Source organism: Podospora pseudoanserina, chromosome 3 (genome assembly GCF_035222485.1).
Source record: "Podospora pseudoanserina strain CBS 124.78 chromosome 3, whole genome shotgun sequence".
NCBI classification, from domain to species: domain Eukaryota; kingdom Fungi; phylum Ascomycota; class Sordariomycetes; order Sordariales; family Podosporaceae; genus Podospora; species Podospora pseudoanserina.
This window is the reverse complement of record NC_085922.1, coordinates 2,902,693-3,937,563: the sequence shown is the minus strand read 5'-3', so window position 1 is coordinate 3,937,563 and position 1,034,871 is coordinate 2,902,693. Positions and strand designations below refer to the sequence as shown.

The following is a 1,034,871-nucleotide window of genomic DNA, read 5'->3' as shown; positions in this document are numbered from 1 at the left end:
TGGGCCAGCCGGAGTGTAATGGAGGAACTGCGAAAAGTGGTCTGTGGGGTCAAACTGTTGTTGGTGACCTAAGGAGGGAGGTGTGCAGTGTCTATATGCCCGGCAGGGGATGCTGCATAAGTTCCCTTGCATCATCTCCAATAAGAGACAGCCACAAGAAAATCTGGCCCAGTCACGGGAAGGTCTTTCACTGCGTGTGGCTGACCAAATGGCAGTGTTGTCTGGCGGCATCGTGACATTGGCGAACATGAGATGAACATATTGTTCTTGGGGGCTTGGGTAGGTAGGTACACTACTTGAAGTGTGTGAGCTGTCGTTTTGTAGTGTTAGTCGGCTATCGGCGATCGGGACTTGGTGAAGGTAAGCTCTCTTGGCTGGTGGCGGTTGAGGACCCTTCCACCCTTCCAACCGGACAGGGGTATTAAAGTTAGCGAGGGTGGGCGGTGTGGTTGGTGTCAAGAAACGGGCGACTCTGTGTGGGGGTTGCACCCCCGCGCGGGTTTATCTCACCTCAGATGTCACGAGTCTAGAGACCAAGGGTGATGGACGGGCGAAAGACTGTCTCCTCTCACGTCGAAACTGGCAGTAAATTTTCCAAGCCGACTTCTGGGCTGTGTTGCGTGATTTCGAGTTTCTTGACAACCAGAGTTGCCCACCGCTCACGGGCTCGGGTTTTGATAGTGGAGCGTCACCCAATAGTGCCCGTTGAAATGGAGGCGGGTTTTTCTAGCGGCTTGGTCCCTGAAGCCACCAGCATGGTACCGAACAGAGGACGGGAAGTCCTCGAGACTCGCCGAAGGGTAAAGGACTGGCGAGCCAAGGCTGGGTGAAGCCAGCGCACCCTCACCGACTTGGACCCTGAAAATGACCATTTCCATTCCGTAAAGGCTGTGACGGGCACCGGACGGGCACTTGCGTCACTTGACCGAAAAAGTCAAAAACATGCGCTGGCCTGTAGGGAGCTGAGCCGACACCGCCTACCTAGGGAGACAGAACGGTGAGTCTACTTTGTACTTTGTTAGATGTTGTCAAAGGAGATCTCCTTAGTTCTTTGTGGACCCTGATGATCAGTCCCTTTGAGTGCGCCAGGGCTTGTGAACGTTATTGCTCTCCAGTTCCCAGGTTGATGAGCCAACAGCAGTCAAAAAAGATGCGATTACCGGTGGATGATGTCAGGCTTCAAGCTCGCAAGGCAGGACGACATGGATAGAGACTGCAGCTCGCACCCCGCTGTTTGCTTGATCTCAGGTGCTGGATTTGGGGTGCATCTGTACAGTGACGGTGTGCGAACGATAAGCATACGGTGCGGATGGCCAAGTGTGTGGCAGCTGTGGCTTGAAATACGCCCGGCCAATGGATCACGCGGGTCCGGCTGAGTTCCGCAGTGGCTTCTTCGCACAGTGCAGCGACATGGGCAATGCCCCACCATTCATCCCACTCTGGGGTCTCCCGCCCACTTTCTGCCAGCTGCGGTAAGCGCTGGTGTTGGCTGCGTGGCTGCTGCTATCGTGGCCCACGCACCACGGACATCGCTCCAGCAATGTTGCAATACCCGCCTCAGCTCTTGTGACCGCCTCCTCCGAATCCTCGCATCCCTCTGCCGACTCGCCCCCGCTCACGGCATACAAATCAAGTTGGAAGCCGTCTGGGTGTGCCGCGCCGCTGGCCTGTTCTTGTGCCAGAGCTTCATGATTCACGACGGGACCTGAAGTCATCCAACATTCCCCAAACGTGGTTGGTGGGTGCGCCCTCCTGCCCTCCTGCCCTCCTGTTTCCCTTGACCGTCAAGACTAACTCGATAGCCCAGTAGAGTACTGAACGCATGGTGTAACTCCACCCGGTGGTTCCAATCAGAACCTGTAATGGCCAACACCAAAGATCGGCCGGGGCCAAAGTTCGCACCCAAGTTGATAGAGACCACCTTTGAACGCTATCGAAAGTCCATACCGCCCAACGAGCTGACCCCGAGTCCATCCCCGAGGTCGCCATCACCACCTCCGCGGGAGCGACGCAAGTTTGCGCCGCAACTGGTAGAGTCCTCGGTCCGAAGATCTAGGCGAGTCGGAGACGAAGGCCCAGCCACCCGTCCGACAGACAGGACAGATATCACACCCTACACAAATCACATTTACGCCCCCAAGCCCCGAAGGAAACGAAGCCATGGATCCATCCCAGCAAGCCCCGAGAGACAGAGGGCTCATGCCCGGCGCGAATCGTGTGATGATGAGATTGCCGGCCCCTTGTTTGATCTCGTGGCCCGCGATGCTCAAAGGAAGCTCCAGGACATTGCCATGAGCGCGTTCCCCAACAGCGGCCAGCGCATAGGCGGTGCCGAACATTTCTATGTCAGGGAGGGGTCAGAAGACGACGGGCCCCGCGGGAGGCCTTTGACGAGGGGCCCATGGAATCCCATGCACTCGAGACGCAACTCGTCCGAGGAGGACATTAGCTGGGCCTTCAAGGAGATGCAAGAGCATGCGCAAATGGTGAATGCCCACAAGCAGCGTGAAATGAGTCGGATAGACACGTTGGACCTGGACAAGATGAGCATTGATGTCCCTAGCGATGCCATAGATTTGACGAGCAGACAAAGGTCGTCCATAGCCAACTCTCCCCTGTGGAGGCCACGGCCGTCATCAGGCTCGCTGGTGGCCATTGGAGAGACTCATATGCCCTTGCTCCGTGCTGAGTCGCCTCTGCCGCCCACTGGAGAGAGTCGCATGCCCAACATGGAGCCAGACTCTCCCCCGGTCCGACCCATCGGCGAGAGCTTCATGCCGTACATACCCTCGGCGCCTGCTGGCAAGGCTGGCGACATGCCTTATGTCCCGGCCTCGCATATACCTCCGGAAACATCTTTTGGGCACCATGCACCTTTCAACCCCTACGGCCAAGAAAGAGACATGTCCCTGGAGAGGGCGAGGGCCGCCCATCGGTTGCGACTGAAAAAATCACCTCCCATGCTCGGCCAGGATCTAACGTTTAGAAAGTGCCCGTCCCCGAAGCAGACCAAGCTGGAGCCGGATCATTTGTGGGATCTGGAGACGGGAACGACGCTGGAGGACCAGCACCGTGACCCGACAGAACAGCATGGCCTCTGGCGCGGTTACTGCTACACGAGCAACCAAAACGAAAAGATTGCTCATGTGGACAGGCCGCTGATGATCACGACGCCCATGCCCGACGCAAGCAACACAGATCCATTTGACCGAGCTTTTGGAACTGCTCCGGTCGAACTAAGCGAGGAGCCGACGCCGGTTGGTTCGAGGGCCGAAAGTCTGCATATCCCAGGAGGAGGCTCTATTCAGCTCCAAAAGAAACCACATTCGGCGAATGGGAGTCTGGTCATTCCCGAGCACCGAACCAAGAACAACGCACCCAAGGGCCTTCACATGCTCCACAACCTGCATAACCTGGACGAGAAACTGAAGCAAGAGAAGGCTGTGGCTGACCTCGAGGAGAAGATTGCCGCCGAGTTTGATGACAAGTTTGTAACGCAGGTGTACAATTATTTGTCTCTTGGATACCCGGCCACGGCTAGGCTCTACGATGAGGAGCTGAGCAAGATCAGCCGGATTCCCGTGGAGGAACTGGAAAGGGACGACGACGCCATCATGGAGGATCTATGGGGCGCAGAAGCCCACAGCAATTCTCAATCCTCTGGCTCGCAGTCCCAGAACAGTGAGGACTCTGGCCCGAGAAGGGCGGACGGGAAGAGGATCAAGGCCACCGGACATATCATGCTCGATAGCGAAGAGCAGGACAATGTCAAGGAGGAGGACAGGTGTCCAAGATGGAAGGCGCTGAAGCTCTACATCTATGAGTGGGCCCGGCAACATCCGGACCTGAACGCCATCAGCCCCTTGGCCTGGGGTGTGCGCGAGCGGAGGGGAAGCTGGGGGATTTGACTTTTCTTCTTTGCTTTCCCTGGGGCGTTTAATAGCGGGCTGTTTTTTCCTACATCTAACCCAGCACTCACATTTCGAGTTTACAATCCTTTACTCTCTTTCTCATAGCCTAGGCATTTTGGAATATTCACTAGCGACACTTTTGTTTTGAGCTTGCTGTTATCTCTTTGCCGGGGGGAAATGGGTCGGTGGCGGCTACGATCTGTCCTTTCAACATCTTTGGGCCTTTTGTGGTGGTAGAGGTTCGGCACAAACTGCCATGTGGATTAAACAGAAACAGCAATGGCGGCTTGTTGCCACTGGGCATGGTATACACAAGAATTCTACGGGGATAGACGTACTGTAGCAACAAAAAAAGGTGCGTGTATGTATCCAAACGGACGTGGAGGTGGCGGAGAAAAGAACAAGGAGACTGATCGGACATGGTCGGATAAGTTTGACAGTTCTGGTAAACATGGTCATATATTGAGTCTAATTCTTCACTGGCTTGTCTTCAGCCCTATGAGAATGAGGCGGTTGTCGATTGTTTCGCCCGCACTGTCCCGTCACCGCCAAGAAGCGCCCCAAAGTAGCAGCCCCACCTAACTGACGCGCACTGTGTTCTCCGTTTCTTTGATGACGGAGACAGGGAGCCAGATTGGCGGGTTCCCGACCGAACGCGACGCTGTCCCGAATCCCGACCCCAACCACGACCGCTCGTACCCCAATTCTCGACCGACCACAACCGAGTTGACTGCGGGAAGTTATATGTAAACCCATGGAGCCTTCTCCCCTAACACACCAGCCCCGGCCCGAGGTTTTCCAGCCCAAAATCGTCCGGCTCTATGAAGCCCTATTCAAGGTTCGTCCGCAGCGGTGGGTGCCTGGTGAGGAACAACAGCTGACACTTGTCCCGGTTCACAGGTTAGCCCCGAGTGACCGAATTATCAGACGCAGAGGTTGACAGACTGTGTACTAAAAGGACGATGAAGATGCACCGGCCGAAAAGCCCGAAGGCTTCTGGAAGGAGTTCTTTCTCCTGCGGCCCGACCGCGCCAGCTTGAAGCGCATGCTCGACGAGACCCCAGTCGGCGATTTACTCCATCTGTCGACCCAGACAAGGCAACTATTCATCAAGGCGGTACAGGCGTTGCGACGACCATATGGAGTCGGGGATCTGCATGCACTCGACACCTTGTCCACGTTCATGACTTGCGTGCTTGCAAAACGGTACACAAACCCGAGCTCGGATATCATTGAGGTTTTGGCCGGGCTGGATCAGATCGATACCGTGTTTGGGGATTTTGTCGCAGCGCTGGAGGGCCTCATACGCAATGGAAGGGGCCCAGGGGTAGAGTGTTGCCCACATGGGGTTGGTCATGCGCAGGACAAAAGGCAGCCGGCGGATGGACAGGAACCACAGCAGCAGCAGCAGCAGCAGCCAAAGGGGAAATCCAACTGCACTTATACAGCCGATTTGCAGCAACGGGCGGTGGAACTGGCGCTCGCCGTGTCCTCGGGGGCGTATCAAACGAGCTTGCTCACGTACTTTATTCAGAGGGATCTGTTCCCAGCGATAATAGGCGTATGTTACTAAACCCCTGATGTGAAAGGGCCGTGATGCTGACCGAGACAGTGTATTCAATCACAATCTTCACTGGAAACTTCTGGCGACGAGACGAGGATCACGAGGCCGTTCATGCTGCTTGGACTGCTGGCCAACTACAACAAGTTTGAGTTTCAGAACCCTTATCAAATGCGCTTGAACGATTTTGTCAACGAGCGGGTCATCAAGGATATCGTCAAGGGCGTGGGCAAGACGTGCCAGAAGCTCCGGGATCAGTATATCGATGTCCAAGAAGACCTACCAGAAGGATGGACGCTGGCCAACACGCTCAACAAGATTGGGCTAGGGGCTATTGCGCCAGGGGGAAAGCCTCCGCCCAAACCGGTCTACGACGCAGACACTGCCAAAAGAATGTTTGCCGAGCTGTGAGTGCACGTCTGTTTCTGGTTGTGGGAAAATATTGCTAATGATCTTGTAGGCCGGGAGAGGAAGCTGCCGTCTTGCTTGCCACATATGATTTTTCTCACGCCAACAAGCTGTTCAGTCTGGAGCTGGTGACCGGTGCCCCAAGGTCGGAAAAGGGGGAAGATTCCCCGTTTGCAAACTTCATTTCTCTCACGTCTTACCTCCTCCAGCACGCCCACCTCTCCCAGAGAACAACCTTGTATTGTCACCTCAACCTGATGGTGTTCCGGTTACTAATTGAGGACCCTGTCCTATGCAAAAGGATGTGTTCAGACGAAAGCAAAGTGCCGGTGAGGCTTTGCCGGCAACGATCCACTTATTTGCCGCTGGTGCGGTCCGAGAGAGTGATTGCCACAGCTGTCATGGACACCATGATTGACGCCATCAACCACAATCTGCGACGCAGACTGGACGTCGGCCTCTACACGCTGTGTGTCGGCATTCTGCTGCGAATCATTAGCTACATGTCCCGGTCGCGAACACGGCTGCAGTACCACTGGGCTGACCTGTTTCGGTCTCTACTCAGCCTGATCCGATTCCTGACAACATATGCCTCTGATCTCAAGGGGCTGAGTCACATCAACACGCTGTTGGATCATGTAGTCAATTTGCTCGCCTTGGGACTGTCGGCCGGTGAGACATTCTTACCCACACCGGCAGCGTACGACGATCTGTTTTACAAGGTTGTCGAAACGGGGGAGGTGCTGGTGAAGTTTAGAGATACCTACGGGCTGGCCAACAGGGCGAGCAACTCCATCGATACGCTTGTCAGCGTCAGTGTCCACTACAAGGAGATGCTGGGAACTGATGGATCCAAAGCGGCCAAGGGCAAGAGAACCGGGGGGCAGTTGACCAGTCTGCAAGTGGCCGAGGTGATCAAGCAGGGCTACGAGACGCTCAGCATCCAGGCAAAGGAGGGGTTGGATAGCTGGGAAAAGTACAGAGAGGCGGATGAGCGGACGCTGCTGAAGAAGATGGGAAGGCAGGCGGTAGGAGACGTGGGGGCGCTGATTTCAAGGTTACCATGGCGTAACCGAGTTTGAAGAATGGGTCAATTGGATGGCGTTACGGTTGTGGGAGCTGAGTATACCATACTGTCTACTGTTTTGATCTGGTCAAGTCTTGCTTTGAGAATATTCAATTCACTTGTTGTTGTCGACAGGGCCCGTGCGTCTTGAATGCATTCCAAATGCACGATCGTTGATTGGCTGGGCAGAATCAGTGTCGGCTGGGCTCTTGGCGTCATGTCATCACTCCGGCTGATTGATCAGAAGTTGTCGGTTGCTGCTTCGCATTTGCCGCTTCACCGAAGTTGACAAATGCCCATCTCTGCGACGCAATTCCCATGCTGCCATAACCTCACCCTCGCCAAACCTGCGAATACCCTCGAGATATCTTTTTCCCAACTTCAGAATGAACGCGTCTAGTTTACTAGCCAGCAGAGCGGCGTGTCTAGCTTGCCGCCGCAGCTTCTTTCGAAGCAGCAACCAACAACGTCAGTTCTCGTCGACGCCGGCCCAGCTCGCCGCTGCTTTTCAGTCCTACTCGTTACCTTCTCACCCACCCCCGGCGCCGCGCAATGCCACGGCTCCTGATACCTCCATCACACACAATGTTCAGTCCCCCGCGTTGCCGAGAGTACACGAGACCCGGCCGCCGAAAGAGCCGCAGGCGCCTCTAGACCCAGCCTCGTCGCTCCCCGAGAGAGAAGCCCAGCAGTCCAAGTCAAATACACAGCTATCAGCGCCATCGCCAAGGCCGCGGTCCAAGTTGCGCGCTCCCCGAAAGGCGGCAATGAAGCTCACTCCTGCCGCCGTAGACCACCTACGCGCGCTTCTCGACCAGCCGGACCCGAAGCTCATCAAGGTCGGTGTGCGCAACAGGGGGTGCTCTGGATTGGCGTATCATCTCGAGTTCGTGGAGAAGCCTGGGGCTTTTGACGAGACGGTTGAGCAAGACGGAGTCAAGGTGTTGATTGACAGCAAAGCACTCTTCAGCATTATCGGGAGCGAGATGGACTGGATAGAGGACAAGCTTAGCCAACGTTTTGTTTTCCGGAACCCCAACATCAGTGAGTCTTTTTTGCCTGCGCTTTTAGTCGACCTGAGCGCACATGCTAACAGCAAGCAGAGGAGCAGTGTGGATGTGGCGAGTCGTTCATGGTATAATGCTGGTGGTCAAGAGACATGGAAGGTTACCTGGGGTGGATCTCCGATTTGCTTTTACATACACCATTAGACCCCGGGAGTCATGGCAGACATGTACAAAACCGTTGCATCAGATTGGGCGTTTGGCTAGGCGTTTGTTGTTTCCTGGGACTCTGTTTAAAATTCGAACTGGAACATGAACAGTCTTTTCAAGACTATTGGCATTTGGAATACAGCATACTGACAAGGCACGCCCTGAGCCGTTTCTTTTGTGCATACTTCTTGTAGAGCATCATATGTATTAATTTCTTTGTCTACCATCGTTCATCAATTGCGCGGATGTTTCTTTTGAAAAAGATATCATCATCGGCCGCGGCATAAAACGGGCAATCTGCCCCACACCGCCGAACCAAAGCGGCGGAACTTCCAGAAACACGTTTTGCAGGGGCCTCTCTGGACCGTCCCGCACTGAGCCCCCAGATCGCGTCTCCCAGATTCATTAAACCTTCTTGCCCCAAGACGCGCCGCCATCGCCATTCTGTACGCCCTCTTTTGGTGGTTTGCCTCACCCTCGATCGCAGTACAGCGCAAGACTCAACTTGTCACAGTCGTATAGTGATCATTTTCGCCACTCTTTTCTACCAAAGTAGTCACTGCATTCTGCCTCTCGAGAACGACAGGATGGTCGTTTGCCCCATTTGCCAGCGGGGCGTCAAGACGCTCGAAATCAATAGCCACATCGACTCTGGCTGCCAGACCTTCCTTCTCGACGACCAAGCCACCGACCAGCCATCTTCTCCACCAAGCCACACTCAATCCCAGCCGCCATCAACCCAGCAAAAGAAGCGAACCGCCGCCGATTTTTTTGCAACCCCAGCTGCGAAACGGCAGGCCATCACCAATGGATCAGCCGCCTCGACACCACGGCCCGTCAACGGTTTTGGGATAAAAACCAACAATGGCAACAAGGGCGGACAAAAGAGGACCTGGGATGAAGCTAATAGCTCACCAACTGCGGACAACAGACCAGTAGGGGCCGAGACGAGCACACTCTCGACAAACGGCACGGCTGAGCGAGATCCCGGTGCTGCCCCTCTCTCGAAGCGATCCAAGACCCATCGAGCCGCCCCCTTGGCCGAGCGAATGCGGCCCGACTCCCTCGACGATGTGTTTGGGCAAGACTTGGTTGGGCCCAACGGGGTGCTGAGGTCTCTGATCGAAACAGACCGAGTGCCATCCATGATATTATGGGGAGGTTCGGGGACAGGCAAGACGACGATAGCACGGTGCATCGCCCGGCGAGTGGGCAGCAGGTTTATTGAGCTCAATGCCACCAGCACCGGCGTCTCCGAGGTCAAAAAGTTCTTTGCCGAAGCAGCCAACGAGCTTAACTTGACGGGGAGAAAGACCATCATATTTTGCGACGAGATTCACAGGTTTAGCAAGTCTCAGCAGGATGTGTTTTTGAAGCCTGTGGAAGCGGGGACAATCACATTGATCGGGGCCACAACAGAAAACCCCAGTTTCAAGGTTCAGGCGGCGTTGTTGAGTCGGTGCAGGACATTTACACTGGCATCGCTTACGAGGGAGGATCTGCAGAGGATATTGGTCAGGGCAATACAGGCCGAGATTGTGGAGGAGGGGATAGAGCTCAGCCCCCTGATTGATGAGGAGCTGTTGGCGTACCTGTCGGCCTTTGCGGATGGAGATGCCAGGACCGCGCTGAATTTGTTGGAACTGGCCCTGTCTCTGACGACGAGACCACAAGGGGGAGGGGAGGCTCCATTGACGAAAGAGGACATCAAGGCTGCGCTGACCAAGACGTTGGTGTACGATCGGGCGGGTGATCAGCACTACGATACCATTTCTGCTTTTCACAAGGCTGTCCGAGGGTCAGATTCCGATGCGGCATTGTATTATCTGGCGAGGATGCTGCAGTCGGGAGAGGATCCGTTGTTTATTGCGCGAAGAATGGTGGTGATTGCATCGGAAGATGTCGGCCTGGCAGACAACTCACTCCTGCCATTGGCCACGGCGACTTACACGGCCACACAACAGATTGGTATGCCCGAGGCCAGGATTCCTCTGGCACACTGCACCGTGGCGCTGTGCTTGGCCCCCAAGAGCACGCGAGCGTATAGGGCACTGAACAATGCATTTTCGGCTCTCAAGGAGCCCGGTGTGGCCAGTCTTCCGGTTCCGCTGCACTTGAGAAACGCACCCACCAGGCTGATGAAGGATTTGGGGTACGGTGCCGAGTACAAGTATCCTCCCAATTACAAAGATGGAAAGGTGAGGCAAGAGTATCTGCCTGAGGAATTGAGGGGGAGGAGGTTTCTGGAGGATAGAGATTTGGGGACAGAGGTGGATCCGGATGTCGAGATGGAGGGGTGAATATTGGATATCGTGGGAGAGTAATACCGCAGCCTTCCGTGTCTGGATAAACATTGATGCTTGTTTACTTGGGAAGCAACTGTTCTGCGTCCTTGTTTATTAGATTCCAGATTTGGCCTGGTGGTGAGGCGCATTTCGGTCAGCCCGGTTTGATCATCGAACTGTATTGGTTTCCATGAGCGGGCTGTCTATTAGGCTAGGCCCGTGAAACTTTGGCCATGTCACCCACAAAGCCTGCTGAGACAGAAAGCTTCGAAATGTATCTGATGTTCAAACTCACCTCCAACGCGCCCACTTGCAGCCTGGGTTGCAAAACTGTTCCGAGTCCTGACCATGTATGCCACGCCAACTGTCAGCTGACCCTAGATGTTGATCTTCTAGCAGTCACACCACAACAATGGGCAGTCCTCAAGGAGAAAGGACAAGGCCGTCTAGATGCAACAAGGGGGTGGTATCACATCTGGGATGTCCTCTTTTCCAGGACACCAGCGGCCGCCCTGTATTCATTACGACAAAGCATCCGAATTAGCTGAACGTGTGTCGGAGTAACGCACGCTCTTTTCTCAGCAAAGGTTTATTCAGCAGAAAATCAATGAGGCTCTTCAGGTGTCAAGCCCGTGTGATCCAAACCATACCTATTTCACCGCCATTTTCAACTGTTTTCAAGATGTGCTGGATGACTTTGAACAAAGGTTGAAACAAGGCTCAACTTTCCAGCAGCAACCAAGCCACCGCAATCAACGCCCCGCCTGTTCCCGCACGGCTGCATTTCCGTCAATCCCTTCGGCAGCTTATGCCTCTTATGTGGCTGATTCCTTCCTGTTGTCACCAGGATTCCAACTCAAACCTGTACTTTCAACTGCAAACATGCAGGCTGCCAGCCTGTCATTGGCTACAGGGACGTCGATGTTCTGGTTGGATAGCATTTGTTTCCCTGGCATCTCAGCTGGCGGTGAAATGGACGCGAAACAGGGCATGCAGGTGGATCGGAGTCGACGTTGGGCTGGGCAGTATACTGGCATAACGGTGGAAGCTGGGATGCTGGAGAGGTACAAAATCAGCTACGAGATGAGAAGAAGAAAAATCAAGGATTTCGTTCCTCGCATGGAAAAAGAATGTGAATCTCAGCGTGCAATAATTGTTGAGGGACCAGGTTTCCAGGACAAGACCAGTAGAAGAGACACGGGAAAGTATAGTCAAGAAGTCTCAACGAATCGCAGTCAGACGTTAAAGCATGAAAATACCTTTGTAAAATCCCGCTTGCCCAAAGCGCGTGGTAGCCCTGACACCTTGCTGAAGTCCCGAATCGATGATAATACTTTGACATTCAGAACCGGGCAGGTAATCCTAAAGATTTGCAACGAAAGACCCACCCATGGCTGAATGAGAATCAGTCCAGAGAGGTGGGACTGGACCCTGTCTGGTGTGCTAGATCCGAATGCCTCGCTCTTACCCTACTTACGACAAAATATCATCAGACCGCAGTCACACCTGGCACTCAATGTTGAGCGTATGGTAGGCATGCCACAGGTCTGCCCCCAGCTTCCATATCTCTGGTTGTTGTTCGGAAACCCATTTCCACTTGAACAACCCGCAAGACCTGACATTCCCTTTTCCAAAACTCCGCAGCATTTCCCAGAGACAAACATCAACAACAACAACCCAGAACATTGGATCCAGCTACCAGAATCAATGAATTGGAGTGGAGAAAAGGCGCCGGTCTTGTCTTCCCTACCGAATTTACCCACCCGTCTGCTTCAGCAACCCCTACCGACTTATTTAAGGTTTTTCGGCTGAAAAATGGTCTCCTCAAGTAAGTTCCCCCTGAACAGGGTGATATTATGCTGGCTAAAATGCAATCTCGCAGATACGTTCACCGGACTGATGCCTTCACCGCCCTGATCTTCATCGCTGGCACATGTCTCGACCGTCGCACACCGGACCCAAAGGCAGGCTGGGCCCTTGGACATGCCCGCGCGCCCGATTACCCAAAATTGTCTCTGCTCGCATGGAAAGGAAGGGGCCTTTTGGCGACGATGGCTCCCAGACCAGCAACCGGGCGGAGCTTCGCGCTGCGTTTTGAATTCGGACCCAACGAAGAAGGTTTCCGCACACTTGTCATCGCTGTCAATTCCAAGTATGTGGTTGAGGGCTCTACCACATGAGCCGAAACTTGGATCGAAAAGCAATGGAAAACGAGCAAGGGGGAGGACGTTGCGAACAGGGATTTATGGGAGGCATTGTTGGTTGAGATTGAAGAAAGCCAAGGAGAGGAACATGGCTGTTCAATTTTGGAAGGTCTCGAAAGAGTGGAATGTGGATGCTCATGATGCTGCAATGAAGGCTACCGAACAACCGGCGGCTGATAGTTTTCAGGACCAGATTTAGATCTCTACGTCTCCAGGGAATTAGAATTCAGCGTAGCCTTGAGGTGGATGGTACCTGCCCTCATGTCAACATTCCAATCAGCGGCTTATAAAAGTCACAAGGACGCAGCGCACTCAATATGCATCATTGCAGGTGGTTTTATACCACATTTAGATAGCATATTGCCCATAAAAGAATTGTCCATTAGCCAAGCTACGAATCGTATATTCCCTCCATCTTCAACCAGTGACTGGGACAGCATGCCATCTTCTGAATGATCCATGCCCGGGAACAGAAAACAAAGCTCTTGATAGAGACAGACATGGGCAAGCATGGAGAAGAGCCAAAAACCCCACGGACGCAGTCACGTACGCCGCCACCTTCTCCTGCCTCCACGGTGAGGTCTTGCCGATAGTGACAATCACGGCTGTGAAAGGACCGTAGCAGTACGAGTTACACAAGTCGTCGGCCTGGTCATGCTTTTGCAATTTCCACCCACCTACTGCCATGCTCCAGCTCCCTTGACTTTGACAGGCACCTTTAACAACCTCATGCCGGAGTCGTTTTGACTTGGCAATCTTCCAGCTCTCACATTCACCTGTAGACTCTCATGCAGCAGTCTTGGGGCAGCCAGATGCTCGTCTCTTTCCTTTCTCATCTTGACAAATTCCTCTTCAGTTACGCCATCTCTCAGGTGCTTGTTCTTCTGGCGGTGCTCGCCAACGGTGACAAATGGCACAGGCTCTCTCAAACCATCGGGTGGATAGTCATGCCCGGTCCAGATCTTGACATTATCAGGCAGAGACAAGATCTTACGGGCTGACTGATACAAGGCGTGGGCCGATCCGCCGGGAAAATCACACCTTGCCGTGCCAATGTCAGTGTGGAAGATGGAGTCTCCGCAAAAAATATTGTCTGGGCATCCAAGTTAGCAGGGTTCTTTACGTCGAAAGGGAAAAGGAGACAGACCTCCGATCTTGTATCCCAAATGATCTGGGGTGTGGCCGGGAAGATGCAGGGCTTTTGCCTTTAACGTTCCAATAGAAAACTCTTCATCGTCCTCGAACAGTTTGTCGAAAACACCTTCATACTCTTTGGCGTCGATCCCATATCTCTGCCCAAACAAGGTCTGTACCTGTCCAATCCGCTTGCCGATGCCCACGGGGGGTTTCAGGTCCTGCTGCTTGACCAGCTGCCGTTGGAGGTAAAAGGAAGCAGTCAAGTGATCGGCATGGGCGTGGGTCTCTAGAATGCGCACGATCCTGTATCCCTTTTCACGGACCAAAGACAGGAGGCCGTCAGCCGTGGTGGTGGTAATGGTGGTGCTGCACTTGTCGTAGTCCAAAACAGGGTCGATAATGACTGCGTCCTTGGTCACTGGATCGACGACTAGATATTGAAAAGTGCCAGTTCTCTGTTCAAAGACTGGATGAATGGTAGGTTCTGACGGAGCAGGGGGAGTAGCTGAAGAGTAGGTCTTGCGTAGTAGACATTGAGACAGTCGAGGTGGATTTTGAGATTGTCGACAACAGGGTCTCCCTGCCGCCGCTCGGTGGAAAGACCGACGTTGAGAGTGGTAGAAAAGTTGGGTGCGTGGAAGTCGAAGCGAAGAAATGACCAGGGGGGTGAGGAGCAGGCGGCTGGTCGCCTGGCATCTGATGGCGTTTTCAACGCATTGCTGTACCTGAAGGGTGTTCATGGTGGTCTCGGTGAGCGTGGGTGAGGGCAAGGACAACACACTGATCAGTGGGGATGGGAGTCGGTCTGTTTAAGCTTTGTGTATGACAAGTGTTGCAGGGATGTTGCAGACGCCGGCCTACTGGGCATTACCGGGAGGCAAGAAACATGGGGGTTAAGCTGGGAATCCTGGCCCGTGATATCGCCGTCAGTCCATCGTGGCACCACCTCCGGGTGACTTACAGCGGCCCGGCAACTGGTGGTCTGTGCTGCCGGCGTCGCTGTCTATCGGCCATCGTCAACGGCGACATCAAGAAATCATCGTCGTCGACGCCAGCTTGTTGATATGATGAAGAAAAGAGAAGCCACTTCACTCACTGATTGATCTCGCCATATTCAGCTTTTTCTCCTTAGAAACCGTTTTTCAGCACCACGATGCCCATCATCCGCCGAGTTCCGACGCCGCCGACTGCCACCGACAGCCGTAGAGACGGCGATTATTGCAACGCTGTGACTAACCGGGTGGCTCGGCCCGGGAGAAAAATTTCATCGGATGTGTGGAATGTCTGTTTTCGCCGACCGAGTACCATGGGAGGAAGAGAAACTTGCTCACCCGGTGGCCGAGTCATCACAAGTGCAGTCAACTCGATCGGCGACAAGAAAAGTTTCACAGCTCCGGGACTCGGCGACTTGCTCCACATTTGGCCGTCTCCGCTGGGTAATTCGCTCACGCTCGAGCACACCATTTCAGCTCTTTGTCCTCCATCTCATTCAGCACGCACCTCTCCTGTTCCTGGATCTGAGATCTCAGACCTCCGTTTGACAGACATCCCGTCATCACCATCCCAACATGTCCAGCAGTCAACTATTAGTCACCACAGCAGCCTGTGCTGCCCGCCGCTCAGTCATCACGCAACTGGCCCCGGCTGCCGTGCGCACTTTTGCGAGTGTCGCCAATGTCACCCCCACCACCAGAAATCACAAGGTCGTCGTTGTCGGCGGTGGTTCAGCTGGTCTGACCATCAGCCACCAGCTCCTGCGCAAGGGGAAATTCTCCCAAGACGACATTGCGATTGTCGACCCGGCAGAATGGCATCACTACCAGCCCGGATGGACCCTGGTGGGCGGCGGTCTCAAGAATAAGGAGCAGCTCAGGAAACCACTCAAGAGTTTGATCGATCCCAAGCTGCGATTCTACAATACAGAGTTGTCATCCTTCTCGCCAGATTCCAACACTGTCACTCTCGACAACGGTGACAAGCTCACCTATGAGCATCTCGTCGTGGTGCCCGGAATCAAGGTCGACTTCAACAGCATCAAGGGGCTTCATGATGCCCTCTCCAACCCAGATTCGGGCGTCTCCTCCATCTACGGCTACGACACGTGCGACAAGGCGGATCGCACCATCAAGGCTCTCAAGGGCGGCCAGGCCATTTTCACCCAGCCGATGGGTATTGTCAAGTGCGCCGGCGCTCCTCAAAAGATCATGTGGCTTGCCCTTGATCACTGGAAGAAATCCGGTCTTTACGACCCAGCAAACCCCTCGTCATCGCCCATCCACATCACATTCGCGACCGGTCTTCCCGTCATGTTTGGCGTTCCCAAGTACTCTGCCGTGCTGGAAAAGCTGCGGAAAGAGAGAGGAGTAGAGGGACTGTTTGCGCATGATCTGGTCGAAATCAACGGCAACGATGCCGTGTTTAGCCATGGCGAGAACCAGAAGCTCACCCGCAAGTTTGACCTGATGCACGTCACTCCCAAGATGGGCGCTCACGCCTTTGTCAAATCCAGTCCTCTTGCCAACGAGGCTGGGTTTGTCGATGTCGACGAAGAGACGCTCCGGCACAAAAAGTGGAAGAATGTGTGGAGTGCCGGAGATGCTTCCAGTTTGCCCACGTCCAAGACGGCCGCAGCCATCACGGCGCAAGCGCCGGTTCTGGTCAAGAATGTGCTGAGGTCAATGAGGGGCAAGGAGGCGGACGAGGAGTATGACGGCTACACATCGTGCCCGCTGTTGACAGAGTACGGCAAGGTGCTGCTGGCCGAGTTCAAGTACGGCGGCGTACCCAAGGAGACGTTTGGAAAGGCGCTGAGGATTGACCAGGCGGTGCCGAGACGGGCATTTTATCACTTGAAGAAGGACTTTTTTCCTTGGGTATACTACAAATATATGGTTAAAGGCACCTGGGGCGGTCCCAAGGGCTGGCTCAGAGATTAATTAATTGACAAATTATGCTTCCCATTGCTTGGCGCGCCCACTTATAAACCACCTTCTGGATCGGGCCTTGATTATGTCATCTGAATGGGACGTTGAACAACATACCTGCCGTCCTCGGATGCTAGACCCGGCTTTCCCTTCCGGGCAGGAGATTGTCGATCCGAACCTTAAAACCAAGAGATGCTGTCGCTTTCGTTTCTTGCTCTCGGCAGGCGCTCCCAGTTTCCCCTCCTCCCACGTCAACACCATGCAGCGCGTCGCAGCTCTCGTCGGCGCTGCCGCCGCCCTGTTGGGCGCCGTCTCAGCCATCGACCCACCTCGCCCCCCCCACCAGCCCGTCGGAGGCGGCTCCAAGCTGCTCACGTACAATGTCACCACGGGCAGCCCCGGCGCTCTCTCTGTGTCCACCACCGGAATCACCTGGGCCCAGACCGACAACGACGGCGACTTCATCACCCTCGCCTCCGACGGATCGCTTGTCTTTGAAAACGTCGCCAGCGGCAACAAGACCACATTCCTCGCCTCCAGCAAGATCCCCGCCGACTATTGGGACTACTCCATCTCCCACGACCAGACCAAGGTCTTGTGGGCTGTCGACTATACTAAGCAGTATCGTCACTCGTACTTTGCCAACTACCTGGTCCAGGATGTGACCACCGGGCAGACCCAGCAGCTCGTGCCTGGTTCCAAGGGTGATATCCAGTATGCTACCTGGAACCCTGCGTCGTCCTCCCAGATTGCCTTTGTCCAGGGCAACAACCTCTTCCTCTGGGACAATGGCACCATCAGCCAGATCACCACCAACGGCGGCCCTGATCTTTTCAACGCTGTTCCCGACTGGGTCTACGAGGAGGAAATCTTTGGCACCGACCATGCGCTCTGGTATTCTCCCGACGGCGAGTATATTGCTTACCTGAGCTTCAACGAGACCGGAGTCGACACCTTCACGATCCCTTACTTTATGGACAACCAAAAGGTCGCCCCGGCCTATCCCCGTGAGCTGGAGCTGAGGTATCCCAAGGTCGGCACCACCAACCCCACCGTGGCCTTCCACCTCTTGAGCGTCAAGGACAAGAAGACGACCGAGATTCCTGTTACTGCGTGGGCAGCTGATGATTTGATTATTGGCGAGGTTGCTTGGTTGACCGAGGAGCACGACAAGGTCATCTACCGCGCTTTCAACCGTGTTCAGGACCACGAAAAGCTCGTGGTTGTTGACACCACCACCAAGACCTCCACCCTCACCCGCCAGCGTGATGGATCCGACGGCTGGCTCGACAACAACGCGGCCATCAGCTTCATCGGCTCCATCACGGAGCAAAAGGGCAAAGGAAAAGGCAAGGCAAAGGGCAAGGGCAAGGGCAAGGGCAAAGACGACGAAAAGGAGTACTACCTTGACTTGTCGGACGAGTCGGGGTGGAACCACATCTACCTCTTCTCGGTGGACGGCAAGGACAAGATTGCTCTTACATCGGGCAGCTGGGAGGTTACCGGTATCAACAAGATCGACACCTCCAGAGGACTGATTTACTACACGTCCACAGAGCGCCACAGCACAGAGCGTCACATTTACTCGGTTTCCTACATCACCAAGAAGAAGACTCCATTGGTCGACGACAAGGTTTCTGCCGTCTGGTCCGCTTCATTTTCCACCGGCGGTGGCTATTACATCCTGAGATATGCCGGCCCCAACGTCCCCTACCAAGAACTTTACAAGATCGACTCCAAGACCCCCCTCCGCGTCATCAACAACAATGACCGTCTCCTCAACAACCTCAAGGAGTACAAGCTTCCCAACATTACGTATCACGAACTTGACCACCCTTCCGGCTTCAAGCTCAACGCCATGCTCCGTCTCCCCGCCAACTTTTCTCCCGACAAGAAGTACCCCGTCTTGTTGACTCCCTATGGCGGCCCCGGTGCTCAGCAGGTCAACAAGGGAATGCAATCTTTTGGCTGGAACGCCTATATTGCTTCCGATCCCGAGCTCGAGTACATCACTTTTACTGTTGACAACCGTGGCACCGGTCTCAAGGGCCGCGCTTTCCGTTCCGCGGTTGCCTCCAACCTGGGTGATCTTGAGGCCCAGGACCAGATCTGGGCCGCCAAGTGGCTGGCCAAAAATCCGTGGGTTGATGCCTCCAAGATTGGTATCTGGGGCTGGTCGTATGGTGGGTATCTCACGGCTAAGGTGGTCGAAATTGGCGATCCCATCATCTCTCTGGGTATCGCCACCGCTCCCGTCTCGGACTGGCGCTTCTACGACACCATGTACACCGAGAGATATATGAAGACACCCGCGCTCAACGCTGCTGGATACAACAAGTCGGCGGTGCACAACACGGACGGCTTCAAGAAGATTGCCGGTGGCTTCCTGATTCAGCACGGAACCGGCGATGACAATGTTCACTTTCAGAACGCTGCCGCCCTCGCTGATCTGCTGATGGGAGACCGCGTCAGCCCAGAGAAGCTCGAGGTGACCTGGTTTACCGACTCTGACCACAGCATCCGCTACAACTCGCAAGGCACGTTTGTGTACAAGCAACTGAGCAAGAAGTTGTTTGAGGAGAAGAAGAGAACCGGCACCGGCGGCAGCCACCAGTGGAGCAAGAAGGGTATGGGCAAGAAATGGGTTGCCTGAATGTATGATATCATTAGGTGATAGATGTAATAGCATAATAATACTTGTCAAAATCCTTTTACGTAGGCAGCAGCGAACAAGAGCCATACATGCGTTTTTAGTTCGTATTTAGACGTGAAACAGTTGCATGGAGGATTCGCTACGACACTACAAGCATGCCGAGCAATACTAGAACAGGCATCGGAGGAGGACAGCCGTTTTTCACTCTTCTCCGTCGGTGTTTTTGACATTTGACGTGACATTGGCGGGCAAGAACCATGTCCGACAGCATCTGACTGCGTTCTGAACATCGTGTATGCCTGAATCCCTCGCTCGAAAAGATAGGCCGATTTACCCGGCGCCCCGTTCAGCGTAAAGCTCGTGTTTCTCCATGCGGGAAATGAGCCAGCCAAGCCATTGGAATGCATCTTTCTTTTTTTAGATTGTCTCTTTGAAATCATGATATAAAGACCACCTTGGGAGCGTCCATCATCGGCCGTGTCAACTGAACCAGCCACGCAACTTCAAACATCTTCACCATGCAACTCATCACTTTCCTCTCCTTGGCCGCCACAGCCACGGCGGCTGCCAGCTCGCATCTCACCAAGAGATGCTCGCCAATGTACGACCCCGAACTGGCACTCGGATACCTCCCTCCTGCTCCCTGCTGGCAGACCTTTGACCCCGCCTGCCAGCCCCAGCTCAAGAATCCAATGACACTCATCGCCAATTACAAAATGGCCGTTATCCACGAGCTGAGCAGCAGTTGCGTTGGCGAGATTGAGGAGGAGCTGGCTCGCGAAGCTGCTGGACGCAAAAACAACAACTGGACCAGGACGCAGGGCAATCTCCACCTCATTGGAGATGGAACGCTCGTCATCTCCAACATGAGCGATGCTGCTGTGGCGAGATATGCCGGGCTGCGATATCCTGGTGTAGGCCCTGGCGGCCCCAGCGGCATCAGCACCATAGCTGTGCCAACAGCGACGACAATCTAGACCATGAGAACCCGGGGGTTAGGGATGTGCGGGAGTAGGCATAAAGGGTACTATTAGGAATTAAGCTCTAGATTACGTCTATCTCTTATCTCTACGATTTACTTCTTTGTCATCTTTCTCACCCTGAAGATGTAATAAACTCCAATGGCAACCGCAATGTTGAACGCGATATACGCCCACATGATTCCAAAATTCCTCCACCTGTCCTCCCAAAAGATGTCGACCCCGGCGAGATATTGGTCCGCAACGCCAAACCCGCAATACCTGCACCCTTCAGTGTCGAAGGGGTTTTGAAGCGAGCCTGAACCCTGTCCGGCCAGGGGAGAGAGATACTGCGCGCAGTTCATTCCCTGGGGCGGGTCAAAGATCAAGGTCTCCGACACGGAGCACTCGACTGGCCTCTCGTGCAGCACAGTCGACACGATTCCGCTGATCCAGTATGTGAACGGGCTGACGTAGTACATAAACACCCAAAACCCGGGCAATGCGATTCTCGTCTGGAGCACACCGCTAAAGATGGTGCTCATCATGGTCAGGAGGATGACAATGCCAGCTGCGGCGTGGGCATCCGGCATGGCGACTATGGTCATGTGCGCAAAGGCGCTGGCGTATATGAACAGCTGGATGATGAAGAGCAGGATGAGGCCCTGGCGGGAAGATGCCTGGCCTGTGCCGACAACGGGATAGTAAAAGCACACATATGTGAGGATGCCCGTGAGGATCTGATAGGGAATCTCGACGACGATATTGGCGATGAGGAACGCCTTCCAGGAATACGCCTTGGAAGGGCGCTCACGAACTTCGTAGAGAGATCGTTGGGTGATGAAGAGGGGTTGGATCTTTGAGCAGTCAGTAAGCTGGCGGACACTTCAAACAGTTGATAGGTGAACGAACCTGCTGCACAAGTGTGGTAAAGATGGTGGTGACCATGAACACTGCAAAAACAATATTTCTCATACCACCCTGGGTCCCGTCGGCTTGGTAAAAGGTGAAACCAATAAAGAGGCCGGACATGATTCCCAGTGCGAACTTGGCCAGGACATATCCCGGCATTCTCCAGTACTGCTGAAAGATGCGCCGTGTCACCTCCCAGACCTGCGCATGGAACGGCATGGCAAACTCCGAGTTTGTCTCTCCCGCAGCAGGAGCGGCGACGGTGTCTTTTTGTGAAGAAGAATGGATCCTGTCAATCTCGGCGAGAACATCCCTGAACTCGTCGCTGTCCTTCCAGACCGAATGCCAGTCCTGGCCCTTATTGTTGACGCCTTCGGCCACAATCTCGAGCATGTACTCGGCAGGATTCTCATCGTCGCCGCAGTGCCTGGCTCCATGGTGCTCAAAGTATTCCAACAGGGACTTGGAGTTATGTCCAATGTTTCCAAAGTAGACTGTCTTTCCCCCCTTGGCCAGGAACAGGAGCCGGTCAAATTGTTGAAACAAGATGGCATTGGGCTGATGAATAGTGCACAACACAGCCTGGCCAGCATCGGCGAGCTTACGCAGAAAGACGCAAATGGCCCAGGCGCTCTGCGAGTCAAGGCCGCTGGTGGGCTCATCCAAGAATAGCAACAGTTTGGGTTTAGCCACCAGCTCAACGCCAATCGTGAGAAGTTTTCGTTGTTCGACGTTGAGGCCCTCGCCTGGAATGCCAACAACAGCGTTGGCATATTCCTCCATGCCGAGCATCTTGATGACTTCTTCGACAAACGCAAATTTTTCTGCTTTGGAAACCGTCTTGGGGCGGCGAAGCATGGCGCTGAAACGGAGACTTTCTCTCACAGTCGCCGTATCCAGATGGAGATCTGATCAGGATTAGAAAAAGTTGGCAAGGGCGGGAAACAGAAAACATACCTTGTTGTTGCACATAACCGGTTTGACGCTGAAAGTCGGCCCCGAATGGCCTGCCGTTGACAAGCATGTCCCCGGTGACAACGCCGATGCTGGTGCGCTGGGCGAGAACGTCCAATAATGTCGTCTTGCCGGCGCCAGAAGCGCCCATGAGAGCCGTAAGCGTACCTGGTTTCACCCATCCAGAGACATGGTCCAACAGCCGACGCTTGCCCTCCTTGACATCAATATCGTACACCACATCTTTCCAAGTGAAGATGTCCTTCTGAGGCTCAATGGCACTATTCTCGGGGTCTTGAGCTCCCCTTTCCGCCGCAGCACCGCCCTCTCCCCCGCGCTCTTCGTCTCTACCCTTTTGCAAGTGAGAAGGGACATGGGCACGCTGAAAGACCAAGGCTTCGGCTGTGCTGGTCACGGATGAGTTGAGCTCCACGGCGGCAAAATACACGCCCATGAAAAAGATCAAGAAGCCGATGAGGATGCCAAAGTTTCTCCAGACGTGATCGTACGTGTACTGGTAGGCCACAGAGATGTATGCATCTCCGTTGACGGTTGGCCTTCCAGCGACCGCTCCAGCACTGGCACAGATCCAACTCGAGCCTTGCGGAGGAGAGTATGGCGGGATAATGTCCGAGCAAGTGAATTCCCTCCCGTGGAACTCGTTGGCGACCAGGATCTCGAAAGCGTAGTAGATGGGGTTGATCCACCGAATCCAGCCAAACCAGGGGTGCATCTGCGGCACAGGAATAATGTAGCCAGTGTACATGACCAGTGCCAAGGCCAACACACCAGCCAACGCCATGGCCTGAGAGACGGTTCTGGTGATGGCCGCCAGAGTCCGGAAAATGGCGCTCATGACAAAAGTCGAAATGTACGAGATCAAAAAGTAGAGAAAGAATTGAGAGGGTGTCCGGCCAAGGCCGGCTAGAAAGTAGGCAATGAGATTGAACACGACAGCCGCAGCAAACTTGATGGGCAAGTCGGCCACAATGCCAGCTGCTGCTTCGGTGGCGGGATGGTAAAACGCGTAGGAGTGATGTTTTTCGACAATGGGTCGCTGATCGTAAAGACTATCGATTTCCGAGATGGCGGTGAGGGCGTTCAACAGGATGGCCATGAACAAGACAGATCCCTTGCCTTCAAAACCGACAGTGGCATCGGGGTTGCCGTAAAAAATGGAACCGATAATGAGGGCCAGGATCAGATTAGCACCGACATTGACCAGAGTGGCCGAGATATCGTTCCAAACCCTCTGGTAGGCGCGAACAGTGTTGTGCTTGATCTGCATGGGGATGCTGATGATGTATGGGGAACCTTGGCGGACGTGTTTGGCCTGCTTGTGATTCTTGGTCTCTCGCAGATGGCTCAGACTTTGGATCTGACGCTCTCCCTGAAACTCTTGGTCATACGCGGCCATTTCTTCTTGGAGGGCCTTGAACTCGGGCGAAGCAAGCCAGTACTGCTCAAAGTCCTCGGGCGTCCGTGGCACCTTTTGTTCCATGCCAGGTCGAGGGATGCGTTCTTCGGGGTTAGTAACTGATGTCAAAAAGTCACCAGTGGTTTGACGAGGAGGGCAGAACCAGCCCTGACGCTCAAAGAAAGCTTTTGCCGCATTGGCAGGGCCAAAGTAGATTTGACGGCCGGCATAAAGGACTGTTGTCTTGTCGAATTCGTCGTAAATGGCTTGACTGGCTTGGTACATGGCCACGGCATTTGCCGAGCCAGCAATGTTGGAATAGAGTCGAAGGGCCTGGACAAATTTGAGGGCTGAAGTCGAGTCAAGACCTCGTGTGCTGTTGTCCCAAGCCGAGATGGGAGAGCCGGCCACCATCATCTCGGCAATACTGACCCTCTTTCGTTCGCCACCGGAGACACCTCGTACGTAGTCATTTCCCACCTTGGTGTGATAGGTGTGACTGAGGCCAAAAACAGCCATGACGACGCGGGCGATGTACTGGCAGTATTCAGATCTCGACATGCCCTCGGCCCGGTTGGAGGGGGTGCGCATTGCAGCGGCGTGTTCAAGGGTTTGACCGACTGTGAGATGGGGAAAGTGCTTGTCGACCTCTTGGTTATACACAACCTCGCCCTTGAACTCCTTCTTCATCTGAGCCTGAGAGGCGCCATTATAATGAATGACGGACCGCTTGCCGACGTCCAAGCCGTACAGCTCTCCGCAGAGGCTCTTGAGAAAGGTGCTGCATCCTGATCCAGGACGGCCCAGAACAGCTAGAAGCTCGCCACTCTTGAGCAAGCCGTTGAAACCATGCAGAATTTGCTTCCGCTCCTTTTTGTGACTGCCGAATAGTTCTCCGAGTCGAAAGGGGGCGAGAAGAACTGAATCGACCGTCTCTTGAAGCTGCAGAGCTGAACCCGACCCAAAGACATCCAGGTCCCGAAAAACAACACCCAGGTTGGTTGCCTTGTGGCCTTGCTTGTTGAGTTGTCCGACAAAATGGCGTACCCATCGCGTCACATCGAAATGGTCTGATTCGGGATCCAGTGTAGGGTCGTCCTTTGCAGTGGGTTGACGCACATGAGATTGATGTCGAGAGAGAACAGATGCGATTCTTTGGAGTTCCGAGGCATCAGCATCAACCATGAAGGAACGACGCCTGTCCTGGTAAGGATGCTGGTCAGCCAGTGTGTCGCCTGTCCCGATCGTGCTCGCGGCACCGCTCGGTGGTCCTCCCGCCATGGTGTCGTTTCTTGGGCCTTTGGCTTGACCGGCTTTGCTCGATGATGCTCCTGACGACTGTTCTTTACATTTTGTTTATTACTCTTTTGGCCGTGTGTATTCCGTCTGACGGTGGAGACGTCATCTCGGCATCCTTCCGTTTCCATGTCACGCCATTGGTATTGCGATGCCGAATGTTGGCGGAGTCAACCCGGGGATCCACAAGCAGAGCCTCAGCGATGCGTTATCGACTGGAATATGTGGGGCTTGACTTCGGGATCAAACCGATGCTGTTATCTCGAGAGACTGTCGGTCCCTCTCTGCCCCGTCTTTCGGAGAAGCGAGCTGCCGGCTGCCTTCCTGGCAACATTTTTGATGTTTATCTGTCATTCAGGGTCAGCGGATGGATGCAACGCTTCGATGACGAACCCCTTTCACATGTCAGCATGGTCTGTCTCGTCTCCAGGCATGCAATATTTGCCCGTGTTAGTTTGCTAGGCAAATCTTGACTTTTTTTTCGTTTATTCCTATCTCGATCAAGGTATGCCATGCCGGAAGGCTAAAGACACGGCTGACTAAACCTTTGTTATTTTTTATTTTATTTTTTTATACTTGGCACTGTCCACAGCAGCGATAAGTGCACTTCTTTATCCCTACACATCCCAAAAATTCAGAAGACTTTTGCTTTTGGCGAGCAAGCATAGAGTCACCAGAGTCTTGCTTTAACCGTAACCTGCATGCCACTATTGGCAGCTTCCCCCTGACGGTTGAGTCTTGTGTAAAACCTTTGCATAAATCATCTGCTCCCAAAATCGCAAATCTGGTAGCTCTCAACGACCCATCTCTCTCCTGACGAAATACTTTCTTCTATGCCACCTACAAAATTGCAGGACCCGCCGATTTATTTGGTTTATTCCTCATGCAAAACCTCTCTTCCAGGCCCTCCATTCTCATCTCAATTACCTGTACGCCCCAAATCAAAGAATGTGCTGACCTTGTCACAGCAATCATGTTGAATTGAGAACCGGTTATGCTTAACCTCAAAGAAAACCCCCTCTCAATCAATCTGCCTTTCCTCAAAGCCGAACGTCTGCCATTGTAGTGGATCTAGCATTTTGAGCTTCCTTTTTCAGAAACTAAATCGGGCTTTAGGTTTCCAGCTGCTCAGTTCTGTTTCTCCGTCATGGTTGGTGATACCCCGCGCCACTGACGACGTGGCAACCACCACCACAGTTGTAGGATTTCAGGGAATAAGGTTGACGATCTCGCCCGGTCTAGGCAAGATCGCGGGGAATAAGCTGAGTATGCGGGGGAACGTGATGCGGGGGAGCGGGACGTGCAAACCGAGGTGGCCCGGGATTTGCATCATCATCTAAGGAATGCCAGGAAATAAGCCTATGTTGGCATGTGGGATTAAAAGAAGGGTGGTTTGCCTCCTTGGTGTACTCATTCAATTGCCTACATGTCACCTCTCCCACCTGTCAAAATGAGTGTTCCCGGAGCTGCTCTGTCCGAAAAACACGATGGCGGTTCACAGTCTGAGGAAGCAGAACGCAGCGAGATCGAGAGGACGGGAGAGTCGTTTGCTCATTTGAACGAGAAGGCAATTCTCCGCAAGGTAGGTACCGAACATACCTAAGGTATGCCCGACCATTGGAAGACCCTGCATGCTGACTATCGACAGATGGACATTCGCTTGATTCCGATGCTTGCCCTGCTGTACCTACTCTCTTTTCTGGATCGTCAGTATCTCTTGTTTCCCCAAGTGTCCAATTCTGATCTGTTTTAGGTGGTAACATTGGCAATGCCAAAATTGAAGGCCTTCAGGAAGATCTTGGCTTGACGGATGACCAATACAACTGGTGTCTCACAGCCTTTTTTTTCACCTATGCCGCATTCGAGGTTCCCAGCAACCTGATGCTCAAAAAGATCAGGCCTTCTATCTGGTTGCCAGCCATCATGGTTGCGTGGGGCGTGGTGATGACCTTGATGGGCATCGTGCACAACTTTACCGGACTCTTGACAGCTCGCATCTTTCTGGGCGTTACCGAGGCTGGTCTGTTTCCTGGCGTTGCTTACTACCTCACAAACTGGTACAAGCGTGAGGAGATGCAGTTGAGACAAGCCATGTTCTTCAGTGCAGCTTCCATCGCCGGCGCATTCAGTGGACTTTTGGCATTTGCCATTGGGAAGATGGATGGTGTTGGGGGGCTGCATGGCTGGCAGTGGATTTTTATTCTTGAGGGTAAGTCAACCCCTGCTTTTTTGGAGTGCGAGCTAACAACCCAGGCATCGCAACCGTCCTGGTCGCCGTCTTGGCTTTTTTCACTCTGCACGACTTTCCCGAGACAGCGAATTTTTTGACCGAGGAAGAACGAGCATTTGTCGTGTTCCGTCTCAAGTATCAAGGGCAGAGCAAGAGGAACGATCACGCTATGGTGGCCCAGGCCGATGATTTCAAGTGGAAATATGTCAGACAGGCATTTTTGGATTGGCAGATTTGGGTCAACATCTTTGTTTACTGGGGGGTATGTTGCCCCTGAACCCCTGGATTTCTCCGGTGCTAACACTTCCAAGATTGTCTGCCCGCTCTATGGCATCAGCTTATTCTTGCCAACCATCATTCGCACGTTGGGGTATGAGAGCAGCACCGCGCAGCTCATGACGGTTCCCATCTACATCACTGCCGCCATTCTCGCCGTCATTGTGGCTTACTTTTCCGATCGGGTGGGGCGAAGAAGCCCGTTCATCATTGTTCCATTACTTATTATGGTTGTTGGGTTTTCCATGTGAGTTTCCATCTGCTTTGGGAGACAACAAGGTAACTGACCAGATTAGGTGCATCGCGTCTGGAAACCCGCGTGTGGTGTATGGCGGAGTGTTTATCGCAGCTTGTGCCATCTACCCAGCTTTTCCAGGCGTCATTGCTTGGCTCTCCAACAACTTGGCAGGGTCGTTGAAGCGTTCAGTCGGGATGGCGGTCCAAATAGGTGTCGGAAACCTGGGAGGTGTAAGTAAACAAGTTGATTACGGGAACAGGACTAACACGATACCAAGGCAATGGCATCCAACTTTTATCGGGCAAAGGATGCTCCCAGATATCGACTCGGTCATGGTTTGGAACTTGGGTTCATTGGCGCCGGTATCGTCGCTTCGCTCATCCTGCTAGTTGGGTATAGCACCGCCAACAAGAAGAGGGCAAGGAAGATGGAGGATGGGGATTTGGGTCGTTATACGCAACAGAAACTGTCTGAGAAGGGCGACAAGGCCATTACATTCCGATATGTGTATTAGAGGTTACATGTTCAACAGCGAGACCAAAGCGGACAGAAATATGACACCCATTCCCACACCAATGACGCCCGTTCCGCTCTCTTGGTCACCACCTTGAATCTCCATCCCCAGCCTGTCCATCTTTGTTGTCCACCCCGGTTCCAGCAGCAACATTCGCAGGCACAACCCCTGAAAAAGAAATCCCTTCCCTGTCCCAATCCCATTGGGAGCCACACAGTGTAGGGCGACGGCCTAGTGAAGTCGCTGCCCGCGAAAGTGAGACCAGAAAAGCAGGAGAATTAATGAACAACTTGATATTACAGAGGTTTTTTTAGTTAAGTTCAGAAAGTAAACAGTAAACGAAAACAGCCCTAAAGCAAACCAGGTGTGGAGTCTGGTGAAAGGTGGGCCTTTGTAGGCGCCCCGCACCCCCCCACAGACAGCACACTGCCGTCAAAACTAAAGCTATCACGAATATCCTCCCAAGCCTACTATATGCCCAGATTCCTTCCGTGTGCCTTGACTCCTTTTCCCCATGCCTTAGTAGCCTTTTTCCTATACCAAAACAAGTCATTTCGCATATCTTAAACCCGAAAAATCTCGCATTCCTAATAGCTATATAAACTTCGCGTACTTCTCCCTCTATAATGCCTTTATTGGTTTGGGGTGCGGCTTCAGGCCTGAAGGGTATAAGTGAGCAAGTGAGGCTCTCGGAGGATTCGGGGGTTCAGGGGTCATGTATATAAGCGGTCTGCTTCTGACATTCCATTTTAGACAGGGCATCGACTTTTATCTCTTCAAGATTCTGTGCCTTGCACGCGTGCAGGTAATTCTGGCCCTCTGATCAGGCCGATCTGGTGCTTATTATGGCCTGCAAGCCAATAGTGTCTTTTCTTTGTCCTACGTGAGGTGCGGCCTGCGAGCGAGCCACTGTCACGCAGGTGTGTTCATTCAGAGACCTATTGAGGGTATATTTGTGGTGTTGTGGTTGTTTTTGTTTGTTTTCTCACCATTTCAATATACCTACTTAAGTACCTTATGTATCTGTCCCTATACGCTCATGCACTGGTGCGTGCATCCCCGGCTGCCCGGGCCTTTTTTCTCGTTGTAGGCTCGAGCAACCAGCTTGTCTCAGCTCCCGATATGTCCTCAGGCTGACAGCTTCGGTATCAACCTTTTCTCTCCGGCATTCCCAAATCCTGTCACACTGCCACTAAAACTGTATTTCAAGGTTCAGCCTCTCCAACGTAGTTCCCGTAAGGTAATTTGCCAAGAAATACACCAAAGGCGTAGAGATTGCAATATGAGAGTAAAAAGTTAACGAAGAATGGTATCCTAAACTGTATCGTAGAATACAGATTATAGGCCTCAAGGAACAGTCGATAGGCCTTAAAATATAATCACGAGGCCTCGAAAGACAGTTATTAGGCCTTAAAAGATAATCACGAGGCCTCAAAAGATAGTCATTAAGCCTTAAAGAATAATCAACAGGCTCCAAAGGATAGCTATCAGGCCTTAAAATACAATTAATAGACTTTTAAAAAGACGTTATGCCATTAAAAATACTCTATAGGTGAATTAGAATAATTGAGAAGCTGGTTGATCATTATGAATACGATAGTTTTGCGGGAGAGTCTACTTTATATTAAAAGAGTTAAGAGGCTCTCCTTTTAATATCTTGCGCAGCTCGAGGGTCTCTGGTTTACGCTGGTCCCGGAACATCTTTCCAAACATCCATTCAACGGGCGCAGGTACGTACCTGTCATCGTCTGATCAACCGTTGAGCGAATTGATCCTCGTTGGCAATCTAGGATTTGGGTACCCACTCACTCCATAGTCCCGTCTTCAGCTCGCTAGAACTGATGGGTGGATAGGGCCAGTAGTGTTTGATGGGTGACAGCGCCTTGACGGGGGCGTTTTCAAGCCAATCCCTGGGATGTGACCGAATGCTCAGGTAATAACATAACCGGAAGTCTGTGAAATCAATGAAAGCCACGATCCAGTCCTTCCGGATCATAATCTTGCCTGGATTGAGGTCCTTCAGGAAGCCCATCTGGCATGTCCGCCAGAAGTATCGCTCAGCCTCAATCACATGCTCGAGGACCAAGGTGCGCTCGTTGTCCCGCACCTGTTTCTTTTGCAGAAGCATGTTCTCTCTCGTCGTACCATCCATCAGCTCGAGCAGAATCATGCGCACCCATCGTGGATGACCCGGAATGTGAGTCTCAACGCAGAACGTCGAGGCATCAAAATATTGGGGTGCACACCTACGATGCCCCTCCTCCACCATATTCTCCATGAAAATGAAAGAACTGACTTCAAGAGCATAGTCCAAATCGGCGCGGGTTATGCAGTCCATGCCTTCATCTTCTTCATCTTCTTGAGTTGGGTCTGGGTAATCAACCGCGTCGTAGATCTTAGCAATGTATTGCACTGATGGATGTTTTTGTAGATGACACTCTACAACAGTCGAGCCGCCGTCTTCCTTCTGTTCAATGTATCTCTCGATGACGAGCATCTCCTCGTCACGATCGATATCTTCCAGTGTTTCCCAAGGACTAGGGTCCAATGGAGGGTTATCCACTGCAAATTGAAGTCGGTGATGTCAATGTTCGACATTGACTTCAGGGCTCGCCTCCCAGTGGTTGGGCCCGAACGGTTCCGGAGGAATGTGAGTTCGAATACTGAGCTTGGTTTCGCTTGCATAGCGCTCCCTAGCTGGGGTGATCTGCGAAGGGGCTATCGAGACAGGGCAAATATAGGATATCATGGCGTCGGTGATGGTAGAGTATGTTGTGAAGAAGGAAGGAGATTCATAAAAAGAAATAGGGCTGGCACACGGCTCAAATCGCCAGCCACCGCAGTAGCTCCTCATTTCGCAAGTTGAACGAGGCGTTCGGGAACCAAACACAGTTTCGATCACGCACCTGTAGCTGGCAGCTCCAAGCGCTTCAAGGTTGCGTCTAGGCACTTAGCGCGGGCAACTGCAAGCGCCTCAACAAAGGCAGTGCGCTGGTGCCTTATCTGGCAAATGCAAATACCGTGGACGGTTGTGAGATGCGAGATCCACCTCCACTTCTTGAGAATCCCTCTACCCATGCGGCCGGGCCTACCAAAGTCTTCCCAAGCTGTCAGGATGGTAGCAGGTCCAAAGCCGGGCAAGAAGGCTTGCCATATGGCTGACTCGGTAGCGCATTTTGAGCAGCGGGTGATCCTGTTCTTGCCCCTAAAATGATCGAGCTCGTTGGGGACATTGTGATTCGAAAAGAAGTCCGTGTGTACTTATTAGCAGGGAAATGGGAGGGGCAGATACGGGTAAGAGAACTGGAGGATTTTAGGAGACAGATTGCCAAACTTGATGTGTACATGGAAAAGAACTAGGCTTTGTCTTGCCATTTCTTGATATATCACCAGAACAAGAATGCTACCATGTACTTCCTGGTCGAGGGAAATGCGTTGCCCCTTTTGGATTTTGGTGGGGTGTGTACCTAGACTGCCTGTGCCACCCTATCCCCCTCCCCTGTCAGCAGAGGCTACGATCGCATCTCAGAATGTCCAAATTGAACAGTTTAATTGGAATCAGTCCCAAATAAAACTGACGGTCTGATCATATAAAACACCTACCTACTCAGCATGAGACTCATGCCCGTCTTACATACCTAGGTACCTTATATTATACCTACCTTATCAAGACTCATGGTCTCATACCTTCCTAGTTCCTTGGCATCAGCTGCCGCTCTCGCGGGCTTAGTTACTGCAGTTAAATCATTATGGGAGCTGTCTCGTATGATCAAGAAGAAACACGAGTAGCGTATGCTGAAGGATCATGCCAATGAAATTAACACCAGACTTCGCAGGGCTTTGCGAAATAGCAAAATTTCTTATTAAAGCTATAACTTCTGGAAGAAAAAAGTCCTGGTTGCGGTCTGGGAGCAGGACCGTATATTAAGGTGCTCGAAATATGGAGTCCAGATCCGTGGGCTGACCATAAATATAAAATCGAGGTGCCGCCCTACTTAATATAAAGTCTTATTTATACTGGGATTAAGTTGGATCGGCTAAAGCTTTTTAGTAAACGCAAAGTAGTCTTAGTTCTGTTAAATAAATATTTCGTTTTTATTTGTGGACGACAGACATAACTGCATGTAAACTAACTTGGTGTAAATGGAAAAGTTCCAACCTTGTCTCTTGAATTCTCTTAATTGCTCATGCCCCTTGCCCAGCCCTGGTTCCCAGCCCTCGCTCTGGCGTTGTAGGCTCTTCCCTCCTCGTCCAAGCCGTGGAGATCATGAAGATACTCTTTGAACTGTCTTGTCATTTCGCAGACCTGCTCAAAGTCCCTCGAGTCGAGAGTTGGGCCTTCATGCTCCTTCTTATCAGTCTTCTGCAGGAATCGGAATTCCGCCAGTGCCACTGCGGTTTGGAAAGCTGTCGGTTCACGGTTGTGTTTGTCAGTATCAATGATTTTGCCGGAGGAACTTCATCAGCTGGACGTACCATTCCGGATCTCACGGCCATTCCATTCCAGCTTTTTAACCACTTCATCTTCCAAGACGTATCGTTTCGCGCGCCCAGTGATGATGAAATCCTGACGCTCGTCGGCCAGTTTGTCGAAGAACTGTGTCCAGATCTGGCGACGGTTATCCTCACTGAGTGGGTCGTATTTGATGACGATGTGGATTCTGGAAATGAAGGCATCGTCAAAGTAGCCGATGCGATTTGTAGTGAGAAAGAGAATCCCACGATAATACTCGATGCATCGGAGGAAGACTGCTACTTGTCAGATCCCTAAGCTTCTTCATGCAAGGAAAGAAGACGTACCGGAAACCAAGCTGTTTCGTTTGAGGTCGCTCGCCATGCGCCGCTCAAGATACACATCAGCTTCGTCAATCAGCATCACAGCACCCCACTTCTCAGCGAGCCGGAACCACTTGGATAGTTCCTCCTCCATTCTGATCTCGTCTGTCCCGATATCTCCACATGTCAAAGACAGCAGAGGACGGTTGGTGTACTCGGCGATGCATTCCGCGGTCTACCACTCTGTCATGTCAGCAAGAACTTCTATCTCGTAAATGTGACAAACACAAACTGACATAGGTTTTCCCAACGCCAGGCCCACCGTGTAGGAGAAAAATTTGACCCTCGCCCTTGTTCTCGATGTAATCAGCCCTCCATGACTTTGCCAACATGGAGTCCGGTCCAGTGAACTTTTGAACAAGCGCCTTGATCATTTCCTTGCGCGGAGCAGGCATAACTAATTTATCGATGGCGTCGGCATGAACTGTAGGTTCAAGACAATGGGCGACGTCGAGTCCCTCTAAGTCCCGGGATGAGCAATTGATCCAAACTCGAGTTAAATGTGGGTAACACTTACGCCATGATCGGGTCTTCAGGATGAATCCGTACAGAAGGGATTCACATAGAAGATATCGATGGTTAACTCCATAAGGGGAATCAGCCAGGGTAAGGTCCCTGTCCAATGATGGGTCTAAAAGGTCGTAGCATGCCCAAGGGAAGTTTAGCGGTGGATGTGCCCGTCGGCCATGGCTAGAGAACAAGTATGAGCATCGCATCCAAGCTCATGACATTGATGAGGGTCAAGACGTACCACTCTCCACATGCGCAGAGCGCCAAATCCTCTCCAGTGTCATTTGTATTGCAGATCTTGGGGGCGTAACGTGGAAATTGGAAATAGTACGATCCGGGGTCGACATAGGCTCTCCCATCAAACTGTCATCGCGTCAGGATCGCATACCTGTGAGAAATGAAGCTCTGAAAAACATACCTGTCCATAGTCTCGCGGTGCATCAAGATTGTCTCGCCTGGACGTTCCTTTGAGATAGTTCACCATGGCGACATACCAGGGCTTATCGTCATCTTCGTCATCCGGGGTTTTGCTGACATCGTTGTCCTTCCTTTTCTCAACAAATTCCCCTTTGTAGTGAACTTGTTGGCCTCGTAACAGATCATACCATCTCTTCCCACTCTCCTCCAGCATTGATTTCATCTTCCCACCGTCTTCGTCGTCGACGAATCTACATGGGAACACCTTGAGTGTAGTGATAGGGCGTTCCCCGTCGAAGTGAGGAATTATCATCTCAGTTGAACTCCGCCCCACGAAACGGCCGTCATATCTCAGAGACCACAACAGGATTTCATAGGACTTGAATGTGTGCTTGAAGTCTGAAAGGATGCCGTTGTCAGTGGCTACCTCTTGCACAACAAATGCAGATAGCTTTCCCCGAGACTCAACGTAAACTGTGTCACCAGGCTTGAACAAGAGCCAGAGCATCTGGAAGGTGCACGCGTTTCTGGAGTACCGTTCCTGTTCGAGCCGGATTTTGTCTTTGTAGACAGAGGTTCGGAGAAATCCAAGTAGGAGTCCTAGATGATCGAATGTTTCTTTGTCGCAAGGCTTGGGTCGAGCTGCTGTAGGGGGTGTCTTGTCGTCCGAAATCTCATTGTCCGGGTGATAGGTCTTTTGGTAGTCTTCCAGCGCACTGAGGTGATGAGCAACCACAGCATACGGCTCCTTCAACTCCAGCACCTTTCCGCCGAAGGATATACCTGGGTAATAGCTAACGACGGCACCGAGGGCATTAATCAATGCTTGAGAGTTGATGCTGACGCGGGTGGAGAGAACATTGACTGAAATGTTCGGATTGTTGAGAATGCCAGTTCGCAAAATCTCCCTGACTTCGTACTCGTAGCGATGCTTTTGCGGTAGGTGTGATGTCTTCAGAAGAGTGACAATGTTGAACACTGATGGTTTCTTCTCCAATATTCCTTTACGTGCGGTTTGAAGGTCGAAAGAGCCGCTCCATGCCTGCGCAGCAATGCGATTTTCACCCGAGTCGAGGTATTCAAGGGAGTGGGATATTTTGGGGTTGCGACCGCCGCTAGTGCCATCGTCTTCATCTTCGTCCTCCAAACCCGCTGCCTGTTTCAACGGCTTCTCTGACAAATCCTGGTTGCAAAGGGGACACTCCCAGTACCCAAATTCCAACAACCCCACATGAGATCGACCATTCTTTGGACAATAAATAGCCGCTGAGTCCTCCCACTCCATCTTCTTCTTGCGGTCTGTCCCAGTGTCAGCGGCTTTATCCGCTTCGGCAGCTGGAGCACTTGATTGCATGCCCTCGAGCTGTGGCGTCACCGAGATGTCCTCATGCTCCGATGACGCCCCTGACAACTTGTCGTGCATGGGAGCATTTGACATGGTTATAGACCCCGTAATAACTGTGATCTCTTCATGAATGTGTGAGCTGTAGCTTGTTGCCATTTGGGAGTGATGGCTGCTCAATGTTGAGCATAGCCGGGATATAGAGAGTGGAGGATATGGGAAGGGTGGACTCGAAACCTCGAAGAACTGGCATTTTAAGGGCAAACTCTCACTCATCCCAGAGCCTTGTGAGCAGAGCCTCTTACCCCGCTCTTGTAAAGCCATGTGCCTTCGTGCTGCAGATTCCTGTCCACTTCTGTGGCAGATAACGCTCGGGAAGTTGTGATGCAGGGGTGGACGTAGCCAGAGAGGGGTAGCTGTTGGGGGCCAACAATGGAGTGATGGTGAATTTTGCTGTCGCCAACATGTTACATCTCTGGTGACTGGTATCTTCTGGCACCAATTATCGAACTACACAGCCACACTTGTCTACCTTACTCTTGTTGCCTGATATGCATGTTCAGTTCCACAAGAGCAAACGATCCGGCACCTTATCTCCAGTCTCTCCCCAATCTACCTTGCACGCGCAGAAGACAGCCCCGGACACCAAACGTCGCAATGAATAGTTCCTTTACGACGACTCCGGAAACTACGACAATCATTCGAAGTTACAGCTTAAAGGTTGGAAAGGAGAACCCTAGCAATGTTCTGTCTCAGGCTCTCGGTAGCGCGACCAAGCATGACGAAGAAGGTGACCTGAGGGCGCGCGTAACAGCTGAGGAGTGGCACCGATGGCTCTATGGACCTTCTCCAACTTCGGACGCTTCGATCTTCAGCCCGCTGGAGCGAGAGCGAGAGGAGCTCATACGGGTCTGGCAAGAGTTTCAGCGAATATTTGTCAATCCAGGCGCAGACAACATTTCGGCACTTGACTCCCACAGAATTCCAACCATCGCAACACTGCAGGCCGCTGTCGAGGATGCCCACACGAACTGGGAGGTGAAGCACCAGTCGGGATTTGGCAGAGCTAAAACTCGATTTCGGGAGTTTATTGAGACGATGAATGACCACTCTTACCTGTTCAAGTTTGTTCCCGCACAAGACAAGTACCTCAGTCTCCTGACGGGGGTGGTAGCCACCGTCGTCAAGGTATGCAGCCAACCTAGAAATCTTTCAACTTTGTCATGATTTGAGCCACTGACACAGCCCTGCTCCAATAAAAGGCGTCACTGAATTATCAAAAGATTGCCGAGGGCTTCTCGCTTGCACTGGTGGAAATGAGCGCAAACCTGAGATACGTCGAGAAGAAAACCCATATTGCAAATACCGCAGAAATGCAGCGGCTCGTGGTCGAACTTTACGTCAAGATCTTCAAGTTTCTCTGCCACGCAATGTCCTTCTTCCACAAGCGTCGCAAGAGGTTTTTTGCGTCTTTTGATAAGACCTTCTACGATAGAAGCGTCCAGGCCATGGTGGATGACATCCAGAAGACTATCAAACGCATCAAAGACGAAGCACAGCACACGTCAGAACTTCGGATCGAAGAGATAAACTCGAAGGTTGACTGGCTGGTCAGGTTGCAAGAGTTGGGTACTCATAGCCACGGAAATAGCCAGCAAGAAATTGATGACAAGAATGCAACGGCGGCAATTGGCTTTAAAAGGCTAGGTGAAACTGCAGTTCGCCACTTGGGGCTCGTTGAGGAGCAGGTGAGGCTATGTAAGTGTCTTTTTATCTTTTCTGTTGGAAAAAGTGCACCATGATTTGCCATGCCATCGTGTCGGGCAATGCCCACGTGGTGCGGCAAATCTGGGCTCGTACAGTGGCCAGTCAGGTGTTCTTTGCCATCGGGCGCTGAAAAGGATACTTGTTGGACACCAGGCCGATAGGTAATCTTTGGTGCGATCATCTACAACATCACGCTGACGACCTTCCTTCATCATAGCTATAATTTCTCAACAGCAGAGCAACACAACATCCTCGACTTTATCTTTGCAAGACATCTCACAGCGAACAACGACGAACACGGAGTTGTCGATCGAAAGTGTGGAAGTAGAAGAAGCAACAGGATCAACAGGGTCTTCAACAGGTTCTTCAAAAGGTAGCGAATCTTCATGATCTCCAGACATATAGTGCCAAGTACTGATTGTGGACTGCTTAGTAACCGTCATTGAACCATTAACCCGCTACGAAATGCACCAATATTCCCATAACCTCGACCCGTACATCGAAGACGGTGCGGACGACATTATCCACCGCGCTCTCATCCATGGAAGAGACCCTGTTATTCCTCAAGAGGTGTTCGTAGAGTTCAGCAAATGGGTGGGCGGAGCTAGACCTCCCATCATGTGGATCGAAGGACCGGCAGTTTCCTCATCCGGTTCCGTCCTCTCTCAAGCTGCTATTGAAGCTGTTAACACCATCGCCAACGCCGGTACTCCATGCATATCAGTGTTCTGCAAGTCTCGATACAACTTCGCAACACGGGGTCTTGGACACACAGATGCAGCAGTCATCTCACTATACTACTCCGTTATCCGCCAACTTGCTCGAATCGTGCCACCTGAATTTGAAGGAAGCCCTGGACTGCAAAAACACTGTTTCGAGCGTCTGGATGGGTCGCTTGAAAGCTTGGGGACTGCCCTCGCGATAATCAAGGCTCTTCTCAAGCATGCACCGCCGTCCATTGCCTGGGTTATTGATGGGCTACAGTTTGCTGGGGGGAGTCAGGATGGTTATGCACATATTCAGGACTTCATCCAAGTCTTGCGAGATCAAGAGCAGGAACGAACATCGAGGGTATGCTTCACAACTGATGGGCGAAGCCAAGTGCTGGACCGTGGCATAACGGTGCGGGAGAGGGTGGATGCATCCAGGCTGGTTCAAGCTAGAGGAGGAAGAGCATTCCCGGGTGCAGTTTACATATGAAGGTACCTAGATATACCCCTTGCCTTTTCTGGTACGATATTACATATAGTCAGCTTTCGTTCGCTTCTTTTGGTCTAATTTTATCCCAGCATTAATCATATACCATCCCAGCATCAGGCAGACTTTACCCCAGCTTGAGGTAGACATTATCCCAGCTTTACCCCAGCTTGAGATAGATATTATTCCAGTTTATCCCAGCTTGAAACAGACATTACCCCAGCTTTACCCCAGCTTACATGTAAGTTAAATATTATCCCAACTTTACCCCAGCTTAAAATAGACATTATCCCAGCTCTAGATAAACCTCACCCCAGCTTTATATCACCCAGCTTCATATCACATCATCCCATCTTCATCCTACACTATCCCGCTTAAAGTTACATATCAACCCAACTTCAGAGGACCTTCATCCCAGGCGCTTAAGGATAACTATAATGCCAACTTCACAGTATCAGTACAACATCGGTATCTTCTTATTTCGAAGAGAATCTCATCTGAGTTCACGAGCCATTATATCTCAGGCTCAAAGGGCCATTATCCAGACTCAGTCAGCCACTTTCGACCGGCTCAAGTCCCTTACCTACATACAGGAGGCGAGTCCGTATCAATGACGGATAGACAAATGCGGAAACTCGTAGCATAGCTATACGAGTCTGCCGGTTGATGGAGTTGCAATAATACAGGGGGTACTGAAAGCTGACATCAGTCAGCATCCGCGCATAACCAGAGCTAAGTGATGATGACTAGAACCAGGAAAAGTGGACGTGCCCCTGAACATCAAGTGCTTTGTGCGAAGATAAAAACTAATTATTGTCCGATACGGCATCGTGAACACACTCAATGCAACAGATCGGAATCCACTTGTCAGCATGTAGATCCAGATCATTATGCGTTTGCGACATGTAGGTACCTAGGTTCAAGTTGACTTTTACGAGCTTCCTTCGTTGGTAGCGCTGACAGCTGATGCGTGTTCCACGGGGTAGAGTTACACTCACAGGGGGGGCTAGTAGAAGCCAAAGGCAGAGTCGCGATGGCACGACTTGCTGGAGGTATCATCATTAATGGAATAGTGATCAGAGGCTTCAAACTTCCCAAGAAGGCATCATTGCCTCAAGCGGCTTGAGGTGCTGAGCATTCCGAAAGTCGGGCAAATACCTATAAAATACATCGACTCGCCAGCTTTTGTCCGTCTTTCTAACTCTCTCCATCAACACTCTCATCAATCTTGTCTCCTCAGCCTTTCACAATCAACTCACCCTTGCCAACATGGTCAGCGCCAAGTACCTCCTCCTCGCAGCTGCCAGCTGCCTCACCGTGGCCGCCAACGGCAGCGTCTGGTGGCACACTTGCGGGTAAGTGCCATCCTTTGGCTCTCGAGAGTCACAGTACTGACAATTGCTCAGCAACTGCAAGTGCCCCCACAGTGGTTCTCACGAAGACTTCCGCGGCGTCAGCCCTTGCATCAAGCTCGGCAGCTCCTTCCGTTCGGTCGGGCTGACCCGCGACGGCAACAAGTCAACCACTTGCAGCATTTATTCCGACGACAACTGCAGAGACGAGAAGCAGAGCGTGGGCGCCAGTGGCTCGTACTCTTGCACGGCCTTCAACCAGAACTCGGGCAGCATGAGGTGCTACTTCAATGTTTGAGTGAATTGTGGCTATTCCAACATGGAGCTATGTGGATAAAGTACCTGTCCAGGAAGAGGGGCTGGATTTTGAGACGAAGAGTTATGGAAGGATAGATACCTAGTTAGTGCCAGGTGTGGGGCAGGCAGGTTGGTTGCTGTCAGGGCCTTGCCCTGCCCACAGGTTAGATATTTTGTTCTTCAGGGTCGCAAACACAAGTTTTCGACAAGATCATTACCTTGTGTTCAGCAAAACCCCGAATCAAGGGTGAGGGGCAGAGAGAGACAAGATTCATGGGACGGTCGAGGGATCAAGAAACGCAGAGGCAAATTTATTCCACCTATGAGAACGAAAAAAAAAAACACCCTTCAGAGACGCTAAGAGTTGACGTCCTCGGAGATATAGGCATAGTTCCACCTACTCTACTATTTCGTCCCAGTTTCATGAAGCTCTTTGAAGGGTTCATGTCCAACAACCTCGATTGGAAAGGGGTCGGTCTCTATGATATATCTTGGGTATGGCACGCTTGTTGCTTGCTCAGGTGCTTGCCTACTCTTTAAGCACTCGTAACCTGACCCAGAGTGCCGGTTTGCACCAGAGAGTATGCATCTCTGAGTCGCGATGCCAGTCCAGAGACGTATTCACCAATTCCAGATCATACTTCCAGAGCACTTTGGCCAGCGCTGTTCGCATCTCCATGTGCCCAAGGCTAAAAGATGTTTGTTAGCATTGTCAGCATAATAGGTACCTAAGGTATGTGAGGTTGTTGCGTACTTTCTTCCCATGCAAGCACGAGTGCCTAGTGAGAATGGCTGGATGGAAGATAAGTCGTCAGTCAATTCATTTTGTCTTCGGTTTTCAATCACCAAGGTAGGTAGCTAGCTCACTTGAGACGCTTCTCGTATATCTCCTTGGTGCTCGTCAAGCCACCTGTCAGGTTTAAAAGCCTGAGGATCCTTGAAATTTGCCGAGCTCAAGCTTGCCGCAACTGGATGGGTGTAAACAACGACCTGATATTATTATGCTTAGTGCTTTTCCCCTCAACGACAGGATATACACTGACCCCAGCTGACAGAAAATGTCCGTCGACCGTGTCGCCTCCATCCGGCACCACACGGGGCAGACCAAGCGGTACTGGGGGGTACATTCTGAGCCCCTCGAGAATAACAGCGTCCAGATATGGCAAGCCAATCGTTGACCTGAAACATATCTCACTATATGTCTTGAAACTGCCTCGGATCTCCTTTTGAAGCTTGAGCATGACCTGGGGAGTTCGCAGCAAATAGTACATGATGGCTGACAAGGCAGTGCCCGTGGTCTCGCTTCCAGCCAGGGCAAAGTCAGAAGCGTGCGCTGCTAGCTGTAGGTCCGACACCTGGGCAGAATCCCGCTTCTGTAGGATGTGCGTCATGAAGTCTTTGCGCGAAAGCTCATCGCGGTGGATTCGTCTGTCTTGAACATCAGTCCTCACAGGCGCCGCAGCTTTGTGTTTTCTTTCACGGAGCATGACTCACCTGTTGATCATATCAATGGCAAAATTCTCATTTTTCTTTGTGTCCTCGGTGAGTTCCCAGATTTTCTTCTGCAGCAGCCCCTGAGCAAGCCAGGCGAGTGTCGGGAAGCGCTTCAAGGTGTCGGCCAGGGCTCCTTGATTCAGAGCTCCGAGATGGGTGGCGATCCAGGGATGTTCAACACCTAGTTACATGCCGTGTCATGAGCAGAAACAGCAACATTTGATCAACCGAAAAAAGAAAAAAAAAAGACAAAAAAAGCCTGACATACCAGTCTCAACACCTTTGAAGTTCTCCCCAAACGCCAGTTCGCCAATAATGTCGAACGTCATAATCTCGAAACTCTTCCCCATCTCAAACCCCTCTTTGCGCGACCCCTTTTTGAGCAAGCTTTCGACCCAAATATCCATGGTTCGCGCAATAATATCTTCTTGCTCCGCGAGCGACCGATCAGAAAACGCATGCGACAGATAGCGGCGCATCTGCACGTGGGCGTCGACATTGCGTTCGCTGACAATGGAACCGACGCCCCGGCTGGCAAAACTTCCCCCGTCGTAGAAGGCACTTTTGACGAAAGTCTTGTGGCCCGGTCTGGAACCGTATATGTCTTTCCATGATTGGGCCGTGTTAAAGGACAGGTCATTTGGGGCTGTTCGCACCACCGGGCCTAGGGATTTTGGGGTTAGATGGTGGGTGTAGACGAGGATTGATCTCACTGTACCGTAACGATTATGAAGTTCAAGAATTTTGTATGGTTGGCGTCCTCCTAGAAACCACAAGCAATGGGGAATCTGCTGGCTGTATCAGTTTATTTCCCAGGGACATTGAAGAAGGTTACTGGGTGACACACGTCACTAATGGCGCAGTACAAGGGACCAGGGAACTTGGAAAGGGGATGGAAGTAGACATTGTAGATTGCCCTGGTGACGATGAGTGTTAGGACCTGTGTTTGTATTGTCAGAACTTTAAGCACCTCCCGGTATGGGAAGCAAGGAATACTAACACCAAGGATGAAGATGGTGGCCAGACCCGATAAAAGCTGGGATGGCAGGCGCTCCACCAACGTGCCCGCGCCGATGAGAGTGATGGACTCCATTCTGAGGGTTGAGTAAGGTGCCTATGCCGTGCTCTACCAGCAGGTAAGCGGAGGGTGTTGTGATGCAAAGATTTGGAGCGCACAAAGCGGTCTGTGACTGTATACAAATCAGGCATGAGTTGGGTGATATCGCAGAACTTGGGGAGATAGCTATCTGCTAGGTACCTTAATATGGGCTCCCAAATCTTGGGGTCATACTTTCAGTCCACAGCATTGGCGTGGTGAAGTTGCACTATTTTTGTGCAACACCAAAATAGTAGCTGCATCGCATTACATCAAAAGATCTCGCAAATATTGGCAACCTGACCATGTTTGGCATTCTACTCGGACTTGTTTTGGATTATAACTGGACAGCTCGGTACAACCACAAGAGGGCGCGATGATATCGTTCCCAGGAATTGCTCTGTGCAACCTATGTATTGATCTTGATTGCGTGGTTCCAGCTATCTGATCTTACATGCCTGACATTTATTGATTCGGACTCAAGATGATGCAAGCCCAGCTTATTCACTTGGAAGTTGGTGCAACAACAAGTCAAACGGTAAGGTAGTTTGCCGAAATACCAGGTAGTCATATCTTTTCCTTTGGCTGCAGAATGTTTAGTAATGAATTATGCTCCCATTTATAGGTAGGTAGGTAGTAATAAAACAGACGTCTGACCTGAAGTTCACGGGAAGCTACCTTATTGTCTCTCAAACTTTCAACCATTACCCCTGCTCTCCTGCTTACCTACCTACCTATCTTCGACGTCCAACAAGCATCATGAAAACCACCGGAATCCTCACCATCACAGCCTAGGCGCAACTGCCAGTCCCGGCTTCAAATGAACAGGAGCATGTGAACAAACTTGAAATCAATTCCTTTGTCGACAGTGGCATCCCAACCTCCAACTTCAAGGCCCTAGTCACCCCTTAGTGGACGTAGTAGCCAGAGAGGTAGACGACTACTTCCTCAAGCACTGGCCGTTTCCCGACGCGCGAAGCCGAAAAAGATTTGTCGGCGCCGGTTTCTCGCGCGTGACGTGCCTCTATTTCCCCATGGCGCTGGACGACCGGATCCATTTTGCCTGTCGGTTGTTGACAGTTTTGTTTCTCGTTGATGGCAGGTTCTCCTTTTCCAGGCCATTGGGCATTACCTAGCTAAAGATTACCTTGGATTAACTCAGATCTGCTCGAGCACATGTCCCTCGCCGAAAGGGAGGCCTACAACGCTCGTCTCATGCCTCTGATGCGCGGAGGGGACATACCGCGTGACCGCTCCATCCCGGTTGAGTACATCACATACGACTTGTGGGAAGGCATGCGGGCGCACGACCGTTGGATGGCGAACGACATCCTCGAGCCCGTCTTTGTCTTTATGCGTGCGCAGACAGACAAGGCACGCACCAAGCCGATGGGCCTGAAGGAGTACCTCGAATACCGGGAACGCGATATCGGGAAAGGGTATGTTTGCTTTCCAAGCATGAGCTAACATTTTTACTGATATTGACATCGCATTGGCATCATCAGACTCCTCGCGGCACTGATGCGCTTCAAAATGGGCTTGTCTATCCCTTACCGGACCTCGACCTCGCCCGCCCCGTTGACATGAACTGCTCGAAGCAGCTTTCAATCATCAACGACATCTGGAGCTTCGAAAAGAAACTTCTCACCTCACAGACGGCACATGAAGAGAACATGGATCTAACCCGATGCTGACAACTTGACAACTTGATATTGATGTTGAGATCCAGCTTTCCAAGCCGCAAGTGGGGCATGATTGCAGCTGAGGACGCCGCGACTGTCGCAACAGGGGCTCGGAAGTTTTTCAGAAGTTTTACGCCAGTATTGCATGTGCGCATCGATCCGCAGTCACCCACCGACTCTTGAATGATCATAATTTTAGGATAAATCGGGTTTGAAGCTTGAACACTTTCCCTCGACGCGATGTCAATTGCAGAGAAAGCTTTCCATGCTTCAACACTGCCCCAGAAACTACATCGCTCATTCGAGTGACAGCACAAACATGCTGCAGCCAACATGTCGGGCAGAAAGTTTTACAACCACTTCAGCATGAATTTTCACCATCCCTCTGCTCAAGCATATCAGAACCCTAAGGTTTTGTCGTACCCTTTTTCACCAGGCTCTACCTTATATAGGGCCCCTTCCTCTCTCATTGCCCATCCCCAGTATTTCATCCCTTGGTCACGCTTGTCCTAAGCCTCTCTTACTGGCACCCGGAACTGGTCTTCACTAGCATCAACTCCCTATTACTTTGACCCCCAAACCTCGCAATCTTTCCTTCCAATTGTTCGTGACCGGGCAACACTTGGTCACTGCTAAACATCAACGCGTTTCAATATCATCTGGGTCAGTCATCACAATGCCTACAGCTCAGCCTCAGCCATTGGATATCCAACAGTCAAGCTATACAACAAATCCAGCCTCGGGATCAGACATCCACCACGGTGCAGCAGTCGACTTTCAGGTCATCTTAAACATCGTCGTCACTGCGGTGGGCATTCTCACTCTGGGTGTCGCTATTATTCAGCTCAGTATGACATACAAGCACCGGGAAGGTTCAATGAGAGCCAATTTGTTTTGAATTTTCAACAATGAATTTTCTTGCCTTCCGTACGTAGCTTACACTTTCATGCATTTCATTCCGCCTTGACGCGGACCCCCTTGTTATAGCATTGTAATATACCGACTGACAGACGCTAACATTTCTTACCAGTATGGGACAGTCTGCCTTACATGCCTAGGTATACTTGACACACAAGTTTGCAAGGTGCAAGGAATGGATGTTGAAGCATACCTTAGACAAAGGTCTACATTCGGGCCTAACTCAAGGCCGTGGTGACTATCGATTTGCCTCAGGCCTCTATTCTTTCATATTGCCTTGGAATGCAGCTTAGATAGAAATCTGTTTCATCAGAAAGAGCGACACGTTATCTTGGTACAATGCTACATCCCTCGTTCCTGGCTATGGTATCACTAAATACTAAACCCAGGATGTTATTTCGTCAAGCCAAGTTCATCCTCTAGAACTCACCCCCACAACCCCTACCCAAATAAGATTATCCTGCGAATCCCCCACTGTTGCTTGGCATTTGAGGTCAGAATAGCTAGGCCAAAAGAAGAGATTTGCAGCATAGGAGGCATGATAAATAATTTTTTTTTAAATAAAATAAACCAAAAAAAACCGCCAGAATGCAACCCAAGAGAAGGGAACAGTGGCCTTACCCATTGTCAAAACGACAAAGTTTAAAATATGTGACGAGGGATACTTCCTGGATACATAAAACTTCTTTTCCAGGTAGAACTTTTGTCCTGGCATCCTTACCACCCAACCAGATCGTCCTCCGCCGCCGAAAAGGCGCAGTGACCCGTGACGAGCAGCTTGGCGGTGTTTGCATGTTAAATGATCCGATGCAGCCGTCTTAAGCCACATAAAACTTTTCGGGGGATACTGCCAGGTCCAAAGAAAGAGATGCTCTTCACTTCCGATCGCTGACTGGAACTGCCACTCAAAAGCTCACGTCGATCAACAGCCAACTTTTGACCGTTTGAGTACCCGTTCCAACAGTTTATGGAGTCCTGAGATCTGGAAAAAGTTTTAACTGCCTGGGCAACGATTAGTTTGGGATAACGATGGAGGCAGACATGCTTCAGATAAACACCATGGCAAAGCCGTGCCAGAAGCCAAGAAAACTCGAAAAGCCAGGCTCTCGCCTTCCTCGGGCCTGCAAAGTTCCCGATGCAGAATGGACAAAGTTCAGGCGAATAATTGAGGATCTCTACGCAAGGACTGACCTTAAAACGGTGATGGCAACTATGACATCTGAACACGGTTTTGATGCAAGGTGTGTATTCCTTGCGGGATCCCATGCTTGCAACCATTAACGTATGGAGAGCAAGAAGAGTTACCTAACTTGAGTCTAGCAAACAACAGTACAAGATTCAGTTTGCGAAATGGGCTTTCAACAAGAACCGAAGAAGACCAGGGCCTCAACAAGGGCATATGCCACCATCATTACCATCACCGTCAATAGCTTGCTTACCAGCCCTACGTGAACCCTCACCATCATCGCAAACATCACCACCCTTGAATACGCCCTCATTGCCACTTGGACCGCCTGAAGCACAACAGTCACCATCTGCACCGCTGCAACAGAAAATACCTACAGCAACATGGGCAGCGCCGATTGGCCACGTACAACCCATCCAGCCTCTAGAAGCTTCATTTCAAGTCAACGCGCCAGTACTCATGCGATCCAAAGCTCCACAGAATGGCACAGTCACACATAGTCCAGTCACCAAAAATGACGCCATAACTGCCACAAATTATGAGCTCTTATCACCATGGAGCTTCGATCAAGGAATCCACGATCTTGAACTTGATGCCACCGCATTTATGAGTCGCAATACCGGGTCGTCGAGCGCAACGACTCCTGATTATGACCCTGTCCACTACCCTATCCGAACCGGCTCCCTTCCTACCATCATGCTAATGGTGGACGACAACCCACAATGTGTGCGCGCGGTCACGAGAAGTGGGAAAAGTTGCGTTTATCTCGCTGCGGAATTTGGCCATCTCAACATTCTTGAATTTATGATTTGGTACAAGGTGGACCTTCACCTCGCCATTCCACGGGTCAGATGGTATCCCATCCATATAGCAGCGTTCAAAGGTCATACCGAGGTAGTAGACCTGTTATTGAAAAGGGCAGCAGAACCCGATGCCTGCACTGTTGATGGACGGACCCCCCTGTGGTTGGCTGCGCATCAGGGACATTACGAAATCGTCAAGCTGCTTCTAGATGCCAAAACGCCCATCGATATTGAAGCCAAATGTCAGGACAGGCGACCACTGCACCAAGCTGCACAGAACGGACACTCTCAGATCGTCCAGGCTCTTTTGGAACGTGGAGCACAGCTCGAACCTTCTGGATCCAAGGGCTTTACACCGCTTTGTCTAGCCTCCGCAAATGGTCATCAAGAAGTAGTCCGGTCGCTCTTGGAGCAAGGTGCCAAGCTGGACACCAAACGCGATGATGGAAAAACACAACTGTTTACAGCTTCAGATAGGGGCCATTTTGGTGTAGTAAAGCTACTTCTACAACACGGGGCCAGTCCCCAAACGAACTGTGGGCCCCACGGGGCAACATCCCTTCACATTGCCTCGCAAAGAGGACATCACGAGGTGGTGAAAATACTTCTCGAACATGGCGCTGGAGTTGACGCTAAGGGCAGTGATGATATTACACCGTTGATGGTAGCTTCCCAAAACGGCCATCAGGGTGTAGTGAGATTGCTGCTGCAACACGGCGCCAGTATTCTGGCTAAACGTAAAAGCAGCGAGGCGACATCTCTTCACTTCGCTTCCCAGAACGGACACCACGAGGTATTCCAGTTGCTTCAACAGTCTGCATCATCGGCAAACGAGAGCCTGGTTGGCTTGAATTGAAAGGTTCAATGACGGGAACATGCACAACGAAGTATCTCTTTACACATAACCACTTGAAATGGTGACTTATGGACGCGGCTAGCAGTTTGAACTGGGGGGTTTTAATCTAAGGATGGTTTAAGTGACTGCAATCTCCCTATTGTTAGGGTGATGTCACTGTTATTAGCGGCTTAGACATTATCTATTTTGCAGGGTTTTTGTAGGGATACTTGGTGTGTGGTACCTATTTTTGTCTTCGACTCTCATGCATATGTTGTGAGCTCAGTCTATAGATCGGTATGTTCCAACCTTTATTAACCGACAACAGCACCACGATCGTATCACAAAACTACGGACCGGGAACTACTTCCATAATTGCCATGATTAATGTAATCTTCATTCTAATAAATCTTTTGCTTGCTTGTAGCGTCAAGAACTCCTCCGCCCATACGGCTCAAAAGGGAACAAAACAGCCACCACACCCATTACCGCCAAGAGACCGACACAGATATAAATGGGCACAACCGTCGAAGTATCCGCGACGGTGGCAATGACAGCCGACAGTATGCCCATGATCCGGTTGCATGCCACCGCAATCCCGTTACCCGTGGCCCTGTGTGCACTGGGAAGCACTTCTGGCGTGTATGCATACAGCGTCCCATAGTAAACATTGAGACTGAAAGCAATGGCGCAGGAGATTCCGACATCCTGGGCCGCCGTTCGTACCTGCGTGTACCCAACAAAAAAGCCCGCTGTCATGAGCCCTCCAATGAGCATGGTATATCGCCGACCGAGAAAGGAAAGGTTGCACAGCCAGCCGGCGAGCAAGGGACCAAAGATGGAGCTAAAGTTGGTGAGAGCATAGTTGCGCCAAATCTCAAACTGGGACAGATCCAGCTTGGCTCCGCGAGCCTCGAGATAGCTTGGGAGAAAGACGTAAAACAGGGGGTATGCAAGACCCACCATTGCCCAGGACAGCCATATCATCACTGTCGAGACAGCAACCGTGTGTGTGGCAAACAAGCCTCTGAGATGAACCATGGTTTCCCCGATTGAGAAGCGGTTCTTGCTGTGAGTGCCAGTGACCAGACCACAGGCCCCTAGCTGGTTCAATGTCAGACTGCAGGGCCGGTTGTACTTCCCTGCAAGATACTGCAATGTCTCGACGACCTTGGCATCTTCCCCAGCGCCCAGGAGGTACTTTGGTGTCTCCTTCAGGCGAATAATTGTCAATCGGAGAATCGATAGCACCAATACTAGGGCGCCGCTTGTGAACATGACATATCTCCAGCCCATGTTGTTGGCCATGGTGCATGTATCGACCGAGGCGCAATTCCATCTCGTCGGGACTGATAGCAAAGATTAGCATCATTGCCTTCGATCATTGCAGGAATATGTACCCAGAAAGCCCCAAGCAATGAGACCTGTGATGGCCTGGCCCAGTCCCCACCACGCCGCCATCATTGTCAACACCCATTGTTTACTGCCAGGGAGATACTCCAGAAACACAGTGGTGTCTAAAACCAAGTTCCCTCCGCCACCAAACCCAATCAGTGACACAAAGAATCCCAGCGAAGCCCAACTTGGCATTCCTCCCGCAATGATGGCTGAGAGCGAGCAGATCAGGAGAGATAGGTTGAATGCGTATCGCCGTCCAACGATATCTGCGCCAAATCCCCAGAACAGTGCCCCTATCAACATGCCAGAGTACACCGCGACCGTCAGGCCTTCTTGGTAACCTCGGTTTCCGAATTCTCGGTAGGCCGGGCCGGCAATGACAGACTGGAGGAGGAGGACCAAGGAATCGACTGCGTATCTGGCCCGTTATTGTCAGCTACACTCTGCCCATGACTCCTCAGTAAGGGCAAAAGATGACGTACCCAAACCCGTTGAGGAAAAACAGCTTCGTATGGTATGGCGTCCAACCAATATCATCGATAGCCTATCCACCTGATCAGCGTCCTTCCGACATGCTCTGCCACTCGAACCCACATCATTGATCAAATGCATCTTGGAGTTCAGGGCCGGATCCAGATCCTGCAGCGCAAGGATATCCTCCCCTGAAACCTTGGAGCTCGACCTGCGCCATCTTGACCGCCTCATCAGCGGGCTTTTGCTGTTACCCATGGTGTCTCTGCTCTGTTCTTGACGGCTCTCGACACCCTTGCTGAACCAGCTCGAGGTGGGTGTGGGGGTCGACGTCATTGTTTGTATATTCAGCAATGGTGGTCTTTAAAATGCTGTATTGTTTTATTCGTGCTCATCAAGGCTACAGCCTACTCTTTGGCAGTGGCAGGGATGGTGGTGTCGACGGGGGAAAAGACCGCACAGCGGAGTCGCGGGAGATCAGGGCCGAGACAAAACGAAGGTGGTGAGAAGTAGGAGCATTGTAGGAGCTTCAGGTTGAGTCGCGGTAGGACAGGCAAAAAGAATTGATGCCACCATTTTCCCGCATTGGTGGGGCTGCTTGCATGCATGCCTGGGAGGGAGGGTGCAACAACCAGGGCATCGCTTCCGGTAGCTTGGGCTTGCAATTGCAACAGAGGGATCGGCACTCAACAGCCCCATTGTCTGAAATGTGGCTAATCAATTGACAGCATGAAGCACGTTTCTCTCCCGTCACCCATGAGATGCAAGACACAACCATTCAGCTTGTCTTTCCAAATGTATCACAAGTATCAAGTGCAACACAATGCCGTAATGTGGACCGCATGGCCTCAATTCTCACTAGAGTCTACCCATCCCTAGTCTTATACCAACAATCCCTCCTCATAGCAAATAATGACCGACGAGCAACACCATAACCAAATAATCTACCATACAACTCCTTTAAACCCATCACCCCAGATGCTTGACCGGCAGCTGCAAATCAGGCACTACAACCTCCCCCTTCTCCACCTTCTTGTCCTCATATGCAGGCCACACCCCCATCTTCCTCTCCATGTCCACCACATACAACACCGTAAACCCATTCTCCACCCCAAACGCCGAACTCCACCCCGCCGACACTCCATACGGCCCACAAACCAATCCCTCGACATTGTTCTGGTTCGCAGGCACCTTGCGTTCGGGATCAGAGGGGATCTTGACTATGCACGGCACAGGGGCGTAGACAGAGTTGGTGCTGATGGTAAACGTCCAGACGCATTCCAAGTTGTCAGATTCGCACACGCGGCGGGCGCCTTGGATGGTCCAGACCTCTTCAATGGGCGGGGCAGCATTGGGGACGGCCACAACAGGAACAGGAGCTGCTTCGGGAGCAGCGGCTGGTTGGGCATCTGTGGTGGAATCGACCGGGAGGGCTGCTGCTGGAGGGTCCACGGGAAAGGAGAGGCAAAGGGGTGCCAAAAGCGCGAGGAGGACTGTGGTTTTGGTGTACATTCTCCCTGAGTGGATAGCTACTGCGATCGAAGTAAATATCGTGGTCGGTCAGAGATAAATAGACAACGTTGTTGTGGGAATGAATGCCAAAGACAAAAAAAGACACAATGAAATGATGCTTGATGTGGAATTCTTCTGTTGGGAAAACTTGTTGACTGATACTGTGTGTGAATGAAGAAGAGAAGAGAAGAGGGAGAAGAGCTGGCAGCGGAACCGTAACCGAGTTTTATCGTGCGCAGAGGCTGGCGGACACTTTCCATGACAAGCTTGTTGGCCGGGAACAATAGAACGAAATTTGCGAATCACGGAAGGCATGTCTCGGGCCCGAGATACGGTGTGCAGTTGCCCGTCAGACAAAGTGTCAGGCGAAGCTGGGGACAGCCCTTCCCATGACTGCCTTGGCCGGCAAGAGACAGTGTGGCAGAGCATCTCCGTCACACACCCATTGAACCTTCTCGATGACAGGAAGATATATATAATCAGGAAGGTGCGTGGTGGTCGCAAAACAAGGTGCCTCGGGCCTCAGCTGACTGTTGAAGCTATTTAGTACAGTGCTCTCAACCAGAATGAGGATCAACAGATGGTTCTTCAAGGAAATCATTCGAGTTGAAGAGGCCCTAAGGGTTCTCTCCTCACGCACCATGGACAGGAGTAAATCATTCAGATGTATTGGTATCATTGCCAACAAGCTATATCCCAACAAACCCATGGGTATCTCTAGTGCACAATAGCCAAGGGAACCAGTCACCCTTTCAATAGCCATAACCTTACCATACATAAAGGTGACACCAGAAGTACCCAAGTACAACGCCCGCTCCACCAAATCAACAAGAAAACACCTCATCAAGACATCGACTCACGCAGCCTCCCTGCTGGCGTCTGTTGTAGCCCTAATATCCGCAATAGTCTCATCGCTAAACTTCAAGTCTTCTTCGGCGGTCACGGTGTCTTTCACCTTGAGCCAGATAACAGGCGCGGCGAACAGCAGCGCGGCAGCAAGCAGACCCCACTAAAGGCGACGTGTCAGCAAGCCATAACTACACAAGATAAAGTGATAGCCGAGGAACTCACGGTGACCCCAAAGATGGTATTGAACGGTGTCTTCAGCCCGTCCAACCGCCAAAAGACGGCCGCACCGGCAGACTGAATTCCCTTGTAGAAACCAGCGAGATTGGCAGCTTTGCGACCAGAGTTGCTGAGAGCACCCATATACCTGTTGCCAGAATGTCAACATCATGTCCGACAGTCCATTGGGCCCATCAACGTACCAGTAAATGCAAGTCTGCCACGCGGCATCGTAAAATCCATAAAACATGAACAAAAACATGGGTCCGATGTACTTCTCTCCACCATCTTGCCAGTCAATTCTTCTATGCTCCAAGCTTTCATCCTCCAGAATTTCTCGAGGGACTTGCTGTTTCTGCCAGGCCCAGCCACCGCCCCAAATGACAAATGTCAAGCTGAATAGCACAACCAAGCTCGCCTTGGCGCGCACCGACCGACGGAACCTGGTGATATCAAGAGCGTAGCCAAAAATGGAGGCTCCAATGATCTGACTGGTCCAGTACAGCAAACCGTTGAGCGTCCGGGCACGCGTGTTGAATTGGAGGTTCATGTCGTTGAGCTGATAGGTGTAGAAGATGTTGGAGGCGAAAAACATGGGGAACAGCAGGATGACCCAGGGTGCAAGGGTGATAGTCTCGACCAATCCCTTGATCTCTGTCTTCCAGCTGGGGTTCTTCATCAAGATGACCTTGCTGCCGTCGTGGCGAATGACGCTCCTGGCATTGCAGAGCAAAAGGGCGAGAGCAGCGCCGATGAGCATGAGCACAATGAAGCCGATGTAGGTCCCGTCGTTGACCGCGGTGGCGCCTATCGCATCGATATTTTGGCCGAGCGGCACCAGCGACCCGATGACGGCTCCGAGATTGAAGATGATCCAGAACCAGGATATGTACCGCCCCTTCTTGTCTTCGGATGGATAGCTCATCATGATGGTTCCCTGGGCGGTCCACAGCAGACCGGCGCAGATGCCGAGGAACGCTCCCGCAAAGACGACGAATCCGCGGTTCTGGTTGTGATTGTAGCTTAAAAAGCTGGCAGAGTAGATGCAGTATCCGAGGGCCCCAAAAGCCAGTGTTGGTTTCACTCCAAAGATGTTGGTGACGGTGCCCGAGAAGAAGGCGACCACGGCAAAGGTAGAATAGAGGGCCGTGTTGGCGTCGTTTTGCGCGCCTGGATCAACCTGCCCGGCGGCACCGAGACCGGTGAGAGCGTTGAACATGCCGGGGCACAGGAAGCAAACCATGGCTACCATCAGGAGCTGGACGATGGGCGACGCGAACCACACTTCCGACTTGCCCAGACGGAAACCTTTGTACATCCATCCCGAAGGTCGGTGGATGGTGCCGGTAGGTGTGCTTGATCGGACGGCAGGCGCCTCGACGGTCTGCCGGATTTCTTGCTTTTCCTCCGCCATTTGTTGTCAATATTTCGAGGAAACCAAACTTTGTTCTGTTCTGAAATGTCGATAGAAGTAATCGTTCACAATCTTGGGTCGGTCGGTCGTTCCGGTTGTGAGAGAGGCGACACGTGAAGATGAATCTTCAGGAAGAGGAGGTCGCGAAAAAGAAAAAAAGTCGGAAAAGATCGACAATTGTTGTCGATCCAAGGGAGGGAGGGAGATGGTAGGTGATAGGTAGGGTGTTACACGGCAGAAGATTAACCAAGACGGCGGGGGCCGGGAGGACACAGGGAATTAAAGTATTTTTGAATACTCCCGTGGGAGAGGCCCATGACAGGTAGATTGAGATTGGGACCAAGAGTTCTGGCTGGTACTTGGAATTTTCGTTGGCAAGGTCAGGTGTAGCTGTGTCAATGGATACGACGCTGCAAGAGCGCTTGTTTGTGTGCGAGCAATTACTACTACTGTTTTGCTCCTGTTTTTGCGGTGTGGTTGCAGAAGGATGCTCTGGACTGTCTGGTAGGTAGATCCCCAAGTCCTGGAAGCAACTGCCTGATGGACAGCTGAGATGCTCTGCAACGACCAGCTTCCATCCTTGCTACGTATGACTGGGCTGTGGTGTTGAGCTGAAAGGTCTGTGATGTGTAGGCTAGGTAGTACCGACGCGCCATGAGCAGACCGTGGCGTCAAGGTGCTTCATTCCAGGATGTCATGATTGTCTATCTCTCCCCCATTGAATAGATATCAGTCCCTCTTGAGAGCATCACATGGTGGTAGATGATGCTCGTGTGCTTGCAGATGGGAGCGACAGGGCAGGATCACAGACCGGACCGAATGGACATGGCAAGGCTTGTGGACGCTGAGCAAAAGACGTTGAACAATTGGATGATTGATCGATGGTAGGACGTTCTGTTTAGGAAGGAGCCGAGAAGTGGCGGGGAAGCGCCGCAAGAGCACAGATGCCCAGGCGTCCCTCCCCGCTCTTTTTGAAGCCAAGATTGCGGGAGCCAAATCCCCGCCGCATAAAACCGTTCAAATTGTGGGCGGTGTGGGGTAGGCCGTCCTCGAGTCTGACCAATCAGACGCGTTGCTTCACGCGTCATGTAACGTTCCCTCGACTGACACGCCCAAGTGCCGTCCACCGACTCCCACCAAACGAGCTATCTTAACTCCCGACTTCCGACCGCTCTAGCCTCCCAGTGCCTCCATCATGATCGTTATCGCTCCCGGCCCCTATCCCTATCTCGGATCTACCTACCTCACTGCGCCCGCAACCCGACAACGAGCCATTCCTACCCCGCGATACATCGACCCTCCGTCCACTGAACTTCGGATTCGAACAGTAGCCAACCAGACGAGCATACAAACGCCCTGTAGATGGATCCAACCACCAGGTGTGATACGGAATACATGGATGCGATGTTACACCTCGTAAACAAGCTGGAATGTTGGGCGGTGGGTGGCAGGGCTGCGATTGGTATCACTGTTTTGACGAGAGACCGCGGTGATACTGTCGACTCGGGCGTAACCCTCACCCAACAGCGATAATTGTCCTGGGCAAATGGACCAAGATGTGCAACAAGTCCATACCACCAACAGCCTATATAAGGTATCTCGACCAGATCGCAAACTGGAACAAGGTCCTTCAGCGCACCGCGATAGTAAGCGTCATAATATGCTTTCCTCGATTGATGGCTGCACGTAGCAAGGACAGCCCCAAGGCCCGGGAAATAATATCCATGTGTAATCTTTGCAGCCATAAAGCATAGCAGTCACACGGCGGTGTCGCCTTGTACAACCCGGCCCCTCGGCACTCCGAACAACCCAAAGCTCCGGCGCAGCCGGCAAGACGTCATGGCCGGTTGACGGGCCCGCCAAGTAGACCAAACCACCGGTGACCGGCGACTACCCTCGTGGCGAGAGTTAGTCTGGAAGCCCGGTGTCCCGACTCCGGCAGCTTCCAGAATTAGCGCATCCATGGCTCCCGTCGTGGGGGTCAGCGGTGTCAGGCACAGCCGGGTTACCGTTCGTAAAATGGTCTTCAACCCCAGATTTTCAGATTTGCTTGCCCATGGGGAAGTTGCCCTGTTCATCATCAAAATGATCCATCTTGATGCCTTTTCTGTCCACCTTTGCACCGTCTCTACCATGCATAACGCCTATCGCTGGGGATACATCGACAGGTGCGCCCACGGGGGCCGGTGGGCCGCACCATAGGGTGGAGCTCTTCTCTCGACGATGGCGTGGCTCGATGCCGGTTTGAGCTTGGCGCAACACACTGCCGGGAGCGGCCTCCTTTCTTTCCGCTGAGGGCGACGCAAATAGCCGTGGGCGCGAGGACTCGACAGTCAATCAGAGGTCGGAGAAGTATTCAGGCGGTTGTCTCGGATATCATCGTGGATATTCCCTCTGGAATAATACATTGGGGGTTGCTTGTTCGCTGAGTCAAGCCGGGGCATAGCCGAGCTTAATACCCTGGCTGCGGCTCAACGGAGCTCTGGGATCCCAAGGACTGACGGAAGCGCCCGCAGAGACCGGTGCTGGGCTGCTGTGTCTGGGCGCTGAATGCCTGCCGCGCCCGTTTGCTGCTTCCTGATTGGTCATCCCCCTCCGTTCCCCCGATGACATCACAGAGGAGCAGATCTAGAGGAAAAGATGGGGGGCTGTTTGCAAAAGTGGCAGTCTTGAGCAAACAGATGAGGAACAGAACAATTCGATTATTTGAGAGAAATGAGCCGGCTCCACTGCTTCCAACAATCAGAACACGGAATCAATGGCAGTTTTGGAAGGATGGGAGAGAGGTGGCAAGTGAGAGAGGTGAATGGGATGAGATGCGGGGCTCTCGAGTTTTGAAGGCTTCCGCGCCCGCCGGCGGCCCGCCCAGACAGCGCGGCATGGAGACCCTGAACCGGGATGAACCTGTTGGGCAACTGATGATGTAGAGTAATTAAAGTGGGCAGACTGCCGCTCCTCCTGTCTGCGCGAGTTTGTGTCGAGGGAACTAATTCTGCTCTGCATCTCTGGTGATTTTCCTGCGGCTTTTCTCTGTTCTCTTTTCTTCCTTCGGTCGTCTTTCTGTGTCCGACTGCCACCTCCTTCACCACAACCCGCCTCATCACCATCACGTCAGAACTGCCCTGACCGGCCAGCCATTGCGGACAGCTTCGTCGCTCTGAGCAGCCCCACTCTCTTTTCCCGGTCGTTTTCAGTCTTTTTCTCTCTCTCTCACAGCCCAACTGCTCAAAATGGCGTCCAGAGTAGCTTCGGCTGCGCTCAAGGCGCGTGTCCATCGCCCGTCGATGCTCAACAAGCTGTGCCAGCCCGAAGACCTCTTGCACCACTTCCCCAATGGCTCCTACATTGGCTGGTCTGGCTTTACCGGTGTCGGCTACCCCAAGTATGTCTCTGTCAAACTTCTTTTGCCGGGCACTAGCCGTACATACTGACCCTCTTGCGCAGGAAGATTCCCGTTTTCCTCGCCGACCATGTCGAGAAGAACAATCTCCAGGGACAGCTCAAGTACAGCCTCTTCGTCGGCGCCTCGTCCGGTGCCGAGACCGAGAACCGCTGGGCTGCCCTCGACATGATCGAGAGACGGTCTCCTCACCAGGTCGGCAAGGATATCGCCAAGGGCATAAACGAGGGCCGCATCAACTTCTTCGACAAGCATCTGTCCATGTTCCCCGTCGACCTTGTATATGGCTACTACACCAAGGACAAGCCAAATGGCAAGCTCGATGTGGCGGTTGTTGAGGCTTCTGAGATCAAGGAGGATGGCAGCATCGTCCCCGGTGCTTCCGTCGGTGCCACTCCCGAGCTTATCCAGATGGCTGACAAGGTAAGTCATCTGTAAAGGTCTGGCGTGGTTAGCAACGAACTGACATCTTGTGTTTCAGATCATTATTGAGGTCAACACCTCGCTCCCGAGCTTCGATGGCCTGCACGACATCACCATGACCGATCTTCCTCCCCGCCGCAAGCCCTACCTGATCACCCAGGTCGAGGACCGCATTGGTACCAACTCGATCCCCATCGACCCCGAGAAGGTTGTTGGTATCGTCGAGTCCGACTACCAGGATCAGACCTCCCCCAACACCCCTGCCGATGAGGGCTCGCAGCAGATTGCCGGCCACTTAATTGAGTTCTTTGAGCACGAGGTGAAGCACGGCCGTCTTCCCAAGAACCTCCTTCCTCTCCAGTCCGGTATCGGCAACATAGCCAATGCCGTCATTGGTGGCCTGGACAACTCCAACTTCCGCAACCTCAAGGTGTGGACCGAGGTCATCCAGGATACCTTCCTTGATCTTTTCGACTCTGGCCGCCTCGACTTCGCCACCGCTACCTCCGTCCGCTTCTCCCCCGACGGCTTCAAGCGCTTCTACAAGAACTGGGAGTCCTACAAGGACAAGCTCCTCCTTCGCTCTCAGCAGGTGTCCAACTCCCCCGAGATCATCCGTCGCCTTGGTGTCATCGGCATGAACACCCCCGTCGAGGTTGACATTTACGCTCACGCCAACTCGACCTGCGTCATGGGTTCCCGCATGCTCAACGGTCTCGGTGGCTCGGCTGATTTCTTGAGAAACGCCAAGTACTCCATCATGCATACTCCCTCGACTCGTCCCTCCAAGACGGACCCCCACGGTGTCTCGTGCATTGTCCCCATGTGCACTCACATTGATCAGACTGAGCACGACTTGGACATTGTGGTTACCGAAGCTGGTCTTGCCGACGTTCGCGGTCTGGCTCCCCGCGAGAGAGCCCGCGTGATCATTGACAAGTGCGCCCACGATGTGTACAAGCCTATCCTCAAGGCTTACTTCGAGAAGGCCGAGTTTGAGTGCCTGCGTAAGGGTATGGGCCACGAGCCTCACCTGCTCTTCAACAGCTTCGACATGCACAAGGCTCTGTTGGAGGAGGGCAGCATGCGCAAGGTCAAGCCTTGGTAAATGGCTGGATAGGCTTTGAGAGGTGCAGCGAGGAAAGGATAATTGTTTGTGACGACGGGGCTCTGAATACGGGCTGTGTGGGGGGTTAATGAGGGGGGCAAATGGGGGAAATCCATTGCATCACTGGGTGGTGTTGTTTAAGGTTGCATGTGGTTGTTTTCGTGTTGGAGAAAGTTGGATATCTTCTGCATCACATATCTTTTTACGAGGTCGGTCAGCGGAGCGGTCTGGTTGGGCTAGTGTGTTGGGTTTTGGCGTTGAAACTTTATGATGTACATACTGTGGGAAAATTTACCAGAGATTTACCATCTGTGTGGCTTTTCGTATCTGTGCCGGACGTGCTGCCCGGCGCCGGAGTTGACAATGGTGGATAACGTGAGGTCCGGCCCCTTTGATATCAAGGAAAAGCGGCTAGGTAGTGTTGAGCGCCGCCACGACTTGAACTGCTGGGAGCTAATAGTCAGCAGTTGGCCAGACTTTGTCTCCACACGAACTGAGCCCCATGCCCTCAGCCAGTCCCTCTCGCCCATCCCCGCATCGTGTCCCATGATGGATCTCTATCTGGTAGGTTTACAATCCGGACTCCGGAGGCATACCAATACTGATAGGGCCGCGACCTGATGATAACACTGGCCTCGTGCTACAATAGCAAGCGGACTGAAGAACAACATTTCCCCCTTGCGGTGGGAAATGTCTTTTCTCTTTCTGCCCACGACTTTCCGTCAATCGTTTGACGGGACTTCACAAAGTCAGACCTTGCGATGAACACCGACGACCCCCAACACCCCCAACCTTGGGCACAGAGGAGACGCGGGGCCGGCAGGACATTGTGTTGTCTCTGCCTCGCCGCTCTCTGTTTGGGCTGGGTTGGTTTCTTTGCGATCACAGGGCAACTTGTTACCTTCTGGGGACACACGCACCACGAGAGCAAGTCCTCGGCAGCCGTACCGACCCCTGAGCCAGTGCATCAAGTAAACCTCCAGGCTGTTCTCGGCAGACGCGACGCCGTCCTCCCGGGGCCGCCATATTCTCAGAGGGTACCTAACCCCCGACGCGAAAGAATCAACGAGCAAGTCTACAAGGATGGCAAACTCGTGCCTTTTGAGAGGAGGAAGAAGAAGAAGAACAAAATCGTGATATTGCCGATTCCTTTTGGACCTCATGTTATACCTTTCCCTTCCCCGTTCAAACCAGCAACCAGGACGTACGACCACGATTTGGTGAGCGGTTTTATACAAGTGGACTTGCCCATGGCATTTATTAAGCCCAGCAGTCCATCCGTTACACCCCCGTCCTCGACTGCCTCGAGCGCACCGGGCGCCGAAGAGGCCGCCAAGTTGAGCAGGGTGAAATCCTCGCAGAGATATCAACAAGCTGTCTGGAACTGGGCCGTTGCTCGGTGGGCTAAGGAGGAAAAACGCGAGACCGCTCCCATGGTGGAAAACAAAAACCTTGACGACCAGTTCACGAAGGACTTGGAAATCTGGAACCAGTACAGAAACTGGTTTTATGAGGAAGCCAACGACCGCAACTTCATATACAAGCGAGACTTCATGCACGCCGTGATCCAGCGCTATCAATTCTGGGTGCCCGGGACCTACCTGCCAGAGCTATGCCATCCCATCATGGAAACAAAGTACACCGAGTGGGATAATAAGAAGGAGTTCCCTTGCATTGTGGCCATTGCCCGCCAACACAAGCACAACATGGTCGAAAAGACGCCTACGAAATGGACTTGGAAGAGCAGCAAGGTTGACGCGCCGATCCCTTTCATCCTGCCCGTTAATCGAGTTGGCGGCTATGATTACCTCTCGTGCGAGTTCCGCATCAACACAGGCGGCAACATCGAGATCCGCTGCCCAGGTTTGTTCAGCACCGACGGGAAGAGGTTCGACCCACCGGCACCCCAGCAACCGGCGGCGTCATCTGTCCCGAGCGTGACTTATAAAAGTTCAGCTCCCGTTGCCCCCTCCGCGGTCTCCCCTCGATACCGCTACTATTGCCCTGGTTCGGGACCTATTGGTGATACAGTCAGCGTCAAGACCATCGACAATGATTCCTTACCAACTCCCAGCAAAACGTCCACCACCCGTCTGCCACCGCTGCACTTGCCAAACCACGGCGTGGGCCCATATGTCCCCAACATCTCTCCGTCATCACCCTCCACCGCGGCTAGATTCCCCCCCTGTCGCGGCCCCGTGGCGCAGCCCACTCCGACTCCCAATTCTGCCTCGTAAGGTAAGGTACCGGCCATGGGAGATGATCATCAAGACCCAGATGTGCGCCGTCTTTTCGCCGTCTCTGTCGGCCAAGTTCATCGACGAAGAGAAAGATGATTGTTGTTAAGTCAAAGATGATTGTTGAAGACTGTCTGAACGGTATCTTGAGTTTGGTGTAGGAGTTCGGTCTGTGAGGAGTATGGAGTTGCGGTGTTGGGTTGTGTTATCTGACTTTCGGAAGAGAGGTTCAAGGAAAAGGAGACAGAAAATGGAAAAAGGAAGCGACAGGAAAAGTCGGCATGGTGGTGCTCTGAATGGAGTTTAAGCGCTGCTTGTACCGATGCCCATTTTGTTTGTAATTGCGGACTCGCTGCTGCTGCCTCCGGTTTAGCGGCACCGCCCATTCGGGCAAGGTACGCTCGCCGCGCACCAAACTGACCGCGCGTCACGTGACTCTTCTCTATATAAGACGGCGACCTCCTCGGCCCCTGTGAACATGTATCTTTGACTTCTGCTTCCCTCCATCCTCGGCCCCTTTGCATCCACCGTTTTGACTCTTCGGTGGCCATCAGTTCGCTCAGCTCCAGCCCCCTTCCCCCTCCTGCCGCGTCATCGTCCTGCACTAAGATGAAGCTCTACGGGAATCGATCGATCAAGGCGACACCTGCTCTCGTCCCGAGAGCCAGGTCTTAGACGGCATAAGAACATTACCACTCATGGTCATCATATCCTCAGTTTCTTTTTCCTACTCTGCGGCTCGTATGGCTTTCCTTTCTGCCCTCTTCTCATGGAGTCTAACAGCGACTTACAGCCCAGAGGCCTTTCTCCCCGCCGGACTGCCTCACAGCGCTACGATGCTTCCCACGCAGCAGAGCATCTCACGGCAATGCCTGTCTCCGTGAGGCCTCCAACAGCACCCAGCCAATGGCAGAAATGCCGTAGTCGCTTATCAATCCCCTCTTAGCCCTTGAAAGCATGATAGTGGATGGTGCTATCTCAGGCCCGCCTCCTGTAACTGGCGCGGGTGCCTATGGAGGCTTCCGACACAGTCTTGCCCCCCGATTGGTCCCCAGATCTGGACGAAGAGTGAGGTCACAACTCGCTTGGCGGGGTCCGAGTCAACATTTCTCTGCTCAGGGGTTGCCGAGACTTCCTGCCGCTTGGGGGAACGATCCCTCGGCCCGGCGCCGCTCGCGATGGCTCAGCGGCTTCGAAATCGAGAGCAAGCTAGCGAACTGAGAAGGATGGTTGGGGGACGAGGGGACGGGGATGCGGACGGGCGCATTTTAGCGGGTTGTTGTTGTTGCACACATGTCAACCCCGTTTGTATCACTGCTGCGGGTTCATGAGGCGTTTATGACGGCATCTGGTGCTCTCCCGTCCTCTGAATGGCTCAACAAGTTCGTGGCTGTGGGCGGCCAACATGCGCAGGCGCGGTGTTGAGCTCCATCACGGTCCGACGGAAGAGCTAGTGCTGCCGGGAACTTTCTATCCGATGCTGTGACCGACTGGAAATGGCGTGTCGTGCGTGAACAGCCCAGCAGGCATGAAGACCTGCCTCATTTGGTATCTCCCCGAGGACTCTGCGTTGCCAATGAGTGGCGCGAATCCCTGACGATGTGCGGCAAGCTGAGTCGAGGGCGGCATCATGTGTTCAGCATAGCTGCCTTGGTGTGGCCCGGCAGTGAGCTGGTTGGGACGAAGGAGAAGCAGTTACGTGTCTGCCTCCATCCGATTCATCACCATCTTGGAGAACACAAGGAGGCAGCCGGGAGACGCCTGGAGACATCGAGCTGGGCGCCCGCAAGCGGTTACGACTCATGTTGCCGCATGCTTCAACAGCGACCATATAAGCCGGACAATGCCCGCCCATCTTCACCTGGCTGTACTGCGAACACCAAATTCCTTATCTCTTTTCCTTTCCACACTCTGCAACGCAATCTTGCGCAACACATGCCAGCACCCCCGATAATCTGGGTAGGTCTTCGACGTTGTGGTGCTCCGTTTAGGTGGAAGGTTTTGACAACCGATGCCTAGATCTCACCGGCATCTAATATGGCGCAACTGAACCAGAGGCTGCCACTTGCGTGGTCACTGTGCCAACAGTATCCTCAGCTCAAGCGGAAGCCGCCCCGGCTTGGCTGAGGGAGACTCAAGTTTCTCACCTCGCTGAGGCCGAATCGAGCCAGAACTCTTGCAAGATGAGTCACGTACTCACTGGAGATGCGTCCGCCTCCCAAGATATCAATTTCGCAACCCCTCCTACTAGCCCTGAAAGCCAGCCATACCCGGTTGCGGCGGACGGGCGAGAGCTTCGACCCGTGCCAGTCAGTGAACGGAACAACATGACGGTCGATACCGTCTCTGACTATGACGCTTGTCGTGACGCCCAATGGCATCCGGATTCCCCCTCGATATGCACACACTCTCCGCGGACTATCAGCCCCGTCGAGGTGACCCAAGCGTCACTCGAGTCAAGCGAAACATCCGCCGACACTTTGCACGACGATGCTATTTCTGAAGCCCACATCCCATCTCCCGCAAGGCCGTCGGCCGAACCGTATCAAGCACAAGGCTTGGGTGATGCTAGCTGCGCGTCCAGAGATGCCGAGTCCGAGGTCGCGAAGGCTGGATTCGAATCACCATCTGAAGCCCTAGTGTCGTCCCCGTCCCCGTCTCCTCGTCTTCCCGTCGTATATCCTTGCAAATACATAAAGCGATGCAGTCCAAGGACGGTTACGCAGATAGTGAGTTTTCAGAGAGTGAGGACGGCCTTGATGGGTCAGAACCTCACTACCAAGATGAGAACTCTCCTTCACTCGCGGACAGTGTGGATTCTGGCTCGGAAGACGATGATGCCGATGGTGTACACCAAGGTCGCAAGCGCCGCAAAGTCTCAGTCCATAGTACCGCCGCTAGTTCTCGGGGCTCTCGGAGCTCTCGCCAAAGACGATCGACAACACATGCCGCACAGTTGCCGAGCGGGACCCGAACGTCTGGACGCGCCATTGATAGCCCAACACCGCCACAAGCAACACCAGCTCCGTCCGAGGCTAACATGATTCTTGCTTGGTTCGAGGAATGGCCTCTCGGAGAGGTTTTTCTCTAACGCATCACTGAGGGCGGCAAGGCGACATTTCAATTACAGTTTGACTGGAACTCCGATTTATGTCAGCCGCATGCTGGCAGATCTGTGTCGAACCCAAAGAAGCGCAGAAGGCCGTCTAAAACTTTGCCTTCAGTTGCAAAATTGCCCGGCGCAAGATGGACGCCAGAAGAGGATGAAACTGTGCGCAGGATGAAACAAGATGGCGATTATTGGGCCGCTATCCAGCACGCCCTTCCGCACCGTTCTCAGGGCACGATCCAAGTCCGGTACTCGACCAAACTCAGGGGTTAAGCCGGTCAAGTATAGCAGCTCAACTCAACAGTTTTCGGGAAGAGAGTTAGATAATTCAATGTTAAGATATGAATAGTAGCCTTGTTTTATCGTTCAGCTTGAACATTTGCCAATGCTCGCGTAGGAACGCTTCCTTAGGGATAGCATTTCGCAGCGGGTTATCCACTGCTTAATTAACCCCGGGTGGATGGCACTTGCTTGTCCGTTGGTGCCGCTTAACGAGTAGCTTGCTAATCGTGCAGCACGTGAGGGGTCGATTGTGGTCAACAGCGAGCCGGAGCGGGACCGAAAGCCGGGAGTGCCGGGCGCCTTGGAACTCGCACCGAGGCAGAAACCCGTATAGCGGTCATGTGGGTCTGGCCACGAACTCTCTGAGCTTTTTGCCATGGTTGAGCAACCAGAACTATCTAATAAGAGCCAAGTAAGGCCTTTCTGCTGTCGCATTAGTCTTGATGTAAAATAGAGAATTAACTAAATGGAATGTCTATCGACGTAATAGTGGATAAAAGCACTCTAAGCATGTCATACAAGGACTCGAAGGTCACAATCGCCATCGGGAATTGTGGGTACATTCGATGGCCGAGCCGGCCTCCACTTGCGACCGAAAGAGGAGCCCCGGACAGCCAGAAAACAAGGGCCATCCAACATGCAAGATGTATCTATCTGCAGCCACCAGCCTCTATCTCAAAAGAAAGCATTAAGCAAACAGAAACTCCATCTACAGAATGGCCAGTGTTTTTCGATGTGAAGGGGCCGTGGATCACATGATTCCTGGTACTAGACAGTTCTCGTTAGGTCTGGAAGGCAAGAACGCCGCAGTCCACTCTACTATAAATTTTGCTCGGCCCCTACGACCCTCCGAGAACAAAGTTAAAAGGAAATTAAAGAGAAAGAAATGATGCTGGCTTTTTCCAATAGCACATCTGAAGCTCGATAAATACAGGGCTAGCCAGCCAAGGTAGGAAATAGTTGCTGGCCGGGATTCCTGCTTCCAAATCAAACAGAACCAATTTCGTAGGTCACTACTGAGAACTGAAAAAGGGCTGCTTGTGACCAAAAAGATAATTATGCCTGCCTCCGCTCTAAGAGAACTTCATCACTAGTACAGGACCTGAACGACACCCTATAGCGACCGTTGATCCGACAACAGCGGATATCTCCACTCGATAGTCCGGAGGTAGCCAAAGCATCTCCTTTCCATCTTTAACAATCCATACACCGTCGGTGTTTATACCCCAGCCAGAATGGCGAACACCCCGTAAGGTTATTGCAGTGGACTGATCATCAATGGCAGACTGTAGAGCCGGGTGATCCAGGTTTAGAAGTCCAATGTCCGTAGAGAGGAGAGAGTTTGTCGTTGGATCGAATGAAAGACGAAATAATATTCTCCCAAAGTCGAGTGTATGCACGCACTCGCCCGTGGCCGCATCCCAGATCTTGACCGTCTTGTCGTCCGAGCCCGACGCGAGACGCTGGCCATCCGCCGAGAACACCACCGACCTCACCCAATCGCCATGGCCCTCGAGCGTCTGCACGCACTCGCCCGTGGCCGCATCCCAGATCTTGACCGTCTTGTCGTCCGAGCCCGACGCGAGACGCTGACCATCCGCCGAGAACACCACCGACCTCACCCAATCGCCATGGCCCTCGAGCGTCTGCACGCACTCGCCCGTGGCCGCATCCCAGATCTTGACCGTATTGTCGTCCGAGCCCGACGCGAGACGCTGGCCATCCGCCGAGAACACCACCGACTTCACCGAACCGCCATGGCCCTCGAGCGTCTGCACGCACGCGCCCGTGGCCGCATCCCAGATCTTGACCGTATTGTCGCCCGAGCCCGACGCGAGACGCTGGCCATCCGCCGAGAACACCACCGACCTCACCGAACCGCCATGGCCCTCGAGCGTCTGCACGCACGCGCCCGTGGCCGCATCCCAGATCTTGACCGTCTTGTCGCCCGAGCCCGACGCGAGACGCTGGCCATCCGCCGAGAACACCACCGAGCTCACCGAACCGCCATGGCCCTCGAGCGTCTGCACGCAGGCGTTCCAATCCGCTTCAATTCTTGGTTTCAGTATCATCCAATTTGGCTCTTCCTTCTTGAAGAGTTCTCTAATGAGGCTGCGTTCGGGGCTGAACACGAGTGCCGACGCATAGGTCTGCAATGGAGCAATCTCGATCGGCCGTTTGTGAGAAAGGATAAACCGGCGCGCGTCTCGAAGTAGTTCTGCCAGTTTTTGTGATCGCGTGTTTCTCTATAAACATGTTAGGTCGTCTCTGGTGTACGCCCACATTAACTCACCACCAAAGCCTCGAGTTTGTACACCGCCCGGACTCCCTCCGACATGCTGCGTAAGAGGCTGAGAGATTCTAGCCAATACAGGTATTTATTTTGGATGAATTCATGAATAACGCTGCTATCCTGAAGATCCTCATGGCTGCTTGTGGGATTGGAGTCGACGAGATGATCGACCCAATAGATGCATGAATATCGGATCAAAGACAATGGGTCGGGATTGGGCAGCGAGACCTGATCGATGAAGAATCCCGGGGTGCTTAGGCCGTAAATATCGCGTCGCAGGGCCTCTGACAGAGCCGCTAGCGACCTTGAGAAAAGGGTATGGTGCTGGTGCGCGGTGCCAGAAGGCAAGATGTGGCGGGATGCCTTGCTGAGTAGGTAATCCTTCGCCGACTGATGCACAAAGTAAACAACGCTCTCCCGAAGGGTCAAGAAAGAGCCACAGGAGCCAATAATGTCTTTCAGGTCGTCCGGGTCAATATCCTCAAGTGACTCAGCAAGAACCTTCAGTTCATCCAAGGTGACAGGTCGATACACTACCGAGGCAATAGCCAGAACCTCCTTGCAAAGGTCAGCATCCTCCGAATCACGAATATGCTCTATCATTCGGCCATATAGAGAATCCAACCCAGGGGGGAAAGACTGCAACCTAGAGAGCGTATGCCGCTTTCGGGCCTTGGGGTCTGCGAGCTCTTTACAAACCAAGGCCACCCAGAGAAAGGTGCCGTCAGCATTGGAGGTTAAGTGGTTCTTAACGGCGTCCCTTGTTTTCTTATCGTAGTTCTTAAGACCTGCCAGCTCCTCCACCTTGCACTCAATATATGTGTCGACAGCCTTAGAGATGGAGTCTTGGTTTAGCTCGAGCTGAAGCCTGACCTTCTGTTCTGTACGGCCGAGTTTCTCCTCAATGTCCTGCCAGTTGCGACTAGACACGATCCACTTGACCCGGGATGAAGATATCGTCAACGATTGAATGATGAAGTTAAGAAGCTTGGGCCGATCGGTAGTGCACTCGTCAAGGGCGTCAATGATCAAGACTGCGTCTTTCAAGGTTGGGTCCTTCAGCATGTCCGTGAATATCTCAACCAGAGACACCCAGACATTGATGCCCTGGAAGAGTTTCTCGCCCGCAACATCGTGCTTTGACCGGACGTGCGAAATAAGCGATGGTTGCTGGAGGATGAGGAGGTAGATGAGGCCACGTAGCACAGACGCCGCATTGCTCAGTTGAGCCTCAGTGGCCTGACAGAAGAAATAGGACAAGAGACTGTTGGGTCCCTTCTTTAGCTCGTCGATGATGCCGCATAGGAGCATGGTCTTGCCTTTACCAGGGTCACCCTTGATCCAGAGCAGCCGGCTCTGCGGATCGTCGCGAAATCGCTGGAAGTCGGCGTGGTCAAGAATCCAGCGGTACGAGTCCCTAAGCAGGCCGCCCTTCGTGTCTTCGATGCGCGTCTTGTCGTCGCGAGGGTCAGTCTCGCGCAGGTCTCTCAGGCATTGCTTGTCCCCGTCGTCCTGGTGCCTCTTCTCCTGTTGCTTCTCTAGAGCACCTGCGACGTCGATGAGTTTCCGAAGCTGTATCTTGCTGTCCTCGCTGTTGTATTGATCCATGTCTCTTTCCACGGCAGCCTCGGCTTCCTTGATCTCGTTGAGCTGGCCAGCCCAGTCATCGATTTTCCACAGATCCCTTCCGATGACGGCTGCCCAGTTGCGGTGGTAGAGGCAGACACTCTTGATCTGATACGCGAGGAGTTTCTCGTAGAGCTGCACGACATGCTTCTCTAGTTGGGCTCGCAGTCCCGCAGAAGATTGCTCGGCCTTGTTCTCGTCGAGAAGCAGGGACACCAAGTTCCAGTACCACTCTATTCTCAACAGGACGTAGACGATGCCTTTGCGGTTGTCGCGTGCCTCGGTTACGGGGTTCGAAAGGATCTATCGACTGTCAGCATGGGATCGTCCACCGTTCTCTCTTCAGTTGGAAAAGCTGATCACACACACCTCTAGTCCGAGGCAGACACCGACCCAGGCGACGGCGGCTTCGGGAGCGGCATGCACCGCCTTGTCTACTACTCTCCTGACTTCTTGCATTGCTTGCAAGCCTTCGTCGATGCCTCGCTTGATGGACGCTTGCTTCTGCGTCCGATCCAGTCCAGCCTGAACCAGCTGTTGCATTTGGCCGCTTCGTGTCCCCGGGGTCTCTCCTATCTCGTTGTCTGTTGATTCGGGAGTAACAGAGCTTGGGTCGTTTCCATGCAGTTCAGTTGATAAGATCTTCTCGTACGCCCCGACCAGTTTGGGCTCGCTCGCTTTGACCCCATCGTAGGCCTCATTCCAAAGTCGCTCTTGTAGGCTCGGCAGCGATGAGGTATTGGTATCCGTCGAGGTAGGTGGAGAAGACGTTGGCTGAGATATCGGTCGAGTAGCTAATTGGGATGCAGGCCGAGATGATGTTGGCAAAACTGTTTGTGGCGAAGGAGTCGAGGATTCCCGGGGGGCGGCCTGCAACCACTTTCTGCCCTTGGATTTCACTTTCCCAAACAAACTAGGCGCCATCTTCACCGAGAGGCCACCTTGTCCTTGTTGGGCGATATGATGGTATCAGCGAGATGACTTCTCCGATCGATGAGTCGGGACGGCGATTGATTGCCATCACTGGCGAGGTGGGACAGCGCAACATCTTTGGGGGATTTGCGTGCGGTGAGGCCTCAGCAGCTGAAAAAGACCCCTGTAGCTAGGCGCAGCTTGTGAGGCCAATAGGGCTGGGTGAGTGATGGTGTATGCAACCTCACAGGGCCAAGTATGCTAGGCTATTTACAGTTCCAAGCTCTTGTGCTCACGTCTCCTAGAGGAAGTCCCGCAGTTGCGAGTCGTAAATGCAGGCTCACGAGTTATCTTGGCGTTGATGCCCACAATTGGCCGCCTCTCCACACCTTTGATGTGGGGAGTTAAAGATGCTACTTGAAGAAAAGCGAACCTAGGCAGGACGTTGCCCCGACGGTGGGGTATTAGAGGCACAGCGTCGCCATGGCAAACGACGATATTTTGACGGTTAGGGAAGCAAGTTCGAAGGTGGTTTAGCTTGTGGGTCAACAGCCCGAGACGAGAGAGAGGGGGGGGGGACCAGCGCAGGTATATAGTACCTGCCCCGCGACCTTTTGTCGCTGGACTCCCCGCACGGCTTGTGCCTGCTAAAACGGCGACACTTTCCGCCCGATTTGGCGGCCCCAGCAGTGCTTTCTCTGTTTATGGAGTAATAAACGTCAATAACACCTGTTGTCTTCCTCACTGCCATGTCCAACCCTAACCCATATGAAAGTGGAGTTCCAGTGACCAGGCGCGTGGAGAGGTGGAATCATCCGACTTCAGGCAAAGTAGAAAGTGGCCGCAGAACCAGGAACAGATGGTGGTGAGATCCGGAAATCTGTGGGCCTTTAATATATCCAGCATGCGACAGACGGAACCTCGACATCCAGAGTGACGGGGGAGGTGGAAGGTCGACGAGACAAGCTCTCCAAGCCCATCCAAGCCCTCCAAGCTTTGCCTGGCGATCTCTTGGCCAGCCCAGCCAGCGTGTTATGGTCCGCTGTGATTGGTGCAAATCAATATTGGCATCGGGAGCAAAGCCGGGCGCCATGCACCACTCCCCACTGTTGGGACCTCCGAGGCCCTCCCCCACTGCGAGACTACGACCGAACAGGAAACCTCCAGCACCACCCTCCGAGAGTGCAACTCTGACCTTGATGCCGCCTCCGTCCTGCACCGCCGAGCGGGCCGTTGATCCAGCACCTCATGCACACAAGAGCCTCTCATATAAAATGCCAACGACCACGCTGTCGTCACTCTTGACCAGAGGATCTTTCTCGGCACCTCTGGTCATCATCTCTGCCGTCAACCCTTCCCTGCTGCCACCATGAAGTTCCACGTTCTCTCCGGTCTCGTCGCCCAGGTGCTGTCTGTCTCGGCAGGCACCATCCTGTGGGATGGCCGCTTCAACGACATGACCTCGTCTGCCGATCTGAACAAGTGGTCCTGGGGCAACCAGGTTGGCCCATACCAGTACTACATCCACGGGTCTTCTCCTGTGTCGGCCTATGTCAACCTCTCGCCCGACTACAAGAACCCAGCCGACACTGGTTCCAGGCAGGGAGCCAAGATCACGCTCGACAACACGGCCTACTGGAACGGCCAGAACATGCGCCGCACCGAGCTGATCCCCCAGACCACCGCTGCCATCAACCAAGGCAAGGTCTACTACCACTTCTCCTTAATGAGAAAGGACATCAACGCCCCGGCCACCACTAGGGAGCACCAGATCGCCTTCTTCGAAAGCCACTTCACCGAGCTCAAGTCCGGTTGGCTCTCGGGCGCCCCTGGCATCTCGGACACTCTGCTTAGGTGGTGCGTTGGCGGCCAGACCCAGTGGAGTGTCGAGTGGGCTGCTGATGTCTGGCACAACGTTGCCTACGAGATCGACTTTGCTGCCGGCACCGTCGGTTTCTGGCACTCTACCGGCAGCGACCCCCTAACCAGAAAGGTGGCCCCTGTCAAGACCAGCACCAGCTCCAACGGCGCCGACTGGCATGTTGGTGTCTTGGAGCTCCCGAGAAGCGGCTACCCTGATTCCAACGAGGACTTTTACTGGTCCGGCGTGTATATTGAGAGCGGCAGTTTGACCACCTCGGTCGCCGGTCCTGGCCAACCCATCCCCGGTGACGGTGGCTCCTCCAGCAGCAGCAGCAGCAGCAGCAGTGTCCCCAGCAGCACAAGCACCAGAGTCAGCAGCACCTCCACCCCGGCCCCCGTTTCCTCTACCACGCTCGTTACCTCCACCACCCGCGTCTCCTCCACCAGCACCAGCTCTGCCGCACCCGTTCAGACCACCCCCAGCGGTTGCACCGCCGGCCAGTACGCCCAGTGCGACGGCATTGGCTTCAGTGGTTGCAAGACTTGCGCTGCCCCCTACACTTGCAAGTACGGAAACGACTGGTACTCCCAGTGCTTGTAAGCATGCGGGATCGAGATGGCTGTGATGATGGGACTCTGTATATAGATTAGTTACTTCGTGTCAATACTTGAGCCTGGATGGCAAGCATCTTGGACGCCAATACATACATATTTACATACGCTCAAGGGTTGTGGCTGGGCATGTTACTGACATGTGACTCAAGTTGGTGTGTGAAGTATCCAGAAAAGGAGCGCTGGTTGTTCCCAGCCCCTACTTACATGCTGATAGACAGTGCTCGACAATTTTGCCAACTTTATAGTTTGGCTCAGGAGCGTGCTTCTGCTGAATTAAATACCTGGTAGCCTCTCCCAAATGCAATGAAGGGAAGAAATTCAAGAAACACTGGTTGGCTGGGATGCCAGGACCATTTGTTTTCCAGGTTACTTCTGAGCTGTGGTTGATGTCGAGATTGAAGAATTATCTTATATCAAAGTGAGTGCACTGGATCTTAGGTCGTGTGAAAATCTTCACGGGCACAACATAGCTTCAACTTCCGCTGTCATATAGGTACATAAACTAGTTTGGTACCTAGTTTGATTGTATAACCGTAATCTTGACGCGGCCCATGTTCGAAAAGTTGGGAGATGGTGTCAATAACCCGCCACGAAGCTGATTTCTTTGGATTCAAGTGGAAGCAGTATCAGTCCTGCAATAGGTGAGTGTCTGATAAAACCATCTTTCAATACATCTCGACCATTCCTGAAGGTGTGGTTCGGGCTGCTTTCCTGTATCGACTATCGAGTTACCTAGTGCCAGTTACCTTATTTTGTCCCAACCTGAATGCCCGGGAGTTTCCCACGCCCGTCATCCAAGACAACTAAACCACCAAATCTCGTCAATCTTGTGAAATCCCATGACGTCGGAAACCAGATTCTCACCATCACACTCCGAAAATGTCTCGGATCATGTAAGATATGCCCCCCTTCCGATGCAATCCTGCCAAAGGCCACCAAAACCGCCCCATCGATCAAATATCATCAGCCGCCTGGCATCAATTTGTGCTGACGAATATGCCTGTCGGTTTAGGTATTTCTTCTTTCTTTCCCACGGTTTCACAAATCACAGAAAAATGTGCATTTTGGCAGCTGAATCGGGGGACCTAGTGTACCCCTCCTTTTCCCTAGTTCACCCCCCAAATTAAACACGGCCTGGGTCTGGGCCTGGGTGATGGAAAGTTCCCTCTTCCCATTCCCGCGTTGAGAGGGATATGTCTGTGCGCGCATATATATACATGGTCTCGGACACGGCTGGGTTCCAAAAGGACCCAGACCCCAGATTGTAGTATCGGAATCTGGGCTACCGATACATCCACTGATTTTCCCGATTCAACACACCCCGTTGGTCTGACTTGAACAACTTGTCAACCACCAGGCAACCCTGAAGTAAAAGTGGTCGTCTCCCTAACCAGCCACACCTCTTTCGTAGAGGATGGCAGCCACGGGAACCGGGTACTCAGCCGGCCCGTTTTCTCTGGCCGTGGGAGGGTGGGTGTGGCGTGTTGGTTGGTTAACCACATTATGGACAGCCATGTCACTCTCTCCCCGCCACACGCAGCAAAATACCAAAAGGGAAATTCCCATTCCGCAGGCACCTGGTCTGTGACAGGAGCTAAAGCCTGACGCCAGGTAAAGGGCAGTTGGCAGATGCTTTGTGGCTTTGGCTCTGCCTGGTGTTGTTCTATAGCAACAGCTTGCCTCTTTCGCAGTGCAATCCCATTGCTTCATCCCACACCAAAACACACTGATCACCAGTATGATCTCCCCCCGAAGCACAATACCACACACCTGTATATCTATTCCTAGATCGTCATAAGCAGCCCGGTCATGTGACAAACCCCCGTCACAAAACCTTCAATGACTTGGTGTTCGGACTGGACCCGGAACACGGGCAGAAGGATGAGACATCTTTCGTCTGATGCTCATCCCGCCCATGACGTGCGTGTTTGGTTTCAACAAGTTAACAATCAACCAGTGCTCATCCTGGACATGTCGAGAAAATAGAATGATCAACGACTGAAACATAAGAATTGTTCGAGAAGATGAGACTCAGATTCTGGGAGAGGATGAGCCGGGTTGACGCCGACACGGCCCCACCCTCGCCCGTCCAGGGGGCTCCGGCACCTGCCGTGAACCCGGCCCACCGCCGGAGCCGCGAGAGCCGATAGCAGACCCTCTTCTGGGAAACCCAATGACATCCCCACATCGGCCCACGCGGCATTCAGATCTTAAAATCTTCGTCCACGCGTTCTCATCTCGCGCGATCCGGTCAAGGCTGGGCAACGTCATGCGGGGCACCGGTTGAGGTGACATCGCGCCGGACGCCCATCCTCAAAACCAGGAACCTACACCGACGAGTGAGGAGCAAGAGCCGAATTCAAGGCGAGGAGCCGTCTGTCAATCATCTCGGTTACACGTGTAAAGACACCTCCAGCTCGACCAAAAGGGTGGGTAGTACGAAAGATATCTCGAATAGGTAAGACTGGCCATGCCAAGGACGGTCGTTAAGAGGACGAGAGGCGATGACTGTCGATGTATAAGGGGGCGTCTTTCTGCGTGTGGCTTGTTAGGTAGACTTCTACAGCCAAACCCAGCACCCTACCTTTGGAGTTTGACCATCTTGTCAAGATGAAGCTGTCCACATCAAGACTCGCGGCGTTCTCGTCAGCGTTGCTGCTAGAGGGTGCCCTCGCGGCCACGTCGGGCAACTTTGACGTCCTGACCATCAATGTGGCCGGCCTCCCGGCCATCCTCAACGACAATGGTGTTCCCGGCGACAAGGCAGCCAACGCGGCGGCCATGGGTGCAAAGTTCTCCGAGTATGGGATCGACGTCGTGCAGCTGCAAGAGGTAAGTCCTTGACTCCTTGTTTCAAGATCATCACCCGAATCGGAGCATTAACACGTTGGTGACAGGACTTCAACTACCACGCTCACATCTACCGGACCAACACGCATCCGCACAGGACTGCCACATCGGGCGGTGTTCCGTTTGGTTCGGGTCTCAACACCGTGTCCTACCTTCCCTGGGTTGACTTTCGGCGTATCAAGTGGAACAAATGCTCCGATGCGAGCCAGTCCGATTGTCTGACGCCGAAAGGCTTCACCTTCATGCGTGTGGCCATCTCATCCGACAGCTCCACTGCGGCCTATGTTGATTTCTACAATCTCCACGCCGACGCCGGTGTCGAGCCTGGTGATCTTACTGCCCGAAACGACAACGTGAAGCAGGTGGTTGACTACATCGCCACGTGGAGCAAGGGCAATGCTGTCGTTGTGGCTGGTGACTTCAACAGCCGCTACACTCGGACAGGCGACACGGGCATCCGGGATTTGCTCGCCAGCGAGAATCCTTCCGGCCCCCGACTCAAGGATGCCTGGGTTGAGCTCCTCTACAATAACGTCATTCCCCAGTCCCCCAGCTCATGCGGCAACCCCGCTGCCAATGACCTGTGTGAAATCGTGGACAAGGTCTTTTACCGGGCTAGCCCGCTCCTCAACCTCCAGGCCACCGACGTCCGCTATGATACTTTGCGGTTCCTTCAGGCCGACGGCAACATCCTGACAGATCACAACCCAGTCCTTGTCAACTACACCTGGTCCTCTGGAGCGTCCCTTCGTCAGAGCAGCTTGTTCGGCGGTCCCCACGGCACCTGGTTCAGCGATGTCCCTGTCCTTGCCGGGACCAACAAGCCAAAGACGGCAACCATCACCTTCCGAGGAGGATCCCGTCTTGATAGCGTCGGACTGACACTGACAGACGGCACCATATTCGCCCACGGCGGCACCGGCGGGAGTGTTGTTTCTCTCGCCCTGGGAGCGACCGAATACTGGACCCAGGCCGAGCTCTGCAGTGGCCAACGTAACGGACAAACTCGCAACTTTTATATCCGAGCTGTGACTTCTTCGGGGCGCAGTCTCACAGCGGGCTCGGCGACCAGTTCCTGCCAAACATTCACGGCTCCAAGCGGGTGGGAGATTGTCGGGTTTGTTGGGCAGGAAGGAAGTGAAGTGGATCAGTTGGCGTTTGTGTATGCGCCACGATGAGAATGGAATCTGATGCGTGTTGCTGGTGTCACATGTGGTTGATGATCGGTGTAGTGTAGCGATTTCCGCCGATAGTTCATGCCGAGAGACGGAGTTCTCGAGCGTTGTGACGCTTGGGAACCACGCCGGTTCCAAAAAGTATCAGATCATAATCACACCCGTCGTCTATCTTACCATCTTGCTTGAAATGCGCGTATGTAATGCCTGAAACCGAGGTACTCTGCGATGCTACCAGCATCTCACTCACGCCTCTCTGCCAAATGAGCCGGACAGGTAGTGATCAGCACAATATCGCGGGCTCCAGTAATGGCGGTTTTGGGTGTTGATCGTCCAAGCTCGTCTCGGCCGCCATGCCGAGGAGAGCAGTGATCACCGCCGAGCTCACGAGAGCGAGTCGGCCAGACCGCTGGCAGCCGGTGGAGCCTTGATGGGCAGCCACAAGCACTCAACAGAAAGGAAAAGACAGGCATGACAGGACCCTGGGGTTTTTGCCAGGCCTGCCAGGAAATTGACAACCAAGGCTGTCCTTGTCAACCTGGTTGCCGATGCCCCACGAGAAACGCCTTTCTCCACCTGTGTCGAAACAAGCAGACAAGCAACCTTGTCGATGGAGGCGGCCAATTATCAGGTGGGACTGGCCAATGAGAGTACTAAACCCCCGATGTGAATGCCGAGACGGGGACGGAATTGAAGTAAAATGCAGTGTTAGTTATTGTCGATACAGGGTGTGAGATGCCGCAAGATGGGTATCGTGGTGGCCTGATTATCGAGGACTGCATGGTTTCCGATTTGTTACTGATCTTTCACAATGTTGATGGGTGGTCTTCGGCACTAGAAAACCGCCGCCATTGAACGCCAAGAGGCAGCCGGTGGGCGGGCGGTGAACGGCGGGCGGTAGGCGCCGTTGGGCTTCCAAGGTCGTCTGTCTGTCTGTGTGCTTGATGCCCGATGTTGAGGTTTGACGACATTGAGTTGATTATCGCCTGTGGCGATTGATAGACAGATGGATTGATTGATCTTAATTGCTGCTGCTGGTGGGGTGGTGGTGGTGGGTTGCGCAAATGCAGGTCCCAGGTACCATTTCACACCGAGTTACCCCGCCTTCCCGCACCCAGTTGCTGACGTCGATACCATTGACCAATCATGTTGGGTGTTGGCCGAGGTGATGGCGGCAGACGCGGCCTGGTAAGTTTGGATAGAGCTTCGACATTGCCCGGAAAAGAGCCGATGTGCCGCGATGCCGTCCCTCCATGTTCGTATTGATGTGTCCCTGTGTTGAGGCTGAAGTGGCGAGCTCTTCACACCCCAAGTTGGCTTGTCGCGCAGCTGCTGAACCTTCCCCGCCGCTGGCCGGCATCGACATGCTGCAGTAGGTCTGCATATGTAGGCACCTTGGAAAAGCCCTCGAAAAGGAAAATCAGTTCCATAAATTCTCTGCTTTCGGAGCTTGCACAACGTGGGATTGGACCTAATATGGAAGGTTGAAAAGTGAAACATGCAGCTAACACTGGGTGTCCAGCTTGACAGCTCGTGGGATGTGTCCACTCGCTTGGGCTGCTCGCTTGATCTGTTGATCTCTGTGGTTTTTGCCTGGCAAAAGTCTCCGCAGCAACGCGACGACTCACGGGCTTCATTCATATGTTATACATTGGCTAAATGCTGGAGTTGCTGTCGAGCACAAGACATCTGCTGCCGCCGCTCACATGGTTAGGGGGTCAGGGTAGGTGGACGTGGCCTGGCCCTGGTGCTGATCTGGGGAATCCCCGTTTTCCTGCATCTTGATTTGCTGATCCCGGGACGTGTTCGTTTGGTGGAGAGTTGACGTGATTTGGGGGGTCTCATCAACAAGCCTGAGAGCCTGGGATTTTTGACACCGGATCATCAGTCGGATCCGCCAGGGTGTACAGATATCAGTGAGTTGGAGCGAGAAAAGAATCTCTTGTTCGCCAGGACGCGACATGGCATGCCTTGCCACGCTAAGAGCGAACTTGTGCAGGTGTCAAGGGTTCACCCCCACGTACCTTCCAGGTTGTCCATGATTGCTGACTGCACACGGGCAATTCCGCGTCTTTTTACAAAGTAGTGAAAAGTGGCTGCGTTGAAAAGGAGAACTCTTTCCCTTGGGCTGCGGCCAAGTCACCGGCGTGTGAACTGGCGCCGGCCCTATACACTATGGCCCGCCCGGTCCGGCTTCCGCGTCTGAGGCCGTCGCGGTCGTTTTTACGGCGCCAGAGCACCGGGTCGGCATTGTCAGGTGGGTCCGTCCACCCGGACGGATGGCCGCAGCAACCTTTGTGCAGCAGACGAGCAGAAGCTGCTGATACCAGGCGAGGCTTGGCGTCTTCAGCTTCCAGGTTGCAATGTTCAGACGAAAAAGGTCGATATCCGAGACAAGGCCTTGCGTGAAACGTCGAGGCGCATTTGGGGAAGGCTGTGAAACTTCAAAGGTTCGAGTACCCAGAGAGCCATAGGCCAAAGTGTCAGATCATGGCGCAGGCTTTGGTGTTCGAACGGCACTCCTTTTGAGCATTCAGATCTCTCAAGAGAATGTCAGGTTTACCAATTCAAATCAATGGGGAATCTCAATTCCCTCAGCTATCTTCAGTGCCGCTGCAGTTGTGGTGTGGGGAAGAAGCACAGGGCATCTTTGGACGCGTGCTCTGCAGGTCTTCAGCGAACGGCAGAACCAGCCGAGACTTGATGGGACGCTGAGAGATAAGAGGATCCCAGCAGGAAGACTGGCGATATTAAACGGTGACGCCGTCTCCATTAATTGCTTGTTTGCAGTAGCATTGATGTTGGCGCGTGGAAATAACCTGATGGCACGAAAGAAAAACAAAATGCAACTGAGAACAATCCGAGGGGAGACTGGCAACAACACGACCCTGGACGTTGCCCTCGGCGACACAAACGCCAAGAAAAGAAAGCTTGGGGCGTGTGCTTAACAAGCAACTGCCTCCCGTTCGGTGGGGAACACGGGGCATCCTGCAGCGTGGGGTAACCTGGAAAGCAAGTGAGGTGCCTGGACAGTGCTTTGTACAGGACGACGACAACAACCGGAGATGAGGGCACACAGTATCTGGCGAAGTCAGGTAAAGTAGCCAAGCTATCACTGCCCACTGTGATCAGAGGTAAAAAAGCAGATTCTCGCGCAGTAGCTCCATGTGAAGGCGATCAACCACTCTCCCCGGTCGGAGAGGAATGTGATATCAATGCATAGCGTGAGGCACACTGCAGCAATCGGCTTTTGGCCGGTATCGCAAGAACGCAACCAAAACCTGACAAATGCAGTAAACGATCGAGGTGTTGATGGTAGCGGGATGTCCAGCAACTGATCGCCACCAGTAGAATACTGAAAAGTGCACTTTTTGACCGCGAGTGCAACCACGGCAACGTCGAGACCCTATCAGAATTCATCATGACCCGCGGAAGGCACAGTTGGAGCCGTCCCGCCCACACCGGACACCCGACCACCTACCTCTCTCACTCTCCTCAAGAGACAGAGAGAGACTTATTATACAAAGTCAATAAACTCGGAGTCCGAATGAGAAGAAGTTCAAGACATGCGGAGAGAGCTGTCCAATCGGCCTCGAACGTGAGGCGAAACACGTGAATTACAGATAACGATCAAAAGCTGTGATGTGATGGTATAATAAAAACACGCCCCGGGTTGGTCGCTCCAATTTTGGGATGGGAGTGAACCGGGGGAGAAATCCATGGTCCCGAGCTCTTTCTCTGAACGCTCGTTGGCTGCCGTTAGCGTGTACCGGGGGGCTACCCGCAAGACCCGCAGCGTTCCCCAACGGGCAATATCGCGACGAAAAATATTGCAGATGAACCCTGCCAGGGTGCCAGTCTGGAAAGAGGGAGTGGAGTCATGAACCATCGCTGCAGCCAGGGGACCACGACAGGGGAACCACAGACAGAGAGAGAGGGAGAGGAAGTAGCAGCAGCAGCGACATCTCCTTCCATCGTCTGCCTCCTTCCATTCTCTCGAGTCTCGAGCTTTCTGGGTTTCATCTTTTTCTTTTTTTCATAACTCGAAAAACATCAAGCAACAATCGACACGCGCGGCTGGTCGCAACTTGGACATAGCACCACCTACCCCCGGATTCTTGTAAATTACCCACACGTACCAACTACCAATCAATACAGATACCCGACTTTGGATCATCACCACGGTCGACCAGGACTTGGACAGCTGGACTCACACGACTGACCTGCATTGATGTCCGATACGACAACAAGGTGCATGTTATAACCGATCCGAGCAGCCACTCGAGTTCCCGACGACAGCGACAGCAACAGCAATAGCGACAAAGTCGCCCTGCTGCTGCTGCTGCTGCTGCTGCTGCTGCATTCTTGCTTCTTCCATCCATCCCACAGCGACGATCCCGCAACACAAGACCGCATCACTGGACTGGCTGGCCACAACAGACAGAAAAAGGTATGAAATCAAATCCTGCCCGGTTTGCACATTGCCGTCTGCTTCGATCACCATTCCAAAACTTCGTCACCTGGGCCTCCCCCTGGTATGCAGCTTCTCATTCCTGCCACCAAGGAAACCTCGCTCCCTACATTCTTCACCTCTTCAACACTGTCACCAAAAACAAGCTGGTCCACGAGGACGTGCCGACCGTCGCCCACTTCTTGTACTGACACTCTTTTCTCCTCTAGCGATCCGGACTTGCGCCTGAAAACACTGGTCCCCATCTGGTCGCAACTGCGAGGCCTATGTGTTCTTACCACCATCACCGACAGCAATGGCAATGCTGAACAGCCAACCCGCGCGATCAAGCCTACAAGTGGCCCCCTTGGCGATACAGAAAACCCGCAGCAATGGATCTAGTGTGGCCGACTCATCAGACCCATATTCGCAATCACAGATAACGCCGCCAGCGACCCCGAATGGATCCCAGGAGGACCTCTACACGCAGGCGCAGGAGCACGTTCAGATGGAAATCGAAATGGCCAACGAGCCGCCCGTCTTTCATAATTTTCTGAGGGCCTTCTATCCCTTCCAGCCAGAAAACATTGTGAACGACTCCACCGTCACCCTCCCGCTGAACGAGGGCGATGTTGTCCTGGTCCACTCGATTCACACCAACGGCTGGGCCGACGGCACTCTGCTGGTCAATGGCGCGAGAGGGTGGCTTCCTACCAATTACTGCGAGGCGTACGATCCTGACGAGATGAGGAGCTTGTTGAAGGCGCTGCTCAACTTTTGGGACATGATGCGGGCAACGTGTGGGAATGACAGCGAAATGTTTGGAAACCAGGAATTCATGAAGGGAATCATTGCCGGTGTTCGCTATTTATTGGTACGTTTCTATCAGGCGCCGTGATCGGGCTGTTGTTGGGTGGTGTCATCTAATAATTTCACAGGAGCGTACACACTGTCTGACAAGAGAATCACCCCTCGTGCAACAATACGATGGGCTACGGCGAAACCGGAAGTCACTATTGTCAGAATTATCATGCCTGGTCAAGACAGCTAGGCGGCTGCATGATGCCCAGCGCATGGGCAACGTGGAGGAGGTCAACGAAGTGGTGGACGAAATGATTCTGCGTGCCTTCAAGATTGTCACCAAGGGAGTGAGGTTTTTGGACGTCTTGGAAGAGGAGAGGAGACCGCTAGTGCCCACAATCGCAGCCATAACGGCAGCTGAGGACAACCAGGTTCCACCAACGCCACCAGCAGAGTCATCCAACTTTGATGCCGGTTATGGCCCGGCAGCGGATGCAGGTTCCCGCGCCGAGGACGACGGGGAGACTGCCGAGAGGGCACAGTACGCGGCCAGCGACGTGGCACGAAGTCTGACCCCAGCCGAAAACCGTTTGTCTTCAGTTTGCACACACATTACAAATGCCCGCCGTCTGTCTCAGGTCGGCCCACTCCAGATTCATCGCCCGTCTTCCACCCTCTCTCATCGTCTCAGCATCGCAGGTCCCTCACCCCTGGCGCACTCGCAGAATCTAGTGTCGGAAAAGCTCAACGCCTGCCACGATATTTTCCTCTCGCACTTGGGCTCATTCATCGGGCGGCTACATCTCCAGTCGCAGTCGAGGCCCAGTCTTGCTCGTGCCGTCAAGCAGTCGGCAACATCGGGAGGGCAGCTTTTGGTGGTGGTGGATGTTGTCTGCACACACAACGCGGCAGTCATCGATGTGTTGGAGCAGTCTCGTGCGGCCATGTACGACCGTATCCAGGAGCTGGTGCACACGGCGCGCGATATACTCGCCAATGCCACATTGGACATGGAAGAAGACGTGATCGTCCCTCAGGATAATGGCCGGCTATTGGGCGCCGCAACGGGTTGCGTCAAAGCCACTGGCGAATGTGTGGCCAAGACAAAATGGGTGATCGAAAGAATCGGCGACTTCGAGTTCGAGTTTGACAATGGGAGTCTGGGCGTCAACTTTGACCTTTCGGCATTGACGCTGGTTCGGGAGGAGAAGGACTCCAAGTACTGCCCATCCGAGTCGGCAAGTATCGCTGGATCAACCGTGTCCGAAACACCAACGGCGTCGACAGCAATTTCCGTCACATCTTCGGCTCCCGTTCCGTCTGTCGTGCTCTCGATCGACAAGCCACTTCCCGATGTTCCCCAGGTCACCTCGCCAATTACCGAGCAGCCAGTTTCGCATCCCTTGCCTTCAAACTCGCGACCACAATCACTCCCGATGCGTGACCGTGCCTCCAGTGTCGTCCAGACCGCGTCCTACAACCGTGCCGACCTCCCACCACTACCAAGAATATCAACCGCCTCTCTCCCAATGGATACCTATAGTCCCCTCGAGCCATCCAGCACGAATGGAAGTGATTTCCGCTCCTTCCGCTCGGAAAGCATGACCGCCTCGAGCTCGGGCTCGGGTAGCACATATCTCAGCCGGCATTCAGAGTCCAGCATTCTGTCGCAGACCTCGACGCGTGCCACCACACCCGACAGCACACAAGCTCCGAGGAACCAGCCGTCATTCTCCGATTTGAGCACGACCGAGACCACGAGCCAGGCCGAGGAGGTGGATGATGTCGAGTCCAGACTGATTGAGAAGACGTTTGCCCACGAGCTGGTGTTCAACAAGGAGGGCCAGGTCACGGGTGGCTCGCTCCCCGCCCTGGTCGAGAGACTTACCACCCACGAGTCGACACCCGATGCCATGTTTGTCTCGACCTTTTATCTCACCTTTCGGCTCTTTTGCACTCCGACAGCGCTTACACAGGCTCTCGTTGAGCGTTTCGACTATGTCGGTGAAAGTAGCACCATTGCCGCCCCGGTGCGCTTGCGCACGTACAATGTCTTCAAGGGCTGGCTCGAATCACACTGGAGGGAGGAGACAGACCGTGAAGCCCTTGACTTGATCAAGGAATTCGCCCAAGTCAAACTAGCGGCCATTCTTCCCTCGGCCGCCAAGCGCCTCCTCGATCTTGCCGAGAAGGTGTCTGTCGCCGATGGTGCGCTGGTCCCTAGGTTCGTGTCATCCATGGGCAAATCAGGCGCCACGGGCACCCACTACATCCCCGCCGAGACACCGGTTCCTGCGCCTGCCATGACCAGAAGCCAGACCAATGCCCTGACTGCTTGGAAGGCCGGGGGCAGCTGCCCATCCATCTTGGACTTTGACCCTCTGGAGATTGCACGCCAGCTTACCATCAAGCAGATGTCTCTCTTCTGCTCGATCCTGCCGGAGGAGCTCTTGGGATCCAAATGGACCAAGCTTGCTGGAGTTGGTGCCCCCAACGTCAAGGCCATGTCGGCTTTTACCACAGGTCTCTCCAACCTGGTTGCCGACACCATCCTGCAGTACGACGAGGTCAAGAAACGGGCGTTGGTCATCAAGCACTGGATCAAGATTGCCAGCCAATGCTCCTCGCTGCATAACTACGACGCCCTGATGGCCATCACCTGCGCACTCACCGACACCAGCATCAAACGCCTCAAGATGACATGGGACACTGTGAGCGTCAAGCGCAAGGAGATGCTCAAGTCGCTGCAATCTACAGTGGACTTCAACCAGAACTACAAAGCCCTTCGCGCCCGGCTTCACGATCGTGTCCCTCCATGCTTGCCATTTCTGGGCATGTTCTTGACTGATCTCACCTTTGTCGATGTTGGCAATCCTGCTACCAAGACCAGCGATACTGGGCTGGTGGTCATCAACTTTGACAAGCACACCCGCACGGCCAAGAGCATCGGCGAGCTGCAGCGCTTCCAGATCCCCTACCGCCTGACTGAGGTGGCCGACCTGCAAGAATGGCTGTCCAGCCAGATCGACCGAGTCCGCGAAAAGGACAAGGCGGGTGCCAACACGCAGGCTTCCCACTATCGCAAGAGTCTTCTTCTCGAGCCGCGCGAAGTCCAACAACTCCGAACCCCCGTCGAACCACCCACTCCGGCTGTCACAGGCAGCGGCATGTTTGCTTGGATGCGTAGCAATAGTGGTACTACCACCGCCACCCAAAGCTTATCGGCGCCTCTTTAAACTACAATCTCTACCAAAACCATCATATTTCCCTACATCACACATCATTGACGACGGATGGCGGCCTGTTTCACGTTTTACTCTTGTTTTATGATACCCCTATTTGCATACTGGTCTGCTGCACTATTTTTTTACGACATGATGAAGACAGGATTGCCATCCGCTACCTTGACCAACATCATGCCTCAAATGTTTTATTTCTACCTACCTTACTCAGAGCACATCTCCTGCGAAGGAAACCTGTACGGCAACCGTCATATGCTTTTCTCTCTGGAACTCACCTCGCTGGATACAACAATCTTGGCAAAGGGACAAAGTGGAGGGTCGCTTGTTTAGGCCGGACAGGGATATCGGAAGGGAAAAGCCTTGTACATAGTTGTTTGTTGTCTTTTTTTCTCAAGCTCTTCTTTCTTCATGTATACCCCTTTTATGCGCATCGGTTTCTGGGACACCGGGCTGTGGGGCTTGCTTTTAGTGGTCATCGGCCGTGAGATGGAAAAACAGGACATGGATGGCATTGGGCCGGGGAGAAGGGGAAGACATCATCTGGATTTCGACCTGGTTGGATGGATGAATGATAGCACGACGAGCAGAGGACCCAGAAAGTACTCAATACCAGCTTCAATGGAAGTGTTCTGCCCAAAACCCGGGCCCCTTTCACATGGCGCAGGCAGTTGTATTACTTGTCAGCCACATGTTCGGCTTGATGTGACTGTCACAAGGGTTATGGGCCGGTCAGGAACCACGTGTCCCTTATATTTCCTGACCTTGGCCAGGCAGATGATATCTCTCCTATTTAAAGCTAATAATCTATACCTCGACTTCAACCTCATTAAGATTCCTAACTTCAGTCCAAAACCACATGATGACGTGCTTGTGAGAACGACTTGAATACACTATGAATTTCCGGAAGTGTGTCAACACGTAATGTAAGATTCATGTCACACTGGGTTTATCTACGACACCCACCATGAGAATGAAGCCTGTAGCAAACTTCACCACCGAACAGGTCGTTGTTGGACGAGTACGCCGATCATATCTCATTTCACAACCCTCTGCTGTATAACTTTCTCGGTCGGCCCCTGACCTTTTGTGACAAGGGCTGTAATATCAGGGCTTGGAACTCATGGTTCAATTCAGGCTAATAATCTTCAATGGCCTCGAAGAGCGTGATACTGAAAGGTAAAGAAGGAAAATACAGTCTTGGTGATCCCGAACGCGTTATGTTATCCTCCCTCGCGTGGCCCGTGCCCTTGTTGGCCTCAGGCCCTCGCCAAGTCCTCCAGTATCCTACTGGGCCAGTGGGCTTCCTCTGATAACCGCCATGCCTTCTGATTGTCTGCCTCACTTTCAACGAGAGGCTCACAACTTGCAGTTACCCCTCCTTGCGGTGATATTGACAGTGTTGTTGGTCGTGGTTGCGGGTGGTTGGCTTTTGCCGTGTGACACCTTTTGATATTTTGTTCTAGCTGCATTGTCCATCAGTCAAGGTAGCACCGCTATCACACGTCAAATAACCAACCGGCTACACTACGGCCCAATTACGATCTACCTGCGCGTCGAGAGCCAGTAGTTAGAAGCGAGGCAGGCAATCAAGTGCCTCGCGGCTATCAAAGGAATGGTATTAGCCATAGAGTATGCGTCCTCAGGGCCTGTTTGATGCCTCAACTAATGTTCCGAGCCCTTGTCACAGACACTGCCAACCTGTGCAGCAGTTTCTGGGCTACTAAGCTTTGGTGGGCTTGCGTTTGGTGGTTGATGGCTGTCAAAATAAAAAGTTACCGAGGATAAGGTAGGTCTGGATGGCCGGCTGATAGGCAAGCAAGCCGAAAAGACTTTGTTTCCACAGTCTGGTCAAGCTGATTGGCCTCTTGAAATGCTGGAATTGTCTTGAAATATGACTAGCATGAATAGCGATCCAAACGGACGCAGTTTAGTTTGCAGTACAGACGACCCAGGGAATTCACTACTTTAGGGCCGGAATGCACATTTCCCCTCCCATTTCAAACTCAAGCAACTTCCTACTTTGATCAGAATTTCTCTGTCAGACACGGAGAGATCATGGACGACTCCGACCCCGACCAGATCGACTACAATGATCCCGCTTGCTTTTCACGGCTTTTGGGACCTGGTCTTTCCGTTCCAACCTACCAATCCCCAGCTGCTGTCCGCAAGCAAGCCAGGGAGCGATCGCAAACCATCCATGATACATCCGCAGCTCTTCGTGACGTTGTGATACGGCATGAGGACACTATCCAGAAGCGATGGATGAAGAAGTCCAGGCAGCAGAGGCTGAAGATCTTGCTTGAGTGTTGGCCTGGCATGGCCGCCATCCACCGCCCGGACTTTGATGCCTTTCGGAAAGAGAACGGCCAGCTGCGCAGCGGTGGGACCAGATACCGGGACCATTACCTGTGGCCTTACATCAACCAGGAGGACTTGTGCAAGCCCAAGAATATCCTGCTCCTTCTCAATGCGCGGGCTCGCCATCATGCCTCCGCATTTGCCGCTGCCGACATCACCGCCATCCGTTTGGGCATGACCTCAACCGCCATCGTTCCGATCTATCTCAACGAGTATGTCATGATGTTGAATGGCGCCACTGACGTCGACAACTATGGCAAAGTCATCCACTGGGATGATCATGAGGACGCGTTCGACTGGATGCATACTCAAAAACAGTTTCTACCTGGTGAAGGCCTGCTCGTGCTGGAGATCCAAGAGCGCATCCTGAAGTTTCTGTTGGCTTTCTGCAAAGCCGTTCTTCGTGATATACCAGTGGAGGCCTTGAAAAGCGATACGTACCAGATCCAACCTGAACCCCATCTCAAGACGGAAATCGAGACCAACGGATTCGACTCGCTTGCCGTCATGGCCGCCGAAGCACCCTATCGACTCCCAGCCCGGATCGACTTTGCGCGGATTGACTTGCTGCTCGAGGCCAAGGTATCCGCCGCCAAGGACCACATATGGGCGTTGAGAGAAGACCCCGACTATTTTGCCAACCGGGTAAACGACATCAAAGACCACAGACAGGAGATGCTGAAGGACACCAAGGGCAACATCCATCCGGCTCTTCGCCCAGGTCGGCAGAACATCTTAGGGGCACGCGTCGTTGGCAATCTGATCGTTGAAGCCTATTCTGAGCTTGAAATATTCGCTGAACTGCACCGTCAAGGTAAAGAGCTACGCCTCCTACATGAGAAGTACGCCAGCCAGCTGTCACCCTCTGAAGACCTGCCAAAAGAGCTCCTCGGCCACATTCTTACGTTTCGCTATTTTCTCACCCAGGCGGCCAAAGGTCCACTGTCTCAGCTGCTTCATAATGTCTCTGCCTCCCCCCCGCTGCGCAGGCTATTTGTTCGCCAACCGCCCCCCGACGCCACCACTTCCAAAATAGCCATCATGTCCGTCAACGAGTCCAAGCGAACCGCGGTCGAAGGCCGTCTGCTGTGGCTCCTCAACACCCTATGGGAAAATGGAAGGAGATTGTTTCTTGCTGGAATGCCCTTGATTCTGGATGAACTACAGCGTTTTCTGGAAGCCGAACCCGAAGCTGCGAATCTTGTTTCATCTCGTATTGCCGAAATGATCAGTAATGCTTCCATTATCAGCCAGTGTCTCAGCCAGCTCGATCAATTCCAGCCTTGGGCGCGAAGCTTTGAGAACGCAGAGGAGGACCAGCTGGGTGAGATTCAACAGAAATTTACGGTCTGGGCCAAACCGCTTGGGAACATCATCCACGGTCTTCAAGAGCAATACTTGCTTCCTGTAGCCGACTTGGCCAGCACCTCCCAAAAGCGTTTCTTCTATCCTGTTGAGAAACGCCGAACAAAAGACACAGTTGAGGCTCTGCGGCAAGCAGAGGGAAACCTAGACCGCTTCTGGCAGGTGGCTGACAAGATTGTGGACTCAAGGTGCAAGCATTTGGAGGGCACAGCCGCCAGAGCTCTCTTCTCTGGAAACCGTGTGTTGCAACGAACCCCCGAGTGGGTTCCGCAGACCAGTACAGAAACACCTGCGGACAAGAAGGTTGGGCCCGTCGAGACCGTTGACAGTGTGGAGGAACTGAGCAAACCCCTTTCGACGCTGTACTTTGGATCTAACTCGGGCCAGAGGATATCACAAGAGCCCAAGTCAAAGACCAAGACCAAAACCAAGGGGTTGCCGTCGTCCGACCAGACAGCTCCCTTGACGACTCCTTTGCCTATCGAAGCCTCCGAGCCGGCGCCCACCATCGCGGTTGACCCCCGCTCCCTCAAGGTTTTCCGTACATTGTTCTTCAACCCCGGTGTGACTTCCTCCCCAGGCGAAATCCCTTGGCAAGACTTTGTGCACGCCATGACCTCGACTGGGCTGTTCGCAGCTGAAAAGCTCTATGGCTCGGCCTGGCAGTTCCAGAGGCTGGACAGCAAATCGCAGACGAGAATCCAGTTTCACCAGCCGCATCCTAGTGGGAAGATTCCGTTCACGAATGCCAGGAGAATGGGGAGGAGACTGACCAGGGCATTCGGGTGGGTTGGTGAAATGTTTGTGGCGAAGGGGGAGTGACTGCGAGAAGATCTGGTTGTCCAAAGTACCTAGTCTAGGTAATTATAGCAGGACGAAATGTATGGCTACTGTGTTTCAGGATCAATGGATTTGAGATCGTGAGCACTATCCTCTCAGGACTCAATTAGGTAAAGGTAGGCGTATGCAACATAAATATCTGTTGGTTTGTTGGTGGTGACACGGCCGTTTGATTGGTTGTCCTGTTCTTGCTGCATCGACTTGTTGGGTTTGGGTGTTGGACTTTTTGGACCTAATCTGCCGAGCTAGGAACTGCGCCACGGTTTTCTCACAACCTCGAGGCCACCACCCGTTCTCCATCTCTCTTTGTCCTGACTTTCTGGTGCGTCTTCATTCTAGGAGATGGCTTCACTCTCAAGTAGGCCCCAGTGTGGCATCAGTCTGTGGGATCACCGCCTGTGGACCCACAACAAAAGCGTCCTCGACATACCGCCGGACAACTCTGACAGGCTAAAAGACACCCATCTCGAGGACAGTGAGGATGACGATGTGGAAGACGACGGCGGCGATTCTGGACTGAATCAAGACATCAAGAGCCACCCGGACGACGCGTGGCTTAAACACATGGACGCGCCTCACTCTTGCCATCTTTGCAGCAACGTCGTTATTCTGGAAGATCGACTGCCCGTCCATGCTTTCAGTCAAGGTAGTCGGTGTATTCTCCGTCTTTCCATGTCAGACAAACGGATGTGGAAAGCGGGGGAGAAGTGTCCGTTGTTTCGCTATCTCTGTTCGGTGTTTCAAGAAAGACGGCACCTTCGCCCACATAGATACTCGACTTATGCTGCTGTGGCGAGCGATGTGGAGGTTGGAAAGAGTGCAAGCGCGGGGACGAGCCCAAGGAAGGATCTGTTTATTGGCGTTCGAGATGGGAAAATCAAGTTCTTGTACCGCTGGCCCAGGTTTCGATGTGATGACGAGGATTCACCCGCTGGCGATGCCCTTCTACCGTTGCCGGGTACGTGTTATTTCACTTTTGTGATTCAAGATCTTGTTAAGCTTATATTCTGCCTTAGAAGCTCTCATTTATACTCGTGTGATGTCCGACTGGGCCTATTCCAAAGCCAAGGCGTGGATTGACGACTGCACCTTGCACCACGTCAGCTGTCGACTAGAGCCATCCGGTTTTGTTCCTACAAGGCTGTTGGATGTCACGGCGATCATCGATAACAAGATTCGCCTTGTCGAGTCGAAATCAGTGCCGAATATCGGGAATCATGCTAGATGGGCGGCTCTGAGCTACGTCTGGGGTGGTTTACAACCCGTGCGTACCCTCAAGGCGAATATCGAGGACCATCACAAAGGCATCCCGCTAGCCAAACTTCCACCCACCATCCAGCACGCCATTGCAGTCTGCCAAAACATTGCAATCCCCCATCTCTGGATTGACTGTCTCTGCATCATCCAAGACGACAACGACGACCTGGCAGTCGAGCTCCAGTCCATGGCCCAAATCTACCAGTACTCCACAGTGACCATAAACGCCGCCTCCGCCGACTCGGTTCACAAAGGATTCCTCCAAGACCGCCCCATCTACTTTTACGAGGACACCGTCCACCCAGTGCAGATCAGTTTCCGGCCGTCCAAGAGCAGCCCCAACCCCAACACCACCGCCCTCCTCCTCAAAGCCAACAACAGCTACGGCCTCGAAGACCTGGACCCCATCCGCACCCGCGGCTGGACCTACCAAGAACGTAAACTCCCCGTCCGCTCCCTCCACTACTCCACCGCCGGCCTCGAATGGTCCTGTCGCCACGTCGTCGCCACCACCGTGACCGGCGCCAACAAACGCGACGATCCCTTATCGCGTGACCTCCCCGTTGTCCCCGGCCAAGCGCTCGCCCCATGGTCGAGGATTGTATCAGATTACACCAACCGCAAGCTGTCCTTTCCCGGCGACAAGATCACCGCCGTGTCCGCCATCGCGGCGATTTACGAGCAGGAGCAGAAAAAGACGTATGTGGCTGGGTTGTGGAAGGAGGACATGCCCGCCTGTCTTGTCTGGTCTGTCATGGCGAGCGGGATGAGGCCCCGGTACGGGGTGTACACTGGGCCTAGCTGGTCCTGGGCGTCGACGGACTCGCATGTGTCGTTCAAGACGGAGGAAGAAGATGAAGAAGGGGTTGTCTTCTATGGGACGGTTCTCAAGGCTGAGGCTGAGCCGGTGATGCCTAAGGCAAGGTTTGCGGCGGTGAAGAGTGCTTCGTTGGTGATTAGGGGGAGGGTTCATCGGGTTAGTTTGAGGGTTGATTTTGAGACCGTGGAGTCAGACATTGAGGGTGTTGTTTCGAAAGAAAAGAAGGCGAATGTGACGGTCACGGCTGCGGGGGCATATGCAGATAAGATTGGGGTTAACCTTGATGCTTGGGAGGATGGGTGGGCGGGGGATTCCGGGTCTGCTGTTGTGGACGTGTTGTTGATGCCGTTGTTCGAACGGACATTGCATGATCCGGACATTGGGATGTCGAACTGGGGAGGTTTGGTGGTTGTCGAAACTGAGAAAGGAGCTTATCGCAGGATTGGGTACTTTGAAGAGTACTTTTACAAGAGGACCGTCGGAAGAGTGACGTTTGCCGATTTTATTGTCGGGGCTGAGTTGAGGGATGTCTTGTTGGTGTAAAGTGGTGGACCAAGAGAGGACCAGATCTGTGTCTTGTGGCTGAGGGTAGCTTCCTAGGAAATAAGACGCCTATCTGATGTTCCTTAAAGTCAAAATTTGAGTAGAGGGCGTAGGATGATGCTTGGTTTCATAAAGTTGTAAGATACCTAGTACAAAGAACTACCCAAGAAGACCTCTTTTGTTGAAACCCAGGGCTTTCTCCACTTGCCTTGACCGTGGATTTCCGCCATACGAAGTAAAAGCCTTGGCCCAGAATGATTTATGAAAGTTTTGCATTGAACTGAAGTTGAACCTGAAGATCCGAAAAGCCTGTACCCCACAACAACATTCGTAATTTCTGGCAAGAATGCCGATATTGACATTCCTATTACAGAGCCAGCAAGGATTCTTCCGAAAGGTCCAATTCAAGAATTTGTTGAGGAGGGTGGAGCAAAACACCGTATCACGCTTGGCTGTTAGAATGAAAAGAAAGTTCGAATCAAGACCACATCTTGATGACTTACTGCAGATCACAATCAAACTGACTCCCAATCCCGAGCAGGTCCGGCTCTGGATTCAGATTGTTTTTGGTCAACCTCTTGGTATCCATAGTGTCGCTCAGAACGTTGTGAGTTGAAGCTGTGTAGCTTGTTGAGCGTGACTGGGACGCCGAAGATCCATTTCGAGCAACGACACTCGAAGTTCGGGTTAGGTTTGTGCTGCAGCAGCAAGGGTGATTAGACTCGACAGTATATTAAAGAGAAAAACGAAAGGCAGTGTAAAGGGAGAAATCCGTCAGGGATTACGGAGTCGAAAGTGGGAACCAGGAGATGATAGGGCATACTTGCTAGGTTCGTCGAAGGCCATTGTCCGTATGAAAATAAACTTGACAAAAGTAGTACCAAGGTAACGACAAGAAAAATGGTTCACAGCTAATGATTAAAAAGCTATCAGTTAAAGTTGAAGAAAGAAGACTTATGGGAAGGATCAAGGTGTTTATAGTCCGCAGTGGATGGAGGCAGGAGGAAAGCTAGGTACCTTACTCTGCTACATTACCGAAGACTGTACGGTTTCACAGATACATGTGTGCCAGACATTCACCGACCCTTACGAACATGACAGCTGTTTCTAGCATGAATCAACACCAGAACCAGTTGACGGTGTTCAGGACACCCGGAAAGCCGTCTGGAGTCTTGGAACAGAAGAGCGCTAAGGTACTTCGTCATCTGCCTGCGAGGTAGAATCGACGCATGACAGTCACGACAGTGTCCAGTGTCGCCTGCCACATCCGCAGCCCAGACCTTACTGATGACAGAAAGGCCTCAGACTTTTGTACAGTCTGATTCGCTTCTGACATTTTGTTGACTGTTGACCTAACCTCCGCTGAAAAATCGCCGGCATCTTGACACCGATCGTTGAACGACGATCTATTAGGTCTGATGTAGCTTCCTTCCCATTGGGCCGTGACCTTTTGTTCCCCATCTCTGATAGGCCATTGACGTTTTGTGTCATATCTCTGATTGGTTGGTGGACAGGTTGAGGTACACTGCAGCGGTTCCCCGACCGCCGTTTGCTACATGAAAACGGAAGAGGGGATTCAGGGAGCGGTGAGGCTTCCACGTGTGCATCGCCGGCACCTCACTTCATGCACGAGGTGTGGGAAGTGCGAAATCTGGCAGTCTTGGGCGCTGACGGTGAGACAGAGGCCCAACAGGGGGGTCGGCGGTGCAGGTTGGGCACATTAGCACGGACCACCATCGATCAAATCAATCTCCAAGCATACAAGCCCAGCCCACAACACTCCCTCAATGACAGGCCCTTCTTTTCCTACTCTGGTGTACCCAACATCTCATTTTACTCATTCACTATCCGAGCAGCTTTCGATCAAAAACTCTCAATGGACATCAGCAATCTGACCCCTTCGTCCCAGGAGGCCAAGTTCCTTCATATTCCGTATGAGGAGCGTTGGAAGGCGTTGAAACCCATCATTATCCCCCTCTACCTGGAAGCCCGCGGTTCCAACGGCAAAGGCTTGACAATAAGCCAAATTGCCGATTTCATGAAGTGCCATTATCAGTTCCACGGCGCGTTAGTATTTTCGTTCATTTAGATTGTTTACACTGCTAACATATGTACTATAGCCAAAGCCAATATCGGCGCTGGTTCAGGGAGTAGGATGTTCGTAAACGAACCCTTACCAGCGAGAAGAAAGAGATTGTTGCAGCCATTGGCAAGCGACCCAGTCATGAGTTCAGCACATCACACGTCAAGTTGGCCAACGGCAGGGCTCTGGACAAGAAGCAGATGAAGAGATACCTCAGTGATCAGATTCGACACCAGTCGATTGATCCCATTTTGCCAGGAGTGTAAGTCATACCTAATAGTTGATGGTTAAATGGCAATTGACGATATTCCGGACACCTACCTCATACAGGCTGTCATCATGGAGCCTCCCATATGCGGCATACGCGAAGGTCTTTGGCATAACGCCCGACCAACCTTCCCCATTCGGCCCGGTAGGCGCAACGCCAGACTACATGGACATCCAGCCTTGCGATGCCACCACACCGGGAGGACACGCATTTGGTCCGTCACCAACAACTCAGCTAGTGCATAAAAAGGTTGCGTGGGACCGTTCCAGTCTGCTCTTTCAGGGGCGCCATAAAGAACTGTTGGAAAGCTGTGGTAGGGATGATCGCGTGTAAGAGGAGCCATTTCCTACAACTGAGATATCTGCTTTTTTGTGGCACCTGTTCTGACCGAGTCTAGCACGCTCGTGAACTACCTCCACGACTTTCATGTTCACGCATTCGTCACGGCAAAGTATTGGGGCATGGGACCACGTCAATGGACTCCCGGAATGATATCCGCGTTCACGCTTGACCCGTTCACGCTTGACCCGTTCACGCTTGACTCGTTCGCGCTTGACTCGTTCACGCTTGACTCGTTCACGCTTGACTCGTTCACGCTCGACAGTCCGATGGACAGCACCGCCGCTACATCGGCATCCAGCCATCATGACGAGGCTGAGATACCCGAAGCTCCTCCGCTGCTTTGTCAGTGGCCAATCATGGGGAATGAGCTAAGCAATCGAGGGGTTTCGGATGTTGACGAAGACAACGACGATGACTTCTTTGATGTCAATACTCCAGAATCATGGAAACTGTGGAAAAGGAGCTCGGAGTCGTCCATGGTCGCCACGATCAAGGAAAGCCTAATTCAGAGCACCTTCTCACGGACATCTCCAGCCCAGGTGCCGATCTCGACCGAGTTCATCTCACGATCAGTGGCACAGAATCCCCACGCTATTCAACTAGAGGCCTTCAAAATGGCCATCATGTCGAGCAACCAGAGCCTTTTGGTCGAGCTCTGCCAGCAAAATGACGGACATTTGCCAGCAAGGATCAACGAGATCAACCCTCTTCACCTTGCCGCAACCTTTCTCCATGGTGGTAAGTGCTGCGAATTGATGTTGGAGCTATTGACTCGGCTCCAGCCTCGTGACATCTCTGCTGGGACCCGAGACAACTTTCAGCATACAGTACTGGACACTCTCCTGATCACCATTATCCGATCACACACCACTGTTTAGCCCGATGAGGTTAGTTTAGCCTTTAACCCGCCCAATCGATTCCCATGAGAGGAAAGGACGTTTGCGGCAGATGGGATTGCGAATGCCAGTTCTTCGTTCTCTCTTCAGGCGGGGATATGCCCGTGTGCCAGACGACTGGAAGCATCCATTCTGCCATACATCTGTGACAGCGTTATGTCACAGCATCATTACTGTGACCACTGCGCCTGGGTTTACCGACATCAACACTCTCAGCGGTCTGTTCGTCCGGCGGTGTGCTTGTTGTGGTTTGGAGCTCAAACTCAGCCCGCTTCAGGCAGTTGTTGTGGTGGCCTTCTACCTCGCGCATCGCGGAATGCGTGGAGAAACCCTTTTCGGCCCACTGACAATGGTCTCCTGTCTGCTTTCTTCAGAAGCAGACTCATCGCTAGAAACGGTTGTGTCCATCCGCGACATTTTGGGGACCGCCAAGCCTGGGCGATGATACCATGAGTTACGTGATGCCTATGGACTGATGGTACAGGTTCCTCAGTCTTTGGTGGCGAAGTGGTCACCCGAATGTAGGACTGGGTGGCTATGCATCAGGCGTGTTCTTCAGATAAGGGATAGGAATACCAGCAGGCTCTCAACACAACGGATATCGCCACCTGACAGTGACGAAGAGCCACGCTCGGCTTCGGGGCATCACTCTGGCCCCGGATTGGGAGATAATATGATGCAGTCCGGACTGCGTAGTACCGTTATTGTGTCGCCCCCGGAACTGATCTGGGGAGCCATTCAGCTGGAGCTACTAACATACCGCCGAGCAAACGAAGGAGACCCTTGGCTATCTCGAAAATTCCTGATGGGAGCTCTCAAGTCTTGGTTGGATACTGGATCGTCAAACCTTTTTGTGAGGATTTTGGAGCACGGCTATGGCATCTCAAAACTGGAAGATCAACACATATTTTGTTCTTGTACCTTGGGCAGAGGGTTTATGAAGGCTACAGCAGCGATCTTGATGAGAAAGATTGGAGAGAACCGCCGATAAGTGAATGACCGCTTCTTTGGCTAAATCAATTACGAACCGTGCCGTTCCATCACAGTCATTATTCATTATTTGCGCTGATGCTCTGTGACAGAGAATGTAAATAGACAATTCTCTCCATTTGATTAAGATATACGGAGTCCCGAAGCTGCTAGCAACTAGATACCTACACCTCGGTCTCAATCCCCTGCTCCTTATCACTATGATGCACGAGCCCCTGAACTTTGCTCTTCCCATCCTTGACCTTGTCCGCCATCCAACCCACCGACCTAGCGGCCTTCCACTGCATGACACCTCTGTGCTTGCGGTGAAGCTGCTTGTGATGCCTCTTGTAGTCCTGCAGCTGAGAAATCGGCCCCCGTTTCCCATCATCATCGCTGCCGTCCTTTCCATCCACCAACGATGACGCTCGCTTCTTGATCTTTGTTTTTGCCCTCTTGACAGGCTTGATGGGGTTTCCATTCCCCGACTGTCCGTCTTCTTCTGAAGAGTACTCAGTCGTACTATCCTGGCCCGCCTTGCGAAGCATCTTTCGCTTCTCAGCTTCCTCATTTGGATCTCCCTTTCGTGGTGCACCCTGACCGCCGTCTTCCCCAAAGTCCGAATCTGAGCTGGAAGATGACTCTGAGTCTGAGGAGGAATCAGACCCTGACTCTGAGTCATCATAATACTCAATCATCTTCTCGTCATTCACCGTGTCCAAGACTTCCAGTACGCTCCTGATACATGATGATTTGTTGTTCGACTTTCCTCCAATATGCTTGTGATAACCGCTCAGTCCTCTCCACAACCTGACCGTCAGCTCCACTTCACCGAAAGCCTCTTCGCCGTCCTCCAGTCCTTCATAATCGGCACACCCCCTTGCCCGCTTCAGCTGCTTTTTACCGCCCTTCCAGATTTTGAGCCTGACAGTCGTCTCCTCCTCATCGGGGATGTCTCCCAGCCACAAGACAGCCAAGGCAACGGCATCCTCTCCCATAACCTTGCTCGTATCCTTGAACTCAAGCACTAACGAAGTTGCATATCGGTTCGAAACGCCGACAAAGACATTCTCCTTGCTCTGTCTCTTGGGTCTCCACGCGTCAATTTCTGAAGAGAAGTGCATCTTTTCCTTTCCAATCTTGGTCTTGATCTTTATTTTGTTCCACTTCTTCATGAGCTCCTGATCCAAACCACCCGCAGGCTTGATGGGTGCTTTGACCTCCAGAGTCCCATACTCCCATCCGGTCCCAATTTCCTTGACCATGTTCAGCTTCACGCTCCTCCAGACCATGCTGACCCTGACACGGCCATAGCCGATCCCACCCGCAAGAGGCCATGTTCCCATGACTTGGCTCCTGTCGGCAAACACCTTTCGCAATGGCAGGTACACCACTCCCAAAAGAGGATCGCTCTCCCCTTCTCGGCTATCTCTGACAGAGATCATAACCTCGGCAGTCTTCCAGTCCCTGATAAACCGCTCCGTTCCGGCGTTGAAGAAGGGATGCGCATTTTTAGGCTTCGTTCGGGTCTTATACACCTGGACATGGTTGAGGATGATGGTGCAGTAGCCGTCGGGTGCATCCCCGTCCCCAGCCTCCCCTTCTTCCTCAATCTGGTTTCCGCCCGAATTTGAATCGGCCGAACGGTCGCGGTTGAGCTTGGCCACCTCCAGCCCCGTGATGTTGTGAATCTGGATACTTAAGATTCCGCTCGGATATCCTTGTGGGGGAGGAGCAGAGATGATCATTATATCCTCCATCTCTTTCAGATCCTGTACCTCTTGCTGGGCTAGTTCGTCCGTTTCTTCTTCCGAGCCGGCGTCAAGCGCCTCTCTTAGCTTGTACTTTGTCTGCTCCTTGGTTTTCTTCTTCAGATCCTCAACAGTCCGAATCGATGGGTCGACGGTTTGTCGGTCAAGTTGGCATTGTTGGATATGTGCCTTGGAAAAGTACCCCACCGACCACTTCAACTGCCCCGGCAGCTTCTCGTCAGGATCGTCCGCGTGCAGGTCATCCTCCCTCTCACACATCTTATTTCTCGTGTCTTGGCCGTGCATCAACTCCTTCAGAGTCACTTCCACCTTTCCCAAATCGTCATCGGCGGTATGCTTGTCCGAGTCCCAGAGCTGAATCCTGAGTGTTTCCTCCGCGTTGATCTCATCTGGCGACACCAGCACAAATATCCACTCGTTCCAGTTTGGCGATTGGTCGCTCTTGATGATTCGTGTCGAACCAACCGGCTTCCCAAACTTTCCCCAAGAAACCGAGACATACGAATCGCTGGAGCCGGGCTTGATAAAACCCAAGCCACTATCACCCTCCTTGAACCCCCTGGCCCGATCGATATGCACCGCCACGACGCCCCTGGAGACGGTGTCCTTCTTGAAGTCGTCCCCGACAAGCATGTCTTTGAGGTTCAGCGTCAGTGACTTGGGAGCAACGTATTCCGCCAATGCTGCATCCATAGCCGACTGCACGAATCCCGAGATAAAGGGCACGTTCATGAGGTTGAGATTGTGCTTCGACAGCGGTACACAAGAGATGTCCGCCCTGGGTTGCCCCAAGAAGGTGAGAGTGCAGAGCTCAAAGAATGGCGGATCAGGGGTAAGCTGCAGCCTGAACCTCATCACACCCACCAACCCCTTCAGTTCCACCCAAACAGGCACAGCCAGCCCACCAGGCAGGTAGAATTTGAGGTACAGGTGGGCGTTTTTCGCCTTGGACTTGATCGTCTTCCCCGACTTCTGCGCCCGGTATGCAAGTGCCAGTTCCAAGTTGACAAAATCACCTTCCTCGGCCTCCATTTCTTCTTCTCCATCCCCATCGTCATGGCTCACTGACTCGGCTGCTTTGGCCGTGGGCAGCCATTTGACACCCAAGATGCGCACACCTTCGCTGCCTTGACCGATGTCATCCACACTCACCATCCTGATGACTTTGGGGAGGGAGGCTTGCATGACATCTTCCAGTGTATCGATCAGGGAGGCAAATAGGTCGGGGTTGATGAGTGGCCAAATGGAACCGAGCAGCGAGTTCAGCCAGGCAACAGACTCGGGTAGATTGTCGGATGATCTGTTGTTTAGCGACATCTCTTGTTCTCGATCCGCGTCCCAAACTTGATCTTCTAGAATTTGGTCGACTTTCTTCGAGATCCAGAATGAGAGACCTTGCGCGAGTCCGATGGTAGCAAGAGCTGTGACTGCAATGACGGCGGTTGCTGTGATAAAAGTGGACTGTGTCCAGTTCTGTCGTTGTTCAAGGACCGCTCCCCATCCTAGGCCTAACACTACCAACCCGAGAATCACCCCAATGGCGATGCCGTAGACACTCAGCGCCTTCCTGTATACCCTACCCAACTCCTTCTTCGTGTGCTTCAAGTCTGGCGGTGGGAACAGTCCCTGCATCAGCTCCTCATCTCCACCCTCATCATCACTTGATAACCCCGACACCCCTGAGTCCGACCCCACGGCTTTCAAATCCCCGTCCGTCATGTCGTGAATCACCACCGGTAAATGCGTCACTGGGTCGGTAACCTTTCTTCCCTTTCTTCGCTTCTTCCCCTTGTGTGCCTTCTTCATCGCTTTGCGCTTTTCTTTCGGTGAGATGGTCGCAGCCGCGGTTTCTGTTGCGGACTTTTCCTTTGGATCAGTTTCCAGCTCGTCATCCCCGTCAGTGGCTGTCTCTTGGGCGGAAGTTTCATCGGCATCTGATTGCTGTTTGAGTGCCTCTCTTTCGTCTTGTGGGATGGTGTGTCGATTGACTGACTGGTAGGGCGTTTGCTTGTCACTGTTTTGATCCTCGTCTTTGGCGATGGTTTTGATGGATTGATAGGCTCGCTTGCCTTTGGACTTTAAATCAGTATTGCCGTTTGCTGAGTCGATGCCACCGGCGGCTGGATGGGTCGTGTTGTCGTCTGGGTCATCTGGATTGTTGTCACCTGTGGGAATGGCCTCGATTTCGTTGGCAGCGGCCTGCTCCTGGCGCTGCTTGATCTCAGCACGGTGTTCACGGTATCCCCTAATGGTCGGGACTGGGTGTTTGGATGTGTATGGACCGCCATGGGCGCGGCGAGGGCCGCGTTCTTCAAACTCGTCCATTTGTAGGTAGTTGTCAACGGTAGAGTGATACTAGCGTTGAGTAGGTAGTTCAACTGAGAAGGAAAATAAATGAGAACAATAAATGAGTTGGAATAGGTAGATTCCAAGGTGTTGGTGGCACGGGTGTCGTCACTGGGCTGGGTACCAAGGCAAGCACTCAAAGCAGGTATGAAACATGCCATTGAGTGAGCCGAGTTCCGAGATTGACTGGCTAATTGATGCACAGGCAGTCGACAGCTGCAGCGGAGTGCAAGTGGAAGAAAATGCTGAAGTGCTGCAAACATGAACTGCATTGGTGACGTCACTGCCAAGCTTGAATCAGGAATAACAGAACTAGCCAGGTAGCTAACCCCCCCCCACCAGCTCTTGCATACTCTATGCCAGGTCCAATGTAATGCACAAGCTATCATCCCCATGCACGAGTTTCTTGTCATCTTCAAGTCTTTCTCGGTCAACATAAAACCACTCCTCCAATTCTTGCGGAACCGGCGCAGGAGACAGATTCTCATCAGCCGGCAAACCGACATCCTTGGGATCCAACTTTCCAGGTGTGCCTGACAGAGTTGTGTTGTGTCTGAAAAAGTTGTCAATGCTGTGCATCCACGGTGAAACAGAGAAACTCACAGTGAGATATCCCCCTTCTCAACCTTCCCATGCACCAATCTTCTCCACGCCTCACTGCACTCCTTCACAACCTTGAGAGCGTACGCCTTGTCCATGAACTTGCCCTCCAACGCATATTCATTCGGAGGGTACCCGTTAGGAACCATGTAGATCCTGAACCAATCTCTTGTCGCATCCAACAATCCCGGCAGATGCTTCTCTACGTCGCTAATGTCGTGCAATTTGTCGGCCAACGGGTCAGTCACATCGATAACAATCAGCTTCCAGTCTGTCTCGCCTTCATCCAGCAGGCCTAGGACACCAAGAATCTTCACTTGTTTGACGTCTCCAGTTTTCGCTATCGCACGGCCGATCTCACAGGCGTCGATGGGATCATTATCACCCTTGGCATCAGTGTCGGGGTCTGTGTAGTGCGGGTCTTCCCATGTCTACCTTGAGTTGTCAGCCCTGCACTCGCAGAGGACCATGAGTGGCACACCTGAGGAAGAGCACCATAGTTCCATATGTACCCTTTGTAAGGAAAGCAACTTCTCGTGAATCGTGGGTTTCCATCCAAGGTGTCTTGTGTGATGGGGTTCATGTTCTTGCCTCTTGATATCTGGATTGAATTTGCGTCAGCATCGTGGTTGGGGATGTCTTGGTCATTGTGATCAAAGAGTTACCTCAAACTTGGCATTCGTCCATCTTGGCACTTCAACCACCATATTGAACACGTTCCGGGCTTCATCGTGATGCAGTGGGATGTCATGGAATGGAGAAACAGCGATTTTGTCGGCATTGCGCTCAAAATAGACCTGGTAGTCCTTGGTGAAGGGGTGGCCGACTCGGCGGAGCGAGTATTGTGGTTTGGACGAGTCCATAATGGCTGATACGGTCAACAGTCCAGCAACTGAGGGGAAAGTCTACCAGTATGATGTGGTTCAACAAGCAGAGATTGGACGAAATGGATGACGTCACTCTGTGCTTTTTCCAGGTACCTATAGGTGTAAGGCAACACAGCACACATTCCAAAAGACTTCAAGCGAACGGAGATGCGGTTCTTGTTTTCATTGGTAGAATATTGGGGTCATAACTGTCAAAATAGTGGCTCTGTTGACATGCAACAAATCCTGGCCAAAGCAATATTGTTAGAGATTCAGGGGTTCAGGGGCTCAACGAGTAGCTGGCCCCACAAGCCCGCATTGTCAACCCCTTGAGAGTCGTGTGTATCGCTCACTGTTCAACCTCCCTCCAATACCGCCACCAGGCCCTCTCCCACCGTCCCTTTAACCCTTCCAGCCAATCACTGAATTTGATCTCCTCCTCACCATACTCCAACACACCATCCTTACGCACACCCTTCCACCCCTTCACAGGTGACTCAACCAGCATATGGCCCCAAGGACAGACCTCGACATAGTCATTCACTGGCCTCTTTCCAATTACTCCCGCCTTGCCGTTCACACCAGTTGCCGAGGGCGAGATAACATCACCATTCTCGAGAATCCCCGCGGTGTCGTAGTGGCTCTCCCTCACCCGGTAGCATTCCTCACACAAATCCACATTGGTGCAGTAAACACACGTGTAAACCTTCCCCTGTGAAAAGTCGGTCAGGATCTTGCTGCACATGGCGCACTCCAAGCCCGCAGACTTGTTGAATGCGTATTTCCCCTCTGGCTTTTGCACCGGAACAGTAGCCTTCGCCGGCGAGACCGTCCGCTTCGGCGAGTCCATCCTCCTGGACGAGTTTGTTCCCTTTGGTGACGTTATCCTCTTTGATGACAGCGCCCTATCGACTTTCGTAACTTGCTGCTGCGACGGCCGCTCAGTACTGACTCCACCGGCAGAAGGCAGCAAGTAAAACTGGCAGCTCAACGCAATCTGCGCGTCCTCCTTCAACAGGCTCTCTCCGATTCTGCCTGGTGGCGGTAGCACCAACACCGAAAGCACCTTTGCCAGCAGCCTCAAACTAGGGGCGTCATTGACCTCAGTTCCATCAGTTAGAGCCTGGCAGCACGCCTCAAAGCTGTCGTTGAGATCGTTGTAGAACTGCTCCGCCGGCCCAACCTTGCGGCGCATGACTGCCAATACAATGGTGCTCGTCTTGGAAAGCTTGGGCTTGAACTCCAGACCTAGCCTGTCTTTGAGCATTTGGACTACCGTGCTCTCCATGTCCGTCAGGACACCTAACTTGTAGGACAAGCTGCGGGATATGCGGAACTCCTCGAGGTAGATGTCTGCCAGATGTCTTGCCGCCCTTTCTGAGGCAAAGAACGAGATCTTGCTGGGCGGGTTCTGGACAAGCTTGAGCAGCTGGTTCTGGGCCTTGCGCGGCTCGTTCATGACGAAGCGGTCAAACAGGGAGAGCCAGATTCGGATGTCAGATTCCTCTGTTGACGTGTCTTCGGCTAGGGTATCTGAAGAGGCAGCTTCGACGTAGAGCTTCCGGACAAAAGACTTTTCGTCGGTGGCCATGGCGGCGCGGTGGATATGGCGGTGTGTTACATCTGTGCAGCGGATGGTGAGAGGGTTGGACCATTCTGAGAGAGCCTTGAGAAGCTGGATAATCTCAGCGTAGAGCTTCTTATCACCGAAGGCCACGACGAGTTCTTCAAACACGCGCGTGCAAGACTCGGTGGTTTGGAAAGTGGCTGCCATCTGCATGGAGGCGAGCGCATCTCGGTGGTGAGCGTCCAGGGTGCTTTCTACGCGTGCCTTCATTTGATAGGCTGCGTTGAGCATGTTCTTAAAAGGTTGGTCTTTTGGATCAACAGGCGGGATATCACTGAGACAGAGGTTCCAAGCGGCCAGAACAGCTTCCGGTGTCACCCCCGGGCCACTGCTTTCGTGTTCAGGATACACCCACTCATCGAACCTGGCACGAGCGATGCGATAGCGGAGGTCGAAGATGTCGCGAGAATCTTTGGCCAGTTTGAGGCCTTTCTCTGCCGCCCTCTGTGCGCCCATGTTGCGGAGATCGTAGTGAAGGGCCTTGGAGATTTGTTTGTATTCTTGTGGACCAAGTGGTTGCGGATAACGGCCGATAGTCGCCACTGCCTCAAAGTCTTCATCCGGCCATATGTTGACCCCCGAGTCAATCTCTCCTCTTTTCAGCTTTAGTTGCGGCCCTTGGATCAGGCTTCGGAGAGCCGGTGCCGTGAGCGAACAGAGAGCCACATGCGCAAAGCGGAACCCCGCAAAAGCTTTACTGGAAGTAACAGTCTTGTCGCTGTCCAACCAGTTCCGCACATGCCCCATAGCAACTGTGATGAAGATTGAGTCGCTGTTCCTCAAAGTGGAACTGACCCAGTGTGACTCCTTCTCAGACAACTGATGTTGGGCTGGTAGTTTAGACACTTGTGAGCCAATCGCCAAGAGGGCAGCGAGGACCTCGTTAACTTCATCCCTCGTGAAGCCAAAGATGCTGCAAAAGTCCTCAACATCTTCTGAGTCTTGCTGAAACTCGAATTGGCCTTCGATTGTTCTCAATGCACCATCGCCGCAGCCGAGAAGAGCGTATAGGTCCTCAGCCACTGCTTTGACTTCCTCAGGTGATCTCAAGGGCTGTGCTTCGACCAGGTGATAAAAGGCGTATTTCGTTGCCACGGAGACAAGGGATGGGTTTTGTGACGCCTTTGGAGTGGTGAGTATGGTTGTGGTTAGTTTGAACATCATGATGCGCGCCTGGTGCTCTGTGGGCTGCAAGTCACTGCTCGTTGCGGGATCATGACGTCTAATAAAATAGTCTCGCAGTGAGTGCTGTTGGAAGCTTACCAACACTTCCGGTACGGTGGTTTCTTTTCTGTTGGAAAAACGGGGGATACCTTCATTATTGTCATCGTCGACGTCAGGACTTTCAGGGTACAGGGTGTTATCCTCGGGTTCTGAGAAGGAGAGAATTCTGAACATCAGACGTGTTAGCTTTGGCAGTGTAAAAAGTCTGGGTTAAAACTCACTTTGCTAATCTTCCCAAGATCTCAGTCTTGATGTCCAAATGAAGCTTCCTGTCGCCGAGCACAGCAACGAGTACCAAGTCGACAAGTTTCTGCGCAGCATCAAGGCTCACACGATCGTACGAATACGCAAGCCAAGTAAAAAGATAGCCCAATGCCTTCTTCTCGTTGATGTTTGTGTAGTATTGCTCACATTCCTGAAATAGTTGATGGTAGATAGCATCGGTATTCTTGGGAAGCGCAACTGGCCTGAGCGAGCTTTCTATCAAAGACGCAATCTTCATGGTGTTGAGTTGCCGAAGCATGTAGTTGACGTAGAAGAATGAGTCAGCAGACATTTCCATCGCCGAGCAGAGCTTGCGTTTGAGGGAGGATCGAAGTCCCACAAGCCCTGGGTACAGCTCGACACGGGACTGTGTCAGCAGTTTGAAGTCACCAGACAAGACCGCTTGATCTAGCGTGATTGTGTGGTCGACTCTGGGAAGGCGTCTCTTCAAATCCCGGGTACCGGAAATCACAAAGATGATACGCAATCCTGCGGCTTGTTTGATGTAGCGGGAAAGACGACTAAGCTGATCGTTCTCCAGTTGGTCGATTCCGTCCAAGACGAGGTAAAGCCGCCTGCCTTTTGTAGCAGTTTTGGCGAATGTTGAGCCGTACAACTTGTCCCAGGCATCCTTCTTCCACTCTCCCTTCTCGTCGTCGTCAACCAAGCTCTGAATGTGCTGGCGATAGCTGTTGTCCGTTGAGGCGATCTGGGCTGAACAGAAGTAAAGCACATTATCCACTCTTTCCAGTTTTTCAAAGTTCTCATCGAAGATGAATGACGCCACAGATGTGAACGGGTCGTTCTCGAACTCCAGGGCGAGACGGGAGTAGATAGCAAAAGAGAAGAAGCTTTTCCCCATGCCGGACTCTCCACCAATGTACCACACGCCGCCGTCCATGGTCTTCAATTTCTCAAAGTCATCATTGAACCAAGCAAACGTATTCTTGACGAACTCTCTCTCCATTTTCACCCATCTCTGCTGGATTAGCTCTTCGGCGCCTGTAAATAATGATTTTGTGATGATGGCGAGGGAGTTGTATCTCCTAGCATCGGAGCTGCCAGTCGACTTGGCGTTCTTTCCCACAAGAATGTTGAAGATTCTATCATTGTGCTGGCGGATCTCTTCTCGGAAACCGCGTTGCTCCTCGTCTCGCCTCTGTCCGCGCTGCGACTCGTAGCGCTGGTTGCTCAAGACTACAGATAGACCGCTGTTTACCCTTCTGAAACCACTGTCCATCCGGGAGAAGCCCCGCTGCAGCATCCTCTCGGTCTTGTCCTCAAAGTCAAGCACCGAAGCCAAAGTCTGGGCGACGATGGCGGAACCCATGTCGTCAATGGCTGTGACGACTCGGTCATAGGCTTCTTTGAGCTCATTGTCTTGTCCTCGGAACAGAGCCTTCGCCCATTCTTTGACTCGGTACTGGTCCTTCTTGAGGCGCATGTGGGCTCGGGTGCAGAACTCCAGCATGTGGGTGAAAGTCTTGAGGATCAAGTTGCGGAACCGCTGCTCCTCCGGCACTCTCTTAAGGAGGCCTAGTCTCTCGGCAAAGGACCTCATTATCACGAAAAGATTTTGTATTAGGTCAAGATCGGCTGACACCTCGGTGAAGGAGGTCATGATGTGTGTAAATGCGACGGCAACTATCGCTGCTGGCGTGTCTTCGGCAAGCCTTTCAAGGACCGGACCGACGCCAGCCATGGCCGAGGCAAATTTCCCCAGGCCATGCCGAATCTTGTCGATCTTCCCGCCATCATTGCGAAGCGACTGGAATTGCTCATGTTCGGCTGTAAGTTTGTCGATCAACTCGTCGACTTGCTGTTGCTCGGGTTTGATGGGCTTTTCGTCGTCGTCGTGATCTTGGTGCTTGGTACCCTTTGTAGAAACCAGTGATGATGTCTTCTTTGGTCGAAGGCTGTTCCAAAAGGAAACAAAGATGGTGGTTTTCTCCTTGTTGGCCGTGCTCTCCAAGTCGACTTTGGTTTTTTCGCGGTGTGCAGCGACTGCTTCGTTCCAGAGCTTGACTATTTCGGGGTCCGCAAACATATTGGCCATGACTGCGAACTGATTTGAATCGAGGGAGTCGAGGAGGCGAAATGATGTGGTCATCTAAGGTTCCATTTATGAATGAACGTAACGAGCTGGATGGAGCCTGAGCCATGCCAATTTCTTCAGCAGTGATGAGCCTCATCTGGTGCCAACACTGCCCCACGCAAGTGTGAGGCGGCGGTTAAAGCGGATATCCTACACGATTGGTTCATTGGCTATGACCTCGCTGTGGATGGCTGACTGCATATACTGGGGCCTTGGCAGAACATTCACTGACTTGGGAAACTCCATTCCCATGCATGACGTGGATCGTCGTGGATTGAGGCGACGTAATTCGAAGCCACCATTGATGCGAATTGCGGAACCTATCCGATCAATACGTCGCACGACTGACTACTGAGCCTGAACTGCTGATAGATCTAAATGAATGCGATCGTTCAGAAGTATCTTGAGTTGAAGTGGCCACTTTCCCACTATTGAAGGCATCCATCCTTTCCTCAGTCAAAGGTTTCTGGCTTTTCCTCAACTTCTCCACGGTCATATGAAGCCATAAGCTCAGCCTCTCTCTGCCGGCGTAAGCGTAATCGTCTTTTTGCCGCCAGTTGATCGGCACGGGTAGGGAAATTCAGAAAGTCTTGCGAAGCTCTGTTCCTACTATCCGGCCCATCAATGGGAAGGTCTTTGCGCTCCCAAATGTTGCGATAGATGCCTGTCAAGCCTAGCGGTTCCTCCGGATCGACTCGATGAGTATTTTCATCTGTTGGAAGGATGGGTAGCGGACACTCTTCCGGATTGTCCGCGGTCAGGAAGTCGAGAAGGGCACGCTTCTGGCCCTCGAGGAGACGGCAAATTCGGTAAGTCACGAGACCCCTGTTTGGATGGAGATATATCGCGTGTTCGTCGGCCTCTGGTGTGTCATCAGAGGAGCGTCGGTCAAACAGCACAACACCCCCCCAAATTCTTGCCTCAGCCCAGTAACCAACCATATCGGCTACACCGTCGGGATACTGGTCATGGTCGACATACCAAGGATGTCTAAAAAGTGTTGGGAAAGGGCCTTTTGGGTAGAAACGCCAGTATAGGTCATCGTCTTTTGGAGGCGCCCACTCAGTGATGGCATCGTGTTTGTGAAGACTTGTGTCGAGCTTGAAGAACATTACGCCTGCTTGGTGTAGTAGGATGGCAACAAGCTCTACCAGGCGAGTCTTAAATGCTCGAGAGCCGGGAAGCGAAGTTTGATAGGAGTGTAGAAGTCCTGCGTCGATTTCTAAGGTTTCGAGCTGGAATGAGTCGCGAAACTGGCGTACCGTGTCCAGCACGCCAGGACAAAGTTGGCGATGTTTTTCGCGCAAGGGATGGCCATCTGGAAGCTCACCATCTGAGCAGTCATCGCCGACCTCAGCCGTCGGAAGTCCATCGAGGATCTGTGCGAATGTAGTCTCAGCGATATCAGTTACGAGAACACGTGAAATGGCTCGGATTAGGAGATGGCGGTGGTGATCGTTGAGGGCATGAACTGGAAGCTTCGCTGGGTCCATTTGGGGCCAGAAATCGTGTCAGAGAAGGTCGCTTCTACTATGGGAGCGAAGGCCGGATTATAGAGAGCAATCCCATGTTGGATGAGAAGTTCTGGAATCGGCCAGCTGTGCCAGCTGTGCCAGCAAACGTCCTGCATCATGCACAGTGTCCACAAAATGAACAGCATTAAAAAGCACCAGGCGCCAATATTAAACACAACCACTTCTGGACTAGGCATCTTGGGTATTCGATCAAGAATATCATGATACCTTCTAAAATCTACCATTATGTACGCCACATAAATACCTCCTAGGATGATTCCTCCCCGCTTACCGGGCCATAAAGATCCTCCTCAAAAAAGTCTTTTGCCATGTCCAGATTGTCCCCCCGTTTCTGTCAGTCGTATTTTCTGGGATCGGCCACAATTTCGCCGTCACCGCCGTACCATGCCGCACAGCGCTTCAAAACCGGTGGAATCTCGACCGGCGAATCGAGAGGTGTGTTTTCCAACCAAGAGGAGATGACTTCTAATAGCTCTCGAGCATCCTCCACTCCCAACAGTTAAGTGTGTCGGGGTTTATGTCGAGGCAGGGATGGTACATCGTCCATGCTCGGCTGAAGTCCACCAGCTTCCCATCCATGTAGTTGCGAACGTACAGGTCCCTGACGAGAATTCCAATTCTGTGAAGCGCTTCCACGTCGCTCCACAAGTGTGATACTTGCGACTGGGTGAAGTGCTTGACCCCTGGGGGAACAAAATCTTTGACGATGGCGTAGATCGGATGACTCCTGTGTTGCTCAGACTGACACCAAATTTTTTTTGCCGTTCCAAGTAACTGTCAGGCTCATCCAGCTGTTCGCCATCCACTCCCATGGCCTCCGTGACCTCAATTTCCTGTTCGCGTGTCAGTAGGAGATGTCCGTGGCTCTTCACTGCAAGATCCTCCCGGCCTTCTTGCTTCGACCTGCCGTACGCCTGGCATTCGCAGCTGAATGGCGTTAAGTAATCCACATAAAACTCGGGCTTTGCAAGGCTAGCAGCATATTTGCCACTGGTTTCGGACAGTGTCTCCCACGTACGGAACAGGAACTGCAGACAGTCAGTGTGAGGCTCATCAGGACGTTGAATGATCAATTTGCGCGCACCATCTTGAGGGCATATGGGCTATGACCGTCGATGCTGACCTTCCAGACTTTGTAGTCCCGGTCGTTCCCTGCACCAACGAACTCGATGAATTCTATGTTGGCTTGGCCCATAGGTGTGAAAGGTTGCAGCTTTGGACCCGGCACACGGGCAAGAGGCACTGCGGGTGCTGTTGGAGGCAGCGCCAAGTGAAATGGAGACGACATTTTTGGCTGCTATGTTGTGCTGGTGCAAGACTAGGTAGATGTAAAAGAAATCTGTACTGTACAAAGCAGAAGTATGAGAGCTGGACTGTCATCTAAACGATTGCTGTAAAGACCACCAGGGCAGAGGCACGTGAATCCCCACTCGCCCCCAAGGGCAACCGCACTGTGCCGCATCATGCTGGATGGCTGCAAATGCCCCGCTCTTTTGAGACACAGATGGGTGAGGTGTGCTGAGCACCTACCTATCGATCTATCCCTTAGACTACATGGGGGAAGGGCAACTGACAGCGAACCTCGCGATCTGGGCCTTGGGATGCATGGATAGGTATGAATGATACTCATCGGTGTGTGGTGGGGCCGGCACACTCGCCTTTGGACTGCATGGCCAAGCTTACATGGTGGCAAAGCACGCAGGATGGGAATAGGAACGTCATTTCCCAGCGGTTGATTCCGGCCAGGGACTTTTTGAAGCGGCTGTCCAAAGCTTTCTGGGAATGTTTGAGACCTACTCAAGGAGAACGATGGCCGCAGTTGCACGAAAGATTTCACGGCAGCGATGCCCGCAGTCCCCACAACCCTCAGGGTATTCAAGCAGTCTCACGTTGGAAAATCAGGACCATTTCCACTCAATGCAAGACTCGAAAGGGGTTTATTATGTGTCGTTTGACGGTGGAAACAACTTCGAGGCAGTTAGTCAGAATGCCCAAAGACAATGGGGGGTGAAGAGGAAGTCTGCCACCTCTGTTCTCACAATGAAATAAGGCCCTGGGTAGGGAATCAAAGACAGAAACAGCAGATTTGAATCTGGCGTATAAAGTAGGGTAAGTTGGGTGGTATGGATCTCTACATACCTTATGTACTATTTCCAGCTCAAAAATGTGTTTATTCTTCAGTCGTTATGCCGTTTCCCAGTGACTTGTCTGGCCGTGTTGATGTAAGGTACACAACCCCTATTAACCTTTGGGCTTCTCGATCCCGAAAGATTGTTTAAACTCAAAAGTCCACCGCACTCCTGAGGAGAAAACAAGCTCTTCTAACCTGAAACGGAACCGAAATCGTGTCCGTATTCTACAGTCTTCCGGGCCCATATATCGTGTCAAGTACAAATGTCAAGACTTGAAAGCCCTATTAAGGTCTGACATTGTAGATCTCATGCAGCCATTGCCAAGCTCCGATGTGCTACTGTCGCACCCGCCGCGGACCGTGTGATACCGAATAACTGGTATCTCCTAGGAGTGTCACCAGTTTCGAGAGGTAGGGCTGACATGCACGTTCCGCATGTGTCTATCAAGGTGCTGCGGAATGGCAAGCCACGTGGAGGTAGGTAGCCCACTTCGAGTGATGTAAAACTTGAACCATGAAAAAATTCCACCATTACATCAGCTATGGCAATCAAAGCCTGAATACTTGTGGGCAAAAGTTGCGAAATTTACCCAATAAGCAAGCCCAGCATGTGTTTCCGCCAAGTTAATATGTTAGAGACCTACAGCACTTGTCTAAGCTAAAGAAAGTCATGCCATATATCCATCGGGGCAACTTTCCTGGCTTACAGAAGAAAGCAACATCGGACGGGGTGAGCCAAGCCCAGAACTCCACATGAAATATACCTCAAGCCTCACATATACCCCCATGCATAGCCTCATAGCTGTCCCCACCACCCAAAATGGCAACAGAGTCCAATGATAGTGTCACCAATACCTGTCTTGCTCGACCTCGGCCCGATCCGACGCTCGATCTCTTGAATGCATTGTGCGTTGTTAATATGGACATCAGCCCGCCGAGCAGCTTCGAGAGTCCCAGAGAAGCAGGATGAACTGACGGCGCGTGGGCCCAGCCAAACTATTGATTCTTGTCGATCAGGGCTACCGTCATATTCTGGAAGGTCTCAGCGGACGGTGTGATGCATACCAGCCCCAACTTGGCATGTGTGATGGCTGCTGTCATCTGAAGTGGCCGGTTCAGCTCGCTGATATCAGCCAACAGCCCGGATCACCACGTACGTCTAATGCAGGAACATGCAGATGGCGCACCACCATGAGCTCATTTTGCTTGCAGAATCGGATACCAAAACGCCATCTTGTGTGGCGCAAAGGAGGCTCTTTACGCCTAACCAGACCTCGTCTTTTGTTATCTTTGACCTGCGATATGGGCCAACGTGCCAGGAGAGAAGCAATCCAGAAAAAAGCCACTTAGGACGATGGCTTGTGGAGAGACGGGACGGATAAAAATACATGTGATCAATGATAATAGGTTGCGATGTTATTGCCACGAATGAGGTGACTGGCCCGCCCAGACTTGGCTCCGAAATGCATTACTCCAGGACAAGCAGGTCCAGGGGTGTTGATTGCGGCCTTCCATAACAGCGGGCGGGGTGAAGGCGTTCCGTGCCGAGGAAATAGAACAAGTGGGCTGGGTGGGAGGCAACATTCGGGATCGGGAGAAAATCACCAGTCGATATGTAATGTTGATATCCGAGACTTATTGGGCCATCTGATAGGCCAATGCCGAAGCCAACGAGATCAACCCCACAATCCCCAGCTTCAAGCCAAGCCAAAGCCAAGGCGCGCCGTTGGGACCTGCCATTCACGACTTAGTGGTGGTGCACGACATTATGTGGGACGATTGCTGAACAAGGCAGTTGGTCGGCCCAGTGTGACTCCAGCTGCCGCAACGGGACACCAGCCGAGAGAGACCCAGCTTCCAGAACTAAGAGATCGGCACCACATCGCCAACCACTATCACAGCTCACCATCCAAGCCAACCAAGCACACAATCAACCCGGTGCTACCTCGACCGAACTACGACTCGACGAGCAACCCGTCCGAACTCAAAATGGCCAGCTACCCCCCGCCCTCTGTCCAGTCTCTCCCCCTTCTTCATCCCATCGCCAACCCTTCCCTCTTCGACAAGTCCCCATCCGTTGGTTCAAGATGAAGACTGCCACCGTCTCCCTTTTCGCGCTCGCCCTCTCCGCCTCCGTCAGCGCTGGCGACGGCAAGGGCAAGGGCAAGGACAAGACCCCCAAGAAGCCTCTGGTCAGCTCGGCCAAGCTCCAGTCCTACGTCAACAAGCGTGACCTTCTCAACGACGCCAACAAGCTCCAGTCGTTTGCCAAGGCTCACGGTGGTAACCGCGCTTTCGGTAGCGGCGGTCACAACGCCACTGTTGACTATATCTACAACACCCTCAAGCGCCTCAACTACTACGATGTCGTGAAGCAGCCCTTCACCGAGATCTTCTCCGAGGGTACCGCCACCCTCACTGTTGGCGGTGCCGATATCCCCGCCGCCATCATGACCTACACCCCCGGCGGTGAGGTTACCGCCAACCTCGTTGCCGTTCCCAACCTTGGCTGCACTCCCACCGACTACCCCGCCGAGGTTGCCGGCAAGATCGCCTTTGTGTCCCGTGGCACTTGCTCCTTCGCTGAGAAGTCGCTGAGCGCCAAGGCTGCCGGTGCCGCCGGCATCGTCATCTACAACAACGTTGCTGGCTCTCTTGCTGGCACCCTCGGCTCCCCCTTCCAGGACTACGCCCCTGTTGTGGGTATCAGCCAGGAGGACGCCGCCCCCATCCTCGAGGCTCTCTCTGCTGGCCCCGTCGAGGCTTCCCTCGACGTCGATGCCACCGTTGAGCAGCGTGTCAACTACAACGTCATCGCCGAGACCAAGGGCGGTGATCACGACAACGTCCTCGTCGTTGGTGGTCACTCCGATTCCGTCTCTGCCGGCCCCGGCATCAACGACGATGGTTCCGGTACCATTGGTATCCTGAACGTTGCCAAGTACCTCAGCAACTTCAGCGTCAAGAACGCCGTCCGCTTCGCCTTCTTCGGCGCTGAGGAGTTCGGTCTCCTCGGCTCCTACTTCTACGTCAAGTCGATCAACAGCTCCGAGACCGAGTTGGCCAAGATCCGTGCCTACCTCAACTTCGACATGATCGCCTCCCCCAACTACATCCTCGGCATCTACGATGGTGATGGATCCGCCTACAACCTCACCGGTCCCCCCGGATCCGACGTCATCGAGAAGGACTTTGAGGACTTCTACAAGTCCAAGCGCTCCCCCTCGGTCCCCACCGAGTTCTCGGGCCGCTCCGACTACGCCGGCTTCATCCAGAACGGCATCCCCTCCGGCGGTCTCTTCACCGGTGCTGAGGTCCCCAAGACCGAGGCCGAGCAGAAGCTCTTCGGCGGTGAGGCTGGTGTCGCGTACGACATCAACTACCACAAGGTCGGCGACACTGTTGACAACCTCAACTGGAAGGCCTTCCTCATCAACACCCAGGCCATTGCCCATTCGGTCGCCAAGTATGCCACCAGCTGGAAGGGCTTCCCCGCCGTCAACCTGAACGAGAGACGGTGGGCTGGCGACCGCGCCAAGGCCATGAAGCGCTCCCTCGGCGTCCATGGCCACGGTGTGCACACCCACTCCGGGCCTTGCGGCGGTGGTGATGAGATCTGAGCTTTTGAGCTTGGGTAGGGGATGAAGTCATGTACATGATACGATTATGAAGATAATGTATATATACCTATTTTGAATAAGATTTTATGAAGCAATACTTTTGTGCCACTTCCTCTCATCGGGCCGTGTGACGTTTTCAAGGTGTGCTGGAGTGCTGAATGATGCAGGTTGGTTTGCGTCCAGCTCACATGATGCAGGCAATTTAGGGATGGGATATTAACCACACTCCCTCTCCCCCGGATGGATAAATTGTGCCTGGCCACCCTCCAATCCAGCTGCAAGTGCCATTTGTGAAGAGTGCAAGATCGGAAATTGAACAAAATGCACGCAAGTGGCAAGACACCCGCTCCAACTGAATGTCAGAGCTGAAATGTGGTAGCGAGAGAAGGTAATACAGAGCCGGTATAAAGGTTGCCGGAGCCGGGGAAACTCGGATCCGGGTGGTGGTACTCAGTCTGCCCACAGTTGCGCCATCCACAAACTCGGACGTGTTTTCGTTCACTGATACCGATCGATGAGATCAAATCATTACGGGTGATGACACAGAATGGAAGCCGAGTCCATAGAGCATTGAAATTACTTTATAGGTATTCAGAGCGGCTACCGGCTGCGATTTATCCTAATGCTGACATCTAATTACCATGGAAGACCTATCGACCACCTACTGACCAGCCTAGCAAACCTCTACCGGTACCCAAACAAGAGAAAGCCAATCCTAAAACTGCGCCGTATCCAACCCCCCTTGTGTACAAAAGAAATGACCGACGCAACACCGGCCGTCTAAAACAACTCGCATTCCGGCTCCTTGACAGGACACTTGAAGGCCTCCCTAAAGGCGCGAGAGTTGGCCGCGCCGCCCATGAGCCTGTGCACGTCGGGGGCATGCTCCTTACCTTTCAGCAACATGTCTACCCTTTCCTGTGGGCTTCTGGAATCGCACCAAACGTTTCCGAACATGATAAAGAAGAGTTGCTCGTGGGTGAAATCGCCCAGACCAGGGAGTCCCTGGTCCCACACATCGGGCATGGACTTGCGCTCCTTGACCCAGGCGTCATAGGCCACCGCGAGGCCGCCGGCATCCGAGATGTTCTCGCCCACGGTCACGTTTCCGTTGCCGGGGTACTTCTTGCCGTCGGGGCCGACCAGCTCATACATGCTGTACTGGTCCACGAAGCACCTTTCCCGTTTGGCGTATTCCGCGAGCGACTTCTCATCCCACCAGTTCGTCTCCAGGGCGTTCTCGTCCTTTTTCCGCCCGCCGCTGTCGAGGCTGTGGGTGATCTCGTGACCAATGATGGATCCCAAGGCTCCATACAACGCCCACTCAGGGAGGTCAACGTGAAAAAGGGGGGCCAGTGATATACCGGCAGGGATGAAGAAGCTGTTGGTGAGACCGTTGTAAGCGGCATTGGTCACGTGCGTGTAGGACGCCGACCACCTAGACTGCGACGTCGGCTCCGACAGGAAACGTGAGTCAGTGACTACCTGGTACCGCATGCCCTCGATTGCGTTGTCGAAAAAGGAATCCGTGATGTTCAAACCGCTGTAGTAAGCGGCCAGGTCATCGGGGGATCTCGAGTCTGGGCTGTGCTCTGGGTAACCAATATTGATCTTCATGTTGTCCAACTTCTTGATGGTCCGCTTCCTTGTCTCCTCGCCCATCCAAGATAGCTTGTCCACGTGCACCTTCATCTCCTCACGAATATTCACAGCCAGCTTTGTCGCGGTAGATCGCGTTGAATCCGAGTAGGCAGCCTTGACAAAGTAGTGACCCAGAAGCCACCTGAGGGCAGAATCGACATGATCGACGCATGTGGGGTACTCATTGGACGCTGCCTCTCCACCGAGCTCCAGATCTTTGAGTTCATGGGACTCGACCTTGGAGCCCAGTTCCATGATGATCTTCCAGAGAAGCCATGATTGCACAACAACTTTGCGCTGCTGCTTGACGACTTTCTCAATCCGGGGCCACATGTAAGGAATGCTGACAACGACCGTCTCAGGGGTGTGCCCCTCCGGAACCAGTGCTTGAACAAAAGCGTCAAGACCGAGCATTGGTGCCAAAGACGCCAGTTGCGACATGGACAAGACCGTCTGGAAAGAGTCAGAAACAACAACGGTAAGCATGCTTGCGAGTCACTTGCCTGTTTAAGTTCCACCTGGGGATCCTGTGTAGGGTCGGCTCTTGAATGTAGTCCTGCGACAGCGCTGGAATTGGCCGCTGCCGTGGGACTCACGGACCCCAACATAGCGATCTCAAAGGCTACAATGTCCTTGGCAAGTCTTGCCGCTGTCTTATCATCGAGATCGACTGGGAACACAGTACGGAAAGCTCCAGAAATTTTCTTTTCGAGTTTGGCCGTTTCCTTTGGATCAGCGTACTCGTGGCCCTGGCTTTTGAATGAGAGGTCGGGATAGTAGAGCGTAAAGCGTTGCGTTTTCTACATCAATCAAGTTAGATAAGTACTGGTGTGCAAATGATCAAGGCATCATACCGGGTCGGTGGGATCTGGGAAGCAGTTGCCGAGGAAGTCATCCTTGTTATCAGGCGATGCATTCCAGGTGCGGATGTTGAGTTTGGCCAAAGCAGTGGCAACCGCCAGGAGGCCTGCCTTGTCGTCTTCTTCATCAAACAGGTCGTCGGCAAAGTCCATCTCAATCGGCCAGTACTCGTTGAATTTGACGAGGGTGTCCAGCAGTGGTTTGACACCAGCCTTTTTGATGGCGTCCGAGTCCATGCATGCAGTGTATGTTCGGTGGACCATGTCAAAGTTGTGTTCGTCGACATTGTCACGGCGGCTTAGCACGTAGGGCTGCACCTTTGTCGCTTGGTCGTAAGGTTTCGACAGGATTTCTCGCAAGAGTCTGTTCTTATGCGCGTTCTGGAGAGACACGCCGTTGAATTCCTTGTCCGAGTCGTGCAACTGGTTGAACCCGTGGCAGACCACTGCTTGATGTCAGTCGTACACACGTCGGTATTCAGGTTGGCTTATACTCACTCTTATCAAAGTCGGTGCAGGGATCCATGTCTTTCCAGTTGGGTGCCAGGTTTTCAAGAATGTGCGAAGCGGCCTGGATGCATGCCGGTGTTGTGCACACCTCGGCGCTCTGAAACTGACCCATGGTGGGCAAAGAGGGAAGACAGCAAGGAAAAAAAAGAAAAAAGGAGGAAAATGATGAGAGTGACAAGTCAAGAGTTCTCAAGGCAGTCGTGTATGGTGAGGCGGTGGAGATACAGATCCAAAGCAATCCCCAGCTGGAAGCGCCATGATGTCCGGTATATATGTATCTGTGTATGCCAGCACAAACACACACACTCCTATCCTTGCCTGTCTGATGAATCCTCCCCAGCGGGAACTTGAGTTGAGGCCAGCATCGGGCTCCCGTGGCTCAGCCTCTTGGAGATCGACGGGTGAGGTTCATGAAGGGGTCTGACAAGCTCAGCCCAGTCCCACATGCTTAAACACAGGTCCGCCAATAGGTGCCCGACGGCGAGAAGCCAAGTCTCGAGACGAGGTTGCTTGTCAGCACTACCATGCAGGCAGTTGCTGATGTAGCGCTAGGAAATCCGCAGGCAACTGTTTTGGCAGGGGGCGGGCTTTGGGGACCTTGGCATCCCATCAGCAAAATTATCAAAAGGCTACGAATAATAATTCACTGTTTGATGATCCATGTGTTTTGGACTGAAGGAAAACGGCGATGCCTGCTCACCGATCTCCACCAAGTTCGACCGCGGACTTTACCGCCAGGACCAATCCCCAAAAAAAGACTGCTTCGCCATGATGGGCGGATAGCCGATTGTCGATAGCCGCGATGTGGGCGTCTTGAGCAGCGAGCGCGTTTGTGTCGCCTGTTTCGAGCTCAAGTTTGGAGCTACCTTGATGTGAGGTGAGCGGTCAAAGTTCACTCTTTCCATTGCATCATCCCAAGTCTGATGCAGCGACCCAAGGAAAGACCGCGGCATCGATCCTTCCTTCCCGCTCCGTGCCACAGCGAAAGCCCTGCTGTTACTCCTCCGTACCCATTATCTGCTATCTGTAAGAGTGTTTACATTCAACGAAGCCCACGCAATAGCTCTCAACTCAGCATGGTTTCTCTTATCAACAGCCACATTCCGTAATCCATGCCCAGAGCTGTTGACTGCTGGATTTACACAGAGGCTGTTTTGTGCAAAATCCTACAGATGCACACCCGTCAGCGTGGGTGGTTTGATCACGCTCGAAACTCTCGTCAGTGAGATCAAAACTCCGAACCCGGGCATATGGCGAAACGCCAACCATGTCCAGCAACTGATTCACTACACCCGCTTCGGAATAAACCCGCTCCGATAGAAGGACACCAATGGAAAGCTCCGAGGCCGCCACCTCCAGCCTCTCAGATCCTAAATCAGGCATCGAAGTAATGAGTATCATCTTTCAGGGTCCTCGGCGGATGCAACCGCGCCATGATATCAGTATAACGCTGGATATCCAGTCAAAGGGCAAACCTGCCAAGGCTTCTTGTCCATCTAGCTGCGAGTAGCAAATGTATTCAACTTTTGACCCAAATCGTTCTTACATGGCAGCACATGTCGTTGAGCTCCAACAGCCTCAGCTCACCTCTACCCTCCGGCAATAATCCCTCCCCCGCTGCACCTGCCAGTCGCAAAGCCACACCTCCATCGCCATACCAATAAACCCGGCGATGCATATGCCCCCACTGTCGCTGACCGACGTGGCACCCAGACTGAACTCTCTGTCCTCTACAGGGACGTTGTCCATAATCTCGGCAAACGTATTCACATACACCGCCCCTCCCAACAGCCCCTCCCAAAAGATGACGACAAACACCAGGTAGACAGACGGGATAAAGTTGAGCAATGCATGCAGCGTAAGCAACACCAGATTTCCGACTTGAAGGAGCGACGGGAAGTAGAGGTGGTGTATCCTGAACCACGGCGTCGAAGAGCGGGAGATGAACACGCCTAGCTGATACAAGAAGCCGTAAAAGGGGTAGAAAGAGCGGTACTCGTTAAAGGGAGATTGCTCAAGCGGGAAAAGGAGGGTGGGTGCGACGCCTTGGTTGATGGTGTACTCTGCTACGTAGACGAGCAGCAGTGGAAGCATGTAAGGCCAGAAGAGTGACTTGGCGCGGCGGAGATTGACCCAGAATGAGGCGGATTTGTCGCCGGGGTGGTTGTTGTGGTAGGCTGTGACGGATGACGGGCCGGGTTCAGAGAGAAGGGCTGCTGATGCAGCAGAGGCATCGATTTCGCGTTCACTTTCTGGCGAGTCATCTCTGTCGAGACCGGGGAGTGGTTCATATCCTGTTGTTCCAGTCTGCTGCTTTATCCTCTCTCTAGGAAGGATGACAAAAAAAGACAACAGCATGACCCCGGGCATCAGCGCGCTGACTAGCAAGCTGTTTTTGACAGACATACCCAGCCAGTCAGTCATCAGGACGTACAACCCTGCCCCGACCAAACCCGCCGCTCCCGTCCCGCTTCCCCACGCCGCAAGGCTGTTAACGCCGTAATAGTGCGTCAACCCCAGGAAACTGAGTTCTCCTCCGCCGGAGCTGATACTGGCTATTATCACGCCGACCATTTTGACCCCGACAGACTGTGTGTTCGGAGTGAGTGCCACCAGTAGCATGCCCCCCGATGATAACGCCACAAACACCAATATGCGGATCGAGTACGGCACGAGGTGGATGAAATACGGCGCGACGAGTTTTGTCAGAAAGGAGGGCATCACATCTGCCAGCAGGACGAGAGCTTTGGGGATGGACGGGCCGACGAGGTCTTGGGCTGCGGTCAGCAGGAGAACGTAGAGGATGTTGTTGACTAGGCCTGCATGCAGTTACACCGAGAAATGGTCAGACAAGAACACCGCAACAGCAGGGACTTGTGGTCACAAACCAAACAACCAAAATGCCACCAAAACCGAGGTATTGGGATCGCGCATGAATGCAGACAGCCGGGCACGGTAAAAGCGCCATGAGGAGGACGGGGTGCCGGGAAACGGCAGGGGGAGCAGCCCCGAGGAGGAGGGCGAGCGGGAATTCATGGCGACGAGGAGCGCATGGCACTTCAGGTAACTATAACATTTCGTAGTGATACAAGGTCGCGATATTCAAAAGCCACCGGTTGTGCCTGTGTCGCTGTGTCGCGTCGTGGGTTTGTGATGGTGTAAAAGTGGTGGATCGATGCATGGGGAAGATGACGTTGTGTCGTGCGGAAATGCCTGCCGAGATCCTAAAACATTCGCTCCCAGCTTAGAACCCTAACCCTTTCTGGCCAAGTTTCACTTTCCTCCCTATCGTCACGGCGACTTGTATGGGATGGGTTACTTTTTGTTGCCAATCTAGCAGACTACTTGTCCTTCTTGAACAAATCTTTCCAAAACTCCTTGAACCCATACCTCGGTTCATTACGCTCCCACACCCGGCTCTGTTCGCCCATTCCAAAGGTCCCCCTAAGCCCCCCTCTCTGTAGTGGCTTTCCGCTACCAAGAAAGTTATAATCGACCATTGACTTTGCCGGCGCTGTTGCCCTCGCCTTGATTTCCTCCGCCACCTGCGGCGCCACATCCGCGAAACAGCTGCTGAGTTCTCTTTCCAGCGAGAAATACGGCTTCTTGGCGAGCTCCGGCGCCATCAAGTTGTATGACCTGGTAATAGTGTTTAGGTTGGTGATGGCGAGCTCCATGTATGACCTCTCGGCTGCTTCCCAAGCCGGATCTCGAAATGGCCGGCCGACGGGCATGTTTTCCTCCGTCGATTCTTTTACTCCCTCAGTCACCGGTGTGGCATTCGAAGCAGCCTGCTGCCTCATCTTCACCATCACCGGATCATCCGTCGAGTTCGTCGACACACTCATCTCTTCCACCTTTCTCTTTCTCCTTGGGTTGTGCACCTCTTCTGCTCTTGCGTACTCCCTCGCCCGTCTCAACTTCTCCTCCAAACTGCCTCCCTTGGCAGATATCATGCGCGCCATGTGCCTTTTCCAATTAGTCCGTATTGTCAACCTGAAATTTGCAGCCGTCTTTAGCAACTCTTGTTGCTTTTCTATCCACGGCGGCACAAGGTCTTGTCGTTTGATCATCTTGTTCATTATGTATTCTGTCGTATCGATAAACGGATTATCCGCCCTCGCGTCTCTTTCGACTCCCTTGCCTCTCGGGATATGTTTGAACTGCCCTCTGGCAATGGCGTTTTCGATGCGCTCATTAGCCAAAGCCGCAAGCCCGGTGATGGTGTTGGGCATGGCTCGTGCCCCGGGAGTAAAGCGCTCCCTGAATTCCCGTTTCATAGCTTCTCTTTCTTCATCGCTCAACCCAACATCCTTTTGTTTGTCCCCTGAGAGAGAGGTGTACAAGGAAGCCTTGTCCCTCGCCTCGGCTGCTCTTTGCCCAGCGCTGACATTTGATCTTGTTTTAAATCGCATGTCAACTGGCTCGGGGACAATTTTGTTTTTACCTCGAAGCCCGGGGGCCAATGGCTTGTGGGCGTCGTTGAGCATTCGTAACACAGCATCTTCGGTCGATTCGGTGCCTGTCCAGGGCTGCGCTGCGGCGATGGATCTCGTACCTAGGCCGGCGGAATCGGGTATTTTCGAGTGGGCAAGAACCGAGGCGGCGGCTGAGTATTCTCCTTGGAATTTGGCATCGGCCAGTTTGTTCAGCAGTTTGGCTTTGAGTTCTTCGGAGAAACCGGCATCTTCGAGCACAGCGCGACGGCCGGCTCGCCCTCCCTCCAAAAGAGCCTCTTCGGTTGCCTCTTGAAGGCGACGTGTCAGGGGGCCGAGTTCTTTTTCTTCATTGGATTTCGGAGAGGTATCTGAGATAGGATTCGAGGGGTCGCTGGCAGCGGGTTTGGCAGATAGGGCGGGGCAGGATCGTGAGAGATTGCGGTGGGTAGAATAGACGGAAATTCTCGGAAGAGGAGCTCGTCGCATGGCGCGCAAACAGAGACCGCAAATGAAGGCTTCAGGGGGCACTAACTTGATGAGGAGGAGAAGGGAGCTGGAGAGACACGGTGGGGGGCAGATGGAAAGTTGCGATCATGGCGATGATGCGCTGACTGGAAAGATAAGCACAGTAATCTTACACAGTGCGTAACTAATTATCACTGAGAGCATATGGGTACCTTGATGGCCAACGCGACGCGACTGCTGATTTCCTGCGGCATCACCATTCACCAACAGCTTCATCACGACCTTCTCAAAGTTGAGGTTGTTAACTGTCTCCATTATTTCTATCTTTCTCATTTTTAGGGAGTCAAGCACTCTTCATCTCACAGCCGTAAGATCCCGACGCGATGACATACCATATGCAGAATATCGCCGTCTCGTTGCCAGTCGCAACAAGTTTTAGCTCCGCTCCGCCTTGTTTCTCTCCTATTTTCATCGACCTCACCCTCTCCTTGGCTCTTATGAACTCCCGCGATGCTCTTTACATGCAGTCAAAAGTGGACCCCTCCGGTGCCGAAACCGGCCCCGACACAACCGGGCTAACGCTTTCCGGCCCCACCAGCCGACCGAGGTTTTTTTGCCCCGTTCGGTCGTATCTCCGACGCTGCCATCGCCGCGGATGACGAGGACGGGAGCTGTGTGAACCTGCTGTGTTTTCTCTCTTTTTCCTTTGAGCATCTCATATTTTGTTTTCCTAGCGTTTTTCTTATTCTTCTCGTCAAACATGGCCGCCCTCAAGTCCCTGGGCCACCGCGCTTTTCGCGAGTCTGGCCTGCAGTCAGTTTACACCACCGGCCTCGATGCTTACCTCATCATCCTCTCCCGAAGCTGCCGCATGTTCGCCTACGGTGCCAGCAGCTTGATCCTCGCTCTGTTCTTTGCCGAGCTTCAGTTTTCCGACTACCAGATTGGACTGTTTATGAGTTTGACGCTGCTGGGGGATGTCATCTTGTCACTGTGCTTGACGCTCGTGGCTGACCATGTTGGGAGGAGGAGGACATTGTTCTTGGGGTCGATACTGATGATCTGTTCGGGGACTACGTTTGCTCTCTGCGAGAACTATTTCGTTCTTCTCGCCGCCGCCGTTGTTGGTGTAATCAGTGCCACGGGAGGTGATTTTGGACCGTTCAGGGCAATTGAAGAGTCGACCGTTTCCGAACTCACCAACCCCGACACAAGAGCCGACGTGCTGGTTTGGTATGTCACCACCGCCAGCCTGGGATCAGCAGTGGGGACTACGACATCGGGACGCATTATTGACTGGCTCAGTGCAAGAGAGGGATGGACGCTTCTAGATGCCTACCACGGGTGCTTCTGGCTGTACGCTATTATGGGACTGACAAATATGGCCTGCAGTGCCATGCTGTCAGAAAGATGCGAGCTCAAAAAGAAGGCTCCAGAGGGTGGCAGTGGGGAAACAGCGCCACTGCTTCAGGAGACAACGGATGACGGTGTTGCCAAGCCCAAGGAGAAGGCAAGCTGGGTCTCCCAGATATCTAGGGAAACACTGGCCATTGTGGGCGTCTTGTGGTTCTTGCTGATGGTGGACTCGCTCGCCGACGGCATGGTCAGCATGTCCCTGACGACCTATTACATGGACAAGAAGTTTCACCTGCCCAAGTCGACGCTCGGCGATATGCTGTCGACCTCTTACATTCTGTCGTCTGTCACCAACATTTTTGCCGGCCCGCTGGCGCGGTATATCGGCCTCGTCAACACGATGGTTTTTACACATATCCCGTCCTCCACCGCTGTCTTGCTGTTCCCGCTGCCAAAGACCGTTTCCCTGACCTTTGCTCTCCTGCTCCTCAGAGTCGGCCTGAACAACATGGATCAGGCACCTCGGGCAGCGCTCATCGCGGCCGTGGTGAAACCAGAAGAAAGAACTGCCGTCATGGGCATAACGGGCATGCTACGGACCCTGGCTTCCACCACAGGTCCAAGCATCACGGGCGTCCTCGCCGGCAACAACCGATTCTGGGTCGCCTATGTTGTCGCTGGTGCGTTGCGTTTGGCGTATGATCTTGGCTTGTTTGCCCTGTTTATCAATATCAAGCTTCACAAACATGAGCCAGCCGGTGAGCCCACAGGCGAGGAGAGGAGAGAAGCTGACGAAGAGGAACCCTTGGTGCGGAATTCGGCCCAATGAGCGCATCAAGAGCATAGATTGGTGCGTAGGGTGGGGTGGATAGAAAAAGCAGTCATGATTAGTCTTAAAAGGAGCTTCGTATTTTTTTATCAAGTTCGTTCGAAAGGTTCATGTCACCCAAGCCTCTTAACATGTTGCACCGACTGTGCCGGCATGTCTCCATGTAATATGTAGGGTCTTCTTTTACCTCATGCCATTGTAGTTGATTCGCTCCCCTTGCCAGCCGACTCTCACCTCAATATAACCCCGCGGCATATTCGTGCATCCCTGACCGCCTCAGTTGGGATGCACCTTGGGATCTATGGTGTGACTTGTGTTACACGGGGCGGGCAGCCTTCTCAGTGGCCCACCACCACAGTGATCCATGCTGCCTATGCCCCTTCAGGGCTTTCGATGCTGACATTGCTGAGTATGTATACAAATATTCTTTCGGTACTTTCGGCAGGTATTGTCCGACCTGCCGAGCCAGGAATTTGACATGGGATTTTGGGAGGATAAAACCAAGCCGGTCATGTTCTTCTTCCTCTTCGACCTCGACTGCAAGCAATCAAGTCATGGCTCGAGTTGCATTATTGTTGGGGCTGAATGTCCTAGGCCACTGTTTAGCATCTCCTCATTCCTACTCGTTGCTTCATAACCGGGACGATGCTCACGATGTTTACGACTACGTGGTGGTCGGCGGGGGGACAGCCGGTCTGACTGTTGCGGATCGACTGAGCGAGAGTGGAAAGTGTAAGTCTTGGGTCAGAGATGGAGGGGGTCCGCCATTGACCTGAATACAGACACTGTCCTGGCCATCGAATATGGGATCATTGGTGCGTCTTCCTAGAGACCCTGCATTGCACTGGCTGACGAGTGAGCCTGGCAGAACCCGATGGACGCCGAAACCGAACAAACATGTACAACATCACCTCTGTTCCTCAGGTGAACTTGAACAACCGCACCTTTCCGGTCGATGTCGGGTGCATTGTGGGTGGTAGCTCAGCTGTCAATGCTCAGGGGTTTCAGCGAGGGACCAAGCGTGACTACAACAACTGGTCTGTACCTCTTGTTGAACACAATTCGCACTCATTAGGCCTGGTCTAACGATACCAGGGCTGAGCTTTCCGGCGTCAACGACAGTAGCTGGAATTGGGATGATCTTCAGCCTTACTTCAGAAAGGTATACTCACAAATCACCGAGCCGTAGATTATAGTCTCTAACAGTCTAGGCCATCCAACTTGGTAGCGGGCCTCATCCAGACATAGCCAGGGTCTACAACATGACATACAACGCAGGGAGTTATGGAACCAACACGAGCAAGCACAGCATCTTTGCCACATTTTCTAGGGGCCATACGCCTGCTATCAGTGGGTAACCTCTCTTGTCCAAATGCTGGATGAAGATCACGAGTTGACAGGTCCCAGTTCCAATCTATCAAGCCCTGCGTGGATATCCTGGTGTGGAAATCCCAATTGACCATTCGGTTGGCACCCTCGGACTAGCCTGGACACCAAGATCAATGGAACCGATCTCTTTCAACCGGTCATATTCTCGAAGTGGACACTATGACGGCCTTAACAGGGACAATTACCACCTGCTCACCGCTACCAGGGTCGAAAAGGTTGTGTTCAAGGGCAAGACAGCAGAAGGTGTGGAGATCTCGCCTCGCTGGCCTGAAGCACACGAGGGCAAAGGCAAGGGGAAGGGCAAAATTAATGGGAAAGGGAGTGGTAAGAGGGTTATCAGAGCTCGGAAAGAGATCGTCCTCTCCGCTGGAGCCATCCACACCCCTCAGATCCTCCAGTTGAGTGGCATCGGCCCTGCTTCTCTTCTCAAGCAAACCAAGATTCCCGTCATAGTCGACCTTCCCGGCGTTGGCGCTAATTTGCAAGACCACGCTTACCAGCCGGCAGTTCAGTTCAACTGTATGTCTCCGTCTTTCATCCCCTCCGATGAAGCTAACAATCCCAGGGACAACCCCCCCACCCTACCCAGAAGTAAACACCACCCTCCCCCCCATCGAAGCCTTCCTCTTCGGCCCCGGCCTCAACCTCATGCTCGGCCTCCCAGGCATCTCCCCTACCCGGTACCAATCCCTTGCCGCTTCCTACCTCTCCCAGTCCCCCTCCGAGTTCCTCCCGAAACACATCCACCCCACCATCATCGCCGGCTACGCCCAGCAACAACGTCTCTACGCCGCAGGCATGCTAGACAAAAACTTTGCCTTCTCCGCCACCGGCGTCGGCGCCCTACCCGTTGCTGCTCCTCAGCTCATGCACGGCCTATCTCGCGGCACCGTCACTCTCAACCTCTCCTCTCCGCTGTCAGAACCGATAGTTGACTACCGTTTTGCTTCCAACCCGCTTGATCTTGACATTGTGGCTGAAAACATAAAGTTCTATCGAAGGTTTTACACCGGTCCCGATAGTACACTGAGGCAGTACGTTGATTTGACTTTGGGGGAAAGTCAGCCTGGTAAGGGGTACCAGTCTGATGAGGGGCTGAAGGGGTGGTTGAGAGAGAACTTGGTGCCGAGTGTGTATCACCCAAGTGGGACAGCCGCGAAAATGGCGAGGGAGTGGGGGGGGGTGGTGAATGAAGGGTTGGAGGTATATGGAGTGAAAGGGTTGAGTGTGGTGGATACGAGTATTTTTCCTACTATTCCAGGGGCGGCGACGAGTATGACTGTTTATGCTGTTGCTGAGAAGGTATGTGTCTTTTTGCTGCTGTCGCGACGGTGTGCTGACGAATTGGTAGGCTGCCGATCTGATCAAGGCGAGGGCTGTAGTTGTTGTAGGCTTGTGAAGATAAGGCAGTTGAGAGGCTTGAAAAGGCATTTGAGAGTTTTGAGAGCAATGGGCGAGATGTGTCAACAAATCGCCACCTTGAAGAAGTAGCACCACGACTTGATCAAGTCCACGACGAATTGCTGTGTGTAGAGGCAAAAGCCCCCTTGTCGGAATGCTCATGTTTAGTCCCTTGCCTAGCAACATCTCCGTGATAGGAGCACGCTCAAAGTACAGAGCCTGAAGTAGGCCACCCGCTAACATGTCACCCTATTTAACAGAGTCAAGATCGAGGGTAGATAGCGCTTTAACTACTGTTCGTACCATAGGAAAACGGCAGTATTTCGCAGCCAGGAGAAGCAGCAGTCTCATGGTTTGCGAGCTATGATCGGCCAAGGGAAAAAGTAGTGACACGAGCGCCGTTTCTCCAGACAGTAGAGCTAGAAATAAATTCTTATATCCAGTGTCATCATTGTATCGGATGTCGGCCCCTGTTTCCAATAATAGAGATACCAAAGACACTTGGCCAGCTGCGGCGGCGTAGTTGATCGACCAGTCTCTGTTCAGGTTGATCTCATCTGTCGTTTCTATCATGTGTTTAACGGGGTCGTAGTGTTCTTCGCGGATTGCCCAGGAGAGCGGATGGATTTTTGGACTGACTGGGCCATATTTCAGCCAAGCCATTAGATGTTCGTTTTTCTCATCCCGCTGTAACAGTGCCCTCACCACCCCACGATCGCCTCTCTCTAAAGCAGCGAAAAAGGCGCTTTTATAACCAATTCCATCATCGACTACCTTAAGATCGCTATTGGACTGAAGTGCCGTAGTTATCAAGGTTAGATATCCCCAGCCTGCGAGAAAGTATAGAATATTGCTCGTAAGACAATCTGTTGCCGCCCTCCATTGCTTGAAAACGGGAGAAAATAAGCACTTCTCTGAGAAATCCCGCAGAAACAAGGCTTGGGGAACTCCACCGGCAGCTACATTTTCAGCATGATGGAGGGCGTGGGTCATTGCATAGTCCATTAAGCCCATTGGTCCTTCTCAGGCGTCTTCGTGGTGTTTCCAAACAGTTTGGTGATATGCTCGACATAACTATGGCAGCAGCTTTGTAGTTCGAGATGACTTTTCTGCCGCAGCGCTGTTGTAGTCAAACCTGGAAACAATTCCGCAAGACCATCCTTCAAGAAATACTCGCGGACGGATTCGTGTATAAATTGAACCCTGAATTTGTTTCCATCGCCGGTCGTTTTGTTCGACTCGGCGAGTCTTTTAGACGAACTAAGGAGGAAGCGCTTCATGTCTTCAACAGTGACGAGTTTCGGGTCCCATTCAGACAGCTCCCTGGGACTCAACCCACAAATAGCCGTGTAGTAATACCCAGGCAGCGTCAGCTGTCGTCGGCTAAACCCAATCCCTTGAACACGTAGTCGGAGGCACCTCGCCCCGTCCTCTCCGTTGTCTTCGTTGCCTTGGTGAACAATTTCCCGGAACAGCTCACTCAACTTGGGAGGCAGCACCCGCAGTGGCTTTCCAGCTCAAACATGCGGCCCCCGTTATACTTCGCTTGAAGGGGTTAACCGCCAAGATCACCCACATGAAAACACCGGAGGCCTTCCTTTGCACTTCCCGCTTGATCCTTGTTGCCCCCTCGCTGAGGCCAATCCTGAGCTTGTTTTCTATGTAGGCAGATATATCCTGCTCATGTCCGTGCTGGAGCTCGAGAACAAGCTCCCGCCGGTGTGCGATTTCAATTTGCGGATAGTGGCGACTTGAGAAACAGATGCGCAACTGCTTCTGACTTGAAATTGCCGCAGTTCCAAGCTCGTCAAAGTGTTCCACCATTTCCTGAACTTCTTCGGAAACACATTCGTCCAGTGCATCAACGAAAATCGTCAATTCCTGTTCAACGGCAAGCCTGTCGATGGCAACGCGAAGCAAATCCTTGAGGCAGTCAATCCCCCATGTGGGAGATGGATTGTTTGAGAATATTTGCTCGTATGTCTGCGCCAGTTGCAACCTGACATGTGGCTTGAGGGCGGAATCATGAAATATTGGTCGTAGTTGTGGCAACGAGTCGGATCCCAGGAGCTGGTGAAGCAGCGAACGATACATCCCTTTCGGAGAGCGTTCCATCGGACCTCCTCTGGCGTTGAAGAAAAATGCCATGGCAGTTTCATCGCTGCTGGCGCGTAGAACTTGCTCACTGTAAGCGAACTTCATAATGGTGAACTTTCCTGCACTGAGATTGCCCTTGATCCATAAGAAGCCGTGGTCCTGTTGTTTTCTAGACTGATTGAGCCAGCCTTGATAGTCCGGATGATCTAATAACCAACGGCACGTTTCTGAGTGGTTGGCTCCGATGGCTATAAAACGGGAGTCGAGTTCTTTGAATGTGAATGATTTCCAAATAGTCTCTTCTCTTGCTAAAGAATGGTCAGAAACATCTCATATAAGAGCGGCCTGTAGAGTTGATTGGGTAAACACCATTAGAGAGGAACCTACCGACGATGTCGAGTTCAAGCATCTCGGAAATTGAGAGAAGCTCGCTTGCATATCTGCTTTTCCAGGAACACCACCAGCGATGCCGACGATATAGCTGAGTTGCACCATACGGAATGTTCGACGCATGTTGTTCACCACAATTGCTGCGTTGTTCGTTCCATAGTGACCGGACGATAGGCGTGCAATGACGATGTGATGACGATCAATGGTCCCCAGAATGTACGAGTTAGAATCAATCGCCTTGAGCGACATCTGCGTCGAAACAACCGTGGACTTCATCGAGCATGGCCTCCGCCGCTGCCATTTTAACTGGAAGCGCACAAATCCAGCCCACCGTATATTTGTCGGCCTCAGGATCCCGCATGTTGCACCGAAAAGCGTCAGCTTCTGTTGGCGAGGGTCGGTCACCAAGCGATTCATTCATGCTGACATTCACGCTAGCTGTGGTGCGTACTTGCAAGACATCCTCGAAACGAGACCGCACGGAGCACGCTTATCAGGGTTGGGCAGCGAAGGGGTCTGGGTGTTGACCCAATCATAGAAGGCACACAGTTCCCGCTATGCCTGAAACTCCCTGGCCCACGGGACTATGAATTCTTGATCTTTTGATGTAACCAATGGTAGTGGGATGTGAGTTTTATTCCGTATTAAGGTACCTAGCAAACACTTGATCCTTACCTATCAAGTGCCATCCTCCAGACCCTGTTTAACAAGCCTCTCAACCCGCCTGACATTCTTCTCCGTCGTCGTCTGCCCAGCCATCAGGTACAACACATTGCCCAAAACACGACTATGCACACTGCCATCATCCTCAGAGGCCTTCAGCAAAGCAGCCTGAAGCCCCTTTGCAGCAGTGCTCTTGTAGCCTACACCTACGACACTGCCCGCCGAGCCCATGTGAATCGCCAGGACCGTTCCGAGCGCCCACACACCTTCAACCCCTTTCTGCCATGAAAGCCATTCAATCAACTCATGACTCCACACCGACCAGACCCTGGAATCAGCAATCGCAGCAACCTGCTCAGAGCTGGCATGCTGGGTTTGATCGTCGCCTTTCTGCTGACTCGAAATAGCCCAACACCACTCCCCACTCTTTTCCATCTTCATCATTGTCTTCAGACTTTCCAAAGCTACCTGGCAGCCAACAGCGTGAGCCGTGTAGCTGTGTCCGTGCAAGAGGGCATCGCTCTTATCGTCACTCAAAAACGACCGGAAGACGCTCTCAGATGCCAAGGTGACACTGAGCGGCAGCAGACCACCAGTCAGCAGCTTTGCGTGGACGGAAATGTCAGGATCGACGCCGAGAAACGAGGCAGCACTGAAGCGGCCAAGACGATAAATTCCTGTAAAGACCTCGTCAAACACAACCGGAAGGCCGCTCCAATCCAGCTCGTCGTTTGATTGATGCTTTCTACCGGATAGCTCTGGTGATTGTCGGACGACCTTAACCAGCGTCCGCTGAAAAAGGGGATCCCTGTGGCAGACAGCTGTTAGTATCACAACTCACTTGATTCATCGTGGAACTTACACCAAATGCATCCCACCCGCCCCCAACACAACCGGCTCCAGAATCAAGGCCCCAAACTTCTTCCCCTCTTCACCCACCAGCTTCTCCAAAACCCCTCTGATCTCCTTCTCATACCCCCTTCCCTCCCCCCTTTTCTCCCGTCCCTCCACATCAAAAACATCACCCAACGTCTTAAACTCCCCTCCCCCCTCCACAGCCCAAACCCCCTTCTCACACCTCACCCCCGGACTCCCCAACCAAGCTCCCTTTCCCTCATACCACTCCACCTTCTCATTAAACACCCCCGGCTCGCTACAGTCCATCGCCCCGATGGTATCCCCATGGTAACTCCCCTTGAGCCCAATCACTCCAACCTTTTCCTCCCCTGCCCACCCATACCTCCCCCTTGCAGCCCCCAAAGCCATTTTCACCCCCACTTCCACCCCCGTACTCCCATTGTCAGAGTAGAAAACCCTCTTCAACCGCTTATTTCCCATCCCGGTAATCAGCGTCTCTGCCAGCGCGAGAGCAGGCTCATGGACAGCCTCAGCAAACATCACGTGCCCATACCGACCAGCCGCATAAGCAGCAGCAAGAGATAGGGCTGGGTTCCCGTGGCCAAGGCCCTGGGTCCACCACGAGGCTGAGCCGTCAAACATTGGCCGGAGCAGTGACTTGCTGGGTGAGCCCGACTGGAAAGTGTCAAAGTGGGAGTCCTTGGCCGAGTCGATGACGGTGATTTTATCTGGGGTGAGCTGCTGGTGCTGGGTGAAGGGGTACCAGATTGTTTTGGAGGCAGTCTCAGGCATGGACTGTAGGCGGGCAATGCGGGCTTGATGCAACGACGAAAGATGCGAGGGGATGGCGGAGAGAGAGGGGAGACCCAGAGCTGTAGTATAGTAGGCTTGCATGTTGCTAATGTCGTTAGAGGGCGAAAGACGTGGAGGAGGGAGGGGGACTGTCTGGACGGGGATAGAGTGTTTTTCTTGGAAATAAGGGGTAAGATAGCTGTGGTTTTGGTAGGTCTTGTCCTCGAACAAGAGGACCAACTCCACATCGTAGCCACGAATTTTGAGGGATTCAAAGGCCGAAATGGTCGAGGAGATGCCGCCGAGCTTGGCATCGCCGATGAGGATGGCAGGGAGGCGAAGTGGCCGGTAGAGGTCGGCTTGTGTGGTGCCGGAAGGGCCAGGGGAGTGCACGCCGCCGGCGGTTTCGACAAACAGCCATCCGGGGTTGGTGGAAGCGAGGCGGGAAGCAAATTCGTGGATCTTGCAGAGCACCTCTTCGTCTGAAGGTGTATTCTGTTGGGAGACCTGGGCTGCGAGATGAGGGCTCACGGGAAGATCAAACTGGTACAGCGTCTGTGAGTCCAGTCCCGGTATAAACTTTGAAATGTGGCTAAGAGATATCAGACATTTATACAGGGGAGCCACAGGGTGTCTAGACATCTATGTTTTGAATCAGTAAGGCCCTCAGAGTTGGAATGTCGAGATGGTTCTTACACCGACCGTCTGCTTCCTCTGCCGGCCCGGTAGAAACGGGCTTGAGGAATGCTGTTTTTTCATCCGGCTTGTAGCCGCTGGTCAACTTGCAGAGAATGGTGCTGAAGACAGTCTTGCCGACTTCTGTGTTGGCGCCCCATACTTGGTACACACGCAACGAGCGGTGCAGCAGAGCGCCCAACTGTGGCGACATGGTTATTTCGACTGCGATGCTGTGAAGTTCAATGTTTGCATGCTGGAGATGAAGTTGCAGTCGAAACAAGCAAGCGAGCAACCGGCAAGACCCCCACGGAGAGCGCGTTGAATCGGCATAGCCTTTTACCGAGATCGGACGGCATTTTTTCGGTTGCAATTGTCATAACATAATTATACTTTTGTGCAAGATGGATCTCGAAACGGCGAAACAACCATCCAACTTCAACACCGTAAGAAATCCAGTCGCCATGCCACAAGTCAACCAACTCAATGCCTCCCTCACTAAACACCTGGATCGCCGCAAGGCCCGCGACATGTTCCGCAGCCTGACCCTCGTCCCTCCCGGCACAGCAGACTTCTCCTCAAACGCATACCTCTCCCTGTCTGCTCAGCCATCAGTCAAACAAACGTTTTTGTCACGACTTCAAGACGCCGCACACGCCAACACCCCATCTCTCCTCGGCTCAGGAGGCTCCCGTCTCCTCGATGGAAACTCACCCAAGGCAGAAGCGCTCGAGAAAACCCTCGCCGCCTTTCACAGTGCCCCTGCTTCCCTACTCTTCAACTCAGCCATGGACGCCAACGTGGGACTCTTCAGCTGTGTCCCGCAGCCAGACGATGTTGTCCTGTACGACGAGCTGGTTCACGCTAGTATTCACGACGGGATGCGTCTCAGCCGAGCTGCCGAAAAGTTATCGTTTGCGCACAACACAGTCTGGAGCACCGAGGAGACTGTGGAGCACGGAAAAGGGAAGCCCGAGTCGCTGGAAACGGTCTTGGTGGGCCTTCTCAGCAGACCAGGTGGGCATCTCTTTAAGTCCGGGGAGAGAAACGTTTTTATTTCCGTCGAGGGTGTCTACAGCATGGATGGGGATGTTTGTCCCCTGAAAGACATTACAAACTGTGTGGAACGTTGGCTGCCAAAAGGAAACGGACTTGTTATCGTCGATGAGGCTCACTCGTTAGGGGTTTTTGGGGAAAGAGGCCAAGGTCTAGTGTCCGAACTGGGCCTCGAGGATCGAGTGTGGGCGAGGGTGATGGGGTTTGGCAAAGCGATGGGCTGTTCGGGCGGGCTCATCTTGTGTTCTGACATCACCCGATCATACTTGATCAACTATGCTCGCACGCTCATCTACACGACTGCCATGGCGCTTCCGTCTCTGATCAGTATCGAGGTCGCTTATGAATTCATGATGAGTGGCGGAGCTGAGCCACTGGTTCATCGCCTCAGAAACCTCGTCAAGAACGCCCACTGCTTATTGATGGAGATGTACGAGAGATTGAAACCTCCATCACATTTACTTCGCGTCAGCTTGGTTGAGCCAAAATCCTCCATTATCCCGGTATTTACCGATCATCCACGCAGCCTAGCAGGTCACTGTCAACAGAACGGATTCATGGTGCGCCCTATTGTCTCTCCAACGGTGCCCAAGGGAACAGAGAGGATACGTCTATGCCTTCACGCTGCCAACACTGTAGATGAGGCTGTCGGGATAGTGTCAGCAATAGAATCATGGGTAGTTTCTCAGATGAATGTTTCAAAGTCGAGACTCTAGCTAGCTGGCGCCGCCGACTTTGCAAAGCTCTTCATCGGCTGCAAGCCCCAACGTTCAAACAATACAGCATCATCATCCCATCCGTTGCACTCTGTCGTGAGCATCTTTTCTCCCGTAAAGACAGCATTGGCTCCAGCCATGAAGCACATGGCTTGTTGCTCCTCCGTCATTGTCTTGCGGCCCGCGGCGATACGAATAATGGTAGCCGGCATGATGATTCTCGCCGCGGCAATGGTGCGCAGCATGCTGGTGAAGTCAATCGGCTTTCTGTCACCCAGTGGCGTGCCCTTGATGGGGACCAGCGCATTCACTGGGAAACTCTCCGGGTGGCTCGGCAGCGTGGCAGCGGTATGCAGCAATCCAATCCTGTCCTTGTCGGTCTCGCCCAGACCCAGAATACCCCCCGAGCAGACGTTGATCCCAGCATCGCGAACATGGCCCAGGGTAGCGAGACGCTCGTCGTAGGTACGGGTCGAGATGATGCTAGGGTAGAACTCGCGGCTCGTGTCGAGGTTGTGGTTGTAGGCTGTGAGACCAGCCTCGCGGAGCTCCTTGGCCTGTTCGGCATCGATCATGCCCAGCGTCACGCACACCTCCATTCCCATGGCCCGCACTCCCGACACCATCTCTTTCACATTGCGCAGACTGTTGTTGCGGCCACGCATGTCGCGCCAGGCGGCTCCCATGCAGAAGCGTGTGCTGCCATTGGCCTTGGCTATACGGGCGGCTTCAAGGACTGTCTCGACGGTTTCGACACGCTTGGCTTGCAGGCCGGTGCCTTTTTGGTAGCGAGTCGACTGGGCGCAGTAGGAACAATCCTCGCTGCAGCCTCCTGTCTTGATGTTCATGAGGGTGCAGAGCTGGACTTCGGACGGGTTATGGAATCGACGGTGGACTTGGGCCTGCATTCATTTGATGCCGGGAATTAGTGACAGCTTTGAGCACACGGATCGAGCCATGTATCTCACCGCTTGGAATGCAAGTTCCATCAGGGGCTGGTGGTAGATGGCCGCCGTCTCCTCCTTTGACCAGGTATATCTCGGCGCGGCGGCGGCAACGGCATCCCGCAGAACCTGTCTCGCCCACTGTTGATGCTCGACATTATCCTGGATAGATGCTACATCCTGATCGTTTGCGTTTGCTGTTGCGTCTGCGGTAGTTGTGGATTGTTGTCGGCGGTGACCGAGTGTCGTCAGCCAGCGACTCGAAGCTCCGACTATCGGAGTTTGCCCCCCCAACCCAGTTGGAAATGGGGGGCGGCGAAGGAGGGCTCTGGCAGACGACCGGGCCAGCATTGATGCTCTCAGAGTTGACGTTTGCTGGGATACCTAGTGAAAGCAATATGCTTCAGGCATCTGATCGCCTCAGTGTATCGTGCAAGGTGAAGGCCCGCCAACCTGTGATGACATATTCTCAACCGTTGATTCGCGATAAGGGCTACTCGACAATCTGTGTAGTAAAAACGCCTCATGCAACGGCGGATTGGCGATGTCGTACAGTTGAGCGGGGTCGACCCTCGTGTCGTCGGCATTATCTTTCCTTCAAAATTGGTAACAATGCCGCGACAACCCGGATACCTATGACTAACAACCGAGTTCTTACGTTTCAGGGCCGCGGTTGAGAAAAAGAAGCAAGCGAGATTGAGAACCCACAAACTCTGCTTGCCGTTGTTGAGCATTCTCGGTATCTTCCGTGGGTGGCGTGAGGGGAGTGGGGGGCGACCACCGGCCAAAACTCAAAGAAGGTCCGCTCCGGGCCGGCTGCCAGAATTGTCCTTATACTGTATCGTTGTCACTGTAGTATTGTACTGTAAGATATCCGGTTTGCCAAGTTCCTTCAGGCATCCACAAACTGTCGTCGCCCATCGTATGCCAAGGTTCTTGAAAATGAATATCTGACTGGACTCCTGGAGCGTAAGGCGGGACTATATCTCTCACGCATGTAAGAGGTCAAGACTTGGCGAGTCCTGATCAGGAGTGTTAGTCAGAGGGTGGCCATCGTCCACTCCCTCTACCACTACAGTACCACAAGATTGCAGAATGCAGACATGCGTGGTTAACAACTTCTCGGGATGATTCACTGGTCCAATCCAGTTCCCCTGGCCTCAGCTGCCAGTCCCAGTTTATAGGAAATACCGGTCATTATAATCCAGGCCATCGCTCACCACACTTATAACAAGTCCACGAAAATAACAAAATTAATGACCACCATTGTGGTGATGTACCGTAGTGCTAGGCGGCTCCGGCTGGGGTGCTGTTTGTGTATAATCCCAAAGGCCGAGACCCATACCTGCGTGGAAAACTTAGCCGGACGGGGAATCTAAAGACTGCACTCTCCTTCGGGAGGCGGAGCATCGACTCGAAGCATACGTCTTACCTAGAAAGGTATGGAAGCGAGCCGCCCCTACTTATCTCGTGACAACGTGCCGTAGTGTCACAGTTAAGCCAGCGGGCAGGTGGAAAAATATACAGGGCACAGGACGTGCCCAGCCAATCGTTAAAGGAACCAATGGGAGGTGGAGCGCCTGGGAGCGCTAGGAGCGTGGTGATCTTAGTGATCCTAAGGTGTGATCCAGGATCACTCTTAGCACCGTGATTCCATGGTGAGCCTACGCTGGGAGAAGTGATCCAGGATCACGCTTGGCATGGTGGTTCAGGTGATTCACTGGGATATATATACGGAGGAACTGGCCGGTGTAGATAGACAGTTCCGCAGTATGCAATACAAGTCACAATCGTTGGTATTATACTATTGTGATTGAGACAAGCCATTTGTTGTACACTGTTTAGCTGTACCGAACCAAAATTGTTCAGAAGTGCCTTCAACCCGTATCCCTTTCAGAGGTTCTGGATAGGGGTTCGTCACAATAAGCGAGGTAAGTAGACATTAAGCAGTCCCTGAGCGAGGTGAGTAGACTGGAGCCGAAGATGAGCTAATCCTGAGCTCTACCTAATTCAGGACAGATAAACCGGCGAGAAGCCACGTGATGAATTGTGTCCAGATTCCGGTGTTACAACAGCTTGTGTGATTCAAAAAACTACTTTTCATCTTGCTTGATATTCTTGGTTGAGATCAACCAAGCCCAAGCATTGTATCCTATGTAGCTTCCCCTCCAACGTTCCAATTACACCTGAATCCAAAACAATCAAAAACTACAAAATACCAAAACAAGAATAGCAAAACACCCAACACCATCGCAATGCTCTAATCAACCCCCATCAAAAGAAACCTCCCCCTTCAAGCCGCCACAGCCGTCTGCACAGTAACACCCTTCTTCCTCTCCCCAATCCTCTCCATCCTCATCTCCTCCCCCACCTTCCTATGCGCCTGCGCCAGCACCCTATAAATGTTCGCCAGCTCATAATCCCCATTCCACTCAAATCCCTCCGAGCTCCGTCCCGCGACATCGCTCAGCCTGGCGTGGCTGCTCTCGGTCAAGTCACAATCAATCACCCAGTGCCCCGACCCTTTGACAGGAAACCGATAAACGATGTGCTTCCACTCTGAGCGCCTAATCTCCATCTGTCTGGCTCTGTCATAGGCACTGTCGGGGGTGGCGCGCATCTGGGAGGCGCGCTCCATGGGAGAGTCAGGGTTTAATGCCCAGTTTGGGTCGATGGGTGGGGCCAAGAGGTTGCTGTCTTGGGTTGGGTTGAGTTGGAGGGCGAGGCCGAGGTTGGCTTTGGTTAGGGAGAGGTTGTAAGGCCTCGAGGGGGCGGGACGGGAGGCGGAGAGGGGTGGGATGGGAGGGGGGAGTTGAGTCGTGGTGGTTGGTTGGGCTTCCTTCTTGTCATCGGGGGCGTCGTATACAGAGGATGCTTTGGTGGACTGCTGGGGGGAGGCAGAACGGGAGGTGTTGCGGGCGGTGGTGGGGTTGTCGTTTGTCGTGGAGGCCATGTTGGGGGATGACTTTCCTGGGTGGTGGTTGTCGTCACTCGGGTTGGGTGACAAAATACCGCCGATGGCGGGAGTGGAGTTGGCACCGGTGCTGTTGAGGTTGTCGTTGATGTTTCGGCTCGACATGGGGGGACTGTGGTAAACCATGGAGAGAGATGGTCCTTGGTTCTGTTCCGGGGACATCATGGGCGATCCAAACATTGTTGTTGGCGGTGTTTTGACCATGGCGTCCATCTTATCACCGGCACGTTCTGACAGAGGTGGATTTTGGTAAGCCATGGCGATGAGTTGATTAATTTGCTCCTCAGTGGGTAGTTGGGGCGTTCTTTTGAGAGTGGCTGGAGGGCGCGGAGGCGAGCGAGGGCGGACGTTTCTGTACCGAGACGACGGCAACTTGGGAGAAGGTCTTTTCAAGGGAACCATGAACAAGTCCTGGTCACTGGCGCTATCGACAGGCTCGATCAGTGGGGCAGATTCACTGGTGATGGAGTTGTTGTTGGGCTTGAACTCGACGTCCATGATACTGTTGAATGCGAGTCGAGGATGTTTGTGGGTTAATAACGAAGAGAATAACAGGGTAAAATACTTGATGATGTTGTAGTATTTTTCCTGATCTGCTTTGTTTCGAGATGTGCGTCGATCAGTCTGGGGAAGGAGGCCCGTTTGTTTATATGGGAATGTTGACAGTGGTTGAAGTCGATGCCAGAAGGGTGACTCCATCATGGTCCCCATGATCCAAGACGGGCATGGCTGAATAGGCGTGAATGATCGTGGCCATCTTTCGGCAGTCTGGGGTTGTGAGGTCTGAAACGGGACAGCAGAGGCTTCTGGCTGGGACCCCTGTTAGTGCAAGCCATGCAGGGCACGCAAATCTGCTAATACTCGTTTGTGCACTGGCAGTGAAAACCGGCTGGGTGACCTTGAAGTGGGCAGCAGGTGATGGACCGGTCGTCTGTCAGAGTGCTTTTGTCCTCCGACGAGAAAGACCACAACACGACCTTGACGTCAGTGAACAAAAGTCCATTTGCATTTGTCGGGCCCAGGCCGGTACTTGGTTTGAAACAAGTACCCCCGTTTGAAACCCGCCGCATCTGAAATCATCCCAACAACCAGCGGGGTTCTGGCGGCCCGGTTGCTGCACCGGTGAGGCGCAGTTGTCATCTTCAGGGGCCAACAACAACCCCGCGTGAAAAGAGACCAACCGGAATGCAAGCGCCAACCACGGCATGGAAAATAAGCATGCTGTGCCTCTATTTGCGATGCTTAAGAACAAGTGTGGACAGACATTGCATTGGACATCTCGAAATTGGTTACGATTCCCTGTCTAGATAGCTCCCTACCTCTGGTAGAGTATCTAGATCCTAGTCTCAATGCCACCTCATGTGATTGATATTATCGTCCCCGTACGAGACCCTTCCATCACCTCATGTCCCGCCGGGTGCAACCTTCAATCTCTCCAATGCCGCGGTAGCCTATTTGGCAGGCGAGTCATCACGCATGCAACTCACGGTATCCGCGACATCCCAGCATGTGATTGCCTTGATGCGGTCGTGGAAGTATGTGTCGGTAATGTTGGTGGCAAATGTGGCCTGGAAACGGTTGTCATCACAGTTGAGCCCACTAAGACAAGATGATTAGCTGACAAGAATAGGAAACTGGTGCTGATCAGCAAAGATGATTCGTATTACGTACGTGAACCAGGAGCAGCAGGTGCTGTTATCATCGTTTCTGAACGAATCGATGGCATCCTTCCACTCATCGGCAAAGTTGACTTTGGGCACATGTGTTAGCATTTCAAAGCTACAGGCACAAAGGCGTATCACTCACCACAGGAGCCGAGAGGCAGAGTCTTGTCAGCGGGACCAAAGCTGGAACATTCGCCCTGGAACAGGGGGTCCTTGCAGAAGGTGACGCTGCCATAGCCCTCGTTGTCCTGAGCCTTCACCTCCAGCTCAGGCAGGCCAGGCTCGGCATCACGCTCCGCCACAGGACGAGGGTTGTAGTAGAAGTCTTCGGCGTTGGCTTCGCATCGATACGACTTGATTGCATCATTCCACTTGCCGGCACCCAGCGCGTCGGCCGTCTGGGTGCTCAAGGGCTCCGACTTCTCGGGACAGTCGAACTCACTGCAACAATTCAGAAACCATGGTTGTCCCCAAGAAGTTACCGCGACTACCTACGTCCACCATCTACAGCACCAGTCCACCTCATTGTGGTTGGTGTAGGAGCTGATGGTGTTTTGCCAGTCACTGGGAAGGTTGTCTATTGCAGAAACTCATCGTCAGTGAAGACTCCGAGGAATGGAATTGTGGAGGAGAAGGAGATACGTACAACACTGCATATCCTTGCGGTCTTTGTCAAAGAACTGCTTGTCGCCCTGGAAATTCTCATCCTTGTAGTAGGTGATGCTAGCGCCAGGAGCACGCTGTCTCTTCTCGAGAGCGGGGATAGCTGAAGCAAGGGCAGAGCCAGCGCCGAGGGCGGCAGCGAGGAAGGAGACGATCTTGGAAGAGATCATGGATTGCGACTGTTGTTTGGTGTGATTTGCTTGTTGTGGTTCTGGGTGATGCGTGTTGATGGGAAAACAACCCTTCTCAGTTCAAGAAGACAAGAGGACTTAAGTGCTCACACTTGAAGAGCCTCTGCCGCCTCATGAAAGTTCTGAGCATCAGCATCCCGGCCCGCAGCGGAGCAACATGAAATTGCACCTGATGTCAGAGCTGCTTAGATTGGCCGAGGATTTCAGGAAGTCGTGCCAGAGCCACCGGTCCGGAACACTGTGGAACGAGTCTTATCATTCTCAGTTGGGACGACTCAATAATATGGGGAGATTACTTCACCGGTCTGCCCAGTTACCGACACCTTCTCAGGCATTTCTTTGTCGTGCTCCCCAACTGTTAGAATGGGTGGATCATGCCGGTCATCAGGATGTTTGAGACCACCTGGCAGTGGCTTCTCCTGCTCCTGCCCCGCAGATGATGACGAAGGCGGGGAGCCCAAAACGGGACGAGAACACGGCTGGGAAGGAAGGATGGGAGTTACGGCCGAGCGCATCATCATGGCTGGATGCTGTGACCAACCCACTCCCATGCAGAAGGAGAAATCCCGATTGACTTTGAAGACCATTTTAAACGAGTAGATATCAAACATCACAACCACATTAATGGAGCCGTTATACCCTGCACTGCTGGCAGTTTCTTGTCTCAAGGGTTAGGGTCCTCATATCTGTGCCAAGCCAATTCAGGGGTTCAGGGGGCCATAATGAGGGACAACGAATCCATCCACCAGATCATACAGATATAGTGGAAAGCACAGGCACAAACAGCACAGCGGCGCGGAATAAAAGCATTTTGGGGTTTGACTTTTGGATTTAGCTAAAGAGCTGGCTGGACTGGAAGGCAGAAACCACCTGAAGTTAGGTATTACGAGACTAGGATAGCTCTGTGAAGTGAGAGTGCTTTCCTTGTGCTTTGCCTGTCCTGCTCTTCTTTGTACCTAACTCACGCGTCCAAGTCTCGCTACCAATCCCCTTCCACTGCCTCGTGCCAACCCTCTATTATTTTCTCGCGCTTGAAGCAAGTACCCATAGACCGGAGAACACGACGAAGGGTGGGCTTCACGGTAGCGTGGTCTTAGTACTTGATCCAACTACCAAGGAAACGGACTTTGTTGACCATCTTCCACCCATTGAAACTCCCATGGGATTGCATCTTCACGGTTCCTGAAGGCCAAAATAGTGACTATATCAAAACTAAACAGGATTATGGATCACAAATGGTCCTTACCGATCTGGATCCTTGAGAAGATCATGCTGCTGTCTAAGGCGCTGAACCCACTCACGCACTGAGATGTAAGGTTCCAGATCGACGGAGAGGCCTTCCAGACGATACTTCCTAGCTGCAAACATAGCGCTGTCCCTTCTGCGACCCAGATGGGTAAGCCATATATTGTGGCCACGATCAATTCCCTTAGCCGAGGGGAAGAAGCAGATAGACGTAAGGATCCTTAACGCAATAACTTGTTTGTAGAAGGTAAGTACCTCGACAGCATGCGCGGGATTATTAAAAGGTGAGATCTTAAGGTAGTCGTAAATATTAACCTGCCCCTTGTGCTATTAAGTCAACCCGTAGATGACATCCTTCTGCCTTTGGTGCTTATGACACCATGGAGACTCGGGCGCTGTCGGTTGCTCGCAGCGAAGAGCGTCTTTGGGAAGCACCTGTGAAGAATTAGAGTATTGGTCCAGGTACCGTGAGGAGGCGGGAAAGCTTACCTTGCATTATCGCTTGGGAACGAGTCTTCGGAGGCCATTTTGGTGTCCCAGCTGGTTTGTACGTGGTGCTGAGTTCACGGGAATTGTTTTGTGAAGGACTCTTTGTTAGAGTTAGTGATACAAGTGACCTAGCATGTAATACTGAGAGACTGCAGCTGAATGAAAAGAAGGTGGGAGAGAAAAGAGAGAGAACGCCGACAGTTGCTTCACGAAAAAGGTTATTTTATATCTATATTATTAGGCTCTAGCCATGCCAAACCAACCCAAGGGAATTTTAGGTTGGGAGCACCTGTGATATATCTGTGGGGCAAATAAGCCTGAAAGCGTTGTATATGTGTTGAACTATAATGAGTATGCTCTTCCTGGCTTGCAGTGAATTCTTGGTGAATATCGGTTGATACTCAGTCAATATCGTACGTCCAACCACCATCATAAGCAGTCACCCGAACTCCGTCTGGCATAAAAACCCAAGTTGATAAGCGTGAGTTGATAGCTCTGATGATGTATGGAATCGATCCCTACCTAGCTCAGTTCAGAGGTGTGATGCTGTTCTTCCCGGTCGAGGGAAATGTTTTGCCGCTTTCGGACTCGCTTATGGGGTGTCGCAATAACAAGTGTCACCCCACCCCATCTGAAAATAATTACCACTGCGGCATTTGAAGTTATTAAACTATCTAGTGAAAGGCCCACTGCTAAGGAATAAATATTTTGGTAGTGGGACCTTATTTACTTAGTTAATGTTAAAATGCAGCATTTATTCATGGAATTTTACAGCACTTGTTTATGGAATTCTGCGCCCACATTGTTCCCAACAGCTCGCCCACAATGCTCTCAACGGCTCCCAGGACTCCTCACCGGATCTCCGGACAATGAGAGATACGAGAAGCCTCATGAGCGATACGAGCATCTTATCGGTAACGAGATCATAGTTCCAAGCCACTGGGGCCACCGAGCGGTAGGGAGCAATAAGGATGATAAGGAAGTTCAGGTGCTCATAAAGAGCCCTCTTCCAATTGCAATGGTTTTCCTGCTTCTTTCTTTCCTCAAGAAATAATAAGTCAAGTCAGTCAATAAGATTGATCATTTACAGTATCTTATATATGAGACTACAACATCTCAGTTCACTACTCTCTGTATTTGCAGGTAATACCTGTTGCACTTTCTTCCTTCGACAACTACGTCGTCGTACTTAGCAGCACAGTCCGAGACTCGCCAAGTTCTTGGGTAATTGCTTCACCCTCCTGAGACCCCTGTAGTTACAGTGCTCTCAGCGACCCCATTAAAATAGATTACGATAGCGACGATGGTATTGTTTTTAATTCCCCCCGCTTACACCCTAGTAGTGGGTAGCCCGTTGACTACAATAAAGCTAGTATGATAGTACGGCAGAAAAATAGAAAGCTAGAGTGGGAGCATTCCGCAAGTACCTAGGAGTGGTAGCTAGTGGGGGAGATGGCACGTAAAATTAGCCGATTGCGAAAGGCAGAAGAAGTTTGGAAGAAGGAACGACTTATATAAACGAGGCCTTCCGTGCCTAAAATAGTAGCTAGAAGGGCTCAGCTTGGTAAACCTGTTTAGATAGAATAATCGGTGGATCACGGATCGCACTCCGAACGGTCGAGCGTAACATAGAGCGGGGTGCTAGTAAATCGAGTCGGGTGGGATGTCTTTAGGACTTGCACTGCAGAGCTTGAGGATAGAGCCGATTTTAATCCTTATAAGTTCGCTATTATTAAAGTTCTAATAGAGGAGCTGCTGGTAACCAGCGAAGCCAGGTTGAAGAGCCCTTTACAGCTCGATAATACGGTAATAACGAGGGGAGACTTAGTTTAATAACCCTCCAAAAACTATAGAGGTAAATATATATCGTCCCCGCAAATACGAGAAAAGAGTACAGGGCAAGAACCCCTCCCAGAACGAATTCGGATCCGCTCTAGGTATATTATCGAGGAGCTTTATACTATTATTGGAGGTTGTAATAGGTTTTACTACCGGATGTCGAGTACTACGACGGTACAACTAAGTATCTAATCAAATTTAAGGACTCCGCCCGGACCATGGTTCGTCTCTTTCGAATACTGTTCCATTACAAAGATGATATTGTGGAAAGACTGGGTCAGCCACAAAACAAACTCCACTCAAACACCCAGCTGTACTCGAAGCTGAAGGACCGTACCCGTACATGTACCGAGCACCTTAAATGCCTGAAGGAGCTCATCGACACATAAATACGGCCCAGGATCGATCTTTTAAACAGCAACCGGTGTCAATTAGTATCGTTTGCCTATCTTTGGTATCTCTTCAAGCCAGGTGATGAGATCATCTAAAGAAACCGGCCTCAAGCCTTCCGAATCTACGCGGTATCCAGCACTGACCATGGAGCCACGCCTACGTGGCAAGAGTACAAAAGCCGAATGTTGCATCAGGCGTGAATAAGGATATTAAGCCGCAGTTGGCCATCAGTTGCAGATATCTCGACTTTGATGGGAAGAGAGTTGGTCCAGTGACTCGGTGCTTCAAGATATCACAGTTTAGTGGTGAAAAGCCCATCACGTCGCTTGATGTCTATCCGTTGCGATTTGCTGAGACTAGAGCAGATCGTGAGCAGGGCCATACACCATTTCGAAATCGTCTAATTAACAGGGGAAAGCTATTCCTCGATATGGCGGCGGTAAGGCATATGCACTACAGCGGCTTAACAATCGGTAATAAGGATGAGGTGGACAGCCAGGTTGTCGTTGATTTTGAGGAAGCCTTTGCAACAGATAATGGTACATCGTGGAGGGTGGAATTGGAATCCATTCTCGGTATCGAATTTTGTCCAACGTCACAAACACGCTGTGTGTCAGCCTGTTGCTTGGGCAACAATATCCACAAGGATTTTCGTGTGGAGAAGATACAGCACGAGGAATACATGACAAGTTGCATGCCTCAAGATACTACACTGGAGCTCCCGATCTCTGTGTATCCGCGATTGCTCCAAGATATCCACGTCCACGTTTCTGTGACAGACAAGGATTACATCATCATGTCCATGAGAGCTTGTGGGTTTGTTTTGAGAAGCAGAAAGTGGGGTGAGTATTACCCGCAGTTCTTGCAAACCTTACCTTCTGTGCTCGGGACTGGGGATCCTAACATAATATACACACCTTTCAGCGCAGCTCGACCTCACATACCTCGCCCCTCCGCACTTCCCCACTGCCTCCTCTCCTAGTGCCTCTGGATATAAACCACCTTCTGGACCTGCCAGCCATATTTCACCACCACGACCAGCGTTTGAGCAGCTGGTACTTCCAGACGGCTATAAAGACATGGTCCTCTCACTTATAGCACAACATTATCGTGATAAGCAGATGCAAAATGATGAAAGGGACCAGGTCGACATCATCAGAGGGAAGGGTAAGTGTCGTTCTGTTACCTATCTAGGTACCTATCTTGTAGCACAGCACAAAATCGGCTAACCTGACACAACCACTTACTAGGCAAGGGCTTAATCTTGTTTCTCCACGGTGCCCCCGGGGTGGGCAAGACAACGACCGCAGGTTCGTATTGTCTGCTGGTGTCTGATGCTATCAAAACGGCTCGCTAACGTAATGAATAGAAGGAGTTGCGGAGATGTTTCAGAAGCCTCTGTTCCAGATTACCTGTGGCACGTCATCTTCGTCAACGAGAACAAACATACATCTGACTCCGAGGATTAGGTAACCTAGGTGTTACGGCCAGGGAAGTGGAAAAGTCTTTGGAAACCCATTTTGCACTGGCCAGTAAATGGGGCTGCATCCTTCTGCTAGACGAGGCCGATATATTCCTCGCTGCGAGAACGCCACAAGACTTCGTAAGAAACGGCATGGTATCAGGTTAGTAACCGTCGGTCCACATGCCTTGTCTTAAACGAACACGTACTAACATGAACAGTCCTTCTGCGCGTCTTGGAGTACTACTCCGGCATCTTATTCTTGACCACCAACCGCATTAGTAACTTCGACGAAGCCTTCGGATCCAGAATCCATATCAGTCTACACTACCCGCAGCTGGACCTTTCGTCAACGCTCAAGATATTTGAGTTCAACCTGGATCTGATCCGGGATCGGTTCAAAAGAAGAAACCGAGAACTCAGCATCGACACAAGGGCCATATTGGAGTATGCAGCTGGGAACTGGACCAACAACGAACACATGCGCTGGAATGGCAGGCAAATTCGAAACGCCTGCAATACCGCACTCGCGCTGGCTGAATTCTCAGCCCAAGGAGGCGATCATACAAAGGTGGTGGATGCCAACGCCAAAATATCACTGAAACTGGAGCATTTGGAGGTTGTATCCAAGGCTTACCTCGGCTTCATCACTTACCTAGATGTCACACGGCAAAAGCCAACCACCCACAACCACCACCAACAACACTGTCGATACCACCGCAAGGAGGGGTAACTGCACGTTGTGAACCAGTCGTCAAAGTGAGGCAGACAATCAGAAGGCATGGCGGTTATCAAAGGAAGGCCACTGGCCCTGTATGATATTGGAGGACTTGGCAGCGGCCTGAGGCCAACAAGGGCACGGGCCAGGCAAGGGAGGATAAAATACGCGTTCAGGATCACCAAGACTGTATTTTCCTTCTTTATCTTTCAGTATCACGCTCTTCGAGGCCATTGAAGATTATTAGCCTGAATTGAACCATGAGTTCCAAGCCCTGATATTGCAGCCCTTGTCACATTAGAGGACGTTTTTGACAAGGATGCCGACAGACGGGCGAAGCAGATGATGATTCGGGCACGGGAGCACAAGAAGTCGATGGAAAAGGGAGACCGGCAGCGTCAACTATCCTTTTCAGGTGGACTGGCGCAGGTCCCAATGATGCTTACTCATACGGCTGGCCTATGGACCCCTATGGCACAACCCCCACAGAGCCCCCTTTCCACACATCCAAGCGAGTCACCAGGCTACCCGACAACTTCAAATCAGATCACTCAGCTTCCGAGCTACCCCAGCCACCTATCTGGCCAACACACATCGCAGCCTCCGCCTGGGAAGGCATAGGTTGGCAGCAAGCAACCGCTTATCCCCATGGATCGATGCCAATCAGCCAGCCCGGCCAAGTAGTTCCTGGACCTCAGCAGCCTGTTGTGCCAGTGGTAGAGCCACAACAATCACAGCCCTAAGCATAGTTGCGGTGCTCCCTTTCGGTCAGTGAAGTCTTGCCTGTTAGACCAAACCATTGTCCAAGACATATACAATGCAACAAAGCAGGAGGGTGGAAGACATATACAAGGTACTCCAGCACTTGAAAGCGTCAATGAAGGAGCTGTCTGTACATGCCTCTATTTTACTGGCCGCGAATCACACGGCCGCACGCGAAATGGTGATGTTCTGCAAGATTTGTCAAAGAGCGTTAGTTTCCGGACCCTGCACTTTTTCTCAACGCACCCTGTGGGGCCCCTAGGATGTATCATGGACTGAAACCTCGTAATTTGTATGGTATTTTTCGACTTTTGCTTCCAACTATTACCGTCGCTACAGTTCAACGGTACACCTTACTACCGTCAAACCAACTTACTGCCGTCAAGCTAACTTACGGCTATCAAACTAACTTAAAGTAATAGTAAGTAATGCTTTTTAGGGCAGCTTGAAATAATATCGTAATAAATTGTAATAGTTAAAGTAAAGGTAATTAAAGTAAAAGTCGTTAAAGTGAGGGTAGTTAAAGTAAGGGTAGTTAAAGTAAGAGTAGTTAAAGTAAGGGTAGTTAAAGTAAGGGTAGTTAAAGTAAGGGTAGTTAAAGTAAGGGTAGTTAAAGTAAGGGTAGTTAAAGTAAGGGTAGTTAAAGTAAGGGTAGTTAAAGTAAAGGTAGTTAAAGTAAAGGTAGTTAAAGTAAGGGTAAGTAATAGGTATAACGGCAAATAGCTATATTACAGTATAATTCAATAAAGCAATTCGATATTTTTAAGCGGGAGTTAGGGTTATATATAGTGGATTTAGCCCTACAAGGTACATTGAAAAAAAGTGCAGGGTCCGGAAACTAACGCTCTTGTCAAATAGCTATTTACCATTAGTCGAGATTGAATAGATCCTGCAATGAGAGTGTCATTTTGCTATGCTGGTCTAAAGACAGGTGTGTCTCACCAGTTGCCGGGTTCGAAGCATTTCCAAATCTTTCTATGACGTGGTTTCGGGACTCAGCTAACTCAAGTTCGGTAGGCCTATGAAACTATCAGCCCCCATTCCCAACTTGAGCTGTAATAGTCCACTGCATGATGTTAAACGCCAGCTTAAATGGGGCCTCGGGGCAAGGGAAAACATTTGATCATCCGCTACTCGATATCTCAATGCCGAAGCACTAAGCGTTGTTGCTGCACCTTACAAGCCCACTCTTGTAGTCGGTAAGCCCGGTAGCCGCGAATGTTTCAGCATCTCGGCGAACATCCGTCGAGAAAACACCAAAGATTGAACCGATTGGAGCGCTTCGTGAGCAATTCTTACACGCGCTTCTATGCACCCCACATTACCAACGTAACATTGGCGTTGCAACGACTACCTTGCCCTGGCCTGACGTTGGCAAGCTCCGGCTTGGCACTACCTTGACCTTGATATCTTTGCCTAATCCATCACGGCAAACGAGCCGCAATGCTCCGTTCGGAGATTCAGTTCAAGCGAAAAGGCCATGGTATGACAGAGGGAAAGGGGAGGGAAGAGATAAAAGGAGGAGACAGTCGCCCTCCGGACCATCAGCATGTCTGGTTCTGACGAGTTCTCTTCTCTGGCAAACCAACCCCGTTCGCATCAGTCAACATGATCACCATCGGCACCCTCGCTCTCGCCCTCCTCACCGCCACCCAGGCGGTTGAGGCCCAGTCCTCCGGCTGCGGCAAGGCGCCCCCGTCTTCGGGCACCAAGTCCATGACCGTCAATGGCAGGCAGAGACAGTACATCCTCCAGCTGCCCAACAACTACGACCGCAACAAGCAGCACCGTGTCGTCATTGGATACCACTGGCGTGATGGCTCCATGAACGATGTTGCCAGCGGTGGCTTCTACGGTCTTCGTCAGTTGGCCGGTGACAGCACCATCTTTGTTGCCCCCAACGGCTTGAACGCCGGTTGGGCCAACAACGGTGGCGAGGATATCACCTTCACCGACCAGATTGTTACTATGCTCAAGAACGACCTCTGCGTTAACGAGGGCGAGTTCTTTGCTACCGGCTGGAGTTACGGCGGTGCCATGAGTCATAGCGCTGCCTGCTCTCGTCCTGGTACGTATCCTCGCCTCCATGACGAAGCCATAACCCAAAATTCGTCTTGCTAACTTGATACCTCACCAGACGTCTTCAAGGCCGTAGCCGTCATTGCCGGCGCCCAACTCTCGGGCTGCAGCGGCGGCAACTCCCCCGTCGCCTACCTCGGTATGCACGGCGCCGCCGACAACGTCCTCCCCATCTCCATGGGCCGTCAGCTCCGCGACAAGTGGCTCCAGACCAACGGCTGCACCTCCAAGAACGCCCCCGAGCCCTCGTCCGGCCAGCAGAACCACATCAAGACCGAGTACTCGTGCACTCGCGCCGCCGTCACCTGGATTGCCAACGGCGGCGGCCACGTCCCCGACCCGAGCGGCAGCAACGGCGTCAAGTTCGCCCCCGGCGAGACCTGGTCCTTCTTCAACGCTGCCGTCGGTGGTGGTGGTGGCAACCCCAACCCCCAGCCCCAGCCTACTACCGCCCCTACTAATCCCCAGCCTACCCAGCCTACTAACCCTGGCAACCCTGGTGGAAACTGTGCGCCGAGATGGGCGCAGTGTGGTGGTCAGGGATGGAACGGCCCTACTTGCTGCGAGAGCGGGAGCACTTGCCGTGCTTCTAACCAGTGGTACTCTCAGTGCCTTTGAGTTTCGGGGGTAGTGCGGTGGAGCATGTCTTGATGGGTCTAGTAATCATAGTTTCATTCAATAACAATGGAAAATACCAGACGCCTCAAGATCACCCATTCAACTTTGCCCGAGTGTGTAGTACTTGTTGTTTAAATATCGAAGAGAGTAAGGTAGTCCTGGGCGGATATGCAGGATTTCGGGTGGAAGTATGGGCAAAATTATTATGTCGAGTTCTAAGAATAGGGGTTATCAATTATGAAGCGAAATTCTCGTCAGAAATAAACATTAAAAGTTGACCGTCTCAATGACTGGATCTGCCATAGCCTTGATAAGGTGAGAAAGGTTTAAACAGCCCTGATACCACCATCCGCATGACCCTGATCCGTATCCTGTCGCCGCGGAGAAGCAGGCGATTGCTGACCTGGACTCATCGTCGGCCCGATGACCACAGTCCCAGAACCTACCACAGGTCCAAGAACTGCATTTAGGTTTCCCAAGACCGGCCCCCGCGTGGCAGCTGTTGTCCCGCTGTTCATCGAATGCCCATCACTGACACTTGAGGAAGGAGGGCCGGGATAAACTGGCAAAGGTGTGTCATCCTGCTCCACCTGCTCTCTCGCGCGAGTTCCCCCATTAGCGCTAGCCCTACCACCACCACTGCCCCCTCCATTGCCGCCTCCATTATCTCCTCCAGCATTTCCATCTCAATTTTTTCCTCCACACTAACCGGCTTTTTAGGCCCCAGCCAGCGCTCAGGATACTTGTGTCGAAATCCCCACAGAAGCCACAGCTTAATCTTCAACCAAAACGACATCTCCTTCCACTGCTTCCTCAGAACCTCCTGTTCCTCGGCGTTCCTCCCGACTTCGTATTTGGTGACAAAGATCATGAGCAACGTCGCAATAAACCACCAGCATACCGTGCCGCACCGAAGAGCCCACCGGCCCAACATCAACCTCCTGAACCAGAAAATATTTTCAATAAAGCCGAGAACAAAGAGGGCTCCAACGATGGTAATCATGACGGCGGGCCCTTCTTCGATTTTGCTGCAGCGTCCGAAAGCCTGATGTGGACAATTTTTGATCCGCGGATCCTCTTCGCCTGGCAGGTAACATTGTTTAAGGTAGTACTCGATGCCCCATGCATGCGAATCTCTCAGTGCCTCGATGGGCGCTGGCGCAATGTCGGTTGGTTGTACGTGTAACGTCGCAGATGTGTAGTAGGAGGTTTCGGTGAGTGACACATAGTTGTCGACGGACAAAGCCCAAGTAGTTCTTGTGGATGTAACAATAGTAGGTTCTTCGGCGCTGGCCTTCGGGCCCAGAATAGTGGTGAGCTCTCTTGGAAGTCGTCCAAACTCCTCGAGGTTGATCGCTGTCGTGTATTCCAAGGGGGTTGGACAGGTGGTCGGGGCGGTGTATGTCAGGTTGACAAGCCATTTTGTCGTTCCCTCCGCCGTGTGGGTGTAATAGTAGTCGAAGGAGCCCGCCTCCAGCTCGGAGGGGGGGAGCGCGCCAGCAGGATAATAAACCTCGAGTACCTCCAAATCCCACCCGTTGTAAGTCTCAGTCGAGGTTTTTATCGGTGTTGCGTCGGGTGGCTGGGTTGTATGTGTGGCCAACCAAGGATATCCAAGTCGCGTTGTGGTGCATGGTTGATTCGTTGCACCAGACTCGTCGCACCCAGAAGGCAAGGCAACTGGGTTTAGGACATATATTTGTGTGGCAGTCCAGAACCTCGCCGCTGCTATTGGGTACAGGCTGGCCGTTACCACCAACCGAGCTAAAAGGCCTATCCGTGCCATGGTGAAATGTTGCTGGTCGAAGCACTGACACCAAAAGTGAAGGGTCACGATCAAGGGTGGCCTTCTGGCGCATTTAAGACGAACGCCTCAGGCGTCCTCAGTCAAGCAAACCCAACCAACTCTGTCAGCTCAGCCCTCTTATTATTGGACCTCGGCAAGGCGAATATCAAGGGTTGGTTCTCGGCACAAAGCTTGGTGGCTCCACGGGAGAAGCGAAATGAGGGAGCCAACTTGACACTAACAGAGCGTCAGCTATTTTACATGGAGACGCGATAGTATTGACCGTAACCAAAACAGAAAGCATGCGCTGCCAAACTAGCCCCGTCAAAGTAGGTTAGCATGAAGGCTTTCTTTTCGCTCTCAATCCAATGAACAAACTGCATATGCCCTGCACGGTTCTTGTGTTTCCCATAGCGCGGGAACATGCTGGCATGCTGCGCCACAGATAAAGTTGACTTCAAACCTAACCCTGATTATGCCAATTACCCCTGAACCCCTTAATGGAAGACGCAGGACATAGCAATGAGCTTGAACACAAACAATGGTAGTGCTCATCTACAATCTCTCACACTATGTACCATCTCACCGGATTTGCCGCTGACGAACGACACTTTCTATCCGATCAAAGGCCTACTCTTGTTCTCGATGAAGTCGGCACGCCATGATGTAGACAGGCTTGCTTCGGGATTCGTAAACTTCTGGACGAGAGCCTTGATCATTTGCTTTCGTGGTGCTGGCATGACCAAGGTATCGATGGCATTGGGGTTTATATTGGGCTCAAAGCAATAAGCCACGTCAAGGGCTTCTGTTGCAATTCATTATTCATCAGCAAGTGCTCTGGGGAGGCATTAACACCGTTGAAGACATACCCCAGGTTCTGGAATTCAGCACAATGCCGTACAAAAGCGAGTCTCACAGCAGGTATCTGTGGTTGGGATCGTGGTCTCCAGATCCCAAACTGAGATCCTGAACACGAGTGGGGTCTAGCAAATCGTACGACGCATAAGTGAAATTTGGCGGAGGATGAGCTCGTCTTCCGTAACTGGTTAAGAGCATGTTAGACGAGAGGCTTCTCACAGGTCAGATGGGTGGGCGTGGGTAACAAGGTAGTCTTACCATTCTTCACAGCCACACATTGCCAGATTGTGTCCGATGTCGTTCGTATCGCAAATCTCGGGTGCCGCCGTAGGCCATTGAGCGTAGTAAGCTGAGGAATCTACATATACCCTGCCGTTGAGCTAGGTGATGGTGGCAGTTCAATGAGCAATGCACTGAAACAGCTGGAATAAATCCTGGTATATACTCACTGGCCCTGGGTTGGTGGCTTCGCGTAAAGGCCCTCGACGCAACCCTTCGATCAAGGCGCTCTCCCATGGTTGCGGCTCGTCGCTATTCGAGTCCGTTGTTTTGGTCTGGAGTCTAGCTTCCAGCGAGCGTTGGTCAAACAGCTCGCCATGGTAACTCATCTGCTTGCCAAGCAAAAGGTTGTACCACTTTCTACCGTTCTCTTCCAACTGTCTTTTGGTCTTGCCGCCATCAGTTTTGTCACGATACTTACAAGGAAACACTTTCAAGGAAGTAACTGCACGTTCCCCCCCAAACGGGGGAAGAACAACCTCAGTCGAAGTTCTGCCGACGAACCACCCGTCGTATCTCAAAGACCACAGCTTGATTTTGTAGGGTTCAAGGCGTTGCTTCACGTCGGAAAGTATGGCAGGGTCTGATACCACCGACTGTACCACACAGGCCGCGAGGTTACCTCGGAACTCGAGGTAGACAGTAGCGCCAGGCTTGAACAAAAGCCAGAGCATCTGGAAGGTGCAGAGATCTTTGAGATGCAGGATGCGTTCAGCATCTATCTTGTCCTTGTAAACATTGGTGTGGAGATAGTCGAGGAGTAGTCTGAGATGTTCTGTGGTCTTGGGGTCCAACGCGCTATCCTGTGGACCTTGACGCAAGCTCTCAAGCTCCCTCAAATAATGCCCAATGACCGCATACAGCTCATCAAGCTCCAATGAGTTCCCTTCTAGATCAATCTGGGGGTAGTAGCGGACAACCGTGCGAATAGCGTTGACGAGAGCTTGCGATTCGATTATGATCTTTGTCACATGCACATCCACAGTGATGGACGCGTCACTCAGGATACGGGATACCCTGTCGAGTCTCGATTCATCTGAGAGGTACCTGAAGGCCTCTGGTGAGTGAGAAGTCTTCAGCACGGTCACCACGCCAAATACCGAGGCTTTGAACTTCAGGACAGCGTGGCGGGCGACATCGAGGTCAAAGGTGGTGGGATGGGGCTGTGTGCCGATATCTCCTCCTTCTCTGTCGAGGTATTGCACCGAGTATGCCACCATCGGTTGCTTGTTCCCATCCGTTTTCTCCTCTGGAGGCGGAATGTGGTCGAAACCTTTGCGTCGATAGATATCCATGCAATCGATGTAACGACAATCTGGGTTGTACTTTTTGTTTTCCGGAGGCTCCTGGTCGTCGATGGGCTTTCTGTTGTTGTCCTCGTCGCCTTCTCGTTTTTTATTCTCCCAAAGATTTATGCGACATACGGGGCACCGTTCTATCCCGAAGTCCATCAAACTCGCATAGTTTCGCCCGTTAGCTGCACAGCACATCGGGACCGAGGAGCTCCATTTTTGCTCTTGCTCCCTCGACGCCTCTCGAGCCTTTTCCTCGGGTTGGTCGTTGGGGGTCTTGTCGTCTTTTACACCGTCCGCTAGAAGCTTATCCCTTTCCTTATTTAAAGAGAGTTCGGGAGTAGCTTATAGCATTGTTGTTTTATCCGTAGATAGCCTAAAATCCCTACGCGAGGTCTATTGTTTAATTAATGAAGTAGTAGTATACTACAAATAAGCTATCGGAATAATTATCTTAGTACGTTAGGTATATATAAAAGTCTATCAAATTAACCAAGGACCAAGGGCGGAAATATACACACACGTTAGTAAGAACTCTCCGACAGATTTATAGTGGTAAAAGAGCATGCTGTGACGAACCCCTGTTCTTTCACGACAAAAGCCAAGACAGGATCAGTCCCTACAAGGAAACTAACCAGAGACCTCTTGTGTTAGGTTTACTGTAAATAATGGCTTGGTCTAAAAAGCTATAGTACCTACTAATTGAAAGCTTGAGCAACAAAGACTAGGACCGAAATACTGTACGGAAAACATATAAATATAAGGGAAGGTAGCTAGCTGTCACTGCTAAATCTTCATCATCACCAATGAATTCGTGATCAGCAATGGGCTTTCTCCATGTCTTAGTTGCTCGACAGGCAACGAGGTGTCTGGGTCCGTCGTGCTCTCTTAACTTAAATGTGTCTGGTAACTCTCATGCACGCCCAACCAAATCACGAAGCTACCGGAAAGCCAAGTGAAGGTTTGCCTAGTGCAATACTCGCGGGATTCTGAGGCCACATCGTAGAGTTTACTGGATATAGATGAGGTGGAAATTCACTAGTTGCAACCATAATGATGTTTGGACCCTGAGCTTGATGCGACAGAGTAAAATTTCAATTGGTCAATGTGACGGGACATGGACGGACGACTTGTGAGGCACATCAAGATTTTCAGGATGTTTATTGGTAACTCGAGAAAATCTTCACCCAATAGTTTGAAACAAAAACGTTAAAAAATGCTGTCAAACCTTGAACAACTTGGGATCCTCCAAAAACACCCTGTCAGGGAAAGAAAAAAAAAAGGGGCCAAAGCCCCTAAGCCAGAGCTCAATCGTAGCAAAACAGCAAAGTGAGGTTGTAATGTATAATATGCCAGAAAGAGTAAACGCAAAGAATGCATTCAACATGTTATCCAAGGTGTGTGTTCAGCACTCCAAAAGTCATCGGGCCTCTACCAGGGAGTTTCATCTAGCACAAAATCGACTGATTCTTCGGCCCATTCAAGTTGTCTAGCAGCCTCCTCCTCATCACGGCTAGTATCAAGACAATATTCCCTATTTGTCTTTTCAATCCACTCATTCCACTCCTCTTCTGTCCGCACGTATGGTTTCGGCTTTTGTGGTTTCTTCTGGCGGGGATCATGCTCGTGGGTCCTTTCCACAATCTTGGCGAGAACACCCTTCAAATCGCAGCCATATTCCATTCCTTCTCTTGGCAAGTCCCTAGAAAACCACAGTCGTTAGATTGGTTTGACATTGGACGGGCACGAGAACTTGGGTGCAGTCATCCACTTACCGCTCAGGCTGGTCAAAGAGATGATGCTCTTCAGCCAAATCAGCAACCCATCTTTCCACCGACTTGTAGGCAGAAAGGTCGAAGCCCTCTTTCTCCCTCCGCTCCCGCACGAAATCAACCAGTGCGTCCCGACGCCACTGCAGAGAGCGAATGTATTGAAAGTGGCCATCTTCGGGTTCACACCACATAGGATAAGGGTTGGGGTAAAATATCATCGTGACCAGGTAGCGGCGGGCGATGACGGAGTTGTGGAAGTTGAGAGTCTCCAAGGCTTCTCCGCTTCCACCCGGGAAGTGCTCGCTCTCCAACTCTTCAAAGGGCAGTCTCTGATAGCACCCTTCGACCCTCTCCTTGCCTTGGTTGATCTGTCGCTGGAGTGCTTGTCTGAGTTCTTCGTGGTGCTGACAGTGGAAGTTGCAGGTAACTGCCTCTATATTACACGCTCCGCCATCCCGGTGAATTGCCTGTAGGTAGGCCTGTTAGATTCCGATAATGATACCACAATCAATGCATGGCGTTACATGGAGTCCTACCTGGCACCTGCGTACCCATTCCTCTTCATTATCCTCCAGCTCGTGTCCAAGGCATTCCTTCTCTTCGCCCTCTGGTATTTGAGCAACCGCTTCTGGCTGTGCCTCCTGTACCAGGTGCTCCGAGAAGACATTGCAGGGCCTAGGAAGTCTTTGGAGGATATTCAACGACGATGTCTGTACCCGATGCGAGAACTTGTCCAAGATAGTCATTTTGTAGACGACCGACTAGCGTTAGTGAGCGGTGACTGGTCAGAACGCTGACTTCAGATATATCGTCTGCACGCGAGGGAGTGGCTACTGGCTGTCGCTGACGAATGGTAGGATGATGATGATGGTTGACAGACAAGGGAGAAACGAATCAGGAAATAAAAATGAACGGTGAAGGTAATAATTTAACAAACGGTTAAGGTAGAGTTCAGCGCAGTATTAGGTTTCACACATCCATCTGTGTCAAACCCAAAACCACCATTTAACCCACATGGCTAACCCTTAACACCACCCGAAGTATCAAAGTCATTTCCATGATGATAGGCTTCTGTACAGTAGGGTCACGAGCCTCAGGCTCCCTGTGTCCACTTTGCAGACGCGAAAAAAGTCTAACAAAAAAGGCTGAAGTTGAGCTTCGGACCCCGCATATCCTCAAAGTTAGAATTACGCTTCTCCAAAGAGAACCTCATGATGGTCGAAAATAATACCAGGTCGATCTTTGAATCTCTAGGGCAATCAGGAGGTTGCGTTAAGATCAACACAAGTCTGTAAATTGCTTCTATATGCAAACCACCCCCTCAGTCCCCAATTACAATGACCAATCAGAATCACCTTCCTGATCACAATCACCACTCCACTCTTCGTGATCCCAATCACCTTCGTACTCTTTGTGGGCCCAATCAGCCTCGTACTTTGCGTGAAGCATACGAGGCAGAAACGGTCTAATGTATCGTCCCTCCATTCCTACCAACTCTTGTAGCGATATCCGCAGGTTGTCCAGTCTTGGCAGGACATTCCAATACCAGAAGCTCCCGCATTCACACATGGCGGTCCCGCGAAGCCTTTGCCATAGCGACCATTTCGGTGTCTCAAACTGGTAGGTACGTATTGATAGTCTCGGATCAACCTGCTCGTCACGCACGATGATTCGGGCGACGATATCTGACATGTCTTTTCCTGGCTCGCAAGGCGTTGTGGAAGGGTCGGGAGGAGGTCTAGGACAGGACAGAAAGGTCAGCACCTGTAACTAGGTCACCTCTCTGGATCTGTGAAAAGACCGAATGCTTCGATAGAATAAAGCATCCGCCACTCAAACGACCTGAGGCCCTCCAAATCGGATTTGGCCGGTCAGAGTTTTTTAATAATAGCGTTACAGTTTTAGTCGGTTGGTAGGATGGGGTGCAGGAAATATAAGCTTATTCTTAGATGTAGATGATGGTGGACTGGTGAGCAAAGGAATGGAAGAAGATTGACAGCACGCTTTGTACTCGTCGAAGACATGATCAGACTTTGGGACAATTTTCTGGCTTCCACGCCATCAATGTGTGATAGACTCAAAAGCTACGCGTGACGAGAAACGGGTTTTCTGGAAAAGAAAGTCTTAATCTGTGTGATAAACCTGCCTGGCACGTGGAAAGGTGGCGCTGGTTTAGGCCCTGCCAAGCTCACCAGCCCCGGGCATAGGCTCTTGGGGCTCTCCTCTCAGCGGTTTGCATTTCACTAGTCGGACCTAACTGGGTCTGTAGGCCACGCATACCTCATGGGTGGTTTGATGCTAGATGAACGCGGGGTTCTCGCTGACCTGTGGTACATCGAACTCCAAGCGTCTTCAGAGCTTCGCTGCATCCCCATCGCTGCGTCGGCCCGCAAACCCAGTGCCCGTGTAGAGCACTGCTGTGTTCTCGCCGGCAATGCTCTGTGTCTGTGGGGAGGTGGTGCCAAGATCGAAGAAACGGACACTCTGAACAACCTGTACATGATGAACCGAGGCGAGCGACTCTCATCCCTGTGTGTGTACTCATTCATGTCAGCGCTACTAACCAAGGGAAACAGAAACATGCCACTGGTGCGTAGCTCCCGTCTCCAGCGCGTTTGTGATGTTTCCCCGCCGCCTGGGCGCTATGGACATAGCTTAACCCTCGTTGGGTCGTTCCTGGTCATCTTTGGCGGGCACTCCATGGTTGTCATCGGGAAGCACATAGTTGTACTTGGGGGAGAGCCAAGTTCGAGTAAGCATGCTAACCGGGAAGAGCTCGCCCTGGGCTACGTGCTCGACACAACGAAATTTCAAACACCGCAAACATCTTTGAGACTGTCTCACCCAAGCTCCTTGAAGAAACAACTGTGGTAAGTACCACGCCGGATATGGCGTTGCAAAACCACCCAGAATGGAGCCAAATCTTCGTGGGGTGACTGCAAAGCTGGTTAGGTGGTACATGATGGTATGTAGAACCATGCTTCTCGAATAAAGTTGAACCCGTTTAACGAGGTCTTTACAGGCTTCAAAAGATAGTTTCTAGGCCTTGAAAGATAGTAAATAGGTCCGGAAGGATGGTTAATAGACCTTAAGAGATAGTTCAAAGCCCTCAAGAGATAGTTAAAGGCCCTTGAAGTGATAGTTCATAGGTTTTATAGGATAGTTAGTAGGCCTAGAGGGATGGTCAGAAGGCCCCTTAATATTCAAAAGGTGTAAGCTAACAGTAATCATACATTTTACTCCTGCAGTTCAGTTATCGCCCACAGCGGGCTACGTGCTTAAGGTAGGTGTACACAGCCTAAAAGACAACATTAGTGATTCAAGCAAGGGAAATGAGGAGAATGCAAAGACTAGAGGTAGAGTTTTGACAAATACTATTTCATATTCCAAAAAATCCTTTACAAGATATATACCAGCCCATCACAACCATGCAGAAATAATGTACAAAAAAAGAACAATATACACAAACTGACTGACTATACCGCCAACAGCTAGAAATCCCTGTAACCAAACATGGCCAAAGAAAAAGAAAAGAAAAAAACGCCTATGCAATGTTCAACTCCTCCCCAGGCCTGTTCACCAACTGCTCCAACGAAGCACAAACGTCATCCAACAACTTCACCGCCTCCTCCTTCCACGACTCAAAAGTGATAACCTCAATGGTCAAGGTATCCCCATCATGGAAAGCCTGAATCTTCCACTCCCTCAACGGCTCCTCGTACGCATACAGCGTCTCAAACTTAGCCTTGCGGTCCAAGAATGACAAGGTCTCGACGTGGGCCACATCCTGGTGAACGACCGTATCGAACCAGGTCACCTCCTCAGGATCCCAGTCTGTGCAATTCCGGACAATCTCCTCCAGACCCATGCAGTCGTGCGAAGAAGTCATCATGTGCTGGGTCTGGAGGGCCTCGAGCAGGTCGTAGCCGGTGCGGATGGGGACGTCGCCGTCGAACTTGACGCGGGTGGGGACGTACTGCCAGCAGGGGCCGGCGATGGCGTTGGCGTCGGGGATGCCGGGTATGTCGACGCTGCGGCCGGAGGCGACTTCGCCGAATACCACGTCCTTGACCTTGAGCAGACGGGCAAAGGTCAAAGCCCAGGCTGCGGAGGGAAGGGTAGCTACGGTCACGTCGCGGCTGCGGGCGGCGATGTTGACGGGCTTGTGGATGGCAAAGTGGCGGCGGTCGGTGATGGGGGTGTCGGGTCTCAAGAGAGAAACACCCTCGGAACCGGCAAGGAGGTCGCGCCAGTAGGGGATGGCAGCGGGAATGCCCTCTTGGATGGTGTGATCGACAAAGGTGGAGAAGGGGTACGATGGAGAGACCGACTTGGGGTCCTGGTACAGCTGCTGGAGCTGATTGAGGAAGATGGGAAGGCAAATCTCATCGTACTGGGCGTGGGACAGACGGAAGACAAGGGTGCTCTTGGTGCCGTTGGTGACAAAGAACCACTTGACGAAGGAAGAACCATAAGGCATCTTGGTTTGGGCATCCAGTCTGCTGACCTTGCCGGCAAACTCCTCGACATCGTCACCGTCAATCTCATATTCGACAATGTCGACGATGAAGGGGTTCTCGATCACCACGCTGTAGCAGACATCATCAAGGCGGACATAGACGGTGCGAAGGACTTCGTTGATGGCGACAAGCTCTTGGCAGGCACGGAAGAGCTGCTTCTTGTTGACCATACCCTCAAAGTGCATGAGCTCATAGCGGATGGAGAAGCGAGGAAGCTCAACGGTACCCCTGACGGCAATCTCCTGGAGAGGTCTGGTGGGGAGCACATCAAGGATCTTCCATGACTTGTCGGCCAGCGATCTCTGCATACGACGCATGAAGGAGGTCAAGAGGAGAGAGAAGGGCTGGTAGTCGGCCTTGGAGGGACTGGATGGGCTCGCGGGAGAGCTGCTGCCCTGGCCCCTTTGAACGTTAGTGATGACAGTGGGCGATGGCTGCATGACATTGGCCATGTCATACAGAGTCCGGTTGGCAAAGACCTGTGCGACGCTGAGCTGCATTCCCTGCTGACGGGCCTCGGAGACGAGCTTCATGGCGGCAATCGAGTCACCACCACGGTTGAAGAAGCTGTCACCAAGGAAGATCTTGTCCTCATCGACCTTGAGAAGACGACTCCAGATGCCCCGGAGCAGCTTTTGCTTGGCAGAGGAAGCAGAGATGGCAGGGCCAGACGAAGCAGCCTTCTTCTTGGGGACAGTGAAATCGGGCTTGATCTGGGCCGACTTGGGGAGCACGCGAAGAACAGGAGTGTCGACACTGAACTCGAAGCTGGCAAGTCGTCCGGTTCTGTAGATCTGGCCGCCATTGACAGTGGTGCTCTTCAGCCACAGCGGCGGTGGTGTCTGCACAGCGACTGCAGGGGCGCTGAGGGTCTTGGTGGTCTCCACTAACAGCTCACCCACAGCGCCACGCGGGGAGAGGCGCGTGTGGTCAGCTGCATCGGCAATCCAGGCACCGGCAATGTCAGCCCGATCCAACCCAAGCGCATCCAAGTCAGCACCCTCCAACTTGAACTTCTTGCTCATATCCTCAACTTCCTTGCTGTCAGCATCCGTCAGACACTGCAAGTCACCGACCTTGATCTCCTTCGCATTGCCCTCGCAGAGCTGGTGCACCACTGTCCGGAGCTGCTCCAACACTCGCTCCATCGTGTCCTTGCTGACCGTCTTGGAGTCGAAACTGGCCATCACGAAGAAGCCATCGGAAGAAAGGGAGCACACCAACATGAGGGCATACGTGTTGAACTTGAGCGCTTCCTGGGCCGCCTCGCCATCGCCCGCCGGCACCAACCCGTTGGCCGGTGTCTTGTCGTCAGCCTCGACCTCGCCAGCTGCGGGATGCAGCACGAAACCAGTACGCAGCTCGCAAGCCTGAAGGGCGTCGTCGCTCAACTTGCGGATGTGCTGAAGACCGGCATGTTCGTATGGGATCTGACCGACAATCTGCTCGGCAATGGTCTGAAGATAGTGCTCGACGGACGACTCGCGGTTGATGGTGACCCGCACAGGAACGGTGGTGATCATGGGACCCTCGATCTCTTCGACGCCTACGATGGGGGCATTGCGACCAGTCAGTGTCTCGCCGAAAACAATGTCGTTATTTCCGCTGCAGTACTGGGAGGCCACCAGGGCCCACGCTGCGCGAACCACGCTGGCAAGAGTGATGGTGGCACCGGGCACCGATGGGAGCTTCCGGCCATCAAGCTTGATATCGACTTCGAGGAGGGAGTCGGCCTGGGTCTGGTAGCCCTCAAAGGGAAGACGGGGGAACTGAACACCCGTCGCACCGTCGAGCTGCTCACGCCAGTAAGTGTCGCATCCTGCACGATCAAGCCTGTTGTTGAGGTAGTCGATGAAGTGCTTGAACTGGGCCGCTGGCTTTCTCGGAGCAACACCCTGGTAGGCCTGGTTGACACGGTCAACTACCAGGGGCATCGACCATCCGTCGTAGAGAGCATGGTGCATGGTCAGTACAAAGTGATAGACGTCGCCCTCGCGGATCATGGCGTAGCGAACAAGCTTCTTGCCGAGACCCATCTCCTCGTCCCGGTCGTCCTCGAGATACCTGGCCAACGATGACGCAGTGCGCCACTGGATAGGCTCCCTGATCAAGACTTGCATGAGACCGTAGTCGGACACCTGAACGATACGAGTGCGGAGGATGGCGGAGTCGGCGGCGATGGCCTCGAAGGCATTCTGCAACTTCTTGGCGTCTTTGGCATTGTTCATCTTGAGCACACGCTGGGCTACATAGGCCTCCTTGACCTTGGCAGAGAGCGCCATCAAGGCCTCTTGGAGCGGTGTGCAGGGATAGACATCCTCGATATCGGCCTTGTCAACCTCGCAAAGCTGGCTGACCTCGGTCTTTGCCGCCTCAGCAGACCAGGCCTTGTCGATCAGGGAGAAGGGTGGGACGTCAGCAGCAGCACCACCGCTTCCAGCCTCTGCCTTCTTAGCAACCACAGCCATATCCCGGAGGACAGGGTACCGGAAGACATCGGCAACCGACAGAACAATGCCTTCAGCGCGAGCAGCGGGAACGAGTCTCATGGCCCTGAGAGAGTCTCCGCCGAGAGCAAAGAAGCTATCGCTAACAGTGATGTCGGTATGGTCCCCAAGCAACGACTTCCACACAGCAGCCAGCATCCGCTCCATCTCGGTCGAAGGGGCACCACCTACGCTGCTCTTGTTCTTGCGGGCGCTGCCAGTGATCTGCTCGCGCGTCATGGCGCCTCCAAGCGCACGAAGCTTCTTGCGATCGATCTTGGCAGAAGGCAGCACTGGCATGTCGCGGAGAGGGATGAATGCCGCGGGGACCATGTATCGGGGAAGGTCGACACCAAGCGCTTCCTCGATACCGGTCAGGGCCTTGGTCAGTTCATCAGAGAAGGTGGCCTCCGCTTCGTCACATTCCTCGGTTGTGCCGCTCTTGCTGCGAGGCTCGGCCAAAAAGGCCACCAAAGTAGGCTCGGCACCCGCAGGCTTGATGACCTCAGCAGCGATCTTGACACGGCTTGGGAGGTGGTGCCGGAGATGGTGCTCAATCTCGACCAACTCAACACGCTGTCCACGGAGCTTGACTTGAGCATCCTTGCGGCCGATGAAGACAAAGTCACCAGACCCATCAGCATCGTACCGAACAAGATCACCAGTCTTGTAGAGCCGGCCGGTTCTGCCAGGGATCTCTTTGTGTCCGGCAACCAACCATATAGGGTCCTCAATAAACACCTCAGCCGTCTTCTCGGCCTCACCCAAGTAACCAAGACCAACGACGGGGCCTTCCACCAGCAGCTCGCCAACTGATCCGACAGGAACCAGACGGTCGTGGTCCTCGGGGTCGACAATCCAGCCTACACCGCCGACACCACGGCCAATGTTTCCGGTCGTAAACACCTTGCGCTCGTCCTTGTTCTTGGCAAAGGTGTTGTTGACAGTGCAGCCGACAGTGCATTCGGAGGGGCCATACGCGATAATGACGCTGGTCTTGCCCTTGCTCCACGCAGCCGCATCAGAAGCCGAGATGGCTTCACCGCCCAATCCCAAGACGTCAAGCTCAGCAATCACGGCGGGATCGAGCACACGCGCAACACTGGGTGTCATATGCGCCATGTTGGCGCCACTGGCCCTGATGGCACCGCCAAGGTCATTCATGCGGTCGGCATCAGAGGGGATGCAGATGGTACCACCGACTGACAGAGTGCAGAGCATGCAATCGATGCTGACATCGAAGGCATAACTGGCAAACTCGAAGCACTTGGTAGAAGACTTGTACCCCACCGCCTCAGCACGGGGAATGGCACCGCTGGTGAAGTTGGCGTGAGAAACAACGACACCCTTGGGCTTGCCTGTGCTGCCAGAGGTGAACTGGATGTAGAGAGGAGAGGTGACAGTCGGGATAGTGGGCAATGGGGGGAGCTCGCCCTCGATGGTGGAGAAAGACTGGAACAGCTCCTCGTTCACCGTTACCACCTGGCTGCCATCTTCAGGAACAAGACGCTTCGCCAGCTCAGTCTGAGCGGCGGAGGCAACGACCAGCTTGCCGCCGGTTTGCTCCACCATGGCGCGCAGTCTGCCCTCTGGCTGAGATGTTGGGTCCGTCAAGGCAAATGCGCCACCAGCCTTCATGATGGCCAACAAAGCGACGATGGTCCACCGGCACTTTTCGAAGCATAGCGGTACATTAACACCAACTGTGATGCCCTGAGAAACGAGGTGATGCGCCAGGCGGGTAGACATGAGCTCGAGCTCGGCGTAGGTCCATTGGCCATCCCAAGAGGAAAGCGCAATCTTGTCCGGGCGAGCGGCGGCCTGCTCAGAGATGATGTCTTGCATCGTCCGGTCGATCAGAGGGGGCATTTCGGCGTTCCAGGCCCATATTTGGTCGAGGTCACGGCCGAGGGGCTCGAGGAGGACCGAGATGGGGGCTTCGGGCTGAGTGGTGATGATATTGACAAGTTGAATTAGGGTTTCGAGTCTGTCTCCGGCCTGCCGGGAGTCGAGGGAGTCGGGCTTTTCGGTGGTAGGGTAAACGCCCTCGAGGGTGAGGGCAGAAGCATGTTTGGATACACGGAGTTGGAAGTCGAATTGCTGGGGATTGTCAGTCAGTCGTGTTTCAGGGGCGGGGGGGCAAACGGTGGAGTACATACAGATGGTCCAGCCGTCTCTTTTTGGGGAAAGGAGGTCTCTTTCTCGTCATTGAAGAAGAGGTAGAGGAGCCCTGGGCGGGCGATGTTCTCGGTTGAAGTCTTGACGGCCTGGAGGAATGTTGATACAGACTCTGATCGTGACCTGGTCAATTCGAGACCGAGGGCTTTGAGGGAAAAGCGGGTGGAGATCTCTGATGGTGAGCTTTGCGACTTGTGGCCCCAGGAAAACTGTTCTACTCTGTCGTCGTCGCCTCGTTGTCTTTGGAGGAGAGCACCCCAGGCGAGAAGAAGGGCGTCGAGGGCAGACTCTGATTCGGGTACTGGTAGCGTCCTGGTAACAGAGTCTACAGGAATGGTCTGGGTGTCGAGCTGCATGGCATCGCGGCGGAGGCCACCCAGAATGCCGGGTGCGTGCTGGGCGAGATGCATATTGTCTGGTATGCTTTCCCGAGCTGGCTACGGGAAGGGATACGACTGTCGGGTAATTCCCGCTTTCTATCTCGTGTCGAGAGGTTCTTCGCCGTGTCGTGGTAGCGTGTGGTGACGTTACAGGACAGGATCAACGCATGGGGGTGGGCAGCGGGATATCCCCTTCTGCTACTCTTTGTTCGAGGGAGAATGCTGACAAGAGAGGTACAATAATCGGGGTGACACTCTTCTTGCAGTTCTTGATACAGAGGAGAGGAAAAAGGAAAGAAAGCAGGAGAGGGAAAGACCAGGTACGACCGGCAACTTTTCACTTTGGTGAACCTGCATCTGCTAGACTAGCGAATCCAACCCATCCATGTTTGGATATGTATGGGTGCTGGATGCTAGCCGGAATGATACCCCATTCCCGGGTCTTCACTACTAGACCTTACGACAAGAAAAAAAAAACCCCGCTCTTGAAGGGTCTGGGGCTAGGTTCAGGTTTGTTGGACATTGGCTCGTGATTCTCGAGCCCTTGAATACGGCAAGATAACACGCCGGTGGTCGGGACTAGCAACTACTTTCCTGGATGCAAGACGGGAACGAAGGGGCGATATCGACTCGACCGATGCACCGAGATGGCTTCCTCGCCGGCCTCTAGCTCCCTTCTGTCTCCGCAAGCGAGACTTGGCCATGTGTGTGACCAGGTTCATGGCCTTTTGCTCTCTGCGAACAAGTGGGTACGGATCTGTGAAGATGGCGTGGCCGGGCATGTGGCTAGAGGGATATCCCATCCCATCCCATTGTTGCCTTGTTGCAGGCAAAGATGTGCGATGCCGTACGAGAGGGATACAGGTATGTATGTACGTACGTACGGTATTAACCTATAACAAACAAAAACAGGCAAAAAGGGGTTCGAGGTGATGGTGTGTGTATATGTAGTATGTGATGTCACGCTGCGGAAGACAGTCGGCCGAGCGTTTCTCATGAAGGGGATTCCCTCATTCGGATGTGGCCCCGAACCATTAACCAATGCAGTGGGTGGGGGAAGGTGTGGCTTGCTATTGCTCATTGGATGGGTGAGTAGAGTAGTGGTGGTGGTGGCAGAAGTCCTGTGCTCCCAGAACATGTGGTAGGTGGTGGTGGTAGGTGGTGGTGATCAAGAAAGGGTGTGAAGGGAGGTGGGGTGAGGGGAAAAAAACATCAGAAAAAAAGCCGTTGCTGAAACCCCCGATTCAATATCTTGACAGGGGTTCGGGAGAGCGTGTGGAGTGGATTTGGTCAACAGGGGGTCCCTGGACGAGGGACGGATCAGATAACTTTACTGGGCATCGTGTCATTGGGTGGGGTTGTGGCTCCATCGAGGGACGTCAATGCCGAGGGTTGAAGTTTTGAGCGAGATTTTTGAGATGGCGGGTTTGTTGGAGTTGGTTTTGAGGAGGGGGAGTGCTGATCTTGAGATTCCTGCAGGACTGCGATACTGGAAGAGGTTCAAGGCGCGGTGAGTGTTTGGGCAACTTGGAGTCGTGGTTGTGTAAGTGAAAGGGGCTGGCTTTTCCTCTGAGCCAAGGAGGCGTCCTTATTGCCGCCCGCTATGAGCTGCACTTTGGGGGGTTGCTCCGGTTTCGGCTTCGGGCCAACACGACGCGGGTTTTGTCACAGCGGTGATATTAACACCGAGCATTGAGTCGTCAAGAATGACAAGCCAGCGTTTTTGAGGCCGATGACTTGGGAGCATAGAGAACAAGACAAATCTTGAAGTCATGAGCTCCCCAACGCGAGTCCCTAGAAATTGAGATTGTGCAACCACGGCCGGTAGCCACTGACGAAAACAGACATCGTGCTTGGCTTGCTTCTCAGACAAGATATTCAGAGAGGGTCTCGCTACTATTTAACTCTTCTTCCCGGGGCGGTGTCACGGGTCAACCCAAGCCACGGAGAAAAGAGACGATCCTTCTGATCGGGATCTGCCTGAAGGATTTGCCATTTTTCTTGAGATGACCACCATCATCATCATCACGCGGGCCCTGATTCCGGAGTTTTATGATGCTTTAGGAAGGAGGGATTCTCTCACGGCAGTCACGGCTACGTTAGCACCCCTACAGCTGCTTGGTTGTTGTTGTTGTGTTGTTGCGAGATCCAGTTCCACTGTCACTTCGTGGGTGAGTAGGTGAGGTCTCAACAAACCGGAAGGGATTCCACCTATGGAGTATCCCCGCAAGCGTACCATCAGGAGGCACCTACCTAGCGTAGCGATCATCACATCTTCATCATCCCGCGCGCGGCGGCGGAGGAGGTAGGTAGGCATTCATATCGGCTATGTTGACGCGGCTTCTCTGTTGGCGATGCAGCATCTTACCTCCGAGATGCGGTAGTTTTGCGGCATTACCCGTCACTAGGGGACCTGGAAAGGTGAAGTGATCGGCACTGTACATTTCTCTTTTCAGGGCGGCAATATGCTGTTGTGGGTTATAGTAGATGAATTTGCAAACGCCGCTTACGTTTTGTGAGGTGCGAAAAGGGATCTGCGGTTCGGTGAGGGTGAGGTTGCATCAAGGTAACGTGCACACAGGATATGCGGCGGTTGCGGTCTTTTGATGGTGAGGAATGGGGTAGGTAGAGAGAGGTGAGACGAGTAAGACGAGTGAGGGCCTCGATGGTCCGGGGAGGGGGTTGATATATCTTGTGCTTCTTGTCTGCTTTTGTCGCGGTGTGTTGAGTTGAGGGTGTTGTTGTTCTGTCTTGGTGTTTGTTAGTCTTATACTTCACCTCGTGTTTATACCTCTTATACAATCCTCCACATATTACGGTAAGAGAGACAAATCGCCCAAAATGCCTTACCTCGTCCTCCCTGCCCTCATCCCCGATATCCGGCCCTGCTACGACGCCTACTTTGCCGCCTTCACCACCGACCCCTCCGGCTCTATATTGCTCGACATCCTCTTCCCCTCGGGCGTCACGTCCGACGAGTTCCGCGAGGCGCACACCAACGGCACCCTGCAGTGGTGGCACACCTCCGAGACGCAGTACACCTACAAGTGTGTCGACTCGGAGACGGGTGAGATCATCGGCATGGCTCTCTGCGACGTGTTTGTCAAGCCTAGAACAGAAGAGGAGCGCAAGATGCCAGAGATTGGGTGGCTTCACGGGGAGCAGAGGACACGGGCGGAGAGGGTGCTGGACGGGCTTTGGGGTGCGAGGGAGAGGATTATGGGGGGAAGGCCGTATGTTTGTGAGTGTTTTTTTTTCCTTTTTCTATCTGATGGTATTTACTCGATTTTTGGACAAAAATACCATGTGAACACAGCAGCAGCTCGCTTGATATTTCCATTGCTGGAATTATCTTGCGAGAGAGACTCTTGTGCTTCCTGCAGAGACCACGTGCTGTACTGTTTCCTGGGAGGGCACGTTGAGCGTTGCAGCGCATCCAAGTGGCGCTTTTTAGTCTGGGGTGGTCTTTCGGGGACCTCATTTTGCTGCCTGTGGCTTTCCCATCACGTTAAGCATCTCGCTAATATCATCACCGCAACAGACATCCACGCTTTTGCCGTTGACCCCAGGCACCAAGGCAAGGGAGCTGGCTCTGCTCTTGTCCAGGCCATTGTTGACCTCGGAAACACTATCGGATTGCCCATCTACCTCGAAGCGACGCCCACATCGGAAAACGTGTACTTCAGAAAGGGCTTCAGGAGAGTCCCCGCGGAGATAGCCCAGGTGGTTCACGAGGCGGCCGTGTTAGGGACCAAAGAAGACGTGGAGGTACCGCTCATGGTGAAGCTGCCGCAGGGTGTGTATGGAGTCAAGGTTGATGGGAGAAAGTTGGGGGAGGTGTGGGCGGAGTGGCAGGAGGAGAGGAAGCAACAGCAGCAGCGCCAACAACAGGTTCAACAACAACAACAACAACAACAACAACAACCAGACGTTGAGGTTAGACCATAATAGACACGCACTTCTAGATCTGTGCTAGAAGAAGCTTGTCACCAGTAGATGGCCGATGAAGGCTCCAAAATTGACAGCTTTGACAGTTGATGGCGCCAACACGGAGAAGCATACGAGTACGAAGGTGGTTGCATTGAGAGGGCATTCCAGGCCCACCCCCCCTCTCTGAGAAACGTTTCACGCACAGCAGACACCACCACACTTGTGTCTCCTCTGCCGTGTCTCGATCCGAATTCGAGGTTCAGATGAGACAATGCCGTGGCTCGCTGTCAGGCACAAGCGCAATCCACAATGTGCCAGTTCACCGTGGGCAACTCCAGACGACCCTTTCACCCGTGAAGCTACCGCTCGGTGACCGTGTCCGACGGCCTTTCTCGGACATGACGACAGTGTGGCCGAGTCGATGATCCGTGGAGAAAGGGTGATGGAGCCACAGACAAAGAATTTTTATCAGATGATCGTGATAATGCACAGGTGGAAACCACAGGGTGGGCTGTTGTCGGTCCATCCATGTACATAACGTAATGCCCCACTGGAATCCCAAAGCGGCGATATCCCCGGGCCAAGACTTCGGGAAGTTTTGTGCTTCGGGAGGGATGTTCAAAGATGTTTGACGAGGTCGTTGCCCCCAGCTTGGGTGGTGTTACGGAACATCATTACACACGAGTTACGCCATTGTACCTCTGTGGACATTGAAGATGGTGGGGATCAACGGTAATACAGCAGACAGAAAACCAAAAGACCAATGTTGCGAGAAAAAGCAGCAGCAGGAGTTCGGATGGTGGGCAAGAAAGAATGTTTACAGGGGGGGTGTTCGGTGGCTGGGATGGCGAGCGTTAAAATGGCTCGTTTGCATGGAGCCGAACAGTGGAGATTCTTCGGATCAGATAACTTTAAACTGGGTCAGCTCCCCTTGCCCCTGGTCACACAAGAAAGTCGGATGAAGACCTCGAAGACCGGCGGTGATCTGGTGCAATTCCGTTCAAATCTCCCACAAATAAGTAATCTTTTCACAAGATACATACCGTGATGCCTACTTCATCTGATCAAGGGACAGCAAAGCAGGAACCATGCAGGACGACCGCATACCAAGGTAATTAAAAAAAGGACGCAACTCGAGGGTCACGTCGAAGACCATCATGTGGGGGCCGCCCAGCGCAACAAATTTTTTATCAGATCCGTCCGTTCACCTAATCAGATCCGCCCTCGCCAAGGCCGGAATCGGGGTCAATGGGTGGTGGGTAGAACCGGGGGCTTCCGCTGTCGTTTTGCTGGGGGAAGGTCACCTCACTGTTTCGGCCGCTGAAGTGACTGGGGTGAGTGGGGGAAACATACAGTGAATTGGTCACCAGAATAAGGTAACAAGGAGACCAAAAAAAAATTGCCTGAAATGTGTTTCCCCCAGGGAAAAGATCAACGCCCCGGGAGACGGGGGTATTCATCCCGCCATAACTTCTTTTTGGCCTGTGTTGTGTTTCCCTTCCCATGTCCCCTTTCAGATTGTGATCTCTTCCCACGCACAATCTCTTCTCTCTCTTGTCCAGAAAAAGTGGCCTGATTTCGCCAAGAGAACCTGCCCCCCCGCCGTGGAAGCAACACGGTAAAAAAGCAGGTACAATGGCGGTCGAGGCTTCCGGAGAGAAGCGTCCGCACAGCGCCGCAGCGAGTGATGCGGCCGCTGATAAGGAGAAGGCACTTGCCCCTACCACCACTGGAAGTGCTTCTGATGCGCCGGCAGCTGCCGAACAAGCCGTAAGTCTTTTCTGTGTCTGCCCCTAAATCCCCCTTTTCGGCCCCTGAATAGCTTCACTCATTGTTTACATTTGACTCGATCCCTAACATCTCTCCAGCCCCAAGGTGGCCTCCTCGTCTGGCTCAAGATCTTTGCTTCCGCGTCGCCAACATGGATCGACGTCTGTCTTCTCATCACCGGCGTCATCTCCGCCGCCGGTGCCGGTATCCCCTTCCCCCTGATGGGCATCATCTTTGGCGAGCTCGTCGACAACATGAACGATGCCACCTGTGCGGCCGGCGACTCTGACCTCACCTCCACTTCCACCTCCATCAACGGCGTCAACGACCCTTTCGCCTATGAGGCTTCCATCAACGACAAGGTCCTCAAGCTGGTGTATATTGCCATTGCTGCCTTGGTTTGCATCTACGTTTACGTCCTGTCCTGGTCTCTCTTCTCCCAGCGTCTCGCTCAGAGACTCAGAGGGCAGTATGTCCAGGCTTTGCTGAGACAGCCCCCCGGCTTCTTCGACGCGCGATCTGCCGCCAGCGGTGAGGTCTCGACCAGACTTCAGGGCGACATGACTGCTGTCCAGGCCGGTACTTCCGAAAAGGTGGGCGTTTTGATCGCCTCGACCAGTTTCTTCTTCGCCTGCTACGTCGTCGCGTTCATCAAGCAGGCAAAGCTGGCCGGTATTTTGGTCTCGCTCATCCCGGCGTTCTTGCTCATGGCGATGGGCGGTGGCTTTTTTGTCACCAAGTTCATGGTCATCAGTGCTTCTTCCCAGACTGCCGCCAGCAACATTGCCGGTGAGGCGCTTCAGCACGTCGGTGTCGTGCAGTCGTTCGGTATGGCTGGCAGACTGGAAAAGAAGTTTGCCGAGCATGTCTCCGTGGCTAGAGGTGCTGGTGTCAAAAAGGGCATTGCTGCTGCCATGCAGGCTGGTATGCTGTACTTTATTGCGTACAGCGCCAATGCTCTGGCCTTCTGGCAGGGTAGTCGCATGGTTGTTGATACCATCAGGGGCGAGGGAACCGAAACTGTTGGTCAGATTTATACTGTGGTGTTCTTGTTGGTTGATGGTATGTTTTTCTGTCTCTCTCTCGCTCTCTCCCCCCCCCTTCCCCTTCCCCTTTTTTTACTGACTGTCAACAACTAACACTCCCTGAAAGCCTGTGTCTGTCTCGGCAACATCGCTCCCATCCTCCCCATCCTCGGCAGCGCCTCCACTGCCTTTTCTCGTCTGATGGCTGACATCAACGCCCCCTCCACCATCGACGGCACTTCCTCCGAAGGCGCCTTTTTGCCAGTTGAGACCACCACCGGCCACATACAGCTCGAAAACGTCTCCTTTGCCTACCCCTCCCGCGCCGAGCAGCCAGTCCTCCGCAACGTCAACCTTGTCCTCCCGGCAGGCAAGCACACCGCCCTCGTCGGTCTTTCGGGAAGCGGTAAATCCACCATCGCCGCCCTCGTCGCCCGTCTGCAGGATCCCGATTCTGGTGTCATTACCCTGGACGGCACAGACATCAAGACACTGAACGTGTCCCACCTCCGCAGTTTTGTCTCTCTCGTCCAGCAAGAACCTTCTCTTCTCGACCGCTCCATCCTTGAGAACATCGCTCTCGGTCTGGTCAACTCCCCCAAGCCAGAACACCAAGCTCTCAAGGCGGTGGTAGAAGGTGGCGAGCTCGCCGAGCTGGCCAAGAAGGGCAAGGATGCCGTTGACGACAGTAGCGTTGCCAACCCTGCGGTGCAGGAAGTCATCCGTCTTGTCAAGGAGGCTGCCGTCCAGGCTGACGCGCACAACTTCATCTCCAATTTGGAAAAGGGCTACGGTACTTTTGCTGGGCCCAAGGGGTCTTTGGTGTCTGGTGGCCAAAGACAGCGAGTGGCGCTCGCGCGTGCCTTGATTAGAGATCCCAAGATTTTGCTGCTGGACGAGGCCACTGCTGCGCTGGATTCGACTTCTGAGAAAAAGATCCAGCTCGCTGTTGAGCGGGCTGCTGAGGGGAGGACGGTAATTTCCATTGCTCATAGGTTGAGTACCATTCGCAATGCGGACAAGATTGTTGTTCTGGAGGCGGGTGAGGTTGTGGAGGAGGGGGTGTACGACGAGCTGATGGCGAGAGAAGATGGCAAGTTCTTTGCCATGGCCAAGCTGCAGAGCTTGGGTAACCAGGAGGCTGCTGCTTCGGCTGTTGCTGAGATCAGCGAGAAGAAGGATGTTGTTGTCGTTGACGAGGAAGAGGAGGAGGCAGCCAAGGTTCTTGCTGCTTCCATCTCCAGCAGGGATGAGTCTGCTGCTGAAAAGGCGGCCAATGACAAGGAGGAGAAGGAGAAGGAGGCCGGCTGGGGATCCGTGTTTGCTGGTCTGGCCCGTCTTGTCAAGCCTTCCTTCCCCTGGTTGCTTCTGGCTGTCTTCGCGGCTGTCATTGTCGGTGGTACTTTCTCCGGATCTGGTCTCATCTTTGGTTTCACCGTTGGTGCTCTCAACCCGTGCGAGAACTCGCCCGAGGACATCCTCGACCTCGGAAAGTTCTTTGGTGGTTTGCTCTTCATGCTGGCCTGCATTGAGCTCCTGGCCAACTTCTTTGCGTGGTCCTGCTTTGGTCTCATCGCCGAGAGAATGCTGTATGCCATCCGCGTGCTCAGTTTCAGAAGCCTAATGGAGCAGGGTGTCGAATGGCACCAATCCGGCGGCCGCAACCCTACTTCCCTGCTTGACATCATCACCAAAGACAGTGCCGCCATCGGTGGTTTCTCGGGTAGCACCATCGGCACCGTCTTTGCCATCATCGTCAACTTCTTCGTCGCCATCATCCTATCGCACATCATCCAGTGGAAGATTGCCATCGTCTGTCTCTCCGTCGTCCCGATCCTCCTCGGGGCGGGCTTCATGCAGCTCCGCCAGCTCGCCCGCTACGAAGAGCGCCACGCGGCCTCCTACGCCAAGGCAACCGGTGTGGCCGTCGAAGCCGTCCAATCCATCAAGACCGTCGCCGCCTTGTCCCTCGAAAAGGAGGTCATGGGCTCGTACGCCCGCCTCCTGAAGAACACCCGCGACGAAATGGTCCGCGCGGCAGCCTTCACCAACATCTGGCTCGCCATCAGCAACAGCATGTCCTTTTTGATCTACGCCTTCGCCTACTGGTGGGGTTCGCAAAAGATCATGTCGGGCGAGGCCAACCAAACCCAATTCTTCATCATCGTCGTCTCCATGCTCGTCAGCGCCCAGCTCTGGGGCCAAATGTTCACCCTCGCCCCCGAGTTCTCCCGCGCCCGCACCGCCTTCTCCCGCATCATGAACGTTTTGGCACTGGGAACAAACAACGAGATCGACTCCAAGCGTGGCCCGCACGGCAAGCCCGGCCCCTCTTCCGACCCGGAGTCTGCCCTCTCCCCGGCAGCCAAGGCCGCTACTGGCGGTGAACCAGGCATGAAAATCACCTTCACCAACGTCACCTTCTCCTACCCCTCCCGCCCAGACCACCGGACCCTCAAGAACGTCTCCTTCACCATCACCCCCGGTCAATTCGTCGGCCTCGTCGGCCCATCCGGAGCAGGAAAATCAACAATCATGTCCCTCGTCCAGAACCTCTACTCCCCCTCGTCGGGCTCAATCCTGCTCGACAACGTAGACATCACCTCTTCCGTCGCCTCCATCAAGGACTCCATCGCCATTGTCCCGCAGGACCCGGCCTTGTTCGACGGCACCATCCGGTTCAACGTCTCCCTCGGCTCCAAACCCGACCACGTCCCCACCCAGGAGGAGATCGAGGAGGCGTGCAAGCTAGCCAACATCCACGACGTGATCATGGCCATGCCGGAGGGGTACGACACCCAGTGCGGCGCCTCCGCCGGTCGCTTGTCCGGTGGGCAGAGGCAGAGACTTGCCATCGCGAGAGCGTTGGTTCGCAAGCCGAGGTTGTTGCTGCTTGACGAGAGCACTTCGGCTTTGGATGCTGCCTCTGAAGCGGCGCTGCAGGAGGGGTTGGACAAAGTCGCGCGGGGGACGACCGTGCTGGCTATTACGCACAGGCTGCACACCGTGAAGAAGGCGGATGTGATTTTTGTGGTGGAGGGGGGCGAGGTGGTGGATAAGGGGACGCATGAGGAGTTGATGGGACGGAGGGAGGGGTATAGGGTTAATGCTATGCAGCAGATGTTGCAGTAGTTTTGAGGGAGGTAGATATACCCAGAGGAAAAGGAACAAAAAGAAGGGGCTTGGGGGGGGGAGGGGCGGTAAGAAAAGGTGCAGGAACGAAAGAACTCGGATACAGTACATAGCATGCATGCATTGTTTTAGTTTATTGGTCATTTTTTAATATTATATATATACATCTTCTTTTCGTCATGTCTTTGTTCCCGCGTGATGTTTCCACTTTGTCAATCGGGGGTTGGGGTTAATCAGAATTGGACAAGTGTTCGTGATGAATGGAAATCGCTTCCTCTACTTTTTAATTTTTTTTGGCGGGTTCATATACAAACATTATGATCTAGCAAAACACCCATGTCAAGCCCCCTCCCCTGGCTTTGGCCCCGGAAAGCGAAAATACCCAAAGCTCGTCGCTCCCGGCCCGGGACTGACAATGTCAGGACTGAACAAAATCTCCGGACTGTTCACCTCTGACGTCGTCGACGCCCACCCAGAGCTGGTAGGCGTGGTGATGGCACTGTTATTGTACCCCTGGAACCACGGCGGCGGCGGTGTCTCGTTGGTGTGAGGTGCCGTTGGAGGCCCATTGGTCGCCGGTGAGGGCGTGTCCACCGCCAGCGACGGCCCGCCGTGGTGGTATCTACTGCTGCTGTGTGCTGTTCGCGGCACAGATCTCGGCTCCGACTCCTCCGTCTTGATCTCTTTGTGTCCTTGCTCTCTCACCTCTTGGGAGAACTTCCTGCCCACCATGTAACTGAGATCTGACTTGTCGCCAGCAGCGGCAAACATCTTGAGCCGTTCTGCAAACAGTACCCTGCTCTGTTCGCCGACGCTGAGAACCCTGACAAAAGCGTCCAGAAGGTTATCATCTGTCTTGACACCGTGCCTCCCAAGCTCGAGGTTATCCACAGCCCCGACGACATTGAGCCACCAGATGCCAATCTCGTAAATCTTTTCCATGGTCGAAATCCTACCATAGCAGCGCCCTGGCGGTAGCGAGTTTAGAAACGACAACGTCTCGTGGGCGATGATGAGCGGATAAGTGAACCGCATGCTTTCGTGGACGTTGCCGAACGACAGCAGGTGGGCGCGGAACGACAGTTGCCAAGTAACCAGCTTCAGCCACTGACGAGTAATCGTGAGATGCACCCTTTGCATTTCTGTCGCCTCCTCCCCTGACTCTGTCACCTGTGACAGACGGCGTTGGAGCTCCAGCAGCTTTGCGGCTTTCATGTTGTGAGCGGCCGGCGAATCTTCGTTTTGGGGGGAGGTGTCGTTCCACGCAGCGACAAAGTCCTCACCAACCGGCTTGTATACCTCCGCCAGCTGTAGCAAGCCAGCATGGACACCCGGATCTTCATACCGGTATCCAAAAGTTGGCAGTTCTGGTTTCCGTCTGAAGCTCGTGATGGGCTTGTTTCTCAGGATGGCAAATTCCCTGTTCCTGTCAGCAGACGTCCTCGTCCCGTAGTGGTCACGAAACTTACCTCTCGGAAATCAGAACTGCCCAGAACAGCCTCCTCCTCGCCAGGTCATCTTCTCCTTCCGAACCTGCATATCCATCTTCCCGATCCAGACCAAACTCGGCCGCCAGAGCACCTGTTTCTCGCAGATACACCCAGGCTTTTCGGCTGTTTCCCATTTCAATGTAAAGTCTGGACAGCAGAAACGACGTCAAAATATCGTTCAGCTGGAGGTGAGCAACATAGTCGTATGCCTGGCGTGTGGCCGAGCATTCTTCCAGAAACGACTTTGCTGCGCTGATCCAGTCGGTATTACTCCCTGATGGGGGCCGGGAGGGTGGTGGAAGAGATGCAACATGAAGGGACGTGAGAGCCGATAAGGCGAGCAGTAGCGTCCTCTGAGATGGCGGAACCGAGGGTTGACAGCAGTAGCTCTGCAGTGTGGGTAGGTGAACTACAGGGAGGAGAGGGTACAGGTGAGCCGTGTAAACCTCAACACACAGCGGAATGAGATGATGGTATCTCTGCCGTCCAGAGCGGCCATGCTGGGCGTCAGCAGACGGATTCGGAAAAGGCGTGTCGGGAGGCGTGGACTGAGGGGTGGCGAGACTGCTCGGGGTGGTCTCAAAGCTGTTTCTCGTTCCGGAGTTAGTTTACGAAATGCCCATCGTGCTGAATATAACATACTCGGCGCTGCTCTCCCTCGACGCTATCCCCAGTACTTCCTCCTCTTTTGACCGTATCCTGTCAAGGACTCGACCATGACCTGGCTTGGGACCTCTTTTCCGTGGGACCTGGTCCCTTTTGCACACCAAGGCGGCATTGAGGCACTGCTGGCAAGGGAATTGGTAATCGCATTTTATCCGTCTCGTCCTGCAATGGTCGCAAACCTTTCTGTTGGCCGTCAAGCTTGATGCTATCCTCCTACCCCCTCGACTGGACTCAGTCAAGCTAGGTTGTCGTTTTGTTGGTGCCGGTGTCTGTCGTGCCTGCGATGACGGAGTCGGGTGCGGTAGCCCGGGCCCCTGGTCTTCCTCGTCCTCCGTTTTGATATGATCCATATGTGTGTCCATTCTTCCCACCTAACCCCCTGTGATTCCGTTTCAACTGCCGTTTCCGTTGACCAGGGCCAGGGCTCGATATAAGCGTTCGTCTGATGTAATATCGCGTAATATGCCAACGTGTCTATCCGTTCATCCCAACTTTTTATTTCTTTTCTTTTTTTCCCACTCAATCTCAAATATAAGACAGTGAGCCAACCGGATGGCTTCCCACTCTTGACAGCAACTGTTAAGTATCCTCTTGCCGGGCCGGTGATGATGCTTCCTTGTCGTCACGATGTCTCGGGAGTCCGGATTCTCGAAAAACAATTAGAGAAAAGGGTCCGTGTGCTTGGAGGAGACCCCTTGCTCGAAAAGATAGGCGGCAGGAGCGCGGGATGGGAAGAGGGAAGGGTATGACGGATGCCAAGACACCCCCTTTCGCTCGCTTCCAACCCAACGGCGATGATCACCGCAAACCCAACGGATGCTTGTCCCAGTCCGGAGTCTGACAACTCAGTCGCGCAGAATCGGCTTGAAGGTGCTGTTGGTGGTCATCAAGCAAAAAGAGAGAGCGAAGAGGGAAAAGAAAGAAGGGACAAAGTGATTGTGAAAAGCCAGTCGTCATTATACATGCGTCCAGCGCGCGCTGTGAAAAAAAGAAGAAGAAAAGACTTCACATCGCCACCTGCAGGAGCAAGAATTAGTCCTGCAAAGGTGGGGACATGGCTACATATTACCCCTGGCCAGTGGCAAATGCCCCATAAAACACTTGTTTTCTTCCCGGCAGTCTTCTGAATGGGTGGTTGGTTGATGAGGCTCTTGCAATGATAGGTTATGTAATGTAGGAGGGAGGCGCCGGAGCAGATTCCGGGCAGTTTGAACAAACCGAGGCAAGCCCCATAATGCGGACTCCCCCGGCGGCAGCTGTTCCAGAAAGAAAAGTAGTTTGATGACTGTTAATATATGCAACTAGTGCCAATATACATAACGGGTACCTTACAGCTCATCCTTGAACTCCTCTTTGGACCCTTCCTCGTCGTCATCGAGACGCGGTTTTTTGCCTTCCGTCTTTTCCTGTTGCCCGGCGGTCTTCTTGGCCTTTGGTTTTTGCTTCTTGGTCGCCGTCTTCTGCCTCTCGCCCTTGGTCTTTTGGTCTTCGGCACCACCAGGAGGCAAAGTGTGCTTCTTCTCCAGGTCGATTGCGTCGGCGCCGTTGTCGAGCATTTGATAGACCACATACTGTCGCTCCTGGCCAGGCGCGTCCACTACTTCTACTCTCCACCCCTCACCGCCGGATACCGCCTCCAACTGGGCCTCCATCTCGTCCAAGAACGCATCCTTGATGCCCAGCTCCTCTAGCTTTTCCGGACTGAGCCTTTCAATAGGGGCCCCTTCCTTCTCTTTGGCGAGCAAAACATGGGTCACGGTCGCCGCCTTGGGCGTAGCGAGGGCGGATATGTGTCGGGGAGGCATGAGCTTAAACGCCGGGGTTCCATCGGCATTCACTTTTCCTCCCAGGATCTTTTGTCCCCCCACCACCACGCCCCCGATGGTCATGCCCGAAAAGGGATTGCTGTCGGCTCCACCATTAGGGCGGCCAACCTTGAGCCTGGCTCTCTCGCCAGCGCCCTCGAGCACACCGCCGGCCTCGACCTGCTTCTGATATCTCCATGCCGACTCCTCCTCTTCGCTGCTGACGATTTGCTTGCAGGTAACGGGATGTCTTTTGGTGACCTTTGGTGGGAGAAAAGCCACATCATCGCAGAGTCGTGGTGTCTGCACCACCATGAGGTAGGTGCAAATCGTAACCTCTTTGATCCAGCTGATCCTGTCCCCTGCCACGCCGGGATGGCAGTGATACTGCACCTCAATGGTGCGTGGTTTGTTGGTGAGATCGCAAACGGTACCACCCTCGAACTTCTGGACGAGGTATCGTTGGTCGCCCTTAACCTGTAGCTCCGAGTTGGGAGGGGCCAAGCCCTTTTCTTGCCCGTCCTTTGGTTGCTCAGAAGCGGGTAGCGCCCTTCCCAGCACATACTCCTGGCTGCTGTCATCCCGGACAGGCGGGCCCCCTTCGGTGCCTCGTGGCAGAGCATGGAACTGAACAACGTCTTTGCCGTAGCAGAAAGAATAGCTCCACCAACCACTCATAAAGTAGAGACAATGTCCTTCAAGACCACTCATGAGCTCCCATCCCTTGGCCGAGGCACGGGACATTTCCCGAGCTTCTTCGGCCTTGGCGAGCTCGGTGGCGGTTTGGTTGAGTGTTGGAGGGGGAGCGAGGACGGGTACGGTGCAGAGATATTTCCACGGGGCAGAGTTGATCAGCTCGTACGTCTCGGAGACCGGGTTGGAATCATCGTCGGTGTCTTCGGGGTCTTGTTGTTGGCCATTGCTGGCATCTGTCTCTGTGGACGGGCTGGCGAGCTCGGTCTGGGATGATGGGGTTGGAGAGGGAGCTGGGGAGGACGATGATTGTGTGTCGAGGAGAGCGAGAGCGTCGGCTTCGGAAATGAATTGATCGGAAAAGACAATCTCGAACTTAAAAAAAAAAACAGTCGAATTGTGAGCTGGTGTTGCTACTTGACAGCTAACAATGACCAATGACATACCTGTGGATGGGCCAGCAGATCCTCGTGAATGCTAAAGCTGGGCTGTCGAGCTCTGCAGAGCTGCAGCGAAGCCAGGAGAACCAGATTGAGCCGGCGCATTGTGTGTGATGTTGTCGCAATGACAGTGGCAGCCCCAGCCCTGGGCTCACATTCAGAAAGAATTTCTTTTGTTGGTGTTGTTGTTGTTGTTGCTGTTGTTGCTGTTTGTTGCTGGTGTTGTTGCTGCTATTGAAGGGCTCCTCGTTGATGCCACTTTGCTCCCGTTGATGACAGCTGTTGGCATCGCGCTGCCACAGCACTGTTGCGCCCGATAAGGAGCCTTATCGGAGCACTGAACCAGGGGTGCCAAGATTATGTCATCGGCGGGATGTTTTTGTCCGCCATCTTGTGCTTCTTCACCAACGTTCATCCCATGGCCCCTCTCAAATTCTGGAAGTTTGGTGACAAATTCTGTCTCCTCATAACCTGTGACTCTTACGATTACCGCTTTGCGAATTGAAGGTATTCTCACCGCCAGAGGGCCGGCTGTTGCGGTGGAATTGACAAAGTCTCGCTGACCGAGCTCAAGCATTTGCCTTGTGTAAGTCCCAGCATCGAAATGCCAGCTTTGGATTTTGAAATCAAGCGCGCTTCCCGGTCTTCCCCTCATGAGTCAAACTGTATTTTTGACAACTGGTTCATGCCGTCCAGGTGACAGCGCAGCCGAATTGATCAAGTGTCTGAACGGACCGGGCATCCCCAGCAGTGCTTTTGTCGGCAGCAATCTCGGCAGTCGACATCATTCGAGAACCACTCGCCCCCTCATCTGGTCCAGAATGCTCTATCGATACGCGCTGAGGGAGGGTCGGAAATGGCAGGCAACCATCGTGAAGTGGCACGACATGATTGGGTCCTCTGTTGTCACCCTGGAGAAGCTCTGAACCGGAACGCCAAGACGGGGCCTGATGGGGCCCAGTTTCGGACTTTGAGGGCCGGCGCCGTTCGGCCGTGGGTGGGTCACTCCGCATCTTGCGGTATCTTCTTAGTTTTTAATATCGCGCGCCGAGAGAACACCCGTGACCGGTGAGGGCTTCAATATGCCAGCAAGCGCCAGGTGGCTTATTTGGGACATTACCGAGGCAAGACATATCGCAGACGATACAAAGCGGTCAACGAGGAGGTATGCCGCTAGCCGTCTACTTCCCTCCCGCCCGGGCTGTCATGGATGTCATTCAAAGGTTGTCCCGCCATAGCACGACGCTGTTTCACCTGCCGGCAGCACTGCTGCTCTCCACTCGGCAGAGCCTCTTTTCTCCGCCGTGCTTGGTGCTTCCCCAGGTTATCTGGAAGCACTGAGCATTGTTGAGTCATCTGACAGTCCCCAGCAGGGACCCGGGCGTGTTTGTGTTTTAGAGCCTTGCGGGGCGGAGTCCGGAATGCGGCGACCGGCATCTTTTGTTAATTATCCCGCGCTTCGGAGGGGAAACAGGACAATTGTGGTCTTTAGGCTTCTCTGCAGATTTCTGGCGGAGTCGACGATGACTCGCAGCAAGCAAGCAAGAAGCAAGAAGCAAGAAGCAAGAAGCAAAGCCGGGCAGCTTCGTGGCATCTCGTATCGCGAGTCCCTGATTCCGGAGGGGTTGCTGCAGGTACATGTCTGTAGGGTGGGCTTCGGTGACGACGTCGATGCTAGGTATGATGTCGGGCAGGAAAGGTGAAGGAGTGCCACAGTGCTTCGCCGCCGCGGTGAGGCTCGGCTATCTTGGAAGCTAGAAACGTGTCAATCGCTCAGGCATTGGAATGCCACGATGCCAGCTCATCCACCTCAGAGGTCATGCACACCCACAAGCCACAACTGCCCGGGGGGGGGGAAGGGGGGCATTGGAGCCCAACACCACCACACCAATTGACCCGAGGGGAGGAGATATTGAGACAGCCACATCTGGTCTTCTCAGTTGTGGCTTGGGTTACGTGAATAGTACGTGATGAGGATGTGCCCGAAAAGGCCCGCCCTGGCCGGACGTTTTCATCCAGTAGAGACATCCCAGCAGTGCTTGCCTCACTTTTTGGGCCAATCAGGACGATCATGACACCCACCGGATGCTTGGTGCAGCAGCGAGGGATGGGCGGGATTCGCTGACAGCAGAGCGTGCCACAGGCGACACATGCATCTCGACTCTTTGAGAGTGGTCGACCGAGCCCGATTCTGTTCTAGTGGCAGAAGAAGAGAAATCTTCTCTTCTCTCCTTGTCTCCTTCATCGATCAGATATAATATGATGTGTGAAATGTAGGTGACCGAACTGAGAAGTTGCAACGGTGCCCAAGGATCGACTCATGGATCTCGTGTGGACCCACGACGGCATCTGCAATTTGGGAGAGAGGGGGGGGGGCCATGCAGTAGACAACAGGTATCGGAGAATATTCAACGTCGTTGAAGCTGTGGGGGTTGAGAAGCTGGAAAGCCCTTCTGTGCAGCAGTAGCACGACAGCGACAGTGGAGGTTGACGATATTGGAGAATGGAACCTGGAACTGCCCTGAGAGCCAGTGGAGCCGTGGCTCGACGGGTGTGCTTCAGCGGTTCCCTGGCGCGCTAGCCAGCACACGACCGCTAACTGTGACTGGACCGTTGGGTGCAACTTGCCGCGACAGGAACCCTTACGGCCACCACCGGGCAGCCAACACATCACCTCTCCCTCCCCTTCCCCCCCCTCCTTGATGATTCATCTTTTTCTCTTCACTATCTCTCTCTCGTCTGTTGCCGTCTCTTCCCCCCCTCGGGTTATTTGCCCTACTGGATACAGGCTGCTGAGCCGCCCCCGCGAAAACGATGGGATGCACCCGCGGGACAGAGCCCAGCCAGAATATGGCTTCGATAACGATTGGGAGATGGGGAATATGACTGTTCCCCTCCGCAACCGGGCGCACACCTCCCACCACTAGTCTACGCAAGAGAACCTGTCGTGGAAGTTGCCGGGGGATGGAAGCAGCCTTCTTCCTTCCAGTCTTCTTTGAGAATTCCATCCGTCCATCTATCCATTCATCCATCCATCCATCTCACCTGCAGAGATGAGCTGGAATTATTATCATCATGAATAAGCAATCGACGGGACTTGCAATTCCAGGAGTTTATCGTCATGAGGTGAGGTGGCAGATCCATCCCGTCACATCCTGGGCCCGTTTGCTTGGGGTGAGATTGCTTTTTTGGGGGGGGGGGTGACAATGCCCAGAAACAGAACGAGCAGCCCGCTAATCGGGGAGAAGATCTCCCTTTCCCAGCACTCATTTGGTGTGACCAAGCATACCGTTGATCCCTGGTCCAACAAGTCGTCACCATTCTGGGTCTCTATCGAGGTACCTGGTATCAAGTATCGTGGTAGGCCACACCACTTGCATGTCCATGTCTACCTGATCATATTGTATACTCCCATCCTCCCCCCTCCTCCACCTCATGCCCTCCAAGAAACTCCGTTTCGAAATCGACACTAAGCTAGCTGACCCCAGACCCCCTCGGCACCTGGTAGGTCTCGTCGTTGCGTGCCATATCCAACGAAGCCTCGTGAGCATCTGCTCGATAAATATCATTTGCTCGCTCCTCGTTGCGCCAATCTTTTCCCTTCTTCAATCATTATTATTATACATTGACATTGACTTACAACAACTTACATTTGTATCTGCAACTTCCCATTCCATCTTTTGACTCATCCCGAGTCTTTCACTTCCAACACACTCACACACATACACACACACACAACCAGCCAACCATACCATACCATACCATACCATACCATACATACATATCTACATACATACATCCGCTTGTCGCCGGCCGACTTTATTCTCTTCCCACTCGGTCCGCCCTACCTCTCCTCGCCTCACCTACTCTTGACCCGCTGAAAGGCGACCAGAATGAGCCAGGTCCAAAGGTTAGAAGCATTGCTTCGACAAAAAGAGCACGAGAAGCAAGAGATCATGAGCCAGCTCAGCAGAGCCCGGACGTCCCGGTCCTCGGCCACAGCTGCCGCCCTCGACTTTGAGTCTGTCCCCGGCAACTACCAGATCGCTCCGTCACGACCAGTTCTCGCCGACAATGGACGATCAAGAAGCAACACGATACCCCGCAGTGTGACGGCTGCACCCGGCATTGCTGCTGCTGACAGTGTTTCCCTTCAGCTGGATCACGTCCAGTCACAGGTAAGTAACGAAACTCCGAGACCCAACCCACTCTTTTGCTCATGCTCACCAATGGTGCCAGGACCAGAGCCGTCCCATGAAGCGTTCCAAGACCACACACAATGCTGGTCCATCCTCTGGCACGGGCATGGCGAGGTCCAGCTCAAATATGTCCATACAACCAGGTGTCCCCAGCGGCAGTCTGTCGGGTCCCAGTTCGGCCATGCTTGAGCAGTATCTTGGTCAAGGTCAGATGCAGCAGCCCGTCAACGCCTTCTTCCAGTCACATTCCCAGCTCCAACCAATACCAACGGGCAGAGAGATGGATGTTGCCGATTTTCTCTCGATGCGGGATACAGGAGGAGACCTTTCCGGCATCTCGCCCATCGCCATCCCTTCCTCCAGAATGTTGTCGCCCCAAGAGGCATCACATTATCCCGACTCGGGCATCCCATCGGCTTGTGGTTCTTTGACCTCGGGCCCATCTGTCGGAACCACGGCCATGTCAAGATGCAACAGCAACTTCAACGACAACAACGCAGCCATCCTGTCCCAACTTGAGATGGTCCGCATTCGGTCACAGCATTCCACGAATGGACAAGCTCGACAAGACAGCTTTGGCCCGAGTCAGCCGCCATATCATCAACCTTCGTTGCTTGGAAAGAGGTCGGCCACAGACCTTCACATGGGAACCGGCCCCAGCGCCCACTTTGTCGGTGCCTATCCTTCTTCTGCGCCCACCGACTCGATGCTTCACCAACATCAGATGAAGAAGTCGCCCTCCTCCCAGTCGAGCTCTCACTCCATCTCGTCGGCGGCCATCCAGGAACTCAATGCGGGGTACATGAACGATGACCTCGGCATGGAGCGTTCGGTCTCCAGAGACAGCACCAAGTCAAATAATTCCCTCAAGGTCCGCGCCAAAGAATCTCTTGCTCGCCAGAACGTCAACGCCAAGTCTCGCCAACTTCAGCCAAAACCAGATGTCGTCAAGAAGGAACAACCCACATCGGCCACCAACAAGAAGGACCCCAAGGCCGTCATCACCAAGACCAAGTATGAGCGCCCCAAGCACCCCAAGGTCCGCTGCCACCAGTGCAACGAGAACCCCGAAGGGTTCCGGGGTGAGCACGAGCTGCGCCGTCACACCGAAGCCAAACACAAGAGCATGGTCAAGAAGTGGATTTGCCAGGACCCTGGCCTGCTCGGCATCCCGCACGCAGAGACGGCCGCCAAGCCTCTGTCGGATTGCAAGCAATGTTCGGCCTTTAAGCAGTATGGCGCTTATTACAATGCTGCTGCTCACTTGAGACGCACTCACTTCAAGGTCAAGGCACGGAAGGGTGCTGGTTCCAAGAATGGTGCCAAGGGCGCCAGCTCGGCCGCCAAGGCGGAGGAAGAGAAGCGCGGCGGCAAAGGCGGCGGCGACTGGCCCCCCATGTCGGAGCTCAAGCTGTGGATGATGGAGGTGACAGTGCCGATGGACCAGGAGGGTGCCCTCGGTCCTGACGGGAGCGACTCGGTGGGCCAGGTCGAACAAGAGGACATTGACAATGAACTCGGCGCGCAGGCTTATGGCGTGCCACCCAACCTTCTCGGCATGGACGCCTACAGCAACATGGCCGTCTACGCCGGACTTGGTGGGGGGTTCGGTCAGGATCTTTCGTCACAGGGTCTCCAAGGCGAGCTTGGATCGCAGCTCTCCGATCTGTATCCGCTCGACACCTCGGTCTTTGCCGCCTCTTTTCATGGCCTGCCAATCTCTTCGGCCGGTTTTGGGGACTGCGGTCCATCACAGGGACATCAGCTCCAGCAGGGCATGCCGTCCTCCTCTTCGATGATGAGCATCGACACCTCCAACTACACTTCTCCAGTCTCGTCGACGGCCACTCTCACCCAGGCCGGCATGTTTGTCAACGACATGCTCCCGCCCGCCATGATGCACACCCGTGATGACTTGCACGACATGCCATTTGACCTTGCCTTTCCGGTTGGGGGGCACTAGATCAGTGTCGGCTATCTTGTTCCTTTTGCGTTGTTTTCTTCGACCGCCTTAGCGTACCGCGATAGATGGGTTTTGCTATCTCGTTTTATCACCACCTTACACTACACAACAACAATAACAACAACCCCTTCCCCACCCAAAAAAAAAAAAAAAAGAACAAACCTAACACCAAAAAAAGTCCTTTTCTTCACGGAAGAGCAGGGTGTACAACCTTGCTTTTCCATCCTTTTCCCAGCCGGGGCGGTTTACTGCTCGGCATATTTCGGTCTATTTCTCTCTCACTTTCACAATTCAAGAAGCCATCGCTCTAGGCTTTTACCCCCCCTCCCTCCCGATATGGGTTCACTCATTTCATCAGTCAACTGATCGATCGACGGGGATACGTTTCTCTGGTTGGAGTAGCCTTGTGTTCTTTTTCTTTCTTTTTGCCGGATCCCCAATCAATGACCTTCTTTTTTTTGCATCAACGGGATGGAAGATACCCAGAGCAACAACAAGAAGCAGATTGGATCCTGCGAGGTGAAGAAAGACCGGGGATCAACACTTGCGCTATATACAACGTTTACACTTGTCAACCACGCGGTTTTGCCTACGGAAGAAGAAACCATGGCTGAGAAGGCCATCCAACACACACACCAGATTGTCAACCCATTTTTTATTTTTCGCTTCGATTTTGTACATGTTTACACATATTATTGTTTCTTTATATCATTGGTCGCGCACGCATTGAGCATTTCCGGGGGGAAGGGGCAATATTTCGACACAAGAAGAAGCCTGAACCAGTCAGGGCCCCTTTTTTTTTCAACTGTTCAAGCCAACATGTGGCCTCGTCAAATGACGCCTATGAAGTCTTTGTCTGTCGGTTTTACAAAGATATCAGATTGGAAATTGTTTCTTGTCTTTTTTTTAATGTTTTTGTTGCTTCAAGGGAATTGGATAATGGGCGTTTGGTTTGGTTTGGTTTGGTTTGGTTTGGTTTGGTTTGGGTTTATCACTGGACAAGAAAGGGTTGGTATTTGGGGTGACACAGACACAACACAGACTCAAACAGAAGGGGACATGACAGAAAAAAAAGGATGGGCTGGACCGATTCAAATGGACATGGAACAAAAGAGACGGGTTAGTTGTAGCATGTCGAACAGTACAAAGAGACGAATTATATGTAATGTATTTAATGGTGGTGGTGGAGCTGAGGGAGGAGAGAGGGGGATATAATGTATATATCTGGATGTTTGGATGAGGGGAGGCGGTGGAAATGGAAATTGTGGATGCAAAAAGACTAATGAAGCAGTGTGAACTTTTGATATCTGGTGACTGCTTCATGAGAGAACCTATACGGAGCCCCCTATTTAACTTACCAACACAATTCCCCCTCCACCCCCCTCCTTCCCTCCCTTGATATAGAATTTAACTATATTGCGAAGCATGATTATTTAAGGGGTAAAAGGTATTCAATAAGCTCTAAAATATACTTAAAAGACGTTAAAAGATAGTTAAAGAAAGTTAAAAGAAAATTTAATTAAGACGTCTTAAAAGATAACGTATATTATAAGCGAGTGACCCATATAAGCGAGTGACCCACCTCCCACTACACCCTGACAAACCATCCTCAATTGCACCACATCAACACAAGGAATTAACTATAATTACATCAGAAACAGCTAAATCAGATACTTCTGCAGCCTCCTGGCAAGTGCGCGCATTATGGCCAGGCTTACCGCATACACCATAGCACCGAACCTTCGTACGAGCCCCCCCTACATTACTACTATCCGGCTGCGTTTCTTACATTCCCTCCCTATCCACGGCCTTCTAATCCAGTAGATCCTGTACCTCTTGTATAGTAAGTAACCCTCTAAGCCTCACACGTGTTTTTTTAGCTCTCCGGCGTTTACTTAATACCTCATTGGCCTTACGGAGCGAAGAGACCTTTGTACGAAGGAGAGCTACCTAGTGCATTATAGCCGTTATACCTTTAGTAAGCTAGTCTACCGCAGCTAGTATTAAAATTAGGGAGCTATTTTAATAGTTAGTAATGCGAGTCTTAATAAGCGTTAATTGTAAATTGGCTTCTCGAGGGTTATATAGTATCTGGGAGACCTAAGGTTATATAGTGCCGGGCCGTGAGTTTAGAGGTATTAGCGTATAAAGCTTTATATTTAGCTTAAAAAGTACTTTCTTTAGATCGTATAGTATAAAGCTAGCACCCGTAAAGCTACCCTATATATTTTTCTTTATTATAGAGGCGAAAAAGGCCTCGCGGAAGGTATAGAAGAACTCGAGCTTATTTATATAATTAATATATATACGCATTAAGTCCTCGATTTAGCAACCGTACGCTTATTTTAGCGGCCTAAAGTAGCTAATATTGAGTAGCTAGAGGAGATAGGAGGAGTATAAAGGTATATAGAGTATAATAATATTATTTTACTAGCAATGGCGCTCGAATTCGGTTAAGTAATAGCTTTCGTGGCTATTAAGGATTAATAACTAGTATTTACCCTTTATACGGAACGTTATATAATAGTCGAAATACTTAATCTAATCTAGGCTTACCGGATTAATAATCTAGCTATTATTAGTAATTACGATACGCTAGGTAAACGGTAGATTATACTTAGTATATTAATTAGCGAGGTAGTATTACGCGGCTAAAATAATAAAGGAAGGAATAGCCCGGCCGAGGGTATTAACTCCCTAGATTACCGTTACCTATTCGCGGTTACTAGGCTAAACTAGTTTTACCTTATTAAAGCCGTCCGAAGTTATAATTACTATACCTGCGAAAATAATACCTATTATAAACCTAGTCTCGTCGAAGTTATAAATATCGTTATTTATAATACCGTACTTAGCCTTAATATTCCGTACGAGCGTAAACTACTCGGTAATAACCTTTAGATCCTCGCACTTAGCCCTCTAGTAATCGTATTTATACGTAAAACGCGTACGGAGCTATAGTTAGCGTTTAACGAAATTATATACTTAAAGCTTATTAATAGGGTACGCGTCGCGTACGCGTAGTAGTTAGTTAGCTATATCTTTTACATTACGTAATCTTAGTGGAAAAGCTCGCGCATATAGCTTAATAACGTATTAAATAATAGTATCCTCTTTAGATTAAGTAAGCTTTTTCGATTTGGGCGTAATATCGCGTCGTGCAGGCCGGCCAGCGCGCCGACGCCCTAGAGTCTTACGATCGACTCCATAGATCTTAGCTGCGGCTCGTTCGCTTAGATTCTTATCGTTTTAAAGCGCTTGGAGGGCTAAGATTATGTGGGCTTCATTTGAATTAAAAGGCATCTTAGATGGTTGAGGAAATTGTTATTGAGTGCGAAGGTGTCATGTCACGAAGGAAGTGGGTCACTCGCTTATATGGGTCACTCGCTTATAATATACGTTAAACGCTTATTATTTTTGTTTTAAAGCCTTTTGCTATTTTATAGGAGAGGTAAGTAAATGGGGAGGGAGGGAGGCACTGATGAAATAAATAAGGGGTTCCGTAAAGGTTCTCTCTTCATAAATGGAAAAGGGAGGAACTATGTCCGTGGTAAAGAGAAGCCAGGTTCCTAGGACAGTCAATTACTGCATTGACACATTAACTTATTTCACACTTCTGCCAAAAGTTACATTGCTGCCAGAGCGTAAATGATACATTCAGCAGCCGCTAGAACTGTCCGTCGACTGCCTTATGTAGGCGACCATTGCAACCTGCTCTTTTCTTCCCATCGCCAACCCGTGTGCGTTATCATTTCCTATACCTTCCAAGTCCTGTTTCCCTTGTGTGCTGTCCATTGATTTTCTCCCCGAAGTACCCCTTGCCAATCCAGTCCCTAGTGTTATTACATAGCAAAAAAACAAACACCAGAAAAAAATAAGAAATACGCTGTCCCAATAACCCAACCCATCCATTATCCCCCTCCCCTCCAAAACTCCATACTCCACCAACACAAGAACAGAAGGAAGAATAAGAGAGGATCAAAAAAAGGTTAAACCCACTCCCACCCCCCCCTCACCCGCCCCCTATCCTGCCCCTGCCCGGTAACCCCCCCAAAAACCCCATCCCCCAAATCCAAATCCCTAACCTCACAACCAGTACACCGATCCACAACCTCCACCACCTTCTTATCCCCCTCCTTTCCCTCCTCCCAAACTCGTATCATCCGTCCACAGAGCACGTTCCCATTCGAGTTTTTGGTCCCCGAGGCATCCAACCCAGCATCGAACAGAGCATGCGAAACAGCAACAACAGAGTCGTTATCGGAGCTGTACCACCCGCATGCTCCGGCGGCAGAGGAGGGGTCGTAAAAGGTCAGGGAGCCGGTTTGTACCCCCTTTCCGGCCGAGGTCCAGGGGAGGGGGATGGATTCGGACTGACGGTGTCGGAGACCTAAGCCGAGGCCTAGACCAAGGGCGAGGGCCAGGATGAAAAGGATGGCGAGGAGGAGCAGGAGGAAGGCACGGCGGGTGAGATGACCAAAGCAGCGCTTTTCTGGGGGGAGGTACCTGCTTAGGAGGCCGGGGTGTTGTTTACCCGGGGGAAGGGGGACGCCGTTGGCCGAGTGGGAGGTGGATGGGGGGAGGGAGGTTTCTTTTGAGTCGATGTTGACGACGGCTGGTGCTGATGCTGCTGGTGGCGGGAGGGTTGAGGGAGTGGTGGTGGTAAAGGTCGACTTGATCTTTGCGAGGAGGGGGTTCTCGGGCTTTTTTCGAGGGGGGTAGTTGGTGGGGATCTCCCATTCGGGGTCGTAGCGGATTCGTTCCATCTCGAGGGTGCTGGCTCGGGCGGGGGCTACTGGTTGGTCGGCCATGTTTTGCGGCCTCTGTAGAAGAAAGAGCAAAAACAGTAGTCGAAAAAAAGAAAAAGAAAGTGGTATCGAATCGAAAAAGATGATGGCCGATCAAGTGGAAGCAGAAGCGATACGAGAATGCTCAACGCACAGAGGCAAGAAGGTGGGGCATTGTGTTGTGGTCCGCAGCGGTTGTGCGCAACTTCGGGTGCGACGAGGACACAGATAATAACAAGAGCAGAAGCTTGCTTTTGAGTAACTCGAAAGACAGGGAGAAAGAGGCAAAAATGACGACCTCTTTTCTCCCGTCTTCCCTCTTCCCTTTGGGTCAATTTCTTGGAACGGCACTTACACACCACACACCCACCCTGACACACGAGACCGGGACTGGCCTGTGACGTTGTCTTTTAGCCTGTGCCAAGCTTCGTGGGGTGTGTGCCGCTATTCCCGTTTGGGCGTGTTTCATGTTTGGAGAGTCAAGAAGTTCGTCTGGTCTTTTGAGACTGACAGCTCATCCGGGTCTCGAGAGATACACACTCAAGAGGACAGGAGAGGCTGTCTCTCCCCTTCTCTGTTGAGTCTACTGACCCTGACAGCTTCCTCAGCTACCCTCACCCTGTCCCACTGCAGCCTGCCGAACCACGCATCGCTGTCCTCGGTCGTGACACGGTGAGCCGGACCAGTAAAAACAAGATCAACGGCCTCCAGCGGCATGTCCTCCCGTCTCGGGGTAAAACAGCCAGATAACAATGCCCTTGACCGCGTTGAACCCGGCCCGTGTCAGATGAAAACGTCCAGCCCACCGTTAGCGATTCCAACCGGTGTCACCTCTACCACGATCCAATTCCCCATAAAGTCGGCCGCCGCCGCCCACGCCGAACCCTTGGCTCTGATGCTCAACGGTAGAATTTCCGGAGGGCACACCCACACGCACGCCATCCATCCCCAGGTAAAAGCACCGTTCAAATAGAAACAGACAAGCCACTTGTCATGATCATTCCTAGATGTGAACCCGCTGCTGTTGCTAATGCCCCCTCCCCGACCAAAACCACTCCCTTTCAAACGCCATGTTCATCAACAGTTTCCTCCTCCCAACTTTGTCGATAGCATACCCAAGTGACAAAAGAAGCCAAGACATACCACGCCTGCGTAAACCCCCTAGCAGCAAGGCCTTTTTCTCGCTCATCCCTAACCCGGTCTTGTACAGCGTCGGCGCATAGCAAGTCACAATGTTAATCCCCCTCATCTGCTGCATAAGCTGCATCCCCACCGCGATATAAAACCTCTTTTTCGTCTTTAGTCCGGGACTCGTATCTTGGGATGAACCACTCTGTTGAGCTCCGTATCTGATGCCCTGGAGCTTGGCAGAGAGCTCCAAAGCTCAAGGTGTGTTGTGTCAGTACCACCCATGAATGATAGGGAGATACCTACCTACCTAGCTACCCAATAAAATACACTTCCAGATGAACACATCCTTCAACTGGAAATGGTCAACCGTACCATACCACCATAGCACTCAACAGAAGCCGTCGTTGATAACAAAGTCCCCCCACCAACCCACTAAACGCACTGACCCCTCGGCCGTTGACAGACACTACCAAGTGGACCGCCAAGGATTCCATGAATTTGTTCCGTCGCATCAACCCATCTTCACCAAAACTGATCTTCCTTCTTCTCCGTCTTCTTCTTGTTCTTCAATTCGCCTGTCGCTCGCTTCTTTTGCTCTCAAATGTGTTGAATTGTATACATACACAAGTTCCAACGTCAAACACTGTCTCTCTCCTACAGTGGCGCCACCCACGATACACGATACCCCCCCTCCCTCCACCAGTCCGCGATCCGAGCTGGGATCGCGTTACGCTGTCGCGATTCAATGTTTTAGACCCCCGCCTGCTTTGCCAGGTCTTGTTGTGTCTTGAAGAAGTAGAAAATGCTGTCACACCTGCGATTCCACCGACGAGCCCCGTCCAACCCCTCCGAGCCCACCCCCGACCAGATTGCGACATGGGAAGCCGCTGCGGGCCACCACCATGACGCTGACAACAACACCCTACAGCCGCTTGCGCGAGTCTCCTCGGCCGACCCCGACCTCGGTCGCACACCTGTCGACAACAGCACCCAGTCGCCTCCCGCTCGCTCAGCCTTCGATGGAAACAGCACCGGATTCTTGGGCGGAGTAGCCCTGCATCAGCTTAGGAGGACCATGCAGGAGTCGACGGCACCCGATAATGCTCAGTCGTCTTTGGCTACCTCGCTGCCGGAAAAACGATTCTCGAGAACAAAGGCCCCGCCGCCGCCCATCAACACCGGTCTTGCTGCCCGGCCAGCTCTGACAGCCGTCAAACCGTCCAAGTCTTCCAAATCGTCATCCTTCTTTGCTCCGACAGATCTTCAGCTGGGATCAGGAGGATCCTCTGCTCGGCCGTCCGGGGCCCGCGGGTCTAGTGACACCGCTCTTACACAGCCGCCGGGAGCGCCTTCGGAGCCTGCTCCCAAGGGGAGGAAGAGTCTACCATTTTTGCGAAATTCCATGTCATCATTATTGCTGAGGAGAAAAACAAGCAACCAGCCACCAGAGTCACAACCGGTGGTAAAGACACCAACACCAGACGTGAGCATCAGGGGCACAAGAATCCACGATTTTAGCGCCCCACGCCCGAAAAGAGTAACCCCTAGTACCGAAGGTGCTTTAAGTGCTTCGACCACAGCTTCGCAGGTAGAAACGCCTGCGATTGCGGACACGCCGGGTGCGCGGACAGATCCTGGTGATGTCGGTCACCGCCTTCAAGAAGAGGTCATCCCGGAAAGCACGCGCAGTGCTGATGGGGGCTGGACGCTCCCTCCAGCTTCTGAAGAAGCAGTGCCACCCGTACCTCCCAAAGATGAGCCTGCCATGTCCACCCGGACTTCGTCGTCGGCCACCTCGGCGGCCACTACCATCGGTGCTGGTGCTCCATTGGACTCGAAAGCATCGGTCAGGACCACCGCCTCACGCTCGTTTTCCATCTCCAAGCTCTCCATGAAGAGCTCGGTGCGGTCTGCCATTCCAAAACACATGAAGAGCACCTCGTCGAGGTTCAGTTTTGACATGATTGGAGCTGCCAAACAGGAAAAGCTTTTGGAAGAGCGCCATCGTATGCGTGAACAGGAGAAGAAGCCCGCTGACGATATAGGACTGGGCCAGCGCGACTCGCGATTCGATGACTTTGACGAGGATTTTGACTATGACGCTATGATGGACGATGACGGGTTCGAAGAGGACATACCGTGTGTGAGTATGGATTACGACATTGAAGAAGAAGAAGAAGAGGACCCCGAAGCCGCTGGCGATCCGGACAATGACCAGGAGAACTTTGCTGGATTTGTCTTTCAGCGCTCGAACCCAGCCTCGGCGGTGGCCAGCCCTCATAGTCCGGCAGGGATGCTGCTGCCGACTCCACGAGATGCCAATGGGACAGTTATTGGCTACGCCATGACCAAGGACACGACACCAGGTCTGCTGACGCCCGCCTTTCCGGACCCTTCGACCTTGCCAAAGTTGGAGGAGGCCATGGACGGGTTGAGCATTCAGCCAGGGGATGAGCCTGGAGGTGCAACGTTGGAACAGCCTACTCATCGGCCCACCAGCCTGTCGGTTGTTGAGTCCGCCCCTGAGGCTGCCCCGGAACCTGCGCTCGAATCTGTGCCGGAGTCTCAACCCGAACCTGTGCCCGAAGCCGAACTCGCTCCGAACCCAGCACCGGAGAGGAGGAGGCTTGACGATGACATTTACTTTGACGACGGGCTGGCTGATGAGCTGGACTTTACCGGTGATGGATTTGTCATTGACGAATCCATCTTTGACAATAACGATACAGACAAATACGGGCGCCCAATACCTGGTGCCTTTGCGCAAGCCCAGGAAGCCATGCGTGCTGCGCAGCTTCGGGCTTCCAACCGCACCTCTGACACGACATCGGATCCGTCCGGGGCTTCAGGGGCTGCGGCGTCCACTGGCCACACCTCCATCAGCGCCGCGACTCAGCAGCCGGTCGTTGAGTCCGAACACAAGGTAGCTACGGAACCATTACCCGCATTCCAACTGGCTCCTCAGCCACCAGAAATGTCGCCTTTCCCGGGCCAAGACCTAGCATACCAAGCTGCCCTCGCCGAAGCCGCTCAGAAGGCTGCGGCCTCGGGGAAATTCCGTCGCAACTCGTCACCAACACCCGAAGCTGAGCTCACCGTCACATCTCCAACTGACTCGGCCGAGTCAGCCGAGAACCTCGACGCAATCCTGGACGACTACGAAAAAGAGGTCAGCTTTGATGACTACGAGAAGGACTATGACGACTATGGCGGCGGCTACCAAGACGACTACGACTTTGACGACGATGCCATCATTGCCGAAGCCAATGCCGAGGCGCTCGCCAACGACTCGGACGGGTGGTATGGCCAAGAGTTTGGCTTTTACTCTGCCCCCATGCCGCAAGGGGGCTACGGGCATCATAACAACAGCAGCAGCGGCAACAACTCCAACGGCCAGCAGGCCGACCTCAGTGCCGAGAATTTGTTTTCTTATGCCAACGGCGGGTATTTTGGCCCGGCTGGGGGGTTAGGCCGCAGCAAGAGCGGGCGCATCGTCTGCCGAGAACCAAACTTGACGCCCATCACGGAGCGGTCAGAGTACTCGAACCGTAACTCGATCATGTCCCTGACGCTCCCCCCCGCGATAGGGAGCGACACGGGAAGAAACTCGCTCACGATCAACAGTCCGGGTCTGGCGCAGCTGGCGCTGCTGGGGGACGACGAGAATTCGCTGAGTGTGGCTGCTTACATGAAGGCGAGAAACCGGGCGTTTGGTGCCGGCGGCGGGGGCTCACAAGTCAGCTCGAGGGAGGGGAGTCCAAAGTCGGAGAGGGGACCGTCGGAGTCACCGTTCGGTGGGCACCTGCACGCCGGATCGATAGGTCACGGTAGGAAGGGGAGTGCCTTTTCGGTTTGGAGTAGTTCTGATGTTGGGGAGGGGGAGGGAGGGGACGGCGAGTCCGGCGTTACAGATGGCTGCTTTTACTGCGGGTGGTTTTGGGAACAATAACCAGGGGGCTAATGGGGTCAATGGGGCGGTGGTGTCGCCTTTGCCGCAACGGCCGCCGGGGATTGGAGGTATGGATGTCAATCAGATGGGTATGATGGGGATGCCGGTGGGGATGGGCATGGGCATGGGCATGGGCATGGGCATGGGCATGTTTGCCCCGCCGCCGGGGGTGCAGTTGCCGGTCTTGGTGCCTAGTCCGGGTATTGCCCCCGGGAGCGGGAGCGCGTTTGCTTGCTCGCCCGTGCTGGAGGACGGGGAAGAGGAGGAGGAGGAGGAGGAGCAGGAGGAGAGGACGGTTATCGGGAGGGGGTTGGCGCCTGCTTTGCCGGTTGTTGAGGGGGTTAATGTTCATGGTGCTGCGGGGGAGAAGGGGCCAGGGGAAAGGAGCACAGGGACAGAGGGCTTTGTTGTTAGTGAAGGGGAAAGGCAACGGCCGGTCATGGGGCATCGACACAAGGGGTCGGCGGATAGCATTTCTTACACGATGGCTGACGGTGATGAGGGAAAACGATGGGTCGTGGAAAGGAGAAGGACAGGGGAGACGGGCGAGGTTGAGATCCTCGGGAGGGAAGTGCTGGACGGGGGAAGGATATAGGAGTCAGGTGATGAATGATGTGCACTGTACACGGTTGGGTAGGTCTGGAGTTGGCCGTTCGGTATCATTTAGCCGTCATGGGAGGCGCATACTTGTTAATGGTGGCATTAAAAGGATCAAAGGGGGCATATATATGCATATATTTATATATATATATATATATATATTTGGTCATGGTGATAGAGGACTTGCGGCAACGTGCATTATTTCTGACTTTGTCCCTCTGTTTCTATCGTTCTTTGCCGTCGGCAGCCCTAGAGATCAATCCTCACCACCTGCCCTCCCACCTGATCATTCTCCCCCTCCAGTCCCCCGGTGGTAGCAAACAAGACCTTCCTCCCCGACCAGCCCTTCGCGAATTTCACCGCCGTAACACCCTTCAGCGTCACATCCTCGGTCCCATTGACGATAGTCTCCTGCGTCCACTGCTGTCCCCATGCGGCCTGAGTAACCTTGACGACCCTCCCCCTCTGCCAGGCAATGTAGGCGCTCTTGCCGGTGTGGTCAAAATCGAGATCGTCAAACGCGTTGACCCACCCGGGGTCCTGAATCTGGGCCAGCACTTGGATTTGGCTGCCCGAGGGGATGTACCCCTGGTTGGAGAGTTTGATCCTCCCGAAATACCCCTGGCCGGAAACGGTAAAGTAGAGGTATCCGTCGAACAGGGGCCGGGCGGCGAGGCCGTTGATGCCGAGGGGGAAGACTGTGCCGCCGAGGAGCTGGGGGGATTGGAGGATTGTGGTGACGGTGTTGGTTGTTGTGTCGATTCGGAGGATGGAGCCGGTGAGGGAGTCGGCCGAGAGGATGATGCTTTTGTTGGAAGGGAGGGCGAGGAGGCCGTTGGGGAGGGGGTAGTTGAGGGGATGGAGTTCAGGAGGGTGGGGGTGGTGGAGTTGGGGGAGAGGGAGAAGATGTGGAGGGCGGTTGTGGTGGGGTCCAAACCGAGGCCGGCCATGACGCCGCCTGTGACTGCGTAGGTGGTGGGGGAGAGGGAGGTTAGGCCTGTGTAGGAGGTGCAGTTTGGGAAGGGGTGAGGGCGGTTGGGGTTGTGGGGGAGTTGGGAGAGAAAAGGAGGAGGGAGGGGGAGAAGGAGGAGAGTAAGAGGCGGGAGTCCGGAAGGGGGAGGAGGTTTTCGAGGAAGATAGGGTTTGTGGGGGGGTAGGCGAAGAGCTCGGTGATGGAGGGGGCTGACGGGGACGGGTGAGCCAGTGATAGGGGGATGGCCCCGAGGAGGGCGAGGTGGTGAAGGTGCATCTTGTCTGTTGATGTTGATGTTGATGTTGGTGTTTGTGTGTGGTGAGAAAAGGGGATGTTGAGTTGGTTTTTATAAGACGACTTTGCCTGCCGAGCCCAGAAACCTGGTCGACGAAGTGACATCCCATACGTGCGCTTATTGAGGTGGTACCATTGACCCAAGGCAGCGGACGAAGTTGGCACCCTGGTCAGAATCTGCGGCTGGTGTTGGCTGTCATCACACCCCTGTGCCGACAACACACATCGCTATACCAATGTTGTACACGCCCTAAACCTAAACCGCAATAACCTCTAGGCTCCAGCTTAACATCCACCTTCACGGCATCGTTACCCGCCTGCGCTTTGATTTCCTCCAACTACACAATATCCACCCCAACCAGCAACCCATCATGCAGTTACTGCCCGTTCAGTCATATCCCCTTGAGTCTGTCCCTGATAATCATATCCCCAACATTGAGCAACCCTCATCTCCATAGCTTTGTCCTTGGGCCGCCGTCTCCCTCAAGCGCAACTCGCATTACCCAAAAGGCCAATACAAGTTATAAAAAAAAAATCAAATCCTGTGATGTAATCTGGGACTGGAGGTAGCCGTGAAGACTGAATGCGAACTCAGATCATGATGCGTCTAACTAACTATTGATTTCAACGATATCGACCCTCATTCGTTTCCATCTTTTGATATCTGGTGAAATTCAAGTTGATGTCCACAAGATATAGGGACTACCCTACACATAGCTTACCTAATGTTGTCCACCGAGTCTTTATAGAGCTTGGGCCGTCTAATCTACAAACCTTGATCCTCTTTACAAAGACCTTACCTTAATCAACAAGTCATGTTGAAAATGTTGAAACAATCTTGTCGAGTTGGGCCCCACTTCCCGAGACTCGGCCTTTTGGCGTCGGAGGCAAATCCTTGACTCGATTTTGCTGGCGCCGTCACGATTCACCTCTGACTGGATACCCACGATAGATCGTTATCCACCGACTTTATCTAAACTCCACCATGTTCTCGCCTTATCGACGATTTCGTCATCCCGCCCTGTCGGAATTTTCGGAATCTAGAAACGTGGTCCTGGAACAACAACCTGGGATTTTTTTCTTCTGTTTGGCGCTAGCTTACTGTTTTGCCACGCTTGGTAAGATAGCTCGAGATGGCTTTTCTGCAAAGAAAAGACGTGCTTTCTTGGGCGAAAAGAATTACCGGAAAAAGATTAGGTAGCAACAGGGAGGCCCCGGTGCCGGAACAACTACCTGTATCGTGAAGATGCACTATTCAGTCCGTGACAGCCCAGTACAACAAGCTGCATTACTAATTTTGATACTCGGCAAGGTGGAGATTTCGAAACAGAAAAATGGATTCGAGCGCAATCTATGGAGTCGCTCATGGTTCTGGGCATTGGTAATGGATGCCGCGGAGGAGAAGGGAAGGGGGGTGGAGGGGTGGTATATATCTCGTCGTTTCCTCACTCACTCTGAGTTTTGTGTCTGGTCCTGTTCTTTCATCATCACCTCTACCTCTACCTCATCTTTGATACCCTTACTTGCCAGTCTTTTCCCAGACTTGAACTCAGCCGCCCTTTCGAAATAATCAAAAAATGACCGACTACAAGTTTGAAGGATGGCTTGGCCTCGATGCCAGCTCGGCCGAGGGCAAGATGCAATGGGGCGAGTTTGAGCCCAAGCCTTGGGAGGAGACCGACATCGATATCAAGATCTCTCACTGCGGTATCTGCGGCAGCGACCTTCACACTCTCCGCTCCGGATGGGTATGTTGTCCTCACCAACTCTTTCCGAGACTCCCGAGCCAGCACAGAATACTAACGTGAAACACCAGGGCCCAACTCTCTACCCATGCTGCGTTGGTCACGAAATCGTCGGCAAGGTCGTCAGAGTCGGTTCTCAAGTCAAGCACCTCGCTCTCGGCGACCGCGTGGGTGTCGGTGCCCAGTCCGACTCTTGCTGCAGCCGCACAGGCAAGCCTTGCGAGGCCTGCGAGTCTGGCCAGGAGAACTACTGCCCCAACAAGCACGTCGGTACCTACAACGGCGTCTACCTCAACGGCGGCAAGTCCTACGGCGGTTACGCCACCTACAACCGCGTTCCCGCCCGCTTCGCCGTCAAGATTCCCGAGGGCATCTCCAGCGCCGAGGCCGCTCCGATGTTGTGCGGTGGTGTGACCACCTACGCTCCCCTCAAGCACCACGGCGCCGGTCCTGGCAAGACAGTCGGCATCGTCGGTCTCGGTGGCCTCGGTCACTTTGGTGTCATGTGGGCCAAGGCTCTCGGTGCGGACAAGGTCGTTGTCATCTCTAGAACAAACGCCAAGAAAGAGGACGCCCTCAAGATGGGCGCTGACGAGTTCATCGCTACCGCCGAAGACCCCAGATGGGGCAAGACCCACGCCAACACCATCGATTTGATCGTCTGCACTGTCAGCCAGACCGACATGCCGGTACAGGACTACTTCAACCTGCTCAAGTTTGACGGTGTCTTTGTGCAGGTCGGTCTGCCCGATGACGGCTTCCCAACCTTCCAGCAGAAGCCCTTGATCTTCAAGCGCATCAAGATCACTGGCAGTTTGATCGGCAGCCCGGATGACATCAGGGAGATGTTCGACTTGGCCCTCGCCAAGGGTGTCAAGCCGTGGATTTCTACCATCCCCATGAAGGACGCCAACCAGGCTATTGTCGATTTCGAGAAGGGAGCGCCGAGATACAGATTCGTCTTGGAAAACGAGCCCGAGGCCAAGGCTTCCCTTTGAGTGGTAGAAAATGGGTACAGACACAGAGATAGACATAGACGGGGAGTGCGAGGTAGAGCGATCAGCATGAATTTAATGATACCATAACCATCATCAATCTAAATCCTTCTTTTCAGTCCTTCTTGCACCCACCTGCCTCAGTGAAGGCATTCCTGTTTGCGTTCTACCACGTCCACTTCATCTGCTCACCCTGCTTCTCCTGCTCCTTCATATCCTTCAACTGCCTCAACCTCTCCTGCTCCTCCTTTTCATAAACAAGATCAGTCTTTCTCTTCCACGTGCGGGATCTCGTCTGCTCGAAATCCTTCTCCTCAGCTCCGCCAAGGTTGTCACCGTCGTGGTCGGGCAAATCATCACACGACCGCAAGCTTCCAGAGCCCCGGTAGCCTGCTGGCCAGCAAGGGTGAAGCTCAGTGGGCTCGCCGCCAAAGTCGGCCAGCTCGTGACCCTTGGACTTTTCAGACCCAAAGCCGGGCAGCTCGGGGGCCTGGGACTCGTCAAACCCGAAGTCAGGAAGCTCCAGGCCCTCGGAGTGGAAAGAGAGGGCCCCGTCAGTGCCAAAGTCAGGCTCCTTAGGGTCCGTTGACTTGCCAGACCCAAAGTCAGGGAGCTCGGGACCCGTTTCTGAAAGGTCAAGGGAGTTGACGTCGATCGGTCCCAACGGCTTGCGGTCAGCCCGGGCCAGCATCTTCCTGTCTCTGTCTTGCTCCAAAACCTCCCTCGGCACCACCGGCCGTCCCGTCTCCTTGGCCACGGCACCAACGACAGCCCTCCTCGGCAAGGTCACCCACCCCTTCCCTTCCTCATCCACCCAGAGATCCTCCCAATCGCGAAGCTGGCCCTCCTGACTACGACGAACCGACGCCTTCCCCGTAGGCTGAGCAGCCGCCCACTGCAAGTTCGCCGCCCCGTTCATGGTCTGGGCGACCGGGACGCCAGCGCACTGGGAGCAGATCTCGCTCGCGATGGAGAGGACATCGGGGGCTTTTGCCGCGCAGGCGGCGATGACGCAGGGGGCGGCGGCTTGCTGGATGGCGGCCCAGTTGTTGCACTGGCAGGTGAGGTCGGAGGCGGTGGGGCAGCCGTTGGAGGACGCGGCCGTGTCGATGCAGCTGATCTGGTTTTCGTGTTAGTGTCAAACCGAGGGTATAATAGAGGGAAAACATACGGCGCACTTGGGCATCTCAGCTGTTGCAGGGCACTCGGCGGCCAGCGAGCGCATGGAGGGGGAGGAGGAGTCGGCGAACTCCATCCTGTGAACCTGGGCCGAGGCCCGAGCCAGGAAGACGACAAGCGGGACGGTTGGGTGGAGATGCATTGTGGTGGTGGTGGTGGTGGTGGTGGTGGTGGTGGTGATGGTGATGTAGCAGTCTTGAACTGTCTTTGATGATGGTGATAGTAGATGATGGCGTGCTCAGGGGTCAACTTATACTGGTGGGTGATGTTTAAGCAGATACGTGGATGGGATGACAGTGACACTGCGACATCCGTGTTTGCTACCAACTGGCGTCAAGAATTTCCATGATTGCCATGCTGGTTGCACCCGTAGATGCATCGAGCCCGATCAGTAAAGGGAGTGTGTGCTGACCCTTACCCCTGAGCCCCTATTCCGGCTCGCACACGCCAGCGTTGCATTGTGATGATGTGGTTGCCGTGGGAGGTGAGACCGAAGGCAAACGTGATGACGATTTCCCAAACATCGGATCAGCCATTACACAGAACTGAAGTGGAAGGCAACTTCATCTGATCTCATCGATTAACTTGTCATCTCACAACCTCTGAAGCAGTGAATAGGCCTTCATGGTGTTCACATGTCAGCTACCTCGCTAGTAAATCGGTGTTAGAGTGGTTGGCCCAGCAACATCAACAGCTACCCCTCATTCCCCTCCATTTCCCCAAAAGCTGTGGTTGAACCCTAAACGCCGAAACAAGTCCAGACTCTCAGCTGCAGCCTCGCTGATTGATGACCATAAGGGAGAGCAAAAAGAGAAAAGATGACAGCTGGATTGCATTCAGCCGCCAGAAAGAGTCACATTGAGGCCGGGGTAGCTCGGCCGAGGTCGGGGGTGGACGGAATCCAGCTCCGTGGCGGCACCGTTCGTGGGATGCTGCTCGGGTTTCCAGCACAACAATTGGTCAAAAACTTTTCTGCCCCACCTCCAACAGGTGATGTGACGGGGAACCACCCACCCACAAGCCACTTGAACCCCCCCCATTTCGAAGGCGCATCGAACCACAGCTCACTACCCAAGAAACTCGGTAGACTCTAGAACTGCCAGACCGGCGAGGTAAAATCCACACCTTCCCAACCGTCATTTCTGTGTTGTTTCTCTCTCCTTCACCTCGACACTGACACCTCCTCAGAGAGACAGACGAGACGCAAGATGCTTTCCTCCCTCAGAGTGGTTTCGCGCCGGGCCGCCCTTGCTGGCCGCGCCCAATTCACCCTCCGCGCTGCTTCTACGTGGGCCAATGTCCCTCAAGGTCCCCCAGTATGTTTTTGGTTGATCTGTCCAACCGTGTCAACGGCGTCAACGGCGTGGTTGCCTTTGCGCAACTGTCAGTAGCTAACGTTCTTCTGCAACAGGATGTATGTTTCCTGTCACCCTACCACCAGTCTTCCCGACGGTTCCTCGCGCGCGCATGAGGTAGTGTCCAGTGCCGTATGACGTTTTGCTAACCACCGGGACCCGTCGATGACTTTTCACAGGCCATTCTTGGTGTGTTTGTTCCTCCCGGTTGCCTTTGCGCAAGGCGTCACAGACCCAAGACCGAAAACTGACGTATGTTGCTCGTCTCCAGGTATCACGGAAGCTTTCAAGGCCGACACTTTCGACAAGAAGATCAACCTCGGTTCGTTCCGTTCCCGTTCCCAAAAGCGAATATCCCGCGCGCGAGACTAACAACCCCCCCTCAAGGTGTCGGCGCCTACCGCGATGACGCTGGAAAGCCCTATGTCCTGCCCTCTGTCCGTCAGGCTGAGGAGAAGGTGATTGCCTCGCGCCTCAACAAGGAGTACGCTGGCATCACCGGTGTCCCCGAGTTCACCAAGGCCGCTGCCGTTCTCGCCTATGGCAAGGACTCCCCGGCCCTCGACCGTGTTGCCATCACCCAGTCCATCTCCGGTACTGGCGCCCTCCGCATTGGCGGCGCTTTCCTCGCCAGGTTCTTCCCCGGCGCAAAGACCATCTACATTCCCCAGCCCTCGTGGGCCAACCACGCCGCCGTCTTCAAGGATTCCGGCCTCGCCGTGGAGAAGTACGCCTACTACAACAAGGAGACCATCGGCCTCGACTTCGAGGGCATGATCGCCGACATCAACAAGGCCCCCAACGGCTCCATCTTCCTCTTCCACGCCTGCGCCCACAACCCCACCGGTGTCGACCCTACCCCCGAGCAGTGGAAGGAGATCGAGGCGGCCGTCAAGGCCAAGGGTCACTACTCCTTCTTCGACATGGCCTACCAGGGCTTTGCCTCGGGTGACATCCACAAGGATGCCTTTGCCGTCCGCCACTTTGTCGCCCAGGGTCACAACGTTGCTCTCTCCCAGTCGTTCGCCAAGAACATGGGTCTCTACGGCGAGCGCATCGGTGCCTTCTCCATCGTCTGCGAGAGCGCCGAGGAGAAGAAGCGCGTCGACTCCCAGATCAAGATCCTCGTCCGCCCCATGTACTCCAACCCCCCCATCCACGGTGCCCGCATCGCCGCCGAGATCCTCAACACCCCCGCCCTCTACGACCAGTGGCTTGTCGAGGTCAAGGAGATGGCCGATCGCATCATCACCATGCGTGCCCTCCTCAAGGAGAACCTCGAGAAGCTCGGCAGCAAGCACGACTGGAGCCACATCACCAGCCAGATTGGCATGTTTGCCTACACTGGCCTGTCGCCCGAGCAGATGGATGCGCTGGCCAAGGAGCACAGCGTCTACGCCACCCGCGACGGGAGAATCTCGGTTGCTGGCATCACCACCGGCAACGTGGGGAGACTGGCCGAGGCCATCTTCAAGGTTACCGGTTGAACACCTGTAAAAATAATGTAAAGAAGTAAAACATGAAAAATTTCCGGAGTACATTTTGGGTGATTGGGGGTTTGTTTTTTTGCGCGCGCGTGTGTGTGAAGGGAAGAAAAAAGATGCCTTGTCGTATAGACAAAGATTTATCGTATCTATAGACGATGGATGGGATTGGGCTTGTACACAAAAAGAAGCTTGGTTTGATCTGATTTGATTCTCCCTCTCAAGCAGTATCCAACCTCTCCAAATCCTTTCTGACCTCGTCCAACTGCCTCCCCATGTCAGCATACACCCTCGCCATTTCCCTCATTTTCCTCGTCTTTTCTCTTTCCGTGCTTGCGTCTTGGTGGTGATACTCCCCCAGCTCCCCCTCCAGCCCCTTGATTCTCTCTCCTAACCGCGACTTGGCATCCCTCAGATGTCGAGAGTAATTCCCCAACGCCGTGGCCACTTCTGGACTGTAAACCTCTTTTTTGAGCGCCCGACTGAGAGCTTTGATCTCGAGCTCCTGCTTCTGCGCGACGAGGGCCCTTTCGGAGGCCGAGTATTCTAGCCACCGAGATACGGGCCCGTGTTTGGCCTCGAGGGACCTGATCAGCTTGGAGAGGATGAGGATTTGCTGATCGAGGAGGTTGCTGACCGAGACGGCGAGGGAGAGGCGGGAGCGGAGGAGGGAGTATTTCTTGTGGTGGAGGGTTTCGAGCTGGGTGAGGGTGAAGGCTGGGAGGGAAGGGATGGAGCGGTGGAGGAAGGAGGGGTTGGTGTTTGGTTGGGAGAGGCGGGCGAGGGTTAAGGCGCTGGTGTGGAGGGTTTGAGACAAGAACGAGGAGAGGAGGGGGACGTGGGAGGGGAGGAGGGAGAATGGGGAGAGGATAGCAAGAGGGGGAGCTGGGGGAGGGATGGGGGAGTTGGGGACAAAGGGGGGGTAGGAGGAGGAGGAGGTCGAGGAGGGACTGAGGGAGGGAGGGGGGGCTTGGTTGGGCTAGGGGAGGGGTGGCGGGAGGGACCAGATGGTTTCAGGGGTTGGGATTCGGAGGCAGGAGCAGGTTGAGCGGTGGCGGAGGAGGGGTGGTTTTTCTTGGGCTGGAGGGGGTGGTTGTTCTGTTGTTGGGTGGGCGGTGGAGATGGCGTTGATGAGGAGGTGATGTTTGGCTGTTTTGAGCCGGTGGGTGTCGAGTTCCTGGTTCGGGGGTCAGTATCTATGTGAACATGGACGACAAAAAGAGGTGTAAGCGGCACCTTTCTCACCGCAGCTCGCTTTTTGGCCTTGGGGTCTTTTCGTGTGGAGGCATCGGGATTGAGGATGACTGTTGTGAGGGTGGTGTAAAGAGCTGCAAATTCGGGATTTTGCTGCAGAACCAGATCGTCAATAGGGGGTATCATTTTGGCTGTTTTTTTATTTTGAAAAAATGAGTTGAAAGAAGGTGTAAGTCGTCGATGAGTGAGAGTCGCGATGAGTGAGAGACAAGGGTCCCTGGGAGTGAGTGCTGAGAGTGGGTGGTCCAAGCTCCTGGACACCCAACCATGGGCAACCGGCGCCGGCTGCCACAACCCATGCATTTCGGCTGCTCGAATTTTTGGAGCTCAACCTCGTCGTCGCCGTCGCCGTCGTCGCTGCTATCGTCAGTCGCCTGTGAGTTGGGCGCCCACTCCGTCAATTGCGCCTCGTGTACCAACCCGACCCCAGCCAATGCTACCGCGATAGTTTTTCCCTTCTTCACACCACCAAATTGCCCTCCGTGGGCAGCACACCACATCACAATGTCAGCCCTCCTCCCAGCGAGAACCTGCCTCCGCGCGGCGACAACCACCACTACCACCACCGGCACATTCACCCTCCCCATCCGCTCCTTCTCCACCACCCCCTCCCAACTCTACAACCAAAACAGACCTTCTGGCGGCCCCATCCCCTCGCCCACCGGCCAAGCCCCCCATCCCCCCCCCTACCCTCTCGGACCCCGCCTCTACTACAAGCAGTCCAACACCGGCCTCTACGGCCACGCCACCATCCGCTACGGCAACAACGTCTCCGAGAAGAACGAGATCAAGACCCGTCGAACATGGCGCCCCAACGTCCACCGCAAGCGCCTCTTTTCCCTCTCCCTCCGCACCTGGGTCCAGACGAGGCTGACCACCCGGGTCCTCCGGACCATTGACAAAGTCGGCGGGTTGGATGAGTACCTCTTGGGGATCAAGTCCAACAGGATCAAGGAGCTGGGTCCGTGGGGCTGGAGGTTACGCTGGAGAATCATGCAGACCAGGGCTGTCAAGCAGAGGTTCGCCGCCGAGAGGAAACAGTTGGGGTTGGTGGACGGGGTGTTGGAGAAGCAGGTGAGGGAGGAGAACAAGAGGTACAAAATGGAGCAGAAGCAGATTCAGTTTTATACCAAGAAGAAGCTGGGTATGACGGGGTCGGAAGCATCGACTGGGCAGCATGTGCTTCCGGATGGGAGGGTGGTGGATGAGGCGGGCAGGGAGGCGTATATCAAGGAGACGGATGCCATATTGTCGGAGACAGGTAGTGAGCAGATTCTCGAACTGGGCGAGGTCGAGGTGGCCAAGGATGAGGGCTTCATGAAGGAGAAGCCTGCACCGAAGAAGGCCCCTAAGAAGGCGAAGGTGTAGAGGATGAGCAGATGCGAAGCAATGTAAATTTATGTGTATACATCTTACGTGTATTTCTGAACATGTCCGTCTCGATTTGGTCCATCTTGCTCAAGCTTTTCTTCAACATGCTCCAGCTGCCTTACGACTTTACCCCTAGGAATATCGACATGATTTCTCTCTTGGCTGGAAGAGTAGGCCAAACAGAATGGCGAAGCTATTGTGAGCATAAATACAAGAAAGCATTACCTGGAAACTGTCACTCGCTCTGCTCCCATCAGCTAATCAAATCAATACTCTGCTACCGAGTTCCCTTGCAGATTGTTTTTGACTCTCTACACTCATGTTGCGCATGGCATTGATATGTCCTGGCTTCGGCCACCGAGATAAACTAGTAGCTCCAGAATGAGATAATATCCCCGACGAAACCGAATTACCCCAGGCGTTATTGTTGCGTGGTCTCAGAAAACAAAGAGATGGCAAGAAAGCTATTTTGAGAATTAAAGCTAGGGATCTTGGACAATTGATTGGCTGACAGCTCCCGCCCCGGTAAAGTGGATCGCTGGTAGCCGCCGTTCCTGAGCAACGTCAGCCAATCAATTGGCAAGCTCGTCCGTCTGGTCTTGCGTCTTGGCACAACTCCGAGAGTGACGGCTCATGAAGGGATCTCTGCGAGGTCAACTTGATGAGTCACCTGAATGGTGTAAGTAAGTTGAGATGTTGAATGGAGAATCATCGGAAGAATCAGCTTTCAAGGTATTGAAGTACGATATACTGGAAGGCAGAATAACGGGCAGCAAGTGAGGCGGGTGGCTGGCCTCAGGGCAACAGGCAGGTGTGGCTTGGCATTCGATGTGCGGTTTGAACCACAACTGAGCAACTACAACAAATTCACCTCCAGTTTCGCATCGCCATCTCCTTCAAGTTCCATCATCATCCTAGCCATGAGCGACGACTGGGCTGGCACGCAGAGCAGACACATGGATATGCACAACACAACAAACACCAGCAGTCAATCATGCGGACACTCAACTCTCAAAATCCTCCGGTTCCGTGACGGGTAGTGCCCTGGTGACAGCCGATGCCAGATCTCGCAGAGTTCCTCCCACGATGTGACAAGACCGTTGAATACAAGATCGGGTTCAGCTACCTTTATCCTGTTCAATCAACAGAGACTGACCGTCATGTGAGGTCGCCTCGCAGTTTGACGACGTGGTTTCGGCAGCCGCCCCGGAGGACCCCGGACGGAGAAACGACTGGCTCACACGCCCCCGGCGCTTAAGGCGAGCGCTTCAAGATGGCGTCGCAATTCACCTTGTATGGCTTTGTCGACACCGACAAAGAGCAGCCCTGTCTCTATCGTCTGGGGCCCTGGGTCATGTGCGGGCCGTGTATTCACCATTCATTCGCTTTCTCTTATTGTCAACATCTGCCCCTCGTCATTGTTTCGCGACACAGTCCCATTGTCTCTTTTCCTCCATTGTCCATCACCACTGTTGTTTCGCGTGGCAGTTCACCCTCAATCATGCTCACCTGGCTTGCTTGAGTCTGTCATTTTTCTTCTGTCATTTTCTTTTTCCATTTCCTTGACTTCTTATTTGCTGCTCAGTTTCCTATTTCGGTTTCCATACTCATCAACGATATCATCGAGGTACATACATACATACGGCAACGAGACACACGATACACAACAATCCATTATTCTTGGCTGGATCAAGATACCTTCACTAGTTTCCTTGCAACAAAATGACCTACGACGAGAAGGGCAGGGCCGGAGGGCCAACCACGGTGCCACCTGTTCCCGCCAGCCTCAACGCCAACTCCTGGGAGGTGATCGACCTCGATAGAAGTCAGCAAAATCAGGCAGCTCCCAAGCTTCAACCACACGCCCACACCGATCCCACCGTCACTCCTTACCTCGGCCTCCGCGCCAGGCTCTCTCAGCTCTGGTTCAACCGCTGGACCGTTCTCCTCATCCTCGTCCTCGTCCGCGTCCTCCTCCTCACCGGCAGCCTCAACGACAATATCGGCGATGCCAAAGTCAAAGCCCTCTCAGCATGCACCAAGGTCGAAGATGTCGGGAGTGCCATGGCGTCTATGCCTCATTACTTGTCTGTGGGTGTCAACTCGATGGCGGCGGAGGGAATTGAGAAGGCTGTTTCTGCCATGGTTCAGATCCTGATGTTGATCCTCACTGGGGTCGAGAACCTGGTTTACTTTGTCATCAACATGTACGTTGGCACATGGGCCTGTCTCATTGCAGCTCTTATCCACGGTGCCCTCGAGGTTGGCGCTAAGGGCATCGAGGCGGCAACAAAGTTCATGAACGATGCCATTGGCACCCTCACTGGTCAGATTTCAGAGACTATTGAGGATGTACAGAAAGCTCTCGAGAACGTCGGTGATGCAGTCGGCAATTTCGCAGGCAACTTGATCGGCCCCATTTCGATTCCTAAGATTGACATCAGCCGCCCCCTTGCCGACCTCAAGGACATCAACATCAACTCGACGGATATGGTTGATAGCATCGTCAAGCTCGACAAGAAGGTGCCTACCTTCGACCAGGTAGAGAATTTCACCAAGAACGCCATTGGCATCCCGTTCCAGTTCGTCAGAGAGCAGCTCAACTCCAGCTTTGGCAACTACCAATTCGACAAGACCGTCTTCCCCGTTGCGCAGAAGCAGGCTCTCTCATTCTGCTCGTCCAACTCGTTCCTCAACGACTTTTTCCAATCGCTCTTCGAGATCATCGCCAAAGCCAAAATTGCCTTCTTGGTAGCCATCCCTATTCTGGCCGTTCTGGCCATCATCCTCGTGGGCTGGATTGAGATTCGCCGCTGGAGAAAGGAGAAGGAGAGGGCCAGAGTATTTACCGAGCATGGCTACGACCCGATGGATGTGGTCTATATTGCTGGCCGGCCGATGACTGCTGGTGCGGGAATCTGGCTTGGGAAGCGGTTCAGGATGACTGGCAGGAACCACCTTCTGGCGCGGTGGACGGTGGCCTATGCCACTTCGCTGCCGGCGCTGTTCGTTCTTGCCTTGGCCATGGCTGGGTTCTTTAGCTGCTTCTGCCAGTACTTGATGCTGAGGGCTGTCCAGAATAAGGCTCCGGAGCTCGCTACTCAAGTCGGCAACTTTGCCGAAGATGTTGTTGGCACATTACAGGCTGTCTCGACGGACTGGTCGGATGGTGCGAACGGAGTGATCCTGGGTCTGCAGAACGACATCAACAACGACGTCCTCGGTTACGTCACCAACGCCACGAAGGCCGTCAACAACACTCTCAACACCTTTGAAGACGAGATCAGCAAGGCGGTCGAGGCTGTCTTCAAAGACACCGTTCTGTTCAACGTGGCCAGGGACATCGTTGGCTGTGTCATTTTGCGAAAGATTGACACGGTTGAGAAGGGGCTGACGTGGGTGCATGACCACGCCAAGGTGACGCTGCCGCTCTTCCGCAATGATATGTTCAGTGCCGGAGCCAACGACAGCGTCAATGGCGACGGTGAGCTGACCAGCTTCCTGGCTACGCCTGCTAGTGTCACGACGGATGAGATTACGGACGCGGTGGCCAAGGTGGTGAGCAAGCTGCAGAGCGGCATCGTTCAAGAGGCGCTCATCTCGCTGGCACTTCTTCTGGTTTATGTCATCATTGTTCTTGGGGGTGTGGTCTACGCGCTGGTCAGGATGACGCAGAACGACAAGACACGCGGTCTGGGCGGTGACAGATGGGGCGTGAAGTTTGGGAGCAGACCTAACAGTTTTGCTCCCGGCGACACAGCCGCCAACAGACGACACCAACGAGATGTCCAGGCAGACGAGCAGGAAGAGACGAGTGCGTATCATGACTACCGACAAGAGGTGGTTTATGCCGGGAGCGTCAAGAGGGGGAAGGTCGAGTCGGAGAAGTGGAATACGCATGCGAGAAAGAGCAGTTACCCTACCGTTGAGGATTCCGGGTACTCTGGCCGATAGGGACGGCGGGAGAAGAAGGATATCAATGGGGGCAGTTATGAGGAGAGCTCGTCCTCTGGAGCTGGGCTGGGACAACCACCGCCGATGTACTCGGTCATTTAATATTTTTTTCTTTTTTTTTCTTTCCGTTTCACTCTTGGTTTCTTTTGTTGCTTGCATGGTTGGTAAGGCGTTTGGATAGCGAGACGTTCCAATATATATACCTCGGTAGATTGGCAGACAGACCCAGATCATCAAAAAAGACATCCGGCATGCATTTACTTGTTGTTGTTGCGATTTATGTGAGATCCCCTGATTGCTGGGACTCCAACGGGCAAGATATAAGATACTTGGTATATATATGAAGCCCAGTTTGAGTTGGATCTGTGCAATCGAAATGCCTTTTTCTTTGTGAGATCCCAAAGTGGACTTGAATAAACCCATTGTGTTGTCTTTTTGATGACGGGCTTGTCCGCAAGTATCCACGATCTCCGGCACCTCGGGTCGTGATGACCGGCGCCGTGGCCTCTTCAGGCATCGCGGGACATGGCCTCCGCAATCGGGGAAGGCCCAGGTCGTGGCGAGCCGGCAGAAAAATTCCATGTTCGGTGACGGGGGCGAGACTGCAGCACGCACTGCGGTCGAGAGGGGCACTGGAGGAGGGGGCGGTGACTCAACCCCCAGAAGGGCTCCGCTAATTTTCTGCCACTTTACAGGGGGGGTGCCGCTGATATGAGGTTATGACTCGCCTCCCCCTTCAACCACAACTCCAAACAAAGACAGAAGCAGAACCCGGGGAGAAACTTGTTGACATATTTCTGCTGTTGAATCCCGACCTTCCTTCTCCTTCCCACCCAATTGGTCTCTCGATTGCCAGCACGCGCATTCATTCAATATGGAAGGCCTCAAGCAGACGTTTGCTCGCTGCAGGGCGCAGAACAGGGTCAGTAACTTTCCCACCACTCAACAACCCCGCCATTTTTATTTTTTATTTTTTTTATTTTGGATATCCCAACGGCCTGAATCCCGGAATCCGGGGAACAGGGAAGAACGGGGAACGGCTGTTCAAGAACAAACAAGAGAGAGCCAATTGCTGACCTGTTCTATTCACAACCACAGTCTGCCCTTGTCACCTATGTCACGGCCGGTTTCCCCAACCCCGCAGCCACTCCCGATGTCCTTCTGGCTATGGAGAAGGGCGGCGCCGGTATGCAAATATTCTTCCTTTTTGTGCTGCCACTGAAAGACACAAAACCGTTAACTTGTCGCCAACAGATGTTATTGAGCTCGGCGTTCCGTTCTCTGACCCAATTGCCGATGGCCCTACAATCCAGACTGCCAACACTGTAAGCTTACCTTGCCCAGCGTATTTCTCGACGAGCGGCGAACAAGCCACTGACGAGAAAACACACAGATCGCTCTCCAGCATGGCGTGACCACCGAGGGCGTCCTCGACATGGTCCGCGTGGCCCGCAAGCGTGGCCTCAAGGCTCCCATTCTCCTCATGGGCTACTACAACCCCCTCCTCAGTTACGGCGAGGAGCGTCTCCTCAAGGACTGCAAGGAAGCCGGTGTCAATGGCTTCATCATTGTCGATCTGCCCCCCGAGGAGGCCGTCTCCTTCCGCAGACTCTGCACCCGCGGCGGTCTCTCCTACGTCCCCCTCATTGCTCCCGCCACCTCGGATGCCCGCATGCGTATCCTCTGCCAGCTCGCCGACTCCTTCATCTACGTCGTCTCTCGCCAGGGCGTCACCGGTGCTAGTGGCACCCTGAACGCTCACTTGCCGGAGCTCCTCGCCCGTGTGAAGAAGTACAGTGGCGACAAGCCCGCGGCCGTTGGTTTCGGTGTCAGCACTCGCGATCACTTCCAGTCCGTGTCTCAGCTTGCAGATGGTGTTGTCGTCGGCAGTCAGATTGTTACTACCATTATGAACGCCGCCGAGAACGAGATCAACAAGGCTGTCCAGGAGTACTGCGGTTACCTTTGCGGTCGCACCACCTCCCCCGAGGAGGAGGCCACCCGCGAGGTTGGCATTCTCGAGGCCATCAACGGTGCTCAGGAGACTGGAGATGTGTCCGTGGATGCTGTCATCAAGGAGACGGATGACCTTGTTGCCCAGCTCGACATGATCAACTCTGATCTCCCCAAGCGTTTCGGCGAGTTTGGTGGCCAGTACGTCCCCGAGTCCCTGATGGACTGCCTTTCCGAGCTTGAGGACGGCTTCAACAAGATCAAAGATGACCCGGCTTTCTGGGAGGAGTACCGCTCTCACTACCCCTGGATGGGCCGCCCCGGTCACCTCCATCTTGCTGAGCGCCTGACGGAACACGCTGGTGGTGCGAACATCTGGCTTAAGAGAGAGGATCTCAACCACACCGGTTCCCACAAGATCAACAATGCCCTCGGTCAGCTTCTTCTCGCCAGGAGATTGGGCAAGACCAAGATTATTGCCGAGACCGGTGCCGGCCAGCACGGTGTAGCCACAGCTACCGTCTGTGCTAAGTTCGGCATGGAGTGCACCGTCTTCATGGGTGCTGAGGATGTTCGCCGCCAGGCTCTTAATGTGTTCCGCATGAAGCTTCTCGGCGCCAAGGTCGTTGCCGTCGAGGCTGGCAGTCGCACCCTCCGCGACGCCGTCAACGAGGCTCTCCGCTCTTGGGTCGTCAACCTCGAGGACACCCATTACATCATTGGATCTGCCATCGGTCCCCACCCCTTCCCCACCATTGTCCGCACCTTCCAGTCCGTCATTGGCAGAGAGACCAAGCAGCAGATGCTCGAGAAGCGTGGCAAGCTCCCCGATGCCGTCGTTGCTTGCGTCGGTGGCGGCTCCAACGCCGTCGGCATGTTCTACCCCTTCGCCGAGGACAGGAGCGTTAAGATGTTGGGCGTGGAGGCTGGTGGTGACGGTGTCGATACCCTTCGCCACAGTGCTACTCTCACTGCTGGCTCCAAGGGTGTTCTCCACGGCGTCCGGACCTACATCCTCCAGAACGAGCACGGCCAGATCGACGAGACCCACTCCGTCTCCGCCGGTCTCGACTACCCCGGCGTCGGCCCCGAGTTGTCTAACTGGAAGGATACCGAGCGTGCCAAGTTCATTGCTTGCACTGATGCCCAGGCCTTTATTGGTTTCCGTCTGATGAGTCAGCTGGAGGGTATCATTCCCGCCCTTGAGTCTTCCCACGGTATCTGGGGCGCCATTGAGCTCGCCAAGACCATGAAGAAGGGCGAGGACGTTGTCATTTGCCTGAGCGGCCGTGGCGACAAGGACGTGCAGAGCGTTGCTGATGAGCTGCCCAAGATTGGACCTGTCATTGGCTGGGACTTGCGCTTCTAAGCTTGCTTTTTTTGCTTGCTCCTTCACTTGGTGGGGGTGAATGCAGTTTTTTTTGGACTTGGATTTTAAAAAAACAATATCAAGCAGAGGGACATATCTGTTACATAAATGGAGCGGAGTTGATCTCGAATGCCGGGTGTACCAGGCCACCGTTTGGGTCGGTCGTGGAGGAAATATATTGGCATTTTGGCCGTTACTTGTTCTTGGTCTCCAGTGATGTTTTCTCCCCGTGCTCGGCTCTCTCTTGTGCGTTCAACCTCGCACGTTTCTGCCTTGTTGAACACTTCCGAGCCACCGTGCTGAGCACGAGAGTAAAAGATGCCCACCCTGTAGTGCCTCCCTTGTGAGTCAGCTGGATAGAGCAACAGACCCCAGACATCTCTCTTGTGTTTTTGGTCCTGACAAAACGAGCAAGTCCCCCCCCCACCCCCCTCCCGACTGAAAGTCCGGGTCGTCGAGAAATGTCTCGCTGTGTTCTGTTGGAAAGAGAATTTTGGTCGTTGCTTCTGCACCTGGTTTGATGCTGCCAGCAGGCAACTCGGACAACGAGCAGCAGCTCGACAGCAGAAGCAGCTTGATCTTTGACAATTCCTCCTCTGTCGTCACCGCTGGGTTAGATCCACAAGCAGCATCATCATCCCAGTCATGCGACACCATGATGAGGTATCCCCTTTCGGCGTTTGCGCACCGCCACTCCGCGCTCTCGGTGGTGAACTCCCATTTGGGTTTGTCAGGGAGGGAGGACGTCTGACATGGGAATGACCTTCCCGGAAACGACCGAGCGAGCTGACCTCCGGGGTCAGCCTCCCAAAGGGTTCACACCCCCTCCGCTTGCACGTTTGATTTGACTAGGCTGAACTCCGGCCGCAGGTGGGTTCGGACACGACATTTCCTCCCGTCGGGTAGGCCGTGCACGAAGCGGAAGATGTCGTCCCTGCGGCCTGTGCCGGGACCAGCTGGGGCAGCGGAGGGGGTTGCCTTTTTGGAGGGATTGCAGCAGCGATGGGAGGGTGTTGGGACGGGGGTGGTGACCACGGCGGCCGGCGACCCAGAGGAGGCTGGCGTGGAGGTCGGACCGCCAGTGTCCCGCGAGGTAGGCGTCGTCGGGGGGCAGGATGTCGTTGAATCTGGAGGCCGGACCGGACAAACCGGGGAGGAGGTCCTCTTCTATTGTCCATTTCGAGTGCACGAATTTCACGACGACGGATAGCCAGAGGTCGTAGCGGTTGTTGGTCTTGTCGCCGTGAAGGAGGGGGAGGGGGAGGAGGGAAAGGGGGGTGGTGTTGGGTGATGTGTTGCGGTCGTCGTGGTTGTTGTTGGCTTTTACTTCAGATTGGTGGCCGTTTTCGGAGAGGACAAGAGAGTTGGTTTGGACGTGAAGCATCGACTTGCCGAAGAATAATTTGCTGGTGGACATGGCCCCTTCCTGAAATACCCACCCCCTTTCGCTCCAGCTCGTGACGGATAGATCCTGCTCTAGCGGTGGGGAGGATGCCTTTGCTGCCAGCGTCCCATCGCTGTTGCTGGGCACTGATCGGAGTGTAAACACCCCGTTAACTATGCCCTTGGCAGGGGATGTGTACCTATATTCAGGGTAAACAGCTCGCTTGGACAGGAACCCCTCCAGACAGAATGACGAACACGCGGTGCAGATGGTAAGGTAAGAATGTTCATAGATCCGCGCCATTTGTTGTGACTCAAACTCCCAGTCTGTCTTGCTGTCCTGGATGATACATAAAGCGTCGATCCAGAGGTAAGGGATGCCAAGGGAGCGGCAGACCTTTACTGCGTCAAGCATGACAGGGGAGAGGTCGGAAAGGGGAATGCCGGTCATACGGGAGGGGAGGGAGGAGGTTGTGAGGGTTGTTTGCTGGATCGCGTCTGAAGAGGGACCCCAACAGTAGCTTAGGGCTGCGTATTGGATGGGATGGGGGATGTGGGTGGTGGTGGTGAGTTTGATGGCCGAGCTGGGGGATGTGGGGAGGGAGAGGAGGCGGGTTGGTTTGAATTTCGTGGTTGCTGGTCGTGCTGCGTTGAGGATGGATTGGGTGAAGCTGATATTGGGGGCTGACCATGGCTCCTGCTGTGGTGGGGAGAAGATTTGTAACTCGTCTGCGACTTGCTCTTGAACAGAAGAGGCAGTTAGACGAAGAGATAAATCTGGTAGATGTGATGCTTGACTTACTATTCCTATATTCCACCATAAACTGCCACACAGGCGTCGAATACCATGGGGAGGTAGTTGACAGAAACACCGAGCCATATTCAAGAGCATGTGTCAGCTCTGGTCGAACGTCGTTCCCGGTTGCCTTTCGGGGCACATAACGGAACTCAATCCAGACCCCAACTTTCGTGTTTTCCGATCTAGGACGAAGTGGATTCGAATCCACCCCCTTTTTCTCTATCCTGTCCTTCAGATAACGACACAAATCACAGCCACCCCCCGAGCTGACGCTTCAAGGCGGGAAAGTCAGGCCAGTTGTCAATGGCACAGAGGTAACTGTTAGCAATCCATTGCGACCCCTGCCACGAACTCCAAGAATACTTTCCTAGATTCTTGTCAGAGAACAGTCAACTTAGGAGTCAAGGCACTCACTCTCACATACCAACAATTCCATTCCCAACCCGCCTCAAAGCCCAAGCGCAAAACAGACACACATTGAAAACTTCTGACCGAGACGTCGTCCGCTGAGAAAACACGGCGCGCTTCAGCTCCCAAATGGTTGTCATAAGACTACCAAGACTCGCGCCTGAGCCGGTTACAAAGAGAATGAATTCATTGTCGTACGCGTTGAAACATGTGGAAGCTAACGCCTCGAACTTGTCGATTGTTCGGGTAGCCGTGGGGATGTCAACTGCGGCACCGGACTGAATCTGCTGCAGAAGATCAAGCCCATATTGGTGAACACTAATCAAGGCTGTGATCCAGTATGGCGACTTGCCTATCTCTTCGGCGAGTGAGTCCATCGCGAGGTGAATTGGTGCCCAACTGTCCCAACTGTCCCGCTTCAGGAATCTGCAAGATGAATGAACGCCGGGGCAAAAGTAAAGTGAAAAAGAAGGAAAAGCGCTGAAGCTTCTAGCCAAGAAGCTAGAGTCCAAAAACTACAACTACCATCTGGAAGATGGTAGTGCAAAGAATTGAGGTCGTGCCCGGGTTCGAACCGGGGTTACTGGAAGGCAGTGACCGAAGGCTCAAGTCAAAATCCAGAGTGATAACCACTACACTACACAACCTTGGGACATGTGCCCTGGTTCGACATTGGGTTCAAGAAGTTGGTTGAAGTCGAATTCTGAGTGGGAAAAAATAATGTTGGGACTCGGATACCGGGAGTCGAACCCGGGGCTGTTGAGAGAACAGACACTTCTGAGAAGTGAGAGTCAACGATGTTACCGCTACACCATACCCGATGAGGATGGTTCCGATTGGATGATGGATGTTGGTTCCACCCCAGGCTTTATGAGGGACCTTTACCACCCCTGACCCCTGACTTTGTATCCTCATATCTCAAATAAGCCGGGAATGGTGAACGTCTTGCAGTCTGACATCTTTGGGAGTCTTGAAGATGATTCGGAACCACCAACCCGGGTTGTCTTCCCGCACACATCGGAAGGCCACTGACGCTCCAGCCACCAACGTCTCCCGACTCCGACGGCTCAGCATCATTGCCGAAGTATTTAACACGTTTGGTTATTCCATACCGACTGCCTGGGACCTCTCTTCTTTTTCATCAGTCATGTTGAACTACTCGACAAAACCTCAGCATGACCACCCTTCCCATAACCCCCTCCCTCATCCCCCCCCTCGCGGGAAGAACAGCCCTCATAACAGGCGGCTCCTCCGAAATAACCCTCTCCACTGCTCTCTTGCTGGCCGAAAAAGGCTGCTCAAAAGTCATCATCCTCGACCCAGAACACAACGACTCTTTACTCACACCAGATCCAGGCATACCTTCTTGCCTGGCTTTTCTGAGAGTTGACGTCAGGAATTGGAAGGAGCTAAAAGCTGCGGTAAAAGGATGCGGAGAAGTTGACTACGCGTTTTATGTACCAGGGCCAGAGAGGATTCTCTTCGAGGTTGGGGGTGAAGGTGATGATGATCGGGAAGGCGAAAACGGGGTGGGGATGGACTGGGCGAGGGAGGTGAGGACTGTGGGGGACTTTGTGAAAGTTTGTTGGGCGGTTATGGCGCGGTCGGGTGTTGGGAGGCTGGGGGATGAGAAGGGGAAAGGGGGGAGTGTGGTCATTTGTGTACCGGGTGGTGCTGGGGGTTACATGTCTTGTCATGTGCTGCCTCCTGTGGGGATGCCTGGAGAGGGCGTGATGGATGGGTGTGCGGGTTCTGCTGTGAGTTTTCCTTCCCGAGGAAATGAAATAACGCTGAAGAGAAGAGGTGAAGATCCTAGGAATGATACGCTCGCTGAGGACGGTTGCTATTCAAGACGGGGTAACTATCAATGGGGTTGCTGTTGGCCCTACGTTTCCGTTTACTTCAGATGCGATGCCACCAACGACACCGTTGCCTCCTTTGACACCGGGTGTTCAGCTGGAGAAGCTTCCCGTCAAAACTGCCGATGAGATTGCTCTTGCACTTGTCTTTTCGGCCACAGCGACACAAAAAAGGAAGGTGGAAGTGTACGGAAAGGAGAAGGATTCTGATCTGTTTAGTGGAAAGAAGGAGGACAGGAAGTGGAATGGGAGAGTCGTCTTCACAACAGGGACATCCCCCATGGCGTACACAGAGGTCGAGGAGGGGCTGGCTGATCTGAGAGGGTGGTGGCTGGGAAAGGAGAATGTGAGGATGGTAAGGATGCAGCAGGCGATTGGAGACTTTAGGCCTTTCGAAGTGGATCACAAACGGGAGCCTTGAACCTGTCCGCAAAACCTGAATACCAAGGTAACTAAGACCTCCTCGGTGAAAGGCACAGGCTACTTTGGGTACACTTCTGAAGCGAGCCCAGTCGGCCGTCTCATTGTTTGACACTGAAATAGACGAAACAAAAACACCGACGGGCTATTGTCATTTTTCATTCGCTTATGCAGGAATATCCTTGATTCACACCTTACCACATACTGGATAGTTCCAAGCAAAGTGTGGTAGGCTGCTACGCCGCAGCTGGAAACTCGTAATTGGACCATCAACCAGAAACGGGAGGGAATTGCTCACTACTCCCCGAGTGGCCAGCCATACCACGCCTCACAAGCAGGTCGCAGCTGAAAACTCCGAAGGAAACTTGAGGAGTGGTCGTTACATGTCTGGCTGCAGTGACGGTCTTGTGCCCTGTTGATGGCCGCGAGGGAGAATTTCGCCGCCGCCTTGGACAAAGTCTGAATAGTGGCACAGTGATGGACTAAGGCATGTGAGAGACCCAGGAATAGTACCTTATCTGGGGGATAGATACCTATATAAGGGCTGCCTCTACTCGATATTGCTGTGATAAATTTCTACGTCATCAAAACAACTTCATCAATCGCCATAACAACCAACCAAAAAGTCTTTAATTGCTTACCACTCATCTTCGATCCCCAAACTTCCACCCCCAGCTTCCACCATGCCTGAGACAATCATCAAGTCCGCCAACGCCAAGAAGGATGCCATCAATAAGTTGACGGACAATGGAGTCAACACTCTTCGCACAACCAGCCTGATTGTGAGCCCGCTTTCACCTTGCTAGTCTTGGATTCTTGACACTAACAGTGCAAATGTCCAGGAGTCAAAGTTCGACGCTCAAGCTCGTCGTCGTGACGCAATGGCCGGGCAGCCAGAGAACAAGAAGCCTCGGATACGGTATGCCGGTGTCTATGTCGACATCGTTGACAAGAATGGAAGAATGGTTGCCAAGGGGACCATTCGTGTGGACTGGGATGAAAACAAGGGACCTCACATCAATGTCTCCAAAGGCAACGACAAGTTCGCCTTCATCGCCCCTTCTATCCCCAAGACAGATACGGAACTGCAGATCAACCAACAGAAGGATGCGTTGACGGATGATGTGGAGAAGAACATGAAGAAGGACAAGAACGGCAATCTGATTTCTGAGGCTGCGGCCCTTAAGAAGGCCACTGACAGGTTCTTGCACAAGGACTTTTGGGATGTGAAGAGCGTCTCGCAGACTGGCAAGCGTCTTTGATTTTCTTCGCTTCCTTTAACACTCCGACCTCGACCCCCGTCTTTTTTGCATTTAGTACTAGTACACACGGTAGACCATGATTTTTATAGGCGTTAAATGGCACTTTTACATCTTTACAAGTTTTGAATCGGGCAGTGGACATGTCATAATGTAAGGAAAAGAAAAGGGAAAGGAAAAAGAAAAACGAAAAACGAAAAACGAAAATGAGAGCCAGAGACACGCAAGATAAGCTCGACAGTGGCCTTGCCCGCTGTGAAAGACAAAAAAGCAAAGCTTGGTTTCAAACGTCATATCTTCTCCTCTCTACCACAACACCACCGCCCCGTTTATAATCTACAGACTACACCCCCCGGTTGCCCTCGCCCGCCCCCTTTCCTCCTCTCAAGTCAAGCCGCCGCAGGCAACTTCCCATTCTTCCTCCCCGTCCAAGCAGCAATCGCATCCATCAACGGCGGACTCAAACTATCATACGTCTCCAGCCCTAACTCCCTAAACCTCGCCCTCACCTCCCCAATCTTGGCCGGATCAAACCCCTGCTCAATAACACTGCTCACAAAAGCCGCAAACTGCGGCTCCTGCCACCCCTCCTCCTCGCTCAATTCGGCATGCACAAAGTCCAGTCCGTAGAACGGATGCTCCTTCTCAATCCTCCCGTACAGATGAGTCCCGCATTCCTTGCAGGCGTACCGCTGAATGACGGCCGACTCGTCCACAATGGTTAGCTTGTCCCCGTTGGCGGTGACGGAGAGCTCGTCGCGGGGCACGACGCCGACGATGGAGAAGAGCGCGCCGGCGGGCTTCCAGCATTTGGAGCATCCGCAGGCGTGGTTGTGAGCGACGTTGGTGGTGAGGGTGATCTCGACGGGGGAGGAGGGGCAGAGGCATTTGAGGGTGCCGCCGGGGAACGAGTCCGAGCCGGGGGTGATGCCGTTGTCGAGGAGGGGGTGTAGGGAGACCATTCTATCTGGTGATGTTGATGTTGATAATTGTTGTTCACAGGTTAAGCTGGTGCTGAGAGAGGATGATGTCCCAACGTGAAAACAAACGGGCAACAACCCCGTCTTTATAGTTACCATGCACGCTGCCAGGACATCAAAAAGAAACGGCCATAGTTCAACTACCGAAACACCGAACATACCCTTCAGATCCAGGACCGAATTATCCGGCAGGGTGCAAAAGCTCACCACGCAACCTCCTTATCCCCCCTGATGCATGGCTTGAGGTTGTGTTGCCTCCCGTCCCTGGCCGCTTATCTCTCTGCCCCTTTTACCCCAACAACTCGGTCCCCTCAAACCCCTTTTTTGCCTTGTCCCGCCGCCCATGCGTAACCTTCCATTATCCTGCCGTGTACGGTATTCTAATTGCAACACCCTCCTCCTCCCCGGCAAAACTCTCGCGCTGCGGTGACCAAAGATCACGCAATTCGCTAGAGCCTCGCAGATACCGAGACGTCACCGAGATCTCCTTATCTTGGCTCACCTCCCCCGGCGCCGTCTTGACAACGGTCAACCCCAAACGCAATAAGAAACTGTAATGTAAATAAAATAAAAATGTGCTCAATTGGTATGTGGTAGACCCTTCTTTTGACACCCAACGCCATAGACAAGACACGAGACAATGCAGCAACACCAATCCGCCCCCTTTCTTTCATCCATTACCTCCGCTCCTGCTTAGGTTGGCTGCCGTACGGCCTTCTCCCTTGTGGCTTCTTATCTCTGCTCATGCTGGCTGACAGAGTAATGTCAACCCTTGGTGGCGTAGCAAAACCGAAGCTCTGTTCAATATTTTGTCAGCTTATGACCCAAAGGGCGCGAAAATGTCACGACAAGAACTTACCTTGGCCACCTTGACGAGATCCAACTTGTGGATGTCAAATACACTGCGCAGACTGTGCGAGGCATAAGCATGGAGATACGACCGGTAACCGTCCTTGGCGCTCTGGTTGAGGTAGTAGTTGCTGCCAATGAGCTTCTCCAGCTGAGACTGCACGTTGAGGATCTTATTCTTGGGGAAATCGTACTCGACGACGGGGACCTTGGCAGCCTTGAGATGGGCCAAAAAACCAAGCTCGCAGGGCTGCAAGAAGAGGAGCGACCGACCCTTGGTGTTGTTGCCACGGGCTGTACGGCCGACACGGTGAATGTAGTCGCGAGGATCATCAGGAGGGTCGAACTGGACGATCCAGTCAACAGCGGGAATATCGAGACCACGAGCAGCAACGTCCGTGCAGATCAGGGTACCCTGTGTGGCGTTGCAGAACTCAAAGAAGGTGTTGGTGCGCTTCTGCTGCTTCTGCTTGCCGTGGAGATCAAGGACTGGCAGGTCAATGTACTGCAAAAGTTCGCTGTAGTACTTAACCGAGTTGCAAGACGAGAAGAAAACGATAACCTTCTTCTTGGACATCTTCTTGAGGAAAGAGAACAAGAGGAGGAAACGCTTGTCGGCATCGACAATGACGTAGCCTTGGTCGACGCCCTCCACTGTGCTGTACTGCTTCTCCTCGTCAACGTTGATGTAGAGGGGTCCGGGCCGGAGAGATATCCTGGCAAGATCCTCGACCTTGGTTGTTTGTGTGGCGGAGAAGAGCATGGTCTGGCGCTCATCCTTGGGGAGAATCTTGACAATCTGGCGCATTTCATCCTCGAAACCAATCTCGAGAATACGGTCGGCCTCGTCAATAATCAGGGACTTGAGGTTCTTGAAGACGAAGGGGGTGTTCTGGAGATGATCAAGCAGTCTACCGGGGGTAGCAATGAGCAGATTGACACCCTTTCCGAGCTTGTCGGCCTCAGCCCTGCGGTTTGCGCCACCAATGCACACACCATCTGGAGATTTGGTTAGTCTCATCCCACAAGAAAAAATCTCGGTCTTTGTTAGTGGACGTACAGGTCTGAGAGTGGTGCTTCATCAACTCGCGCGCGACACCAAAGATCTGCAGGGCCAGCTCGCGAGTTGGGGTCACCACAATGACACCAGTTCCGTTTCTTGGCTTGAAGCGCAACGAGTGCAGCATCTCAATGGCGGGAATCAAGAAAGCAAGAGTCTTTCCGGAACCTGTCTTGGCCGCTCCCAGAACATCCTTGCCGGCGAGAAGTGGCGGGATGCCCCGTCTCTGAATCTCGGTCATCTTTGTGAAACCCATCTCCTCGATCGCCTTCATCGTCCTTTCGGAGAGGTTGAGCTGGGCGAAGTCGGTCGCGTTGGTGTCGAGCCCGGGGGCAATCAGGGGTGCATCGGCCTTGGGGGGTGCCAGGTCGGTGCTGCCATTCTGGTCATCGTCCTCGTCCTCGGAGTCGTCTTTGGTGGAAGCAGCCTCAACTTCCTCGTCGGCAACAGACTCGGGCGCAACGGGGGCATCCTCGATCTCAGCATCTTCGCTTTCCTCTGGGGTCGGGTCTCTCTTGGCTTTCTTGACCTTCTTGGTGACCGAAGTCTTCTCGGACTTGAGCTTGCGCTTCTTGCTGGTGGGATCGGAGGCCATGGTTGCGGTGTTTGCGGGTTGACGATTGGTGATGCAGGTAATCGCAATCAACAGCTGGTCGCTCACAGGGTTCCGTTCAATTGTTGCTGGCCGATTTTTTTCTGCCTTTGAGCTTATCTCGTCAACTGATAGCGGGCTGGCCCAGGCCCAATCCCTGCACATTGACCTGGGCTGTGGCACGTGCCACTCAGCACAAGCCCCGCCTCAGCTGCGTCTCCCGCTCACATGGGATGGCTCGGTCAATTATTTCACCGGTAGCCGGCGGGGTCGGGGTGCCGCGCTGGACCGTGCGCTCAGGCTTTCCTGGGATGCCATACAGTAAACAAAATAACTGGTACTGCAAGTCAGTAAACCTACAATGATTCAAGTTACACCTTTTTATATACAAAATAGGCATCTTGACTCTCTTTAAATGTCTCTCAACCATCACTTAAGGTCTATGAAGAACTTTCAAGGCCTATCAGCCATCTTTCGAGGAAAAGTTCAGTGTTTTTTGCAGTGCCAGTTATTTTGTCCACAAGTGATGCCCTTATGTCAGCACGTCACTGCAACCTTAATCTGGGTGCCGTGTGTGGGGTTGAGTCTTCCAATGACTTCGATCCGGCAAATGATCGACTTCTTCGGCTACGGAAAATGCCCGAACACAACGTCAAAGGAGCAGAGAAGCAGAGACACTGACAGAAACTGACTGACAGAAACTGGGGACGCCCGCCGACCGGGAACGGGGGAACTCCCCCAATATCGCTTGCGTCGCTTGGCCAGGCTACTACCGATGCCTCTCAGAACAAGTAATGATTGTCTCGTTACCAGCTTCCTCAACCTCTTCTCCTGCAGCGCGAGGTTGCTTTTCTTATATTACCCAGCGAGGCACAGAGAGGCACTGGTGCCCTGAAGGGGTCCTTTGGGTGCTGGGATTTGGATCCAAGCTCTCGTCTTGGAGTGCCAGTCAATTTCATGCCGTCTTTCTCACCTCGCCAAGTGGCCAGCCTAACTCACCTCGTCAACGCAGGGCAGCATTTACCTCGGGGACTATCGGTCTTTGTATCTCAAGTGTGGTCTTGTCTATGACCTCGTTCCGGGTTTCGCTCTTCGGATCCAGACTCGGCCGTCTGGGGTTCACGACGTCTGCTTTGTCTTTACAACTTGCTCGCTCTTTGCGTATCATTTTCAATTTATCCACTGTTAAAAATAAACAGCAGATATCTTGGGGTTACATACACATTGCCAGTAGTCTGGCTGCTATGGTCTGACTGGAACACTGGGTCTCTACTACGCTACCTATCCACATACATCCATACCAGCCAACCTTAGCCCCCCAACCTATACTTACACATGCGTCCAATGCGGGCAAAAGTCGGCAACCTCTGGGTTTGGCACCATGGACCGACGGCATGGAGCACGAAGAATTCAGCCCAACCAGACGCCACAGACGGAGAAAGCTACCGGAGAAGCCGCAAGAAACACGGGGGTAGACGTCACCAAGCCTGCCGTGGCTGTCAGGGGCTGATGACTGATGGCTCTGCAAGCTGAAAATTCCTGCTTTGCCAACCCACTCAACCCCCCTTCTCGGCCAACCTTTACAGACTAGCTTGCGGACCGAAGGGGTAGGTGGGAATACGATCACTTCGACCTGGGGAGTTCTCTGGGGGCGTCCAAAACAAAAGGTCTCCATGCTGGCTGGCAGAACCTGTCCCTCATTCGTGCGTCTGAGCGGCGTTGTACAGTCGTACGGGGGGGCTCAGACAGTCAGACAGACACGGCCCAACCCGAGCCATGTAGCATCGTCGGCGTCACGAGTGACACTTTTGGGAGATGGTTGGCAGCACGGCAAGTAGCTGCATGTCATGGTCTTTGTGGGGAAAGGATGCGCAGAAAGTGAGCATGGTCTGTTTCTGGATACCAATTCATATCCCAGGGTTCCTACCTTCCTCGAACTTATCAGGGGGCAATATCGGCGTCATTATGTTCTGCAGAAGGCGGTCGACGGCAATATCGGCGTCGTAGTCTGCCCAATCTGTTGGGTGATGGGACCAGGAAAGGCAGGTGTTGTTCCTTGAGGTTGGCTTCAAGTCTGGAAACTGGTAACTATAAAGAGTCCCAGGTTTTCCGTTCCTCTGGGACTTGATCGACAGCGGCTCTCTCAGATCCAAACTTTCAACGGAAGCATCCTCCAACCTCTTCTTTGATTTCAGTATCACATCACCTCTCTTGTGTCACTTCATCTCATACAACATGAAGGTCTCTTTCCTCACCACTCTCTTCCTGGGCGTCGCCCTCGCTCTCGAGACTCCTGTTCTCGAAAGACGGGCACGTGCCGGTACCCTTCGCAAATTCAACGGCGCCGCTCCCCCTCCTCGTGCTGCCAAAGTCCCCTCCAGCGCTCCCGCCGGCTACAAGACAAGCGTAGCCACAGCCAATGTTAAGCTGTCAATCGACTCACTCACTCCTGCCACCCTCCGCCGCAGGGAGGACCAGGTGGAGACCCGTCAAGTTTCTGCCAGTGATTTCTTTGAATGCTACAATGCCGTATGCTCCCTCACTCCCCCTCCCCGTGCAACACACTCTGTACTGACATCCCCCTCAGAACCCCGCCCCCCGACCCCAAGACTGCGACGTAATCGTCGACCAAGTCTCCAGCTCCAACGACCTGCTCATCGTCTCGGCCAGCTCGTGTCTTGTCTTCTCTTTTGGCACCTGCCAGGCCTTCTTCTGCAGCTTGTGCACCACCCTGACGACAGACACCAACTTTATCGCCGATCAGCTCGATATTGTTGATGCGCTGTGTGTCGAGGGCGGGCAGACGGGATCGATTGTGGGCGAGGATGCCCCTCAGTGGGATGCCGGGTTTACTTATGCTGGGGCTGGGTTGCCTTTTTATGATGTTTGCTGAGTTGGCGGTGGACTTGGGATCGTGTAAGATTGCGATTTAGGGGTCCCGTGCTGCCTTCGGGTGAGACGTTTGAATCTTGGTTTAAAGGTTTTGTGCTATTTAGATCTCTGCATGGTGGTGTTGGCCAGTCATTTCCGGTATATGAGGTGCCTCTGTAGCTTTGGTAGCACGTTAGACAATGAGGAAGAAATTTGTGTTGAGCATGTAGGCTGAAATAGTTGTGTCATGCTCCGGGTGTCTCCAATAGAATTTCCGAACACTATCTACCTGTTCTACCCTACCCGTCAGACTAGGTATGATTTCATATATTCTTGTTCGATGAAGCGCCAATACCTCACCCTCTAACCCAAATACACCTTTGAAAATCAAACAAACCCAGAAAGTTTGTCATGACAAGACTCCAAGAGGAATCAAAACGGACATTTCAAACTTCTAACAGGACTCGGACTATGCATTGAGCTCGGAAAATGAAAAGCCTTATCTATATACCTGCGCGGGTGACAGCTGAGAGATCATGTGGTGTTCGCCTTGATCCCATGGCCTATTCAGATGGGGTTAAGCTTCAATCCGATCCTCCTGCTGGAGTCAGTAGCAAGATAAGGCGGCCAGGGACAAATGGTGAACTTGAGAGCCCATGTCGGGAAGCAAGAGAAGTGGTCAGTCTTTTCTAGATCAGACATTGATTCTAATCAGTGACGGGAGAAACACCCAGGTCCAAATAGTTGTATCAACGGACTACCTAGATACCTAAGGTAAGTAGCTTATAGATGATTCCCAGGAAATACTTGAAATCACGGAGTTATGACGACTGCCTATTCAGACGATGTTCCTGTGCCCTATTTAGCGCCACTGAACCAGCATCTGAAAAGTTCCATTCCTTCCACTGGGCATTCCTTTTATCACCGAGACCGCCTCGGCGACTGTGTTACCCTGATCGATGCAAATGAGGGGATTTCACCCTCAACTGTGGCTTGCACAGACGTCGACATCCGCATATCCCCACCTTGGTGTGTGACTGCCATGGGATTTGATAGGACAGATGGTTCAATATGTGGCTTCCTCCACCGGCCGGCAGGTGATGAGTCCATCCTGATTTTGTGTGTATCGTATCAAAAAGCGCATATGCAATACTCCATGTTTGGATGGATGGGGAAAGCGCGGGCTGGTGGCCGGAAGTGTCTAGACTAGATCCTTCGAGGTAGGTCGAGTGGTGGTCTATATGCCTTCAGAATCCCCTGATTCCCACCTTTCTTTCGTCCACCACACTCCAGCATCACAATGGAAGCTGCGTTACTCAAATTCACCTTGCCAACCATGGCTGGCGCCGTCCTCCTTTCTTTGGTTGGTTACTTCCTCCTTCGCGCCATCTACAACCTCTTCTTCCACCCTCTCAAAGACATCCCCGGTCCCAAATCATGGTCCGCCACTCGCCTGCCCTACATCTGGGCTCTCCTTCGCGGGACCTTCGTCCATGATATCCAGAAGCTCCACCGCAAATACGGCCCGATCTTGAGAATCGCACCCAATGAGTTGACATTTACGCACCCATCTGCCTGGAATGACATACTGCAATCCCATCGCGGAAGGCCGCCGTTTCCCAAAGATCCGACTTGGTGGACTACGCAGCGTGTCCACACCGAGGGCTTGCTCACAGCTCTCAACCACGAGACGCACGCCCGCATGAGAAAGGCCTTGACCCCGGGCTTCACCACCCGCGCTCTGCGGTCTCAGGAACCAATCATCCAACGCTACGTCAACTTGCTTGTCGAGCGTCTTTCCGAAATGATCGACTCCCCATCCTCAGGCGAAAAAGATAACAAAGGTGTGGCCAAGGCGGAGGTAGATATCAGCCCCTGGTTCAACTTTGTGACCTTTGACATCTTTGGCGATCTTGCTTTTGGTGAGAGCTTCCACTGCCTGGAGAACAGCAAATATCACCCCTGGGTGGCCATTCTCTTCCACACGCCCGCAATGGCAACCAAGGTTGCTGCGGCGAGGTTCTACCCCTGGCTGGAGTCTGCTTTGTTCAAGCTCATACCTCCATCGCTCAGGAAGATGCAACAGGATCACTGGGGGCAGGTGGTGGAGAGGGTGGCCAAGAGGATGAATTATGAGGTGGAGAGGGAGGATATTATGAGCCCCATTCTGCGAGGAAACACCAAGAACGAGATGTCGCTAGATGATATCAACGGGTCGTTTATGGCGCTTGTGATTGCTGGCAGCGAGACTACTGCGACGGCGTTGACGGGTATGATGAATTATCTGGTCCAGAACCCGCAGTATTTGAGGAAAGTAACGGACGAAGTCAGAGGGCTCGGCGACGATGGGAGGGAGATCACGCTGGACTCGCTACGGGAGCTGAAGTGGCTGAATGCAGTGCTGACCGAGGCGTTGAGGTTGTGCATGCCTATACCTTGGATCTTGCCGAGACGGGTGCCAGATGCGGGTGGGGTGGTTGCGGGAGTGACACTGCCGGGTCAGACGTTGGTGTCGATCCAGGCGTATGCTATGCAACGGGATCCCAATTACTGGCGCAGTGCTGATGAGTTCTTGCCCGAGAGATGGTTACCTGATGCCTCCAAGCCAGAGTCGGAATTCTATACAGACAAGAGAGAGGCATTCCAACCGTTCAGCATGGGACCGAGAATCTGTCTCGGGATTCACCTGGCTTGGGCCGAGATGCGGTTGATCACAACCAAGCTGCTGAGGGCGTTTGATTTTGAAGCGGTCGACGGGAAAAGGCTCGAGTGGGAGAGCCTAAAGACTTTCATGTTGGTTGAGAGGAAGCCCGTGGTTGTGAGGATGCGACATGCCTCTCATTGATGATGATAGCTCTGTTACCTTGATGGACGGTTAATGGAGGGGCAGCGATAAGTGTTATCGATTAGGTAGCCTATCTTTGATTATCTCACCTAGGCCAATGAATGCAACCTGCAAGGGACAACAATTGTCACTCTGTCTCCAACCAATTCAGGGGAAAGGATCAGATGACCGGTCGAACTCGTGATGGCATCACTGCCAACGCACTGTTTTCATTCTTTTCTTTTTTCTTTTTTTTTTACAGTGTATTAATGCTGGGAAACAACCAGCAACCCCACAGCTGAGCTTCAGCCAAACAAACCCCCACACCAACACGGCGGTGTATGGAGGGGTGCGGCGCCGAGCCTGATGATCAGCTATTTTTTTCTCCATTGCCAATGTCGATGGTCACGAGACGAAGGCCTACTTTTTTTCTCTTCAGCCGAGCAAAAAGAGAAGTTTTCACCTTATTTCTGGATTGGGCTGACATAATAACCGGCTTTCCCGAGTTGGCCTTCCCAGAGTACATGCCCCACCGCCCGTTGGTTGTGTCCACGCCATTATTCACAGCGAAGTTTTCGAACCCATCACGAGACTGTCGAACAGAGAGAAAGCCAATTCTTCTGTCCACGTTCTTACGGAAGGGGGATGCATGCTACTGGCTGGTCAGCTGGCGGCGTTTTGGCGCAGCTTGGCATTTGGCGGGGTGAAACTTTAGACATCTTCAAATGCCTTGAGTCCCGGAAACGCGGCGGAGACAACGGTAACTGCGAGCGGATCTTCGTCGACATCCCTGGAGCCATTCCGACTTCAGCCGGCGGAAACGGGACACAAGGGTGCACAGCAGATGTCGAACTTTGAAGAGAGAGAGAGAGCATTGATTGAAACATGCCTACCTATCCGTAAAGTAGAGATAACCGTCCAGTGAGAGCTTCCAGGTTCCAGGTGCTCTCGCTCGGACAACCGGCTTGCTACGGATATCTACCAGGAGGATACCTTGAGGTATCACGTCACTTAATGGCCACTGGCCACCTTCAGCTAGGGTCCAGCCATAGAGCGGTCTGTAATTGAAAAAACGAAACATCCTCAGCCCACCTGCTGCTGCCCGGACACCTGCTGTAGTCGCTGTGGACCAGCATCCATCTGCCAGGTCGGGCCCATCCGGCGGGGTCCCGTGCTTGGCCTTTCCCTCCCTAAAAGGGCCTGGAACTGTTGGCCGGAAGCGCGCCCCCTGCCCACGCCCCTGCGCTTCCCCAAAGCCCCAAGCCTTGTGCCCTGGGAATTCCGATGTGACAGCATCCTTTTCTTTGGCCCAATTCTGCAACAAATTGAATCGTGCTCCCCTCCATCTGCTGCCCGAGCTCTCATTTTCTCTCTCTCTCGTAGCCTTTTAGCCATCCATCCGCTCGAACCCCGACACAACCTGCCCACCTCCCACCAGCCCACTGAGGTGTTATTTTGGCCCTTGACCGGCAGCCGTTGAACACATCCCGCCCCGTCGCATTCTTTATCGGCCCAGGGTGACGTCGAGATCGGAGAGCCCTCGGCTTCGCTATCTACCAATCTACCACACACACACACACACACACACACACAAAACGCACGCACGCGGAAGAGTCACAATCAGTCCATCCGTCAGGTACCTTTTCTACGGCAGACGGCCTTCGATTTCCAGGCTTCCGTGCTTTTAGCCAAGACGCCCGACGACCTAGCCTCACGCGACCACCCACCCCTTCTATAAGAACGCAGCTGGGACACATCAATTTAGGCCAATACATGTCTCCGCGATTACCGGTGCCATTTTCCATTCCATCACACAAATACTGCACAAGCAGCAGCAAAAATGGCTCCAAGGACTAACGGCGTCGGGATTCGGCCCGAGGAAACCCGCATCTGCGTGGTGATGGTTGGGCTTCCAGCTCGCGGGAAAAGTTATATTGCCCAAAAAGGTGCGTTGTTTTCTTGATTCCTCTGCAAAAGACCAGAAACTGACAGCCTCGTAGCTCAGCGATACCTCAAGTGGCTCTCGATCCCCGCGGCGACCTTCAATGTGGGCAACTACCGGCGCAACGACGCCCCCCATCCCTCAGCTGACTTCTTCGACACCAACAATGCCGAGGGCGAGCGCAAGCGACGGGCTGCGGCCGAGGCTGCCGTGGCAGACATGATGAAGTGGTTCAAGAGCGGTGGAGTGGTTGGTATTCTCGATGCAACAAACAGCACCAAGGAGCGCCGGAAATGGGTGCTCGACCGAATCAACCAAGAAGGTGTCGACGTCATTTTTGTCGAGTCCAAATGTGACGAAGAGGAGCTCATCATGGCCAACATTCGGGATGTCAAGACTACTAGTCCGGACTACCAGGGCCAGGACCCAGAGCAAGCCGCGCTCGATTTCCGAAACCGCATCCGCAACTACGAAAAGGTGTACAAGACCATCAACGCCGACGGGGACGAGGATCATCTGACCTACCTCAAGATCATGAACGTGGGACGACAGGTCATCATCAACCGCATCCAGGATTACCTTCAAAGTCGTATAGTGTATTATCTTATGAACCTTCACATCCGGCCCAGATCAGTCTGGCTCTCTCGGGTAAGTCTTGATCTGACTCGAACGGTTGCAAGGCCCGAAAACTAACTCTATTGGCAGCACGGCGAGTCCATGCTCAACCTGGAGGGCCGCATCGGTGGTGATGCCGATTTGTCTCACCGCGGTGAAGAATATGCGCTCAAGCTCCCCGAGCTGGTTCTCGAATCTGTAGGTGTAAGTCGGACCCGAAACCGCGTGCGCCAAGGCGGGGACTCGCACCTGTTTTTCCGCCGCAGCGACGCAGTTTTATGTGCCGTTCCCCAAGAATATGACCTGACTCAACTAACACACACATGCAGAGCGACCGGCCTTTGACGGTCTGGACGTCGACCCTGAAACGCACCATTGCGACGGCCCGTCACTTGCCAAAACACTACAACCAATTACAATGGAAGGCGCTCGACGAGCTGGACGCTGGTGTCTGCGACGGCATGACGTACCAGGAGATCGCCGACATGTACCCTGAAGATTTCCAGGCTCGCGACGAAGACAAGTACAACTACCGCTACCGCGGCGGTGAGAGCTACCGGGATGTGGTGATCCGCCTCGAGCCCATCATCATGGAACTGGAGCGCAGCGAGGACATTCTCATCATTTCTCACCAAGCCGTCATTCGTTGCATCTATGCCTACTTTATGCAAAAGACACAAGAAGAAAGCCCCTGGGTACCAGTACCGCTTCACACGCTCATGAAGCTGACGCCGCGGGCCTACGGCACCGAGGTACAAATCTACAAGGCTGAAGTCAAGGCCGTCAGCACGTGGCGTGGCAAGGGCAGCACCGCTAAGCACGAGGATCCCAAGCCGGAGGGTGGCGTATGATTGTCTTGTTTTAGAGATGCATTCTTCTTGGGTCATGTTCCCGCATATTTCTTGACTACATAATTTTTCTTTTTTTTTTCTGGTGTTCATAGCGGAGGTATCATCAAACTTCTTTTTGGGCAGGTTTCCCCTAGGGTCGGAAAGAGAAAACCACAACATGGTTTCAAACGCACATAGCGATCACTTTACCCAGAGTCATAGGAGGGCGGTTTAAAATGGACTGGCGGAACTGCTAGGACAAGGGCTTTTCATTCTCACTCACTATAGAGAGAGGTAAAAGGGGGTTGTGAGGCTTGGTTTGGTTGGTTGGTTGGTTGGGGCAAAGGTGTAAATGAAACGTTCTTCTACACAGCGAAATGATATGTAATCATGTGCATTTGAGCACACTCACCCTCCTTGTCTGTTTTGGCTCTTCTCAGACTGTAGCGTTTGACGGATGGACGGACGTTACTTGTATTACTAGATATTTTGGGAATTTGGAGGTCATGATCTGGAGCAAATAAGTTGGCCAGGAGGATTGAATGGTGGTTTGATTTTCTTTTGTCCTTGATGATTCTGGTTGACCTGCTGTAGAGAATTCAACTGCTGCGAGGATCAAACCTTCTTGCTCTCTTTACTTTTCTCGCCCCGGCACCGCCAACCTTTCCCCGTCTCCGCCTGCCACCTGAGCACCTCTGCCCTACAGCCATCATACTCCCACTTCCGCCTCTCCATCTCCTCGGCATGCTCCTTTTCAATATCACTTATGATATCCTCAACAGTTGGATGGATATCCTCCCTAACCTTTTTCGTCTCGTCAGCCACCACCCACCCCTTTTAGCTAAGCATCGAAAGAAACAACCCACCTTCCCATCCAGCACCGCGTCCCTCAATATCTCCCTCCAACCTCCCCGCCTTATGCTCCCGATCAGCGGGCAGATTCCGTTCGTCAAACTCGATCAGGTTCCACCTCAGCTGCGCGACCAAAAAATCGACATCGTTGAGGATGGGGTCTTCCCTCGTGAAGAACGTCAAGAGCTCGGTGGAGGAGTGCCGGGGCCAGTACCGGTAGGGATCGGGCCCCACGTCGGGGCAGAAGTCGAGGGTTATGTAGAGGAAGTGGATGGTTACTGGGAAGCTGTAGAAGAGTTTGAAGCCTCAGTTTCGGAAGATGATGGCTTTGGGTGGGGTGGGGGTGGTCGTTGTTGGGGGTTGACATTGCTTGAGGTTGGATTGGTGGTTGATGGTCTGGGGGTAGGTAGGTATGGAAGAAAGGGGTGGGGGGGGTAAAGAATTGGGAAAAGGTACTTGTAGGTAGATACACTTGCAGAGAAGGTGGATCAGTGGTGGATGAATGTAAACAATTCTGACTGTTGGGAGGTCATGGGACTGGCGGGTTTGATCTGGAGAGATGGTAGCAGCTGCGACGACGGCTGGTGACGACGGCTTCGGGGTCAAATAAAGTTGCTTTGGTGGACATGTCTTGTTCTTTTCAAGAAAGAATCTGCATGGTAAAATCAAGGTCAACACATATGGCACTTTGACATTCATTACGTTCGACCTGCCAGCCCAAAACCCTCAGCAAGATGTTGTACATTTGTCCATCACCATGTCCCCTAAATCTCCCCAACTGCCTGCTCTGTCTGCAAAATGCAGCACTCAAATCTCAACCGATCAGTACTTATCTCTCGGGACAAACCTCATTTTGGCCTGTCCAATATCAAAAATGGAGAGGGCGTTCTGCATAAACACATCACCCAGGATATATGGCCCGGCACCACCACTGGCGATTCCCGTCATGCACAGGCCAGAGATGGGGTCAACCATGTTCCGATAAATCATATCCTGCGGATTGATCCAGTACTTGATGCCGTTAAGAATGACGGCGACCAGGGGCGAAACTGCGTTGCAGTCGGTGAAATAAGCACCGTACATCCACATGTAGACGGCCGGAGGGGAGTAGGCGGAATTGATGGCTTCGGCAAGATCTGTAATGGCATATTAGATTCATACGATACCGCAATGACGGCCGAGCAAACGCTTACTGGGAGGGAGATAGCACAATGTGGTCCCACTGTCAACAATGTACGGGATCTTCTTGGTGCTGGTGGTGTGGTCATAGTACCAGCCGTCAGGAATGATTGTGTAGAAGGAATACGAATAGGATGCTGCCGGAACTCCGATAAGGTTTGTCTGCAAACCCCAGTAGTCAGATCTTGCTCACTCATTGCATGCCAAAGCCGACGACTCACAATGATCATGTCCATAGACACCTCCCTGGTGAAATCCAGCCCAGTGGCAGGCGCGATACCCCCCAGAGCCAGAATCCCCGACGAAGAGTTGCGGTCGATCGTGAGACTGAAAATGGGATCAATCTTTCCCTGTTCTACCAACGAAGTAAAGAACGGCGAGTATTGAATGGCACTCCCCATCTCGTGATCGTCGCCATCACCGAGGTAGGCATTGGTCAAGGAAGGAAACGCCATACCCAGCAGCCCACTGGTAACATTGTTGCCGAGCCAGTATGTGCTATTCGCCAAACAAACCTGCTGCCTGTTAACAGTGAGGTTACCGACACTGATATCCGAGAATCCCATGGGCCCCGACACAGTCTCGCCGTCACCGTATTGGATGTACATGTGGGAGACAGGCTCAGTCCGACCATACTGGAACTTTTCGACAGCAGAGGGTCCGAAGCTGCAAGCATCCTGGGGAATAAACCCGCCGGCATAGTCGATGCATTGAAAGCTTTTGGCCACGGCCCATGTGTCGGAGCTGCCAGTGTCGAGGAGGAGCTTGACCTTGATACCATCCCAAAAGGATTCGGTGGCGTATTGTGTTCCATAAGCATTTGTTGTCGTAACATTGCTGTAGCCAACACCTCCGACACTGCGTTGATGGGTGCCCAAGAGGGCGGCCACAGATCGTTTGTTGGTGAGGGAACCGCTCCGGATTGGCTCAAGCTTCTGGATGTATGGCTTTGATGAAGAGGTGGTGCTCTTGACAGAAATCAGAGCATTGGAGCCTTTGGGCAGCGTGTATGTGATGCCTGGGGGAGCATTGCTGTTGAGCTGCCGGTAAAGATGACTGGTTACCCGGCCTTCTACGGCAGAGATGTAGCAGGCAAGAGCCCACCACCAAGCAGAGATCATCATGGTGTTTCGACTGTGCTTAAAAGGACGAAGCTAATGAGAGGACGGACTTTTGCTGAAAAGAATGAATGAATAGGAGAAAAGAACGAAGAGACTGAGGGAACATCGGAAAGAAGTAGGAAAACAGGCTACCCTCTTGTCCTGTGTCCCCAACGGAAATTGTCTTGTACTCCTGGTTGTGAAGGCAAGGTACCGGGCCCGAATTGGCTTCCAGAATCAAGGCCCCGAGGATTGCACAAGGTTGCCTGGAGGACTCGGGACATGGAGTCGACATGGGCATCAGGCGGCACCGAATGGGAACATGAGAGGTTGAAAGTCCAGGTGAAAAGCAGAACGGCAGGAAGTAGAGGCGGATAGGAACGGCAAGAGGGCGATCTTGAAACGTTGCATTGGCCTTCTAGTGCCACTACGAAGGCAAGAATGGGTGCCCATGAAATGGAAATGGCATATCTGGTAGCTGGCACGTTGATATAACTCAGGATTGTGAGTGAAGTTACATTGATTTCCATGTCAAGGATAAAAAGGGCGTCCTCAGTCTTTACTCAAGGGCCCCCAGAGAGTTGGAGAGGTCGTGATTGAGCAGTAGATTTCAGTTCAGTGTTACAAAATGCGCAAGGTCCCGTTGTCAAGAACGGTCCAAGGTGGTTTGTGTTGCTCAAACCGTAAGCTGTGCACTGTTTCTCCCTTGGCTTCCTGTCACAGAGACTGTACACACAGATCTCCTGTTCTATAGCAGTGAGTCTGTTCTGCGGCTGTCTTTTGAATCAACGCCAATGAGTCTGAGGTGGTCAACTCCAACTGCCTGCCTGTCTGGGTTCTTTCTCGACAGTTCATGCTGGTGAATGTGTCAATGGAGCCCAAACAGCCATTGTACGTTTAGTTTGAATGACTCTGTCCACATACAAAGTCTTGACTATGGCTAGTCCATCTTATCACGATATCTACACAATTTTATGCTCCTGTAGGCCATCGTCCCCCTCCACGCTGTTGAACCTTACACCTCAGGCATTCACTTGGTCTTATCGATATTATTGTTATCGGCCTGATTGCCTTATCGACTCTATCGGTTGGTCCGATCACGTCCGTGCTTAGGTGAATGGCAAGCCACAAGTCAGTATACCCACAAAACAACCAGGCTTGAAAGATGTGGCGCCTCTGAAAACTCTTGCTACAAGTGGCTGGCCCAGAGACTTTCCTGCAGCCACAAACCACCAATCGCAATCATTGTGACGCCAACCCTTTGTTCTCTGCCTCTCCCTCTGGCTTCCACCATCTCAACAGTCTTCGGCATCTCGACCTTGAATCCCACGCAGCCGAGGCTCAACCGGCTGCTGCTGCATCCTTCCGTCGTGCGGCATCTCTTGGAGAGACTGCGACTCGCCTCAGCGTTGCTTTTCCTTCTCCCGTCTCTGTCGCCATCGCTTGCGACACTAGACCAACCTCGCTTTCGCCGCTGCGCTTGCGTTGTCTTTGCCCGCATCGATACCAATTCATCTCTCAGTATCATCATTGCAAAGTGCTATACCCAATCAATCCCTCGGTCTCTCCGTATTTTCGACCCTCAAGTCGTCGCGATAATTCGTCAAGATGGCTAATCCCACCGCTGACCTCAGCTCCATCCTTCAGCTGCTCCAGGGTAAGATCATCTCCTGAGCGCGCGCTTCATTTGTGGTGGTGGTGGTGGTGGTGGTGGTGGTGGTGGTGGTGGTGGTGGCAGTTGAGATCTAATGTCAATTACTCGCAGATTCCCAGAGACCTGCCAATGCGACTCCTCCTGTCGCCCAGCCTGGCCAGCCTGGCCCTCCTCCCTCTCTGCCCCAGGCGCCTTATGGTGCTCCTCCGGCGCATAACCCATATCCCCCTCAAGTTGCTCCGCCTGTTTACCAGCCCCCACCTCCTGCGGCCTACTCTTACCCTCAGCCTACTTCGAGCGGCAACATCGATTTGAGCTCAATCAGACCCGACTCTACAGGGGCTCTATCGTTCCAGGAGGCCATCGAGCGAGCTAAAGCTTCTGCTACCCAGGCTGGCCTGACCCCTTATGACCGACACAATGCTGGGTATCCCGGTGATCGAGGTTCCGACTCTCGCGGATACCAACAGAGATCCCGGTCCAGAAGTCCCCGAGGCCGTGAAGGCTTTCGTGACAGCAACCCTTACCGAGACGAGCGCCGGGACTACGGCGCCCCGAGTCGCGACTATGGGCGCGATCGCTCCTTTTCCCCCCGCCGTCAGGGTTTCTCCCCCCGTGGTCACCATGGTGGTGGCGGTCGCGACAGAGATCGGTCTCCCCTTCGAGGCAGCGGAGACAATGTCGAAACGATGCAAGTGGAGAAGAGCTTGGTAGGGCTCATTATTGGCCGCCAGGGCGAGAACCTTCGACGTGTCGAGAGTGAGAGCCGTTGCCGCGTCCAGTTCATCAACGCCGAGAACGAGGCCGAGCCGTATCGCGTATGCAGAATCACTGGCGCCCGCGCCCAACGCGAAGAGGCCAAAGCCATGATCAATCGCATCATTGCGGACAGCGGCATGCGCAGCGGACCCCCTGGTGGCGGCGGTGGTGGCCATCTTGGCGGAGACAGAGGTGGCCGTGATGCTCCCCGTCCCGATCGCAACGCTCCCCCCATCCCGAAAGAAGGTGAAGATACGCTTGTGATTATGGTCCCTGATAGAACCGTGGGCCTTATTATCGGTCGTGGCGGTGAGACGATTCGTGATCTTCAGGAACGCAGTGGCTGCCACATCAACATCGTCTCGGAGAACAAGAGTGTGAACGGACTTCGTCCCGTCAACCTCATCGGCACTCCAGCTGCCACCAAGAGTGCCAAGGAGCTCATCTTAGAAATTGTGGACAGTGACAGCCGCAATACGGCCACTGGCGGTAACGCGCGCGCTCCTCGGAACGACGGTGGCTATGGCGGCGGTGGCCAAGACAAAATCAATGATTCCATCTATGTGCCCTCGGATGCCGTTGGTATGATCATTGGCAAAGGCGGCGAGACCATCCGGGAGATGCAGAACACCACGGGCTGCAAGATCAATGTATCCCAGTCCTCTGGAAGTGGCGAGACGGAACGCGAGATTGGGCTAGTCGGCAGCCGCGATAGCATCGAGCGTGCCAAGGTTGCCATCCGTGAGAAGGTTGAAGCTGCTGTAAGTAACAGAATCTTCCTCGTGGTCTTTGAACCTGTCTTGCTAACACAGACCACAGCAGAACAAGTCCGGTGGAGGTGGTCGTGGTGGTCATCGTGACGGTGGTGGCGCCCGTGGTCATCACCGTGACTATGACAACCCGAACTATGGCCACGCATCTAACCAACAGAACGCTCCCCAGTCCATGCCCGCTAGCAGTGCAACTCCTGCTGCCGGCGCGGGAGGCGAAGCTGATCCCTATGCTGCTTGTAAGTGTTCTTGTCCCCATACAACCAGCGCTGTACCTTGACTGACATGGCTTCCCAGATGGCGGTTATGATGCTTATGTCGCGCTCTGGTGGCAGTCCCAATATGGTGCTCAACTCGGTGGCCAGACCGGGGCTTCCCAGCCTCCTGGCGCCGGCTCCTCCTGATTGCGCCATGATCTGAGATTCTTTGATGCGATTGTTGATGAAAAGGCCCGCTCATCCGACTGACACGTCATGACATTTTCGCTGCTGCATTGCTGCCGTCTTGACCCTGCACCATGAACTCTCTTTCTTTGCGGCACTCACATATTCATGATACCAAGGCATGAAACAAGCTCATGCATTCAGCCCCCTACCGGACTGTTGTTTTCTGATGACTGTACGAGTACGAACATTTCATTCCAGCGCGCTTTTTTCGCAGGCTTCCGGCCGCCTGCCACGGACATTTCTTATTCGATACCTTTGGCCGCGTACCACGGTGGGCCAGGACTCACTTCGGAGTCTCCCTCCGCGGTTTGGACATGATGTTGACGGCCGTGCTGTTTCTCTCGCCCTGCATTGCGCCTTGTTGCCCGGATGCCATCTGATGCATTGTCATTGATGATGACTGAGACAACTTGACCATCACAGGATAGTCCTGCTTCACCTGGCCTTTCGGCGCACGTCTGTTGCTGTTCGCTTGTCGATGCAATGATGCTATGCGACAGCAGGTGGCCGAGGGCTGCTTTGACAGCACAGGTGTCAGGTCTGTATGGAGCCTCACACAGCCAGACATTGATATCTTCTTTGGCCACACACAACCCAGGAGGCTCGGTATGGTATTGGATCCGTTCCCGCCACATTGAATCCATGGATATGGGTGAGCTCCAGCCAAGCACGCCCCTTTCTGCATCCGCAAACAGCGGATATATTTTATTCTGGGCGGTTTTCCCCGAAGCGCCTTTTCTTATCTCGTCTCTTTTTCTTTTCAGCAGCTTGCATCTCCTGGCCACATTCATGCGGTTTTCGTCTTGATGCTTGTTTGCAGCGGTTATGCGTCATTTCTACCGGTTCACAGGAGCTTCTCTTGTTCTTCGCTCGACATGCATATCGTGACTGCATAGCGATACTACCTACGGGATATGCGTTTGACCGATCTGAACTATCTAATGGGTCTGGGTGTATATTAGCAGGCCTCGGGGAAGCCTTTCGGTGAGGCGACAAATAAAAACGGTGAATGGGTAGGGCAAGTGAGGATAACGGGAGGGAGGAATTGATACCTGATTAGCTAGTGTATATTGAACTTTGCGAAGCGGTTTGTAGCCATGACTGTGACATGCTGTGTATGTATCAGACCCATCTTGGCGGCAGAGCTCTTGGCGGCTGGCTCACCGAGATGTCGTCGTGAGGCTGAGGATATCTCAAAAGGGAAATGCCTCGGCTCCGTGATATGTGATCCAACGGTTCGGGGCTGTTTCCTTCATACTGTTTTCTCAGCAAGTTTTCCAATTTGTAAGCCGTTGGTCTATGAGATGCATATGGCGGATGAGATAGTAGCTAGCCACAGGTAAAATTAACACAGCCACCTGTTGTTCGTCTCGTCTTGTGAGAGAGCATATAATAAGTCCGAAGATGGAATCTTTTGACGCCGGCCCCACCAGTTTGCTGGTGGGGCGCCTTTCAAAGTGAGTGCGGGATGACGCCTTGGCAATGTGTTGAGAGACAGGGGTGCCGCGGCCAGGACTTTTGTCTACGCCGCAACCACTTTTGGCTTTTGTTTTTATATCAGGCGCCTCACCCTCTCACGTCGGATTTTTATTTTCCAGTATTTCCCAAGTCTAGGTAGTCTTCAACACACCCCATCGCGACAATGGCCTCCAACACCCCCACCCCTCTCACCAAAGCCAACAACCCCCTCGACTTCATGACCAAAGTCTCACCCTCAGCCTACGTTTACACCCCTCCCACATCTACCAACAGCACCTCCCAGAACAACGACCCAAAACTCCTTCTCCTAGCCACCTGGATGGGCGCCCGTGACGTCCATATAGCCAAATACCTCCTCCCCTATCAGTCCCTCTACCCCTCCTCCTCCATCGTCCTGCTACGTTCCGAACCACGCCACTTCTTCTCCAAAACCTCGGCGCCGAACGACGTAGCTCCCGTGGTGCCCTTTGTAAAATCCCTTTTTGTCGGGTCACCAACCCCAGATGACAAGACCAAGCCAGAAGTGCTGATCCACCTCTGGTCCAACGGCGGCAGTCTAATGCTGCACCACCTCCGCCAGGCCCTAACCCCCGAGGCCCTGCCCAGATATGTCATCATCTACGACTCTTGTCCCGGCCAGTACAGGTACTTGTCTGCGTTCAAAGCCTTCTCTGCTGGGTCAAAGGGGGTGGTGTACTGGTTAGTCGCGCCGATGCTCCACCTCTTCTGTGCGTGGGGGTGGTTCTGGCACGTTTTTATTGGGAAGAACAAGACGGGACCGTTGGCGTATTTGAACAGGGGGCACAATGACTGGGAAAAGCTGGGGGGGAAGGAGGTGAGGGGGGTATATCTACAGCGAGGGGGATGAGCTGGTGCATTGGAGGGATGTGGAGAGCCATGCCGAGGAGGCAAGGAGGAACGGGTTCGCGGTCGTGAGGTTGGAGAAGTTTAGGGGAACGGGGCATGTGGCGCATGGGAGGGAGGGAATCAGGAGAGGTATTGGGGGTTGTTAGGGGGTTGTGGGAGGGGAGGTTGGAGTAGATGGAGGAGAGATGGCGTCTGGTAGACTAGATGGGAGGGGGGGGGGTTGTGTTGTTGTTGTTGTTGTTGTTGTTGTTGTTGTTGAATGGGTAGAATTAGAGGGTTCAAAGAGGCAAGGCTTAATCAGCACTAGCCGAGGCTTTTGTTCAGGAATCAGTCTCCAATATGTGGTACATATCATGACGGAGAAGATATGGGTCTGGAGAGGTGTGTTTAGATGGTTGTATTTTTGGTATGCTCTCAAGTTCTCAGATAAATGTGCTCCAGCAATGCTCGCTCAAATACACTTTGCTGTCCTGTGCCTCCACGCTCAAATCCGTGCCCAGGGTATCGTGTTAACCTTTCCTCATCCGTCCGTACTCCATGCGCCATGCTTCGATTCTCGTGGCCACCGTTTGGACATCCACAAAACTCCGCATCGTATCCGAAGCCAAAACCAGGTAGCTTTTTCCGCCTGCACATTTCCTGTTGACAGTCCTCGTCGTTCCTATGCGCTTGTTTCGACTCGTTTCCTGCAGGGTTATCGCAAGACTGGCACGGTGTTTGGTAGTTTGTGCCCGTAATCTCGGCCTATATCTTGGTGGTGATATCGCAGCGTGGTACGAGTATGTCTGTAAATCGTGGTAGCGTGGAATATCTCCCTCCGGCTGCCGGGTTCCCCGCAAAGCTTGTTTCCGCGGCTCGATCGTTTCTCGTATTTATTTTCCCACCCTTTTCTTTGTCGCCCTCTCAAGTCTTGCGCTGCTTCTTCTTCCTCCTCGACTCATCCCCCCCGCTCCCCCTCCTCTCTGACGATCGCCTCATCCCTGACGCCTGCCCACCAGCAACACTCTTGTCAGCACTGTATGCTTTTTTGTGATGATAGTCATGATCCGCAGCAGCAGCAGCAGCACCAACAGCCACCACGTTCCAGTCGTGGTACTCCCCGCTCCCCTTCTTGACGTGATGATGATGATGATGCGTGATGTGACTGGGATGGCCATCACCATTACCGGTGGGATTGCTGGTGGTGGTGGGGGGGGGGATGGCGCCAAAGTCGCCGGTGTAGTAACCCACAAACCCGAGTGTCTCTTCGTCCTCCATGCCGGGCCCGTAGCCCTCGTCCGCGCCCAGCAGCGCCTCGCAGGCGGCGCATTCTTGCTCGTGTTGTTTCTCGTCCCTCTCGACGCCGGTCGGGCAGCCGCCAAAGAGGCCGCTGTTTTTCGCGTCGAGGCAGGGGAGCTCGCGGGAGAGGAGGGTCCATTCGAAGGGGCCGCCGTTGCAGTGGGAGCACATGCCGGCGAAGACTACTTTGCGGCACATGTTGGTGCGTGATGTATTACAAATTATTTTAGTTTTGGGCCTAGATTGGGTTTATTAGGGGGTCTTGGTTCGTCTGTCGTTGAAGATGTCGTTTTCCCCGCCGTCTCGTTTGCCGTGCCCGAGAAAAAAGCAAAACAAAAGTAGGTGGTGCCAGCCGTGAATTGGAAGCCAGGAAGAAGGTCAAAGATATTACTTCTTGGAGTTCTATTAAGAAAAAAAAAAGAGTTAAAATGATGTCAACAAGGGTTGAGATGTTTTGAGTGTAGTGGGGAGGAGTAGTCTCGTCGGCAATGAGCGAGAAAGAGAGCGCCCGCCCTCTGGCCAAACAAACAAGGGCAGGGCCCCTTTCTTTTCAAGCCATCGCGAGAGAGGTCCACTTGCGGGTGTTGAGCGGCCAGTGGCATCAAGGTTCGGCGACGGGGGTATCACGACGGGCTAATCTAGCCGGGATGGGGAAAGGAAAACGCCGGGGGAGCTAGCCGTGTGGAAACTCACCTTTTCGTGTTTGCGGGCCGCACTCTTGAACCACTCGGCGCCGGCGTGGTGTCCGGGCGGGCGGGAAGGAGGAGACGGGCAGTGTTTGCGAGATAGCGTGACGATCTTGGTGTTAAAATCTCACCGTGGAAATTGAGGCGGGGAAAAAGACAAGATGATATTGCAGATAAGACGAGGGGATCTTCTTGTTCAACCGAGCTCAACGTTCTTCTAGAGATGCATATGCAGGTGCAGGTGACCTGTTTCGATGCGGATGCTACCTCAGCAACACAGTATATTGCCACACAAGAAGACGAGGGAAGAACAAGAGAGTGAGGACTCATCTATCGAAAAGTGGATGGATGGACTTGCTGCATACCGTCGTCGGCGGCATGTAACAGCCATGATTAAGGTTATAAGTAAGTTGGATATCCGTAACGCCCGTTTGAGCCGTTTTGATGATGGCAGATAATTATAACTCGACACCGGAGATGTTTCTCCACCTGTGCTCGGAGGTAGGTCCGAGGGAGTGTTGTAGGCGGCACGAGATTTGGATCGTCTTCTGTGATCTTGTGTTAGCTTCTTGAACTACCTCAGGAAGGTTCATGTTTGGCCATGACTGACCATGATGAGCTCGCTCGCCAGGCAATTGCAGGCAATTCATGTGAAGCACAATTCTGCGCGCCCAGTTTCTGCCAATGCTTCCAAGTGGGGTAGTCTAGGCCCTCATACAGAGTGGAGCCTCCTGTGGTGGACACACCGTGCACACACCCACGCGGGGCTGGCAATTCCTGATCCCCCCACCTTGACTTCAGTCTCACAGTCACACAGTCCACCTACAGCAAGTATCAACAACATATACAACATTTAATCATACACACTCTACATTTGTCTCTATCGTTGCTCGTCCTACGCCTGCCCCCTTCTCCGTTACTTCCTCCCTTATTACTCCCAATACCATCAACCCCACCTCCTCTCTCTGCTTTCCCCTCAACAAATCGAAGACCCTTCTTTGGCGTACTCATCATCTCCTGAAGGAAGGTGCTTCACGGACATTGCCACTTCCATGGACTGCCTCATTTCTCTGCTCAACAGGCTCACTTGACCTTGAACGGCCACTACCGTGAAAGCTGCGGTTATATTCTGCTTTCCGGATCCTCCATGTCTACACTTGTCTGATTCTCAGTCGGCTGTGTGGACCATGTGGTGTCGGCCGAAGAAGTGAAGATGCCACGAATGGGCGAAGAGCTGATCTCCAATGACGAGGAGTTGATCTCCAGTGAAGAGGAGTTGCTCTCTGGCAAAGGAGTGATATCCGGTGAAGATGAAGAGCCATGCTGCTCCAGCTCATAGACAGCCATCTCTCGCCGGTACACCTCCTCTTCTCGCAAACCAACCTGTCTGATGCGGTGATATACCCCCGTGTCCCGCTCGTTTGCTGCCTTTTCGCGTCGTACCACCTCGGCCTCACGAGCCTCTAGACGGAGTTCCCAGGCATGAAACAGCGCGTCAAGGTTATTTTCGCGGCCACGTATGGCAACCTCACGGAGATCGAGCGCTCTCTGTTGTTGACGGAATGCTTCCCGCTGTTGCTTCAGCTTCTTTTGTTCGCGCCAAAGCTCCTGTTCTTGATCCCAGACCGCGTATTCCCGCTGTCCGACAGCCTCTTCCCGGCGAACTACATCACGTTCCCGACCACTGAGTGCAAGGGTGTGGACAAGACGCGCGCTCTCAACACTGCGGTGAACTGCATCGTCGACGATTTCCTGAGCCACTCTGGGAGGAGAACTTCGGAGCTGAGAGTGAGCACTGCCGCCATCAATACGGGTACGTGCTTCGGCTGCTTGCCTGAATGCCTGCTCAGCCTTCTAAGCTGAGCTTCCGGCGACTGCTGCTCCACTGGTGATAAACGGGTCGTCGTCTATCACCGGCGCCGGGGCTGGTGCGGGTGCGGGTGCGGGTGGTGGTGAGGGTGGCGGCGTGGGCTCCGGGACTGGTGGTGTGACTGGTGCCAACACAACAGGGGACGAAGGGACGTTCATCGCCAGAGGAGTTGGCGACGACACCAAGACAGGAGGAGTTGTTGTCCGCTGTGGTATGGATATCACAGGCCGGTGCGACGAAAACAGCAACGACTCTCCTGTCTTGGCGAAGTCCTCTGGAAGAGTCACGTCCCCAAGCCGAAGCAGGGGCTTCCGAGCGGGCGAAAGCACGGGCGAACGCGGAGACGGAGCCGCGAGCACGCGCGGGGACACAGCAACAGCAGGGCGAGCGGGCGAGACCACAGGCACCGGAGCTCGGACGGGCGAGGGCGGCAGGGCGGGAACAGGGCCGGCAGACAACGACGACGACGATGGGACAGGCAAGACAGAAGTTGCCGGTCCTGCGGACTCTGCAGGAACCGACTTGGCTCTCCAGGTTTCCAGAGACTTGACATCGGCACGCCGGGTCTTGGGTTTGACCTCGGACTGGGCCTTTGCCAGCTCCTTCACCTTCCGAACCTCTTCTGCCTTGCGAAGGGTCTCGTCCTCCTTGGCTTGACGCAGCGACTCTTCCGTCGCTCGCGCCAACTGCTCTGCCTCCCTCTCGATCCGGAGACGTTCCTCCTCTTCCCTCTGTCTCTTTTCTTCGTCCCAGCGTTTCTTGTCCTCGGCAAGTCGCTTGGCCATTTTGGCTTCGGCTTTCGCCTTGGCCGCCTCGCGTTGCCGGGCTTTCTCTTCCTCCCTCCGTTGTTTCTCCTCGGCCTCTCTCTCCTTTCTCTCCCTCTTTTTCAACCTTCGGCGGTCCCATCCGGTAAGGTTTCTTTTAGGGGGCCCTGCCGCCCCCTCCCCATCTTCCTTCGATTCTGACTCTGGAAGCGAGACTTCTTGAGCTTGGGCAAGCTCAGACGGTGTGGCCACCACCTGCTCACCATCTTGCTGCTCAGGCTCGGACAGCGCCAGGATTGTTACGGCCTCTGACAAATTTTCCTCTTCCGCTTGCAAGTGCGACGATGTCGATGCAAGCTGGGACGATGATGGTTCCCCCTCCTCAGGCTTTTGCGTCTCAGCTGGCTGTGGCTCAACTTGAAGAGCCTGCTTCTCCAGTTGCTTTCGTGCCTGACGTCTCTCTTTCTTGGCTAAGTTCTTTCTTTGCCTCTTCCTCTCTTGCTGCTGGGCTGCGTCTAATTCAGCCTCGATCGTTTTGGCCTTTTGTCTTGCCCGCTCGAGTTCTTTGTCTTCCAGTCTTGAACGCCCCGGCTCCAGCTCGGCCATTTGTATCCTGAGAAGCTCATCGTTGGCTTCTCTCCGCTCAGGCTTCAGCTGTTCGCCATGTTGGATGACTTGTTCTCCAACAGCCCGGAGGATCTCGGCATTGGTGGCATCTGGGAGGCGGGAGGACAACGGAGGCGGCGGCATCAACTGTGCCTGGCGGGACGTGGAGGGCTGGGGCGGTTGGGGAAGAGGTCTTGCCTCGAGGCCAGCCTTCTTCTTCTTGACAATATCGGCTAATTCCAATTCCTGTCGGTGGCAGAGACTCTTAAAGTGTTCTACCTTCTGCTCGGCGGACAGCCTTGCAATCCCGGGCGGCAGCAGGCTGAGCTCCAGCATGCCGAGCTCGGCTAGCCTAGCCGGCACCTGCTCGGGGGACGAGCCGCCTGCCGACGGGACGCTGGCCAGCGTTTCGTAGACCGGCGAGCCCTCCACAAGCGCCAAGTTGCACGCCTGGGCTTGCAGCTCGTCGCGGTGAGCCTCAAGAGTCTCCCGTTTCATGCTTTTCATGACTGCTTTGCCCTTGAGCAGGCTCTTTGCCGCCTTCATGCATGTGATCATGTTTGACACCCGAGGGGGGAGGAAGTCCTGGTGGGCGTCTGAGATCGGCATGCCGAATGTTATATCAAGGACCAGCTCGTCCTCGTAGGCGTCCTCGTCGTCCTCGCCATATTCTTCTTTGGAGCAGGATGGCTCGTCTTCCACGGTGGTGGGGCGTGGCTCTTTTTGGGAGGAAGGGGCTGTCCGCTGGGTCTCGTTAAGGTCTGGCATCTCATCAGAGGACGAGGCTTCATCTTCAGTCCTGCTGGGGCTTGACTCCTCCTCTTCAACCTCAGCTGGCATCGGCGATGGTTCAGCAGAGACATTCGCCAACAGCAACTCCAACCGTTTAGCTGGGTCCTGGTGACTCTTCCCCGAACGCAGCAGCCGATAGGTGTCCATCGTCCTGGCGTCACTGCCCGGCATAGGACGCTTCGGACTGTCGATGTGGTCAAACCACTTGTCAACCCTCCACTGAACCCTCACTAGCTCGTCAAACAGCACCGTTCTCCCCGAGGTCAAAAAGTACCGGATAAGATCATTCCGAAGCTTGGTGAGTCGAGGCTCATACACAGGGTGCCTCCACCCCCGCACATCGTTTGTTGTGCCCAACTCCTTGAGCCTGCTGAATTGATAGAGGTTGAGTGCAATCATGATGCCGGCTGGGTGTAGACCAGGGTGATTACTCCTCACACCCGCCGCATGGGGGATGAACACCTGGGTGTATGGATGCCTGCCCATGGGGAGCGACTCCTCCATGATTGTTGGAGATGGCGAGGTCGCAATCTCAGCGAGATGCTCGAGGAACTGCGCCGTGCCAGGCTGAACCTGATGAGGCAGGGGCCGAACTTGATGACACCTGATAATGACTGCAGCAAGGACCTTGAAGGCGACGTGCAAGGGGTGAGCCGAGCAGATGAACCTTTCCAATGACTGGATGTTCATTTGCGGACTGCGCTCCATCGCCTGGATGACTTTGCTGGCTTCGCTGTCCGCGACTGGGTCGCCGGTTTCAAGCTTGTGGTCAAAGAACGACCTGATATCAGGGGGCGGGGAAGCGCAAGGGCGGACCAAGAAGACAAGTAACCAGTTGATGATAGTTCCCAGGTCCTGGAGGCGGTTGGAGGCAGCGAGTTTCTCGATAGGGTCGGAGGATCTGCATTGCTGGGCGAGGGCCTTGTATTCATCTGTCGCAGGAGGTCAGGGGTTTGGTCTGAGAGGAAGGGAGGCGTGATCCAACTTACGTTCAATGGCACCAGGGCCGATGTTGCTGATTTGCTGGATGGTCTTGGTCGGACCGAAGACGAAGAAAGGGAACTCCGGGAGGTCGAAAGGGAGGAACGGCACGTCACGCTTGGCCTGAAGGGTGCTGATCCAGGCCTTGACGCCGGGACAGGTGAGCTCCCATTCCGACTTTTGGAGAGGAGGAACGTGTTAGTTGCGGGCTCTTGGTGAAGGGGTTTGGTGGGTGGGGGAGGAAAGGTTTGAGAGACGAGAGAGCAGTTATACTTACAGAATCGAAGCAGTCAAACTTCAGCCAGGACTCCTTGGGGCCACCAACAACAAGGCGGAAACAAGTGGGATGACCTGTGTCACCACGGATGCTCATGATGGGCCCTTCAGATACATGTGACTCCATCTTGATAACGGATCGCGAGAAGAAAATCAGACGATGGTGAGATGAAGTTTGTGAGAAGTTCTGGGTCATGCTGGTCAGAGAAGTGGTGAGATGAAAATCGGCTGAAGAAGAGAGAATTCGTCTGAAGAGAAGAGCCGAATGTCAGGTCTTTTTCTGCAGGCCAAAAAGTGAGCTCCGGTGGGGCTCTCCTATTGTTTTTGTTTAGGTCGCTTGCAATAAAACTCTACCGATAAGGTCTTGGGGGAGTTGCTCCGGTGGGAGACACCGGGGACGTCAGATAGAGGACTCGATAAGAAGGAAATGGCAGGAAGTTCGCTACAAGTGTCGTCTGATAGTCTCCTTTGGTCAGGCGTACAGTAAAGATTGCCGAGAAGGTCAGGCACCTTGATGGCGTCTTTCCCACCCCCTTGAGTATGCGAAGTCACTTCAGGAGGTGACTTTGAGGAAATAAACACATAAGGCCAGGCGTCCTGGTGGTTAACGGATTTGACGGTTAGCTCTTTTCTATACCTGCCACATACTCTGGTGTTTATGATATGTTTACCTCTTGACAGACATGTGTCTATGTAATGAACGTGCTTTGGCTGTATTCATTCACGTTGGCCAGTCACCGAGGCTGGGTAACAACCGGGAAGTTGATGATGCTGCCACAGTAAAAGCAACACCTATGGTTGTTAATGATAGGAAGAAACATGTCTCGAGTAAAGAAGCACGCATATCGAATATAAACACGATTTTTCAACCCAGCAGGATTTATATAAACCAGCTTCGATCCACTGACAAGATGCTGTTGTGTGCAGAACTAGTCTTCGATATGAAATGAGACTCTTAATCCCCTTTCGGTTCAGATCATGTGTACTGCCAGTCATCTCCTATTCACAACGACATAATCATTCAAAGGGACCTGATGGGGATGTATGGTAGAGTCAGGCAGGAAAGACTGTGATTAGATAGAGTGAAAGTCAAGGCCAAGTCATTATGCCAGCCACTTCAAAGAGACATAGAACCTTATTGTGGCTCAAAGCATAACCTAGGGTATTTGTCATAAATCATTAACATCAGAACAGATGAATAAACAATGACCTTTCTTGCTATTATCCGCCCAAAGCTATAATTGCATGCGGTCTTTTGGTGAAGAGGGCTCTAGACGAAACTGAAAGGATGTGAGGAGTGATACTCTATCAAAACATGACTTAGTATAAGGCTCGGACCGCAGCTATGGCTAAAAGACCGTTACAAAGTCTAACATACCGTGGCAATGAATTCATAGTCACCGCCCACTTTTTTGCCCACCTTTTTGCCCAGCTCTTGCATCTGCCGGTTAGGTTTGGATTCATATCAACATCAATTTGTGTCCATCATGTAAGTGCATCCATCTACGGACATACTCCTAAATCCGGGCTGATTAGACTTTTCAACCCTCATTCAAAAATCCCCCATCAGGGGGGTTCATAATGCAGTCAGACCAACAGTCATCATGGCGATACCAGAGTACCCAACAAAAAGCAGGATGTCAGAACAACAACACCATTTGCATGCACCATATAGTCAAATCGGATGTTATCCCACCTCAGTCACCACATACCATTCAGGGGCACTCCCCGACTCATGTGAAAACATATTGCCCCCATACTCCGATTAGCATTGCATCTTAGAATCTTGATTGCCATCTGTCTCAAAAGCTCGTGCAACACACAAAGCGTCTTGGTCGTAACACAACATCCAGCGAGAACACACGTCCCGAATCCCGAACCCTTGACCCCCGAGTCCGAGACGGTCAACCACGATTTTTATACCCATTTTGACCCCCCTATCACCGAGTACATATGCACTACCGCTCCCCCAACCAACAAAAACCAACCAACCCGCCCACTCGGGTAATTTATCCACAATATAAGCAGGCAAGTTGGTAGTGTTGGAGCTGGCTCAATCCACCTACCCAATCTTCTCCACGTTCTGGAACCCGTCATCCAGCCAGCCAGCCAGCCAGCAGTCCCGGCACATTGGCAATGCTACCACCTCACCTCCCCTCAGCTCAGCTCACCTCACCTCCCCTAGATCCCCCTCTCTGTGAATGATCAAGTGGAAGAAAGTGGAGGCATCAAGGGCAAGAAGTTGGAGAATCGGTTGATCCTGGTAAAGGTACCCACGACGACGGTACGGTAGATGACATCTCGCCCACGATGACGAAGGTATCGACCAACCTGTCAGACACAAACCCATCGGGCCACCTCATGTACCGTCACCCGTTGCCGAAGCCGTATGTGCACGGTTGCCCAGTCCAAAGCTTGGAAAGGGTTGGGCGGCCAAGATCACCCCTCCTCCCGTGTGTGTATGTGTGTGTGTGTGTGTGTGTGTGTGTTCCTGTGTGCGTGTGGGTGTGCCACGCCCGCCACGCCATCCCCCTGTTCACGGTAGGAGTACATACCTTACCATACCCTTACCTTTCTCTACTAGCGCACATGCTATTCGTCAGTAACTCTGCTCATCACTGGCGCGGAAGTAAAGTATCGGTCGTCGGGGGAAGAAAGAATGCAATGTCACCTTGCCATTTTGGACCACTTCAAGAACGAGATCCAGATGGACATCTAGATGGACAAACTCCAAAAAAAATCCCCCAATTTCACCAATACCTATCTTTTTACACCTCATCTTCATCAACTGCTCAATTACACCCGTTGCATTGGGAATATCCGTGGTAAAAGCTCTTCGCTGTCATCCGCAATGGTGTACAATCGCGTGGTTTGATAGTGCAGAACAAGGATGTTACTGCAACCATCGCGGGAGGAACGGAATGGGGAAGCGGTAAGTTGAAGTGTGTTGTGTGAGGTGAGGGGAAAGTGGAAAAGTGTCAGCCAATATGGCAAAAGTATTCGCTTCCCCCAACAGGCTGATTGTAACCCTATCAAGTGACCACTCCTTTTGCTTTCCCCCCTCCCCTCTCCCCCAATCCCGAATCCCCCTGGGTGTACCAAAGGTCCCCTTCCTTGGGGTGATTGGTTTATCTCACACCCAACACACAATCATCTTTAAGTGAAAGTATTGACGGCAGAATAAAAGTTGCATATGTCGTTGGAGATAGTGTGTAACCAGTTCCCCAAAAGGCCCGAAAGAAAGAAAAAAAAAAAAAAAGTCGCCGATTGTGTTCTGTTGTTGCCATGTCCCATTTTTCTCCAAGAAAATTGTTCGACTCCAAAAAAAAAACCCCCCGAACCTGACTGACTTGACAATGACACATGGCATTTCTTATCCATATCAGGTGAAGCCGCGAATCCTTCCAATTACCAGGCAGGAATTGGTAAAGAAACAAAACCGTTTCCCGTTTCGTTTAGTGTAGCGTCGTTCAACAGGGCTTAACACTAGGGGATTTGTTACAGTCACAGGGACCGGAACAGGGAACCGCTTTCTTCCTCGCTGATGGGGATGTGGTTGGTGGTCCCGCAATGGATGGCAGCTCGCCAATCCCAATCCATCATGCCCCAACCCCGCGTGAATACTTCGTAGCAAGCTGCTGATCGCCACCTTGAAAGAGTCCAAATATCAATTGCCGTTGAGGAAGACCGAGGGACAAGGCGTTGTTTGTGGTCTGTCTTGTTATTTTCGAGCTGCTCGTCGACGCCGGCGTGCTTGGCCTGCGTCCCAGATCCAAGATGCTCGTCAGAATGATCTGGACCAAGAAGCGGGTGGCTGCTCGACCGAACTTGTTCAACGGTGAACCGTTTCCGCAAACCACAAGCATTGCAAGCAAGCATCTCCATGCCCCATCCAGTCGGGGGCTCGTCCGCTTTGCCTCCCCCGCGTTCTTGCTCCGATTGACTAAGGTCTCGGCATATCTTGGCGCCCCGTGGCACCCCCCCAGCTTGGCCCTGATGCCCACTGATGCCCTGATGCTTCCGGTCCACCCTCCCCAGATTCACTGTAAAAAAGGCGGTCCCAAATCTATCTGCCGAAACCAAGAAAAATGCAGATGGTCTTGTCGTTGCTGCCAATCTGCACCAAGTCGGCAGCGGTACGGTTTTAGCCTTCCCCCCCCCTTCCCCCTCTAGCCCATCAACTAGGATCGTGTGAAGTTTCTCTTCCCCAGTCTGCGCTAGCTAAGCAGACAACTCCATCGTCCCTCTGGGGTACCCTTGTAAGCTGTCGTTAACAGCTTCACTACCAAGACCGTACCCGAACCGGTTATACTCAGCCGATGCCAGCATCATGGATGTACATAGCAAAGCTTTAGTGAGGGTAGTAGTCGAGTACAACATCTACTACGTGCTTGCTGTTGGCGTCCCTGGTCTGGATCACACACCAATCCACCCCCAGACACACGGCGCTGCGACGTTCCCAACCAGCTGGCCCACGGCCTGAGGCAAACGGATACCCTTATAAGTACCCTCCACCTGCAGCCTGCCCCCCCTCGTCGGTAGCGTGAAAGGTTTGTCTGTTGTTGTGTTCTCCCCGTTCATCAACTACCTCGACCACCAACCCGCCAACCAGCCAACCCGCACTGTTTACTCCGGTCCTTGGTAACGTTCTTCCTGGTGTCAAACGTGCCCCGTTGCAGTCGGTAAAAACAAAAAAAAACCCCCTCACCATGGCCGACGTGGAAAAGGAAGTCGGTGAGTTGCCCGGTTTGTTTCATCAAGTCGCTCTTAGAATCGCGCTGAGAGCCGCTCACCAAGAGAGCTCAGCGACCCAAATGATGAGAAAACTAACACGTCCTCGCAGCCCAGCAGTCGTTGCAGGAGCGCACGGCAACCTCCAAGGATGGCACCTCTTCCGAGGAGCTCGAGTTCGACTACACTGAGGAGGAGGAGGCCATCGTCCGCCGCAAGATCGACTGGCACACGGTGCCTCTGGTGACGCTCCTCTACATGCTGTGCTTCCTCGACCGCATCAACATCGGCAATGCGCGTATCCAAGGATTGGCCAGGGACCTCGACATGGTGGAAGGCGTCAAGTTCAACTGGGCCCTCTCCATCTTCTACATCATCTACCTGCTCGTCGAGGTGCCCAGCAACATCCTCCTCAAGGCCATCGGAGCGCGTTTCTACCTCCCACTTCTCGTCTGCGGCTTCGGCCTCGTCTCGTTGTGCACCGCATTCGTCAAGGATTTCGCTGGCCTCATGGTCGCCCGTGCGTTCCTGGGTATCTTTGAGGGTGGTGCCATGCCTGGTATGGCCTTCTTCCTGAGCTGCTTCTACAAGCGCAACGAGCTCCTGTTCCGCATCGGTATTTACGTCTCGGCTGCTTCCATCGCCGGTGCTTTTGGTGGTCTCCTGGCCGCCGCCTTGTCCCAGATCCCCTCGTGGGGAGCCGCGGGCGCCGAGATCCACACGTGGCGCAACATCTTCTTCTTTGAGGGTCTCATCACCGTCATCATTGGTCTTTTGGCGCCCATTTGGATGCCTACTGATCCGTCGACCGCCTACTTCCTCAACGAACGCGAGCGAAAGATCGCCGCTGAGCGTTTGTTGCGTGAGCACAGGTCTGATCCCGCCAGGAAGGTCACCTGGGCCGATGTCAAGGCTGCTGTTTTCTGCATCCACAACTACACCTGCGCCCTGGCCTTCTTCCTCATCAACATCACCGTCCAGGGTCTCTCGGTGTTCCTGCCCACCATCCTCAACGACCTCGGCTGGACCAACACCCAAGCGCAGCTTTACTCTGTGCCTCCCTACGTGTGCGCCTGCGTGGTTGCCATCGCCGTGGCGTGGCTCAGCGACAAGTCCGGGCAGCGTGGTGTCTGGCTGGGTTCGTTTGCCTGCCTCGCCGTGGTTGGCTTCGCCATCCTGCGATGGGTTGAGAACACCAACGTTCGCTACATGGCCGTGTTTTTTGTCACCATCGGTGCTTTCCCGGGCGGCCCTGGTTTCCTTAGTTGGGCGATGAACAGTGAGTCGGATACCCGTTGGTGTCTGCATAAGCCGTCAGCTAACTTTGGTGGATAGATTCTGCGGGGCCTTCGGTTCGGGCTGTTACCAGCGCCTATGTTGTCACGCTTGGAACCATTGGTGGTATCGTCGCAACGTGAGTCATCCTATGTGGTTTCGTCGCTGTCAAATACTAACACGCCGCGCAGTTGGACCTACATCTTCTACGACGGTCCCAAGTATCACACTGGCCACACCATCAACCTCGTTGGCCAAATCGTCACGGCATGCTGCGCCCTGTTTGGTGTCTTGTACTGTGCGCGGGAGAACAGGGTTCGGGCCGCTGGAAAGCGCGATCACCGTCTGGAGGGTCTGACCGAGGAGGAGGCCGAGGAGCTGGGCAGCAGACACCCTCGTTTCCGCTACTGGACTTGATCGGCGTGAAAAGGGCGTGTGGTGGTGGGGGGGATTCGATGCGTGTATCTACGGAGATCAGAGAGTTGCGATCCGGGCCTACATAGAGTCGAGGGATTGAGGTTGCTGCTAATACCCATCCCAACGTGCGGTTGCACGCACATACGTCTTTGGATGACAATATGCTGACTTTTGGTGAACTATTTGTCTTGTCCCTTTTCCCAGTAGCCAAGCACCGTGCCGCAATCTGTTGGGTCTAGAAGGTAGCACAAACGGCCGTGTGGCGCGCACGGGAAGCTCTGCTGGAAAGGGGCGCTACACGATGCACCCAAGCCCTTGGAGAAGCTTATCACGGAGCCTCAAGGCTGGGCATCAGCCGTGGTTGGGGAACAAAGGTGGAAAGGGATGTTGAAATGGGACTGCAACTTGATGACACTCTCTAACCGCACCATTCAGCATTCTGGTTTTCGAAGCACGGATGCTATTCTCGATGGCGGGGGAATTCGTTCCAATGGAAGCATATGCCGATATTACGTGGTGGATAGCGGGCGAGGGGGGGGGAGGACAAGCCGGCATCCGGCCGTAGGCTTGCTTGTTCGGCGGGTGGTGTGCGTGATGTGCGTGGTGTGGTACTCGATGCGGTGCTCGCCAGAGGTAGGGAATTGACTTCGGCAGTTTTTCTCGAATGCCCCAAAGCAGGGAATGGATGTCGAGCGACAATCGACAGAGCCAGGGAAGCGGAGTAAGGCGATGACCAAGCTTTTGGCTAGCTCTGCAGAATGGGGGGCGGTTTGGTGGAGCAATTCCACGGAATGGAATCCTGGAAATCTGGGGTAATGGCGCTGACAAGGGATGGCGATTGGTCAAGTGGGGGAGAGGGGAGAGGGAGGAGGTGTGAGGAGAAGAAGCGATCAGCATCACTGGCATCATCACACACGAGGTGACGGTGACGGAGACAACCAGTAACGGCGAGCTGAAGAGCGGAAGATGGTGCAGATATGCAGATATGCGGTGGCATCCGGGAAAAAAGTTATCTGTGCGTGATTGTCTCATGCATAAGATCGTGCCTTCCAATCTTGAGCATGTCTGGTACAAATACACAAGGCAAGAACCCTCACCCAGTCACCGGATATAACCTGGGATTCATGAACTCGGGGTTTCTGCACCTCCTTTGATCCTATGTCTGTCACTGTTGCCGTCATCCCAACTGTTGGAACTACCTAGAAAATGGACACCAAATCATCACCCCTTAACCATCATCATGTCGACCATGCAGAATCCCCAAGCAAAACCCCCAGCGACCCCGAGAAACCACCGCCGCCCAACGACGACATCCAACACTTCCGTTCTCAATCCCCAGAATGGCACGCCTCCTTCGAACGAACCCTCGTCCGCAAAATCGACCTCCGCCTCCTCCCCTGCCTAATCCTCATGTACCTCCTCAACTTCCTCGACCGCGCCAACCTCGCCCAAGCCCGCCAGGGAACCTTGGAGGCAGACCTCGGCATGTCAGGCACCGACTTCAACTTCGCCACGTCCATCTTCTTCGTCTCCTACCTCGTCTTCCAGCTGCCGTCGAACCTCCTCATAACAAGAGTCAGGCCGAGCATTTACCTGACGGGGGCTATGTGCCTCTGGGGGGCCGTCTCTGCCTGCAGCGGTGCGACCAAGAGCTTTGCGCAGTTGGTGGTGGTGAGAATTTTGCTGGGTTTTGTCGAGGCGCCGTTTTTCCCGGGGGCCGTGTTCTTGATGAGCAGTTGGTATACAAGGGCTGAATTGACGAGGAGGATGTCGTACTTTTACTCAGGGAATGCGTTGGCGAACATGTTTGGGGGGCTGATAGGAGCAGCTGTTTTGGGAAAGATGGAGGGTGCTCAGGGGATTGCTGGGTGGAGGTGGTTGTTTGTTATCGTAAGTGTTCGCCGGACTGTGTCTCCAGCATGGCTGACAGCTGAGTAGGAGGGTGTTATTACCATCGCGGTTGCTCTGATAGCCATGTGGGTGTTGCCCGACTACCCAAGCACGACGCGCTGGTTGAGTCCACAAGAACGAGAGTACGCTTCATGGAGACTTCTGGCCGACATCAACGAGTCCGACGACCAAAGGGCCAGGACGGTCTGGCAAGGCACCAAGCTCGCCTTACTAGACTACCGGCTCTATCTGTTTGTCCTGCTGCAGCATCTCAGCTTGCTGTCGCAGACATTCCAGTATTTCTTCCCCAGCATTGTTGGAACACTAGGCTACGGAAAGATCGAAACGCTTTGGCTGACGGCCCCTGTCTGGTTCGCCACATTTTTGATTTCGGTATGCGTTACCTGGACGTCGGCTCGGACAAAGGATCGATCCCTCCACATTTTTGGTCTGATGCTGGTGTCAGCGGTGGGCAACGCGATTGCTACTGGTACGACAGTCACCGGGGCAAGGTTCTTTGCCATGTTTCTGATGCCCATGGGGGCCGTTTCTGCTTGTGAGCACTGCCTGATCTCCCAAAAGGCTGAAGAAATTAACCGAACTGTAAACAGATCAAATCATCCTGTCATGGATTGCCAACTCGTTCCCCCGTCCCATGGTCAAGCGCGGCGCAGCGGTGGCCATCGCCAACATGGTGGGCAATACGGCTAGTATCTACGGCTCGTACATGTACCCTCAAACGGCGGCACCGCAATACACCCCCGGAGGGAGCGCGAACTCGGCTATTTGTTTGCTTGTTGGTCTGTTGGCGATTGTGTTACGGTATCTCCACAAGTGGGAGAACACAAAGCTTGAAAAGGCTGAAAGACAGAGGGCAGAGAATGCCGAAACGGGTGTTGTGTCGGATTCCTCTGTGGGGGATGTCAGGGCTGATGGGTTCAGGTATGTTTACTAAGGCCCGCGGGTGTTGCTGGTTGGGTGGGGAGTTATTGGTGGGAATATTGGATATCATGTGGTATCTTAGCTAGGCGGGCGGCCCCTGTTAGAATATGGGGAAAATAGATAAGACAATTGGAACAAGAATGAAGTTTGATCCGAGGAAGAGTTGTTGTGGCCGAGGGATTCTTGAAAGTCACTGCCGATTAAGCGGGACGTGCCGTATTTTCTAGGCACGTAGACACGGTCCGCCACGTATTGGGGCGGATGCTAAGAAGTATGCCAGGTCGAACCTTTTGAATACATTCAACTCATCTCTGGCAGTTCTCTCTTGGGGTCCAGGATCAGACTGCTACTTAACCACACGCGGATCGGACGAGTATTACCCCCGGTAGTTGGGTGGGCCAAGCTGGTATTCAGCCTAGCCAGCCGCAAAGACCTAATATCGGGAAGCTGGCGGGAGGAATTTAGGTGCCTTCTTTGCCGCTCGGCTGCTACCGCACTTTTCTTTCTTCCTTCGACTCAACATGTCGGTGTTTCATGGTGTGGGAAGAGGCAGAGACATGACCGTGGGGTATGGAAGACATCACACCGGCCAACTGGCGGCGCGATATCTATGCTTCTTTGCGGGGCGACAAATAAGCATAGGGCGAGGATCGCAGAGGTGTGATATTTGTATTGATGAGCAAGCTGCATGGCGGGGGCGGTGGGGGTTTGTAAGGCAAATGATAAGATATGCCAAGGGGAGATGGAGGTTGCCTAGGTGGGTTGTTGAATGTTTGGTGAGTGTGTTCGAGAATCAGGCACTGACTATTCGCGATCAAGGAACGGGGTTGACTCACAACAAGCAACAAGTATGATGCCGACCTCGGGTAGATGTTCTCGACCTGCAGCATATGACATCATTCCACCCCGCGATTGTACGTGTATCCTATTTTCGATTTCACTGCCGATAATTAAACCGGAGAATAAAAAAAAAGTTCATGGGGCCCCCATGTTGCAACATGATAGCGCTTCCGACGTTTGTGGTCAAGAAATAGCTTCCTCCCATGAGATCTCAGAGGTCGGGTCTTGGCAGTTGGCGGCGCTTGTAAGTGGTGGATTTCTGGCATCTGATTGGCCAACTGCCCGTATCCGTTGACCAATCCGGAAGGAAGGACCAGGAGGTTCAATTCTTTGCAGCCACGAATCGATGACATCCCGCTGCAATTCGTCAGACTCGAGTCAACTAAGCGGATTTTATCGTTCTTGTGATTTTTGGGGGTGTCATGTCATCTCCTGTTAAGTATCGAGGCATTAATCACATCTGATCGTCATTTTGTTTTTCAGTACCTACCAACATCTCAAAACCAAGCCAGGCCCCGATTTAGGTGCTTCTGAGAAATCCTTCTTTTCTCCTTTTGGCAAAAGTCTTTCAGATGCAGTAATGTCGACTCTACGATGCACGCGGGACACACTCTGGCCATTGCCATGTGGGCCATGACGGCGCTGTCTCTTGGACTCGTCGGCCTACGTCTGTACACCCGCATACGAATCGTTCGCTTTGTCGGCATCGAGGACCACATGTACGCATGGACCGGAATATTCATGCTGGTGTTTGCTACGTGTATTCAAGTCGCTGTTCATTTTGGGTTGGGACGCAGCTTCTGGACTCTTTCTCCGGACGAGTCATCGAGGGCCATCTTCTGGACCTATGTTGCCAACAGCTTCGCCATCTCGGGAAACGCACTCGCCAAGCTCTGCATGGGATTTTTCTTATTACGCGTTGTGCAGCTGAAGTGGCAGAAACTTGCGCTCTGGTTTCTGATTGTTGTTACTGTCGGCACATCGGTAACACTGGTGGTGATGCTGTGGAACCAGACGACGCCAAGGAAGGCAAGTTGGGATGTGCTGAGGACGCCTGGAGAGTGGAATATCCAGATTCAACCCATGAGTGTTGGGTTGGGAGGTATGTTGGACCGTCTCTGTATGGATATGACGACATACTAACTCCGAGGCAGGTTGGTCAAGCGCCTGTGATTTCTTCTTCGCCATCTTCCCTTGGCTCTTCATCATGTCCTTGAAGATGCCGCGTCGGGAAAAGTTCCTTTTGGCCAGTGGCATGAGCCTGGGTGTGATGTAAGCAGAGATACAATCAAGTTGGCCGACATGAGCTAACGACTCGCAGTGCTGGTGCTTGTGGTGTTGTCAGAACCGTGGTGCTATCCCGGTTAAAAATCGATGACTTTACCTGTAAGTGGGCGGCCTTTTTCCTGGTTGTTCAACCTGATCGGGAGCTGACATTTGGCCAGTAAACTTTGCCCCTTATTTCATCTGGGCCGGCGCAGAGATCACTGTCGCCTTGGTGTGCCTGGGCATCCCAACCCTGCGACCCCTATACCTGAAGCAACGAGGCATCAGCACGATCGGTTACGGCAACCACCATCACACTGAGCAGAGCGACCCCGAACTACCGCGCTTCACCATGGTCGATCAAAAGAAGAGGCCCGACCCATCTCCGGATCCATCCCACAACGGCTTTGAAACCCCCGACCCCCGAAACCTACACCTCTCTCATATCACATTGGAGTCGCTGGCATCGCCCCAACGGCAGGAATTCGCCCAGCAGCAACAAACCACACCCAGCCTGACACCACATAACACAGTAGAAACCCAAGGCCACCTCCGAGACTCTTCCTCAACAGGCTCATCCCATACAATGGTAGACTCCACACTGGCCAGCCCTGAACTTGAACAACACCCCCTTTCTTACCCACACATCTATTCGAGAACGGCGGCAGCCATAGCACGACCACCAAACGCACATATCAAGGAGCAACACAAAAGAGACCACAGCGGCGACACTGGCGATAGCATCACTGTCGATGACATTCTGGGTTTCTACGACATCGAGGAGAAAAGCCAGAGCAAAACCAAACTTCCAAATTACGACCAGACACAGCCACAACCACTTGGATCGCCACTCCACCAATCAGCGAGTATCAAGCGGAAAGAGCACCGGATTACACAAGTAGATTTCCTTTTAAAGAATACAAGAATGGGAGGCGGCAACGCCGAGGAGAGGCGTATCATTCGGCCGCAACAGAATATGAATAGACCTTGGGATGGGGAGGGTTGGCCATTGAGGAACTGAGCATGATGATATGATGGCTGTTAGACTTTGGACTTTTTTTTACTTCTCTTTGCGATACCCCTTTTTGCAGATTAGTTTTTCTCATATGAGCTGGAATCTATTGGAATGGTGGAAATGAAGAACTGTCTTTCTAATACTCTCTGTTGCTGCTCAGTTTACTCGTGGCTCAGCAGCTCCTCAATAATACTTTCAATCTGCCCCAGGGAATCCGCCTTGACGTTCTCCTCTTCAATCTCCTTCACTCTCTGTCTATACTTTTCATCCCCCAACACCGTGTCAATACCCTCCTTGACTTGCTCCACCGACGGGTTGGACACCCCCAAATTAACCGCCACCCCCGCCCTCGCCGCCCGCTGGCAAACGTCCCCCTTGTCGGCGATCAACCCCGCCAGCACCATCGGCACCCCGTTCATGATTCCGTGCATGAACCCGCCGTAACCAGCGTTGGAGACAAAGACATCTGTATGGGGAAGGATGGCCTCATAAGGGAAGTAATCTACCATTCTGACATTCCTGGGTGTTTCCTCTTCTGGTAGGGGATTCGGCTCCCCCTTTTCTCCCAGGGTAGCAACCACCAAGACATCCTCCCTGTCAGCCATTGCCTGAATGACCGGGATCATCAGCTCGTGGTAGGCGCGGTGGATGGTACCCTGGGTAACGAAGACGACCTTTTTCTTTGCCGGGTCGGAGTCGGAAAGGGCGCTGTTGAGCGTGAGTTCCTCCCACCAAGGGGGGTATACGAGGTTCTTGTCCAGCGCCCTGACGGGCAGCCCACCGACAAGACGGAATTTTTTGGGGTCCTTGGTCACGTTTGGGTATTCGAGCGAGGCGGTGGTGGCCATGACGGTGACGTCCCCGCCGGTCATGGCCACATCAAGCGGCAGGTCGGTGAACCTTTTGGTGGACCCCAGCTCTTGGAGTTTTTGATCGTAGTGCTCAATCAGTGGCTTCCACATTGTCTTGCCTCCTGCGTGCATGGTCTTCCAGACTGCCTTGTTTTCAGGGGTGGGGTCGTACTTCAGACCAAGACCAAAGGGAGGAAAATCGGGGTCGGAGCTGGTGTAGATGCTCGTGTGCCAGTTTATGGTCTTGGGGAGGGAGGTGTAACCCTTGGGTAAGGGGCAGCCGTATTGATACGGCAGCAAACCCTGAGACAACGCCTCGTGGACGAACAGAATCTTCCGTGGCTCAGGATGAGCGACGCGGATGTCCTCGAGTGTCTTCCTCAGAACGTGATACGACGGGACGATGGACTCCCCAAACACGGCTTTCATTCCTTCGAAAAAGGCCTCGCCTTCGGTGGAGCCTTCTTGGACTTTGGGGACGTCGTACTCGAAGGGGTTTTTGATGTATTTTGCGCCGGTACTCTCGATGAGGGTTTGGAAGCGGGGCCCGGTGATGAAGTAGATGTCTTTGTAGCCACGGTTAAAGTGGAGGTGCTTTGCTATCTGGGCCGCGCCGGCGGTATGGCCTGAGGCGTTTAGGGTCATGAAGAGAAGGACGGGCTTCTCAGGGGAGGTGAGAGGGGGGTGGCCGCTGGGGCTGGTGAGATCTCGGGCGTCTCCCATTTTGGTGGTTTGATCAAGCAAGATGTAGCGTGTTTGAGTTGAGAGCAGGGAGTGAATGGCGAGGTGGGAAGAAGTGGATTGAACCCGGAGGCGACAGCAAAGAGGATTTATATCCATTGGGTTATCTCTACATATCCCCAGATATACATCCTGAGCAGGCAGGGGATCAACTTCCAACAACAGTGATCGGAAAAAGGCTACCAATGAGAGCCGCCAGGAAAGACCCTCCGGGTTGCTCGACGTTGCAATCTTGCAACCAACACGATCCGTTGCGCTGACAAACGCTTCAAATTGTGTTGTAACGTGGACCGAGCTCGCTCTGGGATCAGCGGTATATCCCACAGCATTGCAACGACAAAGGAGGTGACCACGCTGGGCACATACAGCCCTGTTGGATGCGCACACGGGCATGGCATGATTGCCGAGCCGGAACAGGAACCATAGCAGTGATGAGACCCAAGTTGACATGTCAGAAAGATGGCGAATGAGCCTCTGCAAGCTCCTCAAGGCCTGCCTCGCCTTCTACATTGGATGCCCATCGAGCCTCGTAATGTTTGTTTACTACATTTGCGGCACCTCTTTCCTCACCAGGACATGATAGTCCACCGCCCGCGGCGGAGTTCATAGGTATACTTAGCTCCGATATAGCCTGTGGCACAGCATCTTCTATCATCTTCGCATCATGAGCTGCCAGGGAACATGTGTCAGTGTGAGCTCCGGGATCTGACTGGCTGGCTTAACCCCGAGCCTCGCAAACTGGCAACCTCAATGTACGGCGCGGGATGACAGGATTCCGAAGTCCGAATGGGAACAAGAGTCTTCATGTGTACCACGCCCGCGCGGTTGCGTAAAATGGGAAGAATGGCGAAAGACGGTGGGACTGCATGGAATCTACAGAGTTACTTTGAGATGCACAGGGTTTTACCGAGTTGCCAACCCGTGGCATCCGAGGGTGGGCTGGCAGCCGAGAATCGTAAGCGTGGAATCTGTTGTATAACCAGGAGCCAGAGTTGTCATGATATCGTGAGCATGTGAAATGATGCTTATTGATAGCTGCGGGATGTCACAAAACCACAAGATCTCGAGCGGTCGTTAAACGTGTGGGACGGTGTTCAACGGTGCGGCGTTAAGCCTCAGGAAGGTGGGGGGGCATTTAGTTGGGTAAGTGGAGCTATGTTGCTTGTTAAGCCACACCCCACCCAAGCCACTGAGGAAACTCGCGCCAAGCAGTCAATTAAGGAAAGACGCGTCGACCGCGTTCTCCCGCGCCGCAGCATTGAACATCACCAACTCTAGCAATTGAACCATCGCAGTCCAGACCAACTCTCTCAACTCGCCACATTTCACTACGACGACCTGTACAGAAAGTCTTGCCCGAAAAGACTCTCAAAATGTCCGACTTCGAAGATGAGATGGACATTGATGTCCCCGTCTCCAAAGACGTCACCTTTTCCTCCAGCAATGCAGCCAAGGGCAAGCGCAGTGCCGCCAATCTCCCAGTTGAAGCCGAAGACAGCCTTCCATGGTACGTGAATTGTCTCTTCTTCTACTCTATTCGGTCCGTTTCAGAGCTCTGACAAGATCAAAACAGGGTCGAAAAGTATCGCCCAGTCTCCCTCGACGACGTCTCCGGCCACCAAGACATCCTCGCTACCATCAACAAGTTCGTCGACTTGAACCGCCTTCCACATCTCCTTCTCTATGGTCCACCCGGCACCGGAAAAACATCCACCATCCTCGCCCTGGCCCGACGAATCTACGGTGCCGAGAACATGCGCCAGATGGTCCTCGAACTCAACGCCTCCGACGACAGAGGTATCGATGTGGTCCGCGAGCAGATCAAGACCTTTGCCTCAACAAAACAGATCTTTAGTCTTGGAGCATCGACCTCCAAGACAGGACTTGCTGGTTTCAAGCTGATCATTCTTGACGAGGCCGACGCCATGACGAGCACAGCCCAGATGGCGCTGAGACGAATCATGGAGAAGTACACTGTCAACACCAGGTTCTGCATTATTGCCAACTACTCCCACAAGCTTAGCCCGGCGCTACTGTCTCGGTGTACAAGATTTCGGTTCAGTCCCTTGAAGGAGCGGGACATCAGGGTGCTGGTAGACAAGGTTATCGACGAGGAGCACATCAAGATCAAGCCTGAAGCGGCCGACGCGCTAGTGAAGCTCAGCAAAGGTGATATGAGACGAGCGCTGAACGTGTTGCAGGCTTGCCATGCGTCAAGTATGTTCCCTTTTCTCTCCGCCCTTCAGTCTTTCCTTGTTACTAATAGATGCTGCTAAGGTACACCCCTCCAACCAAAAGACGCCCCCAAAATCCCTGAGGACCAAATCGTCCGCGAAACCATCACGGTCGACACAATCTACATGTGCGTCGCCGCGCCACCACCGGATATCATCAAGAAGATCATGAACACGCTGCTCAGCACGAGCGATGTGACGGCCTGCTTGGCGGCCGTCAACAGCGTCAAGGTCACACAAGGGTTGGCGTTGGCGGATATCATAACTGCGTTGTCGGAGGAGCTGGTCAAGTTGGAGGTAAAGCCAGAAGTTATGATCACCTGGCTTGACCTACTTGCCCAGGTGGAGCATCGGGTAGCAGGCGGCGCCTCGGAGGTCATACAGACTGGTGCTGTCGTTGGGGCAGTAAGGAATGGAGTAGAGTTGATGGGTTGATGACACCAGCGCGGACGCTGTAGGATTAATATATGCATTGGCAGGCGGTAAGGGCAATCGCCCGAAGGAGTAGTCACCACCATAACTGTTGCTTTTTGGTGTCATATCATTTGTTTCATTTGCATCCCCTCACACTTATGGCATAGTGATGAGAAGCTCAGGCGTACCGAAAATGGAAGGCCGAGGGCGTTGAGCAACCCCAAAAACACTGCCTGAGCAAGACCAACAGCCTGTTTATCACAAGGTAGCTAGCCTAGCTTTACACGAAAGAAGTGTTGGTTCAAGGGTGTTTTGACTATTTTTCGATGCAGCCCTATGCATCTCCCTGAAGAAGTTACGGCCATCTCATCAGAAGGGCCCTCCTATACTTGTGACGAAGCTGGTGGCCAGACCTCGCACACCAGCATGACTGGTGATGAGCTTCTTAAAGCCGCTTCCGGTGGCACTGCCTCGACGATACATAAAACCATAACGGGGATCTTATATTTTTGGAATTTGAAACTTAAAAATATAAAGTTTCGATCGTTAAACCGGCCTTTTCAATCTATAATATATCGCTAGGTATTCTATTTACCTAATTATATGCTCTATACCAGAGAAATAATAATTAAGTCGAAATAAAAACATTTCTAGTTTCGGATAAAAATAAGTTGAGAAACTTTATAGTTTAGCTAAAGTTAGGATAGAACGCTTTAGAGCTCGGCTAAAGCTGGGATAGGAAGTCTTACGGTTCAGATAGAGGCCTATAGAAGCTCGGATCTATAATGAGAAACCCAGTTTTAAACTAAAGGTAGGTACCCTACCTAAATAGCAACTCTCGTGTTCCTCTTCCTCAACAAGCACCAATATAACATAATTGTCTGTGCAGCAGCAGACACCGTTATTACACACACTGTCCCGAACAGAGATACCGAACACCAGTCCTTCTCCACCCATTGCCTCGTCAATGCCGGGGTCATTCAAGGCCTTGAACACGACAATGTACGCTGGGTCCAATCCTTCGAGTTCTCTTACAGTGTACGTTGGTATCTTATCCCAAAATTCAATGTTAGGTAGGTATCATACATGTCGATCCGTTTCTATCTACCATCTCGCCGGTATGCCACCTTCATCTTTTTCTTCATTCAGTCTTTCCATCATTCATCATGCCAATAACTTGAACCCACACGGCCTTGAATCCGAGCCTTGAAACAGTAACACTCCCCCACCAATAAACATATTCTTCCGTCCATCGATATCAGATAAACCATACCAAAAAAAACTATGTTTGACTTCAAAGCGAAGATACGCCTGCTCAGGATGCGCACAACGCAGTGCCTTTTCCCCTTTGTTATTCACTCGTCAACACCCGCCCTCCTCGCAACTGTCACCAGCTTCAACGGTTCCTCAGGCTCCCAACTCTTGCTAGGTTAAGCCATTTCCGCTTCCCACCACCTACGACAGGCGCTCCCCCACTGGCAATCGGCGCTCCTCCACCCCGTTCTACGGCTGTCCCCCCGCTGTCGTGCACATGTCCCACCGTCGCGCCTTCATTGCCCTGTAATTCTAGTTCAACCCCTCCCCCATCATCGTCAAATTCAACCTTTCTTTCTAGAGTCTTACTCCTCAAGATAGGCGGTGGCGTGGCACTGGAATTAGCCCGATCGTCATCAACGAGCGAGCCGCGTCGTCCCCAAGAAGGTATTCCAATCAGTGGCCGTTCGTCTTTTGAGGTCGTGTCTGCAGCCGGTGCGGCGAATGGTGTCGCAACGGGTGGGTCGGCCGAGCCGGTGGAGCGACGGAAGAAGTGATTCAGTCCGCGCGATCTAGGCCGACCAGGGGTGGCAGCAGCGGGGGCCTGGCTTGCGGTTGGAGGGTAATGGTGTTGCTTTGATACGGACTGTGGTGGTGTGCCCTGTGTGTCCGGATGACTCTGCGAAACCTTTCGGGGTGGAGGCGGCGGTTGATGAGCCTGTTTCGGTGGCACTGTCATTGCTCGACCTTGAGCCATATCTGCGAGCTGGCGAGACGGGGGCCTGATATCTATACTGTTGCTTCTTGCTCTACTTCCCTTTCCAACACTCATCTTTATCTTTGACGATGGGGATGGTCGCGCAGGGGAGGCTGATGCGGCTCCCGAGAGGTCGGCCCCCGTCTTGGCCTGTAGACTTGACCTGCGATTCGGCGGCGGAGGCGCAGAGTTGAGCGAGTCCAGCGTCGGTGTCAATACCCCCGAACTAAAGACAGGTTTGGTCAATGACTTGCTAATTGCATCGAGAGTGTCAGCCATTGGCGGGTGCGGCAAACCGTTCCCGCCAGCCCCCATATATCCTGCACCTTGCAGCGAACCAAACATGACGTTGGTCGCCCAGCCCTTGGTAGAAGATGGGAAGGAGAACAGATCTGGTGAAGCGCGATCTGCCCTGTAGTTTGGATGGGCCTGCGAAACAGAACTCATGGGATCAAGCGGGGCCTTTCTTGGTGGCTTCATGCCCTCTTGGAGCCAAGTGTCAACACTCGACGTGGTCGATTCAGCGTCACCTGCACCCTTGTATTGACGCAAAGCATCTCTCGTTGATTGGGGTCGTTGGAGCTGGTCCATATCTTCATTTTTGCCGGCTTTTTTGCGGCTGTCAAATGCCGTCGTTGATGCTGGCTGCGTATGCGTCGTCTGTGTGCGAGGTTCCAGACTGGTGCCGTGCTCGTCAGGCACTGAATGGTGCGAGGCCGTTGTTTCCGACAGAGCCAGATAACTCTGCTCATTTGTCAGGTTTGGCTCGTGGGATAGGGTGTCATTGGAGTTTTTGTACAGCCGCAGTGTTGTGGTGGAGATGGTATCAGGCGTTGGAGGAAGCCCGCGTTCGCTTGTCAAACTTCCGTGCGTAAGAACCTTTTTCAGAGCCTCCCTCTTTTCCTGTTTCGTTTTACGCTTAGCCATGGAGGATGGTGGGCGAGAAAAGGGGGAGAAGTCGTTGGCTGTGGTTTGTGCTCTGGCGGCATCCTGGAGGGCTCGACGTTTGACTTCCACCTTCTCCAACTGACGAAGAGGCGAACTTCCGGCCCCGATCACGTCGGTAATGGTGTGGAAATGCGTATATTCATTCGAGATGGCGCGGGCTATGCTGGGACGGTTCTTGGGGGTGGCACTTCTGACTCTGGTTGGTGATTCCAGAGCAAGCATGCGCTGCATGCAAGACGTGTCCATGAGTGAGGGACTCTCTTCCTTAGGCGATGGTGCGTCTGGAGACTTGGTCCGACCATATACGCTCACAAAAGAACTTTCACTCAAAATGCTCAACGTTGGACTGTCAAGTCTGACACTCCCACGGGTTGTCTCAGGGGTGGCTTCGGGCATGGTTGGGAGACTGGGCACGTTGCCGCGGGCCCCCAGATATACATTTCGAAGGTTTTCGGTGCTCTCACTGTGCTCAGAGACAAAACTGGGCATTCGATTGAGGGTCTTAACCTCGTCGGACCCAGATGGCAGAAGGACCTTGTGTTTTGATGTTGCCTCCGCGCCTGGCAATCCTTGGACCTCAACTCGCCGGACCATCTCTCGCTCCCTGAGCAACTGCTCAACCCGGGCTTCCAAAACCACAATCATGCTGACAGCTTCTTCAACTGCCTTGTCCCTTTTCTCCAGCTCGTGAACAAGCCTGTCATTCATCTTGTCCGTCTCGGCTTTTTGGAGCTCCAACCTTTCCAAGCTCTCCTCCAACACCGTCTGCCTTTCCCGCCGATGGTAAAGTTCAAGCTTCAGGTCAAAGTTCTGCTTGTGGAGATTCGAAAGAGTCTGTTCCATCTCCTTGACTCCCAGGCCCTTCTTCCTAGCCGATTCTGAGCTTTGGCTCGAGATTGGACGACTATCTGCGGGGGACGGGCTGCGGATCGCTCGGTTGTCGACGGTAGAACGAAAGAGATCATTGCTTGTCCTACTTGACGCGCGCTCGCTCTCAACCCTCCGCTCGCGCTCCAATCTCTCTTGCAACAAGGCAGACATTGGAGTTACGGCAAGACTCGCGCCGTCGGAAAGCTCTCGCGACAAGTGCGATTTTGCTCGTTCGCCGCAACGGCTATGGTGGTATCGGTGAGAGTGTGTGGAAGTTGTTTGCACTGTTGAAGAGGAACTGGAGCTGGTTCGGGAGCCTGTCTTGGGACGAGGAGAAGGAGGGGCCCGAGCTGGATCATCCAAGTGGCCTTGTGTGCCATGGCCATTCATGTTGGGCAGACACAAACGAAGCTGTTTTGGATACCAGGGCTGGGGTGGGTCGATTGCCGATGTCAGCTAGGTGCGAGCGGCGACAAACGGCCGAAGCCCTCGCGTTTCGTACCTCACAAAGGTGACCAGTCAGTTCGATATAAAGGAAGGGGTAAGTAGTTCCCAGGATGATGCCGGTATGTGTTCTGTTTCCAACGTCACAACCAGAACCAGGCCTTATCGAATCCCCTGACCTCTTTGCAAAGGGGTGGCAATCGCAGCCGTTGGACCCCCAAGAAGCCTTCAAGTCATGAGGAAAAGTGAGATTGGTGCGACTGTGTCTCGGAACTTTGAGGAATGAGCAAGTCGCGATGGCTAGGAAACAATGGCGGTGACACGAAGGACGCAAGACGGGGAACGAGGAACGAGCGGCCAATCGATGAGGTATTCGAGATCAGCGAGAGACAGGACCAGCCGTGATGCAACAATGAGTCAGAGGAAAAAGGAGAAGAGATTGTCCGAGGGCAACGGGGATTTGCAGAGAAGTAGCAAAAAACAACAACAAAAAATAAAAGGATTTGTTGCAAGAAGAAGCAATGGCGGGCAGGAAGGAATGAAAGTCAAAGTCAATTGCTGTTCCATTGGCGTGGGGCAGAGCCAATGAATTCCAGGGACTTTAAGGATTATGCTTGTTCTGGCTTAGCGTTGGATGTGGCGTGCAGGCACCAGTGGGTCGCTGCAGGGTGTCACCTTGAACCGCAGCTTTGACGTTGAGCCCATTCCACCCCCCACTGCTCACCTCATATCTCCAATTGCGCTGTTCACCACACACACGGAGTACCGGCTCCTGAGGATCGGATTCGACACCAATGGCCCTTCTTCTGATCCCACCTCTCCCATCATCTCAATTCCATCATAGGGCTGAGCAGGACAGTCTTCGGGCTGTGACCCCTCCTTCGCAAACTTTCTCGGCAGGGACCGTTTCAAATACCGGCCAATCAGAACAACCATCACTCGGTTCCAGTGTGCTGGAAGCTGGTTCCGAATACAACCCCACTCAGGCTGCTGGAGGCGGTCAGAGCGCGGCACATCATCATCATCGACAAATGAACATTGTTTCGTTCTGGGATGTCGAGCAGTGTGTGTTGCCATTGAGTTCCCTCGAATGCATATGCAGCAACGTCTTTCACCAATAGCCAGCATCAAATAAATTCTTCCGTTTGAGACCTCTTGTCTACGCCGCTTTCGTTGGTGGTTGATATCCCCTTATAACCTGCATGGTGCAGTTTTTTGCCCCCGCCTTCGCTGCTTGGCTGTCGTTGCTGATTGAAGATCTTGGTCTGACTTGAACTCAGGGGTAAAAGGGACTGCTCAACGCCCGAAAACCGACCATTAATGTACAACAACATCATCCATTGGACATCCTCTCTCCACCGAGTCCATTCTCGTCTTCTCAGTGATGATATTCCTCGTCAACTCCATCAATCTATCCGCCAGCTCATCATCTTGCGACATTTGGCTGCCCTCTTCAGGGATGCAAGGCGGGCAGATATACTGGCCTGAATCCTTGATCTTGGTTGCGCAGAACACTGTAGGCACGGCTCCCTCAAACTGATCCTTCTTAATCGGTTCTATGCCGTACTTCATCACGTACCCACCCAAGGGATACGGCTCGAGAATATCGTCCCTACTCTGCTTGGTGCTCACGAAGCCTGGGTGTGTAGCGTTCATGAGCACATTTGGGTGCCCATTTTGCGTTACCTTGCGGTTGAAGTATCGCGAGTAGAGTATCCCCGCCAGCTTGCTCCTTCCGTACTGCGCATTGGGTCCGACGTCCTGGTTGATCTCGTCCAGCGAAGCGAACTTGGTGTCCTTGGGAGCACCGGTATGCAGATTGGAGCTCTGGTTGCTGATTCTCACAATGTTTCCTTCCTCGGCTGTCTTTTGCATCAAGGGTAGCAGATGGGATGTGAGGACGACGTGGCCCATGTGGTTGACTGCCATGTGCCTGTCCACTCCATATGAGGTGAGCTCGGCTGACATGATGCCTCGACCCGAGTTGTTGACGAGGATGTCGAGCCGGTTATTGTCGCGCTTGATCATCTCGGCTACTTCTTTGACCCGCCGCCAGTCGCTCTATGTTGTTTTTTCTCAGTGAGTGTCAACACGGGAGCAAAGGGACAACTTACAAGGTCACACTTCATCCAGACCATCCGGGCAGCCTTGTCTTGTCCCAGTTCATCGGAGATGACGGCTTTGGCGCCCTCAAAGACCTCCTTGTTGACGGAAATTATGTAGAGCTTACTGATGTTGTGCTTGAGGAGGGTATATGCCACGCCGAACCCAATCCCTTGGCTGCCTCCCGTCACAACACCCACCTTTCCGGTCAGATCAGGGCAATCATCGAGCTTGAATTGTCGGGAGCCGAGCTTCGTGAATGCTCCGCCGAAGTTTTCGGCGAGCGTATCCTGTACGTTTAGCTTGGTCAGTCTCCCTTCTTCAGTGTAGGTAGGCATGCGAAGACCTACCCCCAATTTCTGCATCGTGTACGACACCACGCCTTTGGACACAGCCGTGGATTTGATGGCTCGGGCTTGCGGTTGGTGACACACAAACACAACAGCAGGGCCAGTAAATGGGTTGATTTTTGCGGTGCAACGGGGAGCAGGCAAAAGGGTCGCGTTGGCACGTCGAGCCACCAATCGTTGTGCCATTTCCTCTCAATTACGTCAAATCCTCCGAGAACGCGTCAGAATCCCCTTGGAGAAAGCAAAGAGGGAATCAGCTCTTATGTGATCAATGTCTTCGCCCTCGCGAGGCCGTCAAAGCTGAATGCATGACGTATCTTGATCCGAAGAGCTTCCCCGCCCCGGTTGGGATCGTGTCAGGAACTGCATATCGTTAGCTCAGGGGCAACTTCTGAGCTTTGGTGGATTGCGACTCAATCACCGAACGTTTGTTCATTCTTCGTTTCCCACAGTTATCAGGAACAATTAATACCTGTGGGGAGTATTGTGCACACTCATCTAATGCCTGTTGGAGCCATGTATATAGTTATGCATGAGATGAGCCTGATTCCCGTCAGGGCTTCTTCAACGTCAGAACTTGCAAGGCTCCTGTGCAATAAATAGCCCAGAAAACGGTAATTTCCTAGGTAAGATAACCGGCAGGATCGTAAAAACAGAAAGCTAAGGTAGGAATCATGCAGGCCGAGATTGACTATCATAAATGCTATGGTGAAGAAATCGCAAATTGGCCCAAGCAAAGAGCTGCTATAGCCGGGGTGAGACAGGAAAAGCTGTGATAGATCTTGGAAAAAAATCAAGATCGATTGATTCGGGAATTAATGTGTGAAGTGAGGGGCAGATAAGAATTTACAACTGGCGGGGGATGGAGGGGCTGCCTGACAGCAGACGGCGACTGCGAGCCTCGCCATGCCATCCATCAAGATCCGTTGACTTCAGCTCCCAATTCGCATTCTGTTTCTGGTAACACTCTCGTCACCGTGTTTCCATGTTTGAATTGTTATCCGGTTTTGGAGTCTCTCCGGAGCCTCGTCGACAACACCCTCTTCCCCTGAGTGCAACCACACCATCGCCTCTCCTTTTGTGACACGGCTGGGAGCATTAGTGAGATTATTGGCCAATTGCTAGTTTGGACGAACTGCAGAAGCTACGCCGCCGCCATCACCCAATATGCCCAGCTGTGTCGCGAAGCTGCCCGCACGATTGGCCGCTACACTCAGTCCGAGATGTTGGGACATGCAAGGTTCCAATTACGAACGTGAACTTCTTGCGCCATCCCCTGATTCACCATCACTTCACCGATCGTCAAGCGGCTTATCCAGAGCCTCGTCCATATAACCTGTCGGAGCCAGCGGGCAAATATGTCGGCCTGCGTACAGCGGACCTCCTTATATAGAGCCGTCGCTCCCATGGAGAGAGATCTACTCAGCCCTATGCCCTATGACTCGAAACAACTAGCAGACCACGATGGCATCTCGACATCTACACCAGCATTACCAGCGTCGGGCCTCCAAGGCAAGGAGCCAGAATCCCGGTGTCCTAAAGCCGGGGCATCACTCAGTCACACGCGCTTTTGACTCCGAATCCGCACCCCCGACATGCTTTTCTTCCGAGGACCACCCTCCTGAGGCTATCAGAGATCACACCAAGCACTATTTTGGATGCATCAACATCGCAGACCGTGCCAGTTACTTTCTTGACCCCGACAACAGCCCTATCTGGCAGCATGAGTTCCTCCTTGAGAAGGAGTATCTGAAATCGCTCCCCGAAAATGAAAAGCGTTCAGACGATGAGATTACACGAGCCGCGAAAAAGCGTAGAGATAAGACGATCGAGAGCACCGCTGTCGCAATTGAAGCTCAGTACAGAAGAACCGACATCCTTCGACAGGCTGTCAAGGGAACAGTACCAAGCTCGCCCCCTGTAGCAGGCTCAAGCGGGCCCTGCTTGCAGAAATCAACGAACATCACAAGAACCGATCACTTTGTGACTTGTGTTGAAGAAAGTGGGAAGAATTGGAGGAGATCAACGTCATATCTGGCCGGCTTGGAGAAGGTTCAAGCATGGAAGCGCAATAGACCAATCGCCGAGAATCCACCCAGTACAGCAGCACGGCTCCCTAATGTTGACCCCGAATCAAGACCAGAGCCCGGACGGGAAGAGGTCGGAAAGATAGTGGAACGCATTCGCAAAAGCACACCGGCAACCGATTCCAAATCGGCAGAGTACGATCTCGAGCGAGATGTAAACGCATACCTCATTCAGTACACACGCAAGAAAGCCGAGGACTGGACATCTACAGCACTAAACGCAGTACCCACCACGGATCCTCGCTCAAGGACACTAACGTCGTCACCAACACGGGAGACCTTTCACAACGGCACAACTAGCCCAGCACCGACTTTTTCACCAACACAGAGCTCGCATGTTCAGTATCTCGAACCTTACGAGGAGGAACTTCAAGATCCAAGATTCAAGGGTAGATTTCCGGACCAGCGTCTAGCTATGAACATTGTTCTTGGTGCAGACGGAGATTCGGAGTCATCTCCCGCACCGGGGCCTAGTATTCTTGCTAGGGATGTTATCAAGGTCGACGACCCCACAAGAATACGATATTTCCATCTGCCGTCCAACAACATGCACGTGAGTTGTCCTGATTAACCGCTGCTAAAGTGCGTTGTTCTGAGATGCTAACCCGGTACATAGTGGGTCGAGGTACAGTCTGCTTTCCCTTTTATTGATGAATGAACATTGACTTATCCCAATCCTAGAAAGCGATAGCTAGATACTATGGTGAAAGCCATCTCAACATTGACCTCAGCAACGCATCAAGGGATCGATCTGTCAAGACACACACTCAGATGCTTCTGAGGCCTCAATTTTGGCGTGGTCAGCAACATGGAGCTCGAAGTGGTGTTGTGCATGCGAGACATATGAGACCTCTCTGTGAGAGAATATCGTCTGGTATGTGATGACATTCATCCGAAACCCAAGAAAAGTCACCCTGACATTGCTGCAGAGGTTACCGAAATTGAAGATAATCCAAAGAATATAGTCCTCTTCGTCCGTCAACCAAACTTTCCACACCTTTGCTCGAGTATCACTGACCCTATGTCTCGATACAGATGCCCTATCTACACTGGGATACCGACAGAATGAGAAACAAGATGGCGAAGATGATTGATATCGAGTCGGAGCAGCAGCGCAAAAGAAACGAAAACATTGCCTACGAGAAACGCAAGACACGCATAGAACAGAGGAAGGACTTGGAGCCGGGTGCGAAGCGCATATTACACACAGATAACAGGGATCAAAACGATGAAAAGACGACTCAGAGCGGCGACCAGAAGCGCTCGACGGCCCCGTCACAAGGTGTGAACGATCTGGCTGATTTGATGGACAGACTTGTTTCTGTCGGTAGAAGCAAACAGCGGATTGAAATAGATGACAATGGCAGGCTCAAGATCAACAATCCTCTCGGACAGTACCTGATTGACGCGGCAAGACTCTACGAAGCCATATCTACTTATCGAGACCAACGAATGCTGGAGAAGTATCTGTACCATGATCCACCTCTTCACCCCCGCCGAACGCTTGATCAGTCCTACTACTGGACCTTGAAGACCACCAAGGTCCGAGACAGGGACCAGGTTGTCTATCGGGGAACAAATATGAATCTGGATTTTTGTCACCGACTCGAGCCACAGCCAACTACAACAGAGTCCGGTCCATGGAGCCGGCTCAAGGCAGTATTCCATCAAAGCCCGGATAACGACAATGTCGACGTCACACTGAAGTGGACTGACCACTGGGACAAGACGGATAAACATGGCTGTGAGCACTGCCGGAGTGACATTCGCAAAATCTCTCAGCTCGTGATGGTCGATCAGCTCTGGATGTGGGTTTTAGACGAGAAGACAATTATCACCTCATTTCCCAAGCGCTACGGGTTCAACAAGCAGGATCTTTCGGGGGTGCACAAGTCTATCCGTCAAAGGCTGAAGTTTGCCCGCAAGAATCAGGTCAGGTCGGTGTATGACTTGGCTCTGATCATCCTAGACGAATGTTGCAACACCTTCTTTGATCGAACCAAAACTGAGGTTTGTTTTCCTTCAGCAATCTTTGAGTGATTTCAGCTAATCCTGTCGCAGGACAGCCAACCACAGGTGATGGACATCTTTTCAGAAGCTATTGGTAATTTGGTAAGTTCGTCCTCTTGAGACTCTTGGCGGGCTCCTTTTACTTAGACTTGTTGCAAGACGAATCAACACACGATATCCTTCCAACATGTCTGGCATTGGACACAAAAGGCATCCAAAATCTACCGCTCGAGATCCAAGTACATCGACTCCTCTGACCTGCACGTGCCCCTCTTGGACATTCATCCAGAAGGGAAGCTGCAAAGAGAGGTCAAGGACATCATTGATGAGCTCGACATCATGATTCATGTTCACAAGAAGCAGAGAGAGGTGATCAAACGGTTTTGCAAGCATGTAGAGCACATTCTCGATCCCGACGGCCGGTGGAAGGAAGGCGCTGTCCAACATGACCGAGGGATGTCAAGAAGGGCACAGAGTACCACCGAGAACATGGAAAAGTATATCAAAATGGAGGAGAAGCGCGACCAGCTTCTGTGGTTTCGAATGCAGTCTCAAGAACTTCTTGCCGAAGTGGACGATCGACTTGATGAGCTTGAGGGGTTGAAGAAGGGGGCTGAGAGTACGGCCCAAAGTGTGAGTTTGACCAGCTACTATCCCGCCATACAAGTCACTAATTCCGAGGTCAGGTCACCGATCTTCTGTCTCTCAAGCAACAACAGGCAAGTGTCGTTCAGGCATGGGAATCGGTCAAGCAAGCCGAAGAGGCAGTTCGCCAGGGGCGGGCTATCATGATGTTTACTGTCATCACTATTATCTTTGTAAGTAACTGCAACTCGTGACACTTGAGCTATGGCGACTAAGGAAACGCTTTGGCTAACTGCGGCAATAGCTCCCCTTGTCATTTATTGCCTCGATATTTGGCATGAACAATTACGAATTTGGCGGCAGCGATAATCCATGGAGTGTATGGGAGCAACTAAAGTTCATTTGTAAGATCCCCTCAAAGTCCTCTACGGATTATTCTGTAGTTTCCCGGCCTAACCTACGGCAGTGCCCATTTCCTTTGGCGTCATTTTCCTTTCCGTAGTCATTGCCTTTTCCAACCTCCTTCGCGCCTTCATATGGTCTCTGTTCAAACTGTTCACCACCTCGGTGCTTATATACTCCGGTCTCTATCGATTCTGGCTCACCTTTAGTGATGAGTGGTGCTCGACTTCGATGATGCAGAAAACGGAGAAAATGGTGCAGGACATGAAGGAAGAGGTGAGGAGGGCGAAGAAGCTGCGTCGGAACCAACGAAGTCAAAAGAAGAAGCAGAAAGAGGACGGGAAGGGAAAGAAAGGCAGAGACGGAAAGGACTCCCAAGATGAGGACAAAGATCAGGGGAAAGCTACCAGGCATGCCAATGGGAATGGAATACAGACTGTTCACTTCTTCACAGAAATGGGACAGGAGCAGCGACGCAATACCACGGGTCGACGGTCCTGGGATAAACGGCGACGGGATAAGTCCCCGCATCTTCGAGTGAGCACATGGCCTCGCGACACGTCACCCAATGCTTGTGGATCGACTAGCGCCCATCCAAGAGTGTCACATCATGAAGAGAGAGATAACAGATCTGCGCAAGACATGAACGGAAGCCAGCTGAACGGGGACGATGGAAGTGGAAGCCCTGCAGGGCTTACAGTTCGGGGGTCTGATAATAATGTTTAGGGCGTCTTTGCAACCTTTCAGGGAGGAAACTTTGTCAGCGTGTCGGGGTGTCACTATGGCTGGTCTCACAATGTTAAAAGAACAAAATCTTGGATTGCTACCTTTGGAAAACGTTCTTCGCATAGCTGCACTGATATCTACTACAAATTCCAGACAGCCAGCTCAACTCGGTGAACCCCCAAGCTCGGCTCCATAACATCATGCAATGTAAATCAACACGGTTTTTTTTTCTTTTTTTTTTTTTCTGGGGTTTCTCTTCCAACGCTGTCGACATCCCGCCATTCTAGACCCTACAGCTAGGACCAATATCACAGTGGGCAATGGCTCCAGTGCCACGCCGCGGCTGGGTCATCAACGTCGTGTGTTGCCGGAACTCTACTCCAAAGCCGCGACAGCTGGGGTTTTAGGTTTGTTTCCGTCGTTGTATTTGAAATCCGGGAAGCTCCCGTAATCGGAGTCGGACTCGGAGGCGTCCTCGTCACGAGCTGTGATAGTGTTTGACAGGACATCGGTGCTGGAGGCAGAAATGGTGATCTTCGCCTTTGTAGGGCTAGGATGGGGACTGGGGGTCTTGAGAGGGGGGTTGTTCTCGCTCATGTTGATGGGTTGGGAGGGTTGAGTACTGTGTTGAACCTTGTGAGGATTAGTGGTTGAGGTTGTTGTTGTTGATGATGGATGGTGAAGAAGTCGAGTCCGCAAGGGGGATGAATAGAGCCTTGCTTTAAGCATGAGTGTATGAGAACCTTGATGCAGATGGTTGAAAACCTCTATGAAAATGATGTAGTACATGAGGACCTTTGTGAAGCGATGGAGTTTGAGATATGACCAGCGTGATGAGAATTCGAAACGGGCGTGTTTGAGCGTGGTTACAAGGTAGGCACAATCTATTGGGATGAGGAGTGATTGATGATAGAAAGGTCAGATGGGGAGACGTTCTGATCTCTCTGTTTCATCGCTTCTTCCCATATCTTCACCATTATCACGGGTCCAACACCATAGCTTCACGACACCAACCGGCCCTTTTGAATTTCTGCAATACAACTTAACTACAAGCTTAGTTACAATTTTCTCCGTGCCGCCATATGCGTGGGTGATGAATCCGGCGACTTGAGTTATAGCCAAACGAAAGCCGTAAAGCTCTTTGCAAATTTCGCCTGCTGCCTTGGTATCTTCCTCCGCTCGGCTGGCGATCGCCTCGTCAAGGGCAAGCTGACTCATTAAAAGCGTAGGGCTCTCCTCCCTACCGAGCGGCTGAACAACCCAAGTCTATTTTGCTGGTGTGAAATGTGTCGACGTATTTCTGACGGCCATGAGGATAGAGCCTGAGTCTGTTGAAGGGAGGTAGGAACCAATAAGCTTCGGATCGTCCACGTTGTCCAAAACTAGTAACCACGGCACCTCTGACAACGAAGCTTTGGTCAAGGTTTCCGAGGAGGTAATGGCAGGAAACTTGAAGTAAAGTAAAGGACAATCTGGCTTAATAAGATGACGCAATAACTTCTTCCTACCGTATGTTTTAATTATAAATCCAAACTTCAATGAGACTCTATCCAAGCGATAGAACTCCTATCCTAGCTTTGGCTAGGCTATAAAGCCTCCTATTTTAGCTTTATCCGAGCTATAAGAGTTCCTATCTCAGCTTATCTATTATTTCTCTTGTGTAGAGTACGTAATTAGATAGGTAGATAAAAATACCTAACGATGTACTCAATCCACGACCCTGATCAAGCAGTGGCTGTTGCCATTGAGTGGTGTAAGTGGTGTTCCTATTTGTGCCACAAATTGCCAGCGTCATACAGAGTACAGCGTGAACACCGGAACCTCACACGTTTCCCAAAGCAACATTCCCAATGAAGTGCGACCCTCCGGCACACCTGTACCCTGTATCTTGCTTAATCCACGGGTACCCAACAGGGCAAACGCCCATGGCCTTCAACTTTTCCTTGATTGCCTCCTCCTTCCTTCTTCTAGCTTCCTCCGCCAACAACCTGGCCACAATCCTCTCCCTCGCCTCCTCAGTCGCTTTCTCCTTGGCCTCCAACAGCTGCCTGTATTCGTCCTCACGCTCCTCCTCCGCCCGATGATCCCGCTGAAGCTGTTCCCAAACCGCATCACTGACACCTGCGTCTCGCTTGATCCAAGAGTCTTTGTTGTTTGGGTCCGTTGTGCTGACCTCGGGAACAGTGGGTGGCTCTTCTTCTTTGTCCTCAACAACCGGTTCTGCTGCAACCTTTGTCTGCTGAATCTCCGTGGCAGTGGTGGTACGCGTAGCCGGTCGATGGGGAAGTCCCTGCGGCGGCGGGGCTTGCGATCGACGGAGTATCTCCTGGATGTCGATCTTTGGCGCATCAAAGTTGCTTCGAGAAGCCCGCTCATTCAGCATGGTTCGCAGCTCGGTAGTCACGACGACCTCGGTCAGCACCAGACGGCCACTGGCAAGCCCGGTCTTGTCTGTCAACATCTTGTTGAAAATGGCCCTGGACACACTCTGAACATCGCGCGCGCTGGCCCAGTTGTCTTGGGCGGCGAGGTGGGTAAAGTAGGCGATGACCTCCCGCCTGAAGGTAGCCGTTGCTGCAACAAGGCATGTGAGATCAAAATCCTTGCCTCTGCTCTTGAGCCCCATCCTTTGCTTTCCGAGCAATTCGCAGAGAAGTTTCAGACACTCATCGGCGGTCAGCGATCGGAAATCAATCACAGCTGGGAAGCGCGAGGTGAGGCCCGAGTTGACGGACATCAAGCGGTTGATGTCCTTTTCGTAGCCCGCCAGAATGATGATCAGCTTCTTGACGTAGCGGTCCTTGGTGACGGAATCCACCAATTCGTCCATGGCTTCCTTGGCAAAATGTCCCTCGGCTAGACGATACGCCTCATCCACAAACAGCACCTTCCCAAGAGCCTTGTCCAAGAGTTGTTGCACCTTGGGTCCCGTCTGGCCGACATATTGTCCGATGAGGTCAGTAGCAGAGCACTCCACCACTTCCGCAGTTGAAAGGAATCCCATGTCGTAAAATACCTTGCCCATCTTCTTCGCGGTCGTCGTTTTGCCAGTGCCAGGTGGACCTCGGAAGAGAAAGTTGAATGGGATGTTCTCCTTGGGGTCCATATCAAGCGACTTGAGCGTGCGGACTGTTTCCTGGTATCCCTCGAGAAGCTTCACAGTCTCCTCACACCCAACCGTGCCCTCAAATAATTGCTTTACGCTGGCAGTCGACTTGTCTGCACGGTCGAAATTCTCATCAAAGTCCACGGCCTCGAAGAGACTATCCGATTTCGCTTGGCCTTTGCTGAGACGTCTTTGGTGGCGAGCCTTGGCTGCATCGAGCAGGATGTCGATTTCGCCAGCATTTCCAAAGTTGGGTCTATTGCGAGCCCTCTTGATCATCTCCATGGCAACAGCAACGGCTTGGGGAGTGGCTTGGTATGCCGCCTTCTTGAGCTTGAGGTCAAAGATTTTACGAACGTCCTCGTCCGAGAAGTCTTCAAAGTTGAACCCAGAAGCAATGGGAAACCGCCGGCTCAGTCCAGGGTTAACGTTCTGGAACATTGTCTCCATCTGATCCTTGTAGCCCAGAAGCAGGACGCAGCGGTCGTCGCCGGGGACGCTCTGCACCTCAGCCACAATGGTATCGATGACAGCGGTTTTGTAGGGGTCCGAGACTGAGCCTTGGCTGCCTCCTCCTCCGTAAAGACCATAGGCTTCGTCAATGACCAAGACCTTTCCAACAGTTGCCGCCAAAATTCCCTTGGTCTGCTGTTCTGATTGACCCAGAGCACCGCCAACAAAGTCTGACGGGTTCTTTACCACAACTGTTGACAGTTAGCTTCTCGCCCAGAACAGTTGAAGTGGTTACTCAAAGATTCCAAGCCCGTAGAGACCAAAAGACAAAATACATACCTTCGCCTTTGGAGAGCAAACCGAGTTTCACCAAAATAGCCCCGTACAACTTCGCCACAGTCGTCTTGCCCGTGCCAGGATTTCCCATAAAAACCTTGTTGAGAGAGTATTCGATAGGTGGCTTCTCCTCCAGTTCTCGCACATAGTTCTGTTGAATACTGTCGACAAGCGAGCGAACAGCATCCTTGACAGACTGAAGACCAATCAACCCTTGAAGCTCTTTCCAGGCGGCGCAATTGGTCAAAGCCTCCGCAGGCTCCGGACCAATAAGGTCTTCTTTAGTGAAGAAAAGGTCGTTTGGTTTGACACCTTTTTTCCTCTCACGTCGTAAACGATTGGCTTGGCGCCTCGAGATGATATCCAGCACGTTTTCAACAGCGCGCGCATTGCCGAATCCTTCCTTACCCCGTCCTCGCCCGATACGCCGGCTCACAATCCGACAGTAGAGCCCACGTAGGCCATCGGCGCAGTCCATCGCACCGTTGTACTTGTGGTTGATCTTGAGCTCGAGTATTCTCAAAAGTTCATCATCGGTGTAATCGGCAAAAGTCATATCGACTGGGAATCGGCTTGGCAGTCCAGGGTTGTGTGCAAAGAAGCTCTCCATCTGCTTGCTGTAACCAGCCAGGACAAAGACAATCTTGCCTCTCTGGTTCTCGACTTCAGCCAGAAGGTAGTCGAGAACAGCGGCGCCACCAGGATTGTTGCCGGACGTGAGTTGGTATGCCTCGTCAATGAAAAGAACACCGCCGCCGGCGTTGAGGATTCCATCAATCAGCTTGGTACAACCAGAAACACCAATGTTCGCCAGGCCTGCACCGGTCTTCTCCTCGAAACAGTTGCCCGGAATGACGCAAAGCTCCGTGAGAAACTCTGCGTACAGACGGGCCACAGTGGTTTTTCCTAGAGAGAGAGAGAGAGAGATTAGACCTGAAGAGTAAGATGGCGTGGGTGACTTACCAGTTCCGGGGTTCCCCAGCATGGAGCAGCTGAATCTCTCCTTGGCCAGTGATACATCTTGCCGCAAGGCCGTATCAACCTTTGACTTGATGTTCAAAAATTCTTGCTTGACATCCTCCAGCCCGATCATGGCTATCAGCTCATCAAGTGCCTTGCTGTAAGTCCCTGGCTCCGACTGCTTCAGAAATTCCCATTCTGCCTTTGACTCACTTGTCGACTCCTCGGAAGACTTGGCTGACGTTTTCTTGGTGCTCTTGGAAGTGGTTGTATCCTTTGATTGGGCTTGCGCCTCTGCACGTTGCTTATTCTGTTGACGGAGCTTGATTTCGGCCTTTTTCAACGCTTCAAGGTCTGCCTTTTGCTGTTCAATGGTCTCGCTCCGGTTCCTTTCCTCGGCGTGGTATTTGTTGACGCGCCTCTGATGTTCAATTTCGTCTTGGATCTCTTTCAAGGTGCGTGCGTACTCCTCCTCGCGTGCTCTGCGTTCTTCCTCCAGCTTCAAATCTCTCTTGGCCTTGCGTTCCATCTCTTTATCCTCCTTGATGCTGCTACTGTGTTAGTTGAAGTTTCCAACGCGTAACGTGATCACCAATGGACGCGTGGAGGATGAAAACATACCAGTTGACACATCCCTCATTCTGCCTCCCACATCGCACTTTCACCTTGTGCTGTCTGGAGCAAACTCGGCTGATGAGTTGATTGCACTCCGTCCTGGAGTGGTCGTCAACGCGGTGGCAGCGAGATCGACATTTGTGAACGCCACATTTGAGGAGTGTATCACTGTGTAGAATCCGGTTAGACCTGCACCTTGTGAACAGAATAATAGAGCTGCAAGATAGACTAGAAGCCAAGGGGCCACAACATGGTGATGATGATAATACAAAAGAAAAAAGAAAGAAAGAAAAGAGAAAGACCAAAAACGAGACCAAGAAGAGGGCGGGGGAAGGAGAAAAGAGAAAACACAAAAGGAAAAGAAAAAAGAAAGTAAAACGAAAAGAAAGAAAGAAAAGGAAGAGAAAAGAAAACAAACAATGTTACACCGAGTGCCAAACCCAATGCTGGAAAGATGATATGCTGAACAGTGGTCCTGCCACTGTTTATTTTTTTTTAAAAAAAAAGAACGTTCGGGGCCACAACATACCAAAGCTCAGTGCACCCCCCGTCGGGGCAATACTTGTCAAAATCAACAGGCTCCTTCAACAATGCCAGAGTCGATGGGTGCTTTTCGCACTGGACTGGAAGTCCGTCGTAAAGATTGCCGTTCTTGTTCAGAAGCTCAAAGAAAGGAGCCCAGGCCGCTCTACCCTTTTTGCTCTGCTTGAAGGTGTCCATGTTTCCGATAAGAACAAGGCAGTTGCGGGCTCGTGTGATCAGAACGTTGAGTCTCTCCGGGGCAGACATGAAACCGACATCACCAGCGCTGTTGCTACGCGTGAGGGAAGCAATCACGATATCATTTTCCTCTCCTTGGTAGTTGTCTGTGGTCGTCAAGTGTTAGTCTCTTTTGCAATATTTCTGTGGGTGTATGTCAAGATGCTCTCACCAATGGTCGATATCCGGACAGGCTTCTTGTCAACCTTGGCGGCGGCCTCTGAGATCAACCCGGCTCTGATCAACTCAGCTTTATCCATCTCGCTAATTTCAAGATCATGCTTGTTCTTGGAGAAGACGTCTCGCAAAACACGCAGCTGACCCAGATAGGGAGTCAAGACGACGATCTGGTTGGAGCTGTAGCCCTGCTGTCCGAAATACTTGACACAACGTAAGACCATCTCGGCTTCAAACTGGTTCTTTTTGCTTTCTTTCGCACCCGGGTCGCGGCGGTCCTTGACCGCTCTGTCGATGTCTTCCGGCTTCGTGTGGCTCAGAAACACAACTCTATTCTGCAACCCACGAATGCGTTCGCGGCCGCTTGTCTTGGGGCCGTCGAGAAGCTCAGGGTATGTGAGCTCGCGGGCGAAGCAGGAAATCTCTGGAATCATGCGGTGCTGTTTCTGAAGAGTGGCGTGCTTGGCTCCCTGAAGGATCAGCCTCTCAAAAAGGGATCGATTCAGGTCGAATCCGTCACCTCTCTCGACTGATAATGCATAGTTGTTGATCTTGGGCCGCAGCTGCTTGTGATCACCGATGAGAACAAGCTGCTTGACGGTGGGTGAGAGTGCCGTCAGAATGTGGCTCTCAAGGATCTCTCCGGCCTCTTCCACCAGAATGACGTCTGGTTCAGCAGCACGGATCAAACGAATATGTTTCGCAGCGCCGGTAGTGGTGCAACCGATGATGCTTTTTTGACGCACGATCTGATTATCAGACTGACTGAACTGGATCTCCAAGTCTCTCTGAAGATCTCCATACTGGCGTGCTACCTCCTGCAACGTGTGTAGTCGTTCTTCAGCCATGGCCTTGGTCCATCTCTCAATATGGCTCAGTCGAATCGGGTGAGGCATCTTCCAGATTCCACGGGAAATGGTAGGGATGTTATTCTTGAAGATGCCAGGGCCTTGGCCGGCCATCCATAGCTTGAATAGATAGTCTTCCTCGATTTCCTTGCCTTTTTGGCCGGTCCGCCGCCACCCATCTTCGCCCTCGGGAACCTGAAGAGCCTGCAAGAAGTGGGCATCTGGATCCGAAAACTCTAGGTATTCTGAAATCTCCTGCCAACGAAATGGTGAGTGTAAATAACTCTGTAGCATTTTCTGAAGTTCTGTGGCCAGCTTGGTTGCTTTTTGCCTGAGATCGTCGACAATAGCCCAACCATCCCGGCTGCGTCTATAACTGCCCTGTTGCGCAGAAAGAAGAAGGGCGCTGGTCCTATCTGTGCACTTCGCCTTGGAGCCGATACGGACCATGGCGGTGTCAGGAATTCCAACATCGAGAAGATCCTCCATGAACTGGTCCAGGGCATGATTTGTGTAGCTGAGAACGAGAATCCTCAAGCCCGCCTTGTGCAAACAACGGGCAATCTGAGCGCCGATGAAGGATTTTCCTGTACCTGGAGGGCCTTGCACGAGACTCACAGGCTTGGTCAAAGAGGTCAAGAGGGCCACCAGCTGGGACTTGTCAATCGAGATGGTGCCGGTTGGGGTTTCAAGGTCCACAGTGCCCTCGCCGGCGAGATGTCTACTGTCCTCGACAAGCTGGGCCACCAAAGGCCGTAGCTTGGGGGGGATGCTGAAGCCAGATGTTGCTATGAGCGCGGGGTTTACCAGCAGGTCCATGAGAGGCATGTCGGCGGATCGTTGGAGGCCCAGTAGAACGGGTTCGTAGGCAAAGACTGGGGTGCCGACCAAGATGAACTGCACAAACTCGCGTCTGGGCAGGGTGAGAGCGAGGATGGCATTGCGAAGACCATTTTCGTCGGTAAACTGCAGTGAAACGAGGGGGGGTGACTTGGCGAGGTTGTCGACGTCGCGGTCGACAAAAGCAAAGCCAAAGATCTCCTTGTCGCGACAGAGAACACCAAATGCTTGGTGGCGGAGGAGATTTGTTTCGTCCTTGAGGTACTTCTTCCGCTCCTCTGGCTTCATCTTTTCGAGAAAGTGCAACCCTTCAAAGCACCTGACCAAAAGAGCACACGGCTTGGCTTTTCCCTTCGACTGCAAGTTGCCCACGTCAATTCCCACGGGATCCAGTCGGCCGAGCATGAACGACCTCCGATTGTTGCCGCCCTTTTTGCTGCCCATGGCCACCTGCAGGTCTTCCCTCAGCTCGGCCAGCATGTCCTCTCGCAGCAGGCGAAACTGGTTGTCGAGATGCACACTCGGTCGCTTCTCCAGGTCAGTCTCGCGCACATCAACCGCCGTCTGGTAGAACGGGAGCTGAGTCGACAGGAACTCGTCAGTCGTGGGATAGATGCTTATTCTTCGAAAGTCGGCCAGGTCATTGTCGTGTCGCCCTCCGGGTCCCGCATTCCCGACAACACCTTCCTCAGGCGAGCCCCGAATGCGCAACACCTTTTGAATCAGGTAGCCATACTCGCGCGTCACATGGCCCTCTGACTTGAGGAGTCCCTTGGATTCAGAGATGGCCCTCACATCATCAATCACATTCACGTTGGTGGTGGGTGGGAGAAGCGCAAGCTCAAGAGCCAGCCAAGCGAAGCCGCAGAGACTGGCATCAGGGATCTCGTGGTTTTTGAAGAACTTGACCAGAGCATTCCATACGGTCGGAGGCTGCGCAATGGCCAAAAGGACGTGCCGCAACAGCTGCCCGTCGGCTAGAACTTTGATGCCAGGATGGGACAGGTACTGCAGGAATGGAAGCGTACTGGCAATCATGAAGCGCAACGACAAATCGGCTCGGACCGAGTCCCTGACAGAGTCAACACCGGCAGTGCTCCCAACGATAGTTTCGACGCAAGCACTGGGGTTCTCTTGACCTCGAACGGCCTCGAGGAATAGCTGGGCACTCTGGGGAGTCCTGATAGGTCGAGTCCCAGCAACGGTCTCTCGAAAGAGCGTGCGCAGGCGATTGGCTCTTACTGAGTTGTCGGTTGACGCCATGGTTGATTCAACAAAGGTGGGATGAAGAGGATGGATAGAGTTGTGTGCAGAACTTTGGGAGAAAAGATCACAATCATGTTCAAGGGGTTACCTTAAGATATCAAAAGCCCCGTCGTCCTCCTTCCTTCTCAAACCCGGAGGCATACCCTTCTGTTTGCACACGGATAGCATGCCTGTTTTCATAGGTCCATGATGCCACTTGCTGTATTCCGCTTTGTGCGACCTGGTCAACGGCCCCGCAAAGCCTCACTTTGGCCAACGAGGACGGCCGACATTTGGACACGACGAATCACATTGCTTGTTGTGCTGCGTCTCGGGCTGTGTTGGCGGCGGGCCTCACTGCATCGAAGGCAAAAGATGCCTAATGAGCCTATCTTTTGCGCAAGACTGGAACACTGAAAGCCAGACTTTTGAATTACCTGACATTCCTGGTGTCCTTGTTTGGAGATTTGGTCATCAGGATTTACACTGCGGGATGCAGCCGCTCCCTCCCGTGTGGCGTTTTTAATACAGCTGCCCGAGGTGTGTACTTCCCCCACGTTACAGCCCAGCTCTTTTCCTCTCATCATGCCGAACCTAGCACCCTAGCCACAAAATAGTTGACACTGAAAAGTAAGCTAAGCCATGTTATACTATAAACTATACCTCGAAAGTAAATTCATAGCCCTTTGAATGATCTTCTAAAGCCTATTAACTATCCTCAAAGGCCTATAAACTATGTTTTAAGGCCTATTGACTATCTGTAGAGACCTATGGACCACCCTTCAAGGTATGTTAACCTGCTTTAGTGTCTCAATTACTTCGTGGCAAGGGCCGCTGTGAAAAATAAAGGGGTGTGAGTCGACACGGGTATGCACTGCACCCCAGGTGCAAACGCAACGGCATCGAGTCGCCGGTCAACCAGCGTGAGCCATCATTTATACTCTGTCCTCAGCATCTTTCCTGCATTGAAATTGAACTAATACGTCGTTCATTCTGATCCCTCTGCTGCATCGCTTCTTCCCATATCTTCACCATTGCCCAACACTATACCATGACTTCGACTTGGTACAAATCTCGCAGCCGCTACTTCAACCGGAAGTATGATGACGCTTCGAAGGCCCAGGCATCTCCTCCTCCGCCATTGGGGAACCTGGTTCAAACCATCGAGATATCTGATCTCGATATGAATCTCAACAGCAAGATCGCCTCACCTTCAATCCGCGACTGCAGGCTCATCACATCATACAACTGGCTTGAGGGGAAGGAAGCCGCACCAACGATCCTTGTGCCTGGTAAACCTGCCTTTATCCGTGCATCAGAGATGTTGCTGACAGAATGCTTGTTCTTGACGATAGCCAAGCCACCTTTGTGGGCTCCAGTTGCATCTCCGTCGCGTCTCAACGAAGACAATGGGACTTACTTCCGAGACAAGAACGCCGCCCGGTTTCCCAAGCACCCACTGGAGCCGTGTGTTATCGCTGCCATGGAGGCAGACAACAACATCTCTCCCGAGGTTGATATCGTGGCTTGTGGAAGCACCTTGGGCAACCTCCTTCGCTTTGTTCGCCGGCAAGACAAGCCGTTCCGAATCCTCGTTGAAAAAATCCACAATACCGTCTTCTTCACGAGACGTGAGAACACACCCACCGAGATCATTCCCGGAGTCCGTGGATACGGTCACAGCTTTCCCGAGGCCAACACCATCTGGGAGCCTGATGTCAAGGGGTCGGTCTCGCACCAACGCATCGTTCGATATACCTTCGGTGGTCATCGCATCCTAGTTCGCTTCGAAGCAGATGGATACATCAAGCCCCATGCTCAAGGCCCCTCCTCGGTCAATAGCACCTCGTCCACAACCGCCATGGATCAGACATCTCTTGCGAATTTACTCTCTGAAGCTGACATGGGACTTGCATCCCAGACCACTGCCACATTAGCCGAGACCACCATCAATGTCAAATTCGGCGGTGAGCTTATCCCGCAAGCTCAAGTCTTTGATCTCAAGACCCGTAGCATCTACACCAAGGACAAGAAGGATCATCTGGCCGAGGAACTGCCCCGTCTATGGGTCTCCCAAATCCCCACGTTCATTCTCGCCTTTCACACGCAGGGGCTGTTTAAAAAGGCGGATATTCAGATCAAGGACGTCAGGGAGGATGTCCAACGTTGGGAGTTGGATCACCAAGCTGAGCTTGCACAGCTCAAGGGTCTCATTGATATGATCATCGAGGTTGTCTCCGACATGCCTGGCCAGAAGATGGAGCTGAGGTATGCGGGAATTGGCGGGCTAGAAGTACGTGAGCAGCTTGCGGATGTGAACGATGCGCTTTCTGATGCAGTCAAGGCTCGGTGGGGGTTGCGGGGTGGGGCCTTGACAGATGAGAGTGATGATGGGGTTGGCGAGACTGAAACTCAGGGATCTGATCATGACTCTTTTGACCCCGAGACTGATGTCAACGAGGAGGACAGCGATGAAGATCATCGATACTACCACGACAACCTGTACGGCTACGACTATGAGAAGGAGTTGCCCGATTACACAGCTTGTTCGGCAGACGAGTGCGGGTACTGTGGGAAGTGTCCTTACTAGGTTTCGGTGAGAAGACGCTCAGTTGTTGCAGTTGGTGTAGGGTCAGCGCCCGTTCGATCCTCTTGGCTGGAAATGGACGGGCAGACTGGGGCACATCAAACACGGGGGCCACCGACCACACCGAAACTACTGTTGCAGGGTCCATATTGCTGCCCGAGACTACGTGCAGGAGGAGATTACCGTCCGGGTCGGCTACTGGGACTATTCTCGCAGCTATACGGCTTTCCGGTGTTTTGATGTTCTCGATCTTTTTCCTGCTCACCTCAGTCATCTCGCTTTCATCCCTTCACACTTGCTTTTACACGTTTGCCCAAGTCGGTTTGCATTTTGTTCCCTGCGGTGTCTTCTCGCCCATGCGGGGTTGTGATGAGATACCTTGAATGGTGCTCAACAATGGCTGTGTGGAATACTGTCTTCTACTAGACGGGTTAACTCCCGAGGCACCGATTGGAAATACAAGGTGACGCACATGTGCCTGGGAGTGACTGTGAACAAATCGTCCTGGCACATTGTTGGCCATATTTTAGCAGAATCTCGATATCATATACTTGTAGCAATTATTGCCGAACCCTTCCGTAGGGCGCGTCGTGTGGGGTTTCTACAATACGACTTGAAAAACACCCCGAACACACCACATATGCCCGTGAATGGACTATGATCCTGCACTGGGCCTGGCCCTTGATAACTCGCATGCTGCCTGAGAACCTCCACTCAGGGATCCACACCGCGTACGGCGATTCGACTTACCCATATGACAAACCTGTGGAAGAGATTCCGTTTTAGAACGGCAATACAGGGGAGTTGATGGCGAAGATCCCGGCTCCTGACTGTAGGCGGATGTCGAGGACGAGAATGAGGAAGTTGTGTTCACGAGGGTTGGATATACGATGGGGTGTTGAGATTAGGGACTTGGAGGCGGCGGGGGAGGATAGGCCAGTGGGGCTATGTGTTGGGCGTGATGGGGAGAGCTGAAGAGGTGGATGTGGTGATTTGGTGCCTAAGGTGGGGCGAGCAGCTTTGTGAGGAGGTGGTTGTTAGATGGAAGGAGTGATGTCTCCCGACACGAAGAATTCTACCGTTGCGATTGCAAATGGGTTGGTGAGATATGGGGACGTAAAGTTGGCTGAAAATTTGAGGGAATAGTCGAAGGTGTGTTTTGTGGCTACGATGCCAGGGAAGACGTTTGTTAGTGCTGGTTCGTTCTTTCCATGTCTGTCCCAGTTGAGGAGAGGGACATAGTTGGTTGATGCCCCTCCCCAGGCACAGTGATATCTTGCCTTCCTTTTAGTGTAGGAGCCTGCTGGCTCCTGGCTCTACATATCGGAGGAGTTCGAAAATGAGACACACCGGCAAACAAAGGCTGGTTCGAGCGTCAAATCATGATACCACTTGTGTAGTCGAATGGACCATCCGAAATGTGAAATGCATCACCAGGTCTAGCCATATACCTCCGTTTGCTGGTGGAGGGGTTGTTGGCGCTACACAGCGCACGCGAGAAGTTCGATCTGTGTGACATGGGTACCGACCTCGGCAAGCGCTTGCTCATTGGCATGGAAATTGATGAGTTGGTCTATAACACATTGCCATGATGGCCAAGCTAATGATATCAAGATGCAGATTGGTATAGTCAAATAAACCACCTGCCTAGGTACCCGTCTGGTGTTATTTTACTTCAAGTGGAAGAGCTGCAGATAGTAGCCGCCGGGCCGGCTGCGCTGGTGTATATCTCCGATAGCTTGCATAAAGTCCAATCACGTTCGGTTTCAGGCCCCTTTGACCCCTGGATTAGACTTCGATACTACATCATTTGATAGCTATACTGTCTGTCGGTAAGACGGCTAAATAACCAACCGCATCGACCTTAATGTTTTGAACTTCCTTTGTCTCGTTCCTCGTTCGTGACATCTTCCTGTGGTCTGCCAGCTAGGTACTCCTCACTGCGTCAATGGCTTTGCCACTGGACAACGTCGGTCCTGTCACGACGGTTTTCACCGGGCCATCAACATGTCTCTCCACAACTTCCTTCATCGGAAGTGGCATTGCGGGGTTTTACGTCGCGGCCTTTTGGGAAGAGGCCACTGAGTGCTATCCACCGGGCACTCAGTCACTGGATCTGCATACGGTCTACTACTATTCGCCCGGCATATGTCCCAGCGGATGGGCACCTGTGGCTTCTCTGGAAAGCGATTTTCCAACAACAGCATCTGACTACTCGCAGAAGGCGTTAGCTCCAAAAGGAACGACGGCTTGGCTGTGCTGCCCCTCGTGCGTGTAGATCTGGTCCTTTCTTCTGAATATCCATCTCACATCTCGTGCAAACAGAGGTTTCACTCCTGATAGGCCATGGGCGTCAACAAATTGGGCCAACACAAGGGACTGCGCTTCAACCATACCACGGCACTCGACCATGACGAACGTCTGGGTGACCACTGAGCCAGTTGGGGCCTTGTCCGACATCATAGCGAGCACGAGGCTGATGGTCTTGGCCAAGGGAATACCGATAATGTGGCAGGAGAGTGACAGCGAAGTCGTCAACTGGTGGAAGACCGCCAACCCGCTTCTCGCCGCACTGACAACCACATCCTCCACATCCCCAACCGGTCAAACGATATTTCGACCGGTGACTGAACCAGGTGGTCCAGTATCGACAATTTCGGGGAGTACAACACCATCGAGCACCTCCGAGCCACAGCCCGCGATCCAATCCTCCGACCTGTCGACCGGGGCCAAAATCGGAATTGGTGTCTCGATAGGAGTAGCCATGATTGCAGTTGGGATAGCGGTCTATTTCTTCATCCGGTTCATGCGTGCATCAAAGTCGCCACCACCTCCACATGATGTTCCAAAAGACCAGGAGAAACACATGGGGAGATTAGAAATGGAAACCAGGGCAAATGCACATGAGTTTGAGGCTCCCAGGCAGGTATTTGAACTTCCCACCGCGACAAGATATTGAGGCGGCCGACAAGATGTGTTGTGCTAGTGGCCTAGGCAAGCCACTGGCCGCGAAAATAAGGGCCAAAAGGCCAGAAATTGGTTGACAATGGGTATTACAATATTGGTTGTTGGTTGTTCAGTTCAAAAGTAAACAAATAGGAAATTCCACCTTAAGAGCAACCGAATTTGGGTCTGGTGAAAAGGCGGGCCCTTTGTCAGGTGCTCCACAAAATGTCATAAAAGGAAACAGTAAAAGAAAGCAAAAACATACAACACTAGGGATTCCCCAGCAGTCACTCACCTGATCACTGATCCGGCCGCCATACACCATGGCTGGGAGATGCAAGACTCCAAAGACTAACCTCTCTCAAACTTAAGGCAATAACAGAAGCTGTGAGGCTGTCACTTGAACCTAGAGTGCTGGCCGTGGACCCACTCATTGTTCAAGTACTTGGTTGGCCTAGCTAGTGCAGGGCGGGCTGGCAGCTGGTGAGGCCGGTTGCCCAGCTACTGAGATGGGCCACCTCGTTAAGTCATCAATGTGCTCTTCTATGATCGCTTACCCAGGTCGGCTACCATGCTCAGTTCGATTTTGGACTGCCTTCCGGTTCTCAAGACACAAACCATACAATCACTACGCACCGGACTCTTCCTTGTCGGTATTGCCTCAGCATTGATCACCGCCCTTCTCAGTCTTGGGGGTATATCTACTCTTCTGACCGCTTCCGTGTAGGATAACGAATAACAGCAACATCACCAGTTATCCCATGCAGACGTCACATTCGCCCGAGCTGGGTGACCAAAGGTCGCACATGCAGCCATGCCTGTCTCGAACCAATGTCAAGAGTCCTGGATATTTGCCAACTGGTTTGTCTTTCACCCATTGGTCATTTGGCCTGCACCGACATGTGCAATTTCAATAAAACAGCGGCGGAGATTTAGATAACAATTGTTAAACCCTTCCACAAAACAGAACCATGTTCTCCCTGCTAGGTTTCCCTGGGACTGTTTGTTCCTGCAGAACCAGACGATAGAGATATTCTCTTGGTCCTGGCTTTTCTAACCGACCCGTCTTCAGCCGACTGATCAGAACAACAAATTCGCTAAGGTAGCCATTTACCACATATTTTATCGAAAGTTTCCCTTGCCAACGGACACGCGCTGTACATCATGGCTGACCCGGGAAATCCGGACGTCGTACAAACACAATGGTCGATTGACAACACACCTTTCAAGACAGCCGGCTTCTTTTGAAGCCTGTTTCGTGCGTCGCAGCAAGAGGACTTGCAAAGCTCGGCGGTCCTCGCTCTCGAAGCACTCGGGTCGAGTATCATTGTTCACCCTGACAGGATCAGTGACGGAATGCAAGCTTTGTCGAGCAGAGGCCAAAATGAGAGACTAGGTAGCTTTTTGGTCAACATTGGAGTCAGCTCATGGGGAATCTCTCAGTTTATCCGAAAGCACGCACCCCGCTATGTCACTTCCTTCCTTTCGGCAACAAGCCTCAAGGCGTTCCTGACCGACGCAGAGATCGGTGATGTATTCTACGACAAGCTTGTCCACCAGGGCCTCACCAAAATCCCGGAGCTACGATGTTCTCGAAGTCAACTCACAAATGCCATTGGGGCTACCGCCGATTACAGCGATCAACTTATTCCTGTCGATATCGTCGATTCAGTGGTAATCATACTGCGGAACTCGGGTTTGCATGTTCAAGATATGAGAAGGGCTTTTGGAACACCAAACTCAAAGGAGCTGGCGCGTATCCTCTCTCTGGTCTTCGGGTCAATTCAGGATGAGGAGGTTGAGTTTGTCACGTTGGAAGGGTCATCGAATTGCACCATCAATGCCTCAGCCTTTCTTTGGCTCAATGGAGATGATGTGCAACTTACCGTGGGCGATCGGACTATCATAGCAGTGGCACAACCAAATATACTCATCAATATCCCGACAGGCGGTGAGAGAGGGAATGCTTGGGTGGTACAGGAGTGGAGGGAAGGGAAAGCGCTCTCGAATTTGATTGTAACGGGTGTCGCAAGTTCGGATAAGCCCATCGCAGCGAGCACTAACCCCGCAAAAGCCGCAAAACAAGCCATCAGCGCCCAGTATGGCCTCAGCGATGAGAAGATGGCGTACGTAGGCCAGCTCGCCACAGCTCTTGTGTTGGTAGCGGTGGAGAGAGGTATAATCTATGTCAACTGGGGGTTCCCGGGTTCAGCTCCAATGGAATGCAAACTTGGCGATCTCTGTCAGGATTGTTACCTTTCCAATGTAATGGAATGCATGGAGTGTTAGGGACGGACGGGCGACGAAACATGCGGCGCCGAACAGCTTGCAGACTACATCAAAACATGGACCGAAACCGGATTTCCGGGACTTGAGAAAGAGAAGATTGAATCCGGCCACCCCCTTATACAAACCTACTTCGAGAAGCTGAGTTGGATCCTGAACTTCATCGAGCAACGCAGGGCTGTGGACGCAGGAGAGGAAAAGCACAAACACGCCGGGCCTAGCACGATCGAGGCAGCCATCTATATCGCATCCCAGTCTTTCTACGGGTCGATCTGCTCTAAGTTCCCAAAAGTGAGGTTCTTTCGCACAGGTACCTGGACATCTATCCGTCAGGCTGGTATGGATCTACTGTACTGGGTAGTGTGGCACGAGGGACTCCGAGATTGCACTGATCTACCAGTGCCTATCGCGGATCTGCGCCGACTTCCTGAGAGCGTAACACTTGGCTCACTCCACTGTTCCTGTATGGCTTCTCTAGTACCTGGCGTGGAGGTTTTCGGCTATAATTCTACGAGATCTGCGAACTTTACGGCTGGCATAGAGACCAACGACCTTGCCGTCGCCAGTAACGGGTATGTCGCTTGGCTGCCCCAGCTGCGATGCATTTCTACCAACCCACGCACGGCGATGGCTGTCGAAATCAGCTCGGGGTACCGGCAAAGACTTGGTGAGGATCAGGATTCCCCGTAGGGTAATCTTATTAAAATCTAGGAGGGAGAGGAGGATTAATTTGATATTGGTGTGAAACACAATGCTTCCGACCCAAAAGCCTCTGCTCTCTTCCGATTGAACCCAGTCGACGAACATGGATCCTATTCCGGGATGCCTTCCCTGAGTGACACTAAACAGTTGGAAGCCAAATACTTCCTGTCCTACAAAGGTAGAGTCCTCCAAATAATAACACAACTCCACCAAGCAAACACCGATCGCTCTACTTCGGTTAACTGGATTCATTCAGCAGATGCGGTCGCTGGGGCGACACATCTACACAATCAAACGATCCCGGCCTTTGCGGAGAAGCAGCTAACTTTGCGATGGCACGAGCAGAACGTGTGGAACTCCATCGGCGTGGTAGCTACCAATGAGGCGGGCCGGGAACCGCTCAATGGCGAGCTAAATAGGAGATATGCGAACATCTATCAAGGGACACATCGAGGTTACGGAAACATCATTGAAATGGATGGCTGCGAGAAGTCACGCCGTCATCGAGAGTCGTACGAGTGGATAGAAATACCCAAGAGAAAAGCCCCTCGCTGTCGGTGTTGTCTCATGAATAAGGAGGTGTTGAGGAAGCTTCCGCAGCCTCATCAATCTCGTTCCAAGCACCCAATGGCGAACAAACTCCAGCTCAGACACAGGGTTTCGATGATAAGAGGGCTGTCCGGTGCGCCGTGTTCACAAGATAGAAAATCGTATGCATCTGAGTGGCTTTGAGCAAGATAGAGGTCGGTGGAGATATCAGCTGCTCTTGGCAGGACGTGGCGGCCATCAGGGTCCTTACCCGAGCACTCCTGCCAAGTGACCAGCTCCCGACTTCCGACCTCCATCTCCTGAGTGCCGACCTCCATCTCCTGAGTCCCGACCGGAGTCCACGACGCTGACTGCAAATCATCAACTTCATTCGATGCTTCCGTGTGAAGTTGTGCAACCCGCCAAGAAGGCACCACATTGCAGCTGCTATCCAGAAATCCAGAACACGAAAACGCCATGGTTCCATGCAAGCTCCCATCGGTTGTTCTGCATTCATTGGTACTGCTCACATCACAACCGTTGGCCACAGGGGTCTAACGAGCCATCTACTCGCTCAAACGTGCTCAGTGTGGGCCCACCCCATCTCCCCCCATCTCGGTCAAGCCAGGGTGAGTCCATGATGTTCACCAGTTATCATCATATTTGCTGCAGCATACACCTATCACAACATGCTCATTCTCCATCCACAACAGATAGTGCTTCAGGAGTTGATGGTTTCTTTGACCCAACAAAGAACACTTCACGTCTTACGAAAGCGCCACCCTGTTGTGTTTAAAACAAGGTATTAATGTGGTGCTTGTCCGCCGCTGATTGCCCGCCCCAACAGCCTCTTTCTTTCCTGGTACACTTTCTCGAGAGGCGTTCTTCCCTCTCAACCTTATTTGGACCTGCCCTGGGGACCCCACCCTCGAAAGAATTACCACAAAACCGTATCCAGCTCAACTTTTGACCACCAATCCATCTGCTGATCAATTTTGACTCAGTTTTGTTACAGCTTCAATCTTGCTACGGCCTCACTTCAGACACAAACAACAGTTAATATTCCGCATCCACACACCCAAAATGGACCACTCCAACCACGACATGACACCCACCTCAACCATCACCAGTGTGATCGCCACGACAACCTCGACCGCTGCTGCTGCGGCAGCCGGCGGCGGCCATGGCCACGGCGGCGGCACCGGTTGCAAAATTAGCATGCTCTGGAACTGGAACACGATCGACTCCTGCTTCATCTCCTCGTCGTGGAAAATCACCTCAAACCAAATGTTTGGTGGGTCATGTGTCGGCGTTTTGTTGCTCGCCATCACGATGGAAGCCTTGAGGAGGTTGACGAAGGAGTATGACCGGTACCTGGTCAAGAAACATCGTGAGGCATTGGCTGGGCAGCACAATGTCGACGTTACACAGGGGTACAGGCCGAAGATCTGGGAGCAAGCGGTCAGGGCAGCCTTGCACATGGTACAGTTTGCGGTGGGATACTTTATCATGCTGTGAGTTTGATACCACCTTTCTCTTGGTTGGGTATTTTGGGTGGTGAGCTAACAAGAACTCGGGACCACAGGTTGGCGATGTACTACAATGGGTACATCATTATATGCATTTTTCTTGGGGCATATCTCGGGTCCTTCATGTTTCACTGGGAGCCACTCGGTGCGCGTGATGCGTGAGTCCTGCTTCTTTTTTGTTGTTGTTCGCCTACCTCGCACCATGTGCAGTCTCGCTAACAACTCACAGCGTGGGACAAACAACTGCCACGAAGGACCCCACACTTTGTTGCCATTGACCAAGCATGGCGAGGTGTTGACTGGTTTATTTTTGATACATTGGACATGGATACGAAGTAGTTATACGATCAGGCAGGATGGTCACAGCGAAGAGTTGAAGTTTTACGACGACGGGATCATGAAGGGGTGTTGGGTACAGCGTGGAGTTGTTTCAATACCAAAATAATGTCTCACCAATCAACACTTTACTGCCTTGTGCAGAACTGAAAATCGATCGCTTCTCATTTCGTGAAGGGGAAGAATATCTGCTCGCTGCCAACCGCATGGTACCTCGTATGACAAGGCATCGCCCCGTGGCTTGGCAACCGATCGGGTGCTTCCCCTGAGGTGTTGATTGGACCAAGGGGTGGATATCGTGTGTTGATTGTTATGATATCATGCTGAGTCATCCTGATCTGGTTAGACCGAAATTGGATACCCACCCGAGACAGGAAGTCGATAAATAAATCCGAGGGGAATGTGGGGGAAACATGAACAACAACAACTTGAGCAATCAACACCCCTAAGCAACACATGAGCTTTCCCGTCGACAACACAGCAGGAAACAACAACGCAAACACCATGGCATCAGATCCTCGCCTGATCTACTACGACATCGCCTTTGCCGTCCCCCGCGAAAAAAACACCGCGGCCCCCAACCCCTGGAAGGCCCGCTACGCCCTCAACTTCAAAGGCGTCCCCTACAAGACAGAATGGGTGCAGATGCTCGACATCACCAAAGTCCGCAAGGGGCTCGGGGCGTCGGCCTGCCGGAAATTCGCCGACGGGGCTGATTACTACACTCTGCCGGTGCTAAAAGACAGCACAACCGGCGCGATTGTCGGCGACTCATTCGACATTGCGCTCTACCTTCAGGAGACGTTCCCCGACTCTGGGTCCGGGGATTTGTTTCCCGAGCAGCCCGACCTGAATTATGTCTGTCCTGGCGCGGAGGAGGTCTTGATTCCGCTGAGCAAGAGGGAGGATGTTCAGCACAAGGACTATTCCAAGTTTAACACGAATGTTGATTGGGCGTTCACCCTGCACACGGCGTTGATGGCGTCGGGGATGAAGTGGGATAAGGAGTTTGAACAAGGAATCAAAGACGAATTCGTGAGACGGCTTGGGGCGAAATCGTGGGAGGATATGGGGGTTTATGGGGAGAAGAGGGTGCATATGTTGGAGTCGCTGAAACAGACATTAACGGGCCTGGCGGGGTTGTATAAACGGAATGAAAACGGGCCCTTTCTACTTGGGGACAGGGCTTCGCATGCCGATTTTATTGTGGGAGGGTGGCTGAGGTTCATGGAGAGGACGTTGCCTGCGGACGAGTGGAAGCAGGCCGAGGGGTGGCATGATGGGGTTTTTGGCAAGTTGCATGCGGCATTGCAGGAGAGGTTTGGGGATGTCAAATAGACGGTTGCATATGGGGAGTCAAAAAAGCATCACAACTTGCATCAGCATAAGTATCGATAACGGTGTTTCTCAAGAGGTTTCCATCTTTCAAATTGCCCCACTTCGGATATGACAACAATAACTCTATAAGCTCATCGCCAAATATCCGTACAAGTCTCAAAGGCAATAACCATGACTCAAACAATTCATATCAACCGGGGAGATTGGAGGTGCCGCTTAGTTGTAGTAGATACCCCACTCAACCGTGGCATGCCAGGGCTCTGCAAGTCGAAAGACCATGTTGTTAGCTCAAGATACCATACTCTGACAGGCAAGGGAATAGCAGAAAAAAAACGTGCCGCATTGCATATAACCCTTGGTGCCGACAAGCTCCTGGCTCTTGTCATCCTTCTTGGCAAACTGCTCAATCGACTTCTTGATAGCGATGCGAAAGTCCTCACTGCCAACATACGAAGGATAGTCGGTCTGGCTGACGATCTGGGCGCCGATGACACAGGTACCCGACGACGCAAAAGCACGCTGCTCCCACATGTGATCCAGGATCCTGTTTGGAAAGAAAGTACGTGTTTGTCAGCTTGCGAGACACAACTTGTGACGTGGAGCTGGCTGGGAGCAAACACACGGACGGCATACCAAGGGTCGGTTTTCCCGTCCAGACCGTTGTAGACGTCCCAGCAGTCCTTCACTAGGGGAGAGCCGTAGCTGAACTGGTCAATGACGGTGGTGTCTCCGCAGGCGTAGACTGTGTCGAGAGGGCCGCCGCCCTCGGTGGTGGGGCGAGGTTTGATGAGGCCGGTGGAATCGCCCAAGGCGTCGGTGACAGTGCCGCTGTAGGTATCCGTGGCACTGGACAGTGTGGTGCCTGTGGTGGAGAGCCCGATGCTGACGGAGGTTATGAGGGTGGTGTCGACCGCCGAGGTGGAGGTATCTGTGTCATGAGCATAGCCAGCGGTAACAAAGAGGCTACCGAAAGCCAGGACGTTGCTGGGGAATTGCATGATGGCAGATTGGGAACTGATTGTTTCGTTCTGAAAGCATGGAAGACAGCAAGTTCTGGAATGGAGACGAAAAGACAATGTCTTATGGACACTGGGAGGTAGTAGTCACCTTCCCTGTTGTGGTTACGCTGATTGCATTGTGACTTGTCTCGCGACACCTATCCGCGGCCACCAGATGCACCTGCTCCCAAATGCCTTGATGATGTTTGTTGCTCGGCTGAGTTACCTAACTCGCGCCTTCCCAGACGCAACATGTCCACCGCGAACATGTGTTCGCGGTGGAACCTTCCGAAGCTCAACTCTTCTGCTCAAAAGGTAAGTGCGATGTAGGCAAGGAAGATGATTATGATTGTGAAGAGGGCTGCCCTTTTTCTGAAGGAGTCACGCTGTCGACAACATCAACCGGCACTGCGCAACGCAAGTCACTACTTACCTTGAGGGTGGCACGTGCCGAACGTTAAACCGACCACCACGCTTCATCTCGCGCCCAGATACCTATATAGTCACACCCGGCAAAATTTTTGGCTCAGTCCATATTGGTCTCACAAGGTGAGCAAAAGGTGAGCGCAGTGAGCATTACCCTGAGCTGAAGTGGGTCCAAGGACCGTTCGGCTATACCTGCCGCAACCAAAACTAATCATGACTTCCGTTTTCTCCTTGCGCGTGCCAATAGCCCGTTATCAAACCCACTAGAACCACCATTTGTATTAAAATTGCAACTTTAGACATAAACGAACTTGTCCATTTTTTTTAACAGAAGAAGCTACTTATGAATTGCATATTCATAAACATTTAGTCAAATAGCTTTGAATACTACAACTCAAAGATCACGTAAAGACAGCGCGAATGTATATAGCAGACTACCTGTCCGTTGCCCGAGTTTCCATTTTGCCGTCCCTTTAATGGAGGAACATATACTAAGAAACATAAACAATAGGGGCACCTGGTGGATTAATTCAACAGGCGTATACTAACCTCAAGGGATAAGGGGCGTTAAACTTTAATAGCTATAGATCTATAGCACTATATAAACGGAGCAGCTATAGGCGCACCGCCCTCGGCCTACTTCCTTTAGGACCCCTGGCAAGTATATCGAGCTGAAAATATAAGTAGGGGGAAAGGAGAAAGGGCTAAGAGACCTACTTAGCAGGCAGAACTTATATTCGTATTACTAAGGATTCTCTTCCTATCGGTATTACCGATAACCCTATAATATCCGACTCTTCGTGGAAGAAAATAAAGCTATTAGTGAAATGGTAAGAAAACACACAAACCAACCACAACACCACAAATATACCCTCAACAGGGTCTCTAAATAAACACATCTGCGTAACAGTGGCTCGCTCGCAGGCCACACTCTATATAGGACAAAGAAAAGACACTATGGGCTCGCAGGCCACATAATAAGTACCGGATTGGCCTGATCAGAGGGCCAGAATTACCTACACGCGTATAAGGCACAAAATATAAAGAAATATAAGTCGATGTCCTATCTAAAATAGAATGTCCGAAGCAGACCGCTTATATATATAACCCCTGAACCCCCGAATCCTCCGAGAGCCCCACTTCCTTACTTAAACCCTCAGGCCTGTGGCCGCACTATCACGGTTCTGGAAGACAGTGGGGCCACGAGGGACTAATCAAGACTGGACCGCGCCGTCGAGCGGGGCTCACGGTCCAGAAGGGCAACGGACCAATAAAATGGGGACCGGGGACCGCGGTGGGGCTCACGGTCCACGGTCCGGCATCGGCCAATTAGGAGCGGACCGAGGACCGTCTATAAAATAACGGTCTACGGTCCACGGGTCTATATAAATAGAGAAACTGGCCGGCGTAGATAAACAGTTCCGTAGTATATAATATAAGTTATAATCGTTAGTACTTAAATTATTATAATAGAGATAAGCTATTATTATATACTATTTAGCTATACCGAACCGGGATTATTTAAAAGTACCTTTAACTAGTATCCCTTTTAGAGGTTCTAGATAGGGGTTCGTTATACGTTATATACTTACTTTAACTCTATTATAGATAAGTTAAAGGTGTTTTTTTACTACTATAACTAGACCTAAAAACGTTTAGATAAGAAGCGTCCCGCCTAACCTAAGCGCCAAAGGACCTTCTAATAAATCTATATTCTTTACCGTAAAATAGGTTTTTAAGCGTCTTAAAGAACTCGAGGACGAGGCTTAATAGACCTAAAAATAAGTTTTCGCTATTTCGATTACGTTTAAGACGGCTATTAAGTTCCCGGTACCGGAGCGCTATAAAGGAGAAAAGGTTAAGCTTAAAGGGTTCTTAATTTAGCTTAAAACCTATTTTTATTAATACCTAGACTAGTTTATTAGCGAAAAAGTAAAAGTAATTTTCGCGGCTATTAAGTTTAAGGATAGGGCTTTTATATAGTTCGAGCCTATCTTTAATAACTATTATAAATAAAAGCCGGAGGATTAAAAGAAGATTACTATAAAGTATTTCGAAAGCTACCGTACCTTTAAAGCTAAGCTTAAAAAGGTATTTAGGGAGTATAATAAGGTAAAATGTATGTAGGAAAGGCTTTTAAGCTTACGTTAAACGCGTTTAACGGCTAATTACGCGGCTTAGTTTAAGATCGATAGCCTATATAATACTATTAACGATAAAGGGTTAATATAGCTTTTTTACTATAGCCTTAAGGAAAAGGTAAAGGATAAATTATATAAAAAGTTAAGGCTTAATACTATCGATAAGTATATCGCTATAGCTATACGGATCGACGATTAGTAGTTCGAGTATCGTACAGAGAAAAGGAACTACGGTAAGGGTATCTACAGTAATAATTATAAAGGATACTTTAATAATAATTATCCTAATAATAAGTATAAATAGAAATATTTTAGTAATAGCTACTCCGGTACTATATACTTAGGACCGATAAACGTTAACGCTATATAGTAATAAAAGCCGTAAGGTCGGAGCTAAGGTAGAAATAACCTTAAATATTTTAATTACGGTAAGGCAAGATACTTTAAAAAGGACTATAGGGTACTTAGATAGCTCGGATAGAAAAAGAAGATTATATTAATTACTATATCGAAGGGACCGAGGGTTATAAAGGTAGTAGCTATCGGGTATTAATAAGGCGGAACGGTAAGCTCTAAGGAAGACTCTAACTAGTATACCGAATAAAAAAATATAAAGTTCTAAAAAATAAAAAAGCCCTAGAAAGGCTAAAGGTAAAGTATAAGGAAAGAGATTTTTAAATATAGGTATTATAGGATTAATTAATATAAATTACTACGGAAGTTACTACGGAGGTCGCTAAAGACAAGGGTTTTACGTAAGGACCTATTAGGTAAACGATACTAGAAAAGTAATATAGTAAGTACGGAATTACTATTTTATAAAATATATTATAGCTTATAAAGCTTTTATATAAAAGTTAGAAAAAGTACTAGAAAAGCAAAAAAGTCGCTAGTATTAGAATCGCGAAGTTATTAAAAGATATACTAATATTTATATAATATATACCTTATAAGGGAAATACGGTATAACTTTATTTTAGGTATCTAGAATATTAGAAAGTACTTTAGTTTTAATATATTATATATAAATATATAAAGTATTATTAAAGTAAATCGTTATACGGTATCACGGTTCTAGAAGACAGTGGGGCCACGAGGGACCAATCAAGACTAGACCGCGCCGTCGAGCGGGGCTTACGGTCCAAAAGGGCAACGGACTAATAAGATGGGGACCGGGGACCGCGGTAGGGCTCATGGTCCACGGTCCGGCGTCGGCCAATTAGGAGCGGACCGAGGACCGTCTATAAATTAACGGTCCACGGTCCACGGGTCTATATATACGGAGGAACTGGCCGGTGTAAATAGATAGTTCCGCAGTATATAATATAAGTTATAATCGTTAGTATTTAAACTATTATAATAGAGATAAGCTATTATTATATACTATTATTACGGTTCTGGAAGATAGTGGGGCCACGAGGGACTAATTAAGACTAGACCGCGCCGTCGAGCGGGGCTTACGATCCAGAAGGGCAACGGACTAATAAGATAGGGACCGGGGACCGCGGTGGGGCTTACGGTCCACGGTCCGGCATCGGCCAATTAGAAGCGGACCGAGGACCGTCTATAAGTTAACGGTCCACGGTCTACGGGTCTATATATACGGAGGAACTGGCCGGCGTAAATAGATAATTCCGTAGTATATAATATAAGTTATAATTATTAGTATTTAGATTATTATAATAGAAATAAGCTATTATTATATATTATTTAGCTATACTGGACTAAGATTATTTAAAAGTGCCTTTAATTAGTGTCCCTTTTAGAGGTTTTAGATAGAGGTTCGTTATACGTTATATACTTACTTTAACTCTATTACGGATAAGTTAAAAGCGTCTTTTTACTACTATAGCCAAACCTAAAAATATTTAAATAGGAGGCGTCCCGCTTAACTTAAGCACCGAAGGACCTTCTAGATATATACCCTTTACCGTAGAATAGGTTATTAAGCGCCTTAAAGAACTCGAGGATAAGGTTTAGTAAACCCGGAAATAAATTTTCGTTATCTCGATTACGTTTAAGTCGACTATTAAGTTCCCGGTGCCGGAACGCTATAAAGAAAAAAAGGCCGAGCTTAAAAGGTTCTTAATTTAATTTAAAACCTATTTTCGTTAATATTTAAATTAGTTTATTAACGAAAAGTCGAAGGTAATCTTTACGGTTACTAGGCTTAAGGATAAGGCTTTTACGTAGTTCGAGCCTATCCTCGACGATTATTATAAGTAAAAGCGGGAGTATTAAAAGAAGATTACTATAAAGTATTTCGAAAGCTACTATACTTTTAAAGTTAAGCTTAAAAAGGTATTTAGGGAATATAATAAAGTAAGGCGCGCGTAGGGGAGGCTTTTAAGCCTACGTTAAATATATTTAGCGGCTAACTACGCGGCTTAATTTAAAATCGATAGCTTACGTAATACTATTAACGATAAGGGATTAATATAGCTTTTTTACTATAGCTTTAAGAAAAAGGTAAAGGATAAGTTATATAAGGAGTTAAGGCCCGATATTATTGATAAGTATATCGCTATAGCTATATAAATCGATAATCGGTAGTTCGAATATTATATAGAAAAAAGGAACTATAATAAAGGTACCTACGGTAATAACTATAAGGAATACTTTAGTAATAACCGTTTTAACGATAAATATAAGCGGAGATATCTTAGTATTAACTACTCCGGTATTATATACTCGGGACCGATAGACGTCGACGCTATATAATAATAAAGGCTATAAGGCCGGAACTAGGGTAGAGATAATCTTAAGTATTTTAATTACGGTAAAGTAAGATACTTTAAAAAGGATTATAAAGTACTTAAACGGTTCGAATAGAAAAAGGAAATTACATTAATTACTATATCGAAGGGACCGAGGGTTATAAAGGTAATAACTATTAGGTACTAATAAAGTAAAGCGGTAAGCTCCGAGAAAGACTTTAATTAATACGCCGGATAAAAAAATATGGAGTTTTAAAAGGTAAAAGAAGCCCTAAAAAAGCTAAAGGCGGAGTATAAAAAAGAAGATCTTTAAATATAAGTATTATAGGATTAATTAGTATAGATCGCTATAGAAGTTACTACGGAGGTCGCTAAAAACGAGGGTCTTACGTAAGGACTTACTAAATAAATAATATTAAAGAGGCAGTATAGTAAATATAGAATTACTATTTTACAGAATATATTATAGCCTATAAAGTTTTTATATAAAAGCTAAAAAGAATACTAAAAAGGTAGGAAGGTCACTAATATTAAAATCGCGAAGTTACTAAAGGATATATTAATACCTATATAGTATATACCTTGTAAGGAAAATACGGTATAGCTTTATCTTAGGTATCCGGAGTATTAAAAAGTACTTTAGTTTTAATATATTATATATAGATATATAAAGTATTATTAAAGTAAGTCGCTATACGGCTACTAGCCGGTATATAAAGTAAGTAAAGAAAGTAAACTATAGTTAATTAAAAGGATTATAGTCTAATAAAAAAAGGCCTAATAGGAGGACCTAAACGATTATATTTTATAAAAGGTTTAAGACCCGGTTAAATTAAAGAATAGCCTTTAAGTTATATAGATCGCACTAAGGTATATAAAGTACTACGTCGAATATATAAAGGGATCTCTAAATAATAGTATTAGTAAACGGTAGTACGGAAATAAATTTAATTTCGCTATAGTTCGTATATTAAACCCGTATATTATAAAAGAAAAAAAAGGAATAGATAATTATATAAGGTCTATTTCCCACGTAAAAAGTCTATAAGAAGATACTATCTTTAAATATTATAGTCGAAGGAAAAATAATATTAATTATATTCGATATTATAGATATAGGACCCTCGAAGGATATAATCCTAGGGTAATTATAGTATAAAGATTATAACCTAAATATCGATTAAAAGGATAGTAGCTACTTACAACTAAAAAAGCTTTAAAAGTATCTAATTAATAATAGAAAATCAGGAGCACGTACGGAGTAAAGTGCAGGACGAGCACCTTTTACAATACTACCGTAAGGAGTATAGAAAGTAATAGTATATTTTATTAATATAGGCGGTAAGATCGAAGAAATAAGGTTAATAACGTTAGTAAAGATATCGGAGGTTAATAAATACGTTTACTATAATAACGTAAAGAAGGGTAAGAAAAAGGCGGTACCGGTAAAATATCGAGGATACTTAACCTTTACGGCTAAATATCTAAAGGGGCTTTTAAAGTAAAGACCGTAGAACTACGAAATTAAGTTAAAAGAAGGAGCTAAGCTACGGCTATTTAAGGTTTATTATACTAACGATAAATAAAGTAAGGAGCTACGGAAATATTTAGACGAAAACTTAAAAAAAAAATATATTAGGAAATTGTTGAAGTAGGTGCTATTGAGGCCTGTAAATATAGGCTCAAATAGCTATCGGCGCAGTACACTGAGAGCGAAGAAGACTCTGACTGCAGCATTCGACAGTTGCCGTGGCACTGAAGGAAGGAGGATTACAGGGCGGCGCCCTGTAATATATAGAAGAGAATCACTGTAACATAGGCTTGTGAGGCACTGATGAGTGTGGTGAACCAGTATATTGATTGAACCTTATAGACTAAAAAAAATACCACAGTGGATAGGGTGTGAGGCAGAGGTCTTATAGGCCATCGGCCTATTACTTGCTCCCGAGGGTGATTCCGTTCCCGGGCCTGAACGCGCGTTTCCTGGGCCCGAACGCCCGCTAAATGCGCTATCCAAATATAAGGTTACAGGCCACGTTGCCGCTACCGTTTGGCCACTGCAGGCCACGTTGCTGCTACCGTTTGACCACTGCAGGCCACGTTGCCGCTACCGTTTGACTACTGCAGGGCACCGGCCTTAGCGCTCGGCCTTCCGGGACCTCGGATTGCTTCCGGAGGCCGAGCCTCCGCTCCGGCAACCGCAGTCCCTAAACACTGCTGATTCAAGCCATCGTATTGCCTCTGAGGCCCTGTAATATACAGGGCTCAGATACACTGTAAAATCCACAAACAAAAGCTGTATTTTAACAATATATAATAATAATTCGATAGCTATATAATCGTAGACTCGTATCGTAAAAATAAAGATCGAAATATATTATCCGGATATAGTAAACTATAAAAACGAAACTAAAAAATATATTCTAGCTACTCTACTTGGCGACAGTAGCCAAAAATAATAGCGTATATAGATACTCTGTACTAAATAGTAGTTACCGAGCCTAAGTATAGTCTTTCATTAATATTAAAGCGTTTAAGTATCGACCTTAGCTTTTCTAAATAAAAGCAAGGTTATTTATACTCGTTAACGTATCTAGGTAATCGGCCCCAAGCTTAGTCTTACGAGTCTCTATAGCCCATAGGGATATACCGTTATAACTATTTTAAATAAATAGGGAATTAGAACTCCCGTTTATAACGTACAGTAGTATACGGCAAAGTGCTACCTTAATAAATTTTAATTAATTCGGGACCCCGTATTCCTACGTGTGTTACCTAGCTACCAATCCAATAACGCCCGGTATAAAGGGTCGAGGAACTAAAGTAAGGGAGCCCGCCGAGACTCATAATACCGCGGTTAGCCGTCCTATATCTCTCCCGAGCAACAGCAGCATCTCGGAACAGATTACCTATCCTCCTCTGCCCCTGCATACCCCTCATCGCGATCGGTCAAAGCCCGCTAGAGTTCTTAGATCCGTTACCCTTATAACTATGCGGTAAGATAAATCCCAACACCAGACAATCGCGGCGCGCTATCTGCTCCAGCTTCTAATCGTTTTATTCCTGCAGGCCGCAAACATCCTAGTCCATCTGTCGCGCCCACCCCTCCGCCCTTTCTCTCCTCCGGCCGAGCCTCGGCGGTCCCGAACCATACGCCTCCTGGAACGTGACGATGCCGGCGGGATCCGCCTAACGAAGGACCTGCCCAGCAACAGAGTCCCGCCATACGCGGTGCTTTCACACACGTGGGGGCCCGAGGAGGAGGAAGTCGGCTACAAAGATCTAGAGGACGGCAGAGCCGCAAGCAAACCCGGCTACGACAAGATCCGGTTCTGCGCAGATCAAGCCGGGTGTGACGGGCTGAAATTCTTCTGGGTGGACACGTGTTGTATCGACAAGTCCAACAGCTCCGAGCTTCAGGAGGCGATTAACTCCATGTTCAGGTGGTATCGCAACGCGGCCAAATGCTACGTCTATCTCGCGGACGTCTCAACATGCAAGCGAGACGCCGACGGCGTCCCTAGTTGGACATGGGCTTTTCAGAAATGCAGGTGGTTTGCTCGAGGATGGACCGTCCAAGAGCTCATCGCCCCGACATCAGTGGAATTCTCTTCAAGGGAGAAGGCACGTATTGGGGACAGGAACTCCCTAGAGCAAATGATCCGGAGCGTGACGGGAATTCCCCTCGAGGCCCTCCGAGGTAATCCATGGCTTCCTCTACCTTCTTAAAGAGAGTCCCAACGGTCCGATTTCCAGGAGGAAATCCGTGTGTGAAAAATCCCCTCAGTCGCCCCTTTAACAGATCCTCTCGGGGCAGCGCCTTTCCTCTCTTCGTTCCCACCACGACGAGACCAAGACCGTACAAGCGGCGAGCACAGCAGTTGTCAAAATGGCAATCCAAATCTCTCGGTGGATTCGCAACTCAAACCCCTTGCCACTACTAGTTGCTGCCTCGCTGGTGTTGTCAAACCACACCAAGGTGGTACTGAAGAACGACTACGATTAGCCAGGTTAGCATCGCGGCATTACCGACTTCCTATAACCAAAAAACAATGTAGAGAACATACCATAACCAGGTTTGCAGGCAAGTACAACATGGCAATGACCGTCGCTATTCGCATCGTCCGGGAATCTTGACGAGTTTTATCAGCGAGCGAGACCATGAGCTTAGTTTCGACCGATTGGGCGTAGGAAATTCGCGTCAGCTCCATACTACTGTGGTGCATAAGCTCTTGTCCGTGAAGCCTCAGGATGTCGTCATACTTGAAGAAGATTATGGTTACCACCGATATACTACATCCGAACGGACAAGTCTTACCATCAGCCTAATATTATCCGCAAGACTCAACAGTTTCCGTGTGGTTTCCTGATGGTTCTTGAGCTCCCCAGACAGGCTTCGAAGCTCCCGTTGAAAGCCACTTTGGGTGGACACAGAGAGGTTGCAGGCCTGGGCAAAGTCCTCTGCGTGCACCTTTATAGCAGACACGGTACTTAGTGTGTTCTTCAGGATCGAGCGGGTGTGGTGCAGCTTCTGTTGTAGCTGGTGAACCTGCTGCTTGGACAAGAAACTAAGCCCAAACTCGCCATACGGCTTGCAGATCGCTATATTGCTGTCCTGTCCGTCGCGACACGTTAGCTTGAAAGGGCTCTACAATGCCCGAATACACTGACGACTTTGAATCAGGGCAACAGCAGACGTACGAAAGTTCGTAGTTTTTCGGCAATGTAGTTAAGATACCCCCTCCAAGATGGGGTGGAAGCAGCGAGGTACCGGATATGTAGGCTCATAGGATGTGACATGTCGGTCGGTTTACCGCTTTTCAGGCCCGATTGGAACAGCAGTGGAGGCTGTATGACGACCCAGCTCGACCGTCCGGTCCGGAAGGAGTACTTCTGATGAATGGCGGACTGGCGGCAAGACCACGGATCTTCGAGGTCACGTCCGTGACGTTCGAAATGACGGATGTTGTAGCAGAGGGCTTGGATCGCCTTTCAGCCTCTCTGCGAGGAAACAAAGATGGAGCTACATACCAAACACCGGATTGTCTTCCGTGGTCCTGCTGCGTCTGTTCCGCAACGCTCTGCCGGGGCTCGAAGGCGAGAAATGGCTGTAGCACGCCATGAAGTCTTCGTCCGAGGACAAAAACTTTCTTCCTAACCCCGAAACAAACCTCAGAAACTGTGGCGTGATCTGCTGTGAGACGTATATCCGTCGAAACATCTCAAGCGTGACATCTATCCGGCTCCACGAGTTCAAGCGATGTAAAATCCTACAGAGCAACGCATCAGCCATCAAACGTATACGTGTGCAGAACAGTCCCCTACAATATCCTGGAGGAGCCCAGCGGTAGCGTCTTCTGCAGGTTTTTATTGCCACGCTCAGCGGAAGCCCAATACCAAGGTGGAAGGGGGTCGCATACGGCCAAGGCTGCGTTCAGCTCGTCCGTCGTAGACGCCGCCCGCCCTTGCACGTTCGCCTCGCCGCCAGACGTGCGGGATTCACGCGTCGCAGGCGGCGGCGCACGGATTATTTCGACTATCTCCAGTCTACAATTGCCATCCTGCGTGATGAATATGTCAGACAGTTTAGCTTCCAGCTCCGTCCAAATATGCTCAAGGCCATGTTCACGGAGCATGTCGCGGAAGAAGTCAAGAGGACTTGAGCTCAAGCCCTCGTGGCAAGAAACACTCCTCTTGGCCATAGTGAAGCTGCAGCGAATGCCGCCGTCTTGAGAACAAATTTTAGACTGTAGATTATACCGTCTCACTCGCCTGGAGAAGAGGGGAGCCCTGGCTAGTTTTGTACTCTCGCCGCTTTCCTGCACATCGACCATGCGTGGCGGCAGTGCAAAGTGCCCGGTTCCACCCTGAGGCTCCCATTCGGCAAATCAACCTATAAATGAGCGCCACGCGTGGGAAGTGCAAAGTGCCCGGTTTCGCCTCCAGGCTTCCATCCACTGCGGTAGATCGGCCTATAACTGAGCGCGTCTGCAACTTTGCATCTGTTTTGCAAACTGCTTCCAAACCCCACAAACCTTGTGGACTGCTTGATCAACTATTCATTCCCATTATTTTCGCTCTAACCTACAACTAACATGAGCGAATTGACCCATCTGGAGGCAAGATATGTGGTCCAATCCAGGCTGGAAGACCTCCTTCAAAGACTATTCGGAGATGGATCAAACTACAGTGTGCAGGTGCCGTACTTGTGACAAACCCGATCTGTGCTCGATTGGTGCTGACATTTCTTAGAGCCAAGGAGACAAGATAGAAGTCTCGGCACCTAGAAAATTGACAGACGTAGGTCAATGCACCAGACTGGCCGGCATATATGGTCCAGTACACGTGCTGAACGCTGTTTGCGCAGACTGAAATCGAGTCTATCATGCTGATTCAATGACGATGGGACCAGTGTAGCTCTCCGGAGCACCCGACTGTATCTAGGCGTAGCAGCAAGGGCAATATATCATCCTTCAAGATACTCTATTCTAATGATACCTTTGGAGTCAGGCGGTGTAAGCCGAGACGACTACCTTTCCTCGCTTTTCTAGTAGTGTGAGGCATATCGCCTTTTAAACAAGCTACCATGTGTGTTGACAGCCGTGATGGTTCGCCCGACGAGCCTGCATTTCTGATGGGGTCGGCGGAGCCACACGCAACCACGGAAACAATATCTATTTGGCCGGCTGTGCTGGGCGTGGCACGAAGCAAGTCTCGTACCATAGACCGGCTGGGCAAGAGCAGGCGTGAACGTCGGCAGGGCACGATCACCTTCCAACTAGTCCGCAGGCACATTTCTTACACGTGGCATTCTTGCTTGGCAAGTGCAAAGGGCGGCTTTCTTGAAATGCGTATGCGGCTACATTATCGATGACGCCAATGTTGGATGCCTTGCCCAATGCTGTATAACCTACCAGGTAGCGAGTAGTTAAATAGAGCACCCGCGCAACCGAGCAACGACTTGCTCTCCAAACTGGAGGAGAAGATCCTTCCCTCTGGATTCGTTAAACTCCGATCCGCCAAAATCACACTGAATGCAGCGCCTGACCGCCTCGCAGTACTCCCTTCCCATGTGTTGCCGGAGCCGAGGGATGTAATTGGTGAGGAGTTTCTGGCGCCTCTCCTCGTAAGAACCCGTCAACTTCTTTGTTATCTCGGTGAACGGCGTCCAGAAGCCGATCTCCATCAATATTATCCCGAGACTGTAGTAGTCGAACTCGGGCCGGTATCCAAAACGCTCCTTGAGGTATGTAGGGTGTTGGTAGTACCTAGAGTCGGAATCTTCGACTCCCGACGTGAGGGCAATCGGTTCGTTTGGGCGGCTGTGGCTAAACCCAACCAGGAACGGCTCTCGGATGGAATGACTCTCCGCGCGGTCCGCCTGTGCGAAAAACACCACGTTGAATGCGGTAAGGCCTTTGTGGAACCACCCAACCGTATGTAGCTCGAGCAGTGATGTGGCAAGCAACGAGGCCAGCTCGAATCTATCGTCGAGGTCCGGCCGTGCGTCTCTGATCCTTTGGTGCAGGGTTATGGGTTTTGGAGAGGATTCTGGCCCGACCAATCCAGGAAGCTCAAAGACGAGCCCGAACGCCGCCCTTACGGAGTCGTGGAAGAAACCAGTGCACTGGAGCGTTCGAAAAGCCCGCGGCTTCTCCTGCGACAGCAGCTCGGCGATCCTGGCAGCGCGTCCGTACAAGTTATCCATCGTAAGTTTGTCTGCGCCGTGCTGCCGGTACTCTCGCCATTCCACCCAAACCGGACGAAATCTCTGACCGTCCTTGAGCTGACCGAGATGGTGGCTGTCAACTCGACCGCTCAACTCCACCGACCCTGGTTCGAGCATCATTTTGCGGGACGCAGAGCCGACATCTCTTGCGAGGAGATCATGTATGTACTTGATGTTTGCTCGCATGCGAATCTCGTGACTGAGAGTGGCGCTTGTCCCTCGATCCTTGCACTGCTCGGAAGGCTTTTCGTCCCCCCTCATTACGGAGATGTTGAAGTATGTCCTGGAGCTTTCCGTTTGGGCCTGGTCGAGAAAGCAGCGCAGTTCCTCGTTAAGCTTGAACAGTTGGGAAAGATCTAGCTGCTGTGCTCTTTCCCCCCGAGAGAGCCTCGACTTGAGATATTCGCAGAGCCTACCGAGGCATCCCAAGATGGCATCGAACTGTGACATCGTGTCGTGATTAGGCGGTCGCGCTGATTCACCCTCGAGAGCCCGGATTCCCATGGCATGTCTCCAAGCATCGAAGGCTGTATGTTCGATAAACATGTCTAGAGAATCTTCACCTTTCCTGACTTGGCGAAACAGGTCATTGACCGTGCTAGCCACACCATGCAAGGCAACAAAGCGCAGTCGCCAGGTGATCTCCTTGGCCTTCGGTCGTTTGGACTGGTCCAGGCAGAGCATGTCTCGCACAAGGGGGACCAGCAAAGCACGGCTTGTCGAGGACGATTCCGACCGTTTCGACAACCAGTCGTCCACAGCGCCACTCGGTCGACCAAGCCGGTGAAATTGGTGCAGCGAGATGATCCCAGATTTGTGTTCCCTTGCCTGGCGGAATTGTTGGACTCCGTCGCGCCCGAGTTCCATATACGTCGCAACCTCCGCAACGATACAGCCGAGGGACCAAATATCGCTGGACCTGTGTATAGGGTCGTCCGGCGCCACGTAATCGTCCATCCCAGACTTAAAAGGCGTTGCAGAGTTCTGCGACGTCGGCTTGAAAGTCGTCAGACCAAAGTCTGCCAGGATCAAGCTAGATCCAGAGACGAGGATGTTGCGCGGGCGTAGGTCGTGGTGGCATCCAATGAGATCCAGGTCGATTTTGCGCTCGGCGAAGTCGTGGACGTGCTCCACGGCGGACGTCAGCGCTGCGAGTGCGACCACCAAAGCTTCGTCGGTCGAGAACACTGTCAAATGCCGTTCGGTCTCCAGAAGTTGGGCGAGGTTCCCAGCATCGGCCAGCGGAAAGAGGAGATTGTGCCTGCCATTATAGGTGTAAGAGCCCAGCAGCTCTGCAATGTTGGGGTGCTTCAAGTGGTTGAGAATGGCGAGGTTTTCCAGCTCCCGCTTGTGACCACGAGCCGAGCCTTTCCCGAGTTTGAACTCCTTTATGGCAAACTGGCCAAGCGTCAGCGACAGGGATCTATACATTGAACAGTGCAGTTCACCTTTGGGGGGAAGATGTCACCCAGTTCCTGGTGATGAGGCGCGAGCCTAACCTCGCACACCTTACCAAAAGCTCCTTCCCCAACCTCCCTAATCTCCACAAAAGGCATAACAGTATTCTTATCGAATTGTCTGGTCAAGGCCCCGCGAGAGAACGTAGGTACCACAAGCTCCCACTGCTTCTCGTGGAAGTCGCTTGCTTCCTCCGCCGAAAGGTGGATGTCTTGGACGAGAGCGTCTTGCCTGAACGGAAGCTTGGCATCTTCAAGCTGACCTGCCTCGACAAATTTGAGTAACAATTCGGTTTGGCCGAGCAAAATGAGAATGCCGAAAATCTTGCGTCCCCGCAGAATGATCTTTTGAGCGATCTCCTCCCGATAGTATAGAGGCTGCCAGCTTGCCAATCCCGAGCGAACTGCATCCTCCGTCATCACGCTGTAGAACGACAATTCGGGGACGAACGAACGACACCACGCATTTTTGCAACGCAACCCTTTAACTTTAGATTTCAGCTGTTCCATTTCTCCTGTCTCAATGTTAGAAGTGGCCTGAATGATCTCGTTGTGAAATGTTCGGCGGTTCTGAAGAGAGGGTCCGCTACACTGCCAATAAGCAGGAGCACGTAAGGTAGGCAGGATTCGTCCGAAGAAAGTGCATGTTCCCCACTGCCGCGCCTCGCAGGCGATTGGCGTTTAGATTTCGTGCGCAGGACTAGACCCGCCATGAGGCGCAGCTACCGCGGTAGGCACGTAGCCTTAATAGTAGACTCAGTGGCTCGGGCCTTCTCTTCGCTTTTTCAAGGCCAGGCCAAGGCCACCTGCATGCAAAAGGGGGCCCGTTTGGATGCTTTTCTCAGCTGGTGGTGTGGTACTCAGTAGAATGGTGGGCTCTATTTGGCCGGCTGGTGTGGAAGTGGGCCTGCAGTGCCAAGGCATACAACAACAGGTCTGAGGCAGACAATGAGGCTCTAATCGGCCGAGTATTCTGAATTGAGCCAAAAAAGCAGCCAATCAGGCCCTGAGACTAGCTGCAAGCGGCAAGTGCCGGGTTTGAAGTGGTCTAAAAGCATAGCTAATATTTTAATCCGGTTTAAAAGTTGACCGATCACGCTCTAAAAGGTGCAGTCAAGTATATGTACCGTAAGCCCTCCTCATTAAACTGCGCGCGGAGTGTACCGTAACACACAAGGTACGTCTTCGTTGTTTTTTGCGGTTTTGAGAGTATTCGACGTGCCATGCTCAAACAGTGGTGTGTTGGATGCCTGATATCCTTGGCAAAGACGTCTGGGGCATTTCGTGTGCAACGCAGCAGACTCAGTCGTGCTACCCGAAGTAAGGGAGTGTTAGGCACCAATCGGGCCTTGTCTCGGCATAGCCTCAACAGAGCCTCAATTCGAGGGTATTGCACGCTTTTTTCCCTTCCGTGGCTGCAGAGGACCCGGAAGGCTCCATGGGCGGCTCACTGTCTTGCATTCCAGCGCACCAAAGAGTATACGCTCCAAACTTCCACAGAAGCACCGACTTTTCTATGATATAGGCTGGACGCAAGACCGCATCTCTGTTTATGTTTTTTTCCTAAGAAATTCGCCCACTGGTCGAGGACGGCTCATCATGTCGTTTACCGCCGACTCTACGTTTGACAGGCCCCGCCTCTTCTCTACTAGCACCTCTCCAGTGCAAAAAGCGGCACCGGTGCCATGCAACTTCATAACGTTCCTCGCTGCAGCACAGAAGCTGGGAGTGCCTTTCTTGCCGATAACGTGGCAACCGAAAAGGCCATCGCTGGGCAAAGGAGGCACAAGTCAGATCAGCCAAGCCTTGATGAATCTGCAGACGACCCTCGCCTTCAAGCGTGTGTCAGACAGAGACAAGCTCAAAACGCCCAAGGAGGAAATTTTGCGACGTTGTATCAACGAGATGACGGTGCTTTGGCACCCAGCCGTCCGAAGCCATCCCAACGTCTTGGAATTGCAGGGGATATGCTGGGATGTGTCCCCCAAGACGCAGGACCGCTCGGAAGCAACACCCTCTCGGTCTTCGAGCGATGAGACAGTGTGGCCGGTTTTTGTCTTTGAAAAGTCGCATTTCGAGGATCTGTATCACTTCGCAAGATTGCCCGTGGGGCGGGAGCTTGGCATCACAGACCGCCTGAAGATCTGTCTACAGGTTGGCGCGGCCATAGCACACATGCAATCCAATAGTAAGTAGGTACCCGTGAAAAACCCGCAGGACAGGGCTAAACCTTGCCTCTGTTAGATATCGTTCACGGGGACATTAAGCCACAAAATATACTCGTATTCCGAGCTGAAGATGGTTCATTCACCGGCAAGGTTGCCGACTTTGGTTTCTCCACTCGATATGCCCGGGACGATGCCCGTATCGTGCTCCCTTGGTCTTGGCCATGGCATGCGCCAGAATTTGACGAGTATCACGAGTTTACGCCTGCACAGGCTTTGAAGACGGATGTCTTCTCCTTCGGCCTACTTTGCCTGTGGCTCCTGTTCGAAGAGTCTCTCTCGGGAATCCGACCGCTTCCCGAGGCAGCACAGTTAAAAAGTCCCCTCCCTACCTGCAAAGGCGAAGAACAAGCGTTAGACCTTCTCGACAACTTTAAAAAGAAAGATTCTTTAGTATGGTTCGCAAACCAGTTGGTGATAGCAGAGGCAGGGTTCGACGACGAGACGAAAGCCATGCTGCAAAACTACTTTCGCGGATGTCTAGTCAGCGATCCGACAGTACGAGATGTCGACATGCAGCACTCACTCAAACACATGAACATATACTCGTAAGAGTCCTTGCGTACTTGCCGTGGCCGTTGACTTTGCTGACCATTATGCCAGAGCACAACCGGTGGTTCAGGTGCCGGTAGAGATACCATCCCTAAGTGGTGATAGCTTCAAAGTAAGAACTATAACTGATATGTATTCATACTTGTCTGACTTTCGTAGCTTTTTGACTCGATTCCATCCTTCTATGCCGCAGATTACCGCATTCGATCTTATATCCGTCGAGAACTAGAAGAAGTGGTAACGGGCCATCCAACAAACGCCCTCCGCATCCAGCTGTCATTCTGCTACTACCTTGGATTCGGATGCCATGACAATGATGAACTGCACACGTCTTTCGCATATGACGCTGAAGAGGCCCGCGCCCAGTTGGAAATGGCGCTGGAATCCAAACAGGAAAGAGACATGGGCAGGTTATATAGCAGCCTGGCTGAGAGCGGCCATGACAAGCTGATTGCTCTTCATGAATACTACGGTGAGAGTGAGGTCCTCCATATCGCAGAACGAACAACAAGGAAGGATATTGAGTGTATAACGCGTGTTCAAGGAGCCGAGAACTGGATAGTATTCCATCTTAAGCATATACTCTCTTCAATTTTGTCTTATCAAGGCCGCTGGAAAGAGGCCAAGAAGCTTGAGATCAAAGTGTTGGAGGTCACAGAGAGGACACTTGGCCAAGAGCACCCTGGTACACTTACAAGCATGGCAAACCTGGCAGCTACCTATTCTGATCTTGGCCAGTGGGAGGAGGCCAAGAAGCTCAATATGAAAGTGTTGGAGGTTAGCGAGAGGACACTTGGCCAAGAGCACCCTGATACCCTTACAAGCATGGCTAATCTGGCTAGAACGTATGCCGATACTGGCCAGTGGGACGAGGCCAAGAAGCTTGAGATTAAAGTGTTGGAGGTCAGAGAGAGGACACTTGGCCAAGAGCATCCTAGTACACTTACAAGCATGGCGAATCTGGCTAGAACGTATGCCGATACTGGCCAGTGGGACGAGGCCAAGAAGCTTGAGATTAAAGTGTTGGAGGTCAGAGAGAGGACACTTGGCCAAGAGCATCCTAGTACACTTACAAGCATGGCGAACCTGGCTAGAACGTATGCTGGTCTTGGCCGGCGGGAGGAGGCCAAGAAGCTTGAGATCAAAGTGCTGGAGGTCAGAGAGAGGACACTTAGCCAAGAGCATCCTAGTACGCTTACAAGTATGGCGAACCTGGCAGCTACCTATTCTGATCTTGGCCAGTGGGAGGAGGCTAAGAAGCTTGAGATCAAAGTGTTAGAGGTTAGAGAGAGGAGACTTGGCCAAGAGCATCCTAGTACGCTTACAAGCATGGCGAACCTGGCAGCTATCTATTCTGATCTTGGCCAGTGGGAGGAGGCTAAGAAGCTTGAGATCAAAGTGATGGAGGTTAGAGAGAGGACACTTGGCCAAGAGCATCCTAGTACGCTTACAAGCATGGCGAACCTAGCAGCTACCTATTCTGATCTTGGCCAGTGGGAGGAGGCCAAGAAGCTCAATATGAAAGTGTTGGAGGTCAGCGAGAGGACACTTGGCCAAGAGCACCCTAGTACACTTATAAGCATAGCGAACCTGGCAGCTACCTATTTTGGTCTTGGCCAGTGGGAGGAGGCTAAGAAGCTTGAGATTAAAGTGTTAGAGGTTAGAGAGAGGACACTTGGCCAAGAGCATCCTAGTACGCTTACAAGCATGGCGAACCTGGCAGCTATTTATTCTAATCTTGGCCAGTGGGAGGAGGCTAAGAAGCTTGAGATCAAAGTGATGGAGGACAAAGAGAAAACATTTGGCCAAGAGCATCCTAGTACGCTTACAAGCATGGCGAACCTGGCAGCTACCTATTCTGGTCTTGGCCAGTGGGAGGAGGCTAAGAAGCTTGAGATTAAAGTGTTGGAGGTTAGAGAGAGGACACTTGGCCAAGAGCACCCTGATACCCTTACAAGCATGGCGAATCTGGCGAGAACGTATGCTGGTTTTGGCCAGTGGGAGGAGGCTAAAAAGCTTGAGATTAAAGTGTTGGAGGTTAGCGAGAGGACACTTGGCCAAGAGCACCCTGATACCCTTACAAGCATGGCTAATCTGGCTACAACTTATGCCAATACTGGCCAGTGGGACGAGGCCAAGAAGCTTGAGATTAAAGTGTTAGAGGTTAGAGAGAGGACACTTGGCCAAGAGCATCCTAGTACGCTTACAAGCATGGGGAATCTGGCAGCTACCTATGCTGATCTTGGCCGGCGGGAGGAGGCCAAGAAGCTTGAGGTCAAAGTTCTGGAGGTTAGAGAAAGGACACTTGGCCAAGAACACCCTGGTACACTTATAAGCATGGCGAACCTGGCAGCTACCTATTCTGGTCTTGGCCAGTGGGAGGAGGCTAAGAAGCTTGAGATTAAAGTGTTGGAGGTCAGAGAGAAGACACTTGGCCAAGAGCATCCTAGTACGCTTACAAGCATGGCGAACCTGGCAGCTACGTATTTTGGTCTTGGCCAGTGGGAGGAAGCAAAAGCTTTGTTAGCTTTAAGCGTAACCCTCTCTACTAAGTGTCTCGGTCTTAATCACCCAGCTACAAGAAACAGGACCAAACGGTTAAATACGTGGGCCAAGACTGAGGATAGCTAGCACCTGATAACCTTGTGTATGAATTCGAAATCGTTAACACTAAACCTACTGTTTAACTTGGTGCCAGTTCGTCTTGCCTTCTTGACTACTCTGACGGCACGTAGCTTGAGTGAAGAAGGTATCAAGCCGCGTGTCGTCGAATAATTAGACCACAATAATCTATCCGTTATTTCTTTTTTCTTAACTATTAGCCTCTTTAATGGCTAACGTAAGGCCGAACAACCTAGAGCGGAAGAAGTTAAGGGAAAGATGCAGGGACCTCCTTACGCAATATTGGTTTGGGGTGCGGCCACAGGCCTGAGGGTTCGAGTAAGGAAGTGGGGCTCTCGGAGCATTCGGGGGTTCAGGGGTCATGTATATAAGCGGTCTGCCTCGGACATTCTATTTTAGACAGGACATCGACTTGTATTTCTTCATATTTTGTGCCTTGCACGCGTGCAGGCAATTCTGGCCCTCTGATCAGGCCAATCCGGTGCTTATTATGTGGCCTGCGAGCCCATAGTGTCTTTTCTTTGTCCTACATGGAGTGTGGCCTGCGAGCGAGCCACTGTCACGCAGGTGTGTTCATTCAGAGACCCTGTTGAGGGTATATTTGTGGTGTTGTGGTTGGTTTGTGTGTTTTCTCACCATTTCAATAATAAAATATATAAAGAAAGGTTTTACGGTAGTAATATAGATATAGGGAGATAGGAGAGAAGAGTCGTACAGTAGATAGTAGGACGGATAAAATAGCCTCTTTATATAGCTAAAACTAAAAGAAAAAAAGTCGCGTAGTAGGCAGGTAAAAAGTAACGGACTTTTTTATATTAATATAGGTACGACTTAGAATCACCTAAAACGGAGAGTAATATACTAGCGAGTTTATTTTTTAAGAAGAAAAGTTGCGTAGTAGGTAGATTGGGAGTAACGGAGTTTATTATATTAAAATAGTTACTATAACCTAGAGTCTCTTAAAATGGAGAGTAAATACGCTGGCGAGCCTATTTCTTGGTCCCCGTTTTGGCGGAAGATTCGTCCCGGTAGGAGAGGGAGGCTCTATATTTGGACTATAAGAGCGTCGCGTAAAGTTGTCGATTTTGGAAAATAAGGAGAGTAGGGTGAGCGGTGGTGAGCTTAAGGTGAGCCGAGGGTGAAGCGAGCCTGATTTTGGGCTAACCGTTTTTGGACGAGGCAAAAAAGTTTTTAGAGACCGACTACCTAGGTAAGGAAACTAAGTGTCGACACACGACCTCATCTTATTTCTCTCTTTTTCGTCTTCATCATTTTTCTCTTTGTAAAACAAGTTGCCATCTGCGCAGACATCACCATCAGAGAAAATCCGTGCCCCATCGCACAAAACAGAGTTCAGATCAGTGGCATGTTGGCGTTCCGTTCCTGCGGTGGCGAAAGCTTCACTGTTGGAGGTGACGGTGTGGAGGCGACCATGATGTTTAAGTTTTTTGCCAGCGCCCAACATAGCTTTTTGAACACTGGAAAGCCACAAAAGTTTGGAAAAGAATTTCTGGATTAAAAATTCGCCCTCGGAAACTTCTCTCCCTTCTTCCTTTCCACCCTTCATCCACACCCTCTTCTGCTACCAGCATTAGCAAGTCTGTCCCTGCATGATGCCTGATCAATTCAAAGCGGTCCAACAGAGGCTGGCCGGACTGGTCCAGATGGTGGCCCCCGATCTCCAGGAACTACGTCAAGAGGTTGAGGAGCTCACCAAAGCCCTCGCTGCCGAGGAGGAGGCTAGTGACATCAACAGAAAAATGTACATTACTCAGAGGATAGCACTGAATTGGAAGCTCCAACAGCAGACCGCCGAAATTACCAATTTGCATGAGCGGCAGTTGAAGCTCTCCCAGGAGCTAGCCGCCTGCCAGCAAAATATTGCCTGCTCTTCCATCACACACGCCGAGCAGATTGCCGCCATTGAGAAGGACTACGACGAGCAAATCTCGACCATCAACTCCCTTCACCAGCGGGAGATCTCCGACTTGCAGTTGCGCCATCAGCTGTCGCGCCATCGGGATGCCGTGAACGGGATGCATAATGCCGACCTGCTTCAGACGCAACTCGCCTGGGAGAGACTCAAGGTCGGTGACTTGCGGAGGGACTGCGCCAAGTTGGAGGAGGAGCGTGACCAGTCCAGGAAGGATTGCGAGTCGTGGAAGACGAAGTATCACGAGTCCATGAAGTCTAATGAACAGCTCCAGAAGAAATTCCGCTGGGAGACCGCGACGGTGGATTCTCTCTGCAAGAACTGCATCATGTTGCAGGAGCAAGGCGACGAGTGGAAAAAGAAGCACAACCAGATGAAGGAGGAACACGGCGAGTTGCAAGACAAGCACCGGAACTTGGAAGAGTCTGACCTCGCACTGAAGAGCCGCTACCATGCCCAATCCGCTGAGCTGAACGTGGCCCTCGAGCGCAATCACAGTCTTGAGGAGGAGGTCCAGCAGATGAAGGAGCAGTTGAAAGAGGAAGACCGGCGCGCCACTGAGGCAGAATCGCGAAAGTTATTCTTCCTTGCGAAACTGCAAAGCTTGCAAGACGACCACGCCGAACAAAAGGAAATGTATTTGAAGAGGCGTCAGGCGTACAAGGAGCTGCTGGTATTACACGTGAGATTGCACGGTGACCATCATAAGCAAAGTAAGGTTGTCGAGGCCGTGCGCTACGACATCAAGGGCCTGGAGAATATACAAAAGAGGCTTATTGAGGAACTGGAAGATATGAAGGACGACTGCAGAAAACGCCGACAGGAGTGCGAGGATATGATGTTCAGTCATAATGTCTTGGCCGCCAGGAACAATGAGCTGTTGGTTCAATGCGTTGAGCTTCAGACCAAGTGTGAGAAGCTTGATGATGAGGTTACTGGGGCCCAGGGGTTTGAAATTATTGGCTCCCCCGTGGAGTCATATGATGATGAGGAGAGCGATGAGGAGAGCGATGAGGAGAGCGATGAGGAGAGCGATGAGGAGAGCGATGAAAAGAGCGATGAGGAGAACGATGACGAGAGCGAGGAGAGCGAGGAGGAGGAGGGTGACGAGGAGAGTGGCGAGGAGGATAAGGAAGAGGACGGCGATTTTGACGAGGCAGACGATCAACTGTCTGACCTTGATGACCTTGTTGAGGTAGAGGATCAGGTGTCAGATGATGGTTGTGAGTTCCCTGACGAGGACAAATAAGTGAAGGCTTGGCAGGAGATATTGCGATGGTGGTCATTTGTTTCAGATTCTTAGTCACCTGGTAAATATCTTGGTACATTATTATCATTGTTTATCTTGCCGGGTGTCAGCCGCCACTGGCCTTTTTGCCAGCCCTATAAATAACAAAAAGAACCATCCAGGTGCCAAAGCGATCTAGAGCAAGTTCAGCCCAGTACCACCAATCAATGTCCCTGGTAGCCCTACGGTGAGGGTGTAGAAGTAGAGAGACTTCGGCCATATTCCAACCTCTCACGATCACCAAAATCACAGAGGCAAGAAGGAGCAGGCTGGGAATCTGCGGTGGACATAATTAACACCAGGGCCCACAGCTGTAATAAGACATACGAACTGATACTTACTTCTATGAGAATGACTGGCCCGGTCTTCCTTCCTTTCGATGGGTTTGAGCAAGATGCGTACATTGCCATTCCCAGGATAGTGAGCCCCCCGACAAAAAGGACGAGTAGTGTTGCAGAGATTACAACAGAAGCTATCTTGCTGCCGTTGAACACATCATCCAGTCGTGGCATTCCCAAGCGTCCGACAACCGTCAAGTCAGGATTAATTTCTCTCTCCGCCATGATGCAATATGTCAAGCCCAGCACCGTTGCCACCCCTGCCAGCGTCCACATGGCTGCCCTTCCGGCCCGGATAATAAGTGCCCTCTCGTTTGATGGCCAGCTGTAGCGTTGACCAAATTCCACAAGCAAAACACTACAAAGAGCTGCGCCCACGTGTCGGAATAGACGAGCGACGGGTTCGAGTCGTTTTGCTGATAGGAGCATTAAAAGGTAGCGGTCTTCAAAGGAGAGATAGACTTCAGGAATGTTGTAGTAAGCGTAAACGGAGAAGGAGGCTATGCGGAGAATGTAGCCACTATTATGACTGATTGTGAGTTGACTGAATATTGTCAGCAGTGAAGGGAAATATCTACATGATTAAAGCGGACATGGTAGCGGCGTAATAATGCCATATTGGGCGTATTTTGGAGATTCGCAAGGCGCTGTAGCCAAACGTGCACAGGAAAAAGAGTGTAAAGATGCCCTCGACGATGGCGCTAGCAGCGTAGACGAAAGGGGGGTCGACACTGTAGTAGGCTGTTTTGGATCGCTTTGCCATGGTTAGAAGGATGCCGCAAGACTTGGAGTATAAGCTTGGAGAAGAGTCAGTTAGGGGAGGTTCTCAAGAGTGTATGCCAAAGACCTCCATCACTCAATCGAACTGTCGATGAGAGATGTTATATGTTGCCATCCCGTCTTGGCGAGGCCTCTCTTTTTAACAGCTGCGCCATACTGTTTTGACGTCGGCAGGCAGATTACCAGGACTCGGTTCCAGATGTTGGGAGACTTGGCAGGGCACATTATGTGACTGACGGGCGATGGTTTGGCCGGTCTGACAGGTTGACATTGAACATCGTGGCTTGTCAGGGTTAATGCCCAAGTGGTTAAGTTTAGAAAGATCCCTAGGATTAGCTGTGGCTCAATCATTGACTTTTTGGTTGGCCAATGGAAGCCCTCAATTGTCCGTTACTGGTTTCAGCAACTTGTGGACAGAAACCAGCACGGCTCCCTTAACACAAACCCCAGCTTCTCTCTATTTGCTGCTTTCTTTACGTCCCGCTTTCTCGCGTCCTCCGTCCTCACAATGATGGATTTTTTTTTGCCCAGCTTCTAGCACGGTCAGAAGACTCGCCAACTCAGCATCCGAAGGCCGCAGTGAAATGACCGTGGATTCCGACCAAGACTCAGGCTCTCACACCAACCGGGAGATGCTCCCTGTCCCGGGCCCTGTCACGCCTCGGCCCGGCGACAAGCTCTGTCATGTCTGCGAAAAACTCCAACTGAGTCCTCGACTGTTTGTCGTCTTTCCGGGAGATGAGGGTTAGGGTTAACCCGAGACTTGTCATTGCAAGCAGACGTATACAACGCCTTTGTTGGTGTGGCACGCCAGATCAAGCGGCAGTTGAATACTGGCATCTACCACAGGCTGCCAACCATCTATTTCTACTGGTTTCTGCTATGGTGTCCTCTACCACTTCACACTCGCCGCCTCTCAGAAACGATCAGCCAACCCGTGGGGCCCAGCTGGTCCTGGTTCTCATGGGTTGGCTCTTGGTCATATATATGGGAATGGTATTGCCGGGAAATTGAACGCATTGGTAGAGGGATACGAAATCGATGTTGGGTTTTTGGTATCAGAGCCTGGGACATGATACGACAGAATGCAAACGCCTTGCGCGGCTCAATGACGACATGAATGGAGCTGTTGAGCCACCCTTGAAGGCTGAACGCAGAAAGTACTATGATAGGAGCTTGGAACCATCAAGTTGCAACCAGGTTGGATGGACGAACATGCGCTTCAGGCAGAAAGAGAGTTCATGCTACTCTGATCTGACTGAACACGATCTTGGATGGGGGTACAAGGTGATGATGCTTGATAGGAGAGATGGGGACGGTGGCAGACACCCAACACGGTCGATTTCGAGCATGTATGCGGAGCGTGTCGCCGTTGGATCCATTGACGTGTGCCAGTTGCTGGCTCGACTGGTCTGGAAGGAGATCATTCTTGGCTAGCATTTTGTGGGCCATCTGCACGCAAACCATTCCTCTGCACGCTTGGTCACAGAGTGCCTGGCTGTTGACTGGTCCAACCATCGTCAAAATCTTGGCAAGGCCTCCAATTTGGGTTATCAGCCCCAGAGTCACAACCGTTTCCATGACCACTGCCCGCCTTTGAGTTTCCTAAAAATGCTCAGCTGAACCAAGCCAAGTGAGCCCGCGGCCGAGTACCCTGGCCAGGTCGGCGGTTAGCTTCTTCGGGGCGGTCAGTCGACCTGTGCCAACCCATACAAATATCCATCATGGTTCCCCCAAAACAGTATCCAGAAGCCTACCACCTGACCAACTCCAAACATGGCTGCTGTCCAGCTAGATCTCGCAGCAGTGCAGCAGCTCGCCGCTGAGCAGCGCGCCCTTCTTGACACTATTGACGAGCTTCGAAAACTTGGCCTAGGAAAATTTGTCCAACTTCCTCAACTCATCGTTGTTGGCGATCAATCATCCGGAAAAAGCTCCGTCCTGGAGGCCATCTCTCGTGTCCGCTTTCCTATCAAAGACGGACTCTGCACGCGCTTTGCAACTGAGTTGGTGCTTCGCCAAGCCTCCCAGACGAAAGTCAACGTCCAAATCCAGAATGATGCTGGCAATGTGGACGATCATGTCTTTGACAGAACCGGCCTCAGCAACGACGAACTTCCTGCTATCATCGAGGAAGCCAAAGATTTCATGGGTGTCGGCTCGGGATCAAGTACATTCTCAGAACAAGTCCTCCGGGTGGAAATTTCCGGCCCTGCTGTTCCACAGTTGACGCTTGTCGACCTCCCCGGTTTCTATCATAATGAGACAGAGAACCAAGAGGCCGGCGGTGTTGCTGTGGTCGATCGGCTCGCAGAAAAGTATATGCGCCAGAAGAACAGCATCATCCTCGCCGTTGTCTCAGCCCAAAGTGAGCTGGCTGCCCAAAAGGTCTTGAATGAAGCGAAAAAACACGATCCTACCCGAGGGCGAACCCTGGGAATCATCACCAAGCCCGATAAGGTTGACCAGGGCTCCCACAACGAAGGCCAATACTTGCGTCTGGCGGTGAACAAGGAAGGCTCTCACAAACTGGCACTCGGCTGGCATGTGCTACGCAACCGAACTCATATGGAGACCACGTCAACAGATGGCGAGCGTGATGAGGCCGAGAAGAACTTCTTTCGAAACGGAGTGTGGGCAACAATCAAGGCTCAGGACAGGGGCATCGAGGCTCTCAGGGACAAGCTCAGCCAGGTTCTCTTGGCACACATTCAGCGCAAACTTCCAGAGCTCATCGAGGACATTGAACACTTGATCAAGCAACGTCAAAATCGACTCAAGGAACTGGGCGAGCAACGTTCAACACCACAGGCCATGAGAACGTACCTCACCAAGATCAGTTCCCGTTTCCGTGAGCTTGCTGGTGAAGCAGTTAGGGGCAACTACCTTGACGATTTCTTTGGCGGTTTGTATCCTGATCCAGACTCAACCGAATATACCGATGCTCGAATCAAGAAGTTGCGCGCTTTGGTGAGGGACCTCAACAGAGTCTTTGCACACGTTTTGTTGGTCAAAGGCAATCGACGCAAGATTCTTTGGGACGGCGATAACCAGGACAGGGACTCTGATGACGGTGAATCTGACAACGAAGAAAATGAATGTTCTGAGCCAGAGCTTGCAGTCCATCTTCACCAGCTTCTTGAACATTATCCTTTTGAAGACCCAGCAACCGTTTCGCTCGCAGATCTCAAGGGCGAGTTGGAAGCCATGGCCTCTGAAAACCAGGGCACCGAGTTTCCGGGCTCACCCAATGATCGATTGACGCTCCGTCTCTTCCGGAATCAATCACAGCCTTGGGAGAACATCGCCGAACGTCATATCAAACTGATCACGGAAATTTGTCAGGGCTTTACCGAGAAGCTCATAGATCATATCGTCGGAAGAGACCCCAAGACGGCACAGGCACTCCTGAGAGAGTACGTTGCCCCATTCTTTCAAGAAAAGGCGTCTTTGCTAGGTGTCAAGCTTCAGGAACTGCTGTATCACTACAAGAATGGGTACGATCCTATGCCCTTGCTCAAGAACACACGAAGCCGGAGGGGGGGCGAGCGGCGAGTTCAACAAACCACCCGTCAACTTGAGAAGGTGTATCCAAATCTGGAAGGGTTGACCCATGAACATGTGTCGAGAGCTGTGTTGGAAGCAGCCTCAGAGGCAACCCCGTCTAGTGATTTTGGAACAGACAAAATCATTGAGAGCATGGCCAATTATTATGACGTGAGTTTTCTCGGGAGATGTTTGGTCTTGGAATGGCTTGTGCTGATATCTGTCTTACAGAGATCACTTGACATCTTCATTGACAATGTTGTGGTCCTCGGACTGGAAAACTGTCTTCTGCGCCACCTCCCAACCATCCTCGATCCTGACATGGTTCCTAACATGACAGATGAAGATGTCGAAAAGGTTGCCGCTGAATCACGTCCGGTAAAGCAGGAGAGAGAAGAGCTGCAAGTCCAACTTACCAAGCTCCAGAGTGGACATGCTGCATGCAGAGCGTTCCAGCCAAGAGACTTGCCTTCGTTCTCTGCGTCGAGCAGAAACGGGATGGCAATTGGCGGGACCGGCCTTGTTTTGAGGCGGGGACCTAGCCAGAGCCCAGCTCCGGTACCAAGCATCGAAACCGACAGAACAGCAACTCCTGGGAGCCGACAGTCAACCGCTACACTCGGCCGCACAACTTCCTCTTCTTCGACAAGCACTGGTACACCACGTGTTTCGGGATCTTCCGCTCCTGTTTCTGCTTCAGCCCCAGCTCCCCGCTCAATCTTCGCGGACATGAAGAACCCACCCGCCCCCAGGTCTGGTGGGTTATTCACCACCACACCATCCACGTCCGGGGTATTTAGCACTAAACCAGCCACGCCCGGCACTGGTGGTCTATTCGGAACGAGTGATCCTGCACCAACGGCTTCTTCACTTTTTAGCCCCAAGGGCTCTTCAGTGTTTGGTAATCCATCAACTCCGAACTCAGCGTCTTTGTTCTCTGCTCCCCCCGGCACAAATGCCTTTACATCAGTCGCCAAGGCTCCCGCTCCTTCGTCATTCTCCAATGCCCCTACTGTTGCGTTTCCTTCCGGAGGAATATTTGGCAGCAGTAATAACCAAAGTGGTGGTGCTATGTATAGTACGAAGCCGGGGCAGGCATCAGCTTCGGGTTTTTTCGGCTCTTTTTCCGCCAAAACTGGAGGGGCTCAAGGCAGTTAGTTCCCTTCTTCCTTTGTCGTAAAGAGTTTTCTGTAGCTATCTGAATTTGAGTATTGCGTCCCCTTTGATCTTTGTGGTTTGGTGCTGTCTAGAATGAAGGCTGACTGACTGTGATGGGTTACCAGTGCCTTTACCCCATCGCAAAGCACCTCCAACCAATTACAGATATGTAGCTACAAAGTTTGATATCCCTGGACTGCCTGGCAAATATGACATATACCATCACATAGCGGCCTTGCCCAGTTGCGAGGGTTGGTCTCCAGAGGAGATACGCCTTCACCAGGTAACAGCGGCGGGCACAACGGGATTTTAGGGGCCTTGAACGATGATAGAAATCGCTTTCGCTATCATTTGACGTACTTTTGACTATCGTTGTTACTATCTTTCAAGGTCACCATACTTGGAACCCTAAAGCCTGGCGAAGAACCACTTGGTCGCGATCAAACTCAGACGTGTACGACCAGATAGTGCCCATCGGCTGGCTGTTGTTGTAGTAGAGGCCATCATCGTCGCCCGAGCCCTTCTGAGTGATACCACCGTATTTGAGCCTGACCAGGTTTCTTGTCACAAGTGTTGCCCACTGTCGCAGAAAATGGAGAAGCATCTGCAAGGAGCCCCGATTGGTGAGCCCACTCAATGGCATACCAGAACTTGATTGCCATCTTCTTATGTCCAGCATCGCTGAGAAGTTCGTGGTTAATTGTGGATTTGTAGACTAGAAAACCTTGAACTTACTTGGGATGGATGCCATCTGACCTCAACTCATTCAACGGGATATCGATATCGATGTAACCGATCGGCTTTCCCACGCTCTGGAGGCGCCTGACCAGTGTCCTAACAAAAGAAAATGTAGTTAGATTAGGGCATTCCTAGGATTCGATAACCCAAATCCTGTGGGCAGACATCTTGTCGTGGGAACATACTTGTATTGCTCGTTGATTTGTAAACGATTGCTCTCTGCCTCCTTATCGCTTCGTCGAAGCACAGAAGAAACAAAAACATATGTTTTGGACATGCCATCGGTGGTCCAGAGGTTGCTAAGTAGAGCTTCCAATCGGCTACTAGCCCCGTCCACCTAGAAGATTGTTAGCTACTACGCAACAGTAGTCAGGTGACACTGAGGAGGGATATACCAGTCCTTGATTTGCGTCGTTGGTGCCGACGTTTATCTAACAAACATACATACAAAGGACATCAACTACAGCTTACCAAAACGACATTTGGCTTGTATCCGTATGAGTTGCGCGCTGCTATTCGGACTTGGTCGATAGTGTTACCGCCAGTGGCTTCGAGGTCTTATCGAGTTAACGTTGAGATGGAAATCTGAAGCTTTCTAGGGAGAACTTCCTCTGTCCGTCATATCTCCACTCTGTTTGCTTCCAACCATATTGACAAGCCACTAAGATAACATCTGTTAGCACATGTAGCAAGCGATCATGAAATAGTTCTCACAAAGGAGACCACCAAAGTATACGTACGCCTTTGTGTCTCAACTGATCCCTCAGAGGCTTTTGAAAGCTACACCGCGCATATGTCAGCCTTCCTTTCCAGGATATCATTCTCTGTTCATCACCTACCAGTTACCAGTGCTCGATCCAACACCACTGACAATAGATGCACCCAAAAGCAAGATTCTCAAGGCAGGCTTCACATCTTGACGAGCCGTAAGGCCTACAAGAATGGGAGCGAAAGTGGTCTCGTTGAACTCTGATCCATAGGAAGAGTACTGCCTGGAAGGCACACCCGCTACTCCGCCCAAGAATGCAAGAGCCGGCACAATCAGACTAAACACAGTCTTGACGTGCATAATTGCAAGTTATGTACAGAGCAACCGTAAACGTAACATGTATGATATTTGATATGAAGGTTTTGAAAAGAGGTTTTAGAATAGGAAGATGGGAGGTTGAAGAGGGAGAGATAGGTAGAAGTACACAATGAATGAAACACACCGCAATCAATGAAATGAGTTACGAGACATACTGGACTACTATCCCACTATGCGTTTCCGAAAAGAAAACGCAGCGGCAATTCATAGTAGAATTCAAAAACATAAGCAGTGACCGAGATTCACTACTATTTTGAGGGGGCTCAATCTCACCACTTTACCTGTTCCTTCGGGGCATTGTTCAGAGCATCCTTCCTCGCATTCTTCGAGGCTTCTTTCCTCACGTTATTTTCCCCGCATTCTTCCTGGCACTTTTTTCGCATTCTTCCTTGCTAAAAAGATCTAGGTATAAGGCTTGATTGACTAGCTAAGAGTACGTGACACAGATGGGATGATGGCTGAATACATGCTGAGTGACCTCCTGACACTCCTGAATACCGCTGAAACCCAAGTACCAATACATTGCTGCCATGAGGCCCTGATCCTATTATTCAGCATTTCTCACATTTTTCGCATTCTTCCTCGCATCCGCCGGAGCATCGGTCGGGACTAAGTAATAAAACCTCGCAACCATGTACAATAAGTATAGTACCGCATCAGCGAGGTTCCATTGGATTGGCAACGAAGCTAGCGGACCGCTGGATATAATCACCAACGCGGTCTTCATCCACTTAGAATTCTTCGGTTCAACGGCCCACGGATTAGCAAATGATTTCAGCCCTCTAGTATAATCGCTGCCTTCTCGTGCTCTCCACGCGCCTTCACAGATGTATTATATAGAGGGATAAGTAGTGGATGTCAGATGCTGCGCCAGTTATCAGATCCTTTGAAGCGGTTCAATCTCAGCCCACCTGACCTTTATACCTCAGAGATAAACCACATGATCGTCGAACCGAGCTGTACATCCGATTGTGTGTGATTTGACCTTCCCACTAAGCACCAATTGTCTGCAGCTCAGTTGTCTATAGGCTATTCAGCCACAAGGTACGAAGGTCGGGAGGGTGAGATTGATCTTCCCCCAGTCTTGCATCCCACGAAATAAATATAGGAAGCTAAGCCTATAGGCACAGTAAGATGAACATCTCCCTCCCTTTCCGCCATGACTAGTTTAACTGGAATCACACTTCAAAGTCTTTTCAAATACCAACTTTAGTATCTTCCCTTATACAAGCTTCTTCCCATATTTTCATCAGTCACAGCACTGATTTGGATTCTCTCAAGTTTCAACTCTTTGAACCATTTCTTCATTCTCGGGAATACACTGCAAACCATGCACTTCCACTCAGCGACTGTGGCAGCCGCCTTCTTCAGCGCAGTAGCTGCTATTCCTTGTTCAGAAATCGGATGGTCAACTGGCAACATGGACGAAAGCCCACTCCTGGATCCATTTGATCCGCAAGAACGTTGGGAGGTTGTGAAAGCCAACGAATGTTGGGTTCGCTTTCAAACTTTCAGGCCAGGGCAGAATCCAAAGGACGTCAGGGTCACCAAAAGGGGGTTCACTGCAACTCCAGACCAAGTCGCTCACACAATCAACAACTGCTTTGGTAGCCCTGACAATATGAGGATTTGGCTCCCGTTGGCGACGAAAAGCTTTCAAAATGTACGTATGGTTTCTATTCTCCACTTTTACATCTCAACTTTAGAAATTGAAATGCGGGCTTCTTTTGAAGAACCTAAGGTATCCTGGTGATCTCCAAGATCCCACAACTTTCGTTGTACTATAGCATTTCCAATCTAGTGTTACAGGCCAATATCCTGCCGCCGAAGATTAGCGAAGACCACGAAGCCGTCGAAGGGCAATTATCTATAGTAAAGGGTCGCACTGTACTGTCCATCAGTAATTATCTTTACCTCGACGACGCTGCTTTGCTTAAAGATAATCGTTTCAAGTCCTCCCTAGCGGCGCTAAAAAACTCGAAGTCGTGCGTCCGAGCCCTTCTGGGCGAAAGCAATATCAACCTACAGAGAGCAGATGCAATGGGGATTACCGAGCTCAAGGGCACAATATCATCAGATGACTGGGCCTACACCAGAGCCGCCGAAGCGCAGTTGGTCTTGCTAAGCATCTTTAATGAACAATGCAGAGCCTATTTCGCAAGGGATGAACCAAACTTGAAAAATGCTTGGATCACGGCGGAAAAGGCAGACAGCAACGAATGTGTCGTTATCGATTTTCGGGAATTCAAGAATTTCATACTCCGCGCTAGGCCGGCGGCATCCGGTTAATGGATATAACGCTGCGGAGTTCTGTTTTTCTAGGCGATTGTATTTATATAAATGGACGTTTAGATTTAAATATGAAGTTGGGAGTCAACCATCTTGAAAGGCTTACAAAGTAGTTTTCTTTCAAGGTCTCCATTCAAACCAGCATGGCACCAATCTCTATTTTTCATGTCCACAACGTGCACATTAAAGCAGTGGCACAATCACTGTGACTAACACCTGTGAGTTACCCTTCCCACAACGGCTCTCTCCCGGCCACAGCCCTTCCAGGTCAAACTCGAGGATAAATGGGTCCAATCCTAAAGGCTCGACTTTGGCCATTGGGCCGCCGCCGACAATCACCTTCACCGGACCGAAGAGCGGGCGGTTGTTGGCAGACACGTAGAGGCCTGTTAATTTGGGTCAGCTTTTTGTAGCTTCAACGGACGAATCCATTTCTCACCTAGATTCCCCAGCGCCTTCAACTCAAGATCTGCCTGGATTTCTGATGTTTCTGGCAGAACTTTATAAGTTGTTGCCATCACAGCAGCAGCCCCCGCCATCTTTCCTAACAGTCCCAAGACAGCCACATCAGTCTGCTGAAACCGGCGGACTGGGTATCTGGTAATGATGTGACAGTCGTGCGGCCCGAAGTGAAGCTCCATGATGGCCAGACTCCCATCAGCGTGTCTGAGAAGTTTTCCAGAGCTGTGCACCCGGAATAAGTAGCCCGCTTTATCTCCCGCTAGAGATGGCTCACAGTAACTCAGCGAGACTAGCTTTGTTCGCGGCACATTATCAAGATTAAACACTGCCGTGATAACGACTCGGTAATGCTCCGCTCTGACCTGGAGGAACTGAGTCTCTGAGTGCCCGGTGTACATCCCCACCGTTCTCCCCAGCTTCTCTGTTCGAAGCACGAGGAGTCTACCGTCTGGGGCTTTTGCAGTCATTTGCTCGATCAGGTCGAGGTCGTGCTCACCCGGCGTGTCAGTGATATAAATTGGACCACCGGAAACACATCGTGCTGTGGCGTGGAAGCGGGAGTATTGATGGCGTGTTTGGAACATGTCCCAGTCTGGGAGGATGTCAAAATGCTGCATGAGAAGGGCGTTGTGGGCGTTGCAGAAAATGTGCCAGGAGTGGGAGCTGGTTTTGGAGTCAGCATACCTATTTGAGCGCCATCAGATGGAGGGACCTGCCTTGGGTCATCCGGGAAGAAGTCGTCAGATGTCCTCATCATCGGCTTGGGAAGGTCTTCTCGCAGGAACGAGTAGTACATCGTTTGTGGTATCTGCGCCATACAAGCGATGGCCCTACCACCAAAGTATTTGAGGGATGCCAGCCTCCATGCGTCCTGGTACGCTGTGATCAAGGCGAGCCTGTCGTCGGCATGGTCTGCGTAGTCCAGGAAACTTTGCGTGTCGACTTTGACTGCGTCCACACCTGCGTCAGACAGAAACCTGCTTGTTCATCAGCTGTGACGCTGTGTTGCCTCATAGATAGTTTCTGACCTGTAAAAATCATCAAACAGCCGCTCAGTATCGCTCCTATCGACTGTCGTCATGTCCCCACCGCCCAGAAAGATTCCTTCACGCCTTTTGAACGTTCTCATTGCGTAGACCTTGGCTATTTTTCCACTAGGTGCCATGCCTCCCCAATGACCAAAAATACCATGCCAAACGGCAATGAACTGAATATAGGGAAACACTGATCTGATAGCTGTGATGAGACTCTTCAAGCCACCAGGAAAATGCTCCTTGTTTGCCTCAAAGTCAGACCACTGCCTGTAAAAGTCGGATTTTCCAGGCTCAAGCTGAACAGACTGCCAGTTGTCATCAATGATAAGAGTTGTGAGCTTGACTCCCTTCTTGTCCAAGCTGGTGAGCGCATCGAGAATCTTGCTTGGCGAGAGATATTGTCCTAGCCCGTTCCAGGTGCAGTAAGCAAAGCCGTCATACCATGCTTGAAGCCTTGTTGTTTCGCCAACGCTGGCTGAGCCTGCATTTCGTAGGCCCGTAGCGAAAGGGCCGCTCCTATGGCCCCGAACAAATTCCCTGACTGGCCTCATAGCAGCAGCAATGGCTTCCTCGCATGTCTTGTCAACAGCAACTAACACACGGGCGTGAGCTGGCTCAGGTCCATCGTTCCTTGACGAAATCAGAATCTGTCCATTCTCGTTTGAAACAAGCGTGGTCAACAGATTGTCGATCCCGCTGATGGCTATGATGACGACGTGCAGCCCATCCCGCCTCAGAAACGAAAGCATTACAGCTCCCTCGTTGAGTAAAAAAACCTCTCGGCCATGCCGCGGCCCAAACCAAGCATCGTTGTGGCGAACAATACCAAGCCACCGAATGCAATCGATTGCTTTGCCTAGAGAGTAAAATGCACGACCGCAGGTTTGGCCCTGAGCAGCTGGTGTACTGGCTTTTAATTCCCACACGGTTTGCGTTGCCGCGCTGGTGACGGCTTGCCTTGGGGTTACCACGATATCTCTACTGATATCGTCCAGGTAGCTTGACAAATTGGTACTTGGGGAGTGAGTAGCAGGAAGCACGACCTCGCCATCTTCACTCCCATCAATGTCCTTGATCCAGAGCCATGGCGCATCTTTACTGACCCGAAGCTTGACCGTGAATTTGAAGAGGCCTATCCACGCGGATGCCTCAGTAAGGGTTAGGATTGCGCCTGTGAAATACTTGCGGTCGTGGAGATTATCAAGTCGAGGGAAGGCCGTGGACTAAGGAGCTGTCAACACATTTTGGTTCTCGCAAGTGTCCAGTTGACGAGTGATGCGCACTTCAGTGAGGCCTAATTCAGACCATTCGCCGGTCGTCGTGCAATTGTGCCAGATCCTAACGTCGCTAACAGTGGGAGGGACTCCAACAACGAATTGAACCTAGTTTGAGACGATATTAGTCATCGAACCGAGCCTTGTGGCTGTGCTTTGAGACAGACGAGCGAGAGGTTAGGCTCGAGGATGTGGATGGCGCCCAGTGGGGGATGGCAAGTGATGGTCAGTGCCATCTGAACAACACAGACTACTTCGTGTACAGGCGTCAAGGTTTTCTCAGTGGGGTCATTAGGCTGCTGTGTGTGATGACTGGCTGATGGTGCAAAAAGTGATTGAAGCTGAAGGTTTGCTATCTATATAAATGCTATCGGGTTCGAAAGAGCGGGGGAGCAAACACACTTAAGTGGGGTTGGCCACCCACCGAGCCTCCAACGCCTTTGCACCATATAAGCACTGTGATACTTCCACGCACATCAAAGTTGACTTTGGGAAACACTGATAAGCTATCCTGATAGCTTTTCTTCTCAATGCTAAACTCGACAATGGCGCTCGTTCAATTTTTCGAAGCAGGTATAAAGCCTTGCACAATTCTTGCGAGCAAAAATACCACAGCTTCACGCTCTTCCTCTTTGCCATCTTCCTCTTCAGATACCTCAAACTACTCGGTGCCCTGATGCCCAAGACTCATCGCCATGCAACTTGCGCATACCCTCCTCCTCAGCTTTGCACTGTCATCGCCTGTCTCGACAATGTTCACCTGTGGCAACGAGAATGCCACTCTCTTTCCCCCACCACCCATCGACAGAAGCCAACTCGAAATGAGAAGACGGCAAATATATCTTCTTCCTCCTCCCATCGAACTCATAGTTCATGTTGTTGCCCGCTCAAAAAGGCGTCAAGATGGTTATCTTTCAGTAAGTACAATGCACGACTTAATACAAGCTATGAAGGTATGCTGACCAAGTCTCAACCAAACAGGACGAGGACATCCATCGGCAGGTTCAAGTGATCAAAGACTCATTCGCACCCGCTGGTATCACCTTCAACCATACCAAAAATCATTGGTTTGTGACAAAAGCCTGGTCGTTTGAGACACCCGGGTCACAAGATTGGGTGGACATGCAGTCGTTGTTGCATGAAGGCGATCAGAGGACACTCAACCTCTACTTCGTCCCATGGAAGAATGCTACTAAAGGCGGATTTTGCACGTTGCCGTGGTCAATGGGTGGGCCGCTCGATGGCTGTGTCATCAAGAGCAACACGGTGCCTGGAGGTGGACACAGTTATTGGAGCCAAGGGAAGGCAGCCGTTCACGAGATAGGCCACTGGCTCGGACTCGCGCACACGTTTGAAGTCCGCGATCCTGAGAACCCGTGCGACCCAACAGATCCGGACGATGGCGTTATTGACACCCCCAAGTTCGATTATCATCATTACACCCAGGAGATGAAGGGCACCTGCCACCTGGACCTGAATACGTGTCCCCACTTGGAAGGCAAGGACCCTGTTCACAACTACATGTCGTATGTCTCTGATGAGTGCGCGACCGAGTTTACAAGGGGTCAAGTCGTGCGAATGTACGAGATGTGGGCAAAGTATCGGGCGATACTTCCGGAAAAATGAATGGGAGAGGACTGTAGAGGGCTCATGAATAGGCATACTGTGGCCTCGAGGGGGCGGAAATTCCTTTACCTGTCATCTCGTGACCTGTCTACCAAGGTACATGACGAGCTTGAGGAACCTGTGACTTGGGTAGATAGCAATACTTTATATACACCAATCTACGACCATAACGTGATCTCTTCATTCTTTACACCTCCCCCAAACTCCTCACATACTCCCCCACAATCCCTTCCGCCCCCGGCCCCTCATCAACCACCAACCCCAACCTCTCCGCCGTGCTCAAGTCAAAATCCGTCGGCCAGCTCCTCAAAATCCTTTCCAACCCCTCATCCCGCACCTCCTTCACCAACCCCAACTTATCCTCCCCGCCAAACTTCCCCAACGCATCCATCATCTCCTGAACAGAAACACTCACCCCTGGAAACTGAATCACCCTCCTATGCACAGGCAAACACCCACTCCCCAACCCCAAAACCCTAACCAGATTCTCCGCTATCGTCCTCGGCGAAGCCAAAAAGCTCTTGAAACCCCTGTCCTCAATCGGGACCACACACTCCACCCCCCTCATCGGCTCCCTTATAATCCCCGACAGGAAGCTCGACGCCGCAGCCGTCGGCCTCCCCGGCCTGACACTAATGGTGGGAAACCGAGCAATAAACACGTCCAAAAACCCCTTTCTGTGCAGCGAGGTGAGGTACGACTCCGTCATGAGCTTGTGGCAGCCGTAGGTGCTTTCCGGCGTGGGCAGCACGTCGTCGGTGATTTTTCCCTGGGGTAGGGGCTGTCCGAATACCGCTTGGGAGGAGGCGTATATGACGCGGCAGCCGGGGTTGGTGAGGCGGAGCTGGTCGGTGATGAGGCGGATCGAGTCGACGTTTACTTTGAGGGAGAGGTCGTAGTCTTCTTCCGATCCGGCGGACATGATGCCGTGGAACAGGAAGATTGCGTGGAGGGGCTGGGCGGCGGTGAGGAGGGTGGTGATGAAGGCAGGGGAGGTGATGTCGCCCTGGAGGAGGGTTGCGTTGGAGGGGTGGGTGACGTTGGGGGGGAGGATGGGGGGGTTGAGGTCGGTGAGGACGAGGCGGTATTCTGGGGAGTTGAGGAGGCGGGAGGCCAGGAGCGGGCCGACGAGGCCGGAGGCGCCGGTGATGATGATGTTCTTTGCTTCAGACATGTTCCGAACAGGGCGTGAGTATTCAGTGTTGTGGAGTTTGTTGATTGAGTGAGAGGCGGAATGTCGTGTCATCGCTGTGATGAGACCACGGGAGATTAACCCTTGTTGGTGGCGTTGATGCATGTTGATGCGGGGTGGTCAGTGAGGACAACATCTGAGAGGTCAAGCTTCGAACAGGTGGAGTCAATGACAACAACAAAAAGAGCTGTTCCCTGATTTATTTGGTTTACCTCAGGGGCTAGTGTCTGCGGCATTATGTCCGTCGCCACATCCTAGTACTGTACATGTAGTCACAAGGACAATCGAGATTTACCCAAGCCTTTTAAGCAGAATACTTGCTCACCATTCTCAAGAGCGCCTCTTGAACCTCACGAGGACTGGTGGCATTCAAGAAGTGTCCTCCACCTGGTACAAGCGTCAAGGTAGCCTCGGGGGAGCTGGTGAACAACTTGATGTGCTCAGCCGGCAATTTTACTCCAAAAACTGGATCTTGCTCTCCCTGTTCTTGTGTCAGATATCATCCCGTCTCGAAAAAGCAATCACAATAGAGCAAACTCACCTGCAACCAGTAAACAGGGCACCTGATGTGTCGCAATCTCAACAAGAGACCGTCACGCTCCAGCAAATTGGTCAGGGCCATCCTGACCTTCTTTCTGCCCTCATCTCCAACATAGACCTGCTTCAGCGTCTCATCCCAGAAAGCCAACAGCTCTGGCTTTGGGGCAGCACCGAATCCCAGGCCAGTGACCATGCCCCTCCATTGCTCGTCAACAACAAAGTCAGGGGTTGACTCGGAAACCGACCACTTTTCCAAGAAAGGAGTGAGAACAGCAGCTGGGTCCCAGCTCCCTTGAGTACGCGAGTAGGCAGACTCCGAGTCCATTGATGTGCCGAGAGGAAGTAGGCCAAGAATCTTGCTCATGTTAGTAACACTCTCTGGTGGAGAAATTGAGACATCAACTTACCCGCTCAGGAGCAAGCAAAGCCATGCGTACAACCATCCTGCAGACTGTTGTTAGCCCCCTTCTCTTCTCAGCATAAAACAACAAACATACCATCCACCCTGGCTGGTTCCCAAAGCAAAAGCCTTCTCAACTCCTAACGCGTCCATAACCTGAAGCGCCATCTCCGCGGTGTCCCAGTAGGTGAAGTTTTCCCTCTTGAGAGCAAAAGTCGAGCCATGACCCAGAGGCTCAATAGCCAAAAGGTTCACGGCCGAAGTCAGCTCTTCATTGGAGAACTGGTCATCAAACAGCGAAACAGTCGTGCACATCGAGTTGATGAGGACGATCGTGGGCTTGGTCTTGTCGATGGAGCCTGACGGAGACGAAAGCCGATACCCGACTTTGATACCGCCCATATGGGGTACCGTCACGGTGGTTGTTGCAGCCATTGTGGGTAAAACAAAATAAATAAAAAGGGTATCAGATTCTTGAATCTCTGACCAAAAAATACCGGGAAGAGATAGCACGAAGGATCAAAAAGCAATTCCGAGACAGCGGAAAGGAGGGGGTGATCGATCCCAAACTCGACGCCGACGGACATCGTATTGACCGCCAAGGAGTAATAGCGAGAAATACTGTCTGCGTTAGTTGATGCAACGTGGGCGAACAATCAACAAAAGTTCGAGGTGGTGATTGGTCAGATCACCTCAAAGGTCCCCAGGATTATGAATCGCGATGTAGATCCTGTGCAGGATTCGGACTAGTTTGGTGGTAATTGGATGGAGTTCGGAATTGGCAGAATAGACATAGAGATGGGGGGGGCCTTGTCAGTTTCTGTATCCACCTTGACCATGACATGATGTTATTCCCGTACCACAGCCATCATCATCACCACCAGACCACCATCATGCCCTTTGACCGCCTCCCAAGCTTCCAGTATGTACAAGTGTGTCTCATGACTGTAGATCAACCACTTAGCGTACCTCTCTCACTTCAATCTCAGCCGAGCCGGTGCTGCCATAACCTTCAGTCGCCATGATCATGTAGTTCCAGCTGCCGAGCTTCAGCCCGGAAGCAGTCCAGGCGTCGAAGTGGTTCTGCACAGAGATGGTGCCGCCGACGCGCTTGACCTGGCGGACAGACCAGTACTGGTCAAAGGTAGCAGTACCCTGGATGGAAGGCTGGTTCACACGGCGGGTGCGATAGACGTCGTAGGTGCCGCCATCGGACTGGAGAGTGCGGAACTTGGTCGTGCCGGCCGAGGGGTTGTAGGTGCCGTAGGCCTCCACAATATAGTACTCGACGAGGGGGTTGACAGTCCAGCCGTAGAGGGCGAGGTCTACGTTTATGTCAGTGAGTGCATGAGAGAGAACGAAAGAGTCGGAGAGGAGGAGACACATACAGCTGTTGACGTTGTAGTTGTTCCAGGTGCCGTTGTAGGCGACGGTGCGAGAGGGACCTGGGTTCCAGCCCTTACCACCAACCCAGTTGCCAACGTTCCTCCAGCTGACCTTGTAGGAGCCGCGGGGGCCGTTGTTGTAGTCGACAGACCCCTGACCGTCGGTCCAGTAAGAGTAAAAGTAGCCGTCGTGGGTGCCCTGACCAGGCTGGATGCCACGAAGGGCAAGCTCAAGAGGGCTGGCAACAACGGTTGCCGCCGCGGCGAGGGCCGTGAAGATGGAGGTGAAAGAGACCATTTTTTCTGTGAGAACCAAGTGTCTTGACTGGGGTGGTGATGATCAGCAATTCAAGGGGATTATCACTAACCTTTTATACCTGACACAGTCATGCTTCCTCGCCCCCTTTTCTCATATAAAGTCGATATGAACACCGATTTCAATCAGCCATACAGCCACGACACGCCTCGGTCAGTGATGTCTTACACCACCATGTACACGCAAGTATACGCCACCCCCGGATTGCCAGCCCCAGAACGGGCAATCTACCGGAGAAAAGAGTGGTTAAGTACCGGCATTGCTTGGCGTCACTCTGGAAGAATAGGACCCCACGTTACCATGCAGCGACGAGCAACGGTATCGAGATTGTGGGGTAAATTTGCCCGATATTAAGCCTTGGGTTGCAATCCTGCCCATCAGCGGGTATTCTCACTCTCGCCATCTCAGCCCAATGTTTGAAACAGAATGACTTCCCCAACACCCCGGGCGGCGGATATTGCTCTCTGATGGATTTGCAATCTTGAACATACAAGTACTGAGCCGGCAAAATGAGGACGATGGGCAAGAGTGACGCGGCTTGAGAGAGATTCAGAGAGAAATCCGGGATCGTGTCCCGGTTTGGGGCCCGTAGGCCGTGTTTGACCTGTGATGATTTAGCCGGAATGCTGAGATTTTGATCTTCTTCAACGAGATTCGTTGCTTGTGATCATGAGATGTTTTTTTGAATCTCGAGATGAAAACGGCGCCTAAGCGCATGAATCAAACTGCTCTGGAGGTTGGATGAGATGAGGAAGTGTAAGCGCGTGAATCGGATGTGGTTGTTTGGGTCGGGTTTGTCATAGAATGCCTGGGGACAATGTCTATAAGTCAGGGCATGATCTCTGACGTATGGGTAGGTTGAAAATCCTACCTTCTAGAAAGAACAGGGGGAACGTTCTTTACACGCCATGATAGGGGACCTGTCAATGGTCTTGGTAGGAGAAGGAGAGCCTCATCGGACCTAAGACTTACCATCATACCGTTCTTCTATCACATTAGCCCTTCTTAGCATGAGCATATCTACAACCTGAAGAGATGCCCAGAAATCGCCCAGGCTCTTGGCGTTCGGTCGGATGATCCGAAGACACCGTCAGGGACGGCATTTTGCTGATCAACAGGAATCGCTACCGCGGCTAATAGTACTAAACTGCTGGTTCGCCGCTCAACTTCTGACGCACAAGACGGCCAGTGGCAGGTGAATCCCAGATTCCAAGAACTCCAAGACTCTTGGAGCGGGCTGTGACAGTTAGGACAGATATGTGAAGAGCAGGCTCAAAATGGTGTCTTTTTGGTGGCAGAGCTCTGGTTTTGTCTTTTCGTTTATTCTCCATCGTTTTATGACATGATTTTGCGGTCAACTTTGAAACCACCACGAATTATTCTGAAATATTCTAACTTGATCTAATTGCCTTACTCACCCCACCGCCTTCAAGATGGCGCTGTCAATCCTGACAACCTCACTCTTACTCCTCTCGGGGACAGCATCAGCAAATATTCAATCCCAGCCACCAAAACAGCACGTCTTGCCCCCCTTGAGATCACATGTAAACGACTGTCTTCCAGGCCCCGTCAAACACGACCTCTTGCCATCTTGTGAAACCGCCTTTGTGTCCAACGAGACTCTCAAAAGTGGTCAGGAAAAACCCTGGACACACACCCCATTCTGCTTGGACACCAAAGCAGGAACACCATACTGCGTCTTCACCGCATCCAAGTTCCAGGGACCAAAACGAGGAATCAGCATCATTGCCCCCTTGTCAAACAACGCCTCTTCCTCGTTGGCCCAGATCGAGAAGCTCATCCTCGCGTCTCCCAAGGCCAAAGATGACTTCATTACTGTAGGCGAAGACCTGGAAGACCCACCGTATGCACTCAGGACGATTGATGGCAAGGGTTTCGGGCTGATTGCCACGAGGAAGATTCCAAGGGGGTCGATCTTCATGACTGACTACGCCACTTTGATGGCAGACAAGGACTTTGCTGCGAATTTGAGAATGGAGCAGGGGAGGTTGCTGCTCAGCGAGGCTGTTGTGCGGTTGCCTTACCCTGATAGGGTGCTCAAGTTGGCGAGGAGCAGCACTAGACCAGGGGATGTGCCGGCTGCGGAGGATGTCATGAAGACGAATAGTTTCAGTGTGGAAGCAGGTGGGCATGGTTATGTCGCGCTGTTTCCGGATGTTTCGGTGAGGGTTTTCTGGTTTGTTTTTTTCCTCGGGCAGTCTCTTGCAATTCATCTGTTCCGGATTCACGAGAAGAAGCCTGTTGCTGACAAGAACCTTCTTACCAGAGAATGAATCATGCGTGTAAACCAAAGTAGGTCTTTCTCCGCTTCACTTGTCACGATTCGCTAACATGAATCAAGTGCCATCACTCGATTCAATGCCGCCGCGCTCTCCAAGACCATCACTGCTTTCCGGGATATTCTTCCGGGAGAAGAGATTACAATCAGCTGTGAGTTATACACTTCTCTCTGTTACTCGCTTCGTCAAAACTGTAGCTTACCTCAACCAAGACACCGCCTTCAACCTCCAATCCAAAATCCGTCTCCCCCGCCTCAAGAAACTCTGGGGCTTCGACTGCTCGTGCAACCTATGTGCCGGCCCCCCAGAGCTTCTAGCTGCCTCAGACGCCCGCCGCCAGAAAGTTGACGACCTTGGTCCTGAAATCGTGGAGTTGGTTGAGGAAGGGAAGTTTGACGAGGCAGTCAAGCTCAACAAGGAAATGATCCAAGCTTTGACTGAGGAGGAGATTTTGCCTCACATGGGTGATTACTATGAGATTATGGGACGTTTGTATCAAGCATGGGGCAAGAAGAAGGAGGCAGTCGAGTGGTTCGAGAAGGCATTGGATGAAGTTGAGGGTTTCAAGGCGGATGGGGCTGACGATTTGAAGAGGATTATTAAGGCTCTCAAGGCGGAGAAGAAGCAGGCTTGAACAGATCAGGAGGAGACGGAAGGGTGCTATTTTGTGGGGTGACTTGCCCCTTTCCGCCCCTATTGTGGAGTCGGCGGTTCAGGGTTATGTATTTGAATGGAGTTTATTTAGGGTATAAGCAGCAAATCAAAAAATCATTATAGTAAAGGTTTCTTCGTGATAGAATCGGCTCTCTATGCCTGTGGTGTGGCTTATTATCTTATCTGGGTTGTTCATGGGTACCCTCGACGAAGTATGAGTCAAAATGTGGAACAGTAACTACCTAAAAACAGAAAACCGTAGGACTAAATAACGCAGCAGTCAATCACGTACAAATCTGGCGCCTTCCAGCATCAACTCCCCCCCCCAAAATGCTTACGCAGCGTGTCCCCATCGGTGCCTCGCCTCATCCCTCATGGCGACACCCAGACAAATGAAAACACCAAACAAAATCACGACACACAGCCCAACAATCACCCTTCACGCGTCAGGCCCAAAAAACACCCTCGGCCAAATATTCATCCCCGTCTTGACTCCTCCCTTCACCGGCAAGCCAGCATGCGCAGTCCTTGCATCCCCCGTCCCATTCGCCAACAAATTCACCCAAAATATCGCATTCCCCGGAACAGGCCTAAAAGCCAACCCCCCGTCCTCATGCTCCCTCCACACCTCGTCTCCCTCTCCAGCCTGAGGCGTAATCGGCCTCACCTTCGGAAACCAGGTCTCACCCGACCCCTCCGTCACATTACTCTGCAGCACCACAAAAAAGGTCGCAACACGGTTGTACAGCCGCCGTCTACCCGTCTCTCTGTCCTCGTCGGTGATCCTTGGACGGGAGAACCAATCAGTGTGGAGGTCGAACTTTTGAGAGTCCGTGTAGCGGACTACTTGGGCTGGTCCCATTTCGTCGCGGCCCGGGGAGAGGAGGGTGCCGAGGAAGGAGGAGGAGCGGGAGAGGATGCAGTTTACCAGGTGGGAGTCGCTTGGTAAGGGGGCGCTCCAGGAGGTTCGGGCTTGGGAGCCGGCCGAGTCGGCGCCGCGGGAGACGATGGGGGATGGTTCGAGGAGTGGGGTAGAAAGGTCGATTAAAGACTGGGATTCAGATTGGGAGACAAAGTTGGGGATGTAGATTAGGAGGGGATCGAGGGATATGAGGTGCGTGGTGTAGGTGTGTTTTGGGCATGTTTTGTCTGTTGTTTGGGGTGACTGGAGGAGTGACTGAAGGGGTGTTGGTAGGAATGATAGGTTGAAATTGGTGAGATGATGGTGGATGACATCTTTGGAGATGAGGTGACTAAGAAGGACAGGACCGAGGTATGCGCTCAAGGCGACAGTCACTGAGAATGTGATGAGATCCAGCGCTCTGGCCATGGTCACTCAAACGTTGACCGATCGCTTTACCTGTTTGTCAGCCACAGGCTCCTGCTGCAATCACGATTTTACATACAGCATTGACAATGAGCTGGATGACAGGTGTCGCCTGTTTGAGTCGTGTCCATCGGTTAAAATGGCTGGCTTGGCGAGCCGAGTGATTACACGAAGGGTGATGAGACAGTGTGCCCTAATTATCCGCCCGCTTTGTGGGCCAAAAGAATGAAGACTGCTGCTCGAGGACGTAGGCAGGGTAGTAAGTAAATTTTATCACGGAACGGTTAGTTGAAATCTTCATTATTTTGTACATAAACTTGCTGGCGTTCACCTGAGGGAGTCCTGGGAGTCATATGTCCTATACAGTCAATAGTCTCTTGTGTTTGCTTTCCGTTCTGACTTCCAGGTCTTGTTTTGAAAGACGGTTCGTTTGTGCTTCATCATGGCATAGATATATCTAGGCACCTACCTTGTGATGGCTGATTCCTGAGGCTGCCTATCGTCAAGCTTCAAATCTGATCCATTTCTCCTGAGCTGAAAACTGCTGTAGCTGGAGATGGAGTCGACTGCTATCCTCATCTCGACGGCCTTCCAAATGAGTTGATTTTCCAAATTTGTAATCCTCTCACAGCATGGCCCGAAGCGCCAATGAATAGTACTCCTCTCCCTTGGCTCTGTAAGGACTGGACGAAGGCGGTGTATGCCAACAGATGGGGGCAGTTAAACCTGCCGTTTTTATCATGCAAGGACTTATTGGGCTTGGCCAGAACATCTAAAAGGTACCGAGACATCTGCTTGTCCGATTACCGTATGTATGGGAATCTCACTTTTCAAGGCCCATGGGTGTGCTCAAATAGGATGTCCTTGGCAGTAGCCTTCTTCAGACTATCAAGAACTGGCTTCCGGGGTTAAGTCTTGCTTGGTCAACGAAGTACACTTTGGCGATTGCGGGGTTGCGATTGATCTAAACAAGCCATACGTCACGAATACCTTCAGGGCCACCCCCTTCGCAGAACCACTTCGCAGAACCACTTCGGACGGCAGAAGAAATTGATCACACGCTTCGGTTTCTTGTGACCAGATTTACCCAGCTCGACACCTTGATTATACAACACAATCGCAGACCCCTGTATCACCCGTCTCAGGCAACCCTACGTGGCTCTTAACCAAACATTACCTCTCTTCGATGTCTTTTCGCCCTTGGTAAACCTGGGCCAGCCAACAAAGGAATGCCGAAAGATTCAGACTTTGTTGTGGAGGGTTATAATTATGGTCACCTTGGACAAGGCTTGACAAATGGAGACATGGTAATGAGATTCAGGACAAGCATTGGACATAAATTTCCTCATCTCGGGTCTCTCATGCTTTAAGGCGTCGATGATATGTTGGAAGCCGATTTCAGATCGATAGGGTATCGCTGTCGGCGACTCCAGACCCTGGCACGGTCAAAAGGACTTTCAGAACTGTTTACCACGAGTCTCCCGCAAAATAGACGGCTTTTTCGCAGTCTTCTTTCACTGATGCATATTTTGCATACTCTGTCTATCACCTTACCGATCTCTACTTTCTATGAAAGCAATACCCCGGGCAATGTTCATGTTACACAATGTACTTCCGCAATTCGTAGGGCTGAGAAAGCTCGAGTTGATGATCGACAACCACAGCAATGGGCCACAACAGGGCATCGCTCTGAATTAGATGATGCCGGTCAATTTCGAAAGCCTGAGAATCTTCTACATTCCCCTATGGAAGGCAGAGTTCAACCAAATGGGAAACCAGCGAATCATAAACCCCATTCAATCGAGATGGTTTCCGCGACTCCAGGAGCTCTTGGTGAAGCGTAGCTGTTGGAGAAACAGAGGCGTAGGGCGGCCTGTGGAGTTGACAAAGGATGACACTAGAGCTATAGCCGCTAGACTATTGGATTTTGAGGTCAAATTTACTTCAGTCAACTCTGCCCGATGGAACACCCTAAGGGAAAAGACGTGGTGGGCCTATACCCCGTGATACCTCCACAGTTACAAGTAGCCGTCAATAGAGAGATGTTCTTCTTTTTTTCACTGCGATGATATGTATGAATACCTACAAGTTGTGAATGAAAACGGTCTCGAGATCCTAACTTTCACCTCAACGTCCTGTGCCTCTTACTACGGGTCTCTAGCCGTACTGAAAATGGCAGGTCATGATCAAAGGTCATAACATACAACGGCTGACGGACATAGGTAGATTCGGTGTTGAGCTGCTAAATATGGCAACAAATATTGCCGACTTTCATTTGACTTCCACAATGAATGTTGACTGGTGCCTGGTTGGCAAGATCAGGCTCTGAGGCGGAGGCACGGTCTGCACGGTGCCGTAGGTAAGACGGCGGTGAGGCGGATGGCAGTGACGGTTAGAATTCTCCGTCCTACATCGGTCCCGGATTGACAGCAATTTGGCCGAATTGTTGTAGAGTGGTATGATGGGAGAGTAGGCACCACACACGCGCAGTGCTCGATGAGAACCATCTGGGATTTGAGTTTCCCGATCTGGCTCAAATTCACGGGTTGGGGGCCAAAATCCCGAACTACCAAACACAAGGCCAGGACGCAATGGCACCGAGAATAGACTGGGCACGAGATCTTGGATTCCTCGGGAATTCTTCACGTGTATATGTGGCGTAGCCGTTGCCAAAATCGACCATGACGGTTAGCTACCTGTCAGCATCAACGGGACTTGTCCCAGGCCACTTCTTTCGGGGCCTTCGGGTTGGGTAAATGTAGTCTTCCGGGCACACTTTTTATATGTTCCTATCAAGTTGAGGCGCTTAGGTAGCCATTTGAAAGTTGCCATTGCGGTGAGGACTAGGGCTCGAACTGAACGATAGACAGATAAGGCCAAGATCAGGTTTAGATCGTAGCGAACCTCACATCCATAGACATTAAGAGCCTCAAAGCGATAAATACATAAACTTGGGATCTTTCGAGCATGAATTGGCTATGCAGACATCACAACACCTGTCACTGCGCTTCCATACCTACCCATGAGTTCTCGAGTACACCAACGACCTTAAAATGATTTGTTGGTTTTGCGCCCAGGATCCTACTCGATATTCCAGTGGGGACGTTTTTTGCCCGTATTTCCAGGATGTTTCAACAGTTCCGAGTTCAGCTCTCTTCAACATTCCTCTGCAGACTCCCACAACTTCAGGGTGTTATTGTGCTTCAGTTTCTCAGTTACCTTTTCTCACTTCCTTCTATCTTCAAGATGATATTTCTCAATATAATGGGCGAGGGCTTGTTTCGGAGGATAATTTTACTTCTCAGCCTGTCTCTGACGAAGCATATCAGTATTCCGTGTGTCCGCAAACTGGACCTGACACCTCAGCTGGCACTCAGACCACCACGTAAGTGGATGACATGTGATGAACATGATGTCTATTTATTTTTCTAATCACCTACGTGGTACTCAGAAAGCAAAGTCGTTCTTTGAACCCCAAATTCCAGTGTCCAGTTTGCGCCATCAACTGCGGTGAAACCCGTGCTCGAAATCGCCACATCTGGGCTGAACACAGCGAATACGCAAAAGAAAATGATATTCCGTCTGAACAGGAGGCTTGTCCATTCCCTGGCTGTCGGTATAGAGGAAGGAAGGACAATGTGCCCCGCCATTACAAGACACAGCACAGCCAATAGCTTAACCAAGGCTGGCTTCGATCAACCTGGGCGCTGGAACCTTGGGGAAGTGATATGGACAGAATCCGAATTTGTAAATTGAGAAGACTAGTACCACTAAATTCATAATAGATATGTTTGCCAGGTTCGTACTTTCAACTCACTCCGCATTTGTTGCACATAAATTCAGCCAGCATCGGAAGCGAATCGGCACACACCTCTCTACCGATCCCGCACAGGTGGAATGAAGCCTCAGGACCCCCGTACAACGTGGATACGCCGCAGATCGAACCATGAATCCGCCACAAGCCAGCGTTAAGGCCGCAGCTCCAAATGCACTGATCTTTTTGGCCTCGCCGAATTCTACCGGCGGGTATAACCGCTAGGAATGAGGCACAGGCGGCGCAACGTCAGGCAGCTCTATTTTGTCCGTTGAACATTTTTCCAGAAGGTTAGTAAATGTAAATACGGCGGCTATGACAAAGAAGTCGAAGTGGGAGCGCGCAATTCGGGGAAGAGTAGACCGTGAAGAGACTGTTGGAGTCCAAAGTCAAGTGGAGACAGAACCAAGACTCAAGGTCCAGTGGTCGCATACTCAGGGGTTCAGGGGCTGTGTTAACCCAGCAACAACCCAACATCATGATCTGAAGTTTGAGACGATTTTCAGTACAAAGATGGGTTATGGCTTACTAGTCATGATTAATAGTGCGACATTTCTCATCTGGAAACCTGGAAGCTCACATATGGCACAGAGAGACTTGCGGCAGTCTCCTCTGCGCCTCTAATTGCCTGTCACATCTGCGTACCATGATCCTGGTGCATCAATGGCTGAGGTTCTTGGTTACACGACATCCATCCCGATGTCCCCTCCCCACCCACGTTCCAATACCTGTATGAGAGTGCAATTTCGGGCATCTTGAGGGAAGGTTGAAGCAGAGTGGGTCGTTGGTAGAATCTCCGGAGATCTTACACATGCTTTCGAAGACGGTACAGTCCCACGGGAAGGTGTTGAACTGTTGCCAAAGTCTAAACAAGAATCGAAAGGTTAGGTAGGTCTCAGTGCCTTCAATGTGACGTCACACAAGCACCTGTGTTACATGCACGGTAAGGCCTCTGGGGAAGCGGGTATTGAAGCACACCACCAATCAGCCGGTGGGAAATGACCATACATCAAGGGCAAACATATACGCAGTGCCTTTGGTAGGTACCTAGCATGCAAGTGAGAATTCAATGTCACGTTGCCAGAGAAAGAGGCCGGGCGCTTAATTAGACGAAACGGAGCCGGAGCAGCGTCGTGGTTAGGATATCTACCTTGCGTACACCTTCCTCCGTCATGGAAGTGTTCTAGAGCTCAAACTGCGCCACGGCCCGCATGTGTTATGCTTAAATGTTCAGGATGGTGTATGCACGAACAGAGGACAGGGACAAGTCCCAACCACTTGGCAAACACGGAAACGCCGGTTGATTGGGCACCGATTCTCAATCAATGCAGGTTTACTAAATTCAGGCGTGTGGCAATTCAGTTTCTTATCTAGGTACCTAGGTAGTGACAGTTGACGAGATTACAGCCCTACTATTGCCCCCCGCCTCTTTGGGAGGCGATTTTGGTTGCGCAAACTCAAAAGAGCGGAGATATCGAGTCAGATCTGGCGGTAAAGACCATACTCACCGGTTGCTGACCTAGTCCAGCTGAGCTCAATGAGGAATCTTTCTAGAAGGATTATGGAAATGACCGAGTATGCCTCGAGTCACCCATAAGAAATCATCTACTTAGGTGAAGACGAAGTATTCAAGGTTGCAACTCGCCTCACCGGATTACCAAAGCAGAAAGAGCAGATAGGTAGGTAGATCAGAAACATATATAGCTTACATACTACTCGGCAGCTTCACTAAAGGATAACTTCTTTACAAGTCGTTCGTGAACCATCTCTTCCATACTGCTTGAGTTTTTGAGTGTGTGAATCGCACTCACATCATGTCCCAAGAAGATGACAACCAAACGGGGGCCTTTCGGTGGGCGTGGTGCATTGTATGTGGTCAATCTTTCACGCCTCCGCCAAGGGATATCACAGCAGCAACTACCGCGGAGGTTTGTCAAAGGCAGTCGACTTCTAGCCTCTATTACACCACCTGCAGCATTGTCTGTGTCCAGCTACTGCGCTCATATAGTTTCCACCTTGGCCTATCAGCCCTGACGCTCGAAGAAAACAACTTTCCAGCTACTACGACTGAACTCAATGACAATTTACATGATGTCTCCAGTCATCAGTCCCCAGATCCGCCGTTGGTTCTCGACAATACAGACTCAAGAGAGTCGTCATTCTCACCACCACAGCCGTTACCGCTTCCCTTCACATTGGATTCGTTTGCATATGGTACAGAACTGTTTCCGCCGCTCTTCAACATTGCTCCCCCAGAACAGGATCAGCCAGGCCATCAAGTCACTGGCGGACTCGATCAGTGGTCACCTGGCCCATTTCACAGGGAAAAGAAGGAGTCAAGCTCAGTGTGAGTACATGTCTTCTGAAGATATCAAGTGTCATTGCTAACGAAAAGGCCTCCATCCAACTAGCACGAAAAAGCCCAACTCCATTTTCCAATGCCTTTTTCCAGGCTGCAATCTCAACCTTCGGGAGAGCCGAGCGCTCAACCGACACATTTGGTCTGAACACAGGGAGTGGGCACAAGCAAACAATGTCGAACGGCGTGAAGAGATCAGGTGCCCTCATCCAGGATGTCCGCGTCGAGGAAGAAAGGACAACATCATGCGCCACTTCAGGACCAAGCACAAGGAAACTGATGCTTCTTAGGGCGCTCATTAGTTCGGATCTCAAGAGGTGGATCACACCCGACCTTCGCCGTTGTACTTTTACCATGAAGGACGAATCGATGCACATAATAGGGAAGAAACATCTAGATCGGTAGATTTTGACTTTGGGCAATACAAAAGCGCTATCTAAAACCCGTGAACTGTTTGAACCATACCCAAGCAACACCGAAAAATAGGTAGACGAGAATATACTACATCTCGGAGCATTGGCAAAGTGCCAACGCGTCCCGGGACAATCACATAACTCCTCAAAGACAGCCAAAACACCTCCTCATAACCCAATCATCTTACATCTTGTGAATATAAAAGACCACAGAAAGAGAACCCACGTGCCAAGTTGACTCAGCTTTATTCCGATACACCCATCTCAAACCCGAAAATCCGGGGCAGACTCCAGCCCCCCACCACCACCATTCACCGAGGAAAGTTCCGCTGTCGAATTGTCGAAGTAATACAACCACTCAGCCCAACTGCCGCCCACAACGGCACAGCGACGCTCGAGAACCCACCAATCTTACATAGGGCTGAGGCACCGTTGAAGGAATTCTTCCTGCAAGCGCTCAGTAAGCATGGATGGGAAAAAGTCCGAACTCGCCACCAGCCTTCTTTCTGTACGTGCCCAAAGTACCTGCCATCTATCTCACCTTGCGTCCTCACCGTGTTGGTGCGCGTCCCATGACTTGGCATGCGCCATCTCTCAACGGTGACATGTGAAAGAGCTTTTTCCATTTTTGAGTTCCAGGGTTGTCCACGAAGCAGCGGCACCGAAGGCCGTGGTTTACCGCGAAAAGTCCGAGGGTACAGAAAGAGTGAACATTGACAAACACAAGTTACACAACACTTACACATGCAGATAGACGCCTCTGTTCATGGTGGCTCAGGCGCTTATTCCACTGTACCACATCGGTGACAGGAAGCTTGACATTGACCGGTGATATTCCCGATCACCTTCAGGAGGTGAAAAGTTCCATGTAACTCCTTCTGCCCTTGAGGCATCCGACATCAGATTCGGCGTTCGGGGACGGAGATATATCTGGATGTGTAGAGAAGTTGAGAACTTCAAGGCCGACACACAATAATTCAACATGCACGATGTTTAACCCGTCAATTACGCCACCAAAACACTTTAGATAGAGAGAGATGAGGACAAAAAGACAAAAAGATACTTTTATTCAACAAGGCTAATTAATCAATGGACTTTTTACTGGAGGAATGAGGAGGCAAAAACATCTGGATACACTGGGAATTGAACCCAGGACCTTTCACAAGATTCGCACTTGGACCAAGATGCGAAGCGAAAATCATACCACTAGACCATGTACCCTGGTAATTGGTGACGTTCAGCTGCCAATATAGGGTCTAAGTCGGGCTCTACCCTGCCATTTCTTGCTGCGAAACCACTGCGACTGTTCACCATCTCTCAACATCAATCATCACCATCATCACCATCATCCTCTTCATCCACAGCAACGACCACCAAGATCGTCTCATTGCAAGCCTCCCAACCAAGTCTTGGAAAACATTCTGGTCTTTGAGCCTCAACAAAAATGCCCCGCACCCCCGAAGCCCAAGCATTCTTCTACGCGGTCTACGCCGCCGTCCAAGAAATCCCCGAAGGCAAAGTCACCACCTACGGACACATCGCGAAACTGATAGGCACCCGTACGTACAGCCATTGGGATATGTTCTTCTGTTGCGTTTCATCTAACATACTGCAGCCCAGCGACCCAGACAAGTAGGCACAGCCCTCAAGCACCTCCCCGCCGACACCTCCCTCCGGTACCATCACGACAATGTCCCCTGGCAGAGGGTAATCAACGGGAAAGGGATCATATCTCCGAGGTGGGCAGGTCACTAAACCCAAAGCATATAGAGTGTGGAACTGACGAGTAAAAGATCACAGCCAGATGGGGCTCGCAACCAAGCCGCAAGTTTGCAGGCTGAAGGCGTGGTCGTCGCAACAGGGGCACTTGGTGAACTAATGGTAGACTTTGCAGAGTATGGCTGGTTCCCACGATTGTTGCCCTCTGACGAGGCAGCGGGCGTGGTTCCAGAAGACAGTGATGGCGACGGAGAGTCCAGTGAAGAATAGATTATGATTATTATATGTTCTATGAAACAAATGTCGACCAAAATATGGACCTCGAATTCCATAGCACAAGTGCCAACGAAATCCGTGGTGAGTAATCGGACGTAGATGTTAATCTTCCTGAACAAAAAATGAACCCGAAAGGACCATGGGGAGATAGGCCAATTTGGGGTGAACGTCAGGGTTGGGAAAAGGTGTGAAGAGAGGGGGAGAAGTCACGGTACAAATGGGAACAGATAGGTAGCTGTTACGATGTCAATTTATTGTCGACCATCTCAGTCGAAGGCAGTATTTGAGGGCAACATGATCTATCTTTTTGAACAGTTAGCAACTGCATGTCTCAAATAAATTGAAATAAAAGAAGAGGATGGGTCATTTCTCAGATAGCGGTTGGACAAAGTTTTTCCACATGTATACTTTCGGTACAGGTCTGTGAACTTGTTTCTCTCATCATAAAAATGGGGTGTGTTGTGCTGAAGGAGAGAAGCAGACATACCTTTTTGTAAGACGACAAGGGTGGCCGTGTCAGGATATCCCCGACTCACGATCCACCCTCTGTTTTTTGGAGGCAGGGCCAAAGAATGAATCCATGGTCCTCTGCCTCTTGTCGAACTGTGCACTGCCAATTCCACCCTTGGTCTTTTTCAAGCCCTCAAGATGGCGTAGCACGTTCACCCCCACCACAGTCATGGTAAGCTGTGGCTGCTTTGTCTTCCTTTCACCGGAATCCTCAGCATTCGAGCCCTCTGTGTCAGCAGCGACAGCCTTGACCACAGCCTCAAGATAGCCAGTATTGCTCCACGCTGCCGACGTTTCCGACCCGCGAGGCCCGGTACCATACCTTGCCTGCAGAACCCGGAAGAGCGAGTTGAGAATCAAGCCATGGGCAACAACGACCACGACTGTTTCAGACCCTCGGCTTGCCAACAACGGGACCAGATGGCCTTGGACAAAGCGAGCAGCTCTCAGCCTCATCTCCTCGTGCGTTTCAGCGTCGTCATGAGCCGTACCGAACTTCTTGCCCTCTGCGGACCGAAAGTCGCGCTCGCGCAAGTCGACGAGTGGAACAGGCTCCAGCTTCTCGATTGTCTCGGGCACATCGCCGTTGTTGGTGTCGCATCTTTGTCTCTGAGAGAGCTGAGCATCAGCGACCTTCACGGCCGTGAAGACGGCCCTCTGCAGATCCGACGAGAAGACATGGGTGACTCGATGATGCTTCGCAATGTGCTCCCCCAGACGTCGTGCCTGCAAGACGCCATGGGCAGTAAGCGGTGAATCGCGAACTCCTGCGCTGTGAATAGGTTAGCATGTGGTCCGGTGCTCAAGACAAGGACAGGAAGAAAAGAGGTACGACATACTAAAGACCAGCAACATTGTCGACCGTCTCCCCGTGTCGCACCAGAAAAAGTCGCATCTCCCAGCTCGCCGCCGGGGCAGTGGGGAGGGAAGCGCTGTGGGAAGATCAGTGGGAAAGCGAGGAAGAAATGCGCGAGGCCAAAGAAAGAATTTTGTAGGTCGTTGGTCTAGCGCGGAAAATTTCAGTGGGGGCCGCGATTAATCCGTGTCTGCCCTCTGTGCTTACCGTGCCAAACCCCACCATTTCAAAGCGGGCGCACTGTGAAGCCAGTTGCCGGGCCTACCCCGCATGTCGACAACGCACCTTGAATAAACAGTACCCCTGAATTAAGTATGCTGGCATGTCACATCACTTTGCAAAGAACAAAAGGTTATAGGGAGGACTAGGGACTGATCCCATGGTATATTTTCAGCTCGTCAAGACCAACCTAAGACACCAGGTACCAGGCGTTTTCCTCCCCGCTCGTTATGTCGATGTTTTGGAACTACTCCGCTCCATAGGTTGTTCCAGTTTCTTGCCCACAGCTCGCTATTTTTTCTTTTACTTAATTTTTTAGCGTTTTCCTTTTTGCGCATTTTTTCACCGCATTTTTTTTGGGTTTTCTTTTAGTTAGCTTCTTTTGTTGTTCTAATCCTTTTTTTCCATGATTTGTTCTTTTTATGTTCAAAACTTCCCAGTAAAGTCAACCCCCAACCAACATCGTGCAATGAGCTGAGGGGGTCATAGCTTTAATCATTCAAATCAAGTCAGCCGTAATACCTCCAAGTCAAGCCTGGACAGCTCCTCCGCCATACTTGTCCAGAAAGCTTTAGGGTCAGAAATCTCCGCAGCAAACTCGAACATGTCTGCCTCAGGCTGGCGCTCGGGGAATCTCGCTCGGCCTGGCCTACGCCCCTCCCATTTGAAGGTTTGGGCGTCAAACATGGTGCCCTCGGTCCAGCTAACACAAAGCTCGCGTGGTGGTGCACAGCTTCTAGCTTTCTGCTGGGCTGGTGACGAACCGGGACTTGGATATTGCAGCTCATCCAGGCTGCGTGCGCGCGCAAGCAATTCCTCCTCGGGCCTCTGTAGCAAAACCGACATTGGAAAAATTATTTTGTCGGGCTCACAGCAGCATCCTGGAGTGTATTTGCAGCGCGATAGGACCTGCAGCGAATCGTAACGATGACGGACAAACTGCACAATGACCCTGTTTAAAAAAGGAAGGTCAGTACCTTACATAGTCTGGACTTCAGGCATCCCGTTATCAGTCTTTGACTGCAGACACCCGCGCAACCAACACTCACAGATCATCGCCAGTGACAGGTTTGCCGCAGCCCGGATATGGGCATCTCTTAGCTTCCAGACCAAATGGGCAACTAAACTGTGATTCCATGAGCAAGCACGCGTAGCATACTGGAGGGTCGTGTTCGCAGACTACAGTTATAGTAACTGGGCAAAATGGGGATGCAGGTTTCCGTATCTTGCAACAGAGGCAAGTCCGCTGGCCAGTGACTGCAATCAACGCTCTTCGGTGCGGGCCCTCGATCTCATGCCGCCTGGTTCGTACAATTAGTTAATGCTCGAACAGGCATTCTCCAATTGATAAGATACCTGACCCAGTAGACTGAAGCGCATGGAGAACCCTCATAAGCATCGAGTTAGAACTTACGGATCAGTGCAATTTTCCATCTTGGAAGGTCGTTCCTTGGAGGAACCCGTCACCGGAAACGGAAACGTTCTTCAGGAAAGCGAATTGGTAGAGGTGTGCGGTGGCCCCAGTCAGGTAGCTAGGTAGGTAGGTGATTGGCAAGATGACAAAATGCCTACCTAGCTCTTCCACCGAGGCCCCAACCTTGGGGAGAATTGATGATAAACTTGCTTGTCGCCCCAGAAGCCCAATGTCGGTTGTAGGTATGAGGCCTATGAGATGCAAGACGTGTTGGTATAGAAAGAAAGGGAAAAACAGAAACAGAAAGTCAACTCAGCATGCCACCATCACGCGATAAGCGTCCAGGCTCAACTCACACAGTGTAGCCATATGTGTTAGCGGCTCAACAGAATGCAACACGAGAGTGAATGATCAACGGCCCCGTTGTGAAACGTTATTGTTAAACCAGTTTGGGGTATACCACCGTCATCATCTGCTGCTCCCGTTCATCCATGCGCTTCAAGACAGCTCTCCAGACACTTGTGCAAGCTCCCCACCTCAGCCCCCATCGCGCCATGTGGTGTCGGTAAGCAGGTCGTGTAAACCTCGACCCGCGGGATGTCACTCAGCCATATTTACCTTGAGGGTGGCACATGGAGCCAGTAGGAAGCAGCCTGCTCCGTCGTATGTGGGAAATCGGTCGTCTATAGGAGTACTGAGTCACCCGTAGGAACACCTTGTCGTCCGTGGGAACGAAACCCAGCTCAATATTGTTGGCGGTTCGGGACCAAATGGATAGCAGTGGGCCCAATACCCCAGGTTTTGGCATTCACGAATCTACCCCTACCCAGATTAATCAACAAACACGCTGTAGGCCGATCGCTTTCTCCAGATGGCCGTGCCACAGGTATGGTGCTATAGTCGACTCAGTCAAGTATGGTAGACGGCGCCTGGCATTCGAAGGGTATGTTCCACCATCCACCTCTGATGTGCAAAAAATGACACTTTCACTCGTGACGGTCCTCACAGGATGACATGAGTTTGCAGTTATGGTCTCTCGATCAGGGTAGGTATAACTTAGCTGAGACGCTTGTGCAATTCTGGCTGTCTCTTCTTGTCTCCTGTTTGCTTGCTTGCCAGTGCCTGGCCAACTCTGATGGCTGGGATACGCCGCACAGTATGGGATCAAATGCATCAGACAATGTTGACCTTTGGTCAAATCTACCGTGGTTGAAGAACATAACATTCCAGGTTATCACATTCCCACAATCTGTGTCAAATACTCACGCCAAAGACGGATTTCCCCCAATCCCCTTGATCCTTCCAACAGGACGGGAACCAAGTCTCAGAGTTGGCTTGATCTTCACAACCCTCGACCCCAAGACACACACCGGTGTGCAACAAGATTTCTAGGCCTGGCACTACGCCTTCCCTATCTTCCGAGTAGAACCTGGCTTCTGATGTGGCACTGAGGCGTACGGAAGGCAACACTCGTATCGAGACATGGGTGACAAGGTTGCAAAGAAAAAGCTTATTTGCACCCACTCAGCCCTGATGGCTGAACAAGATTTCCGATGGGCGAAACCCAAGACAAGGCTTGTTGTCCCAGTGCCTAGCACTCTTCTCAATCTTCAAATTTATTTCCAAATTTCGAGCTTTTGTCACTTCCCTCTTCATCTTCAAACTGGTAGTTTCATCACATTTATTGCCTGAAAAGCATTGCAAGTTCGAAGGATGGCCCCCACTACTATCAATCCGACGACCATTGTCGCCGTCGACATGGGCACAACGTTTACCAGCATTGCCTGGGCCAGTAGTTCCAAACCGGATGAAGTTACGATCCTCCGAGAGTGGCCTACAGCCGACCTTTCAAACAAGCCCGGTGAGAAGCACCCTGAAGGGAAAGTCGATGGTATCAGGTATTACCAGAGAGTCCCAACCAAATTGTCCAAGACGGGCAAATGGGGCTTCGATGTTTCTGATGATACCCCCGCAGACCAGGTGATGGAGTGGTTCAAGCTGTGAGTCCCCTTCGACGACCTTGAGGATAGCGACCTAACCCAAGGCACAACGCAGCGGTCTTTATCCTTGGGCAAGGAGGCTTACGCCTCGACAGCTTGAATTCATCAATGCCGGTCCAAGTCCAGAGTCGTTGGTCACCAAGTTTCTGACATCGCTCCTGGGGTATGCCAAGACAAAGATGAACTTCAAGTCTTTGCCCACTGACTTCGAGTACGTGGCCACTGTCCCAGCCAACTGGACCAATGACTCCAAGGAGAAGACCAGGACAGCTTTCCATACGGCCTTGAGGGCGGCGGGTATGCCGAGCGGGACCATCCATCTCCTCTCGGAGCCCGAGGCTGCTGCTATCTATGCCATCAATGAGAAGGCTGAGCGCACTGCTGATACAGACACCAAGCTCGAGGTTGGCGATACGTACGTTTATTGCTCAGTGTGCAATAGGCCAAGATGAACACGTGTGCTGATAAAGACTGGCAGATTCGTGATTATTGATGCGGGAGGCGGCACTGTGGACCTGGTCATTTACACCATCACCAACCTCAAACCCCTGAAGGTCAAGGAGGTTGGTCTCCGCGATGGCGATCTTGCCGGCTCCGCCCAGCTCAACATGAGATTCAGAGAGTACCTCCATAATAGATTCTGGTGTGTTCCAGGGTACGCACTACTTTCGCGTAACATGCGTGAGAGACATATATCCCCCGCAATGGCCAAGTTTGAGTTTGAGGCAAGTGTTACTTTTTTTTCCCCTTTCCCACTCGCCTTAGACTAATCCTCAAGTTCTACTACAGACCAAGCGCTGTTTCACCAAGTCCTCAGGGACCCACGAGTTCCCCCTCAACCTCATCCTCAACAACGAACAAGCCGGCGTTTACAATGACAAGATAAAGGTCAGCTCGGACCACCTCGAAGACATCTTCAGGCCTACCGTCGGCATCATTGTCAAAAAGGTGAATGAGCAACAGGACGCGTGCCCGACGAAGCCTATCAAAGCCTTCATCCTAGTAGGAGGCTTCGCCGGTTCTCCTTACCTCCGCGGCGAGATCAAGCAAGCGTACATATGGAGGAAGGACAGCCAGATGCGGGCCGAAGTCCCCCTCATCACACCCCCGGAGCCCGACCTAGCTGTCACCCGCGGCGCCATCATGAAGGGCCTCTCGCTCGTCGGCGACGGTTCCCTGACCAAAGTCCATGTCGTCAGTCGTAAGGACGCGCCACCACATGGGCGAGAGTAGGATCCAGCCGTTTGACACCAAGAGGCATACCAGTCTGGCGACCAAGACATTTCATGACGGGTATACCGGCATTCAGAGTGTCGTCGCCATGGTTCGGTTTTTCCAGCGGGGCGACGACATGGAGGAGAGCAAGCCGTTCTCGTTTCCGTTCTATTATCGGCAGCGGGTGGAAAACGGGTGGTTTACACAGTTGAAAGCTGCGATCATGGTGGATAGAAAAAAGGGGCGGGAGGCCATGTTGGAGAAGGATAAGACGCTGGGTACGCTGTGCACGCTCATTGCTGATGTGTCAAAGGTGCCCGAGGCGGAGAGGGTGCAGAAGAAGGGGGGGGGGACGGGAAGATGTACTATATCATGGAGGGTGACATCAAGGTTACTCGTGAGTATTGTCCTGGTCTTTTTTTTTTTTGCCGTGGTAATTGCGGGTTTTGCTAACAGCAGTACCCTACAGCTCGCTCCGCCGATATGGCGTATGTCTTCTATCTTTAAGGCAAGCGCTACGACAACATTGAGGTCAAGTGCGAATACGCCTGAAGTTGAGGTTGGCGTTTGATGAGGTGGCTTCTTGCAGGTGGTGAGTTGAAGAGACTGGGATGATGGGAAATAGGAAATGAAGGGGAGGCAGGGCGTTTTGGTGCTTTTTATTGCTTTTGCCTGTTGGATAGGGACTGAAGAGGGGTTCAGCGCTTCGAAACAGCGCTTTAACGAATAGGGTTCAGAAAAGTACAGTTACTTGGTAGCCATCGTCAATCGAAGCTGTGTCCTCCCTCAGCAGCGCTAGCTGTCTCAACGTTGACAAGAGTGTGTTTGAGTGCTTCCACAAAGATATCGCCCCTCGCGTGCCCCTCATCAACCATGCCGGTGAACACAGATAGTGACCACAAGAGGTAGAGTGTGCTCTGTTGTGTATAAAATCCCAGGGCGATGCTCTTACACTATAATACGGTGGTGGATATCAAATTGGTCCCCGCCCATTTATTGATACATGAATCCAAACAAAGCTTCATTTTGAGCAAAAGTCTCGGGCCCAACGTCCACCGTACGTTTTCTGCCTGGGTCTTGCTTTTCCCAATGCCCCTTGTCTTTTCTCATATCCTGTGAGCGCAATGCTACCAAGAGATCTCCCCATCTAGGCTCTCCCCGTTCGCCTTCTCTTGGATCTCCCGTCATTATTCTCCGTCTCTGTCGCCGTCTGCTCGTCCTGTTCCTCTGCACCAGACACGTCATCCTTGGAACCGCCATCGCCATGTTGCATCGCAACGCTAGCCTGCCTTGTGCTCGTCCCAGTAAACACACCCTCCGCCCCCGCAGCATGACCACCACCGGGGGGCGCACTACGCTTCTCCGCCGAGCGCAACTCACTAACATGCTGCTCGACCTCGATAAACATGGCGCGGGCATCGTTGACAATCCCAAACTCGTCCACCTTGTACCCCACGACATTATCCTGGTGCGCGCCAGCTTCCAGTCCCTCAGAATCATCCTCCTGGGGTAGGAAAGCCGGGCCTGGTCCGTGCCACGGGTCGGGATTGTACATGATGCAGTTGGCAAAAATGTGAGAGAGCTCGCGGTCGAGCTGGCCAGAGTTGATGATGCTCTTTGGTGGGACAAGCTCTTCTGTCCGAGGGAGCCAGCAGCTACCGCCTGGGTCACCCCCCGGCAATGCAGCGGCTGCTTGCGCGGCGGCCTTGTTCCCGTGGGCGATGGCACTGCGGATGGTTTTCAGGTCCTGGGGCTGTTTGATCACCTTATGATAGCCCGGTGCGTCCTTCTCTCGGATGGGGGCAGCAAACATGTTGGCTGAGCGGTGGCCGACAATCGACTCCATGGCAGAGCCGCTGACCTTGTGGAAGGAGCGGGTCCAGAGAACGACATTGGGCATATTAGGCGGCATCGAATCATCACGCGATGCATCTGTCAGCTGTCGTCCCCTTGGAGATTGCACCGAGGCTGGCGTAGACTCGTCTCGTTTCCGCTTAGTTGAGCGTGCCGGATTCGGTCTGTTGGAGATACTCTCATCTGCTGCGGTGTCGCCAGTCTCGGTGGTTGGGCGTGGTGTCATGGCCTCATCCTTGATCTTGGGTGCATCCGGCTCATTTATGGGTAGAACCACCTCTTCGGTAGCCTTGACAGATGTATTCCTTAACCCGAACGCCACTGGAGAGGGAGAGGTTGCATCCCTGGTTGACTGAGGCACCCTTGATCTACCGGGCATACCTGAGGAACTCGGGGTCTGTTTAGCTTGCGATTGCTCTGGTGCTTTCTTTGGTGACTCGTGGGGGGCGGCTGATGGCAAGGGCGCCGGTTCCAGAACGGGACTGATTGGTTCAGTCTGTGGACTAGGCTTCTCATCCCACCCAAACTGAAATTCAAGTCCACCCTTCGGCGTCGAAGGAGTGGATTCCGTCTTCCACTTTGTCATCCTAGCCGAGATGACGAAGGGCTGCTGTTGCATAACAGCCGGCGTCTGGGGGGCAGACGGCGCAGGCCCGAATCTAGCGGGTGGAACAGGCGTCGTTGTCGCAGGCGCACGTGGATGGATACGTTCCACTGGAGCAGGCCGGGGAGGGTGATATGGGGAACTGTATCCTCCATTTTGGGGGCCAGCTGGTGAGGATACAGTAGGAGGATGAGTAGCTTGGGGATATGGCGAAGGCGCTTGCAAGTGAGGCAGCGATTGTGGTCGTTGTTGAGAAGGAGCCGCCAGTCCTTGATTAGGTCGTGGCAGATGAATCCCTGATGCAGAGGCGGGCGAAGCAACGGCCGGGCTCCGTACTGAAGGAGGATGTGTGACAGCGCCATGTTGAGGGGCTTTAGGACCATGCTGCTGAGGTTGAGTTGGGTGAGGGGACGACGGAACGGGATAGTTGTGGTATGGCCCAGGATGGAAAGGGGACTGCACCGTGTTGTTCGGCCCTGGGCTCGAAACCGGCGGTGGCTGCCTGTTTGCTGCGTCTATAGCGGGCCGAACAGGTGTTGGTTGAAGAGGCACAAATTGACCCGTCGTATGAGTATGAGGGGGGTGCAAAACCTGCTGTGGCAACGGCCTGTTTGCTTGCCCTTGCAAAGGAGACGAGATCGGTGGTGGCCGTTGGGAAGCCACCATATGTGGAGGGGGAGAAAACACATTAGGACCGTGTTGTAATGGCGAGTTCATCGGGGGCCGAGCGCCAGAAGAGGGTTGATATGGCGGCTCCCATTTCAACTGTGACTGCGACGGCGGCATATGCGGGCTCGTTGGCAGAGGGCCCGGAGACTGATGTGCTCTCGCAACGCCATCTGGCCTCTGCAGGCCGTCTGCGGCAGGAGTTGGAGCAGGCGACTGGGACAATGGTTGGAAAGAGGGCACCCCTTGTGGTGCTTGGAGAACTTGCGGCGATCCACCGAGCGACTTTGGCGGCTCTGAAGGTCGGGCAGAAGGGCCCCTTGAGACGTCGGGATGGCCAAGCTGTGGTGAACGAGTGGTGGGCGGGTGATTCAAGGTGGGAGGACGAGGGGCCGGACCTGCTTTATCGAGAGAAGCATGCTGGGAATGTGGAGAGCCAAGTCCGTTTCTGACATCCTGACGGGGTGCAAGATGTGGGAGCAGAGGCTGCAGTGGCCGCAATGGTGGTTGTGGTTGCTGCGATTGCTGTGACTGCTGGACGTGTGGCAATGGGTTTGGTTGCTGCAATGGCTGGACTGGCTGTGGCGGTTGTCCTTGAACCATATGTTGAGCTGACTGTCCTTGATGCAGCTGCTGTGGGGGCTGTCCCTGTCCCGGTAGCCGTTGCCCTTGTTGGAGACCTTGCTGTGCTTGCTGTGGCAGCTGCCCTTGCTGCACATGTGTTTGCTGTGGTACATGTCCATGCTGTGGTGGCTGTGCTTGATGCAATGTCTGTGGTGATTGCAGTGGTAGCTGCAGCTGTTGCAGCTGGGGTAACTGCGGTGGTTGAGGGGGTTGCGGCGGTTGCGATAGCTGAGACACTTGAGGCACATGGGGCTGTGGCGTCAGCTGCTGTGGCCGCTGTAAAGGCTGTTGCATAGACTGCTGCAAATTCTGTTGTTGGTGCTGTTGCTGGGGATGTTGTTGAAGGTGTTGCCGGGGCTGGGATTGCGCCTGGTGTGGTAGCTGAGACTGCGGTAACTGAGACTGCGGTAGCTGTGGTGATGGTTTGGGCGAGGCCTTTGGAGACGGATGGATGCCATTGACGACCGCCGGGCCTGGCTTCGGTTTGATATCACCAACTCCATTCACTTGTACCCCTTTATCCTCGATGACCTCTTCCTTTTGCTGTTTGGCCTCCTCGCTAGCTTGTGATTCGGCCAGTTGGAGCTGCTCTAGCTCTGCCTCTGTCTTTCTGTATGCTTCCTCCAGATGATCGATCTCTTGAACAGCGCTCTCGATGTAGGAGTCGAACACCTTGTCGTAGGCTTGCTGCACCTTATCGATGTGCTGGTGAACATCCTTCCAGCTCGGTAGCGGAAGAGTATCAAGCCTTCTCTTCTTGGAGGCAGGAGAGAGAGGGCCATCTGGCCCAGGCATGCTGCCGACATGATCGGCCCGGATCTCTTGACCAACAAGATACAGAAAGACCTTCTGCAGAGCCTCGGGGCTCAACCTTTGGGCATCGAAGGTCGGCTGCCTCTTGAGCCCGCTGTTGTCCCGCAGAACATTGGAGATCTGTGGAAAGGCAGCGGGGTCGATGCCAAACTTGTTGACACCTCGGAAGAGGAACACGAGCTCGAGCGATGTGAAGGACGATACTGGGAATGTCGTCGGGTTCGCCGGAGTATTCATGCCCCAGACTCCACCCGGTGGGGGGCCCAAGGAGTTGTCACGCCTCTGGGGGAGAAGATGTACAGGCGCCACGATCTGTGGTTACGGACAAGGTCAGCGATGCAATGCTCTGATCTGCTCTGTAGAAGCTTCCATCGCGCGTCACCATACGCGTGGGTGCGCCAAGACCATCTAGACTCACCGGCAGCCTGAGCTCAAGGCTCCTGGTATCGAAAATAGCGATTATGTGGGTTAAATGGCCAAATTGATTGGGGAAGCGTGCAGCCGTCGAGGTTCTTGTCTGCGGGTCTTGGCTGGTGGTGTTATCGTGGTTGTGTCGCTGAAGATGATTTTTCCGGTTGCGACAGGACAATCACGTGAGTTGGCGGTTGGTGTCGTGGATCGTCTTGATTCTTGATGCGGTCGAGCGCTGTGATGCCGTGTATTGGTGGTGCAATCAAAAGACTTGAGGCGCGCTGAGGGGAATCCAATTCAGAACTCGCCGCGCCAGACGGGAAGTCCAAGGCCGGGCTCAGGCTGTCACGTGGGTGAATAAGTGCACTGATAAAACTCAAAAGCCGGTATGTAACCCTAACCTTGAAGATACACCCATCCCAAGTTTGTGGCTGAAGAAGAGTTTTAGGCGTCAGATGTGTAGTGGAAAGTTTTTAAACAGGTTCCGTACTTCTGTACCATAGCTGCATTTTTGGCTCATCTATCCTGAAGTCAGCGCTATTCACTCGACATTGAATTATGTACTTGAGATAGCCTTGATCCTTGCTCTCCTGATAAGATAAGATCAGAACGTCATTGCAACACTTCCTGGTTCCCACCCACAGTTGGACTTTTTCCCCATCAATTTGCCCGGAGCTACTGTCCTTTTCGGGCTGTCAAACAAGGAAATGGTAGACCAACTTCAGCCATGAGCCCATGCAGTCAGGAAAGATGTTCAAGTTTAGACACACCAGGCGGTAGAGCCCATCAAACAATGTCAAATTGACTACATTGCCCACTGCCAGTGACCAAGTTCTTTACCCCCACGAACATAAAGCACCTCAAGGCTACAAAGACACACTTCAAGGCGAAGTACATTTCCGACTACGGACTGGAACACTGGGCCTCCTGCCCTCCACAAGAGTTTCTAAGCAATTTTTGAAGCGGTTGTGGTCATGATCGCATCAAGTCGAATGCTGGTCTGTGCTTTCAAGCTATCAGAGATACTTCCACCCCTGAAATCTTGGCATGAGGGTGCTGAGATGTACGTGATAGAAGGGTTCATAGTGTAGTCCACGCAAATAAACCTCGTGAGATTCTGTGTAGAAGGAGCTACAAGTTCATACTGAGTCACTGAATTCTCATATTTCTGAATCAACCTAGCTGGTCATTTGGAATGGAATGATGACTGTGGACAGGTCATGCGCCGAACCAGTTGTTAGAGACCTCGCAGTAATTGTTAGTGCCCTCGCCTTGGTATCAAACAAATCGTATCTCGTTCCCATAATTGCCTAATGCAGCGCCCAGCAGCTCAACCTCGGCCGACCCGTGACGTTCTCTCCTTGTGGCCAAAAAGGATGATCCTGTGAATACAAAGTATATATGCTGAATCAGATGTTGAAGAAATGAAAAATTCATGCGCCCATGAGCACAAATCGCTGTCTCAAAGTTATGCTAATCTCACAGTGGGGCTTCGTGGAGATGATCCAAATCTCAGCGATCCCACAAACATTTGCCGCCCACTCGTCGAGAGACACATTACAGACGCCTCTTGGCGCAGCGTTGTTTTATTAAGGAAGAGAAAAACCGCTCGGAATGAGCGCATCGCGGAGACACTCGCCGGATATGAATTGCCGTGCCAGTTTCCATCAAGATCAAGGCAGCCTGTCGGTTCCTCAGTGAGGTGTTGAGTCAGGAGGGACAGCAACACCTCGTCATCTGGACGGATCTAGATAGCAACGAAGGTCAATGACGGGGAGACGACACCCATCACGTTTCCGATATCACCTCTTCTTTATTCCGACATGCTTTGGATCTCCAGACACTCATTGCACTAAACCCCTGGCTATCGGCGCGACCATCCCAAATTAGGCTCTTGGGCTGGTGACACACTTGGGTCGCAGTGCACAGCACAAGGCCACTAAACCCCCCTGCCGCTTGCCAGCCAGCTGGGACCCTTTAATTATGAACGGGACTTGCCTTGAAACTGGCAACCTCGCTCGACTCGACATTCGACTCAACTCGATCCCGACCCAGCACCTCATCGTTCTTCGACCTCGGCCATCTTGTCTCCCCGTTCCCAACGGCTTTTCTCCAACCGTCGCACCGTTTTATCCCTCACAACTGTCGCCAAAATGTCTCCCACTGACGAAGAGCTCGACCGCGACTGGAAGCCCAATGGCCGCCGCCCGCAATCGTGCGTTTCTCCCTAATGCCCGCCGATCGAAGGGTCCAAAACTGACAGCTGTTGCCAAATTATGCAGGACTATTGCCAAAGTGTTTTCGGAAGAGCTCATGAATATTTTCCGCATCGACAACAGTGTTGCAGACCTCGACGAGCAAGTTGATAAACGGTCAGTCGCAGGCAGCTCTCCCTGAACCCCACCAGGAGCTTGGGCGTTGCGCGCGCAATGCAGCAAGCACCTCAACCCCTCACGATACCGAAGTTCTGGACACTGACAGACGGCACCCACCTTTAGGAAGAAGGAGATTGACAGTCAGACTTCGGAGCTCGAGGCCCTCGAGCGGCGCATTCGTGAGATGGAAGAGCGGTTGAAGGGAGGCAAGCCACAGACGGGTGCTGGCGACAGCTCGAGGACAGCAGCCTCGGCGGCCGAGAAAGACCAACACAAGTATGGCGGCGGCAGCCGCCCAGGAACAGCGCGGCAAGGCCAGCAGGCCGTTCCGGGAGCTCTCCCGCCCACACCTGTGGAAAGCGAAGGTGAATATCGCCATCTCGTCCTCCGTCCTCATCACCACCATCCCCGATCGACTGGAGACGCGGCAGCACCAGGCTATGCGCACGCACAATCGCAAACGCACCTGCACGGGTACCCCTCTGCGGCACCTGCGCGAGGTTCCATGCCTCATCCTCATGTCCCTGCGCCAGTCGGAGGGGATGCCGACTCGATCAAATCCTTGACCGCGTCGTCCATGTCCTCGAGTACAACATTTGCTGACTATGTTATTGTTCCCGGCCTTTCAGACGGTGACCGTGAAAGACGACAGGATTCCTAGATTGTCTCTCCCCCTTGCGTTTCTTGTTTTCCACCTCATGCGAGCATCACGGCCATCATCATTTTTTTACGCGACGACCATATCATACACACCATACAGCCACACATATATCATCGATGATGACATTTTTCCACCACGCATAATACCCTCTTACTGGCCGCGACGCCATACCACGCCACGTACGCTGCCCAGCCACATTTCTAATAATACCCCTATTTTCACCAGTTTCTCGCCGGCATTTTGACTTGCTTCATCCTCGACCTTAGCACACGAGCAGCTGCAGCCCTGACGCTTTACTCCACGCGCCCATGTGGAGAAAGCGTATGCACGCCAAGCTCGCCTTGTTTCCTCGTTTCCCCGCCGTCCAAACCTCCATCTGCCCGCCGACTTCTCTTGACTGCACTTTTGTTTATTCTCCCTTGGTAGCTCTTCTCCTCTTGTTCTTTTTTGGGGCATTCTCTTCGCAATAACATTCTTTTGTTTTGTGTTTGGATGAACTTGGGTTTTTACACAACCTCTGGGTATCGATTTGACTGCAGAATAATGACATGAGGGACGAAACTATAAGGGGCGATGAAGACGGTGTGCAAGTGAATATGGATCAGATAAGTATACATGGTGATATATCTGGTTCGGGAGGGTGGGCAGACGATGGGAGGGACGGGGGAAAAGAGGAGAGAGTGTTGAGGTCAGGATAGGGGAAGAGAGAGGACATATTGTACATAGACGCATATCTCGAATTGCAGCAGCAAGCATGTCGGCATCATGGAAAGTTGTCTTTGCACTACTTACTGGAAACTAAACTACCACAACGAATAACTGAAAAAATCATGCATTTTTCCGGTGTTGTGCACAACTCTCAGGATGTTCAGCTATATCCACATGGGTGACACCCGAGTCTCTCCTTTTTGGGCTGAGTGCAGGTCATTTGTGAGTCTTGCTATGTGTGTGTGTGGTCTGTGTTTCCAGTGCCAGATGGGCAATGGACTGCGAGTATCCAGTCATCTGGGTTTTAGGTGGTCGGGATTCTCCGTTCTTTTCTTTTTGTGCTTCGTGTGATGGGTTCTGCAAGTATCCAGGAGTTTGGATTGAGGAAGTTAAGGTATCCCGGGCGAGGTTTGTAGTGTACAGATAGGCTTGCGGTGGAAACGAGCGGTGGGCACGACAGCGGATGGACACGTCTTGCTGCTGAGGTCTTTTCTGTGAGATGGGGAGAGGTAGGTAATGTAATGTACATGCGGGTAAGCGGTCGGTGGGGGGGATGGGGGCGTGTTGGCAACGTGTAGTGAAGGTGAGTCGTGGAAATAATGTGGATGGCTGGTTTTTGTGGAAGGGTCCTGAATGGGGATGGAGGTGAGGTTTGACACAGAGGGGGGACGACCTGAGGGTGACACGGGGAGAATTGGTTATAAATTTTTGGTTTCGAAGGACGAAGGGGGACTGAGACAGAGGGAAATAAAGGGGTTGATGGGGAATGGGATGACCTTGGATGGGCAGAGAGACCTCGGAGGAGAAGATTGCTCGAGTGTTTACAAGGCGGCTCAAGGTCGGAGGGGGATCCAAAGGCGCGAGGGAGAGGGTGTGATTGGTAAGGGGGAGCGTTTGCGAGAAAGAGAGAATGGTTACAGGAACACAATAAGCAACATGACGACGCTGACCGACCCCACATGAGGCAGTGGAGGTTCTTTTTTGATCCCATTATGTTGCTCCAAAATAAGCATTGTTGAGCGGTGGATGGTCCCCTCACCTTCAGTGGTGCCTTCCTCCTGTGACACATGGCCAGGGATCTCAGTTATTTCCACGCTCCGCTTGCTTGCATCTTTCGACCGTTTCCACGCATCCCAGATTCTTTATTTCCTTACCTTAGGTAGGTACGCCCTGTCGGTAGCCGCCGGGGAAGAGCAACCTCACTCAACCCGTGACACCTGTCTACCAACGTCAACCTGGCACGGCTCATGACCGACAGCACCACATCGCACCACTCTTTTTTTATTTATTCACCTGCCTTTCAATAAAACAAGACTCGTTCGCTCCCTCACGACTTTTTCTTTTTCTTTTACCAGTCACTCTCTCTTTTTCTTCATTTATTTTTCACTCGATCCCCATTCCCGCTCCCTTTTGGGCATCGATACGATGGCCACCTTATTGTTTATGCTCTTGATGAGCATTTTTTCGACTTTCATTCATGCCATTCCTACCTCGACCGGCCAGAAGGTGACGAAAAGGTCGGTTACTGTCGACCTGCCCCGAAATCCTGGGTATGCTCCCAATGGTCGTCTGCAGTATTCTCGCGCTCTCAAGAAATGGGGTGTGCCTATGGATGACGAGCTGGATGATGCGACGAACAGTTTCAGAGGAGGAGAAAGTAAGTTGAAACAAACTCCCCCCTTCATGAAGAAGGTATCTTGACTAACCTGTGTCGATTAGCGGGCGATGTCAACGCGGAGAGCATTATGGGTGATCGCGAATACCTCAGCCGAGTCGGATTCGGAACACCCTTCCAGTACCTCAACGTCGACCTCGACACCGGCAGCGCCGACGTCTGGGTCTACTCCTCCGAGACCAAGACCAAGACGCGCCGCGAAGACATCTTTGAGTTGGAAAAGTCGTCCACCGCCGAGCTCCTGAACGGAAGCGAGTGGAGGATCACCTACGGCGACAGTAGTTACGCCTGGGGCCACGTCTATCACGACAGCATCGACATTGGGGGAATCCCTCTTCACAACGCGGTGGTTCAATCCGCTGTGGACGTCTCCCAATCGCTCTCCTCGGACAAGGACATTGACGGCATTTTTGGTTTGGCGTATGACCTCCACAGCCAGGTCAGACCCAAGCAGCCTACCGTTCTTTCAACCCTCAAAAGTCACCTCGACAAACCGGTCTTCACAGCTGACTTGCGGTACCAATCAGACGAAGGAGCCTACACGTTTGGTTACATCGACCACCACCGACACATTGGGGAGATCAATTACACGCCCCTCCTGCCCAATTCGACCTTTTGGGAGTTTAACTTTACGGGTCTGCATGTTGTCGGACATAACTATTGGTACATCTCCCAGTGGCGGGTGATTGCCGACACGGGCACGACGCTCATGTTGTTGTCTCCGGATATTGTGAACATGTACTACGACGCGGTGCCCGACGCGACTTCGGACAGGTCTTTTGGGGGGCTGTGGCACTATCCTTGCAATACCACGCTGCCGGATTTCGAGATTGGGTTTGCGAATGGGTGGGTGGCGAGGGTTCCTGGGAGGTATATGAATTATACCACGTATGATGATTTGCCGGGGCGGTGTATGGGGGGTTTGCAGCCTTTCATGAGTGAGGAGTTTGGGATTTTGGGGGATATCTTTTTGAAGGCAGTGTATGCTGTGTTTGATATCGGGGGTGGGAAGGTAGGGTTTGCGGATAAGGATTTGGGGTTGTAAGGGGGAGAGGTAATAATGGGAGGGGGGGGAGTGTAGGGGATTTGGGAATGGACATGGGTGGTATTTGGGACTGAGATGGAGGATTTGTCTTTTTATATCCTTGGGAGGTAGAACGGGGGGCGGAGTTGGCGGCTCAATTTGGTCCCTGCTAATTATATGCCATGTTTTGTCTGAGATGTTTTGTTCATGCCTTTGTGAAGGGGTCCCTTGTGCACTTGAGAAGATATATTGGCAGTTCTACAAAGACGCTGAGTTGCGAAAGCTCACCTGTTAGCTACTCTACAGAATTACTATACCAATGAGCGTGATACTGGCCTCCAAGTATCTGGCTAGTTGGTCTGTTTTTGACGCAGAACTCAACTCTCTCTCCTTAATATTCATTTTCTTGGCCCTGCTGAGCTATCTGTTGTGCTGCTGTTGCTACTGGTGGCCGAGGAAGTTGTGCTATCCGTCTCGGAGCTCGAGCTGATCGAGGTGGACAACGGTGTAGTCTTCGCCTCTCGCTCCAGAAGGACAGCGTTCTCGCGCTTAAGGGTAGGTGTTCGGGGCATGTGGGGGTGAGGCTTCCATTGTGTGTGTCTGTGACTTTGAAATGAAACGTGGGGGTTTGTATTTGAGTTGTCCCCCCTCTGCAAAACGCCTTCATGTTGAGCCTAGACTGTTGTGTTCTGTTTGTTCCCGAGCCAGCAAACATTTTATGGTTTTGGGCATCAGTTTGACAGCACATAGCACCGAAGTCACCCGCAGAAGTATCATGTGGCGTTTGCAAGGACGAATGATGATTTGACCAAGCTGAACTGGCAATGACGCACTTGAGAGTTTGAACAAAGCACTGAATGTCCCTACGGACGAAACTGTTGATTTGGGCATTTCCCTCATCAATTGCCATATCATACACTATTGTACAAAACATTGACTACCTCGTGATCCTAACTGCTGCTCCAACAACACCAGAGGTAGCTAACATGAATAAAGCCAGTCAAAACACGCTGACATGCCTGCAGTCATCCCCTATTCATAAAATCGTCAAAATGCTCACACACCAACTAACGATGCTAATGGGGCTGTTCGCCATATTGACCGATCGACATACTAATATCGACACCGATCTCCTTTTTGAAAAGCTCGGACAAGGTGGTGCCGTCCCTCAGGTACACCCAGTCTCCGGCCGCGGTGTCCTGCTTCTCATGTTGACCTTCACCAAGGACGACGTAATCGTAACGCTTGGGGCCCGACATGGGAGACGAGAGCCAGATTTGCTTGTTGGGGGGCTGCTTGTTGATCACATAGGTGCCGGTGTCTTGGCCAAAGTCTACGGTCATGACACCAGCCTGGAGATTGCGTGTTAGTGCTGTGTTGGATGTAACATGTGGGAGAGATCGGAAGCAACGCACAGAGTACTCAACATCCATCTCACTTCTCCTCTCGGCTAGGTCCTCGAGGTGATGCAAGAGCCTGTCCATATACTCATCGGCCAGTACATGGTACTCTGAGTCTGTGATTTCAGCTGGGGTCCGGATGGGCTTCGGGGTCTCCTCCTTTGGAGTGACATCCTGATTGTCCGGGGTGATGCCCTGGTGGTGGGTGGCCGAGCTCTTGGAAATGAAGCGGGCGGAGAGGGCAGAGGCCCGTGGCAATGCTGGGACGAAAGTGGGAGCTGCTGAAAGGCTGGGAAGAGTGGCGCGCGAGGCACGAGTCGTCTGGATGCCACGGCTGGCCACCACACGGGCAAGCTTGGCGAGACCTGAGCGAACCATTGCAGGTGATTGTATGGTGAGTGTTTGCTGTGTGGAAGAGATGAGATACACAAACCGCCAAAGAGCGAGTTGCTGATACTGCTTATACCAAAGAATAAGCACAGTCACCAATGCAAACAACGAAGATGGTGAGCTTGAAGTTAATGAAGTGAAGATGGGAGCCAGGATCAATTCGAGCTTGGTTCCATGACATTGACAGGTCGGGAGCTCTGAGGCAGCTACCCCACATTTTCCTTTAACCTGCTCACGGCAGGCAGGACCAGGCCAATAGTACGATAACCGAGAGCCAGGCGCACGGTCCGCTGGGCTATCAAGGTCCCTGGCTAGCTGGCACGCTTCACGTCATCCCCCACCAGCCAACGCAGGAACATTGCAAAACGCATCAGTCGCAAGAAACCACGTACCGCACCACAATCACACAAGCCATGATCAACGCATTCCTAGTCTTCAACGGCCAAGGCCAGCCTCGCCTAACAAAGTTCTACACCCAACTGGTAATTATGTTTTCTCCTCTATTTCTTCCAGCCCAACCGGCCTTGCCAACCCCACTAACCTCTGCATCTTTTGTTGCTTTAGGAAACCTCCATCCAGCAACGGCTCATCTCCGAGATCTTCACCTTGGTTTCCAACCGCGCCCCCGGATCCTGCAACTTCCTGCCTTTACCACCCTTACTGGCCGCCTCAGGCACCTCCTCGTCCTCCTCCTCGGCCACAGAACAGAATGATGTCCCCTCCCTCGTAACCTACCGTCACTACGCTACACTCTACTTCATTGTCATTTCAACATCTACCGAGTCCCCGCTGGCACTAATCGATCTTATTCAAGTCTATGTTGAGGCGCTGGATAGATTATTTGAGAACGTCTGTGAGCTGGACCTGATCTTCAACTTTGAGACGTTACATGCTACACTGGGCGAGATGATCGTGGGCGGCGTGGTAATAGAGACGAATATGGAGCGCATTGTTGCGGGTGTAAGGGCACAAGGAGCAGTGGCCAAGAGGCCGGTCAATGAGGGATCAAGGGGTGGCGGAGGAGCAGGACTGGGAGCTATGGCTGCTGCTGGATTCCAGGGAATGGGTGGGAACTTTGTCTGGCATGGCAGGTGATATTCTCCATGACACCCAAAAGACAGACGAGAACCAAGCATCAATATGTTGGTATACAAACGGCCGCCATTTATTGCAGGGTATTCCGACGCCAGAACTCCGGATGATGAGAACACTATAATACAGGTAGGAGGGTGTTGGAACCAAGAGTCTAAGGTCTCTTGGGCTTGGGCTGCTGGGCAGGTTCCAGCGTTCTTGTATCTTCGGTAAAGGAGCCGAAGAATCCCCAAAATGACTCCCGAATCTTTTGAGAGGCTGTTAGAAGGATGGAGCAGGAGGGAAAGGTGGGATAGATGGCTTACTCCGCCATAAGGATTCGGCATTTCCTTCCAATCCATAAAGAGGGCCGTATATACAAGCACAACTACAGAGAGGCCAATTAATACAATATCACTTGGCAGCAGGGGCATATAAGGAGAGCTACCCACATGTGATTGTAAAGTATTGCGCCAACCGCACGCCCTTATCCCACCCTGGTCGGAGGGTTGCCATCTTAAGCCTCCTTTTGTACTTCTTCTCAAACCTGAGCTGCTGCTGCGGTGACATGGTCATCATGTCAGGTGGCCAGACTTTCTTGAGCTTCGTTTTGGGTACTTCGGTTGCGGCTTTGGCTGCGGATTCGAGTATTTGCGGTTTGGGCGCCTGTGCAAGGCGTCTGATGAGTGTGGGGAACATGGTGGGCTGCGCGATATGTCTGAGCTGTGAAAACGGGGGAGCTATCGAAGACAAGACTTGGATGGAACTGACTCCAAGACTGACGATGACCGTTATAAAATGCCAAGAGAAAGAATTGCCCTGGCGGCAAAGCTGGGTTGAACTGTGGCTAAAATCCCGGTAGAAGCCACAGCTAACCCCTGCCCGCCACAGCTGTGGTGGGTTATTCCCCACTCTGATTTTTGAATTAACCCCGCGTTGCGCTCTTGCCCCTCCATTCCATGGTGCCGTACCGTCGCCAGCCGGACAGCGGAGTCATCCGCCAAAATTTCCCCTGCCTACGAGAGCGTGTGTGAGGTTCCCGTGTCCCTGACTCAAAACAAGTCCAAGGTGTGTAGTCCCCTGCCTGTTGCCGCTGTTGCGAAATCGGGCCCCCGGTTTATTTCTGCCCCCAAGAAACCGTTCCCTTTCCTACCACCGCTTACACATATCCAATTCTAGCAAGCCGGTGCGAACGAACGATTCGGAGTTTTGCGACAACAACCACAGTATGGCAGACACCACCCTGCCCAAGGCCATGGAGACCTTGGCTGTCTCCTCCAAGACCAAGGAGCTCAGGGGTACCGAGAAGAGAGATACCCTTATTGAGATTGAAAAGGTGCGCCTTCCACCTGAAGACAAATACACCTATCAGGAGGCTATGGGAGCTGGGCTAACTCACGGCCAATGCGCCTTGGTCTACAGAGATACCAGCAAAAGTGGGAAGAGGACCATGTGTTCGAGGTCGATGCGCCATCTATCGACGAGTTTCCCCTGGAGTCCATCACCGCCGATGAGCTGCGCGAGAAGTATGTTCAGCTTTCTGGAATAAAGAGGCAGATATCAGATTGGAAGGAGAGGGGGGTTTTCAGACCTGGAAAGGAGTTTGGGCATGGTTTGGGAAATGGACACTGATACAGCTCGACAGGTTCCCCAAGTTCTTTGGTACAATCGCATACCGTATGTTTGTTCCCAGCTGGCATATACATGGACTGTTCACTGACTGATCGTGTAGCTTATATGAACGGCCGTCTCCACGCTGGCCATGCTTTCAGCTTCAGCAAGAGTACGAAACCTCTAATATCCAACTCAGCGCATTGCGTACTAACCTTGCATAGTCGAGTTCCACGCCGGTTACGCCAGGATGCAGGGCAAGCGTACCCTGTTCCCCCTCGGTTACCACTGCACCGGTCTTCCCATCAAGGCCTCCGCCGACAAACTCGTGAAGGAAGTCCAAATGTTCGGTCGTGATTTCGAGAACTACAAGGAGGAGGACGAGGTTGAGGAGGCTCCTGTCGCTGCCAAGGGGCCAAAGGACGACTTGTCCAAATTCAATGCCAAGAAGGGCAAGGCCGCGGCGAAGACCGTCAAGGCCAAGTATCAGTTCCAGATCCTCAACTCTGTCGGCATCCCGCTGGAGGAGATTCACCACTTCGCCGACCCTCAGTACTGGCTCCAGTTCTTCCCACCAGAGTGCAAGAAGGATCTCACCAACTTTGGTGCCCGTATCGACTGGAGACGTCAGTTCGTAACGACCGATGCCAACCCCTACTACGATGCCTTCGTCAGGTGGCAAATGGTCCGCTTGAAGGAGCTCGAGAAGATCAAGTTCGGCAAGCGTTACACAATCTACTCCATCAAGGACGGCCAGCCCTGCATGGACCACGACCGAAGTGAAGGTGAGGGTGTCCTCCCTCAGGAGTACACTGCTCTCAAGCTCAAGGTCGTTGAGTGGGCTCCCAAGGCCGCCGAGGCTGTCAAAGGCAAGATTCCCGAGGACGCCAAGGTGTACCTTGTGCCTGCTACCCTCAGAGCCGAGACCATGTATGGTCAAACCTGCTGCTTTGTCGGCCCCAGCATCACCTACGGTTTGTATAAGGCTTCTGATAAGGAGTACTTTGTCATCACCGAGCGTGCTGCCAGAAACATGGCGTACCAGGGCATCTTCGAGAAGGAGGGCGTTCCTGAAAAGGCCGCCGATGTCTTGGGCTCTGACCTTATCGGAACCGTCGTAAATGCTCCTCTGTCTTTCCACAAGGAGGTTCGCGTTTTGCCCATGGAGTCTGTCCTTGCTACCAAGGGTACCGGTGTGGTCACATCCGTGCCGTCCGACTCCCCAGATGATTATGCTATGGTTACTGAGCTTGCCAAGAAGGCCGACTTCTACGGCATCAAGAAGGAATGGGCTGAGCTGGAGATTATCCCCATCATTCAGACCCCTACCTCCGATCTTCTGGCTCCCTACCTCGTTAAGAAGCTCAAGATTGCCTCTCCCAAGGATGCCAAGCAGCTTCTGGAGGCCAAGGAGCTTGCGTACAAGGAGGGTTTCTACCAGGGTGTCATGAAGGTCGGCGAGTTTGCCGGCGAGAAGGTTGAGGCTGCCAAGCCCAAGGTCAGAGAGCAGCTGATCAAGGCTGGTGAGGCTTTTGCCTACTCCGAGCCCGAGAACAAGGTCGTGTCCAGATCCGGTGATGAGTGCACTGTTGCTCTCATGGACCAGTGGTACATTGACTATGGCGAGGACTCATGGCGCACTATTGCCTATGACTATGTCGAGAACAAGGATGGCAAGGGTCTCGAGACCTACTCTCCTGACACTCAGCATGCCTTCAAGGGAGTGCTTAACTGGCTGAAGCAGTGGGCTTGCGCGAGAACCTATGGCCTGGGCTCCAAGCTTCCTTGGGATCCCACCTTCCTTGTGGAGAGTTTGAGTGATTCTACGATCTACATGGCCTACTACACTCTTGTGCCATGGCTTCACACCGACTTGTTCGGCCGCGAGCAGGGCAAGGGCAAGATTGCCCCTGAGCAGATGATTGATGAGGTCTGGGACTATGTCTTTGCCAGGACACAGTTGACTGATGAGCTCGTTACCAAGTCCGGTATCCCCAAGGAGACCCTTCAGGGGATGCGCAGAGATTTCGAGTACTTCTACCCTCTTGACCTCCGTGTCAGCGGTAAGGACTTGATTCCCAACCATCTCACCTTCTGGCTCTACAACCACATCGCCCTCTTCCCCCGCGAGTTCTGGCCCAAGTCCGTCCGTGCCAACGGCCATCTCCAGCTCAACGGTGCCAAGATGGCCAAGTCCACTGGCAACTTCATGACTTTGGATGACGTCGTCAAGAAGTACGGTGCCGATGCCGCCCGTGTGGCTCTTGCCGATGCTGGCGATACCATTGCCGACTCCAACTTCGTCGAGGATGTTGCCGACAACACCATTCTCCGATTCTACACCAACAAGGAGTGGATCGAGGAGACTGTCAAGGACGAGAGTCTGAGAACTGGTGAGCTCAACGACTTCCAGGACGTCTTGTTCGACAACGAGATGAACGCCCTGGTTGCTGAGGCCAAGAAGCACTACGAGGAGACCTCGTACAAGCTTGCCCTCAAGGCCGGCCATTACGACTTCCTCAACGCCCGTGACACCTACCGTGAGGCCTGTACCGCTGCCGGTATTCCTCTTCACAAGGACCTCGTGTTCAAGTACATCAGACTCCAGGCTCTTCTGCTCACCCCCATTGCCCCTCACTGGGCCGACTTCGTCTGGCAAGAGATTCTCGGCGAGAAGACTTCCATTCAGTTCGCCAGGTGGCCTGACGTGCCTGCTTCGGACGCTGGCCTCACGGCGGCCCGCGAGTACGTCCGCCAGACGTCCTCCAACATCAACTCTGCTGAGGCTTCTCAGCTCAAGAAGATGGCCAAGGGCAGACAAAGTGACTTTGACCCCAAGAAGCCCAAGAAGCTCACAATTTTCTTGACTGAGGACTTCCCCACGTGGCAGGCCAAGTACATTGAGCTGCTGAAGGAGGTCTGGGATCCGGCTACCAACAGCCAAAAGATTGACGACAAGGAGCTTAACGGCCGCATCGGCAAGATGGGCGAGATGAAGAAGGCCATGCCTTTTGTGCAGGCCCTGAAGAAGCGTCTGAGAGATGGCGAGCCTGCCAGCGCTGTGCTGGAGCGCAAGCTGGCGTTTGATGAGAAGAAGACTCTTTTGGTGAGTAACCCCTCGTTCTGCCTAGGAAGAAAGATAAGGTAACTAACAATTCATTTCTAGGCCATGGTCCCAGGTCTCAAGCGCGCTGCCGGTCTCGAGTCAGTCCAGATCGTTGCCGTGCAGGAGGGAAGCAAGCAGGGCAAGGACCTGACTGCCAATGGTGCGGAGGTGGAGGTCACTGCTCCTGTTGCCGAAGCTGCCCTGCCCGGCCAGCCAAGCTTCTTCTTTACCAACGTATAGGTGTAGGCGGGAGTAAGAAAAAATGGTAAAATGGGAAATGAAAAAGGAGTCATATTCCAGCGCTATGACGGGGTTCAGCGTCTCAAGTTTCTTTGGTCGCGACATTGCCTAGGATAGGTTATAAAAGAGACTCGCTTTGACAATTTTCTTATCCAGATTTTGGAAGAAGGGTGTGCGTCTGATGACGAGTTCTGGATTTGAATGTGGTAAGGGGTCAAAGATACCGCTTGACATCACAGCTATATCACAGGCTGTTCTCCTTGCGAGCTGCGGAAGCTTGGAGTTATTAGTGCCGGAGCTGACCCCCGCGAGGCAAGTCTTGGGAGAGGCAAGTCTTGGGAATTCCTCGTGCTGCATGCGCTCTATCGACTTGGATGCGAGGGAAGGGAAACGGAGTCTTTCCGACTGTCAAATATCAGGGATTTTATCTCCAAAACTGTCAAACTTGACAAGGATATGTCCAACTCATAACGGAAGCATGATGTTTTCTCTCTCTACTCACAATCTGCAGTCTTCGGATGATATCTCCCATTCCATCGCTATGAATCATCACCTACCCTTTCTTTCCCCTCTCTTCAAATACCTTTCGTCCCCTAGTCCCCTCACTGATCTATTCTCTTCTTCCTTGACATCTTCACTCACTCTGTGTCTGTAATAAATATCCCCAATCTTTTTTTACTCAAAAATATCCTCTTGATACCCCTTGATACCCAAACCAAACCCAAACCCAACCCAACCTAACCCAACACCCTCCCCGACTCAACAAAATGCGCTTCACCTCCTCCGGACTCATCGCTCTCGGCGCCGCAGCCCTCGTGTCGGGTCAAACAACCACGACGAGCACCGAAACCGGCTCCGTCTCCACCATCACCTCGGCGACGACCGTTTTCCCGTCTTCCACGACGACCACCGCCACGCCGGCTGTTACCAGTCTGTTGCCCTTTTCCCCTTTCCTCCTTTGCCCTTTTCTTCTCGGGTTTCATTGCCCACTGTTGTTGTCACCATCTTCCCCACAAGATATGAGCTCACTGTTGAGAGACCCAAGCTGACGGTAGAAAAACAATAGCAACCGCCTCTGTCGTCCCTACCAACGCGGCGGGTAGCAACGTTGCTGGGCTGGAGGGGCCTCTGGCGGGGCTGGTCGTGTTTGCTGTTATGGCTGTGGGGTTGGTGTGAATTCGAGGCAATGGTGGAGGTGGTGGTTGTGATGGTAGTGAGATGGGGAAGGGATCGTCGTGGTGATGATAGCGGCAGTGGTAGTGATGGAAGGGGTTGTAATGTATTGTACATAAGGACATGTGAAGGAATCAGATGTTGAAGAAGAATTTGTGCCACAACCAATTCTAATTCCCAACACTTTTTCGTCATCACTGAGTTCTCGAATTTTGCTGGGCCAAGTTTGTTGCCACCGACCATATAACGAAAGCCTCGAAATTGTTCTGCTCGCCTCGCGGGTTTCGATCGGTGAAGTCTCCTCCGTTCGTTCGCTCGATCGGCCCCTGTCACCTATCCACCAGCCCAAATCTCTCAGCTTTGCTATCCTTCTGTTTTCCCAGCCCTCTAAGCAGAAACAGCCACTGCCTTCCCCCCCTCAACCCCCTGCCCTCCTCCCCCGGGCAAATCCTCCACCTCAAAAATAACCCTAATCATCAAGCTGCAACTCGGACAGACAGCAATGTCCGCCCCGTCCTGCAAGTCGCAAAGCGCAATCTCAAACTTGTCGCCGCAAGGACACGGGTAGTGGTACGTCTGCAGCGCCTCGTCAAACGTCATGTCCTCGATCTCGACCTCGTCGTAGATGGAGAGCTGCTCGTCGTCGTCGGCCATTTTGTCTCCCTCGCTTTCGTCGCAGTGAAAAGGTTGTGGTTGTTCTTGGGTCCTTTGGTTGCGGCAAACAAACAAAAAAAGTTTTGGAGGGGCAAAAAGATGATGACTTTGTAAATACTAACCCCTGCCGCTTGGAATCGGTCTTGGCGCGGGGTAGACATTTTGTGGCATCTCATTGGATCCACCTCCCATAACAGCCAGCCCCACACAAATCACTTACATACAACCAACATTCACCATGGTAACCGCAAGAAACGGGGCAGCAACTCAAGGGAAGAATAAGACCAAACACGGATAAATCAGGATATACACTTAACTACGCTACAGAAGGTAAAGTATACACTACAGAAAGAAATCCCCCAACAGTACCTCGACAGGCACAGATAGTACAAGATATAGAGAGAAGTGAAGAGACAATAAATTAAGCATTAAGGAAAAACGTGTGTTTAGAGAGAGTGATGTTGTCCAGCTAATGCAGCGCAAAAATGGCCAGCAGGACAGAGAGTAGTGGTGGTGATGGAACGACATCTTGTTCCAACAAGAGAAAATGGGTAGAAAAAGACAAAGGAAAAGGTATCACTCATCATCAAAGACAGACAACCAACTGACAGCCAACCAACCAAACAACCAACGAATCCTCCCTCTGCATCCGCCACTCCCCCCTCACTCCTTTCCTGATCAAGATCGCAACAAGATCCAAGAGAAAATCTCTCATCGGAACTACCCCAACTGCGAAATGTGCCTAAGACTGACTGGCAAGATAATTCGCAGCCTAAAAGAAAAAAAAGAAAACCTTTGGTCAGCCTCACGTCCTCACCCTCCTGCTCTGAGAAGGAAATCCATTCTTGGTCTTGCTGCTTACCCTCTCCAAATTGTAATCATACTTCTCCAGCGCCGCTAGCGCATCCGTCCGGGAGTACCCCATACTCGTGAGGTTCTTCAGGAGCGGATCATCGTGCTCCCCCTCCTCCGTCAGCGCCCTCCCAGCAGCCGGCCTTGCCGGAGCCTCCTTGGCGTTTTCGTTGCCACTGGCCAGCGTCACTGACGATGCAGTGGGGGTCTCATCTAGACCGGCAAAAATGGCATCCCAGTCGTGGGCATCACCCTTGGCTTTGCCAGGGCCCGAAGCAGACACGGGACCAGCGGTGCTGTTGGCGGCCGAAGTGGTCGATAGTGAGGCGAAGTCGAAGCTGCTCTCACCACCAAAGGCTCCGCTGGTGGCGGCCGAGTCGCTCTTGGGCTGGCTTGGCGGCGGGCTGCTGTCAAAGACGGGGTTGAAGTCGTCGAGACCGGACCGGGAGATGTTGGCAAAGTCATCATCGGCGGAACCCTCCTTGGCATCCTCGAGACCCTCGAAATCGTCATCAAGATCGTCAAACGCACCCTTGGACGCAGGAGCAGTCGCAGTGCTCGGGCGGTTGTTCGTTGCAGCGACAGCAGGCTGGGCTGCGAGAGCTGAGCCAAAGATGTCGTCTACATTCGAGCTGGAGAGCTTGGTCAGGTTAGTGGACGAGGCCGTAGTGGCGGCGGCAGGTTTCTCGCTGCAAATAATGTCAGTCTCTGTGTAATAATGAAGGGTGGGCTGGAGCGAAAACGAGACTAAACGACGTTGGTCGTACCTCGCAGCTTGCTGCTCAGGAGCTGGGCTTTGGGAGGATCCCGCGGCCGCAGCAGCGTCTGGTGCAGACTTGGTGGTGATAGTTGGGGAGGCAGATCGAGACTCGATGCTCTTCTCGACCGGCTTGGTGGCCGGCGAAACAGGCGCAAAGTCATCGTCGAACCCGCCGCGCTCACTCTCACTGTCCGATTCGTCGTCACGCTCGAGTTCCGAGATGGGAGGGAACTCGTTGTTGAAGGTTGAGAATGCCTTAGTCGCATCCGCGCCCGACGAGGCGGGGGCGGCAGCCTTGGCCTGCTTGAAGCTGGCAAAGGCCGACTCAAAGTCCTCCTTGGCCTTTTGTTGGTCCACGGCGAAGGGGTCCACGTTACCACTGGTGGCGGGACGCTGAATCGTCTCTTCGGGAACAGAACCAAAGACGTTGGAAGGCTTATCCGAAGCGGCCGAGGGGGCTCTTGGCCGGTCGGAGCCCGAGCCAGAGGCAAAGCTCTGTCCCGTCTTGAGAGCCTCAATAGGTGAAGCAGCCCTGATGGGTTGGGACTCCTGGTGAGTCTCGGGGCGGCTCAAGGCCGGCGAAGCCTGGCGGGAGGTGCTCAGGGAGTCGGTGGGTTCGGGAAATGGCAGAAAGGTAGAGTTGATCTGCCTAGGTTCCGGGACTGTAGGTGAGTCGGTCGCGACGGTGGCTTGGCGGCTAACATTAGGGCTGCTCGAGCCAGGTGTCGCAAACGATCCGCTGCCAGTGGAGGTTCCGGTGAATTGTGCTGGAATAGCACTGGCGGGCTGAGGGGGAGGGGTGCTCGTATCACGGACGTTCAGACTGGGCCCAAAGACATCATCGAAGCTCTGGTTGCTAAAGGACCGAATGGGGGGTGAGGCAAAAGCTCCGGTGATATCGGTGCTTCCTGTCCTCCGGAAGAAAGGGTTATTAGCGCTCGTGGTGGAAAGGGCCGGGCTTCCGACTTGAGCCAAACCAGGCGAACTGCTGTTGGCCTGGCGGGCAAGCTCCTCGTTACTCTTGGTGAGCTCCTCCACCTCCGTCTTCAGCTTGTCCCGTTCACCCTCGTTGGTGGCGAGCTGCTTCTTGTTGATAGCGACAAGCCCCTTTTGCTGTCTGGCCTCGGACTTGAGCTTCTCGACCTGAGGCTTCAGCTGCGCAATCTCGGCATTCACTGCCCGGATCCGCTCCTTAAGGCTTGCGTTTTCCTGTTGATCCGCCTGCAGGGCCGCCACAACGGTTCGGTGCTGGTTCTGGATGTCTTGATAGCTAGCATCAATCATGGCAAACTCGGTCTGGAGCTTCTTGGTCTCATTCTTGGAGGCTGTAAGCTGCGTCTCGAGCGACCGGACATCCTGCGCTTCCTTCTCGTACATGGCGCGCAGCTGAGCCAGACGCTGCTCAAAGTTCTTCTTCTGGATGCTGGACTGGCTGAGCTCATTCTGGGTAGCCGCACGTTGACCCTGCACATCCTGCACTTGCTTGGTCAAAGAACCAATCTGGTTGGACAGGTTGGCAAGCTCAGTAGTCTCGCTCGACAAGTTCTTGCTAACCTCGGGCTCGGCATCACCAAGCAGGTCGTCTTCAAAGGAGGGAGCAGGAGGTTTCATCGGGAGACTAGTCACGGAACCTGCAGCGGACGCATTGGAGCCACCGGTAGGTTGTGTGGTAAGGCCGCGGCCAAAGGAAGAGGACGGAACAAAAGGCTTGAATGTCGAGGTGTTGGGAGACGGTCTGGCTGGTGACGTAGGGGCAACAGGGCTCATGCTAGTAGCGAAGGGATCACCACCAGCCGATCCGCCTGTAGCCAAAGCCACCTGAGCTGGCGCTGGCGGCTGAGGGTCATCCAGCCCAAACAAGTCTTCGAGCGCAGATGGCTTTGGCTGAGGTCGTGGGGGTGCGTCAAAAGCTGAAGCGCCGGTAGCTGTTGGGGGTCTAACAACCTGCGCCCGCATGCTCGGTGGGATGAGGTTGGCGGGGAGGGTGGTCGGCAAAGTGTGGGCGCCTGGCTTGGTGCGTTGCTGTCGGATAAGATACATGGCGACGGCGAACTCGTCCCTGGTCAAGCGGCCCGCAGAGTTGATATCGGCCAGATCCCAAATCTGGGCCAGAGCATCCTCGGAAAGATTGGACTGACTGAAAAACCCGACAGCTTCTTCACCAGTAATGAATCCCTTCTTTGACTTGTCGAGCTCCTCGTATAGTTGATCAAACCGAGCCTTGTCCTGTGGAGTAACCAGCCAGTCTCCAGTCGTTTGCGCAACAATCGGGGGGCGGCCAAGGGGACTTCCGGTGCGCATCTGCTGCAAGGGCGCTGAGCCGGTGAGCTGTCGTGGGACGGCCGAGATGGGTGGTGTAGCCGTTGTGGGGGACTGTTGTCTGGGGATGCTTGCGCCAAGCGGTGCACGGCGAGTGGCCGCCTCGTAAAGGGCCGCAGGCAGGATGTTGGGCAAGCCGCGCAATGCGCCAGTCTTCATGGAAGAAAGCAAGTGCATGGCGATAACGAATTCGGTCAAGACGAGGGCGCCGCGCTGTTCGGTGTCGGCAAGCATCCAGATACGACCCAGGACCTCGTTGGGAAGACCAGATTTCTCAAAGATTTGCTTGGCCTGGTCTCCAGGAAGCATACCGCCAGCCTGAAGAGGCTGTCTCTCGAACAAGCCAGCATACTGGGCAACCTTCTCCGGAGTCAGCGGTGGGATGCGAATGGGACCTGGGGCGCCCGTGGCCTGGGCCTGAAGCGCGGGCGGCGGTGGAATAGGGGCAGGGGTCGGTGTGAAGCCATCGAATCGTGGAATAGGACCTTGCTGAAGAGCCAGCTCAGGAGTTGGTTCCCGGCCGGCCTGCGCATGCCCAATGAGCCTCAAGACGATGCCAAACCCAGCCGGGGTGAGGAAGCCTCTGTTTTCTTTATCCGCAATCTGCCAAATCTGTAGAAATATCAACAAACAAGAGTGTTAGCGTTTTTGGTGAGGTCACAATATCGGCTGGTGGGGATGCAGCCCCTGAAACACGAACCTCGCCCAAGATTCTCGAATCTAGCCTTGTCTTCTCAAAGAATTTGACAGCAACTTCTCCGGTGACAACTCCAACATTTTCTGTATCAGCTGCTCGGAACAGCTGGCCGTAGACTCGTTTCTCTTCCGGTGTGAGATTGAGGTTCGGTGCCCCTAAAGCCATCATTTCCGGTTAGCCCGTGCCCCCGTTGCCCAAAAAGTCGCCGGTCTGTCTGCCACTGCTTTTTAAAACACGTACCGGCATCGGCGGCGGCGGCAGAAGATGATTCGGCCATGGTGAGAACCAGATGTGCCGTGTGTTGCGAAAAGAGACCAAATGTTTTTTTGCTCAGTCGTCCTTCTTCGGTGGTGGTGGTGGTGGTGGCTGATGTCTGTTTCTCGTGCCTGGTCGGGTCGCTCGCTGGCAATCGCGGTTTCGTGCGAGGGAAAAGGAAATGCGTGTATTAAAAGAGGGAAATGGACGAAAGAGACGCTCAGTAAGAATCAGAAAACAAAAGAACAAGAATCATGCGGGCATAGCAGTGGACTATGGCATATGCGCATTCGTAGTTTGCGAGGTCGAGTCTGGTTGAGTGGTCGAGTGGGGGAAAATCAACCGTCCAGTCTGGTCTGGTCTGGCAACGTTCGTGAGGCTGGGATTGCGACTCCCCCAAGCTCCCTTGGGCAGCAGAGAGGAACCTGGAAGCCAAACAGCTGGCGGGAAAGTCCGCAGAGTGGGGATGCCTCGATCTGTCACAGCGCCTTGGCAGCAACCCAACCCTTGATTGGGTCCCAAGGGTCCAACCAAGTCGTCCTGCCAGAGCTGCAGTAAACCCCCAAGCTCAACAGCCAACGGCAACTGCAGCAACGGTGCAGATGGCAGCTTGTTGCAGACAGTTGCAGACATAACCCCGTCTCCTCGCTAGTACAGGTCTCAGAAAGCAGACATGCGCGATAATTGAGCATCACTTGGAAAGTACCATTAAGGTGTGACAACAAATACTGTACTCCGGGGGATCTCTCCTATGTACACAGTCTGTCCCACTCCCCAAACAAAACAAAACAAAACAAGACAACATTATAATATCCCTCCAGGTATTCTGCTGTTCTCCATTAAAATTCACTATTCACTTGCCGTCTAACAAAATAAAATTCACTGGGTCCGCGCTTGCCAAGGAAGTATACCCATGAAAACGCAGAGAGCCTCTTTTCGCCAACGGGATATCGCAGGCCTAAAGGGGATGACTAAAAGGACTCGGTGCAACAACAACAACCCTTCGTCCAAGGCGATTCGCCCACAATCAACATACCAAACTTTGCCACCACGGAGTATCCACACACGTAGCTTCCGTGCTTCCGCACTTAGTACTCGGCCTCGACATCCTCACCCTCCATCGAATCGGCAGCAACCTCCTCGTAATCGCGCTCAAGAGCAGCAAGATCCTCACGAGCCTCCGAGAACTCACCCTCCTCCATACCCTCACCAACATACCAGTGGACGAAGGCGCGCTTCGAGTACATGAGATCGAACTTGTGAGAGAGAGCGGACCAGGCCTCGGCAATGGCGGTGGTGTTGGAAAGCATGCAGCTAGAGACATAGTTAGCAAGTTGTAACAAAATAGAATACGTAACAGCCAGGGTATACATACACAGCACGGTTAACCTTGGCCAGATCGCCGTTGGGCACCTGGTGGGGGGGCTGGTAGCAGATACCAAGCTTGAAACCGGTAGGGCACCAATCGACGAACTGGATGGTGCGCTTGGTCTTGAGGGTGGCAACGGCAGCGTGGGCGTCGTTGGGGACGACGTCACCGCGGTACAACAAGCAGGTAGCCATGTACTTGCCATTGCGGGGGTCACACTTGACCATCTGGTTGTTGGGCTCGAAGCAAGACATGGTCATCTCCTGGACGCTGTTGGCCTCGTGGGCAGCCTTGGCGGCCGAGATGACGGGGGCATAAGCAACCAGAGGGAAGTGGATGCGGGGGTAGGGGACCAAGTTGGTCTGGAACTCGTTGAGATCGACGTTCAGGGAGCCATCGAAACGGAGCGAGGCAGTAATGGAAGAAACGACTGGAAGATATGTCAGCAGGTTTCAAAAAGAATACGTCTGGTGCTCTGGAAAAACATACCCTGAGCAATGAGACGGTTCAGGTTCTCATAGTTGGGGCGCTCGAGGCCAAGGTTGCGACGGCAGATATCGTAGATGGCCTCGTTGTCGACCATGAAGGAGCAGTCGGCGTGCTCAAGGGTAGTGTGGGTGGTGAGAATAGAGTTGTAAGGCTCAACAACAGAGGTAGCGGTCTGGGGGGCGGGATAGACGCAGAACTCGAGCTTTGACTTCTTGCCATAGTCAACCGAGAGGCGCTCCATCAACAGAGCACCGAAACCGGAGCCGGTACCACCACCGAAGGAGTGGAAAACGAGGAAACCCTGAAGACCACTGCAGTTATCGGCCACGCGGCGGACCTTGTCGAGCACCTGATCAATAAGCTCCTTGCCGACAGTGTAGTGACCGCGGGCATAGTTGTTGGAAGCGTCCTCCTTTCCGGTAATCATGTGCTCGGGGTGGAAGAGGCCACGGTAGGCACCAGTGCGGACCTCATCGACGACGTTGGGCTCGAGATCGCAGTAGATTGTCCGGGGAACATATTTGCCATTTCCTGCTTGGGCATACATCCGTCAGCTGGGCCAAAAGATATGAGGGTACACATCATCAAAGGTCCCAAGTACGCACCAGTCTCAGAGAAGAAAGTGCTGAAGCCATGGTCGGGGTCAGCAGCCTTGCGCTCCTCAGTGAGGTATCCATCGGGCTAATGATGTGAACGGGTCAGTATCACAATATTCCGACCGCTAAAAATCGGGGACGAGAGCATACCTGGATGCCGTGCTCAAGGCAGTACAGCTAAACATGTAAGGTCAGTAAAGTCCCTATTCCATCAAGCATATCGAATGTAGTGTTCATCGGTGCCGAGCAGAGCAGATCGAAAGCCATGATGTCGCCTGGTGTGTTGTCACGAGGCGAGGCAGCTCTGATGACGATGCGGGCAACCGGGGAGGAGGACGAGTCGAGAGAGGGGTGATGCTGTACATACCTCCCAGCAGGAGTTGGCGATCTGGCAACCGGCCTGGCCGACTATAGACAGAGAAAGTCAGTATCAACACAAAAGTCGTCCAAAAGGGTGGTGTTAAGTCGGTGGTATGTGCCGATATCGAGGTGCCCCCAACCGATGCGGTGAGGCCAAAGACGCGCGCCACGCCGAGAAAAAAAAAGGAGCTTCAGGTCGGGGCAAAAAAAACATACCGTTCAAGCTGATAATCTCACGCATCTTGACTTGGTAGCAGAAGTACTCTTTGCTGCAAAAAAAGAGAGAGGTGCAATATGAATATAGCCTGTCAGCAAAACCAAAGACAGCAGCTGGGTCACAAGACAACAATAACAACAGGCGGGTTTGGCTGGAGAAGTGGAAATTTGAAGGTTGGTCGTTCTTCGGAAGCCTGAAGGTCGAACTTGGGTGACAGTGGTGGGGAAATTTGATTGTTGACAGAAGCGTTCCCCGAAGCAGGCAAGCGCGCTTCCTCTCCTTGCCCGTGCTTTATCAGCCAGTCACTGCCGTGCACTGAGCACACCGCAGAAAGCACCCCCCAAAACACCGCTGGTTGTGATCACTCCTTGGCCCGAGCGTCGTGTCTGTCCAATCCCAGCCCGGTCTGCTGCCCGGCTGGCTGGGTCCGGGATGCCGGCAGTCTCGCCGTCTGAGCCCCGACTTGCTTCACTCCCTACAGATACCCAACCAGTTTATGTCTGTACCTTACAGACACCCGACCTACATACATATATGTCCTATACAGCATACATCACAGCAAGCCTCACCCCAAGGGACATGGAAGAGATGGCTGGACAGTGAAAGAGCGGGCCTCCTGACGGTGACATGGTCCAGATTGATAGGCCAATCTCAATTTGGGAGGGATCCATATCTTTGCCAGCAACATCTGATGGCCAAGAGACCCACTGGAACATGGAATCACCAGTCAGTGCCAGTGCAACACTCATCCATTCGTTGCCGCACTGAACTGTCACAGCCTGTTGTCATAAAGTAATAATGCTTGCTGATTAATAAAGAAACAGAGAGTTTGTAATAGGATAAACACAATAATCCCATGCCATGAATTCCAACATGACAACGACATACAAACACCCTCATATCCAACAACTCAAGGTATCATTTCCAGCATATCCAAAGTCACCCTCCCAAAAAGGACCTCTGCAGATTCCTAGCATGCTCCGAGCTCATAGCATCCAGCTTGACCGCCACCAAACAACACTCTACCGCCGCCTTCCCATTCTTGACCCCTTGAATCCTCAGCCGCCACTGCCCAGTCCGCACAATCCATTCCTCCAGTCCGCCATTCATATCCACCCTCCTCCTCTTCCTCGAAAACGGCTGTGGGGCTGGAACAGAGAGCAGTAACGCCGAGGGCGAGTTCTGTTCACCACCGCCACTCACACCACCCAGTCCCCCAGCCGATGACGGCACCGAGCTATTCCCCGCCTCTTCCAAGCTCCAGGCTCTTCCGTCCAGCGTGACGCTTGCCTCGGGATCCATCACAACCCTTACCAAATCCTCGCTAAGCGGTGTATTCCCTGGCGTAGCTGGTTGGCTGCTCGCACCCCCTTGTGCCATTAGCAACCCGAGGGGCTGTGTTGTGGGCGGTAAGTTGAGCTTGGTAGAGATGACCTCGAAAAGTTTCGCCACGCGAGTCTTAACTTCCCCAAAGAACTCGGCTCGGGTCGATCCATTCGGTCCAAACTGTAGCCTGGTGCTCTCATCGCCAATCTCGAGCACTAGCTCGTAAGATTTCTCGTCGACGAACGGGCGGGCGTAGTTGACCCATCCGGCGGCTGGATCGAGTGCGGTGGGCTCGGAAGCTACCGTGATACCGCTTTTGAGTATGTCCCTGAGCCGAAGAACAATTTCGTGTCGTCTACGTGACAGGTTGTAGGATATCTGATGCGGGATCAGACGCTGCTCGAGTCCTTTGAAGTTGAAATACCGGCAATCTCGGAGTAGCTCTGCGCGATGGCCTTCATCGCGAATATTGACCGGATATCCTCGGAGAAGGTTGAGTAGCTCGGCAAAAATATCCCCGTTACGTGTTGGGATCGCAGGGGGCACAATCGATGGTGGCCGAAGAAGCCCCTCTCTGTCCAAGCCAGGAAATAGCTCGTCTGGTGAGGAAAAGAAGACAGCAAAGCCCAGCGAGAAAAAGTTGGGTGAGTTCCCTGGGTCATTGAATAGCTCTCGTGGTATTTCAAACTGGCGCTCTCCAATAGTAGTAAAGATGCTCTCCTCGTACAACTGGGACATCAACTTGGGGACTAGCAAGACACAGCGTTAGCCCAACATGTCTTCGGCCTTGCAGCAAGTAGCAACAGCAGCGTTGTCTCACGTCTGTAAAACTGTGCATCGGCAAACAATCGCACAAAGTGCGTTGCATCTCGCGGTTTCACATGATAACCCTGAAGGTGTAGAGCAATGTCTTTAAAAGTGTCTGGGTCACGATCGATGGACAAGGTCCGGATGGCGTTGGAAATGTCTTCTCCATTTTCTTCGGCCTGTTTTAGCTGACACAGAAAGTATTGGGAAAAGTACGACGGCGCTGTTCATGTCAGTCAATTTGTGCTCACTCCCTCCACCCGCTCAGATGATATACATACCATCGGATGATAGCGATGCGCCGGATAGTTTGAAGAGCTCAGACCCTATCTGTATGGGGAAGACGCGCTCGTGAGGGAGGATTTTGGGAATGTGGCTGATAAGCTGGGTGGTGGAAAGTGGTTGAGAGGAGGATGGCTGCGAGATGCCCATATGGCCATTTGTTGCTGGTGCTGCGTGAGCGTTCAGCTGGTCGCCGGCCGGTCTGGCCATGGAGCCGAGTGAGATCCGGTTCCTAGCTCTCAGTGGTTTCGGGATAAACAGACGATGGTAACACGGCGGAGTTCATCGATTGGCGGCGCATTCATTCATCCATCCATTCATTCATTCATTCATTGCATTCGAAAGAAAAGAAAAAGAGACACAGTAAAGGCGCCTTCTCAGCACCATGATAAAATAACAGGCTGGTTACATCAGTTTGTCAGAGGAGGCTCAGCAGTTGGAAATATTGAAGCCTTAAATGTCAGCAGGATTATGACAGGGGTGTGCTTCGAAAGCGTTCCCGTTTCTCTTTTTTCTCGCTCGGGAGGCTTCGCTTCTGTTGCCGGATGCGTGGCTCGCGGCGCAGGGTGGCTCGTGCCCTTCGTCTCTTCCGCACTCGCGACGTTTCACAAAAAGGAGCTCGGGCCGCATCACCATGGAGCTTCCTTTTCCGCAAGACAGATGGGAGGCACAGCTGCTGTGTCGCTTGTGGAAAAGTCTGACGTGCATCGGCTGCCGCGAGATTGGAGACCTCTGTTCTGTGATAGCAATTAGTATTACAGCCAATGAGATGGCGAGTGGCATCAAGTTTCTAATTCCACCGATGCTCATATAATTCGTTCGATGAAGGCTTCATTCAGCCTGGTGGGTTAAACGGCAATGCCATGCTGCTTCACCTCAACATGCGTGACTTTCGAGTCGTTACTTCGCCTTAGGACGTCAAGTTTGTGAATATGAAGAGGGCACGCAGAAATCAGTGTCTTTCTCAGAGACCACAACTACTCCAACCGCTCAACATAAGCAAGTCTATGGTCTAAACAATTTAACAAGACAAATAGACCCGTTACAATGTTGTCACCGAGTTAGCAGTGGAGTCACATTTACCTCTCCTCGCGAGTCTTGAACTGGGTAGGTATCTAACTAACACAAGTCCCAACCCTGAAGTACCTAATCCGTTTTCAAAACACATGCCCATCAACCGTTGTTTCCAGTTGAGCATCATTCTCATACCTCCACTCTTTGTTAGTCCTCGACCAGGTAACCTCAGATGAATCCATTGAACTGTACCCAGTTCGGGCCGAGGGGTCCACCGCCCCTTCCCGACTCACCTCCGCTCCTTCTGCCAAAAAGAAGTTGACCACGCCTGCCATGTTAGCACCAAAGCTAACCAAAAAGAAGCGAATCAGTATCAGCTGCGCGATCCGAGATTCGAACTCGGGTCCCTCGCTTGTCCAAGAGCGAGATGGGAAGCGAATATTCTAACCACTGAACTAATCGCGCTGTCCTTGCGTTGTAGTTGTTGAGGTTGGGTGTGGAGATATGCGTGTATAAGGGCCGCAGGTAGTCTTTATCAAACGGAGTAATGGTTGCATGGTTGCACAGCATATTGAGTTTGATAGCTCTAGGTACATAGATATCACAATCTGACAGCTATCAAGATCAGGGCCAAGGTCACTTGAATCCGTTTGTTCCAAAAGAACCTACACGTGAAGCCATCTCATCAAACCCACCTGACCACGGAGAACCGCAGAGTGAGGCTTGGTTTGCGACTCAACATAAAACGGCATTTCGTCATGACTGGCCATCTCAGCAGATAAAAATAGCATTGGCTCTTCTATCACAATTCCATTGTCAAACTTTCAAGTTTCCATGCCACGGCATCATCCCGATGGAAAGAGGCATATGGATCAAATGCTATCAGTCCGTTTGCTCCGGAAAGACACCGGCAATTGGCTGTCTATCCGGAGACAGTACCGAACATTGATTGGTGGCGGGCCCGGACTTGATTTATGGCTTGCATTCAACATGGGGGGGGGTGATGACCTGCTCGCCTCACTGGCTCATCGCATGTCATGATCAAAGTGTTTTTTCTGTGAGAATCCTGATGAAGATTCGGAGTCTGGCCACAAGCTTCACTTTGAAATGGAAGGCTGAGCTTCATGTGGGAAGGTGCTGGACAATCAACGCACTGAGGCCCATCGTGCCATTATTGGCCACGAGAGGGGATGGGTGGCACAAGATGTTGGTGTGAGAGAATCAGCCAGATTTGACAAGCAATGATGCAGATGATGAAACTGTCGAGCAAGTTGAAAAGAAGGTGGTTGTCCGCCATAATGCCTCCTTCCCAACATTCGAACAGGCAAAATTTCAGTCCCACATGGTGTCATACTCTCCAACGTGTCTTCCCCCTTAATCAACCACCTGATTAAACCCCACAATATTAGCTGACTCTGACCAGCATGTCCACCGGGAGACTGGCAACTGTCTCCTCCTCCAACACCACCGCTTCAACAACTCAGCCTTCTTTGGACGACATTGAGAATTTGTTTACTACGTTGGCATCCCATCCGGTCGTCAAGCAAATTGCCTCCATTGGCGCCGAGAACAAAAAACTCCGGAAGGAATACAGCGATCTCGAACGTGACAACACCCATACACTCAGGCAGATTGCGAGACTCCATGCAAGTCTAGACGCGGCTAGGAAGCAAGGTGATGATGCTTCCAAAAAGCTCCAGGATGCCTTGAAGCAGAAGCAAACTCTTGAGTGCCAATACCTCGAGGCCAAGAAGAAGCTCGCCGACAATGAGACGCAGCTGGGCGACGAAAGGGGGAAGATGCAGCGGCAGATTGACTCCGTGAAGCAGGAGCTGAGTGAGGAGACAGCCAAGCTTGAGAGATTATCAACGTTTTCAGCCAGGCTGGTTCCCATTACGGAAAATAGCAAGCACATGTATGTCCTCCTCACTCTTGTTCAAGTTGACTATGATATGATTGCTAACTTTGAAGGGTGAAGTTGCAGTATCATGGACTCCATCCGCACCTCTGCCGTCAAACTGGCCGAGACATACTTTTGTGATGACCTGCCCCTGAATGGTGTCAACTGGACCACGATCAAGAGCCACCCTGCTCTGAGCCGCACTGATCGGATCCTCCCTCTCCCCGTCTCCAACTCCGCAACCGCCAAACACATGCGAATAGCCACTTTCCTCGCCATTCTTGGATATGAGTTGCGCAATGCCATCTTCCAGCCCATCTATCTCCTACACAAATCCTCCGAGCTAAATAGATTCCTCGACCATCTGGCCGAAGAAAACGAAGAGGTCGAGGCTCACCTGCGCTCAGTACTCTTCCGGACACTTGCCGAGTACAGGAACATCACTGATTCCATCAGCACCGAATGCACCGATTCCGTGGTTAGATCCGTCGCAAGTTGCTTCGAAAGCCTTGTGCTGGAGGCCAAACGCCAGCCATTTGTTTCCGAGTTGAGGACATACTGTGCCAAGGCTTGCAAGGAGTGGGAGTACATCCAGAGGCTTGAACGACGAGTGGAATTTGAGACGGACCCAGAGGACGACGATTTGAACAACAAGAAGCTTTGGCTGCCGCTCAGCGCCAAGTCTTCATGCTCGCTCGAGACATCTCCTTCAAAAGCACACGCCAATTGCAGCACCAAGACTGCTTTGAAGGGGATCCATAAGGGAGCAGCATCGAGCGGGACGTCTTCTCCTCCTCTTCGTTCACCGGTCGAAGCCACATATTTTCTGGATGTTTTTGTGGTCTGGCCAGCTGTAACGACCGAGCAGGTGAGCGACACGGCGATATTATCTTTGGGGTACTTTGTTAGTGCCAGAGAGATCACCGCCGCGATGATGGAGCAGAGGGAGCTGTCTGCTACCAAGGACCAGCATAGGGCTGCCAGAGGTGGCAGGAGGAAGTCGAGGGCCATGTCGGTTGCTGGTCATTCCTTTGGGGAGAATGGAAATGCCACGGGTCGGTCTGTGTCTTTTTTATCCGCACAAGTTGGAAATGGGCCAAAGGGAAGCTGAGGAGTAGACCGAGAGTATCGCAATGATGGACTGATGTTTGGCCTAAACGATGATTGGATTGGGGTGATGATGGTGATGACAATGACAGTTTGATGATTTTTGACATGATCGGATTCTAATTACATGGCAGTTCATGACAAGTAGAAATAAGTAGTGATACATCACCAACCGTCGAGTACAGCATTCGAAGCAATTTGTGATGAGAACAATGTAAAATGTCAATTAAACAACCAGTGAAGCCTGTCAAGCCGGCACCACCACCACCCCGATATCGTCGACAGTAACCAACCAGCAACCCCTGAACGCAAAACGCTTGGCCAGACTTTCCCACCCAACCCCATGCGTTCCTTGAAAATGGTTTCAAGAGCCAAACAGAAAAAAAGGAAAAACACAAAATGGTTAGGGGTATTATAGAAGTTTGTGCCAGCCGTCCGTCCGTCCAGTAAAAAAGAGACACCAGAGCGCCAAGTAAGAAAAGTTTCCCCAGTTTTTGTCCAGTTTCAGAGTTGTAATGATGATTTTGCAGTTTCCATCCATTGGCATCCAGACCCGGAGAAGACAAAAAAGGAGACAACCTCGCAACTCCTGAAGAAATGCAAAAATGTCCTGTGTTACCCCCCCCCCTTTCCTTTTTCCATGTGATGATGATGCTGCTGAAAACCTGAACCGAAAAAAACCGCAAACTGGGTGTTGTGTGTATGTGTGTGTGTGTGTGTGTGCTGAGAGGGGTGTATACAAATCCGAAGCCGACAAAAAAAAAGCCAAACAGTAAGGGATATCATGTCATATCCTGACTCCTCCTCCTCCTCTCCCTTGCCACTTTCCAATCATTTATCGTCGTACTTCAAATCCTTACCCTTCTCCCCCCCACAACCGCCCCCCTACTGGGCTCCCTATTCCCGTTCATCACAGTTGGCGCGCTCTGCACGCTAACATCCCTCCTCTCCTGCTCCCTCCCCCTTGGCCCGCTGCCACTCTTCATCGTCTCAGTCGACACCTTCCTCGACAGGGTTCCCTGAGATCCAGCAGCACCACCAGGACGCCCGGCACTCCTAGCCCGGACTCTCCGATCTCTTATCTGCTCTAGAGCCTCCTCCCTCGTCATGGTCGGCGTCAGCGCCGGGTTCGTCACGTCAAAGCTTGGCTTGTCCCACTCGTTTTCACTCCCGGCTGAGGTATTCCCTCGGTTGGGAGTTTGGTATTGCTGTTCTTTTTGCATCTTCATGATCTTGGAAGCGAGGTTCGGGTCCTTGGTCTCGTCTTTGAGTGGCACCTTTGTCGTGGTTGTCACAACAGTAAGCGCGGCTTTGGCGGCGGCTTCCCGGAACCGATGAAACGAATTCGAGGTGTGAGGACGCGGAGCAGGGGCTGGTAGCTCGTTGCTGAGGGTCTTGACAGATGGCAAAGGGTCGGTCGAAGGCGCGGCAGAACGGGGGGACGGTTCCTGATGGACGGGAACAACAGGCTCTGGCACAGGATGCGGAACCGATCTATGAACCTCGACATCCGATTCCGGTTCCTCTTGCTGAAGAACCTGCTTTACTGTTGCGGCTGGGGCGGGTGCTGGAACGGTGGGAATGCTTAACGTCAACGCTGGGCTCTCCTCTCTATGGGGGGCGTCGAGCAACGACAGTAGCGATGTCCTGTCCTTATCAAGCATCGCGAAATCTGGCGGGTCAACGCTCGGCGTGCGAGAATAACGTACAGGTTGCTCAACCGGTGTAAAGAACCTGTCATTCCGAGAGCCCAGCTCCTCCCTGAGCATGTCGGTCTTGGAACGCTTTGGTGAGGCGAGATCTGGAGACGGCTCGGCGTTGCCTCCAATGATGACAGCGTCGGCAGCATCTGCGATTCTCAAGAGACTGGGTCGTTTGCGTCGGGGGCTGGATCGACGACTAGTGCTTGTGCTCCCTCGGCTTGAACTGCTTCGACGAAAGGCTTTGGCCGCGGCGCAGACTCTCAACCGGCACTCGGTCTCGAGGAACTGCACTTGCTGCACTGCCCTGTCGGCGCGCTGCTTCTCCCACTCCCATTTCCGGGTGATCTCCTCAAAGTCGGGTACATCGGACGATGATGAGCTGATGGAGGATGTCCGTGGTCGCTTGCGTGGCGTAATTCTCTCGTCGTCGGATGCGGGGCGTTTGCCCTCCTCGGCCACTAGCCGGAGCTGCTTCTCTTGTTCGACCATCGTTTTGAGCGAGTCACGTTCCTGCTCAAGTGTCTTGATCTTTTCGAGAGCCTGCTCAAGTTGGTTCTGAAGAGCTACAAGCTGGTATTTGGCGGTAAAAGCGTCCTGTGCCCGTTCAGAGCATAGCTGCTTTTCGCGATGAAGCTCCTCTTCGGTCGACCTGTGGGCGTTCCGAGAATTCTTGAGCTCTTCCTGAAGCTTGACAAAGGCACTCTGGGTCTTGAAGGTCTCCTTTCGGGCGCGACGGATCTCCTTCTCCCAGAGTTCTTTGGTGTGTTCGTGTGTCTCCTTTGCGCGTCCATAGCTCTCCTGTTTTGTTTATTCCCGCATTAGTCTTTGTCTGCTTGGCGCCCGGATTAGCTATCGGAAAAGGACCGTAAACATACCATTACTGTCTCCAGTCTCTCGCCCACTTTTCGTTCCCGTTCTCTCCCTTCCTCTACCGACCTCCTGAGCATTCTACACTCGTCACGGTAGCGGCGCATTTCGCTCTCGGCCTCCTCCCGGCCAAGCATGGCGCGCTTGAGGGCGGCATCGGCGGTCTTGCGCTCGAGTTGTTTTGATTGCACGGCGAGCGAGTTGAACTGGTTGATCTTTTCGTGAACCGAGCTGTCGCGCGCATTGTCCGTGGAAGCTCCGAGGGTCAGGCCGCGACCTCTAGTCTGGGTGGGCGAGAAGAGAGCGGGATCGCGCTCGCGTTGTTGGTTATGCGACATGGGCTGGAGGGGTGTTGTGGTGGTGGTGCCGCCACCGGCAGGACTCGACGGCATAGACATGGTCGAGTGTTGAAGGTATATGTTATTGTGGTGTCATGCAAAGCGATTCTGTAAAGGACTGATGTTGGGTTTGCGCAGTTGGTAGGTGGTTTGCCGAATGACGACAGGGTGTTGTCTTGTCTTTTTGTCTTGCGGAGGGGGTGGTGGCTTCTCCCCGTGCGTCGAAGTCTATTTACACCCTCACTCTCGTTTGTTATCAGGGTTCGGATCAAGATAAAAGCTCGTGTCGTGCCCAGAATACCATGGGTAGGATACGGTTGTGGTTGTGTGTAAAAGTGTGCTAGACCTGCACTATGAAAAATGTGCGACAAAAAAGGGTGAATGCAATGGCAGGCGGTGGTCAGTCATAAAAGTCGTGATCGCAATCTTGGGATTGATAATCTGGAAATTGTCCCACTGAGGGAGAGACAGGCCAGAGCGTTATTAATTTTACAGGGTTGCTGTATTTACCACTGACCTGCCCAATGCTTTCTTCAGGCCATTTTGACCAACCACAGCCCGGCATATTGTACTGTGGGGAGTTGCTATGGGCGACGCGTGAGCTAGCTTCGCGGTCCAAAGCGGGGCTCTCAGTCATCTGCAGCCTCGCTCCAATCCGAGATTGCGGAACGGCTCACCGAAGCAGAAGCACAGGGGGGTTTAATGGTCACTCATTGATTGCAGCAATCGCGGACCGTCAGTTCCCATCCCTCCGTCGCATCCCACTTCTCAGCCTCGCATGGCCGGTTAAAAACAACGTTGGAGATCTGGCCATACCGGACTTCTCTTCCTACATACCACCTCTTGCTGTACGGAGTACAATATCCGTTTGTCCACCGTTAAACACCCCAATTGAATCTACTTGTCCCCAAGCTCTCCTGAATCCCTCTTGTAAACCCCCCCCGATGGCCTCCCCCGAACCCGCAGTCCGGCGGCGCAAGCCCGAGGCCAAAGACTCCTCTGCCTCAGAAACCGAACAACAGCTCCCCCTCAAACGAGTTCAGACGCTCTCCTCCTCAGAATCAGAATCCACCAGCAAGAAAACATCCCAACCCGTAAAGAAGCCAAAGTCCAAGAAGAAAAAGTCCAAAGATGATGTCGACGAGTACGACACCGCCAATATCGCTCTCGACGCCCTCCGTGTCATCTCTTTCCTCTTCCTCGCCTCCTGCGGGTTGAGCTACCTCGTCTCCAACGGCGAGACCTTCTTCTGGGGCATGTCCAACCCCCCAAAGTACCTAACCAAAGCCTACTACAAGGAGCTCTTCGTGCGTTTCCCCCGCCCCCTTTCGACCCGTCCCCTTTCAGTTACTAACACCCCCCCGCAGCAAGGACCGATCTACCTCACCCCAGCTGAGCTCTCCCTCTACGACGGCACCAACCCCGACCTCCCCATCTACCTAGCAATCAACTGGACAATCTATGACGTCTCCTCCAACCGCCGCACCTACGGCCCCGGCGGCTCCTACCATTACTTTGCCGGCTGCGACGCCGCCCGCGCCTACGTCACGGGTTGCTTTGCCGAAGACCGCTCCCCCGACATGAGGGGGGTGGAAGAGATGTACCTCCCCCTGGACGACCCAGCCGTAGACAAGCACTTCTCCCGCGCGGAGCTCAAGGAGATGAAAAAGAAGGAGAGGGAGGAGGCGTTGAAAAAGGTGCACGACGGGCTGAAGCACTGGGTTGATTTTTTCGCAAAGAGCGACAAGTACAGAAAGGTCGGCTATGTCAAGATGCCCAAGGGGTGGCCGGGGACGGAGCCGAGGAGGCCGTTGTGTGAGGCGGCGGCGAAGGGGAGGAAGGTGAGGAAAATTCCGGGGCAGAAGGATGAATAAGGTTATTAGCTATATAGGTATAGTCAAGAAGCGAGTTTTGTTTTTCCGGGCTTTTTTGGGGAAGGGAACATTATGGATGTATCATATACGTGGACTTTTCTGTTTAGTCAAATTGTCATACAAAACTTCAAGCCATATTACGTTGCATTTTTCATGATCACCATACTTGGCATATATTCTTGAACGAAAAGGTTACCATAAACAACACCACATATAAATTTTTGATACAGCTAAAAAATGCAATAGAAAAACACATTGGTTTCCTTTTGCAATAAGCCCCAAGTCAAAAAAAACAATAAAAAAAGAACACCGGGGCGATATCATGCAACCACAACAAAGAATTATGTACACCAAGATATCTCCCCCTAGAATTGAACAACATAAAACGACTCCATTCACCAGGCTCTTTCTCTCTTTGGTATCATCATCCCCACTCACCCAGCCTCAAAACCCGAGGGCTAGATAGGTAGCCTCCTGTTTATCCCGTTGAAACAAGTCCCAAAAAAAATTAAATTCCTCCTCCTGCCTTTTGAAATTGAAAAAAACATCACTCTAATACCCAGGTGGTAAAAAGGACATTAAAGAAGCATGGCGACAGCACCGGCGGCAAAGAGCACAAAGGCTCCTGGCGCGGCGAGCATGCCAGCACCGGCCGTGACGCTTGGGGAGGCGCTCTCGGAGGTCTCGGTGCCGGGGGCGGTCTCGCCATCGGGGGTGGTGCCGGTGGGGGGTGTGGTGGGGGAGTCGGTGCTGCCGGTCTGGCCGCCCGAGGCGCTGCCGCCGGGGAGAATGGTCTGAGCCTGGGCGGCAAGGGCCTTGTAGTTGGCGAGGGTGCGGTTGGGGTTGGTTGCTCTGTTTTGATGTGTTAGTTTGTCATATCTTCAGTTTGAAGAGGTAGAGGGGAAAAAACGTACGGCTCGTTAATGACCATGGACATGCCGTTCTCGCAGTGACGGCCCTGAGCGCAGTAGAGCCAGAGGGGGTTGGTGTTGTTGATCTGGATGGTGTAGGTGGGGATCATGCCCATCGAGGCAGAGGCGGCCACGGGCTGGAAGCCGGAGTGGAAGCCGGTAGCGTTGCTGTGCATGGCGATGGGTTGGCATGGCTTGTCGAAGGTGGACTGAGTGACGGTGTGGTTGCCAGCGAGGAACTGGAACTGGACAAACTCGCCTGGGGCGGCCTTGATGTTGTCCGGGGAAAAGGTGAGGCTGCCGTTCTGCGCAACGGTGACAACCCAGGTTCTTTGAGCGGAGGCCAAGCTCGCGAGAGCGGCAAGGGCAAGTGTCTTGAACTGCATTTTGAGGTATATGTGTGTGTGGGTTTGTGTTGTTTGGTGATAAAATAAAAAGGGGAGGTTTGAAGCGAGTGTCCGGCTCGTCGAAAAAGAGAGTGTTTGTTAAGTTGTTTTCTGATAATAAAGCGACTGGCGCTGTGTGAATATTACAGGTCTAGCCTGGTAGTTGGTAAAGGGTCAAAAGAATGGTTGACGGCGAAGAAGAGAAGAGAGAGGAAAAAGATTAAGAAAACAGGACGACACCTGAACTGAAGACTATGGACAGATGAAGAGGAAAAAAGAGAAGGTCAGGCCAGGAGGTCTGGGACGTGCCGTGATTTAAAGCATGAATATGGTCCCGGCGGGAAAGTGAAGGATCGTCTGAAGGTGCACTCGCACGCATCCACCTGCAGCGCATCTCGAGACATCCGAATGGTAGGGGGGACAGGGGGTGCTTGCAAGGGCCGGGGGGTCCAAGGTGAGGTCTTTGAAACGTCTCGACGTTTTGACCGTAACCTCTCGGCGCTAGGCTAGGAAAGCTGCGATGCCACCAAGAAAAACCAAAGGAAATTGGTTTATATCAAGGATCAATGCTGAACGAGGTCCTTCTCGTGTTTGCAGCTGGCAATTGATGTTGTTGCGAACGCATCATGGGTTCGTCTGTGTGGTGGCAAGCTATCCTGAGATGGTGTTTTGGGGGACATGGATGAGAATCTCACTGGTTCCAGACTGCTGGGAACAAGCCATCTCTCTCCCGCCTCGATGCGGCGTTTCACTAACAACTACCCCTCGCTTGGCTGCACCAATACCTATGGCACTTTGTTAGCACCTTGTCAATGTAGTATATATTCATAGCAGCCGCCCGGATGTCTGTGTCTTCCGTGTGGCTTTGAAGGTCTTGGGCTTGCTTCTCTTGCGTGGCCAAGTCCTGACAGCAAAAGGATAAACGCCGTGGTCAAAGGAAGCGCTGCAAATGCCGGCTGACGATGAAGCCTCTGATCCAGTGCCATCGCCGGCCACAGCCCCGGGGAGCAAGCCACAGCGGTTGCTGCCCTCGTGGCCCTGGGGCGGCTGTGGCCAGCATGGAGAAGAAGTCGAGGTTGACGTCGAATTGAGTGGATTCGGACACAGATGGAGCCGAAATAAGGTTTGCTGTTGTCCAGTTGGCGCCGCTGGAAGAGCGGGTGACCGTGGAGGCTCTCCAGAAAAAACAGGGGTTGGCAGGGGGGCCGCCCACCAGACCTATGCACGGGCTTCTTCTGCCACAGAGTGCGGGTTCTGTGACGCATGTCAAACAGCTCTCGGTTTCAGCCTTCTCCCCCAAGCGCCTCGGCTCACACAGCGACATCTTCTGGTCGGCGCTTGCTGCTGGGGTTTTTTTATTTTCTGTCATCCATATCTTAGCTTTTCCCCTACGGAGTGCAGGTCCCGTAACAAGCATTCACCCTGTCGAAACATCCACGGCAAATCCAAGGAGGACTATTATTCGTAGCGTCGCTTTTGTTTCTCATTGATAGCTTTCCAAGATTCAACAGCCCGATCTACCAAAACATGCATACGCACCGACTTTTGGAGAAGCTGATGGGGGTGGTGGCGGATTCGCAGCATCTTCCTAACTCATCGTCCGAACTGACGCTTCGATTCATGGTCTCTTGTCGTTTTATGTCATGTGCCAGCATCGGAGTCATGTCTAAAGACTTGTTTGTATTAGAAGGCCTTCCTAGAGGAGGACTCCCTTCATCAATCCCCTCAAAGTAGACTTAGTCCGACTCCATCTGCCTTTTCCTAGACATTTTGTATTCTATTCCATCCCACGCCCCCAACCCCAGAAAAGCAGGAACAACAAAGCACAGGGCCAATAAACATCACCCTCCTGCATCGGTACTGGCCCGGCTTAAACAACGAACCTGTTCCGTTGCGTCTCCTGGCCGGCATCTGAAAGATGATCGGCCGGATGTTGCGTGCTGGTAAACCCCCTCTCTTCCTTACCATAACACTATCCGCTACCCATCCGCCATAAACCAACTCAACGGCGGCCATCCACTTTGCCTTTGCCCTGAAGATGCCGTATAAATAGCCTCACAACCAAAGCCCCACTGTCCATTCAGCCTTGTCGTCGGTGACCACCGTCCTGGCTCTTGCCCATATGCTGACTGTCCCAAACTCCTCCATAACCTCAAAGATCCAAAACCAACTGCGCCGCCACCTTCTCCAAATCTTCCACCTCCAAAAAAACCCCCTTCCTCTCCGCAGCCGCTCGCGCGATCGCCTCCCTCACAAAAACATCCATATACCCCGACAGAGCATTGTTAGCGTCCTTGGTGATCTTGGTTTCCTTGTGCTCAAACAGCTCGTGAACGATCTTTGAGAGTAGCTCAGGCGGGATCGACTCCCTCTCGTCGTCTTCGTCGTCTTCGTCGTCTTCGTCTTCTTCCTCCTCCTCCACTTCTGGCTGGGTTCGTCGTCTGCCAGAGTCGTTCTCCTCGTCGGAGAGTGTGGCTTTTCTCTTCTTGTTGGCACCAGTAGTGGTATTGGCTGTTGCGCGTTTACTCGAGTTGGCTGCCGTTTTTGCAGCAGCGCTGGACTTGTTAACGCTCCCGGCTGGTCGACCGCGGCCGCCCGCACCGGTAGACTGTTTTGGTGGCATGCTGATATACCTAGCAAGTCGAATAGTTGTTCTGCTAAGACTTGAGATGAAAGGTGATTTCGACGTTAGGTAGGAATATGGGGCGGTTGGGGTTTGTTTAATTAATTGAACAAGGTTGAAGTTGAAAGATTGGAATTGGGAAGCGTGACGCGACTGGCCAATTACGTAACGTGACCGTTTGTCAGGCGAAGCATCACCATTCTGGTCTTCCATCCATATCACTGGCAACCTTGGTGTTGATATATGGAAGGAGGTATATCTTTTACAAAATGACATCTCACAAAGTAGGCAAGGATGAGAAAAATCACTCTAAACCGCAAATTCAGTACTGTCAAGGATCTATGATTCGCATGCAACCAAAGGAAATAGCCAGGAGTGGCAAAGCAATCCCATCGTGACGAGGAATACACCAGGAATGGCTGAAAGAGTATAAATTACAGCGAGTAACCCTCGGCCCATCCGCGTCCCATAACGCCAGACATGCCCAATTTTAACCCGCAAGTGTTTTTCCACCGTCCCAGCACGTCCATGCGGCCACGAACGGATCCACCCTGTCTACCCATCTCTTCTTCACCAAAACCGCCACCATCCTTCCCCTGTCATTGTTGTGTTTGTACAATGGCTAAGTGCATTTAGCCGGAACCACCCTTGAAGGCCTTGCCGAACATGAGGACCTGGAGCTGGTCATAGATGGACAGGACACCAGCACCGGCGACACCACGAAGGATGTTGGCACCGGCACCCTTGAAGAGAGACTTGACACCCTCCTTGCGGACGATCTGCTGGAAGGCATCGAAAGAGGACTTGTACTTGACAGCCTCACCGGAGGTCATCATCATGCGACGACGGACGGTATCAAGGGGATAAGAGGCGATACCGGCACCGGTGGTGACGCACCAACCAAGGGCGAAAGAGGCAAGGAAGTTGTTCTGGAGGTCACCGACAAGGAGGACGGGCTTGATGGAGTCGTACATGCCGAAGTAGAGACCACGGTAGACGACAATACCGGCAACGGAAGGACCGAAGCCACGGTAGAGACCGCGGATGCCGTCAGCGGCGAGAGTCTTTCTGTAGACGTCGATGAGACCGTTGAACTGACGGGCACCGCCACCCTTGGCAGACTTGGAGTCGTTGGCCAGACGGGTACGGGCGTAGTCAAGGGAGTAGACGAAGAGGAGGGAAGTGGCACCAGCGGCCTAGAGATATCAATGTCAGCACAGGCCTCGGGCGAACAGCAGATCCAGAGCAAAACTTACACCACCGGAGGCAAGGTTACCAGCCATCCACTTGGCGTAGCCATCCTTGTCCTTCTTGTAGCCGAACATCTTCTTGAACTTGTCACGGAAAGCGAAGTTCAAGGCCTGGGTGGGGAAGTAACGGATGACGTTGGCAGTGTTGCCACGCCAGAGGGACATGACACCCTCGTCGGCGGTGACACGCTTGAAGCAGTCGGTGATACCAGCATAGCGGCGGTCGAGGCGGCCGGCCTTGATCATCTCATCCTGGAGGGTTGTTAGTGATCCCTCAGAAATGTGTGGTTGCGGGACCTGCTGCTCTCCAGGGAGGGCTGTAGCTGCTGGCACGTGACAGCGGAGATCAGATAGATCCACCGTAGCATATGCAGCAATTCTAGCCGCCCCGCCCACAAGAGAGCAGTCCGGGAGGGCAGATGTGTGCCCGGTAACAACGTACCTGGTTCTGAACGAGAAGCTTGATGCGCTCGATGGGAGCAGCAGCGGTCTTCGAGACGGCGGCGGAGACACCACCCACTGTTGTATGTTGTCAGCATGCTGTTATGAATTGCGAGGCCCAACCAACTGCGGCGCAGCGAGGGATATCCGACACCCAGCATTCTCAAAAGAGAAAGCGAATGTGAATGTGTTCGTCCGGTCGTTGATTTCGGGTTCTACGTACTCAAGAAGTCCACCACGAAGGGCTATTGCAAAACATGTTAGTTAAACTGCGCACAATTCTGATATCGTCCGTTTGGAGGGGTAACCGCTACAGCCGGTGCCCAACAGCACTCGGGAGGATGCCATCATGAAGGCCATCATCCAAGAGACCATTGTTCCGAGTCGTCGGGGTCAATTGGTGATGGCATTCATGACGACAGGGCTCCGAGGGGTTTCGTGGGCGCCGGCGTGGACGGATCCGAGGGAATTAACGGAGATGACGGCGGCAGAGAGGTTAAACTTACGGGCATGCCCAAAACGTGAGGCTTAACGTCAGACATTTTGAAGATTTCTGATCAAGTCGGCCTCGATTAGAAAAGAATGAGTGGAGAGATCTCTGCGGTGAGAGATTGGAAACGGGAAGAGATGGGGAGGTCGCGAGAATTAAATTCTGCGGACGAGAGGGTTTGGGGGGGGAGAGGGAAAAAAATTCGACAAGTGGGCCTTGGAAGAGACCAGCTTTTGAGCTTTGCGAGTCTTCCCGGCGCCCCTTGTCAGTGTGGGCACGGGCCATCGCCAGCCATCCACTGCCTTTCTGCTCCATTTCCAGCCTTATCACTGGCCGGCACAGTAGCGCTAACAGCAACGCAGCTGCCGGTTAAGCCCGAGGCTCCAGTCTTTTTCTTTCTCTGGTAGTGAGCGGCCGAAGGGGAGCCATTTTTCTGTGGCAGGATTTTGCCTGGAATTGCATCAACGACCGCCCGGGGTGCGTTGTGTGTGGGCTTCCTTCCAACTTCTCACATGCAGCAGCTGTCACCGCAAGTCCAGCCCGCCGCCTTCAAAGTGTAAACTTTCATAGACCGATTCTCAACCGAAGTTTCAAGCCCCCTTCTCCCCCTTGAAAAGTGCAAAGTGCTTTATCGCCGGGCCGGGTTTCGATCATGGTAAAAAATTCACAAGGATCGCTGCCCACTCTTCTAGCCCCGTTCGGCTGTAAAGGTTCCACGAGGCTAATAAAAAGTTTCCGATCAACGCCGCCGACAGCAACCAATTGGCCGGATCCAATTGCTATGTCTGTTCGAATTGGAGTTGGGAAAGGACCCTGAAGAACTGACAAGTTGACAGGTTATAAGCAAGGTGAACCCTCGATTTTGATATCCAGATGGCATCATCCTCCCATGTCTTGACCTCCCGGCCTGTCGGCATCCCACACTTTCCCCAGGCTTCCCGGCCTTGGCAGCGTCAAGATACCAGTGGCAAAGGTCAAACGGCACTTGCCGGACAGGGCAACGATCCTCAGCTTTTCTTTTGAGATACGGAGACATGGAAAGGCATCACGATTCTGAGATGCGGAAAATCCCTGAGGTTGTGGTGGATTTTGGTTGTTGTTTGTGCCTTCCAACGTCTGTTTGAGTGGACGAATAGAGAATGTTGTGGTTTTTTGCCAACTCATCTCAGGGCCGAGACCTCCAACCTCCGGAATGATCCGGTGTCTTGGAACCAGCAGCTGCATGAATATTACCCAACTGCCTTATTGATATACTGGCGATAATTACGGCATGACGGGCTTGCTTGGAGACCTACATGTTGGACTGAGATAAGATTTCCAACAAACAGCTTGCTCGAACAACCCTCGAACAATCGAAGAAGATCAGGACAAAGAGAGGCTCGGCGCGGCAAAGAGTCAGCAGCAATATATCATATGGACTGGAGAAGGCATCGACACACTCCACCGACACACTTTGCATATCTTTTCCTCGTCGTCGACACCCCAATGGCCAGTCTATTGCACTTAACGCGTGGTCGCGTAGTCTTCAAGTGATGTCATCAACTCGGGGGCTTCTCGGCCAGCACGAGCACAAGCACACGAAGAGGCACTGGCACAGTTGGATTGGGAATCAGTCTCGATTTCTGTCTTGAGCTGCGTGGTTCCTGCGCCCTCCGCGGCATACATCACATTCCGCTTCCAATCCCAAAGAAAGTTCTCGTCACGTCATCAGTTTTTGGGCATGCTGACTTTATTGTGTGGTATCACATCTCCATGCTCCGGGCTGCCGGGCGGAGCGGCGTTTTCTGTTCGTATCTTGATGCAATTCCGATCTAAGGAATCCTGGAGCGCTTCCGATCCCTATGCTACACCGTGCTGAAAAAAAGAACCCCTTTCCCAGTGATGTAGCCGTAAATAACCCGATGAAACCGTAAACCCCAAGCGAACCGCCGTTAACAAAAGTCGTTATTTGTCCTGCCCGTCAGGTCCGTTGAAATGAAGTCTTTGGTGGGAATATTTACTCGGCGGCGGTAACGGCGCGAGCTAGAGCGTGTCAGCACAATTCCGCTACTGTCGCGAACCATCAACCAAACATACTGTAGATCTTCATCTTGCTGTGGCTGACGACCTGCTTGATCTGGCCCTTCTCCTCCAAGTCGGCAAGGCACCTCCGGGCGAGGGAGCCGTTGATCTTGAGTCTGTCGACGAGGGTGGCGACAGTCACGAGGCGGTAGGACTGGACATCCTTATAGAGCTTGTCGGAAGTGGTCTTGTCGAGGATGACGGCGTGCTGGGCCTTGTCCTTGACTGTTGTTTTTGCCAAAGGTTAGCCATCTGCGTCTGCGTCTGCGTCTGCGTCTGCGACCGTGCCTATCGCCATCGCCCCAACCCCAATTGCAGAGGCATCAGGGCATCAAATTTTCGACATGAATGAAGCTTACCCTTTCCCTTGGACCACTTCTTCTTCTGCTTCTTCGCACCAGTTGCCGCGGGAGCCATTTTGGATGTCTGTTCTGGTGGTTTGGTGAACGGGTCAGAGGTCGAGGTCCAGCGGTCGCAATGTCAAAGGCGGGGAGTTTTTTCTGACAGAGGTTCGCTGCTCTCTGGCAAAGCTTAGGTCAACCGAGCCCTAAGGTGAATGCGGCCCCGTGAGTGGCTGGTGGGCCGCCCTGACCACCTCAAGCGGGGCCACCAAAAAATTCACGACTCCCGAACTCAGAAGACTTGCTGTGCAGCCCGCCCCAACGCCAACTTCGATCAATCCATCCACCACGACAGCCAACCACCAGCAATCATGTCTGACGCCGGCGTTGAAGTTCAGGCCTACGAGGTCCTCCCCAAGGAGGTTGCCGCTGAGGTTGGCAGCATCAAGCTCTTCAGTACGTTATTTTGCCCCATGCAGCAGACCCCCATTTCGACTGCGGGACGACTTCAACAAGCGACAAAACTCGAAGATGGGGAACTCAGACACTGACTGGTGTCAATTACAGACCGCTGGAGCTACGATGATGTCGAGATCCGGGATATCTCCTTGACGTAAGAGCCCTCTACCTTTGTCGCAAGATCAGAACCCGAGCAGGAAGCCCGATTGCGAAGTTGCGCGCGCCGATCGAACCACCGAAAGATATTCGAGATTCGTAACGCAGGCTTCACATGGTGGCTCTTGCTCTCTCTCTGGCTGGGGAATTGGAGGCTAACGGGACTTTGTGTGCTTCAGCGACTACATCCAGATCCGGGCTCCCGTCTACCTCCCTCACTCTGCCGGTCGCTATGCTGCCAAGCGTTTCCGTAAGGCCAACTGCCCCATCATTGAGCGTCTCACCAACTCCCTCATGATGCACGGCCGCAACAACGGCAAGAAGATGATGGCAGTCCGCATCGTCGCTCATGCCTTCGAGATCGTGAGCATCACCGAGCACCCAAGGAAGTTGGAGGATCTGAGAGAACTGACACCATCACGCACAGATCCACCTGATGACCGACCAGAACCCCATCCAGATTGCCGTTGACGCCATTGTCAACTGCGGTCCCCGCGAAGACAGCACCCGTATCGGCTCGGCTGGTACCGTCCGCAGACAGGCCGTCGATGTCTCTCCCCTCCGCCGCGTCAACCAGGCCATCTCTCTTCTCACCACTGGTGCCCGCGAGGCCTCTTTCCGCAACGTCAAGTCGATTGCTGAGTGCCTTGCTGAGGAGCTCATCAACGCCGCCAAGGGTTCCAGCAACTCTTATGCCATCAAGAAGAAGGATGAGTTGGAGCGTGTCGCCAAGAGCAACCGGTAAATGGTGTCTCTGGTGGAAGGCATGTGGTGCGGCGTGGAACGGATTTTACGACTTGTTTTGCAGGGATGCATTTGCCCATTACGGTCTGGGATGGCTGCACGGCACTCTTGTTAAACAGGCACAAATAGGGGTCTCTCATAAAAAGGGAGCAAATCGTCAATTTCCGAAAGGCGTCATCGGTGTCAAAAATACCATGCCATATGTGCACATGTCTTTTCTTGTGTGTGTGTGGCCTCCTCTACATCTCTTTGTATTTTTCTGTCTTTTTTTACCATAGAGATGGGGGGCTATAATCTGTGTCTCAGTGATTGGAGACCGTTTCCCCATAAATCTACGAAGTAAAAAGCAAAGAACCTTCAGTGCCCCGGTGCTCCAACGCTTGCTATCATACACATTGCAAAGATGACCTCGAGCTCAGACAGATGAACAGAGAGGTGCTTGATAAATGACCCATTTGCCAGGGGATTATCATAAGCCAGCCGAGCCAGCAGATGCTTTTCCTTGCCCTCTTGCTCCCAAAAAAACGCCATAGCCATGAAGAGTTTCTCTGTTTTGAAATAAAAGCATGCCTGGCCAGCAGAATACAGGGAAAAGGCATCAAGCCTGGACGAGAGACACTTGTACTCGCCATTCCAAAAGAGCAATAAAAACCACACCAGGCCTCCATCTCCTCAGATCAGGCAACAGTATGACCCCCCTTGCCAACCGGAACCCTCAACCACATGCCCACATGCGGGATCCCCTCCTCCCACCACTTTCCCATCTTCTCGTCCACCTTGAACCCATACCTCTCCCAGACCTTGACCGCCTCCTCCTGCGCATGAATGCAAAACAGGCCCCGCCACTTAGGCAGCTGGCCCGTCACGTCCATGCCCAGTCTGTCAAAGCCCAACACGGAAGGGCTAGGGTTGAAGATGGTGTAATTCGTCTGCATCCAGGTAATTGCGGCGCGCACAAGCTGGCCCGCGATTCCCTTGTTACGGTACTCCTTGAGGACAGCCAGACGACCGAGCTTCACGTACGGCTCCTGACCGTTGTGGAAGGTGGTGGGGAAGTCGCGTATGTAGAGGGAGTTGCGACGGTTGCCTCCTTGGATCTCCTGGGGCTGGAGGGCCTGGACCGTCTCGCTGCTTCTAGGGCGGACGGGGTCGCCGACGTTGGTGAGGAGGCCGTTTAAGTAGATGCCGCCGTTGCGGGGGTGGGCTGAGTGGGGGAAGGGGACTAGGCGGAGGGTGCCGATGGGGAGGGAGGTGGTCCTGGTGACGCGGGGGCGGACGAGCCTGCCGGTTCGGGGGTCTAGGATGGCTGGGAGGATGGTGGTGAGGACAGAGGCGTAGATTACCCAGTGGCTTTTAGAGCAGGGTGTTAGTTATGAATTCAAAAAGGGTAAACGGGGGGAGACGGTACCAGCTACGGTGGTCGTCACTGTCGAATTCGTTCTCCAAGGCAACGCCCTGTTCTTCGACGTAGACCTTCTCTCTGACGCTCATGGCATCGAGGAAAGCCTTGGGGATGTTGCCTGGCTGGTCATCGTGGGTCTTGTGCCGGTTGTAGTTCCAGAGCTGGCCTTGAGGCTTGATGAAAGAGATAAAGGGAGTGGGAGGGGCCGGATCTCTTGGAGGGCGGTCGGTTTGAGGCTCCCGGGGAGTGAATGAGCTGAAAGAGCTCGTGTCCATGGTCACTCTTGTCATGATGTCTGAGCTGGTTGTTCAAAGTAAAGGTGGCGAGTGAGTTGTAGGAACTGGCTTTGAAAAGGGAAGAGACGAAGGGCACACAGTTGTTGAATGAGTGACAGCTGAAATTGGCCGTTCTGTTGAGGGAGTGTGGTGACTAACAACCTCACACGGCCAACAGTACAATGACTGGGACGATGTCAAGATGAAGTCTGCCCAGCTACCCCTCTCGTGTGTCGCTTGGAGGGTTTAGACCTGAAAAGATGATAAGGGTGAGAAAATTTAAAGGAAGATGGAGAGCTTATCTGACTCACTATTACAGGGAAAGTCGAGAGGGGTGAGTTGGTGTTGGCATGGTTCTTTCCTTCTGGACTCCGTGCTCCGTACCTTCCCAAAGCCGCATTTTCGGCGTGCACGGATCACAATTTCGGAAAGCGCGGACCAATTTTCGGCACAGTGTGAATAGTGAGCGGGTGACTTCCGGCTGCGAGCACCGGATTGGCCGGAATAGTGGAGTCACGTTCCGGGAGGGTGATGGAAGCACGTTCCCTCTGATGATGGTTGCTGGCAGAATCACGGCATTGTTTGCAGATGTCCTCATTGGAAACTCAAGATTACCCAATGCCACAACCGAGGCCGATGTCGCAATGCTCACAGTTCAGATGGCCACAAATATCTGATCACTCCCGGGAAGGGGCCGATCAAAAGACTTTGAAGATTTGTTTGTTTGCCTTCTGGCGGTATCAATGCTCTAATGTTGATCATACATGGAGTGAAAGTACTTATTGTACCATGCAAAAGACTTATAATCTGGCTCTCCAGCATCCGCCTTGTTGCCCTCTTCCTCCCTCTGGATGTTGTCATGCTCGTTGGAGCCTGGCAGTTCCGCAAGGGTCGTGTAGTCAGGGAACGCCCCGGGAATGGATGGACTAGCTGTCTTTGAGGGCACATCGTCTGATCTCACTGCCGTTGTTGCTGGCAGTTCAACAGCAGCTGTCGTTGGCGATGTCACCTCCAGCTTCAACCTCCCAAACCCCGACATCAACCCCGACAATTTCCTCTCCTTCTCCGCCTTCTCCCTTATGTTCTCATGCATCTGCCTCGCCCACTGAGCCGACAACTTTGCCTCCCACCTCTCCTCCCCTTTCCCAAGCCCATCCATCCCGGCCTTCTCTTGCCCATCCATCTCCGCCTTTCCTTCCATCTGCCCCTGCTCTCTCTGCAGAGCAAGCACAGCCTCATCAACCCCTCTCCCCAATGGATGCCGTCTAATCAACTCGACATCCCCCCCCTCAAACACCCTCCCCGTAACCGGATTCTTAAACTCCCCCTTTCCCCTCACAATCTCCCCAACCAACTCCTCCACATCCCAAGCAAACCCATCACTCGTAGCCAAAAACCTTTCTCTCGGTATCTCTCCCACCCCCACCCCAGATTTGAACGTTGTCGAATTAACATACCCAGCCTCAGCAGAAACAGAAAACTCGTGATCAAGATGCATAGCGACATCGGCCCAGAATTGTTCGTATGTCTCCCCTTCTGGCATTGCAGATCGGAGCAAGTCCATTCGATCCCTGGCCTCTTGCTCGGCGTCGGGGGAGTCACCTTTGGCAGAGGGGCGCAGGTCGTCGATTGCTGTGCCGATTGCAGCAAAGTAGTCGTTTTTGGAGAGGCAGGCTTGGATTTCTCGGGAGAGGGCTCTGATGGGGCGGGGGGGTTTGGGGGTTTCCTCATGTTGGGAAGGGACTGGTGGGGTGAGGGCGGAGGAGAGCTTCCCGTGAAGTAGGGCTTGGAGGAATGCGGTTATGTCTAGGTTGCTTGAGCTTTCTGAGAGGCGGACGACGGGAAGGGTTTGCTGGAGGGCGAGGATTTCTCCTAGCAAAAGACTTGCTTGGGTGGTGAGGTCTGCGTGGAGGGTTGAAAATTGCTGCGAGAGAGAGGTGAATTGTTCTGGGGTTACTGTTTGCGGTCGGGGGTTCTGGGGAGGGAGGAAGCGCTGGGGAAGACCGCCGGGGGACCAGGATGAGTGGGATTGGAGAGAGGTGTGACGGGAGAGGTCGGTGTTGGCTGATGAGGGTGTTGGTTGGGGTAGTGTTTGGTTGGAGCGACGCGCGCTGCGCTGCGTGAAGAGGGAGGCCATTTTGTGTTAATATGTTGCTTCGATAAATGATGTGGACAGGTGAAGAAGACAAACATGAAGATGAAAAATCATGAAGAGAGGGGGGGCAGCCTCATGTACACCTATGCAGCAGCTCGTTAGTGCGCGCCACATTGGATCAGGCTGTCAGTCTGCCTACCTGGGGTGTAAGTGTCTGCCAAGGGGAGCTGAACTGCTAACTCGGCTGTCCCGACTGAGCGGTTACAGAGGCGCTTCTCAATAGAGTCTATGTCACAGGTATCATGTGTGCTTGTGTCTAGTGTGTGGTTCGAAGAAAGTCTTCTATTTCAGTATAGCTGATGATTGCAACCCTACCTGATACTACTCCTTGACCAACCTCCCAGCCCTCAAAGCACCAAAACTCTGCCTCAGCGCATCCCCAATAACCCTCATCCTCGGTGGCACAAACCCCTCTGGACACAACAACACATACCTCACCACCACCCCTTTCACACCCCCAAAGTCCTCACACGCAACAAACACCCTCCTGTCCATCAGAAGGCTACTTTTCCACGTAGTCTTTGTCTTCCGGCAAGTCCTCAAATCCATCGGCGGCTCATCTTCTCCTCTCTCCTCCGCCTCCCCGTCACCGCCCACAACCAACCCCTTGCACAAAATCTCCCACATGCTCCTAGTCCCCAATCCCGACCCAATAAACTTGATATTCCCAGAGCCCCCCGCACCGCCAATAAAGTCGCCAGTTCTCAGTATAAACTGCACAACCCCCTGCATAGCCGGTAATTTCGACCCACCCGGCGCAGAAATCAGACTACCACTGCCCCCAAACTGCCCGCTCATCCAAGAGAGTAAAGTCTCTCTATCTGCTGAGAGGCCATCATCTGACCCTGGGTTTTCCCGACTTAAAATCCGGGATAACGTCTCCCATGGCGAGGAGCTAACTCCCGCCAGGACAGGAAAAGAGTCAATGACCGCTCTGAGCCCATTTCTCAGTTCTGGAACAGAGACATTGGCTGAATAGACACATGCTAGTAAAAAGTCCAACGCCGGGGGGTCGGACAAGAGGTGGTGTGCTCTGACTTCTAATGGAGCAAACAAGAAGATCTCGTCACAGAACTGAGATCCGCAAGTTGCAGGAATTGGACCGGGGCGGGCGAGTTGTTCGAGGCATACCAGGCAGTGGGATAGGGGAGAGGTGAGGATGGATGAGATGAAGGTGTAGGTTCTGTCCAGTTGGAGTTGCTCTTGGATGGTGCCGCTGATGTGGTTATCTTGAGACAGCGAGGAGAGGAAGGCGGAGAGTCTGCGGCTTAGGAGGTAGGCGAATAGGGATGGTTTGGCGAAGCAGATGGTGCCGTCTGGCATGTTGAGGCCGCTTACGTGCCACAAGCCGTGAGGACGGGTGTTGCTGTCGTCGGTGGTGCTGGGGTGGTAGTGGATGCAAAAAGCTGGTTGCTGGTCTAGAAGGGATATCCTCACGAGGAGCAAGCGTGGGGAGGGATCGATGCCGATGGCTTGTCTCTTCTGGGCGGAGATCTTTTTGAGAGGGAAGCAAAGCTCCCATTGCATTTCACCGACTGGTTCGATGAAGCTGGTGAGGTGTGTAGGAATCATGGCCGCAGCTGGAGTGAAGGGTTCAACAGGAGGGGCATCTTCTACGCCGAGCTCCTCCATGAGCATAGTTGTTCGGGCCGCATCCGAACTTTGAAGTAGAACTTGCATATCGAGAAGGTTATTGGCCGCGAGAACCAGGTTTGCGTAGTCGGCCATGAGGCATTCTCCGGCAACCTGCAGACCTTGGTCGTCAACATCATCCCTTAACCCCAACAAAGCCGTGAGAGCCCAAAGGGCATTGCGACTCATGTCATCGGTGTTGATGTCTGGCGAGCGTCTCCAGCAGTAACTCAGCACCTGCGTGGCCTGACGATTCCACTTCCCAGCATCCAGCTGTTTTTCCCGAGCGCAGATACTCTCAAGGGCCACCTTCCCTTGAGGAGCAGCCCGACGTAAGCCAGCCAAAGCCAAACAGATGAGACTCAGCGTGTCTGGTTTCGGCTGAAAAAGCGACATCAGCACCGAGTCCTGCGGCAACACTTTGTTTTCGTCTTGCAGAATGTCCAATAACACAGTTGTATCTGGTATCTCTTGCAGCCACAGCCATTTTAAATCTCCCTTGCCCTCCTGGTGTAGATATGCCAATATACCAACTGCTCTTCCATAATGGTGCTGGAGCACGTCCCACCATTGATACCTTTCCGGCGTAAACCCAAGATCCGACAACGACATCCTCGAGATGCCACTGCTACCACCAACTCTTTGTTGAGAGAACAGAGCCCTGAGATCATGCACCCACTGGACGAAGTTCTGCAAAGGAAGCTCCGCGGCTGACCACGCCAGCAAGTCTCGCCTCTGTTGGAGTAACCGGAAGAACAACAGCTGATGCCAGCATTCATGAGTGTAACAGCGCAGCTGTTGACGCTGGGCCAAGAGGCGCGCAAATTCGACACACGAGGAATGACTTTCTGACCGGACCAGTGGCAGCATATCCTTGATGAGGACGATATCCTCGTTCAAGATTCGCTCGATACAGGCGTCATATACTTTGGGATCATGATGGCGTAGTGGCTCTATCTCGGTGGCAAGCTTTGCTCTTTCGGGCTCAACACCTCTTGCGTAAAATCGGATGGTCTGGCGGACGATTGCTAGCAACGCTTCGGCTGGAGGGGAGTCGCCATGGGTTTCTCCTCCAATCACCACCCTCAGGTATGCCCTGATGTCTTCGTTCATGATGTGAGATGTCCCGAGGGCCTCGAAGATCTCATCCAAGGTCTCTTTGGGTGGGAGTTGCTGTAGGCTTTGCCATAGATTCAGGGGCAGAGATCCGTGAAGCCAGTTGGCGTTCACTATAGCCACCCCAAAGTCGTGTATCCTCATGGCAAGATTCTCTGCAACGTCCGTCTCTAGTATAGAGTTGTATTCTTCCCTGGCCAACTGCATGACTCGAGCCACGTCTAAGCTGACATATCCAGAGAGCAACCGCTGAAGGTTTGGATAGACTTCCAAGATGGGAAGTGTCCTCGTCAGAGCTGTCATTCGAATGTCAAAGCCGGCTTCGTAGGTTTGTAGCCACATGAGGATCGAGTGGATGGACTCGTCATCGTCGGTCTCCAGCACTGCTTCGGTGAGGGAAAGAAGATCATTGTCCAGAGGCCTCGAGCTGTTGATACAGAGGTGTATGACGAGATTGATGGCGTGTGGGCCAGGAATACGCTGTGCGTTGTCCAGATTGGCTAGGAGGCGGTGGAGTAATAGAACGTCTCGGTTGACGACCGGTACGACGTTGAAACATCCAGGAACCGAGTCTTTCAGGCACGGATACCCTGAGCCGGTAATGTCTGGTCCTTCGAGATCAAACACATAGCACAGCTTTTGTCTCTGGGTTTCTGAAAAGGTCCCTTCTTCCCAGTTCCTTAGCCGTTCCTGGTCTGGTCTCCAGTTGGCCCAAAATATCCTGTCTGGCACTAAAGCGGACGCTACTATCTTTGCTGTGGAGGTCTCGGGCTGATTAGATACTGATCGAATCCAGGAAACTGCGGTACAGAGACTCATGTATTTCCGTTCTTGTTGCAGCATGTCCAAGTGGGTCCTGAAAGCTGTGGAAAAGTCTGTCGCGTTCAAAAAGTCGATGATGTAGGAAGGTGGAAGGATGTATGCATCAGGGCCTTCCTCCAGGGTCTGGAAAAGCTGTTTGATGGCTGGGAGAAAGTCGGTGCCCGCCAGCAGGCTCAAGAGGATTTCCGCAACTTGGCTGTCTGTTCTGTTGATGAGCAACGGGTTTGCGCGTGCACCAAGCGTCAAGCAGCTCAAGAATTTCGGGCTGGTTGCTTCTAGCTGGCATTTCTCTCTCATTGCTACCAGCAGTGTCGTGCCAACGGAGTGGGAAAGGGCGTGGAGACAGGCGACCAAACCAACTCTTTCCGAACCGTTTTCCCGCGCAGCATGTTCCAAGACCAACTCTCGAAGTAATGAATCGCATTGTGATGAACCTTGAACAAGCCCTTGCCGGTTAATAAAGGCATCTGTGGCATCCCTGAGAGCATCAAAGGGAAAATAATCGGAAGAGCCCAGCTGGAGCCTGGCACCAGTGTCGATGATTTGTCGATGCCATATTTCACGTGGTGAGCGTAGAAAATGAGCCATCGTGAGATGATTTTGCCTGTAAACCAGTCGTCGAGTCCTAGCTCATCTTGTAATAGGCTACCAGCCCCATGAGGTGATAATTTGAGGAGAGTGGATGACTCAATGGTATGAAAAGCGTTATCTTGTCGAGTAGAGGGCGTTGATGTCTGATTCCACAAGGATTGCCATCACCTGGTGGAGTTTTCTTGTGCCATGAGTCCATCTACTTGGTGTGGTCAGTGTGTCTCATGTCAATGGACAGCCACAAGGCTCCTCGAAAGATGGCATCGGGATGCTCACAAGCCGCAGCCCGGGTACCTGGTTGAGCCATGTTCTCTGGCAGACCCCATCCACAGGGGAGTCTGCCTTGGGTCAAGGTGCCATCGGCCTCCTCAACAATGTGGTGTTTGATCGGTTACTCTGGCTGAGCGAACCATTCAGCTTGGCCCGCGCTATTGCAGGCGCGTCTGTAAGAGGAAATGCGGCTTCATCCTTCTTGGCGGGATGACAAGACGGACGGCCAATGGGAGGCTCGTTCAGGTCCGACAACTTGCTTAGGTCTCGACTGCACTTGAGCTGCTGTGCCGTGATAAGAGAGGGAAGACTTGGATTCAAAGTCCCCATGCTGGGGGCCTGTAGCACGCGCACTGTGCGGCCATGAGGTGCAAGCTTGTTCTGGACTGGTGTTATCGATGGCCGGAGCCTCGTCTCGAGAACCGCCCAGAGCGACGTGAAATATGCGGCTAGACGCCACAAAGTGAGGGGTCGGCTACTTGGAGCTGACCAGAAGAATGAGAGCAATCTGGGAAACAGCGGACAATCTGGTGCCTCATTGCTGCGGCTGGAGGAGATATATTGGACGAGGTCGAGACTTGGGAAGTTGAAGTGATTCCACGCTCCCGTCGCACAGAGTGGACCACGGTGGGGCTGATTCCCTGTGGTCTAACCCTATGTGCTAACAGGTTCCCGGCAGAATCAACAGCAAATCTGTTAGTTTGTTAAGCAACGCCTAATATCATTGCTCTCATAAAGACTGCGGTTTCACAGACATCCTGTTCTTGTCTTTTTTCTTCATGGATTGGCGATGCGTTTGGACTTGGTTTGGATCTTGCTGTTGGGGTTATGAATTTAACATGAAGGGTTCTTAAGGCCACACCATTAACCCTGAGTCTTTCGTGTGAAATATGAGACCACGTAAAGAAGGTCAAGATTAAATGATGAAAGATGTTGGACTTTGAGACAATAGTCCAGGCACCTGTCTAACTAGGCGACGTGAATTAAGGCAGCAATCTGCGTTGAGGATCTAGTCGCCAACCAACCACCCATGAACCCGACGACCCGACTTGCAACTCGTACTTGACTTGAACGGGATCCCAACCTTCTACTGGGCGTGTGGATATATCTGTCCAGGCGAGATCACCTTCGTAGTTGTGGTATCCTTCCTCCCATCACCTGTCTTGTAGCACATCGGAGATACGCTGAGGAACACGGGCTTCTGCATCCCATGCTCGGCATCATTGTCATAGCAAAGCACAAAATCTTGACCTAGCAGAACCAAGGTGTTCCTTTGAGGAAACATAAGACCAAGCTCTGACCGTTGCATCCCGAATTGGAGAGCAAGTTCGCTGGCCTTGAACACCATCTTCTCAACCGTCTGTTCGATGGCTTGCGGGATTCCACCAACGCATATGCGGCGAAGTTCTGTTAGTATATTTTCGCGGACATTGTTGCGGTTCTGGAAGAATGGCGAGCTCAGGTAGTCAGACAAAGGCGAGTGAGCTTTGTCCTTCTTCGGTAGCAAGGCCGCCATGACGGCCTGGAAGGTGGACGATCTCCATTTGTTGGTCTCCTTGTCATTCCGGAGGAAATTGACGTAGTCTTCTTCAATCGTTGCCATGTCATACTCCCCAATGGGCAAGCGAACTATATTAACGAGCGACTTTGTTAGCATTGGAAAAATTGCGTAGTCGTGATCTAGACACATACCCTCAGACTTCTCCGTCCCAAGTAATTTGCGGTAGGCAATCCAGACTTCAAGAAGCCTCTGCTTCCCCTGCTGGGGACCCAAGGCACCGAGCCCGAAAGGAGCAGAAAAGAAGCCATACATCATGTGCTCCCAGAAGATGCCCTGCAACAGGAACCTCAGCTGATCCCTCCCTTCCCTCTCCAAAAACGCGCCAGGGTCTAGTTGGTTGACCTGGAAAAAGTCAACCGCAGGCAAGTTATGCGTTATTTTGCTGATGTCAAGATTGAGCTGGTCAAAGTCGACTTGAAGGTGATCATCGGTTGCCGGCCGATAGTCGTCCGAGTTGTCGACCAGGCTGCTCTCCAGCAAGCGGACCTTGTTCTCGAGATCCTTGACAGCTTGTTGTTTGTTGAGTTCCCACTGTATACCGACTTGGTTGATGAGGTCTTGACATTGAGCGTGGAATGCTTGCATCTTCTGTTCGTGATCGATCTTTTGCTGGCTCAAAGCCACCTCATGCTCCTCCGTCAGCCTCCGGAGTTTTTGGTCGTGGGCATCCTTGTACGATTGGTACTGTGTCTGCATTATGTTCTTCTCCTGTCGCAGTGTGTCGATCTCGGCTTGAAGCGTTGTTCGGACCTTCTCCGTCGCAGCAAGTTGATCGGCCTTATGACTGTCGAGTTTCCTTTTCAAGGCCTCTATTTCCGTATTAAGCTTGCCGATCTCCGCATTAAACCTGTGATGATGCCGCTTCCTCTCCTCCTGGAGCTGGAGCTGGTGTCTGTCTTTCTCTTCCTGAAGTCTTCGTTCGTGCTCCGGGTTTAGTTGCTTGAGACGGTTGTCCAAGGCCTGAAATTCCTCCCACCATTTGTTGCGTTCTGCAATGAGCTCGTCTTGGTCCTTCAAATTCTGCACCAAGCGTTCATTCTCCAACTTGATTTTCTCCACCCGTGCCGTTTGCTCTTTGTTGTAGTCCTCCCAATCTGCCACTGAGGCGAGTTGTTCGTTACAGTAGTCAATGATCATGTCAAAAGCGGTCTTTTGTTGCTCCAGGCCTTTCCACTTCTTAGCAGCCAAGTATTTCTTGATCCCTCCTTCCAACTTGATCTGTTCCCTCTCAAGCGCGTCCCTCTCGTGTTCCACTCGCTGTTTCTCGTCCTCGACCAGCTTCTTCTCATTTTCCAGTCGCCCCTTCTCGTTTTTCAGGGAACCGATGTTCTGGTGGAGAGTACCTGTGCTCTTCCTTTCGCTCTCCAAACGTTCTCTTTCGCTTTCCAAACTCTCCGTCAAGCTTGCTACCTTCTGGGTCAAGTTGGTTTTCTCAACCTTCCAGACCTCGAACTGAGCCTCCAAGTCGCGGATTCTCTCATCCTTGGTAAGTTGATCAGCAGGCTCTCCTAGGATTTGGGATTGTTGGCGTGCTCGGAAGCTCTGAGGGTCTGGGTTTTGGATAGGCAAGCTCAGTTCTCCTTGAGCCTGGGTGCTTGGAAGGGCCATCTCAAAGCTGTGATGGGCGATGCTTTTAGGTGGGACGGCTGGGGGTGGTCCTGCAGAATCTTGTAGTGTTGGTCTGTTGCCATTTTGGTTCAAGGGACCTTGGAGACCTGAATAAGACTGAGGGTTTGGTTTGAAGTATCCCGTTGGACTGGAGGACCTCGAGAGCCCCGAGGACATTGAAGGAGTGACGAGAGTTGCAGCGGGCGTACCGAAAGACGTCTGACTGACAGGCAGTCCGTTATTAGGGGAGCTAGAGGAAGGGGGAGGGCTGGAAGAAGACAGGGGATATCGTGAAAATTGTGAGTGGTAGGTGTTGTGTGGAAGTGAATAGGTGCGGGGACCGATCGTGGTTGATGGTGGCGGGAATTGTGTTACATGTTCGGGGTGGGAATCGCTGAACGGCACTTGAAGAGTGGCATTCACCGGTGAATAGGCGTCCTGAGTCGCATCCATTCGAGGACCTGTGGTAAAATTTACAGGAGGAAGAACCGGGGCGTCAGAAGGTGATGGCTGAACTGACGCGGACCGCACAGGTTGCTGAGCGCGAGCATGAGGATCACCAGAATGTGTGTTTGGTGCTGGCTGGTGTGGAAGAGCATGCTGGGGTTGGGACATCATCCGTTGGTAGTACTCTGGACATGCTTGGGAGAGCCGTTCCTTGATCACATCGGGCAGTTTCAGAAATGTTGCTGCATCGAGCTCTGATAATATTCCGACCTCCTTGTTGTTGAGATAGCCCGTAAGCTCAGGTGCTTTTGTCAACACGACAGCCAGTCTGCGCGGATGGTGGTTGGCTAAATACCGAACCCCATCTTCAGGAATTTCACATATCCTGCTTTTCGAAACTCTCTTGAGATTGTCTGAGCGGAGATGAATAAGCTGGTCGACGTCCATCGTGTTCAGCACCTCAACAGGTAACTCGTTCAGTGTCTTTTGTGATAGTTTGTTGACGACATCTGGATTGTTCTTTTGCTTGGGCTTCTCTGGTGGCCTGTCTTTCCTTCCAAAGTTGGAGACCTTTTTCTTGGTTTTGTCAAAGATGTTTCGAGCAGTAGACGATCCGCGAGGAGGAACAGCAGGCTGTAAATCCGGATATGCCGGCGTCGCGAAGTTGTTGGGTATGTTCGCCATGCTGACGACAAGGAGGTGAAATACCTAGAGAGTCAAGTTCAAAAGAAAGGAACTGAACCGTGAAGGGTGGTGATGGCATCGTACGAAGTAGCAAGACAGAGATGAGCACCAAGAAGGTGCATCACCTCCTCCGTAGCCTGATCACCCATCGGGTTATCTCGTCTCTGTGCTGCCGACCCCCCGCCAGAGCTGAAAAATGGTGCCTTTCCATTAACACCTCAGGCTTGTGTCCATGCAGTTTGTTTTGTCATTGCACACAGTGCACAAAACGGAGTGGTAACTGATTACTGCCCCTCCCCCCTCCCCTCATAGCTCCCCAGCCCAAGCTCAAGGAAGGCGCAGCATATTGCGCTAGTAGGCGCCACATGCAGCGGGGTGGTGCGCGGCGCAACCAACTCACACTTCCTCTCACCAGTCCCATCAATCCAGCCTCACCATGCGAGCGCTTCGAGTGTATCCGTCACCGACATGGATCATCCAATTGTTCAGGCCGGGGGCCCAAGGCCCAAGGCAAACCCCCTTGGAGGGGCATCATCTCTGTGTTCTGTCTGACCGGACAGCAACTTCCATATCTTCTCACCTCTTTACTTTACAGATACATGCATCTTGCTTCAAGTCTTTCTTTCTGATGCTCTGAATCACCTCGCTTCAGCCCATTGGCATTATTGGCATCATGGCTTCCTCGACACCACCCCCTCCTACCGCTAAACCGCCGCCACCTCCCCCCTTACAATCAGGCTCAACATCTGAAGCATTTGGGCAATTCACGTTCACGGGGTTACCTCCTGGACTGTTCTCAAACAAGCACACAGCTCCGCAACGAACGTCCTCTCCCGCTGCCCAGAGCACGAACGATGCCCCGGCGTCGACGGCATCCCCGTCTTCATACAAGCTCTCGGCATCAGCATATGGCTCTCAAATAAATCCCCGTCCCCCAGCTTCAGCTCCGCCATCCCAATGGCAACCCCCGGGCCCAGCAAGCTTCAGTAGCCCTATGCCGCCTCTGACAGCCCCATCATTTGGAGGTCAGGTCAATGTGAAAACCCAGGGTGGCCAGGGACAGCGATCAGTCCAACTGCAATTTGAAGGCCAACGAACGCCCGATGTCATGCCAAAACCTCCTCCACCAGCACAGCCGGCCGCTGTACCAACAGGAGAAACACGTCTGCAGATTGCTCTTGACTATGGCACCACCTACACCGGTATGTCCAGTCCCTTGATTGCCCATTAGGTAGATGTCACGCTGATGTTGCGGGCAAAACCAGGTGTTGCTTATTTGCCCGTATCTGCCAACAACTTGAAACATCGCGGGTTGGAGGAATTCACAGAAGACATCAAAGTAATCACAGCTTGGCCACCAAAGGAAGAGCAGGAAAAAGTCCCATCCCAACTGTCCTACTCCGTCACGCCTAAAGGCTGTGCACAGTATGGCTACGACATTGACGATAACTCCTTGGTGTTGAAGAAGACAAAGATTCAGCTCGAGGCAATGGGCACTCGCCTCGACGAGCTGCGGACCCTGAGCGAGTTGCTCAAGGAACTTCGCGATCTGGACCTCAGCGAGGAGGAAGTGATCGAGAACGGCATTCCCGAGCATCTTGCCAAAGAACCCGAGGAGATTGTCAAGGACTACTTAAATGAGGTTGCAGAGAAGACAGAAAAGATCATCACCACTGAGCTTGGCAGGCATGTGCTGTCAAATGTTGCCATAGACTTGGCTGTCACTCATCCAGCAGTAAGTGCTTATTTTCCCATGCCTTGTACTGTATGTGGCTAACTCATCAAGTAGATTTGGTCAGACCGAGCCCTCAACTCTACGTACCGTGCCGTTCGGGCAGCCTTTAATCATGACCTCTTCCCCAAGCTGGAGAACATTTCATTTGTCTCTGAGCCGGTTGCCTGTGCTCACTTTACGCTTCGTGAGGCATGGAAGAACAACCGGGTGCGGTTCAGAAAGGTACGAGCCCGCAGTTTATGGCTACCTTAGCCAGTGTTGAACTTGACTGATAAGGCAAAACAGAATGATTGTTTCATTGTGGTCGATGCTGGCGGTGGGACCGTTGTGAGTCTTTCCCTAGCATTCATGACAAAGACCAGGTCTAATCAGACCTGCTGTGATAGGATCTTGCTTGTTACAAAGTTGTGGACATTGACTACGAGAAGAAGGAGATGAAGCTGGACCAAGTCGGAAATCCTTTGGGTAAGCTTGCTGATTATTGTTGCCTGACTGGGCTCGCTAACTTTTTCCCAGGCGCTACTTGTGGGTCGACTTGCGTCGACGATGACTTCGAGGCTTTCGCAGCGTACCAGTTAGGGGACAAGGCCTGGCAGCAGCTCACCACGGAAGGTGTCAAGCATGCTGCTGGAGGGCATACTATCATGAGGCCTACACTTCGTGGCATACAAGAGAAGTTCCAGGTCATCAAGCACAGTTACGATGGAAAGGAGAGCGGATTAACAGCTCCTATCTATTTGCCGAAGAGCTTCCGCATCTCTGAGGAAATGAAAGGTGTCTCGAACGGAGCGCTGAGTATAACACCGTAAGTTATTGTGACCAATGTGCTGATGGCGTATTCTTACATGCCATCTACCAGGGCCGACCTGAAAAAGATGTTTGACCGATCGGTCAACAAGACTGTCTATCTTATTCAGCAAGCTGTAACTCAAATCAAGCTGGGAGAAGAGCTTCCGGTCAAGGTAAGCAATCCGCCCTCCCACGCCTGATGGCTGTGAACACACGCTAAACCTTCACAGACCGTCTTCCTTTCTGGCGGGTTTGCGCAGAATAAATACTTGATCCAAAGGGTCAAGGAGTTTTGCACCAAGCAAAAGATTGAGCTTGAAGAAGGAAACGGCTCATGGGCTGCCGTCGCCAGAGGCGCCATCATCAAGTCTCTGGGTGTCTACACTGAGAAGCCCAAGCATGTTATAAGCTGCCCACGATATTACGGCATAAAGGTGCGCAGGCCATTCGCTTCGTACGAGAACCACGCCCGCAGCGACATCGATGTCGATACCCAGGGCATCAAATGGGCAACGGACCAAATCCGTTGGTTTATCCAGAAAGGCGACGCGATTCTCCCCAACAAACCCACAGTGGCAAGATACGAATTACACTTCTCGATGAACGCAAGCGAATTCCCTGGCACACAGTTGCAGAACAAACGAGGTGGGCGCGGAGTACCACAGCAGCCGGCGGCCGTCTTTCGGGATGTTGTATTTTTGTCCTCGTCAAGAGACAAGGCACCGACAGCGATGAGCATGGTCAAAGAGGGTACGCACAGGTCATGGCAAATGTTGATGATGATTAACCCTTTGCTAATATCCAACCTAGAGTCTGAACAGATGTATACATTGAAGGTCAATTTGACCGATGTTCCACAGGCACATATTGTTCCCGTGGAGACGGGAAACAAGCAACAAGGGAGGCAGTTGCAGTTCCATGTCGTGGTTGAGATTCAGGTGTTTGACGAGGTGACTGTAAGCATTAAGAGTGGGGAGACTACATTGGCGTCGAGGAAGATAGCCTTGGAATAGGGGTAGCCCCGGATCACTGGAAATGTTGATTTCTGTTTCGCAGACCCAAGAGAAAACCCATCCATAGTGCTCTTACTTGTTGCAACAGCTTTGAGTCGGGGGTCGTGAGAATAGGTATCCAGCGGAAGAGAGCCATACCCGAAAAGTGAGAAGGGGGCAGCTGGGTTAGGCAGTGAATGTCAGCCAGCTCCAGAAAAAGACGACACCGATATCGATCCCTTTCCGTGGAGGTCTCGAACTGCGAACCATCCCCATTTCTAAGCCATCTTGAGTCTACCTTGGGGGCTAGAATTACGAGTCTGCCAATACAAAGGCTCCCTTCAGAGCCTTGTGCCAATGCCCAATCCGACTGTCGTTTGGCGCGCCCAAAGCTACCCTAGCTGCAGGCGACCTAATGCAAGCCTCAGCTCTACGTGCAGGGGTTCTAGAGCGGCTGTTCTTGCACACGGCTTACACGTTCAACTTGTACACAGTGCGGGCTGTCGAGATACATAAATACCTGTCAAGGGGGACCGGATGGGCTGCTTGGCCGCCAAAAGTCCCCTGGTGTGCCTCGGCGGCCATCAAGTCCTCGTCTTTCCCTCACCTTGCACTTGCCCCCAGTATTCTCTTTACTCTTTGGCTCCTCGGACTGGAACTTGAACTCAGAGTCAGAAATACAATCTTGCATAACCTCCTCCCTGCTGCCCCTTTGGACAGACCTCAGTCATTGACTTTGCTGTATTGTACTATTCTTTTCTGTACAATCTGTAAAGATCATCAACCATGGCCAGCCGTGTCAAAGGATGGCTTGATCGCCGAAAGAGCATGAGCTCTCTCAAAGCATCCTCCCAAGCAGCCCCGAACAATGATAACCCTTATGGGGCGGACTACAACAAATCGACTCCGAGAAACGCAGGCATGAATTCGCAGAGGTATTCTTCCATGTCTGTCTCATCTCGATACTCAGGGGCTCTTCCCGGGCGCAATAACCTTGGCCCCATCGAGGAAGACAACAACGGCGGGTTCCTGCCATATCGCCCTCCCCCTCAAAATCCCGCTCCTCCAGCAGCATCGCAATACGACCTGGGATACGGCCGCCCGGCACCGACACCGGTGCAATACTCTGCTCCTCCGGTCCCCGTTCAGTACCAGCCTGCCCCATCTTCGTATGCTCCCCCAACGCAAAGCTTCAATCAGCATCTCGGGCCAAACCAATACCAGAACCACCCGATCCCCCCGAACCCCCGACACCAAACAGTCAACACAACAGCCTGACCAACGTCTACACCAGCGGCAGCAGCAACCCCAGCTCCTACGGCGGAGGCGTGAGCACCCCCGACACCAGATACAGCAGCGACAGCCTCGGCGCCTCCAACCGCGGCTACAACAACTTCCCCCCACAGCCTCCGCAACAGCAACAGGACTCCAAACCACCACCGCCCCGCCCTTTTACCCTCAGGAAACCCCAACCCCAGCCCCAACCCGTCAACAACCCGCTCCCTAAGCCGAGCGACTTCTCCAAGCAGGCCAAAGCCTCTCCCGTCGAGGTCCAGCGGTGCATAAAGCTCCTCCGCGCCTTGTTCAAGCTCCGGATGAAGATCTGGTCCGCGCAGGAGTCCCACTGGTCAACGCACCCAAAGACGATTGAGAACATGGCACAGGCGGACGACTTGCTGAGGGATATCCAGAACATGGTCGGGGACTGGCAGAACAGCATCGCAAAGGGGCAGATGTACTGGGACGAGGAGGAGAGGGCGGAGCTGAGCGTGATTATGCAGAGCCTGAGCATGTTGAGGCCGTACGGGATGGGGGGCGGGCATGGGTTTAGGCAGCAATAGGGGGAGTGGTTGAGGTTGGGAGAGTGAAGATGATACCCATGTTTTTTTTTTCTCCCTTCCTTCTTGACCATCTGGAGAAAATGTTAGCATACACGATAGTGTTGGTGCAAAGAAGGAGGATTCATACTTGCCTTGCATACCTAGTCGGCAAACATGACGGGAATCCTATTCCTACTGGGGTGTTACTATTCTATACCAAATTCCACATAAAATACACAAACCCATCCCACCAAAACACCTGCTTGACCAGAAAAAAACAAAACAAAAAACTCCCCTACTCCCTACTCAAATCCTTCCTCTTCTTCCTCGGCCAATCCGGACAAACATCAATCACCTCCCTCGGAAACCACAGCTCCAAAAACAAAAACAGCAAATAATCCACAATCACACACAAGCAAAACAGCTTCCCCGCCCAGATCCCGCACCCGTAATACCGCTTCAGCCGATCAATCAACGCAAAACTCTGCACCCCCGACCGCCCCCTCGTCGCGCTCCAGCTATTATTCGCATTATCCCCCTCATAATACCCATAAAACTCCCCCTCCGAAATCGCACCGCAGATACCGTTATACACCCTCTCCGTCCTCACCGCGACATTCTCCCAGCTGTACATCTCCCTCACCTGCTCGTGAAACAACTCTGTGCGGACTTTGTTCGCCCTCATCGAGGCGATCGCCCTCCCCGTGGCAGCCACCAGGTCGTCCTCCTCCGGCTTGGCAAACACCGTCATGTGACTCGGCAAGACCTCCGGGATCCCACCGACCTGCGTGCAGACTACATACAAACCGCAACTTGCCGCTTCCACAATCACCGTCCCAAACGCCTCCGTCAGTGACGGATGGAGATAGATGTGTCCTCGTACCATCACGTCCCTCACCTCTTCATGACGAATCGGACCGAGCATCTCCACCCTGTCCTGGAGGACATTCTGCTCAATCATTTGCTCTAGATCAATAGATTTGGGCCCGGAGCCGGCGATGATGAAGCGGGTGTTGGGGTGGTTTTCGAGGATGCGGGGGATGGCGGCGGTGAGGAGGTCGGTGCCCTTGTTGTAAAAGAGGCGGGAGATGACCACGATGGTGATGATGTCGTGGGGACCTAAAGGGCGGGCCGGGGGTGGGTAGGAGGGGTTTTCAGAGGGGAGAGGGGTTTGAAGTTTTCGGCTACAACGGCGTTGGGGATGACCGAGACCATGAGGGGGTCGAGGGAGGCGCGAAGGACGGTGTTTTCTTTGCTGTTTGGGGGAGGGGGGGGGGGTAAGTCGTGAGGGTGGGAAAAGGGGTGAAAAGGGGGTTTACCAGGTGTGGCTCACGCAAATGACATGATCTACATCACTCAGGGTGAATTTTAGCAACTTGTTGGTGAGGATACTGGCTGCATCCGCAAAGCCAAACAGTGAATGATCGGTAAACACAGTCCGAAGACCCATGGTTCTAGCGTGGAGGATGGCTTCATGGCAAAAGTTGCTTAGACTGGCGTGACCGTGGACAATGTCGATGCGCTCGCGGAGCACGATGTTGCGGAAGATGGGGAAGAAGGAGAAGACGGTCGGGAAGGTGGCAGAGCGGAAGATGACGAGGAAGGGAACGTGGTAGACCTTGAGGCCGTTGGTGAGGTAGCGGACTCCGGTGCGGCCTTCGTAGGCGTGGGTGATGATGATGACTTTGTGGCCCCTGTCCATGAGCTTGGTTGAGAGCTGGTAGATGTGGCTCTCTACGCCGCCTGGTTGCGGGTAGAAGAAGTCGCTGACCATGGCGATGTTGTATGTGGGCGCCATTTTGAATGGGGGAAGTGTGAGATCCCTCTCATTTTTTGTGAGTTGAGGATAGTGTTATGGAGCTGTCATGAAGACAAGAGTGAGTGTCGTGAGTGAGGGTGAGATGGCTTCATCCAATGCCCCTTCAGGGGACACCAGTGATTGGATGGCGCACGCGTTGGCCTGCGGCGGTGTTTGGGAGGGCTGCCAAGAACGGGTAGATCCACCCTCGAACGGCTCGATAAGCGATAAGCAGGGATGGCAAGAGCGGTCAATGCTGGCAATTGGACGAGCCCCAGAAAAAAGTTGGGACCCCACTGCCAATTGCGCAGAGCTCGACTGAGAGCTTGGATGTCGACTTTCTTTGCGCCCGTCTCCGATTTGCAGCCAAACAAGAGTCTGATTCTCCAGCTCTTTTCTGACATCGCGAACCATTTTAATGACATTTGGGATTCTAAATACTCCAACATGTACAACAGATACATTCCCCCACCAAAACCAAAGGCGTCGCGCCCATCTGACATACCTGTGCGACCACCGCCCGTCTACCGAGATCCAGAGCCAGAGCCACTGCCGCAATGGTCGGAATATGCAGAGCCTGCCCCTGTGCCAGTACAGACTTCGTCATGGCTTCAGCCATACGCCAAGCGCATCGATGCTACAGCACAGCCAACCAAGATTGTATTCGGCGATGACGAGCCCCCAGCTCCCAGCGTGCCAGGCTCGGGCCCAGTAGACGACACACCCAAAGTGGCTACCGAAGAGGAGGAAAAGACACCCAAGAAGTCAAAGAGCAAAAAGAACAAAAATTCCAAGGGCGACGAGGGGGGGGTAGAGGAAAAGCCCAAGAAGCGGAGGAGGGTAGAGGAGGAAGATCAAGAAGACAAAGAGGAGGACACTCCAACTGTCGCCGAGGAAGCGGAGTCAACCGAGAATATCGCCAACGAAGAACAACAAGACAAGCGGAAACCAAAACGAGAAAAGAAGAAGAAGAAGCCAAAAGCCGAGGAACCAGAAGAAGACGATGATGCGGTTCGGAGCAGGCATAAATCCGTGTTTGAAAAGGTCGCAAAAGCTCTCCAGGCGCAGGCTCCTGAAGATGACAAGGACAAGATGGATGTCGATGGTGCCGAGCCAGAGCAAGAGGAGGAGCCAGTCGTGGAGCACGGCCTCGAGCCGATCCCTCAGCCAGCACCAGTCGCTTTTGACGAGTCGAAATTGACGTACGAAACATTGCCGCAATGGATTGCCTCGCCAATTCGAGTTACAGAAAGTACGACGAAATCGTTTGAGGAGTTGAAGATTGCTGCCGAGCCAGCCAAGGTTCTTCAGTCCAAGGGGTTCAAGGAGGCTTTCGCGGTGCAGACTGCCGTGTTGCCGTTATTGTTGCCAAATCCCGACAGACAAGGAGATGTGGTGGTGGCTGCTCCTACTGGTTCTGGAAAGACGTTGTCATATGTTTTGCCGATGATTCAGGACATTAGCTATGGCCGGATCACGAATCTCAGAGCGTTGATTGTGCTGCCGACTAGAGATCTTGTTCAGCAGGTACAGCAAACGTGTGAGGCATGCGCTGCTGCTTTTGCTTCAAATGGCGGGAAACGAGTCAAGATTGGGACAGCTGTGGGTAACAAGGTGTTCAAGGAGGAGCAATCGGCGATTGTGGAAAAGAAGGCGAGATATGGCGCGGCGGAAGATGCCCACTCGATGGAGGCGTTGTCAAGTTGGACTGCTAGCGAAACTATCAACCCTGAGGACTATGCCTCCAAGGTTGATGTGCTTATCTGCACGCCTGGTCGTCTGGTGGAGCATATCAAGCAGACACCGGGATTTACACTGGACTACGTTCGTTGGTTAGTGGTCGATGAAGCCGACAAGCTGCTGGCGCAGGACTTTCAGCAGTGGCTGAATCTGGTATTGGACAAGCTGAGCGTGGAACGAAGACCATCACGGCGGGTGTTCCCAAAGTCCAACAAGAAAGGTGTGCGAAAGGTCATACTGAGTGCCACCATGACGCACGATATCAGCATGTTGAATCTGCTGAAGCTTTCAAGGCCAAAACTGGTTGTGCTGGAAGGCACCAAGGCTGGCGATCAGTCGTTGCCGCCTCTGCTTAAGGAGTATGCCATCAAGGTCCGCGAGCCAAGTCTTAAGCCGCTGTACTTGGTTGACTTGCTTCAGAGCGAGCTTTTGGCCGCTGTGCCCCTGGTTGAGAAAGTTGCGGAGGAAGAGACAGCATCTGCATCTGAGAGCAGTGACTCTGATTCTGATTCTGATTCTGATTCTGATTCCGACTCTGGCTCTGACTCTGGTTCCGACTCTGGTTCCAGCTCTTCCGACTCTGATTCATCCTCGGAGTCTGAAGCTGATGAGCCAAAACCAAAAGCCAAGGCACCGGCTACCAAGGGCAAATTCGCCAGCTCTGCCCTCATCTTCACCAAATCCAACGAAGCCGCTCTCCGGCTTTCTCGCCTCTTGGCCATTTTGATACCTGGATTGGCGCATCTCATTGGCACCCTCACCTCAACCACTAAAACCATCCGTCGCACGCACACCTTACGAGCCTTCACGCAGGCCAAGCTCCGCATTCTTGTCGCCTCCGACATCGCCTCGCGTGGTCTCGATCTACCAAACCTGGAGCACGTCATCAACTACGACCTCCCCATCAGCGAAACAGCCTACGTCCACCGCGTGGGTAGGACGGCCCGTGCTGGCAGGGCAGGTGCGGCTTGGACATTGTTGGAGCATTCCGAGGCTAGACGGTTCTGGAGGGATTTTGCTGGTGAAGGAGAGGGGGCTTCTACGAATATCTTGCGCACCACGCCGGTTGAGAGGGTCCGTCTGGACAAAAAGGAGGAGAAGGGGGTTGGGGAGAAGGAGGAGGGTGCCAAGGTGGAGGATTTCAGTGAGGAGAGGGTGCAGGCTTATGAGAGGGCTTTGGCGCAGTTGCAGCAGGAGGCTACGTTTTCGAGGGGGAAGAAGGGGAAGAAGGAGGGGAGGTGACATTAGTGAAGTATATCGTGATGGGCTGTCAACGGCAGCAATAGGTGAAGGAAGATCTAATGCCAGCCTTGCATAACTTGTACAAACCTAATTCTGCACTGTCCAAAGCCTTGGAGGGTAGTTGCAATGGCTGTACATAGATGATAAGTCTAGATTCTAGAGCATTCCAATCATGGAAAGACGACCGAAACGTAACATTGTGGTATCTGTACGTAATGAGACGTCCCGGGATATCTGCCGCATTCGCCGGCTCAACGGCCCCACTTCACGGCGCCGGTCCGGCAAACCCTCCGGTCAAGCGCTGAAAAGGGACATGGGGTCAAGGAGTAGTATGAGTGAAGGAAGATGCTCCGGTCTCAGATATGCTAGTCTTATGCTGCGCGCAGCCTTCTGCTAATCTCGAACAATGAACTTCAGGCTTTGCTCTTTGATGCCAAGACACACTCTTGGCAATTAGCTAATCAGATACCGATCTGGTCTTGTGAGCGGAGATGATCTGATTGGCCAAAGCTCGCCCAAGCTCGGGCGTCGCATCAGTGGACAGGGGTCTGTGGGCGCTGTCAAGAAGATGTGAACAGCGTAGCCACTTTGGATTTTGGAACAGATTGATAGAACAAGAAACACCAGATCCCAGAGACGAAGAAGGAAGGTCATCAGACTCTTCCTCAGTTGAGGCCACATCTATAACTTTTGCTCCATTTTCTTTGCGATATCTCCTGTCGCCTGCCGCTTGCCTGCCTTTGACTCTTGCGTAGCGGTGCATTCATTCTGCCTATTCATCCACAGCAAGCTCCAAATTGGCGGGGAACTCGAACAAGTACCTTTTGGGTGACAGCTGGCTGGAGCTCTACTTTCCCACCTAACACCAGCACCACCAACACCAACACCAACATAACAACACCGACTCGATTGTTGTTTCGGCGACACACACACGCACACACTCGCCCACCATGGCGCGGCCAACATTATCGCCGTTGTCAATATTATTATCTGCCATCTTCCTCTTCTCCTCCCATGTCTTTGCCGTTTCCGCTGTCCTGGGCGTCGATCTGGGCACAGAATACATCAAGGCCGCCCTGGTAAAGCCGGGTATCCCCCTCGAGATTGTCCTGACAAAAGACTCGAGAAGAAAAGAGATCTCGGCCGTCACCTTCAAGCCCTCTCAAAATGGCCCCAAGAAGGGCACCTACCCCGAGCGCGCCTATGGCTCTGATGCCATGGCCCTTGCCCCGCGATTCCCTGGCGATTCGTTCCCAAACCTCAAGCCCCTCCTCGGTCTCCCCGTCGATGCCGCCGAGGTGAAGGAATATGCGAAGCGCCACCCAGCTCTTCAATTGGTTGCACACAAGGTCAAGGGAACCGCCGCCTTCAAGAGCGCCGGCGCATTTACACAGGAAGAGGAGGCATGGCTGGTGGAGGAACTGCTGGCGATGGAGCTCCAGGCTATCCGCGCCAACGCTGAGGAACTCGCTGGAAAGGGAAGCTCTGTCCGCTCTGTCGTCTTCAGCATTCCTCCCTTCTATACCATCGAGGAGAAGCGCGCCATCGAGTTGGCCGCTGACCTCGCTGGTCTCAAGGTCCTGTCGCTCATCACCGAGGGTCTGGCTGTGGGTCTCAACTATGCCACCAGCAGACAGTTCCCCAATGTCAACGAGGGAGGAAAGCCCGAGCACCACATGGTATTCGATATGGGTGCTGGCTCCACCACAGCTACTGTGCTCAAGTTCCAGAGCAGGACGGTCAAGGACATTGGCAAGTTTAACAAGACTGTTCAGGAAGTCCAGGTTCTTGGCAGTGGTTGGGACCGCACCCTTGGTGGTGATGCGCTCAACTACTTGATTGTTGATGACATGATCTCCAAGTTTGTCGAGTCTCCCAAGGCTCAGAAGGCTTCCGTGACGGCTGAGGGCGTCATTGCCCACGGCCGCGCCATCGCCAAGCTGACCACGTCTGCCGAAAAGGTCAGGCACGTTCTCAGTGCCAACCAGGTTACCGGTACCAGCTTCGAGGGTCTCTACGATGATATCGACTTCAAGTACAAGCTTACCCGCGCCGATTTCGAGGAGATGGCTTCGTCTCAGATTGAAAGAGTCAGCATCGCCGTTCAGAACGCGCTTACTGCTGCCGGACTTGAGGTCAAGGATCTTGACTCTGTCATTCTTCACGGCGGTGCTACCCGCACTCCTTTTGTTCAGAAGCAGCTCGAGAAGGCCCTTGGCGGTTCGGACAAGCTCCGCACCAACGTCAACTCTGATGAGGCTGCTGTTTTCGGTGCTGGCTTCAGGGCTGCCGAGATCAGCCCCAGCTTCCGTGTCAAGGAGATTCGCATCTCCGAGGCTGCTGTGTACCCTGCCGGCATGAGGTGGAACACTGACGAGGGCAAGCCCAAGCACCAGCGCCTTTGGACTGCCAGCTCGTACTTTGGCGCCCCTGCCAAGGAGCTCACCTTTACTAACAAGGAGGACTTTTCCGTCAACTTTTACCAGGCTCTTGAGTCTGCCGAGGCTGACACCAAGGTCTTGGCCACTCAGAACTTGACTGCCACTGTCGCCGAGCTTGTTGAAAAGCACAAGTGCGACAAGGCCGACGTCAAGGTCAAGGTCGGCGTCCGTCTCACCAACGAGGACGGTGAGGTGGACGTGACCAAGGTCACTGTCGAGTGCGAGACCGAGACCGCCGAGAAGGCCGGTATCGTCGATGGCGTCAAGAACCTGTTTGGTTTCGGAAAGAAGGAGCAGAAGCCGCTGGAAGGTGATTCCGAGAGCGAGTCTGCGGACGCGTCGTCGTCCCCGACCGATTCATCCTCGAGCACCACTGCCTCGTCTTCTGCCGCCTCTTCTGCCTCTGCCTCTGCCTCTGCCTCTGCTTCTGCCGACGGAAAGCCTGCCGAACCGAAAAGGGAACTAATTGTTATCCCAGTCAAATTTACTCTTGAGAAGTCTGGCATTCCCCAGCTCTCTAAGGCGGATCTTACTGCCATCAAGGACCGTCTCAAGGCTTTCCAGGCGTCTGATCGCGCTCGGAGACAGCGCGAGGAGGCGCTGAACCAGCTCGAGTCGTACACCTACAAGGTCCGGGACATTGTTGAGAATGAGGACTTTGTCCGCGTCTCGACCGCCGAGGAGCGGGCCAAGATTGAGAAGCAAAACAGCGAGGATAGTGACTGGCTGTATGGCGATGGTGCCGATGCCACCGAGAAGGTGCTCAAGCAGCGCCTGACCAACCTCCAGAAGCTTGTCACGCCTGTTCAGCAGAGGATCGAAGAGTTGGCCAAGAGACCTGAGCTTATCAAGGATCTCAAGGACGCCCTCAACAGCACCCAGCACTTTGTTGCCGACATCAAGAAGCAGATTGCCGACCACGAGGCGTTCCTTTCTGCCCAGGCTTCGGCCTCCGCCTCCTCATCCACCACCAGCACCGAGAGCTCGACCGTCACCGAAGCCCCTGCCTCGTCTGCCGACGACTTTGACGGCCTTGAGGATGAACCCAGCAGCTCTACCAAGACTGCCACGAGCATGGAGGACCTCAACAAGGACCGCGGTCCTGTTCCCCCTGTCTATGAACTGGCGGACCTGAAGGAAAGCGAGGAGCTTTATATCACCATCTCTGCCTGGCTCGAGGAGAAGCTCATCGCCCAGGAGAAGCTCGGCGAGACGGACGACCCCGTCCTGTTGGTCAAGGACCTCGTCGACCGCAGAGAGAAGCTCGACAAGGCGGGCATGGATCTCGCCATGAAGGGCGTCCGCAACTTCGAGAAGCGTGAGAAGGCCAAGAAGGCCAAGACGAAGAGCAAGACCAAGACGGCCAAGGCCAAGTCGACGTCGACGCAGAAGAACGGGAAGCCGGCGGCGCCGACTCTCAAGCTGCAGCCCGGTAAGGACGGGAAGATGCCGAGCCAGGAGGAGCTGAACGAGATGCTCAAGGAGTTCTTGGACAAGCAGCAGTTGGAGAATGAGAATCAGCAGGAGGCCAAGGAACCAGTCTTTGAGGATCCAGTGGAAAAGAAGGAGGAGGGGGGACATGATGAACTATAGAGGAGGGCGTCAAAAATATATGCATCATTCAGTTGTTTTGGGGGTTTACATGGATGGATGGAGTTTTGGCTGGGAGGTGCGAATTGCAAAGAAGTCATGTATAAATGTTGAATGTGTACAGATGGACAAATCGAGCTAGATCTTTACATGCTTTTTGATGTTTTGATGTTGAGGATTGGTGAATTAGACCCTCTCCGCCCCGGCCCAGGGGTCATGATGGGAGACTTCGACCCTTGGTCCACCACGGCTGTTATTGTCGTCTGGTTGTGTTTGTGTCTGGGCTGAGCTTGAGGTCCCTCCATAGCCATTGCCATTTTCGTGACCACCCTGCTCCTCCTCCTCCTCCACTCCCCTGTCAATATAACTCCCTTCCTCACTGTGACCCCTCCCCCCCGTCAAAAGCGGCCGTCTCCCCTGCCCTTCATCGTCCTGTCCAGTAAAAATCTCCACCACCCTCCCCAACCACACCTTTTTCCCTTGCCCCCCCCTCCGCTGTGTTTTAAACACCACCAGTGAAAGAAGCTGAACAACCCCCGCTACCACAACAACACCCAGCTCCACCCCGGTCGTTTTGTTCAGGGCGTCTTCCCACGGTCCAGCGCAGGGTGTGTGCCGGTTGAACTGCTTCTCGCAGCTGGAAACATCTCCGTTGTTGCCGCTCGAGGGAAAAGGCCAGGCCATGTCCTTGGTTGATTTGAAGCCGCAACAGGAGAGCGAGTCTTGAATCGTGCGGATGGGGGTGGCGGAGTGGGATGTCCAGAGGGATCGCCAGGTTGTTTGGAGGGCGCAGGGGAGATAGGAGGATGTGAGGGTGGCGCCGAACAGGGTGGACAAGATGATGGTGAGGAGGAGTTGGAGAGCGTTGGATAAAAGGGGGAGGAGGGGTTTGCGGGGGTGGGAGGAGGAGAAGAAGGTTAGGGAGGTGGTGAGGAGGGAGAGGAGGGGGAGGAGGATGGTGAGGATTGTGAGGGTGGGGGAGAGCGGGAGGGAGAGGGTGGTGCTTGTGTGGTGTTGGTAGCTGGGATAAAGGTTAGTGATGGCGAGGGGAGAGGGGAAACGGGGGGACAGACATGGCGAGGCCGGTGAGGGTGATGATTAGCTGGGAAAAGGGTTAGCATTGGGGTGATTAAAGGTTAGGTGGTGGCATACCAGGACGTAGAGGGTGAGGAGGAGGGCCATGGCTGCGTTGAGGGGCGCCGAAGCAGCACGTCTGGTGCAGTTTAACTCGCGATCAAAACGGTTAATATGAAGCCGAAGTGACAAGTTCAGGGACAAGAAAGGAAGAGGAACATTTGTTTTGCTTGTCGTCCAGAATTATAATCTGAAGTTTGTCGGACAGCTGCACCACGACGTCAACAGCCGGATTTTACCCCGCCCGAGGCCTACCGCAGCAAGAAGCCTCCAATCCCAACGTTTTGAGCCTCGTAAAGAGGCATACCATCGCCCGCAATATGATCTGGCTGCCTTTTACTGGGCGGATCATGTGCTGTCCGGTCCAGATTGGCTGTCTACCTACTCATATTCACACGCCCAACGAATGAGCACCGTAGAGAAATGTGACCACAAGGGCACCCCTATACAAAGAGCAGCAGCGCCAACTCAAATACCCGCGGCCAGTCAACAGCCGCAGCTGTGTTGGTGATTTTCGCTTCCAGACTGCCGGGTCAGCCAATGCTGCCTCCGCCCCCATGGTTCGCAACTGATCAAGAATGCGAGTCCTAGATTCTTCCGACCGCTCGCTCCAGTCCTGAGAGGATGCGTCCTGGTACTCATTCCATCAAAATATACACCCTCTCGCCGTGCTCAAAACTGCAGTAGACCTTGGGGACTGAAATCGATATGTTTTCGGCCACAAAGCGCATCGCGTTGGCCTCAGCCAGCGTCGTGAACGCCCCCGCCTTGATGCACCGCTTTGATGACACGCAAACAATGCCCCAGGGCGATTTTCGCAGACGGCGCATCCATCCGATAGAATTCAGTCGAAATAAAAAGAGCGTGATAAATCGATTGTAAGCCGTGTCGTTGATTGGTTTCGACTCCATGGCAACCTCTGGTGTGACGCGCGCTGATGTTTAAGTGAGAAGATGAGTTCCAAGGCCGAGCGTGTCGCGACCAACACACCGAGATGGACAGGCGGTGCCAGACATCATGTGTTTCTTTTTCGTCACTAACTCTCTTTGACAAAAAAAGGAGGCCGAGGAATAGTGAAGAGATGGATGAAGCGATTCGAGATAAACAAAATATATTTGACGTCTTCTTTGGATGTCAACCGATGAACGATCTTGGAGCTGGTGGCAACGGAACAGGTGATGGAACTGATGGAGCTTTGGGGTTAGGGTTCCTACTTGTTGTCTCGCTCACCAACACTTCAGGACCCACCATCAAAAGGGGTCACGAGATATGGTATGCTGATGCAGATTAAACTTTTACATGTTTACGCCTGCTCGATACGCCACCATTATTCTATCCCGAGCTCATATTTCCACGCACTTATCTTCGTCTCTCGCATAGCCCATATTGAGTCCTCACGCTTCTTCTGTCTCGCCTCAATCCCCTTGGCAAGATGAGCCAGTACCTTGGAGGCAAATTCATCAGATTTCCCTTCCTTCTTTTCTATATTTTTGTATATTTTACCAGCAAAACCAAAGATCTCGATCAACGATCCAGCCCTCGCGGGGCTCTTGGTTGGTGGGGATGGGTCAGGAAGGTTGACACTGGCCGGTTGTGAATAGTAAACGCCGGCAGCATGTGGATGGTAGAAGCCGTGGAGCTCTGGGTTGTAGAAGCTTGTACGATCCGGTTGAGAGCCGCTTGCCGATTCAGGTCCAGAACTTTCGGCGCCACTGCCCCCGGAACTCAGTGATGTTGGCACACTAGGGCTGAGCGAAACCCTGTGTTCGTTGAAGGGTCGTGTCGGTGATGTCGAAGCGGCGCCGTTTACCTCGCCGCTCCCCGTGAATAGCTTCTCCAAAGTGCGCCCTACTCTTGCGGGCAAATCCTCCATGTTGGCGAGGTATCTTTCAATGGCGTCTTTGGTGGAGTCTTTGACACAGTGCCTGTAGTCGCTTTGGTTGCTGTCCAAATATTGACGAAGATCGCTTCTCATGGACTGAATCTCACAATCCCTGGTATCTACATATCGAGTCGTTAGATAACGCTGTATGTCTTTGGCAGATGAATCCCAAAGTATTTACCTTGAAGGTTCTGGAGCAGCGCAACGGGCGTCAGGATAGCAACGCTTTTTTTATCTCCTGTCCATATGGCCAACTTCAGATGCTTTCTGAAATGATGCTCCCAGCCAAACCAAAGGAATATGTTGGCAAGCTCAGCGCTGCACACGCAGCTGTCGCCATGGTAGACCTCGCACTCCCGAGTAAGACCCCAAGGCCGATCGTCTCTCGAAATCGGGTCAAACTTGCAAGCTATGACATCGCGACGTCCATCTGGTCCACGCTCGCGGCTGAAGATCTGTAAGGGCAGGGTGGCGGGGTCGGGAGGGCATTCGCACACCCAAGCGCACTTGCAAAAGGAAATAAGATGCTCGAACGTGCTGGGAATATTCCCTGTTGAAGCAAGATCACTGAGAAAGCCCTGGAAGTCGCTGAGACTAACACCTGGTGTCAGGGATGTTGGATGGGGAGGTTCGCCCTGTCTCTGGAAGCTTATCTCTTCTGGTTTCCGCTCGCTGTCGACTTCGAGATAAACTATGCGCCGCTTGAGGAAAGCGCTGCGTTTCTTGACGCGCGTGACCTCATCGGGAGACCAAGAGATGAGGCGCTCGGTATGGTTGTCGTCATGTCGGAAGAGGAGTCTGCTGCATACGGGAGCGGCCATTTCTATCTATGACACTGTCAAAACGATCGCGAGAAAATGGCCAGAGCGACATGATGTGTTATCTGTTGGTCATTACAGGATTCCAGGGGTCGAATCGATGCTTTTTGTTCACCCACACTACCTAGGTAGGTACCTATGTGCCTCACAGCTTGGAAGGGTCAGAGGGAACCCAAGTCCAGAGGACCCCCCCTCCCTCCGATACCATGCATATTTGGTTTTGGTGGGGGTTCCTTTCTCGGTGTGGGCAGCGGCACCAGCCCCCGCCTTCTTTCATCCCGTTCTGATCCGGAGCTCTTCAAGGAGGGAAATGCGGACAAGCAGCGGTCGCCTTAAACTCGGTTGCAAGGAGACACCCACCCACCTCGTGGAAACGGAAATTGGTCAAAGCTGGACCGGTTTGGTTGCCGGCTGTGCTAATATTGTCGTGAAGCCTCCGTCTCCTGGCCAATCAATTCCTTATCGCAACTATCACACCTCAAGCCACCGCTTTGCCGCCCGCAGCATTGTATTTTGACGCCTTCACACCCCGGGTCCCGATCCGGGTTGGGAAGACTTTTGCACAAGGCTCAAGCTGGCTGTGCTCTCGTCTGCCGCGTCACTGCGTTTCTGAGAAGGATGACATCTTTGCTCTGGCCGGTTTGTTTGACTCGGACTGTCATCATGTCCAAATCCCATTAAATTGCGGCCCTCTTCTTACCCTCGTTTTCTGTTGTTCACATGCGCTGACATTCTAGACGGGCGGCGACCTGATTCACATGGAAAGGATGGCAGCTCCAATCTTGACGCGTGCCGATGTCACGCTTGATGTAAGTTGCTGTGCCAGAGCAGAAACCGCCATGAGACTGGAAGCTGATTAGGATATCGAACCGACTCGAACAGAAAGCTGATATCGCTTGGCTGATGATATGCTCAGCTCTTGTTTTTCTTATGGTTATATCGATCTCTATGGTTTACTCTGGGCTTGGAAGCCGGTTGTTCGCCATCACCTTGTTCAAACAGCCCCTGCTCACTGGTGCTATGATATCTTTCCAGGTACGGCAATTCCAATTTGTTCCCCACCTCACAGGTCGTCTGACCTCGACACATTCAGTGGTACTTATGGGGTTACGCCTTGACATTTACTCCTGGAAACACTTGGTTCGGCAGCCTGTCAACGGCAAATGGTCTACAGATGTCGCCCAGCGATGTCTACTCAACCAACCAAGGGTCATCAGTCACGACCAGTGAAGGGCCATCCGTCCAGCATCTTCCAGAGCTAGCCTTTGCCCTCTTTCAGGGCATGTTTGCAGCTTTTACGTAGGCCCTCGCCATCGCCCGTTCAAGACCTGATACTTGCTAACCCTAAACCAGTGCTGCTCTCATCTGCGCAGGCACAATGCAAAAGATGCACTCAGCAAGGTACCTACTTTTCGTCAGTGTATGGTCAGCTGTAATCTACAGTCCAATTGCTCGGTGGTCTTGGTACAGCGAGGGCTGGTCTCACCAACTGGGCAGTATGGACTTTGCTGGCGGCACCCCGGTGCACATAGCGAGCGGCGCCGCTGTTGCCGCCATGTCTATTTTTTACTTCTTTGAGTCCAACGGGTGGCAAAGGGCCTACTTGCACCTATCAAGTGTTACGAAAAAACGTATCAATGAAAACCTCCCATGGGCAGCGGCCATGTGGGTCAAAAGCTGGTTGTTCAACACCTCACCATGGCTCCCAGAGTACAAACAGACCGACATCATTCCAGGAAGGGATTACGAAGTATACGACGTCAACCAAGCAATCTTTGGGACTGGGTTACTTTGGTTTGGCTGGTATGTAGTTGCCCCCCAGGGCTCTTCTTTGCGGAGTCCAAAGCTTCCCCTCGTCAGACCCCATCTGACACATTCAACAGGTTCGGTTTCAATGGGGGTTCAGCACTTGGGGCAAACAGCCGGGCCGTATCTGCATGCTTGGCCACACACGTGGCAGCTTGCGCTGGCGGTACTACCACTGTGTTCCTTCACTGGGTTCTAAAACAGATATACATGAGGAGCGCCGATTATGAGCCGCGCGAGTTTAGGAGGCTCACTGCCGTGCACTTCTGCGATGGGGCTATCGCTGGGCTTGTAGCCATCACGCCAGGAAGCGGTTATGTCAGTGGCGAATCTCAAGGCTTTGACAATCTTGTATTAAGCTAACAATGCCAGGTTCCTGTTTCTACGTCGGCCATATTCGGCATTGTCTCAAGTTTTGTCGTGTACATGTTGAAACCCCTCACTTCTGATTATCTCCCAGATGACGAGCTCAAAGTGTTTCTCATACACACCGTTAGTGGTTTCATCGGAATGTTTCTGACTGGGTGTTTGGCGAGGTAGGAGAAGAATCAGTCACCTACACCGGATAAAGACTTGTATCTGACAGCTATGCAGTCAAGAAGTTGTTGAATCGGACGGCTTCTCCGTATTGACGACAGCATCGGTGTCTGAACGTCTCGGGTAAGCTTCATGGCCAGCGTAGAGACGACACAGCTACTGACAGTTACTAGAAATCAAATGAAGGATGCCTTCGCCGGGCTTGGCTACAGCTTCTCCGGCACCATTATAATTCTAATGATCGGCAGATCTATCATGTTCGCAGTGAAATGGATGCGATCAGATGAGACAAAGGACCGGGCTGCTAAAGCTTGGAGCAAGGCTAACATCTTCAAGTTTGGAACGGATGGAAGTCCGGCAATCCAAGACCGTCTGCGGGCACGGGAGCGTCATACATGGGAAGATGATGCGATGGAAGGTGGCATTCCCTTCAGTACACTTGACAACGATCGTGGCCCATCACCAAGGCAGTGGAACCGAATGGAGTGAGCCGAAAGTTGGAGTTTGGGCAGAGTGCAGAAATTGGTTCGGCGAATGATGATTCTAAGCAGATAAAGGCGCTTAATGTATGATTAGAAATGGAGGTTGTTGTTTGAATCAAAAGTCTTGAATGGCTCACGAGAGGCGACCACGATCTGAGCATCATTTTGAGACGGACTTTGGATCCCTCGTGTAATCAGTCACTGTATATCGCTGACTCATGTTCTTTTCGGGAAATTGGAAATTCCGCCAGAGCGGCCGCCACTCCAACCCCCTGAATCGAACATGAATGCGGCGTGATGACTCCCGTGGAAACAAGCCACAAAACCGTATCAAGCCAAAGTTGGCGCAAGGCGTCGATGTCCGGCTGCGTCGACCGCGAACCACAGTGGCGGCTCAGCTATCAATAGTACCTAAGGTAAGTACATCAACACAGTTCCCACGAATCAAGATGCACTTCGACACGCCGGTTATGTTTCTCTCTTATCGTCTTCACGGTCGTAGGTATGCACCCCTCTTCGGGATGATCTTGGCTACCAGGTTAGTTCCAGAGGGGGGTACCTTATGATCTACCGTAGTATAAATTGAGGCCTTGTCATATCTTAGTACTGTTATACCAGTGTGCTTCGCTTGTCTTGAATCCAAGAAGACCATTCACAAACCCAATTTATTCTCATACATTTCAGCTTACCTACAATTACCACCTATCAGCAAGGTACTCAAAATGCAATGTTTTCTGTGCGAAAAGCCCTCCAGCCCCCATCATGGGAAGCCCATGGGTCGGCGGTGCGTCAAATGCAACGACTCCTATTGTATTTCTTGCACTATTGACGATTGCCGAAACATTCCCTGTTCTGAGCATCACTCATGTTGGAACGAGCACATCGAGCAATTCACAAATGAGAAGCTCAAAGCTCTTCATCAACCAGCCAACCCGACAGCAGAAATGTTCATCAAAGCCATCACCTGTTCCAACCTTGATGATGCTCAAATCAAAGCACTCCACGGCCACGACAAGCTTGCGCGCTGGTTTAGCGTCAAGAAGGGAAAAGAAGAAGATGACAAGCCGGAACTCTGGCTGTACGACCGGTTTCGACGTCTTTGCGACCCTCATCAAACTGGAAACAGGATCACGGGGAACCATTATCCGAGCATCGTGTCGTTCATTGGAAATACATATGCTGGGAAGTCCACGGTCGTTAGGGCAATGCTTCTACTCGGACTAGCCGAGCAGAGAGCAGGAAACTCCTCGGACGCTTTGGGTCGAGAGAACGCGTTGTACAACCTGCTACAAAGTGTCTTGGACCGCCCTGAGAAGCACGAGTTGCCAGTCTCACAGGGCGGCGACGATCCCGCTACCTTTGGAGTCCACCTTTATCGCAACAACATCGCCACTCAATCAGAGCCGTCGCCAGATCCTCAATACCCCCTACTCTTAGCTGACTGTGAAGGGTTCACAGCCGATTTTGCTCTCACCAACGCTGAGAAGGCCGTCCCGGACACAGAAGATCCTGACGAGCAGGTGGAAACGAGAACCATCAAGGCCGACGACTACGGCAGAGGCAAAGCAGGGATTGACCTGTTTTACGCCCGGTTTCTCTACGCTGTCAGTGACGTTGTTGTGTTTGTCACGCAGAATCCTAAAACCAAAGGACACGACTTTCCTCGGATCCTCGAGTGGGCTGCCGGAGCAATGCTCAAGACTTTCAACCAACCGTCTGGCAAGACATTGATCGTTGTTCGCAACAAGTACACCCCAGACAAAAAGGACAGCACGCCGGAGATGCTGAAACAAGAGTTTCTGGAGTCGCAGAGCCCAGGCCTGTGGAAGAGGACCGGAGTGATTGCCACTTTTGTCGAGCGCTTCAACGCGTCCACGAGCTTGGGGTTGATGATCAGGAGTAATAACGATCTGTATCGTCAGCTCTTCCGCAGCATTCACCTTTGCTACATCCCTGACAACAACCATGTCGACAACCATGGCAAGCCAGAGAAGCTTCTTGAGCATTTCGGAAACCTCAAGCGTGTTCTTGATCGTGCGGTTGTCGAGGAGCGGGATATCAGAGCGGAGAGCTTGACCCGCTACAACGTCGCTGGGCTTTCTCTCTTTCTGTCCAACACATTTCGACATTTTTCCGAGTCGAGCACACCTCTCGACTTTTACAAGGCCACCTGTCGCGACAATCACACACCCACCAATCTCAGGGAACATATTGCCAACTTTTTGCGGCTGGCGTATGACCGTGAAAACAGGGTGAACAACAACCAGCTTGCTGGTATGGACAGCATGATTGAAAATGTCATCGCTTTGTCTCTCTTGATCCTCGCTCGGAGACGGGACTCTGCCACTTTTACCCCCGAGATCAAATTCGATCATGACTTGAGGAAGTATTGGGATGGCGGGCTGGCCTTGTACCAGCTCTTGCATGAGCAGTGCTCTTACACCTTTCTGAACTCACAAGGCGCTCTGACTCCATATAGCTGTCAAGTCCGGGGGCACGGTGGCAAGCGAGGCAAACACCAACAGCACGTCCCTCCCCCGTCCGGTCCCGGCCACAGACACAACCTCCAGCCGGTACCGGGCGACTTTGTCCCCGGTCACGACTGGAACAGAGACGTCTGGCGCCAGCGCATACGAGCTCGGTTCTGCGAGTTATACCGCAAAGTGTACCGCTCCCCCCTTCCTCCCCACCAAGACAGCTACGAACCCCAACCCGCCGGACAGTTCCAGCAACAACAACAACAACAACAACAACTCCAGCTCCGAGACCGCGAGTTCAACCATCACGGCAACCAACAAGTCGACACCTCCATCCTCAAACTCCGCCGCGAACTCACCCCCCTGAACAAACCCCTCTTCACCCAACTCCTCTCCACCAAAACCTGCCTCTCCTGCCTCCTCTCCTCCCCCGACCACGCCTCATCGTGCGGCCACGCCTTTTGCCCCCGCTGCATCCAAGAGCTCTCCACCCCCTCCCGCTGGAAAGCCGCCGCCTTCGAATTAGACTCTTGCATCCTCTGCGACGGCCAGGACGGGCACCAAACCATCCAGCTCAGACCCCGCTGCTCCGGCGTCCGCATCCTCACCCTCGACGGCGGCGGCGTCCGCGGCATCGTCGAGCTCGCCCTCGTCCAGGCGCTCGAGCAGGAAATCGGCCTGACAAACGTCCGACTGGCCGAGATGTTTGACCTCATCGTGGGGACCAGCACAGGAGGGATCGTTGCTCTCGCGCTGACCTTTCCGGGGAAGCTCCCTTCCGACCCTGCCGCCGTCACTTCTTCCCCGTTGGCGAGGCGGGGTAGCGGGATCGATACCAGGATGCAGGACATGATCGCCTTTTTCAGCAAGATCTCCACCGCGACGTTTGAGAACTCGCGGCTTGGGTGGCGGGCGCTGACGAGGGGGGCGATGGTTTTCAGGAGGGTGGAGAGTGTGTATAGCGATCGGCCCTTGCGGTCGGGGTTGGAGCAGTATTTTGGGGACAAGACGAGCCTTTTTGCGCCAACGTTCAACAGCGAGAGGGTGCTGGCTTCTGGTGCGCTTGGGTCGGGGGTGAGGGTTGCGGTGACGAGCACGAGGGATGATGGGGATACGGAGGTTGTGATTGGGAATTATAACAGGCCTTTGACTACCTATGCCACTGACAGTGTTGGTGGTGGTAGCAGCAGATCTGGTTTTGAAAGGGAGGATGATTTGGAGAAGGATTTCAAAATCTGGGAGGCGGCTATGGCCACCGCGGCGGCGCCGTTTTATTTGCCAGTGTTCAAAAGAGAATGGGGGGTGGGGGGGCAGGAGTACATTGACGGGGCGGTTTACGCCAACTGTCCGGCACGAGTGGCGATGGATGAAAAGACAAAGATTTGGTCTCGGGAGAGTGGGGAGGGGAACGGGGTGGTGCTTGATGCGCTGGTGTCGCTCGGGACGGGGAAACAAGGCCCAAAATCGGACAAGATGCCTTTTGCGAGCAACTTCAGGGGGTTTACTGCCTTGCAGAAAATGATAAAACGGCAGCTGGACACGGAGAGATTATGGGAGGGGGTGGTGGAGGGGGCGGAGCGGTCGCAAAGGGGGAGGTTGATGAGGCTGAACCCCGAACTGAAGCCAAAGTATGTGCAGCTGTATCAGTGTGAGGAGGTGCCGAGGTTGTTGAAGGAAACAGGGGAGTGGGCGGGGGTTGGTGGCCAGGGGAGGGACAAGATCAAGAATGTGGCGAGGGTGTTGATGGCGGGCATGTTCTTTTTCGATGTACCAGACTCTTATTCTCCAAGGTCTACTTTGTCTCATCAGCAGGCGTCAGGCGGACCGGATGGGAGGTTGCTTCGGGGAGCGGTGCGGTGTCGGCTGAGGCATCAGGCGCCAGCTGTGGGCGAGCTGCTGAGGAAGGTGACGAGGTTTTATCACACAGAGCTGACGACTGAGGAAGCAGCCGAGGAGGAAAAGAGCTTGGCATCGGCGGATAGACAATGGAGGACTCTGACTGACATCACCAGCGGGTCCGTCAATCCGAGGGATATGGTCAGAGTGAGGGAGCGCAATCCAGACGGAACGGGGATAGAACAGTTCAGGCTTGACTTTGAGTTGCGTGTCAGAGACAAGGCAGCTTTGCAGGCCATTGTGGTTGAATTCCAGGCCGACGACGAGAGTGACGCAAGGAGCATCAACGAGCAGGAAAATGAACGTGGCAGAGGGAAACGATTTGCGATTAGCGGGTTTCCTGTCACGCTCGCGGACCTGAATGCAAGGGGACAAAGGATATGGCTACAGTGATGTACCACGGTGGATATTTATGTCAGATAAACATTCCCAAGATTACCCCTGAGAAAGTAAACAAAGTTCCAGAGATCAGAGAGCCCCGAGAATGCATGGCAAAACAACTGCCCTCCTCAAATGTGCAAGACGAAGGCTTATCCCCAGAAAGCTTCGATTTCCGTGGCCTTGGGATGCATGACGGTGCATGTGCCGCGGTTGATCTCCTCCCCCTTCCCAGTAGACATCCACATCTGCTGTCCGCACCAGAGAATATTCTTGCGTCCCGCAGCGTCCAAAGTTAGTTCTCCAGTCACAGAGTTGACGCACCCCTTGACGAATGCGACCGAACCCCCTGCGTTGATCGAGTTCTGGATGGCATCCTTTGTGTTGACTTGTGGCCAAAGACCCCCATTCGAATTTGTTGCTACATAGAGAGCATACGTGTAGGAGTAGGGCGGAACTCCCTTGGCCAGAAGCACGCGTCCTTGGTCGTCGAGCTTGAAAAAGTATTTGTATTGTACCGACGTTGACGTGGATGTGGAAGGGGGTTGCCAAATCATCCCGCCCGTCACGGCGTTGAGCATGTTAGCATACATAGCGAGGGGCTGTCCACCGTAGTCAGTAGCCAACCCTCTAAATGCCTTTACCTGGGAAGGCGGTAAGCATGTTGCAGCGGGGAGCACTGTGGTTGTGGTCTGCGTGACTGTAACGGTGGTGTGGGCAGAAACTGTCTGAGTGACTTGGGTTGTGGCCGTTTCAAGGACTGTCTCGACATCGGTGGCGGCAGTGGTTTCGGTCAAAGAGACGTAGACGGTGTCGGTGACAGACAGTGTGGTTGGCACAGAGACGGTGATGGGGTCCGCTGTGTATGACACTGTCTCCGTAGCCGCGGATGGAGCTTCAGCCGTGACGGTTGTGGGTTCTACACCGGCACAGCTGCAAGCCTTCACGTAGGCCTCCCAAGATGGGCACTGTTCCGAGGCGTACTCTGGGATGGTGGATGGCTCAGAACCCGACAATGAAGAAGTAGGCTCTGGCTCGGGGACCAGGAGGGTGTCGCCTCGTGCCTTGACTGGATAGGCAGCACCGGTGTTCGTTGCCGTGACGGTCTGTTGGGCTGTCTCGGTAACAACCACAGTCTCAGTGTTGGTGATGAGCTGAGTGTAAGTGGCATCTGTGACGGTGGTCTGAAGGGTGAAAAGTTCAGTTTCAGTCTCGGCGGTCGTGGTGACAGTCTCGGTGAAGAAGGCCGTGTGGACAAAGGTGTTGTGCTCAGTGGGCAACTGAGTGACGGTCTCGGTAACGGTGCTCTGGGCTGGCGTGACGGTCACAGCCAGGTTGGTAGAGCAATCTTGGAGTCCATCAAGACCCGAAGAGACGACGGCTGCAGCGCAGACGGACAGGTTAGCGTCTACTTCTCCAATATCTGCTGGCTAGCTCACCCTTGAGACACTTGTTGCTGCGACAGCATGCCGCTGCTGCGACTTGGAGCCAGGTGAGACCTGACAGCAAGATGGGGCCCTGCTTCATGGCGAATGAGTGACTGAAGTGAGTGTAGGCTGGAAAACGAGTGTGAGGTGACCACAAAGCAAAGTGTGAGGAAGGGAGGTCAAGTCAAGGTTATACGAAGTAATAGTGGGTAATATCTGCTTGTCACCTTGTCCACCTCGGCGTGGAGCCTGAAGTTTGGCCTAGAACGCGATGACATGGTTGCCAGCGGCACCGAATGGTCTGGATCCTGCAGCAACGGGGCTCTCACGATGATCCATGATTGGTGTGTTGGCGTCAAAACCTGGAGAGATGCAGGGGGCAAGGATCGCCAGATTCGCCGCTAGCGATCTGAATCCCTGCAGCATAGGATAGTTTCCGAGATTTCACATCTCTTTTGGGAAGTTTGGCACGTCGCCCCACCAGCTGAAGGTTCTCGATGGCGTCCTTAGGGTTTCTGCATGCGTTGTCAATATTGTTCTTCGTTAATTTCCGTCCCTTGTTGACCTCCAGCAGCCAGGTGATGCTGGCTTGCGGCTCCGGGAGTATTGATTCAGTCGATGTCAGTGATATCAGTCAATAGCCACAATGAGATCTTATCTAATCAATCAGACACACCACATGGTCGTACTTTCCCTCAAGAATTGATACAACACAGGGAAGGTGGGGGACTCAAAGCTTTCAGAGCATTAACCAATAAAAATTATTTGTATTGTCTACCTCTAACTTCCAAGCACCAAACACCATCGAACATAAACCGAAAAACCAACCAGAAATCGGATCGAACAACCGTCAGTCCCAAAAAGAAGTATACACAACAACTTCACACTCCGATTACAACATGGCAGCAATGACACCACCGACTACAGCCGCCGCGCCCCAGTTCAACACGCTGGACAGCTTGGCGGATCCAGCCGTCACGGGCTCAGAGGGCTGAGCCTGAGGAGGAACAAAGGTGGGGACCGGGTTGGTACCATTGTGGCCACCATGGGCTGGCTGGGTAGGGGCAGGGGCGAGGCCAGTGCCAGGAACATGGGGAAGGCCAGTGCCGGGAAGATGGGGAGCACCGGAGCCCGGAACGTGGGGAGCACCGGAGCCAGGAACGTGAGGAGCGCCAGAACCGGGGACGTGGGGAGCACCAGTGCCCGGAACGTGAGGAACATCAGTGCCCGGAACGTTGGGGACACCAGCGCCTGGGGCCTGGGGCACACCAGTGGCGACGATGTGAGGCACAGTAGCCAAAGTTGTAGGCTGACCGGGGGCGAGTCCGGTAGGGAATGGAGAGGCGGTGCAGCTGCATCCAGGAACGGTGACGGGAGTGGGCAGCGGCTTGACCGGGGTGAGGGTGACGACGACAGGCGCCTCGGATGGGTTGGCAGCAGGGAAGGTGTAGGTGGCCGAGGTCTGAGGGCAGACGGAGGTGGTAGCTGTGATGACCTGGGTAACAACGGTGACGGAGCCGACAGGACACTTGGGAACTGAAGGAGGGCATGAGGTGATGGTCGAGGTCGAAGTCTCGGTGTACGTGATGGTCAGGAGGGGAGCAGCAGTGGTGGTGATGGGGAATGAACTGGTCTCCACGACCGAGGTCTCGGCGGCAGAGGTCTGGGTCGCAGTGATGGAGGGCTCAGCAACTGAGGTCTCGGTAACGGATTCGGTAGCGGTCTCGGTGGCAGACTCAGTAACAGTCTCGGTGGCCGACTCGGTAGCAGTCTCGGTGGCCGATTCGGTGGCAGTCTCAGTAGCCGACTCATACTCTGTCTCGCACTCGCTCTCTTCGGCCTCGGTAGCAGTCTCGGTGGCAGACTCGGTGGCAGATTCAGTGATGGTGGCGGACTCTGTGATGGTGGTAGACTCCTCAGTGGTGGCAGTAGCCTCCTCAGTGGTGGCAGTAGCCTCCTCAGTCATGGTAGTAGCCTCCTCAGTCGTGGTAGTAGCCTCCTCAGTCGTGGCAGTAGCCTCCTCAGTCGTGGTGGCAGACTCTTCGGTAGTGGTGGAGGTCACCTCCTCTGTGGTCGTAGCGGACTCGGTGGTAGTGGTCGAGGTCACTGGAGCTGGGCAGGCGCCGGTAACCGATGGGACAGCATCGACACCCGTACCAATAGCCACAAGAGCCTCAGCACCGCAATCTGCGGACTGAGCGAGATGGATGTTGCGGTTGTCTTGGTCGAACACGACGTAGGCAGCCCTGAGGAAGTTGGTACCAAGGACAGGGAAGCTGTCCTCATAAACTCCCAAAAGACAGGTGTCTGTGTCGGGCACACGAGACACAAAGTCGCCGAAAGGAACGCTGATGACCTTGCCATCGAAGTTGAAGTTGACAGATCCACCCTCACCCTCAGCAGGGCAATCAACAACCAAAGTCCCGTCAGCGTTAGCCGTGGCCGAAGGGAACGCCGCAACAAACTGGCTGTAGATGGACGTGGGAAGGGCAGTGAGACTCGCGCCGCTGTCGATCACGAATGGCTGACCCGCTGCACCCTCCGGCTTAGCCCAGGCATCCACAACTGAACCGTCGGCCTGTCTGACCGAGAGACCATCGAGGCGGATCCAGTATCTAGTATACCCATCAGGAGATTGCGCGGCAGGGACAATGGGGAGTTTAACCAGGTCCCCAATGAACTTGTTGGTGTCGATGCCACCGAAAATCACCGAACCGCTCTGGCTTGTAAATCCCTTCAGGTCCAGAGTCCAGGCCCGGCTGTTGATGTGTCCCTGTGTCTTGAGACTGTCGAGAACTAGGGGATACCCATTGGTCCAGCCTTGAAGGGATGGGCCGAGACCAAGAATGGCGTTCGTCGGTCCGGAACTGTCGTAGGCAACCCCAAAGATCTGTTGGGTGATCCTAGAGGCTACAGAGATACGTCAGTCAACTCGGTTTAACACAACGTCCATGATGCACAAACTTACATCCGATACCGATGTAATCGGACACATATTGCCAGTTGACATAGCCACCATTGCGCAGAGACATCGAACCTTGCACCCCAAGATCGATGAGGGAGCTCGACATGGTGAACCTCGGCTGGCTCTGGCAGAAGGATGGGCTCGATGACGTGGCACATCTAGGGTTCGCGAAGAGTTCGGGTTGCGTGGTATCGATTTGTACAGGGACATTTTGGCCAGGCGTCCCGAACTTGACGTTGATGGTGTAGAATGTACCGGCCCGCTTTGCCGAGGATTCAGTGACCAGTTGTCTCTTCGAGTGTCTGCTGAAAAGCGAACCACCCTCTTGAGCAGTCAGAGAGTGACGGACTAGCCCAGATGGCTGAACCGAGGCATTGTCGGTTGCAAGAGCCGCAGCCGGAAGGAGGGCGAGGAGCGACAAGAGTCTGGAGGAAGGCATGGTGAAGTGGTATCAATGAATGACTGGGGCAGGCTGGGAAAGAGTGGAACGGACAGAAAGTGTCCTGGGTTCAAAGAATGAATGACAGTTGCCTGGCCTGAGAGAGAAGAGAGCAGCTTGCATTGGGGCTGGCCATGGTGTTTATAGTCCTCAGACCGGTTTGCTGTTGTCTCTCAAACAGGGATTGCTTGGCTAAGCATCTATCGCGGTCTGGACTCTGTAAGTCAATAAACAGGGGGTCATCCAGGGGTTCAGCTCGTCAGCGGACATTACAGCTGTGCACGCTAACCAAAACCGGGGCTGCTGCCAATAGTGGATGGGGCACACAACAACAATTTCCCGGGGGCGGCTGCATTGAACCGCGTGGTTGGGACAACAAGTCACTGTTGTTCGGAGTTTTCAGTCCGTCTGGCTGTTGCCGCCCTCCGGCTCCGGAAAGTCCCACTATTCCCGGATGTCAAACGGAGGACGGATCGGCGTCGCAGTGCAAAAAGCTTATGGTGACATGGGTGAGCCTCACCGAACGCGAGGAATACGGACAGTGCAACGGAACGTGGCGAAGCCGACCATGGCCACGACCCACATGACACCCTCAAACAAGCACTGCCGAGACTGCCCTAAACTTTATAACAACATCACGCCTACTTTCCGTCTATATTAATTTTAACACCGGCATCTTTCTTCATCAGCGTTATATTTTATTATGATCCGTCCAAACGAAGCAAAAGCCTCGCCAGACCTCTCCATCCACCTCCATGCGCCCACCCCGAACAGAACCGTCTTCTTCCCCGGCGAAAAAATCACGGGTCAGATCCGAAGACAAGAGCACATTGTCCGCCCAGAAGTATGGCTCATCCTCTTCCTCCACGGCCGGTCCGTCGCACGCATCGAGAAGACCACCGGTTCGGGCGAAAGCCAAACAACGCACCACTACAACACAGAATACACCCTCTTCCCTCGCCAGCAAGTAACATGCATCAACGGAAGCCCGGTGCATATTCCCCCAAACAGCCCTGAAGGGCAAGCGTGGAATTTCCAGGTGCAGATCCCTCCCCATTGCCTCAACCCGAAGTTGGCAAACGCGACAAAGGAGGACGGCTGGTGGGCGCGCAACAAGCAGGATCCAGAAATGGCGTTTGTCCCACTTCAGACTCCGCAAATTCCCCTGCCCTGCTCGGTGATGTCGCACCAAGGGCGTGGATCGAGCAAGCAGGCGACGTGGGTGGAGTATTGGCTCGAGGCGTTTTTATATGACAAGGCGCCGTTTCACAATAGTAATGTTAAGCATGTGGCCAAGTCTAGGTTGCCGGTGGCGGTGTACTCGATGCCGTTGGCGGGTGTGCAGACGGTGAAGATGCTCAGGTTTTGGTCGGCGAATCAAGTGATACGATCGCAGCGGTTGCTGGCTGGACGGGAGGGGGATAAGCTGAGTGTTAAGGAGAAGATGCTCAAGATGGTGAGGAGTTCGAGAGTGCCGAGGTTGGGGTTCAGGGTTTTGGTTGATTTACCCGCGGGGATACAGTTGGGGGAGCTGCTTGGGGGGTTGAAGGTCGGGGTGTGGAAGTTGCATGAGCTTACTGCTGGGTTGGGGGATAACAGTGAGGAGGAGGATGAGAGACACCCCGAGGAGAAAAACAAGGGGAAGGTGACGAAGACGGAAGAAGCGGAAGGAGAGAGACTTCCGGGTTATGAGCAAGGTGAGAGCTCTACTATCCGAGCAGCACGGCCTTCCCATGAGCAACCGCACGCCGCCTCAGAAAACGACATCAAAATCCGTCTCGTCAGCCTCAAAATCAAGATCAAGGCCACCACGTCTGTTTCGGCGAAGGGGAGCGTGCTCGATAAGCATGACATGACGAAGGAAACCGACATTGCCAGACTTGAACTTAGTACGCCCTCTCTGGGCTTGCCGGGTGGTGATGGAAACGGGATTGAAATCCCTTTTATCAGCGAAGAGACCCGGTACGAGCAACAACTGCCTCAAACTGAAGACGCACCGCCACCGGCGTATTCCGACAGTGGGAAAATGATGGATTTGGGCGCTTCGCTGGGGATAAGGTTCAGTATGAAGTGGCTTGAGATTTGCGGGAAGAGGTATTCAATTGAGCAGTATCGAGGCGGGACATGGAGTTGGGGGGGCCAGGGGGATCTGGTTCCGGATTTCACGACGTTTAATATCCAGAGGGGGTATACGCTTGTGGTCAAGTTGGGACTGGAGGTGGTGAAGGAGCGGGTGGAGGTTAGGTTTGCGAGGAAGGTTGAGGTTTTGGGCGCGACGGGGTACTCGTCTTGAATTACGGGGCTCTTCAAAGGGCCAGCGTTGTGGTCTTTGCGTTACGGATATGACGGGCTTTTTTGCTTTGTGTTTTGAAATCATTGATTGTCTTAATGGGTATCTGGACAGGTGATTTTTATATTTGGGTTTTCTTTTGGGGGGCGGAGATGGGATCACATGCGTAGGACTGGTTTGGATATCCGGCTTCGGGGCGTTTTGCTGAGGGTATTTCATAACATAGATATTCTGCGTTTATCATCCATCATTCATCAAGGAGATATTACATCTACAATCTATCTACTACCTCAATTCTATCTGCACACGATTACACTCCATAATGTAGCAAGCACCAGGCTTCTCACCCGTTCCCACAGTATCAATTCTGAATAAATTACCTATACCCCTGCCCGTCCATCTCCGCCGGTCGGTTGTTGTACCTCTGATTCGTACCGTCGTCCATCTCCTGCGCATTCACCGTCCTCTCCCACGCAGAAGGCAGCTCCTTTGGCGCAGTCCCGTAGACGTAGCCGGTACCGTTGTTGCCGTTTACCTCGGTGACAGCAGTGCTCCAGTTGCTCTGCGGTGTGTGATGCTCATAACTGCCGCCCTGCCCTTGCTTGTACTTTTTGAGCTTGTAAGCCATAAACACCACCGCGATGAGCAGTATCGTACCGGCCACAGCTCCAACAGCAATACCGGCTTTGGCGCCGGTGGTGAGACCTTCTGATGCTGGCGGGACTGGTGAAGGCGAGGTGTTGGATTCGGGTGGGACGGAAAAGTCGGGCGTTGAAGATGGGGATGGGGAGGCAGTTTCCCGGTTTGATGTAGAGTCTGTCTTTGTGTCCGAGACTGTCTCGATTGCTGTTGTCGATGTCGAAACCCGCGTTGACGAAGACCTGCTTGTCGTTGATGTGGCAAGGGCCTCCAAAACGACGAACTTCTTCGAAGACTTTGACCACTCCGCCCAGACTTTTGGCCGCGAGGGAAAGACGTCAAACTGGCCGTTCCCACTGTCGCAACAGCCGGCGTCTCCTGGGCAGCAGAAGACAGTGTCGGTATTGGTGACGTTGGAGCAGGAGACGATGTCGCCCGGGGTTCCGTTTCCGCATGGTTTCGGGCAGTCGGCGGAAGGAAAGGATGAATCGGTGCATGAGCCCCTGACGAGTTCCTGTCTTGGGCCACGGCAGTATTTGTTTGTCATGCATGTGTACCCTTTATCGCCATTGCAGCAGACTGACGCGCCATTCGCGTCTTGGTTGCACGGGAAGTCGCCGGGGGCTTCGTCGCCGTTGGGGTAGAAGCATTTGCTGACAGCTTGCTGCGAGAGCACGCGGTGGTTTGTGAGTATCGCGAGGAAGAATAGGAGGAATGTGAAGGATGCCATCCTTACAGGACGGTCTCTGCCGTGTGATGTTGAACAAGAACAGGACCGAGGAAGAAAACTGGAAAAGAGTCGTACCTTGTAAGGCTCAGGCGAAGCGGCGCAGTCGAGAAGAATGCGATCTTCGCACCCCTGTGTGTAACCGCTTAATCCACTTCATGCTGGTAGGCGGTGCAAGCTGATGGCGGCAGTGATGTTCACGGTATCATTGGCTCGTTTCGCTTGCCGTGGCGGCTGTTGGTTCTACACCTCTGCCACGGTTATTGTTGTTAGCGTGACAGGGGTCTTTTGGTGCAAATAGCCCTGGCCGCACTAACAACAATCTCGTTGGTAGAGGTTGTAGGTAGCAATGGCGAGACTTATAACCCAGTTTGGATACTGAATAAGGGGCGATCTATGGGGCTGGGACTCAACATCTGCGACCCCCAAATTGAGACCGCAAACGTGTGGACAGGGATGCATAGCTGGCACGGCCAAATATTAGGCCACCGAGTGGCCAAAACACCACCAAAAAACCGGCAGGAACCGGGCAGGATCAACCCCGACGACGGCCAGGTTGGCGATGCTTGGCGGTGCAACCAAAGGTCAAGAATGGTGAGGTGGTGTGCCAAGCTTAACCTCGCAGCCCCCACTTTTATCCGCATCTGCAGGTCCCGGCAGCCGGGTGATTTCCTCCGCCCCGAAGAAGTGGTGTCGTCATACACCTTGCACATCGAACCCTCATGACCACCACCAATGTTAAGAGAACCTGTAACAACTCTCTCATGCCTGCCAATGAGACAATTTGTGTTCCCAAGCCGTGTAGGAAACTTCCTGATCTTCCCATCTTGCCCAGGCAGCCATAGCATCCTTTCCGGTCCTCAAGTCGCACTTATAGTCTGCTCATTACCCCAATTGCAACCGGCAAAGATGGCACTCTCAACCCTTTCTCTTTCCACCCGAACGACGGCTAGGGCCATTCAAAGAAATTTCATAGCTAAACAACCAACAGCTTCGCGCCTGTCATTTCCCGTATGTGGTGACGTCACCAGACCATTAACAGCACCCTTCGCAACCGCCTATATGCACACAGCTGTTTCATCTCGAACAAATACCTCCCCATCCTCCTCCCGCAACACCTCACCAAGACTCCAATTCTTCCCTCGCTACTCTCAAGTCAACAAGTTTCCCCTCGCCGCAACCATGGCCACTATTGCCAGTTCAAACCCTCAGCACACGATGCAGACCTCGGGGGCCGCCGACTCGGTTTGGGTCCACAAGGTCCCCTACGATCAATACCCCAAGTTTCACACCCTCGACCGCAATCTCGAGACAGATGTAGCCGTCATCGGTGCCGGCATCTCTGGCATCACGACCGCCTACGAGCTCGTCCGCCGCGGCAAGAATGTTGTCATGCTTGAGGCACGTGATGTGCTTTCTGGTGAGACAGGTCGCACATCCGGCCATCTGACCAACGACTTGGACGATGGTTTCGTTGAGATTGCAAAGAAGCACGGGGAGGGTGGTGCCAAGATTGCCGCCGAGAGTCATGCCTGGGCGAGGGACAGGATTGGGCAGATCGCCCAAGAGCTTGGGATTGAGTGTGAATACCGTCGTTTGCCTGCTTACGACATTAGCCAGTTTCCTGTTGGGCATGAGAAGCATGACCAGGAGATCGATGAGCTGAAACAGGAGACCGAAATGCAGAAGAAGATCGGCATGCACACCAGGTTTGATGTGAGTTGATTATAATGTCTTCAAGTGGAAACATGATTCGAATATTTGCTAACCAATCTGGCCCGAAAAACAGCCCAATCTGAAGGTCAAAGGTTGGAGTGGCAACATCGACCAGCGAGGTGGTATGGTGGTTGACAATCAGGCGACCTTTCATCCAACCCAGTATCTCGTTGGTGTGCTCAACTGGCTGAAGCAGCAGCCCAATTTCCAGTGCTACACCCGCACTCGGGTCATGTCGGTCGCGGAAAAGGGTGTCGAAGTTCTTGGCCTCGGCCACAAGAGGGTCGAGATTCAGACGGAGAATGGGCACACGGTGAAGGCCGAGAATGCCGTGGAGGCGACGTGCGTGCCGCTGCAGAAGCTGTCGGTCATTACCGAGTTGGAGTTCTACCGGAGTTACTGCATTGCCATCCGCGTACCCAAAGGCAGCATCGAGGACTGCCTACTGTATGACAATGCCGAGGAGTACAAGTACGTACGCTTGACAGCTTGCGACGACAAGGATGACTACTTGGTTGTTGGCGGCTGCGATCACAAAGTTGGCCAGGAGGAGACAACACCGCGGTATGCTGAGCTGGAGCAGTGGACTCGTGAGCGGTTTCCTCAGGCTGGTAAGATTGATTACCAGTGGAGCGGGCAGATCTTTGAGCCAGTCGACTTCTTGGGATTCATCGGCAAGAATCAGGGCTGTGATAAGATTTACATCGTGACGGGAGACTCTGGCGATGGACTGACACACGGGACGCTTGCTGGGAAGCTCATTGCGGACGAGATCGAGGGCAACACAGTCACCAACGATTGGGCCACGCTGTATGCGCCGAACCGGCTCGCGAGTATCCTCAAGAGCTTGCCGAGCTTGATCTCGCACGACTTGCAGATCAATGCCCAGTACAAGCGCTTTCTGCAGAGCGACATCACCGATATTGAGGATCTCGCGCCTGGCTGCGGCGGTGTGTTGAATCCGGTAAGTTTAGTCAGACTTTGTAAAGTGTAAGTCCGGTGACTAACAGAGCATTAGAAAACCAAGAAGCCCATGGCTGTCTACAAGGACGAGAACGGTCAGGTGCATACGTACAGTGCTCTCTGCCCTCACCTCAAGGGTGTAGTTTGCTGGAACTCTGCTGAGAAGAGCTTTGACTGCCCGGTGCATGGCAGTCGCTTCTCCAAGGAGGGCATCTGTGTGACTGGACCTGCGAAGGCGAACCTGTCGCCGATGGACAAGGGTGGGGAGGTTGACCAGGGCATTGCTGTCGGGGCGGAATAAACCATTGAGCCAGGCTCGACATGACGTGACATCAAAATTTGGCGTTCAGGCGTCTGGCCGATTTGTAATATACCTAACTAGGATAAGAGGAAGGGGAAGGAGTAATCAAGATTATCAGATTTTGCAAGGTCCCCGTTCTGTGGGCCTACTGCAAATCTAAATACCTGCCAGATGTAGCTTGATCCAGCTACCTTACCTATTTAATTAGTTACTACTTTCATTCTGCCCTTTAACCATCTACCTTTCCACCAACTCATCCCTTCGTGATCAGTCCGGCATATTCCCACGATCAACAGCAATTATGAAATGGTGCCCGCGAGAAGAACAGCACAGCACGTTCCTCAACGACTACGGCGATGGAGCACATCCAGAGGTTTCGAGGGGCTCTCATGCCGAACCACCAGGGATCAACCGATCCAGCACAATCACAATGCCAGCTTTTTCTGTCTAGACGCCAAGAAACTCGGTCTCCTCTTGATCATGGATGGTACACGTCTCGGGTTTGCATTGGTATCCAAGCAGAACGACATGACACTGGAGGGCATCTTTCGCCCAATGGATGTCTTTTGGATCGCCTAATGGGTGAAGCTATAGTGTTCAAGGATCCTGCCTTTGGGGAAATTTTTTCTTACGAAATGAAGCAACGTGGAATGCTTGTTGCCAACAACAGGATCTTGGAGGCCCAATTCGAAGTCCTCTTCAGAGATCGGCCTTTCGGCGATCGACTCTTTCTACAACTCGCGAAAGTCGCTAATGGTAACGCGCATGAGATGGCAGAACATTTCAGCAATATGCTTTACGATTGGGAGCTATGGAAGTAGTTGGAGACCAACCAAGTGTGTGTTGAGTTTGAGCAACCGCTCGTTGAGCACCTCAAAAGAGCTTTGATTTTCTGATTGACAGTAACGGACGGTTTGTGCGTCTTGTCACTTCTTGGGCTACTAGGCGCTCGGATATCCGGAGGCTTTTATCGGCAGTGGACAAATGGACAGACGAAAATCACCCTGCGCCTGATTCGGATTCGGATTGAGCGTTGAGCTTCTTTGGCATAAGAGGTCTTCACGGATTCTAGAGAAGAGAGTTTTCAACTCGATTACATCTCAATACAACATCGGTGATTTCTCACTCAAAACTGACTTTCAAAAGTCTTTTCGAGAGGCAAAGTGACCATGTTCGTTCTTACGTAGATCCTGTGAAGCTGAACCTTGAGCTCGCCACTTTACATGTACCTCACGCTGGCGGAAGCAATCTTCATCGATCAAAGAACTACCGTTAAGGGGCCTCCATAACCACGAGACATTGATTCTTCCTCATAACTCGTGCCAGACTGTCAACTAGATATTCCTTGAGCTGGTCCGATGCTCATCCAGAAACGTCACCAGTGTAACATCTGCCTTTGGATGCCCAATCAACTTTCCCGTCACCGGCTGGGGACCCTTCTCTTTCCTCGGAACCACAATTCGGGACAGGCAATAATGAGACTACTGAAGAAGCCGGAAGCCAAGTCTTAAAAGTTGGTCGAATGGGTTACGGACCTCCTGCGAGATGGCAAAAAGCTTTGTCAAGGCTGAGGCGGGACGCTCGATCCTTTTTCAGGAGGAGCGATGCAGCCAGATGGTACATGTGCGACTTTCTGATCGGGACAGGCAGTATTTCAAGGCGAGGGGCTGATTACTTCAGGCGGACTTTGGACGCGCTGACCAGACCGCCCATCGGTGGCCCTGATATTGAGGCGGAGTACCTGAAAACTCTTTGCACTGTGTATTCTGCAGCCTCGAAACATACAACCAGGCTGTTGGCCCTATCCTATAACACAGCCACCTCCATATGCCATCACTGGAAGGCACGGCGCGGTTGGTAGTGGCCCGTGCGCTGTCCACTATCACAACAAACCAAAATGCTATTCCAGGTTCGTTTCAATCAGAGTGCTTTGGGTCTGCTGTATATCCCAGCCATTTTCCCCCAGTTTTCTGGTGCCTTGCGAGGGAATATTCGGTTTACATTCAGAATTTCTCTACCTTAGTCTTCCCGCGACGACTCCCTCAAGCCACATCGCAATTCCCAGCGAGCGGGTCTCCACTTTCCCTCATGTCAGGTCTCGATGCGCTGCTCAACCGGCCACGTCCCAGCGCCTGGCAGCGATTTGTTCAACAGCCATGCATTTTCCTCGCGCACAAGCTCTACACGTGGAGACAAATTATTCCCATACAACCGATACACCCCGTCTCAGTTGTTTGTATTTCCGACACCCACAACAGTCAACCCGCGCTGCCGGACGGTGACATCCTCATCCACGCCGGCGACCTTACGCAGTCGGGATCCTTACAGGAACTGCAGACTGCAGTTACATGGCTGCGCGCCCAGTCACACCCTGTCAAGATCGTCGTTGCAGGAAACCATGACTTACTCCTCGACGAATCCTATACAGGCCATCGCGGCGATAACTTCAATGCAGGAAAGGCGGCTGGCAAGATGATCAACTGGGGCGATATCATCTATCTCGAGAACAGTGAGGCGACCGTTACCTGCGCCAACGGTCGCCAACTACGCGTTTACGGCAGTCCTCGCTCCCCTCGCCATGGGAACTGGGCCTTCCAGTATCCCCGCAGCAAAGACGTCTGGACGGGAGCGACACCAAAAGGTGTCGATATACTGATTACCCATGGGCCTCCGCGTGCACATCTCGATCTGCAAAGACTAGGTTGTGACTACCTGCTGCGGGAACTATGGCGAGTTCGCCCCAAGTTGCATGTGTTTGGACATGTTCATGAGGGTGCGGGTACGGAGTGGCTGCAGTTTGATGGGTTGCAGAGAGCATATGAAGATACTGTAATTACCGGCGGTGGGTTCTGGAATCTTTTATGGACGCTGAAGGCGTTTTTACTCACACTTTTCGGCACTGCTGCCGAGGCGAAACACCTGCTTGTTAATGCAGCGATGGTAGGCGGCCTACGGGATGACGAGCGAAGGCGACCGGTCAAGGTGATGATATAGCATTGTATGTACATATAGACGGGCGAAGAAACGACACGGGGGGTATCTATGTACTACTTTTATACAAAAAGTACGTGAGGCTCCTCCGCAATGATATTCATGTCCAAAAATCGCTTGCTCCTGCTCTCCTCCCCCGGCTGCTTACCGGACTTATCTGGTATAATCAAAGTCTGCCGCAACGCCGGCACCTTTGCCACCCAGGCCGGTTCCGTTTCCAGGACAATCTCCCGGGCTTTCAACGCATTCTCCGCTGCGGCGCCAGTGATAATAGCGGGACTGCCGCGCGGCAGTCCGCGCTCAATTAGACGGTTGAATGCCGTTACTAGATATGATGGCAAGACAGCGAGGATGGCGTACCGCTCCGGGTCTGGGTCGATAGGGTCCGGGATGTCGGAAACAGCCCACGATGGTTGGTTATAGAAGTACTCGATTTCAGATCGCAGGCCGGTGATGTACCCGGTGACCAGATACTCGTACATGCGGTACAGGGATGCTGTGGGGGTCTTGCCTTTGCTGTGTGCTGGTTGTCCCTTGCGTTCATCTCGGTGATCCAAGAGCCATGCCACTGTTGGGGCAGTGGTGTCGGCGGTTGCGTTGTTCGGCTCCCGGCGGAAGACCTTGGAAATGGCACGCGCAAGGTTAGACATTTTGGATGAAATTGTTGGAGATCTGATGCGAGGGGAATTTGTAGTCAATGAGGAAGGACAGTGAGCGGAACGTGAAGAGACAACGGAGTAAGGATTTTAGATGTTGGCAGGTTGAAGATGTTGCTAGGTTGAAGCTGTTGGTGGGTTGAAGCTGTTGGTAGGTTGAAGTTGTTGGCAGGTTGAAGCTGTTGGCAGGCGTTGAAGAGGAAGTTTAGCCGCCCGCAATGCGGCACAGTGCAGCTGTCACTGTATAGGTTTGACAGCCCCGTTCGGCCGGGCATCAAGCGAACCCTGCCTTGTTCCATCTGCTAGCAGATGGGCAGGCCGTTCCGCCCAGAATGATATTTTAGGATCACATTCGTCTGGTTCCTTACCCCTTATTATCGAGAATGAGCCTTGCCGCGACCCTCGAGCCTGATTATAAAACCAACCGATACTGGCGCTAGGCTCGCGTTGGCCCGAGACTACGACGTCGCGCTGTATGAAGACCAGCGTCCACATGATGTCGAAAGATGAGGCTATATCGAGGGTTAAGAGTCCTAAATATGGACGGAGACTGGGATGTTGATGAGGATAAAAGGTCTACAACTTGACTAGTTCGGATGTCAAACCAGAAACCTGAACAGCAGCCTTCTTGACATTTGTTATTTCACGATCTACCTCTCTCATCCAGTCCCAACCTTCATACCTCCCTTATCGCTTGCAGCCGCCGTGTAAAGCCTCGTCCGTCCATCATGGGTCAACAGTATTCTCGCCTGCGACAACGGCGCAATGCCGACCGACTCCGTGATCTGGCACCACGGAGAACCTCCGGACGTGAGGATGCCCTCCCCAATCTGGACTATCAAACGCTTTGGAATGCCCTCAACAACGTTGCTGCTTACATCAACCGTCGCAATGGCAACGTGACGGTAATCGCAGTCGGCGGCGCTGTCAACACCATCCACTTGCGAAGCCGCAATGCAACACACGACGTTGACTTTTTCAACAACCAGTTGACGGTCAATGATTACGAGCTTCTGATCAATGGTGCCAAGGATGCGGTTAGGCGTGACCGGCGGCTCACCGAGGAGTGGTTCAACAACCGCACCATTTTCTTCATCCCCCAGGAACGGCGCGATGAACTGACGGAGGAGGCCCTCCTCATCCACGAAGTCATCTTCCGCGCGGCGGGCCTGACCGTGCTGGCGGCACCATGGCAGTACTCCTTCTCCTGCAAGGTGGACCGTCTATCCGGGGGCGGACTCAATAGTGCGCAGAGCTATGATCTCGACGATGCCGTGCAGTATATACATCGTTATCTGCTGCAGCGCGGTGGAAGACAGGTGAACAAGTCGACAGTGCGGGGGTGGTTTGTGCATTATCAACTGCAGTGGACGCACGCCAATGAAACTGTGATTGCGCGTGTGAATGCGGCCTATCGGGCCAGGTTCCATGTGAATTACGATGTCATTGTGTGAAATGATTTCAGTTGGCATTGGGGATGTGCAGCAGGCTGCATACTCTTGATTTCTCTCAAATAGATGGGGGAGGGGGGGCATATAGGCGTCCTGGAGTATATTCCTCGGATATCTAACCTAGTTTTATCCTAGCATATGGTCTGTAATACACTCTTTTTTTGTGTCTGGTATCATCCGTGACCTTATGTAAATTCTGGGAAGAATTATCATACAAGGTTAAATGACATTGTGGTTTCAGTTTGGGGTGCCAGGAAGCCATCTGTAAGCCACTATGATCTTGGTATTCGTTTTCTACTCCCTCAACTAGAGTTGAAGCAATTTACAGCTTTCCGTGCGGCACAGGGCTGAGAGGGCGTGCGAGTTGTGCGCTAGGTGTGCAACGAGGGTTTAGCACCGGTGTAGATCATGTTGGCTTCAACTGGTGTGAATTGTCCAGATCAACGTAGGCTAATACCTAACAACATAATCGACGCTGCACATAATCAGACTCCCATATCCCGCAGCCAGCCATGATTGCTAAATGTGGTGCCGATGCCGGCAACGCCGACCATATTGCCCAGGGCAAGGTTATGAAGATGGCTGAGCAGTCGAAAACCTGTGGCAGAGAAGTCTAGAGCCAGCATCTGCCAGGGGCGGCCTCCATCATACGGTAGGTTGAACACCGGCTGAATCGAGTTAGGGACTTACTTGAGACATTTGATTTTTATCAAGTTGGCCTCCTGTCCCATGCCACCTCGTCTCGGCAAGATGGTTCATGGTTTGCATGTTTGTTGAGTCTGAATTTGAATAAATTCCATCTTAGGTAGCTGCTTCCAGATCAGTTGATATTCTAACTACTCGAAACAGCTGCTGACTTGCGCTCTCCATATCCAAGGTCTCGGCTGTACGCCGTTCTGCTCTTTGGCCTCAGTTTCTTGCGAACAGGATGAGGGTTGACTGTAGACCTGTGAGGCAGCCTATTCTCCAAGGCCAGGGCGATCACTTCATTTGGATCAGTTGAAGTCTTTCCACATGTTGTCTTACGAGCGCCTATTATGTCTTGAAGTAAATGATAGCTGAGAACGGCTATGTGGAGTTGAGACCATAGAACAGTATATAAATTAAAATTTGGGAATGAGTTGGGAAGGCAATCGCATTTGGCGAGGGAAGATGCCATACTTATAGAAATTACAAGAGCATGAGTATGGCGTATCAGTGGGACGCTGAAGACCCCGGGAATGCCCCTCAGTTGAAAGGGATTTTCAAGGAGCATAAAGTCAATTCGTCTTTTATAATAGGCAGAATTCCCAACATGACCCATGTTCGGCATAACTGCACAAGGAAATTGACATGGTACAACATGCCGCCATACTAGATGAGGCTCAAAGTGTATCCCTCAGCCGCTAAATAACACAAAGGTCTCTGTAGAGGTTGTTTCCCAAACAGTTACCTTGAACGCATGTCCATCTTCAGTTGTGGCCCACAATTCATGGTACGGCAAAATACATGAAGTTCCCTGGCTACTCGCGCTTCCCATACTTCTCTGTGAGGTGATCAAGCAGTTGCTCACCCGTCTTGAACTCCCAAGCATCAATCCCCTGATTGTTGTTGACAATCACCTCGACACCATCAGCGATATCCCAAAATGCATCACCATCGAGAAAAAAGAGGATAAGTTATAGTAAATCTTTTCCTTTTCGGTCCTGAAGGCATCAGGCTGGTCTGCCCAGGCGCGGGTGATTGCACGCTTCCAGAGCATGAAGTCGAAGTACCGGATGTACTTATTTGGCTCGGAGCCGTCAAAGCGAGTGGGCTCTTTGATGCCCTCCTTGTCCTGAGTGGTTATGCCTTGTTGCTGGTGCTTGCCAACACTGACCTCGAGGTCGACAACCTGCTTCTTCAAGTTGTTGACTTCATTCTTGAGATTGGTATTCTCGTTCTTCAGCTCGCGGATCTGCTTGTTGCCGTGTCCGGCCAACTGGTTCCAAATGGCAAGCAAGCTACCCAGACCGCTAGGGCGAGCAATATGAGGGTGATGAATGTTGACCCCCAAGTAGTGAAGCACGTCAAACCTGGATAGTATCTTGGGCTGGCTCTCGATGGTTGAATGAATGTCTCGGTAGAACGGCAGCGCTTTCAAGAGTTCACTACGAATATTGATAACGTTCTGGGTAGTCGGTCTCTAAAAAGATTTCTGTCTCGTCCGAACATAGTTAGCCCAAAATCAGGCTCGCTTCACCCTCGGCTTACCCTTAGCTTACCTTAAGCTTACTACCGCTTACTTTACGCTTGCCCTACACTCTCCACTCTCTAAAAACGATAACTTTACATAACGCCTTATATCTATGTTTAGAGCCTCCCTCTCCGATAGAGACGAATCCTCTACCAAAACGGAGACTAAGAAATAGGCTCGCCAGCATATTTATTCTCCGTAAAAAAAAAACTCTATATTATGGTAGCCATTTTGTCACAGTTAACCCAACGGCAGGTCGCACAGTATGTTGGGCGCAGGACGTCCCCAGCCAATCATTTGGAAAGTCAGGAGACAGCCAATTGGGGGCTGGCCAGAAGTGCTATGGCGCCAAGACCCACGAGCACTCTGCAGGATGCAAGATACTCGGGGTAATCGAAGGCATAGCACGACGAGCACTCTACGGGATGCGATGTGCTAGGAGTGATCGGGGCCATAGCAGAATGAGCACTTCGGGGCCCCAAGGTCTATATATACGGAGGAACTGGCTGGTGTAGACAGACAGTTCCGCAGTATGCAATACAAGTCACAATCGTTAGTACTCAGACTGTTGTGATTGAGGCAAGCCATTGTTGTGCACTGTTTAGCTGCACCGAACCAGTTGTCAGAAGTTACCTTCAACCCGTATCCCTTTCAGAGGTTCTGTACAGGGGTTCGTCACAGTCCCCTTGTAGGGCAGGAAGTACTTCTACTTGGTCAGTCTGTTAATAGCTGTGAGGATGCTATTATATTTAACGTCGGTGACCGGGTCTCTGGAGACTAGTAATTTCGTGGTTAAGTGTCTGGTTACTAAGCTGTATAAATAATTGTTTTGCTAATGGTTATGGTTCTAGAAAACCGTAAAGCTTATGTTTCTTTACTTTTATTCTTTTGCTAAGGTTATATCCCCGTAGCGTTCCCTCCATACTTTCCTTAATCTTGGCCTCTTTAAAATTTATTTAATCTTTCCTATTGTTTTATTTATTCTTATATGTCCCCCCGAGTTTTAGCTCGTGGACCTCCTGAATCAATGTCTTCCGTTGTCCCGGCTCGATGTAAGCCCAGTTGTGACATCCCGGGCCAGAGTCGGTAATTGTCGTCGTTTTAGATCGTCGAAGATTCCAGCTTAGCCTATCGCTCCTAATCGTCGCTGCTGATATTACTTTGATAATTTTTGGCTGTTGATTCTTCTCAGTATACCGCGCAATACCTAGCCCACTACTGAAGCGGGTGCCTTAATATTCCTTCTATTATTTCTTACCGTAAGGATGGTGATTTTTCCGGTCATTTTTCCGGTGATTTCTTCGTAGTGATCCATCCTTCTGCTCAGCGCATCCGCTCTTGTGTTATCGGAGCCTTTCTTATAGTGGATCTGGAAATTAAATTTTGATAAGAATTCGGACCATCTAGTTTGTTTTGCATTGAGGACCTTAGGTGGTGGTGAAGTATTTCAGGTTTTTGTGGTCCGTGTAGACCTAGAACTCGTGGTTGGTAGCGCTGAGGTATGGTCTCCACTCCTCTAAGGCCTCGCTAATGGCAAATAGCTCTTTCTATTATGTATCGTGTAGTTCTTGCGTAGTCCCTCCAATTTCTTCGAAAAGAAGGCTACTGGGTGTAACTTCCCATCTTTGCCTCCAATGGCGGAGTCTGAGGCATCCGTCTCGACCTCGAACGGTCGTCATGGATCTAGAAGTAAGAACGTTAGGAAGAGTACGCTAATAAAGAACGCTAGACAGCTAAACAATTCCGTGTTAGGAATAAGGTATGTTACGATTATAGTAGATGAAAACAGATGGACCTCCGGCGAAACTCGATTGGCTGAACGCTAGATATACACGTGTATTATCACTAAGCCGATCGGCTCCTATGCCTATCGACTGTATACTCAACTAGGGATTTATAACGTCTTCCGAATTATATATTAAAAAGGGCAGTGGAACACTCTTTAGCATCACAAAAACAGGACGATACCCAGCCTCCAACCCTGATCGGAATCAACGGCGATGGAGAAGAGAAAGTAGAGTAGCAAGTGGAGGAGATCTTGAAGGTAAAGAAAGTAAGGGGAAGGACAGAGCTCCTGATAAAATGGTCTAGCTATGCTAAGCCTATATAGGAACCCCTAAGTAACTTCGAGGAAACGGAGGCGCTAGATATATTCGAGGAGAAATACGGAAAGGGCTCCCCTCCCTAATCGGACATCCTAGGAGAGGAGGGGGGTAATGTGACGGGATAAGTCCTGGCATATGTAGACCTCGACAACCCTCGGCAACACTCTTGATGAAGCTATTCCGAACTTACATAGCTACATACACAAACCACTACACTAGAACCTTCTATCGCCGCGTACTGGCCAACGCGTAGCTATATTAGAGGCTCATATCCTCAAAACTTCTCTTTCTTTTTTCATTTTCTTCTCCAAGTGTAGTGTACTCGTAGAGTGGCCTAGCTAGTTACAATACACTACCTTGAGACCGTTGATTGGCGCCGACAAAATCCCTCCAGCTCCCCTAAATTCGGCCAGCGATTACTGTGGAGTCGTAGCTCTGACGTGATGAGCTATACGCCCAAATATTCGGCGTATACGAGAGCTTTTCTTCTTGTCCGGCCCATATAAATTCAAGGCGCGTAAAGATCTTTCGGCAGAGGGATGAGCTTGGCCTAGTACCTTGCGCTGCAACTGGAAACAGTCCTGAATTATAGCTAACGCTTTAGGACGTCGCTGTCGGCTATTCCAGGTAAGGGCGCGGTCGTGCATGGCCTGGAGAGTGTTAGGATGCTTGTCGCCGAGAACGTCGCGCCGCAGTACCAGCACTTCCACTAATATCTTCTCCACCTCCTTATACCTCCCTTGAGCATGATATGTGGTGGCCAGCGACGCCATACTCCAGATCGTGTCAGGGATGTTTGTCTCCGAGAACGTTATGCCGTAGTGCCAGCACTTCCACTTTAATCTTCTCCGCTTCCTCATACCTCCCCTGAGTATAGTATGTGGTGGCTAGCTCCGCCATGCTCCTGATCGTGTCAGGATGCTTGTCACCGAGAACGTCGCGCTGCAGTGCCAGCACTTCCATGTAATTCTTCTCCGCCTCCTCATACCTCCCCTGATTATGGTATGTGGCGGCCAGACTCGCCATACTCCAGATCGTGTCAGGATGCTTGTCGCCGAGAAGTTCCCTCCGATACTCATAGGCTCTTAGGTCCACAGGCTCCCGCTCTCTCCACCTCCCACGGTCATACAGATAGTCCGACACTCGAGTCAACAGCGCCGCTGCCTCTACCCCACCCCTACACAACCCGGCCCATCCGGCCGCAAGCTGCGCATGTCTAAGATATCTCTCGCACTCTCCCCATAATTCTCGTCGCCTCTCCGGAAATAGAGATGTGGCAGCATGAAGAGCTACCTCCGAAAAATGCCATTGGTCCGTCCGCCGATCCTCTTGGCTTAAGCTATACTGTGTAGCCTCCTGCACGAGTTTGTGCATCTCGTAGGCCCCGTACCGTTCGTCGGACGTGCGCGGACGTAGGAACGAAAAGTGTTGTAGAAGAACTATTGCTGCTAGGACTTTGTTATCATCGTCCTGGTGCTCGTCTTGGTGCTCGTACTGGTCCTTGATGCATACGGACTTCGCGCTTGCGGTTTTTTCATATCTGGTCGGTCTTGCTGTTATCTCGGCTGCCTTCGCCACCAACTCCAACGGGATGTTTTGGTTATCTACAAATGCAAGCGAGTGGAGGATATTGTAGGCCATCTGGTTCTCCTGTCGGATGTGCTCGATTGAGATACCCCACGTCTGCATGACGCTGTTCGACACATCCGCTCTGCGGTGTCGGTCGAACTCCGTCTTGCTGAACAGTTGCCATCTCTTTATACGTCTCTTTAGCTTTGATAAATACTCGCCGATTGGGATGGCCGTCCTTCCCATATATGCTGCCGCCTGTGATACCGCGAGCGGGAGCAAGTCGAGCTCGGCAAGTAGCGCCATGGCGTTGTGGGACTCCTCCTCGGCAATCTCTCTACACATGACCGTTTCGAGCAATATCTTCGCCTCTCCCTCCGTCATGCTAGCGACATTGATCGCTCGTCGGCCGCCCACAAGGCTGCCGCGGATCCGCTTATCACGACTTGTCCACAGCACCGTCCCTGCGGGGCCCCGGGGCACGAAATCATACAGACTTTGCTTCTCTTCTGTGTCCTGACCTTGGTCTCTGCCTGATTGTGTCCGGCCCACCCCAAACACAGCGAGGTTGTCGGCGTTATCGAGAATAAGCAGCCAGCACGGGCTCGCCTCGATCCGCTCACGCACGGCCATTAACAACTCCGGACCATTCAGACCATCCGCCAGGCCCAGCCTCTTCGCAATTACCTTGTAGTCCTGCGTAAATGTCGTCTCGTTGTCGGCGTGGACCCAGAACACAGAGCAGGCGGGGTCACGGCTCCGGCGGTAGGCATACTCGAGCGCAATCTGCGTTTTGCTTTTCCGGTCAGCGGATGCAGTGTAATTTAGTGGCAGACTTACCCGGAGCCGCCGAGACCCCAGAGCGCCGCGCTCTGGTAGTCGGGCGAGGGGGGTAGAAGCTGGTCGAGCTCGGCGAAGATGTAGCGGTCCACTACGTCCTCATTGCGCGGGAACGGGATAATCCGCTGCGCAGCGTGCTGTTTCGCCTGTGTTTCATCTGTCTTACTGTCAGTTGCCGTCTATCGTTAGCGTAGAACAGATAGACGTTGGCTTACGATGGATGTGGAAAGATCCGTTAACGTGACCCTGGAACAGCAAGCCGCCGTGGGAAGCTTCCGCATTCCCAAAACACTGCTCCACATGTTGCCCCGCCCGCGCCATTGCGTTAGTTGACGGAATTCTCTCGGACGTGATGTGAAATAATTTTATAACTGAGACGCGCTGGCCGCTGGATGAAGATCACTGCAGAGACGAAGTAATGCTTTTGGAAACGAACATAATGCTAGTAAGAACGATAACTGCACGAACCTGGCGCGTAAGCTGGCTGGAGAGATCACGTGGGAAGAGGCATTACGGGCGCTACGGGCGACTGAGGGCGGAGTGCGGCTGAGCCATGGAAACCGCCCATCACATAATGTGACGAACCCTCGATCAGGACCTCTGAGGGATACTAGATCAAAGGCGACTCCTGAATACCGGTTCGGTGTAGCCAAATGGCGCACAACAATGATCAACAATTGTCTCTTACAAACGCTAGGCCGGAGAGCTTACAGCTTGTCAAATACAATATGGGGCCCAAAAAAGGTGTCAATTCTGGTGTTCTACGAGGGAGAGTTTCCCAGGTGGCTAGTTGAGGCCAAACCTGGTGGCTCAGGTCCCACTGCCAAGATATTAACCCCTTAACAGCGGGTCCCTTTGACTAATTTGACACAGCTTACACCACTGACCCTGTTTGTTTGTCTACATCTCCTTGGGCTTTATTATTGTTAGTGCGGCAGGGGTCATTATATAGCAACTTCCACCAAAATCCCTGTCACGCTAACAATAAGTACCGTGGAGAAGGTGTACCTCTGGGGGTATTTTCAACAGGGTTTTGATCATGAGGAATCTTACCGAGATGTTAAAACTGCAACTTTCCAGGGCATTAGCGTGCACGTCACCATATATAACCGCTGGAATCTGGATTGATCCAAGCTGCCAACTTGGATCACTTGTAGCGAAAGGATTCCTTATCAAGGATCTTGAGACCACTGAATGTTTTTTTAACTGAACTGAACTACCAAGCCCTGATTCCAGCCTTGATTCCAGCCTTTGTCACACCCAATGTCAACGAACTCCTCTCCAACATTCTGTCACACGGCAACTAACCAATCATCCACGGCCACATCAACATCAGATCACCATCAGGCCTCCATGAGGGGTAACTGCAGGCTCTAAGCCACTCGTTAGGAAGTAAGGCATCAATACCTGTTCGATAGACAACAGTCAAAGAACTGGAGTCCACTGAAGATTATTAGTCTGAATTGAACCAATATTCTAAACCCTGATATTACAGCCCTTGTCACACATTCTTCTTCACGGATTATGGATCCCCTCAGCGTTACTGCCAGTGCAGTAACCCTTGCCACTGCCGCGTTACAGAGCGCTAAGGCTCTTCACGACCTGATTGATGGACTCGCGGATGCGCCACATTCTGTTTCGCAGAGCAAGAACCTTCTTTCTCAGACCCAAACAACATTAGGAACTCTAGCGCGAACACTCGAAACGAATTGTGCGCCTGACACAGTCGATTCCGTTCTCAAGGAGATAGAGCTTAACAAGGTGTTGGAGTCGACAAAATCTATTTGTCAAGGATTCACAGCTGCCATTACAAGAGTTACCAGCCATTCAACGGATTCGCATTTCAGCAAACGCGACAGACTCGCCGTATACTTTAAAGACACAAAGATAAATAAACTAAACAAAGATTTGGCAGACTGTCAAAGAACCATCACGATGGTTCTATCTTCAATCACGCTGTACAGGTCCCACTCATTTAACCGAGAAACTCCACTAACACAGAATAGGATTGTTTCGAGCCGCACCTCTGGGAATATCGATCAGCTTCGGACTCAATTCGCTACACAGGAGCAGGCTCTAGCCAATTTGAGTGCACAACTATCGATAAGAGAACCAGAGCCACAAGCAGATGACGACGGCATAGCTGCTGAGGGAGACTCGAGCGCGCGGTTAACGGACAGCCTTAGAGATGTCTGCCAGAAGACTCTGTCGGTGACCCGCGCATGGCGTACTGGGCAGAAGTTTGGTGATATGAAGACAGACGACCATTCGATTGCTATGCAAGGGATAGTCGGCGTGGCACAGCCAGGCGTGGACCAGTCGTTTGGCAGCTTAACGACCACGAAGAGTAGCCGTGCATTTCAAGGGCAAATGGATGCAGGCTCTTTTAGCAACCTCTTCAGCAAATGATGTTGGTTTTCCTACGTAACTGGAAACTGCAGTTAGCCACGGTCTTAAGAAGTTTTCTTCTTACTATCATCTCCTTGCATTTAGCCCCATCTCAATACACATGACCTAATCAATAATAGGTCTGCCCATGCCGCCTGTGGCTTATTTGCTCGCTTCACTTTCCAACAACTGGCCCAGGACTTGGAGTTTACTGTGCTGTTGGTCGTAGCCAAGGCCTGTTGGTGGCTACGTGTGACATCAACCCAGTATCGCTCTCAGAGGTTCTGATCATCGGTTCGTCACACTCCTTGACACTCTCATGTTGCAGCGGATGATGCTTCCAAAGAAGAAGAGAATCCACGAGGGAAATAGCCTTAAGAATCCGGAAGTGTAGTTTCATCCACAATCACCTACAGACTTATTGTGTATCGCCATTAGAAGCTATTTATGGCTTCAATAAAGGCAGCGGTTCCCTATGCCTTGTTGCCCAGGTTAAAACGTAGAACCTGTTTCTAGCTCCAGCAAAGGCAGAACATCGCTGCCTACACAGGCAAAATGAAAAAAGACGTTTCCGGCTTTAGCAGAAGGCTGGGATTTCATGTCATCATCCTTGTCACGGATAGCACAGGTTGACAGGTCAATCGTAGTGGTATTCAGCTAAGCTACAGTCTACGCTCTATTGCGCCTGGTACAGACAGGCTCTATTGTCAAGACGTAGCTTAAAGAGCTACCAACAGATCTCACGGCAGCGAGATGCAGAGTCTTTTTGGTCGCATTTGCAGTATATAAACTCACGGATTGATGGAGAAATACAAGTTCTAGTACAAGCTTACAAGTGCGACTGAGACAAGCCTATTGTTGTGCACCTTTTGGCTGCACCGATCTATCATTTAGAAGTTACCTTCAACTGTGTCTCTTTCAGAGGTTCTGGATAGGGGATAGTCACACCGAGCCGTCCTCGGACCCACTTCGGCTCAGGGCGATGCTCACTGCGCTCACTCTTTGCTCAGCTTCTGAGACTAATACGAACTGAGCCAAAAAATGTTGTCGGGTGACTATACAGGTATGTAGCGGGTAACGGAACAAAATCCTTCATTGACGATCTTGTTCCTGGAAACCGGACCATTGATGTATGTCCGTCCCTTATTTTCTCAGCATTTTTGGCCACTGCCTAACCTATGGTAATAGCACCTGAACGACGAATTCCGCCATGTCTGCAACAGAATACAAATATGGTCCTTTTTCGAAAGCGTTCCGATGAGCTTTGGCCTTGTTGTGGAAAAGGAATCTGCTGTTCTCGGTTGGTTGCACATCCGACCACTTTCAAGCTGATTGTTGTCTAACTCTGACGCTAAAGGGCTTCCTGGAGAGCATGTTCGATACATGGAGGCCGACCACCGCCATCTCTGCAAATTTGACAGCCCCACTAGTCCAAATTACTTGGTCTTATGTAATTCTTTCCTTTCCACCATCAAGCAACTGGAATTAAAGAGTAGGTGGTCACTTTCAGAAATGATGATGGTTTAGACGTTGACTAAACACGTTTCAACAGCCTGGGACTAACCGACAAATCTGCATCGGTCACAGATGAAACAGATCTCCTCACTTCTTCGGATTGAGAAACGGCCAGAGTCAATCTTGCCCTCAACGAGAAGCAGCACCGTGGTTCGTGCCAGTGATTGACCAGCAACGATGTTTTCCAAGCATGGGTCTCCTCTCGTCAAGGAATCCTCAACCCTGATGGCACACGGCTACTGATTGCCTACGAGAATAGAGCCAGGCTGATTTCTGTCATCCTCAGGCTCGGCTGGAAGATGATGGGGCGACTGGTGACGAAGTGCGCACCGACAAGTATGGGGATGCTACTGACGACGACATGGACGATCACGAGGTAGTCCAAACCGTCGAACTAGGCGCTTTTTGGGGAACTGACCCATCCGACACCGACCGCTTGCTCGCCATACACGGAAACGGAACGACACACCTTTTTGACTGGTCTTCTATTAGCCAGCTAGGCGAACCCGTCAGCCTCGAAATCCCAGAAGCACTTTGCCCATTTCTCGGTCTCTCAGACTCGTGGGTCTCACATCCGAAATCTCGATACTATGTTCTCAAAACATGCGGGCAATGACAAGGAGCATCTAATGGCTTTGCTGTGCTAGACACGGCAAAATTTGCAGGCGGTGTTCAGCAGGAGGTAACGGCGCTCCAACATCGGGCATTTGAGAATGTCGAGGTACTCAGGTTTGTCGGGATCCTTCGGTCGACTTTGTTTTTTCTTGACACGAAGCAGTGGGTGTGTTCGATGAGTGTGAAGAATCTGGGGGAAACGACACATTATTCGAGGCACTTTTTTATTCCGCCGACGTGGCACACGGGGGATAACATACCTGTGATTGGGATTGTGTCGAAGGGTTTGATGACTATTGCGGTGGGGTCACAGTTGGTGTGGGTGAATGGGTGTATGGAGTTTGATGAGAAGGTGCTGCTGGTTGCTGTGTGAGGCGAGGCCTGGGTGATGATAGCAAAGAGGCCTTAAAAGATGCTTGAGAAACCCTTCAGACATCATCATCTATTCACTGCAGTTTCTCTGTTTCCCCGGCGTTGCAGGCTCCTATTATGCCTCCCTGAACGATTGAAGCAAGATTGGTCAAGTCGTAGGATAAGCAGTTCCAAGCCTGGGTTAGGGTTACCACCCCAAATCACCCCCTTGGCACCACTTGGACCCATCTCACCATCTTGGCCCCAAGGCCCCCAATGATACGCTGTTGATGACCCCTGCAAACGGAGCCGAAGCCCCTGTCTAGCTCCACCCATCGTCATCCCCAATCCCCATTCCAACTTTCTCGCGTTTTGAACCTTTTGAACTCTACAACATCCCTCTCCCAAGATGACCCCGCGACAGCACCACCACAACCGTCGCCTCCGCCCAAAACGATGAAATTTCTCCTCCATCCTTCCCTCCAAGCCATACCGCGCCGCCTGCCCCGCTCCCGTCGCGTGAACCTCGTGTTCAGACTCTCGGCGCTGATACTCCTGCTCTCCGTCCTCGAGGCCTTCTACCACAGCCAGGTGTCGCTGTCGATCCCCCGACCGGCCGAACATCATAATCTTGACGAGCCGTTCTCGATTGGATGTCAGGATGTTTCCAAGCTGGTGACGCGGCCGCGGGAGAGCGCGGTGCTGGTTATGCTGGCGAGGAACAGCGAGCTCAAGGAGGCGAGGAAGACGGTGGAGAATGTGGAGGAGAGGTTTAACAAGTGGTTCAACTACCCGGTGCTGTTTCTGAACAATGAGCCCTGGAGCGAGGAGTTTGTCAGGGGGATGAAGGAGGTTGTGAGTGGAGAGGTGAGGTTTGAGGTCATACCCGAGGGGATATGGGGACCGACTGCGGGGTTGACGGAGGAGGTGGTGGGGGAGTATTTGAGGAAGCAGAAGGAAGAGGGGGTGTATAAGGGGGAGATTGAGGGGTATCATCATATGTGTCGGTTTTATTCTGGGTGTGTTTTCACTCTCTCTTCTCACGAGATGGCTCGAAACTAACGTCATGTGTCAACAGTGAATTCTACAACCTCGACGCCCTGAAAGAATACAAATACTACTGGCGCCTCGAGCCAGGCGTCAGCTACGGCTGCTCCCTCACCTACGACCCCTTCGTCATGATGGCCGACCGCGGCAAAAAATACGGCTACACTGTCGCCCTCTGGGAGGAACCCAACACGTGCCCCTCGTTATTCCGAACCGTCGACGAGTTCCGAACGCAAAACAACATCCCCATGCACCCCAACTGGAAAGCCATGATTGACGAGGAGACGAACTGGCTGCTGAAACCGGCGCCCATCCGCTGGCTGCTTGGGAAGGTCCTCCGTCGAGAACACTACGACATCAAGGGCGAGAAGTGGAATTTGTGTCACTATTGGTCCAACTTTGAAATTGCAGACTTGGATTTCTTCAGAGGGGAACAATACCAGAAACTGTTTAGACATTTGGATAAAACGGGGGGTTTTTACCGGGAGAGGTGGGGAGATGCGCCGATTCACTCGCTGGCGGTGCACTTGCTGCTTGGGGCGGAGGAGATGCATCATTTTAGTGATGTTGGGTATTATCATGAGCCTTTTTGGCAGTGTCCTCAGAATGCCAAGGGGAAGCAGCTTTTGGATAATGAGATGATTGGCAAGGCACCGAAGGGGATGGGTGAGGAGCAGGAAGGGGGCCATGGGTGTAGGTGTGAGTGCGGGTTGGGGAAGAAGGGAGACTGGAGGAGGAGGAATAATAGGGGGATTTGTCTGGAGAAGTTGCAGAGGCCGGCGGCGTATGTGAGGCCTAGTTGGTGGGATTTGAGGAGGAGGAGGTGGCCGTATTCGGTTGGGTTTGATGAGGAGGGGAGATATGTGATGTAGGGCTGATCTGGTGCCGTTTCTTCAGCTCTTGGATAGAGGTTGTATAAGAGAAAAAGGCTGGATCAAGGGCGTTCTTTGATATCTAGAATGATACCTCCCGAAATTCACTCCTTGTCATCATCTCCAGGGCTCCTTATAAAGAACATCATACTCCAGCATCAAAATCCCCGTCTCTTTCCTCTCACATCCCCTCAACTCCAACCTCCACCCATCCTCTCTTCCCTTTCCCTCAAACATCTTCACCCCCTCCCCCAGCAACACCGGCATAACCGCCACCTCCACCGTGTCAACCAGTCCCAACCTCAGCATCTCCCCCGCCAACTTGCCCCCACCCATGAGCCAGATATCACCATCCTTTCCCCCCTCCCTCCCCTTGAGCGCCCTGACAAAAGACTCCACCTCCCCTAGCTTCACAACCTCAACCTGTGTCTCCAGATCTCGATCCAGGGTGTCGCCAACAACAACCACGCTCCCTGTTTTGTAGTAAGCCCGCAACGGGTTCTCTGCGGGGTCCATGGCAAGATATGCCTCGTGTGTTGTCCGGCCCATGACAAAGCAGCCGAACTGGGCGTACAGGCTATCGAAATCAATCGTCTTGTCGTCGACGATCCAGCTGTAGGAGCCGGTGGGGGTGGCTATGAAGCCGTCGAGCGAGGCGGCGAGGTTGTACCGGACTTTGCGGGGCATGGTGGGTAGGTGGAGGGATGTTGTTTGGTTCAACGTGTGAAGGGTGATGATGTGACGGAATTGAAGATGGGGGGCGGGAGGGATGGAAGAGATGTCGATTTAAGGTTGATGGAACTTGACATATTTTGGTATCAACATAAGAGCCGGCTCTGAATGGTGGCCTGCTACTCACTACTTAGGCAGACGCTGCACGACGTATGGTTGGATGCAGGGTAGGTAATATCGGAGGAGCATTACCCCGGCTGCCAAGTCATAAAGGGCTTTGGAAAAGACATGCACTATGAACCCATGTGTAATGAAATAGAGTTTACTTTTTGAAATAAGGCTTCAATTGTATTGTACACACCATGCACAGGCCACCGTGACTTGCTCTCTCGTACACAAAAACAGCATTTGTATAAATCAAATTTTTACACAGAACGCCAACACAAAACCGGGTATATCCATCACTGTCGTGTATAAGCTAAAACATCTAATCATACCACCGCATACTTCGAGTACAGCTCCTTCAAGTCGTTAAAGTTTGTAACGAACCGCTGCCGAGCTAAATCATGTCAGATACTTCAAGTTGCAAGTTGTAACAGACACAGAAGCACACATACCTTGGACACTGCCAAACTCAATAGTCACAAGCTTCAATTTCTTGACCTGCTTCATACCACCCTTGCTCAAATCATTGTACTGTTGAAACCTGCCAGCACTGGCCAGATTCCACGTTGAGGCCCCTTCTGTCCCACCCCCGTTGTTCTTCTTCTTATTGTTGACACTTTTCGTGTCTTCGGGAGCGGCTGTCTCCTTGGCATAGATTTTGTCTCGTCCTCCCGCAGGCTGAAGCACGACTTGGCAGCACTGTGATGGAGCTGCTTGTTGGCGTGCTTGAGGATGTTCAGACCGTCCCTGGCGGCATTTGCAGAGGTCCGGGTTGATTCGAATATTTGAATTGACTGCTCATATCAGCTGAAGCTAGAAAGTAAAACCGGAAGGAAACATACTGTCAATGGCCAGCAGACTACTTGGCTCTGCTGATGTTCTTCCTCTGATGAAGAGCACCAAGCGAGGTGGCTCAGGAGCCTGAATGATGCATCCCATGGTTCCTCGAGGTCCCACTTGAATCATAGCAGCAGACTGGGTGGTGCTTGCGACGGAGACCGCTGAAGATTGAGATGTTACGGAAAATGCGACTGATGGGCGCCGCGGAAGCGGGCGGTTGGTGTTTGCATTGGACCTCTGGACCGGCGAAACGGGGGAGGTTAACGTGGTTTGAAAATCGTCACTCTGAGTTGAATAGCGTTGAGGAACGGGCGATGACTGAGTTGCCCCACCGACTTGAGCCAGGAGCATGGGATGTTGCCAGGGGGAGTTGGAATTGCAGCTGTTTCCTGAGAATCTGTTGTTGCTGTTAGGGAAAGGCGTTTGCCGGAATGAAGACATGATCGGGGGCGGTGTCTCAACACTCTGGCTGGAACTGGTTGGACTAGTTGCGGGGGTTAGGGCAGGCTCTTGTGACAGGGTCAGCCTCGAGAAAGAATCCAATGGAGGCAAAACTGGTGGCGGTGTGCTCGGGTTGAAACCCATGCCAGGTAGATTTCTCAAGGTGCTGGTGGAGGAGGTCAGAATTTCTTTTGGCAAGGCTCGGCCAGTCGGTCTAACAGTCGAAGACCATAGCTGCACCCGTCCTGTGCTTCGTCGTTGTGTTCCTCGCAGGACCCCTTCTGCTTGCTGCAGAATTATCTTGGCTCCAAAAAGATCATCAACCACTCTGTAACCGGTAAAGAATTGCTGCAAGTCGAAGAGGGCGCCCTTGGTGTGAAACGCCAACCTAAAGCCAGCTTGTCCACCCAGGTGGCTGGGATTTATGATTATGGAATAAAAGTCGTTGCCTTGAACCAGCGAATCATCCGATGGTATCACCATGAGACTTGTGCGGTCGACCTGGTAGACTGTGTCTCTGTTGGCTACACATGTGATCATTGTCAGTTGCTGGTTATTCTTTGCGTCGTGTTGCCATATCTCCAGATATTGCTCGGCAGTATTGTGATCTTGCAAACGACTGGTACAAGTTAGTAACACGCAGTACAGGTTCTTAGGTCTCAACATACCAGGTGAAGATCTTCTCGCCCCTCCTGGGATCGTTCTCGTCATACTGTGGTGGCCTCCAACCACAATGCTCATCCCAGCTATGCTGTTCCCTGTGTAAAGCCTCTTGCACCTGAGCCCAGGTTGGAACCTGACTTCCATTCTGAGCCAGTGCATCATGAGCATCGAATATCCTCTAATATATGGTTAGACTGGGGAGTGTTCAAGATCATGAATGACAGGCGCCTACCTCTCCTAGCTTGTGCAGATATCTCTGCACCGTCATGCCAAGACGCGGAAAGTGTGCCTCCAAGTCATCAATAGTCGCCCTGGAGGAGACTTCCATGCATTCATTGCCCGACCTAGTGGCCTGAAGTGTCCAGTAAGCTCGGATCATGTTGGCAATCTGCGATACCAGGATCTGCTCGGCAGGTTGCTCGACTCTTCTCCTGGCGTGCCAGCATGTGGCCCTATCGAGATAGAAGATGGTTTCATCTATGCCTTGTGCGAGGGGCATGCTGCTTAGACTTCCGTGTTTCGAGATGGCAATGGCCACCAACAAATCCTCCAAGGGCTGTGGAATTTCAAGAACCCGCTCCGGCTCGGCTGGCCGGGGCTGGCCGAGCATTACCGATAGTCTCGCCTCAAGTAAGTCAAAACGTTGTAGGAGTAGCTCGCCAACCCCTACAATCAGCCTCCGAGTGCCATCACTGGTCTCACTGGGGTTCAGTCAGCACTGCTCAAAGTAGCAACATAAAAACAAGGAGGCATACATTTCTAGAGCCTTGAAGGCTACTGAAAGTTTTATGTTCAAGAAAGCAATACGCTCCCTCAGCATCATGACCTCGTCCTTGACGAGGAGAAACCATCGCCAGTTGTAGATCGGGCCTCGGTTGCGGCCATATGTAGAATGACGTTCGAAGAGTCGTAAGCACTCCTCAAGGACGCCGGTGAAATTGCCGAGCACATGGTGGAAGTTGTTGGCAGCAGCGGTAGTCGGTCTATTGTTGAGGAGTGAACCACGATCGGCTTGGTCAATGGCGCCAGCGAGGTTGAGAAGACTGATTCTCAGGTCCTTGATGTCCTGTCCGAACTCGAGGTATTGTTCGTGAGCGTCATGGATGTCACTCCATCCAATCTCAATAACCCTGTAGGCGAGAGCAAGAGCACCGTGAATCTGCGATATCTCAAAGGGCAGCGACATCGCTCCGCATGGATCGAGGCACGGAATGCAGACAGATCAAAGACAGGTCCATAGGTGTGGGGAGCATAGACAAGATGGGCAGGTGGGAGGGGCTCAGTTAAACGGCCCTAGCCCTTCAGTGGAGCGGGAAAGCAGAGAGGAAAGGACGAGGAGACGAAAGAGGGAAGAGACGCACCCCGCATTCTTTCCTTCCCGGCATTGCTCACCTGGAGCCTTGTTAACGTAAACATGGCATTTTCCGTCGTCCGCCCTGGAAATCTAAAGAATCCGCTTAACATCAATCGAATATCGCAGGAGGCGCACGCATCGGCCCAGGCACAGACAGCAACTTGCAGCGTCGCAAGGCAGATTCCCTCGGAGGCTTTCAAAATTAATTCGGTCACCGGGTTCCAGATGCGCCTACCGATGCGGGTGGCTGAAAGCACTGGACGGTGCAGCTCTGCTGGCTTCAGCTGAAGGTCTAGAACCAGGAAATCCCGCTTCACTTCTCATCATGGCATCGCTCGTCTGCACTGAGTCCAATCGGCTCCCGGTGTTAGTCAATAATTCTAAAACACAGTGGCTCATTTGCTATCACATCATGCAGGAGGCAGCCCATGCCTGTGCTCTCTCGGTGTCTATGGCGGGCATGGCGAGTTTTGCTCTGGTGACCAGACAAGGCTCTGAGAGACCACTGGAAGTGAACAAGACTGAGCTCCCCCGCATCCAAGAAGAAGAGCTGAGACGATGTCCTGTCTCCCATAAGCTCTGGGTACCCCAGATTCCCAAGATCCGTTCACCCTGATTCTCGACAACATATCACGACTCAAGTCTACCATGGTGGTGGCTTTACCTTTGATATAGCAGTATTACACCATGTATCAACAAACAGCCACGGCCGAGCCGGATCCGAGCATAGGATTTGGCTTCAATCAGGCTCAACCTCCACCAGAGGCCCCAGACTGGTCCCCAGGATTGGATCCCCAAGATCAACAAGCTCTTTATGAAGCAAGAGAAGACCATGACGCCATTGTCGAAGAGATCCCATCAGAGAAAGACAGTCTGGGTCGCTTCTCGGTACTCTGCCTGATATTCAACCGCATGATCGGATCTGGAATCTTCAACGCTTCGTCGCAGATTTTCTACAATACCCAGAGTGTTGCCGTTACCCTACTGCTGTGGCTTTTCGGTGTTGCTGTCGCCTTATCGGGTATCATTCTCTATATCGAGTTGGGCTTGACAGTCCCAAGGTGGCAGAGACCGGATGGTACAAAGATTTCAACCCCAAGAAGTGGAGGTGAACTGCCCTATGTAAGTCTTGCGCTTCACGAGATTATTTTGAACAAATAGCTGACAAAGTTTAGTTGAACTACTTCCTCAAGCTTCCTCGGTTTCTGGCCACATGTCTGTTCGGAGTATCCTTCCTTGTCTTTGGCAACACGGCGACCAACTCGATTGCTTTTGCTGCTGCCGTCCTTCAAGCATCAGACACCAGCCAAACAGCCGGCCGAATGGTGGCCATTGCTTTGGCTGTCAATACCTTCTCTTGTCTACTCCACAGCATGTCTCGAAAATGGGGTATCCGTCTCAACAATGTTTTAGGCTCTCTTAAAGTGACTATGCTTGTCATCATGGTCATCTTCGGACTTCGTTGGCTAAATCTGGATGTGGCAAGAGACAACTTTGATTCGAGCACATCCTTGAAGAGAGCCGATAACACTCAATGGGGAGTTTACAAGTATGCAGAGGCAATGATCTACGCAATCTTCCCTTTTGGCGGATTTCATCAGGCCAACTACGTATGTTTAACTTGTTGAATCTGCTATCAAAACCCAGGTAATAACTTACAAATGATAGGTTCTGGCTGAGATCAAGGCACCGCACAAGAACTTTGCCCGAACATCGGGTTACGGAGTGCTGTTTATTTGCTGCCTCTTTATGACCATCACCATTCTCTACGTAGGATATCCTCTCCTTTTTTTGGCGTCAGCTCTGTTCTCTTAAGCTAACAATCACTTACAAAGGCCGCCAACATCCCCAAAGCAGACCTCTTCACAGCTGACCTCGACATTGCCTTCAATTTCTTCAAGCGCACCGTCGGGTCTGGCGTAGCTGAAAGCAAAATCAAGGCCGCCTGCGGCTCGCTACGCGCCCTATCTGCTATCGGGAACGTCATTGTTTTCACTTTTACCGCCGCCCGTGTCAAGCAAGAAGTTGCCAAGGAAGGTGTTCTCCCTGGCAGCATTTATCTTGCTTCTTCCTATGAGTTCACCTTTCGCCATGGGTTCAGACGCATCCCAGACCATCAAGCCGGTGGGTTCTTGCATACGGAAAAGTCACCCGCTGCAGCTTTGGCGTTGCACTGGACTGTTACTTCTGTTCTAATCCTTGCCGCCATGTTGTCGACTGACAGTGTGGTGTTCTCGCATCTACCGGGTTATTCGCTTCTGTTGATGGCGTATGCTTACGGCCTGGATGTGATTTGGTTTTCGTGTATTGGGGTGGGGATGCTGTATCTTCGTTTGTGGCCTGGATCAAACTGGCGATACAAGTCTCCCATTCCGCATGTTTTGGGGGTCATTGCGGCGGTCATCTTTACTGCTACCAACATTGTGCCGCTTGTCACGATTTGGGTCTATGATCCTGCGCAGAGATATATTGCTCACTCGAGTGACAGGGTGGATTGGTTTGCGCCGCAGATGACTGCCATGGCAGTATTAGTAGCGGCGGCACTCTACTGGGTTGGCTTTAGGGTTTGGCTGTGGCAAAAGAGGGTGAGAGAGGGAGTTGTGTGGGAGGTGGTGAGGACGCCTATCTTTTGGGCTGGATCACAAGGGCAAGGTCAAGCTCAGCAGCAAGGGGGTGCTCAGGGGCAGCCGCAGCTGGTGCAGATTTATGAGATCATTCGGTTCAAGTGGAGGGTTTGGACTGGGGATGAGGAAGAGGGTCGGGGGTCCGGGAAGCCGGAGGGACCGCAGCAGGGAGGGTTCTGGGAGGGGGAGGTGCCAGTGGATAATAGTTATGGGAATGGGGGTGGGGGGTATGCTACTGGGAACAACTATGGGAGTGGGAGTGGGAACCTGCTGAACCAGAACCAACAACAGGGGTATCAGGGTCACGGGCAGGGGTATTAAGGGCATTTCAGAGGCTTTTGTTTTGGTTATATTTTCTGTTTCAAGCAAATTTTGAGCTGCATATGAATCGGTGCCTCTCCTTACTCTTGTTATGCAGACCCGCCTGCTGTCAGTGTCGGTGTCCCCTCTTTATAAGAGAGAACAGTCAACACATTCAGGCCTGTGGCTCACTATTACGACGAGGACGCAAGTTATTGAACAATTGATATATCACCCCATTTCTCGCCTCTATCAGCGAAGTAGTTTCTCTTCGCCCCTGGGCGCTTCGCGGTTGCGACGACATGAGGAACGACGTTGGGTCTGAACAAGGTCCTTTCAGGCAGCTGTCGTGACTGATGGTTGTGCTCGACTCGCTTGGCCTCGCTTTTCTTTTTCGTCCCAGTCTGTTCCCGCTGGTGTAATCTTGATATTGTGAAGATGAAAGGAAAATCCAAAGTGATTTCATATATCCTCGCTGCCGCCAGTTTGTGCCATTTGGCCGGTTGGTGATGTGGCGGTATTCTAGGAGCAAGCTTCATCAAACAAGAGGCGTGGTGGCGGAGTGGTCTAACGCGCAAGACTAGAAATCTTGTTCCTTCGGGAGCGTCTGTTCGAATCAGGCCCACGTCGAGATGAATATTCCACACTTTTGGTGTGTCGTGGGGTGTGGGTTTTTTTTGTGGTAGGGGGTCCCCTCTTTTTTTCGGTGTTGACGCTTTTGGACTTGACTCGCGGGCATAACATTTTGTCCTTTTGGGAATCACAGTTCAATGAAGAGCTGGAAACATCAAGAGGAAAGTTAAAAAAAAAACACTGTTTGCCTTAATAGAAAAAATAGTGCGAGGGAAGCGTTTATGACCCTGAAAGCCCCTTTTCTTATTTATACCCCGAATCGCCGTCGACACACTTTATTTGTTTTGCCACCTACGCCGGCAAATAAACAAAACAAAACTTCTCAACAACAATATCCCTCCCACAGCAGGGGTGTGATGTAAAAATCACCAAAAGCTAAGTGTGGTTTACTCTCCCGCCGGGAATTGAACCCGGGTCTCGAGCGTTGACAACTGAGAGATGACAAGCTCACATACTGACCACTATACTACGGAAGATTTATGAGTGTGGGCACCCATCGTAGCTTGTCTCCTGGGGGTGGAATTGGTGCTCATGATGGTCGCTACCTGTTACCTACACCATCCGCACATAACACCGGGAATGGTGCGGGAAGTGGTGATTGAGTGGGTTGTGTGAGCTGTGTGAAGTTGTGTCACCACCCCACCTCCGCAGGGCAGTGTTTCGTTGATCAGAAAGTCCGTCCCGTGATTGCTGTGGTTATGGCCAGCGAAATGGAGATAAGCAAGCTCCTCCTCTGCGCTTTTGCGCAAACATCATCTTCCTCGCTCACTAGCTGTATAATCACCTCCCAACTGACAGCAGAGCCTCATCTCCCCTCTATCTCATCACGCTCACTGTCACGATGGAGCTTGGCCTCTTCTTGGTGGCAAAATGAGGGGGAGACTGTCCCCCGCATTTGCCATCAAAGTCAGCACCGCATGCAAGCTGAAACAAGGTGTTCCATCTGCAGAGGTGTCGTATAGAGGGATCTGAGGAAGGATCTCTGCATCTGCCGTAACGTACCCATCCCCCCACTTTCAGTTCCGGGACTTTGGAGACTTTTCCTTACAGCATTCTGCGTCACGGCATTTGTATGATGCTCGCAACTTGAACCAATTAAACAGCCCTGACTGACCGAATTTTAATGTTGTTGTCTCACACTGGCTTTGTGATATCCTAATTTGCCGTGTCCAGGTTCTTTCGTGGTGGTTGTCGTTGTTGTTGCTGTTGTTGTTGTTGTGGTGGTGGTGGTAGACATGAACGATGGGGTGACGTGGTGCCATCTCCTTCGCCCCCTCCGCGAACTCCAATCCCCCAAGCCAATTTAATTTGGCCGTTCATGCCTTTTATGCAATAAACATCTTTCCTGTCGCTCCTCAGCCAGCCGGATGACCGGGAGGACCGGATAGGATGATGCAATAGATGCCTTGATATACATATCTCGTCAGAGCTAAGCTAGCTGGCCGCGGGGGATGCGGCCGGGAAGCCTGCTGAATGTGATAAGATACGGACGTGTAAAAAGATTATGCGGGGGAGGGGTAATTCATGAGGGTGACGGGAGTCGGGGGCTGAAATGGAGGGGTAGGTGATGGAGCGATTGGGTTGTTTGGTTGGTTCATGAGGATGATGGTCAAGAAAAGCCTTGCATGATGTTCAACTATCGTACTGATACCACTTTCCTGATCAACAGAGTAAAAGAAAACAAAAGGAAAAATCTCGGCATGATACCCAATAATGAGTGTCCCCACGGTCCATTGCAAATGACATGACGAAGAATAGGAGACACGAATGATCGAGGCAATGAGATGGACAAGCATGTGAAACACGCCAAACAGACCGACAATGACCTACAAATACCGCGGGTACATCGGAGCAGCGCCAACAGCAGCACCCATAACAGCCCCAGCAACCTGATGAAGGCCAGAGCTGGAAGTGATCTCCCTGTCTGAGACAGGATTCGTAAAGTAGGCCGAGTCAGCGCTGAAGATATCATTCCCACAGCCCAGGCCCATGTGGCTCGCATCAGCCAAGAAATTGTCCAGAGAAAGAGGCCCGCTCATCATGTCAGCCCAGAACTCTCCGCTGTGTGGGTTGTCCCTCCACTCATCCATCACTTCATTGTAACTCGCAGGCTTCACATCGACCTCTGGGCTGGATGCCCGGGCGGAAACCGACGGCGGAGGAGACGACGGCGCTGCACCTCCGGGCGGGAACAGATGCTGCTGCTCCTCCCTAAAGATCCAGGTGCGCAGGACCTGGCTTTCCACCACCTTGGCGACCTCAATCGACTTTTGGTTCATCTTCTCTGCAAAGTCCTCAAAGTACTTGTCGATGTACTGCTGCAACAGAGGCTTGATCAGTCTGGGTACCTCCTGCCGGGCAAACGTCTTGAACTCCTCCCAGTTTCTGGACGACCCTCCATTATCGTTATCCGGGCCTGTCCCATCCGAGTCATCATAGTAGGGAGATGGAATCTTCTCGCCAGGGAAGAGAATCCGATACATCTCCCGCCACTTATCCTCCTCAGAAAGCCCAGCCTTGGCCCTAGCATGCAAGAGCTTGTCCTTTTCCTCCGTGATGACATCAGGTATATTGTGCTTCTCGAGCTTGCACGGCTCCTCAGACCGCTGGTGATCCTTGAGAGCGGCCTCATCCTCAAACTGCTCAAAGCACCTCGCGCAAGAGTTCTTAGCCGAGTGGCGACGATATAGATGCTCCTTCACCCGGTGGACGTCCTTCCACCCGGGGCCACAGCAGGTCTTGACATGCTTGTACTTTGCCGCGTTGTGCTTAAAGAACGGACAGGCGAACCGGCGTCCCGCTGCCGGGTCTTGCTTCAGCTTCTTCTTGTTTCGCGTGTCGATAGCGTCGTCGGTGGTGGTGGTGGCGGCGCCGGCAGCGACGCGGTCGTCAACAGCAGCAGTGTCCTGGTCGTCTCTCGCCCGCTTCGCCACACGGCGCCTTGGTGCTGTTGGAACGGGGTTTTCAAGGCATTCGTCCAATTTCTTGAGGATGAGAGCCATAGATCTGTCTAGAATCTCTTTCTTTTTCTTTGCGAGGAATAACTCCGAAGGTGTCGGGTGACTTGAGCCGCGGGATGCCATGAAGTTGACAGGGTCGAATCTGTTCTACGCTGAGGACCCTGGATCTCGTGACATGAGATTCAGGCCATACGTAACGGTGGTGAATCTCTGTTCGGCTGGGTTTCTGTGTCTGAAGCTTTGTTCTGAGTGCGGGTGTTGATACTGGCGGGGGGTCACACAACCCGATGAGGTCGTGACGATGGCTTATAAGTGAGGGGAAGTAGGCCGAAGAAAGGATTGTGTTGAGCCGAGTAGCAGCTGGACCACAAAATGAACTGATGCGTGTCAATAATGCTTCAAATGTGATGTCGAACCCAAATAACGTCAGGTGGGCCTGAGGAAGAAGCAAGTCTCCATTGTAAAACCCATGACTCTGAGACGGCTTTATATACATGAGCTGCGATCCGTTTGCGCAAATGCGGAGAAGAAGCAGAACTCGGGGCTTGCTATTACACACCTTTCCTCCGGCTCCCGAGAAGATCAGAGCACGCTTTCTCCAATGGCGTGCTCCCACTCGGGGCGCATGCATCGGCAGAGTTGAACCACCCCAAGGCCGTTCAAGCATTGGACAGGACATCCGATGACACGCAGTACAGGCCCAACAGGGAAAACCACGCGCGTGCCTAGTGGTATGCCTATCCATCTGCATTCCCCAGCGGTGGCTATGCGTGCGCAAGTACTTCCAAGTGCTCAAATGCGACAGATCTCCTGTCACTTGAGGATCTTCTGGGACTGTAGATAAGGCTGAGAGCGGGGAAGGGACCAACACTATTCCGAATCGGCCGGCTCGGCAGCGTGGTGTTAATGCAAGAGATACCTCGCATCGAATTGATCCGGCGATGACGCACAGCGCCCAAAGTCAGGGACTTGGAGAGCCGACAAAAGATTCGGAGAAACCAAGTGAAAGGATAGGACCGGTCCCTTGATCAGACGCGCTCAATTGCGAACAGCAACCCGCGTCCTGAACCGAACATGTGATGGCCAAACCGCCAACTCAGAGACATCACAGCCTCGTCAGGCAGAGCATGTCGTGGTAAAGATGAGTCGTGTGCCATTCAGGGCGCTTGTTTAAGGGTCGAACACTTGTTCTCCATGTGCTCAAACGCGTGATACTGGATAGAGCACGTCAATATGCGACCAAGCTTCCAAAAAGGATCACCAAGAACGCCAGGTAACCTCATGAGAATGGGAATAACGAGATGGAGTCCAACAGATAAAAGGCGACGGTTTCCTCAAGAAACACAGACTTCCAAACCGTCAAACCAACCAACACACGCCTGAGCAGCCACCAAGCAGCCGAGAAGAAATAATTTGCCTTCCAAAACAAAACTCAAAATGTCGCAAAGAATGGGATCAGGCCTTCAGCTGTCCGGTGATGAGTAAGTTGACTTGATTCTGACTTCCAAGGAATGCCGATACTGATATTGCCGAAGAAGAACAACGACCAGCGAACCCTCCTACTCGCTGCAAAAATATCTCCACAGCAACGGAGAAATCCAGGATCGGCTGCTGAAAGGGCTGAACATGGCCGACATCTTGAGCCGGGCCCGAGCAGTGAAGGATGAAGTTGACACCTTGATGGATGAGATCTCGCCATCGTCGGAAAGCTCGAGCTAAGCCTAGCTGGTGGTTGATAGGTGTATTTGGGACTGTATTATAGGAGTTAAGAGCTGCTAGCGAGTCAATATTACCAAACATTACTGAACTGGGTTCTGAACGGGGCCTTGTTGCGGTGCTGGCGGGGGTGGTGGTTGCGCTGGCTCGTTTGCTGACTGCTGTCCTGGTTGAGGTGCAGGCTGTGGTGCTGGAGGTGGTGGAGGAGGAGGAGGAGGTAGAGGCTCAAAATTGGAAATCGGCCCAAACGCCTGGCAACCTTGTCAGTCAACAGCCTGGGAAAGATCTGATCAACTTACCGCAGAATCAAGATCAATCCAATCGGTCGTCTTCCATTTGTCCCACAGACGGTATACCAATGGGGGAGGCGGTGGTTCAGCAACTTCAGCAGGTGGATGATTCGGGAGAGCATGACGGGCCAAATCAGCTTCCCAGTGGGCACGTAATGCATCTTCCAAGAGTTGCTCATTGGGAGATTGGACATCCGCATCATCACTGCCCCCCTGGCCTTGCCCTGCAACCTGAGCCTGGGCCTGACTCTGTTCCGCCGGCGTTCGTCCAGCCCCAGTCACTTGGCGAGCCGCCTCATCTCGAAGCTCTTCCAAGATGATGGCCCATCTACGCGAGGGCGAATAGCGATTTGTTTGTTTCAAGAGCGCGCCAATGGCCTTTTCTGCGGTCTCGGTGAGTAAGGAGTCCATCTTGCCGTATCCCCTAAAGTGAGTGCCTCCGTACATGGCTTGCCGAGTTCGGATGTGCGGGAGAAGGAAAATAACGGCGGCTGCGCAGAAGCAGACGTGGTGCGCGAAGAAAATGGACTGGAAGTGGCTCTTGTCCCTCTTCTCCTGATCTCTAGCCAATGCGAGGCACATATTCAAAGCTATACGAGCGGCGTCAAGCAGTTTGCGCACAGCAGAATCGGCAGCCTGTTTCTTTTCGGCATCGGCCGAGTATGGTGCTGTCATGAACGGACGATAGACGAGAATGGCGGCGTGGCAATGAGCCAGGGTCAAGAGAGTGGACTGTCGACGGAAAATGGTGTGCAACATGGAAGGCTTGAGATGGCACATCATGAAGGGTAGCTGCTCTTTCCACTGTTCCAATTCGTTCCCTAGTCGTGTAGCGCTCTCCAACCTCCAGTCATTGGGTATCTCGCGAAACGTGTACACGTCTCGCATAATCTTATCGATGATCTGGTTCAACTTGGCCTGCTCAGTGCCAGCCTCCAAGTAGCAGTCGCCCAGGTGTGGCCGGAAAGGGCCTTCGGGACCCATATCTTCGTCGTTGACAGGATCCGGGAACTCCTGGTCAACTGCTTCATTGGAAAAATGGCAGGGCCTTCCAGACATCAACGAAATCTCCTTGTCAATGATGTAGGCGGTCCAAAACGTGCGCCTCTCGCACTGGATCTTTGCGTAATCTGGGTTGACTGTCATATCCCGACCCAGGCCTCGATTTCGGCCTCGTCTGCGATGGAGGCCGAGCTGAGTCAGCATGTGGACGGCATTGCCAAAGATATACCAAGCTTGGCTCAGTCGACATGTGCAAAGGAGATACAGGACTTGGAGGAGACGAGCTTGGATGGATTCCAGCTTTGGTGGGCCCGGCTCAGAGTCTGTGAGACGAATGGTTGCCAGGAACAGTTGGTCTCCCATGTTGAGCGTCCAGAGACGATCCCACATCTTTTGTTTAACGGCTTCTCGCCATGGTCGGTCGTAAAACATTGTGCCAATAGACATGCACATGAGCGCAATGGTGGCTTTTGCCGGGCCAAGATCCTTCTCCAGGGGTGAGTTTGCAGTCCAGTTCTTCCATACCCTTTCCAACCAGGACTTGACGGTGGGCCGGTGTAGAAAGTGAAAGGTCTCGGTCCAGCCGTTCTGAAAAGCGTTGAGCATCTCGAACCATTTGGCCGGACTCTCAGGAAAAGCCAGCGGCAACGTAGTGTCGAAAGGCTGGTCACTAGGCGGCATGACGAGGTCGCCAGGGACACCATATTCTTGTCCGTAGCTAGTGGGTATTTTCTGGTAGCGGGCCATCCTCTCCCAGGCTTTGTGAAGAAAAGCCAGGGGTGGTGTCTCGGGATCCGCATATCGATTTGTGAGCATGTAGTTCTCGTGATCCTGAAGTGGAATGCGCCTGACTGCAAATGTACCTCCATATTCAGTAGAGTCGTTCTCCGGCAGCTCTGTTTCATCAGCCTCTGCTTCTGAGGCCTCACCCTCGCCTTCGCCTTCCTCACCGCCCTCGCCCGGTGGCATCGAGTCTCGCTGTTTTGCACGTAGCTTGAAGGTGCATGCAACACGGCTGTTGAAGCAGTTCTCGCATGGTAGCTTGCCCGAGCAAGACACCTTTTGAGTTCGACAGAGATCACAGGCACGTAGAGCCCAACTTCTGTCACGGACTTCCCTCCCAAACTCGTCAACTGGCTGGGCGAGGTTACGGGCTTGGCCATCGGCGGGAGGAGGGGGCGGTGTCTTTGCAATGCCCCTGATATAGGGTCTGTCATAGGTACACACCCTGTCGCGCTTGGTGCAGTTGTTGCATGGCTTGAAGCCACTGCATTTCATACGCTTGCCATGGCATTGATCACAGGAGCGGGAGATGCGCTGCTTCTTTTCCTTGGGAGAGTCTGTCGTCCCATTGGCATCTCCTTCGGCAGCATTGGACTTTCGCTTGCCCTTCTTCGGACCAGGCTCGGCAATGCGTGTTTCTGGCAGGGCATTGCGGTGGACAGGGGGCGCAAAGGGCACCTCGAGCGAGGCATAGGTGGGTGGAGCAAACTGCTGTTGGGTATGTTGGTGCTGATCGGCCATTGTCGTCGTCGCAGTTGGCGGCGAGACTCTCGCAGCTGTCGGAGCGCGTCGACGCGTCGTTATGATCGGGTTGACGGATAGACGGCGCTAGCCCCCACCACTCAAAATGCCACGAATTTCTCCTGTCAAAGAGTGGGGTCTGGGTTATGTGTACCATAGCTGACTAAGCTTCAAGCCTACCCGAACCGGCTAAGCTACCCGGTGGGTAAGGGTTTCTTTCGGCACTGGGATGATGGATCAGAGCTGTTGCTTGGATGTGCTCTCATCGCTATATAGTATTGTCCTCAAGTTTGGCATTTTCCTTAACTCTAGCAACCGTCAATTGTTGATTCTGGACTTCGTGGACTTCAATCAATATATCCCCGCCGTAGGCCCACGCCCGATGACAGCCGTGCGCTCCTTCCCGGTTCGGCAGTTCCTGGGTTGCTCGGCCCACCATCAGCTGCCGATTGGCCACCGTGAGCTTCCATCTGGCGTCTTAAAAAGTTATCCAGACACAAGATAGTCGTGTTATCAACACCTTCAAAGACATCAATGTCTGGTCACGAGCGCTTCCTCCTCTCGATCTCCTATTTTCACGCTTCTAGATAATTTCAGCCAATGTGATGGCTGTTGTATGTCAAAACGGTTTCCATCTGCCTTCCACAAGGGCTTCGATGGAATTTCTCCAATTCTAGGCGAGCGGGCCCCGTGGACCGTGGGGGGTTCTTTGTTACGTCACCCGCGCAGTGATTCTCGACCTCTTTGCGCCTCGTATTTCCAACCTCCCGGCGTCCCCCGCAAACGGTGACGGTTTTGGTTTCATGCAGCGGTCACATGGAGAGCTCTAGGCGGGGTACATGGTGCATTCTACCGATATTCCATCAGTTCCGTGACTTGACCTCAATTCGAAAATATAACAGAACAGCCACAAGCCGTTGTAATATTTTGACTCTCCCACCTTGTGTCCATTATACAGTTCACATATCGTCAACCACTCTACCACCATGTCGCCCGCTACCATTCGCCTCGGCACAGCTTCTCCCAGCACACAAGCTAGCACTCCCGAAACCATTGCTCAGCTGGAACAGATCGCCCGTCGTGCCGCATCGAAAAAGATTGACATTCTCCTGCTCCCGGAAGCTTACATCGGAGGATACCCTCGCGGAACGCACTTTGGCTGTGTCATTGGCTCGCGCACAGCCGAGGGCAGAGAAGAATATCTCCGATACTTCCAAAACGCCGTTGACTTGGGTGATACCGTTGGTGATGGAGCCGGTGCTGGGGAAGCATGGATCAAACGTGCCTTGCCGGGAGATGCTGTCCCCGGGTCGAACGAGAACAGCAAGGAGCCTGCTGCGAACAAACGGGGTGATGGCACCAGGGAACAACTCGAGAGAATTGCTCGTGAAACCGGAGTATTCATTGTCACTGGCCTGATAGAAAAGACCGGAGGGTCCATGTATTGCTCGGTTGTATATGTTTGCCCAAAGCAAGGAATCATCGGCAAGCGCAGAAAGGTCATGCCTGTTAGTTACCCCTTTTTGATCCCCTTTTCCTTTCCAATACTAACGCCCCAGACAGACCGGCACCGAACGCCTGGTCTGGGCTCAAGGCTCCCCAGCCACCCTCCGCGCAGTAAGCACCACCATCCGCGGCGTCCGCATCAACCTCGGCGCAGCCATCTGCTGGGAGAACTACATGCCTTTGGTTCGACAATCCCTCTACAGCCAAAACATCAACCTCTACCTCGCCCCCACCGCTGACGGGAGAGACACCTGGCTATCCCTGATGAGGACAGTAGCCATCGAAGGCCGCTGTTTCGTCATCTCCTCCAACATGGCCGTCCCCCCTCCTTCTATCCCTCAACAAATTCCCAACAACCACCCAGATTCCTCCTCAGCCATCCTAACCGAAGAACCCGATCATGAAAACCCCCACGACGACCACACCCCCATCTTCTCCGACCACCACCCCTCCCCCTTCGCACCCAAACATCACAGCAACCGCCGGGCCTCATGCCTAACAGAAGAAGGCTTTGAAATCGCCCTCCCTCGTTCAAAATCCCCCGGCACCCCCACCACTACCACAACCACACGCCGCGCCACCCCCCCCCCACCCGCACAACCACCTCAACAGTAAACACCCTCTCCCCTCCTCCAAGCGCAGAACTTCAGTCTTCGACAAAGACGGCAACGAGATTGTGCTCTGCTGCAAAAAGCCTTCCCACGTTACCAACTCCCAAACCCAGCCTATGGTCCCTCCCGCTCCCAAACTGACAAACTCCAGCAGCGCGGAATGGGTCTCCAGGGGTGGATCAAGCATAATCTCCCCCTTTGGAGAGGTCCTCTCCGGTCCCCAATGGGAGGATAACACCGGCCTCATCTGCACCGACGTCGACTTTGAGGATTGCATCAGGGGACGCCTGGACCTGGACACGGCGGGGAGTTACTCGAGGAATGATTCGTTCGAGTTTGGGGTCAGGGGCTTGGATTTGAGTCCTTTGCCCTATTGAACTAACTAACCAACTTTTTGGCACCATATATAACAAACAGCCCCTGGGCTAAATTCATGAAATCAATAGGTTTTTGTGTAACTGTATTTTTTTGACAGCGCTGGGGTATCATGGGTTTTCATCTTTGTATAAACTCGAGAAATGAAGAAACAAACAAACAAGTCAACCCCGTCGAGTAGAAAGAAAATGCTTGCGCAATCCTTGCTATTTGTCTGTTTTGATAAAAAGTCATGAAAGAAACAAAAACAGGAATGGATATCGATACTGAAACTGAAATTGAGAGAGAACACAAACCGAGAGACGACAAAGAAAAACCCAAGGAAAACACCATTACCGCCCACTTTCCTATCCTGCTATTCGTTGCCATGAAACGAGACAAAATGCAACGCGTGAAACAAAAAACTCCAGACTACCTCCCTTGCCCCCAAAGAAACACAAGCCGCTGTCCCATCCCCCTTTCATGTCATGACCCCTTTACTCCTTGGTAGTCCCAGCCCCAGCACTCCCACTCCCCCCCTCCTCAACATACCCCTGCACCTCCCTCGCACTCGTCAACGGACTCGGTGCCGCGGCCACAGCACTATCCCCCCTCCCAAACCCAATACTCCCATTGATACTCTCCGCCCTCCCATGTCCCAACAGCCCGCTCCTCACACTGGCAGTATCCCTATCAGCACCAACCACACTTCCAAGGCCCTGCTTCGCATAAAAGCTATTCCTCTCACTGCTCACCCCGAAATTCCCCGTCGTGGCACTGTAGATGCTCGCCCGCTCACCTCCGACCCCACCGGTCCCCGTCCTGTGGAGCCCCGGGGTGGTGGGGATGCCGGGATTTTCCAAGTTGGCGCTTAGCACGCTCAATGGCAGGGATTCCCTGCTTCCTCCCCACAGAGACGAAGGAGCCAGCGCCCGCACCGAGGCGTCTGTGTCGAATGAACGGCGGCGGCCGCGCTTGGAGGAGGAGGCAAGTGTGAGGATGGAAGCGTTGTCGGTGAGGAGGTTGTTAGCTGTGGCGGTGTGATAGGTTGTCGGGTGGCCCGTGGTGGAATTGGCGCTGGCGGTTGCGAGGTGGGCGGGGATAGCGGAGGCGGGGGAGGCGGTCGGAAAGGGCTGGTTGAAGTGAATGATGTGCGAGTTGGATTGGTTGCCGTTGCTGGCTGGGGTTGTGTTTTGGGGGCCACCGCCGGCCGTGTTTGGCGCCGCGGTTTGGATTGTTGTGAGGGTTGTGGTTAAAGACCTGACGGAAGGCGCCGGGGATGAGAAGGTGCTATCGCCGCCTCGCCGGCCGTTCACAGTGTAGGTTGTGTTGGTGATTGATGGTACTCCGCGCGACGTCGCCGTCATTGATCGTGATGTGTCGTGCTCGGTCGATACGGTTGGTGCCATGGAGCGAGCTCCCACTGTGGGTGGTGGTTGCCCCTCGTCGGATATTCTGACTGAAGCATTTTGATCGCCCGACACAATGCTGAATGATCTTCTGCTAGGATCCGTGGATTCTGTGTACTGGCTCTCTCTATTCGTGGTAGCAGGCGGAAGGCGACCGGACTCGGGGTATGGGTTGTTGTTCTTGGATGGGCGCAGTTTTGCGCTGTCTTTTGTGTGTCGGTGACCCTCACCATTGGAGGAAGATTTCAGGTTGGCCAGTTTCTTCATCAACGTGGAGAACGGCCGTCGTCGACCTGATCGACCTGAGCGACCCAACATCATGTCAGCTTTTGCTTATCGCTAGAACGAGCGAAATAAGAGAAGGTCTGAATCACCATGAGAAGTAGTCGCAGTCTCCGTCATCGCAGTATCTGGGACGCTAGAAGCGGGGGAAAGGTTTCGGCCTTGCGCAAAGAGAGGACCAGGAAGGTTGGATGCACGTAGGTGGTCGTTATCGGGGATAGCAGGTCAAGATTCTGGTCGCGGTTGCCGGAGGGGTGTTGGAATCTGGTACACGTCGGGTAGTAAAGAAAGCAGATGATATGTTGGTCGAGTGCGGTCGTTGTGGATGGGAAAAGATAAAGCGAGGTGTCGAGCAGGTTTACTTTTTGTTGCTGTCAATGGGGCGGTTCATGAATTGTTTGCAAAGCCGTGCGGAGAGGTCGCACAGACCGTGGCGTTGTCGGATCACCCAAGACGATAACTGAGTGGTTTCGCAGGTGGCGCGTAAGTGAGACGGGTGAAATGGATGGCTTGGAAGGTTGCGGGAAGAGGGCGATGATGTCGGTATTGAACAATGGCAGAAGCCAAGAAGGGTCGTTGTTCTCCAGCAGAAGCTCAAGCGGAAACATCCCAAGCTTTCGGTTGTCGTTCCGCACGCTCCACGCTCCACAGGGGGTTCAGTGACGAAGCCGGGCCCCAGGGTGCCGACACAAGATGGTGTGGGGCCCATCCACAACGCTCTTGGCACAACACAGTGATCACGTGGGAGTCCATCCACACCCTCACTTTCCCATTTTACGACTCCCTTTTTGGACAGTCTTCTGCTGTTGTGTTGCATCTGATCAAGGTTGGATGCAGGACAACTCACTGGCTGGGTAGCGAGATGTCGGGTTCACAACCGCCATGTCGATACAGCAACTGCCCGGGGACGTTGTTGCTCAAATCAAATCATCCACTATCATTACCTCGCTGAACACTGCCGTCTGTGGTCTGCTTCGAAATTCTTTGGATGCCAGATCTACGAAGATCAACATCTCAGTTGACTATGGGCGTGGAAGCTGCTCTGTCGAAGACAACGGTGTTGGCATTCCTCCATCCAATTTTCGGGAGGGTGGGGGGCTAGGCCAACTGCACTGTACGTCATCCGCCGCTCAAGCAATGTTTTGTTGTTCGGCCCAACTAACATCGTTGCTCTAGATACTTCAAAATACCCGCCGTCCGCAGACTGTCACGGCAAACATGGCGAGTTCCTGGCATCTCTAGGCGCTCTCTCTTTGTTGACCGTCACGTCACATCACCGTGATTACCGGTCACACAACTCGCTTACCATACACAAGTCCAACGTGGTGACACGGAATGTTCCAGCCCTGCCTGAACAGCGCATATTGGACTTTTCCAGCGGGACTCGTGTTGTCGTCCGTGATCTTTTCGGCTACCTGCCTGTCCGCGTCAAGCAGAGAGCTACAGAAGTGGAGCGATTGGGCACAAGTAGGTATTTCGATCAGCTGATCCACGAAGCCGTTGCTCTTCTGCTTGCTTGGCCAGGAGAGGTGGCTGTAAATCTCCAGGATTCGATTGCTCGAAGAACAGTGTCTCTCCAGACATCTCCACTTGCTGATATCGAGAAACACCATTTACTGTCAGCTCGGGATGTTCTTTTGCGAACACCCAAGCTTCTTCTTGCAGCGTCCTTGTTGGACCAAGAGAATCCGAAGTCGTGGGTCTCGATTGGTGCCACTGCTCCAGGCATTACCGTGAGAGGCTGCGTGTCACTGGAACCAGCAGCTACGAAGAGAGTGCAGTTCATCGCTCTCGGCATCCAGCCATCCCTCAACGAAGGTCACTCAAACTTCCTCTACGATGAAGTCAACAATGTGTTTGCCAACTCCAGCTTCGGTACCATCGAAGAAGCTGGCGTTGATGACGACGGTTGTCCACAGAAGATGGCTGGCTTCACCCGCAAAGAGCTGAAGCCAAGAAAAGGCGTGGACCGATGGCCCATGTTTTTTCTCCAGATCATATTAGAGCACGGGTTGGGTTCTGTGGATGCGAATGACTTTCTAGATGAAAGGCGGCCGAATCTCTCCATCATTGTTGACCTGCTTCAAGTGATGGCATATGAGTTCTTGAAGAAGCACATGTTTCGACCAAGGTCTGTTCACGCCATTAAGCAGCTCAAAACTGGAACGGTCTCTGGTTCTGATTTTGCTTTCGAGACGAACCGAAAATCAGCTTCGCAGCTGCCGGTAGCCAGGTCTGCTTCGAGACTAAGTGTTCGCACAAAGGCTTCAAGGAAGTCGACCACACGGGACACCGAGACACGCTCTGCATCACCATTTTCATCATGGCCCAAAACCAAGCATGCCGTCCAGCCACAAATTGAACTCAAGAGAGCAGTGTCATTGCCTATGGGTCGCACCTCGAGTGGCACGTCTATAGCCGGCTGTTCCAATGCCATCTCGGATGGTTCAGAGACAGTTGAAAAGCCGCATGATCCAGTCGCAGATACATCTGCTGAGCCAATGATCTGGATTGACCCTGTTACCAAAATCAAGTCGATAATTGATCCACGGACTGGTTTTGCGATGAGGCCCAAACAGGGTTCCAATAAAAGGCCGAGCCTTGATCGGAGAAGAAGCTCAACAGCGCTCAGGGACTGGAAACCTAGCACAAACACCCGGGGCCGGTCCTTTTTCTTGCCAACGGAACGGCCCATCCCTAGGCTACCCCAGGAATCAGACACGCTTGGCTGCGAAGGAGGTGAACATGGCTGCCATGGGCTTGGGGTAATTACCCTCGAGAACAGCAATAACAGTGTTTCGACTGCTCTGGAAGGGAGAATATCCAAAGACACGCTACGAAAAGCCGAAGTGGTGAATCAAGTGGATGAAAAGTTTGTGTTGGTGAAAGTCTTCAACCAGGCTGGAACAGTCCACAGAAGAGATCTCGTCGATTCTCCGCTGCTGGTGATCATAGACCAACATGCCGCTGACGAGCGTTACCGGGTTGAAGCTCTGCTGAAAGAGTACTTCGTGCCGGACCCAGATGACGGCAGGAGTTTGGTGGCGGCCAGAACGCATTTGGACAAGAAGTTGTTCTTTGACTTGTCTAGGCAAGAAGGAGAGCTGCTTGTGAGGTTCAAAAGGCATTTTGCTTATTGGGGTGTTATCTACGACGTGACAACCCACGACCAGGCATCGAGGGTCACGGTGGAGGTTCAGGCCTTGCCGCCCAGTATAGTGGAACGGTGCCGTCTTGAACCCAGGCTTCTTGTTGAACTGCTCCGGAATGAGATCTGGAAGCTGCATGAAAACCCCAGCAAACAGGCTGGCATCGTGCCACGGCTCCCGATCGGTGACGAGGCCAATCATCAGTGGTTCTCCAGGTTCCACAACTGTCCAGAGGGAATCATTGAGTTGATCCACTCCAGGGCTTGCCGAAGTAAGTTCGCCTTGGTAGGCTACTAGTGACAAAGGCTGAAGCTAACCGGTACTTTCAGGCAGTATCATGTTCAATGACGTCCTGACCAAGGAGCAATGCTTTCAGCTAGTGCAGAAACTGGCTGCATGCGCCTTCCCGTTCCAATGTGCCCACGGCAGGCCGTCGATGGTGCCTCTGGTGCATCTCGGGCCGAGCAGCAGTGTCGGGTCTTTCGGCATGGCCAGGGAAAAGAATGGGAAGAAACGGCTGTTGTGTGATATCCGGAAGTGGAAGGACAGTGTGGGAAGGGCGAATCAGACCTGAGAGCGTAACTGTGTAGTAGCATAATAGTAAGGGTGTGGTGATTCTTTTGGCAAAATGGGATAAGACGGAATGAGTCACACTTGGAGCAACCCACCTTCGTAGAGGCCGTTTCGGACCTTGATACTCAACAACAACAGCTCAACAAGCTGCGTGGCGCAGCGGAAGCGCGCCGGGCTCATAACCCGGAGGTCACTCGATCGAAACGAGTCGCAGCTAACTCTTTTGCATTTTTTTTTTCACAATTCAACTCTTTTGCGGGCCTCCATCGAGGATCTTTTCATTTTTGGTAGCTTTCTGGGGTTGGCTTGTTACTGAGCTGCCTTACTGGGTTAGGGTTACTTTGAGATAATGGTTATCTAATCAACTGCCAAGGCCATGTGTGGGGAGCTTGGAGCTCCAACCCCAACAAGGTCCCCAAACAGGCGTCACAAGCTCTCCAGGCCGCACATCAACAACTGGAGCGCATTCGTAGACATATTCTCTACTTTGCGCCCTTACTTTTTTTCTCTTCACCGCTCCAAGTTGACCTTATACAGCAGCGAAAAAGCTGAAAGATGCCACCATGGCGCTAACGGTTTGTCGTTCCCTTTCCCATGCACTCTTACATCTGTCCCAGCGACGACTAACACGATGTCTGTCTGTCAATTAGTGGCGCTCCTTTGACTTTTTCGAGTCGACCCCCATCACCCCCTCGGACCCGACCTCCCGCTCCTTCTTCGACAACCCTTCCCACTTCTCCCAGTCCGTCGCCTCTGTCTGCTCCGGGTCGGAATCCTTGTTCCTAGGCGGCTTCGACGGCACGGTGCGGATCATCGGGCCCAACTTCAAGATCTTGAGGGAGTTCACCGCCTACGACAATGGCTCCTCGGTCACCCACATGCGGCAGGTGGAGGGGACCAGTTTGCTGGTTACTATTGGGGAGGGAGGCGCGGGGGAGGATCTGGAGCCGGGGCAGCCGGTGGTGAGGGTGTGGAGTTTGGATAAGGTTAATAAAAAGGATGGGAACCCCGGGTTGCTGAGTAGTGTTGTCGTGAATAACGGGAAGAGGCCTTTTCCCATTTCGGCGTTTACGGCGACGGATGATCTGACGCAGTTGGCGGTTGGGTTTGCGAATGGGGCGGTGGTGGTGGTGAGGGGGGATTTGATTCATGATTTGGGGACGAAGCAGAGGGTGATTTATGAGAGTGATGAGCCGATTACGGGGGTGGAGATGCATGTTGATGGTGGGGTGGGGTTGACGACGCTGTTTGTGGCTACGACGGCGAGGGTGTTGAAAGTGGTGATCAGTGGGAAGGGGCATGGGCAACCCCCTAAAACGGTGGAGGATGAGGGGTGTGGGGTGGGTTGTATGGTTGTTGATAGGAGGTCGGGGGAGATTGTGGTGGCGAGGGAGGATGCCGTGTATTATTACACGCTGGAGGGGAGGGGGCCGCCGACGGCGTATGAGGGGGCGAAGAAGCTGGTTGCCGTGTATGGGGACTATATTGCGGTGGTGTCGCCGCCGACGCCGGCGGGGGAGGCGGATACGACGAGGAGGAGGTTTTGGGGGGGTGCGGCGGATAGTATTTATACTTTTACGTTGATACATCCGGAGCTGAGGATTATTGCGCACAGTGAGACGGTGTTGGCGGATGTGAAGCATATTTTTGCGTTGTGGGCGGATTTGTATATGCTGACGCTGGATGGAAAGGTTTGTTGCTCTTGGGAAGTAAGAGAGGATGATGGCTAATGTGACGATAAACAGATCTTCCGGTATCATGAAAAGACGCTGCAGCAACGGTTGGACATGCTCTATCAGCGCAATCTCTATACCCTTGCCGTGGACCTAGCTCAAAAGTGCGGGATGGACGCTCAGCAACAGAATATCATTTACCGGAAATATGGGGATTACCTTTACCAAAAGGGCAATTACGACGAGGCCATGACGCAGTACATCAAGGCCATAGACAGCACAGAGCCATCACAGGTCATCAGAAAGTTCCTCGACACGCAGAGGATACACAACTTGATCGAGTATCTGGAGGAGTTGCATGAGCATCACAAGGCGACATCAGATCACACAACTCTGTTGCTGAACTGTTACGCCAAGCTGAAGGATATTGACAAGCTGGAAAAGTTCATCAAGTCTGAAGGGGATCTCAAGTTTGACCTTGATACAGCTATCTCGATGTGCCGGCAGGGTGGCTACTACGAGCAAGCAGCATATCTTGCCAAGAAGCACGGGGAGCATGATCTCGTGGTGGATATCCTCATCGAGGATTCTCATGCCTACAATGAGGCGCTGGATTTCATCTGGCATCTGGATCCAGAGACAGCACACCCCTGTCTGATGAAGTATGCCCGTGTTCTGATCGAACACTGCCCATCGGATGCTACGCAGCTCTTCATCGACTATCACACCGGCAAGTATAAGCCACGAGTGGATGCCCCCATCACAGCCGAGGCCGCCCCTGTAACGACAAACGGAGGGTTTGCAGCGGGAGCGGCCAATGCCGTTTCCAACCTCAGCAGTTTGCTACCACTGCCGTACATGAACACGGCGGTGCTAGCAAGCAATAACAATGCCAATGCAAAGCCAACAGTGGGCGACATGTCCCTCAAGCAAGAGGCCATCGCCATCAAGTACACCCCTCCCAAACCACGAACGGCCTTTTCATCCTTTATCGACCACCCAGACGAGTTCATCGTCTTTCTCGAAGCCTGCCTCCAAGATGACGCCCTGTCAAAAGAAGACAAAACGGACATTTACACCACCCTGTTTGAGATGTACCTCCACAAATCCAACGAAAAGAAATCCGACGCCCACCGCGAGAAGTGGGAGGCCAAGGCCAAGTCCCTGATCGAAGCCGACAAATCCCTACCAGCAACGCAAGAGAAACCCCAGATTGAAAACTCCAACGTCCTTTTGCTCTCTCACCTTTCCAACTTTAGGGATGGAACCACGCTGGTGAAGGAGCAGTCGGGTTTGCTGTTTGACATTTTTCGCTCTTATACATCAGCAAAGGACACCAAGGGGGCGATCAAGGCGCTGGCTAAATACGGGCCGGAAGAACCGCAACTCTACCCCGCGGCGTTGTCGTATCTGACGTCTGACGCGAAGATTCTTGACGAAGCAGGGCCGGATGAGCTGGCGGCTGTGCTGGATAGGATTGATAAGGGGGGTTTGATGGCCCCGCTGCAGGTGGTGCAGACACTGTCGAAGAACAGTGTCGCGAGCATGGGGATGATCAAGCCCTACCTGGCCAAGAGGATAGAGGCTGAGCGGTTGGACATTCAAGAAAATAAACGTGTGGTCAGCCAGTTCAGGACGGAGACGATGGCGAGGAGGCAGGAGATTGCTGATCTGGGGGGGAAGCCGGCCGTGTTTCAGGCTACGAGGTGTGGGCAGTGCGGTGGGGGGTTGGAGCTGCCGGTGGTGCACTTTTTGTGCAAGCATAGTTTTCACAGGAGGTGTTTGCGGGTTACCGGGGGAGGGGAGGGGGATGATAATGTGGGGGAGTGTCCGATCTGCGTGGTGGATAATGCGACGATCAGGGCGTTGAAGAAGAGCCAGGAAGAGAATAGTGAGAGGCATGAGTTGTTTAAGGCTGATTTGGAGGGGAGTGAGGATCGGTTCAAGACGGTGGCGGAATGGTTTGGAAGGGGGGTGATGGGGGCTGGGGGGGAGTAGATGGGGAGGGTATGATAATGATCATGTTGGTTTTTTGGGATCGGATGTTTTTTTTTCTGATGTTATTGCTTATCTACCACATACCATCCATACTCGGGCTTGCCAAACACAAACGCAGCATGGTCCAAGACCAAAGGCTTGCCCCCATCCCTGCAATGCTTCAGCTCCTTGAGCTTCGTCTTTAAACTCTTGTTGATCCCCCTTATCGGTCCCGTCGCCAACATGTCGTCCCCCAACAACCACTTGCATATGCTCCCCACGCTCTCGTTGCGGAGGGTCAGCGACTTGCCGTTCTCGATGCGGAAGTTGATGTAGTGTTTCCACTCGCGGAGGTCGCAGTACTTGGGGACTTCGTGGATTTTTTGCTTCAACAAAAAGTTGAGCGAGGCGGTGTGGTCCTCGGAGCGGAAGAGGGGGGAGTCGGTTTGGAGGTCGAGGATTTCTGAGTGGCGGGCTGTGAGAGTGAGGAAGAACTAGAAGGGGGGTTAGGTTACCGTTGGTAGAGGGAACAAAAAAGGGTTGGGCTTACGTTTGATGGAGGGTGGGGACGTGGTCGGGGGTCTTCGGGGGTTGGGTGGGAGGCGAGGCGGAATTTAGGGGTGGATTCCCAGAGCCATTTTGGGGACTGATGGTGATGTTAGTATTTGACGTAGGGTATGGTAGGGGGGAGAACGGACCAGTAGCTCTTGAACCCCTTTCCAAATATTGTCATGGTTCAGCGCCTCTTGCTGTTCCACCCCTTTCACCTCAGCCGACTGGCTATCCGGATACATGGTCATGAACTGGTCGATAACGGCCTTGTAGAAGTCGGCATTATCCTCCACTCCCACGTTGCAGACTGGGCTCCGGACACTTTCCACGCCCTGGGCGGCGATATATGGTGCTGCTGGGCTGCGCAACAACCCCGAGATATCGCTCAAGTCAGAGTTGAGAAGTAATGTACCATGGTGCAACGCGCGCTTGCCCGTCAACTTGTACGCCGAACCCGAGATTTTGTATGTCGACGGCGCAGGCTCGGGTCCTTCGGCATCTTGCGCTTCCTGAACAATATCATGTCTTTCGTTGACCTTGACACCCTTTATTCCCATATTCTTCAGCGCTTCCACCACCATGAGCGCGTGCTTATCCCTATCGAAGACATCCTTGGGGCAGATGACGGACCAGTTCGCGTTGCCGTGATCATGGACGACGGTTCCCCCTCCTGAGCGCCGGCGGACGAGGTGGTGCTTGAGCTGGCCGAATTTTATTCTTGTCTGTGCTAGTTGTGGAAGGTTGACTTCAGTCCAGGGGTTTTGGTTGCGGCCAATTACCACGCATGGGTCGTTTGTGTAGAGGAAGAGGATGGTCGAGTCGGGGTCGGACTTTTCGAGGAGGTGGTGCTCGATGGAGAGGTTGAGGTATGGGTTGGCTGAGCTGGAGGTGTAGATTTGGAACTTTTGGGAGATTGCTTTGGTGGTTATTGGCCGAGCGCACCTCGTTGATAATATGGAGCGTATGCGCCAGGCATTTCGGAGGGCAGGTGTGGCCATTGGATGGGCCTGGGGGATGTTGGAAGGGGGGTGTCTGCGAAGATAAGGTACATAAATAAAAAGAACCTCAACGGCCTGTACCCAAAAAAGGCAGCCGGGGCCCTGGAACCAGGAACGGTCAGGGATTCGCTAGCGCCTCTTCCCCCCCCCCGGCACGGGACCGTTGATCCCTGCGACAGAGCCAAGAAGCACCCAAGTCAAATCGATGCGGGGAGCCGATGACGGAGACAGCATGGAGGGGCTCTGGCGGGTATGAGCTTTTCCATATGGCGTGTGCTGTGTGCGCTGCTCCCCAAAAATTTAGCCAGCATCGTGCCACTGACTCACCGACACACGTTTGACCAGACGGAACAAAGAAGAAAGGCCGAGTTTTTGTTAATTTGGGTAGATTTGGTACTAGACAGTCGAGTACTCATCCCCATTTTTGTACCACCACTAAGACCGCAACATAATGGACGGAAACACATTTGGAAAGGGCTTCACAGTCACCACGTATGTGTCTTCACTGCCATGCGCCAGAGCACATCACCACTAACACACGGCTTGCACACAGCTGGGGCGAGTCCCACGGAAAGTCGGTCGGATGCACAATTGGAAATGTTCCTGCTCAGCTGAGAATCACCGAGGCCGATGTTCAGCCACAATTGACCCGCCGCCGTCCTGGCCAGAGCGCCATCACAACCCCCCGCGACGAGAAGGACAGAGTTGAGATCCAGTCTGGTGTTCAAAATGGCCTCTCCCTCGGCCTCCCCATGATGATGGTGGTCAAGAACGAGGATCAGCGCCCCAAGGGTAGGCACTGCCGAGTTCAGCATGTTGTTTGGCGTGACATTGACACTGGTGTGCAGACTACGGAAACAAGACCATGGACATGTACCCAAGGCCCAGCCATGCCGACTTCACCACCCAGGCGAAATACGGAATCAAGTCGGAAAGTGGAGGTGGCAGAAGCAGTGCCCGCGAGACCATCGCCCGTGTCGCTGCCGGCGCTGTTGCCGAGAAGTACATGATGGACGCCTTCGGCATCGAGATCGTTGCGTTCACCAGCTCCATCGGCGGCATCGACCTCTTTCCCCCTACCCCTGAGCACCCAACCCCCGTCACCGACCCCAAGTTCCACGAGTTCCTCGACAACATCTCTCGCGAGACCGTCGACAAGTTCCTCCCCGTCCGCTGCCCCGATCAGGCCATCTCCGACAAGATGGTCCAGTTGATCACCGAATTCAAGGACCGCAACGACAGCATCGGCGGCACCGTCACCTGCGTCGTCCGCAACGTCCCCGTCGGTCTCGGCGAGCCTGCCTTCGACAAGCTCGAGGCCATGCTCGCCCACGCTATGCTCAGCATTCCCGCCACCAAGAGCTTCGAGATCGGATCCGGCCTCACAGCCTGCACCACCCCGGGCTCCATCCACAACGACCCCTTCGTCTCTACCAAGGGCAGAGAGGTCCCACCATCAGTCGCCAAGAGCGGCGCCTACCTCAAGGGATTCACCCGTCCCAAGCTCACCACCAAGACCAACTTCTCTGGTGGCATCCAGGGTGGCATCACCAACGGTGCTCCTATTTACTTCAAGGTCGGCTTCAAGCCCCCTGCCACCATTGGCCAGGACCAGCTCACTGCAACCTACGACGGCGAGTCAGAGGGTGTTTTGGCCGCCAAGGGGAGACACGACCCCTGCGTCGTGCCCCGTGCTATTCCCATTGTTGAGGCCATGGCTGCTATCACTGTGATGGATGCGCTCGTCAGACATTTCGGTCCCAAGACTCTGAGCCAGTACCTCCCTTACTACAGGGAACCAAATGAGAAGGGCGAGGCGCAGGTTGCGGCACCGGATGATCAGCTTTAAGGGTTGATTGGGAGATCAAGGAGAAATAGAGGTGGTTGAAGAGAGGAGGATATGGGGCGATGAAATCAAGATTTTTAAGAATTCGAAATGTACATGCAAGCGTTGTCATGATTAGAGCAAGATTGGGGTGGGCAAAAAGGCGAGGCAGACAAAAGAGACAGTAGGCAGCGCGGGCGCGGAAAAGCAAATGGTTGTTTTTTTCGTTGGTTGTGGTCTAAAAAAGAATTGGTTATGATGATATCATGCAGTATTGTTATTTCTGATCCGTGTCTGTTCAAGCCATACGTGCTCAGAAGCATCTAGCTCTAAGAACAGACGTAGTCCCACACCCAGACGTTGTATCAAGCCAGGGTGGGATTTGACCATCCATCAAGGTTGACTCCCATCCCCTCGTCACCACAAAGCGCTGAGCAAGGGGAAAAGAGAGATAGCATCCTCATCCCCAGTCCGAAGACCAGACCAGGGATGAGAATACGGCAGTGAAGCACCACCATATTGATCGATAGGCCACGAGCTCTTGCTGGAAGAAGTGTGATACCAGCATGGCTTGGTCAAAGCTTCAAGTATATCACCCTGCTGGGTGATGGGAGAGGAGAAAGAGATTTATGGGTGAGGGTGGGTGAGAAGTGGTGACGTAGGGGTTTGGAGGGTTGGGGATGGGGAGGTTGTGGAGGAGGAGGGATGGTTATCTGGGGAAGGGGGTTGGGTTGGGAATGGAAGAAGTGGCGGAGATGACTGAGGTGCCCGTCGAGTTGGGGCATTACGACCGCCCAGGTGAGGTAAGAGCGCTCTTGAAATCTGACAACTGGTAACCGAAGACAGGGGGCAGACTCGAGGAAGGAACGGGGTGGGTTCACTGGTTGGGGGACCTCTTACTTAATTCCGGCGAGTTACCTGGTTTGCCATCTGGCGCTCTTTTCGGGAACGTTGATTGTCACTTCAGTCAGATGAGCTGAGATGGGTATGGGGTATAAACTACTCGCCAACAGAGTTGGAAAGGCCATGGCTTCTCTTACCAAATTTGTAACGACGCTGGCGATATTAAGTCTGGTTTGGGATGTGGAGGGGGAGGGGGGGTAAGCAAGTCAAACTTTCACATCATTCCCCTCGAACTTGTGATTGCTTGAGTTACGTGGTCTCCAAGGATAGCCGACAGGCGTTGAAAGGTAATACGTAGGCTTTTTGAGTTATCAGGGTATCCCGAGGGAAGAATTGTGGAAGCGGTGACTTGAGATGTAGGTATTATCCTTGAGAATGAATAAAGGCCACGCCTGATCAAAGTATAAAGACCTCAAGCAACACATTGAGCCAACCTGGATGCGATATCCGTGCCGAACTTTGCAGGGTTGTCGAGTGAACTCTTCTCACCCAGGGCGATACAGTCGCGGATGACGTCTGCAAAGATCTTGCCCACCATCCTGCACGAAAATTGTCAGCTCACTGCTCATTATCTTGGGGTAGATGGCTTGACACTCACCTATCCAACGTAGGTTTAAGGGAAAGCGCTCGGATGACCTTGTAAGACGCTTCTCTGCTCCCGGGATCGTGCTCAATTTGTTTGTCTATCGTTGTCCAGAGCGCCAATTCAAGCAAGACACAGCCCAGACTATAGAGATCATAGAGGCGTCGATAGGCTATCTGAGGGTCGTTGCGTCTTGCTGGATGCTCGTAGTAGTCGAGTTTCAAGTTGATACCAGAAGCTGCGCCGTTGCTATAACCAGCGATGAAAGGACTCGAAAGGTCAAAAACTCTGTGGGCGGCTTGGGTCGAGGATTCGTCGCCAATACTGCCCAGAGGGAAGAACAAAATGTTGTTGGGTCGGATGTTCCTATGTAAACGATTAGCCGTGTCAGGCTTGAAGTGTGATGGGGCAACATACTTGTGCGCCCAGTCTACGGCGTGCATCATGTGGACAGCATCAACAAGCTTCTTGGCAATGTCGAACCTCACGCCTAGGTCCAGACCATCCCGGGTTTTGATGAGCTGTCTCAAGTTGATGGGCATCCGTCGTTCCGAGATGGCTCCTGGTGGCAATGGTTGAGGAAGATTAGTTCGGATATTGATGGGCGGTTTTAGGACAAAACCAAGCCGGTTGGTGCGTTGTAGGTCGTCTAATATTCCATAGGAGTCAAGCATAGACATCTCGTCTGGCTTGGGAACATTCAATAGAAGTGCCAGTTTCTCAATCTCCCGTCTTTTGCCTGAAACCTGTGCGTTCTGCACCCATTCTATGAGCGCAACTCGGTGATCACCTTTCTTTGGATAATCGTAAAGAAGCGCCATTGTGGACGTGCCGCGACTGTCTACTCTGTAGTTGTCTGTCATGTGAAACGAACTGGCTCCAAACACATGGGGTCTTCCAGGAGCCCCTTGGATGGCATGGGCTCGCAAGTTGATCATCTTTGCCAACGAACGATAGTTACCAGCACTCACTGAGTCTCGTGAGGTCTCAGACTCCCGCGTGTAGGCGGCGAGAAGTTTATCTAGTTGATCTCCCGTCAGCTGATTGAGGTTGTCGTATATGCCCTTGTTTAGACGGGCCAGTTCCAAGGGCTGGCCATAACCCCATAAGACCTCATTGAACTCTCGGAATCTTGCAATCAGTTCATCGACGCCCTTTCCACCGCTTACCAGTGAGAACTGGATTCTTCTCATCACCAATAAGTTGGTGTTGCATTTGGCCTCGAAGCGGTTGATGTTTTGCGGGTCGAGGTCAGCATTGGTTTCAAAGTGAAAATCGTCAAGGTGTTGAATTCGGTGGTCCGTGGGTATCAGCTTCTTGATCTCGAAGCCATATCGGTCAAGGCCTTTGATGTCAAAGAACAGGCGAGAGTTGAGAGCCAGCTGACGCAGCACAGCTTTGGCGCTCACTGGGTTGTCCTGGGCGTAGTGTTTAAACTTTCGTTCTCGAGTTTCGGAGGGCCCCCATATTTCACACCATGACCGGAAATTCTGTAGATATTTGTTAGTAGATACCTTATCTACTGACCATGTTAGGACGGCAGGTATCATACGTTTTGATGATTCTGAATCCGTATCCGTTGCTCGCTCAGTTTCTGCTCTAGCTGTACAACATCTTTGATCAAAACGAATCCGGCTATTGTTTGTTAGAGCTCTCGGACTATTACACCGATATATCCAGGTAAAGAATTCATACCGTTGCAAAGAGGAATCAACTGAAAGACGCCTGCAACAATGTTCGCGACCTCAGCCATTGTTGCTGGGAAAATTCAGGATGAGATGACGAGGAGGGAAGAGTATCGGCAGCATTGTGCTTGGGTTAGAGCAGATGATATAGAGGCTATCAAGCGGGGTATATGCACAAGATGTGCGTCTTCGCCAGTTCTTGCTGTTGGCTGTACACTGTGATGCCTGATGAAGAGGCACAGCAGGTTGACACTAATCCATAACCCTAACCCGATCTTGAGGTGGTTGTTGCGCAGTCATCCCGGCCACTGATGCAGGAAGGAAAGCTAGGATCCACTTAAGTTTAATGACAGCAACGGGCCATCTTGGATGCTTCGACTTCAACCGGCTTGGGTTGTAAGAAAAGATATTCAAGATAAGACTGAAAATGTTCTTTTCCTACCCTCGACTCAAATGATACTGAACATCGAGTCAAGTTGCACTTGTGAAAGCTTCCAGCAAGTCCAGACCACCTCCACCGGGGTGCGGATAAGCACAGACCCACTGATGCGTAGTGTGGGGAATTGGCTGATGGAGCAAATCCGAAAGGGTCTGAGCGTTTAGCATCAGTTCTCCCACGTAGCGTGCCATCTTCCAGATCAGTATTCCAGGTTTTGTGTGTGTGTGTGTGTGTGTGTGTGTTGGACGGTGAGGGAGATACGATACGGCCTTGATAGATCAGACTGCTGACCATCACGGGGTGAGGAGCAGGCATCAGAACAACAGTTGTTGACTCTGATGAGGGACAGCTCCACACAAACAAGCATCAGCTCAGGGGTAAGTCGCTCGACGGGCCGCAGCCGCAGAGGTACACGCAGATCAGCCAATTTGGGAAGAAGACGTCCATCGATCGAGTTGTCATATTGTGAGACATGGAGTTTACCGCTGCAGGAAGAAAACTTGGGAAAAAAAGAAACTAGATCACAAAAAATCTTCTTCAGCACAGCACAGCACATCTGCTGGCGCCAAACAGCCCAGGTCAATAGGTAAACTGCTACTACACTACTACAAACAGAGAGCGTGCCAACCTTTTCAACAAAACGCGCTCTCGGAGAGAGTCCAGTGTCGGAACCTTAATTGCTAAACCCCCAAAGATTTGATCAACAAGTGTGGTCGGCAGAGACATTCTCAGTCCATCAATTTGTCCAGTGCCAAATCGAGACCCCTGCAAAAGTGGCTTCCCCTCTCCCGCTGTTCAACTCCAACGCACATCGATTTGCTTCAGGGGTGAGCTCTTCCTACCGACCTTAATTCCCTTCGCTCGCTCCTTCTCGCCAATTTCGCCATTCCCACACTCGTTTCCCCCCCCAGGCTTCCAAACGTTCCGTGGTGTGCAGAGCCCGGAAGTCCGCCCAACTGGAAGCTTGCTAAAATCAATAATCCCTAAAAGAAATAGAGGTGACATCGCAGCAAACCCGACCCAGACAGCCCCTTCCCTGCGCCGCTGCCGTGCCCGCTCTCCCCAGCAGCGTCGACGTCAAAGCTTTTTCCGACATCTTTTGAGAAATACAGACAGACAGACAGACAGACGACCCTCTCACGAGCACGACGACGATTCGACCACGTGCACCGGCCCGTCAATATCGTCCCGACCGACCGACCGACGCAAAATCATCATTTTGGGACGGTCCCAGGCGACCCCATCGCTCTCTTGACGGGAAAGGCGCACGCGCAATCGCCTTTTAATTCTCTCCAGGGACCATCCCCGAATCATATTTCCCCAACTGCGCTGCGCTCGTCACTTTCAACTCGCGACTTGAGAGACCATAGATGCCTTCCGGCTGGACACAATGCCCTGGCAACCGCTGCCTCGCATCGCCTTCGCCGTAGCGACCTACCCCTTCGCTGCCTCGAGTCCCGCCGACTTACCCCTCGAATTGGGCGACGAGCTGTACATCATTGAAGAGACACCCGACGGTGATTGGTTTCGCGGGTACCTGGTGTCACCACCGAGTCTGCTTGCCGGTTTAACAAGCGTAAAGGGCCACACCCTCGAGGCCCGCGTATTCAGCGGCATCTTTCCGCGGAGTTGTGTCGAAGTACGCGAAGTGCTCGGCGAGAGCGACGAAACAGACGACAATGAGGCCGACAGCGAGGATGGCGTCGCGACAGACCCCCTATACATAGGCAGCGATTCTGCCAAGGGTGGATTGGTTCCCAATGGCGAGAAAAAGAGGAGGAAAGACAGGAATAGGGGCCTGCAGAAGAATGGGTTGCTTTCGGTGCCAGTGCGACGGGATCCAAATGCGCCTCGTCAGCCAGCCCCAGTACCAATGCTCAAGATTGGTGACGAGACGCCCACCTCAGCCTCGGAACCGCTCATCGACGAGATCGCGTCGTGCCTGCGAGAATGGCACTCGACCAACCTCCACGAGCTACTCCTGACCCGTCAATACGCCAAACTCGACAATCTTTCACAGCTTATAGTTACGCTGAACTTCTCGAGACAACAGTTTTTGCACGATGTACTTACGACGTGGGAATACGAAAATCTGCGCGAGAAGACGGTTTGGGACTTGGTTCGGGTCAACAAGCTATGCGGTGGGGAGGTTATCGTGCGCGATCCGCACGCCCGAGGGAGGGTATTGACTGGAGACGATTCGGTGGTAGAAATAACGAGGTTGCAGTCCATCATGAGCCTGTTGGACGAGACACCCACGCCCCAGATCGAACTGACGGCGCTCCACCACCTAATGGTAGACATCAAGGGGCTGGCAGGCGCATCCACCGAGGCGACCACTCTGGTTTTGTATCTGGCGACCAAGACGGGAGGCGGCAAGCTCACCACCATATCCGAAAGCTACATCGTCGAAATGCCTGGCGGTGGGCAGATGGGCCAACTGACGAGAAACAACCAAATGCGGACGCTTTTTGCTGATCTTACTGCCGCTGAGATTGGAGATGTTTCGTCGATAGATTCCGAATTGTTCCTCATTGTCAAGATTCGCGCGCCGCAACAGGTGGTTGCTGCTAAGCCTAGCTCTAGGTCTGGTTCGATGTCGCAGAGCTTGCCACAATTCTCCAAGGATCCAACAAAACCACCATTGTCTTCCGGGAACAAGTCAATGCGCCGGAGCTTGATGTGGGCGGGTAAGAGCACAAGGTCCGCATTCTCCAGAGGCAACAATAAGCTTGATTCGCTATCTGAGCAGCCGGAGGAAATAGCATCACCCACCACAGCAGGGGCCGAGAGCAGAGATGGCCATCCGCCGAGCACAGCCAATTCCAAGAACGGGCGGTCTTCCGTAGACGGATACGTTACCCAGACTGCTGACAGGACAGTGGGTGTTGGCTTGCTCAGGCTGAACTCTACCATGAAGCAGGAGGATGAGGTGGAACATATCGTGACCCTGTGGGCCCCGTCTGCCCGGTTTGCGACAGAGCGTGGAGACGGAGAGGAATGGGACCCGGTAATACGTGAGGTCCTGGATAGCAAGCCCGGCTCTTATGAGAAGTCGAGGAGAGCCGAGCGGCTCCAGGTACATTTGCGTGCCTTCAATAACCCGGATGCGGATGTGCTCATCAAAGCCACCCCCACCGTGTTGGCGGGCATCTGCAAAACAAACAAGATGGGATTCTCAGGGGCGCCAACAAAACCGAGGTCTGACATCTATTTAACAATCGACGAGGCGGCCCTGACCCGCCAAACGCTATTGTCTCGATATGGCGGCAGCCCGGCATCCCTTCCGAGTAGTATTCACGGGAACAATCTGCAGCTCACACTCGAAGTGAGGAGGCACTCAGGCGAGCGCATCGACAATTGCATATTCCCGTCTTCCAATACCGAGTGCATCAGCACTTGGAAGACGGTTGCTGCCGAGCGTGGGGAGCCATGGAAACAAACCATCAAGCTGGTGATCGCGCCAGCGGATGTGCACCAAGCCCATGTTGTCATGCAGCTTGCGGATGCACCCAACAGCGCCTTTGCAGTCGCATACATGCCCCTATGGGATCAGCAAGCCTTCATCCACGATGGTTCTCACTCTTTGGTTCTCTACCGGTTGGACGAAAACACCGTCTCTGCACAGCAAAATGCGCAGGGCAAGGGCGGGTATCTCAGCCTGCCGTTTGCTTTCAGGGGCAGGGAGGAGCACCAGGCAGAAGTGACCGGCCCAATCGCCATGGTTCGCGTGGAGACATATCTTTGCAGCACAAGGTTTTCCCAGGACAAGATCATGTTGAGACTACTGGGGTGGAAGGACTCTGCGCAGGAAGCAATTCCTGATCTTCTGAAGCAGTTCATCTTTGTGGCCGAGATTGAGGTTGTCAAGTTGCTCAACGATGTTCTGGATGCCTTGTTTGGAATTCTCGTCGCCTACTCTGGTAACGATGACTATGAGGACCTCGTCTTCACCGCGCTGGTTAGGGTGCTCGACATTGTACACGATCGACGATTCAACCTGTCTCCGTTGGTCGACCAGTATGCTGAGAGCAAGTTCAACTATCCGTTTGCGACGCCTTGCCTGGTCAGATCGTTTACTCGACTTTTGTCCAAGCCAACTGAACCAGAAACGGCAAGGAAACTGCGCGCTACCTTCAAGGTGGCACGGCATATTCTCAAGTTCATCACGCATGCCCGCGGCCAGCAAAAGGTCAAGGAGGCCGGCATTGGGATCACCAGTACAAACCCCGGGTTCACGCGCCACCTTCGAAGCATCTTCAAGGCCCTCGATGCCATGATGCGGAGTACAGCACCGGTATTGGTGGGAAGCCAGACGCTTGCTGTTCAGCATTTTCACACTTGGCTCCCAGAGCTGGCTGGACTGTTGACCACGGAAGAGATTCTCCATATTGCTATTGACTTTATGGATTCTTGCTCCATGGTCAAGGGCAAACTTGTCCTGTACAAGCTGGTTCTCATCATCAACTATGCCAAGCTGGACATCTTTTCTCACCCAGAACAGCGGTCTGCCCTGAGCGCCAATACCGTCAGGTGGATTGCACCGCACTGGGGGTACACCGATGAGGTTACCGAGCAATGGAAGGATCAGGTTCGGCTATGCTGTTCCGTCCTCGCCAGCCAGGTTGAACACCTTGGCCCTGAAATTCCCGACTACATCCCCAAGATCATCCAGTCCTACCTCGCCCTCAACGCTATTTCGAAGAAGCCAAAAGATCGTCTATCTCTGTTGTTCCCCACCTCATACCCCTTCCCCAGCAAAGCGATCACCGGAGAGGTGGTGTTTGACGAGGCGCTTATCGAGCTATCTGCCGTCTTGTCGGCGCTTTCTACTTCGCCAAGTGGAATGCAACTTGAGCTGGCAGAAGACGACCTCAATATCGTGGTGGAGAACTCGCTGCGGGTGCACATGAGTATCCTCCAGGGCGAGACGTTTCCTTCCAACTGGCTCAGCGTGCACATCTTTCACCACAAGTCAACTATGCGGACATTGCAGTACCTCGCCAGCATCCTGCTCGAGTCCTTCTTACCACATCCTGATGAGGCCGAGAACTTCAGCACCGAGCTGTGGAAGCTCTTCTTCACCACGCTTCTCAAACTGGTCGGCAGCCCATCTCTTGCGCTCGAGACATTTCCCGAGCAAAAGCGCCGGGCCGTATGGAAGATTGCCGGTGATGTCCGGGAACACGGTGCCGAGCTCCTCCGCAGGACATGGGAGGCCATTGGCTGGGAGACGAGCCTTGAGGAGCGTGCTCGCTACGGTCTTTCCAAGATGGGCGGTTATCAAGTCCAGTACGTGCCGACATTGGTTGGGCCCATTGTTGAGCTTTGCTTGAGTGTCCACGAGGGGCTGCGACGCATGGCTGTCGAGGTGCTTCAGACGATGATTGTCAGCGAGTGGACTCTGAGCGAGGACCTCAGCGTCATACAAACGGAGATGATAGACTGTCTGGATGTGTATTTCAAGGAGAAGCCGCTGACGGAGAGCATCTTGCAGAAGCTGTTTGTTGGAGAATTACTAGAGCGGTTTGAGCCATTGAGCAGGCTGAAAGACGAGCCACTCTACCAGGCCATCAGAGAACTTATGGGCACGGTGGACGACTTCTTGGATCTTCTGGTTGCTGTCCACAGTGGTGATGGATCGGGCGAGGCATCACACCTCATCCACCGTTTGAGATTGATGGAATTCCTCAGGGATATGCAGAAGGAGGAGATATTCATCCGCTACGTGCACCAACTGGCGAACCTGCAGGCCGAGGCGAGGAATCACGCTGAAGCCGGCCTGGCGCTGAGGCTACATGCCGATTTGTACGACTGGGACCCCCTTCGAACAACACCACCGCTGCCGGACCCCGAGTTCCCTGCGCAGACTCACTTTGAAAGAAAAGAGCGGATCTACTTTGACATGATCAAGCACTTTGAGGACGGCGAAGCATGGAGTAGCGCGTTGGCGGCATACAAAGAGCTCCAGCAACAGTATGAGACCAACATCTTTGACTTTGCCAAGCTTGCCCGCACCGAAAGGGCCATCGCCAACATTTACGAGACCATCGCCAAGAGCGACAGGCTGGTGCCCAAGTACTTCAAGGTCATCTACAAGGGCTTGGGCTTCCCGGCTAATGTCCGCGACAAGGAGTTTGTCTTTGAAGCCACCCCTGCCGAACGGACTGCCGGGTTTACCGACAGAATGCAAGAGATGTACCCATCTGCTCAGATTGTGCTTAGTGACCAGATCGACGATGTGGAGGGTCAGTTCTTGGTGGTCTCCGCACTGAGTCCTCACCGCGACCTGGGGCATCATGTCTTCCAGCGCGCCAGGGTTCCGCAGATCATCAGGGACTATCTTGTCTCTGCTCACCCTCAAGAGTTTTCTGTTAGTAGCAGGAGGAACACCACCGGGCCTGTGGAGGAACACTGCGCCGAAAAGATTATCTACACGACTGCGGAGCCATTCCCGACGATTCTGAGGAGGAGTGAGATTGTTGCCGTGCGTGAGGTCAGGTTATCAGCCAGAGAGACTGCTCTGGAGAGAATCGTGCGAAAGACGGCCGAGATGTCTATTCTAGAGCGCAAGATATCAGAAGGCGAAGGGGGCGACGAGGCTGTGCAACTGCTGTTTGATGCTGTGGGCATCAGCGTCAACCCAAATTCCGAGAGCAGCGTGGTTTGCTACCGGGACTTGATTCCCGGCATGACCAGGCACGGGGCACAATCACCTGCAAAGGACAGCGAGCTGGATGAGGAGGAGTATGAGCCGCCTGAGCTGAACCCTCAGGAGAATGCCATCAAGATGGCGTTGGTTGATCATGCTATCTTGCTCAAGAGGTGCTTGGCCACTCTCTCAAAGACTGGTGTTGAGGTTCTCACGCGACATGTTGAGGATCTTCAAAAGTGTAAGTTCTTCCCTTCCTTCGACTGACTGTTGGGAGATACATGCTGACGGTATTTGTTGCTGCAGACTTTGAGACGACATATGCCACAGAGATCGCACTGTTCACGCCAGCTGCCCCGCCTGTTCGTGAGGCAAGCACTACGCCCTCACCAACATGGCCGCGCTCCCCTCCGTCGACTGTCGGCGGTATCCCTCACCTTTCCAAGCCCTCGATCAGCGGCATGTCTGCTATCACCGGAGTAGAAGAGGCTGCCGTCATCAGACCGGTATCGATCCGCCAAGGCCGCGGCGCCCGCCTAAGCTTCCTCGGTGGCCGCAAGAAGGAGCTTTCCAAGGATGGCTCCCCACCATTACCCACTATCAACGGTGACGTGCAAGAGGACTCGCCCAAAGACAGCGCCGCCAACACCAAGGAAAACCGCCGCAGCTTCATCTCGGGCTTTCGCACCCAAACTGTAGCCTCGAACGACGCCCGGCCTAGTCTTACGGTCCAGACCAACGGCATGGACGGGGCCGGCTTCTCCATCTCACCAGGTGGTATCACGGGGGGCAGCCATCTCACAACCGCGACGACGACAACCAATAATGACTGGGTGACGGACTCGGCCGGGGTCAGCTTCATGGGTGGCCTGAGTGGTACCGCTACGGCGGTTGAATCCCCGCATGGCAACGGCGAAAAGACGCCTAGGGAGAGCACTAATAGCAGCAGTACTATGGGGGGGAGCGTGAGGAAGCGGCTGAGCTTGCTGAGGCTGGGGAAGAAGAGTAGTAAGGATAATGCCAAGCAGCAGGCGGGAGTGGTGGGGCTCGGGGGCGTTGATGAGGAGTAGGCTGCCTGTCGGGTTCTGGCTTTGGGGGACATTGCTGTGAAGGAGGATCATCTGATGATGCAGAGGAGAGGGTGGGTATGAGCAAGCATTGTAGGAAAGATAAAAGGGGTGGTGGTGTGCTTGATTCTTCGTTTGACAAGGACCTTTTTTTTTTTTTTTTTTTTTTTTTCGTTTCTTTTGTGGATTTTCTTTTTCAAGGTCAATTCTTTCTTTTCAGTACAGACACTACCACGCTTTCTTCTTATTGTGTGGTTTGTGGAGGAGGGGTTTTGTTTGGATTATTGCGAGATTGGGGGAGGCATATACCAGTGCTTTTTTTTTTTGTTGTTCTTGTTTGTTTTTTAATTCTACAGATTTATTATTGCTGTTGTATTGGGAACTTTTTTTGTAAATAGGAGGAAGGGAAGGAGGGAGGGGAAGGGAAAGGGAAAGAATGGTGTTCTGGATAGCATTCTTGGTGTTGTGCGTGGCAACAACTGTTGACAAGATGAGTAGAAATCTTGTTTATTTCCTGTTCCTGTTACTTTTCGTTCGTTTCCAATTTTTCTTTTTTTCTGCATGTGTTGTATTTTTGTTGCATTACTTGTTGTGTATACCGCAAAAAGAAAGCGAGTGAGATTGGAGATGAAGGGAAGGGAGGAAGCACCATGTATTTTGTGTATATTTATGTTGTCCTGTATGTTTTACATGTGTACGCAGTGGTGGTGGTGGTGGTGGTGGTGGTGTGTAGGTTTGACTGGCGATGAGTTGTTGAGAGAAGAGGACCGATTCACGTTGAGTTTACAGACATTGATCAAAAGACATGTGTCGCACAGACACTCTATTTATCCTATCTATATAAACCAGGGGAAAAACTGGTCTCTTTGGTGAGGGGAGCTAAAATGTCAAGCCGGACGAGAACCGGCTAAAGTCTGAAGTGCCGGCTGGGGTTGGATGCAACCTGGTCTGGACTATGGTCGGTTGAGATAAGCTTTTTCGCGGGTTGTGGGGGAAGGCTGGGAGAGGAAGTGCATTTTTGGCGGGTGATATAGAAAGGTGAAGCGAATGGGACGGTTGGCGGAGGGGGTTCCGTGGTGGGGATGGATTCTGTTTCTAGTTGGTAAAAGAAAAAGGCAAGGTGGAGTGATGGTTGAGCATCTGGAGATCAGGGGGAAGGGTCTTTGGGTAGGTAGGTAGTGACCACAAGATCGAAGGTGTATCCTCCTCCTCTTGGAGTGGCCGTCAACAGGTAAACAGTGATGAAGCTGGGGCAAAACCATTCTCTGAATAACACAGTGCTGGGTTTTGGGCCAACGCTGAACAGCTTACGCGTCCAGCGTCGTCCCTCCCACCGTTCTCGACTAGCTCCACCTCACGATCGACCACTCGCCCCCATCTTAAAGCGAGCTCGTCCCGTCCCGATTTCCCGGGCCAGGCCACGGAGCCTAGACTTCCACCCAGGAAGGAAACGAGGTAACCTCGTGGGTGTACCAGGGTTTCAGACTAATGCAGGCACTATAACAACACAGGCAAACTGCCGGGCTAGATCCACGGTTTCCAAGGGGGATATTTCCACCAGTTGTTGATGGGAAATGCGGCCACCGTTGGTTTAGCTGAGATGGATCTGAAATCATGATAACAAATGGAATGTTGCCTTGGTGATATGACAAGCCATCAATAACCATCTTTTGCTCACCGCTTGCCTCATCACACATCACCCACTGGATGTTATCTCTCCCCAACCCCACCTGCCTCCATCATGTCCCCTCGTGCCTTCCCTTTGTAGATCCTGTGGCACCACTACCACCGAAGAAGCCATGACCTCCCGCTCCCGGTACCGTCTCCTCTTTGCCGTCTCTTGCGTTCTGTTCACCTACTCCTTCCTCAACCACCACAAGTTTCCCCTAAACTTTGACATCCTCTGGCCGGATCAACAATCATCACGACGATCAGCCCCGCCAATAGAAGAACGCCAACAAGTCCCGCTCGCGTCACTTGAATCCTCGTTTTTTACCTGGTCAGATCCCGACGCACCACCAATCCCGAAGCCACCGTACAAACCTGAGCTTGAAGAGTCACCACCCATACCGGATCCGTTCCCTTTGTTGTCTGAATACCCGGCTCCGCCGAAGAAGTTCCTGTTGCAGCATGTCCCCAAACCGCCGACAGGGCAATCGAAAGAGGAGGCGCCGCTCTTGATAGGGTTCACCCGGAACTGGCCTCTGTTGTTGCAATGCGTCACGAGCTACATCGCTGCAGGGTGGCCACCGAGCAGCATTTATGTTGTGGAAAACACCGGGACCATGTTTAGCAATAGGCAGGGGCGGTTGACGTTGCAGAATCCGTTTTACTTGAATCATACCCAGCTGGGGATGTTGGGGGTGAATGTCATCATTGTCAGTTTCCTGTCTTTTCTTTTGATTGCGTAGAATGGGAGGTATACTAAACAGCACCAAAAAAAAAAAAAAGACACCCACCCTGTTGACCTTTGCCCAACTCCAAAACTTTTACCTCTGGTATGCCCCCCCTTTCCTCTCTCTCCTCACGGAGACTAACCACCCCCAAAGGACGGCTCTCAACCGCAACTGGGACTACTTCTTCTGGTCCCATCAAGACCTCCTCGTCTTTTCACCACCCGGTGACCCTTCATCCACTCTCTACTCAAACGTTTTGTCGGTCATGCAGTACCTCAAAACCCCCGCCGCTCCCAGGTGGGCTCATCACTTCTTCGCCTACGACCATTTGACCCTCGTCAACACTGCCTCCGTCTTGTCCACCGGGGGCTGGGACACCCAAATCCCCTTTTACTCCACCGACTGCGACATGTACACCCGCCTGATGTGGGCTGGCTTCTGGCAAGGGGAGTCGCCCGATGTAGGGCGCATCTTTGACGTCAAGACAGTGGTAGATGACTTTGCTGCGCTACTGTCACTACCGGGTTACCAAGCGAGTTTCAACGGGACGGTGTATGAGGATCCGATTGAGCTGGGGGAGGTGATGCAGGATGTAAAGTACAACCATAGCAACGACAACTCGGGGAGGAATACCTGGCAGCTGAGGCAGAGGGGGGGGCAAGACGAGCCGTTCTATCGGGACGCGGTTGGGTTTGAGGTGGGGACGCAGATGACGATTGAGTTGGGGAGGAAGGTGTTTGCGGAGAAGTGGGGGCATAGGGGGTGTGATATTGCGTTGATGGAGGGGATCGAGAGTGGGGATGCGTGGAGGTTGGAGAGGGATTGGGAGGAGGGGGACGGGGAGGAGGATAGTTGGTAGTCTTTTTCTTAGTTTAAGGGAATAAGTTTTCCTGAAATACAACTGCACAACACTAGGTGATGATTAGAGGAAGAAACGCTTTACTGTGCGGAGTATGGGATAGTAAAGAGAAAAAAAAAAAAAAAAAAAAAAAAAAAAAAAGGAAACGCTGGACACGCCGCCCTGGAAAATCAAAAACGCTGCTGTGTGGACGGGCCAGAAGTCAAACCTGGGTCTTCGCTTAAACTCGGGAGTGTAGTAACCGCTATACCACCGAGCCACGGAAATTGAATCGGAATTGGAAAGTATATACCCTCTCCTAGCTGGGTCCATGTGGCTTGTTGGAGTGCTAAGGGTGACGGTTGTAGGTTGGGACTTGCCGGCTGGTAAGAACGCTGTTTGTTTGGAAGAGGTAATAGTCTCGAGAGTTGTGCTGCTGTTTTGCTGTTTTTGGATCTGTAAGATGGTCTACTGCTACCCTCGGCACTTAGCTCATCGTGCCTGTAGCTACTGCCTGGCCTGTGAAGACCACACTCCTAACTCCTCCCCCTACTTAATCTTCATCCTGAATGCTCCTCAACACAGTGTGAAATTCGGAGCTGTTTTTTGATGCCATGCCCAGCCCAGACTGAACACCGACACTGACATAAACCGGGCATGAAACAACAACTCAACAGAATGAATACGAAAGTCGTGAGAATGTCACCTTGATCACCCTATCATAAGTACAAAGAGTAGTTACAATTCAGCTCAAAGCCTATCAAGTCAATTCTTTTTACTGCTATGCTTACTTGCTATGCTGACATCAAACGACACAAACACCAAATGCCCCCCCCCCCGTTTCCCCATCCCTTCCCCAAAGAAAGACAAAAAAACAAAAGCCTCCTCCTCCTTTTTTCATCGCTGAACCCACAAATTTAATTCATCCAACAATTTCCCATACGTACAAGACCACATCAGATCATATCCGACAGAAACATATAAGTACCTTACGTTTCGTAATCCATCATGAAAGAACCTCCCCCCACCACCACCATCAGACAAAAGAAATTACCAGTCCCATGTAGACAAACTTCCCCTTAAAAAATAGACATCATCCCCCTCTTGTAAAAGGACTCACCAAAACCTCCTCCTCGTAGCCGTAGCCTTCTTTGTCTCGGTGGTCGTCGTCTTGCTCTCTTCCTCCCCCTCCACAGGCAGCGAAACAGTAATCTTCACCGTCTCAGTCTCATAAACAGTCTGCTCCACCGTCTGCGGTATGGCAGTCACAACCCTCGACACAGTCTGCGTCTTGGTCACCACGCTGACCCGCACAATCTCCGTCACCGTCTCGAACACGCGCACAGTCTTGTGCTGCGTGACAAAAGGGCCGGGGATAAAGTCGATAACGGTCGAGTGCCTCTTCCCAATGACGACCTGCTCCAGACCGCCGTACTCTTCACTGCCACCAGGTTTCTTCCCAACGACGACTTGCTCAAGACCAGACTCTTGCGGGGGTGCGTCGGCCTTCTTCCCGCCGGCGGCAACGACCTGCTCAAGACCATATTCCTCCGCTTCCGGCTTCGGTGCCTCAGCCCCGAAGACTTCCACCCCCCTCTCACCATCGGCAACAGCGCCGGTTGGACTTTCATCGTCTGATTTAGGTGCGGTCCCGTAAACCTCAACCCCGGACTCGGGCTTCTCGGCGGCGGGCTCGGCGGCGGGCTCGGCGGGCAGCGGAACGGCGACATCATCCTGTGCTGACTGAGCCACAGCATTGACCGCCGCCGATGCGAGAACAAGCTCCGCACTAGATTCAGTAACCGCGGCAACCGGAGCCTCAGAGACGTTATTCTCCGCCTCCGCCTCCGCCTCCTCCTCCTCCTCCGCAACTTCAATCGACGGAACCTCACGCTCAACCTCAACAGCAGGCGTCTCCTCAACAACCACACTCTGAGCCTGAACAGGCGGATCAGAAGCAACACCATAAACAACACCCCCCAAGCCCATCGAACCATCCTCGGTACTAGCCAAACCCGCAGTCGCCTCGGGCACGCTCGCCTCAATCTTCGCCTCCGGCACCTTCTCAACACCATAATTCTCCGGCCTCGGCTCAGACTTGTACGTGGCAGGCGCCAAGTCCTGCTGTCGATTCCCCAGCCCAATCACAACCACAAGCAACACCAACACGACAATAGCCACATTCTTCGGGTCGTTGAAAAAGTCCCTAGCCACCAGCGCGCCCGCCTTGACATATGTCCACCCATCCTTCACCGTCTCATTCCCGTTATCCAACGCCACCCTAAACGCCTCGGTGAGTAAATCGATAAATCCCGCGTTTTGGAGCTCCCGCTGACGTTTCTGCGCTCGCTCAGCCTGTCGGCGCTCGTACTCGGCTCGGCGTTCGCGAATGACTTCAGAGGGTGAGAGGGGCGTGGGAGGCGCAATGTACGAGTCGGGGTGTCGGTCGCGGAGGGTCGATGACTGATCGAGGCTAGACGTTGGCGTGATGGCTATGAGAGCTTGGGATACCGGAACAGACCCGTAACCTTCACCGACCGAGGGCGCTGGTCTTGCAAAAGGTGCACGCTCGGCAGCCGGTTCTGGGGTTGGGATCGGTTCAGGCGGGGGCATGTCGCCATAGATTTCGCGCATCCGCTCTTCGTCGCGACGTCGACGCTCTTCAGATGTGTCAAGGCCGTCTTGTGCCGCGCGGGGACGCGATGATGACGGGGGCTGCAGGAACTCTGGTGAGGTCACCCGATCGAAGGGTTCCATTGGTGGCTCAGGTGTCGATGGCTGGACTTCGACATGCAGACCAGAAGAGGGCCGCGAGCCATGCAGACCAGACGTCGGGCGAGATCGTTGGGCATCGGCTTGCGCCTCTGGAGTGAGCCCTGACTTGGCCGCAGCCTCGGCATCCAGCAACAGGTCTCTCTGTCGTTGCTCCTCCTGCTCAAGCTGGAAGACGGCCACCTTTTCGAGCTCATGCTGCATTGCTGGGGTGAGAATCAGTTCGACCTCGCAGTCCACCCGCTCCATTTCCCTCCAGCAGGCTTCCCAGGCGCCGGATTTCATGAGTCCGTTGCTAGCGTACACCTTTACCCGGTAAATCTTGCTGGAGCCCAGCTTCTCATAGCGGATCTCGGTCTTGCATTCCTTACACCAATGCCGGTTATCCTCAGTTGACTTTGGGTATTCCAACTCGCCTTCCTCATCGTCTTCGGCCGTCACGTTGGCTGGACCGAGATAGTGCCCGCATTCCAAGATCCTGGCTCTTCTCTTGAATGGTAGCTCGAGAGCTTCGAGGAGACGCTCTTCAAGCACCTCGAAATCGTTCTGCGGATGTGGGAGAAGAATACCGCGCTCGAGAACAGTGTCGCCCAGTCGGTCCTGCAGATCACGCCACGAATCGCGCAAGGCCTTGATTTCGTCCGAGGCCACATAGGGAAGCCCCCCTTCGTCGATGGTCCTACCGCTGACGAGATCGAGCCCATTAAGCGTCTCGCCCCAGACCCAGCGAAGAGGCAGGAGGGTAACGTGGAGAAGAACGAGGGGAGCCTCTGTTCGGACCTTGAAACGGCTCGGTGTTGTTCGCCCCTTGGGAGAGTATTGTACCTGGACGGTGGGACTGCCGACCCGGGATACTGTGGGAAACATGACGGGCGTTCCGCTGTGTCGCTTGTTCGGCCTGGCGGAGCTTCCGTCGAACAATGAAGGTGTGGGAGAGCCCGTCTGCAATGCGCGGACTTCGGAGGGGGTGCGAATCGACGAGCGGGCCGACCGAGTCGACACGCCGGACACGATCCTATCGGAGTTCCTGCTTTCGGACGTCCTACTCGAGGCGCACGACTGTCGACGAGATTGGCTGTCCTTTCCTTGGGGTGTCTTGGAATCAGAATCGTGCCCTCCATCTACCGACCCGACGGAACTGTGGCTGCGGGACCCATGCTCGCTAAATACGTCGTCGCCGTGGTGGGAGCTGTTATCGGCGGTGTCCTCGCTGGCGGTGCGAGAGTGGAGGTGCTGGCGGAGCAGCGAGCTTGTGGATTCTCGTCGGTTGGGGCTATCCCGACCGCTATATGTGCTCGTCGCGTCCGACTCTTCCCCCTCGATGTCTTCGGCTGTGGTGGCGCGAGGTTTTGTCTCGGGAGCTACGGTCTCTCGCTTTTCCGGGTCCTGCTCCAGCTTCGATGCGACGACGGTCAGCAAACGCCTTCCACGGATACAATGGACGGCGGGGAAATCTACCTCTGTGGACAGCGGCACCTGTGCCGCTCGTGTGTCGTCATCGGCCATGTCTCGGTCGCTGGGGTCTACAAAGATTGCAAAATCCAGAGGTGGTGGCTCTTTGAGCTTCCGGGGCATACTTTGTGTGTGTTTATAGATACCAGCCACCACTTGGACGCTCGGGCAACGAACCGAAAAGCCGGTGCAGCAGCATTGGTCGAATCAAGTTCCACCGGGTGGAGAGGCTAGACTCGGCGATGCGCTGGCAGTCGGCAAGGGGAGGATGACGGGAGGATCCGACTGGTGTGGCCGGGTCTGGTGGTGGTCGGGCACAAAGTGACAGGCGGCGGCAGCAGGGGGCGGGGGCGGGAAAGGCGGTGACGGGTGCTGTGACAGGAGGAGGAGAGCTTTCTCTGCCAGTACACCCAAGTCTTGCATTGGGTGGGCGAGGTAAACAAACAGTTGCCAGGTCGACACAGCCCCGCATTTATCTCAGGTCTTGGCCCAGACCACCCAACGGCGAGTGTGCAAGTGAATATCATATTGGTGTTCCACCGCATTCGAACCGCTGGATACACAGCTGCTTGATGTGGCGCCTCATTGCTCCGGGCTGGGATGAATTGACTTTGCATCGACATTCCATGCCTGGACGTTCAGCAGTAGGGAGCATTGACAGGTGCAGGGTTCCGAGTTGGATGAACTTGACAGCTGCGGAACCTGACGTCATGTCTTGGCGTGTCTTCTCTGCTCCTCGTAAGAATAAGCATTTTCGAAGGAAATCTTAGATGGGAGATGAGGTGCTGTCTTGGTGAAAGGCATTGAAGTGGTAGAGATGGTACGATACAGGCACTCAGCATAATACCTTGCTACGTGTTCTCCCTTCGTCCATGGTTGAAGAGGGGGCAATCCACCAACCCTACAAAAAGCCATTTATAATCCGAGTACCGCTGTCCGATAACAAGCAGATAAACCCCTCAACATGGCCCTGTCAATTCCTGCCTTATTCCATCCCAATGTTGGATGCTGCGCCTTGACCAGGCGTCCAGACCGAAGGCTCACCGCCCCGATGTCACCCTCCGTCCCACTCCCAAGGGCTCGGGCTCCGAGTATCCCACACATGGGGGGGGGAGGGGGCTGCCCGAACTGGCCATGACGTCCAAGTAAGCTTCCAAGTTTCCAACAGATGGGATTCCGCCTGCCCCTGCCGAGCCTGGTTTACCGTCGAACCCAATCTAGGCCCAGATCTCTATCTGAGTCGAGCATCTGGCAACCTGCTTAAAACCACATCCTACCCCTCGAGTCCCCTAGCCTTAATCTTTCTTTTATTTATTCATTTTCTACCCTTTACATCAAACAACAACATCAATCAACATGGGTGGCAACCCCGAACGCACCCCCTCCCCCTCCAGGCGGGAGCCTACACCAGAGAACATGACCATGATGCAAGGCTTCGAATGGTACATCCCCGCCGACCAACAACACTGGGCCCGCCTCACGAAAGCCCTCCCCCAGCTGAAAGAATTCGGCATCGACAACATCTGGATCCCCCCCGGATGCAAAGCCTCCTCCAAAAACGGCAACGGCTACGACATCTACGACCTCTACGACCTGGGCGAGTTTGACCAAAAGGGCACCATCTCCACGAAATGGGGCACCAAAAGGGAGCTCGTCAGTCTTTGCAATAAAGCGAAGGAGCTCGGCGTGGGGATCTACTGGGATGCGGTCCTCAACCACAAGATGGGCGCTGATCACAAGGAGCGGTGTCCTGTTGTCGAGGTTGACGAGAATGATAGGACGAGGGTGGTCAGTGGCAAGTATGAGATTGATGCCTGGGTTGGGTTTGAGTTTCCGGGACGAAAGGAGCAGTACAGCAGGATGAAGTGGCATTGGTATCATTTTACCGGGGTGGATTTTAACGCCGAGAATGGGAAGAAGGCGATATACAAGATTGCGGGTGAGCAAGGGGAGGGATGGGCGAGTGAGTGGGATGGGGATGTCGATGATGAGAAGGGGAATTATGATTTCCTCATGGGCTCCGACATCAACCATGAGCACCCTGAGGTGAGGGAGGACATCATGCGGTGGGGGAGCTGGCTTGCGAATGAGATTCCGATCAAGGGGATTCGGTTTGATGCTGTCAAGCACTTTAGCGAGGATTTTTTGCGCGAGTTTATTAAGAATATGGACGAGGAATTTGGGCCGGGGTGGTTCTTTGTGGGGGAGTTTTGGAAGGATTCGTTGCAGGACATGGTGAGATGCTTTTGCTATTCAGAGCTCATGGTACTACTGGCTAACATGGCTTTAGAACGACTACCTGGCAAGGATGAAGTACAAGTTCTCCTTGTTTGACGCGCCATTGGTTCATAACTTTAGCGACATCAGCAGGGCCAATGGGGCTGACCTCAGAAAGGTGTTTGACGACACCTTGGTCCAGGCGCAGCCTGTCTCGGCGGTTGTAAGTCACTTCCTTGGCACTTGCTGAAGCCGACACTAACCAGTTAGACATTGGTGATGAACCACGACACCCAACCCTACCAGGCCCTCGAAGCTCCCATTGAGGGCTGGTTCAAGCCTCTGGCCTATGCTCTCATCCTCCTGCGCGACCAAGGCTACCCTTGCGTGTGGTACGGTGACTTGTACGGCATCCAAGGCGAGCACACCTTCCCTCCCTCCTGCGGTGGTGATCTCCCGAGGATCATGCTAGCCCGCAAGCTGTATTCGTACGGCCAGCAAGCCGACTACTTTGACTACCCTACCTGCATCGGCTGGGTGCGGTATGGTACCTGGGACAGGCCGTTTGGCTGTGCCGTGGTCATGAGCAACGCTGGGCCGGGAAGCAAGAGAATGCATGTTGGTGAGATGCACGCGGGGGAGGTATGGACTGATGTTATGGGGTGGAATGATGCCAAGATCAAGATTGGGGATGATGGGTTTGGTGAGTTTGTGTGTGGGCAGACGAGCGTGAGTATTTGGGTGAATGAGAAGGCGAAGGATCGGGCGAGGTTTGAGAAGGAGTTGTAAGTTTTATTTTCTGGTATGCTTTGAGGGTACAATTACGGTTTGGCTAACAGTGGACAGTGATGCCGACATCTACAGGATACCCTATGACGAGTCGGGCTCTACCTCTTCGTAGGCCTGTGATCACAAGTGTACCCATGACGGGGTCGTAAGCGAGGGCTACAGTTGAATAGAATAGACAACTATCAAGACGGTGTCCCACCAACTCGGTTGTTGATTGTTTGGAATGCTTCGTCAGTGCGTTGAAACCAACTTCCCTTTTGGGTTGTCGAGGGCTATATGTGAAGCGGTCCAATTACGTGTCCTGCAAAGTGTCAACAAGAAGCCAACTTACATGTGTTGTGAATGGGGGTGTGTCGTGGTTATATTGCATACCGGTACTTTACCCGGATTGAGCCCTTTGCACCGCAATGCTAACCGACGTATCGGCAGGCAACTCGGCACCTTCCTGGTCTTGTAACGGACGAGTTGTAAGAAGTCAGGTAACACCAGATGTGGAGGAGGAAGATTGGGACCCCCTGTTGATATCGGAGGCATGATTGCCGATTTGTTGTTCCCCTCTCTCCAAACTATGCAAGAGATAATATCACGACGTATTACGCGTCTTTCTTGGTCTGCAACAGTCCAACGAATCTCGGCTGGGAGAATGGCGATCTAAATCTTGGATTCAGGTGAGGGGGGTTGGGGGGGGTTTGTTGGGTATAATAGGGTCCAACTGCCACCAAGGTCTATGAGTTCGTGTTGGTTTGATAGGCACATCCCAACATTGAGCTGCGTACCCTACCTCACGCGCAAAGATGTTAGGCCAACTCCTGGTTGCTGCCCTGGCGGCAGGCAATGCCCTTGCCGCGCCGACAGCAGTTGAGAAACGCCAGACCTCCAACAAATGCACCAACCCCCGGATCCGAAAAGCATGGCACAAGCTCACCGACACAGAGAAGCAAACCTACCTCGACGCCGAGCTCTGCCTCATGAACCACCCCGCCACTCTCGGCCTGCGCGGCGCAAAGACCAAGTACGACGAGTTGACCTCTGTGCACATTCTCGAGTCTGAAATCTCCCATTTTGTTGTATGTTCCCTTCTTCGCCCCCCCCACCCAACCCCCCCTTTTCACCCCTTTTTGTCCCATCTGACCCCTCCCTAGGGCGCCTTCCTCCCCTTCCACCGCCTCTACATCCACGCCCACGACGTCACCCTCCGCTCGCTATGCAACTACACCGGCCCCCACCCCTACTGGGACGAAACCCACGACTACACCTCCTTCACAACCTCGGACATGTTCTCCACCACCTCCCCCTCCTTCGGCGGCAACGGCGTCGGCGCCACCCAGTGCATCGAGACGGGGCCCTTTGCGGACTACCGCTCCGTTTTGGGTCCTGGGTTCAGGATCTCGCCTGATAATCCAAAGTGCATCACCCGTAACATCAACAACTTTGCCGCCAGCGGTGCCTCACCGGAGATTGTAGCCGGGTGTTTGGGACAGGAGGACTGGTTGTCTTTCTGGGCTTGCGCCGAGGGTAGACCTCACGGGGCGGGACACGGCGGGGTGGGGGCCGAGATGGGCAATCCGATCAGTAGCCCTAGCGATCCGACCTTTTGGATGCATCATGCTTGGTTGGATCGGCTGTGGGCGCAGTGGCAGGATTTGAGGCCGGAGGTTAGGCTGGGGGAGATGGGGGGGAATAATAGGATGAGGAATGGGTTTGGGGCCGGGCCGCCTAATGGTGGGTTCCCTGGGGGAGGTGAGGGTGGTGGTGGTGGTGGGTTTCCTGGGTTCCCGCCTGGGAATGGGACTTTCCCTGGGTTTCCCGGGGGTGGTGGTGGGTTTGGAGGGGGCCCAGGGTTTGGGAACCCGGAGGATCTGACCAGGCCGGAGGATGTACCGTGAGTGTTTTCTGATCTGTTTGTGGTTGAGGGGAGACAAAGCTGACTGAGATTGTGTGAAAATAGGGAGGCGATTGTGGAGGGTGATAATGGGGGGAATGTGACGACGCTGGGACACGTGCTGCATATGCATGGGCTTATTCCGGATGCTACGATTGCTGATGTGATGGATACCAGGGGGGAGCTGTTGTGCTTTGAGTATGATTGATAAAGCTGGCTGCAGTTTCCATAGCACTCCTCGAGACATCCCGTTCAATATGGTGAGAGTCTACAACATTACGCTCTGCCAACAGGATAAGAGTATTTGATTTATTTATGTACACAAGATACAGATTGAAGATCTAACAGGCGTCCGTCATAATGGGATGGATTGGAATCCTGGCCTCGACCTCGGCAGGCTCGTGTTTGCAATCCGAGGAAAAGATTCATCAGTAGACCGATGCCTTCGATTTGTCCGCCCCTGACCATATGGAACGAGCTCCCTACCCTTGGCCCCCGGGTCTCCCTTCGGCCTATTCTCGACAACCTCCAACTGTAAGGATCGACCTATTTTTGTCCTCCCAAAGAAATCTAGTGCTTTACTAGGTAGACTGGCGGTAACGGTGAATTGCCTTCTGTCGATCACCACCTGAGTTTGATTTGATGCTTCAAGTACTTGAGGGTGGTCCAAACCCAAGTCTTCCCAGTGCAGCATATCCCCTGGGGCTCGACGACGAAATATGTATGCTGTAGCAGCGGTATGCTTCGCAGTCTCCAGAATGTAGATCCGTACCTGGTCCTCCCCCTCCCGCCGATACAGCACAGTGAAGCGGGTGCGCTTTCCTCCAACATCACCCTCAAGAAGAAAGGCACCGACAAGATATGTTGGAAGATGGAACTGAATCATGTCCTGATCGTCCCAATAACCAGACGGGATGGTGTGTTTCATGCTCCACTCAGGAATCGAGACCTCAGTGCAGCGTTTGCGAAATGCCAATAGTGTATCATTATCGAGTGGTCGTGTATCGGTCACGAAATGGCAGGTGGCTATATCCGTTTTCAAAAGAGACTTGTTTTCTGTCCCGCTGATCATCTTGAGCGGCCGTGATTTTCGAAGGAAGAGAGATTCTCCGATCTTTCTCAGCTGGATCCCCAAATACGCCCCAGAGCCACGAGACAGGAATCCAACCATGAAAACGTATTCTCTCTTGAGACTTTCGTTTGCGCCCGCTGGTTGATCGTTCTTCAGGGGCATTCGATGAAAAAATATGTCTTGCAGTTGTATGCCTCTGTTGGTGAGGACGAACTGGGGATTGTGGGATGTCGATGGTCTCCAGACACAGACATGCTCGCACAGCGCGAATGCTTGTGGCGATGCGGCGAGCACACCACAGTGTCCCTCTTGGACCTCCTCCCGCGTCGGCTGCCACGCGAAGATTGTGATGTCGTTACTGCGCTTGATGAGCTCCTCCTGCAGCCGACGAAAAGCCATTTTCCCTTCACCATATATGAGCGGCATGTTTACCTCGAGGATTCCAAAAAGGCAATACGCCTCGTCTTCTACACGTGTCGTTGTTCGTGACGAAGCCCAGGATAGTCTTTGGGCTACCGAATACTCGGAACTTCGATGATTCCCCAACAGGAGGTCCTCCGGAATTTTTGTAGCTGCCGAGAGTACGTCGCTGTCTCGAGGCTTCTGGCCACAAAGTTTCCATTTGCTATCATAAAATTCAACTCTTTTTGGTGCAATCAACTCTTGAAGGGTCCATCCCCGGGTGATCCATCTGGAGAACCGGACACCAGTCCCAAAGTCGACTCCCGACTCCATGTCGGCGAGATGTACGACGCAGACCACTGCCCTTTGGTACCACTGGAACATGGAGTTGATGCTCTCGGTCAGCTCGGCACTGCTGGTCTTGTCAATGCAACAAGTGTCGATCCAGACATAGTCTATGGCCTTGGAGCGGGCCAGTCGACATGTCTGTGTGATTTTGGCGTAGCCAGACTTGCCCAGGTGCAGGTGGGGTTGTTGCATGTCTCGAAAGGTGACTTCATCTTCTCCCCAGGTGTGTGATAGAATCAAATAGGGAGGAAGGGGCTTCTCGAAGAACTCTTCAAAGCGCAAAGTGTTGGCGTTTATTAACCGCATGATGAGGAAGTCTGGGAAATGCAATGGTAGCAGTCGTCAAAACAAAGGAAAAATCCGGGTGCTCGAGTCCCCTAAGGTCAGGTCGATTTCTTTTAATCCAACAGGTGGTCAACCCCGCATGAATGTGGCTGCGGCTGTGTGCCTGGTTGTCATCGAAGGCGCATCAATAGGCACACCGTCGGCGGTAATGGAAGTTGCGGTTGGGCATGGCGAGCCTCTGTCAATGCCGTGCTTTGCAAGAATGCTCTCAATGCTCATGTCGTGGGCGTGCGACGAGGCAATGGTTTTCTGAAAAAAAAAAAAAAAAAAAGCCTCTTCTTGTCTTCCTGCACATGTCAGCAAGATGTTTGAGATGGAACGCGGGAAAGTTCACCGATCGCGACTTGACGGGATAGAAATGGTGCATCTCCACGCAGCAGGAAGGGAGCCTGGAGCGTAACACCTGAGGTGATGCAGGTGTCGAATCTGCAGCTCTGCTAGTTGTTGCGGCACGGTTCCCCATCTAGGTGCCGTGCTTGTCTGTCTCGGTCTAGGTATTGGCACGCGGAGTTTCCGCCATCCTGCTCAAACCATCTTGATGGGTTGAATACTGCCTACCTACGTCATTTTCAGGTTCATTCTGTGCTGTTTTGTTTCGACACTATCTTTCTTGTGCTGAGGGGTCATTCATTGGTGTGTACTTTAGGTAGCACCAGTAGCTTGTTCATCAGATGCAGTAATGAGTTTCCTACAGCTATCTCTCATAAGCGGGAGCCATTGGGCATCAATTCCGTCGGTCCACTATTCTTATTCGACATCAACATAGAATATAGGGCTCCTTAGACTTATGATGGTTGGTTTGTCAACATCTGCCGTGTCTCATGACCGAGATATTTCGCTTGACAACGACACCGAAGCACCTGAACTGCCATGCACGATATGTGAGGGGCAACACCCTCCCAACCCACGCCTATGCGGCAACTGTCAGTCTTGGAATGATCTCCTCCACCTTCGAATTTGCGACGAGCCCAGCTACCTGAAGTTGGACGCTTATCGTTTCATGAACCGCGGGTCTCAGGGGCCTAGAGGTGTTCACCCACACACATTCGACGACATAGCATACCAGGACCTCAATGCCTTCAAAGGTCGTCAAGGCTGTATGATATGTCAGCTCGTCAGCGACTCAGTTCAACATTTCGGCCAGCAGCATATTTCTAATGGCTCAAAATCTGCCCTCAAGTTTGGTCTGTGGAGGCCATTCCTGATGAGGCATGTTGCCTCAACAGCCTACACAGATTCGTCAACTCTCACAGCAGCACCATCGCCGAACCCCTCGCTTACAGGCCAAATCTGTATTCTACCCGGCGTCATCCTTACTCAAAGCAACGGGACCTCTTCATTCACACCCCTCGTCCTCAAGCTGGTGCTTTATTACCGCCACGACAGCTACGATCTCCAGCATGTCGAAAAATGGATGCCAAATCCCATCTCACTCCCCAACTTGACCGCATGGTTAGACGACTGCCGACACAACCACGGAGACGAATGTAACGACCTCCTCATGCCAATGGTGGCACCGCCGGGTCTCCGATTGATAGACACCCAACTCAACAGGATCGTGGACTGGACAGCACCCAACGCAGACTATGTCGCGCTTAGCTACTGCTGGGCGGCAGCCACTCCAGAAACAACCTCTCCAACCCCAGCAGATGACCTCCAACTTCAGCTCGACAACATTGACCAACTTTCTCGTGATCACGGTCTCGATATCAGCCGTCTTCCCCCAGTCCTGGCAGATGCAATCCAACTCTGCCGCGACCTCGGCAAACGCTACCTCTGGGTCGACAGACTCTGCATCATCCAGGACGACGCAAAAAGCAAACACTCCCAAATCACCGCCATGGATCGCGTCTACCACATGGCAGATTTCACCATTGTTGCCTTGAGTTCCAAACCCGGACTCCCGGGTGTTTCCTCCCGCCCCAAAGACACTTCCCCCGAAGCCCTTTACGGCCTATGGGACGGCCCGTTTGAAAGCTCCATCGGGCTTGCCTATGGCCCTGCAGCAGACAGAGCTATCAGAGGCTCAAGATGGGATGCAAGGGGGTGGACATTTCAGGAACGAAAGCTGTCCAGAAGGTTGGTGTTTGTTGATGATCAGCGCGCGTATTTTAGCTGTTACCAAGGTGCAAGATGGGAGCATGACACCCGGGTGGGGGCCGACACAGTCCATGACTCTTCCACCTCGGGGCTGCAAGTTGAACCAAGTTTTGTTGCCTACGCCTGCTGCGCGATTCCTTACTCCATGAGGGAACTGTCCTTCAGAAGTGATATCCTCAACGCGTTTGCCGGGGTGGGAAATGTGCTCTCGTCACGAATGGAAACGGAGATGTTGTTTGGGATTCCGGAGCGGTATCTCCTCCAGGGGCTGCTATGGCGGTCAGATGATTTTGCCGTCGGGAGGGATGAAACGTTGGGGATCCCGAGTTGGAGCTGGGCGAGCTGGGACGGGATAGTGGATTACGGGCCTGGGTTTAGGGCTACGTTTGGGTTGAGGGGGGAGGGGGGTGGGAGTGCTGGCACGCCGAATCTGTATGGACCCGGGCTGAGGTATTTTAGGGGGTATTACCCCTCTGACGTGGGGAATTTGGTGACGTTTTGGTATTCTGATAAGAGGCAGGTGAGGAGGGTGGTAGAAGACAAGACTTGGTTCGGGTTAGACTACATGACTGAGGAAGAGTTTTGGGATTATTTGGATGAGGAGTGGGTGAGGGGGGATAGGCTGGCGGAGAGGGGGGAGTGGGAGACGAGGGCGCATTCGTGGAGGGGGTGTTGCCATAATCCTTGGAAGGCGAGACAGTACGAGGGGATAAGTGATGAAGCGAGGGGGAAAGGGGAAAGGATCCCGGGGTCGCTGGTGTTTACCACGACTTGCGCGTCGCTGTGGCTTCACCCGGCGAAACAGACATTGTTCAACACGCCTGCTACGGCTGTCTGCTTTGACATGATGACCTCCGCCCCGAAGCCAGATACGAACATCGACAAGCTTCCCTTCGTTGGGAGGACAATGCTCATGGAGAAGCAGTGGGCTGAGCAGATATTTGATGATCCAAGCAGGACGTACCGCGTCGTGGTTATCGGGGCTGGGGTGGCGTGGGATGTTCGGAGTTATGGTCAACCTGGGTGGAAGGAGTTCGCGCCAGGAGCTCCATGGGGTCTCTGTGTTTTGATAACGGAAGAGATAGATGGGGTACTCTACCGTCTAGCCAGCGGTGTAGTCGACCTCATCGCTTGGACAGATTTGAGACCATCATGGGAGTCAGTGGTGCTTGGATAAGGAGGACAGTTAGATAACCCTAACCCTTGATATGCCCCCTTTTGTGGATTTTCCATCATCGGACCAACTTCGTCAATATGACTTCTATAGCACCCAACAGGATATCCTATCCCGAGATCGGCAGATAAAGCCAAACACGAAGTCGATCCCCAATGATCTGTGGGATTCCAAAACCTTGATGCGGGCGCCTGTGGCCGTCGATCGAGCCATGATCTGCCGAAGCACCACTCACAAACGACGCTGTGAGCACAGCCACACAGCCACAAGTAATGCCCAAATGGGCAAGTGTGGCAAAGTTCCGACTGACAGCACACTGACGCCACAGCTATCCCGCACGCATGCTGAGCCACATGTCAAAGAGAAGGTTGTGGCGCACACACAACTGATGTCACTCTCTTTGAACCTGTTTTCGAGACCAGAGACCGACGGGCGGATGGCAGTGACGGGAGAGGCATGGTTATGCGCCGGGAGTCCCGATGAATTTTCTGTTGGGATGGGAAAACAAGTCATGCAGGGAAAGACTCTGAAATAGGCAACATGACATCGATACCCGTTCTTTGCAAGGCATGATGCTTCATGACCTGCGAGGGTTTGATAGGGGCTTTTCGCTCTAGTGTAGGCACTCACTGACACTGCTGAAGGTTTGACTTTGTGCAAACGGACTCAAGATCACGGTGCCTTGCCAGGGGACCGGAATAGAACATGCGCTACCCTGCGGAGACGCTAGCTTCGGGCTTATTGATGCTGCTGGCGGTCTGGGCTATTTGCTGTTCGGTGGTTCGTGTTTGAAGCATCCAATTTCATGTCTTGCAAAAGGTGACGAGACCGACAAAGGCGAGGTTTGGCATGCAGTTCGAATACACGTATTATGTCGGCGGTGGTGTGACAGTAGTCTCCTTACCATCGCAGACTTCCACAGCCTCAATCGTCAATCTCGGCTACTACCATTCTGGGGATGATGGGGGTTGAATTGGATGTTGTGCCGCTGGTGATAATAATGCGGGAGTTCCCGTTGAATTGGGAGGCCGCCGGCAGCCTCGTGTCTCTTGTGGCTTTCATCAGGAGATGGTATGGGACGAGGAATGCTCAAGCCTCATCAAAGGTCCCCGTCTGATTTGGTTGCATGTCGTCGGCAGTGAAAAGTGTGGAGTGTGGGTTTATGATGGAAGAGATCTGGGGCTGTTGCTATTTTTGTTCGCACAGTCATCAAGCGCGCCAAGAGCTGTGGCTAGTGAAGGTGCCGATCTGCAGAAAAGAAGGGAGAGAAAGGTTCCACAAGGCTGGGGGGGTCGGTAGATCGGCGGCTTGGAAGCCCCGACAACAGAAAACAGAGCAGTCGGTTGAAACGACGTTTTACGCTCCCCGTGTCCGGTGCGGGAATGGGGGGTTGATCTTGTTCACCGAAGACGGGATTTCGTTCCGTTGCAAGCGCCCGGTCGCTCGGTGGGCGCCACGTCCGTTTACCGTTCCGGTCTTGCTCCCGGAGTTGAGACAGGGGCACTGTAGCTGCTTTGTCCTGCTGTTCCGGTGATGCATTCTGCAACTCTGGCTATTTTTGTGGTGGCCAAACACCCAAAGTCTTCATTCAATGTCTGCTGAGGGATGGGATGGAAAAGCCTATCTGCGAGGCGGTGTTTGGCTCGTCTAGCTACTGATAGTCCATCAGCTATCAGCTGGCTTCGCAAGTAAAGAGTCTTCTACATAGTGTAGGGAGAGAATGGAGCCCAACGGGGCGATGGGGCCGGCGGTTGTTGCATGAAACTCCACATTGGACGTTTTGTTTTACAAACGGGGCCATCGAGGTTCTTGTGCCATTTCAACAGCTCGGAATTATCAGGGGTTGCGAGCGCGGAGAGTATCACGTCTAATAAGTCCCAGCCAGTGGAGGATCCTCTGCTAGTTTGGGTGGGATGCACATGTTAGTCATGCTGTCAAAGTTTCAGAATGCTCCCCCCAACACGAATATCAGTACCAAGAGCGAATGGGTAGCAAAGAAGCTAGGAGGCTGTGCAGATGCTTGTTGACCAACAGGATTGCACAATTTCTGAGTTGATATCTGCACTGCCCGGATGGCGACCCGCTGTTTTCTGGTGTTTTGACCCCATTGTGTCCGACATGTCCGTCCATCCGCCGAGAACTGCCTCCCGTCCGCACAATTGAGCAATGAACCGGGAATGAGAATGAGAATGAAGATAGAGACAGAGTCAAGAGGCTCAAACAGCTTCCCCGCACCGAGGTAGTCGTCACAAAGGTGCTGTCAACGTCAACTTGTGCAGCGAGTCGTCAAGGCATCAATTTTGGGGCCTTTTGCACACCGTCAGCAAGCTGTCCTTCTTCCCAAAGGAGCAGTCGGCTTCGTCACCCTCAGACCGCAGCCGCAGGGGAGAAGACTAGAAGGAATTTGGCCGAGGTACTCAAAGAGCACAGCAGAAAACGGTGGGAAACAAGGTACCGGCTGTTAGCAGGGCTGCTCCTCCAATTGGGCGAGGGGTGCTCTGGGCATTGGATTACGCGTCCCCCCCCTCACAGAGCGACACAATCCCTGTCAGCCTGCATTGGTTCGTCCAACCAGACCCACTCCCTGCAACGGGATGCCAAGCGCCCCGGCCACTGCCCAAACCGCTGGCCTTCCCAGGCACCCAGAGACTGAAAATCCCCCCAACTCCCACAACCCGCACCCCTTCCCTCCAACACCTGCTCCGGCTGCCCCTTTGAAAACTACAACAAACCACCTGCCTGCTACAAATCCACGAAACCACGCAATTCTCGACGACAACAAACACGTCGACGCCGAGAACACCTACCTCCCTGACCTACTGATCAGTCACTCCTGACCTGATCACTGCAGTCCTATTTCCCCTGGGGGGCAAGCTATGTCAGGGCCTATGTCAACGAGCCCGGCTGCGACGCAGCCTGGGTTGATTGATACCCTCGATTCTTTTGTCGACTTTTCCGACTACGACACCAACAACCTCTACCAGTCTCCCTCTCTTTCACCTGCCGGCTCGAACAAGGGCGTGTTTGCGCGACCGATCAAGGCCGAGACAACAACGGCAAACACCCTGCTCCAGACCAACCAGACGCTAAGCGGGCCCAGCCACCAGTACGACCTCTACAAACAACAAACCGGTATTGTTCCCGGAGCCATCGCAACAACCTTTTCGCTCAACCAGCCCAACACCCATCTTCAAGGATACAACACCGGATTCGGGAGTTTTGATTATCTCAACATGGGCACCAACGATGAGTTGTTCGATTTTAACACGGCGCCGTCGCAGGGGTCGATGACGTCGCCCGAGTTGGACACCATGGACTTCGACTCGCCCTCATCGGATCCGACCTTCTTCTACGAGTCCACCATCAACCCGAGCAACATCGGTCCACAGGAGCCATCCGGGCTGTCCTCGCCGCCGCCTCAGGTGTTCCAGCCCGGTCGCGTTTGGCCCGGCATGCACCAACAGGCAGCCTTGGCCAAGCAGCAGCAGCAGCAGCAACAACAACAGCAACAGCAACAGCAAAGACAGCGTGCGCAGGTTCAACAGCAACAAAACAAGTCCGCACAGAAGGCCAAGTCACCGCAGGCCAGCGACCCTATTGTCGAGCAGAAGATTACTCAGCTTCTTAACTCTATGCGCGCCAAGACCTCAGAGGAGCCCTCCCAGAACAATACCGTCCTCAACATCCCCCGCCCAAAGAAGGACGAGGACGACATGGATGAGGATGAGAGGCTGCTCGCAAGTGAAGAGGGCAAGAAGCTTAGCAGCAAGGAAAGACGACAGCTCAGAAATAAGGTGTCCGCCCGTGCTTTCAGATCCAGGAGAAAGGGTAAGTGCATCAACGTGTTGTTCATCATGAGCATATCACTAACACCCTCACAGAATACATCACCCAGCTTGAAAGTGAAATCGCCAACAAGGTCACCGAGAATGGCGATCTTCGTGCCCAGAACCGCGCCCTGATTGATGAGAACAAGCGTCTCACCGACCTCACACGGATGCTTCTTGGCTCTCCCTCCTTCTCTGATTTCCTCAACCAGTTGAGCGCAAATCCTCAGATGCTTCCCCAGTCTCAGCCTCAGCAGACCTCCCAACCAGAGCAGCAGCGCCAGTTGCCCAAGGACATCAACCCATATGCCGCTCAACAACAGCTCCACAACCAGCAAATCGGTCTTGCCATGGTTCCTGACCAGGTTGACTTCTCCTCGCTGGTAAACATGGAGCCCAGCGATGGCTTCTCATACCAGCCCCAGGTCTTTGCTGTCCTCGAGACCCCCGAGCCCATCTTTGATGCCAACCTTCTCTCTGGCAAGACCAGCAACTTTGTTGGTCAACAGTTCGATTCGGACGATGATGACAAAGACATGCCCGTCATCGAGCAGGCACCGACCCTCGCCGAGGCCAAGAAGCAAGAGCCCGCTCCCATCAATGAGGAGTTTGAGAATAACCCCGATTTCGTCCTCTACCACGACTCTCCTGCTCCTACCAAGTCAATGACAAGCCCAGTTGAACTTGACGTCGAGTCTCTCTCCCAGTCCGTGTCTGAACTGGACACCTTCAGTGGCATTGAACCCGAGAAGGCACTCAGCCGGTACGAACTGGTGAACACTACCGAGGATGAAGCGGTTGCGGACAGGGCTGTCACAAGGATACAACGGCTTACCTCCAAGTTGGATTGTATCGCATCCAGGTTGGAGATGTTGGGTGTCGGCTTGTAGAAGCGCTTGATTGCTGCCTGAGCTCTTGGGATTACTTTTTTTTGTGCATATCCTTTCTGGATCTTCCGTATATTCTTTTATTCGTTTTGAGGTTGATGAGAGCTCATCAAGGGCGTTTGGAGCGAGCGGGCGGTTACCCTTGGGTTTTCCTTTTGGCACAAGGTCTTGGGCTTTATTGCAAGGACGTCATCCTTACACAGGCCAAAACGGCGACATGCGATGTATTTCTTTTTTTTCGCTTGGAAGAATGACTGGGTGTATGACGATTGATGATGGGGAGGTTCCTTGAGAGACTATTTGGGAGCTCTACATGTGAGGAAAGAAAGCAAAGAGCTGGATGAGCGTACTACGGATGAAAACATTCGGTAGAGGTTTTTTTTTTTTTTTTTGGCGAGATAGCGAGGGATAAGGACCAATGTAACTGAATGCACTATACACTAGGTATATGTGCCTCAACTCCGTTAATTTGCATATCATCTAATTCTTGTTCCGTCTTGTTCTCATGTGACTTGAAGGTACTGTTTATGGAAAGCTTGCACTCACTGGATTTAAGGATGGGGGGTTCCTGAATCATTGGATGAACGCCTGCAGAGTGGCCCCGCACCAGCTTGGGGAAGCCCCACTGAAAAGTAGCCGATAAGCCTTATCGCAGTCCTGGTCTGCCAGCAACAAAGTAAAAAAATCTAGACTGACAGTCAACAACCACCGTCCAATACACCCAATCCAACCGCCCATCAATCGCCAGCACCGCCGCTGTCGCCTTGGGAAAAGATGCCAAAAAGAAAGGTTGCCGCGCTCGAAAAGGTCGAGGCTGACCTGGTCAGTTTGCAATACAAGATCCGCAGAGATCCCAGGTGTGCCGCATTTCCAACCCTCTTTCGCCAATTGATCGCTAACTAGAAGCTTTCGCAATCGACAGGTCTTATGCGCAGGAATTTTACGACCAATGGCTCGCCTACGACGCCCAGCGCCAGATTTTCGTCTCCTCTCCCGCCACGGCTTCTAATGAGGACGTCAAGAAGTTCCACGACTTGGTCGATCTTGTCGCGCACGTCGCGAACCTCTACCCCGAGATTACCGCCCCATTTCCGGATCATCTGAAGGAGTTGCTCAACCAGCACCATGCCGTTCTCGACAAGGAGCTCAGGGAGAAGATTGTGGGCAGCTTGGTGCTGCTGAAGAGGAAGGATGTGATCGACTCGACGAGCCTGCTGACGACGCTATTTCCTATTTTGATCAACACACCAAGCAAGACGCTCCGATCTCTGCTGTACACCAAGATTATCAGCGATTTGAGGGAGGCAAACAACAAGACCACGAATCACAAGTTGAACCGGACGATTCAGACGGTGCTGCACAATTTGGTCACGTCTGACAGGACTTCGACCAAGGGAATGTGGGCTTGCCGTATCACGAGGGAATTGTGGAGAAGACAGGTCTGGAACGATGCGCGACCGGTCGATGTCATGAAGGAGGCCTGCTTGAGCGACAATGAGAAGGTTGTGGTGGGTGGTGTGAGATTCTTTCTGGGCGGTGACAAGGAGAGAGAGGAGGCGTTGGAAGATGATGCCAGTGATGATGATGTTGATCTTAAGAAGGTCAAGCATCAGGGGACGATCAACAAGAAGACCAAGAAGAGGTCGAAGCAGTATGAGAAGGCGATCGAAAAGATCAAAAAGTACGTGTTGACGAAACAAGAGACCCGAAGCAAGGTAGTGGCTAACACAACAACATTAGGCAAGAAAAGAAGAAGCATGCACCACATCCCCTTAACTTCTCGGCGCTCCATCTTATCCACGACCCTCAGGGCTTCGCCGAGAAGCTCTTCCAGAAGCACCTCCAGAACACCAAGAACAAGTTCTCTCTCGAGAACAAGCTTCTTGTCCTCCAGCTTGTGACCCGTTTGGTCGGTCTGCACAAGCTGACCATCATCTCGCTCTACTCCTGGTTCGTCAAGTACCTGTCACCCAAACAGGCCAACGTCACCTCTTTCCTGGCTTCCCTGGCCCAGGCAACACACAACCTCGTCCCACCCGATGCCATTGAGCCATTGATTGTGAAGATCGCCAACGAGTTTGTCTCGGAAGCTTCAGCAGTTGAGGTGTGCGCGGCAGGTATCAATTCCATCAGGGAGGTGGCCATGCGCCAACCGCTGTGCATGAACGAGACCCTCCTCCAGGATCTGGTCATGTACCAAAAGAGCAAGGATAAGGGTGTTGTTATGGCTGCCAAGGGTTTGCAGTCACTCTACAGAGAGGTCTACCCCGAGTTGCTGCAAAAGAAGTTCCGCGGCAAGCAAGCCACCATGGACTTGAGATCAGGCGAGATCAAGCTGCGCAGGTTCGGCGAGGAAGAAGAGGGCGGTATCGAGGGTCTGGAGTTGTTGGCCCGGTACAAGGAGGAGCAAAAGAAGAAGAAGGCCGCCGAAGAGGCAGAAGAGGATGAGAACGGCGAGAAGAAGGCGAAGAAGGACGACGATGAGGAGGATGACGGGTTCAACTCTGACGAGTGGGAGATTGGTTCTACGGACAGCGAATCCTCGGGCGGGTGGATCGACGTCAGCAGTGACGAGGAAGATGACGGGCCTGCCAAGAAGAAGGCGAGGAAGAGCAAGGGCGGTGATGATGACGATGACGATGAGGCGCCCGACCTTGTGGAAAAGGAAGACCCGGCGGCTGAGGCGGAAAGGATAACGAAGCTTGCCACGACGACCATTTTGACGCCGGCTGATTTGGCCAAGCTCCAGGAACTTCGTCGGGAGGCCAAGCTTGACAAGATGCTGGGCACGACGCAGTCCAAGCGCAAGAAGGAGCTTATCGAGAAGCACATTGAGGACGGGGTTACAGCTGAGGATATCGAGCTTCCGGCCATGTTGGGCAAGAAGTCGACCAAGGAGGAGAGGGTGGCTCTTGCGAGAGATGGCAAGCCAGGCAGGGAGGAACACAAATCTACTCAGGCCATCAGGAAGAGCAAGAAGGAGGCCGAGGGCAAGAGCACGACCAACAAGGAGAAGGCGAGGAAGAAGAATTTCTTGATGACGATTGGCAAGGCGAGGGCCAAGAACAAGAGGAGTTTGGTCGAGACGAAGAAGGCGTTGACGAATCACATTGCCAAGAGCAAGCAGGGCGGGAGAAGAAGGAACGGTGTTTAATCATTTTGGATGTGTCTACCTAGCTGTGTTTACGAAGAGTGTGTGTGGGTTGGAAAATAAACATCAAGCATGTTATTGCACCTTTTGTATCACAAATTCTTCTCGCTCGCATCATGACCAGTCCGAGCCCCCTCCCATTCCTCCTCCACTCTGCTTCATCTGATTCACAAAAAAATTGGACACACCTCCACAGCCCCCGCTGGGAACCATGTCGTACTCCCTGCACGTCTCGCACCTCCCGCAATGCCACGCCTTGAGCCTGTTGCACTCGCCGCACTCTGGACAGTGCCAAATCTCAAGCATGCTTTCCCAGCTCTTGAGACAAAAAGGAATAAAACTCACCTGAGACCCGAGGTGGACATCATCTCTGGGCAATGCTTTCATTCTGCGGCACCCACCAACAGCAATTCGCTTCGCGACCTCTTGCTTTCAGGGTTTGTCCTCTGGTAGTTTCTTGACTTGTTCAAAGTCGCGGAGCCATTGGGTCAGGCTTTTCCCGTCTTCGTCCAAGATTTCCCCGTGCATCTCAAACCTATCGATGAATGGGCGGAGTTTTTGGAGGAGGGTCCGGAAGAGGGAGGAGGGTGTCATGGAGGTGACGGCGGGGGAGGTGCGGTTGCGGAGGAGGTAGGTGGCGAAGCAGGCGTTGGAGTGGATTTTATTGCTGTTGTTGTCGTCGACATCGCTGAATACCCCGGGCGATGATGGTATCGAGGGGCTTTCCGGGGGAAAAGGGGGTTATTGCAGGTTGGGGGTTGCTGTTGGGGTGGGGAGGGGTGGCAGTTGCACTGTGGGTTGCAGGGGTGGCCGAGTTTGGCGCAGAGGCAGGTGGTGGTTGGGCTGCAGTGGGTGGAGAGGAGGCATTGGCGGGTGAGGTTTGCGGTGTCGATGGGGGTGGTGAGTGGGATCTGGGGATGGGGAGGTTAGTCTTGGGATGGTGGGTGGGTGGAAAGAGGGGAGAGGGGGGTTAACTACCTCGGTAATGACATATTGCTGTTGGGAGGATGACCTGTGGTTGGGAGGTGGCTCTGGGCCGAAGACGGGAGGTGGGGAGAGTGAGGTAGCTGAGTACGTAGCTGGGAAGCGGGAAAGATAATTGCTGTTTCCTGTGGGGTGGCAATGTAAGGTCGAAGATGGTGTGTTTGAGTCGTCGAGGGCAAACCAGGACTTTGTAGACGACGGTACACGCTACTCTGGCATTCCCCACTTCACCTCCGTCATGGACACGAAAGGGCTGCGTCTATGATGAACTTGGGAAAAAGTTAGGTAGCTGAATCGCAGGGGAAAGGCTGTGGACTCTACTTACCTGGGGGGAAGGGGGGGAGGATCACAGGCCAAAGAATATGGTGGCTCGTCGTGTGGTCATTTGGTCCCATGACGCAGCAACTAGACTAAAATACTTGCGTGAGCACTGAGTGCGCGCTGAAAATGGCCGGCGTCGTCGCCAACTGTGTTGGTGTTGAGGTTGTGCGAGGAGAAACATGCCTAGTTTACAGACAACCATGACTGTACCTATCGTCGACTTCGTTGGTGTTCTATCATGATCGCACTGAAATATTGATATTTATTAATATTTGTTGATATGTTTTCACATTCTTCAATCACTCCTGTAACTTACGCAGTCCCAACACGGCTTGCCCCACTCATTCTTAACCTCATGAACCATTCAAAGCCCTTCTCGCATCCTTCTTCCAGTCTTCTCAGAACCCTGTCAAGGACTTCTACCCCCCCAAGCGCCCGAGGCCAGATCCTATCAACAACCCCCCATCGTGTCCTCAAACAACCTACTAGTCCCCCTCTGCGACGTCACAGTCAGCACATCATGAAAAGAATGAAGCTACAATTGATATTCTGAATAGGCTACTGACTACTGGCCTAAGACCTAGCTAACATACAGGGTGGTGGCGGACTGGTCTACTCTTCATGACTTTTTCGGGATTCGGAAACAGGGGTCATGGGGCCTCCCTCATTAGAATAAAGAGGCCATGGGAATCGTCAATGTCCTAAAACTTCCTATGTACATGCCGTAGGTCTAAATATGTTGAAGCGGCTAAGTTTAGAGGTCTATATACAGTTACTTTCCTCTTTGGTGATATCTTGATACAGGCCCCAACTTGCACTGGAGCCTTTTGGATCGAGTCTGGATCGAGTCTGGACCGACTCTACATCCGGCCTCTGAAACCCTCTACCCGTCTCATCCTTATAACCAAAGCCATACTGTAGTTACACCCTCCACTCCCTCCCTACCCCAGGCCTTCCAACAACACCCCAATCCCTCCTCCCAGTCAACAGAACCCTGCAAGCCTCCGCCCTGGCATACAGGCTTATGTCCCCCTTGCCAGTACCCTTCCCTCTATCTCCCCTCCCAGCCGCCTTGCAAACTTCATCCACCACCTCCAACACCCCCCTCCCATCCACATCTCGGGCGTGAACATTGGCTCCATGTTCCAACAGTGTTGTTAGTGCTACCTTCCTGCCCAGCCTAGCCGCCACCAACAAGGCTGTCTCGCCCCTTCTGTTCCTAGCCTCGATCTTGCACCCCTTCGCTCGAATGATAGTTTCAAGAATGGCGAGTAATGTCTTTGATTTGTCGTCCTGGTCGTCTGGAATATGTGTGATGAAAGCCATAAGAGGTGTGTTGCCTGACTTGTCATAGGCGTTGACATCGACGTGTGAATGGTGGAGAAGGCCAGTGAGATGGCGAAGTCGAGTCGTGAGGGTAGATTCGTTCGAGACGGTCGAAGCAGAAGCGGTGGAGGAAGGCGAAGGTGATGGAAAAGAAGTGATTGACTCTTTGGAAGAGTCTAGTTTTCGTTTGAGACTGGGTCGCTGGTGGATGGAAGGGGCGCCGACAGAAGAAGAGACATGGCGGTTCATGGACTGCTGGTTGAGAATAGCCTCTGCAAGACAGTGTAATCCGTTACGGCCTTCAGCGTCCTCCACCTGTGGGTTGTTGTAGGATGACTGGATGACTTCGACAAGACGAGCATGATAGGCTAAGAACGAGTCGTTGTCGCTAGGAGAGGCAGAATGACCGCGTGAAGGACCAGCGGAACTGGAAAGGTATTCAACTTGAGGTGAAAGGTTATTTCCTCTTCTTGGGGGAATATATGGGCCTTGGTCGCCCGTGATGCCGCTGCCAAGAGGATTGAAGCCGAAGGCATCACGGCGGGCTGCCCGAAGAGAGTTGAACGGAGAGAAGAGGTTGGCAAGGGCTTCCGGGTCCCGAACGAGGGAATGGGCGCGGTGAAAGAAGGTGCGCCCATACACATCGGTCTCGTGAACAAGGTCTGGAACTAAGTCTCTGATGTGTGAAAGAAGTTGTTTCAGTAGTGTCGACGGGTCTGTAAGGTTGAGGAACCACTCCAGGTTGAGCGTATGGAGAAATGTTTGGCCAGCAGTGTTCGCAATCTTCAGGGTTTCGACATCGCAGTTGAGCACCATTCTGAAGAGGGTGTCTTGGTACCCTTCTAGCGTGGCGAAGAGGTGTAGAGGCGTGTTCCCGAAACTGTCAAGGAGGCTGAGACTACCTGGAGAAGGATGATTAAGAACATGGCGTGCACGCACACTCAATTCACCCGTCGGCATCAACCAAGAGTTCTGGTCCAGCGAAGTATCACCGGCGATGGAGCACCAACAGTCACCGACTCCATGTTGCTGCCCTGGAAAGTCGGCACAGTTCCGTCTGTGCGCGCTCAAAAAGTCTCCTGGTACTGCGAAGGCCGGCTCGGGGAAGGCTTCGAATGGCTCGTTACTGATCCCCAACTCAGAAAGTTCGTCTTGCCCAGACGTGTCACTGAGAGCCGCAGAAGGTCGGCGGCCAGTAGATAATTCGTCTTGTGAACTTCCAGCAATAGTAAAGTCTCTAATCAACGATGTGATTTGGTGGGCGAAGTGCGTGGAACAGTCTGATAGCCTCCTCTTGAGGTCTTGGACCATGGCTGAACCTCTGTCACTAGAGCCCGCAAAGTCGGTGACGTCTGTCGTCCGAGCGCTCAGGGGTATCGACCATCGAATGGGACTAAGGAGTGCGTCGGGCGAACCAGCAAAGTCAAAGGAAGGGCCTTCCTCTACCCTACGGCTTGAGCCGGATACTGACGAAATTTCAGTCCTTGCCAGATTGTGTTCCTTCTGCAAATGAAAAATATTGTTAGCAGAATTCCCAGCTTTTGGTCCACGGTACCACCACTAACCTCGCCATACAAGGCGTCTATGGTTGCTCCATGAAGGCTTGATTCGTAGGCTGGAACTGCCGTCTTCTTTCTTCGGCGAGTGACAGAGGCAGCAAGATTACTGATGCGTTGGTTCATTTCAATCCTTGACTCGGGCCGAAGATATCGGGGGTCGTTGTCCAGCATTTTGTGAATCGTCTTTTGAGCTGAATTCTTCCTGCAAAAACTGTCAGCGCCGTGTAGAGCCCTGCAAACTCCCGATCCCCGCACCTCGGTTTGAAGACGTCATCTTCAAGCACCCGGATAATCCTCTCGATGGAAAGTGTCGTATAGAGGTATAGCCTAGCCAGCTTTCGTGATCGTGAAACTGTCCATTGCGGTGGTCGTCCGATCCGAGAGCCTTCTCTGGACGGCGCAGTCGTAACAGAGCCTGGTGACGGTGAGGAGGCCATACTGTCGAACACGCAAGGCTTGGGAAAGCTGCTTGAGCATGGTCGACGGCGGTTGATGGGGAACGGAACCTGATATTCATTGATCTCGACGTGCTCGAACGTATCTAGTCCATAGAGACCATACATGACGAGGCCGGGCTGTCCTTGGCCTGATCCAAGATGAGCCATCATGTCTGCAGGCATAATCGTCGATATCGAGATAGGTAAAGGTGATATTCCGGCCTGGGCCATTGTTAAATGCGGACAATTCCGAGTGTTTATTTGATCAAGGGCAGTAAAAGGAGCAGTAGAGTCCCCTGGTCTGTTCGTGGGGTCAATGTGGGGAGTTGGTCGCAGACGGAGTTGAACATGGTCCGTAAAAGGGTGGTGATGGGCAGCTGGGGGGGAGGAAGACAGATGTGGTTCAGCCAGGGGGAGCCAGATGGGCCCAAAGGGGCCTGATGCAGAGGTACCTGTTCCTGTGGGATGAGATTGGTGCGAGGCACGGGTATCCCGCTAAGTATAAAAAGTCGGATGCAACGTCGAAGGCTTCTGTGTAGCTTCCACGCAGCTTCCATGCATGTTCCAGAAGTACGTCCCCTGTATAGTGACGGCGCGGACCAACGCGGCGACGTCTGTGCCGCCTTGGGGCTCCTTTGCGAAGCCAATGGATTGGACAGGGGTTGGCAACCACCAGATCGCATCAAGCCGCTGGCCTTCATGCCTCTCTGACAGGCGGTAAGAGAATATGAGTGTGTGAAACCTTGGGAAACATTAAACATGCATTTCAGCGCTCTCTCACAACACCCTCACCACGTGTTGTGTTATTTGGGTTGCACCGAGTGGTGATATTTTGGTCTGTCGCTACCTAAGGCGAACCATGATGTCGGATGATACCGTAGCGGGCGTATACCAGGCCGAATACGTGCTGGAGCCGTTGATAGATGCTGGCCTGGCTGTACATAGTTTGCGAGAGGTTGCAAATGGGAATGACACGGGGGGGATGCCGGGGATGACGAGAGCAGATCTCGGCTGCAGGAGGAAACTCCTTCTAGAAGGCTTCCATGCATGCGCCGCCATATTGCTTGACAAGGGTCTGTTGCGGCCCACAGCTTGTTTCCAGAGGTTTTCATTATGCCGCCAAGTATATGGCCGGCCTTGTTTGCACCTCTTTTCTGCGGCTGGAACCTATCGCTAGCTATCAGGGCGCCCAAGCGACGGAATGACCGAATTGGCAGACAGATGCTCAGCGGAAACAGCGCTTAACTAACCGGCGTGTCCGCACCACTCAAATAGGTTTCCATTTGCCTTCAAAACTGCCACGAAGTCGTCTTCAAGTTTGTGTCGTTTCTACCACTGGTTGTCATCAATTTGTCGATTCATGCTGAGTCGGCGCTTGACATCCGCAAACGTTTAGAGGAGCATATGTTGCGCAGCAGGTCTGTGCTGTGGTGATGGCCAACCAAGAAACGGACGGACGAAGTTACGCGACTAGAGCGACAGGGCAGCGGAAGACGGGGTAGAAAAATAATGATGGGATTGATTTCTTGCGCCGAGAGGTCTGTGATATTCCACTTCCAGATTGTATCGCCCAATCGGTCGATCATGTGGATGATGGAACCCGACTGAAGATTGGGAAACTGCCGGTGAATTTAGACTCTAACCCCACAAACTGGATGGAAGCCACGGGTGGTGACCTCCATGGTTCCTTCCCCCGAGATGTGCCAGACCAGCACTGGAGCCTGGTGACTTACATAAGAAGAATTAGGCACCAACGAAACGAGATAAGCTCTCGATGACTGCCGGGCAGCTGATCAAAGCAGGAAAGAATCAAAGCCTCAGCTTTAGCTTCGGCTTTCTTACTGTCACTCACTTTGCAAACGTCCTGCTTCAACTCATCTCTGACAGTACCCTGGCGCAAGCCTATCTACACTCAATAACCCCGTATGCATCACTGCGGCATCGTTTGACGCCTTCGGAACCTTGTTTCTGAAGGTAACATCACCATCCATTCATTCACTAAAGGGAAGTCGAACTTGAACCACAACTTCCTCAACCGGTACCTACAGATGCCCCCCTCACTTGTTGTTACATTGGGCTTATTTGGGGCGGCTAGACCCGTGTTTCGGTAGCCCCCAATAAAAAGAATTGACATCTAGGCACTTTACCGCTTCATAATCCATTCATGAGGAGTCGACATGAAGCTGTACCACATTCATCCGCACGACTCCAAACGAACGCACTCACCCGAAACTCAAGATTCAAGAAGAAAGCCTTTTTATATATACTGAGCAACCCACTCGTTTATGAACACTCGGAACATCACCGGCAGCCATTCACCCAAACCCCCCTGGCTATCCGTGACCCCCACTCCCTAGCGGGTAAGAAACCGGGCGGCCGCCTCAACGCACTGTGCCGCTGGAGGCTCCGTTGCCACCACCAGATCTTACCCGCCCCGCACTCCTGCCTCGAGTCGGAGATTATGTCAACACACTAGGCGATCAAGCCGAAGAATCTCAACAGGGTCTGCTCGTCGACAGAGGGAGCATGTCCAACACCATTGCCAAAGAAGCCCTGGAGCTTGGTACCGTCGCCATAGATGTGCTGAGTGAATTGCGATGAGGGAACACCTTGGACCTGGCGGGTGAGCGATACGCCAAGGACGTTTGACCACTGCTTCAACGCCTCAGTGGCGCATTGCGGGCGAACAAGAGTATCGGCGTTTCCGTGGGTAATCATCATACGGGGACGACGGCCGTTGTATCCTGGGTACGAGTTGCGGACAAAGGCGCCCCACTGCTCGGGAGTCTTTTGGAGACCCTGGGCACAGGTCTGGTTGGGGCTGAAGGGGGTAGCTCCACCGGCACCTGTAGAGAAAAGAGTCGACTTGTCAGCACAGCCTTTGAGGACAGCAAACAACATCCGAGCCACAACAGGCAAAAAGCAGAGACAAAACAGTTGCACATACCAGCGAAGCAGGCGTGGGCGGTGCCAGAGTAGGCAGCACCAGCCTCGAACACCTCGGGGTAGGAACCAGCCATCACGTTGGTCATCATGCCACCGCTGGAGAAGCCCATGACATAGACCTTCTCCCGGTTGCCGTTGTACCGGTCAAGAGTGTAGTTGACCATGGAGATGATGCCACCCGCATCGCCGCCTCCATTGTGGGTAAGACTGGCAGGGTTGTGGACATCCCAGCAGTTGCTCTGGTTCGGGGTGCTAGGGTAGATGAGGATGAAGCCGTTTTGGTCGGCGAACGAAGGCAGTCTGGTGCCACTGAACCACTGCTGGCCAGTACCTCCGCAAGGATGAAGCTGTGGAACAACACCTATCGTTAGCAAACAAGCAGCGAAACAGGAGGCGTGTTCCAAGTACTTACCGCCACAATGATGGCAGGGTTGGTGGCCACGCGATCCGGGACGTAGATGTACATCTGGATTCTGGTGGGATTGTTGCCAAAGTTTTGGACCTGTTGCAGAGAAGCACCAAAGGCGGTCTGCGCCATGGCGGCGAAACCAAAAAGGGACTTGAACATCATGATGGGCAAGTGGGAAGAGGAGGACTCTGGTGGGTGTTTGAGTGATGGCTGCTGTCACAAACATCAAACCAGGGCGCAACACTTCAAGATATATATACCCATCATTCTTCATCGTCGTCGACCTGTCGTCAATCATGCCGCCCAGCCCACGACCTTCGATATGACTTTCTTGTCTCGCTTCTACCCCCAAAATGTCACGGTTACACTACGCTAGGCACTGGGATCGAAATCGGCAGGTTAAAACAACGTCCAAGCCGCAGACACGGCGGAACATACAAGCGAGATTGCCCAATTGGGGTGTCCAGAGCCGGCGATCAAGCGGGTAAATCATCAACGTGACACCAAGACCCTCCGCACGCACTTGAGCCGTCAACCTGGTCCAAGATGGCACCCGCATATAAGAGGCTCTCTAAGACACCCCAACTGCCAAAGTTGGGGAAGCGATATCACCATCCAAGATTCGGCATCTGATATCGGCATCTACCCCCGCATAGAGCGTCTCTCTCTCACCTTTCCCTCCCCCTTTGCCACGCTGAGCTTGTTTCTATCCCCCGCGTCTACTCCCTGTACAAATTACCAATGCGGCCTCGGAGTTGTCGGACCTTCCCCACAAACCTGTCTGCCACGTCTAGTTTCAATGCATACGTCACAAGCCTTTGGAAGTCTTGTTCAGCCAGAGATGAAGCCCATTTTACCAGTTTTCGGGTTTTGACTACGGCAAGTTCTGTCACTACAGTCAATACTCCACTCTGGCCTCTACTTCTTTCGGGTCCTTGATGGCCGATGAACAAACGGCAAGCGCGCCAACAGCAGCATCTCATTCCCAAGAGCGTGGATAATTCCTCTAGCCATGGCCAAAACGCAGATAAAGAGCCTCGCCCCTCGAGATGCCGGAGTTACTGCCGATGTTGTTCAAAGTTGCATGATGAGTTGGGCACCCTCCGAAGAGCCTGAAGTCACGAATTGGATACCAGACTCGGCCGTGATCACCAGTTCACGACCCTCTCCGCTTCTTGACAACGACAAAAACGATAGCAGCCCAGAGGTTGGCATCGGGGTTGAGGGCACGTTCCGGTATGGGTGGCAAGATGCATTGTACGGAGTCACTAGGAAACGTTAGTATTCCCAGAGACTCACGCATGGGCTTGTCGAACAATCCCCGGAACAACACTGAAGAAAAGGTGTTGTCTCTTCACCGTTGCACCCTGATCCTGGAACAGAGTTTAGCTAGCCCATCCATGTTCGTGGAACCAGGAGAAGATCGAAGCTAAATCGACAACGGTTTCTGTTTTTACAGAAGCTAGCCAGAAGCTCCACGCTTGGAAAGCACTAACCCTCCAAGTCAAGAACGGCACCTTTACCCGCTTTTTGGAAGTTCAACGTCTTGAACTACTGTAGTCTTGAGCAGTTTCAGATTATCTGCTGTTTCTTCCCAGGTTGGGGGCTGGTCTCTGCAGAAACTCGGCCTTCCAGTCGGAAAAGCGTTCTCAGATGGCTTGCATCAATGCAAACGCTACTAGATGCTAGCTGCATTGAAGTTTTGGACCTGCTTCTTCAAATCTTCTCTTTCACCCCAGCTGATCAAAATTCGGTTTAACTCTGTCTGATCTAGAAGCTGGCTGCGTCGGAGGCCGGGGAGGTATGTCATTGTTCGTCTCGTCCCTACTCCCAGCCATGACTCTTTGACAATATCGTCGTCATCACTTGTGCCGCGCTTCCGCAAGCGTGATTCCAAGAGACTGGTATACGGATCGTTCATGTTATATACACTGCATCAAACGTCTCCCTTCAACTTCTTCTCAGCATCCTTCACTTAATACACACTAATACCCCTTCCCCTATTCCCACACTCGTTTTATAAGCAGCTTTCATAGCCCATTCCCCAGCACCAACAAGACAAGAACCAACAAAACAACAAAAGCCAAAATGCGCACCTCTACCCTCCTCGCCACTGTCTCCGCTCTGGCCCTTACCGCCACCGCAGCGCCCGCCTTGACCTCCCCATCCAACCAAATGAACCCCCTCCTCAAGGAACGTCAACAATGCGGGACCATCTACCCCAACCTCCGCAACTCCCCCACCGCCCCCCCTCCCTACCAAGTCTTCATCTCCTCCGCCGACGCCTCCGGTATTGAGATCGGCTTTTCCATTCCCTCCTCAGTCGTCTCCGCCGGCACCGGACCCTGCGAGCTGGTCCTCGATCTGTCTTCTTCCCAAGCTGCTGTCTACGGATCAGCACAGGTCAATGTTTACGCTCTTGACGGCCCAGATGCGAATGCTTTGGTCGGCACGACTCAGTTCTACCAGGGGAGCAAGGCTAGCATCAGCAGCTGGGCTTGCAGAGAGCAGATGTGCTTCAGACTGGAGGTTGCGGAGGAGTCGGAGGGGAAGCAGGTCAGCTTTGAGGAGGTGGCTGTCCAGGGAGCGGGTTTCTGGATGAAGTATGGCTGCTAGGTTGTGACAGAAGGAGGAGGAGGAGGAGCATTTTGTCACTTTAGCGATGCGGCTTCAGCATTGATACCCCTTTTTTCACAACACATTCTTCACTCACCGCACAACCAGCACTAATATCACTTAATACATTGCACCTAATACCATCACCACCAGTTCATTCCCCCAGCGTTTTGGACGAGATTTTGTTGTACGATAGGAGGATATAATCTTTGTAATGGAGGGGTCAAGCTGCGAGCAGGTTAGTCCCTAGAAGGACATTCTTTTGGTGGCGGTTCTTTTCACCTTTGAATAGACTCTACATTCATTCGCCATATTTATGTTCCTCTGAGGGTGTAGGGATCTTGATGGCCACTAAATGACTTTCCAAGATTGTGGATAGGCCTATTCCTTATTGAAGACAGCAAGGAAAGTGTAAGTTGACGTCTAACTATACCTTTGCTGACTTGCATTACGAGCCATTGTCCCATCCATTAATACCCTGGTCAACATTCGTCCCAGTACAACCATATATTTCTTGAAAATTAAGCTTCAAGTTCAAAATCTACCTAACTTGTGCTGGGTACCAAGGATTAAAATAGAGAGATATAGCGCAGCGACCGGGTTGATAAGCTAGTCTACCTTAGGTGTTAATTGTTGCTGCCTACGCGCCCATGCAATTCATCGAGCGCACCCCCACCCGGGCATGGAAGCTTTAAATACCGGGCCACGCCTCATTCGCGAGGGTTCTAATTGCGGCTAACTGCGGCGTTTCTCGTTGAAAGGGTTTCAATGCCAGGGATTGGATTGCGAGGGCTTTAATTGCAAACGTGTGAGCGCTGATGTGGTGATGATGTGTAAGGCCCAGGGAACAGCCCTAGCCTCCATGGGGGTTGATGTCTACGGTCACTATGAAAAGGGGTGATTTCCTGCTAGAAGTTAGGTACTTGTTCATGTTTCTTCTAATCCTAGGTCGAAGTTACATTACTACGACACAAATGATTCCAGGACATGATCCCAGAACGGCGGAAACCTACCACAAGCACAATGCAGAGTATAAACCCCGACTTGAACACTCGCTACCAAGTCCAGGGCTTCCCACATAACCGACAATATCCCGGACTCCCCCCGAAATATACCTGGGACGGACAGAAGCAAAGCTATTGCCCACGAAACTTGCAGATCAAATCAGCATCGGGCAAGTTCGAGCTGAAGAACAAATATGGTTACGTATTCTCTCATCGCGGACTATACGAACGTGCCTCAGAGATCATCGATAACTCTTTCGCTGCAATCGCCAATGAAACAAGCCAGGGTCTCTTTCTACACGAGGTGGACGCGGTTGTTTTGGATAGGCTGGACCGCGCATTCATAGCCCATGAATTGTACCCGAAGCGCATCGCGAACCTGGATGAGATTTGGGACGCCTATTCTTTTCACCAAATAGTTACAACGGGTCTCGTAACAAGGGGTGTCGAGGCGGGACCGGTATCACGAAAGCAGGCACATGATGATGGCCACCTGAGGTCGAGCCCTAGCCCGGACGCTAGGATACTAACATGCCACAGACGCTGAGGAAATGCCATCGCATACAGCCTTCGCCAGCACATACCTGAACGCCGAAGCAGATATACCAGGTCTCTTGGAGATGTTCTGGAACGAAACGCGCAACCCCGTGGGACGCACTCTGCAAATCGACTTCAGAAACAAGGACTTTGCCAAGGCAATCCCTTACTACCCCTTTCACATCTCCAAGACGCAATTCCCCACATCGGAAAACTCACGAGCTTTGCAGCACACGCTGGCCTGGAAAATGTTTGAATCCACGATGCTGAAGGGTTACAACTGCAACTTCAAATCTTTCGATGCCCTTCGCGTGAAGATTGAGAGGGAGTCGAACGAGACGTTTGGGCGAAACTGCTTCAAACTGCAGCATCTTCACTTGTTTCCCCCGTTGATGGTGGTCTTTTACGCGGACCCGATCGTCGACCTGGCAAAGAACACGCGGCCGGCAAATCCTCTATGGGGCAGACGGAGCTACGAGCACGTTTACAGTGTGTGTCTGAAGCAGATCGAATCCATTGTCGGTATTGACACGGGAGTTCCTGGGATGCCTTACAGTTTTATTCTGGAAATCTGTCACAGTGGCCTCGGCCTGAATTATGACAGGGCCAAGAATACCGCCAGAAACCCGCTCGATGATGAGTTGCTGGTTGACGAGAAAGTCATCTTTGAAAGTCTCGTCGATCGGGTCATGATCGATGTCAGTTTGAAACCACAGGAGGAAACACCCAGACCTGCTATTTTCGTCTTGCACGCGCTTGCCTGATGTAATAACCACGGAGGGGGCATACAAGGCGTATTTTCAGGACGCGGAATTGAGGCGCTTCGAAGATGGGGAAGCAGGACTTTCAGCCAAACTACGGGCCCTCCCCGGGGGCCTGTATCCGCGGAGTCATCTGGCGATCCGATGGTAGAGATCCCCGCTCGGACCTGGATGGACAAGGAAGGGGAGATGGACCGATCACGGTTGATGGACATGTCTTACGAGCAGTGGATCACGACTTGTGCGAGCCCCGAGGTTCGAGCTGGCCTCTTGGCACTCAACCAGCATGGGTTTCTGGCAAACAGATTTGTCCCCAGAGAACCCGCTGGAGAGTAAACAGGATGCAATTGACAAGGTCACAAACTGGAAAAGGGACTTGCAATTCTCCATGGAAAGCCCGAACGAAGAGCCTGTGACTGCAACCAACAGCTGGAGCGCATACAAGGCAGCATCACGGGGCGAAGTGGGTCGACTTCGCGTACTGATTGCACGGCGCGCCTCCCTCAACGACTCCACGGGGAGATATGGCACTCCTTTGGCGGTAGCATCAGCGAGACGCCACGGTGCGATTGTCCAGTTACTGCTGGATGCAGGGGCTGACATCACGTTTGAACAAAAATGGGGTTCCTCCTTTGAAATCTCAAGCTTGTATGGTTCTCCTCTAGAACTTGCGTCCTACTACGGCCACAGCCATATCGTGGAGATTCTTCTCAAAAGGCTGGAGGCGGAAATGGATTTAACCCACCAACCAACAAAAAACCAATACATCCGGGCCGCACTCCATCAAGCATCTGAGCAGGGACATGAAGAAGTTGTGCGTCAGTTGCTCGACGCAGGAGCAGACATGGAATCTCTCGGAAATCGTTATCAGGCGACCGCGCTGCAGATAGCCTCTTCCCGCGGTCACGTCAGCATAGTTAAAGCACTCCTCAACAACAACGCCAACGTCAACACCCACGGAACACGATATTGCACCGCACTACGCGCAGCATGCAGACACGGACACGTTGATGTAGCCCAGCTCCTCCTCCACCACGGCGCCATTGTCGATTTCCCGCCAGAAACGTGGTTTAGCCAAGAAATCCGCACGCTCCTCCAAACAAGCGGCAACAGATCAGCACCTGGACCGTGTACAGGCCCAACGACAGAACCAAGCTTAACACCAGAACAACACATTCCCGGAGAACTCCGCTTTGGCAACCTAAGCTGGCTGGCGAAGCACGTATTCGAAATAACTCCGCTGGTTGACACCATGAAGAGCAACGGATGGCCGAGACGAAACCCTCGGTGGCATCTGTCGAATTTATCCCATTCCCCCTGACCACTACAAGGTAGTGGCTCGGGGGGAGGAGAAGAGGAGACGACGGCGCGAAGAGGAAGTCTTGAAGCGAATCAAGAATTGGACGGCAGGTTTGACGAACGTAGAAGCGCCGACAAAGTATCACCTCAAGCAAAAGCGACAGCGCGTTGAGAGGAAAATTGAGAGCTGTTGTGGGTGTTTGCTCTGCGTCTTCGACAAGCAGGCTCACGAGTCGTTTGAGGGGATGGTACAGGCGTATAATACAGAGCTTGCTGATCCGGTTGCTTTTACGCTGAAGCAGATGAGGGATCGATGTCTGAGCGAGGAGAGAGTAAGGCTTGAGGCGGAGGTTAAGTAGAGGGACTTGGGAGGGGTGGGTTAGAGGACTAGGGGGGGATGTACTTAGCTAATAGTTTTGTAACCTAGATTCACCGTGAAAATACCTAGAGATGTGTCCTTGTATGTTCTGCCTTATGTGCTGTAGTCCATCGTGATGATGGCAACCCTCAAGCGGTGCTATCGCTGCCTCGATCGTCGGTTATTAAACGAGTTATCAAGTTTCTGCAATTGTCTTTCAGGTGTATTACATTTGCTGCGCAGTATCTAGCGGCGTCCCCTTGTCCTGTTGTGTGGACATGATGGGTTGAATCCAGTGATACAGTAGCCACCCGCTGTAGAATCGACTGGGGCTGGGTAAGTTGATCGACGGGTTCGAGAAAACCTCCAGGGCTGTATTTCACGGCAGAGATGATTTAGTGAATCGGCTTTCCTGACCTCAAAGTCAGATTAACAAGCGCAACCATACTAACAACTGCTCCGACTGCCCCCATTATATTGCACGGAAAATGATGAGCATCGGAGTAGGAGATCGATGGACCGTATGTAGCTTGTACCATGAAGATGAGAGGGAGGACCACCGCTATAGGTGCGCACGAGAAGAGTTGGAAGATTATCCACATTTAAGTCTTGCCCCACAGTAAACTGCCCATCTTGTTCATTTTCGTCACCAGGATGTTCTCCGCTTAAGAAGCATAAAGGGTTTATTTCCAGAAGACTAAACTGAGAATATACCACATAAAACCCTTGGTTCGTGGAACATGAAGGAAGGGGTAGCGGTATAAATATTATTTGGCGTCAAAAGTAAAGTAGATAGGTAGGTACCCACTCAACGATATAGAACATGCAACCTGTGCTGAGAATTCCATCTTATTTTACACACCACCCAAAGAAATCCAGTAAATACCCAGAACAATTGTAACCGCACATCTTTCGGCTCCCTTTCCCTTTCAGTTCCACTCGCCAGTGCTTGAAGTTGGCTTGACTAACAGTCCCCACGAACCACATTCGTGCACTGGGCTTAAATAGGTACACCGTATGAGCCACACGGTGCGGGTAGGCTTGCCCACCGTTACACCCGCGGCACGCTGACCAAGAACCGGGATGACGGAGCCGAACCACATTGCTGGGAACACCACAAGGCCGGCTGCCATCCACGATTGGCACGCGAGGATAGGTTGTTTGCGTCTCCGGAAATGCGACATCTGGGAAGGCGGTGGTTTCGAGCGGGCCAATACTGGGTTCAGCGGGTCCGCAAAAGTGGTGAAGAACATCGAAGAGAGTTGGGAAGGTGCCACTGGATGAGAATTGCATCTCGGTGATAACCCGCGATGGAAAAACATCGGGAGGAAAGAGGACTGTCATGATGTCGGTGAATGGGGTGGGCGGGCCCCCGCAGCCACCAGCAATCAATATGGCATCCATCGGTTGGTTGATGCGTTATTAAGCCTTAACGGGCCCGGCTTATTGGCATAGTGATATGCAGATGGAACCTGTTATTGGTCGAGAGAGACGCCAACCCCAAAGGGAAAGAAAGATCAATTGCCGGCGGCAAATGAAGCATTAAAAGTCTGTATAGCTTCATTTGCCTTTTGGAGGTGGATTCGGGTGCGGGTCTTTAGGTCTGCATTGGAACCAACCAATCTGCCGTACGCAATTGGATCGGCGAGGTCGCTTTGCTGGAGGAAGGTGTTGAGGCAATCCGAGATGAAGGTCATAGCTTGTGGGGAAGGGGCTTGGTCCGTGCGTGGAGGTCTTGAAATGTGTGAGTGGTCGCGGAAAGATCGGACGGATATCAAGTGATTGGCATCTGAATGACAAGGAAAGAACACAAACAAAGACATGGTAGTATTTATGGACCCGAGAGAAAAGCAGCCCACTGGGGTATGATGGGGAAAGAAGGACAATGGGAAAAATTGCAACCTACATTTGCCCTTCCACGGGTGGAGGGTTGTTGTCAGGTAGAAGATGCTGCATCGTGGGGCGGAGAGCGATTGATGGTTGGGGCTGGAAAGATCCGGGTCAACCGACGAAGTGAGCTGGAGAAGTTAGAAGGGAGAGCACAATCTACTTGGATAAGAATGGAAGAAGGTTGCTAAAACAGCTCGGGAATCTTGAACGACTTCCAAAAAACCTGTAAGTGCTCAACTTGAACAGAATGGAAGGATATGGCTACCGTGATATAGGAGATCGAGGGAATGCTTCTTATTTGAAAGACTGGTCGAGCGGATCTAAACGTGCGCGCGCCCGCGCAGCAAGACCCTTGCCATCCATGGCAAGTTGTATGGTTGTGAGAAAGTGAGATGCTTACACTTACGCAGCAGATAACCCTAACCCTCAACTGCCCCTAAAAAGCGGCGAGAGGTGAGGTTGTTGGGTGCCTTGTGGTTTGCAACGTGGTTCGCAAATGGTCCGCCATGATCAAGCAGAGCCGCAATACTTGGCGGACAGAGGTAAGGGGACTCCTCTCTTCACTGGTGGGTTTTTTTGACTCTGACCAACTATGGACACCACCTTCGACCGCGCGCTTCTAATCAACACCCTTTTTTGCCATACATCAACACACGGCTGCAGCCTCTGAACATCAAACCTGCCAATTTAAAGATTTTGAGCGCAATGCATTCCTAGAAATTCTCTTGAAACCTCTCCATCGACGTCGCCTCCGATTTCGACATTCTGCAGATGTCTGAATCAACATGACAATCCCAGCGGCCTTTGGCGTCAGTTCCAACCATCTTCCCATCCTCGACTTCTCGAGGACGACAATGCTTTCACCCTGCCAATGCGACTCCGTACATCCTGCCGATAGGTTCAGCTTCACAGAACCTCGTGGAAACGATTGAGCTCATGAAAGGACTGCATCACGGCCACAACAGCACGGGAACGAGCGATGACTGAATGGGACAATACTGGGCTGACGCCAGGCTCGCCGGCGCGATGGGCTCGCGAATACGCTTTTCCACGTCCCAGAAATGCCGTTTCGGTCCTTTCAGTCGAGCTTCTCAGACATCTCCTCATCATCGCCACTGCAAGCCGCCTCTCGACTGGCTTCCAAATATGCAATGCCCGCGCGCATGTGGAGACATGAAGTCCACGCTCACTCTCCTGTTACGCGACATACCATCGGTCCAGCGTTGTACATACCAGACAAAACTGCGATGGGTTAAAGTACTGTGGAAATAGACCCTCGACCCCGCGAAACTGGACGAACTCCCCAGCATTACCTGATTGGCTGCAAGGCAAAAGCTGTATCCTTTCTACAGCGCAATCTGACATCACGCTTGAGTTTGACAAGCGTTTTCCTCGGCCTCGGCTGGTTTCAATTTCGAGCACTGCCAACTCTCGGCCCTGCGCGTTCCCCGATATCGACCGCATGAACTCGATTCATGGGCGACTTCCTGTCCCTCTCATGCGACCTCACCCTCGCTTAGACTACGACGCTATCAGACTATCCGCAGTCGCCCATGCCGATCATCAGCAAAAACCGCTGTTCCCCTCCTACTTGACAATATCAATCCAACTCTCGTATGTTCTGTTGGAGGCAGCACAATGAAAGTGGGCATGCTTGTCTGCCTGGTCATGTCCTCAGAACAGTGTTCATATTTGTTGCACGATCTCCCAGACCCTCACTGTTTCCAAGTCGACGACGCGCAACGGGGAAATGGAGCCCTTTTTTTGGCGCCCCTTGCGACTTGGCCCGCAAAGCAGGCGAAGATGAATTTCTTTGTTTTATTACCGGGGCGAATTATCCTTCTTTGTGGCCTTCCACTTGGCTTGCATAGACAATGCCTATTGTGCTTCCGATCAAACATTGAATTTGGCCGCCGGAGTATCATGGCAATGTCTCGTATAAAAGACCAGCGCATACCCCTCTCATACGGTTTCTTTTCGAATCATCATTTTTTTCAGTACGCCTCAACACCGAAATCAGTACACAGCTACAACATACTATCGAACTTTTCCACCATGGCTTCTGCTCAGGACGTCTTAATCTCCCTCCCAGTGGATATTCTCATCGACATTATTTCCTGCCTCGATCCCGTTTCTCTCATCGCCCTTTCTCAAACCTCCAAGGGCCTTCGCGACTTTATCAACCCTATTGAACATGACTTTCAACAGCGCCTACTCGCTCTCGAACTTCTTCCCAAGAATGGTGGCCCGGAGCTGGACGACTACCCAGGCTACCCATTTCGGCACCCGAAATTTTATCTTTTACACGAGACCATACCACAGATGACAAACCGTGGCCGGGACTGGTGGGCTAGCAGCTGGTACGCTTGTTTCGGTTGCATGAAACTTCTCTCGAATGCCATGTTTGATGACAGTGAGTTGTTCAACACAGCCACAAGGAAACCTTGGATGAGAAGTTCCGAAGTGCAAAAGATGGCCCTCACAGATTGGAAACTTGCAACTACAACAGAGAGCAGGCTCTCATCGATTCAGAGGCGAGCGGAGCAAGACAGAGAACCCACCGAGCAGTACCGGCAGCAGTATCAGACGTCCTTCCACTGGATCAAAGCAGTGAACAGGGAACTGAATGATGACGAAGATGTAGAGGAAGTTCGCAGGAAGCACGAAAACTGCATTGAAGAGACAAACCCTCACATCGTCGGCAAGGCTCGTCACGAACGGAGGTGCGTGGAGTGTAAGTTCCAGCGCAACCTCTACCGTGACCGCCCTGCCCATCAGCTTTTTGTGGTAACACCGATGCCCCAATCATTTTCTCCCGAAAGGACGTGGGTTAGGGGTTGGACTTCAACAGGCTGTTCCCCGGTCTCTTGCCAAAAGTATTGGTACCACCCAACTTGAAGCGGATACCGGCTCATTTGTGCTCCATGCAAGAGTGGCACTTCGTTGATGAGCCGCTGCATCCTGATATCCTGAAGACGGATTCTGAAGACGCGGAACCTGAAGACGCGGAATCTGAAGACGCGGAATCTGCAGCTGAACCTCAACAGCTTCCACTGCGGGTCAGATGTTCAAGCTGTGAAAAATGGCAACCAACTGTCGCATTTGGAATGACTGTGTTGTGGCCACTTCGCCATTTCAGCCAGCTCAGGCTGGACCACCAAGGGTCACCTTTGTGTCATTACTGTCACGTCAAGGCCCACGGCAAAACTGCAACGGCAGCAAGATTGTACCAACCAGCCGAGAAGATTATCGACACGGAAATTTACCCGCAACTTGACCACCTTGCAGAAGGGTGGGAGCAAAACTTGGGCCTGATACGCAAAGTAATGGCGAAAACAGACCTAGAGGAGACATGGAACGAGCTGGTCACGCTCCATGATGATTCAGATAGCGATGAGCTCAGGCGGGTTCTAGACTAGAATGCTCTGGGACCCTCTCCCACTATCAATCTCAAAGACAGAATCGAGTTCAAACACATTCACACCCTGTCATTGCGCAAGCGCTTGGCTCGGGATAGCCTGGTCCCATTTTGGGACAGGATCAACGGATTGCGTACGGTTGAAACTATTTTCGGGCTGCATTTCTTTCTGGAACAATGGGATGGGTATGATATATGCCAACAGTCTGTCATTCACATGAGAACCGCGTTGGACAAGCTCATCGAGGCCAGGGCTGCCGGTAATCATGACCTCATTCTCACTATGCTGACGGCGCCAGATGAGTACGGTCGGAATATCTTGGAGTAGAGGAAAGGAACTTGCTGATCGTAGGTTTCAAGGTAAGTGCTTGGATTTCAGTTATGCATACGGTAAGTTTGATATCGGCCCAGGTAGGTGACTTTGTTGTCTAGAGTCTAACGTAATATATAAATAATACTTTGCTCACAACTTTGCGTGTTTGTGCTCCTTAGAATGATGATCTCACAGTCGAATGGAACCGACTAACTAACTCCTGTGCAAACTCAAATTTCGACATGCGTAAAGACTGAAGGTAGGTACCGTGCACATGCATCTAACCTATCCGTGCTTTGTGGTGGGAGAAAGCGGGATATAATTGGCTCCACAAAAAGATATTCTATCTACCCACCCATCTGCTATAAATCAACAGAAACCAAGTCCACACCCCTCTAACCAATTACACCCCCGCCATGTCATCATATGCGTTGTGCCTGTTTGCATTTGTTGTCGTGTGCCATTGATGAACCGCCTCTTTCTCCTCGTGCTATCCCTAAAATCACAATCCAAAAAGTTTAAACTGGAGAAAGGAGATCCCTGACAAGAAACTGAAACCATTCGTATCCACTTTTGACGTCAGCTCGCTCGCCCGTGAAGCTTGCACCAAGCGCAGACACCATATAGTGCCTTTTTTGTGTTTTTTTTTTTTTTTCGGAAGCCAAGTGCTGCAGGAAAAATTAAAATAAGAAGAGTAGGAGGGAATCAAACAGGATGTGATGTTTTTTTTTTTTTTTCAAATTTCTTTTTTTTTTTTAAATTTTTTTTCCAAATTTTTTTCCGTTTATAAGTGATGAGAGTAGAAATGAGAGAAATTATATAGATGTAGCTGTTGGATGGGAGAATGGGGGTGGTGTTGTTTGTCGATGGCTATGTCGAGGAGCTGGTGGGAAAAGATGGCTTTCACACATCTCCAGCGACAATTTTCGCTTTTGCTGGAAGATGAAAAGAAGTACCAGGCAGGCAGGGCAGGGGCCGCCCGGCGGCGGGGTGCGGAATAGAAGTTGTTGGCACACCACCCCCAAAACAGGTAGCCACCCCTCCCCTGTTGCATCGAGTTGATTGGCTGGATCATGGGAGTTGAAGCTGCGAAACCGGACACACTTTGCACGCCCAGCCCAATCTCCCTTCAGCGCTCTTCATCACCGCCTGCAAAAGCAATCTCGAACTGCGCGATGGCAGCGTGTGCGCGTGCTTCGTAGAAAGGGACGCACGAGTCTTCATCGAAATGGACTTCATGTTCCGGCACTCTACTATGAATAGTGCCATCGTCGAACATGTCTTGCTCAATGAAGCCCTCGAGTTGGTGCAATGATGTGGTGGTGCTTGTTGCGGTGATGCTGAAAGTAGTCGTGCTGCTGAGGCTGTTGGAGCTTTGGAGTTGGGAGCGACCAAGGGTTGCGCTGGATAGAGTTGGACTGCTCACCTCGATGCTGATAAATAAGAAAATTTATTAGATCACACAACTTGACATTGGGAGCTCGAACGGAAACAAAACATACCGAAGTTTCGAGGAGGAAGATGTTGAAGGGGTAGACATCTTTTGGGAATGGTTCCACTGAGATAGAGCAGAGTCAGGAAGGTGAGTTTGCAGTCGTGTAGGTGAATGAAAGCGACAAAGGGGGGTGCTCTGGGACAACTATCCAGTCGTCGGCACAAAATAAATAGAGACGGTTCTACGAGGATCCTTAACGGTGTAGGAGGATGTGAAGATATGGTCAGGAACTGACAGAAGGTGGAGTCCCATTTACCACTGTCACGGGAAGCCAGCAAAAAAATCTTGGCACACGCTGCCCACATTGTCGATACATGCAAGACGGCGGCCCAGCTAAGCAAGCTACGCACTCGCAGATCCGGCTGGCCATGAAACAATCGGGTCCTCGGCGCTTACTTACCCATTACGAAATGATATACCACTGGTACCTATAAGATTCCGTCCTGATCGTTTAGTTACAGCGCCATTCTATCTGCAAGCAGAGTGGGGGACAAAGCTCCGGGGGCAGGCTTAAGTCCATAACGATGGTTGGTAGCACAACAGCAATTGCGGAATAGTGACGAGCGTGGCCTATGCATGCAATGTTACCGACAAGCATAGTATCAAGTCGCACCTGCTCTACTAGTTGCACCGATCAAGGAGAAATTATATAACTAATTGCCGATTGTCTTCGGGGTACGAGACGGTACACTATATGTATGGGGGATATTTATCCATCTACCAATTCCTGCATGAGACAGCCTTGTTCTGTTCGATATTAGGTATTGCTTTCTCACCAATAGACTATCTGTAAGTGCGGGTCGCACCGAGGTATCGCTAGACTTGCTTATACCAAAAGGACGAACTAGGTACAATGGATGTCTTGAACAGCAGGAGTTAAGACTACTAGATTACAGTGACGGGAGCATGAGTTTTTTTTTAAAAAAAAATAAGAGTATTGTACAAACATTATTCAAGTTGAGAAACTGGTCCATCCAGCCTGCTAGCTACCCACATAAAACGCCGATCAACCGTTGCAACGGACCGAGAAGAAACAAAGATCCAAATTTTTTTTCGTCGTAGCTTCAGCCAATCATCAATTTCATCACATATTTCGCGCCGCCAACAGCCTCCGAGCTCCGCATGACTGACCATGAATTCCGCGCCGGAAATGTGGGTCTGCTCCGGTGTGTTACCCGAGCTTTGCTCCGCCAACAGCCTCCGAGTTCCACATGACTGACCATGAATTCCGCGCCGGAAATGTGGGTCTGCTCCGGTGTGTCACCCGAGCGCTCCGCGCCGCCTGAGAATGATCAGTACCGTGCCGCAAAAAGAGAAAAATCCCTCTCTCTACCGATTCTCGGTAAATTCAGTGTCAAAAGCATCCGCGGCCTTGGAAGCATAGGCAGTCGACTCTTTCTTGGGGGATGTGATAGCCGAAGAAAGGGACGACGCCGACGACGGGGTTGATGTTGGATGGTAGCCAGAGTGACAACGGCAGTACATGTTTGCTCCGTCTCTGGGAGACTCGGCAAGGTAGTACTCCAACATGGCGTTGTTGCGCTTCTTCTTGGGTGACACTTTCTTGATTGCGGAAGGGGTGACGGTTGATGGTGCCTGGGTTGAGAGAGGCTGGGGGTATTGAGAGCTACAAGCAGAAAATAACTGTTAAAATCATGTTGGAAGAGTGGGATACGAGGCAAGTAAAATGACGACCAACATTGACTTTTTGGTGTTGTGTGTTACTGAGGTGCTAAGATTGGGGTTGGAGGTAGAGGGCATGGTGAATATGGAGCTGCTGTCTGTGATGGGATACAATGTGACACGAGCAAGTAAAACTTGACTCTGGAAAAAGCTTCGAATCGTGAGATGAAAGGAACTTTGGGATGAAAAAAGGGAATGATGTTTTCTCACCTAGAAAAGAGCTGGAGGTGATCGATATATAGCTAGCAAGACACCGTTGTACGTTTACTTGCGCAGGTGGGCTCACTGCCGCACGGATGCATAAGGTGTGCATGTTGGACCGCCTCCCACCCCTCCCCCCGGCACGCGCGTGCAGCGATGGATCACGGCTACGCTACTTCGGATGGTTGTGATTGATCCAGCAGTTTGGCTCAACTTGCGCTGGAACCCCCATCTGGTAGGTAGACAGTGACCAAAGATTCATCGTGCGTGGGCTTGGAAATGGCTACATAGTGCTCAAGATACCTCATTGAACCACCATCAATTGAAATTCACTGGGGAGATGACCACAGGTGTTTTTGTTGGTTTTCGGCAAGAGGGAATGGTTATCAAAATTTTCCATATAATAAGTTTCGTAAAGTCTTGAGCTACCAGGTAGCACACTACACGGTTAGACACGAGACGAGTGTGGCGGGAGCGAAATCAAGACACCTCCTCTTCTGGGCTTCGCAGCAAGCTGCCCCGCACGCGCGACCAAAATCACCACAGCCGGCAGAGTGGCGGGGGGGTGTATGACCGCATCCTTATCTATCCACTCACTACCCCGTTCATTGTTTATGTTTACCTTCTACATTTATCTCAACTCCCTATTAATAGCGATCGACTCAACTTTGACTGGATAACAGAGACTACGGGACTCTAAGTTGCAAACATCTACAGCTTGCTTCCAAGGCTTAAGTTATGAGCCCGTATTATGGTACGAAAGCTTCCTGTTAATTCATGGTGCATGACCAGCAGGGCTGATAAGGCCGGAGAGCGGCCACAATGGAAGGCGGGCATGCACCAAGGCAACTTTCGGACCAGCTACAGGGCCCCACCCTCTCACTGCATGCGCTTGATGGGTGCTCATCCAATCAAATCCATGAGCCTGGAAAGTATTCCTGATCGGAGAGGATATCTGATCTCGAGTGTTCGAGATGATCTGCAATAACGGCTGCACTTCGACAAAATAGTATGCACATGCATGTGTCCCGCCTCGCACCTCGAAATCACTCGGCAGCTCCTTGCGGCTTTGTTATGTGTAGACCTATTTGAGCAGCGTAGGTATCTAGAGCGTCCGGGATGTAATTACCAAATTGTAGCCCGACGTCACGGTAGGGTACCTGACTGTGTTGCTTACTCTGCAGGATGTACCCATGATCAAATACCTGCCCGTCTATTTACCTCGATCCTATGCGTATCGTACCACAAATAATGCAGATGGAATCCGGCATAGCAAGCCCGCTTGCTGTATCCAGCTGGCGATGACCGGGCTGCATCGAATGCCGCTGCGGTGGGATGTAGAAAGGGATGTAGGAAGAGGAGAAGCGATGACCTGCGATGTCAAGAATGTATCCCAGGAGTAGTAAAAGTCTCAACTTGACAGGCAGACAGGGCCCAGGCTAGTAAACAAGCGGTCATGCCATGCAAGTCGCATCCTCCGCAGTCTGTACGCTATCAATCTTGGACTGCAGATATCCCATGTGGGCTTGCCTAAATCAGCGTTCATCCGATTCAAACTTGTTCCCTTAAAAAGCTGCAAGTGCACCCCTTTTCGGTCAACTGCCAGCGCAGATTGTCGGTGGGCAGGCTAATCCCAAAGGAAAAAACCGAGCGGGAACATGCATAGGCCTCCCAAAGCGGCATGGTGCAGATTTGGGTGACACGTACCGGCAGTCTGGTATGCATGAACGTTGGCGGGTGTCCAAGAGCAACCTGACAGATGTTGGACAAGTGGCAGTTAGGTGACTGAAAGCTTACAGAAGTAATTACGCAGTACCGCGATGAGCGCTATTGTGTCGTGTAATTATCCTGTTTCGCGTGGTATTGGTGTGTATTCTGAGAGCCTTCATAGCGGAGAAGTAATGGGAGACAATAATATCGCAGCACGAGTAATAAGTCATCGGTAAACGTCGCGGTGATGTGTGCAAATACTGCTGCTTACAGTGCAGATTTCCATTCTATTGACTTTGCTGGTCCAGGGTAGCTCTCGACACAGGATTTTGAGGGAGGCCGAAGAGCACGGATAACCTCAGGTATTTACCAAATATTATAGCGATTCGAACCTTGTCCTCAATAAACCAACTCTGAAATTGTAAACTGAAAGCTAAAATGTACGGATGAAAGCTTATTCTTAACACGGTGTCGCTAGTGGTCTTCCCAAGAGCGGTGTGCCAATTCTCTCTCTGCAAGAGCAAGAACGACAACGGCCGCTATGCAAAACACCGAAAGAAGTGCAAACTTGGCCCCCACGTGTTCTTCCAGCCATTCATACCCCGCAAATGATAACCGTCAAAGTTTCATCTACCCTCGCTACCCCAGTCGATCCCGGCCATTCGTCCCCACTCTATAAAACTAGGAAAGAACAGATTGTGTAAGTCATAATATCGCTGGCTCTGGATTGGACCCAGACATCTAGGTACCTGTCAAACAACTTGTGTTGACCATCATCTAAGCGGATGCACCAAGGAGAAAAATAGAGCGGCAAAGCTCAATTAGATAAGAAGCAACACCATGATCATAATGCAAAATCGAATAAAAAAAAAGAAAAAGAAAAGAAAAAATGAGTCCTCTTTCCCGCTCATGGCAGTTGTTCGGTGTGAAGTTGGCGCAAACTACATGATGCTGTCTCGAGATTGACGGGAATTAGACGGGTTTATCGATGGTGTTGGGTTCGGGGTCGAACCGCTGGTCAAAGTTGTCAATCAGCTGCTGGGCTTTGACGGTGTAACAACCGATGCGGCTATAGGGATTGGGGTGCTGGTGGGGTGCGTCTTGGAAACGGCTATGCAGCGAGCTGTCCGCATCGAAGCTTGAAGAGGTGAAGGCAGATGCAAGAATGTCGGAATTGCGTGCTGCAGTTGGCTCAGTTTGGATCTCCTCGGGCTTTGGACTTGTGGTTGGCATTGGCGGGCTATTGTTGTGCGAACTAGCTGTAGACTCGTGCTTGTCGTTGTTACCAAAGATGTCGGTGTTGTGAGTGGCAGAGGTTGTCCGCGGTGTCAAGATGGGATTGCTGGACTGGCTACGGGAGAAAAGGTTAGCAAGCCTGGCTGCTTTAAGATTCAAAAAGATTCATGCTGTGCGGTGAAAAGATTGCGGTTGGGTAAGGCGTCGTGGATAGGTGAATCTCACCTTGAGAAGTCCGATGAAGTGTTTGCTTCCATCTTGAAGAGCGATAAGGATATCGTTAGGTGTAGATCTATTAGATGGCTGATTGAAAGCGTTGCAAATCACACGGCTACTGCCAAAATAGAAGCGAGAACATCATATATTTATAGGGAAGTTTCAGTGGACGATAGGAGGGGAGTGTGGTGACTGAAGAGGTGTAAAGCCGGGCAGCTTAGCTGGGTAAGTTTCCAAGTTGACCAATTGGCCCTGCAGCCGGCAGCTACCCGACCGCCAAGACTAGCTCCTTCTCGATACCTTCCCTGCTACTTTACTGGCCCCCTGCTTCCCCTGCTCCAGGTATCTAAGCCTTTTAGAAGTGATCTAGTGGGGTCGCACCCAGTGTGTGGAATATTCTCTCCCCACTGTGGTGAGTGTTTAGGTTGCAATGGCCTCGGCTGAACCTGACCCCCGCCGGGACTATCACAGCAGCGAAACACACGCCCAACCAGCACTGGCTTGGCAACCCCTCCACCAGCAGCACAAGGCGTGATGCAACCCGACGCATTTTTGGTCCACGAAACTTGTCTCTTCGGGATTATGTGGACGGGTGTCGTCGATCAGAATCCGAATATTGTAGCAGCCATCCACCCCTCCTTCACCCCCTGATGACCTCCCTGACCCTTGTCGAACGTGGCTCCGAGGCTCCTGTGTGCCCCCGAGCCCCTGTCAACCCTGCCCCGGTCCCCCTCCATGTTCACCGCAGTGGAACCCTATGTTCGCTGAAGAGGCCCCAGTCTATTCAGACCCCCCCCTTCCTCACCAACTCCCTCAACCTCCTCACCGCCCTCAAGAGAATCCTCTCCATCACCACCGACCTCCAAACAGGACCTTACTCCCGCACCGGCACGGTGTCCTACGCTCCCTACCAATTCCAACGCCTAACCACAACCTCAGCCGAAACCCTCCCCAACGCCGGCTCCGGTCCCCCCACACATCATCTGAGTTTTGCAGATGATCGTGATCCATTGCCAGAGAAAGGGCAAAACTGCACCTGCTAAACAATCACACCCCATCAAAAAAGCTGGTCTGGTACCCAACGCTGTATCGTTGTGCGCCAGCTACCTGTCTCTCTATGCGTTAGTTGTCAGGCTTTCGAGAACAGCATGTCTTTACCCTCTCCCCGGCACACACTAATACATGTGCAGCGTGATTCCAACCTGCCAATTGCTATTCCTGTGGTTGATAGGGTTCGATCCGAAGTGAAAGGGAGTAGGAGAAACAACAACAAGCGGTCGCACTCAAGGTGATGAGCAACAGCGCAGTCTAAGGAGCGCAGGCAACCAGACACGGGAGTGAGGCAAAGAGGCCCGGGGGAGGGGCGTGGCTCTTCAACAAAAGGCTGCGCTGTAGACACACCACCCCGCAGCACCAGCTTTATCTACCCCATTAGCTGCACTGCTGCAATGGCAGCATTACCCGCAGGGTTATCAGTATGCAACCGCCCTCAGCAGCAGCAAGGTGTACGATAACCGCGCGCAAGGGGCTAGGGGGTGTGCTTGTTCTAGAAAATAGAAAGCTGTGCCTCGCACGGCGCCGGCCAAGATCTAGCGAAGAGCGACTAGGAAAAAAGGAAGGGGCAACGGCAACTCTAAGCAGTGGAGCAAAGCCGCACCCACAACGGCGTCTGATAGGTATACCTCGGGTGGGCTAAGAAGATGGGGTCCTGCATCTGGGATTTGGCAAATTTTTCCGTTTCTGGATATCTCCTCTTTATCAAATGTCGGGGTTCGATCAGGAGTCTTGTCAACGCATCAAATCAGGCATCGGGTCAACTCACCGACCGGAACAATACCGGCTGCCGCGACTACGGAGAGTCTGACGAAACACTGGCGATAGGACAGTATGTTGAGGGGCCGCTCTTATTGGCGGCTGGGTCCTCTTTATTGCACCAAGGCGTGTGTTCGGTCAGATGCTGTCATGAGCAGGCAAGATGGGAGTGGTAAACCGGGTGCGGCGTTGCGGAGTATTGATCTGCTTCCGTTGAAGTGCATGCAAACCCTCGCCTCGAGCTCTCCGACCTTCGTGGAGTTTTGCCCGCTGGTTATCCGGGCCCCGTCAGATCGTACGCGGCACGGGCAAAGGGTGAGAGCAGCGATGCTGAGATTCACCGCACAGACGCCTGGAACTGTTTCCAGGTTGTCGCCGATAATCCTCGCAAGCCTCGTCCCCGCCGGTTCGTGGTCTACCAGCTCTCACTAGAGGCGCAGAATGGCGGGCAGTTGTGCGTCACTGTTGACCGTCGTTCAGCTGGTCTGGGCTTCTCTATCCATGCTCCAGGTCCCGGGTGACAAATTCATCCGAAAAACCTGAAAGGCTGGGTGCTGTCTTCCAAAAGTCCTTTTGCAGCAGTCAGGCTCGGACGTGGGGGCGTGGGCAATGCCCCAAGAAAAACCATCCGCTCTTTGGGCTGCAGAATGGCGGATGAGCAAAGAGTTTCCATTCCCAGGTTGACCTGAGATGGATGTTAGAAGGCGGGGTCCAGGGCCCGACGGTCAAGGGTTGACGTGCGCTGTTCAGCTCGGAGGGGCCTCCGGCATCTCCGCTTGAAAGAGCGCGGTCGCCTGCGTTGGAGACCATTGACTACCATGCAGCGAAAAAGTTTCACCGAAAGAAGAGAGAGAATACTAAGCCAATTTTAGATGAGTTGTTATTGAGGATTGAACCCTGCAGACCTGGGGACAAAGAACAAGATGGAAAACACCAACAATACGATTGTAGAATTTGCGCTGGTAGAAGCCCACATTCGACAGCGGGAACCCTACCAAAAGTTTATTTTTGGCGGCTTCACAGAGAAAGCACAAGTCTTTGTTGACCATCGGCATAGCAGAGCCTCAAGGCAGCAATAATCTCACTTGACACACTATCGAATGCGAAAATAAAAATAAAACTAAGGTTATTCAATAGTTATCCTGGCAGAACCAAATCTCCCCACCATGATCAGCGATCAAGTGCTGCACTGTCTTCGTCAGTGTAGCTATTAATAGTGGGTCTACCTCCAGGATCTCCAGCCCCCGTTGCGCCAACCAGACAGGCCAATAGAAAGAACAGAAAAATAAAAGAATAAAAAAGCACAAGCAAGAGATACACTCGAAAAAAAAGGCCGCCATCAAGGTAGCCTGGGCTCCAAGTCCTGTAAAATGGCGCGCATTCTTGCCCTTCCCCGTGCACGGCTTCTCGCAACCAGTCTCTCGGTCGGCATGGGACTCCCAAACGGCACAGCATGGCCGCCCAACGCTGCTCGCCTCCATCGCCTCCAGATCAAGATCCACGAGATCTCACGCCGAAATGATGGTTCCTCACGGCGAGGATTGAGGAACCTGTGCATGATGTAGTCTGGCTCGTATGATGCTTCGCCGGTTCTCGTGATTGTCGACAGCCGCCGCTCCAGGGTCTGGAATTGCACCATGATGTTGTTGCGTCACTGCCTGTGTGATTGGACAGTGTCAATTTAAGAAACGGGTGGGGTGAGACCAGGTCCCTGGGTGGAGATCTCCCGCTCGTGAGCAGCCAGACGGAGATAAAGATTGTGATGTGTAATTAGCAACTTGAACTTACTTATGAGAACAGATCCAGATTTTGCGTCTATTCGACAAAGAAAATGACGAGAATGCAGAAAACCTTTGCACTGGGACTCCAAGTTCTTCCAAGATCTTTTTGTTGAAGATGGCCTGTTGAAGAGGACTTGGAAAGCCAAAGGACCTGGGAATCCAACGTGCTGTGAAGAAACAGCGGACTAGTGTTGAAGGACGTAGAACGAGCAACTAATGCCAGTACGGATTGATGAATCTCTGAATAGATGATGAAGTCCCTGATCAACAAACTTCAAGCGAAAAGTTTGGGAACAACCTGGCTATTTATCAGACACTTGGGTGAGAGCCTTCTCCTCCATGACCAACGCGGCCCTTTCCCCAGCACCCAAGATGCCAACCCACCTAATGCTCAAGGTTCAATCCGGGGATTGGCGAGTCTGAAGGATGGCTTGGCCTGCATTTTCCGTGGATGCTTTCGACCAATCACGCAGCAAAGACGCCTGGTTCGAGGTTCCTGCAGTCATTGGTCTCGAAGTCGATCGGTACCTTGTGCCAAAACCCGCACGACAAGGGGAGGAAGGCCAGCTCTCGTCCAATTGACCTCACTGTCAAAATCTTAGCTCACGAAACGGCCGGCCCACACACACACACAGCCGAAAGAAAAGCCATCTTTCCTCCAATTTGGCACTCTCTTCAACGATTTGTGCGGCCATGTATCCCAGGTAGTGTGCCTTGCCGTTGCGGTGCATTTGGGTAATCACCACCACCGTTCTCGACTGATTCTGAGACAGAACAAAACTCACCAAGCTGTGTGGAGGGATTCTGAGGTCAACAACTGCAGCACCCGTGACTTGGATGATCAGCGAGAAATGCATGAATGGCACCATTGGTTCATGTACCTCGAGCGAATGAGGGTGGGAGCGCACAAGATTGGGTCAACGTTGGGCAGGCGTGTCCCAAGCAAAGAAGTGGCAGACGCGTCCCGCTGCCCATTCGCCCACCAATCATCTGCACACCACATCGGCTGTCCAATTCAGCCAAACGTCGAGCTTCTTTCTTTTTGCAGAACCATGCGACAGCTTTTCTTTTCCGCTCACATCCGCATCCCGTCATCCGGCCCACAGGAAACAAACGGTACCTGTGCCCGTAGACTCGGAGTCGTTTCAAGATGAGAACCAATCTTGCACCCAGCTTCCAGGCTACTACCCAACCCAGCGAATGGCATCTCGGCCGCGATACGAATTTTGTTTCAAGCTACAGCCCAGTGATGTCATGCTGTAGTGTGTTGTGTGTTCAGGCTGACAAAGGGTTGCCTCGGTGGTCCAGACCCGGTCCCGGATTCAATGCCAAGAAAACCTGGGCAGTGAGTTGGGTGGTGAAACCAGATGACAGACGATGTAAGAAAAAATGCCCCTGGATGGCATATGCAGGCATTCGGACAAGCTGCATGGTCTCGTGTTGATTCTGATGCAGAACGGCATGCGAGACATTGATTACGAGGATTGTAACTGACAACTGGTTGCCATAGATGACACGGGAGTCAAGACCCAAAGCGGGAGTCAAGACCGCGCAAGGCTGGCCTTCCAACGGTCCTCGCCGCCCCGCATCAGCCAACCCCGAGATCTCGGCTTCCAAAATCCCCGGCAGTGATTGTTCGGTGGGCAGCACCAGGGACCCTGGACCCTGTCCCGTCACTCATCGCAGATCATCTACCGTCAAAGACGACGTCGACACCGCTCGGGACAATTCCATCCCGTCAACAGATGCTATCATCAATGAGCTTGCGCGGCCCCTACCTGCTTGCTACCTTTGTCTAAAGCAATATCAGGTCATAACATTGCTTTCCAACCATGAGGTGGCAGCCAAGCCAAGGGTTATCGCACGACATTCTTTCGACCCCTCGGAAACAGTAGGATGCCGAGGAGTCGACCACTGGAGCGCGCAATCGATGTCGCCACCCGCTACCTCCAGCCTTACAGAGGATACTGACGGTGTAACCGGTGAGGTTTACTTTTGTTGGCAACCGACATGGCGCAAACTGGCAGGCGCCCGCTCTCGAGGTACCTGCTGCTGCCAATGCAGTACCGTCTCGATTTGGCTTGGCGAGACCTGTCAGGCAACCAGGCTTGCAGAAAAAAGGTTTGCAGAAAAAAGGCTTGCGCGAGCTCACGAGGGCAAAACACGATGTTTCAAGTCCCCAGAATGGGAACTGGCCTTTTGTGACACTGCAGCACAGACACCACCACTGAGGTGTGATCGGTTTTATGCTCCCGAGGTCCGCTTGCCCAGCGTCTTTTTGAACTGCCCAGCCCCTGAAGTTACCCGCGCAAGCCGAATTGTCAGCTCTCATTGGAGGCAGGCGATATGCAAAAGGCCTTGCGGAAACGTCGTCATGCATGAAACAATGTTGTGTTTCTGTCCTCATTTTCCCCGTTTAGAAATAGTTGAACCGGATGCCATCGCTACAGCCATTCGTCTCACTGGATTCATCATGGCTTTCCAATCAGATGCCATGTCAAGTGCTTGCAACACCTCGGCTTCTTGATGCAGGTAGTAGCCCATTGCACTAGCGTTAGTTCTGGTCACCGTTTCTCGGCCCCATCTTGTGTCTTCTACATCGGCTCCGATCGTTCGACTGTGCCCTACGAAACCCGGCATGTGTCGGTACCAAGTGACGCGTGGTACGTCTGACAAACATGGGTTCGACGAGGTCATGTTTAGACATGTTTTGTAATCCCTTGTCTCTCGCTGGACATGCAGCCATCTTTTTTCCGGAAGACGTACCATTCGACAGGGCATTCTTGTCACCGGGCGTGTAATACACTACATGGATGGTTTAGAAATGCCGAAGCTGCAGGAAACCGGACCGAGTCGAACCCAAGGTTGCCCAGGCTTCATTCAGAGAACCCAGTCCTGGTTTTTCCAAGTAATGGCTTATTCACCCCGAGCTCCCGGCCGGCTTTTCTTGCCCTAGTCTGCCTTGGCTTTACAACCCTGTCAGCTGTCACCCAGGATCTGACGCGCACGCACACAAGAATCTGCTACAACCCGCTCACCCGGCAGCCCTATCGGACCATTGTCTTGTTTTGTCCCCAAACTCCGAAATAGTTTAAACTGTGTTAGCACTGAGATCCCGAATCTTAGGTTACCCCGGGCTTCGGGATTAGAAAACGGATGGCCAAGACATTGTACAGCCATCATTAGTCCACACTTTATCATAGTCTCAGACCTAGGAAAACAGCTCCGACATATCTGTCATTGCTGACGTGTTTCAGCAGTTTTCTCCTTGATCGCTGCGAGGCTACATACCTTCAATGCCTCTGCCGAGAATGGGCCGACAATGTAGTTAGGAGGTTGTCTGGTCCAATGACGCTTGTGCTCCCGGACAAATTCGCTGAGAGGAGTTCCGCCCAGGACCAACAACGATCTAGATACGCCGAGCCTGGTGTAGCCTGGCGGCGCTGTCTCGACACCATGCCAAGCCAAGTGAGCACCAACCCTCGAGCCTTTCCTCTCTCTGCACACCGTAAACAGAGGCTTTTGCTCAGTTGAGCATCATGTCATATGTAGCAACAACTCAAATGGGGGAGTTGGGTAGGTATGCAGATAGGTAAGGTGAGGTTGGTGGGGTGATTTTCGAGCCATAAAACTGGCAAACGCCGCATGAGGGCATTTTGGAGGTGGGTGAGAAAACAAGCGGCCTCCCGTCCCCGCACCCTCCGCACTGGCAATTGCGCACAGTGTTCAATCTACAAAATAAGGTTGGCCGCATTTTAGAGTTGGCTGCCGGCGCTAGGATTAATGGGTTCTCGTCTAGTTGCCTTATCTAACATCTTTATTCCTCAGCATCATGACTAGGTACCTAACAACGATCTAGGCAACTATAACGTTGGAACGGGGACAGCTCAGGTACCATGCATGACAGTGGGCACCGTCGTCCCACAACTGATCCAGAGAATTTCTGCGTGACCATGAGAAATCAATATCTCAGCTCATGATGCTTCTCTTCGGTTCACTCCTCATTCATGCAACTCACCCCACCTTCTCCTCTCAGTCCACCCTCGCTCTACGCCTCTTCCATTCAGGTTCCGGCTCTTAATTGCTTACATGATCAACTTCTCACTCGGCCGCTTTAACCCCCAGCAAAATCTCATCTCAACCCCCACTGTTCACATAACCTCCAACCTCCAACCCCCACCTCGACCCCCAAGTTCTCAACCTCTCCCACCTTAACCCCCCACATCAAGTCCCACAAACTAACCAACCCCCTACAGCAACCCTCCACCGAACCTCTCATTTTGAAGTAGCCAAAATTGGCCCCAAGTCGATGCTTTAAAGACTCTGCACAGCAAAGAATACCGGGTGCTGCCTTTGAAGGAACCTTACAGACATCTTCCGTCCCATACTTGTAGCTGGGCGCAAGACAAAGGTAAAAACAGCTTTCTCGTTGATTGTTTGTGCTGCAAGCACATCATTCTTGGGTATAGCATTGGCAGATATCCCCACTTAGGTAAGATTCACATCTAACAAAACTTGAGTCTTATTGACAACCCAGTTTTTATTGTGGGTTTGGTGAATACGCAAGGCGGCGGCGGAATCAGTGTCAATACCGAGAAAAATATGGTCGATTCCTTGAAGGAAATCGCCATGTTCTTTCTTCGACGGGTATCCCCTCTTTCTCATCTGTTCAGCCACCTTCCTTTCACTTTATCGTCATCTTGTTCTTTTCCAATAGTCTGAATAAATCCCGTCTGTTACCCAAGAATAACACTCAATTTCTCCCCACAATTCCTCTCCCAAACCTCCCTCGCCACCCTCCCAGCAGCCTTCCGATATGCGATACCACCCCTCCGCTCAATCCACAAAACATTATAAAACCGGTAATCCTCCCCCTTACGCCCCCACGGCGGTGCTGCTCGCGAGTGAGCTGTCTCTACCGCCGCCGCACGCCTAGGCCTAAACGTCAACGGCGCCGTCTCGGAACCTGTACCATCCTCATCATCCGAAGGCGGGTCTCGCACAAAACTGTGCTCCATGCGTGGGTAATCGGCCGACTTCAACAGGTCGACGCGTTCTTCATACGACGAAAATGTCTCATCCCACCCCATGGATCCCAACGATATGGCCATCAGCTCTATCTCCTGGCCGGGTCTGATCTCGGTGTCGTCGTCCATGATTCGTAACAGCCCGGCAGGCTGGCCGTCGGCATCAGCAAGGGAGACGACTCGACATAATTCTTCTCCTTTCGGTCCGCCGTGGAACTTGTCGAGGGACGTGAATGGCACGTGGAGCAAAGATATACGGGACTCCTCGCGCTTCACTTGGTCTGACGACTTTCGGCTGAGAATTGACTGGATCTTGAAACATCCCGTCGTTGCTTCACAGTGGAGGTACGGCCAGTTTTGGGGGTGGGCCGTGGGCTTCCTTCCTGGGTTCACCATCGGGATGGGATGACAGAACAGCTTGCTAGGATCTGAAATGTGGGTGAACGTGTAGAATAGCTTAGGGTCGAGCTTGGGCGAGCGCGTGTCACAGTATGTCCACGTGCTATTCCTGGGAGGAGGGTACCTGATGTCGTGGCGTGACCAACCCGGAGGGGTATCCCAGTCGCCCCAGTCCAGGAAGCGTCTGCAATAGTCTTCCAGAATCCTTGACTCGGGCAGTTTCCTTTCGAGGCGCAGGTCCTCCGACAAAACTGACCACGTCACAACTGGTTTAGTCCGCATTTGTGGACGTAGCCACTCCAGAGAGCGCACATGCAAGCTCTCCGGATCGACAACAGCGTGCCAGCCGCACCATGACCAAGATGGGAGGTTGGTTTTGGGCATGTCCGCATCCTCGGATCTCCCTTGCGTCCATACTCTTCGTTTGCCCCTGCTGAATGGCTGCCACAGTAGCGCGGCATCCAGAAACAGAACAGGTAGACCACCGACGAACCCACCAGGAAAGGTGTGTGAGAGTTCGTTGATGATTCCCATAAAGGCTGACAGGACATCCTGCGCATATGTCAGGTCACGGCCGCTGTAGAGGCAGACAAGCTCTCTGTAAAGTCTAAAGTCGGCGAAGGCGGTCGATGGCACCGTAACCGCCATCTCATGGTTATCAATCTGTTTCTGAGAGTATGCGTCATATCCCTCGCCTGCTTCCTTCCGAGGGCCAGAGCTCTCATAGCTCCATAAAGAGTTCCGACAGTCCCAAAATACATCCCCGTTCACGAAGATGATGGAGCGTCGCGAAAGAACCTGTTCCTGGAATGTCCACCCTCGCGTAGCCCATTTGGACTTTAGGAGCTTTTCGTAGAGATAGCTGTGGAAGAGGGAAACCCCCATGGGTGAACGGTGCCGCCGGTCGAGATTGACATACAAGCCTGGCGAAGCAGCAGCGATGATGGTGAAGTAAGCTCCGGAGTAGATGTTGTCCATGTTCTCGATCTCGCTTCGTTTCATCCTCCCATCTTGCACGATACACAGACGATCAACCCACAGGTATCTTTCCCCTAGCTGCTTGACAAGATCGATGGCGTCGCTGATAACTTCGGGGAGGAAGCCCTGCTTCATGCCATCAAGGAAGCCGCTCTTTTGGAACTGACGTAGGTTGCCGGTCCACAGCTCGAGGGTGAGCTTCTCACTCTCAATCGTCGACCAGACGTAGCTGAGAGCCACGTAGCGGGAGGCTGTGCTGCCAGGCACGATACAACCATTCCGTAGGTCAAGAACCCATGACGGGATTTCGTGAGGTTTGCGATGCTGATTCGGCGTCGGTGGGCAATCGGTGTGCAGGCGGTCGCAATTGTGGATCCAGTGACGGATGTTGCGAAAGTCTGACGATGGTAAAGACATGGCTGTCTAGGGTAGTGCAATGGTGGAGACTTCAATCATGGAAGATCTTAGCTTTTAAAGTAAAATGGGCAGGAAAGAGGTACCCGAAGAAACACTTTGGTAGATGCCTAACCCCGCAGCTTACTCTTGAGACATCTATGGTCAGGGTCAGTTTCGTATCCACCCAAGGGCCTAAAATCTTACGTATATCTTGCTGATATTATCATCTGCCTTCTCACCTGAAATCTTATCTACAGTCTTATTTGAATAGCCCTGACTTTGATAATCCAAGTCAGCAAAGTTAATTACCCCATTACAAAGAAAATAAGCCCCACATATACCCGAGTCATGTTTCACCCACGACAACCCTGCACTTATCCCCTCACCCATACCATTCCTGCATTATTCCATCCCTGCACATTCTATCCCATCTTCCCATGCACAAATTATCAGCTCATAGTCCTAGTAATAACCGGCACACCGTCCCTTCCTGCTGCCTCTCCTTCCTCGTCACTACCTCCCAACTCAGTGATATCATCACAAACCCCGAAAACAGTCTTGTGCTCAAATTCCAAGAACCCACTCAGCACCACAACCTCATCCCTGTACACCATCGCAACCGACGACCCTTTGCTCACAACCTTTGCCATTGGGCCCTGTCCATCTGCCGTTTGCCAGACAGACGGGATGAAGAAGTGTCTTGTGTATGATTTGGAAGATGGCAAGTTCTTGAGAGAGATCGAGCAGACCCAGCCGCGACCTGAGATGAAGTACAGAGTGGATTTATGCAAGCCGAGTATTGATTTGATCGGGGAGAGGAGTTTGCGGGTGACGAGGGACACCTCAACACTGGGGGCTGGGCTGACGGGAGATATCTTGGAGAGGTCAAGGGTCAGAAAGCCTATCTCTGGGACCGAGGAGAGTTTCGAAGAGGTGGTTGGCATGTCAATTGTTTGGTAGATTGTGGAAAGACCTGGTCGTGAGAGCCAATCGTCGGAGAGGATAAAGTCATGGCTGTGAGATAGTTCGGGGGGGGGGTGGATAATTATGCCATTTGGCGGACTCTGCCGTTCAAGCGTCTTCCAGAGGAATACGTGGAGCATGTCGTGGTCAAACAGCAGCAGTCGGTCAGAGTCGGTGGGATGGGCGAGCCATCGGGCAGGGCCCATGGAGTTTGTTGTTTGAATAACGGTGGGCTCTTGTTTTGGCTCGCCTTCAACGGTGGAAATGGTGTGCATCTCCTCTCCTGACTGGGTCGATACCAGGAATGACGTCCCATCGGGACTGATGAGAGCCTGCAAGACATGATCCGACGCTCGAAAGTCAAGGATATGCTCGAACTGCGAGCTTTGCTGCCCAAGTTCTTGTTTGAGCTTCTCCACTGGACTTGTTGACTTTGAAGAAGATGATAACCTCGGAAGAGTAATCCTTGTTGCAATGCATCTTCGCGAAGCATCAACACTGAACAAAACTTTCGACTGCGCATGCCACTCGAGATGCCGGATTTCAACCATGCGTGCGTGGAATTGAAACTCCGCGCATACCTTTCCAGTGGTAATATCGTGCAGTGTAATAGCGCCCTCTTCACGGCCACAAAAGACAAAATTTGAATCTCCAGCCTGAGCCATCACAGTTATCTCGTTGCTCCCCTCAAACGTTCGCGTGCAGACTAAGTTGGAAGAGGTCGAGGTGAAGTAGTCGTCGGTGACATCACTCGAGCCGTCATCCGTTAGGTTCTTCTTGATGAGAACTGAGGGCTCCCAAACGTTGCAGGTATTTCCCCTCAAGTCAAAGAACCTAAGGCTATTGGAAGCGAAGACAATACCCATGATTCTTTCGTCCATCGATTCGATTCGACACAACTGCCTCAACCCGTCGAATGCGAAGAGAGTGATAACACACTCGCTATCTCCAGCAGCCAAGGTTTGCCCGTCGGGAGAAGCCGCCAGTGTGTGGGCATTGAGATGGTGCGTGCTTTTTTGCTGAAGCGTCCATGGATCAAAGGTGACTAGATCTCCGTCCTGGTATGCAACTGCCATCAAGCTCTGCTCAACATTCGGATTGAATGCAACATCCAACACCTGGGACGGTAGGCCTTGACCATCTTCATACCCCTCCTTCTCAAATGCTTCCATCCCGTCTTCGTTGTCGTAATAAGACACTTGAAGGTGTGAGCTGCGGTAGGCGACAGCAGCGATTCCCAGCGATGGGCATATCTTGACCAACATGGGATTAGTCTTCTTCTGGTTGTTAGGTTTGTACCTTTCTCCACCTTCGCCATCAGACTCCGAATCCGAGGAGGAAGAGCTAGAGCCGTCTTCGTTGGTTAGTGCTAGGCAGTCTAGACGAGCGCCGCCCTTGGACCTGTATACATAGACCTCTCCACTTCTCAGTGGCACATAAATCTTGGAGTCGTCTGGGCTGAACTCAATACTGAGTGGTTGCTCGGGCATGTTGACACTCCAGAGCAGAGTCTGTCTCGGACCCCAAACCTTTACCGTCTTGAGGCCAGCAGTAACCAGGATACCCGTCAAGTGGCCGTTTGCCAGTTTGCGGACAGGCTCACCATGTCTGAAAGTGTTGAGAAGCTCGAAAGTACTTTGACGATACACCTTGACCACTCCGTCTCCAAGGCCGACGGCAAAGAATTGATCACCGCAAGCAATGGACATGACTCTAGTGGCAAACGAAAGAGAGCTCAGCCGCTCGTCCCAGTCGGTATTGAAATTGCATATGACCTTCTGCCTGAACTGCGTTCTAGCAAATTTCCAGTGAATGATGCTGGAAGTTGGACAAAGCAATGGGACGAGAGAATAGATGCATGAAGGAGTGTTGACGAGATTCGGGCCGTAGATGGCTGACAGCCTCAGTAGATCTTCGACAAATCGTGAAACAAGTTGGTAATCAGAGTCGATGGGCGAGCAGGTGGCTACCTGCTTCTTGAGGTACGCCTTCAGGTTCTGTATCGTTCGCATGATGAGTGCCAAACGGCCCGTTTTCGCAATGCGCTCAATCCACGTCAAGATGTTGGACGAGAAAAAGGATCCGAGAAGTGGCAGCAACTCCAGTGTCTCGTCCGAAGGCGAGCAATGTGCGAGGTGGTAACTGAAGTTGGCACATGCATACTCGTCGAAGGCCGTGTCGTTGGCGCCAGCGCTGTTGTTTTTGAACGAAGGCACACGGCGAGTCCGAGGTGGGTTGAAATTGCGCCCGTTGAGGTGGGTAAGGCAAAGTTCTGCTATACGAGCGTGAGACCCGGCACGAGGTATGTAGTAGTCCGATTGCTCGCCAGTAAGAAACTCCTTGACTGTCTGATGCATGACTTGGACGTAGTTGTTGTCGACAGTAATCATGTTGCCACATATCTGGGCAAATCTGTCCGACGTCCTAAGCGTCTGGTTAATATCCAGCCTGACTGCTTCTCTCAGTTCATCGGTTGTCAGGGGCTTGCGAGCACAAACCACCCAGGTGAGAATGCACTGTGCCAGCTCCGCATTTGGAGACTCAATAATGTTCTTCAGAATGTCGTTGTACATTCCACTCATCTCCTTTGGGACTTGGTCCAGGGTATTTCTCATCGCTTCGATGCTGTGAGCGTCATCTAGACGCGTCATAATAAGGGAAGCCCATAGAAATATCCCATTTGACTTTTCGATGATCTCCGCTACCAGGTCGCTCTCATCTTGATCTTGTTCATGGAAGTCTTCGATGATGGTGGGCGAAAGCCTCGCCCTTACGAAGGCCTCGATATCTCTCAATGACGCTGCTTGGCCAGTGTGTATCTCGCTTCTCAGCACTCGCTCCTGATTCAGCAACCTTTCCACATGACCGTTGGGCCGGCTGGTAATGAGGATTCTCAGTGGGACTGTCGGCTCGATTCTCGCAAGCATCGCGACCAAGGTCGCCAGCAGTCGTGATTGACACTCGTCCAAAGCATCAATCACCCAGTACTGTGGTTGAGAAAATGCCATTTTGAAGATCCGCCCAAGGAAAATGTTGTTCCACACCATAACATGATCGCTGTGACAATCAACCACTTCTCCCTCCTCTATCATGGACAGGAATGTGTGTCGGACCTGGAAGTTGGACTCGGCCATCTGAAGAGCCAGTGATAGGAGGAGCTGGGTCAGACTGGGCTTTTCGTTGTTCTTGAAGAAGAAGTAGGCACAGTCGAGGTTGAAGGATTCGAGGTATTTGATAACATGTGTAGAAGCCACAGATTTTCCAGATCCCGGTGGGCCATTGAGCCACAAGAATCGAGGAGTGACTTTGGTGGGACCGGCTGTGATGGCTTTGACGGTAGGATTGGCGTCCATGAGGTCGCACTCCAGCCATTCAAGGAATGATGGGTGGGAGGTTAACCATTCGCAGGATCCTTGGTGCAGTCTGTCGTAGACCCGCATAAAGTCGCCATCTGGACGTTCTGCAATGTCAAATGTGCTGGCTATTTGTTTGATCTGAGTCCTGTGGTTGTCAAACTTGTCGGAGATATCTGCTTTTGTCAGCTGCTATCATAATTCAAACTACAAGAGTATGTACTTACACTCCTTTTCAATCTCTTCGATTGTTGTGTTGAAGCAACGAAGGAGAATGTTGTAATTCGGGTCCTCGGTCGAGTCAAACTTGACCAGACGACGATGGTCGGCTTGTAGATACTGAGTGTGCTCCCCGGGTAGCCCTAGCAGGTGTTAGTTGCCAGGTCATTTGTTTGGCAGCAGAGCAACATACCCATCACAGCAGACTCTTTTTCTACCACCACAACATTGGTTGGCCCTGCAGCGGTAGGAATACCTTCGAAGAATGACCACAGTCCAACATCGCTACACACATGTCTAAATTCGTCATTGATAGCCTGGGTTGTCAGCATCGGCATGCCGAGAATACTAGCGGACTTCAAGCTCACCTGTAATGTCCCTGATCCTGGGATGAGCTCCTTGACAAAGGCCTTGGATCCAGAGCCGAGCGACATTGCAATAAATGTTGAGACAAAGGAACTGGAATCAGCGCCTCTGTGGGGAGTTCCCAAGAAATAAAGACTGTGAATCCTACCGGCAATTTCGGCGTAAATCGGGTCTCTTCTAGCTAGGAGATATGCCTTCTTAACAACAAGACCACCCATACTATGAGCAACCAGGACGATAGGCGTCTGTGTCTATGTCAGCTCCAGGTTTCGATGTCAAAAGTCTAGGTAGAAGCGACTTACATTTCCATTCTTCTTAAGATGTGGCGCGTTGTACAAATCTGCCAATAAAGCTTGTCCGAAATCGTGGATGGTCAGGGAGCTTTGCTGTGATTTTGACCAGTCCGAGTCATATCCGAAACTGTGGATGCGAACGTGCTTGAAGCCCGCCTCTGATGGCAACCACTCTTTGGGCCAGAATGTTGTCGGGTCTGATGAGGCGCTCCATGATCTCTTTGAGCCACCGTTCAGTCCGTGGACCTGTAGTATATATTAGTAAGGGCTGTAGATAAGAGTTAGGAGCTGCTCACAAATACGAAATCAACCCGCGGCTCCGATGGGTCATGCAGTAATGTCAGCCCCAGTGCCCCTTTCGAATTCTCTGGAGACGGTGTGTTGGACCGCGCTCCTGGAGATGATGCTCTTCTCAAGCTTTGCAATCTGCCCCGAAATCTACTTGGCGACGGTAATCGGTCCTTGTCTCCCGGTCCGGGGAGATTGGGCACACCCAGGCGATCTCTGTCTTCGGTACTCCATGTTGAGGATGCTTGCCAGGTTTGAGCCTGGTATATGTCAGTCAACGCTGTGTACCCATGAGAACACCAGTCACTTACATGAGACGCGAACATTGTTGTAGTTTTGTCTTTCCTGTTGTCTGTTGAGCTGCAGAAGGGTAACCTGTGATATTAATGAGCAAGGTAGTATTGAGTGGTGTATGTCATGAGTGATCAGCCGCTTTCACTAAGATCACCACAGTATCACGAATATCATGTGCAAGATCAGAATTGGCATTGAAACAAAGTTTTGATAGAGGAGAAAAAAGGACGACAGGTGGGAACCATCACGTCAAGAGTCTAGACCCAGCCTCCACATCGCCCATCGGGACACCCAAAGCCCCGAGACAACCGATCCATTGTCAGCAGCTTCATTGGTATAGACGGCCGAGAGAAGGCGAGCTTGGTGTTTCCCGCGTTCGAGGCCACTCGGTGAGCACAGTCTGAGGTGGTCCCTTTCTGGTCAATTGGGCTAGCGAGTCCATCTATCAGCGAGTAAAAGCAAGAATGTGGGGGACAAGGCAAGGGGCATTGCTGGATATGTGCTTCACGATGGACTGTTTGAAACGGTCTTTGGGTCTCAGACTGGGTTTGGCGTGCAGTTGTGCCCATCGGGTATTGAAGGGCCTGCGCCGCTTGCTGGTGGCAGTGATCCTTTGGGGTTTGGCCTGTAAACTTGGCCTGCAGGTAGAACAGTGTGGGGGACCTCCAGGAGGATAACCCGGAAGACGCATGGACAAGAGATTTCCAGATCATGGCTGATTTTTTATTTTTATTTTCGAGGAATCATCGCGCACAAAATGGCAGACAAGAAGCGGAGTTAGCCATCAATCTACTCGAAAGAAAAGGAAGGCGCAAACTCGCCCCCAAAGAATGACCATTGGCAGGTGCCCCGCAGTCCCGTCACCATTGCTTTCTTGTCTTCCAAATTCCCGAAATAACTTCTTTACAAATACTGAATTCTTCGCCAACTCTTGCGCCTATCTTTGTTTTTCTCGCACAGTATTCAATGTTGGTGATCTGCTTAGCCAACATGTGAAACGCCGGCAGGTGACCATTGGACCAAGTTGGGGGGCCGAAACAACGACCAGCAATTGGCCGTCATCCAAACATACCTGCACCACATCCCCCGACGGCCCAACCCGCAAACCCTTGCTAACCTCATCCGAGCACATCTTGAGCAATTATTGTGGGCCATGATAGCATCCACGGCTCCCAAATGGTCGCCTTGTTCGGTCAAGCATCAACATGGGTTGGTGCTCTTCCCCCTCACCGGGAATGAGGCGCGTGTCCAGTTTCCGAGCGAGCTATGACTAAAAGACAGATGACCCCTCACAGTCTAGACCACGGTTTGTCTGCTTTCATTCTGTCTCTTGTTTACTGTTGATATCCCTTGGTTGTAGATCGGATCATCACAAGTTGAATCTTGAACGCAATGGCTACTGATGTGAGAAACGTGGAGGAGAAGCTGGATGAGAACCTTCTTGCCGGTATGTTGTCCCTTATTCAAATTACACCACTCACTATGAGTACTAACATCACCAGCCCTCCCTGAGGGTGGCAAGGTGGTCTCTGTGACCCCGTCTGGGATGAGTGACTATTGCAACACCTTTCGGATCGAGGTCTCCATGCCGGATGGAAGCAGTCAGGTGTTTTTTGAGAAGGTTGCTAACCCAGAAACAAGTACTGTGTATCAATGACTGACTGACAATCGTACAGGAAGCTTCTGGCAAAGAGGGCCTAGAACTGATGGAATCCGCCTGGACCTCCGAAAACACCACCTACGAGTTTATTCCAGAGCACGTGCCCCGCCCGGTCAAAAAGGGCTCCTACAAATTTCGTCCAGACAGGCACTTCTTCCTGGCTGAATTCATCGAGATGATCGAGGACGATATTCCCCGTCCCGAGTCCTACATGACAGCCATTGCGGCTTTGCACTCCCGCAGCATGGGCAAGTCCCCCAACGGCAAGTTTGGGTTTCCCGTCAACACCAGATTTGGCAACCTGGAGCAGGACAACAGCTGGACGGGCACTTGGGAGGAGTACTGGACACGACAAATGAAGGACTTTCTCCAGCGTGAAGATGCCTCCCATGATGGGGAGCACCATGCTGAGCTAGAGAGACTACGGCCTTTGTTCTTCGAAAAGGTTCTTCCTCGGTTTCTGCGACCCTTGGAGAGCGATGGACGTTCAGTAACGCCTTGTCTTATTCACGCTGACCTCTGGCCTGGCAACGTCAAGTATCAGACTGATGGCGAGACGGTCTGTGTCTACGATGCCTGCGCCATGTGGGGGCATAACGAAGTTGATTTGGGTGTTTTTCGCAACCCACGGTACCCACTCGGCAAACCGTATCTGAAGGAGTACTGGAAGCACGTACCTATTTCGGAACCCGAGGAGGATGTTGACAGCAGGAATACCCTCTACATGCTGAGGAACCAGATTTTGCTGTCAACCTTGTATCCGCACGATCACAAGCTCCGCGAGATGTGAGTAAAGAAATCCATCGCAGTCTATCCATGATGTGCTAACGATTTCTCAGCGTCGTGAGCAATATGAAGCTGCTGGTAGACAAAGTCGAGGCCGAGGAAGCTGCTAAGAGTGGTCCTCAGACTTCTACTTACCAATCTCGTCTCTGAGCTGATGTAGCGTGTCAATGGGCAGTAGAGAGAGGTCGTGTGGAAGCTAATAGTGCTAACTAGGAGTAAGGGTGCATATCTTTGATCAAGGCAACTCCACATTTTGTCTAGGGTGGAGTATTTTGAACATTTACTTCAGGTTCAACAATACATAATGAATGTAATGTTCCGTTGCCCAGAAATGCCATCTCTCCTCAAATCCCCGCATCAGAACAAGTTTGGTCACAAGGAACATGCCACCAACTGAGCCCTCGGGCCGGGTATCGGCAGCAGGGACCGTATCCGTGACATTACTGCACCTCGTGCATACCGGAACCCTTTTGTGTATGCAAGTCCCCGGCTCCCCGGCGCAGCGTTGGGTGTTGTGATTCGCAAGTCACCCGGAACAACTGCGCCGCCCCGGATGACGGCCACCGCGTGAGGCCGCACACCGGACCAACTGCACTTTTTGTCTGGTAATAATAGGAGGAGGTGCCAACAAAAGCAGGCCTGTTTCTTTCTTGGGCAGCAGAAGTGCATATCTTGGTTTGTTGTTGCACCTGGGTGGTTGACACTTCTGGTTTCAACATTGTCGACGTTCAACAACACAGGAAGATGGCATCACTAGGCACCTCAGTCCTCAAACCACCTCTCACCTCCTCCACCCCCGCCTCCAGCCGTCCCGGCACCAGCAGCGCAAACTCCTCCGCCCCAGAACTCACCACCACCATCACGATCCTCCCCTCCAAGCCCGACTTTCCCCCGTTTGATCCCAAACCACCCATGCAAAATGACTTCAACCCCAATCTTGAACCCCCACCCCCGTATTCCATCTTTTCTCCCCGTCAAAAACTCGTAGTTACCCTCCTCGTCTCTTTCGCTGCCATGTTCTCCACGCTCTCCTCGTTCATTTACTACCCCGCTCTTGTCCCTTTGTCGGAATCGTTTGGGGTTTCGCTGGGGTTGATCCAACTGACAATTACCTCCTATCTCATCATGGCCGGCATAGCGCCGGCATTCATGGGCGACATGGCTGACCAGAGTGGACGAAGGCCGGTGTATATGCTCATGTTCAGTCTCATGATATCAGCCAACGTCGGGATCTCGGTTGTGGAAAGGTGGGAGGGGTTGTTGGTTTTGAGGATGGTGCAGAGTGCGGGAGGGAGTGGGCTTTACGGGGGCGGGTACGGGGTTATTGCTGATGTTGCGGTCGCGGAGGAGAGGGGGGGGTTGGTGGGGGTTTTGCTGTTGATGACCGATGTTGCTACCAGTCTCGGGCCGGTGGTTGGGGGTGGGTTGACCCAGGGGTTGGGGTGGAGGTGGATTTTCTGGTTTTTGGTTATCCTAACTGGATCGTGGTTCATTGTGATTTTGATATTCTTGCCGGAGACGCAGAGGGGGCTGGTGGGTGATGGATCGAGGAGGGTGGAAGGGTGGGTTTATCAGAGCTTTTGGAGTGTGTTTTACTTCAAGAAGAGGAAGGGGAAGAAAGGCACGGAAGCGGTGGTTGTTGGGGAGAAGATGGAGAGGGAGGGGGAAGAGGAGAGGAAGTTTAGGTTTCCGAATCCGCTGGCTTGTTTGCCGGTGCTGGCGGATAGGGGGTCGTTGGTGGTGATTTTGATTACGGCGATCAACTATGCTGTCAAGGCGGCGCTGCAGACGAGTTTGGATGCTCAGGCCACGGAAATTTATGGATTGAGTTATCTGCAGGCCGGACTGGTGTATTTACCTAGTGGGGTTGGTGGTGGGTTTGGGAGCTTTTTTGCTGGTGAGTTACTTCTTTACTTGGTCAGGGGAGGGGCGCGGGCTAACGTGATAACAGGAAGATTTGTCGACTGGAATTACAAGAGGACGGTCAAAAGAGGTGGAGATGAAGATTTCGACAAGAACTCTCCCGGCTTTCCTCTCGAAAAGACCAGATTAGAGGGCGTCTACACACTTCATGCCATCACTGTTTTGGGGATCATAGGATATGGTCTAGCGTTGAAGTTCAGGGCAGTAAGTTGTCTGTTCGTTTGTTGTCTGCATTCTTCTGAGAACTGACAATTTCCTTATAGCACCTTGCCGTGACGCTTCTTATGCAACTCTTGACCGGCACCTCAACCGCCGCAACCTTTGTGGTACGTTTCCCAGAGTTTTCCCTCCTACCTGGTACTGATCGTAATGTTGTACAGCTGTGTGGGACCCTCCTGACAGATCTCAACATGAACAGATCTGCCACCGCCCAGGCAGCCAGTAATCTGGTCAGATGTCTCTTTGCGGGCGGTGCTGTCGCCGTCTTGCAGCCGATGGTTGAACATGTTGGGCCGGCGGCATGCTTTGGCATCTACGCTGGCATTGTGTTTCTGTGTTTCCCGCTCGCTTGGATCGTGCAGAGGTTTGGGGTCGCGTGGAGGGTGGCTAATTCTAACAAGCAGGAGTAAGTAAAGGAAACGGTTCCAAAATTACCTAGATAATGCTTAGTTCGAGAGACGTTTTGGACAGCGCCATGATGAGAAAGGGGGTGTTGGAATGCCAAGCCCCGCTGAGTCATTCATAAAGGCTAATATGGGGAGACGGTGTCAAGCAAAAAGCCTGAACAGGTTTTGTAGTGTAGCGGTTATCACTCCGGATTCTGATTCCGGCAACCCCGGTTCGAGTCCGGGCAAGACCTCATTTTTTTGCAATTTTATACTACATCAAATCATGATTTCTTTTTTGCGTCTAGTTATCTAATGCGCTGCTATGTTTCGTTTTTTTTCTTTCACGTCAATCGTAGGATCCCTTCCAACGATTGTCACCATCCCAACTGCTCGATATCAAATCTATCTGTCGCCCCATCGACCTTTTCACCTTTTCGAAACATGATGTCAAGAGATGGGATGAGCCTTCAGCGAAGGAGGAGGGCAAACTGGGGAGTATTCAAATGGAAGTAGAGGGGTGGGTACGCCTGGTGAAGTGTTGGTGAAGTCGGCGGACGCGGCAATGGGATTGAGGAGGTTGATGGAGAAGGGTAAAGGGAGGGAGAAAGTAGCGGAGAGAGATACCAGCTTAGTGTTCGTTTGCATCGGGTATGGTCACAGTAGACGAGTGGCAATGAGTTGATGGCGCCGCGGACGGTACTCGCTTTTATTGTGCTTGAAGCTGGAGCAAGATTAGTGAGATGCATTGAGTTTGTTCTCTAAAATCAATGCCAAAGGCTATTTTTTTGACAGCCTTATCTCCACGGCGATGCTAGTCCCTCAGCATGGACAGGCACGCCCATTCAATTTTGACTCGAAAAATTCAGCCATCCTCTCAAGCCACCGGCATCCATTAGCGCAGCTGTCAGCCCAAGAGTCTTCACTCATCTTGCGCAAGCAAATGTCAGTTTGGGTGTAGTCAACAAAAGTTATCATTAAACGCTATGCTGCTCCATGTTATCATGAAACAAAAGAAGACATTAAACTCATCATCCCATTATCATCCTTTTTTCCTCCCATATCCATTAACCCGTAATCATGTTAGCCATGCCGCTTTTTGAAACCAAGAGGTTAAATGCGTTGTTTATAGACCGAAGCCAGCGGCGAGGGCGGCACCCAGAACAACCAGCCCGAACTGAGAGGAGCGCCCGCCAGTAGCAGCGTTGGTTGATGAGGGGCTAGCAGCCCGGGTGGTAGTGGATTCAACGAGGGTCTCAGTGGTGGTGGCGAGGTCGCTTGTTGTCGTTGAGAAGGTGGAAGTTGGTTTGACAGAGATGGTAGAGTTGGTGAAGCCAGTGGCGGTTGTGGTGGTGTTGGCGTAGTTGGTCTTGGGCGGCAGGATGGTGGTGTTGGCGTTGATATGGGTAGAGGTGGCGAGTGTGCTGGAGTGAGCGTACTCATGTGTAGATGGGACAGCTGTAGTGTATGTGTATACAGACTCGGTGTCATGAGAGCTGTGGTCCTCTTTGGCGGCGGCCAGGCTCAGAAGAGCAGAGAGAATGATGAACTTGATCTGCATTTTGAGTTGTTGGAGTGTGTGAAGGTGCGGTATGTGAGATGACTGTATGCGTGATTGATAGTTGTTATGTGTCCTATAGCAAGTGTCAAGTCGTGATCTCGGTATATCTTGGTAGCGTTAATGTTCAGATGAATCGTAAAGGTAGAGTGATGAGTGACAGGAACTCAAGACGGGCGACTTGCTTTGTCTTTAAGCCAAGCTGACGGACACTGGCCAGTCGGCTGGGAGATGGGATGGCCGGCTCTTGGGCCAGGCCAGAGACAAGACGAGAATGACCCCTGCCATCGCGCAAGCTGTGAATATTGAGATGGCCGACTCGCATGTGCGGATTCCCGCGCAAGTTACGAGAAAAGGAGGCCCAAAACACAGACAGACGCGTGGAGGGCGGATGTCGGTGGGCGATCCAGACGCCTCCCCGGAACTAGCAACACGACGTAGCGGGCTCATTGGACAGACTGGGCCAGATGGCGTGGCAGGGACGGCTGGGCTGGCCGATGCATGCTGTGTTCATTGCGGCTTCAGTGATTGAGGCTGCAGGTATTGAAACCATTTTCGCAGTGGTGGAGGCCGGCAACTTGCTGATGAACCCCTAGTTTGTGTGACCGAACGACCTCGATTCCGAAAATACGGGGGACTCTACAGACGCGATGGCTGGGCGGGCATCCTCTGGAGTAGGAAGATGATCTGTTTAGCTTCCAAAATGACAAAAGCAAAGAGCAAACGGTGATCCAACAGCTCGGCCAAATCATGGGGGATCTGAGCTGAGACCACGCAATGAATTCCTCTCAGTCAGGCTGTGTCGGCTGTGTCGCTGTCTCGGTGGCCACGCCGAGGTGGAGTAGGAGACCTCAGTAGACCAACAGGCTTAGATACGAAGAGGCAAAATTCCAACTTGAAAGTAAAAAATAATTTTGCAAGAGCAAAGAGTTTCGAGGGGGGGATACGGGCTCAATCCAGAAACAAAAGGAAAGATAACCCGAGGTGATGGTGATAATTCCAGAGGTGGAGCTGAGAACGGCTGTCTCAGAACCACACGATCTTGGACCCCTGTCATGTGAGAGAGATCCAAGGTTCCGACATTTCTCTTCAAAAGGACAACTTGAGCCATCGAGAGCTCGAAGCGATAGGGAACTCAAACGCCTCCAAAACTTGGGCTCAAAAAGTCCTTGAATGTGTCACCACTCATGGTCATCTCAGGAAAGCTGAAAGCACGGGCCACATCGCGAGCATGGGCCACACACGGGAGCCTGGGGTCAATGAAAGCTTCTTTGGACAACCGCCACCGACTGACAACAGCCCGACACCTCCAACCTAATTCAACAAAGATAAGGTAAAAGAGAAGATGTTGATATGGTGTCGATATCTCCATGATCCCCCTTCCCCCTCTCAATAGAAAACAAATGAGGACGTTCCACAAGCTGAGAGGCAACACAATTATGTAACCCACCGGGCTGGGCAGCCGACCCTTGCCGTTCCCGGGTTTAGCGAATCAGGAATAGCGCAGCTCGCCTTGGGGCTGGAGCCTCGGTGGAGAAGGTCGTGATTGCAGCCAAACACCTCCGCCCGCACTGCACTCGCCTGCCGCCCAGGGGACTTTGAGAGAAGAAGGCCATCTTTTGGCAAAAAGACATCAGAAACTCGGACATTTGCATCTGTCGCCGCTTCCCGATGACATACCCAACACTTTCTTGACATTTTTGATAAACCGATCCTCAGCCCAACCCCGCGCGCCCGCTTCATTCCCCCCCCAACCACCCAACAAACCAAAACCATCAACTTTGAACGAAACCGATTCCAAATCCCGCGCACGTCCGAACAATAGAAGCCTGGGTTGGGCACCGAACGAGGGGAAAACACACGAGGCGCAAGGCCGAGGAGGAACAAATCTCAATACAATGACTTCGATACGAAGCTCGCAGCGACGCTCGCCCGGCGCAGAGTTGGGCCCTCCGCCAAACCTCCAGCAACGATCTATCTCTCCCGCCGTCGGCGTCGGCACCAACCGCCCCGTTGCGCCCCGGGCATCTACATCATCGAGGCCTATGCAGCCTGTCAGTGGGAGCTTGAATAGGAGCGATGGCACTCGGCGGACCAATGTGAGTCTTGAGTCTTGTTCACTTTTGCTTCCATCCCATGTCCCGCCTGTCCGCGTTTCAGCCAATGTCGACACACCACAGCCGGCTTCATGCACCACCACCTTGACGTCTCTCGTTTCAGCAAGAACCCTCCATCTTCTTTTGTTTTGAATGAGTGCTGCCTCTTTCAGTGTGCAAAAATTTTCCAGACTGTATCGTGTGTGCCCAAGTTCCCTGTGCCTTGCTAACCATGCCTCTCAAAAAGTCGTCAGCAAGTACTTCCGTGCCCCTCTCCCAAATCGAAAAGAGCGTAACACACCTGCTGGTTGCCACGAAGCAGCTATTGGAAACTCTGACGCAATGGTCCCGAGGAAACGCTACCGACACGCAGGTGTCCGATGTCTATGTCCGCTTGGGATACGAGTTCAACATGGCCTGCCGGGCCTTTACAGCCATTAATGTCGATACATCTGACCTCGGAAATGTGCCCGAGCTGCTAAGGAATATTTTAGAGTCTACTTTGAGCCAGGAAGCGAGTGTGGAGAGTCTGGATAGATACTTGCCACAGATCCGCGACATCATCATCAACTTGCTGCATGGGCTGAAGAGAAAGCAAACAAGATTGCGTCAAAGGCAACAGAGAGAGAGGGAAAACGGACAACCGAGCGATCAGGGAGGCTCGGGGGATGGCCCAACTGCACCCAACCCTCCTGGACGGACGACCAGCACGAGCACCATGGGAAGCGTCAACTCGGGACTAACGACACTACTGAACGAGGGACTGGAGGATGGCGGATATCGGCCACAGAGCCAACGAGATGATGGAAGGAATAATATCAACAACTCCCCTACCAGACGATATTTGTCGCAACGAGAGCAGTCTCGCGGTTCGGCCAACTCGGGGGAGTCCAGCCTTTCCAGCAACACGATGCAGAACATTCCGGTCATGCCCCCTTATCCCGGCGATGAGACGATGCCTTCAGGACCCTCGGCCGGCGATATGAGTAGCTTGGACAACTTCCCACCGCCTCCTCCGCCACCAAAGCAATCTCAGCAAAGTGCCCTGGCGGCCTTGCAGAGGGGCGGTGATCTCGAGAGACGCGCCTCACGCAGATACTCGGCCTACCAGATCTCCAAGCTGGTGGGCGCTCAGGGGGTTCCTATGCTCCCACCGCAGACCACGCCGATTCCGAATCGCGGCCGAGGAGAGATGAGGGAGTCGATGCGGGCGATTTCTACGAGGGATAATGCTCGGCATCAGCGAAACAAGTCTTCGCGTGCGGCACCTATGGATGCATCGTCGCCGATGCGGGTTCCGAGCAGAGTGTTGGAGGAGTCCGAGAGCGGTCCGGTGGAACTCCCGGCATCAAGGCCAGAAACCGCCGAGCCTGAATCTCCAGAGGAAAGGTTCAGGCCGAGCGCTACTTTGACGAGCCCGCCAGCTGATGTGATGCCAGCAGCCGGCCTGGATGAGGAAGAGGAGGAGAAGCCCCCCAAAGCACCCCCAAAGTCTGCCGCGGTTGCTCGTGCTCCTACCCCTGACAAGCCGTCGAGTTCGTTTGGGATGGACAACACGCCTCCCGCTACAAAAGAACTAACATTGTTTCTGCAGTACAAGTCCAAGGTCAAGAAATTTGTTCTCCCAGAAGGATATGAGGAGCTCTCGATTGGCCGTTTGCAGCTGGCATTTATTGAGAAGTTTTCGTGGAACACTCAGCAAAACGGAGCAGACCTGCCGGACATCTATATTCAGGATCCCATTTCGGGCGTGCGTCACGAGCTGGAGGACTTGTCGGACATTAAGGACAGGACGGTGCTCGTGCTCAACATTGAGACCCTTGACGAAGTGAAGAAGCATATCGACGAGGGTATTGGTAGCCTGAAGAAAATTGTCGAAGAGGTCAAGCAGAATGTGGATGATCATGGGGCTGCTCTGCTGAGGGTTGCGGAGCGCCAGAACGAGACCGCCAGGGACGTTGCGCGGTTGGCTGCTGCTCCTCCCCCTGCCATCATGTCGCCGGCTATGGATTCACCCAAGTCGGTCGCAAGTGCTGCTGGGGTGGCCGCTCGCAAGCTCAGCACATCCCAGATCACCGAGATCCAGAGCTTGCGCCGAGACCTGGCTGTTTTGCGACAGACGTACTCGAACTTTCAATCCGATATCCAAAGTTCCATGTCTGCTCTTCGCAGCAAGGCCAACAGCGTCAAGGCAACGGCCGCCAAGATTGCGGTTCCGGACATTGAAGGCGACAGCGGACGGGCATATGTCATTAACGGCCGGAAGCAGCTTAACACGGACAGCGACAGGCTTGTCAACAAGGTGGACGACTTGCAAGACTTGGTGGAGGATCTACGCAAGGACGTTGTCCACCGCGGCGTGCGCCCTCTCCCTAGACAGCTCGAGTCTGTCACCAAGGACATCACCCAGCTCACCAAGGAGCTGAACAAGATGGAGGAGTACATGAAGCAGGAGAAGCCAGTGTGGACCAAGATTTGGGAGAAGGAACTGGAGGATGTCTGCCAGGGCCGGGACGAGCTGCGGGTGATGGAGGACTTGATTGTGGATTTGAGGGACGATTTGGAAAAGGCCTCCGAGACGTTTGCGCTGGTGGAGCAGGCTACCAAGGAACAGATGAAGGATGCGGGGTCGAATGGCGGCGCGGTGGAGGGGAGACCGGTGCTGAGGCAATTCAGCAAGGGGCTGAACTCGATCAACAGCAATGCCTTTGTTGATCCTAGGGATGCGAAGGAGGGTGTGTTGGGGGAGGTGAGGGCGCTGCAGCCGAATCATGAGAACCGGCTGGAGGCGATTGAGCGGGCCGAGAAGCTGAGGCAGAAGGAGCTGGAGACGAGGATGCAGAACCCGCTTAAGAAGGAGCTGACGAACTTTGTCGAGGAGGGGAGGCTGAAGAAGAGTGGGGGGGTGGAGGAGGTGGAGAGGGCGAGGAAAGCAAAGGAGGAGAGGATTAGGAGGGAGGTGTGGGAGAGGCAGAATGGGATCATTCCGGAGGATCCGGTTGGGGAGGAGGCTGCGGAGGGGGAGGTCAATGGGACGGGGGCGGGTGAGGAAGGCAGTAGGGATAAGGAGAATGGGGAGGTGAGGGATGAGCAGTTGTAAAGAAAGTTTCTCTTTTTGAGGGCATGATTTTGATGGTTTCGTCACGGTATGTCTGAGAGGATGGCTGGCTGGAAAGGGAATGGATTGGTGGGGAATATACCCTGTTTTTGTTTGTTTTGTTATTGCCATGTTTTAGTGAGCTGGGGTTTTTGTTGTTGTCTTGCTTCAAGTTTGGTTAGAAATTGTGGAGTTGCTAGCACTTGACAGAGTTTTGAAGTGAAAGGGGGGCATTTGTTTCCGTGTAGCGCGATACCAGCCAGTTGCATTTATTGCTAGAACAGATGTGCTACTCTACTGTGTGTAAGTCATTTTACCGGTGAAGGGTTCTGTGTAACATGCTGTCAGATTATTTTGAGAAGCATACTAGTCGTGATGGTGCGGTCGTGGTTACATTTATTTCCGGGTGGTGAGGGGGGTCGGGATTGATCTACCGAGGCGGTCCCCGCATCTCTTGGGGTTATAAGCCGTGTCATTTATCAGTCACGGTCAACATCATCAACATCAACACCAACACCAACATCAACAAAGATGACACCCGAATTTGAGTCCACCGTTCAAAAGGCCATTGAGAATGACGTCCTCCCCGGTGCGGTGATGCTCGTCAGGTCAAAAGATGGTATTTCCCCCCCCCTTCCCTTTTCACACCGTCTCATACTGACACCCCCCCAGGCAAACTCAACTACACCCACTCCCTCGGCCCCTTGTCCCTCTCCCCTTCTTCCAGTCCAGCAAACACCCCCCTCCAACCAGACAGCATCCTCGCCATGGCCTCCACAACCAAACTCCTCACCTCCATCGCGGTCCTGCAGCAGGTCCAATCAGGGAAAGTAGCCCTCGCGACTGACATCTCCCCCCACCTCCCGGAACTGGCCGCCCAACCTGTTTTGAGCGGGTTCACCCCCGACGGACAACCAATTCTGTCTCCACGAACAGAACCGATACTGTTAAAACACCTCCTGACCCACTCGTCAGGCTGCTCCTACACCTGGAACAACCCCGACGTGGTGACCTACCTCACCACCATCACCAACAAGACCGTCCCCGTCCCCTTGACCCCGGTCGGGGGAAGTACAGTACCCGAGCGGTGCTCTTACCCGTTGTCGTTCCAACCCGGAAAGGGATGGGTCTACGGCTCGGGACTGGACTGGGCGGGCTTGTTGGTGGAAAGGCTCGCTGGTGTCAAGCTAGAGGATTACTTGCAGGATAATATCCTGTCAGTGTTGGGGATCAAAAGGGGGGAGATCACCTTTTATCCTGCTCGGTACGACGCCCTCGACGGACGCCGAGCGGGTATGACGACCCGGGGGAAGGGGAAACTTTCCCATCACAAGCTGGCGGATAGTCCGGCAGAGAATGAGGCTATGGGGGGGGAGGGGGGGTTTGGGAGCATGAAGGCCTATGTCACCATCCTCGCTGACTTTCTGGAGCCAAATAAGAGCAGGTTGCTGAGGCCGGAGTGGCAGGCGGTCTTGTTTGGGGGGTGTTTGACACCCGAGAGCAAAAAGGTCTTGAATGAGAGTCTAAAGGGGGAGGGGAGGGATTGGATGGTGGGGTGGGTCAACCCTGTGGAGGGGGGAGCAGAGTACGATTGGAGTCCTGCTGGGTTGGTTACTGCTGAGCCTGGGACGACGGGTAATGGAGGGAGGAAAAGGGGGTTTGTTCAGTGGGGTGGGGCTTTTAATCTTGCTTGGGTGAGTAGGGCCAAACTTTGAGGGAAAGGGGGAAAGAAATATGCTGACATGATGGGGATACAGCTCATCGACCGGGAGGCGGGCGTGTGCGGTGTTTTCGCCACGCAGATTGTCCAGCCGGGGGATTTGCAAGTTAGGCCGTTGATCAAGGAGTTTGAAGAGGTGATTTACTCCAAGCTGTAATGGAGAACACTTCAGGGATAAGAGGACTGGGACATAGTGCGGTAATGGCTTCCCTGGCCTATAACTCTGGACAAACCATAGCAAGACACCAACAAAGTGCAAGCGCAACCAAACCATGAAACAAAATTGAACATGAACATTACCCCAACTCGGAGGGAAAAACACAACAAAAGATGGCAATGTCACAGAAACCTCAAAAATTACAAAGCCATACCATGAACATTCCTTATAGACTACATCTAACAAAAAACACCATTTCATCCTAAACCCCCTATAATGAACCCCCCCGAAACCTCCCTCCCCATCCCCACCAATTGAAAACGCAGAAACCGCTCCATTGAATCATGCCCTCCACCCCCCCCTCCCCCCAAATTCCATAAGCCTGCCTTATAAATGTAACAAAAAGCCATACGATAAAAACCATATAAACCCAACCCGCTGACTATTCCTGGCTTTTACCCCCCAGTCCTTCTTCCATCGGACTGTCCCTTTTCTCGGTTCCCAGTCAACAATGCGCTTGTTTTCTTTTATCTCTGATCCCAAATCATCGCTCATCTTTTCACCCGAATAAAACCCAACTAATGCTTGGAGAAGGGCCGCAGCGCCTTCGAGACTCGCCTCCCTCCCTGTAATGTAACCATCAAACCGTAAAGGAACGCTTCGAGGCGCAAGGACAAGTCATTCTGATCACGCCCCTCAATAACCCTCCCTTCGAGGAGGAGGCCGATCATACCCCTCCTGCGGTCTCAGTATCCTCTGCTGCGCCTGAAGCTGGGCCTGCGCCTGTGTCGTCCCCTGACCTTGAACCGGGCCGCGGGGCGGTCCCTGAGCCTGCACCTGAGCATGATGCTGAGCTTGAGCCTGGGCCTGCGCTTGCTCCCTCGCAATGTCCCTAGGATCCCTGCCCATCTCTCTCGGATCACGTCCCAGTTCCCTAGGATCTCTTCCCATCTCCCTAGGGTCTCTGGCCATCTCCCTTGGGTCCCTGCCCATCTCCCTGGGATCTCTGCCAAATTGTGCCTCTCGCATGTGAGTGTCCCTCATATCCGGCTGACCATATGCCTGCGGCGGCGGGGGGCCACGAGGATCAAACGAGTTCACAGGGGTGTAACTCCTAGCGCCGGGATCTCTAGTCTGGCCGGGGCCGGGAGTGGCGTACCGAGGGAATGGCTGGGTTGGTGGACCAGGCTCTCGTCTTGCATCTTGTTGGGGTTGGGCGTACCTACCGCTTCCAATTGAGCCCTGGTGTTGATGGTGGACAATGCCGGCCGTTGGGCTCTGCGTTTCGTGGGGATATACAGGAGGACCACGACTCTCCCTCAGGTTGAACGGCTGGGGTTGTTGCTGATGAGAGCCTGTTGGTGCCCAAGCATGCTGCTGCTGCGACGGTACCGAGCTAGTGACAGGTGGCTTGGCCTGTACACCATGCTGAACTCCCCAAGCCGTGTGCGTGGGAACAGGCTGGCTCGGCTTTTGCGGGGTCCCTTGTTGAGATGGCGGCCAGTTGCTGGGTGGCTGGTGTTGCTGGGGAGGCTGCTGAGGAATCTGATGGCCATGGGCATGCTGCTGCTGTTGGAGCATCTGCTGGCGCTGTCGCTCCCGCTCCTGCTGCTCCTGCTGAATCATCTGTTGCTGTTGGCTAGTTGATACTTGCGGGGGCTGCGACCAAGATTCGCGTCCGGTTTGGGGCTGTGGTTCTCTCCTTACCGCCATGCCAGGATGAGGAGCATATTGAGATGTAGGAGAGGGAGCGTGCGCTTGGCTGACGGGATATCCCTGATAGCCCTGTGGTGGATACGCCATCTGAGCCTGCTGCGGGTGCTGTTGCGGCTGTGGCGGCTGCGGTGGCTGTTGCTGAGCATGCTGATGTTGAGGCATCTGCTGTGAAAGCTGGGGATGCTGAGCAGGAGTCTGACCATAGTGATGAGCCGTGTGTGGCTGAGGAGAATTAGTTGCACTTGGCTGATGCTGAGCATAGTGGCGCGGATAATATTCCGCTCGTGATGGCTCCAGAGCAGGGTCCATGGAGGGAACAATGTTGGCACTCGGCGCCCGTGAATGTCCAGACCGCGGCGACTGTGCAGGGTAGCTCGGCTTCAGCGGGGGGATAGCCGAGGGAGGAGGACCTTGGTGCGAGGGCGGTGGGTTGCGAGCATATGGGTAACCAGCCTCCTCTCTTCTTGGCGGCGCCGGAGCTGATGTTGGGGGAGGCGGCTGGCGAGCAGCCATCGGCTGAGGTGGTGGCGTTGAGCTCGGCTTCACGCCCATGGACGACACGTCGGCGATACGCTTTGGGGCGGGTGGAGGGTCATCGTTGAGCAGGAAGTTGAGGTTGCTGGTCTTGCGTGGCTCTGGTGGTCGCGGGGCGGCTGGCGCAGGCTGTGGTGGAGGAACCGGAGGAGCAGAAGCTGGAATGGGCGCAAAGTGCTCCTGCATCGACACCGCCGCCGGTCTCTGGGCTGTTGACAGCGGCCTCTCCATGCCCGGCCCCACAGAAGGTGCTTGCTGGGTAGGCACTGGGTCGTTGAGAAGTCCTCGCATGGGCTGGCCCTGAATGCTGGGTCCATACATGGGGGCAGCTGGTGTGACACGATGTGGTGGTTCTGGCTGCCTTGCCAGCGGGATTGGTTCGCTCCGAGGTGGAGCAGTGCGTGGCGGCTGGTATGCCGGGTAAGCCTCTGGGGTGTGAGGAGGTTGATCAGGATCCTGCTTCATGCGCAACGGTGGCGCCCGCTCTGCTTGCCGTGGTGGCTCACGCTGACCAAGACCCATGGGTTGACGTTCTCTCTCAGCAGCATGGCGGCCGTCGCGACTGTCCTTGGGCTGCCCCAGCAGTGAGAAGGTGCTGGACGATGGCCAGCCTGCCGGTGGAGGCACAGCGTCTGACACGGGCACAATCGGGGCAGCAGACACAGGAGCCTTCTGGGAAATCGGCACGGGCTGCGGAGTTTGCCGGGGCATCTGAGACGGCTGCTGTTGCTGTGGTTGGGGCTGCTGCGGGTGCGGGTGCGGGTGCGGATGCTGAGACAACACTGGCGGCGGCGTCGGCTCGGGTTCCCTCTCCTGCTGCTGCTGCTGCTGCTGCTGCTGCTGCTGAAAGGGAAAAGGCGGGGCCGGTGGTCGGAGAGGGTGAAGATGCGGTGACATGGCCTGTGTGACAACTGGTCCGGTGGGTGGGGCTTGCTGTTGCACGGCGGCCGATGAAGTGAGCGGTGCTGACATGACAGGCTGGGTAGTTTGAGCCATCGGATGTGACACGGGAGCGGCCTGTGCGATCGGTACTTGAAAGCGCGTAAAGTGGTTGTTCGCCGGCATCGGCTCAATCTTGGTAGGCGTGTGCTCCTCGGGTTCGGCAGCAGCCAGGGGCCGGTGTCCCGTCGGCACATCATATCTCTTCCGGGGTCCTTGGGTCGGTGTCGGCGGAGCAGGACGCTTCTCCCCGCGACGAAGCTTGGCGTCGGCTTCGGTAGCAATGTGCTCCCAGTCCACATTGGTCTCCCTCCTGCCACCCTCCTTGGTCTGACGCATATAAAAGTTTTTGACCTGCAAGTCCGAGTAGTTAGTCGTCATGTCCAGGGACGGGGACGGGTATGGGGACGGGAACGGGGTGGGATGGGAAAGAGAAAAGGTTGTTGGGGTTGGGCGTACCATGGTGGCTGTCTTGGTTTGCATATGGGCAGCAATGGCGTTCCAGTCGGTGCCAAAAGCCCGCAGCAGACCGGGGAAGTCGTTCGACTCTGAAACGCTCCAGTAGCTCGACGCCTGCTGTGGGGTACGAGTGCGATCGGGCCCGGCTGGCTGAGGGATGTCGAATGTGGGGACTGACGTCTGGGACAGCGGCGGCTCTGGCCGGAGGGACGGCGCTGCCATGACCTCGGACATGGTCGACTGCATCGGGCCCATTGCCCTCTCGGGGCTTGACAGCGGCGGCTGCTGAACGGGGGCCAGGGGCGGTTGCATGCCCCCGGAAGGCGCCTCAAAGTGTCCCGGGGGCCGGGCAGCAATGTCGACAGGGGTCTGGGGGGAAGCCCACTCGGGGCCCTGAGCCTTGGAGTTGGCCCGTGATCGACCGCCCTTGTTGCTCGGCACAGGTAGCGGAAGCGGCACCGGGGTTTGTGTTGACGGTGCAGGTTTTATGCCCTTGGCATCTTGACCAGCCTTGTCTTTGATCTGCTTTCTGCCCCGGGCTCTCTTGCCCTCTGCCTTCTCGGCCCCGCTGTCGTTCTTGGCACCCTCAATTGCAGTACCGCCTCTCCTCCGGGCCGGGGTGGCAGCCGGGGTTGCGCCGTCCGAGTCGGCATTCGGTGTGGCCTCGTTGCCGCCAAAGTTGGGAGCGGCAGCACGACGGGGAGGGCGGCGACGCTCACCGTTCTCGCCAGTTTCCTGAGTGGCGTCTTCGGTTTCGTGTTCACCATTGCCCAACTCCGATACCAAAGCACTGGACCGCTGCTTAGCACGTCCACCCTTCTTGCGCTTCTTTGGCTGTTTCTTGAGCTTCTCCTTGAGCCCCAGCTCCCGTTTCATGGCATAGTAATACTGGATACAAGTGCCGGTGTCGCGGTTGGGCAGCTCCTTTGCAATCTTGCCCCACTGCTTGGGGAACTCCAGGTAGGCCTTCTCAAACTTTTCAGCCTCCTCCTCGGTGAAGTTGACATGCCAGGGAACGACGTCCCAAGTGGCCACCAGTTTCTCCAAGGGAAGCTTGCCGGCAGTATCATAAAATGAGGCCTGCTCCTTTTCTGCCGTGGTCCACAGCATGTCAGGGATCACCGCCTCCTTGTCCGTGCGGTACTTTTCTTTCTGGCTTCGGTCTTCCCGCTCCTGCCTCTCAGCAAACTCCCGCTGCGACTGCTCCAGGGCTTTCTTCAGATCATATTCCGTAGCAAAACGCGCTCGCGTCCCTCTGCCTTCTGGTTTGTTTTCCGATTGTGGCCCCTTGGTCTCCTTGACCGAAACTTCATTCGTAAAGTGTGCTCTGCTCTTGATGGCAACCGGGTCATCCGACTGGGTAAACTTCAAGTAAGACTCGTAATCTTGAGCATATTGCCGCCGGGACACGCCTTGCGCCGTCTCGGCGGTGGCAGTCTCTCGTTGGATGCTGGCAAGCACAAAGTTTCCAAAGTTGGGGGAGCTCTCCTCAGTTCGGAATGCTCGTCTGCTCTGCTCCCAGGGTTTGACGTTGTAGATGGGCAGGTCTTCGGTTGGCGGTGTGGCGGAAAACTCGCGAGCATGCTCGACAGTATCGTAGATGCTCCCGTCGTCCTCTGTCCTGTCCTCGCTGTCGTCATCTATGTGCGAGGGGGTGTGGGCAGCTTGCATGAACGGGGCACGAATGCCATTTCTGCCGGGCTCCCCATTCACAGACGCTGGAGGATGCGGAGGCTCCACCGTCTCGTGCACTTCAGAAACATCCTCCATATTGACGTCCTCGTCATGTAGGTTAGCGTCCTGCACAGCTGGCACTGACGGAAGGGCTGAGCCCTCAACATCCATGTCCTCCACCTTGGGTTGTGGCTCAGGAAGCTGCTGCTCAGCCACTTCGTCCGCCTTTTCGATCGTAGGGCTCGCCGGCGCCTCGGGCATGGCGTCTGGCATCTCCTCATCTTGCACTTGAGGCTGCGGCAAGGCTGCCTCGGGCTCAACTGGATCAACCTGTTGCGGTTTTGTGGGGGGAAACGTGAAACCATCAGGAATGGGCTTCACCTTGTTCTGGACGGTAACTGGGCTGACAACCACCCTGACCATGGCATTATTTTCCACAGTTGTATACCGCGCAACGATTTGAATGGTCGAACCGTCCACCATCTCGTGCAGCTTCTTGAGCTCGGCCTCGGCCTTGGATACCTGTTGCGAAAAATAATCATTAAGATCTTCGTCATCCTCGTCCGATTCCTCAGTCTCTTCCGCCGACGCGGGCAGGTGCTTCTCCTGTAGCCTGACTCCCGATGAAGGGACGTCAAAGTCGAGAGGGTGTGACTCTGGCGGTGGGACTGTCGACTGTTTCGCCTCTTCTATTTTGTCCTCGGAGGGCTCAACAGCTTCCAACGTCACCGGGCTGGGAGTTGGTTCCTGGACACGGTCCGGTTGCCGTTCTGTTTGAGCTCGCTCAACGACAGGCTCGGCTGCGCCCACTTTCAAGTCACCATCATCCAGACTCAGCCTCATGTCACGGTCCAATGACGCCCTGGCCGAGTGAGATCCTCTCTGGTAGGCAATGGCAATGTCGTTGACACCGGTGCCACGGAAACCCCCATATCGCTCTGTGTGTGAATCTGACTTGGCATCCGGACTACGGGGCCGCTTGTTGTATTCGCTGTGGAAGTCCGTATGGGAGGATTCTGGGCGGAAGCCACCAAAAGGTCTTGGGTGCTGCGAGACCACGCTCATGGACCTTGCGGATTTGGGGGATTCCTGCGTCTTCTTGGCATTGAACGCACCAGTATTGATCCACTGTTTGCTAGACCTTTGGGGCTGCTTGGCATCTCGGTGGGCCCGGGGTCCAGATGGAATGGTGGGACTAGCTTCCCCGTGGATTTTCGAGGGGCCGGTAGGAGGGGCTCTATCATTGCTCACGCCTTGACCTGCAGAGGGTGGCCGCTCCTCCACCGCTAACGCTCTAGGTCCGGTTGGAGGTGGTTTCCCTGTCATTGACTGAATGTCCGTCGTGGCGGGTGGGCGGCTCGGGACTGTGCCAAAGGCGGGGGCTGAAGGCGCAAGGGGAGGAGGCGAAACGTCCTTTGCTGAAGGCGGGTCGTTGGATACGCGGTCGATCGGTTTCGGTCGAATAAGATCGTGCTCCCTGTCTCTTCCCATCGGGCGATCATCTCGAATGTCCCTAGTGAACTCCTGGTACCTAGGCTCTCGGTGATCTCGAACATCTGGTTCCCGTCCATATCGACCGTCCTGGGAATGGCTGCGGGGGAAGCGATGGTCAGGACGGTCATCGCCGTGGAATCCCCTGCCTCTTCCACCACGATCCCAATCACCGCCCCCACGTCCTCCTCCTCTGCCCCCACCCCTTCCACGATATGAACCTCGGAAGGGTCCTCCAAAAGGCGGGTCCGAGTTTGATGACCCAGCAGATAACGGACCATCTCTGGACCCTCGTCTGGCCCTCTCTGCGTCCACATTCAAACCCACGTCAAAGTCACGTCTTAAGGGAGATCGACCCCTTGGGGGGGGTGTTCTTCGGCCGCGGAAGCTGTGTTCTCGGTCCCGCGGAGCCCATTCTCGATCCCTCGGGTAGTCTCGCTCGCGGCTGCGTTCATCTCGAAAGTGAGGCCGATCGCGGGGGTCGTCGCGTCCAACATCTGGCCTATCGTCTCTTCCCCACGCGGGCCGTCCGCGCCCACCACCACCTCTGCCTCTGCCGCGATAGTCTCCAGCAAACCCGCCACGTGGGCCATTCGGAGCGTCTAGCAGCGCCTTGGGCCCGCGTGGAGGCTCGTTACGAAATCCTTCCCGGTTTGGGAAACCGGATGGATTTCCCCGCGCGTCAATAGGACGCCTGCGGTCATTGTCTGGGTACTGTTGGGGTGGACCACGGTCACGCTCGCCACCATATGGAGATCTGTCTCGGGGCGAACGGGAACGGCGGTCAGGGTGATACTGACCCGTGTACCTCGTCCTGTCACGGCAAAAGTTAGTTGGATGAGCTGGATCCTGTGTAGGACGTGTATCACGCGGCCGGTTGTCATAGTAATGCGTCCTTTCAAACTTGAATTCGCGATGATGGTCGTGCCAGTGCGGTGGAGGAAGAGAATGCCGGTTGTAACTGTGGAGGGGTAACGACGGCGGTGGCTCAAAAGAACGGCCGTCGCCGTGACAATACCGGTCCATCTTGATTGTAGAAATCCTCCGACAGTGTTGATGTGATGGCGATGACAGGTGGTGCAGACAGTGACAAGAGGGTAAAAAATATTCGATAAACGTACATCTTAACTCGGAGGGAACGCCCCTCTTGTTACTTTTCCACCTTATCGGACAGGCGCATGTCAGGGCAGAGGTTGTGATGCTGCGAGGTGGTTGAGTGCCGACGGGCGTCCGCTGTTGTGGTCGAAGGCCCAAAGCTTGAGCTTCGCGGGAAAGAGCCTCAACTGGGCGGCTGGCTTCTAACGCTGCCGTCTGGCGGTGTCTATAGGAGGAGGCGCTTCTATACTCGAGCCCGACCGTTGCTTGTCGAAGATGATGATGCTGATGAGGCGCAAGCGGCAGTGGAAGCAGATGTTGAAGTCAAAGTGGCTGCTTCCCAAGAACCTGGAAACTCGGAAACTCAATGCGGTCGGTTGTGTGTGGCACTGGTGTCCGCCTGGCAAGCGGGTCTCTCTATGCCTATCTTTTTTATTTTATTTTATTTCACCAGCGTGTTGCTCCGAGAGGAACTCTGTGGGAAATCTGCGGGGCTGATGACCTCGTCAATGTCGGCGACGCGCTTTTTGGATGAGGAACTTGGGTGTTGGGAAGAGGATGGCGATGGAGAGAGAATGATGAAGATTGGACGACGGTCGGGTGGATCTGATCTCGAATTGCTGCCCTCTCCACCGGGCCACACGGGAGAGCGAGAGGACTGGGCTCACGGGCCACAATGTGGCAGGCCAAGCATCCACAAACACCCACAAGCACCCACAAGCACCCACAAGCACCCAACAAGCAACCAATTCCCTGTGCTTTTCGGCCTGGTGCCGCCCTGTGGGAGCCCCCTGTGGGGGGTGTGCGTCGCCGCACACTAGCCCCTTCCGGGACAAGCCCCGCCATGCACCGTCCCGGCATCTGCGCTTGTTTCACGCATGCCATTGGTATCGGGTAAAACCACAGAAGAGATTTAAATGTTAGTGCACCGAATCCGTCAGCCCGGGTTTAGGAGGGCACGCTCACCGAAGTCATCTTGAGATGAGTGTCATTGAAAAGCGGTCGCCGACTATTGATATCAATGATGAATTCTGAGATCTCGTCGTTGCTCGGCTTTGTAGATGGGATAGAACATGGAGCAAGCGGCATCAGCTGTGTGGCATTCAAGATTCGACAATTAAAAGTGGGGCGGGATGTGTAACTGCAGCCAAGAAGGTCCCTCATTCTCTGAGACTCAGACTCCCGCTTCGTCTGAAGATTCAAGCCAAAAAGGCGTTGGCAAGATAAGAAGAAGTAACCACCATTTGAATTTGGGCCTGTTCTGCCAAGTGTACTCAAGCATCATCAGTCTCGGTTTGACGTACTGTACATATCTCCATCCTCCGCCTGTTTCTCAAAAACTATCTTGAGATTTTCACCTGGATCTCAACCCCGCCATCATCATCAGATATCAAAAACCTCAGATAGACAAAAATGGACAGCAACCTGCCCCCAACCGCAGCCACCGAGGCCGTCCTCGTCCAATCAGTCGACATGCCCTCAGACGCCCAAAAAGTAGAAGAGCTCGACTTCAACGCCTTCAAAGGCCGGCCCATCACCGTCGACGACCTCCTCCAGGGCATGAAGCACATGGGCTTCCAAGCCTCCTCCATGTGCGAAGCCGTCCGGATAATCAACGACATGCGCACCTGGTCAGACCCCTCCGACCCCTCGGCCAAAACCACCATCTTCCTCGGCTACACCTCCAACCTCATCTCCTCCGGCCTCCGCGGCACCCTCCGCTACCTAGCCCAGCACTCCCACATCTCCGCCATCGTCACCACCGCCGGCGGCGTCGAGGAGGACTTTATCAAGTGCCTCGGCGACACCTACCTCTCCTCCTTCGCCGCCGAGGGCTCCTCCCTCCGCAAGCAAGGGCTCAACCGCATCGGGAACCTCGTCGTCCCCAACAAGAACTACTGCCTGTTTGAAGATTGGGTCGTGCCCATCCTGGACAGGATGCTCGAGGAGCAGGAGGCCTCCAAGGGTACCGAAGACGAGATCAACTGGACGCCCTCCAAGATTATCCACCGGTTGGGCAAGGAGATCAACGATGAGAGGAGCGTCTATTACTGGGCGTACAAGAACAACATCCCTGTTTTCTGCCCGGCGCTGACGGATGGGAGTTTGGGGGATATGCTGTATTTCCACACGTTCAAGGCGTCGCCGAAGCAGTTGAGGGTGGATATCGTCGAAGATATCAGAAAGATCAACACCATTGCTGTGAGGGCCAAGAGGGCAGGCATGATTATTTTGGGAGGCGGGATTGTGAAGCACCACATAGCCAATGCGTGCTTGATGAGAAACGGGGCCGAGTCGGCCGTGTATGTCAACACGGCTCAGGAGTTTGACGGCAGTGACGCCGGTGCGAGACCAGATGAGGCGGTCAGCTGGGGAAAGATCAAGATCGGTGCTGATGCAGTCAAGGTCAGTTCTTCTTTTCTTCATCAACCAGACAGACAGCAGAGCTAACATTGCAACAGGTCTACATGGAAGCCACAGCCGCCTTCCCCTTCATCGTAGCCAACACCTTTGCAAAAGAAGACTAGCAGCACCCTCTCGGAAAAGCAAAATAAAATAAACCAATTTTGACAACTCATTTCCTCATGAACCTCATACCCTAACTCCAAATCAACCTATGCATGTATGTACATCCCCCCTCTTCCTCATCACTCCTGCTTCCTCTTCCTCCGCCCCAAAACCGCCCTCCCAACGGTACTCCCATTCCCCCTCCCCAACTCCTTGCTAATCCACTCCCCCACCTCGGCCACCCCATCCAAATCAACCCCCGTATCCATCCCCAAACTCTCCATAAAATACACCACATCCTCCGTCGCCACGTTCCCGGTAGCACCGGGGCTGTACGGGCAACCCCCCAACCCACTAACACTAGCATCGAACGTCCTGATCCCATGCTCCAACGCCACAGCCGTGTTCACCAGCGCCTGCCCGTACGTATCATGAAAGTGCATCGCCACATCCTCATTCCTTATCCCCGCGCTCCTCAGACAATTCAACAGGTCCTTTGTTCTGGGCGCAGTGCCCATGCCTGTCGTATCACCCAGCGCGATCTCGTCCACTCCCATCTCGAGCAGCTCGGTAGCAATCTCAGCAACGCGGTGGGGCGAGACGTCGTAGCCCTCAAAGGGGCAGCCGAGGACGACGGAGATGTAGCCGCGGACGCGGAGGTTGTAGGGTGTTTCCTTGGCGGCGGAGATGACCGCCCTAAAAGCTTCAAGAGAGGCGGCGATGGAGGCGTTGAGGTTTTTTTGGGAAAAGGTTTCGGTTGCCGAGGCAAAGACGGCCATTTCGAGGGAGGGTTTTGATGGTGAAGGGTTGGATTCGGTGGAGAAAGAGGAGGGGTTTGCGTCGAGGATGGAGAAGGCGTTGGAGAGGCCTTTCATGTTGGGGGCGAGGAAGGAGTAGGTTAGGGGTGGGGGAGGGTGGTGGGGTGGTGAGGATGTGGGAGAGGATTTCGGAGGAGTTGGCCATCTGTTTTTCATATGGTAAGCATCTAGGGAGTTGGAAAGGGTTGTTGGAAAGGGGGCGGCATACTTGTGGCACCCATTTCGGAGCGACAAACGAACCCGCCTCGATTGTCTGAAGCCCGGTCTTTGCCAGTCGTTCAATCAGCTCAATCTTTGTCGCCAGCGGCACGATATTCTTTTCGTTTTGGAGGCCATCGCGCGGCCCTACTTCGACGATCTTGACGCGGTTGTCGAGGCGCTGTTCGGATGCTGTGGAGTAGCTCCTGGCGGTGCATGTCGTCCTCCTTAGGGGGCGGAGGAGAGCCAGTCGTCGGGGGAGGGTCGCCAGTCTCGACATTTTGGATATTTTGAGTTGGAAAAGCAAAAGAGGGTTCAATCCATCAAACTCGAAGCTGTGAATGCATCGAGAGAAGAGCAACAGCTGGAGCTCAGCCCACCGGCCGTTGCAAGTGACGTCGCATAGCGTCGGCCCATGCGGTGTACCCCTGCTGTTGGGGTGTAACCGCCACGTGACCTCCCCGCAAACCGTCAACAGCCAAGACATGAGGTGGGGTGTGTAACGCTTTGCAACATTTCGATCGAAATTACCATGTCTATCGATGTGATAGCTATTTCTATATTGGGCTTGTCTATCCAATCACTACGGTAGAAGGGTTGCTTACATACCTTCGTACCATTATTGAGTCGATATCCCACTCCTTTTCTGATTCCTCAAGTCTTTGACCATCATGGCCTACCATTTGCCTGCTCGACTCCACCTCCATGCATCAACTATTGACAACCTGGGAGCTGGAGGCTGGCTGAATGCGCGCTTCAGGTCTAGACCTGGACTGTCGGAGTGGTCTGGCCGGGTCTAATGTCCATCACATATCGAGAGAGGTTGAAGAAATGTTGGGCGGCAGCGTCGTTGAGTTGAAGTGTGGGGTTTAAAAACGCAACATGTCCTTCACAGGGACCTTCATCTTCATCTTTCCTGATCACTTCAAACTTGAGAATTGCATACCACTCTGAATCACCATGCCCACCCCCCTCGGCCCATCCCCCCAGCCCCAGCGGGCCGGCTACAGGAAATCCGGCTTCGCCTACACCCCCCTCGGCCTCGACCCAGCCGAAGTCCGTCTCCTCACCCTAGAGCCAAGTGAGGACGACACCGCTCCCATCGTCTGCAGGGTCGACATCTTCGAGTTTGACCCTGATCTATACGGCCACTTTGACGCTCTGTCGTATGCCTGGGGCACCAAAGACGACGAGCAGTTCATCACCGTGAACGAAAACACCCAGTTCAAGATCCGGAAGAACCTCTGGCTTGCCCTGCATCGGATCCGTCACAAGACCGAGCCGAAGAAGTTCTGGATTGACGCCATATGCATCGACCAGGGGAACCCAGTCGAGAAGAGTGAGCAGGTGGGCAAGATAGGGGATATTTACAAGTACTGCGGGAGGTGTTTCATCTGGTACGACCCTCCTTTCCTCGCCTTGACATAATCCGTACTGACCATCCCCCAGGCTAGGCGACTTCCCCAAACCAGCCGACGTGACCGCCACCACCCCTTCATCCCCCGCCTCCGCCCTCGAGCTCCTCAACCTCTTCGCCGCCCTCTCCCAACCCACCACCCACCTCTCCGACCTCCCCTGCTTCACCCCCCTCACCAAAGGCAAGCGCGCCGACATCAAAGACTCCTACAAACCCCACTTCGAATCCTTCGCCGCCCTCCTCGACCTGGAATGGTGGAAACGCACCTGGACGATCCAGGAGCTCGCCCTCCCCTCCGAAATCACCCTCCTATTCGCGGATCAAGAACTCCCTTACCTCACCCTCCAAAACGCAGTCGACGGTCTAACCCGTCACTCGACGGCCAAATGCTGCAAAACCCACCGTTTAGCCCTGCGAGGTTTGGGGTTCGACACCATCGTCACGATCGAAGAACGTATCTCATCAATGGTCACCACCCGCCAGCAAAAGTTGGAAGCCAAAACCCCTATTACATTCACACAGCTCCGACGCAAGTTCTGCGGCTCGCAGGTGAGCTGGAAGAGGGACTCGTTTTACGGGTTTTTGGGCATCGTTACGAATAAGAATTTTCTCAGGCCGGATTACACCTTGTCGTTGAGGCAGGCGCTGACGGAGGCGGTGTTTGCGTGTGTGAAGGGGGAGAGTGACGGGGTGGAGTTGCTCATGGGGGAGAGGTTGTTCAGGCCGCAGGATGGTTACAGAAGGCTGCATGTCCCGAGCTGGGTGGCGGATGCGAGCTTTTGTACGTTCCCGCCCAAGTGGGCGTTGATGGAGAGGAGGAGGTTGGCGGTTTATGCGAGTTTTGTTGATGAGGGGGGGGAGGAGAGGGCGAGGAAGGTTTTTGTCAAGTATTTGAAGATGACGAAGAATGGGATACTGCTTACGAAGTCGAGGAGGGTGGGGGTTATTGGGAGGGTCGGGGAGGTGCTGGTTGATCAGGGGCGGTGGTTGGACGTGCCGAGGGTGTTGAGCTCGTGGATGGAGTTGGCGGGGGTGAAGAGGGAGGGGTGGGGGGAGGATCCGGGGACTAATGATGAGAGGACGGATGCGTTTTGGAGGACGATGATTAACGACTCGACCGAGATTGATGGGGATCGTCTATCGTATGGGCGTCCGACGACGGCTTCGGAGGGGGAGGAGCAATCGGATTATTCGAGGTTGAGGTCGCTTTGGGATCTGGTTAATCCTGCTCCTAAGAGTCCTGGTCCCAAGAGTCCTGCTCCTGCCACGGAGGGCACCACCCCGCAGCCTCAGACAGAAGTTGGCGTCGATCCCTTCAACATCCAACCGATCATTGACGAATGGGTTCCCACCTGGGTTCCTGGATGGATCTCCGACTTTGCCTCTGACTTTATTCGCGCCATGGCCCTGGCCAGCAACCAAGATGCAGTCCATGATTTGGTTGTCTCCCACGACTCGAAGATGATCTACCACCTTCTTGCTTGCCTCTGGGAGCGAAGGTTGTTCGTCACGGGAAATGATGACAAGATTGGTCTGGCACCGAGGGATGCGCAGAAAGGCGACGAGGTGCATGTTATTCCAGGGTGCCCGGCGCCGTTCATTCTTCGGAGACTGGATGGCCCCAATGTGAATACGAACTGGCAGTTGGGCGATTGGGAGAGCGATGCGCTGCCGCAGTACATGGTGGTTGGGAATGGGTTCTACCATGGGTTTATGGGTGGTGATGGTGGACTCGGAAAGGGGGTGGCGGAGGAGAAGATTGCTCTGCACTAGGAAGATAAGGGCGCGCTTTGATCTTTGTAAGCACACCGGATAGTTTGAAGGCCTTAAAAGATGGTTTAAAGGCTTTAAGCATAATTTAAAGGTCATAAAGGATAATCAAAAAGCGTTAAAGGATAATTAAAAAGCCTCAAAAGATAATTTAAAGGCTTTTAAAGATTGTTAAAAAGCCTTAAAAAAATAGCGAAAGGCCCTTCAAGATAGTTAAAGAGCCTTAAAGGATAGTTAAAGGTCCTTTAAGATAGTTTACAGGTCGTAGAAGATAATTTAGAGGTCTTTAAAAAAATCTAAAGGCCTTAAAGATAGTTAAAAGGCCTTAAAAGATAGCTAAAAGACCTTCAAAGATAGTTATGGAGGGGGACGCTGGTAAGACAAATAGGGGACCCCGTAAAGGTTCCCTCTTGCTAATCCATCGGGTTCTACTGCCAAGTTTCTCCATAGGTACTGGAGCTTTGGAAGACGCTTCAGTCGAGGGTGTCTTCTGGAGAGTTTCCAAGCGCTTCTGGCCTACATGACTCGGCCCTCTCCAAGCAAGCAAAGCTTGTCTACCACCTTCTGGCCCGTCTCTGGGAGCGCAAGCTTCTCCTCACAAATGACGCAACTGCTCCCTTCGGCCTGTGCCCAAGGGATGCAGAGAAGAACGACGAGATCCACATCATCCCAGGGTGCCCGGCTCCCTTTATCCTCCGTCCTCTCCGTGAACCTGACCTTGACAACTCTTATGTCAAGATCGGGGACTGAGACACCGATGACTATCCGCAGTGAATCGTCATCGGTAACGGCTTTCTCCATGGTTTTACGGGCGGTGATTATGACAAGGGCTTGGCAGACGACCAATATCAAGACATTGTCTTGCACTGACGTCTAATCACTAATCACTGGATGGAGGAGGATGGGGTCATTTGGTAGAAGAGAACACTGGAAGATGAGTCAGAAAACTGTCATTCCAGCATACAGCATTGGCAACAGAAATTCCAATAGATATGCCATCCCTGACTCATACCAACGCCAAACAAACCAAAAGCCACCCCTATCATCAGATCATAACCTCATAACCACTCCTCAACAAACCCCCATCAGTACCTCCTCCCCCTTTCATACTCCCTATCCCTCCCCCCCTCCGCCTCCTTCACCCGTTCCTCCAACCTAGCCAACTCCCCCTCCCTCCGTCCCCAACTCTCCTCAATCCCCTTTTTCCTCTCAATATGCCTCTCAATCGCATTCGCCCCCAACCCCCCAATCGCCGCCCCTAGCACCGTGCCCAGAACCGCAACCTTGTCATGCTTACTCTTGCTGTGACTCCCCGATCTACTCTTTGATCTCGACTTCGGAGGTAAATGCTCCACCGCCTCTCGTGCCGCCAGACCACCAACAATAGCACCTAGAACCCCCACCCCCAAGCCAGAAGTAGACGGAGTAAAAGTTTCCTGAAGCGATTTCTTCGCCTGCCGAATCGGACCCCGTTTGCGGTGGTGGATGTCTGGTGATGAAGATCGCGAAGAGGAACTGCTAGACGATCTGGAACGGCCACGGCTAGAGCGAGGGATGATGGTGGTTGTGTCACCTGTATACGTCGTTCCCGTTGTCAGACTATCATCGGTACTGGTGCGGGTTGTTCTCGGCCTAGAAGACCGGCGATAGCCGTCACGCGGGATCTGCAACGTATCACGATCGCGTGGGTCGGGGCGGTAAAAGGGGGTGTGGTCTTCGTATTCAAAGTGGGGGTGTCGCTCCTGCAAAGCGCCCGAGGCGTAGTACTCGTCTGCGCGGCCCCCTCCGCGGGAAGAGGGAGAGTAATCTCTTGGACGGGAAGGACCGCGGGTGTTGGGGCCGGGGGTGACGGAGCGGTGACGGGAGGGGCGGTAGTAGTCTTCTCTTTCTCGCTCGGGGGAGCTGTCGGAGCGGTAAGATCGTGGCATTTTTTTTTCCTCTCTCTGTGGTATGTGTTTTGAATGTGGGTGATGAGATGGAGAATGTGAGCTAGGGGATGGATGATCAGAGCTTGAACGGCTGCTGGTGCAGGGACTAGGGAGCGACCGACTGAAATAAGGGTTCGTCTGTGCCTAGTGTATGAAGGTCAGAATTCTTGATTTGTGCGAAAAGGAAGGCGGCTGAAAGGTGCTGACGTTGTGGTTATGAAAATGGAATTTCGTTCTTGGCTGATGAGGTCGTTGGTGATGGGGTCTGGCCTATGATGTCACACCGAAGGCGTCGAGCGAAACCTGCTTCAAAACGGGGCGATCACCAACACCATTATCAAATTTATTTTCGTTCGTCACGTGAGGTGTAACACACCATCAAGAGATTACTATAAGAGGACATGGGAGTTATCGCAGGGCTGGGGTCCAGATGGTGGTGTGTCTGGATGTTGGGGTATTCAAGCGATGAAGCTATTCACAGGCTGAAGGAGTCATTCGGGACAATAGCAGTGACTTTGAGAGCGACAGATGAGGTTGAGGCCTTTCAAGAGATCAATCGAGGCTTGAACAAATTAATGGAGGCATTGAAAAGCACATTGCACACCTAGCACACAGCGCAATAGACATTGATCACACATCACATTCACACAAGACACAATTACACATCACACTGATCATCCAAAGTCTCAAACGCAGTCTTCCATCTCAACTGATGTGTATACGCTTATCCCCAACACCTTGCAATGCCCGATCCCAAACAAGTTTTCAAAATCAAATTTCCATGCCCTCCATCCTTTCCATGTCCTCCAGACTCCATTCTTTCCATGCAATTCCTCCCTCCTTCCATGCAACCCCTGCTCCCTTCCATTCCACTCCTCCTCCCTTCGTTTGATGCAAATATACCCTTGAAAAGAAATCAACCACGTGTCAAACTGAACTGAAAAGGCATCAAACTAAACTCGGTAGGCGTCGAAAAACATCCAACAGGCCTCAAAATAAACGAAATAGGCGTCGAAAAAATCTAATAGGCCTCAAACTGATGTAAATATGCCTCAAATCGCAACTGATAGGCGTTCGAAAGATCATCGAATAGGCCTTCTTGTGATGCAGAGAGGTGTTGAAAAGACTTCGATAGGCGTGCAGATAATGCAGAGAGGCCTGGAACCAGTCGAAATAGGCATCGGAATCCCTCGTCGATGCGTGTCAGCGGGTCCTGGCTGGGGCAATTTCACGCGCGCGACAGGATTCAAAGAAGGCTTTGGCCGTTTGGAGGAGGTCGATTCTATGGCGCTCGACTGAGATGAAGGCGAAGAAGGAAGTAATGTCCTAGAGCCACTTGCTAATCACCACATCAGGAACGCAGTAAGTGCGGAGACGCATCTCGCGGGCCGTGGTCCTCATGGTGTCGATGATGCCGAGCATGGACGGGACGGTCGTGGCGGCCTGACCGTAGAACTTGAACTGCTCGATATGGGCGCGGAGGATGGACAATTGGGTGTCGACGTCGTAGCGGAAGCCCTTGACTTTGGGTAAACCCTTCTTGGCCCACTCGTCGGCGGTCTTCTTGATAGTGGCATGATCAACTCGGCCGAGGTTGAACTGCGACATGATGTAGTCGTTGAGAGCGTCGGCGATGGCGAAGTCGAGCTCACAGTAAATAAGGGATTGCTCGCGAGGGTTGAGGGAGATGACGAGCTGAGATTGGCGAGGGATCTGGGGTGGTGGGGTGGGAGGTTCTTCACCACTGCGAGGCGGCTGTGGCATCGAAGCTGGCGAGCGGCGAAGCGGGGGGCCGAAGGTGCGAGAGGGTGATTCGACGATCCCGCGAGCTTTCTTCATGAAGCCGCCAAGGAAGCGGGACTTGGGCTTGGTCGGGCTCCTCCTGGGACCGGTGATCTTCTCCAGCTTCTTTTGAGCTGGGGTCTGCTGCGCGGAGGAGCTGGTATCAGCCAGCCAACCGCCATCTCCGAAGAGGTTCTTGGTGCCCGTGCGCCGAGGCGCAGAGGGGCCGGCTTGGGCCTCGACCGGCATGTATTGGTCGAGCGGTGAGTCGTCCCGGCCTTGGAGATCGGCGCGGGGAGGAAGAAGACGAGAAGAGTCAGCTGACTCTTGGTGGTGCTGGTGAGCTCTCGTCGGCTGGGGGAGAGCTTGGGGTTCTCCCGAGGGAGAGACTTCCCCGGGGTCGGGCGAGGAGCAAGCGTAAATAGACTCATAAGAGTCTGACTGCTCGCCGGAAGGACCCTCGCCAGAGTCTTCCTCGCCATAGATCCGAAGATCATTGGCTCTCGCCTCCTCGTAGTCCCAGTTGGACCACCCTTCTGCCCAAAAGTTTGTTAGTGACTGTTGGCGAAAATGAAATTCGGAGGAGCGACCGGGATGAAAAGGGAAAAGAACATGAAATGAGATGGAAGATTCATACCATCATCATGCCCAGGGCCGCGCTCGGCCGCCCAGGCGGAGTAATCCCGAAGGATGCTCTGATGGCGAGCGGACGTCGCCGGGTACGAGTAGTTTTGAAGCGCTGAAAAGCGCTTCAGGCCGGAAGCGGGTTGGCCAGCGAGACCAACCCGGAGCGGTTGAATTTCGGAGGGGAATCGCTCCCCCTCCTCGTTGGTGTATGACGCAGTGAAGGGATCTGCGTCATCACCAGTGGGTCCCCAAGGTTGACCCTCCCCGCGAGCGAGGTCGTCTGAGTAAACAGACGAGGCAGCTATGCTGCCCGGGCGCTCCCCAGGGCCACCGACTCGGCCGAAGCCCTCCGCTGCGGATGTCTGGGACATCTCGTTGTTGTTGCCTGTCGGCTTCATGTTAGCAGGCTGACCAAGTCGTTGTGTTGTTGCTGAGTGAAGAAGAGAAGAAGAGAAAAAAGGAAGAGGGGAGGGTGAGCGAGCAAACAGTGGGTGAAAAGGTCGCAGCAAAGGTGTGAAAGACAACAGATTGGTGAGGGGGTAAGTGACCTCTATCAGCTCTCTCCGCAGCCTCAGGCGGGTTGTGAACCGCGACTGGGCGTTGAGAACCCGAACGAGAAGCGTGGGCCTGGGCGGCTTGGACGTTGATGGGGTCGGGACGGTGACGGGTGAAGTCATCGTCACCAGCGGTAAGGGAAAGGATGCCGCTGGTGACGTTCTGTTCGAAACGGCCGTCCATTTTTTGGGCTGTTGGTGATGAAGAGAGAAAAGGAAACTCTCCAAAGCCCCGCGAGAAAAACAGCTAGAATACTCTCAAACTCACTTGAGCTCTCGGGTGGTCCAAGCTCCACAAAGCAGTAGGCTGAGGGGGGTTCAGAGGGCGACCACACAGAGGAAGGTCCCGCCGTGGTCGAGGGCTGGGGATGGGTGTCAGTGAAGAGCATGCAAAATGAACTAACCACGCCTGGCCGTAGCCTCCTTGAGGTTGCCAACAAGTTGGCGACGGGTCTCTCCTGGATCCATGTTGCTACTTGGTGATATTAGCAAAAAGATCGAGTCGAAAGAGCGGGAGGTAGGTCGGGACACTCACGCTTCGTCTTCGCTGGGTCGTGAAGAGGAGAGTGTTTGCCGAGGAGCGTCGAGGTCGCCCTTTAGGGCAGACCCTTGCGCTCCCACCACCCCAGCGCTCCCTGCCACCAACTATTGTCCCATCAGTGACTGCTCCCTAGGCCTGCACTGTAATTACTGCAGGCATTGTTGTCGTTGTTCACGTACCGGCTCACCCGGCTCAACTTCCACGCCAGCACGCCACCCAACCACCGCCGCAGTTCTCTCTTCTGTGCAAGTGACGTTAGCATTCATCCTGACTTCAATCTTCTTTCTATATCCTAACTAAAAGAGGAACACAGCTGTAACAGAAATCCAACCAGCTATCCACCCACTCGGGAGAGAAGGATGGAACGAAAGGCAAGGGAAACAAGTTGATCATGGTGAGATCGCCCAGTCAACAATCAACAACGCCGTCCGAGCAAACAACCAAACTTGAATCAAAGTCAAGTCGGCGGCTACAATTGGAAGAAACATGAAAAGAAAGGAACGGGAAAGTCAAAGGGTCAAGCATCAAATGGCCATGCTGTCGAAGAGCAATGATGCTAGAGCAACCCGAGCAATCAACCATGCTTGGACCAAGTCCAAGTCCAGCTATTGCCCCAAACCATCTGAGCACGAGGCCGATGCCCAAAGACTCGAGGATGAGGAAGGTGTGTGTGTTCTTCCATCTCAAGGCTACTTGCCGGGATTGAGACCAGACTCGAAAATGGAACAAAAAGCAAAAGGCAAGGTGAGTGTGCTCGTCCACCCCAAGGCGACTTTGCCGAGTCCAAAGCAACAAAAGCCCAAGTGAAAACTGACTCGTTCCAAATCCAGAAAGCTACGACGAAATCAAACAACAAGAGAAAAAGGAAGAAACCTACCCGTCAACCTCCTCACCTCCTCCTCCCTCTCCACCCTCGCCCTCTCCCTCTCCTCCCACTCCCGCCTGTTCGCCTCCTCCGCCTTCCTCAAATCCTCGAGCACCTTCCCAATCCCCTGGTCACACCCCGGAGTCAGAAAGCTATTGCGAGTAGCAGCGCCCCCCGACGAAGACGACCCGGAGCCGTCCGCCTCAGCTTCCTCCTCTTCCTCATCGCCCATGAGCGTCTCAGAGTCAGAATCCGCCTCGGCGGCCGACGGACCAGTCTGCTCCCCAGCCTCCACCGCCCCTGCTGCAATCCCAACAGTCACAACAACAGCAGCAGGAGGCCTAGAAACAGAAACGGCCACGGCCTCGAGCACCTGAGCCTCCTCCCTGGAGAGAGAGGGAGTCGACTCGCTGCGGGAGGGGGAGCCCGCAGCCGCTGCGAGCAGCGAGAAGGTCTCGCGCCCGGTGGGTGATTGCCCGCTCATTTTTTATTCGATTTTCTTCTAAAGTTGAAGCGTTAGCAGACGAGATATTTTGGTCCCAGCTGATCAAGAGCAGGGCGTGGAAGCGAAGATACTTACGGGAATGTCGTCGTTGGTGGGTGGTGGTTGGTGGTGCCGGCGGTTCCTGCGTCGTTTTTTGGTTGCGGATGAAGAAGAAGAGAGAGAGGGAGGGAGGACCGGCGGAAATTTTCGGAGGTACCTCCGGTTTGGCGACAGTGTGGCCGGAATTGTGGGGCCGGAAGCCAGTGTAGACTGACCGCAGGTGCCGGGGAGGGTGCCGGGGTGGTTGTCAGGTGTTGAGCGGGTCTGGGGCGGCTGGGGAGGGTGACTCACAGCGTCTGAGGCAAGCGGGAAGGAGCTGGCGGGACTGGGGATGGGGACTGGGGATGGGGACTGGGGATGGGGGCTGGTGATGGCCGGAGGTGAGAGGCCGGCGGTGGGTGGTGTGAGCTGGGAATATGGAGCAGCGGACTGGTGATTATGGACATGAGATTCGAGATGTGCACACATGGAATACACAGGAGGGATAGCAACAGTTGAATCAGGACGTCAAGATACATAGGAAATCGTTACAATCAAACCGAGGGTGCTGAGCTGCTCCAGATCGTCGAGATAACGAGTGTGAGGAACTGTTCAGACCACTGAACCAGGCTACCATGGGGTATTACCGCAATTCCGTTGTGGGTCACGGAATTCAAACATTATCGACGGAAGCACATGCCAGAAGACACCATGTTCGAGTTTAATCGTCAGCAGACTCGGGCGTCATATTGGGGCCGTCGAGGTTTTGATACACCAAAACTGCTAGGTAGTCAAGGCGATATATCGCTCACATCAGTGCACAGGGCTTGGTACCCTCACTCAATAACAGGAATAACCTCCCAGATAACTGCTGTGCCGAAGGCACCAGGTAATTCTAGGTTCTTGTTTGCTCAGATAGTGACCCATTGAAGCCAGACCCACCAAAGACAGAAGCATCGAACAAGAGCAGCTGCGACAAGAAAATCCCAAAGAAGAGGTTGAAAGGGAAAGTGATGATGTATATGCGCAAGGCTTTTTCATTTTGTGATATAAGGTAAGCAGCCGTAAGGAGAAGATTGAGGTGGGACTTGCATAGTCTTTAATCCGGAAGGAACAGCTATAACGGCAGATTCTACTAAAAGAAAAACCCTTCGACCAAAACAGTATAAAACAATCCTGCTCCGTATAATCAAAAAAAGCCAACAAAGTTACCATAAGCCCTATTAACAGTCCCGATCCAGCCATAAAAGCCCCACAGTTATTACTAGACAAGCTCAGACAAAGTCTTTTTCCAGTCCAATCCCAGTATCCCGTTGATTTAAGCCGACCCCAACACCATCTTCCCGCCATCCCTCATCTTTCTTAGCTATTAACCTCAATTCCCACCAACCCCCTCACATCACCCCTCGAAACAACATCAATCTCACCACCCCCTCCCCAAAAGTCACCTACAAACCCGACCCCGCCACTGCACCCTCCTTCCCAAACTCCCCCTCTTACAGAGCACGAACCAACACCATCGTCAGATCCTTCTCCAGTTCGAAGCCCAACCGCCGGACTTCGGATTTCCGGGGACGGCCGCGGGGTATTGTCTGAGGTTATCGTACCGTGGTGTTGATGGTACTACAGTGTCGAGAAGCTCCTGTCTAACTGTACAGGTCCCGTCGGCGAGCTTCATAGTAATTGGTCCCTTCTGGAAGCCTGCGTTCAGGAGCGCCCGGGAGCGGGATTTCCGCCCTAGGCCTATCCGACGAGAGCAGGGGCTCCAGAGCGGTAATGGTGAATGCTTGCAATGGCCTAACGGTAACCTTTGTTACCTTGGAGGTATTGTCGGTGCTCGTAGCGAAACGACCCCAGGTAGGTCTGGGCAGTGGCAGGGTCGAGAAGCTCGGGGATGAAAAAGGAGGATTCGTAAACAGGAGTATGATAGTCCGAGACCTTGAGCGTAAATTTCCTGCTGTCCCAGCAATCATGGGGATATGGGTTGAGTTGGGATTACGCTGGGAGGAAGCAGAAAGGCGGCGTACTTTCCCGTGGTCTCTTGGGTGAGAAGATGGAGTTTCTCTAGCCGTGTAGTTTTAATCCGTTTGTAAGAAGTCGGAATGCGTCTAAGTACCAGTCCTAACAAGAGTTGTTCCCAACAGCTGCAAGACAGCTTTCTGTCCCACCGACAAACTACACATATCTCCTCAAGCGACTTCACCAGACTTCTTTGAATCTTCCCTTCCCAATATCGCCCCAAAAATCACACAGTCAGCCCCAACCACGCGTCTGTCCATGACACATCTGATATCTAACATGCTTTATCCACGTACATTTAGTTTCATTAAGCAAACAGCTCCTTCATCATTCTTCCCTAAACCTTTTATGTCGCTTCAACAATGCTGTGTAATGTCTTAAGTCTCTCCCACCCGTAGCACAACCTCACATAGCAACCCCATGTTTTGTTTACCCCTTTTCCCTAACAAAAGTGGGGGCACAAGGGGGTGGCTGTCTTGGCAAACCGGATATTTGCTGATGTAAAAGTGGCTTGTTGTCTTCCATCACGAACATCAAACCTGATATCAGGAGTAATTACCTGGAAATACATTATCATTATATACTACGTCAAAAAGATCCTACATCTACTAACCATAGTCCCACCAAAAACGCCTTGCTTCGTTCCATAATCCTACATAATAAGCAGCACTCTCTCAGTTCACACCGGTAAACACATATGGCATGTCTGTTCCATCCCCGTCGGCAGCCAGCCTGATGACTGATCCTCCGCTTCCGTTTGTTCCTACTGATCGTACACTTCTTCCACTGCCACTGCCGCTGGTGCCGTCAACTTGGTATGGATGTCTGGTTTGCGCAAACGAGTTTGCGTCACTGTCGCCACTGGAATCGGACACTCCAGCATGTCTGGTGCTTTTTGGCGTTGTTGGCGCAGTCTGGTACAGCCAGGTGTTGGCAGATGAGTTTCGCACTCCCATCCCAGGTCTCAGATGTCTTGAACGACGACCCTGACTCCATGTCGTTGAGGCACTGGAGCTTTTCCCGCCCAGACTGTCGTTATCACCACCGGCATTCTGACCAATCCCTATCCCCAGACCCAAGCCCGAATGCAAACTCTGCCCTGCACTAGAAGGACTGGTTCCTCTCGGCGCATCGTTATCAATATCACTCTCTGACTGTGTCTGTTCGCCTTCTTGTTCTCCCTGTGGAATTCCATCATCAAACGAGTCATCGTCGTAATCGTCATAAGCGAGGGCTGGATCAAAAGGTTGCATGCTTCTCAAAACTTCAGCAAACAAATGCATCAACTCTCGGAACTCGTCACTGGTTAGCGGTCTGGCTGAGAATCGGGCTCGTTCATACTGCGACAGGAAATCGATTATCGTCGGTGATGCCGTCAGAACTCCCATCTCAGTCAACAGACCCAAGTATTCCCTGAGTCCTACTCCTCCTTCTGGCCTTTGCAACATGGCGACAGCTTCTGGGTCAAGTGTTGGAGGCAGGGTACGTGAGTCTGGATCCGGTGGCGCAAGGGTGAGCGCCTTGGCTTCGATAAGATTCGGAAGTTCGGATACAACGGTCGAGTACTGAAGGTTCGGGGGCAAACCCGTTGATACCGGTGATGACCAACCAGGGTGTTCAATGTCTCCCCATACGGCACGCTGCTGTTGTTGATCAGGGAGCATGCCCATTTCGAGACCAATCGCGTCTCCTCCCTCAATGACAGACACGGCCCCTCCGCTTCCACTGCTTTTACTCCTCCATTTTCCCCTCCAGCTGGATTTCTGTTTCTCTTCGACGGTTCCCGTATGTGTCGTTACTGGTTGTATCATTGGGTGCGGGACTCTCGGCCTGGCCTCGTAAGCAATGGCAGCGCTCCTGCTCAGCCCCTCCACAATCATTTCCCTGACACTGCGCGGTACATCGCCCTTGTCGATGGGTATCCAGCTCTTGGGTATTGATGAGAGAACACTGCGGCTGATGTAGATTCTGGTAACGTAGATAAAGAAGATGACCAACACAGTAACGACGTAGCAGACAGTGACGACCAAGATGTTCCAGTTTTGTTTCTTTGCGAAGGCTTGCTGGATTAGATCGGCGGGGGTGACGACGAGAAAGGCAATGCAGACGAGGTATAGGGCGTAGTAAAAAAAGTTGTAAATGACGACGAAAAGAAAGGAGGCGGCGGACATTCGGGCCATGGTGGCTGCTGGATAGGAAAGATAACGACTGTGTGGAAGTTGGATAGGGGGTGACTGGAGTCGGGCGGCGGGCGCTATCGTGTCCGCGTCAGCGCATGATTCTCTAATTGACTTCTGCTAGTGATGGGCATGGCTGCGCTGCGTGACGTGCAGTGCGATGGCCTGGCGGATGGGCGATGAAGGCGCAAAGCAAGGAGCTGCCACCTCTGCCGATGAGGTCAGACAAAAGAGGTTGCCAGTTGAAGCTTCAGCGCGCGGCAGCTGGAAGTCTTTCTCATCTGAGGGCACGGTTCACCAGCTGGCATCCACAGGGCGCTCGGACATTTCGCACTCTGTTGGGGATTTGCAGGAGTGCACGGACCCATGACACCTGAGTATATATGGAGGGCTCCCCTCCCCCCGAATCCTCTTCCTCTTTTGTTTTCTTTTCTTCTTCATACTTACCTTGATTGACTTTGGGAGGATCAAGAAATTCTCAAAGTATGGCGGGGAGCCTTCATTGCACAGCGAGGAGTTCTCCGTCATGGATTGGCCTTCGGGTCCGTCCCGGTCGCAATTTTTGATGTTTTTCCTTTTTCACTGTGTGCTTGGTTTTGCTGAGCCATTGGGAAGAGAAGCCTCACCGCCTGACCCGTGATTATTGAAGATGCCTTAAACTTGGGTTTCACAAGAGAATGAATTGTCAAAGATATGCCTGTCCCCTAGACACAGTCACATGCTTGCGACTCGAGTAACAATCCAGTTGCTGTCTGCCTGTCGCTACACGAAGCTATCGAAAGATCAAGTGCAGCGGGGATTAGCTCAAGTATCACCATGTGATGTCTCATTTCAGTAGACTTCTTTTTCAGTCAGACAAATGAATCTTCTGCCACTTTCTTTGCAATTGCCTTCGTCGTAATGTGCCCGAATATCACAACTGCGAACCCAACACTCGATCACAAGCAAAAAGAAGCATTGCCCTAGCCCCAAATCAGGACTGGTCCGTCTGTCAGTGCAACACCCAAGCCAAGATTCCCGGCGCCGGGTTCCGACCAAAGCTGCCCCGGAGTCGGCACATGCTGTGTTCCCTGACGGCGATGCATGCAGTCGGTGTCTTGGATTTCACGGCTTTTCTTTTACTGTGCGTCACTTGATCCTGCAGATGGCTGTCGGCACCAAATATGAACCCTTGTTCTACCTCTGTGGCTGCTAATCATTCAAGACAGACAAATGCCCAGATAATCGAAGTCGTAAGAAAACAGGTTCCCCATGTCCACAGAAGCATTGAACTCCATTTCCCCAGACCAAAAAACCGATGCAAATCAACGGGAGTGGAGGTGGCTGCGGGGTTTCGGTCGGGGTTCCGCACAACCCCAAAACCCCACCCCCACGCAAGCAATGGACAAGGCTGCTGGCTCCCAGTTCCTGGCTGAATCACATGCCAAAAGCACCGCCTTTTCTCAGCTCAGCATGATCAAGAGCAGCGACACCCCGTGACGCCATGATTCGTGTGGACGGTGCCTGGAACGAAACAGCCCGTCACCCGTTCAAACCTCCGCTTTTTCCGCTTGTGCTTTTCTTGCTCATTGGACTCTCGGAAACCAGAGATGGGAACAGGTTAGACCGCCGGAGCTGGGCAGGCCATGTGCCATTTTGAGGTCGTTTTTCTCTTTCTCTTTTTTTCATGTTCGACACACATCTCGTGTCTATCCTTTCTATCTTGTACACTAGCTCCTTGCTGACGGTCTCGAGAATTTCTTACCATTCTTCCCACGAGACTTGAATTCTTTGTTTGTCTCAGATTTCACTGTCTTACTTTGTCTTTGTTTGTGTCTTGTCTCTTGTCAGCAACCACACCACCATCCCTTGAACCGCCTTAAGCCGCATCTCCAATCTCCAACGCCCGTGATAGCACCACAAGCCGCTCAACGTCTGACTGTCTAGCAAAACACACAACGTCCAACGGTCAACGGTGAAGGTGGCCGTCACCACCACCACTCAACCGCCACCATGATTGACCACGTCTTGGGGCGACCATCCGTCAAGTCCCGCCGTCTACAGGTTCTGGCTGTCCTGGCATTTTGGACAGCTTACCTCCTAAAGTATGTTATCTCTGCCCTGCAACAGAGCACCTTGCTAATAGCAACCCAAACAGAGGCAACAAAAACGGTCCCCCAATCGTACGCTTCTTCTCAAAATGCCTCTCCAGACGCCTCACCTTCTGGCAAACCCTCACAATCACCATGCTCTACCTCTATTCAGCCCGCAACTTTTCCACCCTCGTCGGCCTCGCCTCCCCCGACCCCCTAGCCAACATGTACGACGCGACCTACTTCCGTGCCACCTGGATCCTCACCGCCCTAGACGCAGGTTTCTGGACCGCCATGCCCATCAAGACAAAATGGCTCCGTGACGCCGCTAGTATCGTCTTCTCGCTGTTTTACATGGTGGCGGCAGAAAAGGCTGATGAAAAGGTGCGAAAGGTCAGGGGGAATATCACTGTCGATCATCTGAGGGTTAGCTGGAATAAGGGGGTCGAGTCCCCTTATTTGAGGACGCTGCAGGGGTTGGTCAGGCCGAGGATGACAAAGTGGCCGCCTAGGCAGGTGAGGATACCTAGGCCGAGTACCAGTGATTATAAGGAGCCGGTGGAGGGGTGGCTGTATTTTGACGGGCCGCTCAGCGAGCTGAAGGAGCAGGGACATAACCAGCTTGTGCTTGATATTCCTGGGGGTGGGTTTGTGGCTATGGACCCGAGGTGCAATGACGATAAGCTGTTTGCTTGGGCGGCGAAGACGGGGCTGCCAATTTTGAGTTTGGATTACAAAAAGGCTCCCGAGTACCCGTTTCCGTACGCGCTGAATGAGTGTTATGATGTTTACTGCACGTTGATTAGGTCAAAGGGGAGGTGCGTGGGAATGAGCGGGCAGCAGGTTCCCAGGGTGGTCATTACTGGTGACAGCGCCGGCGGTACATTGGCGACGGCAATGACGATTATGATCACCGAAAGCGGCAGCAGTCCCATCCGGCGTTTTCAAGGGCAAACCGACCTCCCCATCCCCGAAGCTTTGGTGTTGTTCTACCCAGCATTGGACATGAACATCGGCAGCTGGATGAGCGACGAGCAAATGGCCCTCATCAAAGACCGGCGCATGCGCGGCACCAACAAACGCGTCCTCCAACGCAAGACAATGCAGTACAACGACCTCGTCGGCACCCCCCACCAATCCGACGACGAAGACGACGGCACACCCGACAACAACAATAACAACAACGACAACGACAACGACAACAACAACAACATCAGCTCGGGTACCCTTCCGGACTCGGATTCCACCGCCGTCAACTTTGACCCCGCCAACCTCAACCCAGACGAACATGCTATCCTCCGCTACCGGGAACCGTGTCTCTCTCCCGCACCACAATACGCCCACGCGGGATCGACAACCTTCCACCTCCCCCCGGTTACCTCTCCCCTGCCTCTGTCTCCGAAATCCCTCCCCACCACACCCCCTCACTCCTCCACCTCCCTCGACCAAACCGCCTCCTCCGGCAAAAAGAAACAGCCATCCACCTCCCACCACCCCTCCCCCCTCAAAACCCGCCTCGCAATGTCAAGCATGATCTCCTACTTCAACGACAGAGTCCTAACACCAGAAATGATGCGCGCAATGATCATCCTCTACGTCGGCCCTCACAACCGTCCCGACTTCAGCCAAGACTACCTTTTGTGTCCTATTTTGTGTCCAGACGTCCTGCTGTCCCGTTTTCCCAAGACTTACTTCTTGACCGGGGAAAGAGACCCGTTGGTGGACGACACGGTCATCTTCGCCGGCCGCCTCCGCCGCGTCAAGGCGGCACAAATGGCCAGCAACGGCACCCGTTACGAATACCGCGACACTGACGCGTTGACAGAAGGGTTCGACGAGAATGCGTTTGCGGAAGTGGCGCTCATACCGGGGATTAGCCATGGGTTTTTGCAGTTTCCTTCTGTTTACCCGCCTGCATGGGGGTTGTTTGACAAGACGGGGAGTTGGATAGAGGAGGGTTTTAGAGAGGGGGAGAGACGGAGGAGGAGGAGGGAGGAGAGGGGGAGGGGAAGCAGCAGGAATGAGGGGGGTGAGTATAGGGTTCATACTCAGGAGATGAATAACCGGACGCCACACCACCAGAGGGGGAGGAGGGATAGCGGGGCGACGGCTGTGACGGATGGGACCGAGGGTGATGGGGGGCTGGAGATGAGGATGAGTAGGTCGCGGCCGGGCCCTGCTGTTTCTGCTGCTCCTGGAAAGACGAGGGAGAGGGCGTCGACTACGTCGGTTTTGACGAATGGGAAGGTTAATGGGACAGAGGAACTGCCAAAGGTCATGGTTTCGGGTGATGGGGCGGATAGCGGGTCCGGGAGTGGCTCTGGTTCAGGGGGGCAAAAGAAGAAGAAGAGAAGAGTCAGGACGGCGAGGGCCGATGGTGACAATGGGGGTTTGGTCAAGAGGTTGGCGAGTTCGGATGATTTGCTGGGGAGGAGGATGCAAGGGTTGGCTGGGGGGTTGACGGGCTTGGCCCCTCCGGAGTAGAAAATGGGGTGGCGATTTATGATACCTTTACCTAGAATATGATGGTTTTTTGGCTTTGTTTTGTCTTGCATATTGTTGTTGTGATAGTACCCAGCGGCAAAGCATTTTAGGGTGTTGAGAATCCTGACGATGTTATATTGAGGCCAAGCATACATAGCCTTGATATCTATATCTGTCCTATGTTGTCCCGTTTATTGTTTCCTCCGGTTAGAGTTGCCGCCGTTGCGATTGGAGAAACGCTGTGTACCAGCTTGGTAAGCAAGCTTTCTATGGAAGTCCTACCTAACCTGGTGAAACAGACCTGTTGCTGTGACTGGACTTGTAATAGAGGGGAGGTATCACGAAGCTGCTTAGACTTGTGAGACGGCTCACCTAGTTGGATCGAGACTTTTTAGTGAGAGGGGCATGAGCAGACGACGAGACTTAGTACTCTCTGTAATGGGTTTCGACGATGACAGAATATTCTGCAGTGACCTGACTGATGGGGTCCTTCATTGAGGGTTTTGACTGACAGATAAACCCTGGCAGATAGACGTCCTTGGAGGAGATAGTCAAGCAACACAGAAGTCTACTAATAGCTCGAGGCCCAGTCGTTGAACATAGGTGCACATATTTTTTGGCTTGCGGTAGTTTGCTCAATTAGACCTGGAGGCTTAGGAGAAAACACTGCCGGAAGTTGCGGGCGATGTCAAACAGATCTGGCGTTCTCCGAGCTCAAGGTATCTCAAGTGTAGGGCGTAACGAGTCACAGCCTGTCACCAGATTTTATTTGCTACTTGCAATGCCCAGATAGCTATAAGCCCATACAAATAGAAAGACAGAAGGAGTAAGAGGAAGTCTGCATTGTGGCAGAAGGCGTGCTTCTCAACAAACACATTCGCCAATCTCGAAAGTCTGCCAATGCGCCAGAGGTTGTTGTATCTTTCTTTGACGTAGAGCATGGATCAGCTTCTTGTGTCATTTACAATGTTGCCTGGTGTCTATCTCGGTTGAGAGCACCAAGACTTGTGATCAAAGACTCTTCTCAACCTGTTAATGTCAGCAGAAGGTATTGCTCAGAGAGAAAGCCTTCCAGGAAGACTCCAGTCTCCAGCATTGTGTCAGTAGCCTGTTAAGGTCATCTCTTGGTCCCTTTCATGATGCCCTCATACCTTCCTCTGTGGCCCCGTATCCCTCTCAACAGCAACCTACCTCCCAAACCCAACCAGATATCACCACTCCTAACTCCCAACCATCCCATTCCAGCTCATGACTTCGACATCCTCCCGACACAACGCCAAAGATCTCCCATCCTTCCCCTCTCTCACCCATACGCCACAACCCATCCATCACTACTCCAACTTCAACCCGCCGCCCTGCTCACTCGGCCTCATCCGGCCTCAAACCCCCAAAGCCCATTAAGCGAACCGTGGTAACGCCCAGACCCATACCACCCACTACAACCCCAACGTAGCATCTCACAATGTGACGATAACCCTCGATATGCGATGCGATGCTGCCCGTTCCGCCTTCCGCGATTCCGAAATCGCGCTTTTGCGCTAGAAGAGATGTAGAAAGAAAGAACGAGCAGGAGGCGATCTGTTCTTTGGTGTTTGGTTCGGTGTCTTGGTGGTATGTATGTAACACTGTGTGTAAAGTTCCCATGCCAAGATAGATATACCTTGCCTTACACACACGATGGCTCCCCTCCCCGTAGGATGGGCATGGTACGGTGACGTTTCTCGCTCGCTTCTGTCTCTGTCCAAAAGTTCCCAATTTGTTAGTAGTAATCTAAATCTCAACGGCTTGCTGAACTGTTGTCTTTGCAGTGTCGTAGTGTAGTAATCTCACACATATTCCAGAAGTTCTTTTGGTTGCTCGTTAATCAGCAACTCACTTTGCCGACTCCCAGAATGATACCCAACCTTTTCCCAGTTCTCATCCACCTACCTACTTACGCCGGTTTTTACTTCCTAAACACCACCCAAAATAATCTCCAAACCAGGTCCCTGCATTTCATTCCTCCCCCAATCAGCCCACGCCTGCCCAGCCCAGCCATTCCATCGTTAGTGGTGGTGGTGGTGGTTGTTGCGCGCCGCGGCAGCTGCCGGGCCCAATATGGGGCGTTTTGTGGTGGAGTGGAACGCCCGCAGCAAAAGGGACTTGGGTTGATTATCGCTTTGCTGCTGATGCCCAGCAGTGCTTGGTGGGGGTGACGAAAACCAAGATTGCTTTCTCACAAAGAACCACTCACACCTCATCATCCACCACACACAAACAGTGCCAGCCCTTCACAGCTACAGCGCCTCACAGGCACTGGTGGTGAGTTTTCTTCGGAACCACGGCCACGAAGAGGTTCCCGAAAAGGGCCTAGCGCTTAGCACGGCCCATGGTTGCGTCCGCTCGGGTGGGCATCTGTTGATCTGCTCCCCCTTCTGAATCTCGGATCCCGCATCTCGATAATTGGCTGAAAGCTTCTTTTTTCTTCTTCTCTTTTTTTTGCTCTCTCTGCCGGGGGACCGGGGGGACGGGGGGGGACGGGGTTGTAGGGAGGGGTTTTGAAAACGAAAACTGTTTCTTGTTCAAAAGATTGTCTTTCCCGACTGCTCCGTACTGTGTGTGCTGATGAGTCCAAGTACTGTATTGTATTCCTGCCCACGAGGTTGTTGATCAGTGATTCTTTTCCATCAATGTCTCAAAAAGCCGGAAAAGACCTTCAGACGGGCAAAAGAAAGCAAAAAGCGCCGACCGAGACATTCACGAAGTCGGCACGTGTAAACCACGCTGCCGTTGTGATTGTGATCTCTGCCACAAGTCTCGAGCGCGCCGTTCACCTTTTCTTTTTCTCTTCCTCCTGACGACAGCCAACCGGGTGGGAACAAGAGGATCGACGCTCTAGTTTCGGAAGCCATCCGACAGGGCCCTCGGCGTCATCGGTCAGGTACCGAGAACCCCATCCGCATTCCTGTTTGCCCATTCCCTTAAGCGAAGGAAAAAGAAACGTCAGGTTCAGCAAAGCCAACCAGAAGTCTCAACAAAAGCCCTTCTTTATTTCTTTGCCGTTCCACTCTCAACCCTCGGAAACCAAACCAACCACACACGACAGACAGCGGAGATATCTGTTTTGTGTTTTGTGGGAGGAAACGGATACGGCGCAACGTCCCCCCTCACCCCTCATCATCTCAACGAAACAGAGGCCCCTCATCTCCCCCTCCTTCTCCGCTTGTTCGCTCCCCTCCATCTCGGCACATGCGACCAGTCATGCAGCGTCTCGTCTCCAGAACTAACGGCGCATCGACGGCGGCATGATAAAACATGTGATAGCTCGTCCCTGTAATGAGAGTCTTGTGTCTGGCCATTGTGATAACCTGGAAGTAGGAACAGCAATTGTTGCGCAGTCTTGTGATATTCGGCCATAATTTTCGACAAGGCGTCTCCCGAGTAACCGCCCTTCATTTTACGGCTGGACGGTGTGCAACCATAGCGCAGTGATTCCGCTGGTACTGTGTGACGAGATAAGAATCTGTGAGAAGAGAAGTGACTTACACGTGGAGCGTCAATCCGTGGTTTGCGCGGTACAAGTTGCTGGGCCGTGAACGGGACCGTACATGTCTTGATAGGACCGGCTGAGTCGCCGCCGTTCTCCCTTGCAACGGACCTAAATGGTCCAGTACAAAGACCCGCTTGAAGCCCGTACCGCCCTTCTCCGAGATCCCAAGCACACAGTATCCGTCCACATCCGCAACCCGGCCAGGGCTGGATGCGAATCGGAAACCCTCCTCTATATTGTGAGATGCTCCATCGGCCGGCTCTCACGCTGCCCGGCCGTTGCACAACATGCTGGTTGCAAGGAGCCTTGTTCATCATGACCACATGGAGCTCAGCAACTCTGCCACCCATCAACCTCCGTCAAGACGACGACATGCTTCGTATATCCCTACAAATCAGCGTGTTTGGTGGGGTGGCATCCTCTGCCGTCAGCAAGCGCACTTGACGCCGTATCCCTTGGCCGGACACGGAATGGCTTGCCCTCTACACCGTTTCCACACGTGTACACAAAAGTCTCACTAGGAAAGACTGGGAAACCTTCACCGGTGGTCACACGTTCGCCACAGTTCCAACGTCCCGAGAGGTCGCTTGGACTGGACCACGCACGGTAGGCATGTCTCAAGCAGCGTGGGACGAAGAGCAGGCTACACTTCCGACCACCCGTTGGGAGAAACAAACAACAGTGCGTGATCAACCGTGTGTCTTCTCGTCTACTCCATAGGAATGTCGTGCAATGTGGAAGGACAGACTTGTGCGTGCTTCTGAGTGGTCGGGATGGTTATCCATGTGTGTGCGGAGCTGAACAGCTTGCCCGGATTTCGGCAGTCGGATGGGTGGTTGTGAGAGCATCCAAGGCTGGGCTGAGTATAGTAGTGTGGGCAAAACCCGCCGCCAAGTGGTGCCATTCGTCCTTCGACGTCCACGATACGGCGATTCGAGCGCCTAATATCAGACTGCTGATACTGTCGTTCCTTCCGGGGTGGGTGAAGCTCTACTTCCCAACAAATCGCCTCTACCTATCCGAACCACAGGGCAGAACGACACAAGACAACTGACTGGACGAGGGACGAGGAAAGTCCAATGGAACTTTGTCAGAATACCACCTCATCTGTTTCCACTTCTACTGCAATGGCGGCGGGAAGCGAGGTTGATGGTGGCCAACCGGACTGGTTGGCGAGAGAGCGACCCTTGGTTGTGTACGTACTCTGTACCGAACTCTGCATGATGGCATCGCATTGCCCATATTGACAGCGATGAGGATTCAGAGTGGCTGCAACTCGCGAAGTATTGGCTCCCTTTTCGGTTTCTCCCGCAGCAATGCGTCGGAGTTGGTGGCTCATGATGGCGTCCAGCTTCCTGGAATCCCGCATTCTCGGCACAGGACATGGCTTCAAATCAACAGGTCCGCAACAATTCACCCTTGCTCAGCACACCTCCACGCTGCGGGTGGCAGCCACTAGAAGCTTGGAAGGGAAGCTTGGAAGACAGACGGGCGTCGTGGACATGTGCGAATCTCGGTCCCCAGTGGTGCTGTAGCAGTCATTTACAAGTCAATAAGCGCGTGAAACAAGGTGGGGAGCGAGGAATAGGAGAGAGGTGACATCAGGGCCCGATCAACACAGCTGAGCAGCTTCGCTACGACTGAGCCGCATTTTCGTCACGAAAGGTTCTCGGAGAGTACTCGGTATTGGCGAACACCGGATGGGCATATCAACAACCAGACTTGCTGGGATGATGGTAGAACCGGCTCTGGGCCCGAGGTCGGTTGACACGGCCGGTTCTTTTCTCCGGCAGCTGGGTTCTGCCTGATAGAAAACGGTAAGCCATCGGTAAGCCCAACAGCTGATGGTCGATGCGATGGTGGCTGTGGCTGACGCCCGGCGAGAAAGAAAAACGGGAATTCGGGTGCCAAGAGGGTCTGGGCTCTCGAAGGGGAGGAAAGAGAGGGGGGAAGGGAAGAGTTGCAAGTTGCAAGCGAGCCATTCATCAGCTGCCTTGGTTGACTTCAGCTCCTTCATCAGACGGAAAGTTCACAAGTGTTTTTGGTTCTTTGCTCCTGCCGCAATCCATCCCGCGAGCCACTCCTTCCTTTCCTGCGTGCCTGCCTAGAGGTATCAAAGTCTCCGACCCGGAGCGGAGGTTGTGTCTTCACACAATTTTACTGGAAGGTACATCTCTGTTTTACTCTTGCCTATCTGGGGATATGTTGCAGCATGATCTGATCTGGGAAGGCACAGCCAGACAGCTAGCTAGCTACTGGAGGGAAAGAAGATGGTGGGATGGTTTCCAATAGAGGCTTTTTGTTTATTGGATTCTCGGTGTGGACCTGGAAGCCGGGATCCTGTTATTGATTGCCAATGACTACTCTGTCAGTGTAGTAGAACTATCAATAGTCTTGAACTTTGTCGGTGGACTTGTTGAAAGACACGACGTTCTGGCCTGTCAGTTTCTCGGCACCGCAAATCTCGCACATCGATCTTGAAACATTCTTTGGGCGGGGGGTCAGTGCCACCCCGGCCTATAGTTGTCCAGTAGGTGGCTGCTAATGGCTCCAAAATCCTTCGACGGCTTCTTTGCCTGGCCCGTGCCGGTTGGTCAGAAACTCGGGCGTGGCTGGCAAGGATATGGGTGTGAAGGGCGCCAAGCGTGCCAAGCGGGAGCGTTCTCACGGCGAGAGGTCCACCGCGCGCATCAATTGCCAGTACCCCGCTCCCGTCGGTTGAAATCTGATGAAAATTGAATTCGTTATTCGTAAAGTGTACTTTTCAAATTCAATCAACCAGGAATTGCATGTGTGTCTCGGTCTCTGCTTTTTCTGTTCTACAAGTTGGCATTGCACAGATATACATGGTCACGTCACCATGCCTCATGCCTCATGCCTCATGCCTCCTCAGTAACAAGCTGACGATCACCGACATGGGCACATGGCCTGGCATCGGTGAACGTGGATTCGAATTCGGCACCCTCGGCGGCCAACCGAAGCACAAAGAGACGCTATCGGAGCAACAGCCGTAGTGTATAGTAGTGTATTTTTCCCCCTCGTCTGGCAGAAATGGTTCCGGATCAGGTACCGTTGTGGTTCTGCGGGCCAAGCACAACCTCATCAAATCTTCCATCAATCAGACGACTCTCTAATCGAGCCGGCTTCCGGATGCCTGCCGACGTGATTGGGCTCCCCTCTTCATCTATTCCGCATTCCGCATCCCCGAAGAGCGAATTGCCTTGGACCAAAAACCAGTCCCGCTGCTGTGGATGGACGCTGTGCTTGGCGGTGTCCACTGCCTCGCCGACTCGTCCAAGCGGCACGTTGCATCGAGCCCCTCCCGTTACCGAGATCCAGCGCGGCCATGGCGCTTCACCAAACAGGGCTACGCTAGGAGGTTAGCAATTGCAGGTGAACGACATCAATTCTTGCTCTTTCTCTCTGTCTCACAGCCATGAGATCACGCACACCGGATCCCGACACGAGTACGAGCACATGGTGAGCGTGCTCTCCTCAAGCAAGACATGATCAACGAGTTAAAAAAAAAAAAAAAAAGCATCTCGGTATCTGATTGTCTCTGTCTCGAGATAGGGCCGAGACTTTTATCTAAGCTACACGTGTTTGACGCCAAAGTTACCCATCCCTGAGCCTCCGGGAGTTGCGCCGAAGATCATAATAAGCCTGGGTTATTACGCCCAGGATTCGAGAATGTCGAGACTGTCGTTACAGGTTACAGTTCGGAATCCAGCAGAGGGGATGGTCTCCGCTCGCCGGCCGGCCGGCCGGCCGAACTGCCCACCAGCATGGAGCTAGTGTGGCTTTTCTCGGCCTTTGTATCCGTAGATACTGGTCCACACATATCGTACGGATTTGAAAGACCGACCAGGTCTCGAGCCTCAACAACTATAGCAGTGCCTGTCTTTCATGTCTCACCCGTAGCCAGCTGAGACTGTCCGTTGGCCAGCCCTCCTGCTGGCAACTCGATTCCGATGCACATCATGCCACGGGGCAAGGAACCTGTCACGCCGCGGGGGTCAGTTGCAGTTCATCTCGTCAGGTTGTCAGCCCCGCCAGACAGCCATCTGTGTGATCCTTCTGCAATGACCGCAGCTTCGACGGCGCGGCACAACGGGTGAGGCGGTCATCCAGCGGGGAGCTGTGCATCCATCACGACACTCGACAACTGAATAATGGATTTTTACGCCACACGGGCACAGGTTTCTAGCATCCTGCACCACACAGACAGCAAAGGCGCCAGAGACCCCAAGGCAACCGATTGGAAGCCGCTCCCTTCCCGTACGGCACAGGCTGCATCCTCTCTGACTTTGGTTCGGCTCACCTGGTCCCACATGCCGGGTTTTTTCATTCCGTCTCGAGAAGAGACGAGATAAATAGGGTGAAGCGTCTCAACGAGCATCATCGTCATGCCTGAGTGAAGCCCACCTACGTCACAAATGCTTGTTCGTCAACTCCATTGCACCAGTTTCCGCCGCAACGCTGATCGCCCATCTGCCTGCTGCGTGCGCAAGCGACAGCGTGGCTTTCACGCTTTCCGGGCACAGTGGGATGGAAAAACGGGAATGTCAGTGATGTGCGGCACAGTACCTTATTTTCGCACGGTCATAGCCGGTTTGGCTGCTGTGTGTTGATAAAAGCGACCGGGGTTCACCTGTGTCAGGGGCCGGGGTGTTTTGCTAGCGAGCCCCCCGTCTGTGGGCGTCTGAGAACAAGCTGTCGGCAGCGGGCACCAAAACCCGAGCAGGAATTGCTTTTTTGCCTCTCTGGAGCATCAGCAGCACATGTCACTCGTGTCTTGGACAGATCCAGGGGTGGCTTGCGAGCTCTACGGAGACGTCAACTGCACCCCCAAGCACCAGTCAAAGGGCCGTGCTGCAGAGAAGGGCGGACCCTGGGTGGTCGAGTGGGCATACGGACGTACACTACTGTTGTATCGTTTGTTACCAAAGCATCATCACAGTACGGATTTTGAATACAGCACCACTTGGTCCCCTCCGGCCTTGTCCCTTCATCCCCTCCTCCGCTCCCCACCCCTGAAGGCTGTGTACTAGGGAGTATGGAGTAGGGACTACACTAGCACTAGGACTGGTGACATGGAATGATGATGGAGCATGGAAACATGGCTATGGCTGGTTGAGATGCCCCGGCTTGTCATTGCTACCCAGCTACAACCCTCTTCTGCTCGGTCCTCTCAAATCACGCTTCGATACCGGACTTCTCTCTCCTTCTGACACCCTCTGCTCTCCCTTCGCCAGACGGCCTCTCCTTCGCTTTTCCCTTTCCAGACGAGAGCTTCCTACAACAAAACACCACCCATCAGCCGTGTGTGCTGCATATCGGATCCTCATACCAGCGCCCTCCGCTTTGCCGCTGTCTCCGCCGCCTCCTGTTTACCCCCCATCTCTGCAGGCTTAGGCTCCCCAAGTGCGGTTGCGCCTGCTCTCAGCCGTTGCCCTTTCGCTCACCAGCTTGGTAGTTCCGGCGAACCAGACGTGGCCCGTAGCTGGGTGCGCATTTACACACGCCCGCCCGGTCGCCTTTTGCCGGTTCCCCAGCAAGACCTCACTTACAGGCCGCAGGCTGGAGAGTCACGGCTTCTACTAATACGACCGCCTTTTAACACATGGTCGCATTGCGGCCGTCTCGGGACCAAACGGCGCAGCTTTCTAGCCCAATTGCTACTCTTGTTCGCCCTCACACTGCTCTCTCTCACTCGCCTTCCTCCACGATAGGATCCCGAGAGAAGAGAGAGAAATAAGAGAGGCTGCGGAACAAGGGGCAAGGCCTGACTGCTACGGAAAAGCATTGGACGGCAACCGCAACCGCAACCTCAACTGCGCCAGCTACAGGCCGCACCAAGACTTTGCGGATCAGAAAACGGCACTGTGGTTGCACGGCGTTGCATCACCACTAGATACCACCCCGGGACTTTCGAGCTGGACGGAGCTGTTCGGGAAGGGGACTGGAGACCCTCGTCAACACGCTTTGAGACACTCTGTTATTGCCTCCGTACCGGTCTGCGAAACTGAAGAGGACTCGACAGAAAGAAAAGAAGCCAGACCCGCTGCTCGACGACAAGCAGTGACCGCCACCAACCGCCCAAGACAACATCGTGCGTAGGTATCCATTTTCGAGGTGGTGTGGGTAGTCTACATTACCTATTACCTTGTGGTGCATCCAAACGACCAGGGGTGGGAGAGGAGAACAAGACCAGGAGAAACGAGGGAGCTCAGACCGCGCTTGGTTTCCTTTAAACACCCTTTCCATTCCCAGAAAACACTTCGGCTACCCCCAAATACTTCCCGTCTGCATGTTCCTTGTTGACCGGCAGCTTCCCCCCATAACCCATCCTATCGGGGACCTTGACCTTGTGGAGACGGTTCCGAATCAGGCTGTCGGAATCTCTGCTTTTTAAAGCAGCTGTAGCCCCAGCAGCACTATGGCCGCTGCGTCACACAACCCGTATTCTCATCCTCCATCTCCCAACCCCTCCTCACGGCCCTACGAATCCTCGGGTGTCTCGTCGGCCGCCTCACCCAAACCGCTTACACAGTACCTTGGCGGCCTGATGAGGCCAAGCCCAAGTGCGAGCCTCCATCATCACCATCACCATCACCATCACCATCATCAACCGCCGCCGCCGCAAACACACCAGCACTCTCCCTCACACCAAACCGCCCCTTCACAACCTTTGGGCCTCTCGACACCTTTGCCTTCGGTTCACCGGCAGCAGCTCCCCCAACCAGGCAGCCATTCGTTCCAACCATACACCCCCGTCACAGCAACATCGTCTACCATGGAGCGAGAGTCGCTGCAGTCAGGGGAGTCAGTTGCTGGCACCCCAGGGCCCTCTCATGCCCAGCTCCCATCGTCTTCCAGCAACAACAACAACAGCAACAACAACAGCTCCCAGGCCCAGAAGCGAGCATACCGCCAGAGGAGAAAAGATCCCAGCTGCGATGCCTGCCGCGAGAGGAAGGTCAAATGCGATGCCACCGAGACTACGAGCTGCTCCGAATGCTCGAGCCGGAGCGTCAAGTGCCAGTTCACCAAGGAAACTAACCGGCGCATGTCGTCCATCAAGCAGGTGCAGGATTTGGAAAAGCAGATGGAACGGGTTCGCCGCGAGAATAACAGCCTCCGCCGCATGCTGCAAGAGAGGGACGGCCAGTTTGATATGGATGTGGACGGCGTGGAGCAGCTGCCGCTCCAGCTCCCCGAGATCGCCTCAGCCCCCAAGCGCAAGAAGCGGCCCGCCAGCATTCACGACCTCGCTCGAGCAAGAACCAACCTACGAAGCTTTTCCAGGGGAATCTGGAAGCCACCAGCGCCATACCGACCGGTGGCGGCCCCTGACCCGAGGGACTTCACTTCCATGCTGCCTCCCAGGCAGACGACAGACTCGTTGCTCAGGGCTTACTTCACCTCTGCCCATACCATGACGCCCATTCTGCACTGGAACAGCTTTGTGCAGACGGTAGATGGGCTCTACCACCAGGGCAATACGATTCGAGTCACGCAGGCCTTCATGTCTGTGTTCTTTGCCGTCATGGCCGTTGGAAGGCTCTTTACATCCGAGAACGAGCACAACCGAGCGTATTCGGCAGCCCATCTTCTCGAGACGACGCGGAGTTTGATTGACCCTTGGAACAACGAGTATGAGCTGGACAATGCGCGCGTGTTTGTGCTTATTACTGTGGCGTTGAATGAGATGAACCTGAAGCTTGCTGCTTGGAACTGGCTCGGCAATGCTGTCCGGGTGGCTCAAGACCTTGGTCTCTACACCGAATTGGGGCCATGGCAGTTCCTCGAGGGTGAGATGCGCAGGAGGACATGGTGGGCCATCTACCTTCTTGATCGCAGCCTGTCTATCGAACTCGGGAGGCCGATGATGATTGACGATTCCGACTGCGACGTCTCGTTGCCCGCTGGAGTCGACGACTGCTTCATCTCTGAGCAGGGCCCAAGGGTGCCCGTGGGCGCAGAGCCGCTTACGCATTCTCTGCTCGCCGTGATACACGTTGTGCGTTCTTACACAGCGCTCGGCAGAGCCCTCTCGTCCCCCGTTATTGCACCGACCCGGCTGGCAACGTTTGACCAGCACTTTTCCTCCTGCCTTCGAACCTTTCCACAGGCTTGCGACCCTACGAGCAACGCCCCCATGACCCCTGCGCTTCTCAACCCCTTGGTCTACCTCCTCCACGCACGCCTGTTGCTCCACCGACACAACCTGCTCCCTTCCTGCCCCCCCGACGTGCGACGGACGGCCTTTGAACAGTGCACTCACACGGCTCTCGAAACCGCTGCTCTTCTCCTGCGAGTTACACCTGATCTTCCGGAAGGCGCCACAGCGCTTCTGACCACACACATCTTCCGCTGCGCGCTGTTCTTGCTGATCACGGGCTGGTTTGATCAGGCGGCTACCTGCGTCCGCGCCCTGGCATCCATCAACGAGCACCGTGACGTTGCCATGCCTTGCGGCCGTTATCTCGGCTTTTTCGTCCAGGTTCTCGGAAATAGGCGAGCCGAGATTACAAGCTACCTCGCCCAGTCGCCATCCCCCAGTCATCCTCCCTCGCCATACGGACCCCCACCACCACGTCCTTCCCAGTCTGCGATTCAAGAAGCGCTCTTTCGAGACGAGGAGCTGGTCGCGTACGTCAGTTCTGACCTCCAGGCCAGCCCTGACACAGCCTGGGTCTGGGCAGGCAGCGACCGTGAGCCGCCGTCGCCCGCTCCTCTTGTTCCATCGGGGGCCGCCAACGGGAAGCACACTCTTTTCAGCATCGACGCGAGGACAAACCTGACGAGCGAACAGAGATGGGAGTGGGGGCCGACTGGTTGGGAGAGGCTGGAGAATTCCATCCGGTGCTTGGCGTCTGGTGCATCCAGTCCCACGAGCGCCTCCGCTCCTCCTCCTCCTCCTCCCCCTCCCCCTCCGGCTGCCCTCGCGCCTGCTCGCCAGCAAACCTGGGGCCCGATGAAGATGGAGCTCACGCCTGGCCCCCCTCCACCTTCACTACCACCGGTCAAGATGGAGATGTCAGCTGGTCAGGGCCACGAGATGAAGATGGCGCCGTTGCCGATGCCGTTTTCTGCCCCTCCTCCTAGGCCGATGGAGATGGGGAGTGGGTCGTCTAATAATAGCCCGACGGCGGCTGCGTCTGGGGTGTCGAGTATTAAGAGTGAGAGTCAGAAGAGGATTAGCATTGCGAATATTATTTAGGGGCGGGGCGGGGTGGGTGTAAATGAATAGATGGGAAGGGAACGGAACGGAGGGGGATATATCATAGAGATGATACCATGACGTTTGACGGCCGGATTACTATACATACCACATCATCACTGACACAGAGCACATCTCGAACTATACGCCTGTTGTTATACCCGCGACACGATATACCTCCAATTCTTCTCTCTTGTTTTTTTTTGGAGGACAGTCTCTCTTCATTCCTTGCACATTCTTTTCTCTCTTGGTTTATTTCTCATGTCTATAATGACGTTATTCTTCTTGTTTTTTGTGGATACCATATTTAGTTTTGGGTATAGGGTTGGTTGGTTGGTTGGTTGGTTGGTCGGTCGGTTGGTCGGTTGGTTGGATTGGATTGGGTTGTATGTTAATTATGTTTGTGTGTGGTGTGTGTACACTACAACAGCTGGGAGGCAAAAAATGGGTTGCGCTTGTTATAGCGCTTTTTGCTACTTTCTAGAGCGGGGGGTTGGGTCATGTGGTTGATTGGTGACCATTGCATTACTTGCCCTGTCTGGTATTCTAGGGGGGTCATTCATGGAGGATTAGGAGGTTAAATGGCAAAGGGGGGGGGGGGTTTGTTTAAGGGGAAGGGGAAAAGTCAGCTTTTGGTTTGTTGCTCTGTGTCAGAGCTTCTTATCCTCTTGAAAGAGAGGGTGAATAAAAAAAAACTTGTGTAAATGTACTTTGTGGTCTAATGTTGCCGTGCCCTGTTACTTGTGAAATTCTGTGTTTGAGATGGGGGACTTTGTTCTCGGGCAATGTTTTTGTGCATATACCTCGACCGCCTCCTCGTCAGATAATTCTACGGAACGCATTTGGGGAAACCATTCTTCAGATCTCGAGCTGCCCAACCCAGATTCTTATACGAAGGTCATCCCAAGCTTCTACATCAATGCCACTAGACTCTCGACATGGTAACTACCACACGTCGCTTTAGGTTTTGGCTCGTCGATAAATAGGTATCCTCAAAAAAAAATCTTTCTATCAACATCTTAAAAAAGAGAAATTCTAGCCGGGCAATCCCCCCCTGGCTTTACTGGGCACCTCACCCCCCATGGGAGTTGGGGTTCTGTACAGCGCCTGAAATTCCAACTCCATCAACCACTTACTCCTACGCAACCTATATACTTCAGGCCATACTGCTTAATTCTCTACCTTCTAGCAATTAAACGCGCCTTACAAATTACTTTAATTACAACCTCACTCACAGCCTTTAGCTAGCTAACTACAATCTTACCCACAGCTTTAGCTACTAGTTTAGCTAGCTATTGATTTGAAAGCGGCATTACTTATAGACAGTGCCAATTGTATTTTATTTTTAGCTTGACTATAGTATGTATAAATACTTAGCTATATATGAATTTATATGGGACAAAATGCAGGGCAGTAACAGTTGTAGTTATCGATGGTAGAGGTGATGGGAAAAAGTCGTCAAGAATATCACATCAAAGTCAGGGGCCATACAGAACCCTAACCCCCATTGGGTGTGCCCGGTTAGCTAGGGGGAGATGCCCAGCTAGAATTTCTCCTAGAAAAAATACCTACACAAATTGGCTAGCTCTCTTACAAGCCTATCACTGCTCACACAAGACACCCATCTGAAATGCAAGACAGCATATATCCGAGAGGCATCTTACGACATACCAATGCTTTCTCTCACGTACGATCATGTCTGTCTCATCCCAACCTCTCACCAAGTCTTGAGGTGATAACGATAGTAGAAGCACCCGGATCACGGCACAACACGCCCAAGTCATGGTTTATATAAACAACGGAGTAATATACCATCCCCCACTCCCTCAAGCACACCTACATCTACCATTCCCACCACAGCTATAGTATCCCACCATATATATATCCCACCATATTGATATCCTACCTCATAAACCCCCAGCAACAATCTCCCCCTTCCCCCCCAATAACACCAATCTAAACCACGTTTTCCTCATTATTCCCCGGTCATCAAAACTACCCACCGAAAACCCCATTTATCCTCCCCCAAAAATCCAGAACAACTGATCGTCACTCTCCCATTCCCATCCTCCCGGTCCAAGTCCCACACCTCCCATATTAACCCACCCACCATCTCCCTCAACCCTTTTATCCCCTACCTCAAAAAAATCCCGAACCTATCGGAATAAAAACAACCCCACACCATGCAAGAAGAAACTTACATATATTTTTGCGGGGTTCTAATCAATCGACCATGTCGGAAATCTGCCTAGATACTCTCGATATATATACAATCAAAACACACTCTCGCTTTTTATAGCACATACATCTTGTGGTGTGGCTGCGACTGGGACTGCGGCTGCGGCTGTCTCGTCTTGTGTGCCGTTGCCGTTGGTTTCAGCAAGAACAGACCCCTGATACCACTCTTTACAATACCACCCAGTAACATTACACCCGCACACAACGCAATATTACGTAACCTCCCCCCCGGAAACACACACAGTTCGGCCGCTTCCGAAAACAGCGCACCTCCCGTTCCGAGTTCCGGGCCCCAATTCGGTTCGCACTCCGATTTGTCTGCACCATGTTTCTTTCAACCAACGTTCTGTTTCACACCCACACTGTACAGAATGCACGCGGGTAGTATGCGAATTGGTAAGCCGTGAAAATACGCGGCATTTGTCGGCTCGTCGGCCGCCACGGATGGAAGGCGAGGAAACAGCGCAAACAGAGATAACGGCCGCCTACTTGACCATGACATCACCGTCGTTGTTGTGTTGATGTTCACCATTCCCAAGTCCTCCATCATCGGCGGTTGACTTTTGCAAGCCATATCCCCGTTGTTTTTGTTGACTTTATACGTCTGCCTTCTTTGTCTCCGCCCAAGCCGGAGCATACGGACCGGAAGTGCATCCCGGACTGCAGACCGGATCCGATCGGCGCCACCTAGAAAGCTAAAAAGAAGTCCTTGTCAGGTCCACACAATCCACTGTCCACCGCCATGTGGAGGCGCTTGAGCCAAATCGTGGTCAAGGTTCGCCGACGCCATGGCTTCGATTGTTCCGGGTCTGCGTCTTCGGGTTTCCCAACGGCGGCAGGTGCACAATCCAAGTTCGACAAGACAACGACCGCAACGATGCCATCGCTGTCGGAGAAAGACCAGCTGGCATGGGCTTCAGTACCCTGGACGTCTGTGGTAGACGAAGAAAGCGGCAAGGTCCTCGGCTGGCGCAAATCTCAAGTCCCCTACATTCCTGGGGGCGTCGATAATAGTGGTTTGTCACTCCAGACGCTTGATGTTTGGCTTCCCGCTTCGTGCACCCCTGGATATGCAACCCCGCAGGCTCCTGATGCCCCTTCCCTCCCTTCTCAGTCAGGACACTGGATCGTCTACATCCATGGCGGAGCCTGGCGCGACCCCATGATTGACGCCTCGTCGTTCTCCCCCACAGCTATCAATCTCCTTCAAGCAGCCGCCAGTTCCTTTTCCAAGGGCTCGGTTCCCATCGCCGGTGTGGCATCCCTCAACTACCGGCTCTCTCCCCACCCCAACCACCCTACCGGAGGGCGAGACCCGAATCGAGAGGCCAGACACCCAGATCACATCAGCGACGTCCTAGGTGGCCTGGCATTCCTCCAGCGTTTGGGTGGTGCAACTGGGTCATGGTTGTTATCCGGTCATAGCTGTGGAGCAACCCTCGCATTCCAAGCAGTCATGGCCCCCTCGCGATGGGGCCTCGACACTGCCATCGTGAAGCCCACCGTTGTCGTTGGTCTGAACGGGCTGTACGACTTGGCTGGCTTCATCAACATGCCACCGCCCGAATATGTTGGCCTGAGAGATGCGTATGACGAGTTTACTCGTGGCGCCTTTGGAGACGACGAGACCGTCTGGAAAGATGCCTGCCCTGCCACGGCAGACGATTGGACAAGCGAATGGCAGGAAGGGAAACAAGTCGTTCTGGCCCAGAGTCGTGAGGACAGCCTGGTGCCGTACGACCAGCTCGAAAAGATGGGGGCCTACCTGAGCAAATCATCGTCTTTGAATATTCGGGAAATGGAGGCTGGCGGTGATCATGATGATATCTGGAAGAAGGGTGACAGGTTGGCCGAGATATTGTACGATGTTGTATCGGGTTTGATGTGAAGAGGATGAGCCGTGGTTTTGGCGATTTTGAACGCTAGGCTTAATGATTAATGTCTCTTGGGGGAATTTATTTGCATCACCGACTGTCAACATGGTCAAAGGTATTTGGACAGCAGAACGGGAGGAGGTCTCGACACACCGACTGAGCTGGCAGTAACAACACCAGCTCAAAACTGTGAAATATTGGCGACGTCAGAATCTCCAGACAATCTGGGCTGGATGGTCCTTTTGAACAACCCAAGGGTTGAATGGAAATAGTGGCTTGATCCTTCGGTGCGTTACCAAAGCTCTGATTGGTGGAGAGTGTTTGTGTCACCGGCATCGACATCCGATGTTCCATTCTGGCAAAGCTGCATGCTCTTCTTTTCGGTGGCAAATGCGTCAGATATAGATGTTGTCAAATGAGGGAAAGCTCGTTGTAGATTGTCACACGTTGGAATAGGCAGGGCTCCAAACCGGTAAAGAGTACATGAACGTGATATCAACCACGCATCGAACCACATGTCGAGGCTGAGCTGGAATGGAACATCAAGGAATCAAACTGGCTCCCAATTTCTAAAAATTCTTGATCGGTTTGGGGGACCTCTGCTCCTGCCTAAACCTCCCATACGCTCTTTCCTCATCTCCATTGAGTGGGGTCTGAAAAATGTCCAAGTCTGGGAGAGTATCTCTTTCCGGTCTCGGTGATATGATGTCATTGCATTCTTGAGCACATCGCAGCAGTTACGAAGGGACAGTTTCAACTTGCAACACAAGCCCTCAATCACAAAACATTAGATCTCAGTGCTACGTTGAATTGGTCGAGAAATAGAGAATTGAGGTGTGTGGGACCCCGCTCAGCCTGGATGCAGGCAGGGCTGGCAAAGCATGCGAGCTGCATGGAAATGTCGCCTCCAACGGCCTTCGATTTGCTCCAGACGACAAGCTTCGCGGGGGCTGCGTCACCACTAATGCAGGGTGTTCACTAAACTTCGAACTTGTGTGGGCTTTGTGTCCGTCCGTACTCGTTCGAGGAGCTGCTGCTTCCCCTCAACCCCTCCTTCCTACTGCGGAAGCAAAGCTCGGGGGGCGGCCTCCCCTCTTTTCTTCTTCATCTCACGATTCTCGCAAAACAAACGTGGAGGCCCAACGAGGCTTCAATCGACGTGGCTTTGCCCAACGTGGAAACCGGTCAGTTGTGTACCAATTTCCGCCCGTAGAACCCCAAACGTGACAATCATGAGATGACCGGGGCAAAAGCTCCCCACGCTCAACTCTTGCCAGTCCAGTGTTGCGCAGCAGCTGACAAAGAGGGCCTGCCAATAGACCTCCCCGTTCCTGTTCTAGGTAGCTGCTAGACTGTTTGTCGAGTATAAAACCCCCCGTCCAACTAGCACTGTGAAGGAGATTTCCACTCTGTCTGTTTTGCTCAGACCCCTCCTCATCGCTTTGCGCAATATCATTTCAGCAATAGAACATACACTCTCCCGAGGTTGCCCAAGATGGTACACCTTTCGACCATCCCCGACGAAAACCAGGTCGTCGACGGCAAGGTGGCTGGTGGTATCAAAAAGGCCCACCTCCAGCTTGTCAATGACGATGACAGCTTCACCACTAGCGTCTACGGCTCCCGGTTTGCCGCCAGAGACCTCCCCAAGCACGAGATGCCCGAGGCCGAGATGTCCAAAGATGTGGCCTACCGCTTGATCAAGGACCATTTGAGCCTGGACGGTAACCCCATTTTGAAGTAAGTCGTCATATCATGTTCGGCCGTTCGGCTCCGAGCGACTATCCGTGCGCTGCTGTTCCTGCTTCGGAATGCTAACGGCTGCATGTTGTGCCACAGTTTGGCTTCTTTTGTCACGACTTATATGGTATGTACCCCCTATCAAGAGCAGCTCAAACATGCGCTAACACCGCATGTAGGAGGAAGAAGCGGAAAAGCTCATGACCGAGTCCTTCTCAAAAAACTTCATCGACTATGAAGAGTACCCCCAGTCGGCCGACATTCAGAACCGATGCGTCTCCATGATCGGAAGACTGTTTCACGCCCCGATAGGCGTCGAAGACGATGTCGGCGCTATTGGCACTTCCTGCGTCGGTAGCAGTGAAGCCATCATGTTGGCTGTGCTTGCGATGAAGAGGCGCTGGAAGAACAAGAGGATAGAGGAGGGCAAGCCGTACGACAGACCCAACATTGTCATGTCGTCGGCCGTTCAGGTGTGCTGGGAGAAGGCGGCGCGCTATTTCGAGGTGGAGGAGAAGTTGGTGTACTGCACCGAGGAGCGATATGTCATTGACCCCGAGGAGACTGTCAATCTTGTCGATGAGAACACTATTGGCATCTGCGTGATTCTCGGGACGACTTATACCGGCGAGTATGAGGATGTCAAGGCTGTCGATGACTTGTTGACCAAGAAGGGGTTGAACACGCCGATTCACGTCGATGCTGCCAGCGGTGGGTTTGTGGCACCATTTGTCGTGCCAGACCTTGAATGGGATTTCAGACTGGAACATGTCGTTTCCATCAACGTGTCTGGGCACAAGGTTTGTCAACACCCCTGAGAAAAACTCTTGGACTTTGCTGACCATGGATCTAGTATGGTCTCGTCTACCCTGGTGTTGGTTGGGTTGTGTGGAGGAGCGCCAAATTCTTGCCCCAAGAGCTCGTCTTCAACATCAACTATCTCGGCGCCGATCAAGCCTCCTTCACCCTCAACTTCAGCAAAGGGGCCAGTCAGGTCATTGGCCAGTACTATCAGCTCATCAGACTTGGGAAACACGGGTACAGGGCCATCATGAGCAACCTGACGCGAACGGCCAATTACTTGTCAGACTCTCTTGAGGCTCTCGGCTTCATCATCATGTCCAAGAAGTCGGGCGAGGGTCTGCCACTAGTAGCCTTCCGTCTCCCGCCCCAAGAAGACCGCAACTATGACGAGTTCGCCCTCGCTCACCAGTTGCGCGTTCGCGGCTGGGTTGTCCCCGCGTATACCATGGCGCCCAACACCGAGAACCTCAAGATGCTCCGCGTAGTCGTTCGCGAGGATTTCACGCGCAGTCGATGCGACAGCCTCATCACTGATATCAAGCAGAGTCAACAGCTTCTCGGACAGATGGACCAGGACAGCATCAAGAAACAGCAGGACTTCATTCACAAGCACAACACCTCGAGCGGGAAAGCCTCACACAACCACCCCAAGTATCGGGTAAGGTCCTGTGCTCCCCTTTTTCAAGGCCATTTGCAACGTCTTTTGTTATGTTTTTTTGTCGGAAGAAATGATGCTGACCACTTACACAGAAGGAAAAACATTCTCTTCAGGGGAAGACAGGCAAAACTCACGCTATCTGCTAAGGAGAGGCCCGAGCGGGCTGTCACGCTCTTGAGAATGCAGGGGCTTGGTGAGGAGGGGAAAGAAGGCTTCTCTCAGTGTCGAGCTGCCCAGTGGACAGCAGTTGTTGACGCTGAGGATTGCATGTCCGTCATGATGTTGTGTATGCGTATATATTCGAGAGACAGAAAATGAGAACCTTGATGACCCAATCATTGTCTCAATTGACAGGGGTTTGTGTTATCGATAAGCGAGCCAAGTCCCGTCCGTTGCAGTGGGGCACGCGCCTTTGCGGGCGCATCCCCGACATCGCTTGACAGATTTTCTCGGGTATTGATCTGATAAGATGCGAAGTGGGTTGGACAGTCACAACAGTCAATGGAGTCACTGGGATCTTTCTTGAGTCACTTTCATCCACCTCCTCCTGTTCTTAAAGTGGTCGACGCCGCGCCTTTTGCAATTGATTGATCTCTCAATACTCAATTGCTTTCTTTTCCTGCGCGCCGTTGGACTTTTTCCAACTCCATCCAACTCTATTTGTCGGTATCACACCCCAACCGTTAACTTCACCAGCTTTTCTTCTTTTTTTTTTCTTTTTAAATCTTCATCATGTCCCTCCGTCCCACTCTCCGCCTCGCCGCCACGGCGAGCAGGCGCTGCTGCTCCCTGGCATCAACGAGGCTAGCCAGCACTGCCACCGTCCCCAAATACAAGGAAATCACGCACCCAGACATCATGCCGGGCAGCTCCAAATCCCAATCCCTCATCGACTCCACCTCCCCATACATGGTGACGACCTACTCCCGCCCCCCCATCGTCTTCACCAAAGCCTCCGGCTCCCTGATCTGGGACGCGGCCGGCAGGGAGTACCTCGACTTCACGGGCGGCATCGCCGTCAACTCCCTCGGGCACAACGACCCCCAACTCTGCGCCATCATGGCCGACCAGGCCACCACGCTGACTCACTGCTCCAATCTTTACTACAACTCTTGGGTGGGGGAACTATCCAAAAAGCTGGTGGGATTGACGAGGGAAAAGGGGGGCATGCACGACGCAGCCCAGGTATTCGTCTGCAATTCCGGCAGCGAGGCCAACGAGGCGGGGATAAAATTCGCGAGAAAAGTCGGCAAGGTTGTCGATCCGAGCGGGCAAAAGGTGGAGATCGTCAGCTTCAGGAACGCGTTTCACGGCCGGACGATGGGGTCTCTGTCGGCGACGCCTAACCCCAAGTATCAGGAGCCGTTTGCGCCCATGGTTCCGGGTTTTAGGGTGGGGGAGCTGAATGACGTTGCTGGGATCGATGAGCTGGTGACGGAACGGACATGCAGTGTTATTGTTGAGCCGATTCAGGGGGAGGGGGGGGTCACGCCGGCGGAGGATGAGTTTTTGGTGAGGTTGGCGAGACGGTGCAGGGAGGTGGGGGCGTTGGTGCATTATGATGAGATTCAGTGTGGGTTGGGACGGACGGGGCAGTTTTGGGCGCATGGGCATCTGCCGAAGGAGGCGCACCCGGATATTTTGACCACGGCGAAGGCGTTAGGGAATGGGTTTCCTATTGGGGCTACGATAATTAACGAGAGGGTTGGGGAGAAGATCAAGGTGGGGGATCATGGGACTACGTTTGGGGGGAACCCGTTGGCTTGTCGGTTGGCTTGCAATATCGTGGAGAGGTTGGGGGATGAGAAGCTGCTGGAGGGGGTTAAGAGGAAGGAGAAGATCTTCAGGGAGACGTTTGAGAGGTGGAGGGGGGAGTGGCCGGAGTTGGTCAAGGAGGTGAGGGGGAAGGGGTTGATTTTGGGGTTGCAGTTGAGTGAGGACCCGGCGGGGATTGTCAAGGCGGCGAGGGAGAGGGGTTTGTTGGTCATCACTGCCGGAACAAACACGTTGAGGTTCGTGCCGGCGTTGACGATCGAGGAGGGGCAGATTCAGGAGGGGTTGGAGAAGTTGGAGAATGCTATCAGGGCGACGAGGGAGTAAGAAGGGGGTGAGGTGAGGATTGTGTATAGATGTGGTGGGATGGGGGGATGGGTGATCTTTGTGTGTAATCTTTCGTCAAGTTCATTGTCTGGAGTTGGATGGTTTGGAAAATAAAAGAGATTCCGGTTCGTCATAGTTTGCTTCGGGATGTGCTTGTTTGTTGACATAATAGGCTTACATTTCCACCTACATGGTTGTTCAACTGGTGGCAATGGATATAGGATACACGATGGTGTTGAAGATAGGTCATAGCAAGAGAAATAAACCAGGGTCTGGAAAGAAAATAGCCATCATTTGTTCAGCCACCAGGACTCAGGCCCCTCCCTACTTTGGAAATCAGTTTGATGACAAAGGAAAAAGTTTTGTTGCCCGGGTCCATTCCGAGGGAATATTTCACTGCCACCTACCATCTATGAACAGCTAGGCGTCTGTATATATCATGGTCTGACCTCTTTAGGAAAAGACAGCAAAGAACCAGCCTCACCTCCCTCCAAGATAACAGGCAGCTTGGCCTTTTCAAAGACAACCAGAACATATCTACAAACAGCAAAAAAAATCTCCAAATTACGATGTATTCCATATCACGCACCACAGGGTCACAAATCTTAAATCACTCAAGTATGGTCATAAGCGATGGAATTTTGCTCATCCATCTCTTCTCGCGAGAAGAGACGATCTAAACTGTCCTACCACCCTAGCCGTTCCTCCCAAATGCATTTCCCTTTTGTCCTCTCTAAAAAAAATGTTTGTGTGAAAAAAAAGTCATATTGTTACATGAAGTCCTCTCCCGAAATGAATTTGCTGCCACCAGATGCTGCCTGCCATCCATCCCCAATCCAATTCCCAATGAAAAAACGCCGTCTTTCCCAGTTTGTGAACCCCTCCTTCTTTGTGAAATGTGGGGGAAAAAAATGTCGACCAATATCAAATATGGTCAAAAAGTGGTGATGTATAAACGAATGACACCAACAATGTGAGAAATGTGTGTCGGGTATAACAGAGAAGCGAAGGTCGAAAAGAGGGGGTATGGTTAGAAGCGAAAAAGAAGAAGGGGTCGACGAATTCATCAAATCCATCGACATCACGCAAGAACAATGTCTATGGCTGTCCTTGTCCAAGCAAGTTGCAGAAGTTCATCTCCGAAAAGGTAGAGAAAAAGCTTAAGCAAGCTGGAGTCTGGAGCCCTGTCTCCACCTGAAGCTGCGGCGGGAAGCACGCTTGTTGACGAGGAGCTCAGTGCCCTCACCCATCTGGCACTTGGTGCCGGGAGCCATGGCCTGGACGACAGACCAGGTGCCGGAGGCGCAACGCTGGAAGCCGTCGCCGAGACAGTTCCAGGAGCCCTCGTTCTGGCAGGCAGTGCCGGCAGGGTAACCGAGCTGCTGACCAGCACCGCCAGTGGGAACGGGGGCGGGGGCGGCAGTGGGAGTGTTGGCAGGGCGAGTGGAAATGACGAGAGTGGTGGGCTGGGGAGCCGGGACATCGACAGGGGCCGAAGTGACGGGCTTGTCAGGAGTGGGAACAGTGATGAAGACACCGCCGGGAAGAGAGACGGGAGCCTTGGTGGTGACGGGGGCAGCTGTGGTGGTGGGAGGAACGACTGGGGCCTGCTCAGTCGTGGTGGGAGCGGGAGCGGGAGCATCACCACCGCCGTTGCCGGGGTTGGGAGCGGGGGCACCGGCGGGACCGCAGTTGCCGGAAGGAGCGCCGGTGCTGCCGCCGTTGTTGATGACATCGGGACCGGGGTTGGGGTAAACAACATCGGTACCCTCGGCGACAGAGCAGCCATTGTCAATGTTGGCGACGAAGAGAGCGGGGCGAGAGGAGAAGCCGACAGAAGCACGCTTCTGGACGGCAGCCTCCTCGACCTTGGGAGCCTCAACCTCACGCTTGGCGGCGCTCTTGCTGATGGTGATGGGGGCGCAGTTCATGTAGAACTCGCGGTTGCCGATGTTGTTGTTCCAGGTCCAGGCCCAGATGGCCTCACCCTCGGGGGCATCGTCGGGGATGGTGAAGGGGTAGCTGGAGGCGAGCGGGCAGCCACCGATGATGGACTGGATCACGGTGAAGGTGGCACCCTTGTCGTAGCTCAAGCTGACCTGGCACGAACCACCGCCGTGGGGAGCACCGCCGGTAACCTTGAACTGATACGAGCCACCGGGGCGGTAGGAAGCGGTGGGAGCACCGGCGGCGGTACCGAGATCCGAGTGGTAGCCCTTGCAAGGGTAGTTGGCACCGTTGGCAGCGAGGGGAGCTGTGTTGGTGTAGTCGATGTTGGTGGCATGGGGGTTGAACTTGGACCTGAAGGGGGCAGGTTCTGAGATTTCCATGTGGGCCGAGGCGAGCTGGGCACCAGCCATGAGGAAGGCGATGGCGCCGGTAGCGAATCCGTTGGAAAACATGGTCAAGTTCTTGTTTGTTGTTTGGTGGTTCTGTGGATGCCGGATAGGCGAGTGATCGATTGGTTCTCTGAAGTTTTCGTTTTCAAGGAGTGAAAAGCTTGCAAGTGGTTGCAGAGGAAAAAGTCTGGAAAATTTGAGCACTGCTCGGAGGCTGGTAATGAATGGGGTTGTGGGTGCTTGTGTCAATGTGGACAAAGCTGATTGTTGATGCTGGTTGAGGGGCTATTGTTTGTCGAACAATAGGGAGCGTCGTCACTTGTCGAAAGCACCAGGCTATCTTCTGAGTGAAGTGTGAAGTGTGGAAAGCGAAAAGAAAAAGAATCAATCGAAGCCCTTGACGGGGTGGTGTGGTCTGCTGAAGGAAAGTGAGAGGCGTGATGCCGTGGTGAGAGAAGGGCAGAATAAAAGGAAGATTGAAAAAGAGGGAGAGCTCCCTTTATGTTTCTGTTCCACCCGTTCATCCAGAGACGATTGGCCCCCGTCCTGCCGTTTCGAACGCACACTGGACAGACAGACGCCACTGGACGAACGGCCTCTCTCATCCCATCCCTCCCTCCCCTGCTTGCTCCCTCCCCTTGCTCCACCGCAAAAGACACCCCCGTCCCTGCTGGGCCGCTGCGGTCCAAGAAGATCCAAGCAGCAGGGTCAGAGTGGGGATCGGGATCCTCGAAGAGGACTGGTTGTACGGTACACCATCTGGACTGCCGTGAACTGCGGCCTGTGTTCAATGCGGCCGTGAGAGAGGGCATTACACTGCAATATCCGCTCAAATCCATCACTCACGGCAATACTCGGTATCTTTGCGGACGGTGGCAATAGCTCGCTCCTGTTCACTTCACCTCAAACAGCACTCGCTGGGTCGGTCACTGGCAGGGAGCAACAGAGCAAAAGGATTGGTAGACAGGCGCGCGGGACAGATTGAGGATAACATCCCAAAAGAAAAGATGCAAATTCAGGTACAAGTCCCGACAGCCAGTGAGAAGGATGACCGTCCAGAAAATGCACGATGGACTGGTGACTGGTGCGACGATGGCGCTGGTGTGACGGGAAACGCTTGCGCTTGCCCTGGAAAATCGTTGTGTGTGTGTGGCTGCCGCTGCCACTGGAACGCTGGGGCCCTCGGTATTCGTCCGTGGGGCTGCAACCCAAAAGTGCCCCATCCATCAGGGGCCAGCTGTCAGTTCATCCAATGGCTGCCCGAGTGTGCCTGAGCCGTTCTAGTCTCTGATTGGCTGGTGGGAAAAGGTCTGGTCTGGGCGAGATCCTGGGGAACCTGGTTGGGAGCGCCCGACTGGCCCGAACACCACAAACTGAAACACTGACCCCTTTTGTTCGCTTCAAAAAACCCTCATAACCCTAAATTCATCAACCCTGGAGCTCCAAAAGAATAAAAGAACTGTGCCACTGTGGCCCCAATCCAGACCACCACGGCACGCCGCGTGTCCCGGTTGTTTGTCAAGCGCTGGGCCCTGCAGACATGGGGAGGGGACATGTTCACTTTGGGACGACGGCCGACGAGTTGTCTCTCGGTGTCTGCCTTGCGCAGCAGAACCCGGGGGTTATGTCCGAGAGGGAACCGCTTTCTGGAACTTTGCTCTGAAGCCATGCGAACAGAACATACGAACGAGAAGCCGTCGGTTTCACAGTTGAGCCATCACGAAGTGGCAAGTGGCCTGCAATTACAGACCGTCCTGACCGCCGTGAAAACAGCCGCAACCACCCGATCTTCTACAGGTTTTCTGCACCAAGACCAACCGCTTGACTCATCTGCAGCCCGAAAGGCCAAATTAAGAACACATGGGACGAGAATACTGGCAAAATAGCGAGAGAAACATCCCAAGTTGCAGGTCGCACATCATCCCGAGAGTTTACCCGAACCGTACCTTACATAAAGTGAGCCATAAAATAGCCACTGGGCCTCTCGACCGCCTGCTTTTCGGCTGCTTTTTCTGTTTCTTTGGAGGAATTGTCACCCCCTCCATGATTACGTAGGCAGTGTAGCTCAACCGTTGACGGCAGCCAACCCGACGTCAACCCCGTCAACCCCACCAAGCTTTTGGCTGGCTGAGGGCTCCCGACATCCCGACATCCAGGCGGGGAACATCGCTCCAAAGACAGCGCCTGGCCAGCCTGTCCCAGTCGAGATCAAGCACCCTCAGGCCTGATGATCGACGGCCGCCGACCGCGCGGTCAATGCAAGACCCTGACTGTCCACAGAAAGAGAAAATCGACAGAACCTGCGATGCAATGATGCAGGTTGTCGTTTGTTCATCACGGTACACAAGAAAGACGCACAGAAAGAGAAGAAGGAGGGGCAACTTTTACCCCTGACTGGCTGAGATGCTTCTTCACCTTCTCCCTGCCGGGCGGTGTGTGTGCCTTACGGTATGTGCCCTGCGCAACCCCGAGGCGGCAACCGACAGGCGACGCCGCCCTCGCGCCCTCGCTCCCTCCCAGACCACGCAAACTGACCAACAACTGACCACTCCACCCACCCCCTCGTCCATTATGGCATTATGCACAACATCTGCTGCGGCGTGAAAACGGAGCTGTTGGTCGACGATGACAAGAGGTGGATGAGGGCGTGGACCGCATCGGCGCTGCACGTTCAGCTGCGTCAGCTGCGAAATATTTTTTTTCGAGCGACGGTGGACCTGCAGGTGGCGATATCTTTTTGCGATGGTTCCTGCATTGGCTCCGATGCACCACCCGCGCCTCTTAAGTCATCGGGAAAACACTCGGATTCAAACTCGGCACCACTCAGGGGCTATCACAGTCCACACCGACGGCTGGAGGCTGACGGACAAAAGAAGCACAAACAACCCCCCGATTACCCCTCACCACCACAAGGATTGCAGAGGGGGAAAAAAGTCAGCAAGAGGATCACGCAACCAGCCGGCGGTAAAGCCCGCGATAGGCAGGCCCGCCCAGGCCCGCACCCGGTGTAAAAACCGCATGTGTGCCTCCTCCCACAAAGTACATGTGAGAAAGAGGCAAGGACAGCAGAATACTCCGGTAAACGAGTGGTGAAGGACAAGTTTGTCGGTCCTACACCATCCAACCACAAACTACACAACAGGTCTACGTTGGCTATTTTGCGACTTGCAGGGCTCTACCGAGCGCAACGTTTCTACTGATATCTGGTCTAGACTCTAACAGATCTAGCATTCCTCAGCGATGATCTTTTGCCCCTCACTACCTAAGTAACATCTCGACTTTTGTTTATTTGTTGTCTTATAACCCCCCCCAGTTCCATATCATAGAAACACTCGCCCAAATTCATGTTAATTCAGCATTCTCTTCGCCAAGAGCTGTGTCAGTGTGTGCAATCCTTCGATTCCAATCCAACAATTCTTCTTCAAGCCCGGCAGTCTGGAGCCCAATCCATGGGGTGGATCATCCTTCACCTTGAAGGTGTGTGTGCGCGCCTCCCCCGCTCCCCGAGCGACCCCGGGTCACCCCTGAATCCTCTGTTCCGAGACAACAAGCCTTTTCCCGCCCGAGTCTGTCTTGCATTGAACCGCATCGGATCGCATAAACTTGCACATGTCAGAGAAGTGGAAAAATAGTACACAGCCTCCCTGAGATCATCGTGAGAAGACTAAAATCACCTCAACATTGGGATCCCTCGCTTTCGAGAGTTGAAAGCTGTGTAAGGGCCGTTTTCCAGCCACCAACCAACCACCTCAACCGAGGATATCAGGAGGTGCTTCCAGCCTCCTGAGCCAAGGGAAAACTTACATTGGTTTTTCGGCAGCTGAGTGAGTCCAAGAAAATAAAAGACAGCGGATGCTGGTCGGTAGGTTGTCAGATCAGTCTCTCAATAACCTACCAATGGACATGCTTCTGAAGGGACATTCTCATGATCTAGGCGCGTTGTGATACCGGTTGAGTAAACTATCTCCCCATGCGCATCATCAACTTCTCAACAATCAACTACTAAACCAAGTAAAACATCACGACAGTTCACATGGCAGACCACATTACACCCCATGATTCTGTTTCCAATCACAAACTCATCCTGTCTCCTAGATCGCAATATGAATGGGTCATGATCTCCAATGATCTCCTTGCCCTACCACACCACACACCTTTCCCGCACTGATCCTTTCATCCCAAACCTGAAACTTGTAGATGTATGTACCTACCTATTTAGGCTCTCTCTTCATGTGAGCGCGCCAGCACTGAACACACCTTTCCCAGACTACGCCCGCCTGCGTGTGTTGGAAGAGTAGGGAAAAAGATGTGGTGGGCAATGTATCTGATGCTATTTTTCCTTTCCGCCCAAGCGCTACTGCCATTCACATGCGCCGAGGCGAGACAATCTTAATACTGCCATTACCGTTCATTACCAACACCACCAACGATGTAAGGTACCTTATAGTTAGGTGGACTGTTGTGCATCCCCAAATTCCATCTGACAAAGATCGGTGGGTATGACAGGCCATCTTAGGTCGCCAATGTGCAATGCTGTCTTTTCTACATCCCCAAGAAGTCCATCCTTGATTGCGTCGTTGGACGAGTCCTTGTTCCGTTGCTACAGAGCTGCGCGGCATGCTTACACCATCCTCCTGAGGAGCAACCAGACAGCCAGACAACCAGACAGCCAGACAACCAGACAGCCAGACAACCAGACAGCCAGACAACCAGACAACCAGGCCACCTCTGTGTGATGACCAAAGATGAAAACGCCGAGAGCTCAGAGACAGCATCTTCCCTCCTCACACCCGCCAAATCTTCACCAAACAACCCTGAGCGACAAACCTTGAAAGAAAGCACCGCATCTCCAAGCAATCCATAACCGTAGTGAGTTCCCATCCCCCCTAGAACTACCACTCCGCCCGGAAACCAACACCCCTTCATGGCACAGACACAAAACAGTTCCTCGGGCTATCCAACCCAACATCTCAATAATCACAGCCCCCTCTCCCGCGCTCCCTGACCTGCAAACCGTGCTCCTCATCAAAGAGCCCAAATCCATCATCACGTAACATACCACCCAACTCAAAACACCACCCTACCTCCTCCAAGGTCGCCACCCACTAACCCACCACCAGCCATCGTACCATTCCATTCCACCTTCTCACACCCCCGTACGACCACCACCACCACCACCACTTCACTCTTCACCGAGACACTCCCCCCTCCCTCAAGTACTACTAAACCACCCGTTCACGGCCCATCATCTCTCGCGGTCGACCTCCCCTTTCACCGTTGGGCTCCTATTAGGTATTTTTCCTCCATCACAGCAAAGGACCGTCGCAACGGTGGTGTCCTCTTCTATACAAAGGGCGGAGATGAGGGACGAGCAGGTATCAGTAGAAAAAAACAGCGGGAAACTTGCAACACACATACAATCACCACCAAGAAACCCCAATCATCTCCCCCCTATCCGCTTTTAACATTCTCATGCTGGATTTGTGCTAGCTGTGTAAGCTACATCTATCGCATGATGAAAAAAAATCCTCATGTTGTTTGGACCACAGAGAGAATCAGTCTCGAGCAAAACTCGTCTCTCCCTCCTCCTCCTCCATCACCCCCTCCTTCAGCATCATCACCACCGCCACCGCCGCCCACAATATCCTCCTCCTCCTTCCTCATCCCCAATCCAACCCCTTGCCAATCAACCTACCCCCACCCTGACAACTTCGCACCTCTCTCAAACAATCACCGTCATTGTCACTGCCACCGGCCACCCACACAAACTGTATCCAGCCTCAGTCCTAAACCAAATAGGACACGCCAAGCTGCCATACCTTTTCCTCAACCCAACTCAAACCACCCCCCCAACACCCTCGACATCACCCGTCAACCCCTTCAGCATCAAACGGCAGCCTGCCTCGCCCTCCCCCATACACCCTTTCACATAACTCAACAACAAGAACAAGCTGCTGTTTCCCCTCCCAACCACCCCTTCCTCCTGTCATGTCCTGCCATGTCTGTTCCTCTGCGTCATCCCCTGCTCCTTTCTGGCTATCGCCCTTCCATGCGTTTGATTGTTGTCAAATAAAAAAAAAGACAGAAAAGAAAAACCACATCACATCGCTCTGCCGAACAGCAAATGCCTCGACAAATACCAAGATGGGCGGTAATGCAACTGGCAGCAAAGCGCACAACCGAAAGAACCATGCAAGATATTCCGTGTCGTGTATAAGCTCTTCTCAAATAATGGAAAAAGCTAATAAGTGATGGGTTCCTTTTTTTCTGCTTCTTCTTCAATTTTCCCTACCCGCCCTCCCGTCCTGCATAAAAACCGTAGCCAGCCGACCTTGACATACATAATGACTTGTTGGGTTTGATTCGCTTGCCGCAACCGAGGTCGCCGTGAAGGACGAAAGTAAAAAGTTCTCGGACTTTCTCTCAATAGGCGGGTGCAAGCGTGTCCAGTCGTGGGCCAAAGTTGTACAAAAGGATAAGGCAGCTCAAAAGAGCCCGAGTGACCGAGGCAGACATCAACATGGCGGTCTCTACCTCAAATGTAGACGGGTCTATTTTCTCATTGGGGAGGACGCTGACCCGAAAACTTGCCTTGGCCTTGCTGGGGGGTATAGGCCGGTTGCTGATAAGTCATGGCGGGACTCATTCCGTACACGGCGGGCTGTCCCTGATGAGAACCCTGATGAGCCATCATCGGGGCGGCAGCGGACCGGCCAGGGCTGGGAAATCCATTGGATCCAACCATCGGCTGCGGGGCTACCGCACCAGGAGGCATAAACGGAGGACCGCTGACCGGATACATGGGCCCAGGAACCGCCATGCCGTTAGGTGGCATGAAGGGAGGTTGACCCATCATAGGCGCACCCATGTGATGGGGCTGCTGCGGCATGAACTGAGGGTTATTTGAGAAACTGCGGAACTGACCCATCTGAGGCGCGCCGGGGTTCATGTATTGAGGCATGACAGGCTGGCCATAAGGCATCTGACCGGGAGCATTCACCGAAGGGGGGTAGGCCATGGGAACTTGTCCCATTCTAGGGGAAGCGAAGGACTGGGCCGAATTAGAATGCATCATCCTATGATCGTCGGGGTTGTACGGTCCATGTGTTCCATGTCCGTGCTGGCCAGCCTGCATCTGCATCGGGGGCATGTGGGGCGATTGGCGAGGAGCCATGCCCTGGCCCCCGTGCTGCAGATAGGGTGGCAGCTGGTGTTGGTGCGGGATTTGGGGCATGGCATGCGTTGGGTTGGGAGTGGCGACGGTCGCACCAGCTCGCGGCACCTTCTCGAAATACTCATTATAGGTCATGCTCATGGTAGAGTCTTTGGGCTCTTCCTTCTCCGGGTCAACCGCACGCCAAGTGGGAGGGTGGTCAAAGGCGGGTCTGAAACCGTCATTCTCCTCCCAGGTCTTCTTGGGGTTAGTCGGAGGCTGAATAGTCTCCATGTTGGAAAGGACAAGACACTTCTTGATATCAATCGCCTTTGTCTTGCGGCGGACCAACTGGCCCTTCGCCGGAGCTGGAGGAGCCATGATGGGAACTTCCATCATGTTCACCGAAGCACGAGGGCTGGAGGCCTGGCTGGGGATGACCGCGTTAATGGGGTTGATGGGGTTCATCGGGTTGAAGGGTTGTGCAAATGCATTGGGTCTGAACTCCTGGGTGTTAGGATTGAGCTTGGGACCGAGATAGGTCGGCGGCACACCGCTGATGCGACGACCGTAGTTGGGGTCGGCATTGTTAGCAGGACCGGTTGGTGGTAGACGCATATCCGGCTGAGGGTGTTGAGCCATATGAGGGTGCTGCATCTTTTGCTGCTCGACATTTCTCAGACGCTGGGCCAGCTGACCGGTAGCCTGAGCGCCGGGAGGAAGCTGAGCACCACGGCCGTTCCGGTTGTACTGGCCATAGGGAGGTTGGATCCCATTGCTGTTATGGTAAGAGGCGCGACCTCCGGGGTGGCGACCGGGGGCACCGGATGAGTTGGAGTGTTGGGGAGCCGTAGGGCGAGAGCTGGCGCGAGAATCAGTCGTCGCGGCGGGCGTCGAGGCGTTCGACTGCTCGGCTGGCGTCTTGGCTTGGTTGACCTTGGCGGCCGCAGACTCCTTCTCTTTGGCAGCAGCCTCTTGTTTCTTCCTGGCAATCTCGGCCGCATTTTGAATCGCCTTCTCCTGGATCTCCTGCTGCTTGACGGGGTCCTTGGCAATGATGGGGATCAAGTCCTTCGGCACGGGAGTGGACAGCTTGAAATCCTTGGAGAACTTTTTCAACTCGGTCAACTTGACCTCCTTGTCAACTCTGGCCTTGCTGTGCCGGGCAGCATCGGCCTGCTTCCTCTCCTTGATGGAAAATTGCTTGAAAGCATTGAGTACTTCTCGCTCGACATTGTTTGCAGCGCTTGGGCCGCCCGCCCTACTCGCACCTGGGAAGCCAACACGAGCCGTGGCAGTCGAGGACCGAGCAGCAACAGTCTCCTTGGGGTCTGCCTTGGCGGGGGCTGCGGATACATCGGGCTTGGTCTCTGGAGCTTTCTCAGAAGCTTTGCTTTCCGCCTTGGGCTCGGCAGCCTTGTCCACAGCCGGTTGGGCTGGTGTGGGTGTGGCGGCAGGCGACTTGACATCCTCGACCTTGGGCGTGGGCTGGGTAGAAGCCGGGGCACCCTTCAATTGCGATGAAATGATAGCAGGGTCCACTGGAGCACCCTTGACTGTTGACTGACCGGTAGGAGCCCGCCGAGCTGGTGGGGTGTACTTATTCTCACGGTTGCTGCTCAACGGAGGGAAGTCCTGGCGGGCAACACCGCTGTATCTGGGAGGGGGTCAGCTCGGAATTGTCACCGGCGGCTATGCCTGTGTGCTTGACGTACTTCTCCTCTTCATCCCTGCCATCACCGCCGCCACCAAAGTCCATAATGCGCTCCTCGGCGACATGGGCAAACTTGGGTGCCTCCCCTTCGATCTGGCGCGCAATCTTGTCCGCCTGAGCGATTCTCTGCTCGTAATTGGGGTGGCTCCTGTCGATCTCGGTCGTGTAAATTCTCTCATCATAAGTGGACTTGTTTCCAAACATCCTCTCGTGGGTTGCGAACTGATCCCAACCGCGGACATCTTCTTTGGAACTTTCAAGGCTAAGGTCAGTTGTGGTGTCAGGGGGTGGGGTCCAGGGTTGAAGAGCACGACCAGCACCGAGGCGCGAGTTAGAAATGGAGGCATCTGTCTTGAAACCGGATCGATTGCCTGCGAAAAAGATCAGTTTCAAGGCCTTGCAGAGTGTGTATGCATGTGGTCCCTCGATTACCATTAGCACCCTTTCCATCATTCTTCCCGGCGTTGCCAGGCACAACGCGAGCGTCCATGACGTCCTTCTTCTGGGCCATCATTTGTGTCTGATCTCGTCTCGCCCCGTTGGCAAGATCGGCCGAATTGGGAAGCTTCTTCTGTAGCACGTTGGTTAGTCGAAAGCTGCCCGAGTCGAAGTCGTTCGAACAGGTGCCTGAAAACTCGGCCCCTGGGGAGTATCTAACACGCACTCGCTGACCCTGCGGCAGATGTAAGCTTCTGTACACGATTGAGTTGGGGGGAAGCGGAGAGACGGCGTGCGTCTGTACCAGTTGCTCTGTGGCAGCTGCAAAAGCTAAATCAGGCTCTCGGAGGCGCCCGCAGGCGGAGGGTGGATACGGGGAAATGGGGTAAAGTTTGACTGACCTCACGGAGGGAGTTGGTCACAGACTGCCTGTTCTGTGAGTTGAAGCCGGCCTGAGGTGGTTGCGATCGACCGGTAACCGGATTTCTCGACGCTGGGGTCCAGGCCTTTGTGACAGGAGGAGTTTGTCTGTGCGGTGGTCGACCGTCAGTCAGTCAGTCGCTTACAGGTGCGAACCATCAGAGAGGCACGATGCGGGTCGATCCGCGAAGAATAGAAAGAGAATGGGAAAGGGGATAGAGTAGAGAGCCGACGCAATGGGGTGTAGTCAAAAGTGGACCGTGGGGTCTCTTGTTGGTGGGCAAAGTGAGGCTTGGAAAAAAAGCTGGGGATGGCAGGGCAGGGCAGGGCATGGCATGGGGGGGGGGGGGGGAGGAGAAGGGACTCGTGTCTCACCTAGCAGTCTGGCCAGAAGGGGTCACCTCTTTCCTTTGGTCGCCGAGCTTGCTGCTGTACAGAGGCCTCTGGGTAGGCGACTTGACGTCGGCGGAGGTGGACTGCGATGGGGTCGAAGATCGGTCTTCCATGGCTCCCGTGGTCTTCGCTGCCAGTTCACACTGGGTTGGTCGCGGCGGCTTGGAGGTGGAAACTTTGGGAAGAGTGCGGGCGGGAGTTGGTACGGTGCGGCAGAGAAGGAGTTTGTGCGAATTGGGCGAATCAGAGTGCAGAATGGTGCGACCTGACCGAGAGAGGGTCGTGACAGTGGGAGCCACAGCCCGATCTATTGCAAAAGGGCCCGTGTGTCAGTAACGACGGCCTGCCACGCTACGACTTCTGGCTGGGTCCGTTGAATTCGCAAGTTGACCGGAAACACACTGTAGGCTCGAGTTGCCGCAACAAATTTCCTCAGAAACCTAGGTGAAGGTCAAACGCCCGGCATCGAGAGTTGCCCTTTCCGCAGCGGCTGGGGTGTCGGTAGGATGTCGGTTTGACGTTGGCAATCCGGGGGGAAGACACACAGGCAGCTCTACTGCGCGGTGAGGTAGGTGCTGCAAGTCGTGGAAAGTTAGGTGCGTAGCTGCTTGGAAGAGAAAAGTCGTTACGTCGTGCTTGCTGGAACGGTGAGAGGTCTCTCGCGGTTTGCCTGAGGCGGGGAAGTTGTGGATGTCTTGAAAGACAGGCGAGGAGGTGTCGTCAAAATAAGGAGAGCGGGAAACAGCCTGCCAGCGCAGAAGGGATAAGGCAGGGCAGGGCAGGGTTTAAGGGTCTGTGGGGAGGACAACTTTGGGGTTTGATGGTCGAGTCTTGCTGGTCGACGAGAGAAAAACAAATCAAAAACCCCCTGAGCGAACGAGCAGCTGTCTGCTTCCGCTCTCACGCTCTCACTGGCAAGGAAAAGATATGATATCCTCTCCAGAAACACCGGCGTCGAGATTTTTGTTGGCAAGCAACTCCCAATGGGTGCATCAACGCGGGAGGGCAGTTGCAGCTCCCTTCCCCGCTAACACCACTCTGAGGAAAGCCGGGGCTTGGCACTCCAAGGATCGATCAAAGGCCGTCACGTGATGTCAGTTCTACCACCTCTCTTTGGCACGTCTCTGGAACCGCAGGCTTGCTCCTACGGCTCCGTCCTGGACAATGAGAGAGAGGGCTGAGTCAAGTGCTCCTTTTTACAATTGTTCGGCCTAACGCCTGTGCCGTTTCGAAAGTGGTGCCTGGCTCAGGTCCGGCAACAAAACAAACGCTTTTCTTAGAAGGCTGTGTGAGGTGCAGAAAAACAAGTGCCTGGCCGAACCTCCCGCAACCTGGAACCACCCGTCACCGGCTGCCCCCACGGGGTATTTGTTGCCATGTCTACTTGTTTCGACTTATACTGCTACCATTGGTATCTAGTAAGCACAAAACCTGATGGCGAGCACCACTATCCAATGACAGAACGTTCTGGCCACCGGCAGCCAAGAGAGACTTGCATATATTACCTCCTTAACGCAGTAGCCTCATGGTCACCCCCAAGGTCGTTCTAGTAGGCGTAGTTAGGGCAGGTCTTATATTGGGGGCACCACCACCGTCAGCATGTTATTGGCGATGCTCGTCTCCCATACCAAAATATGGTATGGCTGCTGACAGCAGGACCTGACCTTATCAATGCGTGTGCACCCTTTCACCTGTTTCAGTTGCAAATGCGTACAACTCGGAGCGCCGATATTGGGCTTCTCCCTCCCTCATGGCAAGTCTCGGGCATAGCCGTCTTTGCAGAAAAGTTGGATGGCAGCAGCAGATCTTTTCGTTTCAGACAACCACCCTCGGGGAATTTCCGCTCAGTTTCATAGACGCACACATGATGATCCGCACTTTTTGGTTTCTGCCTCAATTATCCAGATGCCTTGAGTGGGCGAGTGAGAAGGCGGGGTATTTCAATTGGTTGGATGCTGACTGTGATGTCATGTTGAACCTGGGCCTTTCCCCTCTCTCGAGTCTGACCGAAGTCGTTGCGGGCAAGCTTGTCGGAATTTCCCCAGCTCCAAACAGAGCCTCAATTTGACAGCTGAGTGCTCTAGATAAAAACACCACCCGGCATTTCTTCCGTCTCCGTGCCTCTTTGCTTCTTATCAAAATCGCCAAGCTTGAGAATACCCCGATGATCTCCCTCGCTTATGTCGACGCCGCCCTACCTGCCGAGATGTCATCTTTTTATAGCTGTCTTTTTTGTCGCCTGCGCATGGTGTGGACGTTTGCTCGATCAGCAGTTGTACGCTGTTCATGGGCTATGTCAGTCGAGATCGTGGTCCTGGCTCCGGTGACGCTTACAAGTCGATGTAATGTCTGAGGCAGCCGCGATGTTTTGGAGATAGTCTGCACACAGGCAACAACCATCGACAAATTAACCTCAAAATAATCGGACATCTATTGCCTTAGAGAGAGGCTGAATGTCAATTGACCACTCAGCAAAACCAACCACCGGTCACGGCAACAACACGAGCGATCTGTCGAGCGAAAAGGATTCTTTAACAACGCTGATGTAAACAGATGGTGTTGAAGGAGCGTAGAGAGACTAGCCAGTGGGCAAGAAGATGTACCAAACCGTCTGCCTTCTTTCAACCACCATACAGAGAGCAGCCGTCTAGCCGTGAGGCCTCGCAGCAGACTTCATCCTTCGATAAGACAACATCACAGCTAACAGGAGAGTGCGCCCAGAAATCCCACTTCATACATTGTATTGTGTATGTGGTATATGTGTACACACACAAGACTTCTATCTACCTGAGCCTCATGAGGAGCTCCCGCTCCCAAAGCCCCTATGTGTGTGTTCCCGTAATTTGTTTTCCGCGCTTTCCGAAAATGCTTTCAAACCCAAAATCGACATCATGAGAGGAGCATTATACATGACTTGATGAAAAATACATGGCGACCGAAGAAAAGTAAAACGCCCCAAGCAGCACCACCGTCCTTTTGAAGATCGTTGTTCGGTCATAGATACCCCAGACCCTCATTCAAAAATAAATAGCTTTTTTGTACACCTTTCCCGCCATTACATAATCTTACACACACCACCACCGAAAGAGAGGAGATTGCTTATTTGTTCTTGACAACGCCGACCTTGGCGGGTCTGAGGATGCGGCCGTTGAGCTTGAAGCCCTTCTGCTGGGTGTGGAAGACGGTGTTGTGCTCCTTGTCCTGCATAGGGGTCATGAAGGTGGCCTCGTGCTCATTGGGGTTGAAGGGAAGGCCGTGGGGGTCGAATCTCTCGAGGCCGTGCTTCTTGAGGGTCTCGAGGAGGATGTTCTCGGTCATCTTGAGACCCTCGTAGAGGTTGACGAGGTCTTGGAGGTGGGCAGACTTCTCCTCGGACTTGAGCTTCTCCTCGGGGACCATGGTGAGGGCACGGTCGAAGTTGTCAACGCTGTCGACGAGGTCCTTGGCGAACTTCTGGATGGCGAAGTCACGGGCGGCCTTCATTTCACGGGCAGTCCGGTCCTGGAGGTTGCGGAAGTCGGCAACGGAGCGGAGGTACTTGTCCTGATATGGTTGTTAGTATATGCAGGGGATCATAGTCAGGGGTAGGTTGTATGGCTGTATGTACCTTCCAGTCCCGAACTTCGGCCTCCTTGGCCTCTAATTGCTTCTTGAGCTTGGCCTCCTCGGTCTCCTCAGCAGCCTTCTCCTCTCCGTTCTTGGTCTCGGCCTCCTTCTTCTCGGCCTCAGCGCTGTACCATCTCGCCCTCGGTGCCACTGTCCTGGCGGCTGCGGCAATTGGTGACTGGATGAACTGGGGTCTGGCAAGCTGTCTTTGAGCGCCGGCCCTGGCGGTGGAGCGGAGGGCCCGGGAAGTGTTGGCGATGGTCTGTCGTAACATTATGGCGGTTGTATGTGGTGTATTATCTGAAACTCTCAACGGACGGCAATGCTCTCTTTTTTTAATTTTACAATACAATGGCGTGTTGCCTTCCAGAAATTTTATGACGACGGCTTTGGTTGGGCCGTTCAACCGGGCCAAGGTCAGAAAAAAAGCGGATCATCTGACGGACCGCCCTTGAGCTGTTCCCCAGATCCCGCGGAACCCCGCCCAGCCGAAACCAGTCAAGCGCTGCCTGCCAGATGCAGGGTTTCCCTCAGCCAGATGCTGCCCCACTGTAACCTGCCGGGCCCGCCGCGAAATCATGTGCTGATAACACAGGGCAGGCATCTTATTGGCGCTTTGTCGCGCGCCTCTCACATTCACTTGGAGGCTTGTCCAAACTTCTGAGCTGGGATCCGCTTGTTGCTGTAGCCTTCCACATCGACAGCAACTCTTTCTGCGATTTAACCACTGCTCCATCCTGCTTGCCTGCTACCTACACAAACGCGCCCTTGCGATTGTCATATTACGAACCGAAAGCAAACACAAATCGCGCGAGATAATACACCGCCGGCAAGATGGATTACGATCCGATGGCAATGGATGACGCCGAGTCGCTCGGGCCCGTCGTCAAGATCTCGCAGGTATGTGGTTGTCGCAATGTCCGGGCAGCTGGTGAGACGGCAACTCGTGTCTAAACGCGACGTGAATATCTAGGCCGACTCGGTCCGCGTCAAGTTCGAACTCCAGAATGCCGACATCTCGTTCGCCAACTCGCTGCGCCGCGTCATGCTGGCCGAGATCCCAACCATCGCCATCGACTTGGTCGAGATTGAAAGCAACAGCTCGGTTCTTGCTGACGAATTCATCGCCCACCGTCTTGGTCTTATCCCACTCAACGCCGAGGGTGTCGAGCACCTCCTCTATTCCCGCGACTGCGACTGCGAAGAGTACTGCGAAAACTGCAGCGTCAAGCTCACGCTCCATGCCAAGTGCACTGGCTACGAGAACATGTCGGTATCCGCGCGCGATTTGGTACCTGTTGGCGAGCGCATAAATCAATCTCTGGGCACGCCAGTTATTAACGACAAGGACGGCACCGGACCGCTCATTCTCAAGCTGCGCCCCGAGCAGGAGATCAAGCTCGAGTGTATCGCGAAGAAGGGCATTGCGAAGGAGCATGCGAAGTGGGCACCAAGCGCAGCCATCGGGTTTGAATATGACCCCCACAACAAGCTCCGCCATCTTGACCTTTGGTATGAGAAGGATCCCAAGTCGGAATGGTAAGTTTGCTCTATGTTGATCTTTGGTCGCAAAGCAGCCACTCACACTCTGTCACAGGCCTCCTAGCGAGTATGCCAAGTGGGAAGAGCCACCAGTGGAAGGCGAACCTTTCGACTTTGACGCCGTCCCCAACCACTTTTACTACAACGTCGAGACAGCCGGTAACCTGCCCCCAGACGGAATTGTCACCGAGGGCATCAAGGTCATCCAGCAAAAGCTCGCTGGTCTGATTCACGAGTTGACTGAAGGGGAGGGTGAAGGTGGCTACGACGGACCCCGCAGCCCAGATTACAACAGCGGTCCTGACACCGGCTATGGGTACTCGACATCCTACGGCGGAAATGGCGGGAACCAGAGCGCCTGGGGTGGCGGCGGCGGAACCACTCCATTCGGCGCGCAGACTTCCTATGGCGGTGGCGGTTGGTCTTGAATGAGGCAGCAAGAAAGGATCAGACTTGGTAAATCGGATCTGGTGGGAGCCATGACGTTGGAAACAACTCAATACGACGCCAAAATTATCGCCTCACCGGTAACGACAGAGCCGGGCTTTATGGCAGCGCGTTGCCGGCGTTTCCATCTTCTTCACCAGCTTCTTGTTATTGTGTACAATACTATACCCAGCACACGCACATCATTCATCATTCATCACACAGCAATCCGAACTCACTGCTCATCACCCGAATCACCGCATCAGTACCCTTGCCGAGCCCCTTTACTACTCATCCATTCTCATAACATTGCGAGGGCTTTTTTGCTGCTCTTGGAGGACCAAAAACTGGATATGAGGTTTTTGATGATGAAGAAGAGGGGGTTATTTTGCTGCTATCTGCTGAGCGTGTAGAGTATTTCATCAGCCGGAGTGTTGGGGGGTTGGGGCGGGAAGGAAGGGGGGGAGGTTCATTACAGGTTTCTTGGGGAAAGGGAGAGAGAGAGAGAGAGAGAGCGCGACTCAATAAAGAAAAGTCAGTTTTCATTGGGGGGTATCTCAACCCAAACCCAAAATCGGCGTCCCTTGTTACCTGTACATAGATATAATTTGTATCAAAAGGCTTCATATTTGAGGTAAATAAAATAAAATAAAAAGATAACCAACAACATGTGTGTGTTTGCACAGACCCTCTTTTTGTATACAAGAATACCAACTGACAAAAAGACAGAACGCCGCACCCTTCCCTGCCTGGCCGAAAAACAAATGCCTACCCCCTCTCTTGCCATGGTATACGAGAGAAAAATACAAATACACTGACTGATAAAGATGATGTCCCCCTTTCCCTTCCTCCTCCGCTCTATGGATCGATTCCTGTCTTGGCTTGTCTTGTCTTGTCTATAAGCTCCATGCTCCTCTTTGTTGCTGTGGTGTGCTGTGATACAAAGTATCAAAATCCGCTGTGTTTTCGCTCAAAAATGCAGAAAAAAAATCCAAGCTGCCCTCCTACTCTACGACTTGTTCACAGCAGGCAATTCCTCCTCCTCCAACCCCTTAACCCGTCTATAAAACTTGCGATGAGATTCCAAAAACAAAAACGTGCAAATCGTTTGTCTGTTTCCCTCGTCAGTACATCATTCAAAAGGAAAGGAAAAGAAACAAACTTACGGCCCCAACCTCAAAAAACTCGGCACCCACCCCCTAAACATCCACCCCATCCCCTCCTTTGCATAAATCTCCCCCAGCAGCTGCCCCAGCCCCTGGTTGCCGTGCGCAGACATCACCCTCGTCTTGATCACATCAATCGGACTCGTCACCGTCGCCGCGACCACGCCAGCAAGAAAGGACGAGCTAAAGTGCGTCGCGAGGTTGTCCTCCATCTTTGCGACCTTGATCAAAGTCCGCTTAAAGATGTCGTAAGATGCCAATTGCGAGGCGGTCATGGCCGCTGCTCGCAGCGAGTTCGGTCCGACACCACGGAAGAGGGCGCCGACGCCTTCTTCCCTAATCATCCGGACCAGACCGTCACCTGCGTGCCGGTAGTTGCGCCGTTTGTGCTCCGGGAGAGAGGCGTCGTGCTGCATGCGGACGTTGAGGACGTCGGCTGCGTTGCCTGCTATTCCACCTATAGTCCCCGAGACGGAGGCCATGGCTATGAGCATGGGTAAGGAGGGCGGTTTGGGTTTTTGGGTTACTGGATCAACGCCGGAGCGGGTGGCGAGTTGGGATTTGAGTTCCTCGTAGATGCCGAAGCGGGTGGTGGAGTAGGTGATTTGGCGGAGGAGGGAGGCGGAGAGGCCTGAGTAAAGGCCTGTGAGGCCGTTGTTGCGGAGGATGTGGAGGAAGGTGCCGGACATGGTGGTGGGCATGGAGCCCGAGCGGGTTTGGAGGCGGACTTTAACTGTCGGGGGGTTAGTATGGGAGGAGATAAAAGGGGTGGTAAGGGGGGGTGGTAAACAAACCCAGGTCGAGGGGGTGAGTGACGCAGGCGGCCATGGAGGATGCGCTGCCTCCGAACCAGAAGGGGTAGTGGATTGGTTTTTGTTTTAGTTGTGGTGAGAGGGACATCTTGTTGGTGGTGTCTCTTTTACTGGTAGTTTCTGTGCTTGGACCTACTGGTGTAGGTACGCTGCTATTCTTGGCATCCATCTTGTCGTCTCTGTCGCGACGCACTCAAAAAGTAGAAAAGTTGGAGTTGTCGCTATAACAAGAACATCCCGCGGACTGTGTGTGTAAAGCTTTTTCGCCAAAACGTTGCCGAATTAGAATTATGTGTTATGTATTAAACACTAAAAGTGAATAGCTTCAAGCGAATTCAAAGTGAAGCTATACCGGCATCGGCAGCAATGTTTTGCGACTGACTCTGGAAAGATCGGATCGAGGTATGACGAAAGGGTGGTCGTCCCAAGTGAGATTGGCGATAAGAAATGTCACAGCTGCAATCAATTCAACCAACAGTGGGAATTTTTGGTTTATCGAAATTTTCCACTTTTTGTTGGTCCCCACTACGTAATCGACAGGGAATTGGCGGGTAGCAGCGGGCGCTGTTGATTATCTTATCTCTCTGCGCTAGCGATATCGGATCGGGCCTGGATCCCTTGTCTTTCCGGGGCAAAACAAAAAAAAAGTTTGACCGCCTTCGAGTCATAGGAGGGGTCAGACCACTGAGGTGAGGGGAGAGAGAAGAGCTGCAGCTATCTATCTGTGTGTGTGTGTGTGACTGTGACTCCATATTTTTTTTTGTTTCCGCTTTCTTCCATTGTTTGGACTTTTGGGCTTCTCTCTCGCGGAATTCATCTCGAGTATTTTCCTCTTTGTTACTTTGCTACAAATTCAAAATGTCCAAGGGTCGTGTCTGTCTGTAAGTGATATATTTCCTTCCAAGTCCTGCCATCCATCTTCCCCGCCAAAAGCTTAACAGTGTGGAAACGCCTGGTGCTGACCCCCGCTTACAGCGCCTACTCTGGAGGTAAGCCATTCGGTTGCCCAATGCCTTCATTTTTGTGTCTCTATGCTTGAGCAGACGCATGACAGGCTCGATTGACCTTCCATGTTCGCAGAGCGGGCAAAGGGCCAATTGCTGTCTCGTTGAGGTGTCCACCGGGAACCTTGTCGGCGTCACTTCGTGCACGGGTGTCGGACGGAAAGGGAAGCTGACAAGTTCGGTTGACAGGTCTCGACACCTCCACCATCCTCAAGTGGCTCATTCTCGAGGTAGGCAGCTCCTAGCTGGTATGATGCCCGCCAAGAAGAGGTGCTGACATGGACAATACAGGGTTACACTGTTGTGTGCTTCCTCGCCAATGTTGGCCAGGAGGAGAACTGGGCTGAGGTCGAGAAGAAGGCCCTCGCTCTGGGTGCCGAGCGCATGGTGATTGAGGACCTCCAGCGCGAGTTCGTCGAGGAGATTGTCTTCCGCGCCATCCAGTGCAACGCCATCTATGAGGACCGCTACCTCCTCGGTACCTCCCTCGCCCGGCCCATCATTGCCCGGGCTCAGGTCCGCGTTGCTGAGCAGTACAACTGCGACATCCTCAGCCACGGCTGCACCGGCAAGGGCGTAAGCCAGCTTACTCGAAGATGCCAAGTAACTTTATGCTAATTCCGAGGTCTAGAATGACCAGGTCCGCTTCGAGCTTGCCTTCAAGGCTTGCAACCCCAAGATGAAGGTCATCGCCCCCTGGAGAATGCCCGAGTTCATCGAGAAGTTCCAGGGCCGTGCCGATCTCCTCAAGTTCGCCGCCGAGAACAACATTCCCGTCTCCTCCAGCCCCAAGGCTCCCTGGTCCATGGATGACAACCTCGTGCACTGCTCGTACGAGGCTGGTGTCCTTGAGGACCCCGACCACTCTCCCCCCAAGGAGCTCTGGACCCGCACCGTCGACCCTACCGACGCTCCCGATGTTCCCTACAACTTCACCATCCACTTCGAGAAGGGTATCCCCACCAAGGTTGTTACCCCCGAGGGTGAGGTTACCGACTCAGTTGCTCTGTTCAAGCTTCTGAACAAGATTGGCCACGACAACGGTGTTGGCAGAATCGATATTGTTGAGAACCGTTTCATCGGTCTCAAGAGCAGAGGCTGCTACGACACCCCCGGTCTTACCATTGCGTATGTTTCTGCAAAACCCAATTGAGACACGATCATGTACTGACAATATTCTAGCCGCCTTGCTCACCTGGATCTTGAGGGTCTTGTCATGGACGCCAAGGTTCGCAAGCTCCGTGACCAGTTCGTCACGATTGAGTGGTCTCACTGCCTCTACAACGGCATGTACTTCTCTCCCGAGCGTGAGTTCCTTGAGAACTCCCTCGTCTACTCCCAGGAGAACGTTACTGGTGAGGTCCGCATGTCGGTTTACAAGGGCGCTGCCTACGTCCTTGGCCGCAAGTCGGATGCCAGCAACCTCTACTCGCAGGAGGATGCTTCTATGGACTCTCTTGAGGGCTTCTCCCCCATGGACACCTCTGGCTTCATTGCCATCCAGGCCATCCGCCTGGAGAAGTACGGCCTCCAGAAGATCAAGGATGGCAAGCCCCTTACCAAGTAAATTGTTGAGGGCGGTGCAAAGTAAATAATAAAACAAAGAGATTCCCCGTCCAGCTTTTTGTTCGTGTTACTTGTGAAAACTAGATAAATTCCATGTCGAGCTGGGAACCTTCGAGGCCGCCATGAGAGGAATTGGCCAATCAGAAGTTCCCCACAGAACGTTTCTAGAAAGATGTCATCGTGCATTGAGGACCCCTGTTTGTGGAGCCCGGGCCACCGTCTCTCGGCGCGCGCCTCGAACGATCTCCAATTTTTGAGCTTGATACTGCCGTGGCGCCCAAGCTTCAAGCTGAGCTGTTGTAGCGAGAGGTCTCCCACCCCACCACAACTTGACATCGCCAGCATGATCGGACCTCGAGGAATGGCCTGCGCCGGCGGGCTTCTGGCCAGGGTCGGCAGTCGGTCGGTGATTTCGAGAGCGGTACGACAGAGCAGTCCGTTGCGGCCATTACCAGCGACAGCAACGGCGCCAACAACGAGGTGGTGGAGGGCACAATACTCGACCAGGCCAGGTTAGACAGCCAATACAGTGTACTTCTTGACCTTTTTAAACCGCGAATAACCACTGATATGTTCGCTGTGAAAAAAAGAACTCCCCAAAGAAGTAACCATAAACTCCAAAACTTACCCCGTCGACGCCGAATGGTTCAACGTCTCGTCCACGATCCTCAACCTCACCTCCCGGAAGCTGCACCTCCAAAAAGACCACCCCGTGTCCATCACCCGCCAAATCATCGAATCCGTGTTCCCCTCCCCCACCTACCTCAGCTACAACAACCTCGACCCTGTGGTTACGACCCATGAGAATTTTGACTCGTTGGGGTTTCCGCCCAACCACCCCGGCAGAGCAAAAACCGACACTTATTACATCAACTCTACCACCTTGCTACGGACACACACGTCGGCCCACGAGGCGGAGTTATTCGCCGCGTCGAAATCCCCGGGATATCTCATCTCGGCTGATGTCTACAGAAGAGACGAAATCGACAAGTCCCACTACCCCGTCTTTCACCAGATGGAAGGCGCCCGGGTCTGGGACCGCAACACGGTCCCGAACGGTGACATCGTGGCGGCTGTACACAGAGATTTGGACGCCCTGCCGAAACATGAAATGATCATCGAGGACCCCAACCCCCCTTTTCACCCGGAGCGTAACCCCTTACAGCCATCCCACACCCCTGAGGAGGCAGAAGCGGTGGGGAAGCATCTGAAGCGATCTCTGGAATTGATGGTGGCGGAGATTTTTAAACGGGTGAAGGAGTCTCACGCCCGGGCGGGGGTGAAAGAGCAGGATGAGGAGCCGTTGAAGGTTAGATGGGTGGAGGCTTACTTTCCTTTCACGAGCCCCAGTTGGGAGATGGAGGTTTGGTATCAGGGGGATTGGCTGGAGGTTTTGGGGTGTGGGGTGAGTCAACAACACATCCTTAACGACGCGGGTGTTCCCAATCAAATAGGCTGGGCTTTTGGCTTGGGGCTGGAGAGGATTGCGATGTTGCTTTTTCAGATACCTGATATCAGGTTGTTTTGGTCGCAGGACGAGAGGTTTTTGGGGCAGTTTAGAGGGGTGGAGGGGGATTTGGGGAAACTGAGGCCGTTTGTGGGGTTTAGTAGGCATCCGGCTTGTTACAAGGATGTCAGCTTTTGGTTGCCAGCTGGGAGCACGGGGGCTGCGGCGGCGGGGGGGAAGGGGAGGGAGGGCGGGGAGTGGCATGAGAATGATTTGATGGAGGTGGTGAGGGATGTTTGTGGGGATGTGGTGGAGGATGTGGTCTTGATGGATAGCTTTACGCATCCCAAGACGGGGAGGAGGAGTTTTTGCTATAGGGTGAATTATCGGAGTTTGGAGAGGACGTTGACGAATGAGGAGGCGAATGGGTTGCATGAGAGGGTGAAGGGGGAGATTGTGGGGAGGTTGGGGGTTGAGATTAGGTGATTCTGTATCAACATGAGGAGATGTTTCAAGAAGGAGAGAATAGCGAGGGTTTGGTGGTGTTTTGAGACGAGTGGTTATGGTTATATAGACATCACTAAAACAACAAGGGAGGGTTGATGGTGTTTGGGGGAATCTTGGCATGTCTACAGCTATTGTCTCTGGTTATGATCATCACCAAACACCAGTGAGGAGGGGGTTCTGGTGTTGTGGTGTTGATTTCAGGAGAGTGTCTGTGTGGGCTTGATGCTGCTCAGCCACCCGGACGCTCGGATACCGGTCTGCAAAACATGCGGGGGAGAAAAAGGGTGCATACATGCAACCATGGTGTTACCTATACCATCTCCTACTCAAATGTATGTACGTATATATGATATGAAAAATATCTAGTCGAAAACTAGAAACCGGACGATGTAGATCCGGAAAAGATATACCACCTGACGATGCAGCGGTGGTGAGAGAGCATGGCCCTGTGCTGTGCGTGTAAGTCCAGTTCTCTATCTGGGCAGTGCAAAAAATAAGTGGAGACCTGTTTTCCAGGAGGTCGGGTTGAGTTGGCCGTTTTATTATCTCGGCATCACCTGCCTTTGGGGAGGATATGGTGATGCTGAGGGATGGTGGTATTTTTCACCTTGGACTGCGGTAAGGTGAGGTGGTTCATGAGTTCACCTGTCCAGCCCGAGTTGGGAATGGTCATGATGACGACCAGATGAGTTGTCAAAATGTTCCTACAGAATCTAGAGGGGCTGGAAAATACACGTGGAAGTCTGGCCAGCTGCGCCTTCGGTCTGCATTTGCTGGCTGATGATCGATGATCGGCGCATGGAGAGCCTCTTACGCAAGTCTTGGGTGATGGACTGCTGACAGTGTGAGTGTGTGCGGTAAGCTTTACGAGCCGACACGACAGAGTCGCGGATTAGGTTTGGCATAAGAGCTGGGATATGGCTACCTTTGTGCCTGGCTTCCTTCCTGGGCATCCCGTACAGTAGGGATGAACACACAGCTCGTGTCAGCGATGTTTGTTGTTGTATGGGAGGTATGATCCCGGCAAACAGAACAGGAAAGTAAGTCTAGCCTTGGCGTGGCTGTTTATTGTCCCATTTTCCCGCATGTTTATCGGTGATGGATATGGTGAAGAGTCATGGCAGGGAAGACGGTGTAAGAGACTCTAGACATTTGTCGATACTGATGAGGTGGCGTGAGCCGGGCTGAGCATGTCCTCCTGGACAACCTTGGCTCACCAGATGGAAAAGACGCCGTGTGTTGGTGTTTTTTGTTGTCTAGGGAGGCAGTGATGGTGGTGAGTGAGGATTCTGGAACCGCCTCGAGAATCAGACACTGCGGGATCGGGAAATGCGATCTGGATGGGCGGACGCCCCGATGGGCCCGAAACCTGCCAGAGTTGCCAGAAGATCCAGGAGGAGGTGTCTGTGGTCCTGTTGTGCCCATGTGCCGTCGTGGCTGTGCAAACCTCACTCAACAGAGAGAAGAGAGAAGCTGGACGGTGAGTGGCAAGGAAAAGACTGGCAGAGATTTCGGGTTCCAGGTAGTGTTGACTGCATTTACACAGCCAATTAAGCGGCAGCTGGGATTGCCATTCATGAGAAAGAGGCTTCGCATCGTGGATTCAATAGTAGCGAGAGGCAACATGCCCAAGTGTGCGCGCGACAGGTCTAAAGCCACTGCGTGTTGCGTAAGGAGGCCCCGCGGGCTTGTGGGATTCCCTCAGGCGGGTCGCTGCTGGTCCCAATCTCCAGTCTGGCGGCTGAGCCATCCAACCGGGGGGGGGCTTCTGACGAGCGGCGGCATTGTTGCTCCCCAGACACGCCAGCCCAGGGCCCGTGATCTCCTTCCGGCCTGTCTTTGTTTCACCGCATCTACACAGCAAAAGAGGAATATAAATCCCCGGCGCCACCCTCCTGCCGCTTTCGTCGCTCAATCTCCCATCTGCATCCAATCTGCATCCAATCTCTGCATCAACAGCTTGCCACTCCACAGCTACAGTAACACCGACCTGCTACTTACATCACCTACCTCTTGCGGTGCATAATAAGCCCTCGGGTTCGCAACTAAACTTCCGCCCCCGCACCTCACTTACTTGATCTCAAACAACCAAGACTTCACCCCCAAACAAACAACTGCACGATACCACACAAATCAAAATGCCTTCGATTCAGATACCCACCGCCATGCCCTCCTCTCCAGACGGACTCCTCCCCTCTCCCAGCAGCATGTCCAGCTCCCCACGATCTGGCCGCTCTCGGGGCGCCTCTCTCAACCTCAAGCTCGACCTCTCCAACCTCCCACCGCTGGAGAAGCCAACAACACCCACCAACACCCTACTCATCACCGACCTCGACCCCGACTGCTTCCGTCCCGAGAACCTCGCCGTCATCAGAGACGCCCTCAACAAAACCGCCCCAGTCCGCCACTTCTCCCCACTAAAATTCGCCGCCCGCATCCAGGTCGTCTTCTCGACCGAGCAAGAAGCCATCGCCGTCCGTCGGGAATGGGACGAGAGGGAAGTCATGGGCCGCCCTTGCCGCGTCTGCTTCGGCATGCAAATCAACCTCGAGACCATCAACAACAAGGAGGACCAGCACCTCGCCTTGCCCGACGCCGGGAGGCTGTTTTTCATTTCTCCTCCCCCATCGCCTCCCCACGGCTGGGAGTCCCGGACAGAGGACGCGCCTAATACCATGGTCCACGCGGAGGACTTGGCGGATGCGCTGGCCAAGCTGAGGCATTCGAATGATCCCAATAGCGGGATGAATATTAACCAGAGGGGGGATGTCAGTCCCGTCAGCCCTACTACGCAAGGGGGCGGTCAGAGGACGAAGAGGAGCAGGAGCTCGACCTTGATCTTCCAGCCGCAGCCTGTGATTGGGATGGGAGGGGAGAGCCCGAACTTGCCGTGTGTGACGGTGGATGACATGACGGATGAGGGGCTGGAGGATGATGCGGATGTTATGGACATCAGCCCGGTCAATATCACGGCGCCAAGGCCGATCATGGCGCACACGGCCAGGCCACCGGTCGAGTTGATGGAGCATTGATTTAGCGACTGATTTGGTTCTCACGAACAAGGGCGTTTCTGGGGGAAAACAGGCTTGGCTGGCTGGCGTTAGGGACTTGCATGCATATCCTCCACAGTATTACATTACGGGAGCAGCATTGTTTTGGAGCATTTTGCGCAAAAGAGAGTAGAGGGGGGGTGGTCTTTTGTGGGTGGTTTTATTTCTTTTTCTTTCTCTCTCTCTCTCTCTCAGGTCTCAGGCGGGAGAGAGATTGTGTATTGGCATGAGGACAGGATACTAGTAGAAGTAATTGTTCATACTTTCGCACTCTGTCTGATATCTCCTTTGCATATGCACATTGTACGTAGTATGTGTAACAAGTAACCCTTATATTGCACATGTGTTTCAAGCCCCCGAAAAGTATCAACACCAGTGTTTCACCAAGACGATGTCTTGAGCGTTCCTGTCTCTTTTGTCCCAGGGCAACCAATGGCTCCGAATATCAGCGGTTCCGTTCAGACTCGGGTTTCTCCCAGCCTTACACCGCCCCCCTCCTCCCCCGTTTTGTCCTTCCTTCTCACCGTGTCACCATCCTCACCACACCTCTGCAGACCATCCGCGTGCTCAACCACCCCAGCCAACCCACCGCCGTGAGCAACAAGACAGCAGCCATCAAATTCCTCCACTCCGTCCACCGGTTCCCAAACCTGTCTTTTTTTAGTTTTTGTGTCTCCTCCTCACCCTTCTCAGTCAAGTGAAGCTGCCTCCAGCTAGGCACAAACCTAAACTCGAACCCTGCCTCCCTCCCGCCCGCCTCCCGGACGGTAACCTCCCTCAGCACCCTTTTCAGTCTCTCCACCTGCCCCTCCTCCCATTTTCTGGGCAGGAGATATTTTTTGAAATAGGAAACCGCCATGAAATACCCGCACTGCCCGCCCACAAGAACGAGATACCACCATTTCGGCCTCTCGATCCCGAGCTTTTGTGATAAAGCAGGTCCGTTGAGCCAGTACCCTTCTGCTCGGAGGAAGGCCCTGCTAGCGTATGTTGGGGGGGTTAGAGCGAGAGAGGCGATCATGTTTTCCGCCAGCTGTTTCGACACTCCCGACGGGCAGATCTCGGAGACGATCAGGCTTTCCAACCAGACCTTTGCCGTGGTGACGTTTTCAAACGGGGCGGTCGGGGTGCCTAAGAGGTAGGCTACATACCGCCATAGGGCGAGGTAGTCCTCCTTTTCTTGATCGGACAGCCATATCCCCTGTCGAGGGAATCCGATAAAAAGCAGCATGGTGCTGAAGGCTGTTATTGTCCCTATGGAATCGAGGTCGTTGCAGGGGATGCCGTTTTCTTGAACGTTGAACCAGTCTGGTTTTGAGCTGGATAGGGATAAAATCTTGCGGCGGACGGTGGCGTGGAGGAGGCGGACTTTTACGGAGGAGACGAAGCCGCGGCCGGTGGGGGGTGGAGGGCGGAGGGGGAGGAGGTGATGTCGAGGACGTGCTGGAAGGTTTCGAGGAGGCGGCGGCGGGCGAAGCGGGGGGTGAAGCCGCCTGTTAGGGAGAGGGTGGCAGCTATTCGGGGGGAGCCGAAGCCGCCGAGGAGGGCTTGGAAGGTGAGGCCTACTATTGAGGGGCCGAGGTAGCGGTAGAAGATTTGCTGGCCGGAGGTGATTTGGGAGGGGGAGACCCAGGGGGGGGTGGTGGTGAGTTGGGACCAGAGAGGGGATAAGACTGGGTCGTGGGGGGCGTGGGTTTGGAGGAGGGAGAAGAGGTGTTGGGCGTGGGAGGAGGGGCATGAGGACGGGCTTGAGGTTGAGGATGGTGGTGAGTCTGAGTATGGCGGTGATGATGTCTTAGACCGAGACTCGGCAGCTATCTCGTCCAGGCGGTCGAGGGCATTGGAGGCAAGCTCGTCGTAGGTGTAGATCAGGGGCTTGAGCTGCTCTGGCGTGTAGTGCTCCGACGTCCACTCGAACTCATAGTCCCAGGCGTTCACACGCCTCCCTGGCTCGAGGACGTAAGGGGGCGGCATGTTGGATCAGGAAGGTAGGATCGAGTAATCCCAACGCTGTGGTCGTGGAGAATAGGATCCAACTCCTGGGTTCACCTAGCGGACGTGGAAAGGGCTCATATATACATCCAGACTACATATAAGACCCCTTGGGCATCTATCTGTGCCTTCAACAATGTGACTCTCCTCACAACTCGTACTCGCGAGCACACTGCTTTGCTGAGAAAGCAGCTCTAGTCCGAGAAATATCTGTTTGGCCGCACCAGGAAGAGGCGTAGAGAGGATACAGACTCTAGAATACAACCCTCATCGCGAATCATAACTTCCCTCCATTTTGCCGAGGCGGCGTTCACTCACAGAGCTAACCCTACGAGGAAAAAGGATTCATCAGGTCCCCGAGCATTCATGACGTGCGGTGCACGCTATTCGCCACAACAGGGTTGCAGCACACCCATTACCGTACCGTGTGCGGGACTGGTGATAGCACGGAACAGCAAGGCACAGTCCCCCCTCAATCCATACATAGGAGTACCGGATATTCACATGGTATGGCTTCGGCAGCAGAATCCAGGGGGTATGGCTGGACCGAACAATCTATCCTTCACTGACAGTCGACGAGTCGATGCGGCCAAGGCGGCTCGGACGAGGACGTGTCCGTTCTTGGGCGTCGTCCGCAATGTCGGCAATGTACGAGGCCGACGTGGTGTTTTTTCTTGGCGATTAGATGACATTCTGCGCCTCGGTAGTGCCTGTTCGTTACCATAAATCTCTCACCCATATGTCTGTCTGTCCTCCTTATTAGAAATAAAGGCATGTCGTTGGGTTGAGGTGGGACAAGGCGGTTCGCTCGGGTGGGGCTGTAGAAGCTATGAGCACTGACCACTGTCGCTGATAGCGATACCGATAGCAACGGTGCCGCTAAGCCCGTCGCGAACCCTTTGCGTCCCTGGAAATTTTTTGGACAGGCCGAGTCCAACATCGAAAGTCAACAACAGCCAACAACCACACAGCCAATTCATACCCGACTTCACCATGAATAGCTGTTGCCGCACGGCCGCCCTGCGAATATTTGTCAGAAACATCAGCCAAATCCACTTCCCGCCACCAACGAGCGCATATCGCATTCCTCGCTACCACTCGACACTGACTCGATTATCCACGTTACAACGCACAATTGCTCTCGGTAGCACACGAGACAGGTTACTTCACACATCATGCCCTGAGGGGAGAGAAGAGGGTGCCTGGCCACCGCCAGAAGGGCTCCCCGCGCACCAGGAACCAAGTCCTCCCAAGATTGTCTTCGAAAACACCCACGATGCACCTTTTGAACCGACAGAGGTGACGATAAACGCTCAAACACCAACACAGAATGAATCGGCCAGCCCACAAGACTCTGGCGAGGTTCAGCCAAAACCTCTGGGAAAATGGGCTAGAAAAAAGTTGAAGAAGGCGCAGCAAGCTGCCGCAATGAAGCCGGAGGGGGGGGAAGAGGCCAGCGCAGTGGCAGATGCGGAACACGACACCACAATGGTTGTTGGGGAGGAAAATGACGAGGCGCCGTCTAGTGAATTACCAGCAAAGGATCAAGACGAGGTGCCATCCAGCGACCGACCAGTACAGGACCAAACCACTGTTGAAAGAGAACCCGACACCCAGCCTGCCGAAAAGGAGGATAAGCCAAAAAGCAAGAGGCCAAAACGCGACAGGCCAGAAAAATGTGCGCCAAAGAAGGAGTCCAAAAAGTACAAGATCCAGAAGCTAAAGAAGGAAAGGGAGGAGAGACGGCGAAAGAAGCTGGAAATGATGGAGTCGGGAGAAGTGACGATGGGCAAGGTCGAGCTACAGAAGGCCTTGAAGGAGAAGAAGGAGCGTGAAGAACGGGAGCGTGAAGAACGGGAGCGTGAAGAACGGGAGCGTGAAGAACGGGAGCGTGAAGAACGGGAGCGAACGAACCCGATGGCTCTGAAACTTGAGGCTGCTCGTGCCGAAAGGCTGGCAAGGAAGGCCGAGCTCAAGTTGGCACGAAAGGAAAGGAGGCGGCAGGAATTCGAAGAGGCGAAAAGGAAGGCTGAGGCCGAGGCCGAGGCCGAGGCTGCGGGCAAGGAAGAGTGGCAGATTCAGAAAGAGGCGCTCAAGGCAAAGTTTCCAGAGGGCTGGATGCCGCGCAAGAAGCTGTCGCCAGACGCTCTTGCTGGTATTCGGGCCTTGCACAAGCAGTTCCCTGAGCAGTACAACACCGCCACGCTCGCCAAGAAGTTCGAGGTATCCCCGGAGGCTATCCGCAGAATTCTCAAGTCGAGATGGACACCGGACGCCGAGGAGGAGGAGGAGCGACAGGGGAGATGGTTTAACCGTGGCAAACGGGTTTGGGCTCAATGGGCTGAGCTTGGAAAGAAACCGCCTGTGAAGTGGCGTGCCGAGGGTGTGGTACGCGATCCCAAGTGGAATCGGGGTAGGAAGAAGATGGGGGGTTTCTTGGGCTGAGTGAGATGTGGCCATGGAGGACCCAAACTGTACAACGCTGTATATAACCCGATAACGTATCTCTCTGTGGTGCTGAGATGATAAGGAAGCCAAGAAAGCCCTTTTTACCCCGGACATTCAGATCAGCACAAGCCATCTCATCTCGCCTCATGGCTCGCCAGCACAAGCGCTAATGCAGTGCCGCGGGCTGTCACCGACGCCCCGGTCCCGTGGCCTTTGACACGGCCAAGCTGGCTCGTCAGTGATTGACATCGTGGGGGGGCTCATTCAAGGTTTAAGATGGACAATTGTTGCACAATCTTGAGGGTTAGGCGATGTCGGACAGACACATCACTCTGCCGCTGCCAGCGCCAGTGCTAGCACCAATACTTCGTAGCCAGGTAACATTGCATGATCGCCTTGCCAAAAAGGAACGGCTCTTGTCCTCGCGGAGAAAAGAAAAGAGAAATGGCACGACGGGAGTGGGGTCACCCCCGGCTACCGGTACATTCCTGTGATTGGCGGGGAGCTCAGAAATTCAGCCCGATTCGGAAAGGGCTAGCCCAATTGACCAATTGACATGCCGGGCAACAACAGCGCTAAAAAACAAGGTAGCGGAGCACGGGCCACATCAAACCCCTGCCCACCACCAGCCCTCCCCTGCACCCCTGTAAACAAATGGTGGGTGCTTCGCTCAACAGAGGAAAGGCTTGCCCTGTGGGAAGAGCCCAGTTGAGAAGAGATCCAGATGCATTTCGGGTGCCCAATGGTGGGTGATTTTTTCCCCTCGACATCTTTGAAAGTCACCAAAAGCAAATGCTGAGCGTTGTGCCGTCGCCCTGACCGACGACACCTGCCCGAGACAATTGACTTTGTCTCGTTGCACCGCCGGTCAATGTCACTGTAAGCTCTCTCCTCTCCCGACCGCCATCCGATCTCGTCTCCTCTCCTGCCTGCAAAGCACTGCGCCTATCTCCAAACATGCTTTCTGACCAAGGTCAACTCGGACGCCTCTGCAGCTTTCTACGTGTATCCGAAGATAGGCCCGCCATTCTGTCATCACTCGTTTAGGACAGCTCCCGCCTGCTCTCGACTTCAGCCTCAACCGCCGCCTCGCAACTGCCCAACTGCTGCCCGCTCCAGTCACCTTCAAAGTCACCCAGCCTCCGCTGTTTCCCAACACGTTACACTCACCCAAACCTCCCGACCCGTGCAGATGTTTCTTACTCCTTAGTCAGACGTCCCTGGTCCCCCGTTCGTCTCTGGTTCTTTTCACCCCGACTCGGTCCATCGTCGTAGGCCAAGTCGATCCAGCACATGGCTATGAGCGATGGCATCCACTCCCTCCAACCGGCTTAAGCTTACGCCCAACAACTCTCCATATCTTTCCCGAGCCTCGCGTTCTCCCATCCGACCCCGCGGCTTTTGCGAACCCGGCCTGTCTCTCCGACGTGTGATAGGTACAACCTGCAGCTCCCCGACCGGATTTGATACCGTCCACTCATCGTTCGCCTATATTGCTGGCGGCGCCGTGGTGGTGGTGGATGTGTCTGGCGAGCATTATTCTCAACGATTCTACCGGGCCAGACCCTCTGCTGTGCCCGTATTTTCCGTGTCTCCGGTCTCGAATTCATCTTCTACACTGAACAGCACCCCAAAAGCAAACGATAGTAGGAACCGAGCGGCGCCCTCCCCGCGAGAGGGTTCATATGGCGGCTCAGACTGGCTGGACGCACCAAGCTCCAAAACCTGGACGAGTCGAGAGCGCATCAAGGCAGCCACCTGTCTGGCCCTCAGTAGAGATGGAAGATATCTCGCCGTGGGCGAGACGGGCTATGCTCCGCGGGTGCTCATATTCAACCTCCAGGACGTTTCCTCGGACACGCCACTGGTCTCGATTAGCGAACACACGTTTGGTGTCAACGCCGTGGCATGGTCCCCAGACACCAAATTTCTGGCCTCCTTAGGTGCTGCCAACGATGGGTTTCTTTACCTATGGAAAATCGATCCCCGCACAGGTGCGGCAAAGCTGTTTCAACAAAATCGGTGTACCGCTCAGGTGAAGGGCTTGTTTTGGATGGGCAGCAACCTGATTACGCTGGGCGTCCGTCACGTGAAAGTTTGGAGGGTGGATGAAGGCTCAATAGCCACCCCGGTGAAGCCTAGGTTTGGCGGAGAGCAAGCTGCTCAGGCCGCCGCTCAGCAAGCCCAAAAACCCCTTTCTGGAAGAAACATCCTTCTGGGCACCATGCTGGACGAAACATTCGTCTGCGCAATCGCCATCAGCGACGAGAAAGCCATTGTCTGCTCGGAAACGGGCCACGTGTGCCTGTTGGACGACACGAATAAACAAATGAAACTGGTCAAGGTGCTGGACCTTGGCTTCACCATTGGCTGCATCTCCAGCCGAAACGGGAGCGTATATGTGGGCGGCAAAGAGGACGGCGATTTCGCCCTCGTGAGTCTCGAGGGAATCCTCAGTGGCACGCCAGACCCAACACTTCGGAGCTCACAGACCTCCGAAGGCCTCGCGGCCATGGGGTTCTTGGCTGAAAACCTGGTGACGGTCAACAGCAAGCAGTCGATTGATGTTTGGGGTCCGGATTACATGCCTGGGACTACCCCAGACGACACAAAACGCATCCCTATACCAGGCCCGGGTGACCCTATCGTTGGCACCCAGCGGCTCTCTGCGTCGAATAAACTCGGTGCCGCTTTCTTCACGTGGGCCGGCTTCGGGCGAGTGAATATCTGGGACCTGGACGGCATGATCAAATCAGCCTTTGATGTTCCCATTGAACAACTCGACATGGGCAACGAGGTCGAGGTCAATCAAGTTGTTGTGGTGAGAGCCACAGGTGACGGCAGCCTCTTCGTTGCTGGCGACAAGCTGGGTGTTCTTCGGATCGTGGACTCTTCGACAGGAGGGTGCGTGATGGAGACCAAGGCTCATTCGTCAGACTGCCAGGATATCACGATTCACGAGGGCCAGTCGAGAACCCTCATCGCTTCCTGCGGCAGAGACCGAACAGTCCAACTGTTTCAACGGTTGGCGACAGGTGCTTTTGAGCATTTCCAGACACTGGAGTTCACTGCCAAGGTTGTGCAAGTGCTCATCCCTACTGAGGATAAGCTCATGACGTGCTCCCTGGATCGAACGATTCAGATACACGATTTGGTCACCAAGGAGAACGAGCCGGATGCTATGGCCGCGATACCCTCCAAGGTCGTTTCGCTAAAGGCTTCTCCGTCATCCATGACGGTGACACCTGATGAGAAGGCGATCTATGTCGCTTTGCTGGACCGCTCGGTCTGCCATTATGATTTCACAACTGGGCGGCTGCTTGGGTCTTTCAAGTGCAACGATGAGGCGGGACTGGAATCTGTTGTTTTGGAATCACTCACATTTGGCCAGCTTGGAAATGGTGACCTGTCGTTCTTGCTGGGTATCTCCAACACGGACAAATCGGTGCGGATATACGACGCTCAGTCTGGGTTGTTTTTGGACCGCGAATGGGGCCACACCGAGGCTATCAATGGTGTCGTTTTGATCGACGGTGATGAAGGTGGAAAGAGAGTCGTCAGTGTGGGCGAGGATGGTACCATAATGATCTGGACGCTTGACTTTCAAGATCCCGTCGCTGGCGGGTCACGAACTCGCGATCCGTCACCCGACAAGAACATCTCGACATCCACCAGACCACCGTTACGAAAGGTTCTCTCGAAAGCAGAATTAGCCGAGTTTCAACGGCCAACAACGTCCCCTGGCGGGCGTAGATCACCGCCCCGTGCTTCACATCGGCGGGCTAGTAAGTTCCATGTGACGACAAACACGGCGAGGACGCCCAACACCGAAAAGCAACAACTCAGCCCGGGGAGCGGGGTAGCAGAAGAGACTCCCTCTCGGCGAGCCTCTTCAGGGGGCAGCAGATCAGATAGCCCTCCTCCACCACCCGATAGTCCCAAGAACAGGGCGCGGATGTTTCGCCGACCATCTCTCCCGGCCTTGAACATGACGCCGACGGCGAGCATTAAGTCCAAGAAGAAGTCCAACCAAAATATGCGGAGCGGGTATGGCTTTGGCAGCCTCAGCATGGCCACCGAGCAAACCTGCCGTCAACTACGGGCCTACCGCAAGAAACTAAACTCGAGCGATTCCATCAACAGCGATGTTCTCTCTGAACTCGACGCCGAACTCCGGCTTACGGCGGCGGCGCTCGGGGAACGGGCGATCAGGAGTAGGAGCAGCCGCGAGCCGGACGAGCACAAGCCAGTCAGCGAGTCGATGCTGAGCGGCCTACTGGACCAGTATAGTGAGCGATTGGTCAGCATGCTGGACGAGAAGCTTCGACTGCGGCTCAGCGAGGAGGAGAAGGATTCTCTTGTTAGGGACAGGCCGAGGACCTCTGGGCAAGGCTCGTCGAGTTCGGAGGGGAGCAGGGGGGGGACGTTTACGGATGCTGTGCTTTGTGAGGAGCCTGGGTCTGCCTGAGACCGGTGGCATATGGGAATGGTGGAGGACGTGGCGGCGAGATACCCTTTTGCATTTTTTTTTCTTTTTTCGGTTGCGTTTCTGGCATATATCATTTTTGCTTCATGCATTGTCTTACCGAGAATCATGTTTTCTTTGTCGCTTTTTTTTCTTTTTTACTGGACTGCTGGACTTTTTCTTGAGTTGATCATCATTATTCGGGGCGTTGCTGATTGCAAGGCATTCTTTTGTTGGAGATACTCTTGGTGGGAGGTGGCCTATCCTTTTTCACAACCTAGAGGCCGGGAGAGGGGATTACAATGGAATGGAAAAAATAAACACTTTCCATAACAAGGCGTTTCTGGATGCTGGATTGGGGAGGATTTTGGTGGGTAGGAGATGGAGATTTCTACAGCTGAGTGATATCAGGGTTTGTTCTTGGGGTGGTGGTATTTGTATATATAGCTGATTACTTGCATTGTGCTGTTTTGGTGTGAGGTATTTTTCTTGGAGTGGAAGCGGATGAGTTTGTTTGAGTATGCGTAGCTGGATAGTTATGAAGAAGGGGGGAGATGGTTGAAATGATATATTTTGAGTCAATATGGTGGTGATTCAGGTGATAACTGTGTGAGGGGTGGTTTGAAGTGTCATGGGGGGGCGGGGGGTTGTTGAGTGGCAGATTACTTAATTGCTTACTGACTTTTATCTCGTAAGATTCAATTTCTTCCAGGTCTTCAAAGATGAATAGATGTAGAGATGAAGTCGAAAGGCTAGTTTGAGATGAGAACCGAGCAAAGCGTTTACGATAATCCGTATGTTGTACAGTTTCAGGCGCAAGAATACTCAAGCAACCTCTCAACCAAGCCAGGGGTGCCGCTTTACCGTTTGGTCAAGAATTTGGTCAAGAAAACATGATATTTCTTTGTCCGAGTGTTGAAATGTTGGATGGGACTTGGTCAATCCACAAAAAGACTTGCGACCTTGTCTAGCGGGTCAAAACCTGTCTCACTCCCAGGACAAAAAAAGAGTGTGTCTGTTGAGCCCTCCCTCCCTCGTTCGGAAGCACTGCTGCTGCTGCTGCTCGTCACCTACCTACCTACCTACCTACCTCTCCATCCCTCTAGAGGGTCGGTTGAATTGAAGATAAGATGTTGGGCTGCGGACTGTTCTGAACCGGGCAGAGAAGACGATGCATGCAGTGTGGTTGTTCTGCACCAAAGAGAAGATGCCGGGTCAGCTCCTACTGTGCTAGGTAGCCGAGAAAAGGGACGAGAACGTCGACCGATCCGACTGATCTCTCGCTCTCTTCCAACCCCTGGTCTGATAGCCAACGGCTGTCTGTGTCTCCAGCTCGAGACAGGGCTTGATTCTTGTCTGCCCGCCCGCCCGCTCGCGCGGTGGGAGGTGAGACTCGTTAATGGAACTGTGGCAAGCTTGCTTTGTCGAGGGGGTCGACGGTCTTGCTCTCCTCCCACTTTGACAGGAGGGAGAGATATCCGGACAAAGGCGGGAAGGCTGTAGGCTTCCCTGATGCTATGTGTACGTTAGCGATGTTTTCTCCATTTGACTTGACTGGGGTTGAGCCATCAATAGGTTTCGACGGAGGAGATTTGGGGTTTTCTTCCTCGCATCTGTGTAACCGCAGCTAAAGTTGTTGTTTTGTTTCTTTCTTTTGCTTCTTCTCTTTCGCGTTGTAGTGAACTGATATGGAAAGAACCCGGGTGGATAACTGTATCTGACGATAACTGCGGGATCAGCCGATATCCCAAGGACAAAGATGGGAATGGATCACATTCAATACCGACCCCACGTGGCCGGTATCCATTTATAGCTTGCTTGAAGCAACATCAAAAACAGACAAACATTACTTCGATTATGGTGAAGTCATAGCAAGAGGGGCTTTGGTGAACAGTAGCTTTGTCGTCTGAAACATTCTTTGATATATCATGGATCGGCTGCCGTAGACAGTCAACTGAACATCTCCAAAACCCAACCAAATCCACAAACATCAACCTCATGAAACCATGCTCAGAAACCAACCCCTCAACTCTCCCCACCCCCATCTCCCCTCCCCTCCCCCTCCCCCTCCCCTTCCTTCTCCCTCGTAGCCCTCTCCAACCCAGCCCACCTCGCCTCCGCCGCCCTAGCCCTTATCTCCCTAGCAGCCAAACCCCTCCCACTCCCGTCCGGCCACCCACCGCCACCACCGAGTACATACGTCCCCCCCTCCCACCCCCCATGATCCATCATCTCTCCCTCCCCCTCCCCTTCCCCACCCCTCGCAGGAGCAAACTCCCCCTCCCCCACAGTCCTCCCGCTCTTCCTCCAATCCGCCCCCTCAACCTCCCTCTCAATCTGTCTACACAACCTCCAAAAATCCCCATCATGCTCCCCATAAACATTATGCGCCAGCTCATGACAAAGCGTCTTCCTCACCCCCCTGTAATCCCTCCACCCATCATACCTGTCCGTCCTCAACCTCAGTTCAATAACCTCCCCCTTGTTCCTGTTCAGCCCCAGTATCCTCGTCACGCCCCCTTCGCTAGCCGACGTGTTGGCTATCGGGTCCATTTCTGTCAACAAACCGACAGAGTACTCGTGTTTCTTCATCACGTGGACAATCCCGGGGTCCTCTTTCAGACGTTGAAGAAAAGAGAGTGATTTCTGGGAGTTGGGCAGGTGAGGGAGGGCGGAGAGGGTGTGGAATGTGAAGGTGGCGTCAGAGAGGGCGGTTTTCTTTTGGGAGGGGGGCAGGCGGGCGAGGCGGGAGCGGGCGAGGGCGCGGCGGGCTTGGAGGGTTGCTGCTTCTGTTGCTGCCGTCTTTAGGGAATCGAGAGTGGTGGATTTGGGGGCGAGGAAGCGGAGGGTAGTTGTGTGGAGGGTTGATAGGGGGAGGTCAGGGTCGGTGGAGGGGGTTAGCATGCCTTTTTTGAGGGTGGGTGGACGCTTCTCGAGGAGGGCTTTGCTTTTGGCCCTAAGGGGGGGTGTTAGTATGGGGTTGTAAGGGGGGGATGAAAGGGGGTTGGGCAAGCTACCAGTCATATTCGGGGAATTCTAGGCCGAGGGCTTGGACGAGGTGGGCGAAGGTGTCTTGGGACTCAAAGGTCCATGTTTGGTTGTGTTGTTCTGGTGGGAATTTGATGGTGATTTCGACTGCGGGGGAGTCTGTTGATGATGGTTCGAGCTCGTTGGCATGCTGATCAATATGTGGTTGTGTGTCGCTGGTTTCCATGATGAAGCCTGATGACGTGTGTGAGGCTCAAGAAGGTTGTGATATGTGAGATGAGGCTCAAAATGTTACAACGTTGGTGTCTTAAACAAGATGCCGAAGTGTTAGACCTGACGAAGTTGTCGCTGATGTTGTAGAAGTCAAAGTTCACTAATACATTTCAACTGAGTCAAATGTGATGCGGAGGATAGTAAGGAATATATTGTTGTGAGCTGTGAGTGAGATCCATCGCTCAATTGATAGGCATCACTAGCAAAGCTTCGATGACGATTCTAGAAACCCGTTTGTCAGGCCTGCTTTGTCATCCGCCACGAGGTCAAAGACTGAGCTCAGCTCACGGGCCCGTGCCAAACCACGGCAAACTGGCTGTGTTCCTCTCATCTCATCTCATCTCATCAACTCATCTTGAATTGATAACTGAGATCACGACCGGCGATGGACAAAAGCTCACAAGGCGATCTTCTCGAAGCAAAGACAAGCCAATCAGCACCCTGCTGCCGCTTCATTCTGAGACGCCGCTCCAAGACCAAGTGAAACGCTCGGCAAGTGGAGATTCGCAACGTGTCGAGAGAAACGGCTTCTGTCCCAACGGTTTTGATATCAAAAGAAAAACGATCTGCACAATTGCTTGGCCGGCGTCAACTTCTCCAGGTGCCGCATTCTGACTTCATGATGTGTTCCTTCGGACGAGGGGTAAGAAAAGGTTAAACGGGGGACCCTGAAGATCTGTTCTCGGTTTGTGCCGCTCACCGACTTTGCTCTCTCGATACGAGCAGGTGGTGCACAGTCAGGTCACAGTCATTTTTCATTGCGGAGAGCCATCGACATTACGGCCTAGGTAGAGCATAAATTGAACCCGTAATAACTCAATCTCGACAAAAAAGAGGCCTAGCTCCAGCACAAGAACCCCTGAGCGGCTCCAGGACAGGCGGTGAACAGCCAATGAAGTGAAAGTCAACCCCCCCTGAAGCTGTGGTACCTGTGGGGGCTGCCATCTTGTGCCGCTAGGCCCAACCTGGCTCGCATCACCGGGGGCTGGCTTTCCTTCAAGATGTTGCCCCTTCCCCGTGTTGTTTTCTGCGACCTGCTTCTCCTCCTGAGCCACCATCTCGTGTTTCCGTTGTTGGGAACCAAGCCAGCCTCTTCAGGTCAAAACCATCTTGCATACCAACTGGCAGGAACGGGCCTTCCTGTCATTCTAGTCACTCCTTTGACACAACATTTTGAACCACTATTTACTTTGAGCATCTTGTTTTGCTCGTACTCGCTCCACGCGCGCGCAGACAAAACCCCAACAACCAAGTTTTCTAACCACCACATTCCAACTTTTCCGAGTTTCAACCTTTCAAACCCAACCTGTCTCAGTAATAGTTGCTAAAGCCCCCGCAACCATGCTTGTGCGTCTCTCTGTCTGCCTACCGTCTCTCGCCGAAGCCGCCATGCTGACCTCTCGCAACAGATGCAATCCGCGCTCCTGGCGCTCGGCGCCACCGCCGTCGCCGCCCTCCAGCCCCTCGAGGTAAAGGGCCAGGACTTCGTCAACCCCAAAACCGGCAACCGCTTCCAAATCGTCGGCATGGCCTACCAGCCCGGCGGCTCGGCGGGATACGACCCCAAGAAGAAGCGCGACCCCCTCTCGGACCCGGACGTCTGCATGCGCGACGCCGCCCTCCTCCAGATCCTCGGCGTCAACGCCATCCGGGTCTACAACCTCAACCCCGACCTCAACCACGACGAGTGCGTCTCCATCTTCAACGCCGCGGGGATGTACATGCTCCTCGACGTCAACTCCCCCATGCCGGGCGAGGCCCTGACCTCGTTTGAGGTCTACAAGTCGTACTACGCCTCGTACCTCAACCGCACCTTCGCCGTCGTCGAGGCCTTCAAGGACTACCCCAACACCTTGGCTTTCTTCTCCGGAAACGAGGTCATTGACAAGGAGGAGACGACCGAGTTTGTTCCTTCCTACGTCCGTGCGGTCACTCGCGACTTGAAGAATTACATCAAGAACTGGTCTGACCGCAAGATCCCCGTGGGTTACTCTGCCGCTGATGTGCGCGAGGTTCTGTGGGATTCGTTCAACTACTTTACCTGCTCGCTTCAGGGCGACAAGGACGACATGTCGATGGGCGACCTCTTTGCGCTCAACTCGTACTCTTGGTGCGGCGACTCGTCCTTTACGGAGTCGTCGTTTGACAAGCTGGTGGAGGGCTTTGAAAACACCCCCGTGCCCATCTTCTTTTCCGAGTTTGGGTGCAACACCCCCTCCCCTCGCATCTTCACCGAGATCGGCAGCATTTACGGCCCGGACATGTACGACGTTTTTGCCGGCGGTATCGTGTACGAGTACACCCAGGAGCCTAACAACTACGGCCTTGTCAACATGACCGAGGAGGGCCCGGCTACCCTGATGAGCGATTTCTACTCTCTCCGGGATCAGTATGCGAAGCTTGACTTTAAGAAGCTGCAGAGCTTGAAGCCAAAGGGCAGCACGCCTAAGCCGGTGAGCTGCAGTCCGAAACTGATCACGGTTGATGGGTTCCAGAACAACTTTACACTGCCGGTGCTGCCTCCGGGGGCGAAGGAGATGATTGACAATGGGATTGAGAACAAGCCGAAGGCGGGGAAGCTGGTGGAGATCAAGGACTGGAAGGTCAAGTATGAGGTTCGGAACGCGGACGGGACGGTGATTAAGGATTTGGCTGTTAAGCCTTTGGCGGATGATGAGGTTAATGGTGGGTTTCCTTTTTCTTTCCCCGTCTCCAAACCTTGTCTTGAGTTTTGTTCGCTGACATGTGAGATAATAACAGCCCCCGGTTCCAACACTGCTAACCTCAGCGCTGGGTCTGGGTCTTCTGGATCTTCCGGCTCGCAGGGCAGCACCAACGGTGGTAATGGTGATGACAAGGAGAACAGCGCTGCTGGCCATGGGGTCAGTGGCGGTGTCTTGGCTCTCGTGATGGGTGTTGCTGCTTTGGTTGCTGCTTTCTAAAGTGGATTTAACCTGTCATCATGTTTGTTTGGCTTTTTTTTTGGTGGAAACTTTTGGTCGGCTATGATGATACCTGTTGTGTGTGTGTGTGTGTGTGTGTGTGTGGTATAGTTGGTTTTTTTAGAGGAGGAGGAGGAGGAGGAGCAGGAAGTTGTTTGTATCTAATGCTTGGTGTGTTTTTTCTTTTCTTCTCTCTGGCACAAAACACAAGTTGAAAAAAAAAAACGATGGGAGCACACACCGTATGATACCCCTGTTTTGCGCCGTTGTTTTCTTTTTGAAGCGTGGAGCCTGGTTGATAGAGGGGTTGGATGAGGGTGGTTTGTTGTATATATTTCTTTTCTGCAAGTTGTGGTGGAGTGGTTGGTTTTCTGTTGTATGAAGGGGGATTTTGTCGATATTTCTGATGGTGGCGGCGGTTGGAAATGGAGGTTGCACAAAAGCAAGTTAAAATTGCCTGGGGAGATTTTAAAGATGATGATTCTGGTAACGAGCCGTGTTGGTTTAGAGTAGAAGAAGAGGAAGAAAGAATGTATATCATGTGTACCGTACCCCCTACTTGGCTGTCATGCTCACTGCCCTGTCTTTTGTTGTGGTGTGCCTGAATCATATCTTACGTTTTCAACCTAACCTTGTTTATTTACAGTTCTCTTATTGAGACCCTGATATGGGGTCGTGGGTGCAAAAGGTGTGTATTCACATGGTTCAGAGAACAAGGAGAGACACTTTTGGCTGACCTTGGGCCCATCCAAACATTCTCGGTTCCCTTGAATTTATAAAACCTAGGCATTAGTCTGGCACTCGACAACATCTTTCACATTCAAGCCTCAGGGAATCTTGGTTTCAAATATGAGAACCAAATCTAACTATTCAATGCCTCGCAAACTATGGATCAATGACCAAATCAAACACCACAGCAAAGCAAACCAAACAAACACTAGGAAGCGTACGTATTTCAACTTTTCCGCTCCATCTAGCTTGCCAGCCAAACAACAGAAAGATCCCAAAACAAAAACAGCAGCAACTAGCTACACTACATAGCGCTTCCTCGTTTTATTATACTTTCTAAACAAAGGGGTTTGTGACAAATAAACAGAACCGTTTCCCTTTCCATTCTTATCCGTTCTCCCCTCCTTCCCGCCCACCCGGCATGAAAGATGCGCCCCAATTACAAAAAAAGAAAACAGAAGAACACGGCAGAGAAGAGACTGGATAGACATGGAAGGGTGCTATCTAGGTCCTCAAAATGAATTTTTTATCATGACGTTCATACTGAAACATTTAAGCCTTGAACTCCTCGATACCGGCAGCCTCCCACTTGCCGGGGATGAGGGCAAGGGGCACGATACCGCTGACGTGCATCTCGGGGCCGAAGATCTTGGCCTGGAGGCCGAGTTCTTGTGTCGCGGCCTTCATGTTCTTGAGACCCTCCTGGTAGTTGGGGCCGGCACGACGGACCCAGATCTGGACGTTGTGCTCGTTGAGAGCCTTGGCGTACTCTCTGAGGGCCTTGATCACACCCTTGAAGGTGGAGGCAACGTTGGTGAAGTTGGCAATACCACCACCGATGAACAGGACCTTGCCCTTGTCGCTCAATGGCGCACGGAGCATAAGGTCGAGGACAGTGCGGGCATAGTGGTAGGTCTGGGACTCGGTGGGAGCACCAGAGTACTCACCATAGTTGGCAAGCTCGTCGGCGAAACCAGCAGAGGCAATGGCATCGGCGTAGACGACGGAAGCACCACCACCAGCGACCAGAGTCCAGATTCTGCCGTTGGGGTTGAGGACGGTAAGCTTGAGGGATGCGCCAGTCTTCGCGTCAAGCTCAGCGATGTAAGCCTCCTCCTTGCTGAGCTCACGGCCGAAGGGAGCAGGGAACTCGATTGGGGGACCGGCATCAATGTTGACGGAACCGTTGGCTGATGATGGGGCAGTGATGCCGAGAGCAGCTGGCGATCTGGCAATGGCCCACTTCACACCGCACTCGAAGTCGGCAGTCTGATCGAGCTTGGCAGCCAAGTCCAAGAAGTGAACGCTGGCGGAGGTGGCATCCTCGTTGGGAATGACCACAAGGGGGTTGATCTCCATGTATGTGAACTGGCAGTCAACATAGACGGCATAGAGACGGACAACTAGGGTTTCTTGGTAAGCAGATGCACGGCAGATAAGTCCCCCCAAAAAAAAAAGATAAACTTGTCAACTTACTGAAGTCAACCAGGACATTGTGAAGACCCTTGGGGATCTTCTTCAGGAGAGTAGCGGCAATCTCCTCGTTGGAGGGGAACTCGGAGAGATCCACGGGAATGAGGATCTTCTCGGCCTTCTCGTCGACATCACCAACATCAACACCGCCCTCGTGGGTGAAGAGAATCCAGTCGCCCTGATATCATGGTCAGTTATGGGTTTCTTTTTGGAGTTGCATCGGTGTTGGAGCGGCGTGCACAAGCAACAGGTGCAAGTGAGACTTTGATGGCGCCAGATCCACAGCATAACCTGGTTTAGCCTTCCGCTCGTCCGGCTCGGTAGCCTGTATCAGGCGGCCCGCAACGCCAGGACCGGCATGAACGATCGCTGCAGATTATAAACCCCCAGAAAATCCCGGTGTTTGCATTCTGGCTTTGTTTTCTTCATCTGCCATGCGATTTTTCAACATCCGCATCCTGCGTTGACAACACCACCCTCAACGATTTCCGATTGGCGATTGGGGTTTTGCCAAGCCTGGCTTCATTCAATTGGAGATGCACACAACCAACTTACATCGCGGACTGAGTTGATCTAAGGGATTCGTTAGCGCCAAATTCCTCCGTTACGAAACACACCAACCAGCACGCGCCACACTTACGTTGATATAGTATTCGGTGTTGGCGGGGTGAGGCACAAAGGGCTCGACCAGGAATTGGCGGAGGACACCCTCGACATGCTCAACCTGCTGTGTCTTGCCAGCACGCTCAGCGATCCACGCCTTCGCCTCGGGCCATGTCTTGTTGAGAGCGAGAAGACCGCTCTTTCCACGGCGCTTGATCAGCTGATCGGGCTTCGCAACGAACTTGGCATCCGACTGGAGGAGCCACGGGTATGTGACCTCAGCCTGGTCAAGAACGGTAGAGACGTCCTGGTCCTCGGGAAAGTGAAGAGAGGCGAGTCTAGGAGGGGGGTTGTGCTTGGTAGGGGGAGGGAGAGTGCTGGGCTTGATCACAGGGGCGCGAGTGAGGTGGTAGTTGATGATGGCCTTGCCATCGGCCTCGAGAATGCTTTTCGCCGACATGATGTGAGTTGTGTGGTTGTTCCTTTCGTCTTCTGTTTCTTGAGAGTTTGCAGTGGTCAGCTTTGTGGCCCGGTGAAAGTGAAGGAGGAGGATGATGATGATGAGGCGGGAAACGCATTGAATGCGAGGGGTTGCTCACCTAAAGTTGATTGAGCTACCAAGCTTCTTCCCGAGTGGGTGGACTGGGCGAGTGCTCAAACGAGGGGCAATTCGTTAAAGGGATGAGGACACCGGGAGAGAGAGGACGAGATGGAGGAGAATGTCGAAAAAAGGAGAGTGATTTGGAAAACGAGCAGCAACTAACTTCTTTCACTTGTTGCTCTGGGCGGGCACGCAAGGGAATGGGACCGTCGCTTCCTTGGGATTTGGGTTGGGGGGGATGGGCCAGAAAAAAGGTACCGATGTCCCGCCCGCCAAAAACAAGCCAAACCATTGGGGTTGGTGGGTTGAACCCAAGCGGGGCAATTGTCCTGGGGGCGGTCAAGGGACCCGAGGTACCAATACTTCGGTGACACCTCCAGCTCCCAAGCCTACCTAGCTAGCCCCGTCGAGGGGGGGGACCCGACCGAACCCTGCATTCTGTCCATCCTGTCCTGTCTCTCCATCTCTCTCTCTCTCCCTCTCCTTTCTTTCCGCCCTCGTCACCTTGAGAACCAACCCTCAAATCACTGAGTCTCGATGGTTTTGAGTTTCTGGATCCTGCGGGAGGCACGCAGGCGGCGCAGAGCTACCTGACTGCGACGATAGTGGGGTTTCTCGTCGTGAATCTGAGGTGCTGTTCGTGCAATAGGTGTGCGCAGTAAGGTGCATACGATACGTCCCTGGCAATGCCCCAACTGCCATCCATATTCCATTCACCTCAGCGCATCTCGCCGAGGTCTGAGTCTCTGTCTGCGGCTGTGGATTCCCTGCATCACGGTGTCCGCAAGGCGGAGGGTGTTGGGGATCATCCGGCCCCGAACAGCAGCTCCCGTCCTCCTGGGGTCATCCTGTATCACGGGCTCCCGGGCTGACATCTTGTCCTGTCCTGTCTCGAGCCTGACGGTCTGACGGGTGTCTCTTTTCTTTTCTTTTCCTTTCCTCACGACAGCAGCAACAGGTGTTCTGCCATCAGCCTGCCATGTGTACACGTCCGGCTCGGTCGGCCCTTGGCCTGGTTCAATGTGTATGATTGTGTGTGGGTGCGTGGGTGCCTGTAAAAATTAGCTGGATCTTTTACGACCTTCTCCTGTCCCCGCCCGCCGTTGCCGATCGGGCCCCGGTCTCCATACCGTCTCCAGGTCAGATCAAAGTTGATCCCATCTCTCGAGAACGTGGGTTATGGAGAGCTTATGGAGGTTACCCCGCGCTGGCAAGTGTTCTCGGCACCGTGTTCAGCAGGCCATGCCTGTTGACCTTGACCTTGAAGGACTGTCTCATATGTTCCTCCCATCTTTGATCTCTCTCTGTCTCATCATGGGAGCACGGTCGATTGTTGATGATGATAAAGAACATTTTGGAAGAGTGTCGGGGGCTTGGTGCCAGCGAAGATCGGATCATGCTGTGGCTCTGGTGGCTCCGGGCCGCGCAGGTACCTGTACATGGGCCGCACCAGACCTTGCCAAGGGACGGCGGGGTCCACCCTCGACCGCCCGCTGTCAAAGTTCGCTGGTCAGAAAAGCGCAGGTCTGGCTGGAATTGGTGAAAGTCCGCTGGGCGATCGGACGTGATGCGACCAGGGGGTGCGAAAAAGAGTTGGGGAAACTGGCGGTGTTTGTTGGATGGTTGACCTGGTGGCGGTCCAATTAGCTGCAGCTAGCGCCCGCAACATTTCTTGGGATTCCAGCAAGCTAGCTGTCGCCAGGGCACTGCTTCACTAAACTGCGGAGCTCTCGCCCACCTCACGCCCTGCAGCTCTCGAGTAGCAGGTAAACCCCCCCCGAGAGCCCGTTCCCGTCAACGAGAGAGGGACACAAGGACCGACAAAAAACCTCCCACCCAAAATCCAACCCACCTCGGCCACCACCCACCTCTCCTCTCCATCTTTTCAGAGAATCACTTTCTCCTTTCTCTCCTTTTCTGTCCTTCTACATTTCCACCATCACCACCCTCACCCTCCTCCCTTCTCCCCTCCTTGCTGTTTTCTTTTTCTCTTGTTCCAAGACGGCAACAGAACCCACATCTTCACAGCCAGACAGACACAGAACCCACCATGTCTCCCGCTGCCTCCAACGGCACCAATGGTGCGAATGGTGCTTCCAACCCAACTGGCGGTCTGTCTGCCAACGACAACATTCGCAGATTCGCTGCCCCCAGCAGGCCACTGAGCCCTCTCCCCGCCCACGCTCTCTTCAACGACAAGACGAGATGCTTCGTCTACGGCATGCAGCCCCGCGCCGTGCAGGGCATGCTCGATTTCGACTTCATCTGCAAGCGGGCGACCCCCTCCGTCGCCGGCATCATCTACACATTCGGCGGCCAGTTCGTCAGCAAGATGTACTGGGGCACCAGCGAGACTCTTCTCCCGGTCTACCAGGAGGTGCCCAAGGCCATTTCCAAGCACCCCGATGTTGATGTCGTTGTCAACTTTGCTTCCTCCCGCTCAGTCTACCAGTCCACCATGGAGCTGATGGAGTACCCCCAGATCAAGACCATTGCCATCATTGCTGAGGGTGTCCCCGAGCGTGTAAGTGTTTTCGTCTCAGCAGCGATTGGTCGAGAGACTGACGGTTTGGCTTCCTCCAGCGTGCTCGTGAGATCGCCCACATTGCCAAGAAGAAGGGCGTCACCATTATCGGCCCTGCCACCGTCGGTGGCATCAAGCCCGGCTGCTTCAAGATTGGTAACACTGGTGGTATGATGGACAACATTGTTGCTTCCAAGCTCTACCGCAAGGGTTCCGTTGGCTACGTTTCCAAGTCCGGTGGCATGTCCAACGAGCTCAACAACATTATTGCCAACAACACGGATGGTGTCTACGAGGGTGTGGCCATTGGTGGTGATCGTTACCCCGGCACCACCTTCATTGACCACCTCTTGCGTTACCAGGCCGATCCTGGGTGCAAGATCCTCGTCCTCCTCGGTGAGGTCGGTGGTGTCGAGGAGTACAAGGTCATTGATGCCGTCAAACAGGGCATCATTACCAAGCCCATTGTCGCGTGGGCTATCGGTACCTGCGCCAGCATGTTCAAGACTGAGGTTCAGTTCGGCCACGCTGGTGCCTTTGCCAATTCTCAGCTCGAAACTGCCAAGATGAAGAACGAGAGCATGAGGGAGGCCGGTTTCTACGTCCCCGAGACCTTCGAGGACATGCCCGCTCTCCTTAGGCAGGTGTACGAGAAGCTCGTCAAGGAGGGCACCATCAAGCCCCAGCCCGAGCCCGTTGTGCCCAAGATCCCCATCGATTACTCGTGGGCCCAGGAGCTTGGTCTCATCCGCAAGCCCGCTGCCTTCATTTCCACCATTTCCGATGACCGTGGCCAGGAACTCCTCTACGCTGGTATGCCCATCTCAGACGTGTTCAGGGAAGATATCGGTATCGGTGGTGTCATGTCTCTGCTGTGGTTCCGCCGCCGCCTCCCACCATACGCCTCCAAGTTCTTGGAGATGGTCCTCATGCTTACCGCTGACCACGGCCCCGCCGTGTCGGGTGCCATGAACACCATCATCACCACCCGTGCCGGTAAGGACCTGATCAGCGCTCTCGTCTCTGGTCTCCTCACCATCGGTTCTCGTTTCGGCGGTGCCCTTGACGGTGCCGCTGAGGAGTTCACCAAGGCCTTTGACAAGGGCCTCAGCCCCCGTGAGTTCGTCGACAGCATGCGCAAGGCGAACAAGCTCATTCCCGGTATTGGTCACCGTGTCAAGTCCCGCAACAACCCCGATTTGCGTGTGGAGCTCGTCAAGGAGTACGTCAAGGCCAAGTTCCCCAACCACAAGCTTCTCGACTATGCGCTCGCCGTCGAGACCGTCACCACCTCCAAGAAGGACAACCTCATTCTCAACGTCGATGGCTGCATTGCCGTCTGCTTCGTGGACCTGGTCAGAAACTGCGGTGCCTTCACCGCCGAGGAGGCCGAGGACTACCTCGGCATGGGTGTGCTCAACGGTCTCTTTGTTCTTGGTCGCAGCATTGGTCTTATTGCCCACTACCTCGATCAGAAGAGACTGCGCACTGGCCTCTACCGCCATCCTTGGGATGATATCACCTACCTTCTTCCTTCCCTCCAGCAGTCTGGTCCTCCAGGCGCCGAGGGCCGTGTTGAGGTGCAGATGTAAGCGGTTTTTGGGCATTGTTAGACAAATCAAAAGTTGGCGCGCAAACGGACATGGGTTTAGAGGAAACTACACGTTTTTTACGTCAACGAATGGAATTATTTGGTCATGATTTTTTTTTATTATTTTTTTTTGAACTCTGTATTGTTCTGATGTCTTTTCGTCTTTTGTTTGCTATCCATGCAACATGTGGAAAAGATGCTAGACATTGGGGGGGTTGTGTACGGATGGGTGGTGGGGACGGTCATGGATGGGAAACCAAGGGATGGGATTTGAACACCTCTTGTTGTGATTTTTAAGTTACATAGCTAAGCACTTTAATGAAGATATGGAAGTGATTTGTTGCTGTACTTGGTTTACCGTGAGAGATTTTGTGCTTGTGATGGTCCATGATTTTCGTCCGAAAGTGTATCTTCATGAATACCATCCCTGAGTGAATACCATCCCTCGGTGAACGGTTGCGCCAGGATACTCGAGATGGCAATTCCCTAGCAAGCTGCGAGTCAATTCCGTCCCTGCTTCTTGTGCCTATTTGGAAGAGTGGGACATGCACAGTACCTCTGTCCTCCGACATGCATGGTGATCAGATGGGGACCTGCTGTGTTGGACATGATGCCCGTCATCCCGCAGTGCCTTGCCTCGTGGTATGCAGCTCCGGTGTCATGATAGTCACTGCCTGCCCACATGGGACCAGGGTGAGCTTCACATTGCTCCTTATCTTGACTATGTTCTCGGGCTGTTCCTGCAGCTTGCATTGCGTCGGGGTCCAACATTCAGGAGGTACATCCTCCACATGGCGAACTAGGGGATTATAATGAAAGAGGAATGTGTGTCGAGATGTTTTACATTTTGTTGCTATGGTGGTGAGTGAAGTTGCATCTCATGTACGCCAAGGTTCTGGAAACGCAGTGAAGATGCTTGCTCGAGAAAGGTTGAGGCTAGTGATGTAGTATTTGGAATTGGCTTTTGACGATGCGGGTGAGCGGCCTTCTTGGCTTTGGGATGGCGCCCTCGATCAAGGATATCAAGATCGTGGGGGTCTCTGTCTCCCTTATTCTGTGTAGAATTTGGAATTCTGGACTTCAACTTTCCCCATTCTGTTCAATCATTGCGAACACATCGCCAAGTTGATACCCACGATTCTGATGTCGATAAGTGGTGGTGATGTTACAATGGCGGGGGTCGTTTGAGAGCTCACCTCCTATGGATGGATAGATTTCCGGGCTGGAACTACTGTCCACTGACAAATGTTGAAATGCCGGCTTGGACGGCCAGACAGACAGACGAGCTGTTGCCAATTTTGGCGGTTAGGATTTGGCTTGGATGAATGTTTCCCCCCCTCCTCGCATCCAGGTGGAACCGCAAGCTTTCCTTGGGTTGTTGGTTGTTCCAGGGTATCGTGTTGAATGGAACCTGCGGAGTTGTGCTTTGTGTCAAAACAACTCGAAAGTAGCTGTACATACCAATGTACTGGTACTTTGTCGTCGGCCTCAAAGTTACCTACCCGCAAAGGAGCTGAATCGCCGAACTGCCCGGGGGACGGGAATGCTGGTGATGGTGGTGGTTGGTGGGTGGATGTGTACTCCGTGTAACCCAAGCCCCATGGATTTCCTCACCATTCTCTGATCGTTGCAAATCTAATCTCATTCTCCTCATCCTCAGCATTGCTAAAAAGTCCTCGGCTCGGTCGGGTCGGAAGCATCTGACATCCGTACCATCCTCAATGACGGAGCTCCCGGCGGCGGTGTCAAGCCATTACAAGCTGGGCACCTTGAGAACTTGGAAGCGGGAGCTATAGTGGGGAACGTTGAACCCCACCAAAAGCTCCGGTCCCAAAAAGGCGGAAAAGCCCGGCAGAATTTCTTCCGTGGTTTTGAGTTTGGGCGGCTCCGGGGTTGGGGTTGGACTGGGATGGGTAGGCCTTGGCATGAATCGCTGATTGACCCAGCTATCGCGACTGTTTTGCTGCCGACTCCGAAGATTGTCAGTTCGTCAACGAAGGTCCGAAGAGATAGTAAATCACACGAGTCGAGTCGGAGATTGGGTTCGCGCCGCTGGTCGCTAGCTTGCTGAGAAGGAGAAGAAGGGAAAAAGGAGATAACAAAAAGGTTTGTTCTTGTCCTCGTCGAGCAGCCGACTTTTTGATTCCCCAGATCTGGAGGGGATTCACGCCTCGGAGAGAACACCCTACCAATTTCCCCTCCCGTTCAGAACGCAAGCTAACCCCCTCCCAGCTCCCACAACCACCACAGCCACACATCCCACCGCCATCATGTCCTACTTCCGCATAACCCTCCACCGCTCAGCCATCGGCCTCCCCCAGCGCACCCGCGACGTGTTATCTGCTCTCGGCCTCCACAAGCGCTCCCAGACCGTCTACCACCCCGTCGAGCCCCAATTCGCAGGCATGATCATGAAAGTGAAAGAACTCGTCAAAGTCGCCGAGGTCGACCGCAAGCTGGAAAAGTGGGAGGTCAAGGCTGAGAGGAGACCCGACAGCGGCTTCTACTTGGAAAAAATGGTGCCGAGGATGGAGGATGGGGGGCAAAAGGTTGGGTCGAGGGTTTTGGCTAGCCTTCGGGGGGAGGAGGGCGGGGAGATGACAGTTGAGGGGGTTAGGACTGAGGGGGGTGGACAGGTTAGATTATGAATGGGGGATGAAAGGGGGAGGAAAGAGGGAAGGGAAGGGAAGGGAAGGGAAAGGGAAGGGAATGTATGATATTGTTGGGGGATACCAAAAGGGAAATAAAGGAAAATGAACGCATGACAATACCGCTCGAATTCGTGATGTCGGAGTTGGAGGTGAGAGGAGAGTTCACCAAATGGGTGCTCTCCAGAGATGCCATCAACACATTGACACATTACCAACTCGTATACCTAACCTCTCTTCAACCCCCAAAGAGACCAGTAAAAACCACATCAAAACCACAAGCAAAAGCCAGCACAAAGCACGTCACATCACCATCACCACACCCCAACAAATAATAATTGAGAACAATCTCTTAGTATTCGCCTCTTCCCTACCCATCTAAAAAAAAAAATTTCCAAGAACCCTGAAAGCCACAGCAAGTTTTCCCAAGTAAGTCCAAGCTCACCCTTGTGCCCTCCTTGTCCACCAACCATAGCTTCCCTGGCTCCTATCAAATGCTTCTTTCTGAGTGAATAAAACCGAGACCTTTCCCTCTGATTTACCTGTCGAAAACGAAAAACTGGCCTTGTTTTTGCCTCACGGCTTGCTTGCCCAGTCATGATGAGCTGATGATTACCTGGATCCTAAAAGTGTACAATAGTCGAAAACAAGAAAAAAGAAAGAAAAAGAAAAAGAAAAAAAGACAACCCTCCCCAGAGAACCACCCAGTTGATATCAATCCTAACCCCCCTTGAACAACGGAAAAATGAAGCCCAGAGAGAAAAAGGAAGAACATGTCGCTTGGTGAAAATAAAAATTCGGGCTTTTGGGTTGTGCAGTGTGTAGAAGACGTTGTGGTGTGCAGTGTGATGAATTGATTGACGAAGAAGTCTTTCCCTCTCTACCTCTCTCTTCTTCCCTGACCATCCTAGTCGCATCTAACCAGAGTGGCAGATCTTTCGGATATTAATCAAGGAAAAAGAGCGGCCAAGCTACACCGAAGTGAAGCAGATATGTCCAGAGGAATTTGTGGAGGAGGAAAAACTCAAGTTTGTGTGGTGATACAGTAGATGTGGCTGATGTCGAAATCGAGATGGTGACTTTGATAAGTGATGAAGAGTGAACAAGGCTTTTGCCCGTGGGTGGCAAGTAAAACACCAAAGAAAAAGCCGATGTCGGTTGCTGATACCCTCACTCAAGTGGATAACCCGACGACTGCCTCTTCAGCCGTATCCATCGCTGTCATGCCAGACGCTTGCACCTCTGCATCGCAATCATCTAATCCGATGAGTCGGGCGAGCTGAGCTCCGACAGGGTCGACGACGCCGCGCTAGGGGATGCAAGAGGAGGAGCATTATCCTAAGTGCTCTTCGCCGCATCCACGTAGTCATTGCCGGGCTGCTCGTACTCGTTGACGAAGTAGCGAGAATGCTGACGGGAGAACCACTTTGTGAACGTCTCCAGCTCGTCGCGGAGGCGGTTGACGGACTGCTGATCCATGTTGGTCTGCGCGATAAGCTCGGGAAGCGAGACTGTATACGGGATGTGGTTAGCACGCTCCTCAATTGTGCAGGAGTGTAGGAAGAAAACATACCAAGGAGACGAGTCAGGTGCTCAGCACCGTAGGTGTCGCTGGCACAAGTGTGGTTGGGGTCGGATGAGTTCCACAACTGGTGCATCTCATGGTATTGGCCACGCTCGAATCTACGATATCAGTCAGTCGACGGCCTACCAAAAGAGCTCAAAGAACGACATGCCTGTAGAGCAGAATGCGGCCCAAGCAGCGATCAAAGTACTCGCGGAGACCCGAAACAGTCTCGTCCAAGATGTCATAGGCAGATGAACCCTCCTCACGGTGAGGGCGCTCGTAGGCGAGATAGTTGTCCAGAATCTCGTTGACGGGATGAGCGTGGGGCAGGGGCACCAGCTGCTGGTTCTTGGTGACGTTCTCCCAGTCATCGACCAAGAGAGCCTTCATGTGGTCGGGGAGAGGGATATTGATCGAGGGGCGGTTGTGGAAGTTGTCCTCCTATGTAACATGTTAGCTTGCTGTATATTTCAGAAATCAAACCAAACCAAAGAAGCGCCCTGCCACTGGACACAGGATGTGCTATCAATCTACTCGGATCGATAGTTTGGAAGAATGATAAAGAAAAAGCTAAAGGTTGTATCCTCCCAACGCTTGTGTCGAAGGTAGTCGTCATGACAGTTAGAAACATACAGAATCGGGAATCAACCGATAAGCCCTCGGGGCCAACACCTTGTCCGAAGAGATAAACCAGCCACGAGGAACAGCAAAAACTCGCTCAAAGGCAAGCGGGGAGGTGTCCTCGCTAGCCTCGTCGACTACTTCCCCGCAGGACAGAATGAACTGCTGGATGTTGAACACCATCCTCTGGAGCTTGCAATGAAAAACTCGGGTCGCTTGTTCGAACTTCAAGAGGGTGTCGGCAGCACCAGGCTGCCCAGACTTGAAGTGAGGCACCCGGTCCGGGTATCGAACCTCGGCAGGGAGTCCGGCGAGGGGGGGGTTGAAGCTGGGGTCGATATACTCCCAGTTACGCTCAATCTGCGCCATCGCCTGTGGGAGTACGCCCTGCTGTCTGGCCTTGAGAATCTTGGGGTGATTGATGCCAATCTTACCCTTGTCGGAGCGCTGAGACTTCATCACGTAGCGATCATCAAAATTGATGCGGCCGTTTTTAACATAGACCGAAGTCGCAGGGGTTGGAAGCACAGTAAGGTTGTCGTGCAAGTCGGCTTCAGCAGCGTACCGCGCAAGTTTTTCCTCAATTGTCTCGTCTTCCTTTGGCTGGATCATCTTTGCTTTGGTGGCTCGAGTGACTCGAGTGGTTGGGGCAGGCCGAGGAGGGACGACGCGAGTTGATCTTCGAAGAGGAGGCATTGCAGCACCGGATCACGACAATTTGTAGATATTTGTACATGTGTTTGAAAATTGCTCCTTTCGCCGAGATGTGTCGATGTCGTGGTCCTGCGACTGAGGGTATTGTGGTGGGAAAAGGTCCGCAACGCCGAGATTGGAGATTGGTGGGTGTGAATTGTTCAAGAAGATGTAGTCGGCGAGGGCTGGCTTGAAACGGCTGGACAGTCGCAGAGGGAGCAACGCCATGCTACTATTGTGTGCGGTGCTGAACGCGGGTCCTATTGTGAGAACGCCAGAGAGTGACCCTCCTTATTCACCCACAGTCGAATGTTGTTGCTCTGATCCCCCCGGCCCAGTGTTGATTCACCAAATCTCTTTCGTCCCAACTCCAAGTGATACCTCCAAGTTATGCTTCAAAAGTGATGTCCCGGGCAGTCGACCACCCATGAAAGCTCTCCTCCAGAATTCAAGATATTGTGTTTCAAGAGGCAGATGGTTGTGTGTGTAAAATGCAAAAAGGAAGGCACCCGGCCCGACTGTGTCGCAGAAAGACAAACAATGTAAGCAAATGCAAATGCCAACTCACCTGTTCAAGATCATAATCACGAGCACGTCTCTGATTGCCTCGCCCGCTGGCCGTCGTCGCCCCCTGCTGGGTACGCTCCTCACTGCCACGAGCAGAACTCATGTCGGAACCACCGGTGCGAGCAGCAGTCGTTCCCTTCTTAGGTCCCTTCGATTTGCCGGACTGGAGGTTCTTGTACTGGGCCATGAGTTGCGAAGCCAGCTCCTTGTTCTCGTCTGTGAATTTGCGAACGCGGTCCTGCGGGACCCAGTCATCCCAGCTGGACTTCCAGCCCTTGTAGTGGATTTTGTACTGCCAGCCGTCACTATTGTCGGCGGCCTGAACGTCGAGGATTTTGGCCTCGTACAGCATCTCCATGTGGAAGCAGAGGACCCGCTCATCCTTGACAAAGGGAGCCTGGGTGGCTTTGGATGGAGCCATCATGCAAAATTCTAGTTTTCCTTTTGCGCCAGAGGTCTTGATCGCGTCAAAAATCTCGATAGACAACTAAATAGGCGTCAATAAAAATGAATGAAGCGACCAGTGAGATTCATCAAGGGGTGTGGTTACCGTCTCGCTCTCTTTCTCTCTCTTTCTCTCTCTCTCTCTCGACAAAAAAAAAGTCGACGACTAAGCAGCCCAGAAAATGCTCGGCGGTGAGGGGAGCAAGTCGAAAACACGCAGTATCTGCGGGTCCTTGGTTAGAGTTTGTGAGATCTCGGCGTCGGCTGTTTGTCGACGATAAGTGAATGAAAAGTCAGGAAGATTTGGGTGTTTGGCTCTTGACAACAGTCAGGGATGGGAGTTGATAGATAGGAACCAAGGATCTCTGAGAGCACGGATCACGGGAACACGCGAAGCAGCAACCCCCCTAGCGCCTCTCAGCGACTTCCTTCAGCCTGCAGCAAGCCACTTTACGCGTCATTCAAACTCATATCCATGCTTCTACAACAGTCCAACTCATTCGATACTGACATAGACTCATCCCTCCATCTATCCACCTTACAACCTCTCATCAAACACAACATTCCCAGCTGCCAACCTCACACCAATCACCACCCACCATCTCACTCATCAATCTCGTTCATCATCTCACTCATCATCCCACTCATCATCTCACCACCACACATCTCACAAACAAAGACAAAAAATGCCCCCCATCACCGAAACCACCATCCTAACAAACTACCTCCTCATCCCCGCCCAACTCCCCGCCATCATCTCTCTCCAAGAATTCACCTCCCTCTTCCCCAAACCCATGCAACACTCTCCCCATATACGCACCCTCTACCGCGACCTCCAATCCCAACGCAACACCCTCCTCGACACCATATCCGAAGAAATCTCGTCCCAAGCCCGTCAAGGCAAAGCCCTGCGGCGCCACGTCCTAAAAGCCGGGCGTGAAGCCCAAGCTCAAGCACAAGAGCAAGACGACGAGATTGACATTGAAAGAATGGTTAGTTTCACCTCCCCCCACCCCCAAACACATACAATAACTAACCGGCCCCCCTCCTCCAAAAAGCTGGGTACCCTCCCCCCCCCAAAACAAAAACCACACCCTCCAATCCATTCTCCCCTCCCTCCAGGACGCCATCTCCGAACTCGAATCCCAGCTCCAGCTCCTCCAATCCGAGGAAGCCTCCCTGCTGGCGTCCGTCCAGAAAACTGTCGGCGACCTCAGCGATCTCCGCTACGGCCGTCTGGCAAACCCCAAACTGCCCGAGCAGGTCTTGGAGGGGTTGCAAGGGCTGCAAGAGACGTGCAAAGACAAGAACCGATCATGAATTTTTGAAGAACAAGTTTCTCTACATATTTCGAAGATGAGCAGCACGCACGCCCTGACACCTAACCCCCCACCTCACCCTGCCCCCAAAATGATTGGCACACAAATAGGTTGGTTAGCCCATGTTATACTGCAAACTACAACTTGAAGGATAATCAATAGGCCTTTAAAGATAATCAAAGGGCCTTTAAAGACGATGAAATAGGCCTTTAAAATGTTTAAAAGGCCTATTAATTTACTTTCGAGGCATGGTTTACAACATCACAGGGGCCAACTTACTTTTTGCTGTGTCAATCATTTTGTGGGCAGGGTGTGCCCCCCTAAAAAGTGCGCTCTTGTCTCAGATAAAACCGATTTCCATTTCCATCGCCCACCAGATCCCATATTTCCCAGCCTCTGATATATAAATAAAAGTAAAAAAGAGAGAGAAGAAAAAAGAAACAAGAAACCCCAAACGCTATGTTTCCAGCGCTGCTCTCTTCAGGGACACACTATTACACACACCCCACTACCATAAAACTACCCTTTCAAACACCAGCTACTACTCCTTTCCTACCAACAAACCCCTTACTCTCTCTCCTTATGACCGAGCATCCCCAGGCGCAGCCCCCCTCGGCGCAGCAGCAGCAGGGGCACCCGCACCAGCCCTCGGGCCCCCAGCCATGCCCTCGACTCTCTTGTTCATCATCGACCTCGAAACAAAGCTCACGCCCAACATCATAACCCAGCTCGGCACAGCATTCAACCCCCAGAAAAACCACCCCAGCGGCACCGCGAGGCCATTCTTGGCAAAAAACCCATCAATAGGGTGAAAGTAGCTGTCGCTCTCCACCTTGGTCCACTCCTCCTTGGGAGCCACATACGCGTCGACAATGTCCTGCGAGGTCACAGTCGTCGTATTGAGGCGCTTGACGTACAGCCCTGTCTCGGTAGGGGCAGGGAGAATCTCAAACAGCCAGATCACGCCCGTGGAGGCAGACCAAGAGTTGCAGAGGACAGGCTCGTCGTCGCAGTTCACACTGGCAAGGTGGAGATTATCGGGGGTTGGTTTGAGAGAGGCGAGTTTGAGTGCCGATTGGGAAAAGGCCGTATCGAGTTTGTCACAGCGGCCTGGAAATTTCATAGGGGTCAGTTGACTGTAGTTTGGGGACAGAGAGTGGAAAAGGGGCGCATTACCAAAGCAAGTCTTGTTCCCGCCCGTGATGAGCACCAGCCACTCCTCGGGAATGGTAGCCTCGGCGTGAACGGGGGCGTAAAGCGTGTCCTTCCAGTTGGCCAGAGTCAAGGTGTCGATCTTCTTGGGTTCTACCGTCTTGCTCTTGGGCTTGGGGATGGGTACTTGGACATTGTCGGCCGCTTCGGGGATGCCCGCGCTGCCGGAGAAGCTGGAGAGGAAGTTTTGGAATTTGGCTTTGTATTGCTCAAAGGGGGACTCGGCGGCGGCGGCGGAGAGGGGGCCGAGGGCCGCGAGGGCCGCGGTTGCTGTTGAGAAGCGCATTGTTTGTGATGTGTATTTGTGTGTGTGTGTGGGTGGATTACCAATAGTCGTCTCGGTGAATCAAAAACGATGACTGCAACAGTGTCGCCAGAAATGATGGAAGCAGAAGTGTGGCCCTTTCTTGACAGCTGTCCACGAGAGAAGATGGCGCAAAAAGTCTGAGAAAGATGATGGGAGGGAAAGGTGAGGTGTGGAGGAGGAGGAGGAGGAGGAGGAGCCAGGAATGAGGGGTGGTCTGACGTGCAGAGAGGAGAAGATGGAGAAAACAAGCAGCGGCCTGGCAAAAGTCACACCTTCTTCTTGACGGAAAACAAGAAGAACTCGTCGCAAATGGGGATCGCGAAAAGATGGAGATGTGGTGAAACTACCCTTGTTCCGGTCTGGTCCCCTGATGGACGCGTGCCCTGTCTAGTCTAGCCTCGCTTGTTTAATATTACGAATGTTGGGATATCTTCACTGTGACCCTGAACAGAGTTGTTGGTAAAAAGGTGTCATGACCAGTTAAGCCTGTTTCGGTTAGAGATAAGAGAGCAACTTGTCTCGCGACGGTCCGCCAGCTTGGGGTAAACAGCTGTCCGCCGGGCAACAAAGTGCATGGGGCAATAGAACTCCAGCCACACATGGCACGGACAGGGGGGGCTGCGCGGTGGGGTCGAGATTTGGTACAGTCGCGTCACAAGCTGTGGCTGTTGCGCTTCGAGGGGCTTGAAGAATCAACGTAGCACAGCAAATCCGTTTGCAAACACCAGCAAACAGACATTGAGCCGGCGCTTGGGTATTTTCCATCATTATGGTGTGTATTGTTTTTTTCAGTGTCAAAGTCATTGCTAATTCCCAGAATAGGCGCCGGACGAACCAAATCAAAAGCGCAAGCGCGGTCGCCCAGCAGGCGCGTCGAAGCCCGACGAGGACGTATCCCTACGTGGAGGAGAAGCTGTTTTGCAGGCCAATCGTAATGACAACGCCGAGGTTCGAACGACAACAAAAAGACGAGGCAGACCGCGAAAGAGCGATGATTCATCACCCGAAGAGCCTGCGCCAGAGCCATCACCAGCGCCAGAGGGGGCACCAAAACGAAAGGGTAGACCAAAGAAAAATGCTGAAACGGCGGGGGTGGGTGAAGGCTCAATAGCCGAAGAACAATCGACTCCGCCGACAGATACTTTGGAAGCATCACCAAAGAGGAGAGGTCGGCCAGCGAGAGCCCAAGAAGTTGAGCCGGAAACCGAGGAAACTGCGACCCAGACTGAAGAAATCTCGAGTATGGAGCCGAAGAAACGGGGGCGGAAAGCTCGATCAGGACAGGCTGAGGAAGTGGTAGACGAGGCGAGCACGGAGGTCGATGAATCAGCAGCAACAGCACCAAAGAGACGAGGGCGCCCCGGTCGGACAAAAGAGGCCGAACCAGGTCAGGAATCCCTCGTTGAAGAGGCTGAAGCGTCAACAGCAACAGAGCCCAAGAGAAGAGGGCGTCCAGCACGAACTCAAGAGATCAAGCAACCAGCAGGAGAGACAAGTGTTGTTGCGGAGGCCGAGGAAACATCACACCCGGCACGCAAGAGAAGAGGGCGACCTGCTCGATCTGAACTAGAAGCAGATCCAACCACCGAGGAGGCGGAAGAATCAACAGAAATAGCACCCAAGAGACGAGGACGGCCGGCACGGGCACAGGAGGCTGAACATGAGGAAGAAGCGACGGTTGAGGAGGTAGAAGAGCCGGCAGAGAAAGCGCCCAAGAAAAGAGGGCGCAAAGCAAAAGCCCCGGAATCCGAAAAGGAACCCGAACAAGCAGCAGCGGCGGCACCCGAAGAGGCGCCAAATACCGGGCGAAAGAGAGGACGTCCAGCAAAGAATCATGATGTCGAATCAGAGGAGCCAGAGCCTACTGAGACCAGGCCACGAAAGAGAGCCAAAGCAGCTGGAAATGCTGAGGAGCAGGAACAGCAAGAAGAGCCAAAAGCAAGGGGCCGGCCTGGCAAGAACCAAGCTCCCGCATCTCAGGAAGATACAGAAATGAGAGATGCAGAGCCAGCAGAGACCGACGGCAGACAACGCAGGAAAGGTCGAGGCTCCAACGAGGACGAGTCTCGCGAAGAGGCTGCCGCAGAGCCTGAGTCTCAACAAAAGGGTAAAAGCGCCAAGAACGCTTCGAAATCCAGGGGCAGACCCGGTCGCGTGGTTGGACAAGAGGAAGAAGACGCCCAAGACGAAAGCCAGCCCTCTGCTCGCCAACGAGGCAGAGGCAGAAAAAGCGCCGAAACCGCTGCTGAGCCATCCCCTCAGCCCTCGGAGCCGCAGAAGCGATCCAAGAAAGGATCTAGAGCGACCCTAGTTGAAATTTCCGTCTCTGAAGCTCAAAACCAAACCACCAACCATAAGCCCTCCAAAAAGAAGGACCGTCCTCAACCTCAACCCCAACCCCAACCCGAGACCGAACAAGAAGAAGAAGAAGAAGAACAAGAACAAGAACCCACCGACCCCCTATCCTCAGCCCCATACCGGCACCTCGCCCCCAAAACCCTCCACATCCCCCGTTCCACCATCCGCTCGAAATGGACACCCCTAGACCAACCCGCTATCTCAACAGTCGACAGCCTCATCCTCGACTCGTACATCCCCATCCTTGAGTCGATCGGAGGTAACAACACGGCGAGGTACACCGCCTCGCAAACGATCCTCCGGACTTTTGCTGGTAGACTGCATTCTAAACTGGTAAAAGGGATCCCTTTTCCTCCGGCGACGATCGGGACGAAGACGACAAAGGGGGTGGCGATTTCTGCGCAGGAGGCAGAGGTTAATTTTGAAAAGGTGATTGATGCGAGCAGGCATTTGGAGAGGCAGCTGGAGCCGTTGGTGCATAGCGTTGAGGTTTTGAGACGGGAGAAGGAGAGAGAGGAGGCGGGGTTGGAGAGGGATTATAGGGATCTGAGGCGGTTGGAGGAGAATGCGAGGGCGCAGGCTAGGGGGTGGAGGGAGAGGGGGAGGAGGGATCATGTGCTTGCTCCTGGGCGGAGGGAACGGGCTACCGGTCGGGGTGAGGCGGGTGGGGAGAAGGGGTTGGAGGTTGTGAAGAGGGAAAGGGTGGAGGTGAAGGGGAGAGTCTTTGAGGGGATTGAGGAGGGGGAGGAGGAGGTGATCGGGTTGGCGAGGCAGATTGGGAGTCATATGGAGAGTTTGAGGGGGAATTTGGGGCAGATTGAGGGGGTCGTGCCGGCTATACAGAAGTCGAAGGCGGTGCTGCAGGGGTTGCTTGGGAGGTATTTGAGTGAGGGGGAGTATGAAGGGGTTGTGCTTGGGTAAAAGGAGTGTGTGTGTGTGTGTGGGAAAGGAGTTGAATTGTTGGGTTTGTCAGGGCTCTTGTAAGGGATAGGATTATGATTATGAAAGGACGATACCCCGGTGTATAGCTACAGACGTGGATACCATGCATGGCGTGCTAGAAATGAAATATTGCAGTCAATCCACTTTGATGCATGAGACTCTGCGCAAGTAGTTCAACTGAACGGAACCTCAGTGTGGAATACACAACTCAAGACCACACATCTCTCGTGAAGAATAACACAAAAACAACAAAGCTTTTATTTATAACTCCACAATCCCACCCCTACATCCGTCTACCTCTCCTCAACCCTGTTCAACACCGCCACCCCCTCAACGTGAGCCGTCTGCGGAAAAAAGTCAAACCCCCTCAAGCTCTCAATCTCATACCTCGTCTTTTTCCTCTCTGTCCCGTCCGTCTCCTCCGTATCATCAACAACCCCCTCCACCTCCCCCCTAACCAAAACCCCCACATCCCTCGCCTGCGTGTGCACATTACAGCTCACATAAACAACCCTCCTCGGCCCAAACCTCAGCAGCTGGCTCAAAAAGCTAGCGTCACACCCCTTCCTCGGCGGATCCAGCACCACAACCGTCTCGTCCGGGTTATACCCCTCCACACTCTTGAACAGCTCCGGCGCGTCGGCAGCAATGAATTTGCACTGCCCCTCGTCCAGATTGTTCAACTTTGCATTCTTCCTAGCATAAGCGATCGAGCCCTCGGCAATGTCAATCCCGATGCTCCCCCCCGGAAACAAAGCTGATTGCGTGATGGTGAAAAGCCCCGAGCCCGAGTAGGCGTCAATGAGGTACTTTATCCCCTCCTTATTGGCAGGAGGCAAAATGTGATCCCTAATGTACTGCGTAAAGGGCGACAAGATGGAATTGTTGTTCTGAAAAAACGAACCGGCCGGGTTGGTGAAGATGAAGTCGTCAACGTGCTCGGTGCTCGTGGCGTTGTTGTCCGTGATGTGAGTCTTATAGTCGGTGTACTCCGGCGTCCGGACAACGACCGCATCGGAGGGAATGTCAGAGGGCGCTTCACCCCCGGCGGGAACTCGGATCGTGTTTTCCCGCAGGAGAATCGTGGCGCCGTTGGAGTATTTCGAGAACTCGGTCTTCATCCGCTCACGCTCGGCCGTGAGACCCTTCCTCACGGCGGGGGTGGCGATGGGGCAGTCTTCAATGTCCATTACCTTGCGGGCTGACTTGGGGGTGAAGCCTATCGGTGGGCAAGACTCGAGATGCTTCTTCGGGCCGCGGCGGGGGTTGTTCCAGGGCCCGTCGAAGTGAGGGGTGAGCTTGGTGCGGTAGTTGTACTGCAGAGGGGAGCCGATGGTGTCCAAAATCTCGGGGACGAGCTCGGGGGTGAGTTGGGAGAAGTTCTTGTAGGCCTTGACGACAGTCTCCCTCTTGATCCGGAGCTGTTCGGCGTAGTCGAGCATTTGGAACTGGCAGCCGGAGCACTTGGAGAAGTACTTGCACTGGATGCGGCTGTCGTCGCGGAGGGGAGAGGGGTCAACCACAGAAATGAAGTCGGCGACGGTGTGGGTTTCTTCGTGGCGGTAGGCCTTGACCGTGACCATATCTCCCGGAACGGCGAACGGGACGACATAGATGCGATCAGAGCCCTTCATCTTTGCCAGGCCGTCACCGGTGGAAGACAACGCCACAACTTCGACAAGAACCTCGCTCCCCTGCTCTGGCAAAATTTCCTCCTCGGCGGAAGCTTCTTCACCCTCAGCACCCTCGGCGGCCTCGTTCCTGCTCTTGGCCATCAGAGCCTCAATATCAAGCCGGAGGACCTCATCGTGTCCACCCTCGGCAGGCGGCTTCGCCTTCTTTCCCTTCTTCTTGAACTTGCCACCACGTCCACCCTTTCCACCGCCGCCTTGGCCGTTCGGAAATGGTCTCTTTCCTGTCTGCTGCTTCTGTTGCTGATGTTGGAGCTTGTAGCTGTCGATCTGCTGGACTCCTTCACCACCCCCAGCCGCGGCAGGTGCCGACGTGGAAGCCATTTTGACACTGGTCGAGGTTGTGAAGCAGAATCTGGTTGAATATGATTGGCTGCTATAGCGCAGCGAGGCTGAAGTTTTGGAAAAAGTGCCGAGAGAAGGTCCCTTCGAAAAAACTCTGATGGCGCCGAATCGCATGAGATTTTTGTGTGCTGCTGGTTTGGCGATAAATCCGAGCCCCGGTTGATCTTTTGCAATGGGTTCGTCTGAATTTGCATGTACCTGCAGAAGGCAGGATTGTGATTTGTGGTCGAGGCAAGTTTCCTCTTCGAGTTTGGATATGAGTTTGAGATGAGAAATGCAGAGTTTACCTACCAGTCAGTGGTTGAAACCTGGGTGCGCACGGACCATTCCTGATCTAGATGTCACCCCTGATCCCTTCATTCACTGCGATCAATGTCCCAAGGATGAGATGTGAACAAAATCAATCATAATAAAGCCCCCCTTTCAACACCATATCCCCTTCAGCCCATCCCACCATTAATGACTTCAGGAAAAAAGGGTATCCATGTATTCTATTGTCGCAAGCAAAATTAAGCCCCCTACACCTTCCTCTTCTCCGTCGTGACCTTCAACTCGTTCAGGCCGATAACAGGCTCCATCTCCCTCACCCACCTCCTCACAAACTCCTCCTCGGTAAACCTCTTTGCACTCTCCCTCGCCCGCAGCCTCACCTCCAACGGGTTCTCCAAGCTCAACGCCTTTTCAAACCCCTCAGCAAACTCGCTCGGAGTCGTAGCATGGAAGCCTGTCACCACATCATCAGCACCACTCTTCCCGTGTGTCGCCCTGTTGCACTTACCAGTAAACCCCCCCTCGACGTCCACAACAATATCCATCTTCGGCCCCCCGCTATCATGCACCACGCTCACCAACCCAGCAGCCTGGTACTCCACCACCCCGATGCCAAAGTGCTCATTCCACATCCCGTTCACGCCCACGCTTGCCCTCCTCAGCCACTCCAAGATCTCAGGCCAGCTCGCATCCAGATGAAACTCCACCCTGGCCTTGATGTGCAGCTCGTTCACCAGCAACCGGAGCTGATACACCCTCTTGGAGTCGTGATCATCCCTTACACTGCCCACCAACACCAGCCTCGCCTCCTTGGCCGCCGGGCTCTTGCTCGTCTTGACAAACTCGGCAAAAGCCTGGAGGATAAGCTGGTGGTTCTTTTCTGGTCGGAACTGCGCAATGTATAGCAGCACCTTTTCCCTTTTCTTTTCGCTTTGAGGGGAGACTTCGACTTCTTGCTCGAGTTCACTGACGGCCACCGGAGGATACACCACAGCAATTGGCCTGTTAGATCTTCTCAAGGGACCCCATAGTTTCTGAATGTGACCCATAGTCCAGGTAGAGTTGGTCATGACTACGTCTGCAGAAGCCCCAACATGGGAATAGACCTTGGCGAATAGCTTCCAGTACAGCTTCTTGGCCTTGCCACGAGTGCCGGTGCCCTGGCCGGCGTGGACCCCCTGAGAGCCAACGGTGGAGGTGGGATCAAGAGATTCGAGCATGTCGGTAGAAATGGTGGGATAATGCACGTATGCGGCCGTGGGAATTTCGGGAAACAAAAACTTGGAGAGCCCAAGCGCAAAGGCGTAGCCCATGGTGTCAACAAAAATGTCGGGAACCAAAAGACTGAAGGCATCCCAGGCCACGATGAGGGAACCAAAAGACTGGCCGGCAAGAGTGAAGCGCGGCCATGTGGAGGCGAGGACCCAATGGCGGGTGGTGAGGTAGAGAAAATTGACGGTGGGAGGGTGGAGGTGAATGTTGAAGCGGTTCTGACCAGGTTAGCAACGACGGCAGCAGATGTAGAAGCCAAAGGTGGCATACCTCGACTCTAGACAGGATGGCGTCCTTGTTCACATCATGGTCCCCAGTGTAAACTATACACTTTGCTTTTGGCCAGCGCTGCTGTGTCGCACGGATGGCCGCCCACAGAACTCTCTCTCCACCACCTCCAGCATTACTTGAGGCCTCATTAGCCATATCCTCCCCAGTCTGCGTGGTGCAGGGAAGAAGTAGACCTACCAAAAAGGGTGAAAGAAGCCCACGACACCATCCCAGTCCGCCTCACCCTTGCCCCCATTCCCCGACGTCCCATCAGTGTATGTGTCCACCTCCTCCCACTCCTCATCCTTCCCACTGCTGCTACTGCTACCGCTGCTCCTCCGGCCTTCCCGCCACTTCTTTTCGTCCTGCTCAGTGAGCTCGAGGATATGCGACAACCGACCATCCGTCTTCTTGCGAAGGTACAACCCCAGCAAAGCTCCCACGGCGCGGAACAGCAACGGGCCCGCGAGGGCGAGGATGGGAATGAGACATAGCGCGGGAACGACGGCGAGAGAAGAGATACTTGACGGCATTCCGGAAGACTTTGACTTTCTCTTTCATGTGCTGACGGCGTGTGAGGGGCTCGCTCGGCTCGTCGGGGACAGGATTGTGGGAAAGGGGAAGAGGCACAGCTGTTTCAGAGGCCGAAGTGGCACGCCGACCACCGGGAGGAGGAGGAGGAGGAGGGAGGTCCGGGAGGGAAGCTCTGAGCTTGGAGCGCGCTATGCTTTCAACTGTCGATGGGCAAACAACGGGCAAGCCAGTTGTTGGATGGAGGTTTGAGGGAACAAAATGAAGTATCAGGTGGGTGTGGATAAGTAGATATGAAGGTCCTAGGAGGCCGGCAACAGAGTCGAAAGGATAGAATGTCAAGGTAGAGCTCAAGTCACGAGCGTGTACAGAGACGGGAGGTGGAAGAAGGTTTACGCAGTAAGCTGCAAGCTGGTCAGAGCAATGGATGAGGGCATGGATGGCGCTTGACGTACGATGCAGCTTCCCTGTCACGCCCCACGTTCCCGTGCAGCTACCAGAAGCACGGGCCAGATTTAGTGGCTTACAGGGCTCCCCTGCCCCCCTTCTAGCGGGTGAGATGCCAAGAAACAGTCGGGTCTCGCTACAGGACCTTTCTGGTCGACATTTCTCAGCTCACCCTTCCCACTTTACACACACCTAGCTAGATACCCCACGCTCACCATGGCCCATGCCATGAGAGCAATCGGCCGTCTACGGGCCGTCCGGAGCCCAGGGGCTCTGTCCATTTCCCCATCAGCTATCCGCGCCTTCAGCTTAGCTACTCACAACAGAGCCTCCCACCCGGCCTTCACCTCACCTGCCTCATCCACACCTCTCAGACCAGGAACTAGACTATTACAGCACAAACTCAACAGTCAACCCCAAGCCAGGTCCTTCTCCCTCATTAACGCCTTCGACACAGCCATATACAACGCCCAAGAGTACCTCCTCTTCCTCCACACCTCCCTCAACATCCCATGGTACCTCACCATCCCCCTCTTCGCCATCTCCCTCAACATGGTCCTCCGCCTCCCCACACGCCTCTACGTCCAGAGCACCTTCCACAGACAAGCCAAGCTGCGCCATCTCTCCGAGATCTTCGCCGTCCAAGAAGTCCAAAGGCAGACGGCTCAACAAAAAGGGAAAGCCAGCAAGATGGACCATCTCCTCCAGAAGCTCCCCGTGCTTCATACCAAAGCCAACAACAAATTCAGAAAGCGGTGGAAGCTCCAATCCTGGCGCATCATTGCAGCCCAGCTCGCAACTTTTCCCGTGTGGCTCTTGGGCATCGAGGCGATCAGATGGCAGAGCACCGCCACGGGAGGTCTGCTGGGGTCGATACTGAACTGGTTTCGTGAGAAACCGGTCACAGCAAAGGCTGCCGATCCTGTCGAGCTGGCTAATTCGGCCATCAAGACCACCCTACCACCACCACCCTTAGATAACTCCCTCACCGAAGCCATCTCATCATCCGCCCAGGACATCGCTACCACCACAGCAACAACAACAACAACAACAACCCAACCAGCAATGGAGGGCATCCTCTGGATCCCAGACTTTGCCCTCTCCGATCCCTACCACATCCTCCCCTTGACCCTCTCGGCCGTCCTCGTCGCCAACGCGATCCCCAAGGACAAGACAAAACTTGCCAGGATGTTTGGTAAAGCCCCAGTCGTGAACCCGGACGAGAAGCTCACCGGGAAAGAGGAGTTCCGCCGGAGGCTGATGCTCACGGGAGCGAGGCTGAACTTTTGGTTCTCGGTCCTTGTCGGGCCGTTGACGATTGGGTTGCCGGCCGCGATGCACCTTTACTGGATCACGTCCAGCTTGGGTAATTGGATGGCGAAGAGGCTGCTTGATTTGGTCTGGCCGGTAAAGAAGCCAAAGGAGCTGATGAGGATGAGGCTGGAGCCGTATTTCATTTATCCCATGCCGGTGGAGAAGAAGAAGCCGGTGGTCGAGGTGGTGAAGACGGCCGAGACAACTACCAGGCCACCGGTGGTGACGTCGAAAAGAGCAGCGACGGCGGCTACGGTGGTCAAGAATGATGCGGAGGTGCCGCCGCAGACGAAACCGGCCCCGGCGAAGCCAGTGTCTCGGTTTTCTGCCGTACGAGGGGTCGAGAAGGAGAAGAAGGGGAAATAAAGGGTAGACGTGATATGACTGTAAATTCTGCACTGTATATATAGAGGAAAGCGAGTCTTGGAGGACAAAAAGCTCGCAGGCTACTCGCGCAAGGCCAAAACTCCAAAGCGCCGGAACAAAATGTACAAAACAAAGAATCGCGCCCTCCAAACCCTGAACCATCATAGAGACAAAAAAAAATCCATGTGTCATCCATCTCGTAAACTCCTGACTGGACCTCTCCTCGCGTCTAACCCAAAAACACAGCCAACAAAACCACCGTCAGGATCACCACCAAAATCAGCAACAAGCAACAAGCCTTGCTCCTCGCATTCTTCTGATATCTCGCCGCGCTCCTCAGCTCCCTGTCCGCCCCCCTCGTGTCATCCCTCACATTCTCGACATTATTCACAATCGTGTCCAACGTCTCGCCCTGCTCATTCACAATCTGCGCCACCTGCTGAAAAAGCACATTCAAATCCCCCACACCCTGCTCAATATTCCTGATTTCCTCCTCCCGTTCCAGAATGAGCGCCTCCTGAAAGTCAACCTCGTCTTGTGGTGCCAGGCGGGCGAGTTCTTGTTCTTGAAGAAGGAGTTGCTGTTGTGACCCGGGGGAGGACGACAAGACCTGGGGTTGGTGGGAAGGTGACGTGGCCGGGAGGGCGGACTGAAGCACGGAAACAGAAGCTTTTTGTTTTTCCAACGCGGTCCGCTGGAGGGATTGGAATTCTGTTAAAGAGGTGGTGAAGTCACGGGAGAGTTTCTGCTGGTGGTATTTTTGGGTTGGTGTGACGTCTTCGTCCCACGTCTGGATTTTCTTGACGCCTTCGCCGACTGATTTGAAGAGATCGCGGGATTCTTCGATTAGTTCGTGGACTCGCTCGCGGACTCGGGGGGTGTCGCGGCGGGTGCCGAGGTGGGAGATCTCCCCCGACAGGCGCTGGTTGTTGCCGTTGAGCTTGAAGAGGTTGGTGGTGAGGGATTGGTAGAGCCGGGTGAAGTCGGGGTCGTCGGTGTAGGACCCCCCGGCGATGGAGGAGCGAGCGGGGGGTTGGTTGTTGTTGTAGTTGCGGCCGGAGCGGCCTTGCTCGGCGGCGGAGAGGCGGTCGAAGGACATTTTTTTTGTTGGTTGTTGAAAACAGTACGGGAGGGAAAAGAGACGGAAGAAAAGAGCGACGGCGGGGGGATAAATGATTGCGCAAGCGTGTTATTATCAATGACTTCCAATGGAGTTTGGTTGGAGATGGAGGTTGGTTTGTGGTTCACAGTTGCCTGTAACCCAGCGCACTGGTCAGCTCAGCGGATCGGGTCCCTTGTCAAACGACGTAATTCTAGAGTTAGGCCAATCAGACGAGGTTATCTAGACATGGTGTGGGGCGGAGCTTGACGCGTTCTTGGGGTCCTTCCAGTGGACAGTGCGCTGTGCTGGCTGCTGCTTGGGTGGAGAGCGGGAAAAGGCTTGGTATTTTTTATTTACAAAGGACCCCCCAATGGGAAGCAGAGAGTAACAGAATACAGAACAGACAGACAGACAGACATTAATACCCAACAGCGATAAACGACGACATCGTTTTTGCACCACCACCGTCAAGCACACAAATCTTGGATCTGACTGCGAATTTTCCAAGATGGCGGGTGCCACGGCTGCGAAAGTGAGGGTGCTGCCGTACAAGGATTTCCTCCAACCCGCGCTGCAGCGGAGGTTTGCGACGAGCGGGTTGGTGATCTTGGTGGTTGCCTACTTGGAGGCCCTGCTTCTGGCCAGTTGGGATTCATGTTGGTTCTGTCTTGTATGGGGGAATCAGACATCAGCTAACATAAGAACACAAACAGTTTTCTGGGCGTGGTTCCCCCTTGGCCCAGCCGGCATTCGAACATTCTTCTTCTTCCTCTGTGGCGTTCTCATCATCACCCTTCGGATCGCTCAACACCACCCCGGTGTCCGCACCACGAGCTCTCCCTTTGCCACCTTCCTCGACAGCCTCCGGTCCTTCAACACGCTCGAGACGATTCTCACATATGCGTTTTCAGCGTGGGCCTTTAGTCAAGTCTACCTGTGGTGTCTGTCTGAGGACGCAGGGCTGGAGTACATCTCTTACTACCACGCCGATCGCGCGAGATTGAACGAGAAGGCCGTTTTCTTGACCACACACTGCGTGTTGGTGGGAGTATGGCACGGTCTCAGACACCTGTTTAGCGACGTCGACCGGTTGCACTACGGCATCGCGAAGCCTCCACCCCAGGACGCGGACAAGATGGCGGACAAGAAGGCCAATGCCGATGATGGAGACTTTAACACACAGCTCCAGAAGCTGGCGCAAAAGTTGCCCGAGATTGTCGTCTTCACCTTGACGCAGGCCTTGACGTCCACCACGGCCACCATGATCACGTACTCGGTTTTCTTGCGGGGGTTTGTCTGGAGGTTTACCATGTCGCTCTTTCGGCCCGTCTACAACCTCCCCAAGACCAACATGACGCCCATGACGCTTCCGTTTTCGTTGACCATCATCCTGCGGTGCTTGTGGACCAGCGTGCTGCTCACGTTTGTGTGGACGCTTGGCAATGAAGCCTTTTCGCTGTTCATGGTCAAGAACCCGCTTAAGAACAACAAGCCGCTCACCTCGGAGTCGAGGGACCCCAACGGCAGTCTTCTGAACGGGTTGAAGGCCAAGAAGCTGTCCATTCAGGTATGGCCCCCTTTCTACAATCAGGAATGGAACTAACAAAACCAGTGCTTTGCCATGTGGGAACTAGCCTACATCGCCCGCGACTTCCCCGACCGCCGCAAGGCCATCTACGAGGACATTGACCGCAAGAACGGGCCCATGTGGTCCCAGATCTACAAGATCTGCATCGACGTCCTCAAGCAGATTGAAACAAGAATCGACAACTACGAAAAGTACGGCAAACCCACCGTCCCGGATCCGGCGTTGGATCTCAACCGAAACAGGGCCCCTGAAAAGAAACGTCTCAGTGAAACGGTCCCCAGAGACGAGGAGGTCTTTCAGCCTTCTCCCCAGAGAAGGGGCTACCGGGAGGCGATCGAGCGGACGGTGGGGAAAATTGCTACCGATCCGGGGCAGCCGTCGCAGCTTAGTCCGCGGGCGAGGAAAATCGCCGAGTTTGCCAAGGAGGAGCTGATCAAGGCCCAGAAGCAGGCCACGGGGACGGACGACACGGAGGGTTTGGCCAAGGACTTTGCGACCAAGTTTGTAGAGAGCCCGTTTGGTTGGCCGTTTAGACAGACGTACCGCAGAGGGGTGGCAAAGGTGCTGCTGGGGGAGCCGTTTGGGGAGGTGAGCCTGTATGCGAACGCTGCTTTTGCGCTTAGTGGGCTGGCGGTGAGGAGTTTGCAGGAGGACAAGTATGGGTATGTGCAGAGGGATGTGGCGGGGTTGGTGAGGACCTTGACAGGGTTGGTGAGGAAGGTGGAGGGTTTCAGGGAGGGGGTGGTGGTTAGCTGGACGGATGTGGAGGGGCGGAGGGAGTCGAGGGAGGTGGAGGAGATATTGGAGGGGTTGAGGTGGAGTTTGAGGGGGGTGGTGGATGGGTTTGGGGATTATGCTAGGGATGTTGGGTTGAGTTTGGGGGATTTGAGGTTGGCGAGGGAGGCGGCCGGGGTGAAGAAGGCTGTCAGGGAGGAGGAGGAGAAGGAGGTGAAGGGGAGGCGGTTGAGGTTGGCTGGGGGGGAGACGGCGGCGGCGGGGGTGAAGATTACGGAGGAGGAGGTGATGGGGAGGCGGTTGAGGTAGGAGGGGATGAGGGGGTGTACATATGGTTTAGACTTGGGTGCGGGATTATGGTCGTAAGGCTGTGTAAAATTATGGGTTTTGATATTCGGTTTGGTGTTTTGGTGGGTTTGGTGACAGCGATAAGAATGATATCCAGCGTTGGACCACTTCTCATGCTGAACCAAGTTATCATGGGCAAGAAAGAGTTGCAAACATGAAAACCGCCTGATACTTGTACGACAAAGAAGCAAGAGCACTGTAAGACTGAATCTTGATAACACTTACCGGCTGGAAACACCTCCACTTTTGCCTGCCAAGTCGGTTAGGGGCAACTGTTTTGGTTTCTTCTCGTGCTGAGCAACAATCAACGCTGACAGTTTGGAGCTTTGGGCTTGTGAACCAACAGGGTGTGATTTCCTTCGCCGCAGGTGTACACCTGAGTTCCACTTCAATGACAAAGGAAAAGATGGTTGGGTTTGTTTGGTTGTGTGTGTGTAGAAGAAAGAAGACGTGGCATCACATCTGATTCTACATCTTATACAGTTCAAAGCCAACTTTATACTCAGCAGGTACGAGCCATCATCATCTACCTTATCGTCCCCAACCAACCTCATCCGTGTTTTTCTATTACGATTAACGTTCTTACAACTTCCCTCGTTACATGTACAGCAACTTATCCCTTTCCAGCCCCTATTCCATAACCATCATTCCCAATTCCTCACATCCCCGTGTCATGAAGGGAGCAGAGAGCTACTCCTCGCACCAATCCAACGTCTCGGTAACAGTCACAGTCCTCCTAGGCACAGTACTAACACCACCCGTAACCCCAAAGCACAAGCACCCCGTCCTGAACTCGTCGGGCCCGCTCCCGCAGTTCCCACCAACCCAGGATGGAACCCTGGTCGGTGTTATCGTTGCCTGTCTCGCCATCACCTCATTCCTTTTTTCAATTTCCTCCAGTTCATCTCGTCTCAGGAGTCTAGCGCCGGGTGTTGGCTCGACTGTTTTTGTTATTGTCCTAGGTTGGGATTTGTAATCAGTGGGATGTGGAATGGAAACGGGTGAGGGGGACGGGACATACGTCGCTGCTGGGGTGACGGTTGTGAGAAGAAAAGACCGACAATCGGCTGAGCGTTGGGTTAGGGGGGGGAGGTGGGCTCCTGTGCCTGTTACTGCGCGGTTGCAGTTGTTGCCGTGGCAGGAGGCGCGGTGGAGGAGGGGGTAGAAGTGCCCCCCGGGGTTGAAGAGGGCTGTCGCTGCTGGTAATGGGAGGAGTAATAGAGGGAGGAGTTTCATTTTGGATGGGGTTATACACCTAGACAAAGAGATGGTGGGAGAGAGGTTGGATGGGGTTAAGGAGAGGCAGGGGATGGGTATATGAATGGGGAGGGTTTTGCTTGTGCCTTTTGGTGACATCGATAGGTAATTACACTTGATGGAAGTCGGGGGCTTGCACCCGCATGGAATACTGTACGTGTTGGTGATGCCCGCCGCTGGCAAGGGGAGATCAAATCTCGATGAGTGCTGTGCCTCTCTCTCGCCCCTGGTCTGATGTTGATGGTTCCCGTCCGGTGAGGTCCGGGAGGATAGAAGAAAATCATCGATTCACTTGCAACGTCGACGTGATCAACAAAGAAAACAGGTTGGAATTTTGAATCTCAAAATACACATCAACCAATGTGACTGGTTGTGTTTTGGTACTTTCGCGATAGCTTCACCCACCACCACCACCACCACGGACCACCCTTCCAAACCAACCCAACCCAAGCCAAGCCAAGCCCACACTCAACCAAAAAACCCAAGCTTCCAACCGCGCCGCAGTTACTTTTCCCATTCCTACCATCCAAACCAACTTGGCCCCCATTCACGCAAAGGCCCCCTCCCATCTATGTACAGTGAGCGCATCACGATGGGTGTTTTCGAAGCTAACCCAATTCCACCTCCGGACGACTTTTGTACACACCCACCTAATCAACAAATCCTTTTCAACCGCCGGTATTGATTGACCCTATATTCAAACACCCTATATCTACCGGTATGAACCTCGTCGCGGCAGGATATAATAAATCATGTATGTATGTACTCTGTAAAACAAGATCCCATTCGGAAAACTATCCGGCCAACCAACCCCCCCAGGGGTCCTCGGGTCTCTCTTGCCGAATGTATGTATGTATGTATGTATGTATGTATGTATGTACCTAATGTTGCGCAGCCAGGGGCGGCCGGGGCGGGCAGGGCAGGGCAGGGCAGCGGGTAAGGTGGAACCAAAACCAAAACCAAAACCAAAACCAAAACTTTCTAACACCTTTTGTCACTCATCCGAAAAGAAAAAGGGAAGGAGGCCGGGCAGTAGGTAGCTGTGACGGTGAGGGTGGGGAGGGAGCGCGTGTGAAGGAATACCAGTATGCCCAGTGACGCCACAGTATGTTTTTCTCGGAGCCTGGTTCCGAGAGCTTTCCTGGGCGAAGCTTGCGAGTATGGTGTCTGCCCAGGTTTCAAAATCCTGGGGGAAACGGTGAGTAAGGCGGATGAACAGTGAGCTGGATAGGTAGGTATCTCGAGCAGTCTGTGTAGGTAGTGGCGATGCAGATTTGAGCCCTTTTGCTCAACCTGGTGTCTGTCTAAACTTCGTCTCTTTCTGATATTATTGTCGGTGACGAACGAGGCTTCATCGCAAGTAGACAACCCATATCGTTCTAGACCCCCATCTATCGGACGCCAGCATGAATGCGAAATGCATATCGACCAATCCGTAAATCCAAACCGTTCTGTTCCTTCCATATACCTACCACATGTCCCTTGTTACCATCTGTTGTTGACAACATTGGCAACTTCACAGCCATCTCAACACACACAACCACAACATGTGAAGTTTACTATGGTCCGCAAAAAAACAAAGAGGCTCAACTGCCGTCCTCAATTCCCGCGCAAAAATCAAGCTTTGGGTAGCGAGGCGGGATTATACAGGATAAATTGCACACACTTGATCGATCACCCCCTTGCCCTGCCAACCTTCAGAAACAAGCGAGCCGTGTCTAAATCCCCCGCGCTAATGAGATATACAGGTACCTACATAGTGTATGATCCATCTTGACAGGGCGGAAGAGCAACCAACGTTGCATATCCGCTACCGAAAAAGTTCACGAACTGTGGGGCGGGGGAGAAAAGCATTAATACTGCGTAGAGACAAAAAACACCCAGCCGGTTAAAAATAGCATGTATGTAGTATTTGTATGTTGATGGTCGTCGTATTCGGGTTTGAGGTGGAAGATGTGATGGCTGTTGTCAACGAAGGTAAAGTAGGAAAAGTAGGTATAGTATATACTAGAAGGTATTTGAAAGCAATAATGCACTTGGGAGACTGAACTCAAGCCACCCAGAAAAAGACGTCATCGCAGGTATAAAAGCAACCTGCTAGTGTATATATCTTTCCTTGCCATTCCTGCCTTGTATAACCAGTTGTGTTCTTGTCCGAGGTGAAAAGGGAACCCGAAAACGCCAGTACCCCCAGTGCAACGAAAACGCCATAAATCCATACTCGGGTATGATATGCAGAAACGACTGTCCTTTACCGCCACCTACCGCCCATTTCCAGCAACAGAAATAACGAAACCCCCTCCTCTCAGTTGTTGCGTCACGAAACAAATCTACCTGCCGCCACCGGGCTGATCCTTGGGGTATGGTCTTGGAACATAGCCCGGGTCGACCGGACTACTCATATCCCATTCCACCTCGCCTAGCCCGGCTGCTGTTTGTCCAGCCTGTTGGTCTCTTCGTCCATAGTATCCATGTATATCAGTTCCCTCTTCGTCGAGCGGGCTCAGTCCTAGCCCTTGCGCCCCACCTTGTGGCACCCCCTGTTGCCCATCACTCATGTTGCTGTCGCTCCGTTGTCTGGAGTGGTGCATAGGATGATTCCGATATTGTCCCCTCGCGCTAGTATTGCTGCTTGACCTGCTCCTCACTCCGTGCTGGCCGGGTAGTTCCGCAGCAAATCCGCCAGACGCGGCGAGCTCAGGGATGATATGAGGAGAAGCACCACCGCGGTCAGAGCCGCCGTCGGCTGAGAGCTCCGAGGCGTCGGATTGGTTGCGATTGTGTGAATAAGGCGTGTACTGCGTATATTGGTAGTTGCTGTAGGCGTCCCCTTGAGAACCACTGCTTTGCCGGATAGGTGCCGGCCTCATGGGTTGGTTATTCTGAACACCTGCGCCTGGGGGCACATTGCCACTGTCGAACCATCCAGGGTCGGGCTCCGGACTGGCATGGCGGGAGCGGTTGGGTTCATCGTAGGTGGGGAACATGTTGGGAGAGGGTGTGAAGCCTCCTGCGGGGTTGGATTCGGACCGTCCGCGGTTGTTGCTGTTGGGGTCATAGAAAGGTGCAGGCGTGCCAGCTGCAGAGGTGTTGCTTTGTATAAGTGAATCAATACCAATGTCGTCTTCATAGGGAGGGTTGTAGTGGAGCTGGCCACCGTCCACTTCCATCTGATGGACTTGCGATGCAGTTTTGGAATGCGACTTTGGCATGTCTGATCCCCCCTTCTTTGACTCGACGATCTCATCACGGACCTTGTTCACACGTCGGATGATGAAGAATGCGGCGGCAACAACGACGACAAGCAAGATCACTATCCCGGCCACAATACCACCGATGGCCCCTCCGCTGAGCCCACCGCCACTCGCCGGCTCGGTTGGCTGAATCGCCGCAATCTTGGGGACCGAGGTTGGGATGAACTTGACCACTGTCTTGGCATTTTCCGAGGCAGGCACACCTACCGGAGCTGATGGTGTGGCAGTACTGGTGATAGTCGCAGTCGTGAGGAGGACTGATCCGCTGGAAGTCGATGTAAATGTTCGGACGACAGTCGTACCGTACGGTTCGGTCTTGTAACAGCCATTGATTGCACATGCGTAGCCTTCTTTGCAACACCCAAAACTGGCACTTGCTGGGCACAAGGTGTAGCTTGCTGGACAGTTGGTCTCTTGAGCGCTGGCGTCAGCAGGTGGCTCGCATTTTCTTTCTCCGCAGATATATCCAACTGGACAGCATCCCCCAACTATCATACCATGTTAGCATTACACCCCCTGAGCTTCACTGGCGCCGGTTTATTACTCACGTGCAGAATCAGCACACACAAAATAATTTGCCTTCCCACATGCCGTCGTGGGCCCAGCCGTAGTCGCATAACACGAGTCAAATGCACACGCATATCGATCTGGACAGCAGCCGCCATTCATCTCCGGGGGGCACATATGGTGTTCTGTGGCGCAAGTCGCACCCTCCAGCCTCCGTAACACATCGCCTCGCACCACCGGTGGGGGTGTAATTTGGGCCTTTGGAACCCTGTGAACGACATCGGCATCCCTCCTCTGCTGTTGCAATTGTTGGATCTGCTGCAGTGGGTTTCTCCCCATGTGTGACGCTGAGACCAGAACATCCTGCCCCAGCAGCGCCGAAAAGGTCAGTACCACACAAGAGGTGCACTCCCAAAGGCCTTGGCCGCGCATCGTGGCGCCTTTTCAACTACTTCCCTTCACAATCCTTGTGACTCTATGGCCCGGGTGTCTTTGAATTGATTGTTATTCCGGCCCGCTGCTGACTGCTGCTTGCTGCTGGCTGCTGGCTGCTTTGCTGTGCTGTGTAGCCGACCCGTATGTTTCAACCAATTGGTTTCAGGCCGGGGTAATTTAAATGGCGCCGTCAGGATGCTTCTTGTGTGAGTGTAACGCGAGTCTTCGAGAAGGATTATGCCGTCTCAAAAGGCACGCTTGTCGCCGTCTGGTCGGAGGGTTCTGGTCACCGTGTCGCAAAAAAACGATCCAAATCTCAGATTTGGGTTGGGGGTGTTTGGGAGTGATCTAGATGTGATTGGGAATCGGGCAGGCAGCTGCTTTTGTTCCTTGAGGGGGCTGAGCTGAGTGTACGGACAGGTGCAGGGCGCCACTATCGGGACCTAGAGCTTGGGGCCGGGGGGTGGTTTACGACATCTCTCACAGGGGGAGGGGGAAAACGTGGGATGCAGTAGGGCTGAGAAGGAGACGGCGAGGAACATCAAGGTAACCTTTGCTTGTCACGCTGACTGCTGCTGTCTGACTTGTCTGACGGGATAGTGTTTATTGGGTTGCAACTTGTTCGTATGTAAAGGGACCAAGAGCAAATGGCCGCGGACAGGACGATGGGCCCAGACCTCTGGGTAGGATCGCCATGAGTGTCAGGGGGGGTCATCGCTCTCAATCTGATGGCGACACGACGAGCAGATATCGCAGGAGCCCCTCTTTTCACTCTCTTCCGCGTCTTCCATGAGCCCAACACAGAGCCTGTGCCCCCAACGACGAGCAAACTTTCGTCTTGCCATTGATCGCGGGGATTCCATTGGCCTGATAGTAAGGCCGACTACGGCCCCCATCCGGGTCGAGGGAGCTTGAGGGAAGAAGAGAGAGGGAAGGGTGTGGCATCTTTTGCAATGGTAGGGTTGCGATATGCTGCTGATTCCGCAAGACGACTGCGCCGATGCGACCGGGTCAGCACGAGGCAACCAATAGTCCGTCGCCATGGCTGGGCCGTGTGAGGTCCAACTGCAGAACACACCCGCTGCCCATGTAGGCTCAAGGCGGGGTAATCGGTATGCCCTCGACGGATGAACAGGACCTATAAATGGCCAGCCTTCAGACCTCGAGACCTCCCAGAAGCATGAGGGCGGCTGCCTCTGCTGCTCTGGAAATCCTGGCACTTGACCGAGTCTTCTCGGCAGGCCCTAGGTCTTTTGTGTCATGGAGAGGCTGGTCTGGCGACGAGGTCACCAGAAAAGGCGGCTTCTCCGAGCAGTTCTCCACTGGCGGTATGCGGGCATGGACAATATCGCAACGCTGTGAGGATAGTAAGCGCTTATCTGGAATATTCCTTCGTAATTTTTTTACCTTGGCTTCGTCGTTAGCAGGCTGTCCTTCCTATTTGATTTTGAACGGCATTCTTGGTGGGGCGGTGCCGCATCCCAGAAGATCCCAACAGCTGGCTGGTGCCTCTGTTTCACGAGTGCGCGTGTGGTTTAGTCGTCTGCAAGCCTCCTCTTGGACTGACCAGGAAGGATGAGGTTGAAGCGGAACCCGGGGAATTTCGTGGCACCTTGTGCAGGTCGGCAGCCAGCCGTCATTCCCAACGGCCAGCTGTTGATCTTCTCTGAGCCAATGGGAGGGGCTTTCTTTTACATGACCTTTTGCGGAGTGAGAGCTCGGGCCACACAGCACATCACTCATCCCCTCATCCCTCTCACCCACACACAATTATTTCGATCTCTCAAGTAACAAGTCAAAGAACCTGTCATTACGCAGTTTTCTGTTCAAAAAATCGATATTCACAATGCAGGCAGCCAGGCACCGACTTACATCTTTGCGGGAAGACATCCAGGGCTGAAAAGTGCATATTGCTTGGTCACATCTCTGCTACACACCGAGCCACAGAAAACGCCATCTCGATGAATTGGTACAGCGGTCAGCCCCCCTTTGGGGCACGTAAGCACCATCGGCTTCTCCTTCTCCCGGAGCAAGCCCTCCTACGGCAAATGGTGGTCAAATGTTTGGATCAAGAGAGCCGTTCACGAATAGCATGGCATGACCGGCTCCTCCTCGCTTCTGCACGCCATGGCAGATCTTGTAAATGACCATGGCCATCGATAAATGCGGAGGACCACTGAGAGCGCTCGAGCTCATTGTTGCGCACCCAAGACAACCGACGGCGGCTTGATACGACGTGGCGGACTGCCGTATGCTACCTCAGAGCCACTAACATCGGTTGCGGCGCCGAAAGACGTTGCGATCCGTTGACACCGATGTTTCTTCTGCCCTGGCCCCCGACATCATCATCCGTTTCCTTCTTAGCCTCCTGGGTCGACTGCGTGTCTGGGGTCCATCCCAGCAGACTGGACGGCCCGTTGAGGAAATTTTGAATATAGTTCCGATGCGTTCATGCGGCCATGCCGACGACATCCGGTTCACGAGGTGACAGGAACTCAGCTTCAGCTCGCTCTGTACATGTACCCATGCCCCTGTGCCCTGTGCTGAAGAAACCTCGGTCCTCCCCAAAGCGTCGCAAGTCATGCCCTTGGGGGATGGTGGTTTCATCATATACATACAACAAGTGACGTTGGTTCAAAGCCTTCCAGGGAAAGGAAAACAAGATGGTTAGCGAGGATTGCCACTTTGATATTCTGGGCAGAAACAAGCACTGACAGGCCGGCGATAGACCCAGATCAGTCGCGGCGCCAGCGATGGCCTAACAACGGCCCGGTCAGCCGTTCCCCAGACCCCGCACGTTTTCCTCCACACTGCCATCGCCAGTGCAACGCCTGGCATCCAGAATGCTACTTTGCCGAGACGGCATTTGAAAGGCCTCGCTTGGGTATCCAGCACCCTGCTAAAGAGCACTTGGAAAGTGTTGTCAGTCTGCGCGCTCGCTTCTCTTCTTCAAGCCCGGAGCTTCACACCGAGAGAGCTTCATCGTGTGTGAGCCGGCGTGTTCAGCTGACCGGCGCACGCTCGTTCGGTCCTTTGGCTCAATTTAAACGGGCTTAGTTTCTTGGTACATTATTACCTCCTGTTTTCCATTATCCACACCTCTGATACTTGAAAAAGGGGTTGCCACCCGGTCTGGTCGTACAGACTACGTGACCATATCACATCACGCTCTCTACTCATATCGTCCTCGTCTCAACTCCAACGCCAACCTCTTCAGCCCCAGAGCTTCAGCAACACTTCCCGCGTATCCACGTCGCGTCACTGAGGAAGGAAGAGGGCTAGACGCCCTGGCCTACCTTTTCTCCTGCAGACCATGCCCAATGGGATAAACAGGAGCCTATTTGTACTCACCAAGAAACGACGACCAAAGCTGTCAACTCGGATTCAGGAGAGGAACGTGTGAGAATGTTGCTGTACACGCGACTGGCGCCTCCAAAGCCACCCAAGAGGCGGTCAAGAGGAGGTAAGAACAATGCATTCATAACTTGCCCCTCACATCAGACAGCTAACAAGATATGTTTGGGATATAGGTTGTACATTCTGGTGAGTTCCCACATTGCCTGCTTGACACAGCTGCTACTTGGTTTGATATGTTTTTCTGACTCCAATGCAGCAAAGAAAAGGTTTGTCTGGTTGCCCTACAGTCTTTGGGCAGACTGTGTTTCTAATAGCCTTGACAGAAGAAGAAGTGCGACGAGAAACGGCCGACCTGCTCGCGTTGCTCAGAGCAAGGTGTTGAGTGTGTGTACGGGACTGTGAAACCAAGACAGCGAAAACGACGTGAATCTGCGCCGCACACGGCAGCGGGTACATCTTCCGAACACTACTCAGGAGCTCGACGACTATCTGAACTCAGCTATTACAGTCACAACTCTAGTTATCTCGGTTGGGGTGTCGAGAACCGTGGACAAGACTTGACGCGTTACGGGGAGCCGCCAGCTGTTATCTTCAACACTCATTTCTCCCTCGGCGAGTACCCTCCCATCGACATCTTGGACGACTACCCCAACGAGGACCCGCAAGAATCGCCAAACGGAGGAAGCCCGGAGGCCGATGCCCCCGCTGACGATGAAGGGGCCTCACCTGCCGCCGGGCCGATATCACCACGGGCTGCATCGAAGGCGCCTCCTGACCTGGCCATGATTGCGCCATGTTCTGTAGCGTCGCCGCTTCAAGAGTTTCACGCCCCCGCCTTTACCGAGTTCACCGAGCGTCCGAACCGCAGGGCGCTGATCGATCACTTTTGCAACGTCTTGTCACATCTCATCGTCTTTCGCGAGGAGACGGGCAATCCGTTCCAGCAATTGATACTCCCGCTCACACGCAAGAGCCCACCGGTGCTCAACTCGATCCTTGCGCTTTCGTGCGCCCACCTCGAGTATCGCGGGATTGAGAACTCGGAAAAGTCTCTTTACTTTCACAACCAGGCCATACAGGGCGTGGCGCAGATGATTGCGCAAAAGGAAAAGGCCAACAGGACGGACATTCTGGCGGCCATAATGCTGCTTGTGTATTATGAATGCGTAAGCTCAACCACAACGTCTTGGAACCTCCAGATCAGTGCTGACACCCTGCATGCTAGCTCGTCCAAAAAGGCCGCTCCAACATCGTAGCCGGCCACCTAAAGGGCGCCCTGACAATAATGTGCAGCACCGACGACCTGCTCGACCCGGCAGGCGTCTTTCTCGAGAGAGCCTTTCGGTTCTACGACGTGATCACTGCTTTGTCAAACAACACCTCCCCGATCAGCACCACCCCCTCCCCGGGCGGCCTGCTCCCCTTCTCCCCCATCGGCGCGACGCCCACCTCCCCGCTGAGCAACATTGACACTCTACTCGGCATGTCAACCACCCTCTGGCCCATCATCCACCGACTCTCCGGCCTCTCCTCCCTCAAATCCTCCCTCGACCACGCCATCTCGTCCAACTCCTCCCCGACAAAGATTGCCGTCTTGAGAACAGAATTCAGCTCCACGGCACAGGCGATCGAGGCAGCGTTGAACAACTGGCAGCCGCAGCTGCCTGCTGACTTTACGCCTCCGGAGGGGAATGATGATCCAGAAGCGGACCCGGTGCCTGTTGTGGCTAGCAGGGGGAAGTCGAGTAATATCCCAAGCATATACCACAACTCGCTTGCGTACCGGCATGCTTCTTTGCTTTACTTGTATCGGACCATTCTCGGGTATGGGAGGGGGCATGGGCTTGTGAGGAGGCACACGAGGTTGACGCTGAAGAATTGTGTGGCCACTGTTGGGCATAGGGGGCCGATGTCGGCTTTGCTTTGGCCGTTGTTTGTGGCTGCTTGTGAGGCGGGGGAGGGGAGGGATAGGGAGTTGGCGAGGGAGGCGTTCGAGAAGGTGGAACGAAGGCAGGGGATGAGGAATATTGGAAGGGCGTGGGAGGTTGTGGGTGAGGTTTGGAGACGGGTGGATGAGGAGGAGAAGGGGAAGGAGAAGGAGAAGGAGGAAGGGGGGAAGGCAAAGGGGAAGGGGGAGGAGAGGGAGGAGCTGTGGAGGACTGTTTGTAGGGAGATGGAGGTTAGTTTGGTTTTCGGGTGAGGAACCAAGGGGGTAATGATGGTTTTGTATGCATAATGACGAGGGTGTGGGAAAGTGGCGGCGTTTAATAAGGGGCGGGGGGGTATTCAACAAGGTAAATATGGATGGGGAAAAAAGGAAACTGGTATATATCTGGTGTATGTTAGGAACCAAATTGATGTGTGTACCTATAAACCCCATCACATTTCAAGACGAATAACAAAGAGTTTTTGAACACTTATATACCAAAAGAAACCTAAACAGAACAACTCATGAGATGATGCTATATATATATATATGTATTTATACAATGCGAAATATCCCAGCAGATCCCCCTCTCTCAAAAAGAGAATCCCCCTTTCAAAATCTTTCAAGTTGTGATTGATCCCTCATTATTCCCAAAACCAAAAAAAAAACCAAAAAAAAAAAACTAAAAAAAACTCCTTATTCCCATGGCTACCCCTTTCTTTTTCCCCTCCTTCACAACCTACTCCCTAGTCAAAGCTGAGCCTGCGCCTCCCCCAACTTTTTGCTCGCAAAAGCCCCAAAGTACGCATTCAGCGCGTCCACTGTCGCGCTCCCCTCCTCCAGCGCAACAACAACACCAGTGTACCCATCCGGCCTAACGACCACAACCCCACCCCTTTCCTCATCCAACCCCATCTTCGCATGCGCCATCGCCTTCGCGTCAGGGAAATTCCTCGACCACCGATCATCAGCATAAACATTGTCCTTGTACCTCGCCAGCAGCGCAGGCAAGTCCCGGCTAATCTCAATCTCGTTCCTCTTGGCGGCAAAGACAGTGCAGATGGTGAAGAACTTGGAGTGGGGGTTGTGCCTCTCGTGGTGAGAGACAGAGTCGATATCGGCGCGCTGGTAGGCAGAGTAGAAGCTGTTCTTCTTGGCGAGGCCGGCGGCGAAGTCCTTGAGGGCTTGGCCCGTGACGGAGGGCTTGCCGGCGAAGACGAAGAGGCGGAAGGCGCCGTTGAGGGGGATCTCCTGCTCCAGATGGACGACGTTGGCGTCGACGACGCGGGTGACGTCGGCGTTCCTGAAGAGGCGGCCGGGGACCAGGGCGTCAGACTTGGCGATGACGTGGGATTGGGCCGGGTGCTCGGGGGACCAGTTGAGCTGGTTGGCCTTGTAGGCTACGCCGTAGCCGGAAGTGAAAGAGCAGGACTCCTTGAAGGTCTTGATGAATTCGTTTTCCTCGGCGCCGGAGGAGGCCTTCTGGGCCGTGGCGGCGGCGACCTCGTTGGAGGAGGGGGGGCGCTGGGAGAAGAGCTTGGCGTACTTGTTGTCGAAAGACAAAAGAGTCTCGGCGACGTCCTTGCGCTCGGGCTCGTAGGTCTCGAGGATGGACTTGTGGGCGAGGCCGCCCTCGACGGCGTGGATCTTCCAGGCGAGGTTGAGGGCGTCGAGGAAGGCAGTGTTCATGCCCTGGCCGGCCTTGGGGGAGTGGGTGTGGCAGGCGTCGCCGCCGAGGAAGACGCGGTGGTCGAGGGTGTACTTGTCGGAAATGCCCTGGCCGATGGGGTAGACAGAGTACCACTCGACGCGCTCCCACTCGATGCTGTAGGGCTGGAGGATGCGCTTGGCCGAGGCCTGGACCTCCTCGACGGTGGCCGTCTTGCGGGGGTTGAAGTCGGGGTCGGTGGAGGAGGCGATCTGGATGTAGAGGCGGACCATGTTGTCCTCGCGGGGGATGACCATGATGGAGCCGTGCTCCGAGTGGATGGTGCACTTCATCTTGATGTCGGGGAAGTCGGTCTTGACGACACCGTCCATGACACCCCAGACGTAGGCGATGGGGTCCTTGTGGGTGATGCCAATCTTGAGTTGGTCACGGACGAAGGAGCGGGCGCCCTCGCCGCCGAAGAGGTACTTGGCCTTGACGCTCTCCTTGAAGGTGCCGTCGACGTGCTGGAGCTCGACGCTGACGGGGTATTCGGGGTCGGCCTGCTCGTCAGAGGTGAAGCCGGTGATGGTCCAGGGGCGCTGGACGGTGGTGTTGTTCTTCTCGAGGTCGGCGATGAAAGCACGCTCGATCAGACCCTGGTGGAGGAGGGTGGTGAAGGGGTATCTGGCGTCGATGAAGTCGGGGCAAGAAGCCCAGGTGCCGGTACGGGCAATGCCCTTGCCGCCGGTGGGAGGGTCCCAGAAAGCAACCTCATAGACACGAGCGGGCTTGTGGGCCATGATGGCCGACTTGAGGCCCATGTTGCGGAGGAGATCGAGGGAACGGGGCTGGATGCCATCGGCACGGCCAGTGGCGGTAGGCTCAGGTCTGTTGTCGATGTGCTTGATCTTGTAACCCCATCTCGCCAGGCAGGTCGAGAGCATCAGGCCGACGGGACCGGCACCCACAATGACTGTCGTGGGTGTTAGATATATCTCACTCTACTACTTCTTGTCTGTGAGTCTTAAGGAGGAGGCTTACCAATGTCATAATGGTTGGGGCTGGGGTGCTGCTTCTGCTCAGAGGCCATTGTGAAGACTGAGTGTGTGTATGTGATGTCTAGAAAGGGGGGTGATGATCCAAAGAAACAAGAAAAAAGAAAAAGAAAGAGAGAGAGAGAGAGGGAGAGGGAGAGAGAGCAGCACTGGGTATCTTGGGAAAAAAGAGAAGAAGGATGGAGAGATCACGATGGAAAGTTTGGGACGAGCAGGAGGTGGGAGGGGTCAAATACTTGATAGAATTTCTTCGCCCTACTTACTCCTCCTCCTCCTCCCACACCTCCGTCAGCGGCTCTCGCCAGTGGCAGATCCGTCTCGCGCTCTCTCGACGCTTTCCCAGAAACCGGGATCCGGGCCAGGATCCGAGTGTCGGGCCAAATGGACGGGGTTCACGGGGTGGACGGGCTGAGACGCCAATGCATGGTGCACCCTAGGATCGCGGCAAGGAGCTCGGGATGATGGCCAGGGGGGACTGGATGGGACTCGCTGGAGCGCCTGACTCGGAAGCGAAAAAGCGACGAGGTTCCTGTCCTGACGTATACTAGATACCGGCAAGGTACACGGCTGTGTAGGCTGTGTAGGGCTGCTCGGGTCACCATTGGCCGAGAGATGGGACAAGAGGCCGTGACATCGCTCTGCTGGCATGGAGGACGGCCACTACGGCGTCAGTGGGCGTCACGGGCGTCCATCTTTTCCAGAAAACTGCTGGCGCCATGTGGTTCCTTCGGGCGTGAGGGGTGGTTCGAAATCGGGACTTGTTCACGGTAATCGATATAGCGGGGCCGCCCTCCTCCACCACGGCTCCAAGTGTCGGGAGTCAAACCCCCTGTCCTTTACCCCACACCCCAAGAACATTTCAAAGCCTTGACAACAGGGCCTGTTAGGGTCTGACAACTGTCAGCCTCCCGTCGCCAGCCGAGTCCGCTGCTATGCGTGTTCCCTGATTGGTCCGGCTGGCCGCTGCCCCGGTGCGGTAGCGCAGCCGACTGTCTGAGCCGTGTCCGCCCCAGAATGGTAGTGAGTGTGGGGGAGAGTCTTGAGAAACGGTCCCCAAAAAATAGCCCGCCGCCTTCCGTCCCATCAGCCCTCTCATGTCTCAGCCGCTATCATGAGCCGCATCCCCATATCCCCATACCGTTGTGATGATGTCGTTTCGTTCGCGCGCTCGCTGTAACTGAACTGTCCGATATGGGCAACCATACGGACAGTTCACAGTCCACAGTCCACAGTCCACAGTCCACAGTCCACAGTCCACAGTCCACAGTCCACAGTCCGCAGTGTCCGTTTTCTGCTCATCTGGTGATATCAGTGTCATCGATCTAAGCATATTCTTATCTCCGAACCTCAAACCCGAAGTCCCCAACTCTATCACACCCAAACATCACCCTTCTTGATACTTCATCCCACTACAATCCTACACCTCGCGCCTTCGTCTTCGCTGAAGATTCGGATTTTCAGTATAGTTCATGCCACACTAGCGCCCATCCATGCAGCCACCATTCCACATGATCGCTCGGCCTCTCACCAACCCAGGGGCGATCGATGCTGGGGATATCATCAACAGCGCTATTCCAGGAGCGAGAACCTGGGGTTGGGATCCACCGCCCACACACGAACTCCGGGGAGCAGGTGCGGGAGTTGGGGTCGCCCCCGACGTTACTTTTTCTGGTCCGTCAGGTGGACTGCGGAAGAGTGTGGGGGTGGACTGACTGGGAGGGCTGTGAGCGGCTTTGCCGTGCGGTTGTGATGAAAGGTGATGTAGATAGGTAGGTAGCTATACCTGCCGGTCGTTGTCGTATATGAACCTGACATGGTGCTGCTTCCTGTCGAGATCTGGGAGCCACGTCGGCGAGAGAGGTTGGATGAGCAAGTCCCGTCGAGTCTGTTGTTGACTTGGTGCTGTTGTAGCTGACAGCCTGGCTGAGTATACTGTCTGGCTTCTCCTCGTCCTCGATCCATCATCCCCCTCCTTGACGCAAATCTTCGATCTCGGCATCAAGACAACATGAAACATGATGAGGGTAGGTCACAACAACAACCCTGCAACAGCCCAGTCCCAAACTCGGTACCGAACCACCGTCACAAAACCTGCAGATGATGATATCTCCAAGATGACCTACACCCCCTCCAGACTTTGACACCTGCCACTGTCACAGGAGCGCATCCATCATTCCAGTCCTTACACACTCTGTAAACTGCTACGTAGCAGCCTTGTCCCCCCCTTACTCACCCCCTCCCGCGGTAGCGAGCCTATTGGAACAGTTCCAGAACCGAGCCTACCAGAGCCCGGCCTCATATCAAACCTAAACAAAGTCTCCATCTCAGCTGAGATCCGGGACCCATCTTACAAGCTTTTTCCACTTCTCCAACCCGCGAACAGGGAAGGGGGGGGCAGTCGTCAGTTTGAAGTGTTATGTAAGACTGTACGTAGAGGCTTTGCTATTTATAGCAAGGCATGTTAGAAATGCAAAAGGGGCATGCCTCTACGTCGTACGGATGGTTTTTTAAGGCCGAGGGGACGGATGTATGGGTATGGGTCTGGGGGGGTATTAGTGGTTGCCGAGAGTCTTATATACGGTTGCTTTGCCAGTGGTGTCGTTGGTAACACTCTCATTATGAGGGCAAGCAAAGCAAAACGATCCTCGTAATTATCAAGGTCTCTGCCCCCCCACTGTGGTATTTATGCACCTTTCGGCTCCTCCCTCCTCTCATCAAATCCCACTATGATAACCCATAAACCAACATGATGTTGGTTTACATTCCTCCCCTCATAACTCGAATCCCAACGCTGATGATAACACGAAATGCCCAAAACAGAAACAAAACAAAAACAAAATGCAGCTCAACTCGCTCGCTCGCTTGAACAGAACAACAAAAAAAGCATTTGAAGGCCGCCCAATTTCCTCTTTTCCCCATCTTAAAATTACCGTTTTTATTTTCCTGTATTTACCCCTCTCTCCCTCTTTCGCCTTGTTGCCTGCTTCCCATCATATCATGAGATCGAATGCGTGGAGGTGAAAGAAAAAGAAAAAAAAAACATAAAAACGTAAATGTAAGGATCATGATGTTCAAAATCAAAATAGAAACATTGCATAGTGAAGGGGGGGGAAAAAAACCGAGATATCCTCCCTGGCTTGCCAAAATGTAATGCTACAACAAAACATGCATCCCATCATACCCCAACATAGTAATTCCAAAAACAAAAGCCACCTTGAAGACACCCATGATATCATCCTCAGGTATCCCATCCACCTTGAAGCCCATCCTCATAATCATAAACACCCTACTCCAATCCCAATCCCAATCCCAACCCACATATCCCCCCCTTCCTAATCCAACTCCAGTCCCAACCCAACCCAACCCTAACCGCCTGCCAAAAGGAAAAAAAGAACCCCCCCCCCCCGAAATCACATATGCTGCCCATGATGCATCAATCCCCCCCTCAAACAACCCCCAGCACCTCCCCAGGTAAAATCTCCAACCAAGGCGGCATCATCAAATCGCTCTGTAGCCCCAACATATCAAAATTCACTTCAAAACTATTCAAAGTAATCGCCTCGCTTATCGGATTAATCTCCAAGTACCCGTACCCCCTTCCCTCCTCCTCCTCCTCCTCCTCCTCCTCCTCCTCCTCCTCCCCCTGAAACCAACCCACCATGACTAAAATCTGTCTCGTACTCGTTATGACCTACGCTGTTATCGTCGTGATGGTTGTTGTCGTGGTGATTCCCGTGATGATGGTCGTGGGAATTGTGCTGGTAGTGGTGCAAACCGGAATCTGTGGGGGTTGTGGAAGGTGACCCCTCGTGCGCGGTCGAGGTTTCGTAGCTTGAGGTGTTGGAGGAGTGGTGGTGGTGGTGGTGCTGGTGGTGGTGGGTGGTGGTGGAAGAGGAGGAGGAGGCGTAGGAGGGATGTGGTGGTGGTTCTGGTTGTTGTTGCTGTTATTGTTGTTGTGGCTGGTCTGATGATGCGTGGGGTGGTGGTTCTGCCTCTGATGTCTGTCTGCGGGTGGGGGTGTGTGCAGGTCTAAGTCGACAGAGGGGGAGGATTCGTGTTTTAGTAGGGACTTGCCCATTGCCGGCGATTGTGGTAACCTGGACAGTTTGGGGGTTCTCGACTGGTAGCGCAGAGCCGATATATTGGCTTGGGGATAGGCCGGCGGGAGCATAGCAGATGGAGTGTCTGGAAGGCTTTGCCGGACGGGATCATATGTCATGTTCCCAGGAGGTGTTGCGGCAGACACGGGAACCGAGAGAGGTGGAGGCGGCGGTATGGGCGGAAGTGTGGTATTTGCTGGATTCTGGAACAAGACCGTCAGGTTCGAGTTTGGCGAGTTTGTGGTCCCAGTAAGAGAGTATGCGATGGGTGGAACGTTGGGCGAGGCGGGATGCTCAAATCGCGGCAAGCGTTCCAGTGAACGACGACGGGCCAGCGTGATGGGTTCGTATTCCTCCTTTGTGAACGTCTCGCAGTCCCAGATGCCCTTTGATTTTTGGTCCAGGGCGTTGAGAATGTAACCGACGCCCGCCCAGTACTGCTGCAGTTGCTGGAGAGACTTGTAACACCGCGTGTAGTTCGAATTGGCAGCAGAGACAAGGAGTGAGTGTTTCTGTCGGGGGTCAATAGATGGGCCCAATTTCCCAGGGATGCCTTTGAAAAAGCGAGACTTGGCTTCTGGAGAAGGTGATGGCTCTCGCGAAGGGGGGTGTGACGCATTCGCTCCAGATTCCATCAAGAAGGCACATGCAGCGATGTAAATTGGCTGGGATGTGAACGGGTTCCCGATAAAACTCTTTGGGTCGATCAGGTCGGCAAAGGCGAGGATGTCAGCAATGGTTTTGGCACTCGACATGGAGAGCTCCCGACTGTTCGGCAGCAACTGAGTCGGTCTGAGGCTGTAAAACGGAGTCAACAGCGTCGGCTGATGAAGGACAACGATCAGAGCGTGGAACCAAAAGTGCAGCAGAATAAAGATGGTGCCCTTTCCTGCCTCGACATACTTTCGAAAGTTGGCAGGGTCAAAATGGAGACGCGAATCCTGCTTCTTGTAAATGTGGCTCAAGTCAATCTCCATCTGTGCAAGCTTCTGCATCTTCTCCTCGGTGAGGTCGTTGGCATCCCGGATATTATTCAAAACATCCGACACTCTGCCGTACAGGTGGATGATCTCGATGAACGGCGGGAAGGGGTCGGGCCAGCCCGAGACCGGATCGATGGCGTGTTCCGGAAGAGACAGTTCAAAGTCGTCGTCACGGAACGTGACTGGACGTCCTGTTCCCGACGATATGACACGGTCCAGAACAAAGACAGCCCAAAAGGTATCCATGCGCTCCTGTTCCACCTCGCGCTGCTCGTGCGGCCCCAAAACCTCTTCGTCGTTTCGCTTTCCCTCGGGTTCATCGGATCCATCGTTGCTTTTCCGGCTCCAGCTTCTCGTGTACCAAGGATCTCGTTCACCTTGGTACTTGACACCTTCCAGCTTCTGAAGACCGAGATCGACCGCCATCCTGATGGCCAGGCCCAAATACATCCAGAGAGCGCTGTCCTGGTTTGCCCCGAACCCTTCGTATGCCATCAAAAGACAGGCCTGCACAGCAGCAACGGATGGGCATGGGAAAGTGTCCACCGTGGCCGCTTTGGCACGCCGAGCGAATACCTGCCCGAACTCTGATCTCTTTTCTTTTCCGTCATGTGGGTTGATGAAGATGGGGTCGTCAGAAAAGCGAGCTGCCAAAGCGCACATTGCATCTACCAAGATGGGCTCCAGTCTCTTTTCCTTGAGCATGCGCAGGGTCCTGTCCTTTCGCATAAACTGATAGTTGCAACCAAGGTGAGTGAAGAAGGTTATGGCGAGGTTGAGGATCAAAGGGTGAACCGGATTCGAATCGTTCACGTCATAAATTGGAATGTCTTCGAGACTGTCGAACTCGGTTCCCGGGTTGGTGAAATGGTGCTGCCCTGCACCGCACCCGTACAATGACCCTGGTGATGTTGTCGAGAAGGAACTGCCCCGACTCTTGCGCCTATCACGATGAATCTCGCGCGAGATGTCCACCACCATCTGCTTGAAGCCTGGGACGATGGCAGTCGGCCCAAAATACCTAAAGTAGGGCACCCGGTGACTTTCGTGCTGATGCTGATGCTGATGCTGATGCTCAACAGGCGACCGGTTACTCGAGCTCCGGTTATTCGATTTCTGAGAGTTATCGTCCTGATCCCAATCATTGCTGTGTTTCCGCCGCCGGCCAGACGTCACGGTAGCCGTTGATACCGAGTCCTGTCTCGAAAGCGCATCCGCATCCACAAAGCCCGCCATACGTGGCTTCTGCTGTGGTTGTTGTTGTTGTTGTTGTTGTTGTTGTTGTTGTTGATGATGATGTTGTTGTTGTTGTTGCTGCTGCTGGTGGTGTTGCGAATGTGACTGTGACCGACTCCTCCAAAATCGTTGGTCCCCCTTTTTATTCCCATCGTTGGCGTAGTTATCCTCACCACGGTTCTGCCACATTTGCTGAGGCTCCATCTTGACCTCCACCTTCTCACCATTCAGGTAGTCCTCCTCATGCTCGTGCTTTGTGTTGTCGTCCCGATAATCCTGTGCATCTGACGGCCCTCCATTTGCTGGCCTCTTCTTCTCATCCAAATCGTTGTAGCCGAGACAAGTGTGGCCATTTTTGGCACATGTCGAACACACCGGTCTCTCGCCCGCGCACCGGGTTTTCCTTTTGCGACATGTCAAGCATCTAGGAATATTTTTAGAGCTGGTCCAGCGGTACAGAGAGAGAGAAAGAGAGGGAGAGAGATAGACGAAAAAAAAAAAAGAAAAGAAAAACCACATACGCAGCATTGATCCTCCGTCTCTTGGAGGGGGGCTGGCCATGGTTGTTGACCCATTTGTGTTCCTTGATAAAGGTGGTCATCTCGGCGCTCCTTTATAGCGAGAACATGACGGACTGGCAGGGCAGTCTTGAACGAGCTCAGTCAGTCGTGAGCTCTCAACGGGGGTGGGAGACGGCGAATGAGGCGGTCGGCACACACGAAGAGAGGGGGACGCGGATCGGGCGGCAGATGTTAAGCTGGTGTCGGGTGTGGTGACTGGTGTTGAAACTCGGCTTGGCGGTGATGTGTGTGTGGTGCAAAAGTGCGTCGGGATTCTTTGGGGGGTGGGCAGCAGCTGGCGATCAACAGGGGCACAACAACGACGTGGTCATAATGCGAACGACGGACGGAGGATCTTGGGGGTAGTCATGGTTTCGGGCAGTTTTGGGAAATGAGGCAGAAGGTGTAGGTAGATAAGGTGAAGGTACACGTTATGCGACCCAAATCAGCTCCCTCTCTCCAGCTCTCTAACGTCCAAGTGTTCCTCGTTTCGTTGGCTCTCACGTGTGGGGACCCACGATAGATAGATAGCACGCGCAATGCGGCTGAGTTGCAGCACAGGCACAACAAGAGGTACCTGCTAACAAATCTCGGTCATAAAACAGGAGGAAAGAGGGTGTCAGAGATCAGCCGTTGCAGAGGAGGAAAAAAGTCGGGGAAAGAGGTAGAAGAGGAACGGGAACGAGAGGCACGACAGCCGATGGGACATGGGACATGGGACATGGATGGACGATGGATGGACATGGGGGGAGGGGCGAGGACGGTCAAGCTTCGCAATTGGACCAGCTTCCAGCTGTGTCAGGCTGTGTGTGTCTCTTTGAGCCTAACAAATAACACAGCGGGAAAGTGGGCGAGCTAGAGAATACCCAGATGCAATAGCTTCGCTTCCCATCCTCTCACCACACCAAGACACAACCTACACCACCAGGACCAGACAGGGCCCATGGGTACCGCGGCTGTTTATCAATCTCCAAGATGATTTTGTCAAAAGATGTCAGTGTGAGTCCGGCGGAGGTGCGCCGGGGAAGCAGCGAGATGTCGGTCGAGATGTGGCTCCAATGTGACGGTCCAATAGCATGGATCACTCTCTCTTCAATAACGAGCGTCTTCCGGCACTTTGTGCTGACACGCTTGCTGTGCTGACAAAACGCCAACGGACCGGGACAGCTGAGTTCGACTGAGTCTTCCGAGCCGACACCACTCGGAGACTGCCAGCGATGATCTCTATCTTTTTGTTTTTATATTCATAGCCCGGATTCATCTGAAATCCAATGTTGTCTGTGAGTTGACACTTGATCCGTGCGCAGGGCAGCGGGGCTTCCCGAGGCTCCCGAGAGTGGGGCATTGACCCTGCCCTATGCCTCGAATTCTTGGGACAACCAGCAACAACGGAGATTGTCCAAGCAGAGGCATGGCTCGATACTGCGACGACGACGGACTCTTGGATAGGAAGAAAAAGAAGTGATATTCTTCTGGGTTTAGGCTAGTGGGTAGCGGCAGGTGCACACTATCGTCCCATGATTGCAACGCTGCACCGCTAGCCCCCTGTCGACTCGTCTGCGCGCGGAAGGGGATCGTGGACTTTCCGGCCCGGACAACCTTTTCTACAGAAATCTCACGAACAGTAGAAACATGGAACAACTCTCGAAGCCGTCCCGTCACTCTCATCTCGCCACCAGCCCTTAGATCAACATTCAGCACGCCGGCCGTTCTCCCCGACCCCTCCTTCATCCTGTATGCGAGCCATCAGTGTCGTCTCGCAGCTTGCAGTTTGACATTCAACATCCAACACGCCGCCAAGCAACCTGCACCAGGACAAGTTGGGAAGCACGTCTTCGACTCACCCACCCAACAACCTTCCCTTTCCCCTCCCTTCCCTCCTTCTCAGCCTCTGTCTTGCCTTATCTGTTCTCTCTCGATCAGTGTCACCGTAATGTCTTGCCTACGCCTCATGCTCCCCACGATCACTCATCGCATCACCGTGATAAGCGAGGTCTGTTCCAGATCAAAAAGGAAGTTGGGAAATGAAGAACTTGGACGTTCCATGGAAAATGTTCAGTAGACCAAAGGCAGACCAACATCCCTGTGCTCTGAGCCCCGCGAACCCCGCGTTGTGGGGGATGGATGGGGCCCTCTCCAAAAAAAGGCTGGGGAATTTCCAGAAATACCAAGCCCAAATCGGCTTAGTCTCACACGGCAGCTTCCGGATAGCCCATCACCGATTGAAAATTGACAGATCAAACTTCATGCCTTGCTTCGTCGTCCGAGCTGTACGACACAAGATATCGGACTCAATTGCCAGCCTCGTCTGGTTTTGGACATGTACCATCTCAGCAAAAAGCAGTTCTTTTTGATCCTTGGGCTTGCACTCGATCTGATGCGTTGCCGGTCTCGTCATCATGCAGACATACGAACACTACCCCGCATCCCAATCTACAATTTCCAGACTTGTTGTAGACTGTGAGGGGGAACCAGCACTGCAAACTATCATCATAGAATAACTAAACTGGCCGACAGGCACCAGGGCGAGAATATAGCCTAAACAATATTTCCTGATTTCTCTCCCGCTGTCTTTGTTCTCTGTCTCTGGTTGGAAGTCTCAATATCATGTATATTTTCTATTTTGTAAACCGAGCAACCTCGCTCTCGAACATCGCCAACATAATCTGTATATCACGACACCACCACTACCACCACCACTACCACCACCACTACCACCACCACTAACTACTACCACCACTACGACAACAGACAGCTTGCTCTACGCCACATACCACTAGCCACGCATACCACCCATCTATTTGCTAGGCGAAGTCCTTTCGGTGAGATTTGGTAAACGAATACGCGCAGTGGGCCGTGTCTCGCTTCGATCCATAATGGGTGATATCGTCATTACTACCTCCTACTAGTGTAGCAAAAGTGGATTGTGATCTTCTTGTCTTCAGCGAACTTGTCTCTCTCGCAAGCATGATACATTTGCCAGAAAAAAAAAAAAGAAAAAAAAAGAGCTTGTCAGAACACTTTGAACATGAAACATTAAACTTCTTCAAACAATCTGGCATCCCCCCCCAAAGATTGCATAGCACAGAATAGCCGTCAATAACCGCCATCCTAATTCCCCCATAAGCTACCTAGCTACCTATCTTAATCTTCCAAACCTTTCTTATCCCAAAAGGATGAAAATAATACATATACAAATGTTTTACCGTGTGGCATTTTTCTTTCTTTCTTTCTTTCTTTGTTGTTTGTTACTTTCCCCACCTTTTCATCATCATCCATCATAACTTGAAAAAGAGGGGAAACCAAAAAAAAAAATAATAATAATAAAAAATAAGAAAAATAATAATAAAAAAAAAAAATTGGGAACGCCGAGATCTCAATGCCACACCACACCTAATCACAACCCCCTTCTTTATCGACACAAACACCTTATGCTCCAAACACGCGCCAGAAAAAAAAATCAAAATCACACACACACACACACACACACACACACATACACACAACAGATGCCCCTACGCTTACTTCGCTTTTGATGATAACCTTCTCTCTCTCTCTCGTATATATGACAACCAACATGACACATTCGTCCCCAAACTTCCAAGTCCATCCCAATACTGATAATATTATATAACCCTCCCTGCCCTTCCCTCACTACGGCATGGGAAACCCCAACCCCATACTCCCAATCCCCTGCACACTCAGCGGCAAGCTAAACTTCCTCAACACCTCCGGGTAGTCCCCCGCCATCTTCTTATTTGGCTTCTTCTCCTCCACGGTCCCCAAGCTGTGCGGTCTCCCCTTACCGCCACCACCACCACCACCAGTTTCTTCCGTCTCTTGTTGCTCCTCCCGGTGCTCCCCCTCTTCATCTGTTGTCGTCGTTGTAGTGGTAGTAGCAGTAGTAGTAGTAGTAGTAGTAGAAGACAACCTCCTCCACCCCCCACTAAACCCCCTCTTCCTCTCCCCAGATTGAAAACAACCGTCACCACCAGGCTGGCGATCGCTCTACTTCGCCAACCAGGGGAACTTTTTCTTCGTGCTGCCCTCCCCCGTCCCCGCAGCCCCGGCCGCGCTGCTGGCCTCGACCTGGATGGATCGTTGATATATATCCTTTTCACAAAAATTAGTAACCATTATCCACTCCGACAGAGTAAATATAACTCACCTCCTCATCCCCCATCAACTTCCCATCCAAAATCAACTCCCTCACCTCCCCCCCCCTCCCTCCCCCCCACCCTCCCCGACACCGTACGGCATCCCCTGACTCTTCATGATGGGCAGCAACACCTCCCCAAAACCTCAAACTTCTTCCAGTTGATTCTCTTCCCCCCCTCCCCCACAAACGTCTTGCTCCCCTCCTCAGCACTCACCAAATCCCGTCTGTGCAACGGCATAAACGGGATCCTCGGCAGCGGCGAATTCTCCCACGCCAACCGGTACGCGAAGTGGCTCTTCTGCGTCCCCATCAGCAACACCAACCTCGCAAACTTCTTTTGCGTCTCCGCGCTAACAAGCTGCCTCGTCTGCGACAGCCGGTGGATCGCTGTGCCGTTGATCCCCGCCAGCACGGCCGCCAGACCGTTGTAGTTATTCATTTGCCTCAGCTTCAAGGCAATCAGCATAAACTTTTCCAGACACGGAGCCCGGTGCTTGGCTTTATCTCTGATCAAAATCATGTTGGCGACCCATTTGGCAATGTGGTTAAAGTGGGATATCATCCTGTTGACGTTCTTGAGGCTTTTGCACTTTTCTTTTTGTTCTCGGTTCAGCGAGACGTCCCGAACCAAATCCCGGATCCGGATCGAGCTGAACATGACCCAGTCTATCCTTGTGATCTCGTCGGCAATCTCCTCCGTGTCAAGCTCCATGAACTGGTGCCAGCGGAACTTGTTGAGCGCCAATGAGGGCATCGGCACCAGCGTGGCCGCTTCGCGCTCATAGTCTTCCAGCGTTTGGACTTGATACCGGGCCGTTGTCCGACCATGAATATCTGACCCTGATCTCTCTGAGCTCTGGGAGGGGCGTCGGTGGTGGCTGGAGGGGGGGTTGCTGGGGTCGTCGAGTTGGAGCGAGTTCATCGATCCCGTGATGCCCGTGTGTGGTCGGCTCAGACCTTCAAACATGTTGTCTGTCTCGTCTATTGGGTCTGATTTTCCCCAGCCCGTGTCGTCGTCCTCGACCACCTTGTGTTCCAGGTGAACACGCATCTGCTGGGCAGCTGTGACAAACAGCGGATCCAAAGATAATTCTCCGACCATCTCTTCCAGACTTCGTTTCGTTGCCGGCCTGGCAAAGTCCCCAGGATACAACGATACCCACTTCGCCACAGACTCGACCAGCCGCGCCTGAGCCTCCGCCTTGATCAGAATGTGCGTCGTCTTGTCTTCCTTCAGCTGGTCGAGACGAGCCCGAATCGCGTTTAGCAGCTCGGAAGGCGCGGCAAACTTTCGATACAGGCACAAAAAGATATCGGTAAAGTTTTGGTCTGTCTTTGCCATCTTGGGCGCGACAAGCCTGTCGACAAGGTCGTCGAAACTCACTCCCGCCACCTTGGCTGGCCTGTCCAAAAAGTTCTCATCGTTGCGCTGCAGTATTGGTATGTCGTCCGAATACCGATACGATTCTCCGTCGGATTCAGACACATCCAAGAACGACTCGGCGCCGCTGTCCAGTCGAATGCCCGGTTGACGAAGCATGGCTGACACTGTCGTTTGCGGGCCGTCTTCGGGAACGGCCAAGCCCAAATTTGAGTTGCTGTGGTGAGCAACAGAAGAATAGTCTAGTCTGGGTGACCTCGAAGTCTGGGGCCTGTAGTGACTTTCGTTTGGGGGCGGTGGGAAACCCCGCAAGAGTGACAGGTCGGAGCTTGCCCTGCTGTGTTTACTGTGTTGGCTGATTGGCCGTCCGTTGATCATTTCTTGAGGGGTATCCAGACTCGCCGAGGCAGCGCGTCTTCTGGTCAGCGATCCTTCCGGTTGTTCTCCTGCTCCCCCGTCAGTCTCCCGGCTTACCACCACTGCAGCGATAACATTCTCACCTCGCTTGTTAGCCAACGCGGCCTTTAAAGCAGCCTGGAGACAATCCTGAGCGCTTCCCGGCACGTTGAAAGACGTTCTGAAGTGACCGGCACAGGTGGGAAAGGCAGAAGCAACATCTGCCACGTCGATCTGGCGGGCTTCGTCGGGGGCGTCGCATTTTGTGGCGGCGAGAACCGTCGGCAGGGAAGAGTTGGCCAGCGCAGCCATGGTGGAATCCAGCCCTCGCACGCTCTCCTTGTTGGTAACGTCGTACAGGATCAGGGCGCCATCTATTCGTGGCACCATGTGACCGGCGACCTGCTTCGGCCACTGTATTGGTTGTCGGGGGTCCAGTTCGAAACCCTCAAGATCGAGCTCGACCAGGGTGACTGAGTACTGCGTCCCGTCGAGCACATGCCTGAATGTGATCATGTTCTGTGTCGGCGGTCGCGTGGAACGTATCGTTCGCTGGACAAAAGCCGACTTCCCCACGCCTTCGACGCCGATAATGGCGATGTTGATGGCCTCCATGGCTGGTTTGTTGCGATCGAACTGAGAGGTCCAATTGTCAGCGTACATCCATCGTGACCGCCAGAAGGAGCTCTTGTCCATGTTTCTTCTTGAGACTCTTATCAGGTAGTTAGATGACGGCGTACCCAAGGTGTAGGACCGATGTCTTTCAGTGAATCTTTCCTTGGGGGAATCCACGGCTGGCGCTCTTCATTGCGGTGGCCGGCACTCGTCGTTAGCGCGCCAGGGATGCCGGGGGTGGCTGTGGCAGCAGCAGCAGCAGCAGAGGTAGTATTCGCGGCGGTGCTGTGGTAGCCAAAGAAAAACGGGTCGTCAACAATCGAAGCGACCGAGTCTCGCGGACCACCCTCCTCGGCGGTCGTCGTCGTCGTCGGTGGCGGTGGTGGCTCGTCGAGGATGAGAAAGCTTCTCTGAGGGCCAAAGTCAGGAAACGGGAGTCCCCCGGAGCGGTCTGATGAGGGTGGATGAGTGTGAGCCCGCATTGCTTCTTCGCATGACGAAGGTGGACAAAAAGGGCATACCAGTGACTTTCGCGATCTCAAGTCGCCAGCAGCCGCAAGCCGGACAAGACGGGAACAGGAACAGGGAAAACGGAGCCGGGAGACAAAGGAGGGCTTCTTATTATCGAGGCGCAAACAAATCAGATGGAGGATGTCTCTTGTGTCGTTCTCGTTCGTCGGTCGGGTCGGGGTCTGGATGGGGCTCCTTGTCAGGGTCCTCTCTTTGGGGCACTTGTTGGGGTCCTTTGGGGTGAGAGCGAGTCCCACGAAGCCAGGGCGGAGGCGGCGGGAGTAGGAGCAGGGCACAGCTCTTTGGGAGCAAACGCCGTGATCTTGGCAGGCTGCCGACCCGAAACAGTGCTTGGCTCAGTTCGTAGCGTCGCAGCTAGCAACGGTCGCTTCCGAGAGGGTCGGATTGTAAGCAGAAGCGGTGATGGATTCAGACAGATACCGAGTCTTTTTGAGCTCAAGCTATACTATACACTGCCGAGTATTATCGTAGCTAAGGTAGCTTTCTTTGCTTCAAGTAATAGCCAAAAGCTGTCCCCCTGCCCGTTAGGTGTCCCGTCAGCGGGGCCATCTGCCATTTCAGAGCACTGTCAGTCACCCACTCACTCACTGCCTGCCGCCCTCCCCCCTGCAGACGGTGCTTGGCTGCTGTTGTCTTTGACCTCTTGCTCCATGGTACCAAGCACGGTGATGGCCCTCTGGATAACCTGGAAGCCAACTGGCAATTGAGTTTCCAACGGCACTTTTGACGGACCTGGTGGGGTTTGCGCCCGGTGCTTGTCGGTGGAAGGGCACGGCCCGGCGACTGATCAGCGTCGAGGTCAACTGCCAGCAAACACCCATTGATGGGTTGTTGAGTTGTTTGCTTGTCGATGTGATACTGACTTTAAGATCCTGCTGTGGTTGTTAGTCAGCGGACTGGCCGCAACAATCTCCATGCATATCATAGCAAAGGGGAGATCTGATAAGATCAAAAACTGGGCCCGGCACTAGGACCTTCGCTTCGAACAATTTGCTTTTTGCTTCCAAACGACAGAGACACAACATATGGCGCGGTTACACAAATCATGCAGCCGAGTGCTATCGTATCAATTTCTCATGAGACTTAACTCGACTTTGTTAACCTCTTGAGTCCCCCTCTTGACTCTCAACAACGGCCTCCAACCACCATCGCAAAGCACCCACCATCGCAAAGCACCCCCCACGCAACCCAACCTTGAACAGTCGCTATCAAATCCAATTTCCCATTCGGCGTGGCAGCTCTCTGTTTGGGCGCAGCTGAGCTCAGGGGCTCTTCAAAGTTCAAAAGTCTTGTTGGATGGCAATATCGGAAATCTCACCTTCAAGTGTCAGAAACTCCCGCGAAGCGCCACTCCAACCCTCTGCCGCCGCACTGCTGCCGCTTGTCCCGGATCACGAAGGGACAATCCCATGCGTGGCATCCTGACAGTGTCCATCATAGGTTTCACAGCAAATCTCACCGGTGAAAACTGTCTCTGTTTTGTCTCTTGTCAACACTCAGATCCGGACGAACCGTGGGTCCGGTCTTTTTTTCCCAGACCCTTCCGGCCCTTGTGGATGACCGGCAGGCCCGCCCCGCTCCCATCTGGGGATCCGGGGTTCTGACAGGGATCGTCACCACCAAAAGCTGGGGAGCGGAGACCGAGCATGGAGCAGGCGAGGCCTTTGTCGGTTTGTCGATGGGGTCAACACCAACGGCGTGCCCTGGCCCTGTTTATGTAAAAAAAAAAAATAAAAAAAAATAAAAATAAAAAAAAGGGTCCTGAACGCCAGGCCGAGACCGGCTGGTCACGTCTTTTCGATCAAAGCACGATCTCGCAACCCCCGGTCAATATGAGAGAGAGAGAGGAACCTTGGTTTGCTCAAACCTGATCGGGCAAGTGTCGTGCCCTTTTACGCCCTTGGCACATCGCCCAGTGCCCCCCGTCACAAGTCACAACCCATCCTCGGTCTTTTGTCTCATGGCGGGTAAAAAGGCCTCGTGCCATCCATTCTTTTTTTCTTGCTGCTCTTCAAGTGAAGGTGATACAACGGCTCGTGGCAAAGCAAGCAAGCAAGCAAGCGTGCTGCAAGTGTCGGGCTTGTTCTTACATATGCCCCCCAAGCTGGACGCCCGAAAGGTGCCTCTCGGGGGCGAGGCGAGGTGTGCCTCTTTTACCATATTTTGATCACTAGCCCAAAGTCAAATGACCATTTTGAACCGGACCCCTGACGGCACTACCTTGCACCGCTGCAACAGGAGCTGGTCCAGCCAGACGCGGAGGCGCCCGTTCACAAGGATTTAAAAGAGAGGGAAAAAGCCAATTCGGCATCTGATCATCCTTGACCTTTCTCCTCACACGCTTTCGTGCTTATACTTCTGCACTACTGTAGGTGTCTCTCTGGTCCGACCTGTTGAATCAAGGGAACACCTTGTCCGACATTCCAACGGTCCAGTGGCCTTGCAACCCTGGCTGCATTTCTGCAGGGGGGAGGGTTCCAAAGGGGGATGGGGAGGGGAGAGTTGCCGCCGGGTGGATTCTCTTGTCCATCTACCGAGTGACTTTGCGAATACATTACATAGAGAGCATCCCCCTCGCCAACACTTTTCCGGAGTGTAGTCTTGGGGTTTTTATTCATATCGTGTCAGTGTGCGTGTCTAAGACACCAGCCCTCGCCTCTCACAACGGAGCGAGCCAAAGTTCGCCAAGCGACACAAACCAGGACGGAGATACCACTCACTATCCGCAAGGAACCCCGCAGACCACAAACCTGGGAGGGACCACAAGGCGTAACTTTACTTTCAACCGTGGGCCAACTCTATTTCCAGCAGAATCTTGGAAAGGTTGGCTGTGATCTGGTTTTCCCACCCCTCTCCCCGTCAACGCTCTGTCACCAGGGAATGCAGTTCAAGATGGGTTACTCGAGGGCGCAGCAGGGCGCTGTCCCTCGAGGATTTGGGGGGCCGAGCAAGCCCTCTTCCAAGCATGTGGAGGGACAGCTTGATCCAGAGGATCTTACCCGTCGGTTGTTGCTGGTCCTGGCCGAGCAGGAAGAACATGAGAAACGAAGGCAGCGGAGGGCCGAGCAGCAGAGCCGTCATCGCCGGGAGCATCAGAGCAGCAGACATGGACAGTCACAGTCATCAAAAACACAAGCAGACCCCAGATGCTCAGACCACAGCAGACGAAGACCCTCCCAGGCCAACACCTCCACCTCCTCCCAGCTCCCAGAACCCCGGTCGACAGACGATCACTATGTCCCCAAAGAAGCCGCCCGCCAGTTCACCCGCACCACCACCGTCGAGCAAATGCGCTCCAACGACTTCATCCACCAACTCTCCAAGCGAGCCCACAGATACCACAAAGACTCCAACCGCGAGGGTGACCCCATCGCCTCCACCACCCCGGCCGACCTCGCCCGCCAACTCCGCCAGTCCCAAGCAGAGCGTGACCGTGCCTTGGAGCGGGAGCGTCAACAACGTCAACCTCCCCCTTCCGGACCATCAACCTCCTCCCCTTCCTCCCAACAACAGTCCCACACCTTCAGAGCCGAATTGGCAAGGCTAAACACCAACCACAACCGCGTCTCCCTCACGGGTCATTACCCCTCTCACCAACCCAGAAGAAACAGCACTGGTGGTGCAGACCCCTTGTCAGCCGATACAATCCCAACCCAGCAGCCCACCACCCGCCGCTCCATGCTCGTCCTCAACCCAACCCTTCCCGGAGGGGAAGGGGGAGGGTCAGAGGACACCACAACCCCTACTTCCGAAGACCCGACCCCTCTCCAGCGTTTCCCTATCCACGCCCCAGAGCACAGGGTTGACTGGTCCCAGTCTGATGAACGCAGTAAATCCACCGGGACATCCCGCCCCAGACTCATGTTGTCTCCCCTCCTGAAAAGAGCAGACTCGTTGTTCACGCTGAGGTCGTCAAAGGGTAAGGAGAAGGGTGGGAGTTCGAGCAGTGCTGGGTCGGGGTCGGGGTCGGTGGTGACGAGCCCGACTGGGGCTGGGGCTGGGGGGGAGAATGGGGGGGTGTTGAGTTCGGGACTGGGGACTATGCTGCCCAGTCCTACTAGGGCTGTTGGGGGTGGGGAGTTGCCTGCGCTGGAGGAGCTTTCACCCCCTCCTCCTCCTCCTCCTCCTCCTCCTCCTGCTGCTGCTGCTGCTGCTGCTGCTGCTGCTGCTGGGGAGAAGGGGGCAAAGTCGCCTACTTCGGCGAAGAGTGCCACTAGTGGGAAGGGTTTCTTTGGGAGGTTTAAACGCTGAGAAGATCGCGGGCTCTTTTTACTGGGCTAGGGGTAGAGAGTGTGAAGGTGGCTGAATAAACGTTTGGTCGAGGGTAGGCGAATGGTGTGGGTTGGTTGATTGGATTTGTTTTTGGGGTGGTGTGCTGGAAAAAGAATGGAAAATATATATCATGGCACAGGGTGGTTGGTGATGATGGTCATGATTTTACACCAAACGTTGGTTTGGTATGTCTCTGGTTTGGCTTGTACTGGCTTAGTCTGGCTTGGTCTGGCTCGGAATGGTTGGCTGTACCTGTTTTACTAGTAGCTGTTGATCAGTTAGTCTTTTCTGCTTTTGTTGCGAGGACGTGGTCTAGACTTCAAAAACGGCAGAGGATGGCGGGGGAGAGGGGGGCGAAGAGGGGGAGAAAAGAGCGGAAAAGCCGTAGGTTAATGGTAATTGATATTGTTTGATGTTTAAACTTTGATCATTCCCTGAACGCTCCCAGTGTTGTTCGCCCGCGAAAACGACGAGTTGCCTGCCTGTGCGCCTAGTCAGACTATGCATGCTAGACGTGTTAAATGTAAGTTCAGCTACCACTGGATAACCGGGGCTTTTTAATGCATCTTCTCTTCACCTCTCTGCATGCCTCGATGTATTAATTAGACACATACCACCCTCGACATGACATCACAACATGACATGTAAATCTTCTCCCACCCCCGATATTACATCTATAAACACTGGATATGCGCCCTTACCTTCCCTGTAAATTATATATATAAACCCACCTAGATCCTCTCATGCTTTTCCCTTACCCCTTATACCCCCCAAAAAACCATTATGTAAACCAACCGAACACCCCCCTTATACAAATCACACCCCCTCCTCCTCCCTCAACAAACCCTCCACAACCCTCCTCTCCTCCCTCCTAACCTCCTCACCAACCTCCTTAACCGCCCGTTCCGCCACCGGCCTCGGCCCCCCATCCCCAACCCCATCCCCTTTCCCCTTTTCCTCCTCCCCCAAACTCAACAAATAAAGCACCGCATCACAAAACTCCCTCACCCCATCCCCCCTATCCGTCGGGTCCGTCCTCGCCTTCTTCAGCGCGCTCGCCCCCTTCCTCAACCCTACATCCTTTGACCAAGGCGGTTCTTTTCTTTTCCTGTTATTGTTCTGGAGGAAAGACGGTGTTGTTGTACTGGAAGATGGTGTTGGAGGGGGCAAAGTCTGGGAGTGGATCGAGTCGAGGACGAATGGGAGGGAGGGGTATTTCTTTACTAGGCGCTGGAAGACGTGGGCGTGGTCGAGGAGGATTCTGTAGGGGTCGTTGTTGGTTTGCTGAGAGGGATTGGGAGCGGTGGTTTGGGGGGTGGGTTGGGATGTTGGGGCGGGAGGGTCGGGGGGGTGGTTGGATTTGTGGGATTTGTGGCAGGGGATTGAGCAGCTGGAATAGAGAGTTAGTGTTGAGGTAGTGGGAACGGGAAAAGGAGACGTACTATGGCATTGCGCAGCCGGGGCGGGGGCATTTGTATTTGCCTGGTTGGGTGTTACATACGGCGCAGAGTTTTGGCGCTGGTTTTGGGGGTGGAGGGGGGTCATCATCTTCTTCTTTTTCTTCTTCTTTTCCTTCTTCTTTTTCTTCTTCTTCTTCTTCGTCTGCGCCGAGGGTTGCTGGTGATGGTTCGGTTGGTGGTTGGGTTGTTGTTGCTGATGGTGATGGTGATGGTTGGGGGGAGGCGGTGGGTGCTGTCACTTCTGTGATCTTGGAGCCTTCGTTCAGACCTGGCAAGGCCATCCCGCCATCGTCTTGAGCCATGGTTGTGTGTTCAGTGCTGGCGCAAACTGGAGGTGAGGTTCGAGACGGAGCGCCAATCGGGTGAGAGAGCGTGAAAGTTGTAAGTTGAAGTCTGTGATTCGCCGGGCCGGCTGGGTTCGAGATTGGCGAGATGTTTAGAACAATCCTTTCGAGAGTGAGATGTCTTGCATCTTCGAACAAGGTCCTTACACACTGGTGATTCGCTGAAGCTGAATGTTTGGGCGACCAATTGGCAACTGGTCGCGTTTTCTTTCAACGGTGACCCACATGAAATTTAGAGGAACGGCTTTTCTAGACTGTGTGGATACTGTGCGGTAACTAGAGCTTCACTTACTGCGGTACACTGACTGGCACTGGGACCTCAACTAGTTTCTAACAGACGGCATGCTATGATTATGTGTACGGAAGTCTCATAAAAGACGAGACAGACATGTACATTTGGATGCTTTATTCACATCACCCTTCTCCAGATGTTGAAAGTCCAGATAAAGTGACAGGCAGGGTTCAAAATAAAGTGGGCCCTGCGCCGAGACCTATGACGCAGCAAATATTTTAGCGGATCAACTCAGAACAAACTGTTTTGTCAGCCATCCCGCTGCCGGGTCTCGTCCGGCAATCTTTCGGCCCCTCCATAATTTCAGACTTGACGACGAGACCTACCGAGCCCATCTTACTCTATCTCAACACAATCTATATTTCGCGCTCGTAGGGAATCAGCACACCATGCCATCGACCAAGCTCCTACGAGGCATCGCGCCCCTAGTAGCGCAACCCACCTCGGCCGCCGCCCGCCGCCGAACAACCACATCCCTCCTCCGTCTCCTGCACCAACCACCATCACAACAACCTCCCCGCCGAGCAGCCCACACCACCACCTCCGGCCTCCGCCCCCGTCTCCAACCCCAATCATGGCACCCAACAACACCCTCTCCCCAGCAACCTAAGCGCACCATCTTCATCCAAACCGAACCAACCCCCAACGCCAACTCCCTCAAATTCCTCCCCAACCACCCCGTCCTCCCCGAGTCCATCTCCACCCCCTTCGTAGAATACCTCTCCCCCCGCTCCACCATCTCCCCTCCATACCCTTCCCCCCTCGCCGCAAACCTCATGAACGTCGACGGCGTCACCTCGGTCTTTTACGGCCAAGACTTTATAACAGTCACCAAATCCGCCGACGCCGTCTGGGCCCACATCCGCCCCGAGATCTTCTCCCTCATCACCGAAGCCATCACCTCCGGCCAGCCCCTTGTCAACACCTCCCAGCAATCTGCCTCCTCCCCGTCCACAGCAGAGCAAGAGCAGGAATCCGGGGAAAGGGACAGTCTAGAATACGACGAAAACGACAGTGAAGTCGTTGGCATGATCAAGGAGCTCTTGGAAACGAGGATCCGCCCAGCGATTCAGGAAGATGGAGGGGATATCGAATTCAGGGGTTTTGAGAATGGCATCGTCATGTTGAAACTCAGGGGCGCGTGCAGGACTTGTGATTCGAGCACGGTTACGCTCAAGAATGGGATTGAGGGCATGTTGATGCATTATGTGAGTTTTTATGCTATTGGCACACTTTCCGGGAGCAATTGCTGACATGAGAACGCAAAAGATTGAGGAAGTTCAGGGCGTGGAACAGGTGCTTGACGAAGAGGAGGAAATCGCCATCAAGGAGTTTGCCAAGTTTGAGGAGAAGCTCAAGGCGCAAAAGGGAGCTGTTCCCGAGTCGACTGGGAAGGGTGGGTTGGATAGTGTGCCTGGTTAAGATCTGGGAATGCAGGAAGTTATAGGTTGTATGAAATAGGTGGTTTCAAAGCTTATTGACCTAATGGTGTGGACGGGGGAGTCTTGTATGCTCGTGTAAAATGCTGGAAATAGCGATATCATGTGTGCTGCTGAATATCATGTAGCAGAATTTAAATAAATGCCCAGCTGGTGGCTGTTATGCGGATCGAGATGTTATTTCACAAAGTAGCTCTGGAAGAGGTGGTCGAGGTAGTCGTTTCTTGCCCTCGGCAAAGTTCAGTGATGAGTATGGTTTGCCTCGAAGCCATTTACTGAGTTGTGACAGTTCTAGTGAAGAATGATTGGCCAACCGAGTCCCGGGACCCTTTACGTTGATATCCCATTGAGCTATATACGTCGAGGTAACACACAGTGGCACTGAGCTGTGCATGTCAGCCCATCTATATCTACCTGCCCGCTTGTCAACAACAACAACAACAACAACAACAACATAGACAGGGCCCCGCATCTGTCCGTTGACGTCTTCCTACTTGCTTACTCTCGGCGTGACCGGCGGCGTGATTACCTGGCAGGTGAGTTACGCGGAGAATGGGAAGGCCGCGTGGTGTAATTGCCGTCAACGCAAACATGTCTTGCCCCGACTTGCAGCTGGAGAAATCACCAAAGGGAAGTGATCATCATCATCCCCAACCTCGTTACCCCAAAAAGAGAGAGCGTTGTGTATATGTAGTAGCACTGTGGCAGCATGTGTGGGTAGCAATATCGTGGCGTCGTCGAAACCTCCAGACCGGTGGGCAAAGCAACTTGCATAGATCTACCAAGAAGCAAAAATGAAATCATCCCTCGGTGACGACGACCTCAAAGAGGGTCGGTCGTCCTTCTCGATGCTTCGACTTGCATCAGGGTGCATATCGTGAGCTCGCCTTTCCCAGCCGTTCGGGGAAGCATCTGGGAAATGCCGCGTGCAAAACACAAACAAAACCCATATTCTATTATGGCATGGCAGAAGCTTGCTGGTGAGACTTCCACAGCAACAAGTGACATCCAGATCGAACGAGAAATCCGGGGTAAAGCGACCCCCCTCCCCTTTGAAAGGGCGGAAAACACATCCAGGGCGGATCCCAACAGAAACGATGCCCTGCTGTCAAAAGTGAACTTTTTAGCGGGGTAGTTTCTTTCTGAGAAGAACTCGAACCGCCGTGGCGTCTCTCTCCCGCGGGGTCCCAGCTTTGTTCAACTGACGTCTGTGGTTCATCAATGGAGGGGTCGGGGTTGGTGGTGGTGACAGGGGGGTAGTAACCTAAGGGAAATTGAAATCTGGGGTTTCCCGCTCTCATCACCTCAATAGAGAAGAAGAAGCACACTCGAAGGGCCCGCCCCATTCGAGAAACAATTTAGGCTGATGAAAGTTCAACCCCCCAGCCGCGTCCCCTCAAGGGTAGGGGCTTGGGCCTTTTCCTCATGGTATGTATGTAGGTGAGGTATGCAATGCAGGGGCTTTGCTGATCGTCAGTTGACTTATGTCCTCTTGAAGGACTCTCTCCTGTTTGTGACTGAGATATGACGATTGTATCTTTTTGGGATCTCGATCGTCAGAGCTTCTAGGTCGTGGTTAGGGAGGCAAAAATGGCCATAGCTTCTTGCGCGAACTGCCCTCTGGCTTTTTGCTGGTGTTAAGAGTTGACCTTTGGGTGCGGGTTCAACGTCGAGCATGGGGTCCGCGTGATGTGTCTTGGTGGCCGTTAGACCCTCTTCGTCAAAATGTATGTTAGACAGCTACAGCGTAAGACACGAGAGAGACCTAGAGAGAGCGGGGCACTGGGGGCAGCCTTCTTCAACGAAGCCAATCCTTCCTCCGTGGGTTGCACAGCAGCATGCGGCATTCCTGCATCAAGACCTGTTGCTGGCCATAGGCCATACGCACATATTCGCGTGATTCGACGGGCATCCAGACCGCGGGAGAGAGAGGGAGAGAGAGAGAGCTGGGGTTGGTCAATGAGGTGATGGCAAAGCTGGATGAGAGGAAAAAAAGCTTGGAATCCCGGTGAAGCAGATTGAGGTCTCGTGAGTGGAAGGAACCACTGAGCTCGGTGAACCTCCCTTCCCTTGAGCTGCATCGACAGGGCCGTTTCGAGCCTGCTGCAGCAACGAGACAGAAAATCAATCATGCACTCGGGCGGCGCGAGAGAGCAATTGCATTTCCCGATCCTCCACTCACAGCCCATGCTGATGTTTATGTCAAGATATCTCAAGACAAGACGGTGAATCTTGAGAAGCAAGCAGAAAAGCTGACAGCGGGTGTCACCAGCACTGCCCATCCAACCTATATATCTCCACTGACTGAGGCGAGGCGATCATGATCTGAATCCCGACGAACAAGACTCGAGACGAAATTGCTGCAAAAGCGCCGCACACCAAGGACGGGACGGAGGGACCCCCCCTTTCCCTGCATTCCTCTAGTATATCAGACCTGTGCTATATCCAGCCAAACCGCCGTTGCATTACCGACGTCTTCCCCACATTTCGTCTACACATGTAGGTGAACTGACCATTACCTCCTCTCTGTCACCTGACCACTCCGGGGTCGGCAAGTTCAGAATTTTTCTAAGTCTTACGCTTAATACATACCAAAATAGTAACGTACTGGTAAACTATATAACATTTGTTTGTAATTTACTATTTAATTTAAACTTTTTTTTTCTATTTATATTTTTAAGGTTTATAAACTATATCATTTATTTCGGAAATATATTTTTAAATACTATTAAATACGTTAATAAAAAATAAAAATTAAATATTTTCTATAACTTAAACTTGTAAATTTAAAAGTAAATTGTAACTTCAAAGAGCTAGATTAACTGTTATATTTAGTAAGTTTTAATATTAATATCAATTATGCAATATATTTAATTGAAGTATTTTAAGTTAATTGTATATTTTTTATACAAACTTTTTATTTTACTTTTAACTCTAAATATCTATTGTTAAAATAAGTTCTCGTTAGGCTTATTTTACAATAAGTTACTGCTATAATACTCTGTAGCAGCAGCCTTAACAAAAGCGTTACACAGGGCAAAAATATCTCACAACATATCTATCTAGCAACTATCACATGCTCTTTTAGCACCCATTTGATACCTACTCTACACTACTCAGTATCTACTTAGTACTCACTTAATGCTTATTTGATACTTCACAAAGTATCTACTAAGTGGAGTAAGCTACTGCAAGGCTCTGCATCTGCTGCAACAGTAAACTAAATAGCCTAAATTCTATATTTAGGCTATTTAAAGCCCTATAAGTGCCTGGAATAATTTGTGGGCTAATTGACTCACAGTAACCCACACTTTCGAAAGGCTAGTAACAAAATTTGCCCTGCTTTATATAGCCATAAGCACATTTTTTTTTAACAAAACGCAGCTAAATCAAAGCTTGCTAAGCTGAACTCTAGTTTATCTGCTTATTGTGGTATACGAGACATTGTAAAGTTTTTAGGGGTATATGATAAAAGTTAAATATGAACCTTACTACAAAGTCAAAGTTAGTATATAGCAGACAAATCACTCTAACTACAGAAGTTTACTTCCTATAACTTTGTTGCTTAGCGTCGTAAGGCGCTGTAGCTATAAGCTTTAATAGTAAGCTATAGATACTAGATATTAAGTCTTCCACTACTGCGAGCATTGTAAATGCGTGTCTAAACAAAAGTTATAGGCCTGTATGAGACATAATCTTCAATAACTATATTAAGTCAGATTGTAGACTAAGTTACATTAAATTATTTAACGCTTGATTCTTTTTTAATAAATCAAAATTCTCAATTTACCTACTCCGGAGTGGCCAGGTAATAAAGAGGGGTAATAGTTAGTTGACCTTAATCCACGAAGTCCAGCGGTTGATTAGGCGGCACAAGCCTCCCCGCAATTTGTGTTCCCTGGGCATGGCGGGGGAAAAAAGGAAGAAACCCCATGAAAGAAACGCCTTGTCGGCCTTGACAGAGCTCGACACTGGGCTAACCTCTTTCGTCCAGACCAAACGCATCACTATCGGGAACCCTGATCGCCCAGAACCCCACTGCATTTTCTGAGTTGCCCTCACCACCGCGGGACACTCTCGCCATACCTACTGCGTAGACGGAACATCTCTACCTTGGGTCGTTGTTTGTGGCATTGGTGGTATTCGGGTTGTCCGCGGGGAAAGGGGCGGGTAGGATCGAGGGTTGAAGATGCAGCAGGTACCACGTTAACAGACATTCTAGCGTCAACATCAAATTGTTTGACCCATGCTACCACCCCACCAAAAAAGAAAGAGAGCTCCCCGTTTCCACCCCATCTGGCTGCATCTTCCATGCAGCTCTAGCCATTGAACACGGCCACGACCACAACCACAACCACAGCACAACATCAACACCGTCACCGGCCGGGCTTCCATCTCTTGGTGTCTGTCGAAACACTCCGCACTGGCCTGGTTGCTCCAATCGGGGACCTAGACCCTTCTAGCACCCAACCCTTGTCTCCCTCCCATCGTCTCTTGTCGTCCCTGTCTTGTCCCCTTCCCTGCCACTTGAGTTCATCACAATACCTACGTACCCACGGTATCTTCTATAATTCCTCTCTTCCGCGAGCTGGGATGCCCACCCAACAGTAGTCCATCGCGCAGTGGATAGTTCTTTGTCTCACGGGCGGTGCTGGGGCTTCGAGTTTCTTGACTGGAGCCACTAACAAAAGACTACGCCCGGCACGAGACCTCCTGAGCAATCTCTCAATTCCATTCCCGGAACCTGGGGGCAGGCATCATCGAGGGACTCTAAACTTAAATCCTACGGCGTTTTGCCACAGCATCATCTTCATTAACCAAACCACACACAACCTTTCGAGCCTTCAGGTCTCTCTCTCGTCTCTCCTGCGGTCTTCAGCGTGACTTGACCCTTCGGCTAGCCTGGCCAGGATTCAGCCACTAACGAGTAACGTGCCTTCCCCGCTCCCACACTTCAACCCTCCTAAAGCAGCTGCGGCAGCACGCTTACCTTGCCTGCACCCTCGCGCATCCATCCTTGAACAGGACACTCCCGAGCCAGACAGCCAGCCAGCCAGACATCTTCATCACTCACACACTCTTGTCTCTCCTTTTCCCTTTCCCTGAGAGCCACCCCTTCCCGCCTTTCCGCCCTTCCTCCCCCCTTTTTGTTCTCTTCTCTTCTTCACCTACTCTCCCGCTGCTCGACGGCGGCGAAGACAAGACAAGACTGCTCGGCAATACGCGGCCCACTGCCCGGCCAGATACCCTCAACCCTTCCAGAGAGCTTCGCGCCTGTAATGGGAGGTCGCGTTTAGCGCTGCCGCACCCCTCCGCGAAGTCAGCGCATCGATAAAAAGTTCGACAGTTCTCATCGGAAAACTATAAACCCCGCAACAGTCCGTCGTCTCCATAGGACTCACTCACTAGGGCCGGTTTCATGAGGATTGGGTTTGGAGCCTCCGGTACTACGCTCCATCCGTTCGGCAAGAGTCCGGGATAGACCGTCTTTCATTCCTGTCTTCTGGGTCCCAAACGCCGCCCTCAATTCCAGTTTGATATCGTCGGCCACGATACACAGCCCTACGCTCTACTCTAGTTGACATTTCGTCCTTCACTTTTTCCATCCTTGTGCTTTTTTCTTTGGTTTCAACTTTCTAGAGACTGCGACAAATACCCCCACATAGAGTTTCCCATCAGACTGTGTTGTGTAAGTGACCCCCTATTTCTTGAAGTCTGGCGAGAGGCATACATCAGTTCATTGTGTATGCCCGACCAAGAGCGAGCTGCCAATGGGCTCATTCCGTGTTGCTCGTGGCTGGACTGTGTTCTCAAAGCTCCAGCTCGTCTCGTGTCAGCAGGCAGTTGATGTATGCCCAAATAAACAGGCACACAGTCGATGACAATCATCGCCCAAACTCCACTCTCCGGTCTTGTGCTGACTAGGCCTACAGCTGATTTCCTTCACGCGCCCTAGAGATATCCGATAAAGGTCTTAGAGATCTGAGGTTTTTTGAGTTTTCATCACTAGTCGCCACTTGTTTAACGTCATCCGGCTAGTGCAGCGGGCAACTCGATCATCATTTGCCATCATCCACCTTGCTAGCCATAGTCAGGTGAATAGTTGGCTCAGCTCGACCGGCCCATTCTCAATTGACTTGAAATTCCAACCGACGACATTATGAGCTCCGGTGGAGGAAAGACGGGCCCTCCGCCCAAGCAGGGCCAGGGGCCCTTCTCAGGCGTTGCCCCCAGCAGCCAGGCGATACTGCTTGATAAACTGGGTCGGAGGTCGACGCCCGACTCCGAGGCTCTCGCCAGCTCTGATGATGAGCCCGAGGCCTTCCGCCAGGACAACATCCCGCCCACTGTTCAACCCCCGAAACCGATGCGTCGAGCTTCTTGGTTGAACGATACTACGCAGCAGCAACCGTTGCGCCAGAGAAAAGAGTCTTTTGCCAGTAGCTCAATGTCTCCGACAACCTCTCACCCGAGCACACCTGCCGCTGACCCAGGTGCTTCTGTCTGGGGAGCCTCTGCCGGAGTGCTTGGGAGAAACCATTCGGGGAGTGGCACGTTTACTTGGGGAAACACTGGTATCTGGAATACCGATCGAAAGGAACCTCCTTCGCGCTTGACTGAGGTGCTTCCCTCTCCGACTTCAGCAGCGCCCCCCGGAGGTACAGCAAGCTCCTTCTTTGGCAATGATTTCACACAAACCTCGCCCGGCCCTCGAGAGACACCCAACTCTCAGCTCCCGTTCCCGATTCCTCTGCACCCTACCCCGAAGACGTACCGATCCCAGTCGTATTCCGTAGGCCAGCTTGAGCCTTCTGAATCGGCCATGACCGCCGGTGTTCCTTCCACTATTGGTTCTCGAGTCCGGCCGATGGGCCATTCTGGCCTTCAGCACCGTCCTTCTCGGCCTAGCATGTTGAGCGAGATGGCAAACGATTCGTCGCTCGGAAAGGTGAACGAGGATGATGATGACGACAGTACCGGTTCCCTGCAGGGAAGCCAGCATCAGGAGCAGGCCAAGACGATCGAAATGCTCACCCGGGAGAACATAATGCTGCGGCAACAGCAGCAATTCCAGAACCAAGCACGGCTGAGACCTAGGGCCTCTACCTCATCCTGGGGGTTGGGCAATGGCTACTTTACACAGGAGCCGGTTCCAGAGGAATCCGACTACGCCATTGATGAGCACGATGAAGCTAATGATGGCTCTGAGATGGCAGCCAGAAGGAGCCTTGCACGACGGATGAGCGAGTACGGACCGGGGACTCTTCGGACTCCCTACCTGATTGAAAACAGGAAGCTGGAGAATGTCAAGAAGGGCATCTGGCAGAGCTCACTTGGGTTCGGCGGTCTGGGAGAACCTCCTCAAAGCAGACGTCACTCTTTTGCCGATGTGCCGACCCGTCAGGCTTCCATCAGCTCGATCAGTGAAGCGGCGCTTGAGCAGGCATCTCAGGACCTTTCTCATTCGCAAGAGTTTCCGTCTGCGTATAATGACAATGCCAACTTCAATACTGGCAATCAAGGTAAGGCATTTCGTTGGTCTCATATCAGATTCGGCTTGCTGACGTGCTCAACAGTCCCATCTTACTTCTTGTCTGGAAACGCCGCAAGTCCTGCACAGCAAGGTCTCGGACAGACGGGACCGTATCACAACCAGTATGCATCTCCGTACGGCGGAATGCCTGGTGCGTACGCCAACAGGCCCATCTCACCGCATCGGGGCATGTACGGCGTGACACAACCCCGGCATACCCAGTCACTCTACATCGTCCTGTTCAAGTGCTCCAGAGCCGATGTTTTCTACATTCAGGAAGGCACCGGTCTCAGCGTCAAGCCTGGTGACCTGGTAATTGTCGAGGCTGATCGTGGTACGGATCTGGGCACCGTCGCCAAAGACAATGTAGACTGGCAGACGGCCAAGGAATACAAGGAGCATTATGCTGAGGAGCAATACCGATGGCTCATGATGTACTCACAAAACGCCACCTCACAGGACGGGGCTGGTGCTGGTCTCATGGCCGCTTCCAACGGCCTCCAGGGCAGCGCTGTGGGCGGCATGGGCCCCCCGAGCCAGAATCATATGCAGGAGCCTAACTCGGGTGAGTTGAAACCAAAGCTTATCAGGCGGCTCGCGCAACCCTATGAGATTCAGGGACTGCGTGAGAAGGAGGGACAGGAGGCCAAGGCCAAGCGTGTTTGCCAGCAGAAAGTAAAAGAGCACGGCCTTAACATGGAGATTCTGGATGCAGAGTTTCAAGTGCAAGTCTCTACCTACTTTGAAGTGAGGCATAACTTGTGACTAACAGCTGGACAGGGACTGGAAGAAGCTCACATTCTACTACTTTGCCGACTCATACATCAACTTCAACTCTCTCGTCACAGACCTTTTCAAAATCTACAAAACTCGCATCTGGATGTCGGCCATCAATCCGGCATCTTTCGCGAGCCCGTCCCTTGGTCTTCCGGCTCCGAGCGGTATTGGTCCTGGAGCGGTCGTGAACCGGGGCCTGGCGACTGCAGGAAGACGTCAGGACAACCAACAAGAAGGCCAGAACGCCTTCTCGGCGCCCGGTCAAGCCGATCGAGCTGTACGCCCGGCATTTACCATGCCGTTCGCCGAACGTGCAGTGGCTCCCAACCAGAACTACCCCGCAACAAACTTTCCATACAACCCCTATTCCGCCTTTGCGAACCCGGCTGCTCGTGCTGGAGCCATGCCGTACGCGCCCGGCTTGGTTCAGGGTGTGGATGCCTATGCGAACGCTTTTCCTCAAGGAGGCGACTTTGCCGGTCGCGGACGATTTCCACCACCCCAATCCACCACACCAGGAGCCCAGGATCAAGCAGTGCCGGCTCTGGGACCCCAGGCAGATTGGGTTGGCTCTTTCCAGGGACTCTCTCTCAACTCTCGCTAGGACGGTTTCGACGTTTGTGCTTTACAACAGCTACGCCTTTGTACTTGTATTTACTTGCGCTGCGTTTCGATTTCCCAGCGCGTTAAGATGACCTAAGACGACGAGACTTCGCTCATTTGGAACCGAGATACAGAAAAGAAAGACTAGGGCATGAAGAGATTTCTGGGACGGTCGATCCTTTTCATCACGAGGCACGAGGCTTATGGGACATGTCAACATTACATCATGGTTTGCCCGAGGGCGACCACTTGCTTTTTTAGGGGCGTTGGCGGGCGGTTGGTTTTGGTCAGGACATGTTCCGTATTGCCAAACAACTGGCTTGGCCTGTTTTTATTTTCTCTTCTTTGAGATCTAATTTTCTTGAAACCTTTTGGCCAGAGAAAGTCACTTACATTCTTTTTTTTTTTTTTTTTTTTTATAAAAAAAAAAACCCCTTTTCAGTTATTTTTTCTTATTTTTCTCTTTGCTCAGACGTCGAGCCGTCGCTTTCTCCATTTGACGAACAGAAGACTTTGCCATAGACAGACAGAAAGGGGAGCTTCAACGGGGGAGCTTCAACGGGGGAGCATTATGTAATCTGATACTACAAAACGGGAACTTTTTCGAACTTGGTTTAGGGATGGATCAACTGATATGGGCATTACAACAAAGATTTGCGATTTTCCCTTTTTCTGTTTTTTCTTGTTTTTTTTCTTTCTTTTTTCTTTTTTGCTTTCGTTGCGGATTCACTTCTTTTAGTTGGCTCCTGGGGCCTAGTCTTTTCAGGTAGTTGGCGGCTTTTAATTGAGACTGTGCTGATTTTGATGAGAGTTGGTGTGTGATGCTTGAATGTGAAGTTTGACGAAAATGAATCTGATTTGTTTTCGTTTTCAAAACAGGAATGCCAATTGCCGTGCAGTCTGAAGAGCTGCCCCAAGTCCAGAGCCTCGAGCTATCAATCTCAAGTTTAAGAACGGTGGGTCTCCAGCATGCCAAGACGTGAAATTGGGAGGTGGGGCAGGTGGAGCTTGGACCACACGCACGATTCCAGGATTGGTCTAGCGCCCTGCCCACTGTTAGGGCTTGCGGGTTTCCCTCACAATTGCAAAATTCTCGATTTTTTGGCAACCTTCGACTCCCGATCACGAACTCCCTTCCGTACTAACCACAGGAATCCGGTGAGTGCTGCCCCCCTCCCTCCTCCCGCCACTGAGACGACGACAATTTCTTGCAGCTCTCTGCTCAGGAACATTTCAATTGCCTCATTTTTCATTCTGGCAACAAAACGCTGACCGGCGAGACTCTGCACAGGCAAAATGGGCGCCCTCAAGTACCTCGAAGAGCTCTCCAAGAAGAAGCAGAGCGATGTCGTTCGCTTCCTTCTCCGGGTTCGCTGCTGGGAGGTCAGTTAATATCCGATATCCGAGAGAACATGTGGACGGTTGGCATCGCAATGGGGGATTTTTTTTTCGGGAAACCTCTGTTGCGATTGACCACCGCCCTTGCTATACACTCGTTGAACATTTGCTGAGAGTGCATCAATATAGCTCCGCCAGTTGAACGTCATCCACCGTGCTTCCCGCCCCAGCCGCCCCGACAAGGCCCGCCGCCTCGGCTACAAGGCCAAGCAGGGCTATGTCATCTACCGCGTGCGTGTCCGCCGTGGTGGTCGCAAGAAGCCCGTCCCCAAGGGTGCTACTTATGGTATGTTTTTGTCCGTTTTTTTTGTTTTTTTATAAAGAGGAACAGGAGCTGACCAACCCTTCACTTCACAGGCAAGCCCACCAACCAGGGTGTGAACCAGCTCAAGTACCAGCGCTCCCTCAAGGCCACCGCTGAGGAGCGTGTCGGCCGCCGTTGCGCCAACCTCCGCGTCCTCAACTCCTACTGGATCAACCAGGACTCCACCTATAAGTACTTCGAGGTCATCCTCGTCGACCCCCAGCACAAGGCCATCCGCCGCGATCCCCGCATCAACTGGATCGTCAACCCCGTGCACAAGCACCGCGAGTCCCGCGGCCTCACCGCCACCGGCAAGAAGTCCCGCGGTCTCAACAAGGGCCACCGCTACAACAAGACCAAGGCTGGCCGCAGAAAGACCTGGAAGCGCCACAACACCCTCTCCCTCTGGCGCTACAGGTAAATGCGCGGTCGTCGCTGACCGTGTCATTTTCAATGATGGCAGAGGAGACGATGATGGGGCTGGTTCGGCTCTGGTTCTCCTGTTTCGTGGCATCTCAGACGTGCTTTTTGGCATCGTTGACTGGGCGAGGTCTGGTACTCGTTTGAGGAACTCGGGAGCTATGCTATGGAGAATCTGGTCTTAGCTGAGCAGAGAGAGAAAAAGGAATGGACCAGTGTGCCGTGAAGGCTACACTCGATGATAATTTTGTCTGTCCATCAGGCGTTGTTTTATGAATGCATTGTGAATACCCTTGGAGTTTGGGATTGATTGCCTCTTATCCTTGTGCCGTCTTGCCAGGTGATGTGACTTTGGCTTTTTTGGAAGGGCATATCAGACCGCTCCGTAACTTGCTACTGTAGACTATGCTTTTGTTTGCCCGTTCCTCGAAGTGTAGCTGGCAGTTAAGTGCCTCGGAAGTGTCAACCCCATATCTCCCAACTTTATATCGAAACATTGCCCCCTATGCACATGTGACATGATGCCACTTTGATATCACAGGTTCCAAGCTCCCAGGATCAGCCTTTTAATGTCTCCCTGTTTCACTCACCGAGATTTTTTTTCTCTCAGTGTCCAGATTGATTGTACAGTTTTTTTTGATATCCCTTCTAATAAAACATTTTTATACACTTGGTTCATTATTCCCTTTTCCTGTCCGTTCTCCCCCCTTTTGTAAAACTATGAAGGAGGAGGAGCACTCGAGCTCGCCTCTGTGGCAGATGTGGATGTCTCTTCGACAACAGGGGCAGGAAGCTTCTTCCTCGGCCTCTTGAGGTCTTCGAGGGTGAGACCGTTTTCGAGCTTGGTGATGCCGACTACGGGGGGGTCGTTCTTGGTGATGATTTCGTACTGGCCGGGCAGCTTGTTGCCTGCCAGCCTGAAGGCGTCTCGGATGACCTGCTCGTGGAGGACGCCGCGGATCTCGAAGATGACCTGGTTGGCGGCCACGCGGGCGGCCCAGTGGTCGAAGGAGCCTTTTCCTTTGCCCATGCGCATCTATTTGGGGGGTGTTAGCATGGTTCTTGTTGAGCGGTGCTTTCTGGTGGTTGTTCTGGATGCTGATCCCATGATATCAACCCCGTCGCATTAGGTGCAGCGCTTTTTGGTGTGAACCCTTCCTCCTCATGACCCCAGATCTCTGCCTTTTTTGATACCGTTTTTTTGGGTATCGACTCCATTTGACATGGAAAACCCCCGGATCCCCCCTATACCACCTCCCCTCCTCCCCTCCTCCCCTCCCCTTCCACACCATCCCCCATCCCCCACCACAACTCAAACAAAGGGTGCGGTGAACTAACCTCATTCCCACTAATAAACACCCCCACATTGCAGCACTTTCGTTTGTACAACCTGTACTTTTGCCCCCTGAGCCGTGCCTTGATGGTGTCCTCGGCCATCTTGAAGTGCTTGGCGCTGATGCGTCTCCCGTGGTCGCACATCCTGAGCCCGTAGTCGCCCCAGACGACGGTCGTTCCTTTGGTTGAGCCGCCGGTTGGGACCCGGGGACGGCCTTTCATCATTTTGTTTTTGCGGAGGAGGTTTGGTTCTAGCCAGGAGCCTTGGAGTGTTGGGGTGGTGGTGAAGGTGCGGATGGTGGTGGTGGCATGGTGGAGGGGGATGGGCGGGGGGTGGTGAGGCGGAGGGAGGTGAGGGCGCTGAGGAGGGAGGAGAGGGGGAGGGTCGTGGTGGCATTTTTGCGGTTGGCTGCTGGGGTGCTGGAACGGCGGGGGTTATCAAAGAGCTCCTCTCTATCACCAGATATGGTGGTGGTGGTGTTGCGCGCCAATTCCAAAAAGCTGCTGGCTCCAGATCGGGATAACTTCGGCAGGCAAAAAGTCCGGGGTTGGAGCTTGGGCTATGAAAGGTGGTTGAAAGTGGGGCATAAAGTTTAAAGTGGTCTGTGTGGGTCGTCGCGCCAAGAGGAGAGAGCTCGTAGGTAGGACTCGCGTCACCACTTTCCGAGCGCGTTTCCCTTTCACTTGCCGATATCGAGTTTCTTTCTAGGCTTCGACGGGTGCCTACCATTAGACCCCCCCTTTTTGACAACGGTAGGGACGATTCAAACGGGTTTAAATTGTTGCATTTTTTAAAGGCAAAGGTGTTCTCTTTTTCGCTCGATTTTCAATTGGAAGGCTTTCCTGAGGGCAGAACGACCACAACCACCATGCCTGATATTCGATCGTTTTTTACACCAAAGGGCGGTGCGGCGGCGGCGCCATCGAAGCCTGCGCCCAAGAAGAAGGAGGAGGAGAAAAAGGGGCGCGGGAGTGGGTTTACCTTTGGGTTCGGAAGGGTAGTAATGGGTTGCTGACACTGCTCCAGAAGCGAGAAAGGTCGTCGAGGACAGTGATGAGGATGAGGAGGTGGTAGAGTAGGTTGCCTCGATAATTCTTCGTGAGACATAGCTGACATTTCGACAGGGTGAAGAGGAGTACCAGAAGCACACCGAGGAAAAAGGCAGCGTATGTTTGGTTGTAGTATCGTGATACTTGGACGGTTTGTGACTTACGCTTCGCAGGGCGCCGATCGAAGCCAAGGGCACCGAAATCTCGACATCACAGTACTTTGCTTCCACCAAGGCTAAACCAGCTGCCACTACCACGTCGAGCACGCCAAAGAAGGCTGCCGCCAAACCCACGCCCGAGCTCCCTGTGCGCTCCAGCCCACGATCCAAACCGGCCGCCAAGCCTGCCCCTGAGCCAAAGACGAAGAAGCCGGTAACCACCTACAAGAAGCACACCATCCACGATGACGACGCATTTGTTGACGACGAGGACGAGGACGCGGGAGACGACATCTTTGCCGCTGACGTCAGAGGTAACAAGAGAAAGAAGGATGACTACGAAGAGGAGGAAAGCGAGGAGGAGCCACAACCCAAGCCCAAACGGATTGCTTCCCGTTCTGTGAAGAAGGTCAAGGATGAGTCTGAGGAGGACGATTTCGAACCTGCGCCAAAGAAACCAGTCGCCAAGAAACCAGCTGCCTCTGCCGCGAGCAAGAAGCGAAAGTCACCAGTCACCGACAGCGAGGAGTCAGAGGAGGAGGTGGTCAAAAAGAAGCCCGCTCCCAAGAAGGCTGCACCTGCGAAACCTCGCGCCACGAAAGCCAAGAAGGACGCTGATGCTGAGCCGGATGATGTCAAGGACATTCTTGCCAATATTCCGACGATTCAGGCACCTGATGCTCCCCCGAAGGACCCGAATTGGAAGTTTGATTTCAAGAACAAGGGCGGTGGTGGCAATGCTGGTCCGGCTCCGTTGGCTGGTACTGTTGACATTCCCGAAGGAGAGGAGGACTGCCTTGTCGGCAAGACATTTGTCTTCACTGGGCTGCTCAAGACAATATCCCGTGAAGATGGTCAAGCCCTGGTCAAACGATATGGCGGCAAGGTCACCGGCGCCCCAAGCAGCAAGACGGACTTTGTCGTCCTCGGTGACGACGCCGGCCCCAGCAAGCTCAGGAAGATCAAGGAGCACAACATCAAGACTATTGACGAGGAAGGCCTGTTCTATCTCATTAAGACTATGCCTGCTGGTGGCGGTGGTGGCAAGGGGTCTGAGGCCGCCAGAAAGAAGCGCGAGCAGGAGGAGCAGAAAGCCAGAGAGGAAGCTGCTCGCATGGAGGAGGAAGAAAAGATCAAGCGAGCCGAGGCGACGAGGGCTGCCAAGGCTGCTGCTGCCGCCCGTGGAACCGCAGCTCCAACTCCCCAGCCAACGGTACCCCTTACCCAACTCTGGACATCAAAGTACGCTCCTACTGCCCTCAACCAGATTTGCGGCAACAAGGCAAACGTAGAGAGGATCCAGGGTTGGCTTAAGAATTGGCCCAAGCACAAAAAGTACGACTTTCAAAAGAGGGGTGCTGATGGCATGGGTGGTTACCGAGCAGTCATCATCTCTGGCCCGCCAGGTATTGGCAAGACTACTTCGGCCCACCTCGCCGCCAAGCTGGAGGGGTACGATGTCATTGAGAGCAATGCTTCCGACAGCCGCAGCAAAAAGCTTGTTGAGAACGGGGTCATGGAGGTTGTCAACAACACCTCGTTGTTGGGCTACTTTGCTGGCGATGGCAAAACTGCGGATGCGGCCAAGAAGAAGATCGTTCTGATCATGGACGAGGTGGATGGTATGTCTGCTGGTGATCGTGGCGGTGTTGGTGCGCTGGCCAAACTCTGCAAGAAGACTGAGGTGCCCATGATCCTCATTTGCAACGACCGCCGTCTGCCAAAGATGAAGCCGTTTGATCACGTTGCTTTCGACATCAAGTTCCAACGTCCGACTGTTGATCAGATTCGCTCTCGTGTCATGACCATCTGCCACAGAGAAGGTCTGAAGATGCCTCTTCCGGTCGTCAACGCCTTGATTGAGGGCAGCGGGAAGGACATCCGGCAGATCATCAACATGCTGGCCACGGCGAAACTTGACCAGACCACGATGGACTTTGATCAGACCAAGGCGATGGCCAAGGCCTGGGAGAAGCACGTCATCTTGAAGCCATGGGACATTTGCCAAAAGATTATTGGCGGTGGCATGTTTAGCTCTGCCAGCAAGGCGACCTTGAACGACAAGATTGAACTGTACTTCAACGACCACGAGTTCAGCTACCTGATGGTGCAGGAGAACTACCTGCGCGCCAAGCCCAATGTTATAGGGGGCGTGGGCATGCATCCAAAGGAGCAGAACCTGAAGCATCTTGAGCTGGTCGACATGGCGGCTGAGAGCATCAGCGATGGCGATCTGGTTGACCGGATGATCCACGGTCCCCAGCAGCACTGGTCTCTGATGCCTACTCATGCCGTCTTTAGCACCGTCAAGCCGGCCTCCTACATTGCCGGCCAGTTCGGCGCTCAGCCCACGTTTACCTCTTGGCTGGGCAACAACAGCAAGTACGGCAAGCTGTCCCGCTACGTCCGTGAGATTCACTCCCACATGCGTCTCAAGTCTTCTGGCGATCATAATGAGATTCGCCAGCAGTACTTGCCTGTGCTGTGGCGCCAGCTCGTGAAGAAGCTGGAGCTGGAAGGCAAGGAGGCGGTGGAGGATGTGATTGAGCTGATGGATAGCTACTACTTGACGAGGGAAGACTTTGACTTTATCAAGGAGCTGGGAGTGGGTGAGCAGGACGAGGAGAAGGTGAATATCGACACGCAGACAAAGTCGGCGTTTACGAGGATGTATGTTTCTCTTTCTCCACACCCCCCCCCCCTCCCCTTTTTTTTTTCGTATCAAAATACTAACGTAAAATGATAGATACAACCAAGCCTCCCACCCTGTCCCCTTTATGCGGGCGACCAACCTCCCTGCTCAAGCCAAGAAGATGAGCCGTGACGTGCCTGACTTGGAGGAGGCGATTGAGGAGGAGGATGATGATGAGGCGGCTATTGCGGAGCCGGTGGATGATGAAGAGGAGGAGTTGGACTTGAGCAAGGACAAGTATGTCAAGGCGTCCAAGAAGAAGGCTGCTCCGAAGAAGGCTGCTGCGCCGAAGAAGACGGCGGCGGCGAAGAAGAAGGCGGCAGCGGCAGTGGTGATGGATGATGATGAGGCTGAGGAGGAGGATGTGCCGGTCAGGGTCAAGGCTAAGCCGGCTGCGAAGCCTGGGGGACGGCCTAAGAAGGCTTGATCGTGAGATAAGAGTAGTTTTTGGGCGGTTGACAGGGTTATGTTTTGGGGGGTTGGTACAGTGCAGAAACGACAGGCCGTCGTGGTGGTGTTATCTGGCGTATTTTTAGGTGTATATCTTTGCCATGGTATGGGATTTGGAGGAACATGGCATATAGATACCTCAGCTTTGGCCATTGTCATACACTTTTGAATTTCTCACTATCCTTTCGCCTTTCTGGTTTACCAATATTTCAGTTTGTCAAAGATTTGTGTGTGTGAGTGTGTGAGTGTGTGAGTGTGCGAGTGTGTGAGATATATTTTTGATAATTTTCTAGACGTATGTAATGTATGAATGTGTAAAATTCAAGCACCCTTATACCCATACCTCAACCGGCCCAACTCCTTTTCCACATCCACCCCCGCCATCGTCTTTTTTGTTGCAACACAAACGCCGTACACCACGCCCGGTAGCACGCCTAGCAATACCGGGTGAGGCCCCCCACCTTTTCCTGTTTTCTCTTGCACTAAGCCCATTAATGCTAGTACTGTCACTAGCAACAAGTTCAACCAGGGGAGGTACTCTTCCAACGGGGACTTGGCAACTGGCGGTTGGATTATCTTCCCTTGGATGCTGAGGGGTGGTTTGTCGAGGGCGTTGAAGCCTGTCGAGGTGACGGGGAGGGTGTACAGCAGGTAGAGGGTTGATGATAGGGAGGAGAGGGCTAGAAGGGGGAAGATGGGGGGAGATGTGGGGAATAAAAGGAGGTAGGGGAGGGAAGAGAGGACGGGGAGGGTGAGGAGGAGGCGGAGGGTGAGAGTGTTGGAGTGGGCATTGCGGGTGGTGAGGGTTGTGATGAGGGTTTCTTGTTCTGGGGAGAGGTTAGTGAATGGATAAAGTGGGGGAGAAGGAAGGGGAAGGGGAATACCTTGCTCGTCCATCACTTCTGGGATGTCATCGTCGGTGCTGTTGTCATCGGTGTATTTGAAGGTTTTGCGGAGGCGGGTTGAGGCTGATTCGAGCTTTGAGGTTAGCGCGGTGAGGTTGGGGGTGGGGGTTCTTCGTGGCATTTCTTTTGTTGGTTGGAGGATTCTTTCTGTGTGTGGTTGAGAAGTGTTGAGAGTGAAACTGGGGATTCGGTGAGAAGAAGGCTTCGTGAAATGACAGTTGCTGTGAAGCTTCCGTGGCTGCCGTTGACAGCTGCGCAACCGTTTGGTCTTGGCGGCCCCGTAGTTATGATGGATAGAGGCATATAAGAGGTGAAATGCCGGTAGACGGCATAGGATTCGGTATTTGCATACCTACATCCTCAGCTCTGATCTGGCACTTACGACACCACAAGTTGATCAGTGCATGAATATGTCGAATTATCACAGAATTAAAAGTGTTATTTCATCACAATGTCAAGCCCAAGCAGAACTAGACGCAACAGACTGATCAAAGGTGCAATTCAACGACCAGAAAAGACAAGAGCATTCCAGACAAGAATCAACCACTATTTGTACCGAGCCTCATAACGGCCCATCCCCAACTCCCCTATATCCACTCATCCCATTCAGCCCTGCCATCCCCAACTCCTCCTGTCTCTTCTCATCCCTCACCCTCCTCCCCTTAGACACCCACCCCCCAAACACCACCACTTCCCTCACCACCAACCCTACCAATGTCAACCCAAGCAGAAACATGGGAATAGTATTCCATTTCCACCCCCTCATCAACCTCAGCTTCTCCCTAATCACCTCCTCATCCCTCGAATTCTCCATCGGCAACGCAATCACAGCCTCAAACCAAGTCTCGGGCGTCCACCTATCATCAGGATACAACCGCGGAAACTGGTACTCCTCGGCCACATTCGGATCAATACTCTGCCCGCTCGTCCGCCTCGTCTCGACAAAAGTGTACGCCAACGCCCCAAGCGAAAGCAAAAACGACAAGACCACAACAACAGCCCAGGCCTGAAAAACCTTGGGCAGTGGGGAACGAGTGTAGTTTGCATAGTCTTTTCTTCTCTATTTTTTGTCAGCATCTCCTTCTTGTTTCTGTGATGATAAAAGAGATAAACCCACCCGCGAATGAAACCTCCACAACCCCCACAAGCCCAACACCCCCCCTCCCCCAACTACCACCACCGCCGTCCCACCCGCCGCATTGACAGCATGCCCATGGTTCGTCACCAACCCGGCCGGGTGTCCCGAGAGCAGGAAGCCAGACACACCCAACGGGTAGCCTATCTCGAAGGGTCCCTTTCCGTAGTTATGGAGAAAAGACACGGTTGATGAGACGAGCGCAAGGGAGATGATCCCGTCCATTGCTAGCAGTACCGTGACCAAGATAATGTACTTTATCCACGATTTCGGCGCCGCAGGCGGGAAGTTGCGATGCCGGTCTTTTTCTCTGCCGTTCATGATTATCGGTTTTCGGGGTGGTATCCTTGGTTCTGATTCCGGTAGTAGAAACCCCCTCGAGTTGTTGTCAGGTTCAGGCGTGGGGGTTGATGGGTGGGGAGAGGGAGAGGAATGGCTTCTGTTGAGTTCGGTGTAGACACCGCCGCGACCGCTCGACGAGGTTGAGGTCCCTACTGATGAGGATGGGTAGACAAAGGGGGTTGGGAGGCGGGGGGGGAGCCAGCCGCCAGCGGTGGTGGCTACCATGTTGAAGAATTGGGGGTGGTATGCTTCCCGGGGGCTGAAAATAACGGGCGGTAGTTGACAGAGAGGATGCGTGGAGGGAATTGGGGAGGGTGAGAAGTGGGTGGGTATATGAGTGAAACGCACAGCGAGGCAGGTAGCTTGGGTCTAGACGGGTTTTGCTGGCTGGGAGATGGAGAGAAAACAAACAATAGAGTGTGAGTGGTTGTATTGTTTTTGTCTGTGTTAGTCCGGGCGGTGGTGGACTGGACCAAGTCTATCTACTGTTTCGGTGGTTCGTACTGCGGGACTTGTCCTGGATAACTGCTTGGGCTTTTGTGTAAGAGGGTAGTCGTGCGAGCTGGGATGAAGGATTCAGTGAGAAATCCTGGATGACGTATATACCGAGTTTTTGTCCGTGTGGCGGACAAGCGAGACGACGGGGATGTGATGGTAGATGAACGAATATGCTTCTTCATTGGTCTCTCATGGTAGGCATTTCCACAGCCCGTGATGAGTAGATTTGTGAGATCTACTAAGAAAACCGTTCCATCCTTGTTGACAAGTCATCCTTCTAAGCCGATTCCAGTCCGAAGACTTAGCCCATACCTACTCTGTTTCACAACATACATCACCGGCTCCAACTGTAATTCTCGTTTTCGTCCCAACAACGCTCGCTGTGCCGCTGCCATGGCATTCCAACGTTACTATTTCTCGGATGTTTTTTTTTTAACTTGCCGGTCGGAGGGTTCCCTCGACACGGTAAAGTGTCCCACCATGGTGGCTGATCAAATCTGCGGGGTCTTCAAACAAAGGAAACCCATCCGAGGCTATTCAGCCATGAAATGAAGTATGAAGTGTGAATGTAGTTGAAAGAAACTCTCGGTTAAAGCGATTATGCACCCCATATCCTTTCTCGCATAACCCAATAAGATGCATCAATCCATGACTACCAAGCTTCACGCCAAGCCCTCGAACGAGCTCTCCAAAGTGGGCTGTCTTGCTTGCTTGAGCTAGAATCAACGAACCTCTACGGATACCCCAGTCGCAAAACCACAACGACTCCCAACATGCTGCTGTCAAGGTTAACACAAAGGGCGGCCCTCTTCAGGCGGATACCCTCCCAAATATCACAGCGGACACAACCCCTCAGGCAGCAAATACAAAAACGAACCTTAATACCAGCCCCCAAACGAGGCGACGGCCCCCTCATGGAGCGCAGAGCAGACAGAGAGCTTCCCCGTGTGTAACCCCCATAGCATTCCCACTTCCCTCTTTCCAAGTCTAACGTGTGAATTCAGCCCTCCCCTCCTCCAGATGGATGAAAACCCTCCCCCTCTTCGCCCTCTGCGTGGGCGTCGCCTCGGTCGCCATCTTCAACTACCAAAAGTTTTCCTCCCCCGTCGTCGGCGCCACCCTCTACGCCCTCCGCACCTCGGACGTCGGCCGCGAGCACCTCGGCGACAACATCTACTTTGCGCAGCAGATCCCCTGGATCTCGGGCACTCTCAACCAGGTCCAGGGCAGGATCGATATTACGTTCAGGGTGAAGGGCACAAAGGGGGAGGGCGTCATGCGGTTTGCCTCGTTCAGGCCGTCGCCAAGGGGCGTGTTTGAGACGACAGAGTGGAGCTTGGAGATGGATGGGGGAAAGAAGATTGACCTGCTGGACGGAGCCGAGGATCCCTTCAAGGTCATGACGGGGGCTGATCAGCTGGGGATTGATCTGGATGATGATGAGGGTGATAGCTTTGCTGCCAAGAGGGGGTTCAGGAAGTAGTCAGATGACATCAGTGAAAGAGGCACACTCTCACGCATCCCAGTACTTGTACATTTAGTGTAAATATCATACATTTCAAAAATAATCAAACAAAAACACCAAAGGCCTCTCTTTCGCCCCCCTTTACAACGTAGCCCGCTGCTGCTGCTGCTGCTGCTCCCCACCCAAACTCTCATGCCCATCCTCAGCAGCCGCCCGCTCCATCATCTCGGCCTGCTCCCTCGTCGGCTCCCACCCCCCAGCCAAAATCTCCTCTATCCTCTTTTCCCGTCTGGCCCTCTTCAGCTCGAGATGCCTCTCCCTCGCCTGCTGCAAATGCTCCTCCGCGTTGGGAAACCTCTCCTTCAAAGCCCTCATCGTCTTCTCAATGTGCTCCTCCGGCGGCGGCGGCTTCTTGCACGCATCCTGAATCTTGACCACGCACCCCTTCGGCCCCGCCACAGCTCCCTTGACAACCACGATCCCAAGATCGTTATCAATCAGGAGGATCGGCAGGTTCTGCACCGTAACCCTCTGGTTCCCCATCCGTCCGGGCATCTTCTTGCCCGGCAGCACTCTGCTGCCGCTACCCTGCGAAGGACCAGCAGAACCAATAGTCCGATGGTTCTTCGAATTACCATGCGACGCCTCCTGCCCCGAAAACCCATGCCTCTTCATGCCACCCGCAAAACCCATACCCCGGGAGTTACTCCTCACGTCAACCCTCTGCCCGATGTAGAACCAGTCCGGCATGAGCTGCACACCGACCGGCAGCAACCCCTTCTCATCCCTGACCTTGAATTCCGCGAGTTGTTCCTTGGGCGCGATGCCCTTTGCTTCGTAGTACCCCAGCATCGGCGCGCCAACGTTTTTCGGGTCACGTTCCCCGAAACCGACTTGCACGGCCCAGTACCCGTGGTCTTTTCTTGTTTTGTTGAGGACGGTCTGGACGCGGTCGAGCTGGAGGACGGTGCAGGGGATGCGTGTGCCGGTCAGGCCCATGAAGGCGGTCATGCCCTTCTTGATGGCCAGCACGCCGGCGCGGACAGGCGTGGACTGGGCTTTTCGCTTGAGGGCGGCGGCCGGGCCGGCGGTGGGGGCGGGGAGGCCCGAGGTGACTTGGTTGAAGCGGGTTGGTTTGGCGCGGGGGGGGAGGGTGGACCAGCCGAGTTTTACGGATTGGGGGGTGGAAGTGTGGAATTGCGTTGTTCGGAGGAGGGAGGCCGGGGAGGTTGTTCGGAGGGGTAGTCGGAGGGTGAGTCCTGCGCCTGCTGGCGCCAGTCGGGGGGCCATTTTTGTTGCTGTGCGATGCACCCTCGAGGGGTTGGTCAATTGGTTCTCTCGGTGTGCTTGTCGTCGTATTATGGCATTGGGGTTATGGCGTCGAACCCCTGGTGAGAAAAAAAGGCGGCGACGACGGCGAGGTGTCGCGGGTTCAAGGTCGATCGGCCGCGGCGGCAGCAGAGAAATTTGGGAAGCTCGAACTGGACTGGGATTCGGGCTCCGATAAACCGATCTGCCCCTACCGGGGATTGGGCATGATAAGCCTTAACCCTAACCCTTTCAAGGCTGAAGTGGCCTGCCTGCACTTGGTCCTCTCATTCATTGATTGGTTTTGGGTTGCAGAGGTTCTGGAGCTCCCTCTTCACTTCTCTTTGGAGTAACGCTGAGCAGCAGGGCGAGCAGAGATCTTACAGCCGCAGGTATATCATACACTCTTTAGGTCATCCTCTGCAAATCGAGTCAAAATGGTCTACTATTTCACCTCGACCGTGGTTGACCCGCCGGCGTACATTTATGTCGGCAAGGACAAGTTTGAAAGTGAGTGTGTTAGTTCAAGTCCATGTTCGAAGAACGGAAACTAACATCTCACAGACGAAGAGCTGATCAAGCACGGCTGGGAGGAAGATGTCTGGTAAGCCTGCCTCGCCTACCGTTCCCGGTCCCAGCCAAGACCTCGTCTACCTACCTACAGAACTCACCCTCATACTTTTCTCTTCTTCAGGGTACGTTCCACACCCCTTGGTCACTCATGCCTACCCCCTCGCTAACGCTCGAGGCAGTTCCACGTAGACAAGCTCTCCTCAGCCCACATCTACCTCCGCCTCCCCGAAGGCCAAACCTGGGACGCCATCCCCGACCCCCTCCTCACCGACCTCGGCCAGCTGACAAAGGCCAACTCGATCGAGGGCAACAAAAAGGACAACATCACCATCATCTACACCCCCTGGTCCAACCTGAAAAAGGACGGCTCCATGGCCGTCGGCCAGGTCTCGTTCAAGGACCAGAAGAAAGTCAAGCGGATCCTGATCCCCCAAAGGGAGAACCCCATCGTGAACAGGCTCAACAAGACCAAGGTGGAGAAGCACCCTGACTTGAGGCAGGAGAAGGAGGATAGACTCAAAGAGCTGAGGAAGAGGGATCATAGTGCTTTTCTGGCGAGGGTTAGTCATCCCTCCCGTTTCTATCTCTTTTAACTTGGTTAATTGACGTGTGTGTGGAAAAAAATAAAAACAGAAAAAAGAAGAAGCCCGCATCGCCAAAGAGCGCCAGGAGAAGAAATACCAAAAGGACCACGCCTACGACGACATCTTCACCGAGGAGAACCTGGCCCAGTCCAGCAACCAGGACAGGGGGTCAGATTGGGAGGATGATTTCATGTAGTGTTTTTTTTGTCTCTTACAAATCAACCCCCCATCTTATTCATGAATTGACTCTTACTACTGAATGTCACTTCCCATCTGGTTAACCCCCACCCCCTTAACCTTGTGATCACTCGGGTTCGCCGCCGCCTCGTACAGGATGTTTGCCGGTGCTCGTCCCAGCTGCATCCACTCCCCCTTGAAACCAATGTACGATATCCTCGTGACGTCCTCGTCCCCGTCGCCAAAGTTGTCGGGGAAGAAGAGAGACAGGCGGCGGACGGCGTTGAAGCGGGCTCTTCTCTTTTTTTTAAAAATTTATTTTTTCAGTCTCTCAGCATTTTATTTTGTATGAAGTGAAGGGGGACCTCACCACCGCAACTTCCTGCACCTCCCCCGTCCGGGCTAACTCAAACTCCTGCGTCGCGGTTGCGCTCTCAGCAACATCGAAATCGACATCATCCCTGTTGATGATAACTTTCATCGTCTTTGGCGCAGAATCACTGTCTGATGTCCTCAACAAGATACTATGCAGCTTGACCTGTCCGGTAAATCTTCCCTCCCAAAATCAGCCAACTTCCAAAGCCCTACAGTTTTCACTTCTTTCTTATACCCAAACAGGAGAAGGAAAAACAAAAAAAAAAAAAAAAAAAAAAAAAAAACAGTAGGAATACGTACGGCACATTCACCAACAACTGCTCATCCCCATCGCTCTCAACCTCAGGCTCAACCCTCAACCTCTCCGCCCACGTCTTCTTCAATACCTCCTTCCCTGACCCGTAAGTAGCCTCATTCAGCGTCGCCACCCCGTCAAAGTCAATGTGCTGGTACAGCGAAAACTGCAGCGCGGGCGTGATGTCGTCGCTGTGGTCATGTTCTCCCTCCCCGCCATGAGAGTGGTCGTGGTGTTCGTCGTGGCAGTGGTGGGACATTTTTCCTTCCCTCCTTTCCTTCTTGTCACCCGTGATGAAATAAAATAAAAAGGGGAAAAAGTAAAAGTGAGATAGATGTTGGTGTGGTTGAGGTTGTAATCAAGTCAATGTTGTTGACATGGAAGGTGTAAGAACCGTCGAAAGCGGGTGTGTGAGTGAGTGAGTGGCTCACGTTGCTAATAATTGCGGGGTCAGGTTTCGGGATAAAGCAGTTGCCACGCACACACTTGCACAGTTTACAAGCAGGAAAACAGCTGCCAGACAACCGCTCAAAACTTGAAGACTGTGATGCATTCATAAAGTCCTAAGATAAAAAGATGAAATTCACTCCAACACATAACAACAAGCTATATTGTACTACTACCAACACTACCAAGCACAAAACCACCCGCTCCTGCTTTTCGATTCCTGCAAAATTACCAACCATCAACCGCTCAAGGAGTCGCCTTGCTCATGCTGATCAACCGCTTCACACCAACCTGCAACACTCAGTTAGCAATCAACTTTATAGTCACCATCAATCAAAAGAACAACTTACCATCCACTGTCCGCACTGCTCAGTCTTCTCCCTTTGAATGTCCACCTGGATCTTGCTCGCGACGTCGTAGTTCTTGCTGGCAAGAGCATCCGCCAACTGAGCCAGCTGCGCAATCGTGTCTGGCTGGACGAGCTCCTCATTGTTGAGATGGTCAAAGAGAAGACCCAGACGCTTCTGCGTGTCCTTGACCTGTGGCGCGAACGAAGCGGGAGCCTTGGCTGCTACTCTCTGCATGTCCTGGCTAAAGATTTCCACCAGCTGCTGAGCACTGGGAGGGATGTGAGACCGGTCACCGGCGGGATGTCTGGGCTTGGCCGCCGCTGGCGGTGGAGGGGCAGCCGCAGCCGGGGCAGGAGAAGCACGGGGCGGTCCGCCAGCTGGTGGGGGTCCTACGGGAGCACGGGGAGGACCGGCGCTGGGTGGAGGCCCCACTGGTGGCCGGCCGCCCTGGGGAGGAGGAGGTGCGTACTGGCCGACGGGTGGTGCCGACTGGTGCGCAACGGGCGCAGGGGCGTACGGGTTGGACGGGGGAGGAGCAAGTGGGGTGGACGTTGGGGGCTGGCTATAGTTTTGCGGCGCTGGTGCCGGGGCGTATCTGCTCGGGGCAGGGGCACCAGCGGGAGGTGGGTTGTATGGCGATGCTGTCCGGGGAACAGCCATGGGTGATGGCAGCGGAGGTGCCACCTGGGGTTGTGGAGGCGCGTACGGGTTGGTGGAAACATGGGAAGAGGCCGACCCGGGTCTATACGGCAGCTGTTGGCCAACCTGCGGGGGCCCAGTCAAAGGAGAAGCCGTGTTGCGAGGGGGTGCAGGGCCCTTGGGAGGAGGAGGTGGTGGTGTTGGTGCTCCTCGCTGATAGGGGCCAACTGGAGGAGGGCTGGTCAAACCCGCGGGGCCACCATAGGGCGAGGTGATCGGGGCGACATTTGGGGTAGACCTCCGAGGAGGAGGCTTCTTCGCCGCCATAGACTCTGGGAGATCATTCCAAGCACCAACGTCCTTCTTGATCTGGGGCGGGGGCCCGGTACTTCTAGGTGGGGGGCCAGCCGAGGTGAAAGACTGAACGGGAGGTGCATACCCACCGCCTACAGGAGGAGAAGGCGCGTATCCCTGACCTTGAGGAGCGTATGGGGAGGCACCTGGAGGGGCGTACTGAGATGTAGTCGTAGGCCCATATGGGTTCTGAACGGGAGCGCGCTGCTGAGCCTGAACAGGAGGAGCATATGGATTGGCGGGTGTGGCGGCAACAGGGGCAACAGGGGCGGCCTGTTGATAACCCAGAGGCGCAGGGGCGCGAGAAGCCGCGCGAGAGGCAGGAGCCCGAGTAGCAGCGGCAGCAGGCTGGGGAGCAGCCTTCTGAGTGGCAAGCTTGACACGGTTTCTCGCAACCTCGGCAGCAGGGAACTCGTTGGGGAGGAGGTCGAGGTACTTTTGAGCGATCGCCAGCTGGCCATGGGCAGCGGCAATATCAGCATACTCTGTATACTTGTTGTACAGAGCCTCGAGCTTCCAGCCGCCGGTGAGGTTCTTCTCCTCATCGGTGAACTTGGTCACCGCACGGAACACGGTAACCTTCTCGATAAACTGCTGCAGCGATCTGGCGTGGACCGAGAAAGTTGAATCATTAGTGGACTCCTTCAGTCCAGCCTCCTCGGCCTCCTTGAGCTGAGCGATCCAGATGTCCACCACCTTCTCCAACTTGGAGCCGACAAGGTAGCAGAAAGAAGCATCGTTTCGCGACCCGGACTCGTAGATGCGATCTCCAAGTGCTTCGCAGAGATCAGGGAATTCGGAGGGATCAGCAAAGGTGCAGAGAGTAACCATAGTCTCCTTCCAGTTGGCGAGGTCGGCATTGTAGACGACATCCCAAAGGTTCTTTCCAATGATCGAGTTGATCACGCGGAGATAGCTGGGGGCACCCTTCTTCTGCGCGAGGTAAGCGGTTTGGACCTTGTCGACGAGATCCTTTCCACCACAGTTAGCAAGAATGAAGGCATCGGCGATCCTGTTCTCCTTCAAGCAGATGTTGACGGCCTTTTCGAACTTGCCCAGGATAATGGCCTTGGTAATCTTGTCCTCAAGGTGGGTGTTGCCCTCGCTCAGGAGGTGGAACGGGTTGTCGGTTCTGGCGCCCTTGGTGGCAGGCAAATCGGATAAGAAGTCCTCGCCATCATCTACATCACCCCACATGCTCGTCACACGCTTGTGCTTCCTCTTGCCGTCGCCATTGGCTTGGGGAGGAGCCAGGCCGGTCTCTTCTGTTTCCTCCTTGGCCTCGGTGGTCTCGGCAGTCTCGGATTCTTCAGCCCCGTTGGACTCCTCCTCTTCTTCCTTGGAGTAACCAAGATACTCTACAATCTTGGTACGGCCATCTGAGGCGCTCAAGGTCTTCAACACCTGCCATTCGGCCTTCTCCTCCTCCGTCTTGGCAGACTCAATCTGCGACTCACAGATGCCAGCGAGATCGCCACTCTTAAAGGCCTCCTCAAACTTCTCGGTGGCAGATCCAATGTCTGAGTCTACAGAGAACCCAACAATCTGGATCTTGGAAGACCTGGGCTGACCAGCGGGTGTATCGTTCTTGCGGAGAATGACAAGCTTACCACCGTAGCCAAAGGATACGCTGACAGGGCGCTCAAACCAGTTGGGAGCCCTAGGGAGAGAGAACGAGGTGGTCTGAAGCTGGGTCGGGGCCTTGGAGAAGAAGTCATCATCGTCCAAGCTGTTTTGAGGCACTGGCGCCGTAGAAGGGTTGGTGTTTTGCAGAGTGTGGATGGTAATCTTGCCATCAAAAGACGCAATGGCGGACAAGTTGGGGTTGACTGGGTTGAAACGTGTCGAGAAAGCCCAGTTGGTGGCCTCGGGGAACTCGCCATACCGCTCTCCGGTCTGCGGGTTCCACACGAGTGATCGGTTGTCCTTGCCGCAAGAAATCAACAGGCCTGGATCCTGTTGGCACCAAGACAGAGACAGAATGCCCTGATCGTGGCCTTGAAGGGTCTTCTCGGGAACCTGCGAGTTTCTCAGATTCCAGAGAGAAATAACTGGGCTAGTGTCATCGGACGTCGCGGTAAGGAGGCTCGTCGAGTTGTTCGGGTCCCAAGCGATCGCACTGACGGGCTTGCGGTCTCTGGGTGTCAAGGTCAAGGACAGCTTCTTTGTCTTGAGATCCCAGACTGAGACAAATCCCCCGGCACTTCCGGCCGCCAAAATGTTGGAAACCTTCCTGTTCCATGCCACGCACTCGATATCCTGGGCGGCGGCGGTGCCAAGACGGAAAGCGGTCGAGGTGTCGTTAACGTCCCAGATGAAGAGCTCGCCCTTTGAGCCAGCTGTGGCGAGAACGTGTGGTCTCAGGGGGTTGAACTGGAGTGACTTGACAGGGCCGGTGTGCTTTGTCGTGCGTGAAATCAGGGCATCTTCGCTGTCCTTGAGCTTCTGGGCATCCCACAGCTGCAGGGATCCATCCTCCATTGCGCCGGCAACAACACCCAATGGGTGCTCGTCACTTGGGGCACCCCATGCTATATCGTAGAATCTATGATGCCATCCCGTCAGTTTGTCTGGTCAGGTAGATCTATGGTGGTGCGGCTATCTAGATCTAGTGTATACCTGGACTCTGTACTGATGGTAGCTATCGGCTGGAGCTCGAGCCCCTGTTCTTGGGAATCGAGGTTGAGGTCCCACAGCTCGAGCTTGGTCTCGTCGGAGAAGTCGGCGTCGACTGCGCCGGAGCGGGTGCCGGTAACGACGAGGGCGTCAGAACCGGGCGACCAGGCAAAGGCCCCGGTCCGCGGGATCTCTCTCAGGCGGACCATGACGGTCAGTGGGTGGTGGAATCGGTAGACGGCGTGTTACTCCGTAGGGACCACGGCGGTAGAGGGGTTTCTCGGTGATTATCGTTATGGAATTAGAACAAAAACGGGAAAGTGGCAATTGGCTTGAGACGCTTATAGAAAACACCGGGAGCTCTTCTCCAGAGAGCTGTCAGGCCGTGAGGGCGGACGAGAGTGAGGTGGTGGTTTGGGAGGTTCAGGGTGGGAATGTTGGCTGGGCGAGTTGCCAGATTGCAGCCAGGGCGCCAACTAACATTGCGAGGTATGGCGCCCACAGGGGGTGATGCCGCCCCCAGTTTTTGGCAGCTGTCCCTTCCAACAAGGTGGGGTTACCCTAACCCTTGTTTCATTCTTACACATGTACATCAGGGGCACAAAGATTCCATATTCTCGTAGCTAAGTTGCCAAAAGAGGGACGAAATCTAAAGCTCGAGAGGATATTGTTTGAGTAGATCATCACATCAAAATAAATTCAAAACACCTCGTCCAGTCAAACATCCGCCTCCAACCATGACGGGAGCTTGGGGTCCCTGAACAAGCAACCCCAAGCTCTGGCGGGGCATCACTACAGCTTGCATCCAGGCAATCTTCACTCCACGTGATTTCAGCCTCTCTATCAATCAACCCAACATCTCAACTCACCACCACATCAAAGCCCTCGAGTATTCATCCGGTGGAATATCTGGCAATCAAGTCGACATTGATCCCGCCTGCCGAATTACATATCTCAATACACACCTCCTCCAAAATCCAAGACTCAACCACCAAACCATCACTCCTTACAGCTCTTGCTCTCCGTCAAGCTCACTACCACTTACACATACCCTTCCCACACCCCGAAAATGTCGGACGCAACCCGCTGGAAAGCGACCATCTACGTCGGCAACCTCCCTCCCCAAGCAACCCTGCAAACCATCTCCGAAGCTTTCCTCCCCTTTGGTGAAATAGCAGACATCTCCCTCCCCAAAAACGACGGCCGCGGACCCAACGGTGCTGACAAGTCCCACAATAATGACTTCCTCGGCAACGGCCCCCAACAACAGCAACAACAGCAGTCAACTCACCGTGGTTTTGCCTACGTTGAATTCGAGGATGAGGCCGACGCAAAGGAGGCAATCGACAACATGGACCAAGCCGAGATCTTTGGGAGAACTATCAAGGTTTCCGCAGCCAAGATCCCAAAGAGCGCGCAGACGGGTGGGCTGGGGAGTAAGACTGCTGTTTGGGAGCAGGTGAGTTTTGACCCCATCTCGTGATGTTCGAGGAGAAAATATGTGCTAATTATATGACAAATAGGAGGGATGGTTGGCCGAGAATGCCGTCAGTGAGGAGGACAGGCTCGCCTCTGAGCAGGCTCAGAACAGAGCAGACGATCCAATGCAAGGACTGGAGGGACTGGATGTTGCTGGTCCCAAGCCAGAATGAAGAAATGGTTTGAGTGATACTGACGATCACGAGGGGGTTACACCATGACATCACCAACGGTATCGAGGAACAATGTTGATATTGCAGCCCCAAAAGGGGGAAAAAAGTGTGTGCATAGCTACGGCGTTTAGGAGAAGGTGGCCTTTTGTTAGTTCAAGGGAAAAAAGAAGAGAACAATGCCATGTTGTTCTTTTGTTGTTTCACGCATTGAGAGAAAGGGGGATTGCTACCCGTTTGAATCAGACGTCGATTTCACCCTCCAAACCGACCCAGCCTGTCCATCATATACAAAGGGCGCCCCGCCGCCTCCCAAGTCTAAAAATGAAAAGACGAGCCCTCCTGCTCTGACCTCCAATGTTGTTTGTCTAAGCTTAGTGGTGCTCACCGGCAGCGGCGTGGCTGTCGGCAGCGCGATTTTGTCTCTTGAGACGGATGGTCTTGTCAACGACCAAGTGACGGGTGATGGAGTAGCAAGCCGCGCAGACGGCGAAGCCGACGACGACACCTGTAGTCGTATGAGTATTTGTTCCGGATAACCAAAGGTAGACATCGTGGGCTGCTCACCAAGGGGAATCAACTCGGCGGGGATGTTCTTAAGGCGTCTGAGGCGCTGGGAGACAGTGTGGGCTACATAGATCGGTTCAATTCGTGTCAGCGTCGTCGAGTCATCCTAGCCCAGATATCGTGCTCTTCCCGTTGCCTTCACATACCAGACTGCTCCTCCTTCTGTAAACACCAAACAGTTAGCTCTGACGCAATCAAAAAACACAAAACTGTTCTCGTCGTTGCACTCACGGGAATGGGCCGCATCATGCGGGGGGTGGCCCGGAACATCCGCAGAGAGCGCGTAGCAAACATTTTGAAATGACTGAGTGGGGATGTTCCTCGAGAGGGTAGACTGTGTGGCTGTCGACGACGTCTTTTGGAGTTCTTCGGGTATTCTCTGGGGGGGGGGAGCTTCGGCAAGTTGGAAGGTTTACCTAGCTAAGCGGGTTTGATTCCGCCAAGAGCCAGTCACCGTCAGCGATATCAGCCCACACTGTACTCCATACTCTCTGCCTGCACCAAGAAAAACATGTGCCTCAGGCAGCCATTCCTCCAATCACCGCTGCGAAGCTCCGTCAAAGTGACCCACTTTCCGTCATCAGTGTGCGTGCACTGGCACTGGCACTGCATGAACACAAGCCCAAGCATCAGAGAGCTCTCGGTGGCAGCAGCGGACAGCCGAACCGAAAAAGCTCCAGCCAAGAGCACAAGCCAGCCAACCCGAGAGCTCCTATCCATACCTACCTCTCATCATCTCTCCGAACCATTATCGAACAGCGTACTTTCCAAACCCCTCTCACCAAAACTCCCACGCCCCCCCCGGTCGTTGTTCTCCCCTCAACCACAACCACAAATCAATAAACCGCCAAAATGTCTGACGAGGAGCGCGTTACCAAGCCCTTCAAGTTCGTCACCGGTACGTTTGTTCAGTTCCTCCCATGTGCTACCGAAGTGCCCGCAAAGCTGTAAATTCCCGCGGTAAAAGAGGAGGAGGATGGGGGGAGAAAAAAAACAACATGGTCTGATTTTGGGACAACAACGACACTTTGCTAACATCTGCGACAGCTGGTATGCATAAATCTCTTTTTCTGCCCCGATTGAAGCCCGAGAGTGTCGAATTGGTTGCCGAGGGAAATGGAATTGAGAGCTGGGTTGAAATGGGGATGATTGAGCTTTGGGGAGCTGGGCCGATGACGATGACGAATGGTTATGACGGAACGACGACAAATGGACCGGCCGCCGACACCGACGCTTTCAACAACTCAGATGCTGGAGAAGGGGGATCGCCACAATTCCACGTGGAAGCCGACGTCACGCCAGAAAATGAAGCAGAAGGAATTATTGTCATTTTGAGCCGCGAAACAGAACCTCTGACATGATGGATTTCTTCTATAGGTGTCGACGCCCGTTTCCCCAACACCAACCAGACCAAGCACTGCTGGCAGAACTACGTCGACTACCACAAGTGCATCCTCGCCAAGGGTGAGGATTTCGCTCCCTGCCGCCAGGTCCGTAGCCCCCTATATATTACCCCCTATCAACCTATCAGCTGATAACTAACCCGCATGCGCAGTTCTGGCTCGCCTACCGGTCTCTGTGCCCTAGCGGTTGGTATGAACGGTGGGACGCCCAGAGAGGTAAGCTTCCTGTTTCATTTCCACCTCTCTGGCTTGAAAAGATGACTGACATACCCAACAGAGGCTGGCAACTTCCCCGTCAAGCTCGAGTAAGCGTGCTTTTCGAAATGGGAAAGTTGAATTAAACACTACTGCCCAGCATTGCGGCAGAGAAATGGAGAGAAAGGAAGCTAGGAGCTAATGGAGAACGGCGACGGCGGCCCCCCCAAACAAAATTACCTTTTGTGACACTAGAGAAAAATGCCATCATTGGTAGTAAACTCAGGGGAGTTGTGTGTGTGAGGGTCAGGCATATAGAATTTTGAGAAAGACGTGGGTTTTGGTTCGCCCCCTTTTCGGCTCCTGGTCGTCTGGTATGTGACTGTAGATGTGCTTGTACAATATCACATCGAAAGGCAGTTCCTACAGCGCACCGCATTGCCGCCTTGGGAACATGGGTAAGGTAATATGGTGCTTTTCAGCTATGTACTGGCTGGCTGGTATCAGAACCTCCTTGCATGAATCTATGACGGGCTTCGTCAACCGCCACTGGATCTCGCTCCCAAGACCGCACCCCGCAAGAAGATATTCGTTTCCAGTTCGTATCTCATTCGACATCCAAATTCAAAGAAAGCACAAAGATTGATGTGTAAATTACGTGCTGATAGCCTGGTGTCACAAATCCGTTTATGAACCTTATAACCCGTTCCGCCAAACCCAAGTACAAACCGCTGCCAAAATAATACGCTTTGAATGCCCTCCTACCATGATGTCCCAGTAATACAAATTGATACAGATTCTCGCTCGATTTCCACAGTTCCCTTTTCAGTTCAAATGTTCACTCCTCATCAGAGCTCATGAACTCATCATCCTCATCAAAGCCGAAAAAGGTCCTCGCCTGAGGTTTCTCCACCGGCTTCACCACCTCCTTTTCCTTCCCCTTCCCTTTACCCTCCACCTTTGCCGTGTCAGCCTCAGGCTCAACCTCCGAAGGTGGCGTCGTCTCTTTCGACCCTTGACTGTGCTCCTCACTCCCCTCACTACCATCCCCCATCTCCCTATCCTCCTCCTCCTCCTCTCCCGAACCTGAGCCAGAACCACTACTCCCCACCGACGTCCCCAAAAGATTATCAACCATCAACCCCCTCCTCATCGCCTCCGCAACCGCCTCCCTCATCCTCTCCTCCCCCACCTCCTTCTCCTCGACCCACTTCCCATCCAACCCAACCTTTTTACTCCCATATTTGATCTCCTCTTGCTTCCTCTCCGTCATCTCCACAATCTGCTCCCACCTCTTCTTGCGCGCCTCCCTTTCTTTCTTGTCCATCTCAGGTTTGATAGCGAGGTACTCGGCGAGTGCTTTCGCCTCGGTGACGGTCCGTAGCCTTCGGCCGTCGAGGTTGCGGGAGGAGCCGTTGTCTTCTTGGGTTTTTTTGCGCTTGGACATGCGGCCTCCTGCTGCGCGGAGTTGGGAGCCGAAGCCGCCTTTGCCGCCGCAGAGGGGGGCTGAGAGGCGGAGGGTGAGGAAGTCATCTTTTTGTGAGGAGAGTAAGGAAGAGATGGGGAGGGGGAGGAGGGGGGGGTAGGTGGAGGAGAGGGTTGTTAGGAGGAGTTGGCGGGTGCAGAGGAGGGAGGAGGACGAGGGGAGGCGGGAGTCGAGGGTGGTGATGAGGGTTGAGATGGGGGTTGAGGGGGGAGGGCGAGGGAGAGGGTTGGGGGGAGGGAGGAGCCTGTGAAGGAGGTAATGAGGATGTTGATCTTTGAGGGGGGAGGCCATTTTGAGGTGGTGTTGGGTTTGCGACTGGGTGTTGATGCGGCGATTGGTGATGGTTGATAGGAGTGGCGTTGCGCTGTAGATCGAATAGGTTTTGAGATATGCGCCGGCTTGAGGTCAGAGATGTAGGGATCCGGTCGCTGCCGTGGTAGTTGGGAGTCGCGCGTAGAGTGAATGTGTAGGCGAAAAGTAAGCTACAGTCTTTGTAGACTTTGTCGTCGCAACCTTGATGGCGGCAGGTGATAGCGATGGCTGGTGACCCTAGGAACCTTGGAGAAAGGTGGGTCCACCAGCCACAGAGGCAAGTTATCGGTCGCGCCAAGATTTTATAGCTGTGGCTGTGCAGCCCCGCTAATCCCGAGCCCTACTACCGTCTTGGAATTTCGGCGCTGCAGCCCACAAATCGCTGAGACCTCGAATTTTGGCAGCTCGACTCCCCAACGACGACACTTCCGCCAGACCAAGAGACCCCATTGTGTCGATACCGGCCCCTTCGTCAAGATGCTTATTCCCAAGGCCGATCGCAAGGCGATCCATGAGGTAAGGCCTTTTTTTTTGATGTCTTCGTCGTTGGAGAGAGGACAGCGGAGGTTTCGAGGGGCCCTGATGAATCTGTTAGCTAACAAACGGTTGTAGTACCTCTTCCGTGAGGGCGTCATGGTCGCTGCCAAGGAGTACGTTCACCCCCGATTTCTCTCAGGCCATTCTCTTCAATTTCGAGTTCTACGTATCACGAGCGAGGGCCGAGTTCCCAAAATCTTCTTGAACCGACGACTACACTCGACTTCCTTAAATTCACCCAGCACCGAGCCCTCAAACACCAACACGACCTTTTCCGACTGCAACAACGGATTGATGGACAAGTGCGGATGCTAACGGTTGAATTGTGCAGCTACGAGTCCACCCACGAGACCGGCATCCGCAACCTCTATGTCATCAAGGCTTGCCAGTCTTTGACCTCCCGCGGCTACGTCAAGACCCAGTTCTCGTGGCAATACTACTACTACACCCTCACCCCCGAGGGTCTCGACTACCTCCGCGAGTGGCTTCACCTCCCCGCTGAGATTGTCCCTGCCACCCACATCAAGCAGCAGCGGTCTCACGCTCCCCCCCGCGGCATGCTCGGCGATGAGGGCCGCCGTGAGGGCAGATTCGGTGGCCGCGGCCGTGGCGACCGTGGCGACCGTGAGGGTGGCTACAGACGCCGTGAGGCCGGTGAGGGCAAGGAGGGCGGTGCCCCCAGCGACTTCGCTCCTCAGTTGTAAGTTTGGACTCTGTGAGGGATGTACAGGAAGAAGGGCTCTTGTGCTGACAATATTCACAGCCGTGGTGGATTCGGTCGTGGCCGTGGCGGCCGTGGTGATGCCCCTCCCTCGTAAATGCGAAAAGCCAGATCATCTCTCTATCTCTTGGGTTGCCAGCGGCGGCATAACGGCATGGCACGACATGTACTCTAGGCCGAAAAGATTGCCAAGGGTCGGTCGACCAGCGATGCGCTCTGCACCCACTCACTAACCGGGATTGTGAGTGGAATGTGCGTTGGGGGAGTTCGTGGTTAGAGAATCATTCGGGAAAACTTCTGCATTCGGGGTCATCATCTGCGGTCAATATCACGATTTTTGAGTCCTCTCACTGGGTTGCTGAACTTAATGACCGGTTCCGATGGGGTTCTATGGGACAATTATGTGAAACTAAAAAGGAGTTTTTGATGGTTTATCTCGGGCAACGAACGGTCAACAGTCGTCAGCCGCCCTGTCACGTCGTTGAGGGAATGTGAATACGAGCGTCCAGTCCAATTATCTCATGTGTTCAAGTGCTCCGAGTGTGTGGTTTTTCTGTGCAGTCTGAGAACTGGCAGGTTTGATTAGAGTCAGTTGTCAGACTGCACTGCAGCGCTTCATATCAGAACGCCACAGCAACCCAACAAGACCATGGGTATCACACATCGCCTCTGGCTGGGATCTCGATTCGGAAACATCGATATGGCCATCAACACGCCCAAGCACGTGTGGAACGAGGAATCGAACGGAATCCTGAACGCGATGTATCTTGTGATGCTCTCTGAAGATATGCCCTCGGAAACTGAAAACTCGTGGAAAAGTGAATCGCTCTTGATTCTGGATTGCAACAGTTTCACGCATTTGATATTGGCTATAGCTGGATGGAGCGTTCGAGGTTCAATGACAGTCCATATAACATACAAATAAGTTGGGATGAACACACCAGACATGAGCCAACGCTCGCTCATAAATTTGCGTCCCTGTTTTTGATGGAAAAGGCAATGTTCGCGGGGAGACAATCTTTTATCATTATTTTGATATCTCGACACACAGCCCTCCCTCAGGAAGCTCGGTCATCTCCTCCGGCTCGCCCCAGCAGGAGCAGCAGCCTCTAATCGCACGTTTTGGCCTTCTGTTCTGAGTTCCTTGACTACCTCCTGTTTTTGGTTTATCAGTATTCGTGTATGTGAGTTTGGAGGGGTAAGAGGTGAAAAGACTTGCAGCCAGCGCCTCGGGGTTGACCCCGTTTTCGATCATGGAGATGCATATGGAGAGGGTTCGGCGGTCGAGGTGGCAGTTCTGGGAGGTTTTAGTTAAAACAAAACTCGGGGGAAGAAAAATAAACTTACCAAAAGAGTGGATATCTCGTGGAGAATGTCGACCGCTTGTTGGGCGGCGGCTTGCTTTTCTGTTCGGTCTGCCATTTTCTGGGTGGTTGTTTGGGTTGTTTGGTAGGGATGAGGGTTGAGTGTGATGGGGAGGAGTTGTGACGCGTTGTAGGGGTGAGGGTTGGAGGTGGGATGGGGTTAATTGGTGGGGTTGAGTTTTCACGCGACGGCTTTCAACGCTTGTAAGATGCATAAGATTTATGATGAAAATGCAGAGGCAAATATGGAGTATTGATTCAATATTTTCGTCCTCCAGACAGTAAAACAAAACAATTGGTATCTTGACGCAGAAAAAGTCCAACCCTACCCACCTTGCCCAATTCATTACCCAACACATCCATCCATCATGATTATCATAACATTTTTTGACACGACCCAAAAATCAAGACTTCATAGCCTCCACAAACAACTCCCTCATCCCCTTCAACAGCCCAACCAACTCCCTCGTCTCATTCACCCTATCCAACACCCGCTCCACCTTGTCCTTCTCCAGCTTCGGCCGGCAATGCTTCACATCATACTCCCTCCCCCCCATCGCCAGCTCGAACCAAGCCTCCCTCTCCCAATCCTTCTCATCCACATGAGTATACACAAACTTGAGCCTGTCCTCCTTCCCCGCCCCCTCAATCCTCAGACACAGATTTGTAACCCAAAAATCCAATTCCGGGACGTTATACCTCGCCTGCGCCTCCAACTTCTTCTGATGCTCCCTCTGTTTTTGAAGCCTCTCCTCAATCTCCCTCTGCGCAGCCTCAATCTGCTGCCTTAAGCTATCCCGCTGCGCGAGCTGCCTGTCCCTCTGCGCGGTAAGCGACGCAATAGCCTGCTGCATCTCTCTCGTCTCGGCGGCTTCCTTCGCGATGGTTTGCTGGTAGGAGGAGGTTTTCAGTTGGAGGATTTCAATGTCTTTTTTTTTCATTCGATGGTCTTCTTGGAGCTCTGCGACGTTGAGACGGAATTGATTGCGTTCCGAGAGGACGCGTTTCCGGCCGGACTCGATGAAGGAGTCGAATTTGAGGGTGAATTTTGACATGCGGTCGCGGAGGGAGTCGAAGTCGAAGTTGATTTGGGGGAGGGAGTCGGCTAGGTTTGTTGTGGTGGAGGGGGGTGGGAGGGGAGAGGGGCGGGTTGTGGTTGAGAGGGAGGGGTCGAAGGAGGACATTTTGGATTGTTGGTGGTGTTTGCGATGGTTGTTATGGGGTGTGTGGAACGTGGTGATGGCAGGTGTTGCGCGAGGAGTTGGAGTTGTGATGCGAATGGTGGGTGTTGAAGAAGGCGGGCAGGTTTGCGACAGGCGATTTGTTTATCGACTTTCCGTTCTGGGGTTGGTCTCCCAGCAGCCCGGGTTTTGTATGTACGCCAAGACTGCCCCACATGTCCCTCGGGCCCGTAGCCGTGAGTGGCTGCGTGGGTGACTTTGCCCCGCTAAAAACTTAATACTTATTTCTGGGTTCTGGGGTTCTTCCTTTGAAAGCAAGAATTGTATGAAAGTTGCCTTCGACATCGACTTTCACTCTCACTAATGTGATGTTTTGATTTTCCCTTCAGCCCGTTCTTTCCCAACCCAGACTCTCGTTGGCTTGTTTGGCTGTTTTGCATCGTCTTTGGACGAGTCTTTGAACAAAAGCTCGCGACCTCTTTTCTTTTTGGAATCTCGAAAGTACTTTCATTCTGGATTTTGTCGTTGACAGAAAAACAAGAGAATGATATTGAGACTCGCAAACTCTGCCATTCCAGACACGAGAGACCCAAATGGATGAAAAGCGCGGGACTGGCCACTCGGCTGGGAAGTCGAGGGTGAATGCGAATCGAAGACACCATACTGATGGTGTGGTTGGACGGTTGAGTTATACGCCCGCTCAGCGGGATGGTGCTTTTGGTGAACTGCGCAAGAATCGCGTCGAGGATGAGGGTGAGTTTTGGCAGGCCCCCGAGAAAATTTTGCGGCTTTGACTAACGAATGCAGCTCCCAAGTTTCAGCAAGTGACGCCCTTCAGCCAGTGGTGTCCTCCGAGTAAAGTTGCTGCTCCTCAGTCCAACTTGGGGGGCCCGTGGAGAATCGCCAGGGCGCAAGGGAACTGGCTGACGGAATTTCTTCCCGAGGCTTCCATCACCGAGGATGCGCTCGAAGGTCTATTTATGGAGGAGATCGCCAGCGCCAAAGACAGCACCGAAGCTTCACCTGTGTCGACAACCTCTCTCTTTTCCGTTGGTGAAATCGCAGATGTGAGGACCGGACGCAATGGCGACGCAGCGATTTCGGTCATGGCTGTGTCGTCTGGAGTCTCTGGAAATGTGCTTCGTTTGATCAGCCTCGCTCGAGAAGAGTGGGTTTGGGAGGAGGCTGATGTGACGGCGCGTACCAAGGCACCAGATGCCAGATTCGAGGGAGAGTGGTGTCAGGATGCGACGCCGATTTCTTTGGTCAAGTTTGCTATCAATGCAAGCGGCAGCAAGAACAAGCAGGGGAAAAGCGTCGACATGATTCGCTGGCTTTTGGTTCAGAAAGAAAGCTCGACCACGATATGTGAGCCAGAAGTCCGGGACTTGCCCATGCCTACCCCTGGCCTGGCGACAACATCGAGCCCTACCTCTCAGATATTTATCAATCCCCTGGCGACGATACCATTAAGCCAAACTGGTGGCAGCCCACAGACAGATGTGTGCTTCATCCGTGGGCCAGATCGAAACATACCCCAGCTTGTTATTATCGACCAGTGCGGCTACTGGAGCATATGGGACATCACGGGGCGCCGGGATAATCGACCGAAAAGTTTGACGCCTGTTCTGACGATATGCGGCAACATGCTGGCAGGCTCCATACCTAAATTGCCGAGCTCGTCGACAAGCTTGGACAAGCCGCACAGGGTTGTCTACTTGGAGGTCGAGACCGATGAGTCGAGCTCCGAGGAGCTTAAGCACCCAAGGCGACCCTTTCTCCTTTTGAACACCGACCAGGCTCTGCATTTGTTTGACATCGAGTCGCAGAATTCACATCCTGTGGCTCTTCCATCGTTTGGAATCGATCATCAGCGCGTCATGGAAGTTGCTCCCGCTCGACTGGACCCTGGACAGTTCTTTGTCTTGACGAACAAGAGTCTACTGTGGATTGCGGCCAAGAAGGGGGCTGATGGCACAGTCAAATCCGACTTTCTCGCGATATGTCCGCACCAAAAAGACAGCAGTGACCCGACTCTACGGATCGAAGTCTCGGCTGGGGCGTTTGTCAATGATATTTCGGCCTGTTTCGTTTGTGTTTGGTCCGCGCAGGACACGGAGATGAACATTTTCTGGTTTCTCCTGCCGGAATCGGGCACGGCGACTGGGTACCACCGTGAGGTCGTCTCGTTGAAGAGCCGTTCGAATTTCGTTGGCCTTGGCATGCTTCCTGTCAAACGCAAGCTGGGGAAGAGGGATACTATCACGCCTTCTGGCAAACGGCTGAGGGATGCGTCCATGAGGTTCTTTCAGTTTTTGACTCTCAGTCAAGACATGGAGGTTAGCAGCGCGCTTTGTGTGTGGTCGGATGATGAAAGCGCCGAGATACCTGCCCCAGAGATTTTGGACAGGGGTGGTAAGAGCAGAGATGCCGAGAAGGAGCTACTGGAACATCTGCACAAGAGGCTTGTTGTTCCAGATGGGTTTGATGAGCTCACTGTCCTTGGCAAACGCAAGATTGAAGAGCCAGACTCGGGGGATGAGAAACCCAAAAGGCTGAAGCTCAACGATTGCAGCCTTGTTGGGCTGCGTTTGGGTATGGATCCTAGTGAATGGCGGAACCGGACGCTTCATCTTGAGAAGATTGAGCCGGCTACTGGTCAGGATCTCAGGTTCCTTCGAGAGGCTGTGGAGAAGGAGAAGGAGGATGGTTATATGCCTAGACACAGCGTGTAGGTTCTTTTCTGGTTGCATATGACCATGTCCACCTGCTAACTGTTTCCAGTCTTGAGTTGGCAAAGCCCAGCCATCAGCAATCAGACGATGGACTCATCACTCTTGCCCGCACATGGGCAGACATACAACCAGAACTGCAAGACGATCAGGAAGAGGAAGAATGGCTCTATCCTCCCGAAGCAAGCCGTCCGATCCCCGGCTTCAACCCGGACGACATGGCCCAGAACTTGGGCGAGCTGTTCCCCAAGCCTCGCAAACGAGCGCCGGCAACAGTCAAGAACCGCTGGACCCACATCCTGCAAAAGATGGCCGCCGAGATGTTCCTTTCAAACATTTTCGTTTCGGCCGTCCCTCCGTCTTGGGGCAGCACACTAATAACCCCCAACGACAGCCAATCCCAATCCCAATCCCAATCCTTCTCATTCTACTCCTCCTCCCAACCAACCCTCCCCTCCCCCTCCTTCCCCCCCACCCCCTCCAGCCCATCCAAACCATCCCGCCTACCCTCCCAATCAGCCGACCCCGAAGATGAACAGCCACAAGAAGACGTCGTCGCGCTCCGCCTGAGGAAATACGGCTTCATCCCCACCTCGTCCAGCCGCAAGGGCGAATTGTCGGTTGACATCTCCCCCTGGGAAGTGGGCGGCGACCCGGACAACATAAGCTGGCACCTTGGGAAGGATAAGGAAGATATAGAAGCCGAAAAGAGAAAGGATAAACGCTTGAAGAAGATGATGGCCAGACGGCAACGGGTGGAGAGGTTATCGCAGAGATATTTCGGGGAGGAGTCTTCCGTTTTGGAGGAATCGGCTAGTCAGCAGTTGCTGCCGGGTATTCAACCTAGCAGTCAGCTGGTGTTTAGTCAGGGGGTTGTTGTGCCGGGGTCGCCGGCGGCGTTTTTGAGGAGCCCGACGAGGAAGGGGGTGGTGAGACCGACGAGTCCGCTGAGGAGGGAGTACAGGATGGGTGGTGGTGGTGGTGGGAGGGAGAGTTCAAGCCAGCAGGGGGTGGGGGTGAGTGGGGGGAGTAGCCAGACGCCTAGTCGGCAGCAGGTACCGCCGACGAGGAGTCAGGTTTTGCCGGGGTTGTTTGGGGGACGGCAGAGTTTTGGTGCGGGAGCGGCGGGGAGGGTGAGAGAGAGTTTGAGCCCGTTTAAGAAGAAGAAGAGGAAGAGTGAGGGTCGGTTGAGTGGGTTTAGGTAGGGTGGCTGAATTACACGGGTGTGTGATTTTGTGAATATTGCAAAGTAATTGATTTGCCGCGAGCTGAACAGCCGAGTGGCGTCAAAAGTGAAGCCCAGATTCGATCCAAGAAGTTTGAGTAGGATGTAATTACAACCGCAAGTTATATCTACAATGGAAAATATAGCCCTTCTACATCTTGCATAATAATACCTCCAAAAGAACATTCGTTACCAACGAGAATGTGAAAACGACGACCTCAAAATCAAACATCAATCGACTCACAAAACTTTAAGATCCCATCCCGTTTCAACACCCCATCCACCCCCTTTGGCAACCTCGGAAACGGATCGGCAACAACACCAAAGATATCCCCTCCCGTTGCTGTAGGGGGGGTGGTGCTATCACTCGCAGCAGCAGCAGCAGATTTATCCACCACCAACGCCAGCCCATGACTTTTAATCGCATCCACGAGCGCAGGCACCATGTCCTATCACCAACCGTCAACATCTTTTATCATCATCATCTTGGGGCGGGGGATACATACCAGCAACCTCTCACAACAGACCAACCCCATCAAGTTGTTACTCTGCGCCGTCCTCACCGCATCCTTGACACTAACCCCCTGTCCCTCCTCCCCATCCCCCCCCTTCCCCAAATCGTTACACAAAAACACCGGAAAGTTCGGCTGCTTCCAGTTCAGCGCCGTGCAAACGCTAGCATTGTAACTGCTAAACACCACGCTCCTCCCCCCCCTCCCCGGGCCACTCCTCTGCGCGCGTGCGTGGTCAAACACTACTGTCAAGATCGCATCAACAAAAGCGTTCAGATCAGCACTGAGGCCGTGGCCGGCGCCGGTGAGGGGGAGCATCCTCTCCCGCTCAGCTGGTGTGGGGTATAAAACCTGGATGTTGACGTGCATTCCTTTCGGCAAGAGAGACAACGCCTCGTGAAGTGTTGTTCCCCCTGCCGAGGCGAGGATTTTGTGGACAGTAGGGATGTCGTCTGGTAGTGCGGCGGCAAGAGAAGGGCCGGTTACAGTCCTGAACTGGGAGAGTGTTAACCTCGACACGGGGATGTCGATCCCCGCAGTGCAAGGGACCGTCCATTGGGGCCAGAGGACCGGGATGCCATCTGAGGTGTGCTGGACATAAATCCGGACAAAGTCGCCGGTTAGAGAGGACCCGGTGACAAAGGTGGTGTTGGGCATGGCCGGGGTGGTGGCGGGCATGGAGGGGGTGTCGAATTGGGAGGTTGCCTTCCAGTAGGTCTCAAAGTCGGTTATCTCGAGGGGTTTTCCTTGGAAGGGCTTGATGACCTGGGCGTGGAAGCTGATTTGCCCGATCGCGCGGAGGCGGGGGTCGAAGAGAGGGAGGCAGCAGCTGCCCGAGTTGGAGTTTAGCAAGGCGCGGAATGTGTTGGGGAGGGCGACGGTTTTGGCGATGACCTTTGCGCCGTAGGCCGGGAAGACGTCAAAGTCTAGGGTGAAAGAGTCGAGGTTGTCAATCTGAAAAGAGACGAGCCGGGTGTCTTCTTGGAAGGGGAGCATGATGTTCTTGGGGATGACATCCGAAACCTTGGAGGAGATGGTGAGGCGGGCGGCGGGGTATTTGCTGTCGTGGAAGAAGACGAGGGGCTGGTCGCCGTCAAAGTTGATTTGGACGACGGTTTTGTTGTCGAGGAAGTTGTGGCCGTAGCGGCGTAGTGGGATGATTGGCGGTGGGAGCTCGAGGACCGGGATGGCGTCCACGTCGAGAGACATGGGGATGGGGGCGCTGCTGCTGGCCATGGGGCCCAAGGGGGCCGCTACTTGCCGTGCCAGTGGGCTGGACGTCTTGTCTTTGCTGAGCGGCGTGAGGAGCTTTATGCACTCCAGATGACCCTCCCAGGCTGCATAGTACATTGCCGGAAGGTCCTTTTCGTCCAGAATGTTTGGGTCGGCGCCCACATTCAGCAGGGCCTGAAGACAAGGAACGTTCCCTTCGCTCGCCGCGTGTACCAACGGTGTCCAGCCATACAGCTTGTCAATCTGGTCCAAGTCCGCCCCGTAGTTCTGGAGCAGCAGCAACAACTCGGGCGTCTGGCCCGACCTAGCCACCAAATGCTGAGGGTAAAGCCCCTCGGCATCAGCCAATATCCTCGCCCCGTGCTTCAGCAACAGCTCGGCAACAGCCAACGACCCATGCTCACAAGCCAGATTCAACGGCACATGATCCGTGTCCGACACCGGATCCAACCTCGCCTCCCTCTCCAACAGCCTCCCCACACACTCCAGATGCCCATGCACGATCGCGTGAATCAGCGGCGTATAGTTGTCATGATCAATCAAGTTGATCGTCTCTGGCGCCCCCGTGAGCAACTTGTCCAGCATATCCAGCCTCCCATGAATGCTCGCATAATGCAACGGCACCCGCCCATAAACATCCGTCCGGTCCACCGCCACCCCCTTAGCAAGCCCATACTCCAGCACAAACCCGTTCCCATATATCGCCGCCTGATGCAGACAATTCCTCTCGTTGATATCATCCTCGCTCTGAATATCCACCAACCCTGTCTCCAACAGCACATGCAGCGCCTCCAACGGACCCTCATTGATGCTCGCGAGAAAAGTCCTAGTCACCCGCTCCATCATGACCATGTTCTGCTGCTGCTGCTGTCTCTCGTCCCCACCAGCAGCCCTCATCCGCCCGAGCAAATCCCTCAACCCCTCCAAATTCCCACTCAGCACCGTATCAAGCAGCAGCGTGTCCGCATCCCCCTCGTCCGTCCCAAGCAGATGCTGACTACTGACAATATGCCCTGCGGTCGTCCCCGTCTCCTGAAAGCTCAAATTCTCCCCATCCGCCCACGCCCCCAGCTCCTGCAGGCTCGTCGTGGCCTGATCACTCAGCTCACTGATCACCGTCGCGTTGAAAAAAGGCTGCACCTCCACCGCCCGGCTCAGATACAGCTCCTTGGTCTTGGACTTGCTCGTCTTGTCCCACTTCTTCAGAATCTTGGAAAAGGCAGTCCCGTTGATCTCGACAAACTGCTGGAGCTTGTTGAGGTCGTTTGCGAATTGTTGAAAACCTTCCTGCAGGGTGGTGAACTTTGCCGAGCGCCGGGACAGGTTGTTCCCCCCGCCCTGCTGATGGCGGGACTGGAGAACCTTTTTCTTGTCGAGGAGCGTCTTGAGCCGGATCTTGAGCTCGGCTTCTTTTTGGAGGTAGAAGGCGTTGACTTTTTCTAGTTCTCTTTCCTAGACTCGGACTCAGCTTCTGGGGGGCGGGGGCAATATGCAGGGAAAAGAGTGGTGAGCTTTACCAGTTGAAAAAAGAATGTGGCCTTGTTGGCTTGGAGGGCGGCTTGCGAGTCGAGGTGCTCCAGCCCGCCGCTGATGCGGCCCGGTGTGGCAGCACAAAAGCCGGTTGCCTGAACACCGGTGGCACCATTCTGAGACTGGAGGACTGGTGTTGCCGAGAGTTTTTTGATGAGCTATAACTCACATCAGTCATGTCCAAATCTCAACAGTAAGACCGAGTGAGGAATACCTTCTTGAGTGCCTTGTAATTCGTAAAACTGGCGGCATACTCGGGCACCTCGAGCTGCCGTTTTTGAATCTGTTTCCCGAATTTCATCTTGTTCGTTGTTGTTTCTGACTTGAGGCTTTTGAAAAACCCCTTTGTGAGAATCAAGGTGGACGGTGGTGGTGAATGTGGTGTGTGTATGTGTGACCCCTACCAACCCAACAGACTTCCCGTCTCAGTCTTTTTTGCAATGCCCCAAAAAATGAAAACTCCGGGGAAACTTTCTTATAGAGACAAAACCCAACCCGCACGTGGTCTCAGAAAAAACAAAAGTGAGCAGTGGTTGCTCGTCTAAACAACGATATGGGGAATAAGATCCGGTGTTGGTGTGGACAAGGGGTGGATGGTGGGCCGGGGGTGTGAGTGGTGGTGTCGTTTTTGATAACCTACCTAGGCAGTAATAGCAGCTGAGAAAGACGTTGGGCGGCGGACTGGCTGGGCTCCCAGTATTTGTGGTGGGATGGACCAGTCTGATATAAAGACTCTTTTCCTTTTCTGCAAAGTTTTTTGCTGTCTCGTCTCGCTGAGTCTAAAATCCCGGTTTATGGTCCCTGTGACGAAGATAAAGTTTTGCCAAGTTTGGGTTTTGGCTGCTGGTTACTAGGTACCACAGCAGGTTGAGGTGGGAGGAAGAAAGACAAAGTGTAGTTGTAGTTAAGAACGGGCGGGCCGTCAATCGGTTATTAGGGGGGGGGGTGGGCGTGCCGGATCTCGGTCACAGGGGGTTTCGGGGGCCTGGAATCGGGGTGCCAATATCCGCCTAGCACGTCTCTTTCACGCCCCGGCAGATCGGGTATCGTCCAACAACAACAACAACAACCACAACCACAGGCGGAATCCTCCATATCGTCTACTAACGAGTACCAGATCAAAGGCTTATCCTCTCCCCTCATTCCCGTTCCCAGGGTCCCGGGCAAATGTCTTGGTGTTGGCTTGGGTCGTCAGACAGTTGCATAAGGTACACAAAACCCTCTCCTACTGTCTCCCACGAGTCAGGGACCCTGATGACCATGTTTTGACTAATAAGACCATATAAATAAACTAGCTACCTACATACATATATTCAGAGAGAAGATACAGAGCTGCAAAGCTGAGCTGTCATAGCTGCCATCGGAAGATGAACCTGGAGCTCCGTCTGATACGAGATGTCCGAGACAACAACGGCATTCCCAAACTGGCCTTCCACCTCTCTTGTCATATGATCTCTCCGATTCTCTGAAGAAAAAAAAATCCTCTCGCGTGCGTGGTCACCACTCCAAGGTAACTCTTCATGTTCAAGGAACCTCCAGCACGAACCAATGAGAAGCTTCCATCTCGCCATGTGCTTGCATCCGTTTGTCGTTGCAAGGCTGATGCAACAAAAAATGGGCAAGGGAAAGCTCGCGTGGAAACAGCTCCAGTCGAGTGCGGGGGCAAACCTGCAGGTGAGGGGCATGTCAAAACGAGGGGCATGTCAAAACGAGGGGCAATGCTTGTTGAAGCATTTTGGCAGGTATTGAATTACCATACCGTACATTCAGTACAGAGAACAATGTTGACACGATGAGCTGTTGTAGCCAAGACTTAGAATGACATGAAAATTAAACTTCCCAACTTCCCAACTCCAAACTACCTAATCATCCCTACTCCGTACACCTATTTGCTCCCGCTCCCAGCCTTGGTCTTATCATCCACCAGACTGTCAGCCATGGCATCAGCCGTCGCCTGTCTCAGCCTTTCACTATCCTCCAGCTTAATCTCCTTCTTGTCCTTGACCTCCCTCTCGTCTTCGCTATCCCCTAGACTAAAGGGGTCATTGTCCACAATCGGGTTAGGCTCAACAGCAGAGAGAGGCTGCCACTTGCTCGGCTTGCTCCCACCCGGTGCCGCCGCCGCATCCTGGGCCTTCACCTTGGGGGAGGCATTGTAAGCGTCAATGTCCTCCACCTTGTCACTAAATGCCACTTTCCTGCCCTCATGAGACCGGGGCGACTTGGAAGGCGGGGGTGGTCTGAACACATTGGCGTTGCTGCCAAACTGTCTCTGGTTCTGAACAGGGGCTGTAGCATGCGTCAGTGTCCTCATTGCAAGACCACGATTAATCCCGTAGAATAAACTTACTGCCATCGCTGTGAAACTTCATCCCCGCAAAATCATCACTCAACAGCTCTGGATCAGCATCATACCGATCATAATCTGCACTCCTCCGCGTCTGGTTCTGATCCCTAGTGGGCCTCCCCCCGGCAAGCGGATTGCTGCTGCTGCCGGCGCTCCCCTCCGCCCGCCGGCGCTCCTCCTCCTGCTCATCAAAATGCTCATCAATCTTCTTCTTGAAGTCCGTAAACCACGTGTTGACCTTGGTCTGCGTCTCCAAAAACCCCTTCTTCAACTGCTCCTTGATGACGGGAAGATCGTCATCAAGAAAACTATGCTCCCGCTCATCCTGGCTTGGGCGCAGACCAGTCTGCTGCCTTCCGCGGGGCACCGGACCCCCGCCCCGACCGGGGTTGCCACCTCTCTCACCCCCTCTGTTCGCCGTCCTGGCCTCGTAGGCACCGACATTCTCAAAGTGCTCCGCCAGCTGCCGGGCATATCTCTCATCTGCCTCGAGCTGTTCCTGGGCCGTGGTGGTAGGTCCGTGAGCGGCAGCGACGGGCCTCGGGGGCTGGGGAGGGGGTTGCTCGTTCTGGGCAACGGCGTCAGGGTCCGTCATTTCGAGGAGTGCATTGAACGCCGGCTCGATCTGCCCTCGGCTGGCTGTCAGGACCGCCTTGATGACGGCCATGTCGATGGTGGGGAAGGCCTCCTTGAGCATCTGCTGGTTCTGCTGCGTCTCGTTCACGGCGGGCCGGGGTGGCTGCGGGGGAGGGACCTCGCCGACGGGGGAGGCTGCTGAGGCTGAAGTGGTGGTGACATTTCTGGTGGTGGTGGTGGTGTTGTCGTCGTTGTTGATGATGCCGGCCTCTTGAATATCGTCGTCGTCCATCTCGAGTGGTCTTGCGGTGGTGGGCGATTCCGGTTGTGGCGGGACCTTGTTCTTGAACGGGTAGATAGTTAGAAGAAGCTTTTGGAGAGACGAGAAAAGAAGGAGGCATGAAGCCACCCGGGGTAAGTGTTTCATGGATATGGACGTTTTTAAGCTCCCGTCCCTGGGAGAATGCGGCGTATCACTTACAGCGTCGGTTGGAGCAGACATGGTTCCGGTTGTGAGCGAATGGGTGTATCTCAAGATGAGAAGCGTCCTTCAAAACTTCGGTTCTTGCTGAGACTTGACGAGGAACAAGGAAGTTATTTCTGCCAAATTTCTTGTAATTGCCAGAATCAGGGGAGTTGACCCCTTGGAATGCTGTCGCATGTGAGCTCTTGGGGGGGGTGGCCAGCGAGATTACGTAGCCCCTCATGCGACCCACCTGAGCCACACGGGTTGACGACGTTATCGATAAGCCTTCCCTCCTCTGCAAAGTCACCATGTACATTTGAGCTTTACCTCATCGCGTCTATGTTTGGCATTAGTTTATTGTAAACAAGCTGTTGAACTCGCTTTCTAATTTTGACACATAGCGACAAGACGTTAGTGTAGTCTCAAGCACCTCGATCCCTACCTCCACGAGCTGCCATCTCGCTGCCAAGAGCCGACTCCTCTGTACCCCAGACTTGATCGCCGCCGATAAGCAATCGCCAGTGACGTCTCACCTCCAGAGCGCACGCAACCAAGCAACCGCATTCGTTGTTTAGTATCGCATTCTTGATTCTTGAGCACAACACACTTCGATAGTTTCAATCGCTGCTGGGCAGCCCTTTTCCGCCTATAATTGCCGCCATCACTATAGCCTCTTCTAACCCCCTCACACACCTCCATAATAGACACAATGGGCGGCAACTCGAGCAAGATAACAGCCCAAGACCAGTACGTCCCCTCCACCCCCTCGCACTCCCGCATCTACTCGCTAACCCTTCCCCGCAGAGCAATCTACGACCTCAAACTCCAACGCGACCGCCTCCACCAATACCAACGCCGCATCACCCTTCTCACCTCCCGGGAAACCGAAATCGCCCGCGCCCTCCTCGCCCAAAACAACCGTCCCCGCGCCCTCCTCGCCCTCCGCCGAAAGAAATACCAAGAATCCCTCCTCGCCAAAACCGACCAGCAACTCGAGCAGCTAGAAAAACTGGTATCTTCTGTAGAATTCGCACTCATCCAAAAAGACGTCGTCTTTGGGCTGCAGCAGGGGACAAAAGTCCTCAAAGAAATCCACGCCGAGATGGGCGGGATCGACAAGGTGGAAAAACTGATGGGGGAGACGGCGGAGGAGGTCGAGTACCAGAGGGAGGTAAGCGAGATGTTGGGGGGCAGGATCAGTGTCCAGGATGAGGAGGAGGTGGAGGAGGAGTTGGCTGCGTTGGAGAGGGAGTTGGGAGAACCAAAGAAGAAGAAGGAGGAGACTCCTAGTAGGGTGGTGGTGGAGGGGGAGTTGCCTGATGTGCCGGGGACGGAGTTGCCTGCTGGAGAGCAGAGGCAGGAGGGGGTCAAGAAACCGGTTGCTGAGAGGAGGGAGGCGGTTGCTGCTTGAACGGGGGCATACTCTTGTAGAATGGCGTTTTCTGGGTAGGGTTGATTTTTGGCCTTGATATGCATACGCGCGCAAAACGCCTTGCATGGATGAATGGCGTTGGAGTTACGGTCGGCTGGATGGTTGAGGAAGTTACATATTTGCGAGTTATATATCACCCTGTCGATGACCACATGAGCATCAGATACCTATCATTCTCACTTCAGTTCATGATGATTAGTATCTCTGCTTTTGATCCCTGCATGAGTCTCCAAACTCCCATCTTCACTCGCTAACCCGACCCCATAGCTTTGTTGTCCTGTTTTCAATAACCACCAGATACGCCGTTTCCAAAACCAATATAAACAAATCGCTAATTACCATTTATGCCCGTTCGACGCTCTCAGTTCAATGTCCTGTTAATAATCATGAATCCACCTCCATCGCCTCCCCTGCCCCTACTACTTCCTCCTGTTGTTGCTGCTGACTCTTCACCAGCCTCGCCAAACACCCCGGACAGTTATGAATCGTCTCGTGGGCATAAATATCGCAATCGATGCAAAAATGCTCCTCACACTCTGGACATTTATACCTCCCGCTCTCGCTCACCCCGGCCTTGATCGCCTCTGGCAACAACCCTGGCGTCGGTGCCGTTACAGTATTCGTCTTTGCAGGCACCTCCCCTCTGCCTTTTGCCTTGGCGATATTGGCTGCTGTCTGCCCCCCAACACCGGAAGACTCCTTCACCTTCAACTTGATCTTTGGCGGCGCAGCCTTCGGGACAGGCGGGAAGGGCGTCTGACAGGAAAAACACGCCACCGACTTCTTTGCTTCTGTCCACGGAACCGCCACCCATGATTTGAGGGGAAAAAGGTGGTGATACGATCTCGCCAGGTGAATCGACAATATCAGCGTCAGCCCGCAAACGGGACAAGACGCGGGTAACCGGCAGACTTTGATTCTACACCTCGTGCAGGTGTACCCTTCTCTTGTTGGTTTGTTGTGGCAGGCGCAGAGGGAAACAAAATCTTTTGATGCGAGGGAGCGGGAGGGGAAGCCCATCATGAGGAGGGAGGCGTTTGATTGCTCTGCCTCGTGGGTGACGGGGGGTGTCGTGGCGGCGAGGAAGAGCTCGCGAAAGTGCTGCTCGTGGAGGGCGATGCGGTATTGGGAGTCGTCGTTGTCGTTTGTGCGGGCGCAGAGCTCGGCGCAGATGGCTACCTGGGCGGCGAGGCCGATGATGGAGACGCGGATGCGGTCGGCGATGAGGGAGGTGATGGTGTCGGAGATGTCGCCTGGGTCCGAGGAGAGGAGGGCGCCGTATATGATGAGGACTTCGCGGGTGCCGTGGGAGGGGGTGTGGCTGTGAGGAAGGGAATGAATGGTCAGCTGTGGTTGTCATAAACCAGACAAAGAGGTAGGGGGGGGAGGCAGTTTACTATAAATGACCTCGACACATTTCGAGGGCATTTTGAAGACTTGGGTTCCCAATAGGGTCCTTAAGCGCCCACTGCCTCAGCTTCTCAATGTGCTCGACTGGGTTCCCACTCATGTCGCTGATCCTGACGGCAATACCATCGCGCATCCCGATGATCCCCAGCTGACTGATTGGATTCTGCTGAAAGAATGTGTTCACAAATTCCATAGCGTAGGAGAAGGTGAGGGCGAAGCGGTTCGGAAGCAGGTCCTTCTCTGCCATTGCGATGCTCATGTCCAACACCAACACCATGTGCCGTATTATTCCACGTTGGATCGGTGTGGTATCCCGCATCAACCGCCGGCGTTTCTCGGCCTCGATCAACTCGGCCACTGTGATGCTGCCATCTTCGGCAATGGCAACCTCGTCCCAGGCTCGGTGGACTTCTTCCCAAGCTGCTTTGCGGGTTCCCTTGCCCTTCTGGCCACCTTTTCCTTTTCCGCCATCTTTCGATCGTGTACCGTAGACGCTGTCGACTCCGGCATCGTCACCAGAGAGGTCCCCGACATATTCGTCGTCGGAGTCGGCCATCGTGGGGTTCGTGATAAATTTGTATGTTGAGCAGTTGGAGATGGGACGGCGAGGCTGTCGAAGGTTACTTGAGAAGTTCAGGAACCCGCAGCAGCCTCGCAGATTCAGTGGGGCAGCATGGAAATGACGTGACCAATAGAAGCGTAAAATATGGTTCCGAAAATAGTGGGGCCTATCGGCTGCGGGCGCTGCTAGAAAGTCGACCCACACCTCCGGCTCCGTTAGAATTATCCGGCTCAAGTCCGGCCGGTAGATAGTGCAGCGCAGCACCAACGGGTCTTGGCCCCCACTGGCCAGGAAAATGACCGATGGATTTTGCTAGTTTTTATTTTGAATGAGACACTTTTTTAATCACAACCTCACCAGTACGAGACATGCTGGTTCATTAGAGGTTTTCGACGCAGGTCTCCGTGGTTCGGCATGGATATGATGATGACGAATTGTCGGATCATGGTCCCGTCCACGTGAGGCTGTGTTGATATATTGCAATATTCTTCACCACCACCACCTCACACCACCACCCGTCACTATGTAAGCATTCCCCGACGTCGGTCATCAGATCGGTGGCTCCAATCGATCGGGAGATGGCCAAGAAATCTCCCGGATCAAAACGCCCGCTGAGGCTGCCGGGCTGCCGATTTCCCTGCGAACGAGGCAGCGAGGTTTTCTGAAATATAAAAAAAAGTGAGAGGTGGTCAGGCACAACTGCAGGACTGTGCGAAAGACGTGTCTCAGCACGGTGTGAGGCTTGTACCCAAACCGACGAATCAGGCCGGCCGTGCCCTTGCAGCGCATGGTTGCCCCGCCCTCTCATCGGTTATCCCTGGCGCCGTTGACGTAATGTTCCACTGGGGGATCCGATATGGAAATCTTCCATGGGTCATCAGCGGGATCAAAATCAGCCCAAAAGAAAATTTCCCATCTTGGAGAAGGTACGGGACCGGGGGATTTTGGGGTTTGGGTCACTCGGTCATAACCGTCCGTGCCGCCACTTGTCAAGCACCATCGACGATTGCGATCGCGATTTGGTTCGATAATTCCTTGCATAGTTCAGTCGATCTTTTGTACCTTTTTAAAGCTTGTGAGAGCCGGGGAGTCGGCCCAATATGGAAGCTCCGGGATATTGACTCGAGGCGGTGGGAGGCTGGTACGTAGTGGTGAGATTGAGGGAGGGGGCATGCGAGGTGGGGTGCGTAACTGCGTACTTTGTACTGCGTAGGATCGGGGAGCAAACCATGGTCGCCGACGGGACGGAACTGCATTCTGCAGAAGCCTTCCTTCCTTCCTGTAAGAGTGACTTGTGCCGTTTGCTGTGGTGTACGGAGTAATGTGTGCTGTACCCTTTGCTGTGCGCTGTTGTGCTGTTGTGCTATGCTTGCTGCTGCGTTCGTCCTAGTTTCCCCAGAAAATGCCAGCTGAAATGCCAAATTCCACTGGAAGCGACATCATCGACCTCGACACCTGTCCAATCGCATCCCCGAGTGCGCGTATTTCTTGCAGCCTCTGGAGGCCCGTGGAAGTCCGAAATGGCCTCACTTTGTCAGATTGGTCCCAGTAGTCTGGCCAGCTCATTGTATAGGACCCGTCAGCCACGTCTTGTCAATGCATTATTGGACCCTGATCGAGTCAATCTGGCATCCCGTCCATCGGATGGGAGGGGAGAGAGGGGTTGGGGGGGAGGGGGGGGGGGAAGAGGACCCCCATATACAACCACGGCGGCAGCGGACACCTGGCCGAGGAAGCGACATGGGCAGTGGGCACCGAGCAAGTGAAAGCAAGGCACGAAGCGCCATCCTCCCTGCGAGGGCCCTGTTACCCACCGGCCAGCTTTAATAAATGTGATGTGCAACCCGACCCAATGCTCCCACTCACTGCCTCCATATCTTGTGAAAAGGCATCAGTTGTTGAGAGAAAAGCCAGAGCCACTCAGTTCGTATCCAACGGGCAAGTGTAGTTATCGGTAAGATACGTAGTGTAATCTGTATTCGGAGAGGTCATCAATCTGTCAGTCCCGGCAGTCAGGGCGTCTCGCAAGGGTTCGCGTCGTCTCGCATGTCGCCGCCGCCTTGACCAGCAGCATAACGTCATAGTCCCTTTTCGGGCCACTGGGGTGTTTGCTGCCAACTTCTAAACCCACCCACCGGGCGACGCGCGCTTCCTGATTCCCAATTTCGAATTCCACCCACCTCTACGCACACGCACACACCAAACCAAACCAAACCAAACCAAACCAAACTCAGTCATCCATCACACACACAACACACACACACACACTCTCTCTCTCTCTCTCTCGCACCCGACACCACGATCCCCCCTTCCAAGGTTTTTGCTAGTCTAATTCCCCAGACAGACCAGACCAGGACAACCGCCGCCCGTTTCAGCCTCTGCTCAGACCCATTCATCATCACGCGCAGCCCAGCCATTGCTTTGACTTCACTTGTGGCCCATTTTTGTCTCATGTTTTTGATGTGCTAGGGGAGGAGAAAGAAAGGTTGCTCTTTTATCTCGTCGAGGGCTCCCACAGCGGATGCATGCACGACTGCCGACCCGAGCCTGCGCGGCCGCCTATACTACCGTCGACGTCACTGCTGGGATTTTTTAGCTCCCAGGAGACAACCGCATCATCAGCCTGAATGAGGGAATGCGAAGGAGAGGTCACAAACCACGACAAGCCAGGGTAAAATCTGCCTCCCGACGATCCAAGAAGGCGGCTGAGCTGAAGAGGACAAGGTTGAATCCTCCCACAACGACTACGACGACAATCCCACCAGATATCACGGGTGTCGCTGCTGCTGAAGAGACTGCTGTGACCAGGAGTGGTGTTGCTGATTCCAGTGAAGCTGACGATAGTGATGGTGGTACAATCTTGCGTGGGACTGTGTCGCTGATTGCAAAACTACAACAACAAATGACGGGGGATCTGGGGAGCAGCAGAGGGTTCCAGCCATCTGCCACCCCTGATCCGCTTTCTCAGAATCTGGGAAACAAAGCGTTAAAGTTCAAGGAGAGATATGACCGAGTGGACGAAACACAACAAGGGGTATCACCAACCAGTCCACCCAGGCCGCGCGATAACGACACCACGCCAAGAAATGAGATTGGTCCTGCACAGGCTAAGCAGGGTAGGGCAGGAAAGCTCGGTGGTCAGGCGGAGCCGAGGGACGCTCAGCGGAAGTTGGACGAGTACCGGGAAAATCTAGCTCGACATATCGAGAGACGAGAGGCTCCTTTGAGAGGTGAGGCTCTCGCCATACCTGGACCCGTTCGCGTCTCTCCTATTCAGGAGGAGATCTCACCACCGGCAATGTTCCATTCGTCCGGCTCAGACGTCACCCTGACATCGTCTACCGAGTCCGGTAATACCGTTCGAGGAGGATATACACCCGGCCCGGTGGCCGGCACGCCTTCCTATCCGTTTCCTCGCATGGCTCCTCCAAGTATGATACCACCATCGATACACCGGCCGTTCACGACGCTCTCGCCAACCGTGCCGCCCAAAGGTCCCCAGCACGGTTTTGATATCTTCAAAGGCCAGGACAGCTTTCTTTCGAACCCATCCACCCCGGCGTCGGCCACCACGTTTCTGCCCCCAGGATATTCCCAGTCTACGGGAGAGCAGTATGAGTTCCCAAGTCCTAACCTTTATGACCTAACATTGATGCTTGCCGCGGAACCGGGACTGGATGCGTGGTGGAACACGGTGGTGCAGATCATGGTTGATGTGTACAAGGCTGAAAGGGTCACACTGGCTGTTCCAGCAGATTCAACCGATATTGAAAACGTTCCATGGGGCCAAAAGGCGACTTACAATGCTCACAGGGAGGATGTTTTAAGCCTGGGTTATCTCGCCAAGGGGTCGAGTCTTATGCCGAGCAGTGTCGACGATCTTTCCGAAGGCCTTTCCCATCCTCCAGAGTCACCGACGCTACAGCAGCAACCGCCGGCCCGCCCGGAGTTGCAAAGCAGGCATTCCTACACTTCGTACGAGGACAGAAAGGAAGCACGCACTGCGGCCAACGAACGAGCGCCCCAGGCTGCCTCTCGACGACCTCATTTTCTTTCTAGGAGCAAAACAAGTCATGCGGCTCCCACACTCGAAGTTCATGACGATCTTGACGACCACAACACCACTGCTCTGAACCGGCAGGCTCTGGAGGAACACGATGCATTGGAGGAACAACAGCAACAGGATATTCCAAGCTGGGAGGCGCCCATTACAGCGCCGAGAAAGGGCAATGGCAAAATCTTGAATGTCCTGCAAGCGCTTGACTACGAGGCCGACCCGTTGATCGATCACAATGGGGTAATGAGGGTATTAGAGCGTGGCCGGGTTGTAGCGCTCACGAGGAATTACCCCTATCTTGCTCCAGGGTCAGCAGAGTACAAAGTGCCAGAGCCCAAAACACCCGCCCGGCCAAAATCCCCCGAGGGTACCCGCAAATCTGGGAGAAGGCCTCGATCTGATTCTGCCTCCAAGCTTTCGTCGCTTCTCAGTAGCGCTACCACCTTCTCGCCAGCCGTGAACAGAGCTCCCAAAGTCGGGTTGGACAAGAAGGGGTCTGGTGCTGGGTCCCGGATGGATGAAGACAGGCCAAAAGCAGCCAACCCACGCTACGAGGAATATGAGCAAACTCCACCATCACCCTGGTCGCAGTCCCCAGCCCCCTCGCCTGCGGTGCGGGCTGATCCTAATGAGAACCCGTTCTTCACCGACGCCATGGTGGACGAGGACTCTTTCAATCCTGCCTCTGCTCCTGTGGATTATACGGACATAAGGCCGCCCGAAGCGATCGGGATGGATAACTCATGGACTGTGCTGCACATTCCCCTGACGCACGTGCTCCTATCCAAACCGAATCCGACCTTCAAGCTTGATCCTTCTCTTATGGAGCAGAAGATATCCTCGCGGAACAGATCCGGGGATGCTTCTGCGATTCCCAATTCCTCACCGGAAAGACCTCCCAAGGAGAAACACGCGCCAATCGCCATCCTATCGATTCTGAGCCCCATCATCCCGTATCCTTCCAATTTTCGCCACTCTCTCGACCATCTCGCCCCCCATCTCGCCACATCCTTCTCCTTGTGTCGTCACTACACGAACCTCGAGATTGAGCTGAATGGGCTGCAAAAGAGGCGGCCACAAACCGCAGGCTTTGGCGCTCTGGGTCCAGATGGAAGACCACTTGCCGACCCGACTGCCCTCGCTTCACTGGCGTATGCCGAGGACGCAACTAGAGGTTCGTTGGCCGGCAGTATCACCAGTCCAAGTGACTACTCTGGGCCTTCTCGTAGTACGGCTGGCTCACCAGCAGGAACTCCCGGGTGGGAGCCAACGGCAATGGGATTGTTGAGGGGTGGACCTACTGCCAGCCCTGCCCCAGTGAACGCAGACAGCTACTTTAGCTCGATATCGAAAATGGGAGCTGGGACTCAGCGTCCTACACGGGACTCGAGAGAGGTTGAGAGGAGATCATCATCGAGGCTGTCGGGGGGCAAACAAGATGCAGCTTTGCTCAGCCCAGGACAGCCTGAGGTGATCGATGGTGCCCGTCGAAGCTCGGAAGAATCCAGGAGGCCGGGTGCCAAAGAGCTCAAGGATTCCTCGAATGAGAAAATCAATGCGGGGGCGGGGGATAAGAAACAACAGCTTCCTGGGACTCCAGGGGCAGCCCGTCCCCATACCCAGCTTCACTCGTACGGTGCCGATTTTGCGGCTACTTTTCAGTCTCTTCCTCCGAGCTCCACCATTAGCAGAGGCTCTGGCTCGGTAGCAGCACCTTCGAGGGCCGGGTCGTTGTCCCAGGGCGAGATGACACCGCCGTCGGACAAGCTAAAAGGTCTCATCTTGGACTCTTTACCGGCTCACGTCTTTGTCGCTCTCCCGCAAACAGGTGAAATAGTGTGGGTTAACAGCAGGTTCCTTTCGTATCGGGGCCAAACATCTGGCGATCTAGCGGCCGATCCCTGGGGGAGCATACACCCTGACGACCGGGACGAGTATCTCAAGTTCTGGAGCCAGTCAGTAAGGACAGGTGAGCAGTTTTCGAGAACAGTGCGCATCCGGCGGTTTGACGGTGCCTATCGGTGGTTCTACGCCAGGGCTGTCGCCTCCAAGGACAAGAGAGGTGTCATTATGCAGTTCCTGGGCTCCTACATGGACATTCATGATCAACACATTGCGGAGCTCCGGGCTGCGCGTCAAGAGGAAATCGAAGTGTCGGAAGCCAAGCATCGACTGCTCGCCAACCTAATTCCCCAGATCATCTTTACCGCCACCGAAGACGAGGGGATCACCTTCGCCAACGAACAGTGGCTGTCCTACACGGGCCAAACGTTTGAGGATGTCCTGGGTCTTGGCTTCATGGACTTTGTTCATCCTGACGATCTTGCAAAGTGCCAAATCCCCCCGGAGAGGTCACCAAGTCCTCTTTTCAAAAATGAGAACAAAGGCCACGCGCACTCTATCTCGATTGACAGGATGTCTATCAAGTCTGCCAAATCGACAAGGCCCTCGAGCACCGCCCCCGATGCCAACATTCGCGGCATCCACCAGGCGCTGTCCCGACATAACAGCTCGAGCAGCGGTTCGGTCTACGAGCTCTCGACTGCCAATCTTACCGAGCTTGCCAGGAAGGGCGTGATTCGCGTTTCGACCGACAGCAGCGGGCGGCTCTCGTACACCACCGAGATACGGTTGCGCTCTAAGAGCGGCGAATACCGGTGGCATCTCGTACGCTGCGTTGAGATCGATAACGTCGACTTTGGTAATGGTGTCAGTTCCTTCTTTGGGTCGGCCACGGACATCAACGACTTGAAACTGCTCGAGACGAAGCTGAAGGAGGCTATGGACTCAAAGAGTCGCTTCCTCAGCAACATGTCTCACGAGATCAGGACGCCTCTCATCGGCATATCCGGCATGGTCAGCTTTTTGCAGGACACGACACTGAACGAAGAGCAGCGCGATTACACCAACACGATCCAGACCAGCGCCAACAGCTTGCTGATGATTATCAACGACATTTTGGACCTGTCCAAGGTGGATGCGGGGATGATGAAGTTGAACTTTGAGTGGTTCCACACCCGGTCGCTGATCGAGGATGTGAATGAGCTGGTGTCGACCATGGCCATTGCAAAACGTCTGGAACTCAATTATGTTGTGGAAGAGGACGTTCCGGCGTGGGTCAAGGGAGACAAGGTCCGTATCCGCCAGGTCCTGCTCAATGTCATCGGCAATGCTATCAAATTCACCAGTCAGGGGGAGGTTTTCAGTCGGTGCAAAGTCATCGTCCCTGAGGGTGTCGAGCTTGGGGAAGCTGAGATTATGCTGGAGTTTTCTGTGATTGACACGGGCAGGGGCTTTACCAAGCAGGAGGCTGAGCTGATCTTCAAGCCCTTCAGTCAGATCGATGGAAGCAGCACTAGACAGCACGGCGGAAGCGGACTCGGGCTGGTCATTTCGCGCCAGCTGGCTGAGCTGCATGGTGGCACCATGAACGGCACGGCCGTGCCTGGCAAGGGGTCCACGTTTACGTTCACGGCGAGATTTGGGCTGCCGACTGACACGGACCATCCCGATGGCTCGGCGGTTCCTCAACCGACACCTGGGCTCATGCGGGAGGTTAGCGTAAGCTCGACAGAGTCTGCCGTGCGGGATTCCTTCCAGCATGTGCAGGCCATCAGCCCGCAGACGACAGACTCGGCATACAGGTCACCGACCATGGCTTCTAGTGGCAGCTCGGAGCTTTCCGGAGCCTCTGGTCGGACTCAAACTACCGAGAGGTCGTCGCTATCTTCTGTCAGCGGACTGGCTCGTTTCAGTGAAGCTGCTCGAGCTAGCGGGCAGGACCTGTCGCAGATGAAGTTGGAGATGCCGGCCCACCGGATATCTCCAGGTACTACCCCGATGCCCCTGGACTCGAAACGGTCAAGTGTTGCGGCCAACTATCGCCCGCCCTTGTACTCTATCTTGATCATCTGCCCACAAACGCACAGCCGGGAGGCGACTACCAAGCACATTGAGCAGACGCTGCCCAAGGACGTCCCCCATCAGATCGTTGCGGTATCATCCGTGGATGAGGCCCGCGGTTTGATCGGTGGTGATGAGTCGGTGAATTTCACGCACATTGTTGTCAACCTGCCCACGCCTGAAGATATCATCAGTCTGATGGACAGGATTTCGGGATCGAGCATGCTGGGCAAGACCAGCATTCTTATTCTTTCGGACTCGGTCCAGCGACAGGCAGTCATCAAGCAGGTAGCGGGCACAAAGTATGACGACATGCTCTCCGACGGCAAGGTGACGTATATCTACAAGCCAGTCAAACCGTCGAGGTTTGCCGTGATTTTCGACCCGGGCAAGGAGCGTGATCTGAGTATTGATCGGAACCGCTCGACGGCGCAGCAGTTGGTGGAATTTCAACGACAGAGCTACGTTGATATGGAAAGGCGCATGGGCAACAAGGGATACAAGGTGCTGCTGGTGGAGGATAACCCGGTTAATCAAAAGGTCTTGTCAAAGTATCTGAAGAGGGTTGGAGTGGAGGTGGAACTGGCGGCGGATGGGGCCGAGTGCACTGATATGGTGTTTGGGAGGGGGAGGGGGTATTATTCGTTGATTCTGGTATGTCTTCTTGTCTCGTCACTTTTTTGTTTTTTTTTCCCCATCACTAACCACGAACAGTGCGACCTCCACATGCCCAGAAAAGATGGGTATCAAGCCTGCAGGGAGATTAGAGCGTGGGAAATTCAGCACCTGATGGAGGACGAGAGGACCGGGAGGAGCTTTGTTCCAACAAACCAGAACTCAAACAACAAGAACAGGACGCTGCCGATTATTGCGCTCAGCGCGAATGTCATGAGCGACGTACAGGAAAAGTGTGTGGAGGCTGGGTTTAGCGACTATGTGGCGAAGCCGGTGGATTTTATTAATTTGAGCCAGGCGCTGTCCAAGTTTTTTTGAGGAAGGGGAGGGGGGGAAATAAGGGGATGATGGGATGGGAGTGGAACAAGTTGGAATTACTATCAGGAATTATTCGATTACATTATGGCAACACACAACAACAAGACAAGGGAATGAAAGGGTTTTTTGGGGGGGGGGATCAATGATTATCATTAGGACAGGGTATTTATTTGTCTGGGCTTTTGGGCAGGTTTAGGCAAGGGAGGGAGGGAGGGACAGTTGGTGTAAAACTTTTTTCTTTGTCTTGAGTTTTTTTACAACAGGCATATCATGATGTTTTGTTTTATTCGTTCAACCCTTTTTATTTTTCTGTATGCGTTTTTTTTTTTTTTTTTGTGTTATATGCATGATATCCCAGGGTGTATTTGGGTTTGGGGGTTTTTAGGGTTTTTATTTATGATTGGTGTTTGTGTTAATGGGGAGGAGAAGTTAAGAGAAAGGGGGGGTTGGGAAGGGTTCAATTTCTTATACGCTTTCTTCTTTTAATTGTTATACATCCATCCTCACTTACTTGCTTACTCACTTACTTACTTACCTACTTACTTACTTACTCATCAATCATCATGGTGGAAAGAAAAACATCGCTTTCATAATAAAAAAACGGGCAGGAATTTGGCAAAAGAAAAGAAAAGGGATGTACGTACCTAGCATTTTAGCGTGTTTTTGGTGTGTGTTGATTAGGAAACAAAGAGAGATATGAGCATTGGGATTCTGTTTTGATGGGATATTTGTGTGTTTAGTAGTGGTGAGAGGTTGGTACTTTTGGGATGTGGTGAGAAAAGGGGGTGGTGTTTGAGGAGGTATTTTTGGATGGTGGGAGTCTGAGGGGTTTTGGTTTGGGAGGGTGGAGGGAAGGTGAGGGAGGGGTGGTTTGGGGGTTATATCTCGGGTGTAGTTGTTAAGGTTGAGATATGGGGTTTGTAGTTGGGTTGGATGACAGCCGTTGTCTTATACCAGCCCGAGGCGGGATGAGTAACTGACGAGAATTATCAGAAGAATGAAGGGAAAGGACAGTTCAAGTCGACGACTACGACGCAGCATAGTGGTGTATATATTCCCGCTAACTCCCCTTTCTTTTATTTCCTATTAAAACGATCGTTCATCGAGTCGTGCGCAGCAGTAGTCCTCTGCTAATAGACCTTCTGCAGCCGGCACATAGGACCCTGGTGGTGGTTTACCGCCATTCCCACTCCCAAGCGCGCTCTTACACGGGCTACGAAAGATCTCCTTGATGGTCAGTGCTTATCTGGCTCTTTCGAAAGACGGAGAAAAACCCTAAGCCGGAGCATGCTCGCGCGTGGGCCGTGTTTTGCTGGAGGCGCTGTGGAATTCAATCCTCCTCGTCGTGGCGACCCAGGTTCTAGAAGCTCTGGATAACCGGCTGCGGGCAAGCCCACTGCAGCTTCAATGCCCGCACCATGAATAAGTGGCCAGCTTTGTGTCTCTGTTGGTCATCCAAAAACTTATCGAAGACCCCACAAGAATAAAACCCGAATTCTTAAACCAAAATCTAAAAGGAATTACAACTCCCTATCTCCCAGCATACCACTCACTCCCTTCTTGACGACTAACCCTCTACCCTTCCTCATCTACCAACGTAATTATACTAGAAGAAGCGGAGTCTGGGTCTTGTCCTCGTGACGTCTTGGATGAGTCTGGGTTGGGTCTGGGTTGGGTCTGGGGTAGGTTTATTTGTATTAGAGTCCGGGTTATTAGATGCTATTTTCTCGTTTTAATATGGATGTTTATCGTCTGGGTCCTCTAAGTTGAAACTCGTTTAGAAATCTCCAAACAGGGTTTGCAGGTACCTGTATACAACATGCCACCTCGAAAGCCGTTAGCAAAGCGCATGTAAAAGACACCTCTTCAAACTCTAGGTATCCTATAAAACCCCGACCTGCACTCATCCTTCTCACCCAACTCTTCCTCGCAATGCATATAGGTATTTGTCTCGAATCATGGGCAAAAGTCTTTCCGTAGTCAAGATACCGAGAAGCCTCACAGCCCCCATCACGTCTTCATCGTCAGGGGGTCCCCATATGTTGATTGCATGCCCTCTTCACCAGGTGTGGACTTGTGCGGTATTCGGCAATGTCCTATCTGAGCCAGCTGATGTTGAAATTGGAAGTCATGTTCTGTCAGACTTTGTTGTGTTTCTAGAACTGTCACTGTGACATTTCTCTCCTGAATCTGGGGGTGTCTTGGGTTGGTCCAATTGGTAATTATTCGGTGCGCGGAGGCAAGAGTGTCGATGAGTAGCTGATGGGATGGTGCTGAGGGAAGCACGTACCTACCTACTCACCTAAGGTAGCAAGATTCCAAAGAGTTTAAAGATAAAATTCCTCGCATTTATACTTTCTGGGTATGGAGTTTGGCAGTGAGTGGTACATAGGTACGGCAAGGAAATCGCATAAGTCGAGAAACCATCAAACTCGAAAAAGCCCAGTTCAAGCCAGGTTCAGCCAGCTCGAATGGCCAGATAGGTATTATCGTCAGAATATGTGTTGACGCTTTTTGGGAACGCGTATTTTTGGTTCGGAGAATAAACCAGCAGTACAACCCATCCTCAGCTCATCTCACCACCACTCAACTAGAACTTACTCGCTGTTCTTCTTTCTTCTTCCTCCATCACAAGTCCCCGGCTCTTGTCATCGTCTTCTGATCTCCTCTCATAGAGCTCAATCCAGCCACTCCGACAACTCCTCACAACAGAGAAAATGTACCCCACCCCCCTCCCCCTTCCCAAGCCATAGGCGTCAACCCCGAACCACCTCTGATTCGTCCTCTGTCGCTCGCCACACTGCATCCAGGACGCGTGGTCACACAACCCCAACCCTCACTCCCTCCTCACACGTGTCGGAGATCCGCTTACCTATCATCTACCTATCTACATTTACCTACCACCTATACCAGCAAAGTAGCCATGTCTCAGTCTACCCACCTACCCTGCTGAAACGACGACGACGGGGGAAGCAATCGGGCAGTGATACTTTTGTCGCCTCTTCATGGGCCCCTCTCTCCGGTATTCGACGACTGAACCCGGGATGAAGTAGGCTTTTCCAAGCCGGCCACCTTAGTCTGTTGAAGGGCTAGCAGCGAACAAACATCATCTTCCTTGAACGAGAGCCACGAAGAAATCCCAGCCACAGCAACAACAACAAACCCCTACATCATCCACCAGCTAGGCCTCGGAGCCAACCCCACCTTTTATTCCTCTCCCCCCATCCCCAATGTGTTTGTCTCGTCCAGTTGCAACCCGCCTCGCCGTCCCTATTCGGAAGGTCCTACAACCTTGCGGCCCCTCCCAGTGAACAATGCGAACGGACACACATGAATATCGCCAAGCCAGGAAACAGGGCAGTGGCTGATGTGTGCAGTGTGTGAGCCACACCCTGTTGCCTATACTGTCCTCGTCCATCCTACTAGTCTGTACCGGCTTGGCAGCCCATGCTCCCATCGACAGAAAAAGTGGCGGGTTCGAATTCCCAATATCAATATGAGCCCTGATATCAGCAACCCCAGTTTTATCTGCTAAAACTAGATCGGTTCCAGACTTTGCCAATCTGTGGTATTGCAACTAGAGCCTAATAAGAGCTCCATTGAGGAGAGAGGAGAGAGGTCACAGGTGATCAAAGGTGTTGTTGACCTACATACGACACTACTTCCCTTCCCCATTGCTTGGGACCACCCGTGCCACAGAATGTAACGGCATGCGGTAGAAACAAGAACTGGAGGCGGAGAGCATTGTTCTGGCGCTACAGCCAGTGTGGTATAGCTCACGTCCCAAGTCGGAAAAAATGGGGGGGCTGTTGTATGCTTGACCACCTTGATACTTACCTTGCACCACCCACCCTCTTCGCACTCGCCTTGATACGAGGGTAACAAGGGTGGTTTAAACTTGCGCAAAGTACCGGCAGTGGCCTAATAGGTAAACCGAGAGTCAGCAACAAAAAATTTCATTATTCCCACAGCCAGGAGCAGACGTTCAGGGGGCGGGGGTGGGGGGCGTACTAGTTGCTCAGAGGAGGTCCTTTCGGCAGGGTTTCTAGAATTGACTTGGCCATCCATCCCTCATGCTGCAACCCGCAAACCATCCAAGCAAGCAACCACAAAACACGAGGCGGGAAGGATGAGCGCGAAAATACGGTTGAGCAGCGCTTGGCACGTCCACCAGTCCCTCGGGCGGAGCTTTGCTTGCTGCACTTCTTCGGCGCCCCCCCAAGACAAGAGCCAGTGGGCTGTCGTCTTTTATCCTGTCTCGTGGAGAGAGAGACTCGTGCTACACACGCGTCTCTCCGTACATCGGAAGTCCGGCCAGCCTATCACTTCCAGGCAATCGTTCTCGAAGCTCGGCAGACGTGGTGGGGCCATGCGCTCAGTTTCTGCGGGGAGCCAATGGCATATCGGCAGCCGTTGGCCGTGTGGGTGTGTGGGAGCAAAAGCATCAGCTTACGGCGAAACAGGCATGTATCTAAACACTTCGCTCGGGTTGTCAACTCTATGTTCAGACGAATGTCACAAATTAGACGTCCCACCCGTGTCCAGCTCCGGGCAGGATGCCGTGGGCTGTGTGAAACGGAGCTTGGTGTTGCGTGCCACAATCTAGGAGTTCCGTGAGCCTCATATCGGAGACCAGATCGGCTCAGATCAAGGTCGTATTTCAGGCCGGGCCGGTGCAGACTTGTGTACAGGACCTGAATATATGACATATAGAACATCTTGAATAAGTCAGGCCCATTTGAAGAGGGCAAGAGCACTTGACTATGCTTGACAACGTGATTAGCAGCTCTACTGGAGTGTGATACTCGGGACAAGAGTCAATGTCATTAACTCGCCCGAGCTAAGCACTTGCCGAAAGTCTTTGCGCATGCTGTGCACAGATTGGCGACCACACTTGGTGCTGAGTCTCACTTTTGTCTTTGACATGCCCAGACTGGCTGGGTGGTTGGTGGTGTTGACTTGACCGGGTGCGTGCTGTGTTCGACTTGCACTCTTCAAATCCGGTCTTGGTCAATCAGCAACATGATCCCCAACGAAGAAGGCGGTAATGATGCTCTCCAAGGGCGGCAAGATGCCACGGCACATATGTACAAGTGGTCTCAGATATGACCGAGTCCGTACGGAAGATCACATGGTGTGACATTGCTTCCCATGGCACTGAAAGCGCTTCACTCGCCCGTGAGATAACAAGGCTCACTGGGTAGGAGTTGGTGTTGTTTCAGGTCATCGTCAGACCGGGAAGATATAAATCTCTCTGAACAAGGGGCCTTGCTGGGACCCGAGCGCGCCACACCTCGTTGTAGCGGATTTGGCCGCCTCCAGGTTGGCAAAGTACGAGGCGTGTTGGGCCACCGGTGGCTTGATGGTTGAGATGGAGCTTGTGGTTACCTATACATCCATGCTTTGAACTAATTTCGTGAGTCAAAAACCCGAAACGACATTCGAGAGTGCTACATGGTTGACGGAAGCCAGCTATCAGGGCGGCTTACTTGCAGTCTTGTGCGCGTTTGCTGAACAACTTGGTTGGTGGGTTGCCATCTGAACTCGTGGCGAATGCATAGCGTCTTTTCTGGTCAACGTACACATAGGCCGGTTGCCTAGGCTGTGTTCCAGACGAAGACACCAATCAACAGTTGCCGAACCTAATCGTCTTCGGACTTGGAGACTGAAATCTGTACCAAGCGGAAGCATGACCGAAGAGAGGTAGACGGCAAAGTGGTTCTATGGCTGAGCACACAGCATATGCTTCCAAGCAAGCCCAAGTGCAGACAGGGAGCTTGCTGCAAGCTGCTCACCGTGCCACATCCAGACGCTAGGGGGGGTCCTCTTGGTGCCTCAGTATGCGCCACTGGCAAGCACATCATCAGTCGGAGCACATGCCACGACAGCGTGCCAGTTTCCCAGAGGAAGGAGAGGCCCTGGATCAAGAACCAGTCCGCAATGGCGGGTGACGGTTGGATGAAACCGGACTGGATGTGAAAACAGTTTCCTCTGAGGGATGGCCAGAACGAAACGAGTGTTTCTGTCGATCAAGAGGGGGTTTGCCCGACTGCAGGTCTGCATGTGGGATCAGTAACCACCTTGACTTGAGGTCCAACCCCACCGGCAGGCCGACATATGCGTAGCGAGACGGATTGAGAGATGGAGCCGAGGGTTTGACACACCTTTTTAATATCCACTATATTCGTGGGTTCCTGGATCCGTCGAAGGGTTGCCCGGGCTGCGGAAGGGCGCGTCCGTAGGGCCTACCTTCCTCCAGCTGGTCTGCTTAGGAGTAGGTAGACAGGTGATAGCTATAAGCTCAAAATAAAAGGTGGTCGTGTACGAGGTGACGTGCGCTGCTGGTGACACCCGCCGCATAATCGCAGCCAAGGTCCAGACCCAAGGAACCGTGACCGATGTTTGGATGAGAATTTCTCCGGGTTGTGCTCTGCTAACCTGGAACACCAAGGTGAGGTTAGGTAGGTATACCTACTACCCCACATCTTTCTGGGACTTTGCAAGTGACCTCAGCTTGGATGTTCGCTTCGGTCGTGGTGTTTCTTGTCTCGAGAGGCTCCGTGGCTATTTTCAACATCGCGCGGCGGGTATCTTGCAGCTACTACGACGTGGTAAAACTACCGCCGACGACAGCACGGGCACTCAGGGCTCAGGGCTCACCTCAAAGTTCTCCTAGAAACATACTTGAAGCGACTTGCTGTGTTTTGAAGCACTTCTGTGTGGTTCGGCACCGGCGCTTGGACCACCCCCATGCCACTGATACCGCCGATGCCACCTGGAGAGCCACCTGCCAGCCAACTGAGTGGCTGCAACTCCACTGAAGTTTTCGAAACCTCGCGTTTGAGAACACTGCAGCCACGTTTGGCTGACGGATACCTCCGCCTACCTACCTAGTATAGGTCTGGTTCATCATACGCACATCCGAACAACTGTTCGCCCGGACAATGGGCTGGCTGCCTTAACGCGTCCGAATATACCCAAGTGCCGGCCTCGTCCTGCCAGGGACATACGACCCTCCCTCTCTGTCTTTGGAAAACCTAAGACGAACCACGGGATATTCGCCAATCCCTCCGCTCTTAAGACCAAATCCTCCGGCCTAAGATATCCACAGATGATGTGAGTAGGGTTTCAATGCTGAAAGCTCCGCATAGGTTCTCCGGTCCCCGGCCGCCGTCTTCCCTGCTGCCCTGCTTGGACCTCGCGGCACAAAGTTGGTGATTCCGGCAGAAGTCGTTTCTGTCTCCCCACGCGGTCCTCTTTTCCCAGGTCCTCCAGGTTGTGCCGTCACGTCCGGCCTGCACAAGCACCCGTCGAGAGTTGCATGCCATGGTACCTGTAGCGGCTGCAAGCGCGAGATCGACTGTTTCCCCCACTATCCTTCATTGGGGGGTTGAGCCCCCAAAAGTCTGAGTGCATTACACGCGCTGTCAAAGCGTCTTCATGCTTTAAGGTTTCTTTTCCGATCACTGGGACACCGAAGCTGCAGCATCGTCTCCTGAGTCACTCCAGGTCGACGTTGAATATCACAGTAGCCTTCGCATCGTGCCGGCCGCATCTCTATCCGCACAAGACGCAGACACACAGACACACAAGTCAGCAACGAAAACGAATCCAACACCGCCCAAACCCGGATCTCATCATTCAACGATCTACGCCGTCTTACTGGTTACTGGTCCGAGCCAGTCATGCGTTTTTTGGGACCTCCAGGCCAGGCTGGCTGAGATCGGACCGCCAAACATCTACACGGCATTCTGCAGTTTATGCCCCGCGCAGGATCAGTATGGTGTGTCCGTGTATTATTGACCTATTCTTCTAACCTGCAGCACAGCCAACTGCCCTACCCACCCTGCGCGGTTAACTCGCTCGCCTGGCAGTGGCATCAGCCATCTCTTCCAGGGCAACCCAGCTGCACCCGGACCCAACGGTCCTGCTTCGGCTGTCAGATACCTCCCTGACCGAGCACCAGATGTGTCCCAATCAGTTACATCGAGCTTCCGGGCTTGGCTGGCTGTTGAAACTGTACAAACTGTTTTCCGGGTTGCTGCCCGTTCCAGTCCTGCGTAGTGTAGGCGGTTTACTCAAGAGTCCGGATCCATCCTATCCTGGCACAGGCCTTGCTCGTCAGCATATTCATCCGATTTAGGCAGCTCACAACCTCGACACCCATGACGATGAGCAGCCAGGCCCAGCCAGCAGAAGCATCACGACAGAAAAAGCCAACGTCAGATGGTGGGGGATGGGTAGCGGGAGTCGCAGGGGGGTTTATGACGGGGTGTTGTGTGCTCGCAAGACCCTTGCTCGCCCAGCACCTGGTGCCGGAATCATTATCCACACCCCCTCTGCAGGGTTCTGATTCGCCTATCCGGGCAATTCACCGTCTGGTTCTGGTTGAGGATCTGCTTTGGCGTCAATCCAAACACACCACCCCCCGGGGCTCTGGTCCCTGTGTACTCGTCCTCACCCACACGGTCCAAATTCACTCCAGGCCCTTTCTGTAACAAGATACTTGCCAGGGCTCCAGCACATCTGATATGCTAAAAACAGTGCCCCCCTTCAACTGCAAAGCGCCAGCCTTGTCAGTCACTCACGGATTCCGGTGGTGTGGGCACTACTGCACTGACAGGGCCAGGCACCATCTCCCTTTGGGGCATTCCACCCGGCCAGCAGCCCAGCAACGCACAACAGTTTCCTGGTGTCAGGACTTTCAAGACAGGATTGATGCTAGGAAGAAGGCTACAGACCTAAGGGCACCCTCCCCAGATTCCTGGAATTATCTTGGCTGTCCCGGTACTCACGGCCATGCTATGCTATGCAGCAGCATCTCCGACCAAGACTCCTTGCCGTGACCACCTCGTTCTGATCGCCATCGACTGGCCCTGAGCGTTTTGCTCTCTGTTTCCTCAACAGCTTGCCTGTCTCGAGTCTTTCGGGGACCACTTTGATGCTCGGTTTCCAGAGTACCCTGCTGTCAATCTGTTCTGATACGCGCTGCTTCTAAATGAAATAGCTCAGGGCACGCCCGCTTGCTCCACATTGTTTCCCGCTCGGCTGCTTGCCTAAACAGTAAACTGTCGACAGTTTACAAATTCTTGTCTTATCCCTCCCTCTCCTTCTGTCCCGCTCGCCGTCCTTGTTTTTCTCAGCACTTCACCGAGCAGAGTTTCCGACTTAGCTTCTCTTACCATATACACACACGACCACCGCTCCCTGACAGGCTCGGCACATCCAACTGCCCACCAAAAGAGCCACAAGCGCGGCGGCTTCTTGCTCACTTGGACGGGGAGGGAGATCGGGACGGGGCAAAGAGGCACGGAGCAAGGGTGACCCTCGCCTCGCTCGCTCTAGCTCCGCCTCGAGTGTGTGTAGTTGCTTTCCTGCCCTGAACTTACCAGCATCAGCCGTCTTTGCCCTTTCCTACCTTAGCAAGTACTTATATTTTCTATGCGGCACCAGGTGGTCAAATGAGGGTGGGCATCTGTACTTTCGACGTTTCATCACTCCACGCCCCGCCTACTACCTTCTCTGCTACCGTTACTTGGCTGGCCGCCACATCCAGCTTCTTCCTGAAAAGGTTATTTCCACGTCTTATTGTTCCCTCCCCCCTGCTCATTGGTCTCTTCAAAAGCTCCCCTCCCTCCTTCGACATATCTTCCGATACCTGCTGCACCTGCCCTACCCTTTCTTCTTCTCTTGTGTCCCGCTCCACGTGTTGGGCATTCTCCTCCCTTCCCACCATCACATTGACTCCTCACATGAAGGATGCTCACCATCACTAAGCCTGTGCAGTACGGCTACGGGCCCGTCCATGATCTACCCACCCCGCCGAGCACATCACGACCTTCTCCCCCCTTGATATATAAGGATTCGAGCTACAAGTCCACGCTCACTAACCCGCGAGACAGCAGTCCGTTGCATCAGCCCATGTCGGCACCTCACCGTGGCTTGCCACCGCCGGCGGCCTTGCCTCCAGTTCAGCCACCTCCAGGATCCGGACTTTCCCAACCACCAGTGTCGGGGCCTCCCCCGCCGCCACCGCAGCAAAACCAGTCCTACACGCAGCTTCCGCTACCGCCATCGTGGCATGGTAATGAGGAGTCAATGCAGTACTGGTTGAAAGCGAAGGCAGAAGAGGACAAGAGAAAGCAAGAAGAGGAGAAGACACGACAGGAGAGTTTCCGCTTGGAGCAGAGGAAAATGGAGCACGAAATTCTGAGGACATCACTGCACGGAGGAATCCCCCCTCCGCTAGTACCGGTGGTGTTCGCCGGCATGGGCGGAGGAGCGCTCTCGCCACAGGCATGGGAACTGGCACAGCAATTCCTGCCACCGCACCAGCAGCAACATCCGCCAGCATTGATGCCATCAGGGGCCATTGCCTCAGAACACCAAAGAAGAGACTCGCAAGCACAGGGATACGGCCAATATCCAACCTCTGGGGGAGTGCCGTCCACCCCGGGATCGGCACAGGGGCCAACCAGCTCGTACATGGCGGGCTATCCAGGGTCTCCCACGAGGCCTCGGGGACAGAGCATGCCCGGTCGGCCACCATCCAATCTTCCGAATCTCAATACGAACCTGCCGGGCGGGCCGGGCGGCGGGCCAGCAACAGCTTCACATCCCGGAATTGCTCACTCGCAGCACCAGGACGCCCAGCCGTCGCCGTCGATTTATTTCCACCACTGGCAGCCTCCCACCACTCAGGCGGGAGGGACACGGAGTGGCACGGATCAACCCGGCACGCCCTCAGGTTCGTCCAAATCAAAATCTCGCTCGTAAGGGTCTCGCGCGGGCTAACTAGCTCGTTTACGCAGTAGGGGAATCGCCGCGAAAACGAAAAGCAGCAGGGCCACAGCCTCCCATTCCTCCACCATCGACGGCACAACGGCTTCGCTCACCACCGTTTCAACACAGCGCAGCGCTCTCCAACCCACCACCAGGGCGAAGAAGAGGCCACTCGCGGCAACGGAGTGACCTGGGATCATACCGGGCCGGAGGGCGGGGCCTTCGTGGAGAGAGCTCTGGGCCGGGGCGAGAAATGTCGCCGATGCACACGTCTGGGGCGAGCTCGGCTCGCGAGAGTGAACCTTCCAGCTCGTCCCAGGCTCAGCAAGGGCAGCAGCTGCATCGTGCACCACCTCCACAACCAGCTCCCATGCGGACCGGAGCACACTCGGTTTCGTCCCTGCTCTCGGACACTCCACAGTCCCCCCAGCCTCCGACGCACCAATTTGCCGTCTCCTCGGAACCACGACAATTCGGGCAGCAACAACAGCAACAACAACAGCAACAACAGCATCATCACCACCACCACCAGCAGACGCCTCATCAAACGATATACCAGCAGCAGCAGGCATATGGCGAGAGCGAGCGGACGTTGGAAGAAAAATTGCGCGGTGGTGGAGTTCCAGGATCGTCAACCACGCGACCAGGAGATAACGATTGAACCTTAATTTCAGCGATGTTTCAGCATCCCCGACTTGCCCCAAACTCGTTGTGGTTTGGTAACCCTTCCGCCGGCTCCCCCGCCCCTTTCCCTTTGCGGACAGACCCACGATGGGTGGGACGGCGGGGGATGGATGCGAGCCAGGGGTCCTCGCTCGCGAACATTCCTTGGGAGATCCCAAACATCGAGCCCCTGTCGATTCATTCTGACACGGTCAATTCTCCACGCAACAACGCACATTGCGGTGCGCAACAATTCTTTCAGCCAAACACAAACAATCTTTCCAGAGAAAAAACTTGGAAAAGGGTTGAGGATCCCGGAGCCCGGAGGTTTGACTGTTTTGGAGCCACTCGGAGCGAGGCATATTCTTGTTGCTTTTGGTTGGTTTTGGGGCTTTTTTTTTTCTTTCTTTTTTGCTTTTCTGTGCCTTTGCTTCGTTCCATTACCCCTTCGTTGCATTTTTCCATTCTCTGCACTTTTTTTTTTTTTTTTGGCATTGTATATTGACAACTTGTACTGTATTATTAACAAACAGCGTCTTTTTTTTGTACTTTTTTGCTGTGTATTTGTACGCACGTATTCACCTTGGGTTTTTATCAAAACAGAGGCAGAGGGAGCCAGAAGCAGGGAGCAGGGAAAAATACCAAGACTCTTACAACGTTTAAAACAGGGGGCCAGCTTCTGGGACATGTTTTGCTTTTTCCTCTTTTTGCTGCCATCTTTTCTCTTTGCTTTTCTCGGGGGGAGCAACGGTGATGACACTTCCCAAGTTGGGTAGGTGGGGCATGGTGTGGCTGGAGTGCCAGGTTCGTTTAACTGAGGCTCGGCTTCCCGAACCCGCCAGACTGGCGGGACAGGACATGGATCGTCGTCCGTAGACGCTGTCGAGTCCTGTTCACTTGTTGACATCAAGGTTCTCGAAAGAACAGATGAACTCGATGCTGCGGCTGCTGCCACTGCCGGACCTTTCATCACTTTACAGCGCCTCCAATGCAGTCTTCTCGATATCTCGACGTCATGTGGGTTGCTTCACAACGGCTGCCGTCACATTGTAGATGCATCGGCACCCTCTCTGCCGGGGACAGAGTCCAGATCGTGCCCTAAACGAAAACCAGGATTCCTAGCGGCACCAAGGTAATTGTCAGGGTGAGGAAGCAGCCCCTATCACTTACATAATGGCAGTTTTGAACTTTTTGGGGACCTGGACAATCACATGTGCATAGTGAATAAGAAGGAAGAAAATGACCTGATTCGGCCAGCGAACCCCTCCTCCTCAAACACGTCGTTGCCCTGTTCGTCGTATCTGAATCTGCAACCACGGGCCAAGCCATGGGATCCCGGGAGGGCTAGCGATGCATCGGGTTTAGGTGAGAACCCTCTGCCGCTTCTTCCAAGCGCTTGTCAGGTCCTTTGACCAACGCCACCATGGCACTCGACGGACATCTTCACTCTCCACGGCATCGTTCTGGAGGAGCCTCATCTCGTCCGAGGTCAAAGCACCTGCATAGCCATGGCCGGGTATGCCACATCGGTGTTGACGGCGCTTGCTGCTGATCGATCATACACAGACTACGAGGTCCTACCTATTCCTGGTATCACGGCAGACGAGGTATCAAAAGAAGAAAGCAGCGCCGAGGAGAAAACAAAACCAATGCGCAGATAAGTGCCGAGGCAGATGAAGGGGCTGTCTTCTTCTGGATGTGGAAGCCGGACATTTTCTGATTTGCCCGGCCTTTTCTCCTCCCACACAGCACATATCAAAGAACTGACAGTGGAGGAGAGCACCTCGCAAATAGTGTCACACATGTCGAGTCGAGACGCACTCTGAAGGGGATGACGTTACTTAATATAGGGCTGCGCATTAGCACCCCTGTCCGGACAAGGACCAGGGCCGTTGGGCAGCAGACTGGGGTAAACCGAAAGCGGTTTAACGCCCACGGGCCAGGGATGGGGGGGACCTGGGGAGGGGTGCGATTGTTGAGGGGGGGGGGAACCTTCTTTTCTTTCCACCACCACCCACATTCCGTCCGACTCCTCCCTCGCCTGCGTCTGCTTCCCCGCGTCTGTAAGCACACAAACCTGTCCTTTATTTTTTTGCGCGGACAAGCGCCGAAGGGAAGCCCAACATGCAAGCGACGACTCATCAATCAATCTGCCAATTGCCAACCGAACTGCCAACCGCGCTCGGCAATCTCTGCACGGAATGGGTTCACTCACACTCTTCCTCCCGGAGTCTTGTCGTCACCGGCAGCTTTTGGCACGGACAATGCGGCGGCGGCGTCCGCAACCAAGAGGTGTCGTCGTTACCGCCGTTGACTTTGCACTGGAGTTGCAACGGTGTTATGATCAGCCCCACACGGCGCTTATGGTTCTGGCTCGGACCCGGACCCGGGACGGCCACCCGGCCCGTTCTGCCCTTCCGGAGGGTAGTGTAGCCCCAAGAGTTCACGCATGTCGGGCGAACACCTACACTATCACGAACTGTCTGCCGGGTGCTGCCTAGCGTCTTTCTGCGATGCCTCCCTGCGGCTCTTGAACCGAACTCGCGATATCTAACCACACCTAACCAAGAATCCTTTTCTTCCTCCACTGCGGCCCTTTTTTCTTCCTTCCTTCCTCCCTTCCTCTCCCCCACTGTCTGCCCACTTCTACGTACACGACACGTACGTCTCCCTCGGCTCCATTTTGGCAGTTCGGCGCACAGGCGAGGCGGCATTTTCCATTGCCTTGAACGAGCAGGATGCAACGCTGGAAGCTATACGGATATCCAGCCGTCTGTTTTGCACAGTCGCCTGCGGCAAAATCACCAATGCAACACTGCGAGCTGGCTCTGCCTGTCAACTCTTTTTATTTTTGATTTTATTTTTTCCCTTCGCGGCGGAAATCAAGTCATTGCCTCAGAAGCGCTGAAGGATGTCTTTATTTCTGGCACAAACGTCTGAGCGTTCGCAGCCCGTCAACCTCAGCTCGAAGTCGGCAGGCGTTGTTGTATAAGGATGGGATCAACAGGCGCAGGCAATAAGCGCACAGCCGGGTGTCAAAGCTTGGGGGTTGCATTTTCTCACCTGTCAGTTCATGCTATGATACGACATGCATCTGATAATGGGGAGTGTTTCTACACACGCCTGAAAAGATGATGGGTCTACCCTATCGGCGGATGAACATCAGCCAGTCGGTGGCCGTTTGATGGCGGCCAGCCAGGATCGACCAGATCTTACTTACCGACTTAGTAATATCATCCAGCCATTCGGAGCTGGTCCGGTCCGGCCATACGCGGCCTGCACGTGGGATTTGTTTTTTCCCTTTGACAACGTGGACTTGTCTCGTCGTCGGCAGGCAGGCATGAACGGTATGGTATGGTGGCCATGCCCATGTTTCTTTTGGACCACACCTGGACGCGGCACGGTATTTGGATCCTGGGTCTTGCCGTCGAGGCCTTGTCCTTGTCAGTTGTCTTTTTGGGGGGAGGGCGTATATATGTGCTTGATCGACGCAGTCGTCCTCTAGTGCAGCAGCCGCAGCTGTGGCTGTAGCCTTAGTGGCTACCACTGCACTCAACTTCAGCATGCTTTTGTCGGTGCGCTTTTGTTTCCTTTTCCCAAGCATGAAGCCTCATCATCTCTTGGCCCAGTATCTATTCCTTCCGAACAACCAAAACACTTATCCAAAAGCCGCGATATTGCCTTGTTTGTTGGTTTGGTCTCGTCCCGTTGAGCCGAATGACCCAGATATGAAGATTATGCCAGAGATTCCGGATCTGGCAGGATACAAAGTTTGTTCTGGGGGCTTGTATGGAACCGATCCGAATGAGCCGCCCGTCACTGGCTTGTCTGGACGGTTATGATGACGCCAGCAAACAACTTCGGCTGGTGGGTTCGGCAAGGGGAGGAGGGTATCAATTCCGTGTTAAGATGGTCTTTTTTTTTTTCTTTTTTCCAAGATTGACAGTTTGTGCGGATGAAAGAGGTTACTGCTGGAAGCGAGTTGCCGCTTCCTATAGGCGAGGACGCAAAAGATTGCAAGTGCATTTCGCCCCCCTTTTTCGTCTACGGCATTGTGGTTTTTTCTCCATATCTATCCAAGTCTTAATTAATGGGTTCAACCAAGCTGCTTGACATGAGAGTGATTATGAGAATGTACCACTTCGCTTAGACGGGATGGGGCAGACGAGTGTGGTGTGGTGGGTGTGGGTGCGGGTGTGGGCAGTATACCCGGGCCCGGGGAACTTGTGATGTGATGCACACACACGAGGTTGAGGTCGAATGGGTATCGCGGCTGAATTGGAGATAGACGCGGGTAGATTGGGATTGGGGGAGGGAATGTTGACGGCGCTTGCGGGTAAGGGATGGGAGTGTGGGACGGAAGAAGGGACGCGGCTATTTTTACTTTGGAAGAGCTCCCGTACTGTGTGTTTGTGTGTGTGTGTGTGTGTGTGTATGTGTGTGTCTGTGTGAGTGAGCGGGTGGTGGTCGGCCGCTTTGTAAATTCAAGACTGATGCCACATGCTTTGGATGACATTTGGGCACGGAGGTGAGGTAGGTAGTAGGTAGGCAGCAGGTAAGCAGGGTATAAAAAGACATCATGCATTTACATATGCACAGTGATAATACTTTGCTGTCAAGGACGGGAGAACACATGAAACATGTGTGTTACCTTCTTCTACCTATCTGACATACCTATATGTGCGTGAAAGGGGTGGGGGGGAAGGGAGGGGCGGAGGAAAAGCCACAAGTGTAAGCCACAAGTGGAATGTTTTGACCCGTCTGACATGCTTTTGGGGGATGATGGGAGGTATCACGCAAGGGATTACTGTGCCTCGGCTTGGCAGGGCTTGCTGATGAGGATGGTGCGGAAGATAATGAAGAAAGGGGAGAATACCCCAGACCCCGGACCCCAGACTTGGTTTTGCTGGTTGGTGTGGTGGGTGAGAAAGTAGGGTGGATTTGTGTCAGATATATTGGGGGTTGCCGGATTGGGATATTTAAGAAGTGCTTTACATAAACCAACATACCTATGTAAGGTTTGCGACGTCTAAGCTGAGCCGATGTGGTAGGCGCGATCTCTATCACGTGGCATGTGAACTTTCCAGGTTGTAAAATGCTGGTAGACAAGCACAGAGACAAGGACAAGGTCAGTTGCGCAATCTTTTTTTTATTTTTATTTTTTATTTTCTTTTTGCAAGGTAGGTTGGACAGTATGTAGTGACACTGACAACACGCGGAACATACAACTGATGTGACCTACCTTTATGGAGTTAGTAAAAGACCTGCCTATACTATAAGAGCTCGTGTGTATTACAGGCTGTTTTATGGTAAGTAAGTAAGGTAGCGAGGGGGAGACTACTGCGGGAGAAGCGCTGAGAACATTGGTCTCGAAAGCCGACAAGGTTGTCTAAGTTGGGTACCGAGACAGCGCTAGAAGAATCACGGAACAGCAAAGGAACGTCGCGAAAAAGAAAGTAAACAAGGAAAGTCCGCTTTTCATAGAAAGGAAATTTTGGGTTGACCACCCTCGGCTGCTTTGGCGTATGCGAGTCACGCGTGAAAAGGACCGAAAAAGGGAGGATGGAGGTAGCGAGAGCGACTCTTGCAGGTACACATGGGTCAGATGATGAGCTTCAGGTTGGGACTCTTATGTTTGTGTGATAGGTGCGGTTGTGGTTGTTTTTGTTGGTGTTGACTGGATTGTGGGCATAGTACTGGTGGGAGTCATAGGGATATCTCTCTCACCTACCGACTGACCACTTGCAGTCAAGGGGATTATGTCATGAACACTCACACTTTAATGATGAAAAGTAGATGAGATAGCTGTTGAGTAGAATGAAGATTATGTACCAGTCATCTGTCTCATGAGATCGTAACAAGCTTCCGACTGGGGAGAATGTGAATCCTCGCGAACTCACTTGACTATCTATGGAAAGAGAGATGACTGAGTTGTTGGACGCCTATAAGAGCCCCAATATCTCTCCTTATTCTCAGAGCTCATATATTTCGAGACCGCTGTTCAAGCTTCAAAGCTGACGGTCGAGTGTATATATACTCACTTCATCTCAAAACAAACCATGTTCACCAACATCCATCACGCCATCTAGCTTCTCGACACCGTCATTCACCTAGGTACCCACCCCATAACCCACCAGTCTCCAACCAAGAGCAGGCTCCCAGTATCGGAACACGGCACCCCGGACATGGCACCCAGGTTGACCTCTTTCCCTTCCGTTGGACCATCGTCACCTCACCAAGACCGGGTGGATAAGGCTGATGAGCTGGACGGGTCTCCCGAGTTCTGGACTGGACAAACTGCCTTGCAACTTCAGAAGCATTTCCAGACGAAGACAAGGCTCTCAAAGATTGCCTGCTGCTTGGCCTTCAGTAAAATCACTGTTGGAGCAAACCACATAGTCTGCCGTTGCCAGACCGAGCTACTCGGCGCCCTCAATGCCCTGTTCGGGCCTTCCGGAAGCCCCGCAACTTACACCTCAGAGACCCGGTGTTGCCTGGCTCTCAAGACGCCATTGCTCCCATACCTAGCCGGGAGTTTGCGGAGAGGGAGGCCGGATTGGCATGGCGAGCTCCCGGTGCTCAAGCTGACTTCACCCAGCTGCGTCATGACTTGACAAAGGGGTCGCACTCTGGGAATCTCCACCACAACTCAGGACACCCTACCGACGACAGCCAAGCCATCGCCGAGCAGCAAGAACCGATGAACCCAGCACGAGAACGCGGTCTGGCCGGAAACGCGGACCACTCCAGCAAGCTATAACCACGACCTGGAATCAGACAAATTCACCTGTCTCCAATCCATCATCAAGAAGATCGCAAGAAGCTCGCGAGCCAACCAATTCTTGAGGTCGTCAAGAGAGCCCATGGATGGTGCCAGCGAAGGTAAGCTCCCCTTCATTCACATCCAAGCGTCCCCTTCATTCACACAAATCCAGCAGCTCCCCGCCGCTCCAGCAGGCTGGTCCATTTAGCCAGGTTACTCGCCTGAACATCGCCTGTGTATCTCACCCACGGCCAGGCAGATCCCAAGTCTATCATCCAATACCAAGCCATGAGACGAGCACCAGGAGACTTGGCTCAGCCGTGTCAAGTTTCACTTTCAACTCCCTTCAACTTACAGCTGGTTCCCACCCCCAACCCGAACCAACACTTGTCTTTCCGTCGGGGGAGGTGAAGACTCCTACCCCGGCAGATTTCTGCAAAGATTCATCGTCCAGTACATCGAGCCGCTCCCCCAGCACCTTGACCGCATTTCTTTCCATCACAACACCCAAAGCCAGCCTCAACCTCCAAGCCCCCTGTTTATCAGACTGCGGGGACACGCCAACCTTTTACGATGGTCTCACTGTGTTTTCTCCTCTTGGCCTTGACAGTCCCGAGATTGCTTTGATATGATATTCTTTCTGGTTTCGTCTTGAATAATTTCTCCGCGGAGTAGGCTGTTGCTAGGTGGAAAGCCATGTTGTTGTTATGTCTGCAGGGGAAAATGAGAGCTGGGGCGAACTTGTCGAAGATGTTGTTGATAGGTACTGAATAGTGGTGACATATCTAGCTAGTTGGTGTCTGAATATAAGCTATTTATTTCGATGAGTGATGAAAGTCTCCTTAAGTGTAAACTGCCGGCTGGTATGAATTGTGAAATTGCTAATTAGCAGAAAGATGTAGAGGAAACTATGGCATCTTCTCGATACCACAAATGGTCAAGAGTTCGACAGCTCCATTTGAATCTAGATAATAGACAAAAGATGCAAGACAGCCGGCAGACCAACCTCTGAACAGTCTCTCTCAGAGAACCCGACCACGCACAACACCCACACACTTGACCCAGCACCTCGAATGATCCATAAATTCAGGTGTCAGTATCATAGGTATGTATGTATTTACATTCTCTTACTTCTCACCCTCTCTTCCAGCAACCACATCAACCTAACCCTACCCATCCACCATCCATCCCACCCCAACAGTTATAACATCACCATCTCATCACCACTCATCCACACCATCGTTCAAAGACAAAAGAAACACACAAGTCCTGTCAAATGACGTGGACGACCTAGCCAGCTAACTAACCGGTCAAGCTAACATTAAAAAAGAGAAATAGGGGCAGAAAACATTCCATCAAAAGCATCCATCTCTCACTTTCCTCAATCTATCCCACAACAAGACAAGAACCACACACCGAAAAAACAACAACAACAACAACAACAACAACAACAACAACAACAAAAACAACAACAACAACAACAACAACAACAACAAAAACAACAACAACAACAACAACAACAACAAAAACGCTCAAACCAATTTCGCAATAGGGGGGAATAAGCAAATCTCGTACCAGAGAAACAAAAAAAAAAGTAAACGGGGGGTATCAAACTTGTCTGCACGGAAAAAATGCCTGTGTGTCCTGTCAATCTCCTTTTCGAGAAACAGGCACCAACCAACAAACAAACAAACAAAAAAAACGACCCAAGAGAAAAAAAAAATGAATAGAAAAAAAGGCCCTCCAACAAAACTCCTCACATCTTCCACTTACTCCCCCCACCCCCCTCCTTATGATGAACCCTCCACTCGGCCCTCGTAACCTTCATGAGCAAATCCTCATCCTTAATCGGAATCCAAGCCGTCAGCGCCTTCATCGCGTTCTCAAAGTCCGAATCAAGCAACACATCCCTCAACGCATTAATCAGCGCCGCGCTCGTGGCATGCAGGATATCCAGCCCCTTTGGCACCCCCCTGGCTCCCAACCCGGGTCCCTTCCCCTTTTCCTTTTCCCCCAGCTGCTGCTGCTGCTCCTCATAATTTGGAGGCGGGCACTCCCCCAGCAGCATAAAGACATCCCACACCCTCAGCTGCGCCGGGAACGGAATGCTCAAGTTGAACAGCGTCAGGTACCACCTCGTCCCATACGCCGTGGCATCAATCGCCAGCTCTTTGAGCTTGGCCGCCACGTCCTTCCCGGCCAGCCACCTGTTCTCAAAGTCCTCCAGCACCCCCATCAGCTCCGCAAAGCCGGGCTTGTAAAGGTGCTCCAGCCCGCGGTACCGCCACATCCTCACCAGCATGACAAAACACCTCTCCTCGTCAAAATAACACAGCAGCGTCGCCGCAAGGGGCGCCATCCCCTGCACATAGCCCAACTCGGGAAAAAACAGCGAGATGGCATGCAGCACCCTGAAAAGCAGCCTCTGACCGCCACGATACCGCTTGCGGAACATGATATGCCCGTTAATCGTCCTCGGCACGTCCAGGTCAATCTGCACATCATCCGGCGAGCTCTCGTGCTGCAGTCTCGTAAATTCGGCAATCAAATAGTCGTCCGTCTCGGTGCTCTTCCACTGCCTGGCGCTCGTGGCCAAAAAGGAATACCACGCCGCCGCCCGCCAGCAGTCCGGGATACCCTTCCAGGTCCTGTCAATCAACTTTGCGTTTTTGGTGTCGAATTCGTAATCCATCCCCTGCCCCTGACTACTTGGCTGTGAGGCCGACGGCGACGACCCAGCCTTCTTATTCACAACAGTCGCCATCTTCCTCCACTTCTCGGCCCGTTCCAACTCCTTACGTTTCTGTGCCTCCGTGTTCTTCCCCCCGTTCACCCCGACGTTGCTGGCAAACCCCACCCCTCCCCCATCCCCATGATCATCCGTGTTGATCCCCGTCAGTCCCGCCTGCAAAGCAAGCATGTCCCCCGCCTCATCCATCCACCTCCGATCCCTATTATGCGGCAACCGATTCGTCGCCGATCTGATCGAGCTCCTCGTCGATCTCCTCGACAGAGTCGAGAATTCGCTCGTAAAAGTGTTGAGTGACCTTGTCGAAACCTTCCTGCTTGGTGGTCGAATGTAACCCCCCAAACTACCACCTCCACCCCCGGTGGCGGAATAAGCCGTCATGGGCCTCTTGGTCAGCACGTTCCTCCTTCTAGGCGGCATCTGCGCCGACCTCAACTCTGGGGTCCCAGCCCTCGCCGTTTCCGGTCTTGCAGGTGGGCGCTGGCTGATGAACCCATACCGATCCACATCCGAAAACCCTACATCCTCCCAGTCCTCAATACCACCCGCCCTTTCATATTCCCTCCTCGTGACGGCGGCAGAAGCGTGGCTATCTCGTAGCGGAGACAAGGAACTGGCCGACCGTGGTGTATTCGACGCTGGAGTAGTACGCGCTGAGAGACGGTCGCTTGGCGCTTGCTGCTGTTGCTGAGCTTGCTGTTGCTGACCGGCTGCGCTTGACGGTACCCGACTTGAAGAGGGAGGAGTAGAAGAAGATCTGTAGTCGTGAGCGAGAAAAAGAAGGCGCTCGCTGTCAGTAAACTCTTGTGTGCCAAAAAAACAAAAAAAGTAAAATAAAAAAATAAACTCAAGATAAGCATAAAATGCGAAGAAAAGAAAGCCAAGGAAAACCGTACACAACTGCTATCTCTTCCTCTTCGGATGGGACTTCCACTGTGGGCTCGAGGCGCCGATGCTGATGATGCTGATCGACAACACTGGTGGTGTTGCTGCCGACGCCGCAACCAAACGACGACGACGACACGTGCCCCCCATCCTCCCAGTTCAAGCCACAGCCCTCGCCAGACGATTCATAGAGCGATCTCACCTTTTGTGATTCCCTCTCTACATCTACCGGCAGGACGCGAATGCTCGGTACCGACAGGGTGGTGGTGTGCGTCGACGAGCGTGTCTTCTCGGGGGTTGTCGTGATCGTGTCTGAGTCGGTGGGAGGGCGGTCGCTTGATACCGTCGTGGCCGCCGCGTCGGGGGATTCCGTCGTCGTCGTCGTCGTCGTCGTCAAGAGCGGTGTCGCGGTTTCTTTTCCTGTCGCTGTCGCGGGAGCTGCCGCCGAGCTGGTTGCGCCGGCGGCCTTCAACATCTTGAATGGGTCACTTTTGCCGCCAAACATGATGCTGCCTCTCTTGGAGAAGGACAGGTCACCGAGGTCGTCCCACAGGCTGTCGGCGGGAATGGGCGTGTCGAGAGGCATGAAAGTGGTGTCTCCTGTACTTGCAGGAGTTGTAGGAGCTGTGGGGGTAGTGGGAGTTGTGGCTGTTGCAGAAGATCCTAATGTTGCAGGAATGTTTCCCCTGTTAGAGCTGCCGCGCAAGACAGGGGCCCCTGCTGGGGTAGTGGGAGAACTGGGGAGCACGGTGAGTTTAGGCGATTTTAGCGGCCCCGGCACGCCCCGCATGGCTGTTCCATGACCAGCCTCGGCCGGTGCAGCTGCAGCCTTGTCGTCGCCAAGCATCTTTTTTCGCAACCGTTTCGACCCTTCCGACTTGGAGCGGAGTCCTAGTGTTTGGCCTATTCTCTTGGTGAGAGACGTTTGACGTGTTGGTGTCACTGGCGATGCCGGCGCCGTGGTCTGGCTAGGTGATACAATTCCGTTGTCCTGGGGCGCACACTCAGACTCGGAACGACGAGGAGGAATCGAGATACGCAGAGGTGGAGTGGGAAAGATATCTAGGATCGGAGACGCGTCCTTTCGGCCGTTCTGCTGCTCGTCAGAGGAGTATACCGATGCCGCATCATCGATAACCTCGAGGAACTTTTGAAACCCAGGATCTTCAGCACCTTCTTCTCGGAGCGTAACCGAAGAAGATGTCGGCGCCAGACCCGAGTCTCTCTTCCACTCGTCTGCTGGGGACCGGGGTGATGGCTGGGTGCGGAACAGAGGGTGCTCTTCTTGCGGCGGTGGAACAGGCGGGGGGTTGATGGTGATTGGCGAACTCGGGGAGGACGATGCGATGGTCGACGCAGGGCGATGCATTATGCGGCGAGGATTTCTCGGTGGTGGAAGGGGAATGGGAGGCTCTGCTTGTTTTGTCTGCTCGTACCGCAGCGCTACCAGACTGCTGTCGTCGCGGAAGGGAGCAAGTCGTGCTGATGGCCTCGATTTGTGGCGCACGCTGGCAACTTTCTGGGGGGCCATTCTGCCGTTGTCAAGGTTGCAGCGACTACGGCACAGCTTGCTTGTTGTTCCAATGACCAAGATTGGCAGTAGGTATTATATGGTAGTACCAACGGTGTTGACTCTCAAGGTGTTGACTCTCAAGGTGTTGACCCTCAAGGTGTTGACTCTCAAGGGTGTCGGCTGGGCTGGCAAAGCTCGTGAAAGAAGACAGGAGTCGTCCGGACAAGAAGAAACAGGTTCCCCGAAGAGCTATGAACGGTGGGAAAGTTAGGAATGGCTTAAAGCATCTATGAGGGCAAACGCTTGAGATCAAAACAAGCGCCGAGTGAGTGGGCGTCACGGCGTTCCGGGTATCTGCTCCAGGCTTGCGTCCGAAAGAGCGGAGAACCACAAGGTCTGTTCGTGTGTATCACTTGCGGCCGAGGAAGGTCCCGGGCAGTGAAACAAGAGTCGCAGAAATATAGCCCTTGTTTTTGCCGTGGCTTGGAGGGTGAGCGAGCGGGAGATGACCCAGTTATGTGAAGGGTCCCTTCCCACTTGTTTTCTTCTTGGGAACTGGGGGTCACCCAGATCCGGGACTTGCATCTGCATCATCGTGGAGCCCAATATGGCACCCAACCAGACCAGACCTCTTGGAGGCTTTTTTTTCTTATTCTCGCCGCTAGCATCGACGGACCAGCCAGAGGATGCCACCTCAGTGCGGGCTTCAACATGTCAACCAGTCAAATTCTCGGCCGAGGTTTGCGCAAGACAAGACCTGCCAAACGGCCATTGGGCTGCAGGTAATAAAGCAGCATTGACAGCCCTGCATGCTGCCTATTACGGTTCGCGGCTTGCTTTAATCCCGCCGTCTGTTTCTGTTTCTGTTAGCACACCTCCGAGACAGTCTGCTCCTTGTCTGGCTGGTTTTGGGAATATTTTCAGTCTGACCATATCAACCCGAGTGGAAGACTCTTGGGATCAACACAATGTATAAACTTTGCTCATTCCTCCCCCCGTTTGCGATGGGACATCTCGCTGACCGTCCGGTGTCCTTATCACTTACACCACTTCGGGATACCTGCACTGTCCCACTTGGGCAACCCCCACCGCTCTCATGCCAAGACATTGTCGTCTCTCTTTTTCTCTCTCTTGATTTTCTTCTCATCATTCAGCTCGATCCTGAGATATGTCTCACTCGCCAGTCTTGGACCACATCGGCAAACAAGAAGAAAACAACCCCGAAAACACTTGCATCTCAGCTGCGGATTTTGGTGTTGATGACTTGCTTCTCGGCCCCAGCTCCGACGAACGGTGGGGTCCTTGACCTTCCCCGCTTGTTTTCCTCCTCCACTTTTTGTTTTGTGATTCTATGATGGTGACACCTGGTGACCGCTCCTCCTTGTCACTGATCGAGTGAATCAAAGAACAAATCCGGAGCGGTGACCCGAAGAACCATGATCCTGTCCTTTTCAGAGGACACCCACCAACGGAATCCCACGGTCCGGTTCAGGTGACTGGTGAATCAAGTGATTGGGCGGCCATGCTTCCCACCACCACTTTTTGACGTGGCAAGACCAATTTAGCCAGCTTCACCAAAAAAGAGATTCAACCCCGACATATATTTTTTCCCTCCCCCGACGAGAGCTGGAAAATTTGAAAAGCCGTGGAAACCCATTGGTGGGTTGAAGCGGTTCGGCTCGGCTGCTCCGCGGTCAACATACATCCCTCGCTTCAATACAAATCTAGGGTTGAGGGTATTCACGGAAATGGGTCCGGCATAGGGCCTGCTTCTATTCTCCCTTGGCCACCCTAGACTAGACCATGCATAGAAGCACGTCACTCTCACCTTGGTTACCTTGGCTACAGACCTAGGTCAGCGCCGTTTTACGTCCAAGTCTCACCTTGATACGGCCCTTGCTCTCACTTTCTCATCACCAATCCCTTCGTTTGCATAATCACCTCAGAACTGACAACTCGCCCTGCATACACATCCAAGTCACGCTTCACCGCAGCATAACGACCCAACCCCAAAAAATGCCTCGCCGTGTTTGCCTCTCCCATCATCGATTGCCAACACCTACCCTCTCTGCCCTAGGTACCCATGCAATAAAAAACCACCTATCGTTCGTCCAAGTTTAAGCACCCCGTCGCCAAACCAGGTTCACCAACCCATGCAACCCACGTTCTTTCCGCCCTGTCTACTACTCTCATCATAACCGCCAGAAGCAAGAAGTGACACGGTGTACAACATCCTGTAGTGTAGGGCCACAAACCGACCGACCGACCGACCTGCATCGTTGACCACACACAAACACACACAAACACACACTTCAATCTAATCAAATAATCGTGTACTCCCTTGATAGCTCTCCTCGTCCCTTGCAGGATGCATGAGCACCTACCAGAAAAAACCTGGAAAGAAGAACGCAGCATTGCCGAGGAGAATAAGATAGACTGTCACAGAGAAGAAAAGAAGAAACTTCTGACTGCCGAGACTAAAAAGCCAGCTCAGCGTAGCAATATGAGAGCGTGATGAGGATCCCGTACCTGCAGCAGCAGCAGCAGCAGCAGAGCATGCATGGCAGCCCGAATTGTGGCCAGAGGAAGAAGAGGGAGAGAAGCACCAGACAACAGTCCGTAGGTAAGACAGCTTGAAAAGAACTCAAAGCAGGGTGAAAAACAGAAGAGTGCCGAGGTCGGTGATGATGATGATGATGTGTCAAATTTCTATACTACCTCGCAGAGTAGTACCCGTCCAATGATGGAGGAACTGTACCTGCAGAAAAGAAGAAGAAGAAGAAGAAGAACCAGAGACAGAGAGTCGGAGAGAGGAGGGGCGAACGCCGCTGACCATTAAGGTGTCGTTCAGTGCCGAAAAGAAGAAAAGAAAAGCACCTGGGCAAGACAAGCCCAGTGGCCCAACCAAGCAGCCGTAGGTAGGTTTTGGTCCCGTCCCTTGCAGCTTGCAGAGTACCAACACTCCCAAGAAAAAAAAAGCAATCAACCACCGAGACAGAATGTGTAAATTACAGCAGAATGACTGCATTATGTCCAAGGATAGCAATCAATCAACGCTTCCCAGCCCAGTCTGCATTCCTGCCCCTGAATTTTGCATCCAAGTCCAACAGTAAATGGACAATAACGCTGGAAATATTCTCTCCTGAAACCATCGCAACCCCCCCATCTATGCTTCTTTGTTCTGGTAGCTTCCCTTATACACAAACACACCATGCAGCAAAGAGAACCCATCTATCATTTGAATCTTATAGAGTATCCCCTAATCCCCTAACCCCCACTCTACTCCTCATCCTCCCAATCCCTCCCCATACAACCTCTGCCCCTATCCATCCCCCTATCCCTCCCCTCCATCCCCCCACCACCCCCCACCACTCTGCCCAGTCGCGTTCTCAATCCTCTCCAAAAACTCCGGCGGTATACTAGGCAAATACTTCCTCTCCCGCTCCCTATTCACCCCCCCAAACCCAGCCCCATAACTAACCAACATATCCGTCACACTAGGCAGCACAAACGGCAGCATCAACGCCGGATCCAGCAGCAAATTCGCCGGCGCCTCCTCCACCTCCTCATCAAACATCCCCCCGCCGCCCTCCACCGGCGACATCGGAACCTCACCACCGCCATTCTTATTCTTCCCCGGCGACGACCCCTCCCCAGCCACCTTCCTCCTCGCCTCCCGCTCCTTCTGAACAGCAGCCAAATACTTCTGCGCCGACTTCGGCAGTCCCCCCTCCCCAACCTCCGGCCTATAATGCGCCGCCGAATGCAACAGCTGCTGCGGACTCAGGCTCCGCAACTGCTGCAGCGTCCCCACCAGCGCCTCCAGGTCGTCCTGCCCCAGACTCGAAAAACACTGCAGCCACTGCAGTAGTTGAATCACCGGCGCCAGGTGCCTCTTCGACGCCTCCAACAACGTCTCCCCCGTCGACTTCATCTCCCCTTTTTCATAATGCTCCGGCTGCCGGTTGTTGCTCCTCACCCAGTCCTCCAAGACAGAAATATTCATCCTGATCTGCATCGCCTTCGTCCTCGCCAGGTACTTCCTGCTGGACATGATGCGGTTGAACAGCTCCGCCCCGAGCCAGTATATCAGCTGCGAAGAAATCTGCGCCGTGATCACCGAGTGCACATCATAAAGATCCAGCACAAAAAGTGTGGACGACAGCAGGGAAGTAACGTTTCGTGGCGAGGGCTTCGCTCGCTGTTTTGGCGACGGAGGTCGTAATCGCTTCTCGAGAGGCTCTTCTTGCACCTCTTTTTTCCTCTTGAAGAGCTTCCATTCGTTTTGAAACGTGATGTTTTCGAACCCCGGTATCGTTTCGTGGTCGAGCATCGCCGGTTCGAGCACCTTGTCCAGGCGTCTCTCGGCGTCGCGGACGATAAGAATAAAAATTTCGTTAATCAGTTCGGCCAATTGCGCTTGGAACTCGGTTGTGGCCTCGACGAGGCCGTCGTCTTTTTTGAGGTAATGTAGAAGAAGCGTGGCGTTGGACATCCAGAACGCAAGAATGGTCATGTCCCATTGGTGTTGTTCCACCACGTAGTTGATCTTGTCCATAGCTTTTACCAGTAGCTTCGCCAGTAACTCTGGACTGGCGTGATAATGCGCATATCTGGCCCCGAGAAAAATCATGTTTGCTGGTACTGGTTTCTGAGTCGGAGATCGTTGCGGTGTCATGTTGGTGATGACAATGTCTAGGATCGTGTCGAGATCACTCTCCTGGAAAACAAACATTTGATCGTGAAGACATCTCGACCAGTCAAACTCCTGCTGTTCTTCTTCATCGAATTCATCAAAGGTCTGAGATTGTTAGCATCAGCTCAGAAAAAAAAAGGGGTAAATAGGGGCTACAAACCTCAGGCTGGTCATCGATGCCCATGTTGCCAAGGTCCACCTCCAGATCCCTAGCACTGTCCATCATCATGCGTCGGCGCATTTCGTTTTCGGCCAACTCTTCCTCGAACTTGTCCTGGGAAAATCCAGGTTTATAAAAGTCATCGTCCAGCCCGACCGTTCCGATGCCATACCCACCACTGTCGTTGAGGTAAAAGTTCATGTCGCTATCCTGGCCAGCGAAATCGAAGGCCGTCCTCCCTGTCGAGGTCTTCTTATCTGGCGACGCCCCATTGTCCAAAAGTATCGTCGCGATTCCCTTGTGTCTGTTTGTCATGGCCCACATAAGAGCACTCCATTGATTGCGATCCTGCTTGTCGACATCGGCTCCCACGTCAATCAACGCCTGTACCACCGACTCGTGTCCCTACCACCAAAACAATTAGCATGGGCAATTTCCGGGAGAGCGCATGGCTAATAGCACTAACAAAGCAGCTCGCGTATATGAGGGCCGGCGTCCCCTCGTCGTCTGGCGCATTCACGTCAATGTATTCCCTGGCCTTTCCGTTCAATATCTTGTTTACAGACTCCAGGTTGCCATTGCTGGCGGCCATGATGAACGTCCTCTGCAATACATCCTTCTTCTCCTCCTCGGACCGCTTCGGATCGGCAGCGACGACATCCTCGTCCTCGAACACGGCGCTCGTTGTGTGTGCGGCCTGGGCGGCAAGCATTTCCATAAGCCGTTTCTCGCTGTCCGGGCCGCCCTTTGTCAACTCCTCCTCGTAGTTGGGGTCATCCAGCGTCAGGTTGCCAAACGATAACGGCTTCGCGGTGATGGGCGTGGTCAGGAATTGCGATTGTCCTGAAAAGCAAAAAGACTCGTGAGTTAGCACACGGTATGACGTGGGAGAGCAAAAAGGGGAAGGTTGAAGGGACACCAACCCTGCCATCCGTCGTACATCTCCGTCTCGGGCACCAGCAACTCGGCGGGAGCATGTCTCCGGTCGTCTAGTGACCGTGGCAGGTCGGCGGGCAGTGGGCGCTTCTTTTCCGGGCCACCAAAGCCGGCATCGAAGCCGCCGTCTGAATCCCCGAGATCCATGGCTCAGGGTGCTACGGTTGAGCTGGCATGCGTGCGTGTTGCGTGTCCGGGGCGGCTGCTCATGGGCGAGGCAAAGGGGTTATCCGTGGGCAATCGGCATGCGCATTCGGGTTTGGCGGTGCGCCAAAAACTCTGTGTCCAGTCCAGTGGGCAACGTTTTGGAAAAATAGAGAGATGAAAGCTAGAAAACGGCGTTTGACCCGACAGTTGCGCTCCCCCTTGAGGCGTTAGGCATGTTTAAAGTCTGGGCTTTGGCCCTTGGCCGCATCATTCAACAGCGAGTCGCAGCCCTCCCCACCTCGATGGCCCGTGCGTTGGATAAGAGAGACAAGAACCATTAATCTCAATCTCCTTGTTTGATGATCTCTTTGAACCAATATCCAACTCTTGTCGCTATTGATCTTGGGTCACATGGCTTAATATGGTCTCGTTTGGTGACATCAATCGGTTCGATCCGGCTATCTGTCCTCCTTTTTCTATCTATCCCTTCAGTTTGTTCAACGTTCAACCGCCACGCCGCTCCCAGTCAGTTTCACCTCGACGGCTCAAACGGCACGCTTCGCAAACACTCTGACACGCTTCACACCTCCGTCAGGCACAATGATGAGCTTGACGTGTGTAAACACCTTGTCCTTGACCAAGCTGTCTGCTGGGTGTTCAGCATCTGGGCCAGTCTTGATCGGCTCTGCTACCTTCACCCAACCCTCAGCATCGGGCCCGAGTTCACCATCTCCCTTCCACTCGATAGCTTGAAGCTCAACCCTTTGAGGGTAGTTTCCTCGGAAGTGAGCCGTGTCAACAAGGAAATTCTGGATGTAAGCCGGCGCTCCAAGCTTGATAATGGTCCAATCAATATGACCCTTACCACGAGACCGAGCTGTCTCCCAGCCGTCTCCCATATCCTTGCCTCTGCCAGGCAGGATCAGGTTGTCCTTGGTTCCAAAGTGCTCATCACTGCACGAGACAGCAACACCTCCGTTTTGGGCGGCAGCCAAGTCGATGATGGCATTAGTATCCTCTGGAAAGACGGGAACGGCATGACCAAAGAGGCGGAATCTGGCGATACCACCGTCCGGGTACATGTTCAAACGGACGTGTGTGTATTGCTTGTTTGTGGGATTCTCCAACTTCCACCCAAATCTCTGGCTGGGGCCGCACTCCTGAAGCCCGAGAATAGTCTCCCAACCACCACGGCCTCCCTTCCATGAGAGGACCTCCTCGTTGTTTTGGCTGAAGCAGCCCTCAACTGAGATGGCAGGGGCGTGGTTGCCGTTGAAGTAGGCAGTGTCGACTTCAATGCCCTCGACAGTACCAGAGCTAACTCCCAGGCGGATCACCACCCAATCGAAGGGCTCAGTGTTGTGTCTTCTGGTCTCCCAGCCGTCATACCAGGCACCGGTGTAAACCATCTTCCCCGGTTTTCTAACTGGGGGAAGTGGGTTGATCAAGTTGGCAGCATCAGCAAACCATTGGTCTGAGAAGCCAAGAACTTCACCTCCAAGAGTGGCTGAGACCAAATCTGCAAGATGGTTAGCACGGCATCCTGCCGTGAGACAGAATTGCACCTACCAATGGCGGTTGACTTGAAGGTCTTGTCGATGTATTCGGCAGAGACCGAAGTGGCCGGGACGGCCTCAGTAGCGTATCCGTAGTCATCAGCCATGGTGGGCAACTGTGAGGTTCAAAGTGCAATTGAGGGTAAGAAGGCCAAATAGATGATATGTCGTTTCAAGGCGGCACAGAGGGCACACTTATAAGCCTATCAGTTCCAACCGATGCCGGCCGTATCAACGATCGTTATCAAAGCATATGACACAAGAGCCGGGGAAACGGTCTCGTTTAAATCCAACGTCAATCTCCTATCCGCCTCCTCCCCAACCCAGTGGCCCGCACAGAAGAACGAGTGGAAGTCGGCCAGCTCCGACGGCAGGCCTGCCTTTGAAAGTGGAGATGGAGGCGAGCCGATGGGTCCTTCTAGAGTCCTAGACACCTTCTCCGACACCCCAAGCAACCGGAGGTGACTAACAGAAAACATGCACAATCGGCCGGCCGTCCTCTCGGATGCAGGTTCGAGAAACGAAGACGCGGGGCACATCGGCACACGGCGGTACAAATTGATAAGATACCGGTCCGAACGGGAGCGACCCCGCATAACTGGGGCCATGAAAATCGGTGTGAAGTGATTGGTCAGCCAGCTTGTCTCTCAGCTCGGCCGCCTCGGTGCCGTCATCACCGACCTGGACCGCGCCATCAGAAGCAAGTAAGGTGATCTCTCTGGGGAAAGTTTAACTTGACGACAAGACTCCATCTTAGCTGTGGAATATCTCCTGGAGCTTACAGTTCAAGAGAGACGGCAGAGGCTTGAAACTAGTGGGCTTCCCGATTTAGTTTCACTAACTGGCGTGATGCATGCATGTTTTCTTCCGTCAAAACTTGTGACCGGATTGGTAATGATTCCATAGCTTTGGGGGGGAGAAGCGGCATAAAGGGTGACACAAGCCGACGATCTTGTCCGCGTCACTTTGCCCTTGCCCTTTCCTTTCCAGCTCCTTCAGCTGGGTTGTGTCGTCCGTGGCGTCTGTCAACTTCACGCCTTTTCCCCGCCGACTTGTGTCTGAGACCGTCTATATCAGCAACCAGACTTCCCACTCGAGCTACTCGCAGCCATTTTCGTTTGGGTTCGTGCTGGCTCGAGACTAAACCCAGCCATATCATCATCCATCACCAACTCACACCCTCCGCAGCTCTTATAAGAGCCCCCTTCATTCAAGATGACCTCCACAACCACCCCTTCCCTCCCGCGCTTGCCGGACGAGATACACCCTCACCAGGAAGAACCTGACACCCATCAACAACCAAACGAAAACGAACCCCTCCTAGGCCGACCAGGCGACGCAATCCAACGCCCCAACGCCCCCATGTACCGCAACCTCTATCTCGGTTTGTCTCCCCCTTTTCCCCTCCCATTTCCCCCTTTGACTAACCTCCCCTCAACAGGAACCGGCATCCTCTCCCAAACCGGCCTCCTCCTCCTCCTCCTCTCAATCCTCATCCCCCTCCTAACCCACCACCCCCTTTTACCTCTCTTAGTGCCCCACCCAATCCTCCAACTCACCGGCCTCCTCGTCGCAACAGAAGCAATCCTCCTCCTCCAACCAACAACAAAATCCCTCCCCCTAGCCAAAACCCGCGCGGCCAAATTCCACGCCTGGCTTCACCTTTTATCCTTTTTGCTCTTTCTATCAGGAACAGTAATAATCGAAACAAACAAACACGCCAACAAACTGCCTCACTTCCACTCTGTGCACGCTTATTTGGGGGTTGCGACAGTCTCCTTGCTGGGACTGCAGTATCTGTTTGGGTTCACGATTTATGTCACGCCCAGTGTGTGGGGAGGGGAGGAAAAGGCAAAGAAGGTCTGGAAGTGGCATCGGTATCTTGGGTATGGGGTTTTGTTGATGATTCTGGCGACTACGGGGAGCGCGGCGTGGACGGATTATGTAAAGGGGCAGTTGGGGGTGTCGAGAGTGGGAGTGGTATTGGGGGTTGTGCTGGTTGCGGGGGGCGTGTTTCCTAGGATTCAGCTGGGGAAGTTGGGGTTGAGGGAGTATTGATGAGGAGGATACAAAGGGGAAAGAGTGTAGGATGGAGAGGGATTGGGGTTGGGACAATACAAGTATGGATATTTCGTAGTGTGGTGGTGATGAGGAGGGGAAGGAAACGAAAGGCAATACAAAGAAGAGCTGGTGTGGGATTTTTGGGGTTGGAGTTTATGGGACTGTGGTATCTTATTTTTACCGCTAACTATCAATTGTCCAATGGTTGGTTTGTTGATGGTAGTCAAGGCCATTCATAATAATCGCAAAATATGATAAACCACACTCTCTCTGTACGCATTACATTACTATCCATTCCTGACTAGACAACCACGATTGCTCAAACAGGGTATCTACCAAGCAGCCACACACTCAAAAACACACGAAAAACAGACATGTACATCTTTTTCTAATTCAACTCGCTTCCGCTTCGCCAACCCAACACAACAACATCATTACAACAACAACAACAACAACACAAACCCACCACCATATTCATTCATCCCCACTTGTATCGCACATCAAATTCACATTAACTTTCTCTCTTTCTTTTTCTCCCATTCCATTCCTACCAAACCCCCCGTTTTCTGTGTGGCTATAATGATATATCGTTCGGTGAGAGTTATACTTCAACTCACTCTCCCCTTTGATCGCCCGTTTCCCTTGTGCAGGTTCGCACTTCCGTATGTAGTTAATCCATATTAAACCCTTGGTATCATAATCTCTTCCACTTTTCCTTCCTCCCTTCCACTCGTCTCGGCTCGCTCGCTGTGTATCGCTTCCATCCTCATCTTCGTCCCCAAAATATCAATAACCGCCACCCCCCCCCCAAGATATGAATGACAAAAGAGCGTCAAAAAAGAAAAAAAAAAAACCGCTGTAAAACTCCGTTGCTCCCATAAAAGTGTGTGTGCTTGCTGCTGTCATTAATAAAAGTGCGCGGGTATCTCAAATCGTTACTCGATTTCGTTTTGGTTTGGTGTTTTGTTTGCATGAATGCCCCCAAAAAAAAAAAAAAACATTACTTTATGGGTATTGCGTCGGCTGAATAGGCCAGTCGTCCTCCGTGATGCTAGACCAAAAGAACCACACCACCGTAACCGCAACAAAGGTGAATAATGTCTGAAACAGAGAACCATCGATGGCGCCTGACGTGCCGTTGCAAATGTAGGGGCTGACAACAAAGTTGAAGATTTGACCCACGGCGAAGCTGAGAGCTGCCGCGCCCAGGAACAGCAACGGCCTCGTCTCGCCGAGCACCTTGATGACGAGGACGAGCTCCAGGACGACAAAAAAGACAACCCAAACCAGGGGCAGGAGGAGGTAGGTGACGTAGAGCGCAATGCTGCGGTTGGGAGGCTCAAGGCTGCCCTGCCATTGGGTAGTCCACTGGTAACCGGTGTCGAGGGCAATGTATCCAACACCAATGAGCCATGCAAGTGCCGAGCCGATGGTGAGTGCGAGGGAGAGAATCGTGCCGTCGTCCATCAGCTGGTAACCCACAATACCGTTGATGAAAAGCAGCCATGTCGTCGCCGCGATAGCACCAATGTGAATAGCGCTGAAAACCACTCGTACTTGGTCGTTCAAGGGGAATTCTCCTATTGAGAAAATCTCCGCAATAGACACAAGCAGATAACCGACCAAAAACACTTGCATTTCCCTGCAGTTCCGTTAGCTCCTGTCCAAAGGTTTGACGTGCGCACGATAATGCACTGACCTTCGTCCGACAGCTGCCCTTTTCCTTTCCGACTTAAGAATAAGAGAGATGGTGACAAGAATAGCAATTCCCGCAAGCAGAATCGATCCTAAAATAAAATGTCAGGAATTCCATCTGTAAATGAAGACGCGAGACCCTGGGGACATCATACCCAAGTTACCGAGGTATCTATCCTCGCCTGGCAGCGTAATGCCTCTCAACTTGCATCCGCCCCAATCTCCATCCTGATTATGGGTTTTTGAGAGAACCTGTGTCTGGTCAGCATCTGAGGGGACCAATTGGCACTGTAGTGATCGACTGTTGGGATGGCTTACATTGCAGACTGGAAGAGTTGTGTCACGACAAAAGTCCTGATCCCAAGTTTGTGGTTAGTTTCGTCCCTGCGCAAAACCCTGCATGCGATGCTGGTAGGTGCGCGCTCACCTCGAAGTTGCCAAATTTTGTTGACCCCATTGTGTGTTGTTGTCGTGCGATTTCTGACCGTCGCGCGTAGAAATTGTCTCGGGTGTTTGTTGTGTTTCAGGTTTTGTCGGTGGCCTCTCCTCGTTATTGTCCTTTCTTTCCCCAAGCGATTTTACTCAATTGACAAAGTTGCCCCCCCTTCACAGTTGGCTTTTCAGCTCTTTTGAATAGTTCTCCGCCTTTTCGTCCGTGATCGATAGTCGTGACCTGGGATCGCAGGATGCTGGCGGTGGGGGACCCTGGCTTTTGCTGCAGCTCCCAGCCTCTCGTTCGTGGTTCCTTACTGCCAGCTCTGTTTGCGCGCAAACTGATCGTCGTCGTCGGCGTCCTCCTCTCGTCTTAAAACCATGCGCTAATGATTGGAGTTATTCTGTAGTCGGGAGCAGCATGCGATACTCGGAGTGAATGGGTCGGAAGCAGATAAATGCTGTGGCGCAGATATAATTGCTGTGGTGATTGGGGTTGGGGGGGGAGAAGCTGGAAAAACAGGCGACGAGGAGGAGCTGCGGGCGGGCAGCAGTCGGACCGCCGTAATAATTATAAAACTCAATGCCCTGGGGCAGCCACTGTCGAGCCACTCACCTCACCCAACGTCCGCGGCAGGAACACAGAACACAGGATAGCGCGCCCCGTTTCGGTGGCACGCAAGGGTGACCCACACCTCGGTTGCGCTCACGCGATTGGCCGGGTGCCCTTGTCCACTTGCCTGTTCCAGGAACCAAACCCCAGCCTCTTGTGAAATCACCGTCAGATTCGGGGCCAACCGGCTGATCAAGAGAGCTCGAGTGTTGATGGAAGCCGAGATTATAGATACGACGCAACCTGACTTCTCTTATTGCTCTGTTCTTTTGTTTTCTGTGTACGGAGTATCCCTCAACCGATGCTATATTCGGCTCAGCCGTTGGCTGTGTCGGTATCGGTGACTTGGCCTCTCCACTAGATGACGGAAGCTGTGGCGGCGCAGGCGTCAGGTCGAGGTCGGTATTCTGGTTATGTATTCTCCTAGATGGTAACAGTGTGGTCCGACACGTCGAGGCCAGAGGTAGAAAAGCACTGCCAGCTATGTATGGATAATGGGTGAAGGGGGACCACCATTATGCACGATGAGCTGGACGCAAGGGAGCCGTCTCTCATTGCTCCGAGATCCAAAGTCTGGGCACCAGTCACTGGTGTTTTCTCCAAAACACCTCACCCACCCCTGTCGAAGCCACTGCTGGACGAACGCCTCAGACCAAGGTTTTTCGGTCGGTTCGAGATGTGACTTGCATTCCCACTGTTTCGTCCCATGCAAGGCAAGATTGGGTTGCTGTAAGAGCGGGAGAAGATGAAATGAATGGTCCGAGCGCTGGATATTGCTCCTACTACGATTATAACTCTAGACAAGAGACAATTCTAATTTCTAGAAATTAATACTTGCAAGACAACATTGGTGGTCTTGGCCAACGCCTTGTGCTTTATCGTATCAGAAGTAGGGGCAATACCTGATTTCCAATATGATACAGCAAGCAACTGTTGTTGGCGGCTCATCGAATACAAACTGTTCTGGAATCATGACACCACGGTCGAGAGGACAAGTTGGGCAACTCGACAACACTCCGTGAATATTATCCGGCCAAGTACCATCCATTATAGTACTCTCTTTCCCCCCACGATCTGGCTTGCATGGTTGCATCTGGAAATTTGAGCGAACACAGCGTTTCATGTGTATCGTAGGACGAACGCCGACGTCCGTATACTGTAATGAAGGTTAGCAATATCACTAGATCTCAAAAACGGCCATGCAGGGGGCCTTTATTGAATTGCCCCATTCCTGAGCTCAGCATCATTCAGTCCCCGACCTGGCGATTCATGCTCGACTTCCCTTCTGGGATGGTCCATGTCTCCTGTCTCCCGAGAAACATCATAGCGGCCGCGGGGAGGGAGCTTCTGCATGATGAGCCCAGGGGCACAACGGATGCAAGGGAGGGGCGTGGAAGCCTCACAGAATTTCGTCCTGACGTTGCATATCTTGCATGGCAGTGAAGCTGTTTGATATATATAGCGCATTCGGCCGCCTGACAAGCGAATTCAAGTATGGCTATGTCAGTCAGCGTCTACCGAATGGCTCTATGGGTTGTTGTTGCATCACCAACATGAGCTGGCTGCGGCGTGGGCTGTTTCAAGCTGGATGACGGCGAAGAAACCCAGATGGGTGTGAATGTCAAAACATCGGCGCTCGTTGGTTCAGTTCATCAGCCTGGTTGAATCGTACTGCAGCCGGTGCTGAGCTTTTTGAGGCGAGCCTTGCGCAACTTCACAGGCATGTCAGCTCGTGAGCTGGAATCGCGCCTCACCCACAGTCATGGAACGACAGACAACGTGGGACGGCGTGAGGGGAACAGCATGTTTCACGTTTCAAACATTTGACCCCTCCAGGACAGCATCTATTCGAGTTTCCGTCGGACTTGAACAGGGTGGTGGGTTGCCTGATTAAGCAGAGGCGGTCGATTTCGAAAATAGGTTGCCGCGTGATGAGCTCAAAGTCGTCTTGTGAGAGTCCATGGAGTTTGTGTGTGGAACAACATTAACAGGATGACAGGATGGCCGCGGGTTTTTGAACCCCTAAAGTCGACAGACGGGTCAAACGTGATAAGATGAGGATTGGCCCAGGGCTCTTCTGTGCCGGCTGCCGGTATCAGCAGCGATTTGCAGGATTGACATTGGAGGGGGTGACTTGGCGTGCTGTAAGAAGAGGACGAAAAGTTGGTTGCGGAGATGGTTGAACAAGGCAGCGGGGATGAGTGGACGTTTTTAGGACCCCCTGGTTTGCGGGATGGTGGCTTGGCGGCTCCGCTGAATCCGCCCACAGGGCAGCCGGGGTCAACCCCGTGCGTCAAAGGGTGCCAACTTACACCACCGCCGCATCTCCCATTGGGACCGACACTGCAGCGTGCCTAGTTTTTTGTTGTTTGGCTGTTTAGCTTTCTGCATTTCCCAGAGTCATCTGACCGAATGTCTTCGCCTTCTGCGGAGCCGGCAACTGTAAAACACAGACATCTCCAACTCGACCCTCTCCCACTGCAGACGGAGGCTGCTGCGAACCAGCCCCATAACCGACAAGATTCCGACTTCCAACCCGTCCCGTCTCCCCTCGAACATTCCCCTCCGAACCCTTCCTGTGCACAATAACACCTCCCGATCATCCCGACAGGGCCATTTCATTGATGAGCCCGCGAGTTCAGAGTCGGAGGACGACTCAGGGAACTCTTCGTGGACCGACACGGGCGACATCGCCGAGCAGCTCGCCGGAGAAGATCCCTTGCGCAAGCGATTAAACGACGACGAAGCCCTTGCAGGTGTCATCAAACGCCATCCCAGACACAAAAAGAAAGTCCGATACCAAGAGCCGTCTTCTAGCAGAAGCCGGTCATCCTCTCGCTACACTGGCGCTGTTAGCAAAGAGGCAATCCACATCCCAACTGCTGCGCACCGTCACGTTAGCAAGGCAGAACAGCTACTAGCCACCATCATGACGGGCAGCTCGAGTTCCATCCACGGCCTGACGGGCAAGCCGTTGATTTATTTTACTTCTATTTTCGTTTCTTTGGGCGTGTTTCTCTTCGGATATGACCAGGGTGTGATGTCGGGGATCATCACCGGTCCCTTTTTCAAGGAGTATTTCCACCAACCTTCCAATGCAGAAATAGCAACAATGGTTGCTATCTTGGAAATTGGTGCATTAATATCGTCCCTCTGTGTTGGGCATATTGGAGATATTATCGGGAGAAGAAAAACGATTCTGTACGGATCAATGATCTTCTTCGTTGGAGGTGGGCTGCAAACAGCCGCGACGAACATGGTCATGATGATGGTTGGTAGATTTGTGGCTGGTTTGGGAGTTGGCATGCTCTCAACTATCGTCCCGGTATATCAGTCTGAAATCTCACCTCCACACAACCGTGGAAAGCTCGCCTGCATTGAGTTTACCGGCAATATTGTTGGTTACACGACCTCGGTGTGGGTGGATTATTTCTGTGGCTTCATTGAGAGCAACACCTCATGGAGGCTGCCCCTGATGATGCAATGCATTATGGGAGGTCTTCTTGGTTTGGGTAGTCTGATTATCGTCGAATCGCCCAGGTTTGTCGCTACCACTTACACCACGCATGTGAACCGCGCGCTAACCCATTTTAGATGGCTCCTGGACCACGACCATGACGAGGAAGGTATCGTGGTCATTGCCAACCTGTACGGTGGCGGTGACATTCACGATCCCCGCGCTCGTGAGGAATTCCGCGACATTAAGATGGACGTTCTCCTCCAACGGCAGGAAGGCGAGCGCACATATTCCGAGATGTTCAAGCGGTATGGCAGGCGAGTCTTTATCGCCATGTCAGCACAGGCCCTGGCCCAGCTCAACGGTATCAACGTTATCTCATACTACGCGCCGATGGTGTTCGAGTCAGCTGGTTGGGTTGGCCACGACGCTATTTTAATGGCCGGGTTCAACGGTATCACATACCTACTGTCGACAATCCCGCCATGGTACATGGTGGACCGGTGGGGCCGGAGGCCTATCCTACTGTCCGGTGCTGTTATGATGGTCCTCTCGCTGTCAGCCATTTCGTACTTTTTGTACATCGACGTGCCATCGACGCCAACAATGGTTGTCATCATGGTCATGATCTACAACGCTGCGTTCGGATACTCATGGGGACCTATCCCCTGGCTCTACCCCCCGGAGATTCTCCCTCTCAAGATTCGCTCCAAGGGTGCCAGTCTGTCAACGGCCACGAACTGGGCTTGCAACTGGTTGGTGGGTCAGATGACACCCATTCTTCAAGACTGGATTCACTGGAGGTTGTACCTTGTCCACGCATTCTGGTGTGCCGTTAGCTTCGTTGTTGGTAAAGTTGACCGCTGCCTTGCTAATTTTTTTCAAAGTCAAAGTCTAACAATATCCCTAGTATACTTTATCTACCCAGAAACCCGCGGTGTCCGCCTCGAGGACATGGACGCCCTCTTTGGCGACGCCACTCGCGCGCTGGGCACACCTGCTGGTTCGACGCCAGCCTTGCACGCCGAGTCCGATCCGCTCGTGCGCTCCGGGTCGCCCATTCCGCCCCTTGACATCAGAGGCCGCGCCTCGCCGGCGAGATTTGGACCGGGAAGTGCGATTCCAGGACTGAACATCGATCCACCAACGTCGGTCGGTGATCCCAAGGCCCAATCCTCCAGGCAACAAAGTAGAGGAGGTTTGGGCGGTTGGTTGTCAAGGCTTATGGGCCGTGGTGGCTCGAGTTCTAGCGGACAGTACGCTCCTATCGATCAAAGGGGTGATTAGACATGGAAAGGGAAGAGTGCGCTTTGGATAGAGGAGGAATGTGTGGTTCGTTTTTTGAATGCATATAGATGGCGCGGGAACGCTGCTCATCGAGATGGGCTGCTGGGTATGGCTTTCGGTTCTTTGCTTCTCCGCATAGGGAATTTGTTCTGGAAGAGGTGCGGGAGTACAGTGACACCACTTTGAATGAGGTTGTTTTTTTTGGTGTGTTGATAGAACATGGGTTGGAAGGGAAGGAATGGGGAGCGGAATGTATAATTACAGTCGTAGTATATTCTACAATGTTTGCGGACGTCTTGGATAGGTACCTTGAATTAGGCAGAGATGGTACTCTGTATCAATTGGTTGTACTGAATCTATTTGGTGTCTTCATTGGGAATATTGCTGCTCTTAAGCTTAAGCCATCTCAAAAAGACGGCAGTCCGTCATATGGTCCGTGCACACAAGCCATGAATTTCTGAAGCCATTGGATCTCTCGCTTTCTTACAACCGCTTTGACCTTTTCTTCAGTTTCTTCACACTACAAATTCGACTCAGCTCAACACCAGATCTTCATCGTCATGACAACCCCCACCACAACCGAACTCCTGACCTCGTACCGGCACCTCTACCGCTCAGCCCTCCAGGCAGTCCAGTACTCCAAGCCGGCGCGGTACGTGATCCGGGACCAACTCCGTCTCGCCTTTCGGGATAGGTCCAACCTGGCGAGCTACCACCCCGAGAGGATCAGGAGGACGGTTTGGTTTTTTCACGCGGCGTCTCAGTCGAGGGGGTTGGAGCACAGGATTTGCAAGACGTTGGTGAGGGTGCACTGGGAGAGGACGAGGGTGGACAGGAAGAGCTGGAAGCATCTGCTGAGGGAGAGGGAGGAGGTTGAGAAGGCTAGCGAGAAGGTGAAGAAGAGGTTGGCGGAGAGGGGGGGGGATGTTGTCAAGGAACGGGGGTTGAGGTGGAGGGGGTGGGAGGGGGTGGTGGGGATGTTGAATGAGAGTATGGGGTTGTGTTTGAGGTGATGTTTGCGGTTTACAATGAAGGGAGGGTGGTGGTTAATGGTGGTCGCCAAGACTGCGGGAAGCTTTGTGCTGCATGGTGATGACAGTACACCATGTGAGGCGTGCCCTGGGCCGATGGCCGGCAGGAACCGAGGGGCGGGAGATGCGGTTTGACAACGGCATTTGCCTTGCTATCTATCTAGGTGGGCTGGAAGCTGAGCTGAGCTGGCTTGTGATGGTGGGAAAAGGCAGTTCAAGTTTCACGACACGAGTCGAGCTTCCGAAACGAAACACTTAAGACAGTCGAAACTGCGCCAATAAGAGCACAAGCGAAAGGAAAGGGACTGGGACAGGCAGATACCCTAATATAGCGGATCTACAAAGGATGGGCGGGCGCAGATTGGGTGTCGGCTTTATCCAGGCTGAGGGGAGGGAGATACAAGCCAAAAGCTTGGTTGAGATGTCAATGATGAGTGGATGAGCTGTCGCGGTTGTCTGAAGGTGGGAGGGGGGAGCATGCCGTGTCCTGGTGGAAAAGGGCCATTTCGTCACTCACATCAGCGCATTCAAGAGGAAAATGGGACGGGAACACAAGAAATTGGAAGATTGATCTGCTTGTGGCATGCTACACTGGGACAATTCTGTCGCATGTCTTTGTCTGCGATACAGATTTGCCTGTGGCTGATTTTATATACTGGTGCCCATCACCCATCACCAACCCCTCCTGGAGTCTCGCCCATCTCACGAATTGCATGTGTTTGAAACCTGTCGCCTAATCAGGTTAGACGATGCTGCAGCAATGACGTTAGCCTAGTCGGATTGAAGCCATCGTAGGACCCCTCCCACCTCAACCCAACCGCGGGGAAAAAAAAAACCCATTGCATCGAGAGCTGCAAGCACGCGGAAAACAGGCCGTAGCTAGCTTTTTTTTCTCCTTCGGCCTTTCGCTCTTTAGCAAACACAGCTTTTTGATTCTTTCACCGCAATTGCAGAGCTTCGGGTAAGGAGATCCCCGCCGAGGTCGGGACTAGCCGCTAAAAGTCTAGACAGCCGACGCTCTTACCGGGCCCTTGAATCATCTGGTCATGGTGGAGAGTCGCTGGAGCTTGCCCACGCCAACCAGCGACGATAGGAAGCTTCTTTGTGTGTTGTGACCCCGCAATCTACCTTTCGAAAAGCACCACTCTCGTCAATTGCAAATGCATTGAACTGCTGCACAACCACACAAACGATAAGCTCGACGGCCGTCCCATTCACCAATTGTCACCCGACCTAACCCCCCCTCCTCACGTCGGTCCCGTTCCTCCTCATCGACGACCTACCTTTCCTCCCATCCCGCGAGAATACAAACGGAAATCAACAGATTACCCACCAGTTTACTCAACACCACAGCCTGGAGCTCTTCCCATCGACACAAAGAGCCAGAGGCACGGCCCCTTTTTCGACCGGACCCGCGGGGGGTTCTTGATGGACCCTTCTGCGACCGCGCTGCTGAGGACTCTGGTCTCGGCTGCTCCCGAGGCCACCGTCTTTTAGCTGGCCGGCGCTCAGGATAGATAGAGAGAGAGAAAGAGGAGAACGAGGGGACAAAAAATCACCTGAGAGACAGAACAAAAGCAGGGACAAGCTAGCATGCCTGCTGAGCTCCAGTCCGCCGAGAACGACCACCGCCAGAGAATCCTCCTCCAACAAGATGGTGCAGCCCACAGTCACCACCGACCTCCGTTTCCCATCATGCCTCCTTCCCAACAACAACAACAGCAGCAGCAGCAGCAGCAGCAGCAGCAACCACACCAGCTCAACGTGAACCAGAACGAAGCTACTAGCTCCAGCCGCGGCACTAACAGTAGTGGTACCACCACCACCTCCTCCGCAACAACCACGTCAGCGGCGAGGACGGACCCCCGCTTTGCGACGACGAACCAGCCAACGCCCCTTAGCAGCAATGCCCTTTATCAGCGCTTCCTCAAGCGTTACCGTGTCGAGGTGGCCGCCTCGGCCTCGAGCGTGCTCTCCACCCTGACGACGTTTCCTCTCGACAGCGTCAAGACGCGCATGCAAACGTACCGGTATAATGGCTTTGTGGACTGCGTGCGGCGGACATATCAGACGGAGAAGTTTAGGGGGTTCTTCCGAGGAGTGACAGCACCAATGGCCAGCATTACGCTTGTTCGGACGATATCCTTTTCGATTTACCAACGGTCAAAGTATGCGTACAGCGACTGGGTCAAGAGACATTTTGGGGTGGATGTGATGGCACAGGTAGCGCAGCAAGGGTCATATCCGAACTTTTGGTCGATTGCCACGTTTGGAGCGGCTGGGATGACGGCGGGGTCTTGCATAACAGCCATAGCCTGCCCGTTCGAGTTGACGAAGCTCAGTGCCCAAGTGTCAGTGTTGATTGCGGATAAGAAAAATTGCCCAAAGCCCGAGAGCCATGCTATTGCGGCGAGTTATCAGAACAAGGGGACGCTGAAGACGATGGGGAATATCATCAAGCATAGGGGGATTGGGGGGTTGTATACTGGTTTCCGGTTACATCTCTGTGAGTTTGATTTCTTGAGGGGAGACAGGGGGGTTTGATACTGACTTTACAAAAGTGCGCGATACCCTCGGCACAGGAACATACTTTATGACGTATGAGAGCAGCAAACAGCTCTTGACGACATTTGGAGGAGATGGGACACACTCTAACCCACTGGCGGTGTTGGTGGCAGGCGGCCTTTGTGGCATTGTATCTTGGGCCCTGATATGTAAGTGTTTGGTGGGATCTGTCGTGCGTGTGACCATGGTTCTAATTTTTTGCTCATCAACAACCACAGACCCAGTCGACTCGGCCAAGAGCATCTACCAGCGCAACTCGCTCATGTACTCCAAGGGCCAAAAAGTCGAGCCGGTCAAGATTGCCTTTTTTCAGCGCAACATGTATCGCGGTCTTGGTGTGAGCATGGGGAGATCGTGCGCTGTGAACGCCGTGTTTTTCTCATCGTTTGAGTTCTTGAAGAAGCGCATCAAGGCGATGGATGAACAGAACCACCACCAGCTGTAAAGTTTTTGTCTGCAGGGGAGATTATTTGTGTGTGTGTCTGATAACGCATTCATGAGAAAGATGTTGTTGTATGTTTTCTGTAATATTGTATCTCTTTTTTTCTTTCTTTTTTTTGTCTTAGAAAAGCTTCCAAGACGAAAAAAAACATGGTTGTATAAATCTGGTTTTCTTTCCGGCTTTTTACGGCGGCGCATTATTTATCTGAGGCCTCTCTGGAGAGGGGTCTGGTTTGGCTGGTTCATATCATATCATATTGTTGTCATATCATCAGGGGGGTGTGGTGGTGGTGGTGGGTTGGTTGGTTGGCATTTTGGGGGACTTGGGTGGTGTCATGTTATGGGTGGGTGTGAGAGGGAGGTCATTCACGCGGACATGTGTTTAGTCATGGCGGGACTACAACATATGAGATTAGGTTCTATGACTTTGGTAGTCAGGAGGTATGAAAATATTGAATAGTAACTTTCAAGGTTGAGGTTATGTGGTGTTGATGTGATGAGAGCATTCATCTTGGGGTGATTTGAGCCTCAACTACATGGTGGGGGTCATACCTGAGCCCCTGCCTTTTCCCACGGATGTTGTGGACAAAAAGATGGGGACTGCGACGTGAGATGAGGAGATTGAGATTGAAGCAACGTGTTTGTCGACTATCTTTATAGGCCTATGGTATAATTTCAAGACTTATGAAATCGTGTATTATGGTGTATTAACCATTTTAAACGCTGTCAACTCAGGGTTAGGGTACTATCCACCGCCCACCATTTACTCCCCGCCAAGACCCAAACCATGTGTGCACACACACACACAGTGCGAAAACTGAGTATTCATTTCATTCACAACTTTTTTTATTTTTTTTAGTCTCATTCATCACCAGCAGCATGCAGCCAGAGAGGGTTCTCACATGAAACAGCAAGAACAATAATCACTCCCAAGATCCTGTTGTGGGTATCTTGACACCCCACCCGAGTCAAATACATTTTCTCTCTGTGTCAGAAACCAACGATACTAAACACCCTCTTTTTGGCGGCGGCGGTTTGCAAAAGATTTTTGCACAACACATTCTTCCCCAACTCATTCAAGCCACAAAGCCAATTTCCCTTTTTTTCTCTTTTGGAGGGGGGGGGGTTATTATTTTTTGCAACTGCAACGAACAATGTCCCGACCACCACGACCTTCAACATCTGGCGGGTTCAACCCCAACCTCCGTCTCGATCGGGAAGTCTACGGGATAATTCAAACGTTGGATTCGCAGAGGGAAAAACCAGGGAGGTTGGCAGTTTCGACGGTTTATGACGCGATCAAGAAATCAAATTCCAGTGTGGCGAGGCAGAAGAAGAAGGTTTTGGAGGAGTCGATTGAGCGGGTGCTGGAGGTGAGGGAAAAGCAAATGAAGAGGGATCGGGAGGGGGAGGACGAGGAGGATAGTGATGAGGTTGTGGAACGGATGGAGAGGGAGAGGAGGGAGGCGAGGGATGCGGGACTGTTGAATCGGCAGATTGCGAGGGGGTGGGGGTTTGGGAGTGCGAAGAGTGATGATGGGGGGAGGTCTGTGGAGGATATCGGGGCGGGTCAGGATGGGGAGGAGAGGCCTCAGGCTACTGTTGGGACACCTAAGGATGGTACTGACAGACCTAAGGAAACGACTGATAGGCATGCGAATGGGGAACCAAGGCCTAAAAAACGAAAGGGCACGCCCAAGGAGGTGGACAGAACGCCTCCGACAGGAATCTCGATACGGGATATCGCCGGTGTGGACGACACGTTGGAGAGGCTGATGCAGGAGATCTGGTTCCCGTTGAATGCCGGGGAGGCCTGTGAGAAAATGGGGTATCGGTATGGTAATGGTGTTTTGCTTCATGGGCCGTCTGGCTGCGGCAAGACCACGCTTGCGCACGCTGTTGCTGGGAGCGCGGGCGCGGCGTTTATCCCCATTTCTGCGCCTTCCATCGTTGGTGGTACGTCGGGCGAGTCGGAGAAGAATATCAGGGATGTGTTTGATGAGGCTATTCGCATTGCGCCATGCCTCATTTTTTTCGACGAGATCGATGCCATTGCTGGCAAGAGAGAGAGCGCGAACAAGGGCATGGAGGGCAGAATCGTGGCCGAGATTATGAACGGGATGGATCGGATCAAGAGGAACACGCCGCTGGGGAAGAACGTGGTGGTTTTGGCGGCTACAAACAGACCAGAGTCGCTCGACCCAGCGATCCGGAGACGGTTCGGATCGGAAGTGGACATGGGCATGCCGAGCGAGAGGGCGAGAGAGCAGATTCTGCGGTCGTTATCACGGGATTTGAATCTTGCCGAGGATGTCAACTTCAAGGAGCTCGCCAAGCTGACACCTGGTTACGTGGGCAGCGATTTGCAATACGTCGTCACGGCAGCGGTATCAGAGAGTTTCAGCGGCAGTCTTCAGCAGCTCCTCCAAAAGGCCCGCGGCCTCAGGCCAGCAGATGAGGACGCCGGCGAGGTCTCCAAAGCGCAGCAGGACTGGCTCCTTCTCGAAGAACACCGGCAAGCCTCCTGGGGAGAGACGCAAATCTCCAACGAGCAGTTCAAGACAGCTATTTCTCGCGTCCAACCGGCCTCTAAGCGTGAGGGCTTCAGCACCATCCCCGACACCACCTGGGCCAACGTCGGTGCCTTGGGAGACGTCCGCAAGAAGCTTGAGATGTCTATCATCGGCCCTATCAAGGACCCAGAGCTCTTCAATGCGGTTGGTATCAAGCCGGCAGCTGGTATCTTGCTCTGGGGTCCTCCAGGTTGCGGCAAGACTCTCGTCGCCAAAGCCGTCGCCAACGAATCCAAGGCGAATTTCATCTCCATCAAGGGTCCAGAGCTGCTCAACAAATACGTCGGTGAATCCGAGCGGGCGGTCCGTCAACTATTCTCCCGCGCCAAGTCTTCAGCTCCATGCATCTTGTTCTTTGACGAGATGGACGCCCTCGTGCCAAAGAGAGACGACTCCCTCTCCGACGCCAGCGCCCGCGTGGTCAACACCCTCCTCACCGAACTCGACGGTGTGGGCGATCGGAGCGGCATCTACGTCATTGGCGCAACCAACAGGCCAGACATCATCGACGAGGCCATCCGTCGTCCTGGCCGCCTGGGAACCAGCATCTATGTCGGTCTGCCTGGTCCGGAAGACCGCATCGACATTCTCAAGACGCTCTACCGCAACACCATCACTCGCCAGCAACAGCAGCAGAAAGAGCAGGAAAAGGTCGCTGCTGCGGAAGCCATGGATGTGGATAATGAAGTCGCCGCTGAACAACAAGAGCTTGAACAGGAGGCTGACTTGTCGGAAGTGGCGCTGGATCCCAGATGCCAGGGGTTCTCTGGTGCTGATTTGGGCAATCTGATGCAGGCGGCTGCGCAGGCTTGCTTGGAGAGGGCGTACACGCTTAAGCTGCAGCAGATGGGGCAGCATGCTACTGCGAAGAATGGGGTCAAGTTGAAGAAGCCGGTGATCACGAAGGAGGATTGGGAGAAGGCGCTGTCGGAGGTGAAGCCCAGTGTGAAGGATGCCGAGAAGTATGCTATGATTGAGTAGGTTTTATATAGTTGGGGGAGGGGTAGAGGAACAATAGGATAGGGGCGTGGGTAATACATTTCGAGGTCTTTTTGGTCGGAATGGAGGTGTTTTGGTTAGTGCAAGTAGGTGTCATTTGGTTGTGTGATGGGTGCTCTGAGGAGTGTGGTATGTGTCTTTTGAAGTGCAGAGGGTGTCTAGGTGCTTGCTGGGAGGTGTGTGCTTGGCAATAAAAGGCTGCTCTAGGGCCCTACATCAGGTGTGATGTCGGCTGTAACAGGTGTTTCGCGGGTTGCAGACATGATTGTGTATGAAGAGTCGTGTGTCTCATATTGCCCGTTTCTATACAAACATCCCGCAAAAGAACAGAAAAGTAACAAAAAACGCCTGCTAGGTACCCAAAGACTTACCCTCCCTAACCATCCCTCTATTTCATAAATTCATTTCCAGCCGCCAATTCCCACCTTACTCAACCTTCCCACCCCTGAACACCCTCCCCGGGAGCACCAACCCGGTAAAACCCCCCGACCAGCAAAAGCACCAAAACAGGACAAACAAGAACTTTGACAGGATGGACAGACGCTGATCATCTCGCGAAGGGTAAGCCTCAACCTTGATGTCGCTCCTCGTCAACGCCTCGATAACACCCCTCTCCTTTTCCAGCTCTTGCTCCTCCCTCTTCTTCCTCCTGGCGCCTCTCACCTCCTCGTCAAACCACCCCTTCACCTCTTCGCACGCGTCGTTGAAGCGGTAGATGTAGTACTCCCTTTCGTGCTCGGGGATTAGGACTACAGTCCCGGCCAGGGCGGCAGTGAGGAGGAAGATCCTCCAGGCCCAGGCTCTTCTTTCGATTCTTTTGAGGGTATTGACGATGCCTGGAGTGGCGGTGGGGTTGGTGAGGGGGGCGAGTTTTTGGAGGGTTTGGTCTGTTGATTCTTGGATGAGACGGGATAGGTGGAGAGAGAGCTGTTGTTTTAGGAGGAGGTCGATTGGGGGTTGGGCTGGGGGGTTGACGGCTTGGGCGGGGGTTGATGGTGTTGTTGGTGTTGTTGGTGTCGCTGGTTTTGCTAGTGTTGCTGATGTTGCTGGTGCTGGGGTTGCTGGTGTCGCTGGTGTCGCTGGTGTCGCTGATGTGGTTGGTGTTTCTGTCACTTCTTCCCCATGTTTTCGGATCTGTTTCCGGAGTTGGTCGGCTTCATGCCAGGTGTTGGTTTTGTGAAGTTTTTGACGGAGGGAGAGGATGTCGTCTTGCTTGGTGGTGGTGGTAGTGGTGATGCTGGGATCGGTGGCCTCTTTCTTTGGCTCTTGATTAAGTTTGTCAGGGTCCTTCTTGTCACTGTAGTAACGAAGGGGGTTTTGGCGATAGAGAGGAGTGAGGCGTGGTGCTTGATGGTGTGGTTAGCAGAGCAAATGGCATGTGAGTGTTAGGCATTCTCACCTGTTCCCCTCACGGTGAGGGGCACCACTCGTCGGGTTATCACATGGCGGGGGATGATTTGGAACATCTTCAAAGTCGAAGCAATGACTGCTCGATGTTAAAAACGAAACAAGAAGGGAGATGATAGAATTCCAGATTGCTGAGTGCTGTGATCCTCAGCAAGACTTTTTTGTAAGAGGGTTGATTCTCGTGAAAAATTCTCAAATCTCACAAGAGAAGAGGGGAAGTGAACCACCTGCAAGGGCGGGAGGAAGCGGGCTTATCTTGGTCGGTTGGTGATACCCGATGTATGCCGACATGCCCGAAAAGTCGATTGAGAATATTGGGTTGGTGTGGTTGATGGATTGGATGGTACCTTACTACAACCATTTAAATCCACACGATATTTGGACTGGCTCCTCAAACCACCTAGAATGTTCTTGCGTAGTGAAACGCTATGCCCTACACTGATACGTGATATGGATGCAATGTTGTACATATGCGAACAGAAATAAAGGCAAGATAAAAGTGAGAGCAAGTTTGGGTTCCAACTAACAACCCCATGATACCTTATTACTGTCCATTTGGCAGGCTGGTATACCATGAACAACCCACATGAAGCTCTGAACTGACTGTCCTTTCACCCTCAATCCCACCATCAACCCCACCATCATTCATCTCATTCCCCATCTCATGCCTCATACTCATACATAACCTCATCATCAGACCACCCATAACCCCCATTTACACCTCCATTTCCCCTGAACCTGCCCCAATCACCTCCCCTCCTTCAGCAACAGCAGCAGCAATCACTCGATTCACCCCCCTCGCCTCCGATCCAGCCCGCAAATCATCATCGAAACGAAGTGAGACGAACATGCATACAGCCATAAGAACGGATACCACTGTATGCCGCCCAGTCTGACTTCTTGTATAACCCGGGATTGTGTTCCCATTCTTGCAGGGGCTGTTCAGTAGCAGAGTGATCGCTAGTATCTTGGTGGTGCGAGAGCACCTGCTGCGGGCCAAGTAGTTTGGAGAATCGAGAAGTTCTTTTGGTGGAAAAAGGTGGTTTGGTGTTAGGTTCTGTAGCTAGATACTTGATATGTTTACACGAAGGTGTGGCTGTGTGTTGAGCGGGCAAGGTTACATGAATGTTCTATGGTCAGGAGCACCACCGTTCGGGTGACCGTCTGGCGAGAAATGTTCTAGAGCATGGCTCATGGTCACTTCCCGAGGCGGGTTAAATGTCCCAGAATGTAAACTTGCAGATATTTACTGTGAGCGATTCGTCTAGATATACCATGCCTGCGAGCATATTGTTTAGCCTCCACGCGTTTGACTATACGCTTCTCTCGAGGTGATCAAGTAACCGTCTGAATGGGCAACAGCATAGACAACTTTGATTTGACTGACCTGAATTTCACAATCTCTAAAACGAGTCTCCCGAAAACCCTCCCAACGGAGTCATCACACATCACCTTTCTTCCATCCCCCTTACACTCTCCCCATCCCCCTCAAGCGAATCCCTCTCCCCCATCTCATCAGGATGAACCGTCCTCCCCGGCTTCCCCATCCCCAAAACCCACCCCCCTCCTCAACCTCAACAACCCCATACCGAATCGGCCTCCCCCCCACCCCTTGAGCAACCCTCCAATCTCAGCATTAGACGCCACCCCTCCAACTGCACCGCCCGAAAAGCCTTCGCAACCTCCAACGGCGACATCGAAACCTCCCTCCCCAGCTTCCAAAACCCATAATACAAAGGCATAACCGCCACCGTAGCCAAAACCGTAACCGCCACCGCCCCATAGAGAAACGCCATGTTAGCTACAAACACCGCCACCGTCTCAGTCTGCTCCCCCTCCAGCATCAGCTTGTGTTCAGGATCCGACGTGTTCACAGCCCCGAGAGCCGAGCGCAACGCCAGTTCACGAACAGCTTCATAGATAATCGGTCCCGGGTCCTTGAATCTGCGGTTGCAGTTGACTTCGTCGGCAGCCGTCGCGGCCATCTCGTAGGCAAAGTACCCTTCCGACAGCGCATCCCACCGGTGATTGTCCTGCATGGGCGTCACCGGTCTGATGGTGTAGTTGGCCGAGAAGCGGTGGTTCAACAACAGCGCGAGTCCGCCGTGCGTAGAGCTGGCCCGGTTCATATCTTCCATGGCCTCGTCAAAGGTCTCAAGCGAGACTAGCTCATCGTTAAGGGGCGACGGGCTCGGGCGAAGTTTGATGGTGTTGTTGGAGATGGTGATAGGGTACTTGACGACCGCTGGGTAGATGTCACTGTTCTCGGGATTTAGCCAACAAGCTCAAATGTCTTCTTTGTACCTCGGTGAGAAACAGAGATACATCAGGGGAAAATGCAACAACTGGTGGTACAGTACACAAGACGGAGGATTACATACCAGTTGCGTGATCGAACCTCGATGCCATGCGTGGCGTCTATACACCCCTGCTCCGGCTTCCACACAGCATCATAAAAGAACTGGCGGCCGTCTTTTCTCGTGTCCACTTCCCGAAGGGGATTCTTCAGCAACGTGGCCACGAATTTGGCATTCCACAAATCTTTTGGCTTCTCACTGTAAACCGGAGAACTGACAAAGACGTTGGCACCGAGACCCGTGTAATACTGGTACCCTTCGTCGACCTCGCTGTAGCTCGGGAGTCTAGTGGTGTTCTCAGCCGTGCAGTCAAAGCGATATCCCACAGCAGTGATCTTGGTCGTGTATTCTCCCGTGATGTTGACCCCATCACTCTGAATCATCATTGGCGATCTGCTGAAATACTCCCCCATCACCTCACTAAAGTTCTTCGCTGGGCTCAGCTCCTTGTACCTTCCAAGTGCCACAGCGCCAAAGCCTTGTGGGAGCCGCGGAGCTGCATACACCGGACCGATTTGCACACCAGCTCTAAAGTCTTCTCGAGTTCTTACGCCCACCGCGCGTTGCAAGAGCGGGGCGTTGATAGCCACAATCGTTGCAAAGGAGCACGCAACAGCCGTCTTGCTCAGGCCTCGGCGAAGAATGCTCTCCACAGCATCGACTATGCCACCAGCCGCTGCCCAGCGCCAGTGTATATCCTGAACAAGACTTTGCCGAGCCGGCCGCATAGCAAGATACCACCACGTAATGGCAGCTCCTCTTACCAGGGCAACTTGGATGAGGGCATTGGCGACAGTGGAGAAAATCGCAAGAAGAACCGGTGGTGACGCAGCCCAAGAGTCGACTTTCGTGTCATCTGCCCGAACTGTGATGGAGATCATGAGCCCGACCAGGATAAAAGAGAATAGTATGGACAGACTCGCTATCCAGGGGAAGCGTGGTCCAAAGCCTGGTGTCCATGGCTTTTCCGGTTGACCTGTCTTTGACTTCTCGTTGTTGACGAGGCTCGCGCCTTCTGATACTGGTGGTGGCCTTTCGTGGTCGAGTAGTCGGTGTTCGTTGTGGTTGTCGTCCATATGTGTGGTCTGTGGCCTCGTCATTTTGCTTCAATGCAGGCTGGGAGTGAATAGAGCCATCCAGCTCAATAGAGAGAAAGCTTGAAAATAGAAGACATTCGATGAATCAGAGCTGTGTCGATGCCTTATAGACCCTCGCCGCGACCTCCTTCCACACGAACCGTGCATGTTACAAGGCACTCCTTCGGCCGTCAGTATGGTCCAGTGCGATGAAGGCCAAGAACAAACAGCCACTCGCCGTGAAGCTTGGTGTTGGTTATGATTGGGGGCCGACCGACGATCGACCCAAGGCTTAGACATCTGCATAGAAATATGAAGCAGGCAACATTATCAGCGTGTATGTAGGTGCTGGAATCCGAGGGCTGTATATTATGGTGTGATACGTGATTGGGCTCTGTCCTACACAGCTGAAGTTCGAGTTGCTGATCTGTCGAAATTCGAGGGTATTTTCGTCAGTCATACAAGGCGATGTCGAGGCACTGCGGAAGCCTTCCAATGGTATGGAGAAAGATAGCAGACGAACTGAAAAATAGGAAAAACCCTGACTTTAACCATTGATGAAGTTGATGAGAAGGGAACGATGTGAAAGGCAGTAATTATAGCCCCACATACGCCATAGTTGCACTTGTCTTTCGAGAGCCTCGCTGCACAAATTGAACAGTTATATAAAACGACTTCAAGTGAAGAGCGAACCAGAAAGCAACCTCGGGTCCTAGGACTGACAAGAGCTTGCAATTTTTCTAGGTAGTCACCCACGGAGACATGTCACATACAACAGATCAGAACAAATCCTTCAATAACATGTGCCTCAGCCCACCATCTCATCTCTTCACTCAAACATAGAGTACGTAGCGGTAGCGTAGTAGTTAATAGTAGTAGTAGGATGTAGTAGTTAGTGTATAAAAAAAGCCTTGCTCCCACCACCACCACCACCCACCACCCTTCCCAGCTCGTCCCCTCCCGTTCCCTCCTTTCTTCAAAATAGGTGCCTGTCTGCGCGTGTGTGTTTAAAAACGAAACCACATCAAAACAAACACCAAAGCGTAAAAAAAAAAAAAAAAAAAAAAATTAAAAAAAACAAGACAGCAAAAACACCAATCCCTTTGCCCCCACCGAAAAAAAAAAACGACCAAAAATGTTTTGAACAGTTCCTCTTTTTTTGCCCTCAACCCCCTCTCATTTCCATTCTCTTTTGCTCTTCTCGTCTCATTTACATGTTTCATAAGAAGCAAAACCACGGCTGCTTCCACAACCTCCCTTCGCCATCCTTCCGATGATGACCAGACTGTTGATGATGTGCTTGTGTTTGCCGCTGCTGCTGTCCCGTTATAATCCTGCTAGATGATGCACCGCTTCCCCTCGTCGTGGTAATAGAGGACACACCTCCCCAGCTCTCGCTTCTCGTTTCCCTCGGCCCTCCTCCTCCTCCTCCTCCTCCTCCTCCTCCTAGTACACCTGACCCCCACACCCCAGGTACACAACTCCCCACCAGCAACCCAAACCTGCTGCTGTTATGGTCCCTCTGTGGCAGCTGAGTATCCCCCTACGAATCATACCCATTCTTGCCACCTCCGCTATTCCTGTGCTGCTGGTGTGCTGGTGGCGAGTGCTGACCATAGTGATCTTCCCCATCGTGGTGCAGCGTGACACTGTTGAACTCCTCAAACGGATCTGGCGTCTCGGCGCCTGGTGTCGCTAACCCACTATCCAGCGGCACACCCTTCGCCCCCATCGGCCTGGACCCGCTGATGTCGACACTGGCAGACTCCTTGACATTTCTGAAGTTGATCGTGTCGATACCACGTCCTTGGTTGGGGATAATGGGCGGCTTCATGTGCCTGATAAGGGCCCACTGCGTCGTCCGGAAGAAGCCGTGGGTCTTAATGTCGGATGCACCTGCCCTGGCGCCAAGACGACGGTTCTCGTCTTTAATCAATAGTTTGCGGATCAATGACTTGCAGAGGCTGGGGTGAGAGAGAGATAGCATTAGTAATGGCTTCTGACAAATGCGATGGTGCATGCGACTGCGATGCGACAGGAGACTCACTTTGATATTTGCGGTGCGCCCGCGTGGTCCGGGAAGGGAATGTCTTCGCGCAAGATGTTGGCGAATGTCGCATTGCGGTTCTTTCCCTTGAACGGTGTGGTGCCGTACAGCATTTCGTAGATCAAAATACCCAGCGTCCACCAGTCGACGGCGCTGGTGTGCCCGCTGCCCTTGATCACCTCGGGCGCGATGTACTCTTCTGTGCCAACAAAAGAGTTCGTTCGGAAGTTGGCAATGCACGACTTGGTATCGATGGTTGGCAGCGATGTCGAGCTGGTGCCGTTCTTCCCTAGAATCATCGTCGGCTTGCCGCCGGGATCAGACTGTTTTGACAAGTCGAAATCTGAAAGCATGATATGGCCAGACTGATGAAGCAGAATATCTGTGACGGGTTGTCAGCACACATCCCACACGGCGCATGCAGTGATCGAGACATACTCTCTGGCTTCAAATCCCGGTAAATGAAACCCATCAGATGCAAGTACTCCAACGCGGCCGTAACCTCAGCCGCATAGAAGCGGGCGTCATCCTCCGATATGCACTTGCCCGGTCTCGTCTGCAACGCCCTGAAAAACTCGCCGCCGCTGCAGTACTCCATGCATAGATAGAGGTAGTCCTCGGACTGGAAAGAGTGATAGAGAGTGACGATAAAAGGGTGATTGCTCGTCGCGAGGATTTCCTGCTCTGCCAGCGCTCTCTTGATCTTGTTGCGCTTGATCATTTCCTTCTTGCTCAACACTGTGTGACATGTCAGCCAGCACATTCCTCCAGCCAAGGTTGGACAGACTAACCCTTCATGGCATACAGCCTTGAACTCTTCTTCTCCCTCACCAAATACACCTTACCCACATCACCCTTACCAATCAACTTGATCTTGTCGAAACTCTGGGGGCCTACCTCCACATTCCGGACCTTGATCGAGTTGGAGCTATACGTCCTGCGGAACGCCAACGGCGACTGGTTCGGTGGTGGCAGCGCCCCGAGGCTATCCCCTTCCGGCACAGACGTGGCCAATTCCACCGCGCTGCCGGGTGGTGTCTGGGCGTCGGCAAATCCCACGCTCGTCGAGTCCTTACTCTCGGCGAGAGGCTCCTTGCTAAGCTCGGCGGTTTGTGGTCTTTCCCCGCTGCCGTTGCCCTTGGAAAACAAGCCCTGTGCATTCGGGGCACTGGCAACCCTCCTCAATTTCCTCGCGAGCTCCTCCTTGGTGCTCGCCGATATCTTCTCCACGGGCCCGCCGTTGGGGCCGTCGACCTTGAGCATCGGGGTGTCGGGTGGACTCGGGGGTACGGACCCGTCATTGTGATGTCGTAGGCCGGGCTGGCCCTGGTGGGCAAAGTAGGGGTTCGCATGAGCAGTCGGGCTCATGGCCTCGTCGAGCGGATGTCCCTCGCTAGCGGTGGTCGCGCTGCGCAGGCGGCCGACGCTGAAGAACCTCGTGTTGCGGGAGGGCTTGTTGTTCTCGGAGCGCAGGGGGCCCGAGACGCCGCCGCGCTCCCGGTCCGGGGTGGTGGCATCGCGACTGCTGCTGGACGAGTTGATGCGGAAGAAACTCTTTATCTTTTGCTGGAAGTGGCTATCGCCATTTGTGCTTTTGGTTGACGGCATGGTACGGTCGTCGGGGCAGCTCTCATGGGGCTCGTTCCATGTTCGGTCTGCAAAAAAGAGGGATTGAAAAGGCGAAGGCGGATGACGACCAGCACTTAGTTTAGAGAATGGGGAACGTGGACAGTGGATGTGGATGATGTTGGGGTGTGGATCGTGGGCGTGGCCGTCCACTAGAGATGATGCAGAGAGAGTGCCAGTCGGGGCCAGTCGGGGGGCAGTCGGCGCCCGCTGCGGCTTCCAGGGATCCAGGCCCCAAGCAAGCCCAGCTCAGCGACAGCGGCCCTGGGGAAGAGTCACGGGATTCTCCGCTTGTGCCCTGTTGCAGGGCTGTGTTACTGCAACCACTCAGCGCTCTTCCTCGGAGCCACGCCTGACCTGAGCCTGGTATGCAGCCTCTTTTTCTTTTGTTGAGCTGAGAGGGCAACATTTATTATTTTTCTCAAAAGTTTATGATTTGCATGCTGTGCTACGTGGACCATTGAAGCAGTCCCTGACAACCAGGGCTTCCAAGCGGCCGGAGAAACAGCCAGCCATGTCAAGTGGCGACTGAGCGGGCGAACTTTGTTTTTTTGCTCTTTGGCACGGGAACTATATCACAGAACATCAGGTAATATTTGTAACAAAATTATACCAAAATATCAGAGCATGAAAAAGTCAAGTCAAGGATCGGCCTTTTCTTGAGAGCTCACAAAAACCCTCCGCAGGATGAGAGTGCATATCCAGAAGTTCTAGATGCCACCTTGGCTTACACCAGACAACCACTGACAAACTCTCGCCTTCCACTTTGGACCAAACGGGCCGGTTGACCTTGACCAGAGAGTCTAACATGGATTAAATCCCCTTATTTCCGAGAGCCTCAACTGGAATAGAATGAATGGCTTGCTGCCCTGGGAAACAAGTCCGCCCTTTTTTTTCTCTTTTATTTAAAAAAATAAAATAAAAATAAAAAACTCTTTGGTGCCTTGGTTGAACTGCATATCTTTCTGCTTAGCATTGTCGTTGGCCTCACCTATACGAATGAAATAAACCCCACCATCCGCCCCAAAAACAAGGAAGAGAGTCTGTCGTATCAAGAGTTTAAGCTACCAACTGATCTACGCAAGGAGCATTCCGGACCACCCGATCGACCACCGCGCCCGTCCGGCACTTGGACAGCTTGACTTACAAATACACTAAAACGGGGCCGCGTGTCACACTCACACACTCCAGGTCCATTGGTCGAGTCATGTCACCGTGAGGATATTTCTTGCTCTTTTAGGCCAAAATGCTCTGCAGTCCGTTAAGTCTGTTATCATATACAAAATATCTCCACACCAACACGCAGTAACGCTATGATGGGCCCCATCAGCGCCAAAGATTAGTAGCTATGAAAAACCAACCGCCATGAATGATAACCGTTCTATGTTTTCATGGCAATCGGCATAAATTCCCGCCTCAACAGTCCAGTACTCATCTCATCCGCCCCCTCCACTTATCCCTCTCCTCTTTCTCCTCCACGGGCAAGATAACACCCTCCCCCGTCACCCACTCCGCATACTTCTTCAGTTCCCTTTGCCTCAAGTTCCTCTTCTCCATAAATGCGATAATAAGCTCCATCTGCTTCTCATCATACTCCGGTTCGTCTGGCGCGTTCTCATTAGCCTTCTCAGTCAGGGCCGCTATTTTTGAAACCCTTCTCCTCTTATCCTCATCTGTCTCGAGCTGTTGATCTGCTACTGAGGGTGTAACTTGTCGACCTGCCTCATCGAATAAATATTTCGGTAGTGCCGGCAGCATGACTTCAGGCTTGGGGCTGACAGAGGTGTTCTGCGGTCCGTCACCGCAGTGCCAGGCAAACGGTACAAGATGGACTTCTTCGACGTGGGTGCGAAAATCATCTTGAAATCGGGGGGTTGGCGAGGAAATGCATTTCGCCCATTTGCAGACTATCAGGCCGTCGTCGCTGTGCTTTTCGTCTGGTCCTGCTACTGCTGATGAAGAGGATGAAGGCGCCGGTGAAACCTCTGGCTGGCCGTGAACAATGAAAATATGCTTGCGAAGAGTTTCCAGATTGTGAAGCTGGGCTGGGCAGCCCTCCCATTCACATATAAAGACGGGAAATTTCGGATTGAGTTTCTTGTACTGGTCCCGTGCGGTCTGGGCTGGCTTCCGCCCTGGTCTCCCTCGAGACTCCCCCTCAGGCTTGAGCTTCCCTGATGGCCTGCCAGTTTTCCCTGATCCTAATGGTCGCCCAACGGATTTCTTGACCTTATTAGACGTTGTTGATCCTGGCGTTGATGTCGAGTATGCTTGTCCTGGCCTCCAGCCTTTTGGTCTGCCGCGCTGCTTCTTAGATTGCGTTGTGTCGTCTGTCGGCTCCGAGGTATTTGAGGCCGAACGCTCAATCTCATTAACTTTTGATGATTTGAGTGTTTGCTGACCGGTCCCGTAAAAACCATGAGGTCTCAAACTAGGGAGAACATCTGGGGTGACGAGTTCGTCTGCGGACAGCTCCTCCTGTGTTATCACTGTGTAGGCCACTTTCTTGGGACTAGAGTGAAGAATAACTTGAAATCGCTCGGATATCGGTACTGCTAGTCCAAAGACTCTTTGCTTTGGTCTTGGGGTGGTGTCGGAATCTCGTTGTGGTGTGAGGTCCAATAGTTGGTGTTCTTCAGGTAGTTCATCGTCGACGTCCATTTGATCCCCGTCCCACTCCTCTTCCTCTTCTTGTTCGTCCTGAAAATCTTCCACATGACCCGTGCGCCCATTTTGTCGTGGTTGGTGATTATTGCGACGGCCGTTGGTTTCCTCCTCTCCATCATCATAATCATCCTCCTCCCTCCCCTCGCCATTTTCATGCTCATAACCCAGGTCGGCCGAAACACTGCCTGATGCTGAATTACCGGCAGCTCCTTCCGCCTCCCATTCCGGATCCCAAGGCATGACCAGAAAATGTTGCTGGTGAAATTGCCGGGGTTTTAATTATTCCACGTGTTCTGCGCGGTTGCTCTTGCGAGTCGCGTTAAGCTACCTGTGGCATGAGCAGCGTGTGAGATGAAGATTAATTCATGTGCAACGTGGCGCGGAGAGAAAATACTGTAAAAATCTTATGAGTTCATGAGACTGGAGCAAGACGCTGAAATGAAAAAAAAAAATTGAGATCGAAAGAAGTTAGATTAATGGGAGCAATCAGAATTCGCAAGACACGAGTGTAGTCGTTAATTACAGTGTTGAAGGGCAGATTGGAGGGATTTTGGAGACACAGACCATGGCTTCCGGGTTAGGGTTGCCGTATAAGTAAAAATAGAGAGCAAGCAACATGCTGAGATTGACGAGATCCATTTGATGTACCGAGACTCAAGAACATAAATCCAGTGTAATCTATGATCTTTTTCTGCATTGGAAACTTCGATTGTCTTTGTGACCTAGGTGTGACCTACAACGAGGAAAGGGCATTCGGGACCAATTCATTACCCTGACTCACAGGAGCTACCCGGCACTCACACCAACACCAACCTGTTTTTACAGGTAAGTCAAACAACATAGACTCACCGATCCTGCATCACCCATTCGATAGTCGGAACAATACAAGGAGATAAAAAGTAGCGTAACAACAAATTGATCAGTAATTCGTTACCAGACGAGCTCACTCATCGGCTTTCGAATCACCGACGTCGAGCTCGTCATTAATCAGCAAGAGACGTATAAGGCGGGGTTCATCGTTCATCTCATTGAAGCAATCGAGCACATCATTGAGTATATATATAATCAACTATTTCACCAATCCTTTCAGATATCTACCCTTCACCTCAACAGCATCTCATCTCACAACTCTGCCAACCATATATCTGTTCCCATCCCACCAAACTCACCTCACCTACACAACAACAACTTCCCCCCCCCCTAAACCTTTCACCATGTCCAAATTCTACACCATCATCGCCGGCGTAGGCGCAGGAACAGGCCGCTCACTAGCCCTCCGCTTCGCTAAATCCTACCCCGTCATCCTCCTAGCCCGCACCCCCCAATCCTACGACCCCATTGTCACTGAAATCACCTCCCTCGGCGGACAAGCCCTCGGCATCCCCACCGACACCTCCGACGCCACCTCCCTAGCCTCCGCCTTCCAAACAATCAAAGACCACCACAAAGACGCCCACCTCGCCGCGGCAATCTACAACGTCGGCGCCGGCTTCGCTGTCAAACCCTTCCTCTCCCTCACCCCCACTGACCTCTCCGCCTCCCTCTCCTCCAACGCGGTCGGCCTCTTCAACTTTGCGCAGCAGACCCTCCCCCTTTTGCTCTCCTCCGTCTCTGCTTCCCCTCCTCACCCCCCTTCTCTCATCGTGACCGGAGCTACCGCTTCTGTGAGGGGTTCCCCTAAGTTCGCTACCTTTGCGGCAGGGAAGTTTGCTGCTAGGGCGTTGACCCAAAGCTTGGCGAGAGAGTTTGGTCCTCAGGGGGTGCACGTGGCGCATGTTATTGTTGACGGGGTGATTGACATCCCTCGTACCAAACAGTGGGAGGCGAACGGGGGCGTGGAGGATGGGAAGATCAATAGTGATGCTGTAAGTCCTGACTTTGGGTGAATGGGGATATATAGGGGCGTTGCTGACACAGGGAAAATTAGATTGCGGAGAGTTACTGGCATTTGCACACGCAGCATAGGTCTGCGTTTACGCAAGAGTTGGATTTGAGGCCGTATGTAGAGAAGTTTTAAGGACAGTAATGCCATGAAACGAAATAGGGGTCTAGTCCATGTTCTGATATGGGAAAAGCGAGATGTTGTTGTTGCGATATGCGGAATATATCATTCAAATCATAACCAGCCTGGTTACACGCTATTGCTGGAAAAGGTCAGTGTTCATCATGCCAGCTTCGTCAAACGCGGAGGGAAACAGAGACTGTATACGCCCAGTGTTGACCTCGCCGAGGCATGCCCAATCTGTGTGCTACGTGTAAAAGTAGGTAGATAAAGATGTCCCCAAACGCCCAGCCAGCCATCTTCCCCTGATCCCACTGAATTACCAATCTCTTCAAAACCTGCCAGACTTTCTCCCAGTACGTTATACAAGTGACATGCGAATGGCACGGCGCTGTTGCCGCCGAGGGAAAGGAGCTTCTCTTTTTGGGCTCCACTCGCCCTCGAACGGCGGCGCGACGTTGTATTTGATCGTTTGGTTTGCTTAATTTCAAGTGCCAGGCTCTGATGGCCCAGCCTCCGCAGTCGCCTCTGTTGCCGGCAAGGGGATGCCGTGGAGCTGAGCCAACCGTTCCTCTTCCTTCTTGATCCTGAGTGCCTCCGTCTCCTGGCGTAGCTTCTCCAAGTTCCATGCAGCATCGTCTTCTTCTGGCTCGTCGTCGTCGTCCATTGTCCGCCAGTTGCCACTTTCGAACAGCGCACGACCAGTGGCTTCCTTGGCCTTCCTGAGAGCCTCCTCGGCCGCCTTCTTGTCCAAGCGCTCCTTCTTCCACTTGGCGAACGTCTCGGGGGTGACAGGTGTGAGGGTGCCGGTGAGCTTGTGTCTTTCGGACTCGAGGAACTCTTCGATGGTGAGCGTCTTGAGTGGCGACTTGTCGAGCAAAGCCTTCTCCGCCGCACGCTGCTCCTTGGTCTTAAGGACGAATCTAGGATGTGTTAGCAGATTTGCAATAGGTCAACATAACCAGAGACACTTACCCAGGTGGAAGGGCATGCTTGTACATGCACTTGTCACCGCCGTTCGGGCAGACCCAGAACCAACCGTACTTGCCGTCCTCGATGGCTGAAATGAAGAACTTGCACACCTTGTCGGTGGTGGTGCGCTGGTTGCCCTTCTTTGACAAAACGACGGAACGAAGCTTCTCTTCGTCCCAATCGGCCGATGTTTCCTGCTTCTTCTTGTCCTCGTCTTCTCTAGTATCGGTGTATAGATTCTTCTTTTCCACCTTTCGTTCCACCTCTAGGTCGTGCGAGAACTTGCACTTCTTGCCCTTTTCACAGTTGCCCTTCTTGAAGAAAATGCACAGCACCGTCTTGGGATCGACACCAAAAGGAACCTTTTGAATCTGGGCTGGCTTATTGAGGAGCAGCTCGGCCTCCCTCTTCGCGTCCTCGGCGGCCTTCTTCTCACGCTCACGGGCAGCCTTCTCGGCCTCCTTCTTCTTCTGCTCAGCACTACCAGCTGATCTCATGGACGACTGGAGATGGGCAATCGTCTTCTGAGCGGCAGAACCCTTCTTGTTCTTCATGCCAAAGGTCTTGTCCTCGACAATCTTCTTGGCGTCCACCTTCTTCCCGCCGCCCTTCTGATCCTTCTTCGGAGGCATGATGGGCGATGTACTAACTCGAAACTGCCAGATTGACGTTTTATATGGCTGTAGGAAATGTGCCGAGTCGATGGCGTAAGTGTGAGTTCGCTCGGTCTGGCGATATACGTCTGCTGCGCGGTGCCAGTCAATTTTTTGCTGGGCGGGCCAAATTCCAGTTTCGAAGTTTCCAGGCGGGGGATCTTTCAGTGCATGTCCAGCGAGGTGGGTTGGAGTTTCTTGAATGGGGGCGGGACTTGAATGACCCACTTGGCCAGTGCGCAACAGCCCTGACGTCTGAGCAGCCTGCGCACGTGACGAGCTGCTCACCCCATCCCTGCTAGAGACCGCGGGTACCTGTACATCGGCGACCAGGAGCGAGCTTCCAGGTGGCTTCGAGACTGGCTGGGGCGTGAAAGCTGTCCAGATCGCCAACTTCGGCACCAACATCAACTCCATCTATCAACTCCCCACAACATTGGAGGTTTGCGCACACAAGGCACGCTACAGGTATGGGGCTACATATCCTATCCACGGGTTCATTTCTGTTGTACAAACCAAACTGATTGACTAGAAGCCCATCGCGCGTTTAGCTCCATACTGTTCCCAAACCTCAACTACACGACAGGCCGACGTCCACCTACGTCCACTCCACCGCGATCATGATTACCGACAGCGAGCTTTACAGCCTTGCCATCTTCCTTGGCTCGGCAGCCATGGTTCTGATTATCATCTACCATTTCTTCGAGGTCAATGCCGAAGATCAGCCGCCAGTAAACGCAAAGGGTCCGGCCAGCAAACTGAAATGAAGATGGATAGAGGATATGGCTGGTATTGTACAATAGTACGGGAGGTTTCCGACAGTTTTCTACGAGTGCACCCATGTCGCCTTCGATATCCTATCCACGGGAGATGGACAGCTACCTAGAGCTACGCATGCAGGGAAAGGGTTGCTTGGGGAGTGTCACAGAAGGGTTCCAAAATATGCCGAACAGCAGGACACGGGCAGGTCAGGTGGCGATTCTGAGTTTGTTGGGCGAAAAGGAATAGAGAGCCACGGCTAAGCACCATGGATTTTATGGCGAAAGCCAATTCATACATGAAGGAAGGACTGAGAATTGGTCTGGTGATCTGAGGTGGATTCAACTTTGTCTTGTCTTTTCTCATACCATATAATAGGAACAAGAAACCGTGTTGGAGTTCTCATTCCTGTTATATCTGAACGTTGCCCACATCATCTTGGGCCTGGCATGGCAGCTGTGACCAGATGACGAGATGAACAGGCTGAAGGTGTTTGTACAGGTACAAGGAGTAATCAGGCTGTGGCTGAGATATGACTAGTCCCAGTTAGTGCAGTAGTGGGGGCAGTACACGCCACCTCACTGGCCCGCTGCGTCCGGCGTGCCTGGCTCCTCCGTGCTGCAAAGCTTCGCTGGTCGGTCAGCCCCCCCCAGGTGCCACCCAAAAATTTCGCGCGCGACTCCGTTTCCCTTCTGCTCTCTCCTTCTCCATCAGCCAACAACCCAGCCTGCACCCTGCCCATCGCCATCCTTCATTTCACCTTGGCCAGGCCTGCAACCCAATATCGTTGCCATTCTCCCTTTCCGACTTGCCATTAAATCGCTTCGGAATCCAAGTTCATTTCTGCCCTCTTTTTTACCTGCAGTCGCCGCCAAACACACGCGACTTGCCAGTCACCTCCTAGCCAACTCTCGCGATTATTTTAATCAGGCGACCTCTTTCTTCATCGCCCGACCACTTCGCGCCTGCCATCTCTCATACCAGTCAACGTACTGCTTGTCATAAACCACGACGGCAGTTCTCACTCTCGACCAGCCACTTTCACACACTCAATCTTTTACATCTTTCACTTCCCACCGTCATCATGGGCAAACTCGATCAGTCTCTGGATGAGATCCTCTCCAGCCAGCGCAAGAATAGCCAGGGCCGTCGCCGCTCCCAGCGTCGCTCTGTTGGCGCCAAGCCTGCCGCTGCCCCCGCCGGTGGCATCCAGAAAACCACCAAGCCTGCCCGGACTGCATCCAAGCCTGCTTCTGGCAAAGGTGCCGGTTTGACCGGTGAGAGCAAGATCATGGTCAGCAACCTGGTATGTCACACACCCCATCTCTTTGTTTGCTGTATGGACCCGTTTGCTAACTTTTGCGTAGCCCAAGGATGTTTCCGAAGCGCAGATCAAGGTATGTTACTACCAGTGAGGCTCTTCACGCCTTCGGATTTTGTCGACACACTTCATTCCCGCGGGATATCTACCCACGTCCAGTCCTCGGTGGACCTTTTACGGTGGTCATTTGACACCTTCAGCGCTTGCAAGCGACTGTCTTGATGCCTAGTCTCCTTCCTGACACGCAAGTGCGCCCCGCACGATACTGCTGTCAAACCACCGGAAGTTGAGCAAGCCCGCGTCTCACTGCACCTTCCAACCAGCTTGGGCTGCCTGGCAAGCACCCACGGTTCGGGACGACTGCGTAGACAACCACAAAGGGCACCGGCAATATATCAGACAGCACGCCGAGCTGGGTGAATATCGCACAATCTCGTCTGGCTGGTCACCAGATTGATGATGGCGTTTTGAGCGAGCTTAGCAGTGAGCTGTAGAAAACACAACGACACGTCCTCCCCCAAGTCATAGCTGGGTGAATCCATCGGGCTGGGGCTCGTGTCTGTTGGTTGCTGGAGTTGCCAGCGAGGCAGGTTCCTTTTCTTTGGATTAGGCATATTTTTCTCCTGTCTGTCGGATAGGGGTATGGGTGGGATACGTCATACACTGTCATCTATCGAAGATGAGGCTCTGCGCACGGGAGCACGAGGTCGGACGAATGGTTTCAGTGGATGTCGGATTTTGCACACCTTCCAGTCGCTGGTGATGCTTGTTGGGGGGTGTTGCTCACTGCTCTGCTCGCTATTTTTGGTTACGCTTTCGAAACGAACTCTCGCTACACGATGGCTCTTCAAGGACGCTGGTCTTTGGGACTTGAGACTAGTCGCTACGGATGCTCGAACTTACATTTTGCTTGACGCTAACCACCAAATCTCCCACGATAGGAATACTTCCAGCAAGCTGTTGGTCAGGTCAAGAAGGTCGAGATCTCCTACGGCCCCGGGGGTGTCAGCCGTGGTCTCGCCCACGTCACTTTCCACCACGCCGATGGAGCCAGCAAAGCTTTCTCCACTCTCAATGGTCTTCTCATTGACAATCGCCCGGTCAAGGTATGTTTTAACTCTGGAATGACATGCAACAATCAGCACAGTCTAACTCTCTCCAGGTCGAGGTGATCGTTGCTTCTGCCGATCTCATTCCCCAGCCCAAGACTCTGGCTCAGCGTATTGCGCAGCCCAAGGCTCAACCCAAGTCTGCCGCCACTGTCAAGCATGGTGCCAATGGCGCCAAGGGTGCTCCCGCTGCTGGCAAGGCTGGCGCCAAGAAGGCTCCTCGCAAGGGCCGCAACAACCGCCCAGCCAAGAAGACTGCCGAGGAGCTTGACTCTGAGATGGCTGACTACTTTGACAGCGGTGCCACTGAGCCTGCCGCCGCCAACGCTGCCGCCGCCCCAGCTGCCGGTGGTGATGCTGCGATGGAGGAGGACGTTCTTTAAACAGTACATTCTTTGGGATTAGGAGTCATGGGGTTGTTAATGGGTCTTGCTAGCGGAAACTTGATACGATATTTATTTGGGCGGTTCGGCATGGGTGGATGGGTAGGGCTCAGATTTCCTTGCGGTGCATACATGCAGGCACAGATTGATACTGCCGCCTTTTTAAGTGTTTGGCTTAATTGTATAATCATGATTAGCGAATTTACTCCGATGCAAGGGGTTGTGAAATGCTTGCTTTGGCCGTTGTTTCCTGCAGTACTAGAATTGGTTGGCTCTCATCTTGTTCAATATGCGCTCGTAAGGTACATGAATCTCCGAGTGACAGAACCTGGGGGCTATATGAGTAGTTCAGCCGACCTTGTGTTCCTGTGTCGTTTCTCTTATTCTACTTCACAAAGACAGGCAGATCCAGAAATGTACTTGGATAACAAACTGTATGTAGACAAGACCGCAAAGCAGCCATCTTTGCCAATGAACCATAACACCTACAACGCCAGACATTAACCCATTTCCCATGTTGAGACATAAAACAAGAGCTCACCACCCGCACACACTCCATGCATTTTGATGCCTTGTCACCCTCTCCTCCACCACCTTGGCCCTGTGACCACAGATCAACTCCTCAACGCCTCCAACCGATTCCTCATCTGGTCCATCATGGCCTCTGTATCCTCCTCCTCGTCCTCCTCCACCTGTTGCTGCTGCTGCTTTTGCTTCTGCGGCAGCGGCGCACTAGGCAGCGCACCCGTCTTGTCCATCCTATCCTTCAAGATCTCACCCAACACCTTCTCCACCTCCTCCTCAGCCTCCTCCTCCTCTTCTTCATACACCTCCGTCTCGGGCAGCGCATCCCCGACCATCTCCTCTATAATCCCCGCCTTCATCAACTCCACACTCAACTCCTGCATCGTCCCCGCCAGCTCGGGCAGGCGAATCAAGGTGTTGACGTCCTTCATGATGCCGACGCTGGCTTTGATGCTCCCTTCTATCTTGCGGAGGGCGAATGCTTCATTGACTTGCATTTGGACGGAGGTGAGCTGGGCTTTGAAGGTGTGGAGACGGTTGGTCTCCTTGCGGCGCTTGACGAGCTCGCGGGCGAAGTCGCGGATTTCGCGCTGGGCTTGCTTGGTTTGCTGGTGGTTTGGGCCGAGGCGTTGGGCGCGTTTGTCGGCTGCGAGGATGAGGTTTTTGGTTTTGGTTTCGATTGCGCGGGCGTTGAGGATGTCGCGGTCGATGCGGCGGATGTTTTGGCGGAGGAGGGCGTTGCATTTGCGCACCTGAGAGGGGGGGGAGGGGGGGGTTAGATACTGGGAAGGGGAATGGGGGAAGGGCGGTTGGACAGGAGGGCAATAAGAGGGATAAAACACATACCTGTGCTTGAGGGTCGGGTTTGGTGAAGAGGGAGCGGAAGGTTTCCATTTTGGTGGTGGTTTGCGCTGAGGTTGGGAGGAGATTGGTGGTGGATTGAGTGGACAGTGTCGCCCCCCTCCCGCCGGTGTTATGGGTGAGCGATGGATGTGCTAAAGTTGGGGTAAAGGGGTGGTGATAGTTGAGTCGTTGTCGTCGTCGTCGTACGTGTCGCGGTTGGCGGGTGGGCGCTGACGTCGTTTCCAGATTGGGGAACGAAGCCAAGGTGGGACTCAGGTTGGCGATTTGGAGCCTCACTTTGCAAGGGACTGGTGCATAACCCTGTGTCTCGAAAGTCCCCGCTATAACCCTGACCTGGATGTGGAACTGTCCCGACCCCGCTGCAGCGGCCCGCCAAGGCGAGCCCCGCAGTGGACTTCTCCTGAAGCTGGAGCTTGTGCCATTTTCATCTCTTTGCTCTTCGGTCACTTCACCGTCGGATGAAACTATGCAGTAAGAGCAGCTTATCTTCCTTCCTATTGGGTAGATTTACGGATTTCTTGTGCAACACTCGGCATGTGTTGTAAAAGGGGCACATGAATCCTACATTAATAGAGACCTCCCCCAACTGCTACCCCTCACTCGACACTAACTGTGGTGTAACTATCTTGACAAGACCTTTTTGGGTTTGATGCTGTGAACTCGCATCGAAGAGGTAAGATACAAGGCTGTACAGGCCAGAGTATATTTATAGTGTAGACCATAAGACGAAATAGCTTCTAGAACGGTCACCAACCTTCCTAGATCGCTTGGTAGTAGTATCGTACGCTCGTGTCCGTAGCCGTAGTCCCCCGCAATTGGTGACCTCAGCCCTGCCGATGGCCCGTGCAGCTTAATCTTTGGGCTTCTCATGAATTCCACCAACGCCCTGGCTGGCTGGGAAGGGAAGCAGGCAGGTGCAGCCTCGTCACAAATAAACCAAGACACCCGCGTCTCCCCTCCAACGACGTCCACCTCCCAAACAATTTTCTGCAGCAGTCGTAGTGAATTCACGATCTTTGCTCAATACCACCGCTCCATCAAACTTTCCACCCGAACGATCTCTCTCCCTTGTTCCTTGAACTTTCTTCTTAACGTGAGTTCTAGCTAAGCGCCTGAGAAGCTACCCCTCCTCCACGAACTTCAACCCATCGGCAGTTTACTCATTTTTCACCCTCCAGCACACATCACAATGGCCAGCACCGTAACACCTGAGGGTAAGTAGCCGATCCGAGTTTTGTTTCTCACCATGGCAAAATCCTTCAAAAGGGTAGACCGAACACACTGGCCTGGTAGCTCAACGACGCCCCCCGGTCTCCGCCTCCCCGGGTCGTGGTTCGCGACAGCTGAGGTCTGGCGAACTGCTGCCCTTCCTGTTCACCGCAATCCAAACCCTCTCAAAAATTGACAAGACTGACCATGTCTCGCCATCTGCAGTCCTCTGGGCGCAGCGCTCCTCCAACGCCGACCCCGAGAAGAACTTTATCTACCTCACCATCAACGTCCCCGATGTGCCAGCGTCCAATATCAAGCTGGACGTGAAGCCCACCGGTCTCACATTCACCGGTCACTCCGACACCCTCAAGAAGACCTACCATGTCGAGCTCGAGTTCTACGCCGAGATCGACCCTACCGCGAGCAAAATCAACCACACGGCTCGCGACGTTGAGATGAAGCTGCGCAAGAAGGAGCTGACCGAGGAGTACTGGCCTCGCCTGCTCAAGGAGTCTAAAAAGATGCACTTCCTCAAGACCGATTTCGACAAGTGGGTTGATGAGGACGAGCAGAACGAGGCTGAGGAGGAGGACTTCTCGCAATTTGGTGGCATGGGTGAGTAACTTCCTAAACTCCTGACAAAACACCTTGTTGCAGCGTATGCTAAACACATTGTGTCTGATAGGTGGCATGCCTGGCATGGGTACGTAACTTGGCCGAATACATTGCGCGGTCGGATGGAAAAGCGGATCCGAGACACGACAGGCTTGATCCGACTCTACCATCGGATTCTTGGCTTTTCGACTTCTTGGGCCATGATCATTTTGCTGACTTATTGTTTCGCAGGTGGCGCTGGCGGCGACTTCGGTGGCATCGATTTCTCCAAGCTCGGTGCTGGGGCTGGTATGCCCGAGGGCGATGACGAGGAGGAATCGGACGACGACATGCCTCCTCTCGAGGGTGAAGAGGAGGAGGCCGCCAAGAAGGACGCCCCCAAGGCGGACGATGGCAAGGAGGTTGCTTAAGTCTGTGAAGCCGGCGACGAAACGACACTTCAGCGCGTCTTGGGTCAGACATAGACCACAGGGATAGCTGACGTCCGGTATGGAAGGGCGAAGCTACGAACTGGTTACCTGGGATAAACAAGCATCAGCATTAGCCGAAATCATTGGACCCACCGTTCGATCTCATAGGCAGCAGAGCAATCTGGTTAGGTATTTCGAGGGCTGTTCAAGGCTCTCTGGGCGAATTGAAGCTACTTTTCTACTGACGCATATACACGCAAGTTTTGCCCTGTTTTGGGTAAATGTTTTTTTGATCGGTCTGGTGTCTCTTGAAGCCCGATTGGTGTGTCTCAGCTGCAAGTTCCTTGGACAGGGAATACCGTAAACGGCTTTGCGACCATGGATGTTTGCAATGCGCCCGGAAGATTCCTAGGAAAGAAAATGGCATGAATCACTAATCGCCAGTTCCCGAAGAGCCATTCCAGGAATATAGCTGTCAGGTGATGCTGATACATCAATGGCGTTGGGGAGGCAGGTCATGCGTCCCATCTAGAGTTGTACAAGTGCATGCCCTTTCAGCTGAGGCTCCCAACTATGCCGGGCTGTCCGTCCTCTCACCTCGCGGTCTATTCTCTTCAACAGCAACTTTTCTCTTAGCCTCCGGAGCATTCCCATCGCTTTTCTTGCAAGCCATCAACTGTTGCAATTTCAGAGTACAGGGGAGGAAACCAATGGCCGACACACACATCACCGACGCTTATCTAGAGGGTTAGCACTCCTTGGACAAGCTCGTGACACAAGAAAGGACTCTGTTTGACTGGCTGCGACGGTGACGGAGAGTACTCCGGGTTCTGGGAGGGACACCATGGGAAAGAACCACGGGGGTATGTCATCACCGGTTTGTGTAGAGGACTGAGGGTATCACCAAGCGGCTGGTGGTGGCTGATGAGGGGTTGAATGGTATACAAGTGAGGGGGAAATGGTGAGATATTTGCAACACTAGAGGATCTATTAGCCTGGCTTCACAAACTCGCAGTCAGCGCTCGTCTACTTATTTTTTTTCTTTGACCTAATAGCGCGAATGGTGAGTCTTGCTAGCTGGGCGTAGGTAGCCTCAAATTGACCAAAATATTCTGGCAGGAGAGAAGGCCACTGTGGGATTTTGGCTTCTTACCAGAAGGAGAGAAAAGGTTGGCAGCCCGGCTCTTTGTTCTGTCCATGATCTTGTTGCAAGATATAGGCAAGCAAACGCTTTTACCTACCCATTTACAATGTTGTTATATCACTAGCTCACAATCGGTTTAGTTTTGAGAGACGAATCGTCAACAGCGCCGCCTCCGACAGCGAGCAAAAGTACAAAGATGTCATACGGCGATAACACCAACAGCAGAGGAGAAGAAGACGACGCCTTCACGGCTGCGGACGCGGCGTATTACTCTAGCCAAGGGGCCAGCATGACAGCTTGGGGAAGTGATGAGACGTGGAGTGATCCGCTTAAGGATGGCACCAAGGGGAAGGGTGGTGGTGGGAACAAGAAGGGTGGCGGTGATAAGAGTAAGAGGAAGGATATGAAGAAGAAATGACATCGTCCGACGGAAGTTGGATTTGGAAGACTATATGGTGGATAGGCTTTCTTTTGTGTTTGGGTTTTGTTTGTCGCATTTTCATCGCCCTCGGATCCGGAGGGTGTATCGCTCTTCTTTGACAGAGGCGGTTTCTTACTTATGAACTCAGCTCAATGATTCTGAACCGGTCTCTTTAACACCATCTTGATGGAAGTCAACGTGAAGAGACATGGTCAACAAACCCCCTGAAACAACTTAATATACCGCCCATCCCACGTAAAGCTGTAAATAACCGTATTGAACACACCCCTCGCCCCACTTAATTACACCAACTTCACCTCACACCTCTCAAGCTTGACCCCACGCGCGTCACTTCTCTCATTCTTCAATTATTACGACCGCCATATCTCATCAACTCACGACAATACTCTCACTACTTACCACTTGCCTTCACCTTCACAACCACATACCTACCCAACTCAGAAATTACAAAGCAAGCAGAATGGACATCCCCCGCCCCACCTCCGCCCTCCACCCCGGCTCCCCCCCAGAACTCACCCCAACAGAGCAAGAAGTCCTCGAGGAATATGAGCGGTTGGCAGATAACATGAAAAAGGTTGTCCCTTCCCTCCTTTCGTTTCCCTTTCACCATCATCATCGTCAAAATCTAACACCCCTCTCCACCCCACAGCTCGCCTCCCTCCTCGACACCCTAGCCTCCAACCCCACAGTCGAAATCCTCGACGGCCTCCGCGAGCTCGAGCGCAAGACCTCGTTGGTGTTCACCCTCCTAAAAGCAAGTGTCTACAGCATTGTTCTGCAGCAGGAGATGGGCTGGGGCGGCGGGGGTGATCAGCAACAACAACAACAACAACATCAGGAGGGGGATCACTATGATGATGATGATGATGATGATGATGAGTGAGAAAAGTCATATAGACATAACAAATCACAGAAGGAAAGATATGAGCAAGAAAAGCAAAAGATATGATACCCAATACAACAACCGCTTCACACCACCCTTCCTTTTACATTTCCTTTACTTGAATCAAACATGTTTTTATACAATTGTACAATATCTACCATCCTTTTCTTACACACTACCACCCCCCCCTCTAAAGTTCTTTTATATGCACAGGAGAAGTTTTGTTTCAAGATTTACTGAGTAGCACCGCCATAATACACCTTTCTCACATCCACCAGCTTCCTCCCCCGTCCCATGGCGATCTCCTCGGGGTCCTTTTGGTTAAACAGCGCCTCAAACGTGGCCTTGACCGTGTTCATCGGGTTGCGAGACCGGGGGACGCGAGCCGACAGATCATAAATACCCGCCGCGCGGCAGATTTCGAAAATGCGGTGCTGGACTCTCAGACCGAACCCTGTTTTTTATTTCTCGTCAGCATCACCGCAACTCCGAGGGTCAAAGGGAAAAAAAAATACCAGGCGGCCTAGCAAACAACTTCACCACCGTCCCCGAAACCTTGGCCTCCACGTTCCCAAAAATCGTCCTATTCTCATACCTCCTCACCGGCCTCATCTTGCTGATGGCGTCCAACCTCGCCTTCGTGGCCGCCACCATCGGCTCCTGGCTCTTCGCATACCCCAACCCCACCCACCCGTCCCCGTTGCCCGCAACCACAATCGTGACCGTGCTCTGAATCTTGCCCATCCTCGTCTGGTTGCTCACATAATTCACCACCAACGTCTTGCACTGCAGTGCCAGAATCTCCTGCACACTCATCCCGCTCCTCCTCTTCAAATCCTGGTAGATACCCGTCTCGTCCAACCCCTCATCCGCCGGGTCAACCGCCGCCTTGTACAACCCCGCCACACCAGGCACCTTATCCGGCAACGCCAGCGCGAGCGAGCTTTGAGTCTGGATATTCTTGTCCGTCATGACCGACCGCTCAATGATATAGCTCAGCACATCCGCATCCGTCGGCCCACCGCTCACAACCCCCCCATTCTCCTGCTGCTTGGCCGCCTTGTTGATCTCCTCCTGCAGATACTTTTTAAACTCCTTGTGAGCATCATCCCTCACCTCCCCAGGCCACTGTCCCTCCTTGACCTTTTTCCACTCCTCCGGAACAAAGTCCTCCAGTCTCCTCAACGTCCCCGTCGGCTCCCCAACACGAAACTTGTCCGCCCACTGGATCAAATCACTAACAAACTCATCCGTGTTCATGAACCTCGCGTTCGGGTCGGGGGGGGAGATCTTCCTGCTGCGGGAGGCCGGGGGGCGCTTGTCGATAATGGGCTGGTGCTCGGCAAAGTCGTCAATATACGGCATGCGGTAGATGTCGGTTCTCAGCCTCCCCTGAATGGTGAGATCCCTCGGGTTGATGGTCGCTTCGCCGGCCTCGAGGGCGGCAATTTGCTCGGGGGTGTACATCCTGGCGAGCTCGGCTTTTTCGGCGGGGGTATACTTTGTGAAGGTTTCCGCCGTGAACTCGTCGAGGCTCTCCTGGGAGGCCAGGGGGTCGCGTTTTTCGGGCACGCCCAGGTCGCGGGAGGTGAGGGGGCGGAATCGGGACTTGGCGCGGAGCTTTTCTATTTCCTCGTCTGGGACGGCGGCGGGGTTCTTTTTGATGAGGCCCATTTCGTGGGCGGTGATGCTGCGGAAGCGGTGCTTACGGGCTTGGGGGCGGGGGGGAGGAGAAGGGGCGGGATTGTGGTGGTGTTCGAGAGGACGAGGACGAGGTTGTGGAAGTGGTTGTCGTCGGGGCTGTCGTCGAGAGGAAGCCAAACGAGGAGGCGAGCCTCCTGGCTGCTGGGCGAGCTGCCACACTCATAGCTTCCGTCGTTATATGTGTATGTCCCACGGCGGGGGGGTGGTTTACGGCGGGGTGGGAAAGGATGTCGCTGTCCCCGGAGGGAGAGAGCTTCGGCGGTCGCTACTGTAACTCTGGCGTCGTCTGTAGGTTCCCCCTTTTGAATTACACCCGAAAAGGTTCAACTGCCGACTGTTTAGAAAAAGTCTTGAAATTATCGGCCGGGAAGAAGCTCGCTCGCTCGCTCGCTCACTCACACACCTCTCGAAACAGACGAACGAGCAACCGAACGTCCAACAATTTTTTTGGGTCCAAGCTTCTTTCCAATTGGAAATTGGTCCGGGCGTTTTCGAACATCCCACCTTTTGCAACGAGCGGGACAAGCCGGGGTTTTGTTCATTCCCAACTTTTCAGGCTTAAACAGTGTCCAAATTCTTGGCAGATCCGAGATCTGGGGTCATCACGTGTCGGGTCATGTGATCCCCTTTTGCACTCATCTTCCCTTCCCATTCATCAACCTGCAAAACGACCTCATAAAACACCCGCAGAAGAAGATCTCCCGTTCCTCACATTCCCAACAGTGCACCCATCCACCACCCATCAGCACGGCCCAACCCAAAGCACCATCCACGATGCTCCCCCCCCACCACCAACCAATCACCACCCAACCAAGCTTACCTAATCCCCCATCCCCCCATCGTGCGACTTTCTTCGCTCTGTCGCAGACCTGAAACGACCCCCCAAGCCCCCTTTTTGCCGCCTGCTGAAGACCATGTGGCCATCCGCCGAGAACGTCGCCCTTTTAAACCAATTGCACCGCTTTTTGATTGTGACGTCTGAGGTTTTATCCTATAATCTTCCCCCTTGCCCACTCACCCACTCCACGCGCCCATCCTTTCCTTTTTGCCTCCTCTCCTCCTCCAAAACATCGCGAGATATTCTCACTTCAAACCCATAATCTTCAACACGTTCATTTTTGACCTGTACATTTAATTATTCTATTTCGGCGAGCAGGCAGCGCCTCTTTAATCACACTACCTTCTTCATCCGTCCGAGACATCAAGCCATCTTTGCGATATCCCCCGATAGCATATTCCATTTACGCGCCACCACATACCATTTATATAACCACCACACATAATCACAATGGGTCAATTCGATTGGTTCTCCAGCATTGGCGCCACGCCAGAAGCCGTCGCCGTCCTCAACGACCAGCCCATCCTCTTCACCATCCTTCTCATCGTTCTCGTCACTATCATCCTCCAGTGCGTCCTCATCTGGTACATCCACTACGCCACCATGAAGCCTGAACAGAAGAAGGCAAAGGAGGACAAGAAAAAGAAGAAGCAGGCTGAGAAGGGTGGTGGCGCCAAGAAATAAATTTGGGGCGCACCGTGACGCTTGGGAAACCGCATTCCATCAAAAGGGAGGGAGCAGACGATTTTGACTCGGCAATCGATGCTACAAACCAGGCTATCCATCCAGTACATCGTGGAGGCTGAAAGGTCTTAAGGGCTGGAAAGTGGGCGAATTCTGCCTAGGCGTGGATAGATGGGTGGAAGGCCCAGGGACCGTACGTTCGGCCCCAGGGGTTGGGCAAGAATTCCGGTCCGGAAAGGGGATATTTCGATGCATCATCGTTCTGGGCGCTTGGACAAGAACGTGCGGTCGCGGCTTGGTCGGCTCACCCTGGTTTGGGATGTCGTTGTGAGCTGCTGATGGGCAGGTACAGCTCTATGGCGATGGTCTGGTCGGTGTCTAGGTTGTAGCGGCTTTGAAGAGCCGGGTTCTGTCACTTTGACCGACCTGGCATCATGATTCGTGGTACATATAACATATTTTCAACTTTCCTCTTCACAGTCCCTTGTCGTGTGTTCGTCGTCTGAGCATTATTCGAAGTCCATGGTGTCAATACTCGAGCTGCGATCCCATCCTACGGCCTCTGGTTCTGTAGAATCACTATCCTGCTGGAGGGTGACCACATTCCCTTGTCCATCTGTGTAGAAGTACTCAGCTTCGGAACTGCCTTGCCAGTCGTCTGAATGAAGGGCTCTAATGTCCGAGGAAGAGTAGGGTGAAAATGAATCGGTCTCTAAGGGGCTGTCATCAGCATCGTATCCCTCATCATAGTCGTTATCGTCATCGTAAATGCCTTCTGGGATGCCGCAATAGTGTGCGAGTTGGTTCGCTGTGGAAGCGTACTGGAGAGGGTTGATGATGGCCTCTCCGCATTCACGAGGACCACATCTCTCCTCCGCAGACTTTGGTCCACCAAGGAGTCTCTGGGGAGCTTCCTCCTGCCTATTGTCATCTGCGTTTGTCTGAGATGTGCTGATTCTTTGGATCGGATCCGACCGAATACCCGTCTGGCATCGAAGCCAAAGGCGTTTGCGGATTTCGTCCTCGATTTCGTCATCGACATCCCATATCTCTGGGTCAATATCACCTGGCATCAACCCCTCAACCTTTCTCCGAAGACTGGGTGACTGGGAGTGTTTCAGCCGGACGATACTTCTTGCCAGAGAAGGGATCATTTGCGCGTGTACTGTCATCGACTACGCCAGCTGTTAGTCGCTGTCACTGGGATACCGATTGCGATGTAAGAGTCTCACCTGTAAGTATGGAATGTTCCATACGGCTGGGGCAATGCCAATCAATGAAGGCAAATCATTGTTGGATTTTGTTACCTTCACCCCCGGTATGCTTTTCTTGACTCCGATCAGCTTCTGAAGCCCAATGTCCAGCAGTGTCATGGCTTCCTCCAATCTGTCCTCCAAGGGCAACCCAGTCGTTTCTGTGGCCTCGGTTTGATCGTCTGTTGAGTATGACATATTGATGTGGTAATGGATATCTACTTTCAACTCTTGAAAACTGGCAAATGGTAGTTCGGGCGGTGCGATCAGACTGGAGGACAGGTCTGGGTGATGTAGAAAGTAGACAGCCTCAGGATTGCTATGTTCAAGCTCAGGATGCGTCGCGTGTTTCAGTCGAAGATCAAGACCGAGCTCCAGCCAGATCTAAGGCATGTCAGCAACCAATACAAGACGACAGGACAGGAATGTAGGTGGTCTTACTCCGCACCCAGCGGCCAAGTGAGAGATTGTGACTTCAGTGTCAGGGTCTAGGCCTGCAACATCAAGGGGTTCGCCGTTCAACAGTGTTGAGAATTCCACCCGACAATCACCACCTGCCTTGGCTATCCAGATAATTGCTTCAGAGGAGGCTTTATATAGCTCGATGGCGTCTGGAACGTGGTCCCAGATTGCGGGTAAGGAGAGCACGCAGGAGCTGGTGAGAACAATCGATAGGTCGGAATTTATGGTAGCAACCTCAATGCTTCCAATGTCAAACTCGGTTGTCTGGAGATCGTCCATGGCAAGCCATGTGGGAAGCGTTAGGCAGCAGCATCTCTCTGGAAAAGATTGAGGAGTGAGTGGTACGTTAGTTCAAAAGTTAGGTAGACTGGCACTTTCCCTTTTGCACTTGATTGCTGTGTGCCAAGGAAGGAACGTCAGGTCAGGCAGGTCCATACCAAATTCTCTTTGGGAAGGAGCACTGGTCAAAGTGCTGTCTGGCACTGGTGACAGTCCAGAGGTGATTTCTAGGTGATATGCTAGATGCAAAATAGACAATACCCGCCAAAGAAAGAGACGAGGATACATGTATTGCCCCGTCTCGTCATTTTTGTGTAAAACCACGTCTTCCCCACGGTCTCCTCTAAAATATGTAGGGGTCAGAAATGCAACCATCATCCCCAGAATATCAAAATGCCAACCCCTTGTTCCTGGTTTTTGTATCCCATATGTCCAAATGATTTTTACCAAGCAAAACTCGCAAGATGAAATGAAAGAGAACATCGGCCACCCAAAACACCAATTTTCGTCTGACATGAGGAAATACGAGACTCCGAGGCCCCCCAAAACAAATCGCGCACGCAGATCTATCAGGACCACTCCGAGATGCATAACCCCCCCAGAGCCATATGCAAAATCAGCCGGAGCTAGGTTCGCATGATAAGACCTAGAGAAGAAACAATAGCCTTTCACAAAAGGACACGGAAGAACACCAAGATGGAAAAAGACAAAAGAGAGAAGGCGAAACATCTGCCATATCAGATGATTTCACCGGAAGAAGCAACACCGGCTTGATCGATTCTGAACTAGAAATAGCCCCAGTCCATTTATCTCCCAAGTTCCCGCTTTGCGCTTTGCTTTGCGACTGGGCACGTCAAGGGTCGGCAATCTTGTCGTCCTTGTGATATGGCCAAGCATCGCGACTACCTCTTCATGGTGGAACGCTGCAAGGCGGTTTGCAGCTCGGGGCGGTCCTTGAGTTGCTCAAAGGCTTCGACAAACGTGAACCACTTGCGCTCCCGCTTCTCCTTCTCGGGCCACTCAATCTCCTCGCTGTTGACCGTCGCCTCATAAAATCGGTAAAGGGCCGCCTCCTTCTGCTTGGATTTGCCGGATGAGCTGTTCTTCTTGCGGGGACTGGTCTCTTCGATGTCGCCCAAATCATAGTCGATCGTCACCAGGATCCCAGCCTCCTCCCAAGCCTCGCGGGCAGCCGCCTCTGTGCACTCCTCGTCCAGCTCCCAGCCACCCTTGGGGAGGACCCAACCCTTGCGCCGAGTAGACTGAATCATGAGCACATAGCTCTTGTCGGCTGACAGAGGGACCACTCCAGCCACCAGACGCTCGCCTTTACTGTTGTACCCTGTGAGGCAAGAAAGTCAGTTTGACCCGTCCGTTTGGAGGTCTCCCAAAAACACAAGCCCACATAAGCAGTGGGAACCTTGAAACAAGCATTTCCCAACGACTTGGCCGAAGCGACTTACTCTGCTTAACACGCCCGGTACGCGACTCCATGGGACGATTGCTCCCGCTGGCGGCCATTGTGACTACTGCTGTGAAACCGCGGGTTTTGATTGTTGAGGGGTGCAGATAAGTACTCGATGCGAGCGCAAGTCGGCAAATGACGTGGGTGATCGGGGTATGTTGTGATAGGGGTGAGTGGATGTCTTTCCGAGCGCAGTGATGGGGCTGTGGGATGCAGTGAGTGCAGCCTCTTGCTTAAAGATTGTTGGCAGGCATGGTCGGAGAAGAAGTAGTTGCTTGGGTGTGGGCAGAAGTCAGAGATGGTGGTGTTCTGGCCAAGGTTTGTGACAGACGGTGATGGCTTAAATATGTCCGTCTCAGTGAACGTTGAGAGGCCTGTGGGGCGAGTGGTGAATGGCCTGGAATGAATGGGCTGGTGAAGCTCAATTCACGTCTGGAGAGAGCAAGCACCAAGTGAATATGGTCCCCTGTCAAAGCTCGCCTTGCGAGCAGGAGCAAGGCAAGTGAATGAGCGAGTGGGAGGTTTGATGAGCGAGAGAGGTGCGGCGCAGTTCTCGGTCCTGGTCCACGGGCAGTTCTGGTCCCTCCGCTACTCTTGTGTTACGAACAGGTGTTCTGCTGCAGCAAGAGAAGCTCGGTGGCGCTCTGGGAGGCGGAAGAGAGTGTGAAGCTCTACCACGAAGGCGAAAAGCTTCGGGAGAGCAGTCGGAGGTTGTGGTTCGTGGCCGACAAGGGGGCGTTGGAGTTGCGCGACGTTGGCGTCGGAGAAGAACTTTTTGGCTTTTGGCACTTTACGCGAACGCGCTCGGCGGCCGGCAACGGAGTCCAGCTGGCCCTTTGAAAGGCGGTCGCCCACACAACAACGACAGCTGAAGGAATCAGGTCGATAGGCCTGGACCACACCCGCAGGTCAGGGCACTCGAAAGGGGGAGGGGGAACGAAAATAAAATAAAAATACGGTTGTTGCTACGTGGATGAGCGAGCACCTGCAGGGTAATGTTGCCAGCCAAAGCACAAGCAGTCTCAAACTCTCAATCAGGGAGGTAGCTCTGGACTCTTGCTGGTGGGCACACCGTTTGTGCCCCCAGATCAAAAAGAAGGAGGGGCAGCTTTTGCAGCGGGATAGAGTTGGCTTTTATGCTTTACGGCGTACATCATTCGTACAGGTACATGGCTATGGCCCCATGGGGGAGAACAGAAAAAGTCTCTTTGGGTTGGGACAAGCCGAGCCATCGAGAGGTCCCCTGCAACCTCTACTTCTTTGGCCCTCATGTGGTGTGTGTGCTGCCGTAGCATGGGGGCAGTTCACATAGCACTCAAGCCTCCATCTCTCTTTTCTGCTTCCCCAGGGTTCCGGATTCTCCACACCTCCTGGCGGCGAGGGGCATCGCGGAGCTTGGCGTGATGAAAAAGCCATGGGGAAGAGGTAGAGCACAATGAGGAGAAAGGAAGCTCCAACAAGAAGAGCAACTAAGATTTTGCCAGTTTTGGCCGAGTACCTATGTAGCAATGAAAAAGCTCCCGGTCGCGTGGGGTAGAGGTAGTAGGTACTTGTCCACCTCCCGCTTACAGATGCCACCACCTCACTCTACCTCCAGGTATCTGGCGACTGGCAACACTGGCATGGCACCTCTGTTCGGGACTCCCTAGCTGTTACTGGGCGGTCAGACAGGGGGTTTGACGCCACGGTTCCGCTTCCCAGTGTTCGGGTTTGGTTCCCCGGTATATTTTTCCCAAGACTTCCGTGCCGAAAGAAGAGAGAATTGGAGGGTACTTCACGAGGAACAAAGACGGGCTATGGAACCTCTCTTGTGTGGGGGTTTCCATCTGTGTTGCAACGCTTCCAACACAAGAAACCGAAACCTGGGACATGAATTCACCGAGTCAGGCTTGGTTCTGTCTGGTTCATCGTGGCTTGACTGCCACTGCCGACGGAACACCGTCTGTGGTCCACATATACTTCGTACTCTCCATGCCAACGTCACCTGAGATGCCGAGTGTCGAAGACTAGTGGATGGGAGCCGAGCGGGTGAATCAAATCCTGCAAATTTCATTGTTCCAGGCGGTGAAACATGTTTGAAGAGTGTAGTTCAGCCTCTGTTGAAGAAAGTCATCACTGTTACCCTGGATGTTGAGCTGATTACTAAGGTAGCAAGCAGCACGGACCATATCGGAGACAAGCTTCTGTGTTATCCGTGGTGACGACAGATCGATCAGCCCGCTCCCCACATCTCCGTCTTTTCGGTGTCGTGAGCTGTCACGAGCCTCTATTGCTCGTACTGGACGATGGTCTTGAACAAAATAGAGAGCAACAATATCCATCTACCGATCATTTGGAGTCTTCTCGAATTACACCCACTTTCCCATCCCGTGTCAAACCCCCTGGATCAGCCAGCAATGAGCACTGCATATTTGACTGGTGCGGGGCACCAGTTTGCACAGTTGGAGTGGGGGTCACACCATCGCGCATCTCAGTCCCGTCGTTCACGAACAGGCTTCTGCTTCTGCCTCTCTCTTTCCCAGCCTCACAACACCTCACCAGCAGCTCCAAACAACTTTCCGGGTTGTGGGCAGCCTATCACAGTCAGATGTACACATGACAACTCTTGGCCGCCAACCTCCTTTCCCATTGATTATCATTTCCTGCTCCCACCCATCCCCAAACGCGACATTTGACCGTCACACTGTGGGGTCCTCCTTGACGGCCCCTCTGCGTTCGGGTTCTCAGCACCGCCGCCGTACGAGACACTGGCAGTCCACCTAGCTGGGTCTTTTCCTGGAGACAGTGCTCGGGTATTTTGGTGTCTCTCAACCGCTGCCGAACACCTTCAATCAAGACCCGTCCGCTCGAAGCTTCCAATCCCCTCTTGGCCCTAAGCCATCACCCCGTCACCACAGACCTGATTGGATCCGGCTTGATCAACCAGCCCTTGATATCGACGGAAACTGGACATACCACGGCGGATCTGGCACCTTGCCGCCTTTCCTGACGAGACATCTCGTTCCGTCAAGTTCCGTCCACCACACAACCTTCTTCCACAGGCACCCGACCCTAGGCCCCTGCCCGACTCCGGCGTGTGGGTAGTAGGTAGTACGGCCCGGCCCCACGCTGTCTTGACCAGCTGTTCGTGTCAACTGCGGTAACAGGGCAAGGCAACAGAATGGCAGGGACCAGGCCATACCTGCAGACCCCTGACGATGCTGCAGCAGCACCACTGTCATACATCTATCCAATCGGTGAGTTGCTTTTTCCTCAGCTTTCAATGCTCCTCATCCAACCATCTGGGCCATGTGCATCAACTAGGCACTACCGTTGGCTATCTCGCCTTGCCCACGCGATCTCCTCCCGCATTCTGTACAAGGCGGGTGGTCGTATGTCATGTTCAACCATCAACAGTCTCAACATTGTGTTTCTTGTCACTTGTCAGCCTCTCTGTTCTGTTGGGGTTATCCCACACACACGCCTGCAGTATACACGGTCTCCTTCGTTTCCTTGTGTCAGAGATACAAGCGCACTCGTGGCGAGATTACGTCGAGATCACTGTTTGGTTGCTCTCCCACATTGACTTCGGTCAGGGCAAGCCCATATACTTGGCACACCTTCCCTGCCTTTGCCTCTTGGTGTTCTTTTCTTAGGCTTTGATACCTTGAAGGTACCAGTGATGTTGCTGACCACCGAATATTGTAGGGTACAGTAACTCTTCCGAGTGTGGATATTGTCGTGCCAGTTCAAATGGTCAGCCAGACAAACAACGTAATACCCCTTTTACTATTGGACCCTTTTTTGCCCTGTATGCTTTCGATTTTCGACATTTGATCCTAGCTGGCAGCATCTAACAGTGGTACTCTCTATAGGATGGTCATATTATGCGGTCTCAAGGTCTTTAGAGCCCGCCTTTTATCAAAAGCTGGTGGATAGGTTTTGGCGTCGGTCGGGGACGTTGCTCTACCGACCAAACCAGAAGAATTCATGTTGTCCGCATTACACCCTCCGCCTAGACTCGGCCGAGTATAAGCCTACCAAGGACCAACGACAGGCTCTCAACCGCTTCAACCGCCACATCCTCGGAGATACCTATGCGAGAGACGCGGCGCGGCTGTACCCACGGTCACGCGAGCAAGCGAGGAAGGAAAAAAATGATTTTGACCTAGTCAGCAAGGTTCATGAGTCTGAAGCCAAGTATCTCAAAGGACCCCCACCGGCGCCATCCCACGAGTTCTCGGTCACGCTAGAGCCCGATGCATTCACCGACGAAAAGTACAAGGTATTCGAGAACTACCAGCGCATCGTGCATCGTGAACCACCCCTCAAGATATCTCGCGTGGGATTTAGAAGGTTCTTATGCGACTCACCTTTGACCCGTGGCGCCATAGTGGGGGCGGACGGGACTGAGCGCAAGTTGGGCAGTTACCATCAATGCTATCGGATCGACGGCGAGCTTGTCGCCGTGGGTGTTTTGGATCTCTTACCTAACGCCGTCAGTGCGGTGTACTTCATGTACCATGAGTCGATCCATTTTCTCAACCCAGGAAAGCTCGGGGCGATGAGAGAGATTGCTTTAGCTCGTGAAGCAGGCTATCGGTGGTGGTATCCCGGCTACTATGTCCACACCTGCGCCAAAATGAGATACAAGATTGACTATCGACCTCAATATGTTCTTGATCCGGAGACTCTGCAATGGGATCCACTGGACGAGGAGATGTTGGCGCTGTATGACAAGCACCATTATGTTTCTTTGTCGAGGGAGAGAAGGCGGCAGCAGCAGTTAATGAACGGTGACGGTGTTCTTGATGACGAAGAGGCCAACAACAACGACGAGGACGGGGGGACTCAACAGGAAAACGACGCCCTAAACGTCAAACCCTCTGAGGACGAAGACGACGAAGAAGAAGGTTTCCTCCTCACAAGCGATATGCCCGGTATCCCATCACTGGCCGAAATGGAAGAGGTAGACATGGGTGGTCTCCTACTCAAGTCCGACCAACATGACCGGTTCATCGAGGCATCCGAGCTGGTCATCTGGGACTCGGAGGAGATTAGCCAACACGGGAGGCTCAAGTCAAGGATAGCAGAGCTGGTGGCGGCGATTGGGCCGGACCTCATGGGGGAAATTTGCATTGACTTCCGAAAGAAAGCTAACAGACTGAGCTAGAATCCTGGCTGGATTCATACTGCGTGGAAAAAATGGAGGGTGCTTTGGGGTCTGCCTCCTCCAAGACCTAGGCCCAAGCGAAAAAAAAATTGTGGGATGATGGGTACCCAGGGGGAGGGCCTGATGAGGATGAGGAGGGAGAGTCTGATGGGGGGTTATGCGGGGAAGTAGTCCCTGTTTTAGGAAGAACCCGCAGGTGCCTGCAGATTTTTTTTGGATTTTTTCTCTGGTAGCGATGGATGATAGCGTTGAGAATAGGGATTGTGTGAAATTGGCAGCGGATATGTTACAGGAGGTTTCACTCGCTCTTGTAAGTCGACTTTGGGGGGAGGGGGGTCTACATATACATAAAGTCAGGTAGATATAGACTTGAAGATCTTTCCACGAGACTCGAGCGTGGGCACGCGACACATATTCAGTGAGCGGGAAGTGTACCCGATTGCGTTGTGGGCAATAATACTAGCGAAATGCACCCTGAGCAGTGAAGGCGGTTGGAAAGATCGTGGCGGCTTGAGAAGGTTGAAATTGCATGTTGGTTAAAAACTCTAGCACTGCGGGATGGGGGATCTAAGATGACTTGACATGTAGCACTGGTATCAATGCCTTACTGATTCAACACTTTGCAGTGTCTGGGTTGATGAACAATCTTTTGTTATTTTTCATTCCACAACTCATATCTTGGTTCCTCTGATTAAATTCATTATGGAGTTCCGAATCATTTGCCACTTTGACAGCCTTCTTATACACTTGACCACGACCCTAGTCCGATACTGCCAACATAGCATTTATGACCCGCCCGCCATACTACAAGAGAACTTGACACAGCTATCATAGCAACTCTTTCCAACAAAAACAAAGACCTCCTTCTTATATCCCCCCCCTCAACTTCTGCAACTGACTAATAAGCCCATACCCACCATACCCTCCGCCCCCAGCAGCAGCAGTATTACCACTACCTCCTTGCCCTGCAGCTGCTGCTCCCTTATTATCGCCCTCTTTATTCTCCCCCTCCTGTTGCTGTTGTAACCTCCCATTATTCCCACTCCCCCCATTACTCTCCCCCCTCCTATGCCCTTGCCCAGTCACCTCCCTCACAAGCCGTTCATGCCTCTCCCCCACAAGCCTAGCCAACCCCTCCACAAATTTCTGTCGTCCCCTCTCCTCCGCGGTCCCCTTCCAAACCTGACACAAATCCTTCAGCTCCTCCACCCTTTTCGCTGCGTCCTCAACCCCCTTGATAGGATCCTCCTTATTATCTAGCAAATCCAAAATCTCTTGCCTCAGTTCCTTCAGGACTTGCTGCCCCTTCTCCTCAGTAGAAAGCGCGCCCGTGTCAGGAGCAGATACCGACAAAAAAGAGGAAGAAACAGAGGTTTCCGACGGGGGAAAAACAAAGGACATGGCAGAGCCAAAGGTTGCCTGCGTTTCTGCCAGGCGGGAGCGGACGAGGGAGAGGGTGCGGAGTTGGGAGATGTATTCCGGGTCCGGGATGGGGGGGGTTTCCAAGGGAGGAGGAGGGGGAGGGGGGAGGGAGGATAAAGCGCGGGATCTGCTGGTAATGGTGGTGGGGGCAGGGTTGGATTCGGAAGATGATGGGTGGAGGATGGATTTTATGCCTCCTCCGGGGATAAACTTTGAAATTGGCGAGTCGAGGGTTTCGGTGAGGGTTTCGGTTAGGGAGATTGTCTCGCCTCGGAGGACTTCGACCTCGTAGGCTAGGCGGGAGCCGGAACGGATTATTTCGTCGGTTAGTTGGGTTAAGATGGTGGTTAGGCGGGTTGTGTGGGCGGACAGTTGGGAGAGGGAGGACTGGGTGGTGATGGAGAGGTCGGAGAGGGGGAGGGAGTTTGGGGGGGGTTGGTTGGGGGGAGAGCGGGAGGTTTGGAGTTGGGGGAGGGTGTTGTTTAGGTAGGTCGCTGGGTCGAAGGTGGGGGAGAGGAAGTCGGCCAGGAAAGGATCGGCGACGTGGTCGGATAGGGGTTGGGCGGGTTGGCGGGATTGGTTTCTGGCGTGGATGGCGATGTCACGAGTTCGGGAGGCTGCGCTGCTTTGGCGGCGGCGGGTGGTGGTTTTGGAGTCCCAGGCCATGATGACTTTGGTTTGGTGAGGGGGCTTGTGAGACTGGTGTTGGTGAGTGAGGCTCTGGGAGGTGAGATGTGAGTGAGATGAGTGAGATGAGATGACAGTGATACCCTTGCATGAGGTTGGATGTGGTCACTGTGCTGCCAAGACTTTGACGGGTTGACAGCTGTGCGGCGGGTGGCGGCTCGAACTCCACAGTGTGCCTCCTACAAAGGAAGTCGACTTATACCTGAGGCTTGGCCTTGGACGTGAACATGTGTTCCAGGTTCTGATAGAGTTATTCAGATGGCTTTGGTGATGCAAGCCTATCAGCGCCTCAATGGAGCATTGACCATGTGTCTCAGGCCTCAAAGCTTCATCTTGTCAGTGGTGGACTTTTGAGCCTTTGGGGCTGACGCCATACAATGTGACAACTAAAAGAAGAGACGAGAGAGAAATCATGATCGTGATAGAACTGAATATATAGAAGAATCATTTTGTTGTGATTCACAGCTGTTCGGGTCCCTACTACAAGCAAGGCTGAGAGTGTTGCTGCTGTGTTGTTTGTCAAGCCTCGCAGTGGCTGGGAGGTTGGAACTCTGCCCCGCGGTTGCTGCCTTGAGTGCAGCCAGCGCGGTGCTCTCCTTGAAACCAACTTAACTGTCTTGACGCTTCTCCCCTCACCTCGCCAAACTCTGAACAGGTGAATTGATCTTTCACAGGGAAGAGCCTCTGCGGCATTGAATTTTCTTTCTTTCTTCGTCCGATGTAGTGAATCTAATCGTTTCACGAGTTACACTGCGGGCTTGCCATTTTATCCTTCCTAGCAACTCCCCACTGGCCCTGGTATCATCATCGTTCACTTTCACCTCTTGAGGCAGCAAGTAGTCTGGTACCATCTCTTCCCCCACCACTTCTCCAGCAAATCAGCAAAGGACAACACTTCGTCCCGCCAACCCAACCAGTCCGATTTCATCGTCTCCCGCTGGCTGGCGTGACACTCCAAAAACATTAGCCAGGCCCGCACACCGTCCTCACTAATTACCAGACGACGAAACTTGCGATATCATTACCTCAGAAAACAGGAACACCATGACACTGAAGCGGTTCAAGGCCGACGTGGTCACCGCCCGACAGAAGATCACTGGCGGTGGCCTCGCTGGAGTTCTAGACCTCAAAGATGGCATTTCTGATGGCGAGATCGTCTTGTCACTTCAACACCCCGAGCTTGGCCGAAAAGTACGGCTTCATTTGTTGGCGCAGGATACCGGCGATTACCCTGACAACAACTCATTCATGATGTATACCGAGGATGACCCGCCAGCTCCCATCGAAAAGTTGATCAAGAGAACTGCCGACTATCTCATAGGTCTAACCGTCTACGAGGTAGCTTCAGAAATTTCCAAGCAGATGAGTTTGACGGAAGGTGTGTCGGAGGATCAAGACGAGGGAGACATGAGCGACGATGAGTTTGGCTTCCAATCCGAGGCCGACGACGATTACGATGACGAACTCTTCGGGCTAAAAGAGGGGTCAGGTCGACCCAAAAATGCAACGGTCAAGGAGCTGATTGCACTATCCCCGACGGACAAGCTGTTGCTTTCACGCCTGAAGCGCGACTTGCGCCAAGTGCACAATGCCGGCTTCAAAATTGGGCTTGTCTCTAGCTTCGCCCAGACATCCATCTATGGCATCGTTTCGATCTCGGTGCGAGTTGAGAACCTGGGGCTGTCGGAGGAGGTTTTGGAGGCGTGGAACCTGGAGGCTAGCGAATACATTGTGCTTTTGCTGCGCTTTGATGGCTACAGCCCGCTCGAGACTGTCATCGAGAAGGCAGTGTCCTCAATCCAGGTCAGCTTTCGAATTCGCAAGTGCAAAAAGTACAAGCCATCGGAGCAGGAAGCAAGGAACGCATTTATTACTGTCACGAATCCTGGCGTGAGACCAGAAGATGATGAGGAAGGGCAAACTGCTCAGGCTTTGGACACCGAAGCACTTCAGAAGTTTTTCATTTCCAACTCGTTGGATCAGTTCTTGAACGAGAGCTTTATTTCGATCGTGAAGACCAGAGAGAGAACGGGCTACGACTGGGACCAGGCAAATCGCCACTACCAGAACTGCGTAACCCAACCGGACGATCCAGTCCCGACCGATGAATCCGTGTCTGATGACAGGCCGGAACGCCATCCACTGCTGGGGGATCACTTGAAAGATGCCCATGGAGGCGAGAGAAGCTTTCCTTTGGTGGCGATGCAGTTTGCTATGCGCTACATCATCAGGTGCACCGAATACTGTCTGAGATGTCATCAGAAAATCGAAGCTGAGTTCGAGGCACTCCAACCATATGTCTGCGACAACCCTCTTTGCTTGTTTCAGTACATGTCAATGGGATTTGGCCCCAGCATCGAGCCCATGATCCTCAACGAGCCGTATGTGGTTGATCTCCTCGTCAGCCTTTGCTACGCCGCGGTTTCAGACCCTTCTGGTCATCGGAATGCGCTACAACCGTTCGGCATCAGCTCTGCAGCCCAGGTAACCGGCGTCGGCTCTACAGCCCAGGTAATCGGCGTCGGCTCTGCAGCACAACTATCCAGCGTCGGCTATGGGGCGATACGCAACCTCCCGGTTGGCCTGCGATTTAAAGTACCAAATCTACTAAACGTGACAGGCTGCAAGTGGAGGGGGATTCTGAATGGTAATAGGCTGGTTCTCTGTGAGAACATGGACGACATCCGACAACTGGCTGGGTACAAGTGGATCGCTTGGGTTACTACCGACAATATGATTCAACACGGACGAGTAGAGGAGGTTCACCTTCCAAGCAGCACCGCCGTACTTTCGATTAGGCCGGGGCATTCATATACTGCTCTTCCAGTCGATCAACGGGGGCTTCTCCAGGCGCCAGTTGGCATTGCTGGCGCGCCCGTGAGAGTGTTTCCCTACGACACCGACTTCGATGATCTGCCTGATGCCGATAAAGGCCACGCCATGAGACAAATTCTCGAGAACCTCCCTTCCATTCTTCAGATGGAGGCATGGTTGACAAGTCATCCGCGATGTTTGTTCAAGGACATGGACGGAATATCACCTGCCGCAGCTTCCATTTTGCAGTGGATCGTCTCATCCAACAGATCTTGCATCTATCAAGTTGATCGCCACCGATATCGAGCATCACCCGAAAATTCAGAACAACCAGCAGGAAAGGGACGAGATCGACAGCACCAGCGCATCTTGGGAATGGACTCATGGGTTCAGTTCCGGTTTGCCCAAGGCTCGCCCGAGAAAGAACGCCAGTTCTCTCGGGCACTCCAACAAATTGCTAGCAGGAAAGATTTCAAGGGTCATCCTACCATTCTGGCGTGGCATGGGAGCAATCTGGCTAATTGGCACAGCATCTTGCGAACAGGCCTGGATTTCAAGGTTGTCGCGTGCGGCCGTGCCTATGGCAACGGGGTCTATTTCAGTCCAGATTTCAACACGAGTATCTACTATGCACAAAGTGGCATGACATGGCCCAACTCTGATCTCCAGATCACGCAGTGCATGAGCCTGAACGAGATCATCAATGTGCCCGAGGAGTTTGTCTCGGCCGCACCACACTATGTTGTGAGTCAGTTGGACTGGCAACAGTGTCGCTACCTGTTTGTGAAACCGAGACCTGAGTTGTGCTCAACGCAGGCTTCAACTCAGGCTTCAACGCAGGCTTCAACTCCGGCTCCGGTTACTCCACATGGTAGCTATACCCTGGCGCGGAATAAATCCAACGTTACAACCAAACCCAACGTTGGAGCATCCACACCTCCCAGCACCCACGGCAAGGATGCGGTGCCTATGCGCACACAGCAAAAGGGACGTGAGGTAAAGGGTGAAAATTCTGCCGTCCTCAAGATCCCTCTGTCTGCCATCCCTTTGAGAACAATCCAGGTAGCGGGCACGGATGCAACCACCTCAACTTTGCTGGCCAAGCGAGTGCGTGACAGCCCCGAACTTAGCGAGGACGAAGATGCCGTAGACGTAGCTCTCTTGGTTAGCGACACAGAGACGAATGGACCAGCCGCTCAACGCCGTAGGAAAATGAGCACGGCGCAGGGGGATCGCGCGAAGCTTGGACTTACACCGTCAGTAAATATCACGCCCTTGTGGACGTAACGGCTTGCTAACTTTACATTACAGACCCGCCCATGACATGGCGATGACTGACTTTGTCCCCGGCACACTCGATTTCTCGGCACTTCCTAATCTACCGCCCCCGTTGAGTGGAAATGAGTCTGCGATCAAGGCACTGAGTCTTGAGCTCAAAAGCCTTCAAGTTTTACAGACCAGGACACCATTGCACGAGCTGGGATGGTACATTGACTTTGACAGAATCGAGAATCTCTTCCAGTGGATCGTCGAGCTTCACTCTTTTGAGCCCTCCACGCCGCTTGCCAGGGACATGAAGAAAGCCGGTGTCAAGTCACTCGTCTTTGAGATTCGCTTTCCAAAGTCGTTCCCGTTTGACCCGCCGTTTGTACGGGCCATTCGCCCGAGATTTCTGGGCTTTCAGCAGGGAGGCGGTGGTCATATGACGGTGGGCGGGGCGATGTGCATGGAACTACTGACTTCGACGGGATGGAGTCCTGTGAGCAGCATGGAGAGTGTGTTGATGCAGATTCGGATGGCCTTGTTGAGTGAGGATCCACGCCCGGCACGTTTGGCTCCTGTTGTCAAGGGGCAACGGCACCAAGACTATGCCGTTGGGGAGGCGATTGAGGCGTACAGACGGGCTGCGGGCGCGCACGACTGGAAGATTCCCGAGGATTTCTTTGAGACGGCAAATGGTGTTCAGTGATGGGAAAGGGGTGTTTAAGGATATGGGTAAAAGCTGGTGTATAGGACACCTTTGGCAGCAGGGTTCGAACCCCACCCTTCAGCGGAATCAATTCAGCGGATGATAGTATTATTAGTGTGTTTTGGGAGGCTTCTCGAGATTTTAGCTGGGTAAACAGAACAGTTTTCTTGAGAGGTAAAAATAGGCAAAAAAAAGATTGCACATGTACATCTGAGAGGTTCATCAATGAGAAAGTAAACAAAAAAACTGGTTGTTAAGAGTGACGAGAAAGGGGCTAGACGCCATGGTGTGGGGTTAGTGATGAAGACCCACAGCTGAGGCAGAGCTACCGCCCCTGTCAATCTGGGCGCTTCAGCTTTTGGAGCTTTCTCCAGCCTCACCCCACACCAACAGCCTCGCCAATCCAAACGACTTTTGGAGCAGCAAGCAGGGGAAAAAAAGTGCCCCGCCTAGTAACTGTTTCTCCGAAACTTTTGATTTGCGAGAGCCTTGCCGCGACACGACAACTCCTCCCAGGGCGATTTGCGGTTACCGTAACTTTTTTTCCCACAGTCAATCCCAACTGGGGCCTGATCGCGCGCCCTAATTTAGACACCTACCACCACCAGGGAAAAGAAAAAGAAGAAGAAAAAGAAGAAGAAAAAGATGGCCTCCTCCACAAACGTCCACCTCTCCCCCGCCGAGCTCTCCTACCTCCACACCTCCCTCAGTCTCAACCCCCCCATCCGCCCCGACGGCCGCTCGCCGACTCAGTACCGGCCTTTGTCCGCCGAGACGGGGATCCTGCCTGGGACGAACGGCTCGGCTCGGATCTGCTTCGCGGACGGGACCGAGGCGATCGTGGGGGTGAAGGCAGAAGTGGAAAAGACGAGGCGGAGGTGGGATGACGATACTATCTTCGGGGAGAATCAAAACCAGGAAGAAGGAGAAGAACAAGATGAGGGGGAGGAGCAAGGGAGTAGTGATTGGGTTGAGCTCACGGTTGAGATTCCGGGGTACAGGGACGATGATAGTGGGACGGTGTTTTTGGGGCAGATGCTTTGTGAGGCGCTGCTTGCTGATGGGGGGTTTGTGAGGCGGTTGAGGATTAATAGACGGTTTCATTGGAAGGTTTATCTTGATGTGAGTTTTGTTTGATTGTTTGAGAGAGAGAGTGTGTGTGTGTGATGGTGTGGTGGTGCTAACTTTGGGGTGTAGATTTTGTTGATCAGCCCGCCGCTTTCGTATCCGCTTCCATTGCTGTCATTAACAACCCACCTCGCCCTTCTGGCCACCCGCCTCCCTAAACTCAAGTCAGAAGGGGATGAAGACCCGTTTTTTGACGACGACTGGGCTGCGGCGCCGTATCTGTACGCACGAAACCCGACCACGAAAAGAGTTACCGAACGCCCGCCTGTGACGTTGCTGGTGATGGCGGTGGGGGGGAATGTCATTTTTGATCCGAGCAAGGAGGAGCTGGCAGTGGCGGATGTGGTGCTGGCTGTTTCGGTTGGGGATGACGCTTCGTCGCGAGAGGGTAGGATGGATGTGGATGGGAGGAGCAACAACTCGGGCAGGAATCTGAAGCTGTTGTCTATCAGGACGGTGGACCCGCCTTCGAGACTGACGCCGCCGGGGGTGGCCAACGCGGCGAATAGCGCTTATGGGCATGCGCAGGTTGTGAGTACGGGTGCGAACCAGAAGATGCCCGAGGCGAGGCAGACGGAGAGCGAGGCTGTGGAGGGTGTTTGGAAACCGCCTAGGGGTGGTGCCAAGGCTGTTGTGATGGGGGCGTTGGTGCAAAAGGTGCTGGTTAGAGGTGGGGTGGCGGATGAGGTGCTGGATGCTTTGGAGGGGGTTGACACGTCTTGAGACAGGGGGGAATTGTCAAGGGAGGATTCTGAGGGTCAAGAAAGAAAGGGGTATAGATTTATTTACGCCTTTCGGCCGTTGTGGACGTTGTTTGTACATAATTTTACATTTTACGTTCACATGTCATGTGGCAGACTCTATGAGAAGGAGGAATATCAAAAGATACCCAGCCACTTCTTCTTCAGCTCACCCACCATCTCCTTTTGCTGCTCGTCCGTCAATCGCTTTGGTTCCGGAGCGATAGGCGAGGCATCGTCCACCACCGTTGTCCCTTGCTGCTCCTTCTTCTCACCACCCTCTGTGCCAAACACCTGGTCTGGGTCAATGGTGGCCTTCTTGAGTCCAAACATGCCGTACTCCTCTGGCAAGCCGTGCGCTCTTCTATACGCTGTCCTTTTGGCGACGTCCTCGACGAGTCTTCTTCTCTTTTCTTGGATGCGGGCAGTGTTGTGAGCTTCGTTGAGGCGGATGACTTCGACGAGGGCGCGGGTGGACGAGATGGGGTGCCAGAAGAAGTCGGACATGGGAGGGAGCATGTCGCCGAAGGGAGTGTTGTGCTTGTAGTTCAGGGTGAAGGTCCATATGCTGAGGGCTGTAAGGGTGCCCTGTTCACATTTGTTAGAGATACAACCTGGGTCAAGGGGTGGCGAATCTTGGAGGGCGACAAACAAGGGTGACGGTGATGTGAACCCATTTTTGGGAAAAGAACCAATGCGCCCAGGTGCCCTCGGGGGGAGGGGTCATGGGGTAGTCCTTTTTGGCTTGGGCTTTTAGTTCGGACTCGGAGAGGTCACCGCCGTAGTGGCGGGGGCCGTCGCCGAGGGTTGAGCGGCGGGAGCCGGGGAGACGGGAGCCATGTGATGGGGGGACGAAGCGTTCGGGCTTTTCGAGGACGAGGGGTTTGCCGTCTTTGGATTGGGATGTGGAGGAGAAGCGGACGAGGACGACGGGGGAGGTGGTGTTTGCGGGGGAGAGGCGTCTCCAGATTAGGCCTCGTTGGGGGAGGAGAAAGCGGGGGATTGTTGCTGTTGAGGCCATGTTTCTTGGTGGTCTTTTGACTTGGTGTGTATCGAGTGTATGTGAGGCTATCTTAAAGCCCAAAAAACAGTCCAATGGCGTGGTCTCGTTGGGTGCGGCTCAATGCATCGAGGGGAAACGGTGCAGCAAAAAAACTTGCGTCAGTGCTTGCCTGGAGGAGCTGCTCTGGTTGGCCAATTCCCCCATGTGGCTTAGCGTTTTGGAAGCTCGTTCGTTTTTCCGTTTTTTCGCTGCTAGCGCATCGTGCGCACTAGGACCAGGATGGCCGCGTCGAAGCCACAGGAAGCTCGGACGACAGGCTGCGATGCCGGGCACTTCCGACATTGCCCGCGCTGAATGACTAAAGATGCGGTCATGATTGGCTGTGGTCTGTCGTCAGCCCCACGTTCTCCAGCCCCAATGTGGCTCCTTTGACTGATGATGTAGGCTTGGCGGAGGTCATTGAGTGACGAAAAGAGCCTTGTTCGTGGCCGGTTGCTCAAAAAATTCCGGCACGCAGCGGCAAAGAGAGGCGTTGAGCCAACTTTTTTTTTTTACTAACGGCTCATCCTGTTTTTCTTCTCCCTCTTTTCTTCCTCGTCTACCTTTTGCGCCTTTGACTCCTGTTCACCAACTTAATTGTCTAATAGCCACCACAACTACCTACCTCACATCAACCCCATAAATCTATCAAAATGCCTGTCGGAGCCGGTAGGTCCTGCCCCTCAGCTACACACTGTCCGCCATGTTTCCGGCCTCGTGAATTCTGCTCGGTTCGTTCTTTGCGAGGGACGCCTGAACTCTTCGTCACCAAGCCATTGGCACCCATGACGTGGCCAGCAGCCGTCTGAAGACATTCTACATATGACCTCCATCCGACCTCGCCGACATACTGCCAGTACCTGAATGTTGCTACTGCCTACGGTCCTGTCCTCACCGCTCCTGCTTATGCGGTATTTTCCCTGGGCGCATCTTGAGCTGCGCACTGGCGGAGAAGGGCCGTAGTAGTCAGAGCCGCCGCACACTAGCACGAGCACGTCGAGAATCACGCAGACGCCGGAAACACCATTACCACCATGATCTGAACAGCAAATGACTGACTCGCGGTTTTCCTCCCGGATAGGTGATTCCAAGAAGGGTGCCAACCTCTTCAAGACCCGTTGCGCTCAGTGCCACACCCTTGAGGCTGGCGGCGGCAACAAGATCGGTCCTGCGCTCCACGGCCTTTTCGGACGCAAGTCTGGTACCGTTGAGGGCTACGCCTACACCGATGCCAACAAGCAGAAGGGTGTTGTCTGGGATGACCAGACCCTCGTATGTTTTCCGTGAACTGTACAACGAGATCCAGACTCGCAACTAACACTTGCTCAGTTCGACTACCTCGAGAACCCCAAGAAGTACATCCCCGGCACCAAGATGGCTTTCGGTGGTCTCAAGAAGGACAAGGACAGAAATGACCTCATCACGTATGTGCTCTTCGGTTACGGTACCCTTGCGCCCAGAATGGCACTAACACTGTTTCCCTCTAGTTTCCTCAAGGAGTCTACCGCTTAAGTAATAGATCTAGAGACTTACTTTTCGGCGTAAAAGTTTGCTTTTTTTCTATTTTCCTTGGCTGGGTTGTAATAATAGAGAGCGAAAGAGACACCAGGGGGAGTCTTTGCTCTTAGATTTTTTTCTTGCATTAGATCAAGGGTTCGGGCGGCGTTGATGATGAGCAACTGCGTCCTTTTCAAACCACAACTCCCTACACCACCTCTGGACGGATCCGACGAGGACACACGTTGGGTTCTTTCCGATATACCTCTCTGTACCATAGCACACAGTAGTAGATCTGCTTTACTACACCTAGATGATCGATGATGACGATGGGGTTGCCTGACTGCGGCAACCGGACCTGAATGAAATGATTCCCCTCTGCTTTTCAATGTTCTTGGCTGCAATTCTGCATGTGATGAGACTTGTACATATTGGGTGGTCGGTTCTGCTGTGAGGGAGTGTGTTATCTTGGAAAGGGGATCTTTGCTCGTCATTGACTCTTGGTTGGACCAAAACACTTCATGAGGCTAATCTCCACCAATCAGGATATGTCAAGTTGTACAGGGAGCTTGGCTCAGTTGGAAGAGCGCAGGTCTCATACGAATGTATGATCTGGATGTGCAACACCAGAGTTATCCTGAGGTCGTGAGTTCGAGCCTCACAGTTCCCATATTCTTTTGCTTACTTTATTCCATCTTAGCGATGGTGGTTTCTTTTGGCTTCTTTTACACAAAGAACGCCACTGCAGCGATATCTTTTTTTATATAATCATGGTTTCGTTTTGAGTGCGGCGCTTGGTACACTAGCAAAGCCTGATTGCTGTGGCAGTTGACTGGAGCAAAACAAAGTTTGCTCCTCTTTCATGCTTTCAGTCAGTCACCCAAGCCATCAAATATTTAGAGAGCATGCATTCGTTTCTTTTATTTTCTCACCTACACCAGAACTTTACCTCCAGACCTACTCATAGTCACAACCTCATTCTTCATCTCCCATCTCATCTTACCCTCAACAGACCCTCCACCATTTATTCTCGACATACCTCAAGATGGTTACCTCTGAACAGACCACAGTTGTCGAACCAGGACCAAGACTGAGCCTCGTCTTTCTTATTGGGAGCGAATTGCCGAGGAGAAGGATCCAGACTTTAAGAATTGAAACACTCGTTGCTCTGCAGAAAGTGACCATCACCACTACATCTACCAACGCTGTCTCTTCGGCATATCAGCTGAAGGACTCGCCCAGCCAAACCTGAAAGGTTTGGTTCCCTACCAATATGAAGACATGTACAATAAGTCATTCCCTCTCTACTTTGTGCCGGCGCCCGCAAGTATGGGGCCGGTCTATACTTTTCTTCACAATCACATCTATCGCCGATGGTTCAAACCGTATCGAACCGAGATTGAAGGGCGGTGCTTCCTTTGCAAACTTCTCTACCTCAAAGATGCATACCACACACACTATGCAGAAAGCGACCACCTCGACCCCACGCAAGATTCTATCGACGAGTTCATCTCACTCAACAAGGCCCTCTATGCTGCCGTCGAGGCTTATCCGAAACTTTATCTCACAGAACCCATTGTCCGGAGGAAATACGAGATGAGCAACGAAAGAGGCTGCAGAGAAACTATCGCCAGGGAAAATCCAACCCAGCGCTATGTTCTCCAACATCTGTTTAAGGCTCTTCTCTTGATCGTTGTTCCTGTTCGTTGTCGGTACCAGCCATCAGCAGAGATTGGCAGCCTGCCAGTCTTTCTGGTCCGGACGGGGATGGAGGGAGACTTGAGCGCACCCATTGATTTCCAGGCTATCCCACAAGACAAGATCCTGACCTTTGCCACCAAGCTCAACGAGAATGTGATTAAGGTTGCTCTCAAAACCGCAGTTGACTTTCTCAGTGCCCTTGAGTCAAGGGAAGTAGCGGCAGTTGGGTTGAGGCCTGATCCAGGGATGGGGCTGGGAAAGAGTATGATAGGAATGCAATGGACAACCATGAAGAGGGAGCGTCGGAACATGAGACAGATAAAGGAGGGCAATTACCACCTGCCTCCTGATGGTAATTTTATCTGGTATGGGATAACTGAAGAGGAATACAAGCGGAGAACGGGTGAGAAATGAGAGATTTCTTAAATCTACAGAGTACACATGCTGTCATCAGGGGTTGTACAGGGGATATGATATGTAACATGCTTACAAAGGGCCTCCAAGTTTGAAGCAATTTGGCAAGGGCACTGACACAGGCATACATATATAGATTAGCTCTTCTCACCAATAGCTTCCTCTCGATTCATCATTTTCGCACACAGCTTTCTGGGTGCCACCGTGATACCTTCCATCATCATCAAACATAGTCTACATACATCTCCACTATCATTCAAAGGCTCGTGACCATGTTGAAACACCTCGCGACTGATATTAGACGCCTAAAGTAGTACAATTGAGGCCTTTCAGGATAATTAATAGGCCTTAAATAGATCTTCCAGGCCATTAAAGATAGTTAATATGTATGTATCTTGAGATAATCAGGAGGCCTTCTAAGATACTTAATAGGTGTTAAACTATATGTTCTAGGCCTTTAAAGATAGTTTATACACGTCTTGAAATTAATAAGAAGGCCCCTAAAGATAGTTAATAGGTGTTTAAATGAATATTATATGTATTTACAGATAGTTAGGAGGCATTTGAATGTAATTAGAAGGCCATTTAAACTATCCTAGAGCCCTCTTGAGGTAATCGGTAGGCCTGTTTCTGTTCTTTTGGACTTTTGCATTGCCATTCTTCTGTTCATAGTGCGCCAGCTCATGGAAGTCAGCTGGGCTGTTGGAGAGGGAGAGCAGCACCCTGTTTCTTTTGGCTACCACTGCCTTTCTTCCACTTGAGAAAAGCTGATATAACGCCCCATATGGAGGAAAGTGCAGGTTAACAGAGGATGTGCCTGTATTTGATAGAGGATGTGCCTGACATCTCAATACTGGGCCCTGTGCTGTCCGGTACTGTAATGCGGTCATGAGTTTTGGACTGTCGTCTTAACACTTCACAACCCAAGCCGCCCAACCTGCACATCCGGACATGCTTTTGTGGATCTTTTTTACTTATGTCTCTCGTTTTTGGATTCGTTCTTTCCCCCTAGGTAGTTAGAACAGAATAAAAAAAAGACGGATAACTTCCACCACAAGTTTGTAAACTTTATTAAAAGGGGAAAGGAGATTTATGCACGTTGTGTCGGCGCCGTCAAACAAAATAACGATAAACCAGAGCCCCCGCTCATGCAAAGATATTTTGTGAAGTTCGAAGGGCCTGCGCTTGCAGCCGTCGACGAAGTCACCTTGGGAACGTTTGGGAGCGAGACGCCTTTGGATGGATATTCGTTTATAGACGTCAAAAACGCGCAGACAGGCTGCATATCCTACTCGAAGCGATCGATGCGTTGCTCGAGGTTCTGGACAGTTTGCGTTAGGTTCTGGATATTTTGCGTCAGGGTTTGGACTTTGCCATTGAGGTTCTCAAGTTGGCAACTGATGTAATTGTTTGTGCCCGAGTTGTTCCTGACAGTGAAGGCCTGGACATTTCGCGGAATTCAGGTCCCGTATCTATCCCCGAACCCGAGCCCGAGCCCCATTTAGGAAGCTCCTCCCCTGGAAACCTACTTCCCCGGAAGGAGCAGAGAATGCACGGAAGACTGGCCCTGTAGAATTTCACGTGCGAAATCGATCGACTTCACTTTTCCACCAGACACAGTATGGCCGACTTCGACTCCCACCCAGCCTACGTCGTTAGGCGAGGTCAACTCGTCCCCCTACCCACGCCAAAGTCCCTCGCCGAACACCTCCAAAAGAGCACTGAGCTTGAGGCTGGGGATTGGCATGACATAGTTGTCCTCCATGGCGTGTCCCCCAGGTACGCCGATGTGCTCCTCCTTTTAGACGGCAGCGACTCTGCTTTTCTCGAATCCTTTGCCTCGAGACGCGAGTACAGACCCTTTGCTAGAAGCGGACTCGTCAACCAGCAGGCCTCCAGCAGCGAAAGACGATGGAGCATTCTCGAGTATCCAGAGCTGATGCAGGGACTCAGGCCTCTCCGCCTCGACAGGGACGAGACCGACACAGTGCACCCTCCACCTGTCAGAACTCTCCCATCGAGCAGCGGAAAGACCTCTGCCGTTTTCTGCCGCATGGCCCTACGCATCTCTGATCAGAGACACCTGCTCCTCTTGGACAATCCAGTCTGGAGACGCTCTTGGCAGGTTCGCAAGGCACCATGGAGGACGCCTGTCGCTTCTTTTCGCGATCCACCTAGTCCCTCCCCTTACAGCGAAACCAACGAGGCTGGGAGCTTTGAAGCTTCTCTTCTGAGCACACTGAGTGGCAAAACGCATCACAAATCTCTGAGAGAGCTGTTGCTTGATTTGGCATACGACAGATGGTTGGAGCTGTTTGAGTTTTTGGAGTCGCCTTCTCACCCCGTCACGGACAATACCATGGCGTTTTGGTGGCAGGTCTTGCAATCTCTGGAGCTCAACGAAGAGGAGGGCAGCAGTCCATGCTGGAGAAGACTTCTCGACAGAGCACAGCGGCGAATCTCGCTTTTGTCTCTACCCACCATCAAGAGACCTGTTCCGCTCAAGTCGGCTTCGGCTCCCATGTTGCCTAGCTCACCTGGCTCACCTTCTTCCCGAAGATCACCTTGTTCACCTAGATCGGCAGCGTCGACACCAGCTACGTTATTGACAACCCCGCCTGTGCTTCAGCAGCCAAAGAATGAGGTGCGCGAGAAGGCGGTTACTCGCTTTGGCATACCCAGCACCGCGGTCAGAGCTGCGCGGTTGAGAAGGGCGCTTGCATATCGGCCTTCGGCGGAGGAGAATCGACGAGCGTTGGACCGGATCAGCTATATGGGTGGTATTCTCATTCCCCTACCCATCGTCTCTGGAATTTTGTCCATGGGCGAGATTTTTGGCCCCTCTGGTTCCAGGTTTTGGATATTTTGGGCTGCTGCTGTTCCTCTTTCCATCATGTCGGTCTTGATCATATATGCGGATACTATCCGCAAGGCCGAAGTCTGGGTGGAGGTTGCGCCCGACCTGGTTGTTCCGGGACGAGTTCCTGGACGACTCAGCACTGACAGCGAAGGCGGTATGAGTGATGGGACTGTGGATGTCGAAGTTCAGGAGCATAGGACTGTTACTTGGCGGAGACATCATCCTGGGGAGGGACGTGGTAGCAGCAGCGGCGGGGAGGGCTTGCAACAGCAGAGACCACAAGTGCCGCATGATCCGAGCGTGGTGTTTGTTTTGAATCATGACATGGAGGAGAGAGCTATTGGCTTGCCGCCGGAGAGTGCTGCTATGGCGACGGCGGCGATGGAGCCTGATTGGGACGAGGACATTGATGATGCTATGTTGGAGGTGTTGCCTGCTGCTGCTGGGAGGAACAGGAATAGACCGCGAATTATTTTGCAGAGGTCAGAGGATGGGCATGAGAAGCCTAAGGCGTGGAAGAGGCAGGAGCTGGGGTGGTATGGAGCTATGAAGTCGGTTATGTGGAAGAAGCCGAGGGCGTTGGAGGATGTGCCGAATGGGGTTATTGCTTATGAGAGGGAGGGGAAGAAGAAGTCGAAGACGTTTTAATTGGATCATTGTGACCGTTCATGGGGGTATTATGGATATATATGGGAGGGATATGCCCCTTTTTATGGAACTTGGGTCTTTTTAGATACAAGAAGCGGCATGTATTATCCGAATGCCGAGGGATATTTACGCCTTTATGAATGGGTTCATTTTGTCGTGACACGCATGCAGTTGTCTGTTTTATACCTGCTCAGTGTGCAAGCAATGGCGGTTGAAGTTTTGATCATGCATAGCCACCATCTGGCCTACCTATTCCGCCGGAGCCAACGCAAGTAGGCTAACTCCCCCTTCGCACTCTGTTTTCTCGATAAACTCCTTTAGCACTCTTAATCCCCGTTCAGAAAGGAGATCGTCTTCTTCAAACTCTCCTAGATTTATTGGCCCCTTCCTGTCTCCGTCCAGCTCGTATAGATGCCCGTTCTTGGGCGACCTGACAAAACACACGTAATGAAAGTCGACCTCATCCTCTGGATTCTCAGGGACGGCCGAGTCACCCTGTAGAGCGACAGTTTTGTACGCTGCTTCCAGGTTCGTGTCGTTTTCTAGGAAAGCGGCGCGGTCTTGTGGGTTGAGGGGCGTGCAAGTTGTCAGGAGCTGATAGAGGTGTGAGTTGGGAACTGGTTCTAGGTTAACTGCCATGTCGTAAGCATGAGATGGGATGGGATAAAGGGTTTTTACTGATGAAGTCTCGAGCGTGGCCATTGCTGACGGCGTGGAGGATGGCGTAGAGGCCGCAGGCGTTGTTGATGGTTTGTTTGTACCAGATTATTGGCTCGTTGTCACCGCTGCTTGTGTACTGGGTGATGTCCTTGTCCTTGGTGGTGAGTTCGGCTTCGTAGTTGGGGGAGGTGGGGAAGACTATGATGAGTGCGTGGGCTGGACGTGGGGTTAGAGAGAGGAGGTCGGCGTCGTGGAGGGAGAGGACATCGTGGAACTCTAGGGCGGGTGAGAGGCCGAGGGTGTGGGCTAGGGAGGTGAAGAGGGAGGGGTTGGATTCGAGGGGGGTGAAGTGTTTGCGGTATTGATGGGACATGGTTTGCTTGGTGTGAGGATTTGTGAGCGAGGGGCTGTTCGGCGAGGCTGCTTGAGTGGGCGGTGAGATGAGAGTGAGAAGTGAAATGAGAGCTAAGAGGAGTGAGTTTGGCACCACTCAACAGCCGGTGCCAACTGACTACGAACAACATGGCAAGAACTGCACGATTGCACCTTCTGTGATTACAGCCCGACACAACCTCATATCAAGCCATAGATATCGTCATCTCTTCTTCCAGAAGATGATACCCACATTCTGGACCAGCGATGACTCTGATTCGAAGGCCACATTGATGTCGACAGCTGTGTCTTGTAGATCGTTTCTTGTAGAGTATGCAGCCCGTTCTTCGCCGTCATTCCGTCTCTTCGTCAACGTTCTCTGTTTCCCATGCAATGACATGGGAAACTCTCGCCATCTCTTCTTCCCAACAGCACATACAACCCCATTATCCACTCCATTCTCTCACATACGACCATAGGCAGCTGAAAATACGGGATCCCGTCCGCTCTCCCCTAGTCAAACAGCTGACCGCCAGACCAGTACTCAGGTGGGTGACCACTGGGGAATCCCTGGTGTTGTATGTTTTTATCCGCAAAACCGCATTGTTTTTGGTTGATTTTTGGTGGCCGTTTTTGTGGGTTGTGGCGGTGAAGTTTTTCGTCTACTATGGAATGTATCGCCAAAAGCCTCAGCAAGCGTTTTGATATTCATTTTTTAGTAGCGGCAGCTGGGAACCCAACTGGCAGCCACCCAAGACCAGCTGTGAAAGTCGGGAACTAATCGGGCGTTTACCTTGTCGAAGTGATATCTGAAGATAAGCTGCTATCAAGTATCAGCAATAGCATTTGTTTTCTTTCTTCTTTGTGACAGACGCAAGCCTGCTAACCAGATGTCAGACGGGAGTACGTGACGCATAACAAATGGTTGCCATGTTCCCATCTTGAGCTGTCCCAGATAGAGCACGGGAAACCTAGGATCAACACAAAATCCCCGCTCGCATGAATTCCTCGGTCGCTTTTAGAACATGTCGAATTTGTGGGGCTAACCCAACGGTTTTACAGAGTTACTCTGCCGTTGTCGGCTGGACCGTAGTGTGGAGTGTGCTTTAAACCATGTCCTGTTTGATGTTTCCAGGGCGCCATCCAAACCTAAGGCAAATCACACTCTGCGTTTGGCGTTGAGCTTTGAGACGAGGGGACGCTCGTTGACAAGATGAGTGGAACGAGGTGAGGTGAAATGAACGTTTGTTGTGTCGTGAACCACACGTGCCTGTTGATCGATTGCTATGGAAGGATTAGGCGAACCGGGCGAGCCGGGGGCAAGCATCATGGGCCCCGGAAGCTCCCCCAGACTCCGGGCTTCCTCGAGAGGGGCTAGCCCCGTCCATAGACGCAGCCACCGGGCCCCTCGTTAAGAGCGCCGAGGAGGGGCAGACATGATAGTTTAAGATTTTAGAAGGGTTGGGAAACCTAATGGGTAATTAAAGAACCTAGTAACGACGGGGTTCGCAGAGATAATCTATTATCGTTGGGATATCTTTAAGTTACTATGTGATTTAATTAGCTTAATAGGACGATACACCACGGTTACCGCTAACGGCGGTAAGAGTCGATATAAAAATCTGCCGATAAAAGGGCCCAGTTAACCTGAGCGTCTGCTGTTTCTCGTCCTAATATTCATAGTATTTCCTTTGCTGTGAGCTGGGTTTTAGCTTGTGGTGCCGTCAACCCACTGCCTTGGTAGCTAGCGGCTGGAGGCGAGGCTGAAGTAGCGCCGCCTTCGCGCCATGGTGTCTAGTTGTTTGTGTCATTGAGCCTCATGATAATCTATTTGCAGCTCGCAGATTTGGAGGTGGGAGAATGCAACAGTCCTTGCGTGACGCAGTCCTGAGTAAATTCACATAGCCGTCTGAGCTGTGAGAAGTCATGTTGGTAAGATTGAGTTCAGGCTGTTCCACTTCGTAGGCATCTCCAATCATGACAATTTCAGTCTACGGTGCCACCACAACCGAACTGGAGGGCACTCGGACAGAGAGCTGATGGCTCATTGGGCGTTGCACAGACGCAGCCTTGAGGAAGTTGGGAAAACCGGACTTGACCTGGCGGCGAACCAAGGTAGGCCTGTGTAGCCAGTACCTGGGAGATTAACACAACATCTCGGAATCTCAGGTGTAAGACAGATAAAATTGTAGGTTTCTAGAACGTCAGAAACCTAGTGTGTAGTGTAGCGGGAAACTAAGAGGCACCAAAAAGGTGATTTGACGTCTAAAAAGGAAGCGTACCTGCAGAGCCTGATGCCGCACGTGGCACCACTGACCTGCTCGGCTGCCTCCTTCGAGATGTTCATTTACACGCCTGCGCCATCATGAACACCTCACACTTTGCTCCAAGCTGGCAGGTCTGACGTTCGCTCCAGCATCTGCCACCCACGAATACTTCCGACCGATTTCCACGATTGTCGGTAATGCAAACGCCCTGCCATGACTCCGAAACGAACGTACCAAGATGAAGAACCGTCTGCGAGCCTTCCGAAACGGCCAAGAATCTTCGACACATCCTCCCATGGCAGCATTTACCCAAACCACGATGCGTACCCTCCATTTGTGCATGGAGACTACACAATCGCCTGGATCTGTGCACTTCCCTTAGAACTGGCGGTATCGCGTGCCATGCTGGACGAGGAACACCCACTGCCACCCAACCAAGCCGGCGACGACAACATCTACGTGCTCGGACGCATCGACCAGCACAACGTTGTCATGACATGTTTGCCGGGACAGTATGGAACGAACAACGCCGCAATCGTCGCGACAAACCTGAAGCGGAGTTTTCCGAGCATCCGCGCTACCTTAATGGTCGGCATCGGCGGCGGATCCCCTAGCCAGGCCGACTTGTACCTAGGTGATGTTGTCGTCGGCACGAGGGTCATGCAGTATGACATGGGCAAAGTGATTGCGGGCGGCTCGTTCCAAGAAACGGCTGATGCGAAGACTCCTTCGTGGCTATTGAACTCAGCTGTGTCCGCTCTACGATCGAAGCATGGGCCGCACCATTCCAGCAGTCGGATGGCAGGGATCCTGCGAAGCCGACTTCCGAATATCTTGCGCCCGAACCACCCCGATCGCCTGTTCCAAGCGTCCTATAACCACCTTCTCGAGGCTCCAACATGTATTGACTGCGACCCAGCAAAGCTGCAACCACGAGGCGCACGCCTCTCTGACGAACCCAGGATCCACTACGGAGTCATCGCTTCGGGAAACAGGGTTATGAAGGACGGGAAAGTACGGGATGACATTGCTCAGCGACTATCGGCGCTGTGCTTCGAGATGGAGTCAGCCGGCATGATGGATAACCTCCAGTGCTTGCCGATTCGTGGAATTTGCGACTATTCGGATTCCCACAAGAACAAGGAGTGGCAAGACTATTCTGCTGCAACTGCAGCTGCATACGCGAGGGAACTGCTGGAAGGGCTTCCGCCTCCGTCCAGGACACTTGATCGGACTCCCATAATCAATGTGAGCCAGCTCGATACTGCCGGTAATACAGACCCTTGCCCTGGCCCGTCTCTTCTCCTCTAGTATCATGCTGACTGGGGATGTGAGTAGTCGACTATGCTTTGGAACGGCGGCAACGCTTGCTGAGATGCCTTGAATTCCCGCAAATCGATGCCCGCAGAGCCACTATTCGGGTTGCATATACAAAAACCTGCCGTTGGCTACTACAGCACTCAAAGTATCAGGATTGGCTTGACCCTAGGAAGCAATCACAGCATCATGGCTTCTTATGGATGCGAGGCAAGGCAGGCGCCGGAAAGTCAACCATGATGAAGTTCGTGTACCTGGAAATGAAGAAAGGCTCCAAAAAGCCCAGTGTGGCCGTGGTGTCCTTCTTCTTCAATGCACGAGGCGACTATTTGGAAAAGTCCATCTCCGGGATGTACCGGTCTCTGTTGTCGCAGCTCCTGCACGAGTTTTCGGACCTTCAATCCGTCCTAGACAACACCGACATTGTTCCGCGGAACCAACAAGACTGCCCTGGCCTGAACGCTCTGAAGGATCTTCTCAGCAACGCTGTCATGGCCCTTGGCCAGCGCTGCTTTACCTGCTTCATCGACGCCCTCGATGAGTGTGACGAGCAGGAAGTCCGGGACATGGTCCAGTTCTTCGAAGAATTGGCAGAGAATGCCACTGATAAAGGCATTCGGTTTCAAATCTGTTTCTCAAGTCGGCCATATCCGTACATTGATATTGCCGGGGAATCTTGCTCAACCTCGAGAAGGAATCAGGACACGAAGAAGACTTGGCACAGTACGTCAAGAGTCGTCTAAGGATCGCGCACCGCCCGCTTCTTGAAGAACTACAATCCCAAATCTTGGACAAAGCTGCTGGGGTTTTCATGTGGGTCGTGTTGGTAGTGGAAATCCTAAACAATGAGAGTAGCCACGGCGCCCTCGCTCTCAGAAAGAAGCTTTCGGAAATCCCGGCCGAATTAGGTAAACTCTTCAGGAGCATGCTGGCACGAGATCGAAATAGAACTGAATCGCTACAGCTCTGCATTCTCTGGATTCTCTTTGCAAAGCGGCCTTTGACTCCAGCAGAGTTCCGCCATGCGCTATGGGCGGGCTTGTTGGAGCGGCGTCTTGTCGATCCCGAGTTGCCAGATGACACACACATGGATGCCGTCAAGCTAGTCACGAGCTCCTCGAAGGGGCTTGCTGAGATCACCAAATCTAAGCAGCAGACCGTGCAGTTTATTCATGAATCAGTGCCGGACTTTTTGGTGAAAGAAAAGGGCATTCAGGATTTGTGGCCTGAACTTGGATTCGACTTGGAGGGTCCTAGCCACGAAATCCTCAAGCATTGTTGCACTACATACCTGCATCATCCAACAGTACGGGCGATCATCGACACGCCAGAGGGCGTAGACAACGAGCGGAACGCCCTGGCCGAGAAATGCTCGTTCCTGGAGTATGCCGGTCAGCAGGTCCTCTACCATGCCAATGCTGCGGCGCCTGTGGTTCCGCAAGACGGTTTTTTGACCCAATTCTTTGATACGAATGGAATCAGGGTGATCAACTACTTCGAGAAGTACAAAGCTCGGCGGTATGGCTCCCATGCAACTCCGCTTTATGTTCTAGCAGACAAAGGCTTGGGAAACCTTATTCGTACACAGATGAAAAGAGAAGTGGCTACCGCTGTTCCTGGGGAAAGGTACCAGCATCCGCTTTTCGCTGCGTTAGCAAACGGCCATAGAAATGCCATAGCCGCACTTCTGGGCTTGTCATCGATTGTCTGCGATGGCGTCGATATCACTGAAGGTTTAAAATACAAAAAGGATTTGAGGGATTACCAAGGCCGGACGCCATTATCGTGGGCTGCCCAGGAGGGCAGGCTAAGCATTGTGAAATTATTAATTCAAGGAGGGGCAGACCCTGACAAAGTCGATGGGAGAGGATATAGGCCACTTTACCGGGCTCTAGAGAATGGCCACGAGGCTATCGTGCGGCTCCTCATTGACAGCGGGGCGGATATTAAGGCTCAGGATAATTCTGGATCGACGGCACTGATTTTGGCCTCACAGAATGGCCACGAGGCTATCGCGCGGCTCCTCATCGATAACGGAGCGGATATTAAAGCTCGTAGCAATCATGGATCAACGGCACTGATTTTGGCCTTACGGTATGGCCACGAGGCTATCGCGCGACTCCTTATTGACAGCGGGGCGGATATCGAGGCTCAGGATAGTTCTGGATCAACGGCACTGATTTTGGCCTCACAGAATGGCCACGAGGCTATCGCGCGGCTCCTCATTGACAGCGGGGCGGATATCGAGGCTCAGGATAGTTCTGGATCGACGGCACTGATTTTGGCCTCACAGAATGGCCACGAGGCTATCGCGCGACTCCTCATCGATAACGGAGCGGATATTAAGGCTCAGGATAATTATGGATCAATGGCACTGATTTTGGCCTCACAGTATGGCCACGAGGCTATCGCGCGACTCCTCATTGACAGCGGGGCGGATATTAAGGCTCAGGATAATTCTGGATGGACGGCACTGATTTTGGCCTCACAGAATGGCCACGAGGCTATCGCGCGACTCCTCATTGACAGCGGGGCGGATATTAAGGCTCATACAAATTCTGGATGGACGGCACTGAATTTGGCCTCACATAATGGCCACGAGGCTATCGCGCGGCTCCTCATCGATAACGGAGCGGATATTAAAGCTCGTAGCAATCATGGATCAACGGCACTGATTTTGGCCTTACGGTATGGCCACGAGGCTATCGCGCGACTCCTTATTGACAGCGGGGCGGATATCGAGGCTCAGGATAGTTCTGGATCAACGGCACTGATTTTGGCCTCACAGAATGGCCACGAGGCTATCGCGCGGCTCCTCATCGATAACGGAGCGGATATTAAAGCTCGTAGCAATCATGGATCAACGGCACTGATTTTGGCCTCACGGTATGGCCGCGAGGCTATCGCGCGGCTCCTCATCGACAACGGGGCGGATATTAAGGCTCAGGATAATTCTGGATAGACGGCACTAATCAAGTAACATTCTTTCGGTTTATTTTAGGTAGTTTGTGAAGTGTTTCACGACCTTTCGGCCCCCTCTTACCTTCGAGTATCACGCCAAACCAGGCCACAAGAAGCTTGCAATTTGCCTGATGCCTGAATGAGGCATATTTTATTATTTCCTCAGTCTGATGCCTATAATTTACTGACTGTGAGTCTTTGTCTTATGCTGTTTGGTGGTGGTTGCGGTGGAGATATTCGAGGTGGAGTTGTGGATACTATCCATTGTTTAGTTTTCATCAGGGTCCCAATGACATCACTCGTCATTCACCTTGGGCTCTGTAGCAGATATCCCTCCCAAAGATAGTCTGATTTGTTCAGGCAAATTGAACTACTATACCACTGAGACTACCACAGTCAGATGCTGCCTAGATGCTAAAAACTACGCGGTGTCGTGGCTCGGCCAGGCGCCCGTGGGTTGCCTACTTGGGCACATATCTCGAGCGGCCAAGATGGCGAGAGTATCACCAGACCCTTTGACAGCGAATACCACGATACCTGCTCAGCCTCAATCTTGACCTTTTTCTCAAACTCCAGCAGCAGAGTCCACCGGCCCGCAGCATAGGCAGATAGGGCAGTCGTGCATTCCAACAATGGAGGGGCAACATGACATTGCAGCACCGTTTTCTTTCTCCCTCAAACCCACACCACGCCTGGTTTCTACGACGACGACCAATATCAAATCGGTTGGTAATCTCCAGCTCTGCTCAAAGATGGAAGCTACCCCCCATGCTTGCCCCTCAGAAAGCTTCGCTGGCAATGTCTAATTGATGAATTACATTTCTCCCTCATTTGACATGCCTTGATGAAGCTTCAAAAAAAAACGCCCAACCTCCTTGAGACCTACCTTAAACCTGACCTTTTGGTAAGTTTCTGGTGTGTGTGGGCTTTTCCATGCCGGCCAGCTCATCAAACTTTCCACTTTCAATCAGTTGGGCACAGTTGTGCGTTTCTCTCTTTCTGCCCCTCCTTCCAAGAGCAAACCTTGCCCCAGCTTTCTCTCGTTTGTGGAAATTCCAATGAGCGAAGGTTGAGTGTGACAATTCTGTGCTTTTGCTGCCGGCGTGTCGAGACCTAAACGCGGGGTACAGGCCAGCAAAAACCTGGAAGGCATCAAGGAATAGGATAGGGCCAGCGGGTAGGTAGAGAGAGTGTGAGAGGTGTGTGTAAGTCGCACCACACAACAACACACGGTACACCCCAACTCCCGACCAACCCCACGAAATTGTAAATTGGCTTGTGTACACACCAGAAGCCAAATGTACCTACCCGCTTTCCGATGAGAAAAATCTGAATCGGAATGGTAGATCGATCAAAGACTAAAGATGAGACTTCTTAAGGCAGGTAACCTAATTTGCCAATAATCCCCTCCTTCACCGTTTTGTGTAGTTCCCCATCTTTTTGGAAACGTTGGTACCTACCCATTTCCACATCGACATTGACGATAATCTAGGCATCGGAAAGATGAGGCGAGGGGTGGGGGGACCTATCCCCATCCATTGTTGAACTTACAACACACCGCTTGTGCTTTTACACTAACCTACCCTACCCCGCGCGCGCGCCCGTAACCGCCGCGCCTAGATCTAAGCACGACAAAAATCTAGATTTTGATGTTTCGTTTTCCCCTCTTTAGGTCCAGACACCCTGAAAGACAACCCCCCTCCGCATTTCGGCCCTTCGCCTTACCTTGCCGCTTTTCGAGTCGGCGGTATTCCGTGTGAGGGTGGCGCGGGTGTAACTTTTGCTCCCTCAGTTGTTGTTGGGTTGTGCTCGGCGGGATTTCTTCCCTCTCTCTATCACCCACCCACCCCCTCCTTTGACCCCTCACTTTGGAACGGTACATTTAAACCGACACATCCCGATGCCTAGAAGCTCCTAAACAAAAGGGAATTTCCACATGATCCAGAAAGGGGGGGGGTGCTCGGTAAGGCATAAACATATCTCTCTTGTAAACTATTTTTCATTTGCAAAAGGTTTCTGTGTGTGCGCGGGGGTCATCGCAAGAAAAGGCAGCCTGCAAAAAAACGAACGAATCACCGCCAAGCAAAAACGTGTAAGTGATTCCCAGCTCTGATTGGCTGTCTTGTGGCCTGTAAGCTGTCGCCGTCACAACTCACACTTTCTTCCCCCCCCTCAAATGTCAAAAAGCTCGTGTTATGCCTACTCATTTATTTTCCAGCGGGCGGCGAAAATCATGTTTGCTTGTCACAAAATGTGAGTCAACTTACTATAATAAGCGAACGCTGGAGGATAAGGGATGATAGGAAAGGGATGAAATAACGTGACTGAACGCTCATGCAAGCCCACCCTCCCTGGCCCTACTTTAGTTACGTGTCTCGTATAGCCGCCATCACAATTTGGCATCGCGGGAAGTTATATAGCTTGGGAGGTGTGGTATATCTGATTTGTTTGGTTTAGGGAGAAAGCTTGTCCCAGGATGATAAGTGTATCATATCACAATGTGCAACGACCACCAAAGCAACGTTCCCCCTTGAAATGTGAGATAGGAGTTGTTCTACATCTACCCCTCCTCAAGGCAGGAGAATCACGGTGGTAGTGTATGAGATGCTGTACGTGACAGCTTTGCTTATCCCCGGATCTGGGCTCTTATTGGGGTTGATAGGGTGGTATTGGAGGTGAGGAGAGTTCAGGCATATGGAGATCGCGGTTTGATCTGATCTCTTGCATTGGCGCCCTTGGAATTTTTGGCTAGACTGCTGTAGCTAAGGTTAGTTATCTCTCCGATGTGAGGGGGGAGAAGTAGAGGGTACAAGAGAGGGAGATGTGGAGTTGGTCTGCTTGAATGGACGTGGTTTGGAGGGGAGTGAGGAGGGTTGGTGATGTGAGATGAAACTTGGGATGTTATCTGGAGCAATGTTGTATGGTTCCGGTAGTGGCTGTATGCTTTGCTTCTGGAAGTGCTGAGATGGTTCCACGTATGGGATAAAGTCGATGTTGCTCCTGGATGAGAGGAATGCTGCCAGTTGAATCGCAGTTGCTAGTTTGCCTCGTGCGACATATCGGCGATACACTCCAACCTCACTCGGAACCAACTCGGAATACCATCCCGACAAGCCCGGAGTCAACTGACCCAGCCGTATCCCAGCGCCATGTGTCCTTTGTGTAATAAACCGGAGTCCACATCGGCCCCGCATGTCGGCCCCGCACCGATAACTGCCCCACAACTCTCCGCACCAGCCCGACTATCAACCGTCGGGGTTAACAACCCCAACACCACCGACCGATCGCCGGATCTGCGGATCGACACCGGCGAAGAGAAAAGGCCCCGATTCAACGGTCAGCAGGTACCTCGCTTTTGCTGTATATGCAATGCAAAAGATGCAACCTGCAGATTTGGGTAGGTGGGAAACGCTGCATTTCTAATCCGTACCAACTCGCTCGCACCACCACCAATGAGAGGGCCCAGAATTGCACTTACACCATCCATTGGAGGAAAATGTGTCTTTTTGGGAATCTAGGCTGGGTGGGTTTGTCGGGCCTGAAATGGAGCACAGCCATTTTAGGCTGTGACCGCATAGGTATCGCGGGCCAGTTCAACGGTGGGACAGGAGCGAGGAGCGCTGAGTTGGGCATTTCGCCTCATCCAGTCAAAACTTCCAGATTGAGCATCTGTGTTCTGTGTGGTTGACAACTCGTCGGGGCCAACACTTCTTGGACCACACAAGCCTCGGTTTAACATTTGGGAAAGGGGAGAACAAATGGCAAAAGCTGCGTCATGGGCGGGTTTCCCTGTTTTTGTTTGACTTTCACCATGTCGAAGAGAAAAGACTGGTGGTTGGCATCATCGTATCAGATGCTCCTGTCCAGATCCCGAGGTCGTATAGGCTCCCGGGTCTGGTGATGAGGAATTCGCCTGGCTGACATATGAACGTTGGTTGAGTCATTCTTCAACCTACCTCCGCATCCAAGCCGCAAGACACACGACCGACATTACCGCCCCGTCCCGTCTTACACATGCTCGCACAGCCTCAGATTAGAGAGGATAGGCCAAAGGTCCCTTTGCCAGTAGCCTAGGCTCCGTTCTGTGAAACTCTGGGGAAGTGGGTGTCTCGACGCGAGACGGCCGTTTTGATCCTCGTGGTGGTGGTACTTGTTGACTGAGGTCTGAGGATGACGGAGGCGCCGGAGTAAGCATGTGATGCGCCCTTTTACCGTCGGTTGTAGATTTTGTAAGGTGCAAGGCATCGTGGAGAACTCCTAGGACCCAAATTCATCCGAAAGAGTGTAAACAGCCGTCCCCGGGTGGCCGATATTACCTCCACCCTTCCATGCAGGCTTCGAGAAGTTTTTTGACACTTTCCGTACCCAGAGTAGTCGCTCCCATGCGACGACGCTGCGATGCTTACCGAGCTTCCGGACCAGGAAGGTCGCGGTGGTTTTGGTGCTCCTGGCCCTTTTCACAAGCCAAGAGGCGTGGGAGCGGGCAGCAGCATCGTTTTGAGCATCCTGAGGCAGATGCGAAAGCACGCAGAATGATGCATGTGGGGGTTATCGATTATCAGGACTGGTGGACTGGGATGGTGTTTTGAAACATTTCGCTTTCCTTTTCCTGCTTCTCTTTCCCGTTCCCTTGGGCCAGCCGATTATCAACTCTAGCTACCCCCCACCCCCACGCCGAAGGCCGCCGCCCCCCCTGCCCGCGACGTCGCGCGAAATGGCGACCTTCCCCGACCGAGGTGAGAAAGAAGGAAGGAAGGAGTGGGATGCGAGAAAATTTGGAGGATGGGAGGGATGAGGGAATTGTAATCCCATGCGTTCCCGAATCCCCCGCGCGAGCGACCCTCATTTCCCCGGACAAGGTCCACTCTCCCAGATCCTCGGTGTGTGCGGGCTGGGCGCTTCCCCTTCCGATAAGCTGGACACACCGCGGCGATAGGGAGGGGAGCAAGGGATAGGATTCCGTTTTCTATGTGCCTCGAGAATGCGTGCGACAAGAAGCAATTCTCAGGGGACCTCCCCACGCTTCGTGGTGGTGATGACCCCCTCGCAATAATTGTCTCTTTCTCGACACTCAAATTGCGAGTTGTCGTCGCCGGTGTCCGCGTGACATGTCGACGACATCAATGCCCAAAAGCAAGAAAAAAAAGCTACCGGTAATGCCGGCCTCGGTGTCGGTCGGGATGAATTGCCTGCAATCTTGTGTTGATCCCATTCTCCGTTAGGCCCTGACAGGTCCCAAACAGGGCAATTGAGAGACCCGACAAGCCTCCGGGACAGCTTCCGGCCGCATCGTCGGACATGGGGTGGGCATTGCACGGTTCACATGTCCACCGAGACCGTTCACCGTTTTCTTGACCGTGGATTCCGTTTCTCTGGCTGGACCAGGTCAGGGTCAGGGTCAGGGTCAAGGGCAAGGGATAGAATAGGGGGGGGGGATTGCTGGGACGGCTGAATTCCTGGCTGAACGGTCGGTCGGAAGGGCGGATACGGTGGTGGGAGAGGAGACTGGACGAACATGGCACGGAGGTGAGGGAGCTGAACGCGCTTTGACCGCCTTGATTCCCGGATGCCCTGCCGGCGCGCGGTAGTGTTTGGTGATCCCAGACCTGGCTGATTGCTGGCGGCCAACGGGAAGTCCTCCCGGCCAACGGAAGCAAAACCGGAATGTGAGCAACCGGCTAGCGTATCTGAGAAGTGATAACATCACCAACAAACTTTCTTCCATCATATAGGGAGAGCCCGGATGACGAAGCCGGTCCGGTACGCGGTTGACGGGTATGCAACTCTGTGCAGACACGAAGGATCTTAGATTAGGGTATCTCCCGCTATGCGCTGTCTAGGCCCTCACAATTTGCGGTGAGGTGGTACGCATGAGTGGCAGCAAAAAAGAAGAAAATCAATTGAGGTGAATACGAAAATATTCTGGCAATGTGAACAAATGGTAAATGAAGATGGCTGCTCTGCTGTTTCTTTTTCGGGCTTTCTTGGCCTCCAGCGCCACCAATTTACCACCAGTTTGGTTTTTATCGTCTATCGCATCTTTCGCTCTCGCTTAGCTCATGGCGTCAACTCGTGGCTTCGAGATGAAAAACTGGGGAAAACGGAAGACGTGAACCGCGTCGACCACGAAACACGCGGGAGTGGTTTCTGGGTCCGAGCATTGCTCGCCCTGACCTCGCGCTCTGATCTCCCTTTTTTTTTTCTTTTTTTTTTTTCCAATTTTGTGTCGCATTTCCTAGCTCTACCGGATCGTGATGGAACGTTCGACGGTATCTTTGATGAGATGAAGCCGAAAACGCGCCGAAGCAGTCTTCTTTACTGGCTGGGACGATAGAGGTGGCGACGAATGTAGGGTACCTGCTTGCTTGCTTGCTTGCTTGCTTGCTTACTTACTTACTTACTTACTTACACGTGTGTTATGTGTATGCTTATCACGATGGGGATTACTCAAACAACCACAACCCTTCTTTTTGGTGATATTCTTGTTGGAGAAAGGTCCAGCAGAAGGTCTGGAAAGAACCAAGCAGCGCTGAGCAGCCTTGTTTCTCCACATTTTCAGGTGGGACCCGCCTTCCGGAGAGCATGTGGGCCTCTGATCCGCAGGCTGGAGCGGTCCGGGAGTTGACATGGAGATCCTGAGCAAATCAGCAACGGCCACCAGAATCTGGGGAAAGCCAAAGCGAAAAGCGGTCTGCACGACACTTTCACCACCAACAAGCAAGGTAACGTTTCTTGGACCCTTTGAAACAATCCGGTTTTCGCTGGCTGTTGATGGAACAGGGCAAGCTCAACCGGGCCGGAGTTCATCTTGTCATACACACATACGTCAGAATTTCGAACCAGCAAAAACCAAACTGACGGTGAAAGGCTGCTGCATGTCAAAGTCAAGCGTCAACAGCGCATACAGCACGCATACAAGTGTAGTTGAAAGTACGCGATCCGAGTGTACCGGCCGGGAGGACAGCCATCCGCGTCAACCTACCTATCTAATCGTATCCTATCATCGATACCACACACATCTCAACCCCTCGATTCCGTTCCGACCCCTCCCAAACGGACAGCGAGGCACCGTTCATCGGCCAGGTATCGGAAAGCACCAAGCAGCAAGCAACAACAACAACACCATCACCACCGATTCTCACGACAAGTTGCGGTGTCGGTATCGCGGCATATTGATTACTTCGCATGTTGTCTGCCATCTCATCGCCGCCAAATCGCAAATACCGACCACCCCCTACATGCGTAACACAAACACTCCAACAAAGAAGTCGTCATCCATTATCACAGTCCCCCGCGCCTCTCATCCCCCGGACCAAGAGTAAGCAATACTCTCCTTTCTCGGCGATAGGTAATCCCCATCCAGCCCTTTCGGTCCTCGCATAACCTCCCGAGCGACGGTAATGGTGTGAAGCATTCGGACAATCGGTATTTCTAAAAGAACCTCACCGCCGCAATCACACCTCTCTGCCCTATAGGTCATGTATACAGAATCACGACTCTGACTCGACAGAGAGCAACCCCCAAATACGGCGTATGGAGAAGGTCAGCGGCGCAGGCGGGGGCGCGGGGGAGTGATGCACATTATCCGTAACCGCCCGCCCGCGAAATTCCATGGTGGCCATCCAACTTGGTGTAACAAACCCTCTCTCTCTCCCTCGTAGGCAGCCCTATAGATATACGCATTCATCTTTGTACTTTGCAGGAGAAGGGAGGCGCAGTCAACACCGTAAACTTGGGAAATGCATTGCTACACAAGTTTTGGGGGTGTCACCAACCGTCGTCACCAACAATATTACCTAGAGGATTTGGAAAACTGGATTTGGGAGCAAGTCCGAACGACGTAAACGGGCCGGTGGTCGGCGACTTGATCGGTGAGTTTTCTTGCAACGGACAAAAAACAGGGCGAGTGCGTTTGATTCCGTGTTTTGTTCGTCATTCATTCGGTGTAGTCTAGGTGGTGTTTGTTATCCGGCCGATAGCAACGGAAGCGCAACAACCGTCGGGAGCTAAAACAAGACCAACAAGGCAAAGAAGTGTGAAGCGCATGACGTTGCCAACTTGTGCGCAAGCAAGAACCGGGGCGGTAAGGCAGGTTAACCAACGGTCAGGCAAAATGATTGATGGTCAGGAACAGCGAAGCATCGCATGGTGGTTAAACGAGGCAGCAGCTATTTTGGACAAAGTGCCGCTGCTGCTGACAGATAGCAACACCGACGACGGTGGGTTGCTTGTGTTGTGTGTGTAAATCGTAATCTAGAGAAGGCCAACGTCAGCCTCTGCCCTACCATACCTTACGGATATATGCTCTGGAATTATCAGTTTGCGAAAATGCGCGTTGGCGGCCGAGGGTGGTGATGGGTGTTCTTTTGTCTCCCAAGAAATGCCGTGCTACAGCTTGTTGGTTCTTCTTCATCATTCCCCCTTTTCACACTGCAGGCTGTTCTCCTCGGGTTGTACCATGATTGCCATTTTCCATTTCGTTGGGTTCGAGATGGGGTGTGTGCGTGTGTGTGTGTGTGTATAGATATTTCCATTTCCATCGCAAAAAGTGTAGTGTGTGTGGTGTGTGGGGGAGGGGTTTCGGGTCCGCCCTTTCACGACCGATCTCTTACCCCAGACGGAGAGGCCCGTCGTCGTCCGTGTAAGTGATAACTGATAAGATGGGGAAACGGAGAGAGTCCGCTTTGTAGCTGAGAGGCTTTTGAGAGATATGGAAAATCAAGGTTTTTGGCCCCTGTTTGATAGATAGCTAGGTATGTGGAGTTTGCCCTTGACCCATCAGATCGGTGAATCAGCTAGGCATGAAAAATATAGTTTTGTTTTTGTTGACTGAAATTTCAGTAGTTGGTGGTGGTTGGTTGATAGCCATGAGGGGTTTCGTGATAGGTCACTTGCACTGTGGTCTGGACAACCCTCCATCACAAACAAAAACATCTGCAAGGAAGAGACAGAAATGAAAAAGGGATGGAAAAGCAAACTGCCTGATGCAAAAAATGACAGAAAACAAAAGCCCACACTGGCAAAGAAAAAAAAAATGCGTTGTTTGCGCATGCAGCAGCATTGCCAACTGTTCTTGCAGTTTGTGTTTTCTTGATATCAGGGCTTTCTCTCGTCTCCCAACTGTTACTCTGGAGAGCGACGGGTATCTTGAGAGAAATGCCCAACTGCCGCCCGCACCGCTTGCCGCAGCCGCCGTTTGCTACATGAAAACGGAAGAGGGGATTCAGGGAGCGGTGAGGCTTCCACGAGGTACATCGCCGGCACCTCACTTCATGCAGGAGGTGTGGGAGGTGCGAAATCTGGCAGCCTTGGGCGCTGACGGTGAGACAGAGGCCCAACAGGGGGGTCTGCGGGGGGAAAAAAGGTCTAGGTGGTCTCTCAACCCCAGACCACACACAACAACCAAAATTACGGCGTAACAAGAAGTGGCCAAGGCGGCGAATGGGGCCGGAATGGTGGTTGACGTTGACAAGAAAATGTCCACCCCCGTCCGTCCGCCTGAACGGAGCCGAGGAGCAAGGAGATGAGAAGCCGCTGGGACCGAGGCGCGAGCGCGACGCCAGAAGGTGAAAAAACTTCTCTAACCCTGGCAGCTCTGTCCCGGGGAGCTCGTCCGGACAGGGTGAGGCCCTTGCGAATAACCGGCCCTTTGGATTTTGGAACCGGCTCGTTTGATGACAGATGGATTTTGTTTCTTTTGGGCTCCGGTCGGCTGAGCCCCCCGTAATGAGAAACTGAGTATCACGATCTTACAAATACAACCGGCCGAGGTGGTATCTCGTAAGTCATAGAGGGTTCGACTCGGAGCTGGAAACAAACAAAAGGGCTGTGTAAGCCGGCGGCGATGATTCATTCAGCATGATGACAGATACAAAACGGAGGGGAGGTGGGAGCCGAAGAGCAAAAAAGCCAAAGCGGTCAAGATGCAATCGACACCGCAAGTTTGCGTGCAGGTGTAGCGGCAGCGCGGGTGTGTAGCGTTTGTCCATGCGCGTGGGGGAGGCCCGCGGTTGGGCAGGATCTCGAGGCCGTGGCTGTCCCGACCGAGGGTCCCTAGGCAGGCTAATTTAGTGTTCATCATGGAGTGCCCATACACGGGGACGATCCCGACGGCAGCATCCCACTCAAGCTCCGTCTTTGGAGCCCAAAAAACGGAGGGTACTTGGGTACGTACCGAGATACCTTCGCGCGCCGCAACCCGCCTCCCCCTGCCACCACCCCCTTGCCTTGTCACTTGTCACTTGTCTTTCCTATCCAAGCATTGCCCGAGATGCCTGTTTCGCTCCAAACGGAATCTCAGTCCCCAATCTGCCCCACGTATCCTGTTTCCTGGGACACCCACCCTTGCTTCCGCCCTCCCATGCCTGGTCATCCACGAGAGGTAGATATAAGACTCATGATCCCCCCATCCTCACACTCCGGCCCTCTGGATCCTGATCTGCTCCAACGATAACTTCACCATCCAACAAACAGAAACATCAGTCGAAGATCATCTCCACCTTGATATACTCCAGCCTAGCTACTATTACTACGTCACCATCGACGACACATACATCAAACAGTCTCACAATGTACGGCTCATACGGATCAACGAGCTCGACGAGCAGCTCCTACTCGCACTCCTACAGCCCCTATGGCAGCTACCACACCATGGCCTCTCCCATGGATATCGCTGCCAGCCCATTTTCCACCAGAGGACTCGACGCGACCTGCGCCTTCCCATCATGGCCGCGCCGGGAGTCTTTCTGCGAGCAGGATTCTTATGAGGGACGTGTTTCGTCATACATCTCGGACGACGACCTCCTTGGCGCCAGCGACATGTACGAGGACGACTCTTCCAGCAACGGCAGTGCTTCTCCCATCCAGTCACCACCCGCTCAGTACCCCACCGAAACCGAGCTCCTCGAGATGCAACGTGAGAGGGCGGCCTACCAGCGCGAGGTGATGCGCCTCGTCCTCGCCGAGAAGGAGAAGAGGAAGCAGCAGGCCAAGCGCAGGGCTAGCGCCACCAAGAAGAGCAAGTCCAGCAAGCTCACTGCCATGACTCCCATCTCCGAGTGAAGAGAGGTCGCTTTCACTGCAAGGCATTTTGCCTTACCAACCCAGTGCCGAGGCGTGGGTGGTGGGTAATGGGGTATTGGGTGTCAACGGTCCCATTGCAACCTCCTTTAACCGGTAAGTCTTTTGTTTTCCTTATCAAAGTGCGCTACCCGACACAAGCCGGAACAGCCCGCTAACCTTGGATAACAGCCTTCCTGATTTTGACTCACATCTCATCGTCACCGCCATCATTTTGTGACGCAACGTGGTCAAAGAGCTTGACTGTTCTGCCGAGGCAGCAACAGCAGGATTTTTCTCTCGTTTCGCGGGCCCTCGGCGGTCAGACTCCATCCGAGTAGGATTTCGTCGGAGGGCAAAAAAAAAACGGCCCGTCTTGGGCTCTTGGTTTTTTTGTGTGGCAGAGTCGGGAAATCCACCCGTCTCTTCCGAGGCCCGTCCTTCCCTCTACACCCAACACCCGAGGTGTACCCGGACTTACACATTTCCTTCCCGCCGACCAATCACCAACCCTCTTTGGTCCCGTCGCACAAAACACACACAACATCCTGTGGTTCTGTCTACCACCATCGCATCGCGCGGACGGGTTCCCGCCGAGGGGACTTTGGACATCCGCATTCCGCACACAACAATTTTTCTTCTTCTTCATCAACCAATATCCCTTCTAATTAGCGATCGGCCACTACCCGTTTTCGCTATCATCATTCTCTTCCGCGTTTCGATTTGGATCAGCTCCTATGCTTCCATCCGAAACATAATACTTTTTTCTTTTGTTCACCAAGCGAGCGAGCATTTACTTTGGGCATTTTCGGGAACACAAAAAAGTTTGGGATTTGTTTTTTTTTATTGTCGGGGGCATTTTTACACAGAGCTTCGCAGTACACGACATCATCAGCGCCTTGCATCATCATCATCGGCATCTAGCATCACTTGGAGTTTTTTTATTATTACCTTGAGATGGGGATCTTGTGTTATCTGAGACATTTGTTATTGGTCTCTTGTATGTTTGTTGGTTTATGGTTTTTGAGATACCCCATCAGTCTGTTTTTGTTTTTTTATCTTTGCTGGTTTTGAAGGAATAAGGCAGGCGCATATGATGATACCCCCCAATTAGTTAGTTTTTTTTCAAAGTTTTTTTTTTTTTTTTGCTTCTCACCCTTCGTGGTACATATTACTCTTCAAGTAGATAGCTTCAGTAGTTAGCACTTAACAACGACAACGCAACGGAAGTTGGTTGGTCATTCTTTACACTTTTGAGTTTCAATTTGCACCGTGATTACTGAACAATGCCTTGATTCTGCTTACAAGGTTGGACTTTTCCTTTCAGCCTTGCGCATCGCTCTCCCATAGCCAAACCGGCCACCCCCCGGATTGTCTTGGGGAGAGCTGATGACGCCTTCCTAGATAAGCCGTGAGTCACTCACCGGAATTGTCTAGGGGTTGGCACCTCGGTGCTGCATCCTTAAGATCTGACGATCAGCCACGCAGAACTCTACAACTATCTCCTCTCTACATAGCCATACCTTCAACACACCACAGCAACAGCGATTCCCCCCATCGCCATGTCTCAACCCCACAACTTCTGCTTCCCCATCCGCACCCTCTCCAACGACAGGGTGAAACTGGTCCCTTTCTCTGTTCGTCTCTCCCTTTTCTTTACTCCTGTTCACCAAACCTGCACTAACCCCATCCCAGGCCTCAACCCACGCCCCAACCTTCACATCCCACATCATCACCCACCCCTCCCTCTATGCCCACATGCCCTTGGGTCCCTACACCTCCACGTCCGAGTTCATCACCCAATTTCTCGAGACAACCTCCTTCCCTCAACAAGGGTACTTCACCTTTGCCGTCATCGACAAAACCCGGCCCCCCTCCCCGGAAGATGAAGAAGGCGAACTAGCGGGTATGATGTCCTTCATGGACACCTCGCCTGTGCATTTATCTACTGAGATTGGATGTATCGTTATTTTACCTCAGTATCAGAGGACACATGTTACCACTAATGCTGTGGGGTTGATGCTGCGTTACGCACTTGACGGGCCTGAAGAGGGGGGAATAGGGTTGAGGAGGGTGCAGTGGAGGGCTAGCGCGATGAATGAAGCTAGTGTTAGGACGGCTGAGAGGTTGGGGTTTAGGAGGGAGGGGGTGATGAGGTGGCATATGGTTTTGAGGGGGGAGACAAAGGTTGGGAATGGGAGGGGGGTGCCGAGGAGGGCGGAGGAGGGGGAGAAAGGGAGGGATACGGTTGTTTTGGGGTTGTGTTGGGATGATTGGGAGTTGGGTGGGAGGGAGAGGGTTGGGGGGTTGATGGAGAGGCGGGGGTGAGGGTTGGTAGGGGAGGAGATATTGTGGGAAGGTATAGCACTGGGCTTTTACTTGTGGCCAACCTGTTGGACTATGGTACTTGATGTCAAGTACTTGCCTTAACAGTCACATACGACCATATGGCGCAGAAAGCTCGGGATCCCGTCCGCTCTCCCCTAGATAAGCTGCGCACAGCTGGACTAGTACTCAGGTGGGTGACCACTGGGGAATCCCCGGTGTTGTATGTTTTTGATCAGGACTATACCTTTTTTTTTCTTTTTTTTTGCAGTTGGATAGAGTCTTGAAGATATTCGGCATCACGTAATAGATCATGGATAGTCTGTTGACTGTCAACCGCCAGTCGTTCTTGAGGCAGGTCGCTGGGTGCCAGCTGCAGGGGGAAGGAAGGCGTGTACTATGGGAGTTTGAGCTTACATGTGTTTTGAAATGCTGTGTTTGTGAGGGAGAGAGAGAGAAGGGGGCGCGGATTATGCTAACGATGGTTATCTACCAGGGCGGATCCGAGTGATGGAGATGCGTAAATCTGAGTTATCTCCCTCCGGATTGAGATATCAGTATGTGCTATGAGGGAGTCCATCCTCCACAGCAGCAAATGAGATTGGCCGAGGAGAACGATTTGTACTTGAAGTGCTTCTATTGAAAGGCACTCTGGCGATGGTTTTAGGCATGACTGGTGATATTGCATTCACGTCTCCCACCTGTAGGTATCTTTCGAACTTGGAAGGTAACATCGATGAAGTGAGAGTAGCTCCTGCTTAAGATCTTCTACCGTGCTTGCCTCATAGAGAATTTACAGAAGTTAATGGCAGTTGCGGGCGGAACATCAATAAACTAGGTAGGAGCAACCACCTGAGCAGGCAGCGCCTACCCTCAGAGCGAGGCTGCAGGCTCAGCCGCTATTAGCTTGGCTTCTCGTTGGGAATCTGATGCCCTCTCTTTCAACCACATTCTCCCAAAAGTCTTCTCGAAGACCCGCCCACGGTTCTATTACAAAGTTGCCCATTTCAATCATCGCTCTGTCTCTATCTACCAGTCTGTTCATCAACCAACTGTGCAAACTCAGGAGCGCACATGCACCATGACGACTTCCGGACCTGGATCACCAACGCTCAAATCACTACCTCGCGAACCCTCTCACATTTGCTCGAGATGCAGCCTATTGACCTTCAAAGAAGAGTTCGTGGAACGTTTCCCAAAGCTGGCGTTAGACCTTGATGAACTACTCGCATCGCGACCAGGCCGGATGGGGTGGTGCAGGGTTGGCCCAAACATCAGTAAGGGTGAATTCGATGTGCTTGCCACGACGGCATACTTCCTGTCTGATACTCTACCGACTCTACCCACTCTTAGGGACTCTTCTTTCAAATGTGACTTTTGCAAAAAGTTAAGGGATGCGCTTTTGGTTCAGTACGCCCACTTGCTCCGAGGTGTCAGGGAAGGTCCGGATTCAAAAAATGACCAAGATCGCCATGGTTTGGACCCTTCACTACTCATAATTCGAGCATATTACTCGTGGTTGCGAGGGAACTGTACTCGGCTTGCCGTTCAGCTGAGGGTTACCATATTCAAGCAGTTAGGGCACTCCGAGCTAGGGTTGTTCAGGGAACCTTTCTTTATGACGTGGGTGGCAGAAGCAGCCAAAGGTTCGTTATGCGTATGACCACGAGTATTGAGTATTCTCAGCTAAAAAAGTGATAGACAACCAGCCTGTTGCCGCCTATCTTCGCTTGCCAGAGCGATTTGGAGACCCTCAGTCGCTGTCTCGGATCAAGGACATGCTCCCAAAGGAATACAACCATACACTCGTCGATCCGAGATTTGTTCCCAAACGACTTCTTGATGTGCGAGCTGAGCCAGCAAGACTGGTCTCAAGAGAGAGAGTCTTTGCATCCTCGGAACAAGTGCCACATTACGCGGCACTTAGTTATTGCTGGGGCCCCCCAGAGATTGCAAGCCAACAGCATACACTGACGCAAGATACTTTGGTATACAGGCTTCAAAAGGTTGAGCTTGAGAAATTGCCTCTTACGGTGAGAGATGCAGTTCGTGTCACCAGGGCGCTTGCCTTGCCCTATCTCTGGGTGGACGCGCTTTGTATACTGCAGGATGATACAGCTGACTGGGAAGAACAATGTGGTGATATGCACAAAGTCTACGGGAATGCACATATAACATTATGTGCTGCATCCTCAAAGAGCTGTGTTGATGGGCTGATGGAATCCCATCAGTACCAAGCCTCCATACCCTTTCGGTCGACAAATAATGAGGTCGCCGGCTACTTCAGCCTACGGCTTGACATAGCAGGGACGGAACGTATGATCGAGAAACATATGAACCCCTTGCATGGCTTCGGAGATCTTCGTTGGTTTGGCCATGTTTGGCCAAATCGAGGTTGGGTATTCCAAGAAAGAGTTTCGTCTCAGCGCAAACTTCTTTTTTGGAGGGATCATTTGCAGTTTGCTTGTCCCCCTTCGACCGATGTGCCGCAGGGTTATTGCACTATATCGGGGGACAGGCTGTCACTAGATGCCGTTGGAGGTCCATCTATGCAACAGCAACTCGCAAGGGAAGCGTCGTTCCACGTAGAGAGGCCGAATGACCAAAGCAGTCGAGTTGAATTACTTAACTTGTGGCTGTACCTGATACAGAAGTATGGGGAGATGTCGACCGACTCCTTCACTAACCCGCTCGACGTTCTTCCCGCCATTTCGGGTTTAGCAGCAGTGTATCATCGGTATCTTGCAAAAAGCTCGTCGAGTCAAGCATCATCCATCAGGTTGAACCCAGAGTACATTGCTGGTTACTGGCAGCAAGACCTCACTCGAAGCCTGCTCTGGCAAATCAGGAGCTGTTCCCATGGTGTGACAATCGACAGTGCTACTATGGCACACCCTCGGGCTCGGTTACAGAGCCTTCTCAATAGACTACGCGGCTTGTCACAGCAGCAGCGTATACCCTCGTGGAGCCAGCTGACGCGAGGGAAAACTTGGAATATCTTTTGCTCCAGCCCTCCCCACTACTGGAACGTTCAGCCAGCAGCGAGTATACTGAACGCGAGAACGAAACCTTTGGGGGGAAGCCCGTTTGGCTATATTCAACGGCATCCGCATCTGTTGCTCAGAACCCGGGTCGTAGAAGTGGCAGTTTTGGCGGCTTCGCTGACGATATGTTCTGTGAGGTTAGATCGCAGCCTGCGCTCGAGTTTTCAATTGCTAGTACGTGGTGACAGACAGGCAGTTTGTCTGGTTAATGTCGATTTTGCGTCTCCGATTTTTGATCCTGAGGTGGGAGACCGGTTTGGTGTCATGCGGGAGTATGAAGAGGTTGTTCTTGAGATGCTACTGCGGTCGTCGTGTTGTTTGGGGTTGCTGGGGTACTGTGATGTTGGTGGTAACGAGGTTGACGGTCGTCGCCCTGTTGGTGAGGGCGACGAACCTGTCTTGCATAAGCCGACCGGTTTGGTGTTGCATCCTGTGCCGGGCGGTGGTGGTTCCTCGGGTTTCTATCGTGTGGGTGTGTTCACGCCAAATGTTGTGGGATCTAACGAGCTTTTGGTGGAGCTGTTTGAGACGATGGCGGAGGAGAGGGAGATTTGTCTTTATTGATTGGGTGGTGTGCTTTTCTGAACGGGAGTTGTCTGCTGAGGAGTGAAGACACAAGGGACCAAGTTACAGTGTATCAGTTCTCTCCAAGCTACGGAAACATAAGTTGGTGGGTAACTGGCTCTCAAGTAATCCCAACATAGCTCGTTTTCTCTCTCTACTTCTCTGCATACTCACGCTAATTACCAGGTGACTCAAAAGTGGGCGCTTCAAAATTATGAAGAAAACACCTGTTTTGGAGCAGCCAGCGAATGGCATTCCTGAAGCTATATACTCGGTTCAAATATATGAAGAAAATAGGCAAACGGGGTTTTTGAGTCCCTCTCTGACGCCCAAGACCAAGGTAACCTCCCTACCTTACCGCGGCAGGAACAAGAGAAAATAATAGCACCATTCTGTTTATACCAAACTCAACTGAGGCTGGAGCTTCTTTTCAGGATGGCATATGTGAGTCAATTTTGAGAGCTGCACATCTATTCGTTTGTTTAAGTAGGGACATCATATACCCCATCTGTGAAATGTCAACGACAAGTGGGAATTGCTCGGAGATTTTACTTGAAAGCTTACTCTTCAGAGATTGATCAAGGCTGTGTCATAGCGCATTGCCTGTTAGGTTGGAAGGCATATATATATGTATATATATATATAACTGACGTCTACATGCTCCCTGCTCAATCTCATATCTATCACGAACGGCGGGCATAGGCACCTAAAGTATTGGCGATTAATGTAAGGTAGAAAGCAGCTGATTCGAGTAGTCAACATCAATACTCGCCTGAAAGTCCATCACCTCGACAAAGAAAGCATGTAAGGTTATCTGGCGAGGCTATCTATCAACCACAGCCAGCGTCCATATAAGCCACGCTTCTCAAACTGACAAGGCTCAAAAATCAACCCCAATAACAAGGCTGTTGGTCACCTCACAAACGCCAAATGTCAGATTTTAAAACAAGGAACTTTCATCCTGTCCCCCCATGTGTGAATTGCAAATAGCAAATGTGATGTCCCATGTGATCCGAGACCTCAACCCTTCGCCAACCCCCCCTAGCGCGTGATTGATAGTCCAGGGTTCAGAAACAAAAAAAAGGTGACGGCCCGCTTGTTGGTCAAGTCACGGCTCAGGTCAGCACGCCAAACAAGGCAAAAAAGTTGGTGATCGGCAAGCCAGTTTTTGAGGCGTGATGATAAAGTTTGGCGACAAAGTTGGCCTTACTTGAAAGCAATCCCTTGGTGTCCTCCAGTCCTGCTTTTTCGTTCAGCTCTCGAGGCTAGCAGGCCTGAAAAGAGTTATATGAACAGGGATTACATCTCATCGGCGGCACAGGCGGGAGAGCAGACGACGGCGGGGGAGATCATCATCGGGCAAGGGCCCTCGAGCATCCCGTCCGTCCGCCCGCAAAAAGCACCCGGCGCCGCTCGCTTGCCCTTGTTGACAAGCATTTTAGGAGATGTCTTACCCGATCCATGATCCTTGGCTTTTTAGTAGGGACACGCTTGTGTCGACGTCGACGGCCTTTTGAAAGCAAATGGAATCTCTACACTACGATCGACGATCGCTGATAGAAGGAAATATGGAAGAACAAGAGACATTTGCTGTGGGACAATGTCTCGGGGCCGGCGACATAAGGGAAAAATATGAGCTGTAAGAAACTGTTCCTTGAGACTAAAGTCGTAACTATTCCCGGCTAGTGAGAAATCCTACAAGATGCTGATATCCCAAAAAAAGCGAGAATCGCGGCAAGCCCGTGATCAAGCGCGCCAGTGTGACGACCTTCTTGTCACCAGACTTGGCAGGCTAAGAAGCTTTTGCCAGTGAGAAAGGAGGGTGTGATGCTCCGGCATGGTGTGGCAAGGACGCGGCCAATGAAAAAGACGTTGTATGCCCCAAACTGCTTTTCGCTAGGGTTTCTCGAAGGCCAGCAGCTGGAGGCGTTTCGGCGGCGTTGTCGGCGGCGACCAGCAGCAAGCAGGTCTCGGAGACGAAGGCCAGAACGAGAGTTGTCTCACGCCGTCGGGACTGTTTCGCGGGGAGCTGCACCCATTACGCATCTACTCAGAGGGCCAGAAAGGTGAGACAGACGAGCGGTGAAGCCAGCTTGAACTGGTCTGCTGTGCCTGAATCAAAACGGGCAAACATTTTGATCAGAGACGTGGTGGGTGGTGGCTGCTAATATCGAAACGAACTCGTGACGAGAGCTCGTCACAATCCCATTGTCGAGGCAGGGGTCAACGACAACTCCTGTTGGATCGGGATCGAGGTGAGGGGTGCATAGGCATCTGTAGCCCATACACCTGTCGGTGTGTAGGGCAATGCACAATTAATGCTGCGAGATCTGGCAGTCAAGAGACAGATGCAAAAGCCAATGACGGGAGACATAACTCACGTTGAGCAACTCGAGAGTTTCGAGTCCGGGAGCCATGATGACAAAGCCTGGACACCAACCGATCACGACGTTGTGTGGTTGCGGTTGTCGTAGTGGCCATGCCGCGATGGGATTTGCCATTTCGTGCATTCGAGTAAAATTGCGATACGCAATGTCACGACAAGGCCTGTGAGCCGCAGCTGTGTGTCTGATTCCCATCCGTCTGCCAATTCAATATTCAGTATGATTGATATCTGGGAGCATCAAGTCGAAAAGAGACCCTTGTGGCAAGACCTGGAACTAAGTGGAACCCATCTGCTGCCCCGCGATGAAGTGGGGAGGTGGTCAAAGCTCTCTCTCCCCTTCCCGCTTGGACACTTTTGAATATCAGTCTCGATTCTTTCTTGTTAAGCCAAAAAGTTTAAAACGGCCACTATGATTACCTATCATCGACGAGCAGCTCCTTGCAGCTATCAAACACCTCCGAGTTGATCAGACTGCAGTAGTCATGTAAAGGGAAATTAATTGGATGTAGGTGTGTATCATTCTTCTTACAAAGCACTGATAGCTACTCTATCTGATCATCCCGACTTGGACATCAAATTTCAAGACAACGGAGGATGCCGGCCACCCCAGCCGGATAATAAGCAATGGGGACAAAAAGCCACTGGTTTTGGATGTTGAATGTGGCATCGTTACGCAACAACCAACGCCGAACCCAAGCCCTTTTTTCTCGTGCTCGTGGTGTCTCAGCAAGCAGCACGAGTCGCCCCGCGGGGGGGCTTCCAGCAGGACGGTGAACCAACGGGAGCTAGCTCACGCATTGGTTCGTCTGTTCGCCTCTGTGTTCCTGGAAGGACCTGCACGCACTTTAAAGCTTCGGGTGGGACAGCATACACGACCATGTCAGGTACGCAGCGGTCCGCTAGATAGGCCACGCACGAGCGTGGAAGGTCTAAGAGCGGCCAACACCAGAGAGCCACAGCGACACAGACGATATACAGAGCTGGGAGGCAGCACGGCCGTCATTCCCGAAGGAATAAGGGAATAGCTGGGCATGGACCGCCCGTGTCAAATCGTTACCTTGCAGCCAGGCTACAGATTCCGGTCGCGGGGTAGAACGGTCTAAACTACACTACATTCTGCACATGGTATCGCGATGCATTGCATTTCGGCCAGAAGGCACAGCAGAAGCTCAACTGATAGCTCCATTGGGTTCGTCTCTCCACCTAGGACCCGACTGTTCCGGGTAACCCCCCCCCCGTACCTATGTAGGCCGCTGGTTGGGGGTTTCATCGCCCTTGTGGTTGCGTGGTCGTGTGGCATGGCTGCAGGTGAAATTTGGCAGCCAGATGTCGTCGAGGGTTAGGTGTGGTGCCTGGGTAATATTGTCAGCTCCTTCAAGAGAGGCATAGCACACACAACACGCAGTGGTGCCATGATGAGACCATCGACTGTCAAAGCGAGCAATCTCATAGGGGTTCTGTCGATCACCTCGAATGGTGGTCTCCATGCCGAAAGCAGAGGCCTTGAGGCGAATCGGGGCCCTCTCTTATGCAAGGCCGTTGGCCGCTGTGGGCGCAAAGAGTGCAAGACTGGGTGACTGGGCACCATCGGGTGATTTGTAAAGACGGTGGGGATGCATTGACAGGTCCCCTCCCACCCACAAAACCAAACCACGAGCTCTTCCGCAATGCTAAGAAATCTGGAAGCTGGAAATCTCAGGTAAAGTGTGAACGGACCTGCACGTCGTTTGCTGATGGTGGGGTCCGTGTGTGATAAGACACAAAGTCCAGGTCCGAAGAGCTTCAACCTGTGTTTGAGGTTTGGGGGTTTCAGAATCTGTACACACCCAGCACCAGATATTCGAGCAGCCTCATTAATGGATTAGTTCAGGCTTCACCGCATTAGGTCCTGCAAAAGGACGGTCTGCTCTGATATGGAGTCACGGCCAACCGTTGTCAGACCGGCCCAGCCCGCTAGATCATGACTAGACGGTGGAAAATCAGGGAAAGACGCTTCGGATAGTCCCTAGTGTTTGAGAGAATCTCCGAGGTCGATGCCATGGCATCTTTGTGTGATCTGAGTGGAAAGGATCGGATGGAACCAGAGTCGTCAGCTGGGCTGCTGAAATTATATTTCAGAAAAGGAACTCCATAAACCGACGCCAACCTTTTCTGCAACAGCTGCACGCGAAGCTCGGCTCCGACAGTCTTCAACCAGGAAGTCGGGGTCGCCAGTGTTCATGGCTTGGGGATCTGACTGGCCCATTGTTCTGAGAGCGTGCTCGACTCGAGGACAGAACAATAGGATAATAACGCAGGACGTATCGAAAGATCAAAGGCGGGAGGGATGATAGCATCAGTGGCATCCTTGTCAGCGAGGGTGATAGCAGCCGTGATTGGTCTTGCAGGGCAGGGTTTTGGAGCCAATCAGAAGAGAGGGCGCTTAGACCCTTGATCTCCCCGCCGCCAATTCTGTTCCTCTCCAGCCCTTTCCCCACCCAATCCACCCCACGGCCCAAGCGCATCTCAAGACGTCGAAATACCAAAGGACCGGATGATGAAGACATTCCCACGGACAGAGAGAGTCGGCAGAGCACGGCAGAAACATGGAAGGAAGCAAACACCACGTCTGACTGACCACGGGACTCTCTCTTTATAGTACTCTGCTCATCGAGATGCTGCGAGTAGCCATCCACGGTACAGCTACACCACCAGCTGATACCTACTACTACTACCTACTCCCTACAGCTTTGTTACAGGCCCGGATGTCCCTCTCCCAGGCACGGCCTGCGGGGCGATGATGGGCATTTTTAACAAGTTCGCATTGGCATTGGCATTGGCATTGGCAGAGCACCCGCAGATCGTTGCAACCTCACCAGATGCACGCCTGGAAAGGTACCGCTTACAGCCCCAGATTGGCCCAGTCCCCGACACAGGTCTGTCTTGCATTCGGGCAGCACGCCACCCACTCACCTCGCCTTCACGGAGGACAGACAGACAGATGGACAGACAGCAGTTTAGGTGTTGAAGTGCTGAGGTGCTACCTCGGGGGCCTCTCCCGAACCCGCCTATGGTTTTGGCCTCAAGACCACAAAAAAAAACCGCCTCAGTTCCTCGCCTTGTTCGAGACTGATCACGCGGATATCACCGTCAGCTCTGGATGACCATTGACGACCAGCGGTCAGGTTCCAACATTTCTCAAGAAATCGACTGTCTCGCTGCGACTCGTCGACACCTCACAGGCAAAGCGGAGAGGCTAATTATGGCAATATTGGATGTATCCGTACATGTACCCTGTACCTACATCGGGCACTCAAGTCGGAGCTACTACGCTTCCCACCAGTCGCGAGCCCAGATCAAAGTCACTTTTTGCTCCTGCAGACCAGGGTCGTCTGTTGGAGAGCCCAATTGCAGGTGGCTTTTCGTGCTCAACCAGAACACACCCCGGTCTGCTGCCGCTGCTAGTCCCCATCCTAGGGAATAGTCAATGCACATGTTTGTGAGTGAAGGAGCCGGTTCCCCATCCGCTTCCCAGATTCGTGCATTTTTTTGCTGTCCAGTGCAGCGTGGCAGAGGCAGTGAACAGCCAGCAGAGCAAAGCATGGCAGGCTCTAATTTTATATGTTGTTCTGGGGCCTGTCCAGTGACAGCCCGAGCTTTCTTTCTGTGTAAGCGCCTGGAAGGACTAGACGATTTCTTCCAGAGCACATCCCCCCCTTTTTTTACCCCCATTGCCTCTATTTCGTACATACGTGCTCATGCTGCGTGCGACGTGCATGCGTCAAGCCAGAGAACCACAGAGTTGTGCAAGAGAAGCGCGGTAAACTCTTGAGGAACGGGACGGCATATATCTCGTCCCTATGCTGGTACCTGCTGCCGCTGCTGTGGCCATACATTGAAGATCGTCTTGCTGCACAACAAGCGCCGAGAGCACGTCAAGCAACGCCCCCTGAGCTTCTCCCCCAAGTCCCGCAGCAACCCATGAACCCATGAGGCGAGGCGGGTAACTTATCTTTGCCGCCCCCATACAACAAGCTGCATACACCCCTCCCCTCACCCCCCCCCCAATAGAGGAGCTCTCCAGTGCAACCGTGCGGATTGACCCTACCTATACCCTCCCGTCCCTCTTCTTGGACTTCTTCCTTTTTGCTGCTTTCCCGCCACCGCACACCACCGCTCCGAACCTACGCGCTCGCCTAAGCCGAGGACGATTGCGACGACGACAACGACGACTCATCATATCTTCTGTCGATCAAGAACCGGTACTCCGAGCCACAGCTGCCACAGTCCGCCCTTCTGTGCTTGCCATCTTCGCCCCGGTTCATGTTGCTGCAAAAGATTCTAGGTTCGGCATTTTGAGGGAACACCGAACGTGGAGGAACGTACCGCCCGGGAACGCACAGCAGCGTCTTTCCAAGTGTCTAGGAGGGGAGCTGTTCCTTGTGATGGTTGGGGGTTGGATTGTGTAGCCTCGCTGCTTGTCCTGGTTCGCCGCTCCGCTTCGCATAAGGACGGTGTAATTCACCTACTGCTCCGGTACGTTCAGAGATATTCGATTCTTGATTCCTGGCCTTGTGCACCGTCGTGTCGATTCTCTTGAACGGAGCCATACGGGACCTCCTGGCTTGCAGTATAGCACCAGCAAACTTTCTCGATCTGCGCCGCTGAAGAGAGGGGCAAGGAAGGGGAAAGGGCAGGAGCATGGACTTTTCCTGCATGCACCCGTTCGATATACTAATTGCAAATGGGATCTCTAGGTCTCCAAACTTCAAGGACTCAGGACATAACTAGACCATCCCCGTTGCCCGGCATGTCTGCTTCCGGTCATCATCTTCCTCGGAGCCGTGCTGGGTCGAGCACATCGGCTCTCGACAAGGGACGGACCGCTCACATGCAGGACTACGCCATGGCGCCCAACACCAAGGACGTCGTCAGGTACTTTGACCCGTGTGCAGCCACCTCCAACATGTTTCTCTACGCTCAGGGAAACTCAGTCGTATGTTGCCAGCATGACAGTCTCACCATCGAAAGGCGGTTCGCGCGCCATTCCGAAGAGGTGCAATTATTGGCTGTCGACAACCAGAGCGACATGGGCGCTGGGAGATTGGTAGTCAGCTACGATGCAGGGCAGACGGCCATCGTGTGGGATTTACTCACGGGAGACGAGGTGGCTCGGTTCGCGTCTTATGAGAATCTCACCTGTGCTGCTTGGATGCGCAATGGCAATGTTGCCTTTGGTGAGTGTTCCGGGGATTGTCGATGCCTCTTATAGTCATGAACTGGGTGACTAACAGCAACATCAGGAAACGTACAGGGAAACGTAATTCTCTTTGAACCTACAACATCAGAGCATCTTTCAACGAGGACGATTGACCAAATAGCCATCACAGCTATCTCACCAGTAGCAGACTGCAGAACTTTTGCCATTGGGTGAGTCTCATACTCAGTGTTTAAGTAACTGATAGTCGCTGACATGACCGCTTAGTTACCAAAATGGCTCGCTTCTCATTGCTACTCTTCAGCCAAGATTTACCATTATTCATAATTTGGTAACGTCCCGGGGGCCATCACCAATCGTGACGCTCTCATGGCATGCCTCGTCAGCCAAACAAAAAACAGACATGCTGGCAGTTCAGACAACTGACGGCGATCTTCGGGTCTGGAGTGTTTCAAAAGCATACAACACTGACGATCCACCAAAAGTGGTGCGGATTTTGAAGAGGACAGAGAATTACCTTGTAGGACCCAACTGGATGGGCTGGAGCAAAAACGGCCGCGTCATCCAGTTCTCCGAGTCGTAAGTACAGGCTGAGGTTCAACTCGGTGGCTCAATTGCTGATATATGACAGTGAGACAATATCATGGGATGTGCGGACAAAGCACGTCACATATGACACCATCCCAACACTGGAAACCGTCCGGGGGTTGACAGTTTATGGCCCTGGTGCCATTCTCTTCACATTAGGACCTAACAATACCGTCCAGCAGTTTGATTTGAACGCGCCAGCAGTAATGGTTAATAACGTACAGCACCCGGCCAACTTGCTTCCACCATCACCCCCTATCTCACTCGAGGATGACAAGAACCAGCCAGGTAGCGTTTCCGAAACCGAATCGAACGTCGAGATTGCCTTCCACCCACACGAGCTTTCCGAGACGGATGATGAGCGTGGGTCACCATTGGCCCGGTTAGTTCGCCGCGGCGAGGAATCAGACAACGAGCCGTACCGTCGCCCAACCAGCCCTGGCTCCAGTGTCACACAGTCCAGCGTATCGATTTCGTCTTCGACTTCTCAAACAATGCCACGGAGGTATCCTGACTCGGTGGTGTCAAGGGGCCTCACAGAAAACACCTACATCTCCACCGGCTCATCTCTTCGATCAGGAGCGACACCGGGCCGTGACCGCAGGAATGAGAGGGAGACGTTGTCGACGACCAGCTCTATGTCTGTCAGCAGCTCACAATACCGCTCACGGCACAGGCCTTCCAGATTACGCCATGAGGTCCCACGCAGTCCAGATGATAACAAGGTTGCCGACTTGTTCAAATTCACCAAGAGCCGGCTCATGGATGTTCCCTACAAGGCCCCATATTCCAGCGATAACAGCCGCCTTACCAACGATGATTTGCGCCGGCAAATGCTCAGCACCATTTTTGGCTGGAACAAGGATGCCGACGACTTGGTTCGAGATGAAATGTCCCGCCACCCTCTGGGGTCAACCAACCGCATCCTCCTGGCCAAATGGCTGGGCGACATCAGCACTGATATCATGGCTATGGGGTCGGAGAACATGACCTCGTCTGACTGGATGCTTCTGGCACTCAGTGGCATTGGAGGACAGGCATCGCAACACAAGCTTGGCCGGGCTTATGTCCAGCGGCTGTTGGAGAATGGCGACGTTCATGCCGCAGCGACCATCATGATCGGGATGGGCGATCATAATGATGCGGTGGAGATTTACATCTCCCACAAGAAGCATATGGAGGCCTTGATCCTCACCTGCCTCTTCTTCCCGGCCGCGTGGGAACGACAGGAGCAGATTGTGAGGAAGTGGGGTGAGTGGGCGGTTCAGCATGGTCAGCAACAACTGGCCATTCGCTGCTTTGCGTGTACTGGCCGTGAGTCTACAGAGCCATGGACATCACCATCTGCTCAGCAGGTCACGTTCCCGACGATCACGCAGACTGTGCCGGAGCTGCTCAGTCCTCCCCTGTCGCCTCCTGTGATGCAACATGGGCCACAGCGCAGCATTGCAAAGAACGCGTCTCTCAAGCTTATCACCACCTTCAGCAACCCCAATGCTAAAAACAGGTTTCTCAACGATGGCGAGGGCAAGACTCCCATTGCTGCTGGGGCGACTCCTATTTTGGAGTCTGCTCTTTCTCCAGGCGGCGCCGACCCTACCACCGCCGTCCTTCGTGGCAACCGAAGCCAGCTGAACACCCCGGCGTCAGCTCGTCCTGTAAACGGCGGCTTCAACCGGCGGCGACTTCCTTCGATTGGCGAACAGGCAGACTCTCACCAGAATGTCTTGACCGCCATCAGCAAGCCCCCAGGCGACCCGTATGCTAACATCCAACCTATCGAGCCACCTAGCTTTGCTGCTAGGGGTCTGGACGTGATGAGACCCAGCACCGCCAGTCCTAGCATGATGAAGCAGCAATCGAGAAACCAGCCACCTCCTTCCCCGTCACCAGCCGCCTTTGCTTCTTTTATGGACGCCGGCAGGACGAGAAATGGCTCCCGCTCCCGCATCCCTGAGGGTCTTGATCTGTCCCTCTCGGGGCTCAAGGACACCCACCCTGAAGATGTGACCTCCCCCGAACCATCGGCCGGCTCTTCTGTCCGTTACCACTGGCCCTCTAGAAGAAAGGGTCCAGGATCGGCAGCTGGCTCTGTGGCTAGCTCTTTGGCATCTGCCTCGCAAGCGTCTCAGGCGTCAAGCGTTCGGGGCTATCGTGGATATCGTCCTCAGGAGAACAAGAGCCTGGATGATTATCTCAACAACCTCGATACTGCCCAAACTAAGAGCAGAACTCGTGGGACCAGCCGTGAGAACCGCACCAATGTGCGTGACACCAGCCGGTCTCGCAAGGATGGTCGTATGGCATCGAAGGACCGTGGGCGGGCCGCGGACCGTAACTACACCCCCAAGGGCGGCAAACGCTCGCCAAAGTCACCCATTCCCATGTCTCCCGAGGATCTGATCAACCTGGCCACGCCCAACCACGATGCGGAACACCAGTACTACTTGAATCATAGGAACAAGATGCTCGATGTCTCAACTGATGAACTGGAGCCCGCCAGCCAGCCCAGCACCGTACGAAAAGTAGGCTATGCCAACCGCGAGACTTCGAGGACCAGAGCGTCGAGCCGCAATGCTAGTAGGACACGGGGCACAAGCAGGGCTCGCAGCCCCAGCAAGTCTAACGTCCCCGCGCCCTTGAACATTCGAAGCCGCTCCGCAAACCGTGAACAGTCATCCAAGCGATCGCCAACCTCACCCCAGCCGATGCCGATGCCGATGCCCATGTCGGCTGACTTGCACCGACCTCAGCACTTCGAAGGATCTGAAGATGAGGAGGACTACCGCCAGGCGATGGAGGAGCGTGAAAGGTTCCGCCAGAGAAACAACCGCAGCGCAAGCACCAACCGAGACCGAGCTGGGCCAACTTCTCCCATGTCTGTCCGCTCGCATGCCTGGTCATCTAGGGATGCAGCCCGCGAGAAGCCGGAGGGCATCCGAAGGACAACGTCACACGCTGGAACTGATGGGTCTTCCCGAAGGGTCAAGGTCGCTGCTCCGTTGCAGACCCCGGCACCGATGCAGCTGGTTGCCGATGATTCGGGCGATCTGAGGGTCATCAAGGATGAGAGGCAGCTCAAGAAGGAGGCAGCGGCCCGTGAACTGGAGGAGCGCCGCAAATCTCTTGCTCAGCGTCCTTCGGTGCCCCCAATCATGCATCCCGACCAGCTTTTCCCCAACAGAAGATCGCCTACTACACTTGGAGGTCTGCCGAGCACCGTCTACGAGCCACCTAGAAAAGACGATCTTCCTTCCCGCAGTGCCAGTGTGGATCCCAACGCTGGACGGAGCATGTATGCGAACCGCGGACCGCATATCGGCCTTCCCGCCACACCGCGGGCCATGCGTTTGGTCTTGGAGTCTGATGCGAGCAGGAAGCAACAGGATGTTCCCGTGCCTGCCATTCCAGCTGGCTTTTCCCAGGCCTCGCCGAACGTCACTCAACAGTCGCCCAGACATTCTCCCAAGAAGGTTGAGCCCGAGGAACCCAAACAAGAAGATGGCGGCCTTGCCATGCTGCTCCCATCAACAGTGTACACACCTCCTCCCTCGCACAACTCCCGCATTGCTGCTCAGATGGGCCGCTCCATGTCCGCCCCTCCCCGCGATCTCGTCATGCCCCAAGGCAGCTCCCGAGGACCCTCCGCCATGGGCAACGATTCCGCTCGTCGCCCCTCTCAGGACACTAACGCCATCCCCTTGGGCCGCCGCCCCTCCGACGCAGGCATGATGGCTCGCCGCCCATCTCAAGACACCAACGTCATGACATTGGGCAACATGGGCCGCCGCCCCTCCCACGACGCAAACATGACGCTCGGTAACATGGGTCGCCGTCCTTCCCATGACGCCGGCAACAACAACATGATCCCTCCTCCTCCTCCGCCTCCTCCTGTCCCCCCAATGCTGAAGGAGCTCCAACATCTCGCCACTCCTCCTCCCCCACCACCAGCTCCCCTCCCTCATATGGCCGCCTCAGGTGCTAAGCCTATCGTCTACGGAGGCAGCTCAGGAATGATTGAGATTGTCATGGACGAAGACCAGCCTCAACAGCAAATTCCTCCTCCTCCTCCGCCGCCCCCCGCTCCGGCTGCCATCCCCGTTGGCGAGTCCACCGTCCCTATCCTCTCACCTCCGGCACCCCCTTCCTCCAGAAACGGTCACAACAGAGGTCGCAGCAGCGTTGATAACTCTATTGGCGCGAGGATTTCCCGCGCAACAGAGAGGATGAGATCTGCCAGCAGAAGCAGACAGGCTGCGAAGAGTCCAGAGATCCAGTACGCACCCTATGAGAGCGTCCCAATGATCCCTCAACAAATGGGCGGGGGAGAGAGGGGACCGCCGGTGTCGATGAGCAACTATAGGGGCATGAACAACCAGGTGTTGCAGCAGGTTCAGGCGCAGATGGCGGCTCAGCAGGCGAGGGATGAGTACAGGACTGGATTGCATCAGAGTGAGATGATTTGATCACTCCTCAACAGTATTTTACACGAACACCACCACTGCTGTTGTTTTTCGTGGTGGTTATTTTTCTTTACTGTGGTCTTTCTGTATAGGGGGGTGGGTAAAGATACCAATTCTTTCTTCTTATTATTTGGTTATCTTTTTGGCTTGGTTTATTCATGATCAGCTCTTTGTACATCTTCAACACGCGACATCTTGTATCTTTTTTCACCTTCTTGCATTGCGTTTATCTTATATTTTATGGTTTTTTGGCTTGCAGTTTTGATGTTTAACTTTTTCTGATGAATGATGTGATGAATTTTGGGTATATGGGATTGGAAGACACAGATTGGACACACAAACAAGAAAGATGAGGGAAGAAAAATATCGTTGGTGACGTGCGTGTTGGGGAGGGATTTCCGGAATAAAAAGACAAAATGAAGTGGTGTGCAAGTGTGAGGGGGAAGAAGAAGGGGCTGGAAATTGGGAAATATACATACATTGCTGCCTCACGGCTTGATGTGTTTAGGGATTGGGAATTTTGGTTTTGGTATGCTTTTTTGATGGGGTCTAGTTTGGCTTGTTGGATTGGGAGGAGAGTTTGAGGTTGGGGGTTAGTTTACCTAGGTAGCTTGAGATTGTGGATTAATATGAGATGTTTCTGTTGATGAGTTTTGGCATATCGTGTTTTATGTGATATTTGTGAGTAGTATGTTAGTGATAGAATAACTGGCGCCGCAAATCACCCAGCATCTCGCAGCGGCAGAGCCCAGATACTCATGATTGGTTGGAAGGAGAGACGCAGAGCACAGCTAAATTTGAGGCCACCAATTCTTTCTACGCACTTATACTCAGATAATGCCTTTCCTATTGACGATGCTCGACAGCTTCAATGCTTCTCTTTTTTCAAATGCTTCTCTTTTTTCACGGCAATCATCACCATGCCACCAGTCCCACTATTACAGCCACGACTCTGCTCCAAGTGCAAGCTTCTGGCATTCCCCGGCCCTCAGCCCTACAAACCGTTCAGCTCATCCCTGCCTCTGAGATATGATGATGCGTTTACGTTGATGCCGGAGAAGATGGGTTGGGGAAACTGGCGGGATTGCTTCACTATGGCACATACAACACAATATCTTGTCCTCGGCAACTTTCCCAACTTACCGAGTCTTAAGCAAGCGTCTCGGCAATGCGAGTTCTGCAAAGCACTGCGAGAAATTCTGCTCTTGAAAGGTTCCGAAAGTAGACAGTATCATCTCGAACCCGGCTTTCTCGTAGCGAATGCGAGGGCCAGAGCCGCTCTGGATCACAATTCGAGCATACCGCGTGTGGAAGAACCCTGATATGGATACGATTGCCAGCTTCAGCGGACTCCATTTGAGAGTTGTATTTGACGACAACCTTCCCATCGAGGTCTCTAGACCGGTTATTATCAAGTGGGTTGCGGAAGCCGCTCCGAGTATGGGTACACGCACCGCTTCGCTCCACTGTCGACTTGGGAAACTGACCTCTCTAGATAATGAACATCTGCATACCGTCTTGTACTTGCAGCCGAGGCAAGACTACATCCGAGACAGTTATCTTCGTTGGGCCCGTGGCCAGATTGTCGAGTGTGAGAAGCACGACCAGTAGTTGGCGGATGATTTCTTTTGCCCAGAGAGGCTACTGGACGTACAGGGCACCGAGTTACGTTTGGTGGCACGCGAAGAAGCCTTCACGGCAGCACAGATTCCGAAGTACGCCGCTCTCAGTTACTGCTGGGGCTCGACAGATGATGATGCTCGCGCGCAAATCACACTGACGCAAGGAAGTCTCGTCCAGCACCGGCTTGGGATCGGGTTCAAAAGGCTACCTCTATCGGTGCAGGATGCGGTTGCCATGACCAGGGCCCTTTCCCTGCGCTACCTGTGGGTTGATGCACTTTGCATCTCGCAGGACGATCCAGCTGACTGGGACCGACAATGCGTGGATATGCACAAGATCTACGGCAACGCCTTTATCACCCTCTGCGCTGCTTCTTCACAGAGCTGTCGCCAGCGATTCCTCCAGCCTAAACCAGAGCATCGGATCTTGATGCCATACCGGTCATCCTTTGCGCCCTTTTCCGGGCAGTACTGCTTGCGACTGAGGGGGGTCGAAGCCGATATTGACTACACCTCTGTAGTGACAAGCCTCAGGATCGCATTTGTCGCCAGGGATAATCGACATGAGGATTTCAAAACGGACAGTCGGTGGGCAAGGAGAGGTTGGGTGTTTCAAGAGAGGGCTTTATCCCTCCGTAGCATCGTGTTTGGAAAACAAAACCTTCACTTCGTCTGCTCCAAAACCACCAAAACAATGAATGCTTCCTACAGCAGTTACGAAGCAGAAATATGGCAGCGTGACGACGCTGTGTTTAGCCTTTACCAACCCAGAGGCGGCCACACTCAGTCGGAAGTCTTGGATAACTGGTTGGAATTGATACAAGCCTACAGCAAAATCCTGCCCGAATCGTTCACAGACAGGAGTGATTTCCTTCCTGCCATCTCAGGTCTGGCAGGCTCGTACCAACGATACCTAAAAGCAAGCAAAGGCGTTGTTGATGCTTTTCTCGACCCAGAGAAAGACTACATAGCCGGTTACTGGCGACAGGACATCCCGCGAAGCATCCTCTGGCACCTCGTCACCAACCCCACAGCAACCCCAACGTTACCAAACTACATCAGCTCTCTGCACTACCAATCTCACGAGCTTCACCTACCCTCGTGGAGCCAGATCTCCCGAGGATGCACCCACTCAATCTTGAACAACAAACAATGCGGGATATACCCGCACAACCCCCTCAACAGCAACAACAACAACAACAACTTCAAACCCGAAATGGAAATCCTCAACACACACAACACCACCCCCCTGGGGGAGAAGAACCCCTTCGGCGCCATCCGACCAAACCCCCACCTCCACATCACAACCCAAGTCTTGGACTTTGCCACCATGCCAGACAATAGGCGGGTCTTCTCCGTCGGATCACCAATTCACCACCACCACCACCGCCCCCGTGTCTCGACCGAGTTCGAGCTCCGATATAACCTACACCCGCTCTGTCTCGTTACGCTAGACTTTGCACCCAACCACAACAACAGTCACACGAACCAGAGGACACTGGACGACGACGACGACGACGACGTCAAATCTGACCTCCTCCGCTCCCGCTGCCAGCTGGCCTTGGTGGGTCGGTATAGCAGCATTGACCCGCTTGGTCTGGTTTTATATCCTTTACTCCCACCATTACCACCACCAAAGACGAGTGGTGGTGGTTCCCCACAACACCAACACTTTTACCGAGTAGGTCTCTTCGTTGGGCCAGGACCAGGTGACGATATGTCGAGGCTATACACAGAGCAACCACCTGCTTCAGCCTTGTTCAACTCTTTGGCGGAGGAGAGGGTGATATTTCTGTATTGATACACCCAGCCATTTGTAACTTCATCTCGATTTAGATGATATCAAGTGAACCGCGAGAATATATACAAGGTATACAATACGTATATATTCCTCTCTACATTTACTCCCGCACCCCCCCACCCCTTCCCCAATCCATCCCAAACCTGACAAAAAACCTAGGCACATAGTACATACATACATAACCATAATTATCATCAAGTTTGCCACCTATCCCCAATCCAAACATCCAAAAAAAAAAAGAGAAAACATAAAACCTAAAATATGCATGCATAAAGGTATCTACGCAAACCACAACAACCACAACCACAACAACCACAACCACAACAACAAAAAGCAACAGCAACAACCAAAAAGAGATACCAAACCCCCGAAAAAGAGAAAAAGAAAAAAAAAAAAAGTAAATTTGTCCCAAACTTTCCAACCTCTCTCTCTCTCTCTCTCATATGATATAAAAATGATGATAAAAAAAGATATCCCTTTGCCCTAAATTTCCCCAATTGCAAATGCTCATGATATAAATCTCTCTCTCCTCTTTCTTTCTTTCTTCTTTCTTTTTCACAACACCCACGACCACCATCAACATACAACCTGAATTCAAACTTTCTCACAACAACAACAGCAACAACAACAACAACAGCAACAACAACAACAACAGCAACAACAACAACAACAGCAACAACAACAACAACAGCAACAACAACAACAACAGCAACAACAACAACAACAGCAACAACAACAACAACAACAACAACAACCACAAAACATCTTCAATACACAAACCACAAACCCACCAGCACCCCAGCCGCAACACAACCCCCAACCGTGACCACATCCACTAGTCAATGCCCACCACCACCGCCCTTATCCCTCTCATCCCCCTTCCCCTTTACCTCGGTCTTATCTCGCTCACCATCAACCTCCACAGTTTTCTCATCCTCCACCTCACCCCCCGCAACCTTCTTCTTCTCAACCCCATTCCCCACTACACCGCCAACCGCAGCAGAAGCAACATTAACAGGCCCCCCGCTAGCAGGCGTAGTCCCCCCCGCCCCAAGGTAAGCCTCCAGCTTCCGTTTCAGCACCTCCCCCCGGACCGGCTTCGCCAAGTAATCATTCATCCCCGCTGCCAGACACTTCTCCCTATCCCCCTGGATCGCGCTCGCCGTCATCGCAATGACCAGCACCTTCCTCACGCTCTCCAGCTCGTCCGTCCTCAGCAGCTTCGTCGCCTCGTACCCGTCCAGCACAGGCATCTGCACGTCCATCAGGATGATGTGATATGGCCTCCCCTCCTTCGCCTTCTCCCTCAACCCCTCCACCGCCTTGAGGCCGTTCTCATACGTGTCCACGTTTGGGTAACCCAAGCGTTGCATGTACTGCATCGCAATCTTGGCGTTGATGGCGTTGTCTTCCGCTATGCAGATCCTCAGCTCATCTTTAGGGATCTGGGTTAGGTTTGGCGGGGCCGGGGGCAGTGGAGGGTGGGAGGAGGAAGGTTGGAAACCGCCTGTCAGTGTGATGCTGTCGGACGGGTTTTCAGAGTTTGATTGTTGTTGCCGGTAGGCGGATTCAACCGGGAGCAGGCCGTCGTCACCATTGGCAAGAGCTTGCTCGTCGCCCGCCACCACCTCTGGCTTGGCTTTTTCAAAAGTAACCGTGAACCAGGCCGTGGTGCCGACGTTTTCTTCGCTTTCGAGCTGGATCGTGCCTTCCATCATCGTCTCGATCAAGGATTTACAGATACTCAACCCAAGACCGCTACCGCCATACTTTCTCGCTGTGCTGGCGTCTGCTTGGCTGAAGGGCTGGAACAGGTTTTCGAGGTGCTGCTGGGAGATACCAATGCCCGTGTCCTTGACCCAGAACGTCAAGGTGGCCTTGTCAAGAGTCTCCTCGTCGATCCGAGCGCCGATGGTGATGGACCCGTCCTCGGTGAACTTCAAACTGTTTCCTATCAGGTTGCCGAGTACTTGGTGCAGACGTATCGGGTCTCCGTAGATGAGCATAGGCGGGAGATTGATGTCTTGGACAATCTTAACGTTCTTTTTGGACGTCTTCTCCCGGTTGCTGTAAGAGACTGCTCGTACCACCTCTCGGACCATCTCCTCCGGGTTGAAGGCGATAATGTACAGCTTCATCTTGTCCGCTTCCATGCGTGAAAAGTCGAGGATGTCGTTGATAACAGTGAGCAATAAATCTGCCGATACTCTGATGGAATCCGCCATCTCCATCTGCTCTCTGTTGAGGCCGCTGTCACGAAGAAGTTCCGAGTTGCCAATGACACCATTGAGTGGCGTGCGCAGCTCGTGCGAGACGTTGGCAAGGAATATTGACTTGGCCTTTGTGGCTTCCTCAGCAAGCTTGACATTGCGAATGGCCTCTGCTTCAGCATTCTTGGCCTTGGCCTCAGCCTCGATCGCTGTCGCCAAAGCCTGTTTCTGCAGCTCAACCATGGAGATATTCTCAGCCGAGACCCTCTCCACAGACTTCATGGACAAGGCATTGGAGTAGCTGATGCTAATTTGTCCGACAAGAAGCTCCAGCACAGTAACGTTGCGATCTGTGAACGATCCAGGGAGGCCTTCGAGATAGAGCACCCCCAGCAGAGGCTTGCTATTCCCATGACGAATAGGAACAGCAATGACAGCCTTACTGTTTGGGTTCTTGCGTAGCCACTGGTCGCTGACGTTGCCAAACCTCTCGTCATTGACCAAATCCTGGAGGAAGACCTTCTCTCGCAGTCGAGTGCAGTACAATATAACGTTCTCAGGCACAAGATCGGTGCCGCTGAGCGGAATACCCGGAATATGAGCCGTAGCACCATTCTCTGAATCGCCACTTGCAGCCACGCACCAATCTACACTGCCCTCATCCTGAACAATAATAGCAGCAAACGTCGCAGACCCGCTGCAAGCCTGCAAGATCACAGAGCACATAGTCCGGAGAAGCTCATCAACCCTCAACACCGAAGAGATGGCCTGCGAAGATGTGAGAATGCCATGTAGATCGATCATATCAAGCGCAGGCAGACCGGCCCCCGCCTCTGGCTGCATGGACCCTCTCCACGCCATCATCCGCTCCCCCTTGAGCGCCGCCACCGCCGCACGCGTCGACTGCTGCGACTCCTCAGTGTCGACACCACGGTACTGAACCGACGCTGTATCGCCGAAGAAGTCCGTCTGAACCCCGGCATCACACGTTCGAAGGTTGCCAGCCGGCCCATGTAGAAGAATACTGTGCTCAGTCTCAATGAGGTCCGCAATGCCCGTAGCACCAAACTGGCGGTACAGACTAACAGCATCTCGAAGGGCTGACCTGGCCGACCGCCTCGCAGCATTCCTAATGAAGATGTTGGCCATCAGGTAGTTTCCAAGTGCCTCCTCAAACACAAAACCATGCTCCGACGCGTGGTCGAGCGCCTCCTCGTATTGCCGAATGGCTATCCCATGATTGCCCAGCATCTCCGAGACCTGAGCATCAAGGAGCTTAGACCAGGCAAGATAGTTGACATTGTGAACAGCCTTCCAATCCTTGATCTTCCGGTTGAGCTCTTCCACCTTGCGAATCGCCTCATCACGTCGAACCTTGGGGTCCCCTTTTGGTGGCTCGCGAGGGTCCTGCTGTTCCCGGAGCACCGTACCGGCCAGAGCCAAGCCGTAAAAGAACATGGCTAGCCTGGTGTTTCGAGCGGACCACAAAAGTTCCGCCTGTTCCAAGCACGCCTTTCCAATTTCGATGGCTCGCCCGTAGTGTCCGTAGAGGAAGAGCGGTACGATCTCCATTGTCTCGTAGAGTAGGAGCGACCTGCCGCCATTGTTGGTGTGCGTATTCAGCCAGTTCTTGTAGGTCGAAGCGTCGTGCTGATCATCGTTCATAACCTCAAGCGGTTGAGATGCTCGGGTTTTTCCCTGCAGAGCGCGGCAAAGCTGGCGTACACTTATCAGAAGCGTGCCGCCCTTTGTGTCGAGGTGCCAGCTGGGGATGTCTTCGCAGGCAAACTGGCAGTAAACCTCGAGTTCGGCACAGTCCTGACTGGCAAAGAACTTGAGCAGAGCAAGAAGCCCAAAGCTAAGAATGACGGAGACTCTATCTCCCAAGGGAGCTGCCGCCAGCACGTTGGCTTCCAGCTGCTCCACAGTGGCCCCGGTGAGGTTTTGAATGTTGCCGATGAAATTGGCGTAGATCATGTAGCCCCGGACCAAGGAAAATGGGTCCGATGATTTTTGTAATAAATCAAAGCAGATGCTCGCCAGAGATTGCGCAAAATCTACCATGTTGAACCGAGAGAGTGCAATCATGGACATGTGCAAAAACGCCATGCCCGACTGCGGATAGGGACCCTTGGTAAAGTGAGTCTCGACCATCAACAGGGCAAGCTGGTAGAACACGACGCAATCGCTCCACCAGCCAGCACTTGTTGTCTCGGCCAACACGGCTCCTAGGGATACCAGAGATTCGGGTGGAGGATCGCTTGACGCTAGTGGATTCATGACGTCTTGACGGTCCATATTTTGAATCTTGACTGACAGCTTCTCAAACTGCTCGTCGCATTTCTTCATGGTGGGACATTCGTCCACATTGACGCCAAACGCCCGCAAACACTGCCGCAACGACGTCAAGGCCTGGGCAGAGTCACCGCTCTGAGCAAAAATTCTCGACTGCAGCACCCAAGCAGGAGTCTTGTCAAGCGGTGACCTCGCGTTCTCAATCATTGTCTGCAGAAGCATGTTTGCCGAGGGGGGACGGCCCATGTACAAAAAGCACTCAGCAGCCCGACGATGTAGCTGGAGTGTTTCCTCGTACGACACATCCGGCGCATCGTCATTCCATGGGTCCGACTGCAGCAGGGCTAGAGCATTGCTGTAATACTTTGCCGCTGTGGGTCGCGCGCCGCTCTCGACCGCCTCTCCTGCCCGCTCCATCAAGACCTTTCGGAACGGTGCCCTTTCCGATATTCGCATTTTGATGACTTCGATTGATTCGCAAATATGGGAAGCCGTGTTTTCTTGGAATTTGGGGAAATGCGCGAGGAGCGTGCGAGCAATGACGAAGTGCATCTTGAGCGAGTTACACTCTCTGAGCGCAGACGCAGCCTGGATATATCTGTCGTGAGCGAAGCGGAACTGGTCATCCCGGTCTCCTGGGATGATGATGTACGCCTGGATGGCAGCTTCCAGCCCTGCAAAGATGTCCTGCTTCCCATGCGGAAGGATGGCGCAGTCATCACTCCCGTCTTGGTTGTCGTCGGTATAGTAGAACTCGCCTTCCATCAACTTTTCGATAAGATCGAGGGAAAACGTCTGCCCAATGAGAGCAGCCCAGGCCAGGATTGATCTCGATTCCTGTGGTAGCTCTCCCAGACGACGGGTAATAAATGCTGTATCAAGCACGTCGTAGTCTTGCTCCCCACGGAAGTGCTCAAACAGCCGATCCAGGTCAAACTTCCACCGGCCCTCAGTGTAGTCATACCAGATACACTTCTTGCGGTGACCAGCACTGAGCATTTCCCTCATATAAAAGGGGTTTCCTGCTGTTTTTGACTGGAGAACGAGAGCTAGCGAGACGACCTGATCTTTAGGTAACGAGAGCGTTGTGGAGACATACTCTCGAATTTCTTCCTCGCTAAGTGGCTCCAGCGTGATTTTGGTGGTTATGGGGTAACAAGCCCGAAGGTGATCCTCGGACTTTGGCGGATTTGTTATTGTATATAGCTTTTCGGGAGACATTTCGTCTGGACGGTAAGTGATTATGAGCACCATCTGCAGTTTGGCATTGACAATCTGCGTGATGAGCTCCAAACTCTCGTCGTCCGCATAGTGAAGGTCGTCCAAACAGAAACAGATAAACTTGTGGCGTGTGAATAGTCGCAAAACGTCGAGGAAGATGTTGGCGAGACGGTTTACTTTGGTAGTTGAGCCGCCTCGAAGGAATTCTTGGGTGCTTTGGGCCGAGGAAGAAGCCGAGGAAGCTCCCAGTTTTGAAGAAGCGCCAGAGAATTCTGGCGAAGAAGGTCGCCTCCTCAAGTTGTTAGATTTCGGAGGCTGAGGACTGGAAGATGATCTCCCAAGGGGCGTATCTAGACGTGGGAGCATATGCTCAGGAAGCCCTAGCACCTTGTGCAATGTGGGCCATGTGGGACGGACGGATTGCTTCAAAGCCTGATGAAACGGGGTATCTGTGTTCCTCTCCCCCCAGACTTGGCGGAAAAGGGAAGACAACAACTTGATGAGGGGCCCGTAGGCTGTCCTCCTTGCAGTGTCAAACTTGGCTGTTGCGCAATAGCCCATTCTGCGGGCATCCACCAGAACGGACTGAACCAGACAGGTCTTGCCGAGCCCACCTGCACCTTCGATCATCACAATCTCACACTGGCCTTGCTTCCGATATTTTGCAGGGCCGAGTGGTCGGGATATGCTAGCCGCTGAAGAGTCGGTCCCGTTGGTTGCCACCGCGGCACTCCGCCAGGAAGGTTCTGACGTGCTTGCTTCCGCGCTCTGGACCGATTCTTTTAGAGACACGCTGTGCTGCCGATCCCACGGCCGGGGTGGTCTCACGGCCCCAGACGAGTTGATCTCTGTGTAGGCGCCCACGGAATCGACGCCCACAGCAGAGTGATAAAGACTGCTCCGTCGATCCTTGTTTGTAACTGAGGTCCCAAAGCGGTTCGTCCCTTCGGCAGAGCTGGCTCCATCACTCGAAACATCGGCAGCGTCCACCTCGGTCGATACGTTTGAGCCATCAGACTGGCGATGTGCGGCAGCACCATTCAGAGCCAGACTGTGTCTCTTGGCCACTCTATCGATTACTTTGAGGAGCTCGGCCCGTTCCCGCTCCCGTCCAATCATCGATGATGGCAGTCTAAAAAAGGACGAGACGTCGTTGGTGCCAATTTTCATGTCCTTCAAAGCTTGTAAATCTCCCACCCCAAGCAACTTCTTCACCCAGGTCAGGTCATGCCGAAGACCGCTGGCGGAATAGTACCTGTCATTAACATTTTTTGCGGTGCACTTCTGGATGATACGCCCAATCACCTCGGGGACATCTATTCGGAATGTTGAAATGCTGGGTATCCTGCGACTGAGCACGCCTTGTACAACGTCGAGGGGGGATTCTCCGTGAAATACGGGATGTTGGGTAAGAAGGCTCCAGAACAGAGCACCTAACGAGTATATGTCTGTCCGGGTATCCGGTTCGGCCGGCATCCGTCCGGTTTGCTCGGGACTGATGTATTGCAGCTTGTGCTTTGCGCCTAGTTCTCTTGATAAGGCCGACCAACCGGTGCTGGTGAGTCCATGCTCAAATGATCTCAACCCTGAGCCAAGGCACACCAGCTTCACCTTATTTGTTTCGACATTATAGTGGAATGTGTCGCCACGTATTTCGCCGTGGATCGTGCCTTGCCCATGATGGATCATTTCCAGACTTTGCGCCGACCCAATGGCAAAATCCAAAAAGTGCTGTAAGCTGATGGGAGGGGCTAGTTTGTGCCCAGTGTGCCCAGGACGGGAAGGCTCCCACCCATCTCCATGCTTCTTCGCATAATAAAAAGCAGGTCCTAAATCCAAGACATCCCACAGGTAGTTGGGCCCGGGATCCTCATAGACTGTGACAATGACGGCCCCTCTATCTCCTGGTAAAGCTGGAAGTCGAATTATGTCGAGCGGTTTTACTATCCGTTCGCGTTCGGCACTCGAATCGGTGTGTGCGATCAAGCTTTTAAAAATATGAAAAGTCCTCTCCTCTCGTAGTACGTGATATGACACCCGAGCCACTACCGGCTCTTCTATCACCGGGACATCGGACCCAGTGGGCGGGATTACTGGGGGAGAGGTGGCGGAACGTTCGCTGCCGACTTCGCTAAGCTGAGACGATGTCGATGGGCGGTGGTCGCGGGAGGACGGTCGATGCGCGGGAGGTAGGGTGAAACCAACAACGCCCGGCTGGCTTGCTGGACTGTTATGAGGCGCCGGTGATGTCGGAACAGCCCCCCCGCTGGAAAACGGCGAAACAAATCTCGTCCCATATATGTGCCAATTATCGTAGGTTGAATGAAATGGTGGCCTTGAGTCGTCCCAAACATAGCCAGAAATCTGATGCAGCCTCTCGAAGAGGCGGGCCGGAGACTCGAGCTGCTCGTCGAGCAGCCTCGCGGCGGTATCCATAGTCGCGGAAACTCGAACAAAGCCCCGCGGACTCAGGGATCACAGGCTCGTCAGGCAGGGGTGGTCGCGAAGGTCGTCATATTCCGTTCAGCTCATGGCCTCGAAGCTGTTGATGCTGGAGAGGGGAACGGATGTCGGCAAGCGGGGGCGAACGAATGGCAGAGACAAAGCGGGTCCTTGAGTCGAGTCCACGAAACTCGATCCAAATTTTTCAGCGTTGCAGCAACGAGATATCTCGAGTTTCCTTCGTGCGCGGTATCGAGCGGCCAGCGCCGGAAATGTGGCTGGATTTCAAGTTGCGAGGGAAGTGCCGGGAAAAGCGCGGGGCCGGGTGGTCAGATGTCGCGAAGTTGTGGCGGGAGTTTAGGCGGCCAGAGAGTTATCACAGCTCGGTGAACCGGTGACTGGTGAGTGGTAAACAGCTACACCGGCTAGGGTATAGGTATAGGTAGGTATAGTTATAGGTATGGGGTATGAGACGGCACTCGTAGGTAAAAAGGAACACAAAAGATTGACCGGCTGAGGTGAGCTCGAGTACCTAGGTGGTCACAAATTAGTGCGAGTTCATCGGTCTGGTGGTGCAGGATGGTCAAATACGGTCAGGTAGATCTCAGGATTGGGCCAGCTGCAGACGATGGCCAGGACGGAACGGTCAGGAGGAAATCTGCCAAGTAAACCCCAACGCAAGTCCAAGAAAGAGAAACGGCACCCCCGGGCCCGACAGTGAGTGGGTGGCGGCAGGGCGGGTCCAAAATTTGGAACAGTCGAGTAGGAAACAAAACCACTCGAGGCGACCACACACAAATCACACAGCAGCAGCACACCACGGGCAGCAGCAAGTTGTTTGTGTGTGTGTGAGTGTGGATAGGGGAATGTGGGATAAGATAGGTAGGTGCTGGTGGTAGGTTGAATGGAGGGATGGCCGGGATGGAATGGGCAATACCAGAAACCGTAATCAGGACGAAGTGGGTTTGCTGTGTGGTCGGATTTCCAAGTTTTCCCATTTCCCCAGCGAGCGGGCTCCAAATCCATCTGTTCGGTGCCCGTGTAGCTTGTGGCTCAATCGCTTGCCCCTCTTTCTGCGCCTGTGCTTTTTTAACGCAGAAACAAATTACGGATCCGGAACAGGCGCGCGAACTTTTACCTTGGCCCGGATGCGCGCCCAAGCATAGTAGGGCAGATGCCATGCATCGTGTGATAATATCCTACACTAGGGTTTTCTAATGTATATATCACTTACACCCGCCACCTCCCATAGGACATGGCCATTTTTCTTTCCTCTCCAGAGAGCCCGAGTCGTCTTGGGACATCGGCTGCCGTTAGGTTTAAAGTCGCCTGGTAGCTGCCGCGCCGTTGACGTCACTCTCTTATTCCTAACCGAAAATGCACGCCAACCCCCTGGTTTGTGCCGGGCCGCCTCGTGTCTCTTCAGCACCCACGTCTCAGCTCAGCCTTTCACGTGAGCGGGGGACAAGATCAATATGTCTGACTTTTTGAACACAACACATGCAATGTCATCCGCATCAGAGTACAATCAAGCATCCTTAGCAGAGAGATCCGATGCCCTGAAATGTTCACGCCGTCAAGCCTGTATTAGTTCTATCTTTTGACTCTATAACGTGTAGCTGGCAGGAATTCTCTCTATGCCTTGCTTTACCGTCACTGGAAATCGTTTTATTCCGTTCCCGCATACCTACTTGAAATTCCAAGTAAATGCCCCAACCAACACCTACGGCCCAAATCTCGATAGGCTATACACGCAAAACTCCCGCTCCCATTCCCATATATGCTTTGTATTACCAATATAGCCGGCGCTCACTATCACCGACTGGATATCCCATCACCACTTACGCCCGTTCCCTGGAAGGAAGCTCCTTGGGGGGTGTCCCTGCGCTGTAGAAGGGCTGGTCAAGTCTCCGCTCCGTGTTGGCGCGGGAGTTGACAAAGTCGGGGTAGTTGAGGGTCAACTCGACAGCACCGCTGACGATGTTGTCGACCGCCTCCACACCGAGCATGAAGGAATGGTCCTGGTTGCCAACCTCGTATCTCCAGCTGCCGAAGCGACCGCGAGACCAGATGCCCTGGGCCTGGAGCTTGGGGAGGAGCTCCTTGAGAACACCTTCACGCTCGAGCGATGGGGTGGGGTAACCGTGGTCAAACTTGCGGTGGTAGGTGGAGATGATCTCGTCCTCGGGCTTGATCATCTCCGTGTTGATGAGACCTTGGATGCAGTCCCTGAGGATGTTCTCCTCATCGACTGGCTTCATGGTGGACTGGGAAACCTCCAACATGATGGACCAGTATGGACCGGGCTTGGCCTCGCTCGAGTCAGCTTTGCTGCCATCGGCCTTGTAGAGAGTGGGCAGCTTGACGTCGGCCTGGGGCTGGTTGTATGGGGAGTAGTTGGAGAAAATGGTGGCGCGGTAAAAGGGGCAGTTGTCCTCGGGGAAGTACAACCAGCACTTGTCGCCAATGCGCTCGGGGCGCTCGCCACGGATACCAACACCAATGACGTGGGTGGAGGAGTAGTAGAGACCCTTGGAGAGAGTGATCAACTCCTGGCTTCCCATCTTTTCAACGAGGTGGTCAACAGCCATGGTGTTGATCAGCTTGTCGTAGCCGATGGTGGTGCCGTCCTTGAGGGTGACAACCTTCTTGTCGGCATCGACCTTGGTGACCTCGCCCTTCTCGCCATAGCGCTTGTTCTTCTCGGGCAGAGTGTCGGAAACGGCGATCCAGATACCACCAGTACCATCTCTGGCGGGGAAGCGGAATGTGGCGTTGGGGCCCCAGTTACCGGCAGTCTTGTTGAGGATAACGTTGCGGGTCACCAGCTTAACGTCGGGGGCAGCGACACGCTCGCCGAGCCACTGACATTGCATCTGTAGTGAGCAGCCAAGTCAGCCAGATGCTCACCGCAAGAGTCATTCACACGCAGGGTCCTCATACCTTGGTGGTGGGAACAGCCCACACCTTGTAGTTGTAGGGTCTCATGAAGACGTCGGCAACGCCCTCACCGCACGTCCGGAGAATCCACTCGTCAAAGTTCTTGGGCTTATCGGTGGCAACGCGGGCAGCCATGGCGGCATCGATCAAGCCATCGATGCACTTGACCTGGTCCTCCTTGGGAAGCATCGAGATGTTGTTCTGGAATGGGTAGGGAACCCATTGGCCCTTGTAACGAACGTATGAGATACGCTGGTGGGTGTACCAGTCGTCTGGCTTTGGGAGGGCCTCGTCGATGCAGTCATCGAAGTATTTGTAGTGAGAGAAGATGACATGGCCACCAACATCGTAGAGCTAAGCAACACGGTGATTATCAGCAGCTGCCCAAAGTTGACTTGCAGATAAAGTAACGGGCTATGAAATGAATCGAGATACTTACGAAGCCTTCAGGAGTGACATCGGTAGACGCAAGACCGCCAGCCTTCTCGTTGGCGTCGAGGATCAGCCACGAGGGACCGTTCTGTTGCGTTGTCAGTGAGTTGGGCGCGGAAACGGTATGCGACGTCCCAGCAGCGCCTGGGGTAAACTCACGATGTGGTTGAGACGCTTAGCAGCACCCAAACCGGTTGGGCCAGCACCGATAACGAGAACGTCGACCTTACTGTCGAGGAGAGTTTGAGTTTAGTATAACAGTCGAATTCAAAGCCCAACGGGGAGCTCTAGGCGGTCAGCACGAGGCCGTCAAGGTAGGTTGAACTTACATGTCAGCCATTGTGGAGAAAGTCAACTGGAAGGTAGGAAGAAGCTTGGGCAAAGCAGAAGCAGAAGGAGAAACTGCTGGTGAAACAAAGAGCGAGCAGCGGGCTGTTTATTATCTTGTTCGAAGCAACGATCAAGACGAAGACAATGCGATCAGGTCAGGAAATTGGGAAGGTTCTTAGTGGGGGGGGGGGGTTATGGGCAGACAGAGCGGACAGAGCAGGAACAGGGCAGCAACACAGATTACCCCCTCTTCTGGGAGATGAACCAGGGCCCTGGAAGGAAGGCGGTGACCGCACGTGTGTCGTGGTGCTGATCCAAGGTGCTGCTTGGACGCTTTGGACTGGTTGCTAGGCCAGACCGCGACTTCCAGTTCCAGAAAAAAAGGGGGTCCTGATGGAGGGGCTAAAATTATTCCATCCGCCAATGAGCAGCTAGCCCCAAGAAATAAATATCCAAGAACCCCTGCCGTGACATCCCGCATCGCATCGAGCTCACATCACACCCCATCTACAGAGTACAGTACGGAGTACCTTAGTTCTGTACAAGTACCTGTGTGTGCCTGTGTGTGTGTGTGTGTGTGTGTGTGTGTGTGTGTGTGTGTGTGTGTGTGTGTGTGTGTGTGTGTGTGTGCCTGTCGGTACTTTTCCGCTGATTTATTTTTGTTTTCGACGCTGGTTATTATGAAAAAGTAAAATGACTGCAACACAGATGGACAGGCGGTTATCGCAGACTCGCATCCGAACCACCAACCGCAACGCCCACTCTGCACCCCAGGACATTAAAATGAGGAGATGCGATTCCAGACGACATGGTGGGGAAGCCTCTCACAGCAAACAGCCCGCAGCAAGCAGGGAACGCCCAGTTTCGAGTTGACAAGCTTTACGGAGATACTCCAGCCTTCAGCACGCCTCCAAAAATCCTCAGTGTCAGTGTCATGATGAGGGGCACAGAGGTCACAGATGCATACATGCATGCGAGATCCCGAGAGGCAAAAGAGCTTGTGCTGCATGTGCATCTCCAACTGGTCCTGTATGACCTCCTCTTCTGCTGCGTCGGACTGGGCTGGGACCGGCACATGAGCTCCAAAGCTGCGCCTGTTTCAACGTTTCAACTCCATGGGGCGGTCAACTATGATCAGCAATGGGCTGCGTGGCCGCATGTTAATCCCTAGCTCAACGGCTTCAAACGGGCCCCAACAAGAAACAAACAACAACATCGAGCAACCTTGTCCTGGCTATTGTTACAGACCGAGTAACACGGCCTCACCAAGTTACGGGTTGCAGCAGCAAGAAGAGGGAGGACAGTAAGCTTCTTCAAGAGCTTTCCGCAAAGGGATCCCAGCTCTTGTACCCATCGAACTTGTTTCAAGGCAGCTTGCCTCAACAGCCTATAAAGACAACCTCGCAGAAAATCCATGTTAATATGGCCGTACGATTCAGACATCCGACGAGCCACAGGTCCGACGGCTTTCCTCCGGTGCTGTTTCGTGACGGCCCCGGCGAGCTGCAGTTCATCGACTGTTTCGTACAGCGAGCTGAAGCAAATGACCATGTATTCAGATGTAGAAGATTCTCCCGGAACAACAAACATTTCGTCAATGGCTAGAAACTTAAAACTCGAGACTGCGGCGGCCGTCTTGACGACTGATGCCATGCCATGCCTTTGGACCCCGCCGGAGAATGCCGCTCTTCTATTGTTGGACACGGACGTCAAACAGAAAAAAAAAGTCAGGGAAACATGAACCAGTGCGATGGGGCAGACTGGACTGAACTTTGCTCGATCTACATATCGCTACACTAATAATAATGCTGCAGATTCGTAAGGACTACTCCACGACTTCCAATGATCACGTCTCAGGCTGCTGGCTGAACTGGAGTATCGATAGAGATTTTCGGGTTCCAAAGATAGGAAACATTGAAGACTCAACAGCCATTGGCTTTTGAGATATGGTACAGAGCAACATGTGGCCCTCGGATGGCTGCTGATTTGACACATCCTGTTTCTATCGCCCCTGACCAGGTTTGTGAGGTTTGGTAGATGTTGAAGTTGACGTGATCGGCCACCCATTTGTATCGGATCTTTAATCTGCTTTTTTAGTTATATCTCTCGCGTAGATCTATCCATGACCGTGATGTCGTCAACTTCATTTCCTGTCCCTGGTAGGATTCATGCCCATGCTATGATGGCAGGTCTTGGAACAAAGGCACATTGCCTGATTTGGCTTAGTTCCCGCTGTGTTTAAGCGTTTGTCTGCCCGTTGGCTAGCTTGAAGACCGTGGTAGGTGCTGTGGCCGAAGCGGGCCGTATCAATGCACGACTGTGACGAGGAGTAAGCCCTGGACTTGACCGCCCACGGTGCCATCTTTGTGTGTTTCTGGCTCTCTGCCTGTGGCAGAAGAAGACACCAAGTAATAGAGACAAGTGACTGTGTGAATTGACTGCCCTTGCGCTGTCACGATGGTCGATGCTCGAGGGTCGAGTCCAGTCTTTTTGACGGTTGCAGTTGGTTACGTATGGGAGCGTAATCCGTAATCTGTTCGCAGCCAGGGCCAATTTCCCAGATAAAGCTGTGATTGGCCACCCTTGACAGAACGCAACCCATCCCAGCACCGCCGAGTGCCCACCACCACCACCGGTTCCCCCTGTCGCTTTTTACCCACAACCCGCGTTCCCCTTTCGAGAACCTGACGCTCCCTTTGCCCCCATCCCCGTCACAGGCGTCCCCCCCTAAAAAAAAGTCCAAGTCGAGGAGCATCCAAGCAACAACCTCGCCCAGCCCTACACATCACGAGGCACACTCCAAGCAGAAGTACCGACAAACAAAGCCTCCTAGCACCCCTAGCACCGCACTTCTCCTCCTTCCTCAGCTCACTGTCGCAGTTCTTCTTCCCATACGGTCGCAGCTGGCTTGGCCATCCACTCGTTTTGTTCACACCGCAGCACGACCTACAACGTCCTGCCGCGCCGCAGCCAACACTCGTCTCAAATTTCTCGACGTTGGCTTTTTACCCTTCTCTCGACATCGACGTGATATCCATCCGCGAGCCCTCGAGGAGCCTTCAGATCTAACAACACAACGACTGCAAAGATGGGCGTCGACGAGAAGGTTCGCGCCTCTGGCGAGCAGGTCCGAGATACCCTCCCGACAGTCAACCCAGACGTCGAGAAGTCGCAACCACCCAAGCCATCACTCCATCCGGCTTTCTACGTGACGTGAGCAGCCGACACTCCTAAAACCACGCGAATGCTCAGATAACTAATTGGTCTTGTCTCGTAGCATCTGGATTTCCCTGAGTTCCTCCGTCATCCTCTTCAACAAATGGATTCTCTCCACGCTCGGGTTCGGTAAGGACGCCTACAACCAGGAATGCACTAGGAAGCAGAACACATGCTAAGACTTGCCAGAATACCCGGTCATCCTCACGACCTTCCATTTGGTGTTCGCTACCGTCATGACCCAGCTCCTTGCTCGCTACACCACTCTCCTCGATGGCCGCAAGACGGTCAAGATGACTGGCCGGGTCTACCTTCGCGCCATTGTTCCGATTGGTTTCTTCTTCAGCTTGAGCTTGATTTGCGGCAACTTGACCTATCTCTACCTTAGCGTTGCCTTCATCCAGATGCTCAAGGTGAGTTGCAGCGATTGGAATCTACAGACGTGCGCATTGTTGGGCTAACCGTGCTACCCAGGCTACCACTCCTGTCTTCGTCCTCTTTTCCAGCTGGGCGCTCGGCGTCTCTCAGCCTAATCTGAAGGTCTTCCTCAACGTCTCAGTCATTGTCGTCGGTGTGGTCATCGCGTCGATTGGCGAGATCAAGTTCGTTTGGATCGGCTTCATCTACCAGATCTTCGGCATTGCCTTCGAGGCCCTCCGCTTGACCATGGTTCAGCGCCTTCTGAGCTCGGCTGAGTTCAAGATGGACCCCTTGGTGTCGCTCTACTACTTCGCCCCAGTTTGCGCTGCCATGAACTTTGTGGTTGCTCTCTTCTGGGAGTTCCCCAAGCTTAGCATGCAGGAGGTGTATGACGTTGGTTTCATGACCTTCTTCCTCAACGGCTTGTGCGCTTTCGCCCTCAATGTCTCGGTTGTCTTCTTGGTAAGTCTTGGCCCCTCCTCAGACGCAACGCCACGTACGCTGCTAACCCCTTCCCCACAGATTGGCAAGACTTCTTCGCTCGTCCTTACTCTCTGCGGTGTGCTCAAAGATGTGCTCCTTGTTGTTGCCTCCATGATCATCTGGGGCACCCAGGTTACTGGCCTCCAGTTCTTTGGTTACAGCATCGCCCTTGGTGGCATGGTCTACTACAAGCTCGGCTACGAGGCCATCAAGGGCTATGCTGGCGAGGCTGGTCGCCAATGGGCTGACTTTGGCAACCGCCGCCCCATCCTACGCCGCATTTCGATCATGCTCTTCACCGTCATGACCGTCTTTGTCCTCCTCGGTGGTCTCGCCCCTACCTATGCGCCGGGCATGGACCCCACCGAATACCTGAACGAGGCCAAGAACAAGATCGGCATCACCAGACTATAGACGACACGAAGACGCCCACCGGACGGGGAATTAATGGCATCCTATACATTTTTTAATTCTCCCACTTAGTGTTAACCCTATACGGAGTTTAATCGAGCCTTCGTCCAGCTCCACACTCGTTCGAGAACAACTGACACACACCACAACTTGATGGGACACTGACGGCTTTTGTTCTCACCACAAATGACCAAGACTATCTTCTACTGATGACCACGAACTTTGGCAAGCGCTGCGCCACTTCTTTCCAGCACATATTTAACTACCTTCATTTGTTCGCCAACTTCTTTTGAGCTCCTTTTCCTTGGCTCGCTCTGGTGGAAAGGCAGGAGTATTCAGGAATGGCGGATCTGTTGTTTTTTATTTTACCTTCTTCACACACCATTATCATACATAGACCAGCGAAAGATGAGAGGGGAAGAGATTTTGATTTCTTTTTCAGTTTTGCGTGTGGGGAAATAAAGGTCTACAAAAGGGGCGTCATGAACAACATGTAACAAAGACATGGATGGGACATGCATGATGATAGGAAGCGGGGCACATAGGGAGAGGGATAAGGGGCTTGGGGTAGGGATCTGTTTTAGTACTACATAGGAGAATGGGAGTTTCTCTGAGAGGATTGCTGAATTCTCGGTGCATATGGCGAATGTGAGATTTGATGGCTTCATCAGACGAAACAAACAACCATTGAGTTCAATACAGCTTTCATGTGTGTATTCACGCTCAGGATATCTCTATCCTTCAGCGGAAATCATGTCCTATTTGAAAAGATCATTGTATATTCGAAGTCCGCATATGTTGAACATCCATAGCCAACCACTTTTCTCATGTCACTCCGAGACATAGACAGATGATCAAACAACTCTTGATCATTGTTGACAAAATCCCAAATATCAATTTTACCTCCCATCATGCCATCCTGAATCCCATCCCAAATTATAACGCCCCAAATGCAAGTTAACCCCTGGCTATATTTACAAATTTCCCCTCTCCGCCTGCTCCCGCTCAATAGCTTCAAACAAACTCTTGAAATTCCCCGCGCCAAACCCCTCAAAATCCTCCCGCTGGATAATCTCGATAAACACCGTCGGCCTGTCCATCAAAGGCTTGGTGAACAACTGCAGCAAATACCCCCCCTCGTCATAATCAATAAGGATATTCAACCTCTCAATCGTCTCCAGACTCTCCTTGAGCTCCCACCTCCTCCTCTCCGTCTTGAGCCTCTGCCTCATGGTGTCATAGTACGTAGACGGCACATTAATAAACTCGACCCCCCTCTCCCTCAAGGCAGACACAGTGGTGATGATGTCCTCGGTGAGCAGAGCAATGTGCTGCACCCCAGGGCCAGAGTTGAAAAGGACGTACTCCTCAATCTGGGACTTTTTCTTGCCCGGCGCGGGCTCGTTGATGGGCATTTTCACGAGATTGTTGCTGCTCGCCATGACGATGGAGGACAAGGCGGAAAAGTCGGTGCAGATCTGGTTGTCGTCTACGGACCAGAAGCGGTGGAAGTCGAGGCAGGACTCGTAAAAGGCGCAGGCGGAGACCATCTCGTTCCAGTCTTGGTTGCCGACGCAGTGGTCGATTCTTTTGAGGGGAACGGTGGGCATGGGGATGGGGGAGGGTTTGGTCTGGACGATGGCGCGGAAGCCGGGGAGGAAGGGGCCGCGGTAGGTGGACCGGGAGATGAGGGTGTGGGTTGTGTCGCCGTAGGTTCTGATCACGGCTGTGCGGACGAGGCCGGATTCCTTGTCGCCGAAGGACTGAGGGGGTTGGACAGAGTCGGCTCCGTTAGCGACGGCTTTGGCGTAGACGCCGTCTACGTTGTCTACTTCGAAGGCGACGTCCTTGACGGCGTCGCCGTGTCTCTCCAGGTGGGCGTGGATTTCGGCAAGGAGGGCGCGGTCAGAATCCGAGATGGGATCGTCCTCGGGGAGGTGGGCGGCGGAGCGGATGGGGGAGGTGAAGACGAAACGGACGCCGGCGTTTTCGACCACGTAGGAGGCCGTGTATCGAGAGCCGGTCTCGAGACCCTTGTAGGCGATGGTTTTGAAGCCGAAGAACGAGTTGTAGTAGGACGCGGCCTGTTTGGCGTTGCCGACCCACCAGGTTATGTGGTCATAGCCGTTGAAGTTGTTGGGAGCGCCGTTGGGATCCTGGACGGCGTAGTCCGAGTCGGCTGAGTAGCCGTTTGAGTGGGAGTTGGTGTCCGAGATGGCAGATGGGGACATGCTCACAAACCAAAGTTGATGCGATATGCAGTCGAGGACAAACTCTAAAAGGTATGTTAGGTATTGAGGGAGGATGACGACGTGATAGCTACACAGAATCTCTCTTGGGCGTTGGAATACAAACAAAGCCACCAAGGGGAAATAAGAACAGACTTATATAAAAGTCAGAACTATCCAACCAAGTCAGTCTGAGGTCGGCTTAACAAGCCCCTTGTCTTCTCCCAAGTTCCGTTCGTGGGAAACGGGGAATAAGTCCAGGACATCCGCGCACGTCACCCCCCCACGAAACCTGGGGTAGAGCTTATCGTTTTGCCAGTGCACGAGGCATGGCTGGAGCCTCTCCCGATCGAACACCGCATGGTATCAAAGGAGCACCAGGAACACCCACAACTGGTTGCTCCAGTATCTGCAATCTTCCGTGATCCTTTGATTGGTTTCCACCACGTTAAACGCAGACATCAACCGTCCCCCCGTGGCCTTCGTTTCCCATAGCTTTTCCGACTGAATAGCGCTGAATAACAGCGGGTGAGTGCGTATCATCCTCCTCCTCCTTCCCGGTTCAGACGAACCTAATTCCTGGGTACCATACGTACAATGACGATAAAGCCGAATCGAGGATTATTGTTTGCATGCTCGGGTGGTGGAGCCCCAGCGGAATGGCACCGAAGCAGTGATCGCCCTGGGAAAGCCGCACAAAGCCGCGTTTGGCCGAGTGCCGCACCCAGCTCCGGCGAGCTCGGTCTCTGACGGAGGGGCAACGGTCAGCACCGGCCTGCGACACTCAAAATCCATGAGCTTCTTTCCGTAATGATTCGAGGCACGAGACCGGTCATTTTCCCGCTTGGCTGCTGTGGTTAGTAAGTAGAAAACCAAGTGGTTTGAATTGATCGGTCCAAGGCCGCCGTGTCCCGGCTTGCTGTTCCCCCACGTCTCCTATATCCAACCAACATTCCAATCGAAACATACACAACACCACCCATTGTTTGTCACTGGTAGTGCTGCTCCAAGTTGTGGCCAGTGTTGTCAATTGATACAGAAGCCGCCAGCTGAAAGCAGTCACAAGGTTCCCGCCGATTCATCTTTGCCAAAGTTCCCCTGTCGCCATGGCTTACCTTGACCTGACCCAGCGCGATATCAACGTGCTCGAAAAAATTAAGGACCCCGAATATGATCCGGCTCTGGCGATTCAGGTCGACTCGACTCTCCCAAAAGACCCGCACATTTCCGACCCGGCTCTGTATCAATCCATCGCGCAAAGGGAGCGTGATATCATCCTTTCCATTCAGAACGTAGAGGTCCAAAACCTCAAAGCCAACCCAGCAAGAACAGGCCCTAGCGAGGAGGTCTTGGAAGGATATCGCAAAGCAGTTGCATCTTTTGACCAGCTCATCGAAGAATACCCTCAGTATGCGAGCGCGCACAACAACAGGGCGCAAGCGCTTAGGCGGCTTTATGGCGATGCGATTCTGGTTTCCGACGCTCCCAGGCTACCACAAGCATTGCGACAGAATGTCGGTGATGCCGAGCGCGTCAGAGTAGGGAAGATTCTTCTAGGAGATCTCGACCGAGCCATCTTGCTTCTTACGCCAACCACACGATACTCCCGACTCTCTCCCCAGGTGGCCAAGACCTTATCCAATGCTCACACGCAAAGGGCCGCCATATACCTCATGACTTCCAAGCTGATGTTGACAAAATCCGTGCTTGTTGATGAGGAGCGGCCGGAGGCGAAGTGGACAAAGATCGAGTTTGAAGAGCACGCCTCTGCAGACTTTGCCCTGGGCGGGAGGTACGGCAACGAGATCGCCAAGGGGTTGGCTGTGAGCACAAACCCAACAGCTAAGCTATGCGGGCAGATGGTTCGCGAAGCTATGAAGAAGGAGTATGGGCCGGGCATTGCTCCATAGTTCGGACATGAAATGGGAGTTGGAAGTATCATTGATGATGTCAAGCGCTGATATCCGAATGTCTTTCTATCGGTCTGCATAGGGTAACTGGCGTTGGTGGTTCATTCGTTGGGCGAAGGGTAGCTAAGGTAGCTAGCTATATATGGTATGTAGATAGGCGATACATTTTTACGAGTTCTTTGGGAAGCTAAGGCGCCTGAACAATGACATGTAAATACAAAATGTTGCGCCCGGACACATGTGAATAGCCTCACCTGCGGAGTGTCTCCAGAGTCTGCTGAGTAGACCTCCCCTTCTCCTTCTCCTCACGGTTGATCCTCGTGGCAGCTGCAGAGAGACCAATGAATACGGCGAAAATGGGGTCCGCGGCGCGGGAGATGATGTATCTTGGGTGAGACATGGTTGTGGTTATTCTTGCTGGACAATATCTTGGAGGGGTTGGACTTTGCAAGATTGAACTTCAAAGTCGCAGTTGTCTTGCTTGCGCTCTCGAGCTGCCCCACCTTTTGCAGCTGGGGGCTTGGCACGCCGAGCCAAGAGTGAAGCAAGGAATCTGGCGCACTGGCCATTCCTTAGTCATCAATTTTTTTAACGGGCCAATCCGCCTTGCCCGCTCGAATTTTGGCAGCCCACAAACTGAAATTATTTCGGGTGCTTTCTCAAGAACGGTTCTGTCTCTCACTCTCCGTGCCCGCAGTCGACCTCCAGGGAAAGGCAACAACAGGTATGTCACGCCCCCCCTCTTTTGCTGCCATTTCGAAAAAAATTGTCTCCACGACTTTTCCCCTTCCCCAGTAACTAACCTACTTCTTCGACAACAGAACCGACAAAATGAAGTTCTTGAAGACCTCGAGAGTGTGCCTTGTCACCAGGGGCCGCTATGCTGGCAAGAAGGTACGACGATTTTCACCGAACCCATCTTCCTCACCCCCCAATCGCCAGTCATCGAGTGTCCGAGTAGCAGAACATCGAATGGGAAATGGGAATTCAATGGTTGGATGACTGAGAGGAGTGAATCGGGAATCGGAGCGGACATTTGCGAGGACGGCGACCGTGGGGAGGGAGAACTACAGAAAGGAAACAGATTGCGCAAGGACAACAAGAGTACTGACTGGGCGATTTCTGCAGGTTGTCATCATCCAGCCCGTTGACACCGGCTCCAAGAACCACCCCTACGGCCACGCCATCGTTGCCGGTATCGAGCGTTACCCCAGCAAGATCACCCGCCGCATGTCCAAAACCAGACAGGAGAAGCGGTCGAAGGTCAAGCCCTTCATCAAGGTCATCAACTACAACCACTTGATGCCCACCCGCTACACTCTCGAGCTCGAGGGTCTCAAGAACGCCATCTCCGCCGATACCTTCAAGGAGGTCTCCCAGCGTGAGGACGCCAAGAAGAACGTCAAGAAGGTCCTTGAGGAGCGCTACACCAGCGGCAAGAACAGATGGTTCTTCACTCCTCTCAGTATGTTTTCCTCGGTCTCCTTGGGCTTTGGGAGCAACAGTCTTGACTAACCAACCACCAACAGAGTTCTAAATCGTCCTTTTTTCCTGAATCGGCTGGGCGGGGCGAACGGGTTTTTGGGGCTGTATTCAGCATTTACGGAATAAAAATCTGATGGCTCTTCAGCTGAGAATTTGACGGCATGAACGAACCACACGTGTGTTCCGGGCGTTCTTTGTCGCGTCGCGTTTAAATCCCTTGGTCCAAAAGGTGCATGATATCCACAACCGGTACGCAAATGAATGATGACCGGGGCCCGGAGAGGTAGAACCACGGGCTGGGTCCGATAGAGGGGGGAAATGCCCGCGGGAAGGTTGCGTGGTCCGTCAGTGACTTGAAGGTCCTGGACATGAAATGGGCACGCTTACCTTGGACGATGAATCGAGCTTGTTGAGAATGCCTGCTGGTCCCCTCCGTTGTGACTTTGAGCCTTGCTTGCGCCACGCCGCTGAGCTTTTCGAATGGTGAGCCATAGCCTTTCCAACACTGTCATCTGCCTCGTGCTGCTATCAGATATGGGTGAACTCTTGTAGCTACCTAAGTACGCTGTTGACAAAATAACTGGCACTGCCAAAGGACTGAACCGTACCTCGAAGGATAATTAATAGGCCTTGGGAGATAGTCAAAGGCCCGTTTTCTGTTTAAAGGGTATAAGTTGATGTTATTATACCTATTACTGACTTGTAGTATCGATTATTGTATGTTATTGTATCCACAACCTGCTAGGGTATCAGCACTACAAGCCGGAAATGGGTTCTAGTCAAACCTTGACGTGTTCACTATTCATACACAGAATCTCGGTATCACTCTTTGATGTCCAACGCAAAGAGTTATAGATTAACATGACGGACCGCAGGTTAGGAAGAAGAGGAGGAGACATTCCAAGAAGTTGTGTCCTAGTTAACATCACTCGGCAAAATATTTCCTGAAAAATTGCTGTCATGATGAAATGGGAACAGTAAACAAGACGTGTTATATATCATAGGTAGTCCGACATAACCAGACACACACACAAATACACACACACACACACACACACACACACACACACACACACACACACACACACACACACACACACACACACACACACAAAAAAAAAAAAAAAAAAAAAAATCAGAATTGAGACAAACTTATAACCTCCTCAAAATCACAGGTCAATACCAACAGAGAAGAGAGAGAGAGAGAAACCAGAAAAACATTCAAACAAACATGCACAACTCCCCCTCCCCCAAAAAAATCCATCCCTTGAGAGAGAAAAACCCCCTTACCAACTCCATCCCATGTAATCAAAGCCGTCCTCTGTATGTGTTGTCCTGTCATGCTACCTATCACCCTACCACAAATGCAAAGCCCTCTCACACCTAGCAGGTGAACCGAACCTCCCATGCATTTCCAACCCTTGTAGTATAGTAACCACAACCTCACCGATGCCCAAGCAGCACAATCTCATTCTCGTCATCGTCGTCTTCTTCTTCCTCCTCTTCCTCAGAGCTCAAATCATCACACGACGAGCTATCCTCCTCTTCGTTAGCAGCAGCACCCCCCGGGCTTCCAAGCGAAGTGAACCCCGTCCCCGCATTAGGTATCCTATCCAACTCCCTATCCCGTCCCCAAAACAAATCCAGAAACGTATCCTCGTCCTCGTCATCATCGTCGTCGTCCGCTTCACCGTCTCGGACCTGCACAAAATCAATGAGTTCCTCTGGCGTTAGTTGGCGGTGGTGCTGATGCTGGTGCTGTGGTTGTTGGGGCTGGACTGAAGGGGCGGGTAGCAAGCCAGCAACAACAAGGTCATGTTCAGTCAGGGGCGTATTATTAGATGCGGCAATGGTGGCGGCGGGAGGGGAGACGTCAATACCATTTCCTAGGCTATCCGGCAGCCCCCCCAACCTCTGAGCTCTCGCCTCTTGTTCCCGACGTGCTCGCTCGATAACCTCGTACGCAGGGAGAGGGGTGGAGGATCTGCTTGGCAAGCTGAGACTAAAAATAGGGGGTTCTTCTTGCCCTGGCGGCTGGGAGCCTGCCGCCAGGGGTCCAGCGTTGCTCGCGGGCAGGGCGGTAAAAGTAACAGCTTCGCGCTCATGTCCAGGATTGAGTGTGGTCGGTTCTGTGAGCTGCCGCTGCTCCTGACGCTGCGATGCCTCCTCTTGGAGTTGTTCTAGTCGTCGCTCCATTTGCTGCGTCGGCAGCTCTTGGTTGGTACCATTAGGCATGTTGAGGAGTTGCCTTTGAATAGTGTTGTAAGAGTTGCAAAGAGAGCACTTCAGCCCGAGCCAGTGGTAAGTAGTCTGGCTTTTGGCGCTACAGTCGTTGCAAGAGATGATGGCACGGGCGTCGATATATTCTGGCGGCATGGGCTGCGCGAGAATGGCAAGGTCAAAGTTCCGGAACTGAGTCTCCATGTTGACGCAGCTCTTACTACAGATGGGGCATCGATAAGAGGTCTCCATGTGCATCTCGAAGCAGCGTTTGTGGATACTGTGACCGCACTGCATGAATACGACAGTCTTCATCGAGTTGAAGAGGTAATCTCCGCAAATGGGGCAGTCGCAGTCTATGGACCGCTCGATGCACTTGTGTTCGCCAGTCATGGAGATGCAAGCCATACATTTCTACGGGAATGTCAGCGTACCGAGGTACCAGAGAATCATGGTGCATGTCATCGAGATGCTCACCTTGCAGTGGAAGAAGTCCTTCCCCAACCCTTGCCCGACTCTGCAGAGCCCGCAGTCTGAACAATGGTAGATGGGCTTGTTAGGGTCGTCATTCCAAAGCTTACAGATGCCACAGTAGTAGTTGGCCGCAGACTCCCCACACCTTGCGCACGTATCCGAAGCCTTTTGGGCGCAGCCACAAAGCATACACAGCATGTGTTTGGTTTGCTGGCGGGGCAAGACATGGTCCTCGACGGCATCGTGACACATTCGGCACGTGTACCAGCGCTCGCAGGTGGCGCATTGTAGCTTGACGTTCCTCCGATAGTGATTGCAGCCCAGGTGTCGCTTTTCTTGCGGACCATCGGATGCCGGACTCTCGACCTCGCCATCCTGATCCATCATAACTGCAGGGGCATACGTCGGCTTCAGGTCCTCCGCAGTCAGGGGCAACTCCAGTGGCGCAGATTCGGTACTGAGTGGGTTCCAAGCTTTCAATGCCTGCAACGCCCCGAAAGACTCTGGTGATGCGTTTTGGTCCGGTACTATCGCCCGACCCATTGGGGATTCGGGTCGAATTGTTGATTTCAGTAATCCGTTCTTTTGTTGAGCCAGTGTGTACTTCTCCGTCAACAATTGGTGGACCAGTTGCGCTTTGAGGTTTTGGGCGATATCCATCTCCTGTATGCTCCGAATCTTTTTCCGTAGTTCCCCCATGCCGTCGTCTTCAGGCAAAGGGTCTCTTCGCATTATGTTTGCCTGGCGTGGTCCATCTGCTGCGTCAGAGGCCGTCCTCGGAGGGGCGGACGGGGCGGGAGAACTTGGTTGTCGGGCCGATAATGTGCCTGGAACGACGGTAACTTCTGGGGTATTCCGTAGCATCCCTTCCGCCTGACTTGGTGACGATGATACAGCATTGGTGGTTGGGGTCGGGAGTGAGGTAGGTGGCGGTGGGGTCGACTCCGGTGTTGGTGCTGGTGCCGGCGCTATCGCTGGCACAGGGCTCGAGGAACCCTCCCCCGCATTTCTCTCTACCATCACCACGTCCTGGTCGTCCTCCATTATGGCATTCTCTGGAACAGAGGTCGATTCTTCCACCGACCTCTGTCGGTTGTGTCGCGATGCTGGTCGTTCCTCGGTGGCGAAACTCGAAGAGAAGCGGCGGGCTTGTCGCAGAACAGGCGTGATGATGAATTCAGAGACCAAAGAGGTCATCGCAGGACAGCGGCAGCGTAGGGCAAGTTTTCACCTTGCTGAGACGGTTATGAGAGTAGGGCTGGTGGGCTGGTAAGGTATACCGGAGAAATTAGGGCTTTAGGTTGAAAGAAGGAAATTTGGGTTGTGTAAAGAGACGGCATGTGGTTTTGTGGAAGCATTGAGCGCCATGTCGTCAACGGGCGGGCTCGATCTCCAGCGGCCAGGTCTAGGATGCTGTGCCAGTGGGCCTAACGGCCCCCCGGTAATTACCGCCTTTTCACACACTTCGTATTCAATATTACCTGACCACCAGGACCTTCGCCTCCGTTTTTATCATGTGAAGGTGAGCGGCTATGGAATTGTCCTGTCTATGCTTGACACGTGAAATCATTGAGATTGGGTGTTTTTGAATCAAACAAAAATGAGGCCTTGGTTTGGAAGCAGCAATCCAGAAAGCACTGCTGTATCGCCTTCGAAATTCAGTGCCAATACCGAGCACCAAGTGCCAGGTCGGGTGCAGCAACAACTCAACAGCGTCTTTGTCGCAAGAAATACCGGTCGCCGTTTGTTTCAACGGTATACTGACTTCGCCGTCCAAATCTAAGGGTCTCCAAAACGTTCTCGAGGGGGGAAACCTCCAAACCCCCGGCCTCGATGCGATTGCAAACCCAGCATTTGATATCGACCCCTGGTCAGGCCGTTGTGTGGGTCCCGACCCGGGAATGTGGTAGCTAAGCCTCGGGACGGTCTTGGCTCCCGGTCAAACCGTCGACAGCACGAACAGCCGTCCTGACTCTTGCTTTCGTTGGCACGAGGTTGATATATATCTATTGTTGTTAACTACGAGTCATACATGGATATTATACAGCATACTAGCACCTTTTGGTTAAACCTCTTCGAGTTGGAACTCTGCCCGAACGCCCAAATGATCCGTCACCCAGGCTTTCGCCAGTCCCCAAGAGCGCTTTAACTTCTGCCGATCCGCCTCATCTTCGACTTCAACATCCAGCCCGAAAGTGCCGTAATCAAGCAACGCTGCCTTTCCGCAAAAGAGCACCTTGTCCATTCTGGACGTTCCATACCGCTGTCTGTCATTGCTGCGGCCCATCAATCCCCATGTCGCCCCAGCCTCGTCTCCTTGTTTGCCGCCAGTCTCGAGATACGCATCCTTGAGCCTGTTTTCCTTGTGGAGGGTCCAGTCGAAGCGCTCGATGGCGTTGAGGTCTCCCGCGAGAATGCCAAGATGTGCCTGGTGCAAGAACCTGGCCGCCGTGGCAAGCTGCGCCGGCCGCTTCGGTGGCCGGGCCACAAGGGATTCCAGGTGGGTGCTGCATACACGAAGGACTTTGTCTCGTGGGATGGCAATGTCGACAAAGAGGGCATCACGCTGCATCGACGAGTTGGGGTAGTAGACACGGAACACGGCCTTGATGGGGAGCACCTTCGGCACAAGAATGCATGTTCCTGCATCGGTCGTCAGCATGCAAGACTTCCTTTCGCTGGCTTGTCTCACCGAAAGAACTCACCATAGCCAAATCCGGGAGGAAAGTCGTGGAAGTCCCAGTTCTCTCCAGTCAGGTCGGTCACATTATAGTTTTCCCTAACCCACTCGTCGTCCGCTATCACATCCAGGTCAGATGCAACCATCTCGTTGAACATGACGATGCACGGAGTCCCGTCTTGAGAAGCCACTAATGATCGGACATGGTTGAGAGCAGCCCTCATGCGAGCCACGGGCACATCCAGCTTGAAGTCGATATTCCAGGACCATACAGAAAAGCGTGTGGGTGTGTTGGAACCATCCACGACATTTTTGGCTGGGCTGGCGAAGCTCCTCCAGTGGCCATTGACAAAGGCCGAATAGCCCTGGTGTCGGGGCGCTGGTTCAGATTTCCAGCCTTGGAGTGGGTTGAACATGGTCTTGTTGTGTCCAGTGACGACGATGCGGGACGCTTGGCGTCTCTGGCGATGATACTGCGGGGGAGTGTGAGTGTTCGTGTTGGTATATATGTTTCGCGGGAACGGAGGCCACAGGCAACCAACAACAGTCTTGCACCGGAGGTGGCTTTCTCCACGACATCCGATCAGGACGGAGCAGGGACGGGTCCATCTCGGCGGCACTTTAAGAGACAGCATCACTCTCCCGGCTTTTGGTATCAAGGGTCCTGTCAATCAATTGGTGCGTCCGACGAACCCGGGATCCGAGGTGGGAGCGGCAGTTGTTGAGAAGTGTGTGCCCCCACTCAGCCACAACAGGCACGACAGCACACAAATTGTTAGTGCAACGACACACATTTTGAAGCCTGTTGCCTGATTGCTGAAGGGCTTCGCGTGCTGAAACTTGGCAGATGTCTAGTTCTTATCAAAAGTTCTCATCGATAGGCTTTTGTGAAGATAACGACTCAATGGCGTCGACCCAAGTGCAGGCTTGAGGAGCGTCTTGCTAACACTTACATGTTGTAGGGATTCAGCGACGATAGGGCCGTGCCGCCCCTAAGGTTCTTGGGTGGGATGAAGAACGCCACTTACACACGTAGACGGCAGTCCAACAGAGCCTCACTAGCACATTGCCGTCCTCTCTCACCTTCCTAATCGTCTGGTATAGCAACATATGCCTTTTTGGATTTATGATACAATGTCTCTTCCTTTTCTCCCCGTCCCGCGCGTCCAATGCTTTGCCTCTGCTTGTACACCATCATGCCGCGTCATACTATACAATGTTCAGTCGCTGGTCAGCCTCCGACTATTCCGAAGATCGGCGTCGACAGATACCTCAAACTTTGTGAAGCATACACGACTCCGGGAGGAAAAGAACATCGCATCAACCCATCGGGGTCTGCCATTGTTCCACAGATGGCGATAGCCTCCCCCGCAAGCTGGACCCTCACCTATCGGTCGACCACAGCACTACATCTGGCTCTCAGCCCCTTCTGGCAATGAAACGCGCTGGCTGACATGCATATAGATGCCGTGTGATTGATAATGCGATAATCGCGCGCCTTGAGGTTTTACCTGCTCATAATCGGAGACGGACGATCCTCTCCCTTTCCGGTCATGATTGGTCTTTCCATGTGCTGTCAAAGGTATGAACTCAAAGTTCTGACAGCTAGAAGCTTGTCTTGCTTCATATGATCTACTGCCAAAAAAGGTTTGCACCTGCGGTCCGCATGTGTTTTCCAAAAGTGAGGTTCTCACAGCCTGCTCAGGTCTGGTGCCTCGCACAAGACAGAAATCTACCAGTGGCTGCATAACCGTTATGTCATGTAGGGACCCTAAGCCCCGACAGATAGTCTCACATTCGGGACAATAGCCGGTAATGCCGGGTTTTACCTGCTACCTGCACATACTTGCAAAACCTGAAGCAGTTTTCTTATGTCCATCGGGGCCGGAGCCGTTGTCTTGGCCAGAACATTCCGTCCCCGTGCCTGCCCAGCGCCATTGTTGGTTCTCCTTTTCGAGCCCCTTTTTCAGTGTCCGTTGGAATGTTGCGAGTGTCGTCACCGAGGGAGTCAGCATTTACTGTGGGGAATCATGTATCTTGATAGTGTCTTACATGGCGGTATAGTAAGACAGGTTGGGGGGATATAAGGACAGCTCTGATGCCATGCTGCCATCGATCGACCCAGGCTAGCGTCTTCGTGGACAGCAAGCATATTTCTCTCTTTTGAACCTCATCTTTTATCATCATCGGTGAAGCCTTCAACATGTCCGTCACCGTCACCGAAGAACCGGCGACGATGCTGGCCTGGGAGAAGAACCCACTGGCGCTTCCATTGCCCAAGGTTGAGAAGCCTGCTGAGACGCTATGGCAACGGATCAAGTGGGAAAGCATGATTGTTCTCACTGTCTCCCCGATAATAGGTCTATACGGGCTTCTCTTTGTGCCCTTGCAGACCAAGACATTGTGGTGGTCTGTCTTCCTGTACTGGTTCAGCATCATCGGTAAGTAGACCCTGAAAACCGCCCACCTCGGATATCCAAACTTAACATCCAACTTTTTCTCTCACAGGCTCAACCGCCGGCTCCCACAGACTCTACTCCCACCGCTCCTTCAAAGCCTCCACCCCCCTCCAGATTTTCCTCCTCATCGGCGGCACCTGCGGCGTCCAAGGCTCGGCCTTCTGGTGGGCTCGCGAGCACCGCGCCCACCACCGCTACACCGACTCGGACCTCGACCCCCACTCCGGAAAAGAAGGCTTCTGGTGGACGCACGCCGGCTGGATCCTCTTCAGGCGAGACATCCAAGCCGGCCCCACAGACGTCTCCGACCTCAAGAAGAACAAGCTGGTCATGTTCCAACACCGTCACTACTTCAAGCTCTTCCCTTTCCTGGCATACGTCATGCCAGCGGCAGTAGCAGGATACTTCTGGGGCGACTGGGCAGGCGGCATCTGCTACGCGGCCATGCTCAGGCTGACGATCGTCCAGCACAGCATCATGTGTATCAACTCCCTCGCCCACACCTTTGGCGACGCCCCATTTGACGACAAGCACACCCCCCGCAACCACTTTTTTACGGCCATCGTCACTGCCGGGGAGGGGTACCACAACTTCCACCACCAGTTCCCTGTTGACTACCGCAATGGGATCAAGTGGTATCAATATGACCCGACAAAATGGTTCATCTACCTCAGCTCCCGGCTTGGGTTGTCGACGCAGCTGCAGACTTTTCCCCAAAACGAAATCAGCAAGGGGGAGCTGACCATGACGCTGAGAAGACTGAAGGAGAAGCAGGAGGATATCAAATGGCCGGCTAGGCCGGACAAGCTCCCGCTTGTGAGCTGGGAGACGTTTCAGAGGGAGGCGAAGAAGAATTCGCTGATTTTGATCAATGGGTACATCCATGACGCGAGCGAATTTGAGAACAAACACCCTGGCGGAAAGGCGATTATTAGGGCGAGGGTGGGGAAGGATGCGACAGCTGCGTTTGGAGGGGGGGTTTATGAGCATAGCAATGCTGCGCATAATGTGAGTAACTATCTGATATTGTTTGTTGATGATGTGGGAATGCGGGCTAACATAATGTGTAGTTGCTCGCGATGATGAGAGTTGCTGTGCTCGAGGGGGGTGTTGAGCATGTCAAGTATGTGACGCCGGCGGAGAGGTTGAGAATTATTGAGCATTATAAGGAGGAGGAAAGCCATTAAAGATTTGGAGCATTGAAAGAAGCCACAACGAGGGCTGAGCAGAGACCTAAGCGGACTTGGAAGTTGCGGACAGTTTCTCAGTCATAGACTAGACCTCGAGATACATTTATATTAGACAGGATGATCATCGATAGATAGAGGCGATGTGTTACGATAGGTGGCTAGCAGAGTGGAATGGATTCGGTTGTGATGTATCTAGACGAGATATGAGACCAATGACAGAACATATTACATACTGTTGACTTTCCTCACTCTCATAATTTGCGGTGTCATCCATTGATTGTTGATTGTAAACTGGATGGAGGATTTGGTGGTGGGTGGGTGGTGATGGCTTCAAGCTTCCTCACTCTCAACAAGCCCGGACAGCTCTTATGGACCACGATCCATTCTGCAACCCTTCAAAACCACTGCAAAAAACACACAACGTATCTCTTGACTGTAGAGAGTTAATTGAAAGGTGAGAACAGTCCCAAAACAAAAAGCAAAAAAGTTGCAAAAAATCGGAGTCGACATCCCCACCTCTCCACTCCATCTCACATTCCCCCCACGATCGTGATCCAGCCTGCCATCGGACGGTGAAGATGCCTCTGCAGAGTGAAGCCTCCCTCAAGTATCATCTTCATTGCTTAGGGCCACGGCGCAGCATCGCAGGTTACCCGTGCGAGTGGGTGGCCACCGCAAGATTCACGCTGGGCGCCACGGGGGAAGTTCTCATGGATATGAGACTGGAGTCGGGAGAAGATTTTCAGGCGTCTCCTTAACCAATATGACCATTACAGCCGTTAGTTTGCACATTTGACCTAATATATAAACCACTGGTTGGGCGCGGGTGCAAGTGGGCCTGCAGCTTTGGGTGCGCATAAGGCCAGGGTTAGGGGCAGTATCGGTGCGGATAGTGCGATAAGCATCACAGATGCAGCTAGTGGACTTGGGCGCGCTGAGCTCCAAGTAGTAGCATCCATAGAGGTACATTGGCCACACCATCTGGCGAAGGCGACTGAGGAGGATACAGCGAAAGACATGGCCCAAGAAAGGACGGAGAGGTGACAGCGACATTCTGTCGTTCATACAACAATTATTACAAAGAAACCGAGGCGTTGCCCACTACGCGCCAGCACTTGGCGCATCGCACCATTTCAGGTCCAGTACGGCATTGAGGGCATCACCAGCAACATGTTGACAACAGCCCCCCACCTCTACCTCCGCCGCCCCTCCCCAACAACCGCCGAATTCACAGTCACCACCTGCCCACCCCTGACCCTCCCCCTCCGCCTCTGCCTCCTCGCCATCTCCCTCCTCCGCGTCGCCATCTTCACCGCAGCCACGACGACAATCTACTCCCGCTTCTTCCACGATCCCTCCCGTCCCCCATCACCAATCCCAATATCGTTGCTTGACCTCCTCTACCAAGGCGACATCCTCCTCCTCGCCTCCCACCTCCTCCAAACCCTCCACTCCTCGCCACCCGGCCAATTCCTCGCCTCCATCACCGCCCCCCTCTCCAACTCTGCCCTGGCAGCCATCGCCTCGGTGATCACCTACTTCACCCTCTGCACCCAGCTCCACACCACCGAGTCCCTTCTTGTTCTCCGGGGGCTGGGTATCCAGACTTCGACCAGTTCGTCATCGTTTAGTAGCCCGATTCCAAACACGTCGGATGGAAGTAATAGGTGGAGGGGGTGGAAGTGGTGGTTTTGGGGGACGACGCCGACAAAGACAAGGTTTATTCCTACGGAAAAGATACGGGATGTGTTGATCAATGAAGCGTTTAGGGGGTTTGAGGTTAGGTATTATCTTATTGTTATTGTCGAGGGGGAGGAGGATGTTGTTGTTGTTTTTCCTAAGCTGTTGCCAGGGAGGAAGATTGTCGAGGAGGTATGGAGGGGGGTGAGGGGGTGTTTGTATGAGGGTGATCCGAATCATCAGAGTTTAGGGGGAAGTTGGGGGCAGACGGCGACGTTGGGGAGGAAGGATAGTTGATAAGACACAGTGATAATTGGATAGCGAAGCAAGCGAGAATGGAACTTTTTGATTGTTTATTTTTTTTTTTACTTGAGATTTTACACTGACTTCTCACCACCAGCCGCCGCCGCCTTGTCAGCGGCTTTGTTGGCTTTGATCACCGACCTCCAGTTCTTGGTATTCGCCATATCCTCCGAGTCCTTGAACCCCTTCGACTGCGCCCACTTGTGGTTAATCTCCACCGGCGTCGGCATCAACTCCTTCTTCATCACGGGCACATACACCCCCGACGACCTCGTCATATTCCCCCCCTTATACACCCTCTGCAAATTTTCTTTTCCGTTCTTCTTCGGCGCCGGCTCCTCCTTCCCCAACTTCCTCGTCAAATCCGCCCTCGTCGCCACCTGCTGCAGCAACAACCCACTCAACAGCTCATCCATCTTCCTTTCATGCCAATACTCCCACAATTGATCCACCAACCCGTTACTCCCCATCAAATTCCCCGGCTGGTCCTCCCCAAGCCAAACCCAGTCCACCCCATCATCCTCGAACTTGATCTCCCCTTTGAAATCAGGATCATGCATAAAAGCCCTCTCATCCTCACCCCGACTCAACACCTTCCTCTCTCCCTCACCCGTGACAATCTCTGGCCTTTTGGGAAACACACAATCCCACAACACCAACGGCACCTCCTCGGCCATGATATACCCCGGCTTCCTCCCATTCCTCTCCACATCCAACAGCTCCCTCACAACCTCCGGCCTTTCCAACCCCTGCCCAACATTAAAAACAATCGCAACCATATGCCTAATCTGATGCCACAAAAACGCCGACCCCCTCACATGGAAATAGTAAACCTTCCCCTTCTTCTCCCCCCCCCAAAAATTCACCCCCCCCAAATCCTGCCCCTCGACCTCCTCAATATCACACTCAAAAATCCTCCTCTGAAAGCTGGTTATCTGCTTCCCGCCATCAACCTTGCAAAAATTCCTAAAATCGTGCAACCCCTCAAAGTACTTTGCCGCTTTTTTCATAGCCGCAATGTCAAGCCACCCTGACTTCTCCCCTGGAGCAAGAAGAGTAGGTGCCATGGAGGGGTTGGTAAAGAAATATCTATACTGCCTCTCGTAACAACTAAACCTGGCCGAGAACCCCTCCGGCAGCGTCGGCGCCCAGGCGAGAACCTTGATGTCAGGAGGCAAAAGACGGTTGAGGACCTTGGGGTAGTTGATTTCATCCACAATATCCTCCCACTCTTTTTGGGGTTTTTGCTGTTGCTTCTTTCCTGGCAGCTGGGGGGTGTTGTTTTGCTCTGGTGTCCCCTCCATCACTACATCTTCCTCCGCTGGTTGTTCCGGTTTAGATGGGGGTCTATTCGACCTCACCCGAATGGAAATCACCTGCCCAAATGCACTCACCCCCCTGTCCGTCCGTCCACATTTGCTGTACTCGAACGGCGCAAAGTCGATTTTAGACGGGTCGGCCGGGGTGATGAGACAGCCTTTGACAAGCGCTTTCCAGAGCTCCTCCTCGATGGAGGGGACGTTGCTGTAGCCCGAGTGCTCGAAGCCGCCGTAGTTTTTCCCCAGGTAGGAGAGCTTGAGGGCGATGAGGCGGGTGCTGTAACGGGAGGGGTCGATGCCAACGGACTTTTTCTTTTGTTTCTTTTTGGGGGGTTCGCCTTCTTCTGTTGTTATTGTTGGCGTTGCTGCTGCTGGGGGCTGGAGTGCTGGTGTGGGTTGTTGTGGTAGTTGGGACTGAGTCTTAAGCTGAGCTTCCAGTTCCTTCACTCGCTCCAGGAGCCGTTCTTTGGTCCAGTCTTGGTAGTCCATTGTCTTTTTGGCTTCAATATTTTGATTCGATGGGGATTGTGGTGAGTTCAGTAAGTGAGTCGTAATGTGAGATGAAAAAGGACGAGTGGCGGTTGTGATACCAAAAGTCACCGCTCGCTTGTGCGCTTGCGCTGGTCCTTGAATAGTCCTCCGCAAGGCCTGGAAAGAGTTCATAGGCTCATAAAACGAGGCTCAACTGTGACTCTTCTCTCACTTAAACGACGACCTTATGCAGGGTTCAAATGTTCAGATCGCCCATGGCCCAATGAGTTGATCCCTCTACAAATATTGTGGGCCTATGCTTGGCATGACTTATCGATAAAGCCCCGATTGATAACCAGTTGATAACGTTCAGCAACCCCCAAACACCTGTGGCGCGCTATATGACCTTTGGGAACCGCTTCAATCATCTCAGCTGGTCTCATCATGTCACTCACATACAATGGAAGAACAAACCATCACCATCCTTCTGCTGGGAGATGAGAAATGCGGCAAAACTACATTTTTATCGTCTGTACTTCATCTTTGCCTACAATAACTGTCCTGGTATCCAGCTGCTGACACTTCCAATAGACGGATCAGCCAGGGCCGTCCAAATCTCCAAGGCAATGTTCCAATCACCATGCTGAGGGATATGGACCAACCCTTTGTGTTTGATATCCGCTCCCGGAAAGGACAGTACCGTTTCGAGTTTTTCGATACATCCAGCCCTGAAAGCTGGAAACTGCTCCGACCAGACCTCGTAATCATCTGCTATGACATCAGCCAGCGGTTGAGCCTCATCAACCTCCAGCGAGTCGTAGGTCCACCGCCCAATCCACTGACTCTGATATTATCGTTTCTGACAAGTTGTTGTACAGTGGGTAAAGGAGGTGCGGGCGACATTCAACCATGATCGTCTGCCGATGCTCGTGTTGGGTTTAAAGAGGGACTTGCGCTCCGAGGATGATCCAAATGGAATCATATATCCGCAAGAAGCATATGTTCGCGCCCAAGAAATGCGCGCAGACAAATACATGGAATGTTCTGCTGTAACAGGCGAGCTTCTCCCTGAGGTATTTGACGACATATGTAGTACAGCTCTGAAGTCGACGTCGGAGGAGGGCGGGCAGAGCGAAGGGGGGTGCGCCATCATGTAACAATCCTCAAACACACTGACGCGACGCAGTGCGTGCCGTTCGTCGAAATTTATGCGCCGTTGGTAGTCTCAACAGACTGAACTGCGTCTCCATCCTCAGCGCCTTCCTCGCCTTCTTCTTCTTCAGGCTCGGGGTCATCTTGTCCAAGGACCTCGATAACGAGATCAACGAGTTGCTGCTGCTCCTCTTCCGTGTACCGGTCCTCGAGCGACTCGACAATTATAGCCAAAACTGGGATGTTGGTAGGTCGCACGTCGAAAATGGCGAGACCTTCGGCCTTGGTGATGTCGGGAAACTTCTCCGCCAGCTTCTCGCAGAGCAATTCGAGGGTGGTTTGGCTGTAGTGCTGTTTCTCCTTTTGGTCGTGCAGCGGGTATGGCTTCGTCTCCAAATACTCGAGGACCTAGAACTAAGTGTCAGTCACTGTGACTAATGTCCAGGGTAACAATTAGCCAAGACTAAGAAAAACTCACCTCCTTGCTGAGCCGGAAGGCATCTTCGGGCATCCGTCTCTTAGGCTGGCTACTGTTGTTCCTCTTGCGTATATCGGTGAGGTGCTGGTACACCTCGTAGTTGGTGAGCACGGCCGACTGGGCCTCTAGGATCTTCATGGCGGCTTTCTGTTGAGCTTGCGATGGCTTGAGCGAAAGGAAGCCGACGACCAGGAGATGGATGTTGCAATCGGATAGATGTTGCGGTGGATGATATTCCTAGCTCCGGTGTTCACGGTACCGATGCAGGGATCTTGAAGCACACTACCCGGATGAAGTCGAGGCTGTCAAGTCAACCAAGCAAGGACAAGCAAATTATGATCAAGGTTGGTTACGACCGACAGGAGCAGCTGTCTATCAAAGTCTCATTCACTTTCTACCCCGCAAGAGCATTGATGGAGAAAATAGTCTGGCCGGTGACGACCGCTGCATGGAGGTATCAGAATCTCACAGAAAAAAAGTTTGAAATGGTGAGGCTGCCATGAGAAGGCTCTCACCCAAGCAGCACATGTTTCTGCCACAGTGTGAGAACTTGCCCCTCCATGCAAGCCAGTGCTGCAGTGCACGTCCCCATTGAAGGCTTCTGTCCAATCAGCGTACGGCTAAACCTGCAGCTTTTTGAAGAGGAAAAAAAATATCGCATCATTCCTGACCGGCACGACCCCAGCAGGGCCGGCGGGCAGGTACCTGGTACCTCATCCGACCGAAGGCGACGTCAATGGATGAGGCGAGAACCTTGAATCACTCACACAGCCGTGAAGCCGCAAAAACTTTTCAGTGTTTGATTTCCTAGCCTCTAGCCTGTCTGCCCCGCGGTGAAAGCCAGTTCCAGGTCCCACTCAAAGCCCACCCTGCTGCTACTGTTTCTCTTCCAACGACAATTCTCACCTGCATCCATCCATCTGGCCCCCCATTTACACGCCTCGCCATGACTCCCCTGTGATGACCTCCCGTCTTCCTCTCTTCTCTTCTTCTTTTCTGTCACCTCTTCCTGTCTGCAGTAGACTCTCTCCGCTCTTGGTGGGACTCTATTCACTGTAGGCTTCCTTTCAGCGAGCCTAACCCGCCTACCCTCGGCATTCTTTGTTGAACAAGCCCCCAGATCCTGGCATCAAAACTTCTTCGGGCAACACGAGGACCCCTTGAAGGCTTTGGAGAGTTTGACCCTTCAGAAGCTTATCATTTGCCGGTCCTCTGCCAGCATAACCACATCTGCAAAAAGACTTTTACACCGCCCATTGTCTTCTGCTTCTCTCCGGCAGCGATCAGTCGTCATCATCGACTTGCACCTGCAGCTGCCGAAAAACTTCGCTTCCCTGCCGGTCATCGGATCCGTTCGGTTGTCGAGCTTTTGGTCTTGTACCTCCCGCCGCTAAACCGCTTTCTTGGCCTTTCCTCACATATTAGAGGGGCCCCTCCCACATCTCGCCAACTCCCAACTTTTCGTTGTCGGCCGTCTCCCGACACCGGTCACTCGTCGGCGATTTCGTCGGATCACGCCGCTCCCCTTATACAAGCTAATTGAGCCGTCATCATGGTCCGCAACATCGTGGTTCTCGGCGGAAACTCGCACCCGGCCCTGGTCGACAGCGTCTGTAATGCGCTCAGCTTGCCACCATGCAACCGCATCCTGACCAAGTTCTCTTCGGGAGAAAGCCGCTGCGAGATCCAGGACTCGGTTCGAGGCAAGGATGTGTACATCATTCAGACGGGCTTCGGGGGCAACGGCAGCAGGCTGAATGATCATTTCATGGATCTGTGCATCATGATCTCTGCCTGCAAGACAGGTTCGGCGCGTAGGGTCACGGCTGTCCTGCCCTTGTTTCCCTACTCGAGACAGCCAGATCTCCCATACAACAAGGCCGGTGCGCCTCTGTTCAAGGCTGGGTCGGAGAGCGGAAAGAAGGACTATACCTTCGACAGTGTCCCCGCTACGCCAGCCCCCGGTATTCCAAAGACTGCCGGTCTCACCAATGGCACTGATATCACGAGCAAACTGCTCAAGACCTCCTTGACCAACGGGAACGGTGTCCAGTCCCCCATCAAACAAAACGGCGATGGCTATTTCCCTGCGAATGGAGTCAACGGCACCACCACCCCAAGCCCCGTCACACGGACTGGGGCCTACACGACGCACGATTATGAGAACCTCTCGCACATCGGCGCATTCCAAGCGAAGCCTGGCTATAAGCAGTGGGTCGCGCAGGCTGGCACGTTGGTCGCGAACCTCTTGAATTGTGCTGGTGCTGATCATGGTACGCATATCTTTGATGTTTGCGTCCAGTCTTGCTACTCGACAACCGGCCCAATGGCCTGGTTTTTGAATCGACTTGATCGGTTTACTTGTTGCGATTGTGGATAACAAGCTAACCTGTCTGCCCACAGTCATCACCATGGATTTGCACGACCCTCAAGGTACGTGTAACTTGGAGGTTTACCCCTTTTCGTCGGTTGCATGCCAAGAACTGCGACTCTGTGTGAAGGCCCGGAGTTCTGGGCCACGTTTTTCTCCTCCATCCAGCCGTGTTACGTAGGGGAGGGTACTGACTTTTTGAAACAGTGCAGGGATTCTTTGACGTGCCTGTCGACAACTTGTACGGAAGGCCTCTCCTCAAGCGGTACATCCAGCAGCACATCCCCAACTACAAGGATGCCGTGATCATTTCCCCCGACGCAGGCGGCGCGAAGCGCGCAACAGCGATTGCTGACAGCATGGGCGTTGATTTCGCCCTCATCCACAAGGTATTATCCTCTTGTTGCTGCCAGGAGCGCTCCGTCCTTAACGATTCAAAACAGGAACGCCGCCCTACTAAGATCACGGACCGGCAAAACGCAAGCATGATGTTGGTGGGTGATGTGCGGGACCGCATCTGCATTCTCGTCGACGACCTTCTCGATACGGGCAACACCATTACACGCGCTGCCAAGCTCTGCAAAAAGGAGGGTGCGACCAAGATCTACGCCCTTCTGACCCACGGCGTCTTCAGCGGTGACGCTATCAACCGCGTACAGGCATCGGCCATCGACAAGGTGGTTGTGACCAACTCAGTGCCTCAGGACAAGCACAAGGCGCTTCTTGGACCCAAGCTGGATGTTCTGGATATCTCGCCCATCTTTGCCGAGGCGATCCGGCGCGTCCACCATGGTGAATCCATCAGCGTCCTGTTTAATCACGACTAAATGCATAACAATTGGGGGGTAACCAAAAAGCATCATATTACATCATGGGACTGGCGTTTTCTCTATCTGTCCATATTTTTTTCCTTCTTTTCTTTCTCTTTATTCCCTGGACAGTATACACCAAAAAGACTATTTGCATTGGCGGCTCTCTGTAGGATGTGTCCATCGAGACCATCCGTACATGCGCGCAAAGCGACCCTCTCTGCCGTGTCCACGGGGCGGTAATACCTGGCGTTTGGGTGGAGGTGGTTGATCCGGGGATTCCGGGGTAGAAACTGGCACTCTCCTTGCAAGACCTGAAAACATGGGGCGGTTGCGTGTGCTTTTCTGATTAGAGGTCCTGAAGAAAAGGGCAGGTTTAGGGGGGTCGTGATCGTAACGACAAAGGTCGGTTTTGCTGATATTGCAATAAACAACAAAAACGAGTGGATTGGATTGTCAGTTGGGTGATCCCTGATTGCCGCTATGGGTAACCAGCAATTCAAGCTCGTCGTCCCGTCATGGGACAAAGCCAAGTAAAATACAGTGAGGTTTGTTCCATCTATACGTAACAATCACAGGCAGTTTATAAATGAGAATTGATATATTACCTGATGTAACTCAAATTAGTGTTGGCGTTGCCACTTGCTTGCTGGCCCTCTTGACCGTGAAAGTAGGATGCGGTGAGCTTTTATACAGGCCTTTTGGTGAGATGGTGACTTGAAGTAGACCTGGAGAGATTCCTCCGTACTCGGGTCACAGAATCCAGACTTTTTGACAGGTCCTACTGCTGCAGCGAGCAAGCGTCCTCGTCTTACATTGGACAACGAGGCCATGCACCCAGAGCTGCTACTACGCACCACCAAGAGCATCAAGACCTGTTTCTCTGTGCTGGCACGATAGTGCCGGTCCTCGGACACCGCCTACTCGCGCTCACAGTAACACGATGCAAGGCACCTGAGAGATGGTGGTGCACAAGCTTAGTGCCGGCATATCAGGTGGGAAGGGGAGCATATATCGTGTGTTTGGTGGTGGAAGATTGGACGAGAAACACAAACACAGGGCGAGGGCGAGTGCGAGGACGAGGTCGAAAACACAGCCCATTTTGTAACATGGAGGAATTACCGCATTTGCATGACGTGTGAAGATGGGGAAATCCGGGATGGTGAAGGGAAACGGAAGTTTTCTCATTAGTGTTTCGAAGAGGCTTGGTGGGTATCTCGGCATCGTTATCCAGGGCGCATCAGATGTCGGGGCCGATCATTGGGGGGTCAGCTGGACCGTGCCGGCCGGCTTGGCGGGCGAACGACATGTCTTGGAATGACGAAAGCTGCCCCTCTGCATTCGCTCAGAGTTTTTCTTGCATCGTGATGGGAAATTCGGTCAGAGGGATGAGGAAGGGAGATTAGAATTGCTTCCCATGGAAAACACAACCCCGGGGTTTGGTAACTCAGCGGGCACAACTCATGCGTTGTGCTATTAGGAGAATTAAACTTTCTTTGATCCTCACTAACGTAGGCGATGTCCGGGGATTTTAATGCCTGTCCGAAACTGGACTTCCCGTCTGTCACCTGCACGACTTTCCATGCCTCGCTGATCAGAGTCACACATTTTTTTAACCCAACCCTCGAGCATCACCTTGCGCTTCTCTCGAATATTCTCCCTAGCAGCCCACACCTACCCTCACATGCAATTTCTGGTCAGACCCTACAGGCATACCATCCAAAATTGACAAGGACCCTGCTTACTGCACACCACTGCCCCTAAAGACCTGCCACTACGTAACCGCCGAGCTTCGCACGAGTTCGGTCTTCTCATCCAAAAGGAAAGCCGCCAATTGCCAGTCATAGGAGTCGGACCAAGGCCGCGGCAAGCCAGGATTTTTCATCAATCTTTCTGCAGAGAAAACCTCCGCTAGTGTCTTCCGCAAAAGGTGGTGAAATCGAGATCGCAGGATCCGCACTCGAGAGATACTACACTCACACACACAGCACCCACACACACACAGCACACACACACGACCCTCTCAATAGGGCCACCTCCGTTTGCCGCTTTCCGGGAAGTGACGGGGGCCTAGGAGCAACCAAGCATTAACGGTCCTTCCTTTACACTATTACCTTGGGAGCCTTTTCTAGTTTTTCACTACCCTGTCAATTTATATAAGACCCCGGCCACCCACCCAACCACCACTTACACACTCCACCATGATGCCCATCACCCTAATGATAGGGAACCTCTTCGAGACTGTCTTGTTTCTCACGGCTCTCGTCAACATCTCGGACGCGTGCGACCAGCTGATTGCCATGGTCGGAGGCCAAGGCATTTTGGCAGTCGGATTGGTTCTCGAACGAGTGTTCTTAGCATGGCCGTCCCAAGAGTGGCCGGTGCTTCCCCCGGCCCTGCAGGGTTCATGAGCAATAGCAGCAGCTCACCGTCGTCATGGCCACAGCCTACACAACCTACACAACCACCACCACCACCAGCTTCACAACCACAACACATACAACTACCACAACAAAATATCAGTCATTTGTCTGTTCATACCCAAAATGTTAACGTCAACACCACCTCCCCGCGTTCTCCTCATCAGCTACAGCAGCGGCCACCGCTCCCGCGCATGGGGAGCATAGGGTATGAATCACCAGACGAGTTTGAGCCTCCGAATTACAACCCTGCTCCGGGTCAAGGGGGGTTTTCATCATATTATCGGAATCGCCAGCCCGGGAGGAGTGGTACGTCCACACCGGCCACCATACATACCCATGCACCGTACTTGGAGTTTTCGACGCCGGACTCCCTGGAGGGGATGATGAACCGGGCAGGAAGTAATGCCAAGTATGGGAATGGGAAAGTGAGCATCAAAGACCGGATTTGCTGTGTCCAGTGGAATTGGTTTACCATGACCATGGTGGGTCGCCTTTTCTTGATCAACAGTTCGATGTAGGGTGAAGCTGATAATGTTATAGGCGACAGGCGGAGTAGCCAATGTTCTTCACTCGATACCCTACGAATCGCGCTGGCTGACCGGCATCGGGCTTGCTTTTTACTTTCTCAACATTTGTTTGTTCATAATGAACTGTGTATTAATCTCGTTGCGGTTTCATTGGCGGCCGGGAAGCTTTGTCGAGTCGTTCACGGACCAGATGGAGTCGTTGTTTATTTCTTCCCTTGTAAGTAGTATAGTTTTCTATTGCGAGCCGGCCCCTGAGTGGTTGTGTAACACACACGATTTCTTTCTCTTTCCTGAATAAGTCTTGGAACATACCCTCCATGGACCGGATCTGAAGGCTAATATGGAGTAGATTGTATCACTAGCGACGATTCTCATCACCACGGCCCAGTATGGTATTCCTCACGTTGGTGACTGGCTTCTCTCTTTGTTGGAGGCGCTGTTTTGGGTTTACGTGGGGTTAAGCACGCTATCTTCTGCGGGCCTTTATCTCACTCTTTGGTCGACTCAGTATGTGTCACCTTGTCGACCTCTGTTGGCTTCATACTAACTTTGGTATCAGAGTCTTTCCAATCCACACCATGACTCCGGTCTGGGTCTTCCCCGCCTACCCTCTCTTGCTGACCGCCCCTATGGCCGCGAACCTCATCTCTGCCGCCGCCCAATCCGGCCGCATTGACCTGTTAAACCCTATTGCTATCTCCTTAGCCAGCTTGACAACTCAGGGCACCGGCTTCCTAATCGCCTTTATGATCTCGGCCTCCTTCCTCTACCGCCTCATGACTCAAAAACTTCCCCGCGACCATCAACGTCCCGGTGTTTTCATCAGTATCGGTCCGTCAGGTTTCACCGCGGCAGGTCTTGTCTCCCTCGGTGGCCTAGCATCCGATATTTTCCCCTCCGACCACACCCTCTCAGCGGATATACTCAAAGTCATGGCATACATGACTGGCCTTTGGCTCTGGGGGTTGAGCATCTGGTTCTTCTTGGTGTCTGTGGGTTCCCTTTGGAAATATCTCCGTCCGGAGAAGAAGGAGAACTTCAAGTTCCAGATGACGTGGTTCAGCTTTGTATTTCCTAACACTGCGCTGGTCACGGCGACGGAGGCGATTGGGATACAGCTGGGGGCTGAAGGGTTGAAGGTCTTTGGGTGTGTACTGGCAGCGGGGATTGTAATTGTTTGGTGCTTGGTGGTGGGGAGGATGGTGGACTGTTTGTGGAAGCGGGAGTTGCTTTGGCCCAAGGAGGGGGAGGGGAGGAGGAACCGGCAGGAACAGGGTCAGGAGACGGATTAGAGAGGCCGTTTGCTTAATGTTTCTGGCGGTTCTGGGGGGATGGGGAGGGAGAGGGTTGGGAGTGTGAGTTCGATCTTCTCGGTCGGGTCAAATGGAAGGGAGAGGGGAGGGAGTAATGGGTCGGTTCTGTCGGTTGGGTCGGAGAGGGGGAGTGTTAGGGGGATTAGATGGGCGAGGGAGCAGAGGGTGGAGAGGGAGGAAAGGATGGGGAGGGTTTATCAGGGGATGAAGGGTTGATATAACTAAGGAAGACACTAAAAGGTGGATGATGGGTTTCTTTCAGTTTCCTTCTGCTCGGTTTCACGCATGGCATGGCTTTGGGGCATAAACTTATAGGTTGGCTGCACATAGCGTGGAGTTTGGGTTGTTTTTTGTTTGGTGTGCTGCATGATATACGATTGCATCAGCATTGAGTCGGTGTTTAGTTTTGTTTATACAGGAGCATGTTGGGAAGTTGATGGGATAGTGTCCTGGAGAGTAGTTTTGATTAATACTAGACCATGATTACAGTATCATACTTGGAAACGAGGGCTACGATTGGGAACTGGAAACTGAAAGTTCAATGTTGAAACGTTGAAGCTATCCTCAAAGCCAAAAAGGGGCAACCCTTCCCTCCGGCAGGCAACTCAACTACTGATAAGATAAGGATTTCCCAGCTGCCACTGTGCATGCACCACAAGGCTGAAAGCGAACAGCTCAGCACAATGACCACCAACCCACCAACCAACCAAACCTCCACCGCGCCACGTCTTGCTTGCACACCGGGCGACGTCACATCAATTTTCTCTGAGCTTTCCGGGCGCAACGTTTTGTTCTTCCTCATTTACTACCCACCACCAGTCATTATTCATTTCACAACAACAGAAGAGAGAGAGAAACATGACGCAACTCACCCCCGAAGAAGAAGCCGCCTCGGCGCGCGCAGCCCACCAGGCGGCGCTGAGGAAGGCGAAACGCGAGGCGAAGATCAGGGCGGGGGCTGAGTCGAGGTTGAATAAGATTACCGGTTTGGGGGGTGGTGTGCAAAGGGGTATGTTGCGTTCTTTTTATTCTCTGATGATGATGATGTGGTGGTAGCTAACCAGTGTAGTGGACCCTTCGAGCACAACCGCACCTCCCTCCACCATCAGTGATGCCACTACTACATCCGCCATCCCTGCTGCCGCTTCTGTCACCGCCTCCGTCCACGATGCCGACCCAGAAGAAGTCGACATCTCCACCTCGGAACACTTCTATCGACCGGCGAGTACGAATCGGATCCCCCCCGTTGAGTCGGACATCGACGAGCAGGCGCTAAGGCAGATGATGCTTGGACTTGACGGACCGGGCGTCACACCACCCCCCATGGGAATGGGGATGGGAGGGGGGAAGAAAATGGAGGAGGACCCGATGATGGCGATGATGATGCAGATGCTTGGAGGCGGTGGCGCTGCCCCCGGTGGTGGTGGCGCTCCTCCGCAAAACCCGTTTGCTGGTCTTGCTGGCATGGGCGGTGGGTTTCCTGGTATGCCTGGTATGGAACAGCCACCCCAGCAACAACAGCCGCCCTCAAAAACCCCCGGTCTCTTCAAAATCTTGCATACGCTTATCGCCCTTTCGCTGGGGCTGTACCTGCTGCTCAGCACGCCCTTCACTGGCTCAAAGCTCGACCGTGACAAGTCGGCCTTGGCGGATTCAGGCGCGGCAGTGTTCCAGTCAGAAGCGGAGAGCCAGGCCAAGAGGAACTTTGTCTGGGGGTTTGCCACTGCGGAGATTTTACTGTTTACGACGAGGTTTATTTTGGAGAGTCAGGCGGGGATTAGGGGGGAGCAGAGCTCTGGGATCTTGGGCGGGTTGATGAATTTCCTGCCGCCGCCGTGGAAGGGACGGGTCGAGATGGGGATTAGGTATGCCAAGGTTGTGGGTAGGGTGAGGGGGGACGTGCTTTTGGTCGTTTTTGTTTTGGGAGTGGGGAGTTGGTTGAGGGGTTAAGGGGGTGTTGATGGGAAAAGTGTATGATAGGGGGGGGTGTTGATGAGTTTGGGTTGGTATGAAAGTATGAATAGTAATTGTTTGAGAGACGAGGAATAATTACAAGTATACGATAAGACTATGCTCAATCCAAAACAAGGTGTGTGAATATATACGTTGTTGTTGGTAAATTTATATATATGTAAGGCTTTTTTGAACAAAATTTAGACATACAATAGTATAGTCTCTTTCCCATCTTTTCCTCCCATCTCCGAAAAGTAAACTTCCACCTTGGTCTAAAAAAGAACTTGATTTCCCTTTCCCTCTCTACTACAAACAGATATAGCCAACAGCAAAAAAAAGTTTCAAGCCAGCAAAAACACGCCCCTTTTTACACCAGTTCAAAAACCAACCCTAATAAACTCGCATTGATGCTTTGGATGAGAGAGAGAAAAACGACGTGACACCGATGATAATATGCCAGAAACAGGAACAAACCGTAGGTGAGTAACCTGCTGAAACGGAGAAAATGTTTGCATATCAAATGAGGAGCAGTCCCAGCCTTTGTTGGAGAGCAAGAATGCGAAAAACATGAACCCAAAATCATCATATCTCCTTTTTTTCTTACACCTTGTCACGCAGACCCCATGATGGCTTCAAGGTCTGAGCCAGGGCGTCTGGGGTGAAGATCTGGTCGCCGGGCAGCTTGCTGATGCGGCCCGCGCCGTTCTTGATGGCTTGGGCGTGCACATTCGACAAGCCGCTGCGGTTGCTGCGGATGGAGCCGGCGTCGCTGCGGGCGTCGTTGTCGTTGACGAACTTGCGGGGGGGCGCAAAGTCGAGACCGGTAAAGGTGCTGGATTTGCGGAGGGTATGACTGGACGAGCTGTTAGTGATTGTTTTCGGGGGGAAATACAAGTAGGGATCATCAAACTTACGGGCTGGGGAGAACGGGGAGCTCATCAAAGGCGTTCACCAAGGGCGAGTGCACTGGGACCTTCCTCTCATACGGTCGGCGCTCGCCAGCTGGGCTCTGGGATCTGCCACGGGCACGCGAGGCAAAATTCTCGGGAGGAGCGAAATCGGCCGCGTTCAGGATGGCAAACGAGTCGTCCTTCATCATGGAGGGGGTTGGGAGGGTGGTGAGATCCATCGGGGGAGGAACGGGCGTTCTGTTGCCACCGTTACCACCGAAACGACCACCGGACATGGTGGAACCGGCGCGGGGTCGGCCGTAGGCGTTCGACATGCTGGATCCCGGGCGGGAGGGACCGCCGATCTGGTTGGAAACGGAAGACCCAGGTCTGGGAGGACCGCGGAGGCCGGGCGGGCCGGGCGGTCCTCTCGGACCGGGACCTCTTGGACCACCAGGACCTCTGGGACCGGGGAATCTCTGTCCGGATGGGGGGGGTGTCATGGCACGGCGAGAAACAGGCTGGGCATACGGCATGATGAAAGAGTTCGAGGCAGGATCAAAGTAAGGAGCATCCGCGGCGTAGTCATCGTAGTACCCTCCGTTCTGTGGCCCGGGCGGTCCAGGGCGCTTTTGCTGGTGCTGGGCTGGGATGTTCTGGGGCATGGGTGGCATCGGTGGTCTGTCAGCAGCGGAATCCTCAAAATACTCCTTGTAGAAAGATCTGATGCGGTTGGCTCTGTACTCTGGGTCCTCGGATTCCGTGATCTCGTCTGGCGGCAGAGGACGGAAACCAACAGAAAGACGACGGTTGTCGCCCATCGGGACGCCCAAGCCATTCGCAGCCCCCTCCTGCTGGCCATACAGATGTGACGTCCTCTGCATATTACGGCCTCTGGGCTCGTCCGCATCAAGTTGGTTCTCCTTACGGCCTTCGGGCGAGGGTGACCGGGGCATCCTGGGCATATCGGTGAAGTCGAAGTCGTGGAACTCGGCGCGTTCAGGCTCGATCACGGCAGGCGCTTGGGCGGGCTGCCCGCGTTGCGCTTTGCTCTCGAGTTCGCTGTTGACTGTCGAAGTGGAGGTCCTGACTGAGGCCTGAGCGGGCTCGCCGTGCATGAGTCCCAGACCAACATGAGTGGGCTCGGTGGGAGTGTCAATTTCTTGAGCCTCGGGCTTCTCGAAGGGATTAACTGGAGGAGCGAGATCAAGGCTAGAGTCGCTGGTCTTGAGAGTAGGAGAGAGAGGAGATTTCCGAGCATCCCTTTGAGCGGCAGCGGGCGGCTGCTGAAGAATGGGCGCATCCGTTGCAACACCAATGTCTTGCTCTTCCCACCCTTGCGAGTTGGCCGGCTTGTTGGGTGGCTGAGGAAGGGGTGACTGTGGTGGGCGCATATGGCTCGGCGATGGGGGGAAAAGGGGCGAGTTGGGCGGCATGCTGCCGAGGCGCGGAGGACTCCTTGTCTGAGGGGGGGAAAGCGGGCCATCCTGGCGACTGGCAGAGCGACTAGCAGCGCGAGTGTACACCGAGGCGGCGTCTCCGTTCTTGTGCGCGAACGATCTTATCGAACCAGCATCGCTACGGCTGTACGGGTCATCGTTTGCCTTGAGAGTGCGGGCCAGAGAGTTGAGGGAATCCCGAGACTGGCCAACATCCGGGAGAAGATAGGGGCTGGAAAGGTTCATGTCCATTGACATTTGCTGGCGCTTTTGACGGTTGAAGCGCGACGGGTCGGCACTGTTGGCCACACCGGCGCCGTTCTTCTTCGCAAAATCGGCGCCCAACCCAAAATCCAGGGACTTGTGGGGATCATGCATATCCTCCTCCCTGTTCTTTTTGACCGTCCTCCGGTGAAGGTAAATCAAAACACCAATCGCTCCAACCAAGGGAATGCTAGAGAGTGTTAGCACAACACTCTAGCGCGCATACCCAGCATCCTACTTACCATACTCCAAGAACAATTGGTAAGGTCATGGAAGACGAGCCAACCGGCTTCTGGCAAAGTCGCGGATCCGGGCAGTCGGTCTCCTCGGCTCTCGCAGCCAAAACGGCGCGAGGGAACTTAATTCCAGAAATTGGCGTGGGCATCTCCACGGCAAGGCCGCGCTTCTCCAGTCCCGGGACCCTAGGCCCCATGGGATAAAGCTGTCCATCTAAAAATCCTCCCTCCATCTTGACAACCCAAGTATTCCTCCCTTCTTAGACAATTTCCAAATCCAGAATGGTCGGACAGCGCAGTGAAAAGGGCTGGTTGATAGGGCAACAGAAGATGGTATCTGCGTTAGAAATGGCGTGAGGTGGTGAAAGACGTCAATGCTAGCTTGCGCAGAAAGATGTTGTCATAACATTCGTGTCGGGATCGAGATGACAAAAAATTGGTCGTGAATATTTCCTCCCTTTCTAATTTTACCGAAAAAAGCCGTTATCCAGTTTCTGGTCGACGTCGACGTGGGATGTGTTGTCTGGGAAAAGTCGAGCGACAGGGCAAGGGTTCACTTTTGGCGCAAGGTATCAACAGGCAGTCAAACAGGCGCAAAGGGCTCTAAAAATCTATCCGAAGCTCGTCAAGAATTCGTGAGGGCGCAAAACAATTTGAATAAAAGAGCGGTGTCGGCGGCGAGTAAGGAAGGTATCGTCGTCGGCGGGGGGAGTCAAAAGGCAAGGCGGGAAAAGAATGGCGCGCCTGCTAGAGGCAAGACGGTTTGAAAAAGTAAAAGGAGTGTGGTGACCGTCTGGCCGTGGGGGGAAGGAGGAGCAGAGCAGGAGGTTCTGTCCGGGGCGGGTGAGGTGGTGCAAAAGAGCGGAAAGGGAGAAGTTTCCCAAGAGTGAGGTGATTAGGATTAGAATTTACGACTGGGAGCGAACGTGGACGGAGAGCAGAAGGGGGTTGAGCTTCTCGCCGCCAAGGTCAGGCCCTGAAGAGACGAAGCAACGGTACGAACAGGCCTCTGGTCTGCCAGCTCAGCTTGCCTGCTTGGTCCCCAAATCTCCGTGAAGGGGGGTTTCCTGGGGACTGTCGCTGTCGTGGGCACTCGCGAGAGCGGCGGGCGAATAGAAATTGCTAATTTCGTCTTAATCAAAAGGGGGGACGGCGCCTGGGTTCACGACGGTGAAATTCCAACAGGGATGTCAAGTGGACCGCTGGGCCTTCTAGACCAATGGCAGCATTGCAGGCCCGTGCTAATGCAGGAACGGAGCACCCACCCAGATGGCGCTAATTTCGCCAGACTCCCACTCAACGACCGTCTGTCACCGCCTGGAATCGGACAGGTACCGGGGCTGATAAACCACTGTGGAACGGTACTTTGCCGAGATGAAAGCCCGTCACGCCAGTGTCAGCGATCCCTGAATTCAGGGGAACGGCTCTCCCCGGTGGTCACCTCCGTAAACGCTGGCACCGTGATACCGGCCGGTAAGGTGCGGTAGTGGGGGTCGAACGGTCAACCTGCATGAGGATGGCTTCGGCAGGAAGAATTCTTTTTTTCGCCTGCTTCATCGTGGCCTTGGTTCTCATCAGTTGCTGGCCGTTGATTAGCTGCATATGCACAACCAGAAGAAGCTTATCGTAAATGTGTCCGTCTTCCTGAGACACGCCTGACCGAATACGGCCAGATGAACGTGCTCGAGTCATGACCCGGAGAGGGACGAAAGGGTAATCAAGGAAACCAAAACATAAAACAACCAGCACAAAAGAAGCTTTATGCGCCGCATGCAGTTGTATTCATGATCTACATATCCGGGCTCTGCCGCCTGGTGGTCTGGCCCACGGTACCTGAGATGTGCGTGATGTAATTGCGGACGAAAATAATCTACAGTTTTTGGTTGGTCTTGGTTCGTCCGGTCTTCTTAGAGGTATTCTATGAATAGAGAGTGTTCGATATTGGCTTCTAATTGCCTTCTTTTTCAGCCTTGAGGGGCTCTAGGAAATCTACAACCTTCCGCTCAGCAGGGGATGTGGTCTTGAACACAACTAAATCTCCATTGCCAAGTGGTGCTACCCATTCTCAATCTTTATCGTCCTCCGCCAAATTGTGTAACCTCCAGAGAGACTGTAAAAAAAAGAAAAAGAGAAACACTGGGTTCTGTCTCAGCTGAAGCTCTGATGACTTGCATTGGCTCCCTTTAACGGGCGCCACAAACTTGGACGCCCACCTCTCCATCCAGTGAGATCATTATTTGTAGGCCTCTCACTCACCTCCCTTCCTTGCGCCGGAAGGATAACCCGATAAACCGCAGGCGCTCGTCCCGCTCGAGCGCTGCATATGTCGGGAGCAAACCTCCGATTTGTTATGTCTTAGGCCCTCTCGGTCCGATTTCCCTATGCCGCCGCTCGGTTCTCGCGTTCCCAAGCCACAATCTGTCTTATTAACTCGACGTCTTGTAAAACTCGGGAGCGTACTCCAGCAGCCAGTTCTTCTCGACCTTGGTGATATCTCTGATATAAGTCTTGTCGCCGGTTTCCATCACCTCGTGAAAGATGACCCAGTCAGCCTTGCGGTTGAACATGATCGAGCTCGGGTGAGCATGAAGGACCGTTGTCCCAGACACGTTTTTGAAAGATCCATCTGGCTGCATTCTCGCTGCGTGGGCGAAGTAACCCGAGGTCAAGCAGCGTCGAATCTGTTCTGCTTTGTTGATGGAGGCCGAGCCAGCAGCGGTCGAGGATGTGGAACCGCTCGCAAGCGATTCATCGACTACGACTCCAAATCGCTCTAGAGAACGTTTGAGCTGGGCTCGAATGCTAACTGCTCGCGACATCGCCTTGAAATTCAACATGTTTTCGTGGCAGAAACGTGCCTCCTTGCGGCCCTTGGTCACAAAGGCCTGGTATACATTCAGGAGGGTTAGATGGTCTCCTTCCTCGGTTGAGAACTTCCGCTTCGCGCTCTCCGTCTTCTTCTTCTCGCCATCATGCTGGATCCATATCGTCCCACCAACGCTTGTCATGGCGGCAATCGTCAATATCTCGCTCAAGCAGCCAAAAGAGGGTGCCGAGAGGAGGGTCTTGCTCATCATGGGTTCCACTGCCAACTCTGCCATCCTCAGGCCCAAGGGATTTGTCAGTTTGGAGTATTCATCCAGCGCGCCAAGCGAGTAGAGCAGTTCAAGTGCCCTGACCATCAGTTCTGCTGGGGGCGGTGTGATGAAGTCAAACCGAAGGACATTGTCTATCCCCAGCGCTTTGAGCTGGAGGAGGAAAGGAGCCAGGTTCGAGCGTTGAATTTCGGGCACGTTGGCGTCAGGCAAAGCTTGGTAAGCTTCCTCGGTGTAGAGTCTGTAGCACTTTCCAGGTTTGGTTCGGCCTGCACGTCCTGACCTTTGAGCAGCGGATGCCTTCGAGACTGGCGTGGCTGTCAGACTCTCGATGCCAGTTTGAGGGTTGTAGGCGCGCAGCTTGATGAACCCAGAATCGACTACGTAGACGATTCCGTCAATCGTCACAGATGCCTCGGAAATGTTGGTAGAGAAGATAACCTTCCTGAAGTTCTCTGGGGTCTCCTCGAAAATGTAATTTTGCTGCTCTGTCGATAGACCGGCATACATTGGTAGGGGCAGGAGGGAATCGGATCCTGGAGGGAGCTGAGCTGACCGCTCTGCAACAGCCTGGACAGCTTGTTCGATCTCGTCTCTTCCCGTCAGGAACACGAGAATGTCGCCTTTTGGCTCGTTAGCGTGAATGTCAAAGACGGTTGAAACAGCCTTCTCGAGGTAATCCTCGGCTGGTTGCTCCAGGTACAAGATGTCGATGGGGTAGGTTCTGCCCTCGAGGCTGATGATGGAGGCAACCTTTGCGGCATCTTTGTCGTCTTTTGGTGCTTCTTCGTCGGACTCCGAAAAGAAGTCTCGAAAGTCTTCGGCTTGGAGCGTGGCGCTGCTGATGATAATCCTGAGCTCAGGTCTCTTCCTGCGAACTTTTTTGAGTAACCCGAGGAGGATATCAGAACTGATGGATCGCTCATGGGCCTCATCGACCATGACGACCGAGTATCGAGACAAGAGAGGGTCGACCAGTGCCTCCCTAATAAGAAGGCCATCAGTCATGAACTTGATCCGGGTAGCCGCCGAGGTGAGGTCCTCAAAGCGAATGGAGAAACCAACTTCCTTGCCCACCTCACAACCAACCTCTTCTGCAACTCTCATGGCAACGGTGGTTGCTGCAACACGCCGAGGCTGTGTCACTCCGATAATCTTGCCATCAGCACACCATCCTGCCTGCTCGAGAAATTGGGGGATCTGAGTACTTTTGCCTGAGCCGGTTTGACCCACGACGATAGTGACAGGGGAGGTTTCAATCAGGTACAAGAGGGCTTCTCGATGCTTGGCAATAGGCAACAGGGCTGCCGGCTTGTACAAGGCGGGAATAAAAGACGGTCCAAGATCAAAGTCGGCCATTGTGAGAATGGTGGTCGATGATTGTTGTCTTAGGTTGTCAAGAAAAAGAGAGGTTGAGAGGAGTGCCCTATTCCAGATAGAGAATGCAAGACTGCGGACGCCTATAAATGCAGACAAGAAACCGCCACGGTCAAACACCTATTGTCGTCCTCACCGGTCCTCAAAGAAACACCACGCAGTTTATCCGAGCTAGAGTTGAGGACGCAGGCTTTGGATTACACCAAGATGCAGAGTAATAAGGAAGGCGCTTAATCTGGACCAGACCAATCAGCTTCGACCATCAAAGTGGTGAAGTGCAAAGAGAGTTGTGGCTGCTCCGATCTTAGTGTGGCGTTGCGGGCTGTGGGGGCCCAACCCAGCCACATCCCGCCAGAGGGGTTCCGTCGCTTCTGCATTTCTCTCGAGGGGTGACGCACCCATTCCCGGTCCTTCTCTTCCATCCGTCTCCCGTCTCCCGTCTCCCGTCTCCAGTCTCCAGTCTCAGCAAGAGCGGTGCATCGCGACTGCTGCCGCAGAGTTTTCATGATCGTGCCCGGCCTCTGTGAGAATTATTTCTAGCGCTTTACTGCTTGTTGCTCCTCAGCTCAGGTTGCTCCCTGCGTTCGAGTTCATTGGCGACATTGTAGGGCGCGCCCACTGAACCTACCTGTTTTTCCCGGAGCACCCAACAGTGGCTGTGGATATTGTCGCCTGGCTCCTATCGCCAGTATCTATCTCCTCGGCGCTCTCCAGCAGGTGTTTTCGCTTCCAAGTCGTATTTTTTTCTTTTCTGTCTTTCACCGGCATTTCGCGGCGCGCACGTCTTTTTATCTTTTGCAAGCAACCAGCTGGGTCATCACTGCGTGAAGACCCCGCTGTCCTTTCTTGAGTAAAGAAAAAGTGTCGCTTTGGTGCCTGACCCAGCCTATTCCACCTCTATTGTGGCTGGTTCGACGGCGTTTTTTGGCTGCATTTCGACCGCCCAAGGAACGTTCTATTGCGAGTGCCATGCCAACCTGATAAGATACTACTAGTCATCATGGGCAGGGACAAGAAGAAGAAGGGCGTTGTTGCGACGGCTCCCACCGGAACTCATGCCAAGAGCAGGCATAAGAAAGATCGCAAAGGAAATCCTGTGGATTGGGCGGCCCCTCTGCCCCCAGGTTTGGTTGCTATTCCTGACAAGCCACAGCTCAGCAAGAAGTACAAGACATGGTACGAGGCCGTCGAGAACAAGAACAAAAAGAAGAGGCTCGAATTCGAGGTAACTGGATCATGCCGCTCGCTCGCTCGCTCGCTGTCTCGCATCGTCCTGGACACTAACCAAGAACAGTTCACCCAAAACCGACAACCTCCCCCGGGCATGGAATTTGTTCCTATTGGGAACCCCGCCCTGACGACTCTCTGTAAGGAGCTGTCTCGAGAGCGCGATGCTATGATCTTCATCGTGACGGTTTGTCAATAACACAAGCTTCCCACGTTTCCAGTTCTGACGAATCTCTAGTCAATGAATGGTGTATTCTCGGCAGCCTTAAGCTTTCACCTCAACCGTGTGGGCCACCACTTCCGGGAGTCAATTGTGGAGGAAGCTCGCAAAACTCTTGGGGATGATCAGCTGGTTGGTACCAGTGCTCAGCTGGGCCTTCCTGAACCCATCCCGGAGAGACAAGAAGACATCACCAAGCAGGCTGACGCAGCTATAAGAGATCTGTTTCCGCGCATTCCTCATACCGACCGCCAGATGATTCTAGATCATGCGTTTAACAAGGTAGGTAGATTACCATTGCTGGCTCAACAACCCAAACTCACTCCTAGATAGTCGAGGGTCGCACAGAGCAAAGACTCTATTCCGGTTGGCCTTGCTGCCGACATAACCTTGTCACGCCGAGTTCAGCTCGCTGTATTGGCCCATATCCGCCATAACCATACTCGGTATGATAAGCTGCTCAAAGAGACATCTTGGGTCAATGCGAGAAAAGCCGTCGAGTCCCTCTGCCTCGACTACCTCGTCAAGTGGCGAGGAGATGAGGAGACAGGACGAGACCAGCTCGATGAGATTCTGTACGAGGTCATCGTGATCTCCGATTCTGAGAGCGACAATGAGGATGATGATGAAGATGACGACGAGGATGATTCGTCTGATACCTCGGTGGCAGACGATGAAGACCAAGCGGAGGCGAACTGGGTGCCTCCCTCCATCCGAGCTGCGCAATTACGGCAGAACCAAACTGCCGCCCACCCTGCGGTTCGACAGGTTGCTGAGCAGCCTCGCGGGGACTATGGTCCCCGCGTGGCCCACCCAGAGCGCAGCGCCATCAAGAAGACTCAACAGAAAGATCGCAAAGCTGCCAAGTGGGCACAGCGCGGGTTCAGTCGCTATCAAGCGGCCCGCGACGTGGCTTGGAATGAGGCTGTGGAGCGTCAACGACGTGCACCAGAAGAATCCGTAACTTCTGCAGCTCCAATGGCCAATGGTAGGTCTGCCAGCCGTGGCCCGTTACGCCTCGAATACCCAACTCGGTTGGGATCTGATCTTTCTACAGCTCGCAGTCCACAGGAGCGGGTATATTATTCTCAAACTCCCCTCGATCTCCACAACGGGTTCCAAGAGGCTGTGAGCCGGCCTGGCTACACGGATGTAGCGCAGCGTATCTCTACTGCCACCGGTAGTCATGCTCCAGAGGCGCCACGCCCTTACAGGATTGCAGTTGAGAATGAACGTGGACCTATAGTTGGGTCTCATACCTATCCTGACCGTCAGGGTGACCGGGCGAGTCACTATCACAGCCAGGAACCCAAGGAGCATGTTTTACAGTCGATCGAGCCTGCCTCTCCCTCACGACTCACTGCGAAGCAACATCCCTCCGCGTTTGAGTCTGCTCCGATGGGATACATGACACATCGTGCTGAAGACTCCTACAGCAGGCCCGCTGAGGCGCGCGGATACCGGACACCGGGCGGTGAGGAAGGCTTCGTCAGACTACCTCCGCGGTCTGAACAGAACTGGATGCCCGGCGGACCTGCTGATTCGAGTTTGCACCGCTTAACAACATACCAGGATATTGTTCCACGCCATGATGACGTGGCGCACCTTAGGTCAGAGGCAAGACCCGTTTATGTCGAGGACAGCGGGCTAGTCCGTAGGTCGGAAGCCCGTCCCATCTACATTGAAGGCCCCTCAGCGCCTACGCCGCATCATTGGGCAGAGCCTATACGTCCACAGCCCGCCGGTCGTTCTTACACCGTCAGAGGGACTGCCGATGTTCGCCCAGCTGTTCCTATGGATACTGTGAGGCATGATAGTCGGTTTGTTGAGGATAGGAATCAGCCCATGGACCGTTTGCGAGGAGATTTTGTAGAGATTGTTCGCCTCTCCAACAACTTCCCAAGGCGACATGAGCTGAGCCCAATTCCGGTTGACACGGGCGAATTTGACGCACGCCCTGTGCCTGTCAATCATCCGTCCCGGCGATACGAGCGAGTTGTGGCTGTCGAAAGGCCAGGCTACTTACAAGAGCATGCCGGCCGTGTTCCAGTCTATGAGCAAGCTGATTTCATCCGTCTGCCGCAGCGATCGGAGCGCCAGGAACGTGTTGTTGGGTATCAATATTACCCAGCTCGTCCAGGGTTAGTACAAACTCGATTCTACTGCCTGGTCCCAATACTGACATTACCTTACACAGTTACGACCAAGTCGCCACATATGAAGCTGACCGCCCGCATCAACCCTATGGAACGGCTGCTCCCATGGCGTATCCTGGCGCTGAAAATCAACAGCCACGCTTTGTGCGGCGAGTCCCAAGACATGACGAAATAATCGCGATCGATTAAGTTTCCGGAGTACATTTGACTTTTTTCATTATTGAGCGGCATAGCATACATACACCCTATAGACAACACATGATTCCAGCGACAGCTGCATGAAGGGCATGGCAAGGAGCGTATGGTCACGCAAGCGTGGAGGGAGGCGTTTTGATTTCGTCAATGGCATATGGTAGAAGGCAAAGCAGGTGGTTCTGTGTAGGAGGTCTAACTACTACTGGAGATGACTGTAACAGCATTGGGGAGATGGAGTCTGCATGTGCATCATGGAAGCATGGGATTCCAGATATAGGAATCCCGAGGCGTTTTTGTAGGAGGATTGTACACATTATACCCATGTACGTTTACCAGTACTTTCCAGGGTTAACTTGGCTCAAACCACTGTTTTACATGTATTCAACTGGCCGAGTGGAGGGTGTTGTGTCTGCTCAGGGTGGTTGTGTCTGATAGAAGAGAGGGTGGATGACAAATTGACAACAGGGACAATCAGATAGCCCGGCGCACTTTTCCGAGCCACGGCGGACACAGGTCGACCTACATGTTACTCTTTCAGACTTTTTTGTCATTATTGCTGACTACGAGCCATATAGTTAATACGCACGAAAAGCCCACTTCAGCCCGGTTCAGTCATCAAATACGCACTGATACGCCGGGACGCAATCCCCAACGGATGGTGTGTTGATCGCCCAATCATGGATGTCGCTGCTCTGCTTACATCGACACACAATACGTAGGTATGATTCATCCTGTCCACATCCCCGCTGGGCTTATTGATGTGGTTAATCACCAAGTCAGGTAATACAAAGCTGTATCATGGGAATGCGAGGCGCTTTTTGTTCTCGAGGAAGGTGCGTGGGCCTTTGCCGATCTTTTATGCCGCGTATACGCAGTACTTGAAGCTGTTGGCTTGCAAGATATGAGTAAGGAAGGTGGGGACCTACTTGGCGATAACGACAACTTCAGGGTGGGTGGGATGAGTAGGAAGATGCAAGGTCTTTTTTTCTCTGATAGGGAAGGTGGTTGAGAGAATGGGGGGGGATGGGGAGGTGTGTTATGGTATAAATTCTTTTGACATTCACCCTTTTGGCTTGAGCCTTTCGGTACCCTACCAGGCTTCTAATTCATTGCTTTCATTCTTTTTCCTCCGAGACTTTCCGCATATCAACGACGACTTTGACAATGGGATCATTGTCACCACCCTCTCAATCACCACCTTACCAGACCTACAACCTTCATCCTGCCAACTGGGAGGATGACCCCGAGGTTGAACGCCGACCTGTGGGCGTATTGGATTACTTTATGCCGCAGACGTACAACAACTATGCCTTGTTCTTCCGGTTCTCTTCTCCAGCTGCTGCCACAGAGGAGGATAAAATCCGGGTTGTTGAGACCTTGAAGGCGGGGTTTGAGCACATGTTTTCTCAGGTCCGGCATCTGGTTGGGAGACTTGAGAGAAACCCTGAGAAACCGGGCGAGCTGCAGTATGTGAGGAGGAAGGGGGACACGGTCAGGTTTGATGTTCAGCATCTTGGCTCGGAGGAGGCAGCAGATGGGAAGAAGTACCCGAGTATGGACGAGTTGGAGGAGAAGCACTTTAGGGGTGTGTTGTTGGGGGATTTGAAGATTTGGAGTATTCCTGGCATGGTGAGTCCTGTCCCTTTTCGGGTAGATTGTTTTCATGACCGTGACTGACAATGTCCAGACCTACGGCTGCCACCCTCCAGCCCACCCATCCAACAACCCCGTCATCTCAGCCTACAAGCTCAACTTCATCCGGGGAGGCTTCATCTTGAACATGCACCACCACCACTTCGCCAACGACGTCATCGGCTGGGTAGGTTACACGACCCAGCTCTCCAAGATCTGCCAAGCCCTGTCTCGCTCTAGGCCTATACCCCCCTTCCCCCTCAGCTGCCTGGACAACTCAGCTCTCAACCCGCCCTCAAACACCCCCCCATCATCAGACAAACCGATCAAACCCCAGGTGTACACCCCCCCTGACCCAACCAAGAAAGGCGTCTCACTGCTATTCCACCTCCCCGCCTCCAAAGCCGCAGCATTGAAATCCCTCGCCTCATCCGACCTGTCCAGCTCCCACCCCAACGCATGGATCTCAACCTTTGACAGCCTCGCCGCCTTGCTCCTCCGCAGTTTCATACGGCTCTCCCCCCTCGACCTCGACCCAGCTACCGTCCCGTTTTATACGCACACTATCAACCTCCGCCCGAGGCTGTCACCCCCTTTGCATCCAGGGCATCAGTTCAATTGCATCGGCTGCCCTCTCTCAGTTTCCCCGCCGGCGGGGGTGGTGCAGCCGACGGTGGGGGATGTTGTCAGTGGTTGGAGTTTGGGGAGGTTGGCGTTGTATGTAAGGGAGATGACGCAGGGGATTGTCACGTTGGAGAATGGGGTTTTGGATGGGATGATACGGGAGATGGGGAAGGCGGTGGATAAGGTGGGACTGAGTATCATGTTGGACGAGTTACCGGAGGGAGGGGTGTATATTACTGATCATAGGGATGTTGGGGGGTTGCTTGGGGGGGATTGGGGGCTTGGAAAGGGGGGGAGGACGAAGTTGGTGGCGTATAGGCATTTGGTGGATAGTATTGATCAAGGGGGGGTTGTGGTTTACCCTTCGAGAGCGGGAGTAAAAGGGGATGAGGAGGAGGGGATTGAGTTTGTGGTTTTTGCTGGGGGGAGTGAGGAGGAGGCGGTTGGGAGGTTGGTGGGGGATAAGGAATGGGGGGAGTGGTTTGAGTTTAGGGGGTTGGATGGGGTTGATTTGAGAGGTACATAGGGAGCAAAGACCCCGGAGGCAAAGGCACAGCAAGAGAGAGCACGGCGTGAAAAAGGCAGGAGTTGACAACGTAGATTTGCTATCCTCATGTGATGTATGTCGATGATCCAAGAGACAAAGTAGAGCAAGGTAGATACCTGTGTGAAGACCACGTGTGCTTGTGCTCGGGGGTGAAATCAAACGACCGGGTCAGCTGACAACAATGCTTTCTCGGTTAAAGAGCACTGATTGATAAGCACCGCAAGACTTTTGGCGTCAAGGTTGAAGTTGTCTTGCTTGCCCGCCCTGGCATGGTTATGGTTCACGTGTGCGTTGAAAGTCTTTGCATTTTCTGGTGCCTCTCGCGAGACAATGTTGCGCTGGCACTCTACCTTGTCGAAAGCCTCGTTGTTCTCTGTATTCGGGTCAGTATTGGATCTCTCAACAGTCGGTGCGGGTGTATTTCAAATCAGGGCTTACGTACGAACGTTATACTCGTATGCACCTGCCTGGGGCAGAGGTGTCTGAGGTGCGGCCAAGGCAGACTCGGCATTTGCTGGTGACGATGTTGCCGGTGCAACCTCTGCAGATTGCGGCTCGTCGTCCAGCTTATGGTAAGCTGGTGGGCTTTCCGGTCTGGGAGGGGCAATGTCGACAATCAGGGGGGGCTTTTTGTGGTCGATGTGCTTGGTGACAATGTCGTCATCGCGTAGGTTCTGCTTGAGTCTGACGGCAGGGATTCTGAACTCTTTGGCAATGGACTTCTTCAGCTCGCCGATGGTGGTGATGCCAGGGATGGCTTGAACGGACTTGATCTCTGGAGCTGTGGAATGATCATTAGCGATTGTGATGTCTATCAGCTGTTCCAGATGGCTCACTGGTTGTGCTTAGCCGGACACGGTATGTAATAGCCGCAGGTATAGTGATGGTGGCTGTTTCGGTCGGTGGTGCTGCCACGGTCGTGGTGACCGTCTGAGAGGAGCTCACCTGTCTCTTCCAAAATGATATTTTGCCGGCCATGGTGAGTTCGTATTCCTGTTCTGGGGCTTCTGGAAGGGTTGAATGAGTCGAGTCAGTTTTGCTTGCGGAAGCGCCCTAGGTAGATATAGGGAAAACACCTGCCTCACTCATAGCCAGCGACCGTTATCTTTCAGCCAGACGGGCGCCATCTCTGTATGAACAGCGACTTGAATGTGTGCCTCTCATCTAATCTAGGCTTCATCGTGCTATCCATAGACAAGTAAAGTGTGAAACGTGTACATATCAGGTTGCTGTTACACAGAGAGGATCATGGTGCCCGACCCATTCAAAACATGTTTGTGGTAGGAGTACACAATTATCAACATCTGGTATATTGTCTGTCATCATTACAATGCAATGCTGCAAACTAAGATTTCGAGGCGACTGACATGCTGGTTGGCAATGACTGGTGAGCTGTTTGCCAAGTAGCAGGGAGGTTTTGGAGGGGTCCGTTGGGCAGCAAACGACAGGTAGACACCAGGCTTGAGAGCAGAGCAGAGTCAAGATACCCATCAAAGTTTTCTTCTCTGAAGAAATCATCTGCGAGATCTAACGGCGTGTTTGCATCTATATCATAATTCTATCTTGTCAACAGAATGCAGTGGGCGGAGGGACTCGAGTGAAATAGGTCCCCTAAATACAAAGTTCTGCTGTCGACTGCTGCCCATCGATTGGTTCTTGGACACACTGACAGCAGTTGACATGCTTGTACTGTCAAACCCCATAATCCCATTCATTTGGGCCGAATCCTGGAGCGCCGTATTCTCCTCCAGCCTTAAGCCACCGTGCTGCTTCTCCATGCGAGTACTTGCCTGAAGCTCGATTCTTTGAATGCCCAACGCCACATCTCTTGTCATGCCCACGTGTGTAACCCCGATCCTGATTGACAGCTCAGACTTTGCGTCAACAAGACGTGCCAGAATATCAAGGAGCTTCGCATCATCCCTGGGTTTCTTTATTATGGCATAAAGATATCGACAAATTTTGTGTCTTCGTTGCAGATTTTGCATCCGAAACACCACTCCCTCCAGCTCGCGCGTTATCGCATAGATGTGGCCGAGTTGTTCATCGACGGAGATGGTGTCCAAACTGGGCTCGTTTTTTATCCCTTGCAAGGTGCGGGCGAGGCCAGACAGCTGAATCTCGAGGTGCTCAATCGTCTTTGGTGCTGCGCGAACTGCCTCGTGAACTTGGTAAAACTTCTGCAGAAGGACGACGGTTTGTTCGATCAGCTGGATTGCAGCAGCGAGGGAGGCGATCGTTTCCTAATATACGGGTATGTGCCCTGATCAGTGGTCTGTGCGACATCTCTCTGAAGGACAATATGTTTTTATTTACCATGGGTGCGGCTCTCAAGGCTGTCAATACCCTGAGTTGGGGCAATTGGTAAAATATCTGCACATAGGCCAGCAATTTTGAGAGTGGAAGGACTTAGAATCTTGAAGATGTCCACGCCATTCTGTCTGGGCGACAAGAGCAGTCTCTTTTACTCCTTTTAAGTCTTCGTCCTTCGTGCTGAGGCATGATTCGTCCAACACAAGTCATTAGGGCATATTTGCAGGCTGAAGACGGTATCTAATTCGTACTCAAGAGATTTGTCTTGCGGATGTGGGCAAATATTCGGGTAGAGCAATACTCGATTGCCAGTAGTGTGTTGTGATGTCTGTAAACATCTTAGGGTGGCTGTCTCCCATCCTCTGAGCACACAGCCTTGAAAGTGGGGCAGGGCTGGTTGATATTGTTGCTCAACAATTAATGCCGACAATGCAGATTCACTTGACAAATGGTGAACACAATCCTGCAATAGGTTCATGCTTGGCTAAAGGGTCAATCTTCATGCGGGGAGCGAGGCGATGGCTGGTCGCTGGGTAACGAAGCACAGCGTATCGGGGTCATGAGGTCACGCAATTGGGGAGCTGAAGAATCACCTGGCGTTTTCCCGTTGGCCCTCGACCGTTTTTACCTGCTTCTGGACGGGAAGCTAGGTAATTAAGCCACTGAGGCATAAACGTTGATCCTTCTCGCTTACAAGCACGATCAAATAATGTCCTCTTCACGCCTCCCTTGATGCATGCAAAATGGACTTGCTCATAATCGCGTAGGTTTTATCAAGCAAAGCTCAAGGTAGGTAAGTACTGCCTTGGTCAAGACTGGCCTTGGATGCATCGACATGCATCATGGTCAGCAGAGAGTTGGTCCGGAATTATCGTTCTGAGGTCTGAAAGTCCAGCAATAACCTGGTTTCGACATGACGAGGGACTGATCGTTTAGCAGAGATTGGCTTGGACTGACCCGGAAAATATTGCCCCCTCAGATATGTCCCGGTGGCTTACATCGTTGCCACCTTGACGGTCTGGATAGGACTTGGGGCCAACAACCACGGCGTCTGTATCAGCAGTCAACGTGTACGGTGAGTCGAGGATGCCCCTTCACTTCCATAGATCAGCTGGAGAAAGATAGGACTGCCGGACCTGCACGTACTGGTCATTGCCCTGGTCTAACATGCCTACATGAAGTTGGCCAGGATATCAGGTCTATCACGGGCACACCAAGCTTAGCCACTGTAACTACTGAATGCCTCAGATATCAAGAGTATTGCCCATATGAGCATCTGAGCGGAGTCCAGTTTCTACCTAGCATATGTGGTCAGTCATAGCCATATAAACCCTTAGCCCCGGCCTCTATTTCACGATTTCCATACTGTAGATCAAGGAGCGCCCCAACTTTGACAGGATTTCAAAGATGAAATGGCCCGGTGATATAGTTGAGAGGCTGGGAGGTCTCAACATGTGGCCAGAGCATCACAGACACCAAGCCACTCGAGATTGTAAGGGCTGACAACATGACACATCTTCTTATCGGGCATGGACTTCATGTTCGTGAGAAATGCCACGACAATTGTCAGGCTTTCTTGTTCTAGACCACCAGGCAATGCCGTGGGAACCATCTGGGACAATTGTTATGACTACGACTAAGGTAGGCATCTACCTGGCCTTTCGGAAAACAACTGCTGGGAATGCTGACAATGATGGGAATAGAAAAAGATAAGGTCTCGCTGAACATCATCAGACAGGTACCTACCTCCCATTTTCTGCGGCGTCTATGTAACACCGTCGTCATGCATTCGCCCTGGAGTCAACTGGTAGGCAAAAAAGTTGGCCAGTTGGAAATGGACCAATCTTCTGACGAGCTCAACATTCCCGTGTGGTTCGTGGAACCAGGTTCCGGTGCGACACAAGCCTTGAGCTTGACACATGAGCTTTCGCGCAAGGCTTGCTAGTATAAACAGAAGGCTTCAAACATAGAGCATTTAAAGTCTATTTTTTTTTCAAGGAAATCTCTTCTATATATTTAGAAATGTGAAAACATATTAAGGCCCCCAAAAGCAGGGGCAACTTCCAGGTTGATAGTAAGTGCCCCATGGGAAACCCCCTATTATATCCATGGACCCAAACAAAGCTTTTACGTGGGCCTAGACAAAAAGGAGGCATACAGTCAAGCCATCGCCCATATACTCGAATTTATCGCACAAACAAAAGTCCAACAAAAGTCATCCATGCCAACAACAAACGTCATCTATCGCCGCCAACACCAAAACAACATCCCTCCGTTTTGTTTCGGAGAATATCGATCGCAAAAGACATAGAAAAGAAAGGAAGAAGAACGGGGAGAAAGAAAGAGGGAAAAAAACAAGGACTGAAAGAGAACTGAAAGAGAAAAAAACTCCAACCACCACCCCGAGAACTTGCGCCATATACCATATCTAACCCAACCAACCCCCTGAAACTCCAAAGCCCACGCGCCCCCAGCGCTTTCGCAGTCCCACCATCCCCATATTCCGGGTATTACACCGTGCCACGTCCGTGGGTCACTATCGAGTTTCCTCCTCTGCTTCGGTCCGTCGTTGAGGGTCATGTTTGTTTCCTCAACGACAAACAATGGTTGCAACGTAACCATGTGGTTTTTTTTATAAAAAAAAAAAAACAGAGATGGCGAAGAAGCTTGCCAGTGTTCCGTGTTGATAATTGTTGCAATCATCAATGGGATTCGCTGGTCAGTCTTTGACCAGGCCTCGCCCATGTCCTCTTTTACAAGCACGTGGAGGACTTTAAGGGGGGTTGGGTTGGAAGCGTCGAATAAAATTATAATAGGGAATGGTAGAAGAAGAACAGCCGCCCGTGCTAGGAGAGATATGGCCACCCTAGACAGAAGGGATGGATGTCCCAAAGTTGGGAAGGGTGTTGCTCAGAGAAAGATATGAAGTCCCCGCGGCTTGGAAAGGTAAAAAGGCGTTTGGAGAAGGTGTTAAACAGAAAAACAGGGAATGGAACTGGTCGTTCAGAGTGTCGTTTTCCAAGGGACCGGGTGCCTAGCCGCACATTTTGCACAGGGCGACAAGGTCATCCACAAGGACTTCATCAGTCTCTTGATCCATCTGCACAGTTTGAGGGCGGACACGGTCACTTGAAAGGACGGGCAGCCGAGGGACAAAATGCTGGTCGACTTTGAAGGGAGGGAGGATCGCGAAGTGTGACTGGGTCGTTGCCGAATGGTTGGGGTGCCGTCAAGCTCGTGAGGGGAGGGCTGAGGGGCGGTTTTTGAGTCACGCCGGTGTCCCGAACGAGTTGGCTGAGGGCCGAGAAGGGGTGCAAGGGAGCTGGTTGGTGAATCACAGCATGTCGAGAGGCATCGCTGGATCGTGATGTTGTTCGTGATGGTGTTGTGGATTGTGACATTATTCCAGGAGTTCGTGACATTACCGCCCGAGTACGTTTGTGTCAACCGGTTGTCTTGGGCTGCCGTTCCAGATGCAGAGTTTCCCTGTATCTCGGCCGCGGCACCAGAGTCGAGTTGCGCCATCCAGGGCAAATGGTTCATCCAGAGCTTGAAGGAAAGAGTGTTTAAATGACAATGAAAAGCCGCCAGGAGCTGACTATAAGTTGATTTTTTAGGCCTGTGAAAGCTTTCGAGACCATGATCGAGTAGGCGGAGCGAATGGACTTGCACAATCAGTCATGACAGAAGAGTTGGAATTTCCTAGGCCCCCCCTTATGTAGGGATAGGTACGTACCACTCCAAGGACGAATGACCATGCAGCTGGGCCTAATCATCACGTATCAGACAGCATGTTGACCTTACAATTCCAGCCAGCCCCTTACCTACCCTCGAGCCTGCTGAGCCTCTACGTTACATTGATATCCAATTCCCAAACCCAATTTGAAAATCTGGGGGTTGTCTGCCTTTTATGTTCCGAACACTAGACGTGTCAACCCTTCAAGGACTACGCCTCGACTTGTCAATGGTTGGTGTTTGTCCCGGAGCTGCTTAGTGGACATGTTTCTGGGGCCTTTATGTTGATTCGTGTCGGAGAAAAAAGAAGGGGGCTGCTGTCGACGCATGCGGCATGTCAATCATTTTCGTGGCCGTTGAAGGCCTCCTAAGGCGGCAGGCCCCAGGAGTCCAAGACCCAAGACTCTTGCCCCAGGCTTCACGCCCCAAGCTTCACCCTCGAGATGCTCGGAGTTTCACCACGGACATCTATTTCAATGCTGGAGGCGCGTCCGCTTTGGGCCTGAATGCTTTGAGGCACGCATGTTGATCACCAGCCAAAAAAGGGTACAATGGCATCGCACTCTATCTTGAAGCTGCTGTGGTACCTAGGGATGCCGAGATCTGTGACAACTCGTCGGGCTTCACTCAGCCTCAAGGTGTGGCTGCTGCTCACAACTGTCATGCGGCTGCCATGCGGCGCGGAGAAGCAGGAAAAAGTGTGCACCGCGCTCATGTGTGCAAAAGCAACGACGAGAGAGTGGAATTGACAGCAGAGGCTGGCTGAACGAGAAATATCATGAGTTCTCGGTGAAGATAGCCTTGTGGTAGCTAGAAGTCTCAGAACCAGAGGCCGGTACAAGATATCGACTTTACTGGCTTCAGGCAATGGAATCTCTGAAGGACTGAGATGGAGGATTCCTATATACCTAGCGACAGAAAGCCCATCATGTCTGAAAGGTATCATAAACCTCTCATAGTTCATATGAGGCGGGGTAGCACAATATAGACCAGGGCGGCATGCAGCCTTCAGCGCTCCTTGGCATTTATTCTCATGATCGAGCCCAGCCGCACATGAATACTTGCATTTCCTCATTTTTGAGGCCCTGCTTGCTGATGGTAGGTTCGTGGGGGTAAGGTAAGGGGTGGGAGGTAGCCCACGAGTATGTCGCTTGAACTTGAG

General features: G+C 52.9%; 333 protein-coding genes and 9 non-coding genes across 342 annotated transcripts; 181 read left to right on the top strand and 161 right to left on the bottom strand.

Moving 5' to 3' along the window:
* Positions 1–1,353: 1,353 nt before the first annotated feature.
* QC764_310740 (uncharacterized protein) lies at positions 1,354–4,411 on the top strand (the record flags this gene model as incomplete). Its single annotated transcript, XM_062946189.1, has 2 exons — positions 1,354–1,472; positions 1,808–4,411. 2 exons carry the CDS (start codon positions 1,354–1,356, stop codon positions 3,906–3,908), a joined length of 2,220 nt encoding a protein of 739 aa, XP_062802311.1. The 3' UTR covers positions 3,909–4,411.
* A 139-nt stretch (positions 4,412–4,550) lies between these two features.
* QC764_310750 (uncharacterized protein) lies at positions 4,551–6,962 on the top strand (the record flags this gene model as incomplete). Its single annotated transcript, XM_062946190.1, has 4 exons — positions 4,551–4,749; positions 4,812–5,472; positions 5,524–5,879; positions 5,933–6,962. The coding sequence occupies exons 2-4, from the start codon at positions 4,957–4,959 to the stop codon at positions 6,960–6,962; spliced, it is 1,902 nt and encodes a 633-aa protein (XP_062802310.1). The 5' UTR covers positions 4,551–4,749; positions 4,812–4,956.
* A 370-nt stretch (positions 6,963–7,332) lies between these two features.
* On the top strand, positions 7,333–8,087 carry ISA1 (Iron-sulfur assembly protein 1; the record flags this gene model as incomplete). The annotated part of the gene is made up of 2 exons (XM_062946191.1): positions 7,333–7,990; positions 8,050–8,087. 2 exons carry the CDS (start codon positions 7,333–7,335, stop codon positions 8,085–8,087), a joined length of 696 nt encoding a protein of 231 aa, XP_062802309.1.
* Positions 8,088–8,747: 660 nt separating this feature from the next.
* Positions 8,748–10,460, top strand: MGS1 (DNA-dependent ATPase mgs1; the record flags this gene model as incomplete). Its single annotated transcript, XM_062946192.1, has 1 exon — positions 8,748–10,460. The coding sequence occupies one exon, from the start codon at positions 8,748–8,750 to the stop codon at positions 10,458–10,460; it is 1,713 nt and encodes a 570-aa protein (XP_062802308.1).
* A 1,521-nt stretch (positions 10,461–11,981) lies between these two features.
* Positions 11,982–12,907, top strand: QC764_310780 (uncharacterized protein; the record flags this gene model as incomplete). The annotated part of the gene is made up of 2 exons (XM_062946193.1): positions 11,982–12,244; positions 12,328–12,907. The coding sequence occupies 2 exons, from the start codon at positions 11,982–11,984 to the stop codon at positions 12,623–12,625; spliced, it is 561 nt and encodes a 186-aa protein (XP_062802307.1). The 3' UTR covers positions 12,626–12,907.
* A 49-nt stretch (positions 12,908–12,956) lies between these two features.
* QC764_310790 (uncharacterized protein) lies at positions 12,957–16,746 on the bottom strand. Its single transcript, XM_062946194.1, has 2 exons — positions 13,797–16,746; positions 12,957–13,742 (listed from the first exon to the last, which is right to left on the bottom strand). Exons 1-2 carry the CDS (start codon positions 14,524–14,526, stop codon positions 13,327–13,329), a joined length of 1,146 nt encoding a protein of 381 aa, XP_062802305.1. The 5' UTR covers positions 14,527–16,746; the 3' UTR covers positions 12,957–13,326.
* On the top strand, positions 15,355–16,722 carry QC764_310800 (uncharacterized protein; the record flags this gene model as incomplete). Its single annotated transcript, XM_062946195.1, has 1 exon — positions 15,355–16,722. The coding sequence occupies one exon, from the start codon at positions 15,355–15,357 to the stop codon at positions 16,720–16,722; it is 1,368 nt and encodes a 455-aa protein (XP_062802306.1).
* A 223-nt stretch (positions 16,747–16,969) lies between the features above and the next one.
* On the top strand, positions 16,970–19,363 carry dpp4 (Dipeptidyl peptidase 4; the record flags this gene model as incomplete). Its single annotated transcript, XM_062946196.1, has 1 exon — positions 16,970–19,363. One exon carries the CDS (start codon positions 16,970–16,972, stop codon positions 19,361–19,363), a length of 2,394 nt encoding a protein of 797 aa, XP_062802304.1.
* A 518-nt stretch (positions 19,364–19,881) lies between these two features.
* QC764_310820 (uncharacterized protein) lies at positions 19,882–20,340 on the top strand (the record flags this gene model as incomplete). The annotated part of the gene is made up of 1 exon (XM_062946197.1): positions 19,882–20,340. One exon carries the CDS (start codon positions 19,882–19,884, stop codon positions 20,338–20,340), a length of 459 nt encoding a protein of 152 aa, XP_062802303.1.
* QC764_310830 (uncharacterized protein) lies at positions 19,948–25,059 on the bottom strand. Its single transcript, XM_062946198.1, has 3 exons — positions 22,192–25,059; positions 21,235–22,142; positions 19,948–21,179 (listed from the first exon to the last, which is right to left on the bottom strand). The coding sequence occupies exons 1-3, from the start codon at positions 24,884–24,886 to the stop codon at positions 20,439–20,441; spliced, it is 4,344 nt and encodes a 1,447-aa protein (XP_062802302.1). The 5' UTR covers positions 24,887–25,059; the 3' UTR covers positions 19,948–20,438.
* Positions 25,060–25,705: 646 nt separating this feature from the next.
* QC764_310840 (uncharacterized protein) lies at positions 25,706–28,221 on the top strand. The gene is made up of 7 exons (XM_062946199.1): positions 25,706–26,483; positions 26,550–26,607; positions 26,655–27,110; positions 27,155–27,393; positions 27,443–27,654; positions 27,704–27,875; positions 27,923–28,221. The coding sequence occupies exons 1-7, from the start codon at positions 26,328–26,330 to the stop codon at positions 28,157–28,159; spliced, it is 1,530 nt and encodes a 509-aa protein (XP_062802301.1). The 5' UTR covers positions 25,706–26,327; the 3' UTR covers positions 28,160–28,221.
* A 5,642-nt stretch (positions 28,222–33,863) lies between these two features.
* QC764_0059270 (uncharacterized protein) lies at positions 33,864–35,207 on the bottom strand (the record flags this gene model as incomplete). The annotated part of the gene is made up of 2 exons (XM_062940491.1): positions 33,864–34,564; positions 34,613–35,207. The coding sequence occupies 2 exons, from the start codon at positions 35,205–35,207 to the stop codon at positions 33,864–33,866; spliced, it is 1,296 nt and encodes a 431-aa protein (XP_062802300.1).
* Positions 35,208–35,921: 714 nt separating this feature from the next.
* On the top strand, positions 35,922–37,066 carry QC764_0059260 (uncharacterized protein; the record flags this gene model as incomplete). Its single annotated transcript, XM_062940490.1, has 2 exons — positions 35,922–36,452; positions 36,527–37,066. The coding sequence occupies 2 exons, from the start codon at positions 35,922–35,924 to the stop codon at positions 37,064–37,066; spliced, it is 1,071 nt and encodes a 356-aa protein (XP_062802299.1).
* Positions 37,067–37,649: 583 nt separating this feature from the next.
* Positions 37,650–38,231, top strand: QC764_0059250 (uncharacterized protein; the record flags this gene model as incomplete). The annotated part of the gene is made up of 1 exon (XM_062940489.1): positions 37,650–38,231. One exon carries the CDS (start codon positions 37,650–37,652, stop codon positions 38,229–38,231), a length of 582 nt encoding a protein of 193 aa, XP_062802298.1.
* Positions 38,232–39,497: 1,266 nt separating this feature from the next.
* QC764_0059240 (uncharacterized protein) lies at positions 39,498–39,878 on the top strand (the record flags this gene model as incomplete). Its single annotated transcript, XM_062940488.1, has 2 exons — positions 39,498–39,583; positions 39,656–39,878. The coding sequence occupies 2 exons, from the start codon at positions 39,498–39,500 to the stop codon at positions 39,876–39,878; spliced, it is 309 nt and encodes a 102-aa protein (XP_062802297.1).
* Positions 39,879–40,830: 952 nt separating this feature from the next.
* Positions 40,831–42,277, bottom strand: QC764_310850 (uncharacterized protein; the record flags this gene model as incomplete). The annotated part of the gene is made up of 5 exons (XM_062946200.1): positions 40,831–41,305; positions 41,372–41,552; positions 41,652–42,035; positions 42,090–42,166; positions 42,219–42,277. 5 exons carry the CDS (start codon positions 42,275–42,277, stop codon positions 40,831–40,833), a joined length of 1,176 nt encoding a protein of 391 aa, XP_062802296.1.
* Positions 42,278–45,959: 3,682 nt separating this feature from the next.
* On the top strand, positions 45,960–48,220 carry QC764_310870 (uncharacterized protein). The gene is made up of 2 exons (XM_062946201.1): positions 45,960–46,308; positions 46,388–48,220. Exons 1-2 carry the CDS (start codon positions 46,097–46,099, stop codon positions 47,910–47,912), a joined length of 1,737 nt encoding a protein of 578 aa, XP_062802295.1. The 5' UTR covers positions 45,960–46,096; the 3' UTR covers positions 47,913–48,220.
* FGR2 (Filamentous Growth Regulator) lies at positions 48,168–50,096 on the bottom strand (the record flags this gene model as incomplete). The annotated part of the gene is made up of 4 exons (XM_062946202.1): positions 48,168–49,240; positions 49,292–49,707; positions 49,772–49,833; positions 49,884–50,096. 4 exons carry the CDS (start codon positions 50,094–50,096, stop codon positions 48,321–48,323), a joined length of 1,611 nt encoding a protein of 536 aa, XP_062802294.1. The 3' UTR covers positions 48,168–48,320.
* A 633-nt stretch (positions 50,097–50,729) lies between these two features.
* QC764_310890 (uncharacterized protein) lies at positions 50,730–51,272 on the bottom strand (the record flags this gene model as incomplete). The annotated part of the gene is made up of 1 exon (XM_062946203.1): positions 50,730–51,272. The coding sequence occupies one exon, from the start codon at positions 51,270–51,272 to the stop codon at positions 50,730–50,732; it is 543 nt and encodes a 180-aa protein (XP_062802293.1).
* A 644-nt stretch (positions 51,273–51,916) lies between these two features.
* On the bottom strand, positions 51,917–58,982 carry QC764_310900 (uncharacterized protein). Its single transcript, XM_062946204.1, has 4 exons — positions 58,963–58,982; positions 52,541–58,880; positions 52,344–52,485; positions 51,917–52,281 (listed from the first exon to the last, which is right to left on the bottom strand). Exons 2-4 carry the CDS (start codon positions 53,749–53,751, stop codon positions 52,129–52,131), a joined length of 1,506 nt encoding a protein of 501 aa, XP_062802291.1. The 5' UTR covers positions 53,752–58,880; positions 58,963–58,982; the 3' UTR covers positions 51,917–52,128.
* ACH1 (acetyl-CoA hydrolase) lies at positions 54,617–58,682 on the top strand (the record flags this gene model as incomplete). The annotated part of the gene is made up of 3 exons (XM_062946205.1): positions 54,617–57,133; positions 57,196–57,574; positions 57,633–58,682. Exons 1-3 carry the CDS (start codon positions 56,982–56,984, stop codon positions 58,680–58,682), a joined length of 1,581 nt encoding a protein of 526 aa, XP_062802292.1. The 5' UTR covers positions 54,617–56,981.
* On the top strand, positions 58,950–59,438 carry QC764_0059170 (uncharacterized protein; the record flags this gene model as incomplete). Its single annotated transcript, XM_062940487.1, has 2 exons — positions 58,950–59,246; positions 59,332–59,438. The coding sequence occupies 2 exons, from the start codon at positions 58,950–58,952 to the stop codon at positions 59,341–59,343; spliced, it is 309 nt and encodes a 102-aa protein (XP_062802290.1). The 3' UTR covers positions 59,344–59,438.
* Positions 59,439–59,443: 5 nt separating this feature from the next.
* Positions 59,444–60,919, top strand: QC764_310920 (uncharacterized protein; the record flags this gene model as incomplete). Its single annotated transcript, XM_062946206.1, has 1 exon — positions 59,444–60,919. One exon carries the CDS (start codon positions 59,444–59,446, stop codon positions 60,917–60,919), a length of 1,476 nt encoding a protein of 491 aa, XP_062802289.1.
* A 4,464-nt stretch (positions 60,920–65,383) lies between these two features.
* On the bottom strand, positions 65,384–69,153 carry QC764_0059150 (uncharacterized protein; the record flags this gene model as incomplete). The annotated part of the gene is made up of 3 exons (XM_062940486.1): positions 65,384–66,556; positions 66,604–68,532; positions 68,599–69,153. The coding sequence occupies 3 exons, from the start codon at positions 69,151–69,153 to the stop codon at positions 65,384–65,386; spliced, it is 3,657 nt and encodes a 1,218-aa protein (XP_062802288.1).
* A 1,357-nt stretch (positions 69,154–70,510) lies between these two features.
* QC764_310940 (uncharacterized protein) lies at positions 70,511–71,605 on the top strand (the record flags this gene model as incomplete). Its single annotated transcript, XM_062946207.1, has 1 exon — positions 70,511–71,605. One exon carries the CDS (start codon positions 70,511–70,513, stop codon positions 71,603–71,605), a length of 1,095 nt encoding a protein of 364 aa, XP_062802287.1.
* Positions 71,606–73,301: 1,696 nt separating this feature from the next.
* QC764_310950 (uncharacterized protein) lies at positions 73,302–75,836 on the top strand. The gene is made up of 2 exons (XM_062946208.1): positions 73,302–74,451; positions 74,517–75,836. Exons 1-2 carry the CDS (start codon positions 74,230–74,232, stop codon positions 75,645–75,647), a joined length of 1,353 nt encoding a protein of 450 aa, XP_062802286.1. The 5' UTR covers positions 73,302–74,229; the 3' UTR covers positions 75,648–75,836.
* A 3,750-nt stretch (positions 75,837–79,586) lies between these two features.
* BUD5 (Ras guanine nucleotide exchange factor bud5) lies at positions 79,587–84,963 on the top strand. Its single transcript, XM_062946209.1, has 3 exons — positions 79,587–80,094; positions 80,325–80,968; positions 81,033–84,963. Exons 2-3 carry the CDS (start codon positions 80,411–80,413, stop codon positions 84,129–84,131), a joined length of 3,657 nt encoding a protein of 1,218 aa, XP_062802285.1. The 5' UTR covers positions 79,587–80,094; positions 80,325–80,410; the 3' UTR covers positions 84,132–84,963.
* A 948-nt stretch (positions 84,964–85,911) lies between these two features.
* Positions 85,912–88,682, top strand: QC764_311000 (uncharacterized protein; the record flags this gene model as incomplete). Its single annotated transcript, XM_062946210.1, has 2 exons — positions 85,912–85,923; positions 86,046–88,682. Coding segments are annotated over 2 exons (2,649 nt in total), but the record flags the coding sequence as incomplete, so codon positions are not given.
* A 360-nt stretch (positions 88,683–89,042) lies between these two features.
* Positions 89,043–91,549, top strand: QC764_311010 (uncharacterized protein; the record flags this gene model as incomplete). The annotated part of the gene is made up of 2 exons (XM_062946211.1): positions 89,043–89,658; positions 89,717–91,549. The coding sequence occupies 2 exons, from the start codon at positions 89,043–89,045 to the stop codon at positions 91,318–91,320; spliced, it is 2,220 nt and encodes a 739-aa protein (XP_062802283.1). The 3' UTR covers positions 91,321–91,549.
* Positions 91,550–93,196: 1,647 nt separating this feature from the next.
* Positions 93,197–93,669, top strand: QC764_311020 (uncharacterized protein; the record flags this gene model as incomplete). Its single annotated transcript, XM_062946212.1, has 2 exons — positions 93,197–93,387; positions 93,501–93,669. The coding sequence occupies 2 exons, from the start codon at positions 93,197–93,199 to the stop codon at positions 93,667–93,669; spliced, it is 360 nt and encodes a 119-aa protein (XP_062802282.1).
* Positions 93,670–96,063: 2,394 nt separating this feature from the next.
* Positions 96,064–99,975, bottom strand: QC764_311030 (uncharacterized protein; the record flags this gene model as incomplete). Its single annotated transcript, XM_062946213.1, has 1 exon — positions 96,064–99,975. One exon carries the CDS (start codon positions 99,973–99,975, stop codon positions 96,064–96,066), a length of 3,912 nt encoding a protein of 1,303 aa, XP_062802281.1.
* A 375-nt stretch (positions 99,976–100,350) lies between these two features.
* On the bottom strand, positions 100,351–101,459 carry QC764_311040 (uncharacterized protein; the record flags this gene model as incomplete). Its single annotated transcript, XM_062946214.1, has 4 exons — positions 100,351–100,549; positions 100,600–101,027; positions 101,078–101,197; positions 101,262–101,459. 4 exons carry the CDS (start codon positions 101,457–101,459, stop codon positions 100,351–100,353), a joined length of 945 nt encoding a protein of 314 aa, XP_062802280.1.
* Positions 101,460–101,811: 352 nt separating this feature from the next.
* On the bottom strand, positions 101,812–106,687 carry QC764_311050 (uncharacterized protein; the record flags this gene model as incomplete). Its single annotated transcript, XM_062946215.1, has 2 exons — positions 101,812–104,479; positions 104,535–106,687. 2 exons carry the CDS (start codon positions 106,685–106,687, stop codon positions 101,812–101,814), a joined length of 4,821 nt encoding a protein of 1,606 aa, XP_062802279.1.
* Positions 106,688–107,124: 437 nt separating this feature from the next.
* QC764_0059050 (uncharacterized protein) lies at positions 107,125–109,552 on the bottom strand (the record flags this gene model as incomplete). The annotated part of the gene is made up of 3 exons (XM_062940485.1): positions 109,292–109,552; positions 108,803–109,235; positions 107,125–108,155 (listed from the first exon to the last, which is right to left on the bottom strand). The coding sequence occupies exons 1-3, from the start codon at positions 109,493–109,495 to the stop codon at positions 107,125–107,127; spliced, it is 1,668 nt and encodes a 555-aa protein (XP_062802278.1). The 5' UTR covers positions 109,496–109,552.
* A 2,873-nt stretch (positions 109,553–112,425) lies between these two features.
* On the top strand, positions 112,426–113,958 carry LAP2_2 (Leucyl aminopeptidase yscIV; the record flags this gene model as incomplete). Its single annotated transcript, XM_062946216.1, has 1 exon — positions 112,426–113,958. The coding sequence occupies one exon, from the start codon at positions 112,426–112,428 to the stop codon at positions 113,956–113,958; it is 1,533 nt and encodes a 510-aa protein (XP_062802277.1).
* A 780-nt stretch (positions 113,959–114,738) lies between these two features.
* QC764_311090 (uncharacterized protein) lies at positions 114,739–117,081 on the bottom strand (the record flags this gene model as incomplete). Its single annotated transcript, XM_062946217.1, has 4 exons — positions 114,739–116,052; positions 116,103–116,399; positions 116,454–116,905; positions 116,958–117,081. 4 exons carry the CDS (start codon positions 117,079–117,081, stop codon positions 114,739–114,741), a joined length of 2,187 nt encoding a protein of 728 aa, XP_062802276.1.
* Positions 117,082–118,547: 1,466 nt separating this feature from the next.
* BTN1 (battenin CLN3 protein) lies at positions 118,548–120,005 on the bottom strand (the record flags this gene model as incomplete). The annotated part of the gene is made up of 2 exons (XM_062946218.1): positions 118,548–119,788; positions 119,858–120,005. 2 exons carry the CDS (start codon positions 120,003–120,005, stop codon positions 118,548–118,550), a joined length of 1,389 nt encoding a protein of 462 aa, XP_062802275.1.
* Positions 120,006–120,310: 305 nt separating this feature from the next.
* QC764_311110 (uncharacterized protein) lies at positions 120,311–121,894 on the bottom strand (the record flags this gene model as incomplete). The annotated part of the gene is made up of 1 exon (XM_062946219.1): positions 120,311–121,894. The coding sequence occupies one exon, from the start codon at positions 121,892–121,894 to the stop codon at positions 120,311–120,313; it is 1,584 nt and encodes a 527-aa protein (XP_062802274.1).
* Positions 121,895–122,633: 739 nt separating this feature from the next.
* On the top strand, positions 122,634–124,302 carry QC764_311120 (uncharacterized protein; the record flags this gene model as incomplete). Its single annotated transcript, XM_062946220.1, has 2 exons — positions 122,634–124,037; positions 124,282–124,302. 2 exons carry the CDS (start codon positions 122,634–122,636, stop codon positions 124,300–124,302), a joined length of 1,425 nt encoding a protein of 474 aa, XP_062802273.1.
* A 310-nt stretch (positions 124,303–124,612) lies between these two features.
* On the top strand, positions 124,613–125,306 carry QC764_0058990 (uncharacterized protein; the record flags this gene model as incomplete). The annotated part of the gene is made up of 5 exons (XM_062940484.1): positions 124,613–124,790; positions 124,841–124,873; positions 124,927–125,095; positions 125,154–125,220; positions 125,265–125,306. 5 exons carry the CDS (start codon positions 124,613–124,615, stop codon positions 125,304–125,306), a joined length of 489 nt encoding a protein of 162 aa, XP_062802272.1.
* A 14-nt stretch (positions 125,307–125,320) lies between these two features.
* QC764_0058980 (uncharacterized protein) lies at positions 125,321–126,930 on the top strand (the record flags this gene model as incomplete). Its single annotated transcript, XM_062940483.1, has 4 exons — positions 125,321–125,408; positions 125,466–125,966; positions 126,040–126,749; positions 126,799–126,930. The coding sequence occupies 4 exons, from the start codon at positions 125,321–125,323 to the stop codon at positions 126,844–126,846; spliced, it is 1,347 nt and encodes a 448-aa protein (XP_062802271.1). The 3' UTR covers positions 126,847–126,930.
* A 922-nt stretch (positions 126,931–127,852) lies between these two features.
* QC764_311140 (uncharacterized protein) lies at positions 127,853–129,050 on the bottom strand (the record flags this gene model as incomplete). The annotated part of the gene is made up of 2 exons (XM_062946221.1): positions 127,853–128,356; positions 128,409–129,050. 2 exons carry the CDS (start codon positions 129,048–129,050, stop codon positions 127,853–127,855), a joined length of 1,146 nt encoding a protein of 381 aa, XP_062802270.1.
* Positions 129,051–129,956: 906 nt separating this feature from the next.
* On the bottom strand, positions 129,957–132,537 carry QC764_311150 (uncharacterized protein; the record flags this gene model as incomplete). The annotated part of the gene is made up of 3 exons (XM_062946222.1): positions 129,957–130,806; positions 130,861–132,240; positions 132,347–132,537. 3 exons carry the CDS (start codon positions 132,535–132,537, stop codon positions 130,014–130,016), a joined length of 2,364 nt encoding a protein of 787 aa, XP_062802269.1. The 3' UTR covers positions 129,957–130,013.
* A 250-nt stretch (positions 132,538–132,787) lies between these two features.
* On the top strand, positions 132,788–134,095 carry QC764_311160 (uncharacterized protein; the record flags this gene model as incomplete). The annotated part of the gene is made up of 1 exon (XM_062946223.1): positions 132,788–134,095. The coding sequence occupies one exon, from the start codon at positions 132,788–132,790 to the stop codon at positions 134,093–134,095; it is 1,308 nt and encodes a 435-aa protein (XP_062802268.1).
* On the bottom strand, positions 134,092–136,305 carry BIO2 (biotin synthase; the record flags this gene model as incomplete). Its single annotated transcript, XM_062946224.1, has 2 exons — positions 135,064–136,305; positions 134,092–134,997 (listed from the first exon to the last, which is right to left on the bottom strand). The coding sequence occupies exons 1-2, from the start codon at positions 135,388–135,390 to the stop codon at positions 134,092–134,094; spliced, it is 1,233 nt and encodes a 410-aa protein (XP_062802267.1). The 5' UTR covers positions 135,391–136,305.
* Positions 136,306–137,332: 1,027 nt separating this feature from the next.
* QC764_311190 (uncharacterized protein) lies at positions 137,333–139,040 on the bottom strand (the record flags this gene model as incomplete). Its single annotated transcript, XM_062946225.1, has 1 exon — positions 137,333–139,040. Exon 1 carries the CDS (start codon positions 138,722–138,724, stop codon positions 137,333–137,335), a length of 1,392 nt encoding a protein of 463 aa, XP_062802266.1. The 5' UTR covers positions 138,725–139,040.
* A 385-nt stretch (positions 139,041–139,425) lies between these two features.
* QC764_311193 (uncharacterized protein) lies at positions 139,426–140,828 on the bottom strand. The gene is made up of 5 exons (XM_062946226.1): positions 140,324–140,828; positions 140,173–140,254; positions 139,820–140,118; positions 139,685–139,763; positions 139,426–139,612 (listed from the first exon to the last, which is right to left on the bottom strand). The coding sequence occupies exons 1-5, from the start codon at positions 140,508–140,510 to the stop codon at positions 139,465–139,467; spliced, it is 795 nt and encodes a 264-aa protein (XP_062802265.1). The 5' UTR covers positions 140,511–140,828; the 3' UTR covers positions 139,426–139,464.
* Positions 140,829–143,551: 2,723 nt separating this feature from the next.
* Positions 143,552–145,966, top strand: QC764_500330 (uncharacterized protein; the record flags this gene model as incomplete). The annotated part of the gene is made up of 4 exons (XM_062947298.1): positions 143,552–145,339; positions 145,422–145,664; positions 145,748–145,807; positions 145,905–145,966. The coding sequence occupies exons 1-4, from the start codon at positions 144,928–144,930 to the stop codon at positions 145,964–145,966; spliced, it is 777 nt and encodes a 258-aa protein (XP_062802264.1). The 5' UTR covers positions 143,552–144,927.
* A 2,875-nt stretch (positions 145,967–148,841) lies between these two features.
* On the top strand, positions 148,842–150,437 carry QC764_500320 (uncharacterized protein). Its single transcript, XM_062947297.1, has 2 exons — positions 148,842–149,507; positions 149,577–150,437. Exons 1-2 carry the CDS (start codon positions 149,048–149,050, stop codon positions 150,134–150,136), a joined length of 1,020 nt encoding a protein of 339 aa, XP_062802263.1. The 5' UTR covers positions 148,842–149,047; the 3' UTR covers positions 150,137–150,437.
* Positions 150,438–150,650: 213 nt separating this feature from the next.
* Positions 150,651–151,922, bottom strand: QC764_500315 (uncharacterized protein; the record flags this gene model as incomplete). The annotated part of the gene is made up of 1 exon (XM_062947296.1): positions 150,651–151,922. One exon carries the CDS (start codon positions 151,920–151,922, stop codon positions 150,651–150,653), a length of 1,272 nt encoding a protein of 423 aa, XP_062802262.1.
* A 614-nt stretch (positions 151,923–152,536) lies between these two features.
* QC764_500310 (uncharacterized protein) lies at positions 152,537–154,354 on the bottom strand (the record flags this gene model as incomplete). Its single annotated transcript, XM_062947295.1, has 4 exons — positions 152,537–152,727; positions 152,882–152,964; positions 153,039–153,160; positions 153,230–154,354. 4 exons carry the CDS (start codon positions 154,352–154,354, stop codon positions 152,537–152,539), a joined length of 1,521 nt encoding a protein of 506 aa, XP_062802261.1.
* A 1,149-nt stretch (positions 154,355–155,503) lies between these two features.
* On the bottom strand, positions 155,504–156,869 carry QC764_311197 (uncharacterized protein; the record flags this gene model as incomplete). The annotated part of the gene is made up of 3 exons (XM_062946227.1): positions 155,504–156,053; positions 156,127–156,590; positions 156,675–156,869. The coding sequence occupies 3 exons, from the start codon at positions 156,867–156,869 to the stop codon at positions 155,783–155,785; spliced, it is 930 nt and encodes a 309-aa protein (XP_062802260.1). The 3' UTR covers positions 155,504–155,782.
* Positions 156,870–159,474: 2,605 nt separating this feature from the next.
* QC764_311200 (NRPS protein) lies at positions 159,475–167,174 on the bottom strand. The gene is made up of 2 exons (XM_062946228.1): positions 165,289–167,174; positions 159,475–165,229 (listed from the first exon to the last, which is right to left on the bottom strand). The coding sequence occupies exons 1-2, from the start codon at positions 165,715–165,717 to the stop codon at positions 159,668–159,670; spliced, it is 5,991 nt and encodes a 1,996-aa protein (XP_062802259.1). The 5' UTR covers positions 165,718–167,174; the 3' UTR covers positions 159,475–159,667.
* A 419-nt stretch (positions 167,175–167,593) lies between these two features.
* QC764_311210 (uncharacterized protein) lies at positions 167,594–169,635 on the top strand (the record flags this gene model as incomplete). The annotated part of the gene is made up of 2 exons (XM_062946229.1): positions 167,594–168,928; positions 169,229–169,635. Exons 1-2 carry the CDS (start codon positions 168,529–168,531, stop codon positions 169,633–169,635), a joined length of 807 nt encoding a protein of 268 aa, XP_062802258.1. The 5' UTR covers positions 167,594–168,528.
* Positions 169,636–171,252: 1,617 nt separating this feature from the next.
* QC764_311220 (uncharacterized protein) lies at positions 171,253–175,595 on the top strand (the record flags this gene model as incomplete). The annotated part of the gene is made up of 3 exons (XM_062946230.1): positions 171,253–171,387; positions 171,486–172,449; positions 172,540–175,595. 3 exons carry the CDS (start codon positions 171,253–171,255, stop codon positions 175,542–175,544), a joined length of 4,104 nt encoding a protein of 1,367 aa, XP_062802257.1. The 3' UTR covers positions 175,545–175,595.
* Positions 175,596–175,743: 148 nt separating this feature from the next.
* QC764_311225 (uncharacterized protein) lies at positions 175,744–177,168 on the bottom strand (the record flags this gene model as incomplete). The annotated part of the gene is made up of 2 exons (XM_062946231.1): positions 175,744–176,964; positions 177,014–177,168. 2 exons carry the CDS (start codon positions 177,166–177,168, stop codon positions 175,884–175,886), a joined length of 1,236 nt encoding a protein of 411 aa, XP_062802256.1. The 3' UTR covers positions 175,744–175,883.
* Positions 177,169–179,028: 1,860 nt separating this feature from the next.
* Positions 179,029–182,562, bottom strand: YOS9 (Protein OS-9; the record flags this gene model as incomplete). Its single annotated transcript, XM_062946232.1, has 2 exons — positions 180,645–182,562; positions 179,029–180,573 (listed from the first exon to the last, which is right to left on the bottom strand). The coding sequence occupies exons 1-2, from the start codon at positions 180,741–180,743 to the stop codon at positions 179,029–179,031; spliced, it is 1,644 nt and encodes a 547-aa protein (XP_062802255.1). The 5' UTR covers positions 180,744–182,562.
* Positions 181,047–188,076, top strand: QC764_311240 (uncharacterized protein). Its single transcript, XM_062946233.1, has 4 exons — positions 181,047–181,224; positions 181,335–183,812; positions 183,887–184,816; positions 184,878–188,076. Exons 3-4 carry the CDS (start codon positions 184,532–184,534, stop codon positions 186,798–186,800), a joined length of 2,208 nt encoding a protein of 735 aa, XP_062802254.1. The 5' UTR covers positions 181,047–181,224; positions 181,335–183,812; positions 183,887–184,531; the 3' UTR covers positions 186,801–188,076.
* A 2,713-nt stretch (positions 188,077–190,789) lies between these two features.
* On the bottom strand, positions 190,790–191,611 carry QC764_311245 (uncharacterized protein; the record flags this gene model as incomplete). The annotated part of the gene is made up of 1 exon (XM_062946234.1): positions 190,790–191,611. One exon carries the CDS (start codon positions 191,609–191,611, stop codon positions 190,790–190,792), a length of 822 nt encoding a protein of 273 aa, XP_062802253.1.
* A 1,909-nt stretch (positions 191,612–193,520) lies between these two features.
* On the top strand, positions 193,521–196,667 carry QC764_311250 (uncharacterized protein; the record flags this gene model as incomplete). The annotated part of the gene is made up of 1 exon (XM_062946235.1): positions 193,521–196,667. The coding sequence occupies one exon, from the start codon at positions 193,521–193,523 to the stop codon at positions 196,665–196,667; it is 3,147 nt and encodes a 1,048-aa protein (XP_062802252.1).
* Positions 196,668–197,516: 849 nt separating this feature from the next.
* Positions 197,517–198,644, bottom strand: QC764_311260 (uncharacterized protein; the record flags this gene model as incomplete). The annotated part of the gene is made up of 1 exon (XM_062946236.1): positions 197,517–198,644. One exon carries the CDS (start codon positions 198,642–198,644, stop codon positions 197,517–197,519), a length of 1,128 nt encoding a protein of 375 aa, XP_062802251.1.
* A 740-nt stretch (positions 198,645–199,384) lies between these two features.
* QC764_311270 (uncharacterized protein) lies at positions 199,385–201,333 on the top strand. The gene is made up of 2 exons (XM_062946237.1): positions 199,385–200,282; positions 200,399–201,333. Exons 1-2 carry the CDS (start codon positions 200,112–200,114, stop codon positions 201,275–201,277), a joined length of 1,050 nt encoding a protein of 349 aa, XP_062802250.1. The 5' UTR covers positions 199,385–200,111; the 3' UTR covers positions 201,278–201,333.
* Positions 201,334–201,440: 107 nt separating this feature from the next.
* On the bottom strand, positions 201,441–202,595 carry QC764_311280 (uncharacterized protein; the record flags this gene model as incomplete). Its single annotated transcript, XM_062946238.1, has 2 exons — positions 201,441–202,394; positions 202,446–202,595. 2 exons carry the CDS (start codon positions 202,593–202,595, stop codon positions 201,441–201,443), a joined length of 1,104 nt encoding a protein of 367 aa, XP_062802249.1.
* Positions 202,596–203,305: 710 nt separating this feature from the next.
* On the top strand, positions 203,306–205,515 carry AAT1 (aspartate transaminase aat1). The gene is made up of 5 exons (XM_062946239.1): positions 203,306–203,565; positions 203,642–203,769; positions 203,865–203,997; positions 204,080–204,130; positions 204,195–205,515. The coding sequence occupies exons 3-5, from the start codon at positions 203,974–203,976 to the stop codon at positions 205,293–205,295; spliced, it is 1,176 nt and encodes a 391-aa protein (XP_062802248.1). The 5' UTR covers positions 203,306–203,565; positions 203,642–203,769; positions 203,865–203,973; the 3' UTR covers positions 205,296–205,515.
* On the bottom strand, positions 205,513–206,672 carry QC764_311300 (uncharacterized protein; the record flags this gene model as incomplete). Its single annotated transcript, XM_062946240.1, has 3 exons — positions 205,513–206,242; positions 206,297–206,469; positions 206,538–206,672. The coding sequence occupies 3 exons, from the start codon at positions 206,670–206,672 to the stop codon at positions 205,513–205,515; spliced, it is 1,038 nt and encodes a 345-aa protein (XP_062802247.1).
* Positions 206,673–206,813: 141 nt separating this feature from the next.
* On the top strand, positions 206,814–207,914 carry QC764_311310 (uncharacterized protein; the record flags this gene model as incomplete). The annotated part of the gene is made up of 1 exon (XM_062946241.1): positions 206,814–207,914. One exon carries the CDS (start codon positions 206,814–206,816, stop codon positions 207,912–207,914), a length of 1,101 nt encoding a protein of 366 aa, XP_062802246.1.
* A 1,725-nt stretch (positions 207,915–209,639) lies between these two features.
* PRM1 (plasma membrane fusion protein prm1) lies at positions 209,640–211,871 on the top strand (the record flags this gene model as incomplete). The annotated part of the gene is made up of 1 exon (XM_062946242.1): positions 209,640–211,871. One exon carries the CDS (start codon positions 209,640–209,642, stop codon positions 211,869–211,871), a length of 2,232 nt encoding a protein of 743 aa, XP_062802245.1.
* A 433-nt stretch (positions 211,872–212,304) lies between these two features.
* TRP3_1 (anthranilate synthase / indole-3-glycerol phosphate synthase) lies at positions 212,305–215,431 on the top strand. The gene is made up of 4 exons (XM_062946243.1): positions 212,305–212,793; positions 212,970–213,057; positions 213,126–213,196; positions 213,265–215,431. Exons 1-4 carry the CDS (start codon positions 212,746–212,748, stop codon positions 215,191–215,193), a joined length of 2,136 nt encoding a protein of 711 aa, XP_062802244.1. The 5' UTR covers positions 212,305–212,745; the 3' UTR covers positions 215,194–215,431.
* A 561-nt stretch (positions 215,432–215,992) lies between these two features.
* On the bottom strand, positions 215,993–218,160 carry QC764_311340 (uncharacterized protein; the record flags this gene model as incomplete). Its single annotated transcript, XM_062946244.1, has 4 exons — positions 215,993–217,317; positions 217,379–217,594; positions 217,647–217,742; positions 217,800–218,160. The coding sequence occupies 4 exons, from the start codon at positions 218,158–218,160 to the stop codon at positions 215,993–215,995; spliced, it is 1,998 nt and encodes a 665-aa protein (XP_062802243.1).
* A 177-nt stretch (positions 218,161–218,337) lies between these two features.
* Positions 218,338–218,430, bottom strand: QC764_0058690. Its single transcript has one exon. It is a non-coding gene; the product is annotated as a tRNA-Gln (tRNA).
* An 82-nt stretch (positions 218,431–218,512) lies between these two features.
* QC764_0058680 lies at positions 218,513–218,604 on the bottom strand. Its single transcript has one exon. It is a non-coding gene; the product is annotated as a tRNA-Glu (tRNA).
* A 354-nt stretch (positions 218,605–218,958) lies between these two features.
* QC764_311345 (uncharacterized protein) lies at positions 218,959–220,565 on the top strand (the record flags this gene model as incomplete). Its single annotated transcript, XM_062946245.1, has 2 exons — positions 218,959–219,540; positions 219,593–220,565. The coding sequence occupies 2 exons, from the start codon at positions 218,959–218,961 to the stop codon at positions 220,061–220,063; spliced, it is 1,053 nt and encodes a 350-aa protein (XP_062802242.1). The 3' UTR covers positions 220,064–220,565.
* Positions 220,566–220,642: 77 nt separating this feature from the next.
* QC764_311348 (uncharacterized protein) lies at positions 220,643–221,390 on the top strand. The gene is made up of 2 exons (XM_062946246.1): positions 220,643–220,844; positions 220,905–221,390. Exons 1-2 carry the CDS (start codon positions 220,746–220,748, stop codon positions 221,322–221,324), a joined length of 519 nt encoding a protein of 172 aa, XP_062802241.1. The 5' UTR covers positions 220,643–220,745; the 3' UTR covers positions 221,325–221,390.
* Positions 221,391–221,710: 320 nt separating this feature from the next.
* QC764_311350 (uncharacterized protein) lies at positions 221,711–222,460 on the bottom strand (the record flags this gene model as incomplete). The annotated part of the gene is made up of 1 exon (XM_062946247.1): positions 221,711–222,460. One exon carries the CDS (start codon positions 222,458–222,460, stop codon positions 221,711–221,713), a length of 750 nt encoding a protein of 249 aa, XP_062802240.1.
* Positions 222,461–222,978: 518 nt separating this feature from the next.
* Positions 222,979–225,006, bottom strand: HAS1 (ATP-dependent RNA helicase; the record flags this gene model as incomplete). Its single annotated transcript, XM_062946248.1, has 3 exons — positions 224,211–225,006; positions 223,161–224,149; positions 222,979–223,098 (listed from the first exon to the last, which is right to left on the bottom strand). Exons 1-3 carry the CDS (start codon positions 224,965–224,967, stop codon positions 222,979–222,981), a joined length of 1,866 nt encoding a protein of 621 aa, XP_062802239.1. The 5' UTR covers positions 224,968–225,006.
* Positions 225,007–225,290: 284 nt separating this feature from the next.
* On the top strand, positions 225,291–227,970 carry QC764_311370 (uncharacterized protein). The gene is made up of 2 exons (XM_062946249.1): positions 225,291–227,331; positions 227,390–227,970. The coding sequence occupies exons 1-2, from the start codon at positions 227,038–227,040 to the stop codon at positions 227,693–227,695; spliced, it is 600 nt and encodes a 199-aa protein (XP_062802238.1). The 5' UTR covers positions 225,291–227,037; the 3' UTR covers positions 227,696–227,970.
* Positions 227,971–228,973: 1,003 nt separating this feature from the next.
* On the top strand, positions 228,974–230,518 carry QC764_311380 (uncharacterized protein; the record flags this gene model as incomplete). The annotated part of the gene is made up of 1 exon (XM_062946250.1): positions 228,974–230,518. The coding sequence occupies one exon, from the start codon at positions 228,974–228,976 to the stop codon at positions 230,516–230,518; it is 1,545 nt and encodes a 514-aa protein (XP_062802237.1).
* Positions 230,519–232,337: 1,819 nt separating this feature from the next.
* Positions 232,338–234,366, top strand: FBP26 (Fructose-2,6-bisphosphatase; the record flags this gene model as incomplete). The annotated part of the gene is made up of 4 exons (XM_062946251.1): positions 232,338–232,443; positions 232,498–233,087; positions 233,145–233,252; positions 233,384–234,366. 4 exons carry the CDS (start codon positions 232,338–232,340, stop codon positions 233,903–233,905), a joined length of 1,326 nt encoding a protein of 441 aa, XP_062802236.1. The 3' UTR covers positions 233,906–234,366.
* Positions 234,367–234,659: 293 nt separating this feature from the next.
* Positions 234,660–235,364, bottom strand: QC764_0058600 (uncharacterized protein; the record flags this gene model as incomplete). Its single annotated transcript, XM_062940482.1, has 3 exons — positions 234,660–234,679; positions 234,751–235,014; positions 235,316–235,364. The coding sequence occupies 3 exons, from the start codon at positions 235,362–235,364 to the stop codon at positions 234,660–234,662; spliced, it is 333 nt and encodes a 110-aa protein (XP_062802235.1).
* Positions 235,365–235,558: 194 nt separating this feature from the next.
* QC764_311400 (uncharacterized protein) lies at positions 235,559–237,529 on the bottom strand (the record flags this gene model as incomplete). Its single annotated transcript, XM_062946252.1, has 3 exons — positions 236,137–237,529; positions 235,930–236,077; positions 235,559–235,872 (listed from the first exon to the last, which is right to left on the bottom strand). Exons 1-3 carry the CDS (start codon positions 237,037–237,039, stop codon positions 235,559–235,561), a joined length of 1,365 nt encoding a protein of 454 aa, XP_062802234.1. The 5' UTR covers positions 237,040–237,529.
* A 686-nt stretch (positions 237,530–238,215) lies between these two features.
* QC764_311410 (uncharacterized protein) lies at positions 238,216–241,732 on the top strand. The gene is made up of 4 exons (XM_062946253.1): positions 238,216–238,672; positions 238,781–240,189; positions 240,248–240,437; positions 240,496–241,732. The coding sequence occupies exons 1-4, from the start codon at positions 238,624–238,626 to the stop codon at positions 240,600–240,602; spliced, it is 1,755 nt and encodes a 584-aa protein (XP_062802233.1). The 5' UTR covers positions 238,216–238,623; the 3' UTR covers positions 240,603–241,732.
* A 554-nt stretch (positions 241,733–242,286) lies between these two features.
* On the top strand, positions 242,287–242,991 carry QC764_311420 (uncharacterized protein; the record flags this gene model as incomplete). The annotated part of the gene is made up of 1 exon (XM_062946254.1): positions 242,287–242,991. One exon carries the CDS (start codon positions 242,287–242,289, stop codon positions 242,989–242,991), a length of 705 nt encoding a protein of 234 aa, XP_062802232.1.
* A 902-nt stretch (positions 242,992–243,893) lies between these two features.
* Positions 243,894–244,466, bottom strand: QC764_311430 (uncharacterized protein; the record flags this gene model as incomplete). The annotated part of the gene is made up of 1 exon (XM_062946255.1): positions 243,894–244,466. The coding sequence occupies one exon, from the start codon at positions 244,464–244,466 to the stop codon at positions 243,894–243,896; it is 573 nt and encodes a 190-aa protein (XP_062802231.1).
* Positions 244,467–246,076: 1,610 nt separating this feature from the next.
* QC764_311440 (uncharacterized protein) lies at positions 246,077–250,370 on the bottom strand (the record flags this gene model as incomplete). Its single annotated transcript, XM_062946256.1, has 5 exons — positions 246,077–246,788; positions 246,957–248,242; positions 248,264–249,918; positions 249,976–250,127; positions 250,255–250,370. 5 exons carry the CDS (start codon positions 250,368–250,370, stop codon positions 246,077–246,079), a joined length of 3,921 nt encoding a protein of 1,306 aa, XP_062802230.1.
* A 3,184-nt stretch (positions 250,371–253,554) lies between these two features.
* Positions 253,555–256,666, top strand: QC764_311450 (uncharacterized protein; the record flags this gene model as incomplete). The annotated part of the gene is made up of 4 exons (XM_062946257.1): positions 253,555–254,977; positions 255,087–256,253; positions 256,310–256,388; positions 256,441–256,666. The coding sequence occupies exons 1-4, from the start codon at positions 254,953–254,955 to the stop codon at positions 256,664–256,666; spliced, it is 1,497 nt and encodes a 498-aa protein (XP_062802229.1). The 5' UTR covers positions 253,555–254,952.
* A 1,206-nt stretch (positions 256,667–257,872) lies between these two features.
* QC764_311460 (uncharacterized protein) lies at positions 257,873–259,666 on the top strand (the record flags this gene model as incomplete). The annotated part of the gene is made up of 3 exons (XM_062946258.1): positions 257,873–258,556; positions 258,605–259,112; positions 259,168–259,666. The coding sequence occupies 3 exons, from the start codon at positions 257,873–257,875 to the stop codon at positions 259,509–259,511; spliced, it is 1,536 nt and encodes a 511-aa protein (XP_062802228.1). The 3' UTR covers positions 259,512–259,666.
* Positions 259,667–260,736: 1,070 nt separating this feature from the next.
* On the top strand, positions 260,737–264,234 carry QC764_311470 (uncharacterized protein). The gene is made up of 4 exons (XM_062946259.1): positions 260,737–261,440; positions 261,493–261,610; positions 261,660–261,724; positions 261,784–264,234. The coding sequence occupies exons 1-4, from the start codon at positions 260,933–260,935 to the stop codon at positions 262,623–262,625; spliced, it is 1,533 nt and encodes a 510-aa protein (XP_062802227.1). The 5' UTR covers positions 260,737–260,932; the 3' UTR covers positions 262,626–264,234.
* Positions 262,781–264,604, bottom strand: QC764_311480 (uncharacterized protein; the record flags this gene model as incomplete). Its single annotated transcript, XM_062946260.1, has 1 exon — positions 262,781–264,604. The coding sequence occupies one exon, from the start codon at positions 264,602–264,604 to the stop codon at positions 262,781–262,783; it is 1,824 nt and encodes a 607-aa protein (XP_062802226.1).
* A 614-nt stretch (positions 264,605–265,218) lies between these two features.
* RFC3 (Subunit of heteropentameric Replication factor C (RF-C)) lies at positions 265,219–267,441 on the top strand. The gene is made up of 3 exons (XM_062946261.1): positions 265,219–265,718; positions 265,785–266,428; positions 266,489–267,441. The coding sequence occupies exons 1-3, from the start codon at positions 265,585–265,587 to the stop codon at positions 266,878–266,880; spliced, it is 1,170 nt and encodes a 389-aa protein (XP_062802225.1). The 5' UTR covers positions 265,219–265,584; the 3' UTR covers positions 266,881–267,441.
* A 389-nt stretch (positions 267,442–267,830) lies between these two features.
* Positions 267,831–272,068, bottom strand: QC764_311500 (uncharacterized protein; the record flags this gene model as incomplete). Its single annotated transcript, XM_062946262.1, has 2 exons — positions 267,831–271,117; positions 271,892–272,068. The coding sequence occupies 2 exons, from the start codon at positions 272,066–272,068 to the stop codon at positions 268,256–268,258; spliced, it is 3,039 nt and encodes a 1,012-aa protein (XP_062802224.1). The 3' UTR covers positions 267,831–268,255.
* Positions 272,069–272,449: 381 nt separating this feature from the next.
* BLI4 (putative oxidoreductase bli-4, mitochondrial) lies at positions 272,450–274,307 on the bottom strand (the record flags this gene model as incomplete). Its single annotated transcript, XM_062946263.1, has 3 exons — positions 273,586–274,307; positions 273,247–273,525; positions 272,450–273,193 (listed from the first exon to the last, which is right to left on the bottom strand). Exons 1-3 carry the CDS (start codon positions 273,769–273,771, stop codon positions 272,450–272,452), a joined length of 1,209 nt encoding a protein of 402 aa, XP_062802223.1. The 5' UTR covers positions 273,772–274,307.
* Positions 274,308–275,049: 742 nt separating this feature from the next.
* On the top strand, positions 275,050–276,330 carry QC764_0058470 (uncharacterized protein; the record flags this gene model as incomplete). The annotated part of the gene is made up of 2 exons (XM_062940481.1): positions 275,050–276,225; positions 276,289–276,330. The coding sequence occupies 2 exons, from the start codon at positions 275,050–275,052 to the stop codon at positions 276,328–276,330; spliced, it is 1,218 nt and encodes a 405-aa protein (XP_062802222.1).
* A 113-nt stretch (positions 276,331–276,443) lies between these two features.
* On the top strand, positions 276,444–279,548 carry QC764_0058460 (uncharacterized protein; the record flags this gene model as incomplete). Its single annotated transcript, XM_062940480.1, has 8 exons — positions 276,444–276,546; positions 276,602–276,645; positions 276,708–277,682; positions 277,734–277,784; positions 277,842–278,315; positions 278,369–278,500; positions 278,572–278,671; positions 278,734–279,548. 8 exons carry the CDS (start codon positions 276,444–276,446, stop codon positions 279,393–279,395), a joined length of 2,541 nt encoding a protein of 846 aa, XP_062802221.1. The 3' UTR covers positions 279,396–279,548.
* A 1,397-nt stretch (positions 279,549–280,945) lies between these two features.
* Positions 280,946–289,181, bottom strand: QC764_311530 (uncharacterized protein). The gene is made up of 6 exons (XM_062946264.1): positions 285,797–289,181; positions 285,395–285,731; positions 284,872–285,033; positions 284,254–284,798; positions 283,294–284,196; positions 280,946–283,205 (listed from the first exon to the last, which is right to left on the bottom strand). The coding sequence occupies exons 1-6, from the start codon at positions 288,750–288,752 to the stop codon at positions 281,218–281,220; spliced, it is 6,891 nt and encodes a 2,296-aa protein (XP_062802220.1). The 5' UTR covers positions 288,753–289,181; the 3' UTR covers positions 280,946–281,217.
* A 101-nt stretch (positions 289,182–289,282) lies between these two features.
* Positions 289,283–291,771, top strand: QC764_310420 (uncharacterized protein). The gene is made up of 3 exons (XM_062946155.1): positions 289,283–289,364; positions 289,541–290,026; positions 290,090–291,771. The coding sequence occupies exons 2-3, from the start codon at positions 289,786–289,788 to the stop codon at positions 291,322–291,324; spliced, it is 1,476 nt and encodes a 491-aa protein (XP_062802219.1). The 5' UTR covers positions 289,283–289,364; positions 289,541–289,785; the 3' UTR covers positions 291,325–291,771.
* Positions 291,772–295,623: 3,852 nt separating this feature from the next.
* Positions 295,624–296,556, top strand: QC764_310430 (uncharacterized protein; the record flags this gene model as incomplete). Its single annotated transcript, XM_062946156.1, has 1 exon — positions 295,624–296,556. One exon carries the CDS (start codon positions 295,624–295,626, stop codon positions 296,554–296,556), a length of 933 nt encoding a protein of 310 aa, XP_062802218.1.
* A 624-nt stretch (positions 296,557–297,180) lies between these two features.
* On the top strand, positions 297,181–297,638 carry QC764_0058420 (uncharacterized protein; the record flags this gene model as incomplete). The annotated part of the gene is made up of 2 exons (XM_062940479.1): positions 297,181–297,239; positions 297,515–297,638. 2 exons carry the CDS (start codon positions 297,181–297,183, stop codon positions 297,636–297,638), a joined length of 183 nt encoding a protein of 60 aa, XP_062802217.1.
* Positions 297,639–298,866: 1,228 nt separating this feature from the next.
* On the top strand, positions 298,867–299,651 carry CTR3_2 (Copper Transporter integral membrane protein that functions in high affinity copper transport; the record flags this gene model as incomplete). The annotated part of the gene is made up of 3 exons (XM_062946157.1): positions 298,867–299,297; positions 299,369–299,457; positions 299,542–299,651. 3 exons carry the CDS (start codon positions 298,867–298,869, stop codon positions 299,649–299,651), a joined length of 630 nt encoding a protein of 209 aa, XP_062802216.1.
* Positions 299,652–300,104: 453 nt separating this feature from the next.
* QC764_310450 (uncharacterized protein) lies at positions 300,105–300,986 on the top strand (the record flags this gene model as incomplete). Its single annotated transcript, XM_062946158.1, has 1 exon — positions 300,105–300,986. One exon carries the CDS (start codon positions 300,105–300,107, stop codon positions 300,984–300,986), a length of 882 nt encoding a protein of 293 aa, XP_062802215.1.
* A 288-nt stretch (positions 300,987–301,274) lies between these two features.
* Positions 301,275–301,984, bottom strand: QC764_310455 (uncharacterized protein; the record flags this gene model as incomplete). The annotated part of the gene is made up of 2 exons (XM_062946159.1): positions 301,275–301,530; positions 301,620–301,984. The coding sequence occupies 2 exons, from the start codon at positions 301,982–301,984 to the stop codon at positions 301,275–301,277; spliced, it is 621 nt and encodes a 206-aa protein (XP_062802214.1).
* Positions 301,985–310,259: 8,275 nt separating this feature from the next.
* HNWD (Vegetative incompatibility protein HET-E-1) lies at positions 310,260–310,997 on the top strand (the record flags this gene model as incomplete). The annotated part of the gene is made up of 2 exons (XM_062940478.1): positions 310,260–310,264; positions 310,478–310,997. 2 exons carry the CDS (start codon positions 310,260–310,262, stop codon positions 310,995–310,997), a joined length of 525 nt encoding a protein of 174 aa, XP_062802213.1.
* A 12,892-nt stretch (positions 310,998–323,889) lies between these two features.
* Positions 323,890–325,035, top strand: QC764_310460 (uncharacterized protein; the record flags this gene model as incomplete). Its single annotated transcript, XM_062946160.1, has 2 exons — positions 323,890–324,837; positions 324,871–325,035. 2 exons carry the CDS (start codon positions 323,890–323,892, stop codon positions 325,033–325,035), a joined length of 1,113 nt encoding a protein of 370 aa, XP_062802212.1.
* Positions 325,036–326,625: 1,590 nt separating this feature from the next.
* QC764_310470 (uncharacterized protein) lies at positions 326,626–331,315 on the top strand. The gene is made up of 2 exons (XM_062946161.1): positions 326,626–329,909; positions 329,970–331,315. The coding sequence occupies exons 1-2, from the start codon at positions 327,969–327,971 to the stop codon at positions 330,894–330,896; spliced, it is 2,868 nt and encodes a 955-aa protein (XP_062802211.1). The 5' UTR covers positions 326,626–327,968; the 3' UTR covers positions 330,897–331,315.
* Positions 331,316–334,377: 3,062 nt separating this feature from the next.
* On the bottom strand, positions 334,378–338,125 carry QC764_310400 (uncharacterized protein). The gene is made up of 6 exons (XM_062946154.1): positions 337,790–338,125; positions 336,501–337,729; positions 336,157–336,449; positions 335,450–336,064; positions 335,161–335,396; positions 334,378–334,467 (listed from the first exon to the last, which is right to left on the bottom strand). Exons 2-5 carry the CDS (start codon positions 337,253–337,255, stop codon positions 335,194–335,196), a joined length of 1,866 nt encoding a protein of 621 aa, XP_062802210.1. The 5' UTR covers positions 337,256–337,729; positions 337,790–338,125; the 3' UTR covers positions 334,378–334,467; positions 335,161–335,193.
* QC764_310390 (uncharacterized protein) lies at positions 338,124–340,904 on the top strand. Its single transcript, XM_062946153.1, has 2 exons — positions 338,124–338,697; positions 338,762–340,904. The coding sequence occupies exons 1-2, from the start codon at positions 338,476–338,478 to the stop codon at positions 339,404–339,406; spliced, it is 867 nt and encodes a 288-aa protein (XP_062802208.1). The 5' UTR covers positions 338,124–338,475; the 3' UTR covers positions 339,407–340,904.
* On the bottom strand, positions 339,594–340,703 carry QC764_310380 (uncharacterized protein; the record flags this gene model as incomplete). Its single annotated transcript, XM_062946152.1, has 1 exon — positions 339,594–340,703. The coding sequence occupies one exon, from the start codon at positions 340,701–340,703 to the stop codon at positions 339,594–339,596; it is 1,110 nt and encodes a 369-aa protein (XP_062802209.1).
* QC764_310370 (uncharacterized protein) lies at positions 340,903–341,973 on the bottom strand (the record flags this gene model as incomplete). The annotated part of the gene is made up of 4 exons (XM_062946151.1): positions 340,903–341,079; positions 341,140–341,493; positions 341,546–341,582; positions 341,636–341,973. The coding sequence occupies 4 exons, from the start codon at positions 341,971–341,973 to the stop codon at positions 340,903–340,905; spliced, it is 906 nt and encodes a 301-aa protein (XP_062802207.1).
* A 525-nt stretch (positions 341,974–342,498) lies between these two features.
* On the bottom strand, positions 342,499–343,471 carry QC764_310360 (uncharacterized protein; the record flags this gene model as incomplete). The annotated part of the gene is made up of 2 exons (XM_062946150.1): positions 342,927–343,471; positions 342,499–342,863 (listed from the first exon to the last, which is right to left on the bottom strand). Exons 1-2 carry the CDS (start codon positions 343,219–343,221, stop codon positions 342,499–342,501), a joined length of 660 nt encoding a protein of 219 aa, XP_062802206.1. The 5' UTR covers positions 343,222–343,471.
* Positions 343,472–344,672: 1,201 nt separating this feature from the next.
* QC764_310350 (uncharacterized protein) lies at positions 344,673–346,173 on the top strand (the record flags this gene model as incomplete). Its single annotated transcript, XM_062946149.1, has 3 exons — positions 344,673–345,436; positions 345,602–345,690; positions 345,752–346,173. 3 exons carry the CDS (start codon positions 344,673–344,675, stop codon positions 346,171–346,173), a joined length of 1,275 nt encoding a protein of 424 aa, XP_062802205.1.
* A 459-nt stretch (positions 346,174–346,632) lies between these two features.
* QC764_310340 (uncharacterized protein) lies at positions 346,633–347,523 on the bottom strand (the record flags this gene model as incomplete). The annotated part of the gene is made up of 1 exon (XM_062946148.1): positions 346,633–347,523. The coding sequence occupies one exon, from the start codon at positions 347,521–347,523 to the stop codon at positions 346,633–346,635; it is 891 nt and encodes a 296-aa protein (XP_062802204.1).
* A 3,400-nt stretch (positions 347,524–350,923) lies between these two features.
* QC764_310335 (uncharacterized protein) lies at positions 350,924–351,034 on the top strand (the record flags this gene model as incomplete). Its single annotated transcript, XM_062946147.1, has 1 exon — positions 350,924–351,034. The coding sequence occupies one exon, from the start codon at positions 350,924–350,926 to the stop codon at positions 351,032–351,034; it is 111 nt and encodes a 36-aa protein (XP_062802203.1).
* A 2,114-nt stretch (positions 351,035–353,148) lies between these two features.
* QC764_310330 (uncharacterized protein) lies at positions 353,149–353,983 on the top strand (the record flags this gene model as incomplete). Its single annotated transcript, XM_062946146.1, has 2 exons — positions 353,149–353,681; positions 353,746–353,983. The coding sequence occupies 2 exons, from the start codon at positions 353,149–353,151 to the stop codon at positions 353,981–353,983; spliced, it is 771 nt and encodes a 256-aa protein (XP_062802202.1).
* A 471-nt stretch (positions 353,984–354,454) lies between these two features.
* Positions 354,455–356,156, top strand: atl1 (Alkyltransferase-like protein 1). Its single transcript, XM_062946145.1, has 3 exons — positions 354,455–355,665; positions 355,722–355,845; positions 355,900–356,156. Exons 1-3 carry the CDS (start codon positions 355,551–355,553, stop codon positions 356,093–356,095), a joined length of 435 nt encoding a protein of 144 aa, XP_062802201.1. The 5' UTR covers positions 354,455–355,550; the 3' UTR covers positions 356,096–356,156.
* QC764_0058260 lies at positions 355,235–355,327 on the bottom strand. Its single transcript has one exon. It is a non-coding gene; the product is annotated as a tRNA-Ala (tRNA).
* On the bottom strand, positions 355,734–357,614 carry QC764_310320 (uncharacterized protein). Its single transcript, XM_062946144.1, has 3 exons — positions 357,451–357,614; positions 356,589–357,383; positions 355,734–356,404 (listed from the first exon to the last, which is right to left on the bottom strand). The coding sequence occupies exons 1-2, from the start codon at positions 357,504–357,506 to the stop codon at positions 356,618–356,620; spliced, it is 822 nt and encodes a 273-aa protein (XP_062802200.1). The 5' UTR covers positions 357,507–357,614; the 3' UTR covers positions 355,734–356,404; positions 356,589–356,617.
* Positions 357,615–360,654: 3,040 nt separating this feature from the next.
* On the top strand, positions 360,655–362,333 carry QC764_0058230 (uncharacterized protein; the record flags this gene model as incomplete). Its single annotated transcript, XM_062940477.1, has 4 exons — positions 360,655–361,100; positions 361,156–361,515; positions 361,579–361,831; positions 361,890–362,333. The coding sequence occupies exons 1-4, from the start codon at positions 360,814–360,816 to the stop codon at positions 362,331–362,333; spliced, it is 1,344 nt and encodes a 447-aa protein (XP_062802199.1). The 5' UTR covers positions 360,655–360,813.
* An 88-nt stretch (positions 362,334–362,421) lies between these two features.
* Positions 362,422–362,841, top strand: QC764_0058220 (uncharacterized protein; the record flags this gene model as incomplete). The annotated part of the gene is made up of 3 exons (XM_062940476.1): positions 362,422–362,593; positions 362,629–362,712; positions 362,785–362,841. The coding sequence occupies 3 exons, from the start codon at positions 362,422–362,424 to the stop codon at positions 362,820–362,822; spliced, it is 294 nt and encodes a 97-aa protein (XP_062802198.1). The 3' UTR covers positions 362,823–362,841.
* A 409-nt stretch (positions 362,842–363,250) lies between these two features.
* QC764_310310 (uncharacterized protein) lies at positions 363,251–367,284 on the bottom strand (the record flags this gene model as incomplete). The annotated part of the gene is made up of 2 exons (XM_062946143.1): positions 363,251–367,188; positions 367,264–367,284. 2 exons carry the CDS (start codon positions 367,282–367,284, stop codon positions 363,463–363,465), a joined length of 3,747 nt encoding a protein of 1,248 aa, XP_062802197.1. The 3' UTR covers positions 363,251–363,462.
* A 1,559-nt stretch (positions 367,285–368,843) lies between these two features.
* QC764_310300 (uncharacterized protein) lies at positions 368,844–371,176 on the top strand. The gene is given in 5 exon segments (XM_062946142.1): positions 368,844–369,502; positions 369,570–369,659; positions 369,786–370,027; positions 370,292–370,793; positions 370,811–371,176. 4 exon segments carry the CDS (start codon positions 369,441–369,443, stop codon positions 370,321–370,323), a joined length of 426 nt encoding a protein of 141 aa, XP_062802196.1. The 5' UTR covers positions 368,844–369,440; the 3' UTR covers positions 370,324–370,793; positions 370,811–371,176.
* A 145-nt stretch (positions 371,177–371,321) lies between these two features.
* Positions 371,322–373,751, top strand: QC764_310290 (uncharacterized protein; the record flags this gene model as incomplete). Its single annotated transcript, XM_062946141.1, has 2 exons — positions 371,322–372,688; positions 372,751–373,751. The coding sequence occupies exons 1-2, from the start codon at positions 372,457–372,459 to the stop codon at positions 373,749–373,751; spliced, it is 1,233 nt and encodes a 410-aa protein (XP_062802195.1). The 5' UTR covers positions 371,322–372,456.
* Positions 373,752–374,552: 801 nt separating this feature from the next.
* On the bottom strand, positions 374,553–375,711 carry QC764_310280 (uncharacterized protein). The gene is made up of 2 exons (XM_062946140.1): positions 375,146–375,711; positions 374,553–375,082 (listed from the first exon to the last, which is right to left on the bottom strand). Exons 1-2 carry the CDS (start codon positions 375,506–375,508, stop codon positions 374,807–374,809), a joined length of 639 nt encoding a protein of 212 aa, XP_062802194.1. The 5' UTR covers positions 375,509–375,711; the 3' UTR covers positions 374,553–374,806.
* A 98-nt stretch (positions 375,712–375,809) lies between these two features.
* Positions 375,810–377,024, top strand: APS3 (Sigma-adaptin 3A). Its single transcript, XM_062946139.1, has 2 exons — positions 375,810–376,002; positions 376,085–377,024. The coding sequence occupies exons 1-2, from the start codon at positions 375,934–375,936 to the stop codon at positions 376,613–376,615; spliced, it is 600 nt and encodes a 199-aa protein (XP_062802193.1). The 5' UTR covers positions 375,810–375,933; the 3' UTR covers positions 376,616–377,024.
* Positions 376,609–377,433, bottom strand: QC764_310260 (uncharacterized protein). The gene is made up of 3 exons (XM_062946138.1): positions 377,044–377,433; positions 376,918–376,979; positions 376,609–376,859 (listed from the first exon to the last, which is right to left on the bottom strand). The coding sequence occupies exons 1-3, from the start codon at positions 377,288–377,290 to the stop codon at positions 376,767–376,769; spliced, it is 402 nt and encodes a 133-aa protein (XP_062802192.1). The 5' UTR covers positions 377,291–377,433; the 3' UTR covers positions 376,609–376,766.
* Positions 377,434–377,551: 118 nt separating this feature from the next.
* Positions 377,552–381,548, top strand: CDC60 (cytosolic leucyl tRNA synthetase; the record flags this gene model as incomplete). Its single annotated transcript, XM_062946137.1, has 7 exons — positions 377,552–377,659; positions 377,771–377,927; positions 378,014–378,117; positions 378,237–378,268; positions 378,324–378,374; positions 378,427–381,308; positions 381,369–381,548. The coding sequence occupies exons 2-7, from the start codon at positions 377,820–377,822 to the stop codon at positions 381,546–381,548; spliced, it is 3,357 nt and encodes a 1,118-aa protein (XP_062802191.1). The 5' UTR covers positions 377,552–377,659; positions 377,771–377,819.
* A 767-nt stretch (positions 381,549–382,315) lies between these two features.
* On the top strand, positions 382,316–382,883 carry QC764_310245 (uncharacterized protein; the record flags this gene model as incomplete). Its single annotated transcript, XM_062946136.1, has 2 exons — positions 382,316–382,478; positions 382,615–382,883. 2 exons carry the CDS (start codon positions 382,316–382,318, stop codon positions 382,722–382,724), a joined length of 273 nt encoding a protein of 90 aa, XP_062802190.1. The 3' UTR covers positions 382,725–382,883.
* Positions 382,884–383,108: 225 nt separating this feature from the next.
* DPH3 (Diphthamide biosynthesis protein 3) lies at positions 383,109–383,375 on the bottom strand (the record flags this gene model as incomplete). The annotated part of the gene is made up of 1 exon (XM_062946135.1): positions 383,109–383,375. The coding sequence occupies one exon, from the start codon at positions 383,373–383,375 to the stop codon at positions 383,109–383,111; it is 267 nt and encodes an 88-aa protein (XP_062802189.1).
* A 742-nt stretch (positions 383,376–384,117) lies between these two features.
* Positions 384,118–388,280, bottom strand: QC764_310230 (uncharacterized protein; the record flags this gene model as incomplete). Its single annotated transcript, XM_062946134.1, has 5 exons — positions 384,118–384,147; positions 384,238–384,916; positions 384,995–387,918; positions 388,007–388,158; positions 388,244–388,280. The coding sequence occupies 5 exons, from the start codon at positions 388,278–388,280 to the stop codon at positions 384,118–384,120; spliced, it is 3,822 nt and encodes a 1,273-aa protein (XP_062802188.1).
* Positions 388,281–389,346: 1,066 nt separating this feature from the next.
* TUB1_2 (alpha-tubulin) lies at positions 389,347–391,655 on the bottom strand (the record flags this gene model as incomplete). The annotated part of the gene is made up of 7 exons (XM_062946133.1): positions 391,289–391,655; positions 391,080–391,120; positions 390,863–390,889; positions 390,722–390,797; positions 390,117–390,650; positions 389,634–390,057; positions 389,347–389,572 (listed from the first exon to the last, which is right to left on the bottom strand). The coding sequence occupies exons 1-7, from the start codon at positions 391,311–391,313 to the stop codon at positions 389,347–389,349; spliced, it is 1,353 nt and encodes a 450-aa protein (XP_062802187.1). The 5' UTR covers positions 391,314–391,655.
* Positions 391,656–392,020: 365 nt separating this feature from the next.
* Positions 392,021–394,328, bottom strand: QC764_310210 (uncharacterized protein). The gene is made up of 3 exons (XM_062946132.1): positions 393,704–394,328; positions 393,436–393,645; positions 392,021–393,364 (listed from the first exon to the last, which is right to left on the bottom strand). Exons 1-3 carry the CDS (start codon positions 393,912–393,914, stop codon positions 392,229–392,231), a joined length of 1,557 nt encoding a protein of 518 aa, XP_062802186.1. The 5' UTR covers positions 393,915–394,328; the 3' UTR covers positions 392,021–392,228.
* Positions 394,329–395,096: 768 nt separating this feature from the next.
* On the bottom strand, positions 395,097–395,183 carry QC764_0058090. Its single transcript has one exon. It is a non-coding gene; the product is annotated as a tRNA-Gly (tRNA).
* A 174-nt stretch (positions 395,184–395,357) lies between these two features.
* QC764_310200 (uncharacterized protein) lies at positions 395,358–397,729 on the top strand (the record flags this gene model as incomplete). Its single annotated transcript, XM_062946131.1, has 2 exons — positions 395,358–396,633; positions 396,703–397,729. The coding sequence occupies exons 1-2, from the start codon at positions 396,143–396,145 to the stop codon at positions 397,727–397,729; spliced, it is 1,518 nt and encodes a 505-aa protein (XP_062802185.1). The 5' UTR covers positions 395,358–396,142.
* A 271-nt stretch (positions 397,730–398,000) lies between these two features.
* Positions 398,001–401,085, bottom strand: QC764_310190 (uncharacterized protein). The gene is made up of 2 exons (XM_062946130.1): positions 400,304–401,085; positions 398,001–400,226 (listed from the first exon to the last, which is right to left on the bottom strand). Exons 1-2 carry the CDS (start codon positions 400,691–400,693, stop codon positions 398,574–398,576), a joined length of 2,043 nt encoding a protein of 680 aa, XP_062802184.1. The 5' UTR covers positions 400,694–401,085; the 3' UTR covers positions 398,001–398,573.
* Positions 401,086–401,307: 222 nt separating this feature from the next.
* Positions 401,308–402,655, top strand: QC764_310180 (uncharacterized protein). The gene is made up of 2 exons (XM_062946129.1): positions 401,308–401,940; positions 402,001–402,655. The coding sequence occupies exons 1-2, from the start codon at positions 401,578–401,580 to the stop codon at positions 402,505–402,507; spliced, it is 870 nt and encodes a 289-aa protein (XP_062802183.1). The 5' UTR covers positions 401,308–401,577; the 3' UTR covers positions 402,508–402,655.
* Positions 402,656–402,682: 27 nt separating this feature from the next.
* On the bottom strand, positions 402,683–404,953 carry QC764_310170 (uncharacterized protein). The gene is made up of 2 exons (XM_062946128.1): positions 403,422–404,953; positions 402,683–403,359 (listed from the first exon to the last, which is right to left on the bottom strand). The coding sequence occupies exons 1-2, from the start codon at positions 403,802–403,804 to the stop codon at positions 403,086–403,088; spliced, it is 657 nt and encodes a 218-aa protein (XP_062802182.1). The 5' UTR covers positions 403,805–404,953; the 3' UTR covers positions 402,683–403,085.
* Positions 404,954–405,956: 1,003 nt separating this feature from the next.
* QC764_310160 (uncharacterized protein) lies at positions 405,957–406,703 on the bottom strand (the record flags this gene model as incomplete). The annotated part of the gene is made up of 1 exon (XM_062946127.1): positions 405,957–406,703. One exon carries the CDS (start codon positions 406,701–406,703, stop codon positions 405,957–405,959), a length of 747 nt encoding a protein of 248 aa, XP_062802181.1.
* A 7-nt stretch (positions 406,704–406,710) lies between these two features.
* Positions 406,711–409,914, bottom strand: PET9 (ADP/ATP carrier protein). Its single transcript, XM_062946126.1, has 5 exons — positions 408,625–409,914; positions 408,342–408,363; positions 408,120–408,196; positions 407,684–407,929; positions 406,711–407,623 (listed from the first exon to the last, which is right to left on the bottom strand). The coding sequence occupies exons 1-5, from the start codon at positions 408,658–408,660 to the stop codon at positions 407,060–407,062; spliced, it is 945 nt and encodes a 314-aa protein (XP_062802180.1). The 5' UTR covers positions 408,661–409,914; the 3' UTR covers positions 406,711–407,059.
* A 449-nt stretch (positions 409,915–410,363) lies between these two features.
* On the bottom strand, positions 410,364–411,086 carry RPS25 (40S ribosomal protein S25; the record flags this gene model as incomplete). Its single annotated transcript, XM_062946125.1, has 3 exons — positions 410,364–410,630; positions 410,685–410,894; positions 411,029–411,086. 3 exons carry the CDS (start codon positions 411,084–411,086, stop codon positions 410,605–410,607), a joined length of 294 nt encoding a protein of 97 aa, XP_062802179.1. The 3' UTR covers positions 410,364–410,604.
* A 193-nt stretch (positions 411,087–411,279) lies between these two features.
* Positions 411,280–412,728, top strand: RPS5 (ribosomal protein S5). The gene is made up of 4 exons (XM_062946124.1): positions 411,280–411,466; positions 411,578–411,623; positions 411,805–411,988; positions 412,053–412,728. The coding sequence occupies exons 1-4, from the start codon at positions 411,382–411,384 to the stop codon at positions 412,368–412,370; spliced, it is 633 nt and encodes a 210-aa protein (XP_062802178.1). The 5' UTR covers positions 411,280–411,381; the 3' UTR covers positions 412,371–412,728.
* Positions 412,729–413,046: 318 nt separating this feature from the next.
* Positions 413,047–414,391, bottom strand: QC764_310120 (uncharacterized protein; the record flags this gene model as incomplete). Its single annotated transcript, XM_062946123.1, has 2 exons — positions 413,778–414,391; positions 413,047–413,719 (listed from the first exon to the last, which is right to left on the bottom strand). The coding sequence occupies exons 1-2, from the start codon at positions 414,059–414,061 to the stop codon at positions 413,047–413,049; spliced, it is 957 nt and encodes a 318-aa protein (XP_062802177.1). The 5' UTR covers positions 414,062–414,391.
* Positions 414,392–414,755: 364 nt separating this feature from the next.
* Positions 414,756–416,288, bottom strand: QC764_310115 (uncharacterized protein). The gene is made up of 2 exons (XM_062946122.1): positions 416,238–416,288; positions 414,756–416,162 (listed from the first exon to the last, which is right to left on the bottom strand). The coding sequence occupies exons 1-2, from the start codon at positions 416,253–416,255 to the stop codon at positions 414,795–414,797; spliced, it is 1,386 nt and encodes a 461-aa protein (XP_062802176.1). The 5' UTR covers positions 416,256–416,288; the 3' UTR covers positions 414,756–414,794.
* Positions 416,289–416,522: 234 nt separating this feature from the next.
* On the bottom strand, positions 416,523–420,359 carry QC764_310110 (uncharacterized protein; the record flags this gene model as incomplete). The annotated part of the gene is made up of 1 exon (XM_062946121.1): positions 416,523–420,359. The coding sequence occupies one exon, from the start codon at positions 420,357–420,359 to the stop codon at positions 416,523–416,525; it is 3,837 nt and encodes a 1,278-aa protein (XP_062802175.1).
* A 1,144-nt stretch (positions 420,360–421,503) lies between these two features.
* On the bottom strand, positions 421,504–425,172 carry QC764_310100 (uncharacterized protein). The gene is made up of 2 exons (XM_062946120.1): positions 422,325–425,172; positions 421,504–422,261 (listed from the first exon to the last, which is right to left on the bottom strand). Exons 1-2 carry the CDS (start codon positions 424,930–424,932, stop codon positions 421,720–421,722), a joined length of 3,150 nt encoding a protein of 1,049 aa, XP_062802174.1. The 5' UTR covers positions 424,933–425,172; the 3' UTR covers positions 421,504–421,719.
* On the top strand, positions 425,154–428,469 carry QC764_310090 (uncharacterized protein; the record flags this gene model as incomplete). The annotated part of the gene is made up of 9 exons (XM_062946119.1): positions 425,154–426,134; positions 426,198–426,667; positions 426,722–426,889; positions 426,953–426,994; positions 427,054–427,132; positions 427,184–427,472; positions 427,527–427,629; positions 427,687–428,206; positions 428,267–428,469. The coding sequence occupies exons 1-9, from the start codon at positions 425,606–425,608 to the stop codon at positions 428,467–428,469; spliced, it is 2,403 nt and encodes an 800-aa protein (XP_062802173.1). The 5' UTR covers positions 425,154–425,605.
* A 765-nt stretch (positions 428,470–429,234) lies between these two features.
* On the top strand, positions 429,235–429,726 carry QC764_310085 (uncharacterized protein; the record flags this gene model as incomplete). Its single annotated transcript, XM_062946118.1, has 1 exon — positions 429,235–429,726. The coding sequence occupies one exon, from the start codon at positions 429,235–429,237 to the stop codon at positions 429,724–429,726; it is 492 nt and encodes a 163-aa protein (XP_062802172.1).
* Positions 429,727–429,973: 247 nt separating this feature from the next.
* Positions 429,974–432,066, bottom strand: SPT14 (Phosphatidylinositol N-acetylglucosaminyltransferase GPI3 subunit; the record flags this gene model as incomplete). The annotated part of the gene is made up of 2 exons (XM_062946117.1): positions 429,974–431,523; positions 431,602–432,066. The coding sequence occupies 2 exons, from the start codon at positions 432,064–432,066 to the stop codon at positions 430,564–430,566; spliced, it is 1,425 nt and encodes a 474-aa protein (XP_062802171.1). The 3' UTR covers positions 429,974–430,563.
* Positions 432,067–432,396: 330 nt separating this feature from the next.
* On the top strand, positions 432,397–435,048 carry DBP6 (ATP-dependent RNA helicase dbp6; the record flags this gene model as incomplete). The annotated part of the gene is made up of 1 exon (XM_062946116.1): positions 432,397–435,048. The coding sequence occupies one exon, from the start codon at positions 432,397–432,399 to the stop codon at positions 435,046–435,048; it is 2,652 nt and encodes an 883-aa protein (XP_062802170.1).
* A 950-nt stretch (positions 435,049–435,998) lies between these two features.
* On the top strand, positions 435,999–439,082 carry LHS1 (lumenal Hsp70 protein; the record flags this gene model as incomplete). Its single annotated transcript, XM_062946115.1, has 1 exon — positions 435,999–439,082. The coding sequence occupies one exon, from the start codon at positions 435,999–436,001 to the stop codon at positions 439,080–439,082; it is 3,084 nt and encodes a 1,027-aa protein (XP_062802169.1).
* Positions 439,083–439,265: 183 nt separating this feature from the next.
* On the bottom strand, positions 439,266–440,261 carry QC764_310050 (uncharacterized protein; the record flags this gene model as incomplete). The annotated part of the gene is made up of 3 exons (XM_062946114.1): positions 439,266–440,100; positions 440,153–440,181; positions 440,232–440,261. The coding sequence occupies 3 exons, from the start codon at positions 440,259–440,261 to the stop codon at positions 439,266–439,268; spliced, it is 894 nt and encodes a 297-aa protein (XP_062802168.1).
* A 1,225-nt stretch (positions 440,262–441,486) lies between these two features.
* Positions 441,487–443,222, bottom strand: QC764_310020 (uncharacterized protein). Its single transcript, XM_062946113.1, has 2 exons — positions 442,277–443,222; positions 441,487–442,214 (listed from the first exon to the last, which is right to left on the bottom strand). Exons 1-2 carry the CDS (start codon positions 442,914–442,916, stop codon positions 441,541–441,543), a joined length of 1,314 nt encoding a protein of 437 aa, XP_062802167.1. The 5' UTR covers positions 442,917–443,222; the 3' UTR covers positions 441,487–441,540.
* On the top strand, positions 443,084–445,911 carry QC764_310010 (uncharacterized protein). The gene is made up of 8 exons (XM_062946112.1): positions 443,084–443,722; positions 443,796–443,948; positions 444,007–444,212; positions 444,267–444,716; positions 444,797–445,037; positions 445,092–445,255; positions 445,314–445,379; positions 445,430–445,911. Exons 1-8 carry the CDS (start codon positions 443,672–443,674, stop codon positions 445,743–445,745), a joined length of 1,647 nt encoding a protein of 548 aa, XP_062802166.1. The 5' UTR covers positions 443,084–443,671; the 3' UTR covers positions 445,746–445,911.
* Positions 445,912–446,460: 549 nt separating this feature from the next.
* Positions 446,461–450,504, top strand: QC764_310000 (uncharacterized protein; the record flags this gene model as incomplete). The annotated part of the gene is made up of 1 exon (XM_062946111.1): positions 446,461–450,504. One exon carries the CDS (start codon positions 446,461–446,463, stop codon positions 450,502–450,504), a length of 4,044 nt encoding a protein of 1,347 aa, XP_062802165.1.
* On the bottom strand, positions 450,487–452,526 carry QC764_309990 (uncharacterized protein). Its single transcript, XM_062946110.1, has 3 exons — positions 452,482–452,526; positions 451,929–452,431; positions 450,487–451,870 (listed from the first exon to the last, which is right to left on the bottom strand). Exons 2-3 carry the CDS (start codon positions 452,014–452,016, stop codon positions 450,642–450,644), a joined length of 1,317 nt encoding a protein of 438 aa, XP_062802164.1. The 5' UTR covers positions 452,017–452,431; positions 452,482–452,526; the 3' UTR covers positions 450,487–450,641.
* Positions 452,527–452,808: 282 nt separating this feature from the next.
* QC764_309980 (uncharacterized protein) lies at positions 452,809–455,320 on the bottom strand (the record flags this gene model as incomplete). Its single annotated transcript, XM_062946109.1, has 3 exons — positions 452,809–453,731; positions 453,753–454,826; positions 454,885–455,320. 3 exons carry the CDS (start codon positions 455,318–455,320, stop codon positions 452,809–452,811), a joined length of 2,433 nt encoding a protein of 810 aa, XP_062802163.1.
* Positions 455,321–456,023: 703 nt separating this feature from the next.
* QC764_309970 (uncharacterized protein) lies at positions 456,024–457,613 on the top strand (the record flags this gene model as incomplete). Its single annotated transcript, XM_062946108.1, has 1 exon — positions 456,024–457,613. The coding sequence occupies one exon, from the start codon at positions 456,024–456,026 to the stop codon at positions 457,611–457,613; it is 1,590 nt and encodes a 529-aa protein (XP_062802162.1).
* A 373-nt stretch (positions 457,614–457,986) lies between these two features.
* On the bottom strand, positions 457,987–458,979 carry QC764_309960 (uncharacterized protein; the record flags this gene model as incomplete). The annotated part of the gene is made up of 1 exon (XM_062946107.1): positions 457,987–458,979. One exon carries the CDS (start codon positions 458,977–458,979, stop codon positions 457,987–457,989), a length of 993 nt encoding a protein of 330 aa, XP_062802161.1.
* Positions 458,980–459,687: 708 nt separating this feature from the next.
* Positions 459,688–462,507, top strand: QC764_309950 (uncharacterized protein). The gene is made up of 3 exons (XM_062946106.1): positions 459,688–460,692; positions 460,766–461,656; positions 461,711–462,507. Exons 1-3 carry the CDS (start codon positions 459,712–459,714, stop codon positions 461,954–461,956), a joined length of 2,118 nt encoding a protein of 705 aa, XP_062802160.1. The 5' UTR covers positions 459,688–459,711; the 3' UTR covers positions 461,957–462,507.
* A 1,276-nt stretch (positions 462,508–463,783) lies between these two features.
* Positions 463,784–464,950, top strand: QC764_309940 (uncharacterized protein; the record flags this gene model as incomplete). The annotated part of the gene is made up of 1 exon (XM_062946105.1): positions 463,784–464,950. The coding sequence occupies one exon, from the start codon at positions 463,784–463,786 to the stop codon at positions 464,948–464,950; it is 1,167 nt and encodes a 388-aa protein (XP_062802159.1).
* Positions 464,951–465,009: 59 nt separating this feature from the next.
* On the bottom strand, positions 465,010–465,597 carry QC764_309930 (uncharacterized protein; the record flags this gene model as incomplete). The annotated part of the gene is made up of 1 exon (XM_062946104.1): positions 465,010–465,597. One exon carries the CDS (start codon positions 465,595–465,597, stop codon positions 465,010–465,012), a length of 588 nt encoding a protein of 195 aa, XP_062802158.1.
* A 734-nt stretch (positions 465,598–466,331) lies between these two features.
* Positions 466,332–467,057, top strand: QC764_0057800 (uncharacterized protein; the record flags this gene model as incomplete). The annotated part of the gene is made up of 1 exon (XM_062940475.1): positions 466,332–467,057. One exon carries the CDS (start codon positions 466,332–466,334, stop codon positions 467,055–467,057), a length of 726 nt encoding a protein of 241 aa, XP_062802157.1.
* A 1,499-nt stretch (positions 467,058–468,556) lies between these two features.
* FNT1 (NB-ARC domain and tetratricopeptide repeat-containing NOD-like receptor) lies at positions 468,557–474,199 on the bottom strand (the record flags this gene model as incomplete). Its single annotated transcript, XM_062946103.1, has 6 exons — positions 473,999–474,199; positions 473,784–473,940; positions 472,237–473,739; positions 471,972–472,148; positions 468,691–469,183; positions 468,557–468,634 (listed from the first exon to the last, which is right to left on the bottom strand). The coding sequence occupies exons 1-6, from the start codon at positions 474,102–474,104 to the stop codon at positions 468,557–468,559; spliced, it is 2,514 nt and encodes an 837-aa protein (XP_062802156.1). The 5' UTR covers positions 474,105–474,199.
* A 993-nt stretch (positions 474,200–475,192) lies between these two features.
* HELLF (Prion amyloid fibrils-forming protein) lies at positions 475,193–476,293 on the top strand. The gene is made up of 2 exons (XM_062946102.1): positions 475,193–475,741; positions 475,790–476,293. Exons 1-2 carry the CDS (start codon positions 475,308–475,310, stop codon positions 476,190–476,192), a joined length of 837 nt encoding a protein of 278 aa, XP_062802155.1. The 5' UTR covers positions 475,193–475,307; the 3' UTR covers positions 476,193–476,293.
* A 2,662-nt stretch (positions 476,294–478,955) lies between these two features.
* QC764_309880 (uncharacterized protein) lies at positions 478,956–480,688 on the top strand. Its single transcript, XM_062946101.1, has 2 exons — positions 478,956–479,671; positions 479,731–480,688. The coding sequence occupies exons 1-2, from the start codon at positions 479,109–479,111 to the stop codon at positions 480,569–480,571; spliced, it is 1,404 nt and encodes a 467-aa protein (XP_062802154.1). The 5' UTR covers positions 478,956–479,108; the 3' UTR covers positions 480,572–480,688.
* QC764_309870 (uncharacterized protein) lies at positions 480,689–481,258 on the bottom strand (the record flags this gene model as incomplete). Its single annotated transcript, XM_062946100.1, has 1 exon — positions 480,689–481,258. One exon carries the CDS (start codon positions 481,256–481,258, stop codon positions 480,689–480,691), a length of 570 nt encoding a protein of 189 aa, XP_062802153.1.
* Positions 481,259–481,549: 291 nt separating this feature from the next.
* Positions 481,550–485,070, bottom strand: QC764_309860 (uncharacterized protein). Its single transcript, XM_062946099.1, has 6 exons — positions 484,108–485,070; positions 483,585–484,053; positions 483,358–483,530; positions 482,251–483,308; positions 481,861–482,202; positions 481,550–481,802 (listed from the first exon to the last, which is right to left on the bottom strand). Exons 1-6 carry the CDS (start codon positions 484,536–484,538, stop codon positions 481,735–481,737), a joined length of 2,541 nt encoding a protein of 846 aa, XP_062802152.1. The 5' UTR covers positions 484,539–485,070; the 3' UTR covers positions 481,550–481,734.
* On the top strand, positions 484,751–485,322 carry QC764_0057740 (uncharacterized protein; the record flags this gene model as incomplete). Its single annotated transcript, XM_062940474.1, has 2 exons — positions 484,751–485,070; positions 485,125–485,322. Exons 1-2 carry the CDS (start codon positions 485,032–485,034, stop codon positions 485,320–485,322), a joined length of 237 nt encoding a protein of 78 aa, XP_062802151.1. The 5' UTR covers positions 484,751–485,031.
* A 71-nt stretch (positions 485,323–485,393) lies between these two features.
* Positions 485,394–487,882, top strand: QC764_309850 (uncharacterized protein; the record flags this gene model as incomplete). Its single annotated transcript, XM_062946098.1, has 4 exons — positions 485,394–485,828; positions 485,882–486,316; positions 486,375–486,476; positions 486,542–487,882. The coding sequence occupies 4 exons, from the start codon at positions 485,394–485,396 to the stop codon at positions 487,649–487,651; spliced, it is 2,082 nt and encodes a 693-aa protein (XP_062802150.1). The 3' UTR covers positions 487,652–487,882.
* Positions 487,883–488,178: 296 nt separating this feature from the next.
* On the bottom strand, positions 488,179–488,260 carry QC764_0057720. Its single transcript has one exon. It is a non-coding gene; the product is annotated as a tRNA-Ser (tRNA).
* Positions 488,261–488,652: 392 nt separating this feature from the next.
* On the bottom strand, positions 488,653–488,739 carry QC764_0057710. Its single transcript has one exon. It is a non-coding gene; the product is annotated as a tRNA-Asp (tRNA).
* A 1,350-nt stretch (positions 488,740–490,089) lies between these two features.
* On the bottom strand, positions 490,090–491,346 carry QC764_309840 (uncharacterized protein; the record flags this gene model as incomplete). The annotated part of the gene is made up of 1 exon (XM_062946097.1): positions 490,090–491,346. One exon carries the CDS (start codon positions 491,344–491,346, stop codon positions 490,090–490,092), a length of 1,257 nt encoding a protein of 418 aa, XP_062802149.1.
* A 1,676-nt stretch (positions 491,347–493,022) lies between these two features.
* Positions 493,023–495,998, bottom strand: QC764_309830 (uncharacterized protein; the record flags this gene model as incomplete). Its single annotated transcript, XM_062946096.1, has 2 exons — positions 493,239–495,998; positions 493,023–493,190 (listed from the first exon to the last, which is right to left on the bottom strand). The coding sequence occupies exons 1-2, from the start codon at positions 495,753–495,755 to the stop codon at positions 493,023–493,025; spliced, it is 2,685 nt and encodes an 894-aa protein (XP_062802148.1). The 5' UTR covers positions 495,756–495,998.
* A 52-nt stretch (positions 495,999–496,050) lies between these two features.
* On the top strand, positions 496,051–498,249 carry QC764_309820 (uncharacterized protein; the record flags this gene model as incomplete). The annotated part of the gene is made up of 3 exons (XM_062946095.1): positions 496,051–497,263; positions 497,319–497,872; positions 498,024–498,249. Exons 1-3 carry the CDS (start codon positions 496,742–496,744, stop codon positions 498,247–498,249), a joined length of 1,302 nt encoding a protein of 433 aa, XP_062802147.1. The 5' UTR covers positions 496,051–496,741.
* A 41-nt stretch (positions 498,250–498,290) lies between these two features.
* QC764_309810 (uncharacterized protein) lies at positions 498,291–500,582 on the bottom strand. The gene is made up of 2 exons (XM_062946094.1): positions 500,010–500,582; positions 498,291–499,937 (listed from the first exon to the last, which is right to left on the bottom strand). The coding sequence occupies exons 1-2, from the start codon at positions 500,035–500,037 to the stop codon at positions 498,724–498,726; spliced, it is 1,242 nt and encodes a 413-aa protein (XP_062802146.1). The 5' UTR covers positions 500,038–500,582; the 3' UTR covers positions 498,291–498,723.
* Positions 500,583–500,676: 94 nt separating this feature from the next.
* Positions 500,677–503,640, top strand: MLH3 (DNA mismatch repair protein; the record flags this gene model as incomplete). Its single annotated transcript, XM_062946093.1, has 3 exons — positions 500,677–501,031; positions 501,094–503,337; positions 503,396–503,640. The coding sequence occupies exons 1-3, from the start codon at positions 500,800–500,802 to the stop codon at positions 503,638–503,640; spliced, it is 2,721 nt and encodes a 906-aa protein (XP_062802145.1). The 5' UTR covers positions 500,677–500,799.
* A 144-nt stretch (positions 503,641–503,784) lies between these two features.
* Positions 503,785–503,856, bottom strand: QC764_0057650. Its single transcript has one exon. It is a non-coding gene; the product is annotated as a tRNA-Met (tRNA).
* A 346-nt stretch (positions 503,857–504,202) lies between these two features.
* On the top strand, positions 504,203–507,310 carry VPS11 (Vacuolar protein sorting-associated protein 11; the record flags this gene model as incomplete). The annotated part of the gene is made up of 3 exons (XM_062946092.1): positions 504,203–504,214; positions 504,290–505,330; positions 505,385–507,310. The coding sequence occupies 3 exons, from the start codon at positions 504,203–504,205 to the stop codon at positions 507,308–507,310; spliced, it is 2,979 nt and encodes a 992-aa protein (XP_062802144.1).
* Positions 507,311–509,051, bottom strand: QC764_309780 (uncharacterized protein). Its single transcript, XM_062946091.1, has 3 exons — positions 507,988–509,051; positions 507,840–507,935; positions 507,311–507,783 (listed from the first exon to the last, which is right to left on the bottom strand). Exons 1-3 carry the CDS (start codon positions 508,837–508,839, stop codon positions 507,373–507,375), a joined length of 1,359 nt encoding a protein of 452 aa, XP_062802143.1. The 5' UTR covers positions 508,840–509,051; the 3' UTR covers positions 507,311–507,372.
* Positions 509,052–509,085: 34 nt separating this feature from the next.
* ARO2 (bifunctional chorismate synthase/riboflavin reductase [NAD(P)H] aro2) lies at positions 509,086–510,971 on the top strand. The gene is made up of 3 exons (XM_062946090.1): positions 509,086–509,331; positions 509,393–509,631; positions 509,688–510,971. Exons 1-3 carry the CDS (start codon positions 509,291–509,293, stop codon positions 510,686–510,688), a joined length of 1,281 nt encoding a protein of 426 aa, XP_062802142.1. The 5' UTR covers positions 509,086–509,290; the 3' UTR covers positions 510,689–510,971.
* Positions 510,972–511,626: 655 nt separating this feature from the next.
* QC764_309760 (uncharacterized protein) lies at positions 511,627–514,271 on the bottom strand. The gene is made up of 5 exons (XM_062946089.1): positions 513,846–514,271; positions 513,703–513,785; positions 512,166–513,640; positions 511,705–512,106; positions 511,627–511,640 (listed from the first exon to the last, which is right to left on the bottom strand). The coding sequence occupies exons 1-4, from the start codon at positions 513,901–513,903 to the stop codon at positions 511,980–511,982; spliced, it is 1,743 nt and encodes a 580-aa protein (XP_062802141.1). The 5' UTR covers positions 513,904–514,271; the 3' UTR covers positions 511,627–511,640; positions 511,705–511,979.
* An 863-nt stretch (positions 514,272–515,134) lies between these two features.
* DCK1 (Deoxycytidine kinase 1) lies at positions 515,135–523,044 on the top strand. The gene is made up of 2 exons (XM_062946088.1): positions 515,135–521,167; positions 521,233–523,044. Exons 1-2 carry the CDS (start codon positions 515,665–515,667, stop codon positions 521,994–521,996), a joined length of 6,267 nt encoding a protein of 2,088 aa, XP_062802140.1. The 5' UTR covers positions 515,135–515,664; the 3' UTR covers positions 521,997–523,044.
* A 606-nt stretch (positions 523,045–523,650) lies between these two features.
* Positions 523,651–525,248, top strand: QC764_309740 (uncharacterized protein; the record flags this gene model as incomplete). The annotated part of the gene is made up of 2 exons (XM_062946087.1): positions 523,651–524,371; positions 524,445–525,248. The coding sequence occupies exons 1-2, from the start codon at positions 523,793–523,795 to the stop codon at positions 525,246–525,248; spliced, it is 1,383 nt and encodes a 460-aa protein (XP_062802139.1). The 5' UTR covers positions 523,651–523,792.
* Positions 525,249–525,975: 727 nt separating this feature from the next.
* Positions 525,976–529,733, bottom strand: QC764_309730 (uncharacterized protein). Its single transcript, XM_062946086.1, has 2 exons — positions 529,458–529,733; positions 525,976–529,394 (listed from the first exon to the last, which is right to left on the bottom strand). Exons 1-2 carry the CDS (start codon positions 529,572–529,574, stop codon positions 526,344–526,346), a joined length of 3,168 nt encoding a protein of 1,055 aa, XP_062802138.1. The 5' UTR covers positions 529,575–529,733; the 3' UTR covers positions 525,976–526,343.
* QC764_309720 (uncharacterized protein) lies at positions 526,329–532,569 on the top strand (the record flags this gene model as incomplete). The annotated part of the gene is given in 5 exon segments (XM_062946085.1): positions 526,329–526,918; positions 526,931–531,686; positions 531,742–531,891; positions 531,939–532,453; positions 532,515–532,569. The coding sequence occupies 4 exon segments, from the start codon at positions 530,808–530,810 to the stop codon at positions 532,567–532,569; spliced, it is 1,599 nt and encodes a 532-aa protein (XP_062802137.1). The 5' UTR covers positions 526,329–526,918; positions 526,931–530,807.
* A 682-nt stretch (positions 532,570–533,251) lies between these two features.
* On the top strand, positions 533,252–535,605 carry QC764_300971 (uncharacterized protein; the record flags this gene model as incomplete). Its single annotated transcript, XM_062945227.1, has 3 exons — positions 533,252–533,524; positions 533,600–534,339; positions 534,406–535,605. The coding sequence occupies 3 exons, from the start codon at positions 533,252–533,254 to the stop codon at positions 534,545–534,547; spliced, it is 1,155 nt and encodes a 384-aa protein (XP_062802136.1). The 3' UTR covers positions 534,548–535,605.
* On the bottom strand, positions 534,695–536,467 carry QC764_309710 (uncharacterized protein; the record flags this gene model as incomplete). The annotated part of the gene is made up of 1 exon (XM_062946084.1): positions 534,695–536,467. The coding sequence occupies one exon, from the start codon at positions 536,465–536,467 to the stop codon at positions 534,695–534,697; it is 1,773 nt and encodes a 590-aa protein (XP_062802135.1).
* Positions 536,468–537,293: 826 nt separating this feature from the next.
* On the top strand, positions 537,294–539,783 carry QC764_309700 (uncharacterized protein; the record flags this gene model as incomplete). The annotated part of the gene is made up of 1 exon (XM_062946083.1): positions 537,294–539,783. The coding sequence occupies one exon, from the start codon at positions 537,294–537,296 to the stop codon at positions 539,781–539,783; it is 2,490 nt and encodes an 829-aa protein (XP_062802134.1).
* A 2,132-nt stretch (positions 539,784–541,915) lies between these two features.
* On the top strand, positions 541,916–544,981 carry QC764_309690 (uncharacterized protein). The gene is made up of 2 exons (XM_062946082.1): positions 541,916–543,608; positions 543,662–544,981. The coding sequence occupies exons 1-2, from the start codon at positions 542,657–542,659 to the stop codon at positions 544,495–544,497; spliced, it is 1,788 nt and encodes a 595-aa protein (XP_062802133.1). The 5' UTR covers positions 541,916–542,656; the 3' UTR covers positions 544,498–544,981.
* Positions 544,982–545,174: 193 nt separating this feature from the next.
* SDA1 (Severe Depolymerization of Actin) lies at positions 545,175–547,765 on the top strand. The gene is made up of 3 exons (XM_062946081.1): positions 545,175–545,351; positions 545,417–546,175; positions 546,235–547,765. The coding sequence occupies exons 1-3, from the start codon at positions 545,269–545,271 to the stop codon at positions 547,646–547,648; spliced, it is 2,256 nt and encodes a 751-aa protein (XP_062802132.1). The 5' UTR covers positions 545,175–545,268; the 3' UTR covers positions 547,649–547,765.
* A 2,106-nt stretch (positions 547,766–549,871) lies between these two features.
* On the bottom strand, positions 549,872–552,503 carry QC764_309670 (uncharacterized protein; the record flags this gene model as incomplete). Its single annotated transcript, XM_062946080.1, has 3 exons — positions 549,872–551,779; positions 551,842–552,037; positions 552,091–552,503. 3 exons carry the CDS (start codon positions 552,501–552,503, stop codon positions 549,872–549,874), a joined length of 2,517 nt encoding a protein of 838 aa, XP_062802131.1.
* A 612-nt stretch (positions 552,504–553,115) lies between these two features.
* Positions 553,116–553,832, bottom strand: QC764_0057500 (uncharacterized protein; the record flags this gene model as incomplete). Its single annotated transcript, XM_062940473.1, has 2 exons — positions 553,523–553,832; positions 553,116–553,421 (listed from the first exon to the last, which is right to left on the bottom strand). Exons 1-2 carry the CDS (start codon positions 553,553–553,555, stop codon positions 553,116–553,118), a joined length of 339 nt encoding a protein of 112 aa, XP_062802130.1. The 5' UTR covers positions 553,556–553,832.
* Positions 553,833–554,382: 550 nt separating this feature from the next.
* FAE1A (Feruloyl esterase B) lies at positions 554,383–556,058 on the bottom strand. Its single transcript, XM_062946079.1, has 4 exons — positions 555,631–556,058; positions 555,220–555,565; positions 554,499–555,118; positions 554,383–554,413 (listed from the first exon to the last, which is right to left on the bottom strand). Exons 1-3 carry the CDS (start codon positions 555,787–555,789, stop codon positions 554,745–554,747), a joined length of 879 nt encoding a protein of 292 aa, XP_062802129.1. The 5' UTR covers positions 555,790–556,058; the 3' UTR covers positions 554,383–554,413; positions 554,499–554,744.
* Positions 556,059–557,715: 1,657 nt separating this feature from the next.
* On the top strand, positions 557,716–558,243 carry QC764_309655 (uncharacterized protein; the record flags this gene model as incomplete). The annotated part of the gene is made up of 1 exon (XM_062946078.1): positions 557,716–558,243. The coding sequence occupies one exon, from the start codon at positions 557,716–557,718 to the stop codon at positions 558,241–558,243; it is 528 nt and encodes a 175-aa protein (XP_062802128.1).
* A 7,904-nt stretch (positions 558,244–566,147) lies between these two features.
* On the top strand, positions 566,148–566,926 carry QC764_309630 (uncharacterized protein; the record flags this gene model as incomplete). The annotated part of the gene is made up of 2 exons (XM_062946077.1): positions 566,148–566,826; positions 566,871–566,926. The coding sequence occupies 2 exons, from the start codon at positions 566,148–566,150 to the stop codon at positions 566,924–566,926; spliced, it is 735 nt and encodes a 244-aa protein (XP_062802127.1).
* Positions 566,927–573,333: 6,407 nt separating this feature from the next.
* Positions 573,334–574,537, bottom strand: QC764_0057460 (uncharacterized protein). Its single transcript, XM_062940472.1, has 2 exons — positions 574,374–574,537; positions 573,334–574,263 (listed from the first exon to the last, which is right to left on the bottom strand). Exons 1-2 carry the CDS (start codon positions 574,403–574,405, stop codon positions 573,885–573,887), a joined length of 411 nt encoding a protein of 136 aa, XP_062802126.1. The 5' UTR covers positions 574,406–574,537; the 3' UTR covers positions 573,334–573,884.
* Positions 574,538–577,515: 2,978 nt separating this feature from the next.
* QC764_309620 (uncharacterized protein) lies at positions 577,516–577,815 on the bottom strand (the record flags this gene model as incomplete). Its single annotated transcript, XM_062946076.1, has 1 exon — positions 577,516–577,815. One exon carries the CDS (start codon positions 577,813–577,815, stop codon positions 577,516–577,518), a length of 300 nt encoding a protein of 99 aa, XP_062802125.1.
* A 1,531-nt stretch (positions 577,816–579,346) lies between these two features.
* On the top strand, positions 579,347–580,723 carry QC764_0057440 (uncharacterized protein; the record flags this gene model as incomplete). Its single annotated transcript, XM_062940471.1, is given in 3 exon segments — positions 579,347–579,443; positions 579,468–580,078; positions 580,094–580,723. 2 exon segments carry the CDS (start codon positions 579,347–579,349, stop codon positions 579,587–579,589), a joined length of 219 nt encoding a protein of 72 aa, XP_062802124.1. The 3' UTR covers positions 579,590–580,078; positions 580,094–580,723.
* A 1,970-nt stretch (positions 580,724–582,693) lies between these two features.
* Positions 582,694–584,778, bottom strand: QC764_309610 (uncharacterized protein; the record flags this gene model as incomplete). The annotated part of the gene is made up of 1 exon (XM_062946075.1): positions 582,694–584,778. The coding sequence occupies one exon, from the start codon at positions 584,776–584,778 to the stop codon at positions 582,694–582,696; it is 2,085 nt and encodes a 694-aa protein (XP_062802123.1).
* A 168-nt stretch (positions 584,779–584,946) lies between these two features.
* QC764_309600 (uncharacterized protein) lies at positions 584,947–591,257 on the bottom strand. The gene is made up of 6 exons (XM_062946074.1): positions 590,551–591,257; positions 590,248–590,499; positions 589,961–590,197; positions 589,486–589,903; positions 589,301–589,435; positions 584,947–589,249 (listed from the first exon to the last, which is right to left on the bottom strand). Exons 1-6 carry the CDS (start codon positions 590,563–590,565, stop codon positions 585,207–585,209), a joined length of 5,100 nt encoding a protein of 1,699 aa, XP_062802122.1. The 5' UTR covers positions 590,566–591,257; the 3' UTR covers positions 584,947–585,206.
* A 15-nt stretch (positions 591,258–591,272) lies between these two features.
* On the top strand, positions 591,273–593,340 carry QC764_309590 (uncharacterized protein). The gene is made up of 4 exons (XM_062946073.1): positions 591,273–591,980; positions 592,036–592,154; positions 592,210–592,979; positions 593,033–593,340. The coding sequence occupies exons 1-4, from the start codon at positions 591,926–591,928 to the stop codon at positions 593,127–593,129; spliced, it is 1,041 nt and encodes a 346-aa protein (XP_062802121.1). The 5' UTR covers positions 591,273–591,925; the 3' UTR covers positions 593,130–593,340.
* Positions 593,341–593,561: 221 nt separating this feature from the next.
* QC764_309580 (uncharacterized protein) lies at positions 593,562–595,578 on the top strand. The gene is made up of 4 exons (XM_062946072.1): positions 593,562–594,876; positions 594,931–595,106; positions 595,166–595,228; positions 595,283–595,578. The coding sequence occupies exons 1-4, from the start codon at positions 593,724–593,726 to the stop codon at positions 595,529–595,531; spliced, it is 1,641 nt and encodes a 546-aa protein (XP_062802120.1). The 5' UTR covers positions 593,562–593,723; the 3' UTR covers positions 595,532–595,578.
* A 111-nt stretch (positions 595,579–595,689) lies between these two features.
* QC764_0057390 lies at positions 595,690–595,761 on the bottom strand. Its single transcript has one exon. It is a non-coding gene; the product is annotated as a tRNA-Gln (tRNA).
* Positions 595,762–596,633: 872 nt separating this feature from the next.
* On the bottom strand, positions 596,634–597,068 carry QC764_309570 (uncharacterized protein; the record flags this gene model as incomplete). The annotated part of the gene is made up of 1 exon (XM_062946071.1): positions 596,634–597,068. One exon carries the CDS (start codon positions 597,066–597,068, stop codon positions 596,634–596,636), a length of 435 nt encoding a protein of 144 aa, XP_062802119.1.
* Positions 597,069–598,216: 1,148 nt separating this feature from the next.
* BUD6 (Bud site selection protein 6) lies at positions 598,217–602,261 on the top strand (the record flags this gene model as incomplete). Its single annotated transcript, XM_062946070.1, has 2 exons — positions 598,217–599,164; positions 599,409–602,261. Exons 1-2 carry the CDS (start codon positions 598,964–598,966, stop codon positions 602,259–602,261), a joined length of 3,054 nt encoding a protein of 1,017 aa, XP_062802118.1. The 5' UTR covers positions 598,217–598,963.
* A 528-nt stretch (positions 602,262–602,789) lies between these two features.
* On the top strand, positions 602,790–604,402 carry QC764_309550 (uncharacterized protein; the record flags this gene model as incomplete). Its single annotated transcript, XM_062946069.1, has 3 exons — positions 602,790–602,877; positions 602,931–603,952; positions 604,016–604,402. The coding sequence occupies 3 exons, from the start codon at positions 602,790–602,792 to the stop codon at positions 604,133–604,135; spliced, it is 1,230 nt and encodes a 409-aa protein (XP_062802117.1). The 3' UTR covers positions 604,136–604,402.
* Positions 604,403–604,498: 96 nt separating this feature from the next.
* QC764_309540 (uncharacterized protein) lies at positions 604,499–612,765 on the bottom strand. The gene is made up of 3 exons (XM_062946068.1): positions 612,070–612,765; positions 607,784–611,762; positions 604,499–607,678 (listed from the first exon to the last, which is right to left on the bottom strand). Coding segments are annotated over exons 1-3 (6,828 nt in total). The 5' UTR covers positions 612,072–612,765; the 3' UTR covers positions 604,499–604,831.
* A 253-nt stretch (positions 612,766–613,018) lies between these two features.
* Positions 613,019–614,571, top strand: DYS1 (Deoxyhypusine synthase; the record flags this gene model as incomplete). The annotated part of the gene is made up of 2 exons (XM_062946067.1): positions 613,019–614,449; positions 614,506–614,571. Exons 1-2 carry the CDS (start codon positions 613,457–613,459, stop codon positions 614,569–614,571), a joined length of 1,059 nt encoding a protein of 352 aa, XP_062802115.1. The 5' UTR covers positions 613,019–613,456.
* Positions 614,572–614,917: 346 nt separating this feature from the next.
* Positions 614,918–616,481, bottom strand: QC764_309520 (uncharacterized protein). The gene is made up of 2 exons (XM_062946066.1): positions 615,578–616,481; positions 614,918–615,514 (listed from the first exon to the last, which is right to left on the bottom strand). Exons 1-2 carry the CDS (start codon positions 616,052–616,054, stop codon positions 615,257–615,259), a joined length of 735 nt encoding a protein of 244 aa, XP_062802114.1. The 5' UTR covers positions 616,055–616,481; the 3' UTR covers positions 614,918–615,256.
* A 46-nt stretch (positions 616,482–616,527) lies between these two features.
* QC764_309510 (uncharacterized protein) lies at positions 616,528–618,902 on the top strand (the record flags this gene model as incomplete). Its single annotated transcript, XM_062946065.1, has 2 exons — positions 616,528–616,964; positions 617,017–618,902. The coding sequence occupies 2 exons, from the start codon at positions 616,528–616,530 to the stop codon at positions 618,755–618,757; spliced, it is 2,178 nt and encodes a 725-aa protein (XP_062802113.1). The 3' UTR covers positions 618,758–618,902.
* Positions 618,903–619,839: 937 nt separating this feature from the next.
* On the bottom strand, positions 619,840–620,682 carry QC764_309500 (uncharacterized protein; the record flags this gene model as incomplete). The annotated part of the gene is made up of 1 exon (XM_062946064.1): positions 619,840–620,682. One exon carries the CDS (start codon positions 620,680–620,682, stop codon positions 619,840–619,842), a length of 843 nt encoding a protein of 280 aa, XP_062802112.1.
* A 673-nt stretch (positions 620,683–621,355) lies between these two features.
* Positions 621,356–624,016, bottom strand: QC764_309490 (uncharacterized protein). Its single transcript, XM_062946063.1, has 3 exons — positions 623,640–624,016; positions 623,102–623,476; positions 621,356–623,000 (listed from the first exon to the last, which is right to left on the bottom strand). The coding sequence occupies exons 1-3, from the start codon at positions 623,827–623,829 to the stop codon at positions 622,009–622,011; spliced, it is 1,557 nt and encodes a 518-aa protein (XP_062802111.1). The 5' UTR covers positions 623,830–624,016; the 3' UTR covers positions 621,356–622,008.
* A 656-nt stretch (positions 624,017–624,672) lies between these two features.
* On the top strand, positions 624,673–625,428 carry QC764_309485 (uncharacterized protein; the record flags this gene model as incomplete). The annotated part of the gene is made up of 2 exons (XM_062946062.1): positions 624,673–624,989; positions 625,044–625,428. 2 exons carry the CDS (start codon positions 624,673–624,675, stop codon positions 625,426–625,428), a joined length of 702 nt encoding a protein of 233 aa, XP_062802110.1.
* A 2,839-nt stretch (positions 625,429–628,267) lies between these two features.
* QC764_309480 (uncharacterized protein) lies at positions 628,268–629,773 on the bottom strand (the record flags this gene model as incomplete). Its single annotated transcript, XM_062946061.1, has 1 exon — positions 628,268–629,773. The coding sequence occupies one exon, from the start codon at positions 629,771–629,773 to the stop codon at positions 628,268–628,270; it is 1,506 nt and encodes a 501-aa protein (XP_062802109.1).
* Positions 629,774–630,682: 909 nt separating this feature from the next.
* QC764_0057270 (uncharacterized protein) lies at positions 630,683–631,249 on the top strand (the record flags this gene model as incomplete). Its single annotated transcript, XM_062940470.1, has 2 exons — positions 630,683–630,893; positions 631,015–631,249. The coding sequence occupies exons 1-2, from the start codon at positions 630,829–630,831 to the stop codon at positions 631,247–631,249; spliced, it is 300 nt and encodes a 99-aa protein (XP_062802108.1). The 5' UTR covers positions 630,683–630,828.
* Positions 631,250–631,762: 513 nt separating this feature from the next.
* QC764_309470 (uncharacterized protein) lies at positions 631,763–634,443 on the top strand (the record flags this gene model as incomplete). Its single annotated transcript, XM_062946060.1, has 2 exons — positions 631,763–631,854; positions 631,908–634,443. 2 exons carry the CDS (start codon positions 631,763–631,765, stop codon positions 634,324–634,326), a joined length of 2,511 nt encoding a protein of 836 aa, XP_062802107.1. The 3' UTR covers positions 634,327–634,443.
* A 9,851-nt stretch (positions 634,444–644,294) lies between these two features.
* Positions 644,295–647,081, top strand: QC764_309460 (uncharacterized protein; the record flags this gene model as incomplete). The annotated part of the gene is made up of 1 exon (XM_062946059.1): positions 644,295–647,081. The coding sequence occupies one exon, from the start codon at positions 644,295–644,297 to the stop codon at positions 647,079–647,081; it is 2,787 nt and encodes a 928-aa protein (XP_062802106.1).
* A 2,980-nt stretch (positions 647,082–650,061) lies between these two features.
* Positions 650,062–651,207, top strand: QC764_309450 (uncharacterized protein; the record flags this gene model as incomplete). Its single annotated transcript, XM_062946058.1, has 1 exon — positions 650,062–651,207. One exon carries the CDS (start codon positions 650,062–650,064, stop codon positions 651,205–651,207), a length of 1,146 nt encoding a protein of 381 aa, XP_062802105.1.
* Positions 651,208–652,021: 814 nt separating this feature from the next.
* On the top strand, positions 652,022–654,744 carry QC764_309440 (uncharacterized protein). Its single transcript, XM_062946057.1, has 6 exons — positions 652,022–652,377; positions 652,513–652,933; positions 653,033–653,060; positions 653,113–653,733; positions 653,787–654,395; positions 654,488–654,744. Exons 2-6 carry the CDS (start codon positions 652,689–652,691, stop codon positions 654,539–654,541), a joined length of 1,557 nt encoding a protein of 518 aa, XP_062802104.1. The 5' UTR covers positions 652,022–652,377; positions 652,513–652,688; the 3' UTR covers positions 654,542–654,744.
* A 383-nt stretch (positions 654,745–655,127) lies between these two features.
* ARG8 (acetylornithine aminotransferase) lies at positions 655,128–656,495 on the top strand (the record flags this gene model as incomplete). Its single annotated transcript, XM_062946056.1, has 1 exon — positions 655,128–656,495. The coding sequence occupies one exon, from the start codon at positions 655,128–655,130 to the stop codon at positions 656,493–656,495; it is 1,368 nt and encodes a 455-aa protein (XP_062802103.1).
* Positions 656,496–657,655: 1,160 nt separating this feature from the next.
* QC764_309420 (uncharacterized protein) lies at positions 657,656–658,897 on the bottom strand (the record flags this gene model as incomplete). Its single annotated transcript, XM_062946055.1, has 1 exon — positions 657,656–658,897. The coding sequence occupies one exon, from the start codon at positions 658,895–658,897 to the stop codon at positions 657,656–657,658; it is 1,242 nt and encodes a 413-aa protein (XP_062802102.1).
* Positions 658,898–664,758: 5,861 nt separating this feature from the next.
* Positions 664,759–669,954, bottom strand: PBP1 (poly(A)-binding protein binding protein). The gene is made up of 5 exons (XM_062946054.1): positions 668,935–669,954; positions 668,541–668,667; positions 668,134–668,374; positions 667,703–668,072; positions 664,759–667,638 (listed from the first exon to the last, which is right to left on the bottom strand). Exons 1-5 carry the CDS (start codon positions 669,063–669,065, stop codon positions 665,394–665,396), a joined length of 3,114 nt encoding a protein of 1,037 aa, XP_062802101.1. The 5' UTR covers positions 669,066–669,954; the 3' UTR covers positions 664,759–665,393.
* Positions 669,955–671,664: 1,710 nt separating this feature from the next.
* mge1 (GrpE, mitochondrial) lies at positions 671,665–672,967 on the bottom strand. The gene is made up of 2 exons (XM_062946053.1): positions 672,560–672,967; positions 671,665–672,495 (listed from the first exon to the last, which is right to left on the bottom strand). Exons 1-2 carry the CDS (start codon positions 672,830–672,832, stop codon positions 672,052–672,054), a joined length of 717 nt encoding a protein of 238 aa, XP_062802100.1. The 5' UTR covers positions 672,833–672,967; the 3' UTR covers positions 671,665–672,051.
* A 245-nt stretch (positions 672,968–673,212) lies between these two features.
* Positions 673,213–675,311, top strand: rpb3 (RNA polymerase II subunit 3). Its single transcript, XM_062946052.1, has 4 exons — positions 673,213–673,458; positions 673,532–674,097; positions 674,156–675,198; positions 675,256–675,311. Exons 1-3 carry the CDS (start codon positions 673,393–673,395, stop codon positions 674,526–674,528), a joined length of 1,005 nt encoding a protein of 334 aa, XP_062802099.1. The 5' UTR covers positions 673,213–673,392; the 3' UTR covers positions 674,529–675,198; positions 675,256–675,311.
* DIC1 (Mitochondrial dicarboxylate transporter) lies at positions 675,131–677,031 on the bottom strand. Its single transcript, XM_062946051.1, has 3 exons — positions 676,487–677,031; positions 675,693–676,425; positions 675,131–675,638 (listed from the first exon to the last, which is right to left on the bottom strand). Exons 1-3 carry the CDS (start codon positions 676,671–676,673, stop codon positions 675,536–675,538), a joined length of 1,023 nt encoding a protein of 340 aa, XP_062802098.1. The 5' UTR covers positions 676,674–677,031; the 3' UTR covers positions 675,131–675,535.
* Positions 677,032–677,035: 4 nt separating this feature from the next.
* On the top strand, positions 677,036–679,075 carry ARG12 (Argininosuccinate synthase; the record flags this gene model as incomplete). Its single annotated transcript, XM_062946050.1, has 6 exons — positions 677,036–677,385; positions 677,480–677,493; positions 677,698–677,738; positions 677,800–678,084; positions 678,140–678,636; positions 678,691–679,075. The coding sequence occupies exons 1-6, from the start codon at positions 677,363–677,365 to the stop codon at positions 679,073–679,075; spliced, it is 1,245 nt and encodes a 414-aa protein (XP_062802097.1). The 5' UTR covers positions 677,036–677,362.
* Positions 679,076–679,246: 171 nt separating this feature from the next.
* Positions 679,247–681,475, top strand: MSF1 (phenylalanyl-tRNA synthetase alpha subunit, mitochondrial; the record flags this gene model as incomplete). Its single annotated transcript, XM_062946049.1, has 2 exons — positions 679,247–679,586; positions 679,665–681,475. The coding sequence occupies 2 exons, from the start codon at positions 679,247–679,249 to the stop codon at positions 681,005–681,007; spliced, it is 1,683 nt and encodes a 560-aa protein (XP_062802096.1). The 3' UTR covers positions 681,008–681,475.
* Positions 681,476–683,166: 1,691 nt separating this feature from the next.
* On the top strand, positions 683,167–684,060 carry QC764_309350 (uncharacterized protein; the record flags this gene model as incomplete). Its single annotated transcript, XM_062946048.1, has 1 exon — positions 683,167–684,060. One exon carries the CDS (start codon positions 683,167–683,169, stop codon positions 684,058–684,060), a length of 894 nt encoding a protein of 297 aa, XP_062802095.1.
* A 538-nt stretch (positions 684,061–684,598) lies between these two features.
* Positions 684,599–685,816, bottom strand: QC764_309340 (uncharacterized protein; the record flags this gene model as incomplete). Its single annotated transcript, XM_062946047.1, has 1 exon — positions 684,599–685,816. The coding sequence occupies one exon, from the start codon at positions 685,814–685,816 to the stop codon at positions 684,599–684,601; it is 1,218 nt and encodes a 405-aa protein (XP_062802094.1).
* A 1,247-nt stretch (positions 685,817–687,063) lies between these two features.
* Positions 687,064–688,515, top strand: RRG9 (Required for respiratory growth protein 9 mitochondrial; the record flags this gene model as incomplete). The annotated part of the gene is made up of 2 exons (XM_062946046.1): positions 687,064–687,897; positions 687,958–688,515. 2 exons carry the CDS (start codon positions 687,064–687,066, stop codon positions 688,513–688,515), a joined length of 1,392 nt encoding a protein of 463 aa, XP_062802093.1.
* A 1,309-nt stretch (positions 688,516–689,824) lies between these two features.
* Positions 689,825–692,986, top strand: QC764_309320 (uncharacterized protein; the record flags this gene model as incomplete). Its single annotated transcript, XM_062946045.1, has 1 exon — positions 689,825–692,986. The coding sequence occupies one exon, from the start codon at positions 689,825–689,827 to the stop codon at positions 692,984–692,986; it is 3,162 nt and encodes a 1,053-aa protein (XP_062802092.1).
* Positions 692,987–695,008: 2,022 nt separating this feature from the next.
* QC764_309315 (uncharacterized protein) lies at positions 695,009–699,768 on the bottom strand (the record flags this gene model as incomplete). The annotated part of the gene is made up of 2 exons (XM_062946044.1): positions 696,001–699,768; positions 695,009–695,939 (listed from the first exon to the last, which is right to left on the bottom strand). Exons 1-2 carry the CDS (start codon positions 696,195–696,197, stop codon positions 695,009–695,011), a joined length of 1,128 nt encoding a protein of 375 aa, XP_062802090.1. The 5' UTR covers positions 696,198–699,768.
* Positions 696,556–699,741, top strand: GAS4 (Glycolipid anchored surface protein 4 precursor). The gene is made up of 3 exons (XM_062946043.1): positions 696,556–697,591; positions 697,654–698,929; positions 699,005–699,741. Exons 1-3 carry the CDS (start codon positions 697,586–697,588, stop codon positions 699,184–699,186), a joined length of 1,464 nt encoding a protein of 487 aa, XP_062802091.1. The 5' UTR covers positions 696,556–697,585; the 3' UTR covers positions 699,187–699,741.
* A 216-nt stretch (positions 699,769–699,984) lies between the features above and the next one.
* On the bottom strand, positions 699,985–704,243 carry acl2 (beta subunit of ATP citrate lyase). Its single transcript, XM_062946042.1, has 5 exons — positions 702,591–704,243; positions 702,029–702,489; positions 701,944–701,961; positions 701,392–701,566; positions 699,985–701,318 (listed from the first exon to the last, which is right to left on the bottom strand). The coding sequence occupies exons 2-5, from the start codon at positions 702,449–702,451 to the stop codon at positions 700,468–700,470; spliced, it is 1,467 nt and encodes a 488-aa protein (XP_062802089.1). The 5' UTR covers positions 702,452–702,489; positions 702,591–704,243; the 3' UTR covers positions 699,985–700,467.
* On the top strand, positions 703,508–707,071 carry acl1 (ATP citrate lyase subunit 1). The gene is made up of 2 exons (XM_062946041.1): positions 703,508–705,116; positions 705,176–707,071. The coding sequence occupies exons 1-2, from the start codon at positions 704,643–704,645 to the stop codon at positions 706,706–706,708; spliced, it is 2,007 nt and encodes a 668-aa protein (XP_062802088.1). The 5' UTR covers positions 703,508–704,642; the 3' UTR covers positions 706,709–707,071.
* A 1,906-nt stretch (positions 707,072–708,977) lies between these two features.
* MRPL33 (39S ribosomal protein L33, mitochondrial) lies at positions 708,978–709,355 on the top strand (the record flags this gene model as incomplete). The annotated part of the gene is made up of 1 exon (XM_062946040.1): positions 708,978–709,355. The coding sequence occupies one exon, from the start codon at positions 708,978–708,980 to the stop codon at positions 709,353–709,355; it is 378 nt and encodes a 125-aa protein (XP_062802087.1).
* Positions 709,356–710,693: 1,338 nt separating this feature from the next.
* EAF3 (Esa1p-associated factor) lies at positions 710,694–711,312 on the bottom strand (the record flags this gene model as incomplete). The annotated part of the gene is made up of 3 exons (XM_062946039.1): positions 710,694–710,866; positions 710,929–711,038; positions 711,092–711,312. The coding sequence occupies 3 exons, from the start codon at positions 711,310–711,312 to the stop codon at positions 710,694–710,696; spliced, it is 504 nt and encodes a 167-aa protein (XP_062802086.1).
* Positions 711,313–713,697: 2,385 nt separating this feature from the next.
* QC764_309265 (uncharacterized protein) lies at positions 713,698–716,197 on the top strand. The gene is made up of 2 exons (XM_062946038.1): positions 713,698–714,239; positions 714,304–716,197. Exons 1-2 carry the CDS (start codon positions 713,934–713,936, stop codon positions 714,565–714,567), a joined length of 570 nt encoding a protein of 189 aa, XP_062802085.1. The 5' UTR covers positions 713,698–713,933; the 3' UTR covers positions 714,568–716,197.
* On the bottom strand, positions 714,741–716,818 carry QC764_309260 (uncharacterized protein). Its single transcript, XM_062946037.1, has 2 exons — positions 715,743–716,818; positions 714,741–715,676 (listed from the first exon to the last, which is right to left on the bottom strand). Exons 1-2 carry the CDS (start codon positions 716,062–716,064, stop codon positions 715,147–715,149), a joined length of 852 nt encoding a protein of 283 aa, XP_062802084.1. The 5' UTR covers positions 716,065–716,818; the 3' UTR covers positions 714,741–715,146.
* On the top strand, positions 716,755–719,364 carry QC764_309250 (uncharacterized protein; the record flags this gene model as incomplete). Its single annotated transcript, XM_062946036.1, has 2 exons — positions 716,755–716,857; positions 716,908–719,364. The coding sequence occupies exons 1-2, from the start codon at positions 716,855–716,857 to the stop codon at positions 719,362–719,364; spliced, it is 2,460 nt and encodes an 819-aa protein (XP_062802083.1). The 5' UTR covers positions 716,755–716,854.
* A 314-nt stretch (positions 719,365–719,678) lies between these two features.
* TRM2 (tRNA(m5U54)methyltransferase) lies at positions 719,679–721,535 on the bottom strand (the record flags this gene model as incomplete). The annotated part of the gene is made up of 1 exon (XM_062946035.1): positions 719,679–721,535. The coding sequence occupies one exon, from the start codon at positions 721,533–721,535 to the stop codon at positions 719,679–719,681; it is 1,857 nt and encodes a 618-aa protein (XP_062802082.1).
* Positions 721,536–721,939: 404 nt separating this feature from the next.
* On the bottom strand, positions 721,940–723,766 carry ALG11 (asparagine-linked glycosylation protein; the record flags this gene model as incomplete). Its single annotated transcript, XM_062946034.1, has 4 exons — positions 721,940–722,145; positions 722,200–723,181; positions 723,234–723,369; positions 723,432–723,766. 4 exons carry the CDS (start codon positions 723,764–723,766, stop codon positions 721,940–721,942), a joined length of 1,659 nt encoding a protein of 552 aa, XP_062802081.1.
* Positions 723,767–724,427: 661 nt separating this feature from the next.
* On the top strand, positions 724,428–725,891 carry QC764_309220 (uncharacterized protein; the record flags this gene model as incomplete). Its single annotated transcript, XM_062946033.1, has 1 exon — positions 724,428–725,891. One exon carries the CDS (start codon positions 724,428–724,430, stop codon positions 725,889–725,891), a length of 1,464 nt encoding a protein of 487 aa, XP_062802080.1.
* Positions 725,892–726,120: 229 nt separating this feature from the next.
* On the bottom strand, positions 726,121–726,990 carry PEP12 (SNAP receptor; the record flags this gene model as incomplete). Its single annotated transcript, XM_062946032.1, has 1 exon — positions 726,121–726,990. One exon carries the CDS (start codon positions 726,988–726,990, stop codon positions 726,121–726,123), a length of 870 nt encoding a protein of 289 aa, XP_062802079.1.
* A 310-nt stretch (positions 726,991–727,300) lies between these two features.
* On the top strand, positions 727,301–729,625 carry QC764_309200 (uncharacterized protein; the record flags this gene model as incomplete). The annotated part of the gene is made up of 3 exons (XM_062946031.1): positions 727,301–727,649; positions 727,707–728,560; positions 728,606–729,625. Exons 1-3 carry the CDS (start codon positions 727,502–727,504, stop codon positions 729,623–729,625), a joined length of 2,022 nt encoding a protein of 673 aa, XP_062802078.1. The 5' UTR covers positions 727,301–727,501.
* A 522-nt stretch (positions 729,626–730,147) lies between these two features.
* On the bottom strand, positions 730,148–731,074 carry QC764_309190 (uncharacterized protein). The gene is made up of 2 exons (XM_062946030.1): positions 730,686–731,074; positions 730,148–730,622 (listed from the first exon to the last, which is right to left on the bottom strand). The coding sequence occupies exons 1-2, from the start codon at positions 731,018–731,020 to the stop codon at positions 730,355–730,357; spliced, it is 603 nt and encodes a 200-aa protein (XP_062802077.1). The 5' UTR covers positions 731,021–731,074; the 3' UTR covers positions 730,148–730,354.
* A 1,654-nt stretch (positions 731,075–732,728) lies between these two features.
* Positions 732,729–736,879, bottom strand: QC764_309180 (uncharacterized protein). The gene is made up of 3 exons (XM_062946029.1): positions 736,525–736,879; positions 734,724–736,473; positions 732,729–734,663 (listed from the first exon to the last, which is right to left on the bottom strand). Exons 2-3 carry the CDS (start codon positions 735,112–735,114, stop codon positions 733,252–733,254), a joined length of 1,803 nt encoding a protein of 600 aa, XP_062802076.1. The 5' UTR covers positions 735,115–736,473; positions 736,525–736,879; the 3' UTR covers positions 732,729–733,251.
* Positions 736,880–737,112: 233 nt separating this feature from the next.
* QC764_309170 (uncharacterized protein) lies at positions 737,113–740,746 on the top strand. The gene is given in 5 exon segments (XM_062946028.1): positions 737,113–738,514; positions 738,522–738,580; positions 738,648–738,660; positions 738,798–739,640; positions 739,700–740,746. Coding segments are annotated over 5 exon segments (1,974 nt in total). The 5' UTR covers positions 737,113–738,430; the 3' UTR covers positions 740,675–740,746.
* A 51-nt stretch (positions 740,747–740,797) lies between these two features.
* Positions 740,798–744,067, bottom strand: QC764_309160 (uncharacterized protein). Its single transcript, XM_062946027.1, has 2 exons — positions 743,094–744,067; positions 740,798–743,025 (listed from the first exon to the last, which is right to left on the bottom strand). Exons 1-2 carry the CDS (start codon positions 743,140–743,142, stop codon positions 741,152–741,154), a joined length of 1,923 nt encoding a protein of 640 aa, XP_062802074.1. The 5' UTR covers positions 743,143–744,067; the 3' UTR covers positions 740,798–741,151.
* Positions 744,068–746,552: 2,485 nt separating this feature from the next.
* Positions 746,553–750,027, bottom strand: QC764_309150 (uncharacterized protein; the record flags this gene model as incomplete). Its single annotated transcript, XM_062946026.1, has 3 exons — positions 746,553–746,777; positions 746,883–749,829; positions 749,948–750,027. 3 exons carry the CDS (start codon positions 750,025–750,027, stop codon positions 746,553–746,555), a joined length of 3,252 nt encoding a protein of 1,083 aa, XP_062802073.1.
* A 3,967-nt stretch (positions 750,028–753,994) lies between these two features.
* Positions 753,995–757,818, bottom strand: QC764_309140 (uncharacterized protein; the record flags this gene model as incomplete). The annotated part of the gene is made up of 5 exons (XM_062946025.1): positions 757,653–757,818; positions 756,663–757,577; positions 756,027–756,558; positions 754,277–755,969; positions 753,995–754,139 (listed from the first exon to the last, which is right to left on the bottom strand). Exons 2-5 carry the CDS (start codon positions 757,017–757,019, stop codon positions 753,995–753,997), a joined length of 2,727 nt encoding a protein of 908 aa, XP_062802072.1. The 5' UTR covers positions 757,020–757,577; positions 757,653–757,818.
* A 2,130-nt stretch (positions 757,819–759,948) lies between these two features.
* QC764_309130 (uncharacterized protein) lies at positions 759,949–761,319 on the top strand (the record flags this gene model as incomplete). Its single annotated transcript, XM_062946024.1, has 1 exon — positions 759,949–761,319. One exon carries the CDS (start codon positions 759,949–759,951, stop codon positions 761,317–761,319), a length of 1,371 nt encoding a protein of 456 aa, XP_062802071.1.
* An 837-nt stretch (positions 761,320–762,156) lies between these two features.
* QC764_309120 (uncharacterized protein) lies at positions 762,157–763,102 on the bottom strand (the record flags this gene model as incomplete). The annotated part of the gene is made up of 2 exons (XM_062946023.1): positions 762,157–762,730; positions 762,783–763,102. The coding sequence occupies 2 exons, from the start codon at positions 763,100–763,102 to the stop codon at positions 762,157–762,159; spliced, it is 894 nt and encodes a 297-aa protein (XP_062802070.1).
* Positions 763,103–763,439: 337 nt separating this feature from the next.
* On the top strand, positions 763,440–765,071 carry QC764_309110 (uncharacterized protein). The gene is made up of 2 exons (XM_062946022.1): positions 763,440–764,644; positions 764,706–765,071. Exons 1-2 carry the CDS (start codon positions 763,826–763,828, stop codon positions 764,856–764,858), a joined length of 972 nt encoding a protein of 323 aa, XP_062802069.1. The 5' UTR covers positions 763,440–763,825; the 3' UTR covers positions 764,859–765,071.
* Positions 765,072–771,035: 5,964 nt separating this feature from the next.
* QC764_309100 (uncharacterized protein) lies at positions 771,036–773,876 on the top strand (the record flags this gene model as incomplete). The annotated part of the gene is made up of 3 exons (XM_062946021.1): positions 771,036–772,398; positions 772,453–773,132; positions 773,190–773,876. 3 exons carry the CDS (start codon positions 771,036–771,038, stop codon positions 773,874–773,876), a joined length of 2,730 nt encoding a protein of 909 aa, XP_062802068.1.
* Positions 773,877–774,893: 1,017 nt separating this feature from the next.
* Positions 774,894–776,125, top strand: rpl15 (60S ribosomal protein L15). Its single transcript, XM_062946020.1, has 3 exons — positions 774,894–775,172; positions 775,317–775,473; positions 775,545–776,125. Exons 1-3 carry the CDS (start codon positions 775,086–775,088, stop codon positions 775,910–775,912), a joined length of 612 nt encoding a protein of 203 aa, XP_062802067.1. The 5' UTR covers positions 774,894–775,085; the 3' UTR covers positions 775,913–776,125.
* A 344-nt stretch (positions 776,126–776,469) lies between these two features.
* On the bottom strand, positions 776,470–777,795 carry mrpl16 (39S ribosomal protein L16, mitochondrial). Its single transcript, XM_062946019.1, has 2 exons — positions 777,250–777,795; positions 776,470–776,947 (listed from the first exon to the last, which is right to left on the bottom strand). The coding sequence occupies exons 1-2, from the start codon at positions 777,469–777,471 to the stop codon at positions 776,630–776,632; spliced, it is 540 nt and encodes a 179-aa protein (XP_062802066.1). The 5' UTR covers positions 777,472–777,795; the 3' UTR covers positions 776,470–776,629.
* rfc1 (DNA replication factor C complex subunit Rfc1) lies at positions 777,684–781,815 on the top strand. Its single transcript, XM_062946018.1, has 5 exons — positions 777,684–778,218; positions 778,274–778,322; positions 778,372–778,413; positions 778,470–781,124; positions 781,201–781,815. Exons 1-5 carry the CDS (start codon positions 778,116–778,118, stop codon positions 781,571–781,573), a joined length of 3,222 nt encoding a protein of 1,073 aa, XP_062802065.1. The 5' UTR covers positions 777,684–778,115; the 3' UTR covers positions 781,574–781,815.
* A 60-nt stretch (positions 781,816–781,875) lies between these two features.
* Positions 781,876–782,740, bottom strand: QC764_309060 (uncharacterized protein). Its single transcript, XM_062946017.1, has 2 exons — positions 782,481–782,740; positions 781,876–782,423 (listed from the first exon to the last, which is right to left on the bottom strand). The coding sequence occupies exons 1-2, from the start codon at positions 782,620–782,622 to the stop codon at positions 781,918–781,920; spliced, it is 648 nt and encodes a 215-aa protein (XP_062802064.1). The 5' UTR covers positions 782,623–782,740; the 3' UTR covers positions 781,876–781,917.
* Positions 782,741–783,063: 323 nt separating this feature from the next.
* Positions 783,064–784,203, bottom strand: QC764_309050 (uncharacterized protein; the record flags this gene model as incomplete). The annotated part of the gene is made up of 2 exons (XM_062946016.1): positions 783,064–783,561; positions 783,619–784,203. The coding sequence occupies 2 exons, from the start codon at positions 784,201–784,203 to the stop codon at positions 783,064–783,066; spliced, it is 1,083 nt and encodes a 360-aa protein (XP_062802063.1).
* A 901-nt stretch (positions 784,204–785,104) lies between these two features.
* On the top strand, positions 785,105–786,016 carry COA1 (cytochrome oxidase assembly protein 1). Its single transcript, XM_062946015.1, has 2 exons — positions 785,105–785,421; positions 785,481–786,016. The coding sequence occupies exons 1-2, from the start codon at positions 785,250–785,252 to the stop codon at positions 785,957–785,959; spliced, it is 651 nt and encodes a 216-aa protein (XP_062802062.1). The 5' UTR covers positions 785,105–785,249; the 3' UTR covers positions 785,960–786,016.
* A 66-nt stretch (positions 786,017–786,082) lies between these two features.
* Positions 786,083–787,231, bottom strand: QC764_309030 (uncharacterized protein; the record flags this gene model as incomplete). The annotated part of the gene is made up of 1 exon (XM_062946014.1): positions 786,083–787,231. The coding sequence occupies one exon, from the start codon at positions 787,229–787,231 to the stop codon at positions 786,083–786,085; it is 1,149 nt and encodes a 382-aa protein (XP_062802061.1).
* Positions 787,232–787,579: 348 nt separating this feature from the next.
* Positions 787,580–788,653, top strand: QC764_309020 (uncharacterized protein). Its single transcript, XM_062946013.1, has 3 exons — positions 787,580–787,759; positions 788,012–788,382; positions 788,456–788,653. The coding sequence occupies exons 1-3, from the start codon at positions 787,687–787,689 to the stop codon at positions 788,600–788,602; spliced, it is 591 nt and encodes a 196-aa protein (XP_062802060.1). The 5' UTR covers positions 787,580–787,686; the 3' UTR covers positions 788,603–788,653.
* Positions 788,357–789,512, bottom strand: QC764_309010 (uncharacterized protein; the record flags this gene model as incomplete). Its single annotated transcript, XM_062946012.1, has 3 exons — positions 788,357–788,883; positions 788,954–789,134; positions 789,259–789,512. The coding sequence occupies 3 exons, from the start codon at positions 789,510–789,512 to the stop codon at positions 788,659–788,661; spliced, it is 660 nt and encodes a 219-aa protein (XP_062802059.1). The 3' UTR covers positions 788,357–788,658.
* Positions 789,513–789,946: 434 nt separating this feature from the next.
* Positions 789,947–793,868, bottom strand: SEC31 (protein transport protein S31; the record flags this gene model as incomplete). Its single annotated transcript, XM_062946011.1, has 3 exons — positions 789,947–789,991; positions 790,051–793,588; positions 793,663–793,868. The coding sequence occupies 3 exons, from the start codon at positions 793,866–793,868 to the stop codon at positions 789,947–789,949; spliced, it is 3,789 nt and encodes a 1,262-aa protein (XP_062802058.1).
* Positions 793,869–794,483: 615 nt separating this feature from the next.
* On the top strand, positions 794,484–795,654 carry QC764_308990 (uncharacterized protein). The gene is made up of 2 exons (XM_062946010.1): positions 794,484–795,118; positions 795,183–795,654. Exons 1-2 carry the CDS (start codon positions 794,729–794,731, stop codon positions 795,309–795,311), a joined length of 519 nt encoding a protein of 172 aa, XP_062802057.1. The 5' UTR covers positions 794,484–794,728; the 3' UTR covers positions 795,312–795,654.
* A 28-nt stretch (positions 795,655–795,682) lies between these two features.
* QC764_308980 (uncharacterized protein) lies at positions 795,683–797,063 on the bottom strand (the record flags this gene model as incomplete). Its single annotated transcript, XM_062946009.1, has 5 exons — positions 796,602–797,063; positions 796,107–796,321; positions 796,022–796,037; positions 795,876–795,938; positions 795,683–795,816 (listed from the first exon to the last, which is right to left on the bottom strand). Exons 2-5 carry the CDS (start codon positions 796,167–796,169, stop codon positions 795,683–795,685), a joined length of 276 nt encoding a protein of 91 aa, XP_062802056.1. The 5' UTR covers positions 796,170–796,321; positions 796,602–797,063.
* COX12 (Cytochrome c oxidase subunit 6B) lies at positions 796,535–797,812 on the top strand. Its single transcript, XM_062946008.1, has 5 exons — positions 796,535–796,773; positions 796,923–797,200; positions 797,285–797,365; positions 797,431–797,494; positions 797,556–797,812. Exons 1-5 carry the CDS (start codon positions 796,728–796,730, stop codon positions 797,585–797,587), a joined length of 501 nt encoding a protein of 166 aa, XP_062802055.1. The 5' UTR covers positions 796,535–796,727; the 3' UTR covers positions 797,588–797,812.
* A 499-nt stretch (positions 797,813–798,311) lies between these two features.
* QC764_308960 (uncharacterized protein) lies at positions 798,312–799,250 on the bottom strand (the record flags this gene model as incomplete). The annotated part of the gene is made up of 1 exon (XM_062946007.1): positions 798,312–799,250. The coding sequence occupies one exon, from the start codon at positions 799,248–799,250 to the stop codon at positions 798,312–798,314; it is 939 nt and encodes a 312-aa protein (XP_062802054.1).
* A 384-nt stretch (positions 799,251–799,634) lies between these two features.
* Positions 799,635–801,044, top strand: QC764_308950 (uncharacterized protein). The gene is made up of 4 exons (XM_062946006.1): positions 799,635–799,787; positions 799,884–799,921; positions 800,140–800,508; positions 800,572–801,044. Exons 1-4 carry the CDS (start codon positions 799,749–799,751, stop codon positions 800,624–800,626), a joined length of 501 nt encoding a protein of 166 aa, XP_062802053.1. The 5' UTR covers positions 799,635–799,748; the 3' UTR covers positions 800,627–801,044.
* A 512-nt stretch (positions 801,045–801,556) lies between these two features.
* Positions 801,557–801,951, bottom strand: QC764_308945 (uncharacterized protein; the record flags this gene model as incomplete). Its single annotated transcript, XM_062946005.1, has 3 exons — positions 801,557–801,684; positions 801,745–801,826; positions 801,877–801,951. 3 exons carry the CDS (start codon positions 801,949–801,951, stop codon positions 801,557–801,559), a joined length of 285 nt encoding a protein of 94 aa, XP_062802052.1.
* A 346-nt stretch (positions 801,952–802,297) lies between these two features.
* SPC25 (kinetochore-associated Ndc80 complex subunit spc25) lies at positions 802,298–803,077 on the bottom strand (the record flags this gene model as incomplete). The annotated part of the gene is made up of 1 exon (XM_062946004.1): positions 802,298–803,077. The coding sequence occupies one exon, from the start codon at positions 803,075–803,077 to the stop codon at positions 802,298–802,300; it is 780 nt and encodes a 259-aa protein (XP_062802051.1).
* Positions 803,078–803,390: 313 nt separating this feature from the next.
* Positions 803,391–807,011, top strand: QC764_308930 (uncharacterized protein; the record flags this gene model as incomplete). The annotated part of the gene is made up of 3 exons (XM_062946003.1): positions 803,391–803,827; positions 803,882–805,805; positions 805,859–807,011. The coding sequence occupies exons 1-3, from the start codon at positions 803,668–803,670 to the stop codon at positions 807,009–807,011; spliced, it is 3,237 nt and encodes a 1,078-aa protein (XP_062802050.1). The 5' UTR covers positions 803,391–803,667.
* A 26-nt stretch (positions 807,012–807,037) lies between these two features.
* On the bottom strand, positions 807,038–811,755 carry PHO81 (phosphate system positive regulatory protein pho81). Its single transcript, XM_062946002.1, has 4 exons — positions 810,521–811,755; positions 810,294–810,464; positions 807,538–810,228; positions 807,038–807,480 (listed from the first exon to the last, which is right to left on the bottom strand). Exons 1-4 carry the CDS (start codon positions 810,605–810,607, stop codon positions 807,256–807,258), a joined length of 3,174 nt encoding a protein of 1,057 aa, XP_062802049.1. The 5' UTR covers positions 810,608–811,755; the 3' UTR covers positions 807,038–807,255.
* A 372-nt stretch (positions 811,756–812,127) lies between these two features.
* On the bottom strand, positions 812,128–813,918 carry CUE5 (ubiquitin-binding protein cue5). Its single transcript, XM_062946001.1, has 3 exons — positions 813,711–813,918; positions 812,657–813,572; positions 812,128–812,595 (listed from the first exon to the last, which is right to left on the bottom strand). The coding sequence occupies exons 1-3, from the start codon at positions 813,729–813,731 to the stop codon at positions 812,192–812,194; spliced, it is 1,341 nt and encodes a 446-aa protein (XP_062802048.1). The 5' UTR covers positions 813,732–813,918; the 3' UTR covers positions 812,128–812,191.
* A 67-nt stretch (positions 813,919–813,985) lies between these two features.
* VPS20 (Vacuolar protein sorting-associated protein 20) lies at positions 813,986–815,289 on the top strand. Its single transcript, XM_062946000.1, has 2 exons — positions 813,986–814,442; positions 814,500–815,289. Exons 1-2 carry the CDS (start codon positions 814,405–814,407, stop codon positions 815,104–815,106), a joined length of 645 nt encoding a protein of 214 aa, XP_062802047.1. The 5' UTR covers positions 813,986–814,404; the 3' UTR covers positions 815,107–815,289.
* QC764_308890 (uncharacterized protein) lies at positions 815,206–817,093 on the bottom strand (the record flags this gene model as incomplete). Its single annotated transcript, XM_062945999.1, has 2 exons — positions 815,206–816,448; positions 816,543–817,093. 2 exons carry the CDS (start codon positions 817,091–817,093, stop codon positions 815,512–815,514), a joined length of 1,488 nt encoding a protein of 495 aa, XP_062802046.1. The 3' UTR covers positions 815,206–815,511.
* Positions 817,094–819,294: 2,201 nt separating this feature from the next.
* Positions 819,295–826,791, top strand: QC764_308880 (uncharacterized protein). The gene is made up of 2 exons (XM_062945998.1): positions 819,295–825,713; positions 825,774–826,791. Exons 1-2 carry the CDS (start codon positions 819,735–819,737, stop codon positions 826,050–826,052), a joined length of 6,258 nt encoding a protein of 2,085 aa, XP_062802045.1. The 5' UTR covers positions 819,295–819,734; the 3' UTR covers positions 826,053–826,791.
* A 7,678-nt stretch (positions 826,792–834,469) lies between these two features.
* Positions 834,470–839,429, top strand: QC764_308870 (uncharacterized protein). Its single transcript, XM_062945997.1, has 2 exons — positions 834,470–836,799; positions 836,864–839,429. The coding sequence occupies exons 1-2, from the start codon at positions 835,812–835,814 to the stop codon at positions 837,493–837,495; spliced, it is 1,620 nt and encodes a 539-aa protein (XP_062802044.1). The 5' UTR covers positions 834,470–835,811; the 3' UTR covers positions 837,496–839,429.
* A 6,587-nt stretch (positions 839,430–846,016) lies between these two features.
* On the bottom strand, positions 846,017–849,425 carry QC764_308860 (uncharacterized protein; the record flags this gene model as incomplete). Its single annotated transcript, XM_062945996.1, has 2 exons — positions 846,017–847,766; positions 847,906–849,425. 2 exons carry the CDS (start codon positions 849,423–849,425, stop codon positions 846,017–846,019), a joined length of 3,270 nt encoding a protein of 1,089 aa, XP_062802043.1.
* Positions 849,426–852,741: 3,316 nt separating this feature from the next.
* On the bottom strand, positions 852,742–855,346 carry QC764_308850 (uncharacterized protein; the record flags this gene model as incomplete). The annotated part of the gene is made up of 4 exons (XM_062945995.1): positions 852,742–854,208; positions 854,264–854,668; positions 854,730–855,106; positions 855,187–855,346. 4 exons carry the CDS (start codon positions 855,344–855,346, stop codon positions 852,742–852,744), a joined length of 2,409 nt encoding a protein of 802 aa, XP_062802042.1.
* A 370-nt stretch (positions 855,347–855,716) lies between these two features.
* QC764_308830 (uncharacterized protein) lies at positions 855,717–859,678 on the top strand. The gene is made up of 3 exons (XM_062945993.1): positions 855,717–858,286; positions 858,344–859,129; positions 859,192–859,678. Exons 1-2 carry the CDS (start codon positions 858,118–858,120, stop codon positions 858,958–858,960), a joined length of 786 nt encoding a protein of 261 aa, XP_062802040.1. The 5' UTR covers positions 855,717–858,117; the 3' UTR covers positions 858,961–859,129; positions 859,192–859,678.
* Positions 855,892–858,858, bottom strand: DAL2 (Allantoicase; the record flags this gene model as incomplete). Its single annotated transcript, XM_062945994.1, has 2 exons — positions 856,916–858,858; positions 855,892–856,865 (listed from the first exon to the last, which is right to left on the bottom strand). The coding sequence occupies exons 1-2, from the start codon at positions 857,007–857,009 to the stop codon at positions 855,892–855,894; spliced, it is 1,068 nt and encodes a 355-aa protein (XP_062802041.1). The 5' UTR covers positions 857,010–858,858.
* On the bottom strand, positions 859,190–863,876 carry QC764_308820 (uncharacterized protein). The gene is made up of 5 exons (XM_062945992.1): positions 861,086–863,876; positions 860,977–861,012; positions 860,814–860,910; positions 860,663–860,750; positions 859,190–860,605 (listed from the first exon to the last, which is right to left on the bottom strand). The coding sequence occupies exons 1-5, from the start codon at positions 861,113–861,115 to the stop codon at positions 859,969–859,971; spliced, it is 888 nt and encodes a 295-aa protein (XP_062802039.1). The 5' UTR covers positions 861,116–863,876; the 3' UTR covers positions 859,190–859,968.
* On the top strand, positions 863,562–866,447 carry HGT3 (Ribulose bisphosphate carboxylase large chain; the record flags this gene model as incomplete). Its single annotated transcript, XM_062945991.1, has 4 exons — positions 863,562–863,653; positions 863,703–865,243; positions 865,298–866,010; positions 866,071–866,447. The coding sequence occupies exons 2-4, from the start codon at positions 864,633–864,635 to the stop codon at positions 866,445–866,447; spliced, it is 1,701 nt and encodes a 566-aa protein (XP_062802038.1). The 5' UTR covers positions 863,562–863,653; positions 863,703–864,632.
* A 560-nt stretch (positions 866,448–867,007) lies between these two features.
* QC764_308805 (uncharacterized protein) lies at positions 867,008–867,460 on the top strand (the record flags this gene model as incomplete). Its single annotated transcript, XM_062945990.1, has 1 exon — positions 867,008–867,460. One exon carries the CDS (start codon positions 867,008–867,010, stop codon positions 867,458–867,460), a length of 453 nt encoding a protein of 150 aa, XP_062802037.1.
* Positions 867,461–869,071: 1,611 nt separating this feature from the next.
* QC764_308800 (uncharacterized protein) lies at positions 869,072–870,952 on the top strand (the record flags this gene model as incomplete). The annotated part of the gene is made up of 3 exons (XM_062945989.1): positions 869,072–869,984; positions 870,040–870,192; positions 870,262–870,952. The coding sequence occupies 3 exons, from the start codon at positions 869,072–869,074 to the stop codon at positions 870,486–870,488; spliced, it is 1,293 nt and encodes a 430-aa protein (XP_062802036.1). The 3' UTR covers positions 870,489–870,952.
* Positions 870,953–871,638: 686 nt separating this feature from the next.
* RIX7 (Ribosome biogenesis ATPase rix7) lies at positions 871,639–874,038 on the top strand (the record flags this gene model as incomplete). The annotated part of the gene is made up of 1 exon (XM_062945988.1): positions 871,639–874,038. One exon carries the CDS (start codon positions 871,639–871,641, stop codon positions 874,036–874,038), a length of 2,400 nt encoding a protein of 799 aa, XP_062802035.1.
* A 310-nt stretch (positions 874,039–874,348) lies between these two features.
* QC764_308780 (uncharacterized protein) lies at positions 874,349–875,936 on the bottom strand. The gene is made up of 2 exons (XM_062945987.1): positions 875,456–875,936; positions 874,349–875,402 (listed from the first exon to the last, which is right to left on the bottom strand). Exons 1-2 carry the CDS (start codon positions 875,520–875,522, stop codon positions 874,483–874,485), a joined length of 987 nt encoding a protein of 328 aa, XP_062802034.1. The 5' UTR covers positions 875,523–875,936; the 3' UTR covers positions 874,349–874,482.
* Positions 875,937–876,911: 975 nt separating this feature from the next.
* Positions 876,912–879,577, bottom strand: QC764_308770 (uncharacterized protein; the record flags this gene model as incomplete). Its single annotated transcript, XM_062945986.1, has 3 exons — positions 877,845–879,577; positions 877,053–877,722; positions 876,912–877,001 (listed from the first exon to the last, which is right to left on the bottom strand). Exons 1-3 carry the CDS (start codon positions 878,918–878,920, stop codon positions 876,912–876,914), a joined length of 1,836 nt encoding a protein of 611 aa, XP_062802033.1. The 5' UTR covers positions 878,921–879,577.
* A 1,661-nt stretch (positions 879,578–881,238) lies between these two features.
* NRC2 (serine/threonine protein kinase, AGC) lies at positions 881,239–882,551 on the bottom strand (the record flags this gene model as incomplete). Its single annotated transcript, XM_062945985.1, has 2 exons — positions 881,239–881,681; positions 881,735–882,551. 2 exons carry the CDS (start codon positions 882,549–882,551, stop codon positions 881,239–881,241), a joined length of 1,260 nt encoding a protein of 419 aa, XP_062802032.1.
* A 1,449-nt stretch (positions 882,552–884,000) lies between these two features.
* Positions 884,001–885,963, bottom strand: QC764_308750 (uncharacterized protein; the record flags this gene model as incomplete). Its single annotated transcript, XM_062945984.1, has 2 exons — positions 885,801–885,963; positions 884,001–885,491 (listed from the first exon to the last, which is right to left on the bottom strand). Exons 1-2 carry the CDS (start codon positions 885,873–885,875, stop codon positions 884,001–884,003), a joined length of 1,566 nt encoding a protein of 521 aa, XP_062802031.1. The 5' UTR covers positions 885,876–885,963.
* Position 885,964: 1 nt separating this feature from the next.
* QC764_308740 (uncharacterized protein) lies at positions 885,965–887,677 on the top strand. Its single transcript, XM_062945983.1, has 3 exons — positions 885,965–886,061; positions 886,160–887,101; positions 887,164–887,677. The coding sequence occupies exons 2-3, from the start codon at positions 886,451–886,453 to the stop codon at positions 887,251–887,253; spliced, it is 741 nt and encodes a 246-aa protein (XP_062802030.1). The 5' UTR covers positions 885,965–886,061; positions 886,160–886,450; the 3' UTR covers positions 887,254–887,677.
* TMA46 (Translation machinery-associated protein 46) lies at positions 886,391–889,062 on the bottom strand. The gene is made up of 3 exons (XM_062945982.1): positions 888,214–889,062; positions 886,766–888,161; positions 886,391–886,693 (listed from the first exon to the last, which is right to left on the bottom strand). The coding sequence occupies exons 1-2, from the start codon at positions 888,840–888,842 to the stop codon at positions 887,726–887,728; spliced, it is 1,065 nt and encodes a 354-aa protein (XP_062802029.1). The 5' UTR covers positions 888,843–889,062; the 3' UTR covers positions 886,391–886,693; positions 886,766–887,725.
* Positions 889,063–889,483: 421 nt separating this feature from the next.
* On the top strand, positions 889,484–889,630 carry QC764_308720 (uncharacterized protein; the record flags this gene model as incomplete). The annotated part of the gene is made up of 1 exon (XM_062945981.1): positions 889,484–889,630. The coding sequence occupies one exon, from the start codon at positions 889,484–889,486 to the stop codon at positions 889,628–889,630; it is 147 nt and encodes a 48-aa protein (XP_062802028.1).
* Positions 889,631–890,706: 1,076 nt separating this feature from the next.
* On the top strand, positions 890,707–891,037 carry YRA1_2 (RNA-binding RNA annealing protein; the record flags this gene model as incomplete). The annotated part of the gene is made up of 2 exons (XM_062940469.1): positions 890,707–890,928; positions 890,990–891,037. 2 exons carry the CDS (start codon positions 890,707–890,709, stop codon positions 891,035–891,037), a joined length of 270 nt encoding a protein of 89 aa, XP_062802027.1.
* A 668-nt stretch (positions 891,038–891,705) lies between these two features.
* YRA1_1 (RNA-binding RNA annealing protein) lies at positions 891,706–892,769 on the top strand (the record flags this gene model as incomplete). Its single annotated transcript, XM_062940468.1, has 3 exons — positions 891,706–891,822; positions 891,885–892,049; positions 892,106–892,769. The coding sequence occupies 3 exons, from the start codon at positions 891,706–891,708 to the stop codon at positions 892,433–892,435; spliced, it is 612 nt and encodes a 203-aa protein (XP_062802026.1). The 3' UTR covers positions 892,436–892,769.
* VPS24 (Vacuolar protein-sorting-associated protein 24) lies at positions 892,732–894,455 on the bottom strand. Its single transcript, XM_062945980.1, has 2 exons — positions 893,807–894,455; positions 892,732–893,712 (listed from the first exon to the last, which is right to left on the bottom strand). Exons 1-2 carry the CDS (start codon positions 893,852–893,854, stop codon positions 893,050–893,052), a joined length of 711 nt encoding a protein of 236 aa, XP_062802025.1. The 5' UTR covers positions 893,855–894,455; the 3' UTR covers positions 892,732–893,049.
* Positions 894,456–894,578: 123 nt separating this feature from the next.
* wos2 (p23 chaperone protein wos2) lies at positions 894,579–896,351 on the top strand. Its single transcript, XM_062945979.1, has 5 exons — positions 894,579–894,917; positions 895,003–895,038; positions 895,259–895,651; positions 895,722–895,739; positions 895,883–896,351. Exons 2-5 carry the CDS (start codon positions 895,014–895,016, stop codon positions 896,059–896,061), a joined length of 615 nt encoding a protein of 204 aa, XP_062802024.1. The 5' UTR covers positions 894,579–894,917; positions 895,003–895,013; the 3' UTR covers positions 896,062–896,351.
* Positions 896,352–896,604: 253 nt separating this feature from the next.
* QC764_308680 (uncharacterized protein) lies at positions 896,605–898,609 on the top strand. Its single transcript, XM_062945978.1, has 3 exons — positions 896,605–897,230; positions 897,346–898,221; positions 898,297–898,609. The coding sequence occupies exons 2-3, from the start codon at positions 898,108–898,110 to the stop codon at positions 898,528–898,530; spliced, it is 348 nt and encodes a 115-aa protein (XP_062802023.1). The 5' UTR covers positions 896,605–897,230; positions 897,346–898,107; the 3' UTR covers positions 898,531–898,609.
* A 17-nt stretch (positions 898,610–898,626) lies between these two features.
* On the bottom strand, positions 898,627–901,050 carry MRPS5 (28S ribosomal protein S5, mitochondrial). The gene is made up of 2 exons (XM_062945977.1): positions 899,046–901,050; positions 898,627–898,984 (listed from the first exon to the last, which is right to left on the bottom strand). The coding sequence occupies exons 1-2, from the start codon at positions 900,202–900,204 to the stop codon at positions 898,764–898,766; spliced, it is 1,380 nt and encodes a 459-aa protein (XP_062802022.1). The 5' UTR covers positions 900,205–901,050; the 3' UTR covers positions 898,627–898,763.
* An 80-nt stretch (positions 901,051–901,130) lies between these two features.
* On the bottom strand, positions 901,131–903,750 carry QC764_308655 (uncharacterized protein; the record flags this gene model as incomplete). The annotated part of the gene is made up of 3 exons (XM_062945975.1): positions 901,131–902,931; positions 902,989–903,393; positions 903,451–903,750. The coding sequence occupies 3 exons, from the start codon at positions 903,748–903,750 to the stop codon at positions 902,266–902,268; spliced, it is 1,371 nt and encodes a 456-aa protein (XP_062802020.1). The 3' UTR covers positions 901,131–902,265.
* Positions 901,523–901,756, top strand: QC764_308660 (uncharacterized protein; the record flags this gene model as incomplete). Its single annotated transcript, XM_062945976.1, has 1 exon — positions 901,523–901,756. The coding sequence occupies one exon, from the start codon at positions 901,523–901,525 to the stop codon at positions 901,754–901,756; it is 234 nt and encodes a 77-aa protein (XP_062802021.1).
* Positions 903,751–904,652: 902 nt separating the features above from the next.
* Positions 904,653–906,673, bottom strand: QC764_308650 (uncharacterized protein; the record flags this gene model as incomplete). Its single annotated transcript, XM_062945974.1, has 2 exons — positions 905,214–906,673; positions 904,653–905,092 (listed from the first exon to the last, which is right to left on the bottom strand). Exons 1-2 carry the CDS (start codon positions 905,269–905,271, stop codon positions 904,653–904,655), a joined length of 498 nt encoding a protein of 165 aa, XP_062802019.1. The 5' UTR covers positions 905,272–906,673.
* On the top strand, positions 906,285–910,423 carry ATE1 (Arginyl-tRNA--protein transferase 1). Its single transcript, XM_062945973.1, has 5 exons — positions 906,285–906,757; positions 906,813–907,243; positions 907,374–908,451; positions 908,903–908,968; positions 909,070–910,423. Exons 3-5 carry the CDS (start codon positions 908,376–908,378, stop codon positions 910,365–910,367), a joined length of 1,440 nt encoding a protein of 479 aa, XP_062802018.1. The 5' UTR covers positions 906,285–906,757; positions 906,813–907,243; positions 907,374–908,375; the 3' UTR covers positions 910,368–910,423.
* An 811-nt stretch (positions 910,424–911,234) lies between these two features.
* Positions 911,235–912,455, bottom strand: QC764_308630 (uncharacterized protein; the record flags this gene model as incomplete). Its single annotated transcript, XM_062945972.1, has 1 exon — positions 911,235–912,455. The coding sequence occupies one exon, from the start codon at positions 912,453–912,455 to the stop codon at positions 911,235–911,237; it is 1,221 nt and encodes a 406-aa protein (XP_062802017.1).
* Positions 912,456–913,520: 1,065 nt separating this feature from the next.
* On the top strand, positions 913,521–916,577 carry QC764_308620 (uncharacterized protein; the record flags this gene model as incomplete). Its single annotated transcript, XM_062945971.1, has 1 exon — positions 913,521–916,577. One exon carries the CDS (start codon positions 913,521–913,523, stop codon positions 916,575–916,577), a length of 3,057 nt encoding a protein of 1,018 aa, XP_062802016.1.
* Positions 916,578–917,904: 1,327 nt separating this feature from the next.
* On the top strand, positions 917,905–919,110 carry RRP42 (Exosome complex component rrp42; the record flags this gene model as incomplete). Its single annotated transcript, XM_062945970.1, has 2 exons — positions 917,905–918,381; positions 918,457–919,110. 2 exons carry the CDS (start codon positions 917,905–917,907, stop codon positions 919,108–919,110), a joined length of 1,131 nt encoding a protein of 376 aa, XP_062802015.1.
* Positions 919,111–919,124: 14 nt separating this feature from the next.
* On the bottom strand, positions 919,125–920,425 carry QC764_308600 (uncharacterized protein). The gene is made up of 2 exons (XM_062945969.1): positions 919,780–920,425; positions 919,125–919,715 (listed from the first exon to the last, which is right to left on the bottom strand). Exons 1-2 carry the CDS (start codon positions 920,146–920,148, stop codon positions 919,266–919,268), a joined length of 819 nt encoding a protein of 272 aa, XP_062802014.1. The 5' UTR covers positions 920,149–920,425; the 3' UTR covers positions 919,125–919,265.
* CYC1 (iso-1-cytochrome c) lies at positions 920,424–922,047 on the top strand. Its single transcript, XM_062945968.1, has 4 exons — positions 920,424–920,838; positions 921,251–921,441; positions 921,499–921,593; positions 921,657–922,047. The coding sequence occupies exons 1-4, from the start codon at positions 920,823–920,825 to the stop codon at positions 921,679–921,681; spliced, it is 327 nt and encodes a 108-aa protein (XP_062802013.1). The 5' UTR covers positions 920,424–920,822; the 3' UTR covers positions 921,682–922,047.
* A 182-nt stretch (positions 922,048–922,229) lies between these two features.
* QC764_0056310 lies at positions 922,230–922,336 on the bottom strand. The gene has a single exon. It is a non-coding gene; the product is annotated as a tRNA-Met (tRNA).
* A 659-nt stretch (positions 922,337–922,995) lies between these two features.
* QC764_308585 (uncharacterized protein) lies at positions 922,996–923,781 on the top strand (the record flags this gene model as incomplete). Its single annotated transcript, XM_062945967.1, has 1 exon — positions 922,996–923,781. One exon carries the CDS (start codon positions 922,996–922,998, stop codon positions 923,779–923,781), a length of 786 nt encoding a protein of 261 aa, XP_062802012.1.
* Positions 923,782–925,402: 1,621 nt separating this feature from the next.
* Positions 925,403–927,289, top strand: QC764_308580 (uncharacterized protein; the record flags this gene model as incomplete). The annotated part of the gene is made up of 1 exon (XM_062945966.1): positions 925,403–927,289. One exon carries the CDS (start codon positions 925,403–925,405, stop codon positions 927,287–927,289), a length of 1,887 nt encoding a protein of 628 aa, XP_062802011.1.
* Positions 927,290–927,432: 143 nt separating this feature from the next.
* YUH1_1 (ubiquitinyl hydrolase 1) lies at positions 927,433–929,871 on the bottom strand. The gene is made up of 3 exons (XM_062945965.1): positions 929,115–929,871; positions 927,968–928,986; positions 927,433–927,906 (listed from the first exon to the last, which is right to left on the bottom strand). Exons 2-3 carry the CDS (start codon positions 928,320–928,322, stop codon positions 927,539–927,541), a joined length of 723 nt encoding a protein of 240 aa, XP_062802010.1. The 5' UTR covers positions 928,323–928,986; positions 929,115–929,871; the 3' UTR covers positions 927,433–927,538.
* Positions 929,872–930,801: 930 nt separating this feature from the next.
* QC764_308560 (uncharacterized protein) lies at positions 930,802–934,867 on the top strand (the record flags this gene model as incomplete). Its single annotated transcript, XM_062945964.1, has 3 exons — positions 930,802–931,858; positions 931,927–932,628; positions 932,676–934,867. 3 exons carry the CDS (start codon positions 930,802–930,804, stop codon positions 934,865–934,867), a joined length of 3,951 nt encoding a protein of 1,316 aa, XP_062802009.1.
* A 1,989-nt stretch (positions 934,868–936,856) lies between these two features.
* On the bottom strand, positions 936,857–938,741 carry QC764_308555 (uncharacterized protein). The gene is made up of 2 exons (XM_062945963.1): positions 937,677–938,741; positions 936,857–937,622 (listed from the first exon to the last, which is right to left on the bottom strand). Exons 1-2 carry the CDS (start codon positions 938,058–938,060, stop codon positions 937,437–937,439), a joined length of 570 nt encoding a protein of 189 aa, XP_062802008.1. The 5' UTR covers positions 938,061–938,741; the 3' UTR covers positions 936,857–937,436.
* A 6,694-nt stretch (positions 938,742–945,435) lies between these two features.
* On the top strand, positions 945,436–946,165 carry QC764_308550 (uncharacterized protein; the record flags this gene model as incomplete). The annotated part of the gene is made up of 3 exons (XM_062945962.1): positions 945,436–945,923; positions 945,973–946,041; positions 946,117–946,165. 3 exons carry the CDS (start codon positions 945,436–945,438, stop codon positions 946,163–946,165), a joined length of 606 nt encoding a protein of 201 aa, XP_062802007.1.
* Positions 946,166–947,486: 1,321 nt separating this feature from the next.
* QC764_308540 (uncharacterized protein) lies at positions 947,487–948,252 on the top strand (the record flags this gene model as incomplete). Its single annotated transcript, XM_062945961.1, has 2 exons — positions 947,487–947,561; positions 947,620–948,252. The coding sequence occupies 2 exons, from the start codon at positions 947,487–947,489 to the stop codon at positions 948,250–948,252; spliced, it is 708 nt and encodes a 235-aa protein (XP_062802006.1).
* A 704-nt stretch (positions 948,253–948,956) lies between these two features.
* Positions 948,957–952,227, top strand: QC764_308530 (uncharacterized protein). The gene is made up of 2 exons (XM_062945960.1): positions 948,957–949,895; positions 949,951–952,227. Exons 1-2 carry the CDS (start codon positions 949,331–949,333, stop codon positions 951,855–951,857), a joined length of 2,472 nt encoding a protein of 823 aa, XP_062802005.1. The 5' UTR covers positions 948,957–949,330; the 3' UTR covers positions 951,858–952,227.
* Positions 952,228–957,910: 5,683 nt separating this feature from the next.
* Positions 957,911–965,140, top strand: QC764_308520 (uncharacterized protein). Its single transcript, XM_062945959.1, has 5 exons — positions 957,911–958,758; positions 958,980–959,459; positions 959,526–959,652; positions 959,708–960,019; positions 960,072–965,140. The coding sequence occupies exons 2-5, from the start codon at positions 959,033–959,035 to the stop codon at positions 964,492–964,494; spliced, it is 5,289 nt and encodes a 1,762-aa protein (XP_062802004.1). The 5' UTR covers positions 957,911–958,758; positions 958,980–959,032; the 3' UTR covers positions 964,495–965,140.
* A 280-nt stretch (positions 965,141–965,420) lies between these two features.
* QC764_308510 (uncharacterized protein) lies at positions 965,421–967,914 on the top strand (the record flags this gene model as incomplete). Its single annotated transcript, XM_062945958.1, has 3 exons — positions 965,421–965,929; positions 965,987–966,098; positions 966,132–967,914. Exons 1-3 carry the CDS (start codon positions 965,752–965,754, stop codon positions 967,912–967,914), a joined length of 2,073 nt encoding a protein of 690 aa, XP_062802003.1. The 5' UTR covers positions 965,421–965,751.
* An 839-nt stretch (positions 967,915–968,753) lies between these two features.
* On the bottom strand, positions 968,754–976,076 carry CHK1 (Chk1 protein kinase; the record flags this gene model as incomplete). The annotated part of the gene is made up of 1 exon (XM_062945957.1): positions 968,754–976,076. The coding sequence occupies one exon, from the start codon at positions 976,074–976,076 to the stop codon at positions 968,754–968,756; it is 7,323 nt and encodes a 2,440-aa protein (XP_062802002.1).
* A 1,524-nt stretch (positions 976,077–977,600) lies between these two features.
* Positions 977,601–980,471, bottom strand: QC764_308490 (uncharacterized protein). Its single transcript, XM_062945956.1, has 6 exons — positions 980,416–980,471; positions 979,784–980,381; positions 979,614–979,683; positions 979,462–979,542; positions 979,026–979,376; positions 977,601–978,958 (listed from the first exon to the last, which is right to left on the bottom strand). Exons 2-6 carry the CDS (start codon positions 979,792–979,794, stop codon positions 977,924–977,926), a joined length of 1,548 nt encoding a protein of 515 aa, XP_062802001.1. The 5' UTR covers positions 979,795–980,381; positions 980,416–980,471; the 3' UTR covers positions 977,601–977,923.
* Positions 980,472–982,220: 1,749 nt separating this feature from the next.
* QC764_308480 (uncharacterized protein) lies at positions 982,221–983,179 on the top strand (the record flags this gene model as incomplete). Its single annotated transcript, XM_062945955.1, has 2 exons — positions 982,221–982,997; positions 983,062–983,179. The coding sequence occupies exons 1-2, from the start codon at positions 982,873–982,875 to the stop codon at positions 983,177–983,179; spliced, it is 243 nt and encodes an 80-aa protein (XP_062802000.1). The 5' UTR covers positions 982,221–982,872.
* Positions 983,180–985,288: 2,109 nt separating this feature from the next.
* QC764_308470 (uncharacterized protein) lies at positions 985,289–986,545 on the bottom strand (the record flags this gene model as incomplete). The annotated part of the gene is made up of 1 exon (XM_062945954.1): positions 985,289–986,545. One exon carries the CDS (start codon positions 986,543–986,545, stop codon positions 985,289–985,291), a length of 1,257 nt encoding a protein of 418 aa, XP_062801999.1.
* Positions 986,546–986,871: 326 nt separating this feature from the next.
* On the top strand, positions 986,872–987,353 carry QC764_0056160 (uncharacterized protein; the record flags this gene model as incomplete). Its single annotated transcript, XM_062940467.1, has 2 exons — positions 986,872–986,963; positions 987,152–987,353. The coding sequence occupies 2 exons, from the start codon at positions 986,872–986,874 to the stop codon at positions 987,351–987,353; spliced, it is 294 nt and encodes a 97-aa protein (XP_062801998.1).
* Positions 987,354–987,648: 295 nt separating this feature from the next.
* On the top strand, positions 987,649–988,452 carry QC764_308460 (uncharacterized protein; the record flags this gene model as incomplete). The annotated part of the gene is made up of 1 exon (XM_062945953.1): positions 987,649–988,452. The coding sequence occupies one exon, from the start codon at positions 987,649–987,651 to the stop codon at positions 988,450–988,452; it is 804 nt and encodes a 267-aa protein (XP_062801997.1).
* A 168-nt stretch (positions 988,453–988,620) lies between these two features.
* QC764_308455 (uncharacterized protein) lies at positions 988,621–989,126 on the bottom strand (the record flags this gene model as incomplete). The annotated part of the gene is made up of 2 exons (XM_062945952.1): positions 988,707–989,126; positions 988,621–988,648 (listed from the first exon to the last, which is right to left on the bottom strand). Exons 1-2 carry the CDS (start codon positions 988,850–988,852, stop codon positions 988,621–988,623), a joined length of 174 nt encoding a protein of 57 aa, XP_062801996.1. The 5' UTR covers positions 988,853–989,126.
* Positions 989,127–989,283: 157 nt separating this feature from the next.
* RPL27B (60S ribosomal protein L27B) lies at positions 989,284–990,367 on the top strand (the record flags this gene model as incomplete). Its single annotated transcript, XM_062945951.1, has 3 exons — positions 989,284–989,346; positions 989,581–989,917; positions 989,982–990,367. The coding sequence occupies 3 exons, from the start codon at positions 989,284–989,286 to the stop codon at positions 989,987–989,989; spliced, it is 408 nt and encodes a 135-aa protein (XP_062801995.1). The 3' UTR covers positions 989,990–990,367.
* A 755-nt stretch (positions 990,368–991,122) lies between these two features.
* QC764_308440 (uncharacterized protein) lies at positions 991,123–993,828 on the bottom strand (the record flags this gene model as incomplete). The annotated part of the gene is made up of 2 exons (XM_062945950.1): positions 991,123–992,571; positions 992,635–993,828. 2 exons carry the CDS (start codon positions 993,826–993,828, stop codon positions 991,381–991,383), a joined length of 2,385 nt encoding a protein of 794 aa, XP_062801994.1. The 3' UTR covers positions 991,123–991,380.
* Positions 993,829–994,621: 793 nt separating this feature from the next.
* Positions 994,622–996,347, top strand: QC764_0056100 (uncharacterized protein; the record flags this gene model as incomplete). Its single annotated transcript, XM_062940465.1, has 2 exons — positions 994,622–996,085; positions 996,291–996,347. The coding sequence occupies exons 1-2, from the start codon at positions 995,819–995,821 to the stop codon at positions 996,345–996,347; spliced, it is 324 nt and encodes a 107-aa protein (XP_062801992.1). The 5' UTR covers positions 994,622–995,818.
* QC764_0056110 (uncharacterized protein) lies at positions 994,697–996,179 on the bottom strand (the record flags this gene model as incomplete). The annotated part of the gene is made up of 2 exons (XM_062940466.1): positions 995,337–996,179; positions 994,697–995,274 (listed from the first exon to the last, which is right to left on the bottom strand). Exons 1-2 carry the CDS (start codon positions 995,944–995,946, stop codon positions 994,697–994,699), a joined length of 1,188 nt encoding a protein of 395 aa, XP_062801993.1. The 5' UTR covers positions 995,947–996,179.
* Positions 996,348–997,514: 1,167 nt separating the features above from the next.
* OLE1_2 (stearoyl-CoA 9-desaturase) lies at positions 997,515–999,202 on the top strand (the record flags this gene model as incomplete). Its single annotated transcript, XM_062945949.1, has 3 exons — positions 997,515–997,752; positions 997,820–998,778; positions 998,841–999,202. 3 exons carry the CDS (start codon positions 997,515–997,517, stop codon positions 998,955–998,957), a joined length of 1,314 nt encoding a protein of 437 aa, XP_062801991.1. The 3' UTR covers positions 998,958–999,202.
* Positions 999,203–999,538: 336 nt separating this feature from the next.
* QC764_308410 (uncharacterized protein) lies at positions 999,539–999,718 on the top strand (the record flags this gene model as incomplete). The annotated part of the gene is made up of 1 exon (XM_062945948.1): positions 999,539–999,718. The coding sequence occupies one exon, from the start codon at positions 999,539–999,541 to the stop codon at positions 999,716–999,718; it is 180 nt and encodes a 59-aa protein (XP_062801990.1).
* A 412-nt stretch (positions 999,719–1,000,130) lies between these two features.
* QC764_308400 (uncharacterized protein) lies at positions 1,000,131–1,000,937 on the top strand (the record flags this gene model as incomplete). The annotated part of the gene is made up of 1 exon (XM_062945947.1): positions 1,000,131–1,000,937. One exon carries the CDS (start codon positions 1,000,131–1,000,133, stop codon positions 1,000,935–1,000,937), a length of 807 nt encoding a protein of 268 aa, XP_062801989.1.
* An 80-nt stretch (positions 1,000,938–1,001,017) lies between these two features.
* On the bottom strand, positions 1,001,018–1,002,925 carry DEG1 (pseudouridine synthase deg1; the record flags this gene model as incomplete). The annotated part of the gene is made up of 1 exon (XM_062945946.1): positions 1,001,018–1,002,925. The coding sequence occupies one exon, from the start codon at positions 1,002,923–1,002,925 to the stop codon at positions 1,001,018–1,001,020; it is 1,908 nt and encodes a 635-aa protein (XP_062801988.1).
* Positions 1,002,926–1,003,114: 189 nt separating this feature from the next.
* On the top strand, positions 1,003,115–1,004,289 carry QC764_308380 (uncharacterized protein). The gene is made up of 3 exons (XM_062945945.1): positions 1,003,115–1,003,261; positions 1,003,325–1,003,550; positions 1,003,612–1,004,289. Exons 1-3 carry the CDS (start codon positions 1,003,194–1,003,196, stop codon positions 1,003,888–1,003,890), a joined length of 573 nt encoding a protein of 190 aa, XP_062801987.1. The 5' UTR covers positions 1,003,115–1,003,193; the 3' UTR covers positions 1,003,891–1,004,289.
* QC764_308370 (uncharacterized protein) lies at positions 1,003,224–1,004,872 on the bottom strand. Its single transcript, XM_062945944.1, has 2 exons — positions 1,004,364–1,004,872; positions 1,003,224–1,004,293 (listed from the first exon to the last, which is right to left on the bottom strand). The coding sequence occupies exons 1-2, from the start codon at positions 1,004,499–1,004,501 to the stop codon at positions 1,003,940–1,003,942; spliced, it is 492 nt and encodes a 163-aa protein (XP_062801986.1). The 5' UTR covers positions 1,004,502–1,004,872; the 3' UTR covers positions 1,003,224–1,003,939.
* A 51-nt stretch (positions 1,004,873–1,004,923) lies between these two features.
* PRS5_2 (ribose-phosphate pyrophosphokinase) lies at positions 1,004,924–1,008,166 on the top strand. Its single transcript, XM_062945943.1, has 5 exons — positions 1,004,924–1,005,768; positions 1,005,792–1,006,636; positions 1,006,767–1,006,796; positions 1,006,942–1,007,123; positions 1,007,178–1,008,166. Exons 2-5 carry the CDS (start codon positions 1,005,916–1,005,918, stop codon positions 1,007,559–1,007,561), a joined length of 1,317 nt encoding a protein of 438 aa, XP_062801985.1. The 5' UTR covers positions 1,004,924–1,005,768; positions 1,005,792–1,005,915; the 3' UTR covers positions 1,007,562–1,008,166.
* Positions 1,008,167–1,008,662: 496 nt separating this feature from the next.
* On the top strand, positions 1,008,663–1,011,899 carry QC764_308350 (uncharacterized protein). Its single transcript, XM_062945942.1, has 4 exons — positions 1,008,663–1,010,448; positions 1,010,507–1,010,710; positions 1,010,843–1,011,000; positions 1,011,053–1,011,899. Exons 1-4 carry the CDS (start codon positions 1,009,903–1,009,905, stop codon positions 1,011,783–1,011,785), a joined length of 1,641 nt encoding a protein of 546 aa, XP_062801984.1. The 5' UTR covers positions 1,008,663–1,009,902; the 3' UTR covers positions 1,011,786–1,011,899.
* Positions 1,011,900–1,012,482: 583 nt separating this feature from the next.
* QC764_308345 (uncharacterized protein) lies at positions 1,012,483–1,013,756 on the top strand (the record flags this gene model as incomplete). Its single annotated transcript, XM_062945941.1, has 2 exons — positions 1,012,483–1,012,815; positions 1,012,876–1,013,756. The coding sequence occupies exons 1-2, from the start codon at positions 1,012,665–1,012,667 to the stop codon at positions 1,013,754–1,013,756; spliced, it is 1,032 nt and encodes a 343-aa protein (XP_062801983.1). The 5' UTR covers positions 1,012,483–1,012,664.
* A 128-nt stretch (positions 1,013,757–1,013,884) lies between these two features.
* QC764_308340 (uncharacterized protein) lies at positions 1,013,885–1,017,735 on the bottom strand. The gene is made up of 3 exons (XM_062945940.1): positions 1,016,595–1,017,735; positions 1,014,674–1,016,542; positions 1,013,885–1,014,612 (listed from the first exon to the last, which is right to left on the bottom strand). The coding sequence occupies exons 1-3, from the start codon at positions 1,016,819–1,016,821 to the stop codon at positions 1,014,360–1,014,362; spliced, it is 2,349 nt and encodes a 782-aa protein (XP_062801982.1). The 5' UTR covers positions 1,016,822–1,017,735; the 3' UTR covers positions 1,013,885–1,014,359.
* A 1,279-nt stretch (positions 1,017,736–1,019,014) lies between these two features.
* Positions 1,019,015–1,021,295, bottom strand: QC764_308330 (uncharacterized protein; the record flags this gene model as incomplete). The annotated part of the gene is made up of 2 exons (XM_062945939.1): positions 1,020,749–1,021,295; positions 1,019,015–1,020,664 (listed from the first exon to the last, which is right to left on the bottom strand). Exons 1-2 carry the CDS (start codon positions 1,021,040–1,021,042, stop codon positions 1,019,015–1,019,017), a joined length of 1,944 nt encoding a protein of 647 aa, XP_062801981.1. The 5' UTR covers positions 1,021,043–1,021,295.
* On the top strand, positions 1,021,113–1,024,852 carry QC764_308320 (uncharacterized protein; the record flags this gene model as incomplete). The annotated part of the gene is made up of 5 exons (XM_062945938.1): positions 1,021,113–1,022,285; positions 1,022,355–1,022,474; positions 1,022,526–1,022,789; positions 1,022,841–1,024,648; positions 1,024,705–1,024,852. Exons 1-5 carry the CDS (start codon positions 1,022,061–1,022,063, stop codon positions 1,024,850–1,024,852), a joined length of 2,565 nt encoding a protein of 854 aa, XP_062801980.1. The 5' UTR covers positions 1,021,113–1,022,060.
* A 1,170-nt stretch (positions 1,024,853–1,026,022) lies between these two features.
* On the top strand, positions 1,026,023–1,027,694 carry QC764_308315 (uncharacterized protein; the record flags this gene model as incomplete). Its single annotated transcript, XM_062945937.1, has 2 exons — positions 1,026,023–1,026,487; positions 1,026,546–1,027,694. The coding sequence occupies 2 exons, from the start codon at positions 1,026,023–1,026,025 to the stop codon at positions 1,027,638–1,027,640; spliced, it is 1,560 nt and encodes a 519-aa protein (XP_062801979.1). The 3' UTR covers positions 1,027,641–1,027,694.
* Positions 1,027,695–1,034,871: the final 7,177 nt, after the last annotated feature.

What these genes read in the sequence shown, in the direction of transcription:
- QC764_310900 (XM_062946204.1), bottom strand. Translation starts at nt 53,751, where the DNA reads ATGGCGGAGGAAAAGCAAGAAATCCGGCAGACCGTCGAGGCGCCTGCC. An exon ending in TGGCAGACTTGCATTTACTG is followed by an intron (nt 52,486 to 52,540) that starts GTACGTTGATGG and finishes TTCTGGCAACAG; the next exon opens with GTATATGGGTGCTCTCAGCA. An exon ending in ATACCATCTTTGGGGTCACC is followed by an intron (nt 52,282 to 52,343) that starts GTGAGTTCCTCG and finishes CGTCGCCTTTAG; the next exon opens with TGGGGTCTGCTTGCTGCCGC.
- COA1 (XM_062946015.1), top strand. Translation starts at nt 785,250, where the DNA reads ATGCTGCTGTCAAGGTTAACACAAAGGGCGGCCCTCTTCAGGCGGATA. An exon ending in AGCAGACAGAGAGCTTCCCC is followed by an intron (nt 785,422 to 785,480) that starts GTGTGTAACCCC and finishes GTGTGAATTCAG; the next exon opens with CCCTCCCCTCCTCCAGATGG.
- QC764_309810 (XM_062946094.1), bottom strand. Translation starts at nt 500,037, where the DNA reads ATGACGGAGACTGCGACTACTTCTCATG. An exon ending in GACTGCGACTACTTCTCATG is followed by an intron (nt 499,938 to 500,009) that starts GTGATTCAGACC and finishes TGGGTCGCTCAG; the next exon opens with GTCGATCAGGTCGACGACGG.
- VPS20 (XM_062946000.1), top strand. Translation starts at nt 814,405, where the DNA reads ATGGGCGGCAACTCGAGCAAGATAACAGCCCAAGACCA. An exon ending in AAGATAACAGCCCAAGACCA is followed by an intron (nt 814,443 to 814,499) that starts GTACGTCCCCTC and finishes CCTTCCCCGCAG; the next exon opens with AGCAATCTACGACCTCAAAC.
- QC764_308680 (XM_062945978.1), top strand. Translation starts at nt 898,108, where the DNA reads ATGGACATCCCCCGCCCCACCTCCGCCCTCCACCCCGGCTCCCCCCCA. An exon ending in TGGCAGATAACATGAAAAAG is followed by an intron (nt 898,222 to 898,296) that starts GTTGTCCCTTCC and finishes TCCACCCCACAG; the next exon opens with CTCGCCTCCCTCCTCGACAC.
- QC764_308520 (XM_062945959.1), top strand. Translation starts at nt 959,033, where the DNA reads ATGTCTGCTTCCGGTCATCATCTTCCTCGGAGCCGTGCTGGGTCGAGC. An exon ending in TGCAGAACTTTTGCCATTGG is followed by an intron (nt 959,653 to 959,707) that starts GTGAGTCTCATA and finishes ATGACCGCTTAG; the next exon opens with TTACCAAAATGGCTCGCTTC. An exon ending in GTCATCCAGTTCTCCGAGTC is followed by an intron (nt 960,020 to 960,071) that starts GTAAGTACAGGC and finishes GATATATGACAG; the next exon opens with TGAGACAATATCATGGGATG.
- PBP1 (XM_062946054.1), bottom strand. Translation starts at nt 669,065, where the DNA reads ATGGAAGACCGATCTTCGACCCCATCGCAGTCCACCTCCGCCGACGTC. An exon ending in CCTTCTGGCCAGACTGCTAG is followed by an intron (nt 668,668 to 668,934) that starts GTGAGACACGAG and finishes ACCACCGCACAG; the next exon opens with ACAAACTCCTCCTGTCACAA. An exon ending in TGACCAACTCCCTCCGTGAG is followed by an intron (nt 668,375 to 668,540) that starts GTCAGTCAAACT and finishes CATCTGCCGCAG; the next exon opens with GGTCAGCGAGTGCGTGTTAG.
- QC764_308530 (XM_062945960.1), top strand. Translation starts at nt 949,331, where the DNA reads ATGACGACTTCCGGACCTGGATCACCAACGCTCAAATCACTACCTCGC. An exon ending in GGTGGCAGAAGCAGCCAAAG is followed by an intron (nt 949,896 to 949,950) that starts GTTCGTTATGCG and finishes AAAAAGTGATAG; the next exon opens with ACAACCAGCCTGTTGCCGCC.
- QC764_311270 (XM_062946237.1), top strand. Translation starts at nt 200,112, where the DNA reads ATGACCGACTACAAGTTTGAAGGATGGCTTGGCCTCGATGCCAGCTCG. An exon ending in ACACTCTCCGCTCCGGATGG is followed by an intron (nt 200,283 to 200,398) that starts GTATGTTGTCCT and finishes ATCGTCGGCAAG; the next exon opens with GTCGTCAGAGTCGGTTCTCA.
- PET9 (XM_062946126.1), bottom strand. Translation starts at nt 408,660, where the DNA reads ATGTCTGACGTTAAGCCTCACGTTTTGGGCATGCCC. An exon ending in CTCACGTTTTGGGCATGCCC is followed by an intron (nt 408,364 to 408,624) that starts GTAAGTTTAACC and finishes GTTTTGCAATAG; the next exon opens with CCCTTCGTGGTGGACTTCTT. An exon ending in GTAACCTTGCCTCCGGTGGT is followed by an intron (nt 407,624 to 407,683) that starts GTAAGTTTTGCT and finishes TGATATCTCTAG; the next exon opens with GCCGCTGGTGCCACTTCCCT.
- HELLF (XM_062946102.1), top strand. Translation starts at nt 475,308, where the DNA reads ATGGATCCCCTCAGCGTTACTGCCAGTGCAGTAACCCTTGCCACTGCC. An exon ending in GTTCTATCTTCAATCACGCT is followed by an intron (nt 475,742 to 475,789) that starts GTACAGGTCCCA and finishes AACACAGAATAG; the next exon opens with GATTGTTTCGAGCCGCACCT.
- QC764_309540 (XM_062946068.1), bottom strand. An exon ending in AAACCAAGACAGCCACCATG is followed by an intron (nt 607,679 to 607,783) that starts GTACGCCCAACC and finishes TCGGACTTGCAG; the next exon opens with GTCAAAAACTTTTATATGCG.
- QC764_310830 (XM_062946198.1), bottom strand. Translation starts at nt 24,886, where the DNA reads ATGGCGGGAGGACCACCGAGCGGTGCCGCGAGCACGATCGGGACAGGC. An exon ending in CGGTTATGTGCAACAACAAG is followed by an intron (nt 22,143 to 22,191) that starts GTATGTTTTCTG and finishes AATCCTGATCAG; the next exon opens with ATCTCCATCTGGATACGGCG. An exon ending in TTACCACACTTGTGCAGCAG is followed by an intron (nt 21,180 to 21,234) that starts GTTCGTTCACCT and finishes GACTGCTCAAAG; the next exon opens with ATCCAACCCCTCTTCATCAC.
- SDA1 (XM_062946081.1), top strand. Translation starts at nt 545,269, where the DNA reads ATGCCAAAAAGAAAGGTTGCCGCGCTCGAAAAGGTCGAGGCTGACCTG. An exon ending in AAGATCCGCAGAGATCCCAG is followed by an intron (nt 545,352 to 545,416) that starts GTGTGCCGCATT and finishes CGCAATCGACAG; the next exon opens with GTCTTATGCGCAGGAATTTT. An exon ending in GCGATCGAAAAGATCAAAAA is followed by an intron (nt 546,176 to 546,234) that starts GTACGTGTTGAC and finishes CAACAACATTAG; the next exon opens with GCAAGAAAAGAAGAAGCATG.
- acl2 (XM_062946042.1), bottom strand. Translation starts at nt 702,451, where the DNA reads ATGTCGGCGAAAAGCATTCTCGAGGCCGATGGCAAGGCCATCATCAAC. An exon ending in CAATGTCCTGGTTGACTTCA is followed by an intron (nt 701,319 to 701,391) that starts GTAAGTTGACAA and finishes AAGAAACCCTAG; the next exon opens with TTGTCCGTCTCTATGCCGTC.
- QC764_310790 (XM_062946194.1), bottom strand. Translation starts at nt 14,526, where the DNA reads ATGAACACCCTTCAGGTACAGCAATGCGTTGAAAACGCCATCAGATGC. An exon ending in TTTGGGATACAAGATCGGAG is followed by an intron (nt 13,743 to 13,796) that starts GTCTGTCTCCTT and finishes TTGGATGCCCAG; the next exon opens with ACAATATTTTTTGCGGAGAC.
- QC764_310280 (XM_062946140.1), bottom strand. Translation starts at nt 375,508, where the DNA reads ATGGTTCGCTCAGGTCTCGCCAAGCTTGCCCGTGTGGTGGCCAGCCGT. An exon ending in AGATGGATGTTGAGTACTCT is followed by an intron (nt 375,083 to 375,145) that starts GTGCGTTGCTTC and finishes CGCAATCTCCAG; the next exon opens with GCTGGTGTCATGACCGTAGA.
- ARO2 (XM_062946090.1), top strand. Translation starts at nt 509,291, where the DNA reads ATGGACGGAAACACATTTGGAAAGGGCTTCACAGTCACCAC. An exon ending in AAGGGCTTCACAGTCACCAC is followed by an intron (nt 509,332 to 509,392) that starts GTATGTGTCTTC and finishes GCTTGCACACAG; the next exon opens with CTGGGGCGAGTCCCACGGAA. An exon ending in CGAGGATCAGCGCCCCAAGG is followed by an intron (nt 509,632 to 509,687) that starts GTAGGCACTGCC and finishes ACTGGTGTGCAG; the next exon opens with ACTACGGAAACAAGACCATG.
- QC764_308370 (XM_062945944.1), bottom strand. Translation starts at nt 1,004,501, where the DNA reads ATGAAGATCCTAGAGGCCCAGTCGGCCGTGCTCACCAACTACGAGGTG. An exon ending in CCTTCCGGCTCAGCAAGGAG is followed by an intron (nt 1,004,294 to 1,004,363) that starts GTGAGTTTTTCT and finishes ACTTAGTTCTAG; the next exon opens with GTCCTCGAGTATTTGGAGAC.
- QC764_0057460 (XM_062940472.1), bottom strand. Translation starts at nt 574,405, where the DNA reads ATGGAAGCAAACACTTCATCGGACTTCTCAAG. An exon ending in ACTTCATCGGACTTCTCAAG is followed by an intron (nt 574,264 to 574,373) that starts GTGAGATTCACC and finishes TTTCTCCCGTAG; the next exon opens with CCAGTCCAGCAATCCCATCT.
- QC764_311530 (XM_062946264.1), bottom strand. Translation starts at nt 288,752, where the DNA reads ATGGCGTCAACCGACAACTCAGTAAGAGCCAATCGCCTGCGCACGCTC. An exon ending in GCTGGGGAACCCCGGAACTG is followed by an intron (nt 284,197 to 284,253) that starts GTAAGTCACCCA and finishes CTCTCTCTCTAG; the next exon opens with GAAAAACCACTGTGGCCCGT. An exon ending in TTTGCTCTCCAAAGGCGAAG is followed by an intron (nt 283,206 to 283,293) that starts GTATGTATTTTG and finishes AACTGTCAACAG; the next exon opens with TTGTGGTAAAGAACCCGTCA.
- QC764_310420 (XM_062946155.1), top strand. Translation starts at nt 289,786, where the DNA reads ATGACTTCGACTTGGTACAAATCTCGCAGCCGCTACTTCAACCGGAAG. An exon ending in ACCAACGATCCTTGTGCCTG is followed by an intron (nt 290,027 to 290,089) that starts GTAAACCTGCCT and finishes TCTTGACGATAG; the next exon opens with CCAAGCCACCTTTGTGGGCT.
- rpb3 (XM_062946052.1), top strand. Translation starts at nt 673,393, where the DNA reads ATGGATTACGATCCGATGGCAATGGATGACGCCGAGTCGCTCGGGCCC. An exon ending in CCGTCGTCAAGATCTCGCAG is followed by an intron (nt 673,459 to 673,531) that starts GTATGTGGTTGT and finishes GTGAATATCTAG; the next exon opens with GCCGACTCGGTCCGCGTCAA. An exon ending in AAGGATCCCAAGTCGGAATG is followed by an intron (nt 674,098 to 674,155) that starts GTAAGTTTGCTC and finishes ACTCTGTCACAG; the next exon opens with GCCTCCTAGCGAGTATGCCA.
- mrpl16 (XM_062946019.1), bottom strand. Translation starts at nt 777,471, where the DNA reads ATGATGAAAGGCCGTCCCCGGGTCCCAACCGGCGGCTCAACCAAAGGA. An exon ending in TGTTTATTAGTGGGAATGAG is followed by an intron (nt 776,948 to 777,249) that starts GTTAGTTCACCG and finishes CCCCCCAAATAG; the next exon opens with ATGCGCATGGGCAAAGGAAA.
- RPS5 (XM_062946124.1), top strand. Translation starts at nt 411,382, where the DNA reads ATGTCTGACGCCGGCGTTGAAGTTCAGGCCTACGAGGTCCTCCCCAAG. An exon ending in TGGCAGCATCAAGCTCTTCA is followed by an intron (nt 411,467 to 411,577) that starts GTACGTTATTTT and finishes TGTCAATTACAG; the next exon opens with ACCGCTGGAGCTACGATGAT. An exon ending in TCGCTCATGCCTTCGAGATC is followed by an intron (nt 411,989 to 412,052) that starts GTGAGCATCACC and finishes CATCACGCACAG; the next exon opens with ATCCACCTGATGACCGACCA.
- QC764_310100 (XM_062946120.1), bottom strand. Translation starts at nt 424,932, where the DNA reads ATGGCGAACATACCCAACAACTTCGCGACGCCGGCATATCCGGATTTA. An exon ending in TGGGACGGAGAAGTCTGAGG is followed by an intron (nt 422,262 to 422,324) that starts GTATGTGTCTAG and finishes TCGTTAATATAG; the next exon opens with TTCGCTTGCCCATTGGGGAG.
- QC764_309580 (XM_062946072.1), top strand. Translation starts at nt 593,724, where the DNA reads ATGGCATCACTAGGCACCTCAGTCCTCAAACCACCTCTCACCTCCTCC. An exon ending in GTTTGGGAGCTTTTTTGCTG is followed by an intron (nt 594,877 to 594,930) that starts GTGAGTTACTTC and finishes ACGTGATAACAG; the next exon opens with GAAGATTTGTCGACTGGAAT. An exon ending in CAACCGCCGCAACCTTTGTG is followed by an intron (nt 595,229 to 595,282) that starts GTACGTTTCCCA and finishes AATGTTGTACAG; the next exon opens with CTGTGTGGGACCCTCCTGAC.
- QC764_311193 (XM_062946226.1), bottom strand. Translation starts at nt 140,510, where the DNA reads ATGATCTCTTCCAAGATCGTCTCCTTCCTCGCTGCCGCCCTCGGCGCT. An exon ending in CCGCAAGGATATGCAGTGTT is followed by an intron (nt 140,255 to 140,323) that starts GTACGTATCTCC and finishes TTTCTGCAATAG; the next exon opens with ACAACCTTCCCAGTGACTGG. An exon ending in TCTGCCTCTCGGCTCCTGTG is followed by an intron (nt 139,764 to 139,819) that starts GTGAGTGATACG and finishes ATGTGCCCAAAG; the next exon opens with TCAACTTTGCCGATGAGTGG.
- QC764_310870 (XM_062946201.1), top strand. Translation starts at nt 46,097, where the DNA reads ATGGAGGCAGACATGCTTCAGATAAACACCATGGCAAAGCCGTGCCAG. An exon ending in GAACACGGTTTTGATGCAAG is followed by an intron (nt 46,309 to 46,387) that starts GTGTGTATTCCT and finishes ACTTGAGTCTAG; the next exon opens with CAAACAACAGTACAAGATTC.
- PHO81 (XM_062946002.1), bottom strand. Translation starts at nt 810,607, where the DNA reads ATGAAATTCGGGAAACAGATTCAAAAACGGCAGCTCGAGGTGCCCGAG. An exon ending in CCACATTCTTTTTTCAACTG is followed by an intron (nt 810,229 to 810,293) that starts GTAAAGCTCACC and finishes GTCCGAGTCTAG; the next exon opens with GAAAGAGAACTAGAAAAAGT. An exon ending in TCTGTTGTGAGAGGTTGCTG is followed by an intron (nt 807,481 to 807,537) that starts GTATGTATCCCC and finishes GGTTGGTGATAG; the next exon opens with GACATGGTGCCTGCGCTCGT.
- QC764_309260 (XM_062946037.1), bottom strand. Translation starts at nt 716,064, where the DNA reads ATGCGCTTCTCAACAGCAACCGCGGCCCTCGCGGCCCTCGGCCCCCTC. An exon ending in CGGGAACAAGACTTGCTTTG is followed by an intron (nt 715,677 to 715,742) that starts GTAATGCGCCCC and finishes TGAAATTTCCAG; the next exon opens with GCCGCTGTGACAAACTCGAT.
- QC764_311348 (XM_062946246.1), top strand. Translation starts at nt 220,746, where the DNA reads ATGCCTGAGACAATCATCAAGTCCGCCAACGCCAAGAAGGATGCCATC. An exon ending in TTCGCACAACCAGCCTGATT is followed by an intron (nt 220,845 to 220,904) that starts GTGAGCCCGCTT and finishes GCAAATGTCCAG; the next exon opens with GAGTCAAAGTTCGACGCTCA.
- QC764_310020 (XM_062946113.1), bottom strand. Translation starts at nt 442,916, where the DNA reads ATGGCCGCTCCCGTATGCAGCAGACTCCTCTTCCGACATGACGACAAC. An exon ending in GCTGCTCCAGAACCTTCAAG is followed by an intron (nt 442,215 to 442,276) that starts GTAAATACTTTG and finishes CTCGATATGTAG; the next exon opens with ATACCAGGGATTGTGAGATT.
- QC764_309880 (XM_062946101.1), top strand. Translation starts at nt 479,109, where the DNA reads ATGAAATTTCTCCTCCATCCTTCCCTCCAAGCCATACCGCGCCGCCTG. An exon ending in ATGTGTCGGTTTTATTCTGG is followed by an intron (nt 479,672 to 479,730) that starts GTGTGTTTTCAC and finishes ATGTGTCAACAG; the next exon opens with TGAATTCTACAACCTCGACG.
- QC764_310950 (XM_062946208.1), top strand. Translation starts at nt 74,230, where the DNA reads ATGAAGCTGTCCACATCAAGACTCGCGGCGTTCTCGTCAGCGTTGCTG. An exon ending in ACGTCGTGCAGCTGCAAGAG is followed by an intron (nt 74,452 to 74,516) that starts GTAAGTCCTTGA and finishes CGTTGGTGACAG; the next exon opens with GACTTCAACTACCACGCTCA.
- QC764_309110 (XM_062946022.1), top strand. Translation starts at nt 763,826, where the DNA reads ATGCCATCGACCAAGCTCCTACGAGGCATCGCGCCCCTAGTAGCGCAA. An exon ending in AGGGCATGTTGATGCATTAT is followed by an intron (nt 764,645 to 764,705) that starts GTGAGTTTTTAT and finishes AGAACGCAAAAG; the next exon opens with ATTGAGGAAGTTCAGGGCGT.
- TRP3_1 (XM_062946243.1), top strand. Translation starts at nt 212,746, where the DNA reads ATGGAAGGCCTCAAGCAGACGTTTGCTCGCTGCAGGGCGCAGAACAGG. An exon ending in GCTGCAGGGCGCAGAACAGG is followed by an intron (nt 212,794 to 212,969) that starts GTCAGTAACTTT and finishes TCACAACCACAG; the next exon opens with TCTGCCCTTGTCACCTATGT. An exon ending in TATGGAGAAGGGCGGCGCCG is followed by an intron (nt 213,058 to 213,125) that starts GTATGCAAATAT and finishes TGTCGCCAACAG; the next exon opens with ATGTTATTGAGCTCGGCGTT.
- QC764_311370 (XM_062946249.1), top strand. Translation starts at nt 227,038, where the DNA reads ATGAAGGTCTCTTTCCTCACCACTCTCTTCCTGGGCGTCGCCCTCGCT. An exon ending in TCTTTGAATGCTACAATGCC is followed by an intron (nt 227,332 to 227,389) that starts GTATGCTCCCTC and finishes CATCCCCCTCAG; the next exon opens with AACCCCGCCCCCCGACCCCA.
- APS3 (XM_062946139.1), top strand. Translation starts at nt 375,934, where the DNA reads ATGATCAACGCATTCCTAGTCTTCAACGGCCAAGGCCAGCCTCGCCTA. An exon ending in CAAAGTTCTACACCCAACTG is followed by an intron (nt 376,003 to 376,084) that starts GTAATTATGTTT and finishes TTGTTGCTTTAG; the next exon opens with GAAACCTCCATCCAGCAACG.
- QC764_308740 (XM_062945983.1), top strand. Translation starts at nt 886,451, where the DNA reads ATGTCCAAATTCTACACCATCATCGCCGGCGTAGGCGCAGGAACAGGC. An exon ending in GGAAGATCAATAGTGATGCT is followed by an intron (nt 887,102 to 887,163) that starts GTAAGTCCTGAC and finishes AGGGAAAATTAG; the next exon opens with ATTGCGGAGAGTTACTGGCA.
- QC764_308820 (XM_062945992.1), bottom strand. Translation starts at nt 861,115, where the DNA reads ATGGGGTCAACAAAATTTGGCAACTTCGAG. An exon ending in CAACTCTTCCAGTCTGCAAT is followed by an intron (nt 860,911 to 860,976) that starts GTAAGCCATCCC and finishes GACCAGACACAG; the next exon opens with GTTCTCTCAAAAACCCATAA. An exon ending in AGGGCAGCTGTCGGACGAAG is followed by an intron (nt 860,606 to 860,662) that starts GTCAGTGCATTA and finishes ACGGAACTGCAG; the next exon opens with GGAAATGCAAGTGTTTTTGG.
- QC764_311200 (XM_062946228.1), bottom strand. Translation starts at nt 165,717, where the DNA reads ATGCATCTCGCCCAGCACGCACCCGGCATTCTGGGTGGCCTCCGCCGC. An exon ending in AAGAGACGGCTGGACCATCT is followed by an intron (nt 165,230 to 165,288) that starts GTATGTACTCCA and finishes GACAATCCCCAG; the next exon opens with CAATTCGACTTCCAACTCCG.
- QC764_311410 (XM_062946253.1), top strand. Translation starts at nt 238,624, where the DNA reads ATGGCTAATCCCACCGCTGACCTCAGCTCCATCCTTCAGCTGCTCCAG. An exon ending in CATCCTTCAGCTGCTCCAGG is followed by an intron (nt 238,673 to 238,780) that starts GTAAGATCATCT and finishes AATTACTCGCAG; the next exon opens with ATTCCCAGAGACCTGCCAAT. An exon ending in GTGAGAAGGTTGAAGCTGCT is followed by an intron (nt 240,190 to 240,247) that starts GTAAGTAACAGA and finishes CACAGACCACAG; the next exon opens with CAGAACAAGTCCGGTGGAGG.
- QC764_310470 (XM_062946161.1), top strand. Translation starts at nt 327,969, where the DNA reads ATGGCTGCTGTCCAGCTAGATCTCGCAGCAGTGCAGCAGCTCGCCGCT. An exon ending in GCATGGCCAATTATTATGAC is followed by an intron (nt 329,910 to 329,969) that starts GTGAGTTTTCTC and finishes TCTGTCTTACAG; the next exon opens with AGATCACTTGACATCTTCAT.
- QC764_310210 (XM_062946132.1), bottom strand. Translation starts at nt 393,914, where the DNA reads ATGGCCAGACCGGCCGGCGACCAGCTGAACGCTCACGCAGCACCAGCA. An exon ending in CGCATCGCTATCATCCGATG is followed by an intron (nt 393,646 to 393,703) that starts GTATGTATATCA and finishes TGACATGAACAG; the next exon opens with CGCCGTCGTACTTTTCCCAA. An exon ending in CGATGCACAGTTTTACAGAC is followed by an intron (nt 393,365 to 393,435) that starts GTGAGACAACGC and finishes GTGTCTTGCTAG; the next exon opens with TCCCCAAGTTGATGTCCCAG.
- QC764_309990 (XM_062946110.1), bottom strand. Translation starts at nt 452,016, where the DNA reads ATGAAGCAGGGCCCCATCTTGCTGTCAGGTCTCACCTGGCTCCAAGTC. An exon ending in CAGCAACAAGTGTCTCAAGG is followed by an intron (nt 451,871 to 451,928) that starts GTGAGCTAGCCA and finishes TCTGCGCTGCAG; the next exon opens with CCGTCGTCTCTTCGGGTCTT.
- QC764_309440 (XM_062946057.1), top strand. Translation starts at nt 652,689, where the DNA reads ATGGTACACCTTTCGACCATCCCCGACGAAAACCAGGTCGTCGACGGC. An exon ending in TCAACGTGTCTGGGCACAAG is followed by an intron (nt 653,734 to 653,786) that starts GTTTGTCAACAC and finishes CCATGGATCTAG; the next exon opens with TATGGTCTCGTCTACCCTGG. An exon ending in ACAACCACCCCAAGTATCGG is followed by an intron (nt 654,396 to 654,487) that starts GTAAGGTCCTGT and finishes CCACTTACACAG; the next exon opens with AAGGAAAAACATTCTCTTCA.
- TMA46 (XM_062945982.1), bottom strand. Translation starts at nt 888,842, where the DNA reads ATGCCTCCGAAGAAGGATCAGAAGGGCGGCGGGAAGAAGGTGGACGCC. An exon ending in AAGCATGCCCTTCCACCTGG is followed by an intron (nt 888,162 to 888,213) that starts GTAAGTGTCTCT and finishes AACACATCCTAG; the next exon opens with ATTCGTCCTTAAGACCAAGG.
- QC764_309860 (XM_062946099.1), bottom strand. Translation starts at nt 484,538, where the DNA reads ATGTCGCTGCCCTTTGAGATATCGCAGATTCACGGTGCTCTTGCTCTC. An exon ending in GCCTTCAAGGCTCTAGAAAT is followed by an intron (nt 484,054 to 484,107) that starts GTATGCCTCCTT and finishes ACTGAACCCCAG; the next exon opens with TGAGACCAGTGATGGCACTC. An exon ending in ATCTGCACAAGCTAGGAGAG is followed by an intron (nt 483,531 to 483,584) that starts GTAGGCGCCTGT and finishes ACCATATATTAG; the next exon opens with AGGATATTCGATGCTCATGA.
- QC764_310010 (XM_062946112.1), top strand. Translation starts at nt 443,672, where the DNA reads ATGGAAAGGATGGCAGCTCCAATCTTGACGCGTGCCGATGTCACGCTT. An exon ending in GGCATGTTTGCAGCTTTTAC is followed by an intron (nt 444,213 to 444,266) that starts GTAGGCCCTCGC and finishes ACCCTAAACCAG; the next exon opens with TGCTGCTCTCATCTGCGCAG. An exon ending in GGGTTACTTTGGTTTGGCTG is followed by an intron (nt 444,717 to 444,796) that starts GTATGTAGTTGC and finishes CACATTCAACAG; the next exon opens with GTTCGGTTTCAATGGGGGTT.
- QC764_310840 (XM_062946199.1), top strand. Translation starts at nt 26,328, where the DNA reads ATGTCACCTCTCCCACCTGTCAAAATGAGTGTTCCCGGAGCTGCTCTG. An exon ending in ATGGTTGTTGGGTTTTCCAT is followed by an intron (nt 27,655 to 27,703) that starts GTGAGTTTCCAT and finishes TGACCAGATTAG; the next exon opens with GTGCATCGCGTCTGGAAACC. An exon ending in GTGTCGGAAACCTGGGAGGT is followed by an intron (nt 27,876 to 27,922) that starts GTAAGTAAACAA and finishes CACGATACCAAG; the next exon opens with GCAATGGCATCCAACTTTTA.
- FAE1A (XM_062946079.1), bottom strand. Translation starts at nt 555,789, where the DNA reads ATGATGTTCAAGTCCCTTTTTGGTTTCGCCGCCATGGCGCAGACCGCC. An exon ending in ACCCTGCCATCATTGTGGCG is followed by an intron (nt 555,566 to 555,630) that starts GTAAGTACTTGG and finishes GTTGTTCCACAG; the next exon opens with CTTCATCCTTGCGGAGGTAC. An exon ending in CGCCCACGCCTGCTTCGCTG is followed by an intron (nt 555,119 to 555,219) that starts GTATGTGCAACT and finishes TTTTCTCTACAG; the next exon opens with GTGCCGGTGGAGCTACCCCC.
- QC764_308950 (XM_062946006.1), top strand. Translation starts at nt 799,749, where the DNA reads ATGCTTATTCCCAAGGCCGATCGCAAGGCGATCCATGAG. An exon ending in GTCATGGTCGCTGCCAAGGA is followed by an intron (nt 799,922 to 800,139) that starts GTACGTTCACCC and finishes TGAATTGTGCAG; the next exon opens with CTACGAGTCCACCCACGAGA. An exon ending in AGCGACTTCGCTCCTCAGTT is followed by an intron (nt 800,509 to 800,571) that starts GTAAGTTTGGAC and finishes CAATATTCACAG; the next exon opens with CCGTGGTGGATTCGGTCGTG.
- QC764_309590 (XM_062946073.1), top strand. Translation starts at nt 591,926, where the DNA reads ATGGCTACTGATGTGAGAAACGTGGAGGAGAAGCTGGATGAGAACCTT. An exon ending in GGATGAGAACCTTCTTGCCG is followed by an intron (nt 591,981 to 592,035) that starts GTATGTTGTCCC and finishes TAACATCACCAG; the next exon opens with CCCTCCCTGAGGGTGGCAAG. An exon ending in GATCACAAGCTCCGCGAGAT is followed by an intron (nt 592,980 to 593,032) that starts GTGAGTAAAGAA and finishes ACGATTTCTCAG; the next exon opens with CGTCGTGAGCAATATGAAGC.
- QC764_310320 (XM_062946144.1), bottom strand. Translation starts at nt 357,506, where the DNA reads ATGCGACTTTTTCTGGTGCGACACGGGGAGACGGTCGACAATGTTGCT. An exon ending in GACAATGTTGCTGGTCTTTA is followed by an intron (nt 357,384 to 357,450) that starts GTATGTCGTACC and finishes ACCTATTCACAG; the next exon opens with CGCAGGAGTTCGCGATTCAC.
- VPS24 (XM_062945980.1), bottom strand. Translation starts at nt 893,854, where the DNA reads ATGGAAACCTTCCGCTCCCTCTTCACCAAACCCGACCCTCAAGCACAG. An exon ending in AACCCGACCCTCAAGCACAG is followed by an intron (nt 893,713 to 893,806) that starts GTATGTGTTTTA and finishes CCCCCCTCTCAG; the next exon opens with GTGCGCAAATGCAACGCCCT.
- wos2 (XM_062945979.1), top strand. Translation starts at nt 895,014, where the DNA reads ATGGCCAGCACCGTAACACCTGAGG. An exon ending in CAGCACCGTAACACCTGAGG is followed by an intron (nt 895,039 to 895,258) that starts GTAAGTAGCCGA and finishes CGCCATCTGCAG; the next exon opens with TCCTCTGGGCGCAGCGCTCC.
- QC764_309600 (XM_062946074.1), bottom strand. An exon ending in CGCGGGTTGATTTCGTATTT is followed by an intron (nt 590,198 to 590,247) that starts GTGAGCAGCTCC and finishes TATATACTACAG; the next exon opens with GTCCACGGACTGAACGGTGG. An exon ending in ATCTTAAGAAGAATGGAAAT is followed by an intron (nt 589,904 to 589,960) that starts GTAAGTCGCTTC and finishes ACATAGACACAG; the next exon opens with ACGCCTATCGTCCTGGTTGC.
- QC764_308880 (XM_062945998.1), top strand. Translation starts at nt 819,735, where the DNA reads ATGCGAAGGAGAGGTCACAAACCACGACAAGCCAGGGTAAAATCTGCC. An exon ending in GGTATTATTCGTTGATTCTG is followed by an intron (nt 825,714 to 825,773) that starts GTATGTCTTCTT and finishes AACCACGAACAG; the next exon opens with TGCGACCTCCACATGCCCAG.
- QC764_310390 (XM_062946153.1), top strand. Translation starts at nt 338,476, where the DNA reads ATGCAACTTGCGCATACCCTCCTCCTCAGCTTTGCACTGTCATCGCCT. An exon ending in GTCAAGATGGTTATCTTTCA is followed by an intron (nt 338,698 to 338,761) that starts GTAAGTACAATG and finishes TCAACCAAACAG; the next exon opens with GACGAGGACATCCATCGGCA.
- QC764_308350 (XM_062945942.1), top strand. Translation starts at nt 1,009,903, where the DNA reads ATGGCCGTCCCAAGAGTGGCCGGTGCTTCCCCCGGCCCTGCAGGGTTC. An exon ending in CGTTGTTTATTTCTTCCCTT is followed by an intron (nt 1,010,711 to 1,010,842) that starts GTAAGTAGTATA and finishes AATATGGAGTAG; the next exon opens with ATTGTATCACTAGCGACGAT. An exon ending in CTCACTCTTTGGTCGACTCA is followed by an intron (nt 1,011,001 to 1,011,052) that starts GTATGTGTCACC and finishes CTTTGGTATCAG; the next exon opens with AGTCTTTCCAATCCACACCA.
- QC764_309020 (XM_062946013.1), top strand. Translation starts at nt 787,687, where the DNA reads ATGGTCTACTATTTCACCTCGACCGTGGTTGACCCGCCGGCGTACATT. An exon ending in CGGCAAGGACAAGTTTGAAA is followed by an intron (nt 787,760 to 788,011) that starts GTGAGTGTGTTA and finishes AGTTCCACGTAG; the next exon opens with ACAAGCTCTCCTCAGCCCAC. An exon ending in ATAGTGCTTTTCTGGCGAGG is followed by an intron (nt 788,383 to 788,455) that starts GTTAGTCATCCC and finishes AAATAAAAACAG; the next exon opens with AAAAAAGAAGAAGCCCGCAT.
- QC764_310300 (XM_062946142.1), top strand. Translation starts at nt 369,441, where the DNA reads ATGTCTCCCACTGACGAAGAGCTCGACCGCGACTGGAAGCCCAATGGC. An exon ending in AATGGCCGCCGCCCGCAATC is followed by an intron (nt 369,503 to 369,569) that starts GTGCGTTTCTCC and finishes CAAATTATGCAG; the next exon opens with GACTATTGCCAAAGTGTTTT. An exon ending in CACACCTGTGGAAAGCGAAG is followed by an intron (nt 370,028 to 370,291) that starts GTGAATATCGCC and finishes CCGGCCTTTCAG; the next exon opens with ACGGTGACCGTGAAAGACGA.
- QC764_308990 (XM_062946010.1), top strand. Translation starts at nt 794,729, where the DNA reads ATGTCGGACGCAACCCGCTGGAAAGCGACCATCTACGTCGGCAACCTC. An exon ending in AGACTGCTGTTTGGGAGCAG is followed by an intron (nt 795,119 to 795,182) that starts GTGAGTTTTGAC and finishes TATGACAAATAG; the next exon opens with GAGGGATGGTTGGCCGAGAA.
- QC764_308380 (XM_062945945.1), top strand. Translation starts at nt 1,003,194, where the DNA reads ATGGAAGAACAAACCATCACCATCCTTCTGCTGGGAGATGAGAAATGC. An exon ending in GGCAAAACTACATTTTTATC is followed by an intron (nt 1,003,262 to 1,003,324) that starts GTCTGTACTTCA and finishes CACTTCCAATAG; the next exon opens with ACGGATCAGCCAGGGCCGTC. An exon ending in TCATCAACCTCCAGCGAGTC is followed by an intron (nt 1,003,551 to 1,003,611) that starts GTAGGTCCACCG and finishes GTTGTTGTACAG; the next exon opens with TGGGTAAAGGAGGTGCGGGC.
- QC764_309265 (XM_062946038.1), top strand. Translation starts at nt 713,934, where the DNA reads ATGCCCCCCATCACCGAAACCACCATCCTAACAAACTACCTCCTCATC. An exon ending in AGATTGACATTGAAAGAATG is followed by an intron (nt 714,240 to 714,303) that starts GTTAGTTTCACC and finishes CCTCCTCCAAAA; the next exon opens with AGCTGGGTACCCTCCCCCCC.
- QC764_309760 (XM_062946089.1), bottom strand. Translation starts at nt 513,903, where the DNA reads ATGGCTGAGGTCGCGAACATTGTTGCAGGCGTCTTTCAGTTGATTCCT. An exon ending in GTTGATTCCTCTTTGCAACG is followed by an intron (nt 513,786 to 513,845) that starts GTATGAATTCTT and finishes AACAAACAATAG; the next exon opens with CCGGATTCGTTTTGATCAAA. An exon ending in CTTAAACCTACGTTGGATAG is followed by an intron (nt 512,107 to 512,165) that starts GTGAGTGTCAAG and finishes ATTTTCGTGCAG; the next exon opens with GATGGTGGGCAAGATCTTTG.
- QC764_308340 (XM_062945940.1), bottom strand. Translation starts at nt 1,016,821, where the DNA reads ATGGAGGGAGGATTTTTAGATGGACAGCTTTATCCCATGGGGCCTAGG. An exon ending in CCAATTGTTCTTGGAGTATG is followed by an intron (nt 1,016,543 to 1,016,594) that starts GTAAGTAGGATG and finishes AACACTCTCTAG; the next exon opens with CATTCCCTTGGTTGGAGCGA. An exon ending in CTCCCCGTTCTCCCCAGCCC is followed by an intron (nt 1,014,613 to 1,014,673) that starts GTAAGTTTGATG and finishes CAGCTCGTCCAG; the next exon opens with TCATACCCTCCGCAAATCCA.
- CYC1 (XM_062945968.1), top strand. An exon ending in TCTGGGATGACCAGACCCTC is followed by an intron (nt 921,442 to 921,498) that starts GTATGTTTTCCG and finishes ACACTTGCTCAG; the next exon opens with TTCGACTACCTCGAGAACCC. An exon ending in GACAGAAATGACCTCATCAC is followed by an intron (nt 921,594 to 921,656) that starts GTATGTGCTCTT and finishes GTTTCCCTCTAG; the next exon opens with TTTCCTCAAGGAGTCTACCG.
- GAS4 (XM_062946043.1), top strand. An exon ending in GGCGGATGATGAGGTTAATG is followed by an intron (nt 698,930 to 699,004) that starts GTGGGTTTCCTT and finishes AGATAATAACAG; the next exon opens with CCCCCGGTTCCAACACTGCT.
- DCK1 (XM_062946088.1), top strand. Translation starts at nt 515,665, where the DNA reads ATGCCCTGGCAACCGCTGCCTCGCATCGCCTTCGCCGTAGCGACCTAC. An exon ending in TGTTGAGGATCTTCAAAAGT is followed by an intron (nt 521,168 to 521,232) that starts GTAAGTTCTTCC and finishes TTGTTGCTGCAG; the next exon opens with ACTTTGAGACGACATATGCC.
- QC764_308555 (XM_062945963.1), bottom strand. Translation starts at nt 938,060, where the DNA reads ATGCGGGGCCGATGTGGACTCCGGTTTATTACACAAAGGACACATGGC. An exon ending in ACTCCACATCTCCCTCTCTT is followed by an intron (nt 937,623 to 937,676) that starts GTACCCTCTACT and finishes CCTTAGCTACAG; the next exon opens with CAGTCTAGCCAAAAATTCCA.
- QC764_311240 (XM_062946233.1), top strand. Translation starts at nt 184,532, where the DNA reads ATGAGCCAGGTCCAAAGGTTAGAAGCATTGCTTCGACAAAAAGAGCAC. An exon ending in TGGATCACGTCCAGTCACAG is followed by an intron (nt 184,817 to 184,877) that starts GTAAGTAACGAA and finishes CAATGGTGCCAG; the next exon opens with GACCAGAGCCGTCCCATGAA.
- atl1 (XM_062946145.1), top strand. Translation starts at nt 355,551, where the DNA reads ATGCCCCGCACCCCCGAAGCCCAAGCATTCTTCTACGCGGTCTACGCC. An exon ending in CGCGAAACTGATAGGCACCC is followed by an intron (nt 355,666 to 355,721) that starts GTACGTACAGCC and finishes AACATACTGCAG; the next exon opens with CCCAGCGACCCAGACAAGTA. An exon ending in AAAGGGATCATATCTCCGAG is followed by an intron (nt 355,846 to 355,899) that starts GTGGGCAGGTCA and finishes GACGAGTAAAAG; the next exon opens with ATCACAGCCAGATGGGGCTC.
- QC764_308600 (XM_062945969.1), bottom strand. Translation starts at nt 920,148, where the DNA reads ATGGCCTCAACAGCAACAATCCCCCGCTTTCTCCTCCCCCAACGAGGC. An exon ending in TTCACATCACCGTCACCCTT is followed by an intron (nt 919,716 to 919,779) that starts GTTTGTCGCCCT and finishes AAATGTGAACAG; the next exon opens with GGCACCCTTACAGCCCTCAG.
- QC764_311470 (XM_062946259.1), top strand. Translation starts at nt 260,933, where the DNA reads ATGCACGCGGGACACACTCTGGCCATTGCCATGTGGGCCATGACGGCG. An exon ending in GGCATGAGCCTGGGTGTGAT is followed by an intron (nt 261,611 to 261,659) that starts GTAAGCAGAGAT and finishes AACGACTCGCAG; the next exon opens with TGCTGGTGCTTGTGGTGTTG. An exon ending in AAAAATCGATGACTTTACCT is followed by an intron (nt 261,725 to 261,783) that starts GTAAGTGGGCGG and finishes ACATTTGGCCAG; the next exon opens with TAAACTTTGCCCCTTATTTC.
- BUD5 (XM_062946209.1), top strand. Translation starts at nt 80,411, where the DNA reads ATGGCAATGCTGAACAGCCAACCCGCGCGATCAAGCCTACAAGTGGCC. An exon ending in CCGGTGTTCGCTATTTATTG is followed by an intron (nt 80,969 to 81,032) that starts GTACGTTTCTAT and finishes ATAATTTCACAG; the next exon opens with GAGCGTACACACTGTCTGAC.
- QC764_308490 (XM_062945956.1), bottom strand. An exon ending in CTAAGCGTCTCAACCACATC is followed by an intron (nt 979,543 to 979,613) that starts GTGAGTTTACCC and finishes ACAACGCAACAG; the next exon opens with AACGGTCCCTCGTGGCTGAT. An exon ending in GGGCTGTTCCCACCACCAAG is followed by an intron (nt 978,959 to 979,025) that starts GTATGAGGACCC and finishes TGCTCACTACAG; the next exon opens with ATGCAATGTCAGTGGCTCGG.
- MRPS5 (XM_062945977.1), bottom strand. Translation starts at nt 900,204, where the DNA reads ATGGGCCTCATCAAAAAGAACCCCGCCGCCGTCCCAGACGAGGAAATA. An exon ending in GTTGTTTGCTAGGCCGCCTG is followed by an intron (nt 898,985 to 899,045) that starts GTATTTTTTTTT and finishes AATAAAAAACAG; the next exon opens with GGTTCGGTCTGAGAGTCCAG.
- DIC1 (XM_062946051.1), bottom strand. Translation starts at nt 676,673, where the DNA reads ATGGATGCCAAGAATAGCAGCGTACCTACACCAGTAGGTCCAAGCACA. An exon ending in CACTCACCCCCTCGACCTGG is followed by an intron (nt 676,426 to 676,486) that starts GTTTGTTTACCA and finishes ACCCCCCGACAG; the next exon opens with TTAAAGTCCGCCTCCAAACC. An exon ending in AGTTTTTTGAGGTTGGGGCC is followed by an intron (nt 675,639 to 675,692) that starts GTAAGTTTGTTT and finishes CGAGGGAAACAG; the next exon opens with ACAAACGATTTGCACGTTTT.
- QC764_309160 (XM_062946027.1), bottom strand. Translation starts at nt 743,142, where the DNA reads ATGGCCTCTGAGCAGAAGCAGCACCCCAGCCCCAACCATTATGACATT. An exon ending in CCCCAACCATTATGACATTG is followed by an intron (nt 743,026 to 743,093) that starts GTAAGCCTCCTC and finishes CACCCACGACAG; the next exon opens with TCATTGTGGGTGCCGGTCCC.
- QC764_310260 (XM_062946138.1), bottom strand. Translation starts at nt 377,290, where the DNA reads ATGTTCCCCACACTCATCAGACGCCTTGCACAGGCGCCCAAACCGCAA. An exon ending in GCAATACTTTACAATCACAT is followed by an intron (nt 376,980 to 377,043) that starts GTGGGTAGCTCT and finishes GCCTCTCTGTAG; the next exon opens with TTGTGCTTGTATATACGGCC. An exon ending in TGCCGAATCCTTATGGCGGA is followed by an intron (nt 376,860 to 376,917) that starts GTAAGCCATCTA and finishes GCCTCTCAAAAG; the next exon opens with ATTCGGGAGTCATTTTGGGG.
- QC764_310190 (XM_062946130.1), bottom strand. Translation starts at nt 400,693, where the DNA reads ATGTCTATGCCGTCGAGTCCTGCCGGTGGCGGCACCACCACCACAACA. An exon ending in AGAGACTGGAGACAGTAATG is followed by an intron (nt 400,227 to 400,303) that starts GTATGTTTACGG and finishes TAAACAAAACAG; the next exon opens with GAGAGCTATGGACGCGCAAA.
- QC764_309190 (XM_062946030.1), bottom strand. Translation starts at nt 731,020, where the DNA reads ATGTCACCAAAAGGCACAAGCAAAACCCTCCCCATTCATATACCCATC. An exon ending in ACCGTCACCCCAGCAGCGAC is followed by an intron (nt 730,623 to 730,685) that starts GTATGTCCCGTC and finishes ATCCCAACCTAG; the next exon opens with GACAATAACAAAAACAGTCG.
- QC764_309950 (XM_062946106.1), top strand. Translation starts at nt 459,712, where the DNA reads ATGTTAAGAGAACCTGTAACAACTCTCTCATGCCTGCCAATGAGACAA. An exon ending in GCATGCACACCAGGTTTGAT is followed by an intron (nt 460,693 to 460,765) that starts GTGAGTTGATTA and finishes CCCGAAAAACAG; the next exon opens with CCCAATCTGAAGGTCAAAGG. An exon ending in GCGGCGGTGTGTTGAATCCG is followed by an intron (nt 461,657 to 461,710) that starts GTAAGTTTAGTC and finishes ACAGAGCATTAG; the next exon opens with AAAACCAAGAAGCCCATGGC.
- QC764_310170 (XM_062946128.1), bottom strand. Translation starts at nt 403,804, where the DNA reads ATGCAGTTCAAGACACTTGCCCTTGCCGCTCTCGCGAGCTTGGCCTCC. An exon ending in TCCATGGTCATTAACGAGCC is followed by an intron (nt 403,360 to 403,421) that starts GTACGTTTTTTC and finishes ACATCAAAACAG; the next exon opens with AGCAACCAACCCCAACCGCA.
- YUH1_1 (XM_062945965.1), bottom strand. Translation starts at nt 928,322, where the DNA reads ATGTCCCATCAATACCGCAAACACTTCACCCCCCTCGAATCCAACCCC. An exon ending in CCACGCTCGAGACTTCATCA is followed by an intron (nt 927,907 to 927,967) that starts GTAAAAACCCTT and finishes ACCTAGAACCAG; the next exon opens with TTCCCAACTCACACCTCTAT.
- QC764_308830 (XM_062945993.1), top strand. Translation starts at nt 858,118, where the DNA reads ATGACCTCCACAACCACCCCTTCCCTCCCGCGCTTGCCGGACGAGATA. An exon ending in GTACCGCAACCTCTATCTCG is followed by an intron (nt 858,287 to 858,343) that starts GTTTGTCTCCCC and finishes TCCCCTCAACAG; the next exon opens with GAACCGGCATCCTCTCCCAA.
- QC764_309490 (XM_062946063.1), bottom strand. Translation starts at nt 623,829, where the DNA reads ATGGACGGCCGTTTCGAACAGAACGTCACCAGCGGCATCCTTTCCCTT. An exon ending in TGCGGAGAGAGCTGATAGAG is followed by an intron (nt 623,477 to 623,639) that starts GTCACTTACCCC and finishes TGAAGCCGACAG; the next exon opens with GCAACAACAACGAGATGTCC. An exon ending in CGGCCCTGGGCATGATGATG is followed by an intron (nt 623,001 to 623,101) that starts GTATGAATCTTC and finishes ACTTTTGGGCAG; the next exon opens with AAGGGTGGTCCAACTGGGAC.
- QC764_309730 (XM_062946086.1), bottom strand. Translation starts at nt 529,574, where the DNA reads ATGCCCCGGAAGCTCAAAGAGCCACCACCTCTGGATTTTGCAATCTTT. An exon ending in AGGTGCCGCTGTCCACAGAG is followed by an intron (nt 529,395 to 529,457) that starts GTAGATTTCCCC and finishes GTCGCATCGAAG; the next exon opens with CTGGAGCAGGACCCGGAAAA.
- COX12 (XM_062946008.1), top strand. Translation starts at nt 796,728, where the DNA reads ATGTCTGACGAGGAGCGCGTTACCAAGCCCTTCAAGTTCGTCACCG. An exon ending in ATGAAGCAGAAGGAATTATT is followed by an intron (nt 797,201 to 797,284) that starts GTCATTTTGAGC and finishes AACACCAACCAG; the next exon opens with ACCAAGCACTGCTGGCAGAA. An exon ending in ACGGTGGGACGCCCAGAGAG is followed by an intron (nt 797,495 to 797,555) that starts GTAAGCTTCCTG and finishes CATACCCAACAG; the next exon opens with AGGCTGGCAACTTCCCCGTC.
- ATE1 (XM_062945973.1), top strand. Translation starts at nt 908,376, where the DNA reads ATGGCAGGGACCAGGCCATACCTGCAGACCCCTGACGATGCTGCAGCA. An exon ending in GTCATACATCTATCCAATCG is followed by an intron (nt 908,452 to 908,902) that starts GTGAGTTGCTTT and finishes CGAATATTGTAG; the next exon opens with GGTACAGTAACTCTTCCGAG. An exon ending in TGGTCAGCCAGACAAACAAC is followed by an intron (nt 908,969 to 909,069) that starts GTAATACCCCTT and finishes TACTCTCTATAG; the next exon opens with GATGGTCATATTATGCGGTC.
- QC764_310180 (XM_062946129.1), top strand. Translation starts at nt 401,578, where the DNA reads ATGGCCTCCCCCGAACCCGCAGTCCGGCGGCGCAAGCCCGAGGCCAAA. An exon ending in CCTACTACAAGGAGCTCTTC is followed by an intron (nt 401,941 to 402,000) that starts GTGCGTTTCCCC and finishes ACCCCCCCGCAG; the next exon opens with CAAGGACCGATCTACCTCAC.
- QC764_500320 (XM_062947297.1), top strand. Translation starts at nt 149,048, where the DNA reads ATGATCACCATCGGCACCCTCGCTCTCGCCCTCCTCACCGCCACCCAG. An exon ending in CGCTGCCTGCTCTCGTCCTG is followed by an intron (nt 149,508 to 149,576) that starts GTACGTATCCTC and finishes ATACCTCACCAG; the next exon opens with ACGTCTTCAAGGCCGTAGCC.
- RFC3 (XM_062946261.1), top strand. Translation starts at nt 265,585, where the DNA reads ATGTCCGACTTCGAAGATGAGATGGACATTGATGTCCCCGTCTCCAAA. An exon ending in GCCGAAGACAGCCTTCCATG is followed by an intron (nt 265,719 to 265,784) that starts GTACGTGAATTG and finishes AGATCAAAACAG; the next exon opens with GGTCGAAAAGTATCGCCCAG. An exon ending in GCAGGCTTGCCATGCGTCAA is followed by an intron (nt 266,429 to 266,488) that starts GTATGTTCCCTT and finishes GATGCTGCTAAG; the next exon opens with GTACACCCCTCCAACCAAAA.
- CUE5 (XM_062946001.1), bottom strand. Translation starts at nt 813,731, where the DNA reads ATGTCTGCTCCAACCGACGCT. An exon ending in TGTCTGCTCCAACCGACGCT is followed by an intron (nt 813,573 to 813,710) that starts GTAAGTGATACG and finishes TACCCGTTCAAG; the next exon opens with AACAAGGTCCCGCCACAACC. An exon ending in GAAGTTTCACAGCGATGGCA is followed by an intron (nt 812,596 to 812,656) that starts GTAAGTTTATTC and finishes CGCATGCTACAG; the next exon opens with CCCCTGTTCAGAACCAGAGA.
- QC764_308780 (XM_062945987.1), bottom strand. Translation starts at nt 875,522, where the DNA reads ATGTTCCAAATCATCCCCCGCCATGTGATAACCCGACGAGTGGTGCCC. An exon ending in CCTCACCGTGAGGGGAACAG is followed by an intron (nt 875,403 to 875,455) that starts GTGAGAATGCCT and finishes CACACCATCAAG; the next exon opens with CACCACGCCTCACTCCTCTC.
- AAT1 (XM_062946239.1), top strand. Translation starts at nt 203,974, where the DNA reads ATGACTTTTCACAGGCCATTCTTG. An exon ending in CTTTTCACAGGCCATTCTTG is followed by an intron (nt 203,998 to 204,079) that starts GTGTGTTTGTTC and finishes GCTCGTCTCCAG; the next exon opens with GTATCACGGAAGCTTTCAAG. An exon ending in CGACAAGAAGATCAACCTCG is followed by an intron (nt 204,131 to 204,194) that starts GTTCGTTCCGTT and finishes ACCCCCCCTCAA; the next exon opens with GGTGTCGGCGCCTACCGCGA.
- PRS5_2 (XM_062945943.1), top strand. Translation starts at nt 1,005,916, where the DNA reads ATGGTCCGCAACATCGTGGTTCTCGGCGGAAACTCGCACCCGGCCCTG. An exon ending in GGATTTGCACGACCCTCAAG is followed by an intron (nt 1,006,797 to 1,006,941) that starts GTACGTGTAACT and finishes TTTTTGAAACAG; the next exon opens with TGCAGGGATTCTTTGACGTG. An exon ending in ATTTCGCCCTCATCCACAAG is followed by an intron (nt 1,007,124 to 1,007,177) that starts GTATTATCCTCT and finishes GATTCAAAACAG; the next exon opens with GAACGCCGCCCTACTAAGAT.
- QC764_309690 (XM_062946082.1), top strand. Translation starts at nt 542,657, where the DNA reads ATGTCAGGGCCTATGTCAACGAGCCCGGCTGCGACGCAGCCTGGGTTG. An exon ending in TTTCAGATCCAGGAGAAAGG is followed by an intron (nt 543,609 to 543,661) that starts GTAAGTGCATCA and finishes ACACCCTCACAG; the next exon opens with AATACATCACCCAGCTTGAA.
- QC764_309520 (XM_062946066.1), bottom strand. Translation starts at nt 616,054, where the DNA reads ATGTCTTGGCTGTTGACGGTTTGCGGGGAGGTCACGTGGCGGTTACAC. An exon ending in CTCCGAAATGGGTGCCACAA is followed by an intron (nt 615,515 to 615,577) that starts GTATGCCGCCCC and finishes TATGAAAAACAG; the next exon opens with ATGGCCAACTCCTCCGAAAT.
- QC764_309780 (XM_062946091.1), bottom strand. Translation starts at nt 508,839, where the DNA reads ATGGCCACACCTGCCCTCCGAAATGCCTGGCGCATACGCTCCATATTA. An exon ending in AAGGGGTTCAAGAGCTACTG is followed by an intron (nt 507,936 to 507,987) that starts GTCCGTTCTCCC and finishes CATCACCATCAG; the next exon opens with TCCCCAAAATGGCTCTGGGA. An exon ending in GTCCCCACCCTCCATCAAAC is followed by an intron (nt 507,784 to 507,839) that starts GTAAGCCCAACC and finishes CCCCCCTTCTAG; the next exon opens with TTCTTCCTCACTCTCACAGC.
- QC764_308870 (XM_062945997.1), top strand. Translation starts at nt 835,812, where the DNA reads ATGCTCACCATCACTAAGCCTGTGCAGTACGGCTACGGGCCCGTCCAT. An exon ending in TCAACCCGGCACGCCCTCAG is followed by an intron (nt 836,800 to 836,863) that starts GTTCGTCCAAAT and finishes TCGTTTACGCAG; the next exon opens with TAGGGGAATCGCCGCGAAAA.
- mge1 (XM_062946053.1), bottom strand. Translation starts at nt 672,832, where the DNA reads ATGTTACGACAGACCATCGCCAACACTTCCCGGGCCCTCCGCTCCACC. An exon ending in CCGAAGTTCGGGACTGGAAG is followed by an intron (nt 672,496 to 672,559) that starts GTACATACAGCC and finishes CAACCATATCAG; the next exon opens with GACAAGTACCTCCGCTCCGT.
- QC764_309180 (XM_062946029.1), bottom strand. Translation starts at nt 735,114, where the DNA reads ATGCGCGGCCAAGGCCTTTGGGAGTGCACCTCTTGTGTGGTACTGACC. An exon ending in TGTGTGTGCTGATTCTGCAC is followed by an intron (nt 734,664 to 734,723) that starts GTGAGTAATAAA and finishes ATGGTATGATAG; the next exon opens with TTGGGGGATGCTGTCCAGTT.
- QC764_309060 (XM_062946017.1), bottom strand. Translation starts at nt 782,622, where the DNA reads ATGCCACGAAGAACCCCCACCCCCAACCTCACCGCGCTAACCTCAAAG. An exon ending in AGAAGTGATGGACGAGCAAG is followed by an intron (nt 782,424 to 782,480) that starts GTATTCCCCTTC and finishes ACCTCTCCCCAG; the next exon opens with AACAAGAAACCCTCATCACA.
- rfc1 (XM_062946018.1), top strand. Translation starts at nt 778,116, where the DNA reads ATGCCTGATATTCGATCGTTTTTTACACCAAAGGGCGGTGCGGCGGCG. An exon ending in GAGGATGAGGAGGTGGTAGA is followed by an intron (nt 778,323 to 778,371) that starts GTAGGTTGCCTC and finishes ACATTTCGACAG; the next exon opens with GGTGAAGAGGAGTACCAGAA. An exon ending in ACACCGAGGAAAAAGGCAGC is followed by an intron (nt 778,414 to 778,469) that starts GTATGTTTGGTT and finishes TACGCTTCGCAG; the next exon opens with GGCGCCGATCGAAGCCAAGG.
- rpl15 (XM_062946020.1), top strand. Translation starts at nt 775,086, where the DNA reads ATGGGCGCCCTCAAGTACCTCGAAGAGCTCTCCAAGAAGAAGCAGAGC. An exon ending in TCCGGGTTCGCTGCTGGGAG is followed by an intron (nt 775,173 to 775,316) that starts GTCAGTTAATAT and finishes GCATCAATATAG; the next exon opens with CTCCGCCAGTTGAACGTCAT. An exon ending in CCCCAAGGGTGCTACTTATG is followed by an intron (nt 775,474 to 775,544) that starts GTATGTTTTTGT and finishes TTCACTTCACAG; the next exon opens with GCAAGCCCACCAACCAGGGT.
- QC764_310400 (XM_062946154.1), bottom strand. Translation starts at nt 337,255, where the DNA reads ATGCTTTCGTTTCTGAGGCGGGATGGGCTGCACGTCGTCATCATAGCC. An exon ending in CTGTTTGATGATTTTTACAG is followed by an intron (nt 336,450 to 336,500) that starts GTCAGAAACTAT and finishes ATGAACAAGCAG; the next exon opens with GTTTCTGTCTGACGCAGGTG. An exon ending in GAAGGCGCTGGGGAATCTAG is followed by an intron (nt 335,397 to 335,449) that starts GTGAGAAATGGA and finishes CCAAATTAACAG; the next exon opens with GCCTCTACGTGTCTGCCAAC.
- acl1 (XM_062946041.1), top strand. Translation starts at nt 704,643, where the DNA reads ATGTCTCCCGCTGCCTCCAACGGCACCAATGGTGCGAATGGTGCTTCC. An exon ending in CTGAGGGTGTCCCCGAGCGT is followed by an intron (nt 705,117 to 705,175) that starts GTAAGTGTTTTC and finishes GGCTTCCTCCAG; the next exon opens with CGTGCTCGTGAGATCGCCCA.